This window comes from Alternaria arbusti, assembly GCF_024043155.1.
Source record: "Alternaria arbusti strain BMP 1465 chromosome Unknown scaffold_12, whole genome shotgun sequence".
Classification (NCBI taxonomy): Eukaryota; Fungi; Ascomycota; class Dothideomycetes; order Pleosporales; family Pleosporaceae; genus Alternaria; species Alternaria arbusti.
Window position 1 is genome coordinate 1 of NW_026249952.1, and position 885,370 is coordinate 885,370.

An 885,370-nucleotide genomic window follows, 5' to 3' on the forward strand; every position below is an offset into this window, starting at 1 on the left:
TTCCTACTCTTCTGTTGCTCTTTCTCTACCGCTTTCTAGTAGTATAAGAAACAATACTACGTTCTTCTAAAATTGTTTAACTTGTTAATAAAAAGAAACAAATACCCTCTACCTCTATTAACTACATTCTTCTCTACTAAAAAACACTCTGCGGCAGAACAGCAACACCTGTATCGCAACTACTATCGCGTTGCTGAAATACTTCCCTTAAACCCGCACCGCATGTCGCTTTGCTAACTATCCTGTATACTCCTTCTAATCTCCCTCTAGCTCTCCTGTATACTCTAACTCTCGCACTAGCTCTACGCCCGCTGCTTCACTCGCAATCGCTCGAACTACTAGTATTACTACGTTCGGCCACTAACACCGCTGACTTATGCTCTCCCTAGTCGCGCAGTACTTCTAACTTACCTAGCACTGTTAGCAGCTATAAATCCTCTCTCTGCTGTCGCACACAAACTGTTGAAACCGGTCTACATCTGTTGCAGTAAGCCCTGCGTGTGCTGTGCACTGCACCGCCTTATGCCGCTTCTATCTCTTGCTTCTGCTCTCTCTAGCTACAAAGCACACCCTACATCTATGCCGAATCTTATCTATTATCGCCCGCACATCCTCCCACTCGGCACTCGCCTAACCCTGCGCTTCCTGCACTTCTTCTATCCCCTCCCCGCACTAGTCGCACCCTGCGCTCTTAATGTCGTTGCAGCCTATGCTCTTCCTATTAAGATAACCGCTTATCAGCCCTCTGCAACACCTACTCCCTATAATAAATAGCTCTATCGCTTGCACGTCTAGTTCTCTCTTCTGCTACTCTATCTGTCGCTCTACCTCTCCCTGCTCTACAACAAGTACAGAGTCTACTATCTCCCCTGCTCGTTCTCCGCGCCCGCTCTCTTAAGCAAAGTTAATTATACTCTACGGCATCCCTACGTGCACAATTAACATAATGCCTAGAAAATCAACCCCCGTGCCTAATGCAGATGTAGCTACAATTAACCCTCCCTCTTTTAGCTACGCTTCTAGCCTCTCGGCTTGATCTACTACCCCGGCGTAATAGTGCCCGCAGCCTAGTGCTGTAGCTAACGCTTCGCACTGCGCTTTACTGCGGCTGTATACAATCTCTCTCTGCCGCTTTCCCTTTAACCGCACCTGCTGTCGCCGGCACATAGCTAGCGCCGTCTCTTCTGCCTTGCTCTTCTCGCACTACGACACAAAGTACCGCGTGTTTAGCCGTACTGTACTAGCTTAGATGTATGTTGCTATCCGTACCTGCATGCTCTCTTCTAGCTCTTCTTCTCGCACTAGCGGCAGCGTCGCGGTAAGCAGTACTATCGGGCACGGTAGTAACTGCAGACTCTTCAGCTTTGCTAGCTTTAGTCGCTAGTCGCTCGATGTAAATACGAGATGACACTTGTCTACTACTACCCGCCGCAGTAGCCCCTTGCTGCTAAGCATGCTAGCATAGCTAAGAAAGTTGCCGCTGCTTACTACGTCCTCTGCTACGTCTGCACTTACTACAACAACGGCTGCCGGGTTCGTCTTACCGTGCTTCCACTCTATGCAGTCTACCCCGCAGTTCTAGATCCGCTGCACCAGATTCTTAATTAGCGCCCGGTACGGCACTACTACTACGGTAACTCTACTAGCCTCCAACAATGCCGGCATAGTAAAAAGTAAGCTCTTCCCCCTACCTGTCGGAAGCACTACAACGAGCGGCGTCTGTCCGTCTAGTACAGCGTACATTGCCTGCTTCTGCTGCACTAACTAGAAGCTAACCTCTTCTTGCCTAAGCACCTGCTGCATAGCCTTGCGAACCTCTCTTTTACGCATGCTAACTGCCGAAGCCGTCCTCTCTTGCTCTTCTACTCTATTCTTCTCCTGTCGTTGCCTCTTTCTTGTCCTGTCTGCAATGCTTTCGCCTGTCTAAGTGCTCTGTCTCTCGTCTCCTCCCGCTAACCCGAGAAACTGATGCTACCTCGTGCTTAGCGGCCGGAACGTCTCTATTGAACGCACGCTTAGATGCTTAACAATATCTAACCGCACGCTGTAGTTGCTAACGCCTATTATCGTCGTCCGCGAGTTCTGCAGCTCTAACGCGCTCTCCTCCTTCTCGTCTATCTTCTCCTCCTCTACTTCCTCTACTTCGTTCTAATACCCTTTGCTAAACGTCTCGCCCACTACCTTACGTCTAATTCTAACCGCCGTGTGTCGGTAGTTAAGCGTGTGCAACTCTACTCTAAGACGCTTGCCCGTCTCCTGCTTTAGCAAGCGCGTTAATCGATTAGTCTTCTATGGTTCTTGCTCATCGCTCTATACGTAGTCACGGAAGCTGCCCTCTAGCACCTCTACCGTGAGATACTCCTAAAACGGCTGCAAGTACGCTAAGTACACCGCTAACATCTGCCCGACCCGCGGCGGCAGAAAGCGCGGCACAATCTTTGGTTTGTCCTACTGCGACTGCGATTTGTAATAGCGGACTACTGTTATAATCTGCCTGTCTGTAACAAAGATATTGCGGTCCTGCAACACGCTATTCCGATGCTGCATTGTTGTAACCTTAGACCCTCTGCCTAGCTGCCCTAAAGTTATGTGTACACAGATAAGCAATAGCTCTAAAAAGCGGTTAACCTAACGTAAATACTGCTTTACCCGCCACCGGCTCTATGTGCTAGTACTCGACTGCATTCTCTGACCTGGTCCTCTCTCTCGAGCCCACGTTAGCATCTACGTAAGCCTGTCGTTAAGCCTGTTGTCGCGGCGAGTAATAAAAGACTTGCCGCGTCGTGTAAACGTAACGTTGTTCGTAACCTAATTAAGCGAAATGGTGAAGCGCTCGCTCGCCTGAGCTACCTAGAGAAGCTCCTGCTAAAGCATACGCTCTGCCTCAGCTACTATGTCTCGGGCTATCTGACAGAAGCGGCTGATGTAGATAGAGCGACTGTTTAGATAAAAGATCCTCTTATTCTTAGACCAGTATGCATTGCCTGAGTTGCCAGCGGCTAATGCAACCGACTTGCCGTACGCGAGTAAGCTAATCATTTCGCTCATCGGACTGTACGACCCGTCGGCGAGAAACTTCTGTCTCTTTACTAGAAAGCGATCGCGGTCCTCGTCCGTTTCTTCGTCGCGCTGTGCAGCGGGAAGCAGCTTTTCCACGGCAAGCACACGTACGCAGTACACCATGCCAGCAAGCATGTACGAATAGTGTTTCGCTGTGCGCAGACAATCTATCTCGCCATTAATGCCTAGCACAGCGAGAAAATGTAGCAATCCGCTGCGGAATAAGTCGTTGCTAACAGACTAAAAGATAAACAATGCAAGCACGTTAAGCAATGCATCCACCTAAGCCTCCGTGTCGGCCCTATCTAACATGTCCCACAACGTAATCGCCAGCCCCTTCTGCTCTCCTTGCCAGCAGAAGAGCTCGCGGGCATCCTTTATAAAGTCGGGTTCCTTTTTCCAGCGCGCTTAACGGCGCGGGCGGCTGTCGCTGTTAGCTTCACTTCCAGATCTGCCAGACCTAGAAGAAGTAGTATCACGATCCTCTGCCGCATCGCTGTTAGGTGCATCGCTATCGCTGTCGTCTACACTACCCTGTCGGAACTAGGCAATCCTGCGCTCTTCGTCGGCAAGTATGCGCAGCAAGTAGCACACAAACTTTACTATGTAGCTTGCGTACGTTGCCTAACTCTCTAGGTTCTGCAGTTAAGCTAACGGCCGCACATCTGCCTCTAACATCTTTGCGCTCCGTACCTATTGTCGTAACTCTCGCGCTAGTGTCGATAAGCCCTTAACACTCCTCTCAAGTAGTAGCTCTACTAACTTCGCTGCCTGCTGTAGCTTCACCTCGCTGCGGTCAGGTAGCCGGATCTGATGCGCAAGATGCTTTCGGTTCTAGTTCGCAAGATGCTCCAGCTAGCCTGTCCGCTTAAACCAGCCCGTTTTGTTAGTTTTTGCTGCTTCTGCCTCCATAACCTGCGCCTTCTCCTCTTCTATCTTCTTCGTCTCCTCCTATCGCCCTAGTTGCGCCTGCACAACCTCAGCTACCTCGCCTAGAACAGACAGCTCGCTGTTCTCTTTATCATGAACAACAAAGTATCGCCGTAGCGCTCTTCCTCGAAAAAATGTCTGCACTTTAACCTTTTCGTACGCAGTGTTGTCCTTCTTATCCTATAGCAGCTTATGTGCACTCTTCCGATGCATCCGTAACTTATTAATATTAATAGTAATATATTCGCACTCATCCTCTGCACACTAAAAGCTGTCTAGCAGTGCACTAAGCTCTGCAATTAGTGGGCCTAGCGGTGCGGGTAGCTGAATCTCTTGCGGGTTGCGAATCTATTCGCGATTATTGTAACTCGCGATAACCTGCTGCCGTAGCTAGCTGCTAACACTGTAATGTTAACGCAGATGCGCATTAAGATTCTGTAGCGCAGTCGCGTGCTGCTTACAGACAAGCGTTCTGTACTTGTGCAGATAGCATATTGTGTCCTTAATCGCGTTAAGTAATGCGGGCGGGTTATGCGGGCGGCGCGCGGTTGTTACAGTAGTTAATATTTCTTAGGCGGCTAGCGCGTTAGGCGGTTGCGCGACCCACGAGAACTCTATATTTTCTGCAGCTTAATACAACGCGCAACAGTAGATAATTGTTAGTGTTATTACCTAAAAGATATGTTCTAATAGCAAAAAGTCAATCTGCGGTGTAAAAATAATAGAATTCAAATAGCAATGCCCGCGAGAATACCAAACGAGGATACCCTCAGATTCCGCTGTTCTGGGTTAGCGAGCCCTAACGCTTAGCCTAGTTCAGCGCGAGGATACGTATCCTCGTCGCCTCATATTAGTTAGGATACCAAACGAGGATACCCTCAGATTCCGCTGTTCTAGGTTAGCGAGCCCTAACGCTTAGCCTAGTTCAGCGCGAGAATACGTATCCTCGTCGCCTCATATTGGTTAGGACAGACAGCTCGCTGTTCTCTTCATCATGAACAACAAAGTATCGCCGTAGCGCTCTTCCTCGAAAAAATGTCTGCACTTTAACCTTTTCGTACGCAGTGTTGTCCTTCTTATTCTATAGCAGCTTATGTGCACTCTTCTAATACATCCGTAACTTATTAATATTAATAGTAATATATTCGCACTTATCCTCTGCACACTAAAAGCCGTCTAGCAGTGCACTAAGCTCTGCAATCGGTAGGCCTAGCGGTGCGGGTAGCTGAATCTCTTGCGGGTTGCGAATCTATTCGCGATCGTTGTAACTCGCGATAACCTGCTGCCGTAGCTGGCTGCTAACACTGTGATGTTAACGCAGATGCGCATTAAGATTCTGTAGCGCAGTCGCGTGCTGCTTACAGACAAGCGTCCTGTACTTGTGCAGATAGTATATTGTATTCTTAATCGCGTTGAGTAATGCGGGCGGGTTATGCGGGCGGCGCGCGGTTGTTGTAGTAGTTAATGTTCCTTAGGCGGCTGGCGCGTTAGGCGGTTGCGCGACCCACGAGAACTCTATGTTTTCCGCAGCTTAATACGACGCGCAACAGTAGATAATTGTTAGTGTTGTTATCTAAAAGATATGTTCTGATAGCAAAAAGTCAATCTGCGGTGTAAAAATAATGGAATTCAAATGGCAATGCCCGCGAGGATACTAAACGAGGATACTCTTAGATTCCGCTGTTCTGGGTTAGCGAGCTCTAACGCTTAGCCTAGTTTAGCGCGAGGATACGTATCCTCGTCGCCTTATATTGGTTAGGCAATCCTGCGCTCTTCGTCGGCAAGTATGCGTAGCAAGTAGCACACAAACTTCACTATGTAGCTTGCGTACGTTGCCTGACTCTCCGGGTTCTGCAGTCGAGCTAACAGCTGCACATCTGCCTCCGACATCTTTGCGCTCCGTACCTATCGTCGTAACTCTCGCGCTAGTGTTGATAAGCCCTTAACACTCCTCTTAAGTAGTAGCTCTACTAACTTCGCCGCCCGCTGTAGCTTTACCTCGCTGCGGTCGGGTAGCTAGATCTAATGCGCAAGATGCTTTTAGTTCCGGTTCGCAAGATGCTCTAGCTAGCCTGTCCGCTTAAACTAGCCCGTTTTGTCAGTTTTTGCTGCTTCTGCCTCTATAACCTGCGCCTTCTCCTCTTCTATCTTCTTCGTCTTCTTCTATCGCCCTAGTTGCGCCTGCACAACCTTAGCTACCTCGCCTGGGACAGACAGCTCGCTGTTCTCTTTATTATGAACAACAAAGTATCGCTGTAGCGCTCTTCCTCGAAAAAATGTCTGCACTTTAACCTTTTCGTACGCGGTGTTGTCTTTCTTATCCTATAGCAGCTTATATGCACTCTTCCGATGCATCCGTAACTTATTAATATTAATAGTAATATATTCGCACTTATTCTCTGCACACTAAAAGCCGTCTAGCGGTGTACTAAGCTCTGTAATTAGTGGGCCTAGCGGTGCGGGTAGCTGAATCTCTTGCGGGTTGCGAATCTATTCGCGATCGTTGTAACTCGCGATAACCTGCTGCCGTAGCTAGCTGCTAACACTGTAATGTTAACGCAGATGCGCATTAAGATTCTGTAGCGCAGTCGCGTGCTGCTTATAGATAAGCGTCCTGTACTTATACAGATAGTATATTATGTTCTTAATCGCGTTAAGTAATGCGGGCGGGTTATGCGGGCGGCGCGCGGTTATTGCAGTAGTTAATGTTCCTTAGGCGGCTAGCGCGTTAGGCAGTTGCGCGATCTACGAAAACTCTATGTTTTCCGCAGCTTAATACGACGCGCAATAGTAGATAATTATTAGTGTTATTACCTAAAAGATATATTCTAATAGCAAAAAGTTAATCTATAGTATAAAAATGATAGAATTTAAATAGCAATGCCCGCGAGGATACTAAACGAGGATACCCTTAGATTCTGCTGTTCTGGGTTAGCGAGCCCTAACGCTTAGCCTAGTTTAGCGCGAGGATACGTATCCTCGTCGCCTCATATTGGTTAGGAGGGCAAGCACCTTAAACTCCGGCGCTGACCGATGCAAAAGAGTCTGCAGAGACTCCTGGGAGGTGCGCATGCCGTGCGGGGAGTACAATACCGCTTCGTGTACGTCCGGTGAAAGCGTGTAAATGATTGCGCTGGCGAAGTTAAGCTCGTGGTGGCCGCGGGCTCGGAAGACGGTTAGCCAGGTTGGTAATGGGCTGCCTGGATGAAACGATGTCCAGTCGCCGTTGAAGATACCCGGCTCGAGGTCGCTAGTAGTGATGATGTTGTCGAAGTGGTTCCAGCCGCGAATGATCGCGCTCGCTTCTGTTGTCGCGAACACGGGTATGCTTGATGCGAATGTCAGCAGAGTCGGCTTGTGCAGGTGGTCGTCGTAGTGGAAGCGGACGAAGATCGCATCGATCGGTGAAGCATCTTGGGTGACGGGTGTCGTGGTAGCAAGGAACCCAGCGTCTGTAGCAGCAGCTTCGATGTCGCGCGCAATGCCTTCTACGTCGCTGCCGTTGTTGACGGCGGGTGGAGACGACAGGCTGAAGCTTGCTAGCCATATCCCCAACAGGTTGACGGGGCCGTTGAACCACGGGTCGTGTACGATGTGATAGAATGCTTTTTTGGTGGTATTCCGCTCCTCTGCTGGGCGTGGAAAAGACAGGAGCCATGAGTTATCCCCGTTCAAGGATGTGAATATCGGTCGCAGCTGCTGCTGGCCGTGGGCTGCGTTGCCAATCTGCTTCTTGAGTGCGATAGCACGGTCGTTCGCCATAGCAGTTGTGAGTTGTTCCAAAGCCGCAGTGAAGTACGAGAGTAGAGGGAGTGGATTGAGCACATACGTCATGTCTGACGTGAGATTCAAGGTCACTAAAGTGCGATTCAGCCTTGTACGAATGCTATCCAATAGACCGCGAGACGCGGTTCGCCTGACGAGGGGTAGTTACGCCCGTGTAACCATGTCGCCCACAGGCTAGATCACACGATCGAACCAAATAAGACCGCCCTTCACGTCGCTCTCAAGGCCTACACCGACCGCGACAACCTCCCCGGCTTCTATTCGAATCTCGCCTCGAATGGTACTATACAGCTTCCCCTCCCACACGCCGTGCATGTCTATTGCGAATATGTTCCCGCTGAGGTGTGCGAACGTAAGCATGTACGGGAAGCATCGATCGGTGCAGTCCGCAACAAGCCTGCCGTCCTTCATCTCGATTGCGAGGCTCTTGTATCCGACGTTTTGGTAGCTGCCGACTATCGCGTCAAGAGGAACGTCAAGCGGTTGCGCATCTTCCACCTTCGTCCACTCTGGCTTCTCCGCCTCTTCGGCATCGTCCATGGCCTGGAAGTTCTTGAAGAACGCGCTCCAATCGACACGGTCTTCGTCGCGTACGCCGAGAACATCATCCAGTAAAGTGAACTTCAGGATGTCGTTGACGTACATGGCGGTATCTGAGTTCCCGAATATGACAAGGCCCCAGTCGAACTTAGGAAGGAAACACACCATCGCTTTGAAGCCAGGCACCGAGCCGTAATGGCCGATGACCGTGTGTCCGCGATAGCTCGTGCGGGATAGGCCGAGGGTGTAGAGCTCGTCGCTCTTGTAGGGTATGGCCCATTTGTCGTCGCCGAGGAGATCGAAGCTGCGGGGCGTGGCGAGCGTTTTGTGGCTGTCTTCGGAAAGGATGGGGTCGCGTTTGATGAGCGCGCGGATATATTTAGCGTAGTCGCCTGCGCTGCTGAAGATGCAGCCTGCGCCGTGGCCTTCTGGTGCTGGCGGGTAGTGAGGGAGTGCGACGTAGGACTCGGATTTGCTGTTCCAGTAGTATGGCCTTGCGCGTCGGTCCGTGTCGCTGTTGGCTTGAATGTCGGGTACGTCGTGGAATGTATTGGTCATGCCGAGTGGTTTCCAGAGTTTGGTCCGGATGAAGTCGGTGTAGGACATACCAGTCACAGTTTCGATGAGGTGTACAGCGACACTAAACATGATGTTGCAATAGATGTGCTCGGTACGAAGTGGTTTGACGAACTCGAGATTGCGCAGATTGCGCGTCAAGGACTTAGCATTGTCGGGGTGTTTGGCGCGCGCGCTGAGGTAGGACTCGTCGTGAGTTGCAATGCCACTCCGGTGACTCAGGATATCTTCAATGGTGACTTGCTCCGTGACATATGGGTCGGGAAGAACGAAGTCGTCGGGAAGGATCTTTGACACGGGTGTTGTCCATTGTACGTCTGGGTACTTCTCATCGTCTACGAGAACAGCCACGGCCGCCGCAGTGGTACACTTGGAAGTGCTTGCGAGGTCGAACAGGGTGTCTGTAGTCGCTCGGGTGTCGGGAAGTTCCGAATAGCCATACGCCTGAGGGGTGTGAGTGATGCGCAGTGGTTCTTGTGGAGAGACCTAGCTACCTTGGAGTAAATGTCATCGCCTTGTACAACTGCGAGCGAAAGACCGGGGGCGTGAAATTCATTTATCGTCTCTAGTACGAGCGTCTCGAATGTGGGAGTCTTGTAAGCCATGGTTTAGATTAAATTCTATACTTCATGCATGCAAAAGTCGCTCAATATATACTTTGCTACGATGCACCGGTTCATGGTCAGCGTAGTAGCTCTTGACACGCAGAGCCACACTTACTCTGGGTCATAATGATTCATCTGCACTATCTCGGGTGTATTCCGCTTGTGGGATGGTTCGGTATACCATAGCGTGCCGTTGGATGCGAAAGGCGTGATGTGAGTCAAGGCGCGCCGCGGTCGAATCAGGCCGGCGACCATCCGCGTATATCGAGCCAATCAGCTGTTAGCGCCTGGAGATCCTCGCCCAATCGGTAGGTGGTGGTGCATTCTGAGCATGGAAAGAGCTGCCGTCACACTACTCCCTTGACAGGAACGGAAGTCACACTTGATCCAATTGTACCATGCATACGTCTACATCTCGCGGCTACAGGAAGTTGCCGCTCGAGAAGCGATCGCCAAAACCCTTTGACTTGCTGAGCATCTCGCGCTTCTGCTTGTGATTGAGCGAGCCGCTCACAGCCATGTCCTTCTCGTAGTCAAAGGCGCGCTTGCTAGGATCGTCCTCCTTCTCCTTGCCGGTGCCCTTGTCTTGATGTTGCTCGACGAGACTCTTGCCGCGTGCCGCATCGATCTTCTCGCGCATCTTGCGTGCCCTCCTCTCCTCTTCTTTGTTGCGTTTAGACTCCGACGTGGCAGGTGCAGAATTGGTGGGCGCGGTTATGCCCAAGGCCTCGTCTTGTAACCGCTTGAGCTTTTGCTCTGGTGTCTCGGTCCATGCGCTGCTCATGCCTCCAGTGCCTCCTGCGCCCTTGCCTGTATTGAACTTGCGCGCGCGCATTTTTGTGGGGTCCATTCTAGCAGCGAGGTCGTCCTGCGTCGGGGGCAGAGTCATCCATTCGTCGCGCTGTGCCTTCTTCGGCGCATCGGTGAATTGCGGTTCGGTGTCGAATGCTGATTTGCCCACCGCGTTGTCGAAGCCTGAAGATGCGCCCCCGGCTGGTGGCGGCGCAGGCCCAAAGTCATCGTCGCTGCTGTCGGAATCGCTGTCTGGTGGGTTTGGCGGCCGCTCGTCCAGAGGCGCTGGTGGTGGAGCAGGTCCGACTACGCGCGCCGGCTTTGAGGATGGTGGTGGCGCAGGACCGACGTCGCTGTCAACACTACTAGATCGTGATGTCGCGTCTGGTGGTAGTGAAGGCCCAGCTGTGCGCGGAGGTGAGGATGCGGAAGGTGGAGGTGCTGGGCCGATGACTCGTCTGCGCTTGTCGCCAGATTCTGGACTCGATGCGCGATCATCTTCGTCGTCGCGACTGCGCTTGGAGAGGTGCGGCGGCATGGTGGGTCCTATTGAAGGCATCGTGGGTTGTGTGAGGTGTGAATGGAAAGATGTTTCCGGCTGCGCGTCGAGTGACGTTCTTTGGAGCTTGGACCTTCACCAACGGCGCGGCACATGCGGCGATCTGCGAACTGCGCCATGAGCTCCGGAGACGCGCCATCCTTGCCAGCCCATGCCAACCCTCGTGGGCCACTTTCACCCTCTCAAGTAACTCACACGCCCGTCGCATACGCCCTCGGTTGCCGCGCTATCCGCTCGGACGCACGCCTAACTCGCCTTCGCGTAGGCAGCACCGACCCGTACCGCATACCATCACCGAAACCCCCGCGCCCAGTCGATTACACCCGCGAACTACAACATCTCGAAGACCAGATACCAGACATCGCACAACTACCCACAACTACCAGATGTGCGCCTGAAGCAATGCCCTGCGCAGAACGAGCCTGATGAGCTCAGATTCGGAAGAGAGCCACTCCAGCGCTCACAACGACCATGGAGACGAGATAGACACCAGGGAAGGCGCGGTGGGCGCTTTTGATGCACAAGAAGATGATTCTGAGGGAAGCGCGACCGAGCGAAGAAGCTTGGACGAAGACGAGAGCGAAGATGTTCAGTCGGTAGACAACGGCATCGATGGCTTGACATTTGCCAGGACACGGCGGAGAAGCCCCCAGGAAGAGACGCATGATTCAGCATCGGTGCTGTCCATACGACCGACTATAGAGGTGGCCCATAGCCCTGCCTCGACGGACATACCCGACGACACTCCTTCGGTTCAGGTATGCAGCATGGCAGATCCACATGGGAATCCTCTGACCAAGACAGGGTTCCGGTATATCCTCACCCACGAGCAGCGTGCCCGTGTCGCACAACTCGCTTCGCCCTCACCGACCGACATCACTGCAGCCATTCGAACGCCGCTTCTCGTCCCGCCTATCTCCATCCCCTGGGCCGACACCGCGCGGTCAGTCACCGGCCTTCCTATCGCCGCACTCGCGACAATCCTCCGTATCGAGCAATCTCGTCTTCCAGCAACTGTCCGATGATGGATCCGAGACACCTCAGGCGCCGTGGGAGGTCGTGCGATGGACCAAGTTGAAGAAGATCACCGGACAAGTTTTCTCTGAGATTGGGAAGCGCAACTTTGGCCGGCCCACATGCTTACATGTGACCGTCTCGTTGGCGATAGGAACGTCGAAAGGCTTCATCCTCATCTTCGACTACCAACAGGTCCTCAAGTCCATCATCGGACCGGGAACCAAGGCTGTCGAATGCGGTGCCATCACTTCGCTAGCCATCGCTGCTGATCACTCGGCCATTGCAGGGGGGCATGCGACAGGTCACATCTTCACATGGGAGTTGGCGAAGCCGGCCAAGCCATTCTTGCACATCCCGCCTCTGGAAAGGGCGTCTCTCGAGGACAACAAGTCAGATGGCCATGTCTCGGGTGTAGCCATTCTGCATCTGGGTTTCCTCGGCACCCGGCGCACAGCGCTCGTCTCCGCAGATGACGCAGGCATGGCCTTCTCCCATCTGGCGACACGTGGGCTAGGGGCCATCGCGCGGACGGTCAAGACTACTCGCATCTTGGGAAGATATCCATTGTCGGCAAAGTCACTGGAGAAACCTCGGAAACCAAGTTCTGTGCTGGCCTTCGCACCCCTGCCCTTAGGCAATGTTGAGCAGCCAACCGACAACATGGGTTTGACCGCATTGCTAACACCCTATCTGTTAGTCATTGTCTCGACTACCCCGGTTGCACAGACCCAGCACAAAGCGCCCCGACCCAAGGATGTGGAAGCGCACAGCGCGCTGAGTGGGTGTTTGGCTTGGTTTCCGGCGGTCAAGCTGAAGAGCTCTTCCCATGGGTCCGACAATGCATTTTCCAAAACCAAGCTCGTGTACTGTTGGTCTAACGTCCTGACCATATTGGAAGTCGATTCCATCCTGCCACCCCCGTCGGAAAGAGAAAAGCCCGTCGAGCTTCACTTCAGACCTCGGAGTCGCTGGAAGGCGGAAGAAGCTATTGTCGCTGTCCAGTGGCTCAGTCGATCAGTTCTCAGCGTACTTACCATTAGTCAGCGCCTCATGATCTTGGAAGACAATACCCTCCGCGTGACAGATTCGTTTGACTTGCTGCAAAAGCACATCTACCACTCGGACCTCTTCTCACGACAGCTCAAGCCGGTAGTTGAGCAGCTTAATGGAGAAGATGCGTCGCTACATGGTGTTGTGGCAGATGCCTTTTACATGAGTTTCCGGGCGTACAAGGGTCGGCTCTTCCTGCTGGGATTCAACGACTGCTCCATCGGCACTCTCTCAAACTGGGCTGACCGCCTGCTGGCATTGATGGAAGATGGCGACTACATTGCCGCTATCGGTCTCGCAACCTCGTACTACCTCGGAGATGCGGACAAGCTCACCGTAGGACTGCCCGACGATGACAAAGCACGCCATGCGCTTGTACAGCCAAAGCTGCTCGAGATGATTACGGCCTCATTGAAGTATTCCTTCTCAAGACAGGACGACCTTGATCGCGATGCGCAGGAGCGTCGAGCGACAGAGCTTGCTGAGGTGGTCTTCACAGGTTTGCTGTGCATGGAGGAATATGACTTCTTGTTCGAAGACGTTTACGATACCTACGAAGAGGCGTCAGCAGAGAAGTCTTTCTTTGAGACCCTCGAGCCATACATACAAGACGACGAGATCACCGCAGTACCACCGAACGTCTTGAAGGACCTCATCACGTTCTATGCCTCAGCCAATCGCTCCGCCCAGCTCGAAGAGATGATCTGTCGGCTCAGCACCGATACGATGGACCTCAACCAAGTCACCATGCTCTGTCAGCAATACGTATTGTACGACGCGTTGATCTACGTGTGGACGAGAGCTATTGGCGACTATATCACGCCACTCACCAACATTCTAGAGCTCATCAAGCTTGTAGACTTTGATGTTGATGAGACAGAGAACATATATCTCACTGCCGCGAAGAAGATCTTCCCATACCTGGCGTACACCTTCACTGGGCGAGTATACCCCGGCGGCGCGTTCATGGAGGATGATAAAGCGTATAGTGCCAAGAAGGACATGTATCGGTTCCTGTTCTCGGGTAAGAATCTGGAATGGCCTCCAGGCTCGGGCGATGTCATCTTGACACAGTCTGACGGCAGCCCAGAGCCTCCATTTCCGTATCTGCAGCTCGTCTTGGACTTTGACGCTTCGAGCTTCATGAGCATGTTGAACGAGGCCTTTGAAGACAGCTTCTTGAATGGCGAGCAAGATGCGTCAAACGGGGCCCAGCTTAACGGCACGCACAAAGGGTCCGCTCTCACTCCCACTCGCCAGTCCATCATCAACTACCTGTTCGGGATCATGAATACCGACAACTTCGACCCGGAGGACATCATCTACTTCTACATGTTCGTCGCGCGAAATCTACCGAAATACCCGCAACATATAATGCTTCCAGGCACGTCGCTGCATCAAGTCCTCATCGGTCTCTGCGACTACCCTACGGAAACGATCAAGGAAGACTGTCAGCTCTCAGTCGAGTATCTTCTCTCCATCTACCACCCACCCAGTCCACAGAGTCTTGTGCCGCTGTTCGAGAAGGCTGGCTTTCATCGCGTGCTCAAGTCCGTGTACCGGAGCGCACACCAATACGCTAAGCTGCTCGAAACGTACCTTGACGATGAAGAAGACGAAGAGGCAGTGTTTGGGTGTATTGCTGACATCTTTCGGCCAAGCAAAGGTGTTACTAAGAAGCAGCTGAACGAGGTCAAGACAGTCATCGTCAGTCGCGCTGTAGACTTGGCTGCGATCGACGCGTCGCAAACTGCGGTGACACTGAAGCAATATGCGGTCGATCTGCTGGAGCCAGTTCTCGGCGCTATCGAAGCCGGTAGCGATGCCCAATACCGCTATCTACAGGCTTTGATCGAACCAGAGCAAGCTGCGACAGGCAGCGTCGCAACTATGGATGAGAATCTACCTGCTGGATTCATCGAGAACTATGTGCAGCTCATGTGTACTTACAACAGCGCGCATGTGGCAGACTTCGTCGGCTCGTTGAAGTCCAGCGACCTCCGACTGGATCCGGTTCTGCCCGCGCTGGAAAAGAGCGGCGTCATTGACGGTGCTGTCATATTGATGGCACGAGATGGCCTAGTCCAGGGAGCCATGGATCGACTTGTGAAGCATCTTGGTACGCTTCAGACTGCCTTGACAGGTCTCATCGGAGCCGCATCAGAGACGCCAGATGTGGCCAACACCGAGGAAGCAGTCCACGATCTTCTCGAAGACATCCAGAAGTACATCAAGGTTGGCATATGGTTATGTCAAGGACAGACCCGATCCAAAGAGCCGCGACCAGAGTCAACTATCGACAGACGGAAGTCAGCATACGGGGAAGTTCGTGAAGGGGATCTTGCGCCGGACGAACTGTTATGGCTTGAGCTTGTCGACACGTCCGTACGACTCATCAGAGACACATCCAGCGCTGTTACTGACCACGATGCCTCCATCACATCAACGGGCATTGACCCAGCAGATACCGTCGACACCGCTCGCATCGTATCCACTCTCCGCTCCTCGATCCAACTAACCTTCTCCGCCCTCCTCACATCCACCACCATCCCACCCACACGAAAGACCCCCCAATCTCACTCAACTTCAGACCCAACATCCCGCCCACCACTCCGCCACACCCAATCCCGCGCTCAATCCAACCCTTCCTTCCTCCGTATCCTCCGCTGCTTCCTCACCCGCGCAACACACACCTACTCGCCCTCGCTCTCGGACCTGCGCTCCGTCCTCTCAGAAATCTTCGCCGCCTACACCTTCGAAGAAACCATCCTCAGCCTCGCAAACCGCTTCCTCGACAAAGAATCCTTCGAGCACGTCCACGAGATCACCGAGCTGCGGAAGCGCGGGTGGAGACCCCGCGGCCAGGTCTGCGAAGGGTGTAAGAAGAGGGCTTGGGGGCCTGGTGCGGGGCCTGGTGTGTGGGAGGCTTGGGAGAAGAGGGAGGGGGGGAGGAGGAAGGTGAGGGATGAGGTGGTGAGTGGGGAAGGGGAGGGGAGTAAGAAGGCGAAGGGGAAGAGGCCGAGTCAGGCGGATGTTTTGGATGATGGGGAGGAGGAGGGGGAGAGGGGGGAGAGTCTGGTGTTGTTTGCTTGTAGGCATTTGTGGCATCGGGGTTGTTTGGAGAAGGAGTGTGCTGGAGAGGAAGCTGGTGGTGAGGTGGGAAAGATGATGGGGAGGATGGGGTTGAAGTGTCCGCTTTGTTGAGTGGGTGGTGTGGCGAGTGCGAGTGTATAGTAGTAATCTATGGTTCATTGCATTGCAATATGTACAGAATCTTCCCCAGTTTCTACTGCTCGGCCGCACTCCCGCTCGTCATCGCCGGCGCGAGGAATCGACATCCGCGTCTTATACGCAATTGAAGCGGTGCCTAAGACGCTTTGCCGGATACATAGTGTCGTAGGATGCCTAACGATCGCACGCTGGCCACACGTCGGCGGCAGAAATTCTTGTCGGCATCATGAAAGCGGGCATATTAATGCGACATAAGCAGTAAAGCGGAGGGAGAACGCTGTCGAATGCGGGAGGAGGTTAAGGGATGCGAACATCGATTCCACCTGTTGCATTTCGTCGATTAATTTAGCTAATGTACAATGCATCCTTCCAGTTGTTACCATTCCCTCATATTCTCGTCTTCTTAGCGGTGTGACATCTCAAGTCTGGACGACGGGCGACGGGACCCTGCGACCTTGCCAGTGTTTGCACGGCTATACACGTGTCTGAGTAGATTCGCCCAGTTATTTTTGTCGCTTTATTCTCGGTGGTGGAATCAATCTACGTGAACGTGTACGTTGGGGAGCTCGAAGGTCTTCACCAGCTCTAGGCGCAGCTTAGCCCTGACACCTTCAATCTCATTACCATCACATGTTATAACAAGCTCCTGATGATCGCCTTGTACGATACGTGATAGACCCACCCAGTAGATCGTGAGATAAAGATGCTTAAGGCTAGGAAGCTTCCCGTACATATCACCCACGGAGGCGAAGACGTTATGTCTCGGGGAAGAGCTGTTCGCGGGCCTCTGGTCGGTTTCGAGGCGAGGGGATGATGTGCGAGGATAGAAATCGTCGTGGATGTATATAACGACATCTTTACCCTGAAGTCGGCTAGGGAGTCTCAAGATACCCAGGTCGAGAGAGATGATTGCAAGCCGCGGAAGGTCAGGTAGTGACGCAATCCATAAGTAGAACGACCTGGGTCGACGACCGATCACGAACGTGCTTTGTGAGTACAAAAGTAGCCATGTCTCTGAATGTATCTGACGAGACACGCTAAGCAACGGCGGGACGAAGGAAACGACCCAGTTGTAGTGGCCTGGCGCAGTCTCCTCGTACAGTCGGGGTACTTCAATGCTATCGCCTTCTATGACTCGCTTCTTGTAACAGGTGCCGACATACCACCGTGGGTTCCCGAGTACATATCCGTAGATCGTGTTGCGAATTTCGCCGGGCCGCTTGAGTAGCGGAGAGGTGCGTTGGTTGCGCAGGGCACTGTGCATTGTTAGTATCAATGCCAATTTGTTTCTTAGTGGACCTTCGCGCATACATTGCCTGGTTCCAAGGCGATTCATCGGTAAGCACGACCGTCTTGCAGTGTCGTACGTTGTACGGGGGTAGAGAGTGAGAGTATAGCTAAAGAGACGACTACAAGGAGTTGTTGATAGCGTTGAGAGCTAAGCGAGGTCATGACATGAGAGCCCTAGAGCGATCAGGCAACGATGTGACGTAAATGCTTTGCTCTTTCCGCCTTCACTTCGGGATACCAGTCCAGTCGCAGTCTCCGTAGTGGCATGTCGTCGTGAACGCAGCCGCTGCCCCATACTCGCATAACTCGTTTCCACAATGTAGTCCACAGCCATGCCTGGAGGCCGGTAACATACCTATCATGATAAATCTAAAGAACCCTCAAAGATCTCTATCGCTTCGCGCGATGTCTGACGAGCGCCATATACCATCAACCACAGCCGTATCCGACAAGTACATGCACATCCATACTCACGCAAACCTTCGGCCGCCCAAACATCCTCTCGACTTCAGGACGCAGCTTCGCAATGGCCATAGTTTTGGCGCGCCGAACAGCCACGTCATCTGGCCTATTCCAACTGACGGCGAATGTGCTTACGTTGAGAATGAGATGAATGCGTTCCAGACCCGGTAGGAGAGCATACAATTCATCCACGCCATCTACCATACGCATACCCTCTACAGGCCCTCGCATCCGCATAACGCGACGCTCTCTATGCGGGTGTCCTCGAGTCCACCATACCGGGAACGTCGTCTTAAGGACATCGTTCGTGATCTCGCCGCAATGACCTTCATTCAATCGGAGAGAGCGTATCGCAGATCTTGCGGGTTCCGGCAGCTGTTGTAGCCACCATACCAAAGCATCGATCGACGTGCCTCCATAGTAGTCCGCCTCGAATGTGTTGAGCGCGTAGGGGAGGAACCATGTCTCTTGGTGTATCTGACGACAAACCCGGTGAAGGGTAGATCCGAAAGCTCGAATTGTCGGATCACCGCATAGGACACATTCGCAATCGTCGTGATAACGTGAGACTTTCCGCCAAGCATAGTCTTTGTGGCAGGTGATGTGCCAAGTGACACCGCTATCGAGGACGTACTCATAGATACGGTTTCTAAGCTCACCGGGGAGCTTGAATAGAGGAGAGTTGGAATGGTTTATTGCGGCTCTGATAGTTGTTAGTCGCCCAGGACTTCGGGGCGTTACATGTAGAGTGTGGGACTTACGTTGCTATTTGCTCCGGTCCAGCCTCACTTAGTACCACCATGTTTCCGATGGTGATATATGCGATGGATCTAGGAGGGAAGGAGTCTTGGTGGGAATCGACGCACAGGAATGAGATCACAAACCACAGGCGATTCACGAAGTTGATATATCAGGTTATGGATCCAACAATGTCGTTTCGAAGTGCACACGACGCGGCCTGCAAGTGGTTTTGGCCTTCACGGGCCGCAACGCTTTGTTCTGGCACGTGGACATGGTCGCGCGGATGTGACATTGCTTTGTAGCGCGAGCGTTGTGAACCGACATCCTGGTTGTCGGCTCGTAGCGCATACTTGTTCTCATGCCGGCTCTGAACGCGCGTAGCTGTCGTCGACATTTCTGTTTTGACCATAGATACTGTACAAGTCGCTACGCTCTGGAGCAATCCAGGTCGTCGTGATAGCCTACAGCAGATACAGTAGTGTGTTCGTCGTCGTAGTAAGAACTTGTAGCATGTAAAAGCATAGATGCTTATGCATATGCCTTACATGACTAGCACGTTCGACATCTGAGGAACACAGACGGTCCAGCGCTTGCCGTGCCCGCGCGCCCATACATTTTGCAGGCCCTGTATCGCAGTAGGAATGTTTCGAAACTGCGTACGTGCGTAGATTGATTCCATGCGGTGCACGAGAAAGTCCCTTTGACTCCGATCAGTCGAAGCTGCTCCAGCAACAAAGCACACCCAGACGAGGGCGTGAGAGCCACGCGCGTCAGGAAGGATTTTCGACATCATACCGATGAGCTGCTGGACCATGTGTGCTTGTATCGTGTCATGGAAGCTTGGGATTGTATCGACGTTGGCTGCGCATCGCATGTAAATGTCACATGCGGAAACGAAACATCGCCGTATCAGATTCGCAAGGCGTCGATCTTCGCTATTCTCCTGGAGATGCGTATATGATAGCCACTCCATCAAAGATTCAGAAGCTCTCATTGTCGTCAGCAAACCCGCCTCCTCGCCGAGCAACGGTACGCCAAGCAGCTCAAACCTGTTGTGTGTCAGAAGCGATAGCGGTTCTGTAGTGTTCTAGATCACATACATGTGAGTCTGCGCTTTCAAAAATTTTGATAAGACAGGATCGGCGTCTCGGCCAGGATTGCTCGTGGACAAGCTGAGCAGCATCTGGATGAGAAAGCCATAATCCGCACTCCCGGTCACTGTCTCACCAACCAGAAGCACGATCAGAGTAGCCCACGTGGACTTGTTGAACACTTCATCCGCAGACTGATGCAAAGAGTCGCTGCGCAAGCGCGAGATAATGGCGGCATGTCCCGCCTCAGCTGCTTTTCGGAGTTCGGGTCGCTGACAACTGAGATGTTGCGCGACGACAACGCTCACTGCCTGACGCAGAACATCATCTTCGATTGCCATTGGAAGGATTAGAGATCGGTAGCCATTCGTATCGTCATCAAGCGCAACCATAACTGGAGCGACGACATCAGAGACTATCTTAAGGTCAGTCGACGAGATCTGGGACTATAGCCAAAATAGCACACATACAGTATGAGAAGAGCATTCGTAATGTTGGCGCTATTGGTGCGATCCAAGGAACAACAGTGTATTGATGGGAACGCGCAGGCACAACTAAATCGTAACTCCGGCGGATGTGTTGCGCACCAGGGTTGTCTTCCCCATCGTTCCTGACGGGCTCTAAAGAAAGTGTTCTTCGACAACCGTCCTGTGCTGGTTCTTCTTGTGTATCGGACATTGGTCTTGTTGGTCTTTTCGTATTGGTGCTTTTAATCGCATTGCGTTTCCTCTTCTTAGCTCTTTTCTCGCCTGGCCAGACTAGTGCTGCTTGAAACCCGGTATTAGTCGATGACTCCTGGTACCCATCATCCCCTCCAGCGCTGGGGATCTTGCAGTTCTTGAGCCGGCCCCTTCTAGCCACACCTTCAGCAAATCGAATCCTGCCAAGCCCAGAGCACTCAATGCCCTTCTTCGCACATTTGAGGCATGATGGCTCAGTCTTATCGCAGGCAATCCTACGACGTGAGCACTGGAAGCAGCCCCGCTCTTTCTGCGTAGTTGCTGTTGCGGGCATCTTTTTACTTATGTCTCGGATCAAGTGGGTTGGCAACTTCGCAGATTGGCCATAACGTAGGCCCACAGCCGTCGCAGCACTTCCTTCACACTGGCCTTAGTGCACTAGTGTTCATGGAGGTTCAATTCTGCTTACAGGTTTGACATATCTGCATCGCGTGCGGCTCCGGGGCTTGGTGAAGACGTGTCTGGTAGAAGAGGAAAGAAAGCTAGGTGCGGCTGCACGAAAGCGTGAACCGAGGTTGGCGCTTGCTAGTTCAGCGCTTGCGCCGCCCATCACTTCCGAGCTAAATGGAAAGCTCGTCGCACGCAGCATCGCCACTTGAGATCATTCAATACCTACACAGCTAGAGCACAAGATCTTCGGTACAAAAGTATCGCAAAGAGGAGTTGCAGGTATTCGGAATTGAACTTCCCAATTCGAGAGAAGATATACACAGTGTCGAGAGGGCGTGACTGGCGCCCTGCGACCTGCGGTCTCGGCCTTTAATGCCCGCGCGCGCTTTTCCGGTTGAACGCTATGGTGTAAAGCGCCCGAAGCACAGGTTTCAAAGGCTTTACAGACTCTTCGAGTCGGTCTCATCGCACAATGGGTGCCTGTCGACGCTATGGGCGCGCAACGACTGAAACTGCGCTCCTTGACCGTCCTCAGCGGTTGAGCTTACCTAGGTATCCTCGCGCCTGCTGCCCATCAAAACACAGCCCGAACACCGATGACGCAATGATGTACCTTCTAAAATGAGCAATCACAAGGGTTACACTCCGTGGAATGGCATTTGTGGGTTTGAATATTTTGTGCAGATCACGATAGCGGCGTCGCTGTATTATAGTCTAGTCTTTGCCTCGCGGAGCTCCGTCAACTCTCTCCGCACTTCGAAAGCAACCCTTGTACCTTCCTCGATTGCACCGTCGATAAAGCTCCTCCAGCCAAGTGCCCAATCCGAGTTAGCAAACAGCACATTCCCATGCCTCTGACGCATATGATCCAGGTGTTTTGCAAGGAACCCAGGTGATGAAAAGAACCACGCGCCCTTTGCGAACTCATCTTTCGACCAGTTGTGGAATACTAGTCTCTCAATCTTAGGCTCGTCTTTTTGTTGCACAAACATGTTTGTGACTGCACGCTTAGTTGCGTCGATGTCGTCCTCAGGGTTAATATGTTTGTTGCTGCCGCCAAAGCATACGATATGTGTGTTGCCTGCGGGTGTTGTGCCATCCCCAATGGCATACATGAGCTCGTTGTGCGGATATGTAACGCCTGTCCAGGAGCGGAGATCTTTGTTCGAAACTTCTGCATGGACCTTGACGGTCTGATTGACATGACCTATCGCAATAGCCTCTCTTTTTCCAGTACTAAGTGTGGGCTCGAAAGTCACGTCGCCTAAGACGTTCAAAGGCAAAGCTGAGATCAACCGCGCTGCGTGGTACTGGCGTCCATCGCGTGTCGTGACTTCGACTTTGAGGCCTGTGTCCTTGATGTGCTCGACTGGGCTTCTGAAAGCGTACGCGAGACGCTTGGTCAGGAGCGCTTCCTCGAAGAATTTGATTGCGAAGCTTGATTGTCCGCCTTTGAACTTCCAGGTGATCAGCATGTCCATGCAGCCTGCGTAGGAATAGCCGCATATAGCCCACCAATGCATGAATTCCAGAAAACTCGTAGTCGCAAGAGTGGCTCCACTGCATAATAGGATAAAAGATTCGATGGCTGCGCGCTCCTGGGGGGATAGCGATGGCGCGATCTCATCGATGCGGTCTTGAGCGGAGAGATCGTCGAGTTGGATTGCAGTGGGGACGTGAAATGTATCGTATGGTAGAGGCATTACATTTCTTCCATGAGCTTCATCGATGTTGGTGAACTTGTTTAGCGCCGAGGTAAGAAGCTCATCCTTGGCTGTGTCAGTAGGAGAACCTCTTTGTAGATCGGCAACTGGGAACGGACCTCCTTTTCATGGCTCATAGTAGAGCCTTGAGACCCAACGTTCAATTCGTAGTGATCAACACCATGTGAGAAGTCAAACGACTTCTCCACGTCATTCATCATCCGATACCTTACGATCTCCCTCCAAGTGTTCGACTGGCCCCAATGCACCCATGTGCCTCCCATTTCGAATGGATAACCTTCGATGTTCGATGACCATGATCGGCCGCCAATGCGATCCCGACCTTCGAGTAGCAGCACATTCAATCCTTCGACTGCAGCGTTGCGGGCGGCTGTGAGGCCGCAGTAGCCAGCGCCGACGACAATGACATCGTAAAGGTTGTCAGTGTTCGAAATGTTCGTGGAGGGTGTTATAACGCCAATGGAGGGAACGCCAGCTTTCAGGCCAGACGTCGGCGTCCAAGTGTAACCATCGCGGGAATACATGATACAATACGAATTGAATTGACAAGACAGACGCTGAATGCAAGCGTTGGAAGATTGAGCGGGGGATGTCAATTTTAAAAAGCAATCGCTTGTAGTGTTACATCTCCCTATCGGCTTGGCCATGTTCCCAAATCAAGTCCACTATCAAGGGCTGCGATTCTTCCATTTCGGGGCATTAATGTGAGAAAGCGGTGGCCACAGCGCTACGGAAATGAAGAAAACAGGTCCGACCTCGGAACTATGGCAAAGACCAGGTGAACCTATGCTACCTAGGCTCCGTCATACTTCCTTGATGATGAGGCGGTTTGACTTCTAGCGTGAACGAAGCGGCGTTTCTGACTCTTCTGGTGTTACTTTGTTGGTTGGCGCATCGTGGACGAGCACGGTTAAAATTGGGGTTGGGTAGTAGATGCTTGGCGTCTCCGATTAGCAGCCTATTTGGGATTTAGCGCTTTGCAGCAGAGTGGGTCAACCTCGTAACACCGACGTATGCTCGCAAAATTTACTTCGCATTGTGTACAACAGCGTTTGGCCTCAACATGGCTGCCGATCCTCTGCCCGATCACCCTAATGGAAGCTTGACCAACACCCGAGGAGCCATACCTCTTAATGAAGCGTTTGAGCGTCTCCGCTGGTCGGTCTTCGAGGACATCACCAACATCCTCGTTCTCGATGATCCAAAGACTGACCTATCGCCTTTTGACGGTCACGCCATCGCATCAGAACCAGCTTCCGAAATTCCTCTTACCAAGATAGCCTTCAGCATCGACGAGCTCAATGAGTTTGCAGCTCTTGAAACAGGCTTCAGCGATGACGAGTTCGACGAGCCTGGGTTTGAGGAAAATCGTCGCTATCAGCGACCAGAGCCCTTACTTGTTACCAGAACAGATGGCGGTACTCTTACAGTTGCAGACGTCATCCAACAACTATCAGTCTACTTCCTCACTCACAAGGAAGACATACTCAAGGCAAAAGCCTATACGAATGGGGACTCGAGCGACCACGGGGCGGACGACGATCAAGCCGCCACTAATACACTGGGCAAAGTTCGGGGTACATCTCCCGGCACGAGAGTTTTCTTTGATGGATTCTTTGGTATCATAGAGCCCACTATGGACTCTGTTCCTGTACTATTGTGGGCTGAGGAGGAGAGTGCCTCGTATCCGTTAGATGATAGACTGCGACAGTAGATGCAGCATCATTCTCGGGCGTGGTGGTGGCTCGGAGGCCAGCCTTCCGGGGTATCTTTCGAACGCGGCATGGGCCTGAGTCCCCCTTGAGACTTCCAAGGTTGTCGCTGCTCATAGGCAGTCGCAATGAACTTGCAAGGCTGGCTGAAAGCGCCGCAGGCGCACGTGAGAAACGAAGCTTTGAGTCGCACTCGCATCTTGTAGTAGCTTCGCAAAGGTGCAGCGTCCGATATTGTCCCCAACAATGCTGCGGTGGCTACCAGATACAGGGTGGCAGGCGCGCAGGTTAACGGCCCGGCTTGCGGGATCTTCGAGGGTGTGCGAGTACCGAGCCGGGGGGTGGCAACGTCCGGCGCTTACAACAACTTTGGCGATCGTGGCAACCACTCGACAACAGGTCAGCCGACGCTGCGCATCAATGTAAGCAATGCGTCGCTGCGAAGGTAGTACCGCCTGTATTTTCCTGGTGCCGAAGCAGTAGTACGCCCCCACACAATGGGTTCCAGTATCATCCGCGCGTATGGGATATTTGCCGATGTTCGCCCCATTTCAAGGTCAGCGAGGCGTAGTCTGACACTACACTATATATTCGATAACAGTCTGTCAGGCCGATTGGGGTGTTGAAGGTTGACCGGTCTCCGCGCCTCACGTACGCGTCATTCCGACCCTTCGTCGCAAACTCAGCCTTGCGGCTTCTTGCAGCACCTGAAGTTGATGTTTTGTTCGAAATAAAGACACAGCTTTCGAATTTTACCTTTCGATGAGCTTCGATCTCACTCTGCGTCTAACTCTCTACCATGGCACCTATCTCCGACGAGATTAGTCTGCGAACGATATCAAGAGCCAACTCGACCTCTGTACACGGCAACATCAGCCCTTTGCATCAGGCAGCGACGCCAGACTCTTCAGTTCAACCGCATAACTATCTCGATGCACAAGAGCAAGATCTGCCTGAAAATGTGGGAAATCCCGACGACGAGAGCGAAATGCAACCTTCTCTCTCCTCGGTGTCAACGTCATCGAACCCGGCCAGCTTAGGACAGGAAAACAACCGGCGCTTTGATCCCTTTCGACGCACAACGCACTGGAAAACAACAGGGATGATCATAGGCTTCAACTTCGCGGGTACGTAGTCGTATGCACAAGATTGAACAGAGTTAAACTGGTGTAGCGCTTTTGTCCGCTTTGGGGCATTACTTCCTATTCCATAATCTGGATCACCAGCTCACTGAGACGAGCTATCTTACACAGCCGCAGGTCTCCGCGGTCTCGATCCTTCTGACAACCATCTTCAAGGCTGCCTTGACGGCAAGCATTGGAACCTCCTTCGCGCAGCATTTGTGGCTCGTTCTTCGCGGGAACCCAATACCAATTGACACGGTTGAGAAAATGTTCATACTTCGCACCAATATATTTGCAATTTGCGACTTCCGAAGCACATGGAGATCACCCACACTGATCGTGATGGCGCTTTCCGTATGGTGTCTGGGACTGGCGACAATTTATCCTCCAGGAGCGCTGATTGTTGCGATTGAACCCTACACATTTACTAAGGAGCTCAACATAGCTGTGATGAATCCTCCAATTCCTCGCGACCTAAACTTCACGGCAGATGCGACCTTTCCCACATTGGCTAACATCGGATTGGAAGAGACTTTGGCTCACTCTTATACTTATGAGAACAAGACTGTAGAGGACTCACCAGCTATACACTCGCTCACATACAAGTAAGTAGCTTAGCAAGAAGTCTATGGATGTCTTAGTACTAAGCAAGACAGCGGACCAAATCCGGCCCTGCGTAGCATCGCGCAATCTATCATGATCGACAATCATGTGTTTAATTTACCTGAGCATCCAGGTGAGAATTCAACGTATAAGCTCCAATTTCGAGGACCGCAGTTGCGATGCAGTTCATCGCAGTACGGCAACTATATCTCGCTATATGCATCGGAGCCAGCTACGGATCTGAGGGGTGCTGTCTTTGTTGTAAAGTGGCAGACCTACTCGCTATCTCTCTTTGTCCAACAGCACAACATCAGCAGTTATTCGATCTCGCGTAGTGATCAAAACGCCACGGATTATAAAGCTCACGTTGAGACGACCGAGCAGGCTTGCATTTCCAAGTCTGTCTTGTACGATGTCAACATGACCTTTCCGCGCGGAGTTCAAAAGCTAGAGTATCACTTAAGCGACGAAGAAGATATGCGGGAGAAGTGGTTTGATGCTGACTATGATGAATTCTTGCCAGGGCGGCTTACATCCTCAGCACTAAGCCTCACAATTCCCGCCGATCCCCAGGCAGCTCGAGATTGGAACACGAAGGTGCTAGATGCGCTTCCAGTGTTCAATGAATGGGCAATATTGGATGCGCTCGGTAGCTTGCTCGAAGGGGATAGCACTTTAGAATGGGCAGGCCGTTACCCACCTAACTGTCAGCTTACCGCTCAACATAATAAGACTGCAACAAAGGAATGCGGAGATTGGAATACACTCTCTGATGGGTGTCCGCTAAATCCTCCTTCTTCCAATACTCCACTCCAAGGAACCGTCTTCCAGCCCGCTCGCTTTGATCCAGAGTCACGAGACCTCTGCTACGATGCGAGAAAGGAGCTGAACATCACAGAGGCGCTTCTCAACGATGTGCTCACAAACATCACTCTTTCCGCTATATCTTTAGGGACATGGCATGAAGTACTCCCCGTAACCATCACCCGCTATCAGAGCACGTATTCTTTCGCCAACCCGCTCAACCTTATTCTTCCGTACAGCATCTGCTTTCTTGCCGCTAGTATCTTCGCTGGTATAGCAATATACTCACTATCACGGAATGGTACACCCGCGGCGGATGGCGGCTTCCTCCAAATCATGACGACCACGAGGGGTAACACTGAGATGGAACGGCTGGTATTGCGACAACACTTGACGAAGCTGGACAAGCTGCCGGCGGAGCTAAGGAGTCTCAAGGTACGGTACGGTGAACTGGTAGGCGCAGACGTACCGGGATTCGAGGGGAGGTTTGGGTTCGGAACGGCTGAGGAAACAATTAGTCTGAGGAAACGGAAGTGAGACTGGATATGACGAACGCATGACAAAGACTAGGAGTCAAGGAGACAGAGCTACATATAGCTTGAGAGATCAAAGTAGGCAGGCAGCGGTGGTCCAGCCAGCTACCTGAATCTTGGATCCAATGACTCTGAAGCCCTGTAAGCTACGTGTGCGCCGTAGGCCACTCTCGTGTTCGTTGCGCGTCAGGGTTTAGCTTCATGTATACCTCAATCTATACTCGGGGTCGTCTTGCGTCAGCGCAGCGCGCTCTTTCGGCGTCATGCCATCATTTGCGAGACCGTGTACGTGCACTCCTAGGCTGTATCGAGGCTGCATTGGGCGGTGTAGATTAGCTGGCAAAGGGTTCGTTAGCAGAAGCAAACGTATGAAGCAAAGCATTCGTTGCTACCCAAGATAGCAATCCATACTAGGTAGTCATCTACTTGTAGCTCGCGGAGACCCACGGCGGTAATCCTGGCGTATGTTCGCAGACACGTGAAGGAGACAGCGAGTGCATAGAGGGTCCACAGCTCCACGATGCCCATGGCGTATTCAGCAACGATGGTGTTGGATGATCGATTCAAGTCTGATCCATCACTCTCGAACTCTGGGTCGGTCGGTATAATTACAGATCCAGAACAAAACGGATGGAACTGAATCTGTATCCGAGAGGTTCATGGCGTAGCCTAACTCGATAGAATTTCAGCCAACAGATACCCCGTGTAATCACATCACATCGGCCCGAAGTCACATTGGCACCCAATCTGAGTGCGCCATCCGATACTTTGCAGAGAGTGGAAGGCACAAAGCGGCGCAGTTCTTGGCTCCCCGACTGAAGCTCAGAATCGCGCCGAACACGAGCAACCTTTTTGTTGCCGTCTTTATTGGCTTGCTATATCACGCTTGGATGTTCGCATGGCTGAAGAGATCAGTGTCTTCAATGGTCACGTCCGTGGCTCAGCCGCAGGCAAGATGCGCGCAACAACGGCAGCATTGCGCATGCAGCATTTGGCAGTGTGGTTGGCAGGATAGAGGTTGGCACACATGCCTTCGATGAATCTGTACAGTACGAGGGTTCAAGCCTTTCAGCAGGGAAGGATGTGAAAATGCACCTCCGCTAGCGCACAGGAAACGGCTGTTGGCGTCTGGGCGGGCCAGGGCAACGGTGCGGCTCGCGGCATCTTGTCCGAGCCCCGAGCCAATCGCGGTGATGCCTGAGACCCACAAACCTCGATAACGTGCAAGTGCACAAGTCGTAGCGAAGACAAGATCATCGTAGGATCAGATTAGCACCGATTGTGTGACCGAGCTAAATCCTTCGATGCATGTTATCCCGCCTTCACGTCGTCTGGACCCTGACGATAGGCATGCTGCATGGCGGCCCGGAGGTCTTCCTCATGTGACATGGAGCATGATGCTTTTAGCCGACAGGGCAGATGTCTTCTCGTATTTGAGATGCTTTGAAGCCACATTCCAGGATGTTGGTAACTCACGGCCGTGTCTCGCATCCTGCTTGACACCTCCCCACTGGCATCATGTTTGCAAGAATTCTGGCACCGTTGGCTATCGCAAGCTTGTTTCTTACCACTGCGTCGGGAACGCCTACCTCGCCATTTGACCTCTTCGCCAGAACACCCGCAGCAGGTATCGACGTGAAGTCATTAGCACCGTATCTCTCTGCCACCGCGAAGATTTACCTCCCCGATACGAAGGAGTTTGCTACTTACACCACCCGATGGTCCAATCTACAGGCTCCTACGCCGAGTATTGTAATCGCTCCAGGTACGGAGAAGGATGTCCAGAAGATCGTAAGTTCTTCCGTAGGCGGTAATACGTGAGAGACAAGCAACAACAGCTGATACGTTCACGTTAGGTCAAGTTTGCGAATGATCACAACATTCCGTTCCTCACCTATAACGGCCACCATGGAACGCTTACGACCTTGGGCAAGATGGATTATGGCATCGAGATCTATCTGCCGCAGTTGGACTCAATCTCAATTGCGAAAGACGGAAAGTCGGCAACTATCGGTGGTGGAGCCAACGTGAAGAACCTGACAGACACTCTGTGGGAGGCTGGGAAGCAGACTGGTAAGTTTTCCAACTTCATAATAGACTTGGACTGCTCTAACACCACTTAGTCACTGGCTGCTGCGAATGCGTCAGCTACTTGGGACCAGCCCTCGGTGGCGGTCACGGATGGTTCCAGGGCCATTATGGTCTGATCACCGACCAGTTCCTTTCCATGAATATCGTGCTAGCAAACGGAGACTTGAAAACGATCGACAGCAAATCCGACTTGTGGTGGGGTATGCAAGGGGCTGGCCACAACTTCGGTGTCGTTACATCCGTCACTACCAAGGTTTACGAAATCGAGCACTACGACTGGGCTATTGAGACGATTGTCTTCAGTGGTGACAAAGTCGAGCAGGTCTACGAGGCGGCCAACAAGTACATTCTTCAAGGTGGAAAGCAGTCCGCTAATATACATGACTGGACGTACTGGCAGAATGATGCAAGACACGATACCGAGGGGGTAAGATATGAGCGTTTCCAATTGTAGCACAGTCGCTAACATATACTTAGCCGGTTATCATCATCTACATCGTCCAAGAGGGTGTTACCACCGTCGATGCCAAGTACACCGCGCCCTTCCACGCCATCGGTCCTCTCGCCGCCACACCTCAGTCCGGCACCTACAAAGATCTCGCAAAGTGGACAGGCATCGCGCTCGAATCACCTCCATGCCAGGACTTCGGCTTCAATAACCCGCGCTTCCCGATCTATATCAAGTCTTACAATGTCACCGCGCAGCGCAAAGCCTGGGATATCTACTCCTCCGCCGTTGCCGGAGCCGACAACCCATACTTCAACTCCATTTTCATGTTTGAGGACTACGCCAGTGGTGCTGTGCGCGACCGCAGCAACGATGCTAGTGCGTTCGGCTTCCGCGATGCGCACACCCTCGCTGCACCTCTGATCATATATAATTCCACTGGACAGGCGCAAGACGAAGCCGTCAAGGAGCTCGGCACGCAGCTTCGTGAGATCATTCGCGAGGGCACAGGGTCTAGTGAGCTACACACCTATGTAAACTATGCGTATGGTAATGAGGGACCGGAGGCCTGGTATGGTCACGAGAGCTGGAGGCAGAAGAAGCTAAAAGCGCTCAAAAAGAAGTATGATCCAAAGGGGAAGTTCAGCTTCTACGCGCCTATTGCGTAGGCGTTCAAGATCTGAATGTTGGAAAAGTAATCAAAATACATCACAAAGCCGATATTCATTTCGATTTGACTGTGATAGTGAGGTATGCCCGCTGTATACATGAACTTGTGGGTCTGGGGAAAGAGGTATGATACAATACCCTGGATACCGAACACTATTCTACAGCTGTCTAAAGGCCGCCAACAAAAAAGCTCGCCGCTGACGTTCTTCTTCTGGTGTATACGGCTGAGCGAATACCACTCGCACCTTCTCCTCGGTAGATTGGCTTTGAGGCCCATCGTCTAGCTCCGAGTAATAATGGTAGTCCTTTTCTGCGTGGACGAAGAAATGCCTATCGAGTGTGCTAAGACCAGGAAAGTCTTGGAAGCCGATTATCCCTCTTGGTAAGAACAATGACATCGTCAAGCCTGCACGATCGACAGAAGACGCAAACAGGGTGATGGTCGTGATGGCCCAGCGACATTCCTTCGGAAAGTTGGTGAGCCAATTGCGAAGATCATCTTTCGTCTCACATTGGAAGTCACTAAGTGACCACGGTAAGAGGCGGGCTTCGTTATATATTTGTCGACAGACACGAAGCAGAGCTCTGTGATCGTTGACCTAATCACTCTGCTATGGCCCTACCTATCTTGTTGCTGACTTTCATGTTCTCCAGAGCTCGCTAGAGCTCTACTTGACTACCACTTATCAGGTGGCCCGTATCTCGCGACCTGGTGGATATCATCCATAAAAGAGACGCTTGATGGCAGACTTCAGCACTAACACCATCAAGGTATAGACTGCCTACAGTCACTGTAAGTATGATGGATGTCCCCCGCTTCAGAAAAAAGGCACCCGCTTACGCTGTGCATACCGAGCGCTGGAATGTGCCGTATCACTAAATTATCTCCCTAAATAAGCCACATCCCCGGAGACTTTGGGTACTAAATACCCGTTTACACCCCTGGTCCCCGCACTCAATCAACATCGCCTTCATACACCCTACCAACTCACTACTTACCTTATTCACCCCGCCTTCGACCCAGAGCCATGTCGAAACCGTCCGGCTTATTCACCTCCTATACCGACGCCGCCAGCACCTACTGGCCGCCCGGCTGGAACTTCCAGCGGTATGCCCACGCCACGCCCTCGGACAACCCCGCCCTGTCGGACGAGGAGCGCGCCAAGATACAGGCCGGCCTAGACTACGGTAAGGAGGCTCACTAAGGGCGTACGACGAGGTTCAAGCCAACGGATCTACAGTGATTAGGTTTCTACATAGGCCTTGAATGCCAGCTACACTCCGTCATTACCGTTTGCTAACTCGTCCGTGTAGATGTGTGCGTGATGATTATGCCTCCGAGGTCCTTATTGTGGCTGGAGGCGCTAATGTATGTATGATGCACAACACTGCGGGACACGTCACGTAGCCTCTTACAGAACTGTTTCCGTGCATATCACTGCCTTTAGAACAGGCCTTACTATCCCTATCGTCGCAAATTGCCTCTCGCTCATGATAATGCTGGAACTGTACTAGATTAATAGCTACCCGGGTAGTTGACATGTGAAACTCTTACACGTGATTACAATAGACCTTTTGCTAGGCTTCCTACGTATAGAGACTAAGTATTCGGAGACTCGAATGCATTACCTATGCAGGAGGTGTGTTGCCAGCTCAGTCATGGATGGTGCTGGATCATTTCTTTTTGTTTTCAGGATCAGTCCCAGACTGCCGATGACCTTGGAAAGCTGGAGCGTTTTGATACGATGGACTATTATTCGACTCTTGGACGTGCATGAGACGCTCCTCCAAGCTTTTGAGTCTTCAAACATCGGTGTACTGCATGCAAAACCATGCAGCATCCCGATATTGCGCCAAATCCCGTGAACCAATGCGGGCCGGCCCTAGCGGCTCCATTCGGTCCGATTAGCCTCTAGCCCCTGCCCATTGTCTAGATCAGGTTTGAACCAGCTGTGGCCTAAATGCGAAGTGAACTTGCTAATGTAGTGAGCATAATCTATATGTTAAAAGCAATGCTGGGGCTGTCTTCACATGGAGGCATTGGTGTCGTCGCATGGGGTGAGTCGACTCGGGCATTCTTCGCTACCACGCATGCATCCAGGAGCTCCTCCCTGATAGGAGTAATAGCCAGATGGATAACTTGGTGGTGTTGCGATCCACCCCTCAGCAGTTTTGCATGCGCGCAACGGTGTCGCATCGGCCCCTTCTGAAAGATTTGATGCAGCTATCTGGATGGCTGAATAGTAACATGAATGTTCAGTAGATTAGTATGCTTGCTACGACTGCTGAGCGAACTTGTCGACGATCAGTATCGAGGACGAGAACCGAACAGATGAACGAAAAAAAAATCAGTTCTCTAATGTTATAGAAAGGCGAGCGATAGAGCCTTGCAATTTGTTGTGTTTCGAATGAGAGGCTTACAGGCTAATTCTCAACTACAGTGTCATTGCATCAACACACCCACAGAGTAGAATAGCGACATGCACATGTACACATTTTTTCTTTTCATCGTCTGCTCTCACCGCTACTAGTCGCCGCTAACGGAATCCTGTCTTATTCTTGCAGATCACATAGATGAATATCGTACACTCCGCCTTTGTCAAAGCCGAAGTCGGCAATACGGACTACGACTAACATTGAGAAAGGCGTTTCTACGTCCTCGATAGATCTCTGGGAATATATAAATACTTCCATGTTGACAACTCTAGAAAGACAACAAGACGGCCAAGTTCACCCAGCCTCGTAGCAACACTACCTATCCACTCTTCTTACACCACTTACAAGTCATTATCTCCTCTATATCAGTCGACATGATAGCTAATACTACGCAGAACTTGAACAAACATCCAACATGAGCTCCATGACCATTGCAATGAAGCCCTGGATCTCCGTAGAGTCCTGGGGCCCGGATCGCCTCGACCTTGTCGGGATCGGCTCTGACGATCAGATGTGGCGCAAGAGCTTCGACAGGGGTGACGGCAGCTGGCAGCCATCTGGCACTTCGTGGGAAGCAATCGGTGGCAAGTTCAAGCAGATCCCCACAGCTATTTCCTGGGGTTATGGCCGCCTTGACATCTTCGGCATTGGACTCGACAACCAACCGGTCCACAAGGCCTATGGGAAGAACAGAAAGGCAGGAGGCTCTTGGATTGTCAGCAACTGGCAGCCTCTTGATGGTCAGCTTAAGTGCGCAGCGATCCCTGTCACTTGGGGCAATGGACGGATCGACTTCTTTGGCGTCGGTATGGATGATCAGATGTGGCGCAGGGCTTATGGAGACAAGTGGACCCCAGCTGGCTGGGAGGGATGCGGCGGCAAGTTCAAGAGCGCCCCCGCCGTTGTCTCATGGGGCCCAGGCCGGATTGACGTTTTCGGAATCGGGCTCGATGACCAGATGTGGCACAGGGCATTCGACAATGGGAAATGGCTGGCTGACTGGCAGGGAATGACTGGCAAATTCAAGAGCCAGCCAGTCGCCGTATCATGGGGCTCCGGCAGGATGGATGTCTTTGGCATCGGCCTTGACGATCAGATGTACCACAAAGTATACGAGGGAAACGGTTGGCAGTCGAAGGAGTGGAAGGGCATCACTGGCAAGTTCAAGAGCGTCCCCTCGGCTGTCTCATGGGGTCCAGGCCGGCTTGACGTTTTTGGCGTCGGTACAGACGACCAGATGTACCACCGAGCATTTGACGGTGGTAAGTGGCTTGCTGACTGGAGGGGCATGACTGGTACGTTCAAGAGCGCCCCAGCCGCGGTTTGCTGGGGCAAAGGACGCATCGACGTCTTTGGTATCGGAACGGACAATGCAGTTTACCAGCAGTACTACACAGACAACAAGTGGTCTGGAAAGTGGGGAACTCTCGGTGGAACCTTCAAGACTTTTTAGCTGTCTTTGTTAGCATCTACGCGTACTCTAGAGTAGCGCGTTTTATCACTTATTATGTAACTAGAGAATATATATTCGCTCGCTACGATAGACTCAATCAATTAACTAACTAACTACTTGATCTTCTTCTTATTGCTCTACGAAGCGGGACTATTTGTCTCAGAACGTATGGGCCGAGAGCGGACGCTTAGATTAGCTGATCAAAGCTGTCCTTCTATTAGCTGAACGTGCTGACCTCATCACAGAGGTTAGCGTTTCACAGCCTACTTCGGAAGGTAAACGCAACACGCCGCGTCAGGTTGCAGCGCCGAGCTTGGCGAGAAACATCGAAATATCAAAACACTAAAGCAGCCCCGCCTATGCGATCGCAATGCGACGCGTTACCACTAACACAAGACAGAAGCGATATATAGCAGCCTCGCAGAGCCCCTTAGAAGAGCCTCTAGAGGAGCCCTTAGCAGAGCCACTAGAGGGGCCTAGCTAGCAGGCTAATAGTTTCTTTATACTCTAACCAAAGACGATTCTATCTTCGTTAAGAAGAGAAGAAGAACAAGAATGAGAAGAACAAGAAGAACAAGAAGGATTTAACAGGTTGCATTCGGTACTGCATACTCGTTAGCTGATTAGAATCGTTCGTGGGGATAAGAAACGTACATTGCTTGTAGTGGCGCCATGTTGCAGTGATGGGATCTTAGTTGAAGTTCTTGTCGGCGGTGTGTAAGGAAGGGGTCGCGTTCTCTCAGGTCCAAATCGGAATATTAATATACTACTGTAGCAGTAGGACCGACCTCTGTCGATCGTTGGTGAAAAGTCTCGGTGAGCCCGCATTGTGTGCTATATTCTTTCGTTCACTTTGCGCAGTCAACGCAGGCTTTCACCACCGGACTCCCTTGTCGAAAGCAATCGAATACATAAAGGTCAGTCGCTTACATCACGTTTCTACAGAAGATGTATTGGGCGTGTCTGAAATCAAGGATACACCGTTCCGTGCAGGTATTCGTATCATTGTGACGAGCGTGGGTTCCATGGGGCGTATATACTGTCTACATGACTAAAGGAACAACGTCTGGTAAAAACAGTACCCTCAAATTCTATACTCCCGGGAATTAAAACAGGGTAGCAGATTCGCGGCACTCCAGTGCCTCTTGCGTCGGCTCTTCATATCGCAATCATGCGACAAACCCTGGAACCTACCAGCACGTCAAACCATTGACGTACGTGAGTGTGATGCGCCATGCGTACTGCGGGTTACTGCTGCTACAATCGCTTGCTTACGCAAGCGACCTTAGCGGACTGCATCAATCGTTGGGAACGCTGATTGCGAGCTAAATGCGCTGATGAGAGCATACCATGATGGTGGAATGCGGTGCGATGTTGTTGGGGTTGCGGAGAAGCGCAGCGATCGGCCGGGTTTCGGGCCGGGCAGCAAGCGGCGCCGATGCCGCGCGCCAGCCCTCCCTACACGCGCATCACGACTGTCCATTCCTCAACGCGTGGTAATCCCGTCGCGACACGTCATGTGCACTCGCAAGCTGGCAGTAGATGACTTATACGCTTTCACTGCTGCATTAACAAGACGCCAATGAATGCGATTGCCTCGTGGAGCTCGCGAGCGCCAAAGCCCAAGCTCGAGCTAACAGTCGGGATCGCAGGTCATGGCCATCGCACTCTTGTTGTCTGATGGCGTGCGAAGGTGATAAGGTATAGGCCTGCGGTCCTTGGACACGATGACAGCATTTAGCCGTAGGTGGATACATCCACCTCTAGATCACGGGAATGTCCGATGTCCAGTCGTCTACTGCATACATACGCAGACTTCAACCCAGTAAAACGTGGACCAGGTAATGTATACTGCTACCCACATTGCGCAGCATTGCCTCTAGAATGTAGCTTCAATGTGAGCGTCTTGCGACCCGATTTCCCCATCCCTGATCGCAGCGAACAGCGTCATGACGACATCATATCCAAACTTCCCTCACGCGCGTCGCGTCTAGACGATATCTTCGCATACTTAACCCATAATCATCGATAACGCCGAGATACTATCGATATAAGGCTCAGACAGCTTCAAACCGAACACACCTCGACGCGAGTATGCCCTCCGCTGGGCTCACCATCCGCGACGTCACGCCCGCCATCACGACCTTCTCCACCCCGTTCAACCGCTTCGCGCCATTCGGCTACCGCAAATTTGTCGCAGTAGGCAATCGGGCAACAGCCATCCGATTGCACGACAACCGAATCCTCCTTCTCAACCCCATCCCGCTCGAACAAGCGGTGCGCGATAAGCTGAATGAACTTGGGGGCGTTCATCTCGTGGCGTGTGATCTTGGGCATCACATGTACGTGAAGGACTATATCGATGCGTGGCCAGAGGCAAAGACAATCGGCGTCCCAGGTCTGGAAAGCAAGAGGAAAGATGTGGGGTGGGACTACATCTACGAGGACTGGCACACAAGCCCGGAAGATCAGTTTGACTTTGCGCAGGACTTCGAGACGGTGCTATTCGAGGGTTTTATCACATACTGTGTCGCTTGGTATCACAAGTCTACGAAGACGCTGATACAGTCGGACCTGATGATGAACCTACCATGCACCGAGGTATGTTGCGCAATCACTGGGCGCGTATGCGACATCAAACGCTGACCTTATGCCAGCAATACCATCCTAGCTCGTCGCACCACGGTCCACTGTCGCGCGAATTCGCAAAGCGTGCACATCCTCGATCGATATGGGCGAAGCGCCTCGTCTACCACGTTGCGACCGTTGACTACACCTTGATGCGACGCGACGCGAAGAAGGTAGCGGAATGGCAGATCGAGCGCATTATACCCTGTCATGGAGACATCATTGATACTGGTGGAAATGAAGCCTGGGCAATGGTGTACGATTGGTTCTTGACTGGCAAGGCCACGCCGAGTCTTTTGAAAAGACTGATGCGCCCCGTTATGAAGGTCGCGAGAAGAGTGTTTTTGATGTAAAGCCGAGCATGTATGCTTGTCTCTCTCTTGGTATGTGAACTGGTGAGATTAAATGCCCACGCACGCGGCGGCAAGTAAGTGCCCAACGACTATATATACATGCTGTTGCTCGATCTTGCCAAGGAGAGACATCAGCTTGAGGACTACGAGGTGGTGTTCTGACCCTGCGCGAGGCCGACAGGGACTTACATGCATTAGTCCTTAACATCTGCCTTGGGCGTCCGCCGTGACAGGTCGCTTTCTTCCTCAAGCAACACCAGTATATGGTGGAGACTCAATGAAAAAAGTAGTTTCGCACGGCGATACATCGTGAGCGGACTTGCCATTCGATAATGACATCAAAACCGTAACGAAACGCATCCCAAAGGACACAATCATGAAAATCATGGCTGGGGAGTGACCGAGAAGAGGAACCAGCCTCATTCGCAGTATGACACCCAGTGGACAGAGAGACCCCCCCTGTGATTCCACCTTCTCTAAGTGCTAATCAGGGTCCACGCTCCGGGGCGCTTCACCATCTTGCAGACCACAAACGAGATCCAGCTCATCTGCTTTACCGGGATTTCTGCCCCGCGAAGAGTTGCCGTAGTCTCACCGACGGTGCATCGAAGACGGGCCAGCCGTACCGACAATGTCGTCGCCAGTAAACGTACACTCGATATGCGTACGCGTCCTGGTCGTCCAAGTGTGAGCAAAGCGGACCAGCCACTTGCCTTTCCCGCACACTACATCGCTCGCACGCTGGACGTGACTGGATGCCACTTCGGCGAGCCGGAGGCTGGGGTTCAGGCAACCGGACTCATTCCTAATGTGAACGTTGTCTGGGATGACGGAAGAGGCGATGGGAAGGTCGCAGCGTCGGTGCTTGATGTGTTAACATTACAGGAGGAAGGGAGAGTGACTCACAGTGGTCAAGCGCCATCCCAACCAAAGAAGATGGGAGGCTCAATGGACGGACGCGCGCTCCAAAGTTGAGCCGGCGTCGAGTGTCGCGGTTGGGTGTCGGAGGAAGAAGGAAGAGAGATAGGCGGCCAATTAGATAAGTTGGGGTTACTTGGGCCATGCGTTAAAGCGCCCCAGCCTCTGGCCGGTATAATGTCACTGACGGCAGAGGTGAAGGTGAAGAGGTGAGCGCGGATATTGCGCGTGACGCCCTCTCATTGGTTGCGCCAGAGAAAATCCATGGGAACAATACAAGCGCCGGGCAGAGTCACACGAAAGAAAGGATCATGGAACGTCGCACCACTGAGACATGTTCGAAAGCAATCTGAGCTAGACATGTAGGCTGGCAGCGGCTGCTTCACCGCGGCGTTTGGATCTCTCCAGATCACTGATGACCTCCCGGATATCTCATAGAATTTCCAGTATACTTTGTTATCCTGTTGAGTTGATCTTGGGCTCATGCACACGTGCAATCATGTCTAGTAGGAATAGTGGAGCGGTCAGATGGGGACAGGTGGGCAGGATTGTCCAGGTATAGGAGGTCGCAAAACGTTGCTTTCTTCCTCAAGCCACACCAGAAGCTGGTGAAGACTCAATGAAAAAGATATCTTCTCATATGACACAGTAATGAGGGTCTGGGCTGGGGAGGGACCTCGGGCGAACATGTACCCGCGAGGTCTGAACACCCAGCAGAACAAAGCAAAAGAGTCTGCTCGATCCTGCCCACCTGACCGACGGGTAAGACGTGATGCGCCGGGGCATATTGTCGAACTGCCATCCACGCGACGAGTCCAGCTCATCGAGTTTTCAGTACACATCCGCAGGCGTCCCGAATCAGGGTGCCCAGTCTCATCGACGGTGCATTATCGTCGGACCAGCCGCTCTCATATTGTCGTCGGCTAGGGTCCTGCACGCTCGATATACGTGCATTCTCCTGCTCATGCGAAGTGTGAGTGAAGTGGAGCCGACCACTTGACTTGCCCGCACACTGCACCACCGCACGCTGGACGCGGTCGGATGCCACCAAGGCGAGCCACGAAGCAGGGGTTCAGCCGACCTGACTCATTCCCTGGTGTCGATGATGTCTGAGAAGATGGAGAGGCGATCGGGAGTGTCGCAACAGTGCTTGATATGTTGGCATTACAAACAGGAGGGGAATTACGCACCGTCATAGCGAGAAGTGTGAGGCCCCATGCGTGGATGCATTGCCATAGCTGGGTCGTGTTGTTTCAGCGGCGTGATTTCATGTAAGAGACAATGGGATACAGGTAGCGTCTGCGTAGCAGCGGCGGAGTGGGTATCAGTGGAAGAAGGAGAGTCGAGAAAGGCGGGAAGATCTAGTAAATGGGCGGAAGAAGCTCGGGCCATGCGCTAGGTGCGATGTCTACAAAGAGTGGCTTCTGAGTCAGGCCATGCAAGATTCCGGTGTAATCTCTCCAGTCCGAACGAATTCCTATCGCCGCCGCTGTCCAGGTTGGGGATCAAGAACCCACTCTAAGATCCTGGAGCGCCGATAGAGGGCGGCAGTCGATTCGTTGTAAAGGCGGCACAAGACGGCGAAGTCGCATCATGCGTCGAGAGACTAGGCTGGCTCAACGACTCCAGGTTGCTACATCTGCTTAAACAAGGTGAGAATGGCTCCTAATACATGGGTCTGCTGTTTTGAGATGCGTCATAGCCGTATGAGAACGTTGCAGTCGATGATATGTACACGGTGGAGGGTCATGACTCATAACATTGGAGTGGCGCAAACGCGTGAGGCAATGTTTTCGCGAAACCGTAGGCCTGTATGTTATCATATATACGTACCTCCGATATGTCCCTTAGAGATTAGGCGGCGTTCGTACAACCTCGCTGCCATCACACATCGTCGACCATCCGCCACCGTCCACTCATCAACGCATTACTCTCCTCACAGCTTTCATCCACCAACTTCCTACTCCCCTCCATGTCCACAACTGGCAGTCTCACCTCGAATCTTTTCCTCTCCGGCGGCGCGGCGCCCTCGATATCGTACGGGAAAGGCACATACTCTGGAAGCAGACCCAGTTGTTTCAGCGCCGTCGCATGGTCCCAGCTGATGTGTTCATGACACAGTCGATCACCGCGCATAGCAACGACACTGGTGAAAGGTATGGCAAGTGGCTTCCCGGTGGGAGGAATACCAGGCAATAGCCAGGGAACTTCTTTGGTATGGGTGAGCGTGAAAATGAACTCGTCGATTACACGGTCGATGCCTACGGTCCGGGAGACGAGGGCGAGGGCCGTGTCGGGCGGATTGCTGAAGACGAAGTGGTGCGTGTAGAACGCTGTCAGTCGATCTTGACCTACGCCTCCGCTGATGGGTGGTCAGTATACACCTGCAATGCGGATATTGGAGGATGGTGGTTAAGGGATACGTACGTCATAGTCGGAATGTGGTTGACATATGGCTGATCCACCATCGTAGCCATCGTCTTCTCCACATCCCTCTCGCCGAACTCGAACTTGGTGTGCTCTTCCCAGACAGCCTCCAGATCGAAGAAAGGGCCGCCGAGCAGCGGCTTCAAGAAAGTCAGACTCCTCGTATGCGCAATGCCCGCGCTTCGCTTGTGGTAGTGCTCGTCGCTTGGAAGCACCCATTCAGAATCTTTTGTCGCATCCTCGTACCGGTATGTCTTGATAATGTTCTCCGGAAGTGGCACTGCGTTCTCCGAGGATGATCCAGTTACTAATGAACATGATTCGCGGCGATGATGGTCTGGTAGCCCCGCGACGTGTATTAGTTGCGGTGGCAGTGCTGTCGAGCTTAGTGTGGAAAGGCTTTTGCCGCCGTAAGAGATGAGGGCCTTGATCGCAGGGTTCTGACAGGCAGCTTCTTCGAGATAGTAGGGAATCCTGGATAAGTATGCTGGAATTGATCGTCAGTATACTACTAAAATGACCGTACGCCATCCGAGCGGGAGTCGACGCACATATCAGTCCGACACCGTTGCCGAACTCGCATTGTTCACAACTCTTCAATACGTCCAGCGCTTTTTGGAGAGGAAATTCGCCGTCGACCTTGCCCGGTACCAGTAACTATTGGTGATCAGCATTGAGATCGAGCCACCACCTTTCCTGCCAATCATTACGTAGAATCTCCCATCCTCCCAGTCGCATGATCACTCCACCAAGACACTACGACATACCTGCACGACCGCGAACCCCTCCTCCGCCCACTTCTTCAACGGCGGCGGATCTAAACACCCCTCCTTCGCCTCCCTCGCCGCATAATGGTTCAACACAAGAACCAATCCAGGCCCCTTCCCTTGCCTCGAAAGCGGCGCCTGAAGTGTGATATCCGATGTTATGATTTGAGGCTGCGGTGGCGGGGCCTGCGCCGGCGATGACGATGGTGGGGTAACTGGCGCGTCACCCATGATTGTCGCGATTACGATATTTACTTTTTTTCTGGTGAAGGAAAAGGGTGGATTGGTGGAGGGATGATTAGATGGGTAAGGGCGGATACAATGAGATTGTGGAGAACAAAGGAAATGACGTTCCTGACACCTTCCCCAACGAGTGCAGGCGATGGATGAATGTGGGGTAAAAAGGCGAACCGCTGCTCCCGCAGTCACTACATCCCATCGACCACCAGACATGCTGATCTCAATAGCCCGTTTAGAGTTGGCGCATGCTAGCCTGCATCTGCGCATATCTCAATTCTGCACGACCGCGTCCTCCCACCTGTTCCCGTGCAATACCGACTCGATAGATGGTCGATCGCTCCCGCATGTAGATTGCTCGTGTCGTGCAAACCCCTCTGTAAGAACCAAATTGGGCGGTTTCGCGCATATCGCACGGCGTCACGAGATGGTGCTGTTACACTCGATAGCGTTGTTAACGCGTGCGGCGTGCATGGCTGTGCCAGGCACCCAACACGATAGATGGCAACATCAGCTTCAAAAGTCGCGGTATAGGCTGCTTCTGCTACGTTTCGAGCACCAAAAAGTTCTGTTATGAAGATAATCTAGAAAGTTAACGTAATTGTGGTTCTTTGCGAGGCTTTTCCAAACCTAACAATATGGGCGACGTGCCACAGATCCGTAATAAACGATAAGTTCTAGACTCGATCCAGGTCTACAGGCGCCTAGTTACATCGTAACAATAACACTCATGCAGCATGTTGCTATTCCCGTCGCAAGCGTCATATTTGTCTCTCGTGGCACAAGATGGGTGCACTACTTCGCCAATGGGGAAGGGTCGACTTTGAAGTGTGATAATCAGTTTATTCCGCAGAGTCTTGTGACAAAACGAAACTAAGATAATGGTATTAAGCTTTTGTCAACCTGTGTATCTCTTCAAAGTAGAACTTCAGGTCGTCCGGCTTAACGAACGGTGTGATACCTGTGAGTTGTTAGCATGATGCGACATGTCATGCAACCCATGGATTGACTTACCGTGTCCAAGATTGGCGATCCATCCCTGCTTGCCGCCACCAAACCCAGCGACCATCTCCTCTACTACCTTCGTGATGGACTCCTTGGTCCCGTACAAAACACCCGGGTCGGCATTACCCTGCAGAACCTTACCCTTTGCCTGCGCAATCTTGTATGCCTCCGCCGGCGCATGCAGCCAATCGAGGCCGATGGTGTTGTACTTGGTGTCGCAAAGATCCGACAAGGCGTACCATGCGCCTTTCGCGAAGACGGTCATAGGAACGGGCTCGAGGCCCTTGGATTCGAGACGCGCGGGCAGATTGTCGGCAATGTAGTTGAGATAAGGTAGAGCAAAGGTTTTGAAGGAGGTTGGCGATAGCTCTCCCGCCCAGGAATCGAAGACTTGGATCATCTGGGATAGTCAGCATCGGACCGATGTGTTTTGGCAATGCCACGTACCTGTGCACCAGCCTGAACTTGAAGAGCCAGGTACTCCACGCAAAGCTGGGCAATCTTCTGCAGCAGCGCTTTGCTCTCCTCGGGGTACTTGTAGATCCATGTCTTGGTCTGGATGAACATCTTGCTGCCACCGCCTTCGACCATGTAGCACAGCAATGTCCAGGGCGCGCCACAGAAGCCAATCAGCGGCACTCTTCCTGCCAGCTTTTGCCTAGTCATGGTGATGGCCTTGTAGACATAGTCCAACGATTCAGCAACATCCACCTTCCTCTCAAGAACCTCCTTGTACTGCTTGTCCTCTGGCGTTTGCAGCGGCTCGGGGAAATGGGGACCCTTCTTATCCACCATTATGACCTCCATGCCCATTGCTTGCGGAATAACAAGGATGTCGGAGAAGATGATGGCGGCATCGATGAGACCTTCGTAGCGCTCAATAGGTTGGAGGGTGAGAGTGGAGGCGATTTCGGGGCTGCGGCAGCATTCGAAGAAGTCGTTCTTGCCTTTCGCCTCGTGGTATTCCGGAAGGTAACGTCCAGCTATATGATATCAGCATTGATGAGGTTTCGTGCCGATGCATGCTTACCTTGGCGCATCACCCATATCGGCGGTCGCTCGACCTTTTCGCCTGTTGAGTGTCAATATGCTGTACGTTGCTGGCCGATTGAGGCTATTGACCTCTTGCTGTGCGCAGAATGAGGTCATTCTTCATGGGCTCGAATTGGGGTGCCATTGTTTGTGGATGGTGTGAATGTCGGACGTCAATGACATCGGCGTCGTAACTTTGTTCAAGCTCCGGATACCCCGCGCGTGCAGATTGGGCGCTAACCGCATCGAGACGCGTTCCTGCATCTCTACCACCGCGCTATCCCCACATCTCTCTGACGCCAATTTCACCCGAGGATGCTCTCCAGACATGTCCGATATCTGACGCGTCAAGATCTGGCGTGCCGAAGAGCTTCACACCAGCTGAGCCGGAAGCTTTACAGTACTGCGACTATTCACCCACTCTCAAGCTCGACGCGTCCGATCGCGAAACCACGTGCCACACCACTCGTTGGTCAATTATGCTTTCCGGTGTCGCAATGTCGTGGCGCAAAGAGGAAGTCTGCCGCGACACTCGACGACCTCCAACAAGGGCCTTTGGAGGCCGAGGCACTACCACCCCAAGATGATGCCGAACCGGAATACCCTCCGCTGTTGCAGCAAGTGCGCAACAACATGCTCAAGTTCAGTCATTGCGTGCTTGTCACACGCGTCGGCGGCTTTTATGAGGCAAGCATGCAGGTCGTGCGACATGTCCAGAGCTAATGCAGGCTGCAGCTGTACTTCGAGCATGCTGACGAATTTGCGCCCCTGCTGAATATCAAAAAGTCCAAGAGGAAGGTTTCAAAGGGTAGCAAAAAGCCCGCCGTCTCTATGGTCAGTACTTCGATTCGGCGACCTGTCATGACACTGACACCGTCAGGCAGGCTTTCCTGCATACCAACTGGACCGGTACCTGAAGATCCTCGTTCAAGACCTCAACAAACATGTCGCCATCAGCGACGAGTACCTCAACGATGCCCCGACAAAGGCAAAAGGAGAACCACAGTATACGAGGAGAGTATCGCGTATTGTGACACCAGGTACCCTGATCGATGAGCATTTCATGGACCCGTGGGAGAACAACTATCTCCTCAGCATCTACGTCAATCCCGAAGTGCTCACGCAAGAGAAAGCTGTGAAGGAGAGTCCAGGCAGCTCGAGTGTCTCTTCCGTTCTCAACTTACCCCGTACGGAGGTCGGCCTGGCCTGGATTGATCTGTCAAGTGGCGACTTTCTTACTCAGAGCACAGATATCGCATCCTTGCCGTCCGCGGTAGCCCGTATCAAACCCCGAGAAATTGTACTAGACAGCATCTTCCAAGAGCAGGATCACTCGCGTATCGTTTCGATCATGCAAGAAGACGGACATGTCATCACATTCCAGGAACCCTCAGAGAAGCCGCTCACTATCGACGACTGGATACCGATGTTGGAAGATGTCGTGGAAGACTTTGACACGGCCAACTTCACTCCCGGTGAAGTCGCAGCAGGAGGCTCGTTGTTACACTACGTCAAGCATCAACTGCTTGGTTCACGGACACGACTGCGCGCGCCGGTACGACACCAAGCCGAGGAATACATGAGCATTGACAAGAACAGTTTGAGAGCGCTAGAAATCCGGAACACGATTCGCGAGGGTACTTATGAAGGAAGCCTGCTACATGCACTCAAGAAAACGGTCACCAAAAGCGGGACCAGACTGCTCACGGAACGCTTATGTGAGTACAGCTGACGAACAACTCAGACTCATCGCTGACACATCCAAGCTGCGCCTTCCATGTCGTTGTCGACTATCAACGATCGACTTGATCTTGTAGAGGAGACCATACAATATCCGCAGCTCCGTCAGGACATCATGTTGCTCCTGGAGCAAACGTTCGACTCTCTACGATTGGTGACCAAGTTCACGTATGGCCGCGGCGATGCGGACGACCTCATGGAGTTGTCGAAGACCATCCTTGTCACCTCCAGTATCGTAGACGTCCTTCATGAGCACGCAACTTCGAGGGACTCCATTCCACTCGATACAGCATCAGCCACATCCGATGTTCAAAGACGACAATGCATTCCCATGTTGGCGCGGCGATTCGATCTAGCACAACCGCTCGAACTTGCGCATCGTATACAGTATGCGATCGATGAAGACGGCCTCTCCGAGTACCACCGCATGGAAAACGAAGAAGCGGAAGAGATGTCCGACTTGGCCCAGGATGTGATCGGTCGAGAGGCTGGAGAAGAAGATTTGAAGAGCTTGCCGAAGCGCGTTCAGCCGAAACTTACCATGATCACTGGGAGCTTCAAGAGCGCGACCGATGGACGGGAAGATGTTCACATCATGAAGCGCAATGCTAGCGCGACACTTGAACGCCTTCACAAGAGCTTGGACAAGATGACAGAAGCAAAGGTCACTTTGGAACAAGAGATGCGTCAAAAGATGGATACAGAAAGCTTGGTGTTGAAGTGGACCCCGAACCTCGCGCACATTGCTCATGTTAAGGGCAAGGACTCAGCTCGCGCCACTGCCTTTTATCCAAGAAGCTTAAGTAGCAGCAAGTCTACCCGCTCGTTTCAAATCCCGGAGTGGACTTCATTGGGAGCGCAAATGGACGAGACACGATTCCGAATTCGATCAGAAGAACAGCGTGTTCTCAGCGAGCTGCGCGAAAGTGTCGTACAGAACCTTGTGAAACTTAGACGCAACGCCGCGGTGCTCGATGAGCTTGATGTCGCATGCGCATTTGCTACACTCGCGATGGAGAAAGATCTCATCAGACCAATACTGAGTGCAGAGCCATCGCATAACATTGTCGGTGGTCGGCATCCCGTCGTGGAAGCTGGCCTCAGCGAACAAGGCCGCCGATTCGCCCCCAACGACTGCCAACTCGGCGAGAAAGAGCGCATTTGGCTCATCACCGGTCCGAATATGGCAGGGAAGAGTACCTACCTGCGCCAGAATGCACTGATCACTATCCTAGCGCAGACTGGATCTTTCGTTCCAGCCGAGTATGCCGAGATTGGACTGGTCGACAAGATCTTCAGTCGCGTTGGATCAGCAGACAACTTGTACCAAGATCAATCAACGTTCATGGTCGAGATGCTTGAGACAGCTCAGATCCTCAAAGAAGCTACGCCGCGGTCTTTCGTCATCATGGACGAAGTCGGTCGGGGAACAACACCCGAGGACGGCATCGCTGTAGGGTATGCCTGCCTTCATCACCTCTACCACGTCAATCAATGTCGAACGCTTTTCGCAACACACTTTCACGCGCTTGCGGACATGACAAAGGACTTTGAGGGGTTGGGCTGCTACTGCAATGATGTCCTTGAGGAACCAGATGGCAAGTTCTCGTACGTGCATCGGCTGAGGGAGGGTGTCAATCGTCAGAGTCACGCGCTGAAGGTGGCGAGAGTCGCAGGTAAGTTGTGCGCTTCAGAAGTGCAGTTTTGGAGATAGTTGCTAACGAATACAGGTCTTCCTGAAGATGCCGTTGCGATCGCAGCGCGGGTACTTAAAGACCTCAAGGGGCGGACGGATGTATTGACTAACTAGCGCGCGAGTCGAAAAGAGTAGGGAAAAGTGGATGTACTGTGACGAAGAACCGCGGGCGCCAACGGTGTGGGTGAAGATGATTGCCTATCATGAAATCGATCCGGTTTGGTGGGCATATCGAGTTTGCGCTACTTCAAGGGTTGGACATGTCTTGATCAAGCAACGATGCGCGAGCCTGGATATCTTCGGTGTGCTCTTGAAGAGCGTAGTAAAAGTTCTGGGATACCGTATACTATAACGCTTCATGATCAGACTCGCAGCGACTGTCGTATTGGCAATCGAGACGTTTCTGCTCGTTGTCAAAGCGCTGTAGACCCTCGGGGGTGATTTCATTGTTAGTACGAAGGAACCTAGTCGAGGGCTCCCCGTTCGCTGTCTGATCTGATGTGCGCTCCTGGTATATGTATATTTACACTACTTTCTCACCCTACTTACCTGCAGTTGACCTGTCAATCTATAACGACCAACTCTACATTCAACCAAGGACCGCCATGATGTCGATGCGTCCACAACCGAGGAAGCTGTCAGCGAGAAGCAGGGAGATGTTACGGCAAGCATCACTTATGCGAGCTCACATGTAAGCCACCCTAAAGAATACAATACCTACAACTAACGCACAGTAAAAAGCTCCGAGCGCAACGCAAACGCCTCGCCCCTCCTCCGCCTGCCCGCAGAACTTCGAAACGCCATTTTCGCCTACGCACTCAACCACGACACTTTGGTTTCTGCTGTCCCATTTTCGAGCGATCGCATGGTCAAATTTCTTCACCGAAATTCGATCAATCTCTTGTTCGTCTGTCGCCAGATCTATTCCGAAACGGCGCTTCTTCCTTACAAGCTGAATTCGTTCGTGATCAATTGCTATCACCCTCGCAGTATAGCCACATTCCTGAACCGCCGAACGTCAGCTCAGATCAAGCTCATGTTGAACGTGACGGGACAATGGGCAAAGCGTAAGCCTCGGCGCAACGAGCTCTGCGACAAGCGCATGTCTGCGAGTGAATGGATGATGTGTCTACGTGCACAAGGGGATACGGCCGCCGAATTTTGGGTATAACTGTAGCTTCATAATGGGGCGAATCTTGAGGGAGAAAGCGCGATGGTAGGACATGTCTCGCGGATGACTGGACTTTGTTGTTTCAGCCACCTTCAGCTAGCTTTACGCTAGGCGCACGGACGCTGTGTAAACACCAACAACTTCAATGCCATCCCATCACTCACGTGTTTCCTCTCAAACGTCCGCATCCGCACCATCTACTCGAAGTTCAGTCACGACTAGTTCATGTCGAGTCCAGAGACGCACTCCCAGGGCGCTAAGCCGCACGCCAATCCGACTGTCGAGGATTATACTCTCAACCGCAGTGCCAAGCTCGCGATTGAATCTCATGCAACCAGCGCCGAGCACGAGATGTAGGCTATACGCAGACAGGATGAGGTAACGACGACTAACAAGTGATAACAGCTCCAAATGCGAAGCCACTTCTCCTCTTCTTCGTCTCCCCGCTGAGCTTCGCAACCACATCTTCGCCCTTACTCTCACGCACGGAGAAATCACGTGGTCTCAAGGCACCTGGCCCAAGACCAAGAACTTGGCTAATCTTCTTTTTGTCTGTCGGCAGACGTATGTGGAGACTGCCCTTCTACCGTACTCACTAAACACCTTTGTCTTCGTGACGACTCGCATGAAGTCTATGGGCAGTTTTCTAGAGCGCCGAACACCTGCCCAAATCGAGCTTATACATGAACTGAGTTTGAGATATGTAGGTAGCAGAACACCGAAAGGGTACTTAACGTTCCCGGCGACCAACTGGATGACTGTATTGGAGATCTAGGAGAGCAGTTACTTGTAGCATGAGCAGAGACTCTTAGTCTGCTTACCTCGACTGGACAGTCTTTGTACGACACTAGCGTAACTTCTTTTCGAGCAACCTTTACACTCTGAAAAGGGGCGTGAGCGCATTGGTTCGGTGATGCTACTCAAGCCCATTCACTCGTTATTTCTTGTATCCAGCGCACTGACCTATAGCGTGCATTCCCGCTTCTTATTTTCCTTATGATTTCTTGCGCTCAAGTGACGGTTTCCAACAACTCCAGGATGTCGACCTCGAAAACGCAGCGCACCATGTATGGGACGACGAGCCGCGCGAATAAACGTCGAGACAAAATGTTTGTCAAAGCCTAACACGATTTCCAACTGTCAGCTAACAATCTTCGCCAGTACCGAGCGCAACGCCATCTCGTCTCCACTCCTCCGTCTTCCCCCCGAACTCCGCAACCACATCTTCTCTCTCGCTCTCAATCACGGTTACATCCCGATAACCTATCCAGAGCGCTCTCGCTGGAAGATTAAACGAGCCGCGCCCCAGTGCTCGCAATATCGCTACCACTACGAGCGGATCTACGATCTCTTCTACAAGCGTATAACCTTCTCTTCGAGGTCCTGCTGCTTCAAGCTCAAAAAGCGTCCATCCCGCAGATCCAAGCCTCGCGACCATCTCAGGCGGCCCATCAATCTTCTCTTCGTTTGTCGCCAGATCTACGCCGAGACCGCGCTTCTGCCGTACAAAGTCAACACATGGGTAATCGAATTAGATAGGCCCTGGGAAAATCAGCGATTGGGGTTAGATCATCACTATTTGTATGATTTAGCGCTATTTCTAGACACATTGACTGCAGCGCAGAGGGAGGTCATGCAGAATGTATGGTCACTTCACAGTTTTGGTGGTAGAGGGGAGGTGACTATGGGGTCTGGGGAGGACTGGATGTGGTACATGTGGCCACAAGACAGATCTAAGGCCTTTAGAACTGAGGATATTGACGACACGAGTATGTTTCTGTTGCCTTGAGGTGTCGATGTGGCAAGGTGCGATGGTCGCGCCTTCTCGAGGGTACACCCGAAGTGGGGCTAGCTTCGTAATCACCTTCAGTAGCGCAATGACCATTATTTATACTTCTCTCATTCCCATGCTCTTTCTCTTCCATAACTCTCAAGATCACGTCTTCTTTAACCAAATTCACGGCAATCAGCAGGGAAGTTAAACCCGATATGTCGGCGTCAGATGAGCAGTCAGAGAGTGATCGCGATCAAATGTAAGTTTCCCGCGGTCACGAAACAGGATGATTTGCACTGACCCTTCCCTTTAGCATCAAACGGAACGCCAAATCGTCACTTCTGAGTCTTCCCGCTGAGCTCCGCAACCAGATCTTTGCGCTCGCTCTCACACAGCCCACCATTGAGATCTTCTGGTCCGAACCGCACTTGAAGTTCAAGTTTCATGAGGATTGTCGGCCAGACTACGTTCGACAACCGCTCAACCTCCTCTTCGTGTGTCGACAAACCCATGCTGAGACTGCCACTCTTCCCTACAAACTTAATATATTTGCTGTCGATTTCGTTTACCAGCGTGATCCTCCGAACAACTTTCTTTATCAGAGGACAGTGGAGCAGAGGGAAGTGATGGGTAGTGTCAGTCCGCGAAATATCTTTTCTGGAAAAGCAGGAAAGCCTAGGTCCGCAACAGTATGGATGGCTCATATGTGGTAGGATAGACGTTCCAGTTGCGAGAGCGCGTGAATAATGCGTCTCATTGTCGATGCAAGAAGGGTTTCAATACAGCCAATGTCAATCCCTGCAAGTATGCATTTGAGATATAGAGCTACTTGTCCCGTGCACGTACCTCGTGCGACCTGAGAACTGACTGCGAACGACTATCTCTTCTTTTTCAGTCCTCCCGAGGTCCTCTACTCCAACACCCACATCTGTAAACCGCCCGGTCACACTCATCACCAACGCCGACGCCAACATGAACACAGAGAATCAACCGGAAGAACCGCGCGCTTACATGTAGGTCACAAAGCAAGGCAGTCTCTTGGGAGCACGTGCTAATCAATGATTGCAGTACTCAGCACAATGCTACCGCCTCCCCACTTCTTCGTCTCCCCGCAGAGATCCGCAACATGATCTTCGCCTACGCCCTCAGTCACGGCGACATCAAGTTGAAAGTCATCCCCAGGCTTCCGGACACAAGCATGTTTCTAGACTACTGGGAGCATCGCAACTGGCCAGATCCTGTCAACATCAGTCTGCTCTACGCGTGTCGCCAAATTTACTTCGAGGCCGCCCTACTGCCATACGAACTCAATACCTTTGTGGTTTCCGGCACCGTAAGCGCGTTCAAGGACTTCCTTGCACACCGAACCTCGGCACAGATTGGCGCCCTAGCAAGAGTGCGGAGGGAACCTAACATGCATTTGGGAGCGCGATCCGCGACTGAATGGGTGAGGCGATGCTGGAGATGAAGCGTGGACATATGGACGCGGATATGAAGTCGAGCCTAGTACTTGATATGGCAGATCAAAGGCAATGTACAATGGAGCACCGTCTCCACGTCGATATTGCATCTCATCATATACGTCTTCTTGGTCGCAAGTCTTGTCGTTCAGGATTGGGTTCGTCTGCCTTCTCTCTTACTTGCAGTGAAGTAGTATATCAAGCAATAGAACCAGCTCTCAGCTCTTACCTTTACTATTACCTGTCCTTCCTGATCGTCGGCTAGCGCGCTGACACGCAATTATATATGCCTCTCTTCCCCGCCCTTCCCTCTTTTCTATACTCCCCCTCCACCTCCGTCAGCTACCTGATACCAAACCCAAGCTCAGTATGTCGCCCCCCGAAGAGCAGCAGGAGGACACCAGCCCCAGTATGAATCCCGTCAAAGTGCAAGCAGAGAAGCTCGAGACCGAAGTGGAGTTGGAGTTCGAAGAGGAGCTCGATAACGAAGGCGAGCTCGAGAGTGAAGAGAAGCTCAGTATTGAAGAGAAGTTGGCGATTGAAGAAGAGCTCAGGATCAAGGCCGCGGAACAAGAGCAACTACTGAACGAGATGTGAGTTGCCCTGTCGTGGTATCTTGTTGACTATCGCTAACTCAGTCCTTCAAAAAGCACCTACCTCAACGCAACGAACTCGCCTCTACTTCTGCTCCCAGCTGAAATCAGGAACATGATCTTCGCCCTTGCTCTCGATCACCAAGACATCATCACAATCCGCGGGCGCATGTACAACAAAGTTCGATCACCAGTCAATCTGCTCCGCGTCTGCCGCCAAATCTGTGCCGAGACTGCGCTACTGCCATACGAACTCAACTTCTTCGCGGTATCCAACTGGGGCAAACTTTTGTTGCCATTCCTTCAGCGACGCAACCAAGCCCAACTTGGTGTTATGATCGACATGGAAGTTCTTCGGACGACAGACCTTGCGGAATTCGTAATCTTCGGAATGGAGTGGTGGGAATATGAAGAGAAGTATAGGTTGGCAGCTGCAAGGATATTCAAGTCTATGAACTCCAAGCTTTTAGCTCAGAATGAGGAGTAGCGGTTGCAAGAGTAGCGGTTGGAGTTCTCTGGATCTTCCTCTTCCCAGCAATTTCTTTCCAATTTCTCTTTAGCAGCGGGATGGTATAGCGTAAGCCAAAATGACATCTCAGTCACCTTTCCCTGCCGTTCGCGACTAGCGCGCCAAGAGAATCCACCTATTCTCTTGCACTTCTTACAAGTCTTTTGCCTGCTTCCCTTCTATCGTCACTGAAACCCCTTCCGTCTGCTACATTTCCATGATCGACAACTACAAATCCAGCATATCCCAATCCAAGATGTCACCAGAGAACATTAAGTCACCGGAGAACACCAAGCAACGCTTGGACAAGATGTAAGTCAGGTCCAAAAGCGTTGAGACCACCAGACCAACAGAACACAACAGCTCAGAGCGCAATGCAACAACCTCTCCCCTCCTTCGTCTCCCCGCTGAGATCAGAAACGAAATTTTCGCCCTCGCCATGAGCCATGGAACTATTTCCCTAGACTCCAGCCCCTCGACCAAAGATCGCCAGATTCTGCAAGATCGTCACAACATCCCCCCCTCCTCAGCCCCCCTACTCTTCGTCTGCCGTCAGATCCACGCCGAGGTTGCCCTACTACCATACCGACTCAACAAGTTCATAGTCTCGGGAAAGTATTTGAGCGCAATGCGTGAGTTTCTGAAGCGTCGGACGCCGGAACAGCTTGAGCTTATGCGGGATGTGAGGTGGAGGTGGCCTACCCATGGAAGCCCTTCGCGTATGTTTTCTGGGGAGGGCTGGCTGAAGTGGTTTGAAGATGCGGATGAGCAGGCTGGAATGGTATTGCGATAACGCAGAGCGAGACGAGCCACTCATGACTCCCAAAATACATGACTACTACATACGCAAAAGGCACTCCTCATTAATTGAGAGAGATAGCAATCCTCAAAGTCCACCTACTCAAGAAGGTCTTAAGTCTCGGTGAAGGGTGATTCGCGCTCTCGCTGTCGAACAAGATGCGTTGACGTCATGTGAGCTCTCCAGGCAGAGCGCAAACGGAGGAGTCGGTCTGCAATAGGAAATGAACTCGAACATGAAAGTGAGTGCGGGATTTTTTGCCCACAGGATATCGACGCGTCTACTTCTCACGCGTCTGTTGATTTTGATCCTCGACGTCGCCATCCTCTTCCGACTACGAGCATACCAAACACCATCATGCATATCCAACCTGCCCCCGTCCTCTCGCGCACGACCCTCAAGAAGTACACTGGCTGGTATTGCACCAAGAACGGGTACCGCGCCATCGTAACATCCGACGGCGTGTCTCTGCATGTCGGCAGCATCAGCCATGTCCGCGGTGACATCCTTGAAACCTGGGACCTGCAATGGTCCAACGTACCTTCATTCAGAACTGGTGGTGATTCGGCAGAGGAACGGGCACTCAACGCTGAGTTCCAGGCAACATTCCGTACAGCACCTGGTGGCCACCATGTCTCCTTCGACATCAAGGATGGCAAGGTCACAGGCCTGCGTGCAGGCGGAGAACACTTCGAGCGCATCGAGCGGGGAGAATGCCACATCTTCCGAGTACCTGTCGAGCTCAGGCAAACTATCTGGGGCTATGCTCTGGACAACAATGGCGAGAACGTCCTGCTGAGCAAGCAGAAGGGTACCAGCATCACTGATGGTCATTCACGGATGGCCATCAATCGCATTAACGAAGTGCACCGCGACTTCGCGGACGAAGCCACGCATTTCGAGCTTCGATACAATACCCTGGTGTGTACGGACGTAGGAAAGTTCGTCAAGCTCATTGAGATGGACAAGACACGGCTCCGGCTCTGCCTCCGACATGTCGTCCTCAGGACAGCATGGGGCATGTCCCCGCTCGTCTTCGGGAAGACAAAGGATATCCACAGCATATTGGCGTATGCCAAATCCAACCTGGCGGCGACAATCCAGGTTCGCCTGGACTTTTGGACGTTCAAAGGGGTACTTGCCAAAGACATGCTGTCTTTCGTAGGGTTTGGGAGGGGCATACGGGAGGCTGTCCGAGGACAGAGGTCCATTATGTGTTGGCCGGGCGATTCTGGTATGCTGGGACATTGGCAAGGTGTGCCGAAGGCACATGGGTTGAATGCTGGCAACGTAAGGTTCTTCCCATCCGAGGAGGTATTCGACGAGGCTGCGTTCCGTTTCCAGGTCTCCTTGGCCTTGAGGAAGACGGTGACATTCCGTCACGCATTGACCCCTTATCATATGTGGCGGCCAACAGCCATTGAGAAGCTCGTCGAGGACGTAAGGGGGTGGTATGAGAACGGCGCGTGAGGGGATTGTAGTTGGCAACTAGTTATTTCGTTCTTGTAATAGTACTGATAGTCTCTCTATGTAGTCGCGAAGTTCAGCGACCAGTCACAACTCATCTACATCTCGAGCTAATGTCGTCGTGAGTCGCCGCTGCGAAGAAAGGGTTGTGCCCGCCTGCTACCTTGACGTTGAGCCTGAGGCACCATCTCGGCCCTACTATTGCTCAAATTCTCCATGTGGCTGAGGCGAAGCTGCGCGATGGCGCAAGGCAAAAGAAGGGTCCCCTTCCGGCACCCGGAACTTCGCCAATCTTCGGCGATAAGAGCCCTGCCTGATCGCCCCCGCGCTGATTGGCTCGGCCAAAAGCGGTCATAGCGTACCTTCATCGAAGCTTCCCAAGCAATGCGCAATGGCAAACGCATGTTCTCACGCCATGTACAGACATTGGGATAGTGAATATTGGATTTCGCAGTGACGTTCGATAGAGTGGAGCCTGCTGCGTAGTTTGGGCAGGCAGACGAGCGGATTCAGGCAATCTTGGGCTGGCGAGGCAGCGTGGAAGGGCATGGAATTGTTTGGAATCTTCTCTCGCTCGGCGCAGCCGGTGCATTTGCAACATCCCGGTTACTACTTTTAAGTCGACAAGCGTTCGCCCTCCCACGCACCCCAATATACACTGTGAACACGCACCTTGCCTCCGAGTCAGATACCCGTTTCTTCACTTTTCGACCGCGAAGACTCCCGCGGCGACTCTCGGTAAGCGCCTTTTCGCTCATTGTGTCAGCACTTCGACGAGTTACCCGCGCCTTCTTTCACCTGCAAGGCTGAGCTGCAACCGGGCGACTACTGCGACTTGTGGCCCACCAAGACTTGACGCTGACTTGATTTAAGATCTTCCCGACACCGCGACTCGCGCTTTCCACAGATCACCCAGAGACCTTTCTCTATTGCCCCTCAACCCGACTTTTACGACCCCGCTAGCCCCTCGTCCACGTTTCGACACCACAACCACGAACCGCGACCATGGTTAAAGACACAAAGTTCTACGATATCCTGGGGGTAAGCACAATCATCTCCACGAACAACTAAGGCGAGAAGACTAACAACCCACAGGTAGCGCCAGACTGCGCCGAGTCACAACTAAAGACGGCGTACAAGAAGGGAGCGCTCAAGTGGCATCCCGATAAGAACGCCCACAACCCCGAGGCGGCCGACAAGTTCAAGGACCTCTCCCACGCATACGAAGTTCTCTCAGACCCCCAGAAGCGCCAAATATACGACCAATATGGCGAGGAAGGACTCGAGCAAGGCGGCATGGGCGGCGGTGGCGGCATGGCAGCCGAGGACCTATTCGCACAGTTCTTCGGCGGCGGCGGCGGTCCCTTCGGCGGCATGTTTGGCGGCGGCATGGGCGGCGGACGCGAACAAGGACCCAAGAAGGCGCGCACAATCTCGCACGTCCACAAGGTCTCGCTCGAAGACGTCTACCGCGGCAAGGTCTCCAAGCTCGCGCTCCAGAAATCCGTCATCTGCCCCAAGTGCCACGGCGCGGGTGGCAAAGACGGCGCCGTCAAGAAGTGCGCTGGCTGCGACGGCCGCGGCATGAAGCACATGATGCGCCAGATGGGCCCCATGATCCAGCGCTTCCAAACCGTGTGCCCCGACTGCCAGGGCGAAGGCGAAATCATCCGCGACAAGGACCGCTGCAAGCAGTGCAACGGCAAGAAGACGATAATCGAGCGCAAGGTGCTGCACGTCCACGTCGACCGCGGCGTCAAGTCCGGCCACAAGATCGAGTTCCGAGGCGAGGGCGACCAGCTCCCCGGCGTAGAACCCGGCGACGTAGTGTTTGAAATCGAGCAGAAACCACACGCGCGCTTCCAACGCAAAGACGACGACCTCTTCTACCACGCCGAAATCGACCTCCTGACCGCGCTGGCCGGCGGCCAGATCCACATCGAGCACCTCGACGAGCGCTGGTTAACCGTCGACATCATCCCCGGCGAGTGCATCTCCCCCGGCGAAGTCAAGGTCATCCGCGGGCAGGGCATGCCGTCGTACCGCCACCACGACTTCGGCAACTTGTACATCCAGTTCGACGTCAAGTTCCCGGAGCGCCTCGGTAACAACGAGGACGGCGGGCCCATGTCCCCCGAACAGATTCGCGCGCTGGAGTCTGTGCTGCCGCCCCGCAAGGTACCGGAGTCTATGCCGCCGGCTGATGCCATGACGGAGGACTTTACGCTCGAGGATGTTGATGCGGGCGGTGAGGGGCAGCGCGCGAGGGGTATGGGCGGTATGGAGGATGATGAGGATGATATGCATCCGGGGGCTGAGCGCGTGCAGTGTGCGTCTCAGTAAGAGGTGTGTAGCTTCTGTGCTGGAGTAGATGATGGAGTTAGCATGATTTTACGATGCATGAATGCAAAGGAACGAAGTATGAGGGTGTAGAGCAAGGAGATGGGGGCGTGAGAGGAGTTTCTTTCTGCATTTCATGGAGGTTTTCGACACTGTTAGCTTTCGAGATGAAGGCTTCTGCGATACCAAAGAGAGTTTATTTTCCTTCTTTTACTTTCTGTAAGCAAAGGCATCATTATAGCTTTGTTGCTTGTTGCCGGCGTTCTCTTAGACAGGCGAGCTGCCCGGGCAATGGCATGGTTTTGGTAAAGTGTGGGGTTGATGGTGAGTGGATTGAGATGAGATGTTAATGCCATGGTTCTGTAATGCTTTTTTATGATGAGTGCAACTACATGATTGATGTGATGTCTTGTCGTATGATATTGGTCATTGTGACATGTGGTGATGAGTAAATAGCTCCTAGGGGGTTTGATTACTAGTAAGGCCGAGAAGACGCCTCAGACACAACATCAAGGCAGCAGTAGTACATATACTGCACTCAACAAGCGGGAAAGCAGAGCCTGGGATCAGATGTCCATCAGTAGCTTATAATGACATCAGAAATCCCGTGAAGCGCTCTCATCGCCAGTGTGCATCATCGTGAACCAATTATCGTCTACTGTTCTTTCTCTCCTGCTCTACACAACTCACTCCTGACCGTACTCCTCATCTTCTCTAGTTCTCATCTTCCCCATTCCTTCTTTTCCTTCTCAACAGCCCTACCGTCCGCGTCCCCCAAAAACTCCCCACCCCCCCAGAACCTCCCTCTCCCCCCAAAACAACCAACTCCCCTCCTCACCCTCCCCATACTTACCCAACCCTTCTCTCCTCCCCCTCTCCCCAAGTTCACCCCACCTCATCAAAAGATTGCCATCAAGCACACCCCTCGCCCCAGTCCCCGCATCCCACCCGCCATCACCCGTCGCCTCGCTGCCCATTCTAAACGCGCGCGGATTGAGCGAGCACGGCGAATCGAGCGTGTTGGCGAGGTAAGCCGTCAAATTAGATAATCGACGATAGGAATCCTCGGTTAGAGGGGTGAGCAGGGCGAGGGTGCCGGACTGTGTTGTGTGCAGGATTTGGTGGAGAGGTTGGGGTGGGGATGGTGGGGAGGGGGTTGTGGTGTCCATGTCGTCTTCGTCGGTGGCGGGGTTGGCGTTGGTTGTGAAGGCGTCGGTCGTGGAAGGGAGGGATAGGTGGGATTGGACGAGGTGGAGGGAGGTGGGGAAGTGGCCGGTGTGGAAGGTGGATTTGTGAAGGAGGCGGGAGCCGGCTTCGGATTTGGGGTCTGTGAGATGGATGTGTTAGTTGAGTGTGTGGATGTGTAAGTCTAGAGGTGCGGATGAGGGACGTACTATCAGGATCGAATTGCAAGACTTGCAAATCCATATCTGCGTCTGCGACAATGAGGTGGAGTTGTTGGTCAAAGGGCAGGAAATCCACTGCGATGGTTTCTAGATTATGCTTTGAGCGGGAGAAGAGGGACATCTTGTAGGGCTCTTCCTGTTTTCGCTGTTAGCATCATATCTCATAGGGCCGAGTTACTGTAATCAGAAAACTTACTGTATACCCTGTGAACCAAACACCCCGGTACGCATCAGCCATAGCCAGCATACCCGTTCCAGGCAGGTTCTTCAAGTCGCTGACGTAGCATTGCATGTCCATAAACGCAACGGGAAGCAAGGTGCCGTCTTCCTTGAGACCACGCACCATGCACTTCTGTCCCTGGGCCATGATCATGAAGCCTTGGGTGCCCAGTCCAGAGATGGCGGATACCGCGCCTTTGACTTCATCCTTGACGATGAGCTTGAGGCGCTTATTGGTCTCCGGGCGATCCGGCTCCGGTACCACGGTGATGACTTCGAAGATACGGATGCAACCCTTAGTTGCGAGATCTTCGCCGTGCACGATCGAAGTACCGACTGCGATGAGGTCTTTACGTTGATGCGTCACTTCGCTGACTTCGAGGTTGAGTGTTTCAATGCATAGAATGACTTCTTGGGGATCCAGAACATGTGTGTCGATGATGGTCCATGACTTCTCGTCTAGTAGTTTCAGGACGCCGCGCTCAATCTTGGGCTTGAAGCTCATGTCTTCCTTGGGCAGTTCGTAGTGGTAGGTCTCACTGGGATCCAGTTGGTACTCTTCGAACTGGCCCGTTCCAACAACGTATAACCCTGCCGGGTGGTAGGCGAGGGCATGCACCTCCGCATCCATTGGCATGCGTCGTGTTGCCCATCCGAGGTGACCGTAATGTGTTTGAGGCGGAAGTTGGGAGATGCGCAATGTGTCTGTGGAATCAAGGTAGGCGAATCCGCGCTGGCAGTTTGATGTGTGGAACGATGTAAGACCCTTGACGGGCTTACCACTCAGGCCAATCACGCGTGGTGCGCTTGATGACTCTTTGAAGATGAAGGCCGGAGTTGTGCCTCGCTGGAAGACGGTACTGTAGCCGCAGATATCGCTCACCGCTAGCAGGGTGCTTTCGAACCCTTGGTCCTCAGAACCTGCATCTTCGATGTATCTTGGTATGTGCTGTTGCGACAGCTTAACCCATCGCAGGTTTTGAGTCCAGAGTTCCGAAGCAGACCGTGACGGAGAGTGGAAGGACTTGTAGATGACGAGGTTATCGCTGGAAGTGCGGATCTAGAATATCGTCAGTCGCTAGGGTGATGTGAGTCTGAAGTAGTTCTTACGATCAGATGAGGTGACTTTGTAGTCGCATCTCCCAAGTCCGCGGCTAGGATCTCGGTGATGGTAGCTTTGATCGCACTCCGCTTAGGAACATAATCCATTGCCAAGACCGGCGGTAAGAAGCTCAACGCCTCAGCAACGTAACACGGCTTTTCCATGTCGGACATGGCAAACACGCGAAGACCACCTTCTGGTGACAGGAGAAAGGCAAAGATTTCCGTGAAGCTGGATGACTTGAACAGACTGGCCGAAAGCCATGTTGTTCCCGTCAGCCCAGTCGCTTCAACATCTTCTAGCTCTCCATCACCGGTAGCCTTGAAGATCTTGACACTAGAGTCCTCGCGCAGGATGAGTAGGTATGGGTCTGCGAAACTGGCGTTGATGACGTTGATCTCGTTTCCGTTCTCTTCGTCTTCCATGGGTAGGATTTGGTCCATATTAAGTTCTATTTGACGAAGTTAGTCTGAGAAGGCGGATAATGTAGATGATCTGGCCTACCCGAATCGTACGTCCTGACCTCCGTCCGCATGACCTGGACAACCTTTGTGCCAGCGGCCAACACACCCACAAAAAGAGTCGAGCCTTCTTCACGCTCGAAATCGCCTTTGTCGGTTTCAGTCAGCTCGTTGCCGTTGACCTCGTATACCACAGTAGTCTCAGTGCCGTCGTCAATGGTTTTGGAGACAACCAGGTACTGGTCATAGTCAACATCAGTAGCCATGTTGGCTTCAGTGTCTTCGCCAAACGCTGCAGTGACATCTCCCGGGGCTTGCTTTCGAGCATGTACAGCCCAGACGCCATGCGCTGAAGGAAGCTCTTTGGTCGCGATACTGACAGGGTGAAGTTCGCGGTCAAGAGCGGTGATGGCTCCAGCCGACCCTCTACCCGTAGACAGCATGATCTCGCCCTTGTTCAAGGAATCGGTAACCTTGCCAGGATGGAGGACGGCGGTCTTGATCGGTGCTATACTCGGCAAGACGTCGTGTATTCTGAAAGTGTACGTTCCTGGCGCTGTGGGCTCGGACACAGCTGCCGTAATCTTCTGAACGGCTGGAGCTGTATCGTTGTAGAGATCGTCCTCCATATCATCCATGTCCCCCTCGTCAGACATGTCCTCGTCGCCATCCGAATCAGCATTCGTTTGCTTGCGTCGCAGTTGAGTGGATGAACCAGTCCAGCCTAGCATTACTGATTCGCCATCCTCGCTTCCAACGAACAGCCGTCCTCTGCCGAGATTACTCGTACATGAAGCGGCAGCTTTGAGAATTTGACCGCCATGGTCTTCCGAGACAGTCTGAATAGTCATTCCGGATACAGTCCGACCGTCGAGGGTGAAGGTAAGGATTAGGATGCGCCCGCTGTTGAGCACAATCATCACATCGCCCGTGTCCTGCGACAACAGCTCGACTTGGCATCCTTCCAATTGGAGGGCCAGATCTGACTGGTCGCTGAGCGGGAATGATGTGCAGGCCTTGGCAAACTCATTCACAGCCACACCATTCGTCTTTCCTCCCTGGTCGACGTGTATGATCTCGTTTCCTCCTACCAACAGAGCACCGCCAATGGGAGAGGGTAGCGGTACTACTCTCGTGATGTCGTAGGGCAGTCCGGTGACTGAGAGGAGCGTAGTGGAGGCCTTTTGTTCGAGATCGAGGGTGAAGACGGAGTAGGTGAGGATGTCTTTGCGGTGGGCGAGTAATGACGGGGCGGTGGCTCGCGAGGCAGCGACTATGCCAAAGGTGGGTTCGCGGTACTCGTGCAGAAAGGCGAGGTGGACGGGGTGTGTGAGGGTAGGGTCGAGGTTGGTGAGTGGGAGGACGAAGGAGGAGGAATACGGCGTCTTGTGGTCGCCATTCGCCTGCTCGGCCTTGGTCTCCTTGGGAGCCTCAGCATCGGAATCATAGTCATCTTCGACGAGATCACGCTGGCGAAAGGGCAGAATGGCGAGGTTGTGGGTGCCGAACTTGAGGGCGGCGCATCTGCTGCTGGGGTCTGCCGTCAAGAAGTTGTACGTGTCTTTGAGATCAGCGGACCAAGGAGCAATGCCGGGCAAGTCTGGGTTCTCATAGTAGTGTATTGATATTGTATGGAGGTTGTACGTCTCCGGGTCCCACTCCACCAAACTGAGCTTTGCATCCCGAAACGCCACCAGCAGCGCCTCGCCCTTTGACTTTGTGTTGAGCGCTTTCACGCGCGCCAGCGATATGACGGTGCCGGCGAGGGGGAACTCGCCCACCAGCACCAGCTTGGCCGTGCTCTCGGTGCGCTGCAACGGCACGTCGGCCGCCTCAGTGTCGAGGTTGGCCGCGGCATTCTCCGACTCGTTTCCTCCGCCCGGGGTGACTTCGGTCGTGGTCGCCTTGAGCTCGAAGATCTGGAGCAGCGAGTTCTTTGCGACGACTAGGTTGTTTGACCTAGAGTGCACGAAGGGCAGGCTGATGGCATGGCTGACGGCGGTGGGCGGGGCTATCTCAGTGTAGCACTGCATGGTGGTGGTCGAAGGTCGCTGCCGCACTTCGCATGGCAGTCGTGCGTGGGTGGGGCGGTATAGCTCAGCGCGAATTCGTGGTGTTGACCGAGGTCGCGTCAAAAGAGCTCATGCGCGATTCTGTCTAGCGTGTTGTGTTGGAGCTCCAGCCCGGGAAGGTGCGACCCATGCTAGCTGTTCTGGGCAGGATCGAAGCAGGGTTCTGGCCGCTAGACGTCATTCCAAACATCGCCGGCTTCTACCTGGAATCCCCTCTTCTCTCCTCCAGCGATAGCATCTGCTGTCAACTGGTATCAACATGGCGCTGATACAGACCTCTCTCATCTGGGTCGCCTACGCCGTCGCCGTGGGAATCCTCTTCCTCATCGCGTCCACATTCGTCTATGTCTACCAGAAGCCGCGCGATCGCGCCGCCGCCGTTACCATTGTCTGCATCTTCACCACTCTCGCCCTGCTCGCAACCGTCCTCCTCATTCCCGTCGACGTCGCTCTCGTCTCATCCACCTCGAGATCTAGTCTAGGACGCAAGAAGGATTGGGCGACACCGGAGAAGGTCGATAGCATCGTCTACACTCTGCGCATCGTCTACTACACGCTCTACTCGCTCGATGCGCTTCTCTGCCTGCTCGTCATTCCCTTTACCTACTTCTGGTACGAGGAATACGATGAGGATGCGGCTGAGCACGGCGAGCAGACTGCTGGCCAGCGCATTGCTGGTGCTCTCAAGTGGACTCTCGGCTTCCTCATCTTTGTAGTCGCAATCTTTCTCGTCGGCTTCTTCGTGCCCTTTGCGAAGCAGGCCAAGGATGACAAGCGCCTTGATCTCGACTATTTCAAGCATCTTCTCTCGGAGAACCGTAAGTAGCGACATCCATTGTTTATTGACATCGACTAACTCCATTAGATGGCGAACGCGCTCTATCCTTCGGCCTCGGCTTCCTCATCACCGTCGGAACCGTCCTCTTCGTGCTCTACACCGGTGCTGGAATGGCTCTCCTCCCCGTCGCCATGATCAAGTCCGCGCCATCCGTCTCAGCCCCCACGCTCGCCGCGAACACCGCGTCCCAGCTGGAGAACAACCGCGAGCGCCAGAGACAGCTCGAAGGTCGCAACGAAGGCAGCGAGGGCGGACTGGACAGCAGGGACAGACGCGAGCTGGAAGCCCTCGTCCGCGAAGAGCGCACCCTCATCCGCCGTGAGCGTCTCGCTGCCGAGTCAAGCGGCGAGGACCGCCATTGGATCGTCAAGGCCTGGATCAAGACCGAAGCCTTTTTCCGCCCGCTGAAGCTCATCGGCGGCCTCATCCTGATGGTCTTCGCTCTTGTCATCTTCGCCAGCATGCTCATCACCGGCATCGACAAGGCCAAGAACTCCATCTGCGGCGCCCACTGCGGCTACATCCTCGGCCACATCAACATCTTCCAGCCGCTCAACTACATCCTCGTCAAGTCCGCCAAGGTCTTCCCTATCGACTATGTTATGTTCCTCCTCCTCGTCCTTTTCTTCTTCTCCGCCTCTGTCGTCGGCATTGCGACCGCTGGTATTCGCTTCCTGTGGATCACCATCTTCAAGATCCGCAAGGGACATACTTCGCCCCAGGCTCTTCTCATGGCGACCGTCCTCCTCACGCTAATTACCCTCGCGATCAACTACTCCGTCGCCATGGTCGTCGCACCCCAGTACGCTACCTGGGGCCCGCAAACTTACTGCGACATGAAGACCAACAGCCTTGACGAACAACCCGACTGCACCGAGCACAAGGATCTCATCAAGGCTTGCAGTGAACTCGCCACCAATCCCGCTGCTCAACAAGTCTGCACACCTTCCGTCCTCAGCACCTTCATCAACCGCGTCACCATCAACTTCCCCTTCTTCGGCGTCGTCCTCTTCTGGGCTCAATTCGCCTTCTTGGGTGTTTACCTTATTGTCTTCTTGACTACGCTGTTCAAGGCACCTAGTCTTGACCAGGAACAGATTGACCGTGATCTTGAGGAGGAAGAGGAGGAGGGTCTGTTGGCTAGCACTGGACGTAGGTTCGGTGCTGCGTGGAGTGATGTTACCGGAAGGGCCAGGAAGCCGGCGGGCTATGGTGCGACGGATCGAGATGAGAGGATTCAGTAGGTGGGGAGTGTTGGGATGTCTCAAAAGTGGGTGTAAATTGTATTTCGAGGTATGGAAGGTAATTTGATCTGGGGCATGCGTGGGATGGTATGTTTGTCTTTCTGTCTTTCATATTTCGGTTCCAGTTGTTTGCACTTTCTTAGCTGTCTTATCTCTTTGGTTCGTATGATACCTCATTGTGGCGTTTAGCAAGTTTGCAAATACATGTTCAATGTCGTGCTAAGAATACCTCCGCAATTCCTCTCTCGTATGTGCTAAACTGGCCTGGTCAATTTGGCGTGCCATCGACTTACATTCCAGACGCGCGTCGAATGCGGAACGCTAGGTGACCGCGCCTTTGAGATGACGGGTGTACTTTGGAAGTCGCCGTCACTTAGGATACTCAGTGAGCAGCACATAGCTGTCGAACGCGGAATTCGAGGTGACCGCGCCTTTGGACGCCCGACCTTAGTAGAAAGTCGCGGTCACTTCAACTAGCCACTGAGCAAGACATGGCTTTGTACGTATATATAGCCTGGGTTCTGCCTCCTCTACTCTTCTACTCACCCTCTACAGTCTGCTCTTTCGGTTTCTGACACACTTCGTCTTCCTACCTGAACATCAACATCAACGTCAAGTCAACATGGCCAAGCGCAAGCGGGCGTCGAAGTCTCCATCCACCTCCTCACCCGCCAAGAAGGAACGCCCCAAGGAACTCAAGGATCCGGCTGCAACTGTGTCTGAAGCTTCTGAAGCTCCTCACGATCAAGGCCATCCAGTTCAGCCCGTTCCTCAAGACGTTCCGCAAGACCTTCCTCAAGATGTTCCTCAAGATTTTCCTCAAGATCTTTCTCTAGGAGTTCAACAAGACACACCTCAAGGAGTTCAACAAGACTTTGCTCAAGACGTTGCTCAAGTCGTACCTCAAGAAGATCCCCGCGACCGCATGTAAGTTATTCGTCCTGGAAACTACATGCGTAACTAACAATGTAATGTAGCAGCATTTCCAACGCCACGAACTCACCTCTGCTTCGTCTGCCCGCTGAGATCAGGAACATGATCTTTACCTACGTGTACATTGGCAAGGAATATGACTTCAAAGCACATCGTTACCCGGCACCACGCGGTTCTTATTATCGTGTGGACTACAATCTGACTCTCGATCGAGTGAAGAGAGAAGCCTGTCTATCTTTCGTCTGTCGTCAGCTCAACGCCGAAACGTCTCTACTTCCGTACAAACTTGGAACATTTGGGTTCTATATCCATGGTGAAAGAAGAGGGACTGCTGGGCTTGAGATGTTGAATGCTTTCTTGATGGAAAGGACCGATGAGCAGATTGATGCGATTGCTCAGCTAACACTTGAGCAATGGTCTGACTGGAAAATTGAAGAGTGGGGTGACGAGTGGAAGCGAACTGGACCTGCCGTAAATTGGATCGCCGCGATGGAGGAAATTGCGGACTATGCCGATCAGAAGAATCTATGGGGAGTCCACAGTAGCGAGTGGTTTGATGTCGGGAGTATCGGACCATCTCGTATCGAGGGGCGGGTTTGGCCGCCTTTGGAGATCTATTCGTGGCCTCGGGACTAGTTCCCTCTACAGGATTACTCTTTTATCTGTTCATCTACCTAGCTGGATTTCTCTGGTTGTCGCTATAATCCGGACGCTATCAATACTCTTCATCCTCTTGCTTCCTATAATATCTGCATGAACAAACGAAGCCGGGGTGACGGTACAAGAGTATGACTTCTTCATGTTTCCACTCAGCATAAGCAACAGTATATTATACTTGCGATTTCTTTTGGTCGAGCTTTCATTGCAATTGTCAGCTCGGTACTACTTTCGCATTTCAGGTGAATCGGTACTGTTCCTGAAGCATTGCGCTGATAAGCCTTTGTAGCATTGGTGTGTTTGTATCTAGTGACGTCACTTGTTTGCAAGCGGTTATCGGATGTGGAAACTGCGGCTCTTATGACGGCCGGCTCAGATTAGAAGTCACCCTCACTCTGATTAGTCAGCCCAGCTTGGGTGATTTTCTCGACCCTTGCTTCTGTTCTACTCCTCACTCAAACCCTATTTCCATCGAAGAACCAATTGCAATTCGACATGGCCAAGCGCAAGCGCCCAGCCACCCCTCCCGTTACCACGCAGTCTGCGAAAGAAGCACGAGACGACAGGGCATCGCGTCGCGCAGCTGCTCAAGACATTCGCGACCAAGCTCGTCGGGCTCAGATGTAAGATGCAGCACTCGTTTTAGCAACGTAGCTAACAGAATTTAGCACCACGCTCAATGCTGTCAACTCACCTCTGCTTCGACTCCCGGCTGAGATTAGGAACATGATCTTCGCCCACGTCTATACAGGCATATTCTACTTCTTTGACGAAGGTCCTGCGACTAAGCCCTCCGATCAATATTGCTTTATGGCCGTCGATCGATGGCTTGAGCAGCGGACACCGGACAAATTACCTCTCGCCTGTCACCAGATGCATGCTGAAACGGCTCTACTACCCTATTCGCTTGGTAGCTTCCGATTTGAGTGCGAAAGGTCGGCATTCCGAGGGCTCTGGATCGTGAAAAGATTTTTGGGAAGGCGAACGAGTGAGCAGATCGGTGCGATGGCTAACGTCAAGCTCACTGAGTGGTCAGAAGCGTTGGGTTGCTATTGGTACCAACAAAACACTGCTGCATACTGGGTCGCCAAGTTAGAAGTTTTCTCAGCCTCTTACGCCAAGATGACCCCAATGGAACGCTACAGGTTCGATATCTCTTCTTTCGGACCATCTGGTGGTCAGGTGACGCTTCCATAGACCAGATAGTTCCTTTCTTCATAAGCGTTCCTGTATCTATTCGCTGAGACGACTGTACCCTCTCCGGTCACTGCAACAAGTCAAATTCCATCCTCTTGTTCAGGTCATGAGTGCACATCGCCTATCCACAGCCGGCTATCGGATCTCGAAGGTGAGATGACCGCGTGTTTGAAACGGCCAACATATATCGAAATCTGCCTTTACCTTGAGTATCCCGCATGCCTCGCTCCCTCACTACTACATAAATAGCGATAGCTCTCCGTCCCTCCTTCTCTTCTTCCCTCTCACCATCACTTCTCTACTTCCCATCTCCAGATCCTACAAGCTCAACATCATGGACCGCGGCAGAAAGCGCGCTCTGTCGCCTTCAGCCGTCGCGTTGGCGAAAAAGCAGAAGCAGAAGTTGCATGCCGATGACAGACGCGTGATTCAAGACGCAGCCACAGCTCTGATCCGTGCTCGCCACCGCTCCCAGGCTCGGCGCGAGGCCATGTAATGACCACAACTCTCAATCAATACAGCGTCTAGCTAACAACTTTGTACAGTCACAAGTCCAACGCTACCGACTCCCCTCTACTCCGCCTGCCAGGTGAGATCAGGAACATGATCTTTGGCTGGGTCTTCCGCGGTGTCAAGTACGGTCTTGACACCAATTGGGGACCACTTGACAGCGGCGTCCGTATGCAAATCGAGACCGACTCGGGTTCCCTCGCACTTAACGGTCTCAACCTGCTTCTTGTTTGTCGCCAGATTCACGTAGAGACCGCTCTGCTGCCATACAGCCTTGGGTCGTTCGATATTTGGGGCTACTTCTTGACCACAGAGGAAGACCTGGAGACGGTTGAAAGGTTCTTGAAGGAGAGGACGCAGGAGCAGATTGAAGCCATTACATGTCTGAGAATTGAGGCATTTGATAACAAGGGTGGGCCTAATCTGGTGGAGGGAAATGGTGCATTCTGGGTTGCGGAGCTAGAGGAGGCCTCAAGCCAGGCAGTCCTTTCGGACTTCACTACTTCTTCCATCAACTCAAGCGTTTGATCAGTAGATGGCAAGGATGACACCAGAATGATTGCTGTGTTCATCTTCTCACGAAAAGTTATCTTTTATCTATTCTGACCGCCACCTTTTCGGTAGCTGCAGTGGCTCAAATATTATCAAGCCCATCGATCTTCTTGCTTCGCATGATTTGATCAGTTGAAGTGAAAGTGACTGAACGATGAGCATGTCACCAATACCACTTTACTCACTCATTCAGCGGCAAGGGCTAGGCAGACATGTGACGGCAAGCTATGCAAGTCGTGTTCCACTTTGAAGGTCTCACTCACCTCGCGTGGTCACCCAGCAACGACGACAACGCGCCTGCCTCTTTCCAGCCTTGGCAAAGTCTCCCACTCTCTCACTTCTTCCGCGCTTTCCTTCGCCCACCACACTCCTCGTCTCCTTCGACTACACCGCCTCGACGCTACCGCCCAAGGTCGCCATCAATATCTTCAGCATCCATGGGGAAGGAAGTGGTTTTCGCTCAAGAGCTAGAGCGACGCAAGCGTGCGCGGCTCTACAAGATGTGAGTCTCACGATCTCTGGGTTCCTGCTCTGAGACTGACGATACGCTACAGCACCGAGCTCAATGCTACTCAGTCTCCACTTCTTCGTCTACCTGCCGAGATTCGCAACCAGATCTACACCTATATCTTCAACGACATCCTCTATACCCTGAATGTTAACAAGTGGCGAGATGACCGAACGGTCAACTTCTTGACCTATCGTACCCCTCCGTTCTATGATTACGTGGATCGCGTGGTACTACCTTTCGCTTGTCGCCAACTACACCACGAAACCTCCTTGCTTCTATACCAGCTCGCGACGTTCGACTTCGGCATAGCGTACGTCGACGATCCGAATACCACTCCTGAGAATCAGGCGATGAGGGTTTTTTTTTTTGGAGGCGAGAACGAAGGCGCAGGTTGAGAGTCTCGCTCAGATGCAGATAGATGTAGAATGCGAGTACAGTTTCGGGATCGGATCGCGGATGATGACCCGAGACGGCGCCTATTGGGCCGCAAAGCTGGATTGCTAGAAGATCGTCCCCTAGCTGTTCCAGAACTACCTGTTCAGGCTTTCAAGATCATAGTTCGCGATCGTGGCGATGACCAAGCGCTTTCAAGTGGTTATGCGGTCTCACTGCAAGCAATCACATAGTGAGAAAGACCTCAGCAATACATACTTCCCTCTCTACCTCTTCTTTCGGCACGTCACGGTGTTATACCCTGTAGCAGTGACTTCTCATGGTGAATGCAAATCATGCGGCGAGAGCTTGATTGTGCGTCAAACTGGTCGTTTGCAATGACGTATTCTTAAAACGGCAGCTGCTATGAGTTTCGCATTGATCCTTGGTCACCCAGTAACCACAACAACAACAAGGCTCCCTCTTCACACCCCCGCACTCCTCCCACACGCCCTGCCACTGCCACAAAGCTCAATTTCGTCTGTTCTTTGCTCACTCGCTACTCGCTACCAGCGTGCTCAGTCTTCATAAGCAACGAGATGGCTGACAGAAGTCTCCACGAAGCCTCAACGGAGATGCGCCTCCCGCAAGATGCTGTTCGCCGCGAATTAATGTCAGCCTGCCCTTCTTCCCGTCTAGCGGCTCCGCGACTGACTAATTATTCCAGAACAAGACTCAACGCCACCCAGTCGCCGCTTCTTTGCCTTCCCGCTGAAATCCGGAACGCGATATACACTCACGTGTTCAGTGATCAGATCTACGAATACAAAGCGTCGGGCAGTGACGCGGTCTCGATCGCCTGTCGCGCTGAGTATTCGTGTCTTGGTCTGCTTCTCGCTTCTCGACAAGTCCACCATGAAACCGCCTTGCTTCCCTACAAGCTCGCAACCTTCGTCTTGGATGACGGGTGTGCATTTTTGCCCGAAGAAACACCAAAATTCTTGTCAAAGAGATCGGAAGCGCAACTTGCAGCACTCGGTCGAGTTGAGGTTATTTATGGCAAGATGAGATGGCATGGGATTGGAGCCGATTTCTTGAGGGAACTGCAGGAACTGCATCTTTTCTACTCGTGAAACTGCATGGATGATTGGTTCCACGACTGACTCTGTAAATAGCAGCCTTGTGTTTGTAATGGCTGGTACACTTGTGTTGGCGAATGTCACCCACACGGAAATGGCTCGTATCTTCAAAGACTTTTGCGTTGTACAGTGAACCTTTAGTATTTGCAACAGAAGAATGGACTCATACGTCTACTATAATTACGTGACTATTCCTTGATGCCACTCACAGGATAACGTAAGACATATGTCGGCTGCTAGAGTCGGCGTTGCATTCGATGCATAGGTTCCCACTCGCTGTACGTATCTTTCTGAAATGGTCTAAACCGTAGGTGGAAGATGTTCGTCCCTCATGACGCACGGCTACCCAGCGCCGCGACAACGCGACTTCCTCATTGTAGCCTTGGCGTTATCAACTACACTCCCGCACTTCCCTCGTGCTCACATCTACTCCACACCCCACAGTCTCACCTACCGCGCTCACACACAACCATCTCGTCGGCAATGTTTCGGACCTCTTTCGGGATACAGATGCTTCACCGCGCTCGCCGCAGGGTTCGCCGTCTCAAGGCCGCGGCTCGTAAGCGGCTTCTTCGGCGACGCACTCGGCTCGACAACATGTAAGCCTCTCTTGTAATAGCTAATTGGTTAATATGTGACTAATCTGGTAATCTAGTTCCAAGCGCAACGCTATACGCTCTCCCCTCCTCCGCCTTCCCGCCGAAATCAGAAACCTGGTGTATCACTACGTTTTCTGCGATGTAGTTGCTAATCTGGACGAACACTCCTGGTATTCTTACCAGGTTGCTGTTTGGAAGTTCTTCGGCGACAACGGTTTGAAACTACTTAACGTCTCTCGTCAGATCTATCAAGAAACCGCGCTTCTTCCGTACAAACTCGCAACATTCAAGTTCGGCCTCAGTGGCACCCGAAGTTACGGACACAAGCGCAATGCGATCAAGGGGTTTTTGGACAGGAGATCAGAGGTTCAGATCGAGGTGCTCGGCAATTTGGAGCTTTTATCATACTACAACGGATTTGAAGGCGTCAACTTGACTGGGACCGGTGCCTACTGGGTTGCAAGATTGAGTGAAGGAGATTCTATTCTATTGATGACTGTAGAGAAGCTACTCGAATAGACCCTTCGGTTCCTGAGTCGCGGATGGGACTTGCTAGCCACGCCGTAGGTATCTTTTCGTAGCGGTTTAAATCGGAAGCAAGAACAGTCGTTAGCTTGATACGGGTTCGACATGACTGGCCCATGCTGCACTTTGCGGGCGCTTTGGTCACACAGAAAGGAAAGCGCATCTGCCTGTATGCCGCCTTAGCAAGTCTTGTTCTACTCTTTCTCTTCTCCTACGCTAGTCCGCTCCTACCGCGCTCGCCCAACTTCCTTAGGCCTATCCGCCTCCTGCGCATATTATCTCGCCCGCATATCCCGCATCGCCCCCAATGACGCGTTCCAAAGCTCTCACCCCGCCTTAAAAGCGCGCTGCGCTAGCTTCCACCGACGCACCAGATACCAATGAGCAGCGTACTTTGGAAACTCGTGAGCCGGAACCTTCTCATCACCCGGCCGTAGACAACGAAATGTTTGTTCAAAGTCGTGCAACTGCTGCGAAACATATCACTAACGAATCGTTGCAGTACCGAGCGTAACGCCGCAAATTCTCCGCTCCTTCGTCTTCCCGCGGAACTTCGCAATATGATATACTGCCGCGTTTTCGACAACATTACTTACAGCCTGTATATGCCGTACGGAGAGTACCCATTGTGCGAAAGCTCATTCCAAGAGACAGGTATGGGGCTGATTCTGGTATCGCGTCAAGTTCACGCCGAGACCGCCTATCTTCCTTACGAGCTCAGCGCATTTGATTTTCTGGTCTACGACGCCAACAAGAGTTAATGGAAGTCCGATGTGAGGAAGTTCCTCGCTAAGCGTTCCGAAGAACAGGTCAAAGCTATGTCTTGTCTGACACTACGCCGTTACGCCTGTGAAGAACAGGCGTTTGCAATGGGGACTGGATTATACTGGGTTAAGAGGCTGAAGATCAAGGAATATCGGTCTATCGTGCGTCATGCACGACGTCCTCGCTAGTATCCACTAGACTTGATGGGCGAATATCGGAGTTAGCAGAAGGTCCTCGTAGCGGTCGCTTCTTACGAAACAATTTGATGCGCATCAACACTGCTGTTCGGTATCAACCGCATATTATCCTTCAGCTATCACAGGCCGTGCTTGTTGCTAGCAAGAGCGGTGACTTTCGTAAATGATCAAGTCCGTAGCAAAGGTCGTTTACGCTGGGAAGCCATGACATTCACGTTTCATCTGGCATATGTATAATGAAGTCGGCAAACATACCCACACCTCGCAATAAAGCGCGTTAAGCGGACCCGCGCTACGAGAGATGAAATAATATCACTCCTACTGTACGCATCTCAGATATGGTGCAAAGCTGGTTGTAAGTTGTGCTTTTGATATGACGCGTTCTAAGCTGATCTCACGGACGTTCGTTATCACCATGGTTACCCATTCAGGTAGCAGCCAAGACACGCATGTTTTCACGTGGTCTAAGCGAGCTCGCGCATACTGCTCTACGTCTTGATTACATTCTTCTACTTCGTCTCTCTCCCACTGGCTTCTCAACATTGTCGACATTACAAGCAATCCACATGATGGCTACCCGCTCGCGCTCAGCGGCGTCTTCTATCGACGTACCCGTAGAGAAGAGCCGTGACGACGGGGCACAATATGGAGCTGCGGCTCGGGACCAAGCCCCTCAGAAGCAACAAGCTCTTCGTGGTCAAGAGATTCTCGATGAGATTGTCCGCAACAATATGTGAGTCCCAGACATTCCTCGGAATACTCAACGGCTAACACACTGCGTTAGCACCAGCATCAATGCAGAAACCTCGCCTTTCCTTCGTCTCCCCGCCGAGCTTCGCAACATTGTTTACAATTACGTCTTCAAAGATACCCGCTACACAATCGAGTCAAAAAAGTGGCGACATTTAATGAACAAGCTTGAGCTCTTGGAGGAGACGGATCAAAACCCCGAAAACCTCGATGAACAGTTCCATGCGTGCATCGACGATGATGAACAGTCACTTTGCTCAGAATCTTCCGACGACAACGTTCTTGGACTGCTCCTTGCCTCCCGCCAGCTTCATGCCGAGACTTCCTTGCTTCTCTACAAACTCAGCATATTCGAATTTGAACTCGACTTACCTCAAGACGACGAAGCTGCACACGAGGCTGGTGAGTTGGACGCAGTGGTGCGAGAATTCCTGCATGATAGGTCCGCAATTCAGATTGGGGCGATCACTAAAATGGAAATCGTTACGTACGATGATGGCGAGATTGTTGCGGAAGAATCAGGAACCGGGGTCGAGTGGGCGAAGATATATGCAGGTGGTGTTTTGAAGGACTCCGTGTTGAAGAACAAGCTCCTTGATCTTGCATGAACGACATGAATCGGATTTTATCCTGTGCTATCTTGCCAGGACAAGAGAGCGACCGTCTATTGGGATCGAGTCATGTATACTACAGCTTCAGGAAACTTCTTCGAAGTAGTTATTTGGCGCCAGATTAGTCGATCAATGCACGCCACATGCACTCCGTCCGCTTGAATCAACTTTCCGCGAATAGCGCAAGTTCTTATGTCAACCCTACTTCTCGTCCGTAGAAATTCAACTTTGTGGGCGTGTAATGAATCTCGGAAGTTGTGAGTGGCCCATCCCGCTCTGCATCAGTACAGTACCATGGGTTGGAGTAGATAGGGACCAAGTATAGAGCCATCACGCATTCTATTGCGTCTTGTGAAGTTTCTTTCATCTCTCCGTTCAACGACGCCATTATTGACATTATTGACACCTCAACAGCATACCTACCGTCATGGCGCCTCGGAAGCGCGTACAAAAGCCTCGTGCCGACGCACCATCTAACGAAAAGAAGACGCGCGATATCCGAGCTCAACGCAGGGAAGCAGTGCGCGAGCAGATCCTTCGCGAAAAGGTTCCCCCAAATGAAGTTCCTCGCGAGGACGTTCCTCAAGGCCAAGCTCGCCGCGATAAGATGTAGCTGCCAGTTTCCTATGTAATCAAGATAGTCAACTAACAAGACATCGTAGCACTTCACTCAACGCTCTCAACTCACCCCTCCTTCGCCTGCCGGCCGAAATCGGGAACGTCATCTTCCTTTGCGTCTTCACCGGCATGGAGTATACATTTGACGAATACTGCTGGGAGGATCCCGAGACTCAGTGCCTGTACTCGTTCGACGAATGTAATCTGGGTCTCATCGCTGCGTCGCGCCAACTCCATGCCGAGACAGGCCTCCTCCCGTATAAGCTCGGCTTCTTCAATTTCCTGTTCAGGGTTTCCAAGGGCAAATGGTCATACTGTGTGGAGAGGTTTATGGAGAACAGAACCAGGGAACAAGAGCTGGTTATGGACGATAAGAACATGGCCGTTTGCCAACTCGGTAAGCAGGAAGGAGGTGATCGTTACTATCACGGTGCATCAGCTTGGGACAATCCATATCTTGTTAGGGGAACATAAACATGATGTTTATGGGAAGTCGTTGCTTAGCAAAAATGTAGAAAAGTGAGTTGAATGAAGGTGAAGATAGCATGCCGAGATTACGTGAACGCGCTCTCGACGGGATTAGAGCGTAGTGCACAGAGAAAACCACCAAAGTCATGTCTTTCAATTATGATATCAGGTGATCCATTGTGGGAGGGTGGGTATACGCAAAGCTACAGCAAAACACAAACGTTCCGTACTTCATCTAGGCGCTGACGCTCTCCTTCCCTCGTTCTCCCCAAGGTGTGGAGCCCGCAAAGGTTCTGAGTTTGCATGCTCCACTGGATGGATGGCTATACTCGGTATCCTTGTGATTGGATCATCTCTCTCGTAGTCGGGATTTGTATACTCAGTTGGGCTTTGGGACATGGCACTCGTTGGACAAGAGACTGCCGTTTCCGTGTTCGCAGCACCTGTGTCCACTGTGAGTGGTGGTGGCGGGCTGTGCTTCAGCCACTCCTCTCTTCCGCTGTGCATAGCTTGACCGATCTGGCTAAGCTTCTCGCGGATCTTACTTGGGCCCAATCGATTACCTGGCTCCTTGACCACGATCTTTCTGATGAGATCAACGCACTGATTCGTCCATAGAGCATCGCTTGAGATGCGCGTAATGGATTGTGAGGTGTTCGGTAGTCTGGCCAGATGGTCGATGAACTCTGACTTGACATCCTTGGATTTTTTATTGTAGAACTTTGGATCCGCTGGAGAGCTCTGTAGAAGTGAGTCGCGAAAAGACTCCACCTGCTGGAAGTCGAGGTTGACAGCGTAGGTGACAATCTCAGAGAGAACGCATCCGAAAGACCATACATCCGCACTCCTGCAATCTGTTTTTTGGGGGGTTTCTTGATCCAATTCTGGTGCCGTGTACATTCCTGGGTATCTCTCAGGTATAGCGTTGGACACAGATTTCGGTCTCTCGGTTCTGTGGGTTTTTTGTGGATAGGAAGAACTTGATGGAGCGTCATCTGCACTCAAGTGTCTGTTGTGGCCACCAGAATATCGCTTGGGCTTCATTTTTGAGAGCCCGAAGTCAGCGAGTTTCCATTGTCCCACTGGATACAGTTCATTCTCACTGGTTCTTTCAGGATAGACCACTAAGATGTTTTCTGGTTTGACGTCGTTGTGGGAGAGCGATGAGTGTAGCTTGGAGGAGATCAGCCGATTATGAAGATAATCCAATGCATCGGCAAGATTGACGCTTTCTGAGATCAGATCGCCGGGCCACATGTTCGCGGAACCTGTCCTTTCTGGTGTGGCTGTCGCGTGGCGTATCCTCCTCAGATTAGAGCGCATCGTGGTCAGGAAAACATTGAGGTCGTACGCGGCCAGTTCGTAAACAATGTGATAGATGTTAGTCGGGCCTGATTTGTCTACCATCGTAACAAGATTGACCATGATTCGTGTATGGGCACTTAGGCATTCGCGTAGCTCCTTCAAGTTCTTGAACTCTTCTGCGAGTGCAGCATTTCCGGATAATGTCTTGACTGCAACAGCTCTGGGCTACTGAGGTTAGCAACGCGCCAGACGGTTCATCCTGGCTGTGGCAACTTACTTCGAGATTTGTGGTGCGATTTTGAAAGCGCAAAAAGCCCTTCGCGACTGTTCGCTTATTGACTTCTCCATAGCCTCCTTTCTCCACAAATTTGGGTTCATCAATCCACGGAAGGCGCTTTTCTCTATCCAGTATGAACTGGTCCTCTTGCTCTGGGATCGGAACCGGACAAAATGCGAACTGTTTCTCGTAGAAGAGCTCTCCCAGAGACACCCCCAGGAAGCCCTTCTCTTGCAATGTTTCCAAGGCGAAAGGAAGGTTACAGTCCCGACGATCTCCGTGATGGACGAACTTTTCGCCAAACTTGGACCATTGGTCGAAACTAATTCGAATCAAGATTGACATTATCTGAATCATCTCGTCCATGAAATTGTTCCTGTCCCATTCCGACTTGTACCAAGATTGGTTGATATAAAACTTTCGGTGGTGGTTTTGCTTCCATATTTTCTCGACCACTTCAGGAAGTATTATCTCTTCGATTTTCTTGCCGACCATTCCATTCCCTAATGCCGTGAATATTTCGTCTTTAATCGTGTTGATGTCGACAGTTTGCGGATTCGCGTGTAATTTTCCATTTCCTGTGGCATCGGGATCGAATTGCTCCTCCGATTGAGCGCGGGTGGAATCGGATTCGGTCGGTGTGGGATTGGGCTGGTCTTCCTGTGTTGTTGGGATGATACCAGTTCTGGCCGCTGTGGATATGTTATGCTTGCCGTGCAAGCGTGAGAAGCATTGACCCATAATGGAAGTAGACAACGTAGTACAAGCCTCGGCCGGGTAACGTCTTACGAACTTAGTGCATAGACGCAATTAATTCAGGGGATGAGCGCTCTTTTCAAGTCATGGGTTGCGGGCTGTCAGCCTCAACGAACGTTCGGTCGCCATTTCGTAGTTTGCTTCGCAGTGCCGCAATGCGAACGCCTTGGACCCAATCGCAGGTGACTGCACAGGCGTCAGATACCTCAGCTGTCGCCCTCCACCATAAGCTCCGCCTCCACGATAAATGATGCATAGGATGTGGTGTGGGGCTGCTACATATGATTGGTTGCGACTCGGTCTGTGAGACTCCGTACGATATCCCGGGAACATTGTAAGAAGAAAGGCCGCCGGATGTGGGAGGCGCACTGCGGGCTGATTGAGCTGAAAACGCCAGGAAAAAGCAATCATGCAGCCTGATGCAGATCAACCAATAGCCACTGACAGTCCTCCTGCTGCTTGCTGCAGCGACGTGCTGTCATGCCATGCACACTCGAAGCACAAGTGACAGAACTATTAGCCTATTGAGGCTCTGTTCGTCGTACTTTGGTATATATGCGCTCAGTCGGCTGTCTAAGGCTGAATTTCAAGGCTGATTTCCTGAATAGTCAGCAGCCCGAATCAGCCTTGTCCGACCATTCACCAAGAACATTACCTGCTGACCTCAGGGCGCCAAGCGGAAAGTTGATATGACCCGTCAACCGATACATAATGTTGTTGAAGAGAGAACATCGGGATATATAACAAGGGAGAAGTTGGAAACGTTCTTGCAGAAGAAGTACCCTGATGTCTCGTCTGTGGATGAGTTCGCTATCGAAGTATGTCTCTCCTGCAAGATCACATATACATACATGACTGAGTAACCAAGGAAAAGCGCAATAAGTGGGAGTTCTACGCGCCAGAGGAGATACCCGAGGTACGTACATGCGCCTAGTCCATCGTGGCAACCAACACGGATACTGACGGCATGAAATACAGGCAGACCTCCGGTGAGCCTTCTTCAGAAAATGTGAATTGCGAGGCCGTGACTAATTTCTGTAGCGCTTTGAAGAAGAAATAGGGGCGACGAGTGGAATGACAAGCAGCAGAGTTAGGCTGGAGATTGACTAGCTGGTGGTCTTGGCACTACGTCATGTACAGTCACGTGGTGCACTGGATGGCCCGCAATCGTACCTTTGTAAACTTCACCGGTGCGCTACCTATACTTGTCGCAAAACGTAGCCATGAGAGCCTTTGCCCGAGATATACTTGTGGGTGCACGTATTCCTTCGGCTACAATTATGAAACGCGTCGTAAGGTCAGACTCATGACAGTTGTCATATGACATGGCCTCGAGGAAGTTCACAGTGCTGATTGGAGTCCACAGAAAGGAAGGCAGACTCACAGAAACGTGGCGAGCCAGCCGAGTGTTTTGAAAAGCAGTGCTCGAGACACATTGTTACTTCTGCGCGCAGAGAAGGTCACCGGAACCTTGGAAGCCTTCCCATTGGCGCGGCGACCTGCGAAGGCGTACACTGCCTCAGCCTTGTGAGATGTTCAGCGCATGTCATTAGCCTGCGTGCGCCCCTCAACGAAAACGATAATAGCTCAATTGCTTTCACTCTCTTTTATTACGGATTTGAACATGGAGTACGCTAGCAGAAATGCGTTCTTTGACGACTGGGAAGTGCCATTGCAGCGGATATGTGCCAATCAGGAACGGTTATTCGACGGCATGGGGTCATTTCACGTGCGCCTAATCCGTTTGGGTAAGCCAATATCTCTCCAAATACGTATACTAGGGGAAGTGCGCTCATCGAATGTAGATGCACGAAGGAAAGCAATCTTGCGTCCAAAAGACCTTTTGGAGCTGGGAGATCATCTTATGAAAACCAGCGACGACAACTTTCGCATTCTGTACGTGACCGGAATCTCGGATCGACTGACGACGCTAATGCGAAGCACAGTTCTTTCTGCCAGGAATACTCGTTGGCACCCTTGATGTGTCCTAAGGAAGCGATGCTGACAGTATTGAGAGGCTGGCAGATCTCCAGCATGTTTGTAGACGTTCTTCTGAAGTTCGGCGATCAGCCTCAAATCTTTCAGGAGTCCTCAGGCTTTCGGCAGTCGATCCAATCAGTGGATCAGTCTTTCGGTACGTTCCTTTGATACCTTGCGTAATGACCATTGGCTGGTACAAAGTATGCTGACGGATTCCTTCCAGAGCTATGTTATCAGTTCATGTATGTTGAACGAAACGGGAAGCGACCGCCACGGGACATCTGGTCGTTCAGGCAAACAGGTGTTACGCACAAGTTCGCATCCGAAGGGTGTAGTAGTCAGGTTGTTGTAATCCATCCCAACGACGAGGCTGTGGCGCAGTCAAAACTGGAAGCAATGATCGATTATTCGGATACAGCGCAGTTGGCACAGCATCCATTAACCGTTCATATCGTCATCCTATTGTCATACCTGCCAAATTGGCAAGACCATCTAGAAAGCCTTGCGAGTGACCTGGAGCAGATAGTAAGCAGATTCCATACCCGATACATGCAATGCTCACAGACGACAGCGACGACGCATCGATGTGGTTGACATCTGCGAGTCGGATGCCAATCCTGCTATCAATCCTGAGCGCCTCCAAATGCTTCGGCACATCGAGGACAAGATCGTGTGTAAAGCATGCAAATGTCTCCGCAGCAATCTTGTTCTTGTACAGACCTTGACGAGTATCAACACAGCACTCGCGACCAATATCCCACCACTGAGAGAATTATCATATGGCGTACATCGTGAATTACAAATCATGGAACATCGCTTGGAGAGTCATCTCAATGTAGCAGATACATTGGCACAGCGTGTACAAGCCACACTGGGATTGGTAGGAGAAGAGAAGTCGCGAATTAAACGACATCACTAACACATCTACAGCTGACCAATCTTCTCGATATTGAGAATCAGGCAAACTCGAGAGAGATAAGCACGCGCATACTGCGACTAACACAGGAAGGCGTTGACGATAACGCTACTGTCAAGGTCATCACTGTTTTCACTTTGATATATCTACCTGCTTCATTCATGGCTGTAAGCTGGCTACATACATATCAATGTGCTCGATACGTTCTGACACAAACGTTTAGTCGTTCCTCGGCATGAACCTCTTCGACTTCAAAGGCGAAGACGGCTCCTTACAGGCGAGCCCTCAGTTCTGGATCTTCGTGGTAACGACAGTGCCGTTGACGATGCTCACCGTCGGCGCATGGTATCTGTACAAGACCAGACACAACAAAATAAGGAAAGCTAAATCAATCGCCGAGGCCGTGTGAGACGTTGTTCCCTTCGGAGCTGGAACGATATGATCGGCATTGTTACTGAGAAGTGCAAATCACGTCTTCAGTAAGTGGCCACATTGCGAATGGAGGTCAAGGTGATCAAATGAAAGGCTATGAGCTTCATTTGGACAATGTCGATAGATCAAAGGGCGAACAAGCGGAGTTGAGATGAGATCCGTGCGCCAGAGTTATGATGCATCTGGAAATGATCGACATGAGCCCCAATGAAGTTTAGCTCGCCGTTTGCGTCATAGCCTGTATTTTCCACGCGTGGACGCGTCAAGCTCTCGTAGACATTCAACCATTACGATACAATGCCTATATCTTCCAAAGTTATGTACAATTCTGCTAATTACCAGAATGCCTCCGCACGCTCACAGGAGCTGTCCACGCCCGATGTTGTGGACATCCCCTCCCTCGAACGCCACCAGCATCGTCGCATACGCCTCGCTCGACGCGAAGATCTCCTACTAGTTCGCAATCGCACAAACACTGGCCCTCGCACGAACAGCGATGTCGATACTATAAAGATTGCGGAAGACCGGGTCGCAGCATCGCTACGACCATAGTGATGTGCTTAGGTGGGGGAAACAACTCGCGATACATTCGAGCCTTGGAAGTACTACTCTTCAGTATTGAAGATGCATGTCACCACTTGTGTGCTTAGAGTCACGGGCGACGCATGACGGCGCTTCTGTCATAAGAGGTCAGCGCAGTATTTCGAGATCCGAAGCAGCAAGAACCTATGGCGCTCTATCTTGCAGCTTCAGGCCTTCGCGGGTGAGCTCATGCGAGGCTCCACCGAAGTCTGAAGCGCCTGTGATTTTGGTGATAGCAATCAGTAGTGTGAGTATGGGGAAGATCTTGGAGAACAATCTAGCATCATGCACTCAACAGCCTGTGGCAACGTGCCCTCCGCGAAGAGACAACCAGAAGTAAGTGTTGATGGTCATTTACTGAATACTTGTATCAGCTTTTTGAGTTGGCATACCAAGACTGCGGCAGTCTGAGATCAAACCGGAGCAGCAACGTTGCCACTAGTCCATTCGATCAATTCACATTACATGCCCTTCGTCGGCCAATCGATGTCCCTTCCAAACAGTGTTAACTTCACTCAACGTGCCTTCGCGTTGATACAACGCAGCCGAAGAACAACGGAATTGTAAGAGTGAGCGAAAAAGAACTCTCTCTGATCGATTGCTCTACTCTTAAGTTCACTCAACTTCTCGGCTACCCATCGGTTGAAGTGATCCTTTGTATGCCACATTGACAATATTACTTACACTACTTGTATTCTACCCCCTTTCCTTTCCTTCCACCAGTACTCTTCCCACTGACACATAAACCCCCAACGCAGCACAACATGTCATCTTGGAGATTCAAAACCCCCCAGGACTCGTTCTACAACCGCGTCTACGCTAGACCCGCGACGTACGCGTCATCCCGCACTCTTGAAGACACCCACACTCCTCAATGTCGAGCTCGTCGCGATCAAATGTAAGAGCCTCAATCCCTAATCTCACGGATGCAAAACTGATAAACTACGTAGAAGTGAGCTCAACGCAGCCAACTCGCCCCTTCTCCGCCTACCCGCCGAGCTACGCAACACAATCTATACCTACGTCTTTAGCAGCACAGCCTGTGGCTTTTTAGATCATAACAATGACAGGGACTTCGATCCCGGTCAGATATTCTCGTTCCAAAGGTGCAATCTAGGCTTAGTAGCCACATCTCGTCAGCTCTACGCTGAAACCGCGTTGCTTCCATATAAACTTGGGATATTCCAATTTTATCTCCATAGGCCGGAAGCCCCGTGGGAAGTTTATGTAAGGGCTTTCATTGGCAGGAGATCGGAGGAACAGCTTAGAGCTATGGGCGAGGAGTTTGAAGTCGTTGGATATGATCCTGAGACCAGAGACGATAGGCCATATTGGGGTACTGGGGTGCAATGGGCTGACGCATTCGCTAAGAATGATGTGAAGGCATTGTGTCCGGAATGGTATAGACGAAGAATAGGGGAAATTTGAGACCGTTAGTGGAGCGTCTATGCATACATGCGGTGGTATTCAACGAGTTACAAATCTATGGGTATTCTGACCATTGCAGTTGGGCACTACATTAGCATCCTTCCTTTCAATCAAAAACATGTGAGTTTACAATGATGAGAATGCCCATAGTACTTGATTCTTCGGCGGACGCAGTTCATCTCTCTCCAGTCTTGTGTATGAAGCATTAGACGATCACCGGAGAACTGTATAGATCTCGGGATGAGCGACCTGAGGCGGTGCACCCTGCCCTCCGCCGGCAGCTAGTCAAACAACGCTAGCCGCATTCGACAAATGGACCGCCCGGGTGCTCTCACCTTCTACGACGCAGCCTTGTCACAAGACCACCTCGCTTTCGGCACCCCAACTCCAATTCACCATGGCACCACGGAAGCGCAGATCGCCGTCCCCAGTGACTGCAGCATTCGGAAAAGAGATTCTCGAGGAGAGAGCCCGTCGGAGGGACGCGGTTCGGGATCCAAGTTCACTCGATCGGCTGTAAGTACCATAGCAAGCAATGCCACTGGTCCGCCTGACAACTGTCACAGCACTGAGCTTAACTCCGTCGACTCACCTCTTCTTCGCCTTCCAGCTGAGATCAGAAACATGATCTTCACCTACGTCTTCAGCGGCGAAGAGTACCTTCTCCGCAGGCATGATTACAGCACTCTCATATGTGGAGAGGCCGTTACGGACATCAACATGAGCCTTCTCCTGGTATCGCGTCAAGCCTACTCTGAGACCGCCTTGCTCCCATATAAGCTCGGCACGATCTGTTTCCGTTTCAATCCAAGCTACATATCATGGCAGGCTGATATCGAAATTTTTCTCGAGGAGCGATCAGCTGAACAAATCGAAGCGATTGCCTGTCTAGAGGTTTGTGAAACAGAATGGGAAGGCCCTCAAGGGAGGAGGAGGATGCAGACTGGGGTATGCTGGGCCAGGGAACTAGGTGTTTGGTAGCTTCACCAGAAGGTTCCTGGTTCGAAGGATATAATGGGTTGGTACAGGCAACATGAATCGGATCTCTTCTGAACTGCTTGTGTCAGAATGAGAGAGCGACCGTATGTCTGCATTGGGGAAGCTTCGAAGTGAAGGAATGGGGTAGCAATGAACGGTGAAACCTGGCAATTGCAGACAACACGCATGGCCCTCCGTTGTCGTCGCTCTCTGCAGCCACTAGCTGAGTAGAGAATGCCGCACCTATACCAGTCCGGCAGTCTGCTCCCAACCTACTTCTACTCCCCTCTACATTCAACCGACCCCCTCGTTCATATTACACCACGCACGGCACAACACACCAAGCTGTCACGAAAGTGCTCAACAATGCCTTCTTGCTCGAACGGCCAGCCCCCAGCAAAGAAGCGGCGCTTTGAGGGTGCTGAAGAGAGGGCAGCGATTCGACGTCTCCGCGAAAGAGCTCCTCGCGACAAGATGTAAATCACCCAGCTTTTGCCATTTCGAAAGCTAATGTATCGTTTGTAGCACCGAAGCCAACGCGATCAATTCGCCTCTCTTCCGCTTACCAGGCGAGCTGCGGAACATGATCTACACCTACGTATTCGGCGACAACAACTGGAACTTCGTCGGCTGGAGGACACGAAAGAACTCAGCCAAAGAGAACGACCTAGCGTTACTGCTCACCTCTCGTCAGCTTCATACAGAAACTGCATTGCTTCCATATATGCTTGGAAGGTTCCATTTCAGGATGATGTACATGGGGGTAGAGGCGGGAGAAGTTCGAGTAGGCGATTTTCTCGAAGAAAGATCCGAAGAGCAGCTTGCGGCCATTGGTAGTTTGGCGCTCCAGAGTTATGATAATGACCGCGATCAACCTGTATATGTTCGTGGAACCGGAGAGTACTGGGCAGAAAAGCTAGCATGGGTCCAAGACATTTGGCTATCCGCCTTGCCTTTTGCTAAATGTCCGCTTTTTCTTTTCTGAACATATGGCGGAGGGATACTCATCGAGATATTCTCTGAGCAGCGACATCGGCATGCCTGATGCATTAGCGGTCAATGCTACACCCACTTCACATACTCATTCTCCCAATGACCTGGCCATGCGTGCGCACACTTTGCACCGTTCAAACGCCAGATGGGCGGCGGTGAGGTGAATATTCCGCTTCACACCTCCGTAGTGACGCTCCCGATTGGCCAGAGCAGCGCATTCCTCTCGTACTTGCGCGCGCACTCAGGGCCCTCACCGTGAGTGGCCATGCATCGGGTGACGCGTGTGAAGGGCGCGCATCGACGCGTTTTGTTGTTGTTTTCTTCTAGTTCGCGTCCCGAGTTCTTGACTTCCTCTCACCACCACGACCACTCACTTTCGTGTCAGCGGCCAACTCTTTCCACGCGGGTGTTCTTCGACTGTACAGCTTTGCCAGATTAATTGTACCCCTTACGACACTTGTACACCTCACCCTGGAGCCTACATCGACGTTGTACGAGGTGCACATCCGCTCGAACCCACCACCGCCATGGCGCCAGCTACCGTCTCGACGCCGCAGAAGCGCAAAGCTTCACTCTCGCACGCCTCGGCCTCGGCTAAGCGTACCCGATCCGTCTCGATATCCGTCAAGGTCACCCACACGGCCACCGATGATGGCCCCGGCAACCCAGATCTCCCTGTCGTACTCAAAAACCCGCAAGCGTGTCTTGGTGGTATACCGGAAGAGCTTCTACTGAAGATCATGGAGCATGTGAAGGAAGTCGGCCGTGACGACGCACTCTCGAAGCTGTGTCGTACAGATAAGCTCTGCAAGCGAATCGCGGAGGTGGTGATGTACAAGACCTTACGCGCCATGAGCTCTACCATGCACTACAAAAAGGCGGCGGCGATTGCCAGCAACCATCTCCTTTCCGAGCACATCCGCGAAATCAGTATCTTCTTCGGCGGGAAGCCCGTCAACAAGGATGCATGCAACAAGATCTTGGCCAACGCCCACGACATCCAAGCGTTCCACGTGACGGAGACATATGACCGGCCCGAGGATAAACCGAAATGGTTGCAGATGTTGAACAGCGCTGTTGCGCGACCCGTTGGTGGTCATGTCAATCGATTTGCTAAGCTCAAGGAGCTCAACATCGCTTCCCGCTACCTCCCGGTGGAGGAGCTTTCCTGTGTGTTCCGTCTTCCCTCCCTCGAAACACTTACCCTCGGGGAGATATGTCAAACAACACCTGTTGAGAACTGGTCGGTCCCCGAGTCGAGTAGCTCAATCCGAAATCTTCACCTGGTTCATGCAATGATGGACATTTCTGTCATCACACAAATGCTCATCACGCTCAAGGCCCTCCACAGCTTTCGATACCACCGCAGTACCGGGAGGTGGGAGCCATTCGCCGCAGAAGGCAATCCTTTGTCAATCTGGCCTGAGCACTCCTGGAAACTCCTGGGTGATGCGCTGAGGGGACACCGACACTCCTTGGAAGCAGTGTGTGCTACCGACGATAGCGACAAAGACATCCTAGACCTGGTGTATTCTGACGGTCGGGACGTTGATACCCTGGGATCTCTCCAAGACTTTCCGAGGCTGAAGTGTTGCCATGTTCCGGTAGAGGCGTTCCTCGACCCTAGGGTCGGTGGAAATGATCTCTCATTGTATCTACCACCGCAGGTGGGAAAGGCTGGCACCAAGGTCGCACCGAAGGGTCCAGACTGTGGATGCGGTTTCTGAAGGCCGGGCTGGTGTGGATAGTCGTTACGTATCTGTCGCGTCGAGTATTATGACGGGTAGGTCATCAAGTTGTTTGTAACTTTCGGTGTGTACCAGAGTCTTCTTATTGACCTGGCTGCGTTTTGGGCCTGGTGTGTGATGAAGGTGCGTCTTCTACAAGGAATCAGTTCAGTAATAATGTATAATGGTTGCAAATCACTGCGTTACCAGTATCGTTTTCGGCTTTGCCTACACATATTCTAGGCGTGTCTCTGTCGGATTGCGACAGCAGCAAGGTGGCCAGTCGCCGAAGCGTCGCTGTACGTGAGTGCAACTCTGATCGATGTCGTTGTGATAATGAGCTTCATGAGCTTCACCGCATATGTACGGTGGCAAACATCAGCTAGGCAGAGATGCCTCGATCGCGAAGGTTGAGGCAAGCGCGCTCGCGTCGCGTCGCGTCGCAGCGTGATGACGTAATATTGATTTCGATCTTAGCGTGGCTCGTTCCCCTCATACATCAGAACCACGACCTCGACGTCTCAACATTCGTGCATCATTTGCTAAACACCGGTACTGAAATTCTACGCAATTCTGAGTAGACTTTGCCTTCTAATGACAGCTATCGTGGCCTCTGTACGGCGCGTATCCCGAAGCCCAGCGTCTGCTTGTCCCTGCCTACCACAACGTTTGTGCGCTTGTTGGCTATCGCCCCTGTCGGAGTTGCGCGAATAATTGTTTCTTTCTTCCGCCCGTTTGCAGCGATTACGAAGGCCTTCGCTGGCCTTGGTCGCGCTCTACCGTATAGCGTTGAAACATTCCTTAGGCGCGGAGGCCTTCCGCTCCTAGTAGGTACATTTCAAGATTCGACGCCGCCGAGCACCACTACGCGCAGACTAAGTTCGCACATTCCCTTTTCTATGATCTCCTTCCTCTTATCTCCTCTAGAGTCTTGCTGCGAACGCCTCTCGTCCAGGTGTTGTATATTGGTCCGCATGCCCAGACGCCTTGGAAGTCTTGGGCTCCGCTAGCGGGCCGTGGCAATGATGTTCGCTCCTTTCCCGAGGCCCTCCCGAGAGTACCAAGCCGGATATCTGTGGCGCACCATGTGTATACGAATTTCGCTGCTTGGCAACAGTACTCCACTCAAGAAGTGTATGGACACCTTCCCTATCAAGTTAGCGGAATGGTAGTCCCGACCTTCCGCATGGAGCATGGATGCCAACGGATGCCCAGAGTATATTGCTGTACCAAGACGGTAACATGGTACTGAATGGTCGTGTGGCAAGGCAACGGTCGAGGGCGAGATCTTGCACCATGAGGGTACCACACTCATATATATACCTGTTGAGCTGCATACGAAATGTGCTCATTCCAGCTCAATCCTTCTCTTAGCTCCTCAAGATGAAGTTCTCACTCGCTGTGTTGGCACTCCCAGTTGCAGTCCAGGCTGCGCACTACTCCAAGTCGGAGTATGCCTCTGGCGCAATTCATCAGAAGTTGATGAAGTTGAAGAGTGTATGTTCATACTTTGCTTCTTTCGCCTGACTATCAAGTACTGACAACTTCTAGGATCAATGGGAAGTTGACGCAGCCCAAGGCAAGCAAGACTCTCAGCAGTGGAAGTCTTTCAAGAGCTTGAAGAAGGGACCTCATGGACCCGACAAGGCCAAGCGTGTCCAATGCAAGGATGGTCTCGCCATCGTCGAGCAGGGCAACGCGAACCAGACGTTCAGGTGTAACAACATGGACCTCTACGACTTTGTCAACCATGCCGACATGGGAGGTCCTGAAGGTCAGGGTAGCTCTTCATGGGGCTGGACCGCTCGCAATGGCCGCGAGTTCGGTATCGTAGGCCAGTTCTCCGGTGCCGCGTTCGTTGAGATCCTCAAGGACGGCCAAATCCAGTACATGGGACGTCTCCCCGCACAAAGCGTGGGTTCGCGATGGCGCGAGATCCGTGTGCTGAACGACTATGTCATCATCGGCTCCGAGGCCGTTGGTCACAACGTTCAGATCTTCGACATGAAGAAGCTTCTGACTGTCGACCCAAAGACCCCGAAGACATTCGACCCCAAGGCCGACCTCGTTGGTCTGTTCGACGAACTGCCCATTGGCCGCACCCACAACGTCGTTGTTGACTGGGACAACGAGTACATCCTCGCGGTCGGTGCCCAGCCCCGAAACCAGACCTGCAAGGCTGGTCTCCAGTACATCGACCTCAAGAACCCTAGCAAGCCAACCTCTCCTGGATGTGCTAGCCAGGACGGATACGTTCACGACGCCCAGTGTGTGACCTACAACGGTCCCGACCGCAAGTTCCGCGGCCGCAACATCTGCATCGGCTACAACGAGGACACCATGACCGTCTACGACTCCACCATGAAGAACGGCAACCCCGCCTCCGAGGTCATCTCCACCCTTTCTTACCCCGGTGCCACCTACTGCCATCAAGGATGGTGGACCGAGCGCAACTGGCACCAGTACGTCCTCCTGAACGACGAGCTTGACGAGCAGGAAGCTGTCGGTCCCGCTGCGTCCGGCCGCCCCGTCACCCACATCATCGACCTCACCGACCTCCGCAACCCCAAGGCCACCGGTACTTTCTACGCCACCGACAGCAAGGGTATCGACCACAACCTCTACATTGTCGACGGCCTCGCCTACCAGAGCAACTACGGCGCTGGTATCTGGGTACACGATGTCCGCAGCATTAGCAAGGACCCCACCGGAAAGGGCGTCAAGACCGAGGGCTTCTTCGACATCTACCCCGAGGATGACTCTGTTGGCGGTATCGTTCAGTTCGTTGGTACTTGGTCTCACTTCTTGTTCCCCTCTGGATACATCCTGGTTAACACCATCGAGCGTGGTGCATTCACCGTCAAGCTCGCCAAGGGTCGCGGAGCTAAGCGCGGTCCTGGCTTTGGTGGAAAGTCCAAGGGCCAAGGCAGATAATCGCCTTGTAAATGGTATAACATAGAAAATCACATCTTCATTACTTCAATTTTGGTATATCTAATATCCAAGTTCTGCATGCAAGTGTCATGGCTGCTGAACGTCGCTGCCGCGCCTACTGCTGACCTGCTTGGACCATTCCTAATCGGGAAGGGTACGCAAAACACTAAGCCCTGGAAGTCCTTCAAGCTCCCTCTGCTCTCTGGAATGCTTCTTGTTATCACCTGATCTACGCGTCTTCTTACAGCTCACATATTGCCGTCGCACACGACGACTTCATCATGCAAGCGCCACGGCGCACCTACCCCAGTGTCCATGCTATCCTGCGTCAGCCCTGGCTCGCCTCACTGCACATGCGCATCGCATCGGATGCCTCATCTACACAGAGTACCGGTTTCTGCATGCACTCAAAGCCGTGGGATGTTACACAAGATACTGTCCCGTCAGCTGTGTGTAAGACGGGACGTGCCATGTTGCCCTACCATCATGCTGGAACGCTTATGCGCTTGAGCGTGGGATGAAGGCAAAGTAGCGGTGACTACGCGAGACTGCTGATTACCAAGGCTTGCTCACCGGACGATGTTGTCAGACGTGCAAGTTTCAGCAAGCTTCCTATCACGGTCCATGGGTAGCGATAGTGCTGTCAGCTGCTCGACCCAGTGGCAGACGGAAACGGAGCACGGCGACACCGTTGTCTGCGCATGTATTCGCTACTTGCCGGCAGAAGCAACACGAACGCCACGCGGGTAGGGCACGATCCAAAGACGCCGATTGGCTTACACGGCTCACTGCAGGCCTTCAGTCAACAACCTCGCTGCTATGAGTGGCTGCCTTTGCCATTGAGTATCAGTGTTTTCGAGATACTAATTCATGACGCTTCATGGTCTCTGTTTAGTGAAGCGTCGTTCCACGGCGGAAGTCGGCACTGATGCTTCATAAATGTCGCAATAGTCGGACGAACCACAACGGCGGGAAACATTTCTATTAAGCAGCGAAGTGCATGAGTCTGCAAAACCCCCCGGCTGTTCGGATGTGGCTGAGAGTATGTACCGGAATGTTTGTGCGCCCTCTTTCGTGGGGGGTAGTACCAGCCGTTCGATGTGCTACACCGGTCAGTGGCTTGAGGGCCATGCAAACACGCTGATCCAATTATCTCAAACATCAAGACCGTGCGCTCGTAACGACCTACTGCAAGACTGTTGGATGAGCAGAGAAGTTTCGGAGGAGTGCGCAAGCCAGGACAACAGCACAGACGAGCACCGCATTGTCATGCGATTACCACGAAGGGCGATTTGTGAAGGTATGGAATTCGACATCGCTACAATACTGACAGGTCCGAACAGACTGGGAATACAATTTGAATCAGATATCCACCCACTGACTGCTATGCGAAGCTAAACGTACGCTTACAGAAATTGGAAAATAGCCACTAGAAGGCTTAAAGCGCTACACAGCCACTGCTGGCAACGACGCTGGCAGGGGTACAAATTGCTTTTTGCAGCCTCGTAACGACAGATAACACCCACCATACTGACTTTGGAGAAAGAGACGACCAAATTGGAAGAACGCCGCTAGAAATATGCGAAAATATGCTCAACGCCAAGAGCAATGCGAAAGAATGCTCGGAAGCAATGGTCATGGCCTCTTTTGGAGGAAAGAGGAAGACTTCGTGTTTGCGTGCGCAGCTCAAAGGGAGTTCTCAGTTTTGACGAGCTCGTCAAATGCATCTCGCCACCTGCGGACTTCGTCCTTGCCAGGCCTGGGGAGTGGCTTGCGAGCATATCCTCCGTAGCCGAAGTGAGCCATCAATCCGGCCTTGGTGCCGATTATACCACCCTGAATGGCAGCCCAGTCGCCTCGAGCTACTATAGCCTGGAGCTTGCGGGCTTCTGCGAGCTTGCCAGCTTCGAATAGCTTAATGAGCTGGACGCATGTCTTGGGTGCGATGTTGGCCATACCGCCAATGATACCGGAGCCGCCTCCGACCAATGTCTGCAGTGTGAAGTCGACGGATCCGCCCATGCACATGAAGCCGGATCCAGGATCAGAGACGGTGGCTGCTCGGGTGGCTGCTGCGATGCGGTTCAGCTTTCCCGTGTTGCCACAGGTCAACTTGCAGCCGACAATGTTGGGATGTTGAGCCAGCTCAATAATGATGTCTGAGTTGAGATCCATTCCAGAGACAGCACCGGGGTAGTTGTAGATGAGGATGGGGATGGGCGAAGCAGTGGCTACATCCTGGAAGAATTCCTTTACGGTCTCCTTCGAGAACAAGCCCTGGTAGTATGCTGGTGGAAGCACCAAAGCATAGTCTCCGCCAGCGGAGGCTGCCTCTTCGCAAAGCTCGATACATTCCCGGGTCGACTGAGCACCGCATCCGACGATTACAGGCATGTAACCAAAACCTGCGTCATCGAGAGCTTTGCGGGTGGTGTTTGTGATGAGGTCGCGTTCCTTGTGGGAGAGATGGACAGCCTCGCCATTGGACCCTTGAGTGGTGATACCGGCAACACCAGCTTTGGCTAGACGAACGGCATGGCTGGCGGTAGTTTCAACGTCAACGTTATCTGAAGTTGGTTCGAAGAACGCTACAGTAGGAACGTAGATGCCAGGAACCAATGACCGCCGGATGCCAACATCAGTAGACTCCATTGAGCTGGTGTCGAAGTCGGTGTATCGATTCATGGTGTAGACGGATTGGACAGGATGGTGGAAGCCGGAATCTTGAACGAAGCTATTTGCGGGAGAAGGTGCGTCGGTGTGCGGTGACATGATAAGAACAGTTCGGATGTGGAGGTCTAGTAGACTTTTATACTAACAAAAGCTTGCAGAGAGAAGCGGGACTTTTGACAAAGAATAAGCGGAACGCAGCAACGACGAACGGAACGAATACGTCAATGGTTGATCGATGTTTGGTAACACCCCGAGGATAGTACAGGTACTTAAATATTTTCAAACGCCGGACACTTGACCTTGCAATGGGGAGTGTGGGGGTCCAGCTGACGGCGTTGTCAGGAGTGCTAGTGACGGCAGGCAAAGCAAGGTGCGTGAAGTGCATCAGTGAGGGATGGGCAGGCATCTTTGGTGACGACCAAAGGGGCGGTGACTCCCGCAGCCTGCTCGAGGCGCTGCTCTGCACGTAGCCGATATCAGGCACAGCTGTTTGCGCTTAGCTGTAGGGGTTGCGCGTGGCCAATAAACGCGGAGAGGATTGCTGATTGAAGCGGCGTTTGCTTTTTTGCTCACGTTGCATCAAGCGAGCAGGGGGTGAGAGGCTGTGAACATCGGATCTTGGCCGGACGTGAAGTGCAAGGGGGGGCACGCCTTGTGACGATCTTTTGGAATCCTGGCTGCATGCTGATAGGGTAATTCTCGCCACAGCTGGTACCATGCGAAGGGTTGGCGGGCTCGAAAGAGCGTTGATGGATACCGTTCGGGGGTGTTAGTGTGGGGGTGGGGGAATCGTGGCCGGCCTATTCGCATCATCTGATTCCGTTCAGCAACCCCGGCCACTCCGTCTTGCCCTTCGTGGTCCCAGTCGGTCCAGCCGTCGAGCTCGGCGACCACTCGGACGTGCAGTAGAGCAATGCAAAGGGTAAGAGAAAGCAAAGGATTCCAGCGGTGCTGCAAGACGTGGCAGACAGTATGGAGGAGAACCTCGTCACAAGGCCATGCAATATCCGCACCGAGGCAGTCATCCATACCCGACCGCCGTAGGGCCACCTAAAACGGACCAAAATAGCGAACTTATCAGAGGATGCATCCCATGTCTCATCATTACAGAGCCTGGCCAGGATGACGACGCCGATCGCTCGAGGTATTTCACCCCACGCCCATTACTCTTGGTGGCGGGGTCTGGCCATAGCTCAAACCTTGAGGCTCTTCACCACAACATGTTTCCGCAAGGGCGATTGTGTACGAGTCGTGCTGTGAACACGACACTATCTGGTTCGTATATCCACCAATCCGCACATGGAAGGTGTTTGTACTGCTGTATGTGCAAGCCACGACCCAATCTTGCGCGAAAAGCAGCAAGCCGATACCACCATTATGAGCAAAAGCATCGCGGCAATGTGCCGAACGCCGTTTCGGCAACTGCAGCAGGGACGAAAGCCCTCAGCATGTTCTCGCGCATTGCTTTTGTTTCCACGACTTAGGTTCAAACGCGAGCAGGATAATGCTTGAGACGCCTCGCTCATCGTACCTGATTCTCGGTGGATCTTGTTGTGCCCCCACGCGATGCCGTGGCAATTCGCTTCGGCACTCAAAAACACCGCGAACTTTGATTCGCATCGTCAAGGACTTGGACTGACTTCTTTGGCCCGACACACCCTCCATGTCTCTGTTCATCCAATCGGTTCCAGTTTCAATAACCCGGAAGTGTAATCCGCGACGTTCAAGTCATGCGAAATCCACAATCTAGCGGCACGAGGATGAAGAGTTTTCCTGGCGTTGCCGTAAGCTGTATGCAATGGTTGCGTACGTAGCGGCATTAATGCATCTCTCGACGGCATTCCCTTCCTGCAAAACAAGTGTAATGTTCGCGAGGATGCACACAGCCTCGTCGCAAACCGAGCGTGAGCCGACCATGCAGCCATCAACGACGAGACGCTATTACCCCACAAATTGGCGATCCTGGAGACCTGTTTCCCCGCCTTCTTACCACGTTCGCACAACAAGCCGCACACCTTCGACCTGCCGCTGCACCAGGCCTCTGACTTGCATGATGCCCAGTCGCTCTCGCCATCACGTCTTGTGCGTCGTTGTATTGCCTCTTCATGCACTGAGGCCCTGGAATCATGCACGTAATGCTGGGTACTGCCGTCTTAGATGATGCCCGAGGTTTGCGAAAGTTCAAGCCATCCGCTCATCTTGCAGGGTGTACGTCAGTAACGCCCGAATCCATCAGCATCCGCGGTCTTGTGATGATTCCCTTGAATAAATCGTATAGCTACCAGGGTACCGCTGCAGTCACAGGTATCAAGGGGTGGGTCCTGACGGTAGCTTCTTGGCCAAAATTCCTTTTCCTTCTCCACATCACGATCGTAGCCGCACATAAACGCAGCAAAAGAGCAAGGAAAATATGAAAGATCCACTCCAGCATCTGAAAAACTCACCTCGTGCAACTTTGTCCGACATCTCGGCATCCACGCCGCACCGAATTTAGTGCTGATGAGGGGTGAGGGGTCAGCCCACACCATGCGGGTCATATGCGATTCACTGGGACCAGGCCCTCGTTCGCCTCTTCCGAGACCGATGCAGTGAGCAAGGAGTATGTGGTCTGATCGAGTTCCAGCTCTGTCAGCAGATGATACTCCAGGGATGTTTTGGATGGACGTCACTGTGGCACAGTTCTTCCAACAGTTCGTTCTCTATCATCACACACTGGATCAGCAGAAGTAAGCTCGGTCTGGAAAATCCACACACAGTAACAAGTGTATGCATGGCAGTGGGCACGTCCGATACATCACCGAATACAGTACACCGTTGGACTCAACACTAGCCTCGGTTAAGAGCACCAACCGAGTAAACGATGGGTACAGTTACCGCGCGGTCTACTTTAGCTGTAGTTCGTCGATCTCTTGTCGACCGTGGGGGTCATCTGCTATTCACAGCTCATAGCAGCATGGGCTCACCGTACAACGGCAGTTGCAGCAGAGCCTGTTTGCCACGCCATGCCGTTCGTTCCTGATTCGGTCTGAAGAGCCTCAACCGATCTCACCGAGTCGATCGTGTGGGATGTCCGTACCTGGTCGCACGCCCTTCTACCTGTTATAGCCATGGACGTGGGATGCCAAGTATATCCAGACGCTTCCGACTCAACCTCAGTCCCGCAGTTGATATATTCTCGGATGCTTTTGCCTCCTCAACAGTTCATCACGGTAATTGATCGGAATATCTGAACGGTGGAGAGGTTAGTTGACTACCGATCATCCCACGTTTGACGGTCTTGAGGTTCCACGAATTGCAGAATCTGCCCATTGCTATCTTGCAGTGTACCGATACATGTTGGGTGTCAGCGAAAGAGATGGCGTCGTCTCATCTTTACGATAGGTCTGGTCGCCGTCTCCGATTCATGACAGCCCACGTTGTGTGCGCGATTTGCGACGACCGCGCGTGTCGTGTACGGTCTCCAGGCGATCGTTCATTCCTCTCCGCCGAGACTTACGGCGGTGATTATGAATCTTTCATGACCATGATAGGAGGATCGAAGGTCATGATTCCTCCATGCCCAGAGAAGGGGCTTGAAGGCTTTTAATGACGCACACACGAACAAAGAGGCAGTGTTCATGAGACATCGGGATCATGACAGCTGCTCACGCCACCAAGACGCACTGCAATCTAAGAGAGCAAGGACTCTGGCATTCGTACGTGAGCCCGTTGAGGTAGGCGATGCGGAAGTCATTAGCAGCACCGCGCTTGCGGCGTGAACACATATTGCGCTAATGTCCGCATTTTGCATTGCGTCTCTCTCAACAATACCCTGATCCTCGCTTTTGCGTGAGGATGCAGCTTTATCCGCGGCCACGGAATTGCAGTCTCATCGAAGTCTAGGCAAACGCTCTTCGTGAGAAGAACAGACTTCTGCACATTGGAGGCGTCCGCAGTACATTGCCTGAGGTGACGGGATCGCGGGCTTTCGGCGAGCCGCGGAGAACGCGGCATTCAATGCGGCATGTACCATACCATATTTCGCATCCTAGGATTGATCTGCTCGCGATGGCAACTCTTTTCTTTCAAACACGCATCATGCGCTCTCAGGAACCTGTAACCATCAATCTCCGTCTGGCAACTCGTGACGAACTTACACCTCGGTAGCTTACCAAGAACCCATACACCAAGACCCCACATCTGGCCCCAGCAACAGGCGAAAACCCGCGATCAATCTTCTTAGCACCCTCTTCTATAGCCAAGGTATCAATCCTCGATCGCAACCCGCCCTCCTCAACAACACCCTCCCAAATCCTCCCCATGACATAACATACACCTAGTCGGGCCGAGAAGACCCTAGATGTTCCACCAATCCACCCCGTCCCGCCAATCCAGTCACATCGGAATATTAACCGAGACACTAGCTCAACAATTCGCTCGCTTGACCATGTTTGAATCCTTTAGCAAAGCAACCCCAGTTCCCTTTACGCAAATCGTGGGGTAGCACACCATCAGTTTGATGTCGCGCGTGTGTTGAGATTCTGATGCTTCATACGAGGCTGTTCGCCAAGTGTTGACGTCTGCACTTTGCAGCGAGGCGTTCGTGTTCCTGCGGCTTTTGTATGCAGTTGGGAAGGGTTTATTTGATCGGGATCGAGGATCGTCGTGGTTTGATGCTGTTTCTCCGATGTTCTCCGGTTGTTGAGTCTATGGTTGTTGAGTGCGATATTGTGATGCAACCTCGGTGGTGATCATCCTTTAGCAGAAGCTCTGCGTGTCCAGAACCCAGGTCCATCGGAACAGTTGTCGAAACCTCTTCGAGCTCAAGATCCGTTCCACACTTTCGGGTCTGATGAGCTCTTTCGAAACGGCACACCTCATCCTCCCCATCTTCGCCATGGACGAGTCTATACGCACACCTGCCTCTTACGCAACGACCGTTAGCATTCACATCATGGAAAGATCTACAGCTCTATCATCGTCCTTCGCATTGCCCTCAGCCGTCAACGAGAACATGCTTCACCGGAAGCATGGTATCGTGTGATGATACATCGTTCCTTCCGTTCCCAGCGACGAGCCCACATCCATCCCGCTTCCCCGTAAATGCTCCGGCTCGGCTCGCCGCAACCAAATACCTTGACCACAGAAATCGCAACGGCAAAAACCGGTGTGCGATGGCATGCTCGCGATAAGCAGAAAAACCTGATGAACACGGAAGACTTGTCGTATTGCACTGACAGCATGAGACTGGGCGATAACGACGAAACATGCGACGGATTTAATGAGTTGCAGAGCCATCCTCCGCGCGTGTAATTGTTCGTCCAGCGAAGAAGACAAAAACCCTGATTGCCGGGTCAGTGAGAGGCCGGCTCCATGAAGGCTTGACGTAGTTCATTGGCACGTCCATCCAACGGCATGATGAGTGATATGACGATAACGACTTCTATCACACTCGGCGCAACGTCATCTACTGTCAGCATGCCACCCGCGCGAGTGAAAGGCTTGTGCCGGTACATAGACCTGGTACCCTGACCGGGGAAGCGGCAGCCGTGCATGCATCACCATCGACGCCCGCTTAGACACTCGTCCATTTAGGAAACTCACGATACCCCCATCTCACCGTCTCCCACGCCGCCGTGCGTTGTGGAAAGTCGCGCGACGATATATTATCCCCCTCCGTCTAGATCCGACCATGCCCTTCACAAAGCGCAGATCATATGCACAAGTCAACATGCATATCCCTCGCACCTGCCACCAACCCTCCCTTCGCAACCAGGAACGTGCATCTTCCACGACCACGCGTCCCGGAAAGTTCCTTTTTTCTCGTTGGAAAGCGCGTTAGACGGGACGCGGCGGGTGACGAACGATGACGACGATGGAAGTCGTCATGTTGGGGCGTGGGTGGTGCCGAGATGAGACCGTACCGTTTTGTGCAGATCGTGGGTTTACAGGGGACCTTTTGTGACAAGGGGGCGAGCATCGTGTTTGGAGGGCTCCGGTGTGGTGGGAGTGGTTTGTAATAGGGTGTTGTAAATTGATGTAGTCAGTGAGCTGAGCGTGTGAGAGGATAGTCCACTCAACATCGTAGGAGTCTGCTTTTGAACGATGATTTTATTGTGATTTCTTTGACTTGTTGAGAAGGCGATCGTACGAGTATGTTTTTGAATCTATATACAATTGTGCATGAGTAGGCATATCATCTAATCTCATTTCCGTCGTCTCACATATCTATCTAGCAGGTGGTGTTGCCAGTCTGGGTCAACAAGCCAAGGTTCCACGGCAGCGCGTTGTAGCTCCCGGTCGCCTGAGGATCGATACCCTGGTACAAGAACCTCATACCACACGGCTTGATCGAGAGGGTTTGGTCAACCTGGGACCTAATTAACTCTCCATGGCTGATACTGTCCGACCATCTGTTTCCGTTGGCAAACTCAACATTCGCCTCACCCATGAAGGGGTTCTGCTGGGTAGCGGCAAGCGGCTTCCACTCGTCGGCTTCGAGCGAGGAAGACGTCCAGGAGCGGAAGTAACGTAGGCCACCTGGAGAATCTCCTTGACCGATGCACTCGACAAGTAGGAGGTAGGTGCTGTTGTCGACGCGGTACACGGTGGCTGCTTCGAAGAGGTCGTTCTTGTTGGGCTCTGAGAGGGTGATGACAGGCTCGCTCATTCCAGCGGGGAACTGGGCAACGGTCGTTTGGCTACGGTAGAGGCGGCCGTTGTCATCGTGGGAGAAGAGATGGCAGTTGGCTTCGTCGCATACGACCCACATGTCGACCCAGTAGCCTTGCTGAGGGGTGAGAAGGCCCTCTGCAATGATAGCGGGAGTGCCGTTGGGGTAGAAGACCTCCGGAGCAGACCAGCCCGCAGGGTTGGAGATGTCTGGGTTGGTGCTGTATGCCGCATTGCCGTTCTGGTAGACGAGGTACCAGAGCTTTTGGGGAGCGAAGTAGACTGCGAAGTGTTAGCTGGGGACTCTTTCTACTCCATCCTGGTATGTATGGATTTGGAAGATTGCTTTACTTACAAACTTCAGGTGCAGCCCTGTAGCCGGTACCGATGGCGCTCTGGTCGAGATAGTAGAATGGCGCCTCTTGTGCCTTGTCGAAGTCGGTGAAGTTGAAGTACATCAGGTTGTAGCCCTCCTCTTTTGCTGTGCTGGCAAAGACGTGGTATACGCCCTCATACTCGATGATTGAGGGATCTTTGATACCAGCGAGGTTGCGACCATCGTTCTTGGGCCTGACTAGGATGTCGCTCGACGTCCAGCTGAAAGTGCTGGGAAGGCCTCCGTTCTGCCTGGTAGCCAACGAACGGTGAGGGACTGTTCGAGCCAATGCTGTGGCAACGAGCGCAGCGCCGGCGAGGAGGATGGAACGCATTGTGGTGGTTGATGCTTGACAACGATGGCTTATCCATTCCTGCTGCGGACAACTCGCTCTCTTATAGTCGAGTTTTACCTGGTTCCACCAAGCCCGTCGTGTGGAGCCGAAAGCTGGGGAAAATGTTCATTGACCGGGGTTCGTAGAGAGTGCAATCTATCTGGGGTTAACGGCCATCTTGGTTTTTCCGTCTACCTTTCCTTAACCATTCGTTCGTGCCTGTTCGTGATGGGCACTAGCATCTGTTTTAGGCTGTTTGCCTAGTGCGTATATGTAAACGAGTTGATCGGCCATGTCTTTCTCGACCCGTACCGTCGATTCGTCATCTACACCCTGGAGCGCGCTCCGAGCGAAGCAATATGAGGTGGCGACGCTGTATCTCTTTCACACTAACAATATGGTGGCTGCGGTGGTCGAATCTCGCAGAGTCGCCTTCAGAATCTTGGGCCACCGGGTCGATCATGGCATCCGGAGACAGATAAGTTTTCGGCGAAGGTCCGATCACGTGGCCATAGAGCCGCAGTTCATCCGGTGGTTAACGATAGCTTGTCGTCTTGTCGTCTTAATGCCAGATGGCAATAATTCCGCCTACCACAACGCAGCTTCCTTGAAGAGCACAAGCAAAAATCGAGCTAAAGTCGTAAACGCGTCCTCGTGAGCGATGCGTTCGTGTAAGAACGACCGTGACCGGATCCAAGAAGCTTGGAGGCAGGCGGGGGCAACGCCATGCCTAATCCGTCTCACCATGTCGCGTCGCTTGCACGTGCATCTCCTTTTCGCGATAGCAATCCTGAATTCAGTACTCTCTGCGATGCCGACCGCCCGACTTTCTATTCCAGTTATGATGCCGTAATTACGTGCTACGATTTCCAACAGCAGCACCATCCAGCAGCGAGGAGTAACGCGTTGCCTATCGCGAACGTCAAAGAAAAGCCGTAGCAAGAGCCTGTATGGATGACTTTTGCGAATTCATATCTGAACACAAAATCACGACCGTCATTACCATGTCGGCCGAAACAGCTACGTCACAGAGTGCAAGCGCAGCCTCTAGTTACGACCGCGATGCAATAATAGCAAGCATCACCCGATACTACGAACTCCTTTCAAAGACAGTATCGATCAAACCGGCAGACATCGGATACGCTCGAAAAGGAGGGCGCTCCGATAAGAGCATTCCGCTTTCCAAGCTCCGTCGACTCGGTTTCAACGATCGAATGATCGACTTCATCCGCCACGTACCATTTTGTCACAGCAACGATAGGCCCGTCTTTCCAGAAACAACCACACTTAACTATTACCCGCACCTTTTTTTACTACCCCGGGGAAGATTACAAGCTCGAAGATGCTGATATGACGGGAATGTGGCCGATTGAAGATTCAAGGATACCCGAGGGTATCATCCCACCGTCGGTTCCTCTGGAGGGAAGCTCTCTGGGAACGTGGTGGATGCTGGATACCAACAATGGTAAGTAATATGACGACGACAAAGATAGACAGTCGGCATCAGTCCTAGTCTGCAGCTTGTCTTCGTTTTTGACTCAGCGTTTCATCTTAGGTGAATTGACTGCTCGTGGCCCGTACATTACGAGGCCACCAGAGGAAGTCCCGGAAGACGAAGAATGGCGTTCGTCTCGACCCGTGCCTGCGGTTGCCTATTTCGACTGCTTGTATGAAGACCTGATATCGCTCCAGATGATACCGCTGCCACACCCTTTTGATCACTGGATGATATGGGAAGCTCGAGATGACAAGATATACGCCTCCGATACCTTCATGTCATGGGCAAAAGTGAGTTTACACGATTCTACCATACACTTTGTCTCCCCCCACCTCCCCTCGCTTGTCGTATTCTCACCGAATGTCTACGAGACTGGATGGATTAACGCGACACCAGGAAGCTGGGGCTATCTATCGACAATGCCACTGGCCCGATTTGCGCTACTTTCAGCGCGCAAAGTGCCGAAGGCTTCTACTTGAGATGCTAGCAAGATATTATGCACATCAAGACGAGTATTACAAAGAGAGGAAACGGCAACAACAATTGGCGTCGGGAGAAGAGTCTGTAGAAAGAGCCCAGACGCCACCGGTTCCAATACCAGAGAGCCCGCCCCGTGAGGCGCCATGGGGGACGGAGAAGATAGAGGTACAGACTGAGTCGGAGGGAATGTTTGTTACTACCACGTTCAAGATGTGACGTTGACTAAACGCTCTCGTACCTCTACTGTGCAACAAGCGAGCCCTCCACCTCCGCCCCGCCGCCTCCCCGCCGCCTCCCCCACCCACCCCTGTTCGTTACTACTACGTTCAAGATGTAAGATAGCGAAGAGGTTTTGCATCTCTAACTAGCAACCATCAAGACCTCCACCTCCTCCCCTCCTCCGCCCCGCCGCCTCCCCCACCCACCCTTAGAGACTATAGTCCCGCAGACTGAGTCGGACGGCATGTTCGTAAATACAACGTTGAGGATGTAATACTAGCTAGCGGTCGTGTACCTCTACTAAGCAACGAGCGATCCCCAGCACCTCCCCTCCGCCTCTCCCGCCCGCCCTAGTGTACGTGTCTAGCTAGCAAGACCTGCAAAATCCAATACCTATCAAACTTTCATCATGCGCTTTCCGGCGCGGGTATATCTACGTAAAACTCCTCACAAAACCCTCCGTCCCACCCCATCCAAAACCAAAACAAAAGAGAGAAACAAGGACCAAAAAACTAAAACCAACTTCACCCATCCACCCATCCACCTCAACTCTCCGCCTTCATACTCCCACAACAACTACAAGTCCACCACTCCCTCTCCATAAAAGTCCCACAAACCAGACAATTCCAGCCCAACCTCCCCCTCGCAGGTTCAAACGGCGTCGTCACCTCCCCTCCCCGCTGGCTCCTCAGATCCGTTCTCGGAGGCGGCCGGGGCAAGTTGGGTATGGAGGAAGAGTCAGAGGAAGAGGCAAAGCGACGGTGCTCGGGGATGGGTTGGGGTGGTTGTTCGGTGGTGCAGATGGAGCAGGCGAGGTGGGCGAGGGGGTTGTCGAGGGTGCAAGTGGGGCAAGACCAGTGGTCTGGGGGAGGGATATGTGGGGTTTCCTGGGATGGAGGGAGGGGTTGAAGGGGAGGATCAGGTGTTGATGAGGGTAGGGGTGTTGGAGGGAGAGTCTTGTTTCGTCGTTGGTCTTCCCCGTGGGGTTGGAAGTTTGATGGTGTTCGTGAGGAAGAAGAGGATTTGGGATTCGAAGGCCGTGATGATGATTGGGTGACGAGTCGGGATATGGGTCTTTCTTGTGGTGTTTGTGTCATGCTGCGTATAGGCCGAGCTTTCTTTGACGGTTCATTCTCTGGATGTTCAGGCATGTAATAACCGCCCTTCCCATTAGATTTCCAAGCCGAGTCGCGTTCGTCATTAAGTTGGACACCATTTTTGTCATAGTACCCTCCTGGCTGTGTAGTGCTACTTCCTGGCGGACGGGGAGGTTGAGCAGGGTAATTGTCGACGGACAACCCGTTCTCTGGATCCCAGGCTAGACCGCCGTTTCCTGTTGGCGCACCTAACCTCTGCATTTCCTCTTGGTACATGAGATCTTGCAGGGCTTGCGCGATGGCCCAGTCATTTGCGTCGTCTTGTTCTGCAGTCGTTCGGAATCCATTTTGGGCTTGTTGGTCGACCAATGTTCCAGCGTTTGCAGTCCCGCTCGCGCAGCCGTCGGTGATGCTGATCCTACGTGACGCTGCATCGGCAATGACCTTGCGCATATCGACGCCGCGTTGTACAGGGCGTGATCCGCCTAAGCGATGTCCTCCGTTACTGGGTTTAGTCGCAGCGTGTCGCTTTTCAGCAGCCTTCCTGGCATTGCGGCGCATCTCGTCAAGTGGAACTCGTTGACCACCCAGTTTTTTGCCTTGTCCTAGGAAGCCTTCGCCAGTATAGCCTTTCATGAGAAGGGTCTGGTGTTCGTCGCGGAGCTCATTCCAAAGGTTGTGGAAGTTGCCGTCGTGGGGGCCAAACACGATGTGGCAAAGTTCGTGTAGTAATGTGTCCATGATTTCTTCAAAGGGTAGGAATTGTCTGGCGTCATAGTGATACCTCATGCGGACGAGAATCCTTTCTGTGCGGTTTACATTAAGACCTTGAGAAGTTAGTAAACTTTCCAGTCATGAACTTTGAGATTTTACCTAGTAGTCGAGCCGATTCGGGCAGAAATTCGCATAGTGTTCTGACTTTCCAGCCGCGCTTCCTCATAATCGGCTTCACAATGGAAGCTGCCTTGCGAAGCATGTGCAACGCCTCTTTCTCCCTAGGCAGATGCTTCAAATGCTCGTAGGCATCGAAATGCGCGTCGATCTCTTTCATGGTTGGGTTGTGTGAGAGGATACGTGCGCGTTACGTGGTAGATCAACTTGGTGTAGTTGGGAGTTGCAGTAAATGACTCAGTGGATCGGATATAGGCGCGGCCAACTTTGCACAGAAGATATAGGAACCTGGTGGCAGAGCCGTGAAGGAAAGTGAAAAGTAAAGAAAGATTGAAGAAAGAGGCGAAGGACGAGGCCAGCCACGTAAGCACTTCACGCGGCCTTTGCTGCTCGACGATGGCAAGGCCAGGTCGTTGATTAAACGACTTCACTCAGACAAAGTAATAACTCGCTGCTATTGTAAACAAGGTAAAGGGCGATCGTCTGCAGGGTCAGCAAGCGCGCATATTTTGTGGGAAGATCTGATGCTAATGTTAGACTTGACCGAGAGAGTGGCGCAACAGCTCAGAGGCCGGTTGTGCCTCTCACGTGCGACCGTGTGCGGATCCCGTTCCGCGAGTCAGTGCCTGACGTAGTGGACTGGCGGAGTCGTCACACTCAGCTGTCAAAGACTTTGAACCTGGGAGCATCGCACGCTGTCAAGTCGTATGATTCACTGGTACATCGCTCCTCTGTAAGACATGTCAAACGACGACCAGCAGATTCTGGGCGTGGTGAGTAAGACAACGCACTTTGGCTCTGCGCCTCGCTGACGTGGGTGAAGCTCTCCGAGTACACGAAAGACGTCCGCAACTTCACGGGATCGATATGGGACGCCACTGATGCGCATTTTGCGCATGTCGCCGGATACATTAAGAAGAGCCTCCCCGAAGGATGGCTGCCAGAACGCGCTCGACCGCGCCCGCCACCGCCGCCCCCGCATCCCATCACCGGTGCCTACCTGCATCGCCTGCAAGACTGGGTGTCGCGAAATCGGGCTTTGACGGCAGCCATCGTCGCCTTTGTCGGCACTGGGAGTTTCCTAGTATGGAGAGAACAGAAGAAATATAACCGCAAGCGAAGAGTGCGGCGAGCGAGCAATGGGGCAAGAACAGAGGTCGTTGGTGAGTGCTTGAGGAAGGCGCGAGGCAGTGGCTCTGACTAACACCAACAGTTCTTGCTGGACCACCCAACTCGCCCATCGTCCGATCGCTGGCCCTTGATCTCGAACGACGCGGCTTTATTGTATACATTGTGTGCTCTACCATGGACGAAGAGCAGCAGGTACTTAGCGAATCAAGAGCAGACGTGCGGCCGCTGCACTTGGATGTTGTGGACACGATGGGCACAAAACAGGCCATTCAGAACTTCAACGAGCTCCTTGTGAAACCGCACGTCGCTGTCCCGGGGACGAGCCCGCACAACCTCAATCTTAGCGGTGTCATACTGGTGCCAGACCTCATCTACCCTACCGGGCCTGTAGAAACGGTGACCCCCGAGCTTTGGTCAGACGCGCTGAATGCCAAAGTACTCAACACCATCGCCGTGACCCAAGCGCTCCTGCCGACCGTCTGTGAGTTCAAATCCAGGGTCCTAATGCTTACGCCCAGCATCATTGCGTCACTACGGCCGCCATTCCATAGCGTAGAGACTGCGATCGTGAGTGCACTCGAGGGGTTCCTGGCATCACTCAGGGCGGAACTGGGAACCCTTGGCATTGAAGTTTTGCAATTTCATCTGGGAACTTTCGATCTCACAAACGTAGGTCCGAAACATCATCTGCAGACCAGAGGGCTTGGGAGCCCACACGCTTGGCCAGCAACTACCAGAGCGCTGTATGCCAACAACTTCGAAGCGCAAACGCGTGTCGCGCAGAACCGGGGGTTGTTAAATCACAGCGGCTCAAGTCTTCGGGAATTGCACAACGGCGTATTCGATGCACTCACGCAGAAGCGGCCAAGGAAGGTATGGCGCGTCGGGCGTGGTAGTGTGACATACGATCTGGTGGGCAATTGGGTGCCGGCTGGGATTGTTGGGTGGATGATGGGGTTAAAACGTGTGTCCCTGGACACAGCGTCCGAGCCGAAGCTAGAGGATAGCGTGCAACTGCAGTCGTGGGAGAGGATCGATGCGATCGCCTAGACGATGGACCCCAGAACCTAGACAACAAGTCGACGATGTGGAGAACTACTAAGATGATCACGATGCGCAACGTCATAGACGGACTGTGCCTGCGGGAGTGCGTGGCATCGGCGTGACCTGAAGATCGCGCCCGGCGCTGCAAGATCACGAGATTGAGATGGTGTATTGGCCCAAGGACGGGCACGCAGGGCGAGCGTAGTGGCAGATGGCATCACGTAAAAGACCCTGAGCCCCTTGCCGGCACGGGTCTCAGCGAGTGTTCCCTGCATGGTTAGATTTGCAGGCACGCAGAGAATCCAGTCGACGAGCAGTATATAGCCACGGCGATATAGGCAGAAACAGCACGCTCTTGACGTGAAGCGTTGCAGGAACAGTGGTTCGCAGGACGGGCAGCAGTTAAATGAGCAAAAGTCTGGAACATGTTCCGCTCCACAAGTGCCATGAGCAAATGAAGTGACGCGAAGCATGTGCCACCCTATTGACGGCCAGCGCCCGAAACGGAGGCAGGCCGAGAGGGGAATACGGATGGCGTGCGGATAGACTAGTGAAACGGCACTGGGGGAGGTAATGGAGGAGGCAGCTCGAGGCGATGGTGTACATGATAGCAAGTGGGTGAAGGAAATGAGAGTTTGGTAGCTGGGAGCATGGAGATGTGAAAAGCAATGGCATTGTCAGCCCGCGAGAGATGAGTGTGCATGCGTGCGTGCATCGAGTGGCTGCGTGTCAGGGCGACGGCGCGGTGGGTCAACGTCGTCGCGATGCAGGGCCGACTGGTGGTAGCGGACCCTATTGGCGAGCAGGGAGCATCCCCGGCCCACCTGAGGTTTCAGGAGGTGTAGGTTTAGCTATTCTTGCACGCGAGGCAGCATAGAACATCGCGACGCCCCAGACACTGCTCAGGGCCTGCAGTCCATCACTGATCTCTCGACGCTTGCTGTCGTATCCGCTCCTTCGCGCTGCTTTCATTCTTCATGGTGCCGATTGCATCCACGCCCTCCCAAAATACCCCCCATACCACCCACCGCTCTTATCACGGCTGCTTTTCCCGCACGCGCTGCTCAGCCCCGTGTCTCCCGCATTCATCCCTCCAGGCGGCTTCGACGGCTTCTTTTGCCCGGTCGCGCGCATGACGGCCCAGCGTCATCAATCTTCCGCCGCACATTCCATGAACCACTAGCCCGCCTGCCACTTCCTTCACCATGGCAAACCGCACCCAACGCCCGGGCGGCCTCGACTTCCGCTCTCAGTCCTTCGACCCTCCCACCACCGCCAACTCGCTCACCTCCAACCACCTCGGCCTCGGAAACCTCGCCAGCGCCAGCATGAGCAATCTGTCCCTCGGCTCCGACCTGCCCAGCCCGCGCACCGGCGAAGCGCCGCCCGCCCTCTCCCCTCTGGACGCCCTCGCCCTCCAGGGCCGCCTGCTCGCGAAGCGCTTCGAGCAGCAGGACAAGACGGGCCGCCGCCTCAGTCGCCTCGCGCCCCTCACCATCCAGAACGAGTTCGGCAACCGCGGCGGCTACTTCTCGTCCCTCTCCAACTCGACCGTCAACTCGCCCAACGAAGATGCAGGCCCCGTCCGCTCCCCGCGCCCCGAGGCCTCGCCCCGCCAGGAGATATCGTCCGACAAGCGACACCAGTCCTACTACCCGCAGTTTGGCATGGACGAGCCCGAGCCCCAGTATGCCATTGGGCCGCTGCAGAGTCCCATGGCCACCATCGCTGAGGCCAGCCCTGCGACGCCTCCCCAGAGCTACTTCGACATCCCCAGGTCGCGCTCCCCCGATTCGGTAGAGCCGCACATCGGACTGCGCGAGGCCACGCCCGTCAGTCCCCATCTCCCGGCCGCTCCTACCTCCCACATGTTCCTCAGCCCGCAGAGGAAGCGCTCTGGCGACTCGCAGCATTCCCAGCACTCGCAACAATCGCAGCCCCGCTCGGCACCACGCTCCAACCTGCTCCCGCCGCGCTCGTCCAGCTCTCTGCACTCGAACCGCTCACCGAGCATCCGCTCCGCCGCTGGCGCATACGACGATGTCGAGGACATGTCTCTCAGCGGATCCTACGACTCCCTGCACCAGACGCGCAACCTGTCTCCCAGCTCCAGCCTGTCGAGAGCCCAGTCTCCCTTCACGCCTGCCACCGGTCCTACCATGATTCCCCGATCACCGTCAGCTGCGTCCAACTACTCGGTCGATGGCGGCAGTCTCCCGCGCCCTGCCTACAACTTCTCAAGACCCAACTTCTCACGCCCCACAAGCCGGCAGAGCGTGCGTCCGTCATTGGACGTAAGGTCAGATGCCGGACCCTCGCGACAGCCGTCTGAGGAGAGCGTAAACATGAGGCCCTCCTTCGACGACCAGCTCCGCCGACAGGACTCTAACGATATCCCTACTGCTCACTACGCCAACGAGCAGGTCCACACTCCCGTCAGCATGGTAAGCGAGGACTTCCGCCGGTCCGGCGAGTTCGGCAACAACCCAGCCCCGTCCTACACATACACCAGGTTCAACCTCCCTCGCGGCAGGGCCGTCGACCGCAAGTCTGTCGGCATTGAGGACTTTTTCAAACGCGAGATCAAATGGGACCAGCCTGGAGGCCAGCCTAACCAGACTCAGGCGCGACCTCCTTCACCCGAATCACCGCCTCGTTCTTTCGACCAAACACGCCAGCAACAGCCACAAGCCAGGCGGGATGCCTCCTTCGACCACGGTACCCCGTCCCTCACGTCCAGCAACAGCACTATCCGCGCGCGGACAGCCGGGTCTGTTGGGGAAGTCACAGCGCAGCAGCACTGCGACATGGGACTGGAGCTTCACGAAGCTGGTGAACTACTCAAGTCCACCTATCACCTTCGACTCGCAGCTCGCGCTGGTCTTCCAGAAGCCATGTTCTGGTATGGCCTCGCTTGCCGTCACGGCTGGGGCATGCGTGAGAACAAGTCTGAAGCATTGCAATGGCTACGCCGCGCCGTTGACTCCGGTCAGCTGGAAGTAGCCGACGATGAGGACCAATCCAAGCACGGGCAGCCGACCGACCTCACCAAGAAGAAGCGCCACCGCGCTCAATACGCTGTAGCCATCTACGAGCTTGGCAAATGCTACGGAAACGGCTGGGGTGCTCCTCAAGACAAGTCCCTCGCACTGCGATGCTACGAGATCGCTGGAAACTGGGGTGACGCCGATGCTCTCGTCGAAGCCGGCTACTGCTATGCCGAAGGCGTCGGCTGCAAGAAGAACATGAAGAAGGCAGCCAAGTTCTATCGCGCAGCCGAAGCCAAGGGCGTCAGCATGGTGGGCAACAGCTGGATCTACAAAGACAAATACATGGACGACGGCTCCACCACCTCGGACGAGCGCTCTGTCCGATCAGGTCGTTCCGCTACCAAAGACCACTCCAAAGACAAGAAGGCTCGCGACAAAAGCAGGACTCGCACCATCTTTGGCCGCAAGAAGAGCGCGGCTGAACCTCTCCCTCCTATGGCTTGATCCCACCACCATCTCGCCTTGTACATGTGTCCACGAACCTTTCCTTTCACAATCTCTTCTCGCGCACGGCGTCTGGGTTTAAGCATATGCTTTGGAGGTCAAAACATTTTGCCTTTCGAATACCCCATATTAACGAAATCACCTTTGCCCGGCGCATAGGCTTGGCCGCTCTTACTCTTTACTTTGGCCACCCCGCGCTTCAGCGACATTACCTGTTTTGGACCACCGCCTTTTTGATCGAATATCTTCGACATGTCGATGTACCACCTACCTTTCCTTTTTTTCGTCTCTCAGGGTTCGGTTTTCCATTCGTTTCCTTTGTTTATACCATTTTGCGTTTGTGCGGTGTACCCATGGGTCGCCCTTTCCTTTCCTTTCCTTTCCTTTATCTTGATTGGACTCTCGAAGAAGTTCATGTGTACGTAAAGTCTAATTTACCGGTACTGGTGTACCTGGGCTGGGCTAGGCTAGGGTTGGCAAAGAGGAAAGCTCTCTCATCTCTGACGTTGGAAGACAGTGTCATTTCTCTCTATCTGGGTCACGGCTGCTTTTCCATTGTTTGGCCAAGAAAAAGGGATTCGGGATTACTAAAGGCTGTGAATAGGTTGGGCTTTTCCTCTGTTGATATCCCCGAGCGTAGCTAGCTAGCAAGCAAAGTCTCTTCCTTCATACCTGATGATGGGTGTGTGGAAGGGAGGAAATTGAAAGTTGAGGATGTATAACTACGCTTGCACTTTTGGCTGGTGATTGTGTTGGTGACTTTGATACTGATACAAGTCGATACAAGTGATGCTCTGCGAACATGCACGGCTTGGGCAGCAATTGGGCTGAAAGTCGTGCCTGCTCGTTTGACCGGCGCGACTTCCGTCATCGCATCCTCATCCGACGTTTCCTTCTCCACCTGTCAATCACCACGAACAACAAATGAACTGATGCCCTTCAAGTTCCTGCTCTATCCCCGTGCGTATTCTGCAAATGCTGAACATATCAGTACTATCTGTGTACACGACGGCATGTCCATGTTTGACCGCATCAGCCAAGGGCACAGGGTCCGCAGCCAACGAGATCGCGCGCGCTTCGAAACCACTTCGATCACACGTGAATTTAAGCTACGTTTTTCATGGCTATATGCGGTGGCCTGAGGAACGTGAAGGTAGGGTGTTCGTAGAGTAATCGGGCGCCGATGTCGCATCACCCTGGTGTCCGTAGGTAAAATATATGGCAAGTTCTTTCATCTAAGACACTTCGCACATCAATTCCTGTCTTCCTCTTCCAAAAGTCCATCTGAAGATAATGTGAGAGGTCTGTACGCGTTAATTCTCGGGCTGAGTGCAGAGTCAACTGGTTTTCTTCGAGCTTCCGCCACCACTTCACCTCTCGTCGGTCGCTGTGACAACCAGCGCTCACTTTACACACCACGTCCACAGCTTAGCACCTCTGCTACCCATCCCAGGCAATTCTCCGTCCTACTGCAATCTCACGACAACTGTCCTGAAGGCCAATTCCACCATGCCTTCACTAAAGGACCTCAATTGCGCCATCGAGCTATCCGGGAGTCAACAAGCATTGCGAGAGTTTGGCACCATATACGGCGACGGCTTCGTAGAAACCTTCGTCCCTGTACCCAACAAGCCACAGTCTTTCTCTATCCACCTCACCTCCAACAAGTTCATCGCTCCGGGCGTCGCCATTTTCGTCTACGTCGACGGCGTCTACCAGTGCAACCGCAATAGGCAGGACTTGAAGCTACGGAAGCCTTCCGATAGTCGCTCTCTTGTCGACTTTCGCGTAAGGCAGAAGGAGGAGAGGCAGAAAGATGGGTCGATGATTGCGAGGGAGTGGGCTTTTGATAAGCTCAACATTGGTATGTGTTGCGAGGACTTCATAGAATCGCGGTCTGCTAACTGTTCACAGCTTCAGCGGACGATGCACCGAATATATGTTCGCCAAACATTCTCGACAACATAGGCTGCATCGAAGTCGTCGTCCTACGATGCGTCGGTACGCGCAATGCCAAATCAGCCTCAACGATGAACTTTGATGGAGCTGGAGACTTTCCCGATCACCGATTTGGTGTAGACGAAAGCTCATCGCCATCTAACGAGAGGTCCATGTACGATGATCGCGGCCCCTTCTTCAGCAACTTTGGAAGTGGCCATGGCCCACCGCCGCCTCTCCCGTCTTATCGCTCCCCATATGCCGAAACGGTACGTAGCCCGCAAGGCTCGACATCGAGAACTCATCGCACTGCATACGAAGCACAGAAGCTCTTCCCACCAGCACCTATTGCGCACCACTCGCGGCCACATCCCAGATACTCTGAGCCTATCAGTCCGGGGGCGCGGCGCACCAACGACCTTCCTCCGTCAGGTTTTCAGTACGGAAGCGGTCCTATCCCGCGCGATGGAGAACCATATGACACATATCCTCCTCATGTTGGAGCGGTGCAACCTCCTGCTGTGGATCCAATGTGGTTGAACAATCTTCTTACGACAGCAGTCAAGCAAGGAGTGAAAGAGTCGCGACGAATGGACACACAATCTGAAGGACAGGCGAAGTACAAGGAAACAGATTTCGATGTAAAGTCTGCAACTCAGCCACCAGGAGCGTGGCCTGAATCTCCATTCGATGCTCCAACACAACCACATCAACACATAGAGCAGCAGGTTTTCTCCTCGCGCGATCACCAGAGCGAACACGGTTCAAGCTGGGCCAAGTCGCAGCCTGGCTGGGGCGACCGACCTTCACGAAGCAGAGCAGGAACCCATGTTACCTGGAACGCTGAACCTGCTTTCGAGACCGACTCCTCCAGTGTCAGCGGATGGAACGCGCGGGAAGGCACCCCGTCCGACGCCTGGGACACAGGAGATACTTGGCCGACGGACAAGGCAGCTGAATGGGACGCCTCCAGCCAACAGGGAAAACTCTGGGTGACTAATCTTCCTAATCACTATCATCTGCGGCCTAGCTCCCCAGTCACTCTTCCTAAACACGATCGACGGCGCTCGAAGCACGAAACGAAACGAAGTTCGCGCTCTAAATCGCGATCAAGACGTTCGCATCGAGATCGAGAAATCACTTCTTCAGAAGAAGACAGCGGGAGTTGGGATCGTCTCGAACGGCCTTCAGACTCTGTGGTCTCGCTGAGTAGCTCCGACGCTACTCTCCAGCCATCGCGTTCTCACAGTAGGATACAGCCCTCACGACAGAGGTCGAAGAGTCGTTCCCGACGTGCAAAGTCGGTACAGCGAGAACATGAGCGAAAGCCATCGAAGCATTCCCATCGTCACCCGTCTTCGAGACCTGCGGATGAAGTTACAGCCGCTGCGCCTGCGCCATCGGTCATCACGCGAATGACACCGACAGTGATGAACGCGCCTCCTTCTGTCGCCCCGGAACAAGTACAATCACGACAGCCCAGTGCTTACACTAACCCACCTGCTTCGGTTATACCTACCCCAGAGTGGGGAGCTGCTGTTCATGAGACGATGAGGAAGCCTAGTAACGTCCCGAGTAACATGTTCCCCGCTCCATATGCACCCTCGATGAGAGACTTTGTTCAGAGTACTGTGGGTGAGAAACTAGGAGGCAATCGACCACCTTCGCTTGCGTCTTGGGGTAACGACAAGAACGATCACACTGAAAAACTTTCTTGGGGCAAGGCAACTGAGAAGAATCTCGGCTGGGGCAAGGATACTGAGAACGGTTGGCAAGAAAAGAACTTCAAGGAGAACGATAAGAAGGGTTGGTACTCAACCGATGAAGATCAAGCTGGAGGCTGGAACGATATAGATGACAACAAGAAGATCCAGGCGGACAGTGACTGGAATAGGAAAGACAACGGTTGGGGTAATCCCCCATCATCTCCAAAACAAGAGCGAGTCGACAAGATGAATGACTGGGCCGGCCTCAAATCCGCCTTGACATCCGCTTTCGCCAACCCACCAGCACCAACGCCAGAAGTTCCCTGGCATAACCAATCATGGAGCTTTCCCGCCGACAACGCCGTAAAGCCCACTGTTCAACAGCCAACGCCTACACCCTTCGCCTCCGCTCCAGCACCGCCAGCCCCGGCACCGGAGAAGGGCAGATCACCTACCCAACGCATGAGCAACAAAACGCTCTCAAGATACCGACCCAATCACAATTTCCCCTCCCGCTTCATTCCCAAACCCACACCAAACTTCACGGCTCAACCACACTGGCAGTTCCCTCCTCCCCCTTCTACTCCTACACCCAAAATCCCACTCCACGCCTCCTCCTCAAACGACACATACATTGCACCAGCCGAACCGCGCCTCACCATCAGTAAATCCGCGTCCAGCAAAAGCGGTATCGAACACGCCGTCCGCGCGGGTAAAGCAACGGAGTACGGTCATGTCGTCGGACGACCTGAGTATCTTGACAGGCTGGAGAAGCCGTATGCGGTGTTTCGGTTCAAGTACCGGAGTGAGGGGGTACTGAAAGGACTGGGTGTACTTGGGGAGAATGAAATGAAGCGTGATGGGCATGCGGAGAAGGAGAAAGCAGAGAAGTTGAAGCATGTGCCGCAGGAGGAGTTGATTGCGAAGATGTTGGCTTTGGAGAGGAAGTTGAAGGGTAACGATGATGGAGAGGGTACTACTGGTGGTGGGAAGGAGAGGAAACATAGCAAGTCTCGTGTCGATAAGGAGAAACAGAAAGAGAAGCAGAGGCGGTCGAGTGAAAAAACGCATGCACATGGCGATGGCCGGGTTAGGGACTTTACGGAGCAGTGGGTTGAGCGGCATTCGAGAGATCCGAGTACAAAGGCTAAGAGTGCGGCTGTTAAGGAAGTAGGCTGGGAGGGAGAAAATCAGAGGAAAGGGAAGGAAGCGGTGGGAACGTGGGGACAGGATGCGAATGAGGGATGGGGAGGTGGAGATATGACATGGTAGAATCGATGCTAGCTAGCTAGTCAGTGTTCGGATCGACAACAGAAGGATTGGATGTGTAGGTGTATTTTGTACGTATAAACTTCTTCATACAAAGATAAGACATCATCATTGTCAGCTCTAGCTACTACCCCTCTCTCCCTACGATCAAAACTTAGCGAGTTCATCCTCACTCCCCTCCCCATCAACATCCACCCATCTCCGTTTCCTCACTTCCAACCCCCCTAGACTCTTTCTCTTTGCCGCACTCTCCTTCGCCGGCGTACCTTTCCTCGTCCACTCCCTCTTGATCCGTTTGTGGAATGCCTTTCGGTCGGCCTTCGATGTGGATTTGCTGCCTTTGTCGCTACTGCCGTCGGTATTGCGGACTTTGGGTGTTTGGTAGGTGGTAGAGAGGAAAGCGGTTCGCGGGCTGGCTGGTTCGTGGGAACGGTTCAAGGATGGAGTTGTTGGGTTGGGTGGTGAGGGGAGGAGTTCGTCTTCGGTAGTGGTGCCGATGAGGTCGAGGGATGAGCTTCTTCGGTGGGAGCTGGCATGCGTGTTTTGCTCCTTTGATTGTTGGACTGCATCGGGCTTAGCAATTCCCGAGGATTTGTTTTCGATGTTGTGAGGGGATGGCAGGACAAGGTCAGTCTGCAAGTCATCTTCGGTCTGTTGCGAATCGGGTATTACTTCGGCGAGTGGCGTTGCATGCTTCCGTGTTCGAAGTGTGGTTGGCGAAGAGAAGGCTGGCTCGGCTTTTATTGCTATGCAAGAAGATTCCCGGACTGGTGTTGCGATATCGTCTTGCGTTGGCAAGTCTGCAAGCAAGTCGCTTTGTAGTGTATCTTCATCGATCAAATCTCTCGTCTCGATGGACGGCAGTATCACATCTCCTGATGTGTCTAAAAGTGTATCGTTGTCGTCGTCGTGGTTTATCGGGAGTTGATCTTCATCAGAATCATTGCCAGCAAGGGATAGCAGATCGCGGTCATCGTCATCATAATGCGTGCTCGACGAACGCAGATTCTGAACCCCATCTTCTGTCGACCGGACAAGGCTCTGATGATAATCTTCATGCTCGGATGAACTTGGTGTCGGCAGATGGTGCGGCGGCTTTGATACAACGGGATCGTGTTCCTTGGAGATCTGACTCTCCTCAACAACGCGACCACCCGTAGGAGCTTTAGCAGGCTCTTGCAGGTGAAGATTTTGGTTCTTGATTACATTCCAGCGATTGTGAAGTGCGCTTATTGGCCACTCCTTCCACTTTTGTTGACCTTCTTTGATAACCGTCCACGAAACTCCGTCTATTTTCTTGCGCTTGCTTATGTACACATCATCTTCGTGAGTGAAGTGATATCTCCTTGCAGTCCTGGGGATGCGCCTCTGGATTTCAACACGTGGACTGGTTCGACGAGGTCTCGTTGGTGAGCTTTCATCCGGTCTTGTACGAATCGAGGCACAGGGTATTCCATCAGCGACATCCCTTGAGGTAGTGTGTGAGTGTTGTGGACCTGTCTCTTTCGCTATCGGTGCTGTCGTATAGCTTGGGAGAGGGCTCGATTGGGCGACTGGAACTCGGCGTGGTTGTGCAGACAGAGGTGGAAAGAACCATTTCGGGTCCGTCGCAGGCGCTACCTTGTCATCTGTAGTTATCGGAGTAATAGGTGGAGGAGCGGCGTTTGCGAAGGGTGTTGAAGCGTTTGGCAGTACAAGACCGGCTACGGCTTGGTTGACAGCTTGATGAATCGTCTGCAGTAGACTGGCGTGAAAAGCGTTTTGTGCTTGCTGCCCCGCAGGTGTTTGTGGAAACTGAAGATGTTGTAGAAGGTCTGCGGTGGGGTTCGAAGGATTGGGCGTTTGCGGAATGCCGAATTGCGGCATGGACGTTGCTGTGAAGGCTGGTTGAGGTATTGCAGGCTGTAGCGCATTGGCCTCGGTGGCTGCTGTCTGTTGTTTGTTTATGTCTTGCTCAGGCGGTCCAGCAGCCTTTGGCTTGACCGTCTGCGGGGGTGCCAGTTCGTCCTCCGAATCTTCCCCTTCTCCCAATTCCTCGTCATCATCTCCATCGTCCTCCGACTGGCTTTCATTTCCCATGACGATAGATTCCAGTAACGTCTTTTCTTTGCCATTGGCTCGACGCTTCAGTCTCCGCAGATGGCCTCTATCCACAACCACGCTGTTTGTGTTGAAGTCGATTTCGTCGCTTTGGGATGGATTCATGTTTCCAAATTTCTCGAATATAGACTCAAATCGGCTTTTGAGCTTCTGCTGTTGTTTCTGCTTGGCCTTGATGTACTCGGCATTGTCTTCGTCGACCTCGACTGATTGCAGTATGCGCATGCGCTTTGCCGGCGGTTCCATGGCGCGTGTTGCCGCGCGCTTTAGCAGCGAGCATGTGTCTCAAGCAGCGTGAGGGCGGTGTAGAATAGGGGTCGGTGTGTGGGTGGTGGGCGTTTGTGTGTAAGACAGTTTGTGATTGCGATGCTGTGATTGACGCGAACAGCGAGACGCGACGCGGTTTCCTCGGCAGGAACCCGACACTTAGCGGCAGCCCCACCCGCATGCAGGTGATCGCCAGTGAACCGCAACCGTCATTCCGTCAGCGCCTTGGAATAGACGACCTCTCTCCAAGCATGAAGAATAACAGCTCATGACAACATGGCCATCGACAAGAAACAGACAGCCCTGGCTTGTCAGAAATGTCGCACGCCCATAGACATCGACGCCTCCATCGACCAGCTCAACCCGGCCGCCTTTAAGCTATTGACTGGTACACGTCTATCTTGTAGACTATCACGCATCAGACTAACATGTTTTAGACTCAACGGTATCAGGCCAACAGCCAGCGTCACGGATCTCCCCGAACCGCCAGTCGCGCCCTCCGAACCCGCCCGAACACCTCAAGACATATCAAGATGCCGCCAAAGACGCCCGGAATCCTACCTTCAAGCGCAACATCCAAGGCGCACCGCCTTCCGCACTCCCAAATGGCCCTCAAAACCCCGCCATGTCCTTCATCGACGTACACATGTCCGAGTCGATGATAGACCCATCCTCTGCGGCCGTCCGTAGCCCAGATCGGAAATCACAAGCAGGGGAGACGAAGCCGAATGCGAATGACAAGACACGACGGAAGAGCTTCTCAAATGGACTGGGCATACACGGAGGCGCAAGTCTGGCCGATACACTGGAAACAACAAACCGCATGTTCGAGATACTATCAGCACGCTCCGATGTCGACCACCCCATTTGCGTAGAGTGCACCGAGCTGCTCATCGAAGGCCTTCAGAAGCGACTAGGCGTAGCGACCCGCGAACGCGACGCATACGTCGACTACCTGCGCCGCGCCAACACCGACGTGCCCAGCGCCGAAGAAGTCAAAGCCGCCGAAGCCGCCCTCAAAGCAGCCAAGAAAGCCGAAAGCACCGCCATCACGCAGCTCGAGAACCTCGAAGCCGAAAAGGCCGAACTAGACGCCCAGCTCGCCGCCCTAGAAGTCGAGAGCCGGATCCTCGACCAAGAAGAAAGCGAGTTCTGGAAGAGCAGAAACGCCTTCAACACCACCTTGACCACGATCCAAAACGACCGCGACGCTCTAGCCACGCGGTATGCACACGATGCGCAGATTCTAAACCAGCTACAAAGGAGAAGTGTATACAACGACACCTTCAACATAACCCACGACAACCACTTCGCCACCATCAACGGCCTCCGCCTCGGCCGCCTGCCAAACCCCTACGTCGACTGGCCCGAAATCAACGCTGCATGGGGTCAAACATGTCTCCTCCTCGCCACCCTAGCCGACCGACTAAACTACAAGTTCGACGGCTACGAACTCTGTCCCATGGGCTCTACATCGACCATCACGCGTATCGAAACCAAAGGCGGCACTGGAAACACAGTGTCTGAATCAACACGCCAACCCCAATCTACAAGCGCCAACTCACCCCAAGTAACAAGACAGAAACTCGAACTCTACTCCTCCGGTGACTTTCCCATAAACTTTGGGTTTCTACATCGAAAGTTCGATACGGCCATGGTGGCGTTTTTGGAATGTCTACGGCAATTGGGTGAGTTTGTGGAGAACTCTGCTGCTGCGCCGTCGTCACATGGCGTAGGTGGTGTTAGTCCAGTAGCGCCTGGAGTTGGACCACCAGGCGGCGTCAAGATGCCGTATGAGATACAGAAAGATCGCATTCATGATCAGAGTATCAAGTTGGCGTTGAATAAAGATGAGGGATGGACGAAGGCGTGCAAGTATACGTTGACGTGTTGTAAGTATTTGCTTGCTCATGCGAATAACGTGGAGAGTTTGGGGGCGAGGCGGCGGTAGGGGAGTAGAGAGTGAGTTTGGGGAATGTGTGGTTTGCTTGTTTGGTTAGATACCCCATTGACCTTTTTTGTGTTTTTAGACTTGACATATTGTCTCTGTTACGGTGATGGATGAGCATGAGAAGTGGCTATGTATTGGTATATTGATATGATAGTCTTGCGTCTCTACCCATCTCCTTGAATGTTACGGACTGAGTGCTTTGGATGAATCGCCCTCAACATCCGATCTACTTATCTCAGGTTGCATCATGGAAGGCCATGCACTACACAAACAACTCCCCGTGAATACATGCGCACGGCGCGTCCCTATCTCATGTGATACAACACCAAGGACGGGAGCGTGTGTACATGAGGCTCTTTCGTGTTCCCAAAGCCCAGTATCCCTATCTCGTGTTGCCATACCTTGAATGAAGATACTACATCACGGATGCTAGTCCTGATGCACGATATACGAGGTTGCGCAGATATCTCGTGTCATGGTGGTTTTGAGCTACATTTGACCTCATAGCTGCGAGATAAGGATCGAAAGCTTGTTCGAGACTAGCATTGGGCTTGAAGGTTGACAGGCGATAGTAAAGTCGCAGTTCTGTCGGGCTGTACTCTGGAGCTTGCTCTCATGAAGCCTTGCGTACATGGGCGTGTCTTGCGAGAGGTAGCACTGAGAGCCATCTCCCGTTGTTCAAGATAGGATACGGCGAGCTTAGAGGTCCAGCATGATGCCAACAGGGAGTTGAAGGCCATTTAGGAGATTGGAACACCCGACGTGTGCTCAGTCATGTTGCTGTCAACCAGAACCAGAACGGCAACTTACTACTTTGATCGTCAGAACGTCGTGTGATGCTGTTGATGCGCTGCCACCGCACCGACCGGGAAGCACGGACACCAAGACCAACTCAGCATCCGGGAGGCACCGACGTGGCAGCATGAAGCACCTCTTGAATCAGGGGCGAAAAAGGAAGGTCACGATACTTGCTCGGTGGTGTTGCGGCTCCTAGCGCTGGGTAAGACCATGTCAGCTGAGTCGTACAGCCCCGTGACTACCTAGGTATCGGTGGCGCACGTCCAGCCGGACGAACAGCGAAGCCGGCATCCATGGGCGAGCAGGCTCGCAGCGGCATAACAGGCAAAGCCGATGCTCTAGTGGAAACGGAATGCCTATCCCGAAGCCTAGCTTGCCGGTGTGATCGTCTCTGAGCTAGATGAGCGTCGTGGAAGCGAGCTGGCCAGGGGTTTTGAGATCTTTGCGGGGTAGCGTATTTCCTTAGCTCATAGAAACCGAGAAAGGAAATTAGGGGTAAGAAGATGGACACTGGGGTGCTGTGGAGAGGCACAGTCGATATAGTGAACGGTCTGCTGTGCTTGTTTGCGCAAACACCCGTCGAATATGCCGGTTGCATCATTCTAATCAATGTCAGCACTTCGCACCCTGATTACTTCCGCTGTTTGGGGATCGCTGTGTAGTGTGCTCGGCTCAAGTGGTGAGCTAGAGTAGTTCCCGTAACGGTATCGATTCTTGGTTGTGGAGATGTCGCATAGCGGGGAAGTTTCGAAGACGTAAGATATTACCAAATAAGCCCAGATGGACACGATGGTGAGAGGCCTAAGCTCCAGCTCATGCAACAGACCGAAAATACGTGTCACCAGGAGGATGAGCCCATGCAGGAGGAGAATTTGCACGATCCACTTGGATGTGAAGGTCATGACATGAGTTGTGCGTATGGCATAGCGTGCGACGTGCCTTGCATGGAGAGCAAGAAAATCCAGCACGTTCTGGATTCGTCGTATTCAATGGAAATGGGTGTTGCAAGGCTGGTCGCGTATGTGCTGTGCTGCATAGGACGTTGGCTAAGACGCTGGCAGTTTGACGACAGAAGGTGCGAGACATGACATAGATGGCGACACCCGCAGCCGCAGCCGTAAACGCCTGGAGAAGCGGAGATGTTGAAAGTGCCCGGTGCGTCGGATGTAATATGGCACAGCAAGCCACACGCTCGAGATGTCGTGAGAAGAGGCGTGAGTACGGCATCACGACCAGGCGACGCGACGCGACAGCATGGAAGCAACGGAGGTTGGACCCAGCAGAGAGGCGCCATGCAGGCACGGGGATGATGAAAGATGGTCGGAGGGTCTCGTCAGAGATTTCCATGTGTCATTGGTGGTCAGGTGGCCTGCGGATTGAATTTCCTGGGGGTAATCGAAACGCCAGCCACGAGCCACGTGAAGCCAATTTTCTGCTTTGCTTCGCCGCCCCAGCAAACCCGAGCCCGCCAAGCCACCGTGACGTAAAGAGAACCTAACCTCACAACCACTTTCCATCGCAAAACTATACGCGTGCGACGTGCTGCTTACTGCCCTATTGGCTCGGTTGGGCTGTGAAGTGATCCTTCTAGCTCAGAGCCATGTCGGCCCAGCGTCCGAGTCGTTGGCGCTTGTGCATGGACCTGGGGAAGACACAAGACGTCTGACTAACAATGAACCACGGTGCTCTTTGTCCAAATAAATCTCTGCGGTAGGTGCTGCCTGACTATAAGAGTCCCAGAGTGCCTTCACTCTTGGAAAACTGCCTAACCTGTCACCAATACATAAACCCACGGATTCCTCACCTGCTCTCACACCACCAGACAACGAGTCACCCTACCGTCACCACCGTCGATCATTCAATGCACATCAACGACTTCCCCTACGAAGTACTCACCCAGATCCTTGAGGAGGTCACCAAGGCCAATATACGTGATGGCCCCACGTATACATTTGGTCTCCAGCAGGCGCCACTGCCTCTCGAGAGGGCCAAGCTCCAGCGCTATGTGAGAGGCCCGGTCCCGCCAGAGCTCCTTAAGTGGGACGCAACTGCCACTCTACGATCCGTTTGCTGGAAGTGGCACGAGTGGGCTTTGGAGCACTCCATCAAGGACGTCTACATCCGTCGCTGGAAGGGCGGAGAGGTAAGCAAGAGCAACACGTCCCCAATCGACACAGTGCTAACATGGCATAGCGATGGGCCGAACTTTCCAACAGGCGAGAGAGCTACCCGTTGTACGAGCTCATTGACCGTCCGACTGGCACAGCGGTGTACCGCGACCCCTTCGCCTCTCTTAAGCGGACCGTGAGCATCTGCAACGACTACCCACAGGTGGCTGCCAAGATCAAGCGCATGTGGGTGCACGGCTTCTACACCGCCGAGACCGACCGTCTGGTATTCCAGTCCCTCAAGAACTGCACCAACATCACCTCGCTCTCTCTTCCATGGACCACCATCCGTCACGTGGACGCCAAGACCTGGCGGACTGTGCTCACTGGCACCGGCAAACCACTCCAGTCGCTGGAACTCCAATGTGTCGACCCGACTTCGCAGCAAGCAACAGACAAGGATAACATCGTTGATCTGGAGCCACTGCAGTCGGTAAACTTCAGCCAGCTGCGGCGGCTGAAGATCTTTGGCGACACTAGCTTCATGCCCATCACCGACGATGATCTTTTCGCCATCGCTCGCACGGCCACTCAGCTGGAGGAGTTCCACTTGACCTGCAACTCCTCCATCACCATCGATGGTGTCATGGCCATTGTCAAGGCATCTCGGAAGACGCTCCGGGTCCTTGAGCACAGCCCACGGTCACAGGATGGCTTCTGGCACCCGCATCCAGGATCGCCGAGCGACTGCGAGCATCTCTGCGACACGTTCCGGAACTGCCCAAAGCTTGAGACTCTGTCCATCTCGCTTCCTTCCGTGTGCTCCCATCTCTTCTCCAACGACAATGCGAAGTTTGCAGGTGACCTGCAGGTACGTGCTCTGCATTTGTGCGAGCACGAGGACGGTCGCTCCACCCACGAAGCTACCGACGCCCTGCAGAAGCTTCTTGAGCAAGCCCGTCGTTTTGTCCGCCTCCGCGCGCAGAGTGCTATTCCTCGCGAACTGTACGTTGAGCTGTTCTTCGCCGAGTGCATCTTCGAGCCCGGCTTCCAGTCCGTCCATGGCGACTTTTCGCTGGCGCAGGTCTCGTCAGACGGGCACTGGCCACAGAACGTCGATTTCAGCGGCAAGGGACCCTACGGCAGTACCGGCCTTTACGGAAAAGAGGAGGAGGCGCAGTTCCAGCGCATCGACGAAGCCGAATTCCTAGCCGGCGTCCGCAGGAGGCTCCTCTCGATCCAAACCTGATTGTGGATAAAACCACTGATAACGGCCGACTTCACTTCAACTGTAACTTTTTATTGCGAAACCTATACTTACGAAATTACGACCACATGCATGAGCGACAGGCCTGGAGCCAAAGAGATACCAGGCTGGAGCAGCCACATTGTATTCATGCATTTGGGGAAATTCATAACGAGAACATGGCCATGTTCCGAAAAAGCGAATACTGCGTATTGATCACTTGAGATGGCGGGGTGTCTATTGCTTTTTCTCCATCTTGCAGTTTGTTAGCATTTTAGCGTTCAACCTTCAAATCAGTATAATGAATCAAGCTTCACACTCATCTGACAACTGTCCCACTGTTCGCTCATGTGTGCAAACAGTCTTTCGCGCATGTTCGACGTAGGAAACTTGCTTGCATCCCCGATCACGAGAATAGCAACACCAGCTTGATAAGAAACTTCGCGAAAGCTCCAATTTTGCCAACGGGTTCCACACCTTGGCGATCAAAGACCAACACCCCGCACCTGCAGTCCACGCACCCACACCCTCCCAAAGCAGACAAGCCCAGGTACAACTTTCCGCACTTTTTGCTTACACACCGCATGGTCATCCGTTATGTACGCCGGAAGCCAACCTCTTTCTCTATCCGAGCGATGGAGCTTACCAACCTAGAGTAAGGTTGAGGTCCCGTACACGCCGAACACCGACCGATTGTCTGCTGAATAAGAGGCACGGGAGCGCGGAAGATGTCCGCCCCAGCGCAAAAGTACTTGCCGGGCCCGGGATGGTGGGCTCCTCTGCAATTGACTCGCGATGCAGCAGGTTAGCCGGAGGAATTTTACCAACAACGTACCTTTCCCCAGCGAAACAGAAAAAAAAACGAATTGACAATCTCTTACCAAAGGCTCATGTAATCATCGGAAACGCCTATGACGCTACTGCACCGGGTATATATGTGGGGCGCTAACCGTCAAACTTTACTAAGAGTGGTATAGTGAGGAGCGCTATGAGGGGCAGAATGGCGCAAAGCAGTTGTTTACAGGACAGCTAGGTAGCTAAGCTCGCTCGGTGCGATTGGGCCGGTGGATGATGTAGTAGCCATGGCATGATGTATTGCGAGATAGACACAGTCTATGGGGATCGAAGACTGTCGACAAGGGGTCTGGGTTATCTCATGCACCATGCACATGCCAGCCCCCGGTGGTGCTGGTGCTGGCTGCTGGGTATAAGTAGAAGGTGCATACCCCACCCCGAAAGCTCTCTTCTTTAGTTCTTCACTACATACTCATCTCTCTCGAATCGTTCGTACTCTACTCGTTCTTTGTGATACCCCCTAGGAAGTTATTCAAGATGGCTCCCAAGATCGCGATTGTTTACTACTCCATGTACGGCCACATCAAGAAGATGGTATGTTGCGATTGTGTTGAGATGAGGGGCTGTTGTTGGTTACGAAACGGCTCCCCACTCCATTGATTCCTGGTGATTGAGAGCTTCTGCTAACAGAGATGAATAGGCCGATGCTGAGTTGGAGGGTATCAAGGAGGCTGGTGGTGACGCCAAGCTCTTCCAGTATGTATTCCCTTCTCCATATCTCTAGAACCGCACTCTCCTTGTTCGCAATTGCATTTGCAAATGCCACATCACCATCCCCCATCTCCCTCAAGACCACCAACTAACCCCATCCCAGAGTCGCCGAGACCCTCCCCCAAGACGTCCTCGACAAGATGTACGCACCCCCCAAGGACGCCTCGATCCCCACCCTCGACGACCCCGCCGTCCTCGAAGAATTTGACGGTATCCTCTTCGGCATCCCCACCCGCTACGGCAACTTCCCCGCACAATTCAAGACCTTCTGGGACAAGACGGGCAAGCAATGGCAACAAGGCTCTTTCTGGGGTAAATACGCCGGTGTCTTCGTGTCAACCGGTACCCTCGGTGGCGGCCAGGAGACCACTGCCATCACCAGCATGAGCACGCTTGTGCACCACGGTTTCATCTACGTGCCGCTCGGATACAAGACCGCGTTCAGCATGCTTGCTAACCTCGATGAGGTTCATGGTGGTAGCCCTTGGGGCGCTGGTACCTTCTCCGCTGGTGACGGTAGCAGGCAGCCCTCTGAGCTTGAGCTTAATATTGCCAAGGCTCAGGGTAAGGCTTTCTACGAGGCGGTTGCTAAGGCCCACCAGTGACTAGATGGCGGAAAGACTGCTGGCGATGCTGTGGGTGTGAAGAGCGTCGAGGGAGCAAATGGAGCGGGAGCGGCGACTAACGGTACTACTACTACTGCTGCGCCTGCTGCTGCTACATCTGCCCCTGCCGCTGCTTCCTCATCGCAGCCTCAGCAGAAGGGGCCGGAAGAGAAGGATAAGGAGGGTCCGTGTGGATTGCCTGCAAAGTGCGATATCATGTAGACGTGTCATTCCGCTTCTTCCGCTCCCTTGTTGTCCTCTTAGTCAAACAGCTGCGAGACGAGATAAATGAAATAAAGTAATACCTTCATCAGTTCAGCCATCGTAGCTTGACCTATGACCGGATTGAATATCCAATCTATGTATTGGATAGAAACACCGTGTAGACTTAATTGTGATCATTTGAGTTCGACTAAGACTATGTGACTTGTATTGCAATAGGAATGGGAAACATTTTGGTGAAGAAAACATTGGGTATCATTCTGTCCAACTACTATCGAATATCTAGAATCAAACTGCTGAAATCTATCACACAAGACCTCAACGAAGTCCATACCAAAAGAAACGCTCCGTCTATACCAACCCCAAAGAGAACGCCAATCCCCGCATCTCACCCAGATCTCTCTACCCATCTTTCTTCCCCTCGTCCCCTTTATCCTGCGGAACATGATCATGAATAAACTCATCCACCCAATCCTTCACCCCATCAGCCTTATGCGTCAGCCACTCCCACCAGCTTTCTTTCTTGTTTCCCTCTCCCTTCTCCCCATCTTTTCCATCACTCTTCTCACCATCCTTCAACTCGTCTTTCCCACCACTCGGCGGTGTAGGCCTACTAGGCACATCCTCCAAACTCGGACTCGTATCTTCCAATCCAGACGCTGACGCCGCGATGCTTGACAAGGAGTTTAAGTCTGTTGCTGGCATGGACGCGAGGTTTGATGGTTGTGATAAGGAAGACGGGAGGGTGGTGGAAGAAGAGAGGGTGTAAGAAGACACGGGATCTTCGGGTGTTTCTTTTTCGTTGCCAGAGACCGAGTCATCGTCGGAGTGCAGACCGACTGGTTTCAACGGCAGGCGCAGCGTACCGTTGTTGGGCGCGGGGTTGAGACCGATGGAGTCGCAGACGATGTTGTAGAGTTCGATGTTTTCTGTTGGGGTGGTGTTAGTTTACTTCCTTTTGTGTATATGCATGTGGATATGTTCGAAACTTACGGAAAGGTTCCATCCTGCTCCCAGCTTCATGCGGGAACGCAGGCCCTCTCGCGATGAAAACAGCCCTCATAAGCGGATGTTCGTGATCGTATCCATGGAGTCCCTTTGGATGATACTCCTCACCCGTCTTCAACCCCACCTCAACGTTAAACTCGTCTTTCGTTACAATCGCCCAACCCGTCTTCGGTACAATCCACAGCGGAGCGATCCTGTCGTTTTTGCTAAAGTGGTAGCGCTCCGGCATATTCTCATCCCGCAAGTAGACATCGAGATTGGGGTTATCCTTTGTACGTTCTAAGAGCTGGTTGTAAAGACGATGGAGCAAGGCTGGGTCTTTGGGACGGAGACCGTAGAGCGGCCAGCCGTCTGTGTGGGAGAGTTCAGCGGGGTCGATGAGGTCCTCAAGTTGAATCAGGCGGGTCTTGTCTGTGGTAGCCATGCCATGGTCTGAGACGACAATTACGTTGACGATGTTCGTTAGGTTGCGCGCGTGGAGACCGGCTAGGATACCTGCCATCATTGTGTCGGCGTTGGCAATCGTCTTGCGGATTTCGGTGCTGTTGGGTCCGAAGCGGTGGCCGTCGCCGTCTACGTCGGGGACATATGCTGCGATCAGCTGAGGTCGCGGTGTGTTTGCGCTCGCGCCGATATCTTTAGGGCCAGGGAGATCGAGGAGTTCCATTATGCGATCCACCTTTGTAGGCAACACTTCTGAACCGTTGTACTTGTCGATGTAGGCAATCTCTTGGTTCAAGATATGCGCTTCGGAACCTGGCCACATGTGGACTGCTGTCCTGACTCCCTGCTTCTCAGCTGTCACCCAGAGAGGTTCGCCGCCCCACCAGTGCGGTTGTAGACTGCGCTTTGGATCCGTGTAGTAGAACTCCTGTTCGAGTTCTGGGTCCCAGAATGTGTTTCCTACTACGCCGTGCGCTTCGGGGTACATGCCCGTGGCCATTGTGTAGTGGTTTGGGAACGTGACGCTGGGGAAGCTGGGCATCATGTACTTCGGCGATATGCCCTCTGCCACGAACTGGTTGAGCGTAGGTGTGAGGTTTCGGTATAGGAAGTCGGCGCGGAAGCCGTCGAGTGATATGAGGATTGTCGTTGGCGCAAAGAGTGAGGTGCCGTTGGAGAGCATGGCTGCTGCTTCTTTGACGTCTTTTGGCGTGGAGAGATTATACGTGGTTGCGAGGAGAACGACGAAGAGGACGATGATGGAAACGTATATGGCTATTCGGCGATATAGACTCTTTCTGCGTACCTGTAATCTGTTAGCTTCCTTCGCGCATCCGTAGACGCTACACACCTTCCTCTGCGACTCGCTCGCAAGTAACCGCTGCTCATCGCTCAATGAACTTCTTCCCGATCGGAAACTCGTACTGGAAGCGCCAATGCCTTCTTCCATTTCGTACATGAGCGCGCTCGACTCTTCATTGCCGCCTTTCCTGCGCTCTTTCATCTCCTTCTTCTTATCCCACTTTCCGACCTTGACGCTCGAGGCTCTACGCCCTAATAAGCCCTTGCCGCCATCTTTCTGCGTAAGAAGCCTCTCGCGCTCGTCTTCTGAATCTAGAATGTCGTGATCGCGTTCGTCAAGTTCGCCGGAAGGTCTGCCATCGTAGCCTTCGTCGTCGGAGGTGTGGTCGTACAGGGTGCGCTCGTCGGTGCCAGCATCGGAGCTAGGCACTCGTTGCGATTCGTTGTGCGGTTGCGAAGACATGATCGCGTCTTCAGGCGATATATTACATAGCTAGGTGGGAAAGAAACGTTGCGCCGCTACGGTGCTCAACATGTTTGGGGGTCAGCGACCCCAGACGTGTCGCTTGGCATCCATGTTTCACGCGTGCAGGACGGTTATGTCGGTCGCGTAAAGGCGCTATTCGGTAATTTACTTTCACTAAACCTTCATCTACAAATTGGGGTGAACAGAGCACTTGACTTCATTTTGTGCATGCAGCAGATAATAGATTATCCAAGATCCTACATTATTTCCGTTACTCAACATTCGTTCATGCCATCACCAAGATCACGTCACGGCCGGCCTTCCACTTGAGACCTGCGCCGGCTATCTTCCCCTTAGAGCAAACCCACAACAACAACCACATATGCTCTGCAAGCTCTCCCCAATTAAACAGCTGCACGCTCCCAAGAGTTTCAGAAGTACCCTTCTCTCGGTAGAGATATGCGCCCCAGCCGAGTCTGCCATCTTTCAGCGGTTCACACACGCCATCCCAAAGGTCTTTCTGAGCCTGCGCAGGCCAAGTCGACAAGTCAATGAGCCAATAACCTCGTTCATTGCCCACTGGATCGCGTGACTTTCCAATTGGTTTGAACTTGCCTGGATATTGTTCCTTGAGGGCTTCCAGGTAGGGTGTTACCTGCCGAGGCCACGTCTCCGGACTCTCTACACCTATCTTTGGTGCTGGAGATTCAACTATTTCCGGATAATTGGTGAAGTCTATGAGCGGATCGGAATTGTCGATTTCTTGCACCTTGCTGTTCTCACTGGCTTGGTCTTCTGCTAATGGAGAAACTGGCTTTGGCGCATCAGATGAGCGGAAGCTTTCTTGCTGAGTTGGGACGACGCTGCTGGATTCGGGATGCACTTCTGGAGAAGCAGGCGTCTTGGCTTCTGATATATCGCTACCTATCTCCAGGCGCGTACCTTCCCGACGATTCACATCTGCGAGAGGTACCTGGGGCGAAGACGTAGCGCTAGGCGCATCCGGCTCTTCTGCTGTAGCGACAATCGTGTGTTCCGCAGGCTCAACAGGTGACGAAGAAGCCTCCTGCGTAACATCCCTAGCGTCCGACTCGTCTCCGGACGTGTTCTCGGAAGTCATCGAAAAGCTATCCTGCAATTGACTCTGTAATGCTTGAACCGCAGCTTGCGTATCCTCAATAAACGCCGTATCAGCATCCTCAGGGCTGCTAGGAACATCTTTTATGGACCGCCGTTTGCTAGCAGCGCTTGACTTGGGGGTTGCTTGCGCTTTCCAGTTTTGATGGATACGTTCTAACCGCGCAAGCCGACTAGACGTTGGCGCAAAGTCGTCTTCTCCCACGTCGTCGGACGACGCGCCGACGTATCCTTTGGGATTTCCATCGGACGATAGGCGAGATGGAAAACTGCCGTATGAATCTTTGCTGATCGATAAGATTGAGGTGTTGACGGACCCGCGAAATGAACTCCCTTTGTTCGGTGGCGAAGGGTCGTTCACTTGCGAAGTAGCAAACTGACTCGACACATCGTGTTGTGGTGTCTCCTCAACGTTTTTTCGATGCGGTCTAAAGTCGAGATAAGCGTCGGCCAAGGAACGGTAAAGTTGGTCGTTTTGGCGAGTAGCCGGGGCGGAGATGTGGACCAAAAGTTCGTGTTCATCGTCCATAGTTGAGTACGAACAGGTAGATCTTGAGGTTTTCAAAATCCATCGTAAGAGATATATCCAAGAGCGATCCACGTAAAGCGCGCACGGAGTGTTGTTGCGTGAGAGGACGCAAGAAGTCAAGTGTAGACGAAGAAGGGTTCAGCGGGTTCATTGACGCGACTTGGCAGGTGCGAGTAAGGTCTGTGCACCTTCTCACGAACGCATCACCATAGTTGTCGATTTGCATGTGACGGAGTTAGGCAGTTGAAAGACATGTTCAGAAATCTAAGGTTCACATCACCGAATGTAATCGTTCAGCTTCAGGACAGCATCGTCCAGCGTCGTCATTCAATGGTATGTCGTCTATCATGCATGCTATCATGTAACCATCCCTACGGATATCGCTGAAGAAAAGAACCGCATCCCTTTTTGTGACCCAAAAATTACTCCTCGTCATCCTCGTTCGGGGCCTGCATCTCCTCGATGTCCTCCTCTTCGAAAGTGTGCATGGGTACTGAGTAGAGGCGGAGAAGAGACTTGTTGGGGTCCTTGACCAGGACGTATTTGCCCTCGTCCATGCGAAGTACCATGTCAACAATGGTACGGACGATAGCCCATCCGTTGTTGAGGTTGAGTGCCATCTGGGCGGCGAAGTCGCGGGGCTTGGCTGTGAGGACACCGAGGATGACGTGGTCGTTGTTGTTCTTGGGGTTGGTACGGGAGACGAAACTGTAGTCATGTTAGTTGAGTCGGATGTAACAGATTGAAATACGTACCCAAGCTTCATGGTATCGGCCTTGGCCAAGATACTCTGCGTAGTCCATCGTGCAAGCTTGCAGGAGTTGTTCTTCATCTCAGTGGCGAGAACAGCACCCCTCTGGCTAGCCAACTTGGACCTCCAGTCGAGCGCTCCACCAGCGCCTTGCGCCTTGTTGTCGAACTCGTTCAGGGCCTTGATGGTCAGGTACTGGTCCTCACCGTTGATGTTGTTCTTAACAACAGCGTCCAACTCGGTCCGGACAACCAAGTGCAGAGGCTCCTCGTCCTTGTCCAGAGACAGATCGAAACGGCGGTACCTGTAGGCTTTGGAGGCTGGTGGGTCGGTCTCGACCTCCTCGTTGTAGAAGGGATGCTCGTGGGGCATGCTGACCTTCTGGCTCTCGGACTCGGTAACGACCTGGAGGGGGAAGATGTTGTTGATGTGTGTGGCTTCCAGCATCAGAGCACCAGGGCTGTTGATAGAGTCCTTGTTGCCCTCGGAAATCTCAAGCGGCGCGTCTGCGGCGTTCTCGTTGACAGTGACCATGTCCAGACTTGAGCCATCGCGCTTGTCGATGAAGACCTTGTTGCCCCGCTTGGTGAAGACCAAATCCCAGGAGTAGACCGACTTGGTGGCGCACATGAGCATGGAAAGAACACCATCGGTAGCGAATACAGTGCCCTCGTCCTTGTCGGCGAGCTCCTGCAGGATAGGATCGCTGGAGGTGGTGACATTGTAGGCGGCACGGTCGAGGACGTTGAGTTTGCGCTCCGAGGTCCTGGCACCGGGCTGCTTGTCGTAGCTGCGGTCGTAGTAGTAGAGGAATCCGTAGTTGTCGATGTCCTCGCCCTCGTGGGTGTCGAGGTTGAGCTTGCTGAGACGGGAGAAGTCAATCTCCTCCATGACGTTCCATTCGGGCTTGACCTGAACAGAGGCATCGCGGTTGCGCTGGGGCTTGTCGTCCCTCCAGCCAAAGCGACGTCCTCCCCTGCCGCCACGTCCACCGCGCTGGTTGTCGTACTGGTTTCCACCGCGGCCACCAACACGCTGGAAGGTGCCCCGCCCGCCGCGTTGCGCCTGTCCACCTCGCGCTCCTCCACGTCCACGGAAGACGGTGCCGCCGCCTCGTCCGAATCCTCGGCCGCGTGCTGAAGTACGTGTGTTGTCGACGACGGAGAAGGTAGCCTCCTCTTCGGCGGCCTGGATGGCGAAGGGGTTGGTCTGCTGGTTCGCGCCGTATACCTGCTGGTCTATCAATTCCATTAGCATCCATATCCTTCTCTTTCACCATGTCCAAACATACCCCTGTAGTTGCGATTGCCGTATTGCTGGCGTCCTCCCCGCTCGCGGTCCTTGCCCTCAGTCCAGTCGGCCATGCGCCCCAGCTTGTCCGCCTTGGAGTAAGGCGCGAACGGCACGCCATCGAGCATCGACTCGCTGGTGACGGGCGGGCCCCATCCTGAAGTGTCGGGCAGCGCGGACACGAGGTCCAGTAGTGATGCGGGTGCCATTTTGTGAAGTTGCGGTAATGCTGGGCGCTCGTTGTTGCCGCACAGAAATTATGTGGGCAGTCAGATTCCGCGCTAACGAAACGAAATTCCCAGGTTCCTACCCCGCGCTCACCTTCACTCAACCCTCAGCACCGGGCGCTGGATGCCATCACCCACTAACATTCATGTCCGTGGTGTACAACATTATATCGGACCTTCTTTCTTTTCCTATTTAAATCGTTCCTCGGATTGCTAGGCATTATGCGCGGAATCCTCCAACTGTCTCATCTCTTTACACCAGCCATGAGATTACATATAGAGATGGCGTTCCGGTGGGAGTGATGCACAATGCAGACGCTAGACTCAGCCATGTGCTGGACCGTGAGTGGTACGTTGATACCACCTCTCGCTGCATAATGACGGGGTTGCTGCGCCGAGGAACCTATTCATAGGTAGGTTCGGAGAGGTTCATGCACACCACAGCTACATGAGCCAATGAGCCCCCATACCTCCTCGGATACGCTCATGCCCTTGAGAACCGGTGAGTGGAATAGAAATGAATCAAGTTTCTACGTCTTTCGAGAAAGTGGCGCCTTCGGCGGCTCTGCTGTTAATAGGCAAAACAATGCGATCGTTAAAAGTAGTTATAACTAAGTAATGTAATAGATAGAGAAGAGGAGATTAGTCTAGCGCATTGCTTTTATACTTGCTACTACTTGCGTAACTACAATATAGCTAAAAGAGCTCTATAGTTTACAAAGACATACCTAAGGTACTATTAACTAAACTATAGTTCTACTTTATAGAAAAAGGATAGCCTGCATACTTAAATATTAAGGTTAGAATAGGCTAGAATAGACCTAGTAGTAGTAGTAGTAGTACGTCTTTCGAGAGGCGGTTTGGCTACGGCATTCGAGAAGCAGCACGTTTCCAAGCCTTACTTCGCCTTGACATGCCCAACTACAGGTTTGGCTTCGTCGGCGCATCCGACTTCAACAAACTTCCCACGATTATCAAGAGCCAGATCAATTTGTATCTTTTCCATTACCCGTTCTTACCTTCTTCTGTATACACAAGATGCGGTACAAGTCTCTCGACGAGACGAAACACAGAATGTGGTATAAGCCTCTCGACCAGACGAAAAACGAGATCCGTGTCCTCAAGTTTTTGAATCTTTCCAGCCCAGTCTCAACCGAAGACACCATTCGATGCTCTATCAGAAACGTCTCGCTAGGAACCCCTCGACACTTACAATGGCATCAAGACTACTGGGGGGTTCAGAAATCTCCGATAACATGGGATAGATTTACCAGGTCTGTAGATCTGCGAGACTCAGCCCTTGAAAAGACACCCTTGGACCAGGCCACACATACTGGTCTACATGGGAGCTCCCCTCAGTGCAGCAGCGCTCGTTACGACTGGGGAGATTTTGAAGCCCTGTCATACACATGGGGTAATACAGGCGAGACAAAGATCATCTACGTAAACGGTGTTCGCAAAAACGTTCCACGCAATCTCGAAGAAGCCTTGAGAGTGTTGCGAAACCTGGATGAGACCCTTCTGGGTATGTGCTACTGGATAGATTCATTGTGCATTGACCAGGAAAATATCAAAGAGCGAAATGAACAGGTCAAGCGTATGCAAGAGATCTACGGTCGAGCTAGAGCTGTGATAGTCTGGCTGGGTCGAGAGAATGAACAGGATAGAATCGCTGTTCAGAGAATGCACGGTAGAAGTGTGGGAGACCGTACACTGCAGCCTCAATCCGAACTGCTCGACCTCCTCGCTTTTGCACAAAAGCCATACTGGAATCGGTGTTGGATCATCCAGGAGCTCGCCATGAACCACAATTCAACTCTTTTCCTATGCGGGGAGTCTAAGCTGACGAGAACGATGATACGGTCGGGCGCCCTTCACGCTTATCATGTAGCACGACGCTCTGATGAATGGAACCCTCAATCCGGCCACAAGTTACAACTCGGGGCATCGGACATGTTTGACCGCATGATCTATCTCATATATCAGATTCCTGGGACCAATATTGAAATAGGCCCGAACAATCTGTTGGATCTTGTTCGCCGAGCTGACGCAACTGATGAGAGGGACAAAATTTACAGCATACTTGGCCTGTTGGATCCTGCCATTTCCGCAGGTGTTACGCCGAACTACTCAATCTCAGTGCAGCAAGTCTACACGAATTTCATGAAGTCCGTTATCAAGGCATCAAAAAGATTGCACCACATCGCCTTCACAAATATTTCAGCTGAGCAAGGGTGGCCGTCATGGGTACCTGACTGGAGGAAGCCATATCAACGCCACCACCTCAAAGGTTACCCATACCACCTAGCGAGCAGAGACATACCTGCTCGATTCAGGTTTATCGAGAAACAAAAGCATGGAACTTATCTTGCATGCAGCGGATTCCAAGTCGATACAGTCGATGGTATCGCAGCCGAGCCGACTCTGAATTCTCATGCTACGCAGCCAGGTACCGTCTTTGATAGATACAGAGGTCAAACATTAGAAGCAATCGACCACACCTTTAGTATGGGCAATCCTGTGATGTCAGGGGACCGACTCTGGGATATCCCGTGGAATTGGAGTTGCGAAACTGACGACAGCCTGGCTGGCATCCACTCGAATCCGCGATTGCTCAAAGTTTTTCAATCCAGATACTTTGAACGATGGGACAAGTTCAGAAGACATAACGAAGACTTCTGCATCGGTGGCCAGAAATTACGAACTTTCTTCCCACAATCTGACGGGCGTGGTGTGGATATCGCGCGTACCCTCGAAAACGTGCGTTACACGGTACACCTCTTAGATCATAGAGCTTTGATAACGACAAGAACGGGTTATGTGGGGTTGGCTCCGGCAGAAACTTGCCCGGGAGATGTTGTTGCTATTTTGCTCGGCTGTTGTTGGCCAGTAGTTCTAAGGCCATGCGATGATGGTCATTACCAACTCATTGGTGAATGCTACATTCACGGTCTGATGAAAGGAGAAATCTTCGATCAGCAGCAGGACGAACATGTATCAGAGCAAGATTTCATCTTGTGCTAGGAAGAAAATATAGAGCGCTGTCATCTCCATCAATCGCTATCACTCTCCGGATCCAAATTCCACGCCTCCCCCTCCTCAAACACCACCTCACACCCCCGCTCACTCAGCCCCAAGTCCCCCCAAAGCGCCCTCTCATCCCCCTCCCGTCCCTCCCCTCTATCCCTCGTAACAACAACACACCTCTTTAGCCCCTTCATCCAATCCAGCCCATACTTCCCCATCTCCTTAACATGACCCGCCGTCACCGCAGCAGGCTGGAAATCCAAACGTATATTTTCAACCCGATTGACATAGTCACGCGGTATGCCCCTGACAAAAGAGGCGATAGTCTGAATAAATTGGAACCCGAACGTATTCAGTCGCAAGATGAATCCAGCCGTCTCGGCATGTACTTGTCGACACACCGTCCTTCTTGCGAATAGGTGGTGGATTGGATACCGCTGAGATGTGGGTTTCGGGTAACCGAAGGGTTCTACGTGGAGGTGAATGCGGGGAGAGAGTGACTTCCAGACGGTGATGCATTGTTCGGTGAAGGCGTAGGGGTAGATTATATTTCTGATTTCGCCGGGGAGGCGGAGGAGAGGGGAGTCGAAACGGTTTTGTGTGGTGAGTGGACTATCAGCGGCTTCCGATGACAAGGATTTGAAAATGTGATAGGGTACGGGTGTCGTCATCGTACGTGTCGGGGTGTATCGACATGGAACGCTCAATTCAATTCCCATCTACATAGATAGGTGGCAAAGCTATAAGACGTGTGCTTCGCATGCTTGCTTGCTACAAACACCTTAGTTAGGTGGAAACACTCATCGAGCAATGGACATTGGAGGGCGACAACTTCAAATCTTCATATCCATTAATTTGTTTTCAAGCCTAAGCTCTACATCTTATCTTCTCCTTCCCCTCCGCCTTTTTACAACCTCCCCCTCTTCCTTCTTCCCTCTATACAAACGTTGTTGAAAACGCGATTAAAAGTCTACTGATGATGAATAAGTGAGAACAAGCTGGAATCGCAACATACGATCCAGCATTGCTAATTACAAGGCTTAATAAAAATGTGTATATCCAAAGCAGGTCGTCAAAAACGTCAAATGTACGGTCTTTGTCGGATAATCGTGAAGTATCGCTTGCGCTGCGATGCGTTGCGATATGATGCGGATGAACGCTAAAGTCGATGATGGAGACGTGCCGCCCAGTCTATGCGTGTCGAAAGGTTTTCGTCCAGGGCCAAGGAAGATTTAGTCAGTCCGGCCCTTTCCATCAACAACCCCATTCGCCCTCCCATTCTTCTCACTCGTCTTCTTAGGAATAGTAAGACAGTTGATACCGAGGTAATCACAAATACTTGTAATGACCAAATGCGCCCACTTGCCATATACAACAGCAGCGAAGACGAAGTAAGCGCGTAGGTACCAGAGTTCAAAGCTAGCGGAGATGGGACCGAACGTCGTGCCGGGGATGGTGAAGTAGGGGTGGTTGATGAGCAGGGCGCCTCCGATCATCGGTGCGAGCATGATGGTCCAGTAAGGGAAGGGCTGGTGTGTGAGATGCGCGAGGATAATCTTGGTGGTCATGCGTCCGAAGACGAGAGACATGGTTAGACAGTAGAGGACAAGGTGGTTGTCTTCTAGTAGTTTCGAGTATGGCGATCCGAGCCAGGCCATGGTGGAGACGACGAAGATGACTAGCGGTGTCCATTCCTTGAGAAGGGGCAGCAGAGGCTCGTTCCTGGAGCGACGCGCTTTCGCTACGTTGACGATGCAGGCGGGGAGGTGGGCGGCGAAGAAGGTGAAGAGGATGATGGGTACCCAGAGTTCCTTCAGGGTTACGTCGCCGATTTCTGCTTTGTAGGATGGGAAGTAGGTCGCGAGGGGTTTCGACCAGATCTCTGGGCCGAAGTAGCCGGACATGCAGATGAAGGTGCATGCAAGGATGAGTCCCTCTGTGAGGAGTTAGCAATGTCCGCGCCAATCAAGTAGCTAACGTACCTGTAGGACCGTTGAAGTAGCCCAGATACAGCGTATGGGTGTGGTATGTCTCCCAAGTCGAGAAGAACATGGGCAGCACAGGGATCAGCGCAGTGAAGGCGCCAATCTTGGTCGAGCCGTATCCAACGGCCGCCGTCTCGAGGAGACTGGCCAAAGTGCAGTTCAAAGAATCAATCCCATGGCTACGTCACAATCAGTATCGTGATATTGGCGCATTGGGCTGTGTTCATCACGTACTCAAAAAGTTCTCCCAGCGGGCTCGAGGTGCCGGTTCGGCGCGCTTGCTTTCCGTCGACGTTGTCCATGGTGGAGTACCTGCAGGAGATTAGCGTAGCCCTCACTTCCTTGTGCTGTTGTGTTTCTTACATCCACATGCCAAAGGCGAAGCTGTAGTATACCCATGAGGGCGCTGGTCCGACCAGATCCGGGATGTAAAGCTCTAGCAGCACGACGTTGCCCAGGATAAAGAAGAAGCCTAATAACGTGACGAGGTTCGGCGCCAGCCACAGCGGCAGCAGTTCGACAAAGGCATTCCACTATGTTCACGTCAGGGCGCGTTGCGGTTGCGCGGGTGCAGGGTGCGTACATAATGCTTGAGGATGTAGCGGGAGATGAAGGATTTGTCGACGCTCGAGTATTTGTAGGTCCTGAGGTGTTGCAGCGCATCTTCGGAGACGCACTCATGCCTCGCGGTTTCTGCGCAATTAATCATGTCAGTTGGATGCGCGTCGGGGGATCGTCAAGGGGGCGTACCTTTGCTCGGCGGCATGGCGGGATTGTGTGTGACGGGGTGTGGGAGAGACATGAGTTTGGCGGGGCGGATTAATTTATATAAGGGTCGTGGCCATGTGGTGAAGCGGGGAATATGCGCTGCAGGTGCCGCCTGTCTCTTGTGGGATGGGATGAACAACGGGATGGCTCTGGCGGGCGTCAAACTTCTAAAGGGTACGGGTCCGTCGGCTCGGTAGAGCCAACTGCAAGGGTTGGTGCCATGCGAGATTGCACGTCATCGCTTGGCTCCAATCGCTGTTGCACGTGAAGATCACAGCCCAGGTCTGGTGCGAACATTACACAGTAAAAAACAAAGTACTTGAGATGCTAGTCTGAGACTGATGCGCAACGCAATGGGTTATCATTACATACAAATGCCGACGGAACAACTGCTGTCCAAGCTCTTTACACTGAGCTTTGCCACGTGGAGGCTCACCCTGCCTTCCGCTCACTCACTCAAAACTTCCAAATCTGTACCTCAACTCGGACGGCGCATCAACGGGTGTGGGCGCCTGTCGTTCCTTCAAAGTAGGTCCGCGTCGGTCATCGTTCTATGATTCCGCAGCAGCCTTCCTCTGGTCCTCCTCCTTGCGCATGTCTTCCAGGAATTTCTCCCACGTCTCGATAGTGCCCTGGAAGAAGTCGACATGCGCATCTGCGAGGTCGCCCAGAGTATCCTTGAATTCGACCGCTTTGATGCGCTCAAAGTCCTGTACCTCCTTGACGGTGTGCTCGTCAAAGGCCTCACTATTTTTCTTGGCCAGCTCAACTTCGCCCGTGAGTCGCTCAATCTCAACCTCCAGCTTGCGGACCCGTTGCCGGCGCGCTTGGTCGTGATCGATACCCCGGAAGTCTTCTACCTTGGATCGCAGGAAGCCAGACGCACCCATGCCGGCCCCTGTCGCGCTAGCCAACGAATCCCGATCCGCGGCAGATTTGGCAAGGTACTCACTCAGCTGTTCGAAATCGAGCTGCTTGCCTTCTCGTGTGCGGAGTAGTGTCTTGACGGCCTGGATGTATGCGTCCATGTCGCGCAGACTAGTGAGGTAGTTCTGGTCTGTGTGGTCGCGGATAGACTTGAACCCCTGTGAGGTTGTATTTACAGAAGCAGCGAAGGATGTCAGGTTCCCTTCGACCGCAGGTTCCATGGTCGTCAGCTTTTGGCACTGTGTCGCTAGATCGGCGTAGTCGGTCTCCAGATCACCCTGTCGCCTGGCTACCTTGACGGTAACCTTCTCCACATTGTTCAGATCCTCGCCGAGCTTGTTGGCACGCTCGACAACTTCGATGAAGCGCTGGTCCGGCTTGTGAATCTTGCTAAAGGTGTTGATGAGGCTTTCTGTGACAGCATCCACGAAGCCGCCGCCGCCCTGGTCGGAGCCGCTTGCAGCTCTTGATGACCGTCCCTTCATGTGTTGATTCCAGTCCGGGCTCTCCAGGAAGTTGATAACCAGGGCCGCTCTCCGTAGCACTGGATGCAGTGATATCCGCTTGAGGAAGCGGTGCAGCGAGTGGGCGCGTCTCTGCATGAAGTCCGGGCCAAAGCGGTCTCCACGCACATACTCCATCTTGTGCTTGTCGGGCAGCGGCGGGACGGCGCATTGCGGGTATTCTTTCGAGAGCTGTTTCCAGAGGAAGACGAAGTCTGTGAAGCGGCGGCGGACGGAGAATTCGGGTTTCTGGAAGGACTGGAAGTCGGACTGCGGGGATGTTATTAGACCCCGAACACGTAGGAACAGTGGAGCTGCAGGAAGAGGCACACCTTTGTAGTTACGAGGTACGAGACATATTGGTTTGGTGTGCCTGGCAGCTCTTTCTGCGGGCTGCCGACAAACGTCTCCAGGCGCCCTTCGCTGAAGTCGGCCGCCATTGCGCGTCTGCGGACCTCCTGCGGATCGCGGATGTATATGAGGCGGCTTTTCTCAAGCTCGTCAAAGTCGCTAATCCGGTCGTATTCGGGGTCGTCGAGTAGATCGTCGAACTGATATGGCGGGCTTGTTGGCGTGGGCTGTGTTGGACAGCTCGGAGGTGAATCGGTGACGTCGGCTGGGTACCCGGGCTTAGCGCCCTCCAAGGTGGGCGCACGATTCCTGACGCGCTCGTACATGGCTTCAAAGTTGTCGGCGCTCCTATGAAGCCAATGAGAGTCTTTTACAGCGACCATGATGTAGTGAGCGAGCTTTACAAATATGATTAATAGTGTATAACGAGTGCAGCTAACCGCCACAACCATGGAGGGTCACCAAGCATGTACAGTGAATGGAGAAAGTGCGACTTGTCTAACAAACACGCGCAATTGCCGCGTCCACACCGAAATGCCGCCAAACATAGCCCACCCTTGTGAGAGAAAACAGAGGTATCGTGAGTGACCTTTAACCAACCAAGACCTAATCCGAGACATGGAAAACACATCAATCGTCATGGGCGCCGAAGCGCTTGCTGAACTCTTCAAAAAGCTGCGGGGTAATTTCGTCGCTGCTGTTCCCGTTGACCGTCCAGAGCACGCCAAGCTTGTCGTAATGCTCCAGCAGAGGCTCGCTGTGTTCCTTGAAGTTTTTCAACCGCGCCTTCCACACCTCTGGGTCATCATCCGCTCTTTGTGTCAGCGGCTCGCCCGTGATATCGTCCTTGCCATCCACCTTTGGCGCATTGAATGTCGTGTTGTAGACACGCCCCGATGCCTCGTGTACCCAGCGGTTGCATATGCGATCGATGATGATGTCACTCGGGGTGTTGAGGTTGACTACCATGTTGATGGGTACGATGTTGTCGAGCTGTATCGCTTGGACGGCGGTTCTTGGGAAGCCGTCGAGTATAAATGAAGCCGATGGCCTGTTGGAGAAGGTGTAGCGGGGGGCCCGTACCGCCGAGGGGATCATGACTGCATCTACCGTCGTCTCTGGCACGTCCATGGAGCTGAAGTTGAGCGCATATGGCCGCAAAGCGTTGTCTCGTATCCAACCGCGGTTCGTGAGTTCGTTGACGATGAGGCGCAGGATCATGGCGTCGGGTACTAGTTTGCCAGCCTTCATCGTGGATTCGGCGTGTATGCCTGCGCAAGTCAGCATTTTTCGGTATGGAGAGAGCAACGCGCATACCGAGAGGTGTCCGCTCCCGAACATTCTTCCTCAGCAAATCGCCAGAGCTGATTGACGAGAGCTCAGGGAATTTTTTCATCATGCGCTCCGTCTGAGTTCCCTTCCCGACGCCAGGCGCGCCGACCAGTATGATCCTGGCGGCCTTGGACAACCGTTGGACGGTCATTGTTGTAATGTGTGTTGTCGCTGCTGTATGCTATAGAGGCGATCTAGGAAAATGCTGCTAGGTGTAGTCCAGGTCGGTACGGTGAATAAAGCTCGAGGGCTCCGCCGAGGGCTCGTAGTTACTAAAACAAATCCATGGCGAAAATTGTGTGGAATGAAATGGAGGATCGGAACTAGGGTACGGAGAGAAGTGACAGGAGGAATTATGGAGTGCCCAGACGCGGAACCTGGGTTAAGATGGGAGAGGGACGATTACCGTCGGATAGGCGTGGAGTGAGGGGACGGCCCAGCATTCACGGCATGCCATTCGCAAGCCGCGCTGTCGTTCTTGCGGACATCGGAGACCCCAGCGCCTCGGCCAATTGGCGACAATATGCCGACACACATAGAGAATACCCATTGGTCCTTACGTCTCTTCGTACAAATCCGAGGTACATGTTGCTGCCTGCCTGTAGCGTCCCATGGCGCACATGTCATGCGTCCATCCGGTATCTTCCTAGCTGTCACCATGATGCGCGTCAGGCGAATGGCTTATGCGCCCGTTGGTGGCGACCAAGCTTTACCCAGCAGATCGCCCGGCGGTCCCTGAGACTAAGTCCGAAGACGCAACGTCAGAGGAACCCATTTTCTCAGAGCTGCATCACTCCACACTCCTTGCATCAAATTCCCAACACACACACAGCCTTCTCTTTTCTACCCTTCATCTGTTGATTCACTACCCACACTACTTTAATCGTTGTACTATATACGTCACTCCCTACACTTCCCCCGGCGCAATGTACGCCGGTCGCACTGCCTCCAGGGCAGCGCCCGCAGTATTCCGAGCGGGCATCAGGACCACTACCAGAGCTCATCGCCCCATGCTGAGGAACTCACCCGCGATTCGCATCCTCATTCCGCTACGCGCCCTCCAAACTGAGTCGACATCGAACAATGCGCAAAACTATCCGCCTCCTGGTTTCGACCCCAAGCAGGCCAACCAGCACCTCCTCAAGCCCCAGCAACAGTCAAAACAGTCTGTCGAGAAGTCGGACCCCATCATCCCCAAGTCTGGCGCAACCTCCAACCCGAAGACACCCGCGCAAGATGTCCAAACATTAAGCGAGCTGAAGATGGACAAGTCGGCTGCTGAATCCAAGGACGAGAAGAAGATTCTGGCCAAAAGGGACGCAGAGAAGAAGAAGTTGACCGTCTGGCAAAAGGTCAAGAAGGAATTGGTCCACTACTGGGATGGCACCAAGCTGCTGGGCTTCGAGGTCCGGATTAGCTCCAAACTCGCTCTCAAGATGGCCGCTGGGTACGAGCTTACCCGCCGTGAGCGTCGACAAGTACGTGTTTGAAGCCAGTATTTGTGAATTATACTAACAGACCTAGTTGCAACGTACCGTACAGGATCTGGCCCGCTTGGTACCTTTCCTGCCCTTCGTTATCGTCCCCTTCGCCGAACTGCTGCTCCCTGTAGCGCTCAAGCTCTTCCCTAACATGCTGCCCAGCACGTACGAGGGTCAGTCGGCTAAGGACACCAAAGCCCAGACGCTCCGAGCGACCCGAAAGGACGTTAGCGATTTCCTTCGTCAAACACTCAAGGAGACTGGCCTGCCTGTCTCTGCTGAGAACGCGCAGACAGAGGAGTTTGCCGAATTCTTCCGCAAGGTGCGCACCACGGGAGAGAAGCCAACACCAGAGGAGATCATCAAGGTGTGCAAGATTTTCAAGGACGACCTCACCCTGGACAACTTGTCTCGCCCTCAGCTGGTCTCCATCTGCCGCTACATGAACATCACCTCTTTCGGTACAGACAACTTCCTGCGCTACCAGGTCCGCGTGCGCATGCGCCAGATCAAGCGTGACGACCGAGCCATTGCCTACGAAGGTGTTGAAAGTCTCTCCGTTCCTGAGCTTCAGACTGCCTGTGCCAGCCGCGGTCTACGAACCTATGGTGTCTCTCCTGGCCGGTTACGGGACGACCTCACTAGCTGGCTCGATCTCCGCCTGAAGCACGGCGTTCCATCAACTCTTCTCGTGCTGTCCAACGCATTCGTTTACGCCCAGGGCAAGGAGACCGAGATGACCTCTCAAATTGATGCTTTGGAAGCCGTCCTCTCCAGTATCCCTGAGGAGCTGTACCACGAAATGGATCTCGAGGTCCGCAACGCCGAAGGTGCCGCAACCAACAAGCAGCGTCTTGAGGTCCTCAAGGAGCAGCAAGAACTCATCAACGAGGAGAACGAGCAAACCGAGACCGTTGAGAACAAGGCCACAGCCTCGCCCAAGGACCACGAGGACATTGACGAGAAGCCTGCCCGGGACGCACAGGAGGCAAAGGAAGCCAAGGCCGAAGAGGAGAGCAAAGAAGCCGAGGCCAGCGCTGGTGATGCCGCCGGTGGAAGCGCCGAGCGTGCCGAACAGGATGAGCGCGCCTTGAAGATGGATGACCCTACCGGCAAGGGTGAGAAGCCCGCTGAAGCGAAGAAGGAGTAAAAAAGAGGAAAGGTCGCCCATCAAACAGGACCTACTCTCTACTTTTGTTGTGTATAGCTACGAAATCTCTTGTCATTGGCGTCCCGAAAGAAAGGTCCATAGAAAATACCCTGTTCCGATATCGTTGGATGGGAAGGACTATAGAATTGTATATCGTATAGAGATGCGAGATCATGCTCGCTAGTATAAAGCTATTGAATGAAAGTTATACATTCAACTCTATCTCGTGTGGTTTAAGTGCTGTGTGTATCTAGGTAGGCTTCAGACGGAACCAGCAGTCTAGAATATTGACGTCACTTGCACATCCCCCACCCCCCACCATCGACGCCTCGATCGTACCTCAATCAAGCTTTCTGCCAAGCAACACGCATTAACTTGGCAGTGAACTACTACTCTATTTATTGCTTCCCTTACCTAAATACCTAGGTAGATTTATTCCTATCTTCTTCTAAGTCGTTAAAAAGAAAGCATACCATCGAAATGCCAGACGCAGCGCAAATCAACCGTTCCATCAGTACTATCAGGACGGAACTGGAGTATCTCGTCTCAAGTGGTGTTTTGGCCCCGCCGCAGTTGCAGTCTATTCAGGCGCAGTTACCTGTACGTATACTTTCTACTACGTCTTTCCTACCTTTGTCTTGTCTGCTTGTCTCATCATTGGGCTCAAGAAGTGGAAGAAGAGAGTTTATGAATGGAGATGAAGAGCAGATGTTAACTGATGTGTACCCAGCAACCAAACGGCCAACCCTCGCAATACATCGATCCCAAGTACGTAGATGGAGGGAACCAATTCAATCCCGCACTCGTCGCGCAACAAGCTCAGGATCCGGCGCATCCGGCGAATCCGAATCATCCAAAGGTATGCTTTTGTTTTTGCTAAATTTCATGCCATACGCTACATCAAAACCATGAGTTTGAAACGCAAGAAAGAGAAGAGGAAAAAAAGTCTGCAAATGATTTTTGGAAGTTAGGGAAGCTGACTGAAAGATAGCATCACGAATGGGCGAGTAAGCTAGCGCATAAATTTGGGAATGCGGCCGTTTACGGAGCTGGAGCGACGTTTGGTGCGGATCTGGTTAATGATGCTATGAGGAAGTTTTGAAATGGACGAGAGATGTAGATGCGGTAGGGTAGGTGCTCATTGGTACCGAATGGAAGATAAGTGGGCTTCTTGTGCCTGCTATTAGGTACGGATATTTATGTCCCACTTTCCAATACACAGCTGTTGATTCGATGTTTTGGAGTGATACTTTGGTACTGACTCACTTCGAGAAGTATGAGTCTGGTCACCCACGGGTCATGCTCCTGGAATTGTCCTCTTCGAAAAAACGTCTTTCTCACATGGGGTTATATAGCTTTACATCTCAATCCCACTCCTCCATACCACTTTCTCCTCAATCTCAACACCACCATCATGCCACGAAGAACCTCAAAACCCATCTCCGCCGCTCACCAAGCCATCGCCACACAAAACCAACTGAAGTCCCCCTTCCTCCGCCTCCCCAGCGAAATCCGAAACCAAATCTACTCCTACGCCCTAGGCGGCCATGAAATCTACCTCATAACCCTCCCCAGTAACGAGAAGAAGAAACGACTAGGATGCCGCCCACCCCACCAAAAAACCTGGGAGATGCACCCCATCACAGAGAAACTAGCCATAAATCTCCCGCTCGTCTGCCGCCAAATCCGATGTGACCTAGGAGCCTACTACCCCTTCATCCACAACACCTTCGGCGCAACGGTACTCGCGGGTTTCCACTCTATGTTACACAGGTTTACGATTGGACAGAGAAACAGGATTGAGCTGGTTGTTACGGACCATGAATATTATCCGACGGGGAGATGGTTGTGGGTCCGAGAGTACATTATGCTTTGTGGACTGCCGAGATTGAAGCTGGTTGTGTTGAGGGATGTTTCTGGTGTGGGGGAGAGGGAGAGGGAGGAGATACGCAGGACGTTTTTGGAGGAACTTGGGGATGGCGTGAGGGTTGAGATTGTGGATGATAAATTGGGGTAAGCTGGATATGTGGGGGTTATGGAATTGGGGATTTGTAGATGACTTCTTCGCACGCCGAGGTAGCCATAGCGAAATGGACCCTAAAGTGGACGCGTACGTGCGTAGCGTAACAAGAATAATTTCTATGTAACATCTTGAACACTCAAACAAACACAATTCATTCCAGTATCGAAATACTCTACCCGCCTGTCGCATACGGTACAATAAACCAACCTCAATGCATCTACTTACTACCCATCTCAAGACGCTGCTCCACGACACTAACCCTCCCACTCAAATCTCGCTCATCAATCTCAACAACAGGCCCATGATACGTCTTCCTCGCCCAAACCGCATAATAAACCGCACTGATGACCGCTATCGTGCCCGTTACCAAAATCGCCCAGTTCATGTTCGCAGGCGTAACCTCCGCAAAGCTAGGCCAGAAACTGAAGAAGAAAACGAAGCTAAGATAGGCGCAGGCAAAGACATTGTTGGCGATGCCTATAGCGCCAGGAAGACGCCAGGGGCCCCATACAGCGCGGACCATGCCGTCGCTGGTTGTGGATTGGCTGTCTGTGTCGAAGGATTCGCTGGGTGGGAGGATGGCGCCGGTGCAACGGCGGTAGAGGAGTAGGGAGGAGGTGAGGAGGTAGGAGGAGAAGAGGCCGGCTATAGCGACAGAGATTACGCCGTTGAAGGCGGTGGTGGATCCGATATTCACTAGTGCGAGAAGGCAGGCGATGAAGCTTGTAAAGGCTACGGCGTAGACGGGTATGGATGTACGATCGCTGACCTGGTCGATGTTAATACTACCTTTCTTTCAAACGCAGGGCTTTCAAGTATGCATACCTTGCTCAAAGTTCTCCACCCAGGTAGACCACGGTCTCTAGCGAACGCCCAGCAGATTCTTGATGTTGAAGCGGAGAACCCTACGTTCGCACTGATGGTCAGCACCATGACGATGGATGCCATGACAGCGGCACCGGAGCGTGATTGGACGGCAGTGTGAAAGATAGCCATGAAAGGGAACGCAGGGTTCTCTAGAAGTACATCATCGAGATTACCCATCCGTAAGAGCACGGTCACCATCATGACGAAGCCGAGAGAGCCGTTGATGGCGATTCCAGTCATGATGGAGCGAGGTACGACGATCTGTGCGTTTTGAATCTCCTCAGACAGCTGCGCTGATGTATTAGTGTCTTGCTGCGAAGCCAGATGCTAGAAGTAACCTCATGTAGGAATCTCATGTAGGAAGACACTCACATGAATCGGCCCATCACCGCCAACAAACGCAAAGACACTCCCCATAATGCCAATACAAAAGCTCAATCCCTGAGTCTGCCAATGTCCCATGTTTACGAACGTGGTAAAGGTCTCTTTCGCATTGCCCTGTGGCCCAAGAACCAGTAAAGGAATTAAGATGGCGAAGAAACCAAGGATATGCAAGACCAATAGCGCTCCTTCGAACTTGGGTAGTAGCCATCCTGCAGCAATGTTGATAAAGACGCAAAACGCAATGATGGCCCAGTAGAGGAGAGTGACGTGCCAGTTCTGAGGAATGTACGTATCCGGTTGGCAGAGCATGAGAAGGCCTTGAATGAGGCCACCGGTGAGGAAAGCGCCGGACCCGAGTGATGCTAGCCAGCCACAGAGAGTGAGCCATCCTGCGGGGAAGTTGCGTTAGCACTCGCTATCGATAGAGATCGTCGAGTTTAAGGTTTACACACCTGAGATGTAACTCAACAGTTTTTGAGAGCTTTTTGGTGCCAGCATGGAAACCCAGTGGTATTGACCACCAGATGTAGGTGCCCTTTGAGGTGGATTAGCAATCGTCTCCTCGTCGTAAAACGCGGATTTCAAGCCGGACATACATTGAAACAAGCTCGCTGAGCACCATGAACACAGATACGGTGCCGAGCCATACAATGAGGTAGCCATAGATGACACCAGCGGGGCCGCCACTGCTTCTTTCAGCACAACTGTCTCATGGTCGATGTGTTGTGTCATGTTGTGTACTCACTTCTGGAAGCCGACCAGGAACAGCCTGAGAAACTGTCAGCGACGTGTCAACGTGTAGTACGAGGTAGTACGACGTACACAAGAGATCCTTCCCAGGTGATCAAGACAGTGCAGCTGAAACCGAGGATAGATAGGAAGCCGAAGCGACGCTGTACTTGCATCAGCCATGTTCGTGATCAATGCAGAGGGATACATACCTTCAGCACAGCTTTCTTCCCCAGTCTTGCCAGAGCAAGATCATCGTGCTTGTCGCTAGAACGTGGCCTTGTAGTATTTAGTTCCGGCTCACTGGATTTAGTCGAGGAGAACGCCATCGTGCCACCAATACGAGTACAGGTGAAAAGTCGACACAGCAATAAAAGCGGAACTCGTGAGACGACCGATGATGGAGGAGATGAAAGAGAGAATAAGCAGAAGGATAAAGAGAAAGAACCGAGTTGCCGTTAGAACCAAGTAGCCGCATAGATGAAGAACTAGGGCCGCTTATGCACAACATTGTAGCCGAGATGATCCTCGTAATGATCCCGACCGTTGACCTATAGCCTGTTCACCAATAGGATCGTAGCACCAGTTGTCGCAATCCGGAAGACCTGCTGGAAGAAACCTAGGCGCATATGCTGCGTGCCGTGCCACCTGCACTGCGAAACGAGGGTACAGCAAGGGTGTGCGTTTCTGAAATGCCGCGCCAATTTTTACATGTGTTGGTTTGTGCTTTCTAGACTGTGTTACATACTATAGATATAGATTTACTGCAGTATTGTTGTAGCCGGCATGCGGGCTACTGGTTCTACTTGCACTGCCCAACTCTTCGATACTTGGATGCTCCTATCCGGCCCGCTGTATGAGGGTCTGGAATTTTCGGAGCGTCCCGATCGCGATATGTCCATGAGTTGGTATCCTTTGCTGTCGTCTTTGGAGGTTTGCTCTCCTCGACGGCGCAGATCGTCCAATCGCATAAGTCCTGACTCAAAACCCTCCATGAAAAGCTTGGTATACGGAAGACATGTAGTGACGATAGCAAAACATTGCACAATCTGGTTGCAGATAGACGAGCGCCAGTAACCGAGTGTCATGTCGTCTTTCAAAGCGGAATTGGTGCTGTCGCGATTGAAGAAGCTAAGCTGAACCGCAGCAGCAACAAGAACTCTTGTGTAGCTTGTCAGTATTTGAGATACGTGTAGGGCTTCGTACTCACAATAAACGACATGAGAACAAAGCCATGACCGCTGCCTTCCGTTGCCGTCGCATGTGAAGTTGCGCTGTTATGCCCAATTCCAAGGCCACGATCGCGAGCTCTGTCATGATATTGAAGCATGAGACCGTATTCCACCAGGTCAACTGCCTAACGTCAGCAGAAGCCGACTACGCATCTGCGTAGATTACTGACACGGTCGATGCACTGATCCAATGTTCTGTCCCATGGTCGTGGCAGCCGGCACTCGAATGCTGCGACCAACACAGAACAAACCAGCCACAAGATTATAAGAGCCAAGACGCCGAAGTTGATTCTGCGGTGGAGTTCGGATGGAGTCAGATGATGGACGAATGCGACGACAGCAAGCTTCGAGAAGCCGAGGGAGACAATGAAGAGTATCATTGCGGCATATTCGCTCTTCGCTCATATCAGCGCTCCGGACCAGGTACTCAAGCGGAGGTAGAAGGTTACTTGGAGATTCGACTCGATCTGATATCCACTCAAAGTCGCGATCGGCTTCCCGAAACCGTAGTGTGCTTGCAGCAATACGGCAACAGATTGTGCGACGCAAAATATCTGGCAATACTTATTAGCAAATGTTGCTGAGTCTGTTGATGCTTGACTTACCAGGGATGCAAGTACGAGCCATGACTCGATAGTCAACGTCCGAAACACGTAGAACTTGATGCCGGCATGCGTCAAGAACGCCAGGAGACTGGTTACGAGAGTGAACCAAGTGATGATCTGAACGATGGGCGTCCAATTCAAGTCCGACAAGATGACTTGATACATCGTCTTAGACATACGCTAGAAAGGCTGTTGAGCAGAAGCCGATCGACGACTACTGCGAGAACGGACATGTTGTATGGAATGTGGGGTGAGCGGCGCGGGTAGCAAGAAGCAGGGTGAGCGTATCAGGTACGGACCCGCCAGTGCGGTTCTTTTCGTGATGAGTAGCACAGCAGAGCTGTGCCACATGCAGCTGCGCAAAAGTATAGCAGTTGGGAGACCATAGTGGCAATGTCGCGTTGAGCATAAAGCGGCTGGCACGCCGGCTAAAAGAGCTTTTCATTACCTCACAGAACGCTCGACACCTCATGTGTTTCTGCTGAGGCAGTCGAGGAACCTTTCGCGCAACCTTACGATCTCGCGGAAAGCTCGGAGGGGCACAGCATGTGGCCTATCGTTGTAGTTGCGAACGTGTGCTGCAACTGGTGTGAAGTGGGCACACCAACACAGCCACGTGTACGGCGTTGTCTCAGGAGTTGACTGATCCGGAGGTGGTTCAAGTTGCGCGCTTGGTGAACGGCTGCTCGACTCCAGTAGTTAGGTTAGACGGCGATTACCCAAAGCCTCGGGGCGCAAGCAGGTTTTATCAAGGTATGCAGGAAGTATCAAGTCTAAGGGCGAGGCTGGGATGTGATCTCCAGACTAAAGCAGTGTCGGGAGCGGTCCGCATCATTGGTGTTAGGTCTTCCTTGTCGGTTAGTCGGACGAAAGCCTCTGTTAGCCTGTAGCGCGATGGCGTGACGCTCGCCTGTCAGAAAGCGAGGGTCTTCGACTTCGCGAAGCAGGCCTCTTGAGATTGCGACTGCACCCATACCCTGGCAACATGGCTGATTGGCTTGCGGCTGAACGGAGGGACACGCTCCTTTTCACAAGAACGGATCGAGCCACCGGAAAAAGTTCTGCGTATATCTAGGTAATGCTGGCGATGATGGTATACAAGTGTTGAGGTGGGTGTTGTAAAGGGCGAGTTGAGACTGGTGATGCGAACTCGGCCCAAGTGAGGATGGCATGACGCCAAGACACTAATTAAGCTAGAGTATATCTGGGTAGTGAGGGGTAACGATTGAGTGCTACGATACACCAGGAGACGTTTTTGAACCACCACATCGGCACATCCTAGCAGGGTGTGAATTTACACAACAGCGTTCATGTCCGGCGGATAAATTCTGCAGGCGGCCGGCCATGCCACGCGCTATCGAGCTCCGAATCGACCTCGGGAGTCTCCATTTAGCACTCTACCCGAGATAGTTAACGATTTCAATATTCTTCGATCGGTAGCTGCAAATATCTCGCCTGAGTTGAGAGTCTTGACGGAGACGAGGAGTTCAGAACGCAACCTTGGATAGGTTTTCCAGTGGACTGAACACTAGATAACACATCCTCAGGCCGAACTTTATTGCGCGACATTCAATTATCGTATTCTACGACTCATTACATACGTAAACCACCTCAGAAGCAACTTTTCAGTCCCTCCGCTCACCATACCCATAATCCGCTCTAATGAAATCCCACGCACACCACTGAACCTCTATAGTTGCCTTCACACCCGCACAATCATTCCCAAACAGACTTCTGCATGCCATCCTAAAGTCCCTCATTCTCTTGTTAGTCGCCACTGTCCATTCTTTCCGTGCTTGTTCATCCTGCAGTCCATGTGGAAGCCAGAAGCCGACTTGCTCGCCGCTTGGCTCGAATTCGAAAGGAGCATGTGGATTGTGGCAGTGGTATGTACACGATGGATATTTCGGATCGCGGACGTTATCGCGGAGGCGACGCCGGCGGGAGGGACAGTGTTCTGGGCAGGGGTCCGTTGGCTTCGGTATGGGTGACAGCGTGAGTGTAGGATCTATAAGCTCCTCGGTTGTCGAAGGCGGTGTTTCGATGCCTGTGGAGCTGTCGCCCTCACTGTAGATTTCGGTTTGTAGTGAAGATAAGTCCTCGATATCTTCGGTATGCTCAACATCGTCCTCTGCCTCTTCGATCTCCTCTCCGAACAGTGTACCTATGCTTCCTCTCTCAAGGCTGTCTTCCTCTTTCTTGACCTTCTCAACATGTACCAACTCCTCCTTCAGCTTCTCATCAGGTACATAGCATCTATGGTCCGCATCCCACTTTCCAAACCCACCCCATGTCTTCAGTGCCTCCATTACACTCTCAACGTCGCAATTTGACCTCAATACGACCGCCGCAAACCAGTACCCCGGCTGCACGAACACATCCCCCCTGTCTTGTTCCAAATCTAATGCCATTTCAGAGCAGTTCCGGCATTGACACTTAAGCCCTCCCACCTCCAATATGTCCACCGCCCCAAACTTCGGGAAAGCAGAGAGTTTATCAAGCAACCTCCAAACCGCAGGTTTATTCACCGAGCTGCGCTCATCAATCGGAAGACGAATCGCTTCCTCCGTTGCAAGGCCCTTGGTGACCAACATCCTCCAAGCTCGGTAGTGCCTCGCTTGTAATTCATATCTCTGTTTGAGACTGAGGAAGAGAGGGGCGAGCGCGCGAGCCTGGAGGACTGGCCAATTGTAAAGAAGTTGTGAGGCCATCGCGCTAGATAGGTAGGTCGACTGGTAGAGGGAGTCGTGGTGGAGAGGATGGCCGTTCCCACCGCGAGATAAGACGCGGAGGAGCTCTCGCGTCATGGTGAGATCTACTTGGATTGCTTGTGGGCGCGTTGGCCAAAGTGGTTGGAGTGACATGTTGGACATCTTCTAAAGCGGTGTTGCGAAATTGTCTTGGGGCTATGTTGCTGTGGTATTTGTGGATGAAAAGTATGAAGTGAGTGAAATGCTTGCGATGATGCTTTCTTATCTACAAGTTGAAATGGAAGATATATTTGAAAAGCGAGGGCGTCGACCATGGTTTCATGCTTGGCTAGCCAACGAGAACGCCTACATATCGAACCATTGGTCACCTCTCTACCAGCTACCAAACTACCACTCCACACTAAGCCCCCTCACAAACTCATCGCTTTCCCGGTATCCCTCCCAATGCTCTCTTTGAGCCTTCTCAAATCCATTTGGTACTGCTTAGTCGTCTTCGGCGGCATCCCTACCTCCCAGTCATCTTTACTCCCAATCCCACCTCCATCCACTTTGACATATTTCTTCTCCACCCTAACATTCCGTTCCCTTCCAAACCCACCTCCGAATCCGCTTCTACCTTCACCACCCGTTCCACTGACTTTGCTACCGCCGTCTACCTTCTTACCCTTATCTGCCTTGCTCACCTTCCTCTTCTGCTTTTTTGCCTCCTTCCTCCTCTCCCTCTCGTTCTCCAATCTACACGGCCTGCAAAACCCAGTCTCAGTTCCATCACTCAGCACTCTAGTATGACCATCTACGCCTCGAGAGGTAGTCGTGTCGCGCACGATTCTTAGATTTGTCCTACATGCACATGGGAGGTTGTTCGCAGCTGCTTGGCAGGGGACTACATCGCCAACGTTGCTGAACTCATGGCCGCACTCTCGCCAGTAAATTTTGTATTGAGTGCATAGAGCTGGAGTGGTGGTAAGGGGATTTGGGTCCATCGTATGGTTGAATGCAGCTGAATGGCGGAGGCTGGTACTCACGGTTTTCCAGAAGAGAGAAGTAGGTAGTCCTTGCGGTCAGGTGCTAGAGTGTATTGCGTGCTATGGGTAATGATGGTGACTGTCGCCAGGAGATAGAGTCAGCAGACGAAAGGCAGAAGGTGGTGAATGATCAGTTCTGCGCCAAATTCACATCAGACCACGTGAGTGCGTCACTGTCAAGCAGGTTGAGAACGTTCCACCTAGCCAGACCTGCGCATACATTATCTTTGCCATCTTGTATAGTAAATCTTACTGCTTCTCAGGATATCCCATCTTTGCTTCGTCTTCCGCTGTTCCAAATCCTCCCCAGCCCTCAAACTCGTCCGCGAACTTGACTGCTGCACTGAGCCAGTGGTTTGATTTGTCACTACCCCTTTCCCATGTCTCCTCCGCTACCTTCAACGCACGCAATGCTGCGCCATGTCAGTCAAGAACACCGCGGTTCGGCAAGAGGCTCGTAACATACCTTTGACGTAATGCGCATCAGTCGAATGTGGTCCGTTCAAGGCCTTGGTTACAACATGCTTCCAAGTCTTCTTCTGGCTGTCGTCACCAGTCATCGCTTTACCCATATCGATCTCTGGCCTCGTCTGGGCAATGTATACAGCTAGCGCGAATAGCCACCATTGCCGTAGAAGACTGACATGGAACTTGGCCGGTATCAACGGGAGAAGGATGCGAATAGCGTGAGAGCTTGTAAGCACATGTACAAGGAAGAAGTCGTACTTTCCCTTCCCCGGTCGTGGTGTTCCAGTCAAAAGCCCCAAGCCGACCTCCTGAGCAGCTTGGAACTGTTCGTTCGGGGCAGTAATTTCCCAAGCATTCCAGTACTCCAGAAAGGCTTCTTCACGCTCCTCTAGCACTTTCGTGATATCGCCGCTACGGTGATCGTACAGTCCATCGAAGCGCTTATCCTTCCGCACCTTGTCCAACAAATCGATGAGCCCGGTGTGGTTCCCAGTCGCCTCGTGAGGGCTGGGCTTCGTGTATTTTGGATCGTCGATGTATTTATGGAGCGGACTGTAGAAGCAAGAGCCCATCGCTAGGGCTTCGATCGCAACGGTCGTGGAGTTGAGCTCGTAAGCGTAGCCGAGATGAATGAGAGGATGCGCAACTGCATGGGATTAGCGATATTCGGGCTTCGGAAGAGCGCAAACTTACGTCCTGAAATGAGGCCGTTGATCAGCGGTTCTTTGCCCTTGAGCAAGAACTCCTCAAGAACTTCCTCAACATCGTACTTCTTGCTCACGAGCTGATCCTCGAAGAAATCAATGAATGCGCGTTGGTATCTGGCTGCCCATTAGCGACTGACCCCAATCCTATTGAATCGCACCATCATGCAGCTACTTACTCGCGCTTCCCCAGGTACTCTCGCCAGTCGTCCTTTGTTATCTCACCAGGCGCATCATGCCAAGGTTCCAGCACTTCCGCCTCTCTCTCGTAGATCTCGTTCAGATGCTCTGCGGTGCCTCCCAGAAGGTAAGCCGATCCCAGGATCTAGGGTACATGCTTAGCAGCTACAGCCTTTACAGGAGGAGCAGCATACGTGCGGTGTATGGTTGTGAAATGTGAGGTTGTGGTATATGATTGCGTAGTTGGCGTGGTTCGCTTTGAGTAGATGCTTGAGGGTTCGCGGTCGCTTCTCTGCCGAGGTCTCGATGTCGTGGATTTCTACAGAGGGGAGGTCGACGGTGAGATGCGTGCCTTCGCCAGCGCGAAGAAAAGAAGGCAGTGATATCCTCGGTAAGCTGAACATTGTGACTGTGTGGTTGCAAAAGTCAAGAGAGTTTGCGGGGAAGATGCGCATCTGAGAGCTCGCGTCGCGCCTTCCTCGTTCTGGTATGACGTGATGTCCTCGCGACTTTAGCCCGATCGGGACGAGCAGAGTCTCCAGCAACATCACAACATTCCCGTCGTCTCTACTCGTGTCTACTCCTACATGCTTCAAGATGTATGAGGTTTGTAAGTTCACGATTACTGCATTGGGTAATAAACTGTGAGCGTGGATTCTAGCAGGTGTGAATGGAGTCCGCTCACCTCACTTCTCAATGTTCACCTTCCCACTTCCCTATAGTACAGTGCGGTGAGTGTATCTTGCGGACTCCTGCCTTCTTAACCCCGAATCTATCTTTCGTAGACATGAGGTTTGTATCCATGATTACTTCATGCCCAATTGGGAAGGTTCGCTAAGGTGTAGATTCCAGCAGAATGTAGCATGGAGGACACGAGCTTCATTTCGTCCTTCGGCTTTCTCTTGTGCTGCGTGCTCTTCTTATCCACTTCGCCGCCGTACTGCGACATTTTACGCCTTTTCAAACATTGCCTACCCACTCATTACTCAAACAGAAAGCAGACCAAATGAATGCATGCTCAGATAGGCAGTTGTCTCACGTCCATCGATTGCTGCGAATTTTGGGTGAAGAGGGTTCCCTCGCCAATTTTACCCTGAACTGGACTACTACGAGAGCTTTGCTTTTCACAGACAGGGACGCTACAATCGACGGAAGCCGGATATTGCCTGATATAGTAGTGTATCGTCCCATACTGCACGGGACAATAGTGCTTCGGCAAGCCATGGCATTCGACCATTGAATGCATCAATTCCTTTAACGACAGCGAACAAGCATATTATATTGTCGAGCAGCCTACCGACATGAAATATGATGTCATTGATAGCTTGTACTGTTAACTTGTCTCATGGAGATATTTATTGTCCGCTCTTTCGCAAAATACACAGCTGTCGAATATGCACATGGCGAATATAGTACATTGATCATCATTGAGAGCAAAGAGAACCACAGTTGTACTGTAAGAGAAGGTCTATTGCATACCTCTTTGATTTTTAGGTGATGATGATGTCTTCAAGGATTGGTGCGAGGTTCTCAGCCACGATCCATGCCCTAATCTTGAAGCTCCCAAGTCGACACCGTAACAAAAGCTCCGCGGCGTTCAATTGAAAAGCATGCTGCTCTGACGTAGTGCACTAAGAATTGTTCTACCTTACATGACGGCAAGTTACTAAAGACGCTTCCGCACAGGATACGGGTTATGACATACTACAGAGCGACCCACCACGTTTAGTACAGGCGGAAATCGGGCTTTGTACGAGCCGAGCGGCCTTCCTCCACCACGACTGCTGAGGACGTATCGCTTAGACTTCTTCCTGCGAGGACACGTCCGCTGTTGAAATCACGACTCGTCAATATGGAGACGTTGTGGAGTGTTTTCCGTCCGCCATATCATTAAATTGGTGCAACAGCGAGGTGTGAGGTAGTTGCCGCCTTATCCGATGTCTGGAACTGATGCAGCACAGGGAACGCTCATCCTGCGCACATCGTTGGATCACATCTGGGGAGAAAGATGGAGACAGTGCGATACAGCGGGTCTGGACGCTGACACGCTGGAGTCGAGATCTCTGGTGCTGTCAGTGTTGTGCATCGATCCTGACCCCCACGACGCGATCCAAGGAGAGCCTTGGTATGCAGGGGCGGCATTAGGATCGGCACGCGACAAGCTTTTCTCGAACGCCGCGGGCGGTTTGAAACAGCCTTCCGCGATAACGGCAATGACCCTGGAAATTAAGGATAAGGCTTCCTAGGCATGTGAAAGGCGATAAAGAACAACGGTTGGGAAAGTTAGAACGCGTCACGACCGACTGGGCGGCCGAGCCGCACCTCTCTCCAACTTTCGCCCTGTCGCGCGACCTTCATCAACTGCAGACGCTCAAAATAGACACACTTTGCAGAGTTTTGAGGGACCGACACTGGAAGCGTCCGGGACCTGCATCTTGATGCTGCGTGACGTCGGTGGCTGTCGCTAAGAGCTTGTGCTGGCAGACCTAACGGCGTATGCGACGCCGCTGTCATGGCATTCTCGACCGAGATAGATAGCCGCAGCCGTGGTTGAGGGCCGTTCTAGTATATTCGATGGCTGTGGTTGGCGCAGACGCGTATCCTTACAGCTTTCTGTACCAGATTCGGTCCCAACAGAGATTCTAGACAAAGCGACGCGGCCCACCCGGTGTGCTTGCCATGGCCACAACACGTCCGCCGTCGGTTCCATGACCCATTTTTCTCTGCGCCAGTCACTGTCGAAGGGTTGGCGTCGAATTTCAGGAATCGCAGATCGGGAGTCCCCAAAAATAATCCCTGGCCCAGCGCTGCTCCTGCTCCTTTAACCCCGGGCGAGCTCCACATCTCACTTGCTAACATCGCTGCTGTCCATCCCACTGTGTTGTCTTCTTCTCTTTTCTCACCACCTCTACTGCACATTAATCACTACAGAACACGCCATTTTTCTCCGTCACTCGCTAAAACATTTTCTGGATACGTCGGCACCGAGCTTGACGTCATCCCGTTGCAGCAGTTCGCGTTTGACCCTGGACCACCGGAAGGGCGAGCGCAAGCCATTGACTGCTGGTTTGGCGTGAAAAAGCATACCATTGTTTCAGCAATCGCATTTTGCGTTATCTACAAAAAATCGCCGCAAAATCAAAACACAGTCGCTACCTCATCGCTCTCCCAAGGTAGCTTTTCGATCGGATTTCCTATCGAACCTTGGTTCGGGCGCGACTCTCCACTATGAGTACACCAAATTATGAGCGGCCAGAGCCGACATACGACATGGACAGCAACATGTCCCACCACCAGCAGCGATCTTCCGACGAGGACGGCACAGTTGTGGGGGACGATCATCAGCGGCCATTGCGTGTAGATACTGCCGCACGGCCACCGCACAACAGATCACGATCTGGCACCCACCTTACCGTCGAAACCGCACATGATATCCCAGCAATGAAAGGCATACAGTCACCGTCGCAAACGCGTGAGCAGGCGAGCAGGCTCAACGATGACCTTGCAGTGCTCGCCATTGAGCAGGGTCTGGATGAGAAGGAGGCTCTTAGGCGCAACGCGTCAATGAACCCATCCATGACGCGCGTGCGATCCCGCCGTGAGGACCTCGTAGACGACTTCGACGCGGCGACGAACCCATTGCACGAACAAGCGGCTCGCTATACGCCACCCGAAAACCCGACCACAAGCTTCTCCAAGTTCTTCAAGAAGGTACACAACTCATCATGGCTTGTTAGGTACTTTACGTACATTACGCCCATGGTGCTCTTGATCCTCATTCCTTTGATGGTTGGCATCTTTGCATTCCCCAATGCGAATGTTGGAGGAGTCAAGCTTGTCTGGTTCTCGATTTGGCTCATGATTGTATGGCTGACACTGTGGGCTGGAAGAGTAAGTATCTCCGTCTTTTTAGTTTTACAACCACTAACATCCATCGCAGGTACTCGCGAAACTCCTCCCGTGGCCTATTGGTCTCATCTCTTCCCTCTTCACCAACAACAGCAAGAAGTGGAGAGACATGGGCAAGCAGCTCGAACTTCCAGCTACTTTGTTCTTCTGGTGGTTGGCCATTGAAGTGTCTTTCCTCCCAACAATGAAGAACCACCACGTCAACGGCGACAAGAACACACGCGACTGGGAAGGCACCATGAACAAGGTCCTCGTAGCTCTCTTCGTCGGATTCGTGCTCAACTTCATCGAGAAGATCATTATCCAGCTCATCGCCATCAGCTTCCATCTGCGAACTTACCAGGACCGTATTGAGCTGAACAAGTTCCAGATTGGTAGTTTGGCCAAGCTGTACAGGTTTTCCAAGGAGAAGATTGCCATGGAAGATTCCGAGTTTGAGCAGGGGGACGGCAATGCTCCATCGGGCGCACGCACTCCCGGTCAGGTTCTCACAGAGGCGCAAAAGAACATCAAAGTCGGGTTCAACAAGTTTGGAGACATCGCTGGAAAGGTCGCGGGGGACTTCACCGGTCGTGCGGTTACTGGCAGTGGCCATCCTCACCAGGTTGTTCTGCAACTCATTGGTACTACCAGCGGCGCTCAGGTTCTGGCTCGCCGTCTGTACCGTACCTTTGCGCGACCTGAGACCGAGACTGTTCATTCCGAGGATCTCAACAATGCCTTCGACAGCGACGAGGAAGCCACAGCCGCATTCTCCATGTTTGACAAGGACATGAACGGCGATATCTCCATGGAGGAACTCGAGGCTGTTTGCGTCGAGATTGGCCGTGAACGCAAGTCTATTACCGCCTCCCTGAAGGATCTCGATAGCGTCGTCTCCAAGCTCGACGATGTCTTCATGTTCATAGTGCTGATCATCACCATCATCGTGTTCATCTCGCTGATCTCGACCTCCGCCGCCGGTGTCCTAACATCCGCTGGTTCGACCCTTCTGGCTCTATCTTGGCTCTTCTCCGCAACCGCTCAGGAGTTCCTCCAGTCGTGCATCTTCGTCTTCGTCAAGCACCCTTACGATGTCGGTGACCGTGTCATGATTTACGGTAACACCGGAGATCTCGGCCGCGGTGATGATTACTTCGTCAAGGAAATCGCTCTCTTCTACACCGAGTTCAAGAAGATGCAAGGTCACGTTGTCCAAGCGCCCAACAGCTACCTCAACACGCTCTTCATCCTTAACCACCGTCGATCGGGTGCCCTCGCCGAAGCCATCCCCATCATTATCAAGTTCGGTACAACGCTCGAGCAAATCGAAAAGCTCCGCAACGTGCTCCTCGAATTCGTCACCGCCGAGCAACGCGAGTACCAGACCAATATTCTCACCGAATTGCGCGCCGTCCAAGAAGTCCACTGGCTCGAACTCAACGTCGTCTTCTTCTACAAGTCCAACTGGCAAAACGAACTGCTCAGATTGCAGCGCCGCAACAAGTTCATCTGCGCCCTCACCATGGCAATCCAGGAATGCGAAATCGAAGGACCCCGTATGCGCTACCCCGGCCAGAAGGAGTCTTTCCCGGTTTACATGCAGAATCTGCAGAACCCTGCTACACCTGGTGTCGGTATCAACGGCAACCCAGACCACCCCAACGGCACCATCCGCAACCAAGCTCAAGACCAACCATTCGTCGCACCCGCAGAAGGTACATCAGACTCGGCCACCGGAACCGGCGCGGGACCAACCCGCACCGGCTCCATTCTAAAAAAGCCAGAGACCCTCTCCGCAATGGGCCGCCGCGTCGACTTCTCCCTCGGCATGAAATCCATGGGCCTAGACGACCCCAGCGGCGACGTCCTCGACGACCGCGAAAACGCGTCCCGCGCCCGCGCAACCGTCGTCCGCGTCACCTCGCCCTCGCGCTCGCAAGACCGAAACAACGATCGCCAATCCAATGACAGCGCACGTAGCACCGGCCTCCAACGCGTCGGCACAAACGCCTCGTCCACCACCCGCGAACGCACGCACCGAAACCGCTTCTTCAGTCGCAACCGCTCTGGCAACGATGTCGAAGCTGGTATGGCTGATATCCCCGAGGGTAGCGGCTACGATACCCCGCCCAAGAAGAAGAACACGCTTGATCCACGCAGTGGCATTATTAGTCCCCGGGCTGTGAGGAGCAGTGGCGGCGAGGACGAAGTGCCTATCACGAGGGTGGGCAGTGCGGATGTGCCTAGGAGTACGGGTGCGTTGGCGCCTAGTACGGCGGATAGTGAGAGGACGTTCGGTCCACCAGCGAGAAGTCGCACGGAAGGGATTGAGATGAGGAGGTTTCACTGAGGAAGCTCATTGACCCTCTTACTCAATGTGTCGAGACAGCTGCGAAGTTGAAGCTGTCGGGAAAAAAGTCTCATTCTGTCATTCCCTCCTTCTATTTCTCGCGTCTGTACAGCGATATCGCTCAGCGTTTTAGTACTCCGTTTACACTAGACTAGTCGACAAGACAGATAGCCAAGGGCAGTGCGCCGGGCTTCTCTCTCCTTTCCTTCAATCTGTAAATTTGTAAATAATTCTTTCTTCAGCTTTGAAGGTCTATCGTGGAGAGACCAACGAGATAGCTCCAATAAATTGCGACAATATCGCTACTTCTCAGAATCGACAAGCTTTGCGATCGAGGGTTTCACGTGCCATCATTCACATTATTTTGACATCCCAACAAGAGCAGATCTATCGTTTGAAAGTAAGACTATGCATTCGCGCATAGTTTCTCCATTCCAAGACTACTAATCCCCCCAGCTCGTCGTAGCAAGCCTTACAAACAACATCATTCCCTTTGCCTCCTTCCCGTATCTCTAAAAACCTAGTACTCGCCCTCCTCAACGTCCTCCGCATCAAGCGAGTCCTCAGCAACCTCCTCGTAATCCTTCTCCAGGGCAGCGAGATCCTCACGTGCCTCGGAGAACTCTCCTTCCTCCATACCCTCACCCACATACCAGTGAACGAAAGCGCGCTTCGAGTACATGAGATCAAACTTGTGGTCGAGGCGGGACCAGGCCTCAGCGATGGCGGTGGTGTTGGACAACATGGCGACGCTGCGGTCGACGGAGGAGAGCTCGCTGCCGGGGACGCTGATGGGCCTGGGGTGTTGTTAGAAAGGGTTGATTGTAACAAGGTAGGAAGGACGTACTTGGTGTAGTTGATTCCGAGCTTGAAACCAGTGGGGCACCACTCAACCAGGTTGAAGGAGGACTTGGCCTTGAGGGCACCGGCGGCGGCGGAGCAGTCCCGGGGAACGATGTCTCCACGGTACAGAAGTGCGACAGCCATGTACTTTCCGTTGCGCGGGTCGCATACAACCATCTGGTTGTTGGGCTCGAAGCCTGTTCCAATTAGCAAGATATTACAAACAAAGCAAGATAGTGCAAAGACATACACTGGAAGGTCAGGTCGGAAACCTTGAAGCTCTCGTGGGAGCTCTTCTTGGCCGAGATGACAGGCGCGTAACTGATGAGCGGGTAGTGGATACGCGGGTATGGCACAAGGTTGGTCTGGAACTCGTTCAGATCGACATTGAGCGCACCATCGAAGCGCAAGCTGGAGGTGATGGAGCTGACGACCTGGGCAATCAGGCGGTTGAGATGCTCGTAGTTGGGACGGGGAATGTCCAAGCTGCGCCTGCAGATGTCGTAGACAGCTTCGTTGTCAACAAGGAAGGTGCAGTCGGAGTTCTCAATGGTGCTGTGTGTCGACAGAACAGCGTTATAGGGCTCAACAACAGAGGTAGACACGCGAGGAGCAGGGTATACGGCGAATTCGAGCTTGCACTTCTTGCCGTAGTCGGTTGAGAGGCGCTCGAGGAGGAGCGCACCGAAGCCGGAACCGGTACCACCACCGAAAGAGTGGAAGATGAGGAAACCCTGGAGGGACGAGCAGTTGTCTGTGTTTGTCAGTAGGCGCATTGAGCTGATGTCGGGGATTGTGCTTACCAGCAACGCGACGGATCTTCTCAATGACGCTGTCGACCATCTCCTTGCCGATGGTGTAGTGACCACGAGCATCTACTCCCGTCAGTATGTCTGCATCTGCATTCCCAATAGCTTCCAAGACGCACAGTTGTTGGCAGCATCCTCCTTGCCGCTGATCAACAGCTCAGGGTGGAACAGCTGGCGGTAGGCACCAGTTCGGATCTCGTCAATTGGGGAGGGGTCCAAGTCGACGAAGATGGAACGGGGCACGTATTTGCCGCTGCCAGTCTCGGTGAAGAAGGTCTCGTAGGAGCCACCCTCGCCGAGCTCCTTCGCATCGGGGTTGGGACGGCCATCGGGCAGCAGGCCGTGCTCGAGGAGGTACCTGGGGGTATCGTGTCAGTCTTGACTGTAGGCTTCGGGGCGCATGCGGTTCGCGACAACGTACAGCTCCCAGGCGCTGTTGCCCAGCTGTGTGCCAGCTTGGCCGATGTGAAGGTGGCAGATCTGTAGCTTGGTGTTAGCATTGCGCGTGCTGGGGTCATTTAATTTCTTGGAGTATTCCAATCTCAAAGCTCCTCCATCTCTTCTTGCTCTTTAGCCACGGTAGAGCTTCGTCTCGTCCATGTTGGCGCATGAAGCCCCCGCATCTCTTCGCATACTGCGATTGAACACTCCACCAGAAACAAGCCAACTTGACGTACCTCTCCTCGCATGGTTACGGTGTTGCTGTGTCAAACAGACGACTGTCGAAGGAACCTCTAGTTGCCGGCGTCGACGCTGGAGGCAGAAGTGTTCTGGGTTCAAGCGGTGAGGAGCGCCGCGTTGGACTAGCTTGGTGGGGTCGCTGCAGGGGCCGCACGGTTTTGTTTACGCGACCGTCGCGACAAAGGCGCCTTGCCACTTACAACCAACAGAACCGTGGCGCCCATGCGGCACAGCGGGGAGACCGCCTTTTGCCAGGGATCCCTCTTTTTGCGGTGTGAACACGACGCTTCAGACGTCTTTGTACCTGGACTTTTGCGGTGTGAAGCCAACAACTGGTAGATTAATCAACTATAAAGCTGCCGATCCTAACGAATTGAGCGTAAGCCTCGTGCGCCAAGCTGGATGATAATGCGAACCATTTCCATTCCTAGTCTAGGGGGATATCTCATGTGCGGAAGGAAACCAAAAACGCCTCCTATATGCTTCTTTGTGTGTTCGCGCTTGTCTCGTATGCTGTAGAAGCCTTTTGGAGTGAGTACGACAAAGCTCCTTGCTTCTCAGCATTACTCTCCAGGCCCATCAGCCACAGCCTCCTCGCCCATCGCATTCCACTCACCAGCCGAAGCATCGATTTCACGCGTCGCACTCTCTCTAGCTCCACTCTTGCTGTAAAACTCGTGGACGTCCTCGCATCCCTTTGGCGTCCTGCACAGCTTGCGGGCATCTGCAGACGCCGTCTTCCAAATCACCTCTCTGACCTCTTTGCCGACCTTTTCAATAGCGTCCATAGCCCAAATGACATCAAGATGCTCGTAACCCTCGATGACCTTGGAGTGTACGACATCGACATGTGGCTCTCGACCGTGTTCGAAACGGCGTAGAAGACGACGACCATCTACTAGGTCGTCGGAGCCACAGACCCATAGTGCAAAAGGAGGAGTTTGCGGACCATACCACGCGTAGCGCTCAGCTTCTTTCCTGTCCTTCTGATGCTCGTCGTCGGAGTCATGCGGTGGACCTCCGGTCTTAGCTTTCGTCTGCTCGATCTCCTCGTCTTCCTTATCTTCCATGATCTTCTCGTCTCGTGTGGCCAAGATGCATTTCTGCTTCGCGAAACATTCCCGCCCGAGCCACCATCTCATACTCTCTGCACTGACATAGACGGGGGAGAATTGAAACATGCGATTTCTCAGATCACGTTCCCAGCGGTCGTCCGTCCAGTTGAACAGAAAGGCGAAGACACGATAGCCCATGGAGCCGTAGAATTTTCCGGGAAGGAGACCATGCATAACCATCATGAATGGAATGAAGGCGTGGATGCCGAAAACTGTCCGGAACATGTTTGGACTGATGACTTGCATGAACTTGAACTGGGCTTTTCCGATCAAGGGACCAGCGTAGGCGGCAGGTGCCAGAGCGCAGAACACAGATATCTTTTCGCCAATCTCTGGTCGCTGTTCTTTTGCCAAAGCGACAAGGGTTTGTGTGGTGCCCTGGCTGTGCGCAATGAGACCCAGCTTTTCAAATCCGGTCTCCGAAAGTACGCGAGAGATAAGGGCAGGCAAGTCCATGACACCCATCTGACGAATGTTCCAAGCCCACATGCGCGGGTCTCCGTATTGCAAAGTGGTATGGCGAGGTTTGAAACCGCATCTGTTGTTGCCAAGCCAGACATCGTAGCCGGACTTTGCGAGGAAAAAAGCGAGACTGTCGTCATCGTTCGTGCAGTAAGCGCCTGCGGACTGCAAAAGGCCATGAATCATAAGGACTGGGTACTTCTTTTCACCTTCTTCATATTGCGACCCGGCAACACCCGTGCGATCTTCTGGGAAAAGCTCTGGCGAATGCGGGGAACGCTGGCCGTCGTTCGTGCGCTTGTAGTCACGAGGATTGTAAAGATGCCAGAGTTCGATGATGAAACCGTCTTCTGTCTGGACGTCAAAGATCTCACAGTCCAGTCCCACTCTTCGTGCATAGTGGCGCACATCGCAAACCAGAGGATCGGGACCGCCTTCTAACGGCTCAAACTCATCTGTTGTTCCGCCATCTTCTCCATTCTCCAGGTTTTTAGCTGACGGCATTGTGTCTCGCTTCTTCCACGCTCTTTCTGCTTCTCTTCGTGCTTGCTTTCGCTTGGTCTCCTCTTCGTAGAAAGGCCTTCGCTTCTCAGCGTCGCGGAAAGTGAGCAGTAGGAACAGGTGTTTGCACATGCCAGGAAGGGACGTAAAGCCTGCACCTAAGACTATGACAAGAAGGAACAAAAATGACAAGATGCCGGACGAGACTCGGAAGAACCAGCACTGACATTTCCTCAGAAGTGTTGGTGGTCCGTACATAGGCAGAGGCGGGAATAGAGGATTTGTCTTCGAAGGCGCTTTCGAGTCACCTAGTGGGACATCAGACTTCCCTTCGCCATTCATGTCTGCTTCTTTCGGAGGTATGCCGTGTATCGTTCCATCTTTTGCTTCGCGCAGCCGCGGTGAGAAGGATTCTTTCTTAGTAGGATCACGGTCGTCAATAATGTCTCGCAATTCGTTGAGCTTGGTCGCTTCTTCCAGGGGAACAGCAGGTAGTCGATGGCCGTCGGCAGTTTCGATGACAGGATCTTGCGGAGTTATGAACCGTGCTTCAACCGCCTGTGTGGAACCTGTGCCCTCATTCTCTTGCTCTGGTGTGTATTGTCCGAGACGCTTAGCCTGGTGTGCAAAGTCGACTGCAGCTTGTGTCTTGGACTTTCTCTTTTCTTCATGATGGTTGAACTGCTCTTCAACACGGTGTTTGGCGGCTGTAATAGAGGCCTTCGGCATATTGATCTGGGGAAAGCCCTATGGTTCGGCGACGGTGGTGTGGAGCGTCCAGGGTCGCGTGGAGCATAGGTACGGATGCCGGCAAATTAGTCCCTTCTTCAGTGTCGTAATCCCGAGTGGGCGGATCGCAGTCCTCTGTACGCGCAAAAGGGCTGTGAGATGCTGGAAGGCGGTTGAGAGACATGTTGCGGCTTTTTTGTCAATCGCAGTTTTGACGCGGTGGCTGTCCGCGCCTTGTTTGGCAAGAGCATTACGTCAGGAATGGATGAGGAAGCGGCAAATCAGCGATCATGCTGCGGAAGGATGCATCTCAACGACCACATTTAGAAACCCCATAGCGGGTGATGCAAGCAGGGTTTGCGGTTTTGTGGCAATGGTTTGCATGTCGCAGGCACTATTTATTAACATATGAAGAGGCTGCGGACTTGACTCCGGAATCGCGAATTCCAACGTCAACGATTTCTGAGAGATAGCGAGACTGAATATCATTTACGTCGAAAGGTATCAGTAGAGCGGTATCTAGACTTGATGTGGCAGGTATCCTGCTTGTCGAAGATATGCACATGCTGTGGTCGACGTGTGACGTGTGATGTACGACAGGCCACTTGCGGCCCATTGAAGCCTTGTTGAATCTCAGTGTGAACGTTCAACTTGAACTACTGCACTACAGACTCGAACAACACAAGCCAACATGTAACTCTGAGTCGTGCATGCTCGTGGGATTCCTGCTCCCAATCAGTTGAGTGGACGCGGGGATTCGTGGCAGGTAACCATGTCCGAGCGGGCTAGTTCTGCCGAGGCAATGCGGCTCTCTGGTGCTATGTGATGCCCGGGCTGATCGCACGCAATGAACAGAGCCGCGAATGCTCATACACCTGTCCATTGAGGCAGACATCCCTCGTTAATCCATCATGGACGCGCAGAATGGAGTCGCCAACCCACGGAAAAGAAGACGGAGAAGACGTCTTGACCGCCCTCCTATTTCGGCGCGACTACTGCTCGACGATCGCGTGAAGGGTGAGGTCGGAGTGCTGTCGGAGGACCTGTTCAATGACCTGTTCCCTGGATCGAGAGGCAAGAGCACTGGTACGTGGAAGGAATGTTTGGTAGTAGATGGGAGAGGTGGCTGACAAGAAGAATAGCCAATGGAGACACGCCAGACTCGGATCGCATCCAACACGTCGCAATCACCCCGTGGCTGCCGACCTCCATCGCCGCTTCCCAGAACACTCCCTGGACCATCTTGCCGGTGCGATCAGCCGACAAGACAGAAACCGGCACCGCGCGCCCGCATTCGTCACTCCAGATCCCCACGTCGTCTCTCGCCCTGCAGTCCTTCTCCCAGCTCCTCCAGAATGTCGCCCCGAACAAGACACAGAGACGGGATACGCCCATCGAGGTGCGCATATACGATGTTGTGCCGGTTGGGCTGAACACAGTCTACGTCAATCTGGACACGGAAGCCCTGCGGAAGCTGGACGAGGTGCATGCAAAATTCGGCGGAGGCTTCATTGCTCAGATGAATGGCTCATCACGAGCTCCGAAAAGCCACTATGTGGAAGCGAACGGAACAAAAGGCAAGGCGGTGGATCTCGCAGCGCAAGAGGAGGCCTGGCGACAGGCCGTACGCGAAGCCCTACAACTACCTACTGTGCTTCATACTGGCGACCTGCTTCCTCTGAAGCTACCCGCGCATCCCATCACCCATGTCCCACCTCCACCAGCCAAAATCAGCGCCTCCGAACCCGTGTCGCAAGGCCTCCTGCTACCGAGCACGAGGATCGTCATACTACAGTCGCACCGAAGCAGCTCTAAGCAACCCATCATCATGCCTCCGGTGAAACAGCCCCCGACGACCAACGGATTTGGCGACGATGATGAGGCTGACGACACCTCGAATGACACCTTCTACTCGGCCGCAGAGGACAACTCGCGCAATGTCTCTCCACCTGACGGGGAGTCTACGGACAACTTCGAGTCAGAGCTCTCGGAGAGCGATGCGGGAGACCTGTCCGACGAATCCGACGACATCATATCGCTGAACGCGCCTATGCTCCCGCCTCAGTCATCCGGTGCACTTTCAATCTTTTCCTCCGCGACCCCACGACCCGGCAACTTCGGACGCCCTAATGGCATCGCGACGCCAGGGTCGGTATACTCCAATTTCACAGCTACGACAGCCCGTGGTGGTCCGGCAAATAAGAGCAAGGTCTTCAAAGCCCAGGGGCTTCTCCAGCGTGTCCCAGATGATCTTATTCACCCGAAGCCGGGAAGCGAGGATGACGAGGAAGCGCGCGTATTCGTCGACATCAACACACTGGTCAAAGTCGGTTGCTTTTCGGGCGACTGGGTAAAGCTTGGGGGCACCGAAGCCCCTTCATCACATCCGCTCTGGGGCTTGAGTACATTCGGAGGAGTTGACGAGGAAGATAATACGAATTGGCGCCCCGTCAGAGTCTTTGGCCTGCCAGAAAACATGTCCAAGAAGGTTGCGCGATATCCGGTACAGAAGATGGCAGATACCGACCGAAGAAGTAGTTTCTCGGGCTTCTCGCAACCAATCTCGTCATTGCATGCCTATCTCTCGCCAATTCTTCTCGCAAACCTAGGCAGTCCTTCTCACCTCCGCATCACTCCGCTAGCCCCCAGCCAGTCTTCTCATCTTCCTAGGAGCGCCATTCAGAAGCCACGTCTCAACAGCTCTTCTTTGCCTCCGTCTGCCAAAGAGGTCACCCTGCTGAAGGTCTCAACCCCTTTGTCGTCAGATCGTCTACTCCAACCCAGTCTGTTCGCGGCATTGAAAGATCATTTCGAGCAAAAGAGGCGCATTGTCAAAAGTGGTGATTTAATAGGCGTATCTATCGACGAATCGCTTGGTCGAGCAGTATTCCAAACTACGGCAGAAGAAGACGCTGGCAACGATGAGCTTCTGGCCAAAGCCAAACCAACAGCTAGCGACGACAGCACCAGTGTCAGCAGCCGCAATCCAAAAGTCGTATCCTGGTTCAAGATTGGCAACGTATCGAGTTCTACCCATGCGTCTCACGACGGCGAAGAAGCCGACATATGGGGTGGTGCTGTCACAGTAGATGCTGCCAGCACCAAAATGGAGATGAACGGCAGCGAGCAGGGCAAGACTCCAGCTCCCATCAACAATGCCTGGCAATACTATCTTGGTGCTAAACGAGCCCCTGTTTCGAGCTCGCAGAAGACGATGTCACTAGACGAGCTGCCCAAGCCCTACATTTCATCACTTCGCAGACGGTTGCGAGAACTCATGTCTGTGGCTACCAGTCCGCGAGCCATCCACCTGGGCCTGCCACCTATCGCAGTCTTGATCACCTCGACTCAACGTGGCATCGGAAAGTCTACCCTCGCTACGAAAGCTTGCGAAGATCTCGGCCTGCACACTTTTGCGATTGATGCCTTTGACATCATCACCGAGGGTGGTGCTGGAGGTGGCGATGTCAAAACAGAAGGATTTCTGAAAGCTAGGGCAGAACGAGGGTTGACATGTGGCGCTGAGTTCACAGCATTGCTTGTCAAGCACGTCGACGCACTCAACGCCGATCGCATGAACACCGCGCTGAAAGAGATATTGGCCGACTCTCGCGTGCTAATCGCAACTACGACCGAGATCGACAAGGTACCGGAAGGTATCCGAGGACTCTTCACCCACGAGATTGAGATGACAGCACCCGATGAAGGCGAACGAGAAGGTATTCTAAGGAGTATCGTCGATGATGCCGGTATTAGACTATCCCCTGAAGTAGACCTTGGAAATGTCGCTGTCAAGACTGCCGCTCTTGTGGCTGGCGACCTTGTGGATGTCGTCGATCGAGCTTTAGTCGCAAAGCAGCAACGTCTTGAAGCGCTCGCTGCATCCTCTACAAAATCGCTCTCATCGTCCGAGACAATCACTACGCGCGACATTGAACTAGCAGGAGGTCACTTTAGCAACAGTCTCACCAAAGCCGATCTAGACACCGCAGTAGATGCAGCACGCAAGAACTTCGCAGATGCAATTGGAGCCCCCAAGATCCCCAACGTCGGATGGTCAGATGTTGGTGGTCTCACGCACGTGAAAGACGCAGTCATGGAGACTATCCAACTTCCCTTGTCACGTCCTGAGCTATTCGCCAAGGGCATGAAGAAGCGCAGTGGTATCTTGTTCTACGGTCCACCCGGAACAGGAAAGACGCTGCTTGCAAAGGCCATCGCTACCGAGTTTTCACTCAACTTCTTCAGTGTCAAGGGACCTGAGCTGCTCAACATGTACATTGGTGAGTCTGAAGCCAATGTACGTCGTGTCTTCCAACGCGCCCGCGATGCCCGTCCTTGTGTTGTTTTCTTCGACGAATTGGACTCTGTCGCACCCAAGCGTGGAAATCAAGGTGACAGCGGCGGCGTCATGGATCGTATTGTCAGTCAGCTGCTCGCCGAGCTTGACGGCATGAGTGATGGAGGAGAAGGTGTTTTCGTCATTGGAGCAACTAACAGACCCGATCTACTCGACCAAGCCCTGCTGCGACCCGGTCGCTTCGACAAGATGCTGTACCTGGGTGTTTCCGATACTCACGAGAAGCAGCAGACCATCTTAGAAGCTCTGACAAGAAAGTACGTCACATTCCCCTTCCCCGTTCCTTCGAATCGCCCAGATGCTAACACGTTTCACCAGATTCACACTGCATCCCTCCCTCTCCCTCCAACGCGTATCCCAAGGCCTTCCCTTTACATACACCGGAGCAGACATGTACGCCCTCTGCTCCGACGCCATGCTCAAAGCCATCACCCGCTCCGCCAAGATCGTCGACGAGAAAGTCGCCGCCCACAACGCCACCCATTCCCCTCCCATCACCATTGCCTATTTCTTCGACCATCTCGCCACAGAAGAAGATACCGCTGTCATGGTCACCGAAGAAGACTTCATGGAAGCCCACAAGGAACTCGTCCCTAGTGTTAGCGCAGATGAACTCCGGCATTACGATAGAGTGCGGAAACAGTTTGAAGGCGCGGGCAAGAAGGAGGATAAGAAGGAGAATGGGGCTGCGCCAGCTGTTCAACCGGCGACTAGCGCGAAGGGGAAGGGTAAGGCAAAGGCGCCGATCGACGAGGCTGAGGATATGGTTGTTAGGACGGAGAATTTGGAGGTTAATGGGTTTGCGAATGGGGATGCGAATAGGGCGGTTGGAGGGAGTGGGAGTGGAAAGGGGAAAGGCAAGGCGCCGGCGAATCATACGCCGGGGAAGAGCAGTGTTGATATCGCTGAAGGGGGGTTTGGCGATGCGACCATGGACGATGATTTGTACTCTTAGTGGCTTGTCTTGCTAATTGTACATGACTGTTTGCACGCCACGAGGTACATGCTTTTGGTCCACCAGTTCTCCCAATGGATGCTTGTGCGGAATGCTTTATGCATGTCATTGGTTTTAGAGCTGATCTTCCTTGATTCCAACAGATATGTCAACAGCCTGATAAATGGTCTGTATGACCGAGCTGATCGGTGGCTATTAGACAAAAGGAGTATAAGAGGGTGGAGTTAGACAGCATGTTGTATAGTGTGAGGAGACGTCTTTACAGCACATGCGTGAGTTGCTAAGCTCTCCAGCACACGAAGTTTGCAACTCTGTAAAACCGACAATGCGACACTGTACAAGTATACTCCGTCCCCAGTCTCCAAGCAAGCTAAGTGTTCTGCATCCCATTCCTCTTTTCACCCTCATGGAGAGTCGGGTGCGTTCTCTCAAGGAACCCCTTCCCTTGAGCCCCTCGTCGCTGTTCTCACCAGGGGCAGCCGTTTCCGCATTAACGTCACCACCCTCTCCCAGCGCTGCACCCAATCATGTATCCACGTCTGGTCGAAGCCCGGATTGTAACTGAAGACAACTTCCTCTAGACCCTTGAACTTCTCGAGCCACGCACAAATCATTCCCGTCGATTGCAGCGCGACGGTCCAGAGACCAATGTCTAGTTTCTTGATGGCCTGGATGTAACGTGGATGGATTTTTTCCAGAAACAAGTACAAGGTATCTCGGGTGGCGATGTCCCATGTGTTGAGAATATAGGGGAGGAGTGCTGCTTCGCTCTGGATCTGGGTGCATACAGCTAGGAGGGGAAAAGCGGGCATGTCGCGCTGAAAGAGACGCAGAGACTTTTGGGACGGTACCAGGAAGAGGGTGCAGTTGCCGAGCGCGTAGTGGTAGATGAGGTTTCGTAGCTCTGCTGGTAGACGGAAGAGAGGAGAGTTCAGTTGGTTCGCCGCTGTAGCTTCGGCTTTCGTGATTTGCGCCATCGTTTTAGCTGTCGGGACGGGTATGGGTATCGCGGCCGCTATTTGGGTTGAGCGGTTGTGGTGGTGGCGTGGTCGTAGAAGTGGGAAAGTGCGAGGAAGCTTGGGGGTGCACGTGCTTGCTAAAATAGTCAGGCAAGTGAAGGAGTGGAAATCCTTTCAGATCTAATTGGTCATACATAATGAGCGTAGTGCTTGACTAAGCGAAGTTAGAACAGAAGGGAAGTCTTGAATTTTGTCTTATCTTATAGGAAGATGAACTTGTGGCTGATCATCGATCTCAGTAAGCTTTGCTGGAATAAACACCTGCACACCATATCATTTCAAGGCGCCCTTACTCCCTTTCCTTTCTCAGTGCTCATAAGACTGCCCATTGCGTGTCTTTAAAAGATACTTGCTTCTTGCTCTTCGGCCTCCTCTTGACGCTCAGTCCGGAGTGTCTCAGTAAAGCTCTTCTCACTGCTCAATCCGGAGTGTCTCATCAATGCTATTCTCATTGCCCAATCCGGTTCCCTAGGTATAAACTTATATGTCGAAATTTTGACACCCGGTACATCCTTTCGTAGACCATCCGCTAAAACCCGCAACCCGTCCTGATATCGAGGAAGCCTTAAATGATTGTCTCTACAGCTGTGTTTCAACCTAATCTGCTCCAAGCCCTTGAACTTTGCGAGTGAGGATGCAACGCGGGGATAATGAGTGTCGATGAAGCAGAGTGGGAGTTCCAGCGTTTTGATAGCTTCGATGGACGATGTAGTCATGCTAGTAACGAGGTCGTTGATCATGGTCGTCGATACAAGGTCGAACACACTGAGGCTGTAAAGCAGCATCCCAGCCTCGGCGGTGATCTGGGTGCATACTTTCAATAGCCCGAATGCCAGTGCAAATTTGTCGCGATATAGTACTAGTACTTTGTCGCCGCGTAGACTCAACCTGATTCTCTGGCCGCCCAGCGCGTACACCCAAATCTGATTTCGAAGTTCACCAGGTAGGCGGAGAAGAGGAGAGTTTTGTTGATTTGCCGATGTTATCTGCGCCGTTGTTTGCGCTGTCGATATGGATTTGGACATTTGCAGTTGAGTGGGCTGAGTTGTCGGGTGCTGCAGTCATTGTACTCTCATAAATAGGAGGAGTCACAAGTGTAATATGTAGTCGTTCAATTGTGAGAGCGCAACAGGGCTTTGAAACGCAGGCCATGCCAAGACATTCGAAGAAGTGAAAGAGAGCGTTTGCAAGGCCGCCCGGGCGTGCACTGCGATAGCTTACTACATTAATAGTGATATATCTTGATACGTATGCATATAGGTAGTTTTTAAGAAGATAGATGTTCTTGACAAGACCTCGGGAAGGAGGGGCAGTCAACTATCCTTCTAATTCTGCATGAAAGTTGACTTTGGCTAATATTCCTCATCAGGCAACTTTATTTGAATACAATTCCTAAAAACTGTAACTTCGATTCTTTTCCTCGACATCGATGCTCGAAAGCCATGCTATCATTTTGTGACAGTATCTCGAGCCCCACTGTTCGCCCGACCATGTATGTCAACTGCCAACCGTCTTAGTAATGTCCCGTACATTTGATTCCCATACCAGTGTCCCACGTCGTAACCTTGACATCAGGGATCTTTTCCCGCAGTAGCTTCGCGAACCAACCTACACGAGACAAGTCGTAGTTCCTCGGGAACACAACGGACTTTGTATTGTAGCGTATCCTGATTTCCTTGAGACTTTTGCACTGAATCAGATGAGGCGACATGTGATCTGGATTTCTGCAGACGTCTTTGATTTGGATAACCAGTATCGTAAGAGCTCCAAGCTGCGATGTACTGATACTGCTCATGAAAGCATTGATGCTGCTGAGGTCTGTGAAGAAGTGGAAGATGTTGAGGCTGTATGGGAGAAGGGCGGCCTCGGCGTGGATTTGCGAGCACACTCTTAGTAGCGCGAAGTGTGGGATGGGCTCCTCTGGGTAGAGGCGTGGCTTCCGTGGGTAAACAAGCTCATGTGTTGTTCCCAATAAGACTATATGGCCGCCCAACGCGTAGTTGTAGATCTGGTTTCGAAGCTCGGCGGGAAGGCGGAGAAGGGGGGAGTTGCGTTGGTTTGCTGATGCTTCCTGCGCCATTGTTGAGTTGTTGAGACGGGTCTGGGTATTTGGCGCTGTAAGGTACATCGGTGGAGCGGAGTTGCAGTGTAGTCTTGTAGAAAAGAGAGTTAGAGAGTTTGTGGAGGTGCAGATGATGCCTAAAAGATTATAGGAAGCGATAGAGCGTTTGCATGGCAGTGCGCTAGGACGCATCCGTACTCGTCTGTCCATATTCTGCTTTCGCAAGTATTTCCAATCCCTTTGACACTAAAAGATAATTGTACGTGCTTAATGAGAGGAAAGGCTGGTACTAGTAGCGCTGAACACTTTCTGATCCTGTGGAGAGATGGATATCTCGTACATTGTCGATCTCGGAAACTTCACCGAGATAAAGATCCGCCAAACGCATCTGAGATACTCTACTTCGCTTGTACTCTTTGTAGACTATTCATTTGATATCGTAAAAGCAATTCCCTTCCACTCTCCACACGATGGACCAAACCCAATCCATCTTGTCTCAGTGATACTTGACACTGCTCAACCCAATGAAAGAATCCCATGTCATGACTCTAACACCAGACTTATAGTTTCGCAGGAGCATACACAATGTCCGAAGGTAGGCATGGTTGTACTCTGTTGGATCGAGCTTTTTACCAGCTAAGTTGATCTTGATTTCCTCTAGACCTCGGAAATGGGTAAGCTGTGACAATAGATCCGTGGGTCTGCAAAGGATTACAGTGTTGTATGAAATCCTGATCACTCTGATGGCTTGGATTCCTCTTGCACTGGCGGACGCTGTGAAGGCAGGGATGGAGGTGTGTCCGAGGAAGTTGAAAGTGTTGAAACTATATGCAAGAGTTGCTGCCTCTGCGTTGACTTGAGAGCATGTCTTCAGCAATGCGAAAGCAAGGGCGTCTTTCTTTGTATAAAGACGTGACTTGCGAATTCGTGTCACCGGCTCTGTATACATTCCCATCCCGAGAACATGGCCGCCCAATGCGTAGGTGTAGATTTGATTCCGAAGCTCGGCCGGTAGACGGAGGAGAGGAGAGTTGCGCTGATTTGCCGCCGTGCTATCTCAACATGAGTTCATGTACTTCCTGCGCATACTGACTCTCGTAGACTGCATACATGTGAGCGCGCGCAGCGTTGGCTGCTTTCCTTCGCCCCATCTTGGCAGGTGTCCTTGGGACTTTTGTTGCTGACCTGCGGGTGGAGCTGTGTTGTGTTGTGGTCTAAGTAGTTGGTAAGTGAGAGACAGCCCTGAAGAGCTTAGACCTGTAGGAGTGGAGCTGAAGCCGAAAACGGTAACAGGGATGAGGATGTGTGTTTGCGCGACCCGGCGCTGGGCCGCTAGTACAAGTTCGCTATGAACTCAGGGCAGGCTGTGCATTCCGCATGCATATCCTGATGTCATTTATTATTGCACCATAAAGAGTGGCTAGATATGTGTTGGATCTTACTACATACATGCAACTGAGTCTGAACAAGCAAATATCTTCTCAAGGTTGTGTATATCTCCAGCTTGATAACATTGATGTACAACGGCGAACATTTCTCGTGTGCCCAACCCAGCCTATTTTTCGATTATGACAGTAACACCCTCCTTCATAGACCTCATCGTCTCCGCTAGCGCCCTAATATCATGTTGCTCATTGTGGGCCCCAGAACCTGCTGCTGGAGGAACCCTCGCTTTCTCGATGATGATAGTTTGCAAGCCTTCCAATTTCTCCAGTTCCTCCATCTTAATCCACCTGCCGTGCTCCCCAAAGTTCCAGAAAGACCGCTCCAACATAGCACATCTGCGTGGTTTAAGCTGGATCGTACGTATGAGTTTGCGTTTAGCGTGGGAGCATCGTAAGAGGAAGTTGCGCATGGCGAGCTCGTGGTCGAATGCAAAGACGCAGTAAGGGTACTGTAGCATGGCAGCTTCTTCGGAGATTTGCTTGCAGACGAGTAGTAGACCAAGGGTACTTTCCAATGGGAGGGGTCGCAATAGGATCTCGTGAACCTGGCCGCTCAACACGTATCTAGCACAGATGAGAAGGTTAGTGTATGTTCGTGATTTTCTTGAGTGATGCTAGAGAAGGTCTATTCACTTGTAGATCTCATTTCGCATCTCGGCTGGAAGTTGCAGAAGAGGGGACTCGGTAGCGTTGCGCGTGGTTATATTTATGTTCTCTTCACGTGAAGACAGAGCTGCTAAGTGCGCATCGGCTGCGCGCGTCGCGTCCGCCATCGTGGTCGACGTGTCGGTGCTAAGAGAAATGGAACTAGGAAGTTGCATTCCGAGCATGGAATCACTGGGTAGGACAGCCAGCGCTGTCGGAAAGAAGAACTGAGGGTCCATTGCGCTAGGCCGTAAGTCGACCGCTCGCTCATTCACTGGGGATTCACCTAGTCTCGAATTTTCGTCGTTGAGTAGGTAACGAGGATATTCTACCAAAACTAGATCAATTCGCCCAGCCAAACCCGGTAACTTAGATATTGCGATTACCGACGAAGAAGGAGCCACTCACGACTCCCGCAATAGCGATGACGCAAACGACACTGGAAATACCTGTAGCTGAACGTCTCAGCAACTAGTATTTTCCACAGCAGTCACACAAAAGCTAGCGTGCGCCTGACCATATCCTACTACTCCAGACGATGAAGCTCAAACGCCAACTCAACATCCTTGGGTGCGAATTCCAGAAGTCTAGGACCCAAACCAGCCTCTATCCGCTTGAGCGCCGCAACCTCCGACGGACGGGTCGTACGGAACGAGGACTCGCGAGACATTAAGTCGCCGTCATCTACCACAACAGCGACGTGAATGTACTTCAACCCCGTCAACGTACTCAAATTCTGAACACGCTTCAAGTCGAAGTCTCCAATGTCGTTCGGCCTGCTTGAATATTCCATAGCCTTCACGTAAAAGAAGAGCTTGCTGATGGCTCCAGTTTGAGCTGATGTGATGCGGTTTCTCAGAGCTGTGAGAGCGAAGTCGTTGTAGTACCAGAAACGATTGATGCTAGAAAATGGGACCAGCGCGGTTTCGGTATATAACTGCCGGCATGTCGACTGAAGCGCGACAAAGGGACTGCTCTCTTTTGGACCGCCTGGTAGGTTGGTGCGTGTGATTCTGACTTTAGAACCGTGCCAGGATGCTACATCTAGGAAATCCTTGGGCCCTACCTCCAAATGTGTCTCGTGGAGAGCTATACCGGCTGAAGAATTGAGCAGTCTGATGCGGTTTGTGATCCGCGACAATTCCTGCTTATTGTACTCTCCATAATCCACACGCCTCGATTTGATGAAGATGCTGAAGCCACCCATGGCTTCGGCAAATATCTGATTACGGACCTCGATTGGTAATGTTAGGAGCCTGGAGGACTGGACATTGCGTTGGCATATTCTCTTATTCTCTCCTGATTCTGGTGTGGCGTCTAGCATGCCGTCTTCGAGAAACCTTATATTCGGGTTTGGTACAGTCTCTTGTTCGATTGACTTGTGCAATCGCAACAGTCGAAAGAAGGACTGAAGTGCATTGTCATCGTCCGTCAGGCCAAGAAGCTGGAGCGAAGGTGACGCCGAAGTGTAGCTGTACGAGTCGTCGATATGCACCATCGCCAGAGCGTCATCGTACAGTTCAAACGTATCCAACGCCTGGTTTATGTTCCGTTCTTCGCGAAGGCGCTTTTCTTCCTCTTCCCTCACAGAATCACTTTCTATGTCGTTCAGATCGCGATCCCCTATGCCCCAGTTTAAGTCGTCCATATCAGTCGAGGCCATGTTAAGTTGTAGGTTTGAGCGTAGGTCAGTAGTCCTTCGTTTTCTGAGTTGAGTGTCGGAGCCGGTGATGAGAGGACCCGGGAAGTGATGTCAGACTGGACTGTATAGAAAAAGGGAAGTAAATACCAGGCGGCCGGTACACAATTGTCCAGCTGCGCACTGTCCATACCTTCGTGGGCACCATCACTGTCTCAGATTCACGTGAAAGTCGCAGTCGACAGAGTGACTTCGGATAATCCTACTCCATTCACTCAAAAATCGTTCGTAGACGAACCCCGGGAATTTCATCAATTAAGTTCGTTGAACAACGCGTCTTTGCCACAGACCATATGTATCTTTAGCGGATACATGCTCGATTGCACATCGCCTCAGCGCGTTGTGGATGCATGTCGAGTCCCAAACGTCATATATCAGTGTTTCAACGACACGTTGCGTCCCCATATACTACACTTGCAGTTTCCGGCAAGCTGTTTCTTGCTCTTTTGACAACGCAGAAGAAATGAAGAGTAGAGTGGTCCGCACAAAAAGGAATGATGAGTCTAATGAGACCATGGGAAAGATAGCGAGAGTATTGAGAAATTCACTCCTATAGGTAGTAAAGTCGAATACCGCAAGAGGCTGTGTAGAAGTAACTTTTTTTGTCGACAACGCGCGCAATATCGAGAATCTGGATGAAGAATAGGCATTTTCTAGGCGTCCTAGAATGGACGGCACACCAGAACAGATCTGAAACACGCCGGTAATTGCGGTACGAATAAGCAAACAAGGGCCAACTTCCGCTGCTCAATCTATATGATTCAATGGCTGCGAGTGTAGGAAAATCGAAAAAGATGGTGTGCGACAGCAAACGAGATCCCCACCGCGAAGCCGTTAGCTGCAGGCTGCATGACATTGTTCTCCGCGTTGATCTCCGCAGTCCGGCTATCCCTTCTGGTGGCTGATCGAGGTGGGGCGTCGCGGGACCCCTGCATAAACAACACCTTGCGATGGAGAGACCGGGGGCTCTTGCGGTCCATATGGGAGCCTGCTGCGCTCAATGTTGTGGTTCCCCTTTCACCTTCCCCACCGCTTTTGGGTACATAATCTTACGCGCGTCCGGCCGCGATTGTTTACTCACAACATTTGTATCACCACAGCCATCACACCCCACTTGACCCGCCACCACACTCGCCCCGGTATACATACGCACAACAGCAATTAGCTAAACAGCTATTATATTCAAGGCGTCATGACGCTCCGCGACACATACACCAGGTTCCTGGCGACGCCCTCTTCGGGTGCGCTGGCGGACAATGCCTCGCTCCATTATGTCACCACCACGACCAGCATCAACGACGCGACCGCCATCATCAAGCACCTGTCTGTTCAGGAGAAGCTTCTGAAGAAGACCAAGGAGAAGGTGCTCAACGCGATTGAGGGCGGCAATGGCCTGAGTATCGACGTTGAGACGACTATCGAGTTCGTCAACGGTGGCGGCGCATACCTGCCAGGCCTGGATGACAATTTCGTCACCGACCGAACTGTGACGTTCCCTATGGTGTGTACCTGACTCAAACCACGTCCTCGCACCTCACTCAAAGAGGAGCCAAACATCTGAAGCCTACATTGACGCTTAGTTTTCTACTTTGCGTATTCTACCCCAATGTAGTCTGCAGACCTGTTCGGTTTCGTCTTGGATGGGTGCACGCCTTCTCCACGCGTTTACTGACACTGACAGGTGCACATGGTCCACTTTGACAAGTCGGGCAAGATTACACAAATCCGCCAGTACTGGGACCAGGGCTCTCTGCTCAAGCAGATCGACGTCATCGGTGCGCGCTCTCGCAACTGGCCCATCCGCGACAGCAGCGAACAGATCCGCCTCATCACATCCAACGCGGCAGCTGCACAGACCGAGTCGAGCGCATCGTCGCGGCCCTCAACCTCAGCTTCACGAGGCGCAGATGAAGTCTCCATCAGCTCCCGTTCGAGGGGATCAACGAACAATGCCATGAACGACCCGCACGCGTCGCTCGCCCTGTTTGCGCCTCGCGAGGTTGACACTGAGGAGCGGGAGTCTCGCAGCTCTGGGCCGGCCGCGCCCCGCGCTCAATCTGCGAAGCCGCCTCCACGCGAGTACTCTGAGCTGTTCGCTGGCGCAGGGGGCGACTCACCGTCTCCTTCGCCCCAGCGCATCCCAGCCAAAACAGGCAGCGGAAAAAACTTCAAGGCCAACCGATTGTTTGAAGAGGAAGAAGACGAGCACCCAGTCGCCCCAATGAGCATCAAGACTAGCTCCAAGAAGTACGACCACTTCACGTTTGGCGAAGGCGAGGAGACACCCAAGGTACGAGACACTGCGCGACCATCCAAGCACGACCAGAACCGCAACAGGAACGACGCCCACTGGGACTTTGACGACTTCGCCACCCCGAACAAGTCAAAGCCCAAGACGCTTCCTAATGCCGTTCGTCACTTTGGCTGGAGCGACGATGAGGTTGGTGAACACTATCAGCCAGAGGCGGAGGTTGCTACATCTCTGTCTCCTGCTACATAAATGAACCTCTGCTAACATATATCCACCACAGGACACCTCCCCCGTACGCCGCCCCATCGTGCACAAGGCGCGCCCCGACCAAGACGCCCACTTCGACTTCGTCGACGAAGGCACACCCGAAGGCCAGCGCAAAGCCGCACCCACTAAGGGCGGACGCAGCAACAAAGGCCAAGGCCTCTACGAAGACCACGTCACGGACAAGACGGACGAAACCAGCGGCGACAACAGCGACGCAAGGCGCGCCCTGAACGATGTAACGCAGTCCAAGACGCAGACGCGCAACTCCATGAAGACACACTGGGGCACGCACGCTGACTCACCAGAGAACCGCGGCATAAACATTGCGGGTAATGGTATGGGTGGGCGCAAGGGCACTGAGGCTGCGTGGTCTCTCTTCGAAGAGAGCCCTGTTAAGAAGGAGAACAATAACGGGGTTGGTATCAAGACGGAGGGCGACGGCATGGGCGGTAGAAAGGGCGCGGACAAGTCGTTCTGGGACTTTTAGGCGGCGTCTCAACCGCACAACCCACGGCTGTCGTTTACAGTACCTGCTGATGAGCGGCTGTTGAGGTTTTGAGGATGAGGCATACGAGACTGGTAGTTCAGGGCCTCGTTTGTGTATCAAGTTGTTGTTGGCTTGTGTATTCTTGTCATCTTCTCATACCGCCGCTTCTGTCTGTTCTCTCAAGTGTCATTTTGCTTGTAAAGAGCATTTGGCATGGCAGTAGGTTGGATGGACATTGGCGTGGACGACTGGCTATGGGAGCTTATGCTGTAGCATGGTGACCAGACCTTTGATATCAGACAAGGATGTAAGAGTAAAGAGACTTTTCACTGAATTACTGTCGTCAAGTTTTCGTCTGATGAAGTGCTCAGCATGAAGTTATGGCATGTAGACGTTTCGATAAGGTGAAGGTTCTGGTTGCTGTGTATCCGATCGTGAAGTAGCTGGCCCGCCTGGTCTTTATCCAATCGCCCAGGTCGAGAGAGTTAATCGTACTCATTCCAATAAATCTACCCTCAAGACACTGGAGTCGTGTCCTCATTCCTCGTGAAAACAATCTCAACTTCATCACCCACCCTCCCCTTATCCATATCCCCATCCCAAGGATCAAACGTGATATCAGCCTTCAACCCCCATCTCCTCCCTAACCTCTTCCGCTCTTCATACGAAGTCCTCGCTCGCATACCCTCCCACACAGCACGGAACGCTTCGCCCTCTCCTTCCCTCTCTACCTCCTGCCCCTCCTCCGGGTTATCAAACCAGACTCCCAAGTCGACAATACGGCGCAAGTCGTCCGTCGGTTCCATAGACGCCCAGATATCGACTGGCGCGTACTTAACACGCACCTCTTGCAACGGTGTTGAAGATGATGTACCGCTTTCATGCGCAGAAGTGAGCATAAGTAAGGCGTGCACGCAGACTTGAACCCAGTACCGTATCTTAAGCGGTAAAGCGAAGCCTGGGCGCGAGACGCTACGACTCTGGTGTGAACCGCGTGATATGAATCGCAGAGGGAGTGTAATGCTACTTAGATTGAATGTGGGCGAGGCGAGGTATGTGAAGAGGGGTGTGACTTCCATGGAGACGAGGAGGTCGAGTTTCGTCGCTATGTCTGCGGCGGAGGCTTCGCGGACGGGGTCGATTGTTGGGTCGGCGAAGGGATAGTGGTTTGAGAAGCCGAAGGGGTCGTTTGCGTTGGGGGGTTGTGTGGTGGCTGGCTGGCGGAAGGATGGGTATAGCGATGCGTTGGAGGCGTCATATATGTTGTCGTCGTAGGATCCGCCTTCGTGGTCGTATTCGTCGTAGTGACCGCTGTAGTAGGCGCCTCGGATGTAGTCGACATCGACTTCCTCTTGGTCATGCTCCCAGTACCACACGTCCCTTCCTTCTTCTCGGTCAGGTGGGTAGTGTTGTAGGTTGGGCAAGTTTTCCCAGTCCAACTCTATCTTCTTCAGCCATTTCAGCCATTGTCTGCCGGGACCATTGGGTTCTTCGATCTTCTCTAGCAGTGCTTTCAGAACAAATGGTCCGCAGCTGAGGTAGACGGTGTGGTTTTTGAAGAGGATCTCGAGCGCTTCACGGGCGACTTGACGGTTGAGGAGGAAGTATTGGTGGCGGGTTATGAGGAGTATGGCAGCAGCGCTGGGTTTGAAATATTTCAGGTGACGTCGCTCAATGGCCCGGTCAACGCTGAACTCTTGCGCAGCGAAAGTGTAGTCATATATCTATGTTGCCGTCAGCCTAAGATCCAACGTAGTGGCGGCAGAGATGCGTACTTGATCCCGCAGCTCTCGTGGAAGCCTGAGGAAGGGGAAAACATGCGATGGCACGGCGTCCTCACGTTCAACATGCTCAGCATCAACAGGCACGGCGGTTGCGGTAGTGGCGTCCATGGTGCCTGCTCACAGTTCACGCGTGCTTTTCGTGTTGCGAACCAAGCTTTGCCCCGCAGCGCTATCTGCATCGTGACGATCTTCACGTGATTGTGGTGGTCGCTTCGCATCCCCGCCCGCATTTGCTCATCCCTGTTGTGTGGCGAGGCGGCGGCGCAGCTAGCACCTGGATCAGGCAGGCGCTTGACATGTCCCATGGATGAACGGGCCGATTCCTGTCTGTAATGACCGTCATCTTCGTAGCGTATCCGTACTGTCGGGTTGGCAGCAAATCGCGAGGCCAGGCACGTAGAAATACCTTGGGTACTGTGTAGAGTCTTCGAGGTTTACTCATCTCGTGCCAACATCGTACGGTAATCGTGCCTGAGGCATTTTTGCTACCCAATGCCACCCAAATCGATCGAGGTACAGTCATCTTAGGCTTCGGTTGGTACCGAGGCGAAATGCTTGCGCTGGTAGTTGCACTACTTCGAGGTAAACCTCCGTTCAACAACCATACTGCTCCGGTAGTCATGACCGAGATGAGCTTTCAGTGTAACTGCAATCTACGAGTAACCGTTGCAGCGCCGTTCGGATCCGGCAATTACAACTATATTGCCTTCAGGTACGCGACCGCTGCTGTGCTGCCGAGCTTCAGGGGCCTTGCAGCCGGAATGTCACCAAGCCTCAGATCATCGGAGCATGTCACTGCAATGTCCGTCTAATGATGTACTGCAAGGGAGGCACGGGAGCCTTACCGACTGGTCTTGTCTACCGATAGACTTTGAGCGCGTAACGGCCCACCTGGGGTAGTCCTGCATTGTGTTACGGTCCGCGCCCCAACAGTTCCACTTAGCAACGGATACCAGCTGCTGGCAGGTTGACGCGTCCGAGTACAACATCTGTCCTTCAAGCCTGCTTTTGGAGGTAGCTGGCGTGCTGATAACGTGTCGCGCCTGTGCAACCTAGAGGCACGCGCGTTCGATGATGCATGTCCATCGGTGGCTTGGATCGAACAACGACATTGACAGACACAAAATCTGAATCATGTATGTTCTTTGAGAGCACAAGAAACCGTTCGTTCCTGGTATGGTCCACGTTCACAGCAACATGGAAACCATCGCCCGGGCACTGCCCCAAAAGTGTGCCATACAAGCTGCAGACACAACAGCATGTAATCCTTATATCTCTTACAGCCTAGCAATGCTGTGACCATAACTAAGCCTTCCAGATCTTTCGATGTAGAGTTGAACCATAGAAACAGACGAACACCCATGTTGTTGAGCTCACAGGCCGACGGCCCTGAACCTGGTGAATGGTGAGTTCTGCAAACTTGAATTACGGTTGGCTTGACCGTGGATTCATGTGGGATCCGGAGTTGGCTCCTCAGCCACTGTTGCTCAATCAGAGCACTGGAGGACCAAACATGCACTGGCACCTGACACAAGACCGTTACGTTGTGGACCTGGTCGTCGGGTCTGCGTGTGGTAGCACCGCCAGACCGAGTACAGTGCGAGGAGGCGGCGATACCGCCATGTGGTGTAGAGTAGCTTGACCGGCTTGGACCGACTACGTGATACTGATCCAAAGGATGCGTAAAGACGGACATGTTTCGGCAGCAGTTGCCGTCTGCAGTCCAGTTTCAATGGTCATAGTCGTTCTAGGCAGATACATTCCAAGTAGGTTAGCCGATTGTGTGCCCCGATGAATACGCCGATGTGGTTCTTTGTCTGAGACAACACCGCGGTCCTGGTGGGTGATCGTAGAGCCATGAATGATGTTGGTCATTACTGTGACGAGTTGAGTCGCTGAGATGGTTCAGGGCTTCCAATGGCGACTACAAAGAACATGGAACTCACAGTTCAACAATAATCGATGGACGATTGCTGTACAGAGGCTGGTTGTCCGAGATAGAAGCGACGTCGATGCTCACATGGTGTCCCGTGTAACCTGGTCGAAGGATGCAGGTTCCAAGGGTTCATCATCATGTGCATTGCAGGTTCCAAGAAGCAGAAGTAGGGATGGAGGTAACGGTTACGGACGATCTGCCATGTCGACCAAAGAGCGATGGAGTAAAAGTGGACAGGAGCAAGGGGTGGGTTTATTACCAAGGGTACAGAGGAGGCACAGCGCCTGTGTGACCGCGGAGGATAATTGGCAGGGCAAAAGAGGCTGTGGGCGGCGGGAGTTCTGGCAGAAGTCGGGCCAGGAGGACTGGTTAATGGAGCGGGATGATTGCCATGCGGGAGGCAGGGTTCGGGAGCGCCGTGCCCTGCAGACTTGTGAAGCTCAGTGCATCAGTGCATCCATCGGAACAAAGCGACGATGGGGGCAGTGTCGGTGGCCCCGGAGACGCGAAGTGTGGATATGTTCAGTAGTCGTTCTGTACCGTGGTCTCGCACAGCGCTAGCCGGCCAAGTATGGCCATGTTGTTTGGCATGGGCACGGGCTAAGGCGACTACTGCATGCCGGCAGCGAATGCAGGCTACAGAAGGATGCGCGCGCTGCAGGCGGCCATGAGGGATCGGCGCAGGAGGACAGCGTCGCAGAATTTGCTTTTGCTCGGCGCTTTGGCCGGTTGGGTAGCAGGCGTGGAGGGCTAGTGACCTCGTGGCGGTACAGCGGGCGGCGGGATAGCAACACGGGTTTGGCTAAAGTGACGACAAAGTACAAGGCCCTGCCATGCTCGCCGCCCGTGTCTGCTGCTCGCGGGGCTCAGGATGCCGTGCCTGCGCATGCGTCTGCTCTGCACGCTGGAGCGGAACGAACCTCTGGCTGCCACAGCCGGGCGGAGTGGCCCCTCGCGGGTCGGTGGTGGCAGAGGGAATTGCTGTCATGGGCACCGCCATATGACAAGTGCACCAGTTCGCGCGCGGAGGCAGGGAGCCCATATTAAGTGCAGCTAGCCGCCGCTAGACGGGCAGCTTAAGATACACGAGGCCTCGATTGAACGATTTCCCACGTGCGGCCGGCTCACCTCTGGGCACCACCATATCCATTAATTGGCTGGCTCCCTGGCTGCCCTTGCGACTCGTCAAGACTCAACCGTCGCCTCTAGCTTTCTGTTGCGCCGCACCTCCTCCACTTTCCAGAGGTCCCTTCCCAACGTCGTACGACGTCCCTACGGCTAGACCGCCGGCTGCCCGCTGCTTTGTTGTGCTCCTTGCTGCCCTCCGCCCCAGGACATGTACTCAACCCGGTAGTCTGCTGACTGCTGCTCCCCTTCCCCACGCGCGCGAATCCAGAGTCTCTCGACTTTGTCCTCGTCGCCGTGTCAACTGGTACCATCTCGACCCACCACGCCCCAGAGCCGCCCCAGCTGGCCAATTCTCACCACGACGCCTCGCTCGACGCCCACGTCGTGCACTCGTCTTTTAGGGCGCCTCCATCGTGTCAATTCCAGATCCCGCCCTCTGGACGCCGTGTCCCATCTGGTTTGGGCAAAGGCACCTTTGTATTGTCCCTGCTGCAGCGTCCGCCGACTAGGGAGAGCACGGCAGCCGCATCTCCAGCTCTCGTGGAGTTTTTGCCAGGAACCGTGTTTGCTTTTGTCCCGACTCGTACCGCCAAAAGAAGTCATTGACGCCGGGCATCCTCGCAGCTGCCACTCCTGCAAGACACGGCCATCGCTCCTGCCCTTCTCGCGGTAATCGGCGTGGATCGTTACCTTGCGCTTGCCATTAGAGTTGGGACGGTCTTGGCGCTCCATTCGTCGTGCCCCACTTCAACCCAACTGCCATCTTTACTTTCAGGGAGGAACGAACCATATCCCGTGCGGCCTCGCTGCCCGTTACCCTTACCACGCCCTGCATCCCTCTTCCACTCCACGCCCCGGCCACTACCCTTATCCAAGCTTCCCTTCCCGGAACTCGGCCCTCTTTTACTCTTACTTCCCCATCTTTCCCACCTGGCCCATCTACGATTGCCGAAAGTGACCAAAACCACTTGCTCTGGCAAACGTCATTATTCCGCGCCTCACTGGCTCCACTATCTCACCCGTTCGAGTGTGGACATCATCACGAGCCCAAAGCCCTCTCGCTACCACTAACGGCGGGCACGCACGACTATTTTATAAGGTACCTCGTGCGCCGCCTCCATATCCATGAACTCTGTTTCTCAGCGTACCACGCCGCACGGAAACATGTCGCAGAACAACATGCAAAACAACATCACTCAGGGCCAGCAATCTCTGCCGCCATTGTCCTCACTCACCAACCGTCTACCTACGGCTGAGCCGACCCCGGCACAGCCCAGGCAGCACTCAGAAGCACGCGAGGTTCGCGACTCAGGCAATTGGTCTCTTGCCCAAAGCAAACGTGAGTTCTCACGATACCTATCATCTGCACGTTATTGACACGCTTTGTAGACTCATCAACTATGTCCCAGTCCTTGGGACTACACGTGCAAACACTACTCAATCCTTCCGATGATTCCCCATCAAGAAGTTCGATACCCGAGACGCCATCATCGGCTAGGTATCCGTCTGGCCTCTCCCAGACGTCTCAGGTACGCATTTTATGATCGCCTATAAACTCGTCTAACATAGCAGTAGCATGGTGTTCTACCTCCACTCAACCAAGGGTTCGACAGCCGGCTCAGTATCGATGCCGGCTCTCATTTCGACTCTCGACGCAGCAGCGTAGACAGTCGGATGAACGCTACCATGGGTCATCTATCCATTCACCCGCAGTCACCATACGAGAGCCAAAATGCGTCCCGAGTCTCGCTTGTCTCGAACCTCCAGCAGCAACGCGGCATCACAAATCCTGACGCGCGCCCTAACGGCACTTCTCCTCTGTCACCCAACCGCGCTGCTCCGCGTGCCAACCATCCCCCTCGACGTGCCCCGGTCATCAACCCCAACCCCAGAAGCGTGTCTGGCATGCCGGATCCCATGGCGGCGGCTCCGACTAAGGGTTTTGCTTGGGCCTTTCCCGCAGATGATTACGACCACGAAGAGAAGAGGACGTCCAGTAGCGGCGAGTCTAGCGTAGACCGATCCAACGCCCCTTCGCGTCAAGGCAGCTTCGCGACGTCGGTCAACAGCAGCATCTTCACCACAGACTCCAAGCTACCACCCGGTCAACAACGACTGAATGATGGCACGCCTCCCTACTCTCATCCTTCATCAGACGTACTGACTAGTTCAGACATCCCTAGCACTCATCATCACTCCATGCAACATCGCAGCGTGACTAGCCTGCAGAATGTTGATCCCACCAACCCGCTTGCGCCTGGGAGTGGAAGTTATAGCAGGACCCCTGAGCTTCGCGTCAGCCACAAGATGGCAGAGAGGAAGCGTCGTAGTGAGATGAAGAACCTGTTCGATGATCTCAATGGCATCCTTCCCAACAGCCCAGGCAGCAAGTCATCTAAGTGGGAGATTCTCACCAAGGGTAAGTTCGCCCATGCATCGCTGCAGATATTTGTCTGACGTGTCTTTAGCTATTGAATATGTCACAAGCCTGACCCGCGCACACCAAAGCGCTCGCGAGGAAATCAGTCGCTTGCGACCAGATGCAGAGTACTGTCGTCGGGCCCAGGAGGAGAACGAGCTCCTCCGAGCAGAATTGAACGCCGTGTGGAACGCTCTCCGTCGCGTCGATCCATCCAACTCTCATGTCTACGGAAGTATGACAGGCCAGTTCGCACAAGGACAACCCGCAACTCCTGCGTCCGGAACCAACGTCCTTCCACCGTTACAGCAACAGCAACAGCAGCAGCAGCAGCAGCAGCAACAGCAGGGGCTCTCGCAACAGCCACCACCATCGCAGGCTCAGTGGGGACCACCGCCGCATGGAGGCTCTATGCAGGGACCGATGCAAGGCGTCGAGTTTGGTGGTATGCGGCCCTACGAGCACCCTCACCGTTGAAGCAACCCTTCTTCACATCACTGTCGTCTTGCATGAGCAACGCGGCTGCTCAAGTCACTCGAGCCTTCACCTTCACTGGACTGTATTTCTGGGTCTGTTTCTGCCTTACATCGTGAGGCTTCACTTCAGCGTTTTCTGTTTATTACTTCTACACCAACGGACGGGTACACGGTTTAGCCGACTCTGTTCGGACCTAGGACTAGCTGTCCCACCAACAACGGTTTCAATTATCTACCGGCTTTGTTTCACGACCCTTCAGCATCGAATGTATTATGACACGATCCTATGCGACATCATCGGCATACTCGACACCCCTAGAGGGTCTTTCCTTTGTTCACCTACCGGATCGTAGGACGGCGTTTTATGGAGCGGTTTACACCTTTGGAGTGAGAGGGCAAGGAAAGCTTCTCGGAGAAAGGTCGGGAAAAAAAGTATATGTCATGAATCACTAAATCGGTGAATCGGGTTCCTCATGTCGGCTCCAAGAGTGGGATCTTCGGCCATAGCAGGCGTACGGTTGGGCTTTGGGTCATTCCCAGCGATTAATCAGTCTTTCAGTCGGATTTGGCTTCATCACTGCATGTAACCCGGGACTTTGGTCCCCGTCCCCGCCATCGTTCTACACGTGGACATGTATCTGCAACCAAGGAGGACCATGTTTCTCAAACATGCATTAACAGCTATTAGCGGGGGACCTACCACAAATTCTTTAACATGGATCGTCGCTGCAGGTTTGCGCGACCGAACTATACCCACACACCCTCTCTCGCTATCGCTCACTGCACTTGTACTGTTGTTGATGGATTGTATTGGGGATTCCAAATCCCCGGGTCGTCACGCACGCCTCTTGCCGGATCTTGCCGACACGTGTAAGCATGGCTGCCTGACGTATTGCAGTTAAGTTTCACTGATGGTGCTGTCGTTGTTTCGATGATCTGTTGTTCTGACTGACAGGCGACGGAAGGCTGTTTGCCGCTGTACTAATGACTCGTATCTCGTCAATATTCCCCGATCCCCATCATCCCCTTTATCTTTGCGCGCCATGCTGTTCTTCAACATACGCTTGACTAACTTCGCTTTCGCTTGTTTGTTAACTACCACAAAGTTTAGGTCTGCATCAACACAGCCACGTTGATACACTAGATATTCTGTAACTTGCAATGTTTGCGCGTGGTGGCGTGGCGCGGCGTGGTAGTTCTCTTGGTTGCTTGGTTTCTCGGTGAGTTTGACATTGGCGGGGGGTTGGCATTCGATGGAAGGAGCAGGTGGAGTGCACTTCGCTCGACACGAGGTTCATAACTGCGCCGCAGCACGTGGGTTTCGGGATGTGGAGTGCAGTTCTGCCATGTGGAGAGTACCTCTTTGGACATGACTTGACACACTTGACATGACTTGTAGCTAAAGGATAGGCAAAAAGGGTGCTGGAGTGCATATGTGTCAGGTAGCAGCGAGGTAAATTACAGTTTGAGCCTAGACTGAATCATGTTAGTGCGCGGTCGGTAGGGAATGCCGAAGCCCTGAAGTGGCAGTGTGCGCGACGGCTAGGGCAAAAGGCAAAGTGAGTTTTCCGTAGACCTGGTGTGGCTGGTGACGGTGGGGTGGTAAGTTTGGAGTGGGGAGATAGGGACTTGGTGTGTATATCTGTCTGCTTGTGGTGATCGGTGTTGATCTACGGGTTACGGTGTTTTCTAGGAGAATTGTCTAGGTCCGAGATAGAGTCATGTTGGCTTGACTTGGGATGGTGATGTGATCCATATACATAGTTTGTTTGAGGCGCATGCTGTAGCCACTAGACTAATTGGAGTAATATAAAGGCGAGGATCACAGCACAGGAAGCTCGATAGGACAGTTCACATCATGACATTAACTAGTAGATGCCAGATTAAATGCGAAGCGAAAAATGGCGAACGCAAGACGCCGGAAGGGTATAATTAAAATATACAATCTAACCATCATCATAGAAGGAACCTCTTCAAAGGAGAAAGAGGTAAAAGCATTACACTACCCACGATGCAGAATTGTATCCAACGGGTTCTTGGGTTCACCAATCGTTTCCTTTTGCACCTGTTTCTTCTGCTTCTTCGTCATGAGGCCCTTGGCCTTGATACCGCGTTCTTTTCGTAGTTTCTTGAGCGCCTCTTCGGTCATTTCTTGACGGAGGATTTGTTCAACGACGAGCTTCTTGCGACTGCGCTTGTCGCCACGACCGATAATGATGCCCGCGGTGATGTTGCATGTAAGACTACAACTCAGGATGATGGCGGTGACTTCCTTGGGGCGGTCTTTGTAGTAGATACCCCATGTGGTACCTCCCAGTGCGCATTGGAACATGGAGTGGAAGTCGAGAAGAACGATGATGGTGATGAGGAGGCGGATGGAAAAGGCGTGGTGGGTGTATGTCTCGTGGGGTCGGTAGAAGGTATGTGACTTCTCCAGCTTGCCTTGATGGTGCTCGAGTTTCTTCTGCTCTTCGGCGGTGAGAACGGGGGCCTCGACGCCTTCTTGTTCTGCCTCGCCTGTTTCCCAAGCGTTGGATCGCGGCATGGTCGGTAGTTCGTTGTGGTCTTTCAACTCTTGTAGTCCTCGTTCTTTGCGTAGCCGCCAGGTCTTGTGCGCGTAGTAAGCGACGAAAGCCATGTGGTATGTGTCGACGATGCGGAAGGGAAACATGGTGATTCCAACAACACAGAACAGGGCAGTAAGGACCTGATCAGCAATCTCGACAAAGTATGCCTGACGATCACCAACATAGATCCAGCCGATGAGGAAGAGTACCCATGCTGCTCCCCAGAAGGTGATAAGGAAGAAGTACAGCGTGACAAGGAAGCCGAGTGGGTTGCGAACGTAACGTCCGAAGCCCTTCATAGTCCGCTTGAACCTTGCGCGTCGAGAGTGGAGAAGATGTCGAACATGGTCGTCCAGAGCTTCCTTCTCCTCGTCGGTCCATCCTGTCAACGAGGCACCATGTGGCAGTACGGCGTAGTGATGGCCAGCACCTTCCTCCAGAGTCGAAAGATTGGAGTCGATAGTGTTGTTTCTTCGCAATTCTCCGCGGCCTCCGCGCGCGGCTTGTTCTACTTCGCCTTGTTGTGTCATCTCAGGGAGTTGATCTTCCTCGCGTCTGGCCCCTCTAGCCGTGCCCATCTCTTCGTCCGAGGAGTCTGATGTCGTCTGCCCAAGATCGTATGTGGGCTGGCGGTTGTAAAGCCAGGGTAGATTGGGCAAGAAGAGCGAGTTCTGAACGTTATTCAGCGTAGTGAGGGCAGATATCTCGGGGTCTAGACTTTGTTAGCTGATACCCCAATGTAGCATACTCTAGGGTTACTGACCGATGACATCAAGCACATCGACAACATTGTTGCCCATCATGTTCTGATTTGGGTCCTTCTGGTGCCGCCGCATGTGGAAAGCGGAGGACTGACGAGTCATCCCTCTTCGTGCATTGCTGGCGGTTGGCGGACCATTGCCGATAGCAGGGTTTGCTGTCGCCGTGCCATCTTCATATAGAGGCTGTAGATGAGGCCCCGTTAATTGACGCCTTAGGCTATCGTCGGCGACCATGGCCGCTGGAGGTGGGCGCGGTTCAGAACTACTTCGTCTTCGGCCGGCTTGCCATGTGCTGTCGGATCCCGGTACTGGCGCTGGATCAGGCGTGGGTTGGGGAGTATTTACGCTTGGCTGATGTGAAGGTCTTCTTATGCGAATAGACGAACTGCGCAGGCGCTGGATAGGATTCGAGGTAGGCGCGTGTGGTTGCGAGGGTTGAGTGGACGGCATGTGGGTCGTTGTGGTGACGGCAGGGTGTGTGATAGTGGTCGACTGTGGCCCAAAATGCTGCACGTTCGTTCCCTGTCCGGGTGCGGTGGATGTCGTGGTGGTGGTAGTGTAGGGGCCAGAGGTAGTGGTGGTCGAAGTTGACGACGACGCCAACGGTCGTCCCTGCTCGTGTGGGCCTTGATCCATAATTGCAGCGGTTGCGACGAGAGTGCCCCAGGAAAGGAAGCAGTTTGGGCGAGAGTGCGGCGTTGGGGTCAAGTAGTGTCTTGCTAAGCGTGCAGCGAGCGATCCGGCCGCGACCGACGCAATTAGTTCATTGTTCAGTCAGCAGCGTGTCTCCGCAATCCCTCGTGAGAACAGGGTTAGGAGCGCGCCGTGATAGGAAAGCGGCGCGTTGGCACGGCGATAATAACGGGTTTGAGGAATAGGAGCTTGAGAGGGGTCTTGGAAAACACAGTCAAGCTTTCCTTGCACGCGCGGGTTGTCAACCAGCCGCGTGGTAGTGCTTCGGCTAGGGCGGCTTCGTTGAGGATCCGAGTGGCTGCATGCCATCCCTCCAGCAATCAGCTCTGACGTCATACTTCGTGTTTCTTCAACTGCAGAGATATCTGGGGTTGCTGACGCCTGCATGAGAAGGATGGACTAAGCATGGCTGACGCCCAATGCTTGATCATATGAGCCCTGCACGTCGCTGTCGCTGCAGCCACAGTCTCTGCAAAGGAGCCACCAAGAAGCAATTAGTCGCATTGCGCAGACTCTGCCAGTTGTGCGCAGAAACAGTGGGCTTTGGAGACATGCATTATTGTTATGCCACCCTGGTCGAACTCAACAAATGTCAAATGTCGCTTGCAGGCCGGTTTGGGGGAGCAGCGTCTGGACTCACAGCCACAGGGCTGAAACACGGCCCAGCTGGTCGCGCCTAGGCCAGCGTTGACGTAGCTGTGGATCCCAGCTGCGCATCCGTACCTGAGCCTTGATGCCTTCCGACATCCACAATAATCTATACCTATAGCATCCTTATCGCATTCATCTCTCCAAAATGAAAGCGGCACGCGCCCTTGTTCCAGCCTTCCTGGCAGCCAGCCGCGTCGCTGCCATGCCGCAGCGCAGCGCGCCGCAACAAGCTATACTCGACGCGTCGACGAAGCATCTCGCCAAACCACTTGGTGTAGGCCACTTCAGCGAATGGAGCCGTGCCACAAAGAAGGAGTTCTTGGTAGACTGGCAGGCCGGTAGGGAGGATGAGTGGACCATGGTAATGGGCAATGAGGGCGGTGATATGGACTCCATGACCGCGGCGCTCACTTGGGCCTACCATCTTGAACACTCCACCGAACACACCGACAAGCCTATCAAGGCCATTGCACTCCTTCAGACACCGTCGCATGCGCTTGATCTGCGACCGGAGAACAGGCTGGCCCTCGACAATTCGCAGATGACGCCTGGCCACGAGGACTTGTTGACGCTGGATGAGCTGCCTGAGGACCCCGAGACTCTGGGCAAGAAGCTCAAGGGCATCGTCCTGGTCGACCATGGCAGCCCTCTACGAAAGTGGAACGAGGCAAAGATCCTCAGCATCTTCGACCACCACAAAGACCGCGGTACTGCTCCTGACGCCGAACCCCGTGTCTTCGAAGTAGCAGCAAGCTGCACTACGCTCGTGGCCCGCCAGATGCTCGATGAGCTCGAGAAACTTGACGAAGAATACCACATGCCGCACGAACTGCTCGAGCTAGTCCTCAGCGCCATTGCCATTGACTCCGGCGGCTTGTCAGGCAAGAAGACGACCAAGACCGACATCGAAGTCTCCAAGCGTGTCCTCGCACGCAGCAACTGGAAGAAGGACAGCCTCGAAGACGTCATGGAGGACCTCGACGACGAGCTCAGTAAGGCACAAAAGGACATTGACAACCTTGGTCTGCGCGACCTGTTGCGCCGAGACTGGAAGGGAGACATCATTGATACGCCGTCCCCGCGCACTCCTACCGTGAGCATTGGCTTCGCCTCGATTCCATACTCCATGGACGAGCAGATCCTGAAGACGGACTTTGCGGAACTCTTTGGTAAGTCTTGACTCCCTTCTCAATCTACCCTTTGAGTCCATCTCAGCTAACACACCCCAGACTGGTTCGCCGTCCATGCCGCCTGGACCGCCGAAGCCGGCGTCGACATCTCCATCACGCTCAACAAGTACAAGAAGCACTACAAAGACGGCGAGAAGGAGAAGATCCGCGAAGTCGTCCTCACCGTCCGCGACGACGTCCGTATCGACCAGGACCAAGCCGACTCGCTCTTCAAGACCGTCAAGGAGGCGTTGGAGAATAACGAGGAGGGTATTGATTTCCAGCCGTGGCACCGTGCGGATCAGTTGGCGCCTAGGCAGATGGTATGGACGCACAAGAGTAGTGCGGGTAGGAAGGTTATCAGGCCGATTGTTGAGGAGGCGGTTATGAAGTGGGATTAAGGGTGGACCTGGACGGGGCTTTAATACCTATGTGAAGACGAGTCTTTATGAAACATACCTGTCAATCCACATGTATCCCATATGTATACATGATACTCTGTGATGTAACTTGGACAGGATGCTCAACGTGCATCCTTCACGGTAGGTTCTGGTCCATGGGGTACGCTCAGAGGATGACAAAACTCAGGCGCCGTTGCTGCATACACAGTATTTGTTCTCACAAAGTGAACGGCAATGAAGATCATGTATGCTTCACCCTGAAAAACACATGCAGGGCTTCTTCAATACATCTTGCAAATGGCACTGATAGATGGCGAAATCCATGCAGTGTTGCTGCATACATGATATTGATGCCCAACAAGTGGGAAAGCTCCAGGACAATGTATATCTCAACCCGGAGTATAGCAATGCGGCTTCTTCATACGTTTCACGTCAGTGGTATTAGTCGATACCAGAATACGTGCAGCGTTGCTGCTTACACAGTACTGAATCTTGGCAAGTAGGAGGTATCCAGGGTGATGTATGCTTCAAACTACGAAGTAGATACACTTCCCCTAATCGATTCTTGCGAACTACATCAGTGTGTGCTAGAACCCAAATCGTGTTGCCGCATACACGGTATCAGACTTGTATAAGTATATAATACCCAAGCCGATGTATACTTCTAGCAGTACTGGTCTCGGAGAATATCTATGTCGGGTTGCGGTATACGAAGCCTTGAATCAGAACAATTGAGCGGTATCCAGGGCAATGTATACTTCTAGTAGCCCCGATCAACGGCAGCATCCACATCGGATGGCCGCACACATAGCATCAAGATTCAACAAATAGGGAGTCTCTAGGATAATGCATGCTCCTGGAAGCACTGACAGACGCTGATATCAACGTCAATTTGCCGCATACGTTGTGTTAAACTTGAAGAACTGGATGGTGTCCAAGTTGATGTTTACTCCTGGCAGTACCAATAAATACAAATATCAACGTTGGTTTACCGCATACATCGTGGTATATATCGCCGAATGCATAGGATCCAAGGTCAAGTATACATCCGGCAGCACCAAGGGACGGTGGTATCCAAGTTGGGTTGCTGCATACAGAGGATCGAACGTTGAGAAGAAGGTAGCATGCAAGCTCATGTATACGTCTAGCAGCACTCATGCACGGCAATTCCCAAGTGAGTTTGCCGCTTACATGATGTTGTGTCTCAACAAGTAGACAGTACTCAAGGTGATGTATGCTTCAATTCAAAATTATAGGATCATAACTCGTCATTCTCGTACTACGTGAGGGCTCTACTGCCATACAAAACTAGCAAAAAAACACAATTTCAGACAAAACCGCCTCCACCCGGCTATCTTGATCCGGAACCCCGCGAGAGCCAGCCCTTTCGGGCGGCTACAATCAACGGAGCCCTTCACTCAAGCCAGGGTGGAGGGAAACAACCAAAACAACCAAAACAATCAAAAAACCAAAAAAACCAAAAACGACCAACTCCCTCCAATGAAAACAAAATCATTCCATCTCATCTAACGCCGCCTTAAAACAAAACGAGTGGGGTATCTAACGCCGATAAAATGCTGATGTAGTCGTATTCCGTCTATGGGCGCTACCTGGGGCGGGCGCTACGAGCAGCTGGCTTTCGGACATTGGCGGTGTTTGTCTTTGGTGAAAGCACGTGTGTGGAGGTGGTGGCCTTGGTGCGGGAAGCAGCGCGGGTTGCGCGCGTGGTTGGGGCAGCGGCAGCAGCCGGCTTCTGGGCAGGTGCCCTTGTACGCTTCTTTGGTACAGGTAGGTCTGCGTTTTCCTTGTCCTCACCAGACAATTCGTCGCTGCTGCGCTTCTTGGCGCGTGTAGTCTTAGTTGGCTGCGCGTATGTCGGTGTGGGCTTGGCCTTGGCGACAGGCTTTGCGCGCCTGGTGTCTGGTGAGGAAGTCGCCGGGGCGGAGGAGCTTGTTGGGATGGAGTTTGTGGGAGCCGCGCGTGTCTTGCGGGAGGCAGGTGCTGGCGCTGGCGCTGATGTCTTCTTGGGTGGCGCAGTCTTGTTTGGTGCTGGCGCGGTCGCGGTCGCGACTGGTTGTGCAGGCGCGGATGCCTTGAGAAGATCTAGTAGCGTGGTTTGGCGCGTCACGGTCGGGATGCGGTTGACGCGACGCTCGAGACGCGACTGCATGCTGGCACACTGCGCGTCGCACTGCGCTCGTAGCTTCTCTTTGCGCGAGTCGAGCTCGATCTGGAGGTTGGCTAGCATGTTGGCTTTCGCCTCAGCTGTGATGCCGTCTTTGATGTTGTTCATCGCGTGTTGTGTGATGTGTGACGCGTCGGCGGCGGTGATGTTATTGTGAAGTGCCGGAGAGTACCAGCTAGCAGAGAAGAGCTGCTGAGACTTTCAAAGATCTGATATTGATCTTGAGAGGCTCGGGTGTGGGGGTGGTGGAAGAGGGTTGCAGCTTCCAAATGTTGTGGTGGTGGAGAACAGTAAACAACGCGAGGCAAGCCGCGACGATGATACTGGGGAGAAGATTTGAGTGGTATAAGTGACTTATTGAGACTTTCTGATGCTTTTGCAACAACTTTTGAGAGATTTGGAGCAGATTTGATGTGGTTGCGGGTGGTGGTGGTTGCAGCTGCTGAATCAGAGTGGGATGTTGGAGGAAGGAACGTTGGAGCCCGCAGGTCTGCCCTTTACGCCAGCGCCAAGGGCGACGTCACGGCCTAAGCAGTACACTTGCTACATTGAGGTTGGTCGCAAGACAAGAGAGAACACCAAAGTGCAAGATAGCAATGTCCGCAGCAACAATTGCAGCGCAGCGCTTTAGTATTGGAGTTGCAATATTCGATGTTCAATTGCACGAGTAAGTTTCTAGATGTTGCAGATGCCGTCTGAGTCATTTCTCCTTCGACGTGCGCACGGCCTCCCGCAGGCGCGGTCACACCGCACGTGATCTCGGCGGTTCCCATGGCCAGCCTCCGTCCTCCGCTGCGGCGACCTGAGCTCAGCATCATAAGGTTACCGTCGATCCAACCAACTACCCAAACAATCACCTCAACCCCACACACATCCGGCCTTCAAGATGGTGTTAGAAGCTTCTATGATAGTGTAAGGCTATATGCACTCACACATCGGTCGCATACTAACTTCGGCAGCGTTGACAACAGCGAAGCTAGTCGAAATGGCGATTATGTACCCTCGCGATGGGAAGCACAACAGGACGCCGTGAACATGATCTTCTCCGCGAAGACTGGTGCAAACCCAGAGTCATCCGTCGGTCTCATGAGCATGGGAGGCAACACCCCGGAGATCCTCACGACCCTGACAACGGACATTGGCAAGGTGTTGGACGGTCTGCACCGGACAAAGATAAAGGGCAGCTCACACTTCGTGACTGGCATTAACGTCGCGGCTGTAAGTTGGCAATAACCCTTGGGATGACACCTGCTAACTGAACTTGCAGTTGGCTCTCAAGCACAGACAGAACAAGTCGCAGAAGCAGCGGATAGTCATGTTCAACTGCAGCCCCATCGAGGAGGACGAGAAGAACCTGGTCAAGCTGGCAAAGAAGATGAAGAAGAGCGGTATCAGCATCGATATCATCGCATTCGGCGAACTGAGCGACGACACCACGCGGAAACTCCAAGCCTTTAGCGACAACGTACAAAGCGCCGAAGGCTCCTACCTCGCCACCATTCCACCCAGCGCGAACCTGCTCAGCGATTCGTTGATTACTACACCTATAGTTGGCGGGGAGGGTGCATCCAGCGGTGGTGGAGACAGCGGTTCCGGAGGCGGAGGCGGCGGTGCTTCCGGCGGGAACGACTTCGAGTTCGGCGTGGATCCATCGGTCGACCCCGAGCTCGCATTGGCGCTGAGGATGTCTTTCGAGGAAGAGAAGGCGCGGCAGGAGAAGGACAAGAAGACGAAGGAGGCGGCCGAGGGCAAGTCGGAGCTCGAGCCGGTGGCTGAGGGTGACGAGAAGCAGCCGCTGCTGGACAGCTCGGGCCAGCCTGGTGGAAGCAGCAGCAAGGACAAGAAGGACGACGACCCAGACAAGATGGACACGGCATAAGCGGACATAGCGCAGCTAGGAAGAGAAACGCCTTTGAAGCTTCACGGTGGAGCAGGAATATTCACGGCGTCTACTGTATGACTAGAGCTGGCGTCTACCGCATGGCACGGATGAAATGAAGCAAATAATGAACATTAGTCTACATTGATAGGTACTGGAGACAGTACTATCTTCTACAGCACATCTCCCACAACTTGACTTCCCTAGTGGGTGGTCTCTCTTCGTCCCCAAACCCGACACTATCATACATGTTACGGACCCAAGAGTGATGCCCTGGAGCTTTGGTACGAGAGTCTCTAGTGTGCTCCCGAACTGTAACCAGTGGCAATGCATGCCGCAGCAGAACGCTCCTCGCGCTGTTCAACACGCGTCCCGCTTTGTTTCTCTTCATTCCGATTCGTGGTATCATATTCCCAACACGGCCTCCTCAACCCCCTCTGACTTTGACAAAGCTATCCAGCCCCCGATCGAACTTCTCGCACCGGATCGGCATCTCAACGGTATAGAACGGATTCTTCATGACGTAATCCGCATACAATTCATATATCCTCTTCATCATAGTATCGACATTCGGTTGCTGGGGCTCGGTGAAGAGCAAGAACTTGACACCGGTCTGTGTTTGGAAACATTGAATGCGGAAGTGTGAGCTTTCGAGGACCTCGATACCGGTTGCGCGGACAGGGAAGGTCTGGAGATTCGGTGTGGTGGTAGAGGGAGGCGGCGCGCGGACGGGTGGGACTGGAGAGAGCTGCGCTGTGATGGCGTGCATTCTAGACGCTCATCAGTGGAAGTCTATACGCTCAGAAGACTGCGAATTACCCATGAAAAGATCCAGCGAGCATGAGATAGTCATTGCTGGTGAGCTTGCTCATGCCCGCGTGGAACTCGCGATTGTAGATGAGACCGCCAGACTTGCTGATGACGAACAGCGCGAACACCACCCTACACTATAGTGTTAGCCGACAACCTAAGAACACACTCGGCTTGCTTATTACATCTTGACGATCGGTGCGCAAGGAACAGACTATCGCGACTTTCGGCGGCGTGGTGTTGCGGCTCGCGTTCCGCCCTGTGGGACCCTGGGAGGGGCTAGCTTCACACCGCAGCCAACTACCCACTCGCCTTTGACAGCTCACATCGGTGTTTGCTTGGCCATTCACACGGTTGAGGCCCGCTCACTCCTACCACTGCTTCTCCTCAAGACTCCCCACACCACGGCACCCACACCCGCTCAATATTCTCAGCCCGGCCAACGCGGACCGTTGAGCTTCACCAACCCCGCGAATCTCAACTATCCAAACCGCTGCCGGGAGGCCTCCACACACCATCATGTCCAACCAAAGCATTCTTAGAATCACCCGCGAACTCGGCGAGATCCAGCGCGGCTCCGACCTCTCCATAGCCGTTGCCTGCCGCGATATTGACGTGCGCCATGTGCGGGCGCTAATCATAGGCCCACCTGACACTCCCTACGAGTTCGGCTTCTTCGAGTTCGCTGTTAAGTTTGCGCGCGAATACCCTACTAAAGCTCCGAGTGTCACGGCTATAACTACCCATGGTGGGCGTACGCGATTCAATCCCAACATATACGCGGGCGGCAAGGTGTGCCTATCGATTCTTGGGTAAGTGACCTTGGAGCATACGAGGGTGTATGTTCTGCCAAGAGACAACACAAAACGTATCGAATGCCTCTAGGCTGTCTTCAAGTAAAGCAAAATACGGCAGCCCTGAAGCATACGAACACGTTTATTTTGTCAAAAGACGAGACAAAACGCATCAGATACCTCCAAGGCTGAGTCTATGCTAACAGAATGCAGTACATGGCGAGGAGAGCGTGGTGAAGAATGGTCGTCTGCCCAGGGCCTCGAGTCTATCCTTATCTCCATCCAGAGCCTTATGTCGAGCAACCCGTACGAAAATGAGCCTGGCTTCGAGGACGCAAATTCGGACTACGACAAGAAGAACCAGGAGGCATACGTAGACAAGATCCGACACGAGTCGCTGCGCATATCCGTCATCGATCGCCTGGAAGAATACCTAGGCATCAATTGGGGGAGGTCTGGCGTGACGGTCTACAACGCGGAAGAGGACTACCAGTCGAGCAGGGACGACGCGCCCTTCGAGCCCTTCAAGGACCTCTGCAAGCGACGCTTCCTGTGGTACTACCAATCGTATCTAGCTCGCGTGGACGAGGCAGTGAAGAAGAACAAGGATGGGGACCGCTTCGAGAAGATGCCGTTCGAGGGCCCGGGCAACGCGATGGAGGGCACATTCCAGTACACACAGCTCCGCGAGCGCCTGGTCAAGATCTTCGAGACCCTCAACAAGGAGATGGAGGCTTGGGCCGCCGAAGGCATGATGGCTGTTAGCAAAGAGATGAGCATTGCCAACAACCTCCAGCGCCAGTATGAGCAGATCATCGAGAAATACAAGAAGCAGGACGCCGTCACATTGGATCTTGACCTTGTTGATAAGAACCCATTCGTATGGCAGCTGGTCCTGTTCGGGAGACCTATGACGAACCTCGACGGAGGCATGTTCCGGATTATGCTATATATTAGCCCCAAGTTCCCAGAGGTTCTACCGCGTGTTAGATTTGAGGGTAAAGTAGCCATCACGGGTACGTTTTAGAGCTTTTCCGCTAACTGATATCTAGTATGTATCCGCCCGGCTGTTATATGGAGACACCCTTGTCGAATTATCTCGTAACGTATTCCTCAAGACAAGCTAACAAAATGATAGACACCGGTTCTCTACCACCACCGCGTATCGCCCGATGGCATACTCTGCTACGATGCTGCCCGTAAGGACGACATGCGCTCACATATCGAGGCCATCATTGCGGCTATCGAGGAGGAGTCACCTGCATACGACCCACGCACACTGGTCAATCCCGAGGCTGCAAAGCTGTTCTGGGGCACTCCAGACGAAAAGAAGCTCTACAACCGTAAACTGAGGCGATCCGCACAGGATAGCGCTGAGTGAGTTTCATTCGTGGACGTTACAATGATGTCTGCTAATAATCGTCTAGGAACTGCTTTTAGAGATTGCGAACTAATGATCCCACGGCCGGTCTTCCTCTCGATATGACATTACATGATACCCCAAGCCTAACCTTGCGAGGTGGCTTGCATTATACGGCGTTCGTTCATCAGGGCTATGGGAACAGCATGGGTAACGGCGTTAGTTATGAAATACGAATGATATTTTGTCTCATTGAAGTGATTTCACCTGTCCCAGATGTCTACATTGTCTCTGAAACCCATGTTTCTCAATATTTTATGCTCTTGCAGGCTACAGGGTCGACTTGAACTTGTGAAATTTGTCCCTTATCTAGTTGGGAGTGGGAACGATGCAGAAGTCTACATTGCCCTCACATGTTTAATATTTGTATTACCATGTTATTGAAGGATGTAGAGCACCTGTTCATCTTCTCGTACAGGATACGGCGCTTCTGCACGCGCGAGTATGGCCGTTGAGACCCTGACATGCGGGAACCTTGAAGCTAACCCAAGCCCCCGGAAAGTGTTCCCCCGAGCGCTCTCCGCAAAACAATCCCTGATCGTCGCACCACCAATTGCACTGACACTCCATCCTCCACCATGCCGAACAACTCAGACACTATCCAATCGCTCGGAAAAGTTCTCGTCGTCGGAGGCTGCGGCTTTCTAGGAAGCCACATCGTCAGCTTGATCGTCAAGCGTCACCCCCAGACACAAATCGCCGTGCTCGATCTACGAACCAACTCGAATCGCAACGCCAGCCCGAACGTCTCCTACCACGATGGCGATATCACGGATGCTCCTGCCATGAAGGCTCTGTTCTCGCAGATCAAGCCCGACGCCGTCATCCACACAGCATCACCACACTTCGATCTGAAGCCTGAGATTCACGACAAGGTCAATGTTGGGGGTACCAAGGTCCTGCTGCAGGCCGCGCAAGAGTCTGGGGTGAAGGGCTTCGTGTACACAAGCTCAGCAAGTGTTATCCTCGACCACGTAAACGATCTCGTCAACGCAGACGAGAGATGGCCGCTTGTTACTGGCGACGACCAGCCTGAGTACTACACAACCACAAAGGTAAGCACACAATCGTATTGTTATGTCGTAGAAGCTAACGATATACTAGGCCTACGCCGAGACGGCCGTCCTCCAAGCGAACCGCCATCCTGAGAACTCCCCCAACTTCCTGACCTGCGCCATCCGTCCCGCTGGTATCTTCGGCGAAGGCGACGTACAACTGCTCCCTAAGATGGTAGGCGCATACCGCAAAGGACAAACCAAGTTCCAAGTCGGCGAGAACACCAACCTGTTCGACTTCACCTACGTCGAGAATGTCGCATACGGCCACGTGCTCGCTGCTATCGCGCTCCTCCATACCCACAAACGCCTCCCCAGCATTCCTCTCGACAACGAGCGTGTCGACGGCGAAGCCTTCCTCATCACCAACGGACAACCTGTATACTTCTGGGACTTTGCGCGTGCGGTATGGCACGAGGCGGGCGACCGAACACCGTTGAGCAGCGTGTGGCATCTCAGCACCGAGTTCATGTGGGCTATTGGCACGATCCTAGAGAATGTCTTTTGGCTCATGGGAAAGAAGCCTAATCTGACTAGGGCTCAGGTCAAGTACAGCAGCATGTCCAAGTACCACAGCATCAACAAGGCGAGACTGCGGTTAGGATATGAACCTCTTGTTACTTTAGATGAGGGTATCAAGAGGGGTGTACAGTATATTCTGGAGCAGGAGAAGAAAGCTGGGGAGAAGAAGGGTCAGTAGACTCATACAAACATAGGAGCAGAGGCTATCGAAGACGATTTATTCCCATACTGCAGGTGTATAGTGTTGTAGATAATGTAATTACAGACATCTTCGATGCAAGCAGGCACTTCACTACGATGCTCGTATTTCTCAACTCAGGGAGGCTCTCGTAAATACATGCACACTGTCGTGGCCAGATGGAGCTAGAACCTCCCCAAGGCGGGACCCACTCCCGATTAAGTCAACTTCGTCGCGCGCGTAGCTCAGCGACCTCCCCAACCCCACGTTCACCCCACCCGTCACCATGGCGCGCAATCACGAAGTATGTCGCGCCCGCTACTTCCCGAGTCAGCATACGAAGCTCTCGGCCTCTCTCCTGAAACGATCAAAGACCTGATGAATCCCAAGCCTGCGCCCGAACCTACCGAAATCCACGCGCCGAACCTCCTGCAGAGTGACGAAGACAATGCGCGCCCCATGTCGCCCAACGAAACTTCCATAACGCTATACGCCGAACTGCTGCTGCATATACGTACGGTCACGCTTTTTGCATCGCTGCGCACGAATTTCTCTCGGTCGACGGACGCGAAGCTGTCGTCTGATGGGTCTTACATCACTGTCTCTCATGAGGGCCAGTCCGCGTCAATACGTCTTCCTATCAACGTCAAAGGCGGAGGCGACGCTGCGCTTGAACTACCGTCACAGCCTCCAACGAAAGAGTTAACACTCCGTCTTCAGCTGGAAGAAAAGGAAGGAAGCGACCTTCTTGGGACACTGCAACGCGAAGACCGACAGGCCAACATTGTACCGTGGGACGGCGCTTCGCTCAACGATGCGAAGGATTTTGAGATAACCTGCAAAGGCTGCGACGGTATCCTTGTAGCGAAAGGAAAGATTCAACAGTGGAGAGACCTGCCTAATGAGAATTGGGCTGAGATGATGGACTTTTGGCATTGCCATAAGCCGGACGAGCATCACTTGCACGATCACACACACGATGATGTTGTCGGTCAGAAGGGTTATGCAGCTGGTAATCGCCTGCAGGCTACGGGAGGTGTTGGGTTTGTTGATCTGGCCAGCTTTCTACTGGCAGAGTCGGATTGCGAAGGCGCACAGGTAAGCTACAACCTTCTTTCAACCGTGTCGTGCGGTTCCTACATCGTCACTTCATGAGGTTGCAACATGTATGGGCGCAAAGAAGACGAACTCGCCTCATCAGTGGCATTCATCGTCGATACAAGCGCCCTAAATTGATAGGCTCATACACGTACTCTTGGTTCCGGTGTACCCTCTTCCCCAGGTTGATGGGTTGCCGGCGCCGTCGAGTCAGCGGCCTGGCGTTTCACTGTCTCTATACCCTCAGACCCTTGGGATTGGCAGGTTTAGCCAAGGCTACATTCTACACACATCGGTGGCTATCGTTGTTCAGTCTCGTATATGCTGACATGACGCAGATCTCCTCCCATGCCGGCACGGATCCAGGCCTGATTCAATGCAAACATTGCAACCACACAATCGGCGCCCACGAGCCCTCAACCGACGGCTGGCGAATACGAAAATGGGCCATAAGCATACGATCTGCAAAAACCACTCCATCGTCGTCAACTACGCATACAGTCCAGAAATGGATATCAGTCCGCCTCCTCCACCTCATCGAAAACACCGGCCTCCGCAAATTCCACATCCACACCGCCGCACCACCCGCCCAATCCCAAGAAACCCCCATACCCTCCCTCCTCATCTGGGTCTTCACCCCCGATCTCCTCTTCTCCTCTTCCATACCCACGCCCGGCCGTCTCGATCCTACCCGCACAATGAAAGTCTTCTACCAGAAACAGACATGGCAGGCGTTGAAGCCTGGTGAGCCTGAAAGTGCTAGTATAGAGGATGTGGAGTTTCCGGTGGATTTGTATGAGGAGTTGGAGAAGGGGTTGGAAGGGAGTCAGAGGTTGTTGCCGCCGACGGCGAAGAAGTTTCAGGGGTGGGATGTTGGGCTTTTGGAGAGGTTTGAGGTGCTTGAGGCGGGATTGGGTGACGGAAGTGGGGAGGAGGAAGGTGAGGCTGGTGCGAATGGGGGTGCCAATGGGAATGGGTTGGGTGGTGAGATACCGGAGGAGGATGTTGATTGACGTGATCGAACGGTTTAATGAGTATACACACATCTATGCCTTATATTGAAGCTATATTGTAGCAGTCATTCGTGTCCCATCTGCTGTATTATTTTTGTCATTTGTTAAAATGCGTCATACAAGACTGGCGGTCTCTGAGCGGGTGTATGGCATAAAGATTGCTAGCCGGGTGAGAGCAAGCGCCAACCTCACCCGTAGCGCTTTCCCATCCGCTCAATCACCGCTGACCTCGCAAGAATAAAACCGCCTTCCTCTCGCTCGAACTGTGCTCTACCTTTCCTTCTCTCTTCCAGCAACTGGAAAGTTGCATCCACTTCAACCATATCATCATTCCACCAGTATGTCTATAGTCGCCAAGATTGCTGCGATGCAGCGACATCGTGCCGCCGCCGCCGAGACTTCAGATGATCTTCTGGATGTGAGAGTCACTTCTGAATCATCAACTACCGCAAGGATCGGCCAGTCTACCATGGACACTGGACTCCGACGTCTATGCCAGTCCACGCAGTCTGTGGGTTTAGAAGATCATGTAGCCACCGAGGTCTCAGATGAAGCTCCCAATATGATGCAACTCAGCACAGACTCAGAGAAGCTCGCCATTGCTGAAGACAATGCTGAAAACTCACCTCTCCTCCGTCTGCCAGCTGAGATCCGCAACACCATCTACGACCTGGTTCTCAGCTCTCACCGCGACTTCCACACCTTCGATGTCGCACGCCAGAAGAGTGTGCGGCAGAATGGTGGAAGCGAAACTACTATACAACAGCTCGCTTTGTTGCAAGTGTGCCGCCAACTCTACACCGAAACCAATCTTATCGCCCTCAACTCCACTCCCTTCGCCTTCGGCTCCGTCACCGACTTTTCCAAATACATCGCGCAGACGCTCCTCCCACCCCAAATTTCTGCCATCAGCGTGCTCAAATGCCCGTTCCGCGAGATCTACTTCCCTGGCTTCGGCGTAAACTCCGCTTTCATCGGTCTCGTTCGTGAGAGTCTGCGTGGGCTGAAGGTGCTGGTACTGTTTGGGGTGAGGAGTCAGGCCGTCGAGGAGGAGGCGATGCGGGTCATAGAGAGGAAGATCGCGAGGGAGATTAAAGAGGGATGTGGGGAGCTAGAGGTGAAGGTTGAGTTGACGAGGAATGGTTTGAAGTGGCGCAAGGAGGTCGCATCGGTCTATGGCCGTGGAGAGCGGAGTTTGGGCGCAGAGTGATGAGGGTGATTGACTCTCCTTGACCTGCCCAGCAAGAATATCAAAAGCTGTGTACGATTAGACATGGATTAGTATTGCGTGCATTCAATCACCACTCAACATTTGCAAAGACAAGATCTTCCTTTCCACCAGTTTTATTTATCTATCTATCCTACACTATCTGATGATCTCTACCGCAGCCTTAAGACTCCGTAAATGGGCAGTCCGCAAAGAAGGAGAAGGGGGGAGATCAAAATCAGTCGCTAGATAAAAGAAGAAGGGGGGAAATGAAAACCCGCTCAAACAAACAAAGATCCTTTGTTTTTTTGTGGAGTTTCTGTTCTGTTCGAGGCGCTATCCCACACCCAGTGTGGGGAAAGAGAGAGTGAAGAGCAAGGCCGTAAATGCATGCGTGCCCGATTATATCTTCTCAAGTCCTCCTCTTGTCATAACAGTCGTGAATCGCTGTTCAAAGAAACACCCAGTGTCCAGACGCCGGCTCAATGGAAAATTACTCCTTCTGTTTAAGTACAGGGTGTGAAAGACGGCTATACAAGTGCCCGCTAATCGTATACAATGCAGTGCGGGAATTACTGCTGGTTCCCGAAGCCCATAAAGTTCAAATCATCCAATGTAGTGGTGGGCTCAATGTATTGGGGGTCGAACTGGCCTCCAACCTGGTTGAAATCGGGAAAGAAGTTGGCCGTGTGGTTGAACGTCATCTGGCTGGGCGGCGCAGTGTCGAACAACGTGAAGTCCTGGCCGGGGCGACTGAAGCCTTGCATGGTCATGTCCATGTCACCGCCAAAGCCCTCATCCATGTCTGGTGAGTAGAGGGTGATGTCAGGCTGAGCCATGGGTGATAGATGTGGCAGACCGTTCATGTTGTTATTCGTCGCAAATGGCAGCGGCGCGAAGTCGAACGCTGTGCTCATTGGGGTTGGCTGCTGGTAGCCCGTGTTGAAGTTTGCGTTCAGTGCACAGGCGTTGTAGATGTCGTTGTGGTTGATGTGGGTGTCTTCTGGCGTCACAGCATCGTCGAAGGATGTGGGCTCAACGGGCGAATGTCCTGATGAGTATGTGAAGTGAGAGCCATCGGTGGTGATCGAGTCACGACGGAAGTCATCTTGGTAACCGTGAGCACTCATAGCCGGCGTTCCGAAGCCATAGCAGTCAAAGTTCTCGATCATGGGCACTTGAGGCGAAGCAGCGAATGGTGTGATAGGTGTAGTCATGGTCGCCGACATGGGTGTACCGATGAAGGGAGTGAGAGGGGTAGCGGGGCTGTGCTCGCTGCCAGAAGCGCCCTTCTTGCGACCGTTGCTCTTGGAGCGAACATATTCCCAGCCATGAGCCTTCTCCATGTGCTGCTTGCAGTTGGACTCGCGCTTCGAAGCGTACGTGCATGGGTGGTAGAGACACTTGTACTGAGCAGGGGCAGCAGAGTGCTTGTCGTTCATGTGCCTATCACGCTCCTTCTCAGTCGGCCAGCCGAGTTCGAAGTACTTGCAGTTCTTCTCGGAGCACTTCCATGGGCGAGAGTGGGTCTTCTCGTGCTTGGTCAGGTCGCATGGTCGCTTGAACTCCTTCTTGCAGTCACGGCAAGTGTGCATCACGTCTCCGGGTTTCTCGGACTTGCGTCGTCGCGCCATGGATCGGGTTACTTCGTCCTCGTCCATGCTGTCCTCGTCGGCGTCCGACAGACGACGCTTGATCCTGAATGCGTTTGAAGCTTCCACCGACATGGGGATGACGTTACCGTTCTTCTCCCGGACGAGCTCGGCAGGACGGCCGTTGTGGCTGATGCCACCGCGGAGGGTGATCTTCTCATCGCTATAGAGTCTTTGATTAGCGCGGGCGAATAGAAAGTCAGCGGCGCGGTCATACCGTGAGTAATCCATCTCGTCCAGATCCTCACCCTTGGTTTCTTTTTCTCTTGTAGCAGCCATGATTGAAGCGTATCGTCTAATCTGTTCCATCAAATCGAGGAAGTAGCCGTCAGTATAAGGGCGGTCGGTTGGTAGTCGCTGGTCTTGTTCGGATATGTACTGGACGGTCGTAGCCAAGAGTTGGATCGATCGTTGGCAAAAGCGGAAGTACGAGTCCGGGGAAGCCGACAGCTCCTTTAAACCACGAAAAATGCAATAAGCTTCTGCACTTTGAGAAAGACAACGGGTGATTCCACTTACGGGTGCGAGGAAGACGAGGGTCTTCTCGAGGTCACGGAGGTTGCGAATATTCTTCTCACCTATGCGTCGAGGCACGTCCTTGACGAGGGAGTGGAAGTCCTTGAGAGACTCCTCGGCGAGAATGGGCTTGATGATGTAGTCGTGAATCTGCTTGCACGTGTGCTCGCCGAGCACGTGATCCTCTTCTGAAAAGGTGAGCGATGAGAAGGACCTGGTGACAGCCGAATGCGTCGAGCTGATAGAAGTGCTGATGGAGTCACGGACGCTCGAGCGCTGGGAGCGAATCTCGTCTTTATATATGTTAGTATGTGGGGCGTTCTCATCCAAGACGGGTGGCTGCAGTGACTCCTTACCGTATTTCGATCCACTGATGCTGGAACCCAGACCGCTGTCAGAAGCGTGGTCATGGGGGCTGCGTCCAACTGCAGTAGGCTTTGGGTCAATGTCCATTGGGGTGTGGTCCAATGGGGCGCTGTCGAGGACAAAGCTCGGGACAGGAAGAACCTCCGGATCGTTGAGAAGGTCGCAGCCGGTAACAGCGCTCTTATGGCCAGCGACCCTCGCCTCGAAGTCTTTGAGAAGGTTGGTGACGCGACGCACGTTAGGGTCCTGGATGGAGTCGTTGACTAGCTCTTCCAGCCGGTCAGTGTTGGTAGGCGAGCGGCGGGGCATGCAGAATCGGTCCACCTCGCAGATGTCGGACGAGATATGGGTTGGCGACGAGAAAGTGCCGCTCTTCCTTAGCTGCATGCCATGGGTGCTCAGAGGGGATGCGGAACCCTTAAGAGGACGGCGGCGGGGATGACGGTTCTGGTCGTGGGGTGCAGACATGTTGAGTATGACTGGTCGTCGTACCGGTTGAAGTGGGAAAGGCGGCCTCAGGTGAGTCACGGACTGCACAGTTCCCCAAGCCCGGCGATCCAAAGAGACCAAGTGTGAGTGGTTATCAGAGCCCAGATCACGTTTTCATTGACCGGGGATAGTGGAACCTTTGCGGCCGCGGAAGCTAGCAGCTGATAGGCTAGGGTGATGATGGTGATGCAGCGAGCGAGGAAAGGGCGCTGAGTCCTTTGGTCTGGTGTCGGAGGAGACGTGCAGGTATATAGGAAGGCGCAGCACGTGGAGTAAGACGGGCGGCGAGCGGCAAAAGAGGCACAAGGGCGGCGGGTCTGCGGTGCAAAAAGAGGACGAGGAGGGAGGCCTGAGGGATTAGGATTTGAAGCAAGAAGAGATGTCGAGCAGCGCGGGCTGGGGGGATAGGTGGTTCAAGAGGGAAGGAACGGGTTGTCGTCGCTTCCTCCAGTAAGTGGAGTTCAACTCCAGGCAGCAGTGCACGGACATCTGACGTTCCGCGCAGTCAGCCCCTGCTCGGATCCTGAATACGAGCTGCATACCATTATTCGCCCATTTGCACAATAGCAACCATCCGTCTTCTGCGTATCTCTGCCGTGTCTGTTGATGCGGGAGGTGATTGCGAGAGTTATTTTATCCCTCACCGCAATCCTACTGTGGTAAAAGACACTGAACCACGAGAATTGTGCTCCATCCAGCGGTGACAAGACCCTGGCCAGAAACCGGTCAACCCAAGAAGCGCAGGAACGGCTGCTAGTGCACGCGCATCATTGGTGAATGGCGTCAGGCGCCCTATGGGTGGAGGCTTTGAAGGGCGGCAGGGCTGTGCATGGATGAAGCGACTTCGCCATCCTCACCACTTCTGGTGGATCAGCTGCTAAACACAACTAACACGTCGCTACTGATAAACCCGCCGTCCCCGCTCCCTGGAATTGCACATTTGCGCACGCCGTCCTACCCGCTTTTTCCGTCGCTGCGCAATTGCACCGTGTCCTGATGTTCTGGATGTCGGCCCATACGTATGCCGCATCCTTCGATTGGGCGAGTCGCGCAGGACGCCTTTTCACCGGAATCGTGGGGGCCAAAAACACGTCGTCAACCTGCATGTGATTTATAGGGCTGCGCATGCAGGGCGGAGAGATGTTGATATTGAGGGAGTCACACATATAAGACCCATGGTGGGGTACTCCGGGACTAAGTATAGGCTTGTTGGTTGTCTCACACTCTCTACGCAGGTCGCCACCCCCCGACGTTGGATGCATCCTCTCTCACGACTCGCTGCGGACAAAAGCCGGATATTTAAGCGCGGACATCTCTCTCACCGATTACGTCGCAATGACTAGCATTCGAAATGTCTGTTCCTATCGCAAGCTACTCCGTCCATCTCAGACTTCACTGCACTTCTTTCCTTTTGCAAAAGCATGCACCGATGATTCGTCACATCACTCTGCACTCATACTCTGATCACATGGGCCGCCGGATTCAAGCAGTCATCCTTCTTTCTTCTAAACTACGACACTATCCCGACTGCACTGCTACGACAGACATCACCAGAGCCTCCAACGCGACTCTACACCTAGTACAACACACTACCAACTATCACGTGTCTTAACGTGCTGCAACGCCCCTCTAGTAAACTCTATGTAACATCCTGGTCGCCGGCATCACGTCCCAGTAATAAAAGCTGTTCGCTATCATGATCATTCATGCTGATCTCTCAGCCACCTCCAAGGGAAAAATTGAACACCTGTCTAGCTACAGAGAATGGTAGAAGTGAAGAAGCTAGAACTCGAAATTACGTGAAGATTTTGATATCTTTCGTTTCTATACTAATGTAGACAGCAGGCGGCATCGCATCCATTCAGTTCCTTGCATGTACAAGGTGTTCACGACACTTTACTAGTAGGTCGGTACAGTAATCCGCATGCCCACCCCACCGGCGCGCAGAGATCTGTCTAACTAGTATCTCCAAATCCAACAACGTCGTTATTTCATCCAAGGTATTCCAGCCGCGCAAGGTCACAATCCTACAAACTTCCCTCACAACCCAACCCTTTCCATTCCAATCTTTGAATTCGCCTCGCCGTGCTCTTTCAACCTCTTCAGTGCGCGGCTGTGATATCTTTCGGTTTGTAGTGTATGCATCTTCATAATCCTTCTTACGCATCAGAAAATCGTTCATGCTGAATCCAAACTGCTCCATCGTAAAGTCTGCAATGTATCCCGCTCCGGTTTGGGTTCTGATATTGAAGACGCTGTGGCGAACAAATGGATCTGGCTGTTCCCCTGCCAAATGATAGACAACGAAAGGCTTAACTTGGACGGTATGCCAAGTAATCGTCGCTCCAATCTTTCTAAAGGCAGTCTCAAGATAGATGAGAAAGAGTTGAATGCTGAAGTCGCAGTGGTTGTACTTATTGCGCGCTAGCCGGTCTAGAAGGGATACGTCCGGAGGATGGGCATGAGGACCAATACCATATATCAACCTTCGATTGCTATCTCGAACTGGGACTTCGGTAACGATGAGAGGTCTGTTCCATCCTGTTGGTACCGAAGGGACGTGGTAAACAGAAGGCCTACACTCGTACTCCAGTACTAGATTGAATATGTGCCAATATAGCAAGAGTATCGATCGAATGTAATAGTATTCGTCCAGTGATTGGTATGCCCACGATAGTGTAGTTATGAAGTTCGTTGCCGTTGGAAAGTGTTGTAAAGATGTTGGAGGTGCATGATGTTCTGCTAACAAGGGGGGCTTTGGGGTCGCTGGAGGTGTGGGAGGTTCTGTTGGCTCTGATGATATCACGCTCTCCAGACGGCCGCAGGAGAAGGTGGGAGTTGAAGGAGGTGTCGGCTCTGATGATGTTACGCTGCCCTGGCGACGACAAGGGAAGCTGACAGTTGGAGAAACCTTGCGCGTGTAGGTATCATCCAACATCGGAAGGGGCGAAATGCACATGATGATTCCTCGGGCTGTGATGACTGTGAATCTGCTAATACAAAAGAGGAGACGATCTAACGCAGTTTATATACCGCGTAGGTTTCGAATACCACAGTGGGATATGATGGGCTTCTGTGGATTGTCCTGTGGATTTTCTATGTCGAGCCACGGCACCGTGCAATCGCCCAATACGCTCTTTTCACTGTCAAATCCAACACTGCATCTGAGCACCGGGATACTCTACCTAGATATAGAGCGAAAAGCCTTTTCGCTGTATTCTTGGGCACACACCGTCCATCCTGTGGTCCCGCGATCACGCTTCGCAAAGGTGTTACTAACTCGAATAGCTCGCTTATAGGCACTACCAGACATTTGAACTAGACGAATTCGGTATTCTCCATACCGCAGGTCTTTGGCTGGTAGTCGCTCTATACTCCGCCGTGGTAATCATGAGATTGCGAGGAGATTAGATCGCGCCGCAGTACGTTTGGGCCGTGATACGCGGGCCAGAGACAGGGAGAATTCTTGACACGCATATCGGCTGATGCTTTACGTTAGTTCTGGTATATGTAGCGTCGCAAGCAATCCATACCTAGATACGCGTACCATGGTAGTGCGATGGATGCTGTTACCTTTCCCCACGATCCTATCGGTGTGCTACAGACCTCCGCCAACGCTGTTGCAACTACATCCTAGCACCATGTTCGGCCAACTACCTAGGTATCCGCCAAACCAAGCAAAACCCCAATTTCGCGTGTGGATGACAACATGCAGATAAACCGCGGGACGCGGCTCATGAAACCTCCATCCCGAGTTGCGCGCGCAACATTGCTTCAGGCAAAGAATCGCAGTCGTCGCCAAAAACCAACGTCGAAGCCATGACCGCGAAAGAGGGGAGCTATTATGGGAACATGCAGGTTTCCCGCGCGCAGTGGATCAGGAGAACCACCATGTGACATCAGCGTGCTCCGCGTTAAGCGACCTGACCCTGAAGGTACTAGCGCCCAAACTCTGGGAACAGCCAACGCCAATGAGACGCCGGGCAGTATAGTTCCGTTTCATGAGCCCCGTCGAGCTCAAACCCCTCGCGATGCCGTTGCCGCCGTCGTCGTTCTGACTGTTCAACCCTCTCTCTTTCCGAGGCGAGTCTTTATCGCTCTCGTCTTTCTTGTCGCTCTCTCTCGCTGCTTATCCTTAGGTCTCTCGCGGCCGTTACAATCTCTCTATAGGTTCACGCTGGTTCGTGCCTACACGCTCACTCCCCTCGCGGTCACATCGCGTTATCGCGTATTCGAAGCGTTCGCAAACGAGTTTTTCGGGTCGATTATTTGAGTTTTCTTGCAAGATGTTGGGTTTTCACAGAAGAACGAGGTCTTTAATACCGGTTAAGGATTTGGGCAAATATGATAAGGTGGCTATGGTTGAGGAAGAGGAGCAGCGGGATGTAGAAGAAGAGATGGAGAGTCACAACGCGCCAGACGGTGCCGATAAGTCGCGGCGGACGCAATTGATGCTGGTGTACCTCATCTTCCTTGCTGAAGCGTAAGTTCTACTATACATCTCATATGAGATGACCCGTTTCTTCCGGCTTGTGTTGACATTGGCGTAGCATCATGGCATCAAGTCTCCAGCCACAGCTCCAAATGCTCCTCTCGTCCTCCGACTACTGCGGCACCCTCTCCTCGTCATACCTCCGAAGCATACTCGACTGCGCATACGCATTTGGTGGAACAACGGGTCTGTTCTGGGGATACCTCGCCGACCGCATGGGAAGACGGCGCGTTACGCTCATCGGGCTCTGGAGCATGTTTGCATGCTGCCTGAGCATGGGATTTGCGACCAGTCTTGTCAGCTGCACAATCTTCCGCTTCGTCGCTGGCATGGTTAGCTCGGCAATCGTATGCACGACCCTGACCATGATTGGAGACTTGAGCACATCGGCAGAGGAGAGGGCCAAGAACGTCGCCCGGCTACCTACCATTTCTCTGGGTGGCTCCATGGGCCCTATCATGCAACTCATGGTATCGGAGAGCCTGCAAGCATACAACATGGTCTGGCAAGACTACCCAACACTGGGCTCTGAGCTAGCCTGCGGAGCTGTACTGTTTGGCATCGCGCTCACGGCGAGCATCTGCCTCAAGGAAACGCTTCCCCACCACAACGACCGCTCAGCAGACCCCGTTGACATGGACTGCGAAAAGGCCGCTTTCCTCCGCCGCGACTCAGAAGACACCAACGTCACTCTCGTCGACTTTGCTCGCCCAGATCCCATTACCATCTCGCAGTTCCTCCAGGCTCCTTCCCTCATGGTCCTCCTATCCTCTTTCTGCCTCCTCTCGCTCCACGCCTCGACCTTTGACGTCGTCCTCCCCCACCTCGGCCACAGCAGCACAGACCAAGGCGGCATGGGCATCTCCTGCGAATGGCTCAGCATCGTCGTCCTCTGCGTCCGCGGCATGGCCGGCATGGTACTCTTCTACGCCATCCCCTACGCTACGGAAAAGTACGGCCTCGTCAAGCTCTACCGTTCCGTCTCCGCCATGCTCCCCGCAACCTACGTCCTCACACCCATCCTCGCCATCGTAGTCACCTGCTCCGGTCTCGAACCCGTCATCTCCACCTTCTCCATCTTCGCCCAACACCTCCTCACTGGCGGGGCAAACGTCGTCGTCTCTCTCCTCGTCCTCAACACCACACCCGATGCCTTCTCCGCCGGCACCGTCGTCGGCATGATGCAAGTTGCCAGTCTGTTCAAGGCTTTCGCCGTCGCTGTCAGTGGAACAAGCTACTACTTTAGCGACGACCTCAGTGTGCAAACAACAAACTTCGCGCTCTGGACTTGCCTCGCTCTCTTCGGCATCGTCGGCGCGGGTCTCGCGTGGTTCGTCCGCGAGAGACCGAGTGTGGAGAAGGATTTCCCTAGCGAGGTTCTCTGCTGGGAGACTTGCTTTGATGCTGATGCGGAGAAGCAGTTTAGTCTGGAGGATGTCCAGGAGGTTTGATTGATATCACATCATCATCTGTCCGTTGTATGTCTTGATGTACCAATAGCGCGTCGACATTGAGTGTTTTTCCTATTCTTTCGTTTGTTTGTCGTGTGTTATGCTGTTTATCCATCGGTCTCCTTGTGTTTGGGTTCCGAACTCTGCTTCTTGGGTTGTATGAGTATATAAGCAAAACATCGTATTCTGGCTTGTGAGCCAGCCATTTACCTTGATAAAACTTCCACGACTTGCAAATGTGATTTGATCGATTCAGCAGTGATCCTCGGCGCGCCTGTACATGCAGCATAAACAAAAAGTGTGAAAGGGACCGAAAGGGACAGGAACCCTTGGGTTGCTAGGTTGAACTGCTCTGAGGGCACATATTCTCCCGCTCTTAAGTTGGCAATGCTGGAAGCAATGACAAGGTATGACATCTCGCTGTTAAACTTGCTCAATGTCACAATTTGTTAGAAAGGTTGGAGAGCTACATGTCAAGAATGGCATTTCACGACATCAAGCACCAAAATGAAAGAAGTTTTTGAAATGCGATCGTTGTACTATCGACGACTAAGATGCCACGACGGGCCTACATCAAACCGAGTGATTGAGTATCTCTAATCAAACAACTTTTACCCATGAACGCCATACCCGAAGGCCGAAAACCAGATCCGATGATCATATCACATCATATCGTACGGCAGCTCCATTACTTACTCTCCGAGATAATCAAAGCAGATACACGAAAGGATGTGAAAGGCGATGACTCAAACGAGACGCTTAGTCGAAGCTCTTCTTCTGTCCCTGGAAGTCGCCGAAGCCACCACGGTTGAATGAGCCACCGCGGCCGCCACGGTCACCGCCACGGCCACGGCCGCCTCCGCGACCACCACCGAAGCCACGGCCTCCGCCACGACCACCGCGGTCGCCGAAGCCACCACGGCCGCCGCCACGTCCACCGCGACCACCACCACGGCCACCGCCGAAGCCACCGCCGCCACCGTTGTCCTCACGAGGTTGAGCGTAGTCGATGCGGATGGCACGGCCACCGATGTCCTGGCCGTTCAAAGCCTCAAGAGCGGCAGTAGCCTCCTCCTGGGAACCAAAGTCGACGTATCCAAAACCCTTGAGGGAGCCGGTGTCACGGTCAGTGGGAAGAGAGACACGGGTGATGTTACCGTACTCCTGGAAGACCTCCTGGATGCTCTCGTTGGAGCACTCGAATGAGACGTTGCCGAGGAAGAGGGTGCTGCTGGGAGGGCTGCGCTTGTCACCGTACTTGTTGGCACGGGCGCCGTTGGCATCAGGCTTAGCACGGGGAGTGCTGAAGTCGACGTTGAGCTGACGGCCGTCAAGCTCGTACTCGTGCATCTCCTTCTGTGCCTTGGCGGCGTCGGCAGCGTTGGCGAACTCGACGTAACCGAAACCCTTAGCACGGCCAGTCTCGCGGTCGGTGATGACACGGCAGCCAACAATCTCACCGAAGCCCTCGAACTCGCGGCGGAGCCAGTCCTCGTCGATGTTCCAGCTCATGTTGCCAACGAAGAGGTTCTTGATACCCTCCTCAGCGGCGGGCTCCTCAGTCTTGGTCTTCTTGACAGCGGGGGCAGCGGCCTCCTCAGCCTTGCGCTTCTTGGAGGGAGCCTCCTCGCTCTCGGAAGCGGAGGAGTCGTCGGAGTCGGCGTCAGAGGAATCGTCAGAGTCGGAGGTGGAGGTGGCCTGTCAAAGTTAGTCTACGTTGAGTGATGGGAAGATAATGAACTAACCTCAGCCTTAGCGGCGGGCTTCTCATCCTCAGACTCGCTGCTGGAGTCGCTGTCGGAGTCGCTGGACTCAGCCTTGGCTGCGGCCTTCTTTACACCGTTGGCCTTGGCCTTGGGAGCAGGCTTCTCATCCTCGCTGCTGTCGCTGTCGCTGTCTTCCTCGCTGCTGTCGGAAGAGTCAGAATCGGAGTCGGCCTTAGCAGCGGCCTTAGGAGCAGCCTTGGCAGGAGTCTTCTTCTGCTCGACCTCCTCCTCGCTGCTGCTCTCAGAGGATTCTTCGCTCTCGCTCTCGCTCTCAGACGAAGAATCAGACTCAGGCTCTGGGGAGGGAGCCTTCTTCGACTTCTTCTTGTCCTTGACGTTGGAAGCAACTGACTTGGCAATGTCCTTGCTCTTCGACTTGGGAGTAGCAGCGGGCTTGGTGACGCGACCAGCCTTGACGCTCGCGAGCTCAGACTTCTTCTCCTTCTTGGACGACTTGTCCGCGACCTTGGTCTTGCCCATTTTGATGATAGGTAACTAGATCTACAACGTATTAGTATTGTGAAACGTGCGACGAGAGCGCCGATGATGTGCGACAGAAAAAGGAAAGAGAGGAGCCGACGGCATGAAGCCGTCGCTCGGGCGCTGATGCCAAAAGGTCATCGTATGCGCCAGCCTGCTGGTCTGATTGTCTCAAATTGCGAAAAGCCCACTGGTATCTCTCGAGACCGCACGAAGCGGGTATCCCTCAAGCCCACGGAAAGCCCACAAGAGCCCACAGATACCGAGCTTCAAGGCATGTGTTCCCACAAGCGCCGAGAAGACGGAAGATTAACCCTCATAGTAGCAAAAAGCCCTCAGGATGATCTTGCCATGCCCTGACGAGCGGCAGGCGTGCCCTCTGTAATGTGTGTTAAGGAAAAGCCAAACGTTGCCCACTGACTTGTAATTTGATCTGGTACTGGATGTTGCCCTCAGTAGCCCACTTGAGAATCGCGAAAGCCCTCAGTGTAGATTTCGAACGGTGAAAGTTCGAAAGAAGTTGTGAAGAAGGTTGATGGTAGGTAGATGCAAATGGCTGGGAGCGCGCAGTTTATGTAGCGGAAGGATCAGCATCGAACTTTTCAGCGGATCTGAGGCCCGAGCGCGGCGCTAGGAACGCGTTTTCTCGAGGTACGCTAGATTCGCCCCACGCGAACTCCATCCAACGGCGACGGCGGTATTTCCCTCAGAGATCTCAGGGTCTCAATATGACTGGGATTTATTCGAATGGAAAGTAGATGGAATGAATCTTGTGCGGTAATGCTAGGAATCCCGCACACTCAAAGTTTCCTCCGGTCCACACCTAGATATGTCCTACCTACATAGAGGAGTTCAACCATGCACGAAATTTTATCAGAGAACACACATGGTCTGCACAGCAGCAAAAAGGATCAATCTCAGATAGAATGTTTGCCGAGGTTGCCCACTGTGCCCTCATAATGGTGCTCACAGCAGCTTGATTATGCCGCAACCTATATGTGATTTTGAAAGCATCAGTTACCTACAAACGTGCTATATACGTTAAGGCTCCATCACGAACCAAAGCTATAGAGCAGCTAGTCTAGGCAATAGCCTGGACCAAGAGCGCTGACTCTTCTTCGTCCGAAGAGATCTGGGTATCGAACTCTTCAAGGACTCGAATGCAGGGCACAAGCTAGCGCAGAAGCGGTAAAGCGTAGAATCTCCGCCACGAGTCCTCGATGCCGTCCGGGCCCTCACCAAGCTCACCCGGGCAGCTCCAACATGGCATCTCCAGCAGCCCACAAGCCGCGACGGCGGCGAAATATTGGAGAGGGCTCTCTCGCCCAGGTTGCACACGGTACACTGGATCTCGACCACTCGACCAACGCACGGAAGCCCGCGTTTCCTCTCGTCGCGTTTCTCTGGCCAGCCAAAGGCACCGTCTCGCAATGGGTCACGATACCCCTCATTTTGATGGCAGTTGGCCTGTTCAGATGGACTGTCAGTCTGTGGGGCTATTCTGGATTCCAGTCACCACCAATGCACGGTGACTTTGAGGCTCAGCGGCATTGGATGGAAATCACCAAACACCTGCCCGTGTCGAAATGGTACTTTTATGACTTGCAGTGGTGGGGACTGGACTACCCACCTCTGACTGCTTATCATAGCTGGATACTGGGTGTCATGTATGTTGGAGCATTGGATATCAAATACAAGTACTAATCGTTGCAGTGGTTCTGCTATCAATCCCACATGGTTCGCCCTGGACGAGTCGCGGGCGCTCGATGACCCTTCCCTCAAGATATACATGCGAGCCACCGTCTTCGTATCCGAATACCTCATCTACGTTCCCGCGACGATCATCTTCCTCCGCCGATACTCCCGACTGGAGGGCGTCAATATATGGGAGTCGTCAATTGCGCTGGTTGCTATCCTGATGCAACCGGGGACGATCTTGATTGACCACGGACACTTCCAATACAACACCGTTATGCTTGGTTTTGCAGTCGCAACGCTCTCAAGCATGATCGCTGGAAGACCGCTGTGGGGATGTGTCTTCTTCGTCGGTGCGCTTGGATTCAAACAGATGGCATTGTTCTATGCGCCTGCAGTATTCGCATACCTGCTGGGCATCTGTCTCTTCCCCAGGATCAACATTGTGCGGTTCCTTGCGATTGCGCTGACTACCGTGGCCGCATTTGCCGTGTTGTTTCTGCCGTTCTTGATGGGCGTCGCATACGACAGATATACCCGATTCAATTACGATCCTTTGGAGATGCCCCCACTGCTAACCTTGAGATGGTTCATGTCGCCGTGGAATATGAATGCCTGGTACTACCCATACGTTCTGGAGATGGGACAGGCGATCCACCGCATCTTTCCCTTCTCTCGTGGGTTGTTCGAGGACAAGGTTGCCAACATCTGGTGCACTATCCATACTTTCCACAAGCTTCATCGCTATCCTATCGAGCTACTTCAGCGTCTCGCGCTGCTCGCTACGACCGCTGCGATTCTGCCGCCATGTCTGATCATCTTTGTTAAACCTAAGAAGCAGCTTCTTCCACTCGCGTTCGCGGCGGTCTCTTGGGGCTTCTTTCTCTGCTCATACCAGGTGCACGAGAAGAATGTCTTGCTTCCGCTGTTGCCAATGACGCTGCTTCTCAGTGGAAAAGATGGTTTGCTGCCCTCCACTCGCGCGTGGGTTGGTCTTGCGAACATGCTTGGCGTTTGGACAATGTTCCCTCTACTCAAGAGAGACGAGCTACGGGTTCCATACTTTGTCATATCCCTCTTGTGGGCCTATCTTCTTGGTCTTCCCCCAGTTTCTTTCTCTGCCTACCATGAAGGCAGCCGAGGTGGACTGAATATCTTCAGCAAGATCCTCCACCTCAACATCTACCTGGCTATGATTGGATGGCACGTTGCGGAGGCCTTTTACCCTCCCCCAGCCGACAAACCGGACCTCTGGGTTGTCGCGAATGCGATTGTTGGGACGGGTGGCTTTGGTATTTGCTACCTGTGGTGCTTGTGGCGACTTGTTGTCAAGAGTGAGTTGTTTGGAGCAGTAAAGAGCAAGACGCAGTAAAAGATTGGTGGATGTTCGTTGGTGCACTTCAGCACTTCTTCAAGATACCCAGGTAGATCATGGAGGGAAGATTTTGGTTCCTCATGTATAGTATTGTACATCGAATCTAAAAACGCGCATCGTGCGCAACGCCACCCATATGCTCGTGTTGTACATGTCGTATACATTTCCGTCCTTCATTGCGCTATATCTTGAAGCCGTATCCAGCCATGCACTTCTTGTAGTCGTCGACGAGGGTGAAGCACTCCTTCTGGGGGTCGTTCGATGTCGAGAAGAGCATGCATTCGTCGCGTTTGGCCTTTTGGTCTGTGCAGACGCAGCATGCTTTTCAGGAGTCAGTACTAGAGAAGTAGGTACCAGGAAGTTGGGTAGAAACTCACGCTTAACTTTGGCTGGCGCGGCGGTGTCCTTGAGGTCTGAGCCCATGTTGGCAGCGGTTGGCGGTGCTAGAACGCCATCAATTAGCTACTCTGCGTCGCATACAAGCCATCATCAAACCGCAAGCATACCTGACGACATTGTGAGTGTGGGTGTGTGGTGGAGGTGAATTGAAGATGCTTAGCAATCGCAAAAGTTCCCAGGACATGTCATCGGACTCCCGCGGCGCTGCATACGCCACACGAGGGCTTGCACGGTTCGGCTAAACCAACCCTGCAGGCGACAGGGGGTGTTCTAGACAATGAATCTCAATCAACCCCACTACGTTTTGCGCCCCACGACTCACACTATAAAGTATAAACAACAAACCCGCCCCCCTGTTGTGCTGCATTCCGCTACTATATCCTCACTGTAACTTGCAACGGGGCGTGCGAAAACATGGCTGGCGCAAAGATCTTTTCTATCGAGGGCAAGGGCCTCAAACTCACCACCGCCGAGGATATTGAGCCGCACATCCAGGATCTCAAGAGCAACGACGATGTAGAGGAGATCAAGTTCTTGGGCAACACTCTGGGTATTGGAGCCAGCGAGGCGCTTGCAAAGGTCTTGGAGAGCAAGAAGAACCTCCAGGTATGTTTACAGCCCCGCTCATCGGCGCTGGGATGCCAAAGGCGGACTGACTGACACAAATTCCAGGTCGCAAACCTCGCCGACATCTTCACCTCGCGTCTCCTGTCTGAGATCCCGCCCGCGCTATCCCACCTCCTCACTTCGCTCCTCACACTACCAAACCTCCACACCGTCGACCTCTCAGACAACGCGTTCGGCCTCAACACGGTTGCCCCGCTCGTAGACTTCCTGTCGCAACACACCCCACTCCGGTACCTATACCTCAACAACAACGGCCTCGGACCCGCCGCCGGTGTCCTCGTCGCAGATGCGCTCACCGCACTCGCCGCCAAAAAGGCCGCTGCGCGCAAAGACGGCAAAGAAGTCCCCGACCTCGAACTCGTAATCTGCGGTCGCAACCGCCTGGAGAACGGCAGCATGGGCGCATGGGCAAAAGCCTACGCGGCCAACACGGGCGTCAAGACCATCAAGATGACGCAGAACGGTATCCGTCAAGAGGGTATCTCGCACCTCATTACCAACGGCCTCGCCCACCTGTCCAAACTAGATACCCTCGACCTCCAGGACAACACCTTCACAGCCATGGGCGCAAAGGCCCTCAGCAGCGCCGTCGGCAACTGGACTGAGCTCCGCGAACTCGGCGTAGGCGACTGTCTGCTCAGCGGCCGGGGCGGCGTCGCTCTCGCTGCTGCACTAGAGAAGGGCAACAACAAGAAGGTTGAGGTCCTGCGCCTCCAGTTCAACGACATCAACGCCAAGGGTCTCGCTGGCCTCGCTTCCGCTTCCCACACCGCACTCCCTGCGCTGCGTCGCGTCGAGATCAACGGCAACAAGTTCGACGAGGAGGACCCCAGCATAGAGAAACTGCGCGATGTCCTCGATGCACGGAAAGAAGAGAGTGGTGAGAATGCGGACGACGAAGAATACTGGGGTCTAGATGAACTTGATGAGTTGGATGACGACGACGAAGACGAGGAGGAGAGCGATGCAGAGGAAAAGCGTGGGGATGCTGATGATGACGAAGAGGGTGTTGAGGTCGAGGAGAAGGCTGCGAGGCAGGTCGCGGCGGATAACGAGGCTGAGGAGAGTAATGTGGGTCAGGAGAAAGACAAGAAGGTTGATGATTTGGCGGATATGATGGCGAAGACGGAGATCAAGTAGGGGGATGATGGAGTAAACTGGAGGGAACCTTGTCATGCATTTAGCGGCTTGGGATGAGGATGGCTTTTTGAGTAGGCATGTAGGAATTGATACCATAGACCTTACTTCTGTCTCTGTCAACTGCACACGAGGTGATCAGGCGTTAGTACATGGTGTTCAGTAGAGGTGTTCGAGCTATAGTGTAGTGCGATGTTGCTCTGTAGGTTGAGAGGGCAAAGTGTGGTTCATTAGGGTGTCCAGCGGACGGATCATCTATGTATAGGTTCGTGACATCTATGCCACCTGTCCATATCCGGTTGTAGTGAATCTCGAATATCACCTGCACCTCTACCATCTTAGATACATCCCCGACGTTCACGGACACTCCTATCATGTCACCCCCATGCCTCGCTGCCTCATCGATCGTCCGTGTCATAGCTTGGCTGAGCCAGCAACTTTCCGTTCTCGTCCACTCGTCCATGACCGTCCTGCACGAGCCTCTTCATGTGGGTTTCGTGCCCGTTATCCTCAAGCTCCTCATCAACCTTGTCAAGGTCCTTGTCGGGCTGTGACTGCTCTTTGCGGTGCTTAGTCGCGGAGGAGTTGGAAACATCACTGAGAGACTCTTGTCTACGGGAAACGAAGGACTGCGCAGTGGGGCTAAGTCCGCTCTTCTCGGAGTGGCCGTGGGCCGGCATCTCTTGCGACTGGACCGTTTTGGGGTTTGGTTGAGTAGAGAAGCCGTTCTCTGCCTTTGGCGAGACAGCAGAATTGCCGTCGTGTAGATCGCCGTGATGTTTGGAGCCAGACAGTGTGTCACGGGAGTAGATACCCTCGCTACTGGCGCGGGGACGCTCATCGCTGGCGCGAGCACTTCCGTTGTTGGCGTGGGACTCATAGAGCCCCAAGCATATATTCTCCTCAGTGCCACCGTTAGCACGAGCGTCGAGAGACTGTGGATTATCCATCCCTGATGCGGCGGCAGTGTCCGCCTCGATCGTAGGCTTCATAGTCATCTCCGCGTTGTGGAGGTCATCTTCCTTCTCTTGACGAGACCGTTGCTGAGGTGATGTGAAGTTCCTACTGTTGGCACGAGATCTTCCGTTGGCAGGACTCAAGATAGATCCAGTGCTGCTGCTCAGTGATAGTTGACGCTCACGTCTGGCTGCAACAGACTGAGCGACAGCGGCCATGCCGCCCTTCTCGGTATGACCGTGGGCGCGGGCTTCGAGAGAATGGAGATGATCGGCTTCAGCCTTGGTGACAGTGCCTTGCGCAATCTTGGGTTCGATCTTAGCGATTTCCTCCTGGAGCTCGGCTTCGACTTCAGGGTGAGGAGCATTGGTATGGCCGACGGCCTTTTGCAGTTCTATAGATCGTCAGTATTTGTCTCGATTTGGAGCGAATGATCAAGCGGGACGACATGTGGAAGTAGGCACGTACTGCTAACGATGCTCTGGGCAACACGAAGAACCTCGGTGGTCGCCTCGTCAGGGCTGCCATCTACAGCGATATGCAGGTCCTTGGCGGCCATCAGCAGGGAACGATGAGGAGCCTGAGCTTCACTGGATCCCTTCTAATCCACACCTTGTTAGCAATAGCTAGGGATTCGACGGCAGAGATAATGCGGACCGCTCTGTCGTCACGTGTAGCGACGTTCTCAGATAGAATACGGGCTTCCTCGGCTGTGATGGTGCTCGGATCTTTTCTCAGCTTCTTGAGGATTGCTTCCAATTGGTCTTGGAACCGCTGCGAAAAGGTGGTAGCATCGCTGCTCGCGTCAGAGGACACCTTCTCGCTGAGAATGTCGCTCATGGTGACTGATAGAGGTAGGGCTGTAGGTGATGCTTGAGTAGAAGAAGCGGTGGCTTGGAGATGTGGAAAAGAAGGTGAGGTGGTAGTTTGTGTTTGCGTGATTTATCTGTGACGATGACGTCGCTGCATCGCGTATGGAAGGAAAGTGCAAGTGCAAACAGTGAGATCAGACGACTCTGACCGCGGCTCTTTCCCGATGGGAACAAAGGCATCAAGTGTCGACATGGTGTGTAACGGAACAATTCTCCGCGTCGTAATTGCCTCTTTGAAACATGCACTGAATGTACTGCGACAACGCAGATGAACCATCACATCACATTAGGTACACAGAGATGAATTAAGAGAGAAAGTACAAAATACTTACATTTCAAGTAGTTGAGAGCAGTAATGCATGACTGAGAATGAGATGTCAACATATTGATACATACGAATAACCATGGCAACGTCTTGCGAAAGCACGCGGGCCTGAAGTACACATGAAGACTTCAAAAGTCACCCATATCAATCTCCAGTCCTGCTCGTTTCCGGTCAGCTGCTTCCTCGCTGTCATCCGAGTCGCTTGTTAAAGCCATATCCTCAAATGGCTTCCTTGTCACGCTTTTCCATGTACTCATCAAACTCATCATCTTCCTTCGAACTTCAATAATCATTCGCCAACTCATCATATTCCTCGTCAAGGCCGGGTGGCATCGCCAACCCGCCTTGGTCGGGATCGCGTTCAAGACCGTAACCGTAGGGTTCGCCATCGCCGTCTTCTTCGGAATCGTAGTCCTCATCGCTACCGTCCGGCGAAACTGATTTCTCGATTTCGCTCTCGTCGTCCTCGCCCTCGTCCTCGTTATCGTCTTCTGCTTTGGTGGGTTCGGGCACTGGAGCGATTGTCTTGGGTTGCTGCACTTCGGTGCCGCTCTTGTCATTGAGGTCTTTGGATGTCGCATCTTTCTGCTGCAATGCAACATCGTCATTTGGTTCATCGCGAGCCGGGGCTGCTTCCGTAGCTCCAATACTCTCTAGCTCCGCTGTCGATGTTGTTGGGTCCGTAGTGCCTACTTTCTTGGCTTTCTTCACGCCATTAGATGGCTCGCTCGATACGTCGGGCTCTTCGGAAGCTGCGCGCTTCAAGGCTGATGTTTCAGTCATGCTGATTAACTAATTCGTGAGAGATGAATGTGATGGGAGTCCAAAGTTCGAAGGGTCGACGTTGGAAGTTAATAGGGGCTGGGATCAACATGATGACGGAAGAGGCCCTTCGCAGCCCTCCATGGATCGGAAGTGATATCCCAGCTGTTGCGCAGATGAGCTAACCTACCTGGTTGACACGACTTATCGATTTGTCGAGTTAGGAGTTGGTACCGTAAATCGAGCTTGGGAATAAGGAAATTGAGTTGAGAGTCCTAGAGGTCAGACAAGATCTCTCGACGTATTCGAAGCTGTGTTCATGTCTTTAGTCGATACAAATCAGTGCCCGCCATGCTGTGGAGCAATACGAGGGATTGTAAATAACCCATGCTTCACTCAACCGGGCGTGTCGCGCGAGAGCGTTGAAGTCACGGGAAACTTGTTACGACGTGGTGACAATGAAATGCCCGCAGATGACGGCAAGCGATACTTTCAGTTGCTATAGCCGTTGGTAAAAGATGGTGGTTTCCTTACCTCGCAATGCGCGATGACGCGGCCACTGCCGAAAAGCCGAACAGCAGGGATGTCTCCTCACTAGCCCCACCGAAATCCAGCTGTCAAGCCTCACCTACCCACCACCCTCTGCCTGATTCAATGTCCTGCGCCACATATATGTCTACGGAGCCAGAATGGTCAGCGCCCAAGATGTTGCGGCTCGCCAGTCGCACATGGGGACAAACGATCAAGAGCAAGCGCAAGCCGCGCAGATGATCCAGCGCAACTATCGCGGCTACCGGGAGCGCAGGCAGCTCCAAGGCATGGGCCTGGATGCTAGCGCACGTTGGGCAGAGGTGGGAGACGTTCGCACTATATAGAGAGGTGTGGCTAATGGTACCAGGCGATACGCGACGGTTAGCAGTCCACCACAATCTCTACTGCGCCTAAGCTAAACCTCTCAAGCGAAATGGCGCAATGCGACGAAGCCCAAGCCGCGCTCGGAAGACGCGGCTCTGCGCGACAACCTCACTACTCCCGAAGCACGTGAACGAGCGAACTCCATAGCAGCGCGCGAGAAGTGGAAGCGAGTCGGCGAGATTGCGCGACGAGCGGGCGCCGACGACCCCCACGATGCTTCAGAGACGGACGACGAGGATGCGCCCGAGAACCACACGGAACAGCGGCGGAAGCAGAACGAGTCCAAGGCGGAGCGCGAGAAGACTGCCAAGATGATGGACCTCCAGTACTTCCTGGAGATGGTGGACCAGAAGCATCGATACGGCAGTAACCTGAGAGCCTATCACGAGCAGTGGAAGAAGGCAGACACTCACGAGAACTTCTTCTACTGGCTCGACCATGGCGAGGGTAGGCACTTTGAGCATCCGACCGTCTCTAGAGAGAGGCTCGACACAGAGAGGGTGCGCTACCTGTCGCGGGAGGAGCGTCAGAACTACCTAGTCACCATCGACGACGAAGGTCGTCTATGCTGGGCAAAGAACGGAGAGCGCCTAAACACGACCACGGATTACAAAGATAGTGTCAACGGTATTGTACCGGTCGACGATGACACTCCAGCCTACGGTCCCAAAGCAAAGCTGCACTCTGGACAAAGCAAGACCCTGCGGCGAAGTTCAATGATCTCGGTGAGCTCAAGCTCGTCTATATCTGAGAGCGATGCGGAGGCAGAGGAGGCAGAACACTACGTCAATGAGGACCTCGACAAAGCTAAGGGCGTTTCGAAACTCAAACATGTGTCAGCCGCGACTATTCTGAACCACCTTCTCCGTAGTTCAGTGAAGCCGAACTCATGGATATTCGTAAGTTGTGCACTCTCCTCCGTCGGCCAGATGTACTAAGCAAGCACAGGTAGCCGACACATCCTTCCGCCTGTACGTCGGGATCAAGCAATCGGGTGCTTTTCAGCACAGCTCGTTCCTCCACGGTGCGCGCATATCTGCCGCAGGTCTGATCAGAGTCAAGGATGGTCAGCTTCGGCGCCTCTCACCCCTGTCCGGCCACTACCGCCCGCCGACGAAGAACTTCCGTGCGTTCGTACATTCCATGAAGGAGAATGGAGTGGACATGTCGCGTGTCTCCATCTCCCGGTCATATGCTGTCCTCGTCGGCCTTGAAGCTTACGTTAAGACACGCAAGAAGTTCAAGCATGGAGTTGAGCACGTCAAGGAGGCAGAGACAAAGGTCGTGCACCCGGAAGAATACGAACGGAAGGTGGAAGAGCAAAAGGATAAAAGCGAAAGCGCGCAACGAGAGCGGCAGTTACTTGCGCAGGAAGCAGAGCGGAAAGAGGCAGAGAAGAAACAGACTAGTCTTGGACGGCGAATATGGAAGAGGCTCAGTCGAGACCGCGGTGAGAACGGCGACCTGACACCCAAAGAACGGGAGGCCGCTAAGCAGAAGAGGAAGAAGTGGTTGAGCAAGTCGGGGGAAGATGTCGAAGATGGGATTGCGCCTGACGGGCGTCGGGAGCCTGCCCCCGCGGTGTGAGCGGCTGGTTGCGATGCGAGCTACGAAGCGGGCTGCTGCTGTTCCTGCATGACCCCAACAGACACCTGGTGCCTTCTACCTGTGGCTTGATTTCGCGTGGTCATGATATCCTCTCTTGTCGATTTGCCTAGAACCATCGGTAGACCTGAAGTCGTAGAACGAATAGCATTCCTAAAGATAGCATGCATGTGGCATTATTCGCGCGTGTCATTGCACGATCATCGCGCGATCAACGTCCGTCTATCGAAAACGCAGAATCCAGGAACCAGAAAGCAGGTAATGGCTTGACTCGGTGGCGGACAATAATTTTCCAAGCGTGCGGACCCCGTTCCGTGCCGCCATCATTCTTACGAACGGCGGCGACTGACATCATACGCGTCGTCACGGACCCAGATTTCCATCTTTGTTTTGGAGGTTGGGAAATGTGTCTTTGTTTGACAACCTGTTATTTGGGCATGACTCGGCAGCGGGCAGGATAGGGGTACCTGAGATGAAGTGATCGATCGTGCGTCTGCGCAGAATTGCTTGTGCAGTTGTGGCGCGAGGATAATTATGGGTACGACGGACATGTCTCGATCGAGACGGCTTGTCGTGATCGAAACCACGTTGTGCATACTCCGGACTACAGTAGACAGCTGCAAGTCAGGGTCAATGAATTGCCCGGAGGTTAGGTACCACGGGAATAGAACGATTGGGTTTGCTGCAGCCTCTTAGCGGTGCGTGGTGTCACTCGCAGTTGGGATGCGGCCAACGTCCCGACCGTTGCGCTGGAGCCCCGCCGTTCATCGCGGCACAGTCCAACTTCACCATGACCACAGCGCAGGCCTCTTCGGACATGAAGTTATTCGGCATCACTCTTCCGAGTTCCGTCTTTCCTGATCTCCGCCCGCCGCAGGGTCCCTCATCTCCCATGCCGTCTTGCATGTCGTGGTGATGGCTGGTGGTGCTCACAATGGTGGTACCGAAGACTGGTAGCATGCAGCGATCGGCCGCCAGAAGGAAGCTACGACCCCGCTAAGCGACGTTTGAGCAGGGGAGCTCCCGACTCCATGACGTCAGGCGCCCGACAACATCATACGCGTCGCTGCAACCTGCTTGCACACACGGCACGACTTGCTCTTCCATCCTGCTGCATGCGCCCTAATGATAGGAGGGAAACACTGCCGCCAGGGATTCCGTACCCGATGCTCGACAAGGCCAGCCACAGTGCCGTCGATCGGGCCTGGGCTCTGTGTGCTTTTGCTCCACCAGCTCGTTTCGCACTGCACTCATGCCTGCGAAGGCGTATCGACAGCCCGGTATTGGCTTGCCTGAGATGACACATGTCTCCCCAACCTCACTTCCTGCATGCCATTGGTATCCTTCCTGCAAACTAACCTCGTCCAGTGCAAAGAGTACCGTAGGCAGCCTTTTCGCTAGAGCGTTTCAGCTCCACTTCCGGCTGCAATTCAACTCCAACCCTGGCAGCAGCCCGCTCTCCGCGGTTCATCGACGATGTTAGGCCATCCCATTTCCAGCCACAGGCCGTTCCCACCCCTGCTGCAGCAGCTACCCGCTTGTCTCACCACGCTGAGTGGAGGCCATGCCACCAGGATGCGCTGACGCCCCGCTCGAGGCTGGAGCTTGTGAGTAGTGTGACGCAATACTCCTCCTGTTCGTTGCACACACTATGGCGCCAAAGCAGGTTTACTCTGCCTCTCCACAACTGAGGCGCAAGCTCTTGCTCCTGGAAACCAGCATTCGACGTCATCCGTTCCAGCATGCTCAATTGAGGAGTAGTTATCATAAATGCCTGCTTCTCTGTGATCCTTCCGCACTTTCTGATCCCTACAAAGACGAACCATTCGTCAATTGATATATGACAGACGAACACTTTTCCTCCCACAACTACTCGTACTACTCTTTCCCCCCAACCCCTAATAGACATTCCCCCCGGTCTACACGCTCTCAGTCTATATCAAGCAACGTATCAGGAAGCGGCCATCATCGAGCTACTTCCTACAGCACCTCATCCTACACAGTGAATCACGGACACGACAACTCCTACAACGTCTCGAGCGTTCTATTCAACAACATGCCTTCCCCAGCAGCTGGAAAGGGTGACACCCCCCGCACCCCTACCAAGCTCGGACGAAAGCCACAATCATCTGCCCCCAAGCTGAACAAGCCCAAGTCGGAGGACGCCCCCACCCCCGATGTGCCTGAACAAGCTGAGGACGTGAAGAAGCAAGGAGAGGAGAAGGCCGAGGACACCAAGAACCAGGCACAAGACACCGCCGAAGACACCAAGCAAAAGGGCGAGGAGACTGCCCAAGATGCCAAGGGCAAGGCGGAAGAGGCTGCTGAAGACACCACCGGCAAGGTATCACAAGCTGGTGACGAACTAGAGCAGGCCGACCCCAAGCCTATTGACGACGACAACGACGCCGACGAGGAGGCCGAGGAGACTGGCGACGACGCCACACACAAGGCAGGAGACGATGCGGAAGACACCGCAGAGGACACTGCCGACAACACAGAGGACGATGCGACAGAGACCACCGAGCAGGCCGCTAACACCGGCAAGCAAGCTGGCGGAGGCGCATTGAGCGGTGCTCGCGGTCTAGCCGGCCGCGCATCCAACCTCGCTGGCAAGGCCAAGCAGGACCCGCAAGGAGCTGCTCAGGATGCTGGTAGCGATGTTCAGGAGGCTGCCCAAGACACAGCAGAAGATGCGCAGGAAACTGCGGAGGACACTGCTGAGGGCGCTCAGGACACTGCCGAGTCGGCCAAGGACACCGCTGAGTCCAAGGTTGGCGACGCAAAGGACACTGCTGAAGACGCAGCGGAAGATGCGCAAGACACCGCCGAGGACGCGACTGAAGATGCTCAAGGCACTGCAGGAGACGCCACTGAGGACGCCCAGAGCAAGGCTCAGGATGCCACCGACGACGCCAAGGACGCCGCCGAAGATGCTACCCCCGACCTGAGCATGCTCAAGGGCCTCGAAGTTGACGAAGAGGGCATGATCAAGAACAAGGATGGCAGGAACGTCGGCCGCCTTGTAGAAGGTGATGCCGAGGACCTCGCAGGCTACCCCATCGGCGACAACGGCGAGATTCTCGACGACGATGGTGATCTCGTTGGCCGCTGCGAACTTACACCTGAGATGGTTGAGGAGCAGGCCAACGAGGCTGAGGAGGCCGGTGACAAGATGCCCAACATCAGCATCTTGAAGGGCCTCACCGCCGACCGATCTGGTCAAATCCTCAACGAGGACGGCGACTTTGTTGGTCACCTTGTCGATGGCGACCCATCCGCTATCCAGGGCAAGGAGTTCAACGAGAACGGCGAGATCCTCGACGATGATGGTAACGTCATTGCCAAGGCAGAGCTTTCACCTGAAGCCGCCGACCTTCCTGCTTACCAGCAAGACGACGAAGATGAGGACGAAGAAGATGGTGACGCCACCGAGGGTGTCACGGATGCCGTCGACGGTGCCAAGTCCACTGCCGAAGATGTCAAGGACGGCGCTGAGGAGAAGGCTACTGACGTCGAGGACGAGCTTCCCGGCGTCGAGGCCCTCGAGGGCATGGAGATCAACTCCCAGGGAGAGATCCTCAACGACGATGGCGACGTTGTTGGCAACGTTGCTGACGGCGATCTCGAGAACATCGACGACGTCAAGGGCCTCACCGTCAACGACAAGGGCGAGGTTGTTGACAAGGACGGAAACGTTCTCGGCACGGTCGAACTTGCTGAGGGTGCTGCCGACAAGCTCAAGGAGTCTGCCTCCGGCGCTCTCGACACCAGAATCTTGGACGGCCTCAAGGTCAACAAGAAGGGCAAGGTCCTTGATTCTGAAGGCGAGGAGATTGGTGAGCTCAAGGAAGGTGAGCTCAGCGACTGCGCTGGCAAGAAGATCAACGACCAGGGCGAGGTTCTCGACAAGGATGGCAATGTCATCGGCAAGGTCGATGTTGTCCCTGGGGAGGCCGCCTTCACTGCCATCAAGGAGCTCAAGGAGCAGCTTGGTGAGCCTCTCGAGGGCGAGGAGGAGCAAGACGAGGAGGAGCAAGACGAGGAGGAGCAAGACGAGGAGGAGGGTGAGCCTGAGATGAAGGAGATCACCCCCGAGATCGATGAGCTTGAGGGCTTCAAGGTCAACAAGAAGGGCCAAGTTCTCGACGAGGAAGGCGAGCCCATTGGTGAGCTCACCGAGGGTGACCCTGCCAAATGCGCCGGCAAGAAGATCAACGACAAGGGCGAGGTCGTCGACAAGGACGGCAATGTGCTCGGCAAGGTCAAGGCTCTGCCCAAGATGGTTGAGGCCTCCGAGTTGCCGGAAGAACCCGAGGTCAAGGAAGTTGAGGTCACCCCAGACATCAACGAACTTGAGGGCCTGAAGGTCAACAAGAAGGGCCAGGTTCTCGACGAGGAGGGCGAGCCTATCGGTGAGCTTACCGAGGGCGAGGCTTCCGAGTGCGCCGGCAAGAAGATCAACGAGAAGGGTGAGGTCCTTGACAAGGACGGTAACGTCATCGGAAAGGTCAAGGCCCTCCCCAAGATGGTCGAGCAGAAGGTTGGCGAGGCTGAGGATGCCGCCGAAGATGCTCAAGACGCCGCCGAGGACGCTCAGGATGCTGCTGAGGATGCTGAGGACGCTGCTGAGGAAGCTCAGGATGACGGCCGTCCTCCTCTTTCCATCCTTGATGGTCTCACCGTCAACAAGTCTGGCAAGCTCATCGACTCCAACGGCAACGTCGTTGGCGAGCTTACCGAAGGTGACGCGAAGAAGCTTTCCAAGTCTGGCACTTCCTGCGACGCCGAGGGTCAGTTCTGGGACAACAAGGGCAACGTCATTGGCCGCGCCCAGACCATCCCTCAAGAAGAAGGCGAGGAGGAAGCTCCTTTCGCCGGTCTTGACGGCCTCGTCGTTGTCAAGGATGGCTTCGTCGAGGATGACAAGGGCAACCGCGTTGGCCAGGTCACTGAGGGCGACGCTAAGAAGCTCGTTGGCCGTTCCGTGGATGAGGACGGTGATATCCTTGACAAGAAGGGATCAGTTGTCGGCCACGCTGAACGCTACGAAGAGCCCGAGGAGGAGGCTCCTGAAGAGGAGCAGCCTGAGGACTTGTCTATCCTTGCTGGCAAGACTGTCAACAAGCAGGGCAACGTCATCGGAGACGAGGGTGTGCCTATTGCACGCCTCGTCGAGGGCAACCCCAAGGAGCTTGCAGGCCGCAAGATTAACGAAGAGGGTCTCATATTCAACGACACTGGCAAGCAGATCGGTCGTTGCGAGCTCATCCCCGAGAACGAGCGTGAGAGCAAGCCTGAAGGCATCTTTGCTGGTCTTGAGGGACTCCGCGTCATCCAAGGCGGCATGGTCGCTGATGAGGATGAGAACACTGTCGGCAGGATTGTTGAGGGCAACCCCAAGCGTCTTGTTGGCATGGCTGTGGACGAGGATGGTGACATTCTTGACAAGTACGGCAACGTCAAGGGCCACGCTGAGCCTCTTGAGGAGGAAGAGGAGGAGGAGCCCGCCGACCTTTCCATTCTCGACGGTCTCACCCTGAACAAGCAGGGCTACCTCGTCAACGGCGAAGGCATTCCCGTCGGTAAGCTCGTAGAGGGCAACCTTGGCGAACTTGCCGGACGCAAGTCCGACGGCGATGGTCTCATCCACGGTGATACCGGCAAGGTTGTCGGTCGCTGTGACATCATTCCTCCCAACGAGCGCCCCGAGCGCAAGGAGGGCCCATTCGCTGGCTTCGAAGGACTTCGCGTTGTCAAGGACGGATTTGTCGACGACAACGACGGCAACCGTGTTGGTCAGCTCACCGAAGGCGACCCCAAGAGGCTTGTTGGTCACACTGTTGATGAAGACGGTGACATCATCGACAAGTACGGCAATGTCAAGGGCCATGCTGAGCCATGGTCTGAGGAGGAAGCGGAGGAGGTCGACCTCTCTGCCCTTGCTGGCTGCACTGTCAACAAGGCTGGAAACATTGTCGACTCCAGCGGCACCGTTCTCGGACATGTTGTTGAGGGTGACCCAACTACCCTTGCCGGCAAGAAGGTCGATGGCAAGGGCCAGATCTGGGACAACGAAGGCAACGTCATTGGACGCGGTGAACTTTCCCACGGTCAGAACCCAGGACCCGAGGGTCCCTTCGCTGGCTTCGATGAGGCTACTGTTGCCAAGGACGGTACCGTCCAGACACCCTCTGGCGACATCGTCGGTCGCGTCACTGAGGGTGATGTCAAGAAGCTTGTCGGCCACAAGGTCGATGAAGATGGCGACATCAACGACAAGAACGGCAACGTCATCGGTAAGGCCGAGCGCTGGGAGCCTGAGGAGAAGGAGCGCCGCGTCAACCCCATGGCTGGCATGCATGTCAACAAGGAGGGTGAGGTCCGCGACGAGAACGGCGATGTTGTTGGTCGTCTTACTGCTGGTGACCTTGGTCACTGCGCTGGTCTCGAGATTGATGACAACGGCTATGTTGTCGACAACGACGGCAACAAGGTCGGTGAGGTCACTCTTCTGGAGAACATCCAAGAGGAACCCGATGAGGACGAGACCGACGAGGAGAGGCAGCGTCGCGAGGACTCTGAGCTCGCCAAGAAGATGTCTGCCATCTGCGAAGACACCCTTCAGCGTGTCCAGCCCGTCATGAAGCAGATCACCGAGGTATGTTTAACCCCAAACTCATCAACATCACGAACATGTACTAATAACCGCCCAGCACATCGAGCAAGCCGACCGCACACCCCGCGACGAGCTCGACGAAGAGGAGCTTGTCAACAACGTCAAGCCCCTCATCGAGGAAGGCTCTCGCATCCTCAACGACTGCAACGGGTCGCTCCGCGGTCTCGACCCCGACGGCCGCATCGCCGCCCAAGCCAAGGGCCGTCAGCAAACCGGCGAAGCCTCTCCCGAGGAGTACAAGCTCGCCGACAACCTCAAGGAGCTCACTACCTCCGTCGTCACCACCATCGACAACGCGAAGAAGAAGATCTCCGACATGCCCCACGCCAAGAAGAAGCTCAACCCTCTTTGGTCCCTGCTCACCGAGCCCCTCTTCCAGATCATCGCTGCTGTTGGTCTGCTGTTGACGGGTGTTCTCAACCTCGTTGGCAAGCTCCTCAACGGTCTTGGTCTCGGTGGTCTTGTCAATGGCCTCCTGGGTGGCCTTGGTATCAACAAGCTACTCGGCGGTCTTGGTCTCGGCGGCCTGGGCGACATGCTCGGCGGCGGCGACAAGAAGGACAAGAAGAAGGGTGCTTCTGGTCCTATGAGCATGGTCGGTGGCCTGCTTGGCAAGAAATAGACATATTGACGATGTCTATGGGGATGAGTTGAGACGAAGTAATGTCTATTCACACTTGGTTCGAGATTGTTTGTCTGTTTTTGCATATGATACCACGACCTCCTACCTGGGTCGTCGCTGTCATCGTCTATCGCCATGTGAGTCTGCAGACCTTTCTGCTTTGCTTCCCCCTCCACCATTGGATTTCGACAACACAAGAGATTGGAAGATCGGGGGGTCTGAAGGTCATACCTTTTTGTTGCCGAAGGAAGAGGAAGAGGGGGAATACCGAGCACGAGAGCCTATGCGCTTTCCACTGACGGTTTGGATGATTGCAACTTCACCTGGGTATCTGGTCCGATGATGGCATGAATTCCTTGTTTTTGCTCGTTCAAAAATCAGCGTTCTTGTTTTGTTGTTTTCCGACACACACACACATCATCATGCCGCGACTCTCAAAGGCCACGAGAGGACGCACGCATCTTTGGCTAGACCAGCCGGGTTTTCCTTTGTTGCACACCTCAAAATCTGCGATTGTTCCTAGCAAGCATTGGCGTTTCTGTTGTTGGTGGCCATCGGGGGGATGATTGTTGTATGATAATTGTTGTTAGTTAGTCAGTTCTAATTATGGTTTCTTGAAACTTCAACCTCGCCTCTATCATGCTGTGGTTAAAGTGAGACTATTGAACCTTTAGCTCTTCAGTAGACAGTGAGATAGTTGAGCCCTTTGCTCATGACGTCGAGAGCCAATAGGTCACTTATGGTCTTGCTCGACAGTCTCATATGCCGCACTGAGAGCGATGTCGCGATCAAGACGTCCTGAGCTGAGGTGTAGCTCGCAAACGTGTTGCGTCTTTGATCACGATGCGCCAAGGCTCGGCGTGGCATATGTATTCAGCAAGTTCTCCATATGTGCCCATAGTGTCCACTTGGTCTCTGATCGTGGACATCCTGAGCCTCGGTGAGGCATGTGAAGTTGTTAGGCCTCTGTTCATGACGTCCTGGGCTGAAGGCGTAGCTTGGTGAGATTTGTTGGGACTTTGCCTTATGACGTCCTGAGCCTCGGTATAGTGCGAGGGTTTATTAGGTCTTTGATCGTGATGCGCTAAGGTTTGGTGTGGCATCCAAGCCGATTGGGTGTTCGATCGTAATACCATCAGCTCCGCGCGGTGTCTTCTACTGCATCTCGAGTTGACAATTAATTGGTATGTTTAGTGGTACCGAAAGTAGCTATACTATAAGTGTGAAACCAGAGATACCACGGCTGCCGGCTTCTAGGTGTTAGGAATTCGTGCGGACGCTCATCTCCTTTGCCTCCCTCATCAGCTTCGATTTGCGCATGCGAAATTCAACAGCCTTGGGAGCGCATGACTCGCATTGGCATTGTTTTCGTCCGGAGTGGTTCTGGACTCGTGGCTAGCAGACCCTGAGCCAGCGCTCAAGCTCCCTACTTCTCCTCGGGGTTGCAGCATTGGCCATGCACCCGGCCGAGCTGGGGACGGGGTTCCGACTGGGCAAACCTGGGTAAATGCGGCAAACCTTAAATCGTTCCGTTCCTTGAGTGCACTCCTTTTTGCGGGTGCCTGGTGCTGTCTCGAGTTTCGATGCGCCTTGACTTCTTGTCAGCGCTTCAACAACAAGAGTCAAGTTTAGGAGAATTGGAAGAACGTTGTGGCACGCCTTGCAGCCCTGGAGGCTTTGCTGATCTTGACGCAGATCTCGACGCCAGCATCGAGGTATGAAGCTTAATTTGTCTGCATTAGAGTGTCAAAATTACAGGACAGCTGCCACCTAACGTGCTTGGGCCGCCATCCCTCATGCCTCCCAATATGCACGACGGCAACTCACGAGGTAGATTTTCGTACGCCTGGCAAACCTGTTCATCGCAATAACAAGGAACCTTCCATGCGCAAGTTCATCGAGGTCCACGGAAATAGCGACTGTGTAGAGTCCCGAATCTCTGTACTGCCAAGCTGCGTTTCACTCTCGGCGAGGCTGAGCCGTTCTTCTGCAGTACCTCATCGTCCCCACAACTTGACACCATCCGGGTTGGCGGGTGCGTAGTGAGCTGCTGGTGCATCGATATTGCGATTTCAGTAATTCCAACGACGCCGCTGAACCTAGGACATTTCTACGATCCTGGACTCCGACGGGTGCGGGAAGATCCCCCAGATGCCCGGCCATCGCTATCGGAGTTCTCTCCACCAGACGAGCGCGGACCTCGCAGTGAACGCTGAACGAACGAACGAAAGCAGGATCTACATGAACCTCCAACTCTGTAACATCGCGTAAGTAGGGTCAGTTCAAAATGAAGAGAAATGTCCGGCACTACGATTAGCACGCGGGACGGTCCACAGGTTCATCTATGGCGACGAGAAACACTGGCATGCGATTCGCGCGGCTACCAGCACCGCTAGGGGAGCATGTAGCGCATTTGTAAAAGTAGACAACGTATTAAGGGTGGATTTCGCGCTTCGTATGCGACGCCCAAGGCTAGAGGATCTGGTGCATCTCTGCACTGCAGTACGTCTCCTGGATGCGGGTGTGGCGTGGTGTTTATTGCTCCTTCCCAGATGAGAGGATGGCAGAAAGGCAGTTGACGTGCTGGGTACGGTACCAAGCCAATGGTGACTGGTCAGTCTTCACCTCGGCAAGAGTAGCGAGCTTGCGCAAACCTAAACCCCAGCTCATGCTGTCATCGACCACGCACTATCGGTCCTAACCTCGCGATCGTCCACTCGCAGGCCGAGCGCAAGGCTTACAATTCTTTGCCATCGTAAATCACCATTCAGAGGACAGCATTCCGGAAATGCTAACGGGCACGCAAGGCCGCGATGCATGGCACCTATGCACACGATCGGTCATGGCTTCTGGAAGCTTGGTACACCACCTGCAGACGCTTGCGTAGTCAGGCACTTGTATATTCTAGAGCTCTTCGGAGCTTGAAACGCCTACAATCGACTCGTCCTGGGGTCGCAGGCCAAAATCGCGGGAGGCGGGACTCAGACCATGAACCAGCCATAAACCTTGAACCACAGCTGCTACAGGCACCAACCTCTAGCTCAGAACAGCCCTTTGAATCCCTGGCTAAAGAAATCAACCGTAGTCACGCGCCCGTGTGTCGATTAGCAGCAATGCTTGGGCTGCAGGAATCGGCCTAGGATTTGGAGCGTTCCTGGCGCGTGGTACGTCTCCTATGTACTATAGCTTTATGTGCTATAGTTACCTCAAGCCAAGTACGTTCGCCGGCCTCATCGTGAAACCCAGACATATAATCGCGCCGTCCCGCTGGTCAGCCTTGCATCCCAGCAACCGCTCAGCATGCCTTTCAATCTCACCATTGCTATCCCGACGCTTGTGGGCAGTCTGCTGTCTTTCATTGCCACAGGGTGCGTTCTCATATCGTACGTTGTGTACGCTGATTCGCAACGGTCGTTCCGTCACGCACTTGTATTGAACCTTGCTTTGGCTGGTAAGAGCTCTTGACGACCAGATGAGATCTCTAGACTGACCACGCATACCAGAATTCATCAATTCGCTGAACAATTCGATATCTGGGATCTATGCAATTGCCAATGAAGGTTCCATCGCACCGGGTGCGGCATGTAATCTCAACGGCTGGGTAGGTCAGTGGTCTGTTCAGGCCGCTGACTTCTCTATCCTGGCCATCGCCATAATAACGCTTACTACGATTACCCGTAAAACGTACATGCCCAATGCCTCGCTCATGAGCAAGATGCTTATTTGCGGCTCCGTCTGGGTCATTCCTACCATCACAGGTAAGCTCATAGATGCACATCCATCAACGCAAGGCTGACCTGAATGAACAGCGAGTACAGCTGCAGGATTGAACGAGTTAAGCCCCGTCAGCGGAAACTGGTGCTGGATATCGGGCACGCGAACTGACCTGCGCTATGCCCTGGGCCATGGCTGGAGGTTCAGCATCATCTTCGGAACGATTGGAATCTACATCTACATCTGGATCTACATGCGTCGGCACTTTTCGCAACTGCACTCCATGAGCCAAGGAGGGTCATACAATCAAGCCAGCGCTGCCAAGCGCCGCGAATTCCGCCGAGACGACGCCCACGAGCTGAGGAGCGAATCGCAGACAGAGCTGCACGAGATCAACGTGGAGTACGCCTACGAGGTAAAACACTCCGATGGCATGAGCGACACCAACCTAGGAAAGGAAGACATCATCTTCACAGCCAGCGACCTAGAGACAAACAGCCGCAAAAGCGCCACCACACTGTCCCCTCCCATGTCACCCAAAAGCCCTTACTTCCAATCCGCATCAGGTATGTCCTTCCCCATTCAGATGCGCACGAGCATCTCGGCTATCTACAACGTGCCAATACTAATGGTTACCAGCCTTCCCCTCAGAAATGACTGCGCCCGCAGATAAGAAGCGCAGCATCGGCATGATCAGCAACCATCCCGCGCCAATGTCCGGGGCTTACGAGTCGGGCGCACCCCACGAATCGGGAAGTAATCAGCAGGGCGCCACCAGCACAAAGAAGGTCGAGCGAGAAATCAAGAGGATGTTGCTCCTCAACGCATACCCCATTCTGTACATCATCCTCTGGTTACCTGGTATTCTCAACCGCTTGGTGGAAGCTGCAGGCCATCCCAGCTATGCGTTGAGTATTCTGCAATGCTCAACGCAATATATTGGGTTCGCAAACGCCATCACCTATGGCTTCAACGAGCATCTAAAGACGACACTACGACGCGACTTCGTCAAGTGGTGGCGGGCGCGGCGGAGTTGAGAGGGGTTCTACACGTTTCTTCTTTATTGGTTGGTTACGACTTTACAAAGATTTAATATTCATGCTATATACCTCACTAGCACATGTGACGAGTGTTCCACGTTTCATATATACGCGCATGTGAATATGGACTGACCGAGGTATCTCACACAGGCAAAGCGCTCTTGATGCGCTGACTCTTCGTCGTCATTTTGAATCAGCTGCGGATTCATTTCACATCGTGATTATGTGTTTGCGCGACTGTCACCAGGGCTGGCCACATTTCGTGTTGCCTTGTACAAAGATTATCTCAAGGCAGAAGTATACATTGCAATAAGAACTGTCTAGTCGTCAGAATTCAACAGCATGTGTACGACTCGCACTTCAGCCTCCGTTTGCTAAGCTCAGCATTCGGCATTCGGATAGAGGGCCACATTGTTGCCCATCCTTCATGCGATAACAGTAATACCCGCTTTCTCGCACAGTTATATCCGCTCTCCAGGACGTTATCACTCTCTTCAGCTCTCGCATCTCCTCTTCTTGCTGCCCTGCAGTGACGTATCGTGCTCGGCAATTCCTCTGAATAAGCACCGTTTGCAACCCCTTCAGCATGGTGGCCCAGATCGAGCCATTGTACCTCGCCTTCCACAGCGTGTAAGAAGCCCTAATGCTTCCCATGAGTTCGAACCGGATTGTCTTGATAGCGTTGCGCTGAAAAGACGATAGTGATCTTGCGAAATCTGACAGGTTAAACGGATTCGCGGCGGAAAAGGTGTTGAGTGAGAACGGAAGCGTCGAGGTTTCATTGTAGATCTGACGGCAGACGAAATGAAGGCGAGGGGCGTTGCCAACTGCGTAACGGCGATTGTCAACACAAGAGCTTGAGATTTTGTAAATCTCGCCGCCTAGAACGTATCTAGCAAGGGATGTCAGTACCACTTTGTGGAAGCATGCGCCGGAACTTTCATACCCATATATCTGATTCCGTAGCTCAGCTGGAAGTCGCAGGAGAGGAGACTCGATAGAGTTGCGTTTGGATCTGATTTCGTTAGCTCTGCAGATTAAACCATGATAACACTAGCAAGTCGGAAGATCCAATATTGACGTAGGCTCCAGAGTGTTCAGTGTTTTCCTTGCATGAGGTGCAACGGCTACTCACATCTCGTTTAATTCGAACGTTGAAATCGCCCTGTCCGGCCAAACCTTTCTCGTCGGCTTCGGGACCTGAGTCATGTTGTCGACGACCCTTGGCTTTGGCCTCGCCATCTTTGTCGGAGCAAGTCGGTCGATCGATAGGAAATGAGAAGAAAGATAGAGGGGACAAGGTGACAAAGAGACATCCAGGGTCCATTGCGCTAGCCTCATGCAGACCCGCTCACTCACCGACTAGGCAGAGACAGTCTCTCACCTGGGTACAGTACTAGCGTATTGGTCGTCACCACGAGATAGAGAAGAACCCTCCAACACTATTTCTGCTTATTACTCTCAACTACATTGTAATAACACCCTAGCCCGCCTCCCACGGCAATGGCGCATATCTATCCAAGCTCTACAAAGCGTCACACCTCTCGTGTAAATACATCAACCATGGCGAGCATCTGCCCAATCAGACTTCGGCTATCCAAGCAAGGCGATGTCCGAAGATTCCGGAAGATATATGCGAAGCTCGTGGTGGTACCGAAGGTGGAGCGCATGTCTGAATTCGACCAAATCAAGATAGCAGAAGCCATCTACCGGGGCAAGCTACGTCTCTACGACAACGGTATGCTGGATGCTACACCACGTACACCGGATTTTATAGCCACGTAAGTTACATTGCATTGGGGAGTCTCGCTACTTACTGACGTCTTCAAGTACACACCGGAACAGCGTTAGCTCGCCTGTACTCCGTCTCCCGGCCGAAGTGCGCAATAAGATCTTTGCCTACGTCAACAATGGTCTACGCATCTTCATGCGAGCTGGATCTGTGGAAAGGGCTATGATTTCCATCAAGAACGGCACTCACGAAGGAGCATCTTCTGTGTATTCACCGTTTCTTTTCCAGCATACCTGCCGTCAAGTCTACAACGAGACAGCGTTGCTTCCCTTCTCAACCAATGAGTACTGGTACTATACCATCTCTTCGCTAAACGCTTGCAAACCCCTCTTTTTGGGTCCGCAGTGGGAGTGCATCCGCTATATTTCCTTCCCTATCACGATCCGAGCCAGGAAAGAGCTACCAGTCATTGGGAACTTCGATATTAGAAGACTGGAGGGCTTGAAAGCCTTCTCTCGTCTAGAAGAGGTCACTTTCTACTTGAACACGGAGCACCCAAATGCTGAGCGTCGGTTCGAAGACGTGAAGACGGTTTTGAAGCGCTATCTAAAGGAGGTGGTGTCTGCGGATGTGAAGATTGTGTATGAGCACCGATACCGGGAGGCAGACTTCGTCTCTTGGCCACTTTCATACTGAGAGAAAAGGACTGGCTGACGAAGATGACTTGCGGAGCATCTTGACTTTTTTTGGTTTTGACATGTGGCTGAGCAGGACATGAGAACATCCTGCCAACCTTCCTTGATTACACATAACGGCACATTTCTTTTGCACTCTGGAGACGAGATGACAGCTTCCATATAATTGGAAACAATGCACGTTAAAACTGCACACACATTGACTATATGAGCAGTGCAAGTTGTTGAATAGCGGGGTTTCATTTCAGCTGAATTGTTTCTGAGAAGAATTCCACCTACGTGACACAACAATCGTATACGTTTCTGGTTCCTCTGAATAATGTATTTACCAGTTCACCCCGAATTCAGTGGATGTGTATTGCAGCAAGGTATATCCTGTCGCTTCTTGGTCGTACTAAGCGCCTGTATCGCAAGACATACATTAGTAAAGCACTTTACGATGTAAAACGCATCAGAAAGGGAGATCTAACTTACATCCTGCCACCTTGTAGAGTTTTCCGTACCAGTTGTACGACCCACAATGGTTACCAAGGCCTGCGCCCTCGGGACGGCACTGGTTAAGAATGTTCTCAAACGCGTCCCAGCATCTCTGTTGGTCAAAGCCTCCAGGCCAAGAGAGGTAACCTCCACCCGGAACCTTGTATCCGCCATCGTTCTTGTATAGTCCGTCGCCGCAGACGTGTTGACGAGCAGCGTAGAGCGAGTTGCGAGATCCGGCTTGACCGGGGGTGCAGAGACCGTAGCAGCTGCATTCGGCGGCGGAGACGACAGCTCCCGAAAACATGACACCGGCGGCGACGATGGAGTTGAAGCGCATGTTTGTGATGGTTTGGAGATCGAAGAGAGTGAGTGAAGGTTCTTGGATAAGAGTTGTTTGTTGCGACAATGAGAAATTGGAGTGGACAGAAGGATACTTATACTGCGACCGCATTCACGACTGCTCACCCAGATACACCATCCCATACACCATGAACTTACCAGAATGAGAGATCGACTGCATGTCACGCCTAGAGGTCCCAAAAGGTATGCATTGCGAAACCTACCCGTCGTAATCTTGCTCGATTAGGCGAACGCACGAAACATCACTGCGCCGTTCCTCATAGCCCACATGCAGACATTTACAAACCTAGCCCGCCACAGAAGGTGTAGATCAAGATCAAAGTAATCATTCTCGTACAGCGAGATATTGAGTTCAGCCACACCAAGCTAAAGTGCGTTTGACCATCCTATTGGTGGGCAGCGATCCGGACTGCCTTCCGTAGCCGCTGCCATATGCGGCCCGCACCTTCTACTACGCAAAGCTTGGCCTGTTGCGGTGATGATTTCCAAGAGTTGTGCCATAGAACAGGTACGGGGTCATCCGATCGTACCCACCTACCTGGGTACGGCAACGTGCATCATTTCAGGTGCCAAAGAGGCAGGTGTAAGTTGAACGGAAGAGGCACCGAGCTACGTATTCGACATCACATGCAACTGACACAATGCAACCGCGTCGCAGAAGCCCGCATGTTCGCCAAAGATTGCTCAAACGGTCTTGACTATCGTATACTAGACTGTGGGCTCGGCTATCGGCGTCGTAGCAAGTAGACCGCAACATCACTGCTAGCTGACTAGACCGCATGGATACGAGGACCGGCCCCGGATGCAATAGAAGCCGCCCTGGCGCGTCCCACTTCGTAGCTGTCAAAGTCTAGCGATCTTGGCAATTGCGGGGATGGAGAAACTGTTGAACCCGTCGAAAATGACCCTGAAGGAGGGGATCTCTGCGGGGAGAGCACCGGGAATACGAAGGGTGTATTTGAACACTCCTCATCCATGAGGTAATAAGAAAGAAGATAAGAGATGGTTGGTTGCCTACATGTTGTGTTAGCATCATTATTCCTGGTGAATGTACTCCACGGCGGCGACTACATCCACTTGCCTTATCATGACTGGAAGATGATCGTCACTCCCTCGGCGCACAGTACTTTCTCAAGCCTCTCAACCAGCTTATCTTTCATCGAGTGGAACCCCTCATCAGTGTTGTCTCTCGAACTCCCTGTGTAACCCGCACAAAACCTAAACACAATCGTCCTCAAGCCTACCAAAGGCGCCAAAGCCTCCGCTTGCAGGATATCAGTATCGGTAATGTCTCTTCCGAGATGCATTGAAACGGTACGAATGGCGTTGAACTGTGCAGGCATCAACTTCCGCCACCAATCGTTTACGTCGCTGGGCATCGGCGGGTATGTAGGCCTGCACCAGAAGTTGTTGATGGCGAAGGGAATGAGGCGCGCTTCCGCGTATGTCGAACGACAGACGCAAAGGATAGCTAGAGGGTGTTTGATGTATTGGTCTGAGTCATGTGCCATAGCGAGCGGCCTTTCGGGTTGAGTGTTGAAGATGAGGTAGCTTCCGAGGACATATTCCCAGATGTAATCGCGCAACTCTCGAGGTATGGAGAGCAAATGTGAGACCCGCATGTTTATCTCGGTGCTGAATTGTTTAGCAGGTATACTGAGAGGGCTTTATTCTGCTGAAGACCATATCGGCTCTGCTTACATCGCCGCGTATCTGCCGAATGGCGTCACATCTACCATATCGTCCTGAAGGCGACGAACCGGTGGCAAATAGCCGCGTCTCTCATTCCGAATCATCATGTCGGCAACGCGAGTCTCTGTTTTGGGCTTGGATGTTTTCGTCCTTCCGCTTCATGTATCTGACGCGCGTTATGACTGGCACTGGTAGGGGCCTGTCAACTGTGGACGCGAAACTTTGAAGAGCGTCAATGTCGCTGAGTGCGCTGATGTATGGGAAGTTGGAATACAAAGATACAGATGGGGAATGAAAAGACTTTGGGTCAGTAGCAGTTTCGTGTATTTAGCGAACCCATACTCTGGTCCGATGTCTCCGTTCCACGGTCCTACAGTGGTCTAACGCTGATGGACTGCGCCCAACGTCTGAAGCTCACACCATACTGGCGTCAATATGTCATGTTGATGTAGAAGTATGGTCAAGATGTCAGCATCGATTCTGAGTTTGACATGGCCTTTGACTCCGAATAATCGCAACCATGCCGTTGATGTGTGTTTGCTTTTGCTCGTCCGGTATACATACGCTCTCTTTGGAAACGAGGATACAACAAGCGGTAAGCTAAGTTTCTCGGCGATGTACTGCAGGGTCTTAGTAAGTGGAATAGCTTACTACTTGTAGTAAAGCTCACATCGTGGATTGTCCCCGCGTAGTATCATCCGTGTGCGATTTGGATCTCCAGATCAGAGTTCCCCCAGATGCCTTCCAAATTCTCTTTGATTGCTTTACCGCGTCCTGGATCAAGAGGACACAGCCCATCGCAGATGCAGTACACACGGACATGCTTCAAGCCAGAGAGTAAACGTAGAGGGGATTTTGGGTACTCGTGACACCAGAGCTCGAGTCTTCGCAGAGCAGCTAGTTGTTCGGGTAGCCGACGCTTGAGCCATACATTAAAACAGCCCATGTCGTCTGGCGAGAAAGTGTTGCCGGAGTAGGGCAGCAAACATGTTTCAGCATGTACTTGTCTGCAAACTCGGAGGATGCTCTGTTCGGGGTAGTATCTCGCGTCCTCGGGATACGTGCCGTAGCCTACTATAACAGTCTGTACGTGTACTGCATAGGTCCATATCCTTTGTCGGATTTCGGGGGGCAGGCGCAACAACCCGGACTTATCCGCGTTCCGCTGAGCTCTTGTCGTTTCGTTAGCCAGGCTCAGATACAGCAGAGCCACACTTACATAGCAAGGTAGTAGCTACTCGGGGTAGCGCCGAGCATTCCGTTCTTTTGCTTCTGGGTATTCATGTGTTGCCTCGCTGCCTGCGACTTTGCGCCACGCTCGGGCTGGCGCCTTTTCGCGCTGCTTGGTGTTGACATGACGTTGTTTGGCGGGCGGAGTCGCCTCTGAGAGTAGAAGTAGCGCCCAAGAGCAGGAGCTCTGGCCTCGTAGTGCACACGGAAATAGTGAAGAGCGGGGTGAGGAGCTGGGAGAGAATGTGTAGAGCTCAGGCGATGAGTTGCAAAAGCTCGTGGGTGAGTGATAGCACGGGCACTCCCGATGAGGTGAGAGCAACAGCGTGCGCCAAGACAGCGCAGTCTATCGATATGGAAGGGGCGTGAAGCTGCACTCACTTGTGATCAATCTGCGCACTAGGAAGTGAGTCGTCAAGGTGATAGAACCATCACTCACACTCTCAAGGCCACGTCCCTCACTCACTATCCCAACATCTAGTCTTCATTATCCATTGCACATACTACCCTAGTGCATATGCCTATATACCATCCATTGACCAAAACGCCCAACCTCCCCTGGGGTATATTCCATATGCATATTTACCAATGGACCCAAAAACGGTAACAGTAAACAAAAACAACAGACACGCCGATGCCAAAGCACATGCTAGTAATACCGCTTTCATGCAAATTCCGACTCCCTAACGCCATCATGGTATGCATGCCCACCGCCCATAACTGTATCGTCGGAGAACGACCGCTCAGTCCCATGACCCAAACCGCTGAAGTCGTAACGCCATCTCTTTCATACGCCATATGGTTTCACGCTCGGCCCGACGGGCACAGCGAGCGTAGCTTCGTCTGGTATCTTCTTGTTTCCGAATTTGCTTGCCAGCTCTTCGATTTTGGGGATTAGCTCGCCGATCCTAAACGGCTTGCTAACGACGTCGTCCATGCCGGCTGCGAGCAAGGTTGCAATTTGTTCGCTGCGTGCATTCGCCGTGACGGCGATGATGGGGACGTGTCTCTTGAGCTTGCCTTGCTGTTCGAGGGAGCGAATTTGAGAGGTGCATTGTAGACCGTCCATGACTGGCATTTCTTTGTCCATGAGCACCACTGATATGTCTTCTAGTGGGGATTGCTGGGGCGACGCCCAAAAGGTGGACGCTTTGAGCGCTTCGAGTGCTTCGCCGCCGTGGTTCGCGACGGTCGTTTGGATACCGTGGTTATGGAGCTGCCGCTGGAGTACTTTTTGATTTACTGCATCGTGTTAGTAGGAGTATATCGGTAGGGGAAATGTCAATGATATACCAAGATTATCCTCTACGATCAACACTTTGAGTTCTCTCTTCTTTGGCTTCGGCTTTGACGCATCGCCATCTTTGGCAGGTATCGTCGCAAAGTCTTTTATCTTAGTCGCAATCTTGGACGGCGCAGGCAATTCCCTCTTGCCCTTGTCCTTCGCATTTGAAACTTTCCTGGACATGGATGGCGTTGGAAGAACTTCGAGAGCTTCTTGTGGCTCGCTGCTTCTCCGACACTTGACGTAAAAAGCAAAAGTACTGCCTTTGCCTGCTTCGGAAGAAACGCCAATCTCTCCACCCTGCAGTTCAGTCAATTCGCGTGAGATGAACAGACCAAGACCTGAGCCGCCGTATTGAACATGCGTTCGAGGGCTCGCTTGGGAAAAACGTTGGAAGAGGAGCTTCTTTTCTTCCGGCGTAAGACCTCGGCCTGTGTCTCGCACTGCAAACTCCAGATAGATCTCCTCACCATCGCCCCAGTCCGGACCGCAAGTTTGGTCGGTCCTCTTCGCTCGCATGGGGAAGTAGCTAACGGTGGGATGATCGCTGGCTGACGGTCGCTCTCTCGATGCTGATAATACGACTTTGATGGTCCGGGTCTCCTCGGTGGTAGTGAACTTGATCGCGTTGGTGGTGAGATTGATGAGAACTTGGAGCACCCGAGACGGGTCAATCTTCACCCAGTCGACACCTAATTTGGTGAACGAATCGGTAAGGACAAACTCCATCTGGATACCAGCCGTTTGAACTTCTCCTTCGAACATTTTCAGGGCGCGCTGTACGACTTGTAGTGGTTGAGCGTCGACTGGTGTTACCTGACGCACTTGTTAGCAAAGATTTCGCGAAAATCAAATCGTATTCGTACCATTAGCATTGCGCTGTCGAGCTTTGACAACGTCAAGACATCGTCGACAATGCGCTTCTGATGCTGCGCACACAAAGCAATCGTCTGCGCCGCATCTATAGAATCGGCCAAAACAGTCTCGTCAATGACATTGGAGCCGGACGCTCTGAAATCGCCCAGGATGGTGCTGATCTCGTCGGCACATTGCAGGATAGCAGAGAGGGGATCTGAATCGTAGTCAGTATAAGAAATAATTTCGTACACGGCAGTATCATACTTCTCATCTCGTGCGACGTAATGTCGATGAAGTTCTCCTGCTGTCGTTTGAGCTCAACAGCTTCCTCCATTTTCCTCTTTTGGAAACCCTCGGCCCACTTCTGTGGAGAGATGTTCGTGATGCTTCCGAAAACACTCTTCAGCTGCCCATCCTCATCTTTCTCGGGGTACGCCTGGAACAAGACCCACGTTTCGCTCTTGTTCCGGTTGCGGTCCTCCCAAGGTGCTTTGAATCGGAACTCTATGTTGATAGGAGTGGTGTTGTTTACTAGTTCCTTCCAGTGCGCAAGAATGAGGTCTTGATCCTCGTCTTTGACATAGTCAATCCATCTGTCGGTCATCTCCGGCTCTCTTGGCACTCGCGCAATCTCATACCACGTATCGTTGCAGTAGGTTATGCGCCCAACGTGGTCAGCAATGAAGAGACCTGCAGGAGACAATTCAGCCATCCGTGTAAATCTCGTCTCGCTTTCCCTGGCTTCTTGCGTACGTGCAGCGAGCTGTGTAGAGAGGTTGTAACGATCTTCCGCTGCGAGCCGGGCTGCCCTCTGCCCCCTTCGGATTTCTTCCTCGAACAAAACGACGGAAGCGAGAGAGGTCGCGAGTTGGCGACTCAATAGCTGGATGAAGAGGTTGTAATCGTCATCGTAAGGCCTTCGCGGATTTATGCCCATGACTAAGAAGCCAAGTATGTTTTCACCAGTCGTAGGATGGATCGGGCAGATGACCACGTCGCGGCAGGGATCTCCAAAGCCTCGCCATTCGAGTCCGTCCATCATGGAATGTGGCAGGTCGGCTGATCCGATGCTAACAACCACAGGCTTGTCGGTCTTCATTACTTCGCGGAAAACCGGCCCGAATCCTTCTTGCCCTTCTTTCAAATCAATGTGGTCAGGGGCAGCTTGATGGCCGGCTGGCACACCAAGCGAGCCCTCGAGAAAACACTGTTTCGAGCCAAGCAAGCTGCTAGATTGCAAGGAAGACGAGTCACTATCATTCTCATCGTTTACGCTGTAGAGCATTACTACCGGGGTATCGAACTCGTTCTCGGTGAGTGCTATTAGCACTTGATCCCAGAAACCCTTTACTTCCCGAGCGGTGGCAGTCCGTTCGCCGACTTCGCGGAGAGTGAGCATTCGCCTCTCCGCAATCTTCCGTCGTGTCTTCTCGAAAGCTGGGTTGTAAAGACCCATGACCGTGCCGTCTTCGCCGACCATTGGGATGATGGACCACGAGAAGTACGTTTCCTCAAGGAAGCCGCTGCGTTTCATAAACAAGCAGTCGTCGTCCTTCATAGTCGCTTGGCCTGTGAGACGGGCGTTTGCGAATACTCCCTTGACCTCATCCCAGATTTCTGCCCAAGCTACTTTGTAACTCTGGCCCATGAGCGCAGGATGCTTCTGCCCTGCAAGCCCTAATCGAGATGTTAATTGATGTCTGAATGTCAGTACGCGGGTACTTACCAATATAGGCCTCATTGTAGATAGCCACAAGCTCTTCTCCCCAGTACATAGCTGCAGGATGGGGACTCGCCCTGATCGCCATTAGAATCGGAGTTCAAGTATTCGGCGCCATAGTAGTCAACTCACATGATGAGATTACACATTGCGCGAAGGTCGTTGGACCAGTATTCGATGGGACCCAAGGGTGTAGATGCCCAATCGATTGAGCGGGCAAATAGGATGTGTCGAGGCAGAGAGGGCGATATACCTAGTCTGGTCCAGTCGAAGAAACCCATGTCGTGGTGCTCATTTCGGTGGGTGTTAGTTTCTCTATGAAACGGGTCAACGTCGCCTGCAGTATGAGCTCGCAATACGCACTCGTTCCCAAAGGAAGAGGAATCTTCCGCTGCGGATAGGTCGATCTGAGATAGCCTAGGAATCATGCTATTGCCTCTGTCGGCGAACTTCTTGTAGTTTGGTTCGGGCTGGGGCGCGGAGATGGGAGGCGTCGGTTCACCCTGGGGGATCGTAGGAATGGTGCTCCCGAAATAATCTTGCAGTTCGCCTTGATGCGTTGAGGATACGGAGGCATCCCCGTTGGCTCCAGACTCAAGGCCTGCGGACGAGGTTGAAGGTATAGCGAAATCGTTGGGGCCGTCTACAGCGGGCAAAACTATGGCAGGGGCGGACACGGTACCAGAAACGACGCGCAACCGTTTCCGCAAGGTGTAACAGGTCCATACAATGCCACCGTGTTCTACCGGGGAAGGATTCGCCCCGGAACCATCTCCCTGGACTGCAGTGCTCAACAACCATCCTCGAAATTGTTGTGTTGCGTGCGCCGTGTCATGGTCGGAGGGAGCGCCCGCAGGCTTGCCAGCTACCAGCTCCCAGGTGGAGGAGTCTAGTCGGAGGGCACTGTTGGAGAAGAGTATCTGCAAGCTAGACGATTCGGGAATGTAGTTTGCGAAGTCGCCCGTGTCGACGATGAAGGTTGGCCGCTCATCCTGCTCGAGCAGCTCGACTATGCCGATGGAACCCAGTACGCGCAGTGGATCAAGCTTGTCGCGCGAATCTGGCGATGCTGCGGGGGGCAGGCTTGAGCGCTCAGACGTGCGCCCGCTGGCAGCGCCCGAGGGGCCTGGGGGGCTGAGGCCGCTGAAAGTGCCCCGTGCGAGTGTGACGGTCTTGATGCCACTGTCCTCGCGTGTCTTGCTCAGCATCCTGTAGGCCTCGGAGGTGGAGAAGCGTGCGGGCAGCTGCGGGCGGATATTGCGCGACGAGAAGAACAGCGGCGAGGGTGGCTGGCCGTCGAGACGGAACTGGGCGCTCTTGGAGAAGCCGAAGTGGTCGAGCGAGTGTCGCGAGCGTGGGTGCGCTTTTCGGCGCTTGTGCAGGGGCTCGCTGGCGGGTGCTCGTAGGTGTGGCGATGTAGGCGCGAGGGCGTCGTCGGTGGAGGGAGGAGCAGGGCGCTTTATGCCAATGACCTGGCGAGCGCCGTGCGCAGAAGCCGGCGGCGGAGTGCAATGGCGACGGTCAAGCGGCGACTTGGGCGTCCATGGAGGCTGCAGTATGGCCAAATTGGATGTTTCGTCGAGGGCGCTGGGCGGGTCCGGGGTCGTGGGTGACGTAATTGGAGGCTCGTGATACAGGGCAAACTTCAGCCTGCGCTGCTCGGGCGTGGAGTCGTGAGGCGTCGCTGTGTCAATACCTGTGAAGATGGACCGCGGCTCCCTCATAGAAATGCTGGGATGCGAGGCGACAGGCAGGGCGAAGGCCGTTGATGGCGGCCGCACGTCACGCTGCAACGTCAAAGGTCGGTGTGGTGGAGCGTCGTCTCGAGATCTAGCATGCAGTCTCACCGCGTAGGGGCCGAGTCGATGACACCAGGGAACGACGGACGTTCAAGGGCGGCTTCTGCGATGGCGAGGCTAGGCGGGTCGGTGTGCAGCTGCGCGGCGACGGTAGCGATGACGGTGGGATGCGGTGGGTGTCGTGTCCTCAGGGCATCATCGTGATGGAGACAGTCGCTCTGCACATTTGTTTTCAGCCGTCGCTCTGGTGCAGCCAGCGTACAGGACCTCGGGAGCGTCCAGAGCTGTAGATCTCGCTTGCGCTCGTGCTTGGCCCTCCCTGCAACACCCTGGCCAGCCCATCGCCATCGAGATCGCTCTCGCCATTCTTTCGTACTTAGCTTCACATTCGACACGCCCTGGACAGCTATGACGCCGTGCATGGCATTCTGACATGTCCGTCTGTGCCATCTGCAGCAGCTGGAATGCCGTGTCCCGTCAGTGCACCGCTGCTTTCGCGACTGTGCTGGTCCCCACGTCATGCATCTGACGGGTCTAGACTCGAGCCTCAGACCCGCACCCATTCAACACATGACCCTCTGCATCGTCGCAACCTTGAACCTAAACTTCGAGAAGCCCAGGATTTTGGAATCGTCGACTTGGTTTCTTCTAGCTTATAATTCTCTTCCAGGCATACACTAATAGATGCTTCTTTCCGCCATGTGCTGATCTGTATTGGTCGCCCCTTTCTTACGATGGTACCTCCCTCCATCCCGTTCACATTACGCGAATACCGCCAAGCCTTCCCTACTCTTTACCACCTGCTACCCATCTCATCGTTAACCACGAGAGACGAGATAATCGCACAGGACGACTTCTCGGCTGCTTCTCGGCACCCCCCAACCATGGGTGAGCTTGTTGTGCCATTCCCACGTGCGCGCACCGTTCCGCGTCCGGGCCCGGGCCGACCTGATGTTTTCGAGTCATAGTCACGTGATCGTCCGTCATTCTCTCCAGGCACCGTGGCCGCACCCATACTACCCATCACTGTACCTGCCATATCAGCTGCGCAAACGGTATCATCAAGGTTTGAAGCAACTGCGCATGCAGTCCATCTTTTTCGTCATCGGACTCGTCTCGTACTCATTCAAAGCATTCCGTTGGCATCGAGAAGCCTCGCCGTTATCGCCTGCCACCACCCGCGTTTGCGACGACAATTTGAAAACGTGGGCGGCGGTGCAACATGGTTGAGGTCATCGCATCCCCCAGTGACATCATACAGCATGCGACACTTCGTGTTTGCAGATATCGTGGCACGATGGGGGCACAAGTCGTCTCGGCTGCAGCTGCCTCGAAATTTAGCCACCGTGGCAGGGCATTAATGGCGCATGCGTCGCCAATCCCAGCCACACCACGCTGTGCCATCCACGCCCATCAATAACAATCCCTTGCTTCCGTGTTGGAGCAGAAACTTCATACTCTATCGACATTGAGTACTGCGATCAGAACAGAAAAGAAAGACCTGGAACACCGAGATCAATCAAAACTGTCCTCGACTGGTCGTCGCACGAGGTCAATGAGCACATCTCCACGACCCGATACTGAACGCGCAGCGAAGCGGCCCTCATATATCCACGCCAAGCTTCACTAATAGAACTCTTGCAAACCATGGAGCTCCGGCTAGCCGCCAGACGTATCAGGCCGGTTCATCACCCCACTTTTCCTGCCCGCCTGTCAGTAGAGTGGTCAGCTTCGACATGCCCCTCCACTCGAAGCCGTGCTGCTTCCCCTCATGCCATCTCCATCTGGCCAAGCATGTACAGCATAAGTGATTTGCTCAAAGACAACTGGGGCAGTGCGCTCCGGGGCTGCTGTGAGATGCCCCGCTGGCAACGGACTGTGCACAGATCCATTTGCTTTAAAGTCCTGTCGCGCCCCGCGCATACTATCAGCTCCATACTTACTTCTCTCTGTGCTTTCTGCTATCCCACATACTGTTTTCTTAGAAATACTTACAAGACAAATACACGATTGCCAGGTAACAAACCACGATGGATTTCCTCAAGAAGAAGATGAAGGAGCTCATGGATGACGACGACAAGAAGCCAGCCGGTGAGTAACTCTACAATGAACAAAGAGACCAAGTTCTTATTTGGATAGACTCCCATGCTGCTCCCGGTGGTGCTGGCCCTGGTGATCGCGCGCTTTCTGATAGCTACTATGGAGGTGGACAAGGCGGCCCTCCCCAAGACCAAGGCTACCCACCCCAGGGACAAGGTTACCCGCATCAGGGTCCTCCTCAGGGTCAAGGATATCCACCCCAAGGATATCCGCCTCAAGGTCAAGCTTACCCACCCCAGGGCTATCCACAACAGCAGCCTTATGGCGGCGCCCCCACACCCACAGGTCCACCAGCGCCGTATGGTGCGCCCCCACCGATGCCACCGGGCTGGACTCAGCAATGGGATCAGAACAGCCAGCGATGGTTCTACATTGAGCAAGCAACTGGTCGCACGCAATGGGACCCTCCCTCGCATATGCCCCCTGGTCCCTATGCGCCACCCGCAGCAGGCGCACCCTACATGCCGCCAGCCGGTCATGATGAGCGCGGCCTGTTCGGCAACACCCACGGCCACCAGGGACACGACTACACGCAGTCTGGAGCTGCCACGAACGAGGCTGAGAAGAAGAAGGGCCATTCTGGTGCCATGCTCGCCGCCGCTGGTGTCGGAGGTATCGCAGCCGGTGCCTTCATTGGCCATCAACTTGGTATGTTGCTTTTGTGTATATAACATGCGGCAGCGCGACTAACACATACTAGCCGACGACAGCAGCGACGACGAGAAGCAGCAGTCATATGCGCCTCCAGCGGCGGCTCCCGCAGCTGCTGCAGGTGGCTACGGTGCTGACCCTGGTTACGGGGCTGATCCCGCCTATGGCGCTCCTCCCCCAGCAGACCCTAATGACTATGATAACCATCCGGCCTTTGAGGAGCCCCCTCCCGTTCCCACCCATGACGCCGACGGTGACTCCATCTCAAGTAGTGACCGTGAGTCCATGGAGGAGAAGCGCGAGGAGCTCATCGAGGCGCAGGAGGAGTATCAGGAGGAACTCGAAGAGAACTACGACGACTAAATGTAGGACTTTCGGTCGATCGATCGGTGCGTGGAGAAAAGAGGGATCACGAGTGTAACGACAGGTATTTTCTAAGACTTATGAGCCACGAGTATTGTTAGCATAGTGCAAAGAAGGAAGGATCAGCCAACTTGTGATTCTCTCACTCGGATTCAAAGGAAAACGGTTTCAGATTTGTACAAACTAAGGCAATACCACTTAACTCCATCGTCACTGCAGTGACGAACCAAGGCCATTATCCCGTACCTCTCCACCGTTGTGCCCCCATCGAAAACCCATGGATATCCGCGCCCTTGAACCGAGAGCATGTAGTGAGCGTGTATTCATCCCTTTCCCTCTAATCCATCGTCGTCACCGTGTCGCATGTTGTAGTGAGCGTGGCTAACAGCAGTCGCAGCAGTCCAGGCAATCGAGGCAGCATTCGCATGTCTCACCGCAGAGCCAGCAGCAGCACAGGGTCGCAAGACTAGTCATCGCATTAGCTCCGTCTCTCTTCTTCAATTTTGCAACACCCAGCCAGTGTTGCGAAAAGGAAGAAAAGACTTACCAAGCAGTCAGGCATCCCCTTTCCTTCTTTGGTTCCTCTTGTGGCGGCGGTGGTCCTTGTTGGTAGTACATCTAATTCACGAACAGCGTCAGCCACACCCCAAATCACCGCAAACTTGCAATTGCACGTTATGATAATAGATTAGACTTACCGGTTGCTGAGGCGGTGGCCCATAGCCCGGCTGCGGAGGGCCATAGTAGCCAGGTTGTTGGGGAGCAGGGTAGCTCATATTTAATAATTTGGTGTTGTAGACCTGACGTTGGAATAGAGATGCGGGCTCGTGGCTGGTGAAGCGTCTAGCTCGTGGGTGTGGCAAGTGAAGAGAGGCTGGTGTTGAGGGTGTACTGTGGCAGAGGAGTGTGGCAGACGATATGTGTGGCACAGCAGAGTGGGACTTTAGGGGGACCAACCCGTGTCTTTTAAGATTGCACGTCTTGACGCGCCTGGCTATTGCTTTCGGCAAACGGCAACACCGGATCTGCGAGGTAAAGGGTGCGAGAGGCTATGCACGACCCAACGTGCTCATCGTAATTCACCGCGTCCATGCCGGTATACGTTCCGTACTTTTGGACGGCTGCGGGTGAGCTTTGCTCGGCGCCACATGTGTGGCAGCCAGGGCGCGTAGCTGTGGCATTTGCTCGGGCTTGCTGAGGCATGAGTGGGACCAGGCAAGCCACTGCTGTTACGATAGACGCACGACCCTTGTCATACGCGTATGCAAAGTCTTGGTATGTAAGGCGCATGACTTGATAACGTTTCGTTCTGCGTGCGAACGATACGATTAACACTGCTTTGCTACGTGGTGCGGTGTTGCAAGCATATCTGTTCATAAATGCGAGACATAGTGAACAAACATCGTATGCATATATTTTCGATACTTCCTACCACTGATCCGGGAAAAGCGCGAGCTGAAATGACCTTTTCGTGAATGGCACATGTGAGGTGCTGTTGGGTTGCATATGCGAGCTTGCCGTCTGTTCCGAACGCTAGTGACCAATGCAGCTTAGCTGTGGCGCCACTTTTCAACAGGCAATATTAGACGGGCCAGTCAAGTGGCTCAGTCGTTCGTCCCTTTGGCATGACAGCAGCGACGAAGCTTGTGCTCTGACGATATCATGCCTACCACACTCCTGCCACGAATCTACTTGTGAAGCCTGACACAAAGACGAACGCACCGCCAAGGGGTCCGAAAGCTACTGTGGTATTGATGCCGAAGACCTTGGGCGGCGCGGATGCGTCCGGCGCCAAGTCAGCATGTACGCCGTCGGCGACCAAGTGGAGAGTCTGCGGTCCGAAAAGCGATGTTTGTTACTCTGGTTGGGAGCCGGCTTGGCGGTAAAAGGACTTTGAGGGCAGTCGACTAACCAGCATGGTGACTTCTTGTGGCGCAGGTGAGGCGCAATCTCGATACAAGCATACAAGCAATGGGATCCCAGGATTGTCAGTACCAAACAAACGGGTCGATTTGTATGACAGCTCATCGTTTCGTACTGTTAGACGACGCGTGGCTTGGTAGACAAAGCAGCAGAACAGTTCGTAGAAGTCGTAGCGTGGAAGTCGAAAGGGGCGCACATAGATGATCTGCCGCTCGTTTGCACAGTAGATACGTTGCGCTATCGACTCTTTCGCGAAAGTAGCGACGACTGCCGTGATTGACAACCCTTGGGGTTACGGTACGTCGTCACCGGATTCCTATGCGTCCGCTGGCCGAGGCACAAAGCCCCGTTCGGCTCTTCGCTTCTGCACCCACTCACCGAAGGGTTTCCAGATGGCCTCTTTCTCGGCCGGCTTCAGACTTGCCGCCAGACCGCTCGTACTCGTAGTAACAAAGACCCTGGACCCATTCCATATATTGCCATCGGTATCCTGCTCTTCCTGGCCATCCTCGCTTTTGCCCATGTTGTGTTCCTCATCCTGCCACCCATACTTGAAATCTTTCTTGCCCATGTTCTTGCCATAGCGATACCGCCAGATGGCTTCCCAGATACCCTTGCCTACTATGCACACAGCCTCTGGCTTGTATTTGAGGAACTTGGCATCCAGTTGTGCCGTACCGGCCGCAGTCTCCTCTTTCGAGAGCTCGGCAGCATCTTTGGAGGGTCTCTCGACAATGTTGGTATTACCCATGCAATAAAGAGCAGGGAGACTCCGATCTTCCTCAGGTTTCAGTCGACGGTCGGTAAGTCCTGAGGAGTGGAGCAGCTTCCAGAATAGATTCGAGGGATGGGCATAAGCATGCCCTGCAGCGGCCGTCTGAACACCTGGATTCGTGCCAACGAAGACACAGATCAGATTAGGCTCTAGTATGTCGACCAGCGGCGATAGATGCGCGTATTTGGATGGGTCAGCATATTTGCTGGGTTTCCTCTTCTTCTTCGGTCGTGGGGAAGGTTCTGGTGCGATCTTTGCGACCGCCGTCACAGTAGTCCTACTGCGCTTTCTAGGTTCTATCGGCGATCCGGATGGTGACCCGGTGGGTTGCTCCGTCCGCGTTTCGGTGTATTGGAACTTCTTCAGTCGGTCTTGGAAGGATGCAGATGGTGTCGCCAGCTGATCATCGGGTTCTCTGACATCGTCATCACTCAGAACTGGTGGAACTGCTTCAGCTTGCTCGCTGTACCGCTGATTCGAGCGTGTGCGGGCCATGCGCGTTGCGTTGTGTCTCAAATTTGAGAAGGAATGCAATCATAGCAAGTCGCGTCCCTTCGAGATCCAGACGCGTTGACGTCATCGGACCCACTTTCGCGTAGAGCCAATCGCTACCTGTGCACTCGAACAGCACCCACCGCGACGCAGCCTTCACGAGACCGTTCTTTATGTACGCATGCATTCATTTCGGAAATATTTACTAATGTACAATTGAGGCATACCCGCTCGTCCTTCTCTTGATACCTTTCATGGCCCTTGGCTGTACCTGGGTCCACCTCTTTGACAACCGTGAGTGTAGAGAAAGCCATACAGTATACATCTTCGTATGTACGCTAGATGAAGATGATGATGCTGTTGCGTCTTGGCGGCATCGTCTCATCAAGCACATTTCAACTAAAACCCCCGGTCCAAAGCTGGTCGCAACAATGTTCTCTCTGCCTTCTCCCATTCGGCGAAGTTTGTCCAACACGATGAGCACGGTCGGGCTGGATGAGTTCCCATAGTTATGGTACACGTCGAGGGAGGCTCGGATGTGGTCGTCGTTGAGTTGCAGAGCTTGCTTGGCCCCCTGTAGGATGGTCGCACCGCCAGGATGAATGGCCCAATCGAAGTTCGAAGCAGGACTGCGATTCACCGATGCAGCGACGTGAGTAGTATTGAGGGTGGCACGCAGTCGATCGAACAAGGGTAAGATGGCGTCGATGGCTGTGCCTGGAACGTGTTTGCTGATAGTAGCTATCATGCCTGCTGATATGTTAACATCAACTCCAAGCAACAAAAACGCAACACTGGACGTTACAGAAACATACCATGCTTCTCGATATCGTACGAGATGTAGCTCGAAGTACCCGGCACAACTACACTGTCCCAATCTTTCAGCTCGAACACTGGCTTTTGCTTGTCTGCCAGCGCAAGACCGTTGCATACTGCTAGCGCCGCTGCGCCATCGGAGAATAGCGCTGGGGCTACGTGTAGCTTGTCGTCTTCACAGGCCGCTTGGACCTCTGCCTGAATAGAGAGACTGCATATCTCACACGCCATCACCAGGACGCGGGCGCGCCGTCCTCTTTGTGATGCGGCAGCGGCGATGCTAGCAGCTGCACGAAGCGCTGATAGACCGCCTGCGCATCCCACGCCATGAAGTAGCACTCGTTGCACGTTTGGACCAAGCCCAAGCTCCTGGCATACAAAGAGATCATAGCCGGGGTTGCTCTGATCAGTGCAAGTCACTGCTACCGTGTGCGTAATGTCGCTGGGCTCAAGGCAAGCTTCTCGCATAGCCTCTTTGCAGGCCAAGGTGGTGAGCTGCACACCTTCTGTCCGGAACATTCGGGAGATGGAGTCGGCATCCGGCGGTGCAGTGTTCTCTTTGGTCCATCCTGTGTAGTCGAGGATAGTTGGGCGGGAGACGATCTTGGTTTTCTTGTTGAACTGGATGAGCTTCTGGATACTGGCGAGGCCATTAGCATTAGACGAATAATTCCTACGGAAGACACTGGATGACTGACGCTGGTGAAGTTACTTCATCGGGGCACAAGCGCTGCAAGAAGTCCTCAAACTGCTCCTGTCTTACCGAATGGGGCGGGTACTCATGGCCCAGGCCAATGATGTATATAGCATCGTTCTTGCTACTGCGTGACATACCGTTCACTGAAGACATCTTCCCCTTGGATCAAAACCAACTGCGACAAGGAGGGCGTAAGCTTATCACTCTCTACTCCCTTACACCCGTCCCGTCACCCCATAGCAGATGCGCTCATCGCACCTACACCCATTCGCGATGTGTAGTCCAGACTCCGCCACTCTTGACTCACCCGTAGCCCGGAGTGCTCAACACATCCATACGAAGACTTGGTCTACCATGGCCTAGCTGAACAACCTTGTGATTTGCGGGCTGAAAAGGTCCTCACCGGCCAGTGAGCACTACTTTTGCCTTTAGCGATGTGAAAATAGCCTACCGCTAGCGAGTAAGACATGAGATGGGTGTGATTTCGCTAGATCTGCTGCAGCCTCAGCACACCCGCGAAGACTTGGTATGCCACCAACAAGTTCGACTCGCCAACGAACTGCGGCCTGTTCGGAAGACTTCGAGCCTTGTGGCAGCACGAAACCGGCTTGTATGCCGTCAATAGCACGCCGCTGACGGGGCGAAAATGGTGAAGCCTTAGTGTTCGCGTTCCTGTATTCTGTGCTCTCGCGAAGAAATACCTCATTAGGCATTCAGAAAGGATTTTTCGACACTTAAATGTTAAGATTGTCGAAGATCATGTTGCTCCTCCTTTGTTCGATTATCACGCTGTGATCCTGCCGCTGCGTTCGGACATTTTCTTTGTTGAATAATCCCCCCTTGGTAACGCAGCTATGACCAATCATGGAAATGGAAATAAGAAATTATACATAATTTCTCAGGCCTTCATAGGGGGCCGCAGAGATCATTGAGTAACTCCGGTGAGTCGTCTGAGCTTCTCATACGTGAAAAAGGCGGGAGAAAGAAGTGCACTAGGCGCTGGCGCCTGCCAAAGTCGCTAGCGAACCTTTCAGTCGACGATGTGTGTATCTCGCCGACCTCCATGGTCCCCAGCAATCGTGTTCGGCCGTGTTGGCGCCTTGGTCATCTACCAATAGGTTGGTGTGATAACGAAGACCGTCGAAAATGGACTACTGGTTGAGTCCGCATAATACTAGCCTGAAATCTCTCGATCCAAGCGAGCGCCACGAGACTGCCTGACCGCGGCATGCGAAGTGAGGGCCTATCGAACCAGCTAATGCCTCGCGATCTATTGTGAATTCTACCACCGGGAGGGGCGAGTACGCAAACGGGATAAGGAGGACGAGGAGACCCCAGATCTAACGATTGACTCCGGGTCAGTGCCAAGAGATAATGCGACGACAGAGGTGGTTCGACTACATATGAAGCTAGTGCGTGTCGCGTTCGCCCGCCTTGCTTCTAGCAGCTGAAAATTCGTCATTTCTAGGGTGGTAAGCGTAGTCAGCGTGTACGATCTGGTACCCATTGAACCGTACGAGCCTCTCCACTATCAACAACATCCCCAAGAAGTCGTGTCACTACCGTCACACGGGGTGGAGGGCGGAGTTCACTGTCCGGGTGTGCTCTAGTACTTTTCCGGCGCGGAGATGATCTCCTTGAACGTCCAGAGACGTGTAGTCGAGGTCATGGATCAGGATGGGGCCGCAGGATAATTTGAGTTGCAGAAGGATTCGTGCTGTAAGCGAAGAGGACGTCCCCGAGGGGGTATGGGTGTGGAGGACACGATACCCGGTTCGATGTCGAGATAAAGGTGTGGATGAATCCCGGTAAGAACGTGGCACGGTCCCCATTCGTAGTGACGGATCTTCATCGCGGTTAGTTCTGATGTTGTGATGGATGTTGGTGGAGAAAGTCGTGACGCGCAGTGCGAGGAGATCTGCTCCTGACCAATCGATGACGGAGACGACGAGAAATGGATTTCGAGGGGTCGTGTTTATCTTCGCGATCGATTGGCGACAAGTCGTGTGCGGCTTACGGTGTGAGCAGCTTGCGATTCAGGGCGTATGTAAGCGCCGTCTTACCTGGATGTGGCACAGCAAACGTATGTCAGATGCCATCAAACGTCGCCGACGACTAACCTGGACAGAAATGGGGTCCTCGATCGACTGTAATTGTGTGCCATCATCGTGCTTCCCGTTATTGTTGAGCGTGCTGTGCCGCATGCGGGGGTTCTGCCAATCCGCGGTCCGAACCGTAGTGGGTGTACTAAAGTCGTCGGATGGTTCGCATCTGGTATATTGAGCTCTTTCCCGGGAAATGTGTTGAGTCCCAGGTCATCAACGGGCGGAACGCACAAGGACTTCCGGTGTCCATACCCGTGGGTACCTAAAGAGTGGGGGCGTAAGCACGTGACCATAAGCACCTTCACACCAATGCACACTTCAGCTCGGCGAAAGCGGCGAAGAGGGGCCAAAGGGATGGGCGCGTGATTCAATGGAGAGGACTGGGTTGTATGTCAGATGCTTACAATGTGCAACTAATCTTAGAGGGTCTCGCACAAAGCAGGAGCCCTTGCGAAGCTGTCGCAGAACCTACATGCGTCAGGCGAGCTCGGTGTTTAAGGCGGTCAGTTAGGCCTCAACTCGGGTCATTTCATATCGGCGACTGCGGCGTTGCTTTCGGGCTTATGCTGCCAGACGTTGCGTCTTTGAAGTGATTGCTGCTGTTTTCGCTTCCCACAGGATCCGTGCCATGCGCAATGCTTTCCTAATCCGGATTACTTCGCGTGGCGGCCAGACTAGTGTAGGATGTACCGCGAAAGCACTCGCGAAAAGCATCGTTGCCAGTTAGCACTCACGTGGTTACCTGTGTGCATTTGCGAAGTGGGTTCGAGTTTTGAGCGAGACACCGCTGCTTTGGAGTATATATCCTAGGAACTAGCATGCCATCAAAACATACTTTCCGATAGCGCTGTCGATCACAAAGAGAAACATGATGGTTATGGACAGATTCGACGACGTCTCATACGGATTTGAGATGATGCGACAGCAGAATTTTGCATGGAACAGCGAAGTCCTTGTGGAGCAACTTAAGAAGCAGTGAGTGACGAATGCGACTACGACCCGGTCAGGACTAATTTGCTAGAAACGGCAGCCAAAACCCTCGCACACCTCGAGTCGAAGAATTGGCTTCAGACATCTATACACGTCTACCACGTGAGCTCCGCAACCGGGTGTATGCGTTCTGCGTCCAGGGATCCTATGACAACGAAGTCATCGTCCGGCGCACAGCAACCGGAAACGGCCGACGCTTCGCGCACCTCATCCGACAGGCGTGCGGCCAGCATTCTTATCAATGGATCGAAGACCCCACCGCAGCATACATGAGCGCAGGAGGTTTGGGTAATGAGGTTGCTAGAGAATTGCTCGAATGCTACTACTGGACACGTACATTCAAGTTTGCCCATCACGAGCTCTTTCTGCTCAAATCGTTTCTTGAAACGGATGGTTTCGGGCTGGGAATGATTCCAGCGCATTATGCAAGACGCTTGCACATACAGATTCGGCCGCTTGACTTTGCGTTTCTGTTGCCGGAGAAGCGGCTGTTTGAAGAGCGGCGGTATTGCAAAACCATTGAGGGCCTCACTGTCATCAAGACCGCTCGAACTGAGGTCGTAATCGAAGTCGATTTAGCGCAAGGGTCTCTGGGAGATGGTGATTACGAGCGCTTCTCCTACGAAGCTGCGCAGTTCATGCTGAAGATAGGAAGTGTGGTAGAGACTCTCAGAGGGACGGGACTGCGCATAAATCTAGCGACCGTGTGACGTCGAATTTCAAAGGTCATCCGCATATCTTTGATTTTATGAAGCATATACTTTACATTAGCGTAGGAGTCAATAGATGAATCAGGACGCTTGTGCTTATAGGTGGTGCAGCTGTCTTTTGTGTGCTCCTTCTGATATGATCGGTATAATTTTGACCTCTGCAAGAAGTTTTGGTGGCGTGGCCAGGCGTAATTAGGCTTGCCGTGTTTCGTCTCTTATTGCTGCCATGCGATCCGTGGCTAGGCAATGGCTTCCGGCCCGCACGAAGGCCGAAAATGATCCCCGAGCGACACCATCAGTGGATGCCTTTGATTGGACGCTATTGTGAGCTTCAAGGGATGATGAGTTGAGATGGAAAGCTGGTGTTGGTGAAAGGACTTCGATGGAAGCTGCGTTGAGGTGAGCGAAAGGATACATGCGCTAGCCAGTGACAGGGGCCAAAAGGATCGCGACTCCTCTCCACCAGCGCAGCTTGGCTTAAGCCACGATGCAACGCCATGACGATCGGCCAATCCCAGCATCTCAATTCTAGAGCCTAGACTGATCATTTTCATCTCGCAGAAGGGACGACGCGATAAACGCACGTTTCATGCGCTGTACGTAATTGTCAACTGCTATCGCAATGCCTCCATTATTCGTTCACACTAGAAGCTCCAGATAAATTCCAGCATCTATAGACCATATATGCTGTCTTTGTCGAAGAACACAAGTACTGCTTCACTACCCCTCACGTTCACTACAGCATCTGTCCCAACCGCTTCAACAACCACATTGCCCATCGGCTCACCCTGAGGAAATGACTGCCCAGCCCAAGATGTCAAGGAGCTATTCCCAGTGTTCACGAATGGTGCCGTCAATCTCTTTACACCTAAGCATCCGCCGTCGGAACCCACAGCGCCCGATAGATCAACATGTACAGAGAAGTTATCTGTCGAGTTGGCGTAGAAAGGCTTCATATTGACGAGTGCTAGCTTGGATAGGTGATCGTCAACGTAGAACGCATATGCAGAGAACGACTCTGGATCAACGCCAGCAGGTGGTTCGAGAGCACGAACCCGAGTGTCAGGCACAGCAAAGGCCTCAGCCATGAATAGCTGCGCGAGGAAAGAGGGCAGAGTTCGTGCCGGGCCTCTCAACTCGGTGTCGCGAGGGTACAGCACTGAATAAGTGCTGAAACCTGGACTACCATTTGCACCGGGCGTGTTGAGCTGTTCGTCCGACTGAAGGGCAAGCGTAGCACCCTGATGTAGATGCGTGGAACTGGCATTCCTTGTCGCGTATATTAACTCGCTATCAATGACCCAGAGTGCTTGCGCAAATGTGTCGGTGACGTTTGGTGCACCGGAGCAAGAGACGGAGTTGAACTCGCCAATGTTCCAGTTGTTTCCAGCATCGAGAGCAGCGCGGGCAGACGGGTAAATTTCTTCATCGCAGTAGCGTGTGAGCTCGGTATGATTGAGGATGTTCTCGATGGTGGCCAAGGCGGCGCGTTCTGGATCGCAGGTTGAGAAGGCATACGAATGTATCGAATATATGCCAACCTGATCTTCTGAGTCGATGCCTGCAGGGATGAGTGCTGCAGGTCGAACCTCTAGGCCTGAGTCATCAGTCGTGGCGGAAGATGCCCACCAGCGCTCTTGAGGAAGATCTGAACTGTTCAAAGCATCCAGCGCGGTATCGATACTAGCTGTGTACTGTTTCCATTGCTGCACATAGGCTGCAGTCGAATCGTTCCACCGGCTCTCGTCATAGTTGGTCGGCTCGTTACCAAGCTCAAGGTACGCGACCTTGTCGGATTGATAGGTAAGCGATGCGACTGCAAGGCCTGTAGAGATTTCCAAACTCTCATTACCGAAGTTGAGAGTTGAGATGAACCTGGTGCCATTGGGGAAATTACTCCAACTCTTGTAGTAGTCAGGTCCAACAGTGGTCCGCCATACGCCGCCTTCCGGACTAGTGGTACGCACCACGTCGCCACCGTCTGCGTCGAATATCATGCTGTCCATGGTAATGCCGCCAGGTCGGATGACAGGACTTCCACCATGCTCATGGATCCTGTTCAAGACACTGAAAGTAAGGTTGTTGGGAGTACTAGCATTACCGAAGAATTCAACCCAGAAGGCAGGTTCGAATGAGAATGAGGCAAAGGAGTTGCTATGTGGTATCGAAGCACCTTCTGCTGTCTTTGGTACGCTTAGGCATCCAGCTCCGGAGTGATCCGTCGTCGGGTATGCATAGACAACGGATGCTGCGAGGGAGATGACGGCGACTCTGAGTGAGGCCATTATGGAAGTATTGAGGTCGTTGGTGGTTTATGGAGGTAGCCGTACCATGTTCTCACGGCTACTTGAGCTTCATATGCCATCAGAAGCTATGACAGAAAGCACATCGACATCATCGTGCCTCTCTTTCTAGGCTAAAGCGGACGCGATTATTCCGACGGCCGCGAGATGTTCCACTGAGTTGCCGGAAAGGTTGCTGAAATGGTCCTAGAAGATGTGGGGAGGCTGCGGGGAATTGGCGGATCGTCGGGCTCGCTCCATAGCGGGGGCAAAAGTCGGGTTTAGCAACAAAGGGCTAAAACCATAGCACTAATCACCCGCTCATGAACCTGCGATACATCCTGATAGAGGCCGAGTTCGCTAGTGCACAGGGATCTTCTATCCTGTTTTTCTAATCTGCCATTATTCAACCATGTTGTCAGCTCGACATTCTGAGTAGAATCACCAGGCAGCGGAGCATGGTAGACAGAGTCCAGAAACGCGTTCTTGCTGTATCCATAGAACAGAGATTAAAAGCCGTGTATTGGTAACAGATATCGATCGGCTCGGATTAGTACTATTTCGTGCCCACGGCACCGTGCGGAACACCCGTCCTTCTCCGCATCATGACCTCACCCATAGCATTCCTCACCTCCTTCTCCTGATGCACCACGTTCTGCACCATGTACTTCTTAAGTGCTTCCCTCAGCTCGCCCTTTGCCCTCTCGTTATCCCTATATGGCACGCTTTCGAGCTCCAGCAGTCTGTTCGCATCCTTATTACTCTCCGCAACAAGCGCGCTGAGACGATCAAGCTGCTTGTGGCGAGTGTCTTCGGTATCGTCGTTGGTTTTAGCGGTATGTTGAGGGTCGCTTCGGTAAAGTGGCATGAGCAGACCGAGAAACTGCGTAAGAGAGATCGCAGCTTTCTTCAATATCGTGATGATTTGAAAGGGTAGGTATGGGGGACGCAGGTTGGTTCTTGCGACGAACGGGTTCAAGTATTTCGAGAGAAAGGTGGGGTAATCTGGACGAAGAGCGGTACGGATTTCGAAAGTCGCAACAGCGAGAAGTCCTAGGTAGCGCCAGTATGACCCGTCTGTTAGGAAGCCGAGAGCGTTTGCGCCAACTAGAATGATGAAGAGTACGCCGTATGTGGTAGCGGTAGTGAGCAGCGCACTGTCTGTGTAGTCCTTGATAGTCAAACAGCTCTGGCATTGCGCAAAGATGCTTGGTCCGAAGCGGTCATATGCGAATCGCTTTACAGGATCCATTATGATGTCCTTGGCTCGCTTCAGATGAACATAGAAGTCATTTGCCCTCTCTCTATCCACGTTCGGCCCAATCTTATCTGGGTGGTATCGAATCGTCAGCCTCCTGAATCGCGTATTCAGTGCGCTCTCGTCGACGTCTAGCGGTACACCAAGGTCGTTGTATGCATTGCTAGAGCGCTGCAAGTTGAAGTCGACTTCGTAAATGGTGAAGGCGAAGTAGGCGGCGTAGATGGCGATCAAGATGTTGCGGCGGTGCTTTATGAAGCGCGGAGTGCCGGGCTGCGGTTTCGGGTCGCCAGCGCGAATGAAGATGCTGTAGAGAATGGACTGGGCCCATCCCGCTGCCTGTGTCGCGTTAGATATTGCCGTGCCGCAGGTGTGAGGGCTAGCTTACGACGGGAATGAGAAACTGCCACACTAGGAAAGGACCCAGAGTGTCAAATGACACGTTCGATATCGCCATAGTGCTCGGTCACTGGTGTGGGAACATGAGGACGCAAGGTCGCAGTATCGAAGAGTGGAATGGAAGCCAAGTGTCATCGAGGCGCGCGTTCGGAACGTTCCGAGCACTACCGAGGCACGTGCGTTCGCCGCAGCACCTTGAAGTCCCGACAGAACTACATGGTCTCATGAGGTGTGCCACACATACACAAGAATTGTTTTGGTAGGATACAACTAACTTTGCGGAAATGAGGACTCATTGGGTGACTTGTATCGACTGATACAAAAAGCCTGACAACATTCAAGCACTATAGGTAAGATTGCTCCCGTATTATGACGAGACACCTTCAACACCAGCGAAGAAAAGATTGCGCCTTCGACTTGAGACAGGGGTCTGTATTTGTTTGGTACTGTTAGTGAAGTCACACTATGGTATTCGTGATGGTTTTCATACTTAGGTAGGTAGGTAACTGTTCAAGGTTGAGTCAATTGATTTCACTCGCCCACAACACACAAATACACACAAGCATCGTGGAAACCTTTCACCCAGCGACAGACACTATACAAGACCCGTGGATACTTTGCAGAATGACCACTGCCAGCGATATCGACAAGGCCTTCACTAAGGCGTTGAACGAAGCAGGCAGTTTCTGCAACAAGGACCGCCTGGACAAATGTACCGAAATGGCCCGCGCCCTTCTCGCTCATAAGTCTACATCACGACACCATCGTATGAAAGCGCTCATGTTATTGGCTTCAACACTGGGTGACTGGGAAGACGCGAACAACTGTCGCGTGGAGGCGGAGACGCTGTGGCGTGCACATAGGCGTCGGCATCCAGAGGGCGAGAATGCTGCACTCGATAGGTACACGGACGAGCTGCGCGGATTTTTAGACGAAGTGGGTGTTGAGTTGGAGCGGACTAAGCATGGAGACTACGAGTCGGAAGATGACGATGCTGCGGCGCACGAGGTAAGCTCTAGTTACACGATGTGCATGTGAGACATGCTGACTTCGTACCTCTACTTCTGCAGGAGCATGTGAAGGATGCGACTGACGCCATGGAGACCCTTAAAATGACCGACAATGAGATGGAAGAATAACCGCTTGTCGGTGTCCCCGCTACCGAGGTTGCTGCGCTTACCGATGATGTTCCCGCTATCAAGATTGCTCCGCCTGCCGAAGGTGGAAGTGAGACTGCAGATGGTGCTGAACCTCAGGCTCCCCAGGGCCAAGGATGAAAATGTATGCCCGGACCTTTGTCAAATACCTACTCCACTGCTTCACTGCTACCTTACTTCCCTGCTTACTATATCGCAGCCTCGAAATCTGGCGCTGCGCATCGATGCTGGTCTTGCAAATGCTCGATCGTGGTCGTCGGCCTCACCTGCGCTGAGTCCGAACACGCCAACATGGCAGCCGACTGGTACTTGTAAGCTTTCCTCCCCAAGCCCGCCTGCATCTAGGTAGGAGCAATTGTACTGATGGTTCATCAGGGCGTGCGCGTTCAAGGGTGGAGGAGACATAATGTAGTGAGAACAGTCATAGAATTCTATGGTTGACGACATCTGTCGATCAATGGTATAAAGCGATGCTATGCAATTAGAAACAAAACGAAACTCGCGCATTCCTTAGACATGCGACGTAGCAAATTCCTCCATGCATCTCAAGCCTAGATGGGTGACGTTTGTGCGTCGGGTATAGTTCCTCCAGGCATAATGCATAACAAGTAACGACTCAACGATACCGTAGCGCACACAGCGCGCTCATTCGCAATCATGTACGACCAGCGCTCGTATCTTCGTCTTGCAACATTTCAGATCTTACATCTGACCTCCGGCCTGAGGCATCAGCTCCTCGTCTTGCTGACGCTTCTCCTTGAGCGATCCAGCAGCCGAGCGGTTCTCGACGTCGCTGTCGGAGAGGTCGTATTGGCGAACGGCTTCGGCGATCTGAGCCTCGTCCATCTTGGGGAGCTGCTTGGCGGCTTGCACGTAGCTCATCTTCTCGGTGTAACCCTTGGCGAAAATGAGGTCAATTTCCTCGAGGGAACGACCAGCAGTCTCAGGGTAGAAGAAGTAGATGACGGGGATGAAGGATGCGTTGAGTGCGGCAAAGAGGAGGTAAGTTCCCCAACCAATGTTGGTGATCAAGACGGGTGTGATCATGACAATGAAGAAGTTCCAGAGCTAAAAATGAAGTCAGTACATGTCTCAGGAGCAGGGAAACAGGCTATACGAACCCAGTTATTAATGGTCGAGAAAGCATTGGCCTTCTGGCGGGTCTTGAGGGGGTTGATTTCGGCTGGGTACAACCAGGGAAGTGGGAGCCACGTGACACCGAAGAAGGCGATGTACAAGAACAGACCAACGGCAGCACCCTTGGCAGGTCCCTCGTTGTCAACGTTGTTCACGCCACCGGGGAGCAGGCAGGCAAAGGTGATGATCATGGCAGTCATCTGACCGACGGTACCAATGAGGTACAACTTTCTGCGGCCGACACGCTCAACGAAGTAGAAAGAGGTAGCGGCGAACATAGCGTAAACAATCATGTTGACACCTCCGAGAAGAAGGGCGAGGTTGTGGTCGGTGTTCAAGGCGCTCTGGCACAGAATGGGGAAGTAGTAGATGACAGCATTGCAACCAGACAATTGTTGCATGAATTGCGAGGAAGCACCGAGGATAGCACGACGGAAGTGCTGGGACTTGCCGCCGGTAAGAAGAGCCTTGGTAGGGACCTTGCCGCCGCCACCAGATGCGTTGACTGCATCGCGAATGACTTGCATCTGGACAATGACCTCTTGGTCGTCGCGGGCAACACCGTTGAGACCAGCCAGTACAGTAGCGGCTTCGTCTTCGTGATGGTGGTTGAGGAGCCATCGAGGAGATTCGGGAAGCGAAATCATCATGACGATGACGATGAGAGCGAAAACACACTGGAAAGCAATGGGGAATCTCCAGGTGAAGTCATCGGGACCGTAGAGACAGCCGTAATCGATCCAGTAGGCGATGAGCGTGCCAATGGCAACCATGGAACCCTCGATGCAAATAACTTTACCGCGGTTCTTGGCCTTGCAGCACCTAGAAATAGTCAGTAATTGTTTGAAAGAGCAGGTTTTGGCTCGACGTACTCAGCTTGGTAGGTAGGAATGGTAGAAGTGTTGATACCGTTTCCAACACCAGTGATGCATCGTCCGACAATGAACTGGGCGGTAGCGCCACTGTTGGGAGGAACGCAGGCGATCTGGATGATGACACCGACGATCATAACTCCGGCACCCAGGAAGATACTCTTGCGACGTCCGAGCTTGTCACCGAAGACGAAGACGAAGATGGCACCAAGCAGACAACCGACGGCATAGATGGAGACGACGAAACCCTCGTAGGTGGAGTCATCCTTGACTTCAGGGAACGCATCTTGGAAGGCGGGAGCAGAGATGATTCCACTCATGACACCCTGGTCATAACCGAAGAGTAGGAAGTCGGTAACAGCAACGATGGTGATGAGAACCTGGAGGGCCCTGCCGGACTTGCCCCAGTAGGTGGGAACACCATTTTCGGACTCCTTGATACGTGGCGGCATGGTTGCGTTGTATCGATGGAAACTGGAGAGGAGTGAGGAGATGCTGGGGAGGAAAGATCCGTGGGGAGAGAGTAGAGCTTTAAATGATCATCGTCCGTTGCGTACAAGGGTGTTCGGCAGAAACGTGGTTACTGGTCGTCTACCCTCGGCCCACTAAAAGATACGCTACCAAGATTCCGACTGACGCGTGGAGAAAACTAGATAACGATTTTTTTCCAACATCTTGGCCTTGGCTGGTGTAGCAGTATGCGAGCCTGAGGTGCGGACGGTAGAGGCGCAAATAAACTGTGGATACAAAGGCGAACCTAACAGGGTCTGTTGGTGGAGCAAGCCATCTTGGGCCAATCTTGGAGAAGAGCGGAGGACGCTTGCAGTCCAACAAGCGCGCTCGGCACAGCATGTCTCTGCTCCTAGCCCGAGGTTACCTCCACATTACGTCATGTGCGCAGGGCTTGGGGTCAGCCTGGGGAAGACGCAGGTGAAACGACTGGTGAACGATGGGTTCGCCAGTCAGCACAGAAGGCTGGAAGAAGTTTCTTCGCCGCCTACGCCACCCGCAACCGCCTGTCAAAATCTACGGTACGCATGTCAAGATGATGCAGGAACTTCGTCGTCGACTGGACACCGGTGTAGGTCAAAGGCACCATCTCGGGCTACATGCCGCCGTGTACGGATAGCGTGCTAATTCCTCCCATAAGGCACGGTTTCAGTCTCAACAAGAGGGCGCTTGACGTCATGCACCGGCGACTCGCGTCCGTCCCCATGCAGGGTCTGACCAACCGTGCGCATGCGGCTCTGCAGCCTTTGCAGCTTGGCCGATGATCTTAACTAATAGAGACTGCAGTTGGTGGAGCTTGAACACGCCATGCGCTGCAACGGTGACGATGGTTGCTGTGATGGTCGATGGTCGGCTGTACTTCCTGGGATGGAGTGCAGCAACGTCGGGCGGCACTGCCGGCCGGGAGACGATTCGACGCACGTGATAGCGGCATCTCTCGAGACATTCAGATTAAGTTGCTATACAGCCGAGGATTTGCCCAGGCTTTCGGGAGCGCACTTGGTTTGCTGACACTCCTCCTACATATTCTCGCCGTGCGGTCGATCAGCTTGGTCGCGCCGTGGATGCTGCTCGGTAGGCGCGGTCGCGTTTTCTGCCATGGCGGGACAAATTGCCAATGCATGCTTGGTAGTCGGGAGAGGCTCGTGTGGAGTTCACAAGCCTAGCGTGGGGATGAGGCTGACATGTGCCCGGGCATTGTCTTGCAGATCTCGGGCCTTCCTGTTTCGGGACATCCGGGCGCATTTCACTGACCCAGCTCCTTTCTCGTCACGCAGGCAGGAGTAAACAGCGGCAGCAACACCACCGAAAGCAGTCCTCGCAGCCTATGAAAGTGCTTCATACCGACAAGTCTACCCCAGGATCCAGCTAAACTGCGCCGATCTCTCCAGTACCCCATCAATCCGCCCCAAATCTTGCTCCCGCAAGCATTCCACATGCCGGAAAAGACGGCTCTCATATCGTGTGCTAAAACACACCAAACGCCCCAACGACGTGGTAACTCCACATATAACAGCCAACCCCAATTTTATGTCGCTTTCGGGGCCTACTACACCGCACTCTCGCTCAAGTCCCTGCCAAGCGGCACACACTCCAGTCTGTCACCGGAACCGCCGTCTAATGTCGGGGTCTCCGCTTTATGCAAATGCCGTATTGATAATCACACTGATAATCACACTCCACTTTTCCATCACTCCCTCCAACGCAGGGTCGTTCCAAAATCCGCCAATTACTGTTGAATATGCATCATCATCGTGAGGGACCTCCACCGAGTTGCTGTTTTGATCCCACTTGGTTACCATCGTCGACCCCATTGCCAGGACTCTGGGACTGGGGAAAACGGCGGAGATCAAATTCAAGAACGTTTTGCTACGATCCCTAGCTCTTGCGTCTCGGTTCGATGCGAAGGTTATGTTGACAGATCCACTGTATTTCAGCCGCATAAAGGCGTCCTACTGCCCCGACTGATTCGACCTCCGACTTGCCATCGGAGCGACTTAGTCAACCCGATCCCAAGACCTAACCTCCGTACCAAGGATGCTGCCAATGTCCGATAAATCCATCCGACGTCCCAAGATAGTGTGGGGATCCCACCATCTCCAGGATCTACTCCTCCTCAACAGTCATGTGTCCCACCATCGCTAAAGTCACCAGGTCCCTCGTGCATTGCCCAGGTCGTCGCCAATGCTAGTCGCAGGACAGCGGGCCCACGGACGGACTAGAGTTGGGTCTGGGGGCCTTTCATCTCTGGAGTTGGTCGTGAGTCGTTTCCCCGTCTATTGAACCGAGGCGGCTCCTCGGTGTAGCTGGCGTGTCTCTTTCTACCCCTAGAAGAACACCCCTTCTGAGTCTACGAATGTCCAAAGTCGCTCGTACTTCCCATATGCTTCATTCTATCTGCGAAGTCCTTTCTTCCTTGACTTCACTCCAGCCCGTTTCCTTCGTTTTCGAGATCGCAAGGCAGGAGCATGTTCGACCTCTTTACTTTTCCAGTGCGATAACGGGTACTTCTGGACTGATTAATTTTCGTCCTGCTGTTTGAATTTTCGTACCGTGCCAGCTGGAACTTGCGAGCAAACGAGCTGTAGCACTCTCATTACGGGCGGGCGGTATGTCAGAGGATTTTAAGTGTAGCGGCATGTCATTCAGCACCATTCGCGTGGACCACACATGAGGCGCATCCAGACGTGACAGCTCCGTCACAAATGTGACACCGTTGTGATGACCTACCGTAATTGCAAGCGCCACGCCATCCAGTAGATTGAATCAAGATGGCCACCACTATATGTATTTTGTATCTGTTGCTGCCGCATTTGATAATGAGAACAGCTTTAGAGATGGAGTTCGTAAGCTCGCCGCACGATGAGGCATGCGCGCACGGATCACGTCATGTGTTAGCGTGTCTTTCGACGCGTCGCGGCACGTAAGCACTCCACTCCTACGACCTCAACACCGCAACTAGCATATTTCATCTCACGCGTGGAAGATCTACAGCAATAACCCTCTGAAGGCTTCGGTCGCACATCATTGTGATTCACCCGGGAGATCCTCGTCCGTAATTGCGCAGCTCCATTGGGCGACTAGGCACAATCGCACTGCGTACCCTGGGTTTGGCCGCTACCCAACGATACTATCTCGGCTTAGCAAACATCATCCGCTCTTATCACCATGGCGCGCAGAATGTCTCCAGAAGAGTACCAAGCGATTGGTCGCAGCTACTATAAGCTGAATCAATACGAGAAAGCCCTGGAAACCTTTTCGAAAGGTATCGAGGCGTGTCCAACCGCGGATCTGTACGATCATCGGGCTGCGACGTACGACAAGCTTGGAAACCTCAACGCCGCGGTCAAAGATGGCAGAGAAATGATCAGATTAAACAAGAAAGATGTCAAGGGCTACTTACGCACGGCGAGCATTCTGGAGAAGTTGGAGAAGCCTGAGACGGCGCTTGGGATTTATAAGTACGGGATGAAAAATGTGCCACCTAGCGACAAGAACTTCAAGGTATGTGATGTATTCTTTGACCTGCTATGAGAACACATCTTCCACTTCGTCTTCTGCATGGCTTGCTGACCGTCGACAGCTCTTGCAACAACTTCACGACAAGTTCACTCGAAAATTATCACCTGCATCGGCCATCGATCCGTTTACAGTGCTGCCTGCTGAGCTAGCGGAAATGGTACTAGAGTATTGCTCTTTCCGCCACATGGTCAACTGCATGCGCGTCAGCCCGGGATGGAGGGACTATCTCTCCAAGTTACCTAAGCTTTGGATGCATCTCGATCTCTCCGGCGCCCGCCGACCAGTCCCTCGTTCTTTCGTCAATACAGCGTTCAAGCGCTCGGAATACCGAATGACGCGCGTCACGATCCATCGTTTCGAACACATGGACGTAGTGAAGAATCTTGCGAAAGCAGCGAAGGACCTTACAGAACTAGAGCTCATCTCCTTGCCACACACCATGTCGGCCACACTGATTGACATTGTCAAAAGCGCTCCAAAGCTGAAGAAAATCACGATACTTCCAGAGATCACGCAAGATACTGCAGCGCAGATAATGCATGCGAGGCCTGTACTGGAACACGTGGTCTTCGGCGCCTTGAGGTCCCGCGGGGCCGCCACTAACTGGCCAACTTCATTCGGGAATCTCCGCACACTCGGCATGCATTGGTCGTCCCCCGTCTCGACGGTCAATCTCAGTCTACACGACCTCCTGGCTCGAACGCCATGCCTTGAATCCTTGGCACTCTCCAACGTACAACATCTTGAGTACCCACAAGGATGGCCCAGAGACGAAGCTCAATTACCACCATTGAAAAGCCTAACGCTGAAGTGGAATAACCTTGAGCAGTTTCCTCTTCTCCCGCCCACGCTACAGCGACTGGTCATCGAAAACGACGGTGGTGGATTGAACCTACAGCAAAGCCTGCCCTTGCACCAGTCCTGTGTCCCAGAGCTCACACACCTAGCCATATCTGGCTTCAAAGGTCTGGAGCCAGAAACACTAGGAAACCTACTAGACATCTGTTTCCACGAAAGTGAAACGGCAACATGCTCAACACGAAAGCCTTTGCAATCGTTAACCCTGCACGGCCTAATCGATGATATTTCAGATGACATGTTCGGAACCGGGCCTGATGCGCGAACGGAGTCCATATTCGGCTTTTCCCCACGCGTCCTCACGCCCGCGTTGGAGTCCCTGGATATTGCCACAACGCTCTGCAATGACGATGAGATTGAGAGACTCCTCATGTACCCGACGGGACTCAAGACAATCGACCTATCGCATACCCACATCACTGGGGCGTCTATCAAGATGCTGGCAGACAAACTTCCGAAGCTGACGAGTATCAAGGCGAATCAGTGTGCTAACATCAATGGGCGCGATGCGATCAACTACGCAGAGCGAAAGGGGATATCAGTGAGTTGTCAGATGGCTGAGCAGAAGGGTGGACGAAGGCTTCGCTACGGCTAGTATACCATACGCCTGAAGTTGTCGACAGGCATTCTGTTTTGCCAGAGCAAGACATGGTCACATCAGAAATCGCGAAGACGGCAAATCATGATGGCAGAAGGAACAATTCGTAGTATCTATGTAGCGGTATAATACGGGGGTGCAATCATGTAATCGTGAGTGCCATCAAAAGGGGACCATTAGCTAAACTCCAGCGCCAAAGTCCTTGCGCGCCCACGCAATGCATATACCAAATCCAACCAAACTCCTCCCAATTACCCGTCAAATTACCAACGCCGCGCCAATATGCTTGTGCAGTAGCAGAGCAAGGAGTAAAGTCGCAAGAAAAGGAAAGCTCAACCGCTGAATTAGTTGACATCCATGCCATCATCCTCCACTTCGTCCTCGCCGTCGTCCTCGCCTGCCGTGAGGACGCCTGCGCTACCCAAACTGCGTTTACGATTGCTGCCGCCGAAAGAGCGACCGGTGATTTGGCTGAGGAGATCCAGATCCTCTCCACCAACGACGCGCGCTTCTGGAGTAGCTTCACAGCTGAGCTCGATCAAGCTCGCCGGACTGAGGCTACGGTAGCCGGCTGTGCGGACGACTCGACCAAAGTTCTGCATGCAGAATGTAGCTGCTCGCTGCTTGAGCCAGTCCTCTCCAGCAGTAGCAGCACGCTCCCAGATTATGGCTGCGTGCTCAATGTCGAGCTCCCGACCCAAGCGGTTGACGCAAAGTAGGCGAAGACGGGGCATGTCGTAGATGTTGGACATGACAAGCATGCCCGCCACGTCGTTCAGGCTGGGTCCATTCTGCGGGTTTGGCGCAATGCTATCCGTATACAGATAAAACAGGAACGCCCGAACTGCTGAGTACGGTTCGGGAATGTGCATCTTCTTCGAGTGGAACTCTGCCATCTGAGCACTCCATAGACGGGCGAAATGGGGCCAGCGCGCATGAAGAATGAGCTTGTGGACGTGGATCGGCCGCGATACTGGGCTCACGGTTGTTGTCGAACCGTTGGGATCTGGCACGGCAACATCCACGTAGTCATCATCATCGGGATCGGCCGTGATAATGAAGTCTGCGCCGCTACCGCTCTCGGGTGGTTGATCAAAAGTTAGGGAAAGATCCGCACCAATACCGGTAAGGTGCGAAGACACATTCGCATCGGAAGAAGGCATCATCTTTGAGCGCGTGTCGGAGGCCAGCTCGTTGCCCAGGATGCCATACTTCCGAAGATCGATGGCGAGGACATCACTTAGATACTCGCCGTTGTGGTTCCCGTCATTCGCCGACTCGATCGGGCTGCCTAGAAGCCAGGCATGTGTTCCTTCGGGGTTTGTTGTGCAGTAGTGCCAGCGGTAGTTGGGGCTGTAAAGGTCCTTCCCGTCGGCAAGCTTCTGCCATCGCAGTGTATCTAGCTCTAGACTGGACAAACTTGTCTCGCAACTCAACTCTGCCGGGGTGACGAAATCGAGCATGCAACCGGATGAAAAGATGTGAAAATGCGTGCCCGCCGCTTGAGATGGTAGGTTCGGACTGGAGTGAAATTTGAGAGATGAGATGGAGCCAGGCGCAACGTAGGGTGAGCGACTTGAACCCATGCCATGATATGACTGGACGCTCGAGTTTGCAGTATAACCACTGCTTCCGGTCGCAAGTTGACCAGACGCTGGTACAGGGTAGCGATGTCGGGACGAGATGAGTTGCCGGTCGCCTGTTCCATACTTCATGGCGTGATCGAACTCCGGGCTGCCGCGGAGATCGAGCCACCAGATCTCGTTGCTCTTCTCCATCTCGTCGTTGATGCCACCAAAGATCCAGATGCGACCGTTCCAGATCCAGCTGGCGTGATCGTAACGAGGAACGAATCTCCATGTCCGGGACCAGGTCCACGTCTTGAGGTCGAGATAGCAGATGTCGTCTAGTACACTATCATGCCCAGTCTGACCCCCGCTGATATATAGCTTATCGTCGTATATGACGGCTGAATGCCGAGCGCGACCGCGAGGTATTGGGCCATGGAGTTCGGGCTGCGTCCAGTGGGCGGTCTTCAGGTCGAATACGATGACGTCGGCGAGGTGTTGACGGTGCTCATTCTCACCACCGAAGACGAGCAGTTTGCTGCCCTGCCAGAGACATGCGGTATGTCCTAAAGCGTCATGTTAGTTGCGACGGAAGTAGCATTGGTAATAGAGCGGTGAGCACGTACCCATTCGTACGCCCGGAATGTCTCCGTAGTTGTCAACCAGATTCCATTGTCGGGTGACGAGGTTGAGGCGGAGGACGTGGTTGTACACCTCGTCGGTATACTGGTCGAAGCCTCCAAAGGCGTATATCTGATCATCGCCAACATAAGTGACAGAGGCATTGACCAGGCAGGCGGGCTTGGCGCCGATTGTCGAAATCATTTTCGGTTTGTAGCCTTCGACGGCTGATCTGCGGCTCCGAACGGGGCTCGCAGACATGAGGAAAGTGTTGTTGGCAGAGCTGGCGGATCCCGGCGTGTTGGAGTGGGAGTGGCTGGGCGAGGGTGTAGAGGTGACGGCGGGGTTGAGGATGTTGGACGGGAAAGCGGATCGAGCGGATGTTTGTGCCATGGATAGTGAGCGGTGAATAGCGTGGTCTGGTTCGTGGTAGCAGCCCCGGTGGGCAGAGGTGGCCTTTGTCTAGGCTGGGAGAATGTTTGACGGAGGAAGTTGAGTTGGCTGGCCGTGCATATTGCCGCCCCTCACCGCCCGAGCCTGGAAAGCGGAAGCGCCGACCCACGACGACTCAGCCTTGTGCCCGAACGGACAGCGCGAGCCACTCCGAGACTTGGCCACTGGACAGCTGCAGCAGATTAATGCACCACGGCGGATGCTGGAATATGTGATTAGTGAGTGGCTGTGCAATGGTGATTAACTGAGAGACTGCTGAACTGTGTCGCAGTCTGGCACGAGAGCAGACGCTATAACGCCATTGCCATCATGGACGCAGCGGTAAAAGCAAGGTCATGCAGGCGGCGGCATCGACGCGACGACGATGCATGCGGCTTCACATACCGGATAGACTACGATGCCGGCGAGGGTCGAGCACCGTCATGTGATGTCATGCGTCCTGGTCGTCCGGCCAGCCTCGCGCAGGGTCCCGTCCTCGTTACCTGGTCAACGCAAGCGTAAACAAAGGATACTTAAACGCCCCCATACCTGCCACTCTACATATCCACTACCACGCACTCTACCATCCGCACTGCCCTGCATCTTCTTCTCCAGAGCGCGAATCACTCAATTACTTTCGAATCAATACTTCACAGCATCGATTACAGCATTGTCTAATACTAATCCTTACACCATATAGCAGAACCCAACCCACATACTGTATGCCACCACGTCCTGTGTACTAAGAATCTAACTAACCCTAGTCCAGTAGGAGACTAGCTAGCAGTCATGGCAAGCACCGCAGTCTGCGTGACTCCGGTCAAGAAGCGCTCTGCCGTCTTCAACACCCGCACCGCCGGCGGTCGGATGCCACTGACGCCCTCTCCCCGCACCCCGCGCACCCAGACTCCCGATGTGCAGGCACACGAGTCAATCCATGGCAACGACTTCAAGTCGCGCATCCAGCGCTCCGTCACCAAGACGACGCGCGACTCCCCCAAGTCCAACATTGCTCGCTCCCACACACACACTCCCCGCCGGTTAGAACTCGGTGTCTCAGAATGGGCCCTCACTGGCTCCGGCACCACTGCTGCCACCAAGGCCAAGAAGGAGAAGAAGGAGGCGGCTGCCATCCGTGCTCGCCCTACCAAGACGCGCATTGCCTACAACGCCGCCGACCGCTTCATCCCCAACCGGACAGCAAGTGAGGCCATCCGCAGCGTCGGTGCCAGCAAGCTCGACGCCGAACAGCGCCCCAAGTCCAGCTCCAAGAAGGAGGGCTCGACCGTGCTTGCCAACGCCGCAAGTGCTTTCGATCTCGGTGGCCGTGGTTCAGAGGAGGATGTCACACTGTCCCTCGAGGGCCTGAGCCTTGAGGACGACGAGGAAGAGAGCCGGTCGCGCTCCAAGCCAGCTCCTAGCCAGGCTGCATACCAGTCCACACTAGCCTCGGCATGTGGCATCAACACAAACACTCGCATTCTTGCTTTCAAGCCTGCGCCGCCTGAGTCGTCCAAGCCCATCGACCTTCGCTCCCAGTACAACCGTCCTCTTAAGCCCAGCAGCAGCGTCAACGCACAGAGCCGCCGTCGCATCCCGTCAGCACCCGAGCGCGTCCTTGATGCTCCCGGTCTTGTCGATGACTACTACCTCAACCTTCTCGACTGGTCTTCCGGCAACCAGGTCGCTATCGGTCTTGAGCGCTCAGTCTACGTCTGGTCAGCTGACTCCGGGTCGGTCGCTTCTCTCCTCGAGTGCCCCGCCGATACCTACATCTCTTCCGTCAAGTGGTCCGGCGACGGTGCCTACGTTGGTGTCGGTCTCGGCACGGGTGAGGTCCAGATCTGGGACGTTGAGGAGCAGACCAAGCTGCGTAGCATGTTCGGTCACGAGACTCGCGTTGGTGTTATGGGATGGAACAAACACATCCTCTCCACCGGTGCTCGTTCCGGCCTTGTCTACAACCACGACGTCCGCGTCGCTCAGCACAAGATCGCTGAGCTTGTCTCGCACACTGGAGAGGTCTGCGGTCTTGAGTGGCGTGCCGACGGTGCCCAGCTTGCCACTGGTGCCAACGACAACATGGTCAACATCTGGGATGCGCGCGCGCTCGCTGCTCCCAAGTTCACCAAGACCAACCACCGCGCTGCCGTCAAGGCCGTCTCATGGTGCCCATGGCAATCCAACCTGCTTGCCACCGGCGGTGGTTCCAACGACCGTCAAATCTACTTCTGGAACACCACCACTGGTGCCCGCATCAACCACATCCCCACCGACTCCCAAGTCACCAGCCTTCGCTGGAGCACCCACTACAAGGAGATTGTCAGCACTGGTGGCTTCCCCGACAACAGCCTGAGCATCTGGAGCTACCCCTCCGGTGTCAAGAACATGGAGGTCCCCGCTCACGAGTCTCGTGTTCTCCACAGCTGCCTCAGCCCTGATGGTCAGATGCTCGCCACCGCTGCTGCCGACGAGTCTCTCAAGTTCTGGAAGATCTTCGAGAAGAAGCCCGGTCAGCCTTCCGTTGCCGCCGCCGGCTCTGCTTCCATGAAGCCCAGCGCGACTAAGCAGATGACTATCCGCTAAGTCTGCAATCGTCAATGGAGCCCACATCAAGAGGATACGGGTTCAGAAGGAGCAGTATGCTCGACAAGGATCACAAGTGTCTAGCACGGACATCAACTACCGGCTTGCGCAATGGAGCTGGTATCATTCATCCGACTCTACGCGCAACGGTAAGTTGGTAAGTAATCACATCTCGTATTTGGGTATGTGACGCGATCCTCTTCCTCATTCACAGGAAAAGGAATCTCCACATCTACCCTCGGAACATCTGTCAAGCGTACAACTGGGTCTCATCATGGCTTTTTTGTCCATTCAGCAAGCGAGGCGTCTCGGAAGCATTGCAAGGCGTTGAAATTAAAGAACTGGCTTTTCGAGCGTCCTATGGACAACGAGGTTCATGATATTTACGAACATTGGGAAAAGACGGACTCGGTCTGTTGTCTTTCGAGGGAGTTTTTGTATTTGTACATTCACCGCGCCTTGATGCGCTTGGGATTGGGACATTTGGGGGCTTGGGAAGGCGTTCGATCTTGAATAAAATGGAAACATTACAACATATGAACTTTCGTTGACTTTGCTACTTCTGGTGACTTCCCATGTCTCTGCACAATGCGTAGATAATTCAGTTGAATCATCTGATCATCTCAGCGGCCGAACTATCCGTCGATAAGACGAGTCGCATAACTTCACATACCCATCGAGCTCTTCTGCCTCACCTTTCACTCTGGAGTCGGATTGGCACTTCACGTACATAAGCCTTTCCTTACATTTCCAGACCGTTTGGATCCAACAAAAAAACAACTCAAGCAATCCAATCCAACCAACATAATGAGCTACGAAACCCTCCCATCCATGCCAGGCGCATGGCCATCCGACGACACAGACCCCACCTCCCCTCTAACCTTCACCCTCTCCGACTTCATCTCCGCCACCAGCATCACGCAAACCTACATCGAAACCACACTCCAGCAATCCAAATCCCAAGTCTGGCTCTCCGAAACCATGACAAACATGACGCTGTTCACCCATGCCGAGGAACTCGTCGAGAAATCAGTGGCGTATGTTAGCTACATCGCTCCCTACATCGGTTTCTATTCAGAAGACCAGTTCCCGCCTCCGCTGGCCGATGGGGTCATACTGTCTTATACTTTGGAGGAAGTAGGGTTGCTTCGGGCGATACTGCGGTATTCGCGGGAAACCGGGATGCACGACGATGCCGTCATGACGCTGCAAGCTTTCAAGGAAGGCATGGAGACATATCAGCTCACAAAGAGCATCCAGGGGCTGGTTGCGTCGTATCTAGAGTTTGGCAATGCGAATGTGGACGAACCACCGCAGATCTGGGAGACGCCTGAGGTGTATGCCCCTGCTTTTGTGGATTCTCTGGCTACTGTTGAGGTCGAGACGGCGATACGAGACGATGTCCGTTGTCCATTTTGTTGGGGTGCTTTTGGTGCGGGGGAGGATGGGTGTTGTGGGGTTATCAAACAGGTGGGGTGCTGTGGGAAGCGGTTTGGAAGGGATTGTCTTATTGAGGCTATGTTGGGGAGTCTGCTGTGTCCAAATTGTAGGAGGGAGTTTGCGGTTAGGCGCGTTGAGGATGGAGAGAATGCTTAGTATGTAGGCTGGTAGCGAGGATAACCATGAAAGGTACCTGCGGTATCTTAGTGTACAAGCTATCTCAAAATGCCTGTTCACTTCCAATATCTAATCCATTCGTTTTCCAAGTCCGTCATGCTGTCCTTGAGGATGGCCGCTTGCATCGCCTTTTCATTTGCTTTCGCCATCTCCACGTTTGTTATGCCCCAATCAATCTGCATAGATGTTAGTCACCATCGTTGCCTCTCACGGCGACATGCCAGCCGATTTAGTACTCACCGGCGGTGCACTCCAGCCACTGACAGCCCATTGTGTACTTCTGATTCTGGCCTGCGACTGCGCAACAATCGTCTGATTCCTGTGCATTCTCTCCTGCGCTTTCAACTGCTGAATTTCCTGCTTCATACGCCGAAGCTGAATCTCAATTTCCTGCATCTTGTTGTTTCGTGCCATGAGCTTTTGGCGGAAGGTGGAGATGTCGTTTGTACGACTTGCGTCTGTGAAGTAGGACTGGAGACGTGGTGAAAATAGATCGCACAGGAAGCCTCCGGATTTTGCCTCCTGCTCCTCAAGCTGCGCAAGGATTGCTGGTTGGGGTGACTGAGAGTAGAGAGGTTCGATATGTCTGAGGTAGCACTCTTCGCAGGCGGTGAACTCCGGAACCGTAGAAGGGAAACTGTACTGCTTTTGGCCTGAGACCAATGTCCCTTGTTGACAGGCAGGAATTGGACCCCATTTCTTGACGAAATCGATCAGTGGTGTGATGTCTCGTGTCTTCGTTTCAAGAGTACTTTGCGCAACGGCGGCCATCTGATCAACAATCTCAATACACCGCTGTTGGCCATTTCCCTGCGTCATTAGATCGCAGGTAGCGAGAAGCCTTTGCCCGTTTGCAATCGGTGCAAATATGCGCTTCAGGCAGGGAAAGAGGACGTTTATGTGCGCCACGCAGAATGAACAGGCTGTCATCTCTTCGATCAGCGACCCAGTCTTTGGATCTTGCAGACAGTACCACGTCCTAATGACTTCTGGCCTTCCTCCATTCTTGACCACTGGATCCTCCATGTTGAAGTTCGGGCAGATGCCATCCCTGTCAGGATCAATGCTACTGATTTCGCCCAGTAAGCTCAAATCAGGTTGTCCCATTTGGAACAACCACATATAAGCTAGTCTCACCCACAGGAACGAGAAATCGCAGACAACAGACATCTTAGCTGGTTTGGCGGGACCGGCAGATATGAAGGATCCATAGCGAGTGTTGCGGAAGGATGTGTTGTAGCAATCCGGACAAATGTCGAAGTTGGGGATGGCCCTTGGCGATTTGATTTGCAGCCAGTCATTATGACCTTGCGTGAAGTTTGATCGTTTGCATAATCCAAGGGCTGGGGGTTGTTTAGTCTGCGGGGTTGCTGATTCTGAGGATGGTCGAGGTGGAAGGGGTGGGGGCCGAACGAGAGGCATGACTCGTGCGGGAAGTCACCTTGGTGACTCGAGTATTATGAGAGCGACTGGTAAGAGACTCGATTGTGAAAGAGAGAATTCTTTACTGCGGAAGACAGCTCACGTTCTTTGCTGTGAGCGCGATTACCTCTAGGCTACAAGGTGACTGGTCTGCCGAGGCTTTCAGCTGAAGAGGCTGAAAGTATCGTCCGAATACGATACCGGTGAAAGCTCGCCCCGCAACGAGCGCCCAAATGAGGCCATGAAAACGCCACGAACGTCGGACCTTCTAAATGCGTTGCGTATCAAATTGAATTGTGCATCGTAGAAGCGAAAGGATCGACAGGCTGCGGCCCATCGGGCTGAGATGGAAAGTATGGTTATCGATAGCAGTCCATGGCCCTAAGTGGTCAACAAGTATCGCAGCAATGTATACCAGGCGTAGAGAGCATCGGTTGTAAATCTGATGACTTTGCGCGAAAGTTGTGGCTTGAAGAATGGTGGAAGATGCAAGATCTCGACAAGAGGTGTCTGAGCCGAGCGGCTGGTAACATCACCTCATTGGCTGACATCTCGCTTCCCCTTCACCCATTATCAAGAGTGTAGACGGCTAGCTCGAGAAGACTTGTGCCAGATCATATACATTAGACGAGCGTACACTGCCGACGTCGCAATCAGTCAAAGACCGGTCTTGCTGATGGTACATGGTTTGCATTACCATGCGTCTGGCAAAGAAAGGTGGCAGAAAGACGGTACGTCTCTTTGTGTGAAGTTTGGAGTCGTTGGATGTAACTCCGACGCACATGCAGTAGACCCAGTCGTTGATTCAGATCATGTAGCGAGAGATATTATCACACCACGGGTTTTATCAATATGCTGTCGCGTTTGTTGTAGCTAGGAGTACACCCAACGAATTTGTGTAGCGGCAGGTATGTTTTCCCTATTGTTGTATGTAGCGTACACTCGTATGGGAGAGCATCTGCGTTGCAATCGCATAAGCGAATGTTGATCGGGGCTTACTACGACATCTGGCACCATCAGGCGAGACTTGTTGTGTGTACACTCGTTGGTGATGGTCAGAGGCGTGCAATCATGTTGTCCAAGATGTGGTGCAACATTGAGCCTCCTTGTTGCCGCACAGCGTCAGTCGCACAGATTCATTTTGTTTGCCCAAGGCAGACTGTGACAAATCGTGTGTTTGACTCTGAGGCGTTGGCATGCTCGTTTAGGGCTGACGTGCGCCGCAAAGCACCTCATGGGTTGCAGAAGCGCCCGGCACGGGAGGGAGTATTCCAAAAGCTAAGCCCCTCGGAGATTTCATGCTGTGGATAGCGTCACGGGTAGAATGGTGGCTTCGAATTCTTTCATCGCGATTTGCGTTACCTTTTGAGCGGTGAGGACGCCCATGTTGGCCTAAGAAGCCAACAACGGTCTGGTTTAGTATTGAGGAAACGGACACTACGAAGGGTTGCTTTTTCGAACGACGCCCAGGACAAGAAAGGGCGCTCGGCTGATCCTACTATTGTGTCTTGTGCATCTACAATAGCAAACCTAAAGAGCCCTTTAGTCTTGGGTACAACCGGGGAAACAATGAGCTGCTTCGTACCAGGCAATCCAGCTGTTGGTGGGATGCACAACACTTCAAAGGCCAATGTACCGGCCCTTATCCGAGCAGTTGTGGATTGAGACATGCGCATAATTGCCATTGTTGGTGGACTTGGCATAGGAATTCTTCTTCCAGCACGATATCCAGGAATGAACGCCCGCTTTTCGGGTAGCCATCGTACCAGCATCCTGGGATATCGCGTGGCAGTCGCTAGTAGGGATCGCTTTCAGGCCACCCAGTATCATGACTCCGGATGCACCGGACTATCTGAATGCCATTATCCGAATAAGTCTAGATGTCGTTGGTGGTGGGGAGGTTTGCCAAAGAAACGATGAGAGTAAGCGCCGATAACGTGAGAGCGGGGTCGCTTCGGTTGGGTGTATACACAAAAGCTATCGACGCAGAGTGGGGCACCGAGTATGTTAGACACCTTCTTCAAAGCCATGCCATTGCTCATCGACTATTGTAGCGTGCCCTGCGCATGAAACTGTGTTGGTTCCAACGTCGCCGATATACTCAGCATTTTGCGTAGTTGGCGTCGAAAGGCACGTTCCGATCGGCTACAGACCTGTGTGCATGAGTTATGCAGGCCGTAGCTGCAGCCTCCTGTCAGTCATCTAAGAGATAGTACCTGTCGGTTAGACAAAGGCCGAAAGAATGTCCTGTGCTCCACGGCGCTTATTAGCAAGCCGCCTTGGGCGCGGCTAATGTCAAACGCGGAAGCGGCGCAGGTCGCACGAAGAAGGGCAGCTGGTGCGATTGTCAAGGTGGACATGGACCAGGTAGCTGCTTGTAGGCCAGACTAATGGAATTATCGAAGATACGCGCGGCGTGAGCTGTGGTAGGTTGGTGGGAGAAAAAATTGTATGCTTTCGTGTCCCAGTCGAAAAGTTGGGGATTCGATTGGCCAATCTAAGCATCCGAGCCCATGGTAGCCGGGGACGCTGATACGCTTGGGGAATCTGGAGATGAACTAGTGGAAGAGCGATACCGATGACGATCCTACAAATTTAGCAAGAAGAGGCTCTTGGGATGCCATGTGTCGACGGACCGTTGCGAGCAGGAAGTCATCACACCACGCAGGCCTTCATTTGATGCAAGGCCGCCACGTCGATGTCGATGGGGCCAGACTGGAGACAGAGCAAACGGTAGGAGGGCACCGTGACTGTGCCGCACACTTGTGCTGTCTCCAAGCACCTGATGGAGCCTTTTGAGGAAGGGTGCATTAGCGTCTCAAGGAGGCCTGGCCCTAGTCGTCTGCAGCAACGTTCGCCATGCGAGGAACTAATGCTGGGTGAATAGATGATGCCAAGGGGCTGCTTACCTACACCTTGGAGGGCCGCGCAGCCGTTTGCTTTCCGCGGGACGGCATCAGGTAGGACAATGGATCGGAGGGGTTCGCACCAGCAGACGGAAGAGGGAGCCAGGCTGGTAGCGATGGCTGTTCTAGAGGATCCAGTGTCGTGTCTCTGGCACGCACGGCGCGGGATCGCTGACCATGCCCGCCATCTAGCGTGGGTTTGGGCGCTTAAGCTGCAGTGCATCCCTGAAGCTTAGCAGCACCCAGGGCGGCGATTCGTCTGCGGCGCCCAGCGGTGGTGGTGAACGGACAGGTGTTGTAAGCGGGCGTAGTGCACGGGCGGGCGAGCAGTTCGCTGCTGCTGCTAGGTAGACGATTGACGCCGCCTGCCGCCTGTCTGCGCTGAGAGTCTCCACCGAGGCAGAGTCGCAGTGTTGAAACAAACAACGACACCTCTCTGCACCAAGCACCTTGAGCCTCTTCCCGGCAGCTGGCCTGCTCTGATAAGCCTCGTCCCGTCCTTCTTTCCTTAGACGCAAGCGCTCGCCCGCCGCCCACCCTTTTCGCGCCTTCCCTTCTGATTCGTGACCCGCCGCTCAGCCTCGCCAACCCCGTCGTCTGAGTGATAGGCAGCCCATCGCGAGACCACGCGCGATTGTTCCTTCCCACCGCAGCGTAGATCCGGCGCAGTCCTGGCGCAGCCTCTGTTGTGCCTTCCTCAAGAGCAGCGCGAGGCATGGCAACCGCGACGCAGCTCATGCCGTCACCGAGTGGCCTGAAGTCCATGTCGGCATTCAGCCCCTACACGGACTCGCCCAGCTCACCGGGCACCTTCGCCCACGTCTTCTCAAATAGGTGCGACGCCCTCGCTGCGAGAGCATTGGCGACTGCCCGCTAACATGGACTCCCCAAGATCCTCAGGGCACACGTCCGACCACCTGCAACCACCGCCCAGCCCGTATCCGGCGACCGTCGACCCCTCGCCCGTCGACAGCAACGGCACAAGCCATACCGATCACACTGAGGTACGTCGCGTCGTGGGTGGATATACGAACGCGCGGGGCTGACCCCACTACAGATCGAAGACGATGCCCAAGTCAATCACCCAAGTGCAAGCGAAGATGGCATGAGCGATATCAGATCGCCGGGCACTGACGACATTGTGAGCCCGGCGAGCCAGGACGGGCCCGCAAAGGTATCATGCCAACCCTCCACCGCACCTGCCTGCAGTCATCTAACCTGTGACAGCCCCATACCCATAAGCTCAACACCGCCGTGCGCAGGGCTGACTCGGACGATGCCCCGCCGTCTGTTATCCATGCGCCCGACACCTTCAAGCAATTCGTGAGTGCCCTTCTGTTATGGTTGCACTACATGGCTGACGTGGGAACCAGAACCAGAACCGGATGACGTCTGGCGGGTCGTCGAGCGCAAACACGTCAGATAACACCGCTGTCGTATCGCCGTCAACGCCTGAAGCCAACATGCTTCCGGATGTCGAGGACAAGCACACATCTTCTGCCTACACTACGCCCATTGATACCGCCGTGTCCAACTCAGTTACCGACCGCAGTACGCCGCGTGCCCAGACAAGACAGGATTTCGAGGAGGACTTGAGGCGGCGCAGCGTTCGTAAAAGCGTGAATCTCGCGGGTACGTTTCCGTGCATATCGGGAGGCACACGCGCTAACATGCACAGATATCGCCGAGTACGACGACCATGCTACCACTGATTCTTCTGCAAGCTCCGTCATCGAACAGGATGACAGCCAGTCATCACAATCGCAAGACGGCGAGTCCATGTCCATCGGCACTCAAACGATGGGTCAGGCGATCCACGGCATTCAAGAGTCAGAGAAGGAAGTGGCGGCCCTGCGAAGCGCACTGGACGAATGCTGGACACTCTGCAACTCGCTGGCCAAGTTGAGCCAACACCACAGAACACGCATGTTCCACTACTCCGGTGGAAGTCCTGATATGCAAGAACATGCCTGGAGAACGTGTTGGCGACTTTGCCAGAAGCTCTACGAAAGTAGAGAGGAGAACCCCTCCACGCAAATTCGACCAACACTGGAGCTTTGCCGCGACTTTTGTCAGGCACTATTCGACGTGCGTCAACGCGGCGATGAGGCTTCTGATTCGGTGCTCAGAGTCAGCTTTGAGCTGAACAACCATCTCTACAACGCACATGATCGCACGCTACCCGAGACATTCCGTGAACGCACTCTGGATTTCTACCTGACATTATGCCATCGCTTGATGAAGCAGCGTACTTCTCTTCCAGAGGAGACCGATTCACTACTCCACGCATGCTGGTCGCTGGCAGAAATGCTTTTTAGTCTCCGCCAAAACAGCCGGGATGGCAAGCCAGCCGACGAGGAACTGCTGGGCTCGGCAATTCAGGCGTGTTGGGAGTTGTGTGACTTGTTCCGTGAAGGCTGGACACAAGTGCGGCCTGATCGCGGCACTCCACGACCCACTCAGTATGCCTTCTCGGTCGGTCGCAGTTCCATGACACATCGCTCCCAGACTGCGTATTCGGAACGGTCTGGGCGATCCTCCAGTGTCAATGAGTCGTACCATTCAGCCATTCAATCGAGAAATGCGACGCCAATGCAGCCAGAGACACCAACAACCATCTTCGATGACCGCGAAGAGTTCTCGCCCGCAGATGAGCCCAACGTGCCAAACATACTTGTTCTCGGCCCAGAAGCTGGCATGACGCGGACTCATGATCGTTGGTCATCCGCTTCCTCCAACCTTTCCACATACTCTGACGCCTCACAACACACTTCCTCTACCGCCACCGCTGGTCGAGAGGATGCCAACCTGGTCCGCCTGAAAGGGCTGATCATCAAGGCAGCCATCAACACAGGCTACAACCGCCAGATCCCCCTCCCAGACTTTATTCGTGCCTTACCGTCCAACAGCTTCGGCGCCGAGACGTGGCAAAGTCAATTGTTCGAGAGCTACCGAAAACTTGTTCTTGCAGACCCGACACTACGAAGCGTTCACACTCAACCACTCCGCAGGCTGACGGCACTTGAGATTGGACGATCGGTGCAATGGCTGGGCCGCAGCGAGTCATTCAAGTGGCTGCGCGAGCTCTATCGCTTCGTCTTCGGGGCCTATCCTGAAGATACCAGTCAGCGCAACCTCATAATCAACGCCTAACGCACTTAACGCATGGACCTTTTTCGTTTCGGATCTTGGACGCTTTTTCAGATCATGGGTGTTATTTGGATGGGCACTTTTCTTCTATTTCCGCCATATACCCCCAACGCTCTCTTCAGTGCGCGTATCATTCGGTCCCAGCATAGTTTCATCGCATGTTGTAGATTACGGATCCTGCATATTCGCTTCTGTGTATACCTTCTTACTATCTCTACTGCTCTCATGACGCCTATTGCCAAGTTTACGACTTTGATACTATATACGAATAATAACCCATTCTTACCGACGCGACCTTGGGAGTGTGAGTGCTTTCTTTATTAATACGTAACCGTCTTCATTCGGGGGCCACGATAGGAGCTATCGCTTTTCCCATGCACGTCTGTCTGTACGCACGGTCCTCTCTACCACCTAATCCACGCCCGCTCTCGTCGAGCTTCCTTGTTCTCTCCACCCCAATTACGACGAACCGCTCCCACATCCCGAATTGGACAATCGATACCAACAACCTAGTAACTGGTGGGTTCGCAGCTCGCTGCCGCTGCGACACATCACTCTCGAACTAACACTGCGAGGCCTTCCTACATTCCTACCACTCGCGCGGTCATGCGTATCGCCGCACCGATTCGGAAAGGCCCATCGGTACCACAGGACTCGAGCACCCCGTCTTTCCTCACTATACTTCCGCCGGAGATTCGCAACGCAATCTACGAATACGCATTTGTGTTGCACGATGAGCTTGTTATCATCGACGCGTATGAGTACACAAGGCAGCCCGTCTGGGAAGAAGAATTCGACGATTTAGATTCCGAAGAAGATTCCGCTGATGTTGAACGGATTCAAGAGCATGCGTTCGCTGTCCGAGATGTTCGTCTTCCCATGTCACTACTGCGCACTTGTCGACAAGTCTACCACGAAGCCGCAAGTATACTTTACGGGCGTCAAAAGATTCGCATTACGGTGGCTCCACATCGCCATAACGGAAGCTTCCGCCAATTACGCACCGCTGTGAGATGGCTTCAGAGTATTGGCTCCCAATACAAGCTCTTGACTCGACTTGTCATCGACACTAGCGCACTCTGTCCGGATGAGTGTGACATAGCTGGCAGGACAAACTGCGCACCAATCCTTAAAGCTTTATGGCTACGTCCTGGCCTGGAATCTCGCGTCGAGTATACAAGATCAGGAATCGAAATCGATAAGAGAGTACATGAGCCCTATTTGGGATTATCATTCTTGGAGTCAACCTCGGCAAGTATCGTTGGTGAGATAATCGCCGATCTCAGTACCAAAGATGAGCTCGGTCTTAGACGCTACGCTGGCTTTGGTCGTTTGATTCGCTCCATCTGGGTTGATGGAGACGACCAGTACGGAATAGTCAACTTTGCTTCGCCAGCCGATATTTTGCATTATCATGAGGATAAGAACGCGTATGAGGTCGGAGTCTCTTCAAGGGACTTTGTACGCAGCAGTAACGACGGTCGCTTAGTCTGGGGTCCTACACGTGAACAAAAGTCATCCAGATTGAAGCAGTTACCATGGACGGTTCTCAAGACTATTATGCGGTACACTGTTCCAGGTACTCTAGATTTCATCGTCTTTGATCTTGACGATTGAACTACACACGGGTTGGGTCTCCGTAACTTCGCTATCGACGATGAATGAAGACGAGGATTGATACAAAATCAGGAAGAGATGAGAGCTCGCCATGCTGGTATCAGAGAACATCGGCGCAAAGCAACCCTAGTGTCGGACTACGAAACCTCCTTGTCTGCTCTTTGGATAAAATGGAATGTCGTCGAGTTGTCTCAGTCGTGAGTTCTGCTGGCGGATACAGAGGTATCTTGTAACTCTCTCCTTCGGTCTGGATCCCCACGTCTGTCTCACAGGTATCTCAATACCTATATTGAGTCACGTAATGAGTACATCAGTAGCGGGTAGATTTCTTCGACTAAGCTGCTTACCAGCTCTCGACCGAGTACAACGCTATTGCATCCCACTCTCTACCTAGGTCCCCATCCCCATCCACCGGCACCCATGTTTGGCGACTTGTACTTATCCCACTGACCTCCTCCATGCCAGTGATCTGTATCCCGATTTACGCCGCTAGCATGGCCCATATCATTGAACCATCTAGTTTGGGTGCCTGGAAGAGTAACTTTGCCATGTGCATCGGGCTGTCTGATGGGTGCGAGAAGACGGCCGTTATTGGGAAGCTCATGCCGGGGGGTACTGCCGTATTGCGACCACAACCGATGTTCGCCTCGTTGGGGATAGGGGTTGTCGGGCATGGTTTGTTTGGCGTACGTGCTTGTAGGTAACTCTTGAGGATGGTAGTGAGAGGCGACGTGGGACAATAATATGTAGATAGTTGAACGAATAAGTGTTGCTTTTGCTAATGTAGATGCTTGTGTTGAGCGTGCGATATGGCTTTTCTGTATGCTGTGTATCGTTGTTGGTGAGAATGCAAATGCATGCAGCTGCGGAGACTTTGTATCCTCAAGCGGTGATTGAACTTGCACTTGACGGGTCAGAAAGTGTGACAAAAGGTAGGGACAGCGTAGTCTGTCATGTTGAAGGGACAGCGTAGTCTGTCATGTTGAAGGGACAGCGACATGTACCCATAATTATACTTCACGACAGCGGATCGAGGAATGTATAGCTATTCTCAACGTTTGGTTGCATACATGCGCGCCTATTTCCATCCTTTTCTCCTCTCCTTCACAGATACCGCAAACAATACCTCGTACCGCCTATCGTTCACTCTCCGCATCCACCCATTTCTTCTCCTTCTGCTTCTCCTCGCGCATCAAAGCACTACCGCAGTCATGAAGACCCCTCGTCAATGCCTTGCGGTGCGATTGACTCAGCGATGACAAGTTTGCATCCTCTGCGAGCGCCTTCTTGAAGTAGTCTCTCATGTGAAGAAGCTCAGCACCCTGCCAGCTATCATGAAAGAGCCTCTCTCCTTGCCATGGCGGTCGCCGTGCGCGAAAGGCCTTGTCTTTTACTTTCCTCAAGTTAGCCTTGTTGTCTTGCTCGGCAGCAGCTTCCTCAGCTCTTTCAGTAAGCACCTCTTCTTTTTTCTCGGAGTCTACTTCCAGACCCGCAAACTCCCTCTGGAGCTGGTCAACAGTCGCCCAAGAGCTCTTGGAAAGACTGGTGTCATCTTTCTCGTAGCCCTCTGGACTCGCCCAACATGATGGCGTGTAGAAACGGGAGCTTCGACTGTAAGTGGGGCGCGTGCGGCTCCGCTCTATGACGGTGTGCTCATGGTGTGACATCGTCGTAGCTGGAGTGTAATCGCAAGGGAGGATGGTGGCTTGCGCGTCGATACTGACTGATTTGCGAGGGGGAGAAGCGGACTGTTGTAGAAAATCAGCCGCTAAGTTGACTAGAGGCAGCGAAAGAGATATCCTTACTTGTTTTGTGTCCCCTTGGAGTAAGCCTTTAGACCTGCTCACGGCTTGTGCGACAGCTACTGTGGTGGCGCTTCTACTGGTTTTGACGATCTTGTCGAAGCGGTTCCTGGGTGTCGACCTTGCATCTGCTAGCCTATTGTTGACTCCTTCCATCTCTTTTAGATTCATCTGATCGACATCTAGCGGTTCGTTGTCGTCTGAAAATGAGATCTGTTGAGACCTCCTCTTCCACCTGCGCTTGACCTTTTCCCAACTACCATCAGAATCTTCTTCTTCCTGGGGCGTAGGCTCCGAGACAGTCTCTATCACCGGCGATCGTGATGTCAATTTCACCTCTTTCGAACCGGGGTATTCTAAATATTGACAGCCAGGCACCTTCCAACATTCGTCTCTTGCTAGTTCCCAGAGATATAGTGCCTCGTCGACTCCCCACTCCTCAGCCATGTCGAAGTGTTCATCTCGTAGATTCTCCAGGGTCGCAACAAGTCTCCAACAATCGAGTTTTGCCCTCTTCCACCGACCGGTGCAATCCTTGTGTGACATCCAGCCTAGATCATCGATACCATTCGTACGTAGCTCTGGCCCTGCTTTTGAGGATTCGAAGATACCACCGCGGCGAGCTAACGCAAATGTCGCGAACTTTACTTCACCAATGCGAGCCTCTGTGATGCAGACTGCGCAGACTGAAAGTGCTGAGTCGGGGATTAGATTCGGTGCATAAGTATAGTTGTGCTCGCATGGTTGCCGCATTGAAGCTAGTGTCGAAAACTGCGAAGCCATGTCGACGCGATTGAGAGTTGTGTGCACCGGCAGTAATCCTGGCTCCGGCCAGTAAGTAAATCGTAGTTCTTCGTGAGGGTTCGATTGCGGCCAGCGGTCTGAGGGCGACAGTTGATGGTTCGCCTAGAGAGCTCTAGCGACCCAAAAAGTATGCGAAACGCACTCGTTCGAGAATAGGCGCCTAAAGTTGTTCAAGTCCACATCGTTAGAGAAAAGCTGTATATTTGTACCGGAGGTGAATAAAGAAAACAGCGAAGAAAGGGTCGTAGTTAAGAGATCTGTGGCAGCCGAAATGACATAGTAGGGTCCGACGGTCACTGTGAGCTGGCTGGACCGAGCTTCTCCCCTTCACTTGTCGCCAGGGTCCAGTCTGTGCCATTAAGGACACGCGGTCTCTACCATTGCAGATCCGATTGCTCGCTGTTTCTACTTTCTGTAGGCTTCTGAGGGGCGATGTTCAGAGCGGCCAGAGTCGAAAGGTGCGGATTCAGACGTTCTGCGTGAGCAGCTGACCCATTGTGAACAGCACAATGCGACACTGTCTAATCTGGTTCGTGCGGTATCATTGTTGAAAGCGTAACGCGCTCAGCCTGAAAAATGTCGTGTTGATGGCGATTTCGACAGAGACTTCCGCGAACGTGGCGCGACAGGTCCGGGACTCCGGGTTACGTGTTGGGGTGTCTGCGATGTGATGCCTCGCCATATGGCTTGCATTGCTACTGTCCTGCATAACCGATAGGATCTCCAGAGGCTTCGTCAGTCAGCATCTCGTCGCGAGATGGCTAGTGTATATACTGTTCAGTTGAAGCTTAGGGGCGCGCGTTGTGTGCATTTTTCAGGGTGCCGAAGAAACATGCTCAATCTGTCGCTGATGGATCCCGGGCGGAGCGGCCTTTCTCGTCCTCTACATAGCTGTTGTTTGAGGTGCAGAATACTGCTGTATGATATTCCGTGGAGAGTCTCAGTGACATTCAATCAGACATGACGAGCATAGCATGGACTGTCGCACTACTGTTGAAGTGTTGAAGATGCACTGGGAGACGGATGAGGGTTGAGTTCGGACGGGCCGGCAAAAGAGCGATGACGTTTACTGCTTGGCGCTAGCGTACGATGAGCTCCGTCGTTAGCACCTGCACCCGGATAACGCTTGTTCTTCCAAACACCTCAATTCTATCCCCATTCCCCTCCTCTCATACCAATTCGTCTCGCCATGTTTGCTAGACAGGTATTCCGCCCAGCAAAGACGCTGCACCAGGTATGTGCCCACATTTCCGTCTGATCTGAGATTACAAATCGCCAATGTCAGTTTTGGAGGTTGACAGAAAATAGCAAGTCCGCCGTTACGCATCTGAGGCGCCCAAGAGCGGCAACAATGGCATTCTCTACACGGGTATTGGCGCTGCCGGTCTCGCCGGTGCCTACTTGTTCATGAGGGGCGGCGACGCGCCGTCGGGGCAGAAGGGCAATGCGCCGCCATCAGAAGAGGCCAACAAGATCCCCTCTTCCACCGGCGCCGTCAAGAAGGCCTTCACTGGAGGCGACCAGGGTTTCGTGTCGCTGGCGCTAGAGAACATCGAAGTCGTGAACCACAACACCAAGAAGCTGCGCTTCAAGCTGCCGGAGGAGGACATGGAGAGTGGACTGCCTGTCGCATGTATGTCTATCAGCAGAATGTCTCAATCACCGCACATGCTGACTGAACATAGCGGCCGTTATTACCAAGTACAAGGGCCCCGAGATGCAGAAGCCAGTTATCCGACCGTACACCCCGATTAGCGACGTGGACCAGAAGGGCTCCGTCGACTTCATCATCAAGGCCTACCCCAACGGCCCCATGTCTCAGCACATGCACAACATGGAGCCAGGCCAACGGCTAGACATCAAGGGACCTATCCCCAAGTTCCAATGGAAGGTACGACCCTCCTCCATGTCCTAGTTGTGGAACAAGCACTAACATCGAATCCTCTTTCACAGCCCAACATGCACGAGCACATTGCCCTGATCGCTGGTGGCACCGGTATCACACCTATGTGGCAAACAGCACGACACATCTTCCGCAACCCCGAGGACAAGACCAAGGTTACGCTTATCTACGGCAACGTTTCAGAGGAGGACATTCTGTTGAAGCGCGAGTGGGAGGAGTTGGAGAACACATACCCCCAGCGCTTCCGCGCCTTCTACGTTCTGGACAACCCGCCTGAGTCATGGCAAGGCGGCAAGGGACATGTTACCAAGGAGCTCTTGAAGACTGTTCTGCCTGAGCCCAAGGAAGGCGAGAAGATCAAGCTGTTCGTATGTGGACCACCAGGCATGTACAAGGCTATCAGCGGAGGCAAGAAGAGCCCGTCCGACCAAGGCGAGCTTGACGGAATGCTGAAGGAGCTCGGCTACAGCAAGGACCAGGTCTACAAGTTCTAGACGTGTGTATATATAGAAGTGTACGATACCTGGTAGTATGTGCCATGGAACAAATTCGCAAGAGCGAATGTAGACATGCAAAGACGCGGTTTTCGCTTGTCACCCTGGCCCAACACTGCTTCCATATGATATTGCAAAGACAGCAAACGGCACTGTGGTCAAATCTGTCGGTCTCATAAACACGCTCGATACAAAGGGAAGAAAGTCATTTCCATCGTACTCTAATGTGTCAGCTTGGCTGACCATAGCATCAGTCAGTCTATTTCCGCTTACAGGTGATTGGGTCGGCGCCAGCAACCGTGGGGACCTGTCCTGATCAAATCGTGACGTTTGGAAACAATTCCAGACGGAGGATGTCTTGCAGACGTAGACAACGCCTGCTGCCGACATTTCCGTGCAACCAGAACCCAAACAAACATCTGTTGTTGCGTAGGCGCCCATTGGTCCAATTCATCGACGACTTGCAACTGTACCACGACCTCTACCTTCCACGAACCAGGCTTACTCAGCACTACTAGCACTGATCCCTCAGCCGACATAGACTGCGAGATGGGTGTGACAATATCCCACACAGCCTTCTCCCCACTATCCATGATATCGACCATCATCGGCTTCATCTCCTTCACCTTTACGCTCGCCACCCTACTCAAGGTCACCTGGTCGAATCTAGCAACCTTTAATGCCGCACCACAAGAGATCAAAAACATGTTGTCAAGCCTGAAGCAAGGACTGTTGGAAGAAAGAAGGCATTTGAGAAGAGTGAGAAAGAGACTGAGGAACGTACGGAGAGACCAAAGCCACGGTCCCAGCGCAAGAAGTGATTCCGAAGAGTACTACGGCAGTGGCAAGAACGGGAACGAGAGTCGAAAACGAAGCAGACGAGGGAGGGGGAGCGGCAAAAGAAGGACCATGCACTTCGACCGCGATATGCAGAGCATGCGCTCAAGCGGCGAAGAAGAAGCATTAAGCGTAATGCGCGTCACCATCCGCGACCTCATCCAAAAGTTCCGAGATCTCGAGTATCCCTTTCTGAAACCAGAACACCAGTCCCAGGACTCGGCGCAATGGTCTACTCAATCTACATCTCTTCCATCTGAAAAGTCACCATACGCAGCGCAATACTACCCGCACTCCGATGACGATGATTCTCCTTCAGCTAGGCACATGCGCAATAGTAACCGTCTGGGTCTGGAATACGCAAACTGCGATCTTCAACATCGTTGGTTGTGGGTGCGGAGGAAGGCTGATGTGATTAACCTTAGTACGGTGTTGAGTAGAGTGGAGGGTAGGCGGACGGCGCATGAGGTGGGTCAGGTGTTTAGTATGGTGTCGAATATTGGGAGAGATGTTGAAGATTTGAGGGGGGTGCTTGAAGGGGTGGAGGCTAGGTTGAATAGAGTTGTGGGGGTTAGACGCGTGGATTGAGATAAGAGAGGATTGGAAGGGACTGGGTTGGAGAGATAAGATACATCGTCCGGATGTACCATGGTAGACATGTTCGCTTCAAGCGACCTGTCCCATACGGGTTTCGCGCACATTACATCACTGACCCCGCCATTAAACGACTGGTGTCCTCCATAAGATACTCGCCTTCCCTCGGCTTCGCATGTACCAAAGCCCAGGAATGCAACTTCAAGGATCGAGAAGATCAAGCCAAGCCGTCGCCATGGACGATACCCAGAGTCCTCCACCACCCTACTCATCGACTCCCGGTTATTCATCCCACTATACCACCCCTATCAGCAGAGCCAGATATCTCAGTACCCAAGCAGAACGCAGAGGAAGTGCCATTCGCGTAGCATATTGGCTCGCACACGAAGGCGCTGGACCAGATGACCATGATGATATGTTCACTCAAGAAGACTCTGGATTGCAGGACGGACATTATGGCAACGGTCCCGAAGAAGAGGATGAGCTTTTGGAAGGCCAGCGTCCGGATGATGGAGTGCGTGTATTAAATGCATACATCGAGAATAACGAAGATGCACGTGGTTTCGAGATTGAACGGCGGAACGGCCTTGAACCGCACGGTACCCTTGACAAGACGATTGAACTGCGAGAAGGCCAGACTGAGATTCTACACGCTGGTTCCGGAAGAACACAGGGTCGGAAAATACATCCATTCGCACTATGCGCTCCCATACTACCGAAGCTGCCTTGTCGCCGAAAGAAACGGACCTGGTCAACGTGTATCAAACACCTCCTCAACATGAACCCCGGTTTCTGTCCCGGAGCTTTCGCTGTACGTCATGCCGAAACCAAGCCACTCTACTCGCCTCACGAAGATCAGCACAAGTGCCCACACTGTGGCATTTCAATCAAGCTGTCTTATCCCCAATCATACTATCAAGATTGGCCGACATATCAAGGACTTTCATGTTCCTTCATACTCGAATCACACCTACCGGCTAGCACAAACTATGGAGCTGAAAGGCGTAGCTGTCTGATTTGTTGGGAGTACGAGGGTGTATGGGTTGGAGCTATGGACGACGATGAATGGGGGAAGCATATGAGACGCCACTTTCAAGACGATGGGTATTGGGTTTGTGAAACTAAAAATGAAAAGAGATATATGATGAATAAAGGGGATTGTAAGGCAAGGAAGTGCAAGGCGGTACATAGCTGAGGTGAGAGTTTGTCACATCACTTGATTGAGAGTATACCTTGGAAGGGAAAGGGCACGTCAATTCAAGAAACACTGAAGATACTAGAGCCTACATCAATGTCAAACTACCTACCCTTTATGAGGTGGGGTCAAACTTTGGCATACACAACTGGTATGTCTAGCCTCCGAATGCTGATTTTGATCGTTATAGACGCTGTAACAAGGCTTCCTTCGCGTCCTCTCTATCTCTACACAATGTCACATTGTTCTACCCAACCTCTACTATACATCTTCACGGGTACCAACGACTGCGCTCACTACACAACCGCCTATAATACATTCTTTCCGCGTTCAACGCTCTTCACTAACAATTCGGCATATAAAGCCTTTCGTAAAACCTCCTCCTTACTCTCTACACTCCAACATCTAAAGCAAAAGCATACCATCAGCGTAAACAGGCTACCTGCAATCGACCAACACAACATACTAACCTCAAGCCCTATTACCCACCAAACTTAACAAAAGTGCCACGAGACTCCTACGAAGACTTGATAAATGAAATGAAGTACTTCAAACAATACCAGCAAGAACGACAGTTTCGTTACAGCGGCCAGCAAAACTTTCCTCGAGGTCCTCTGCCTGGTCCAAGATCACAGTTTCCTGACGTATTCCCCCAGGGCTCATCATCGTATGGGCCAAGAGGCTATCCCGGAGGAGGCGGACAGGGCTATGGTTGGAGCGCGACGGGGAGGTGGTTGGGGCCTGGACCTCCGAGGTAGATGAGAAATCGAGGGGTTGAAAGGAAAGGAGATGTGATGAGGTCTACATATGTGTAGGTCTTACTTGGACAGTGGAAAGAAAGAAGGATGCTTTGTTATGCAAATGATATCAAACTACATTAATCAATGCTTCTCGCGCTCTCAAAACTCGTTGCTACTGTGAGATTCTATCTATGTGGAGGTCGTTCTTTACTTAGCTTCTCTCCGGGACCTCCAGAAGCATTCCGACACTCAATACCTACAGTCATCCTCAACACGTCATCTTAGTCCTGTGAGGTTGCTATAACGTCTTCTTTGTTCACTCTGCTAGTAGGAATATTCAAGCAGGGGAGACACGTTGGATAATGAGCAAACGTGCTTCGAATAGTCAAGCATCGTATACAGCTTCATTGAATATCCCGACGTGTCCGTACGAACACAAGGCGCCGTGTCAAGTACTGTTTGAAGCAGCCCTTAATAACCTGACCCGAGTACGTGGAGAGCTACGAGCATACACATTGCTACATGTTTACAACACACCTTTCGCCAGCAGTGGTTGCGATTCTCATGCGCACTGCAATATTGAATGAAGACAGGCATATATATCGCCGCTGCGATGCTTTTCTAACCTTCTTCATATCGCAATCCACAGTACACAAAGCAAGCAACCAAGCCAGCATACAATTTACTCTATCGACCGAAGTCTCGTTACTCATACCCAGAAAGCAACCACACATAGCGACACCAAACTCACATTCAGCCACAGTACGCCTACCTTCCCAGGTAGCCTTCCAGCGACCAAAAAATGCCCATCAACCCTTATGAAGGCCGAGCTGCTTATCCCCGCCACAACCTGAGTGAAATGCCAAGGCAGGGTCTCAGACTTCCTCCCATGATGCCGGGAACCCGAGGGGATTTACGAGACTTTAACGGGCAGAGACGACTACCCCGTATGAACACGCGGGGCCAGATATGGGTGAGAGATCACAGGAGCATCATGGACGGCACTTGGAATTATGGTTGGAGGTGATGGAGTGATGGACTGTGAGGAGGCAGGAAGAAGAGAAAGGAATGAGTTCTGGACGTGTGGTGAACCGAGGAGGAGAATGTATGTAGCTTAGCTTGAATGAGTTTATACACACCTGCATTATCTAAATATCTACCCTTACGTGCTTCTAATCTGTTGATCCTGTCTTACCAAAATGTTACGTTGTATCTATTCTAAGAGCTGCCTGTCTAACCTAAAGTTGCCAACAAAGCAGCCCTCGGTGATTTCAATAAGAGACATGTAAAGCTGTTAACGTACACGTAGCTGCGACGTACCTCCCGCGAGCAGTCATCACTATCCTCTTCCATGCTGCGGTATTGAAGAAGCCAGGCGTATAAAACGTCGCGGCGATGTTTCTCTTACCTCTCTCATACCACAGTCCACAGTCCATAGTCCACGATACCCAAAGTAAGCCACTAAGCAATCATACAAGTCCCTTGATCTGCCAAAGCCTTTTACCCCATACCCCATCCCTAAACAACACCCACAAATAACTACCACCAAACAGCCATCAAGCTTCAGCACACCCATCTCGCAACCGAAGATGCCCAGTTCATACGAAGTACATTATCGAAGCGACAGACTATTTGAACTACCAAGGAATGCCTTCAGACTTCCTCCCATAATGCCAGAAGGGGGAGATCGCAGATATTACACCAGTAACCCGCAGCAGAGACGACTACCCAGTATAAACCCGCGGGGCCAAATATATGGTAGGACGTTTTACGGTGGTTCCAAGTATTGGCATTGAAAGGTTGATGGATCGAGGGATTAAGCATCATGAGGAAACGGGAAGGAGAGAAAGAGATGAGTGTTGGACGTGTGAGACAATGCGGAGAGAAGAGTGCATGTAACTAAGCTTGGGAGAGTATACACCTATTCTCTCAATATTTACTTCGTCGTACTGATGAAACGATGTTCCCTTCTGGCCTATATGTCGTGGTCATTTTACTTAGAAAGCTGCCTGTCCATTCATTAGTCGCCATTTACACCTTCCGAGCTCATCTTTGCAGCGAGGTATTTGCCCATGTTGTACAACTGTTGTACGAAGATGCCATGAACAAGGCCAGGTCATACCCGGCCCAGTCTCACTCAGCAAACTACGCGCGTTCCTTTCCTCAAGATCTGAGTCCATTCAGACTCCCTTGCAACTGCTCAGGCAGCTGAAACCATGCGAAACCTCATCCGCCAAGTACCCAAGACACGTCCTGCTCATCGTATCGGCGCGTAACAACCAAGAACGTGACAATGCAACGGCCCAATATACGACCGTCAATATACCCGTCCGGACCGTCTCAATCTACAAGAGGACATTCTCCGCGTTAGCGAAAGCGGAGAAAGGGAATGACGTCGTTGAGCAAAAAATCCATTGAGAGCGTCGTTCGGTAGAAAACCCATCGCAGGGTCTGTTCCGCCTAAACCGCAAAGGAGCGCAAGCCTATGCATCCCTGTTCTTACTGCCCCCCACAACCTTCCAGATGCGTGATCACAGCGGACGATGGGAATACCACAGGCCATGCGCCAGAAAGGCATTCTCATTCCTCCTCCAGATCAACAACATCACGCGCCCACTGCCACGCACGGCACCATGCATTCTCTCGCACACCCTCACACGCATACACAACACCCACCGCCACAGCTAGCGGTAATAATCGGCAGCAGCCGGTTCCAACCTCCGCCAAGAAGACCCTTTGTGGCTAAAGGCCCCCTTCGCGGCATTTTAGCAGCGAGCTTGGCAATAAGCTTAACAAGTTGTGCATGTGGCTCGTGATGTCTTGTGGATTTCTTGGTCGCCCTAGAGTGGGCCAGAGTGCTCCTGCGGGAAAGAGGGTCTTGCGCAGGCGTGCAGGGAAGTCTACGTCATTGAAGGATTGCGATGGAGGCGATTGGGGAAAGGCGGAGATTGGATTAGGGAAGGGATTCTTGACGGAAGGAGGTGATGAGGGCGGGGATTGGCAATGGCGTAATTAACTCGGTTCTTTTATTTTGATTTGATTTGTTCGGGCTTCATGACTTTGTCTGCTGCGATACTTTCCATAATGAGGCGGCCAAGATTTGAGATCGCTGCGTGGTTTGTGATCTGCGGGGAATTGTCAGTCTCACCGCGCATTAATGAAGATCGGATGCTACTGCTGAGATGAGAACACGTTGGCAGAGGATCGCGCAGAGATGTTGGAGTTGATGTATTGTTTGAATTAGATAATTTGGTGAACTTTCGACTCGCTATTCGCTACGCTAAACAGTGTCACATGTATCTTGTCGTTGCGACACGAGGACATTTGCTTCATCTAAAGAAAGCTCTGTGCTTTATGATGGTTGTCTTCGACACCAAAAACTCCGTGAAATGCGACGAATATTGGTATCCGCAGATGATGATGAAACCGACAAAGGAAATCGTAACCCAAAAAAGAAAATCCGATAACAAGGGAAATCGAGCAGGAGGTTCTCATCTGTAACTCCTGATGCTTGGAATATTGCGCATTGTGTTGGTTTAAGCCATGTTGGCGGCGCCGTGCTTCTCATCCTCGTTCTTCTCAAACATCTTGTCCTCGAGCCACTTGGTGGCTTTCGCGCACTGTGCGTCCACGTAGGTGGTCCAGAGATGGGCGATGGTGTATTCGACGACGAAGAAGATGGGGATAGCGAGGGCCCAGACGAACCAGTTGGTAGACCGGGGAATGTAGTGCTCGATGGCCTCGCCCTGGCCGTCCTTGGGCTGTTCGACGTGGTAAGGTGCGGTGCTGAATCCGTAGATCAGGCGCGCGAGGCCGACCTTCATGACCGTTCCGTGGGTAAGGTATACGGCGAAACTGTTGCGGCCGACCCACATGAAGAGCTTGTTCGAGAACATGCTCTGCAGGGAAGGCGAAAGCCAGATTCCAGTGACCATCAGATCCCATCCGATGGCTGTCCAGCGCTTGGGGTAGCTTGCCGCGCCTTGAGGAATGATCCAGTCTCCGATGTTCTTGAGTTGAACAGACCAAGTCGACCACTCCCAGTGCTCGCCGGGGTAGCACGCCACGTACCAGCCGAGGAGAATGAGGAATGCGGTTGCGATGCGGCGGGCCTTTACGCGGCTGTTAACGAATTCGCGGAAGCTTTTCTCGGAGCCGAGGTCGCAGAGGATGACACCGTAGAGGAACTGGCACTCAAAGGTTTCTAACGATGTCAGCTAAGAGTCAACGAACTCAGATATCAATACATACCCTTTTCCGGGCTGGTGCGCATCCAGTACCACAGGAACAGAACCATGCAGGTGAAGAGGCGCATGCGGAACTTCATGAAAACGGTGGCGAACAAGAGGACGTAGATGAGGAAAGCACCCTGCAGCAGGGGCAAGAGAGCCCACTGGTGGTCGTCGTATTCGTTGTTGGCGCCGGACCATGAGGTCTGGAAGTTCTTGATCAAGCGTGGGATTTCCGTGTCAAGACCACCAATGTTGGTAGGGACGGAACGGCGGAACCAGTGGGAGTCGCTGAGGTGCGCAACCTCGAAAGCACCCAGCTGGGCAAAGAACCACGCAATGACCAGGGCAATAGTCGCAGGCATAATCAGCCTCGGTGGGCGGCGGAAAGCAGATTTGCCCAGTGTCTCGAGCGCAGCTGGGATGTTTCCGGATTTGGCCTGTCGAAGTGGTTTGATGGCGCATACGTAACCGGTGAGGAAGGCAAACATTGTGACTCCAATGCGGCCTTGGAACGGTAATCGGAGGAAAGGTAACTGCAGTAGTTGGGGTGCTGCATTCTCGTTGTCTCGTGGCGACCACAGGCTGTAGTCCCAAGCCCTGCATAAATGTGTTACGACGACCCAGAAGGAAGCGACTCCGCGAACACCCTATACATGTCAGTCGATGTCTGTCATACCATATCATAACTACACACCTCAACCCAAGTAACATTCTGGCGGTTATTGGAAGCCATTTTGCCAGGACCAGCGGCGGGTTCCAGAGGAGTAGCAAGGCTCGAGATGGTGGCGCGCGCAAGCGATAACGGGGCCTTTGCTAGGAAAGACATATGCATGCAGACGACTCAACGACTGATGGTGGGAAAACAGGCCCAAGGAATGATAGGAAGACCAAGAGAAGGAAGAAAAATGAGCGACAGTGACAGCTATAGAGGCTGCATTGGTGTGGGTTGGATCGAACCAAGAAGGAGGTTAAGTGGAATGCAAGGGTGCAAGCAAGTTCCCCCATGCAAAGACGGCATCTCGGATACGCTTTCTTGGCATGATAGAGATGCGTCGAGAAGGAATAGGGATTTTTGGCCGTGTAATTGGCGTTGGGGCTGAAAGGGGGAACAAGCGCCGAGCCAGCATGGGTGGCCGCGTAATATTCGTCGGTGGATGGTGAATAGACCCCACCGGTTTCAGGCCTTCAGTGTCTTGGCATCAAGCCTCTGCATGGGCAATTCGCTGTGGCGGTGGCCGACGACGCGCCAACCGGAAGCCGGCACTGCACTCAAGAAAACGAATATAGAGCGTGTGTTGGCACGGCTGTGGCGAGGGCGGGAAAGATGCCTGAGGTTGCGCAGATGTGCCGACGTGCAGAGTCGCATGCCCGCCATGACTGGACGTGTGGCGCAAAGTTCGGGCCCAACGCAGCGTCTGTACCCACCCTCCACGTTTGGTTGGCGGCTGACAGTGCAGGGCGGGATCGTCGACGTAGATTAGATGACAGCCGCTGTTTTGTGTGTTTCAACTTTCGAGGCCGCGCAATGTGTGTAGCGCGTATCATCGCCGTCTCCTAGCGCGCTGCGACGACGATGGCGTGCGTAGACGACGACGCGTTGGATTATGCGTGCGTGGGCGGCCGAAATGAGGCTCTTCAGCTTCGACGGTACAGGTGCTAGCGCTGGCGTCGTGACGAGCCACAGCTGTCAGGCCAAGCCCGGAGGCTGCATGGGATTCTGACAACCCCCAAATACCATCCGTCAGCATGCAGCCGTCTTGGAGAACTTCGCCAACTCAGGTCCACGGGTACCTTGGGCTAAATAATTTGGGAGCTTGGCACAGTGTAAGATGAGCAGGTGAGATGCCTGATGTAATCTTACTACATGTTATCTATTTACTGATCTGCGATGTCGCTACACAATGACCGCTTAAGCCCTAGTGGTTCTTCTCAACAATCTCCTTGGCAAAAGCTGCAAAGTCTCTCTTGTCGTCGACCTTGTCCCACAGGTTCGGCTGGGTGAACACTGCCAATGTGTTCCTCGCTACCTTTCCCCCAGTCGCCGCGCCTCTCACGAAGTGGGGAACGGCTTTGAACTTGCCCTGTGTGATGATCTCGAGCGCTTCGCCTGTTTGGAACGCGAGACAGTCTCGAGGTATGCTGACCTTTGTGACGTTTCCGGTACGGGAGTGGATGTAGAGACCCGCCTTGGGGTCCGGTGAGCGATCCAGTTCTTGTAGGGGCGAGAATGATGCACCTGTTTTGGGCGGATTGGTAGCCTCGTCGACAAACATGGCAGATGTCAGACCGGTCAGACATCCATGATCGAGATGGGTCGCACACCAGTCGTCCTCGTCACCACTGGATGTATCGGGGGCGGGCGAGGGACTGGGGAAGTAGTGCAGCAGCCTGGCCTTGGTGGAGACACTTGTCTTGACTAGATGCTCGAGGTATCCCTTTTGGTAGCCCTCGATGTTGGCTTCAGCGTACTTGTCGCAGGCACGAGCAACCAAAGCAGCTATGTCGATGATGAGAGTACATAGCTCTCGGAAAGTCTCCTCGAAGCCTGGGAGAAGCTCTTGAGATGGCCACACATTCGGCGCGGTGTACTCTGGGAAGGAGGGGTATTTTTCAGCAACCGTCTTTTGCTGCTCTTCGAACCCGCTGGCACAGTTGACATAGTAGGAGCCCTTGAGGGTGTCGTATTTGCCATCTTTGAGCGTCTCCTTTCCGCAAGACCAGCCAACTAGCCACTTGGACGCTGGAGATTCGAGCTTGACTAGTGACATGTCAGTGGTCTTTCAGATGTAGATTCAATTAGTGGCGCTTACCCAATTCATCCTCTGGTAAGTTTCCAAGAGCAGAGGCGTACGATAGTAGTTTATGTCGCAGCTCATGGAACTTGGAAGGGAGATCCTTTACCACAATGATTCCCAGGCTAGACGAGCCAAAGGCCTCTTCAAGTAGCGAGAAGTCTACATCATCTGGAGCATTATCAGCCAAGCTGAGTCACAACCATGCAGCTACTACTCACTATTCTTCAGGGCGTCAAGACCCACGGCGACGGCGCTCTGGTTGACTGCAGCATTAGCGTTGGCCATGTTAGTCGTCTAGCAAGACACAGGTGTGGATGATGGTTTTCACTACGTAGTACTGCGACTTTATCGTGATGTGGTAGTGCGCGGTAGGTCTCATCTGGTCCGCACCTCGACTGCACCTGCCTGATTTGCTGCAGCCTCGGCCACCTCCGATCTCTCACCTCCGAAGCCTGATTGCGACTACCAACAACGCCATCGCCATGCCCAAAGCCCTCCACTTCAAGGGCGACAAGAAGGTCAAGAAGCGCAGAAAAGCTGCCGACCCCTACGACGCGGACGAAAAGCCCTCGAAGCAGCTCACCACGAGCGCGCCTGCCGAAGCCGAGCATGACGACTCTTGGGTGAGCGCAGATGCGCCGAGCGACATCACAGGCCCTGTAGTCATTGTGCTGCCCACCGACACACCGAGCACGTGTCTGGCATGCGACGCCAACGGGAAGGTCTTTGCGAGCGAGCTGGAGAACATTTTCGACGGCGATGTCGCGACGGCCGAACCCCACGATGTGCGCCAGGTCTTCGTCGCGAATCGCATTGCCGGCACGGAACAGCTCAGTCTGAAGGGCCATCACGGAAGGTAAGGACCACGACATTTATAGAGAATATGCGGCTAACCTAGTCCAGATATCTGAGCTGCGACAAGTTCGGCGTCCTCAGCGCAACCGCAACCGCCATCTCCCCCGAAGAAACCTTTGTCGTCATCCCTGTACCCGACAATCCCTCTGCCTTCTCCCTCCAGACTGCCCGCGACTTGTTCCTCACCATCGACGAATCCTCCTCCAAAGGCCCAGAGCCACGCGGCGACGCCGAACACATAAGCTTCAGCACTACTTTCCGCATCCGCATGCAAGCCCGCTTCAAGCCGCGAAACAAGGCAAGCAAGGAAGAAAAGGCCAATGTCAAGATCAGTCGCAAGGAATTGGAGGACCAGATTGGCCGACGTCTGAACGATGCTGAGGTCAAGAAACTACGAAAATCGAGAGTCGAGGGGAATTTCCACGAGACGGCCTTGGACATGAAGGTCAAGTCTAGTCACGACAAGTATGCCAGCATGTGAAAACCCCCAAGTATCAGCCACGATGCCTCAGAGTAGCAACAGAGCGTTGCGTCGTCGCATGGTGCCGCAATGACACCTCAAGTCGCCCTTGGCGTCCACAAGCAACGGCAGCACCCGCGTTACACCATACTCTGCATATACCCGATCCTATGGCTGCGACACTGCAAGGCCGCGTAGCCTTTATGCGCCACGATCTGGAACTGGTTTCGAAACGTCACCCGCCACACCTTGTGGCTGCGCGTCCGTCTGGGCAGCGTGCGCCTCAGCACCCGAAGCCTCAACATAGATAGACGGAACTCTGTGTTGTCTCAACAATACACAATGGACTTCCAATAGACCTCATGCGGCCAGTATGCTTTTCTTTCTTGGCAGACCGCGTTTTAATAACAAAGAAATTCAACACATCTTCTGCTGTTCCTGTATGCGTTCCGTGGTTATCTCTTCTTTCCTTTTTCTTCTGGCCGCTTTTTGTCGGATGACGCGATGGTGACGCGTCTGAAATTATGTGTGATATCCGATTTGGGTGAAGTATGCTTGAACGACTTACTAGCTATAGCGGACGATCCCGCATTTTCATCTCGGTGTCAATGTAACCACAACTGGAGAGCATACATCAAGAGATGCTTTGGTGGTATAGCATTTACTATGCACGTTTGCCATTGGCGTACACTGCGGGTGCACCTCATACAATGGGGAAATTGAACACCCTGGAGCCTACGTTGACCTTGGGCCACCTACTTTGTATGTTTTTACCTTGATGCAGGCTCTAGGGTGTTCAGTTTTTCGCTAGGCTGACGTGGGTGGTTTTCCTTACTGCTACACTACACGATAAGCTGGCTTGTTGACTTTTGGACTGACTGTAGAGCCCTGACACGAGAAGCATTCTAGACGAGGTACAAACCGATGCTGCATAGCAAGCACGATCAGTTCACCTTTCCCTCCGATGGTATATTAGACCGAACAGCTTTCTTAGAATCACGCCCAGACACTCGCTCTTCTCACCCTCCTGATCTCCTGCGGAGTGTTCTGCCAGAAGCGTTGTCATTGCCCCGACTCAATAGGTTAACTTCTGAGTAAACATGCGGTCAGTCATCCAATCATGCAATATGTACGGGAGCTGGTACAATGCGAAATAAGAGATGCGACCAAATTCGAGCTGAAAAGGTGACACAAAGAGGGCTGACCTCAGTGGTCACCTTCAACGAACCTTAGGCGAACAGAACCGCCAATTGACATGACCATCTCCGTACATCGAAGACGCTATAGGCCAGTACAAGAAGCCCATGGATACTTTCATTTGGTGAGACAGAGCACCTTCTCTCACTGGCAGGCAGGCGCGTTTGACAAGTCTACTCATTACCGCGACTACACGTAGGTACCCACAACACCAACCTTGGGCCACACGACCTCGCGTCCAAACTTACAAACCACACCCCCGCTATTCATATATTCCTGAATATATGTACTCGTAACGCCGTGGACGCTTCAATCTTCTCATATACGTGTCTCGCGACTGCCGACCATCTAGAAGAGACCTCGCCCACCATGCCCGGCAGCTACGTTAAGGACAACTGGCGCATCATCGACAGCATCACACCCGCGGTGTGCTTCACCACAGCCGTATTCTGGGCACTCTACATCCTCTCATTCCCGCCATCCACACGCTTCTACCGCAAGCTCTCCATACTCGCCCTCGCGCTACCAACATGGTATGCGTTCCGTTACTCAGACCACTTGACACCGAATTACTACCTCGATGACACATTCGGTCGCACATGCCTGATATGGTTCGCCCACATGAGCTACGAAGTCTGCGTCATGGAGTTCGCGCCCGTTCTCACACGAGAGAAGCGAAGTATGGGAGACTGGGAGCAGAAGAGGGACAGAGTCAGACAGGGATACAAGGTGCTCTTCGATCGCAACCACACGCAAGTGCTCGAGCAGCAGGGACACATACTACCGAAATCATCCCATGATGCGATTTCGGCGGCGAGGGAGGAGCCAAGTGAAGAGAAATACATTGCGACTGACAAGAAGACCGACGAGCCCGTCTTACCAAACGCTCGCGTTCAGCACGGTGTTGCGCTACCGATGGGTCACCGCCACGGCTACTCTCGTTGGGAGTTCGTCGGCTACCACATACTGAAAGCAATTTTCTACTACTACGCCCAGTGCGCCTTCACCTACTACGAAGAAAACTACTCACCAGGGGTTCTAGACCCTGCCACATACCTTACGCCTTCACTTCTATCCTTCTTCCACCGCTTGATACCCCTAGACAGAAGAGACATATCCTGGCGGATGGAATTCACTTTCGACTGGTGCATTTCATCCATGTGGCTTTACGAGGGGTATCACAGTATCTTCGCTGTCCTTTGGGTTGGCTCGGGACTCGACGGACCGGAGGAGTGGTCCAAGAGTCTCTTTGGTTCGTTGAGCGCCGCGTGGTCAGTCAGACGATACTGGGCAAAGCACTGGCACAACTATGTCTACCACTCCTTCTCAGGCCATATCAGGTGCGTGACGAGGGGCTGGCTCAGCATGCAGCGCGGTGCGATCTCAACCCGATTGATCGAGAACACGCTCGTCTTCTTCGCATCCGGACTCATGCATGCGCTCGTCCGATGGCAGCAGGTCCCCATGAGCGACCACTGGGGTATTGCCTGTTGGTACGTTGCACAGATGCTACCTATCATCACCGAGATGGTCGTGGCGCACCAGTGGAAGAAATTGCGGAAGTGGCTGGGATATGGCACCGATTCGAAGTGGTTGAACCGCTTCGAGTATGCGGTCGGATACTCGTGGGTCATTGCCTGGTTCCTCTATAGTGTGCCCAAGTATTATCAGACGAGGATGCATTGGACGAATGCCATCATACGGAAGAAACTCATGGCTGATATGGCTGCGGATGGGAATATCAACAAAACGGGCTCGGGCTGATATGGGGGAGGTACACATCGTTCGTTCCGTGTGGGGGAAGACTTGGAACGTTATGTGGTGACGTTGAATGGCCAAGGAGAATGATGTACCGTAGGAGCGGCGCTGCTGCACTACACAAAACGTACGTATCATTCATGATACTTGCCTTCTTGGACTCCTCTAGCTCGTGCATGTGATGGTCTGACGACGTAATCATTAAATCTTATACCCCAGCGTGCATCAGTGTTTTGTAATCAAGGCGTGGAAAGTACAAGGATTCCAAAGATGGAACGGTCATCATTGCCTAAGCGTGAAGTATCCAAGCAGGGTAGCATCTATAACAACACTGCAATATAGGTATTAGTTGCCGGTTGGAGTGGAACAGTGACGTATGCAAAATCGTGTGGCCACATATCACCGAATGCTGTCTCCATGGAGTGTTCATTCTGACTTCATTACATTGGTATCATCATTAAACTATGCTACAAATTTCGTTACACTGACATCAGGTTTAGTACCTGGTCAACTTGGGGCTGCCCTCCCACGCTGGGAAACTCCACTTGGTCTCCACAAACACCTTTTGCATGCCATCCTCCTTCTTCTCGAACTTGTAGTAGACCTTGTCCAAGTCCTCGAGGCGGACACGGTGGGTAACCATCTTTGAGGGGTCGATGCGCTTCTCCTGGATCATCTTGAGGAGCGACTCCCAGTACATGTGTACAGGTGCCTGACCGTTACCGATGAGACGGATACCGCGCTCCATGAGAGAACCAATGTTGAAGTGGTTGGTGAAGCCGACGTATACACCGGTGATACCGCAGCGGCCCATGTTGCGTGTGCTAGTAATCATCTCGTTGATGAGCTCGCTGGTGTCGGTCTCGAGACCGAGCATCATCTCGAAGTAGTGGGCCCAGCCCTTGGCGTACTCGCCGGCGGCACACTCAATGCTGACGTCTGGGCCGCGGTTGTTGCACATCTCCTTGAGCTTGCTGGTGACGGACTCGCCCTTGGCTAGGGTGGAGAAGTCGATGGTTTCGATGTTGGGGTACTTGGACTTGACGAAGTCGAGACGCCAGTTTTGGTCGATCATGATGACGCGCGATGCACCTTGCATCAGCGAGAAGTCTGCGGCCATTTGTCCGATTGGGCCGGCTCCCCAGATAGCAACGACGTCGCCCTTGTTGACACCGGTGTCGACGACTGCGTGCCATGAGGTGCACACAACGTCGGAGAGGAAGAGACCCTGCTCATCCGGAACATCATCGGGAAGCGGCAGTAGGTTGACGTCACCGTAAGCGACACGAGTGTACTCTGCTTGGCCTCCGGCGTATCCACCAGTGAAGTGAGAGTATCCGAACATGCCTGCTGTCCGGCCACCGTACATGGCGTTCTCGATGGTGTTGGAGTTGGTCTTCTCGCATTGGGAGGACAGCTTCTGCTTGCAGTAGTAGCAGTCACCGCAGGCGATCTGGAAAGAGGCAACGACTCGTTGGCTATAGTATGTTAGCGATGCGCTGAGCAAGGACTGGGAGATAGACGTACCCCTTCTTAAACTTTGTGACACCAGGACCAAAATCGTCTACCACACCACAGAACTCGTGTCCGAGGATGTCACCCTTCTGCATCTCCACGACAGAGCCGTGAAGCAAGTGCAGGTCAGAACCACAGACAGTGGAGCCAGTGACCTTCACGATAACATCGCGGTCCTCTAGAATCTTGGGCTTTGGTGTGTCGATCATCTGAACGTCGTTCTTGCCGTACCATGCCAAAGCCTTCATCGTCTCTGAATAGTCGGCGGTGCTCTCGTCGTTGCCAGGGTTGGTGACGTTCTGCGCGGTGGTGGCGTTGTCACCATGGCCAATGGCCTTCTCAGCCTGGCGGGCTGCTTGGGACATCATCTTGGGCTAAAGTTTGGTGTGTAGTTGTATGTGTGAAAGGTAGAGGGATGTTCAAATTTGGAGAGCCTGCAGTATGCGCAGCGCGCCTACCTTTTCAATGCCAACCAGCGACATTTTCGATGACATATTACAAACCTGTGACGTGAATTTTGCAGCCCTCTTACAACTACCGCGAACCAGAAGATTATCCGCCCCCTTGTACATGCGCTTGGAGGGGCTAGCTTAACGTCATGACACGCTGTGGAGGGGCACAAGTCCGCTATACGCGAGCTGAATGTACGCTTTTGGAAATGCCATGTGCTGGCGCAGATCGAGGTTGGCGATGGGAATCCTACGAGCGTCATGGCGATGTCATGGTGGGGCGGCACGCGTTTCGCGTTTGGCCGTTGGAGCTAGACATGCAGCTCTGGCCAGACCTTCGTAGACCGAGCGCGTTCCGAACGGCATTCTCTCGGTAGATGGTTATATCGTCGTGTTAAGCTCGGGGCGTTGATATAGAGGAGAAAGTGGAGGTGGTGTCGTGTGCAGGTGCGAAAGGGACGCGAAGTTCGCCCTTCAGGGCTTGCACAGACGCATGCAGTTCAACTCGATTGATAAACTGCAGGACAGCGGCTGCGCGAGGGCTTATATGCCTGTGACTGAGGACCATGATGGTGAAGGGACGTCCAGATCATGGCCATACGCTGGAAGTCGGGACAGGTGATATGCATGAGACGGTGCTGAGTAGTTGCCGGCGCAGGTACAGACTCCTCGGATTGCATGCGCAAGCATGAACGCGTTAGCGGGATGTGTGCGATTCGGTCCTGTTCGACAGCTTCCAATTTTGGCTCACTCAATGTTATCGCGGGCAGCTTCGTGCGACACTTGCTACCGCTTCGAGCACGAAGTCGGCGATCCGGTAGACAAGACGTGTAGGACCAGAAGCTCGTCAATAGTAAGCATTTTGGCAATGCGCGAAACAACAAGAATGCCACATTCAGTACTTGGGCAACCGCGCAGAGCTTGGCAGGCCAAACGCGTCGACGAGACACCAAGCTTACACCACAGACCATGATATAGAAGGCGAGGAGCTGCGGTTTTGGTCCCGCTGCGCAGATAGCTTCGGAGCTCGACGCGTTAGCAAGCACCGCAGGACGGCTGGCGACGCGTCGAAAGCAGCACCACCTAATGGACAGGTCTACAGCCTACATCAAGATGAATACACGCAAAGTACGTGACATGACCTGAATGTAGGCTCTTGGATGTTCAGTTCCTTGCTTATAAATGATGGAGCTCTTATAATGTTGTCAAGCATCTTCCTCAATCCAATGCGCAAGGCACTGGAATCAATGAAAATGTAAAGCCGCAGTGGCAGACCAGCAAAAATTGCCCCGCTGAAGCCCCCGAAGGAGATTCATGACAACACCACACCCCGCTGTGCAATGGAGGCGACGTTGTCAGACCATCAAATGCTTGAGCTTGATGAGTCGCAAGAAGGTCTAGAGATTGTTAGCAGGTGTAAACGTAGGGGGGTGGTTGGGGGATACGAACAAGTATTCAGAGCCTTGAGGGGATGGGGGCGGCGCGGTATAAGTAGCCAGATGGTCTTGGCACGCTAGTGGATCACATGACGAGCAAGGGCGTTCCGGAGGCCAGTGCGCGGGGGGGCTCTGGAAACGGGCGGGTAAAGTCCGGCAGTGAGATGACCAGCCCCGGGCCAGGTCCATGCGCCCGCCTGAGTGCTGCTTCCCCATCAACTCACATCTTTCGACATGGAACTGCGTAAACGCCGCACATGCAAGTTAGTGCACTTTCACATATGCGCTGGGGATCTGTCAAAGACGTCTGGGTTCGACGAGTCGTGCCAACCGAGCAGAGCCGCGCGGTTTCGTTACCGCGGAAAGTTTCCAAGCGCCGCAATATGTTTAGATCGTTGCCTCGATAACACACCATGGATCTCTTGAGCGCCTACATCCTAGCATGAGGTACATCGTAGAATAGTATAACTAACCTGGACGGATACCCAGTATGTAAAGTGCTAACACTCGTTCATGTTCCTACAAGTCAGATAATCACCATACTACATTTTAGCGATCTCTTTACCTTACCGTTCAAAATGCTCTGCGACTTGTGCGCCAGCATGCTCACCCGTCAAAGGGGACGGATCCGCTCCCCTCACGGCGGTCAGCATTACTATGAGCATCACAAATCTACAAAGACGCTTCGACAATCAGTCGCAACGCACTGTACAATTTGCACAGGCGCTGCTCAAACGCTCAGTCAAGAGATTGATCTCTCACGAGATCAACCTGTGGCATTGCAAGCCTACTTGACGACGACAGAAATAGAGCGCAATAAGTTCACGGGAGATGGGTTCAAATTGGACATCATGTGGGGCAAGGCCACCATTGGTCATTTCGGGTTGCTCAAGATTGGTATGAATATCCTACCTGATTGCCTGACGCTTTACTGACACATGCAGACCCCAGATCTCAACCCACGCCTCCCCGGATGACATCAAGCGATGTTTTAGACACCGCACAAACGTGGATGAAGAAATGCAAATGTGCAAAGACTTGGGAAGTGTCTGGCGAGAAATGGTATCCGCGTCGGTTACTAGACTTGCAAGACCTGCGGGCTAATCGCCACGACTTAAGGAACGCAAGAGTACGTTTGGTGGAGTCAGCAGAATGTCCGGGTCTGCAAACAACCAGCAGTGGAGGCCATCGTTTCAGATCGAGACGTCAGGATGACCGTTACGTTACATTGAGCCATTGCTGGGGCAAGCCCGGGCCCGGCGTAACCCCTCTAAGGATGACATTCGACACCGAGAGACGCTTCAAGACGGAAGGCATCGGACTCCAAGAGTTGCCAAAAACGTTTCGAGATGCTGTTATCTTTGCCTCACGGCTGGATAAGGTTGGATTCATATGGATCGACTCACTCTGTATCCGGCAACCTCTCTCGTCGGCGCCCGATCAGATGCAGGACTGGTTCGAGCAGAGTCGATACATGGGCACGGTATACCAAAAAGGGTTCCTGAACATATCCGCGACCGCTTCGTCTGATGGCAATGGAGGCTTGTTTTTTGATCGGCGTGCTGAGCACCCCTGGGAGACTATCATCGACTTGTCTTACCCTCCTTTAAAGCTCTCCGAATCGGACTCTATCTACAGATGCATGTTGATAGACCAATTCTCCTGGAAAAATTTGGTCGAGCAAGCCCCCGTCAATCGACGAGCGTGGGTCTTCCAGGAGCGCTTGCTTGCGCCACGAGTTCTTCATTTCGGCCACGACCAGGTGGCATGGGAGTGTTGCGAGTTCCAAAGCAGCGAGAGCCAATCTGGCGAGCAGCTAGCCATGACTCAGGCAAAACGTCTCAAGCAATTGACACCAGCCTTTGGTCGCATGTTACGGGAGACGCGGTTACTCGGCTTGCCGGACCCAGACCTGCATCTAAAAGACCTATACACCTACGAACTATGGAAGAACGTCGTAGAGACATACTCCCAGCTGCAACTCACCAAGTTCACCGACAAGCTGGTTGCCCTAGCTGGTGTCGCGAGGCTGTTCCAGGAATCCTTGTTCAGACCGGACCCCAGACAGACATACGTTGCCGGACTCTGGAGTACGCATCTCGAAAGTCAGTTGCTTTGGTCGGTGAACGAAACCTACAAAAACAACACCGGTGTGTACGACAACCCTGCCCGACGACGCCCAGAAGGTGGCCCTTCTTTCTCGTGGGCATCGATCGACAGCCCCTATGGCGTCACCTATGGCGATGTCACTGATTACGGGTCGCGGTCAGACACTTCTGGCGAGCTGCTATTTAAAGCAGTGGATCACAGCATCGGTCTAGCCGACCCAAAGAACCCCTTTGGTATGGTCACTGCAGGTCGACTGCTCCTAGCACCCCGTCATCTCCGTCGCATAGAGTTGTACAAACTGCCAGTCTCGAGTAGTCTACCTTTCGCGTTCCGCCTAAAGATCGAACCCCAACCCAAGCGACCACAACAGTTCAAGAACTTTCAACTTGATGCGCCGGACTCGGATGTGGATATCTTCCGTGCAGATGCGCAGATGTACTGTATGCCGGCGGCGTATGGAGAGCGAACGGTGATCAAGAGAGAACAATATCTTTACTGCTTATTGCTCAAATACGAAGGCTCGGTCTCTTTCACAGCAAGTGGAAGTGGGCGGAAAGAAGGGCGCTACCGAGCATTCAGACGTGTTGGTATTGCGAAGATCAGCGATTGCACGGACGAATGGGGTCAAGATATGTTGAAGGAAGAAGTTACGAAGGAGATCATTTGCCTGTGCTGACGTGGGGTGCTATACTTGCAAGAGGAAGGCGTTGATGGCATACTTGTTTAGTAATGAATAATGAAATGCTTTGAATATGCAACTCCAGACCCCAGCCCGATCTTGATGATTTATTTGATGATTATTCCCCCAGACCAACGCAACGTACTCCTAGGATGACCAAAATTCTATCTTACCCCACCTTCCACAATCTACCCCTCACCCCACCTCACCTTTCGTTTCCGCTTCCACGTCACCCACAGTTTCGTACCATCGCAAAATCAACATTATATTACCAGATCTTGAGAAATTACCCATCGATTACCTAATACGGGCGCTTGGGTAAGCTGCCACAACATCTCAATCACTCTCTACAACCCACTAACATCCCAAAGTCTAGGGGTATGATTTGTAAGACACCTCCCAACACACCTCTTCTCAGCTCCTCTCCTAACATTCTACTTCAGTCGCTTCGCATTCTTCTGCGTACTTGTGAAAGGTCGTGGGTTCAATTCCCACAGCGTCCACATTCTTTTTGCCAATTTTCTTTGCTGCCATAGCACGGAGGAAGGAGCACTAGAGGTGGGTGTTTGGGTTTGTGGTTCCCATAATCTGCCTTTTTGCTGTTCGAAGTTCCTTTTGCTCGCTATGCTTTCGTTCTTCTCGCTACGCGGAACGAGAACACCTGGCGTGTGGATGGCATTGCTTTTTGCTGTCCCTTGACCGTGCTGCCAACGCGAGGGGGGTGTTCTTTGACTTCTTTTTCAAGGTTGGTAGCGAAAAGACATAATGCTAGCGAACTATCCTTCGGACGATCGAACCCCAACAAGGTGAAAGCATTCGCATAGAAAAGGGAATATAAGAAGATCATCACAGACGTATGCACATGGGACAGTACTTGTTTCTATGCGGTAGATCAAAAGATCACGAGCTGTCACGACGAAAGACGGGCTATATGCAGATCAGATCCAAATGAATTGCTGCCAATGTCTAAAAGATATATACAAAGAAACCCAGGGGTATATGTGCGCCGATTCCATCCACCAAACCAGCAACCAGTGTGACTTGTCCATCCATTCCATCATTCGTCATGCACCGCTCAGTGTCTGGCGTGGTGCCTTGTGAGCCTCTGCCTGTGCTCCCTAATGTGTCTTGCCATGCGTCCCTTTGCGGCAGGGGGATCGGCAGGAGGAGCAGGCGTTGGTGCCGCAGGAGCGGGAGCGGGAGCGGTGACGGTATGATAGATCGTCTGAACTACTGTGCGAATAGCTTCGACAGTGTCTGTGACGACGGGAACAGCTGGGTCGGCTGGAGGTGCCTTTTCAACATTGGTGGGTGCTGGGGCAGGCACCGCCGGAGCAGCAGGTGCTTGAGATGCAGTGGGCTCTGGCGCAGGTACTCCGGGTGCAGCGTATGACTGGGATGCGGCAGGTACATCGGAAGGTTGAGCGACGCTTTGCACTGTGCTGGGAGCGGCGGCCGCGCCACTCGAGTTTTGGATTGCCGTGCTAGTGCCTTCAGGAAGCGAGGCAGAGGGTGTTGTCGATGGCTTAGGTTTGTTGCCGCTATCTGCGCCACCAGAGGGCCATTGGAAACCAGACATGGGGCCGGTCGGAGCTGGAGCTGGAGCCGGAGCATTGATCTGCGTGGTTGGTGCGGCGATGGGGCTTGGGGTCTCGGCGGGGACGCTGGGGGAGGCATCGTCGGCAGGAGGTGATGCGACTGGGGCGCTGGAGGAGAGGGTCTCGCTCGTCGGGATTGGTGCGAAGATGCCGGACACAGAAGCGGTGATGAGCGGAGGAACTGCAGGGTATTCGGAGGGCTCGGGAATGCCAGAAGGCGCAGCAGGTGTCTCCGATGGGACAGGCGCAGAACCATAGGCAGCGCTGCTCTGCTCAGGCACCGAAGAGGGCTGAGGAACAGCGGCGTAACCGTTATCTTGGTACACCTTCAAGGAGTTGATCGTCCAGTACGCCTCTGTGAAAGCCTCGGGGTTGTTCTTGACCCATTCTTCGCATGTATCTGCCTTCTTGCTGCAGGAGCTCTTGTTCCAAACACTGCTGCTGCCCGCCCATTGTCCACAGAATGTAGTGTCGAATACGATCTGCTGCTGCTTGAATGTGCTCTCGATGTCGCAGGCGCCGGCGAACTTGGCAGCTGGCTTGCCCCAGCCGCTTGGGTCTGGGCTGTCACCGAGGACGTCTTCCGGGATGGAGTCGCGAGGAAAGAAGTAAACGCTGATGGCATCGGCGGTCCATTGTGTCGCGTAGACACCGCCACCACCCTCGTTCAAGCCTGCACCGTAGCTCTTGGTCGATGGGTGTTCGATGGAGCATCCGGCGTTCTTCGACTGATCCTCGGCAGCGACATCACAGTTTCCTGTGGTCACTGAGCCAGCGAACTGGGTGGTGTCTTCACCAATCTGGCAGCCGGGGCCAGTGTGGAGGGTCATGCCGTTATTCGTCTGGTCGTTCACGCCTTCGATGATGTCGATCTCGCCATTCTTTGGCCAGTTGGGGCCAGTCGTCCAGAATCTATCAATGTGTAAGCAACATAACTTTCGATGGATGAAAGTCTACTTACGCTGGCCATGTACCACAGCCGAATGGCATATGGGCAACATCCAGCACAATCAGCCCACTGTCGTAGGTCTTCTTGCTCTGGATACGGACACTGGGCCTTCCCTCAGGGGTCTGGTTCTGTGTGTCGACGCCCCAGGAAATCGCTGAAGAAGACGAGTTGATGAGGTTCGTCTGCCTCGCCGTAGCCTCGTCAACGTACTTGACGAAGCCCTCTGTCGGATCGGCATCAGTGAAGAAGTCAAAGGCCCCGTAAAAGTCGGTCATGTAGTCATCTTGGAGAGTATAGCCAGCTATGCTCAGTTGGAAAAAGGCCGCAGCCGAAGTGAGTGTGGAGAAACGCATCGTCGAGACGCTGAAAGATAAGAATAGTAATGAGTGACTGCGTACTAGACGCGTGAAGAAAAAAGGCACAAGAACGGAAAAGACGACAGTATAGTTTGGCGATGTAACGAGGCACCAGATGGTCGGAAAGGGACGGCCTGCCTATATACGCAGGCCTAAAACGGAGGCGTGGCAACGACCCTGACATAGCAGCCACCGATTCGCCCCAACAGCTTCGTCTAGAGGATAGACGAGCGCGGGAGAGTGTACATCTCCCGTTAGGCACATCGGGCTCCGTTTCAACAAGAGGGGAGTTATAGACGGACCGAGTTTATCTCCGGTTAGCAACATTGAGGGGGACCTGCAGGAACCAGTCAGGTACACAAGATGGGGGTTCAATAGCGCTGAGCAAGGCTGCCCGGATGTTTAACCAAACGTGCGCCGTTTCATGAGAAATAGGACGGATGGTCCGTTGGTGAACGGGGAGAGGCGCTTGAAACAGCGAGAAGCGCACATCCCGGTGGATACGTGGCGGGGCCTACGGTTACTATCGATTGCCTGAGGCATTTGCCATGCTCATCAGCATGTGATTCGTCGTCGACGCGTTGAAACGTGAGGTGATCGGGGGTTGGGATGAAGGAGAGCGACTGCTGGCCAATGCCACGCGCCGGATTTAGCGCTTCTGGAAGCGAGCGCGGCCAGTGCTGGCGCTCCACCCCCCTGAAACCGACCGTTCAACCAATGAATCGGAAAGTCGATCTACACAACTCGAGTACAAATAAGTGCTTTTTGCAGGTGGGTGTATTGTCGTCGCGATGGCTGGGACATACCAACTTACGTATGCAGCAGGAAATACAGAAGAGGTTATAGTGGGTGAGATCGGTGATCATCTTGATAACTAAACAAGGCTCATGTTTGGACTATTTGGCTCACGCAACAGTGCATCTGGGCGCATAGATCCAGCCCAAGTATACATGATTACTTCATTTATATCTAGCATTACGTGTCTTCATTAACGAGACGGCACATCTACTGCATCGACTCGACAACAATGGCAGAGGCGCCACCACCACCGTTGCAGATGCCGGCACAGCCAATCTTGCCCTTCTTCTCCCTTAGCACACCGAGCAGTGTAGTTGTGATCCTGGCACCAGAGGCACCGAGCGCGTGGCCGAGCGCGACAGCACCACCGTGCAGGTTGACCTTGTCTTCTGGGATACCAAGGATCTTCATGTTGGCGAGCGCAACGACACTGAAGGCCTCGTTGATCTCGAAGGCATCGACAGCAGAGAGCTCTACCTTGGCGTGCTTCAGAGCCTTGGGCATGGCGAGTGCTGGGGCGGTGGTGAACTTGGAGGGGTTCTGCTCAGCGTCACCCCAGCCGAGGATCTTAGCAATGGGCTTGAGGCCGTGCTTCTTGACAGCCTCTTCAGAGGCAAGAACAAGAGCAGCAGCGCCATCGGAGAGCGGTGAAGCGTTGGCAGCGGTGACGGTTCCGTTTCCGGGCTTGAAAGAGGGCCTCAGTGTACGCGTCTTGGACTCGTTGAACTGTGATTAATAAGTAAGAAAGTGTCGATTAGTGAACACTGCCAGGGTCGCGACTTACGTTCTTGGGCTCATCGTCGCGGTCGACGACGACCGCAGGCTTGCCGCGTCCAACGGTAACCTCAATGGGAGCGATCTCCTCCTTGAACCAGCCGGCCTCGTGTGCGGCGTTGGCCTTCTTGTAGGAGCGGATGCAGTAGTCGTCCTGATCCTCGCGGGAGAAGCCGTGGTCGTCTGCGCACTCCTCTCCCTGCAGACCCATGTGCTCCTTCTTGTATGCGTCGGTCAGACCATCCTTCAGCACACCGTCGACCAAGGGCTGGTCTCCGAACTTGGCGCCGGTCCTCAGGTTGGGGAGGTAGTGGGGGGTGTTGGACATGCTCTCGGTTCCCGCTGCGACGACGATGTCGGCATTGCCGGTTATGATGGTCTGGGCGCCGACAATGAGGGCCTTGATGGATGAGGCGCACACCTTGTTGATGGTGGTTGCGACGGTCGACTCGGGGAGGCCAGCGCCAATGGCACACTGGCGGGCGGGGTTCTGGCCGAGGCTGGAGGGTTGTCAATAGAGTTCTCCTGGAGTTTCGGCGTGTATGGTGTTGTACATACTTTGCGGAGAGAACGTTGCCAACGAAGACTTCCTCGACATCGGTGGGCTTGATGCCAGCGCGCTCAACGGCAGCTGCAGGAGTTGTTAGAATAGTTTCACATTCCAATTGCAACGATTTGACATACCCTTGATGGCGTGAGAGCCCAGCTGGACAGCACTCAGGCTCGAGAGGGAGCTGTTGTCGCGTGAGTCGGCGGTGCCCCTCTTCTCTAGTACCAGGGAACATACCCCAAGAACATGCCCGTAGGCGTACGGGCGGCCGAGACGATGTAAACTGGGGGAAGGGACGACATGATGGGTATCTTGGGTATGCAGGAAAGCGGAGTGAAGGTGCAGAGAGCAGATATAAGGTGCCTCTGAGCAAATGGCCCGATCAACAAATATACCCCGATGGATCTTTTTGGAGTTTAGCCTTGCGCGACAACGGATGGCGCCTGCTGGCCCTGCAGGAGTCGCCTCGAAGCCCCATTGGTCAGGCACGACCTCCGCCCTCACCGCCTAGCGCTAGGCCGCGGAACCACGTCTGAACTTTTGCGACAGCTTCAAGCTCGACGCGCATCACCACCGCGCATATACCCACACCCACCGCCGCCATGGATGACCTATACGACGAGTGAGTACGCCCATTCTCCCCAAATATGTTACGCGACTGACTTTTGACAGGTTCGGAAATTTTATTGGCGAGGCCGAGTCCGACGACGATGTCCAGAGCACCGGCCAGGCAGCCGACGCCTATGTCCTCGACGATGAGGAGGAAGCCGAGACGAACGACCAGCAGCTTATGGAGGTGGACGAGGGGCCATCCAATGCCGTCATTCTCCACGAAGACAAGCAGTACTACCCTTCTGCGTCCGACGTATACGGCCCCGATGTCGAAGTATTGGTGCACGAGGAAGACACGCAGTCGCTGGCGCAGCCTATTATTGCGCCGGTAGTGCAGAAGAAGTTCACGATTCAAGAGACAGATCTGCCCCCGGTGCATCACTCGAGAGAGCTCTTGACGGATTTGATGAACTTCCCCGACCAGATACGCAATATCGCCATAGCTGGACATCTGCATCATGGAAAGACTGCCTTTATGGATATGCTGGTCATGGAAACACACGACATCCAAGATCGTCTGGACTACAAGAGGGGCAAGAAGCGGGAGGAGCAGCTGCGATACACCGACGTACACGTGCTCGAGCGCGAACGAGGCCTCTCCATCAAGGCTGCGCCTATGAGCCTCGTCCTCCAGAACACGAAACTGAAGTCGCATCTATTCAACATCCTTGATACCCCCGGACACGTAAACTTCGCCGATGAAGTCGCCGCCTCATTGCGCCTGGTCGACGGAGTGGTCTTGGTGGTGGATGTGGTTGAAGGCGTGCAAGTAAACACGGAGCAAATCATAAAGCACGCGGTGCTGGAGGATCTGCCCCTAACACTTGTGGTCAATAAGATAGACCGCTTGATTCTAGAGCTGAAGCTGCCGCCCAGCGACGCATACTTCAAGATTAAGCACGTAATCGAGGAGGTCAACACTATCATCGAGAACACCATCCCCGGCCGCGGCGAGAGCAGACGAGTAAGCCCTGAGAAAGGCAATGTCGCTTTCGCTTGCTCCAGCATGCGATGGTGCTTCACCATTCAGTCCTTCGCGAAGATGTACTCCGACTTTTACCCCGGTCCATCGAAACTCCCAGGTTTCGGCGTTCCGATGAAGGGTCTGGATATCGATAAGTTCGCCATGCGTCTTTGGGGCGACATCTTCTACAACCCTGGAAGCCGCAAGTTCAGTCGCAAGCGGCAGGAGGAGGGCTCACAACGGTCTTTCGTACACTGGATCTTGGAGCCTGTCTACAAGATCTACTCGCACACACTGAGCCAGAGCCCGGACGACCTCAAGGATACGCTCGACACTTTGGGCATCCGACTGAAGCCCTCCGAATACAAGACCGATGCAAAGGAGCTGATGCGCCTCGTGTGCCAACAGTACTTCGGCCCATCTCTCGGCTTCGTAGACATGATTACCCAACACGTTCCTTCGCCCGAAGAAGGTGCGCAGCGGCTGCTGCAAAGACACTACACCGGACCTCTGGATACGAAGACCGCCGAAGCCATGCAAAAGTGCGACCAGAACGGACCCCTAGTCATACACGTTACGAAGCTGTTCAATGCAACAGATGCCAAGTCGTTCACAGCACTGGGCCGAGTGATGAGCGGTACTGCAACTTCACCGCAGTCGGTGCGTGTTCTTGGTGAAGGCTACACGATCGAGGATGAGGAAGACATGGTCGTTGCGACAGTAACAGACACATGGATAGCGCAGTCACGATACAACATCCCCGTTAGCGGTGTTCCGGCAGGTAACTGGGTGCTGCTCGGCGGTGTCGACAATTCGATAGTCAAGACGGCGACGATTGTAGCTACAAAACTCCCCGAAGACGAAGACGCCTACATTTTCCGGCCCATCCGCCACTTCTTTGAATCCGTGTTCAAGGTCGCAGTCGAACCGATAAACCCCTCCGAACTACCGAAGATGCTTGACGGTCTGCGCAAGATCAACAAGTCATACCCGCTCATCACAACCAAGGTCGAGGAGTCAGGAGAGCACGTTGTTCTCGGCACGGGCGAATTATACATGGACTGTGTTCTGCACGATCTGCGACGGTTATACGCCGATATGGAGATCAAGGTGTCAGATCCCGTAACAAGATTCTGCGAGACGGTCGTTGAGATGTCCGCCATCAAGTGCTACGCGCTTACACCGAACAAGAAGAACAAGCTCACGATGATTGCTGAGCCGCTCGACCCAGGTATCGCCGAAGACATCGAGGCTGGCAAGGTCAACATCAAGGATCCCGTAAGAGTAGTTGGAAAGTTCTTTGAGGAGAACTACGGATACGACTTGCTCGCGTCGCGCAACATCTGGGCTTTCGGACCTGATGACATGGGCCCCAACATCCTACAAAACGACACACTTCCCTCGGAAGTCGACGGCAAGACTCTGCGAACGGTACGCGATACGCTTCGACAAGGTTTCAGCTGGGCTACCCGAGAAGGCCCGCTCTGCGAAGAGCCCATTCGCAACACAAAATTCCGAATTACCGATGTCGAACTTGCGCCAGAAGCTATCTTCCGCGGAGGTGGCCAGATTATTCCTACCAGTCGACGAGCGTGCTACTCGAGTTTCCTAATGGCCAGCCCAAGGCTGATGGAGCCGGTGTACTCGTGCAGCATGGTCGGCCCTGCAGACACCAAGAGCAGCTTGTACACAGTCCTCGCACGAAGGAGAGGACACGTTCTACAGGATGGACCCATTGCGGGCACACCGCTGTACAACGTGCGTGGTCTTATCCCGGTCATCGATTCTTTCGGTTTCGAGACCGATCTCAGGGTACGTACACCTCCTACAATCAGCCCCATTACCTAGCGTCTATACTAACTTCTCATAGATCCACACACAAGGCCAAGTCTCCCTGTCCCTCGTCTTCGATCGCTGGTCCATCGTCCCCGGCGACCCTCTCGACAAAGACATCACAACCCGACCGCTCGAACCCGCAACCGCACAACAACTCGCACGCGACTTCGTGCTAAAGACAAGGAGAAGAAAGGGTCTCGCGGAGGATGTCACCATTAGCAAGTTCCTGGAACCAGAGCTATTCCGTTCTCTCAAGGAGAGCGGCGTGCTTGACGGTTAGGATGGTTGTATAGCATACTTTGGAGTCAAATGGGAACGGCGCAAATTGGAAGCTACAAAAGCATACAGGGAACTCATGTTGGAGATGCGCCCATGAAGGTGGCTGGAGAGTCGAAATGAAATATACCCGTCGCAAGTCGCTACATCATGACCTGCCTCTCCTCTCACATGCAAACGTTAGTGCATCACGTGATCTTCTGGAGAGCTAATACGGCTATATAAACGTCTTTGCTTATCCTCCCTCTTTCTTCCTACAATACTTTCTCTAAACTCAAAATACCCTGAGTGCAGCCCTATGTGTGCCTGTCTTCTGTTTCACCAAAACCCACCGTCACAAAGGTAATGTGGACTTCCTGTCCAGTCTTTTCCCCACCAAAATCGTCAACTATTATGCCCATGTGGGCTTTCAACCCGATCTTTCCTCAAAATCAAACCCATCGGTACATCGTTGCACGTCTCTGTCTGGATCTTGTTTCCCATCAAAATCGTCAATTATCTGGCTCATGTGGGCTCCCAGACCGGTCTTTTCCAGCAAGATCAAAGCATGAAGGACACATGATCTGGTGCTTTGCATCTATTGTTTCTCGTCAAAATATAAATATTCACAGCGCATGTCTGGATTCAGCTCTACACTCCGTCAAACGTGCAAGCAACGCTCGTTATGTTTGGGCTCTTACCAGTCCCTTGAAACCAGAACACGATCCAGAGACTGCTTCTCCGATGACGAAACTTCACTTGATTTGTGCGACGCTGGCCTACCAAAAATCGACTCTGATACTTTTCATGTCCTCTCCGGTCCACTAAAAAAGATAATGAAGCTTACTATGTTCTCTCCGGTCTACTGAAACTACAACACTGCTGGCAATGTCCTTCTCGGTCTTTGAGAGCTTTACGATTGTCAAAAACAAATGACCAGGTAACGCATACAAGCGACTCAGAAGTCGAAATCTCAGACTTCATGCTGCAGCTGGGAGGACTTTACAACATCATCACTTTTCAGTTTCTTTTCGAAAATTAACTTGAATGCCTCCTCGCCCCATGGTCTTGCGTCGCAGAGAACATGATAAATCACCGTCTGCTTCTTCTCTGGTTCCAAAACGCAGAATTTTCCATTTTTCGGAGGTACTCACGATGTTGCGCTCGTGTCTCAACAAGTCTCGAACAAACTGAGGTCTTCATCACCACCATTCCCCGTGCACGTGAACCTCGTTAGCTTATTCCACCACACATTACAAAGCAGCCGCGTAAAACTCCAACTGAAGATCAAACATGCCATTTGCTTGGACCCATGCGCAAAATCAGTCTGTGCGACAACGTAAGTTTCGATACTGGCGCATACTCGCACTTCATTGAAGGGAAAAAACAAGGACCCTGGGGCCTACATTGATGTTGGGCTACCTACTTTGCATGTTTTTATCTCAATGTAGGCTGCAGACCTCTTCAGCCTTTTCCTTGGGGCACTTTGATGCCTGCGCCACCAATGGGAACACGGTCGCTCATTGTCCGGCCTGTGGCGACCTTGATCAGTGCCCAGTCGAGCGCGAATTTCAGGGTGCGACCAGCAATCTGGTCGGCCAGGCTCGGGGGGAATGTACCGTCCTTCCTCTTGAAGGCATCGTCCAGCACGTTATCCACAGTGGAGAGTGTTTGTACTTCAGCGGGGGTGTAGTCGTCGTTCTCACGCGCACGATAGCCCGACGATGCGATCACCGTACTCAGAAGCCGATTCGGGTCGGCGTCTAGGACTTGGGAGTCTCTGTTAGTCGCCGCAACCCTGCTTTGCGCCCGAGCGTTTCCAGGGTGGTATGGATTATCGAGACCTGCGAGAACTTGGTCATGGTCGACTTTCTCCATCTTTTTCCATCTGAGGAACCTCATGTGGTCTGGGTTGGACGGGGCTTTAATCTTGACTAGACCTGACTGCGAGATGTCACGGTTCACACCTAGGTACTCCCCGACAGATATAGCGCTGTTGATGACACTCTTTGGATCGTGTGTCGCAACGACGTGGTGATTGATCAGGGCGCAATTTGTCTCATTGCCCGCCGCATCCTTGAGTACGATGACAGTGCCCACTGTTCCGCTGTTGTCCGGCTGCTCTACGCCAATACTGGCTCCCATCTCTACGATGGCGCCGTAGCATTGTAGAATATATGGCAGGGCGTACATACGGTTCCTCTACTGCTTCCTCGTCTCTCGATGTCTGCATGGCCAAGTGTGGTGCGTAAAGAAGATCGACCTCCATTATCTGGGGGAGTAGTTGACGTATATGAGGTAGGATTTTGTCCCACCATATGGCTGAGTCGGCATCTTGTGCGGTGATGAGGAGAGTAGGGGCGCGTATGGGATGCAATTCTCCGATTTCACGGAGGACGATGTCGGCGGTGAGCCACTGTTGTTCCTGGATATCTTCAAGGAGAGCTGGCCGATAGCACTCCCATGCTGCGACAAGCTCTGGCGCGCAATCTGTGAGCGGCGCTGAGGGTACTCCGTCTGCTGTTCTGATGTCTGTAATCTCAACCGTAATGTCCTCGCGATTGGCCTTGTCGAAGAGTAATCTGAGATCACTCACCGCGACCTTCCAGGCCGAGTATTGTCCATCCACAGAGACGCCCGAGGTGACTAGCAGCGTGAGAGGCGTCAGGGATGGGGTCTGGTCGGGTCGGACGTGCTTTACGAGGCCGTAGCCGAGAATTCGGACTTGGGCGTCATGAAGAATGCGGGCTACGCTTTGTCGAGATACGCCGTCGCTCCACTCTGCTATTCATTGGGCTCCTACATTATCGAAGGAAGGTACGGTTAACGCGCCGACACGGTAGGTCCATCTAATGTCCATCTTTGGTGTCTCGCGTACGACAAGTGGAGGTGGAGTTCGGCAGTCGGTTTGGCTTTGAGCTTGTGAATTCTTGGTTTTAGGTAGCGTGAAACAATGAAGATCCAGCGATCTCGTTCTTGGTGGGTGCTTAGGGCGAAAGGAAAGATTTGTCGAGGAAGGCCTTTTGTACTTGGACATTGTGTGCTGTAGTGGGGCAGACGCTTGTAGAACCGTGGTATAGCTGCAGGATGAACGTTGGAAACTTGCGAAGGCCACGCTGACGTACGGGCGGATCAAGCCAGAGATGACCATTGAGTTGTATTGCGTGGTTCACGCGGCAAGGGCGTCCCATGGATTGGATGAGGGAAAGTCGAACGTTGGAGTGGTGCGTCATATCTCAAAGCGGTAGCGATGACTCGAACCAAGTTCATGCGCGGCTTCCGTTAAGAGTGTTTGTAATGAGGTATGTGTAGGTGGTCTGTCTGAAGTAGCCATGACGGCGTACCCGGCAGCGTAGTGTTCTACATTTCCCGGCTAATTAGCACCATGTCTGACTGAATTCGTCAGAGCAAATAATGAGCGGTTCCGCTTATCGAAAAGATGATATGAGAAGGTGGTTGGTGGTGATGCCTGAGTGGTAACGACCCTTAGTGGGCGAAAGGCTGGGCTGCTATGGCGCCGTGATTGTCAGTATACCGTTGCGCCATACATGAAAGAGAGCAGGAAATAAAGAAGGCGCAACCAGCGCTTCAAGGGTATGCGACGTCCTGAGGGCAGTGGGTGATGTTGCTGGACGCGACGCCAAGCCCCCAGATATCCGCCAAGCGATTTATCCTTGCAGACCGCGGGACCTCGGCAACCCCGTGCGCGTAGCCTCGTTGGACCGTCACGATCACCCCTACGACGAGCGATGATTATACACGCTCCTAGTACTCTGCGTCCTAGAGGGCAAGTCCCATGGACCTCTGAGTATAGAGCGCCTAGTGCGATTATACCGCGATGCTCTAACGTGGCAAACTTAGCTATTACAGCTGCAAATATCGAGAGAAGTATCGGAATAGAAGAGCAGTAGGCGGGAGGTATAATCTCTAAGCATCTGTAGGGTTTTCGAGCTGTAGGTGTTCATTGTCATCACGCACCGTAACCGCACACTCCAAGTTCCAGAATGGGGGAAGGGGAGGGACGGGATTCAACATAGCGGAGCCCGGACAATGCGCAAGCGCCTATATGGACGACAGAACTGGCAAAGATCGGGATGAGATCTGGGTATCGAAACAAGTCTGGCGGGACCTGACTGATCGGAACATCCGTGATGATGCTGCGCTCATGTCGATCCCTCCCACCGTACACGAGCGCGTAGCGTTGGAAGAGCAAGAGCAGATTGCGGAAGAAGAGGCTGTCACTGCTAAGTCGAACATCACAAAGACTGGACTTGCGGCTGACTCGTGTCCCCGTACTATGCTGGGGACTTTACTTTGTTGGTGCGCTGCATTACGGTAAGTTTGACGTCGCTGGTCCTTCAAGATGGCGTGGGGCTTATCGACCTCTCAGACAAGTCCCCTTTATTGATTCAAACATAAGCAGGTTCTAACATTGCCAGGACTTGGAGATAACGACCACATGTGTACCAAGGCTACGAAACTCAGTTTACTTACTTCTCTATACCTAACCGTAAGAGAGGTTTCGCGAGCCATGAGTGGCTGTGACCTCGAACCACTCCTGCGAAATACCGCACAAATGGCGCCCAATGGATAGGGTAGCATTTGCTTCATCGTATATCGCTCAATTTCCTCCCAGAAGTAGCTCGCATCATGAAGACGCTTCGATTTTAAAAGTACCCGCGGAGGCTAAAAGGTAGCAGCCGATGAAAGACTCGAACTCTTGTAACCGCTTTGAGGTATACCAAGTTTTTCACAAAGAACTTATCGGTCATAAAACATGGCTTTGGAAACTACATGAGATTTTTGGACTAGACCCTAAAAAGCTGCCTGCCCCTGAAGTCATACACGAGCTATCAAAAGTATCTGGATGTAGCCCGCTTGAATCATTGTAGACGCCTGGACAAGCTGCGCACAAAGGTTCCTTGGTTCCACTGAGCTACCGTTCATCCATTCCCACTCATCTAAGCCATAGCTGTGCCGCGAGGAAGTTTTCGTGTTTCCTGAGGTCGCCACAACCATCTCAATCTCCGTCCATGAGCTTGGAAACCTTCAGATACCTGCAGAGGTAGGGGTACGAAGTCAGTGTATGTCTCAAATGCAGTTCGTACAGCCAGAACTTACCTCGGGTCTTGGTATGTCCAACTATCTGAGCTGAAGCTGGAGCTCCAGTCATGTTGACGAGTAGGTTGAACGCGAACTCTCCCTCGCTATGGACGCCGAGGCCTGTCTTATCGTGTGGCTACGAGTTGCATCCCCGCGTGGACAATTTCGAGCGTGCGTAGTAAGATTCTCCAACGCCCGTTGACAAGGAGGGATTCAAACTTGACGTTTCCAGTTTCCTCTTGTGTAACGAACCTTGTCCAGTTTCCCTGCTCTGAACGCTTGATCTTGCAAAGTGCTTCGGTGTCGCTGTGTAGTACCAGCATGCCATTATCTGTCTCGGTGTTGAGTGGCACAAGCTGGCCGATCACCTCTCCGATCAGGATACCTTCAGGCAATGTCGCGGCCGCCTCCACGTTACGTCCCCGGTCATAGTCTCGCTTGATTCGATATGCGTTTGGAGGAAAGCGTAGGCATTGGCATGGAGCCTGAACGCTGCATGTCTGACACTTAGCTCCTGGCTCGGCAGTCGTGGGGTCGGTATCCCACTCGCCATCGTCAGAGCAGTGGTGGTCAGGGCCAGAGTTGGCGTTGAAGTGCTGCCGGATGTGGCCTAGCCAACCCAATCCTGGATCTCTGTCGTCATAATCGTCCAGGTCCTTTCCGAGGCCCCTGTTCCATACAAATTGCTGGTAAGCTTCCTCGCTGCAATGCTCAAACTCAAACTCAAACTCTTCCGACTTGTTGTAGAGATCGTACATACGAACACCTACACGTAGGAGTGCTGATGCTATGACAGACGATTGGTTCATCACGGCGGAAAACTCAGATACATCCTTGTATGTAATCTTCTTGCACTTGTCAGACGACACGTAGTATGGCGCCTCAATTGCGAATGGAATGAGAGCCAAGATACCGACATTGGGCGAGCCACCTGGACAATTTTCACAGATGCCGAGCCATTTCGCTCGCCGCGAGTAGACATTATTGAAGGCCTTGAGCGCTTTCTTGGTGGGTTCAATACCTAAGCGTTGGAGTACTTTGTGGATGAACATCTTGTCCTTATTCTTGTGTAGGCGCACGCTGTGCGCGAACTGGTACTCGGCTACCCGCAGGCGGAACAGATCATGATCGCGCTCGTTCTCAATGTCCATGACCTGTCGATGAAAACAGGCCACTTCAGCAACTGCGTCGTTCTGTTGCAGAGACATCGATGCAGGTTTCTGCGAGCGCCACGTTCGGACTAGTGCTTTGATTTGATGGAGAGTGCCCTTGCTTAGTACAGAGGCGGCGACGCGTACGCCTTTCGTGTATGCGCCGGCATCGAGATTTACGTTTTCGCATAGACTGAGTTTGCGCATGCGCGCCAGTAAATGCAACGTTTGATCTTCTGTTGGAGCTTTGCGTGACCTTACATTGCGTTGCTGCGGTTCCTCACTGGGGTTCCTCTTCACGCCCTGTTGTCCTCGAAAACTGCTGAACTGAAGAGGGTTCTCACCACAGACGCCTTCGACACAGAACTCGTAGGAAAGTGGTGGCATATCTGCGCTCGACAAAGCAAAGTTGACGGCCTCAGCCACGTTGTCTCCCAGGCTGATAACTTGATGCAATGCCCTGGGTGTTGTGAATACTGCCTCACCACGTCGGCACAATCGAATGTGGTACGGGATCCCCCATTCCCGCAGTGAGGACGGTGGTATGAATATGTTGAGATGCCGGATAGTCTGAGAGCAGCTCCAATGTGTCAGATCCGTCGCGTACACTTGTCGGAGCCGAGCTGTGAGCGTGTCTATGAAAGCAGGCTCGATACTCAGCCATACCTTGGGCTGGCCAGCGAGAAGGACATTGACAGACGACCACTCGCAATCCTCTATGTGCATAGCTGTGGCTGTGCGTTGCCCGTCTGCCATGCTCACATAGGCGTAGCTCTCGTTGACGCCAGCCACGGTCTCTGTTAACGCCTCTTTCAGTCTTTTCCCGGCGTCTAGCAGAGGGTTGAAAGACGCACCAAGCATGCTGGTAGGGCCTCTCAAGTACAGTCGCGCCTGATCGGTGCTGCCTGGCTCAACCGGATATTCGAACATATCTTCCAGCTCTTTGGACGAATATTCGTGGTCTTGGTCATCTTCCATGTTCTGAAGCTGGTCTCGCAACTCCTCCGGATGTGGCAGTTCATCGTCGCTGACAGCCCTAACGATCACCATCTCATGCTTGTCTTTGCCGAATTCTATCGAACTCCAGTGAACGGATTCTTGGTCTCCAAAGGCATCTGGCGCCGGATGAAACTTTCGTAGATCTGGCACTTTCACCACACCCATACCCATCTTACGAACAGCCGGGTCGCGAGAGAGTATTTCGAGGGTCGCTGTAGTGTTACTGCGAAAGTCGAAGACATTACGCACAAAGACCCCATCTTCTTGTCCTGATTCGTCTGTGTGTCCACTTCCTGCCTCCGTCACAGGATCAGACAATCCACTGGCTCCATCTTGATGACCACGCCTAAGTCTTTCTGATGCCCGCACCGTCGGTATGGCCGCAGCATCTGCGGAAGCGGAGGATATGAGGGAAGTAGGTGCGAGGGTTGAACTTTTGCTAAGTTGCTCCGGGTTCACAAAAGTTGAACTCTGCACCGATGGTATGCCCAAGGTACTTGCGGGTCTTGGTGAGATTGATGACGCAGTGCCGGGGCCTGGGACCAGATCTGGGTTCGTTGGTAATGAAGCATGCGAAATCGAACTACCCGAGGAACGTGTGGGACTTTGTGGTGTGGGTGCGGCACCTGCGTTCTGAGCCGCAGCCATTCTCTCAAGTACCCGCATCATGCTCTTTAGACCGTCCATAGTCTCCGTTATCCATGTCAACTTCTCTCTCGTTGTTGGAGTTTCCGCAGTGGCTTCTCTCGGCCTGTCGTCCAGCGGTTGAGTCGGCTTCGTATGTGCGATCAAATAGTTGAACTCGTTGCATACACCCACTACCTTCTCTCTGAACGCTCCCAATTCTTGCCATGTAGGCAGTGCATCTTCGGTTGCTTCCATCATTGAAGAAGGGTTGTGTCGCGGTAAACTGACGGGTGTTCACCCATGGGTGAACTGATCTTGGTTTTTGGTGAGACTTTTGATGTTTTGGTTTGTTGTGTTGATGGAGGAGTGTAGAGTGGAAAGCCAAAATCTCGCTCTCACCTTCACCTCATATAAGTGGATACCTAGATATTCCCCACGTGCTGAGCCCTCTCACCAGTAGCGCGGGCGGTGAGCTATCGCAAAGCTTGATTTCAATCCTGCTCAAAATGTGCTCTCCCGTGTTGCGTATACATACCATTAAATTTTGATAAGTACACGATTCCTAAGCCAATGTATCCTCCTGTCTTGGAATGTTCTTCAAATAACGCAACACAAGTTGTGCCACCTCTAGTAGCATTCAAGGTGACTTCTGGTAGAACATTGAGGTACTCATTTGAGGAAGAGGAAAAGACTTTTGAAGATATTTCATATGCGCCGGTTTGAGCTAGTCCGCTGACAGAGTCCAGCCACTGCTAAATGACCCATATCATGGCCATTGTCGCAAAGATCCTTTTGCGTGTATCATGTTGCCATCTCCAATTCCATGAGGCTAATCGCTGAGTGTTATGAAAAAGTACTCCGTGCTCGCAGGTTGAACATGAAACATCTGCACCGCGATTCTCAGAACAGATCATGGACGGGTGCAACTGCCCTTTTTAGAAAGTATGCAGGGGAAGATGTAGAATAGAAGAGAAGAGGAGTGAAGTAAAGATTGGCCCTATATATACGGCAGAGGCGCACCTTCAGCGCATGACTCGAACGTATAGGTTTTGGAATACCATGTGCTCTGCTGCATGTCTTTGACGTTTCCAAAAGCGACGTATCAGGCATGAAACATCATGCTCGGATTTTGGAGAAGCGAACCCGTCATGTCTACATCAACTGCGAATTTTGACAAAGGCGAATCTTTTGTGGTTCTATTTGATACGAACGGGATGCGGCGAGCATCTTGGACAACAAGCTCAAAGATCCAGAGGCGGTCATGTTGTATGCGTTGGAGCTTTTCGAGTACAGCTCACCAACATGAAATCGTGAGTGTCTCTTTTGTGGTAGTTCACAGCAGGCAGACAGCGAAAAGACATAACTGCTGTCTTCAGTCGTTTCGAAACGAGTCATTTCTTTGTCCTCATTTTCGTTTTGGTGTAAAAGGTATGGTAATGAAATAATGAAGGCGGGTGTGCCAGACGTGATATTTATACCCATCTGCACTAGCGGAGAGCAACGCCATGGTGATGTATTGAGCCCATCTTCCATTCTCAGCGATGCACAGCGGAAGTCGACGCAACTGCCCGGTCATGAATTCTCGTACATTTCCTTTTTGGTTCACATGGATATCATGAGGAGTAGAACCATGGCCATATCGAGATTGACTGTACTTTTCGAGAATGTGGGATCGCATATGCTGCGGCCTTCGTCGTTTTGGTGGAATGAAGAGTTCGGAAGGGCGAGATTGTATTCAGTGTAACCTGATGGATCGAACGCATCATGAGATTTTCTTGACGACGTTTTAGCACATACAGGTGCGTCGCAGTTGGGTTTCGAAAAGTTCCTGGCGAAGGGGAAGACCGAGGAACGGACATCACTTCTTCCAAGCGCGTTTTGGGAAAGGCCATGCATACTTGCCCGACTTCTTTTTGGTAAAACAGAAGGTTTTTCGTGTTCTTGCAGGAACAATAGAGAGGAGAGGCGACAGGGACTTAAATATCGTGAGCTGGGGCCACGACAGTGGACATGGCAAGGTTGATGTCGTTTTTGAATCGATCGAGGGGTCCGAAATCCACAGGTGATGGCCACATCGAATGGCGTTTTTGGAGATGTATGCACATAGACACTCTTCGGTTGTGTTTTGAACAGCGGAAGAAGGACGTGGACATGTATAGAAACGGAAAAGTTTTCGAGTCCAGGCCCTAACTCTGTTAGAATGTTGTTTTGGAAAATGCAAAGGCAGTATATGGGGAATGAGGCCCATGGGCAAGAAAACAGTGTTTATATAGACGTTGTGCCAAGAGAAGTGCGTTTGCGTGCTCGTAGGAAGGCGTGATGAATGCAATAGGACGGTGGTCCATACCATGAGCGGGGCATCTGGGTCTGTATATTGTACTTGTAATTTGAGTAGACTGCTGAAGTAGCGTAGTCAGTATGTAGCGAGCAAATGTTCACTATTGAGAAGCAGTCGAAAGAACCACACGCGATGAAAGCGGCGTAGAAATAGTATTGGGTATCACAATACGCGACGATACGTGGCAGAAGCCGCGAAAAGCACAGAGCGCAAAAAGAGTGTGGCCGAAACCAAAGAAACGACGCTCGCGACCAACCTGGTAAAGACCCAAGATGACTCGCTCCATCACTTATACTGATACTCGTTCTCGTCATCGCTATCGTCCTGTCTTTCAAGCACATCTTCAATCTCCTCATTCAGCAGAAGACCCATATCATACGTCTTCTCCCTGATCTCATCCGCCTCTTCCCTGCCCACTGAACAATCGTCCATAATGAGCAGAATCGCCGCCTCAGGCACCATGACGGCTTGCACAAAGGCCGCGATACCGGATGCTTGCACAACGCGATCCTTGCAGTTCTTCATCTCGACCTTCAGGGTATCCATTACGCTCTCCGTGATGACGCGACGGCCGTGAGGGCCATAGTAACCCGGGTAAGCGGCCTTCTCGTCAAGCGCGTACGACTCCAGTTCCTCTTGCACGTCTTCTGCGAGATCCGTTCGTCTAGAAGGTACGGCCGCCGCTTTTCCAGTCAATGCCAGTGGTTCGTAGCGATCTCTGTGTATACTGGACCGGTCGTTGTTGAGTATTTGTAACAAAGTCGCCTTGCTCCTGCGTATTCGTCTGGGAAGCGCTTTCCAGTCAATATCCGGGTACCCTTTCTGTGTGTATTCCTTCTGTGCCGACTTCTTCTTGTGCGCATGGCAGAACGCAGACTTGTTCTTCACAGTTTTATCCTTGCCTTTCCAGAAGTTCCAGTATTCGTCCTGCTCGACTGGCTCCGAACATAATGTGCATCGTGAGCCTTCTTCCTCTACGTCGGGAAGCTTCCCGATGTAGCTGCTAATGTCGTCGAGGGCTTCTTGTGGTGCGCTGGAATCTGGCTGTGATGATGGCGGTTCCTGGTTTTCTTTCCAGGTGTTGAGTTGACCAAGGAGTTGGGCGGTTCTGGCTGCCTTTTCTGCTTTCTTCAGTGACTTGGGGCTCATTGGAGTGATTCCTAGTTCCTTGTCCAGCTCTTCGCCTTCGAGTATCTTAGGTGTAGCATCGCCGCCTTCGGCTTTTGTGTCTTTCACCTTCTTCTTCGGTCTACGCAGTCCTTCGATATTGTTTTGTGGTCTGTCGCAGTCTTTTGGCAGCGCAAAGAGCTCTTCGTCGTCTAGACTAATGGAACTGGCATCGCTATCGTCACCAGCCTGTGGCAGGCCAACCCGCGATTTGTTCTTCACTCCATAGGTCTGCCCCGTAGTCTTTGACGCTGCTTTCCCAAACTTCTTCGCAGGTGGTGCTGCGTGTATATTCTTGGTCTTCGAACCATAGCCCTTGCTGCTCTTGTTGGTCTTCTGGGAAGTATGTTCCATACCCCAACTAATCGGGCCATCGTTGGCTGACCCTGCAGACGACGCAGGTGTGTTTTCCTTCGAATCGTCGAATATCGTCGTGGCTTTATGCGCTTGACCACTCTGATACGTCCCACTCGTAGGCGCACGTATTATCCCAATCTTCTTTCTCGCAGCCTTCTTCTGAGGTCTTCTCAGAGTTGTATCTTCGGTATTCTTCGACGTAGGTATAGTGGGTTTCGCGGGTTGGACCGGTTGAGGTGGGGGAGGATGCGATTCATCGTCGGAGGACACGGGCTCGGCATTGACATCGATTTCTTCCTGCTGATTTGTAGACGAAGTGTTGTCATTCGCCTGCCTCTTGGACGCGGGTTCTTCATGGTCGTCCTCGCCGGCATGCCGCTTTCCACCAATGTTTCTTAACAATTTCGGCGCCTGCTTCGTCAGGTACACCATTGCCGCGCATGAATGGATGAAACCGAACGAAAGAAAAAGATACGATGCGTCCACGAGGTAATGCGATGTCGGCGCACGTGAAAGTGTAGTCTTCCCGAGACGGACTCGAGATCATGCAGCAACGCGCCTTCCGGCGTTCCACCCCAGAACGCGAACACCGCGTTCGCGCTAGTCCGTCTTATCGATAACACCCGAGCTCCGCCAAAAAAAGTTACCAGAACTTGCCAACTTCGGTCGCAAACCTTCCTAAACGATACCAAAACCCCCCGGCATATCCTCACGATGGCTCTCGACGAAGCGCTGCAGCAGCCTTTGAACTTCACTGGTCATCGGCATATGATCTCGCGCCTCCTCCTGGCAACGCTCACCGGCCGACCCGTTCGCATCTCGCAAATTCGCTCTTCCTCAACCACACCCGGCTTAACACGCCATGAGACAAACTTCATCCGGCTGCTCGATTCGGTGACGAACGGTTCGCAGGTTCAATTCAGCATGACGGGTACGACATTAGTCTACAGACCCGGTCTCATCACCGGAAGCGCCGAGGGTCTCGGAGCCAGCGGCGGAGTAATCAGACACGAAATACCAGCCGAGTGCAGAAAGAGGGGAGTAAGCTGGTGGTTGATCCCACTCTGCGTTCTCGCGCCCTTCAGCAAAGGAAACATGAATGTCGTCTTCTACGGCGAAGGCTGCGTAACAGCCTCTACAATCGCCGGCGACGTCTCCGCCGACACCGTCCGCACCGCAATCCTCCCACTGTACAAAAACTTCGCTATCGAGCGAAACATCGAACTGCGCATCCTCAAGCGCTCTTCCGCCCCCGCAGGCGGCAAGGGCGCAGGCGGTGAGGTACAACTCGTCTTCAACCACCAAGTCCGCCTCCCCAAGACACTGCACCTGCTGAATCCAGGCCGAGTCAAGAAGATAAGAGGTGTAGCCTACTGCGTCGAAGTTCCCAAAAGCAACAACGAGCGCATGACCTTCACCGCGCGAGGCATCCTCAACAAATTCGTCCCAGACACGTACATCTTCTCCGATGCCAGCGCCGCCCCCTTAATACCTACAAACGCCAAAGGCCACTCCAGCGGAAAAGTGAAGGGTGCCGTAGGTTTCGGAATCAGTCTCGTTGCGGAAACCAGCACGGGGTGCATATACTCTGCAGACGTATGCTCACCACCCGATGGTGGCGTGCCCGCAGACGAAATCGGCAAGCAATGCGCATACCAGCTTCTCGAGAAGATATCGCAGGGAGGATGTGTGGAGAACGTTGCGGCGCCTACGGTACTCATGCTCATGGCTATGGGTAGTGAGGATGTAGGCAGAGTGGCGCTGGGCAAGGATATACTGGGCAGCGAGGAGATTATACAACTCGCGCGGGACTCCAAGGTCTTCGGCGGCAGCGCATGGGGCTTCAGGGAGGCAGGCGGCGAGAGGGATGAAATTGTCGTTAGCGTCGTAGGAAGGGGAGTAGGCAATGTGGGAAGGAAGGTTGCTTAGATTTCTTCAGTTTGGGAAAAAGTTATGCTCGCAAATATGATACCCCCAATTTCTCATTATCTATCTTGGTCTGATGACACCACATGTTGTAGTGCGTATTCTTCGTGTGGGCGTCACTGAGACGGCAGGTAAATACGTGTCTAAGCAAAGAAGAGACGCCGCCCAATGATCTGATTCGCATAAAACCACTGTACAAAAAAAGTTGATGCTAAAGCTGGAGACGTTCCTACTGCCTCTTGCCCGCCGAGCTCGCTCCACTACCACTGTCCTCATCGCTCTCCTCATCCTGATCCTGAGCATACTTCTCGTTAAACCTGTCCTGATCCCGATACGGGCCCTCACTGCCCTCGTCATCGCTCAGCAGGTCCTCATCAGACTCGCCAGCAAAAGCATCATACAGCTCTCCACCCCTCTTCGCGCGCTTCTTTCTGCCTGCAGCACCAGAAAGCAAGCCCGCGTCATCTCCAGCTTCGTTGTCGTCCAGAACCTCGAACTCGTACGCATCGCGCGAGTCCTTCATGCGCTTGCGCCTAGCAATGAAGAAATAGATGCCGAGACCAGCCATGAAAACGATAATCAGGGCGAGAGCGCCGTATATCCAGATTTGGGTGCGCTTCGACACGCCAAAGGTGGGGAAGGGGTTAGGTAGGAAGTTTTCAGATGGATCAGCAGACGCCGTGGCACTGGCACTCGCAGTCGCCGAAGTCGTCGTCTGCACACCACTGTTAGCTGGTGTCTGAGAGGGCTTCTGGTTCACGGGACGGTCGGGGTGGTCATCGGGAATGGATGTCATGGTAGGTGAGGTACCACTGGGTATGGTAATACTAGTGGTATGCGCCGGATGGTCATCAATCTTGTCGTGATCGTCGTCGTCGTGCTCGTCGGGGATGGGGCGGAGTTTGGCTTTGGAGGCGTCGATGCATTCACCCCAGAGGCGGAGCTTCCAGTCGGTAAAGGTGCCCGTCTTCATGTTGCCTGATTTGACGTCTTTGACTATGACGGTCCAGTTGCCAATGGCGTTCTCACCCCAGTGGGCGACGGACATGAAAGTCCAGTCAATGTAGCCGTATGGCGCTTCGTCATCGCGGCGTGCGGTAGACAGGTGCGAAACCATGCCGTTTGGAGATCGGAGTTCGACACTGAGATCGCCACGGCGCTCGTGCTCTACGTTCATGGTGAGCGTGATATGCTCAACACGGGCAAAGTTGGCCTTCTTGAGCATGTCTTCTTTGACTTCGAAAACACTGGCGAGACCCTGGTTGCCTTCAGGGATCGCCTTCTTTACGTGCATCCAGGGCGAGTAGAACCATGCTTGGGGCTTGACGAGCTCCCACTCCTTCGCCTTCTCCACGATGGCGTAAGCATCGAGCTTTCCGTATCCGAATTGATGGCTGAACATGCGATCGATTGAGGTCTTGGTCCAGTCGCTGGGTGTATCGAAGGGAACAGCGGTCATGACGGCGAGCCATTGCATGTCGCGCCATGTCAACTCGGGACGGGCCTGGAGCGCAAGAGCGAATACTCCTACACCAATGGGTCCTGCAGCCGATGTGCCTCCGTGCTGGCTGGTGCACTTGTTTGCGCCAACGTCTGTTGTGTGGATGGCATCGCCGCCGCCACTGCTGTATGTTACAACCAGCTGTGCGGAGCAGGCTTCGGAGTAGTAGGGGTGACCGTTGTTCTGGTCGATGGCGCCGACGGTGATACTGTAGATGCTGTTGGTGTAACCGTCGAAGTTGCAGTTGTCGTCGCTCGCAGCACCATTGCCTGCCGCGAAAACATAGATGGAGCCCTTTCCGCCGCGGCCCTTCTGAACAGCTGTGACCATGGCCTTCTCGATGAGGATGCCTGGGGCTTGCATGGTCTTACCATCGTCGGGTGGGCCCCACGAGCACGAGTAGATGTCGTTCTGCTGCATCTCGAAGTTTATCGCGAGTGCCTCGTCGAGATCTGTAATGTCGCCCGACAGGATGCGCACACCCGAGATCTTCGCGTCGTAGGCAAGTCCGACACCGCAGGCGTCGTTCCTTCCGGCGGCGATTTCTCCCGCGCATCGTGTGCCGTGGCGGTCGTCGGAGAGCTTCGGGGTCGGTAGGTCTTCGTGGTCGTTGTAGTCGTGGGAGCCGGCAGCGAAGAAGTTGTCCTTGAGGTCGTTGCTGGTGTAGTCCAGGCCATCGTCGACAACGCATGCGGTAACGCCTTCGCCGGTGATGTTCTGCAGCCACACACCGGTGACGTTTATGTCGTTCCCAGGCGTCTTCACATTGAAGATGTGCCATTGCTCTTCGAAGATGGGGTCCTTGATTTGCAGCTGGCTCGCTACTTCCCGCTGAGCTTTGATGGCATCCGTAACAGGGGGCCCCCGTTCTGGCAGTTCTGGGATGACGCTGCGCTTCCAGTGCCGCGCCTTGATCTTTTGCTTTTGGGTGAAGTGGACGCTGTCGAGAGGGTGGTACTCGGGGCCGACTTCCCGTTTCCGCCGCCGCCTCTTGAGTTCTTGTTGTGCGTCGTCTACAATGTCGTTCTCGTGCTTGGGGGCCTTGAAGACATGGTGGTCCTCGAGTGTGCCAAAGGGGCCCTCGTACGTCAGGCCGAGGTGCGCGGCGAGGTCTGAGGGCGATGCGGAGGGGGAGATGTGGACGGCATAGTAGTCGTGGCTCGAGTAGTTGCGGGGTGGCAGGTGCCTTCCCGCAGTAGCCAGTGTGGCTGCCGTCAGCAGGCTCCAAAAGTGAATGCGCATGGCGGAGGCGCCGAGAGGGTATTAAGTGCAGCCGGCTGCGGTCATGTATCGTGGAGGGTTGTAGGGCGTGACGTGGCAGCGCGTGCTGAGGAAGTATGCGTAGGTGGGTGGTGAGGATACCGTGGGCAGCGAGTCGAGAGGGTCGTCGGTATTGAGCTTATTGAGGAGACTGATTACGACGACAGGGTATTAGATGGACCGAAAAGCCTATGCGCGCGCCGAGTGCAGTGCGGCGGGGGAACAATACAGGCGTAGTGTAGTAGTGTGAAAGAGGAGGAAGAAGCACCTGGGGCGTCACGTCGAGGAAGTCGGCGACTGAAACGTTGATGTTTGACACTTCTCTGGCTTCTTCGCATGCAAGGTGCCTGTATTGAGACCCCCGGGACGCCTTCCCCTTGCGGCGCTAGTGGCCGCCGCCCTTGCCTTGCCGGTCGCCGTGTGGAGGATGCCTGTCTGTCCAAGATGCTGCCGTCCAGCTCGAGCCCCAGCCTCCTCTACCGCGCCCGCCACCACCATTCTGCGATATGCGCTGGCCATGGATAACTGCCCCGACCCTGCATCCGTACCGCTCTTCCTATGTCCTTGCACTTAGCATCTCTTGATTTTCCCGCGACACATCGTTGTCATTGCGCCGTCCATCATCGCTACCGCATATTGCACCCCAGCACACCTCCGCCGCCTCTCCGCACCCGACATTCTTAGGTAGCTACCACCATCGAGGACTGCAATTGAGACGTGTATCTAAGACCGCATGTGATAGTGTAACCTAGCTACGTAGATGCGCCCGACCTAGTTTCGTCCCATCTCCCCAGGACGGTGGTACGCCCCGCTTGCTTCACCGTAGCCATTACCGATCCCATGATCTCGTCGCATCATGGAAAACAATAGGAACAGCGGCTCCTTTGCATCGCGGGCCGTCAATCCTACTCTCCTTGAAGTTCCAGACAGCAATCCCCAGAAGCGCAAATCCTACCGCCGCCCAGCCGATGCGCAACCCACAGGCGCATCCCCACCAGAGCCCGATATGTCGAATACCGTACCCAGCAACACTGCGCGCCCGGTCGCAACTGTGCCCTTGAATGGCAATGTCACCATTGGCAGCGGGCATAGGCGGCGGCAGAGCAGGCATATTCCGCCCCCGACGACAGGCGCAACGAGCGAATCTGTGCCAGCTGCCCCAGAAGTACCTCGTGCGCCACCCTCCTCATACCGGGACCCGTATGCCAGAGGGGTCAAAGTACCCGCGCGCTCAAGCTCTGGCCGATCGCGCGACCCAGCCATCCAATTGAACCCGAGCAGACAGCAGGCGACTATTCAAACAGCTGCCAACAGACTGTACGAGCTACGGTCACCACCCTATGCGCCAGCCGAACCGTTGGCGGGGACCGTCCAGCGACGCGGCTCTCAGCGCAGACCCTCTGTGCCCGACCGATCGCCCCTGCAAAAGTTGGAGGGGAAGCTAGACGATATCAGCAAAGAAGAGAGAAGGGCACGGATACTCGAGGCGGAACTGGCCGCGCAAGAGAAGGCTGAGGCGGAGATGCGAGAACGACGAGCGCGAGAAGCTGCGCAAAAGCAACGCGTCGTGTCTGTGCCCATACCGGAGAAGTCATCCAGCGCTTCTGCCCCGACCAACAACGGCAGGCGCCAGGTGTCCATGCCATTCCAGGATAAAACCATGTCCCCGCCAATGTCCCCACCCATGTCACCGCCCATGAGCGACCTGGAATCGGACGACGGCTATGCCTATGACCTTAGCGACCCATGGCACCCCTCGGATGCGCAAGGAGGAGCAGTTCAGTCCGTTCAGCATGTACCCATGCAAAAAGCGCAGGTTGTTCCCATGGCCTACCAGCCGGTACCGCATACTGATGCTGCCATACCGCGAGGTAGCAGCTTGAAGGGAAAGGAACCGGCGGGCTCACGGAAATCTGGCAGCTACAGCGATCGAAGTATGCTGCCTTCGCAGAACATGCCCAGGAAGCCCGTAGCCAACCCCGCGGGACTTGGCCTGGTAGGTGTCCGCGACACTTCGACACCCTCTGATGTATCTCGTTCGGAGAGCAAGAGGGGCCAGGGGAGAAGAGACAGCCGTGGATTCATGGCTGCACAGATGGAAATGCAACAAAATGATATCGACTACAAAGGATCACCACGAGAGAATGATACCCAGCAACTACCACGCAAGATCCCTCCCGTTCCCCAGACCGTTCAAATACCGCCCATTCCGCCTGTCCCTCAGACCAATCGCAAGAGCGTCATGTTCTCCGAATCCGAGTCGGACCTAGAGCAGCACGATCCCGAGAAGAAACATCGCTACTCCCGCCATCACAGTGAGCCGGAGAGGACCTACACACCCGCTCCTATGCTCGAGGAATGGAGAAGTGCACCGATCGGTCTCCTTACTGCAGACGATCTAGATCTAGACGCTCCAGTCAAAGCCAATAGCGGCAACAAAGCATGGTGGGAAGAGAGCAAGGCCTCTCGACGAAGACGTTCAGGCGGATACGCGGAGCCAACTTACGATGGCTATGCCGACGATGCCCCCACACACACTGCTTTCAATCCACCACTATACCTCAAGTGTGGACCGCTCCTACGCTACACCGGTCTTCGGAGAGATCGCAGCGTTCCCGGACGTGAGCGTGAAATCTGGAGAGGCAGTATCATGATTGTTACTGTTGACGCCTCTTCTTCGTATGCCAAGCCGCCGACGTTGCGATTGTTCAAGCAGCCAATGGACATACTTCCGCCTCCCCCGGAGGAAATTAGCCAGGACCAGCTGGACCCATCCTACGTCGATCCCATCGAAGGCCAAGTCAAAGTGTCGCGTACTGGTGAGGCGCTATACGTCAAGCCGGTTGACGAACTCGCAGAGGACGAGGACCTATCGCGCATTGAAGACGACACCGGTTTGTTCTCCACGACTCGAAGCACAACGAACGGATCGGGTTCTAAGTCAACCCGCATTCACAAGAAGGACGGCGAGAAGCTTGGCAAAGTCCGTGATTTCCCCGGTATACGCCTGTATGCTGAGCGAGGCGTGACCTTCTGGCGCTTCAACATCGAAGTCGAACTTGGCGGTACTCAGACACGCATTGCCTACAAGATCAACCAAGGTCCTGCCATCGGATTTTGGGTCCCAGCCAAGGGAGAGTCTATGAACATCATGTTTCACAGCTGCAACGGCTTCTCGGCCACTGTCGAAGCGAATGAGTTCTGTGGTCCAGACCCGATGTGGCGCGATGTACTGAATACGCACCAAACCCGCCCATTCCATGTGATGATCGGTGGAGGTGATCAGATTTACAACGACGCTGTGATGAGGCAAACGACTTTGTTCAGGCAATGGACGGAAAACAGAAACCCCATGCACAAGCACCATCAGACATTCTCTGAGGAGATGCAGAACGAGCTGGAGCAGTTCTACCTCGATCGGTATGCAATGTGGTTCTCCCAGGGTTTGTTTGGCATGGCCAACTCCCAGATCCCAATGGTCAATATCTGGGATGACCACGACATTATTGACGGCTTCGGATCATACCCTCATCACTTTATGCAAACGCCTGTATTCACCGGTGTTGGTGCCGTTGCTTTCAAGTACTACATGCTCTTCCAACATCAATCTGTACCCGCCGAAACCGACAAGACCGAACCGTCATGGGTACTTGGAAAAAGTCCTGGCCCGTATATCAAGGAGCGCTCTCGGAGCGTCTTCATGCAACTCGGTCGTCAGGTAGCCTTCCTCGGTCTTGACTGCCGTACTGAGCGTCAGCGTGACGAAATTCTTACCGAAGACTCCTACGACATCATCTTCGATCGTCTGGAAGATGAGATCATCAAGGGTGAGACTAAGCACCTGATCGTGCTTCTTGGAGTACCCATTGCCTACCCCCGCTTGAACTTCCTCGAGAACATCCTCACAAGCAGGCTTATGGACCCTCTAAAGGCTCTCGGCCGCGCAGGAATGCTGGGCAACTTTGTGAACAAGTTCGATGGAGGCGTCGAGATCCTGGATGACCTAGACGATCATTGGACAGCCAAGCACCACAAAGAAGAGCGCAACTGGTTCATCAAAGAGCTGCAACATATTGCTTCGACCAAATCTGTGCGCGTTACCATACTCGGTGGTGACGTGCATCTGGCGGCAGTCGGACAGTTCTACAGCAACAAGAAGCTGAACATTCCCAAGGATAAGGATCACAGATACATGCCGAATGTTGTGTCTTCCGCTATTGTCAACACACCGCCTCCAGACGTGATGGCAGACATCATCAATAAGCGCAACAAGATACACCATCTCGATTCAGAAACAGATGAAGACATGATTCCCCTCTTCACTCACGGCGTCGACGGCAAGAAGAGGAACAATACGCATTTGCTACCCCACCGAAACTGGTGTAGCATTCGAGAGTACAAGCCAGGATCTTCACCATCAGAAACACCATCGCCACCCACAACCCCTGCGAACGGGCCGCGCATGGGAAGAACGATGTCAGACTTCGCGCCAGGGCAGCTGGTGAGAAGACTCAGTGGCCAACAGAGAAGACCTTCAGGAAGAGGCCGCGGACCACCTGTGTCTTATCGCAACAACCCTTCATATGCCGCCGCCGATGAAGTTCAGATCGGCCACCATCAACCACAGTCTTCATTCTCGCCCGATCGATCAGAACCTGAGAGACCCACTCGTTCGCGACGCAGTTCTCTGACATCGCTCTTCCGTCGCCGCGCGTCAGTAGATGTCGCCCGTCCTGACACGTCTGAGACTGCAACACCTCCCCTAAGCCGGCATAGTGTGTCGCAAGATCGACCGTCTACCTTCCATCGCCGACCCAGCGTACTGACTAAGAAGACTGAGCGGCACCACGGCCCATATGTCAACCTTGAGGGTGGTCTTGACATCTGTCTCAACGTTGAGGTATCGCAGCACGACCCGGCCGGTATCACAATGCCTTACAGACTACTCGTGCCAGCGCTTACTTATGTTGAGCCTGAGGAGGGAGTCGTCGAGAAAGAAAGGGGTAGATCCCGTGGATTCTTCGGCTCTTTCGGTGGCAAGCGCAAAGCGACGATCGGCGATGATGGGAATTCCATCTCGGGCAGCGAAAGCGGAAGTGAGCTTGGGGAAATGTCTAGTGAAGAGGAGGAAGAGCGCACGCAGCAAAGGTACAAGGTCGGACCTCGGATAGTCATGCCGAGTATGGGGTCTCAGAACAGGCGTGGCTCTGAACCTGCTCCTGTCACTGCCATTGGCCCTGCAGCTCCCGTTCCCACTGCCCGTGAGAACCGTCTAAGTTCAGGCTTCCATGCTAACGCAGCTGCAACTGTAGCTCCGAACCAAACGAACGGAATTCCCCGCGATCTCGTTCCAGAAAGTCAAGGACGACGAAGCTTGGATGCAGCTGCGGGTACCTCGTCCAGAGCTGCTGCCTGGGACAACGTGGCCGCGAAACGGCACGTCAGCATGCCGGTCGCTCCTCCCGCTACCCAGACTGCGACCCAAGCGACAGCGATGCCATCCCGCTCCGCCTCCACGCGCAAGCAGCCTACCTATAACTCGTCTCACAAGTCGCAACTCCCTGCGCCTTCGCCAGAGATAGAGCCCAAAGTGCAGCGAAGATCCATGGGTGGTATCTTGAACCAACACTCGCACGACAAGAAGTGGGAGCACGATGCCCATGTAGCCGCTCATACACCTGCACAAACACAAAGGAAGGCGAAGCGGGAATCATACCCACCGCATCCAGCGATCGTCGGCGCCGGACCAAACTCGCCCTACTCGCGAGACGGACAAGGTCTCCAAGCACGACAAGACACAGCCGGCGGTGACTACTTCTCCAGCGGAGGCCGAGACGGCAAGACCCATCCCGCAACAGCACCGCGTCAAGTCGTCGACCCAGAGTACACCGAGAAACCAGTCCAACGTGCCGACTACGCCGCACAACCACAACGAGGCGGTTACGACCGCACCTCTTCCTACCCAGCCTACCCCCAACGCAACGGCACTGCAGGAGTAGGTGCAAAGTACCTCGGCGGAGGCAGGTACGAGGACGAAGATGAAGATAGCTTCGATAGCGCTGATGACGATGAGGCTAGTCTCAGCGGACAGGAGCAGGAGATGAGTCAGGATAGCTTCGTGGTGCCGAAGCGTAAGAAGAAGTGGCAGATTTGGAAGTAATGGGTGAGGAGGGATTGCATTGGTAATGAGATTACGATTGGGGTACATGACTGGTTCGGGCTTTTTGCCCAGGGTACATAATGACGGCGCAGCGTATACCATGGTGTGTTTAGCGGGTTTTTAGAATAGCGACGTCCTTTTCTCTTCTCAATCCAATTTCTAATACTCTATTCTGGAATTCTCTTCGGTGGCATGTGCGTCGATGGAAAAGCTGGAATTACGGCTTGTCGTCGGTAAGCTGATGTTTCGATTGGTCGTCAACCATCACGAACCAAGGTTCCGACATCTCATCCATAGTACACTTAGGCGGAAGTATGTTTGAGCCTGGTATAATACGATACGTATCCCAACGACATTCTCACAACCATCAATAAGCCTACCGCCTACATCAGCTTCTCCCAGCTCCTATCTCGCCGATAATCTGCATTGTATACTCAAGCCTCCGCACCAATTTCACGAACAGTCTTTCAAACCCAGCCAATATGTCTCTCAATCCCCAACCCAAAATCCGCTTCACCCCCAAGATGCTCAACCAGAAAGCGAAGAAAGCCCAACCCACGCAAGAAATGTTAGATCTCGGCATACAAAACTCTTCAGATTCGGCCTTCTTCAACTTGCCAGGCGATATCCGCAAGCGCATTTACGAATTTGCGTTCACTACGGGTGAGGTTATTCAACTCCTACCTCTTGAGGCGGATCTCGAAGGGGCAGCCATTACTGAAGCAGAGGTTGATAAGACGATGAAGATGGATATCGATATTGAGGATATGATGATGGGTCTTGAAATCAACGATACGTCTCTATCCGACGACACGAAGCCGCGAACGCGAAACCCCTTCGCCGCAATCCTCGCATCCCGACAATTCTACTTGGAAACACATCTTCTCCCTTTCTACCACAACACCATCTACTGCTCCGATATGTGCTACCTCGCCACCATCTTGCGTCGTCTTTCGTCTGCACAGACATCGTCGATCCGCGTACTGAAAATTCAGTGGACGACCGCACAATCAGCAGTGCAGGAGTACACGACTTCACCTTATGAATCCAGACCAGTTGAAACAGCACTGCAAATGCTGGACAAATTGGAGAAGGTGGTCGTGGATTGGGCGGGGAAGAGGCGGATCTTTCTTAATAAAAAGAGGGTGGAGGAGGCGCTGAATGCGTTGTGTAGGAGGAAGATTGATGTTTCGTTTGGAAGGGGCGGGGAAGAGTATCAAGAGGTTGTGCAGCGTGTGGGAACGGTACAGCAGAGGAAACGAATGGAGCGAGCGGATACGGCGATGGAGTGGTCGGCGCGCGCTTGGGATGCATGAGGGGGAGAGGGAGGTGCGCGGGAGGCTGGAGATGGAGAGTAGTGAGCAATGTGCTCATGCACTTTGACATGGTAACTACGTGTGTAGTTGTTCGTCTAGTGAACTGTCTTCCTACTCTGCTGTAGCAATCCATGTACATGTTGCTATGCTTTTGATAAATGTCGCTCTTTCTTAAAACCTTGGGATGCATAGCGATGTCGACAGAGAGTAGGACGAGTGTGAAGTAGCTAACTCTTATGTTTATTAGTATAATGCTCTTCGCATGGTCAGCATATGCGCCTTTCTAGTTCGCAACACGCGTTTAGACTTACAAAGATTAGTACTACGCAAGGGTAGCCCCGCTAGCAAAAGACAAGGCCCGCAAGCACACCAAGTCCGCGAAAAACAGCAAAAAAAGGTGAGAGATCACTAGTCCTGGTGGGGCTGGAAGAACTGTTAGTAAAGGAATTCGAATCACGGTTGTCTGGAAATCACGTACTTCGAACCCACGGCATCCGCATAACCTGAGATGAGGTCATAAGAGTCTGACGAATCTTATAAGAACGGCGCGCTACCACTGCGCCACAGGACTTTGTTGTCCCTGGACTTGTTTTTGGACATTTCTCAAAATGGATCATCTATAATGTGAATGCGTAGACATGGAAAGACTGAATGTAGCCGGTACCCATCGATCGGAATCGTTGTACATCGCACAGATATCATAGGCGGGGCAATGCAAACGTCGGTGAGTGATGACACAAAGAACGCCGCTAGCCGGTGGGGTGGCTGGCGCCCGCCCGCGTGAGGGGATCGGCCAACCACATCCGACCGTGAGACATCTACCACGGTGCTCCCTTCCGCGTTCATTGCTTTCCCTCTATCGCAACCACTTACCTGTTGGATACATTTAATTCTGAGAGAAGCCTGTCGTCAAGTAAGTCATGGTTCCAATCCTTCTTCATCGATTCGTAGACGCCCTTCTTCACACGTGGCAGGCGTCTGGGGTCGTTGCTTCTTTGGGTGTATGATGCTCGACAACAACAGACGTTGCCCAAGAACAAAAGCTGCATGCACTCTTTTATCAATGATCTGCTTTATGATCTGATGATCTTGTTCCTCCCTAGCATCTCAAGGTCGGCTCTACTACACACGTGGTGTCTGTACAGCTACATCTACACCGCTTGAGTGTCGCCAACACGACACGATCCTACATCTCAACACCATGGTCCAAAGCCTAAACACGAGACGCAGTCCATTCTGAACAACCGACTAACATGTTACAAAGGTACCTTCTATTGAAGCCAACACCAGTATGACGATCAGAGCCTCCAAGTTCACACCCGAGGTGCTACTCGAAGCGCCACGCCGTTCCGGAGGCGTCCCAAACTCTGATGCATCAAAAGTCGTGTACGCGGTTTCCACATACAGCTTTGCTGAACATTCGAAGAAATCCGAGATTCGCATTCTGGATGCTGCAAGCCAACAAACCAGTCTCGTGACAGATGATGCATCCTTCAGCGAGCCTTCGTGGCTTGACGATGAGACTGTACTATTGCTAAAGTCGAATGATGATGGCACCACGAAGATGGTTGTTGGCTCCCCATACAACTTCGAGAAAACGTAAGTCCAATACTTCCCATATGAGTGTGCGACTGCTAAATGACTCTCAGCAAACATACTGCTGTACATATCGACGGCCCAGTAAGCGACGCCAAGATTTATGCCCTCGGTGATGACACTTTCGGTTTCGCTGTGGTCGGTAAGGCGAAGCCAGATGGTACGCTGTTCAACCCTGAGCTGGCCGAGAAGCCACATTCCTCAGGCAAGCTTTACAAGTCCGGATTTGTTCGTCACTGGGATCATTACGTGACGGAGAACCGGAACGCGATCTGGCTTGGCAAGTTTATCTTGAAGAAGTCGGAGAAGTCCCAAGATACCGGTGCCAACCCTGGATATCCTCTGATAAATGCGCTAAAGGGAACGGAGTTGGAGTCGCCGATTGAGCCGTTTGGTGGAAAGGATCATTTCGACATATCCAAGTATGGCCTGGTCTTCACAGCGAAAGATCCTGGCCTGAACCCTGCGACACACACGAAGACCAACATCTACGTTTCCGCGTCTGAAACATTCTGGGATGATCTTCACTTCAAGGACCAGCCACAAATTCAAAATGTATCCATCGAAGGCTTCGAGGGTGCCAGCACGTCTCCTGTCTGGTCGAACTCGCGTGGCATGATCGCTTTCCTCTCCATGAAGACTGACGGCTACGAGTCAGACAAGAATCAGCCCTTCATTATCCACGATTACAAGAAACCCTCAGAGGTCACCCTGCTCTACGGATCTGAAGACGGCAAGGGTGAATGGGATCGAAGCCCACAGTCAATATCTTGGAGCCCTGACGACTGGCGCCTTTACTTCACTGCCGAATCACATGGGCGTGGAAACTTGTACGGTGCCGGACCCCCTAAGCCTGGCGGCGAGAAGGAGCCTCTGCCATCACTACTAGTGAAGGGTGGGACCATCGGCTCAGTACAGGTACTCAAGAATGGCGATCTTTTCTTGGCTTCCACCAGCTTGATCGAGAACTCTCTCTACTCACTGGTCCCACTGAGCGCACAAAACAAAGACACTGCCGTCTACGATCTTCCCATCGACGATCGGCCATACGACTCCGACCCTGATCATCTGACAACCAAGTACATATCTTCAAACACTCGCTCTGGGTCCATGTTTGGTCTGTCGCGCCACCAGATCGATGAAATCCATTGGGATGGCGCTGCATCCGGTACCAAGGTCCACGCCTGGGTTATAAAGCCCAGCAACTTCTCGTCCAGCAAAACATACCCCCTCGCTTACCTCATCCACGGTGGACCCCAGGGTGCATGGACAGATGGATGGAGTACGCGTTGGAACCCTGCAGTATTCGCAGAGCAAGGCTACGTTGTCATTTGCCCAAACCCTACAGGAAGTACGTAAATCTCGTACCACAAACTGTATAGTAGATACATATTGACTTCATTTCTAGGCACATCCTACGGACAAGCCTTCACAGATGCGATCCAAGGCCAGTGGGGCGGTCTGCCATACGAAGACCTCGTGTTGGGCTTCAACTACATAAAGCAGAATGTCAGCTACGTCGACACGAAGCGAGCTGTTGCTCTCGGTGCCTCCTACGGCGGATACATGATGAACTGGATCCAAGGACACCCTCTTGGCCGCGAATTCAAAGCCCTAGTGACCCACGACGGCGTCTTCAGCATGTCCGGCCAGATGGCGTCTGAGGAGTTGTACTTCCCCTTCCACGACATCAAGGGAACGCTTTGGAACAACCCCGAGAATTGGGCCAAGTGGGACCCGTCCAGGTTTACCGAGAACTGGGCCACGCCTCAGCTGGTCATACACTCCGAACTGGACTACAGGCTCACCATCAGTGAGGGACTGGCAGCGTTCAATGTGCTGCAGTGTAAAGGAATTGAGAGTCAGTTCTTGACGTTCCCGGATGAGAACCATTGGGTGCTGAAACCGGAGAATGGGCTCATGTGGCATACGGTTGTGTTGGATTGGATCAATAAGCATGTGGGATTGAAGACGTACACTGAGGCTCGGAAGGCGGGAACCACCGACTAGTATTTCGGTAGTGAGCTTTTGCCATATAGCACGTCCCTATGCACTGATTGGGCTCGACATTGCCATGTGTGTGATTTCGTTGTCTTGACTCTGAACGACATATGAAGCCTGTACGATGATAAATCTTGTCACTGAATCTCTCGTTATTAGTGGCTAATCCAGTTGAGAGTGAAACAATAAGCAGATGAAAATAAATGCATGCATTCAAAGTTTTGGTTCAAGTCAAGACGCGCTCGCATTGTAGCGCGTAGGTAGCGTGAGGCTGCTCTTATCGATAAGGATCCTAGATTATTTTCTCGGGCATCGCGACGGCTCGAACTTTTCCTTAGCACGCAGCTCGTCACCCACCACACCAAGGGCAACAGGATTCACCGCCCTCCAATCTAAACGAAACTCTTCCGCGACCCGAACTCAGCCGATAGATCGCGTGCGCCACCCCAACCACACCCGCTATCGAACTAGAGGCGGCGACGCCTGCGGAGCTCTCAAGATGCCGAAGAAAGCCATCGACTCCCGTATACCGGCCCTGATCCGCAATGGCGCCCAGGAAAAGAAGCGCAGCTTCTTTGTAGTCGTCGGCGATCGCCAAAAGGACGTCATTGTCAACCTCTACCACATTCTGCTGAACGTGGACGTCAAGTTGAACAAGTCGGTGCTGTGGGCATACAAGAACAAGCTGCTGGGATTCTCAAGTCACCGCAAGAAGCGCGAGAAGAAGATCAAGAACGAACTCAAGCGCGGCATCCGCGATGTCGACACCGAAGATCCATTCGAACTATTCGTCTCGACGCAGAACATCCGATATGTTTACTACAAGGAAACCGACAAGATTCTGGGTAACACATACGGCATGTGCATCCTGCAGGATTTCGAAGCGCTTACGCCGAACCTACTCGCGAGGACAATCGAGACGGTCGAGGGTGGAGGACTGGTCATATTGCTGCTCAAGGGCATGAGCAGCTTGAAGCAGCTGTACACAATGTCCATGGACATCCACTCGAGGTATCGGACGGAGGCACACAGCGACGTAGTAGCGCGCTTCAACGAGCGCTTCCTGCTGTCACTCGGGAAATGCGACAGCTGTTTGGTTGTCGATGATGAGCTGAACGTGCTCCCCATCTCAGGTGGAAAGCATGTGAAGCAGCTGCCACCACCGGACCTAGAGCTGGAGGGCAAGACACCCAAGGCGAAAGAGCTGGCAGAGATTAAGGAATCTTTGGCAGACTCGCCTCCTACAGGAGATCTTGTCAAGCTTGCAAAGACAGTAGACCAAGCCAAGGCTCTGCTGACATTCGTGGAGGCCATTGTTGAGAAGACGCTTCGCAGCACTGTTACCCTGACCGCAGCCCGTGGACGAGGAAAGTCTGCAGCTCTCGGTGTTGCAGTGGCAGCAGCAGTAGCGCATGGATACAGCAACATCTACATCACATCGCCCAGTCCAGAGAACTTGAAGACGCTCTTCGAGTTTATTCTCAAGGGATTCGATTCGCTAAACTACGCAGATCACCAAGATTACACCATTATGCAATCGACACAGCCCGATCAGAACAAAGCCATCGTACGAATCGAATTACATCGACAGCACCGACAGGTTATCCAATACATCAGGCCCGAAGACTCGCACGTCTTGGGACAAGCAGAGCTTCTGGTGATTGACGAGGCCGCGGCAATTCCTCTGCCCCTCGTACGGAAATTGATGGGTCCCTATCTAGTTTTCATGGCATCGACCATCAACGGTTACGAAGGAACCGGTCGATCGCTTTCGTTGAAGCTGATTCAGCAACTTCGCGAACAGTCGCGAGGTAAAGGAAACAATGGCTCGACTCATGTGGTTGATCGTTCGACTGGAAAGGAGACAAAGGACGGCAACGAGACCTCCATGACCGGCCGATCACTCCGGGAGATCACACTGTCAGAACCCATTCGATACGCTCAAGGCGACTCCGTGGAGCGATGGATGAACGATCTTTTATGTCTGGATGCAACACTACCCCGAAGGTCGAACACGCAAGGATGCCCGCACCCTGACAAATGCCAACTTCTCCATGTCAACCGGGATACCCTCTTCTCTTACAACCCCGCTGCAGAAAAGTTCCTTCAGAAGATGATGGCGCTGTACGTGGCTAGCCACTACAAGAACACGCCCAACGATCTCCAGCTCATGTCGGATGCGCCCGCCCATCAGCTCTTTGTGCTCACGGGACCCACAGAAGAGAACAAGCTCCCCGAGCCTCTCTGTGTGATTCAAGTGGCGCTCGAAGGTCAGATCAGCAGGGAGAGTGTAATGAACAGTCTGAGCAGAGGACAGCGTGCAGGCGGTGATCTCATTCCCTGGATTGTTTCGCAGCAGTTCCAGGACGAGAACTTCGCAAGTCTTTCCGGAGCTCGTATTGTGCGGATAGCAACCAACCCGGAGTACGTCAAGATGGGCTACGGATCAAAGGCGTTACAGCTTCTGGTAGACTTCTACGATGGCAAGCTCGCTAGCTTGTCGGAATCTGAGCCTCAGGAGGTGGAACAGATGCGCAGAGTGACAGAGGAAGACTTGGAGAACACGTCGCTCCTACAGGACAATGTCAAGATCCGGGAAGCCAACGAGATGCCACCGCTGTTTGCCCGATTACAGGAGCTGAGGTCACCAAAGCTCGATTATGTCGGTGTGTCGTATGGCCTTACATCGCAGCTTCACAAGTTCTGGAAACGCGCATCATTCGTCCCAGTCTACCTACGACAAACACCCAACGATCTCACTGGAGAACACACATGCATCATGTTGCGTTCGCTCGAGACGACCTCATCCGATGGCAGCTGGGTCGCCGCATTCGCCAAGGACTTCCAGAAGCGTTTCCTCTCCCTCCTTTCCTACCAATTCCGCTCATTCCCTTCCATCACCTCTTTGTCAATAGAAGAGTCCGCATCAGCAGGATCCAAATTAGATGCCGACCTAGCCGCAAAACCCATCAGCAAGGCCGAACTAGACGCGCTCTTCACACCATTCGATCTCAAGCGTCTGGACTCATACGCGAACAACATGCTCGACTACCACGTTATCCTCGACATGTTGCCTCCCATCGCTACTCTCTACTTTACCGGCCGTCTCAAGGGCCAAGTCAAGCTCAGCGGTATTCAAACTGCACTGCTCCTCGCCATTGGTCTGCAACGTAAAGAGTTCTCCGACGTGGAGAAGGAACTCAATCTCAACTCCAGCCAGTTGATGGCCATGTTCGTCAAGATTGTACGAAAGGCCGCCACAGCATTCCGCAGCATAGTCGAAGGCGCAGTCGAAGAAACCATGCCCGACGCTATGGAAGTTGAAGAGAACGGTGCTAGCGGTGAAGCTGCCGAGGATGCCCACCGCTTTATACCGCTCGAGAAGGACCTACAAGAGGAGCTCAGGGAGGGTGGCGATGAGTTCCTGGCTGAGGACAAAGAGAGGCAAAGGAGCATGATTGACGCTCTACCTCTGCACAAGTAAGTTTTTCAGATTCCACATTAACACATGAACGGCCACTAACTGCTTAACTACAGATACGAAATCGGCGCCGGAGCCGCTGACTGGGAAGACGCCGAACGCGCCGTCAGCAACGCGGCCAAAAAGGGTGGAGCAGGCAGCATGACCGTCGCCGTCAAGACAGGCGAGAAGAAGAGGAAAGTCGGCGAGGCAGTCGAAGAAGCATACAAAGAAGCCGAAAAGTTCAAGGAGGGTGCTGCAAAGAAGAGCAAGAAGCACAAGTCTAGCAAGAAGGCTTGATTGATCGATCGGAAATATCACGCTGCGTATGCATGGTAAAAGGAGTTCTTACCCTGGCGTTATAATCTAGTTTGGGGAAAATCCAGTCAGTGCTTTGTACTTTAAGTAGTAAGGGTAGTCAGTCAGTTAGTCTTCAATGTAGACCTAACCATTGCTTTGATTGACCCGATGATCTCACTATCTGTATGCCTCTAATCCTCTCTACTCGACCCTATCAAACCAGACCGAAACGAACAAGAAGATTATATAATATTATATACGCATAACAGTGTAGTTTTGAAAGAGTCGCGCCCAAGAATCGCTAACCAGCAAATCTGCAAAATATAAAGAACAGATTCGAAATGATTCAATCATTGGGGGGGATATCATACGCGTAACAACGAACAATATGGAAAATGGATGACACCTCTTCAATCCCTGCCCCATACATTCCCCCTTGTAATCTGATAACAAATAAAGAGTCAGATAGTTAATATCCTCACGGTCTTCGTACAGATGGAAAGGCGGTTACACCATACGCCCTTGTTCTTACACAACATCTGCGCTCATGTTCTAAAACGCGTCTTCATTAGGGCAGGCCGTGACATCGTGACCCTCGCTCTCGCACAGCGCGCACCATTTATCCGGATCAGCGATAGCAGCGCCCTTGGGAGGCACGAGGTCGGAGTTCGAGGCGTTGAACGAGGGGGTGGGGAGAGGAGACGTGGGCGCGTTGCCTGGTGGTTTCGAGGGGCTGAGGGCAGAAGGACGCGCGCGGTCGGAGGAGACGGAGAGACCGCGGAGGCCTTCGATGACGACGTCCTTGCCGCTTCGCAGACCGTCTTCTTGGGGGTATGAAGATGGGTCTCCGCCCATGGCGGAGCAGTTTAGGATGTCGTGGCCGCCTGTTTCGCAGATCTCGCACCAGAGGAGGCTGCTATTGGCGGAGGAGCGGCCGTCGGACTCTGGCATTACGGAGAGTGCGGGGGGTGCGTCGCGGCGGGTCTGCTGTGGTGGTTCGCGCCAGTTGACGACGGTGTCTTTTGAGTCGCGCTCTGAGGGCTTTTCTTGGGTCGCCGTGTGTTCCGACAGGCCGTTGCTGATGACGCTTTCGCGTTGCTCTGCGAGGCCGAGCTGCCTCTTTAGCTTCTCTAGCTCACGTTCTAGCTCTTCTTCCCGGTAGGCCTTGCGCTCTACGAGACCGCGGAGTTCCTCCTTCTCGCGCTCGAGTCGTTCTGCGTTTGCTTTGGCGCTCTGGAGCTCTTCGGCATCGACATTGGACGCTTGTCGCGATAGTGGTGAGCGGACACGGTCATCTCCTCCTCCAGAGCTCAAGGAGTGGATGATGGCCTTGAGACCGCGAATCTCGTCATCGCGCTGCTCGACTTCTCTTTGCCCTGGTGTGTGAGGTGCGTCGACCATTGCGCCGGCACCCTTGAGAGCAGCAGCGGCCTTTTCGCGTTCGCGACGGAGTTCAGATCTGCCTCGCTCGACTTCGCCCCGCAAGAATTCGACTTCTCCTCGGGCTTCTGCTTCGCCTCTCCGCGCATCCTCCAGACCTTCTTCTAACTCTTGGACAAGTTCTTCTAGTTGTTTCAACTGCATCGCTACAGTCTCGACATCTTCGCTGCGGGACGCATATTCCCGTAGCTCTTCTTGTAACTCTTCCACCTTCTTTTCGTATACGCGTTCGGTTTCGGTGCTGGCCAGCTCTAGGGTATCGATGGTGCTGCGGAAATCGGATCGATGTGCGTCGAACTCGGACGTGAGCATGGCGATCTTATCGTTCTTCTCCCTAAGAAGTGCTCGTAGCTGCGCTACATCAGTAGGCTCGCTGCTGCCGTGCGCCGAACCCATGTCCAGGCCGTCTTCTGGTATCAGGCTTTGAATCTCTGACAGACTCGCCTCCATTTCGCTCAGTGACGCAGCCTGCTCCTTGAGCTGCTTCTCGCGTTCGTCCAGGAGCGCCTGAAGCCGCTGTACCTCTTCGTTTGGTTGCGAGCCGAGGCGCGAACCAGGTCTTTTATACTTGTAACTTGCCATGGAGTCATTGCTAGTCCGCGCTGCGCCGACTGGGGTTGTCTCATTGTCTTCGTCGATGGTGTCTTGGTGGCCGAGACGGGAACTGCTTCGCGAGTAGGGTCGTTGCGGACCAGGTGTGCGTGGCTTCTGTGGGAGAGGGGCTCTGGGTGCAGGGCTGGCGTAACGAGGAGGCGCTGGACTGGCGAATCGCGGGGGCGCGCCGATTGCGCTCTTGGAGAAGCCAGAGGGTGTGAGCCCGCCGCTCCTTCCCGGTGTTGGACCGGTACCAAGGCTGCCTTTTCGGAGAGGAGACTCGGGTCTGTATGATGGTCTGGCTTGGGGCGGCCGCTTGGGACTAGGCGCGCGGGCTCCGGGCCCGACAGACTGTGAAAACTGTGGCTTTGGCATCGATGGGGTATTAGGGCTGAAGCTTGGCTTCTCCATGGTGGAGAGACTGAAGTTGTTATGGTATGAAGGCGTGGTAGGCTCAGGTGCAAAGTCCGATGAGTCGGCCGAGACCCGTTTCTGAGCGCGATGTACGGGCAGGAAGATGCCAGAGCCGGGAACAGACGTATCGAAGTACTGTGTGCTGTAGCCAAGTCAGTATGCGCGCATACATATCGAGCGTTGTGTGTGCGTACCCATCGACAGCGCCATCGTTCTTGCCCCGCGCTGCATACTCCCTGTTCAGTTCGACGCCCGCGAAGACGCCCTGCTTGCCCCGGATGCTGCCAACAAACTTGACGACACCGACCATGCCGCCGGGGACGTCGACCGTGTCGCCGACATCGATATCTTTCCCGTCTGCGCCCATCCTGTTCGATGGCGAGCCTCCAGCGCCGACTAATGCGGATAGCGATGCTTGCCGTGCGATGTTGCGGCTGGCGTTCAGCGAGAGATTGGGCGAGGAAGCAGTGGGGTGGAGTGCAGGGCGCGCTCCAAGACGCCTGGGAGTGTGCGGGTAGGCCATACCGGACGGCTCGTTGACAGGGTCGACCTGTTTGGAGTAGCACAGGGCAGGTTGGACGGTGTTTGTTTTGATGCGATGGTACCGCAGGGGTTGGACTGCCAACGTAGCGGCGACTGACGAGCATGATTAATTAACCGATCGCTACCCAATCCATCTGCACCAGAACGTCAGGGGAAACGTCCCTCCTTTTCTACGCGCAGCCCCTCTTTTCACTTCAACGCTGCTTCGAATAACATCCCACGTTCTCGAGATCGCAACTGAAATGCAGCAGTATGTCATACAAGCTGTGGTACGCGACGGTAGCGCGCAGATCCTTGTGCATTGGGACCGACAAAAAGCAATCACTCCCGTACCAATGACAGCATGCAGCCGTCCTATGCCTCGCGACAAACAGTCCTTCATCTGCGTATACCAGACAATGCTACTGCTTATTTGAAGCATAGGGGGTTTCGCAAGACGTGAATTGACTTTCCCATATTCGGCTGCCTGAACTATTGGACTATGCAAGTATCACCAGTCATTATTGAAGATACTATTGATATCCCAAAGCCCGCCGACGCCACAAAAGCACGATCAAGTCGCGTACTTAGTCTCCGATGACCAGACCATGTCCTTGCTTTATCAACGCGAAAAGACTAAGCCCTGCATAAGCAGTGAACGCAAACGCGTGGGCACGTGAGGAGGAGCGGGAGCGGGGGAGGCAGTCAGATTCCCGGCTGCCTTCCGATCGCTTGCTAGAGGCCTGGAATACCCAACACGCATGAAGGCATGAAAGCTCTTTGGTATTATGTGGGAAGGAGCAGTTCCAAGGTTGCAATCAGCCTGACGCTTCCATATTCTTGAACTACAGATGTGGTAAACACATGGATATAGTCATTGAGACTGCGTATCTAGTCACTACATGGAAAACAGTAGCTTCCCAACAACACGCATCTGCAGTCTTCTTCACGAACACTTCAAACTCCAAAAGGTGCAAAATCCCATCCGCATCGACTCAGCTACCCGCGGAGTCGCCGCAGTTCCCGACTCGCCGACCGAGCGCCTTTCCCCATGTTCCACAATTGCCTCGGCTCACGCCTCGGTGATGGTCAACCGCGCCAACTACATCACTGCGCGCGCGCCCACACCATGTTTACTCAACAGCCGCTCTCACCATGGCCGGAAACGTGCGACAACCAATCGACATTGCGTCGTTAGAGCGCTACATCACCGCCAATGTACCGGAGATCAAAGTTCCGCTGGACGTGAAGCAGGTACGCTGTTCGAAGTCGAGAAGAGCTGGCCATGTTCGCTGGAGATGAAAGCTAACAGTTGAAAGTTCGGTTACGGACAATCGAATCCGACGTACCAGTTGACGGATAAAGATGGCAAGAAATATGTTATGAGGAAGAAGCCGCCGGGTCAACTGCTGTCAAAGGTATGCTGAGGCTCTCCATTTGCGAAGATCGATTATCATAACTAACACGAGGTTTTGTAGACTGCGCACAGAGTCGACCGCGAGTACAGAATCATCCACGCACTCGAGAAGACCGATGTTCCCATCCCTCGCGCACTATGTCTTTGCCAGGACCAGGACGTCATTGGCACCGACTTCTACATCATGGACTTCCTCGACGGGCGTATCTTCGAAGATCCCGCAATTCCAGGCGTAACAGCCGAAGAACGGACCAAGATGTATGATCTCTCAAAACCACTTGAAAACCGACGACAGTACTAATGCATACCCTCCAGGTGGCACTCCGCCATTACCACGCTCGCGAAATTCCATCGCGTATCCCCCGCGTCTGTCAACCTCGCCTCCTACGGCAAGAACTCCGGCTTCTACAACCGCCAAATTGCAACCTTCGATACAATCTCCAAATCGCAAGGAGCGGCCAAAGACAAGGAGACTGGAGAGCCAGTAGGCAAGATACCGCATCAAGACGACATGGTAGCCTTCTTCAAAGACCCAAAGACGCAGCCCGAGGACCGCGCAACCTTTGTCCACGGCGACTACAAGATCGACAACGTCGTCTTCCACAAGACAGAACCCAGAGTGATCGGCATCCTGGACTGGGAAATGAGCACGATCGGCCACCCGCTGTCTGATCTGAACAACGTTCTTGCGCCCTACGTGACAGCGTCGGATGAGACTGCCATGTCTATTGGGCGCGCGCACAAGGGTTTCCAGCCTGGAGCTACACCTGGTCTACCTAGCCGAGAGCAACTGATTGCGTGGTACTCTGAAGTTGCAGGCTGGGATCCGCGACCGGACTTTGTTTGGGGCGACGCTTTCAGTACGTACAGGAGCGCCATCATCATGCAGGGAATTGCGGCACGGTATGCATTGAGACAGGCGAGTAGCGAGCAGGCGCAGTCGTATGGGGCTATGATGAAGCCCTATGCGGAGATTGCATGGGGTCTTGTGCAGAAGATTAACAGAGGGGAGAAAGCGAAGCTATAGCGATCTGATCTGTGTAGGCTATTCGTCAGTAAATCATATTTCAAATGCACTTGAGTTCCTCTTTGAAAATCGTGATGTTGGAGCTGTAAAGGTGGTTTGTTGATTCTCTGACTCTGAAGATAGTAATGGCCGGGCGCCGTTGCACTTTTCTCTACCAGATTCTTTTATCGAGATCCAAGCCTATCCTCGCCCAATTTGCCCAGCTGGTATCATATGGGTACAGTATCGTCCTGTAGATATGAAAATGTCAATATAGATGTTCCGCAAATGTCCTCCGTGATGGTGATGCTCTGGATGGGCAGGCGTAGAAAGGGGCCTGGTGAGGCATACCCGTAAGTGTTCGCGCCTCAAACGCCCATGCGCCTTGTAATGCCCAGATTCTGTCCATCTGCCTCGCTCTTGCTCTCTTTCGATGTACCACGGGCGCTGTGTTACTCGTCGCCTGCGCGTTTGATTCTCTATCGTCCGATCTTGGGTACGTCCTGGTTGATGCGGTCAAGCGCCTGCGACTTAGTTAGCTTTGATTTCTTGCCTCTCACGAGATGGGATTCCATACTTCAAGCATGACCACGGCATTTCCTCTGATGACGACCATGCCGATGCGCACCTTCTCGCCGCCAGCCTTCTCCTCTAGCGCCTCATCGAGTACAATGTTTAGGTAGACCTGCGGTGTGTAAGCTCGATTCAGAGGTAACAGGGAAAGAGTACATACGTCGTAACCGCGGAGAATACCCATGACTTTACGGCTGCCATTGAGCTGGACGAGAACGCGCTTCTCGAGGTACTTTGCAAGGTTAGGTTCTGGAAGCTTGCGTCGGCGTGGTTCACTCACCTTCTTGAGTTCTGGCTGTGCTTGAGGCATCTTGACGGTAGTAGACTGTTTTGAGCTTGAATGTGGCGGTTCGGGTTCCTGGTGACGGCTTCGGGTGGCTTCGCTCGTGTGGGTCGGTCGTGAGCTGGAGACGCGCGTGGTGTTCACGAGCAAGAGCAGCGCTGCGCATGGTGGGATAGCTCCGTGGATTTTGCGGAGGGCCCGTGCGTAGGCGGCAGCCACGACATGTGCGCGCGCATACTATCTTCTGCTCTGCAACTCAATATCCCTTTTCGATAAAGCAATTTCTGACACAATAATCTCTACGATGAAGCGATCCGGTTCCAACCGCGTTGCACGCAAGATTGGCAGCTACGACGACGACGCATCCACCGACAGCGCAAACACCTCGCCGAGCGAAGTACAGAAGCCCACAGGTCAGTCACCAATTGTCGCGATTGCCAGCCTTTCTGACGTTGGGGAAACTCACAGCGAATCTCTCCAGGCCTTGTTGAAAGCTGGCGACTTAGGTGGCTCCGTACTAACTGGCCGTATAGTCGTCAAGCGGCCAACGATTGGTAAAGCGAAGAAGCGTTCTTCCCTACGAGTGTCTTTTGGCCCAGGCGAAGACGCGAACGATGGCGACGACTCGAGCGACGCAGCCGTTGTGACCCCAAAGAAGGCGAACCTCAGTCGCATAGCCCTGGAGAAGAGTGCGCAACTGCGGGCACGCTCACCTCTCGTACCTGAAGCCGCTCGCCCGACCGAATACAGCAAGGACTACATAGCAGAACTGCGAAACTCGACGCCGTCAACACCCCGCGACCTGAATACTTCCGCTGAAGATGAAGAGGAGACGCAGGCCCTAGATATCGCATCGAAATTCGGTCCTGTCGCGTCGCTCGAGACGTCATCTGCGATCCCCACCGAAGCCGAGATTCGAGAGAAGAAGGCGCGAAGAAGACGTTTGGCGCACGAAGAGAACGCCCTCGACGACGAAGACCGCGCGTGGGCATCTGACGACCAGGGAGAAGACGAGTTCAGACAGCACAGGAACGAGATTTCCCTTCGGCCAAAAGACAAATACGGAGAAACGCGTCTCATACACGAAGATGAGGACATCGCCGAAGGTTTCGACGATTTTGTCGAAGATGGCAAGATATCGCTCGGTCGCAAGTCAGAGAAGGAAGCGCGGCGAAGACGGCGCGCGGAAATGGCAGAACTCATCAACGACGCCGAAGGCGGGTCGGGCGACGACGGGACGGACGACTCAGACGAAGAGAGGAATACCGCTTTCGCCGCAGCTCAAGCCCGCGCAGGACGATACGGCCAGAAGATCGAGGACGAGGAAGACGGCACAAAGACTCCACCGCGCATTACGCCCCTGCCAGACCTAGACGAAGTCCTCGAAGGCCTCACGATCGACATGCAGACGAAGCAGCAGAGGAAGAACTTGATCCTGCAGAAACTACAAAACCTTAAGGACGACAAGGTTAGAATTGAGGAGCGCAAGAAGTACCTCCAGGAACAACTGCAGAAGACAGGCGACGAGTACGAAAAGCTGCGCCAGGAGTCAGGGCTTCCTGCGTTGCCCGCAAATGGCGTTGAAGGAGGCCGCTTGATCACAGAGAGAGGGTTGGACAGTCTGGGTACTACGCCTTTGGCGGGTACTACACCCGTAGCCGGTAGATCCAACGACGACTCTGATGATGAGTAGCGTTTGTTAGAATTGGACTATCTAGCTCCAGCATGGAAATGCTGGGCCATCCGTATAGTAATACTATGAACATCCTTCATGAATGTGTATGAACGCTCCCGTAACGCCTGAATTCCGCATTCGTATAATACAAGAGCCTAAAAGCTCAACGTTGATCGTATCCGTAAACTCCCATCCGTATGCAATATCTCCTCCATGCCCGTGACAGACCCCTCGCATGCTCATTTGTTCTCATCCAACTCCTTCCACACCTTCTGTATCTTCTCCCTCTTCTCCTTGGCCGCCTCACGATTCTGCTTCGTCCGCTCGAGTCGCAGGCCGCGCAGGCACATGTTGACTTTGTATTTCGCGTCGGTGCAATTCCCGGTTACTTTCCAGATGAAGCCGCGGTTATGGCATTCTTCTAGCGCTGCGACGACGTCCGCGCAGTCTATTCCGTGGATGTTAGATGGTGTGCGCTGTGGGCTGCGTGGAGGGGGAGGGGTGGCGCACTCTTTTGGACTTCTTCGGTGTGGAGATGGGGATGCATTGTGGGTTTGCGCGAAGTGTAGTGTTTGCGAGGGTAGACGGTGCGAAGTTTGGGAGACTCGGAGGAGAGGGTGATGGTGCTGGGCTCGATCGGACGGGTACTTGGAGATGTTGAAGTTGCCGACGAATCGAATCGTTGAAGATCTCGTGAACTGCGTCCGAGCGCGCGCCTTCACTCGGAGCCACTTTGTGTCGAACGCGTGAAGACTCGCGAGGCTTTTTAGAAATTACACGGCCACTTCCATTCTCTGTTCTCTATCCAAAATCAGCGAGCATCCGACTTCGTACCTAGATAGTACGCATAGAATCAAGAATCTTCTCTCCCCCGAGTTCCCCGCAACCACCGCCGACTCCTCATCACCGGGCACACGTCAAAAAGTCATATCGTCAGTATGGCATCCCAGCAGCAGCTGAAGAAGCAACAAGGTCAGTGGTTATTTTGATTGATAATTTCGCCCTCGCTGAGCCGAAACAGAGCTACAGACGACATATCAAAACTACAAGGTAAGAACGGTTCACAAAGGCGTGAATGCTCAACTGACCTTTTCGAAGAATACACTCCAAACTATTGCCTCAAAGATTGGCGACATCGAGCAAGAGACAGAAGAGCACAAGTAAGTCGCATAGCACCATCACCACGAAGCCACACCCGGCGATCGTTCAAACCTTCCCACACCGCTCGTCCCTTGCATCAGCCTTGCATTGCTCCATGACTTGATAGTTGAAATATCTTACACCGCTTCATGTTCCCATTACAACATAATCAATACTGACAGATACCAGACTCGTATTGGAGACGTTGCAACCATTGTCAGGAGACCGGAAATGCTTCCGTATGATCAACGGTGTCTTGACCGAGCGAACGGTCAAGGACGTTGTGCCGATCCTGCAGACCAACTCGGATGGTCTTAAGCAGGCTCTGGAAGAGCTAGTCAAGCAGTACAAGTTGAAGCAAGATGAGATGGAGAAGTGGAAGGTACGTCATCAGTTGCACTTGGATTCCACATAGCGTTGGCCCAGGCTTCTATTTCGATATCAAGTAACTAACTTCCCTTACAGAAGAAGAACAACGTCCAAGTTGTCCAACAGCCAGGGCAGTAGAAGATACCAGTGATGCAGCAACCCTTTGACAGGATGGGCACACGGCATATGCTGGGAGCCACATGAGATGACGCAGACGAGTACGGCAGCGATATCTCCGGTGACTGGAATTGGGGTAGATAGATCGGGACCCTGGCAAAGGGTTCTGCGTGTTCCGAGACGGAGTATACAGACGTAATAGGGTCTCTCCGGTTTCCGATGTTTGCACAGCAGGCCAGGCCACGACAGAACAGCACAGCCTCTTGATGACAACGAAAGGCTTGCCAGTAAATGAGTCCTATATCGATCGTGTACTATACCTCCCACAAATTACGAGAATCTTGCAATGTCACGATTGAACAAGCCACGACAGACCCGGGTCGCTGGGCTTTCAGCTACCATCCTACCAATGATGCCGCACATGCAGCCTGAAAGACCCCACAAGCTCGCAACTACGTATGTGTTTACATGAAGTGACTGATTCAGGACTGCACCGTTGTCCCGGCACGTGCTCCCAACCCCAGGGGTCTCTGCAAGATGCGTTGTCCAGTCGGCTCCCACTTAAAGCAACGCACTGATCTGCACCATCTCACCCATGAAAACGGACACGTAGCTCATAGGCTACCAGCAAAGTCTTCACAGAGAATGACGAACGGTCCGGGGGTCGAGTCGTTAGTGGCTGACTTGAACGTCATCTCGTGTTGGCTTAGTGAAGCTGGAGCAAGGCTGTATGCAACATGCGCGAGAGCCCAACGAACAGCGAAGACTACTGACGTCGACGACGGCCTGGGATGATGCTAGCAGAGGCTTGGACAACACACGTTCTTGCTGAATGTCATCCGTGGCTGCAGTGGTGAAGACGCGGCAGAGATATGGACGTGGGGTGGTGTTGGTAGGGCTGCCGAATGAGCTGCTGATGCGACTCGCATACAGGATCGCCAGCTAGCTCGAGGAGTCTGCAGTAGTAGGCCAGGTTCCGAACAGACGGTATGCCGGTGCTATGACCGGTCCGAATATCGAAGGACATGCACGGTATTGTAGAAAGCTGCGCGTTGGAAAGCGAATGCGGCGCAATGTTGCTAGGCATGATGTGAGAGGGGAGCTGGTTCGGCACGGGCCGGGATTGGTGCGGGCGGCCGAATTTCTCTTCGTTCTCACCATTCGATTCGCCCATCGAGGTAAATCCCCAATCCACCATCTCTCCGCGCACCAACGCTATCGCGCGTCCAAGCTCCATCTTCCCCCATCTTCTCCTCGCGCTCCTATTGGCAGGCGCGTCGCCAACTGCTCCAACGTCGCGACGTCAAGTCTCGATTGACAACTGCCACGCCTAACTGCGCCCGAATAACGCCCTGATTCAAGCCGGTCCGCCTGCATATCGTCCCACCGCTACTCGCAAGACACGGTCTGTGAATCGCCAGTGTCGCACGCAGTATCGTGCCCGCCGCCCGTAGCACACCAACTCCGCCGTGTGTCGCGACTGCCCCGATCGCGGTCGCGCCTGCCACTATCGCAAAGCGCCCCTGCCAGCTCCATCGTGGGTGCGACGCCAGCATCGCAGGTAGCCCCGGGCGTCACCACGAGCCGTAGTTCACTCGACGCTCCCTTGCGCCGTGCTCTCCGCTGTCGCAGCTCCCCACGTACGTTAGCTGCATCCCAAGCTGGCCGCTGCATGCCACTAACCGCTTCCTTCGCCAGGCCTCTCGTTACACCACTGACCGCAGGTTGCATACTCGGCCGCCAAGTTGTCCCGTCGTTTCTCCCAGTGACGTGGTCGCCAACGAAATAGTCGCCAGCGCATACGCTTCCGAGCAGGCAACCGATAATATGTCGGCCTCTCCCCCAAAGCAGGAGGGTGTGGAACCAGTCCAGTCGCCTGACGAAGAACAGCCCATGGACAGGAACACAGAGGAGAACACAGCTCAGATAGGTTACGAATTCGAGGTCAAGGAGCAAGACCGATGGCTTCCAATCGCCAATGGTACGTCTATTTCCCTTGCTGCCTCCCGCTGTTTTGATTTGCGCACCGTTTCGCTCCCATCTGCACGTCGACGGATTGCTCCAACGGGCGTCTCTGGATGCCGACAGTTCCTCGACTCGCGCGTCTCTGCGTCGAATCACCGCAACTCGGCAGCCACTCAGGTCTGCCGTGTGCCTGGAAAACGGCCGGCGTGCAGCCTGCGAAATGTCGTCCTCTTCTCCACACTCGTCCCTTTCCCCGCCCCTTTCGACGCCAAAGAGCACAAACGCGAATAGCAGCACGGCTTCGGATGCTAACATACGTAACTTTGCTCCAGTCGCGCGAATCATGAAGATGGCGCTGCCCGAAAACGCCAAGATCGCCAAAGAGGCGAAAGAATGCATGCAGGAGTGCGTGAGCGAGTTCATCTCCTTCATCACCAGCGAGGGTATGTCTCACTCCAGCCCTGTCCGAGACCGCCACTGACTCTGCTGCCAGCCTCCGAAAAGTGCCAACAGGAGAAGCGCAAAACCGTCAATGGCGAGGACATCCTCTTCGCCATGACGTCGCTCGGTTTCGAGAACTACTCGGAAGCCCTCAAGATCTACCTGTCCAGGTATCGCGAAGTAAGCTGCCAACTTTTCCTATACCCCCTTTGTCCTTCTTTTGTTGCCTACTATTTGGCCGAAACGTTTATCTGAACTATTGGTATTGATTGGTGGTACGAGACCCTCCTCGCAAATCAGAACAAACCACCCACTGGGCAGTTCGGTTCCGCAGGGCCCGGTGGGCCCGGTGCAGGTCCCGAGAATCAGCAACATGTACTGAGCGGCGACTCCGAAATGACCGAAGACGGCACGGCCTTTGGCTACACGGTCCACAACGGGAACGGAAACGAGTACTAGGCGTCTCAGGCTCCGGCGATCAGCGAGGAACCAGAAGAGGAGGCAGACGATTGCGAGAAGCAGAAGCAGTCGTATATCAACCCGATCGCCGGAAAGGAAATTCTCCCGAAGGAGGAGAAGGAGTGATGAAGTTAAGGACACCTTCGCTATGGTCAGATTGTAACAAGTGCGCAACTGTCGCTCACAGTCGGTGGATCATGTTTGAGGTTATGAGGATTGGATCGGAGGTACACGAATACTCTGATAGGTTACGACTGGCTGGAGTAGGTCAGGACACATATGGGCAACCACGATACCTTTTCGCTTTGCCAGATGGCTGGTCTAGATATTTCTTCTTGCTCACACGAGCTTTACAACATTCGTTATATCCTTTTGATCAAATATCATCTACTTCACGACAGATCGAAGTGTATGTCTTCTTATTGACGTGACATTGATGCTTGATATGCACTTCTAATGGCTGTTCGCAGCTGCGGCCTGTCTCCGAGCAATGAGTTGGCTCAAAGGTACATCATCGTCCTGTTCATCGTAGAACTCCACATCTTCATCCACCCCAAAATCCTTCAACCGTTCGCCCTCCGAGTTTCGCCAAGCTGCCTCACCTTCCCGCTCTTTACCATTCATTCTTCTGTCACCTTCCTCCTCTTCTTCCTCCACATCATCACTAGCATCATCCCCATACGCATAGTCTTCTTCATCCCTGCTCATCTCCCCATCCATCTCATCTTCCATCGCATCCCTCTCCACAGCCCTAGCATACGGTCTCCGCCTCCTCACAGCATCCTCCGCCTGCCTCATCTTGAACGCGGCCACCGTATCCTCAGCATTCAAATCGGACTCCGCAAACCGGAACGCATCCGCATTCACCGCCGTCGCATTCCTCCTATACGCCCGATCTGGATCCGGAGGCGGCCAAACCGTGCCCTCGTCCTCAAAGCCATTCGTCTCAAAAGATAGTCCACTGCTTAAACTAGGTGTCGGAGCCAGGGGATTGAACCACTGCAGCGGGTTCCTCGAATCCATGCCCTGCACGATATTCGACCAGATACCGATATCATACGGGAACTCCTGTTTCTTGATGCGTATCTTGGTTCCGTCGGGACTAGGTAGATAGCCGCCATATTGGCGCGCACGGCGTAGAAGCGTTCTGTGTCGTTCGATTTCCCAGCCTTCGATCGTGGTTTGGTTGATAGCCAGGCACCAGAGGTTTCTCAGCAGGAGGACGCCGAGGATGAAGAGGGTGATTGAGTTTGTCAGAAGGACGGCGAAGAGGTGGCCTAGTTGGAAGGGCGTGGGGCCGAGGTAGGAGGGCATGTCTAGATTGGACCAGAGGTGCGAGAGGCGGATGAAGAGGAAGTATTGGAGGAGGGAGAGGCCGAAGGTGGTGTAGAGGAGGAAGCGCAGGAAGTGCGGGAAGGTGGTGTGGCTGACGCAGTTGTTGGTCCAGGGGCAGTGGTGGTCCATTTTGGGAATGCATCTTTGACACTCTTTACAGTGGTGGGCTCTCGGTGGCTTCGCGGCGTCGCACTTCCGACACCATTTCCGGCTCTTCCCTGCGATATCCAGACCTGTCTCTTTGCCAGATGTATCGCCATGTTCGTCTCCCTTTTCAGCACCTAGCTCTTTCTTCACAGTCCAGTCCTTGGGTATGGTCCCTGCATCAACGAAAACACTCTGCGTATACGTAATCCATATCAAGACCAAAATCACATTCGACACGATGAGTTCATTCTTCGTAAGCGGCGCGGGTTCCAACTGCGTCAACAGCCATTGCGAGGGATAGCCGAGGAAGAAAATGAGGACGTAGACAGCTGGGACTGCACATTGATTGATTTCCATCATGCGAGGGACATTGGCGTGAAGTCGTTGGTGTGATGAACGTTGGCAGAAAGGCAGGATGACGTTGCGGATGTGGAAGGGAGGTTTCGCGTCGACTAGGGTGGTTGGCGGATGTGGTGGATCACGAAGACACGTGATTGGACGATGATGTAAAAGCAACGGGCTCACACCTTTCATTCGTCCGTCGTCATCCTCTATCACCAACACTGTCGCGCCTGTCATCTCCATTCCCGCAGAGCTTTCGCAAGCTCTGTCACTTGTGCGAATGCCATGGCGCTCTCAACATGGCCGTTCTTCCTCCTCATACCCACTTTCGTTCTAGTACACCTGTTCGTCTCGCCGTACACCAAAGTCGAAGAGTCGTTCAATGTCCAGGCTATACATGATATTCTCGTTCATGGGATACCTACAGAGAATGCAGATCAGTTCTTGACGGCGAATTACGATCATGTTAGTTTTCCGGGGAGCGTGCCGAGGACGTTTGCGGGCGCGTTGGTTTTGAGTGGGTTGAGTAGGCCTGTGGTTGGGTTGTTGGGGGATATGGCGCAGGTGCAATTGCTCGGTGAGTAGACCCAGGGGCATCGCGTGGAAGGTAGGAAGGCTGATTGTGGGGATAGTGAGAGGAGTACTTGGACTGCTTAATGCGGCTTCGCTTGTTGCGTTTGGGAGGAGCGTGCAAAAGTCTTTTGGTACTAGTGCTGGGGTTTGGTATGCGCTTTTTCAAGCCAGCCAGTTCCATGCTATTTACTATGCTTCGAGGACGCTGCCTAATATGTTCGCCTTCGTTTTCAGTAAGTCATACGACTTGATTCGTACATCTATTGGCTTATATCAACTTAGGCAATTTGGCCTTGCGAAGCTTGTTGCTCGCATACACTGTACCATGGAGCACCTCCAACATCTCAGGATACTACCGGCTGTGCTTATATCTGCTCACGATTGCCGGTGTAGTCTTCCGCTCGGAGCTAGCGATCTTGGTGGGAACAATCACCATCTACTTGTTCATCACTCGGAGGATATCCATCACAAGCGTCATCATCCCAGCTGGACTTGGTGGCCTCGTCATTGGCCTACTCTGCACTGTACCTCTGGACTCGTTCTTATGGCAATCTTTCCCGCTATGGCCTGAGTGGACGGGATTCTACTACAACACTATACAAGGGCATTCAGCTGACTGGGGTGTCTCGCCATGGCATTACTACTTTGCAAATGCCTTGCCACGATTACTGCTGAACCCCGCAACCTATTTGCTTTGCATACCGGTTGCGGTCATTAACACATCGACATCTAGACGAAGCCTGGATGTTCTTGTTCCACTGCTTAGCTTTGTGGGGTTGTACAGCTTCCTTCCGCACAAGGAATGGCGCTTCATCCTCTACGTGATTCCAGGTTTGACTGCCGTGGCTGCCGATGGAGCAGCCTGGATCTGGAACCGCAGAACAAAGTCGGTCGTATACGCTACTCTAAGTTTAGCTTTACTAGGATCAGTCCTGGTATCCTTCATTGCATCCACTGCGATTCTGGGTATCTCCAGTCTCAACTATCCCGGAGGCGAGGCCCTTCACACGCTACACAAGGAGATGGAGCACCCGACTAAAAATCACTTCAACGTATACTTCGATAACCTTGCTTGTCAAACAGGCGTCACGCGATTCCTCGAGAGCCACAGAGGACCGCAGACAGTGCTCGATGTCCTTGAAGCACAGGACACTTTGAACAGCAGAACATGGACATACGACAAGACTGAAGACCCAAACGTCCTGTTGGACCCAATGTTTTGGATCAAGTTCGACTATGTTCTTGCCGAGAGCCCGGAGAAGGTTATAGGTAGCTGGGAAGTGGTTCATACTGTGTATGGATTTGGCGGAGTCAGGCTTCTGAAACCGGGAGAAGAAAGTGGCTTGCTAGTCGAGCACTCGGATAGGGCCACTTCGCAAGATAGGTGGGCGTCGAAGATTGCAGCAACATGGCATGGGCTGGAAGGGTTGCTGAGGAATAGCCTGTTGAGAGGTTACTGGGCTGAGATACGGATGGAGCCGAAGATTCGTATCCTGCAGAACCAGATGAAGTAGTTGTGGGAAGTAATGAGCAGCCACGACCAAATATCTAATAACTCAGTCGACCTTTCCCTTGGATGAGGTGGCTGTTTGGTGAAAGTCCGCGGGCGTCACTCGCGTTGAAGGACCCTTGCGCTTCGCATACCCCGCCACGCGGGCTTTCTGCCCCACCAAGCTCTCTCTTCCCAAGCATCGCGTCGACACCCAGTCTCACCACTCAACGCACCACTCTTTGTGACCTCAAGGTACCTGAGAGTCTGAAGTATATCACACTGCACAAAATGTCAGCCGACGCGTTACCGAAGCCCGTCGTCTACTGCGGAGGCAAGCATTCCCACATTCCATTGCGACTACGGCTAACAAGAAGCAGTATGCAGTCTACCACCTGAAGTAGGTATGACACCGAGACGCGTTGAGAGGGAAATGGCGACTGACTAGACCGACTAATAGTACTGCGAGTTTGGCGGCACAACGAAGAAGTGTGAGGAATGGCTAGAAGAGGCGCATCCAGATCTGCATGCGAAGCTGTACTCAGCAGGTACGTAGAGTCAGCCATATTGGGAAGCCTACGGGGCGCAGTCGCCTCTCGTATAGAACTTCATGCTAACTCCCCTCCAGAAGCGCTACAGCAAAACATGGCCTCCCTCTCCGTCGACGCCCAAAAACGAGCCGAAAAGGACGCCCAGAAGAAAGCCGCCAAAGCCGCAACCGCCGAAGCACGAGCAGCCGAGACGCGCGCGTCGTCCAAGATCCTCATCAAGCGCATCGAGCGCAACAAGCGGAAATACGTCACCGCCGTACAGGGTCTAGAAGCGTTTGGTCTCGACATCAAGAAGGTGGCCAAGGACTTTGGCAAGAAGTTCGCGACGGGGTCGAGTGTCACCAAGATCCCCGGTGGCGGCGAGGAGATTACAGTGCAGGGTGATTTGAGCGAGGATATCTTGGAGTTCTTGGTGGACAAGTACGATGAGGTGCCTGAGGATAACTGCGAGTTGATAGAGGATAAGAAGAAGAAGAAGGCTGAGGGGGGTTGAATCGTTTGACGGGGTGATCGGTGTCAGGAGATGAAGTGTATATCAGCATAAGCATAGGAGTTGATTGCTGGCGCATGTAGGCGCAGGATAGAAGATGAGGAACTCATGGTTGGAGGCCAGTCCACTGTAGAGGACGTGGCTTCGTGTTTAGCTGTTTCTATACCTTCGTTGCAACATAGCAGTGCATATGCCCAGGTAATAGGGCTATCGACGCGTCTCTTGTGCTGCAATATCCAGGATGATAAAACATGCGCTGTCCATCGTACACCCTCGAGACACATTATACATCTGTAAAAGTAGCATCGCGACAATAAATATACTTTCAGCACCTTTGAAACAAAATAAAATACTCGATTAGCATTCGAGAGGTAGAAGGCTCCATTTACGCGTATGGGATGTGGAAGGGTCATGATGAATGGTCATGGCACGTGCGTGCTTAGCTGCCTGTCGGGAGCTCTATCATTTTTCTCGGGTCGTTGCCTCCAGCGCTCTCACTATATAACTAACCTTAGGGCGCGCCCACAGCCCGACCTATATCAATCGCTCGGTCTTTTCCTTTTCTTCATTTTAGAGGACACGGCGACACGATAATTCGCCGCACACAGTCCTTAATCTGCGCGCCGCCGACTAGAGAAGGCGATCCCAAAAGCGCAAGCCGCGCAAAACCACGATACCCACCGCGACCATGTCGAACGACCAGAAGAACCTCGGGCAGTACAAGTATGCGGCCATGTCAAATTTGGTCTTGCAGGCCGACAGACGCTTTACACACCGCGGGAAGGATGAGCACACTGGCGACCCCGAGTCGCTGGCAGGTCGCATCAACATCAGAGACATGGGCGGACGCACAGCGCGTGACAGCGCAAATGCGCAGGCGACAAAGAAGCTCAAGGGACCTGGCGTTGAGCGCGGAAATCTGAATGAGGGTGGCGATGTTCTCGAGAGAGAGCAGCGCAAGCGGAAACGGGACGATGGCACCAGCGCGTTTGGAGCCACTGCGACAGCCGATTTCAATATCGAAGGCCTCACATACAAGCCGCGGACCCCTGCGACGCGCCAGACTTTCGACCTCATCACAACCCTCGTGAGCAGATCTCTCGGCGATGTCGATCCTGCGACTACGCGAAGTGCGGCCGATGCGGTCCTCGAATACCTCAAGGATGACACCATGAAGGACTTCGACAAGAAGAAGGAAGTGGACGACCTTCTTGGTACTTCCATGGGCGGAAAGGAATTCAACGAGCTGATGAACCTGTCCAAGAAGATCACCGACTACGACGCGCAAGACGACGAGGAAGGTGACGAAGAGATGGCAGACGGCGACGGCGCTGACACGGGCGACAACCAAGGTGTAGCCGTCGTATTCGACGATGAAGAGGAGGATGACGACGGGCCTCAGACGTTCGAAGTGCGAGATGCCGATTCCTCGGACGAAGAAGACGAAGCAGAGGCGCCTATAGAGCAGATTGGCGAGGACGAAGACCAGAAGGGTGGAGGTTTCGCGGATACCGAAGAGACGATAATACAGGGCGACACGGCCACCGCAGACCGCCAAAACGGCGCAGACCAACTTATACCCGCACACGAGATCGACGCCTACTGGCTGCAACGGCAGATTGGGCAAATATACGAGGATGCGCATATCCAGCAGGAGAAGACACAGGAAGCGCTCAAGTATCTCGCAGGAGTCTCGGAAGATGGCGAAGAGAAGGAGCTCCGTGAGATTGAGAACGACTTGATGGATCTCTTCGACTACGAACACCACGAGCTGGTCGCGAAACTCGTACTCAACCGCGATAGGGTCGTCTGGGTTACGAGGTGGCGAAGGGCTGCTGAAGACAACGATGAGCGAACAGCTGTCGAGCGGGAGATGAGGGCTGCCGGTCAGCAACGGATTCTGCAGGAGCTGCGCGCAAGAGAGACTGGCATCAAGGCTGAAGATGGCGCTGACGCTGGCACTAATAAGATGAAGTTCAACCTCAAGGACATCAGCCTTCCAGATGCGCCGAACGACGTGGAGATGGCCGATGCGAAACCGGAGGGTATCGTGGGCGGTCTGCAACCATCGAGCCGAATGGTAAATCTGGACAACATCGTGTTCGACCAGGGCAACCATCTCATGACGAATGCGAGCGTCAAGCTGCCTCAAGGGTCGACGCGCCGCCAATTCAAGGGCTACGAGGAGATCCACGTCCCTGCGCCGAAAGCGAAGCGCGACCCCAACGAGCCAGCACTCATGCCTACCTCCGAGCTACCAGATTGGGCGCGTCCAGGTTTCGGTAACTCGAAGTCTCTCAACCGTATCCAAACGAAGTGCTTCCCGACAGCGTTCAACGATGACGGCAATATGTTGATTTGCGCACCCACTGGTTCTGGAAAGACCAATGTAGCCATGTTGACAATGCTTCGCGAGATTGGCAAGCACCGAAACCCCACGACTGGAGAAATTGCGCTGGACAACTTCAAGATCATCTACATTGCCCCGCTCAAGGCTCTTGTGGCTGAGCAAGTCGGTAACTTCGGCAAGCGTCTGGAGCCATACGGCATCAAGGTCTCTGAACTTACTGGTGATCGCCAACTTACCAAGCAGCAAATCGCGGAAACTCAGATCATCGTCACCACCCCTGAGAAATACGATGTCATTACCCGCAAGGCTACTGATACTAGCTACATCAACCTCGTTCGCCTCATCTGTATTGATGAGATTCATCTTCTTCACGACGACCGTGGTCCGGTCATCGAGAGTATCGTCAGTAGAACTCTACGACGCAGCGAGCAGACTGGTGATCATGTGCGCATTGTCGGATTGAGTGCCACTCTTCCCAACTACCGCGACGTTGCGAGCTTCCTCCGCATTGACCCAGACAAGGGTCTCTTCCACTTTGACGCTACTTTCCGACCGTGTCCGTTGAAGCAGGAGTTCATTGGTGTTACAGACAAGAAGGCCATCAAACAGCTGAAGACGATGAACGACGTTTGCTATACCAAGGTTTTGGAACAGGTTGGCGAACATCGCAATCAGATGCTTATCTTCGTGCATTCTCGAAAGGAAACCGCCAAGACTGCGAAGTACATTCGTGACAAGGCACTTGAGGAAGAGTCAATAGGCAAGATTCTTCGGTCAGATGCTGCCAGTCGGGAGATCTTGAGAGAAGAATCCGAGTCAGTTCAAAATGCAGACCTGAAGGACGTCATGCCTTATGGTTTCGGTATCCATCACGCTGGTATGTCGCGAGCAGATCGTACTTCGGTGGAGGATCTGTTCGCCGATGGCTCTATCCAAGTCCTTGTCTGCACAGCAACACTGGCTTGGGGTGTCAACTTGCCCGCGCATACCGTCATTATCAAGGGAACGCAGATCTACTCCCCTGAAAAGGGTAGCTGGGTCGAACTTAGCCCTCAGGATGTCCTGCAGATGTTGGGTCGTGCCGGCCGACCTCAATACGATACTTACGGAGAGGGTATTATCATCACCACACAATCTGAGATTCAGTACTACCTATCCTTGCTCAACCAACAGTTGCCTATCGAGTCGCAGCTCATCAGCAAGCTTGCAGATAACCTCAACGCTGAGATTGTTCTGGGTAACGTGCGCAACAGGGACGAAGCGGTGGACTGGCTCGGCTACACGTACCTCTTCGTCCGAATGCTTCGTTCACCCGCTCTCTACCGGGTTGGACCAGAGTACGAGAACGATACTGTGCTGGAGCAAAGACGTGTGGACCTTGTTCATGCCGCTGCGCATGTCCTGGAGAAATGCAGTCTCATCAAGTATGACAGGAAATCTGGTGCGCTCAACCCAACCGAGCTTGGAAGAATCGCCTCTCACTACTACATCACCCACAACTCCATGGCGACGTACAACATGCATATCCAGCCCGGTATCAGCGCTATCGAGCTCTTTCGTGTCTTCGCACTCAGTGAAGAGTTCAAGTACATCCCGGTCCGTCAAGATGAGAAGCTTGAGCTTGCGAAGCTACTAGGAAAGGTCCCGATTCCAGTCAAGGAGAGCTTCGAGGAAGCCCAAGCCAAGATCAACGTCTTGCTCCAAGCTTACATCTCTCGCCTTAAGCTGGAAGGATTGGCGCTGATGGCTGACTTGGTCTACGTCACACAATCCGCTGGACGTATTCTCCGTGCCATCTTCGAGATCTGTCTCAAGAAGGGTTGGTCGCAAGTCGCTAAGCTGGCTCTCGACATGTGCAAGATGGCTGAGAAGCGTATGTGGCCGACCATGACACCTCTTCGCCAATTCCCCACGTGTCCCCGCGACATAGTGCAGAAGGCTGAGCGAATCGACGTTGGCTGGTCGAGCTATTTCGGCCTCGACCCACCAAGCATGGGTGAGCTGTTGGGTATGCCTAAGGCTGGCAAGCTTGTCCGTGGCCTGGTAGAGAAGTTCCCGCGCCTCCAGATCGAAGCGACACCCAGGCCAGTTACAAGGTCACTACTCCGTCTGGAGCTGACAATACGACCTGACTTCGTTTGGGACACAGAGCTGCACGGAGCCTCAGAGGCATTCTGGATCTTGGTCGAGGACTGTGACGGCGAGCAGGTGTTGTTCCACGACACCTTCATCCTCCGAAGGGACTACTCCGATGGCGACGCCAACGAACATCTGCTGGAGATGACTGTGCCCATCGATGAGCCCATGCCACCCAACTACTTCATCACTGTTCTTTCCGACCGATGGATGGCATCTGAGACCAAGCTCGCTGTCTCTTTCCAGAAACTTATTCTGCCAGCGAAATTCCCTGCCCACACTCCCGTTCTCGATCTGCAACCTCTGCCTGTTTCTGCCCTAAAGAGGAAGGAATACATGGGCTTGTACGAGAACATCGGTCGCTTCAACAAGGTTCAGACACAGACTTTCAACACCTTGTATACCACAGATGACAATGCTCTCATTGGCGCATCAGCAGGCATTGGCAAGACCATCTGCGCTGAGTTTGCCATTTTGCGACACTGGGCTACCAACAATGAAGGCCGCATTGTCTACCTAGCACCATTCCAAGAGCTCGTCGACAACCAGTACAAGAACTGGAATGAGCGGTTGACCGGTCTCAGTGGAGGAAAGGACGTTGTCAAGCTCACTGGCGAGACAACGGCAGACCTGCGATTACTTGAGAGGGGTGATCTCATCCTTGCTACCCCTTCACAATGGGACTCACTCTCCCGTCAATGGCAGCGCCGGAAGAATGTTCAGTCCGTCTCTCTATTGATCGCTGACGAGTTGCACATGCTTGGTGGCACGAATGGTCACGTTTACGAGATTGTTGTCTCCCGTATGCAAGCAATGGCAACGCAATTAGAGTCGAAGCTGCGCATCGTTGGATTGAGCGTGTCATTGTCAAACGCACGAGATATTGGCGAATGGATCGGTGCAACCAAGCACACCATCTACAACTTCAGCCCGGCTATCCGAGCAGTACCGCTTGAGTTGAAGATTCAGTCGTTCACGATCCCCCATTTCCCATCCTTGATGATGGCTATGGCGAGGCCGACCTACTCTGCCATCACGCAAATGTCTCCAGACAAGCCGGCCATGGTTTTCGTCCCGAACAGGAAGCAAGCCAGGAACTCCGCTGCTGACCTCTTCAACGCTTGCGTAGCTGACGAGGACGAGGATCGCTTCCTTAACGTTGAAGTATCTGAGATACAACCTATTCTTGAGAAGATTAACGAGCAAGCGCTGGCTACGTCGCTGTCTCATGGTATCGGATATTTCCACGAGGCTCTCAATTCTTTCGATAAGAAGGCTGTTCAGCATCTCTTCAAGGTTGGCGCGATCCAGGTGCTCATCGTATCGCGCGACTCTTGCTGGGAAATTGACAGCGGTGCTCATCTCGTCATCGTTCAAGGCACTCAATTCTACGAGGGCCGCGAACATCGATACGTCGACTACCCCATTAGCGATATCCTGCAGATGTTCGGCAAGGCCGGCAGAGTAGGACTGGACAAGTCAGCCAAGGGTGTGCTTATGCTGCCTGCGGTGAAGCGAGAATACTACAAGAAGTTCCTTAACGAGGCTCTTCCGATTGAGAGCTACCTTCCCGACTACCTTCACGACGCCTTTGTTGCCGAGATCAGCGCGAAGACGATCGAGTCAACACAAGAAGCTGTCGATTGGTCAACATACACATACTTCTACCGCCGTTTACTCGCCAACCCCAGCTACTATAACCTCCACGACACGTCGCACGAGGGACTTAGCGCGCACTTGTCCGACATGGTTGAGTCGACCCTGAAGGAGCTGACCGATGCCAACCTCATCGAGCACGATGAAGACGAGGATGCGATCACACCTCTGAACCCGTGCATGATCGCGGCGTACTACAACATCTCGTTCATCACCATGCAGACCTTGATGATGTCGCTCAACGGCAGGACAAGTCTCAAGGGTGTACTGGAGATCATCACAGCCGCTACCGAATTCGAAGACATTCAAATACGGAGGCACGAGGACCACATCCTCCAGCGCATCTACGACCGCGTTCCCTTCAAGATGCAGGAGCCCAACTTCGAGACGCCGCATTTCAAGGCTTTCGTTCTTCTGCAGGCTCACTTCTCGCGCATGCAGCTCCCCGTCGACCTGGCCAAGGACCAGGAAGTTGTCCTGCGCAAGGTGCTCAACATCCTCAGCGCAAGTGTCGACGTTCTCTCATCCGAGGCTCATCTCAACGCCATGTCCGCTATGGAACTCTCCCAGATGGTCGTCCAAGCAATGTGGCAAAAGGACTCTCCTCTCAAGCAGATCCCCCACTTCGACGCCGACACCATCAAGGCCGCCCAAAAATTCGGCATCAACGACGTCGACGACTTCATCAACGCCATGGACGAAGACGAGAACCCAGACTACAAGAAGCTCATCTCCGCACTCGACGTCGACCAACGCCAACTCGCCGACATTGCAAACTTCACAAACAACTTCTACCCCAATATCGAGATCGAGCACGAACTCGTCGACTCCGAATCCATCGCTTCCAACTCGCCCGCCCAACTCAAGGTACGCATCACGCGTAACATTGAGGAAGACGAGGAGCCCAAGATGGAAGTCCACGCGCCGTTCTACCCGGCCGACAAGACGGAGAGCTGGTGGCTCGTTGTGGGTGACCAGAAGGAACACACACTGCTTGCGATCAAGAAGGTGCCTATTCTGAGGAAGTTGGAGACTGTGCTTGAGTTTACGCTCGAGAAGCCGGGTAGCCATGAGTTGACGTGCTATCTGGTTAGCGATAGCTATCTGGGTGTGGATCAGGCGCCTAGCTTCCAAGTTGAGGCTGCGGAGGGTATGGATGAGGATAGTGAGGAGGAGGAGGAGGAGGATGACGAGTAGATGCTTTGACTTGCAAGGTTGGATTTGATGGGAATCGTATCTGGAGTGCATATTTGTCACGCAAAATTGGGTTGCGGCGTGACTGGGCGTTTTGAAGTTAATCTGGCTGTATAGTAGTCTCTTGTTAAATCGACGTTTGTGTTCACAAGCTTGTTCGCCATGCTCATGTCTTTAGGGTGATATTTTCTGTCATACCTGTGACTTCGGCATGTGCCATGCGTGGACAACCACGCAACACGCATCCTATCAAAAAGCTCACTGCCACCCAACAGATATCCTCCACCTATCAATCTCATCTCAACCCAGATACAATACAACCAGGTGAACTTTCCATATTTCACATACAACAACCCAAGACATGGATACATGCAAAGGACCGCCTGATCTGAGCTCGAGTGATGCTTGTCTGGCTCTGTAAGTCGAAAACCGAACAACAAGATTGTCAACGCCGATTAACAGGCCACAGGGCTCAAGCCAACCAAAAGAACTCTCCTCTCCTCCGCCTACCAGCTGAACTCCGTAACGAGATCTTCAAATTAGCCGAGAAGGTGGGAATGTGTCAAGCAAACCCTGGCCATTTCAACAGGATATGGGACCGTTTGAACCTGCCTCGCAGTTGCCGACAGATATGGAGCGAAACCGCAAAGTCTTACTTTGCCGCCGCAATCTATGATCTGCGTCACCTAAAGGTAACGGTGGGAGACATGTTTGACGTACCTGACTCACTATCGCACATGCGACCCTGGGAACTGAAGTTCATCGAATCGGTTTTTACGGCCTATGACTATGAGGGGCGCCGGAAAGTAGACCAATGGAGGCCGTCTTCCTGGCATCACCTTCCTGCTCTTCGCGAGGTGACTATACTCATTCCGCCAAGCCACTGGAAAACATGGTTCAATTTGGAGTGTAAGGCCTTAAGGTGGAATTCGAAACAAGATATTGCTGTCACCGTGACGGATGGCACACGCTCTGAAACGTACGGGCCGTGGGACAGTGATGAATATTCTGCAAATTGGTTCAGGCTAGCTTGAGTATATTGTAGTATGTATAACTTACGGTGACCTGTAGATACAGAAGTGGTGAACACAGAACAGCGGACTGTGGAGGTGCAAGCTTTGGCGGTGCGTATAGTACCTCATAATATGCGACTAGCCGACAAGGTACTAGCGCCTTCAACCCCTAAGCTCTTCCTCTGACCCTTCCGTCACCTTGCACTTTCGACATTTTCCGCAGTCAAAATGTCGTTCCTCAATCTTCAACCTTTCGACCCAACGTTGGCCCGTTGTCATCACGCCTATGTTAACAACGGTGTTGCACCGCCCATTGTTACACCTAATGTCAAAGGCCCGCCTACTCTCGTGCCTAACGCAAAGTGTCTCGCAATGTAAGGATAATCTCATCGAACAGGACGTTGCTCACGCATTACCTCACTCTCTACGAAGAGGGGCGCTAACAGTCAACAGCGCTCAACGCAATAAAATCCAGTCACCTCTCCTGCGATTACCAGCTGAGGTTCGTAACAAGATATACGCCTACACGCTTGAACTCGTCCCTACGGAGATATGGCGGTGGCATCACGAAGAACTCTACTTTTGGGATCGTATGTTCTTTGTTCGATCTTCGCGCGAGGTCTTCGCTGAGACCGCCGCCGCGTACTTCGAACTGAGACTCCTCCCATATCACTACGCTACGTTATCAGTGGTAAAACTCCCGCCGCGTAGATCAGCGCTCGTACTGCCAATCACACCGTCTCAATTCCGTATGCTGGGGGCCCTTGCTTTTAGCTGGTATCACGCAGTGGGCCTAAAATTAGGCAAATACTGTCCATTTGCGCACAGCGGGCTGAGGCGGTTACATATTTCCGGGGCACCCGAAGAGAGCAGACCTCGACTCCTGTGCGAAATCCGACTTAGGGGTTGGATGGAGAATCCGCGGTTAAAGTTCACGTACACCATGTATGAGGACTTCGGTACTCCGCAATGGGTTCCGGATGCATAGCCATCGAGACTCAGCAAGATGAAGGGTGTATGTGGCGCTTTAGGATGGATGCCGAAAAGTGATGCCAATATGTCGATTCCTGCGTGTGAGTTCGTGAAGTCTGGTCGCGAAGGATCTGCGAACCAAACTCGGACCTGCTACGGCTGACTCAAAGGTAGTGCTGGTAACCTGGACACGAGAGAACGAACAAAACGATGAAGAGTGGTAATCTATAGAATTCCATGTACTAGCGACATGACTCACATTGGTATATATCCTATCTAAATCTCAATTATCTCTTCAACCTACGCTCTCAACTCCCTTAACAAATTCGCTCTAATTCGACCGATCTAAAACTCCGACCTCCTCATTCATCCCCTGTCGACCTTCACGTTCGCCGAAATGGACAGATTCAAAGGACCACCCACTCTCGTAGCCAACGCCAGTTGCCTCGAAATGTCAGTCTACTGCCTCACTAGAAGTATTGCGCAGCTGAGTATAAAGTGCTAACCGCTAACAGTGCTCAACGCAACCAAGTCCAGTCGCCTCTCTTACGTCTACCGGCTGAAACCCGTAACAAGATATTCGATCTAGCCCTACAACTTAGCCCGAAGAGTTGGTCAGGTGGGCCATATCTGGACTGGAACGACTCCTGTCTAGTCTCAGAACTCAGCACAAGGATGTGGCAGCACGACTCCCATCTCCGCTGGGACCGCCTGCATCTATCCCGTGCATCACGACAGATCTTCGCCGAAACCGCACATGCCTACTTCGCAGTACACATCTACCCTGTTGCATGCGCCACACACTATTGGTATGATGAAATCGGCTACCCACGGCACAGTTTCACGCCCTCTCAAATAAGGGCTGTCCAGTGCATCGATGTCGATGCGACGGCCTTTGAAGGTTTAGAGCAGGAACACATTGACGCTGTCTCCCACACGATCCGTACGTTGCGGTGTTTTCCTGCACTGCGAAAGCTTATCATCACTGAGGCGCCGTGGTACGTAGAAGATGTGGAGTGGTATAAAGAGGTATTCAGGGATGGAGTGGGAAATCAAGATCTTGAGGTAGTGCATGAGGCGTCTTATAAGGGGTCGTACTGGTGGCGCTGGATGAATGGCGGTCATTACGAAGTTTGGGATAAATCTTTCCTGGATGATTTCGTCTTGGAATTAGAGTAATATGTGCGCGATGCCGAGCTTTGGTTGCGTTGTTCCGGTTTAAGGATGACATGTATTCACAGAAGCCACCCAGAGCTCCTAGGTAGAAATGAAAAGCATCTCCATACAACCATATGTACTCCCAGCCTAATAGCGACCCTTCAAGATGTTTTGCATAACGCGCTTTGCTCTTTCACCACCCGGAAGGTTCATGTCAAACATACTACTCGCAACAGCCTGCCTCTGTAACGACTCACCAGCATCGCGCAGCCGAATCCAACTCTCCTCATCATCCTGCATAGCAGCCACATTCGCACTCCCCAAAGTAGGGTCGTAGAAAGGACTATCCGGATCCGTCGAGTTGAGACTGTACTCACTAGGCGGCGGCACACACACCGTCCCTGGCGACGGCAGCTCACCTGTCTGAAAGTACGTGTTCACGCGACTTAAGATACAAGGGTCAGGCGCCGACATCGAGCAATGCCCAGCATGGTCGCCGATCATAAGGCTGCTGCCGGGGAACAGACTATGCATATAGCGTCCGCTGCGAAGAGGTGTGACCGGGTCCGCCGTATTGCTGATAAAGAGGATAGGATGTGATGTGTTAGCACCCCAAGGACCGTCGAACTTGTAGCTAGCTTTGATCTTCCAAGATGCGCATTGCATCAGTAGCATGGACCAGTAGGAACCAAAGTTCGGCGAAACTTCGTCCATGATATCCCAGTATGCGGCGAATTCCTCTTTAGTCAGATGGGTTTGATCAATTCCGTCGCTGCATAGGATGGCTGTCGTGGAAACAGGGGAACTTGGCTGTTCGAGTGGTTCGCTGCCATCGACAGGACAGGAGAATACGTGGTTGTAGCGCAAGGTTCCGGCGATCTCGTTGATTTCCCTACCAACTCCTTGTTCAATGGCGAATAGGCTGGCGGCTACGAACTCAAATGTGAGGCGCGGCTGGTAGGTAGCGCTGAAGAGAATTAATTTGATGGTGGACCAAGTGAGAAGTTCTGGGCCTTCTGCCGAGACGATGGGAAGCGGATTGTGGTATAGCGATGCGATAATGTTTTGCGTGCGCTCCTCTATGTCGAGAACACTTGAGTTGGCGGTAGCTAGAGGACATCTATTGGGACCCACATTGTAGCAGAATGTATAGAAGGAAGTCATGGCCTTTTCGACGTCTACAAGACTTCCGTTACCCATCGAGTGGGTGTAGTCGTACGAACTCACGACTCCATCGAGGATGATACGTCCAACACGGTCCGGGAACATGGACGCGAATGTAGACCCGAGGAAAGTCCCGTAAGAAAAGCCCAAGTACTGCAGCTTGCTTTCTCCGGGAACATATGTGGGGCGGTGGCATCCAAGACGCTTGCCAGCCTTTTGTGCAGCCTTTTGAATGACTTCCTTCGCCACATATTCGGCATGCCTTTCAGTGATCTCCAACATGTCTCTGGCAACGAACGCAGTAGACATGTACTGCTTAATATCCGGTCCCTCTTGTGTTTCTTCGGCAAGCTTACAGGATGCGCCAAAGGCGTGTTGCATGGACCAAAGTCTACCAAGGGCTGCATCCGAGCTTCCAACAAGGCCCTCGGTCTCTTCCCTCAAACTCCAAGAGAACGCAGAAGGCTGATTTGGCATGCATTGAGCGACTGGCTCTGTCCAACCAATTCCACGAGGGTCAAAGCCGATGATATCGAAGTATCTTGCGTCAGGCGATGGGGTGAAAGTCTCAACGTTAGAGTCTATGATCTGTTGTAACCCTCCTGCTAAGAAGAGCGCAACTGATGTACCTGATCCTCCGGGCCCGCCAGGGTTGAACAAGACCGGGCCACCATACCGGGGATCATCCACGGATACTTTGGCGGGTAGCTTGACGATAGCGATGCTCACAGTATGATCAGGGTAGGTCCCGTTGAAGTAGTCCAGTGGCAGGCTCAGTTTTGCGCATTCAAATTGGCCAAAGCATTTGTGGAATTCTAGATGCTCACTCGGTGTGATCTGGAGCTTGGTCAGTCTTGCATCCACCAGTCGATATTATGATGCTGAAGCAGGCTTGTTAGACTAGATTGTAGAGAGCTGCGGTTCGCTTATGTTGATACGGTGCTGGGACTTGGGTCCGAGCGACATGCTGGTGAACCGGAATGGGATCTGGTCAGGCCACCAACCACGATCAGATTTTTCATTGAGCCTTTTGATGACGAAGGCCGTCTGTGGTGCTCCGGCATGCGCCCAAGACATCTCCCGGAAGTAGAGTAACCACCTGCTGTGCGACTTGGATCGAGGCTATCATTCGATCTGATAAGATGCGGGCCAGGGTGGCTGCAGAACCACGTGTGCGGTGCGACGCTCAGGGAACACTCTCTCAACATACCTCGGACCACTCAAAGGCAGCATCATGCAACGCAGGCTCAATGTCTAGAAATGAGGACAGATCCCAGTTCTTCAATTCAGGGAAGATGGTATCCACTGCCGCGAGGCACACGAGTGTGACGAAGGTCGCAGAAAGCAGTGCACGCCACCGCGTCGGGGTCCGTCCAGGCTTGACCGGCGCCGTCGCATCCTCCAGCCCGTTCCAACTCTTCATGATGTACTCGAAGTCGTTCCAGCCGGCTGAAGAACAAGCAAAATAAATGCGATGAAGTATTGGATATCCGCGAGTCGTTGAATAGTAGAAGACGGGTGTGGAGGGGTCGTCTGTCAGCGTGCATCCTCAGCCCAAGACATTCGACGTCGCATCCTGGCGCCTGACGCCAAAAGTGAAGATCACCTCAGGCAGCAGCAAAGCACTCGAGGATGCGGAAGTGTGTGCGCGAGGACTATACAAAACGCAGCACGGAGTGCGCCTGACTCCCCGCAGACAGCCCAGCTATCGCTTGCAGAAACCTGCCTTTCTACTCTGCGTTGGTGCTGCAGCTGCAGCAGGACTGGCCGGCGGCTATGTATGCAATATGCAGATGTGGTCACAATGCGCTGCCTTGGCTGCTGAATTTTCCATGTGCAGAAAGCGAGACTAGTGCGTGCGATTAAGTAATGGGTTAGTTGCCGTCGAGATCATCTCATGTGTTGGGTTGTGAGGAGAATTGGCATCGCCACGAACCTGCGTCTTGTGGAGGGACCCGTTAGAGACCGCAGAGCCTCATCGCAACAGCGATAATGTGATCTGGTTGATCCTCAGGAAGAAGACGCCGATCCAGCTGTTGTACCCATTTGCGAAGCGAATGTGAGTGAGCATGCTTGCTTTTGAGATGCGGTGTAATCTGCTTTTTGCTGACATGTCTTTTGGTAGAGTTCAAGGTTACATTGGAATGACACAGCTTTTGGGTAGGTAGCAAGCCACCATGACTACGAAGAGCCCGTAAGGAAAGTGCACAAAGAACGGGAACCCTCATAGCGCGACAAGTACAGAGTAGCAGCACCTCCTGATTCAATGGGTATCTCATCTCTCAGTACCAACCACCTCTACTGCCATTAAACATAATATGAAACGTCCATGTGAATGATGATGCTCATTCGAGGAGGAGCAGTGTCGGCTAACGTCCAAAAGATCTCCATCATGTAAAGCCAGCTCCAATCCCAGGAGCGTTCTTGCCCTCAACTAGAAAGTTCGTACCTTTGGTCATTCTGAGAGCACAGGACTGTAGGACGTGGGTCCGCCGAGGTGTTTACCATTGCTGGCCACCACCTTGACCACCCTCTTGACCACCACCGTAACCGCCCTGGCCGCCGCCCTGACCGCCGCCGTAGCCGCCGCGAGACTGGTATCCGCCGCCGCCGCCGCCGCCTTGAGAAGGTCCCCAAGAGCCGCCGCCCTGGCCGCCGCCGCCGTAGCCTTTTCACTAAGTTAGTTTCTCACTGCGAATACAACGGTGACATGTGCTTACCACGGTCGCCGCCACCGTAGCCTGAGGATATAGTTAGCATAGAGCCGCGATGGGTACGATGTGAAAAGCTTACCTCCTCCTTGTCCACCGCCGTAACCTCCACGGTATCCGCCGCCACCGCCTCCGTAGCCGCCGCCGCGAGGAGCACCACCGCCAGCGCGGTCGGAGGCCTTGTCGACGCGAATCCTACGTCCGTCGAATCTGGGAGAGTCAGCAGTGCCCACTGTTGGATGGTACGTGAAGGCAGAAAGGACGTACTCCTCGTTGTTCATGGCCTGCATCGCGGCATCGGCCTCGGTGTCCTGGGCATAGCGAACAAAGCCAAAGCCTCGGCTGCGGCCAGTATCGCGGTCCTTAACCACGACCTGTGACGATGTGAGCTTTGACTCGACCTTGGCGACGACATTCGTCGAGTAGCGTGTCACTTACGGCTTCTTCGACTTGACCGAACTCCTCGAACTTTTGACGGAGAGCTTGGTCGTCGGTGTGCCATGCGAGGCCTCTGTGAAGGGTCAGTCGCGGTCGCGGTATGGGAAGGCTGCGTACTTACCCAATGAAGAGCTTAGACATGGTGAGAGTGATGTCTGGGTCGAACACTGAACGGTCTCAATACTAGCTCTCGCAACTCGAAACAAGGCGCGCGATACAAAGAAGCTCAAGACAGGTAGTGACAGGAGTTGTAGAGTGAAGGAAAAGTGCAGGAAGGCGAGGAATCCATCGCGGCTTCCCGGGCAGGCAGTATGTAGCAACGTGACGGAACGAACATTTGATCTTGTAGCACCAGGCTGTATTGGTGATGATGGCGCAAGCGATTGCTCTGAAGAGTTAGAGGAGGGAGAGTCGGCTGCAGGCTGTCGCAAGAAAGTGATGGCACAGGGTGAGGAGCAGAGATAGTGAAGCGTCTAGGTTGGCGGGGCAAGCGACGATATGAGTACCCCTCCACCAGGTGAAAGAGCGCTAGGCTGCAAGCAAGTAATAGGTTGCGCGCACGGACTGGAGGGCTGAGGGCCCGGTTTATAAAGCGACGTGGATGGCCACGAGCGACGGGGTGCAATGTGTCTCTCCAGCCAGTCGAGCCAGTCAAGCCAAGGGGTCTGGTAGTTCGGACCTGGGCTGCAGGCAGGCAAACGGAACTGGCCCCTCGCAGCTAGCCGGTCCCAATGCCTTGTCTAGGAGCCCGCACCTGACGATGGACAGGGTGCAGATACTGGTTCTGCCATACATGTCGGCTGGCTGGCTCCCTAGCCTGTCCCGTGTCTGTCTGTTCATGCTGGGTATATGCAGCCCACGTTAGCCTGAGACCGGGGAGGCCCAACTGCAGGGCCCTTGACGAGCCAGAGAAAACGATTTTTTTGATAGGTGCATCGATCCATCGTCGTGCTCAGAGTGCCGGCAGGAGTGCGGCGGCGTCATTGGGCCACTGCGAAATACGTGCATGGACAAGCCTGCGGATAGACAGATTGCGTGCTCGAGACAGCAGCGATCTGCGCCCGTGGCTACAGCAAGACTATCGGGCTGTGACGAAAAGGTCAATGGCGGACAGGTATTGGACAGAAGATGGTGGTTCAAAGAAGCTTATCAAAGTCGCCATCCTTAGTCTGACGGTGTGGGGATCGGGCCTAGCTAACTTCCAGGCCCTCCAGGGCTCTGCATCCCGAACTGGCTCGTGCGCGCGACGTCAAGATGTAGCAAGCTGAGCGTGCTTAATGAGACGACTGCTCGCACTTATACGACCGAAGTCCATTGCGCTGAGACAGGCCAGAATGTCCCATCAATCACATACTACACAGTCGTCACCATCGGATACAGAAAGCGGGCAGATTGGCAGCGTTTACCGAGATATACCGAGGCAGCGCGGACTGAACCGATCCATATGTGTTCGTTCTGCATATCTCCAAGCAAGTCGGCGACGAGAAGCTATCGCAGCCATTGCCCTGCGATGGCGGCACAGCGCATGCGGCAGCACGATGCACGATGCCAAGACGTCTCGCTCTCGGGGACTGATTCTATGGCAATACCATCCGTCCAATGATATGAGCATCTTGCAGCCCGAATAGAAGTAAGGAGAGAAACAGACACGACAGGCATGGCCTCATTTCCACACCGTGAAGGTTGAAGGGTTGACGATGCACTGGCGTCATCAAATGCATCGTGCCTTCCTCCAGCAATGCAGTGGCTTCGGCGATGCCGGCAGCTTCACAATGGCAGCACCCCTTGCACCTGCCATCAATCTGTCTGGCTACCTGACGTAGCCTATCAGGTAGCTGCAATATCCAGATGAGACCTTGTCACCTTGAACGTCTCCCAGAATACCGTCACACAAGCAACTGAGCGACTATCACGACGATCTGCTCATCCACGCCGTATCCCAGCACCGTCTGGCCCCTCGAGCATCTCAGACCCACCAGACTTGCGAGGCGAACCAGACTCCGTTAACGGCACGGCTCGTCTAGGATGCAGGACAGCATGGACATACGAAAGTGGCTAGACGAGACAGTGCAACCGGAAGCACCGCGCGAGCCCAATAACCTTCATCAGACCGCAGAGCCTGCTAAACGGAAGCGCCGCCGCAGATCAGACAGCTCCCTCCTCGATCCCCGTCCGCCTGCATCCTCTCCGCATAAGCCAGCGGAGGATAGTGCTGACGAGGCGCTCCAGGCGACATGCAGCGACAGCTCTAGCAGCAGCCGATATGCGCGCAAACCTCGTAGAAAGACGCGTCCAGAGCGGTATGAGCCACAGTACGCGCCAGGTCCCCATGCCCATCGCGATCGTAAGGACAAATCAAAGAAGTCGCGACGCAAGCCTCGACGCAAGAAGGGCGAGAAGGCACCTGGTGTTATGCAGACCTTCCAGGCCACGAACATATCTGGGGATCGGCTGACTGTAAGATGTCTATGCGGTCGCCTGGAACATACAGTATGGTGTTGACGATTGGACTAGTTGAAGCCACGGGAGCAGCTAGGCCTTTTCAACAAGGGACGGACATCTACTGCAATCAAGGGCCGCGGGTGTGAGTAATTCATTCCCCTTCTTACAGCCTGAATGATATCTTCCTGTACGTCTTCCCCGCATTACCCAGCTGACGTGTCGCAGTGCCCGATCTGGTCTTCTCGGAAATGAAGTTTCTGCAGCAGCACAAAGACGAACCAGAACCTGTCCCTCGAACCGAAGCGTCCAAAAAGAAACGCAAGAAGGACAATGAACAGATGAAGGAAGGAGAGATCTCCGCTTTCTTTACCTCTGCGCGACCGGCATTAGTCGACAAGGACACAAATACCCTACCGCAGCATCCTGTACCAAAAGCTAAGCGGCGTCGTCGTGATCAATCTTCGGCAGATGACACTGCTATCCCAACTGTTGAAGCTACAGGCCAAGCCTCGTATCTAGGTTTTGGAGGTAGAGGCCCTCGCCATGAAAGTAATAGCTACGTTTCTTGGTCAGAGTCAATTCGAGCGCCTAGCACGGCGCCAGCACGCCCTCACATATCTCACATACGTACCAGTTCGCGCGATGTAGACTTTCATGGTGAGCTCGAAACCAGAAATGCAAATGAGAGCAATAGCTTCAAACTACCAGCCCGACCTCCCCCAGTGACGAAGCAAAGAACCGATAGCACGCCTGCCGAGCGCTTCAGGGTTTCGTCATTGGCTCCATCACATGGCAGAGCTTCGAGATCACAGTCCTTCCCGCAACACACTTCGTCCCCGCGAAGACCGAACCTCGTCGATCGATCTGCGAACCCACGTGCGGCTGACAATATTCATTCGCCTTCGTCAATGCCACCGTCTGTGCCCAAACATGCTATGGGCTCGTATCGTACTCAGCTACCCAGCTCCTCGAAGAATAATCGATCAGACTCGACTCCAGTCTCTGGGATGACTGCTCCATCCGGGTATGGACAGGAGAACCAGCATAGCGAATGCAGTCCTGCTAGAGAAGGGAAATTACCGACATCGTCTGACTTGGGGGTGGTTTTGCGGCATTGCAACGATACCTTCCACGAACGACATCTGGCCGCAGGGTCGCGGAGGAGACACACCGAGGAGACGCACCCATCGTATCCACAGTCGAACCTGCGGCAGAGTACGAGAGACACTTATCATGCAGCTCAGCAGGGTCACACTGTACGCTTCGCGGATCAGTCTCATTATGGACCGGTGATGCCCAATTTTGCTGGCCCGAGCATCTACGAACAACAAGCACAGCGTCAGCGATCTCATATGCAACGAGATCGCGAAGAAGAACCTCTCCAAAGTCTATATCTTTTCGAAGAAAACAACCTAGACCAAGGATATCAAATGGAATACGATGACGGGATGGAGCATGATGACGAGAACTGGGGAGGGCTTTTAGAAGAGCCCCTGTCGTATAGCCTTGATGGTGATTCTGACATGTACGGCGGTATCGAAGCACACACCGGAACTGAAATTGAGCTGGTCCAGGATTCGAGACCAGAAAACGACACGGTGGCTCCTGGATTTTGGCGGCCGAATAAGTTGTACTGATGTTGAAGTGGGTGGCTGGCTGGCAGCCACATAGCGCGTTAGCGGCAACTTTCTTTTTCCGTGATTAGAAGAGGTCCTGAATAGCGAGACCTGAAGCCTGCAGTTATCCCAAGAAGCTCAAATGATGAGGAAAGACATGTGACTGCAATCTGATTCATGGCAATCTGACGAAGCTCAGAAATCGATAGCGACAAGCTGCCTCGGTGTCCGTGCATAAAAAGTTGGAGCTTCCGGTCTCCGCTTCCGTACCTTGCGGACGTTTTCTGATCCTCGGTCTGGGCTTCGCATGAGAGGAGAATCGGCTGCGCTTCCATCTGGTAGTTTACTAAACGGGTGCCATCTGCATGCTCATCCATCAATCGTTGTTGCGGCTCTGTCCCGCCCAGAGATTGATCACCCGGTCGAAGCTCCCCTTCCCTACCGCGACGGCTGTCCCATGCAGACAGTCGGCGGTGACGTTTGTCACAGTGGCGCCTTCCCAACACAGCTCCCCGCCTGCGAGCCCCACTAGTAGACCCCTCAACGACAAAATCAACTCTAGGGCTCGTCTACTTGCAGGCCATCTCAACTCCACAGCTTCTTCTTCCACAGCCATCCACACAGCTGCCACGAAGACCCCATCCACCATGTCTTACACCACCCGCAAGGTTGGCGCTGCCAACACCCTCGAGCACCGCGTCTACATCGAGAAGGACGGCCAGCTCGTCTCGCCATGGCACGACATCCCGCTCTACGCCAACGAGCAGCAGACCATCCTCAACATGGTTGTTGAGGTGCCCCGCTGGACCAACGCGAAGATGGAGGTGCGTCGGCCCCAATTGGCTGCGCCGTGGCCTGCGTACGGCCGCGCGAAACGAAAGACGCTGACTGTCGCTACAGATCTCCAAGGAGGAGCAGCTCAACCCCATCAAGCAGGACACCAAGAAGGGCAAGCTCCGCTTCGTGCGCAACTGCTTCCCCCACAAGGGCTACCTGTGGAACTACGGTGCCTTCCCTCAGGTACGCTGACGCGACCCCGATATCGGACAATACACCAATGCTGATGCTGTGCAGACTTGGGAGGACCCCAACGTTGTCCACCAGGAGACCAAGGCCAAGGGTGACAACGACCCATTGGACGTCTGCGAGATTGGCGAGCTTGTTGCCAAGCCCGGTGAGGTCATCCAGGTCAAGGTCCTCGGTGTCATGGCTCTGCTCGACGAGGGCGAGACCGACTGGAAGATCATGGTCATCAACGTCAATGACCCGTTGGCCCCCAAGCTCAACGACGTAGAGGACGTCGAGCGCCACCTGCCCGGCCTTCTCCGCGCCACAAACGAGTGGTTCCGTATCTACAAGATCCCAGACGGCAAGCCCGAGAACCAGTTCGCCTTCTCCGGCGAGTGCAAGAACAAGAAGTACGCCATGGACATTGTCCGCGAGTGTGCCGAGGCCTGGGAGAAGCTTGTCACTGGCAAGACCCCCAAGGACGAGATCAGCCTGTGAGTAGTGGCCAACCTACCCCGAATGATTTGTACTGACGAAGCTCTAGCACCAACACCACCGTCTCGCACTCTCCCGACCGCACCGATGCCAGCTCGCTCAACGTTCCCCAGGGCGAGAACAAGGCACCTGCCCCCATCGATGGCAGCATCGACAAGTGGTTCTACATCTCCGGTGCCCCGTCCAACTAGATATAACGGGAGCCGTGATGACCACAAAGTCTGGATATCATTGGAGCATGGGAATGACTGTAGATGATAGATAAACGTGCATGATTAACGCCGACCAACGACGGTATATGGACCCATGAGGAATATCATCAATGCCTCGTCTCAGCCCAACCCAGAATATTGCCGTGACGCCGACCGATGCTCTGTGTCTTGATACATATGTACACTCATGTCTTGATGTCGAGCCCTTAATTGCCTGCCAACTCGTCTTTACGAGCCAGTGACCGTGAATGTCTATCCACTTCTTCGACGACTTGTGTTATGCGCATGTTGCTGAGGTCGAGGTTCATCTCCTTGCCATCCTCTATGTGGATGTTAGCTATTGCCCGATGTGCACCGAATGTGTACGTACTGAACTTGACGCCCAAACTGGCGGGCTCTTTACTGTCTCGCGGCAGCATCTTGGACTCAATCTTCATGCCATCTGCACGTGCGTTCGGCGGTATTAATGAGAGAAAGAGGCGGGCAGGCTTCGAGCGCGGGGAGAAGGGATTGAAGGTAACGCGGACGTCGGTCAGAAATCTGGTGATCATTGCGGCGGTGGAGGACGGAGGAGCTGGCGATGCAGACTATGGCTTGTTAGAGGATACACACAATGAATAGATGCGACTACTTACCAATAGGCGGTGATTCGGGAATGCGCTGCAATTGACGTCCCACGGGCGCTCGTCGCAACCTCTTCGCGATAAGTCCGTGCTCAAGATTCTCTGCGGGCCATGCTACAGCTAGCCGTCCAGACACGTTGCGCTCTTCCACCCCGCCAAACGGCCCACCGTAGCCATCTCCGTCATAGGCCATCTGCATACATCGACCAAACTCTCTCCGCGTTCCAAGCCACCATGGCACCTCTCCCCTCCACCACGCACACTCTCACCACCCGCCTAAGCGCCCTCTCCGAAGCCAACAAAGGTGTCGGCCAACTTATCCAACGACTAGCCAAGCTAGACTTCCAGCCAGGTTCGCAGCCACTCGACAATTCCGACGAAGGCGACGTGAGGTTGGAACTCAGTGCCGAGATCCACGAGACTCTGAAGGGCATCGAGGAGGAACTTGAACTTCTGAGGCAAGAGGTCGAGGACGTTACATCACAAGGAGGCATTACAGGAAGAAGGCGGGATAGCAGCAAAGACAGCGAAAGGAGTAGGCTTGCTGTACTACTTGCGAGATTGACCGAGGACTTGAAGTTGTGAGTGATGCATTCCCCGCTTACCGTGTTCTCTGTTATGGCATGCTGACCCTACGTTCCTGCAGATCGCGATCACAATATCGGAAAGCGCAACTCACAGCCAAGCACAACGCCGACCGCGCAAAGCTCAAAGAACGCGAACTCCTCTTCTCCAACCTACAATCAGGCTCCTCCACCCCATCTTCCACATATCGCCAGAGAAAGCAACAACAAGGGTTATCAGAAGGTGAAGTCGTCGCGCAGGCCTCCTCAGACGTCACATCTGCTCTGCGCCGGACAGCCCAATTGATGAAAGACGAGCTATCGCGCTCACGATTCGCACAAGAGACACTCGAACAGACCAACGCCGCATTGCAAGATCTTGGGGAGCAGTACTCAGACCTAAACACCCTACTAGCCAACAGCAAGAACTTGGTTTCGACACTCTTGAAGAGCACCAAGAGCGACACGTGGTATCTTGAGACCACCTTCTACATCCTCATAACAACAATCATCTGGCTCGTATTCCGCCGCTGGCTATACGGACCGCTCACCTGGTTCATCATCTGGCCAGTCAAACTTACCTTTCGCATACTTTTCGCCGTCCTACCCTTCGGCGCCGCATCCTCAGCCGCATCCTCGAGTGTGGCGGTATCCTCGTCTTCAAGAACCCTCATCGTCCAACCTAGCGCAACAGGTGGCATACCCCGACGCGAACCCAACGCCCAAGGACACTACATACCTGTCGGTCGCGGAGGCGGAGTGAATCGACAAGGTCAGGATCCTAGTCCACAAGGCTCATATTCGCAGCAAGTAGGCAAGATGGCGGAACAGAACCAACAGCAGCAGCAGGAAGAAGTGCCTGATCACCCTCAGTTCAGACAACCGAGGAAGGATGAAGACGAGGGACCGGTCACACTGGGAGACGGGACTGTATTGCAGGAGAGCGATAAGCCGAGGAATCCAAAGAAGAAGATGTGGGAGGAGGATGTGAAGAGTGCGAAGCGTGATGAGGCGCAGGCGCAGGAAACACCGGCACAACAGGAAGGAAGTGGACAAAGGCGGAAGAGAGATGAGCTATGAGCTGCGACTTCGCAAGTGGGCACGTAGACTGGAAGATATCCTATGATAATGGCCATCATTATTACTTTATGACCACCATCTTCACTCAGTATCTCGTCCGTTTCTGGGCAGGTGGTGACTGCGCGCTAGCAGTCCTGCACTATATAAAGCGCTCTCTGTCTCGCATCTTGCTTCCCTTCTTCCAACAACTACTAAAAATTCTTTTACTTTCAAAAAAAAAGAAATGCGAAGTTTGCATGACTCCGGCTCCAAAATGGCAACAAAACAGCACATGTGTGTCTCGCTGGCTGCGCTCTTTGCTCGATTCAAAAAAACAAGTTTCGACTCCATGACTGCGTCGGTCCATTCCTCGAAAAGTCCAAAAGCTTAGAAGATCTGTTCATGGCTGCACTTGTGCAGTGAACCTCCAAAAATGCGCGGATTCGCTTCATGTCTCGTCGAGTTACCTGCCGAGTGTTACCAAAACTTTGAAAGCCATTTGCAATGACCTGTTCCTCCTTTCCCGAAATGAAGATATACCCCGGCTATGTCACAGAACTGTGCCGGCTTTTACCCATGCCTTTGTTCTGGGTGCGTTCTAAAAACAAGTTAGCAAGATGCATGTTGGCTTTGCTCGTCTCCTCGAAACGGGCAACCGAACCCAGCATGTTCGTCCTCCTGGTCAGAAAGATACGTAAAAGGATGCCATGTGTTTGCCGTCTTTTTGTCAGAAAATACCGCCTCAGCACTTCATGCTGTCTGGCTCGAGTTCCTGAGCCTAGCGATGGTATAAAATCTACGGCTGTTGGTCTGGAGCTTCTTCCTTCCCACTACCTTCTCCAGGGCTTTTACTCCCAAAACATAAAAGGCTGGAACCCATGTGGTTTTCCAAAACTTCACGCAAGTTGGGCCATGTGCGTCTTTGCGCTTCCGCTTTCAACTTCAAAACATCTGTTGTTCTGTCTGCTTCCATCAAAATATCAAGGTCGCTCTTGCATGAGTCTTCCCTCTGCTGTCTCAAAACCACATTACGTTAGAGACATGGAGCTGTCGAGTCTCCCTTGGAATTTCTAAAAGCCGTTGGCCTCGTCCTTCCTTCCTTCCATTCACTCTTCCACAAGATCAATCATCAAAAGCATCTAGGACGTGGACTGGAGTTTGGACATGGAAAACACACGCGAGCCGACAAATGTTTCTGTTTCCGCAGTTGGTCCTGGAGGCTACTGCAGCTGCATCGTAAAAAGCAGCGGTTGGATTCAAAATAACAGGACACTACTACCTGGATCTCTTCTCCCCTCTCCAGAGGATCACAAAACATGAGCAGAAGGTATGCATGAAAGCTGAGCACAAGCTGGAGCTACTCACATTGCCCAAAACGCACTTTCAGTCAGCGGATGACTCTGTGTTTGTTGGCCGCGGACACATAAAGCAGATCGCATCAACACTTCGACCCTTCCTTGTATCCAGATAAAATTCATATCGACCCTTCTAAAAAGATGCTGTGCAGTCATGTATGTCGTCCAGAGTCCAGAGGCCACACGCGAAGTTGCTCGTGCGGCCTGCGTTCACTCACGTCAACTTGGGAAAAGCCCGAACGGTTTTGCAGACTGCATCAACATAAAAACATGTAAAGTAAGTGGCCAGACTTCGATGTAGGGCCTAGACCTGCTCAGTTCTTTTTTTGTATAAGGTGCATCCGTGATAGTTTCAACGCGCTTGGCATCTGCATAAAAGCGGCACGGCTGCGTACACAAAGTGGTCTGGCTTCTCTTGTCAAACAACTCAATTACTGCCACCTAAATCTCATCCGCCACCATGGATCCAATCTACTCACGCGATGAATGCATCGCCGCGATCCGCGACTTCTACGACTTCCTGGGAAAGATGTTCATGGATGTGCCAGCGTCCATCATCTACCCACCTCCCGGCGGTTGGCCCAACATGACTCCCGAAGTCGCGGATCGTCTAGGCAAGGATCCAGAAGTCATCAATCTGCTACGCCATCTGCCATTTCCTGATGACCAGCCTTGCACAGCACGGCCGCACTGTTTGCCAGGCACCCGGTTCCACGCCTGGACGAAGGCAGTGGACGAGCTGAAGGAGCAGGAGGACGCAGAGAGAGAAGATCTACTAATCGAGACGGAGAGCTATGAAGACCAGTTCGGCGGCATAATTCCCAAATACTGCATCGGTCTTACGTACGCTCTCAACATCAGCGAATATGTGATGCTGTTGGACGTCAGAACTGGGCTGGTATATTGGATGGACTGCCCGAAGGAGACTATCAAGGCGTGCGATCCTCAGCCATCACGTCTGGTGTATCCTTTGGAGGGGGAAGTAAAGGAGGAACCAGATAAAAGCGTCGTTGTTGTACAGGAGGAAGAGGATGATGTCGAAGCTTCAGACAACAACAGCGAAAACGAAACGCCTCCGACATCCGACGACGGTAGTGACGACGACAACGATGGGTCTGTTGATTTCGAGGACGACGATGATGATGACGATGACTCGATGGACGTGGAGTGGGGACCCTGCTGGCCGGTTCGCCACTTCTTCGCCATGTTGAAGAACCACTATATCAAGCTGAACTTCATCCCCCATAGCAGTCGTCGCGTCGTTCAAATCTGGACGAAGCGATACACTGACCACGACCGAATTCCTGAACGTTTTGCAGAGTTTTTACAGTCCATATATCACAAACATGGATGGCCTAATCTGGAAGTCTATCAGAAAGAAGCATGTATGGCAGAGCTCGAGAAAGCGATGGAAACAGAAGGTACCAAATATTACAATCTCGATCAGTACTTCCAGAATCGCGAATACTAGAAGGAGAGTTGGGGATCAGATTACGAGTTGAACGCGGTGTGACATGCACCATTATTACGCAATGCCGAATAAATAACTTACTGCGGTTCCTTTCGGCGATGTGCACCATTTCTCTCTCTTCTTCAAAGCCACTGCCTAACCCTGCATGTCTAATGGAACCCTTGACCTGAATCAATGAAAGTAACGCACATTGTGGCTGTGAGTGGCCGTGCAGCTGTCAGGAACTCACAGGCAGCACATATCTGTACCGTTACATCAGAATTTGATTGCGTGATCCGGAAAATCACTGCCACTGCTTCCACAGTATGGATCTTTAGCTGTTGTCTCTTGCAGTGGTTCCAATACCCTCAAACGAATACACCAGCCCTGACTGAACTACCCAACCAGACCGCGTACCTTGGTAATCTTCAATCTCGACCATGAATGCCCTGAAGCACATTAGAAAGCTTTTCGATGAATCCGACATTGGAAAGGCATATCGCAACCCAGAAAATCCTACCGACAACTCACTACGCCTACTAGACGATGGCTTACTGGATACCACACCCCGCGACGAAACGCTGGAGATGTAGGTGAAGCCTTGAGAACAATTCTCGACTCGAACAGAGAAACAGACACAAATTGCACCGACAGTATCGACTAACACACCCCAGAACCGCCCAAAATCAACAAACCTCCCCCTTGCTCCGTCTCCCCGCCGAACTCAGAAACCGCATATATGACATCGTGTTCGGCCACCGATCAATCCACCTCAAAGACCGTACACCTTCGAAATACCACCAGATCCCCCGACCCTGCGTCACGCACATCCGCCCCGTTCATCCCGACAACGACGTATACGGCCCCGGTATCGAAAACGACCGCACGCGTCATCCGGGTAAACAAACACATACATTCTCCTTCCTTTTCGTAAGCCGCCAGATCTACGAAGAAACCCGCTACCTCCCCTTCAGCCTCAACACATTTAGGTACGACGAACGACTCGGGCGACAGACCTGGCTCCGCTCGCTGGCATCCCGGCTCGCTGTCGTGCGGAAAGTGCGTCTTCATGTTGAAGAGGATTGGGGTATGAACCGTGGATTGAACCAAGGTCTGACCAAAGGACTGGAGTTCTTCCCAAGTCTCGATAGTCTGGAGCTGATTTGCGGGTATGACCGGTACAACGCAGGTGGGCTTGACAAGGTACTCAAATTGGCGAAAAAGACGAAGCGGGATGTGGAGGCGCTAGTTGGCTCCGAGGTCAAATTGAGGATCTACATTAGGAAGTATTGGACCATTCGCGAGTACGACCTTTTTGACTCTTGTGCCTCTTCTCTTTTCCTTTGAGGTTTTGAGTGTTGGGACCTATCGTGGTCGGTTTTGAGCGACAGATTCGAGACATCATACTCGCGGCTGGCAAGTTGACATTGGTCCGGTTGAGAAGATTGATGGTGAAAGCTTGGTGAAGCTTGGGAGGCTTCGCCCTGGAGAATCAGATCTTAGTCATCAATTATTCCCAACAGGGAAGGTACATAACATGACAACTTCGTCATAACAAAGCTCACCCAAAGATATTTGATAGTCTTACTTCCCCAGCTGTGATTTCCGTTCTCGACAGTACCATCTCATCCCTTCCTGCTGGAAAAGCCGAAAATGCAAGTCCACGAGCACCCCGCCTCATCCCCCATCCTACGGCGGGCCCTGAAAACCGCCCTACCCTACAGTGTCAATCTCGTCTACAGAATCCAGCACCCAAACCGAACCGAACACGCCCACATACTCGCCACATTCTCACCGTCAGCCACAGAGATCCCAGAATGCTGGGCAGCAGCGTACCTCGACCGCTCCATGCGTCCAGAGACCGAACTTTGGATCTTTAGTAGCGCAGAACAGCCACATCATACGAATGCAACACCGGAGTTTCGTCAAGAGAGCAAGAAGGCGATATTGGCATTACTAGAATATATGGCTACACTTCCTACTCCACCAATGCGTTCCGATAATCTACCTGCTCTGGAGCTGGCAAAGCAACACGAAAAAGAATATCCAACCCCACCAGCGTGCGGCGCATACGAATCATCACCGGGGACGTATATGCGACATCTCCTCATGCCCAAAGTTGTTACGCTAGGGGCGTGCCATCGCGACGTGGTTGAGATACTCCGCGAAGCAGGAGTCTTACGCACCGAGCTTCCAGGCCCTGATGCAGAGCTGAACAAGTTCTTGTTCAAGCTTTCTGATCTTCCAGAGACGCGAGAGCTGCCCAAGGGATTACGGTGGGGTGAGATGCGCGAGCAGGATATTGATGTCGTCAAAGCCAGGACGTCTATTCCAAGGACGACGAAGACACTCATGTCACTAAGGAGTGTCGGTGTTTTTGACGCAGAGACAGACACAGCAGTAGCGTGGACATTCCTCGGTTTAGACGGTTCTCTTGTTACGCTACATACAGAAGAAGCATATCGAGGGAAGGGGATAGCAAAGGCCGTTGCAGCGAAGCTGTTTCGACAATATGCCCCAGGGTTAGCAGTAGACGACGACGGGAATGCATGGTCACACGCGGACGTATACTTGGGCAATGCGCAAAGTGAGAGCGTCTGTCGAAGCTTAGGAGGCAAGCCGCTCTGGAGGTGCTTTTGGGTGCGGATAGACCTAGAAAGGGCGGGTCATCCTGCAAAGGCCGTCTGAGCTGCGGTCAAATGGTACGGATCACCTCTTCATAGCATATTGAGGTGCACAAGCTAGTGATATATCTGTTTGGAAGTCAGTCTCGAGCCTTGCCATAGTTACGAACGAGCGACTTGAAGAACAGGGTGCTCATTAAAAAATTAGAGTGTTGTTGTTGTATTTTGATCCTCACCGAGGAATCTCAGGGTTAAAAAGAAAATAATCATAGCAGCGCGAGATGATAAGGGGGTAGGCTTACCTGAGATTGTACTGACGCAGATGCTTTGTGAGCATCACGGCATAATGTCTGAATGAGTTCATCTGATCGTATTGTCGTTGACTGTCTATATCATGAAGACATGCTTCGACAGACCGTAGTCATGCCGATATCTCTCAAGAAATGTCATCGCAAACGTGAGTAGCTTAGTCGAAGAGACCGAAGCCCATGTCGTCATCCTCAGACTCCTCCTTCTCCTCTTCCTTGGCCTCCTCCTTGGCGGCAGGGGCGTCACCACCACCGGAGGTAGCACCGACGGCAGGGCCAGCGGAGGCGTACTTGTCGGGGTTGGCGATGCGGTCCTTGAGCTCGGCGATCTCCTCCCACTCGTAGTCGGTCTCAATGGCGACAGAGATGACCTTCTTGTAGGAGTTGACAACGGAGTGCATGACGGAGGGCAGGGTGGGGAAACCAGAGGCCAGAGAGATGGCGGCAATGGTGCTGATGGCAGAGGAGAAAGCCTTGAGCAGCTGGGACTCCTCAATGTCCAGGACGGAAGCCTCGAAGGTCTGGCCGTTGTCGTAGATCTGGTAGATACCCATACCGTAGGTGAAGGGCGAGATGTTCAACAAGTTGAGCAGGGTAGCCTCGGAGGCACCGACCTTGTTACCAGCCTCGATGAGCTTCAAGTCGGAGGTAATTTCGATGGTACCACGGGCAATCTTGGTGGGGACACCGAGAGCCTGGAAGAAAGAGGTCTTTCCGGGTTCCATACCACTGCGATATGTCAGTTGCTTGTACGATGTGTGCGCGCAAGACGTGTTCTTACGTGTTTCCGGCGGGAATGTAGACATCGCCAGGGGCGACGGCACCGGCACGAGCGGGAGCAGCGACACGGTTGGCGAGGATCTTGTCACGGGTCTCCTTGAGGTCGGCGTTGGTGAAGACGAAACCGACGTTGCCTGTACTATTGTCAATGCTGTGCGCGAGTGTCGCGTCTGCTGGAAGACGTACCCTTGACGTGGGGAAGGAGACGCTCGTACTCGGGAGAGTCGTTGATGAGACCCTTCAGAGCACGGCGGACCATGGTGTTCTTTCCCATGAGAACGACACCCTCGCCGCGGAGCGACTGGCGGATCTCGTGCATCTGCTGGGACGAGACATTGTCGACGGTGACGATGAAGATGCTCTTGTACTCCTTGAGGAGCTGCTCGAGCTTCTCGAAGTAAGCGGCCTTGGTTTCTTTCTTGCCCCCCATTGTGTTCTGCGACCCAAAGGGATGTTTAAGGTCTTAGTTTGGTGTTGTTGATGGTTTGAGGAAGAGAGGGAAAGTTCGGCCGGCGAAAATCGAGGTTGTCTGCTGTGGGTGGCCCCTGCTCGCCTAACGCGCTAGCGCATTTGGGGCCTCACAGAAAAGTACCATCAACTCCACGAGGCAGTGTCCAACGCAGACATCATGACTGTTCCATACCAGTGCATTGTAGCGCGAAGCTCCGAGTCTTCAGATGACTGGACTTTGTTTGCTGCGAGCGGCTCCAAGATTGTAGTTCAATCCAGCCGCGGGTCAGTGACGACATGGCCACAGCAAGACGCCCAGATTGAAGTGAGTGATGGCGTACTTCTTGTGATTTGTCGGTGTTGTGGCGTTGGATTGGTGGTCGAAGTCGCTGTGCATCGCTAATATGAGCAGGATCAGCAGGAGGGCGACTCCGAAGAGCGACCAGGAAAACGCATCAAATTGGAACAACCGAAAGAGCAAAAGTCGAATTTCGCCAGTCTCATCCTCTCAAATGATGGACAATACTTGGTTGGCATCACTGGCGAAGATAAATGTGTTCGCGTCTTTCAGATCGATGCTCAGAGCCACCTGCACCAGTTGAGTGAAAGGTAAGAGGCGCACGGTATTGAGAGTTTCGAAAATTGACATGATCAAGGTGCATGTCAAGACGGCCTTGCTCAATCACTCTCACGTCTGACGATGCAACCATATTGTGTGCAGACAAGTTTGGCGATGTCTATGCATTACCGCTTCTCCCTTCGCCTGACGACGACAAGGAAGAAGAGTTGCCCGAGGCACCAGCAACTGAAGAGGCCGATGAGAAAGAATGGATCCCCTCCGCTACTACTCTCACCGTTCACTCTGGGAGGAATCGAAAGACTCTCGAAGAGCAGCTGAAACAGAAAGCGAAAGGCCCGGCGAAGCCCAAGGAGACTATGCGATTCAAGCACGAGCTGCTCCTAGGCCACGTTTCTATGCTCACAGATGTCGTCTATGCTCAGGTAGACAGACGGGGCTATATCATGACAGCAGACCGGGACGAACACATCAGAATATCACGAGGCCCACCGCAAGCGCACATCATAGAGGGATTCTGCTTCGGCCACGAAGCGTTTGTGAGCAGGCTTTGCCTCACACAGTCTGGCCTACTTGTGTCTGGCGGTGGCGACGATCACTTGTTTGTATGGGATTGGCAGAACTACCTCTTGAAGGAAAAGTTGGCCATCCGTGATCTTGCCTTCACTCATCTCCAGGAGCGTGGCATGATCCCAGCAGGAGTAAATGTGGCAACGTACAAGGTCGCGGTTTCAGGAATATGGAATCTACCAAGCAAGGACGGTGTAAGTGTCATGAAGATTTTGACTTTGTTTATCCATCATCTGACTGTTGATAGGCCGAGACAGTTGTTGTGGCATGCGAGGGAGTACCAGCGCTATTCAGCTTCGGACTAGGTGCATCCGTACCAGGCTATGTCATTCCACTGGACGGCAACGCACTGGACCTTGCCATCATCCGCACGTCTACTGGTCCTTTGAAGTTGACTGTGTCGATAGACAACATCCAGAAGCCAGGCTCAACCACCGAAGTTCGGGAAGACACGGTAAGCTTCCTCAGAAGCATCTCATGGATGATAGCTAACATGTCGAACAGGCACCAAGACTGCAATACTTCGCAAGACAACAAGACGGTACATGGCACGCAGATGCAGAACTCGCAGAGACATTGAAGAGTTTCGACCAAGGTGGTAACGACCGACTTGCAGATGACAAAGCAGTCCGGGATATGCTCTACAATGTGGAGAACCTCAGGAAGCGTCCAGGCGCGGAGGATTAGATAGCAGCGTTAGACACCCACAATGGACTCGTAGTGCTCACCCCCAAGCGCGGGGCCGATATACAAAGACAGAAAGTGAAGCGCGACGCGTGCGACTCCAGAACGTGCATGAACTGTAATCACTCAAACAGTCGCCCCCAGACTACGCCTCAGCACCGGACGAAGTCGCGACATTTCGGACGGGGCTCCTGAAGAACTTTGCCGAGGCTCGTGATACAGAAGTCGCCTCGAGTCAAGCATGTCAGCACCGGACATTAAACGCGAGATGGGCAAGATGGGTGGGCTGCGTGGAACGTGGGTCTAGTACAGGTCGATTTCTAAGAATGACAGCCCGGCCGGCGATGGCGTAGATCGACAGCAAGCAGCCGACTTTTTTCTTTCCAAGCAGAAATCTCCCAACGTCTGACATGTGTCGCATTTGCAAATAAGGTGTGTTTGCTCTCTTGCTTTCTACGTCCCAACGTGCTGCCCTCATTTTGATACCGCATTACATATATATTGACTGCGACGCATAGTTGAGCACGATCTGCATCTCGAAACCCCCACCACGCCTCGGCTCGCCGTCATTCCCCAAATATCGCGGAGCCTCCGAAGCTAGAAGACGACGCCCACTAATCGCAAACCCGCTGCGGCAACGTCAAAAGCGTTTTTCCAGCTCCTTCTCCGTCACCTGGTCCCTCCCACTTAAGGCACCATCTGCACCGCTCGCACTTCGTTGCTAAACCTCCACATCGCATCCCACCCTCCACACACGACCCACACGCCCGCAACCACAACTTGCACGCGACACGCGAAACTTTCGCACACGCCGCCAAAGTGTTCGCATCAATCTTCCGAAGGGCCTCCTCCCCCCGCAACCTATCCTTATTCTCAGTCCCCATCGCTGCCGCGGCATCGCATAATCAGCGCGTCTCACCTGTAGCGGGGCTTTCGACTGCTTCAACCTTTGCAAAAGTGCAGTCGCGAAACATGCATTCAAAACTAGTCAGTAAGTGGCATCCTGGAAATTCCTGGCACGGATAGTGCTAACAACATGCAGTTATTGGGTATGTTCTGCGATCAATGGCGCGACAGAGTTGATTTCGAGAATAATGCTAACATACGCAGCTCGGGGCCAGCAGGCCACACCGCAGCTATCTACGCCGCACGAGCGGACCTGAACCGTAAGACACCGCCTCGCAACCACTCCGACGACGTGCTAACCATGTGCAGCCGTCATGTACGAGGGATTCATGGCTCTCGGTATCGCCGCAGGTGGCCAATTGACCACAACAGACGAAGTCGAGAACTTCCCTGGTTTCGTCAAAATCGGAGGCGGCAAGCTCATGGTCAGTAACGCCACGCGATAGCAATGCGCCAACGTTGACTAACAGAACACAGGAGCAAATGCGCGAACAATCCGAAGCCTGCGGCACCGAAATCATCTCCCAGACCGTCGCAAAGGTCGACCTGAAAGCGCGCCCCTTCAAGTACTGGTTACACCCCATGGGCGACGAGGAGGAGATTGAGGAGGAGATACACACTGCTGATGCTTTGATCATCGCGACCGGCGCAAAGGCCAGGAGATTAGATCTCAAGGGTGAAGACAAGTACTGGGGCAACGGTGTCTCCGCATGCGCTGTATGCGACGGTTCCCTTCCCATGTTCCGCGACCAGCCATTGGTCGTCATCGGAGGTGGTGACTCGGCAGTAGAGGAGGCTCTATATCTCACGAAGAAGGCGTCAAAGGTTACGGTACTCGTACGAAGAGACCAGCTCCGCGCGAGCCGAACGAACGCCCGCCGGTTGACAACGCACCCCAAGATCGAGATCTTGTACAACACCAGCGCAAGCGAGATCAAGGGCGAGGACAAGAAGAACGGTCTGATGACACAACTAGTGGTCAAGAACAACGTCACAAAGGAGGAGCAGACCCTCGACGCAAAGGGTCTCTTCTATGCTGTCGGCCACGATCCCGCCACCGAGCTGTTTAAGGGTCAGCTTGACATGGACGAGGACGGCTACCTGATCACCAAGCCCGGAGAGGGTCTCACAAGCGTCGAGGGTGTCTTCGCTGCTGGTGACGTCCAAGACAAGCGGTACCGCCAGGCCATCACCAGTGCAGGATCCGGCTGTGTTGCCGCTCTCGAGGCGGAGAAGTGGCTCGCCGAGCAAGACGACAGCGTCGGCAACGAGCTCGAGACGGAGAACCAGGCTGAGAAGTCGCAAACAAACGGCGTCGTCCCCGAGTACCGCTCCAACCCTCTTCTATAGACGAAACACGCACCACAACATCACCATCACAAACTTGGACCATATTTGGACCATTTCTGGAATAACTCGCATGAAAGGGCATGGGCGTCTCATTGTTTAGCGCATATATGGAAGGCACGGGCACCATGTATAGACCTTCGGCAAAAGGCGGTGCATTTGATATAGAATCTTGAGCGGTTGATTTAGGGTTTTAGATAGAGCAGACCCCTGGCAATGAATGTCTTCAACTGATGTATATGGACCGCGAACCGCTTATTGCGACTATTTCTGCTCCAACATGACCATTTTAGTGCCAACGACATCCTACATGATGGAACAGCGCATGAGGTGCATCCTTGATGAAGTGCACATTGGAGGGCTGGACAACCGCACCAATTGCCGCGGGGTTGGCGACGAGCTATCAGGGCCAGCGAGACGCTGTGAGACTTCCGATTGCGGCGGATGATGAGCAAGGTAGATAGCGCCTAGGTTGATGAGCATCAACGACCAAGGCCACTGGCTTTGAGGAGGTTGAGCGCACTCTCGAAGGCTTTGACCACATTGATGTCTGCGGCATATTAGTAAAAAAGCACGAAATGAAGTAAAGACTATCATACAATGATTTCGCTTTTGCTCCAATTCCGCTTCCTCGTGCTGAACATATGTCGAGCGTGTGCGAAGTCTGGGGCACGTCGTTAGTAGGTCACGCGACTTGTAGAATGCATGTTTACCTTGCGTAGGTCCGCTCGGTCTCGTGCTCATTCCCTGACGAGGCCCATATGCGGAAGTACTAACGACTTCATCAGTAACTCGGGCAGAAGTAGAGAAGAGGCAGCTGTACATTCATGAGATTGTCCCACTCTTGCATTAGTAGGTCCTCTTCGTTGTGGCATGTCTTCATGGCATCGTGGTACCGCGCCTCTAGGTCTTCCCAATCAAAATCGACGATTTTTTCTGCGGGATCACTCTCTTCATCTTCAGACTGTTGTTCAGCGGCTGCATCTGCTTCGTCGTCGACCTCGTCTTTTCTGCGCTGTGCTGAGGATGGCCGCTCTGTTTCATCTGAATGCATGCGTCTCATTGGCGGTCGTACAGTCTGAGCCTCTTGACTGGGTGGCGGCTCCGATTTAGCAGCCGGGGCAGTATCCATCGTGGTAGTATTTGTTAACTGGGTCAGTAGTGGAGGAGAGGAGGGGTATGTCGAAGAGATGTGAGAGGGGAGGGATGATTCGGGTTCGTGGTCGGGAGTCCTGCTCATTTGCGATGCCTTTGGTCAGTGCTGTAGGTAAGTAGAGTAATCGCGAGCGCGTCTCATCGTCATCAGAAAGATATTCGACGCGAAATGTCAGTTTTATCAGGTCAAACGCAGTACTCGAAAAGGTAGATTGAGGTTCACTCACGCATACCACGTGCGTTAGCGCGATCCGAATTGGTCAGTCGCGGCATGACGTTGGAAGGAGCGTCTGACTCGCGAAATCGCGCCTCTGCCTGAGTACCGCCTCCATCACACAACCTCTTCAAACACCAGCCTCTGGATGCCTTGCTTATGCTTCACGATAGAGGAGAGCGCTAACACTCACGGAGCCTAGACATTCACCGAAAATCCCACTGACGGATCCCATGGCTACATAGGCACTCGCCAACCGCCTCGACGAATCACTACCACCATGGTCTCGCTGCACCTTCCAGACCTACCACTCCACGGCATTTCTGCAGGCGACATCACATAACATAACCTCTACTCATCATGGAGTGCGACATTTGCGGGAGAGACGGCAGCCTGAGCCAACCTCTCCACTGCATGACCTGCGCGCGCTCATACCTCGAACAACCCCGCATCCAACTCGCAAAGACGCTGATAGACCGCGATGCCGTCGCGAAACACGTCACAGCTATCATAAACGGCTCGGAAGACAAGGCCATCCAACATGTTTCTCTCACCGACTCGAAAGGCGGGCTCTTGGTCGACAGGCAAGAGTGTACGAACAATCTAAACTGGGAGCGGACGAAAGCAGAAACGGCAGAGATACAGGACCGACTAGGCATGATATCAGAACATGCCGACCAGCTCCGACGACAGATGGAGGATACCAGGAAGCAGCTTGAAGCGAAGCGAGCGGCGAACGCGCAACGCAAGTCAGACCTCTCGTCCGCCACATACGGCATCGAATCGCGGCGGGCGAACGAGTTGGACAAGGTGCAACAGAGGGTCAAGCGGTCGGACTACAACGCAGACAAGATGCACCACGATACCATAGATCTGCGCATGCAGCTATGCACGACTGCTGCGAGGCTCGCCGGACTTAAGATGCAGCGCCGAAAGACAAGGGACGGCGGTATCAAAGAAGTCTACAATATCGGGCCAGGCACGCGTTTGCGGATATACGATCTTCGAGATCTGAATGGTATGTCTAGGCTATACCTGTCGAGGTGATATGCTAACTTTGAATCAGATGTGACGCCTGATGGCCTATCTGCCTCACTGGCTGCCGTGGCCCAGCTCGTCGTTCGAGTCGCTGCGTACCTGGGCATCCGCCTCCCTGCCGAAATTACACTCCCCCATGCCGATTATCCTCAACCCACAATCTTCAGTCCGGCATCCTCTTACCAGGGCAAGAAAGTACCTTTCCCTGGCTCGGCACCTTCACATTCGTCCAGCGCCAGCCCGGAAGCGTCCCGAACGCTTGAGACGCGTATCCATCTTCCGAAGCCGCGCGCGTTATTCGTCGACCGCCCTCTGAGCCACCTCTGCGCCGAAGATCCTCCTGCATACTCGTCCTTTATTGAAGGCGTGTCTCTGCTTGCGTACAATGTGGCTTGGCTATGTCGAACCCAGGGCATGAAAGACAGCTTCAAACAGTGGGAGGATACTTGTTCGATCGGTCGCAATCTGTTCCGACTACTGATCACGCAAGAAACATACAACCCCCAACGCCTCGAGAATCCATTGGACAAAGATATTACCAGTTCCAGGTCTTCTAGATCGATCCTCCGCAAGTCACCTGTAGGCTTTGGGCAGCTTTCACACGCTACTTCACATTCTTTCCTAGGCATGGCCGAGAACGCACAGTACATCAGCGGATGGGGCTTGTCGCCAACTAAGATTATCGACGAGCTGAGGGGATATCTGTTGGCTGAGCAGCAGGCGCAAGAATGGGACGTGTTGAACCAGAAAGAATGGGAAGACATGGAGAACTTGATCGCGGAAGACCCCATTCTTGTTGGTGAGAAACGGCGAGGTAACACCGGCCTCGACGATGGGCGTAGCTACCTCACGTCGACTACGAGGAACGGAAAGTCTTCACCATCACAGACGGGACATGTCTCCCAGAGCGAGCAGACAGCGCGGAAGAAAGGCATAAGTGGATATGTGAAGCTTAAGAGCCGGCCAGAGGAGGATGCATACTAAGCATCACCATTATACCCCCAAGATACCCATAGACGTTTGCGCCCTTCATAGACCTCTCCACTTCAATCAGATTACGATGCAAATCACTTGCCATTGAGCGCCAACGTCAAATTGTGCTTACGTATCCAAAAACTCTATAAAGCATCTCGCCCGAACAACCTGCTGGACTTGGTAGCACTCGCAGCGCGATGTGTAATCGAAAAGCTGCCAAGGCCGTCACAAGGCGGGTCGGAGAATACTATGACACCATCTCCGCTTGCTCACGAAACCAACGCGCGCTTTGGGCCGAGCTGTGTATGCCACGGTTTGAGCAATCGCCGCCTGATTAATCTGCTGCTGAGAAATGTCAGACGTCCAACGCGGCCTGTTGGGTATAAGATGGCAGGAGCCATGAAGATGGTTCTCCCTTGCTTTCCATCTCCACTTTGACAGGAAATTCTGCAAGAAAGAATTATTCTGCATTCGCGCCATCACGGTCAACCGCACATGCACCACCGATAGAAAGCGCGCTAGGATTTGTCGCTAGAACAATAATTTACCTACAGGCGTTAACACCTCGGAGGGCCTGAAATTTGGAAAGAAGTTTGTCCTCTCGCTGCATTTCGAGGTTCAAGTTCCTTCGTACCACCACGTCAACTCCGCCCGCCGTTCACAGAGCATTCAGAAGATCAAGATGACGCTCCCCGACCACCCCATCGACACCCCGCCACGCGCGCCGTCACCAGTCCACGGATTCGGCACGCTCGCCGTGCATGCCGGAAGCCCCCATGACCCCGTCACCGGAGCTGTCATTGAAGCCGTAAGTATTTCAGGCGCATGTCTCACAAACACACGGCTAATCCAATCAGATTTCCCTCTCGACAACATTCGCGCAAACCGCCGTTGGAAAGCCCATCGGCGAGTATGAGTACTCGCGCTCCTCGAACCCAAACCGGTACGCATGCGCGACACCATTCAGATATTCAAAACTAATGCGCCCGCAGAGACAACTTTGAAAAGGCAGTCGCAGCCCTCGAACACGCCCGCTATGCGCTCGCGTTCTCGTCCGGTTCCGCCACCACAGCCAACATCCTGCAATCGCTCGCCGCAGGCTCACACGTCGTGTCCGTTTCAGACGTCTACGGCGGAACGCACCGCTACTTCACCAAGGTCGCCCTGACGCACGATGTCAAAGTCACCTTCAGCCCGAGCATCGAGATCGACATCGCCGAGCTCATCCGCCCCAACACGAAGCTCATCTGGATTGAGTCGCCGTCGAACCCCACGCTGACGCTTGTGGACATCCGCAAGATCTCCACGATTGCGCATCAGCATGGCATCATGGTGGTTGTAGACAACACCTTCATGAGCCCGTACGTTCAGAACCCGCTGGACCACGGCGCGGATATCGTGGTGCACTCCGTCACAAAGTACATCAACGGCCACTCTGACGTCGTCATGGGCGCCGCGGCCTTCAACTCCGATGAGCTATACGAGCGTCTGTCTTTCCTCCAGAACGCCATTGGTGCCGTTCCCTCGGCCTTCGACTGCTGGCTCGCACACCGCGGTCTCAAGACCCTGCATCTCCGCGCGAGGGAAGCAACCAAGAACGCTACGGGCGTCGCAAAGGCTCTCGAGGCCTCATCACACGTCGTTTCCGTCAACTACCCCGGTCTTCCCTCGCACCCACAACACCACATTGCGCTGAAGCAGCATCGCGACGGAATGGGTGGCGGCATGCTTTCCTTCCGTATCCAGGGCGGTCACGCAGCTGCAGAGCGTTTCTGCCAAGCGACCAAGATCTTCACACTGGCTGAGTCGCTGGGTGGAGTTGAATCGCTCGTCGAGGTACCCAGCGCCATGACGCATGGTGGTATTCCTAAGGAGCAGCGCGAGGCAGCGGGTGTCTTTGACGATCTTGTCCGCATCAGCTGTGGTGTTGAGGATGAGGCGGATCTTGTTGCTGATGTCAAGCGTGCGCTTGAGGAGGCGGTTGTTGGTCCTAAGATTACGAACGGAAAGGTCTCCAACAATGCTGCGCCGGCTGCTCAGTAAGTCTTACTCTGAGTGCCGTGGGGTTGTACCAGGTGGAGAAAAGTAGCTTGTATGAGCACATATGGATAGATGGCGTTTTTGTTCGGTATGGGCTTATGACCCTTGTGATGGATATGATATCAGAGATAATCTCAATCGAAAAGTGTTGTGTCGTAGTAAGACACGGAATCATCGAGATTGTCTGTCTTTGTGCATCTGTACTTTCCATATGCGAATTGCACAAGCTGTGATTGGTTTGTCATCCGCCCATGGTTACTACGAACCAGGGTAAGGGAACCAAAGTATGGCTGCAGGCAAGTGGTGAGTCAAAGGAGAGTATATTGTATAATCGATGTCCATCTCTGATATGGGCACGACAGTCAATCACAGTTCAGCCGAAGTGACCGTAACAGCAACGATCAGTGCTCTCAAAGCCATGTTTCCTCCCCCAATCTCACTTGAAGAAGTGCGCTGCCTGTTCCAGCAGCTTTTGGCACGTAACCACGATAACCCGAATATTCACGCACATCCCGTATTCATTTCCCTCGATATCGCACACGGAAACCCCAAGCGCTTCAGCGCTATCGGAGCCTCCACACTCGACACGAGGAGTCTCACAACTTCACACTTCTCAACACCGATGCACCATACTCACCCGCCCCTCCACACAGAGACTTTCGACTTCCGGTACGGCCGAGTAGGCGTAAATAGAAAGCAATTGCGGGCCTTGTTCCATGGCCAAGTGCACCAAGTGCGATGGAGCGAGCGCGCTGCCGTCCTCAACCACATCTTTTCTCACTACGTCAATGGAGATAGGGAGCCGTGCTGTAACGCGCGCAAGCTACCTCTGTATGACTCATCGAAAGTCAATGACTCAAACGAACAGCGACTGCCAATTATCGTTGTTGGCCACGATATCCCTTCGGATCTTCTCTCGTTGAACAAGGCGGGTGTCAGCATAAATGACATAGCCACCGTGACCGCGATCATCGACACGCAGAAGCTTGCTCGCGAGATGTACAAGACTGACGATCCTGGATGGAATGTGTCGCTCCGAACGCTATGTCGCCTGGTCGGTATGATACCTACAAAGTTGCACGATTGCGGGAACGATGCTGCGTGGACGCTACTTGTGCTTCTTAGTCTCGCTGCGGAGCTGATTAGCGAGGATGACGCAGGAAGAGATATACTAGAGGAGATTGTAAGAGAAGGTACACGCGACAGTAAGACTAGGAAGCAAAGGGACAAGGGAAGTAGAGTGAGGAATAAAGAAGATCAGGTAGATTGGGCGGACAATCTCGTTGTTGAAGTTCCTTGAGTTGCACTGCGCAGCAAGCTCATTGTACAGTCCGTCTGATACCTGGCTCGGGTTCGGCATCTATACTGTTGCTGCGCATGGGTGTGGTGTTTTGGTCTTGGGTCACTTCTCTAAAGCTGGGTTGTTTGGGTCCGTTGAACGTGGCTTCCCCATGAGCACGACCTCCTCTAGAGAGCGACTTCCTTTCTTCACAAGCGAGTTCGCCACACAGTCAGCGACTTCTTCATGTGGATGCATCCAAATCAAAGCTAAAACTGAGCTTCTCAGGCTTTAAGCTCATCGTTCAAGCTTCGTGTTTAATTGGAGGGACTTGTCCGGTGATATGAACATAGAAGTTTAGTGACTGCATGAAAATAACTGTATTACGAATAACTCTCGACAGGTATTGCCGTGCCTCGTCTATGTCACCCGCCAATCAAGTACAGGAACAGCAGAAACGTCGCGACCTCTCTACACGCCAACGCAAACGTTGGTCTCTGCCCACATGCTTTGACAGTTGGATCCAACGCCAGTGTTCCACTTGACAAAGTTCGCCAGAGTGATCTTCTCATAGCTGATGATCTGCTGGCAAGTGTCGCCCTTGGAGACGTAGTGGAACTTCCTGCAGTTGGAGACCATGCCAGGCTGGGTAGGTTGAGGGGTTTGAATGCCGTTTCCGGCAGAGGTGGTGGTGGTTGGCTTCTTGGTAGTAGTTGTGGTCGGGGTACCTCCGATAACACCAACGCAGACATTGACCTCAGCCCACAAGCCAGAACAGTCGTTATTCACACTAGGGTTCCACTTGGCAAAGTCAGTGAGGGCGATCTTCTGGCTGCTGAGCACTTGGCTGCAGCTAGAACCCTTAGGCACGTAGTAGAACCTGTTGCAGTTAGAGACCATTCCGGGTTGGGTTGGCTGAGGTGTCTGAATGCCGTTTCCTGCGGATGTAGTGGTCGACGGTTTGGCGGTCGTGACGGGGGTTCCTCCACCAATGACGCCAACACAGACGTTCACTTCGGCCCACAGACCAGAACAGTCGTTATTCACACTGGGATTCCACTTGGCAAAGTCGCCGAGGCTGATCTTCTGACTGTCGAGCACTTGGCCGCAGTTGGTGCCCTTCTCGACGTAGTAGAACTTGTTACAGTTGGAAACCATTCCAGGCTGAGTGGGTATGGGAGTGGCAACACCATTACCGGCCGTGGTGGTGGTACTGGCCTTGGTAGTCGTAGAGGAAGTGGTGGGCCTCGGAGCAGAAGTGGTGGTGGTGGCCGGCTTAGTGGTTGCTGATGTGGTGGTGGTTACAGAAGTCGAAGTTGTGATCGGGTCGTCGGTAACAGTGCCAATCACACAGTCTAGTTGTCGATGTAGGAAGTCAGCGTATACATCACATGCAGTTCGTAGAGAGAAACTTACACTCATTGCTGGTGTCGAGGTTGGGGCAGGTGATACCGGGGTTCAGATTCTTGAGATCGTCGACAGACAGTCCCCAACTGGATGCAAAACTCTCGCACGTCGCACCGCTGTCAGCTGTGGTAGAGAATCCACAGTCAACGCCCCGGCGAAGATGAGCGGGCCATGCCAGGGCCGATCCCGTGAGGAAACCGGCAGCAAGTAAACGTGTAAGTTGCATCTTTGGGAGTTTGCAGTATTACAGAAAAGTTGTAGAAACGAGTGTGGAATGGAGCAAGCTTGATGTCTTGATGGCAAGATGGGAACTCAACGACGCTCTATGCCATCTTTCTTATACCTTTCATCGCAGTTCCCCATCTTCTTTACTTGGCTCTTCGTGTTCTAGCGTTCGAATAATTAGGCGGCAGACCAGGCGGGTCACTGGTGTTGGAAGCGGCCTGCATAGTTCATTCAGGAACTTCGGATGAGCTGACAACGGGGCGTAAGAGAAGCAATTGACGATACCACTAGCGCAGCCACAATAGCGGCCGGTGAAGAGTTTCCCCTGATTGTCCCTGCACTTGAGGCAGCAGCCATTAACGGTTCGGGAACGGACCGGAAGTGGACATGAGGAACGGCAAGAACGCGGCTCGCGCGAGGGAGGTGGAGGCGAAGGCGTGGATGCCAAGCGGGCGTATTGGCGTTTTAGCCGCTAGCGTTGTTGCACGGTCGTTTGATAGGCCGCCCTCCGCCTTCAGCAAGGTACCTTGCATTCACTCTATCGATCCTCAATGTAACCTAAATCTTCCACTTATATTTTTTCCACTTCTCGACTGTCTCCTTCTGTTCTACGACTACATCGACGCACCTTCGCCCCCAACTCCTCAGCCACCTACCTACCGTCGCTGCTTGGCGTCAGCATGCTGGTCGCCTTACTCCTCGCCGCTTGCGCGGGAGCCGTCAACGCAGCCTCCGGCATGCTAGAGGTGGACCTCGTCTTTCCTCGCAACGAGACCTATGCCGCGACGCAAATTTTTCCAGTCATCGTTGCCATCCAGAACCCCGACCTAGGGCGATTCTTGAATCCTACGCTAGACGTGACGGTCACGAACGTGGAAACACAGGCTAGCAGAGACCTGTTCTACCACCTAAGATGGGCGAACTTCTCCGGCAGTGAGCCTTATCAGGAGGTCAAAATCCTTTCGAACTTCACCGAAGAGGGCGTGTGGGCGCTTCGCTTGGATGTGGGCTGGAACAGTTGCACCGAGGACTCGCTTGCATTCCTCGGAGGTGGTCTCGCAGCCAACCGCACGAGTCGCTCCACATTCTTCACCATCAAGAGTTCCGCACCAGAATTAGATCTCGTAGCCGCCACAACGAATCGAGACTGCACCGACAATGAAGCAGTTGCCATCAACGTCGACGCCACCCTGCCGGTCCCTGATTTTATCACCTGGGAGGATTATGATGGAAAGACTTGTGCATCTATGGCAGCCACCACACCGGCCCCGACTCCCTGCAACATCAAGATTGATGCGGCTGCTGCTTCAAACATTTCTGCATCCATGACCTCGCTTCATTGCCAGGCAACTCGAAAGCCTGGAGACTCTTGTCCAACTGACGAGAAGAGCACTGCACAGCGACTGATTGGTGGAGGTACGGCAGGATTGGTGGCCGCATTTGGTACATTCGGCTACATGATGGTGTGAAGATCTTCACAGTTACTTAATACACATTCACTCGGTTGTTGAGCGATTGACTTCCACTCCTATCTTAATTGGGACGACCATATTGCACATCGATACGTCAGATTTTGACTGTAAGCAATAGCTAAGCAATAGCTTTAGATTACAAGACTTTTCCCGCTTGGACCGTTGCATCAGGCCCCCATCAGGATCAATCTATGGAATTGCCGGGAGTTGGGCCGCACCGTGGGCAGCTCGGGTCTGACGGCACCGAAGTACGGCTGAACTACGGGCCAGGCCGTCTGTAGGAACGGTCTAGTCTGGGTAAAAGCTTTGCTGAACGCTCCAGGATGACTGCAAGGCTACCTGGACTGGTACATCGTAGGGCTGATCTCAGACCGAACCCCTGCATACACCCGCGGATTTTCATCTCATGCTTGTTGGAGACCTACTGTGGCATGCCTCGGAAATGAGCATCCACAACAGGCCCCCCAAGGGCGGGTAAGCAATGACCGTGTTAGGTCCACTGACCGGAAGTTCGCCTTACGGGACACGAATCTCAAGATGGTCAGAGGTCTATCTAGGTCGTTCGATACGAACCTTGACGAGCAACGGTGTGACTGCAGACAGTATAAAGCAGACTTCACCTTGTCGATAGCTAGGGCACCAGGTATCCAAAGTCACTCTTTTGACTCTGGTAGCTTCTCCTGTCACATTCATTTGCAGCCCTAGAGCTCAGTATCTTGACTGAGATAGCTTCAGTTGTTGTATTACAGCTATGGTTGCCTCAGCATGGATGAGCCCAGCAGTCAGGGCAATCGGATTCTTGCTCTTTGTGGACAGTGTGTCCGCGAAAGGAGACTTCAGACTTGCTACGAGCCCGAGCTACCGCAACTCTAATCCTTGCCCAGAACGATGCAGCATCTCTGGCGCGAACACGGGCAACTGGTCTGCCTACCCCAACTTCCAGCAGATCAAGCGGTGTACGGAGACCATGTTCTACGACTTCTCTCTTTACGACGAGGTCGATGACGATTCGAGCAACCACCGTATCAATGCCTGCTCCTCGTTTGGCACCGACTTCACTGAGCTTGCCAGCTCGGAACCGAATTCGACCAACACCGCCCAGACTGTCGACGTCGATTTCGAGATTGGCTGGTGGAATGAAGGCTTCGGCCTGGCTGCCTCCGGTCTCCGATCGCTCATCGCGCAAATTCGAGAATACGCAGACAACGGACATGGCGCTACTGATCGACCCTTCATCATGTTTGGCCAGTCTGGTCAAGCTACGATTGGTTTATACATTGGCCAAGGCTTGTTGAATCAGGGGCTCAGCGCTTCCGCCATGAAGCTTTTTGAAGACAAACTCGACAACCTCAATGTTTCGACGCCCAGCTTGGCTATGCAGCTTTGCGAGCCAAGCTACGGTAGCGATCATATCTTTGGACTCATGGTCACCAGCAACGGCACATTCACTCCAGTGCAAACTGCCATCAAAACTTGGGCCAATGCGACATGTCTATCCTTCTCCGAATCGACCAACATCACCGGACAGGCCATCTTTACCACGCCACTGGTACCCACGAACAGCACTACGAACTTCACCTTGTCCAATTCCACCTCGCTATTCGAGCGAACCAGTCAGCACCAAGCACACAAGAGGTATCCATCTCATGCCAGGTTTCACGCTCGTGCGGACTGCAGGACCGTTCAAGTCGATTCTGGCGACAGCTGTGCCAAGCTGGCTACCAAGTGTGGCATCACTGCTGCGGAGTTCACCAAGATCAATTCGGACTCGAGCTTCTGTGCAAATCTGAGGCCAAAGCAACACGTTTGCTGTTCGAGTGGAACCCTTCCGGATTTCAGTCCCAGTCAGGGGTCGGACGGCACATGCTACACATACCAGGTCAAGACTGACGATAACTGCGACGATCTTGCTGCCCAATTCAGTCTCACGAGGGACAAGATTGAAGACTTCAATAAGAACACATGGGGTTGGAACGGCTGTAAGCTCCTCTTTGTAGGCACCAACATGTGTTTGAGCAAAGGTAGTGCGCCATTTCCAGCCCCTATTGCCAACGCACAGTGCGGCCCGCAGAAGCCCGACTCGAAACCGCCCACCGATGGCACAAAGGTTACAGATATGAATCCCTGTCCTTTGAATGCATGCTGCAACATCTGGGGCCAGTGTGGCATCACCAAAGACTTTTGCGTCGACACCAACACTGGTGCTCCTGGTACTGCTAAGCCGGGTACTTACGGCTGCATTTCCAACTGTGGAACCGACATCGTTAAGGGCTCTGGCAGCGGCGGTATCAAAATCGCCTACTACGAGGGCTATGGGATGGGCCGCGACTGTCTCTTCCAGGATGCCTCTCAGATCGATACTGCAGCGTATACGCACATTCACTTCGCCTTTGGCACGTTGACTAATTCATACGAGGTTGAGACTGGCGATGTGCTATCAACATACCAGTTTAACGCATTCAAGAAGATCAAAGGCGCGAAGAAGATCTTGTCGTTCGGAGGATGGGACTTTTCCACCTTTCCTGCTACGTACAACATCTTCCGGGAAGGTGTCACATCCGCCAACCGACTCAAGATGGCCACCAACATTGCGAACTTCATCAAGAAGCACGAACTTGATGGTGTTGACATTGATTGGGAGTACCCTGGTGCACCCGATCTTCCGGGCATACCTGCAGCTAGCAAGGCTGATGGCCCGAACTACCTGGCCTTCCTCGTCGTTTTGAAGAACCTTCTGCCCGGGAAGTCAATTTCCATCGCCGCCCCCTCCTCATATTGGTACCTCAAGCAGTTTCCCATCAAGGACATTGGCAAAGTGGTCGATTACATTGTCTACATGACTTATGATCTTCACGGCCAGTGGGATGCAGACAATTCCTATTCTCAGGAGGGATGCGCTACAGGTAACTGCCTGCGCAGTCAAGTCAATCTGACGGAGACAAAGCAGTCTCTTGCCATGATTACCAAAGCAGGCGTTCCAGGAGCCAAGGTTATCGTTGGTATCACGAGTTATGGACGATCCTTCAACATGGCCGAAGCAGGTTGTTGGGGCCCAGGCTGCGTCTACACGGGCACTCGCGAAAGCTCCCAAGCAACCAAAGGAAAATGTACCGGCACAGCTGGGTACATTGCTGATGCCGAGATTGCAGACATTGTGAATGATCAGAAGAGGGCTGGACGCGTAGTCAAGAACTTTGTCGACACTAGCAGCAACAGCGACATTCTTGTCTATGATGACACCCAATGGGTGAGCTACATGAGCGCCAGTACGAAGAAGACACGCGCCACTTTGTACTCAGCCTGGGGATTTGGAGGTACTACCGACTGGGCAAGCGACTTACAAACATTCCACGATGTTCCGAAGCCGGCGGCGAGCTGGGGCGACTACAAGCAACTCATCAAGTCTGGCCAGGACCCCAGGGCCGACCACACACGCAATGGCAACTGGACCAGTTTCCACTGTACTGACGTACTGGTCGACGATGCCTCATACTATACACCACATGAACAGTGGGTGGGGCTCAGTACTGATGAGGCTTGGAAGGACATTATCAGAATCTGGAAAGATACCGATCGTGGTAGGGGTGGCATCAGCTTCTCTCAATCGGTTTCCGAGACTACCAATGTTGCCTCCTCACCCGACTGTGGTACGATGTCATCTAGCAGCAATTGCGATGCGACCGCAGACTGTGGCCAAGGATTGGAGGCAGAAGACTCAGGCCCCGCAGCCATGCTGATTTGGAACTCCTTCGTGTTCATTCATCAAATGTACAAGGATTACCATGACGCCTTGTTCGATGTGGCTGCAGTAGTTACTACCAATCTGCGAGATCTGGAGAACAAGTTTGCGCCAATTCCACCCGAGCCCGATCACACATGGGAGCTATTCCTTATCGACCTTCTCACCCTTGGAACCCTTTCAGCTGCTGGGCCATTCTTCAACAATCTCATCAAGAAGATGCCTTATTTCAAGGGGGAGGGCCCGGCATTCGACAACGCCAAAGACACTACTTTCACCTTGATTGGTCAAAGCACAACCATCGCCAAGGACTTGTTGACTCTAGGTGATCCAGACGCAAAATGGACCGTCGAACTTCAAGATTCCTTCTCCAGTTACATGGGCAATGTTATCACTGGATGGGCCAACGTCACTACCATCGCGTTGAAGCGTTTGTTCGATGGAACCGATGGAAGCATCGATATCTTGTGGGACATCATCTCGGATGGAAAGCTTATCCTTGGCGCAGAGTCCAAGGACGTCCATGGTAGCGACAGATTTCCCAGCCCTATGACCGAGAATGATCTCCGTGCCAATATCCAGAAGTCCGTCTTTGGCTTCGCTATCCCAAACCTTTGGAGCGTTTCCAAGGCCTACCCCTTCATCATCGACTCCGGTAACGGTTGTGATGGCGACAACATCGGAAAATACATGGATGACGATACCATGAAGGCTACTGGAATGTGCTTCGAGGGCAAGATGTACTATATTGCCAGTCCTGACGGCGATGCTAGAGTGTGCAAATGTGAGCCCCAGGAGAAGGGCCCTTGCCAGACTACATGCAGAGTCCAGAAGTTCTCAGCACCCAAGGGCCTCGACTCTTTGGACGGGAAGGATGCGTTCGGTGGCATTACCAAGGAGGATCTTATCAAGGGCTCCGTCAGGACCTGGACCTCGAACGGTCGCAAGAACGGCGCAGAAGTTGCAGATCCCACTAACGACGGTACAATGGACAACTTGCTTGACATCGACGTAACGACGCCCGGATTCATCCGCATACCCGTCTGCAGTGCAGACAGGGCTTTCCAATCCTGGGACACTGCCGACAAGGGCTCGAGCTCACACTACCCCTGCGACATACCACCAGGCCGAAACGACTGCAAGGACTCCTCTTTTGACGACAAGACGAGCGGTGCTTCACCTAGCGTCGACGACTGTCGCCAGATCATCACCAACATCCAAGGAGATGGTTCGACTGACTGGACCACGGATGTCATCGGGCACAACCAGCGCGAGATCGCCAAGTCCGGTTCCTGCTCTTTCGGTGTTGAAGCGTCCAAGACGAACGGTAACGTCAACTTCGTAGTTGGCGGACAGGACGTCATCGACATCATCAACACCGCTATCGAGAAGTTCGGTGGCAGCGGCAAGGTGGGAGCTGAAGGCCACATGGAGTGCAACGGCAACATCAAGGGCCAGGCAGTTACCTGGGGTATCTACTAAGAGAGTCTACTTAGACTCGTTTCACTTTTCTTTCTTGTACTCCAAATACATCAGCTTGATGTACTGTTTCGTTTGTATGCTTGTACTATAGATCAGAGACACGTTCGTTCACAACAATGAATGCATCATTGAAACTCGAGTAATGGCGGTTGACGAAGTCATATATATCTTGATGTTCCCATGCTACCTACAATAGCGGAGAGGCTTGTTTACATGAAGATTAGCACTGCATGACTATTTGGTCGGGGCCTCCCAGCCATATAGCTCCTTATCAGATCCCTTACGCGATTGCAACTTGCCTATGTCAGCTTTTGCTTCCTCTTCACCTCTATGACCTCCAGGCCCATCCTACCAGTCGCCTCCCTTAGATAAACTCCAACGACATCGAGATTCATTGGCGTTGAGCGGAACGCGTAAGGGTAGATGGATACCTTTTGCAGCGAGGTCAGCGTATCGAGGTGCAATCGCGGGCTGTCGCTCGTATGATGCTCGGCGCGCATCTCAATCTCTTCCACAAGCTCTCCCGTCATATCGATAGACTTGACCGCGTTGAGTTGCTCCGCAGTGAGACTACTAGTGAATTCGATGAGCGAGGTGTCAAGCTCGAATTGGAATGTGTTGAGCGCGAAATACATCATCGAGGCCTCGCTGTGGACTTGACGACATGTATATAGAAGCGCTAGCATTCTCCGTGTGTTTTCTCTAGGGACAAAGTTTCCGTGCTCATCCTCCAGAGCGGGTATATCGACGTATACGGGGAGGTGATAGTGCAGAACGAACTTGTAGATACGGTTTCGAAGCTCTGCTGGGAGTTGAAGGAGGGGCGAGTTCTCTTGGTTGAGTTGGGTGCTAGTATGGAGTTAGCTTTGATCGAGAAATGGCAAACGGAGAAAACTTACATGCGCTCGTAGTCCGACATATTGTTGGTGATACTCTCGGCGACTGCTAGCCTTGAGACTGATCGCTGGGCTGATTTATAAAGCCTTGAGTTCAGCGGGAAGGTATCCTCCACCTGTTGAGGCCTTCTGTACACTTATTGAGCGAGCGATCTCGAATGGTGAAGTCTACTAGTGCGTACCGCAACTGTACACTACAAGGTGAGAACTAGAGATAACGAGATCTTCAAGGAAACTTTACCGGTTCCTAGCGGTGAGAATTGGGATATAAATAGCGGGGGAGGGTACTGGAGGGTTTGACTCAGTGATCAAGAAGAAGTGCTCCGTGCACAGGCAAAACACCTATTCACTGAAATGGCATTCATCGATATAAGATAACATATTCACTAGCCTGGGAATAATGCGACTCAAGGAACTACTCTTCCTGGTCGACCCTTAGAACTTTCAGACGCGGTACGGAAGGACCATGCCTAGACTTTGTTCCCATGATCGAAAAGTATCTTCAGCAGGGGCTTGTCAGCGCCGCACTATCTACATTTTGATCAGAGTTCAAAGAACTAATTCTAGAATAGCAACGCGATTTAAAGTAGTAGGTACAGCGTCGAGATGCTCACATCAAGTCATAGTGATTTGAAATAGGCTCATCAAACTTTTGTTGTGCCTATACTAATGCTAGTATGAGATCGCACTCTGAAATCACTTTTTGACTCGTAACCCGCATCATAACCATGCAACCTGGACGTTCTCATCTTCCAATTGCGGTGATCTCCATATGCTCAGCCACGCACTTGTCATTCTGCTCCACGAACCTGGCCGTTGTGACACCCAGCGTCCATCCCATTGTTCCAACTCTCTAGGTCTGTCATATCGCCACGTGGTTACTTGATGCTGTTCAAGTCGATAGTTTTCTCTTCTTCTCTCTCAACGCCAACACGTTCGTTCCTCCTATTTTCTGGGCAATCCCATCGTCCATCTGCAAGGCCACCGTCTCCTCTTTTTCCTTCTCTTTCTTGACCTCTTCGGCAGCGAGACGATGCTGCAAGACCTGCACCTTGGCTTCAGATTGCTGCAACTCTATCGCCAGTCGCTCGCGAGCCCGCCGGTCAATTCTCCGTAGGACGTCCTTCATGGCAAAAGCACCGGGCCCCGTCGCTTTGAGCGCCTCCCTCCGCTCATCTATCGTGTAGTCGTCGAATCCCGGCATTGCGTGTCCATCATGGCTCGTCTTGAGTTTCTTCTTGATTGGCGGCGGCATGCCTGCAGGGTCAACGGGGCGAATCTTCCATTTCGGATCGAGTTTCCTCCACGCCTCTAGCTCTTCTTTTGTGATGTGCGGAGCCTGTTTCAAATTGCCCTGCTCGTCGTAGTTCCATGTGTAAACGGCAAAACGATGCGTGGGTTCCGGTGCGAGACGTTGGATGAGCTCGTCTCCTTCTTTGATCATTTGAGCCTGTGACCGGGCAGTACGAGCTCTTACAAAGGTCGCATGAGTTCGGGTTAGGCAGGCTCTATCATTGGCATGTGCCCACGTTAAGGGGTTTGTATGATCATGAAAGAAGTAGTCGTATTTGTCTTCGGCTAAGATGACCGTGTTGAGGTCCGGGAGCTCGGAGAAGTCGGGGATGTACTCCTCCGACTTTGTTGGAGGGGTCGACATGGTAGGCGCGGGGGCCGGATCGCCGGTAGGTGTTGTTAAGAATGGATCCATGGATCAGACTTGGCTTGGAGGTGAGAAGGGAGGATGGTTGATCAACGTGAAGTGTTGCTTGGGGGGAATTATATTCAGATTGGTAGTAAGAAGAGGAGTGGAGGATGTAGGAGTGTCGATGGCCGGCTTTTATACAAGCGACTAGCAGCCGTAGAAGGGCTCGGGTGAGAGTCGCGTGGGTGAGAGAGCGAACCTGGGGGGACTGTGGATCTAGCCTCCCCCACCTTCTCGCGCAAGTACATCGAACGCAAGAGCGGCATCAGGTGGCCCTTGTTAAAGCTATCCTCGTTGCCTGGTTAGGCATTGGGGTGAGCAAGTTGGCATACCAATACCCATGTCTCAATAAGCTTGGACGACTACTTCAAGGTCTGTGGTGCAACAAAGAGTTGAGTGTATGCCCAGGTATCGGATAGGATGTACGGTGACGATTGATCCATCGCCAGTGTATGTAAGTGTCTGATCTACCAGCATGTTCCACTCATTGGAGTTCTGTATGGCGTTGAGTACTTATATAATGAACATGCTGGTGTAGAAACTGCGGGCGCAACACACTGGAGTGGCTCTATCCATGATACTGCATGCCAATTACATAGATTTACAGCTTCATAGGGTATGCTTCAGACTATGAGCAGGTTGTTAAGCAGTCCAAGTGTGACTTCCTCATGAAGTGTAGCCGCGTGTATGCAGCAAACTACAATATGAAGTCTACGGTCACTCACAATCTTCCTTTCGCAACCTCTTCACTGTCATGCAGTCACTTGACATTCTTCTCCAGCCACTCTTCCCACTGCTCCGCCGTCCACGAACTGCTAATCTCATTGTTCACAACCCCATCAAACACAACCGTAGGAGTGACATGCACACCCGTCAGTCGATTCGCTTTCACCTGCACCTTAACATCATCTGTAACCCCGTTTCCTGAGTTCAGTGCCCCATCCTCGCCAGGCTTGTCGCTTATCTCCAACAGTCCATAAACCTTGCCTTCATCAACACCCACAGACCCGGCGATCTTGGCCAGTCGCTTGTACGTCGCGTTCCTCGTCTCGTTGACCAGGCTTACATCGAAGAAGTCTTTCTGCTCTGCAAACAGCTTCTGTGAAAAGTCCCAGAATTTGGAACTGTCGACCTTTTGTACGGCGTAGGCGGCTTCGTGGACGAGGGTGGAGGACGGGTGCCAGGGTTGGATTTGTTGCCGGAAGATGGTTACGACGCGGTCGGAGTATTTCTCGAGAAGTGTCTTGCGGAGAGGGGTCTCGTAGATTGTTTTGAACATCTTGGCCGAGAAGGGGCACACATAGTCGAGGTCTGGGATTTGACTGTTAGTCTGATGGAGGCCTTGGGATGGGTCGGGAAGTTGTAATCCAGCAGTCGAGGATGAAACACCTACAGATCTCGAGTGTGTGGATGGCCTTGGGCTGAATAGCACTGGAGGCAAGCTTTTGGCCAGCGAATTTGGGTGCGAGAGCCATGGCGATGATCTAAGGTTGTGCTGGAGGTCCGGTGAAGAGGTGGATGCTCAATTGATATAGAGCTGTGCTATATACTTGACGGAGATGAACAAATGGCGTGACAATCGGCAGCCTCGGAGTAGACAGAGATGGTACCAGACCACGGATGCTGACATATAAGGATGCCATCGGAGCTCTGGATATGACGAAAGCGGGGCCGGATGTCACGCATGCGAGGACACGGGCCGCTGGCAACCAGCTCTAGTTGCGCCGATCCGACGGCAAGAAATAAGCAGTTTACATCCAGATGTTCCTGTGTTTCTTCGTGACCTGATAACGCAGCTGTTGGATCGCACATGTTGTCTGGTTGAGGAGGAAGCGCGGTCAGAGGTAGCTCGCCCCTCCCCCACCGCGCTCCACCACAGCTGTCGCGCCAACCCCGCTCACTCCCGAGCCTCGAGCTTCATGCAACACCGCGTCATAAGCCGCGTCCAGTAGGCGCTATAACTTAGACATTCACAGTCCTTATCCACACATCACCGTAGTGATCGCCCATCATCCAGAGATGCCCGAACCTAGCTCAACAGACGACGACCTCCTTGCCCGCCTCAATGCGCTCAAGACATCCTCCGTCAGCCTAGAGACCAACTATAGCGCTTCGATAGCACCTACGAATCCTCCCAAACCCACCGATGACCTCGCCGCTCGCTTCGCACGTCTTGGTAGCGCGTCTCCCTCGGGCTCGCCACAGCCGTCGCGAACAACGTCCACGAACAATGCCGGCGCACCGGTCGCAGCACCAGGGGCACCGAGCTACCTGGAAGGGATAGCCCAAGGCGTAGGAGGCTCGAACGTAGAGTTTGACGAGGAAGATGAAAAGAGCCTAGAAGAGTTACTTGGTGAGCTAAACGGCGCCGTCGGCGATCAGAAGGATTGGGATGTGTCCAAGGAGGAACAACAAGATGTTGGAAAGCTGTTGAAAGACATGCGCAATATACTCCCGGAAGTGGTGAATAATAGGGCACAAGGGCAGCAGAGAGGGCGTACAAAATCTGAGCAGCCGTCGAAGGAGGAGCTGACGGACTGGGAGAGCATTGAAATCAATGTCGGAAGTGGAGAGGTCGGTAGAGCCAAGGAAGATACAGACAGTGGAGATGACGAAGACGAGGGTAGCAAGAAGAGAACCGAGGACGACGAGGCAGACGATGTGATTGCGAGAGTCATGGCAGAACTGGAAATTAGCAAGAAATACGATCCTCCTTCTCCTCCGTCAGAAGACGATAATTCAGAATCGGGAGACCAGAAGAATGCATCAACGGCAGATACAACAGACGGCGGCTTCACACTGCCTTCCGCACCGAATACCCTCCCCGAAGACGACTTTGCGAGCAGTCAAGCCATCGAAGATGCATTTACCGCACGCCTGGCCGCTCTAGCAGCACCTTCACCATCACATACAGATTCTCTTGGCCTGCCTTCCGCCCCATCGTTCGCACCCAGAAATAAGCCGCCGGTATCTACGAATCTGCAAAAGCAGGTTGATGAGGAGATTGATACATGGTGTATCATTTGTCAAGACGATGCGACACTGAAATGCCTGGGCTGTGACGGTGATTTGTATTGCCAGAATTGTTGGATGGAAGGGCACCGAGGGGAGTCTGCTGGGTTCGAGGAGAAGAGACATAAAGCCGTCTTGTATAGAAAGAAGAAGAAGCAACAAGCTGCAGCTTGAAAGAGTCAAATCGGACCCGCAACATTCTGTGCTTGTACGAAAGATCATGGCACCCAAGACACGCACGGGTGGCATTGCGTTAGTGTCTCAAAGTCGACAATGTGAAAACAGAAATACGCGACGGGATATGTCCAAAGATTCCTCGACAGTAACCCTCGCTCTTGGAGACACATGGAGCCTCTGGTCCGCGCCGAAGAAGAGTGGAAAGATTTTCTCGAGCAAAACGCGAAGAGCCCCTTATACACCCCGTGGGGATGGGCGAACGGGCCTCGCCTTTAAGAAGCTTCAGTCTCTCCGGCGCATGTATAGCGGAACCAGGAGCAGAGCACACGATAGTACAATACCTGAAAGCATGGAGCTGTATTGACTCAAATGTTCTGCCACTCGGTTTTCTCGGAGCTAGCAATGATAAGCTGTTCCGAATACACTTCAAGCCGGCCTATGGGAATAAACCTCGCGAAGACAAGACAACTAGCCGTTCTTGCTCGAATGAAGAGCCACGTTCCGAACCGATCAACGTCAATCGCATTCTGCAAAGAATACTCAGGGTAGGAGTATACATTATGTTAGTAATTGTCTAGTTGTTAAGGTTAAATAGTATGTATACTGCAAGCTACAACTTGATGCACTACCATCTAAGCACTTCTTGGATTCACTGGCGATTGGAAGAAGCGACGCTGTCTGACCGCACCTTCCAGGTTCGTTCTCCAGGGCTCTCCCCTCTACTCAAACAACGCTAGCGGATGTTGGTCTGTGCCACCACCTCCGTCAGTCAGAATCAATGCATTGACCACATCTCCTCGACCACACTATCTCTGTTAGGAGACCTCGAATTGCTCAACACCTTTACCGATTCCCCCAATCTCCTCGCTACTACGAAGGAAACTCAAAACCTCGTAATGGCGGAGCCTGGGAGTCGCGGCTCTGACGTGTAACACAACACTGTCTTGTCTGTCTATCTGCCAGCTAACCGATCCTTCCAGTACTTCGCGCAACGCCAACTCGTCACCCCTTCTGCGTCTTCCAGCTGAGCTACGGAACCAAATCTACGGGTGCGGAGATCCCTACTCATAACAATACAAACGACCTGTGCTAACATCTTGTGCCTTCATTAGATACGTACTAAGCGGCCGTGTCTACAAGATCCAGGGCGACGGTCGTGTCAACGGAAATCCGCTCAGTCTACTACTCACTTGCATTCAAACCTATCATGAGACTGCCAAGTTACCAAATCTCGGACTGAATCTCTGGTCATTCAACTCTCTCCTCGAGTTTCAGTTGTTCAAAATGCGGCTCTCCTCCTCACAGCTCGATGAAATCCAAACTGTACAGCTCAACGCATGGGAATACACTCTGCCGTGGTACTTGAGTGGGCAGCCGGAAATCATTTGCGAGTCTTTTTATCTGGGCGGGCTGCGCGGATTACGAACTGTTTTTGTTGAAAAGCCACGGATATCAAATGAAGATCAAGCACAAAGATTTTGGCAGTCTACGGAGCTTCGAGCGCTTTTGGGAACACTCAGGCTTTATTTGACCGGTGCGACTATTACCGTGGTGTCGTAGCTATGGCTGTCCAGTGCTGAATGAGGCAAACTATAGCTGTCGATGATGGGGATGGGAAGAAGAAGCAGGATGTATTTGGGTGGCTGAGTTAACATGTTCGGATATTGTCGTAGACTGATCTCGTTGCACACGTCCAGATGATGCGATCTCAAGGCGCGGACACTTGCTCGTTACTTCAGCGTGACTTCCGGACTTACAGCTCGGGAAACACCGTGAGCGGCAGCTGGGGCAGGTGAGCGAGCGGCCTACTTGAGGCTAGCGTAATAGACCCTGGCCTTCTCTCTTAGTAGTCCTGGTCGTGTGAATTACCTTTTGCTTCCCACGTCTTTCCCCGTGCTATACTACTTCGACAATCTGAGTAGCCAACAATGACGGATATGGAACGCACGACCGACACACGCTTGCTCATGTAAGTTTCGAAACACTGCACCGCAGGTGTGTAAGAGCCATTCACTATGCCAAGCTAACATCAACAGATACATGCGCAACACTGCCGAGTCCCCACTTTTGCGCCTACCCGGAGAAATCAGAAACCACATCTACGAACACCTCCTCGGCCAACGCACGTACGCCCTTTCGGTATATTCCTTCAAAGCCACATACACGCATCGAAATGACCTCGCTCTCCTGCGCGTCTGCCGCAAGGTCTACGACGAAGCAAAGCTCCTTCCCTTTTCGCTCAACACATTCTGCTTCCCCCATTTTCTCAAGTCATACCACACCCTCATGCTGGGGCTTGATGCAACGGAACGTCAGATCATCTGCACGGTTCGCATAACGTTCTATTTAAGAGAAGCTGAGAGCCTCGTTGCGGATCTGCATGAGTGCAGGCTTGACTCATTGTCGCAAGTTTTCTCAGCAGTGCGGTCTGTACATCTGCATGTGGGCTGCGGGGATTTCGACCCGACGAGATTGGAACAGGCAGTGATGAGTATTGGAAAGCGGGTACAGAGCGGTCTGGACGAGGGTGTTGACCTGGAAATCACTCGTGCTAAATATTGATTAGAGTACCGTGGTGGGAAGCATCATCGGTCATGCTCAGGATCACGTTATCCAGGAATCGCAAAGAAGGGTTCTTATTACGTCATAACGCCGTCTTGATACTGACTATGCATTGGAGTCAGATGGTAACCAAAGGCTACCCAAAGTCCGTCTTCACAGCTTTCGGGACTGGAATGTTTGCTGTAGCGCAAGGGGCATGGGTGTTAGCTTCCACGCATGCTGACAATTGACTGATTCCAACAAGAGGCCCAAGTTCCGAAGCACAGCCATATCCATACTGCGTAACCTAAACTACTGAACACCCCCACCTTCATTTCACGGCATGCCTGACCACACCCTCAGCGACCCATTTCCCCTCAAACTTCTCTTCCAGCACCCTCAGCTTACTGAAGAAAACATCGTCATCCACGTACGCCCCCTTCAGCCACCGCTCACCCTTTGTAGCATCGAAAGCCTTCCTAGCATGCAACACCCGCCTGTTATCGAAGATGACACACTCCCCCTCATTCAACCTATACTCATACAGATTCTCCTCCGCACTGAGCAACTTCTCGTATGCATGCGAGGCAGCAATAAAGGAGCGAAGCGACGTGGAACTGCCGCTGCCGATACGCGCTTCGAAGGGACCCTGGAAAGGCGGGGACCAGTTTATGCGGCGGATGGCGAGGTTGGCGGGGTCGCTGTAATTAGGATAGGCGAATGTCTCGATCACCGGACGGGTGAAGTGGTAATGGTAGGTCGGGTGGTGGTAGTGGTATGTTACGGGGAAGGTACATAGCGTTCTGAAGTGGCCCTCGGATTGCCGCCGGAGTTGGTGTGCTGCGGCGAAGGAATCAGAGAAGAAGGATTCACCACCTGGTGTGCGGGCTCGGAGAGAGTGCAAGAGTTGCAGATGCGGGGGGTTGGATGTGTATAGCAAGTCCATGTGGAGACCGAGGTAGTCGGGCGTGTAGGCTATGTTTTCGGCTTTGGGTTTTGAGCGGACGTCCCACGTTCGGCCGTAGAAAGTATCTTTGAGAGTACCGATACGGGAGGCGAGCGCTACGACGGCTTCCTCAGATTCGGGTACGTTTTTGATGAAGAGGAGGCCGTAGCGGTTCAAATGGGTGAGGGCTTCGAAGAGGGTTTCGTCTTTGGACATGTAGGTGTCGTAGTCGAGCCATTTGTTGTCTTTTACGATCCTGTTCTTGTCCCAGAACACTCTGTCATCGTGTCGCACTCCGCCACGCAGCTCAATCTCTGTGTTGAATGCGCGGCGTAGCCAGTCGATCGAATGTCGTGTGCGGTGCTCCGGACCGAAGCCTTTGACGTCTGTCTTCCATTGAAGCTCGATAGAGACTCCTTTCTCTTCATCAACCACTGTCTTGCAGCTACCCTCTAAATCTTCTGGTATGTCCGAGGTCTGGAAGCGCTTGTTCTTGCTGTCAGGGTCCATACATTGGGTACACGTGCAGCTGTCACGAAGGAACGCAGCGTCGAAGATCTTGGGCTCTCCATCGATGTTCACCGCGATTCTCTTCGCTGGGCTACCGTCAAGCTGGCCAATGTTGGATTCATCATGAACGAGAAGTTCCTGCTCTTTCGTTTGTCTCAGCTCTTGTTCCTGTTGCTGTTGCAGCTGTTCCTGGCGTTTGGTTGGCCGAAAAGGGCCATGTGTAGCGGGGCTCCAATCAGCATGCTCGGCCGGCTTAGGTGATCGCCAGAACGAGTTGAAGAAGAAACGCCGTCTCTGAACAGCAATAGCAATCCTGCGAGAAGTGGTGACTTGCGATCTCAGACTCCGTAGCGGTATTCTGGTGGTGATGGTGAAAGACATGGTCGGCCGCAGCTGTTGGCAGTGACGGGACACGGCGGGGTTCCTTGCTTTTCAACGTCAGGGAGCGAGCGTGGTGGAAACAATCAACCCGTAAACCGAGGTCTCTACTACCCTTTGCCCGGCACGTTTGCAATTACAGGTGTCCTACCGAGCATCGGCGGTGGGTAGCTAATTACGCGCGGACACATAGCACGTGTCTCAATCGACGCGCTGGGCGCATGTCTGAGGGTGTCGCACAGCTGAAGCATGAGGTAGGAGCTTGTCTATCTTCACCGTTTACCGACACGATATGCTGGCAGAGGCAGGGCTAATATGGCTGATAGGGCTCCCAGCGACAAGTTGTCGTCGCAGGTGCGGCGGCAGGCCTGGTGTCGCGGTATGTTCAATCTCCCTTGTTCGCGCACATGGCTGACATTGCGACAGCTTCGTGATAGCTCCCCTCGACGTCATAAAGATCCGCCTGCAACTCCAAATCCACTCGCTCTCCGACCCGTTCAGCGTTCGCAACGTTCAAGGGCCCGTCTACAAAGGAACATTGGGCACCCTCAAACAGATTCTTCGCGAAGAGGGTGTTACGGGGCTATGGAAGGGCAACATACCGGCGGAGCTCATGTACTTGACGTACGGTAGCGCCCAGTTCTCTGCCTACACGTACATATCGCATTGGCTAGAGACCATTCCGCCGCCATATACGCTTCCCAGCTCAGTCGCAAACTTCCTCAGTGGAGCCAGCGCGGGTGCCGCTGCGACGACAGCGACATACCCGCTCGATCTTCTTCGCACGCGGTTCGCTGCGCAAGGCAAAGATCGCGTCTATACCTCCATCATCGCGTCTGTCAAGCACATCGCGCAGCATGAAGGACCCAGGGGCTTCTTTCGCGGCCTCGGCGCAGGCGTGAGCCAGATTGTGCCGTACATGGGCCTCTTCTTCGCCAGCTACGAAAGCTTGAAGCCCATAACCGCCTCTTCTCCCGTACCACTGCCACTCGGGAGCTCGGATGCCGTCGCCGGTGTCATCGCGAGCGTTCTCTCAAAAACCGCCGTCTACCCGCTCGATACCACGCGCAAGCGACTACAAGTCCAAGGGCCGATGCGCGAGCGATACGTTCATCGGAACATACCGACATATACCGGCGTCATCAGTACCATTACGCATATATGGAAGCACGAAGGCAGACGGGGAATGTACCGTGGGTTGACGGTCAGTCTTCTGAAAGCTGCGCCAGCCAGCGCTGTTACAATGTGGACATACGAGCGGGCCATGGGCCTCATGCTCGCTTTTGACGAAAAGCACAAAGACGATTGAACATGAGCATTCTAATATGCATGGGTCGGCGTTGAGATACCAAGTACCCCTTCTTCATAGACTCTATTTCTCAAATGAAGATACATTACAACCCAGCCTCTTCGCGCGACTAGGTCAGATTCCCAAACTCTCCCTCTCTGCCCGTCCAAGTTACCTTCATCATCGGCTGCTCCAGGAAATCCTCGACACCCCTCTTCGTCGTCACTTCGCCCCACCCTCTCCGTCGCAACGTCTGCTGCAGTATGAAGGCCAGATCTACGTTGTTTACAGCTATCCCCAACGTCTCGCCTTTGGATCCTGGTATCACGAACTCTAGATATAGTCGTGGGGCGTCGCGGGCGGTCATGTAGAATGGTGTCCACAACGGTCCTGGTGGTGGACGCTCAAGTAGCTGTGGGCGAGCGTGAGAGACATTCCTAGCGACGGATGGATCATGAAGAGGTGGCGATGTATTGGCCTCAAAGCTTGACTGGTCGATACGCCTAGTATCGAAGTCGGGATATACGTTGCGTACATCTTCTTCCAACTTGGCGAGTTCTTCTTGCATCTTGATGTTTTGGTTGCTGAGTAGCCAGTTCTTGTGGTTTAGTTCTTCGACCTTTTCTTGGTTTTCACGGGCGAGAGCCTCGAGAGCTGCTAGACGCGCGTCTGTGGACATTACAATTTAGAACGTTCTGACGAGCCAGGGATGTATGTTAGAGAAATGACGGGAATTATAGCGATACAGGTTTTGGATCATGCATGTCGGATCTATTTATCACCTACGATAGTATAAGGGATTCAAGAAGTCAGAGTAGGGATTTGAACTACTGGTACGTGATTCATGGGAGGATTTAGTCTATGTCCGATCCCCCAAGTCACAAATTAGGATCGTAGCGTGAAGTCGAGTTACGCGGGTTGGAATGTGCTCTTCAGGGAAGGACTAGCAAACGATGCTGGAGACGATTTGATATATAAGCCCCCCGAGGACGTCTGTTGCTGACGCATCAACAACGACTCCACAAAACGCTACGTAGCTGACCCCAACCTAGGCAGTCTCTTGCTATTACTCCGGATGCTGACTGTGTTATAGTAAACCGCAACGCACACATACATTTTCCCAGTCACATCAAGCCTACCTCCAGCAACGAGACCGCATTGAACCCAACAACGAAGTACACTTGAGTCAACAAGAATCCGAAGCGATAATCCCCAGCATGTCAAATCAAGGCTGGATCTGTAAGGACTGCGGGGCTGTGAATTACCATAATGAATGGCATTGCGAGGAATGCACTCAAGTCTGAGAACTACCTAGGTACTGTTAAGAGAAGCAGATGTTGGAACGTCTTACGCAGTTGCAATTGACAGAAACAAAGATCTTCCACATTCAGTTCTGCAGAGTGATTAAAGTGAGAAATAGCATGAAACTCAGATATTCGGCTTCGTACCGCGCTATGCCGTATCACTACATTTTCAAACTTGGAAAGATGTGATTGAGGAGAGCAGGAAGAGAACGTTCGTCCCGATCACCATTATAAAACTGCCGATCTATCCCTCGCTGACATTACTGAGCACAGAGACGGCCACTGCAATCGATGCAGCATATGCATAAGCTAACCACTATGGGAAGCAAGGCAATATGTGGGTATGCCAAGAATCACCTGACAACCACTTCACACAACCTGGGAACTTGGCAACCCATCGTTTCCGACTATCCAAACCCCGGACGTACATAACCAAAACTACTCACGAAAAAACCCTCAGGCTCCAGCGCAATGTCCAAAAGAATGCGGCGATGCGGCTCTCACGGCATCGACCCCCGCTAGCCTACCCTTTTGGAACCCGTGCCGCACCTAAGTAGGTCCTTGCCCCTGGCGAGCTACATCCAATCCTGTCCCAAACTTGGACTATTGTACCCGACCGCACGTTTATCGTTATACTAGGTATAGAGCTTTGTCCGGGTTTGTTCCTATCATCCGTTAATCCTTCCAATACCTAATACAAATGTCGTTCCCTTGGACCAGTTTCTTCCTTTGTACTGTGGCTTCCCGACTTCATTGAATTACTTAACGGGTCTTTGCTAGGATTTCTTCTTCAATTTCATTTTTCCGGCAGCCTTCCGGCCGTCTCTGGCCCCCAGAATGCGTGTTCTTAATTGTATCACCTGGTTGTTCGTTTCCTTGCTTGGAGCTGTTGATGCGGCTGCCAGCGATACCTCAGGCATTGTGGAAGTAGACCTAGTCTTCCCGCGCAACGACACATACGCGCCAGCGCCATATTTCCCCATCGTCTTTGCCGTTCAGAACCCCGAACTCGCAACATTGCTTAGTTTGCGGCTCGGATTCGAAGTCTGGAATATGACAAACGGCTCAAAGGTCGACCAGGGAAGCTTCGGCGACTACTATAAGAGGAGTACGCTCAACTGGACAAACACGTCGAGTTCCGGCCCGGAGCTCGTATATCGTCACTACACCGAGTTCAACACGGAGGGCAAATGGAGCTTAGTCTGGAATCTGATCTGGTCTAATTGTACATACGATCCTTTTCGGGAGATATATTATCAAAAGGGCCACTCGCAAACCTCAGGCGTTACGTTCACCACGAAGAAGACTGCGCATGGTATTGATCTTGTCGACGCAACAAAAGACCAGAGTTGTCCTGGAGATCAGGGTATAGCTTTCAACGTCGTTGATACTACGAAAGTTACCGGAGGCTCCTACGGCGTGGGCGAACAGTGCGCAGTCCTGGACAATTCAACCGTCACCCCAACGCCTTGCCAGGTCAAGATTGACGCTGCAAGCGCGACAAGCATGGCGGTGGCCTTGACGGCAAGTCTCTGTTCGGATGAGAATCTAATGTGGGTTGAGGCTGGAAGGGCTCCAGAGCCAGAGATCAGTTGCCCTGTAGATGAAAGTGCCGCCCAGCAACTGCTCGTCGGGGGTCTAACATGCCTGATGGCTGCGATTGGGGCTTTGAGCTATCTCCTCTTGTAAACAAATCACGTGTTAAGATGCAGGCACAACGCGATGTAATAGCACAATGTATATACTTGGTATACAAGCATACTCCCCAGCTACCTCATACTCACGTCAAGTATCTTCACACAACAACCAGAAAGCAAGCTTCAAAAAATGAAAATAGAATTCGCAATCCTACTAAACCACACAAAAAAACTGGATATAGATGGGAACGAAGAGTCGAGTCGGGTTATCATATCCTTAACAAACGCCACCAGCGCCCATCTCGAAGAAAGAGAGAGGGAGAGGGAAAGAAAAGAAACCCCCCCTCATAGTCGTGCTGTGCAAAGGCACGCCTTGTGCTGCACACATGCCACCCACCCAGCCATCCCTTCCAAACGCGTGAACGCGGGAAACATGCAAAACTGAATCGAAGCCAGAAGGAATCCGTAGAGAACCAGGCCTTTTCGTCCATTCGCATTCTGACATCCAAATCCCGCCACACCACACAAAAGAACGCCAGAGACGCAAGAACATGCGTTGCCAATCACTCAGCCGCATAGTCTTTGCGAACAAAAGGATAAAGCGCCTAGTCAAGACCATCTGCGCCGTCCATGTCCACATCTTCATTATCAGCCACCTTCCTGGGCTCTTCAAGATCCTTCTTGAACGCCGCCTTCTTCGCGTCTACATCATCCCGGCTAAGATCCTTCATCCAGGTGTTGTTCCTGACGAGAATGTCTTGGACCCTCTCTCTTCGCTCGTCGTTGAGCTTCTTGTACTCTTCAGCTGGGTTGGGGACGGCCTCGCTGAGACCCGCGCGCACGGCGTCTGGTTGCAGGAAGTATTGAACGCCACCTGTGCCGAAAGGTTCGCTGTTGATGAAGGTCATGATGTAAGCGGCGGGGCTGATGGACACGGTGATCTTGTCGCTGTGCTTGACGTGGTCGAAGCGTTCTTCCTCGGTGAGATCTTCGGCTCGAGCGAGACGCTTCTTGAGGTATGGGTAGTTGACACGGGAGAGGTCGACTTCTTCGGTGGGTTCCACGGCCATGTACGAGGCGACGTATGCTCGCCAGCGCTTGATCCGGTCGAGCGTGGTGAAATCAAAGGTCGGGTCGTCCTTCTTGAAAAGACGCACGTGCGCCCACATCTTGGCGGGGTTCTGTAGAAACATTAATACATGATCTATAAGAGGGAGGTGGTGTTGACTTACGTAGGTGATGCGGTAGGTGTCAGCGTCCTTGGCGAGCTTCTCCACAGCCTTGCGATAGCTAATCTCGTTCTTGTGAGTTGTGGTATCGTTGACGCGGTCCTTCCTGAACAGGTTGTAGATATCAAGGCTCTTATCCTTGTTATCATGGCTAACAACAGCAAGTGCGAAGCGAACGAGCGAGCTCAGGAGCCTGTCGAACGAGTACAACTGCCACCCAATCTGCAAATAGTACCTTCGTAAAGTCTCCTCGATAAAGTTCATCTCGACTTCGCCAGAGATTTGATCCTGGAACATTTCGAGAAGCTGTTGGTAGTAGTTTGCTGATGGTGATGTGTCCTTGAAGAAGTCGTCTGGCTGCTTGTCGAGCATCTTGAGCTTCTGCGCTGCCTTTGGCTCCTTGGCGCGCGCGATGACTTCTCGAACCTCCTCTTCGCTATCCTTGAGCTTCAACAGCCTCTCGTAGAGCATGACGAACATGCGGAAGAAGCAGTAGATTGAAGCGTTGGAGTACATGTTGTACTCTACACGTTGGTAGGGTTCTTCGTGTTCGAACTCTCTGTCGCCGAAAGGCGTGGGAGCATCGGTATATTCTACCCATTGCCTCTCTGGCCGATCTGCGCGAGGATTGGAGTTTGAGCTGTCACCAGCAGCCTCCTCGTCCATAGCGGATGCATCCGGAGTACTGTCACGGCTCGCCGACGCAACACTGTCTTCCTTGTCCTTTCGTGACTTGTTGTTGGGGTCGAGAACATTGCGACGGAGGTCCCCCTTCTTCATTTTCTGCGAGCGTTGGGAAACATCATCGTCCGGAGAGGGCGTGTCCTCGCCAGAATCATTTGGCGTATCGCGTGGCGAGGTTTGTACCCGCTGCTCGAACTTGGCAGAATCGATGCCAAAGAAGAGAGGAACGAATTCCTTGATAAAGGGTACGACCTTTGCAAAGTCGGCACTGTTGTTGTTGTTGTCCGCAAATGTGAGCATCAATCGAGCAACGTCGAAGAGTACCTCTTCATCCCCGAAGGAAAAGGCAAACTGGTAGTCCGGCTGCGATATCTCTTGAATCTGCTGGAGGCGCTTCTGCTCCTCGTATCTGACCTGGATCTCGTTCGTGAGGGACTTGGGCTGGAACTGCCGCTTGTCGGCCTGCTTGACGGTGATGCTCTGGTGATCCAGCGATTTCCAGAAGATCTTTTGGGTCTGATCGCGCCAGACCTTCTCCCATTCACGCTGGGCGGCCTTCCAATCCTCGAGTTTGGTCTTCAAGCGGTGGAGAAGTACGGGAACGACGCTCCAGGGCATTTGGAACAGTTCTTTGATCACGTCCTTTCCCCTGTCACGGCCGTAGATCTTCATAATGACACGTTTGTAGATCGTCTCACTCTGTCCACCAAGTCCAGGTGGCAATGTGAATCCCTGCCTGTCCTCTGGCTTCATTGTGAGCAGCTGGTTGGCGATAGGCTCCAACTGTTGGATCGTGCGGCTGCAGGCCTCGATGTTGAAGTCATAGTCATGGCGCTCTTCCTCGATTCTGTGCAAGCCCTCCTCGAAAGTGTTCTTGCGATGGGCAACGAAACCAGAATCCTCGGAGGCCCAGGTCGGGTGAGATGCCCACTCGTCGTTCAGAACAGATCTGCAGAGCTCGTCGCGTCCACTACACACGCGTTCTCGTTCGCGCCTTGGGAGCAAGCGATAGCTAGGACCAAGACTTCGGCAGTTCGATAATGAGACACGCGAGTTGACAGTCTTAGGGCGGTACTTTTGCTGCTCTTCGTCCTCGCCCATGAACTTCTTGAACCAAGCATAGAGTTCCTGATTTCCGCCGATGAAAGATCCGGCGCGAGACAGTAGCAGCTGCTTGTCAATTAAATCTTGCGAGTAGAGGTTGCAGAGCTTCAAGAACTCGTTCATCGTGTTCTTGTTTCCAATGAACTTCTTGACGCGGTCAAAGAAAGCAAGCTCATCCTGGCTGGGTGTGGTGGTCGTCGTCGGTGGCATTGGCTCAGGCAGCGCAGGAGTGAGGGTAGGTGATACTGGCGGGCCATCGGGAATTGCCTGCTTTGCGCCATGTCCGGTCTTTGCGCGCTTCAACATGTTAGTTGATGATCTGTTGTGATGCTCTATTGCATTCGAAGGAAGGCCCATTTTCATCTCTGGTGGGAGGAGAGCTAAACAGTACCCCACCATCAAACATAATGATGATAGTCTCGATGACAATGATTGTGATTTGGTGGGGTTGAGATGGAAATATAATTGACCAAAGAAAAGAATTGAAAGGGTTGGGGCAGAGAGCCATGGAGATGCACGTGCCTCTATAAAGAAAAACAACGTGACCTAACCCTACCCGTTATAGTGTAGAATCATGTACGTACCTTGTTGACATTGCCCTGGTTGTATCCACCTCGAACGTTCGAGGTTGGCATTTCTTGCGACATGGGCGCGGGCATCGGCGCAGCTACAGGGCCTTGTCGTTCGCGCTTCCTCTTGTTGTCGCGGTTCGCTGTAGGTGTAGGTGCGAAGTTGCCCATCGGAGGCAATCGAGATGTATCGGCGCGTCCGGGCGTTTGTTGGTTTGCAGCGGCTCCGTATCCTGATTCACCTCGAACATTGCTGAGCATGACTGCGTCTTCAGCCGCGTTCTTGGCGGCCTGCTGTTGCGCTCTGTGTTGAGCAGCGGACTCCGGAAGGAACTGCTTGAAATCCTCCAGGAGATCTGGCGCGCCACCAAACAGGTGAGTGACTTGGGCGTATACGTCCTGAATGGGTTTCGACTCTCTCTGGTACGTCTGTAGTATCTCCAGGAAGTTTTTGTAAATGTCTGGGTGAGCTGCGAATCGGTTCTAGGGTACTATTAGCATTTTGGTTTTCAACCTCACAGTGAAGAATGGTACCTTGATCTTGTTCACGTAGCTAATCGCATGGTTGAACTCAACCGGTCCTCTCTTCTCTGCTGCAGCTCCGCCCATCTGTGGAAGCTGAGCAGCACCGTTCATTGCCTGTCCTTGTAACGAGGCACCCGGATCGACGCTGGGTGACATCATTGAGCGGCCAGTAGCTGCAGATACCGCGTTCTGTAACTGCGAAACACCTCTCTGCTCTTGCTGGTGAGCTAGCGCTGCAGCTCCAGCAGGGTCAGGATGAGGACGCGATGTGACCTCTGGCGAATGAGGCGCTGGGCCCTGCTGTCCTTGGGGACCGTACAATGGCCCTCCGAGAGTACGGTTGTTGGGTGAAAACATCGATTCTTGACCTTCAGGGCCTTGAGCTCTCTGCTGTTGAGGCCATGGGCGTCCTTGGGTAGTCTCGTAGTATGTGCTCTCGTGTTGCGGGCCGTTGTTGCCATTGACAGCACCGCTGCGTGGCGGTGAAAGCGGCCTTGGAGCGGGCATAGTCGATACCATGGTTCCCATGGGCGTGGTGACTCTGATAGCGTTTGGGTCGCCGTTGGTGCCACACTCGATCTTGTAGCCGGGTGGCAGAAATGTGTTAAACCCCTGTATCAAGGCCGGATTGCCCGCAAACAGAGTCGAGACCCTCTCGATGACGCCTGGGGTGTCGATAGCACCGCTCTTGAAATCCTTCATGATGTCGAGGAACCGGTTGTACACGTCGGGGTGGTCGGCGAACTGGACTTTGACCTGGTCGAGATAGCTCAGGGCGTCGTTGAGGATGGGCTGCTGTCCCTGGCCCATAGCCATTGATCCTGGAGGGCCAGCAAAAGGCATCAACATCTGGGCCTGGGTAGGTGCCTGTACGGCGTGTTGCATGCGCGGTGTAGTCTGCTCATGCTGTGCGGGCGCATTTCCATACATGGGGCCTGAGTTGGGGCCACCCATGGGTGGCGCAAGTGGGTTTGGCCCGTTCATGGGTCCAGATTGGCCGAGCAGACCGTTGGGACCGTGGATGGTTCGCGTCGAGGGTGCGACTGCCACTGGCTGGTGTATTTGGATCGGCCCTGAGTGGTTCTGGTGCGCAGCGTGCTCGCGCTGCTGTCGCTCGTGCAGGTCGCGGTCTCGCTGCTCCGCCTCGCGCTTGACGATGTCCTCTTGCTGGTGCATGGCATGCGACTCCATCTCTCTGTCTCTGTTTTCGCGATCGCGCATCTCGCGCTCTCTGTCGGCGTTGGCTTGCTCCGAAGTCGGCATGTGCTGCTGCTGCTGCTGTTGTAGGGTTTGCGAGATGCCCGGCAACGAGTACGGAGGGGCTTGCGGGCCTTGGTGAGCTTGCGCGCCCGCGTCGGACGATGGCGGTCGCTGGGCGGACATGTGGGGCGACGAGTGCTGAGGTTGCGCCGTCAGGCCGGGAAGTGTGGGGAGGTTCTGGTTGTGGGCTGTCGCGGCGTTTGACGAGTAGTAGCCGCCACCTGTGACGGGGTTAGCAATGCGAACAGGCGCGTCGTCCGCCGGTGCTACGTACCAGATGGTGGAGGGAGTACTGGTCCCGGACCCTGGGCGGGTGACGCATGTGAGGGACCCTGGGGCGTCGCGCTGTTTGGCCTGTCATCGGTCTCGAAGTCAGCGTGGATCCAATCGAAGGGTGGTGAGAAAAGGAGCTCGCAGGCGTCTGCGCTCATGGTGCCCGTCTGCTGTGGGCAGTGAGTGGGAGGCGAGTACGCACCCATAGGGACCCAGCGGCCGTGGCGCCTGGCCTTGACCCTGCTCTGTTTGCTGCTGGCCCTGCCCAGCTGCGCCCGCTTGTGCAGGCGGCCACCCGTCGCGATGCGCTGGATTCATGTCCTCGGCTTTACCAGGCGTGCCGGCGATAAGGCAGCTTGCGTGGCCGGTTCGGTAGTCGCGTTATCGTGTATTGAGCGGATTAGCCTCTGCTGGAGCTCATGGGAGGCTCGTTTCTTCGAGGGGGGTCTGTTGGGCGTGGTGTGGCTCGTAACTGGAACTCGGTCGCCCGCTGTTGATCAGGAGCAAAAGCGCGGCTGGAGCTGGCACGGGGGCCCAAGTCGCGCGATTCGGGCGTCGACAGAAGATGGCACGGCGGTCGAGATGTATGCGACAGGCTCGAACGAGTCAAAAAGAACAATAGCGAAAGGGCAGGCTGGTGATGATGCTTCCGCTATCGACACAGGTTCTCGTCAGGGACCACAGATCGGTACAACTGTCGGCCCGCAAGGCGGTGGCAGAAAATCAATCAGCGCGTCATCTAGCCGAGCCACTCGGCCGTCAGCCTTACCTGAGATGCCGCATGCCGAAGCCACTTTCACCTTCGTTGGCCTTTGGTATATGTTCACGCAAACCTAGACCAAGTTTTCCGCGTCTCTTCTGACATGAAGCACGGAAATATGTATTCACTGCATATGACTTCGGTGGGAAGCCAATTCAATCGCACTCGCCCATCCCCACCACAAACGCCTCAAAACAACCAACATAAGAAGACTCGTGATGCTCGTTGTCCATCCCCTTACCCTCCGCTCAATCCTTCATTAGAAGATCCACTGGAAACTCTCAGTAACCTCAAAGCCGACTCTTGACCTGGACGTCACATTAGTAATCTCGCTTGAATGAATCAATTGAACGGCGGACTTGCCTGATATCAGCGCTGCTGGCACCAATCAACACCTCAAACGCGCCCTCCTCTGCAATCCAGGCGCCTTTCTGACCAAGACTCGTGTCGAAGTATCCCACGGAGTACTTGTCCAGTGTCAAGACTACATCCTTCGTCTCACCAGGCTGCAGGAACACTTTGCCGAAAGCTTGGAGTTCCTTTTCGGGGCGAGGAAGCGTCGATTTGACGTCTTTGACGTATGCCTGGACAATCTCATGTGCAGCAAATGAACCTGTGTTTGTGACTGGTACGGTGATAGTAATCTTCCCATCCTCAGACAGTACCGTGCTGCTAGCGCCTGGTATTCCGTATTCGAATGTGGTGTAGGTAAGACCGTGACCGAACGCAAACAGCGGTGCAATCTTTGAGCGCTCATAATGCCTGTAGCCCACGTAGATACCCTCGCCGTAGACGGTCTTCAAGTTCTCACCAGGCCAGTTGTGGTACGCTGGGTTGTCTTCGATCCGGACAGGGAAGGTCGTTGGCAATTTCCCGCTGGGACTGCTGTTGCCGAGCAGCACATCGGCAAGAGCATTTCCTGCTTCCTGACCTTGGTACCATGCCTGAAGAATAGCCGGTGCCTTCTGTACCCATGGCATGGTAATCGGTGTTCCAGATTGGTTGACGATGACGGTGCGTGGGTTGGCAGCTAGAACAGCTTCGATCAGACGATCCTGCGAGCCATTCTTCGGGAGATCCATCGTTTGCCTGTCGTATCCTTCCGACTCCCACTCGGCGTCCAGTCCAACGACTACTACAGCCACATCAGCATCACGCGCTGCATCCGCCGCTTCTTGTAGACGATCGATCTTGTCCTCCTCTTGGTAGCCGATTCGGCAGCCACCGTAGTCGTGGCGACGGCCGATGATAGAAACCTTAGACGCGGGTCGGACTTCGTTGGTGCTCTCGATCAGAATCTCCACAGGTTTGCCCTCTTCAAGATGGATCGACTTGAGCACATCTTCTGAAGCAGAGAACATAGCCTCACCCTCCTGAATCCAGTCCCAGTTGTCGATGAAAATGTCGCCGTTGATGTACATGCGCCCTGGCCCGACGGACGCAAAGCTGAAGCTGTGGTTTCCGGTTGTCTTCGGTGTGAGTGTGGTCTTGACTTTGAAGGAAAAGTCTGGAAGTAGTTCCATTGGCGCAGAGTCCCACAGCCACAGATCTGTGCTGACCTTGTGTTGAACGACTGCCGGCTCACCCTTAAACCTGTCGCCCTTGTAGTATTCTAACCGAACACCAGTCTCGCCGTTGGACTGGCAGTATGGCGAAGCAAGAGGTAGCCATTTCGAGCTATCGCAGCCTTGGGCGAATGTGATGTCTCCGTCGAATCGATTTTGAAGGCCTTGCCAAGGTGTGACGTTGTAGTAGGGGTTGAGACCTGCGCTTCCTCCTCCACTGGCAATGGCTCGCTTGACATTTGGCCCAATTATAGCAATCCTCTTCGCGTTCTTGATGGGGAGTACGCTGTTCTCGTTCTTCAGGAGCGTCAACCCTTCGATACCAGCCTGGAGAATCAGGTTCCGCGTCTCCACGTTGTCGATCGACTGCTCCGGCTCCTCTGGTGTCATGTTGTTCAGTCCCTTGACACGATCGACAAGATAAAGTACTCTGGCGGCGGATTCTTCGATATCACCACGGGTGAGCTCACCCTTCTCCAGACATTCCTTCACTTGGTCGATCTTGCGCCATTTGGACGGCCCGGGCATCTCAACATCAACACCAGCTTTTATTGATGGTGCGGTCGCATATGTGCCCGTCCAGTCGGAGATAATGGCTCCGTTCCACTTCCACTCGCCTCGTAGAATCTCTTTGATCGAGTGTTCGTACTCATCCGCGTGAATGCCATTGATCATATTGTAAGCGCTCATGAGCGCCCAGGGTGATGCATCTCGAACAGCTATCTCGAAGGGCTTCAGATAGATCTCACGCAATGGCCGTTCAGCAATGATAGCATCGTACGCTTGCCGCTCAGTTTCTTGCTCGTTTCCGAGAAAGTGTTTGATCGTAGCTGCAACACCCTTGCTCTGAAGACCGCGAACATACGATGCAGCAAGCTTTCCAGTAAGGAAAGGATCTTCCGAATACGATTCAAAGTTGCGACCACCAAGAGGCGACCGGTGCATGCACACGGTGGGCGCAAGCAACACGTGTGCACCACGAGCCTTTGCTTCTTCTCCGAGGTGACGGCCAATCTCCTCAATCATATCCAAGTTCCACGTGGAAGCCATGGATATGCCGCATGGGAATAAAGCGGCCTAGCTTCGTCAGCGTAAGACAAGCAGTGCCAAGCCGGAGTACGTACAGGTGTGCCGTTAGTGAAGAACTCTCCGCGAGCGCCATTGGGTCCATCTGATGTCTTGATTGACGGTATGCCCTTTTCGGGTATGGCTACAGTCCGCCAGAAGTCCGCTCCTGCAAGTAGTGAGATCTGGAATGGTCAGCCCGGCTCCGCTTAAGGCTGCTTCGGCTCTCGAATAGATTAACGAGGTCAGGTGGGATTCTAAGCGATCAGAAAAGCCATTCATTTTGATTACCGACTTTCGAGAACCAATCCTTCTAGACCTTCTGCTCCAAAACACGGGCTGAGATAAGGGATTGTGGCTGGGGAATGACTCGTATCCCTAACAGAAAGACGTGTAGGATAGAAGTTGACACCCCCTTCTGCCTCGGTCATTCGACATGACCGTATCGAACGCCGAAATTCGAGATATCTGCCACAGAAGTAAAGACGAACATACCTGTTCCTCTAGAGTCAGCTTCGCCGCAAGTTCCCTCGCTTTGTCGTCCGGCCGCTCCATGGAGAATATCTTCTTGCCCGCCATCGTTTCGTCTGCCGGGGAAGCCTCCTCTGGAGTCGCAGCAGGCGTCAACGTAGGAGTAACGAGAGTGACTGGTTGGATGTGGATAGCCGCGTGCTTTATGTCGTGCTGTTTGATATCTTCCGTCGGACTAGCGTTTCCAAGGTTGATTGTAGCCATTGCAGATCAACCAGAATTGATCATTCGATAAATGCGGAGCGTTCGAGCGAATTGCCGCGCCTTCTTGCCACTGCAACCGGTGCGGTAACGAGCGAGGTGTTGGACGACGATGCGAACGAGAGAGGGAGGATAAGCTGAAGAATTGGCAGATTCAGAGGCAGTCAATCGAAGTAGATTGTCATCCTTTAGTACTTGCGCAGCGCTGGATGCGACCGTCTCTTGACGCATGGACCCAGAGAAACCGCTCGAGTACCGGATCTATTGGAAACAAGCCTTGTCCTAGTCACGGCTCGCAGGCACGTCGTCTCAGATCTACAAGGTAAGTATTATTGGTCGGCGGGGGCAATCAACCGAAGTTAACGCGCCCGTCTCGATCTGTCGACAGGAGGGAGGCTCATGTGTGATCTCAATCTAGATCCGTTGCAACGGCTTCTTGTGGCGAAATCCGAGAGTAACGCGAAGGGTACGATAGCAATCCTTTGATCCCCACCTCGTTGCAGCTTTCTGAGCAAGTAAGAACCAGACATCCCGCGCAAGTAGGTTGAAGGAGCAGGTGACACGTAGACTAGACATGCAAGTCTACGCCGCGCAGCGAGACATTCGTCTCTCGAGGTAAGCAGCGTGGAACTTGATTCGTCGCCTACTCTTTGTTGGACAGCTGTGATGGCGGACCTGAACCTCCGAAGCTAGTCTAAAAGGCAGTTGAGCAGCTTCCGAAGCGCACATTAGGCAGTCAAAGGATGATACAGCGCGGTTGCATACCAATCAGTGGTGGGAAATCTCGCAATGAGGTTGTAGCGGCCCGAGAGGCGGGTATGTTAGCGGGAACCCGGGCCAGTGAACCGTCTGCATCCTGGCTTGCATATCACGCTGACGAAGTCTCCGCCTGGGCCAAGCGAGCGTTGATTGTGGTTCATCGAAACCATCGGACGTTGGAAGCAGTGACCAGACCAGAAAGTCGGAATGGAAACATCTGGACGTCGTCTGTTCTTGCCCCGCCAACGCCGCACGTGCACGATGTCGCGGTTGCATCTCAGACACACGAAGATCATTGCGAAGTCTGGCTATCTTCACCGAATTTTCATCTGCGAATCCGTATTTCAATGAGGATGCGAATCTATCACGACACTACTGTTCAGGCCGGCTGCTAGCTCGTGCGTCAACTCGTAGCCCTATATCCCCACGCTGTTGAACACCTGACACGAGCAAATTGATCGGAGTATCGTCGGGGGAATAGCAAATGAAAAGGTACTATGGTACTTGATTGCGACCGCACCGTAGTCATTCAGTAACCAAGTGTTGGTAGCAGCAAGTACATCGTTGAGATGCACTGTTTCCTGCTGTGCTGGTGTTGGAAAGGCACTGCGGCAAGTGACTTCGGGAGTAACTTCCGCGCCGCTTATCCTGCGTGCCTGCTTTCTCAGCAGGCGAAGCAGCGCTCAACCTCCATGTCCCCGGAATAGCATGTGAACACGTTCTGCGTATCATGAGGAAGGATAGTGGAGTACTGTGCCGTCTCTGGGGTCTTGCGCTGAATGTGATCGGCATGAACACACCGTTTGAGCAAGCCGAAGAAACCGCCATCAAAGCTGTGCCTGACGTCTCATTACTCGACCACGCAAGAACGTTGAACAATCTACATGTATTTCGGCGTCTGTGAATCAGAGCATGTTTGCCACTATCTCAGAGTACCTAATCACCTTCCCATCAAAAGCCATCTTTCCACATTGCATTCACGATCACAGCACCTAAAATCCGAAATGCATGGCTCAAGACCAATTCTTCTATACGAATGCTAACTCATTGACCCAAAGAGGCTTTCCATCAACGTTGCCTCCTTCTCTTCTCATACGCCTCATCGAGGATGCTTTTAGCTTGAATCTACCAATCATCCTGCTTCCGTCCATGCATAGCAGCCTGACGCTGTCTAAGCGCCTCTGCTAATCCACCAGCGATACTACCACTGCTATCCCGCGCGCTCTCCATTGTGCTACCCCCACTACCACTGTACCCACTATCCCGTCCAGAGTCACCGTTGACGGCTTTCCTGGCGGCAGGACGTTTGGCAGGTGGAGCCGGAGGCTTGGGCTTGCTGTTTGCAGGGCGAGCGGGTGGCGCTGGGGGTGGAGCAGGTGCTGCTGAACGTACTTCCTCAAGGTATGCAGACGGCGCCCAGCCGGAGGCGGATTTGTCAAGACGGGATGCTAGCCACCAACCTGTTGAAGCTTCGTTAGTATGTCGCGTTAGTGGAAGATCAGGATGAACGTACCATTGCCCTCCTTCTGTGTGACCAGGATGATCTCATCCTTCCCTAGACTCAACTCTCCAGCGCTCTGACCTGCAAAGTCATATAGCGCCTTGTATCGAGGTTCCTTCGGCTGAGCTGGCGCTGGCGGCGGTGGGGGTGGAGGAGGAGGTGTGCGTGATGAGCCGGCTGACGCGGTACGCGCATGAGAGCCCGCACCGTTCGACAAGGCAGCGACGGGCGCCGGAACAGGTCTGGCTTGCGACACTTCTGGCTGAGGGACAGGTCTCGGTTGCGGGGCGGCAGGCGTGGGTACAGCCCTTGGTTGTGCTGGACGAGAGGCGAGCTTCGAAGGACCTCCGCCAGGACCACCGGGCCGCAACAGCTTACCCTTTGTGATGGGCTTTGCGGCGATCTGCTTGCCTTTGGGCGTGGGCTTGGAAACGGAGTTGGGTGGCTCTCCTGGCCCAACGTGGATGGTGCCACTCTTGTACTGGTCATCCCTCGGTACTGCGGGATCTTTGACGACTTTGACCTGGGCTGGCTTGCCAGGCTTCTTGTTGTATTGGATGCTACGGTGTGTTAGCCATTTCCGGATGCATGCCGACTGTGGAACTTACGTTTCGCCTATTTGGAGTGTCATTGCGCCTCGCAGCACGTTGTGCAGCTGAGTGAAGAACTCAGTCTTGAATACGCAGTTCACTAGTGGATCAGGATCTGTTGGCGACCCAGCGCCGATCGAGAACCAGTCGTCTTTGAGTGTTGAACAGCTGATCATCTTGATGGCGCCAACGGGTATTACCCTCTCAGGCAAAATCTGGATTTGCCCTTTGACCGAGGCAACCTTGACCAGGTAAACGTTCTTCTTTGTCAGAATGAGCGTGCGAGCTTCTGGTTTACTTGATCGACCGAGCTTCGATACAAGCACTTCCGCCCTGCACGAGAACGGCACCTCTTCGTTCGGAGCTATGCCGACCGCTTGGGCCATGACCTCACCAGTGCCACCTTTGTTTCCGATACCAAGGTAGTCGCCCATGAATCTTCGGGAACCGATTAAACTGTATCTTCTGCGTTCTTTCCGTCCTCCGAGTATCTTGTGACCTTGGTCGCGCCATTCGATGAATTCCTTGCCGCCATTAAGCTTGCGCCAGAACCGCTGGATGCGTGTCGCGCACTCTGCTCGGTATCGTAGATAGTTTCTCCATGCGCGCTGAATGCGAATAGCCATGTTGTGCCAGTACTTGTCTCGCATAGTCTCCAAGGCGAACAGTGTCTCGGGTGTCTTGATGAAAACCTTTGTTGTACCAATTTGGAACTCCTCCGCTGGGATGTTGGTATCCTTCAAGATCTGTTTAGCACCCGTCTCGTAGTCGCCGGTCCAGGTGTACTCTCCGGCATATGAGCACTTTGGTGACAGCAAGAAGAACCGTTCCACGAACTTATCGAAGGTCTGACGAGACGCAAAACCTGCTCTCCGAATGCGCACGTTTTCTTGCAGACCCAGGTACTTGACCTGATGTAGTACGTTGGCATCGGTGAATTCCTTGGGCGATTTGTTCTCGTTGGGCTTGATGGTACGGATGTAGGACGGACGAGCTTGCATCAAAGTCGTCACCAGGTCGTTCGCAGAGGCTTTGATCTTATCTCCAGCCGTCGGGGGTCGCCGCCTGTTGTCCTGGTCCACCTGGTGGGGGAAGAGAGTATGCACAAAGGTGTTGCTGCTCTGGCCAAGCAGGTTCAGCAAGTCTTTCAACAACTGATCCTTGTTCTTGTCGGTCATGCCATCGATCGCGTACGAGACCTCACCAGCATAGTGCTTAATGACGAACTGACCCTGGCGAGGCGTGAAGTTGGGGTTCGACGAGAGAGCGTTAAGTCTCTGGACAAATGTTTGATCCGCAGCGGTAGGATCGGCGTGGGCTGTCGCACAAGCGTCATTCAGGGCAGCGAAAACACCCGGTGGCCGCTTCTCCTCAATCAAGTCGCATACAATCTTGTTGTCGAAATACTTGATGGGAGTCCACTTGATCTGCTCGCGCTCGTACTCTTCTTGTTCCGCCTTGAGCGTCAACTGGATAAAGATTTGCTGTAGCTTCTCGTTGACGTAGTTGATGCACAACTGCTCGAAGCTATTCTTTTCGAAGATCTCGAAGCCGTAGATATCCAAAATACCAATCGACTGGGCGGTCGCACCTCGGGCCTTCAAAGAGACGTTGACGCGCTCCACGATCCAGTCGAAGAGGTTGAAGTAGATTCCCTTGGAGAGTGCGTCGCGGACTGCATTTGCTTGCGCGCAGTTCAGAGGCACGTCGTACACGGAACCTCGTCGCCCTCCTCGACTTGTCTCCATAACACGAATGGTCAGAGCTTTGTTGACATGCGACGCATCGACTTCAAGCAGATAGGCTACGAAATCTACTACCGACTGGTCGACAATAGCTGCGTTGCCTGAGTCATCCTCGCGGAACGACACATTCCCTAGCCACAAAATCGCTGCAAGCATCCGGAATATGTTGTCCTGCTCAGCTTGTTGTAGTCCAATAACCTTCATGGCGTTCAGCGTGTCGTCGAACTCGGCGTGGTCGTCGATCCCCGGGACGTCGAAACATTTCGATTTGCTCGTGTAGAGGTAGGCTTGCGGTTGTTGTAATCCGAAGATTTCTGTGCATGTCAGCGCGAGTCTGATGTCTAGTCAAACTGGGCGTACCTCTGTATTGTGAGGATGCGGCTTTTGTGAACTGGTAGAAGATATGGAAGTTGCGCTCGTTCACAATCTGACCCGTCACTCGGGTCTTCTCGAGCAGGTAGTTGTTGATGTTTGCTCCCACTGGCTCTCCTTGCGCGTTGAAATGAATCTCGAGATACTTTCCGAACCGCGACGAGTTGTTGTTCCTCAACGTCTTCGCGTTTCCGAAGGATTCGAGCAGCGGGTTGGTGGCCAGCACCATGTCCTTGATCTCCTGGATAGATGAATTGCTACCTCCCGAGACATTGGCGATGTACTGCATAAGTCGCTTCGCAGCTTCTGTCTTTCCCGCTCCTGATTCGCCGGAGATGATGACACATTGGTTCTCCTTGTATGCGTTCATGTTATAGTAGGCGGACTCGGCGATTGCGAAGACGTGAGGGGGTACCTATACCTCATTAGCCCTGGGAGTTGGTGGACAGCTATGCACCGCACCTCCAGCCTGTTCTTGCCCTTGTAACTCTCCAGCACTTGGTCGGTGTAGATGCCCACTGCCACTTGTCAGCATCCCACTCTGAGGCGCATGTCCTGTCACCTACAGTCGCGGAACGGGTTGACCGAGACCAGCACGTGGCCGATGTATGTCTGCGCCCATAGTCAGTCGCTGTCCTAGTCTATGGCTGCGTGGGTGTGCGACGCGGGGCTGGCGCAAGCGGGTCGACGCACGTATATCTCGCCATTTTCGAATCGCTTCTTCAGGTTCTCGTTGATGGCCTCATTCGAAACCTTGCTGATCAAGGTGAGATCCGATACACCGACTTCCTTCTTCTTGGTGGTCTCGAAGACGGCCTTGGTAGCGAACTGGGCCTTGGGCTGAGCGCCGCCTCCGGCCTTGCGCGCGGCGCGGTTGGTTTTCCCCTACAAATCACCTGTATCAGCCTGTGTTCCTCCCCCGAAGTCTCTCTGCATCTTACCATGATTGGTGCCCGACGTCGAGCTGGGACCTGTAGCTTGAGCCGGCCAGTGGGGTAGGACGTGTGCTGCGGATTTCAGGGAGCAGCGGATATGGTAACAATGGACGGCAAAGCCAGGTAGAAGCCGTATGGGGGAGCAGTCGCTCGGGGGTGTGGGCGTGTAAAGATGGCTGCAATGCGGCGGTTGTAGAGACCGGCCAACGTCAGAGCCCTGGATGGAATCGGGCGCTTCGGAGGGTACTCGCCCCATCGTCCAGCACAGCCACAGCTATTCAAGTACGACGTACGCGCAAGCTGCCGCCGCGGCTGGAATTTCCTCGTCATCTCCATTCACCCCCATTTCCTATCGGGCTACACACATCAGACTGACATGCATTGTAGCCATGTCACTTGCTAGAACATCTGCTGTCATACTACTGCATCATTCACCGTCGCCGCTGCGAACCCATCCAGGCTCGGCCCAGTTTCCGCATCAAAGTGTCGCAGCAAACGCCTCACACAAGGACGACCCGGGTGTGCCGCGTACGCATAATTTCTCGTGACGTGTCACAAACTTAGGCATTAGGCACCAACGTTCTCATGGTCGTGACCGGATGCTCATTCAAACTAATCGCTAGGAGAAAACGCCAGCAACATGCAAACCGTCGTGAATGAGTGTTCGAACAACAGCACTGCTCAGTAGCAGAGACGACGCCGTGGAAATGCCCAAAACCCTAATAGAAATATCCCAGATCCCAAAAACGCCATCGCTCCAAGGTCGTCATTCAATCATCATGAGAAAACATCACCGCCAAAACGCCCAACGCTCGCCCAGTCCAGCCGCTTGGACTCTTCTAGTTGCGGACCGCCCCAGGAATATACCTTGGGGTCTACGAGGCAGCCCAGACCGCCTTCTTGACACCATTCCGACACGACAGCATAGATAAATTCAATCTTCGCGCGGAGGAGGTTGCCCTCTGTGAGCTCTTTGTAACTGTCTTCCTTGTCGGCTGAGCCGTAGAGAAGCTGTTGCAATGAACCGCGAAGATGTGCTCTGGCCTTTACGTGCTTCCACGGCACGTTTCCTGTTTCTTCGAGAAGAGACGTCGCATCCAGAGGCAGGCATAAAAAGTGCCCGTAGCTTGCATCTGACGACAGGACGAGTTTGGTGTGGTCGGGGAAGTTGAACTAAACACATTGTTAGACGGGCTTTGTAGAAAATGGCAAAAGCGCTTACTTGGAAGGAGCCGTCGTCGAAACCCCAGATCCCGACGTTACCAAGGCGTTGGTAGAAGCGAACAAAATTCACGCGGGGATCTTTTCTGAGCGGCTTTTCTTCGTCGCCAAAGGTTGCACACATGTACTTTCCAAACTTGTGCCACACTGTCCGGATCTCCTCAATGCGTCGCGATTCGAGCACTTCAATCTCCGACAGTCCCCGATCTTTCTTCACGGTCGTGTAGTAGTTGAGCGCAACGCTTTTGGCAAGCTCTCGGTTGCCTCCAGCCTTTCGTAGGTGGTTGTATCCGTCCGTGGCGAACGCAATCGTAACGGGGTATTGGTCCTCTGCAGAGAGGAGTGTGCCGATACTACCATCGTTGAGGACGTACCCCACCCCGTATCTGCGGCTGTAGTCTACCCATTTTGCGACAAACGGTAATTGCGGTGGCTGATCTCTTCTTGACTTCGTAGGCTTCTTGTCGAGGGCTCGTTCAAGGTTATCGCGGAATGTCATCAAGCGCGCCAACACGGTCACTGGGTCAGTCGCAGGCATGTCATTGCTGACGGTCCGATAGCGGGGAGCATTTCGCGCTGAAGTTGGTTGCGGCGCAGGTTCCGATTTCGCGCTCTCTCGAGCGCTGGTCCGGGAGACTCTTAGAGGTGGGAGGTCAGGGAGTCCGTTCGATGTTGTCTTTGGCGCTTCTTTTGCGGTTTCCTTCGCCGCTCGTGCGCGCGTCGAAGTGCGTGCCTCACGAGGGACGCGTAGAGGAGCAGGTGCGGAAGCCGTGCTCGCAGTAACACGCCCAGTGTTCGAGATCTTGCGGGCTGCTCGCAACCGCGTCGGCTGTTTGTCAAGTATCCTGTGCGCGGGCTCTGGCTCTTCGGCTGGCTCTACGTTCTCCTTCAATGTCTGCATCGGCTGTGGTTCTCTCCTTGGGGCTCTGGATGCACGAGTCTTTGTCCGCTCGTTCCCGGTAGTTTCTGACAGGGCTTGGCTTTCAGATGACGATTCCTTCTCTTCCGATATTTCGCTGAGCCCTCCCGGGGCTTGATGAGGCCACTGCGTGCGGGCAGGGAAAGGTACGTAGACGACATCTTTAGAGAACGGGATGTTTGGTTGCTTGCCGGCTTCAATCTCCTTTTGACAATCTCTTGCTACTGTCTTGTTGGTTCTGCGACCGAAGGTTCCAAATGCCTTTCCTTGTTCGTATTCGCCGACCGATGAGGACTTGCAAAGTGCCCACCATTCCTCAGTGTATCCACGCCTAATCGTGGATGCTGTTGGTGGGCGGTTCTTCGGCCATTTCGGCACCCGCGAGGTACATTCGCTGCTCAGCTCCAATGGGATATAGCCCAGTTTGAAGAAAGGGTGCGCAACGATCTGGTCGGGGGTCGGTCGCTCGTCTTCGTGCACCAACAGTAGCGAGACGATGTCGCGGAGGTCGTCGGTGATCTCGTTGGCAAACTTGGCGAGGTCGGGCCAGGTGTATTCGCGAGCCTTCAGCTTCCGGTAGATGTCTTCGCGCTTGGCGGCATGGAATGGCGCCCTTCCGACCGCGAGTGTGTACATCATGATTCCAATAGCCCACAGGTCGACCTTCTCGTCATGACCCTTTCCTGTCTTCTCTAAGACCTCTGGTGCAAGGTAGTTTGGTGTACCACACATGGTTGTTCGACGGATCGCCCCATAGTCGCTCTGTGACACCAGTAGTGCAGCGAGACCGAAGTCGCCGACCTTGACATTCATATCGCGGTCGAGGAAGAGGTTGCCTGTCTTGAGATCGCGGTGTACGATGTTCCGTTGGTGGAGGTATTTGATTGCGCCGCACGTCTGAATCATGAACCGCCGGATCTCAGGCATGGTGAAGTATTTGCGCTTCTTGATCGCATCGGCAAGAGAACCGTTTTCGCATAGCTCCAAGACAACGTAGGTGCTTGATTCGAAAGAAAAGGCGCGGAAGAACTCGACGATGTTGGGATGAGATAGCTTCGAGTGGATCTGTAGTTCAGTGACAAACTGCGGCGCGTCAGCAAATAACCATGTATTCCTCCCAAGCTTCCAGTACCTTTTGCGCCAGTTTGGGGGGCTCCATTTTGGATTTGACAATTTTCAAAGCGACAGTAGAGCTGCCGAGGTGTTCGTGGCCCAGCAGCTTTGCGCGATGGCAGATCGCGAAGCCGCCTTTGCCCAGCTGCGATCCCGTTTCATATTGGAGTCCCTCGGGGTCCTGAACCACGGCCGGCGGGGCATCTGCGTGTATCGACGAGGCAGACATTGGCGTGGAGGTAGATGGAGAGAGATGATGAAATCGGGGACGAGGTCGCAGAGTGTTGATGGCATGTAAACAAGGGCCCTTAGCGTCGTTGCTAGGGCTGTCGGCCAATCGGTGCCCGGCACAGTCCGCTCGATGCACAGCGACTTGCACAAGCGTGCACTGGAGATCGTGCTTCACGATCCAGTACGAGTTCGACTTAGTCGTGTGCGCTGGCCATGCGTCTCGTCACGTCTCCCGCGTTGTCATGGAGCTGCTGGGCCCGCAGTCAATCGCCATCGCCGTCGGTGGATCTCCGGCAGCGCAAGGCAGCATCGATTTGAACATCGAACCTGCAGCCATGCGCACCACCACGAATAATCCTACACCACTTTGCTATACAGCTGTTCCGATGCGTCTATCTGTATGAAGCCTGCGATGCACAGCCGTCCGCCGGTCGATTGTCTCCATATCTCCCCGCGACCATTCGAAACGCTCTCGTAACCAGACATGTCTCTCACGCTCAAGGTCACATCACTGTTCGTCAGAACGCTTGCGAAGCCTGTAGCAGTATGTTGGTCAGCCCCGGGGATCTTCAGTCATAATTGACACATTCCAGAATGCCATCAAACGCAATGCCCACGAACACGACCGCTTTCGCCGGATATGCGTCAAATTTGCCCAAGGTTTGCATCGCGTCGACATGCGCATGCGCCTCGGCCTCCTCCAGGACCCGGCTGTTATCGACAGACAGATTAAGAAGGAAGTCCAATTAGCAGAGGCTGCGCGGAAAAAAGCAGCCGCCCCAACGGTTCTTACTGAAGAGGAGATGAAGGCGGAGGAGGCGCTCACGGAGAAGGAACGAGACGCTATCAAGAAGAAGACTGAAGAGAGAATCAAGCCCCGTATTCGACCTTTATCTGAACAAAAAGCCATCGAGATGGGCGCCAACTTCGCTGCCGAGACGTTTATATTCGCTGTTGGAATCGCTGTAATTCTTGTTGAGCAATGGCGACAAAGAAGGAAGGCACGCAATGCCAGAGACGATATAAGAGAAGACTTAGAGGAGGTGCAGGCTGAGCTCAAGGCAGTCAAGGCAGAATTTGAGGAGTTCAAGGCGAAGCACCCGGAGCCTGCTTCCTCAAAGATACTAGGGTTCTTCACGGGCAGTGGAAAGAAGGAAGACAAGAAGCCTGAAGCCGTGAGCACCGAAGCGAAGCCAGCATCTGTCGAGGCTCAGCGCGATGCCACCCAAGCGACGAATGCTACATCCGCAACGCACGAGCAGTCGCCAGCCGATAAGCCCTCACAACATAAGGATCTAGGGATGTACACTCGGGAAGCGTAGATATGTACATCTTACGGGCATACATTCTCGAGGCTCGACTCATGGTAACACCATGTCGAAAGTACCATTTGGACACACTCCTCTCATATACCCAACACAATCATAGAAGCATGAAGTTTTCCATTCCCTACAGTGTCGCGATCCCAAAATCCTATGTTTCTAGCTTCGTGTCCTGATTTGACCTTCAGTTTACATCCGCTGGTTGCTCTTTCCGTCGCGACCCACGCACCTTCTACAACAAGAAGCTTAGCTCACAGACACTGACTAGGGCCACATGCAAAAAATACACTCCCTCGATATCTCTGACACACTTAATCATTCTAACACCAGGTCATCCCCAATTGCCTCGGAGATTCACATCTGCTTATCCTCGGTATGGGTCTTCTGTACCACACCAGCGATACTGCGCCTTGTCCCGGTGAGAAGGCACAATCCATCATCCCAGGTGGAGAAAGGCGCCCCATGAACGTTGTCGCCCCTTCTCAACTGGACGGTGGAGCAGACTATTATTCGCGAGCCCCCAACGACAGAACCATTCCCTCTCAGCAAAGTCACTACCCCCAACTCCCTCGCCAAACTCAAAACGCGCTTTCCGTCCCCCCACCGCCGCCTCGTCAACCATCCCGCACCCTTGGCAATGCAGTCAACGACCTAATTCCTTACTGTACAACCGAGCCGCCTCTGAGCCAAGCGCAGGTCATTGCTCTAAGCGACGTTGTGGGTAGTCTAAAGGAACTCGTCGTACTGGCCCTAGGTGCTGCTTCTGGTGTACCGGGAAGTATGGAGATACTGGAAGGTGCGGTGGGTTCGCAGGCCGCAGTGAATATTGTGGAGTTCTTTGCGGACGAATGGGAGATTGAGGGTTGAGAAGATTCATGGATGTGGGGTCAGAAGTGAGGGGATGGTTTGCTGATGCGTGTGGATATAGGGGATGACGAGGGGTCATGTGGGTGCAATGATGAGAAGCACAGGCAATCATGAAGAAGATGTGAGGTGGTGATGGGAAGTTGTATCATTCGCTACCAAGGAAGTAAACTGCGCTCGCTACCAAACCATCTACCGCACCTGCGAAGTATAAAACGCTCGCTCCCTCTTGCCTCCTTGCTGCTCTGCACCTCGAAGTCGAAAACACCGAGGGTGTGTCAGCACATCACCTCGGTCGACGATCGAGAGGAAAGTCAAACGACAACGTAGACCAGTGATGATCAGAGATCGATGTCTTCGTGGTATCGACAAGTGTTCTGAGGTCAAACAAAAGAAATGCAGGATAGCGGTGTCGACCGGTGATGAGGAGAGGTCGATGTCTTCGTGATGTCGACCAGTGTTCTGAGGTCAACGAAAACACGTTCAAACAACACGTCCGACCGATGATGACAAGAGATCGATGTCTTCGCGATGTCGAAATTGCGTTCTGAGGTCAAAGATGCTGCTGGGTATGAAATGCCGATGAGGGTCGAGAGCACAAACCGTATCGTAGCCTATCTCTTGCACGCGGTGTCAGCCGAAGCAAGCAGGGCGATTTTTAGGGTCAGTCCAATAGAGTTTTGTCACCATGGGCCACAGCCTCCGGTAGTCAAACAACCATCTTCGTTCATCACTCCCAACCTGCCTTCAGTGTGTCCGAGTATCTTCATCCAACCCTGTTGTATCCGACGTAACAAAAGGCGGCGATAGCTCGGGAGCACAACGAGGCAGTGGTCGTGACGGGACTCGAAGGATCTCGGCAACGCGGTGTACAGGCTCGACGATGGGTGACAGGTGACAGTCATGTGATCGTGCCTCTTGTTGTCTTAGCGAAGTGCAGAGGTAGTCGTGTCAGCCAGGCCTGAATGGTGGATGGACTGCCGGTGGACGGTGCTGATGAGGGTGTCTTGTTTGAATGATAGATGAGGCTTCAAGTAACTCGAAGGAGATCAAGAGAAGATTGGAAGTAGAAGGGATGCGCCAAAGATGCTCGAGTGAGTTGGGATGAGAGGAAATGGAGGAAGACGGTGGGAGGAGTGGTTTATATACGGACAGAAACCGCTGCGCACTGATGCTTTTCCCCTCCAATGCTTCTTGCCAGTATGCTGCGTCATGGGTGGAATGTAGTAGGGACGTTGACAGAGTTCCGAGGTTCTGCCATAGCAAATGAAGCAGTGACTGGTGGGTGTCGTTGTTCTGGGAGAGAGCTCTCGACAGATCCGGCAGGCTCAGTGCAAAGTCGCGTGGGTTGGGGAACCACCTACCTGGACTCTGCTCTGGCTGCCTCAAGGGCGAAGGGTATCGTTTTGAGGTAACAAGACTGCATACTTTGGCAACGTTTTAAGGCATAAGCGCATGTGTTTAGTAATATTATGTATTACTGTAACGACAAGGTATCATACATTAGCCACTCCATCCTCCGTAAACACAATCATCAAAGCGATGGTATCAAAGTAAGTGCACATCAACACTCCGCCGACTTCCCGTGAACGATCTCGGAAAGCAAGGATGCAAAAGCACTGCGACAGTGCTACGCAATCTACGAGCCCCCAAAGCTGGTGATGTTGATCCCAATATCAGCCAATGCCGGTCCGACGTCGAGATTCAGGTTGATCGTATTGCTCTTGATCGCATCTTCGTAGTAGGTCAAGTGCTGACCATCCTTGATACTCGAGTTGCCCACAATCTCAAGCGGCAGCACAGCATCATTGTACTTGTTCTGGATGAGGCCCAAGATAGCGAGCTGGTCGACGTGGCTTTGCAGAGGGAATACGTTGTCACCGGGCTTGAGGTAAAGGTCTGGAATGAGTGCGTAGCCAATTGCGGTGCCGTCGACGGCTAGGTTCATGGTGATGTTGCCTAGGTCGAGGGTCATGACAGAGGGGTTGGGAATGCTGACGTTGGCAAGGAGGTTGGAGCCATCGGAAAGGATCTCGTCTGTGCCAGAGAGAATGCGCACGTCGCTGATGTTGAGTCCGGAGAGCTTATTTAGTCCTGCAAACACGATTAGACTAGTCCTTACTGTAGCTTCAATGAGACATACCTTTCATCGTAATGACTTTGTTGTAATCGACGTCCATGGTAGGCAGGCCAGAGAGGTGAATGTTGGTCTTGCCGTCAAGGTGAATTTGGAGTGTCTCGCTGTCAAGCACAGCCTTGGTATAACTGGAGAACTCGACATCACTCGCGAAAATGACATCTTGGTCGACGGTGACGCGGGTCTCTGCCTCAGACTTCGCTTCAGGTATAGTGATGTAGATGAAAGGGTCTTGTCCTGGTAGCGATAGTCCTGCTTTGAAGCTATCAATCTTAGGGTGATAACTGCTGCCACTCCTGATGACTGTATCAATCTTCAGGTGGACACCATTCGGCTGCGGGTTGGTAACTTCCTGAGCAGTAACTTCGAGTGTCGAGGAGTTGATCTCGTGCTGTGCCTTATTTGGTATGCCAACAAATATGATTGGCAGAACAATGACCAACACGATGATCACGAGGACCAGGCAATCTGACGTAATGTAAACACGAAGTACGTTGAGGCTGTCGGGAGAGACTTACCACACCACCAAAACTTTCTGCAGTGGTTCTTCATACGCCCTTTGGCGCCTGGCGTGGGCCCTGGCGGGTATAGCTTATTCATAACGCCGCCTTTCTTCTGGGGCGTTGTGTACACATCGTCCGCCCGTGTCGCTCCGCCGTCTTTGCTCTCCATATTGACGGTCTTGTGTGAAGTGTAAAGAAGTTGTTGTGTACAGTTCGATCACTCTGTCGCCCACCGGTTGATGGCGATTCAGAGCGACTGTGGGTTCTTCAGGGGACAGACCCGCAGGGTGTCGCACGCGAATTAAGTAGAAATAAGAAAATACACCAAGACTTCCAAGGACGGTATGAACGCGGAGGTACGCGGGGAACGCACACCTTGTGGATGTCAAAAGCTGGGGAATGTGTAGGAGACTGGCACATGCGCGAAAATGACCGAGACCCCTCTTACGCCAAATACCAATTGGCTGTGCACCGATGGCAAGGCGAATGTCAAAAAGGGTACGATCAGTGACAGGCCTCTTAGCGATTTTCATGAAGATGACGGGTTGCCCGAGAAAGTAGCCTGTTGCGGATACGCTCCGAAGCACTCACCACCTATCCGGTCGCATTACGAAGCCGAGGCAGCGCAGGCAATTGAAGGATCAACTGGCACATGCGTGAGGGATGTCTGAAGAATGCGGCCACATTTTGTAACCTAGGGCGCCGAAGAGCCGTAAGTGGATAGGTCTGCATGAAGCTCCAAGCTGCTCGGCAATGTCCGTCTATCTGGATTGGCTCGTCCTACTACAACCAGAGGCGAAAAGGCGTTGACTCGAGTGACACGCGATCATATTGAACAGCCCGAGCAGTGCGAGGGATCGTTGTTGACCCCAGACGGTAGCGCGGGTCCTGCACCTTTTGAGGTTAGAGGTGGAGAAACCCCCTGAAGCGGCAACCAATGTAAGCCAATGCTTGTCGGTGGTCGATCTGAATTCGGGAGACGCGCCTCTTTGTTGCAGTGAGGAAATAATCTAAAGCCGTCTAAATCAGCAGGTGAGCAGAGGCTTATTGCCTCAGGTAAGAGAATCACCAACCCCCTCATTCACATGAAGGCGAAAAGCCGAAATCATGGGCTCAGCCGAATTAACCCCAACACCCAGCAAGGGGCTGCATCTCTGCATCTTGATATACACACTAGGACAAAGCATACAAGCAGATGGATCCGTCGCACTGAAAGTCGTCTAAATCAACATCGAGCAGGGGTTGCCTTGGCATCCGAAACACCCGCCATCTGCGGTTCATGGCGTGTTCAATTCGATTTGTGTGGCACTCAGGGCCGGCCCAGCCCTTCTCCCCAAGGAACGTAGGTGGCGGAAGTCGTTGTTCGAGCCTCCCGGGTCTACGGTTGGAGACGAGATCGTTTGGAAGGCCTAATATGCACCCAGGTCGTTTGGGAGGCCTAATGTGCACCCGCGATAGAATGCGCGATGCGTCACTATAGCGCTGATTGAGGGCCGATGGCATTTAGCAGGCTGGGCGAGGAGATGTGGTCGAAAGAAGACTCTGGGGGATCGCCTGCCCTGACATATGCCAAGGGAACGCTACGAAGGTGGGTCGCTGCCGCTGCGGGCGGTCCTGCAAGTTGAGGCGCCCGAGTCGACAACACAATTTTTAGAGCATTCACAACTCACTAGCACAAGATGGCGCAATCGGACGAGGAGGATGACTACATGAATATGGTGTTTGAGGATGCGCCAAAGGGGCCAAAGTATGAGACTTCCCTCCAGCGCGCCGCGCGCAAGCGCAAAGAGGTGCGTTGAGTGTAATCGCCAATTCTCGCCAGACTGACACATTGACAGGGCGAAGCCAAAGCGCGACAGAAGACCAAAGCCGAACGAGAAGAAGAGGCCGAAGCTGCACGAGAAGCTGCCCTCGCCACTGCTCTACCTGAGACCAACAAGGGATTCAAGATGATGGCTAAATTCGGATTCAAGCAGGGCGATGCTCTCGGCAAATCTGAAGACGCGCGCAAAGAGCCTATACGAGTCAACCCCAAAGACGACAGAGGAGGCATTGGTCTTGAGTCGGAAAAGAAGCGCAAGTTCAGAGAACAGTTCGAGGAAGCAGATCGACTGGCAAAGCGCGCAAAGGAAGAAGAGGGTGATTACCTAGAGATAATGCGCCAAGAACAGAAAGAGAAGAAGGCCGAACGGGATTTGGACAGCGCACAGAGGACAGCCGAGCGCTTGTCTGACAAGAAGGCCGAAGAAAAAGGCGCGCCAGACACGAGCGAGAAACCACTGAAGGACATCAACGTCCTTTGGCGTGTTCGTGCGCGGCGCAGGGTCGAGAAGAACCGCGACAAGCAGCAACGACGAGAACTGAATAATAGCATTTCGTCGCGATTACCCACGCTAGCCCCTGAAGACGATGACGACGATTCGAAGATAGCCCAAGGCCGAGATCTTGCGCCGTTCTACACCACACTTGAGAACGAGCTCGAGGATGAAGATCCAGAGCTGGCAGAATTTGAGGCCTTGCCCGTGGCAGAGCGGTTACAGAAGCTTCTGGTATTCCTTCGCGAAGAGTACCATTACTGTCTATACTGTGGATACGAATACCCTGATGCCGACATGGAAGGATGTCCCGGAGTGACTGAGGAGGAGCACGATAGAGAGACCTAAATCTTCACTACATGAAGATATCTCGATAACGCAAGCTACGAGCAGGAATTCTGCTACGCTCTTAGCCTACAATAGGTGATATCACGGCTGGACACATGAGACCGGCGTAATGCTCGGCTCGTACCCCATTGTCTGGCTTTGCAGCTTTAGGTCGCGGTCACAACATGGCAACGGTCTCGAAAAGTCATAATCGCTGGTGAGAATCTAGTGAATCAATGAATCCAGTTCTTTCTGGCTGAAGATGTCTATCCATAACCATTCGAAGGTAAGGTAGCTTCAAAGTACTTTCTACACTCCCAATAGCTATCGATTATCAATAAGATGGACAAGAGGAACGCACAAGGTGAAAATCGTACAATACATCCGTAGGCAAACCAGTGCAGATAAACTGCAATTGAACAGAATTCTCGGATGTCATAACTCTATCACTCTTAACACAATATCGTCCACTACACATGCTGGTATTCGGGGTTGTCCCTGAAACAGCCTCGTGAGCTTTGACCAAATCACCAAGTCCCGTGCTCACGCGCTTCGCGATCCGTCGCGCCTGCCCCTAGCCCTTGCCCATCAACAACATCAGACAAGTAGACAAGCCATCCCGCCTGCAACAATTGAAGATGGAGCATCAGAAAAGCTACGTATATGAGCCACCTTCGACAGAAGAGCGGGCGCCAAAGCGACAAAGAACCGGCAAATTCGACCCGCAGGCGCAACTACCAGAACGGCTAGCCAGGTATCGGGAGTTGTGGGCACAGCAAGACGAGCGCATTCAAGTGAGTGATCCGAATAGTGACACGCGTTAAATGGCTGCTAATATGAGCAGAGTACTTTGGAAGGGGCAGATAGCGCCACCCAGGAAAAGATTGTCAACTTCATCTCCGCTTCCAGCGCATCGCCAGATGAGCCCAAGTTTGCCATACCAACAGCGCTCATCGTTGCTGGTCCTAGCATTGCATCCCATGGACCTTTTTTCCAGCGTTTGGGTCGGGGCATCAGAGCTGAAAATTGCGCATACACTGTGCTAACGTCCAGCGAATGTCCAAATTTGAAGACGCTGCTGAAAACGCTCATCAAGACGGTTACTTCGCGCGTGGACGACGAGGATGAGGATGATGTAGACCGTCCAGCTACGTCTTCGAGACATGGTCCAAAGTTACTTAACTACGATCTTGGCCATGTTCAGGAATGGCAAAAGAAGAATCGCGCTTCTAGCATCGTTGTCGCTTTGCAGGATAGTGAGGCTTTCGACGTCGCACTACTCGTCGATGTAGTTGATCTTCTTCAGTACGTCTGATCATATCTAGCGATGGCCCATGCTAATTTATACAGCTCATGGCTCGATCGTCTACCTTTTGTTCTACTCTTTGGCATTGCTACTTCGGCAGAGAGCTTCGAGGAGCGTCTGGCAGGCAATTCACTCCGCTACCTTGAAGGCCAGAAGTTTGACGTTACCCAATCTGATGAGATCATCGAGAAGCTGTTTCGCGCGACGGTTGCCAGCACAGATTCTCGACTTCACATTGGACCCAACCTCTGTCGACGTATGTTGGATCGACAGAAAGATCATGTTCAGAACACACAAGATTTCTGTGATGGGCTGAAGTACGCTTACATGTCGCACTTTTATGCCAGCGTGCCCAGCATCTTCCTTACAAATGATGTTGCCTCTGGAGACCTGTCAGCGGATGCGTTCGAAGCTGTTCGCACTCTGCCCTCGTTTCGTCGTTGGGTTGAGAGTATGTTAGAGGCTGGTCAGGCACAAGATGTACGAAGGGTACTGGAAGATAACAAATACCTGTTCGACCAGATTGCACATCATCTGCAATCTGGCCAACGCGCCATGATATCATTGAGCCACGCTGCAGAAGTACTAGCGAACATCCGCGAGTCGCTTCAGATGTCACCCAGCGTCCGGCTTTCATCTATCTGGACCCGAGCAGCAGCTGGCGAGCTAGCTGGGTCGCCCCTGATCCGCGAAACAATGTTATCCATCAAGAAGATTCCATCCGACAGACTGGTACATTTGCTAGCATCGCTACGAGATCTTGAAGACGACAACCTCTCGTTGGGCATTGCTTCAGCTCAGCAGACGCTCGACACCCTGCTACAAAACGCCGATGCACCACTCCGAACGCAGCACGATGTCCGCAACGACAGTGTACGAACCACCGTCGTGGCACAAAAAGTACTTCTGAGCAAGCACAAAGCTGCCCTGTCCGAGCAAGACAAGGCATACTCAGACCTGGTTACGGAATTCCACGACAAGCTCGAGGCGTATTTCACCTCCTCGTTCATCGACCCGAAGACGTTGACTCTGAATGAGCTCTTCATATACGACCTAAAGTCACCACACACAGAGGTCTTCCAACCCAAGCCGCGCTTTGCTGTTGAGCGTGCACTAGCTTCACCTCACGACTATCTGGGCTGCGAATGCTGTAGTGGAGTCGATGGAAACCCGGCAGCTCTTTCTGCAACACAACCCGCAACAGCCATTGTGTATCAGATGTACCTCGAGTCCGGCACGTTGATTAATGTCACCGATTTGTGGTCGGCGTTCAACGCCATTGCAGGAGACGGAACAGAAGAGAATGAGCCCAACACCATGTAAGTCTGCACCTGCATATCATAGTCATGGTATACTAATCCGTCACAGGGCACTATTCCAGCGAGCACTAGCCGAACTGAGATACCTCGGCCTCGTCAAACCCAGTCGAAAGAAGACAGACCACATTTCAAAGATCATGTGGAAAGGACTTTGAACCTTGTTCCCTTCTTCATTGCAGCCACCGTACATAGAATACATATCATACACCCCATGTCCATCCCAATTAAGCCTTCTTCGGCTGCGGCGCAGTATCGCAAACCGTCCCACAACTCCTACACGTCCTCTTCTCCGTATCCGCTTTAAAAGCATTCACCGCATCCTTAATCTGCGTGCCCAAATCCGTACAATAAAACGCCGCCTCATACACCTTATCCCCGCAGTTCTGACAATACCACCTCAGGCGGTCCAAACTGCCCTCCGGCCTCTTCTGCTCCAACACCACGCCCACGGTATCCTTGAAGCGCACGGGGTTATGCGGCGTGTTTGGCGGAAGTAAGAACATGTCGCCTTCGTTGATGTGGATGTCTTTGAATTGCTGGCCTGGTGGGAGGGTCGTGTCGACGACTTTGAGTAGCATGCCGCCTTTGTGTTGGTAGAACCATTCTGCGGTTTCGTTGATGTGGTAGTCGGTTCGTTCGTTGGGGCCGCCGACTATCATTACGGTTACGGCGTCGTTGTAGACGCAGTAGTTGTTTATCGGCGGTTTGAGCATGTGCGCGTTCTCCGAAACCCTGCGTGCGAGGTTTGTTAGTTGGGTTTGTTTGAGGCAGGACGGGATGGGAGCAGCTGAGAGGAGCTGGGGTGGTATATGTATGTATCTTACCATTTTGGTATGTTCAATGGTGGACCTAGTTGTCGGTGCGGTTGTGATTGCGAGAAGTGGCGCTGTGGGAGTGTTACGGAAGCTCGCGGTGTTGATCGCGAAGCGCGTTGCGCGAGCCTGATGGCCGGCCGTAATGATCGCGTCGTGTTCATGCTGGATTGATGTGTACGTCAAAAGAGAACCTCGTTCCTCAAGTCAGCGCGACGAGTTTGTTTGGTCTGCTTTGAAATGTAAAGTCGACGATGTAATCATCAAGGGTCCAGCACAAGTGGGGAGCTTCTCGCCCCGCGGAACCGCGGCTCGTGCGTGCATTTGTCGATCACTGGTGCGACGCGTGCCATCACATGCAGCTCTTCGACCCGCCTATCTCGAGACACGAGCATAGCTTCCCCATCCCCTCCGCAGCATCCAACAACAACCACACCAACCGACCTCGAAAGCAAAACACAACATGGGCATGGATCACTCGCACATGGACCACGGCCACATGGGCCACGACATGCCCGGCATGGGCGGCGACGGACCCAAGTGCAACATGAACGTATGGTGATGCACCTCCTAGTATCGGACGATACGCTGACATGTCGCTCGAATAGATGCTGTTCACCTGGGACACGACCGATCTCTGCATCGTCTTCCCCTCATGGCACATCTCCGGCACGACCTCGCTCGTCTTCTCGCTCCTCGCCGTCGTCCTCATGACCGCCGGCTACGAAGCCATCCGAGAGATCTCGCGACGATACGAAGCCTACTCCAAAGGCGTCATGGAGGGACCTAGAGGTGAGTCTACCTCTTTCATACACACATACACAACCGGAGTAGTAGTAGCAAGTACAACTACGAGAAGAGGCAAGGTCGTAGAAGTAGGAGACTAGGGAGGTCTCTTTTCTTCTATCTTCAATCAACCACAACTTCTTGGGGAACACTCGCTGAGTTTAACCTTTTCGTCGCCGTGTAAAGACGATGCAGATGAATCTAGCTCATTACTTGGATCAGGGAGAAACGGTGGTGTGGGGCGCAGTGCCGAGCAGCAGATGAAGATTATCAAGGCTGTTTTGTATGCTGTGCAGGTGTTTTACTCCTTCTTCATCATGTAAGTTCATCCTGGTGGGACTGGGTTTGGAGATTGGGGCTGATGTGTGTAGGCTACTTTTCATGACGTACAACGGTTGGGTTATGCTTGCTGTTGCTGTGGGTGCTTTCGTTGGATACTTGATGTTCAGCCAGTCTTCGTCGACAAAGTCGGTGGCATGCCATTGAGTGGTGTACACGGGTGAATTAGCTGTATGTGAGAGGAGGACTGGAGAACAAGAGGGGACGAGGCCTACAGATGGTCTGCCCTCCACCAACGAGGTGCACATTGACATATCCTGCGATATCCGGGCCTAGTACCCTGTAGCTCCGATACATCGGACGCGCCGTTAAGCCCAAGTTTGCAGCGCCAACCCGGTAGATAATTGAGTGCGAATGAGCAGCTGGCAATATATTGTATAACGGATGTCTTGTTCGGTCCTCAACGTCGACTCGCGCGAGATGTACCGAGATGCACCTGGTCGCATCGGCAACAGCTACCCCGAGAAATATAAATCCGAGCAGTTCCAAGGTTTGACCACGATTGATCTTGAATGCAGAGTCTTATACCTTGACATCGGAGCAGCGTGGGAAGTCGGTGTAAGATGATGCTCTGACATGGTTTTGGAGCGAGAGTCAATTCCGAAGACGGCAATATCGCCCGCTGACTGTCGCCGTCGTGCGAGCAAAGACCGATCGGGCTATGATGCCTGGGCGGGATGATTTGCCATAACGAGCATCGTGGAGCTGGACCATCAACGAACATTGCAAGAGTTAAGACGAAGAAGAAGTCGCGCAGCAAATGTATTGCGTCTTCGATGTTCGAGATTTACGATTGTGGCTAGGCAGGCTTAGCATCAGGCGTGGACATGTGCTCTAGCCTTCACATGCCAACGGCGAGTTCCACGGTTGCGCGTTCCCACGCGTGACTTGCCCCAGGTTTCCCAGCAAGCCCCAACTCCTCGGCGTTCCGTCCGACGGAGAGGTCAGCCAACCGCCAACCGCCAACCACGCTGCGCATACCCAAGTCATGTGGGCGCTGACGGCGACGAGCGTCTTCACATGCAACAGCTGGACCGTTGCTCAATATTCACATCAGCAGCGCAGCGCAGGCCGGGCTTGGTGATGCTCACACATTGCCAGCAGACAAACCGCCGCCGCGTGATTGGCCCGCGCGGCGACAACCTTGGAAGTGCATGCGGGTTAGCGCATTCTCCACTTCCGAGGCACAAGTTGCGCTTCAAGTGCTAGACGGAAGCCGAGCAGCCATCCGTTGCATCCATACAAAGCAGAAGCCGATCCCCAGACTTTTCGCCTTCATCTGCTCTCTCTCCATACCCCGTCTTTTCTCCCCTTCCCTCTTCAACCGCATCCACCACTATGCCTGAGAGAGTCATTGTTGTTGGCGCTGGCTGTAAGCATCACCGCATCATACACCGTCACGCGCATGGCTAACCACGACGGCAGTGTCCGGCTTGAGCGCTGCTCACACCATCTACCTCGCTGGTGGAAATGTTGTTCTCCTCGACAAGAACAACTTCATGGGAGGCAACTCTACGAAGGCCACATCGGGAATCAACGGTGCTCTTACAAGGACGCAAGTCGACGAGAAGATCGGCGACAGCGTCAAGCAGTTCTACGATGACACACTCAAGTCTGCGCGAGACAAGGCGCGGCCAGACCTGATCAAGGTCCTGACCTACAAGTCCGCTGCTGCCGTCGAGTGGCTGATGGACGTCTTCAACCTAGACCTCACTCTCGTCTCGCGATTGGGGTACGTCCGACAGTATTCCCGAATCTGACACATGTACTGACTTTGACAGCGGTCACTCCCAACCCCGTACCCACCGTGGCCACGATGCCAAATTCCCCGGTATGGCCATCACATACGCTCTGATGCAACGATTCGAGGAGTTGGCCGAACAGGAGCCAGAGCGCGTCCAGCTCGTCAAGAAGGCCAAGGTCTCCAAGATCAACACAGAGGGCAACCGTGCCACCGGTGTCACATACTCATTCGGCGGCGAGGAGACGACACTCGAGGGACCCGTCATTCTGGCGACTGGTGGTTACGCCGCCGACTTCACAGAGGACTCTCTTCTGAAGAAGTGGAGGCCAGACACCTACGACCTCTCCACCACCAACGGTGCTCACGCTACCGGTGACGGACACAAGATGCTGATGAAGATTGGTGCCAACGGCATCGACATGGACAAGGTCCAAGTGCACCCTACCGGTCTTGTCGACCCCAAGGACCCTACAGCGAAGACCAAGTTCTTGGCCGCCGAAGGTACGTGCATCACCGACATATATCTTTCTCATGCTAACAGTCTCTAGCTCTCCGTGGTGAGGGTGGTATCCTTCTCAACAACAAGGGCAAGCGCTTCTGCGACGACCTCGGTCACCGCGACTACGTCTCCGGCATGATGTGGACTGAGAAGGAGAAGGGCAACTGGCCCATTCGCCTCGTCCTCAACTCCAAGGCATCCAACGTCCTCGACTTCCACACAAGACATTACTCCGGCCGTGGCCTGATGAAGAAGATGACTGGTGCGGAGCTCGCCAAGGAGATTGGTGTCAGCGACAAGGACCTCCAGGCCGAGTTCCAAAGCTACAACGCCATTGCTAAGGGCGAGAAGAAGGATGAGTGGAACAAGAAGTACTTCCACAACCTGCCCTTCGACATCAACGACACCTTCCACGTTGCGCAGATGGAGCCTGTTCTCCATTTCACCATGGGTGGTATCGAGATCAACGACCAAGCACAGTGCTTGAACTCCGACGGCAAGCCGTTCGACGGTCTGTACGTCTGCGGTGAGCTTGCTGGTGGTGTCCACGGTGCCAACCGTCTCGGTGGTTCATCACTTCTTGGCTGTGTCGTCTACGGTCGTGTAGCAGGAGAGTCTGCTTCCAAGTACCTTTTCCAACAAGCGCTTAACAAGTCTGGTGGTGCCGCTGTCAACCGTCTCGGTCAGATCTCGCTGCACATCGACCCATCGCAACCGGGCAAGGTCTCCGTCGAGTGGGGCAACGGTGTCAGCGGAAACGCTCAAGCCAGCTCTTCATCAGACCCCGTTGAGCAACAAAAGCAGCTGTCTTCCGCACCTGTCATGTCGTCAAACGGCGACTCCAACGACCCAGGAAAGGTTTCCAAGCCTAACGCACCCAAGAAGTTCAGCATTCCAGACAAGGAGTTCTCGCTCGAGGAGGTTGCAAAGCACAACAAGAAGGATGATTTATGGATTGCAGTAAAGGGCATTGTCATGGATGTCACCAACTGGACAGATGAGCACCCAGGAGGTCCTCAGGCGCTCTTCAGCCACATGGGCAAGGACGCGTCAGAGGAATTTGAGATGCTTCACGACGATGAGGTTATCCCCAAGTACGCCCCCGAGATCGTTATCGGTCGGGTCAAGGGTCAAGAGGTGACACTTGAGTACTAAAGGGAGGGAAAATGTTGTTTGTACTTTTAGCATGTTCGAAATGATATCACTTGCATATTTCAGATGAAAGTTCCATTGGCGTACTCCTGTGATGTTTGTACCATTTATGCATTCACCTGGTTAGCAGGGTTACACTGCAGAGAGTCGAGCCCCTCGTGCCATGGTAGCGGCGGCAGATCAGCCTTGGATCAGCCTCGGACCCTGGGCCGCATTTTCCCCAGACCATGAACACGCCGCAACCCGTCCCCCTTTGAGCATTACGCAGGCGACATGCTCACGACTGCGTAACGTTTCCCCTCACGTGCATCCTTCCTCAAAAATGCTGCGCCAGCAACTCCTTCATTCCTTTGACAGACAATGACCACTTACGACGAGTATGGCATTCCCGTCGGCGCATACTCAGAACCCGAGAGCTTGACACACCAAGCATGGCGGTTGGGCAGAGCCTTCTTTCTATATCGCATACGACCTGCTGTGCAGGGAAAGAGAAATGAGCTGCGAAGTGGGAATTGGAGCTTTAAGCGGCTCTTTACCCTCGTGAACGGGCTGGTGCTGCTGTGGTGGGTGGTTCTGTACTGGGGCGAGAGAGGTATCTTCAACAGCGCCGTCGAGAGCTGCCACTGGGACAAGTGGGAGGACTGGGTACGTCTATATCTCGCAATATTTACTAGATTATGCAAAATTAATCGCAACTTTAGGAAACCGGCGCAAACCCTCACAGACTCATCTTCGTCGCCGATCCGCAACTCATAGATCCGCACACCTACCCCGGCCGCCCGTGGCCCCTCAATCCTCTAGCCTACAAATACACCGATCTGTACCTCCGTCGCACCTATTCTCGCTTCCAGACCGTCCTATACCCCGACACTATCTTCTTCCTCGGCGATCTCTTCGACGGTGGCCGCGAATGGTCTACGCGCACAACTACCTCGCCGGAGAAGCAGTACCGCAAATATGGCGACGACTTTTGGATGAACGAGTACAGAAGATTCGGGAACATCTTCTTCAAGCACTGGGGTGATGGCGGCATGCAGGCGAGACCAGGACAGCCTGGACGGAAGCTCATAAGCAGTCTACCTGGTAACCATGACCTGGGATTTGCCAAAGGAGTACAAGAAGGCGTCCGAAACCGATTTGAAGCCTACTTTGGCGACGGCAACCGAATCGACGTCATCGCAAACCACACCTTCGTCTCAATCGACAGCGTCTCCCTGAGCGCATTCGGCCAGGAATCTCCCGAACAAGTCGAAAAGATATGGCGCCCTACGAAAGAATTCCTCTCCGACGCAAAGAAGCGCAAAAAGCGCCTCATCCAACGCGAACTACGAGCGCAACAGGGCCTGCGACCCTATCCAGGCATGCCACACCACGCAATCTCCGCGCAAGACCTCGCAACCTCCCCCCTCCCCCACGCCAACGACGACATCACCGAATTTCCCACCATTCTCCTAACCCACGTGCCCCTCTACCGCGCCCCAGGCACACCCTGCGGCCCCCTCCGCGAACACTGGCCCCCGACGCCTCCCCCACCGGGCCAACCTCCCCTCGACCACGACGACCGAAACGCCATATCTGTCCGCGGCGGCTACCAATACCAAAACGTGCTCAACCGCGAGATCACCGCTGATATCGCTGAGAAGGTCGGTGATATCCGGTATGCTTTCTCAGGCGACGACCACGACTACTGCGAGTTGGTGCATAAAGCGTATACCAGTGCTGGCGGCGGCATACGCGAGATCACGGTCAAAAGCATTAGCTGGGCTATGGGCGTCAGGCTTCCCGGTGTTGTGCTGGTTAGTCTGTGGAATCCAGTTGATACGCTTGGGAAGCCGTTGAATGGGGGGGGTGCGAGTAAGACGATTCAAACGAAGTTGTGTCTGCTGCCTGACCAGATTGGCACGTTTCTGAGATACGGAAGTCTGTTCGGACTAACGCTGTTGCTGCTGTTCGTTCGCGCGGCGGGCGTTATGCTAGGCGTTGTCTCGAATGGCGAGGACGAAAAGGCGGAAAGTCCGTTATTGCCTACTACCAACACTCCCGCTACTACCTTGGAAAAGGAATCCCATTCCTCTAACTCATCGACCTCCTCTGAACGAAACGGCAACCTATCCGCTCGAGCGACTACTCAAACACGAACCCAACACCAACAACAGCAACAGTCGAAATACCAACTCCCCTTGATCCAACACGCCGGCTACGATCCCGCCAAAGACTTCGACGTCGACGACGATGCGGGAGATAAGAAGGTCAGAGTCTACGGCGCGAGTACCAAAGTATCCAAGAAGCCGCGGAAACGGAGAAAGGGATTAGCACTGTTTTGGTGGGAACTCAGGACGAGTTTGAGGACGGTGGTAGTGCTGGGGGGCGTGTGGTATGTGTTTTTGGTGTGGAGGGGATGAGCGGTGCAGTTTATTATTTGTTGCTTTCTCTAGAACCAACTACGTCAACCTAAGAAAATAAATAAACACTATAGAGTCTATGATGATGTAGAACTACGTTAATCTAAAGAAAACTACACACTATAGAGCCTGCATTAACGCAGAACTACGTTAATGTAAGAAAAAAAACTAACTACTGAAGAGTCTACATTACCGTCAAACAACTCACCTTGCATGTTTGTATGTTAATGTAGTCTGCAGACCTGTTCAGGCTTTCCCTTGCATAAGGTGGAACCCTTATTGTTAACTTCAAACTGGTGTTTTTTGCCAGAACTACAAAGTGATGAAGTGCCACATTGTGATATTAGTTGCATACTTGACCTGACAGTCAGAACAGGAAGACATAGTTTATTCGAAGCAAGCAGTACAAGTCATACACATGCATTGATCTTCGTAACGTCTAAGCTTCATGCCATCTCGCAGTACAGCGACTGGATCATACACGCACCCTCACAGTCCAACCGAACGACCTTAGAGCTTAAGACTCTCAATGAACTTGGTCGCTTCCGCAACACCCTCATCAACCTTATCCGCATTCGTACCCTGGCCAATTGCGGTAGGGGCGCCCGGCTTGCCACCCGCCTTACCACCGATAATGGGAGTAACAGCAGCGGCCCATTTGGGTCCGTCGGCGCCTGCGTTCTTGAACGGCTGTGTTGTATATGTCAGCAATCGTTGTCAAAGGAAAAGGAGAAAGAGAATAGAAGAAGGGGACGACATACCTCACTAACATAACACCCATGCACAACCTTACCCTCCTCGGGCGAAGCAGAGAAAAGATACAAACTCCGATCCTTGAGTGCACTCTTCGGACCAGAGACAGTCTTGATAGCCTCGCTGATAGCCTTGTTAACCGTGCTCGACCACTCGAGCTTCTTCACCATGAACTTCTTGCTGTCGTCCTCGAAGAACTTGGTCACTTCATCGAGCACACGCTTGTTATCGGCCTTCGCAGCAGTCTTCTGCTCGTCCAGAATGCTCTTTTGGATCTTGGCGAACTCCTCTCGCAGCTTGGTCTTTGCGATGGCAGAGATGGTCAGGTTGTTGAGGTCGACGCCGATTTTCTTCGCTTCGGCTTCTTTGGCGGGGCCAAAAGCCATCTTGCCCATGGCTTGAACGCGTTCTTGAAATTCGCGCGCGATGCGTTGGACGTTGTAGGCTTCTTGGCCGGTGACAGCGACGATGCGGCGGATGCCCTTGGCGATGCCGGATTCCTCGAGGATGACGAGTTCTTTGATCTCGCCTGTCTTGAGGACGTGGGTGCCGCCGCAGAATTCGATGGAGAGCTTTTCCCACTTCTCGTTCTTGACGTCGCTGAGGAGCTCTTCGACTGGGACGCCGACGGAGACGACGCGGACGGGGTCAGGGTAGGTCTCGCCGAAGACGGCGCGGACACCACGGATCTCCTTTGCGGATGCGAGTGGTACTTCTTTGGCGTAGACTTGTGAATCCTGCTTGATGTACTCGGACGAGATCTTCTCGACCTTGTCTAGCTCTGCATCTGACAGACCAGCCTTGTGCGAGAAGTCGAAACGCAGCTTCTCTGGTGCGACTAGAGAACCCTTCTGGTCGACCTCGTTACCAAGGACTTCCCGAAGAGCGTAGTTGAGGACGTGGGTACCGGTGTGGTTGTTGCGGATGGGATGTCTCCGGAGCTCGTCGAACTCTGCAATGACCTCGCTGCCTACGCTCAACTCGCCGTACTTGATGTATCCAGTGTGCAACACGTAGCCGGCATACACCTGCACGTTCTCGATACTGATCTCGGCCTCGCCATCTACAAGTAACCTTCCAGTATCGAATTCTTGACCACCCTGCTCGGCGTAGAAGTTTGTCTTGTCAAGCAAGACACCGAACTGCTCGCCTTCCGGTACCTCTTTCGTGCTCTTGAGAAACTTCTTGTTGTGATATATCGCCTTGATGGTAGCGGTGATGTTTTCGCGGCCAAACTTGGCGGAGTCGTCGGTCTTTGGGACTTCGGGCATGTTCTCCAGCGCACCAAGGTCGTGTACGTCGAACTTGACGACTACGGCACCAGCCTTCTTATCTCCCTTGCTAGCTTCGCGAGCCTTCTCTTGTGCCGCCTCAACCTCCTCGTCCTTGATCTTCAAGCCGCGCTCTTCAGCCATGAGCTTCGTCAGATCAACAGGGAAACCGTAGGTGTCGTATAACCGCCAAACATCGTCTCCTGGCAGCTCATCCGAGCCCTTGACCTTGGCCTTTTGCGCGTACTTTTCGAAGATGACCTCACCGCGATCTAACGACTTGGCGAATGCCTTTTCTTCCTCGTCCAGAATCTCCATGATGTCTTGTTGCTTCTTCTTGATCTCGGGGAACATGTCGCCCATTTGTTCAACCAGCGTAGGTACAATCTTGGAGAAGAAGTCGCCGATTTCCGTCTCGAAGTATTTGCGCGCGTATCGTGCACCTCTCCGAAGCACTCGGCGAACGACGTATCCCCGACCGACATTGTTCGGCACACCACCGTCAGCAATGGCAAAGCTCATCATGCGAACGTGGTCCGCGACGACGCGGTATGCAGTGTCGATACCATCTGGGTCCTGGTCTCCAAAGTTGCCCCTGTATTCCCGCGCTCCAGTAATCTCCTGTATCCTCTTGAACAGTGGTGTGAAGACGTCGGTGTCGTAGTTGGACTTTTTGTGCTGCAGCACTGAGACCAATCGCTCGTATCCCATACCGGTATCGATGTGCTTGTTCGGTAGCGGTCGTAGTGATCGGTCGGGCTCGCGGTTGTACTGCATGAAGACGTTGTTCCAGATCTCGATGACCTCGGGGTCGTCCATGTTGACGAGCGACGCAGCGTTCCTGTACTCTCCATTGACTGGTTCCCTCAGGTCGTAGTGTACCTCTGAGCAAGGTCCACATGGGCCCTGGTCACCCATCTCCCAGAAGTTGTCCTTCATGTCACCAGGCAAGATGTGGTCTTCCGGTACGCCCACGCTCTTCCACAGCTCCTTGGCTTCCAGATCCGGCTCCAGCTCACCTGGCACGCCCTCAAAGTATGTGACGTATAACCTCTTGGGATCTATGCCGTAGACCTTTGTGAGCAGCTCCCAGGTGAAGCCTACCGCCTCCGTCTTGAAGTAGTCGCCGAAACTCCAGTTGCCCAGCATCTCGAAGAAGGTGTGGTGGTAACTGTCCTTGCCCACATCGTCGAGGTCATTGTGCTTTCCACCGGCGCGAATGCACTTTTGCGAGTTGGCGGCGCGCTTGAGCTGTGCGAAGTCGGACGAGGGGTCGACGGTGCCTTGGAAGATGGCCTTGTACTGGTTCATGCCCGCATTGGTGAAGAGGAGGGTGGGGTCGGAGAGGGGCACGACGGATGAGGAAGGCACTGTTTGCTGTCAATTGGCATTCTTGGACATGTTGGACTCATAGCATCAGGAGATGTCAACTCTCGAACACTGAGACGGAAACGCACCAAACGTGTGTCCGCGCTCCTTGAAGTAATCCAGGAAAGTCTGGCGCACGCGGACGGCGCCCCATTCGTGCTTCTCTTCAACGAGCGACATGTTTGCGGCCGGCGCGTTGCCGTGGAGGAGGGGCAGGTCGAGAAGGCGTGTGCAGGTGAAGAGTCTCGTGCAGCGTCTAGGGATGACGAGCCGAGGCGAATGCGAACGAAGAAGGTGCGAGTGACGGGTCGCGAGCAAGGGCAGGCGTCTAACCGTATGGTGACTCAGAGGGGCAGCTCGCGTTGGTAGCAGCATTCACGAAAACATGTGGGCAGGGTGCGGGCGCCGAGAGCTGCAGCAGCAAACTGCGGGGCTGTCCTGTCGATGGCGGGCCCAGGAGCTTCGGAGGACCGACATGGCGCGCCTCAGCCCTTCTGGAAGCTTCACGTAAGTGCGCCTAGACGACCACGCTCCCAGTATAACAACCGCCATGTCCCGATCCCAACACCAGCACTATCGCTAATCCATCACACCACGCCTACCAATCGGCTGTCTTCGGGAGTACTTGTAGCACGATTTCCTGCCAAAGCTGCGATGCATGGCGCAAGTCGCTAGCTCCCCTCGTCCCTTCGCGCAACAACAGAATGCGCCCCATGGCACCAAGAGAGCCGCCGACAGCTCGCTCGAGAATGAACAGCGGCTGAGTAAGCGGTTCGACCTGCTGAACCTAGGTACGCTCTTCCCATTACACTTTACACATGGGAACCCCCTTCTAACAACAGTACAGTAGACAACAATGGCACACGCCTCTACATCCCCGTCCCAGGCTCAACCGACGCCCCCCTCCCCCGGCATCCCCAAGGCGCAACCTCCTACGGCGACCCTCTAGCTTTCGTCTCACCACGTCGCCAACAACCCCGCAAGCCACGCCACGTCCGCGCCAGCCCCTCCCAAGAAGCATGCGGCATGGAGATAGAAGACACGCCCCACCGCGTCTATATCTCGGACCTAAGCGCCGAACTCTCAGACCTAGAATCCGACGAGGAAACGCCCATCTTCCTCTCCGACATCGAGAAGCACCTCTCCAAAATCCCTCAGCACATCTTACAGGGCCCAGAGCCCAAGCCCACGGATAAGAACCAGTTGGTGCTGTATAATGTGCCGAGCAGTTTGACGGTGCCCGAGGCGCAGGATAATGTGCGCAAGGCGATTGTAGAGGCGCGGCAGAGGATTAGGGATAAGCAGGTTAATCCCGTGACGGAGCCTGTGGATGTGGATCTGGGTAGGGATAGTAGTGTGGTTGGAGGACCGAGGATTATGGATGCGATACCCCGAGCTATGGCGTCACCTGTAGAGGGGGACGGAGATGCCATGGACATTGACTGATTTGAATGATTGCTTGAGTGAATGGTATTATTGGTAGTTGGTCATGAAATTATTATGGATAGTTTGTAACGCTTGTTATACATCAAATGCAATCAACGTGATCCAGTCACGATCTTGTATATCCGCCTTTTGCAGCTGTTTTGTATGTGCATCCTATCTACCGTCTGAATCTATCCAAAACACCCATAATCTTGGCCTTTGCTGGCCGAGGTGGCAGTTCTTGTGATTGTCCTTGCTCGACATCGGAACCGACAACGCCGCTCTGTTGAGGTCCGGCTTGTTGCGGTACTCCTTGTGGTGGGGCACCGTATACCGGCATCTCCATACCCTGAGCTCCTTGGTTCGGGTTCATCTTGGTGGCGCCGGGAGGAGGGGGCGCAAAGTATTGGGGCGGTGCATCAGTGTTCTGGTACAGCGGCGGGGGTTCTGCCCATGTACCGTCCTGTCTTTGTGTGTATTGCGGGTTTGGTGCGTTAGGTGCGTAGGGGTTTTGCGTTTGGTAGAAGGTGAAGTGGTTCTGGGGGACCTGACCATGACGGCGGCGTTCAGAGTAGGATATGAGGAACTGTTGTGACCGTTAGTATATGAAGGGTTGCGTGTGTTGGAGAAGAGGGGTAACGTACGCGATGGTATGAGAGCAACGGTAGGCCCTTCCTCAGACGTTGCTTTGCGTGGATGCGGCCTCCTACAAACCAACCGAAGAATATGAGAAAGAAAGCTGCGAGGATAATCCATTTGACGATTATGCCTTTCTGTCATCTTGTTAGTTCGAAGTCCTGTGAAGACCACTGGGTGATGAGCCAAACATACGTCTGAGTACCAAAAGCCATTGTCGTCAAAGCCACACTCCCTCGATCCGTCATCAAATTCGACGCAGTATCTCTTTGTTAATGAAATCATAACTGCGGTGTGTGTATTCTCAGCAGAGATAGTAGTGCGAGTCGTGGATGTCTACGTTGGATCGCAGATGGGAAGATCGACTGGTATAAGCCCAGTATGTGCCGCAATTCAGGGAGGATGATATGGCCGATATGAGCGGTTAATGGGACAGCTGCGCCACTGCTACGTCGTTCTGTCCTTCGGTCGGTTAGGCTCCCGAGAGGGAGGTGTGTCGCGTGTGGAGTGGGTTGGCAACGGGTATTGTTTCAGATGTGTGAGGCGTGGGTGTGTTGGGTTTCAAGATGGGATGGATGCGCGAGCGGCTGTTGAATGGCTGCTGACCTTCGATAGTAAATAACTAAGGAAGTGGCTTGAGGAGAAGGAAATGGAAACTTATGGAAACGACGACGAATTGAATGAGTGACAAAAAGAACAACCAAAAAAAGAAGTGACGAAGATTGTGGCTGGGGCAACTGAAGCCTCGAGGTTGGGGAGGTCGGGGGAGCTCTGGTCTGCAAGGGACGCGTGGAAAGGAGTGGAGCGCGTCCCGTGCCCTGCAGGGCTGAAAGCTTGTTCCTTGCCCGCCTGGCCGGATGTGGCGGACTTCACTCCGCATCCTCATCTGTCAAAATGTGGCTGTGGCATTTATTGCGTTGGAAAATGCGCGTGAACCATGATGCAACAGTCGGTGAGGTTCGATTCTTTATATTGAAACATACACTTCCTTGTGTTACGTGTTGAGTAGCGCGTCTTCCCGCTAGACAGCAATCATCCGCCGCTGTTGCCGCTGCAGCAAGATGCTTTCTTTTTTCGCACATCACATTGTAAAGTACTGTTGGGATACAGATTGAGTTACGCGGAGAACCTCGCAGCACTGATGCGCGCACAATGGACATGTCATAATGATAGGTTGGATCAAATTCAGTGCCGTTGGGATGCCGGCTTCCCTAACCTAAAGCAAAAAAGAAACAAAACACAGACTAAACGTTGTGGTATAATGCCACCGAACGCCTGATTAACATGCCCAATGAAGACCTCACTATCGCACTCTATACTTCCGCCATTCCACTGTAGACTCCAGAGGTCCCCGCATGTTTCGCAATGCTACGTCACCGTGACGTATATTCCGCCGTCGGGCGCTGAACATAGAAAACGCCCAAAGGCTTCAACTCCGGTCCCATGCTTGAAGGTCAAATGAAACCGCGTGTACAGATAGAAAGGATAACCAGCGAAAGGAAAGTCTAATGTAACAAGTTGCGAAGAGATGGACTGGCACTAGCCCCCGTGTTGGCGCGCTCAGTGGGCGCAGACGTGACGGTTGGTGCCTCCCGCATCACTGTATCCATGGGTGTTGCCGGTCTGCCAGGTGCAGGGCTTCCGTGGTGGAGCACAGGGTACTGTGCTACTGGAGGAGGAGCAGTGAATGGGCTTTCACGCGACGCAGGATGTGCGTGAGGATGGGTTGGAGAATAGGGCATTGTCCGTGGTGATTGCATAGCCCCGTTGACCATCATCGCGCCGTTGTTGTGGTGCAACTGGGGAGGTCCACTAATGGGTGGTCCAGAGTACGGTGGCCGAAGCCCTGCCGCTGCTATCGCCGAGTGCATCGGTGCGCCTGAAAAGGCTGCATACCCATTCGGCTGAGGCGGATATGGCGCGTGGAATGCAGGAATATGGCCAACAGGTGGAGCTTGTAGTGGTGGTGGCCCGTAACCGTTTCCGTTGGGCATGTGGTGTGGGGGATGCCCAGGCCCTGGAGGAACACCGCTGTGCCATGAGGGCAACGGCGGAGGCTGACCTGGTATTTGGCCGCCTGGTAGCGCCCAACCTCCTGCCAAAGCTGGTGGTGGTGGTGGATATGGTGGAATTTGAGTCGCGGGCAGTGGATAGGTTTGTGGTGGCTCTTTGAAGATCGAAACTGATCTCGCTCGCTCTTCCTCCTCATCATCTTTGCCATTTTGCTTCTTCCAATGACACTTCTGGCACATATATGCAGCTGAAGGAGCCGCGTCCACATCCGTGTTGAGCCGCAAGGTTTTGTGTGCTGGTGAAGCAACAGCTGGCGCATCAGTCATTGGCTGATCGCCTTGGCCATTGCCGTTGACGATTTGGCCTTCCTCGACGACGGGCTTCTTCTCGATGTGGCCGTTCATATCTGCAGTACCGTCGCGGTCGATTGGTCCGTCTACTATACGAGGCGCTTGCGTTGCTGCCGTTTCCTCGTCAAGTTTCCACCATCGTGGGCTAGATTCGATCTTGCAGCGCACGCATTTACGCTCAGGCTTGGGCGCCGCTGGCTCGCTTGACTCTTCCTTGACTGATATACCAGCGTTGGACTGTCGACCTCGGGCTGACGTGGGTGTGGGCGCTGCGACTGCAGATGCTCGGCGGTTGGCCGGCGCAGGCACGATTTGGGGTACGATGCGTGTCGATTGGTCCACCAGATTGGCTTTGCGCGCGGTACCAGTCAGGGTGAGGTCAGCCTGCTTGAACTCCCGCGCGAACAGCTGAAGCGCAATCAGGTCTGTTCCATCTACGGGTTCATTCATTGGGTGGACAACAGTCTTGGGAGCGTGGTCTTTACACCAGATCGCGGCGATCAGAGTACCCGTCTCTCCGTTCATAGTCACCGTAGGTACGGCATCTCTGCGAGAGACCTTGACTGGGGTCATGTCGAATCCGAATGTATATCCGTTGCTGTGCGCGCAGCCAACATGGAAAGTCGCGTGGCACTGCAGGCACGATGTGCATGCGCCGTCGGTTGTCTTGCAAAGCTTACAGACTGCGTCGTACCGAAGTGTTGGTGCTCCTATTCCCTCCACCATGTCGAGACGTGTCGCGCTGCTGAACTTGATTTCAGGATGCCATATTGCACAATACACGTGCACCCAGTTGTTGTCAGCGGTGCGCTTGAGCGGTTCACGGGGTACAAGCGGTCGACCCTTCTCTTGTTGCCGAAGGCGATACTCGTCCTTGGCTTTGTCAATAAGCTCCTTCTCTAGGCGCTCCCTTTCGCGATCACGGTCCGTCCTCTTCTTGTGCGTAATCTTCGGTTGTTCATAGAACTCTTGCTCGGTCTCCTGCTGTGGGCAGAGAACGCACTCGTACGTCTTTTGATGGTCAGCATGATATCTGAAATGGCGAACCTGCAACTTACATATGACACACTCTCTTTCTTGTCGTTCTTGCATGGATCGCAATACCACTTGTTTGCCTGTCGCGTATCTTCGACACCGTAACAAGGTTTGTGAACAGTCAACCGACAGGCTGCGCATTCTAGACGCGTACCTTCCGACGACCGACATACAGCGCATGGCAAAGGCTTCAGTTTTGGAGGCGCAGGAACTGGTGGTGGAGTTGGGGCTTTGGGCGCCGGGGTAGCCTTCTCTTTTTCTTTCTTCTTCGAGACAGGCTCGTTGACAGGAGTTGTTGTTCCACTGTCTCCGTTGGTAATGGCGGCAGTTTTCTGCTTCTTCTTCGGTGGCTCTGCAATCGGTTGGACGATAGCAGCCGGCATCTCGACGTACTCCGGAGTGGGGTTCTTGGAGCTGGGGTCCGACTGCGCGGCGTAGACCTCACGCAGGAGCTCCTCGTCAATGCGACGCTTCCACGCCTTACCTCCACCCTGCGCGACCTTCTTTGCGATCTCGTCTACATTTTCCCATGTCACTGCATACTTGCGCCATAAATTCGCGCAGCGCAGGCAGAGGGCGATGAGGAATCCGGTTTTGTCCTTGGAACGACCATCGGGGGGTATCACTTGACCAGGTGTCACGCCAGGCGCGCGTCTCCATTGGCGAGAGTGGCGAACTGTGCAGAACTTGCACTGGAAAAGCCGCTTGCGCTGAACGGCCTTTGCGCTGTCGAAAGCCGAGTCGTCTGCGGCATCCGCTACGTCGTCAACAAGCCGGGATTGTGCGTCAGGTTCAACCTTCTTGCTGCGGCCCTTGCGGCTGCTGTAAGAGCCCCAGATCTCTCTTCCTTTGGGTGTCTTCTTCCACATGTAGTAATAGCGCACGGCATCCCCGTAGAACATGGTCTTGCTTGTGTGCTGGCGGACGAGCCTGATCTCAGAACCATATTTTGCCACACCTTCGTTCCACTTCTTCTCTTCTTCCTTGGTCAGCTCTGGTTCTTTCAAGTCTTTCCGCTTGTCGATCTTCTTGACATGCTTCAAGGCTACATCCGCGTCGTACTGATATTTGGTGAAGAGCGTCAAGCACCGATCCAAGAAGTTCGTGTTGTACGGTTCCACCCCAACATGCGACTTGGCCAATGCCCTTGCCCGATTCATGTAGGCTTTTACTTGATCTTCCGTGACGTTGGGAGCGTTGTCTTCTCCTCGAGTGGAGTGTACTCCTAGTGGAGGCATCTTGAACATCAATTCCGCGGTACACTTGGAGTCCTTGTTCGGCAGGTCTTCACCACGACGAACATAACCAGGCGGCTCGTCCATTACCCACTTAGGGCGCTTAGCCTTCTCCGCCTTGTCTGCTTCGATCGCGGCTACCGTCTCTTTCGATAGCTTGCCTTCCTTCTTGTTACCCGCAGCCTTGACGTAGCGTTTCTTAATCTCCGCAGGTTTGACCAGTTCCACAGGGTGTCCATGCCAGACGTTGACGTTTGCTTGATGTCGAGGTCCCAGCCGAGAACTTGCGCGAGGGTAAATGGCCCGATCGTCGTACTGCAGTGCGTCCTCTACCCGGCAGTGTATGCCAAGATATCGCATAGGCCACATCTTAGCCAAAGCAATCTCGGCCTGTGTTGCAGGATGTGTGTCGACTTGGGAATCGGGGTCCGGTGTGTCTGCATTGGTATCGCCGCTTGCTTCCTCCTCTTCCTCATCTATGACTTCTTCCTCTTCGGCATCTTCGTGAGTGGTACCCAGGCGGGCCTCCAACTTCTTCTCTTGCGCTCTGCTACATGGACCACAAGCCCAAGCAAATCCACGAGATGGTTTTTTGAGTAATGGTGGGCGCACGCAGTTCATGTGATAGGTGTTGTGACACACTGCGCACTCAACGGAGTCATTCCTAATCAGGTTAGCTCCGTCACGTGGATGGGTAAATGGAGACTTACGCTGCGCAATATCCAACACAACGCTTGCAGCTCTTAACAGCGCTTGTGAGTTCCTTTACCCGACTCGTCTCGAGACAGATGTACTTCCACCGCTCGTCCAGGGCTTTCTTGACCTTGTCGGGTACGTTGATAACCGATGAGACGGGAATGACATCGTACCAGCGATGAATGAAGCGGTCAAAAACCTGGTTGAACCAGAAGCTGTCTTTCGTTTTGCGATACTCGTCAAGGTCGCCGATTTCGCTCCGATGCAAGATTTGGCATTTTCCCCGTAAAGACGCCAGAGGGCATAGATCAGAGTGCATGGTCGCGTAGACCAGACGAGTGTCATTGTTGTAGCGCTGGACATCTCGTGGGCGATAGAACCAATTGACTCGCATGGACTCTATCCGCTTCTTGGGGTCGTTGTCGACGTGGATAAATTCCATAACCCGGCAGAGGTAGTAAGGCTCGCCGGGCGGCTCGCACACGAGGTACACCTGATCTGCACATCCAATTAGAAAACGGAAATCAAGCCGCAAGACGTGGCTGGCGTAACGGAGCGACCGTCAGCTGCAGCCAAAGCAAATCAAAACTTACCGTTGACTGAAAGAATTTGGCCATCGTCGGCTTCCAAGTGACCGTCCTTGAGGAAAGCACCCGTATTTTCGAACGTCATCATGTTGGTCTCTCGCGCGCTGTTGGCGGCTACCATGGCGCTGGCATGGCTTCCGCGCTTCGCCCCTGCTTGGCTTGGCGCAGCGGCACTCGCGTGACTACCATTTGCGCCATTCGCAGCATTTTTGCGTCGTTTGGTTGCGGGCTGCGGTTGTGGTGTGCTTGACTGAGTCGACGCAGCTGTTGCTGGTGTGCCGGAAATATGAGGATTCGGCGCGGTCTCTTTAGTGTTGGTTCCGGAATTACCCCACGATGCATTGCCTTGTGCAGAGGCGGAACCTTTCTTCCCACCCACACTGGCAGAGTGGCCGTTTTCGGGAGCCATAGAATTACGCGACGGCGGATCAGATGCGTTGCCATTTGTGGCTGCAGCTCCCATTTCGAAGTCCATTTCGGTGTCCTCAGCATAATTAGGTCGCGACCTGCCAGGACGGCCGCGCGATCGCGTACCGTATGACGATAGCGCCTCACCGTTTTGATCTGGCTCCTTTGACGATGCTTTGGACTGATTTGAAGCGACGTTGGCCGCCTCGGGTGATGGTTGCACGTCGTCCATGGCAGAAGACGCGTCGTTGGGGTTTTGTGCAGGCTCCCGTACTTCCAAAGAAGCAGCAGGTGTCGAATTTCTGGTAGAAGCCTTGCTAGTTGATTTCGAAGGCGCTACTTCTGATGCAGCGCTGGGTTGATGCTGTTGATTGCTTTGCGCGTCATCTTCGTTGCGCGGTGATGGTGCATTGGACTGGTCCCCAGCCGTCGAAGACGGAGCCTCGCCTTCGCCGTTCTTCGTGTCCGCCATGCCGATTACTGCAGAAGAAGGCAGAATCAATGAAAAGGCCGAGGCAAAGGACGGCGAAGAACCCTTTCAAGGCAGGCGCGGGCTGTCGCCAGGGTTGTCGCTAGAAAGAAGCCCGTCAAGTGCGGATATCAACGCAGCATGAGAAGGCCCATCAGCGCATACACGCGAACTTGTGAAGTAGTAGGTCAAAGGTGAGTATTTTCGGGGTTCAAGACGGCTGGCTTGATGGGGCCGATGGCGAAACCGGGAGAGGTTTCGCGGTTAGACGAAAGAAAGCGTGGTGTGGGGAAGAATTAGTGAAGAAGGGAGCAGTGGTTGAAGGAATTCGAAGATGGCGGACTCGCTGTAGTATGGGTCTAACGGTGCCAAGCTAGGCCCAAGGCTACGTCCGTGGGACCTAGGTTCTTTCTTACGCATATCTCATCTTTCTCATCGGTGCTGCTAACCACAGCACCCTGACAGCAGCGCCCGCGCCTGCCCACGCCGTACAGATGCGTCGTTCGGCAAACGATGGGGGCGCTGATGGGTCCTTTGTCACGATGTGTTCTTTTGATGGTTTTTGCACGTTCATGTTCACACGGCTTCATCCTTCAACGATCTCCACCACCCCTGTCTGACATACACCGGCAACGCGCCCATCATGCGGCGACTATCTCTGTAATGTGCAGTTGCTCCGCTTGTCTCAGTCATGTCCACTTGTATAGGCCAGCGGACAGGCTGCGTCGTTCGAGTCACTACTCGGTTTCATCAAATTGAGGCATTATATTCATCACATCTCATCGATTGCGTGCGCCTCGACATTTCGCCAGGCCTACTGATCTGGTATCGAGTGCTGTGATGATGGCGTGGGCGCGGCGACGAAGGTTGGAAGGAGGCGATGTATGGTACAGTCCATCGTCTAACTCGATTTAGCGCCGACAAGGGTCGACTGGTCTTAACGAGACCTCGTCGTTTGGCAGAGATCCGTGGATGGAAAGGCTTGATGCCGAATCTTCCACAGCACACATTGCGTCACCCAAGCTGGCAGAGTCAGGACATGCGCCTCATTGCCCGCGCATGTGTCCGGAAACGCAGAGCGCCTGGATCGTTTATTGTTATTCCTTTCTGCGGCCCTGCCACACTAGGCCCAGTCGCGTCTGACTCTCTTACACATCCACCTGTTCCGGCCAAATCAGCCTGGTTCAGACGGCCCGATCGTCTCCATCGTCGACTGCCATCTGGTGGTGAAGCTCCAACGCCGCCCATGGTCGTGTCGCACATGTGCCTGCAACCCGTGCGGTTCGCGGGATTACCCAGCGGCATTGCTAGGTCCGCAGACAAGGGACGCTAGCAGACGCATTCAGTCATATCGTGTCGGCTGCCTTGTTGCCCCCCTTCGAAACACCCAGACACCCAGCCGCACCCTAGCAACCCTCGTCGGCCTCAGATTGCCCGCTTCTCATTCGCTGTTGCCGGCATTCGCTAACGTGATCGTTGGCGCACATCAGCTCGCGCACTTGCAGCAACAATGTGGCCCACGCACCGTCTCATGGGCTTTGATGGGATTTTCGCAGAAGACGACACCGATGTCAAAACACGGCTTGTCAAAGCAGCCGTCTCGTTGACAGTGACTTGCGTGTGCGACCCGGCGCACTCACCAGGCTTGCAACCGACCCTAACCAAAGTGGCCTATCCGGTTCTGCGCGGAGCGCGCCAGTCCCTCCTTCGCTGGGCCTCACTCGAACTTGGGAGCCGTTTCGAACGTGTTGGTGACTAAACTCCGCCAAGTGACCGAGGACTCAGCTTGCGATATCTCACAACACTCTTGCGCCAAGACAGGCGTGGAGTGATTGTCGAAATGCGCCTTGCAGATCAGTCTGTCTATGAGCAGCAGAGGCGGGACCGGATTTCGACACTGCTCTGGTCCTACAGGCAGGTCACAGTTTAAAGACCTCATTGACTTCATCTCTGAAGTTGCGACACAACTATCTTGTGCCCATGCCTACCCGTGTTGACGAATAAGCGATAACAGCGAAGAGTCTTCTTCGTCATCGCTTGCGCTCGTATAGCGATGCAGAGTCCTATAGTCACAAGACTTTGAGTGATCTCAGAGCTCCACAGCGTTATCTTATATTTGCGTTATCGGGACATCTCACGGTGGCTTTCACGACCAACACTCAATAGTGCACATCATTTTCCGTCAAGGACCTGCCCACTCACAACATATCGCTTCCAACCCCCCCTCCACCGCGTCTGGTTTACAGAGACGTTTCATGCCTCAGCAAAGTACCTCGTGAAAGTTTTGAACCCAGCATGGTTCAGCATGGCGGTTGGGGATGTGTTAGCATTGTCTCATCTTGAAGGGGCGGTCTTTAGGTTCTTTTTGCCATGAACTGGATTCAAAAGCCACGCGATCCGGTTCCGCCATGAAAACTACGAGAACTACGTCGTCTGGTACACGGCGATAGGCAGACTTGGGCAAGTCGGTACACGCATTGCGAGTTGCGCGGTCGTGTACAGTGCAGGAGGGTACTGGCCGCAATCAACCGGTGGCTGAAAGATGTTCAAGGCACATTCAACACTCAAAACGCTATTCGTGAAATGCGCTGAATCACCAGGACGTCACTTTGCGACAGTAGAGCGCAGCAAGGTGGTTATCGGCGACGCCTACCTAGACTCGCACTCTAGTTTGGTGCATGCGGGAACGACAGGCGCTTGCAGATCGGTCGAAGAGCCATAACCGTGCCGGAAACTATCTGTTTTCTGTCCATCAACGGCGCGCAAAGCCCCTTTTCATGCCCATTGATCGAGCAAGGTTTTCAGCGACAACAATCAAACTTTCGGTCCGAGGGCAGATATAACCACTTACACAGCCGTGTCCGCACCGTCATGCTTGCCAATACTGCCTCGACCATGGGGAGCTGGGAATGTGCTGGCACCGTTCGTGATCGCAACAAACAACGCTCGGCTCCAGTACCGATAAACTGCCTCGTTTTGCGAAAGGCGCAGAGATCGCCATTTCCTGTTCCGGCTGGATATGTTCATGATGGATTACCCTGATTTCTTCAAGGTGTGCGGGCACTTGTCATGGTCGGGGTGGGGCCTTGATGACATCTGCCTGCCGAGGTCAAGCCGCTGACCTGCATGGAAGACGCACGAGCCAGCGCCAACATTAGCTGCGCTAGCATCCCCAGTGCGGATCCCCCTCCTCAGCGACTGCAACTCGGAACGATAGCTCACGCGTTTCACAGAATACTGTTGAAAACTTGTTGTATTAAGATGATGTTGTAACTATGTAGGAAGTACTCCTTATAACCCTCCTACTTCTCTTTGTTATGAGGTTTAACAGTAAAACAGCTTGTCAAAACAACAAATACCCATGCGACAATAGGTCATGTACATTCCTTAGAACGGCAGTATGATTGAATTGTTCTGCACGTTGTCTGCATCTTGCCGCCAAACAGATCGTATCACCATAGGCTGCTGTCTTCCGCGCACGAGAAGTTCAACATCCAACTATGATATAGCCATGTTCCGTTTGTTTTTTCCCTCATCAACTCTCACCTCATTTCCCACCAAAGGATCAACTCCTAGCAAGTTCCAAATTGTAGATGAAGAAGTTTACAAGGCGAAGATGGCCAAAAGACCGGCGAGACCGGCACCAGCGATACGAGCTGAAGCCTTGTCAGCGGCACCAGTGGAGGCGGCACCAGCTCCGGAGCCAGATTCGGTTCCAGAGGCAGAGGCAGAGTCTCCTGGGTTATTGTTAGTACAAAAATGAGCAGAATCTACTGCCGATGACAATCATACCTGAGGTAGCCGTAGGGTTGGCAGAGCCGGTAGCAGAGGCAGAGGCACCTGCAGCAGCAGAACCAGAAGCAGAGCCGGAAGCAACAGCGCCACCAGCAGCGCCAGGGGCAAAAGCGGTTTGGCTGCTGGGGAAAAGGCTGTTGATGCAGCTGTCGACGCACTTGGCGTAGGCAATGGAGTCGGAGGTAGAGCCATCGCCCTGGTCGCATTTGGCGGCACATTCGTTGGTTGCGATAGCCTGGGAGGCGTTGGGGCGAGCGTTGCCCAAGCATGCAGCCTGGCAGTTCACATCACCGGCGTCGCAGTCCATGGCACAGCTGATAGCGGGAGAGAGACCGCTAGGAATGGCGGCAGCCGCTGGGGCGCTGGTAACAGACGCATCTTGGGGAAGAGCGAAGGCGCCAATGGCGAAGAGGAGAACAGCGGAGTACTTCATCTTGAATTTGGTTTGGGTTTGGGTATTACTCGAAGGTTGTAAATAGCGGTTCGATTGTGAGGATTAATACAGGTATACTGAAGATACGGTAAGCGAGCGTGGGAAGTACGAGTACTTGAAGGCTGAATCAGAATAAAGAACGAACGTTGGCGCACACACTGAGAATCCGGGGCAGGCCATCTCGCTTTTTATTGCACTGTTACACTACTAGTCAGTACATAGGGGTTTGGCGAGTAGTGGCTCCGTTGTGCTTATATTGGGTTTCGACTATGCCCCGTGTGGTAAGCCTTGTCGGGCCGGCGGCGTCATATCGAGGCACGTCGGCTGGAACCTTACCAGTGGTAGCCTGGACTCCAGGGCTGCAGGGGTCCACCACACCTGCCCCATCCATCTGCGCCAAAACGCGCTAGAAAACGACGCGTCGCGACATTTACCTCACAACGCCACTAAAAGTGTCGCCGCTTCGCAAACACCCGCGCAATGGACGAGAGTGATGAATACGGCGACGAGTTCGACGACACCGAGTTTCTCGATGCCGCGACGCAGGCCGAGAAAGAGAACACGCCTGCCTTCCCGCCCTCACCAAGGCCAGCCAAGCGGCGAAAGATCAGCAACGTAAATGAGCAAGCGGAGTCTGTTCCGCGCAAGGCACAACGAGGACGTCGCCGAGGCCCTTTCGTATCGTCTGATGAGGATGAAGACGCATTTGATGAATCCGATCAGACGTTGTCTGAGAAACGCCGCAAGAGTGTCTCACCTGCAAAGAGCGTGCCTGCAAGTCGCAAGAAGAGAGCGCAGTCGAAGCAAAGCTATGATGAAGATGCATCGCCCGTCAAAGAGACTGCTGCGGATAAACGGAAAGAACGCATTCACGTATCCACCATCAACCTCGAGATGCCAGACACATTCTATACACAGCCACCTCCAACAGACTCCCCACCGTGGAAGCCGCGAGGAGCAATATGGACGAAGCCTGCTACCACGATTGGCGTTCACAAGCCATCAGCACCTGCGAAACAGAATGGGTTGGACGCTACGAGGAATGTGTCTTTGCCGGGTAGACAGTCAACATCATCTAGGCCCGCACCGCAAGCGGCGCCTTCTCCAGTTCCTTCAGACTCATTTGGGGATGTCGACATCGACATTGACGAGTCACCAAGATTACCAGTTCGGGCTGCGACGGCAACGGCAACAGGTGCCTATGACTTCACCCAAGACCTAGCAGATCTCCCATCTGACGCCTTTGCCTCTTCATGTTCCTCGCCACAGAAGCAGGACGATGTACAAGTTACGTCAGCCAGAAAGCGGGTGGTCGCACCTCTCACTGGCCTACGGCAAACTACCTTGTTCGGTCGTGCGGGTGTTGATAGTACAATTGCCCCATCCCAAGTAAACAAGCGTTACAATTTTGTCGTCGACCAGAAGGCAGAGCCACCCACTCACCACAAGCTGGATCCAGAAGCAATCAAGACTTGGGTGTATCCAACAAACCTGGGCACTATCCGAGACTACCAGTTTAACATCGTCCAGAGAGGTCTCTTTCACAACTTACTCGTCGCTCTTCCGACTGGTCTTGGTAAAACATTCATCGCGGCTACGATCATACTGAACTGGTTTCGATGGACGACAGAAGCACAGATAGTCTTTGTCGCTCCTACCAAGCCGCTCGTGGCACAACAGGTAGAAGCCTGCTTCCATATCGCAGGTATTCCGCGCTCGTACACCACAATGCTTACCGGAGGCGTGTCGACCGGCTTACGCGCAGAAGAGTGGAAAGAGAAAAGAGTCTTCTTCATGACGCCTCAGACACTCCTAAACGACTTGAAATCTGGATACGCAGATCCCAAGAAGATTGTACTATTGGTTGTTGATGAAGCTCATCGTGCGACCGGCGCTTATGCTTACGTCGAGGTCGTCAGCTTCCTCCGCCGATTTAATACGAGTTTCCGAGTACTGGCCTTAACGGCTACACCTGGTGCTGATGTTGAGTCGGTCCAGAAAGTTATCGACGGTCTGGACATTTCCAAAGTAGAGATTCGAACGGAGAACTCCATGGATATCTGCAGCTATGTTCATCAGCGCAAGATCGACAAGAAAGTCTTCCAAAATACAGACGAGATGGAGATGTGTATGGAGCTATACAGCCAAGCACTACAACCCTTGGTGAACACGATAGCTGGTCTCAACGCTTATTGGAGCAAGAACCCCCGCGACTTGACACCTTTCGGGTGCCAACAAGCCAAGAAGAAGTGGTTCCAAGAGGTCGGTCGAAACGCCAACCGTGGCCTTCAAAGCACGGTTCACACCATCTTTGCTATCCTCGCATCTATCTCCCACGGAATGGATCTACTGAAGTACCATGGCATGGGACCCTTCTACATCAAAATGAAGGAGTTTCAGGATGAAGCTGCTAAAACAAAGTCCAAGTACAAGAAGCAGATCCTCGATAGTGACGCTTGGAAGAAACTGATGGTGCGTCTCCATGGGTGGATCAACGACGACAACTTTGTTGGGCATCCAAAGTTGGAGTATTTGCAGCAGGTTATTCTGGATCACTTTGTTAACGCAGGTGATGGCCGAAACGTCGATGGCGCGCCTCCTTCGCAGACGAGAATCATGGTATTCGCCCACTTTCGTGACAGCGCCGAAGAGATCGCGCGCATCCTGAAAAGACATCAGCCGATGATTCGCCCACGCATCTTCGTCGGACAAGCGCACGGGAAGAATTCAGAGGGTATGTCGCAGAAGGACCAGTTGGAGGCTATCGAAAAATTCAAGAATGGCGATTTCAACACGTTGATTGCCACCTCGATTGGTGAAGAAGGTCTCGACATTGGCGAGGTCGATCTCATCATCTGTTACGATTCGAAAGCATCGCCGATTCGCATGTTGCAGCGCATGGGCCGTACAGGTCGAAAACGCCAGGGACGAATTGTGATGCTTCAAATGGAAGGCAAGGAAGAAAATGACGCGAACAAGGCAAACGACAGCTACCTCAAGATGCAAGAGCTTATTGCAGATGGAGGGCACTTCAATTTCCACGACGACGTATCTCGCAGGATTCTACCACCAGATGTCAAGCCAGTCGTTGACCGACGCGCGGTAGAAATCCCCGCCGAAAACTCTCAGAAAGACTGGCTCCCAGAGCCGAAAAAGGGAAGGCGGACAAAGAAGCCTCCCAAGAAATTCCACATGCCAGACGATGTCATCACTGGCTTCGTCACTGCAGGCCGTATGGGCGAGGAGATTGTACCAAAGGGTCGAGGGAAGAAAGCTGCTATGCCAGTATATCCCAGCGAGACAGCCTTTGAGATGCCACCACTCGAGCCGGTCCTTTTGGACGACTCAGCGATGCAGGATCTCGAGAGGCGATACCAGACAGTCTTCGACGATGATGATGCTCCTATGGTTGGGGGATTGGACCTGAGCAAATTTCCCGAGCGACAGCGCACCCTGCCTTACAAAACCCGTCGAGTCGGGCCAGGTCGTGTCACACGGGCTTTTGCTGGTACTATGCAACGCATGCACGATATGGACACTGACCGCCTGGAAAAGTTCCAGCGCGATCTGCACTATTCTGATTGCGAATCAGATGCAGACGATGGTTTCGTTGTGTCACATACGGAGGTTGCGCCAGTCATCGCAGAAGACATGTGGGAAGACGATGAACCCGCTTCACCGGTCCTTCCGACGACCAAAGCAAAAGCAAAGCCTGGCCCGAAACCGAAAGCAAAGGCACCGGCGAAACCCAAGGAGAAGGCGCCACCAAAAGAGAAAGCGGCACTGAAACCAAAAGGAAAGCCAGTGCCGAAACCCAAAGAGATGGCACCTCCGAAGACCCCTAAAACACCAGCACCTCGTGGTCGAGCGCGGAAAGACAAACCAACTGTGGAAACGCCGACTTACGACACCGACGCATTGGATGAAACACCGATAACAAAAACACCTAACTGGCGCGTGTCCAACCTCGCTATGGAAGGCAATGAGTCGTCTCCACCACCGACAGATCCCCGTTTCCGCCTACCATCCCAAGCCGACACAATTGGCTCGGACGACACGTTGGGTGCGGATGAACCGGAGGACCCTCTTGCATGGCAGAATGACTCGGAGCTGGCTAGCTTCATCATTGAAGGGGAGGAGGAAGAGGTAGTGCCTACATCCAGCTTGCCCAGTATTGATATCTTTGGTGTCGGGGCGGGGACGCAAGCAGTCGTCAAAGCTGCCACCAAACCAAAGCGGACACCCAGACGCGAGAAGCTCTTTACCAGCGATATCACGGACGACGATGCAGTTGTCAGCAGTGATAGTGACGATGATGCACCGCTCGTCAAGAAGGGTGCGAGCAGGAAGGACGCTGTCGTTCTTGATTCTGATTCAGAAGTGGAGGAAGACGCGCCTGTCGTTCAAAGGAAAAGAGGCAGACGGATTATAGACGACGACTCGGATGAGTAATAGATGAGGCATCGAATCGATCTTACGACCGTATATATTTAGATAATACAATGCATGTTCATTCAAACTGTTTCCAATACTCTGGCTCGAAGCCGTCCATTTGTTGAGTGTACGGTTCTCCAGCCTTCACCCAACCCTTGATGCCACCACCAAGTGTCAAAGATGTGATCTGATCATCGCCCTTGTCCGCAATATAGTCTGCAAACCAGCCAGAACACCTGGGGCCTCTTCCATTCGATGCGCCTATGATGTGTCAGCGTGCTAGTAGGATCTTCTTGTTCGTGTTCCAAATGACGATACCATGTGGCACGCATCTCACGCCACCAACACACGATCATCTCCTTCATGTCGCATCAAGAACGTCATTTTCATGAGGTGAAGAACTGACCACAATAGAACGCAACGCGTTTGACTCCCGCCCTTTTGCATAAGTCGTACAATACCCCGCGGTTCATGTAGAAAGAGTGGGCGGGAAGGTTTAGGCTACCTCTAATAGTTCCGCCCTCATAATCGGTGCGTCGCACATCGACAGTGAGCAAGTCTGGAGACGAGAGATGTGACAGGGCCTCTTCGCGTGAAAGCGTCGGTGCGGTGCAACGTGGGGCAGGAAAGGCATCTGTCCAACTCCCTGTCGCTTTGGTGGGTTCAGCCATGTCGAAGATTTAGCGGCCGTTATCAGGAAACTATTCTTAGGATATGCGCTCGCTGCAGTTGTTTTGGATATCTAACGCGCAAGTGGATTTGCAGAGCCGCACGAAAGAGTGGTCCGTTGAGCCTCCCGCTAGCGCGTCACGTCAGGGTCCCATTGGCATGTCACCGCCGCCACAGCCTTTGGTACTGGCCACATTGCTACAACCGTGGCCCGATGGACGACTGATTACAATTCCCTGGAATGCCGCGGGTCTGATCTAGTACCATACACCTGTCCCTTCCACGGTTCACTCTTTTGGCCTCTTGCGAATTCGGCTTAGGCTTTGTCTTTCATTTATCTTAGATTGCCTCGAGTCGGAACTTCCTACTTCGCCCAGGGTCTGATTTCCGACTTGCGCCAACGCGGTTTCAATAATCTACACGCTGGCCTCTTTGCCTACCCCACACATACACTCGGCATTTAATTTACCGGAGAGACTCATATACCGAGGATACGAGTAGTTGTAAGTTTCCAACTCCTCCATCCGCTTGGGAGGCGCTGTCGCCGACGTTTACTGACTGGAGGACTCAAGTAGCCACATCATACCATCACGACGATGCGCTCTGCTGCGCAGGTGTTCTACCTAGCCGTCTTCTCGCTGCTGGGTAGCTCACACGCTGCGAGCCATGCTACCAAGTCGAGTAGTCCTCCGTCAGACGTCTGCGATGTAAGCAACAAGTCGAAAGCTCCACCAGCCCAACCTGAAGACTCAGATACTAAGACCGCTTTTCAGATATCGCCTGGTGCGATAGTTTCCGACGCTTGCGTAAGCTACAATACCCTCGAACAGCTCAACGAAGCCATACACCCATACCTCCAGTCCATCACGCAAAACACCGACTTCTTTTCGCATTACCGATTGAACCTGTACAGCAAGAAATGTCCGTTCTGGGACGACGAGAATGGCATGTGCGGGAACATCGCATGCGCGGTTAATACACTGGACAACGAGGAAGACATACCGCTCGTCTGGCGCGCAAAAGAACTCGGCAAGCTGGAGGGGCCTACAGCACAACATCCGGGGAGGAAGCAACAACGGGAAGAGAGGAAACGGCCGCTACACGGCAGCCTAGGTGAAAACGTCGACGAGAGCTGTGTGGTCGAGTACGACGACGAATGCGACGAGCGCGACTACTGCGTACCGGACGACGAATCGGCGACTGCAAAGGGCGACTACGTGTCGCTTGTAGACAACCCAGAGCGCTTCACCGGATACTCGGGCGTCGGAGCTCAGCAGGTGTGGGAGGCTATATACCGGGAGAACTGCTTCAGTAAGCCTCCCAAGAATGCACCCTCCACTGGCAGTTCGTCACCACCTGGAGGATCGTCTTTTGGCGGGTTTGGAAACCAACAACAACTGCACGCCGCAAATCAGTTCCGCAACGTCATGCAGGAACAGGGCAAGAAGCAAAAGGTTCAGTCTGCGATTGCTCACGGTTCTCCTGTAGATAGCCTCGACCCTGTCGAATTCGACGATACCTGCCTGGAGAAGCGCGTCTTCCACCGCGTCATCTCTGGCATGCACGCGTCCATCTCCACGCACCTCTGCTACGACTACCTCAACCAGACAACAGGAGAGTGGGGACCCAACCTGGCCTGCTACGAGCAACGCCTACACAACTTCCCCGAGCGCATCTCCAATGTCTACTTCAACTACGCCCTCGTCATGCGGGCTGTAGGCAAGATCAGGCAGCACATTTCCGACTACTCCTTCTGCTCCGAAGACCCCGAACAAGATCTCCGTACCAAGAACTCGGTCTTGCGCCTCGCATCCGCCCTCCCCTCAGGCCCCGAGATCTTCGACGAGACGGTCATGTTCCAAGACCCCGACACAATGGTATTGAAGGAGGACTTCCGCAACCGGTTCAGGAATGTTAGTCGCATCATGGACTGCGTGGGATGCGATAAGTGTCGGCTCTGGGGTAAACTACAAACGAATGGCTACGGCACAGCTCTCAAGGTGCTCTTCGAGTTCGACGAGAACGATTCCTCAAAGGACCCGCCGCTTCGCCGCACCGAACTTGTCGCTCTCATCAACACGATGAACCGTCTTTCGCATTCACTATCCGCCATCAAGGACTTCCGTCGCATGATCGAAGAGCGCGATGGCTTGCCTAGCGATGTCGCGCCTGCGCTACCGGCGACCGACAAAGGAGTGTTGAAGACAAGACTCGCGCTCGAAGACTCTGACGAAGACAAACCAATCGACATCTTGACTGGCGGAGAAAAAATCCCAAGCTTCAAGCGAGACTGGGACGCGAGGAAGATGACCATGTGGCAGGAGGTCAAGGCCGAATTCAACCTTGTCAAGAGAACATTCTACTACGTGTTATGGCAGTGGACTCAGCTTCCTGGGCGATTGTAAGTCATGAAATTACCCATAACTTACTAAGACACCAAACTAACAGATGGAATAGTACCAAAATCTTCATTCTCGAAATGAGGAGAGCTTACAATTGGTGGATGGGGTTCGTGCCCGGTCCGAGGAGTTGGGAGATTCGCATCCCGAGACGAGACGAGTTGTGAGCTGATTCTCGATCGTACATGTGTTTTGATGCATAGCTTAGGCGTATTTGGGGATGATTGGTTTGGCACATATCGAAGGCATCAGATGGCGTTTTTTTTTTCATGTTGAACACGCGCAATGCTATACACCTGGCACGTTTGAATTCATCTTATCGCAACACACGCACCGTTCTCCTCATGCATTATGCGATGATGCGCTGACGCGACGTACTCCAACAGTTGTCCTCCGCGGCATCCATCGTGTCGTTCCACGCGCAATGACATGTCGCACCTGCATCCCAACGCCGCGGTCTGAGCACCCCACTACGTCATCTCGGCCGACCTTCGCCCTCGCCTCGCCTCCTCATTTCCAATCCACCGTCTCCAAACCTTCCATCCGCGAACATCCGGTCGTATCGCGTGAATTAAGCTCTGCTAAGCATTGAGGAGAAGCTACACGCCTGTTTTCCACACATTACCCCGATAGGAAAGCGGAGAGGTGCGGAAGATGAAGTAGAGAGGGGAACGATGATGAGTAAAGTATACCAAGGTATGCGTATGTTTACGACGGTGACTTCTCTGGGCGCGTTACGCAAGGGATCGCCGGTCAGTGTTCGCGTTACCGTGATTGCCCTCGTCATCACGTCTACTAATCGTTATTTACGTGTCGTTTACTGCAGACCCTGCCGCGTTCAGACTACTAAGCTTTTAGTTAAGCTACACGCCTATCATCCACGATTACCCAGAGCGGTAATTGGTAATCTAACAGAAAGAGAGGGGGTGCGAGAGGGGTTCGAGCTGCACCACAGCGGGGTTCTGTGAGGGGTTTCGTCGTCTTGACTCTTGGGTACTCTGTTTTTTTGTGGTACTCTGAAATATTTTTGTGGTTTTGGGAAAGGTACCCGGTGGATATATGTGCCAAGGTGAGGAGAAGGCATACGCCTATTTTCTACAGTTGATGCTGGAGTTACTCAACGGGGTAGGAAGGATGCGATATTGGTGGCCGCGGATGTCGTTGAGTGCGGCTCCCGACTGGGTGTTGCTCGTCATACCTACGGGTTTTGGGTGGTGTTGCGTGTTCGTGATGATGGTTGAGGGGGGCTTTTCGCCTTCGGCTTACTACTTGCGGATAGGACGTTGAGGAACGCTTGGAAGTTTCGAGACGAGCGATAGCGCTGCTTTCGATGGTTACTGACTTGGGTATCTGATGGAGTGGAGATTAGGCGGATGGCGTGAGGGAAACATGTACTGCTGTTCATCACCGAGCTCTTACTGAGTAGCTTGGGCCTGATCGGCTTCCTTTCAGTTTGGTACAACATCCATCAACTTAAAAATATGACGTGGTGGATGCTGTATCAAACTGAAAGACGAACCGATAAGTTCAAATTCAAATATCACGTTTTGAGTTACTTCATGGGACACGCAGGTCGTGAGCCGAGAGACGCCTGACAAGGACTGCGACGAAATCTTGTAGGCGTTGGAATATGATTAGAGAGAACACTGCCTCTGATTCCTGGCTCTAATTCCTCACAATAATTCGATTCGAAATCTGTTTATTAGATGACTGCAAGCTTACAATGGATGTGGTAGTTTCTACGTTCACCCAAAACGTAACATGTACTACCCAAACCATCAACCCACCGCTCCTTCCCGGACTCGCTCTAACCTAACCCAACAGACAGCTCTTTTCTAGAAATAGTAGTCTGCATTAGGTCTTCAGAAATCTGCAAGATAAAGCGAAGGAATGCGCCTGTTTTCGACAGTTACCTGACTGGGACAAAACACCAGATGTTTGGCTATGAAGGAACACGCTTGTCAAGTGCTGGTTGCTTTTCTGCACGCCTAGTAGATTTGTACCGAGATCTGAACACATGCAAGATGAAGCGAAGGAATACGCCTACTTTCCATGATAGCCTGTCTGGGTAGGCCAAGTGACACACCGATGTTTGGTGTTGCTTTTTAGTGTTTGAGATGTTGGTACGCTTGCGGAGGCGTGTTTAGTTTGGAGGGATTTGAAGCAGGGTGCCGATGGCGATACATTGGTAGTACAGAGACGCGATGCTCGGTTTGCGAGGCTGATGCTCGTTGCGAGACGGAAGAGACGGGGATGGATTGGTATAGAAGTAGAAGTTATGTGTCCCTCAACGCTGCGCGTTTTACCATCGTGCCTGGATGCGACTATTCAGAATGCCAACAATTCGACAAGTGCATACGTACGAAAGACGCCTGGCGATCAACAGAACATGAGCGATTACACGTGACATCTCATCTTACAGCCTCACCAACGGAAAAATATGAGGCTCTCATACGCCTGCTTTCAACACCTACCCAACACCGTAAACGCACCCACTTCCTAAGGAACGACCAAGCTACACCAAGTCTGACAAGCCAAACGCCTACTTTCCACGCCTACCTTTTCCAGTAATTTCTCTTCGTTGGCAGAACAGACGACATCGACGTGTCGTTGGCGCGTCATCGAGAGAGGAAAAAAGTTTGCTTATTCCCGCGTAACCTTCCCTTCCGCGGGTACGAGTCGGTGAGCCACGGGCAAGCAAAACAAGCAAACCAATTTTTCTCCATTGGCATTACCAAGCCTCCGCATCTACAATCTACGGTTTTCTTTAATGGGTAACTTTGAAGAAGCCAAGCTTTGGAGCCTGCAATCGATGGTTACTGTTCAGAGGAATATCGGCGAGGATGAAGCTGTTTCACCGTTATTGCCGTATCGAGTGCTGCGATCAATGCGCGAGTTTAGTGGATGGTGATGGGAAAGTGTTATTTCCGACGTATTGCCGAAGATGGTGGATGAGGCGTGAGAAGGTTTTAATATAACCGTTTGGCGCCTGCTTTCGATGCCTACTCTATGCGGTAGGTGAGGAAGGTTCGATGCAGGGACGAGAGGTAGTATACGAGAAAGGTTGCGTGGTTGCTTTTGAGGATTGGTGGGTATACCCGCCTAGTTTTGATCCACCGACCGGGTGGACGCTCAACGGGTATATACAGCCGAGCGCAAGTACTAACAACTACGAATGCCAAATAACCACCAGGCTAAGATTATACTGCAGATCCTATTTACAAGTAGATATAGCACAGAGGGCTACCGCCAAGGGTGTTGAGCACATCGCGAATCTTCACAGTCTTTCCGTTGACTCCCAAGACCAAGGGCTCGTCGATGGTGGCGTTGCGGGTTGGAGGCTTGTTCGACAAGGTCAAAGTACCGGTCACCTCATTCGCCTCACGTGGGTGAAGCGTCTGCCAAATCCAGTAGATGCGGTCAAGCATAGCGTGGTGGAGCCAAAAGACGGGGTCGTTCACAGAGGAGTAGAGATCAGTTCCGTCGCCACCCATGGTGTAGTGACCTGAGGTGTGTAGACCGAGGAAGCCATCCGGGTAGCGACCTTGGATCTCGACCCAGAAGTCGCGATGCGTCTGAGAAGCTCTGCCAATGGTCACATTCAGTAAGTTCGCCGTAGTGAACCACTTCTTGGGAATGTAAGGACTGATGTCTCGGCGCAGGCAGTGAGGGTTGTAGTCGTTGGTGTCGATGCCCAAATCAGGGAAGCCTTGCATACCAGGAGAAATCGGACCAATGTTCGCCACCGTGCTGTACTTTGTTAGCTCACCGCAAGTACTGAGTTATACGACGGTCTCACTTCTTGAATGGGCCGCTCTTGACACATCCGCCTCCTTTTCCAGAGGGGATGGAGATTGTTCGGGCACCGGCAAGACTGCCATTGTGTGCGAAGAACTCGCCATCGCCACCCAGACTGGTGTCACTCCCGTCGAAGACAGGTGATTTGTAGATGTTGTCGGTATGTGCGAACCAGTTCCAGTACTAGAGAAGTTAGACATGTAAGAGTCACCCGAAGTGTCTGGCACTGACTGGTTGATAGCCCTTGTAGCCACATTCGTTTCGGAGGGCTTGCTCGTACGACCAGACAAAGTAGCGGTGCCATGTGAGGAAGAGACCATTGCCATGAATACCAAGGGTCTGGTTCACGTGGATGGCGACATAATCATCGAAGCGCGTCTTCGCTGCTGAAGCCCACGATTTGTCGGACTTGGCTGGCAAAGTTCGAAGACATTGGACAGCTTTGATGTATGCTTTCCGCTCTGACTTGCTCAGGTGATCCCTTGTCGAAGTTAGCCAGCACTCATTCATGCGCGCGGTAAGCTTACCAGTCCCTCCGGATGGTTGTCTTCGCCAAAGAACAACCCTTGGGGGCCCTTTTTGAAACACTCTCATTTTGTTCAAGCGTTTCGTATGCGCTCTGCTGCAGTTGGGCGAGAGCCTCGAGAGGGTCTACTGCAGGGTCTATATCGATGACTGGAGTTGAGGGCGAGTCAAAGGGGACCGCAGCCACAAGGCTTACAGCCAACAGCTGCACGGCGGTTACAGCTTGTAACAGACGCATGGTGATGGTAATGGGATCGCTATGTGCAAGGTCTGGCGATTTAAGGAAGTAAGATCTGAATCCAAATCGACGGTTATATCCAATGCGAAGGCAACCCTTGTTCATGCAAGGCCTTCGCCGCAAGCGTACTTCCGATTTCCAAGGACCTATATTAGAAGAAGCGGCTCTGCAGCGAGTCCAGATGAATAGATTGATCAACGCGGCTTAGAGTATAGGCGCGCCTAATGAAAGCCTGCATCCTCCTCGTACTTTAGCCCAAGAGTGTCCTGCTATGGGACCATAGCTTGTACTGGAAACGCGATGCAGGCTAGCCTACGGCCTCCCTAGGTACGTCTTTGATCTCGGAGTAGCGACTGAACGGCTGGTAGCGCTCGTCGTGGGATATTACCATGCGGAATTTTATGCTGCCAAGATTATACCATGTCAGGGCGATGGGAGTGCATGCTTCCAGAGCACGGCACTGTGTGTGGTCGCCCATTGTTCGCTTGGAGTGGCGAGTAAACGGCTGTCACGACGGGGACCGTTTTGGGTAGTGATAACTTCGCGCGATGCGATGCGAAAGGATCATCTGTCGACCGTTTAGCTGGGTGATCTAAAGGCTCCTGAAGCAAACTTGGCACTGCTAAGATCTGGGATCTGTAGGATTGTGTTGGATTGAAATGACATATGCATACGAAGGCGAAAGGTTGGCTGTCGACCAATGGGACGCCGTCCTACACCATGCGACTATATCTGACTGCGGCATGAGATCGTCAAAGGGTCGCGTAGGAGTGGCGCCTTCCTGCGGTGAATGCGAGACGGGACGGAGACGGGAAAGAGCCCTTGACAGCGGTAAACGATCCCTCGTACCTGCCGCCCCACGAACAACCGGTCCATTCCCATGACCGCGCCGCTTTCTACCAAACCCTGTGGAATCCAGAGACATTTTCATATCCCACGCAATGTCACCAAACAAGCCCATTGGCAATCAAGTAACAAATCGCAAAGGCTTCCAGCTCTGCCTTTGCCTATTCAGCCTAAACTGATCCTTCTCGTATTGCCACCCCCAAGAACCAACATGTCGGCTTGTTTACCACTGAAGCGAGCTCGGTTTTCGCTGCAAGTTGAGACCATTCATGCGCGCAGCGGACCATTAGCCACCCGTCGACCCGTCGAACCGTTGCGCTGGGCTGGCTCGTCTGCGATGGAATCCTACCCTTCGGCCCGATTGCTTAGTGCGCGAACGCATCTGGGACCGGTGCATGCTGAAAGTAGATGCAGGTGCGGGCTGCATGCAGGCGATGCCGTCTCTTTGCCATGCACTATGGGCAATATACAGTCGTTTCAAGAAAAAGCAAAGCGCAGGAAGGATTCTCCAAGAAATTGGCACACAAGGATGCCTCATCTCACGGTAAGCAGGCTGACGAACCAACAAACGAGGCCATGTCACCTTCTAGAACACTGCTACCGTGCTTTCAAGTCGTTGCAGAGAGCTCCGTATCTTGCTGGGCATGGAATGTAGGAAGGGGGCACGTAACACAACATATCCTTGGTTTCGACAGGATGCATGACACTTATGTCTCCTCCCCACGACTCCATTTTGCTAGACCCTCATCTTTGCCGTTACTATGGCACCAAAGAATACCGACCCGGTGCGTGCAGCAGAGAGTAATCTAGGATACCTCCTCGGCGTTACCGCGACTTTCCATGTCATCGCACTGACCTTTGTTGGGATGCGCATGTACGCCCGTTTCATCGTCGTGAAGGCTTTCGGCAAAGATGATGCCCTCATACTAGCGGCAGCGGTGAGATACTATCGTGAATCAAGTTTGAGCGCTTCCCTAACTGCGTGGATTAGACTTGTGTTTTTCTTGGTGGAATGGTGACCTACATACTAGCTGGCCAGCATGGCTTAGGTCGTCACACCGACACTCTCGAGAAGTCAGATCACCAAGAGTACCTGAAGTTGACCTTCATACAAGCTCTTGTCTCCAGTATTGGGGGTATGGCCTTCCTCAAGTTGTCCGTCGGGTTCTCACTCCTTCGTTTGGGTGTTCCCACGTTATATAACAGGATACTCTGGTCGCTTAATGGTAAGTCCATGGTGCTTCGAAAAGCAAATCAACCACGTCTACTAAGCCTTGATCAGCATTCGTCTGTCTCTACACACTGGTATCTTGGAGTGAATGGGCTGCCGTATGCAAACCTATCGCCGGCTTCTGGAATAAGGACCTCAAGCCAACCTGCGTGCCTGTGAAAATCCACAAGGGCTTTGCGCTGATGAACACAAGTATGCATGTCCTCCGCCACTCTCACTGTACATGGTGGCTGACTAGATCGTATGTAGGCTGCAATATGTTTACGGATATCTGCTTTGCAACCATCCCTATTCCCATCATTATGGGGTTGCAGATGAAGCAGAAGACTCGCATGTACCTCATATTTGTTCTGAGCTTGGGCTATACGTAAGTTTCTCGGCATTGGCAAGAGAGAGACTTGAGTTGAGGTATAAGAGCTAACCCAAGTCAAGAGCGGTGGCCATGGGTATCGTCAAGGCCGTTGTCCAGAACACAAAGAGAGGCGACCCCGACCAGTCATTGTATGTCTCTATGTCTATACTTGAACCAGTATGGACGTTTGCTAACAGTATGCCAGCACGAACGACATCCAATTCTGGGGCTTCCTCCAAGTGAACGTCGGAATCATAGCCGCATGCGCGCCATCGCTCAAGCCCCTCGTCGGTGGCATTCTTCGCCTCCCCTCGACACAGTATTCCAACAGCCGAAGTAACTTCGCCTCGGGATCGAACGGCCAGTCCAACAAAAGTAGATTGCAAAGCAGGATACGCGTTAGCACTCGAATTGAGAGCAAAGGGTGGATACGGACAGATAGCGATATCGAGCTGGATGAACGAGAGTCCTTTGGCAGCCAAGCGCAGATAACGAGCAACAAGGATGGAGTTCGTCAATGATAGACCCTTTTTATAGCCGGTATTTATCTTTGCACCTCATATAAGGAAAAAACTGAACAGATCTGCAGCCTGCATTAACATAGGAATCTGCAAAGTAGGCGTCCTAATGTCGATGTAGGCTCTAGACCTGTTTAATTCTTTCCTAGGTTGACGTGTTTGAATAATACGAATGCCTTGGGGCTACTTCTCCTCTACGCGACCTTGGGAAAAGACCAGTGTCTTCGTTCCTCACATTCATTTGCGGAATTGAAGGTTGTGAAGATGCCTGTGTCGAAGCAGATAGCAATCACACAGCACGATACAACTGTGCAAGTAAGCAGCTTTTCCAGTGGTCGCGCATTTAAGAAGGCAAGAAACCTGTCCCAAAGTATGCGATGCGCTGCCTGTGGACGTCAGATGTGTAATGAGTGTCGTGCGCGTGGTTCATGCCAGCAGCGGGCGACCTCGGGATGACGCGGGCACTAACGGAACCCCCCAGGCCTACCCCTCACTCCGCACTCATGCTATGCGTCTACACAAATGAACCCTGCTAACCCATAGCATCACGTACATTCAAGAAGAGACTACCACATCGGCGTGTAAGTATCAAAGATCGATAGGGATGCTATTCGTAACGCGAAATGAACAGGTTTGCCTCGCACTACCCGTTGTATGTTTTCCCTGGTGATGCATTCTCATATGTAAACAGCTTTCGTTCTCGCCCAATACTGCCGTGAGGACTCATCCCATCTCGTCTACGGTATGATGATACGCCAGTCATAGTCCCTTCGCAACTTTCAGGGAACAGTGCGGACCCATCACGATTTGACCTCTACCAAGTTTGGAGCGACAAGAGACAAGCTACACGCAGTCTATTTGCCGGAGTTGTACCTCGCGCCGCCCTGACCATCGTTGTAGTAGGTCGAGCCCTGGAAGCGAATTAGCAGGCATTCATCTGTGTTGGGCAATTTTGACGTACGTTGGGGTTGCTGTAGTAGTACGAGCCATCGGTGTTGGAGTAGTGGTAAGAGTTGGGGTTCGAGGCGCTGGAGCCATAGTCGCGGGAGCAATAGTGGTTTCCCTACGAAAAAATGTCAGTAAGGCGTATCAAAAACGAAGAAGTAAGATCATACCTGGCTGTTGGTACCGGAGCTGGTTGTGGTGTAGCCTCCGCTGCCGGTATTGCCAGAGGAAGCCGAGCCGGAGCCGGAGGAGTTGGATGTGTTCTGGGACGACATGGCAGTTGGCTGACTGACGTGGGTATTCGGATAATCGGTGGATTGAGTGGAAGCTGAGTGATATCAAGTTGTAGAAGAAAAGAGGAGAAGGGCAAGGGGTGTTAAATGTACGAGAAAGGCAACGCCGTGAGGGGAACCCCCGCACTGACTTCCCGCAACGGCTTACGCTTTCCTCATTCTGATCCCACGAGCTTCGCCACGCGGAGCGCGCTACTGCTTGTATCAACGTTTGACCGCTATCGCGTTGTCACGAGCTTACCAGAAAGGACGGGCCGCTACTGCAATCTTGGTACAGTGACACGACTTTCAGACTACGCGACTCATGCGACGGGACGCGTTTGGTTACCTTGGGCTCAAGATCTCACTGGCGTTAGAAGGGAAGTAGAGCGTTCAAGTTGCAGTATCATTTCTTAGGTTGCTACACTCGATCTTGGAAGATCAGCTCGCAAGGAAAGCAGATACAGCCCGACCACCCAGCTTCCTTCCCTTCCTTTTCGTCTATCACATCCTTTGTATCTTCACCAGCTCAACCTTGAATCCTTGTCATCTGCATATGACAACGTGTCTCAGTGCGCCGCTCCAACCTCTTAATGTTGTCGCGCCGGAGATGCCTGTAGAACAGCTTCAATGACAGAAAGCTCCACCAGCTCGGCAGCCGCCTGATTTTGTTCCCTTTTCTTCTTTACTCTGTACCATGCCACGAACAGGACGAACCCTACCACGGCCGATGAACCGATCGCGGAGATGACGATGAAGATGATGATGGTGGCGGAGGTGGTTGCCTGCTGTTTCGCGACTTCTGTGACAGGCGAAGATTTGGGTTCAAAGAGACTCATGGCTGTTTGCTGTTGGTTGCTCTGAATGCTGACTTGGGGTAGTTGTATGAGGATGGCGCGGCGCCGGTTCAGACGATGTCGTATCTGGACCTTGTCGTAGCAACAGTGCCCTACTAAGCCACTCGCTCGTCCGACGTCTGAAGCGTCTGCCGTAAGTTGAAGGTCGAGACTGTTGGCCCAGGTGGTATTGGGTTCGTCCAGATGAGCGCCGGTCCGTCGAGAATGACAACGCCGCGTTGTCGAAGCCGCCTCCACCGCGCTTTGCTGTGTACGTTGGACCAACGGAGAAAGACGATGACGAGAATGATCTGGAAGAGCAAAATGATGAGGACACCGACGATGATCAAGAAGAGAGGCCAGTCAGGAAGGTTGAGAGGCGCCAGCGGTACGTGAGTGGATGCTGGAAGTGCCGGCATGGTTGAGAAGATGGCGTGATTGGGCTGCGTGAGAGTGAGGATACAAAAGAGGAGAGCTTATCGGTGAGTTGGGAAAAATCTGCGCGCGCGACAGCCGTGATGGAGTGAAGGTGAAAAGTTTGTACCGCGAGACCGCGGACTTGACGACGTGCCTACCGTTCGTTGAAACTGCCGAAAACAACATCATCTGTTTGCGCGTTGACGTCATGTGCACCATTTCTCCAGATGCATTTGCATTGCCCTGTCTTGACTTTCCGTCCTCGAGGCGTATACATCCGGCAGGAGTCCCCCAAGAGATCGAGGGAGAGGAGGTTGTAGCCTGCAAACTGGTTGGAGGGTTGGCTGGAAGCCTTCTAGGGAGGTGATTGTGGGTAGCAAGCCACCATATGCAATGTCGATTGAGCGGGTGATATATTGATGTAGTAGGCAAGTCGTTTGTTGGTCGGTTACTCCGAATAGTTAAGACATGTTGTAGTTCTTATAGTTTTTCAGTAAAGGTAAGGAAGAAGGTGGGATTTTTGCTCTCGGCCAGACAACATAGATATGTAGTGCTGCTAGAAGTGATGCTGCTGATCGAACCATGGGTCAACGCTTGATGCTCAAATACCTTATCCAGGTACGAGCAAGGCGGTGACATAGGAAGCCATGACGGTATTCCAAATGCGATGTATACCCAGGGCGAAGACATTCACGCTCACGGCTTGGTTCAGCGTTATTTGGGCTGGATGTCGGAGTCTGAGGGTTAGTTATGCGGCTAGATATAGCACATGTGACGAGACTTTCGCCGCAGACATTAATAGTAGGCCTGCGCTATACTCTATAGAAAAGGCTACGTATATCTTAAGATATGTTTTCTTACTTAGCTACAGACTTTAAAACTTTCTTGTAGTCTTAATAAGGTACTATGCCTAAACAAAGGACTAGAAGGTAGGTTAACGTATTTATCAAACCACTTCTGCATGCTCAACCCTTAGTCCTCTCGACACGTCCGTCCCAACGTACTGCACATGACCCATCGCGGCGAGCGACCCACAACTTCCGAAATTGGTATACACCCATCCAATCAGGTCCTCTCGAATAAGGAGTACCTTCAACACCAGGACTTGGTCTCCTCGACTCCTGTGAACGCCCAAGGCGAAGAACTCCTCTAGCGAATCCGCTCACATGATGGTCATAATCGTCGCGCGACTTCGAAAATAAGACATGGATATGTCTACGGCGGTTTTCGGCCCGCAATGTACGACAAGCCCGCCTAAGATTTGGCGAGAGTGGCGAGAGTGGCATTAGATCCGCCTCTGATGTGCAGATATATCAAGTCCGTGGCATCGAATTGGCCGTATCAAGTGCCTATGTATCGAGATCAACATCCTTCCCGCTTTCGTGCGCCCTCAGCATCACATCTTCTCCTTCTCTCTAACCGGACTCAGAATTGGCTGGAAAGCTTTGATCTGCTACAAAAGCCATTAGTATACTCCCATCCGAGCATCATGACGTCACCAAAACATACCTTGCCCATCCAGCCCCTCTCACCTCGTTCCGCTCGATCTATACCCCTTGCATCTCCTCCCATATCTTCTCCCCTCTTTCTATCTCTTCCTCCACACCTACAGCACACCACTTTTCTCAGCACAGCGACAACCATTAAGAAAGCCATCATAGCGAGGATGTAATTCACGCCCAGTACGATCAAATAGCTGACACCGAAAAGATTGTCGCGCGTACAGAACCCAGGTCCTAGATTCCAGGAACGGATCATGGGGTCGATGAGCTGAGCAATGTACATTGGACATTTGTGGAGTGTGGGGTAGTCAGGGAAGGAGGGCGCGGGGCTCGAGTGTGGTAGATGCAGGGCCGGGTAGGTGATGATGATTTGTGGCATTTCGGGATACGTAGATGTCTTGAAGAAGGCAGTATAAAGCTGTCGATTATGAAGCGCGGAGTGTTGGCGAGTATATATGTCGAGTTATGGTGAGGTCTTTGTGAGCTGAGGTGTATGAGTGGCCGCTGTTCAAGGACCGATGCGCCGCAATTTACATGATTGCCTTGGTGTTACACGGCAGCCACCGGGTAGTTGGAATGCAGCGTCGCCCTGTCTGTCTTGGTGTGCGGATGCTGAGCGTCACTTTATCTGCCATGGCCTGAAACGCGCGTCGTTGTTTCGTATACATGGGGATGGCCTTGCGCATCGACCTTGGATGGGTAATTTGAATATTAAGGTTTTGAAATGCGATAGATTGTTTCAATGAGTAGATATGCGCTAAATGCGATAATCTGGTTCGTTTTCGACGACCCGGAAAGTTGGTAACATACACTTTACCTAGTCCTTCCATTTCCCGCTCCATCCCTGCCGTGCCGCCTGCGCCGTCTCTGCCTCATCAACACTATCACCGTCCACGTACCCGAAGTATTTTCTGGGCCAGATATTCAGCCCAATCTTCTCTCCTTCGCCCACAGGTAAGCCAGCATGTACGACTCTTCTATCGCCGTTGCCGTGCTTGTCCAGATTAACCCAAAACACCGCGTTTCCTTGGATGGGCTTGAACTTCATGCCTTTGGCTTCCCCATCCATCTCCCCATGAGCTACTTTGCCGTTATAGAGACCTTCTAGATCGATAGACGACGAAGGTTCGACCAGAGGGAAGGACGTGTATCCATCTGTGCAATTGTCGCGCAGAAACACGAAGAAAGACGCAACACGGTTATAGTACATCTGCCTTCCATTCTCAAGAGTAGTGATCTGGTGTTCGGGCCAGAAATCTGTGTGGAGGTTGTACTTCTGGGCGGGGAAGTAGCGCACGAGTTGCGGGATGCTGAAAGGTTCTGAGGGAAGTAGCATGGAGCCCATGAACGTTCGCGCGCGATTGAGAAGGCATTCGACAAGCGGGTCTCCCAGTGGGAGCGGCGCGGATTGAGAAGTTCGCCCTGTTACACGCTGCGTGTTGCCTCGCGAGCGGCTGATGAAGGACTCGGCGAATTCAGAGGACCTAAGAGAGGGTCAGTGACTGTCGTGAACGTGTTCTAAAGCCTCCAAGGGATATAGACATGTACGCGTACCCAAGATGGATGAGTTCCTCTGCTTCTCGCGCTGACGTGAAGTTGTTGATATAGATCAAGAGAGGATCGAGCGATATGATCTCAGTCGTATACTGGTGCTTGGTGCATGCTTTGACTAGGCTGTCCAGACTCTGACGTTCTTGTGATTGTGAAGTGGCTGTGGCTTCCCATGCCGATGTAGGCAGGTACGATTGGAGCTGTTTGGGCAAGTACGCGTGTAGTACAGGCAGGAGCGCCTGCTGAGTGCCCGCATAGAAGAAACCAAAGGACGCGAGAGGAAGCAGTAGCAGCAGTAAAATACTCGTGCTACTCGTGGTCGCCTACAAGCAAACATTAGCCGTCTCTATGTAGAGAGTCCGGGTATTCCTTACGAGCCCTGACTTGCCTTCCATCGGCGATAGCATCGCTGCGTTTACGCCTTTCTTATTTTCGTGATTCCTGTGTGCCATATCTAAATATCGCGTTCATGCCTCGACGTGCCGGTAACTAAGAATGCGATGGCTATCGCGCGCATGCGGGTAGTAGCGCTGATGCACACCTCGCGACAGTGCGATTATGTGCGGGATGTGTTGCGTACGTGACGGCGATACTGTTTGGCGGCATACGTATTGCGAAAGGTCTTGTAGTGTGATCTGTACATGATATATGCATATGAGCTGTGCATGACCAAGAGTCTGGGGTAATATCCGGCTACAGCACCCCGGTGATGGGATATATGTGCGTCGTCACACCTACAAGGTCTTGTGCGTACCGGAACCAGAAAAGCAGTAGTCATTTCGCCCGTTCATTTTGGAATGCAAGTGGTAGATATAATGAAAGATGTGCATTGGAGATGCGCGATGTGCAGCTGCGACCGCTATCGTGGGAACAATTCAACTCCGCTGCTACCTTTTTGGAAAACCTTTCATGGTGTCGTGGTACTCCAAACGCCATGCTAGACTTTTATGTACAAACCCTTGCAGGCAGCTTTTTCATCCATGTGCGCTCCGCCAGTAGAGAAAGATGGTGCGCATTGCCATTTGACAGCCAGAGTCAGAAAAGAGCAAACGAAAAGCCGACCAGTTCGTAGAGCGTTATTGATCTACGTCAGGGTCGCGGAAACGCTTTAGACTTCATCCTCCACGATCTCCTCCTTGGCGGGATCGATCTTCATGGGAGAGCCTCCGGTGTCAGCGTCCTCGTCGGACTCCGCCTTGACAGCTGCGGTATGTTAGCGGTCTGGGGTTTACATCAAGATGAAAACACGCAAAGTAGGCGAACCAACGTCAACGTAGGCTTCAAGGTGTGCTTACTCTCGTTCTTCTTGCCACGGGGAGTAGCCTTCTTCTTAGGGGAGGACTCGCCGTCGACGTCCTGCTTCTTAGCGACACGCTTGCGAGGAGTCTTCTTAGGGGTCTCGGCACCCTCCTCGCCATCATCCTGCTTGGCGGCAGCGGCCTTCTTGCGAGGAGTTTTCTTGGGAGTAGCCGGAACGGCGCCGTCGGGAGAGGGTGTCATTAACTTGAGCTTGATCTTGGCCCAGGCGTTGCTAGCGGAGCGCGGGTTGCCCATACCGGCGTAGGCGGCGAGTTTCTCGTAATCGATCTATAGCGGGTGTGAGTAGTGTGATAGGAATAGAGAGGGAGTGGTGACCTACCTCTGGAGGACCGGACTTGAGGGACTGCATGGCCCATCCGAGGAGCTGGAGCTCGCGCTCGGTGAACTGAGGAGAAGAGCCATTGGCGACGGCGGTGTTATCGTTGTCGGACATGTTGGATCGTTGGGGTGTGCTTGAATGCTGGTCGCGGTGTGTTGGTGGTCAAGTTGTAAAGAGGATGCAGGTGGGAGACGGATGCAGATTATGAATGCGGGGGATTAGCGCGATGGCAGGAAAGTGAAGGTGAGCACACAAGGATGGACGGCGCACACAGATAAGCCAAATAAGGCCCTCACCTCGACTTCATGATGCGAGACCCTGGATTGAGCACGCGCTATTGGTCGCCTGCCATCGGACACGCACATGTGCGCCACGACGAAGTGAAGGTGAGCCGCACCTCGATATCGGACTGCCTTACGTGATATGGTATGAGAGCAGACATTTCGGAATCCAGAGGTCTTACCCCCTCATGTCTTGTATAAAGATATGACGATAGCTCTTTCTTGCTTGCTATTCCATGAGCAAAAGTGGCAGTCAATGCAAACGACTGTCTGCATACTCGCAACGAGTTTTATTGTATTGCCACAACGAAGAGCGCTTATTCGACGAGACGAGACATGACATCTAGCATGATCAAAAGAAAGCCCTGAAAACACGTCATGATGGAAGTGAAAGAGTTCGTCCTTGACGACGGAAGTCGCGATTGTTGAGAGAAAGAGACAGAAACAGGCCGCTGCTGCCACAAGCCTTGTGACGCGAGGACAAACACCCTTCCTGGAATGGACAGCAACCCATACAACGCGATAATCAGCGACAACGAAAGAGAGAGTTGAGGTGTTGTTGCGTGAATTGACGCGTCGCGGGGATGGGGTACCAACGCTTGTACTCGCCTGACTCGTGTGGGCCGGCCAGCGAATCGCCGACGGAGGAGCCGCTGGAGATTGAGGGGACGGGGCTAGGACCCAAGCGATACTCAAGCAACCCGACCTTGATCACGCCCGAGCGATACACGCCCAAGACCCGAATCAGAATCATGGCGGACCCCATTGACAGCGCCCTGTGAGGCTTCCCCTACCCCGCCTTCCCCGTGTGTATAGCTAACAGCCCATGTCAGCGACCTTCTGCGCCGACTGAACCCCAAGGACGTCAAGCGCAATGTCGACCACATTATCCAGCTCAACCCCTCGCTGGAAGAGGACCTGCTCGAGTCCGTCGACATACCGCTGACGGTCAAGAAATGCTCCAAGACGAAGCGCGACTTCCTGTGCTGCGACTACAACCGCGACGGCGACAGCTGGAGAAGTCCGTGGAGCAACGAGTTCGAGCCGCCCATTGAGGAAGGTGTCACGCCTAGCGATCGTGTCCGTAAGATGGAGGTCAAGGCGAACGAGGCTTTTGACGTGTACCGGGAGCTGTAAGTGCACACAGGGGAAGGAGCAGCTTGGAGAGCTTGGCTGATATAGACAGGTACTTCGAGGGCGGCATATCGAGCGTGTACCTGTGGGACATGGACGACGGCTTTGCAGGCTGTGTCCTGCTGAAGAAGGGTACGCAGTCTTGGGTCTACACATCCATCACATGCTAATGCACGCAGCCGTCAACCCCACGCCCAAGAGCTCCGGCAGCTGGGACAGCATCCATGTCTTCGACGCCCAAGACCGCGCCCGCACCTCGCACTACAAGCTCACCTCCACCGTCATCCTCTCCCTCGGCACCGACAGCGAAGCGCTCGGCGGTCTTGACCTCTCCGGTAATATGGTGCGCCAAGTGGAAGCCGACATGGCCGTCGAGGATGACACCTCGCACGTCGCCAACATTGGAAAGATGGTCGAGGATATGGAGCTCAAGATGCGCAATCTGCTGCAGGAGGTGTACTTTGGAAAGGCAAAGGACGTTGTGGGTGACCTGAGGAGCATCCCATCACTCAGCCAGACGAACCGGGACCGGGCAACACAGAGGGAGATGATCAACAGCATGGGTCGGTAGAAGTAATGGCGTGCGTATGAGGATGCTTAGTGTGGCATAGATGATATCAAACGATTCTGGCTCCAGCGGTATACCCACGAGGACTGGACTATCTCAAACACAAAACGGGCTGTTGCATGTGATGAATTGCAGGCAGTGACGGGACCCCACAGAGCTACGTGTGAGATGGTAGGGAGCCGCAGTAAGTGACATGCTATCATGCCGGTCATAGACTGACTGCACGCAAACTCCGTAGATCTTGTGCTTGAGATATGCACGGTAGTCCCTTCCCTGATCCCTACTGAGAGGCAATGCATAGTCTGACAAAGCGACAAACGCTCGAAGCGTCCGAGACAAACATTCCACAAAAGGCTAGTTACTTCCTACCAAACACAGCAGCCACTATATGAACACGTACATCCCCAGACACATCAGCCACCAATCTCAAGACGAGGCACGACCCATTTCAAGCTATTCACCCTAGCAAGTCCATTGCCCCAGATGACTAGCCCACCCGCAAACCGTAAGCGCTCACGGAATCTATCAACCAGTTCTGCATCATTACCGTCAGCAAAGCTAGCCGATCCACCATTTGATCGTGATCGAACATCTGCGGCGGACCGTGCCGCCGAATTCCCAAGCGCAGTCAAGGAAGACACAATTGGAGATGACATGAGTGGAGAAAACAAGATTACGACGGAAAGCACTCGCGAAGAGCGTGAAGATGCAAAGACGGTCGAAAACTACAAGGACACAACGCCGAATCTCTACGAGACCAAACAGGAACCCGAATCAGCCGCACCCGGTGCTACTACAGCTTCGCCGGAAACGCCTATCACGACACCCGATCCTCTGGCGATAGCTCGGAAGAAGTTCGATGAGAGGGTGGACGAGCTCGCAGTTGGCCTCATTGCCTCGTCGCGACAAATCATTGAAAAGGCCATCGATAAGGTTGTTAAGTTAGCGGAGGAATATCGCCAGCCTCTTATCCAGGCGGCAGAGATAGCTGCCAGAGAAAAAGGCCGTAGGGAAGGCTATGAACAAGGTTATGCGGCAGGCTTAGAACAAGGCAAGAAGGTGGGTTATGAGCAAGCTGAGAACGGTTGCGACGAGGAGGGCAAGAACGATGAAGATGCGTAAGGCAAGAAGAATGGCAACGCTTGCAAAGGCCGAGTCAGAACTTCCGTCCAAAGCCATGTAGAGGCGAATCCATAGCTGTACCAGTCAAAAAAGATCATGGGTGGTTAGACATGTAGTAGGCAAACCAATGGAATCAATGCGTTGCGCCAATTCAATAGAATCTGTAGTTGCCTGTCCTACTGGGGCGGTGCGGTTCGGGCCTAGCGCGGCTTCCGTTCCAAGGTTTCGTGTCGCACCCGTGGACGCGACGCGACCTCTTTCCCTCTCCCATCGTCCTTGCCTTATTCTCATGGCGTCCACCTACCAACAACTTCCTTACGCGACCTTCAAATCATTGCCATTCATCACCCTACACCAACAACGCAGTGAGATTGTGTACTGCATACCAAGCGCCCCGAACCGTGCCGCCCGCCGCTTATGCGTTCGTCCCAACAAGACGCCCTTTATCGACAAGCTGGTTACTACCAGAATCTTTCATCATCATTGCGAAACCAAAATGCCTCATCGTCAAGTACACTTACCGGATATAAATCCTAGGGTCGACTGCTAAAAGCTTGCCGTAGCTCCGAGATTCGCCAATCTCCGGCTATGGACGTGACGCAGATCTTCCGCCCGCAGTGTCACCACCAACTCGCTCGGTATATTACAGCTATTATAGTTACAATATGCAGTTATCTCGAATACGGTTGACAGGTTGTTCCACTTGCAACTGAGGTCCTGCCAGCCTTGCATCAGGCATACCATCACACCTTGCGCACGGGTGCACCATTGGCAGCTGTGGCAATAGCTTCGCTGATCGTGCCAGAGCTCAGCAGTCCGCTCCATGATTCGATCGTTGACCATTTCCATCCGGCCCCCGGGTCAAGCCTCTTAGCTTCGGGGGGCTGGAAGTGGACGGGGTTTCATCTAGATGCCCCCAATCTCACGTCTCGTGATCCCGTAAAGGAGCTCAATCTGCGCTCGAGTAGAACCGCGGCTGATCGCCGCCCGTCGAAAGTTCTTGTACAAGACGCACATAGAAGAGTCCGGTGATGAGGCTCAACTAGATTGACTGCATGAAATGTCGGCGTTGGCTATATAATGAGGGCATTATTGAGCTCAGCTGACTTAATGAAGTGTGAAGGTATGGCTCATGACCGGAGTCACCGAGGTGTACGCGTTACTTCAAAATCGGCTTGCAGTGTGGCACAGCATTCAAACCTTCAGGAAAGCAGACTGGACAGAAGATACATGGGTGAGTATTCACATCTCACACAGAACCCGTACCAGGGCATCTGGACTGTCCTTCCCACGAGATGCCAGTCAGAGTACGGCACGGTACTGGAACGCTTGCGCCAATTCACCGTCATCCCCGTATATACAAGGCCTTTGTTAAGGGAATGTACCCGGTCAGCAGTAGAGTGGCGTTCACGTTCCCTTCGATTCGGCAACAATTGCTCCTTCAGTGCGCCAAATAATACATGAGTGGAAGTTATTTTGGGCACTGCATATCTGATGATGAAGACAGCCTCAAACCACGGTTCATGGCCCCCCACCAACGCGCCTACACACCACCTCGCTACAATCGGGTTGGACTGATGTTGGAACGCTTTGGTTGGGTGACATTGAAATACAAAAGAGATATCAATGAAGGTCGAACTGGAGAACGCATTCTTACAGCTCAGTCTTCGTCTAGTGTACAGAGAACTGCAAGATGGCGAGATTCTCTATTGCTTTCCTCCTACTCGGAACCCTACGCTGCTGTTTGGCATCACCTCACCAGCATTTTGCCCGAGGCACTACCGCTCTGATACCAAGCGCAACTTCAGCATCGCCGGATTCAACCCCACCTCCATCTCCGGCAATCGATCAAAGGCAGCACTCCAAGCATGTCAACGACTTCTATAGACTCTACGGCTGGCTTAAGCCTGGAGCGTCCGTATCAGACAGCGAGCTTCCGAGAGCCATACGAAAGATACAAAAGAAGCTCAAAGAGCCTGTCACTGGGGCTTTCAGCGATAAGATGATGGACATGATGAGCGGGCCGCGTTGTGGCACGGAACAACCGTACAATACGACAGATGCAGAGGACGCCTCGGACGTTGAGCGACGATACGTACTCTGGGGCCCGAAGTGGGCGAAGACGACGTTGACATGGCGCTTCGACAGTTATACGAATGATCTGTCTACAGCGCGCCAGCAAAGCACGATCAGGTTAGTCAAGCTTCCACGTTTTGGATATTCGCTACTATGTATGCTATGGTATGGGACTTCTTCAGCTCAATCTCTGCGGTTACGTCTCCCAGTCCAATAATCCTGGTCGCTAATGCTGCAAAGTGCCGCTTTTGCCCAATGGATGAATTACATACCCCTCAACATCGTACCAGCAGCCTCAAACGCTAAAGCTGACATCAACATCCGCTTTTCTCCCCTCGGTCGAGACGATACGCGTTACGGTTTTACGTCGATGGTCTCTGAAGGCACCTCCATGTCGTCTGGCAACATCAATGTGACCTTCAATGATGATTACCAGTGGACAGATGACCGCCTTTTCGGGTATACGGCTGTTCATGAGATCGGTCACGCTCTCGGGATGAGCCACAGTGGCGTCGAGGCGGCCATAATGTTCGCCTACTACGATGGTAGCATACGCCCTATGCATCCAGACGACAAGATGGGTATACACAGCATCTACGGCTGGAAGAGCCCGATTTGGAATCGTATCGATTCAGGCTCAGCAATCACAAATATGATCCAAGTCACGTCCAACACAGCTACTGCTTCAGCCAATGACGGTCTGTACCAGATGCGTTCATCGGGGCAGATTCTTCGCTACTCAAATGGTGCGTGGGTAGTCGCCGACAACAACAAAGATACTGCTCAAATCACCGGTGCAAACGGGAACCTCTACCAACGACACTACGACGGAGGCACCTTCCACTGGACAGGTAGCGCATCGAACTGGCAAGCTCTTAGCAATACCGACTCGAACGTGATTGAGATTGTTGCTGCAGCTGACCAACTATACTCGCGTCGCAAAGATGGATGGGTAGCCCGGCTCTCTGGTACATCGTGGCTCAGCATCGAACAGCCTTCCGCTCCAGGCTCCAGGCAAATAGCTGTCACCGACGACAAAACACTTTGGAATCTCCTCACGAACGGATACCTTGTTCGCTCCCTGTGGCCTCACAACTCAGGCCAATGGGCCATCGTTGATGACAACGCGAAGAATATCGCCATCGCAGTTGGCGGCAACGAATTCTACAAATTGCAGAGCGATGGCTTAGTAGTGTGGTTGAACACGGCTGGTCCTAGTTGGAAAACTATTGAGAAAGCTGGAAGTGTGGGTATATATGCTGTGGGGGGCTTATTGTATAGTAGACATGGCGATGGAAGTTTATGGAGATATACTGGCACTCCGGAAGTGTGGGAGATGATAGACAATAGGAGTGGAATGGCCGTTAGTATTGTGGGTGATCGGGCGGGAGGGGTTTGGGGGTTGTCTAGTACGAGTGAGATCTGGACGTTGGTTTCGTGAGCTTCGTTGTATCGACCCATGGTCTTGCCTAGTACGTAGGTGTTTACTACATGTTTTGTTGCTTGAAATCTATAGTGTGGTCCCCGAATTCTGCACAGCTTTCTCAAACCAGACCTTGTGTTGATCTTGGGGTCGACAAATCATAACAACATGTTGCTAGTTTTAAGCATAGGGTACAATGTCTCTTCTTAGCTGCGATAGAGGAGTATGTAACGGCGGCAGATGGTGCAATGTCAACTCAAATGGAGTACGGAAAAACGGACACCTTGGAGTAATATAGTGCCTACTAAGAAGGCTACCCCTCGCCTACAGTTCACTCATCATCGTCTAGGGGCATCTCATCGGCCAGCGGATGCTCAGACAAATAGGCCAGCCTCTACAGGCGCAAACTTGACCTGATCAGCTTGTATCTCCTCCAACAATCCATTGCCTGGGTACTCATCCAGATCCAGATCAACATACCCCCTCTCCGCCCATTTCCTCGCAGAAACAAAAAGCGATCGCCCGTTGACATTCGCATCACTCAGAATCCTTAATAAACACTGCCCTGCATCTTCCATCGTAGCGAACTGCACCCCCGCCTTCTCCACGGCATCAAAATCTTCGTGCGATAGGATGCCCGTGCGCACGTACCATGGCGAAATCATGTTGATGCGAGACCCGTAGTAGTACGCCGTTCGACGCAGCGAATGCATGATGCCGCGCATCGCATACTTTGACGCGCTATACTGGGGCCCTCGCGGACAGTCTAGGTAAGCCGCTCCAGATCCGATGAGAACGAGACAGGTATCTGTTTGGGAGGGGGATGGGGAAGTGCCGTTTTGGGTCATGAAATAGTGGGATGCGAGTTTGGTGGTGTAGAGTGCGCCGTTGAGGTTTACGGAGATGATGTCGAGGTTGGGCTTTTGTGGGGGTTGGGAGGGACCGTTGGATGTGAAGACGTCGTCGGCGTGTATGATGCCGGCGTTGGCGACTACGTAGTCGATCTTGCCGGTGGCGGATAGGGAGGTGGCTTCGCTGAAGAGGCGGACTTGGTCGTCCCAGTTTGTTACGTCGCAGTGTACGAATCGACAGTCTTTCAGTTCGGAGGCAAGCTGTTGTCCGCGATGCACATCGCGGTCTCCGAAACACACCTTCACGCCTGCGTTGACCAGTGCTCGGACGTATGCTTCCCCGAGACCACTGCCGCCTGCCAATGAGGTTAGCTGGCTTTTCAACGAACGTACCAGGTACTACTGCAGCGACTATGGTGTTTGGAATTAGGGCTGCGCATACCTCCAGTTACTACAGCAGTCTTTCCTGCTAGATGGCTGACATCGAAGTCAATCGTGCAATCGACAGGTTTCGTAGGGGTGGAGCCAGGCATGGTGATGACCAAATCTAAAGATCTTGTGAGGATGAAAGAGCGAATGAATATTGGATCGAAGACCGACCGAGCTCCTTTTATAGCTCAGATCTCATTCCATACTCTGACACGAACCGCTGTACATAGGTGTTTCCCAGTGTGGTCAGATATCGACCTAGATAGGTAGGGGCCATGGAGTTAAGGAGCGGGTATGTGCAACCAGCTGACAGACACCATTGTAATGTAGTCTTAGCCGCTACTCGATGTTATATTCTGGATTTGTAGACTATGAAATAGGTTTTGGGTGAGAAGTGACCGAATGAGTAGTGTCGGGATGGTGTGGCGGTAGGCAACGCGCTAATGCAGCCTGCTGACACGCTGGGCAAACACCGAATGTGTGCAGGCCGAACGCCCTTCACGCCGTGTCGTCATAGTATTTGGGGTTTCTCATACTCATACGCGCAACTAATGCAAGAGATATAAGGAACTGATGCCTGAACGCGCCGAGTGTAGCATACCTACTGGAGCGCGTCCTAGACAGGGCCGAAGATACCCGGTCCCCGCGTGGCTAGCGCCTCAGACTGTGACATGTCCAGGCGTGCATTCCCACTTGTCGTTCCTGTCGTTCCTCAACTTCAACTTTCTAGTATGGTGACTTAGTTCCACAAACCGATATTCTGCTCAACATCTTCGGCATGCGTTTGCAAGATGCTGCCGTCTCCGTTGCCGAGGTCCAGCCCCACATCTCCCCACATCCCTGTGTCAACAGTCTGGGGTGCCACGCGGGGTGGCTGGCGAAGACGGGTATGTAATGACATGTAGTCTAGATAGCGTTCTAGATCTTGAGCAGAGTTTTGGAATGTAACGCGTACGCGAAACAAACAATGTCGACCGAAGAGTGTACCCTACACCATCCCACACTACAGCGGACCTTGCGTGGAACATCATCCGCGTCAACAACACAGTTTCGCAACCTAAAGTACGCATCGATACCGGTACGATACAAGGATTCGATTCCAGACGATAGGCTTGAAGTTGGGGAGGATGGGGTTTTCGACGCTACGCAATTCGGACCATCATGTCCACAATTACGTGGAGCTCAGGCATGGGACCTGACTTTAGTCGGAGATGCCGTCTTGCCTTGCAGCCCTGGTCAGGGCGATACAGAGAGAATGAATGAGTTCGACTGCCTGAACGTAATCGTCACGGTGCCCAAGGATATCCCGAGCGATGCAAAGAGTGGAGGACGAGGTCTTCCAGTGTTCGTGTGGGTACATGGTGGTGGTCTCAGCATCGGAGCAAACAGTTGGCCACAGTATGATCTACTTCGATTTGTCCAGCGAGGTGTAGAAACCGGTAAACCCTTCATTGGCGTTTCGATAGCATACCGAGTCAACGTATTTGGTTTCCTGGCCAGCGATGAGATTGGTGCAGCCGGTAACATGGGTTATAAAGATCAGGTGCTGGCTTTCCGATGGGTCAAGAAGCATATCGCGGGTTTTGGAGGCGATCCGAACAACATCACTACTGCAGGCGAGTCGGCAGGAGCGATTTCGCTATCAACGCTCCTCTGCGCGAACGTTGGGGACGAGGGGCTCTTTGAGCGTGTTGTCATCATGAGTGGCGAGGCATCTTTACGCAAGTGGAGGAACAAATGGTGGCATCAGAAGATGTGCGAAGATCAGTCTACCTATCTGAAAATCGAAAGCAACGATATCGAGAGCAGGAGAAGGATCTTATTGGACACCGATGCGGAAGAGTTAGCTCAGAGATTACCTTTAGCACAGCATTTCGCCGCAACAGTCGACGGCCAATTCTTCACACAAGAAGTCACGATCGAGTCGATAATGGATGGCTCAAGCGCCGTACACAAGCCATCATGGTGCAAGGAGTTTGTAATAGGCGACACAGAGCACGACGCCCTCATTCTGAAAGGCCGACTGCTCGACCAGCCCAACAGTTTTGGGCGCCTTCTCAAGGCGTGCGAAACACACCTTTCTCCACTCGAGACCCTCGGACTACTACAGGCCTATCTTATTGATGGCAACGTATCAAAGGAAGTCAGAGGAGAGCGCTTGTTAGTACTCGCATCTGAACTCCGCTTCTATCTACCAGCGCTAGCAGCATATAGGGGATGGGAAGCTCTCTCACCACCAAGACCAGCATCACGATACCACTTCCACGTCCCCAACCCAATAGATGGGCCTTTCAAGGGTCTCGCAGCCCACGAGCTCGATGTTGCATATCTCTTCCAGAATTTCGACCCTTACTTCAGTGATGGCGACAGGAGGATAGCACGGGCTATGCAAGACCAGTTCATCCGATATATCCACGGCGAAGGGTGGGTTGAGGATGGCAACATGTTGGCGTTTGACAAAGACGGCACCACGGTGATCGATGATGAGAGGTATGATGAGATGTACCGAAAGAGAAGGGGAAGTCTACTGGAGAAGATCGGAATGGAAAGGTTATGGCGTGTTGCCGAGATGTGGCAGGGTGTGCGACAGGAGGAAGAACAGTACGCAAATTTCTCGGGCGACTCGAAGCTATGAAGGATATGTATATCATCACTTCTAGCTACTTTGTGGGGTTTCTTATGACCTTTTCAACGCAAATACCAAGGTCAATGATGACCTAATCGAGACTCAGCAATTTGACCTATTCACTCGAATTGTGCATGGCAACGTGACCTTGCCTGTTTGGGACTAGCCCTCCACCGTTTGTAAGTCACAACTCAACCTTCGAAATCTGCGTCGTTTCGCACAGAGAATCCACATCCGAGTCAAATCATCCCATAACTGTATCGCTACATCCCTCCGTTGTCACACACCACCAAGCACCACCGTTCATTCAATGTCCAGCTCAGAAGAAGAAGTCCCCTTCTTCTCAACCTTGAAATGGCGGAGGCGAACAAACGTAGTCAACGTAAACAACGCAACCCACAATCCACAACCCACAACCATGACATCCGTTTCAACTGATCTAACCCTCAACCCCCAGCAGCCTATCCTCTTCGGCGACGGCCTCCCAACCAAGCGTCCCAAAGCCACCTCCCCACCCTGGGCACCATGGATCGATCCCGGCCGCGAAGTCCTCTCCGAGGCCGAATCCCGATGGTCGCTCTACCTGTACTACGAGTTCGACAGAAAGACACTGTTCTTTGAACAAGTGCCTGTTCCAAACATAAGCGCCGTCGCACCAGACGCGTCGCAATGGCCGTGGCCAGCCAAGTTCTTCGACGAAACAGCCAACCAGATCACTGAGCGGAACGCAAAGGAGTCTGCGTTTCTTCGTCTGCCGCGAGAATTGAGGTGGGTGATATATCAGTATGTGATTGCGGATAGTGATGGGACAGTTGGCAACGTTACTAGTGCTGGAGTCGTTTCACACGCGACGTCCAGGTATCCGTTGCTGCGAGTTTGTCGACAGGTGTACGCTGAGAGGGGGCTCATCCCCACGTCTTGAAGGCATGTCTTGTCGTATCAATCTGGAGTTGCCGCATACCGAGGTGGATTGGAGCTGGAGATTTCGGTATACCTACGGGCGGCGGATACTGAGGTGGTCTCTAAGGCTACTAGCTGGCGCAGGATTGTAACGCGCTCCGAAGGTAGAGGTTGTTTGGCTCACTGCTCGTAAGACAAGGCAGTGAGAGCTCTTTTGAAACCTCTCAAGGAAGCGGAGCTGTTGTAGTATTTCGTCGTCATCAGGTAGACTTGTTGTGTGTAGCCAGACATGAATGAACGAAGCTCAAGGGAAGCTGAATATGTCTAGAGTATGAGTATATTATAGCATCGGGATGCGTACATCCAGAAAACTACAAGTTTTGTCCATGTACACCGGTTTCCCGTCCCCTTCCCCATCAACCCAGTTCTCCTGGAGCGCGAACTAGCACGCGCCCACCTTCATTCCTTCCTCCACTACCGCCGCCCTGATTACGATTTCAATCCCATTGAAGAAGTACACATTACAGCTCCATATCTCTCCAACGCGCCCTTCACGCTCGCCAACACATAAAGAAAAGAAAAGCGTTCGTTCGTGAACTCTTCAAAGGAAGTATTCAAAGTAGACACCAATGCAGGAGAAAATGTAGAAAGAAAGGAAAAAGCAATGGAAATAATGGTGGGCTGCGCTAGCCGCGTGGTATCAAATCAATCCTGGTCCAACTTTAAATATATCAATCAGCCCACTAGGCTTTCGTCGTCGTCTTGATGAAATCGGAAATACGAAACATGGCCGGTAGCAAGTCCGCCATTGAATAGTCCTGGCTGTCGCCTGTCTCATTCGATTGTTCAGTTTCTCCAAGTGGTGTCGAGGCGGCTACAGGGCCACCATCAGGGATTGGAGTCTCTCCATCATCAGTCGAGGGGGCTACAATCCGAATTTCAGGGACTGGTATCACCCTATCATCAGTCGTGACAGCTACAGGGCCACTGGATGTGTCTTGTGGAGCAACGCTATCGCTATCGGCTGTCAAAATCGCAGGGGTGGCAGAACCGCCTAGATTGCTGGAGCTCGAGGTCCCGAGAGCGTTCCGAACAGCTGCTCCGGCGGCAGACGTCCTACGTTACCTAACCGATCGGGGTAAGACGTCGGGGCAGGGGAATAGCCCTGTTGCTTTTTGCGGAACCATTCGATAACGATACCGATAACGACGAGGAGGAAGGTGAGGACGAGAGCGATGGCGAGACCAATGAGAACAATGGCCCATAGCGCAAGATGCTTGTCTGAGAGTCGTTAGCATACAGACCGAGATTGGAAATGGTTTCTGCGACTTACTTGACTGTCTGAAGAATGAGTTGGGGTTCTCTACAAACACAGAGGACAGGCTTCCAGTTTGTGTCGAACCGTCTTGGCCCTTGGTAGCAAGGAGGAAGGGAGTGAGTGTAGTGCCATTGAAAAGCGCGGCAGATGCTGTTTTACCCGCAAACGAAGTAATGTTGAGCTGGCCCATAAGAAGGAGATCTTGGTTACGGTCGATGATATCGGATTCGCCATGGTCTTCGGACAGAGAAAGGACCTGAATACCACGAATTTCGGTCGAGCTACCGAACATGGCCCCGTCGGCAGGCACCCACTTGGTACCGTCAAATCGCTGCAGGAACGCAGTGCCATCGCTTGCTGTACCAGCGGCCCAGAATTGGTCTCCGTTACGGTTAGCAATGGTTAGAGCAGTGACCGGACCAGGGAGGTCGTTAGCACCGGGGACGACCGCGAATTGCCTGCTTGATGAGTCGTAGGTCAGAATCTTGGTCTGGTTGGTGCCAGAAGTGAGGTTGCCCGCAATGAGTAGACTGTTGTCGCTAACCCATGTGAGCGACGAGACGTCACCGGAAAGGCCATTGCCTGGTGCAGTCCACTGACTACGCTCGGTATTCCAGATGCACACCGCAGCACAGCTCAAGGCGCCAGCGGACTGGAACTGACCTGCGACGAAGATGTCCTTGGACTTCGGTCGTGGAGCGATGGCGTTGACTGTGACGTTCACACCCTGTAGCGGTGGGGGCTGAGCCTTCGTGAACGAATTGCTGTTTAGGTCGTAGGCGACAACACCAGCAACACGATTGTTGTTGAGCTGACCGCTGATCATGCCACCGGCATACAAGACATTGTCCAAGACAGCGACAGCCGCAAAGGTGGAGTTGGCATCCAGCTCGTCGTCAAAGCCGGTTACTTTGTCAGAGTCGTTACCATCAATGATGAGGAGGTTGGTGATGTTGCGATCCTCTGCGCCCTTGGTTGCGAAGTGTCCAGCGAGGATCGTCTTGTTCATGCCGTTTTCCTTGTAGAAAGTACCAGTACGGACTCCAGTGGTGTTGAGGTTTTGTCCTTGAACGATGGCTCGCTTACGAGAGGGGGTCTGCTGCTGCTGTTGCGCTTGGATCTTGATGGGGAAAGCACTGAGTGACAGTTCATCTCCACTTTCGAGCTCAGCAGTACCGCTCGCGAGAAGAGCACCAGATGACACGGACCCGCCATACCAACGTTCACCTCCGGGAACATCAGCGAAAGTCATCAGTCTACCGGACATGGCGAGAGAGTAGAAGTCCAGGTTGTGCAGCCAGTTACCACGAGATGGCACCCAGACTGCAAAGTCATTAACGCTGGTGCTGGGGTTGTTACCAAAGGCATTGACCCGGCTGAAGAATCCGCTGACAGCGAGCACGTCTTCGGGAGTATTGGCCGTGATGTTGAGCGAGAACGGTACCAAGTACAGCACGACACCATCTACACCGGCACCAAGGGGTTGCCACTGGTTGTTGGTCAAGGTAGCTACTCCGCCAAGGCCTGCTACGTTGTTCTCCGCCGTGTTGGTGAAGTTACCACCGACGTACAGTGTACTAGCGTTGTGAAACATAGTCATGACTTGATTGTTGAGTCCTTTGCCGGGAAGTGCGCTGGGCTTTTCCTCTCCCTGTCGAACTTCGAAGATGTTGTTGCGGTCGTCGCTGCTGTTGAAGGATCCGCCGACATAGAGTGTCTTGTCACCTGTTGTGACAGTGGTGACGAAAGCCTTCTCCCTAGGAATGAGGCTGGCTCCGGCGGCAGTGATGACCGACTTGGTAAAGTCGTCCGCGTCTACGGTCTGACCAGGCTTGTACTCGAAGAGACCGTTCAAGTTACCTGACGTAGCCTTCAGAAGCGTGAAGCGCACCCTCTGTGCAACGACAGTCAAGGGGCCAGGGCCTTGTCCGCTTGCAGGTCGAAGGATGACTTGTGGACGGGAGCCATCGGTGACATCGATGAAGCCGTTGTAGACCTCGTCGTACTTGTCGAAGTTGTTGGTCTGCCAGAGCTCAACGCTGTTGGGCTCGCCGCCCAATTGTGCTGTGACGTTGACCCGACCGCGGGTGCCACAAGTACCATCACCCTGGCATCCAGGCGTATAAATGGTGACAGAGTAGTTGCCAGACTGTTTGATGTCGGGCAGGAAGGTGACGCTGGTCGACTCGGTGTCGATGGGTGTGCCCTGCAGAGATGTGGTGAGATACCTGGAGGAGCTGTCGTGTGACGGAGAGACCTGCCAAGAGCCGGTAGAGGTTGCTTCTGACCCTGACGTGGTTGAACCACAGTTCTTGGGCTCGTTGAAGTCGTTGACTGCATAGGAGTACATGGCGTCCTGGAACAGCTGGATACCGTTAAGACCACCACCCTGACCGTACCATTCCGAGACGTCGATCCTGAACGCGTTCATACCAACGACGTTGACGAAGGAGAAGTCCTGCGCAGTGGTGTTGCCCTCGGGCAGGGGGCATGTGGCGTCGCAAAAGCGCTTTTGTCCGGTTCCGGGGTCAGTGAAGGTCAGGTTCAAGATACCGCCGTCTGGAAGTGCAGTGAAGCGGAAAGTCTTGCTACCACGGCCCTCGAAGTCCGTGTTGTAGAGCTTCATGCTTGTTGGCTCGAAACCGAAGCCAAAGTCGGCCTTCCAGAATCCGGGCGATCGATCGGCGAGCAGCCATGTCGAGCCGGCGCCTTGCGTGGAAAAGTCGGCTTTGCATGCGATATTCTTGGGGTCTGAGAGGCCGTTCTGGCCGGAGCTTGTCTGGGCGGATATGTCTGCGGTAGCGATGGGGATGACCTGCGTGTTGTTTTCGCTCGACACAATCGACGCATTGCCTCCTCCGAGACCGTTGAACTCTCCTCCAAAAATTATGTTGTCATTGGACCGGATGATGGAGTGGATGGGGCCATTGAAGCCATTGAACGATAGGTCTTCCCAGCCGTTCTTCCATACTAGAGCGTTGGACGAGTTCGCACCTTCTAGACTTCCTCCCACGTAGACCTGACCGCCATCTCTATCACAGTAGAGCGCGTTGACCGATCCAGTAAGTCCTTCGAGTGGAGTGACATTGCCGTTGTTGGGGTCGAGCAGCGCGATGCCTCCAGGTGTGCGAAGATCGCCAACACTAGTAAAGTTGCCTGCGAACACGACTCGTTCCGCGCCATTGACCTGGAGCGCGCACATGGCCTTGATGTCGGCATCTGTGGTGTTGATCGTCGCAAAGACGCCGTTGGGATAGCGTGCAAGGAGAGCTCCTCCAGTAGCGGGAGTGTTTTGATTTTGGCCTTCATACTGGTAGAGCGATATCGAATCGAAATCTCCAGCGAAGGCTATCCGGCCTAAATCGTCGAGGTTGAGGTTGGGATTTGGGACGGGTTTGAAATTATAGGCCGCGACTTGCGAAGCCACGAGCAGCGAAAGGGTGAGCTTGCCGGCCGCCGTGCGCAGAAGGGCAGCGAATGACTCCTTCATGGCAGCGGTGGGTAGCGAGGTCGATGGGAAGAATAGTGTTGGAGGTGCGAGTGTCGGAGGCGACTGTTATGAAGAAGGGATGGCCACGTTAGGCATGGGAGCGGGTGTCGGTGGGCGGGGAGGCAGGTGCGGTTTGCTCAGGGTCGTCACGATCGCTGGATCCGGTAGGCTGGTTCCAGTGAAGCTGTCAATTAGCCTTGCAAGGGCGCGCAATGGTCTCCGGAATCGATTATGGACGGCAGGAACGAGGAGGGCGAGAGTCGGTCGCTCTTGCGATGCAGGCGTTCGCGGATGAGGAAGTGCCGGAGGAGCGTTGCTTGGCGCACGGTGAATGTGACGGTGATGGTACGGGGGGGGTGTATTAGGTGCAGGTTGCTGCTGTGATGCTGTCTTTACTGGTTGGTTTCCTGAAACGAATGACTGAGGTGAGGGTTGCGCGTGCTTGAAGGTGTCTGGGAGCCGGCTTCCCGTGTGGCACTGCTTTTTGGGAGAGTTGTCAGAAGAGCCGTCAATCGCGTCGAAGGGAAGGGGCGCCCGGGGCTGGAGCTTGTGCGCTGATGAGAGGCCGCCAAGTGCTGGCGTGATTGGCAGGCCGTGTGCGCTAGTGGGTCCTAAGATTGAGCCTGCAGTAGCGTGCATGTGCGAACCGCGACGATTGAATATCGATTCGGTGCGACAAACACGTTCAAATTCAAGCTTGCAGGGTGTTCGCCGTCGCATTCACGAGAGTGTCCTGGACGACCGTGGTTGTTGTTGGGAGCCAAAGCAAAGAAACGCGTCACTCGCTGCGCCGTTGTCATCTGACCTGCCCCTTTATCCCAGCAGACGCACCGCACAACGCCCGCTGTATAGCCGCTGCAGGGCGGTGCAACTAACAACTTGACGACGCACTCTCCCGTCATCGTGGCTGGGGTAGCACCATGTTCCTGCCCGCTACCCAATTCCTTAATCACCTTTGTGCGACCATGGTCGCGCATGTCTTTCACTGCTCTCAACAACAGCTTTGTTCACTAATATTGCTCTTCGGCGCCGTTTCTTCTTACATCCGAGACTGCTAGGCGTTTGGCATTGATGCCTGAGGTGGCCAGACCTCGACCTCCAACATCGTGAATGCAACGGCATTTGTAATTCCTGCTGCGTCACATCTTACGACCGTTATGTTATACTCTGGCACTTGGCTCGCCACTTGCGTCAAACTCAGTTGATAAGATAGGTGGACGGCATAATCGCGATGAGTTGTTCTGGTGATGACGCACGTCTGCCATCCAGACCCTTGCCCGGATCGCTGCCCAGGTGTCAACGGTCACGACGCACGACGGCGTGTTTCACGACTCATCCCGGCCGCTCCTGAGACCCAACCGTTGATGCTTGACCCGGTCGAGCGAAGTCTCACCCGCCTGTGCACCAAAAATACATTCGAGGCCTTCTTCAACTTCGATCGTGAGGCGAGTTTACATACGAGGCGCGTCTGTACAACAGACAACATCAATTTCGTTGCTAGGCACACTCAATATCATTGTATCAAGAGATTAACATTATGTATCTGGTCGACCAAATAAGCTCCAACGCCGCGCTGATGCTTCCAAAAAAACAAGAATCTTCATATCCGCACCTGGCCTCTTACATCACAGGCTGCTCTTTCTCAACGTCCCCAACCTTGTCCTTGTCCACGAAACCCCTCTCCGTGTCCATGGCACCATTCATGTCGTAAGCCTTGATGAACCAACTGCCGAGCAGGGCCACTGCACTAAATGCCAACATGACGATCCAGATGTACTTGAGTGCGTCCGTGTAACTTTCCCTGAGTTGCTCTCTCATCTCTCCCTCAGGCATCTCCTTGATGATCTCCACTAGCCCAGCCGCATCGCGAGAATATTCCGCCGCCAGATCAGCAAGTAGAGGGAACGTAAGCATTTTCTTCTTCATCTGGTTCTGGAAGGTGACACCCCCAATGGCAACACCGAGCGTCTGCCCAAAGGCACGGAAGAAGGAGAACATGTTCGCGGCGTAGGCCTGGTCTTTGGCCGTCGCTGAAGCCTGTACGGCCAGAGCCATGGCAGGAAACAAAATGCCCGTTCCAACACCGCCAACCAGATTGAGAAAGATCCAAGACACTGTAGATGTGTTCGGCTTGAGCATGATGAGGAGGCCCATACCGAGTGTGGCGAGGAACCATCCAGCGCGGTTTGCCCATCGATATTGTCCTGTGACTGCGATTGCAATGCCCGTTGCGACTGAAGCTGGCGCCACAGTGAATGTCCACGGAAACATGGCCACTCCGGCAAGGATCGGACCGAAGCCTTTGACAGCTTCGAAGTAGAGTGGCATGTAATAGAGGAGGGCCCACAGTATGATGCCGTGAATGACCGTCGACACGTAAAGAATGGCAGCGGACGTGTTCTTGAATACCGACGTGCGGATGAGGGGGTTGGCGGCGAAGTACTCGATATACACACCGAAGGCGATCATACCAATGGCACAGACAATCAGGGGCACGAGGGTACGCCATGAGTCCCAGGCATACTGCACTCCGCCCCACGTGACGGGAATGAGGAAACCAGTCGTCGAGGCAAGAAATAGCACCATACCAATCCAGTCGACCTCTCGGAGCTTCGCAAAGAAGGTGCCATGTTTCTGGTTGAGCTTGAGAAAAATTGTCACCAAAGCAGCTCCGAGGCCGAGGAAGGGCAAGTTAACCCAGAATATCCAGCGCCATGATACGTTTTGGGCAAAACCACCACCTATAGGTTATTAGTACGGATTGTTCGGTTGTGGTGTTCAGCACTCACCCAGGAGAGGTCCTGCGACAGTACCGATCGACCACATAGCTCCGAAGAAGCTGAACCACTTTCCCCTCTCACGGAGCGGTACAGTGTCGACTACGACCATTTCTGTCAAGCAAATGATACCGCCACCACCAATTCCCTGAATTGATCGACCAACCAAGACGACGGTGAAGTTGTCGGCCACGGCGGGGATGATTGAGCCAGCTAGGAAGAATCCCAGACTGACGTAGATCAGTGCTTTGCGCCCAAAGATGTGTGAGAATGATCCGAGAACTGGCTGGAAGACAGTTGACGTTAACAGAAAAGACGTTCCGCTCCAGAAGGCTTCAATGGCAGATCCGTGCAGTGCTTTGGCCATGATCTGGGGAATGTTAGCCTAGAAGTGTGCAGTTGATATCATGGACATACTGGTAGCGCGACTGAGATTGAAGTGGCATCCAGTGCGGCCATGAGTGTGATGATACAGAGACTGCCAAAGGCGGCCAGGAAGCGCCATCCAGGCTTGAATTTTTCAGTCTCAGGAGCTTCGAACTTATCAGACGCTGATTCGCTCAAGGGCTCTGTGTGAGGTATGTCGGTTTTTAGTTCGTCCTGGCCGGACAGTGATGAAGGTGTCGTCATGGTATGCTGGTTGCTGAGCAATATTGCGAAGGAGGCCGACCCAATTATATGAGATGGATGCGAGGCTGAGATAGCTACGAGTTGAACGGCTCGTGACGATGATGCCAATCAGATGTTGTCTGACTGATCGTCGCTTTTGAAACGATTGTCAGTCTAGATATACTTGCTGCAAGCCGTGCTTATACGACATGACGGACGAAGATGCCATTTGACCGGTGTAGAATCAGAGCGCAGGAGTATTCACATACACCCCTCGGGACAACATTGCAGTGTAACATCTTTCGACCGGACATCTTACTTCAGCCTCAAGCCATCGCACTAACCACATTGCTCCATCACCTTACAACACCGCGAAAACGTGGTCGGTGCAGCAAGACTTTGGCTTACGGTGGCACTCAAAGGCGCGGCCGAAATCAGGAAATCACTGTCGGAACCAATCAGACTAGATAGCAAACCTTTCAGATCGGGCACAAGACGCGATATGGCGTTTTGGCGCAAGTATGTTTAGCGTGCATGCGATGCTGATGGGCTGCCACATCCAACGCTGTGCGGGGAGTTGTTCATCCGGCTCTAGGCCAATCTGAACTGGCGCGTTTTCGAGTCTCTCCGACGAGAGCAATGTTGACGTTATTGCCTGAAAAATAAGTCTCACATTACCAATCACGGCGGTATGAGTGTGGAGATTGCACATGATGTAGAGTATAGTTGTCGATTGAGATGTCGTACAGCTTACAGTTGCTGATCAGATGGCCGCGCCTCAGGGCCGGAGGTGGTTGAGCGCTAGTCACGAATCCGGCGAAGAGGCTTGGCGTTGCTGGAATACGCGAATTGACATGATGCATGCGTCCCACCCTCTTCAATCGACAGACTGCTTTTATGCAACATCACCCATCATGCCATTCATCGATTCGGACTGGTGCTTGCACAATACATTGTCGTCTTTGGGATCTAGCGCTTAGCTGTGACTGCTTGTCCTCCAGGTGCCGACATGTGGAATCGCGAACTTGGGAAACCCGGCCTCCAGATGCCTAAGCACCTCACTGAGAAGAAACAAAGTGGATGTTCGCAATGAGCTGCTCTACTAGCAGCTGTGTACAGATCTTGCTTGGGCCAATGCGGGGCCGCATTCATTCCGTAGGCTCCAAAATAGAAAAGTTATTGACTTTCGTTTTGCGATAGGGCACCCCTAAGCGATCCGTTCCTGTTGATCGCCACGTGCAGCTCTTGATGGCGCTCTTCTTTGTTTGTAAACTTCTGGAAGCACTTCGGAGTGCGCAAGTAAGGAGTGTGTTCCAACGACTTGTACCTGCTCGCGACGGTCCAGGACGAAGGAGCGCATCTACCTAGATATCCTTGAAGCATCATACCTTGAGGTCATCACCGCCCGAGAACATGGACCGAACCGTGGGGTCCTTCAAGTCCTTCATTCGAACCGTACCGCCAAATCCGAGCACCTTGAGCGACGTCTCGCCATTGACTCCAGGTAGTCAGACACTTTACCCTCTAATCATGCCATCACCGCTGAAGCAACTGGACACCGATGTTAACTTCACTCCATGGATAGCGCCCACCGAATGGGATTCCATTCCACCTGCTCAGCCGGTTCCGGTCTCTGCGACCCGCGAATGCTCCCCACTAATACCAGAGCCGTCTCCCAGTATTGGCAGCATACGGACAGAGTCTTGGTCCTGGTCGGCGGAGACAAGCGACTTTAAGCCTGCACCATTGCGACCTGTACGTCAATACTCGGACCCTGCATCTAACCAACCAACACGCGAACTGTCGAGATCTTCGTCGCATGGAAAGGCCCTAGACACTCTTATCTCTCCCACCTTTTCAACACCATGCGCAGATGTCATATACCAAACATCAAACGATTCACGTAGAGCGAAAGCATACGTATCGTTGGGCATAATGTGGCCGAGAGAGACGAAGACTGGATGCGAATACTGGTCTGCCACTCCGGATGAAGACAGCACTACACGAATATCTCCAGCATTACGAGGGAAGAAATTACCACCATTGTACCGTGCGAGCCCATTGTTGGATGATGAATGCGAGGATGAGGAGCTGAGCGATAAGTTGCTACTTCTAGGCTTCTCGCAGGACTATCATGGTGTACTAGCGGACCAATACTATGAATGCAGAGCTCTTCGACCTCGAAGCAGCGTTCGGAATGTCACCCCAACAGGGTTGTCCATGTGCGGCTGCATACCAATTCCAAAGTTCCGATCGAGAACCTACAAGTCGATGTCAGAGCAGCCGGCAGGAAGAAAGCCTTCGAACATGCGCAGGAAAACTAAAAAGAGGAGCCTTTGGACACCACTCCAGCACATTGATCGAGAAGACCAGCAACCATCCCTCGATGAAGGAACACCCCCGCGCTTTACCAAAGGATCTACCACTCCCCATCAGAAATCTGTTTCACGCGTTCCGTCCCGAGCTAAGGGCCAGAGGACCAACAAGTCACGCGCTGGATCTATCGAACATACAGAGACCGAAAAACCTTCCCATAGCTCGCAAAGAACAGCCTCTGAGTCTTCTTCCCAAGGATGCCGCAGCGTTCTGTTCCGGCTCCCCAGAGGTTTTGCTCTGGTTCGCCTATCTTCAGCTACAACATCGCATTCCGAAGCGACAAATAGCTGCGATGCTCTTCCAAGTGAGCATGAACGACAAAAGTCGAGCGCAGTATCCGACTACCCCTGGCGCAGGTCATCCTGGTACAATTCATCTCCGCCGACTTCTCCAACCGCGCTCGAATACCCACCTCCGCTTCCAGTCTATACGTCGCAAATTCCGAGGTCTCAATCGGTGGGTCCCTCACCATATCCAGCTAGCAAAACGCGGGTGGAAGAGACACATGACGAAGTACTGCCTGATGAAGAGGATAATAGGAATAGTAATGGTCTGGTGAAAAGAGCACGGGATGTGCGCGATACCTGGCGAAGGCATCAGCGAGATACTAGGCAAGATAAGCTTAAACGCAGTATTAGGGTTGTTGGGCTTGTAGACCCGACATTAGCGGCTGGTTATGAGAAGTCTTGGGGTAGACGTGATGGAGACGATAGCAGTGACTAGGGATATAATATCAAAGCACACAGTTGAGAATTAAGATCCCACGACTAAAGACTACTCGAACTAAAGACTCCTTCCTCGAATCTAGCCATCAAGACCAAGACTCAATGAAAAAGTAGATCTCTTATCGGCTGAGGCAGTGTCCGCGAACGATCCAGCGTTCATACGAAGTACCTCACCAGAAAGACACTCGAAATGCGGTTCGAGCTCTGTTGCTTCTGTATATCCAAGTGGAATAGAGGCCTTACCTCGTACCCCATGACGCGACGTTGTCGCGTCACTGAATCACCCAAGAGCGATTCAGCGAGGAGACCACCGAAAGAGTAGATAGACTGAAGAGTGACTGTAGGTAGACTCGCACCTGTACAGTATCCAGATGGGGGCATGACTCCTTACTAATACAAGACCAGCAAGCGGGACCCATCCTCCGGTGTGGCCCAGAGGTCACGCGCCCGGACGCGTGAGTCCTCCAATCCATGACATGTAATGATAGGCGTTACATATCACCAGATGGGGCGTCTGGCGCAAGAGTCGTCTATCCAGAATTGTTATACAGGTGCCCGCACGTGTATGATGATAGTTCGGAAAGCGCTATCTTCCCGATACTATCAAAGCTGTGTGTTGTTCGTGCAACGAAGCGGGAGGTGAGTGACCGCGAGTCGACCTGCGACAGTCGCAGTGTGACCTCGACAGCTGTTCTGCCACGGCCAGCGTGAGAACAGTGTCACTCTAAGTACCCCAGAGAGGTCAAGTACAAGCCAGCTCGTACTTGCAGGGCGGACGCTCCTGACAAAGAGACCGCTCGTCGCGGATAATTAGTGTAGCGTGCAATTTGACGTTTCGGGGTGTCAGACCTTGCCCAGAACTGGTGGCTGTGTCAGTGAAGTTAGGGATTTGGGAGTGGGAACTGGCCTTACTATTTGTGTCGGTTCGGGAAGGTCTGCATGAGATTTCGCGCTCTCCAATAATTGGGCGCATTTGCGTGGCGAGGGACGCAGGTGGGACGTTGAAGGAGGAGAGAAGGTGAGGGCAAGCGTTATCAAGTAGAAGCTCCGGCTTTGGCCAAGGCGCTAGCGCGGAGTCACGTTAGTAGTGAATGTCGTCGGAAACGTCATCACCACTCCACAACGACAAACAACTTGGTGAAGGTCAATTTTCTATCTCCCGATACAGTCGCTACGATCATTACTACAAGCAGATCGTAGGCCTTTTGACATCCAGGACGTCACATTTGGATTAGACGGTCGTGATAGGTTGACAGAACGAGGGAGTGCACTTCGACCACATCGGCGTCTGGCGCCTACTATGATGTAATGAGCCCAACACTGTAGGTCAATGAAGCGCTCATATGTCTACGTTGGTTTTTTCGGCCTAGAACTAGAGGTTAGTAAAGCGCTCATATGTCTACGATGGTTTATTCAGCCCAAAACTATATGTTAATAAAGCCCTCACATGTCTACAATGATCTACTTAGCCCAGAATTATGAGTCGATCAAACGCCCGGGCGCATTCATCGCTTTCTCAGGCGTTCCTGAAGGTATATTCAATGACATGTAAGCGAATACAGAGGTAACTGTACCTGTGCAGGTAGGGTAAATAAAGCAATGACGTACGCAAGATATAGGTATGTTCCGGCGCAAACGCGAACCGCAAGCGCGCCTCATAACGCTTTGACTCCGCTAGGTAACCTCTAGGGCAACTCATCCTATGTATTTCTACATCTGGTTAACACTCTGTATTCGTTAACTCTAGGGTTGCCTCGACATGACTGAAGATCTAGCTCACATGTAAGCCTCAACCCGGTTGCTAGACAAGTATAAGATGGACACTGACTTCGTATATCAGCACTGCGGCCAACGCCCGCGACTCACCACTGCTGCGACTTCCTGCCGAACTTCGCAATCAAGTCTTCGAATACGTATTCGATGATGTGCGATTCCACGTTGACAAGACCACCACGCCAATCCTATCTCCTCAGCACCACTCCTACTGTATCACGAGCTCTGAAGTGCACGTTCGATTCCTCATACCGTCTACATGTCGCCAGGTCTACGCGGAGACAGCGGTCATGCCCTATCGTTCCGCAGTCCTCGAGTTCACCAGCCCACAAAGGCTCATGAACTGGTTGAGAGACTTGCCACCGGGAGTTAGAGGAAACGTGAGTGAGATTTCTTTCTACGAAAGCAGTGTTGCTTGCCTGATATCGCGAGGAACATCTAGTGAAAGTAGCGTTGGAGCCCAGCAACACGACTGGCTCATTGAGGCCTGTAGCTCGCTTTAAGGCCTAGAACGCGTTCACTTCGGTACTTATACGAGGACGTTCGATACAGAACTGACTGCGGGTGTCGAGTTCCTCCAAGAACAACTCGCCAAGTCGGACGGAAGGAAGGTGGAAGTAGTCCTGCGGTAAGCTGCTCCTTGGGCCTTATTTGGCTGTCTTTGCAAAATATCTAACATTCTTCAGAACCCGCGTACTATCTTAGTCGCAGGTGGACAGAGTATAATCCGGTCCGGTACAAAACCACCTTGAGGCATACGAAGTGACGTGGCTCTCTCGTCTTGTACATCGCCGCGATGATGTCTGCTGCTAAACGGGGTTTGCGATTTGGAAATACCACTAGAAATGTATTTGTATTCCTTGGAAGCAGTAATAGCATCTCGAACTAATTACGAAAGCGTCTTGTCGCCTTCAAACCACCATCTCCCAAATCTGACCACCACCCATCAAGCGCCAAAGGCCGCCCTTGCGATCGCCAGCCACCTCACCTCTGGAAGCCCTCTGGTCGATCGTCTCCCAAACCATTGGTGTTCCTGAGTACCGCGAGTAACTTCCGTCCAGAAGCTCAACATACAGATAGTCTCCGACCGCATAAATGTTGTTGACCACTCTGCCGCTGTCGATCAGAGTCCACCCTCCTGTCGCATTCATCTTGAGAACTTGGTTCGCGCTGCTATCCCATCTGTAGACGTTGTTACCTCCCACGGCCAATTTGGCAGTGTAAGTGCTGTTGACAATCTTCCATTGACCGGCGTTGTAGGGCGCTGGCGTGCGTACGATGGTGCCGTTGTAGAGACGATTCCACATTGTGAGTTCATCGTCGAACAGGATCTGGGTCGAGCTGGAACTATCTGTGATGGGAGGCTGGTCGATGGTAACCCAAGCGCCGTCAGATAAGCGTGCGACGGAGCCGTCTTTTCGTTGTGCAAAGAGCTGATCACCCGCGGCAACGATGTTGTAGACACTCGTGTCTGTACCACTCGTCGACTCCCACTCTCCAGGCTGACCCAGCCAGCGGAACGTACCACCATCGAGGTGCCTCTGCCAAAGGTTGCCGTTAGCGCCGGCGATCTGGTAGGTCTGCTCGTAGTTGTCGACGGTTGTCCAAGCGCTGTTGATGTACCGCTGGATCTGACCGGTTGGGCGCACGATGTAAAGACCATCGTTGGCGGCTGAAAGACCTGAAGATGATGTTACAGTGATGACGTTATTGATCCTCGCGACATCGTCAATCTTGATCCATTTTGGCGCAGCCCTCGACGCTACGGCACTTGAGAGCAGAGAACTGGTCTCTCCTCCGATCTTCGGATGGGGCGATGCAAGGCAAGTAGAGAAGGCTCCGAGAAGCAATTGGATATAAAACGACTTCATGCTCGGACGATACGTGCGGTTGACGAGTTTTAGAGAAGGGTGCTGAAAGCTGCAGCGGGAAGACTGTCTGAGGCTTTATACGTGTTCCAGCGGTGTAATCTAGAGCCTTCGTGATTAGTTTGTAAACCTCGGCTGGTTTGTCACATACATGATATGCAGGTATTTGGCGAAGCATCGTGGACTGTTCCTTCGCTTCATCCCGCTAAGTTGTACTCGACCCTGGACTAGATCGGGGCGTATACCTTGGCATTATTGTGAGGCCTGATGGCGCGTTCTTGTAATTGGCAGGATTGTAAGCGAAGTATATAGCTTCTGGCAGGTGGGAGAAATTGGGATGCGGTTGGTGGATGTGGTGAATGCACGAATGGGTCGCGGACCGACCCGGCAATGTCAGCCTTGGTGTCGAACGTCAAGTAAAGAATCTACAAGTAGATGGATTTGTTCTGCACACTTCCTGAGCACGCGTTTGTTCCTCCATCTCTTCGGCGCTTTGAGGAGCGTTCGATCTACTCGTTGGCACCCTGGGACCCCAGCAAGACACGTCGCGTCGCGTTGCGTAGTTATCCGGCTATATTGAGAGTCCAACGCACCAAGCGAGCTTTCCTGGATGATGAGGATGGGAGGCCTTTCAACAAATTTCTTCGCAGCGGATCCGAATGCTGGTTAGATCATGCATACTGCATGCAATGTTAGACTGTCGACGCGCTCTCGTGCTAACGCAAAAATTGGAAATAGATGCGGCTCTATAGTTCGTGGCGGTATCAGGGTCCAGTGAAAGCGCCGTGCTGGAGAGTCGAGACGTCTACGCAGGATTCCGGAAGCCACCTGGGCATCAAGTTTCGCCTAGCTCGGGGCGTATTGAAATGTAAGCTTCATGGAACAGGAAGGTACTAAATGTGTGGACCGATACGCGGAGGATCGTCCAAAGGATGTTGGTCAGAGACGAAAAGACGACAAGTGGCACATCGCTTCGCGACGCTACCTAGGTAATCTTGGGTAAATGCGTGTCGGGAGCGGCAGAGTCACGTGACCTGGTCATGATTCGTGCGACGACGTTTGGATGCAGATGGCCTTGTGACTCCTGTAGGATTGCAGTAGGTAGAAGTAGGTTAGGAGAAGTCGCTCGTCGGGGCGTGATGATGCAGGGCGGTGCGCAAATGGTTCAAAGACCCCGCCGCACCGCTCGTGCCTTAGCGTCACCGCCAGCCCGCCCTGTCACCAGTTCCGTTGTTGACTTCGAGGCCGCAATACTACGTCCGAGCCCGCCAGTCCCCGTCAGACGGCAATGAACTTCTTGAACGGAGCGAAATTAGACCCCTCTCTTCGCCGCCGCCAGTGGGCTTGAGGCCGCTCAAGGACCATGGAGAAACGACATATAAAGGCGACAATCATGTCAATGTCTAAAGTCCATCACAAGCTTCCACTCTTGTATTTACTGCGACCTTAGTCAGACACGTACCAAGATTCCTCCGAAAGCCTTTCATCTTCTCCAATGGCTCACCGAAATCGCCTCACAAACGCCCACGTCCTTGTCTTCGGCGGCACTTCAGGGATCGGCTATGCCATCGCCAACATGGCCCTCGCATCCGGCGCGCTCGTAACAATCTCTGGATCTGGCCAAACCAAAGTCGACAAAAAAGTCGAGATGCTGCGATCTCTGTACCCAAGCATGCCAGCCTCCAATGTAGCAGGCATCGCCGTCGACCTTATGGATAAAGAGAACTTGGAGTTCAACTTGAAGGCTATGCTGGACAAAGTGACCGAGGGCGGCGAGAAGAAGATCGATCATATCGCTTTCACAGCCGGCAATCCGCTCTCGCTGCCCAAAGTTGCGGAGATTGAAGTGAAGACCTTGATGGAAGGCTTCACAGTTCGCTTTCTCGCCCCGTGTGCCTTGGCCAAGCTGATTACGACGGGCGATTACATGCCCAAAAGCTCCAATAGCTCAATCACGCTTACTGGGGGCACAAACACACATCGTCCAATGCCGAACTGGACCCTAGGCGCAGCGGTCGGCGCCTCAATTGAGGGCTTGACGCGCGGTCTGGCGGTGGACATGGCTCCCATTCGCACGAATATCGTCCACCCCGGCGCGATCCAAACAGAGTTGTTCCATGATTTCTTCAAAAGCGCTCCCCCTGAGATGATGGAGAAGATGAAGAAGGGGAGCAGCCTGACGGGGGAGTTAGGGCGCCCGGAAGATATAGCGGAGGCATATGGCTGGGTCATGAAGGATCGGTTCGCGAATGGGACGCAGGTGAATAGCGATGGCGGGCGATTGTTGGTCGGTACCGAGTAAAAGGCTTGAGCCCAGCTGTACACAGCATGCTTCATGACAAATCGAGCTTCATTCCCCTTCTCTCGACTTCTTCTTTGACGTGAGTCCACTTGGTGCAGTCAACCAACACACCCTCTAACCCCCGCTTCCGCAGACTCTGTAGCTCTTCCGGACTTTTCTGCACGTCATGCTCAAGCGCGATCTTGAACTTCAACCCCAGAAAGCTGAACACTTCATCCATGCGTCCGAATAGAAGTGCAATCAAGTCCACGTCCTCTTTGAAGCTGCTGTCGCCGGTGACGCGCCACTGAATAACGAGCACGCATGCTGCAACATACAGCGACGATCCGATGTGTGCAGAGAGCAGAAGGTCGATGGATATACGCGACGCATCTCTGACAATCTGCGCGATATTCTGAGCTGCTATCACAGCAAGTGTGAACTGCGAAGCCGACTCCTCGATTGAAACATGCGTCTCACGTCGGTAATGTAGGAGGATTGTCATGGTGTTCAGGATGATGTGTAGCCACGCGACATGACCACGATCAGCTGGTAACGCTTCCAGAATCGAACTCGCTGTGCGCGGGAGGCTGAGATTAAATTTGACAATCATGTCGTCTAATTCGGTGCAATCTTCTGCATATTCAGGGCTGTCTGGAGAGGTGTGGAGAGAACACAACAGTTCACCGACCCGGCCAAGCAGGACGTGTGCTATAATCACGTAGTGAAAGACGTTCGAGGAGTCCTTGAAACCCGATACGGCGTTTATGAGACGCGACAGGTTTCTCGTGAACGGTGAGTTAGTGATGTAGTTATCTCTCAGTTCAGAATTCATGCCCTGGAATATTGCCTCAGCAACCGGGATATCGACCTTGAATTGTATCTCTGGTATAGCATGGGCCCAGCCCGTCGGCCATGCATGCATTCGATCCATGATGAATAGTAGCCAAAGTGCTCGTCGGGATTCTTCTCGCTCGAGTGCTGACTCGCGGTTGATATTATCAGAAGCACATGAGTATTCGTTAATGGGTATTGTATCAGAGAGGTGGTGGCTGGCATCCATACGGTTCAAGCCGAGCACGACAGCCTGCCTCCAGGCTTTCCCCAAGAAGAGCCAGCTAGCAGAGTAGTCGCCAATAGTCCAAGCGTGGAACACAAGGAGTAGTACAGCCTGTATTGTGCGGACAGCCGGGTCAGGTCTTCGCCGTGTCAGATCGTAGGAGAAACGTGCTTGTTCGTACCAGTCTTTCGAGCGCTTTCGGATTGAGGCGTCTGGATGATACCTAGCTGTTACGCAGCACATGGCATATAGAAGAAGCGGTGCATCTTTCTCCATATCACCACATTCAACCTTTGCCAGAAAGCTCTTCTTATGGAAGCAAGGAAACATGTGGTAGAGATGTTCGAAGAAGAGTTCACCGAGTTGGAGGATAACATGTCGTGGGGGCAACTGTAAACTCTCCAATATATCCAAGTCTAGCGTACTGGCGGAATGTTCTGCGGTAGATCCCGGGGTGGGGTAATGTGAGCTAGGTGCTACGGGTTCTGTGATAGTGGATCTGGGAAGATCGAAGTTCATGCCCGAGAATTGCATGAAGTCTGGTGACTCAAAAGGCATCGTATCGAAGCCTTGCGTTCGCGCCGGTGATGCCGAAACATGATGCTCTGTTCGGCTCGTTGATGACGTACCATCATCTCGGGTTGAGGCCGTGACAGCGTAGTCGCATCTGAGATTCAACTTTCTGCACAATGAGCAGCTCGGGTGTTCTGCCTGTAGCAAGCAACCTATCATCAGCCCCTAGCCGGCATGCGTGGACGGTGGTGCACATACATCGCATCTCTTCTTGCGCTGCCGACAGCTCTTGCAGGCCTGCTTACGTTTACTAACAGAGGCAGGAATGGTTAGTGTCTGCATCGCGATACGATAGCGGGCGAGTAGTGCACCTCACGGAATGAGAGGAGCCCTGGAGTGAGGATGCCCAGCTGGTGCTGTTGTCGCACTAGTCCACGGGTCGGTTACGAGCGGATGCCGACGGATATAGCTCGGACTTAAGCTCGTTTAAGGAAGAGAGTAAATAGGTCTGCAGTCTACATTAAGATAAAAGTAAATAAATTACGTACTGTAAGATTAACGTAGGCCCTAGAGTGTTTAGTATTATTCTTTAATAAGGTAGTTAAACGCAGGACGGTAGAACTAAGATATATATTGCTGGTTCGATGTACAAGTGATGAACCAGCTGAGGTCAAAACGGAAGCTAGGAGCCTATATTGTCGTTGGGTCATTTACTTTGCGTGTTTTCATCTTCATGTAAGGTCTACATTGCCGTTCGGTCATTTACTCTGCATGTTTTTATCTAGATGTCAGGCCTGCATTGCCGTTAGGTCATCTACTCTGCATGTTTTCATCTAGACGTAAGGCCTACATTGTCGTTGAGCCATCTACTTTGCATATTGTCATCTTGATGTAATCTGCAAACCTACCTACTCATTCATCATCCTCATCATCCTCATCCTCCCCAAACTCAACCCCATACTCAGCACAGACATCCCACCGGTCCCCCTTCGCACTCTTACTAACATACTTGGTGAACCGCAACACACCCCGATCCCTCAGCACAATAGCGAGGTTATTCCAAGCTGCAGGCTGACTGAACAAGATACCATCGTCCTCGTCGTCAGCCGCAGACTTGTAGATAGCAGGATCAGCCTTTGCTTTGCGGCGCTGACCTGCACCAGTAGACGTTGAGGCTTCGCCGGTAGGCACGCTGGGGTGATCGGCATCGTCTTCGCCGGCCATGTACATTTCGTAGCCGCCGACCTCCTCTTCGGGCTTGGGTTCCGGTTCCTTTGCTTTGCCCTTCTTTTTACTCTTTTTGCTGCTGCTGCCGTTTTGCTTGGGTTCTTCCTCGGCGCCTTCTTCAGGCTCTTCGTCTTCGTCACCCCAGCCGCGAGAGGGCGTGATGCCGAGGCAAACTTCTAGCTGGGGGTCTTCTTCCTCGTAAGCGGTCGCGAGTGTGTAGTCGAGACCTCGCCGGAAACGGCGCGCGAAGATGTTGCTCTTGGTGAGTGTGATACCGGTGACAAGAGAGATCCACTTCATGAACGCTGGGTGCGGGAAGAGGATGTCGACGAGGTCGTCGTATGGTGTCATACCGTCGTTCTCGGGGTACGGTGTGGTCGGTATTGGCTGAATAGCTTTTCGGTAGAGATAGCGCTGCTTGTGTGGTGGTCGTGCGACACCAACCATCGACTCCTTGGAGTGCGGGTTGTTGGGTAGGCTTGGGTTCGCCTCGTGGTCTTTCGACTCAAGGTACTCCCGTAACCGCGCGGAGAACTTATTAGACAGGAACTGTGCCAGTCGTAACGACGACTCGTCGCCAAACATGTTTGACAGCTCCTCCACTGTGTCCGGAACGAGGTAGTTTGGGTTCATAAACTTGATCAGGAAATCAATGTCGTTTTCAGTCAGCTCGTCGTCCTCTTGTTTCGCCTGCTCTTCCCAGTCTGGGTTGTCGACCCAGTGTGATTGCGGCTCGTCGAAAACGTCCGCCTTGCCTCCCTGCAGTTGGGCAAGCGAGCTCTTCTCTGCCAGCTTCTCTTCGAGACCCTCTTCGTAGCCTTCCTCGCCCTCTTGCGGAATGTGGAACCACCCGCTGATGGCCATGCGAACGCGACCACCGTCTTCTTCTGCCTTCTCTTCCAACCCTCTCCTGTAGACCTCCTCGACGTCGTGGAAACTCTCGCCAGGCTGAACGGTGAAGAAAGAGAGCTGATTCCATGCCGGAGGTATCGATAGCGAAAAGTCTGGTTGTGGCACCCTAACCTTGTCGCCGTCTGGTGTCTCGAGGTGCTCGGTTGGGTACAGTCGTAATGCACCTCCCCATTCTGGCTTCCAAGGAATGTCAGGGTCCAGCAGATACAGAATCCAACTTACACGCCGGCTTCCGATGACGTCGTCGTGGCAAAGCAAGTGACATCCTGGTGTGTATACATTCTGCGCCGCAGTCAGTACAGTTCCTCAGACAATGCGTCGCGCAACCTACCACTGCCATGTCCGTCTTGACACCACTCAATGGCCCAGATCCTGTTATCGAAGATAGGTACTTGCGAAAGGCAGACGAGTACAGCGAGTCGCGCAGGGTGAGCAGGGAAGGCAGGCGCTTGAGCGCAGAGTCGTGGAGGCCATCGAGGTTTGCGAGATCGCCGGATTGATGAATCTTGTAGATGTCTGTCTCTTTGGGAGTAAAGTGGATGTGCTCGCGGATTTCGTTGCGGACATTGCGTAAGAGAGTATCGTCGACGAGGTTATGAATTACGGCGTGCTTGTAGCTATGGTTCAATTAGAACGTCATGGGTCGAAAGTGCGGAGATTAATGCATACGGCTGCGAATCCGCGTATTCGCTCGTATATCCCTCGAGTACTTTGCTGTCGAAGAGACCGCTGCGGAAATTGTTATGCGCCTCGTCGTCGGAGATGGCTCTCTTCTTTTTCGCCTTGCCATGCGCAGGCGCCTCATTTTTGCGCTTGGCCATTGCGGAGGTTTAGCGATAATTCCGGTAGGTTGGGAGAAAGTTCAGCTGTTGCGGAAGAGCAATTGAGGGAAGCTCGAACATAAATTTGGTCGGCCTTGGACGTGGAAATCGCCGATGCTATCGCCTGCCTCACACCACAATAGCTCCACCTAGCCGTCTGCAGCATCATGACGAAGATTACTTCCCAGCGTGGCCATGTTCTCCTCATGTTGACCGATCATGCTTCGGCGCAATAGCAGCTAGTGCTTGCGAAACTATGCTCAGATGCGTCCACGACCTCGTACACAGCTTGCGGGATAGGCACTCGCTAACGTGCGGAGAGCCAACCACTCCGGTTGGCTGATCCCCCGGGGAACATGTGTCCGGTGGCGTCCGGCGTTTAAGTTTAGTATCACGACGATCCATTCCCAACCTTCATGTGAAGGATGACGACAACTACAGATAAACACGGTGTTGGTTTGATTGATTATGAGTAGCAACTGTCTATTGGGTATCTCGAAAGTGATCGACATGCTATAACCGGGTACGCCTACCGAATGCGCTGGGCGTCTCGATACAGGATTGTTGCAAGCATCTCGGGGGTATTGATATCCGCGTGACTTCAGCACAGCTGAGCTGGATCAAGGCAGTGGTGACCGCGAAGTCGTAGTCCGCCGCGGCACACCTACTCCTCCTGGCCTCCTGCAAGCAGCTTGGCCATCTTCTCCTCCAGCATCTTCACATCATTGCCAACGGTCTTGACATTGTTGACCGTGGTGGCCTCGGCCTTCTTGTAGTCCCTCTCCAGAACCTCAAGTTGGCGCTCCCACCGCTTGATCTCCTGCTCCTGCTTTGATTGTCGGCTTTCTAACTGAGTCAATACTTGATCGGCTTGCCAAGCACTTGTGTGCACGAGTCGCAGTGTGCGCAGACGCTCGAGGACCAGAGGAAGAACGGGCGACAGCTTATCGATGGAAGGCAATGTGCCATACAGCGCGTTGATCTTAGCCTCTTGGTCTGGATAGGTCACCGCCTTGTTGTCGCCAGAATTTGAGCTAGCCTGTGCAGCTTCATGCCGAATTTCCTTCAGATGCTCCGCTTCTGCTGTGAGCTTCTTGACGTTCTGTGTGACGGCGTCCAAGTTGTTGCTCGAAGCATCCCCAATCAAGCTGAGCGTCTGCTCCAACCTCGTCAGAGTAGAAGCAACAGGAAAAGGCGTTTGGTCACTGAGCTCCGGCATTGTGTTCCCGTTGAGGCCCAGATTGTTCTCAATCTGCGTTATGCGCTTATCAAACTCTGCCGCGTGGTTCAGCACTACTTCGAGCTGACCCCTCTGAATCTGGGTGCCTGGTAGCGGTGGCTTGTTTGCGATGGCTTCGCTGAGCGTCGTGCTAGGATCAAAGGGCTTGTAGCTCTCAAACTTTTGTACCGTCCGGTCGAGTATAGCTTGTGCGCCCCGTGCCCCGCCCTTGTGTGCTGTGTATATGGTGTCGACTTTGCTTGCTATGGTCTCCATCAACTCCCTCGGGTCTTGCTCCTCAATCTTGGACTTGTCCCCGCTCTCCACTCTTCGTTCGTACTCCTCCTCCAACCCGGCTAGCTCTCGCTTGATCCGCAATAGCTTCTTCGCAAAGCCTTCCTCTTCTTCATCGCTGTCATCTCCTATTATCTCGCCTCGCCTTCGCTGGCGCCGTGTTGATGTGCGGTAGGACTGCCGTTGTGCGGTGATGTTGTCCGAGAAATCGACCCCGCGGGCGTCTATCTGTGAAGGCTGGAAGCGGTTGCGTGCTTGATCTGGTTGGAGTCGCTGGTGCCGAACTGCTGAGTCCCTCGGGTCGTCACCGTCGCCTTCGCCGTCGGACTCGGAAACGGCGGTGGAGGCTTGGATTGTAGACACATCTTCGGCGAGCTCGGGGGTCTCGTAGATGTCCGGAGCGGTGTCAATGCCCGGGAGGTTGTCGTATTTTGGCCTGGTTCCTTCGGACATGGCGGTTGGCTGCAGGGAGGGGCAACGCTGGTTTGGCGCAAGGTGGGTGTGTGCCAGGGACGCGTTCGGAGTGGCAGTCGCGACTTGCGCTAGTCCCCGCACGGCATAGTGACTTGGGTATGGACTCATGTTATACACCGAAAGGCAGGCAGGAGTGTGATGATAGGCTTGCTCTTGCCTGTTATCAGGCGGGTTCAATCATCGCTAACTACATGGTACGCTCTCTCTGATACTTCATCCTGCATTGGCCATCAATGACCCTCCTCAATTCACTAGACATGTGCAGCGCATGCCGCCTTGTAATCGAAACGATCTCTCATTTTTGTCTATGCCTGAACCTTGAAAGTACGGCCGCTGGCGGTCTTCTTCTCCTTCTCCTCCGTCTCGGGTCGGGCTCTGCGAAGGACTGTAGTTTGTCAGCATAAACCTGGCGCAGGCAACATGGCACAACGTACCTTGGAGGAAGTCTGCGGTCCGCTTGCGCATTCTTGTGTGGATGAAAGCCTTGGAAGCCTTGATATGGTAGTGGAAGTAATCGCGGAAGGTTTGAATGTGTGAAATAACCTCATCGCGCCGTTGCTTGGCGAGATGGCGAGGGAACAGTACTGCAGAGGTTAGCAGGACGTACAGTCAATCGTGTTAGGCGACCCACCAAATGTGATGTAGCCAATCTCAGCCGAGCCAGAGTTGTCAACTCCGGGGATGCCTTGCAGCTCAAGCGGCGGGTCATTCCTGAACAGCACTTGTGGTGCGTTCTGAATAGCTCTCCGCCTGGCGTCAACGAACTCCTGAAGGAAGACTTTTCCGAATATCCTGTCTGTCTCTTCCCGGAAGACGGTGGAGAAGATGACGGTGACACGGTCGTGGCTGGCCTTGATGTAGATGGCTTCCTCCTCTCGGTAGTGGATCGCGCGCACGGCACCGCCCTCTGCTACACCCTGTGGCGCCGACTCGGATGTGTACTTGGAGGCTTCCTCCTGCAACTCATGGAACTCGTCGAAGGCTTGCTCGAAGGGTGCAGCCATGGCGTTCCGCTTGAGGAGGGAAACGCGCCTGACCAGGTCTTCTTTGGCATCTGCACACCGTCAGCACCTTGTTCCAGCAGTCTGACAAAAGACCGTACCTTGCTCTTCTGGCAGGTTCTCCAAATCTACCAGCACGGAGAAGTCGTAGCCAGACTCTGGCTCCACGATATAAGGCCCATACTCTCGCTCCAGCACTGCCTGCGCGCCGTATTGGACCAGCTCCTTGAAGCACTTAATGTGCAATGACACTAGTATCTTGGTCTTGCTCTCCGGGGTTGAGATGTGGAAGGTGACGCCGTCGAAGTCGGAGACGACCTGGTCAATGTTGGCGGTAGCTCCTCTATGTGCTGTTAGCTACCTGGCTGGTGCTGCGGAGCGGAAGGCAGCGGGGTATGGCGCACCCATTGATTCGTTCCCTTAGGAGGGATTCGATCAAGACGTTTTGATAGTCGAGAAGAAGCATGTTGGCGGTTCAGCTCCTCGTAGGCGGATGGGCGTCGTCGGGCGGGGAGCTATTCGAGGGCGGTGATGCGGAGGACGGAGGTGTGCTGTGATGCTGGAAGGTGGGTCTAGCGCAATCCGTGGGGTTGGCCCTTGTCTAAAAAGTTTCGAGAAAGTAACCAACTCCCAACCCGACCGTTACCAGTGGCGCATACCCGCGAACATTGTCTGAGGAGCGCAATGACCTGAAGAGACTGAACCTGAGATCCTTCAAACCCTCCCCTCACGTCATATCCGGAATTTCATAGAGGCGGCGCAAAATGGTCAAATCATACAGGTAATGCGCACATGCAGCGCAACTCGAACAGAGCTCGTACTAACTAATTCGTAGCAAGTATGAGCAGTCCGATGCTTTCGGCGTGGTCGCGACTGCCACTTCCAACATTGTATGGACCCCCGAAGGCCTCACGCAGCCCGGTTCGAGTCGAGTCGCAGGCGCCGGACGCGCATACGCCGCCGCCAACGAGGAAGTGCTGTGCTGGGATGTAAAGAAGGGCGAACTCATGAGCAGGTGGCGCGACAACACCTGTACCGAGGAAGTTACCGTAATATGCCGGAGCGATATCGACCCGGATGTCTTCGCTGTGGGCTACGCCGACGGAAGCATACGCATATGGGATGCGCGAACGTCGACCGTCATCATCAGCTTCAATGGTCACAAATCCGCTGTCACAGTCTTGACTTTTGACCAGAGTGGAGTACGGCTGGCGAGTGGTGCCAAGGATACGGACATTGTCGTGTGGGATCTGGTCTCGGAAACCGGCTTGTTCAAGCTGAGAGGGCACAAGGGCCAAATTACTGGCCTGCAGTTCCTCCATCCTGCTAGTGCTCCGCAAGAAGATGGTGTGGAGTACGAAGAGATGGACGTGGATGCAGATCAAGCTTTCCTACTATCGACTAGCAAAGACGCGTTGATCAAGATCTGGGATGTCACGACTCAGCACTGCATCGAGACGCACATTGCACAAACAAACGGAGAATGCTGGGCTCTTGGTGTTTCGCCGGATGGTAGCGGTTGCATAACTGCCGGCAATGACGGAGAACTCAAAGTCTGGGCTATCGACCAGGCAGGGCTTCGAAGAGCAGGGTCATCAATCGGCGAAGGGTTCGAACAGGAATACCTTACATCCAGAGGCATACTATATCGGATGGGCAAGGACAGGACACAAGGAATTTCCTTTTACGCCAAGGCAGATTACATCGCTGTGCATGGCGCAGAGAAGGCCGTTGAGATATGGCGGATAAAAACGCCAGAAGAGGTCCGCAAAGCCCTGATCAGGAAGAGGAAGAGGAGGCGAGAAAAGGCCAAGACCGAGAAAAACGGAGACATCGAAGACGATGCTGATGCCGACGACAAAGTCGACGCTGCGGATGCCGAGATTGGCGAAGTCTTTGTACCCTATGTGACCGTACGAACAGCCGGGAAAGTGAGATCAGTCGCATGGATGCACATCAAAGGAACGAAGAAGCTACAGCTACTGGTCGGCACAAACAACAACCTCATCGACGTTTACGAGATACCCCAAAGAAGCAAGACGAAGAGCGAGGAAGCACCCGACTACAGCCGCACACTATCTGTTGAACTCTCTGGCCATCGAAACGATGTACGAGCACTTGCACTCAGTTCCGATGATCGCATGCTGGCATCCGCGTCAAGTGGAGGACTGAAGATCTGGAATGTCAAGACACAAAACTGCCTGCGCACTCTAGAATGCGGCTATGCACTTTGCTGTGCGTTCTTACCAGGAGACAAGATCGTTGTTGTAGGAACCAAGGATGGCGATATCGAATTGTACGACATAGCGGCATCCACATTGCTGGACAAGATCAATGCACACGAGGGGGCTGTTTGGACTATGCAAGTTCACCCCGACGGAAAGTCACTCGCCACTGGCAGCGCCGACAAGTCCATCAAGTTCTGGAATTTCGACATTGTCCAGGAAGAAATACCGGGAACAAAACGCACAACACCTCGTTTGAAGCTGACTCAGTCGCGCATACTCAAGGTCAACGACGACGTTCTAAGCGTGCAGTTTTCACCCGACTCAAAGTTACTCGCCGTAGCGACGCTCGACAACACCGTGAAAGTCTTCTTCGTAGACTCATTAAAGCTCTTCCTCAATCTCTACGGCCACAAGCTGCCTGTACTCAACATGTCGATTTCCAGCGACAGCAAGCTCATCGCGACCTGTTCTGCCGACAAGAACGTCCGCATCTGGGGTCTCGACTTTGGAGACTGTCACAAGGCGCTTTTCGGCCACGAAGACAGCATCATGCAAATATCCTTCATCCCGCATCCCGTCGACAACGACGAACGCCACATCTTCTTCAGCGCCTCCAAAGACCGCACGATCAAAAGCTGGGACGGCGACAAGTTCCAACAAGTTCAAAAGTTCAGAGGCCACCACGGCGAAATCTGGGCCATGACCGTCGCGCGAACAGGCGACTTCATCGTCACAGCCAGCCACGACAAGAGCATACGCATCTGGACCCGCTCCGACGAACCCATCTTCCTCGAAGAAGAGCGCGAACGCGAGCTAGAAGAAATGTACGAAAAGACTCTCGCCACGAACCTCGAAGACGACGAAGACCCCACCGGCACCCGCGCCGAGGCCGTCGACGCCAGCAAACAAACCATCACAACCCTCACCGCCGGAGAGCGCATCCAAGAAGCACTGGACCTAGGCATCGCCGACCTCGAAGTCGTCCGAGACTGGGAAGCCCAACGCAGAACCAACCCCAAAATCGCTCCGCCACAGCGTAACCCCCTTTTCCTCGCTCTAGGCAACATCTCCGCCGAGCGCCACGTCCTCAACACCCTCTCCAAGATCCCCGCTGCGCAACTGCACGACGCGTTACTCGTCCTCCCCTTCTCATCTCTCCCCGCTCTCTTCACTTTCCTCGCTATCTGGGTGCGCAAACAGTGGAATGTGACATTGACCTGCCGCGTCCTCTTCTTCATGCTCAAAACGCATCAGAAGCAGATTGTCTCCAGTCGCGAACTCAAGACCGTGTTGGAAGGTATGCGCAATGATTTGCGGAGTACACTCATGGGCAACAAGGATCTGATTGGGTTTAATGTTGCGGCGTTGAGGTTTGTGGGGGAGAGGGTGGATGAGGCGAGGTTGGTTAGGTGGGAGGATGTGGATAAGATGGATGGGGAGGAGAATAGGAAGAAGAGGGGGTTTGTGGATGTTGCTTAGGTTGGTGGGATGGGAGATGAGGGTGCATTTGTGGCGTTTCTAGTTGGTGGTTTGGGCTGTGTTAAAAGTAGTTATACGGGTGTTTTGCGAGAATCCATGTTTTGAACCCTTGTGCTTGGTATCCTTGTCTGTTTTGCAGTGTATGTTGAGAGTAATCAAGTCAAGCGTATGCTTCATATCAGCCAACATGTCCACTCTCCAAGGTACATATCTCTAAACCCACAGATGTTTATACATATCGTGATAGTCGTGCATCTCCCATATTGTACACCGCCACCACCACAACATCCTGCCCACCAGCAGAAAAAGCTCTCCCACAGTCTACCCCATAGCCTTCAAGAAATTAGCCTCCTTAATCCCCGCCCTCCGCTTATTCCTCATCGCCTTTGTCAACTCCTCTCTCGCATCCTGCGCCTTGACCGCGCCCTGCAAACTACCGTCGCCGGCCGGTAAATCAATCGTCTGTTCGTATAGCGGGACTTTGGGGACCAGCATCTCGGGGTTCATGGCTTGTTCCTTGCGGAGGCGTTTTGCGGCTAGACGACGTTGTTTCTTTGATTTCGCTGTGGGGTGGTTAGGAAAGTCGTTCTTCTTCTCCATGCTATGATGGACTTTGTGGGGAAGTATGTAATGGCAAGGAACGTACAGAACAAATCTCCCGCCCCAGCATCCGCCTTCTTCTCCTGCCGATCCAATATCGTCCACAGCCAACTCGGATATTCATCGTCAGCCAACGCAACGGGATCCTGTCTATCTTTCAAAAAGTTCAATCCCTTCAGTGGTTGCCCAGCTGGTATACTGCTTTTCACCAGCGGGGCAGCCTTCTTCTTCGCGGCTTCCGCAGCCGTGGCTTTCAAATCCGGACTCGCGGCTGGTGTCAATGGCTCGCTGAACGGCTGAGCCGCAGATGTGGAAGTCGCTGTTGGCGGGTTGTGCGAGGACGTAGAGTCGCCTTGACGGCCGGCAGATTGCGTTGCGGTGCTTGCGGAGATGGGTGTTGCGTTGCGGAGGGGGGTTGTGGTGGTGAGGAAGCGCATGGGTTGCGGGCGTGTGGAGGAGGTTATTTGGGCGCGCGAGGCGCTGCGAAGACAGGTTCGACATATCATCTTGGGCGTGTGTGGGGGGCGCTTTCAATTCGGCTTTTGGGGTTGTTGCTGGCCAAAAGTTTGAGATGGCATCGGAGGGCTGCCGAGGTGTTTCGCCGGTTCCGGGTCGCGCTAGAGGGCATCCTTGTCTGCCGCCGCCCGCTGTGTGCTTGAGCTCGGGAGGACCATGCTTGGTGCATGAACACCTTCATGCTTCTTCCTGAACGGCCTCACATGTAGTGGTTGTCATGGTTGTGGTTATGATTTTGGCAGGTGCTACGCCGCAGATGGCACCTTCCAGTTTCGTCCGGTCCCATGGACACTACTAGGCGACAGGGTAGACGGAAGACATCACAATCAGGCAGGAAGATAGATAAGATGTATGTGTACATTTCAATTTCGAAGCACATCCATTTGAGTAAGACATGAGCGCAGTGTGACCACTCCGTCCAGCCAACCCAAACCCATGCATCGTATTCCTCCAACAGCGCCTGCGGCTGACCGCTTCTTCAATAACATCGTACAAGATAAACATGAGAGATCGTTAGGGATAGTGTGGGATTAGTGCCCAAGCCTGACGCTGGCAGTCCGAAACGCCGTGTTGCGTTCCTTCCAACCAGGCCAGCAAGTAAATAGTAAAACAATGGAAAAACTAGAATTAGACAAATGAGTGGTGGGGATCACAGTCCCTATAAGTATGTACACGGAAAACGAGAGCGTAAGACATCGTCTAAGGTATAGGGCTGAGAGCAAAGGAGACCGTCCGGGGAGCACAGTAAGGAGGCTTGATCAAATCCAGGCCATGGGTGCGGGTTGGTGTTTGATGGCGAATCGATGGCTGAATAGTGGGCGGATCTCTGAGAGGTAGTCGGCAGCGCAGAAAGCGGCGAGGTTTTTCGAGCGCATGATGGAAATGTCCGCTTCGGTCTCTGCATCTCGTACTACGCCGCCAAACTCCTCGACGACTTCGTTCAGTTGCTCGAGTTCACGGCCAAAGGGGTGGTCCTCCTCTTCAATCGTGCCCTTGAACATGTCGAGCGATGATCGCTGTTCGCGCGAGTGGCGTGCAGAACCGACGCTTCCACGCGAGTTCATGCTGCCACGAGTGCTGACATTCTGAAGCGATCGCTTGTGCGCCAAACGCTCATGTGCCTTTTTGCTGTGCGAGAGAGCCCTCTGGGGAATAGCAGGCACTGCCTCTACAGTCTCCTCCTTGACTTGCTTGAGACTCGTAGTTGAGGCGGACTTCTTCAGTTGCTTGCCAGAGGATGAAAAGTAGCCGGAAAGGTGGTTGGGCGCGGGCGAGATGGGTGAAGACGCCACAGAAGAGGCATCAGTTAGGGTGGTGTCTCTTGAACCATGCGAAGAGGCCCGGGAGCGTGTTGACACACTGTGGTCCGAGTCGTCCGCCGAGGAGTGGCTGAGGGAAGTTGAAGAGGAGACATTCCTGAGGGTCGAGATGTCGGGCGCATTGTACGAAAGCATGTTGGTAGTCGACACCAAGGCGATAGGAAGAGAGATCTTGGAACGGTCAAAGTTGTTGTTGGCCATTTTGACACTCTGGCTGCGAGTCGGCGACACCGTGGAGTCCTTCGGCTCTTCTGTCCGCTTGATGCGCCTTGTCATGGCACGAGCGAGAGACATATTGATGGATTAATTCAAAGTAGATGTGCGATATTGCAGATAAGGGTCCAGCTGTCGGTTCTGGGGCCGGTAATTCTGGCGGTGACTGTAGTTGGTCGCTACTTTGGTGCGATGCAGATATGCGGGGTACTGCCTGGGATAGATTGCGCTTGAGGCTGGCACGAGATCCAAACAGTCGCGAGCTAGAGTTGCACTAATGCGTTTGTCGCCGTGTTCTAGAAAGGATCTGGAAAAGATCACGCTGTGCTATCGGTGGTGTATTTGGACGCGTGCCCTTTGCAGTGTAACAGTGCACTGGATTTCGGTGGATGTCGGAGTCGTAATTGTGGTACAAATGCGGCTAGAATGTTGGCTTGAGAGTCCGGCACGGTTGCTTCCAGTGATGCAGACGAGTCCTTGGGTCCTGGGTTCTTTGTTTGATTTTCGGTTTTCTGATGCTGAGATCGCGGCGTTTAGCGATGGGGTGAAGAATGAATGGTGGATGTGAAGTAAGTTCGTCTGTCAAAGAGCGTAGAGACCAGCTGTGTCGTAAGGAGCGAACACCGGGCCGCGAAATGAGGGAATGATAGCTGCTGTGGAAGGCAACGAGAGCGCGTAAGGCAAAGGAAGGGAGGAAGCCTGAAGAAGAGGGCGGCGCGCGATAGAGCGACTGAATGGGTTGAAAAACCAGCATCCCCGGGGCGGCAGGCTAACCAAGCCGCGTCGACATGTCTCTCGAAGATTGGTAGGAATGACCGGGGGAACGCCAGAACCAAGCAAAAAGCAGCGAATCAGCATGTATTGGTTCCTGGGATACTGAGTTAGTGGCGTCGACACAGCCCGGCTAAGTTTAGTGAGTGATACGTTTTCTACAGCTGGCGAATGGGATCGCTTCGCACAGAGTGCATCTACCGCCCATTCGTCTCAGATTGAGCCGGGACTCGTTGGCCTGTTTCCCCGATCCGCACGCCTTTGGCTGGGGCTGCAAAGGCCCGCTGTTTCAACACTTCCCACAACAGAGGTCTGCTGCCGAGCTGAATTAAGGGCCTTCCCTTTCCTGTCGCGCGGCATTGACATGTGAGATGACGGAGAAATATGCGACGAATAAGTGCAGTCGGCCGTCGGAGGTACAGCTGTCATTCAGCCCCGACAGCGCATGCGCTGCACGCATAGCATGGCATTATGGATAAGCACCGATGCCTGCGCAAACGGTACCGTGGTTGCGTTGGGGACGGCGTTTCTGTCAACCCCCTCCCAATCCGGTCACATGGCACTCTAGAACCTTATGCAGAAGCGCCCAAAGCAGGCCGCTCACTCGACGCCACGCGTGCCTTGCAGACGCACGAATAGACAGCTGTCTCGCATCCTCCGAGCATGTCAGTGTGCTGGCCATGGGCATCATCAAAGGGGAGATGGTTTTGGCGTTTCTGCCTTGCGCGTCCTTGGTGGTTTCAAAACTGTAAAGCGCCGAGACCGGGTGCCCTTGAGGTGACGATCTGGCCGTCATCTCGCGAGATCGCAACCTGAGGCAGCGAGGTCCACTTGGTGTCGATGAGGGTGCCCAGACCCAGGGCTCCAAGCTGCGAACGCAGATCAGCCGGCCGCTTGCTGACTGCCCAGTGCTGTGAGTTCGCCCGCTCGTTCCTACTTTGCTTTGTCACGCTCATGCGATGGCAGAGAAAACGAATCTGGGTTTATCGTTTATCGTTTGTTGATTTTGGTTGCTCGTGGTGATAGTGATGTCATTACAATAGTCCACTATGAATCATGCTGCGCCATGGTGAGGCTACTCGATTCAGATGAGATGAAAGGAGCTAAAAAGTAAGGGCGAGCTGGTTCGGACAATTTTCGAAACGTGTGCGGGACCTGACTCGCGATTGCGACCCGCGAAACATGGCCTCGAGTGTTGCGGGGACAAGCTTCACAGATGGCTTGATTGTGCAGGATATAGAACACCGCACACATAGCATAGATCTTGGTACATTCGCGACGCTCTTTAGTTCCTATATGCCCAGGGTATCATCGTCTAGTCCTCCTCCATCGACTCCCAACCCTTCTCATCACCGTTTTCGGCACCCTCTTCATCGCTCTCGCCCTCCTCGGTATCGGAGTCTGTGTCCTGTTCCTCCAGACCCACGAGCCTCTCCTTGCCATCTCCTCTGATAGCCGGCACCTTGGTCGCGAAAGCCGCACGCACGGCCGCGTTGGTGCTCGTGTCCCAGATCTGGACTGCACCTTTGCTACCTGCGACGGCAAGGCGGAAACCCACTTCTTTATCGGGTGCAAAAGATGTTGAGAATACTCGCCCAACACCGAGATCCCGCGATACAACCATGCTGGGACCGTTGTCTTGAATGTTCCACAGTTTTACTTGCTTGTCTGTGGAGCCTGTGACCAGGTAACCGGGTATCACTGGGTTAATATCAAATGAAGAGATGGAATCGTCATGAGCTTGTAGTACCCACACTGGCTTTGAGGCAGAGGGGTCTTTTGGCGCGTTGCGGACGTCGTGGTAGTGTATCATACCGTTCTCAGTAGAGACCTGAGGTTGTTAGTACGACGTGATTAAGCTGGTGCTGCCACACTTACGTAGAAGTAGTTCGGGTCGTGAGGATTCCACCGCACAGTCTCGACATCACTCTCAACACCCCATCGTGGCGCCTTTGCATCGGGTGCGCGCACATCGGCTGCGACCACAGTCCTGTCGTAGCTACCACTGAGAAGAGCAGTGGCCTCGACGGGATGCCAGGCTACGGAGCAGACCTTGTCTGTGTGGTACGTGTATGACTTGGCACACTTTGTCGTGTTCAAGTCCCACAGCTTGATAGTCTTGTCTGCTGATGACGAAGCGAGGAAGTTTCGGTGTTGTCGGTTGGCTGCTAGTGAGAGGACTGAATCGACGTGGAACTCGTCGTTGGCCTTCTTCGACTTCTTCTTCTTCTTTTTGGGCTTGTCTGCCTTTGCGTCCTCGGCGCCTTGTCCAAGAACTGCGTCTGGGTACATGCTGTCTACCACATCCAGGTTCCAGATCTCGATATCAGGATCCATGGTTCCAACCGCGACGTAGTTTCCCCTACCCTCACTTGTGCCTACCGACTTGCCTACGGGCAGATCTAACCATTCGACGGCAAGTGGAATTGCGGGCAGCATGATGTCGTGGTGCACGTAGAGATTGTCGTCCTCGTCTTCGTATACGTAGACTTCAAGATGCGCGACTTCGTCTTCTATGCGACCAGCCAGAACCAAGTTGTCTGTAGCAAGAATTTGAAGCTCCTCACGCTCTTCGTCATCTGATTCCTCTCCAGCCTTCATCGTGATGTATGGATCGTCCTCGTCGTTCTCGTGGAATACCAGGTTCTTCGCGTTGCCGAACATGGCCATGGTATCGCCGCGGTCTTCAGCAACATCGTCATCGTAGTGCTCGAGGTCGTATTCCTTGAGGTCGTCATCGTCGTCCCTTTCCAGTCGTTAGTCTTGGGGTAGTTTGTTTAGTGAGTGCACGCACTCATCGTCCTTCTTGGAAGCCTTGGTCGAAGTTCCGTTTTTGCTCCGTTCTTCGGCTTGCGCTTCCTCGAGATCTTCCTTGGCATCCTCGAGTTGGAGGTTTGCCAGCTTGGATATGCGCTCGTACTCGTCCTCGTCGAACTGGTACCGTGAAGGAAAGGGCGCCGCATAGCCGCGCGGCACCCACGTCGTCGCTGTGATCATAGACATTGCGCTGGCAGTGTAAAGTAAAATGCGCAGTGAGAGCGCAAGTCGCGTGGGGAACTTTTTCAAAAGGTTGGAAATAATTTTGGGCGCCCCGCAACGATTGGCTGAAGCTCGCCCTTATCGATAGCGACAATTGCGGACTCCCGAGAGAGAGCATCAACTTTCTCGGCATCTCAACCCTCGAGCTACTACACCCGCCATCGCCCTCCCTCCATACGCTCACTCACCCTGCCTCGTCTATAAGCGTCCCCGGCACCCCGATCACCATGGAACGCGGTCACAGCCCAAAACGGCGCAAGCTCGACCCTGAAGAATACTCCATCGCGCCCCGTCCCAAGTTTCGCAAGCCCAATCAGCCTGCCTCTGCCCGGCATACAAACTCACGCGATAATGGCGCAAACCCATCGCAGCGGCCTTTGGAAGGGTCAGAACCTCTGGTGGAGGACTTCGATTCCATGGCGCTGGATCGCGACTGGTATGGCGGTGAGGAGAACGGACACACCTTCGGAGACGATACCCACAACCCCTTTGGTGGTGCTGAGAGCACATGGCTGGATGCGCAACGGGAGGCTGCTATGACGGAGAAGAAACAGAACAACCGAGCAAGTATGCGCGCGCAGCAGAAGCAGAAGGATGTGGATGCTTGGGAAACGAACCGCATGTTGCAGTCTGGAGTGGCCCAAAGGAGACATCTTGACGATGACTTCGACGACGAGGAGGACGCGATGCGGGTGCATATTCTTGTGCACGATCTGAAGCCCCCGTTTCTGGACGGAAAGACTGTCTTCACCAAGCAAATCGACCCCGTTCCGGCCGTACGCGATCCGCAGAGCGATATGGCCGTCTTCAGTCGGCGAGGTAGTCGCGTTGTCAAGGAGAAACGTCAACAGAAAGAGCGAGCAAAACAGACGCAGGAGGCTACAAGTTCGAAGGGAACAACGCTAGGGAACATCATGGGAGTCAAAGAAGAAGACACGGATAGTGCTGCCCCAGGCCCAGAAGACGAAGAGAAGCAGGGCGGCAGCAAGTTTGCGCAGCATCTCAGCAAACAAGAGGGTGCGAGTGCTTTCAGTAAGAGCAAGACGCTCCGAGAGCAGAGGCAGTATCTTCCGGCCTTCGCTGTCCGAGAAGACCTCCTACGCGTTATTCGAGACAACCAAGTCGTTATCGTGGTCGGTCAGACGGGTTCTGGAAAGACGACTCAACTGACCCAGTTCCTTTTTGAGGATGGGTACGCGAAGCAAGGGCTTATCGGATGTACGCAACCTCGTCGTGTCGCAGCCATGAGTGTTGCGAAACGTGTGAGTGAAGAGATGGAGGTGAGACTTGGTGGACAGGTCGGATATGCCATCCGTTTCGAAGACTGCACCAGCAAGGAGACCAAGATCAAGTACATGACGGATGGTGTGTTACTCCGAGAGTCATTGGTGGAACCGGACCTGGACAAATACTCCTGCATCATCATGGACGAGGCCCACGAGAGAGCTTTGAACACTGACGTACTGATGGGACTTCTCAAAAAAGTGCTGGCACGCAGAAGAGACCTCAAGTTAATCGTCACATCAGCTACCATGAACTCGGAACGATTCTCGCGCTTCTACGGAGGCGCTCCCGAGTTCATAATTCCAGGGCGAACATTTCCCGTTGACATCCAATACTCGCGGTCCCCATGCGAGGACTATGTCGATAGCGCAGTCAAGCAGGTGCTCGCCATACATGTCTCCCAAGGGCCAGGCGATATTCTGGTCTTCATGACGGGTCAGGAAGACATTGAAATCACATGCGAGCTTGTGGCCGAAAGGCTGAAACTTCTCAACGACCCGCCAAAACTCAGCATTCTTCCAATCTACAGTCAGATGCCTGCTGATCTGCAAGCAAAGATCTTCGACAGAGCAGCCCCTGGCGTACGCAAGGTCATCGTGGCCACCAACATTGCAGAAACGAGTTTGACAGTGGACGGCATCATGTATGTGGTGGATGCTGGATTTTCTAAGCTCAAGGTTTACAACCCGAAGATGGGCATGGACACGCTCCAGATCACACCCATCTCACAGGCCAATGCCTCTCAACGTGCTGGCCGCGCTGGACGTACTGGACCTGGAAAGTGTTTCCATTTGTACACGGAGAGAGCTTTCAGGGATGAATTCTACATCCAGACCATCCCAGAGATCCAACGGACAAACCTCGCCAATACAGTTCTTCTCCTCAAGTCCCTCGGCGTACGAGACTTGCTAGACTTCGACTTCATGGACCCGCCACCCCAAGACACAATAACAACCTCTCTCTTCGATCTCTGGGCCCTCGGCGCCCTCGACAACATCGGCAACCTCACCGAACTCGGCCGCACTATGACCGCCTTTCCCATGGACCCGTCGCTCGCCAAACTCATCATTACAGCCACGGAAATGGAGTGCAGCGAAGAAATGCTCACAATCGTTGCCATGCTCTCCGTACCCTCCGTATTCTACCGCCCCAAAGAGCGCCAAGAAGAATCCGACGCCGCGCGCGAGAAGTTTTTCGTCCCGGAATCTGATCACCTGACCCTCCTCCACGTCTACACGCAGTGGAAAGTAAACGGCTACTCCGACGGCTGGTGCATCCGCCACTTCCTGCACCCCAAAGCGCTGCGCCGCGCAAAGGAAATCCGCGACCAGATCTACGACATCATGTCAAAGCAGAAGATGAAGCTCGTCTCGTGTGGTACCGATTGGGACGTTATCCGTAAATGCATCTGCTCGGGCTACTACCACCAAGCCGCCAAAGTGAAAGGAATAGGCGAGTACATCAATTTGCGTACTAGCGTTACCATCCAACTCCACCCCACGTCTGCTCTTTACGGTCTGGGCTACCTACCCGACTACGTCGTATACCACGAACTCATCCTCACAAGTAAAGAGTACATGTCGTGCGTTACATCTGTGGATCCACACTGGCTAGCAGACATGGGCGCGGTCTTCTACAGCATCAAAGAAAAAGGGTATTCAGCGAGGGACAAGCGTATCATGGAAACGGAGTTCAATAGGAAAGCTGAGCTGGAGGCGCAGATGGCGGTGGACAAGGCGAATGAGGATAGGAGGATTGCGGAGGAGGAGAACGGGCCGGTGGTCAAGAAGGTGGGGGTGGTGAAGAAGAAAGAGGCGGATGTGGATGGGGTGGTTAAGAGACCGGTTGTTGGGAAGAAGAAGTTTGGAAGGAGGTAGCTGGGTGGGATGGCATGTGAGTAGGGCTTTATACGGAGGTATTGAGAAGAGAGTAAGAGTATATAGAGTGGCTCGATCGGTATGCATTGTAGAATACATTCATGTGATGCTGTCTCGTTGAGCATACCTGAACTACGCTGGGAGATACTCAGCTACTTTCCACAGATCAGTCGTCTAGCTTATGACCTGTTGTGGCGACCACGTCGACGGGAATTGCGAGTACACAGATTCCATAAATTGGGTTGCAGTGTCATAATGTTATCCGTTACAATGGGTTGTAACGTATTCTATGAATGTATCCTACAACACGGACAAAAAACAAATCACTCTTCCTCACGACAACGAAAAGGTGATTGAACATGACCTTAGACATTAGACTAGTATCTGATATGTGCTCGTACTACATGTAAAGAAGACAAGAAACCTAACCATGCAACGCCGTAGGGTATGCCAAGGAAAGCCCAGAACATAATAGAAATGAAGAATCAACTTTGAAAGGAGAAGAGTTTTCCGAAACTGTATCGCTAACATATAGTAGCCCGTCCAACACATCGTAGAGCATCTCAGTGCAACGGATAGATGCTTCTACTCCTCAGCCTCACTCTTGACCTTGGCGGCGGCCTTGACGAGCTGCTTGAGGCGCTTCTCCATGACAGTGCGTCCGTCGAGTGTGTCCCAGACCTGATGAGGAGCCTTGTTGACAACGTCCCAGCTGACGAGGTTGTCAGTGAGAGTAGTCAGATCCTTCTGCTTTCGCTCCCACTCAGAGTCCGTCTTGACCTTGATACCACTGGAGACGATCACAAGCGGAGTGTTGGCGCTCTGGATGTTCCTAGCAGACGAGACTTCGTTCTTGGTAAGACTGTCAGCGACAAGGTTCTCCTGGAGCTGCGCCTTGATGTATTTGCCCGATTGGTATGCGTTGCGGCCGTAGACACGGTCTTCACGGGTACGGCCCTTGAAGAGCGCGCCTGCGAGACGGACAGTGCCAATTGGTGAGATGATACCCCAAGCCCAGAGAATGAAACCACGGCCGGGGCCACCGATGCGGTGCAGAAGATCCTCGTGAAGAGGATCGATCATCATGATGCCAACGACCTGCTTCAGGTGACGTGAGCTGAAGATACGAGAGACGATGCTGCCAGTACCCGCAGAGACGAGAATATAAGGGCCCTCTTCTCCAGCCTTTGCAAGAGCTTCCGAGAATGCGTCCGCGGACATGCCGGCCGAATGTGGGGAGGGTGCGTTGTCAGAGAAGGCATAGCCGGGGCGGTCCCAGTAGCAGTAGCGGGAGATGGTACCGTTCTTGTAAGCTGCGTAGGCCCAGTGCTCGAAGTCGTACTCCAATGGCGATTCGCCCGCCTCGAGGAGGATGGTAGGGTCGTTGACGCCGTGGGTCTGGGTGACATTTCCGACGCAGGCGAGATGAACGGCGTACTTGTCACCGTCTACGAGGATGCGTTCACCATACATCTTGAGTGTTGCGTCGCGGCCACGCATGCCGAGGGTTCCAGTCATCAAGATGACGATGACGATGAAAATGACGGTGAGAATCGTAGCGACGGTAACAGCAAGCCATTCCTTCAGTGTGCGACGCGTCTCGGCTCGGCCAGTAAGACGTTCCTCCTCTTCGTGCTTGCCGTATGCGACGACACGATCGGTCAGAATGCACCAAACAGCCATGACGAAAGCCCAGACAACACTTGCGATACCGACCCAGCCTTCCTCGAGCCTGATGCGAGGAATTGCCAAGATAAGGATCATATCGATCGCTAGGAGTCCGGCGATGATAGCCGTGGTGATGCGCAGACCTCTGGCAGGAGTAACGAAGAAGATGGTTGCGACGAGAAGGTTGCCAAGGGTGAGACATGTGTAGGCGAAGTCGAAGAAGCCGGATCCACGAGTGTGTAGGCCAGGAGGAGAGACGAAGATGGAGACCAGCAAAAGCACCCACCACAAGAAGGTGACTACGAGGAAGAGGATGGTCAAGTATCGCATGGCGCGAACAGTCCATAGGTTGTATGGTGACACCTGCCATCGTTAGATGAATCTTGATAAGAACCTTGAACAACTTACAGCTGGGTCATCTGGATCGAGGTAGCCATCTGAGTTGGGTGGTGGCCTGGGGCGGTCGAGAAGACGGGTCCTCTCGGTGGGCTCTTCGCTTCTCCTCGATGCTCCATTACTTCTGCGCGAAGACCTCGACGCTCCATCGTCGTTGGAAATTGGTGTGGGTTCCTGAGCTGACAGAAGACCCTGGCCGCCATTGTCGTTGTCATTTCCTTTCCACATGCTGGGCATTGGGAGCTCTTGGAGCTACAAACACCTGCGATATGGTAGTCTGAGCGGATGATAACACTTATCGGTGATGTGCAAGGATCCGTAGAGGTCCCAGGAGAGATTGGAAAAGATTGGAGCTATTCAAAGCTCGTGAAGCTTCCAGGAAGGCGACCGGGGGCGTGGAGGTTTTACTTATGCTTGACGCGCTAAGCCAAAGATCGACCGACGTCATCATCACAGTTCATCCAAGTTCGCGACTAGCGCACATCAGAAGGCTAGATCGTCCCGCGGAAACCTCCAAGCGATCCCTACCACGTACCAACCATCTCCACGGTACCGCCCAGCCTCGTGCCGCATCTCACTGTCGTCTAACGCCGCTGCGTCATTGGATTGCGAAACGGGCTTCGCGATGCATCTCTTTTTGCCTCGAACGGCCTCTCGCTAAGACATTGGCCTTTATCCCTGCCGTCTATCTGATAGCACCCCGCCTGCGTCAAATCCCCTCACGCCTCCAGGCCACGACATATTGGAACGCTCAAGAGAAGCTAGCGGCCAATCACTGACGGGCGGATCTCCACGCTCACGAAACCCTGATTTTTCGACACAAATACAGCCTCGCCCAAGCCACCATGTCCAGCTTGGCTAGAGAGTTCGCAAAGACTAAACTTTCTTCCCTGCCACCGCCGGAGCCCTTGCAGGAGGAGCCTCCCGAGTACGAAGATGACTCGTCTTCGGCATCGTCAATGTCTAGCACCGGTACTGTCAGACCGTCAAATACACTAAGACCCGCCCCCGCAATACATTGGTCCGACTACTACGCCCAGGAGTTCTATCTTGAACAGCGCAGGGATGGGTCAGGGCATGCCAAGTTTCATGTATACCTCACACCGCCGGCGACAGCGAAAGCACCTTTGGTCGTGCTCCACCATGGCGCCGGAAGCTCAGCAATGTCCTTTGCGCTGGCAGCCAAGGAGATTCGCAGGGCCATGCCAGAAATTGGGATCCTAGCTGTCGAAGCACGCGATCACGGAAGTGTAGTATGGAACGCTAGTGGAGAAGTGGACAACGACCTGAGCATTGGGCAGCTCAGTCAAGATTTGGTCGACATGCTATCGCTGACCAAGAGCAAGATGAATTGGAAAGAGCTCCCACAGATTGTGTTGATAGGACACAGTCTGGGTGGTGCAGTCGTCACCGACGCTGCGAACAAGGGCTTACTAGGAAACAAGCTGCTAGGCTTTGGAGTACTTGATGTTGTCGAGGGCTCGGCCATGGAAACACTGGCACATATGCACACTTACCTTGCGAGTAGGCCCAAGTCGTTTCCTTCGCTTCCCGCTGCTATCGAGTGGCACATCCGATCACGAACGATACGCAACCCCCAGTCGGCGCGAGCAAGCGTACCAAGCCTGCTACTACAGAACTCGGATGGGCGATGGGCATGGCGGACAGAGCTCGCGAGCACAGAGCCATACTGGGAAAACTGGTTCACAGGCATGAGCGGCAAGTTCCTCAGTGGAAAGGGTGCCAAGTTGCTGCTGCTCGCTGGAACCGACAGGCTGGATAAGGAACTGATGATTGGGCAGATGCAAGGTATGTCTATCGCCTTGTCGCTTTTGTATGAGGTATCTAATGTAATACAGGTAAATTTCAACTCCAGGTCTTTCCTGCCGCTGGGCATTTCCTCCACGAAGACCTCCCAGAAAAGACTGCTGAAGTCGTGGTCGAATTTGTGAAGCGCAACGACCGGAGTGCGCTTGTTCTTCCGCCTAAGGTCTCCGATCTCCTTGCGCAAGGCAAGAGAGTATAGGACAATTATCGCGAATCTTTGCCTCCAACGGGCTCGCCCCAATTGACCTATATTATGCATGACATACGATCAGGGTAGGTTGTCCCGCCGATTCGGCTCTCAGACCTGACAGCCTCCAGTTTGTCGGGTATCGCATGTTGGCCCACACTTGGACCAAGTTCTCCTGCTTCGGCTATCATGGCGAGGCAGGCTCACCTCCATCCGGCGCATCGCCGCCATCATCAGCCTTGGACTTGTGCTTCCGCCTCCTCTTGCGAGGTGCTGATTCTTCCCGGTCGCCCCTCTGGCTGTCACCACCGTTGGTCTCTGATGTAGACGATCGCGCCTTCTTGGTAGCACTGGGCTGGGTCGTCTTGTCGTTCTTCGGCTTCTTGACGCTCAGCGGGTTGGGTCCCTTGGGGCCCTTGCGCTTCTTCGCCTTGGGCTTTGCGTCTCCCGTAGCCTGATCTCCAATAGATTGATCACCTTGTCCCTCATCCTCTCGTTTCCTCTTCGGGGCCGTGGCCGCATCTGGCTTCCGCTGTCCCTTGAGTCCCAACTTGAACTTTGATTTTTCCTCTCGCTCGCGGTGCTGCTCCGTCACATCAGCCATAGACTCCATGAGCACTATAGACTTGGACAGGTATATGATGGGTACACCGGCGATCTGTCGCATCTTTGCGCGCGTGCTCGGGTCGTTTGCGGCGACGACATATCGATGCTTGTTTGTCGCATTGTCCTTGGGATCCACCACGGAGCTCAGGCATTCCAGCGTGCTCAGCGGCTTCTCCAAATCTTGATGGTTGCACCGCCGACGTTCGTACTCCTTGGCTTGTAATATGAGGGTCTCGTTCTTGGGTTCTGCGAGGTAGAGGTGTCGCATGTCGCACGTCGTGATCATGGGCTTTACCTGCCCGCCGAGCATCTTCTGGAGTCGCGCGAGGAGGTCGATCTTGCAGGAGTAGGCATCTTCGAGGATTTGTGAATCAAGCAGGACTTGGTAGGGTTCGCGGAAGCCGAAGTTGAGTTCGTATTGGTGGAGCTGCTTTTTGTACGCCTGTGGTGCGATTAGTAGACTGCTCGAGGACCTGCAATACAAGATTCCCTCTCTTACCTTTGCGCGTTTCAACTTCATGGCGACTGTGTGTTTGGGAGTGGTTGATTACTCGCGGGGAAAAAAAGTTGGATGCGGCCAAAGTTTGGACCCAGAGGGCGGAATCTAACGCATGCACCAGCCACGCGTGCGACGCTAGCCCCGTATGCGACGTCTGCGGCTTGGAGACACCCCCGTTGCTCTCCGCTTTAGTAAATCCGCCTCAGGGCATCCCACGCCTAATTGTACATATTGTACGTACCCGCACATACATTTGAATTGCTTCCTACGGCGGCCCCTGCGCTTTTCCCTGTTGATACGACTGCGAACCTGCCTCTCCATGCGTTTCTCACGGTAGTCCCCACCAGTATGAGCGAGAACCCCGCCGCGGCCCCCAAGAATGAGGGAAATAATGCCGAGACCGCGGAGGTGAAGAAAGAACCCAATGAAACGGTTGAATACGATGATTTTGGCCTGCCTATACGGAAGAGGAGGCCGCGGACGCCCGTCGAGGACAGTTCCGACTCGGAAGGGGAGAAGTTTGAGGATGCCGTAGCCGCTACAGCAGCGAGTCCGAAGGAAGTCGCGGTGTCAGCACAAGAAAAGGAAGAATTCAAGGCAGACAGTACTGTGGAGAAGCTTCCTGAAGTCGCACCTAAGGTTACTGTGAAGGAAAGCGATGCGACACCGCAAGTCAATGGGCAGGCGAAGGAGCCCGTGGAGGACACCGACCCCGAGGCACCCGAAGACAAGTCTGTAGAAACGAAGCAAGATACACCCGAACCCACAAAGCCTCCCGAGATCACAGAAACACACACAAGCACGAGTGCCGCGCCTTCACTTCCCCAACAAACGAGCGTTCCGACCGTATCCGAGTATTCACACCAGCATGCAGTCATACAGTCACAAAGAGAAGTCAAGGAGGAGAAGAAGGAAGAAGACGACGGCGAATGGCAGACTATGCCTGCATACGCTCGATACGACATGTACGACGACGACAACAGGCTCATTGCGAAGGAGAACACGGAAGAGCTGGAAGACATGCACGGCTATGCCAACGTCGGAGGCGCCGCCAAAGGATACACCAGGGTTATAATGGACGACGATGCTGACTCGCAAACGAGCATGGACGACAACACCGCCTATCTGTTCAAGGAGAGGAGTACTGCACTGGCCGATGAAGACGAGGAGGGTCGGGACCCGCTCTCGCAAATGCAGGCAACGAAGAACCTCCTTACCGAAGGACAGCGTGTCGCATACGTCGGTCTGGTACGATTGGCCATGGTGGAGATGGAACGGAAGTTCTCCAACTTCGAAACGACCAACAAGAAGATGAAGAAGCTGCTCGAGCTACAGTCAGGAACCACAAAAATGTGGGCACAGAAGATCATGGTCAAAATCTACGGGCACATGGACATTAATGCCTCTGAGCAGATCATGATTGAGCAATTGTCCGAACACGGCGTGGTTCCTGGAGACCTTACACCAGCACTGATGCAGAATGCTCGAGTAAAGAATCCCGCAGCCGAAGATGCCGAGACGGTAAACGAATCAGACTCTGCCAGACCGTCTATCTCGTCACCGCGCCCGGAATCACCCGCAGAGAAGTCAAAACTGAATAGGGCTTCGACGATGGAGTCGCAAGACGACTTGCAAACACCGCCTCCCCCGCCGTACCAGGAACACCAGGATGACGATTTTGATTATCCAGAAGTTAGGTCGCCATCACAACTTCCCACTAGTAAGAACCTAGATATCGATTTGCGGTGGACCGTCTTGTGCGATCTGTTCTTGGTACTCATCGCCGACTCTGTCTATGATTCACGTTCACGAGAGCTGTTTCAGCAGGTTGGACAATATCTCAGCGTAGACTGGCTAGAAGCTTGTCGCTTCGAAAAGCGTGTCACTGATGCTTTGGAGATGCAGGAACAAGCAGACAAAGAGAACTGGAACGAGGATGAACACATGGTCAGCCGAGCTAAGCGGGCACGCAACAAGCGATTGGCATTCATGGGTCTTGCAACTGTTGGCGGTGGTCTTGTCATTGGATTGTCTGCTGGACTTCTTGCTCCAGTCATTGGTGCCGGTCTCGCTGCGGGATTTACGACAATTGGTGTGGCAGGTACGAGTAGTTTCCTAGCTGGTGCTGGCGGTGCCGCTATCATTACATCGACTGGCGTAGTCACGGGTAGTACTGTCGGCGTACGAGCCATGAACAGACGAACAGGTGCTGTCAAGACGTTCGAGTACCGTCCACTTCACAACAACAAGAGAACACATCTCATCATTACGTTGGCAGGCTGGATGAACGGAAAAGTTGACGATGTCCGTCTTCCGTACAGTACGGTCGATCCAATCATGGGCGATATATATTCCGTGCTATGGGAACCCGAGATGCTGAGGAGTATGGGTGACACAATCAACATTCTTGCCACCGAAGTGAGTTTACATATGCAGACTGCGAAGGTGCTTGCTGACCACAACAGGCTCTCACGCAAGGTCTCCAACAAGTCTTGGGAAGTACCGTCCTTACAGCTCTCATGGCCGCCATGACACTTCCCCTAGCCTTGACCAAGCTTTCTTACCTTATCGACAATCCGTGGATCGTTTCGCAAGCACGAGCAGATATGGCTGGACTGATTCTCGCAGACTCACTCATCGATCGCAACCTCGGGACACGACCTGTTACCCTTGTCGGTTTCTCGTTAGGCTCAAGAGTCATCTTCTCATGTCTGAAAGAACTCGCGAATCGAGGGGCGTTTGGTATTGTGCAGAACGTATACATGTTCGGTACACCGGCAGTAGCCAAGCATGATGAGTATATCAGGGCAAGATCTGTCGTACCTGGAAGGTTTGTCAATGGGTATGCTACCAATGACTGGATCTTGGGTATGTCGCACATCTTTCTTCTACTTGTCGTCAGTTGCTAACAGTTTGTCCAGGCTACCTTTTCCGTGCTACCAGTGGTGGTGTAATGCGCGTAGCTGGTCTCGCGCCTGTCCAGATCCCGACCATCGAGAACGTAAACGTGACCGAGTTGGTCCCCGGCCACATGGCCTACCGTGCCGCCATGCCCAAGCTACTCCGCGAAGTTGGATGGCTGGTTGAATCCGACGAATTCGCCGAGATCGAAGATCCAGACCCGGAGAACCACGAGATCCGCCAGCGTGAGCTTATCAACGAGATCGAAGAAGCGCGAAAGGACCTGGAGAAGAAGGCACAAGAGAAGGAGAAGAAAGGCGGTAAACTAAGCTGGTGGAAGAAGAAGAAGGCCGACAAGAAAGACTGGGAAGTCTACGACGAACACTCCACTGCCGCTCCGCCCGGCCATCGGAAGCTAGACGTAGACCAAGACCCAGCGAAACTCGCAGAGAACCAGGTCATGTTCGACATCGACGCAATCAGAAAAGAAGTAGCAACTCTAGCCGCCGAAAGCAAAGAATACAACGCCGAAGCCGAATTCGAGATCAAAGAGATCAAGAGCACGCTCCCACCCATGAAGATCGACATCGCAACCGTATCCCCATCCCAGACAACAAGTCCGTACTCGACGCTTAGGGAAACGAAGAGCTACAACGACAGTCTAGGCATACCAAGCACAGATGCCAAGAAACCTTCTCCTTCATCTAACGGCCACTACGACGAATACGACGAATTCGACGACCTTGGCGCGGGTCAAATGGAAATGACATTCGACACCTCGTTCCGCGACCCCCCGTCCTCCGCTACAACACCGAATAAATACCCCCTCCCCGCATCGCCCTTGCCCTTACAACCAAGTCGCTCCGGCACATCCTCGCCCTGGGACTCGGGTACACCCAGTAAAAACAACTCTGGTACTGCACAGCCTTGGAGTTCAGATGCTACTACTACTGGTCAGCCGTCTTGGAACGATGCTACAGGAGGCCCTGCTGAACGTCCCCCGTTGCGCTCGGCGAAGACGGATTCGCATGCGAGTAGTTTGGGTCCTACGCAGTCTACTGGTGATCTAGGACATAATGCTTGGGCTGATGAGTTTGAGGATGATTTTGGGCAGGAGAAGGAGGTTAAGATGAGTTTTATGTGATGGGAGGGCAGGGAAGGTATATCCCTTTCTCGTTAATGTGGCGTATTGGGCTGGTTGATGTTGTTACCCGTTTGCTGTTTTTGTTCGCGCCTTGTTGCATATTTCAGCGCGCATTATGGAGTTTGAATGTCGTTATGTAGTCGGTAGGCGTTTGTATTATGTTCGTTGGGTTGGGAGATGTTGTTTGGCGTAGGCATTGGGTGGGTATGCGATTGGGTAGTCGTTCTTGCTCATTGCTTGCGTAGGTGTCATAGATAGTAGATAATATCAATCACAACATATACCATGCATTTTGACCATTTGGCACAAGTTTAGTCAAGTTATGTGTCATTAATCGTAACCTACTAAAAACTACTCGTATATCGTACACGGCTCCTATCGAGCCCCCATATGCGGCGCAAACTATGATATACCATGAATGTACGTCATCTATGCGCTAACATCGCCGAACCCCAAGAGAAAGGAAAAATAAGGACGCTCAATATGCGTCATTATGCCATGCGTATGTATACAATTTTGAAAAGTCGATTAAAACGGAATGGGTATCAAGCCGTTGCGTGTGCGTGTGGAACCTCAGAGAAACGCTTGGAGCGTGGAAAGAGCGAGATCCCCTAGATCTCGGCTTCTTGCTTGCGACGACGGATGCTACCGAGACGCCTCTTGATTGCGCCGCCGACGCTCCTGCCAGTGGTGTTGCTGCGGCCGATGCCAGAGGCTTCAGCGTCGGTAGCGACGGAAGGGACGATGCCGGGTGCTTCGGCATGGCCAACGCTGCGAGTGCGAGAGCTGCGGGTGGTCATCTCTGTGCCGCTGTCGCCGAAGCGCTTGTGGTCCTTCAGGGCCTTCTCGATGGAGTAGGAAGGTTCGCCCTTGCCCTTGAGATCGTCTGGGTGGTATTCCTGCGATGTGTTAGCGAAGTTCAGCCTAGGAATGGTTGGAGAACATACAACACCAGGCCAGCGACGGTAGTCAGCTCCAGGCTCTCGCATCAGGTCAGCACCCTCTTCATAATTGAGTACTCTTCCGAAACGATCAGCCATGCCAGGTGGTACGATGGCGACTCCCTCCAAGGGACGATGCCTCTGTACAGAGTCGACAATGTTCTCCCGTGGAGTAGCCCTCAAGGCCTCCTCGTTCGAATCCTTGACCGCCGCGAGGGGACTGTATTTTTCGACGCGGTTGCGAGCGAGACTGGCAGCATCGTACGGGCCCTCGTGGTGGTACCGACCGAAAGGTGCCTTGTCGAGACGATCGATGACGTCGGCGCCTTGGAAGTTCTTTTTCCTAAGATGGGGAGCACGGTGAGCAACTTTCTCATCATGACGCAATTGGTCAAGAGGCCTGTGTGACTTGTCACCAGGATAGCGCTCTCTCAGTGAGCCTGAGCGGTCGCGCGTAACTCCGCTCTTCTTCATGGATGCAGGGGCATTTTCGCTGGATCGTCGGGGCCGGCTTCCGTTCATGGGTCCGAAGATTTCCGCGCGGTGGTTGTCGGAGAAATGGGCACGTCTGGGGCTGGCAGAGGCAGGAGGGGATGGGTAATCATACCTCCTACTCTGCGGTGTAGTCTGCCCAACATGCGATACTGATGCCGAAGCACCCTTTGCCTCGGATGAAGCCCGGGAACGGCGGAATGGGTTGGTCTCGACGGAGCTGCCGGTGTTGTGGACACTGACGGTTGGGTGGCCTTTGGCGTCTCCAGCGGATCCGGGTGGTGTGATGGGTGCTGCGGGAGCATATGTGGAGCGAAAGTGGCTGTTGAGGCCAGTCTCGTCGCTTGGGTCTGGTTCGATCAGAGGATCGATCAACGCATGATGGGCCTGCTAAGTCAGCTTCAATGTCTAAAGATGATATATTGCGCTGAACTGCTTTGAGACGGGCTGGATGAGGCGTGCCGGCGCACATGGGAGGCACAGTACGTAGTCCATCCAGGCGCCCGGAACAAACGGAAGATGAACACTTACTGCGTCCATTGCCATGGTGGTTGGTTTGTGTGCTAGTGTTTGATAGTTGGCGAACTCAGGAAAGTTGGAGTAGTTGTAGTGTTGGAGATTAGTGGTCGGACGAGTGTCAGGTGCTAGATGGATACGAGAGGAAAGAACAGGTGACGGGAGGGAGAGCGAACTACATAAAGGCCTGACTTGGCAGGTACCGTGGACGCGTACATCATCGGTTCGCAGTCGCGGCCCTGCGTCAGATTTCTTCTTGTCCGCTCTTGGAGAAAAGAGCGGCCCAATCGCTGCCATACGTCATGCGGATGCGCTAGGCTGCAAGTGGGTCCGCCGCTTGGTCCTCTCCACGAGTGACGACAGCTACGATGATCCCTCACCATCACGATCCAGCCCGCCATGTCGCTGGTCGATTATCCAGATTCCGCCTCGGATAATGATGATAAGAGCCTCGATGCCTCTGCCCAGACGGCACAATCTGCCGCCAAACCTACATCGAAGCGCAAGCACAGCGCCTCTGGGGATGCCCTGCCACCGCTTCCGCCAGCCTTTCACGACCTCTACGCGACAAATGCGCGCGTCAGCACTAGCGACAACCCAAGCCTACACGGTGGACGAAAACGGGCTGTACCTCACGTCGAGGGCAAGTGGCCTAGTCATGTTTACTTAGAGTGTAAGGATACCCAGAAATATTCACCACCAATATGGACAACAAACTAACGCGTTCGAGGGATACCTACACAGCCTGAGTCTGATGCTTTACACAGCCTACTGCAGCATGTGAGAGATACTATTGATCTTGAAAATGCCAAGCGAACGAAGAAACTGCCCGTACCAGAGATCATACCATCTCTTCAATCAGAACTGGGTGCGTCGCTACCTCTTCATGTCTCCTTGTCGCGCACCCTGCAAATCAACACCGACAGCAGAGAGCCTTTTTTGGGATCATTAAGTGTTGCTGTGCGGCGGTCCGCAGTGCGCGCTTTCAATTTTGAGTTTCAGAACTTGAAATGGGTGTCCAACTTCGATCGCAATCGATGGTTTTTGGTCCTTGGCATTAAGAAGTCCGCGCTCAACGAACTTAACCGCCTGCTACAAGCATGCAACGACGCGACCCAATACAGCGGTCATCCAGGTCTGTATACAGGCGGAGTGGGAGACGGTCCGAAGGAGAGCCATGACTCCAACGACGGTCCGAAGCGGAGGAAGGTCGACAAGAATGAGCCTCAAAGCCATGATTATTCGCAATATTTCCACGTCAGCATCGCTTGGAACCTGGCTGAGCCTGACCCTGAGTGGGTTGCTTTGGTCCAAGATATCGACACCAGTAAGTTCGTTCAGACACCTGAGGCTGCTTTTGATGCCGTCAAAGTAAGGATTGGAAACACAGTCCATAATATTGCCCTGGCTAGCAAGAGAGCCGGTCTGGGGAGGGTCGGAGGAGGGCTGGGTTTGGCATGATCATCGCATTGCGATGACGTGCCGGGTTCTGGATTCGCAAGCTGGCCAGGGTCTTATCTCCTGTTGGGTGTCAGGAATTATGGACCCGGCAGCACGTTCCAACAACAACACGGCACACACGAACAGATTTCTCACGTGCGCACAACTCTGAGCGTGGAGGTCTTCAAACAGGTCCTACCTCACTTGGCGACTGGATCTTGGATGCGATGTAGAAATCCACTTCGGATCGTAGAATACTTTTAGACTGACGTAGGTAATTGCGGACAGCGATCGCGCAGTACAAGAAAAAGCAACTCGATCAAATCACAGCACATGGAACTCGTACCGGTTCAGTTCGACGAAGAAGAACAATGGCATCATGTGATTGCTCCTTTCGCATCTCCAGGGCTCGTTCCAACGGCTTGCGGCCCCAGGCACAGCATTCACCGAACATCACTTGGCTCAAAGCTTGACGCAGATAAGGCGCGTTGCGACATGTAACCTTATTTGCTCTCAGTAAGCACTAAATTGGCTGGACTCACGCGACCGTCGAGCCACGTTGATCTCGCACGAACCTCATGCACACGTGAGTTATGCATTTCCATGCCCTCTGGAACAGCCCATCAATTGATGGCGAAGGGAATGGCATCTCGAAGGTCATTACCAGTTTCTGAATTCATATCTGTGGCGGCTGGCTTTCGAGGCGCAAACTTTCGGCACTTCGTGCAGTTTCGGGTCCGACGCGTCAAACTCGCGCTGTGCACACATTCGCGACCCGAGAGTCCGCGCGAGGACGAGACACGTGACACCTGAACTAGGCAGTAGAACAGGTGTAGATGTATATATCGCGAGGTTTGAAGGTGTGATATCAGTCATATTGGATCTTGATTCACGAAGCTCCACTTACACTACTTTCCGCTCTGCTCACGCCCTGCATTTACAATTGAAGAACTTGTCGTCGCCAGAGAACCGCGAACAGCAATCCAAGTCCATCAAGACACCAGTCAACGAACTGCTACCCCCCTGAATAGCCATGGGATCAGTCTTGAAACCTTTCCAACCCAAGATTGGCCTGGTTGGCGCTGGCCCTGCCTCTCTAACCCTCGCCAACATCCTTCAGAAGCACTCTATCCCCTTCATCATCTTCGAGTCCGCGTCAGAACTCCGCACGCAAGGCGGCTCCCTGGACCTCCACCCAGAATCCGGTCAACTCGCCATCAAAGAAGCAGGGCTATGGGAACCGTTCGCCAAACATGCACGTCCAGAGAGCGACTGCATGAAGGTTGTGACTCTGGACGGAGAGGTACTCTGGGATGAGAATGGCGCTGACAAGCAAGACATCAAAGAAGATGAGAAGTTTGAGGGAAGACCTGAGATCGATCGAATGGCGTTGGCGACACTGATGTTCGAGAACCTGAAGGAGGGGTCCGTACAATTCGAAAAGAAGTTGAAAGAAGTCGTACCCTCTGCTGAAGGAGAGGGAAAGTACGACCTGCACTTCTCAGACGGCACGAAAGACTCTGGATTCGATCTTGTGGTTGGGGGAGATGGCGCGTGGTCCAAGGTTCGCAAACTTCTCACCGACCAAATGCCACAGTACTCAGGTATAGCTTCTATCGCAGTGTCGTGCAAAGACATCAAGGCTGATCCCTGGCTGCTTGACTACGTCGGCTCGGGCTCGATGTTCGCTTTTGGGGAGGGTTGCGCGGTGCAGTCCCAACGGCAAGGTGACGGTAGCCTAGGGACGTACGCCAGCGTGCATGCACCAGAGGATTTCCTGCAGACCTGTGGCATCGATTGGGACAATAAAGCGACGGCGCGCAACACTTTTGTCGACCGCTACCTCTCTCATATCCACGATGACCTTAAGCGTGTCATCATGTCCTCTGACGAAGACAGTCTCATTCCTCGCAATCTGTACGAGCTGCCGGTTGGATTCCGCTGGCCATCTCGCCCAGGCGTTACCCTTATCGGCGACGCTGCGCATGTCTTCACACCGTTTGCTGGACTGGGAGTCAACACGGGCATGAAAGACGCATTGGTATTGGGGAAGGAGATTGTCAAAGTGTGCCGTGGAGAGAAGTGTCTGGATGCTGCTGTGAAGGACTACGAGGAGGAAATGTTCCCACGGTCCACAAAGGCGGCAGTCAAAACGGTAAAGGGGAAAGAGGGGCATTTCAGTCGACATGGAGCTAAGCATTTTGCCGATATGATCAGATCGAAGTACTACAGGCAGGATGAGGTCGTTGCGAAGTAGGGAGGTGGAAGTCCAGACTCTGGGGTGGATCAAAAGACTGGGTCGTAGTGATGTTCTCGAAGCAGCCCTGGAGGAATTGGATCTACATTGCGGTATTTCGTGGCATAACAATACATACTCGACTCACTACATTGTTTAAGTTGTATGCAAATCGTTAAGTGTATAATGTGACCATCCTTGGGCTGTAAGTTGAGGACCGGTGGAAGCCGTAGGAATACCAACGATGCGACAAATGCTGGAACTTGCACGCTACATATTGTAGCTTGAACAGTGGGTAACTGGCGAACGACTGCCTGTAGCTATGGGACAGAAGGCTCTGTCAGCGCGGGTACAGAGTGGTCGCCTGACCTCTTGTTCGATCGCTCGGCACCGATTTATGTAGCCAATGCCGACTAGGTACCCAAGGCTCAGCGCTTGGTACAACTGAATACGCGCCATTGTAATTGCGATGGATCGCCGCTCGCAAAGTTAACATACACACCGTATTCAGGCGCACGAAAAAACCCACTTGCCCACATCTATGTTTAGCAGGTCGCGGGTGTCTGTCTGCCGAAGAACGCGGCATCGTCAAGCGGAGAGTTTAGTGATGTCCATCAATAGCGGTGGGTGCGGTAATAACGCGCCGGCCGGTCTTGAGTCGTGAGAAGAAAGGGGCACGCACCAACATCCATCACCGCCTGAACTTCCACCCCAACCCTTCGATGGGGCTTTCGGCCAATTAAAGAACGCCCGGTAGGTAGAACCCTGCACAAGTCGTTCTGTACCTGCATGGTGGCGTAAGCTGTGCCCTTGCTCTACTACGAGCTGCACAAAGATTAGCCGTTCGCGATTGCTACTTGTGATTGCTGATATGCGCGTTGCCGTGGATTTGATGAGGATGGAACCATCCGATGGGTCCTAATTAGCGACACGAGGAGGGTCTTACCAAAACGGTTATCGGGCACATAGCAGCTAAGAGAAATGCAACAAGTGGCTATGCTGCGATAGAGTTCACTCGTTCCCCGGCGGAGTTGGCGCAAAGACTTGGTGTGGTGTTTGTTGCCGTGACGCTCTCTCCTGCACGGGAGGGTTGCTCAGGGTGAAAGTAGGCTAGCCCCATCCCGACCTAGACTGGACCCACTCTCGACCTAACACGACAATTATACCCCAGACTCATTTCCGCTCGGAGCACATCACGATCTCAATAGAGCCGTAGGATGGCGCCCATGCCGTTCTTGTACAACAATGATCACGCCAATTTCCAGGACCCCTAACCTAACGCCTTAGAGGCAGTTCTCCACCAACTGGTGCTCACAGGCCATGGCACATAGGTCAAAACCGCTGTGTTCCCCAAGGTTTCCTTCTTTTTCTCACTACGCAAGGCTTTCAAGTTACGCATCACCAGCCTCGTTGACAAGCACCCTTGGCCTTTGTGCCCCGTCACTCATTACACACTTTACTTAATATTACCCGCTTCACTCGCTCAGCGGACGATCACCATTACCCCTAGCCACCCCAAACCACGTAAACAAGTTCAAGATGCGTTACTCTTACGTTGCAGCTGCCCTCGTTGGGTCTGCTGTTGCCGCGCAGCACAAGGCTCATGCTGGATTCCACATGCGCCGTGGAGCTTACGCTCCCGAGGAGGTTTGCACGGTCTACACCACCGTCTACGAAACCGCAAGTATGTGAAACCCATGTTAGAAGGAGCCGTGAACGAAGAAGAACAGTAAGGGCCAGTATCTTACAGCGACTAACATGACCCAGTGCCCTCCATGGCTCCCAACTCCACCATGCCCGCCGTCCCAACTTCCGTGCATGCGGAGACCGCCTCCACCTCCTGCACTGAGGAGGGAAAGACTTCCATGTACACTCCCGTCGTTCCGGCTCCCTCCAGCCCGGCTCCCGTAGTACCCGGATCTTCCATGCCCGGTTACCCTGCGGTTCCCGAGTCCAGCATGCCTGCGATGCCCAAGTCCAGCAAGCCCGCAGTCCCTGAGGTGCCCATGTCCTCTACACCTGCGTACCCCGCAGTTCCTGAGTCCTCCAAGCCAGCTGTTCCCGCTGTCCCGGAGTCTTCCACCACCTGCACTGAGGAGGAGGGCATGACCTCCTCCATCGAGGCCCCCAAGCCCACTGGCCCGGCTCCCGTCCCAGAGCACTCCACCCCAGCCGTCCCCGCTGTTCCGGAGACCTCCACCACCTGCACTGAGGAGGAGGGAAAGCCCACTGGCCCTGCCCCGGTCCCAGAGAACTCCAAGCCCGCTTACCCCTCTGTTCCTGAGGTCACTAAGCCCGCTGTCCCTGAGGTTCCCGAGACAACCAAGCCCGCGGTTCCTGAGGTCCCCGCTCCTTCCAAGCCAGCTTACCCCACCGTTCCTGAGGTCTCCAAGCCTGCTGTTCCTGAGGTTCCCGAGGCGTCCAAGCCTGCCTACACCCCCGAGGTCCCTGCTTCCTCCAAGGAGGCTGAGAAGCCCAAGCCCACTCCCAGCGCCACCCACGGCTCTGACAAGCCCAAGCCCACCGGCAGCTACAACAACGGTGAGCACATCAAGACCAACGGCGACAAGTGGGCCATTACCTACACTCCCTACGCCAACGACGGTAACTGCAGGACCGCCGACGAGATTGCTGCCGACATCAAGAAGATCTCTGAGCTCGGTTTCACCACCATCCGCTCATACAGCACTGACTGCGGTGTCTTCGAGCACGTTGTTCCTGAGTGCACCAAGTACGGACTCAAGGTTATCTACGGCATCTTCCTCGAGGCCGGTGGCAAGGCCGGAAAGGGTCCCTTCTCTAGCTACGCCAACGACCAGTTGAACGACATCAAGGAGAACGCCCCGAAGGACTCTGTCGCCATGGTCATTGTTGGAAACGAGTGCGTCTTCAACGGTAACTGCGAGGTCAGCGAGCTTGGTTCCTACCTCGACTACGTCCGTGATGAGCTCCGTGGCGCCGGCTTCCCCTCTGACATTGCCATCACCACCACCGAGACTGTTGGCTCGTGGGAGACGATTGGTGATGCTCTTTGCTCCCACATCGACATCTTCACCGTCCAGATCCACCCCTACTTCACCCAGTCCGTCACCGCTGACATGGCTGGTGACTTCGCCGCTCAGCAGCTCGAGCAAGCCGCCAAGGTCTGCCCCGAGGCCGCCGCCAAGGGCAAGTTCATCACTGAGATCGGCTGGCCCAGCGCTGGTACCTCCAACGGCAAGGCTGTTGCCGGTGTCCAGGAGCAGAAGACTGCCATGAAGAAGATTCTCGAGAGCGTCGGTCCCGAGTCCTGCGTTTTCTCCTTCGCCAACGACGGCTGGAAGGCGCCTGGTGACCTCAACGTTGAGCAGAACTTTGGCTGCGTCGACGCCCTCCTCGACGGACTTAACATCTCCATCGATGTCTCTTTGTAGAGTCCCTATGATGTAGCCCGTAGCTCTTTTGTCAATCACGTTTAGCTACGTTATGCGTTCACGTCTTGCATCTGTCTTCATTCTGACCATACTATGTTTACTGCAAGTCGATAGCGAAGGTGGCTTGGAGGTAGTTTTTAGTGTTTAATCTATTTGCAAACAAATAGCAATATCCTGTTCAAACAAGCTTTGGTATGTGCACAATGTTCCCAGCCGTGAAATCGCTCATGCTGTGGGTCGGTGGAGGTTGCTAATCTTCTCGGTGGGACGCAATTTAGACGTCACATGCCAGGCATGGATCCTGCGACAATGCCGGAGATCAGGCGGTGGGAATCCCACTGTCGTAGTTAGACATGGAAGAGCAGGCATGTCGCGATACCCAGGTATGTTACCAACAGCATTGTTCACAAGAAGACAGTTAGTAGACCGTTTGCGGGGTTGCTGTGCCGCATGAGCACAGACCTAGGCGCCTTCTGATGCGCATGCGTTGAGATCTCTCTGCATCTGAACCAGACTTTCCACGAATAGGCATCTGTCTCATCAACCATCTCCTCCGCGTGTATATTCCGTAGATATTCCAGAGGCAGTTAATCGCGCAGCCACCGCTATCGACACTGCATGCGAATATCCGAGCATCGACAACTTCATCAACGTCGTCAGCGTCATCAACAATGGCAACCACCACCCCGGGCTTCCTCAGGCTACCACTCGAAATCCGCCAGCAGATATACCACTATCTTCTCGCGCAAAGTTTCCAGAGTAGAACGATCAATATAAGCGTCCGACAGCGACACACTGGCTATAGACTGCAAGGTCTCGAAAGCATTCAAGGCCTTGTATTCGTCAGCCGCATCTTCCACGACGAGCTTCTCAACTACTGCTTCAGCCGTTTCAACTTCTTCCTCCACAACGGCTCAGATTCCATACGCTGGGTGGCTCGAGAATTCTATCGCCAAATCGGAGTGGAGAACAGGAAGCTGGTCAAATACATCACTATTCCTAGCTTCAGTATCGATCGCGTAATGATGGATCCAGACAATATGATTGAGCTCTTCGCCGTTCACAAAGCTTTCATCCTGGAGCTTCTGGATGAGATGCAGCGTGTTTTTGCCCTTCTGGCACGCTTCCCAGCATTGGAAGAACTCGATCTGGGTATTGACAGTCTGGAGGCAGTGCGTCTGACTGATCGCATGCATTGCAATATACCACCGCCGTCTACGTCGAGAGCTGATCTGAGAAGAGAGCGTGGATTGATGTACGCGACTGATATCAAGGACGCTCTGAAAGAAGCAAGGTTTCTACCGGCAAGGGTGACTATCGGTATCTGGTGGACGACGATAGGTCATGATTCAACTGAACTAAGAACGGATGAGGAAATTCGGCAAGACCAGGAAGACTTTCTGTATCGAGTACGAGAAGACATTGCGCCTGTCCGAGTAATATGTAAAGGCGTCATGTAAATAACGAGCAGCTCTGGAGTCCTTGATACAGTATGGTCCTCGTAATGTATACACTGAAATTGAACATAAGACAGAGCCGTAGCGTTGAACACCAGGGGCCCGTTTCTTCTACTTCTGGTATTCCTCGGACGTGAACTGAATTATAAACGAACGCTCAAGAACCAAAGCCGGATACCTAGCTACCCCCAAACGCTATTATCAGCACATGTGAACGAGCCTTCGACAGGAACGAGAGGATCATGGTACGCAGCTACGAGCTGCTCAATTGAAGCCCACAGACTGACACCGTTCGCAAACAAAGTCAAGGCGATGATCGTCCAGTTCAGACTGGCCAAACACGTCTTCTTCCAATCGTGGAACTGAACGTCCCAGTTGAGATACAGCCACATCACTCCCAATATCCCAAAGGTAAACCAGGAGACGAAGAGTGCGGCTGATACCGATAGGATGGCATGGAAGAGTGGTATGGCGTTTGCGAGAAAGAATACAAGGGTCCAGAAGGTGGCGCCAATATCGAGCCAAATCACCCAGGCCCGCCGGGTATTTTGGTGTACCTAGCTTAGCTAAGTAACTCTAGTGTAACACAGAATCAGAGTTGTAGCTACCATAGTACTGCGCAGCCTGTGCTACTCTAACACTACAGGCTACAGCATTCTTACGCTTTGAATTTAGCTTCTAACACAAGCGCTAGAACGCGCTTGGAATCTAGATTTTACTGTCTTCATTAGCGCGTTTTTAAGACGTGAGCGCATCGATTCTGTCGACGTCTATAGCAGGTAGCTTCTCTTTAGCAGATTAGTTTAGTCTTTTCGCTCTATAAGTCTTATTCATACAGCTCTTGCAAATAATTTACTCTTTATTTGTGTAAAACTGCTAAAGCTAGTTCTTAAGACTCGACAATGCTGTTATTCCCGGGAGGTACAGACTTCAGTTTCTTCTGCTTACTCTCTTAACACCATCTTCGAGTTCGGTATAACTTAACCCCGCTATCTCGCCCTACTTGTCAACTTAGGCCCTCCATCGGTCTTCTGGTCCTCAACTTTGACTCGCGGTTCGGCTCATCACCTAGTGCCTTTTGAACTACCTGCAGCAATTCGCGAAACTTAACGCTGCGAAAACGTGTCATCAACACGCTGCCTAGACGAATACCTAGGTACGTCAGACTCAGCCTCGTCATCACAGATCCAACCACAGGCAACAACGAGCGTTGATGTAACTGCACTGTATTCAAGATAATCAGACTTGTATTCTCCAATACAAAAGTTGAAAGTTCTTCGCTCTATAGTACTAAAATGTACCTTTGAGAATGGAGCAAAATCAGGTCTCTTCCCAAAGCGAGCTCGAGGCAAACCAGCACGTCCTGATCCAATCCTGCTTCCAGAAGACCCCAGCGCTGGATTCCCAGGAGCTTAACGCATGGTACGAAGAATACAAAGCCGTCCCCGCAAATACACTCAATGCACAGCATACCGTCATCCAAGCTGTGCAAGATGACTCCCTCGATCAAAACGCCATTGAACAAGGCATCCTGTCGCTCATTACAAACATCACTGTCTCGGGCAGGTTCTGTAGCGACTGTTCGTTCTTACTGTCTCACTGGCCCGACCTCGGCGACCCAACAGCCGTCGACCCATCCACACAACGCAACTGGCCCGGTTCGGGCGCTGATTGGAAACATGCTGTTGCGCGGGAGTGTCATACTCTACTCCTCCAAGCGGCGGCACGAAAGGGGTGTAGATTTTGTGCTTTCTTAATGCAGATGATACGGGATGCGGGGTTGTGGGACATATTTCGCAAGGTGGAGGCGCGGATGGTGTGGCTTGGTGATAAGGGAGAAGAGAAAGGAAAGGAGAAGGCGTCGCTGTCAGTGCAGAACTGGGGCGAGAACAAGGCGCAGCTTTTGTGGGTGAATTATCCAGGAAAGGTGTGTCAAGGTTGCAATGAGGGTGTAGGGCGGGAGATGAGCTTCTTCAGCGGGGCCTTCGAGTCCACTGGTATGTGTTTTCCACAGTCTCTTGTATCAGTAGCACTGACGCGGCGCAGAAGATACTTACCATAGGGAGAAGGACGTCCTTGATATTGCGAAGGATTGGTTGGATAACTGTACAAACGGTCACGAGACCTGCAACAAGGATCAGGGGAACACTTTGCCTACCAGGCTCATGTCCGTCGCTGGCGACGAGCTGAAGCTGGTTACCACTGCAGGCTGGCAGACTAAGCCTCGTTATAGCACTCTCAGCCATTGCTGGGGTAACGAGACCTTTTTGAAACTCACCAAAGAGAATTACGAAGCCTTCCACACAGTCATACCCGATCAAGAGCTTCCCAAAACGTTCAAAGACGCTGTCCACATCAGTAAGCAACTTGGAATAGGATACCTTTGGATTGACTCGCTTTGTATCATACAGGGCAATACCGAAGACTGGCGAAGAGAAGCAGCATTAATGAGTTCCGTCTATGGCAACTCTTCCATCAACATTGCCGCCGCCTCCGCCATCAATGCTCATGGAGGCTGTTTTCTAAAGCGACCTTACCTGGTAGATGGCCTCCGTGCACAAATCTGCACTGCAGGAAGCACGCTCGTTCGTGACTTCCACTCCTCCTCCGTATACTCACTCGCAACCACACATTCCTACCTCGCAACCCGCGCATGGGCGCTGCAGGAAAAGATTCTTCCCCCGCGAACTATTCATTTTGGCAACCGCGGCGCCTTCTGGGAATGCAGGAAAGAAATTGCAAATGAGTTCCTACCCGGAGGTTTTGGCAGTCGGTTGATCAGCGGTCTAAACAGTGGCCGCAAAGGGTATGACTTTATCTACTGGTGGAGCAATGTTGTCGAACTCTATTCGGCCGCCAAACTAACGTATAGTCACGACAAGCTCCCCGCGCTTTCAGGGGTCGCACGACGCAGCTGCAAAGAAAGCGGGGGGCAGTACATCGGAGGTATGTGGCGAGACGAAGACATCGAAGCGCAGCTCTGCTGGAGCGTTGTAAGTCCGCGGCTGCGACCAGCCTGGCGCGCTCCCAGCTGGTCCTGGATGTCTATTGACGGCAAGATATCGTATATGTGTAGGCTGAAGCATATGAACTTGATGCTAGATACCTACACTCACGTCTTAGACGTTGACATGGAGCTACTAGGTCAGGATCCATTCGGTGAAGTCCGTAGTGGGTACATGAGCTTTGCGTGCTCTGGCATGCTGGCTGCAACTCTTTCTCATAATAATACCGTCAGGCTCGACCCAGGCTCGGCTGCAGACGACGTTTATCCGATCACACCAGACTGTATAAACGACAAGGAGGAGAAAGATAGTGGCACGGTCTACCTACTTCCACTCATTGGTGGAGAAACCGCGGGTTCGTCCTGGAACGAGACGAAGAAGATATGGCAATCTGAAGTGGCCATCTCAGGGCTTGTGTTGAGGAAGCAGAGCGATCTTGCTGGTAGCTTTTGCCGGATTGGGATCTTCCACGTCTGTAAAGATTCAATTCGCGGGAACGTGGAGGAAGAACGCCTTGAGTCGTTTGTCGAAGCGTTTGTGGAGAGGGGCGAGCTAGTAGCGAGCAGTATATGTATGGAGGTTATCGAAAACGAAACGAATCCCCGGGAGAAGTACGTTGTCATTGTTTTCTAGAGCTGCGTCGCTAGTTGCGAACAGGCAGACTGTCGATAGACAGCTGACGCGAAGTTGTAGTATATCTCTGCATATGAGGCCTTAAAAGACCAGTAAAGGTAGCCGAAAAATTCTCTAGTCTCATTGGAGGTTGATGTTGATGCAATAATAGGAATTGGTGGTAGGGTCGGTTCGGGCTGTCCTGCAGAGTTCGGTGACGTCATTCCCGTCGCGGAATGGGGAAACCGACGCAACATCATCGGTTCCGTCTTTCAATCTCGAATTGAGTGCATCGGCATGAATCTAGTGATAATAATTTGAAGATCCCAGTCGTCTTTCTATCGCATTATCTGGAAACAAATGGGAGAAATAGCATCCTCCATAACCTCAGTACCGATAAAAGCATTCGCAGAGCCTCCGTGTCAGACCACAGCCAAAGGCTCGCCTTCCCTCTCCACCATACACGCGTATGCTCCTCGCATGGATCTGGGAGGCCACGGCTGTAGGTATCTATCTTTACACCCAGTGAGTAGATTGTTGCATCGGGCTGACAGCGTCAGATTGAGTTACAGGCTCTGAAGGTACGACGGAGATTGGCTGATGTTCCGCAGCCTCATTACCGTAGCTGTCGGATTTGCGGACGACCTCCTCAGTGCTATTATTCTCTTCTGAAGTCGAGTGCGTGGTATCGCTGATGTGAGCAGTCGATATCTTCGCTCCGTCCGCCAAACATGGACGGCCAGTTTGGTTGTCGCGAAGTGACCACGCCATGCCTCCAGTAACGGTATGCTGAACTCCAACGAGAACCAGCGGTAGTCCGTCCTTGTCATTCTCTTGGAACAACTCCTTGTCAGACTTGACGATGCGGTTCTCGGAGTTCCTCTCGAAGAGAGCAGCCGCTAATCCGGGAACACCAAGCCGCGTCCTGACTTGGTAGATGTCTTGGTCGGCTGTCCTCCAGGCCATAACGGCAAGTACAATTCCGAGAGCTGCGAAGAACAGATTTGCTAGAATCAGCAGCCAGACAGCAGCGACAGGCGCTCTAGTCATAATCTTTCTGGCTCTTGTCTGCACTATAATACTGTCTGCCGGCACCGTATGCACGCGTAGAGGATGGGCGAAAAGGGTGCTCATTCCAAGTTCCAAGTCTGAGATCCACTTTCCCAAGGATACTGGAGGATTGACTTGCCGCAAAACGCTGAATTTTAAGTCCGCCAGGTTTCCCATGCCGTCGACGGAGGGGAGGATTGAGATGCCCGCCACAGTAGATTTACTCTCATGTGCTTCCAACCTTTTGATTGTACCACCAGTAGCACTATATGTGACATCGTAGACTGGAAAGACCTATTAGGTGAAGAACAACGACTGTGCACCATTCTTCGGTAGCGGTTACTCACCTGTTGTGTTACATGCAACAACCATTACGTAATTCGGATACGCGGGCTCCATCAGCCAGGCCTTGCCAATCATGTCTCTTGGTAAGCCGTCCAGATCGACGTCTAAATCCAGACCAACGGCTGCGGTCCATCTCCACGTGCTTGGGAACATCTGAGCACTCTCCTGTTTTGTTATGTTTGGTATAATGGATCTGGCCTCGTTTTCAGGGTAAAAGTCTAATCCTTCCATCCTACCAAATGGCTTGCCGAGTTCCTTTAAGTGCTTGTGGAAATCAAAAAAGTTGTACAAGATTGATTCGCCTACGTAGCTCCCTGAGAAATCTATCGGCGAGCCGCGAGCGATGGAGCAGTCGAAGGGTACTAATGGAATTCCAAGGCCATCCCGTACGAACGAGTTCACCTGTATATCGCAGGCGGTAGCAGGCATAGACGCACACTGGGACGATATGGCGTAGGATGTCGCCTGCCAGTCTGTTTCGGAGGGCGATATCGTTGGACCAACAACCGCATATTGGCGCCCAGTAGTCTCATCAGTAAAGTTCATGATGCCTTTCCCGTAGCCATCGTCTACCAACGCGAGAAATTCGGTGTTGTTTGTAAGTATCAGCCTACTCTCGTCGGGTGGGTATAGGGTCATACTGCAACCAAAGAAGTTTTTGTTCTGCATGGTACCGATGGTTTCGCTGTCATCAAAGCACCATGGGTCAATGCTCCTGCCGTACTGATGCTGAGCAGGATCTTGAGGGAAGACCTGAACTAACTCTATTGCTTCGGTCGCTATATGGAGATAGCCGTCTGCCGCATGCACAAGAACACTGGGAATCTTAGTACGGACTCGAGTCTAATGAATCACATGCGTACCTCGCGAGCACAGCTAGACATAGAACGAATATTGATGCTCGTAGTACCGTTGGTTTCGTAGCTCGCCTGGATGATTCGCTTTTCGTGCCGCGCCGAAAGGACCACCGTCGCCATGGCCGGGATAGTTCCCACAGAGACAGGTAATCCGCATTCAGAAGTCGGACTACAAGGCTAGTCTCATAAGATGTAGGAAGGCATCTGCTCTGGTCCTGCGACACGGAAGCTTCCGTAAGCCGGCGTGCGGCGCAATAGGCGTAAATCGACATAAGGGCGCTCACGAGAGCGAAGCTAACGGTGGATGACCAAGAAGATACAAATACGAGGCGAGTAGCCGGATAGTCGACGTAGTAGTGAGACGCCTTGGTGACATTGATCAGCGGAGACTGTGGGCATATCTCGCTATAGGGACAGTCTAGATCACTTGCTAGATTGTGAAAGACTAGCACAAGGATCACGACGGTGAACGTGATCATCGGAACGACAACGATGGAAGAAGCCAGGAGAATGTGTTTCGTATGGGGTTGTAAAGTGAATGAAGGCATGTTGATGAGGGTAATTGTTCAGGCAAGATGTCATCGAGTGGCTTTGGTCTCTCCAAAGAATAAGGGAGTTCTACTGATTTTATGAGCGAAAGACATGGAGTAATGTATCTTGAGAGAACAGGTCTGTACCGCTGTGTTGGATAGGAATAAGCCCCGATGCGGTACGCTTCGACTTCGCCTTGCCAAGCTTGACTTGATCGACACCTGGGCACAGTTCATGTAAGGTCAACCGACCGCACCAAAGACGTATAGCCATGTAAGATCTTTGACCAATGGAGCGCGGAGCCTTCCATATTCTCAGGTTCGACGTCGTGCAAACGTTAACACGCGGGGGCTGCGCGCTTCGTTATCGAGCAACAAGCTGGGCCTCCGGGATGTGCGAGTGGCGCAGCCCATTTTCCATGCAGGTACGTTTTAGCCATATTAAGGCGGCCCCGGAGACCTATTTTCTGGAACGTTGGCAAGTACACTGTCGGCTCTAAGATGAAGGAGACGAAGGCGATAGCCAGTAGGGACCTTGGAAGTTATTGACGCGCAGGTTAGAACTGGGCTATGCCTTCAAGGCTACACAGATGATTGTCAGCTCCAACAACTCAGCGATGCCGTGAAACTACACCATCGCTCCTGGGGAGATGATATGTTGAAAGGTATGGCCAAGAGTGAGAACGCGCGTCCGGGGGTTTGGGGGGCCGCTTCTCCCCCGAGCAATATCGCGACAGTCAGCATGAGGGTTGGGGGTCGAGATCGAATGGCAAGCAGAACGAATAGAGTGCGTCTTTGACTCAGACTGCTGTCTGGTACTGGTTCGGGCTGTTCATCGGATTGTGCTTTGGTATACGGTATGATTGCGATGGCTTTGATGTTGTTCGCTGGGGTCTGATCGAATGGCAAGCCCGATGGCCGTCCTTAACAGGCTGCAGCAACATGCTGTAGCATGCACACGAGGCTTGTTGACCAGAAAACAGAGATATGTAAATGCGTATTTATAACTTTGCCTCTTAGCAGCTACAACTTCTCAAGGTTAGATCGGACTATCTTCCTGAGTCTGGTGACGTCATACCCCTTGCGGCTGCGGAATGAGGAAGCCATCGCAACATCATCGAACTCTTGCACTTTCCTTTCTTTTCAGCGGTAATAGACACCTGACCTCATGATGCTGATCGTGTAACTATCAAGGTGTGACTTTCTCACGACTGAATCCGAGCGTCACGACGTGCGTTCAGGAAAAAAGACATCGGGCCAGTGTCAAGAAGCCTACACGAACAAAACCGACTTTTCGCATTGATCGTATCGAGTTCTTCGTCGTACCGGAATACCTCCAAACGATTGGACTTTCGTGACAGACTTGTACTACTTGTAATGTAGACGACGAAAGCCGCACAAACACCGCCTACCAATCGACGCAACCGCTATCCAAGTACCAAAACCCGAGACAGCGCACTAACCCCAATATAATCTCAACTACGAGGCGTTAGCAATCATTTCTCCACGCTCAAACAACAGACACCATGATTTCATACCAATCCAATGGCGTACCGTCACTGCCTAGGCATTGCAGGTACACCGGCAAGTCTCCCAGCCCCACACACATCCTCCGCGATCTTGATACCAACCGACCGAACGAGGGCAGCATCGCTTACCCCCTGCAGCATTTAAGTAGCGATTCAGACAGTCTCTTCCCCAGTTGCGTTCACAGCCTCCGCCCTCCCAGCTGATGCGTCGGCCAGGACAAGCCTGAGCAGTGGTAGCATCAGAGGGGGTTTCGGCAGGGATCGCGATAGTTGCGGCCGAGACCGTGAGAAAGGTAGTGAGGAATGGGAGGATATGCATTTTTGGGAAGTGTTCAAGTTGATGTTAGGAAGAACAGTAATAACGATCTGAAGCATGCAGGTGCTGTATTGGGGATTTATATAGAAGTCCCGCATCGGCAAGAGACGAAGATACTAAGACTTTGGCTTGATCATGAGATGGATGCCAAGCAGCTTGTTACTCTCATGGTGGTATCTCACTTCGTAAATCTTACGGTGTGGAAACACAGGATGTCACTATCCCGTGAGTTCAATGGCTGTGGAAAGCGGGGTTGGAAGCCATATATGGTCTTCTGCAACGAGTGTTACCTATCAAGTGTCTGCGGACGCTGCAGTAATATTTATATGTTAGACACAACCAATGAGCTATTGTAGTGTCATGGCTCACCGAAACCTTTGCATTTGCTGAGGTACGTTCACTCACTCCACATCCATTCGCGCTCCTTCCTCAAGCAACGCCATAAAGACATCAACCCAATGAAAAAGATACGATGTAAGAGTGGTACAGACACACTGTCCAACAGCAGATATGGGGCTTGCATCGTAGACAGCCATAAGCCATCCGCACGATGTTTTCCGCCAGCGGCACGGGGGAGACCTCCGTGAGCTCCGCTTTCCCCAAGACTGACAACGACAGGAGCGCTCCGGGGCGCAAGGTCGCATTCATAGCACAGGCAGACCAGCCCGCCTGTGCCAACGAAGGTTTTAGGCCTCCGACGAGCGGGAACTTGCTGTTGACAGACACGAGTGACCACTGACATACTTGTTGTCTAAGTGGCGTCGTTTAGTAGCCACTTGAACGCGCGAGGGCCGGGTTCTTGCGTTCAGGGGGCGTACTCGTTCAAGTATTGAAGGGCTGGACGCGGCGGGACGTCGAGGCCCTTCGGGTACTGCATAGTTGTGCTGGTCCAAGCAATGCCACCGGGAAGGAACGTAGACAAGTAGCAAAGCGACTGCCGCGGTAGTTTCCCGATGCGAACGGTGTCTGAGTACATTCTGGTGTAGAGCCAGAATTTCCAGGGGAAAACTACACGAGGGTCAGAGAAGAGGTGGGAGGGGCCCGGTTTATATCTCAAGGCAACGCTCCAGCGCTAGCGACTGCCAAGTTCGCCACTTGATCGCAGTGAATGCCAGTGACTGCCTTGGAATACAAGTGGAGTAACGCGTCATGGACTGATCGTATTCTGAGATGCCTACATCGCCCTCGCGGCGCGCTTTATGCAAACGCACTCACCATGCACATGGACTCCATTAGTAGATGTGATGATAGAGGGAGGCTGATCGTGACCCGAAACGCCGACATAGCCTTTACAGTCTGCTTTGTACAAACGTAATCACACTTCACATGCCTCTCTATTAGTAGATATGGTGACAGACTGAGTCTGTCCAGCACCACTTGGAAGCCAGAGATAAAGAGAAAGTCTTCTCGAAGTGACCAAGAACGGGAAGTTGCGCCATAAATTTAAAGAAGATACCTACTTAATAACGTTCTACAAATCGACCGGGTAGCGTTCCCTAAGTCTCTCACCGAAGATATAGAACAAAATCGGAGCAGGCGCAAGCAGCAAGCTCACAAACGCAAACGTACTAATACCCCAACCATACCCCAGCTTCTCGAACAGCATGGGCGCAAAGATCGGGATCACACCCCCCACGACACTACGGAATACAGTACCAGCAGCGATGGCACTAGCCGCGTACTTTTCAAAGCTGTCGATGAAGTAGTTCTGCGTGCTATTCAAGATCATGACCTGTCCGATGCCGTAGAAGAAGGTCGCGGAGATGGATGCAAACCAGTGCGTGTGCTTCTGTACTGCCCAAGCGAACCAAAATAGCGACATGGGGATGAAAACGGAGCCGATGTTTGCCAATGGGAGGCGGAATTCAGGTCGCGCCTTCTCGTGGTTCTTCGCTGTGAGCGTCTTGTACACGGTGTCGATGCGTGGGACGAGGAACCAGACTGCAAACAGGAACCCAGATCCAGGGCCTAGATACAACAATCCGACCTGCTCAGTGGAGAAGCCGTAGTCATCCTGGTAGATGGGCTGCATGTTCGTGTAGATGCTGTACGTTGTGCCGAAGATGAGCGCTTGGTATACAGCCATGACCGCGACGATGGGCTGCGCAAAGATCTTCGGAGGGCGCTTGAGAGCCTGCGTGAGCTTCTCGTTCAACGGCCGTGTGTCTTCGCCCTCGTACGAGTACTTCGTGCCATCCCACTCGTTGCTCTGAGACTCGAATTCCGCCTTCTTCGCATTCAGTATGACAGGCGCATACGTCTCCCGGAGGAAGAAGTATCCCGCCAAGGTGTTGACGAAGCACACAATGGTCATGATCCAGAAGACCCAGCGCCAGTTCAATCGCTGTACGATGATACCACCAAACAGCGGTCCCAGGGTAGGTCCAAGCAGCGGGCCCAACAGGTACCAGCCAAACACTCCAGCTCTTTCGCTTGGTAAGAACATGTCACTGATCGTGCCGCCACCGTTCGCTATGCCAACGCTACCAAAGAAGCCAGCAATGCTCCGTACCGTTATGAGGAAAGCGATGTTCGGCGCGAGCGCGGCGGGTATCTGTAACAGGGTGAAGATGGAGAAGCACACGAGGTATATCTTTCTCCGTCCAAACGTCTCGGAGAGGGGCGCGAGGATCAAGGGACCGATTCCGAGCATGACTACGAAGCCGGTGGTTGTTCCAATAACGGCCGTCGTGCTACATTTGAGATCTTCGGCGATCTGCGCGATGCCGGGCGTGAACATGGAGGACACGAGAGGGCTGAGGACTGCCACGACTGTTAGTATAACTCATGTACAGGCGACGGGAGTGTATGTACTGGACATGAGGGCTATGACAGCCACGTTGGCCATCTTGCGCCATCGCGCCCATTCTCGCGGGTTTTCGTCATTCGAAAGGTCTTGGATGCGAAGATGCTGTCACGAGTTAGTAAACGCAGAGAAAACGCGTGCGCAAGAACACCTACTGTGCGCGGTTCGCCTTCCTCACTCCATCTTTGTTGCAGCAACGGTGCGCGCTCGCCCTGTGAAGACATGATCACCGTGGTACGAGGGATGGGTTGTGGTCGTGTATCAAAGAGGAAGCGCACCCAAAGAATTTTGAGGGTCGCGTCCCAGCCTTCAGCATGACAGTGGGCGTCATCGTAAATAAGCAGCCGTTACCTTTAACCGTGTTTGGGCGCGTTGTGGACATCTGAGCTTTGGAGCGTCATCGATCGCCGCCGCGGAGTGCTCGATCGATTAAACCCATGTTTCGGCTACCTGCAGCCATGACCAATGAGATCAATTCACTACAACGACATCTTGCGAAGCTGGACTTTAGAGCTATGGATAGATTGTGGTTTGCTTTGGTATTTCCATTACAAATGAAAGTGTTGAAAGGATTTGTTGTATTGTATTGATTATATTTGCACGCATGGTAGATGTTTCCGTCCACCATCCTCCAACTTTGCAATAAAGTTCGTTCAAGCCACTTCAAAAGCATCCATGTCCCCTGTGGGCAGGTCAGGTAGACCCACTGCGCATCTCGCTGCATCGATCATCACCTCCACAACCTCAGGTGGATAGCTTCTCTTGAGGACCACTCTCACAAACTCGCTCAAGAGGTTCAATCCCATATCACCAATCTGCTCATCCGTCAACATCTCGTACTCGCTTTCCTTCAGATCCATTCTCGCCAACCGTCGTTGGAGTAAGATGTTGTAGACCATGGTTATGCGATCCGAGTTCTTCTTGTTGGAACGACTGTGGAAGTGTGAACTGCGCACAGCTTCGGTTTCGCGTGTCATGTCTACCCAGGCTATCTGTCCTTGCAGTATTTGCGCTGCTTCGTTGGTGGGAAAGATGTCGAAGTGATGGCGAAGGACGTGCAAAGCAACCAGGGAGCCAGCTAGATCTTGAGTGTAGCTGAAGCAATGCATGATGAGTGATGTGATTGCTCCACTATCTGCGCCTGCGAGGCCCATACGAAAGCGGTCGGCGTCGTAGCGGCTGCGACTGAGCGTCCACCAGCTGATCATCTCTGCTAGTAGCTCACGAGGGGTCGGCAGCCCTGGTTTGTCGCGATTTGTAGGGTCGCCAAGCGCGAGACGGAGCGTTTTCCAGAGACAACGTATGCTTGCACCATTGGGGAAAACACCTGCGTCGCCTTCTTGCGGTTCAGTCAGAGTCTTGTAGATCGTCCATGCTTCGCTGTAGGCACCTTGGCGGCATTTGTTGTCCATGAGAACGTTCATGATGGTTGCATTGGGCTCAAGTGTCGTTTCTTTGAGCTGACGGGACAGATATTCGACGTGTTCCCATTGCAGACTCTTAGCGTGGTGCTGCATGATAAGCGCAAATGTTGTGACGTTTGCAGGAGGAGCACGTTGGACAACATCGGTACTTTTGTTATGAGTATCCGCGGTTCTTTTGTCAATGATGCACGCCGTTGTGTCTCGAGGAAGATCATGTTGTTGTGGTAGTGTACGAGCTGCTTCGATCATGCGCCAACCAATGTCTTCGGCTTTCAGGACGTTCGGACTCTCTTTGGTCCGTATCAACGCTTTGAGGAGCATGTTGAAGTGGAACGTTTGCGGTTTGTAGCCTCGTTTGAGCATCATCTCCATGACCTGAGCGGCCACCAACGGCGCCTTCCTAACAACGGCCGCTTTCATCCAGTCACCGAATAAATGGCCGTGATAAGCAGGCGGTAGCACGGATATAGCATCGAAAGCGATACTAGTCATTGCCGCTATATCAGTTCCGAGTCGATACAGCATTTGCAGTCTCTTCAGAACTTGTTCAACTCGTTCCCCGGTGCCGCTAGTTGCCAGATAGCCCTCCCCGACCATATCCCGGAACACCTGTTTGGCGTAGCCTAGGTTTCGGGATTCCAAGAAGCCCACAAGCCAAGCGTCGTAGTCCTTGATCGAGCGCGCATCGCTCTTCTTCTCCTTCATTGAGACATAGATCTGTTTTGCCAGATCGTGGTGCTCTTGAAGTTCGGAACTCGTGTGAGCACGGAAGACGGCCATCATGACGGAAGTGTCCCAACTCGGGTATAACCTGAATAGCTCTTCCATGATGCTTCGGCTGTAGTCTAGATTCCCCGCAAGCGCATGGAGCTTAGCCCCGACCTCGAGATGCTCTGGCTTGTAATCCTGTCGTATGCCGTCGAATCCCAAAGTGTGATCCTCTTCCCATTCTCTAAGAGCTTGGTCTTCTCTACCAGAGAGAAAGGTGCTCTCTAGATCTCTGGCCCGCTGTCCGGCCGTTGTAGTCCTTCCAGCCTTGTCCATGTCACGGTAGAGTTGTGCAATGTGTGCCGTGCGATTCGCATTGGTGGATGATTCGATGGATTGCGTAATCCAGAGCAGGTCCCAGGCTCTTTCTGGAAGACGTGCTAAGAGTGTTGGGTCAGAGGCCTTGGCCAAAGAGTACGCCCGCCAGAGGGGCGCGCGTAGACTGGCGTCGCGGCCATTGGTGCTGTTGACCAACTCCAATACTCGGTCCAGTCTCTTGACAGCTAGACGCTTTCCAGGAGCACTGAGCCCAGGCGTGACAATGGATATGTGTGCATCTCTGAGCTGCTCGCGCTCCAAACTTCGGTCGGGGTCATAGACAGGGTTTTCGGCAGTCTTCGTTGACTCAATCACCGCCGTAGCGGGTCGCGTAGATTTGTGTAGAGTGGGATCCCATCGCGGGACATATGTTGGTATTACTCGAGGGAGCGTTCGTAGAGCGCGCGCTTGAAACGAAGTGGAGTGTGGAAGGCATCGCAGTCGATGGAGCGTAAGCATGAGCGAGCGCTTTCTGCAGGTAGCAAGTGCAAGAAGCGGTAATAGTTTTACCGCATCTAATGGGTATGTTTGCAGGATCTCAAAGGTCGAAGAATTACGAAATAGCAGCCAGCCATGACTTGCTATGTTACGTGCATGTCTCGTCCGCCGAAAGGTTCAGATGACGCTAGCGTTATCGATAACAGTGACGGCCGGGGTCTGTGGTAACTTTGTAGACACCCGTGGGAGGTAATCGACGGTTTTCCAGAAGTTACCTGATTGGGAAAACGCCAAGCAGCGCACAACACCAACGTCGTGTATGTGGGCATTGCATTCTCCGTCTACCAAATTCCTCGAGTCTGTTGTCGCACTGTTTTCTAGACGATTTCATCCCTTCCTCGAGTAACCCCATAAAGGCGAAAGCTCAATGAAAAAAAATAAAATGTAGGCCTTGTAAACAACACAAGTCGAGTAACGGACAAGGGCATTGCGCTGGCAGACTACGCACCATCACGACAAAAGTTCCCAGCGATGCACGTTCCGGCACTGAGGCCTGTGAATCGCTCTCCATACGTGGCAGGGAGACGTCTATGCATACGGATATGCTCGTTTCTCCAAGAGACCATGATTCAAACGACCCAGCTTGTAAGAATCCCCCGTCCAAACCAGGACCGGCGCCAAAGTTGCCAGGGCCACATAACTAGCGCCCGAAGGCATTCGTATGATCGGAAGCCCACGACAGAACTCGACGGTGAAGCACTTGAAGAAGCGCCCACCAGCGGCGTCACGGCGCGCTCGATATACGCGCCATCTTCCGCTCGCCCAAATGCATAGTCGAGACATCTTGATGTACGGCTGTTTTTGTTGCATGCATCGCTCGCGCTGGTGCAAGCAGATGCCACCAAAGGCGAGCCCGAACGTAGCGAAGCCAGCCTCCTACTCATTCCAAAGGTGCAGGCGGTGTCTGAAGGTGTGACGCGATAAGGCCATCCGGATGACCATATCTCGTGGGTGTATCTCTGTGATTTTAGCGGAAGTGAGGGAGGGTGTTGCTCACCATGATCCACCAAGTCAGTCTGAAGAGCCGATTGTTCCATTGCGATGGTTCTGCGACCTTCCGAAGTGTTGGCAGAGAAGCGGGCTAGCTGGTAAAGAAGAAGAGGGAGTCGGGGGGGAGAACAGCGGGGATCTTAAGGGCAGCGGCAGCCTGCGCTAGTCTCGCGCAATGACCAGCCAAAGATGGAATGGTGAAGGGGTGTTCAAGTTGAGTGTTCGCATAGAACGCCAGGGAAACCAAAAGAGGGCAATTCCTGGAGCCGGTTGAGAATGCAATTTAGAATTCACGTCTTCTCAGCTACTTTTGGCGTCGTCTATTCTCCCACACCATACAGACTCCCCACCGTGCTGAGCCTCCGCGAAAGACGACTCCATCCCCCTCCCCGCGAACATTGTCGAAGCACCTCCCTGACCCAGATGGTATCCCCGGAAATGTCTAGGTTGACATATGTGTTTGCAGAATACGATGCTAATCACCGATTGTCCTCGAGGTGCTGTTGGTGAGGTTTAGAACTTGAATCACACTCTGGACCACCTGTTCAACCACTGAAAATTGCATGTCGACCTCATAGTACACTATGAGCCACCTATTCGATCACTGAAAGTTGGATGTAGTATTCTGGCCGTTCACGAAATCGGCGTATATTCTTAGGCTCCAAATGTCCATTTATAGGCCCAGAGGATTGCTGGCCGAACCACCCCCCTTACCGGACCCTCCTGAGAGGCCAGGCACACCAGGCCTGCTAGCCATGGATGCCATACCTCCTACGCCACTTGTGCTCAGGCCGAGAGGATTCTTGTTCGTGGTCGACCGACTGCCGGGAGCGCCAGTGATATCTTTGAGGGAGTTGCCATACTCGCGGACCATGTCGCCCCAAGTGCGAGATGAGTTCGCAATACTATGATATGTCAGTCAAGGGAACTATTGCAGGATGTGGTGTATTACCTTGCGCCCGCGCCTCTCCCTGCTCCAGCAACACCACTGCCTGCCGCTGTCACGACTGCACCAGCAGCATTGCCGATACCGGTCGTTGCGGCGCCGACAGCACTTCCAATGCCTGATGATGCGGCACTGAGACCTTTGTTGATCCAACCTTGTTGCTGTGGCTGTTGAACAGGCTTCTTTGCTGGTGCTGGTACAGCTTTCTTTTGACCGACAGCTGTGACGGGCTTCTTCGCTGCGACATTTGTGACGGGCTTCTTAGGGGCCGTAGTCACAGGCTTCTTCTGCATAGCGGTGTTGACAGGCTTCTTGGGAGGCTGAACGGCTGGCGCCTTGACAGGTGTTTTCTTGACTGGGGCTGTTACTGGTGTCTTCTTCGCCGTCGACGTGACGGGCGTCTTCTTGGTGCCAATGGGTTGCGCGACCATGGTGAGACGTTGATTCAGTGCTTTTCTTAAGGTTGCTCGGGTTGTATTAAGTGTATTGAGTCTAATCAGGTCTTAGATCGGATATTGAGTATGTATGGAGATATCTAGGGAGCATCTCGACCCAATCTCTTTTGATGCACAGAAAGTTGGCAAGCTGCTATGCCTGCCGCACATGTGGCGCAGATGATGTCAGGCACGGGAACGTGGGGCGCGCTTGCCCCAGATGGAATTAAGGTTGCCTTAGCGTGACCCGCGCGCGAAACGTCGAGACCCTGGATCCATGTTTCGCATCGTCAACACTTCGATGTCTGCCAGATGGCACCGCCGTCCCATCTCTCTATACAGCCCAATTCTACGTCTCGCTTTGTTCATTCATTTTCATCTTCTCCGCTACTTTGCATTGTGATCGTGTCTGGCTGATAGGCCTTCCAAACCTCCGGAGTGTGGAGCTGTGAATGTGAACGAACACCCACGCTCACCGCACGCGACCCTGCCCGCCATGAGCCGCATTCACCTGTGGTAAACAACGTGGAACGTCATAACACAACTGTGAGTGCGATTTGTCTCCCAAACGCCAACATGCCGCAATAACACCACAACGTCATGCTCGGCGACGAAGCGGTGTTTAAATTGAAGCGGTCGGTGAGCGACGGCGACCATCTCATCCCTATGGGAGAGGTGACCCCGCCTCGCTCACTGGACAGCACACCGGCGACACGATCCAGTCGCTCTTTCTCGATCTCCAAGCTGACAGACTCAATCAAAGGGAAGATAGCCAACTCCTCCCGCTCCTCCCGCTCCTCTCGCACCCCTTCCATCGACAAGCGCGATATCTCGAGTCCGATATTAGACCACAGAAGCCCGCTGTGCCCGCCTACGCCGAAGCCAAGGCTTGCCATTGCCCTCCCGGAAACGCCTGTCCCGCGACGACCTCTATCACGATCCATTCCAGGCACCATCAAGCCTGGCCGCCCGAAATCCACCGCAAGACACTCGTACTCTGCCTCTGACCCTACCAATTACATATCGCCCGGTCGGCGTCCACGCCAACCTGACCGCCCGCCTCCGCCTCTACCAATCGCAACCAGCTTCGAGAGCACAACCGCAACCCTAGTAGACAGTCCGTTGGAGCGCATAGCAGAGTCGCCCTTCGAGCCGCAAGAAGACGCCCCAACCGAACGGCTTCACCTCGACAAAGTATACCGATACCTCAGAGACATGGAACCTGCAAGACTGCAACCGCCCATGATGGGTGGCACCAAGGGGCGTGCAATGCAACAAGCAAAGGATATGGAGCTCCTGGTTGCAGAGAGAGCCAAGCGGGGTGGTGAGGAACCACCGCCATACGACTTCTACGAGCTTATTGGCAAGGGTGCATATGGCCGCGTCTACAAAGGGTGGGTATCATGCAGCGAACCCCAGAACACTCGCTGACACTACAAAGAAAGAGTCGAAATACCGGCGCGCTCGTTGCCATCAAGATCATCGAGATCGATAAGGTTGACTACGAGGAGATGACACACAAGAACCTCCAGGACACTCTTAAGGAGATCGATATCCTGCAGCAGCTCAGAGACAGCAAGGCAAGACCCTACGTCAACATCATCGAGGAGGCCAGGCCTGTTCATAACGAACTCTGGATTGTCAGCGAGTATGCCAGTGGTGGTAGTGTCAACACGCTGATGAAGCCGACGGCCATGACCAAGGATCCTGGACCTGGACTGGCGGAGAAATTTATCATACCCATCGCACGTGAACTGGCGCAAGGTCTCAAGTACATCCATGAAGCTGGTGTGCTACATCGAGATTTGAAGTGTGAGTAGTGCTGGTTTTACTGTCCTCAATTCTTGCTGACCAAATCCAGCCAATAACGTTCTTATCCTTGAAGACGGCCGGGTGCAGCTTTGCGACTTCGGTGTCTCCAACACCCTGGAGCCGGAGAGATCGAAGCGCTCGACTATCGTCGGTACACCTTTTTGGATGGCGCCTGAATTGCAAAAGGAATGGGTCAAGGATGCGGACCCGCACAGCTTGATGCAACCCAAGGAGATATCCTACGGAAACGAGGTTGATATCTGGGCCTACGCTTGCACTGTCTATGAGATGGCTTGCGGTTACCCGCCTCATCACAAGATTGGGCAGTTCGATTTGCCAACGGCCGGTGTTCCTGTGCTTGAAGGTGATCGATTTTCCCAAGAACTCAAGGATTTCCTAGCTTTCGTCTTCCAGCCAGAGCCGCAAGATCGACCAACACCCGACCAGATCCTGGAGCACCCATATCTTGCGGACACTACCAAGATGTATCCGACTGTGTCGCTCGTCAAGTTAGTCGAGGACTACTATGTATGGGAGCAACAGGGCGGTGCACGCCAGTCGCTCTTCAATCCGTACGGTGCCCAAGCACCAGACCCGCTTGCCCCAGAGGAGGAAGACGACGAAGACGATGACTGGTCTTTCAACGTATCAGAAGAATTCGAGCAGGAACATGCACCACAATTTGGCGATCCTTTTGCGGGTGGGGCCGGACAGGGCTTCAACGGAATGGGTCTACCACCTATAGCAGATATGGGACGATTCGAACAGCTCCAGGCTAGGTTCAAGGAGGAGTCTATCGTCCGAGGCCAGAAACGTCTGAACAAGCTATTCGATACGAATACAACACCGTACCGGTACAGCGCAGTCGATATGCCAGATCCTCCGAATGGTCGCCCTCCATCCGATCTGGTCCTACGCGACTTCAATCCTGGCGCGCCCAACCGCGAGACCGTCATTGACCTGGACTTCTCGATGCCATCAGCAGATGAGATACCCAGTATCGATCTGGGTGAGGTGCCGACCATCCGCGCGAACCGCATGAAGAGCATCATACGTGAGATGGAGGAAGAAGAGGAGCGCCGGGATGCTTTCAATGAGGAAGATGAGATGACTAAACGAGCCACGAAAGACTGGACCTTCCCCAGCATGAATGACGAGAATCGCAAGACCATGGAATGGTCCTTCCCCTCGGAACAACCAAACCGAAAGACGATGGAGTGGTCGTTTCCTGCTGAACAGCAGCCTAATCGCAAGACAATGGAATGGTCTTTTCCGACGCAACCTCAGAAACCAAATCGACGCACAGTAGAATGGACATTCGACGCAGCGATGGCGGAGGCCAATAATGAGCCCAGGAATCGCGCATCAAATCGGATCTCTCGACGACGCGAGACGAAAGAATGGACGTTCCCCAAGCAGGACGACAATCGTAAGACTCAAGACTTTGCCTTTCCCATGGGTAGCCCAAAGGAGCCACGGCGCGGTCAGCACACGAAGACGGACTCATCTTCACCAATCCTTGCATCTGGTTTCCGACCAACCCTGCGACATGCCCAAACAGCGCCTGTTGACCCTATTGATGACTATCCCGAGATGATTAGCTCTGCGCCTGGATCCCCTCTTCGTTCGTCCATGATTGACCTCGATATGGCAATGGTGCAGGACTACCGTCCATCCACGTCTGGCTCTGATATCGTCACAGCGGGAATCGACCGTATGAATGATAACCCATTCAACCTTGAGGACCAGGTACAGCTATCACAAAATAACCACCGCGCTTCTTTCCACATGAAGTCGCAGTCGGAACCGAACCAGGCCGTGCCGGGCTTATTGACCCCTCAGCAATACGATGAGCAAGGCCATCCTACAAACCAGGACCCGCACCACCCCAGCATGCACGCTCGAGGCGTCAGCTCAGCGAGCCAGGTACAGTCACAGGCGAAACCAGCACCCAGCTCCGGCCAATACCACCGCGGAAACCAGCGCTCTCAGCAGATCATTTGGGACGGCTGGTCGCATAACATGGCCTACGGACTAAGCAGCGACGACCAATCACCCCCCATGAGCGTGACCACCGACACCTCGCTCGAAGAAGAAGACGTAGACGACCTCTGGGACACATTCGAGCGCCTCAACCTCGCCGCACAACGTCGTCCGATGGGCCAAGCTTCCGCCCCTCTCCGTTCCTCGCGCAGAACTGACTCTACATCCACAACCCTCACTTCCACCACCTACACCCTCGACTCCGACACCGACGACTCGTACCACCACGGCAACACGTACTCTTCCTCCTCAGACTTTGATCAGCAAGACGCCCCACGCTACAGCCGCAAGTCCACCACCGTCAGCGTCGGTCCGAACGGGAAGCCGCTCGTCGATTTCCCTGTTCCCACGGGTCCTGAGGTAGAGGCACTGTTGGGCGTGGACATGGATGCAAGGGTTATGGCTGATATGCTGCTGAAGAGTGCGGTGGAGTTGAGGGACGGCACGAGGGCTAGTAGGGATCTGCTAAGGGCGATGCGGTTACAGGATGTGGAAGGCGAGGGCGAGGATGATGATGAGGGTGCGGATGAGGAGATGAGAGGGGGGACTGTTAGGCTGAGGGGGCCTGCATGATTTACGATTGCTTGATGCCGGTTATGGAAATGAGGCGTTGAGCAACACTAAGCAGTCTTTGCTGGAGTTGGGCTGGGTCTTTGATGAAGTTCATCCGGAGTGTCCTTTTCTGTTAAGGAAATACTACGACGGGATACATTCCAATTGAAACATGAAGAACCGTTCAGCCTGCCACTCTATCGTGATCCTAACATGAGCACTAATGGGTGATAACGCCAGTCTCACCGTCACCAACAAGCAAAGCTTCAAACCGAGTAGTTCTGATTATCAAATTTTTCATTCCATTCTCTCTTGAGTATGTATAAACGTAGATGTGCTTCTACCAGGCAATCAACCAGCTGACCCAAATATCAAACGCTCAATCATACATGTAAAAAAAAGCTCAACCAACAAAGATACCCAGGCCATATGTGAAGCAGGCCGTCAATCATAAAAGAGACGCTCCCAAGCTATGCCCTTTTTGTTCCCAGACCAGCGCCGAGCAGGAAATCGCTGCTCTTGATGCTTTCCCGTTCCCAATATACGCCGTAAATGCAATGCACAAGAGATTCATCATAGACTAGCTTCCGTACTACCGTCGTCAAGGTCGTCAGGGTTTGCGACGCCATCTTCGTCCTCGGATTCCGCTTCTGATGTGCTGTCGCTGTCATCATCAGCATCATCTTCGTCATCGTCATCGTCGTCCTCGTCCTCCTCATCTTCATCATCGTCGTCTTTTTCGACGGGCATACCGGGCACCGGCCGCCATGCTACGTAGTCGTGCTCGACCCAGCGCTTGCTCCGTGGGAGCACGTATGGGTCGAAAGGAAAGTATGCGTCCAGGAGGAAGGCCTCCTCGCCCTTCTTGCTTGTGAGAGCAGTCTCTCGGCCGCCGATACCGTTGAGGTACCCACTGGCCAGACTGCGGGACAGTCGTACACGCTTGTTTGTCTCTACCAGCGTATCGATGTATGTGAAGCGGAGGTGCTTGGCGATGCGGCCGAACTGCTTGACGATTTCCGGTGCGCAGATTCTGAGTGGGTTCAGCTTGCAGAAGATGTTGCGGCGTATGGTTTCGAGGGTCGACCGGTGCCACTGGAAGTCGCCTTCGTGGTACATGATGTCTGCGTCGGTGGGCAACGTGCCGTCGGGTGTGACGATGAGATCGCGCCATCGGAAGCAGAAGGCGTATAGCAGTGCCTGCACGATGGCGTAGTATGTGCCATACCGTCGTAGGTCGGGACCGATGCACTTGGGCTCGTGCGATTTCCGCTGGCTCTCAAGCTGGACACATAGTGTGTCGAAGACATCGCGAACGATGGAGCCAGGAACGTGAGCGCCGCGCGCGATGTAGGAGGCGAGGTAGGCACATGCGGCTGAGCGTAGTAGCGGGGGTCGGTTCTTATCTATAGCCAGGTGCGAGCAGGTGTCTACGAACCGCCCCATGAATTCTGTCGAGATCTGGCTGAAGTGGAAGAGCACGAATTGAGTATGTCGTGAGCGGTAGGTCGGGATGATGATGGACTGGAACTGCGCGATGAGGGTTTGGTAAGTGCGATCCATCTCTTGATAGTCGTTCCGTTCGAAAACAGAGTCGTAGTAGGAAAACTGCACATCCATGACGGTGTCGAGCTTGAGCATCATGTCTTTGATGTCTTTGAGTCGCTGCTCTTCCGGGTCGAGGCTCTCTTCACTCGATACGGAGCCGTCATCGCTCACGTCGTCGTCGTCTTCCTCATCGTTGATGGCCCCATCCATGAGTCGCTCCTCCAGGTCGTCGTCAATCTCTTCCATGTCTACCTGCATCTGCGCGTCGATCTTGCATAGCTTGTCCGTGACGAGTGCCAAGATCTCGCCTCTGATCTCCGGCGCGTACTCTGTGACCTTGAAGATGTTCCGGATGTACTCGACGTGGACCTTTGCGGTGTCGCTGGAGAAGGGGAAAGTGCTAGAGATGACGGGCGCGAGGAAGGAGCTCGCCATCGGACTGTATTGTAATATGCCCATGAGGGTCTCGTGTACGCGTGCTTGTAGGCGGACTCTTTGGATCGGTGGGTCGTCCTGCTGCCTGGCGTTGACGGAAGGCGCACTCAGGAACATGTCGACCAGCATCTGCAGCACGGTCGACATGTAGCTGGACTGCACTGACAGCAGCCTGCGTAGGAACATTCGGTAGGAGCGCAGAAAATCTTCATTACGCGCTATCCAACTGCAATCGATGACGGCATGCACCAGGCCCTTGCAGTTGCCGTCGAGTTTTGGCGTGTGCTCGGTGAGTGCGATGAGGTATTTCTGCAAAAGTCGCGAAAGAGGTGCACCTGTGGACGTTGGTGCTTCCTTGAAGAGGGCTTTGAGCCCATCGTAGGCCGCCTTGTCGCCAGTCGCATGCCTTTCGATGGCGCGCCGCACCTCCTCCCCCACCAGCTCCAGACTCTTCTCGTGGTGCTCGCTCAGTATCCGCACGTTGACTTCGGGGTCGAAGGTGACTCGGCGGCGTTTGAGCGTGTCTGGGGTCGCGTTCTCGGCGTCGGACGAGTTGTCGATTTGCTTGCGTTTGAGGCTGCGACCCGCGCTCGGGGCGGCGGTGCCGAGAGTCCTGTTCATTGTGGCAAGAGCGACCATGTTGTGGGCAATGTGTTTGGCGAAGGGTTTACATCTGAGCAGGAGCGCGAGGTGTGGGAGATTGTCGTCCGTCGGTGGGCTGGTGAAATTGGCAGCGAGGACAGCGGGGGTGAACGCACGCGACTGTGCTGCGAAGTATTGAGCCCGAGAGAATTTCAGCGGGTCACTTAGGTAAGCCAGTAGTTCACCATGGTTCGCCGATCCAACACCCAATCACTGCAATAACGAATGATGCGATTCATTTGAAATCGTAGAAATGTATTAAGTTTCCTATCCATCGCTTGCCTGTATCAGGGTTGGATAACCACAGCTTCGCGAAGTCGATACAGACTGGTTACTCGCGCTGGCCCCACCACGCACTGTTCTTCTTCGCGCTTCGTTTGATCAAACAATGAGTTTCAGGCTTATAATAGATTCTCTAGATCCTACCTGAGATCTTACCTCGAGGATTGGCGTCTTTCTGTTGTATGATCTACGAGCTCACATCTCACCGCATTGTGAAATGGCAATGTCTTGCACTGGCTTTCCTTCCGGGTTGGCTACTGTTCGCGTATTCTCGATCTTGGTGACAACGTCCATGCCTTCGATGACGTTGCCAAAGACAACGTGCTTGCCGTTCAGATGAGGGGTGCCATTCTTCGCAGTGATGATGAAGAACTGGGAACCATTGGTGTTGGGACCTGAGTTCTGCAATAGTCAGCATGGGATTTCAGGTAAGCTGCGAAAACCTACAGCCATGGACAGAAGACCGGGCTTGTCGTGTTTCAGGGTGAAGTTTTCATCGGCGAACTTCTCAGTCCCCCAGATAGTTCTTGAGCCAGTTCCGTTGCCATTTACAAAGTCGCCGCCTTGTATCATGAAACCCTTAATCTATCTTCATTCAGCATCTGAAAGATAGTGCACTGTGATGCTACTTACGACGCGATGGAACTTGCAGCCTTTGTAGCCCTGCGGCTGCCCCCGGCTGTTCTTGGTCTCGCCCGTGCAGAACTGGCGGAAATTCTCCGCAGTCTTTGGGACTACATCTCTGAACAGTTCCATCTTGATCCTCCCCAGCTTCTCCCCTGTTCGCTTATGTCAGTCACCATGGTCGGGTCGCGGGCGTTTGCCCAACTGTGGGCTAGGCCAAGAAAGACGCGTAGCAGATGGCGCGGGGTGAGGGGTAGCCACTACTGGGTCACATGGGTGGATGCATACCTCCTAGGGTGATGTCGAAGAAGACGATTGGGTTGGGCTCGGCAGTCTCCGCCATGGTTGCGGCAGTGCAGTGCTTGAAGAGCGAACTAGTGACGTTGGACGGGCTTTGGCAGTGATGATCGAGGGAGTCGCACGGTAAGTGAAAAAGGCGTTCCGTCCAGATGGTTCCAAGATATGCCGAGCAGAGACAGTGGTGCAGAAGCAGGGGAGTCGGGCTGCTGCCAGTGGTGGACAATGTTCATGTGGATACGCCCAGTTTGTTAGCGGGGAAGACTCCACCGGAAGGGCAGGGATCCGACATGTCTACGCAATAGTGAGCAGACGGCCTGTCTTGCGACACTGAACTCTGGTCCTGCGATGTGAGACTGAGGCTGTGTTGCAGTTGTAGTAGTGAATGAATGTAGTCGTGTTGATTATGCATCACCGCATCAGGCTGTCAGCAATTTTACAGTGTGATAGCACCTGCATGCGACGGCATCCATGCGGCCCAAAGCAGAAACCCTGCTTCGGGGTGCATTGCGCGGACAGCGCCTGTGACATGTGCATGGTGGAATCGCAAGCAGCACCCAGCGCATTCACGACGCTCCCCCTCATTATACAAACAACCTCACACTTACCACTCGCCACTGCCCCAAACGCCACACCGGCGTACCATTAACCTTCTACTGTCATCATTGATGGGCCTGGTTGCCGGTCATCCTTGGCACCTGCCGGCGACGTTAGCGACGCCTCTGCGGCCTTTATCCGCCTGAAGACCGGCACCTCCCCCGTTCAGCCCTCGGTCACGCACTCGCATTCACTGCCCTTCCCTGACCATCCCGCCGAGTCTGTTGCTTGACCACCAGCGCTCTTCGCATCGCATGGCCGATAACGATCCGTTCCCAATTCACCGCTAGCGATTGTGGCACGGGCAGTCACTGCGAACGACTACAGCCTCTAGGGAGCCGACTCTCCATCGCCACGCCCGCAGTCGTTGCCGTCACCATCACCGATTCATCACCTTCTCCGGCCCTTTCCTTAGCCCTCCCGCCGCCACTTCCAACTTATCGCAACTACTCCACACGCGAAAGATACTCTGTCGCCGTCGTGTCCAGTCGCCTCCTGATCCGTTTCACCTCCCGCAAGGCTCGCCGCATCCGGCCTCACTCGCGCATCGCTGACTCGGTGTCCTCCACGACAGTGCGACAGTAAATCGGCGTATGGGATAGCAGACTCGTCGCAGCCTACCATGTCCAACGTTGTGCTCTTCCCGCGGCAGCAGGCCACCCCAACAGACGGCGCCAACAACAGCGGCAGCAACAACAACAACAGCAACGGGCCCACCAGTTCGCCGCTGCTTTTTTTCGTTGCCCTGGGTTTCGGTGTCGTCTTCACAAACTTATGGTAGGCAATGGCAGTTGGCTCGGCTGCTGCTCCTCGTACTGACTGCGCTCAGGATTATCGTTGGTGTTAAGTACTGCTTCCGATACAACCGCCGTCGCGCGGCCCAGGCTGCTGCAGATGGCGAGCCAATCGATATGACCAACATGCCTCGCCCGCACCGGAGAAGGAGGGAGAAGAAGCTGATGACCATGGACGAGGTCAACGAGCGGTTCCCATTGACCAAGTATAAGCAATGGAAGTCAAGTCGCGAGACCGAGGGCTTGCCAGCTAACGGCGGCATTGCGACGGCGCCCCAGAGCAGAGCAGCAAGCTTGAAGGATGTCGAAGGTGTCATTAGTGCCCAGGACGAAGGTCCAGGACCGCGAACCGACACTGCCCTCTCCATGGCCCGCAACGACCTCAATGCCCCGGCCTCCTCTACCGACCCCGTCGCTCCCCCGAGAACAAGTGTCGAAAGCAGGAAGAGTCAGCACGTGCAAGACCTTGAGAAGCAGGTCGCCGACAAGTTGAACTCGGAGAAGACGGACAACGTTCAAGGGCAAAGTGGTACACCCCAGGCCAACGTGCGCGAGCGCGAGGACGACTCGGACGACGAAGAGGATCCCATCAGCACTGCCGCTGCACCCGAGATGTTGGCCGAGCCGGGAGACACGTGCGCCATCTGTCTGGATACCCTGGAAGATGACGACGATGTACGTGGACTGTCTTGTGGCCACGCCTTCCACGCCAGCTGTGTCGACCCATGGCTTACGAGTCGCCGCGCCTGCTGCCCTCTCTGCAAAGCCGACTACTACGTTCCGAAGCCCCGTCCTGAAGGAGAAGTTGACCCTCTTACTGGTCGCCGTTCAGTTGCTGGTCTTAGATCACCACCGCAGGCGGTCTGGACTTCCACCAACCCGTTCTCTAGGTCTCGCGTCATGGTCATCAACTCAGACTTCCAGCAGCGACAAGGTGGTGATCGGTTCGGGCGACTAAATCGGCCTACTCGCCGCGAGCGCGTGGCTGGGAACGCCTCCCAAGCGACAGGGCAGACTAGCGAGAACCAAGGATGGCGATCGAGGCTGGCGCTCAACCGAACTCAAGGCCCTGGCTTCTCAAGCTGGTTCGGCCGCAACCGTGGCGCCGGTGCCACTGGAGAAACCCCTGTCTCGCAGCAGCCAACTCCAGGACAACTCGAAGCAGGTGGCCGATAGACGCAGTCCTGTTGTCACCCAGATTTCTCGATCGTTCTCACGCCCAATTACGACTACCATACCCTCCGTTTCTGTACCCGATCCCCACGGCACTTTTCTCTTTTTCCACATTTCGGCGTTTCCTCATCCATATCCTGAGCAACTTTTCGTCTTGGTGTAATCTCGCTCGCACAGTACCTATCAGAGCATAGCGGGGTCTCTCAACACAGCATTTGACAGGCGGGGAGAATGGGCTATACATGGATAGTTGCTAGTAGCGACAAGGCTATAGTTCTGGACTGAACTGCTAACATTGTAGATAGTATAATCTACAGCTTTGCAGGCGACATAGTCACGAGCAGGGAGGCTTTCTTGGCACATTATGTAGCATATACTAGGCGATTTCGATAGCGAGCGAATAGATACATGGAACACAAGATGCTTGAAGCAAGTGAGACCTCGCTTTTCGAACCAAAACAGTGATGCTAATTACACTACGTGCTCACAAGCCAGCGCTAGGATCAGCGCGGTGAACAAAAGAGGTAACTGCGGCCCATGACGCTAGTCAGCAGCGCATCTCGCCTTACGCCAACCTCCATGTGCATGAAGTACTTAGGCACCTACATTGACGGATTCTCTTGGAAACATCCGATAGTCACGGCATAATATGCTGCAGGACACCCTCAGATTTCTTTCGCGCAACTTGTTGAAATCCGACGTCTTCTCTAGGCAGCCACCCTCACAGACGAACAACATGGCGACCCCCAAAATCACCACAATACCCACCGAAATCCTCACGACCATATTCGAGTACTTTGTAGACGACCACGAAACGCTCAAAAATGTCAGCAAGGCCTATCCAGAGCTCGCTCCAGCGGCAAACACAGTACGCAACTCCGTTCGAAGAATCCTTGTCCGCGGAAACGGTGCACACGAAGCGTGCACAGAGTTTCTCCAAGAGCTTTGTCTGGCCCATACACCGTCTGGTAAACCCATTGGACCCATACGCTATCTTGAGCTCGTCTTCGACAGCCGGGCACAATTCCGACTAGAAAACACATTGCAGGACATCCTGGATTTCCTTCCAGCGGTCCAACACGTCACGCTCAAAATCAACGCTCGGCCCTTCCCCGAAAGTCCTAAGCAGGAGCTTATCGAAAATTTCAAAGAGAAAACGCGCGGAGCCGTGGAAGACTATACGAAACTCATGGACATGCTCAACTCACTGAGGCCGGCAAGAAAAATCGGTCTTAGCCTCATCATCAACGATTGCATACTCCGCACCTCACCTATCATCGCACAACAATACCCAAACATCACGCTCCGAGAATTCGACGTCAAGATATACTTGTGTCAACGCAATACCCTCGCCGCCTTGGCCCATCGTCTGCTCTACGCAACGAAAACCCTGACCGACTTCACGATACTGGAGGACCAAAAGAGTCCATGGGAATGCGACTGGATCCCTCTTCTCATGCCGTTTTCCGGTCTCACTTCCCTCGAAAAACTACACATATCGTCTGGCTGCTGGTTCTCAAACTCGGCATATAACGCCATGCAGGGTCGCCAGGGCTTTCTATGGAAAGGCGAAATAGTACGCCCATCCATCGTCCATTTACTGCCCCCATCGCTTTCCTCGCTCCGAGTAGACTTTAGTGGTAGCGCGGCCATTTTCGCCGTGGGTGATGGATACCGTGCCGCCTTCTTCCGCATGACGTCCGACGAGATCAAAATGAAAATGAGACCGTGTTGGAACTGGATATACGAGATTGCCGCTGCTGATCCTTCGCGATTTCCTCGATTGGAGAAGGTGGAGGTGCTGGAGCTGAAATATGTGGTCAGTGATAGGGGTAGGGTCGTCAGGTGTGCGGAGCCGATGGATTGGGACCCGCCTGATGAATTGAAGAAGGCGTTTGCGGATAGGGGGATCGAATTGACAATTCAAATCAGGGGCAAGACGGAATTTAAGTCGGCGCCGCCGGGGCCTGGTGTGCAGGCAACGTGATAGTCGACGAATGCGACATTTAGCATCTCTCAATGCATCAACCTCACACATTACACAATGAGTATTCACATTGCTGGCCTACATATACTGAACTCACAGTCACAACAAGAGGGGTGATTTTAACGATGACTCGTTATATCGCTTCACACGAAATGTTCAACTTTCACCGCGTTTCCAATGAGGGCCATATGACGAGTAATTACCAAGGTCCGTGTGAATGACAGGCAAATCCTCACTCGAGTAGCTACATAAGCCCCTTTTCCCCTCCATAAGAGAATCAATATCAGCTCAACCGCAATCCCTCCACTCTACCCGATACCCAATCTTACCCTTCAGAAACCGACATTTCAGTCGCCAGAATCATGTCCAAACCCATAATCACCACGCTTTCAAACGACGTCTTGGATCAAATCTTCGAGGATGTGGATCGAAAGGATCTGCTGAGTCTGATCAAGACGCACCGAGTCTTTCACAAATCCGCCCAACGCCTCTTATTCCAGTCGATTGACCTCCCTGTACAATCAACCCTGGCCCCTCCATTCGTTCAAGGCGGGCATGCTGCGGAAGTCAGCCACCTACCGACACCCCAGGATCGGCAGGATCCGGATGAAGAGCCGCTGCGGTATCGACGGGAACCCCGTCCATTACTACCTCCGGTCTTCCTGCCACTAGAAGACTATCAGATCCCAAAAGAGTACAGGGAGCACGAGGCTTTTGGCAATGTCGCGGCTCGGCAGCAAAGGATTGCCTTGTTCCTCCAGGCTATCGAGAAGGCGCCGCAGCTTGCAGAACATGTACGCCACGTTCGGATAGACGCTGAGTGGGGCCTACAGCTTTTCGTCCACGAGCAAGCCATCACCATCTTCGATAAACTGCCGAACGTGCGAAGCATCGAGGTGACGGTCAAAGACCGGTTGAAGGGTTCGAGATGGCATGCTTACCAGAACATGTGCATGAAGCAACTCTGGGCGGTACTCGAAGATGAACCCATCGAGACCGTCACTCTGAAGACACCGACGTTGAGGATCCTCCGTGAACTCATCCAGATCCCTACTTTGAAGACATTCTTGATTGAAACCCCGGCGCCCTGGCATGAAAGCCCTGAGTCCGATATCAAAAAATTTCGCATCATTCACAATTGGTTCGACCCCGAACCCGACTCCATCCCCAACCTCACACACTTCAACTCTGGAACCTTTCAAATCAGCCCTCTCGCTCTGGGGAAACTGCTACGCCTATCTGAAAAGACGGAGTCACTGCACCTAACCATCAACTGCCTGTACGCCTGGCAAAGGGACATCGTACCACCATGGTTTCGTCCCACACCCCCTACTCCTCAAACCGTCATCGACGTCCTGCAAGCTTACCCAGACCTCCCTTCCAGCTCAAAACAACTCTCCCTCCTCGAACCCCCTTCCGCCAACTTCAGAGAACACCCCTACCCCGCCTTCTCGCCCTCTTTCACCTTCCTCAAAAACCTCCAAGTACTACGCGTAACCTCATCCCTCTGGTACAACAACCTTGTCGACCTCCCCAACTCCGCAAAGAAAACATGGATCTGGCAGAAGCAGGATCGTTGCGCCGCAGCCGCATACACTCTCGTTCCCCCCTCGGTGCGCGAACTAGAAATCCAATTCTGCGGGCCCACCGAGGCTATCTTCGCCACTGGTGAGGGCCGCGCGCAGTTTAGGCGTTTGCCTCAGGCGCTGCCGCCCAAGGGGTTGAACTGGATAACGCAGTTTGCGTAGATGAAACTAGCGGGTAGAGGGTTTTTGACTGAGCTCACGTGTTTGAGGCTAACGGAAGTGGCGGGTGTTGCGAGCAAAGGGCAGGCTTCTGGGGCGTTTGAGGCGTATAAGCCACCCAGGGTTGTTAGCGAGACTTTTGCTGAGGCGGGGATTGAGCTTGTTATTAAGCTGGCGAAAGCATAGGCGTTGGCATCTTTATTAGACCGATTGGCTGCACATAGTTGTATGTGCTCCTCAGCTACATGTTAGCCCTCAAAGGGCTGAAGGGGATGAGACTGGATTCGTCCAACCCATTCACGACCAACAATGAATACCCATACAAAGCTGTTAATTTGGAAGTGCACATTGCCTTGTGATTCTGTCAACATCTGTTCCATCTGTTCCTGTATGACGTCTCCCTTAACCAGAGTTCTAGTATATTGAGATACTCAGCACCATGCCAGAATTCTGCTGTTCCCCAGCAACCTCAGTCCCTCAATGCTCTTTCATGTAGGCCAAGTTTTCCGCATCTTTGCGCTTCCGCATCATTTCTTTAGCGAGCAGTACGATCCACATCAAAACGACTACAGTTGGACATAGTCTAGGCTATATGGCACACCGACCAAGGCTGCTGCGACAGGCTTGGTAGCCGTGCCGGCGTCGAGGTAGTTGTGGATTATAGTACTGGAGATCGAGTGATCAAGTGAAGAGGTATGCATCCACAGTCGAGCATGCAAAGCATTTGAAAGCCTTCCTCATTGTTCGTGATGGTTTTGCGATCCGTTCATCCAGTGTGCATAAGGATGTTGCGTCGTAGGCCCTGTGTATTCGCCAAGAAGGTTAGCACCCAGCAACGCGGGTATTAGTAAAAGTTTAGAGCGCTCGAAGTTGTACATACATGTAAATCCGTAGCCACTCCCGAAAGCATAAGATGATTCGTCGGGTCCCCCGGAGCCTTGCGGATCCGCCGATGCGCCTCCATTGTCAGGGTTGTTTGCGTGTCCTTGGTTCGGGTCGTCGAGGCCCAAATTGAGAGCAGCCCAGTCGATACTTTCCCAAGCGTTGAGATCGGGCTCGGCAACGTGATGCTGCAGCGGCCCAACAGGGCTATTGGCGTCTTCAGCTTTCAAGGGCGCTTCGAAAAACGGCGCAAGCCTACGTACAAGAAAAACTCAAGTATAAGCAGGCGAATGCATAGGCAAGAATGTACGGTCATCTAACCTGAGATTCACAACCCTGGCCCATAACTGACACACAGCGTCGTTGAGCTTGTAGCTAACCCAGCCGCAGAGATGGAGTCGTTCGAGAAGCGCTTCCGCCGATGGGATGTCAAATTCCGCACAGGCAAGCGAGGTCTGATACACAAACCATGTGCTGTCTGGCGAGGGTTCCGCTGATATCGCACCGATAGAAAGTATCCAGAGTAGAAGATCGGGACAATGCTGCCACTCGGTACGAATAGTGCAGTTCAGCGCTTTCTCCAGTCGCTTGCTCGCTGCAGAGTGGAGCAGATGGACGTGAGACTGTAGCTTAAACGCTTCGGTCGTCCGCACCGTAAAGATGAGAAGCGCAACGCATAGCGCGTCTTCGAGAGGGGTGACAAGATGTTCGTTCTTGCGCAGCCATGTTAGCAGAGAGCATTCCAAGACGCATGCAAAGTTCTGAATATCGAGAGGGTCCAGACGGCTCTCAGGATCACTGAACCAGACGTTCAGGTCGGCAATCAGGGAAAGTACCAATTCCACCAAGGCATTAAGTGGTTCTTTGATACCCGCATTCCGACAATAATCAGTCAGATGTTGAGAAATGTTCGATTCGTAGCCTGGTGGATGACGTGGAAAGCCTGCTGTGCTGATGAAATCCAATGTAGAGGGGCTTGGCGCTTGGAAATCGTTGATAGCGTGAGCGGTCGAATGCCTGATGCTCAGTAAGCACATGCCAAACCGGTTCTGGACAGAACGCGGAAGTAGAGGCTACACACCAAAGCATAAAGGCTTGAAGAATGCGATTCGTTTTGATTGCTCCTAGTCCTCCACGCAGCTGCACCATTCTTTGCAGCCCCGTTCGATGGATCTCGATTTGGACTGCGTGGTCTTCGTGTAAATCGAAGAATGGCATACGGAGACTCTCCTCTATGGTGAGTAAGTTGAACACTGCACCGATGTTTGCGTCCGATATTCCATCCGGTGTTAGTATCGCTGCATTGACAGCAGCAATAGCCTGTGCTCGATGGTGCAAAATTGCATCAATGGTATCTTTTCCGAACACCCAAGCGTGCAGCGCGACCGTAGCAAGCAGACTGTGCATGAAGCCTGGATTACTTATCGCCGTGCCGAACCAGTCCGACTTCATCAGAGTAGAACGATGCCGGACGTCGACGGCGATGATACCAGGCGCCATCTCCGTGGAAACTACACAGTTCAAGTCAGCGTTTGAGTACCAACAATGCAGGGCATTGGGATGTTTGGCGCCATGCAATCACATGCAATCTAGACTTCGCACTCTCTACGCCGTTGTACAGGGTTGTCGTGCCACGAACCCAGCGAACTGGAATGTCTTGATGGAAGGGGAGATGCAGGGCAGCCACTTACAATGCTTCAACAATTCCGATACGCTGCGGGTTACTTCGACGGATGAAGTCCGAAAAGGATCGAAAAGCTGATTGTTTGGGTCTTCTGCAGGCGCCGCAGGCTTGACCAGCAAACATCTTTTGCAGAATCCCTCACCCGGGCGGCACAGGAAAATCTGACACTCTGGACAAATGTCCCTCTTGGCTATCGCATAATCTTCAGACTCTGGGGAAGAAAAGTAATCAGACCTGTTCGCAACAATTGGAGGGCTTGGCGTCGCCTTGTTTGACGTAGACGCACATGTACTGTTAGGACTTGCGCTTCCTGAGCTTCCCGTTTTCCTTTGCTTCGCAGCATGTTTGCTTGTTGACCATGGGTTTTTCCTGCGGGCGTTCTGCATGACAAAAGAACGAGCATTGCGACGACCTTGGCGAGACGTCTTCGCTTGAGCTGCGTCGACGAACAAAAAGTCTCGCTGATCAGACATTGTCGGTCAGAGCCACCCGTTCTCCCTTTGGTGGCTCCTTCAGGCCCTCCAGCGGTTCTTCCCGTTACAGAACTAGCAATATGCCGTATTGTCCTGTTCAGAGAGGATGTAGATGGTGGGGCTTAGCAGGGTGTAGCCGGGACGACGTTGCGCGTGGTGACTAGTCCAGACTTTCCCAGTCCATGCTCGCGGGTCAACATTTTGGTACCGACATGTGCCGTGACGACGTTGGGCTGCGGCGGTATCGTCCTTGGTGTTACTGGAGGCGATGGAGGGGCGCGAGACGTGAAACTATCAAGGACCCGATTCGTGTTAGGCTGCAGAAGCGAAGTCGGGTGTGACGGGGTGCCTGCGCCGATGCCAATCTCTCGAATGATGATGCAGCTGCGCCAGCCCAAACCCGTACGCCAGATAGTCCCACGACACGGTGAACAACGCAGGGTCTCTGTCTATATATGTAGACAATGGAGCTCGCGGATCGCTGTTACCGAAGGATCAAAAATAGCACCGGCCACGGCCGGTGGCTAACGTTGCGTGATGTTTACAGGACCTGCTGTCCAGAAAACTGGAGATGGACATGAAAGACGCCACAACCGATGCTAACAGGAGCCGGGGCACGGTAGTCTCCTATGATACAAGGCAGACTCTCAAGCGTGGGCCCAGACCTTGTATGGATACTAGATCTTCGATTGTCGGTAGCATGACATCTGAGGTTCGCGATATACCAGGTATGACGCACCCCTGGCTTTCGGCGCGTTCGGAAATACTTTTTTGTCCAGAGTGCATGTTGGACCCCCGAACACACGTACAAATAGGTTTGCAGTCCGAAAGGAAATGAATCTGTCGGAATGCGGACTCGACGAGGACGTGAATAGGTGAAAGGCCGAGGAACAATAGAGGCTCCGGACCCCGGCACCTACTGGGCAAGCGCGACGGAACCGCGCGTACCTTGATGCTCGGAAGCTCTTTCAACAACCGCCATGCAGGCAGACGGCATTCTAGCAGGTAGGACATGGCTGCTTGTTCTGCTGACTGTGGCGCTCGTATACTGACCACGTCATTGTAACATAGGCCTTTCGGAAATACCTGCGCATGTCCTCCACGCGGAATTGCTCCGAAGACAGCAGGACAACGATGAGCGACCAGAATGCGGAAGCAAAGGGGCAAAGGGCTACTACAACACACCCATACATGTCTTCGCCTTGTTTTTAATACTTACACTTAGCACTGCGGGTTCGTACGTTTCTTCGCATACCTTCCAATGCACTGCTGACCGTCTCACAGCTTGCTCCTTCCCCGTGGTCGTCAAGCGCTTTCCTTCGATACCCGTTCCCCACCAGTTCCTCTTCATATCTAGACACTTCGGCACGGGTGTCCTGATCGCGACTGCCTTCGTCCATCTCCTGCCTACCGCCTTCGAGTCCCTCACCGACCCATGTCTACCCCCGTTCTGGAACAAGGGCTACTCGGCCATGCCGGGCTTAATAGCCATGACATCAGTCTTTGTAGTAGTGGGCGTGGAGATGTTCTTCGCATCGAGGGGAGCAGGCCATTCGCATTCGACTGGCTACGAAAACCTAGGCCTTGACGATCACGCTGCGGCTGCGCGCCCGGGCCACAAGAGAAGCCATAGCTATGGGAGGTTCAGCAACGGCACACCAGGAGCGAATGGCCACATACCGGGCATCATGCTGCACGATGTGGAATCTTCGGCCAATCTCATGGCAGGCCGATCACCGTCCTTCTCTCTGGCATCGCCGATGACGCCTAATGATTCGATAAGCCGGAAGTCCATTGACGACGACAATGACTCAGATCTTGAGGTAAGCAGGGAAGAGCTCGCCCGTCAAGATGGGGAGAACTCAGAAGACGAGTCTCGCCTGCTTCCCGGCCCTCATGCCCACAATCATGCCCACCAACCTGGCGGCGAATCCTCTGAAGATGTGGAGAAAACGGAAGCCCAGAACAAGAAACTGCTCTTGCAATGTCTACTGCTCGAAGCTGGAATCCTCTTCCACTCCGTCTTCATAGGTATGGCGCTCTCGGTCGCCACTGGCACCGCCTTCATCGTCTTCCTCATAGCCATCTCCTTCCACCAAACCTTCGAAGGCTTCGCACTCGGCTCCAGAATCAGCGCCATTCGCTTTCCAGCCGGATCGCCGAAACCGTGGCTAATGGCTCTAGCTTACGGAACCACCACACCCATTGGCCAGGCAATAGGTTTGGCTATACACACCCTGTACGACCCAGCAAGTGAAGCTGGCTTACTAACCGTGGGATTCATGAACGCCATATCCAGTGGCTTGTTGCTATTCGCTGGCTTGGTGGAGCTCCTTGCTGAAGATTTCTTGAGCGACGAAAGCTACGTGACGTTACAGGGGAAGCGGCGACTACAGGCCTGTGCCAGTGTCGTAGCAGGGGCGTTGCTAATGGCACTAGTCGGCGCATGGGCATAGTCTCCAACCTTCTCTTCTTGTATATTCTAAGCGCATCATGCATATATCTGGCGTTGTGGCTGGTCACATGCAGGCTAGCCTGCTTCGTAATCATAATCACCAGCGACTTTCGCAGAAGCCTCGGTTGGCTTGATGTTGTTGTATACGTGCGTATCGCCACATCCACGGATGCAATGTTACATTACGGACTTGTCCGTTGCCTTCTGAGTTTACTTTTCGACCTCTTCTTGCTCTTCGGTGCTTCCTACTCTGTACAACCCCTCGGCACCGCCGTCTCCGTGATCATTCCCGATTCCAGCTTCTTTCTCCAGCGCTTTGCATCGCCTCACTAAGTCGCTCACATGAGCATCTCCGCTATTGTAGCTCAAACCAAGCAGTGCAGTCTCCAGGTTGTAGAGGTACTCTTTGTTCTCGCCACTCGGACCTTTGCCTGTGATAGAGTCAGTATAACAAACCATGGCAGACGAGACATCTCAAGAAGACAAAGCAATGAGATAACACATACTCTCCAAAATCTTCCTCGCCAACGCATCTGGATCCTGCGCACCCAAAAACTGCGGATTCTCTGGTAACCCAATATACACCAAACACCTAACACTTCCCGCTTCCTCTCTGACGGCGATGGTATTAGTGGCCTTGATGCCAGCCCGCATGCCTGCTTCAGCTTCAGTCGGCTCGGAATCGTGCGGCGGAGACGTGACCTCTGAAGTGCTGATAGCAGGATGGAACGGCGTGAATTGGATCGAATACCCGTTTATCTCGCGAATATCAAGGTACTGGCGTACTTCTTGCACCTTCGAAGCTGGGATGTGGTATGCGGCGCCCCAGACGCGTTCGGTGGACTCATGCTATTCTTCTTAGCACCAGGCCTTCTTGCATAGGCAGATCTGGGCATATAGCTGCAAGTTGAGCAAGATCGAATAATAACGAACGAGAACTTACAGTATCCGTCAAAGTCTCCCAATGCGCCTTATCGATCAACGTGACAACGCGTCCCGGAGCTTCGGGCGTACCGCGGTGATCTTCACTGTAGCACCTCCGTATTAGCCATTACTCCAACCCCGCTTCTCCACGATTCAGTTGGAGAGTCTCCATCCGTACCTCGCCTACGATCGTCAGTCAAGAACCATTTTTTATCGTACCATATCGTGCCATATCTGGCACCAGCCAAGGAAAAACACATACCTGCCAAAATCTCCTCACGTATCCTTCAATGTATCCGGGAATTCGCTGATCTGATTTCCACTGTCAGATCAAGGGATACTCTTTTTGAGACAGAAGTCAAGATGGCATGTTTGCTTTTCGCCATATGCCATGTTCGGGCCGTACCGTAGTGTGGCGGTGGTTTCCATATCAAGCTCCTACGACCGAGGCGTTAGCTTTTCGGCTAAACGTGTTCGAAACGCATAGGCAGGTATACCCGTATCCAAAGATCCAGAAGTCGTCGTTGCTGCCGAACGTCTCAATTTCGTTTTGATGGTCTGCCATGGTCGATGATGAAAGCTCGCTGCGAATCCGATGTCCGCTTGAGGTAGGACAAGTCTGTTCTTAACGTTTCCTCAAGGTGCCGTAGTGCTAGATTATTTGTGGGGCTCTTTGCAAGGAACTTCGGGACGATAGGTAAGCAGTAGAGGCGCGGAACAGCACTTCGGGAATGATTGTCGTGTGAAAATGTTGGGTTGGTGCTGCGTTGGCAGCCTATATACAGACACTTATACAGATACAGGTACAGGTACAGAATCCTACGATCCGCCAGCAGCCCGGCTCATGAAGAAACCCTTCAACGGGCCCATTGCATCGACTGCTCTCAATCCGAGACTTCGTAGCCCTACGAGCGGACCCGATTCGACGCTATACAGACGATGCAATTTATCGCACACGCCCAGCATTGCATTATTCTCCGCATACCGTTCACTGGTATAGCTCTCCAACGCCAATGTCGATCCGATGTCTTGTCCCGTCTGCACTGCATGTGATATCGTCCGTACAAGCGCTGCAGCATCACCTTGGCCTTGGTTGAGACCTTGACCTGCCAGTGGATGTATGGTGTGCGCGGCATCGCCAACCAGTGCGACTCGTTCACCAGTGTAGGTATCGGCGTGCCGCATTCGAAGTGGGAAGGACGCGACTGTGCCGTCTTGCACGTGTGCTACTCGCATCGGTATCGCGTGTTCGTCGACGGGCGTATGCTTCTCTCGCCATGCTACCTCCTCTGCCTGTCCGGATGAGAGCGTGTGTAGGTACTCCAGGTCTGTTGGCGAAAGTCGGAAACCCGCGTTGACCATTGCAACGAAATCGGCCTGTGACAGTGCCTTGAGCTTCGCAGCACGTTCCGGTGTGGTACTCCATACGAGTGTCGACATGTTGCCTGGAAGTGGCAGCATAGCGATTGGGCCGGTTGGCAAGAACCGCTGGTATGCAATCTTGTGGTCTGGACCGCCCCAACCTTGCCCTTCGAGCTTCAGACTAGCCACCACACCATGTCTGCTATAGTCGAAGCCTCGTGACTCAATGTCTGCAAATGTCCGCACGGGGCTGTTCGCACCGTCCGCCCCAACCAATAGCCTAGCAGCCAGTGTCTTCCCATTGGACAGCGTGAGGATTGGCCACGACGAGAAGTCCATCTTGTCTGTATCCGTACCCAGATCTATCGAGTTGACGTTTGTAGAAGTGTAGAAATCGACACCACCCAGTTGTTCGAGCCGGCTTAGTAGAGCGGTGACCGTGTTGACGTTTTCGATCATGTAGGCGATTGTTGTAGGCTGCGACGGGTTGCGAGGCGTGAGGAGAGGTTTCGCTGTATGCCAATCGAAGGATATCCGTGCATCGGTGACGCCGTCCCAGACTTGCATTTCTTGGTATGGTTGCACTCGGGGTGTGTTGACATGCGCCCATGCTCCAATTTCTACACCGCGCATGTCAGAGGAGAACTGTTGAACATCTAACACGTTTATTCGTACCCTGCAAGTTCTTCACAGAAGCTGGAGTGAGGGAGCTGCATCTATTCGAAAAGCTCTCCAAAGTCGCATCTTGTGGCAGTCGACTTTTGTGTAGATCTTGTCCCTCGATGAGCGCAACTTTGAGCCCACTTGTAATTGGCGACGCTTTCAGTCCTGTCAGAAGACTCAATCCTGCCGGGCCGCCTCCTACGCAGACGACATCGTAGACCTCTGGCGCAGTTGCGGAGCTTGAAGCAGACCTCCGCTGAGGCCGCAGATGGACCCAGACCGCCGATCGTGACGAAAGAGCCCTGGGCCCTCTTGGTAATATTCGAGGCGGCATCACGAGCCTTTGAAGACTATCGTGACATGGACGGACGTGTTCGATTCGCGAACCGCGAAAGTCGGAATGGTGGTGTCATCACAGCATGTTTGACCTGTTTGCACAAGGACACGCTAGGATTATGTCATCAAGGCAAGTCGCGTCGACCTGCCGCGATGTTAGCGCCGGCTTCTTCCACCTCCCAAGTTTCTCCACAGCCAAACCACAACCACATCTTTGCTTCCAATTGGAATCTTCGGACTTCTTCCAAGGATGCTTCTGACGACGACGACGACTATGACGATCGAAGGCATACACGTTCCATCGATGCTAACGGCTATTCAAGGTGCAACGTCTCTGCAGCTGATGTTCACACCCCTCAATTGATCATCTGGCCGTTGCCCAGTGCTAGGCAGTAGTTACTGTCAGTGAGCTACTCAGGATATCACACCATTCTCTGCGGTCTCTCAGGTTCTTCGCACTCGAATTTTCCGCAACCCGCTAGATCCATGCTGTTTGATCATGCAGTATAACTTCCGTGGTGGTAATCATGACGATCATGCCTCTAGCCTGCAGGGTGTCGCCCATTGAAGATAATAGGCACGGTACTTCTTCACCTAAGTCACCACGGCAGCGGTCTTTACCATGGCACTGATGTATGACGGGTGACTCTCATAGGCCAGTCTTACCAGGAACGCTCGAGGTGCACGCTTCTCTCGCGTGCGTGTGCAGCGTGCAGGACCTGCTTATCTGCTCCAGATTGCTTTGCTGGACTTCCAAACTGCCACTAACCACACAAATTGTTGTTTAGTCAATTCCATACGATTGCATCAACAATCTGGTATCTTTCGATCGAACTCCATTGGTGGAGTTCATTGGTACAAGTAAAGGACTTTGGTCATTGGCGGCACCAGCATGTTCTTGCTGATCGTACCGTACTTCTCACTAGGCTATTAAAGTAACAAGAGTCATCCGACTATCGAGTACTCGTATCGGTCAACAAAAGTCTTGTCTGCTTCGCTCTCATTGTCATCTCTGCCATTAGTTTCTAGCTTTCCAGTGCTATGACATCTCAAGCACCTGGAAATACACCTCCCGACGAGTCTTGTGTAATTTTCAACATCAGCGAAACAGAAGTGGACCCAGAATTCTTCCAATTACCATACCCTCCAAAGCTTTCATTGAAGCGACAAGTATCGGAATCATTCCTCCAAACACGTGGCTACATCAAGAAACAAAGAAGAATACACTCGAGCGGTCGTGAGACAGCGATCGACTGTCCTTGCTTGCCACCGCCAGCGTACAACATAGCCATAACTGGGCCCAGTTCAAACTTTCACAGTGCTTACTCTACCCTGCCTACCACACCCCCTACACCCGAAAACGAAACTCATCCACGAAGACCATCACAAGTCACCGAGATCATAGAGAAGGTCAACGCGAAGCTTAGGCGCCTCTTTGGTAGTCGAAGGGGATCCGTCGAGGATGTACACACATCATTCAACGCTACTGTCAGCGAGCAACCGAGTGTATTTCATACCCTGAGTGGACCGTCAGAGAACTCGCACATCCAGCGTTATCCCGGGGATCACGTCAGGATGAGCGTGGCTTCCCTACCAACTGTAAGCGAGCACTTCATGTCAATGGCAAAGTAGGCTTGGCTGCTTCCACATCACCGCTGACTGATACACCCTTTAGACAACGTTCCAGGCGAGACGAAGAAACACCATGCAAACACAGTCGAACTGCGACTTACACTACGATGGAGATGGAGAACTGGAGCAGCTTCATAGCCTCCAGTCTTATAGTACGCAAAGTACGAGACATGGAGGACGAAAGCGGAAAGACTCCCAATTCAGCTTTAGCGATTTGTTGCGACCTCGACGATTCAGCAAAGCAGAGAAAGGCAAGGGACGGATGGAATACGATGAAGAAGCTGGATCAACCTCTCAAGACCAACTCCTCCATACTGATCGAGAGACCTCATCAGATCCAGTCAAATTCCCTCTAACGGAATATGGGACTTTGCCTCTTGGACCATCTGACCAGCATGCTGGCCCTTCAACGCCGTCGTCAGCTGCAGTATCACCGATGGAACAAACCAGACCCATAAGGCCCAAGCCTGTCATACCTTCAAGGCCAACGCCCACAGCAAGAAAAGTGAGCGTGCGTCTTGTACCACCTACACCTGCGCCTCCACGCGTTCAGCGGCGGTCATCGACCAGCTCCATAGCCTCCTCCTCGTCGGTTTCTAGTCTCGACTCTACCAACCCAATGCCGATAGCAACCAGCATTTTCCTCCAACGCGCACGCGACATCGTGAACACACCCGGCACGGCCATAATCGAAGTAGGTGCAAACGGGCACTCTCAACCCATCTCCATCCCATCTTCACACCACAACAGCCGCCGCTCATCCATACTCCCGGAAGGATCAGCACGACCTCTAGATGACTCACCCACTCTCCCTCCATCCCTCACCGCATCAACCGCCGAACTCCTCCGTCATGGCGACCGTCCAGATACAGCACCTTCTTCACCCTCTCTCGATCCTACTCTTGTTCCTTCTCTGGATACCATGCAAACCCTGCACCTAGGCCCGCCTCAACTAGCTTTGCTCCAGCGATCGGTATCGAGTAGTTCATCACGCATGTTTCACGTCTCCGTCGAGCATCTGTCTACGCCTACGCCCGCACAGCCCGTCTCGCGCTTCAGTGCGTGTTCGTCTCTGGCCAGCAAACCTGCAGAACCCATTTCGCGGTTCAGTGCGTGTTCTTCTCTGGCTAGCAAGTATAGTTCAGCCGTGGAGCATGTAGATGATACGCCGGATTTCAGTATCACGCATCCTGCGCCTCCAAGCCCTGTTCCTTCTTCCTCGCCGAGACTGGAAGCGGTACCATCGCCTGTTAAGCGACGGACTGGGAGTTTGGAAGGGAGTCAGGATCTACGCGCTGTGTATATTGAGCAGGGAAGAGCGAGCGTTATAACTTGTCCTCCGCGACAGCGAAGTCCGAGGAAGAGTCTACAGGGGAGATGTTGGTGGGACGAATCGCCTCCCAAAGTGTACCTCTAAGTTCGCGTGGTGTTATTCGGGTTGTAAATTGGGTGCACATGTAGATTAAACCAATCAAACTATTCATAGTCACATAGCACATAGGAAGACATAGTAGTTCCTCATCCGCGGCACCTCGGCGTTCAATGTATTACAACAGCATACTAGATAATGCCACCTCTGCCCCTGTGGCCAGTGAACCAACATCCCATCACCATCATCCATTACAAATATACGCCATGAACCCCATGCAGTACAACCAAAGACAAAGCCTTGCCAGGCTGTCATGTAAAATGAGCGAAAAGGCCCAAGCTGGGTATCGAGCTAACCGAAAGGACTGGTGATGCTTTTTATGCAGAAAGACGCTATGCATGAAGTAAGGACAGAAGATGGACGAAGCTTAGATTGCGCGGCGAGATTGTGTGGTCCTAGATTTTACAAGAGGACGGCGAAGCCGAGGAAGACGCTGCCGAAGACGGCGGCGAGGCCGAGGCCAGCGTTGGGCATGAAGATGGAGCCAGCGCCGCCTTGGTCGTTGGAGCCTCCGTTGTTGTTGCTGTCGCTGGAGCCGGTCTCAGAGGCACCACCGAAGCCGGTCACGGGGATGGTGTTTGAGGCGGAGCCGTCGGTGCCGGTGGCGGCGGCGGTGGAGGCCATGGTGGTGGGGAGGGACGTGTTGCCGCGGTACGGGTCTTGAGCTCCGCATGGGTGGTCCTCACTGTTGACATGTTAGTTGTGTTTGTGATGAGTGACTGATAGAACGTACCGGCAAGCGCTCTGGCAGGAGTTGTCGCCGTTGCAGTTCTCGACGCAAGTGTTTCCCCATTGTTGGCAGATGAAGTATGGCAGTGTCTGGGAGTACTCTGTGATGTTGGGCGCGACACCGTTCTCACAGACGCAGGTGTAGGTCAGAGCGTCGGAGTCGCAGTCGTTCTGCTCGGTGGTCATGGAGCTGATGCCAGGCTGCTGGAGGCAGATGAGCGGGCATTGGGCCCTGTTCTGGTCACACCAGTAATCTGGAGGATGTTAGACGACGCGTCGTAGATCGGATGATAACTTCTACGTACCCCTAGTAGACTGCTCAACCGTGTCGGGGTCGATGGTGTATGGGTAGTTCAGCTGGGGGGTGTCTTGAGCAGCGACCAGGCCAGTGAAGGCGGCGATGCTGAGAGCGAAGACGGAACGCATGTTGATGTTTGGGAGGTGTTTGTTGACGGAGGATGAAGCGAGAGTATTAGATGATATACGGTCAGCGACAGACGGTGGACGGTCAAATACAAAAGTAAACCTCAACAGCGAAAGTGATGAAGAGGCTGGAGGGAAAGGCGGCGTCCGATATATAAAGGGAGGGATGTGTCGACGGGAAGTAATGAGCTAGCGGTCGTTCGAGATAGGAAAGTTCACGGTCCGGTACGTGCACCCCCGCCTACCTTCAGCCATCCTTCTCGCCCGGGACGATGCCTGTCGGGGACGGGTTGCCGTGACTCAAGCCATAGTGTTGCGGTGGAGTCGGCGTGGAAAGGGCGGCATTCCGTCGAAGATGGTAGACTGCGTGATGGAAGTTTGCCATTAATCCCTCGGCCGGACAGGGATGGAATGGACGTGTGGTCGTATTGGCCACTGGCTGCAGCGACTAGTCGCCTCTCAGGGTCTCGCATCCTAGTCGGCTCTGCGCATCATTCGGTTGAGACGAGCGAGGCCAGCGCCGCCAATTCTCCAGACATCGTCAACAAGACACTAGACGCGACTGCATCTGGCTGCATGCACCGGCGAGCATATCTACCCCTCATACCTCCACGCGGCATTCTAGATACCAACCGCCCTCCCGTTTGACGCGCCACCTGCCCAGCCATCTCCTGTAAATGGATGGAGCCGGCGAGCTTTGAAACTGGAGACCCGTCTTCGTCGCCAGCCCGAGATGGGCCAACCCCCGCCACCGTCACTGTGGTCCCACCCTACTGGCAATCCCACCAGCGCAATGCCTCGTATCTGAGCAACTACTCTGCTGACAACGGCCGCCCCACCCCCATCGGCCTCGAGGACCATACGGATGAGGACTCGGACCACTGCAAAGTCCTCTGGGCCAAGGGTGTCACGATAGATGATTACGTTGTCATCAGCGGGCCGTCACCGGGCTTTGGAGCTTACGTCGTCTTTAATTGTACGGTCGAGACACTGGATGTAAGTTCCCAGCCGCATGGAGATGCGCTAGTCTGCCCGGCGATGTCCTCGCAGCCAATCATCCGCGCGAGATTGTTTTTCAAAAAAATGGTTTCATGCAGAGGGCCCGTGGTGGACTGCCATCTCCAGGTGATGAACCATCATGCATATGCTAATTGTGACAGGGTGGTCCCATGAAGATACGCAAGAGGTTGGCCATCGTCTGTCACTTTCGATTCCCTCTGCTGATCGTACCAGATACTCCGAGTTTGAAGATCTGCACACCAAGCTGCTCCAGACGTTTCCTCATGCCGCGGGTTCCATGCCGCACTTCCCACCCAAATCCGTAATATGTAAGTCACATGGCCGCCTGCAGCATCACTCCACCAAACAATATAGTGCTAACGCGTCGGGCATAGCTCGCTTTAGGCCCCGTTTTCTGGAAAAGCGGAAACAAGGACTTTCGTACTTTCTCAAGTGTGTTTATCGATAACAAAGCTAGCGCATATCGGCTGACTATTAATAGTTGCGTTTTGCTGAACCCGGAGTTTGCTGGGTCGCCCGTCTTGAAGGACTTTCTCTTCTCGTGATCGCGTGGCTTTGAGGTTGTATTGACACTGACGTTGATGTTTGAGTGGCATAAGAGTTGGATACGCTGTTGTTGTTGATTGTGTGGTGCCAGGGTGTGCCCAGCTGCCATGCAAGTGAATCGTCCTTGACATTTTCCAATTGCTTGATCTCTCAATCTTTCAGTTGACATGCAAGGAAAGGACCTCATATAGTCAGTTCTAGTGTCATGATGTTCAAATTGATGTGATGTCGCCCACTCGTACTGATTGGCTACCAACGTCAGTGGCGCTACGCTTCCAAGTATCTCACATGCGCTGTACTGCAATTCGTTGAATAATCTTCTGATGTACATGGCGATATCGAGATGGGAAGGTCTGCTATAGGGCTTAATCCAACCTCATCCATATTTGCAGTGTCTGGGTGAGGCGTACGGGAGCGCCGTGGGTGCAGCAGCTCGTTTGGCAAACTGCGCGGGCTCTGCCACTCGACGACCCCCTAACGGCTCGCGTTTTGGCACATCTCAGCGCGACATCAATGGCAGCTCCACAATGAATAGCTGAAAGATGACCCAGCGAATCGCGAATGATCTCAAGTCTGATCACTACCATGGCCAACGCCGTTCGGCCTTCGCTGCTGCGGAGCTCGAATGAACGGCAGACCAGGCTCAACTTCCTGCCCGTGTCGCGCGATGACGCCCACCCACAAGCCCAGCGCAACCACAACCACGCGCCCGTCGCGACAAGACGGGCCTCGAAAAGCGGCCCTCTGCTTGCGCGCGCCGACGACGACGGCGCCGTCAAGCCCGTCGCCCACACGCCTGCAAAACCTCCGCCGCCTGCGCGCACCAGCAGCAGGAAGCGGCCAGCCACTGCCCTCGAGCCCGACGCGACCGACACGAGACCGCCGACCAAGATTACCGTTACACAACCACATGGCGAGCTGCTGCGCATCACCAATGGCGTCGCCGCGCCCCTGGGCATCGACGCCGACGACGTGCCCTCCGCGAGGTCCACGCCCCGGCCTGGCAGCTCCGGCAAGCTTGCTGCGCCCCCAGCTGTCCCCGCCCCGGCGTCCACAGCGTCCTCCACAACCACAGACAAGAGGAGCCTGCGGAGCCACGATGGAGGGTCGCGGCTGAAGAGCGACCTCGCCGTCTACTTTGCCAACTACGACGACATCATTGCCGGCGTGCCCAAAGAGGATGGTAGGTCACGGTCCCTGTCACATGTCACGATATAGCTCTGATCGCGTGCAGAATTTCTCGATGTCGACACGCCCATATACATCGTCGACGAGCCCATCAAGGCCAAGACACCAGAGCCCCCGCGAAGCTCAGTAAGCCCGACGCGGTCACGGAAAGCACGGCACTCGTCTCCTCCGCGCCATGCCTCAGATCCGTCAATACCGCCGGCCCAGTCGTCGACTACATTCACAGTCCTCAACTATGCCTCCATAGCCAATGCCATCTCCCACAATGACGGCGAAGACCCGCTCGCCGACTCCGTCTTCTTCACACAACACCGGCGTGCCGAGCGCAAGGAGAAGCAGCTGCGGAATATCGAAAAGGAGCGCGCCATGCACGAGAAGGTGCAATTGGAGAGACTCCTCGACGGACTGCAGGGCCCCGACTGGCTCAAGGTCATGGGCATAACAGGCGTGACAGACGGCGAGAGAAAGGACTGGGAGGCGAAGCGTGACTACTTTGTCCGGGAGGTAGAAGCCCTCGTCGACAAGTTCCGCGTCTGGAAAGAAGAGGAGAAGCGTTTGCGTGCTGAGAAGGAAGCAGCGCTCGCCGCGAGAGAAGAAGACGAAGAAGAGGATGGCGAGGAAACAGAAGACTCAGATAACATTGTAGTCCGCAGCCGCGATCCTCCACCACCGCGACAGCAGCCCAAAGAGCCCGAACCACCGAAACCACGGCGGCCACCGCGTCCCCATGGTTTCCTCCTTCCTTTCGTACCGCCCGAACCCGCAGCGCCATTCAGTTCCTTCTACGCAAAACCACACCTCCGCGCCGCAGCACTCGGCAAACATAGACATGGGCGCAACGCATCTGCATTCGGCCAGCCCATACCCGAGTTCGCAGAGAAAGAATTTGAACTCCCAGAAGGTTTCATGGATCCGCAATTCCTAAAAGACAACGCGCGGCAGAGAAGGAGACGGAAGAGGGAGAGTGGTGTGAATACAGGGGCGGGCGCGAGTGCAAATTAGTGCTTTTCTTTCTTACTTACAACATGGGCCGGGGTTTCCAGATTCTATACCCCTTATAAATACTGTCGAGCAAGTCGAAAACTGGGATTTCTTGTGGCGTTTTTTTGATAAGGCATGGGGTTGGAGGTGTGGGACTGGATGAGGGCCTCGTGCCTAGTGTATATTATCAGTGGAAATGGAATGCAAAATCGTTCCGCTTTGAGATCGGGTGTTCTGGTGCTGGTGCGTGTGGATTGTGAAGGCGGCAGTGAAGAGATTGGTCTGATTGAGGTAAGCACTCCTCTCGTTTGGTGTATTGCTGGTACTGATCAAGTTCGTTCGGTCTTCCAACCTTCAGCCAAGGGTCTCACGTGCTCGGGTTCCATTCCTCGCGTATATAAACCCGTCTTTTCTACTGTCTCCTTCCTTCTCTCTTCATTACAAAGTCTGCGGGCTTTTCTCCAAAAACGTGTCTAAAATCCTTCCATGACTGGCTGCTTCGTCTGCCTGTCTCAACAAAAAATAGTTCAACGAAAAATCATGTCTTCTGGCCTGGTTCTTCTTCCTTCAAATCGACCTTCTTTCAAAACAATCACTCTTCAGTACGTATGAGATTGTGTGGAAGCCCTTACTCTGTTATTTGGATATGAACAAACAGAAAACGAGCCATCTTTTTCATGTGGTGCTTCTCGAATCCGCTCCCTCTAGTGGTATGACAAAACGACATCACTAAAATCTTACAAAACCAGCGCGATGTCTCGTTCCTGGTCTGCGGGTTCAAAAACTCCGACATCCATGCCATGTCTCAATTCATCTTCCAGCGTTGCCGAATACACATGGTTTATGCATTCGCATGGCTATGAGCAACTCATGGTTTGCCGCCTACCGAAAAGACATCAGAAGCAAGCCATGTGCTCTCGTCGCGTTTGAAGTCTGCAACCCCCGGGAAGAAGTGAAGGCTGAATGATGGAGTACTCGTGTCGCCGCCAGCTAGCTCGTAGGAGAGAAGTGGTGGGAATAGCGAATGACTGGCTTAGCAGGGTTCACGGGTATATAAACCCACCGTGTGCCTCCAGGTCTCTCTTCTTCATACCACATTATCTTCCTTGTTTCCAAAATGGTAGCAGATCATTTGCATGTCTGTGTGTGTTCCTCCTGCTCTCTACAAAAGATGAGCAGACCAACGTCATGGCTTCCGCTGTTCCGCCCTGTTTTGCAAGATCAAAAGATATGTTACAAGAGTTCATGTTTCGATTTGCCTTGCACTTTGAGCTTAAACAAAAGAACGCGAGATGGCAGGCATGTTGTGCGCTGGTACCAGCCGCCTGTCATTCAAAATCCTCCACGAGATCAGTTATGTGTTGAGTCGACCGTGTTGCCTTTTCCTCCATCAAAATGGCGGAAGTAGTTCTCATGAAGATTGCTTGTACAGTTCCCGCTGCATATACTGTGTCGAAAAGTAGACATGAGATGCTTGTTGCGTACAGCATCATCCGCTGTGGCGTTGACGGTGAACGGTGATCAGTGAAGCATGTCTGAGTGATGCATCCGGTTGATCGCTTCATTCGGAAAGAATCAGGTCATCTCACACTCATCGATCTTAGCGCCTGAAGTATCAGATTTCGGTGCTGTTCACCGTTAGAGGTGCGCCTGCCCATTGCGGAAGGGGCAAAGGCGGTCGAATCCCAATCTTAAAGCACTCACCTCCCGCCACCACCACACCCACTCACACCCACCCTCACATCCACCCGCACACCCACACAACGATGGGTGAATTCTTTCGATTAATGTTCGAGAGCTTGCGACGACAACGACAACGAGAGCTTGCTAACGATGCGGCAAGTCTTGCCGCCGTTTCTCACACATGGGCTTCACTCGCGGCAAGCTTTCGAAGATCAATCGAAGACGCTAGCGAAAGTGGAGCGAAGATCACAGAGACAGTTGATCTAGATACGCAACACGGCCCATCACTCAGCGAACAGAGACGTACGCTAGAGAGTAGACATGCAATCGCTCTCGGAGAGCAGGAGCGTCAGCACCGACGCGAATTCGATAGCGCTCTTCAGAAACAGAAGCAGCAATCCGACGAAGAACGATACAACGCTCTTCAGGAGCAGAAGCAGCAGCTTGAGAGCGAAAGAGACATCGCCCTTCAGGAGCAGAAAGCTCAGCTTGAGCAGAAGCTGGAAGAGGAACTAGACTTTGCCGGAGAACTCCTCATGCGAGAGACAGAAGGTAACGACTTCACCCTGCAGCAGTTGCTGAATTGGATCACGAAGGCTAGCCAGTACTTTGGCTTCGAGCTGTCAGAAGACATCGATCCCATCTGCAAGATAGAGCAGTTCGCTCTCCTAGCAAGGCTCAACACCTCCAGGATGTGTCAAGCCGCGTTTAATGAGTTGTCGCATCGTCTCAACGTTCCCCTAGAAAGGTGGCCTTCAGTTTCGGAGCTCCTTGACCAAGAGCATACCGATGAATATATGGCAGTCCTCACTAGCCAGGTGGACATAATAGTCCAAGCCTGCGAGGATAGAGTCGACACAGAACAGTGCTGCACTACCGATGCACAACGCGCTTCACTCATCTCAAAGTTAAAGGTCACAGAGCAGGTCAGTAGGACCATCGGAGTCCTGAGAGGGCAGATAGCAGCGAACGACAAGTTATGGGCCGAGGTGGTCTCAAGATCAGAGGCGTGCTTGGCCGCGAAAGATCAACACATCGATGCCCTAACAGAGCGTCTCAGATTGCAGACGCAGATGCTAGATGAGAGACACGTCCTACTATTGCAGATGGCAGATACAGCTGCAGCATCAGTAGGGTAGAGTCAAGATGTCTTGCTGATATATTTGTGTGCGAAGACCCGATATGTAGCTGAATTTGATCAACATCAATGTCATAGCATCCTCGCCCTTATCCTTCACGTCTTGATGCATACGTCTCTTGATACTCAAACTGACGTAGTTGCATTTCAAATCCTACTCCAACCAACTCAAACACTCTTCTCGATTAAACTGGGGCTTTACAGTCCGTCAGCTCGTACAATCTACCCCTTAACCCGACAGCCTTCGCCATCTCCAGTCCTTCTTCTCCAGGCGCTGGATATAGCCTTTGCCCAAAGCTAAGATGGTACCATCGTGTGCTGGGAAGTCCACGCGGAGCGTCTGCAGAGATGTTGGAACTAGACCGAGAATAGAACGCCTGTGTTCATTGCCCTTCAGCCAGATGAAACCCTGCCAGCTTAGATCCTGTCCCGGGGGCACGCTCACATCCAGTGCAGCATGATCGAACCACATAGCTGCTGGCACGCGAATATATGCGAGGCTGCTGAGGTTAGAGAAGTCAGCTCTTGAGCGCTGTTCTCGTCTCAACCCCGGCCATGTCTCTCTGATGTGAAGATGCGTCAACTTTGCGCAACGGTAGTAGTGCGCGGAGCGATATATTCTGTACATGGAAACTTGTAGTCATTCAATGAACTTGATGTTTTATAGAAAATCTCTCGAGCGCGCATAGTTCCGATGAGTCCTACTACGGCTCTTTGGTATGACATATCCATGACAGATGATCTCCAGTTTGCACAGAGTCTTTAGGCGATTGCTTCGTTTTCGTCCTTCGGTGGGTTCTTGTGAACGTGAACTTTGCGCACAACCGAGTTTGTGATCTATCAAGCTGTTAGCACGAATAATAAGATGTCTTAGAAATGCGTTAAAAGTATAGCAAGGGGGCTACATACTAGTAATAAGTTAGCGAGATATCTTGACAGCTATTCGTGGCGGCTACTTTACCCTTGCGACCATCCTTCTCCGTAACCTGTTTATCCTCGTACACCAGCACAAAGTCGGTACACCTCTTCACCGGAAGATCGAAGATTCCCCATTGCTCCAGTAAGTCCAGGGCCGGCTGGGAGTCGGTGGTAGTCTGGCAGATTGGTTCCTTGTAGAGTATCTTGAACGTGACATGGCAGCCCGTCTTATTGACTGTGCATGTGACCGTCAGTTTATCCTCTCGTACAGCCTGGGCCCAGCTTTCGTTCGAGTTATGAATGAACTTTTGCATGGTGCGGGTATATCTCATCTGCTTATTCTTGAAAGTCTTCCACTCGCTGCGGCACAAGTAGTAATCTGGACATTCGCAATCATCATCGCCGTAACTTGAATACCCAAGCTCTTCCATCTCCATATTCTTGGAACAGTTATGGCACACATCATCTTCCACGGTGTATCCACTTGTGGCAAGCATGTGCGGAACGAATGCTACCTTTGATGAGGTAGATTGCACATACAAATGTAGCAGAGGCATCATGTCGAAGGTTGATCTGCCGTCGTTGCGGTGGTCCCACGAGAACTGCACCAAACCCGGCATCAGCTTGTGCACACCTTCATTATGCAGAAACGCGTTGCCGAAATGGGTCCATTCGGATGTTGTCACGAATCTAACACGGAGATGTTGGATCCAAAGAGGACGATACTCTGCGCGAATTTGTGTGCAGACCTGGGTCAAGGCCAAGAACTTCCAGGCACGCTCCGAGTGAGACTTGCGAGGCGAGTTTGAGAGGATAGGCCTGGGCCGTAAAGCATAATTCCTTGAGTCGTCTTCGTTCGCGTAATCGTATACCCTGTTTCGTAACTCTTTGCGGCATTAGCGCCTAGCAATGTCAGAGGCAAGGAAGACATACCAGGAGAAAGATCGAGGAAGCGAAAATATTCCGGAGCTTTCCTTATGGATCCCTCGCTCTTTTTCCCAACAGACCCTCTTGCTTTCTTGATGGGCTTAGCGGCTTCTGTGGTCTCCTCGCTCTTGCGCTTGCTCGCAGCTTGTCTGATTCTAGATTAGCACATGATCGCCAGAGTAGAAGAGAAGACTTACGTAGTGGGCGCCATCAGTCGTCTTGCAGCCAGTGGCGATGCTTGTGACGCGGTGGATTTGTTGCCAGAGCAAGCTGAGCGGTAGAAGGAGGGAGTAAACAAGTAGAGAAGGCAAGAGCACCCGCCAAGAGCCGCTAGTGGAATGACGCAGGCATGCAGTGACATGTTCCACAACAGTCCGCCTAGGTAAGACATAGGCAAGGGCACATGAACCTTTCATCTTGGTTCTCCCAGAACGTCGCATGAGACAGAAGTGAATCGCGCTCTGCTTGCTCAATATGCGCTTGCAACAGCTCGCTCTCGTCCGCTCGACAAGCATGCCTGCGAAGGCCAGCTACTCAACACCCTTGCATAATATCTCTTCATAGAAGGGACAGATCACGACTTGAGAGGCTGTGTTCAATGCAATCCCAAGAGTGTAGACCTTACCCTCGAAAAGGTGATAGACTGCCTGTCCACACGTTGATGGACACATCGCGAAGACCAGATGAACTCACCTTCCCTACGCCAAGCTATCAGCTATTTAGAAGTTGAAGGTTCTTGCGCTGAAAGACTTGGACGGTCTTTCTCCATAGTGTGGGTCATCTCAAGTTCCTTCCCTCCAATAAGAGTGGAGTCATCATATTCGCAGCGCGCACGCAAGCGCGCTTCTATACCTCTACTCTTGGGCACATCTTTGCGTAGATCTATCGCAACCACAAACATCAATTGCATTTTTGTCATAGCAATCCAAGACCACTATACAAGCATCCATTATCCGGCGGATGTCCTCTCGGTAACACGAGCTGCTTCCGCCGCATGGACTATTACCAATGCCCAACAGAAGACCTTCTCATAGAAGCACAGCGCCGCGGTTTCCCAAGACTTTGGAGCTCTCGGGACCAGCTCATCGAGGTCTTCATACAAGATGACGAGGCAAAAGGATCGGATGCGACGACCATTTCTACCACGGACTACGGCGCTTTCATACCGCGGACTGTCAGTCTGGAACACACAGCGGCATTGGACAAACCCGATTTAGCTAGTCAATTGATCAGCGAGAGCGCGTCTACCAAATGTGTAGTGCAAGAGGATGGCAGAGCTGACTATTCTCAGAGATTATTTACTGGACGTTGAACACTTTCTTTCCCGCAATACAGCTCTTCTTCGAGTCGGGTTCGTCGTGTACTATCGACTGCGGGAGGTTCCCGGATGCAGTCGTTGGGCTGGATCCTGCGCTCCGGTTCAGACTGACGGATTGTGCACACGAAGAAGAAGGTCGCGTGGTTAACAGCATACTGCCTCGACGTTTTGTACATTCTGGTACCGGTCTCGTCATACAAGAAGCAATAATCGCCCATCGCACGAGTATTGCAGTCAGGAATTTTTCGGATCCACAGAGAACCCAGCTATGGCGACCAGGCATTGTCGTCCAGCCCAAGATTACAAAAGAGCTACACACAGTCGTTGGGCTCAGGCTGAGGGGAATGGACAAAACAGCGTACATATGGGCGAAGACTGCGGTGCCTACCGGAGGAAGGGTGTGGGGAAACGTGAGGTCATCTGGCCTGCGAGACGATGTGCCTGTCCCCATACTTCCTTCTGTAGAGGAGGAGCCCGGCGCTCAAACAGTCGTGGTTATTAAGGACAGCCTGATCGAGCGCAATCGCATGGGCAATAGGGAGATGGGGACCTTCGAGGCCATTACACCAGAAGATTCTTCGTAATTGTACCGGAGTTATACGTTACGACACAGCTGGCGGTGGACGCGACGATGTCGAATTAAGTGTCTGGTAGTAGATTAGCTTGGCAAGTAGCCATCTATCTTCAAGGTCCCTTCCAACGCATGTGAGGATACCCACTCGGGAAGATCCGGCCAAACTCCAGTAATGTGTGTCTGGAGCTGGCTCGTGGTCGAAAGATAGCAGCATGCTGACAAAAGTCGACATTATATATCCTAAGCCCGATCGGACTGGGATTGCGAGTAATCTCGGGCGAGTGTGCAAAACAGCAGGACCGAAGCGGATGTAAGGATCTTGAAGTGGGGTACTGAGTCGATCCCAGGCGCGGGCGCAGCTATAAAGACACTAATTCCCACGTCAGTGCTGTTCAGCACCGCGCATCGCATCTACAACAGTCAGTACATCTTGCAAATTCCTGTTGGTTTTTACTCACAGCGTACAGAACTCTCCGATACCATCCACCTATACATCATCATGTCTGGCGCCACCGCTATCGTCCTCTACCCTCGCAAGGAGGGCTCCACCTTTGACAAGGAGTACTACCTCAAGACACACATGCCGCTCGCCATGAAGAATTGGAAAGACCACGGTCTCAAGTCCTACGCCGTCAGTGAGCTCAACGCCGATGGTCCATACGCCATCAGCACCGTCATGGAGTTTGACAGCCTTGAGAGTGTCGGAAAGGCCTTGCAGAGTGAGGGCACCAAGGAGGTCATGGAGGACGTAAAGAACTTCAGCAGCGAGACACCGATCCTCGTTCACGGCAATGTCGTCGGACGGAGTTAGGCTTGGAACCAAATAGAAACAAGGTTGGCCGAGGATCGTGAGCGATGGATACTATGACGAGGCTCATGCAGGGTGTGGTATGGAGACGGAGGTAGGATGGGGTTAGCGGCGTGAAAGCTGCATGGAGGGGTAGCTGTCTCGCTTGGGATGCCCCGCACTTTGTCCTTCCGAGGTATCCTGCATCAATCCAAGGTGACATACTCCATTTTGCAAACATCATCACGCATTCCAATCAATCGGACAATTAAAACATTAGACTCGTAGTGTAAACTCTAGTGAACGTTTACCTGTGTTTAAGAATAACTGTCGTCATGGTATAGTCTTGGATGCGCAGACCTGTACATCCAAACAGCCTCTGACCTCGTGTTATTGGCTGTGATAGCACGGCCAGAGTGTGCAGAGCTGAGCGCTTCAGCTTCGACGTCATGGGCTCAGCGACACAGCCTCTATCGCTCTACCAGGTATTACGAAACTTCAGACAGCCATTTATGTAACATGTCTGCAGCTGCCTCGTCGTCTCTTTCGTATACGAGAGCACGCTCACATCACAGATGCACGTCGTGTACCACGAAACGCTCATCGGCTTTACCCAGCGCATGCGAACCACGGACGATGGGCGACCTCTATGCGTCATGCCCCCTCGATCGGACGCGCAGAGAGATCAGACTGCTCACCCTCGAGCCCAACAATGACGAAGACATCACGAGATGCAGCCTCCAGACCTACAGCCCAGAAAACTGTCCATCGTATACTGCTCTGTCTTACACCTGGGGTGCCGATGTAATGCACACCAATATCGAGATCAATGGCGTCAGTGTCCCGATTCGCGAGAATCTATGGGACTTCGTACATCAGCAACTACTCCATGGAAATTACGGACCCTTCTGGATTGACGCAATCTGTATACAGCAGTCGGAGGTCGACGAGCGTAATCACCAAGTTCGATTGATGAGTTCCATATATTCAGAAGCTGGCAGAGTTTTGATCTGGCTCGGTAAAGAGGGCGATGATAGCGACATTGCCATGCAGATTTTGGAGGACGGAGACCTGATCGACTGGACTAAACAGCTGAATTTGGATACCGACGAGAGTGACGAGATTGACGAGAGTGACGAGAGTGACGAGATTGACGACAGTGACGAGGACCGTAACTGGCCTCGTCCAACCCGGAGTGTATCTAGGTTCAAGAGGTTCTTAACCTCAACAGAGGATCGCAGCATCACAGCACTATGTAACAGAAGATATTGGTCCCGAATGTGGATCATACAGGAAGTCATGCTTGCGGACTACCTGGAGATACATTGTGGCTCAAAGATTGTCTCGTTATCTAGTCTTGTGCTATCGCTCGAGGACCTCGCAAGTGCGGTCAGACATTTGGAACTTGTGGACCCTTCTTTTTCTCACGATAAGACTTACATGTCTCACCTTGACGAAATCCTCGCCAGTCCTGCTATGGACATCGCTATGATACGGGGTCAATCCACACCACGTGTGTCAGTCACTTTCTCGGATTTGTTGGAAGCATATGGCGACCATGAGTGTGGGGACATTCGAGATAAAGTCTACGCTCTTGTAGGGGTCGCAGAATATGGCCAGTCTATCGAAATCGACTATCGCAAGTCAGCAAAAGACGTTCTTATCGACCTCCTGTACCACGAGGGCAATCGGATTAAACACAGAAAAACTATTTTCAAGCATCAAAGATGGAAGGGCGATGAGCTGTTCAAATTTGCGCAGCTATTGAGCAGAGTTTTGGACGTGCCTCTTTCTGAGACCGAGATACAGTTCCACGTTAGCCAGAGCGAGAGCGTAGTGATGTTTCGGGACTGGGAAGAATGTGATTAATAGATGGCGTGTTTTGAGATCTTCAACGCGGAAGGAAAGTCGACATATAGACAACAAGACTACAAGTGATCAAGCGACAGACCACACTTTCAATCATCATAACTCCATTAACATCTCCATGCTATACTGAGCGAGCCTGCAATCCAATCCGAAGCTCCCACTCTCAATGCTTAGTATTATGTACGAGAAGATGCAGACGTGAAATATATACAGTGAACATCGGCATCTCGTCTCATGCTCTTCAATCCAATTGTAATCGATCCCGAATGACCTCAACACTCTCTAAAAGAATAGCCCATCTATCTAACGGCGGTACTGGCCCTGATGCTGCTGCTGCGCGTACTTTGCTGCCTGTTGCGCCTGGTCGAAGCTTGCGCCGTAAGCCTGCGTGGGTGGAGCCTGCTGCTGTTGCTGCGCCATGTTGCCGTAGCCTTGCGGTGACGGCTGTGGGAAATACTGGCTCTGCGGTGTCTGCGCTGGTGAGACCCAACCTCCAGGGACGTTCATTTGTGGGGTTGGCGCCTGCTGGGGGAAGTACTGCTGCTGCTGTTGCTGATACATGGGGTGCATTTGGCTCGGTGTGGAGTACGCCATTCCGACGATGCCTGATGGTGTACCAGGCCCGGTAGGCATGCCCATAACACTCGGAGTACCCATCATGCTTGGCGCTCCCATTACACTCGGAGCACCCATGCCGGTTGGCGTGCCCATACCCATAACACTAGGAGTACCCATCATGCTCGGCGCATAGTTGCTCTGAGCCATCGCATATTGTTGCTGCATCTGCTGTTGCATCATCATCTGCTGGCGTTGCTGGACCTCCATCATTTGGCGCTGTTGGGTCTGCAAGGTGCGTCGGTCGATCTCAGCTTGCATAGTCGGTGTAAAGCTCTGGCGATTGGCCTTGTGAGCCGCCTTCTCCTTCTCGCGATAATCGATATAACCTGTAAGACCTGTCGGAGGCTCCTTTTGCACTTTCTTGGTGTTCTGCGAAAGGTCCAGAAGAGGAGTGTTTGTCATGCGAGCCACCTGTTCCTGCTCGCGTGCAGACAAAGTAGTAGGTTGTTGATTAAGCAGTGTCTCAGCACCGCGGCTTAGAGGGCGGCTGGGTGGACGAGCAGGACCTGGAGAACCCTGAGGCGACCGCTGAATATGACTCCAATCTCCAGAGTGCGTACGAGTCCAATCTCCGGAATGCGTGCGACCGAAAGGAGGTGGGGTGTGTGATTTGCTCCTGCCATGTCCATACATTATAGGCTGCTGCTGATGCGCCGCACGATGCATCACCCAGTCTTCAGGATCCAGCCTTGTCCTGTCCGGCTGCTGTGGTGAGGCTGCAGCCGGTTGCCATGCGACTTGTCGTGAATCCGAGATCTGCGGAGAGTTCGAACCACTGCGCGCATGCATGGGTTGGTTAGGTGACCCTGCACCGGAGATATAAGACAGTCGGTGCTGTTCATTCGGGGTAGTCGCAAGGTTCTCCTTGGACCGCGAGGCGCTGTTATCGTGCAGCATCTGTGTCATGGTTCCACTGGTGCCCGGACGCTTGCCGTCAAAGTCCAGCGCGTACGTCGGGCCGAAGTCAATACTGGGAACAGCTGCAGGCGCCTGTGCTGGGTCCAGAACAGACTTGTAGCCATGTGGATCTTCATCTGAGGGAAGCTTTACGTTTGGATCTCCAATCATGGTCAGAACACCGCTTCTTGGTCGATCGGTGCGTCGTTCAGGCAATCTTCGTGGAAGAGGCGCAGGTTCCTCTTCAGCGATGCTGGCATAGTCTGGCGTAGAAGTCGATATGACATCATCGTCGTAGAAACTACTTGATCCGCTTGGCTGACGATTCAGAGTGGGCTGTGTGATGTTGAAAGCGTCGAGAGCTTCAGGGTCGATTACGTCCTCTCGTAAACTGTCGAGTCTTGAGCTAGTGGTCGAAAGGGTGTCATCCTCTTGCGAGGCTAGGGGAGACCGACCTGGTACTGGTTTACGGGGTATGCCACCGCTTTCGGGGTGCGGACGATAAGGGAGCTCGTGACTGGGGGGCTGTGGCGGCAACTCACTATGTTCTGGGACCGATGGAGCTGTCGGCTGGTAGCCTGTGGGAGAGTCGACGAACTCGGAATGCTCGACGTATGGTGATGCGGGAATGGTAGACAGGCGGTTCCCAGAGTTTTGGTTCGTTGGAGGCGGCCTTGAGTTGACACCAAGATACATCGATTGGCCCTGATCACCGTACGCATTGTAGTCACCACTGCGTCTGCTCTGTATGGTGTCCTGATTTCTCCAAGCCCCGACTGCGCCAGCGGCAGCTACGCCCCCTGGGAAGGACCCATGTGAAGCGTCAGCCATTTGCTGAAGCGTAGCAGAGTCGACTGCAGGGTTTGGCTTAGCCATGGGCATGTTTGGACGAATGGGTGGCTTTTGATTGGCAGCGTGCTCCTGGGTCGGAGGAAGGTCGACATAACCTTGCGGTGGAGCTGACAGATCTGCAGGCGGCGGTGGAAGGTTCTGTGGCTCCTTGATGGGGCTCTCGTCGTAATCTGACGCAGACGAATCATAAGGCTGGACCGCCCCGTTCGACGAACCGTTGAGTATACGATGCTGGGGAGGCGTCGGCGGTCGCTCGTCTTCGTATGGCGTCTCATCTCGCGTGAATCTAGATGGAGTGTTTTCGTTGCGTCCGTTGACTTGCTCTGACACAGATCGCTGATGGCGTGGAGTACCGAATGGGTTTGCAGCGGGAGCTGTTCCAACACGGCGCGGCGCTTGCACTTCGAAGTCTGGGAACTTGCGTGTAGGAGATGACGCGCGTGTGGACGGGCTCGAGCGAATGGAGCCTTGGTCTTCAAATCGCAGGTTACGAGGTGTGAAGCCTGCCCGGCTGACGGTATTCCTACGGCTGGCGCGACTGTAGATGGATTCTGCGTCCTGGTTCGCAGTCACCATCCGTGTGGATGTGAGGTCCTTCAATTGCTTCCTCCAGTGGCGCTCTGACCACTTGTCGCTGCCCTCGGTGTTGATCAAGCCCACCACGTCCCACATCTCCAAGTATCCGTAGCGCCTGTCGGAGGGCATAGCGAACATCAGACCGCGGGTGTCTAGAACGTCTGCAATCAACTTCTTTGGGCGTCCGTATAGTGAGAATGTGTCGAACACGGGGAAAAGGTACTGGAGCATAATCTCGAATCCTGAGATAGCGGGACGCGACTCCGGCATAACAAAGACGAATCCTTCTGTTGTGCTCTCTGGCGTCGAGTGGATTGTAATCTTGCCCTCGATCTTCACCAATGTGGACTGGTCGATGAGCGGCTTCGACTGCGGGTAGATGGCGTAGCATGAGTAGGCGTCCTTGACCGTGGCGATGGCCTTGGTTTTCTTGGTGACCTTCTTGGTATCGTAGAACTTAATGTCGCCTTTGAGTATCGGTGGTCGCTCGTAAGCGTTGCCCTTCTTCTGCAGCTTCTGCATCTTGAGGTATTCCTTCTCATCTGGCGGAGAGACGACACACCAGCAGCGGCGCCACGGAGTGCCCGCGCCAAACCGAACGCGCACCCAGTCCTCGTACTTTGCGCACTGTCGGTCCAATATCATGCGGATGTTGTTCAGCGTCTTGCCCTTGCCAGCAATCAACGCACCCGTGTACGCTTCCGACAGGGTCGTGTGTTCGAACATGGCGAGGCGGATACCGGCGGTCCATTGCGTAAGCGCGTGGTAGGAATCGAAGTGGAAGAGGTATTTGTTGCTCGCAGCCGTGGACACGCTGAGGATATTGTCGAGCTTCTTTCCGTCTTTGAGGGTCATGGAGGGGATCTGCGGGGTTAGTGAGGTCATAGTGACGGCGTGAGCGGACATACCATGTGGATCGCAGCATCCGTCAGGTTGATGAACGTGGGCAACACCTCGGCGTCACCCCCAGCCTGGTCTAACGCGCTCGCATCCCAGAGGGAGAGGATGGTGCCCACGAGCTGGACGAAGTACTCCTGCCACCTCCGATCTGGCGCGGGACGGCCACCTGCATTGCCGTTAGTATCACAGACAGGCATGGCCTACAGGGCTGACGTACGGGTGTCGGTGTCGTGGAACTTGAGGAAGTAGCCCTCCTGGTACAGCTTGTTCGAGTGGCTGTTCAGGAAGGTGAAGATGCGCTGCAGCTCGGGCAGCGTGTCCTGGCTTACTTCCATGACGGGCGGCTGGTATGTCTGGATCATGGACATGGGACGGACCGAGGCTCGCGAGTCGCTGCGCTCGCGTTGGGTCGCGCGGGAGGGAGGGCGCTCGCTGTTATACGAGTCGAGAGCGGTGGCCGACTGTGCAAAGTTGGCTGAGCTGACGGGTTGCTTCGTCGAGGGTGAAGGCGGAGCGGGGGACGCGGGGCCCGGAGACGGTCCGGCGGACGGAGGGTTCTTTTGCAAGGTATTCTGGTTGGAACCACCCCATTGTGACATAAACGACAGAACTGTGAAGGGGCGAACCGGGCGCAACATTAGTGAATGTTCTTGCAACGACGGGCACTGCCGACAAGGGAGCGAGGGACGCGGTTTTGTAGCCGGCGCATTATTTACCTCTCTTTGGACGACCCATGGCAGCAACGAGTGGCGGTATTAGTACAAGTGGAAGGTCTCTCCTCTATGCGGTGCACAATGCAGGTGCTCTACGGGCGCGTTGTCGGTACGGAACCAGGCGTGCAAGCCACGGGTACACCGGCTCGCGGAATGTTACGGCGCAGCGACTAGAGCTTCTTCGGGAACGAGCGACGAGAGCACAGGATTAGAGATGTGTGTAGAGGCGGAGGAGGACAGCAATCATGGAAACTACAAGGAGCGAAAGAGCGGTAGGCGTAGTACGTATATCTGAGGTCCGTGGTGGACTTAGACTTGTGGAGGAATTTCTGGGCACGCGGCAGGGATTAGCGTGCCTATGACGCGAACCTGCGAAAGGGTTCTGGTCTTTGGAGATCGTCGCGCGCTGGACGATCCATCTACCGGCTGACAGATTCGTATTCCATTGCGACTTCTTCCATATCCGCGCAGACGACAGCGGGCTCCTTCATCGACATCAACGCATGGCCGCGTGTTCCATATCCACAATCCTCCCGGAGACCTCAATGGCCACTGCACGCTTATTCATTGGCTCTTGGTCGTATTCCCAGCGCGTCTAAAGGCCCCGTACTAGACTAAATTGGCGGCCGCCCACCTGTCTTCGGTCACTCGGCACGGACTTCTCCTGTTCTGGGTAACGATGATGCTGTGGCAGTGCATCTTGGCCGTTTCTGCCAAATCCATGTGTTGGCAATAGCGGCCGGAACGCGGCCCACGGAATCTGGGGTACCCAGCTGTTCTTCCCTGAACAGAGGTTTGTCAGATGCGCTGACCGGGCATACAGATCTTACCTGCATGCCATCCTAGCCGAGCACTCCGAGTAACCGGCGCGTCGCGTCGTATGTTGTACCACAATGCCATGTCAGACAACGGTGCCAAAGGTTGATGTTGGCATGCATCATCGATTGAGTGACGAACGTGATCGCCCATCGTGGCGTTGTGTAAATCAAGGCTGAGACTGTCTACTTTGGTATTATTCAATAATTCGTTTTGAGCCGGCAGTCCGCATGGCAGATGAGGGGAAGCTGCCGGAATGGCTCGCGGATATTCGTCAAGACAGTCCTTGTGTTCATGACTACCGTCTCGCCTTGCCAATGCGCTTGGCGAGGATGTCGTGACGGAGACGATGGAGGTTCACGTGATGTGATACTTTGGGTCTAGCGTTCTCACGGCGCGGTAGCGTGATGGCAGCTGACAACGCGGGCGCGACTGATCGCTTGCTCCACTCGGTGCCAGACGCGTCGAGCTGTAGCATGTCAACTTCAGTTTGATACTGCATTTCGGATAACAACCCAACTCGCCGACTTCTCCATCGTTCCGCTCCCACCGCACAGTACCCTCGCTTAATATCCCGCGTCACAGTCAGACAGTCAGTGCTGCCCGCACCGAGCACCCACCAGCACATCACAGTCACCACTCCCTCAACGCCAGACCTCCACTCTCCCACCTCCACCTTCCACAATGGCACGTAAACGCAAAGTCGCAGATGAAAAGCCCTCGTCCACTGGGTCAACGCCTCAACCCAATTCTACAATGGCACGTAAGCGCAAAGTCGCAGACGAGAAGCCCACGTCCAATGGCTCAACGCCTCAACCCAACGGTGCGAAGAAACGAAAGATTGACTGGTCGACGGTAGACAAAGATCTCAGCTTCAAGATTACAGCCGTCACTGTCAGGAAACACAAGAAGCCAAGCAAATCAGCAAAATCAAAGCAGGGCGCTGTAAATGGCGGGCACGTCAGCGAGTTTGACGCGCCTTTGGACGCGGAAACCACGCAGCCAAATCCATATCCCGAGACGCAACTACCTGAGCTACACGTCAAGATAAAGCCTGCGCTGTACTGGGAGGCTATGCGGCGCTATCGGAGGTTCACTGTGAACGGCGAGGAGTTCGAAGTAGGTCAGATGATCTTTGTGAAGAAGAGCGAAGAAGACAAGATCGCAGAAGGTCCCGGCTCGATTGAGCATTGGATCGCCAAAGTTCTCGAAGTTCGCGGCGGAGATCCCGAGCATGTCTTTCTCAGAGTGTACTGGGCATACCGGCCTGAGGACATACCAGGTGGACGACAAGCGCATCATGGCGACAGCGAGCTGATAGTCAGCAATCACATGGATATCATCGACGCTTTGTCGGTGGATTCGTCCGCAGACGTGGTGTATTGGGACGACGACCCGGAAACCCTTGACCTCAAGACAGATCAGCTGTTTTTCCGCCAGAGCTACGACATTACAAAGCGCGCCAACAGCCAATTGAGCAAAATGAAAACGTACTGCATCGACAAGAAGCCTTGCAATCCGGACGAGCTTCTTCTACAATGCCCACAATGTTCAGAGTGGCTTCATGCGGACTGTCTCAAGAAGCGAGCGCTCCAAGACGCAGCACCGCAATTGAAGAAGCGGGGCCGGCCTAGCCAAGTTCAAGCCTCCACCACCTTGGATGCAAGAATCAAGGCGCAAGACAACAAGGCCCGCCTGACAATATTAGAGAGGCGCGGCGGGAAACCCAAACGCAAGTGGGACGTGGACATACTATGTCTTGTATGTGGCGGGATGGTAGAGGAAGCCAGCGAGAAAGCATACAAGGAAGTGCCTGAAACTGCAGGTTCTCAATTCGGCTCCGATATTTCTGAAGACGACAAACACGACATCATACCAACGGCATCTATGGTTGCCAAACCGCCTGTTCAGGACGACGATGCAGACTCCGTCATGGGCGATGCAGAGTCCGATCAAGACGTCGAAGCCAAAGACCCACCAGGAAGCGATGCTGAGATCAAGGGTGAGACCGTCGAAACACCCTCCTCCGACTAGCCCACTAAATTCCCATCCTAGTGCCAAGAAAGAGAGGCCGTCCTCCCGGATCCAAGAACAAAAGGAAGCGCACTCCTTGGGCTCCAACTAAAAAATCTACGCTGCCACATGCCAAATATCGCAAGACGGAAGCCGGGAGAGAGGGTGTTTTCCCGCATGCTGCATATGATATGGATACAATTACGGTCGTGGAGAAGACTGCGAAGACGGTGTCCGGATCTGCGAAGAAAGCGACAGCAATAAAAGTACTTGAATCTACACACGACGCGACAGCGAGCGCCCAGCCTTCTTCATCACAATCTGTGCCTTCCTCACCACAAGTGGGATCCAAACCAACACCATTGAGTCCCGAACCTGCGGAAGAAGTCCTCCCAACCATTGCACACAAAACACCAGCTCCAGCACCCATTAGCGAACCAGTCTTCCAATCCGGCGTACGATCCGTGAAGAAACTCTTCTGGCGAGGATCCTAATATCACAGCGAGATCGTTTCATTACCAAGTATAGATTTCAGACGGGGTGTAATGGTAGATACCCTTTCATTCGGCGTACACATCACTGCAGGATACTCTGGTATTTCGCTCTCTAGCGAGCGTTTCCTCACTATCAATACCCAGCATTAATTCACTCTTCCACCCACATTAGGACGAAGTCATACACTTGTAAATTATGCATTCTCACTCTAGGCGGTCTAACAATACAAAGCCCGATGAAGGCATGTATACTCGTTAAAATCAGCAAAGGGGGTATCCACCTGAATGTCCCATTCCCACCACCCATGTGAAAATACACTACAAATAACGCCATCGCTGAATGCTGTTTGATCCTGTATGCATGCATGCAGCGGCCTTAACCCTCCTTTTCCTTAAACCATATCTCGCTGTGGGGGAAAGAGATGCCCGTCCGTTAAACACCTTAGAAATGCATGTTGTGTTATCCTCGATACCTCGTCATGGCCATCGCTGTCGACCTTGTCTCTTGCTGAAAACCTTTCCGTCTCTATCTCATCGTTTCTTCTCGCCTGGCAAGTTGGCCTTTCCTACCTTCATCTTTAGTAGCAGTCTTGGCCCACTGCTGCCACCCCTCTCCACGCTAACGAGACCGCTCTTAGCAGTGCCGTTGCCGTTTGACATACTACTTGGCTCGAAGCTCTGTCGCTTAGATGGCCTATCGTCGTCCCCGTTTCCAGTAACCATCTTACGTTTCTTGTTCTCTCCAGCGAGAAAGCCTGCCAGCCTTTTGGGTGCAATTCGCAGTTTGACGATCTTGCTTCTCTTTTGCTTGATTACAGGCCTGGCCACGGATGCGGGGTTGGTCGCAGCAGGTCGTGACGGAGCAGGGGCTGCGCTTGGCCGAGGTGAAGGAGCGGCACTAGGACGCGGTGATGGAGCTGCGCTGGAGGGCCTTGATGGCACAGTAGAGCCGGAAGCGGTCTTGGTCCTGATCTTAAGCTTGGGCGCCGGCAGAGGAACCGGTGATGCGATAGCAGGCGGTGTAGCCATAGGCTTTGGTACCTTGATGACCGCTGGTGTTGGCTTCGCTTGGGCAGGCGCAGGAGCTGGAGTAGGGACCTTGGGTGGCGGAACCGGAGTCTTGGTAACTGGAGCAGGAGCAGCGGTGGGAGTTTGAACCGGAGCTGGTGCTGGAGTCGCTGGCTTGGGGGTCGCTGCTGGGGTGGCTATCTTCTTTGACGGCTGCATCAGCGGCACTTCTGGAGTCGACGAACGCGAATCCGTTGCGGCTGGAGCGGCAGGGGGCGGGGGCGGTGGTGCTGGTACTGGCGCTTGCACTGGCGCTGGAGATGCAGGTTTGGACACTGGTGCAGGGGATGGTGAACGATAGACAGTGGGTGAGAACACTATAGAGTGGCTTCTCTGTAAGGCCTGCGTAGAGTCCGCAGTTGCCGGTGTAGATGCAGTAGACTGCTTCTTCGGTCCTCCGATCTTGAGCGACAACTTCGGCAGTGCTGCTTTCGGAGCCGGAGCAGCTATATCTCTTGTGGGTTGTGGTGTAGGTAGTGCGGCAGGTGGAACAGGCGCCTTTTCCTTCTTGTCGTCCTCATCCTCTTTCTTCTCCTCCTTTAGAGGCGTCCTCGATCTCCATCTAAACTTGTTGGTCTTTTTGAAGACCACTGATGCCTTTCCAATATGCTCCACCTTCCAATAGCGTGGCATAGACAGTTTGATACGCAGCTTGTTGGACTTTTGGTTATCGAAGATCATGTCGCAGATGTCCAAAAGCTCAGACATGTCGTTCGTAGACAGTACTTTCGACTTCAGGGCTTCTTCCAGGACCATACGCAGGGTTTGGTTGCCTTGCATGTCGCTCTTCAACCCTCTCAGAGCCCCATTAAGGTTCTGCCGGGCGAGAGCTGATGCACGCTCAGCATTACTGGCTTCGTTCTCGATCATAAGTGTGCCTGCTGAAGTGTCCGCAGCCTTCTCCGGCGCCCAGACGTCTCCAGTAGCGATTTGTCCAATCGCAATGCCAAAGATGCGTAGCAGCTGCTTTCTGAAGTACGGCGAAGGATCGGACCGAATCTCATGCATGAGGAATCTCAAGACTGTATCCTTCCGGATCATGCCGAGCCGAATCAAGCACTCCCAAGCTTTTAAGCGTACGTTGTCTGCATTTCCCAGCTGGGCGTACTGGAGAAACTCGGTCGGCTTGAACGGGGTGACCCGGCTCATGACCAACTTCAGCGCACAGTCAAGGGCGGTAGTTGTGTAAACGTTCTGGTAGGTAGGGATCCATTCGTCAAGTCTCTGGTGTCGCGTAAGCTCTCCGATGGCTTTGCTTGTGAAATCCTGCTCTTGAGCCCATTCTTCGTGACTAAGGTCGGCACTGGCTGTAGTTTTTGTGAGTGTCTCCGCAAGACAGCGCATCAGAGTAGAAATATAATGGTCGTCGCTGTAATCGTTTCCGCGGTTGTCGTTGTACCGAACAAGATCGAGCAAGAAGCGCTTCGCTTCTAGTGGTGATCTGCCATCTTCGCCCTTGATCTTTGCAATGGCTTTGGGGATAGCGCATTGTATCAGATACATGCTACGATCGGAGAAGTCATTGGAGCGAGTCATGGGTGAGTTGGGTAAGCAGAAAAGCTCGCGGAAAGCCTTCTGCAGATGGAACAGGCCAACCCACTCTGTTCGCTTCAGTGCACTCTGAGCCAAAACATTAGCGGCCATGGTCCGTATGCCGTGGAAGTATCGGTTGTCCATCAGCGTCTTGACCAAGAAAGTAGAGATCAGCTTATGACCTTCCTTGTTGGCGAGAAACTGTATTGACTCGGCTTGTGCAACGACATCCTTGTCTTGCTGCAGCTGCGAGACGTACATGTATGACGGCATGTCCTCGATGTTGGTCCGACATATCCATTCAAAGTCTGCATCGACTCGAATCCACTCGTAAGCCTCCCCCTCTTGCTTAGCCTCGTCTTCCGGTGGCCAATCGTCTAGTCGCCATTCATCGTGTTCCTGGGGAGATGTGAAGAGGTCTCCCAACATGTAGAAGGTGACATCCTCTTGAGTCTCGCCCGAAGCATCAAGGCCCGCGGCAGCAGCCATGCGCTCCTTGTTCAATCGATTCCTCTTGAGTCGTTTGTATTTGGTGTTGTACGGAATTTCTACTTTGACGTTGTTCGAATTGATATCGACGATGTGTTCGTAGGGTGTTCCGTCAGCTTCGTGAATGCGAATAGTCATCGGGCCAACAAAGGTGGGGTATCCTGTCGCTGACCGCAAGTCGCGAGACTTCTCTTTCGCTTCGCGCATGAAGTCATCCGCGGCGAGACCGCTGTCGATGTTCGTAATGGATGAGTCAGCCTGTAGCTGCTTGATAGTAAGTTGTACCACTTGCTTCTTCTTGTTGAACGAAGGTACGCAGTGAAAAGTAGGACATCCAGCTCCTACGATCCATTGCTGGAAGAACGATTCCAGCTTCTGATGTCCAACCTTCTCACAGATATCGAGGAAATCATCTGTAGCGATGGCGCCGTTGGCGTACTTGCCCTGACGAGCATTGAAAAGCATTCGGTACAGACACCTGTCGACACCATTCTTCCCGCTCTGTTTCACCAGACGGTTGTGTAGGATAGACAGTACCATGAGCGATTTCAGCTCCATGAACTCGACCTCTCCAGGATCCAGTTGTAAGACGTATCCGAGCTGCTGTAATGACGGGCGCTTGCGGTCCATCTGAATGACTCGGTCGACCATCACCTTTTGACGGAACCGCCAGTCGTTCCGACCGAACAGCTCTCGGAGGTAGAGCTCAGCCATGAACCACGATCCACCAACGATAATCCAGTGATCTTCTGGGTTGTGTGCAATCACATCAACGCCTATCCACTGGCTGGCTACTGCATGCACCAAGACTCTGGTTGTGTGCTCCAGTGGCTCCCATACAGTCTCCGGAAAGAGCAGGCGAGAGCTACAGATGGAGAATGAGGCTGTGTGCGCGGTGTCCCATTCTAAATCGTCTACGAATGCCAGCTTGTAGGAGTTGCCGAATGCATAACTCTGGAAGCGCTCGGTGAAGGTGTCAAGAGCTCGGGCCAGCATCATGGCGCTGTTCCTCACCTCATTTTCCTTGCCTGGCAAACAAAACGCGTGAACTTTGATGGCATTCTCTCCCAAGCGCTCGTCATCAAGTGTGTCGCGATATTCCGAGAGATCGACATGTTCAAAGGGACCGATTACGAAGCCGATATGCTGGGGGAGGACGAGGGTATCGCACGAAAAGCTGGCTGTCTTTCGCGAAGAGTCGGCGGGATCGAGAATCTTTGAAAGTCAGCTTTAAAACGCGTTAATTACGATGAATCGATACTCACATCGTCTGTCAGGGTACCGGAGCAGATAACTTGCATCTCCATGGCCTTTTCTTCCTCGGACAAGTCGACCTGATCATCGTCCGCATCCAGCATGACACTATCTGCCTTTTCCACTCCCTGTGCCTGTGCCTGCACCTGCGCATTCGATTTGCTAAGCGCATCTCCCAGAGTTCGCGGGTAACGGATGGACACATCGAACAGACAGCGCGTTTCGCCGTCGTCTATGCACGGAAAGAGACACGACGCCGCACCGGGAAAGGAAGAGTTGCGCGTGTAAGCATGTGGGTACCGGGCATCTCCATCCTCCACTCCGACAAATTGCAGCGCGTCCCGAAAGTCGTCCAATTCGTATTCGATCTCCAGCTTCATCGGCGCATAAAAGGTGCCCTGGGCGTCGTCGGTCATGCCAGCCTCCGAGGGCTTCACTTCCCGGATTTTGACCTTGTCAGGCACGATAATGACCAGCTCATCTTCTGCGCCCTGTGTGTGTCGCGCTATCCGCTCTTTCGCGTAGTGATATTGTTCAAGACCGGTACCGGGATATAGCGTCAGGCGCTGGTGGAGGTTCGAATAACTAAAGGCGGCTTTTTCTCCTTCGATCTTGATGCTCGTCGGCCTCAGCTGCCGGCAGTTCAGCGTGATATCCCGGAGATGCGCTTTGTCCGGCTGGATGTCGAGCGTGGTGAGGCCCTTGACGCGGCGCGGTGCAAAACTGAAGTCGAGCTCGAGCTGCTGCTTCAACAGGGTGAAGGAGCCGCCCGACGAGGCGTCAGCCGCTACATCGGCGAGCTCGTTGGGCGCCATGTTAGGCGACGCAGGCGATGCTGCTTCCGAGTTGGCGACGGATAGATGGCGGTCGAGGGTTGAGCGGTGTTGGCTCAGCTTCTTTGTCGGCGATACGCGTACATGCCGGGAGTTCGCGACAATGGCCGCTAAGAGTAAGCCCTGGTCTGTGCGCGAAATATGTGGAGGCGCGCACTTCCGCGCTTCACTAATCGTCACCGAGGCCCACTTCACCAACTGTGAGAATGTGAAGTTCGAACAACCCTCTGGCTACTTTAATAGTGCTGTACTTAGATACCAGTCTTTGTACCACCATGATCACTATGAAGCGAGCTGGGCAAGTGCGTAAAGGTCGGTAAGACGTACCCCTAGTCTTCTAGGGCAGATTTGAGAACGTGGATCTTTGTTAAGTGAACTGGTGGCTGCGGCCCTTTCATTTCTAGGGCAGATTTGAGACCGTGGATGTTCAAAACTAAAGACTAGCTGTGATACCCACGTCTTCTAGGGCAGATTTTACATCGTGGGTTTTCAGAACTGGAGGGCAGCTGTGGCCACCCACGGTTCCTAGAGCAGTTTTGGCATCGTGGGTTTTCAAAAAATAGAGGGTCGCTGTGGCCCCTGCGTTTTCCAGGGCAAGATCGCAATCGTGGGTCGGTGAGACTCAATGGATATCTGTGTCCCCCCTGCCACCCCATTCGTCTTCAAGGGAAGGTTCGCAATCGTGGGTCGCACTACCTAACTTTAAGACTGGAGGGGTACCTGCGGCCCCTTGATGCCCTCCTCTCCTAAGGCAAGTTTGCTATCATGGGTCGCTATAGATGGTATTTGTCTGTCGCAGCTATACCTAGGTATCTAAATAGCACTATCAAGACCACGTCGTTTTCTCGTACTCACAGCTCGGTTTTCCACTCAAGCACAACGAAAGGTCATGCTGTCTGGAAGGGGACGTCGTCACTGGACCAAAGTCAATTCGTCTCTTGCTCCGTCTTCTGACTACAGCTACGTGACAGCTTCTGTTTGCTTAATGACTTCCGGAGGAGCATAAAACCCGATAGAACGACACTATGATGATTTTCGATACAAAAATCTGGATCTCCTACATACACTGTGACCACTCTACATCGTTAACCGCACTGTGCAGTAATATTACCCTGCCATCGTTGTCAACACCAAGCAAACTTCAGGTCGAACCCAAAAACGATCAGACACCCACTGCTGCGCATAACGCTCAGCACTAACCCCTATGACACAGCCAAATGAACCTGAACAGCCAACCGAACCTGAACAGCCAACTGAACCCGGGCAGCAAGTTGCCGCTGCTCTCGAACCGCCCCCAGGACACTGTTACCAGTACTACGAGAACTACGATTGCGGCCACATGGCTTTCGAATACGATCAACAATTCCCGTGTCCCACATCTCTCGAAACCGGCGAGTGCGACTGTACGGATTGGACACTCACTGCACTTGAAATCACGGTAAAGGAAAACTGTGTTCACTGCGAGAATGGGACAAGTAGGAAGTTGAAGAGAGCGCAGAAGGATGCCGAACGTGAAGATCGGATTCCAGGAAGCACGATGAGCATCGCGGAGAGCAATGAGAGGACGAAGAAGAAGAAGATCACTGAGTTCAGGGAAGAAGATGACTAAGTTCACGTAGACGGAACTTTACAGGATAGAATCTAGGTGTTTAGTTGAATAGTGTTTGATCTCTCTTTCCATGGTTTATCGAAGAGGTTTTCTTCTCCCTGTGATCATAGCCCATAACTTTGCCTTCTTCCCGCCGACCAGTGACACTGTTTGACGCGCCAAGTCAATGTAAAGCAGCATCACAGTAGCTATAATCATGCCATCGCAAAACATTCACGACCCGTTCCTTGACCATATCCCATTCAAGGACCCTATGTAAACGCTAGGTCGAGGAATAGTATAAGATCTCGCAAAATGAACTTATCATATCTGCCTCAACATCACGATCTCAATACACTTTTAGATACTTCGACGACTCTAGACTTATTTCATACCTACATTCCAAGTTACTACCGCTGGTCGGATCCTACATCACGAAGACAATATAGAAGATACGAACAATCCAAAACCATACACTCCGTCTATCCAAACATCAATCACTACCGGTACCACCGACCATCACACCTACCACGATGAACCAAGTCCTACCCGCAAACCTCTACATTCCCCAGCCCTCAAACCCACCAAACAGGTGCGAAAGGTACTATCAACCATATGCCAACTGCCAACACATGATTACTATCTTCGACACCATCATACGTTGCAATATCTACAGACACAACGGCAGATGTTCATGTACAACCCCCGTTACCATTGCTTACCCAGGTCTTGCTGCCCTAAATCAACCATGCATACACTGCGGTAATGGAACGAACGGCAAGATCGAGGAGTGGGAGAGGGAACATAGACGCGATCAAGATAGGAGGCAGCATCGGCCGAACTTCAATGGCATAGATGACAAGCTTAAGAATTTTGACTGTCGAAGATAGATGGGGTTTCGGGTTATGGTATGCTGTGCATTTTTTAGGCGTCGTTGTCTATATTTGGTGATTGGGAAGACTTTCTTTGTACTGTATGGTTTACTTTCATGTTTACAAGGCACTTGGCATAGTCTCCTAGTGGATTTCCCGCAGCAATTATACGGCAATGTGGGGTGCAGCGAGGTATCGGCTTCCTTTATTCATTCATGTACATCTTTCAGTCATATAGCCAATCGGATTCGTAACTCAGACTCGAGTTTTGTGTTCCATGATCCATCATGGACGACGCCTTTCCGTTCTCTTCCTTTATAATACCATCGTCATCTGTACCACTTACTACTCACCCCATTAGACACTCACTCAAACGTCCTCCTCCTCATCCCCACCTCCAACCCCAACGGCTTCCTCAAGAACCCCTCCCTAGTCTCCATCTCGCCCTGCCTAATCTCAAACTCATACCTCCTAAACACCGTGCCCACGATCAACGCCAACTCCATCTCCGCCACATTCCTGCCCACACAAGCCCTCGGCCCATAGCTAAAAGGGATGAACGCCGCTTTCTGCTGCTCGGTCACGTGTTCCCAGCGCTCAGGTCGGAACACGTCTGCGTCTTCGCCCCAGATCTCTGTGGAGTGGTGAATCGTGTATGCGGGGACGGAGAGGACGGTGCCTTGGGGGAAGTGGTGGCCGAGAAGTGTGATGCCGGGGCCAGAGGGGATCAAGCGGGGAAGACCGAGAGAGGAGGTACTGTGGATGCGCATTGTTTCTTTGATGACAGCATCAAGGTAAGGTAGATCTTTGACTTGGGCGTAGTTTGGAACGGCATCTGCATCTGGGAGCGCGTCGTCGAGTTCCTTTTGTAACTTTTGGACTACATCTGGGTGCTGGAGGCAGTGGTAGAGAAGAGCGCAGGAAGTGTTGGATGTGGTGTCTGAGCCGGCGATGAGTTGGGTGAGGGCTTCGGCAGTGAGTTCTTCGCGGCCGAGCTTCTGGCCGCTTTCGTCGCGGCCTTCCATTAGGCGGGCGAGGAGGTCGACGCGGTCAGATGGTTTCTCGAGACGGGCGTTGACGCGGGCGATGGCTATTCCGGCAAGGTTCTCGATCGCTTTCATGCCTTGGCTGAAGAAGGGGTCCGGGAAGTACTTTGCGTAGGGCTTTATGGCGGGGAAACATCCGATGGTGCCACTGACTTCACCTCGGCGGTTCAACACCTCGATAGCAGGCGCATACGTGATCTGTCCTCCCTTGCTGACCTCGGCTTCATCTTTTCCCTTCGCCAGCATACCGAACGGCTCGCCAAATGCCAGATCACCAATGACATCGAAAGCGAGGTAGTTAAACCAGTGGAGCGCATCCATATGATACCATCCTCTTTTCTCTTGAACACTTGCCGCTCTGCGATCCCACTGTTTCTGCAACTCTTCCAGGTTGTGATGAATATACTGCTCAAACTGCAATACACTCTTCGCAGAAAACGTATGAGAAACCGTCTTCCTCTTCCTCGTATGCTCGGCACGATCCCTCGTATTGAACAGCCCCCGTCTTATCGACACAAAAGCATCGTAGTACTCGCTCTTCAGGAATCCATTACCGTGACCGTAGATCTGCGGGATAGCGTCCGCATCCGCAATACTGACGTGATGCGGCTGAATACGAACAAGCTTTCCGTACTTCTTGTGTGCCTCGTGAACGGCGAGATAGCGTTTCCCGCGCCGGCATTGAGCCAAGAGCCAGAGGTTCGTCCAAGCGGCTGGGAACGGAGAGGGGATGTCGCGGATCTGCCAGTTGCGGAGGTAAGGCAAGATGTAGAAGATGATCGGAAGGAGTAGGATAGACCACGGCGTGATCAGAAGCGTCGTAAGAAACATCTTGAGCGTCGTGTCTGTCGAAAGCCAGAAGGTCGGTCAAGAGAAGAGCTTGGCTCTTTATCCGGTAAGAGAAACGCTCTAGCAATAGCACCGAGCCCAACGTACTCTTGTCGAAACTCTATCGTACAAAGCAGACTGACTCGCTTTTACCCTCTTGTACAAAAGGTCTAGGAACAGGCCTCTTATAGTCGCAGGTCGGCTTTTCGTCAACGCGAACCGTGGTAGTATTCACACGTGCGCGTTGCTTTCCCGACGCCAACGCGCGACCAACAGACGTCAGACCCGTCTCGACTCCCTCTCCAAAAACCCTCCTCTAGCCAATCGCACGGCCCCGAAAACCATCTTCTCTAGCCGTGTCGAAGGTCCGAAGGTTTCCAAGCCGGGCGCTTGACCCCGCCTTCCTCTAGTGCGCCGAATGTTCCCCGCGACCTGGTCCATCGTCATCGGGAGCGCGACGCCAAGCCAGCGCAGTAGCCGATCGAATAGCATCTTGTCCGAGAGTTGTGCGTTGATAATGGATGCTGATGTTTCGGTGTTGAAGAACGGCTGTGAAGTGTGAGGTGGTGGAACCTGAGACTTACCGACGTGCCTGCCGCATGTAGCTTACGCGGTGTCACGTCGGAAGTACTCGAAACGCGCCGAAGGTAGCACAGAGATCCCGCGGTCATGTCTAAATTGACCTTTGGATATATGAAAAGCTTACGAAAGCTTACGACAGCTGCGAGAGTCACCATGTTATCACATGAAGAAAGTAAGATATTTCAGAGGGTATTAGATTAAGAAACATCGCTATCTACCTAAGAACGTCCTCCCGCTACAAATGTCCCTAAAAGAGTCAGACAGGTAAAAGGTACCGTCTACTCATACAGCAAACGCCTTGTGGTATCATGCCTTCGATCATCCATCAATGTATCGTTATCCTAGCGTGTATATCGTCCACCAACATGTTACTTAGTTGTTGTCGTCATCGTCAGAGAAGAAGTTCAAGATAGCCTTGACCGCCATAGGGCCCAGCCCGTGGGGCGGGTAGCAAATGTAGCTTGGGTCGTCGACTGCACCCAGCTTCTCACGGAACTCAGTCTTGTTGGTGAGCTTGAGTTCGGTCGCAATGGCGTGGTAGGCGCGGCTGAGCACCTTGACGCGAGTGCCTTTAACGTTGTGTCCTGGGCTGAACTTAGAGCTAGCACCACCGCCAAAGGTGACGCTGGTTGCGCCGCTAGCAGCGACTTGCTTGAGAGCGTGTGTGACAATGTACTCGATTGAGCCACCGGGCGCGCCGGGGAAGTCGAGAGAGTACTTGACTTGCCAGCCGTGGTCGGGTGAAAGCTGCGCCATGGCGACAAAGGCAGCGATAGTGCCGTCGGGTGTGTAGGCGATGTGGTATTGGCGATGCTCCTCGTCTTGCCATGGGTGAATGTTGGTCAAATGGACCTGCTTGCCCTTGCGGTTGTTCAGCCAATCCGCTACACGAGCATCGACCTTAGCCTTGACGTCTGGTGGTGGTGGTGTGCCGAGGGCATAATCGCTAATCTTGACACCCTCCTTCTCCGCGTGGCGGATCTTGCGCTGCACGTCAGAGTCCTTGTCTGCTGGATTGTGGACAGGGTCTACACGCTGCTCTCCAGTGACAGAGAATGTGCGCCAGTTGAACTTGGTTGCAAGCACCTCCTCGGTGGCGTGTCCTACAAGAAGCCACAGTGGCTTGAGGTTGCGCTCCTTCTTGATGTACTTGAGGTAACCAGCCATGGTCTTGAGGTATTGAGACTCGTGGCAGAGAGGGTCACCGACAGTGATGGCGAACCCGTCTTGAGGTACGAAGCCGACAGCCGCACCGGTGTTCTCGTCGCGCCAGATCTCGGTGCGAGGCTCCAACCAGGAGGTGTTGGTGGCATCGCCGTAGTTGGCGATGAGCTTCTCGATAGGCTGGAGGTCGATCTTGGCAACCGCACGATCCTGTCCTTCCCATGGTGGATGCATGGTGCTAGCCTCAGGATGACGCAGCTGCTTGATAACTGGCCGCTCTGGCAAACTCTTCGGGTCGCGAGGGAACATGGAGGCATGGCGAATGTTTCCGAGGTTCATCATCAACATGAGAATACGCTCGAGACCGATACCACCACCACCGTGGGGCGGTGCTCCCCATTGGAAGCCCTGGATGTAGTCTTCCATCGAACCGGGATCAACCTTGAGCTTGCGCATCTTGTCCAGCAGCAAGGTGGAGTCGTGGATACGCTGGCCACCACTGAGAATCTCCTGTCCTCTGCAGAAGATATCGAAGGAGTTGGTGACCGTGGGGTCGTTCGGGTCGTTCATGGCGTAGAATGGGCGTGCGTTCGCGGGGAACTTGTCTAGAATGTAGTAGTCGGTTCCAAGCTTCTGCTTTATGACACGACCGAGCTGAACCTCATCCCTGGTACCCAGGTCTTCGTTCACATCAAGCTCGTTGCCATCATCGTCCCTCCAGCCGGACTCGTTCAGCATGCGAACACCGTCGGCGAAGGGAATGATGGGCGTCTGGTCCAGCCAGACCAAGTCCTCGTGAGGGAAGTGCTTCTTGATGACCTCAATCTCGGGACGGTATTGGTCGTAGATACCCTTGAAAATGGCCTTGAAAGTGCGGTCCAGCACACGGAGGACCTCGTGGTAGTGCTCGTCGATCTGCATCTCCAAATCCAAACCAGTGTACTCAGTCAAATGACGGTACGTGTTACTGTTCTCAGCACGGAAGACGGCACCAATTTCGTACACTTTGCCAAAGTCCGCAGAGATGGCCATCTGTTTAGCCAATTGGGGACTCTGAGCAAGGAAGGCGCCACGGCCGAAGTAGTCGATCTTGAACACACTGGCACCCGACTCCGTAGCACCGCCCTGAAGCTTTGGGGTGTGGATTTCGATGAAGCCTTCCGAATCTAGCTGGTTACGGAAGAGCCTGCAGATACCAGACTGGATGCGGAAGATACCCTGTGAAGCTGTTGTCCTCAGATCGATAACGCGGTTGTTCAAGCGTGTACGATCCGCAATCTTGACGCGGGTGTGTCCCTCCTTGTGGTCTGCATTCGCAAGCTCAGCGTCGACCTCAGCCTGTGAGACCTCGGCTTCGTTGACGTTGAAGGGTAGGTGGTCGGTGACCGCGGCCTCGACGTGGAGGGCGTGTACTGAAACCTCGACGTCGTGGATGGTGGCTCCGAGAACCTCGCCCTGCTTGGCCTTGGGCTCCTGAAGGATACCCTTGACCAGGACGATGGTCTCGGCGTCCAGGTGCTCAGCCCAGTACAACATGTACTTGGAGATATCCGCGTGCTCCAAGAGAACACCCTGGATAGTAGCGAGCTGCTGGCGGAACATCAGGAAGACGAACTTGGAGCTCATCTTCCTGAGATGGTGGATGCGGGCGCGGAAGACGACCTCCTTGCCAACATCCTTTGCGGAGAAGTCCTGGATCCTGTGGCGGGGCTCATGCTTCCACTCGCCAGCGTAGGAGTTGGGGTCGATGACACCGTACTTGGAGCGCTGCTCGGGAGTCAGCTCAGCCAATGCCTGGTCTTCCATCTCCTTCCTCCTCCGCTCGAGCTCTTGCTCCTTCTCCATGTTCTGCTTGTGGCGCTCTTCCTGCTGGGCCTGCTTCTCGTGCTTGCGCAGCTGGCCGCGCGACATGGGCTCGCCCTCGCGGTTGAGGGGGGCATCTTCGTCGCTCGAGTCGTTGCCAATGTGCAGCTTCTCCTTGACAGCTCGCATGGGGCTGTGCGAGATAGATCCGGAGCGGTTGGTCTTGTTGGTCTTGTCAGTGCCGGTGCGGCTCGGGCTCTCGGTGCGGCGGTGGAGGATGCCGCTGAGGGAGTTGCGGGGCTGGTCGATGCTGGTCCTGCTGTCGGTGGGCGAGGCAACGTCGGCGCGCTTGTGCTCGCCGCTTGCTCGAGAGCCGCCCAGGGTGACGGAAGAGCGCGGCGACGCGACGGGCGACTGTGCGCGGCCATTGACGGACGAGGGCGACTTGACGCCGCTCTTCTCGTCGTCCGAGGCCGAGGAGCCGTGGTGCGGCTTGAGCTTGTCAAGCGCTCTCTTGAGGGAACTCATGGCGGGGTGGTGCGAGAGCGTTGCCCGTGTGTGCGTGGTTAGACTACCTGAGCGCAAGTGGGGGCAAGCAGACGCGGGGGAGTTCTGCTGCTGAGGGGGGATGGAAGGTGTTCCTGGGCGAGGGAAAAAGAATTGCTATGGATATGCTAGCAAGGCCGGGAGACGCGAGGTTTAGTATACTGTGGCTGGCAAGGGCGCCTGGCGTGTATGCCGATGCGAGGGTGAATGGGCTATGACGTGACCCCCCAGTTTTCGGTACAAGATGGCTGCGTTTCACTGACAAGCCCTTCCTAGCGCCGAGCTTGTGCACAACACCGACCGTGCGCAAGCGTGACGTAGATGCTAGGGGAGTCCTTCGCTCTAGATCGTGCCTGGCCGTACGAGAGAATCCGCGGGTGCCGGAGGGAGTAGGGCAGATTAGGAGCGGAAGGGCGGGTATGGTGATAATGAATGGACCCCTCCATCACCACAGCACCGCGACTACTATCACGACATGCCTCTTGGACGTAAAGACACTGATATCAAAACTCTGCTATTCTGACAGAACGGCCCGCATGCACAACCCTTTGTCTTCGCTGACACATGCCGCCTCTCTGTCCCAATCGGTAAAGCTGCTGTCTGCGCCTGTCTCGTTCCAGCAGACCCGGTGCTAGTACAGGCAATGACATGCGAAGCTTTTCGAGCCAAGATCTTCAACCCGGCCTGCAGTCCACTTCAGCCACGGGTCGCCTATGTCAGCGTCGACAGTAAGCCATTGGGCCATGCAGAGCCATCAGTCACCTCCCAACAAGCTTCGGCGCTCGCAACTGACGACCGCCGCATGTGAAGGATTAGTCGCGAGAGACGGCTTGGCGTATGCTTACTCGTATTTCGTTGCGGCGTGCCGGGTGAAACCGAGCCTAGTCTCTCCGAGCGCACATGGGAATCATCGACTTTGGCGAAAGCCATGGCATTCTGCCGGATGCGCATGAACAAGGCACAGCCAACTACCAACAACCAGTCGCGACCCTCATCTCTCTGCAACTCCAAATCTCCCTCAAAACCTGCTGTTCTGCCGCTGCGTCACAAGGCATGGCCAGCAGTTGCGAAAGCGAGATGAAGCCCAAAAATAACCGATAACATCGACGATCGTCGTGCCGCAAACCAGTTCTCGCCAGGCACGCTGCGCCGCTCAAGATCGTATTTCACCATGCAAATCACTCAAGACGCCTGCCGATAACCGCCTTTCTTCCCCCCACCAAGATTTTTGTCGGCACATGGGCATTCAGGGAAAGTGGGCTTGACCTTGGACCCGTGTGCCACATTGCGGCTGGAATTATTATGGCTTGTCTCAGCTACACTGTTAGACCGCTTTGGAGCGGCAAGTCGTCCAACAACAGGATCTTGTGCCCCACAAACGAGATTTCGTCCCGCATATGACTTGCTGCTATGCTGTCATGGCTCCTGTTTGCTTGTCACTCTACTCAGTGAACACTCCACCTTGAGATACCGCAATCTCCACAACGCCACTCTTCCCCTGATGTGTACGATGGTAACTAAACATGCAAACCTCTCTGTATCTGTCCGGTGTCCTCTCTTTCTCTCACTTCTCGTCCACTCCTTTCCCAATCGTTCATCTCTCATCTGATGCGAGATAATTCTACAAGTGGTATTGCGTCGCGTGTCATAACCGCCAATCATAAGCGAGCTGCTCACATGCACGGTAATGCCTCGTTGCTACCAACGCACACAATCTGAAGTGCCTTCAAAGTATGCCATCGCGTCTGCCTCGTTCCTTGGCTTCGCTTATCGCCTGCGGTGTCTTCAGACGCGTCCACATTTTATCGCCCTTGTAGATGTAGATCCTCCAACTATCCTCCTTAATGGTAACGCCAGGTTCACCGTGCTTGGGGACCCCGCATTTAACTTCCGACCAGTCCCAGTCCATTAGCTCATCCATCGTAGAAACGGGACTTGACGTCTTAGTCTCTGCTGGCACGACGACGCGTGGATTTGACTCGGACAGTTCTGCGATATCCCTAGTCTTGAACACGTCGTAGATTGACTGCGAGATGGCAGATGCTTCGCGCGACAGCCGGGGTTGTAATTTGACCCATTCCCCCCTGATGGCTTCTCTGATTGCTACCAAAGTCTCGACATCGCCGTTTTCGTAGGCAACGCGGGCGGAGTGAAACGGGAGCTCGAGGCCATCCAAGCGGCGATGGATCGAACTGTAAGTACCTCGCACCGCATATGGCATTGCCCGATATATCAGTTGAAGAACTTCTTCGATAACGCCGTACGCAACCTTTCCTTGCTCGTTGTCCGTGGGTCCCGGGGCTGGCTTGGACTCTGTGATGGAAGAGAGCCACTCCTCTCGAAGTCGACCGTAAAGCTGATTGGTATGGAGGCTAGCGATGGCTGAGTGACGCTCGGTACCATGTCTACCGCAGCTTGTGTAATTTAGGGCCACCAATGTTGCTGTTTTGATGTTGCTCAGCGCTTCGAAAGGTCCTATAACCACAAAGACCGCTGCGATGATGTCTTCCTCAGACCATCTTCAGTAGTTTACCAGAGTAGGCCTAACTTCCAGCCACTTCAGCGAAGTGTTTCCTGATGTAAAGAAGTCGATAAATTTCCGCACGCTATCCCTCGCCTTATAGGCTTCGTATTCATCACCACTGATGCCCCTTCCATGCAGATCAAAATGAGCATCGGACCATCTCCGAAGATTGACGTGGACGGTAAGATGGCGGATGGATCTGGCTGACGGCGAAAATATCATAGAGAGGCTTCTGGACTCCGTACGCCGCCACCATAACTTATTTTGTAGCTGGATGCTATCTTGCGATATGTACGCATGAAATGGAGTCTCTCTATACAACACAGAAGAAGCCTCTTGATTGCCCTTATGATTAACTCGTAGAATAGAAGCGGCATGAACTTGGGGTTGATAATTGGGTTTAACGACCTCAGGAAGAACGTAACGATAAATCATGAGGCGCAATTCAGTCGGAAGCTCCATGAAGTAGCATGGCGCGTGGGTGTTCGTATCGGACATGGCTGGAGGCTGTGTGTGGGTGTCGGAAGCTGCGAGTGTCTTAAGGGTAGCGGTGGTATACAACAGTTGTCGATTTTAGTGAGTCGAGCTGAGGACTGTAGGTGTATGTAAAAAAAGTCAAATATCGCCGTGCTTTATACAACGCCGCTTCCCGATAAGTACCTGCCACGTGCCCGGTACGCGTCCCATGTTACTGCGATGACCCAGAGGCAACCCAGAGACGACGAGTCAACCACACCTCCTGCATTTCATACGACTCATACGCGAGGAGATACTCTACGAAAGAGAGAAGTATCGCATCTCCAAGAACCTCTGCCCGGTACGCGAACCCTGGTTTCGCGACACCCAGAGCAACGAGCTAGTAGCTACCTCATGAGTTCGCTTGCGATTGATACTTTGGGTGAGTCAATGTATACCTATGGTTCGCGTATTTCGAGTTAGTGGGACGCTGACGATGTGTTGAAGGACGACGGGATTGAAGCAAATCCAGAACTTTGCACCTTGGTCGCAAGGAGCGAGTAAACCGGTACCTCCCATTGCCTGAAAATGGCGACCTATAAACCACTGTGTGACTGCACCAACTGTATATACATATCGTCTGCTGCTCATCGACTCACTAGCATGACGCTTTGGGAGTGCCACCCCATCCTCTACGACTTACCCAGCACCCAAACCTCCCCGTTGCTCGATGTATCACTCGTCATGAACAATCTCCCCTGCGAATCCCACGCCAAGCCCGCAGGCCTAAAGCACCCAGAGCTGAAACTCGGTCCATTACCCTGGCATTTCTCTACAGCCGGGTTGTAAAAGATGTCCTGGGCCGCTGTGGTACTAGTAAGAGGCTCAACCGGAGTGTAGTTGCCGTCCGCACCAATCTTGAACTTCACAGCGACGAGCTTGAAGCCGGTGACGGGTGTGCGGTTCCAGCTACCGTGGTAAGTAACGTACATGGTCGTACTATCGGCGTCGAACTTGCAGTCGATGGGTGCAGAGTGAGGGAACAGCGTAAGCTTGGGAGCTGTGGCTGTCTGGACGCAGGTATCGTCGTTCATGTTGGTGCTGGGCTGTTGGACAAACCAATCGCCTACTTTGAAGGCCTTGTCGGTGAAGTCGCTGGGCTGCCAGACGGTGAAACAGGACGGGTAGCCGTACCAGTTGTTGTTGGGCTTGGTCACGTCTCCCATGTAATGGATCTTCTCGCCTGGGTTGTTGAAGTGAATATCTTTTCCGTTGCGCTTGAAGTCGTCGCCGCTGTTCTCTACGCCCCAGAGCCTGCAGCATTGTTAGTATTATCACGCGCGCTCATCCAAGCGAGGCTTACATGTTGTTCTTGTCGAAACAGATTCCGACGTCGTTACGCTGACCGTAGCCAGCGTTGTATCCTCCGGACACGTAGTTGTAGCCTCCGCTTGGAATCTTTGACAGATCGAAGACCTTGATAATGGCACGCGCAGTCTTGGGGTCCGACGTGGCAGAGTCAATGTTGGCATTCGAACCATGGGAAACGACCAGCAGATTCGGATTCTGCGGTGCGAGGGCAAGAGTGCGGGTCAAATGAGAGCCGCCGTTATACATGCCAGTAATGATCGTTGTTCGAGTTCCCAGTGTCCCAGCAGCAGCATCATATGGCCAGGAGTAAGCCTGAGTCATGGAACTGGCGTAGAGCGTCTTTCCGTCAGGACTCATCGCAATGCCGTGGTTCAGGTTGTTCTGCGAGACCAGCATCTTGGTAGAGGTAACACAGCCATCTGTACCCATCTTATGGTACGAGATACCTTTACCAGATTGAACTACTAACATGTTTCCTACACCGTCGAACTGAATGCTACGAGGGGCAGTCAAGCCTCCCGCGACTTTTGTGGCCTTCCATCCGGCTGCGAGACTACCCTGGAATGTGGGACTACCGGCACCGGAGCACGAGGCTGGAATGGCAGCAGGCGCGGCTGGCTTTGACGTTGCAGACGGTACGACGCTTGTCACGACGGTGGTCGGGTCAGCGGAAGGACTTGCTATGGGTGCCGTCAGCAGGTTAGCATTGACCAAGGAATCAAAATTCTCGATGCGTGCAGCGTCCAGATTGTGGATCCATTTTCCCCAGGCCGCGTGGACGTTGAATGCAGAATCATTTCTGGCAGGGTCCTCGACCGAAGAGACGCCGTAGGCCCAGGCAAATTGTGTTGTACCGGTGCCATTCAATGCGTATCTTTCATCTTCGTTGTTTTGCCATCCAGTGCAGCCTTTGCACAGTGCATTGACAGTCCAATGTGTAGCGTTTGTCTTTGTGCCTTTGAGGTAGCTGTGCTCGGCGCCATCGTATCCAAGCGGTAAAGCAATACCACTGTGGGATGTTAGAATCGTCATCGTCAACCTGGGTATGCATCATACAAAGCGAAGCGAGCAGATATCGTCCCGGATTGACCGTTAGGCCAAGCAACGCTCAATGGATTCCAGACCATATTGCCACCCCATGAGAAGCCGACCCATTGATTGGCAATTGGCGCCGTGATCCTGACGATGGCATCATACGGGTCTGTAACGTTCTTCGGAAGAGCAACACCAAACGTCATCCCTGTTTCGGGCTCCGTGTACGACGAGTAACTGATCTTCGTTTCTGCATCGTAGACAACAGTAGACTGTGCCTCACCTTCTTGAGCAAAAGCTTCGTTCTGTCAGTATCAACGGCTAAGGCGGACATTGAACTCACCATAACCAGCAAGTGCCGCAGCACTGCCAATAAGCTGGGTGTAGCGCATAGTGGCGGGATCTGTGGATAGATGGGCGTAGCTATACGTTCTTGACTGTCACCCAGTAGGCCTTTCCCAACTCTTTATGCGGCCAACTCCAACATTTATCGCGACCACAGAGCGAGCCACGAGCCATGCGGGGACATGATTCGATCTCGTCAATCTGTAATTTGCGTTCATTCCTCTGGTATGTCTTAGATGAAAATGTTGGAGAAAGGCTTTGGGAGGTCATATCGAACCACCAATCACTGTACTCGGGATTACGATATGTGACGGACTGCGTACACCAGGATGATCGCTTTGTAGCTTCTGTCTCGCGGATAGGTTTCAGCCTGAGTACATTGATGGAAATGGCAGGTTGATAGTCAGAGTCAGGTGTTGACATGGTACGATTGGTCAATGAAACTTGGTTCTATCAATTTTGATGAGCTGGAACCGCATTGTGACCCGGAACAATACTCGCGATATCCAGTACTCGCTCATGCAGTGTTACTGAATGACGCTAAGACTTGCAAGACCCTGGATAAGCGACGGCAGTTGGCACGCGATGCAAAGCCGGGATATAGATTGGTGGGGAGGTTCTATTGTTGCCTCGTCGGTATTGTGTGGATGGTGTTGCATTCTTCCAAATAGCCCGGGATCATTAGCGAACTCAAACGTGTGGGGAGCCTGTTAGAGCGTTGAGAGATCTAGACGTTGAGATAATCAGCTGCCCTGACTTAGTATCTAGCTTGTGGATCGACACGTCGATTAGTAACTCGAGAGGGAGTATTCGCGCAGTAGGATCCGTTTTCTCATCCAGTCAAGCTTCGTATTTCAACATCGTAAGTTATGGTACACTTTTCATCGCACGACGCGCTGCCTTTTCTTCGCATCATCTTTCTGGTAAGGCTTATACACGAGCCTTGTTCATGTACGCGTTTCCAAAAGTCCACAGGCCAAAGGTCGCGAGAATGCTCAGACCAATAGGCAGCGGCTTGCCAGACTTCATTGCTCGAGGAATAGAGCTGCCAGCGAGGATAACGGAAGCAAGAAGAGCCAACTCAACACCGTACGCTGCGCGGCTGTTGACACGGTAGCCACCGAGCATGTACTATTGTTTGTTAGATGCGCGCAAGGTGGTGATGCATGTAATGTGAGGTCATACCAGAAGTCCGACAGTGCATCCAGCGACGACTGATGGGATAGATCCGGTCCTCACGTAGCCGGTGATGCCGCCACCAGCAGTGAGAGCACCCAGGATGAGAGCGATGTTTCCGAGAGAGCCCTGAACCTCCAATTAGCATCCATTCTACATCATGACTCGTGCGTGGCAGCAATCGGTGATCACGTACCATTGTCGCGTCGTGTTCTGTTATCTTATCGTGCGATTCGTGAAACGAAATTCGGGCAGTCGCGTGAATACGTGAGGTCTGGAAGAAATAACTGAGGATGTAGAAGTTTCTCGTAGAATGCTGAGAGAGAAGGAAGGCTGGGCCAAGTCCATGCCATGATTTGCGGGGATCCAAACGGACACCCGAAGGACACCGAACCGCCGACGCGGTCGGTCGTCGTACCCCAGAGCTCGGACCATCTACGAACATCTGGCCTCAAGCTATCCAGCAGCAGCAGCGACAGCATCACTACTGCGCGTCATCTCCCAATTCCACTTCCAACACCAAAAGTCTCGACACACATCCTCGAGACGTCACGAAAATGGCACCGAAACAGCGCACCACCGCCCCAACCGGCGCCCCAGCTACAACCACATCTACAACAGCTACCCCATCAGCACCTGCTCGCTCAAGCAAAGCAAACAACACAGACGCCGCCGCCATTGCGCAAGGAATATGGAACAAATACGTCGACAAGACACCCCAGCGAACTAAGTTGCTCGATACCTTCCTCGCTTTCCTCGTCATCGTCGGTGCTCTGCAATTCCTCTACGTGGTCTTGGTTGGAAACTTTGTACGTCCTCAATTCTCCCATCACATGTCCAATTTCCACAGTTCCTAGATCCGGAGTACGATGAGATTGGAAGAAATGATATACGAATTGCTCGCTAACGTGCATGGAAACACAGCCTTTCAACGCCTTCCTCTCCGGCTTCAGCGCAACAGTCGGCCAATTCGTCCTCACAGCCTCGCTGCGCATCCAGACAAACTCGGAGAACAAGGTGCACTTTGAGAATATCTCGCATGAGCGGGCATTTGCGGATTTCATCTTTGGCAGTTTATTGCTGCACTTCTTTTGCGTCAACTTCATCAACTGAGCGGGAGATTTGCGGCGTCGAAGAACAAACCAGGGGAAAGGAATACGACAGAGGAGGATACCAGACGGAGTGACATCTGTGCGATAGGTTGACAATACTACAAAAGAGAGGTCTAGGAATTGGACATGTGTAAGAATAAGAGGGTTCAGATGAGGCATGGATAGCCCTGCATTTGGTGGTGGGATATATACAGCAAGGAATATCCCGCTATATCACAAAACGACTGCCCCATCAATACAAGAGCAAGACCACAAGCGATCGTTCCAACACTCAATCTATTTCACCACCCACTCCACCTCTCATTTATCCTTAGCATAATCCCCCAACCCAAACTCCTCCCTAACCGCCTCGCCCAACCTCCTTATCCCCTCCTCGATCTTCTCCCCCGGCGCCGCCGCATACGTCGCCCTAAAGAACAGCGTATCGTGCTCTTCCTCTGCATCCGCATAGAACCAACTACCCCTCATAACCAGCGCCCCATGTTCAATAACGCGCATAAAGATACCCTCTTCAATATTCTCAATGCTCTTCGCAGGGTAACTAGGATGTTTCCGAAAGTCGACCTGCATCCAATGGAACATACCCGCCATAGGAGGTTTCCAGCTCATGACTTCAGTAGGGAGGTACTTCGTACATGCTGAAAGGATGATATCGCGGCGATGTGTATATTGCATGCGCATGTGGATGAGCCAGTCGAGATAGCCTGCGTGGCCCCAGTGTTCATCCAGTAGTTTGAATAAGATGAGTTGGGACATGCCAGCGGGGTTCTGAGTCGACACATCTGCGTGTTTGGAATACCGTTCTACGACTTCGGCGGGTGCGGTGATCCAGCCGATTCGCGATCCGGGCGCGATTACTTTGGAGAAGGAATCGAAGCGAATTACCCGCCCGTCTGTGTCAATGGAGAGGTAGCTGGGCACGAGAGATTCGATGAAGTCGGCATGGGATGCTGGTGGCGGGACGGAGGGCGCGTTGGCGCCGGTGTAGGGTTGCATTTGGAGGAAGTAGTAGGGTTCGTCTTCTAGGATGTGGATGTCGTGCTTTTGGCAGACTTTGTAGAGTGCGTGCCGGCGCTCTGCGCTCTGCGTTGCTCCTGTCGGGTTCTGACCTGTTGGGACGGTATAGAGGATATGGGGTTTTCGTGCGCCGCGAGCTGTTTGGTCCCAGTTCGTTAGAAGAGAGTCCATCTCGTCGGGTAGGAGACCTTCGTTGTCGATGGGGACGCCACAGACGCGCACGCCCATTGGTCGGGCGGTCTCAACAAAGGCGGAGAAGGTGTATTCTTCGGATAGGATCATATCGCCTGGCCGGGTGAACATCCTCAGACACATGTCGGTGGCGGATGTGCTTCCGATAGTCATGGTGCATTTCCAGTCTTGGTATGGCGGATCATGGATCAGTTCAGTGTGCTCGGTCATGAAGCGGAGTAGTTGTGCTGAACCAGATCCCTGGCCATAGTTGAATGCAGTAGCAATGTCGAAGTTAGACTTGTTCTCCGCGAGGTCATGTTTGCCCGCGGTGATAGTCACACCAGACTCCCTAGTCTCAGCTTCCGAGAAGTGACCAATCGTGGGGACCTTGATTGACAATTCTTCAAAGGGAAAGTACTCGCTCGATGGTAAACCGCCGCCGAGAGATATTATGCCGGGTGTACCAAGATACTTTGCTGCTTCTTTGAGAGAGTTGCCCTTCCGGATCGTGGCTTCCTTGGTCATGATATCTATTTGTATAGGTCAGCCATGTAGTCCATGTCGAGAAAATGCTGATTGAAAACGGTATGAACTTACGACTCCATCGCTTGGCTTTGGGCTTGTGATCGTGAGACTTGAGTCTGAAGTTTGCCGTGTCCGATGGCGCTGCCACACCCCATTGAGCCGCAGTCGTCTTCTTTCTTCTTCCAAGAATCTCGTTGCTCAGAACCGGCGCGCTCAACGGGTTTGGGATAGTAACTCCAGACGTATCCGAAACCGCGGAGACTTCGACTGCTGAAGGTGGTGACATCTTGGTCTACGGTTCAACCTTCTTTATTTCCTATTTCAACTTTCGACGCAACGTACAAAGTGATGACAAGTCCGTGGATGAGTTGATTGAAGAGAGTCCAAGCCTTTAAACCTCACTTGATCAGAATTAGCTATCAGCTATCGGTTATCGCACGCCCTACACATGTAGTCAGTCTAAGGCGTGCAGGTGGATCCCTCAGCCGCCAACGTGCATCATGCCTACCCATTCGGGTAGCGGCTAGCCACGGTCTGGGGAAGCGCAGCAAGCGAGTCCACCAGGAACACCTGCCAAGGCCATGCTGACAACCTGTATAGCACAAGCCATGCGCCCTTTGCATGTACATTCACTGCGATGCGCATTCCTGCGTGATTGAGTCAATACGTATCAATTACGAACGCGTACCGTGGAATTCGCATATCTAGAGTACCGCAAGGGCCGGACGAGAACGGATAGTCGTGAGGTAAAGCTACGTAAGATGCTGCAAGACATTGGCCAATCGGCGCTTTTATGGCAACCGCACTGTCACGAGACGCGTTCGGAGCAACAAAGCCGTTGAAACCCGTGATGGACTGACATCTGATGCTGGAATCAGCTGCCGTTGGCTGCAGTCTGTGCCAGCTAATATCGTATCCAGGGAATATTCATCTTTAGTCGAAACGAGGGCTATGAACTTGCAATAGCAATAAATACAGTGCAAGATACTGAACAGAAAGTCTTTGAACAGAAACAACCTGCTTGTAGTCGTCTGTGTCTATGATTGAGTTGAGTCAAGCTCTGAGCTATAGAAAGTCATTACGATGCATCATGCAATTACCCACTTTATCCACCTCAGCTTTTACGAGATGTAACTCCATCAGACATGTTATGACATGACGAGACGATGCAATAGTGTCGACCTCCATCAGGTATGCTGACAAGACCTCGACGCTCAGTCCCAGGCGGCGGTATGCAAAGGACAATGCACCACAAACGCCGTATATGCACAACCCCATATTAGAAAGATTATCGCCACGCTTATGTGGAACGGTTGGAATGACCAACGTGAGCACATGCGGGAAACAAAAACAACAAACGCGAGTAGGGTATAAAAGAAATCGCAAAGGGCCAGCACAACACGCCCAATTCTACATTACCACACAGTTTTCGTCCTTCTCTTTACCATCCTTCTCTTTGCTGCCCTTCTCTTTCTTGAGCTTTCCCTTCTCGGTGACGGTGTTGCTTGCTGGGACGTGCGACTGCCCGGATGCCGCAGCTTGGATGATGGCGAGGCGCTGCTTTGCCCGCTCGTCGCCGGAATCTGCAGCTTTGACGTACCAGACGTTTGCTTCTAGAGGATCTCTCCGGCAGCCAATGCCCATTTCTGTAAAGTATCCACAGGCATACTCGGCTTTTGGAAGACCTGATGGAATTAGTGGACTGTACTTCGCGCTGTTATCGAGAAACTTACCATGCTCTGCAGCTTTCTTGGCCCATTCGTACGCCTCATTCTCATCTTTTTCTAGAACAGGTTCGGCACCGACCATGTACCAGGCGCAGAGGTTCATCATGGCCTCTGGGATATCGGCCTGAGCAGCGCAGTTGTAGTAGTGAACGGAAAGCGCAGCATCCTTAGGGCAGCGCAATAGGCCATGTTCGTAGGCTTCTCCCAGCTTCAAAGCGGCCAATGGGTGACCCAGTTCGGCAGACTGGGTAAACAGCTGCACCGCGTACACTTCGTCCTTGAAAATGTCATCTCCGAAGCCCGTCTCGTGCAGCAGACCAAGCTCATACGGCGCAATGTTGTACTGGAAGTCGGCCGACTCGGTGGCTCGCTTCAGCCACTTCAATCCTTCTCTGTACTTGTTCTGGAGACCCATATCGCCTGTCAAACAAGCCTTTCCGAGTCGTGTCGCAGCTCCAGGATGGTTCTTGGACGCAGCAGCACGGTAAAACTGAACCGCCTTAGCGTAGTCCTTGCGGCAGCCCCAGCCAAACTCGTAGCAAAGTGCGGCACGGAACCCTGATTCAGCATGGCCGTGTTTGCTAGCAGCTACAAAGAGGGGAAATGCACGATCGTGGTCCGGCTTGTCCTTGTTGAATAGACCAGACGCGTACCCATCGGCGAGGTAGTACTGGGCGAAAGGATAGCTGCGGTCGGCTAACCTTTGGAGAATCTGTCGTGCTTCCTTCAGCAACTCTGTGGGGTTCATGCCGTGATCGACACCGCTATTCTCTGTCGCCAGAACCTCGCGGGCCACTTGTATCATGAACAGCGCAAACTCGTATTGCACGGCAGTATCCTGTGTCTTCTTGACGTTTGCCCTGTACATTTCCAGCGTCTTCTTCTCGTCGAGTAGGGAGGCATTCTGCCCCACAACGCCCCGTAGACCTGCATTGCCAAAGTTTGTCGCAGGAGCGATTTGCTGGTTGTACGGGAGGTTGGTCAAATCGATGTAAGACGACTCCGGCCTAAAGTCGGGGGAGCGGCGGCTCGTTGATACGGGGCGGGCGTAAGGGTTTGGTGATCCACTAGGTGATGGGGTTCCAACCACAGAGAGGCGCGGGGATTCTGTGCGACCTCGCATGTTCAGCTCTGAGCCGAGTGTGTATGCAGAGTTGGGTCTTGGAACCGTGCTGCGCGGGACTTGCAGCTCGCCCTCTTGCGCATGGCTGTTAAAGTAGCTGTTGCGCCCGCTGTTATTCGACGAGTGCTGGGAGCCGCCATTCGGCGATTGTGCGGTCTCGCGGGGAGGATATGTTGCAGCCGGCGGGGTTGGTTGGCTCGGGTAGGATACGGGCCGGTATTGCTCTTGGGGAGTGTATATATGGTCCGCCTCGTCGTGTGCATTTGCGACGTCCATCTCTGCAACGTGCGAGAATCGACTCCCGTACGAGCCGTCGCTAATATGCAGTCGCTTGAAGGGAATGTCCTGTGCGGGTGGAATCGAGCTCCCCGAGAATCTGTGCTCAATGTCTGGAGTTTCTCGCGAGGGCGTTCTCGAGTGGCCGTCGGAGCTTTGGTTGAAAGAAGAGCCGGACTGTCTCGAGTCGCGTCCGCCTGCTGTGTCGTGGTGCTCGGTGATGCTGAAAGAGGGCGTTGAGGAGTGGCGCACGGCGGGGGGTTTGCGCTGCTGGAAGCCACTTGAGCCGTTCGAGGCGGGACGATGCGCGCTGTAGGCTTCTTGGTCGGCTGGAATGGGTGGCAATGCCCTGGATGGTGGTGTCGAAGCGACCTGGGACATGGCTAGAAAAAGGCGAATCCCCCTTCGTTAGACCTCTGGTTGCAGTCTTATGTCCGCCTAAGTCCTGACTCGCTGGAACGGCGGGGCTCTAAGATGGTGGTGCAGTCCTAGCGACAAAGAAATCCGCGCATGCGATAAGAGACCGTCTGCCGTGTGGATCCTCTCTACTCGCACAATTCACTGTTAGTACTTGAATTGCGGTGTGACGACGGGCTGGGATACTGTTCGCCAACCTCGGCCTCAGGATGCGCACCCTGGGATGATGATCTACAATACAGAAAAGGATTAGACTTACAGGGAGCGGAGTGGAGGGTTCGCAGCTTCGGCACTTGGACCCTGAACAGAACGCGAACAGGTAGTCTTCTGGGTCAACTATCAACCTGCAACTTTCGCGCCAACAGTTCTACGTAGCAGGCAAGGCAAGTGGGAGGTTGACGCTTTTTGAAACCCCACCCGATGCAGGCAGACCCTCGTATAGAATGGCGAATAGTGGACTGGGCGGCAGAGGCCGGCTCGCTGAGGAAGCGAAAGGGTGTGTGACTACAGTTGAAACACGAGCACTATCGATCTATTCGGCAAGAACCGAAAGGGGCGCAAGTAATCGATGGCGGCTCACGGAGGAATATTGGCAAATGTGGAGGAGCTTCTGCATGTACATGGGCATGCGTCGATATTTGACTACTGGCCCCAGGGCTGGGCGCTGTTTGAGACACGTACGCAGTGAGTATTAGGAAGGTGGCGTCATCAACCATCTGGTCACTGTCCAAACGTGAACCGCAGAGTTTGTTCAGGTGGTCGGGCAGACATGTTGAGGCTTGACAGTACCTAGAGACTACTTATCCAAGCTACCGCTGCCTCCGAAGCTCCGCCCGCAACTATCGATTCCTATACATGTGACAAATGCTAGCTAGGTAATGAGCCGTCCATGGCAGTCCGCACGGGTGGAGCTGCCGCCCTGCAGGGCTCAGGATGGAGACATGGAAGAGTGTGGAGCTGCGCCTATGTGAATAGACCCTGACTCCACGCGTTCAGTCATTCAGCTTGACGCAAAGCACAAGGCGTCAAGTGGAAATGCACCGCCAAAGCTCAGCGCAGGTCCACTCGTACATGAGGAGAAGGATGGGGCACAGTCCTTTTTATTTCAGGCAGCCTGTGCATTGCACGCGCGCGGTGTTGACATGCGGTAGTGGTAGTGGCGACCGCCCTCGGCGTCAATAGAAATAATGGACCGGTGGGTTGAGAAGCTGAACACCCTTACATGAAGGCCGCCGAGCACGTTGCGAAGAAGGGAGCGTTTTGAGTTAATGTCTAGTAATGTTGAAAAGGAGAGGTGAGGTTAGTGATAGGGAAATTGATAGTACGTCGATCCAGGGTAACCGTTTGGCTCCGTGGGCTGCAGGATTTGGTGCATGCAGGGGTCCGTTCATGTAGCAGCGTCCCTAGGTACAGCCTGAGGGCTCTGTGGTGTGACAGCGACATCTGTGGGGAGAGGCATGAGGATGGAAAAATCGTGTAGTACTACTGCATAGTATCGCCGAGGCAGACACTGGAAAATGCATGCCTCGACAGCCGTAGTCTCTGATCATCGCGAAGTCAGAAGAGTTCCCGTGTTTATGTATGCTCTAGCGATGGCCTTGTGCTAGTGGCGGAACGAAAGCCCCAAAATAGCACCCCCCTGGCCAACTTCGCCCCCATCAGCCATCGCTCTAGCAACACCTATTGTATCGCCCGGGGTCTCGTCGGTTTTCCTCGTCGCTCGTTAGGACCGTCTTTCACTACAATACATACACTGCACACATTGGTTATTCCGGCACCGCACTTGCTCCTGCCGTAGCCAGCCATCACTCGTTGAAAACGGAAATTACGACCCACCGCCTTTCCACGGCCACGACCACCCCAGACACGCATCGTCCCATTCATGCGATCAGCAACCTCATAGAGTCGCCATACGTATTCTTCCCGGGCCGAAAAGGGTTCCGCGCAGCAGCCCCACTGTGTAACAACAGCTGAGCTCGCATCCTCACGCAAATGTCGCTACCGCAGCGACCCGAAGAGTCGTCGCCGCCACGACGGGGCGAGCGGCGCCATGCACACCGCGACTCGCACCATCGCAGGAGAAGGACGTCCGACCTGGAGAACACGCGATCGCACGACCGCTCCAACAGCAAGAGCGGCACCCAATCCTATGCCCGCGCGCTTCCTTCACCCGGCACCCCCGTGCCCATGGAGCGCGATCCTATCATGCGAGGCCAACCTAATTCCTCTGGGCCAGAGCTAGGGAGAAAGCGCAGCCTCATCCGCCCCGAGCGCCAGCGAAACGACCCAAGCCACCCGAACTATCACTACCGCAAACACGCCCAGCGCATGGACGTCCACCCCTCGACGACCGGCAACGACCCCATCCTCGAAGACCATCTGGAAGCCGAAACGGTCAGCTCAGACAGTACCGATGTTAAGCCCCCACACCTGCGAAATGCCTCAGGCGGAGGCTACAATGACAAGCAGGCTCCCTTGGACGACGGAGAGCCGCGGATACAACGCAAGCTGACACGGAGCGAGACAATGAAGGCGCGCGAGAAGCAGCGCCAGAAGGAGCAGGACAAGCTACGCCCACCTAGTCTGTGGAACGTCTACTGCGCCATCGTCACCTTCTGGTGCCCGAACGCTATCCTGAAGTGCTTTGGAAAGCCGCAGAAGGCGCAGCAGCGAGCCTGGAGAGAAAAGGTCGGACTCGTCAGCATCATCATGCTCATCTGCACGTTCGTTGGTTACCTCACATTCGGTTTTACGGAAACCGTCTGCCCTTCTGGCGGCAACGCTCGTCTCAGGACGAACGAAGTCGGCGGTGGATACCTCATCATTCACGGCAAAGCCTATGATCTCGCCCAGTCCAAGCACCCCCGAGCCCGCGGCGTCCCCGAAGACGCAAACGTCCTCTTCGATCTTCCTGAGAAACACGGCGGTCAGGACGCCAGCTTCTTGTTCCAGAACGTCAACGGAGCCTGCAAGGGTCTCATCACCGAGAAGGAGAACTCTGGAATCCCCACAACCGGCAACGGAGACCTGGGTTGGTATTTCCCGTGCCGACTGTTCAACCAAGATGGATCGACCAAGCCCAACACCACCTTCTTGGAGTACAACGGTTATCTCTGCCACACCTCGGACAAAGCTCGCAGGGGCTTCTACAGCCTCCACAATGCTGGTGATGTTTACTACACCTGGGAGGACATCCGCAACAGCTCCAGGAATCTGATGGTCTGGGGTGGTGATGTGCTTGACCTAAACTTGCTCGACTGGTTCAACCGAACCCAGGTCAACATCCCACCTCTATTCGATGAAATCCGCCAGAACCCCGCTGTTCGCGGTGTCGATGTCACCCGTGCGTACTCGTCCAGCTACGAGAAGCAGGTAGCCCGTTGCTTCACCGAGACTATTAAAGTTGGCTCCATCGACACAGAGAGCATTGGCTGCATTGCTTCCAAGGTTGTCCTTTACGTCTCGCTCGTCTTCATCCTGGCTGTTGTCATGGCCAAGTTCGTCCTCGCTTTGATCTTCCAGTGGTTCATCAGCAAGAAGTTTGCTGCTACTAAGACATCTATTGGCCCCGCCGACTCCAAGCAGCGAAAGCAGCAGATCGAGGAATGGAGTGATGACATCTACCGCCCACCGCCAAAGCTCATGGATCCATCGTCCGGCTCTGACCGCAGCAACAAGCGTGGCAGTACCTTCTTGCCACAAACTTCGAGGTTCACCAGCCCCTACTCGGTTGACAAGAACGCAAAGACCCGTGCCCCGCCCACAACCATGACTAGCCAGAGCACAGCATCTCGTGTCCTCGGATCGAACGGTGGCATGTACAAGCAACTCAACGCCAGCCAGGGCACTATGCCCATGGATGGAAAACACAATGCGGTATTTACGGCACAGGAATCTCGATCTAGCCTACTCCTTTCCGGTAACACCGATACCAACCGTTACTCTAGCGTCGAAGGTTCCGGGCCCGCAGGTTTCACACACGAAGCAGTCGTGCCTCAGCCTCCTCCAGAGTGGCAGCCTTTCGGATACCCATTGGCTCATACCATCTGTCTTGTCACCGCCTACTCTGAAGGTCCCGAAGGTCTGCGAACTACACTCGACTCCATTGCTACCACCGACTACCCCAACAGTCACAAGTTGATTCTCATCATTTGCGACGGTATGATCAAGGGTCACGGTGAAGACTTGACAACGCCCGAAGTCTGTCTTGGTATGATGAGGGATCACGCGGTATTGCCCCACGAGGTTCAAGCGCACTCGTACGTCGCAGTCGCCAGTGGCTCGAAACGACACAACATGGCCAAGATCTACTCGGGTTTCTATGACTATGGCGAGACGACGCGCATTCCCGTCGAGAAGCAGCAACGTGTTCCAGTGATGCTAGTGGTAAAGTGTGGTACACCTGATGAGGCCAAGAAGTCCAAGCCTGGCAATCGTGGAAAGCGAGACAGTCAGATCATCCTCATGTCGTTCTTGCAAAAGGTCATGTTTGACGAGCGTATGACGGAGCTTGAGTTTGAGATGTTCAACGGTATCTGGAAGATTACTGGCATATCGCCTGATTTCTATGAGATAGTCCTCATGGTGGACGCCGACACAAAGGTCTTCCCTGACAGCTTGACGCACATGATCTCAGCCATGGTAAAGGATCCAGATATCATGGGGCTCTGCGGCGAAACAAAGATTGCCAATAAGCGGGATTCGTGGGTCTCCATGATCCAGGTGTTTGAGTAAGTGCATTTGCCATGTCTGACAATCGCGCCACTAATCATACTAGATACTTCATCTCCCACCACTTGGCAAAGTCATTCGAGTCGGTCTTTGGTGGTGTCACTTGCTTGCCCGGTTGTTTCTGCATGTACCGCATCAAGGCTCCCAAGGGCGGTCAGAACTACTGGGTCCCGATCCTGGCTAACCCTGACGTCGTCGAGCACTATTCGGAGAACGTGGTCGATACGTTGCACAAGAAGAATCTGCTACTACTAGGTGAAGATCGTTATCTGTCGACGCTTATGCTCAAGACGTTCCCCAAGCGGAAACAGGTTTTTGTGCCGCAAGCCGTTTGCAAAACCACTGTACCGGACGAGTTCAAAGTCTTGCTGTCACAGCGCAGACGATGGATTAATAGTACGGTCCACAACCTGATGGAGCTTGTGCTAGTGCGAGATCTGTGTGGCACCTTCTGCTTCAGCATGCAGTTCGTTGTGTTCATCGAGTTGATCGGAACCCTGGTCCTCCCGGCCGCCATTGCCTTTACCTTCTACCTAAGTAAGCCCCCGTACCCCATCTTGAAATCCTGGCTTTGCTGACCACGTCCAGTCGCTATCGCTATCAAAGCCGCCATCCTCCACACCGAAGCTCCTGTAATACCCCTCATCCTGCTAGCGCTCATTCTTGGTTTACCCGCGGTTCTTATCATCGTAACGGCTCATCGATGGTCTTACGTCGCCTGGATGTTCGTCTATCTGCTGTCACTGCCTGTTTGGAATTTTGTGCTTCCGACGTATGCCTTCTGGAAGTTTGACGACTTCAGCTGGGGAGATACTCGAAAGACGGCGGGCGAGAAGACGAAGAAGGCAGGACTGGAGTATGAGGGAGAGTTCGACAGCAGCAAGATCACGATGCGCAGGTGGCATGACTTTGAAGCAGGTAAGGAACACAACTTCTCGCGATAATGCAGTCACTGACGTTGGGCACCAACAGAACGAAGACTCAAGACACCAGCGGCGACATCGGCTGGCGGATGGCCACCGCAGCAACAGCAGCAGGGATACGATCAGTACTATGATAATTGATTTCGCAATGAGGCGTCGCGTAGGAGCGGACTGCATATGTACTACATGATTTGCGGCATTCCTGGGGTGTTCGTTTTAGCAGGCCATTTCTGTCATCGTTTATGAGATCATAGAATTTCCACTTCGCCGTCGGGGTCACGTAGGCACCTCGCACTAGTAATACATTCTTACGGCATGTCGTCAGCTCTCGCGAGACACGGCATACCGATGCTGAAATACCACTTTGATGAATGACCTCGCATCAGTGTTCCTGTGCTGTTTTGCAGTCTCAAGATCCGCCCTGTGCGCCCAGCGCGCCCGCAGGGTGGTTCGAGTTTCGCTGGAGCGATCTGTGGCGTGCTGTCGTGGAGTGCCAGCACCGTTGTCCACAGGCAGAACGGCAAGGGGAGACAAAAACGGCGTTCGAGCCACAGTCTGGGGAGGCGCGGTGGGAACCGACGTCTGATTTGCTCCACGAAATAGCCGTGCAACCGTGGGCCGGCGCTCAGCACGTCACCCAGAAGATGCGCTTAGCGAAGCTGGTGTGCTGTCTGTGTCCCAAAAGAGGCCTGACAAGAGCAGATGTGGACGTGGGTGTGTAATGGTGGGTGGCCACTGCATTCTCGTCGCGGGGCCTTGGCTCCAGAAGGTTGTCGTGTTGGCAGTGCCATGTGAGTTGTATCACGGTGCGTGGACACGCCGCAGCCGCTTAACCCTGAGCGCTTGGTGACAGCGTGGAGTCGAGCAGCGTGAATACACAGATCTAACGTCTGGAGATCTGAGAGATGGTGGAGTCGCTAGCCAGGCTTGGGGGTGGGCTGTCCGATCCCCCCGTGTTCAGACTAGAGGGCCCGCGGAGGAGGGCTCGATGGGAATATTCGACGACGTGGAGCGTGGGATATATATCTGACGGCATTGGAGCTTCAGAAGCCGTCCCGACGCGCATAGCCATATTCATGACCGTCACCCTGCCCTGCCCTGCAGCCCAGCCCAACTCTCCCGCAGCCAATACCCGACTGTGACTTGCCAGAAGCAACCCCACAATTAGCCTGGACGTACCTCTGTCGCATGCAGCGCCTGGATAGCCAGGTCGAGCGCCGAACGCGACCCAGTCAGCCTGCGAAGCGAAGAGCCTAGCCAGTCAGCCCCTGGGCCCTGGACTTGACTGCTGCATTCTGCCTGAGCCTATGCTTCGGCCTAGTCGCCTCCCCCACGCCAGACAAGCCTATACCTTGCGCCCCAACGCCTCTCTACAACTACACCAGCCGACCATTTCGTCGCAGACGCAACTGCCCCAAGAACCTGCCTCGGCGGCCCCGCTGCACTGGCTATCAGGCGGATAGCGGGCGTCGATGGCCAGCATGCACAACTGGCCCGCGCCACACTCCACCACACATCCCACAACGCCGCCGCACGCCCACCCGCCCGCTGGAGACTGGCCGCACTCACCCAGCGCACTGGCTGCTGCTGTGACGCTAGCGACCCTCTCTGACAACAGACCGCCCGATGACGACGAGGACGACGGCGACGACGATGACGATGGTGGGGGGATATCGCTAGAGGACTACCAGCATTTCATGGAAGCCATGCCCGAGTCGCATCAGGCAGGAGCAAACAGCGACGATGGGGACCCCTCGCTGGATGAGGGAGGCACGATAGAAGACATGTTTGGCTTCGGGCCAATCCATCCATCCTATGTCACATACAACGCTTTCGACATGTTTGCAGGCTCCAGCATACCTCAACACCACACATCCACTACACACTTCATTGCGCCGGTCACCATAGCAGGCAACCTGCCATACGGTACTGACCTGTTACTTGAGCCACCGCCAACACTTAACGAACCGCACCTGAGCATACAGGACCGGGCGGCCTTTTGCCCCATTACGTCCTACTTCCACCGCTTCTACGGGCAGTGGAAGCCCGGTGTTGTGCCTGGTCTGGATCTCATCCAGCTGCCGGATTTCATTACCCGAGAAGATCTCAAGGGTGATGAGTATGATTACCAGGGAATTGATTGGACCGCCCGGAAGACTACTAGGGCTTCGGTACGGAGAGCAAGGTCGCAACATGAGCGTCAGCGGGTGCCTCATTGTGTGAAGCAGGTTCGCAAGGTATGCATAGTACGAAGAAGCGTTTTCTTGCTCCAGCTACTCCACACCCTGAAGAGAATACTGCGTTCTACAAGCCCGAATGAGGAACAAGATATAACATCTCTCCAGGGTGTAGTATAGCTATGGCACAGAAATGAGCTTCACATATATGATCTATATCTTTGGCTAACCTCTCTTAGCACGTCCATTCAACACCCAACACGGACAGCTTCTTCCAGTTCCGAAGGATCAACACCAGCCCCCGTGCCTTTGTGCCTCACTTCCAGCTGCGGAATGTTCTGACGGCCAAATCTCGCAATGATATTTACTATGCAAAAGGTCACCAAGTACTCCACACAGACGCAGAAGGCACATCCGAAGACGCCGTCGTTGACCTCAACAAACACCTGGCTCTCGATGCATCGATTACCACTATCGCTTCCCACGGCGACGTACTCATCGCTGGTGCTTTCGAAGGCGAGTACGCCATCACCAATCTCTCCTCAACCCACGGCTCGCCCTGCACGTTCGGCCGCACCACCGACTTTGCGACCGACACAAAATCACGCATAGTTAATCACATGCACCTCTTCCCCTCACGGCGAACCTACACCCCACAAGCCGTCCTCTGTTCCAACGACCACCGGCTCCGTGTGCTCGACTGCGGCACCAACACCTTCGTCTACTCGTTCCTCTACCCCGCAGCCGTCAACTGCTCGGCTACCAGTCCAAATGGACGCATGCGCGTCGTCGTCGGCGATTTCCAAGAAACTCTCATCACAAACGCAGAAACCGGCCAGCCCTTCGAAACGCTAAACTCGCACACAGACGACGCCTTCGCCTGTGCCTGGGCCGACGACGGCATCCACGTCGCGACCGCCGCGCAGGATTCCACCATCGTCGTCTGGGACGCGCGCTACTGGGAGAAGCCGCTCGCCGTCATGAAGAGCGAACTCAGCGTCCCGCGTTCCCTCCACTTCTCGCCCATCGGCTCCGGCCCGCGTGTTCTCGTTGCCGCCGAAGCAGATGACTTCATCAACATCATCAATGCGCAGACGTGGGAGTCGAAGCAAACGTTCGATTTCTTCGGCCCTGCGGGTGGTGTGTCGTTTACGCCTGATGGCCAGTCTCTTTTCATTGCGAATGGAGAGAGGCGATTTGGTGGCATCATCGAGCTTGAACGTACGGGCTGGGCGGATAAGACGGGGAGGAGGGGTAGTTTCGATGACGAGATCCGCGATGAGATTGTCGTGGATTGGGCGGGTGATGAGGCGCTGGACAGCGATGGAAGGGCTCTAGCAGGGGATGTGGCTAGAAGGAGAAGGCATGTGGATTTGAGTGACGTTATCGTATAACGTCGCTTTGTAGATGTGAACCAGCTATTTGGTATCTTGGGTGGGAAAGAATCTTTTGGCGTTTTTGTCTTTATGCGGAGATGGATCGACTGGGAAGATACCACGGATTGGGCGGTCACGGATTGGGTATTTAATCTAGCATCGTAATTACCACCAGCATCTTAAACTCGTGTTGTAGTTTAACTTCCTCCACAAAAATCTGACGACAGACTTCTGAGTTCGATGAATGCACAACAGCTTGATCAATGTGGTATCATTACTCTTTTTCTTTGCTAGCTAAAAGTCCTCCAAGATATACATGCTCAGTTGCATCATCGGCCAGCCTTGCCACATTCCGTGCCTAGCAAATCCCGTTCTCTCGTAATCGCCGCAACGCCTTGGAATTCGATTTTGCTGTTTGACCCACATAACGCCATCAAATGCATTGTTCACGGTTCGTCCCTGTTTTATACGACAAGCTTAGACGAGCAGAACAGCGTTCAAGCAACCGTCATTCTCGGGGTTGTCTTAGAGGGACGAAGTCAGCATACGTCTCACATGCACTCATACAGTCATAACTCACTGGTAATTTGCGCGTAGCGACCCCAGACTACCTTGCCTCCAGCGGTTACAAGACCGAGTTCAGACCTGAAGAGGCATTAGTAACCTGCACATGTATACAGAGCGACCAGCTTACACATTAACTTCGATGATTGTGCCTTTCGTGAGCACACCGAGCTGCGTGTACATGGGCTGAGAAGTCAGTATATGTCTCACATGCACTTCGTACAGTCAGAACTTACCTGTTGGGGGTTCTTCTTTACTGAAATAATCGGCAATTGAACCGTGACGTTCAGCTCAGGATGCGTCACGTTGGCCTTCTTGTAACGCAGACCCATAGGCCTGATGAAGCGCTCGTATTTGACGGGGCGACGGGTGAAACCTGGTCCGACGAATGTGGGTTTGGTGATCATACGCTTCCAGCTCTTCTTCTTAGTCTTCTTTCCGGTCTTGACGACTGAGAACATCTCTTCCTCAGAGATACCCTTGACTTTGGGTAGGGGGACGGAGAACCGAGCGGCCTTCTCGTTACGCTTCTGTTTGATTGCTGAGGATAGGGCTTTTGCGTTCTTCTCGTTGCTACGGTCTAGGAGGTAGGCGGGCAGGGCGTCGGTGGCAGGTTCGGGTGCCTCGTTGGATTTGACGTCTGAAAGATGTCAGTGTATGCCTCAAGCCAGTGTGTACAGGAACACCTACTCCTCTCCTCGTGTGCGCGGATCTTCTGCTTCATCTGAATCTTCTCCTTGCGACGCTTCTCAGCGTACAACTTAGCCCTCAGGCCACGGAAGTTTTGCGCCTTCTTCGAGGCATTGTGCCCTTCACGGGCAATCTTTTTCCGTTGACGTTCGTCATGATCGAAGCGCTTTCCATGCCTGGTAAGAGTTAGTTATGTGTTCTTGGTGTTGAGATGTGAGCGCAAAGCGCAAATCGCGACGCAGGATTGGTGCTGAGGTAGGCGATGCGAGGTGCGAGATGCGAGATGTAGGATCGGTGCGACGTACTGCTTCGTAAAGCGCTCGATATACTCGTTCTGAGGCATGGCGACGGCGACTACCTCTGTGTATGCTGTAAGGGTGGTGGTAGTGGAGTGGAGTCTTCCACCAGGCGCCTTGCCTCCAAAAAGTTCGGCACTAGCCCCCACTAGCGCGATGCGGGATTCTTCAACATCGGACTCCCGCAACACCAAAGATACTGAATCCAGCAGCCACCCCAGCCATTGCATCCCACAAACCCCAGTAATGGCTCTATTCGCCCGCTCTGCACGCCATGCGCTCTTCGAATCTAGAGCGATCATCCAACCAACGATCCGCCGCGCAGGCATAACAACCGTATCGCACAACCTCGACACATCGAATACGCCCGAACCGCTCATGCAATCCGGCCACCGCATATCAGACGAGGCCAAAGAGCGCGCTCAAACACCACAGCCTCTCCCTAAAGACGCCCCAGCCCCCGCTTCCACAAACGACATCAAAGCCTCACCAAACGCCCGCTCAGACATCCTCTCGCAGACCCTCACACCCTCCATCCGCAAGCTCCTCCCCCTCCTACAATCGCAGCCCGCACATTACATAACCGCACATCTACATGGCCGCCCATATCTTCTCACTCGCGGAGATACGCTTCGCCTCCCCTTCCAAATGCCACATGTACGACCAGGCGATGTTCTGCGTCTGAACCGCGCTACACACATTGGATCGCGCGACTACACGTTAAAAGCCCCAGAGCCCGTTAAGGGAAATGCGGATCGTGGGAAGAAGGTGTTCTATCTGGACGAGCGGTTATTCACATGCAGAGCGCGGGTTGTAGGTGTGGAGACTGAGCCGTTGAGGGTGGAGGAGAAGACCAAGAGGAGACGGAGACATGTCAAGCATGTTATGAGCAAACAGTACTTCACAGTCTTGAAAATTAGTGATTTGGAGGTTAAGAGTCTGGAGGAGTATGAGGCTGTGTTGGGGCAAGAGGGTAAGGAGAGTGTACAATAGTGGTGGCGTCGAGAGGCGGCATGCGTCTTTGAATGTATCATATGAGTTGAACGAGTAGAGAGTGATCAGAAAGGTGATGTATTAATGCTCTATGTGTGGGGGATTATATACACAGAGGGAGAGAGAGAGTGAAGGAGCTAGGCCCAATCAGGCCTAGCGTGGGAATGGGGCACGTGATGAGGGTTCTAGTAACCAACAATATGTACCGATAACACGAGCATGTCAGCCTCGGGGCTGTTACGTGAATGCGATATCTCAGGAATGGGAGTACGATATCATGCTCGTATTCATGTCTAAGTGTACATTGGGTATATGCGATCCCGGACGCCGTTTATGCTTTGCCTACTCATCATCGCTGCTGGTAATATCGACCCGAGACTAGTGCACCACCTGCGCTGCATAGAAGTCGGGATATTGGTTCTGGATCATCGAGGTGACCTTCTCCACCTCCTCTGCTAGGCCTGTGACGTTGGCATCCCACTTCCGTAGCTCCTTTCCAACAACGCGCTCTGCGTGTCCCGTCTTGCGCTCGCCACTGGCCTCGCCCTCGAAGAAGACATATCGGTCAATCTGGTCGATGTAACCGGCAAGTCGGCCTTGCTCCAACATCTTTGCCGCGTAGTCCTCGGCCTTCTCAGCGTCGATGCCCAGTAGTTCACCCAGCTGATCAAATCCGATGTTGTTGTAGAGCTTCGATGCGCCGAGCAAGTTGTGTTCCAGGATAGCCTTGTCGAGCACTGTCAAGCCATCAGCGGCCCGGGCGAGATGGTGAGGTTCGAGCTTGGCGGAGAAGGCGTTGATCTCGGCAGGTGTGAGGAGACGGTTCAGGAAGATCTTCTCGAGGATGGCGTAGTCGTCGGCGGAGCTGGCTCGGTCGTCCTTGTACAGCTTGGCTAACATCTTACCTCGTTGCGGACCAGCAGGAGCGAGGACTGCACAGATAATTGCTTTCCCAAGAAAGTTGTCGCGCTCTTCAGAGTCGACAACTGGCTCGTTACTCAAGGTGTAGTATCCCTGGGCAGCATCAAGGAAGGACCGTTGGGAGTCGAGAATGCGGGATTGACTCAATTGGAACATGACCTTGGTGGTCTTGTCTTGTACGTTGAAGATGATGTTCTTGATCTTGTTCAGATGTGTGAAGGCGCTCGTCGGATCGTCTTCCTCGAGGTAACACCGCACTATCCGGATCCAGACCTGCGCCTTGTCATCCGCGGAGACAGACTTTTGTGTTGACTCAAGGTTTATGGTCGCGAGCGTCTGGGCTGACCGTCTGAAGTCCTCGTTCTGTTCGAACGCATCCGCCAGAGCATGCTTGATCTGAGTGTCCTGCTCCTCATACTGGCCCGCGCCCTTGGACTGTAGCAGTGTGATGACCTTCTCTCCAACTTCAATCCTGGCTTCGGGGTCCTTGACCGTCCGGAACGCATCTACGAAAGCAGCGAGGAGTGGCCGCAGAACGACTATGCCGAGCGAGTCATCGAGGAGAGTTTGTGCGTATGCGTTCAGATCGGCGGCGACATTGGCGGATGAATCTATGATCTGTTGGAGGAGAGCAGTGTACTGAGAGGGCTTTTCGCTGGCCGGTGCCGCCTCAATCTGCTGTAGAGCCGAGGTGACAGCTTGTGAAGCCATTGTTGGGGGTTTGGATGAGCTGGATTGATTGAGAAGAAGTTTAGGACTCGACCTGAGAAGGTATAAGAAAACTAATGGCGAGGACAAAAGGATCACTTCGTAGCTGCAAACGAGAGTCGGTCGTACCTGTTGGTTGTTGATAGGCAGCAGACGTGGGGCAAGCGCGACCTCTCCAGAGCTGCATTATCGATAAGGGCTTGGCACGCTAGTGCGGAAGCGCGTCGGGGAAGAGCGCGCCCCAGTCAGTCGATCTTTCATCATCTCTACCAACTCACCCCAGGCAACAACACACACACACTCGCTCCCATGAACGGCATCAAGACAGAAGCTGGAATCAAGGCGGAAGGCGACATAGGTTTCATGGACGATGACTTCTACGAGGACACCGGCGAGATGAGCATCAATAAGGACAATCCTCAACAGGATGTCTGGCTCACGCGTATTCCAGACTGGCTCTACGAGGCAGTGTCCAAATGGGAAAACGTCGCTGACGGCAACGACAACGATCAGATACAGATCGGCGAAGTCCTCGCATTCGCGACGACGAGCGGCATCGACAAGGACAAGCCTATGCGCGTCTTCCTCGACGATCGTTGGCGCGCAAAGTCCAACTTACCCTCCGCCTTCCAGCTCGATCCTGCAGCCGCTTCCGAAGCGCAGCTGGGCAACACATACATCTTTACAGAGAAGGATCTGCCAGGGTTCAAGGGACAAGGCTTCGGCTATGGGAGAGGCCACGGAGGCTATGGTGGTGGTGTACAAGATCCGAATGCGCGCATCCAAAAACGGAGCAAGTACAAGAAGGCGATCCCCAAACAGACTGCCCTCGTCGGCCATGCGACACGGCAGTATAACGCGAATCCTCTCGAAACCAAAGAGTTCAAGGACTTCAGCGCCGCGCGCATCAAGCAAGCCATTCAAGGCTCCTACACCACCACCATCATCACGAAAGACACCGAAGTCTCTGACGTCAACAACTCCATCACCCTCAACAACCGCTTCAAGAACTTCATCAAGCCCACGACCAAGGCCAAGTCACAGCAGAACAAGGCGGCTCGTATGGCTCGTTCCGACCTCATCGACGTACTGCACCAGCTGTTCGACGAATACCAGTACTGGCCGATGAAGGCTATCAAACAGCGCACAAAACAACCAGAGCAGTATCTCAAGGAGGTGCTCGGCGACATTGCGCTGCTTGTCAAGTCTGGGCCCTTTGCAAGCAACTGGAAGCGGCAGGCCGTCTTCGACAACCAACGCGATACTAGTAAGCAAGCTGAGGCAGCTGCGCCAGAGGGTCCGGGTGATGGCGACTCGGAGGGCGAGGACGAGATGGAGGATGTAGTGTAGAAGACTGGTGGGATGGGGTGGTTGATCAAATTGTTGCGTTGGCGATACCCAGTCCGTGAAGGAACATACACGGCGCCGTAGAAAGGAGCTTCATCATTTTCAGGTTTATTATACTGCATGCTCCCTCGAGAATGAACAGTATTAATGTGTTGCAGCATGTCAACGTACAACAGCGTATGCGATCAGAGTGTGAGGTCCTATCAACTGATCGTCGTGGCAATGACGGCATCTTAGCGACTAACGTCCATGACTCGAGCGGACCTGGCCGACCCGCTCATCTCACAATCTAACGGTCATTCCGACTCCGCCTTCTAACTCTATCGCTTTTCAATCTGTACATATGTTATCCTTTTGATACACTCTCTTCATTGTTGACATACGCTCGGGCTTCCAATTGCTCGCACCAAGAAGTAGCGAAAGAATTTGCATGACCTCCATCTTCCTGGAATTGCACGCCAAAAAAAAGTGTCATGACACCACAAGAGCAAGAGCAGAGCCACTGGTTGGACAAATACGCATCAAATTATGCTGAGTGGAAGCTGTCAGAAGATGCAGATGGCACCCAGCTGTTCAAGCGACCGCTTGGGCTAGTAGAGACTTCTTTTGACTCGGATGGCGCGTATTATGGTGGCCGGGCAGGTGTGTAGGATCTTCGGAATATTTTATACTCGTTTCTTGATGGTCCAAAGAGATGTCCACTCGTCATATTGAGCATGGCTGAAACGCGACTGACTGTGCAACAGACATGACTGCCCTTTTCACATTAGCCGTCCAACACAAGCTCTCAAAATCAGAGCTGAGGCGCAAGATAGCGCTTGCCTGGACTTCTCTTCGCCTCCAGCACCCTTTACTCCTGTCTCGAGTGACCGATGATCCAGAAATAGGAAGACGAGGTTTTGCCGTGGATGTACCCAGCTCTCGAGATTCTGCCATTCAAGAAGTCGAGAAGAGTATCGTTTGGATCGAAGAAGCGTATGAGAACGTCGACGAAAAAGAGCTGTACCACCACGCCTACAACGTAACTCGCATCATTGAACCCACGAAGTGCCTATCAAAGTTCCATGTCTTACCTTTGCGACAACTTCCAGACGGAACATATGAGCTACGCTTCCTCATCGTGATTGCGCATCAAATTTCCGATGGTCTCTCGGCTTACAGCTGGTTCAGCCATTTCATTCGCATCTTCAACCAACCATCCCAGGATATCTTAGCAGACATCGAGTCCCTCCGTATGCCAGAAAAGATCAGAAAATTCTTGCCAGCCGCCCAGGAAGACTTATACCCACCAATTGCGGGCAATAAAGCGAGACAGCGCTGGTTCTGGGCGCTCATCAGAGTGTTGCGGCACGTGAAGAAGGGAGGACTACCACCCACCTTTACGAATCCGCTGCGGAGAGAGAAGAGGTTAGAGGAGCCAGTACCACTCGAACCCAAGTTCAACAAGATATTCGACTATAGCCCTTCGACTCGCCCTCCAATGTCCTGTGGTCATGTATCCGCATCCCTATCGCCCGCCGCCTCAGCACGTCTGATATCCCTATGCCGCTCCGCAAACGTCAGTATAGGAGCTGGGTGTTTCGCTCTCGCCGGCCTAGCAATGATGGCCATCCACGAAAAACGGTCTCCATCCACCAACCACCCACCATTCACAGCCTCCTTCCCGCTAAACCCCCGCGCCTTCTTCGTAAATCCACCACCGCCTGACTCATGCATGCTAGCCTTTAGCGAAGGCATAGTAATGCCCTTCTTATCCTCCGATCTACCCGTAGAAGGACGCTTCAAGCTCGTAGCGAAGCACGCGAACCGCGAGTTACGTGTCTACCAGAAACGTCTCAAAGGAAAAGGAAAGACAGGTACAGCAGGTATTCTAGACAAAGGCTCACCAGGCCGTCTCCTCGCAACAGGCTACGTCGCGCAAATCGAACGCGTCGAAGCGAAACTCCCGCCCTCGCGTCGCTCACCTTCTTTCCAAAATCCACAAGGCTCTCTAGCACCTAGCACAGCAGGCTTCGGCGCTACATGCGGCGTCTCGTCCATCGGGCCTTTAGCTGCGTTCTTCAAGCGCGGGACGTACGACGTTCAGAATTTGGGGGACAAGGACTTTGCGGCTGATTTCCGCGATGTGAAGATTGGGGTTAGAGCGAGGGAGGACGAGTTTTTGGTGGGCAGCTCGACTAGTGCGGAGGGGATTGTGGGGTTCGGCGTTAGCTATGATCTCAACTCTATTAGTGCTGAGGCGGCGGAGGTGTGGAGAGAGACTATCGAGGGGCTGTTGGAGGGGAGGGAGGTAGCGAGGTTGTAGATGAGGGACGATATGGATTTGGATGGCAGAAGTTACGGAGGGCTGCCGGTTCTATTTAGACACCTCATACATCTTACAACACGTAACCAAACACCATAGAATGTAACGGCGTACTAAGCCAGTCTATCCTATTGCTATGTGTTCTGTATTCAATCGGCGAAGACGCATGTCAGACCCGCACACTGGCCATCTGCTCGCAAATTCGGTGTTGTAGACCTCAACACTAGGTAGGGCTCTCGTTCAACTCGCACGACTAGAGCTCGTACCACTTTTGTGTGTCCTCATAGAAGGTGGTTTCTGGTCCGCACAGTACAATCTTCTCCTTCCATTCGTTCCGCCAATCTGCGATGGTCCAGTCTTGACTCTCAAAGAACATGAGATCTGAGTCCCACAGGTCGCCTACGGGGCCTGTAAACTGGATGTTCGACGTGCCATTCATGATTGCGCGGATTACGTTCGGAAAACCTGCGGGTAAGTGCCATGGTAGTGAGGTGACTTGGCCGTAACCCGAACGGACCCATGGTGTAGGCTGCAAATTGTTACGCTCTGCTTGGGTGAGCATGGCTTCTTGCATTGCTGCGGCATACTTCAAGAGCCTGAAAGTTTGCACTGCCTTTGTTGTACTGCCGTCGATGATGAGTCGGTAGGCATTGGTAGTTATACCACTGGCAGCCAAAGATAGAGCCTCCTCTATCCATGGGACTGTTACTCCCAGGCAAGTGGATCCAAGTATGAATCGATCGTCGATTCCCAAATCTGTAGACTCCGGGAGCAGATTGCTCAATAGTCCGATGTTGTGCTCCACGCGTAAAGACGAATTGCTCTTGCAGAAACCAATGAGTCCACGTGCATGACATGCGGGACGAAGCAGAGACTTGCGGTCCTCGTACAGGATGATCTTCCGGAGGTTGAGCCATTGCTTTGGTGGTAGGCTATGTACTACAAGATAAGTTAGCAAAAGGTCTCATGACTGCGTTTAGATGCGATCACAATGCTGTATTTGACTCAAACTGCCTGGTGAAAGCATTGGTGCGCAGGTATTCTGAAACAAAGGGGAAAAGACGGTTACGTACAGTAGTGGATCGCTACAGCTGCAGCAGAGAAGTAGCACCTGATGTTTTCCATGGAACGGTGACAGAGCTCAAAATCGATCGCACGAGGTGGTCTAGGGTCGCTTTGCTTGCAGAGAAGAGTTTCCATACGCGATAGATCTTCGTCTTGGGGTAGTAACCATGGGTCAGGTCTCCATAAGAGCAGTTCGATCAACGAGCCTTGGTTGAAAATATTGTTCTGATCCCTCCAGAGCCCCACAGGACAATTGCCTTTGCCAAAGACCCTACCTGTGAGCTGCGCGAACCTTTCCGGGCTACGAGAGTGAGCACGATGTAGGGCGAACAGTAGCGCATCGATACATGCTTGATGGGCAACGTGATTTACGCGTATCGACCCCATCCAAACTCCGAACTTATCGCGTTGCTCAGCAATGGCTTGCGGTAGCAAGTCACCGAAATATAGTCCCATGTTTGGATAACGCGCTTCGATGTCGACGAAGTCGGAAGCTTGTAGCAATTCGGTCACACAGACCAACATGCGTTGTCGCTGTGTTTGAACAAGAGTCGTCACTAAAGAGCAGATTGGAATTAGCGCAGCCTTGTTATAACATAATGCAAAACTTACAGATGTGGAGTCGAGCGACTCTTGAGCGTAGGCCCATGAACTCTGAAATGTCGTACGCAGAGCATCGTGTGCTAAACTCCGCTTTCTGGAAGGCTACCCTTTTCATCTCTTCCGCCGCGATCTTACAAGTCACTATCAAACCAAGGTTTTCTACGCGCGCAGCTGTATCCCGGTAGCGCAGCTTTTGCGTGTCCTTGTTGTACTCGTACGATCGCCTGCCATCTGCATAGTATTCGTAGATTTCGTCGCGGAGTTCTCGAGGTAGGCGGTATAACGGGGATTGTAACTGCGTCGAGTGGGTGTTCGCTGACTGGGCTGTAGCCATCGATGGAGTTTTACTCCGGTGGGTAGAGTTGCTTGTCGACATATCTGAAGATGCAGATAGTGTACAAGGCATGAGTGATGGTTGCAGTGATAGGGTTTAAGAGATCTTATATAGTTGGAGATGACTCTTTCTCTTTGGGAGCTCCGTGGATGGTTACACTCGACATACTCACTAGCGGTTCGCGCTGGCTGGGAGAACCAGAGACGCAGTAGTGGTGACTCACTTGCAGCACTGCATCCGTCCGTTGATTGACCAACAAGACTCGTCAGGTAACATTACAAGTCGAACCAACATAATCTGTTGAGAAGACACAGAGGCGCAGGAATGGTGAGTCAGTAGCAGGCGTGGTAACGGCGAACTGGTCATGCTGTAAATCTTGGAAGCTATGAAACTTTGACTCATACCATTCGAATAGTGTGCAACATAGTAACGCAAAAAAGATGCACCTTTGCGACCAGCGAGGCATGTTCTCTGGCTTCGTAGATGAATGTCAGAGGCCTGGGCGCCATCCGCTCAGGGATATTGACTTTGGTTAGCGTAGGGATGCCAGGATTGATGACGTAATGCGCAACTAACAAGGGTTGTCGCGAAAGTCATTTGCACCATGATGTAGTACAGATTCATCCTCATATCTATCGCATATTCAAAATTCTATTTGAATCTCATTCGATTCAAAGAGTCATATATCAAGTTATGTGTCTCTTGACTACATCGTTACTCGGCCCTAGTTCCTCAGGCATTACGGGTCCACGGTACCTAGGTAGCACAAATACTCGATGTCTAACTTCCCAATGCAGTTTCCCCTACCTCCCGAGGCCCTCTTCTCTGTCTTTCGCGTTCGAGCGTGAGGGCCTTTTCGTCCGAAGACCTCTCAGCGGTTTCTAAGGAAACGCCTCAATCTTAGAAATAACAATGCCTGGCATACGCATCTTTATCCGCCGGATCAGATCCTCGTTCCACTGACCACGGCTGTCCCGTACCTCGATCATCTCCAAGCCCTTTAAAGAGGCGAGCTCGCCCTCTAGCCCCATGACTATACTCCCCACAGCTGTCCTAAGTTGCATCCTCTTGATAGCCTGTAGTTGCTTCTGGCCGGTATGATGAAGTAGCTTCCATGTATTGGAACATGCTATCCAACCCGTCATAGCAAAGACGTTGAGAGTGTAAGGCAGCATAGCGGTCTCTGTGTTGATCTGCGAGCAGCTTCCAAGGAGGGCGAGAAGATGTCGCTTGGGGCCGGCTCGGTCCCTCATCGCTGTTCTTATCATCTCTATCGGATAATTCATACGTAACACATACTCGTAGATGATGTTACGAAGCTCAGGTAGAAGACGGAGGAGAGGGGAGTTTGCCTGGTTCTCTTGGGTTCTGTCAGACTGTAAGTAAGTTGTAGAGGATGTGCGAACTCTTGAACTCACCGACGTATGCGCTCAGCATGCGAAGTACTCAGGCGGTTTATGTCCTGAAGTTCTCCTGAATCCTCCATGAGAACTCCGTTGGTTTGATTTGGTTGGTTGAGTCTATTGGATGTATTGATTGCCGACCAAGGTATGGTAAGGTATTCTCGATGAAGGTAGAAGGCAGAAGACTGGCAGATTAATAGGTAAATGAAGGAGCTGCACTAGGTGTGCACGGGCTTATGAAATTTACAAGCAATGTAAGATCGCATGAAATGACCTGACATCATAGTCTACCTAGGTATTGAAATGTGCGAGGCAAGCGCACCTCACCGAACGCAACCAAAGCGATTGACCTGTCTCCCTAACCAGTGCTATGACCACGGCAGAGGTTCCAATGTGTATGGCGACACAAATATAACCTCGATATCACCTGCCTGGCCTTTTGCAACTGCAGCTTCCGCTTCTTTCACACGATTAAACTCCTTCTTGGTGCTCCATAGGCCCCTGAGCTCTCCCATATACAGTTTCTTCAACCCCTTGCATCTGCCTAGGCTCCTAAGCACCATCTCCAGAGCGTCGCTTCCACTCTTAAACGCGTTCCAACTTATATCAACCATAACCATCGTCATGGCTTCGAGCTGAGCATGTTTGCGTGAAGCAACAAAGCGATCGAGTTCAAAGACGTTGTTGAAGGAAAACAAGTTCTCGGAGTATACTAGAGTAACTGTTTCGGAGTAAATTTGACGACAGACGCGCGGTAGGGCGATGTTGGCACGTGTTGAACGGAAGACGTCGTTATCGCTGTTGAGGTAGCGCCATTCGCGGGTGCCTCCGTACCTATGGGTGTACGAAGTCAGTGCATGTCTCACATCAGTCCGTAGAGCGATATCTCTTACCAATGGTGTATAAACCGGCCGCTTCCCAAAGCACACCTGAAGATCTTGTTTCGAAGTTCAGCGGGAAGGCGGAGAAGGGGAGACTGTTGCGTGTTGGACTTGACGCTTTGGATGATATCAGCTGTATATAGATCTTCCGCTTCTGAATGACTCACATGGGGACGAGGTCTTTGGGTGTCTTCCGCAAGGAGACGAGACCGCCGCGAGTACGATAGACGCGCTTGGAAGATTTCGTGGTCGGTTTGGCGGGACGCTTGCGCATGTTGTAGCGCGCTTCAGGGACGGATTGAGTGGCCTCCGCTGGGAGCGTAGACTTGTCCATGGTGGTGGCAGTTCCAAGTAGAGACACAGAATGGATATATCGAGGTCAAGTCAAAAGGGGCCGAGCTGAAGTACCAAGGGGGGCTTCTTGAGTATGTCAGCTGATGTCTTTAGTAGAGTGGACCATTCATCGTGCAGTAAGGCAGCCATAGCTGCAGAAGCATGTGTCAGTGCATCGTAGTGAATAGTCGCCGCACTTGACACTGTGTGTGCTCGTTCAAGCCCCCAGTCGCTCCAACTCTCATTCAAAGATTGAAGTCTTTCCTACCAGACTTTCTCCACTACCTGAAACAATTCCCTGAACATACACCGAGCCGTTCGGTCACAAACCCAACTAAAGTAACTTCAATCGAACGATAAGTACCACAGGCGCAAGACTACTCATGGTTTCTCAGACCCACAAGAAGTGTGATCAAGCAAGCGCCTCAAGTAAGAAGACGCCAGTCGAAGAGCCAAAAGAGAATGACTTATTGGACCTTTCACAAACGCCAGACCATCTTGTGACGATGTAAGTGAAGACCTCAACGATCCTCATGTCTCTCTAACAGTATCCAGTGCCCAAGACAACAGTGTGAACTCTCCTCTCCTGCGACTACCATCCGAACTCCGCACAAAGATATGGCACTGCGCACTGGGCGGTATAACCGTGTATCCCAACCTCAAACGATTGAGATATCGCAAATACGGCTCCACATCGACGGGTCTCTTCAAAAGCAATCTAGGGCAGCTTAGCCTCCCTCGCACCTGCCGACAAATCTACTCCGAGGCCGCTCTAGTCTTCTACCACGAGAATACTTTTGCTTTCCACGATTACAAAGCCTTCAAGCGTTTTCGAGATCGAATCCGAGATGCCCACTTCGCGATGATACGATCCATTTCCGTGAGGACCATCGACGCTCTTCTGGTGTTTAAAAAAGCACTCATGGAGGCTGACAGGTCTCAAGCCTCCTATCAATACTCCAACAATCTTAAGGAAGAGTTTCTAAACTACTACGATCCTATGGAACAGGATCTGCGATGGATCATACGACTGGTAATTCCTGGTCTACTGTCAACATTTCCCAATCTACATAAAATCGTGATTGCGTGTTCTTGTCATGCGAATGGGATTCGGGGGAAATGCAGTTTTGATACTCGAGTTTCGTGGCCGCCGTTTCATAGAGAGGGAGTCGAAATTGCGTTCCGTGAGTAGGGGCGACTCGGGACAGACTGTGGGGGCAGGACTCGATGGCTTCATGCGGAAACATTAAAGAGATCACTGTACACGCTTGGTTGATGAGGAAAATCGAGAGCGAAACGATTAGGGAGGTTATGGCGGCTCAAGATTAGCTCAAAAAGCTTTCCCTCCAATGCACACACTCTTCTCTTGCCTGCTCATGTGTACCCCACCTGTGTACGCAACGCATTACGCCTAAGTTTTGCTGTCTCTTCACTTCGTCCACGGTAGCCCTAGCTTCTTCATCTCCACCGCCAACTGCAGGATATAATCAATACTCTCGCACTGCGTCTTCGCCTTGTGTACGTTGTCGCCCCACACGTAGATGCCGTGTCTCTTGACAAGAATCGCGTACGAATCGGGGTATTTCTCCATCGCCTCCTCTAAGCTCTCCCTCAGATCCTCTTCGTGCGCAGTATTCTCGATGATGGGTATACGCAAACGGTCATAATAACCTAGGTTACCCTGCTTCCCTCTTCCTTTCGGTATGCCCTTGATCTGTTCAATCTCTTCGATCTCAAAGCACGCGTCTTTTCCGAAATCGCGCTCGACGAGGAGGGTTACGAGGACGGCCCATTGCGAGTGTGTGTGGATGCAGCAGCCGGCGCCGCGTTCGAAGGCTGCGAGGAAGAGAGGCGTGCACGCTGAGGGTTTAAGGACCTAAATGCTCCTTAGCTATCTTCCCATGGTCCAACATCGCGCGATATACCTGTGGTCTCCTCAAGTACTCCTTGCTGTTGAAGTCCATAACAAACATATCGGTGGGCTTCATGAGCTCTTTCTGTACGCCGCTGGGCGCAATGTATATCTTGTCTTCATGGCGTATGCTCGTTCCTCCGCCAGTGCCTGTCACCTGGCGGAATCTCCGTGTTAGCCATCACTCGATCTTGTCTTCATCCGCGTCCCCCTGACGCCTGGAGATCATCGTACCCAGCCCAAGCTATAAAACTTCGCGCAGAGCGTGCAGATGTGGTTCGCGGGGTGACTTGGGTCATCGGAGTGCACGAGGGCCTCGGCGTCATGTTCGCTGGAACTCATTGTGATGTTGCGCAAAGGTGTTGTTGGGGTGTGAAGTTTGGTGGATTTTCTGGAGCCCAATGACGCGACTTGCGATCGCGACTACCCCACGTGGTCCGCGCTAGTGTTCATCCCACCATCATAGTCAGGCACGATGCAGACATCAATCCAGGTAGGTCATACAAAACTTAAAGACATGGTTGAGAGAGTGTCTGTGTCTATTAATTACCAAAGGGAAAACGAGGCTGTCTCATAGTCGAGATTATAGCCTGAGGTATCATCGATGTCCAACGCTCATACCACTACCAGTCCTCCAGGAAAGTCGCTTGACTTGGGTATCATATCTAGTTCGTAGTCGTGTTCTGTGCCAAAGGAGATGGCTCATGTTCCTTCTTCTTGTCCAAATGAAGTACTTCCTTGACCTTGTCGCCCAATCCCTTGCGGTCGGGTGACTGGCTGTGGCCGCCATGCTTTTCTTTGTATACGTTTCCGGCTCCACCTCGCTACAATTATGTCAGTTGAGGCTGCTATTACTCATATAACATGACGTACGCCGGTGTGAAACTCGTCTTGCGGGTTGCGCTGGTTGATCTCAGGTACCATGTCTACTGAGCGACGACCTTCGTCAGACTGCGGCCCAACGCGAGGCGACTTTCCGATGTTGCCAGCTCCCCCACGGCCAGTGGAGAAATCTCCATCGAGAGAGTCGCCTTGAACGCCCTCGCGAACCATGCCTCCATCAGTGTAGACGTTGGTGTCGGGGCCAATGTTGCCGGCGCCTGCGTCAGCGATCAGCTTTTCCTGTTGTTGCATGTTGAAGTATCATGCAGGGCATACCTCCGCGGCCAGTTGAGTGAATTGGGGTAGTAGTCATTCTGATGGTTCAGCTTTCGCAACGATCTTGAAAACAAGTGTTGTCTTGTTGAGATGACAAAGAATTGGTGTCAAGGATGTAGGATATGCTAGGGTGGTCGAACGGCAGGGCGAAGCGCGTTTTCAGGCTCTTATATTCACCCATCCAGTCTTACAAACAGGCCATCTCAGAGTGACGCAATGACGCAATCGCATCTCCAGGTGCTCTAATCGATTGGGGACGCGGGATGGAAGTAGTTTCCGAGTTGGAAACAGGCGCCAGCAGGCTCATGGCTGCTAGTCGTCCAACTAAGACGACGAGCCAAGGAAAGATGCGAGCATGAGGTACAAATTTCGATGGTTTTGACTCTTCTCATCGTCCCGTGGGTGTGGTTTATGCGATGGCGTGAGGTGATCTTCAATGTTCGCGCGATAAGGCCGGGTGGATTGATTCGCTCAGCGACTGACTAAGCAGGCTGTATCCCACTGCTCGACCTGGTGATTGCATTCTCACATGTCATCGCCGACATGGACACGGCTTGCTCGGAGGTCGGTGGAAGCTTTGGCGAGAGATGCGCTGCACGAGGATTGCTGGGATCTGTAGTCTTGGAGCTCTTGCCACCCCTAACGCAGGGGCAGGCGACGTGTGGTTCATCAGACTACGTCGGTACACAGATCTAGCATAGAACAAACATAAACCGCCTTTTGGCTTGTTACCCTGCACGTCAAGTTTTGATGGCACCATGACGATTTCACATAATCGAATGCTGATTTTGATTTGTGCATGCCTTTTGGGAGAATATTGAATTACGATTATGCGGTACGAAGCGCTCTAACAATGTTGTTTATATAAAGATAGAGAATCAACAAAGGGGTATCATTATATCGAACATCTGATACTTCAAGATCTAAGGCCTTGCTCATCACTCGGCCTGGTTTGACCTTCCTCCGCGTTTCTGGCTTGCACTTTGTCTTGGTCTGCATGCTTGGCTGGATCAAAGACATAGATTGGGAACTCAAGGAAGATGGTTCTCTTTAGAATGACGGGCAGCTTGGCGTAAAGCTGTGGCGGGAAAGGGATGAGAATGCTCGTTCGGTGGAGGTATTGCTCGTACTCGGGCCATCGGTTGCCTTTCTCGTATCTCTTCTTTGCGCCAGGTCGTTCCTGTAGCGTGAGGCCGGATACGAACATGAGTAGCAGAGTCAGGAAGAATGGACCGAGAATAGACGCGTACAGAGCGTCATATGCACCGCCCGAGACGTAGTTGTTTGCAGCCGGGGATATAGCGATCGTGAATATACCTGTCATAATCAGTTTTGGTCCAAAGAAACTCAATGAGCAACACCTACCGAACTGGATGAGCATCTCACCGAAGTAATTCGGGTGGCGCGTCCAGGCAAAGAACCCGACATTGCAGACGGCGCCGTCGCTACCGTGAGCAGTACGGAACCTGTACTTTTGGACGTCGGAAACACTTTCCATGATGAAACCAATTGACCACAGAATGATGCCAGCGATATCACAGCCTGTTCCAAAGTCTGGCTGATTGAATCGAGTGACTTTTGGAGAGTTCAGAATAGTGACCGGCATGGATACAGTCCAAACCCAGAACATTTGACTGTAACCCATCAGTAATGACACCCAGCTTACGTCTGTAGCTACTCACAACACCCAGAATCCGAGGAACGACCAGAACTTGTCCCTCTTATCGTCGAAACGATCATCCTTGCCAGTCTTGAGAATCCTGAAAAGAAGAAAGCCGCTCAGTCTTGCCGCCCACAGCATGATAAATAGCGATACCACAATGTTGCGCGCATCGCCGCGGTTCTCACTGCATGAGAGCGTGATGATCGCAAGAAGGATGAAGTTGGTGCCGCCAGCAAAATCGGTAAGTTTGTCGAACTTGAACGAAAAGGCTATCGCAAAGCCGATCAGCTGGTATGCAACAGTAACGAGGAAGGTGATGGCAAGATAATAATCATCGAGGACGTGTATGGCGGCCATGATGACCGCTGGACGGTGCTGTTGTTGTGTGCGCGGACCTTGACAGCAGAGTTGCGCCTACATATACAGAAGCCTAGAGCTTACAGCTACGTCGCTACGTACGGAAGCCGAACGTTCCACGCTGCGCTGGCAAAATTTGGCCGACTCCGACGAGCGAGAATCGTATTCTTTGCGATGGAAGTTGGCCCCAGGGGCTGGCAAGCGTCAGGCCCAGCGTAATGACGCACGTCATCGGTCGCCAAGCCACGATTACTAGGCACGACTTTCTCCCGCGATCACCAGCTACGCACATGCTTCACAGCACAACGCGACTTTGCAGCTTCGCGATTGATAAGCCTTTTCTATCGCACGGCACTTGGGCGGAAATAGATCGGTAATGGAAGATCGATTTCGTTCATGCACGAGCGGAAGGAAGAAAACGCCATGTTCCACAGAGTGAAACGCCTCCGGTGTGAACCCCATCGCCTCGCGCACATCGCGTGTCAGACTACACCACCATAGCGGCTGGCCAGACGATCGTGAAGCTTGACTACCACCAAAATCGCTTTTCGCGGGCCTGTCGATCATGGATCGCACGTTACTGGCCTGGAACAAACCCTGATAACTAGGCTGACCCGACAATGCCATCACCGGCTGCACTACTGCGCGCTGGGACTCCATTTGAGGAACACCGTTCCGACCCTTGAGACGCACCTGAACACTGTTCGAGTAGCCGCGAAGGCTCGAAACCAGCACCACACGGTTAGAAACATGCTGAGCGGGGCTGACATGTCGGACCCGTTAAGTAGGATAGTTTTCGCCTCAGTCATGAACCTTTGAACGGTTTGGCATGCTCTCGCACTATCGGAAGCTTACATTCGTTTGCATCCGGACTATCTGTTTCCATTGTGTGTCCACACGTTTCCGTTCCATCTTCAACTCTTCGGTCTTTCTGCTGTGCAGGTACTGAGAGGTTCTGCATGTCTGTGACATCGCCTTCGATTCTACTCCAGCTGGACTGTTGATGTACTAATTACTAATTTTCTTTTCCATCGTTTCCGGTTCTCACTTCATCAAGAATTCCACAATGACTAGAACTCGATCGTCCTGGGTACCAGCCCTGCTGCTCATGAGTGCAGTACGTATGTCATTTGCTTGTAGAGACTCTTCACTGACTGCGTATAGACGGTCACTCAGGCAGTACTTGATCTTCACAATACTCACATACGAACCGAAGTCTCGGGCAGACGTATCGACAATTTGGTATCGGGACTCGACTGGCAACGACGGGATACAGAGGCACTCAACGTACCTGCTGCCGAGCAAGCCAGTGCACTGGACAATGGAAACATTGCCGCCAGGCTTGCACAGAACGGCCTCGACGCAAACGCCTTGTTGAATGGGCTCGCGCAAGGCCAAGGACAAGGCCAAAGGAGTGGCAACAGAGATATTAACACGAATGATGTCGGTGGAGACCTCGCAAACCAGATTGCCGGTGGGGGCTCCACGAGCGTTGACGACATCCTCATTGGGCTTAATGGGCAAAAGCAGAGTCCATCGACAAACCAGACCAGCAACCCGCAGCCGCAGGGCCAGAGTGGTGCGCAAGGAACGACACAGGGTGCCAACCAAGGAGCAGCAGGTGGCATCAAGTCGAGCGACATTGCTGGAGATCTTGCAAACCAGCTGGCCCCCAAACCCGGTTCTAGTCAGAGTGGCAGCGCCGATATTGCTGGAGATCTAGCGAATCAACTCGCACCAAATGGACAAGGCCAACTACCATCCCAGTCTGGAGCACCACAAAATGGGAGTAACTTTCAAACTATTCAGATAGTTCAGACTATCGTCACTCAACCCAATGGCCAGGAGATTGCAGCAACGCTTGTCGAAGCACCGCCGCAGGGAGCAGCCGAAACGACACCTCCCGCTGGAGAAGCGCCGGCAGCAGCATCGCCATCAGCCCCAGCTGAAGCAACGTCAGCATCGTCACCAGCGGCCGGAGAAGCCACTGCCATATCGTCATCAACCGCCGTAAAAGCACCAGCTGAAGCATCTGCTTCATCACCGGCAGAGGCAGAGGCACCAACTACGTTGTCTTCAGCTAAAGGGGAAGCACCTGCAGAAGCAGCACCGGCATCGTCACCAGCCAAGGGAGAAGCATCAGCTTCGTCATCAGCTGCCGAAGAAGCCTCAGCTACATCGTCGAAGGCTGCGGCCGAGGCACCAGAGGCAGCCACTGCATCAGCATCGTCTGCCGCTGTCGAGAAGCCGACAGAGGCGTCCGCTTCCTCCAAGGTGGTAAAGACAGTCTTCCCCGCTGGAAAGTCAGCTCTGCCAAAAGTGACCCCTATTCCCTGGACGAATGCGCCTTCCCAGATGGGAGGTATGGCTGCTGGAAACTCAAGCAGCATGGGTGCTAAGGGGGCCGCTATGCCCGCTGCTGAGCCTATGCAGACAGCCAGTCTAGCGGAAAGCAAGAACTCTACTGTACGTTGTTGAGTTATGTTCCATTCTGTACATCGCTAACGCTACCCCAGGGTTCGGCAGCCGCCATGGCACCTGCAGCTGCTGTGACTGTATCGGCCGGATCAGAGCCCGCAGCTGGCGCTCAAGGTGCTTCAAATTCCACTTCCGCCAGTACTGCAGCGATCGACTCGGCCAAGCTTACGGCCGGAGGTCTTGCTGCAACGACAACAACTGCAGTAGGCATGGCAGTCACAGTCAAAGCCGATGGAAACAGTACTGCTGGAGTTGCCAGCGCTTCTGGTGGAGGTGGAGCAGCAGCCGCGATTACGGTTGTCGCCGGCTCAGGATCTGGAACGAACGGTACTGCATCCTCGGGTGGTGCAGCAGCCGCGGTCACTGTTGTCGCAGGCGGAGGAAGCAATGGGACCGCCGCCGGCCTCGCGGGAGCTACAACTACCACAAAAGCTGCGGCTGCAGTCACCGTCGTCGCAGGATCTGGTGGTGCAGCCGCTGCTACAGCAGCTTCTCAATGCAACTGCGCTTGCATGTGTCCGGCTGGATCTTTCCCCATGTCTGCACCACAGGCCCAGCCCTTCCAACTAGGATCCATGAGCAGCGCGCCAACAATGAGTCAAAGTACCATGCAGACTGTCGTGGGCAGTGCGGTAACTGTTGAGGCCGGGGGTTCACCACCCCCTGGAGCACAGCAGGCTGCTTCGACAAGCTCAAGCAGCACCGTAGCTATCGACTCGGCTACACTGACTCGGCCTGGCCTTGTCGCAGGAACCACGACCAGTGCGGCTGGAGCGGGTGTTACTATGATGGCTAGCGGATCTGCTTCTGCTTCTGCTTCTGCTTCTTCGGCGGCTGCAACATCATCATCTGCAAGTGTAACACCATCTGTCGAGGTATCGCTTGCACCAGCAGCTTCTTCCTCTCCTGCAAAAGCAACAACAAGCGCGCAGGCTCAGAGTCAAGTTGCAGCCGGCGCCCCTGCGCCAACGCCCGTTGAAGAGCCCCTACCTTTCGATATCAGCACTGTTGCGCTACAGAGTCGTGTCACGGTGAATCTCGGAAGGAGGTTGGTGAAGCCGACGCCGGAGGTTCAGGCAGCGATGTGGTGGTGGTAGATGTCTCATATTTGGCAATATCCAGATGTCTATGCTTTGTTAGTTTCTATGTTATATAGTTGATCGTAGCAGTTGAGCATTGAGTGTTCCTGCGAGGTAGTAATGTTGAGAGAATACAAAGGTGTGGGTATGATCTTTGTTGTGCATTGCTGCTCGTGTCTATGGGTATCATCTGCCGTCTATCTAGATAGAGTCAAAATACTCCTTCCTTAGGATTCTGTCACTTCTCCACCCCCCTCCTGTACTTTTGCCTTTTTGTTCTTGGCTTGCTGGCGCTTCGAGATTGGCTTTTCTGCCTTGGTCTCGTGCAGGGGAGTGCCCTCCAAACTCTCGCCTGGTCGCTTGCCGTTCTGGTTCTTGTTTGCTTTCCCCTTCGGATCTTGCTTGTCCTTGCCCTTAGCCGCAGAGCTTTGCGCTGGCTTCTCTCCACCATAGACAATATCTATGATGCCCTTAAAGCTCTGGCGCTTCAATCGTGCATACTCGACTACACTCCTAGGCTCCTTTGTCAGACCGTCTTTGCCTCTCTCTGTGCCGAGTCCCCAGACGGAAGCCAGGTTGATGACATCGCTTGGTGCGCGTATGCCTAGCACGCTCTTCGCTTCCGAACTAAATATGAGGCCCCGACCACGGGTCACGCGTATGAGCTGTGTCGCATTGCTAATCAGGTTGCGCTTTGCGGCGGGATCGCTCGACATGATACCCTGGCTGTAGCATATTTCGATCTTAATACCACGGGATATAGCTGTCCCCAGCGTAGGGAACTTGAAGTGGGACTCGAATCGCCGGGTCAGGTCGAGTGAAATTATGTCTACGTCCAGACTCTGACATGCCTGCTGGAGGGTGCGGTCGTCTGTAGGTCGCGCGGCTACGAGGTCATATTGCTGCTGGAGCTGTGGTATGCGGAAGTTGGAGGCCGAATCGGTAAGAAAGATGTTGCATCGTCGTAGGATGCGCATGCGTGAAGGAACCGGGAAGGGGAGTTTTGTGGGTACAGGCGAACTCTGGTTGAGCAGCGCATTAGCGATTGAAAAGAGGAAGGTGAAAGGGTCGCAGTTTCCTCGACGTACTATATCAGTCGGCAGTTTTCCCGAATATGTGTGCGTGAGAGCAACGACGTCGTATCCTACTGCACCGCGTCAGTCCACCGCCGGCGCATTCAACTACAACTCGAAGAACTCACATTCGTCGAGGAAAGCTACTGTGCGCTGCAGCTCGCGCGTCGCGTCCGTCCAGGGAACGTTCAGGTCGTGAAACATGGCTGCACTAGCTAGAATGACTACTGCAGAGGTTGAAGGGGAAGTGCGGCAGCGCAAGCTAAATAATTGTAAGTGAGATAGAAGGGATCGTCATCAGCACCTGGGCCCGCCTGCCGGAAAAGCTTGGCCCTTGCCTGGTACTAGTCTAACGCCCACAAGCCATCCTCCACCACCAACACGAGCAGCCAGAGCTCACCACCGCCAACACCCAGGCACCCCCGCCCAACCACGAGGCCCATCGCGACTGCCGTGACGGCCCTCTGTCGCGCCTTCCTCCATACCCGCTCCTTGCGCTCGCTGTCCTTGGTGCGCTTGCAGGCCTTGCCCTCTTCTCCCAGGGTCCCGACCTCCTCCGCTTCTTCACCCCACCATACGACCCCTCGCTCGATACAACAGCCCCTTGGCGCAGAGATCTCAGTACAGACCTCGAAGAACGCGCAAAGTGGAATTCCACAGATCTCCCGGAGAACTGCTTTGTTGTCCGAATGGCGTTGAACAATAGTAGCGGGGCTACAAGCCTCGCTCGCGTCTACGCCGATGTCAACGCGAACATGCCTCGGTCGTACTGGGACTACGACTCGGTGAACATCTCCTGGGGCGTGCTCGAGAACTACGAGGTCGTCCGCAAGATTGGCCGCGGAAAGTACTCGGAGGTCTTTGAGGGCATCAACGTGGTTAACTACCAGAAATGCGTCATCAAGGTCCTCAAGCCTGTCAAGAAGAAGAAGATAAAGCGTGAGATCAAGATCCTGCAGAATCTGTCGGGTGGCCCCAACATCGTCTCGCTGTTGGACGTGGTGCGCGACAACCAGGTTAGTGACGGCTCCGACTGGATTGGCGACTGGGTACTGAGGCCCAACCGCTGCCGCGTGCTTGAGAATAAAGCTGACCAGCGATCAACAGAGCAAAACACCCTCGCTGATATTCGAATATGTCAACAATACTGACTTCCGGAGTCTGTACCCCAAGTTCCAGGACTACGACGTGCGATACTACATCTTCGAGCTGCTCAAGGCCCTCGACTACTGCCACAGCAAAGGCATCATGCACCGTGATGTCAAGCCTCATAACGTTATGATCGATCATGAGAAGCGGAAGGTGCGCACATCCTATCAGAGCAGAGGAGCACAGCTAACGAGTACTAGTTGCGCCTAATCGACTGGGGTCTAGCGGAGTTCTACCATGCAGGAACCGAATACAACGTCCGTGTCGCGTCACGTTACTTCAAGGGCCCCGAGCTACTAGTCGATTTCCAAGAGTACGACTACTCGCTTGATATGTGGTCGCTGGGTGCCATGTTCGCCTCAATGATCTTCAGGCGGGAACCATTCTTCCACGGCAACAGCAACTCTGACCAGCTCGTCAAGATTGCCAAGGTGCTTGGAACGGAGGACCTGTTCGACTATCTCGACAAGTACGACATTGAGCTAGACGCCCAGTACGACGACATACTTAGTCGGTATCCCAAGAAGCCGTGGCACTCGTTCATCAATGCCGAGAACCAGCGCTTTGTCAGCAACGATGCGATTGACTTCCTCGACAAACTGCTGCGATACGATCACCAGGTACGTTCTGTCATATGTAACGATGCGGTGTCAAAGACTAACATGTATCAGGACCGACTGACTGCCCAAGAGGCCATGCAACATCCTTACTTTGCGCCCGTCCGACAGGCCGCGCAGCAAAACAGCACCGCGGCATGATTGAGATACCCATTCACGTAATTAGACTTTATGTAATAGCATAAAAGTTACAGCAACGAAATACTCGGTCTCCCATCTATCCGTTCCAAGTTTTTTTGGCTTGAGACACAACCGAGGTGCCGGCGTACAAGCACAAGGCGCACATCACGGAGCGGCAGTGCATAGGGCAAGGTGCTAGGTATCGTTCTTGTATAAGCGATGGGGAGCGCAATGGTACATCGCAGGCGCATGGGAGCAAACAAAGCTCAACAAGTACTCGGCTCAATGCATATTGGGGTGTTGGTGGACGCTCATTCTTGCTAGAAGTGTTTTATGCTCACGGTAGTCAATGACGAATCTTTTTGTGGCACACTTATCTCTGACTCGACTTGTGCACCTCACCTGGTGTTTTGCTTTTCATCGCATATGAATCATCGTCGGGCATTCCCGATGTGAGATCGGAGAGCTCCTATCGTCTGGCAATGACTGTGTCCCGTCATGACTGTGTTGTATGCAGTCATGGAGCGACGAGCATGGCTCAATGGTTCGTCGTCGTAGGCGGGGTCCGTCCGAGCTCGAGGATGTGGGGTGACGCAGGCCGGACTTGGACGACTCACACCCAGGCACTTTTTTGTTAATGTTGCCCCGCACCGCGCCCACTACACTGCGCGCCGCCTGCAGACGAAACCTCGATTCTCAAAATCTTGCCAGACGCCCATTGCAATTGAGACGGCCAATCCGCAGCCTATCGCGAACCTACACGCCGCTTCACGCTGAGCGCGTGCTCACCCACAAACACCACTACTCGACCGCAACCATGGCGCTCAACGCGTCCTCCCACAACTCGACCGGCGAGAAGACGACGCCAAACACTGCGCCGCCGCCCGAGCTCAGCTCAGACGTCAAGAAAGACATCCTTGGCGCTGCCGAGAACGAGGCTACCGGCCAACATGCGCCCGGCCGTGAGAACGACAAGGGCGTAGAGAAGAAGGAGAAGTCCGCCAAGGAACTAGAGAAGGAGCGCAAGAAGGCGGAGAAGGATGCAAAGTTCAAGGCAAAGAAGGCAGCCGCTGCCGGTGCCTCCAAGGATGCCGCCGCTCCAGCCAAAGAGAAGAAGAAGAAGGGCAAGGAGGAGGAGCAACTACCAGAATACGTCGAAGAGACACCCAAGGGCGAGAAGAAGAGGCTGAGGCCACTAGACGACGCATACACAAAGGCATACATACCCAAGGTCGTCGAGTCGGCATGGGATGCATGGTGGGATTCCCAGGGCTTCTTCAAGCCCCAGTTCGCCGAGAATGGAGACGTCAAGGGGCCCGGTCACTTCGTCATTCCTATCCCGCCACCCAACGTTACCGGAAAGCTACACTGCGGTCACGCGCTCGCTACGAGTCTCCAGGATGTCCTCATACGGTGGCATAGGATGAGGGGCTACACCACCCTGTACCTGCCTGGTTGCGACCACGCTGGTATCGCTACACAGTCCGTTGTCGAGAAGATGCTCAAGCGGAGGGAGAACAAGACGAGATACGATCTTGGTCGCCAAAAGTTCCTTGAGCGGACTATGGAGTGGAAGGAGGAATACCATCAGCATCTCACCAACACCCTGCGCAGAATGGGTGGATCGTTCGATTGGACACGCGAGGCCTTCACCATGGATGAGAACTGCTCCAAGGCTGTTACGGAAACCTTCGTGCGCCTGCACGAAGATGGTTTGATCTACCGCAGTAACAGATTGGTAAACTGGTGTACGGCTCTCAACACAGCGCTTAGTACACTTGAGGTCGACAACAAGGATCTGGCTGGACCTACCAAGCTATCTGTGCCCGGGTACGAGAGGATGGTTGAGTTCGGTGTTCTTACTCACTTCAAGTACGCCATCGAAGGCACCGACCAGTTCATCGAGATCGCTACCACACGTCCCGAGACTATGCTCGGTGACTCCGGTATCGCTGTCCATCCTAAGGACGACCGTTACAAGGACCTCGTCGGAAAGAAAGCCCGTCACCCCTTCATCGACCGTCTCATGCCTATTGTCGCTGACGACTATGTCGACCCTGAGTTTGGTACCGGAGCTGTGAAGCTCACTCCAGCGCACGACCCCAACGATTTCAACCTTGGAAAGAAGCACGGTCTTGAGTTCATCAACATCTTGAACGACAACGGAACTATGAACAAGAACGCTGGTCAATTCGAAGGCGCCAAGCGCTTCGATGTCCGCTACACCGTTGTTGATGCGTTGAAGAAGGCCGACCTCTTTGTGAAGACGGAGCCTAACCCCATGAAGGTCCCGATCTGCTCAAGATCTGGCGACGTCATCGAGCCTATCATGAAGCCGCAATGGTGGATGAAGATGGACAGCCTAGCTAAGCCCGCTATCGAAGCCGTCGAGAAGGGCGACATCAAGATCAGGCCCGCCACCTCCGAGAAGGTCTACATGCACTGGATGAACAACATTCAAGATTGGTGCTTGTCTCGACAGCTGTGGTGGGGTCACCAGGTTCCCGCGTACTTTGTTGAAATCGAAGGTCAAGCGGGTGACCGAAGTGAAGATGAGCTCTGGATCACCGGCCGGACAGAAGAGGAGGCGCGGGCCAAGGCTGAGAAGAAGTTCCCGGGCAAGAAGTTCACGCTGTCACGGGACGAGGATGTCCTTGACACATGGTTCTCTTCCGGTCTGTGGCCATTCTCTACCCTCGGCTGGCCCAACCAGACCGCCGACCTGGAGAAGCTCTTCCCCACATCTGTTCTCGAGACTGGATGGGACATTCTTTTCTTCTGGGTTGCTAGGATGATCTTCCTCTCCTTGTACCTCACCGGCAAGGTCCCATTCAAGGAGGTCTACTGCCATTCGCTCATCCGTGATTCGGACGGAAGAAAGATGTCCAAGTCGCTGGGTAACGTTGTGGACCCTGTTGATATCATGGATGGTATCACTCTGCAGAAGCTACACGACCAGCTTCGCGCTGGTAACCTTGATCCCAAGGAGTTGACCAAGGCGGAGAAGTATCAGAAGACAGCCTTCCCTCAGGGTATCCCCGAGTGCGGTGCTGATGCGCTGCGCATGGCACTTGTTGGGTACACCACAGGAGGAGGTGACATCTCGTTCGATGTTAACGTAAGCGATTTCCATATACCGTTCTCAATGTTATATACTGACCAGTTGTTAGGTCATCCACGGATACCGAAGGTTCTGTAACAAGATCTACCAGGCCACAAAATACGTCATTGGACGTCTGGGAGACAACTTCACACCACGAGAGAAGGTCACAAAGGGAGGCTCAGAGTCACTACCTGAGCGATACATTCTGCATCAGCTCAATGTCGCTTCCAAGAAGATCAACGACCACTTGGAGGCACGCGAGTTCAGTCTGGCTACCCAGGCTGCCTACAAGTACTTCTACGTCTACCTCTGCGACACCTACATCGAGAACAGCAAGGCCATTTTCGACGAAGGCAGCGAAGAGCAGAAGGAAAGCGCGAAACAGACGCTCTACACCTCCATCGAGGGAGGACTGAACATGATCCACCCCTTCATGCCCTTCCTCACCGAAGAGCTATGGCAGCGTCTCCCCCGCCGTCAAGGCGACTCCACCCCCTCCATCACCATCGCGCCTTTCCCCCAGTACAAGCCAGAATTCGAAGACGAAACCGCAAACGCCGAATACGAGCTCCTCGTCGACAGCGCTAAGGGTCTCCGTTCCCTAACCGCCGAATACGCCATCAAGGAAGGCGCATCCACCTACATCAAGTCCCTGGACGACTCTACCCACGCCACCCTCTCAACCCCCACCTCCCTCCCCTCCATCCGCTCCCTCGCCGGCAAAACCGTCGCAGACATCAAAATCCTATCCCCCACCGACTCCATCCCCTCCGGCTGCGCCGTCTACACAATCGGCACCGCCGCGACCGCGTACCTTGACGTCAAGGGCCGCATTGAGCTCGACAAGGAGATTACCAAGGCTCAAGACCGCCTCGTCAAAGCCAACGAGACGATTACGCGCCAGAAGAAGATTATGGATGATGAGTGGGAGCAGAAGGTTAGTGATGCGGTCAAGGAGCAGGAGAAGGAGAAGCTGAGGACTGCGGAGCTGGAGGCCAGGAATTGGGAGGCGAGTATTGAGCAGTTTCAGAAGATGAAGATTGAGTAGATGGCGTGTGTGTTTGTTAGAGGAGGATGATGTGATTTCGATGGAGATGTATTAGCATAGGAACGATCACTACGACGTAAAGTAAAAGTGCCAATGGATGAATGCAGATTCGTGTTTTGAACAAATTGGAAATGTTATACACTGGCTGCACTATGTCTTCGTGGAACCACGCAGAACCTCTCTGGGTTGGAGCCTTGGCTTTCCCACATCCTTTTCTCCCGTCTTACTGTGGTGTAAGCCTCCTTACTTCCTATCGTAACACAATCCTACGAATGAAATCGATAGGTATACACGTGAAGAAACGAACGCCTCGAATCCAAACCCATGGCATGTTCCTTCCTTCGTCTCCATCCCAGTTTCCTCTCTCCTCATCTCCCCATCTACGAAACAGCCTTAACTTCCAAAGCGCCATTAGCGCTCTCCTTAACCATCTGCGCATCCCCACCAGCCCCCGCACTACTCTCGTTCTTAACCATAGTAGGCATACTGACGCTCCTTCCATCGCCAAGTACCTCCGGTCTCCATCTAACCAACAACTTCTGCGCACTAGGTTTCGCCCGCTCATTCTCCGTCCACATCTCTGCCAGGATATCGACGACGATCTTGCGGACAGGAGGACGGAACATGTACAGGTAGTGGAGTGTGTTACACGCCAAGTCGATGCGCTCAGGGTCTTCGGCCATCTTCTTGAGACGTACGAGGATGCTGTAGTCGATGGCAGGGATCTCGGAGAGGAAGCGGATGATGATTTTGTCGGTGTGTTCGATGTAGGGCAGGATACCGTCGATGAGGCGGAGGGCGCAGCGATGGTAGTTCCCTGGTGGCTTCGGCGATGTGTGGTGGTTGGAGGAACCGTTTGTAGCGGTGTCTTCGGCGGACTCGGCGAGGACCATGTCGTTGTACCATTCTTCGTTGAGCCATGAGATGGCGACGTCGATGCGAGACTTCCAGTTGTACAGTATGTACTGATACAGGCCATCTCTTACCGCATCGCTGATGCGCATATTGCCCTTGGCGTTCTTAACGGCGTATTCATCTTTGATGCCTTCTTCCGGGTCGTCTAGGCCAGCGCTGGCTCGTGTAGCTAGCCGAGAGAGTATAGTGACCCAGGCGTCTCTGTTGTAATCGGTGGCCGCAAGTCGGTTGAAGCCGCCTTTAGCGACTTTGCTCTTCTGTGTCTCATCTACACTGCTCAGCATGCCGAAGGCTCGATGTACGGTCATGTCACCGTACTTCTGAACATCCTGTTCTGATAACGGAGGTGCCTCGGGCAGCTTGTAGGGTGCTAACGCGGTTGACGGTCCGCCTTGTGAGGAGAAGGGATTCGAGGGGATGCCATCGAGCTTGTTGATGAGTTGTTCAGCGTCTTCGGGCTCGAAGTCGGGCTCGTATTCTTCTTCGTCTTCTGCGGCGGCGGTCGGTGGGGGCTGTACAGGGCGACTTGGTGCGGTGTGTTTGAGTGTCTGATAACGAGCGCGGACGGCCTAGATGATGTTAGCACGGCTACGACTGACACCTCCAATAAAGCCTGAAACGTGTAGGCCAACGTGAGTCTGAATTGGACAGGGAACATCACATACGTTGATAGCTTGTTCAAGCTTCTGTGGGTTCACCGACTGCAGAACAGGCACGACTATCCTCAGCAATTGCTCGGGATCTCTGAAGTTTTGCACATCGAAGTTCGCAGTGCTGCCCTCAGCGTTCAGTGTGTATAGTTGTCGCCAGCTCACTTCACCAGGCGGTAGCGGCTGGACGGATGGCGTGCGACTTGGAGGCTCAGCAACCAGCCGTTGCCTCTTTGCTGGGTCAAGACCATCAGTAGGCTCAACCGGTGCAGGACGTTTACGGTTAGATTCATCGAACACTTCAACCCGTATACGATGCATGCGTTCGAGGAACTGCTGTATCCGCCCGTTGATGGGGTTATCTGGGGAGTTTCTACGTTTGTGAGCATCAGCAGTACTATGATATAGCAAGGCAGACATACCTCTTTATGATGTTCACAAGCAGTGCCCTTGTTGTACGCTCAATCGACTTCATGATGACCTTGTTCTTGGGCGTCATGGGCGAATTGGCGAGCTTGAGAGGGTTGAAGTTGAAGACACTGTTCAAGATCTTATTTGCAACATTTGGGCGGCGGTGGATTAGCATGCCCAAGCTGTTGAGTGTGGCAGTCACAAGCAAGCCGTCACTAGTCTCTGTTAGAGGCATTCCAGCAGTCTGCAACTGTCTATCTAACCTGTGATCTCCGTGTATGATATCCAGCAACCTGTCCAACAGCCCGTGTCCTTCAGCCTCGAGGCTCGCGTAGGGTATGAGGGGGTGGTCGCGGGATACGAGGGAGAGGGAGATGTCGTTTGGGTCGGCGCGCTGCGAGGGATCAGATGGCTGTGTGTACATTGGGTAGAGTGTAGTATTTACCCTAGGGTCCGTAACGCCCGGCGTCTGTACCAGGACGACTTGCTGGAGGAACTTGACGCAACATATCCGCACACCGGGCGCAGCTGCATCCATTCGTCGCAAGATGTTGGACTTGATGCCGGCCATGAGTTGCCATTTTTGCGCATCGCTGGCGTCGGAGACACTGACACATGCAAGTATAAGAACGTGTTCGCGTAACTGCAATCATGGGCATCTGGCAAGGGGACCTCAAGATGCGCATGGCATATTTGACATGGGGACTTCTATCTGATGCCTGGGATGTCACTTACATGTGTTTGTAGACAAGCGGGTAAACGCTGGCAGCCGCCTGGATGGCGCTCTTGATGACGCTCTTGTCTTCAACATTGTCGAGGTAGGCCTTCAGGGTAGCAAGCACAGAGGGCGCGCTGTTCTGCTTGACGTCTTGAGGCCATGTTGGCGACGAAAAAGCCTCGGCCAGAAAGTCGGCACCCCATCGCTGTATCTCGATGCTCTGGTCTTCACTGTAGCCGATGATGGGGAGCACGCCCGGTATGATGGTAGGATAGTATCTACCGTCGCCTAACGCGAGCGACCGGGCGGACTCCATCTGCTGTATCGTTTGCGAACTCATGGCGATGGCTGATGGCGAGTGCACACGAGACGAGCTTTGTTTCTTCGAAAGGGTGAAGAGAAGTGACGCTGCCTCACGCGCGCACGGCAGTCAGACTAAGAACGCGACAAAGCCCGGTATCCGACGTCAAGGGCGCTCCCATTCCCAGCAAAGCTAATAATTAAAGAGGCGTAGAGAGCGTGAAGAAGGGAAGGGGGGTTGCGCGACGGGTGTTGTTGACTACAGCTGCGGGTGAGGTGAGTGACGCGGAGGGTTCGCGGCAGTGCCATGATGATCTACGCCTGGCCGCCAAGGCCGCCTAGCGTGGTGGAAGTTCACCACCGCGGCGAGACATTGGCGATTCCCCGCAAAGCAGTGAGAGTCTCAGCACGCCAACATGGGATAGTAAGTTGCATTGCGCATGTACATCGAGGGTGTATGTTAACCTCGACAGCAAACCCTTCCGCTCGACCTACTATGACGACCGCATGCGGGCATCGCCGGCCCTGCTGCGAACCCGCGCGCCGTACCTGATCAAAAACACCATCACTGGCTTCGCTATCTGCACCCTGGTCATTGGCATCTGTATGGCACATGCCTTCTCTGCCTAGAGCGATGACTGATATCTTATAGACACATACACCATCAATGCCATCTCACAGGATGAGTTCGAGGATGTCATCGTACCAGACAAGCCTCTAGACCGAGCCGCACAGCCACTGGGCACCACCCAAGCACTCCAGCAGGCAGTCGAAGCGCGCAAGTAGCGAAATACACGACTTTGTATATTGGTGTATAAGAATATGGGCATTGGGCTGGCGCTATAGGATCATTCAGGGAATACCACTTCTTAACCATCTGATCTTGTTCGACCCACAGAGTTGTCTTGAATTGGTTTGGTATTCTATCGCAGTCATTCGCGGCGATCAGGTCACTGGCCGTGTTTTGTGCCTTCCACATGCACTTGCCTCTCTCTACCTAATGCTCACGACTCATAGATTTATGGTTGCGTTCAATGGGTGCGCCTTGGCTCTGGATCCTTTCCATACCCTGGGCCGTCTCCCACGATCACTGCCGCCTGACCTTGGCGAACTCAAAGTTCGGTATACCGCGATGTGGATCTGGTTCAGCCAACAGTAGGTGCTCTATTACAACGCCAATTTACGTATGATGTATTCGCAGCCTACGAGCCTCATGGTTTCAGTCATCACTTAGTGCAGCGTGACCATCTGAAGGTGGCAGCGTAAAGAGCGGTAGCATCCATAAACTAGCTGTGTGCCTGGAAATTTCTTCTGTACAACTTTCCTCAGACACATATAAGACTTTCTCTGTCTATCTTACACCCCATCGCTAGCTATGGCTTCTCTTACCACCACCAACGCCGACCTTGCTCGGCTGAGCGCGAGCACCGACAGCAGCACTACCACCAACGAAGCCGATTTGAAGGTCTCCACCCGCGTCCAACGAAAAGACAAGCCGTCTGTTAGGCGCTGGTTCAGCTTCGTTCGTAAACTTGTCTCCTCCAACAACACACGAAAGCAGTCAGAGTGCTCGACATGCGGAAAGAAATCCGAGGAGTCTCTCGTTCAAACCTCCCCTCCCAGAGCATCATCCACCATCGCTATCGCTCCCTCCAGTGCTTACGAGGAGGACACCGAAAGCGCGACGAAGGTGGACCCAACTGCCTTCACGAGGCCTGTTGCGCGGTCCACACCCGTAACCGCACCCGCATCCCTTCGCCGCTCGGCTTCCGCCCCTGCTCTCGCAAGATTTTATTTCGAGGCAATCTCTGAAGAACCAACAGACTCGTCGACACATCCATCAGAAATCGTCGAAACCATCAAAGTCGTCGACTCCACGCCACCCAAGCCGGCAAAGGCCAAACGCAGTCACGGCCCCCGCAAGCCGATCATGAACACCCCCGACCTGATCAAGAAAATCGAAAGGGACAACAAGAAACGCCAGGGACCGCCTGTTCGAGTGGCTGAGGTGAAGAAGAATAGCAGGGGCGCTGTTGCCTCGGCGTCTGGTGCGAAGGGTGTTCGTGCCAACCCGATGAGGTGGTCGCAAGACTAAGGGAAGGACGAGGGTCATCGGGAAGGGTGGTATCAGGGCATTTACCCCATATGGGCTTAGGAAATGCGCATACTCAAAGTCATCGCGAAGGCGTGACGTAGGAATGTTTCCTGCATCTTGCATCACTGGCACACAGCAAGATCTGCGAAAAGCTTCACATTACCTCCTTATTCTATACAAACCTTAGAATCAATACGCGTCATCTTCGAACACATTGCACCTCACTCGCGATACCTATAATCACCATACACGCGCAGTAGTTTGAGACTCTGCTATATGCTAACAGTCACTTCAAATTCCTTCAAGTGTTAGGAACGAACTCGAGTTTTTTGAATTTTCCTGCCACACAGATAATACCCAATGCATTGTGCGCGACCTCTGCTGACTACAACGTTGATTTCCATGGTAGAACGCTTTGCAATACCACACCCGGGCGACTACCATGTCGCCCAACTCTTTCGTCGGCTCCACATCCCACATTTGTCAGCTCCAACCTATCCATTCAGCGCATCCCTATTGTATACTACTTGGACGACATACCTCTACTTTAGGCTGATGCAGACCTTTCCGGTCACCATGTAGCCCCCAGACTGGTTCTCCGTTCTTTAAGAGTAATGAACCAGATAAATCATAGGCACAGTCATGGCTTTTCGAATAGAAAGCCCACATACCTTTTACATGATAACTCTCTCAACTCTAGCAGTTCTACAAAGCCCATCCAACCCATTCAACAAACCTCCCATCATCCCCTTACCTTCACCCACACACGCAACCACAAAAATGGCACCAAAGCAAGCACCAATCTTCCCTCCATCCACCAAAAACCCAATTCCAAGCCCACGCTCAACATGCGCTTGGGAGATTAAAGTACAACAAGTTCGTGAGAACTCCCCCGCCTCCCCCTCCCTCCTCTTCGCCACACCAATCCGCTCCTTCACTATTGCATCGAAGCGGAAACGCTCGCCAAGCGAAGATGAAGACAACGTTAAAAATGAGGACAATTACGAACATACACATGAACAGAGACATGTTTCAAAAGTCGCAAAAAGGGAGGAGGTATCAGACACAGCGTACGATGCCGATGACGAGGATGAGTACAACACTGAAGAGACATCTCTTCCAATCATAATACCCGATCCTCACTTCTGGTATAGGGCTCCGAAGTGGCTTTGCCAGCCCCAGGAATATTGGTATCCTGCAGTACCACCACAAGAAAAGCGAGAGAGCGAGGAAGTGCCTTGGTATTACAAGGCTTCTCCTTTTCTTCAGGATTATTGGGATCCTCGGCGCCGTATCCTTGCTGAGAGGCAATGGAAGACGACTTATGCAATGCATAAGACGGGTGAAGCGGATGTGAAGATTAGTGTTGGAAGACGGAAGAAGTACAAGGCGGGAGAGGGTTGGGCAGTGGTAGAAAAGAACTTGAGTCTCGAAATTGCGGATAGAGGATTGCCGAGTTTGGCAGAGGAATAGCATTGGAGTTGGGAGAGGTTGAACGGCAGTGCGATTGAGGATGTTGAATAGCTATTGGAGAATTCGTCGGAATAGGGATACCATTACCACACCATACCACCAGCTAATTGACTACTCCCTAAACCATCTCCTGATCCCCCACTTTCTGCTTCTCCACACCATCCACCGTGCCCTCCCTGCCCTCCTTTCCTCCCTCAACCCTAAACCCCACACCAGGCACCCTACTCCTCAACGCCAAACTACTACAAACCACAGACACACTACTCAACGCCATCGCCAAACTAGCCCAGACAGGATCAAGCCTGATATGCTTCCTCCCCGTATCCTCCATCGCCATACCGCCTTCCATGCCAACACCGTTATGGTGCATGTCCATCTGTTTGCCTCCGGTGGTGATGGGAAACAAAACGCCTGCGGCGATGGGCATGGCGACGAGGTTGTAGATGAGCGCCCATCCGAAATTGAAGTATACGCGACGGAAGACGACGCGGGAGAGATCGAGAAGGGTGAGGATAGTTGTTAGGCGGGAGTTGATGAGGATGAAGGAGGAAGACGAGAGGGCGATGTCGGAACCGGAGCCGATTGCTATACTGAGGTCGGCGGTGGAGAGAGCGGGTGCGTCGTTGATGCCGTCACCTACCATGGCGACAGTTGCGCGTTTTTGCTTCTTGTCTCTTTGGGATAGGAAGGGGATGTTGAATACAGACTTGTGTGGCTTGGTGAGGGTCTGCTGAAGGTACTTAATCTTCTCGGCTTTCTGGTCTGGGAGGACGCCGGCAATGATGTTGGAAGTTGGGATGCCGACTTGCGCGCCTACAGCGTTGGCTGTAGTTGGGTTGTCACCAGATAGCATCCAAACGTCTATGCCGCGTGCGTGTAGGGCTGATATGACGCCTGGTGCCTCGGGGCGAAGTGGATCCGCGATGGAGAAGGTACACGCGAGTCGCCAGGATGACGCAGGTTGAATTTCAGTGACGGCGAGTGACAGGGCCTCCGACGTGTTGGATGGCTCGGACTGCTCTGCCACACTTTGCTCACCGGTTCGTGGTAGAAACAAGGCGACTAAAGCGACCGAATCTCCCTGCGACTTCCACTTCTGCAGGGATGACGCATCGGCGGCGAGGATAGGGACGTTATGGTCAGCCATGAAGCTTTCATTACCGATGATCGCCACGATGTCTTGTCCATCGACCCTGAAAGTGCCCTTGAGACCCTTGCCAGGCACCTCATCAACGTTGACTGCTGTAGGTGTATTGTGGGTCTCCTTGCTACAGAAAGAGACTAGCGCTCGAGCGATAGGATGATTGCTGTTCTCTTCCAATGCCTTGACAATACCCAACACGATTGCAGCGTTCTGATCATTAGAGAACTTGTGGTTCGTTACTGCTGGATCGCCACCCTGTGTCAAGGTGCCAGTCTTGTCAAAGACGATGCAGTCGAGTGAACTGGCTTCTTGGAAAGCTTCACCACCACCGCGGACCAGGATACCATGTTTGGCGGCCAGTCCACCTCCCACAAAGAGCGCAGTGGGTGCGGCTAGTCCGATACCGCAAGGACAAGCGATGACAAAGACGGCAATAGCAAAGCGAAGAGACCAAAGCTCCCAACCGCCAGCAGATTCATTCTTCCAGTCGTTCGGTATCGCACCAGTAGTACCGAGGATGAGCCAGACAAGCCAGGTGACGATGGCAGCGGCGATGACAAAAGGTACAAAATGCGAAGTGATAGTATCAGCGACGCGTTCGACCGGTGCGCGATGTGACTGCCCTTCACGCACAGCATGGATTATCTGATCCAACATGGAAGTACCCGATACTGTCGTAACCTTGATCTTGACGGGTGAACCTTTGTTTACTGTACCGGAGAACACAGTATCACCCTCGGTCTTCTTGACCGGACGCGACTCGCCAGTCAAGCTAGACTCATCAAAGCTAGTGCTGCCTTCAATAATATCTCCATCGAACGGTGGCGAAGTGCCATTGTGGACTCGAACGACATCACCGACCTCGAGAAGATCAGTCGCGATCTTAGTGTCGCCTTTTTCTGCGTCGACAAGAACAGCCTCGTTTGGTCGAAGCTTTCCAAGCGAGGTGACAGCATCGCCAGTCTTGGCTTTGCTATAAGCTTCCAAGAAACGGCCGATAAGTAAGAACATCGTCAGGAAGACTACTGCATCAAAGTAAGAGTCGTTCATGGAACCAGAAGACTTCTTCGTGGCAGCCAAGATGAGCTCTACGATTGATGCCAGGTATGCGATTGTCGTACCGAGTGAGATGAGCATGTTCATGCTGCCGAAGCGGGTAAAGCGGTGCAGATATGGGGTGCGGCTTCCTGGTCGCCACATTGATCTCAGCTCTTTCAGTGCACGCCGATGGAATGTATCAGCGGCGAGGAAGTAGATAGGCGTAGCGAGGAAGAATAGTGCCCAGCTTAATCGAGTGACGTTGCCGGCCCACATCTTGCCCATGAGGTATGTGCGTATGGGGTCTTTGGAGCTAATCAAGCTCATGAAGACGATGCCGAGAACGAACGTCGGAATCGCGGTGATGATGCATAGAATGAGGCGGATCAGAATACGTTTCCGCTCTTCCGCATGCATCTCGCGCGCGCGCTCTTCCAGTGTCGGAGGGTGGAAGACCGAAGGCTGGAACACTGGGTTGAGGCTCTTGATCGTCGAAAAGATCTTTCGGATCGTGAAGCGAGGAGGGTCCGGTACATATCTGACATGTAGAATGGGTTGCTCGAGCGATAGTGATGGAGAGTCGATTACAAAACTGCGCTCGTTCTCAAACGCTTCTTGTAATCCTCGGGTAATGTTGTCTGGGCAGTGGTGGCAGAACATACCCTCTATGCGAATCCCGACGGAACGCTCGATGGTGTCGGTCACTGTGGTCCCTTCTTGAACAACTCGATCGAGGGTAGCGGTGTACCCGACATCCTCGATACTTTCCTTGATCTCTGGCAGATGTTCCTTGCCTCTGAATACGATGGTCGCACTATTCGAGATAAGATTGATATCGACCTTCTCAATCCAGGTCAAAGGCCGTAGCGCCTGGTTGACGTTTCCGACACAGGCGGAGCATGTCAGACCTCCGAGAGAATATGTTGCGCGCCACCGCTCGCTCTGTTGCTTCGACGCGGCTACAGCTCCGGGCGATGTGGTCTGCACCTCCTCGAGCTTCTCCACTGCGACATCGAACCCACAATCTTCGATCGTCTCGACAAGCTCCTCGCACTTCGCTTTGCCACTAAAGACTATCACTCCGCTGTTAGTCAAGAGATTGACATTGACTGACTGAACCCATGGCTGTTCCTGGACCGCGTGGGTAATGGCAGAGACGCATGAGCTGCACGTCATGCCGGTAATAGACAGCGTTGCTTTGTAGACTTGTGGGGCCGCAGGTGAGTCAACAGCAACGAATGTCTCGGATAAAGGCGACTTTGGTTCAGGCGACGAGAAGCCATCGGAGCTACCTCTGGGTGAAGTCGTGACGATAGGCGCAGGCTTGAATCGCAGCAACTCGTCACCGTGCAAGCTAACCCCACCACCTTCTCTCTTGCACTGCTCGCACTGAGCTAGGTGAGTTTCTTTCTTCTTCATGTCGTCGTGTGAGTCTTCAAGGTCGGCAGCAGGATGTAGCCAGTGATTGACGGCGCGCTCAAAGCTAGTGTGCCACTCCTTGCTCTTACCCTCGGGGTTCTTAACCTCGATCGGACTCCGGACAGCCTTGATGTCTTGAAACACGCTGTGTATCTCGAATCCCGCAGCCTCTAGCGAGACGGTGATGTCGTCAAGGTTGAGAGAAGCGGCGTGGCGTACAACCACTGAATGTGAAACGATGGAGACGAATACGTCTTGTGGCGGCGGTGAGAGCGCGGTGAGAGAGGCTTGGATACCGTCCACACATGACGGGCAGTGGAGATTAGAAATAAAGCATGTCGTCGTTGTGGTGCCGTTCACCGCAGGATCGCGCAATCTGGGTAACGGCGCAGCGGGAGACATGGTGACTGGTTCGCGTTCGGGGTGACCTTGGCTGTGTAATATCGACAATGTCGGTACTCCTCAATCAATCGGGTGGATGACTCTCTTGCTCAGGCGATGATTGATAGATGTCAGTGGGCGCTGGTTCCGGGGTAGTAGCCAACGGCTGTCGTCGCGCAATCAAAGCAATCAAGGAAGCGACTGGGCGTGGACGAAGGAAGGAACGTTCAAGGAAACACAACACGATACTGGAACCTTCAGATATAAGTGAAACCCGAATTTTCGAGCCTTTTCTGCGAAATGTGTCATTGCTACCTACATTTCTGATTCATCGTCCAAAAACGTGACAGTGGCGGCCGCACAAGTCGCGCAGTTGCCACGAGCGAGGTTGAGTGGGTCTCCGCACAAACTGCGCAGTGGCAGGCCACCCGTCTGACTCGCCGGGCCGCATCGTTGGCAAATAAACCCTTGCGCAAACATGTGCATGCAGCATTGCGTGTATGTAGAAGGAATCTCACTTCAGGCACTCTTCTTTGTCTGCGTGCTGGCTTGGCTTATGCCGCACTGGCGTCAGCGGATCTGCAGCCACGTGAAAACAAGCTTCTCGCTTGCCCCGGATTCGTCCACCTTTGGCTCCCGACATGCATATGTCTTCATCTAGATATATGGATAGCAATCTGGAAATACCGACAGCCCTATGCAGTGTATCACGCGGAAGGGCGGCATCGTGATTGCGGAGGACCAATACCGGTACGGGCCATCCAGAAGGAGAGCTGTGCGTCTTGCGAAATTATTTCCCAAGCGGGTTATACTCTAACAGGCGTGTGTAGGCAAGCGCAAAGACTCTGCGAGCGAGTGGGTCTTCATCTGAACTCCGGCCGTGTTAACAGCAGTTCAGAATCTGTGGACACCGCGCTAGAAGCCCGATCTTCCGCAGGCACGTCTCTTGATCTCCAAATCCTAGGCGCAAAATTTCCAGATGATGATTAGTATAGAAGACGGAGTCACTCAAAAAGCACGATAGATCTTGTAATGTTCAGCAAGAGCGTTTCAGCAGTACTCCAGTACTGAGGGCAATAGAATCAGGGCTTGGGTCGGCAAAGTCGCATTGGGTGTGCCGTAGACAGCAGAGTCGAGTTGCTTTGGCATAATCTGGGCTCTGGGCATTGGGCTCTCAGCATATATGACGGTTGCTTTCCACAGATGTCGCAAATACTGCGCTAAAAGGAAGTCACCATCTAAAGAAACAAGAAAATGCGGCGCTGCCAGCGCCGCCTAAGGCCCATCTATCGGGCTCCCGTGAGAAGGAAATTGGCACCTAGATCCCAGCTGTGGTCTTTTTCGATCCGGTCGTCTTGATGTGCCCTTTGGGTGTGTACGGTGGTGGGTTGGTATGCTTGTGAGCATCCATCTCTTGCCCTGATGACGAGTCCCTCATGACGCCGTGTCCTTGCTCAGCGCTTGCCACCTCAGCAATGGGCCTGCCAGCTAGTTCACCCTTGGTTTCCATCGGTGCCGTCGGCTCGGTTCCTTCGTAACGGCGTTCCGTAGGAATGAAAGCATCGTAGTATCGTGGCATTATGAAGCCGAGCAGGATAACGATTATAGTGATTATGGACAAGATGAATCCGGCAATCATCATTGGATCGTACCGTAGAGTGTGGAATTCGGGGAAAGCGAAGGAGAAGATGATGGCGAGGACGGGTCCACTGAGATAACGGAGAAGGAATGGCATGAAGGCTGGTATCGTCCAGTTCTTGCCCTGGCCAACGATGACGTTCAGGTCGCGACGGAGTTGGTTACCCTGCCGTATTTGTTAGTTGACTGGAGTACCAGAGTGGTTCAGTTGTTGCGACTTACCGAATAGAAGGCGAGGAACCAGAACTTCCGAATGAAAGCATTCCCGTTCCAGAAAGACGGCGCTCGTGCGGCGGGAGCCTTTGCCACGAAAACAGCAATTACGGCCATAAGGAAGTAGAAACCGATACCAGCACCGGCGCCTGCTCCAGGTCGGCTGATGCCATGTGCAAGACTAATACCAAAGACTTGGCCGCCGAAGAAACCAACATTGTATATGACAAAGGCGGGCAGGCCGGTTTCCTCAACGATGTCTCTCCATCGGTACACGGTCGTAGCGCTGGAAACCTCGCTCCAGACGACAAAGATTAGAGCGACGTTGTTAACCCAGCGATCAATACCATCGAGGAGGTAGTAGCCGAACTCCGTGCAATATGGAAGACACCTAAATTGCCAAAGTCAGCGAGCAGTTCTTATAAGTAGCTGGGCAGCATCACTTACATCAAAAATGAGAGAACGGTCAGCCCAGTAACCACGACAGGTCTCGAAGCCTTGACCATGCCAGAATCGCAAATAAGCGTGACGACAACGTCAAGCATGACAAAAGCCGAACTAAATCCGAGCACAATGAGCGTGAAGAACAAGAGCACTGCCCAGAAATTTGCTCCAGGCATTTGTAGCACTGCCTCAGGAAGTGTCAAGAAACCTACAACGAAGGCGCCGAGTCGCTCACCGTCCTGTGGCCACCTTTCGAGAAAGCCTACAACGCCAAAGACGGCGAATGCAGCGAAGTTTTCGAAAAGAACGTTGCTACCACAAATAAGACAAGCGTCCATTACGGCGTTGGCGTGTTTTGTGTTGTAACTGGCGTACGACGTGAAGTATCCGAAGCCGATACCGGTGGAGAAGAAGACTTGGCCAACAGCTGTCTGCCACACGACTCCCGAGGCGAGTTGGTCGCTCCTCCAAGTTCTCCAAACAAGAGCAACACCTTCACTCGCATTGGGGAGAGACAGCGCTCGGCCAACGAAGATGATGGTGGTGACGATGGGTAGTCCCATGGTGAAGTATACGACGCGACCGGTCATGCCGACTCCACGGAAGATGGATATCCAGATCAAGAACCATACAAAGATACTCCAGCCTACAGTTGAGCCGATCAGAGCTCCGTTGGGATAACCGGTGAATGAAGCTACGGAATTGCCATCCGGCGTTAGGCTTCCCTCGTTGATTGCTCCGCGCTGAAGAACGTCTTTGTAGTAGAAGTCCTCGATGCGGCCTTCCCATGGCAACGGACTCGTGAAACTTTCTTGGAAGTATCTCATAATCCTGGTGACAAAGTAAGTACAGGCCAGACGTCAATATTGTTTGGAGACACTGCATACCATGCCAAGTTCACAGTAAAGTACTGGACGACAAGGAAACTGACGATAACAGGCCCCATACCGACTCCTTTGAGACGACGGTTTATGTTGTTGACTAGCGGCAGATGGTTAGTTGGTATTCCATACGTAATCGACACATGAGCTGTCTTACAGGCAATGACGGTACCACCACGGTACGCTTGACCGATTGACACTTCTAGGATGAGCGCCGGAATAGCAATGAGGAAGACTGCCAGAAGATATGGAATGAACCATTGTAGGCCATAGTTGTTGTACAGCACACTCGGGTATCTGAGCAGGTTTCCTTGTCCTGCGCAGCCGCCCATGGCAGCGAGCAGAAAGGCTGCTCTCGAGGGCCACTGGTCACGGCCATCTTCGCTTTTCGAGGCTTGAGGCGCCAAATAGCTGCCTATCTTTCGCAGGTATCGCATCGCCATCTTGTATGAACAGCTATCTTGCGAGAGTTGAAGTGAGGTGTAGAAGGCCGGGCCTCAACAAATCGGAAGTATCGGGAGCAACGATCCCAAATCGACCTTTCTTCGGGAGACTGTGAAATGTGGGCGGCCCTAGCCATTACATGTGAGAAGTGAAGTACTTTTGTATTCCGTTCAGAGCAAACGCCCCACTACGTCCGCCAAGATCGTACCAGTCTCTTCAAACCCACGTTCGGTTGCTGTTGGTAATGGGTTGCGATTTCCCTGCATTTCCCAGTTCACATCGCATGGTTGACCCACCCGATCCTACACCGGGGGTACGACTACGGCAACCCCGACGTTAACAATCGCCATGACACAAAACAAGCTTTTCCTGCAAGATGGGTTTTCTTGCTCGCAATTCACAAAACCTCATGGGACAAGAACATGGTTTCCAGTGGCTCGGCGGGGGCCGCCGTTGATTGCCAAGCTTCCGCCGGGGAGGGTGTGGAGAAAAGCTCATCGGCAAAGGCCTGGCGTACGTAAGAGGGTTGGGGTCGAAAAGATTCCGACAAATCATATTCTGTCTACCTGCCGAGTTCCGCGTGCCAATGCTGGGCGTAGCTCGGTTCCGCCGCAGCTGTCACGTCACGATCGCTCCTTCTTCCGCATTGATTCGCGCTTACCATTCAAGCAATCCGAGTGCTTATGAAGAATCGCGACCTCTGATGGCGTGCTCAGGAACCATCGCATGGGGAAAGAGTGAGTCCCTTCATCCAACGTGCTTTCGTGAACAGACAACTGTGGCAAAGCCCGACAGTCCCTTGCGATAGCCGATATAGCCGACTTCAGGCGTACCATCCGATCCGCGTCGGACGCGTTGGCTGCGCGTAGGATGCAAGTGTGGTGAGCCATGCTTCGCAGCACGCCGGGAACAGTGGGGCAGCCCACCACTTCGGTAACACATGCAGTGTATTATCTGGGGGTGGGCCTTTTCAGTGATATCATAGGCGTTGGGCGAGGTGCTCTACTCGTGTAGTACACCGACGAAACCTGCAAACTTGTTGTGATTGATGTGTGGAGCCCAAGCCGAATGTTGGGATCGTGCACTTCGAGGCGATCAGGTGTCCGACTCGTGTTGTGCCTCCCACTGAAGATGTTTGACCATGGCCTTTTCCGCTTCAAGCTCGGCTTCAAGTGTGTTGATGCGATATGTCAGCTCCGTAATCTTCGCTTCTTTTGCCTTGACTGTGCTACGGCTGACGTCCCGACCTCTCTTGTATCCTTCGGTGTTCTTGGCGTGTCGAACTAGTAAGCTTTTGACCTCGCTCTGTACAGGTTCTGCGAGGTGCACGTTGTTGTTCTGCAGGAGATCGAGCACGTCCTTGACGATGTCCTCGTTCATTGCATTTCTGAATCGATTTGGAGTGGGAGTCGCGTCAAAGGAAGATGACGGGGTTGCGGTCTGATGGTGCTCGTTTGCATCAACGTTGGATGAAGGAGTAAAGAGAGCGCCGCCTGGTGTTGGGTGTCTGGGTGCGAACGGGTTGTCTCCTGGGGATCTTCGGTCGGTTTGGGGCGTCTGCAGCCCATGATTTCTAGAGCTACTACCTGTGTCCATCTGCCATGGGAGCTTCTGTCGTTTGGGTGCAGGGGTCGTAAAGTTGGTCGTCCTCACGGCCTTGCTCGGCGTCTCAGCCTCAACCATGGCCTGATTCAGATCATCATCGTTAACCTGCCCGAGGCCATATTCGTCATCGAAATCTTCGTTGCTAGGTCGTGTTCGCTTGCGACTTGATGCGGCTGGATTCGTTTCGATCGTGTAAGGTGGTGGAGGGGAGGGTTGACGTCGGGAAGGAGTGACTGGGTTGGTGGGAGCTGGGTTGGCAGGGCCGGGTTCGGTGCGAGAGTTGTTCGCAAGGGCACTCTGCTCCCTGGCATGCGCCTGATCATCCCATAAGAAGAACTTGCATCGGTCCTCGGCATCCTGAGGCTTTTGGCAAGAACGAACTGGCGCGCGTTAGAGAGCTAGACCTTGACAAGTAAAGCAGAAGTAACATACACCACCTTCCCTTGTTCGGGCCTGCTTTCTTAGTTTCGAAGTGTACTGCTGGCAGTCGGGGATTGCAGTCGCCTAGCCGTTGTCAGTGGTACTCATGTCTTGTGGGAATGTTTGGACTTACAGTGCCAAACACCGTTCAGGAACTGGCCCTTGGGTGGCCCGCCGCCGCCGCTACGTCCTCCTCTAAAAGCAGACATGATGATTCAGGGAGGATTAAATCGTGATGATGTCAGTGTTGGTGCGATACTAGTGCGGAGGGTCATGTTTGTATCCAAAGTAGACAGAGGTGGCTGGTAACAAGGCGGCGGCTGGGGCTCTTGTGGTCCGAGCTCGAACCCTAGCCAGCGGGGTGTGAGGTCACCTCAGGCACGGCACCGCGTTCCTGGGGCGAACGCTCCACTTCGTTCCCGCCGTATCTCGTATTGACCACTCGGAGAGTCGCTGGCCTGGATGTACCTGCAATCAATCGTCGACAACGAATTCAAAGTCGACCCTTTTACTGCCGTTGGCCCCATCCCGGCTTGGACACGCGGCCGCCTCCGCAGCTGGAATCCGGGCATGTTCTCGACCATGGCCCGATGGCTCCCCTTTGGTCTTTTGTCCCGCATCCAATCCCGCGCACCTCGCACGCTTGGCTCCCATCCCGAGTACTACCATTCACGATAACCATGTCCTGTGCGGCTGTATAGATGCCACAGCGAGATTATTGCTCCACCCCTTCCACATATTAGCATATCGCGCTCGCCATAAACATGCTCATCCGCTCAGCGCGACAGATACCGCCGTCGCTCCTCGTCCTGCTTGTCTTCCTCGTCTTCCTGGGTTGGCAACTCAGTCAAGGTCCGAGCCATGAAGAGCCTCCACCACCGCCGGCGCCTCCGGCCAAAGGAGATAACAGGCCTTCACGGATCGCCGTCGTGACGTTTGTCACGGATCAGAGATCTTATCTCCATCTTTCGCTCAAGAACAAAGACCGTAAGCCCAGCCTTGTCGGAAAATCGCACTGAATGAAGCTGACGCATAGACTTAACAGACTACTCACGACGTCACGGCTACGACTTCATCACCGACTTCGAAGCGCACTCCGAGCCGCGCAGCCCCGTATACTGGAAGTTCGACATGGTAGAGCGGCTGGTCGAAACCAACAAATACGACTGGATATGGTGGCTAGACTTCGACACACTCATCACTGACACCGGAGTCGCAGTCGCCGACGTAGTCAGAGACGAGTTAGAAAAGGCTGAAAATGCAAACGAAGTCGACTACATCTTCACACACGACTGCAACGGCCTGAATCTCGGATCCTTCCTCGTCCGCGCGCACGATCGATCGCTCGAATTCGTCCGTCGCGCACTCCAAATACGCGATGAAGCAGAGAAGAGTGACGACAGCAAGAGTTATAGCGAGCAAGACGCCATGGTGCAACTGCTCAAAGAGCAACCATATGTCAGCAGACACGTCGTGGCGCCGCAGTCAAGGCTAAACGCCTTTCCGAAGGATATACCCTGTTTCGAGAACGAAGAGGGCGAGTGGAAGCCGGGCAAGTTCGTCCTGCATTTCGCAGGCGCGTGGGCACATGTCAAGGGTGAAGATCCCACGGGTCAGCTCATGAAGAAGTACGAAAGAGATATCATATGGGGAAACTGGAAGGAATTCTATTAATAGTACACATGCGAACGATTTCGGACATGTCGGAGTTCAAGGATGTACACGATATCCAGGGTTATCATTCTTACCATATACTGTCTGCCCTCACATTTTGACTCTCAGACCGCAAGAGCGCAGTTTTATCTATCATTTTAAACACACGACGCATTCATTCATGTCTTGCCATGCACATTCAGTCTCGCTCCATACCAGACACCTTCTCGACGTCACAACCAGTATACCATGCAATCACGATAGCGTAGGGTGTACATCAAACTCAGCAAACGGTCTTTTCATGTTCTACACAGTGGCACGGCCTTCAAAATCTACTTTCTCAAACCAATCGATTCAGAACGCAGTGTATATCGCCGCCGCCGCCCACTTCCAAGTCGTCATATGTATGATGTTGGGTGGTTTAGGATAAAGGATTGCGGGCGCAAATACATCACCATCGGCCGAGATGTTTCGGAACACACATGAGTGTAGATGTGTGTAGTTTTGGAAAAAGGCCTCGAGGGGTGTACCGAAGTCAGAGTCAGCGATGTAGGTCTTATATAACCCAGGGAGTGTTCAAGCGCTATTCTTGCGTTTGCGCACGCAGGAACATTTTCACATAGCTCATAGATTTTGGTCTTACACTCGCTCCAGCCATGGTATATTCATCTCTGCTTTTTGGTTTCCACACCGCATTCCAATAACCTTCACGACTTTTGGGTAGATGCGGCCGAAGAAGTCCACGCCAGCATGGTATGGGGCCAAAACGTTTTGGAAGAGCAGCACATGAAACTCAATTCGAACTCTTTTGCAAGACATGTACCGGCTCGCACGCAGTTTTGGTAATCTTGCCGCTATGCAGAGGTATAGGAAGGTAGAGTGAGGATGGCGAAGTTGTGGCTTTATAGACGGTACAGAAACCCAGGGGAGGGAGAAGCGGCACATCGAGGAGGTCTCTTATGACTTTTTTGTTCATGGTACGAATTACTCTCACATGAGATCGATTTGCGCTTGTTTCGGTCCGTACGTTTTCGAAACTTTCCGCAGAAGTTCCATATGTGAACCTGTGTGGTGCTTTTGCTCATATCGACAGAACTATCGCACGACAAAACATAGCCTGTTTTCTATCGGATTTTAGAAGAGCAGGCGAAGCAGCAAAGACATGCCTCCTCGTGCTATGGATTTTGGAGGAAACCAAAGCCATGTTATTGACGCCTGTTTCTTTTTTAGAGAATGAAAGGATGGTAATGTAAAGAATAAGGAAGACTGAGCTCGGGTCAGAAGACTTTATACCCCACAGTCGTGATTTAGTCAGCGTAGAACTGATACCGCGGACATGATTTGTATCGCGTCCGCCGACGCCAACATGATACGGAGACTCCAAAAATTCTGGAGTGCCATCATCGTGTCGCATGGAGATTCCGTTTTGCCGCAATTTCACATGGCAAAGACGTGGAAAGGAGTTTTCTCAACACATGTACACAGAGTTGATGAGTTTGATCTGCGTCGAAGTACCTGAGGCTCGCGCTCGTTCACAGGAGACATGCAAAAATGCGAGTCTTCTTTTGGGGTGATTTCATGTTTGACTCGTTAAGATGTAATAGGAAGCGGGGTTGTGCCGAATACACTGTCTGCTATCTTAGATCCCAGAGCGGCAGTCCAGGCGCGAAGCCATATCAAAGCCACTCTTTGGTTTTGGTGGTACGCGAAAGGTATTGTGCATGAAACTGGGAGGGATAGAAGGTTTTGCAGAACTTGCGGTATTGATATAGCCAGTCTAACTTGCAGCAGTCTGCATGGCTTGAGTCCGTAGTAGTTTCAAGTCGGCGAAGACTCGGGAAACATGCAGCGCCTCGAATGCAGTTTTGGTCGTCTTTTCAAAGTCTGGTTCATGGCGAAAGGCAATCAGCTTTTGTTGCTTCGTCCCAGTCATGAAAGTGTGAAACTAGGATTTTCATCTCCGAGAGAAAGGAGAGACCATGGGGTGTAGCTGACTGGCTTTTGGACATGAGCACCGTGATGTGTGATAAAGAAAGAGTCTCCCACGAGTCCATGAGACGTTTATATAGGCGATTTGTTACAGTTGACCTCAGCGTAAGCAGAGATCAACTAAATTTCTTGATATCTCTGATCGGAACTACCATATAAGACTTTTTCAGCGTACTCGGAACATGCTTGATAACCAGGAAACTTCGGAATTGCAGCACATGTTCCATTTGCATCCACTATTTGGTATAACCACACGTGCTTCTTCAGCGCCTTCATTGTATCGATCTCCTTCTCGGGGTCACTTTCAGGTTGTGGGATTGTTTCAGAAGGCTAGCGAAGCGGACATAAGCTCGTAAACCTCAGCTTTCGGGTCTCTCATACCCGGCAGCGCTGCACATTTTGGACAATGCAAGGAAGGAATGTAAGATGAGAAGGTTGGTAGAAGCCAGGACCTAGTTTTATGTTCGAAGTCGCGAGCGAGAAGGCAGACATGTCTCTGCTGCTAGAAGGCTTTTGATCTCACGGAAACATGATAGTTCTGTGCGAAGATATTGCTTCGCAGGCAAATGCCACTGTCGTCTTCTCATGACAGTCCCGGAATATGCGTTTGAGTATCTGGGCGAGGAAGCACAGCAGCAGACATGTGAACAGTCGGATTACGTTTCAGAGAAACATCCGTACCGCGGGAGTATATTTTGGTAATAAGATTGGCGCTGTAGAGAGATAGAAGAAAGGAGGCCAAAGTCTACACTTTATATGAGCGGAAGGGAAGCAGAACTCCAGCTCATTGAGGGTACATGTTCGCATTTAGATGTAGTGGAAGTGTTCCAAAGTCTTAGCGCGACTTTCTATCTCTGAAACTCGAAGTTCATAGTGACCAGAGACATGGTCGGATGAACTGATGATTTTTGGATATCTACTCAGAAAGACCATATTCTGATAATTTACGTCTTTCTGGAGCGAGCCATTTAGACTTCCGCCAATGGTTTTTGGAGAAAGATATTGGGCAATTTGTGGAAGAAAGCAGCAGGCCGAAGTAGACCAGGTTTATATACGGCAATAGCTCCGAGGACGGCTTCCTCGCTCATCGCACCATACTCGGCTTGTTTTGGAGCCGCAGGCCAAACTTCTCAGACATTTAGAGCCAGGCGATAAATTTTCGGAGGAAGTCGACTCCGCACCCATATAGTGAAATCGTGCATATTTGATGCTCGGAGTGGCGCACAAATCATCAAGTGATTGCGGAACTGTTTCAGTCAAACATGAAAGTACACATGGTGTTTTTGGAAGCAAGAGCCTTTTGGTAAGAATAAGAAGAAGAGGGAGAGAGCCCCGAAGGAGGCGCTTTTATATCGTGAATCACATATCTCCAGACCGACCCATGGCACGAGCGTCCGCGATTTTCGAGGGAAGCCCCCAACATGTCATTTTTCGACTAGGATTCCGTTTGGTGTCCAGTAAAAATGGCGAGTAATTTGATCCAAGAGCGGAGGCACTGCCCATGCCAGCGTATGGTCTCGTTTTTCGGAGCAGAGCAACATCAAACTCTTTCCACGAGATTTTGAAAGGTAGAACAATTACCGGTGTGTGGAAAGAGTAGAGAAGAGGAACTGGCGGAGGTTTATATAGTCCGTAGTCGGTAGCGATGTCGAACATAAGAAGACTATAGGCCGTTTTTGAGTGCTGTTATTGCATACCCCAAAAGGCTTCCAGACAGTATGTTTGTCGGCGGAGAACGCGGAGAAATGTACCAGTGGGGTTCCATGGCTTTTGGTGCAAGAGCCGAGGAGCAGACATCGTTGAACAGCACTCATTCTTCAAGAACGGAGCGCACCATGTCAATGGTATAATGCTGTTTTGATAATTGATCGGTGGACCATGGAGGATGGGAAGAAGGCGGAAAGATTTTCGAAGATGTTTATATGCTGGTGGGGAGACCATAACGCAAGATAAAGCAAGTTTGGAAAGCTTTAAAGAATATAGGGAGTGATGTCTTCGTCTGGCCCGAAACATAAGTTGCGTTTTCAGGGATTTTGGAGAATGGCAGACATGTGATTTTGGTATTGTGTTTTTGGTGGAGAACAGCGAACAGCACATGGATCTGGGGCCCGCGTTTTTTGGGAAACAAAGTTGTGGCTTTTGAATGGGGGAGAAGGATAGAAGGGAGCGAGTGCGAGGTATTTATACACTACTGGAACATGAGACGATGAGATCTTGCACGTGCTACGGGCTGACTGCGTTCCAAAGTTACTCCCAATGATCGCTACTGCGACATCAGCAACGAACTCAACCTACCCACATTGGCGCAATGACGTCCCATTCTCCTTACCCATCTTCTCAAGCTGTCGCCAGTAACTTCGCCGCTTTATCAATCGCCTCCTTCAGCCAGACGTTCCACTCCAGACACAGCGGCAAGTTCCCATCTTGCAGTGCTTCCATACTTGCCGGCAGCATTTGCGCTTTGTACCCTGCATCTCGTCAGTCAACATCCATAATAAGACCTTTGCTTCTTACCGTCATCCCGATTCGGCGCATACAACGCGTTCTTGTAGGATGGTCGTCCTGGCAAGCCTTCTGCTCTCACAAACAGCCTTTGCACATCGCGCATGATGCGATTCGCCTTCTCTACCCTCACCCCATCCCCCAAGAACTCTTTTTCAGCCGTCCGATCCGCGAAGTCAGATGCGACCTGTTGAAATGTTCTCCCCGCAGCCGCGAGCTCGTTAAGCTTGATCTGACGTTGAAGCTCACCGCTATCCGGCCTTCCCATCGTCTCTCCCACAAGCTCGCGGATCCAGTAATTGAAGTTGCGGGCATAGGCATCCATATCAAACGGAATCAGAGCATCATCCGCAAGATGATACGCTAACAGCGTAATGAACTGCCCTACAGTAGCGTGGATACTAAAGTCGGGATCAATCATAGTCTTCATCCAATGATAAGAGTCGTAATTGCTGTGATAGTGATAAACCGGTGTCGCACTCGACGCATCCATACCGAAGTCCAGCGCACCGATACCCAGTTGGAGGAACACGGTGTAGTCGCTTCCACTGCCGAGATTGGAGAAGCCGTTGTCTTCTGGGCGGAATCGGTAGAGATCGTACCATGCGTCGTAGAGAGTTCTCTTGCCGTAGACGACTTTCTTCATGACTTCTTGCGCGATGGTGCGGAGTTCGGGGGTGGCGCCTGCGCCGGGGAGGGGACCGGCGACGCCGATGTCGACGTTGAGGTAGGTTATTGCTGTGGCGGCAAGCCAGGGGGCGTGTTCTTCGACCCATTCTGTTGAGCCGATTAGGGCGTACTCTTCTGCGTCCCAGGATGCGAAGATGCTAGACATGAGTTAGTTCGTGATGAAGCGACAGAGCGTTGTAGGCTTACATGTTTCGACGAGGCACCCAACCAGTCTTCTGCAGCTCTCCGAAAGCCCTTGTGATCTCGATCATGATAGCTGAGCCTGAGTTCGGATCTGCTGCTCCGCCGACGATCCATGCATCTCGATGATTTCCAATGATGATAGTCTCGTCTGCATTCGTACCATTGATGATACCGATGACGTCCCAGACTGGTGTGATCTTGTCTTCCATGAAGTTCGTGAGAGCAAGAGTAATGCCTGGTGCAGGACCAGTGCTGTATGTTGCAGCCAGACCGCCAATCCACCCATCACGTTTGATAGACCTGCCTGATATGCCATACCTATCCAAAGTTTTCAAAAGGGGTAATGCATCGCGGTAGGAGATGGGTAGAGATGGAATCTTGGGAAGATTTGGTGGGTGACTGACACGCTCGACGCCGGGCTTTGACGCGTATCCGGGAGTTGTTGGATCACCAGGGTACTGATTGATGGACGCAACGGATCCTCGCTGGACGGAAGAGGGTTGGCGCGCTGGACCATCTGCTCGATGTTAGTGAGCTCATACGCGATATGCCAAAGCAAAGGAAGTCGTACTGGGATACGCAGCTTGTCCCTTTGCCACCTGCGGCCCGTCATCTCCAGGATCACTGAACATAACAACTGCCACCATGCCGTGTGCTTCAGCATTGCGAACTTTGACACCTCGGAACGGTCCACCATATTTTGCAAGGGCGATCTTCCCTGCCAAGTTGACGTTGGCCGCCACGAGTGCAGCAAAGTCGTCTTTGTGGCCACGACTATGAGACATTAGTAAAAGTCGTTCAGAGTAGGATGATGGGCAACTTACCCAACATAGACGTACTCGGCTTCTACCTGACCAGAAGCAGAATAGCCATGGAACGCTGGCAATGCTTGACTCTGCGGGTAGCTTGTCGTTTCGTCCTCCGGTAAAGCATCTTCGTACAGTTGAGCCGTGTGTTGAGTGAGATTGCCCGTCTTCAAGACCAGACTTTGCTCTTTCGGGTAATTGAGGAACACTTCATACTCTACTAGTGAAGCAGGTACCCCATTCTCCGTCCATGTTTTTGCAGTTTCCTCCGCCATGGATTTATTGCGTCCAGCAATGTGGTCGCCATGGGTGTAGTAAGAAGACCACGTATCGATAAGAGAAGTTGAGAAAGATGTGTGTAGGATCTTCTCATTCTCATTCCACACCGGTGGGAACGGCGCTGTCTGGCGAGGTACTAGAGGAAGTTGTTGCGACTGCTGGCCGAGATCAAGGCTGCGCAATTCTCGTTGGCATGCTGTTGTCCGTTGCACGGCGGTCAGCGCAAGAAGAAGAGTAAGTATCATGGTTGAGTGATATCTGTTACTGATGGAGTTGTGCTGCAGGCAGGCAGGTAGTGAGTAGATGCAAGGTAAGAGACAAGGGCACGTGCATTTGCACATCCCCCATGAATGGGCAGGAGCAATCGCCCGGTCTCGGTTCCCCTTCCCGAGAGTTAGAGTTCTGTATAGCATGCGTCTCGTATAGTCCCTCTTGTGGAATGTGACAGGGGTGTGTGAATAGCCGATATGATGCTTGGCTGTGTGGTGGTCAGACCGGACGGCCAAGGTCAATGCCATCGCAAACAATCTGGTATTGCTGTACACAGCATGAATCCCAAAGGTGTCCCATAAGAATCAGAAGCCAACCGAGAGTAGCAAAAAGATCAATGAATTTGTATACCTCTTACATGAAAATTCCCCTACTGTACGCTCGCTTTTCCCACTCAAAGCTCGTTATGACCAGGTGTCTCCGGATCTTGTGAGACGTCTTCTGGAACCTCCTCAACCTCAATCTTGACTTGCTCTTCTACCTTCTCCGCCTTTGTCACAGGCTCCTCACCAGCAATTAGAAGGGAGTCAGGTATCTTCTCCTTCTTGCCTTCACCCATGCGAATAGCGTCGACCCATTGCTCAACTTCATCGGCTCCAAAAGAGCTGCCAGAGTATTTCTTGTACCATGCGCGCTTTCCATTGGTGGCAATCAGGTAGACGCCATCTGCACTTCCGAGACCAAGCTCTGTGATGATGGTGGCAGCAAGTGGGTTTGTGGATGAGACGCCGACAAATGGAAAGAGATGGCTGCCGGTAGCATCATATTTCTTGTGGATGGATGCAAGGGATGCAATGGCAGTGGCTGCAGCCTCCGAGGCTTCGTCCTTGGGAAGGAGGGCCAAGACGCAAGTCTTGCTCTGTTCGGTCAAGCACATTGTCTGCAGTTCGGCAGATTCGGATACGAGAGGAATGGTGGGCTTGGTCTCTTCTACCGGAAGCTCGATCGGGTCGGGTGTGTTCTCGTCCTTGACATTTGGATCAGGCGATTCGGTAGGCATGCCAGCCTCCTCTACAGTCTCATCAGTCGCTGATGCGGCAGCTGACGATGAGTCTGCTGACTTGTGCGAAGCTGAGGCTTTCGCAAATTTGCTAGAGGACTTGGATTCCTTCTTGGCGTCCTTCTTAGCCTTGGACTTCTTCTCTTTGCCGGGTGGGCAGTCGGGGTTTGGTGGGGCGACTTGGGAGAGGAATTCGACCATGGCTGCTTTATCGACCTTGCCCTCATGCTTGATAGGGGTCTCGGAGCCGGCGGAAATGAGGATCAAGCTTGGGAAATCGGTGATCCCATACTTTTCCACTGCTGCCTTTTCCGACTTCTTGACCTGTGCGACCGAGACGATGCCAGCGAAGTCAATCGCTAGGGCGCGTAGTGTAGCACTGACGATACCCTTCTCACTGAAAAGGATAGCCTTGGCAGTGTCCTTGTTCTCTTGGAGCCACTCGTTCAGGTTCTTGTCGTTGACCCTCTTGACCACGTTGGGAACCTTGTCCTTGACGGCGTCAACGATGCCCTTGGCGGAACGAGGCCCTTGGTAGTCCTCCACCGTAGGCTTCCCAGGCTTTTTGCCAGGCCGGACGATCTTGAGGGTAGGGAAACCCTGTACACCCATCTTTCCGCAGAAGGGCTTGTTCATTTCCTCATCGCAGTTGACAGCGGCGACCTTGGCGATACCGGCGAGGGATTTGGCGGCCGTCTCGTAGGCGGGCTTGAGGTTCTTGCAGTGGCCGCACCATGGCGCGTAGAATCTGGGAGGTGTCAGGAAGGAACGTGACGATGATTGGAGATGGCTTACTCGACAATCTAGGGAGTTGTTAGCTAGTCCTCGCTATCAGATCGGAGGTATACATACAGAAGTGTAGTTAGACTTTGCGATTACTCGGTCATAGTCCATGCCGGAGATCTGGACGACGGCGCTATTCTTGCCGTAGATGCTCTCGGCGTGGGCATTGAGGGCCAGCGCGGCCGTGGCGGCGAACAGCGTGGTTGCGCGGACCATGGTTGCAGTGTAAGTAGAGTTGCGAGGATGAAATGGGGAATGAGCAGGAGGGGCGCCGCTGCAGTGATGATATAGCCTCACATGGCGGAGTTGCCAGGTTGGCCTTTTCTTTCACTTGTAACAGCTTGCCATAAGTTGCATGGCCATAGCTGAGATGCGGGGAGACAGGGGTCAGAGTCCGGACTAGCGCCTATGACCGCATTCTAGGCGCCTGCATCTCTACGCATCCATCTCCAGACTAAACACCGCGTCTTCCTAGTACACGATCTACTCCAACAATGGCCGACACAGTACCGGCAAAGCTCAAGAGCCTGCAGCTCGCGTCCTTCGCGAAGCGCGCCGCCCAACTCGAGCGATTCAAGCCCATCATGACCTACTGGTGTGAGTACCGCGCGCGTTGACACGAGAGTTGTATACTAAAGCTACACAGTACGCTTCTACATAGTCCAAAGAATTATCGCAGGTGGACTACACTCGGCGGACCAAGAATGCACCGCCTACACCACCGATCTCATGGAGAAGCTCGAGCAATCAAAGGCCGAGAACCCCAACGAGGATGCCTTGCTGGATGACACGGTCGCAAGCGCATACTGCGAACAGTTCGCGCTACAGACTCTCGCAAAAGCAGAAAGGGAGATGGCTGAGAACAGAGTCAATGGGTTCGTATTACAGTCTTATCGCTGCCGCTTCATCTGACATCCTCCCAGACAAACAGCCGATACCCTCCTCGCCGCCTCCACGTTCCTCGAGATAATGTCGATATGGAAGAACAACGATCCAGAGATCACTTCGAAAACCAAGTTCGCCAAATACCACGCGCTACGCATCGTCAAAGCCATCAAGGCCAACGAAGACCCCAATGCGACAAACCCCGTACAGGAAACACCGCAGCAGCCCATGTCGCCGTCTGCTCTAGATCCAAACGACCCAGAAGTCCAGCGCATAAACCAAGGCGCTCCACCCCCGAACCCATACCAACCATCTGTAGAGACAGCACCGAATACCTCTACCCAGCCATCGCCCAACTTCTCCGCACGCCAAGTATCACCACCACCTCCCAATCTCCCTTCTGCACCTACTGGATACACTCAGTCATCGCACAACGATGTATCTCCAATATCACAACCCGCCACCTCGAGGCAGGGCTCTGTCGTTTCGATCGGTGGTGGATACTTTCCGAGGACCAATGCTCCAGATCCTCCTACATTCACGGCAGAGACGACGGCACCAGGTCTACCAACCGCTCCAATGGACATAGACCCCATGACGTCTTCTCTGCCCACGAGCCCTCAGCCACCACAAGCCCCGGAACCATCAGACCCTGCAAGCTTCTATCAAAACCCGGCGTCTCCTGCGCATGCTCAGGCTCCTCAGCAGCCACCACCTCAAAACCAGTACCAATCTCCAACGCCCCCGCAAGTTCCGCAAAAGCCCCAGAGATTATCTTCCAGCTTCGGAGCACCCCCGCAACAACATCAGTTTGTTTCGCCTTCGCCACAGCCGCCGCAACAATACCAACAAGGCGGATTCTCCCAGCCTGCTCAGCCGCAGTACCAGTCAACGTCCCACCAGAATCCATACGCTCAACCACAACCTCCTCTCCAGCAAACATCGCAGGGTCCGTTCAGGAATGACGAAGATTCCATCATGGAAGCTACGAAGCACGCCAAATGGGCCATTTCTGCCATGAACTTTGAAGATGCAGATACTGCTGTGAAGGAGCTACGCACAGCGTTACGGGCTCTGGGTGCGTTATAGCAACGTGGTCATTCTTATGTGGCATGAAGAGGAGAGGAACATGGATCTACAATCTCCGTATCACTTGTTAGTTTGATGTATACCCCTGTGTTATAGATAGATGCACCGTTTTCAAGAGGTGAGCCGAAGTAGCTACAATGATACACAAGCTTTGATCATGCACCATCAGAGTTACGAACGCAAGCGCTATCTCTAGTACCTAGACGTAGTCAATCTTGATATAATGATATCCAAGTGAAGATCATCAAGCGCATTTGTCGGCCGTATATCCACAATTCTGCCAAGACTCTGTCGTGCACGTGCCTTAGGTCCAAAGCTTAAGAGCCGAAAATCCAACCACCTTGTTCTCACCCTCTATCGACCTTCACATCACAAGGGCGACTGCATGTAGTCATGCATCTGAAGCTCATTCGTAAAAGCTGTAATTCATGATACAGTGGCGAAGATGGCGCCCATCACACCTCTCAATGCGGCGGATATAACTGAAAAAGCGCGCCGGGAGCTGCTACTCCTGCTCGAGGGTGTAAGGTAATATCAACGTCGCAGGTCGCTGCACCATCTAACGCGTGCGGACAGATCAGAGGAAAGAAGAACCTCGTACTAGAGAAAGCTCTCGCAGGCCCGTTGAACTTGCTCGTCAAGTTCTCCACGCTCCAGGAATACGGCGTCGACAAGCCCTTCTTCCTTGAGAACGACAATGTCGACTCTTCCCAGCGCAACATCGTCTTCCTCGTTAGAGGCGAGAAAGCGAAGACTGTGATGGCTGTTGCTGGTAAGTGAAGCTCCCTCGGCTTCCTTTCCTCCATCTGCCTCACGGCATTTGGAGCTTTGGGTCAAAAAGTAGGCTAGACAGACAGTACCCACTCTGCCTAGCCAGTCTTGATCCCTAGATTGAACATAGCACTTTTTTTGGATTGCCCTTCATCTCCATGTAGGAGCAGTCTATTGTACGGTGCTAACATACTAGATAGATCAAATCAAACGTATTCGGCGAGACAGCCAGATTGAACATGAATTCTCCATCTTCTGGGTGCCGCGCCGTACTATGACCTCGGACCAATTACTTGAAGAGGCGGGCGTCTTGGGTGAAGCTAGCGTGAGCGAATGGCCGCTGTTCTTCGTGCCGCTTGCAGATGATGTGCTATCGCTTGAACTTGAAGATGCTGTGTCAGATCTTTATCTCGTATGTGCGTCCTGGAACTGGTGCGGATTTGATACTAACCTTGCGTAGAAGAAAGATCCTACCGCGATCTACTTGTCGGCCAAAGCACTCATGCTTCAGCAACAGAAGTATGGTCTCTTCCCGCGCATCATCGGAAAAGGTGATAATGGCAAGCGACTCGCCGACCTACTCATCCGTATGCGTACCGAAGTAACGGCCGGTGAGACCTCTGCCGGCGGCGGACCTTCATTCCTGGGCTTAGCACCTAGTTCCAATATCGACAGCCTCATCATCGTTGATCGGGAAGTCGACTTTCCCACAGCGCTACTGACTCAGTTGACATATGAGGGACTCATCGACGAAGTCTTCAATATCACCGCCAACCAGACTGAAGTCGACTCTTCCATAGCTGGTGGTGCACAGCCCCAGCAAGGTCAGACGGGATCAGCATCGACGAGCATGAAGCGCAAGATTATGATAGATTCGAAAGACAATCTGTATGCTGATCTGGGTGATGCGAACTTTGCTATCGTCGGTAACTTGCTCAACCAAGCAGCTCGTCGTCTGCAGAGCAGCACAGGACGCGACCAGCTTGCCACAAAGACGACTACAGAGCTTCGTGACTTTGTCGCCAAGTTGCCCGGTTATCAGGCCGAGCAAGCAAGCTTGAAGCTACATACCAGTCTGGCTGAGGAGATTATCAAATTCACGCGCACCGACATCTTCACGCGGAGTTTGGAAGTGCAGCAGAATATCATGTCTGGCGCCGACCCAACAACACAACACGATCTCATCAACGAGCTCATCAACCGTGATGTACCGCTACCCGCCATCCTTCGCTTGCTTTGCCTAGAGTCCACCACCAACGCCGGCATCCGTCCGAAAGATCTCGAAGCCTTCAAACGTGCCATCATTCAGGCCTACGGCCCACAACACATCCTGACCCTCGCCTCCCTCGAGAAAATGGGCCTACTAGGCCCACGAGGCGGCGTAAGCCTCGGTGGCGTCGGCGCGCCCGCCAAACCCGGCAGCGTAACAAACTACACGCCCCTGCGCAAGAGTCTCAAGCTCTGGGACGATGACGTAAACGAAGCAAGCCCCAACGACATCAGCTACACCTTCTCCGGCTACGCACCCCTCAGCGTCCGCATCATCCAATCCATCATCCAGAAACACACCCTCGCCAACGCCATCAAACCACCCTCCGACCCCCGCGCAAGCGCCCAGGCCAATCCCCTCGCCCAAGGCCTCCGCATCTTCGACGACGCTAGCAAATACATCCGCGGCGCCACATTTGATGAGACGCAGAAGGGCGAGGAGAAGGCCGTTAAAGCGCGGCAGCTGTTGAATGGAAGTGCAGGTGAGAAGAACAAGACTATTGTTGTTTTCTTCCTGGGCGGAGTTACGAGGGCTGAGATTGCGGCGCTGAGGTTTGTGGGCGAGAAGTTGAAGGAGAGTGGTGGGGAGGGCAGGGGCAGCAGGATTGTGGTTTGTGCGACGAACGTGGTCAAGGGGGAGGGGTTGGTTGGGAGTGCGATTGAGAAGCAGAGGTTTAAGGCTTGAGATGGTGGTGGTAGCCGTGATAGCGCACATATGTCGATGTAGACTCTCCTAATGAACTTCTCTTCAAGAACGGTGTCACCTCCTGTCTATGGCTGGCCGGCATAGAGGAAGGGAAGAAGAAGGCATGCTGTGGAGAATGCTCCTTCCTCCAGAAAGAAGCCATCATGTCCCATCCTTCGAGTTACTGGTATAGCAGCCATCACTGCATTGACGCACCACGCTGTCTTCCTACTCTGGTCTGTCTGGCGTCTTCGCCTGGCTAAGTTTCACTTCGTGACTGGATTGTTCGACATCTTGCGAGCCTTACTTCTGTCCGCGATGAGAGGTGGATTTGGTACGCACCCACAAACCACACTCAAGGGTGCTGGCGAATTTACCAAATACATGGGCCCATCATCTTGTCGAGATGCCGATCATGGTGTAGCCTGGAGGTACGCGGTGGGAGCGATAGCGACAGGGAAAGTGTCATGATGGGGTCTGATGTGACTCGGACTGTGTTGGAAGGGCTTGACCGTGCAATGTCAGGACAGAGCCAGGAGGTATTCGCTGCTCATCGCAAACACCATCGGTGGCAAATACAGCAATGTAGTCGTCACAACAACAATCACAACGATCATGTATTCAGTGAAGTCATTTCAATTTCCTTTCCACTCTCTTCATGTAGCTACCTCGTGAGTTACATAAGAGACATTGACCGCTGGCATACTTTTGCAGAACATCCATTACGATCGTTTCGTCAGGCATCGTCGTGAAAGTACAAAGAAGACTTTTCCGCGTTCCTGAATACCGGGAACCCATGAAAGATAAGGAACCAAACACACCAAGTCTATCGTTAAATGCCGCAATAGATGAAACTCCGTTCGCAGCTCGCAGTCTGGGTATCCTGCACGTGCGCCCTTCCTTCCTTCCTGCACGCCCTTGTGGCGCTGCTGTCATGTGATGCGCTTATCGGGTGGAGAAGGCCTTGGTGACAGTGCGCTTGAGCGCAAGCTCCTTCTTCTTCAGGTCATCAGCGGGGGCGTCCTCAACCTCGAGCTGAGCCATAGCGTCAGAGAGAGCAGACTCAATCTTCTCCTTCTGGCCACGCTTGAGGCGGATGGATGTGGTGGGGTCGGAGATCATCTCCTCAACGCGGGAGATGTAGGACTCAAGCTGTTGCCTTGACTCGAACTTCTTGCTGAAGGCCTCGTCGGAGGACTTGAACTTCTGGGCGTCGTTGATCATGTTCTCGATGTCGGCAGACGAGAGCTTTCCGACAGCGTTGGAGATGGTGATGTTGGCGCTGCGGCCGGAGGTCTTCTCGGTGGCGGTGACCTTCAGGATACCGTTGACGTCAACCTCGAAGACGACCTCAAGGACGGCCTCACCAGCGCGCTGGGAAGAAGTCAGTAACGGTGCGTAACATGAGGTGCAAAAATCTGCTCACCATGGGAGGAATTGGCGCGAGGGTGAACTCTCCGAGAGAGGTGTTGTCCTCGCAGTTGACACGCTCACCCTGGAAAACGGGAAACTGAACAGTCTGCTGGTTATCTGTCCACAATCAGTACGTGTCTCGTCAAAGAATGTTCTCGGGTGTACGAACCGGCCACAGTGGTGAAAGTCCTCTTCTTGATGGTCTGGGTTCAAAAGTCAGCGAATGCCAAGTCATCTGGTGATGGCAATACATACAGGGACGGTCTGACCACGGGGAACGACGGGAGCGAAGATGTTACCCTCCATGGCTACACCAAGGGAGAGGGGAACGACATCGAGAAGGAGGAGGTCGGCAGTCTCGGCGGAGGTGGCCTTTCCGGAGAGGATACCAGCCTGGACGGCGGCACCGTAGGCAACAGCCTCATCGGGGTTGATGCTCTTCTCAAGCTTCTTTCCGTTGAAGTAGTCGCTGAGGAGCTTCTGGATCTTGGGGATACGGGTGGAACCACCAACAAGGACGATCTCGTCAACCTTGTCCTTGGCGATGGCGGCGTCCTTGAGAACCTGGGCAACGGGGTCCAGAGTGCCAGCGAAGGCCTTCTGGTTCAAGTCCTCGAAACGAGCACGGGTGATGTTGGCGTTGAAGTCCTCACCGTCGAACAGCGAGTCGATCTCAACAGTGGTCTGGGTGGCGTTGGAGAGGGTACGCTTGGCACGCTCGCAAGCAGTCCGGAGACGACGGAGGGCACGGGCGTCACCGCTGATGTCTATGTGGGAGTTAGCTTCATCCTCAGAGAAAACAATGACAGCAACACCTAAACAGCGTTACAGCCTACATCAGGCTGAAAGAGTGCAAAGTAGGCCACCCGACGTTAATGTAGGCTCCAGGGTGTATTGCTCATACCTTTCTTTGTCTTCTTTGTGAACTCCTTCTTGAAGTGGTCAAGGAGGTTGGTGTCGAAGTCCTGACCTCCCAAGTGAGTGTCACCGGCGGTAGCCTTGACGGTGAAGACACCACCCTGGATGTGGAGAAGAGACACATCGAAAGTACCACCACCAAGATCGTAGATGAGGACGTTCCTCTCCTTGTCAGACTTTCCGGAACCAAGACCGTAAGCGATAGCGGCGGCGGTAGGCTCGTTGATGATACGGAGAACGTTGAGGCCAGCAATGGCACCGGCGTCCTTGGTGGCTTGACGCTGGTTGTCGTTGAAGTAGGCGGGAACGGTGATGACGGCCTTCTCGACCTTCTTTCCGAGCTTGGTCTCAGCGACCTCCTTCATCTGTTGATTTTGTTAGCCATTGCCCCGCCATGCTGGTGTGTGCGCAGATCTTACCTTGACGAGAACCATGGCAGAGATCTCCTGGGGAGAGAACTGCTTGGTCTCGCCGAGGTACTCAACCTCGACGAGAGGGCTGCCGCCCTGGTCAACGACCTTGAATGGCCATGACTTAATGTCCTTTGTGACGGTCTCGTCCTCGAATCGGCGACCAATGAGACGCCTGCGAAAGTCAGTCGGCTGATCGTGCGCGTGCGACGATGGAACGGCAGAACTCACTTGACATCGAAGACGGTGTTCTCGGGGTTCATAGCAGCCTGGTTCTTGGCCGCCTCACCGATGAGACGCTCCTCGCTGGTGAAGGACACGAACGAGGGGGTGGTGAAGCTACCCTGCTCGTTGGCGACTGTGGGCAAACATTGTTAGACAATGGTCTCTGAGTGCAGGAGTGGCGGGCGCATACTGATCTCGACATTGGTGCCCTCGTAGTTGGCAACGCAAGAGTAGGTGGTGCCTGCGATATTGTTAGCACACACGCATCCCACTGTGGGGTAATTCGCGAAATTTACGCACCAAGATCGATGCCGATGGCACCCTCGTAGACTTCGTCGCTCATGATTGCGGTATGTGTATAAGGAACAACCTGAAAAATTGAAGAGCAGGAAGGTGTTGGAGAGAAGGTGGAAAAGAGGGTTGGGAATCTTTTTCGCGCTTGCTTAAAGGCGAGCGATCAGAGAAAAATTGGCCTGGCAGGGATCTCTCGTAGTGTCGGCGAATGACGCTAGGCAGACTCGGTTAACCTGGCGCGGCGCTTATCGATACTCGATGAAAAACCGCCCATCCAACATCGATATATCTTCAAGCCTCGGCCCGCTGAGAAAGAAAACAGTCCGGACCGTGACATTGAGAGGGTGCCCCGCAGCCAAGCTTTCTCATCTTCTAGGAGGGTTTTGAAACACGACCTGCCTATATCCTCAGTCTTGCCAATCCACGCCGGTGCACGCCCGGCGCTATCACCTGGAAACACTTTGGAACGTTGAGTGGTACGGTAGTTGTCTAGCAGACTGACCCAGTCTTGAAGCTGGCCCATCTTTTTGCCCCTCATGTCAGTCCCATAGACGCCAGAATCAACACTTTGGCTACCTTCCTCGGTATTACATCAGTTCCAGCTTAGGAAGCTTACCGTGGTATGCGTGTAGCGTCATGATCTCGGAACCTCTCTAACGGTCGAGGATTACGGTGAATGCCTAGCATTATGGTCCAGATCAGGCGTCGAATTCTCATCTGGTGTATCATGTTGCCCTTCTCGCCAGATCCGTGGAACCCGAATACGAGACCATGTCTTTCCTCGCGGTAGGCTATATCCATGGCCAGGTTCGCATTCCCACCTATGTATACGCCTAGGGTCGTCATATCGATCTTTTCAAGCATTTGGACTGCCATGTGTTTGTCTGAGACGTCGGACCAGTCCAAACATTTCCCCAGGTCCGAACGATACTGATGTTTGTCTACTTCAATATTGGCTATGATACGCAACTGCACTACATGCAAGCTTCCCTTATACGCAGACACCATTACCATCCATATACCAAGCGGCCTTTCGGTGGGCATTGGTAGAGGGAAGTTACCAGATTCGGCTGCTTCATTAGACCCATCTCTTCTTCTCGGATCCGTAGTCTTCTTAATCAAACGGGACATCCCAACCGCCGTTTGATACTTTCCGATCTCTTTCTTTCAAAGTCTTTCCAATCCCTTTACTGTATCTACTTCCCTAATCCTAGAGATCCTATGCGACCATATCACCAACAATCACAGATCACAATGTCTAGCACCCGACCCTGCTACATCAGCAGCAGCGAAGGCAAATTCTCCGCCGCATTCACCCCCCGCGTTATCGGTGCCTTCTCCACTCGAGCCCTAGCCGTCGCCTCTGTCAAAAAGAACAAACCATGCTACGTGCGAATATCTGATTACTTTGAGCCTAGGGTTAAAAGATACGGTGGCAACGATTGCAACTTCAAAATCGTTCCACAGCACGGCGACATAGTTGGTACGTCTACAAATTTTACTCACACTACTCACACTGTCTTCCTGGCAATCGACGCATGTGGCAACAGTATCGTCGAAACAAACATATTGGGCACGGCGCATGACGCGTGGGCAGCATGCAAATCTATGAAGCGTAGGTATGGTAGCTACTGGAAGGATGAGAGAGAATGGACTGACAACAACGGATGTAAACACGGCGAGGCGGAGTTCAACATAACGACCTTTAGCACCCCGACGGAAGTTGGAGATGATATGTCACAGCAGTTGGCTGGCTTAAGATCAACGGGCATGTTGAAACATCACTGGTATGTCAAGGAGGTTGTGATTGACGAGGAAGAAGAATGATAGGACCGCGCTACTTGGTACAAGTCTCAGAGCGTGCAGTCAGAGAGCTGAGTTTGCCGACGTTACGATTTAGCACCACCGCGTAAAACGGGTGTATATGGGAAACCTGTGGTAACTCATTCAACAAACTGGAAGTTACTAACAGATACTACCATATGCAAATGCCGATCACGTAATGTGCCACAACGCTACATTCATGTCAATGAAAATTCTTGTCTACAATAGCCTTTTGTCAGTTGACATAGGTCTTGGGATAGCGCTTTGCATTCTCTTCGGAAGCTTCGCGAACTCTGTCTTCTTCAACAAGTTCTTGGAGCTGCGGCTCTGCCTCTTCCTCCAGCTCTTCTGCATCGTTATCTTCTTCCCCTAGCTCCTCTGCATCGTTCTCCTCTTCCTCTAGCTCCTCTGCATCGTTCTCCTCCCTATCTTCCTCGTCTTGTACTGCCTCGTCCTCAGTGTCATCACAATAGCCTTTTGTCAACAGACGTAGGTCTTGGGATAGTGCTTTGCGTTCTCGGTCTTCTGAGATGCCTTGAGAACTGGGGTGGCGTTTTCTCCCTGTTGTCTAGAGTACATCTTCTGATACCTGAGGTTCATCTCGCGTGTTAGAGTCGCTATGTCCCCGAGTTTCTCAGATAGTATATTGTGGTTTCATTCGATAGGGTCAAGTAGGTATGTAAGGTTCTTCTCCTCCGAAATGGCGCTTAGGGTTGAACTAAGAGTGAGCGGATCAATGATTCTACGTCGGAAAAAAGTGTAGTGGAGACTACATGGTCCGAAAATGGAGTCTAGCTTGGTTTGAGGACATCATGTAGGCGACAAGCTGGACAAAGTTTTAGGCTTTACAACACAACCAAGAAGCTGTATTCGTAGAAGCTCAGGGTAGAAGATGGTCACATTCCTTGTGACAGACTTCTGACAGTGATAGACTGTACTGCTTGGTAGGAGAAGCATCAAAGACGACAGTATGTCTCTCAATAGCGAGCGCCTTCCACGAATCATAGGAGAAGTCAAGGCTGCACACAAAGTATCGCCGTCCATATTCGATAGTCATGAGACCTGCCGTTACGTCATATCCATTCCCATATCCCCTCCCTTTAGCCATACAATGAACGCCCTAAACACCAATACCATGCTTTAGCCCGTCTAATCCCTCTTTCCCAAAAACGCACCCCATTCCCTCCATACCCCTCAGACCGTCTCATCATGAAAGACAAAATTAATATCTCTCGGCCGCTGAGTGTTATACCTCACAAAGTTCTCATCTCCTTGCGGCCTCTCCTTCTTCGTGTTGCTCGTCAGCATACTCTGAAGACTGACACACACGCTTTCGACGTTGTGGACGGGGGACCAGCCGGAGCGGTCGAGCAGGTCGAGGCAGATGATGCCGTTGGAGTAGATGTGTGGGTGCCAGGGTATGGGGTGGGTCTCGTCGCGGAGGAAGATTACTTCTGGGGCCTGTTGGGAGGGAGGTTAGCGAGGTTTGGTTTGGGGGGAGGGTGCGGATATTGGGTGTGTGGGTACAGGAGCGTAGGAAAGGGTGGTAGGCAGTTAGTATAGAAAGAGAACACGTACCTCAATAGGATACTGCGGAGTAAAGCTAAATTTCAACCGATACGTTTCGCCCGCGTACAACGGATTCGAGTCCATAACTTGAATGTCCATGAGCCAGGTTTGGAAGTCGTCAGCCTTAATGAGAGTTATGCCTGGCGGGAGTTTTTCGTGCATCTATACGCCGCTGTGTTAGCGGCTCTGTCCCTCCGTGTGTGAATCTCCATATCCGTTGCCTTCACATCGTGGCCATATTGTGTGTGTAGGCTTCCGCGCGTCGATACGTGGAGTTTGTAGGCGTCTGGTGGGCAGCAACGTGCTTCGACGGGCGATGAACAATGTACGAGAGGATTACGGTACCTTTGCGAGCTCCTATAATATGTGTTAGCCTCTAGATCCTTACATACATTGCATTGCACTCAAGCTCTATCTCAGTGCTCAAGACCGTGATAACATACCTTGCCTAACCTTTTCGACGCGAACATCTCGAGATGTGCAGCAGCAGTGCGCCTCTCAACCTGGGGTGTACGCGTGGGTATATGTAGCTAACAATGTATCCTGGGAGGACGCAGAGTGAATGACGTGTATCGTAGTTTCGTTCCGAGGTAGCTGAACAGCTCACAAGCTTATGGACAAGCTGCGACCCTGCAGGTGGAATGGACAACGTGTGGGGGAGGGGCAACCGCGCGCGTATCAGGTAGCAGCCCAGGATTAAGTAGCGGCCAGGAAGTTCGATCGTGGAATTGGAGTGAGCGACAGGGAAGAGGCTGGAAGGCACGAGGTAGAGGTGATAGGACGTGTGAATTGTTTGCGCGGTCGCTGCCTGATGTCTCGGTGCTCGGCTTTGTTGCGAAGGTTGGTTCACGCGGCGCGCCAGGGCGGAACGCGGCTATCCAGGTACATTTTGCTGTGAACCATCTGGGCATCCTCGTAGTTCACCAACCATGCTCTTCAATACTAGATGGCACTAGAGATATCTGTAGTCTATACCGCATCCACCCAAATTATCATTGACGTAGAAGTATATTTCGCCTTAGTGAGTACCTATCTATCAACATTTAACACTGTGCATGTGGCAACACGAATCTGAGCCACGGCTAGTAATGGATATTTTGTTGAATATTCGAAATAGTATTGACCCGTGATATCTCTCGCGCCATACGCCATACCGTAGCTTTTCCTAGCCAAGTTGTACACACCTGCAGAAGACACTGCAACGGAAATCATTACTATAAACGCGATGTAGAACCAAGAAGAATACGCTCAAGAACGACGCTCGAGGCCTACGAGTAAAAGGCGCCCTTCTGGAAACTCTCAACACCCATATCGCCCGCCTTGCTATCCACCTTCGGACCAACCTTCTCTGGTACTGGTGCTGGGGCTCCGGTCATGGTGGCAGTCCTGCTCGCGGCGCTGCTGTTCGTCATTGTCTGTGTTCTGCTACCAGCTGGGCTTCCGGCCTGGCTTCCACTAGTAATCTGTGCGGGTGTCTTGCGCTGGATAGGCTCGAGGTAAATGCCCGGAAGGTAGCCCATGCGTCCGTCTCTTGATCTGCACCTCCACCATTCTGATGCGTTGCCCATGGGATCGCTCTTGCTGAGCACAGCAACCATGTCTCCCTTCTTCACCGACAAGTCCATTGCATGCATGTTGGCGTTGGGTGTGAAGTCGTAGAGCGCGCGGCAGAATTCGAGCTTGTTGGGGTCGAGGGGCTGTCCTGCTTGCGGGTTCTCTAGCATCTTCTGTTGCTCTTGGGCTTCTTGTGATCTCGCAAGCGCCTTGATGAGTTTGCCCATTAGGTAGGGGAGACCGAAAACGGCGAGCATGAAAACGATAAATGGCTTCTTGGAAGGCTTTGCGGGAGCTGGCGAGCCGTCGGGCATACGTCCGTTGAAGGCTGCGAAACTCGCGGGGGTGAGGGCGGTCGCATCTGCTGGTAGGGGTCGTCCGGTGAGCTTTGCGATTGCCGTCCGTATCCATCGCATTATTGTGTAGATGCCCAATACCGAGCCAAGCGTTTGTCGTAGGTTTCCGAACTGCTCTGCTACAGATACCATGGCTGAGGATGTTAGCATATCGCTGAAAGTTGGAAAGGGGCGGACGTACCGAAGAATGACGAATGTGTCGCCATATATGTGCTCTGAAGCATCTGGGCAAAGCCGCCGAATGCGCCGACAATGTTCTCAATCAACTGAAAAGTCGCTGCTGTGCTCTGGCTGAAGGACTGCGTGAGGCTGCTGTTTGGGTCGCCCTGCATGCCTCCCATACCGCCGTACATTCCGCCCATGCCCATGCCCATACCTCCCATGCCGCCGTACATGCCACCCATACCGCCCATTCCACCGTACATGGAGCCGTAGCCACCCCCCATGCTGGAGTAGGGCGAGCTGTAGCTGCTCATTCCACCATATCCGCTGCTGTAGGGGGAGCCGTATCGGTTGTTCATGCTCGAGTAGTTGGACGCGTTGCGGTTCGCGACGGTGCTGAGTGAGTCTGGTACGGATGGTAGTGGAGGCGCACTCGAGGATGTGGCTGTTGAGGTGGGTGCTGTGCTGCTATTCGATCCAGTGAGGCCTGTGTTGTTGTTAGTCGCGGCGTCCCTGACGTATCGGATGGCTGGCGGACTCACCAACCGAGGCACTCGTCGCGCCATTGCTCGTCTCCCAGGGCTTTGGCGGCGATGGCGCAGACATGTTTCAGTGTGTACCTCCTCCGCGCTATGTGCGCAGTACAGAAAGTGACTTTGCAGAGACGATGGCGGATGTCGTCAGCAAACGTCGGGAGGCTGGCAATTCGCGGCGATCGGGGCAGCGAGTTTTTGCGGGGAAACTGCGCCGGCCGAGACTGGCAATCGCTCAAGGGGCGGATCCGCGTCGACAGTGGCTGCACGTGAGCAGTAAGTTGGGCGATGGTTTAGATGCGAAGACGCGACGTTGGGTGTAGACGGTAATGGAGGCGATGAGTAGATGCGCAATGTTGTCGGCCGGGATGCGGCTGGTCGTCGTTCACGGACTCTGAGTCGCGAACAGACCTCGGTTTCTCGTGCCCGCTTGGGCAGGCCTATCCGTCAGCTTGCCACCACCCCAATCGCCGGCCCACTCCGCTGCATCGCCCATGTCCGTCTTCAGATGATTGTTACATCACGTGTGAGCCTGCCTCGGTCGCCAGTCTCACGCATCGGGAATAAAAGAAAATGGTCTTCTTGTGCAAGAGCACTTCGGTTGTACTGCTAGGTGTATGGTTGCATGTGAGATGTCTTCACACGAATATCTCAATCCTCCAGGCCTAAAAAACATCCACCTCAGTCCCCAATAGCATACAGAGAATGCACCCAGCTATCCGGATCGTATGCCACCAACTTCTGAATCGCATCATTTGACATGCTCTCTGAAAAGTCAAAGTCGTCGTCCAACACCAATGCCGTGATGTGAGGATAGTGCCAAACAACCGCAAACTTCATCTTCTTCCCTACTGGTCTGCTGAAGTAGTTGGAGTCACCACCCTCTAGATTGCCCTGCCGATGTATAGTCGACTTTGCGCGTTCGGCGCCTTTGCTGAGAAGCTCGAATGCGTCGAACTCGCCACAGCCGGTTGACCAGCATGAGCAGGGAATGTTGTTGCGGTCGTTGCCGTACTGGAGGATGCGAGGTATGGCTGCGTTGAGGAACCAGTAAGCCGGGGCGTCAGAGAGGAGGCCTTGGTCCGTGCCTACGTTGTCGTAGTGGTCCATTTGGAATTCGATGAAGAAGGCTTTCGAGGAGCCTGACCAGCCGTAGTGAGATGTCGCGTCGGGTCTCCAGTACGGACAGTCTGCGTCACACTCTTTATCGGAAAGGACCACGATTTCGTTCTCAGACGTCTTTAGCGTGCCTTCGAACGGCTGACTCTCAGCTGCTACTTTGTCACCCCGGGGAGTGACGTAGCTGAGCGAGTTTCCAAATGCACTGAACATGTCAGCTTCGAAACTTCTGGAACAAGAAAACACTCACTAGTCAAAAGTACCAGACTTTTGAGGATCACCCAGGTTAGCCATAAAGCTGAGCCCGGTGGCTTGAGCCGGTGATGTAGACGTGTAGTATGCTATCCGCTTCCAATCTGAACCCTGCCTCTTCGAGACGGGCGATGGCGAGGGCGAAGGGATGTCAAAAGGTTGTCCATCTGGACGCTGTGATACTGGTAATGGGTCTTGTGGAGGTGACGGTGAGGGCGAAGGGATGTCAAAAGGCTGTCCGTCCGGTCGCTGCGATACTGGTAGCGTCTCTTGTGGTGATGATGGTGAAGGCGAGGGTACGATTGGCTGTCCATCTGGGCGCTGAGACACCGTCGATATGCCTTGCATTGATGATGGCGAGGGCGAGGGGAGTTGAATAGGTTGTCCGTCTGGCAGCTGCGACACCGGTAGTATGTCTTGTGTTGATGACGGTGAGGGCGAAGGGGAATCGAAGAGCTGTCCGTCTGGACGCTGGGACACTGGTAATGTGTCTTGCGGTGATGATGATGAGGGTGAAGGGACCTCGAAGGGCTGTCCATCTGGATGCTGTGACACTGGTAGCGTGTCCTGTGTCGATGATGTTTCCGGTGCATGTTTTAGCGTTGGCGTTGGACTGACGTAAACCTGCCCGTTGGGTCGCTGAAAGATGGGTTCGGGCTCTTCGTTTTCAACGCAAGTACAGTTCGGATCTGGAAGTGTAGAGCCAGAGATCGATTGAGCACCAGACGTGGGCAAGCACGGCAGTGGAGGACCTATGTAGGTTGTGTTTGGTCCAGACTGTGCAGTACCAGTCGGGGGGCAGGGCGCCTTTACGGTCACCGTCCGTGTTACTGTCGTCGAGACGCAGCTGGACGATGTGGTGCATGCATCCCTGTTGAAAAGGTTGGGCCGGCCAGAGGACGTCGACTGTGTCAGCATAGTAGTTGCCACTGGTGTCTCTGGCTGCTCCAACGATCGCCGACGGTTGTAGAAAGGTACTGTAGTTCGCTTCCCCATAGCGCGCGCGTCACCAGGTAGTTGGTATACGGCGAGTTGAGAGACGTTCATCGGCCCGCGAAGGTGCATCGACACCTGATCCTGTCAGCCATGTAACAACTGGAGCCCGAGTCAAACTATACTTGTCCGAACAATGGTGTCAGTGGTCCTGCGCTAGGATAGTCGACACGTTCATGACCACAAATACCAGTCTTTGGATCGACTGTAGTGGTCCGATTATAGGCACCAGGCTGGCTGATGTTGCGGTAGGTGATGGCCCAGACCTCAGAACAGTACCAGTTGCCATCAGAGGATAGTTCAGCGGTACCGCGACATAGCTCTTTGGCGGTTCTGCTGTAGGCGAGGGGGAGGAGGATGACTGCGCTTAGTATTGTATGCTTCATGCTGAATAATTGAAAGAGGCTATTGTACGAGCAATGGGTTGCGGGATGTGTATGAAGCGTGAAAGAAAACGTTGGAGTGAGGTAGGGTTGTGATGAGCTGGCACAGGATCAATGGATGTATTATTATTGATATATTTGACTATGGCGTGACGACATCTAGCATGCGGAAGCCACGAGCAGTGTACGAGAAACCGCGTACGCGTGAGTCAACAAGAAAGTGCGATCTGACCGAGGCTGAAGGCGACAACAACCTAATGTAATTGAAAACTGCTTCTTGTAAGTCCATGTCGCCAGTAAAGTATCATGTAATTAAAGAAGTTGATAAGATCGCAAATCAGAGTATAAGTTGAATGCACTGGCAACGCCCTTACGGGTGTGCCTAAAATAAGAGGTGCCAAAAGTATGGGTTGTCATCATTGTGCGATGAAGAAAACGGCAGAAGTACATACCGAGTAGTGAATGCAGGAGGAAGCGCAAGTAGAGGTGATCTGTATGTCTATTTCTTGTCAGCACTGGTCGCTCGCAAGATTTCATGCAGTAAAGCAGAGATGACACTTTTCAGAATAGAGATTTATGCACCGGCGAAGTTCCGAAGAACCCCGCCTAAAATAAGAGGCGTCGAATGCACTGGATCTCATAATTGTGATGGAAGGGAGGAACTGGGTTGAACTTACGTTGGGAGTGAGCTGCTGTAGCTGGCTTAGGGTAAGCAATTGCGAAAAGATATCAATCGTAATCTGATGCGCGATCATCTAGCTTCAACATAGCCGGGACAATCGCGCTTGCACGCCAAGGTCAATGTTTTGACATCGTGAGGTGTTGAGGACGAGGTTGGTCGCCGCAGACTTTTTGTCAGGCAGGAGCTTTGACGCTAGTCCGCGCACGGTCCACCACAGACCTAGCCGAGCCGCGAGAAATTGGAGTCTTCGATCGCGAACTTCAACCCACGACAAGCCCACCACCACGTCTCCGTACTAATCGACCAGGTCGCCATCCGGAACATTCATTCAATATGGGTCGTCTTCACAGCAACGGAAAGGGCATATCAGCCTCCGCCATCCCCTACTCCCGCAGCCCCCCGGCGTGGTTGAAGACCACCCCCGAGCAGGTTGTCGACCAGATCTGCAAGCTCGCGAAGAAGGGTGCTACACCATCTCAGTAAGACAATCGCTTGGAAAGGAATACACACGGAATTGGTCGGCTAACACAATCGCAGGATTGGTGAGATCCTCCGTGACTCGCACGGTGTCGCTCAGGTCAAGGTTGTCACCGGCAACAAGATCCTCCGAATCCTCAAGTCGAACGGTACGATTGCCCTATACACATGAAAGCGCATGTCAACACAGCTCTGCTCCTCGTGAGCATCTGCGCGCTATACAAAACTGCATTTGTTGGTCTAGGCTAACATTTTGCGCTTAAGGCCTCAGCCCCGACATCCCAGAGGACCTCTACATGTTGATCAAGAAGGCCGTTGCCGTCCGCAAGCACCTTCAGACCAACCGCAAGGACCGCGACTCCAAGTTCCGCCTCATTCTCATCGAGTCCCGTATCCACCGTGTAAGTTTGCTCGACTGAATCGTGTGGAAGAACACGTGCTAATCATCTTCAGCTCTCCCGCTACTACAAGACCGTCGGTGCCCTCCCCCCTACCTGGAGGTACGAGAGCGCCACCGCCTCTACCCTCGTCGCATAAGCAGATGTCGGATTGGTGTGGATGGTAGTCGTCATGGTAGACATTTAAGTGGAGTTTCACGGGCATGGATGCTTTGCGGATACCTAGCAGGATCACGATATGGAATGAATCAATCAAAAGCATCACCTCGAATTGAATTATACCCAATTTGCATTGAAAGTGTCAAAGTCTGGAATTTACTTGTTGTATTGCTGCTTGACTTGGGTATCATCCTGACGCCGTCTTATTACTTTTGGTGAACATCTGCCATGCGCTTGAAGTCGTCCCATGTCGCTTGCTCTTCAAAACCATGCTGCCTGTTCAATAGTCAAGCTTGACAAACAGATCGCGAAGCTCACCGCCCAAACACGCATGTGTATGACAGTCTCCTTCTCGCCCACGAGTGACTGAGCGACAGCTCCCCATGCGGCCGCCCATATACATGGCCTTATTGTATGCGTCCCAAATATGCCGTGCTCAACTCCTCCCTAGCCCGTCATCCCATCACTCATCCTCCACGAGCCCATCATGTCCCCTCAATCTCCCTACTCTTCCCCGCCAAGAACTCACTCAACCACTTGAGCGGCTTCTCCGGCTCCGCAGTAGCAAGATGTTTCATCGCCTCGAGCAAATGCGGCGTCACATGCTGATTCAAGTACACTCGCGTGGGACTACCGTGTGGAATGGGTTGTGTGGGCGCTTGCGCACTGGGGTGCGGTGAGTTGCGCGATGAGGCTGCGGGAGTGGGTGTCGGCGCTGTGGTAGCGGTCGGTAGATTTGGTGCGGAGGGCGGTGCTGGGGTTGAGGTGGAGGGTGTGGGCGGGACGGTTTGTACGCTGGGTTGGTGGGTGGTTGTTGAGGCTGAGGCGTCGAGGGTGGTGGGCTTGAAGGGTGTGTTAGTGAGGGTTCGGGTTGCTGATATATAGGGGCCGCTTACCGCTGGTGCTGCGCCTGAATCTGCCATTTCTACATCTGCGGGTTGGTCTGTAGGTGCTTGTTGCGCCTCGCCATTTGTGAGTGCCGGATCGATGTCGGGGTTTGCGACCGCTGGGTTGGAAGATGGTTCTGCCATTTGTGGAGCTCGGTATGAGTTCTTCTGGGTGTTTGACGCGAATTGGCGCGGTTGAAGGAGGTGAGAATTGTTGTTTGTGGTGTTGAGATGGGAAGTTGGACTTTCTTGAGAGCGACTTGGCAGCTTGAGCTTCGAGCGCGATTGATGTTCGGGCTAGCCTCGGCGTTTTGGAGCTTTCCTTCACTTTCTTTGGTGGCACCACCAAGACCTCCGCGTGTACGAGAGCACAATTCCTAGACCAGAATACCTTTTGGGGATTCTAAGGCTCTGGAATCGAGTATAGAATTACGCGTCCCAGCAATGACTTTGCCAGGCACAACTAAAGACACACGAACTTCGTCACACAATCCCATCATGAGAGCAGTATTTTGCACTTGAAAACAGATGATATGATAACTATCTTACAAGCTCGTCTACTTCGAATCAAACAAGCAAGGAACCAGAACGCCCTGCTACAGAAATGCAACCATCTCGAGACTCTTCATCATGCATTGCTCGGCCGTAATCCATATATATCCTCACTCGTGTTCATCCTTCGTCTGCATCATCAACATGAGCTCCTACAATACTGCGTAGCTGCGGCCATACGCATAAAGCGAAAACAAAAAGAAACAAAGCGCAATAGCAGTAACTCATAGAAAAAAGCCGTGTCACGCGGACCGTTTAGACCGTCTTCACACACAATGCTCGCATCCACCTATCGAGATCTTCGCTCAGAAGCATACCCCACATTCGTCGAAACAGTCGTCTTCATATCGTTATTCGTAATCACACTGTTGGTATCCCACGTCCCCGCCTCGGAAATAGCCGGGCTCGTCTGTCTCCTTGGTGCCCTCGGCCTTTCAGAACGGTGGTAGGACTTATTCTGGGACACCTGCGTAGCAGTAGCAGGCCCGTTGTTAGCGTGAGTGATCTCACTGCTTGTGTCCCAGGTGCCGGAGTCAGACCCGTCGTCAGAGAAACTGTGGTGCTCGTGCTGCTTTCGGAGTTGCTCGACTCGCTTGAGCTGCTCGAAGGGGCCGGGTGGGTAGCTCGATGGGCCAAGGTCGCTGAATTGCGCGGAGGGGTAGGGGACGTTGGTGGACACTGTTGTGGGAGGCGCACGTTGAGTGAACTCACTAGCGGTGTCCCATGTGCCGGTATCGCTGCCGCTCAGCCTTCTCAGCTGGCGGTGCATTATGCTTGAGTAGGGGACGTTGGTGGAGACGGTCGTGGGAGGCGCGCGATGAGTAGTGATCTCGGTATTGGTGTCCCACGTCCCAGTGTCGGAGACGTCATCATCAGACGCGTCATCGTCGGACACGCTGGGTCGGCGTAGCTGTCGAGGAGGCTGTGTGAAACGAGGGGTGTTGGTAGAGATAATTGTAGAAGGAGCGTTGTAGGAAGGGTAGGGCACGTTCGTAGACACGGTCGTAGGGGGAGCACGGTGGGTATTGATCTCAGTGTTGGTATCCCAGGTCCCAGTGTCAGACACTTCATCGTCGGAGACCTCCATCCTCATTGAGTTGCGAGGTGGTGGCATAGACCATCGTTCCGACTCGTCCACGTGTTGTTCCATAGGGTAGGGCACATTGGTCGATACGGTTGTGGGAGGCGCACGTTGAGTGACCTCACTGCTGGTGTCCCAGGTACCGCAGTCGGAAATGCTTCGTGATCGCTTCAGCTCCCAAGGCATTCCTGTAGGATAGGGAACGTTGGTCGAGACCGTGGTCGGTGGAGGACGCTGACTGATCTCAGTGCTCGTGTCCCAAGTGCCAGCGTCAGAGATGCTGCGTTGCCGCCGTATCTCCCTGGACTCTCGCTTCAACTCTTTCGAGTCTCGTCTTGAGTCGTACATGAAAGGATAGGGTGCGTTGGTCGTGATGGTTGTAGGCGCAAAGTCGTGAGTCATGATGCTGTTGGTATCCCATGTGCCAGCATCGGAGATACTCCTTTGTCTCTTGACCTCTCGTGATTCTCTCTTGGCCTCTCTCGACTCTCGGGATTCTCTCGTCAAGTTTGATTCCTTGGTTGAGTCCTTGCTGCCTCTTTCCTTCCTTCTCTCGCTCTTCACACTCTTCTCGGAGTGTCTAGCGCTGCCATGGGAGCCCTTCACCGGAGTGTTGGGATATAAAGCTTTCATAGCAGCACCACGCGTCTCGTACACATAACGAGCCTTTTCGCGCTCGGTTTTATCCGAACGGTCACTCTTCTCTGTCCGATGGCTGCGGCTGCTCTTCTCGGTTCGCTCGCTCTTGTCTGTTCGTTCGCTCTTGTCTGTCCGCTCACTCTTTTCGGTACGTTCGCTCTTATCGGTGCGCTCACTTTTGTCGGTGCGCTCACTTCGATCAGTGCGCTCGGTATCGGCAGACTTAGTCGTGCGAATGCTTGCCGCATAACCGCTCTTTCTGCGAGTGTGATCCGGTCGAGGAGTGATGTCAAACAGCTCGTCCTCGATGGCATGTTCGGTAGATCGGCGAGTGTGCGTAGAGCGGCGTCGCGAATGCGTGGTAGAGGTAGACGTAGTTCGCGTACGTTGGGGCACCAGCGTTTCGATCTCATCGATGGCATCGAACATGTGAGACACCGTGTCTACCGGCGTAGGAGCTCGCGAATCGGGATGCTCGTGGATAGTGTCATCCGTCGTAGTCCGCGAGAAGGACGGCGGTAGGATCGCGCTCTCCACAGACTGGCGATGGCGTATGGCTTCCGCGATTTCTGCAGCCGTTGAAGGTATGTCAGGCTTCGACGCAGGTTTCGGCGGTGGTGGCGGGGGCTTCTTCCTTGCACTCGGAGCATGTGAGGGAGCCAAACTCTCGACGGGCATGCCAATGAAGTTCCTGGGCGACGTAAACACGGACGTCGGGGGCGCCGGCGGACGTGAGAAGGTAGAGCCTGGAGGTGGAGGCTTCATCTTGTCATCCGAGGAAGGATTAGAGAAGAGGTTCAACGCTCGCTCGATAGCCGAGAGCTTCTTGGGCTTCTCTGGCTTCTCCGGTGACATCGGACGTGACACTGGAGATTCCTCATCCGTATTCGTCTCGGCTTTCGTCGGAGATCGAGGGGCGGGGGGAGAGGGGGGAGGTGGTATCGGGTCGCGAGGAGGCGGGCAAGCCTGGAAAGCCAGCGTGTTAGCCAAGTGATCTGAAGCAGTCTTTTCATCTTACGTAGATCTCGATATATCGCGAGCCTGTCAGAGGCTGGGTGAAGGAAGCTCGAAAGCGGTGCTAGGAACGCTGGGGTAAGGTGAACACGCGGGTGGTGTTACGTACCGGCGGCGGAAACTTGCCCTCGTCAGTCGGACTCGTTAATGCAGTGGTATGGGGAGGCAAACCAGCAGATTTGAGCTCCTCCATTCTCGTCACAACTGGCTCTGCATCATCATACAGAGCCAGCCCATGGTGGAGAATGCAGCCTTCGTCACGCTGCTCTTCGTTGTTCTGGAAGATCTCGTGCTTCGATTCGCGGTATACAACCGGGAAGATCCTGAGTAACAATTGTCGTTGCGAATCAGGAGGAGGTGGGTCATCCGTCGCTGAGCCTGTTTCTGGGCTGTAAGCTGGCCAGAACTGGTTGCTGGTAAATTGATGTTCTTCGTCGTGCAGCGCAGGCATGACGGCGGTGATCATTTCGCGCTCGAGACGAGCAAATCTCCATGTCTCCGCAGCGACCTTCACGATGCGCTTCACGGCGATCTTGATGCCTTCTTCCTCTTTTGGATCAGCAAAGTGTCGGATAGCGTTGACGATCTCCTCGACAACGGTTCCGGCAGCAGTATTGATGCGCTGCTTCGCGCCAGTGCTGGTAAAAGCAGCAAGGAGTGTTTGTTGTCGCCAAATCGCTTCTTTGCGGGTGCTCTTCTCGCGAATGTGGTGGCTCATCGAGGAGAAAAGAGAGTCGGCTTTGTCGTAGCGGCGTCCAAGACTGAACAGGAATGGGCCAAAGACACGGAAAGTAATGAGCTTCGATACAGTGTGGGCGATGTATGCGGTTCGGACTTGTCTGGAGGCAATGCTATCACCAAGGAAGGACGGTAGGTTGGACGGCACTTGCGCAAGATCCTCCGGCGGCGGCCTTACTGGAAGGTGAACGAAATGGGTTGTAGCAAGATCGATGATTTGCCTTTGAAGCTGAGTGAAGGATACCAGGCTAGACGCGATGATGTTAGCGAGCGACTCTGTACTGAACAAAGCGACAGTGAAGGGACGCGATAACAAACATCGCATTACGCGAGCGGTAGACGAGAAAGACAGTGTATGGCAATACACGGTGGCTTCCGTTGCATCATCACAGCCGCCGGCCAGAAGATAAGCAACTGATCTCGGTGCACTTCATTGCCCGTTGAAGGATAACGAAGCGCACCCAAACCGACCACCATCAACCAACACTGGCGGCAATGCAGCCCCTGCTACCATCGTGCCGGCATCAAGAGCGAATGTGCAAAACGGGGAATCACTTACTAGTAGCTGTCGCCCTTGCTCTTGATCTCGGCGATGTCACCATAGCATTCCATCATCTTCTCAAGTCTAGACTTCTCCGACTCAAGGTTGCTGGCAACGCTTCTGATGACCTCCTTCTCCCTCTGACTCTCGGCTCTGAGTTGGTCGAACGAGTTCATCAGCTCATCCTTCTCTCTCGCCAGTTGATCGGCTCTCGCTGCTTCTTCCCCAGCCCGGCGATCTGAGTCTTCTCGCATCTTCTGAAGGTCGTCGCGCTCCCTGATGAGTTCTTGCTCTCGGTCAAGAGCTGCCTGAAGCTGAGCCCTGAGCTCAGCCGCCTCGGCAGCATCTTGCCCAGCTTGCTTCAGCTTCTTGTCGAATTGGATAGCAAGGGCGATCTTCTCCGCATCGTGTTTCGTGTTCGTGGCCTCCTTCCATTCGTCGAAATCTCTCCATGCTCTTTCCCTCTCCTCGGCAGAGGTCCTCTCCAGCGTGCGATGCACATCTTCCAGCTCTTTGTACCTGTCCTCCCACGACCTCATGGCTGCATCCAGTACCAACTTGGTCTCTTCGGCGTCTCTTCTAGCTTTCTTGGTTTCAGCAATCAGCTCTCGGAGCTCTCTGACTTGCTCTTCCAGATTCCCGATCTGAAAGTGTAGTCTGGTTGCCTCGGCTGAATGCCTGTCTTCCAAGTTGCGAATCTTCTGCTTCAGCTCACCAATCTCACCATCCTTTGCGCGGAGTTTCTGCTCTTGCTCAGCAGTTTGCCGACGAAGCAGGTCCTCCCTAGCACGCAGTTGGTTGTGAGTCTCTTTGTAATGCGCAAGTAGAACGTGCAGATCAGTCTGCGGGATATGTGAGAGTGCGTCGCCAGACACGTGTTCGATTGCAGGTCGACTGGCTAAAACATGTGAATGAAGGTCTCTAGAACCAGAGGAGTCCTGTCGATGATGTGGGCTGCCATAAGGAGGGTACCCGGGTGGGTATTGGCTCCATGATTCCTGGTAGGGAGGGGAGGAAGAATGCGACGAAGGGCCGTAAGGATTGGGGTTAGGCGCGGGATAACCCTGCTGACTCATGCCGTAGGCATGATCTGGGTAGTGGTGAGGCGGCTGGGCTGGCGGGGCATAGTAGCTGGGATGATAATTTGGTGGAGGGGCCGGATAGGTGGGCTCAACAGGCACTCGGGATGCAAAAGCGCTACGTGGTTGATGTGGGCCTAAGTGGGACCGCGACACTTCATGCGCTTCACCGCTAAATGGACGCCTCGACGCTATCCTGTTTTGTACTAGAGCAGAATCTGAATCGTCGTCGCTGTCAAAGGTGGGAGCGTGTCTAGAGGGAAACATGTAGTTAGTATCGTAATCCATCAGAGTTCGGCCAGGAACCTTATGTATCTCGAGCATGTTCGCTTTGGGTCCGGCGTCGTGGTTGACGGTCCGCCGAAGAAGCGCCGAGAGACTACCTCACCGGACTGAGAAATGGAATTCACATACCTTGGTCGAGCTTTACTCATTGGCGGGCTCGGGGCCGCAGGTCTGTTATCCTCAATGAGCTGTGCCACAGCATAAGGCTTCGGTGCATGGTTTGGACCCGCTTCGTGTGTTCTAAGCTTCGGTGCATGTGGCGCGAAAGATCGATACGATCGAAACGGTCGATCAGAGACTGGAGAACGATCATGCATGTCAGGTACTCCCGAAGGAGGTGACGGAGCACGTGCTGATTCGATCATGGATCGACGTGCGATGAATGGTATCTCGGCTTGCTCACGTGACTCGTCCTGGGCCAGCCGTTCCAACCGTTCTGCTTCCTCTCTCTGCTCTTCCGCAAGGACATCCGCAGCTGCTCGGGCTTTCCTAGCAATTCGAGCCTCTTCGGCTCTCTCACGTCGTAATTGTTCCTGCCGGAGTTCTTCCTTCTCTTGTCGAGCACGTTCGGCAGCAGCTGCAGCTTCGACCTCTTCCTTCTCTTTCCGAGCCTTTTCGGCGACTGCAGCGGCTTCGGCCTCTTCTTGGATCTCCGCGGCCCTCCGTTCTTCTTCCATTAATGCCAGAAGCTTCCTCGCTTCGACAATCTGCTCTAACTTCTCTTGCTCGAGCCTTTCACGGGCCAGTCGCTCTTGTTCGAGCCTCTCGGTCTCCTTATGCTGCTCTTCCTTCTTGGCTCTCATGGTTTCCAGAGCCCGTTTCACGGCTTCGGCAGCTTCCAGCTCTTCCTGGGCCTCTCTTGCGCGTCGCTCCTCCAGTAGTCTGTTGGCCTCGGCCTCCTTCGCTAACCTCTCGTGCTCGATTGCTTCTTGCTCCAATCTCTTCAGTTCTTCTCGCTGTGCGTCTTCCTGGGGTTGGGCGGCCTGCGCTAGCGAGGCAGATTCTTGAGCCTCAGCAGCAGCCGCTGCTTCGGCCTCAAGCCGCTCTTGCTCTTGGTCGGCATGCTGTCTTGGTACTTTGTCTTGGGCAGCTACGACGAGCTCTTCTATCGGCTCAATGTGGGCATCTGTAGATGAAGTCTCGGGAATAGGCTCAGGCTGTGTGATTGTCTCAGGGGCTTCTGGTGCTGACATTCCTTCGACAGGCGCATCTGGTAGCCCGACGTCCACCGACCGTTCGACTGTTATTGGAAGGGCCTCGGACTCTGGTTCCGGTGCTGATAGATCCTCGACTGTAAAAGCTTCGATGATGTCGTCCTCATCACTCCCAACTGACACCACTGATGGAGCCTGAGGGGCAGCGGGAGCCTCTGGCGCTTCTGGTACTTCAGGTGCTTCTGGTACTTCAGGTGCTTCGGGTACTTCAGGTGCTTCGGGTACTTCAGGTGCTTCTGGTACCTCTGGCGCTTCTGGGGCCTCAGGCACTTCTGGTACCTCTGCTGCTTCGGGTGCTTCGGGCGCATCCGGTACTTCTGGCGCTTCGGCAGCTTCTGGTGGTTGCGGTGCCTCTGGTGCTTCTGGCACTTCCGGCGCTTCGGGAGCCTCGGGAGCCTCGGACGCTTCAGGTACCTCTAGTAGTTCTGGCACTTCGGGAGCCTCTGGTGCCTCTGGAACTTCTGGTACTGTGGGTGTGTCTAGGGCTTCGGGTGCCTCTGGCACTTCCGGCGCCTCTGGTACTTCAGGTGCTTCCATTATCTCTGGTGCCTCTGGTGCCTCGGCTATCTCCGCCGGATCTTGCTCAGCTCCGTTCTCCTTAAGACCGCCATCCATCTGGTCTATCGGTTCGATAGCTTCTTCCGTGGTGGTAGTAATTACTTCAGGTTCTGCTTCAGGCGCTAACTCCGTTGTGGATTCTTGTGGCGGGAGTGTGTCTTCAACCGGCGTGTCTGCTGGTTCAATAGAATCTTGAGTTGGAACGAGGTCTGGCTGGGGTGTGGACTCTTCGTCTAGTTGTAGGGTCTGCTGTTCCTCCGGAGTATTTTGCTGCTCTGCATTGGGTTCTGGGTCTTGCGTGTCTCCAACCCAAATAACCGATGACTCTTCATCTTCTTCTGTAGTATGATGCATGTCTTCAGCGCTTTGCCCGGCAATCTCTGACTCCACGGCCTCGGTAGTATCCGCTGGCGACCCAGATTCCTGCTCTTCCCCCATAGGTGGATCTAGCTCTGCAGCAGGTATGATCTCAGTGGCCGGTGCCTCTGCAGCCTCGTCTGGTATAGTCTCTATGGTCTCAGGGTGTTGTGAGGGTGCAGATGTGGACTCGTCCACCAGCGTGGGAACCGTACCCTCGTCGGGCTCCACTTCGGAAGCGGTTGGCATGGACTGCTCCCCGGACTCTGCTTCTGTGGCTGATTCCTCTGCTGTCAATGGAGCTTCAGGCGCATCAGGAATTGGTTCCGCAGCATTCGTTGGCACGTTGTCAGGTGGAGCAACGGGCTCCACCGGTTTCTTGCTGCTTTTCTTCTTCTTTGCCATAACGGCCGCCAAACGTGATAGTTCTTGTAAATAGCGTTAAAGACAACAAGAACTCCCAAATCCTGCGCTGGCGTTTGCGCTTCTCACGTTGAGCTCAGATACTCGCAAAAATTAGAAAAGGCGCCTGTTAACGGGGCATGACGACGGGGAACATGTCAAAAAACAACGAGCACGCGCGAAATCAGCATATAAGGAATGCGGCAGTGAAAAGAATGGAAGAGGATAGTACAAGCTGCAAACGCCTTCCCGCCCAATGGGAGATTGGCAGGGAAGTGCCAGCTCATCGTAAACTCGAGCGGTCTAATTTATATGCCCCGAGCGTTGCGTTACCAGCCATCGTATGCGACTTCGCGTGTCTGGTACAATTACGTCTATATGGTCTTGCTGCGCTGCTCACTCTGTACGACGATGGCGGCCAGCGACAGTGGACCGGCCACAGGCCATGGACCGAATTCTTTGTTGATGTTTACTGTCGGACAGCGATTCAACGAGCCGATATGCACGCGATGACGCCGCTGGGGCTCGAAAATTGAACCTCATGCAGCAGTGGCAGGGAGGGCGTTGTGGCGGTCTCCGGTTGGACAAGTTAGCTGCATATGAGCCTCGAAAGGAGCGCACTACAGCGGGTGCTAGCGGGAAAAGAGCAGCGGTGTGTGTGAAGATGCAGAAAAGAGGTGCGTTGTCAACAGCCTTAGCAGCTCTTGGCCCCACTGTGCCTAGCGCGCTTGGGCCCGTGGAACTTCCTCCGCGCTCCGACGCGACGCAGCCTCGACACGGCTGCTGGACTCCCATCACGCGCTCTGCACCCCCAACCGGCCTAGTACTGAGCATGTCACTCTGCGTTCGAGTGCTCTCCAGGTCCATCAAACGGGGGCGGCATGGCTAAGCTTCGGGCTACGCGCAAAAAGCCGATCGTCGTCTCATCCGAGTCTGAGGCGGATGATTCACATACACCGCCTCCCGCGCGTCCCAAGAGGGGCACACTAACAGGCGTCGCGACTGGGGCGCATGGAGAAAAGAAGGCTACCCGATCCAAGACACGTGCAGCCTCGCCCACGCGATCGCGAGCAGTTCCTACTAAGAAGTCTCCAGCCAAATCGCCGGCTAAAGCAAAGCCAGCATCCAAGCCCATCACTTCTTTCTTCAGTAATATACCGCGCTCGCAGTCGCTGCACCCCACGCCGAGCCCTGAGAAACCGGCCCTGTCAATTGAAGATGTAGACGATATCTTTGATTCCTCAGACGATGCGCCGTCCATCAAGCCCCCGAAACCCCTCCCCGTTCGTAAGAGACCGATCGCTGCGACAGCGCCAACGGACCCTGCCAATGCTGTGAGCAACAGGCAGAAGTTCTTGCGAACAGCGAGCGGAGCGCGTAGTACAACACCGCTATCCACAACACCGATATCGTCCCAGCCAGCGCGGCAGGATACAGAAGACCGGCGGCCGTGGACTGAAAAGTACGGCCCAGTGTCGCTCGATGAGCTCGCTGTGCATAAGAGGAAGGTGGCGGACGTGCGGACATGGCTCACTGACGTCTTCAGCGGCAAGGCACGCAAGCGATTGCTGCTGCTCAAAGGCCCTGCTGGCAGCGGGAAGACCACCACTATGTCCCTGCTGTCCAAGGAACTGGGCATCCACATGCATGAATGGAAGAACCCTATAGGTTCCATGTCAACCTCCGACAGTTTTGTGTCCGCTACTGCACAGTTCGAAGAATTCGTTGGAAGGACTGGAGCCTTTGGTAGTCTGGCCTTCGATGAGCCGACAATGAGTGCCCAGACGGCTTCGTCGAACAGTCAGACTGAAAGGCAGAAGCAGCTGGTCCTAGTAGAGGAATTTCCGAATACATTCACACGTACTTCTTCGGCCGTTCAATCTTTTCGCTCTTCCGTCCTCAACTATCTTGCTGCCAATACGCAATCAGCCACTGCTTTCTTTTCGACCCAGGTCGATCCCGAGCAGCCAGTGACCCCAATCGTAATGATAATATCCGAGACCCTGCTGTCTACCAACACGGCGGCAGCCGACAGCTTCACTGCACATCGGCTGTTGGGCCCTGAGATTCTGACCCATCCCGGAGTGTCTGTTCTCGAGTTCAACCCAATCGCCCCCACATACATGACAAAGGCGCTAGAAACGATTGTTGTCAAGGAGGCGCGCCAATCCGGGCGCAAGAAGACTCTAGGGCCACAGGCAATTCAGCGTCTTGCAGAACTTGGAGACATCCGCAGCGCTGTCTCCTCCCTCGAATTCCTCTGCCTGCGAGGTGATGATGCGGAAGGCTGGGGCGCGAAGGTCAACCTCACGAAGAAGAAGGGCCCGAAAGACATACCGATGACGAAGATCGAGCAAGAGTCGCTCGAAATGGTGACGCAGCGCGAAAGCACTCTCGGCATCTTTCATGCTGTTGGGAGGGTTGTGTACAACAAGCGTCTACCGGAGGACCCTAACACACCCATGGCACATCCACCGAACTGGTTTCCCGAAAGGCGAAGACCGAAGGCCTCGGAGGTCAATGTCGACACTCTCATCGATGAGCTGGGTACCGATACCCAAACCTTTGTCGCTGCTCTACATGAGAACTACGTCCTGTCCTGCGGCGCTGCAGATAGCGAGGAAACCATGGATTCTATCGAGGGCTGTATAGAAGCTCTTTCCGATGCCGACCTTCTATCGCCGGACCGCTTCGGCGCTGGCGCTGGCCGACGGGCCCTCCAAGGTACTAGTGCGGACAATCTACGTCAAGACGAGATGTGCTTTCAGACGAGCGTGCGCGGGCTTCTGTATAACCTGCCATATCCCGTCAAGCGCGTTGCACCGCCTCCAGGCATCATGGGCATCAAGGCGAAAGGCCAAGGAGCAAGTGGTGGAGCGGCCAAAGGCAACGCGTTTGTCATGTACTATCCGGCGTCGCTACGGATATGGAAACAACAGGAAGAGATTGAGGGCTCACTGGAGATGTGGGTATCAAAGGCGCAGCGTGGTGAGCTCTTTTCGACAGGGTCAACTACATCGAAAGCGGCTTTCTTGAGCGGAGGAGTCGAGTCGTGGAAAGGCAATACCTCGTTTTCACAGCCCTTATCAGCATCCGGCTCGAAAGATGCCGAAGACGATGCGCCAGCTTCAATTCACCTTGGAAGTGGCGGCTCGGCGCGAAATGAAATGCTCCTGGAACGTCTACCTTACATGACCACCATCTTGCGCAAATCACGCATGCCGAACCCATACACAGCAGCCACCGTGCGCGAAATCCGGAAGATCACAGCCTTCACCGGAAACGCTCTCTCTGGTGCCACTGAAGAAGATGATGCTGAGGAAGACATTCGCCCTGGCGAGCAAGAGCAGTGGTCTACGGACAAACCGACTCTGGAGACGCCGAAGAAGAGAGGACGAGTGAAGTTTGAGAGTAAGGCACAAGAGCCGGAAACAGCGATTGCTGGTTTAGCGGACAAAGGTGCTAGTCTCACGTTGAGTGATGATGATATCGAGGATTGATCGGATGGTATGGGGTTGTACAGTATAATATCTTGAAAATGCCACTACATGACGAAGCTGTATGGTGGAGAGCCCCTATCAACTTGCATGTGGCGTGTATAAACAGGACGTACGATATACAAAAGGTAGGAACACATGCGCATTGGACAAATCGCATTCGTCCCCATTGGCGTTCTTTGCAGTTCCTTCCCTTGCCGCCTTTCTGCCTTCTTGTCTTCCATCTTCCCGTCCCAATAGTCGCGATTTTGGAAGTTTGTCGCCGGATCGCCTCAGACCCATGAGACAGGTACAAGATACTACATTCTGTTCACTGCCCACACTATACAGTGCTCTCGATTATGCTGAAGCCACCAGATAAATTGCGGTGCCGCCTCATAAGCAAAGGGCTAAGCCTGTTCCGCGGGCTAAACGCGCAAACGCATTGTTACCACCTCTTGCGGCTACATCGATCGCGTCACCAAAACTTCAGTCTACCAAACAACGGTCTCTCTCTACGAGCTTTTCTGGCTGCTTCAGCTGCTTCAGCGGCGTCTTTTGCTAATCGCACTCCAGCTTAGCCAACGAACAAGAGACATACACAACACTATGTCAACGCAAACTCACCATTAAGCTCATCTGCAACTTTTTTCATAGCTTCCAAAGCCTTCTCAAAGAACGGTTTCAGCTCTAAATGCTCAGGGCCGAATTCATGCCCTCTGATGTCATACTGCTTGAACCAGGCCTCTAGGGAATCAATTGGCGAGTGGCCGCGCGGATCCCGAGAAGGAAGCCTGGGGTCAGCCCCGGCGTCGAGGAGCAGATTGACAATAGGGAGATTTTGCTTGAGATGGGCAAAGTCGGCGGGCCAGCCATCTTCGATTGCACAGTCTAGCGGGCGGCCTACACCGCGGGGGCGCGTGTCGACTTCGTTGGGAGAGAAGCCTTCGGATAGAGCAGCGCGCATGGCGGCAAGGCGGGTTTCGATGGGCTCATAGGACATCGGCTGTGTTAAGAGCGGGCTGACTACCATGGTGATGGATTGGGCTTCGTTGGCAAGAGTTGAAGATGGGAGCAGGAGTGGAACCAAGAACGGTGTTTGTAGGAAGTTGCACGTCGTAAGTCGCGCTGAATTGCGGGTGTAATGTATGTCGCTGCTGCCTGCGCGATCGCAATGTAGCCAGAGGGGCTTCGTGGTAACGAAGACACACGAGGTGATGTACTCCAGTTCTACTCTCTAGAAAGATGAGCCTGTATACTTAAATATTGGAAGTAGTACGGGTTCGAATTGACGCGAGGCCTGCCCAGGTGATATTGCTGTCGGTCTTGACGTTCAGGCTGTCTGTCGCCTGGGGCTGCTATCAAAAGATTCCCCTGAATTCGCTACTGTTTTGGTATTGATGACCATAAACATGGTCTTCGGGTATCGCTGCACATTCTCTCGCAGTGTTAAGGCTGCGGAAGTTGTGAGTGGTTCATTGCGCTCTGCGTCATCGCAGGCAAGTGCACGTGAGTGGGCGAGGCACAACCTTGGAAGATGTCGCGTGTCGCATGTCAACGTTGGGAAGTAAACTACCCCACAATCTATCGCGCACATTGCGAGCGTGTTTACTCTTCAATTCACGACATCGACGCCATCATCCTAGCGTAATTGTTCGTGCAGAATGACTCCATCCTCGGTCGTGGAGGGCCGAGGCCGAATCACGCTACTGCTCGCCCGCTTCCCGGTGCCGGCACTTGCACCATGCCAACATCTCGGCCAGCGGTTCTCTTCCTACTCCACATCTCGCTCCCACACACCGAAACCCTCGGATCTGGGCACCGAGCTTCTCAGACGCGCAAGGGCACGATCCTAGCCATGCAAGCGTATGTCTTCGTAGCCCATTACCCGGTCGGTCACAACGCGTCTCGACGCGTATAGAGCGCTAACGTCGACGTGCAGGTGCGATCACTGTCATGAGAGGAAAGTTCGATGCGACAAGCTTCTCCCGTGCCGACGATGCAGCTTGAATGGATCAGAATGCCGCTATACAGATCGGACCAAAGCGCGCACCTACAGCCAGGCCCACGTAGACACGCTTGAACGCAGAATTAAGCGCTTAGAAGTTCAAAATAGGACTCTTGTGCAACAAAGGAGGGCAGACTCAGTATCCTCTACAGGCCAGAATTCCGCCCCCAATGCCCAAAGTAATCATTCCAGAAACGACAGTGGCACTTCGCAGCGTCGTACATCTACCGACGTCGCGGGTGAAGTGTCCTACCTCTCGATCAATGCGTCCGGAGAAAGGAACTATCTGGGGTCGTCAAGCGGCATACTTCTCGCGAACTTCATCAGAGCCAATGTGGACGTTGGAACTTCAACGCCGTCGACAACTCCACCTGTTGACGCTGATGCTATCAACGCGACTGCTTCCGCTATTGAGTTTGCTCGAGACTTACCATCTGAACAGACAGCGAGCAGACTTGTACTGTCATATCTCAACCATGACCACTTACGCTACCCTGTGGTCCTCCCTGCTACTCTCGGTGCGATGCTTTCGGAAATATATAGCTCGAACGCGACTTCATCCACGCGCTCCGCAAGTGAAACCTTCATTTTCGACATGGTTCTCGCTATCGCGACAGCCAGCATCTGCCGGTCCGATTGGCAAGGGCTACCAAGTGCTCATACTCATTACATACGGGCGATGAAGCGAGCCTCGATCGTCTTGGAGAAAGGCGGGCTCGGCGCACTTCAAGCAGTTATCCTGTTGATTCAGTATCGCATGAGCAGTTCCATGGAAGATACCTCAGCCAGTATGTTGCTACACCTCCATACATCAGAGCAGATCTTGCCTGATCGCAAGAGCCATCTAATAATTACACAGGCATGTGGCATCTGGTAGGAGTGGGAAGCAGAATTGCCCTGGAACTTGGCCTTCATTGTGAAACTGCATATCCTTACAAACGCTCGGATGACTCTACAAGTAATGCAGACTTGAGTGCCGATCTTGTACAGCAGGAAGTTTCCCGGCTTTGCTTTTGGAGCATTGTGGCTATGGACAGGTATGTTAAGCAATTGTGACGCGAGCATATGCCAGAGGGTGAACTAGCTGACAGCGTACTAGAATAGTCAGCAATATACTTGGCAGACCTCTGGCAATTCACAACGACGACGTAGACGCGGCACTACCGTCTGACCTATGTGACGTGATCCTGCTTTCTGGACTCGAAACGCCCATGGTCGAGAACCTGGTCAAATGCCGCCGCATACCAATTTTCGTTCAGATCATCAAGTATCGCCTACTGTGTGGTGATATCATCCAGACTCTGCACAGTCACCGTCGAAGAAATCAGTCGGATGATGAGCTCCGCCACCGTAGAAATGAATTCGCTGCCGACCTCAGAGTTTGGCGCCTGAATGCCGAAACCGTCGCTCATCCGGGTTCTCTGGATGAAGGCAGGCCTTCATCTTGCTTCACTTCACCAACTTGGTTCGAGATGATATACCATAACGCCGTGCTAATGCTCCATCGACCATCGCCCACACTGGACACGTCAAGAGACTCAGTTGCGGTACAAGCGATTTTCGCCTCCTCTCAGGCTTCCATATCCTCGTATGCTAGCCTTCATCGTATGGGGCTCTTGAATCACAGCTGGCTTTCATTACAAGCTTTGTTTATGGCAGGGTTATCATATGTGTACGCTGTAACGATGCACTACCAGGCCATTCGGAGACAGCAAGGTCAACGACTAGGTGGTCTGCTGATCAGAAATCCAAGCACTATGGAAGTGATTAGCGATACACGAACATGCTCAAACGTCCTTGTAGCGGTATCGGAAAGATGGAAGTCGTTGCAACGCTGCGTCGATGTCTTCAACAGGCTGAGCGATGCTATCCTAATCGACGTTATCAAATTCAGCACACACCCCATCGCCGTCACCGCCCCTGCGGCCAACAGCACAGAAGACAGTGCCCACCAGTGCAGCAACCGGTCGGAGCTGGCGGCGGATGCAGACTCGAATGGGTTGGGCCAGCCTCACTGGATGCACCCACAGTACCTTCAGCCTGTTGGAACCGATGGAATGGTGTCTAATGCATCCCCACTGGCGATCGAAAATGAATTCAAGGGCTCTGCGTATGATCTACGACAAATGTACGATCAACAACAAGTCGACATGTCCGTGTATCGGTTCTCTCAGGCGTGGTTCGACAGCTTCGACTTGTACGGTGGTATGGAACCTCAGCTCAACGACATGACAATGGATACGCATTTTTGATGTTAGCATGCTTCCACCGTTGCCAAAGCTGGCTTCGTATGAGGCTGCCCGCTTTTGCGCGGGGTGAAGCAATCGACAGTTTCGAGTGTGCCGGAAATTGGCCACAATCAATTGGCTGGAATTATCGGCGCCACAATCACCACACATCTGTCACGCTTGCGGCTCACGGAAGATGCGGTCGCTCTGGAATAGTTACATTTGCGTCTTTCGGCGTAGGCACGCCGAGCGGCGTCGTTGCCAAGCAGTCCACCGGTAGTCTTGCTCGGGGCGGCGTCGCCGAGGGGTGGTGACCCGCCACTGCGAGTCAGCGCTTCGGAGCGGGACTACCAAAGTTGGGATCTTAGCGCCCCAACCCTGACTTTCATGTCGATATCTGGTGCGAGGACACCATTATCCGGGGCGACCCCATGGGGAGAAGGACTAGTGTTCGATGCGCGGGGTAAATGAACGAGATTCGATATAAATCACTGTGCCGTCAATAGGGCCATGCATCTTTTTCGCAGTGCCTTTAGCCTGGGTTCTTGCCCTACTCTTGACGCTGAAAGACCCTATCGACGATACCATGGCGGTACCACAACCTGAGCCCGTACAGGGTGTAGAATCTCCCATGTCAGGTCACACCGTGGACCCCATCGATGAGAAGTTCCAGAGCCAGCATATGGAGTATGAGAAAGTCGAGGTCAAAGGTGATTACTCTGGGGCCGTGGCTAAGACGAGCCCTGAGGAAAAGAAGCTCGTCAGGAAGCTGGATATCTGGATTATGGTCAGTCAACTATTGGCACACCTCCCAAAATTTGACTAATTACCCGATCCAGCCCATGCTTTGGCTGATGTACTGGCTCAACTACCTAGACCGCAATGCCATCACCCTCGCCCGCCTCAATGGTTTCCAAGACGACCTTGGACTCACCAGCAACCAATACAGCACTGCTATCTCTATTCTTTTCGTCGGGTATATCCTAGGCCAGATACCGAGTAACATGATCATCACTCGAGTAAAACCTTCGTGGTACATGGGAATTTGTATGATGGGATGGGCGATTGTAAGCGGGCTTACAGCTATCGTACACAACTACACAGGCATCGTACTTGTGCGCTTTTTCCTAGGTGTAGTCGAGGCACCATACTACCCAGGAGCGTTGTATCTCTTGAGTATCTTCTACACGAGGAAGGAGATTGCGACACGCATCAGCATTCTCTACTCTGGCAACATCCTCGCGTCGTCATTCGCTGGACTCATTGCGCTTGGCGTCTTCAAACTCGATGGTGTCCGTGGTATCAGGTATGATCCCCACACAGTTCTTGTGAAACAGATACTGACCTCACGTCAAGCGGATGGCGTTGGTTGTTCATAATACAGGGTGTCGTCACCTTCATCATTGCCGTAATAGCTTGCTTTACCCTCCCTGACGAGCCTTTAACCACATGGTGGCTCAACCCCGAAGAACGCCAACTTGCGCACGCTCGGGTCGCGAGAGACACGGTCGGCCACTCCGCCGACGTCTCCATGCTCGCAGGCCTCAAGGAAGCTATCCGCGACCCCAAAGTTTGGGTGTTCGTCTACATGCAACACCTGTTAGTTCCATTGGTCCCGCTACAATTACCGTCTCTGACATTGTTTAGGCACATTGCTACCAATGGGTAAGTTCTGACTGTACGAAGTGCATGTGAGACATATACTGACTTCGTACCCCTACCTCTGCAGGTTCAAGAACTTCATGCCAACGATCGTCAACACACTCGGCTTCTCTCAAGAAGTCACACTCGTATTGACATGCCCACCTTACTTAATTGCGGGCGCATTCTCCGTCGCATGGGCCATATCGTCCGGCCATTTCAACGAACGCACCTGGCACATTACCATTGCCAAAGGCGTGGCTGTCTTTGGCTTCGTGCTCGGCTGCGCGACCATGAACGTGGGCGCGAGGTACTTCGCCATGTGCGTCTTTACCATCGGCACGTATGGCGTCAACAGCATTATCCTCGGATGGGTGTCCTCAACCTGTGGACAAACGAGAGAGAAGAAATCTGCGGCGCTGGCTATTGCCAACGTCGCAGCTACACTCAGCTTGATCTGGACTCCCGTAAGTCTCGCATCTTGATCGCCCGGATATGCTAGCTAATTACTGTTAAATAGTACATCTGGCCAGAGTGGTCGGAGCCGCGGTTCGTCCTCCCCTTGGCTATGAGTGCTGGTATGGCACTCATGTGTGCGGCTGGCGCATGGTTCATGCGCTGGTGGTTGGTGCGGGAGAACAGGAGGATTAAGAGTTCAAACTCTGAGACTACGATGTTCTACGCCTATTGAAAGAGGTGACGTCTCGAATATATATTGAAGCAATTAACTACTGCCCCAAGGGTTCCAAGCCTATGTACCCAATGTACCAATGTGTGCCTGAGCTGACGCCACTGACCCATCGTATAGTATCATTCACCTTCTCTGTTGAACCTGATCGCTTGGATGTAGCATATAACTTCATACAGTAGCCGTTAGCTTGGCAGAGCTGGTTTCCATACTCTGGCTTCCTCTTGGCGGACAGCTGACTATACGATATGCCGAGATGCTCTTTCTTTCACATGCGATATTTGGGTGTTTGTGTCGATTGTGTCACATGTTGCTTTATTTCTGGAAGAGAGCTGAATGTCGGTTAAATGAGTCATGAACCGCAGGGCTGATACGGAGTCTCGCCAGGACTTCGGGAACTCCTGGGGTAGGAATCCTTTGACCTTTTCAGAAGGTAGGGCGATCGGTGTGTTTTGATTCGCTTGAGTCATTCAACAACTTCCGTCATTATGCCGTACGAGATGATTTTCCTGCTATTTTCCCCTGTAGGAGTTTCCGATCACATGTCGATCCTCTGTACACGGTATGCATTGGCAATTTAAATAACACATGCCAACTATGTGACGAAAATCGATACTTCATGGGGCCGGCGAAGGATTCTGACTGTTACATGGAACGCATCCTACGCGCAATCCTACGCGGCATGCTACGCATCCGACGGCAGTGTATCTAACAATGAGCCCACTTTATCACACCAGGAGCGTCTAACGTTCCGCAAACCTTTGCAACACCAATCGTCAACACCATGGGACTGTGGGACGTGGAAGACTATGGCACTATCGCTGATAGGGCTTGCTGGTCTATGTTCGCAGTCACAGCTGGCGAGTAGCCCTCTTATGTCGCGCCGAATGGTAGCTAACTGTCTTGCAGTGTTCGTGGCGTTGAGAGTCGGCACTCGCATGTCCAGCAAAGGCGGTGGCCTTGGAATGGACGACTATATCACCGTATTCTGCGTCGTTGTGATGCTCGTCACCTGCATCCTGATCTCGATCGGCACACAGTACGGTCTCGGACGGAGGATGGAGGCCATCGATCCCCCGTTGATACCGCGAGCTCTCAAGTGGAATGTGATCATCAGTTCGGTACTGATATGGACGTTTTCGCTACCTAAGTTCGCCATCATCGCTATTCTCAAGCGTATTCTGGATTACGGCCTCAAAACGACGATACTGTTCTGGGGCCTCGCGCTCAGCTCCCAGGCCTGCATATTGGCTACCTCGATCTGGTGGTACAAGCAATGCGATCCGGTCGAATTCGGCTGGGACAGAACCATACCGGGCGGAAAATGTGCCAGTACCAAGGTCATGTCAGATTTGGGCTACTTCACTTCGGCCTACTCTGCCTTCCTAGATGTGTTCTTCGCTGTGTACCCGATTCCATTCATTATGCGCCTCAACATGCCACTCAAGAACCGCATCCTGGTCTCGATCGCGCTGGGCCTCACTATCCTGGCCTTCATCCTCACCATCTACAAACTCACAATTTTTGGGGAAATCTTTGTAGTATTGGCTGAGAACCCGACCTGTGAGACTTCCACCCCACATATTTCTCAGCGCAGAATTAACTTTGTTAGACCCGGTCCCGCTTCTCGATATACTTGGTCTAGGAGAGGGTTGTATTCTCGTCGTATGCTCCTCTTTGCCCACACTGGGCCCGCTCTTCCGCTCGGTCAGAGGCAAGGTTCGGACTCTCAGTGGCAGTGGTAATGGCAGTAGGACCACTAGCCAGGGACAACGCAGCAGCGCCACCCACCGAGGAGGACTATCCAGCACCAGCGGAAGATGGGAAAAACTTCTGAGGCATCAGTTGGATGACGTGGAGAGGACATCGACCCACACCGGTGAAAGCATCGATGACATCCCGCTCGTTTACCACGGCGCGGACCAGATCCACAAGACGCTTGAGTTTAACGTGACGACGAGCGCAAAGGGCGACCGATGGGCGAAGCCAATTGATGATCGTGACAAGTAGCTTGGTATCAGTGCGGGGGTCAGTAGTTCCTCTAAACATCTACGCGCGCGATAGGGCAGCAAGGGCCTAGTGATGATATGATTGGGCAAGCTTTGATGCTGTTGAAATGATGTTGTTGAGGCAATGTTATTAAGGCGAGGGACTGTGAAACGCAATACATACTCTTCAGCAACACCAAAGTTCGACTGCTACAATAGGTCTTGTCAAGGTCGCTCGCACGAGTTCGAGGGACTGCGTGCCAAGCACGACATGCCAAGAGTGGCGTGAGAAGTTGGGGGCCCAACGGGTGGGTCTGCCCCTGAGACATCCTTGCTCACTCAAATTTCGCATACCGTGTCCTCAACTGATCAGTGGTAACCACTTCCACCCGCATGGCATTAAATCGTGCGGCTTGTTAGATGCGATTCGGGACAAATTACTCCGTAGAAGTTTGGCCATATCACGTGTCGTTCAAGTCAGTTTACGTATCAGGACAAGTGCACAGAGGAAGAATGGATCTTAGTACGCGCTTAACTGTTACAAGAAATTTACTAACTACTATAGTATTTGGAAACCTCCAGTCCGCCGGTAGATATGGCCACGATTTACGGTAGATAACAACATTACTCTTTGTCAAATAGCAAACGGCGTGTCGTTCCCGTTGTTCCTGCACCTTTACCCAAAAATTAATTCCTATTTCCAACATGGCATCAGCGGACCAACTTATCGGAGCCCTGGAGGGCCTCGACGCGAACTCCTTCGTTAGCGAAGCAGAGCGCGTCCGTGCCATGGACGCGCTGACCCTGGCCTTGAGCAAAGTACACAAGCCGTGGGACATTGTTTGGCAGCACTGCTGGGTCAACCCGGCCACCAATGCATGCGTCAAGACGTTGATTGACGCGGGTGTCTTCAGCAAATGGATCGAGACCGGAGGCGGAGAGAAGACTTGCGCGGAACTGGCCGAGTTGACGGGTGCCGATGTAGTGCTTATTCGTAGGTTACAAGTCTGCTCTGCTTAACTCATGATGAGCATTCTGACGGCAATACAGGTCGCATGATTCGGCAAATTTCTGGGCAGAATCTTGTTATCGAGACCGCCGAGGACACCTATAAGCCTACACCGTGGGTACACGCTCTCGCTGAGGATCAGGCCCTCGCCAACGTCTATGGTGAATTTTATGGCTTTGTCAATGCCCCCATGTTCAGGACTTTGCCAGCCTACCTCAAGAAGACGGGATACAAGGTCCCTACTAACCCCAACGACTGCAACTGGCAATTCATGAAGGGCTCAGATGAGAATCTGTTCCAGTCCCTTGGCGCGAACCCTGCCGCCGCAAGGGAATTTAATGATGCCATGGAGAGTCACTCCAAGCATAACTTGACGCCCTGGGTTGATGTCTACCCAACTGAGACTCTTGTGAAAGAGTACAAGCCCGACCGGCCCCTTGTCGTCGATGTCGGTGGTAGCAAGGGCCACGACCTGACCAAATTCCATCTGCGCCACCCTGATATCCCCGAGGGCAGTCTGGTGCTCCAAGACCTGCCCGATATTCTCAAGGAGCTGACTATTGACGACACTATCTCTATCCACCCTCATGACTTTTTTAAACCACAGCCAGTGAAAGGTGCCCGTGCCTACTTCATGCACAACGTGCTGCACGACTGGGAAGACACACAGGCGAAGCAGATCCTTTCTCACCTTGCCGAAGCTATGGAACCCGGGTACTCGAAGCTTCTCATTCACGAAAGCTTGGTTAGCTCTGTGAAGCCGCTGGCTCGTGTGACGACGTCCGATATCACCATGATGGCGTGCCTTGGTGCGAAGGAGAGGACGGAGGCTGAGTGGCGGGCCCTGGTGGAGAGTGCGGGGTTGAACGTGCTTAACATATGGAGGCCACCTCACTCTGTAGAAAGCGTTATTGAGGCAGAGCTAGCTTGAATTTAACCTCGCGCGGAATAATCGCGTTAACATCCCTTCCTTCTCTGTCAGTTGTTCTGAATTGCAAAATACTAGTGAAACCACTTGTAAGGAGTAGAAAGTAGCTGCATTGTACCTAGATAGCCTCTGATTTTGCCTGTCACACGCGTCGCGTAAAGAGTGCCCAGGTGCCCAGGTGATTTTAGCACGAACGTCAAAAGATCAGACAGCCGCACCACCTAAGTTTATGGTTTAAACACTGCCTTTTGGTGTGTCTAATCGACCGCTGCACCTGCCCGGAGACGTGCGCCGTGGAGCTGCGAGCGAGGTTTGCATCGGCAACGGTCATGAGAGGCCGCTGAGAAGGTGCAAGCTTGAAGAGCCCTCGCGTCACGGGAGCTCACTGATGGTTGCAAGCGCACCTGGGCATGCAACCCGGACTGTTGGCCTGCCGCTCGCGCTCATACTTCTCTTTTACCACCACCCGCGCAAGTGCCGACTACGGCCTTTTCGCTACATACCGATGTATACCCGTTGAGCTCTTCCTTGTGTCCATGACCGCTGGTCAAGCCATCCCGAACTGCCTCTATGCATCTTCTGCAGCTGCATGGCGCAGATTCCTTCAGCCTCGTCGAGTACTTTGGGGATAGCCTTCCTGAATATGCTATCCTCTCACATACCTGGGGGCAGAACGGGGACGAGGTTACATACCAAGACCTACTAAATAACACAGCTAGAGAGAAAAAGGGCTATGACAAGCTTGTGTTCTGCGGAAAACAAGCTTCATTAGACAACCTACAACATTTTTGGATCGACACTTGTTGCATCAATAAGCAGAGCAGTGCTGAGCTCTCGGAAGCGATAAATTCGATGTTTCGATGGTATCAGAAAGCTAGCCGATGCTACGTGTATCTATCGGATGTTTTATTACAATGTCAGGACAGCGTTGAGAACGGCCAGGGTTATTGGAAACAAGCATTCAGAAACAGCAGATGGTTCACCCGGATGTGGACACTTCAGGAGCTCCTTGCGCCACGAGCTGTCGAATTCTTCTCTGCCAATCACAAATGGTTAGGAAACCGAGAGAGGCTTCTCGAGGAGATCGTTGGTATCACCGGAATCCTCGCGGGAGTACTGCGTGAACAACACACTATATTCGACTTTGATATCAACGAACGTATGGCCTGGGCTAGTAATCGCGAAGCTAAACGCGAGGAAGACTATGCGTATTCGCTGTTAGGGATATGCGATGTTTCCATGCCCCTTGTATATGGGGAAGGGCGTCAGAAAGCGTTCAAAAGATTGCGTAGAGCGATCAGAGAGAGTGGAGAGGATGAGTCTGGAAATTCTTACCGACACTCAATACATCCGTCTGCGAAGAAGGGGACTCAATTCACTGCCTATGGCGGCACACAGTACAACAACACGGGATCTGGCATTCAACTCTCGGGTGATTTCACTGGACCGATCAATTTGAGATAGATCCGGCCCAACTACATCGAGCCCAACACATCACGGTACACATATATCGAAACAAAAGCGGTACTCCAAGCCATATCATCATACGTTAAAACTAAATCTTATTACCCAACAAATACTTCAAACTCAAGACATCACACATGTACCCGCCTCTTGACACTCCAACGAGATACCTTAAACCGAGTGCCCTGCACCGCTTCACACTCGTTCTACACCTGAGTGTTTGGACTTCCACTCTGCCCATTTCCCTGATAGAAATGACCTGTGTTACCGGTTGTGTTACCATTTAGCTGGAAACCTCCACCTGTGTTGTTGTTCTGATGTCTTCCTATGAATTGGTGAGACGTGGCGCCGTTGTTCACTTCATTGCGCTGCACATGCGTAGGTTGTGGCTCGACCGCAAGGGCTTTTAAGCGTTCGTACGCCTCGCGCAAGCGTCGAATCTCTTCGGAATCGTTGGTGGTAGAATTGCCGATGGTAGAACGGTTGATGAAGTTGTAGATGTATGTCGCTGACGAGAAAAATTGGGCCTGGGGCGGGGTTGCAGTCGTTTGATAGTCCTGTAAGTAGCTGAGGAACCAGCTTACATGCGACACCATATTGCGCCTCTCTTCGTCGCGTGCGGTAGCTAGACGGATTGTTCCGGAAGTCAACATAAGCTAGAAGCTTTTTAGAAGGCACCCGTATTCCGTAACCTCTCCCGAAAGACCGTGAGCCTGGGGATCATCGAGGAGTGCGGAGATAGTCGAGAGGTTGTTCGTAAGGTTCTGAATCGTTCGATCGTCTCCGCTGCTGTCGATGCTCTCCATGTTGTTTGATGGGAGCCCAGTCGTTTTCGAAGTACCTCTGGTTCGCTTGTTCAATGGGGTTGAGGTGTGGACGAAGCGTTTAAGGGACTTCCACATTTTGGAGGAGAGTACTCGTATCGAAATGAATGGAGCAGCCCCGACCCCAATACTTGACCGGACAGGTTGTTTTTGACAAGTGCCGTCATCTAAGGTAGGCCGCACGATATCACACTCATCGGAACACTACCCGTAAATCAGGGCGCCAGCATGTTTGAGACGATCAGGTTCACCGGTTCGGTAATCTAGGTATCGACTTATCATAGGTCGAGAGGAAGTCCAAGGCTACAACCCTGTAGGAAGGCAGTTTCATGGCCTCGTTCATGGCTCACCGGCCGGCGGCTGAGCGCGTTGGTTGGCAATCGGCTCCAGCGTGCGTGCATACCATACGGACAATGTGGGGGTTGGGTTGCGATTACAGAGAGCCCTGGAGATCAACCAGGTTGCTACACTGACTGGACAGTAAGCGTTTAGTACACCCTCACAAGCTCTTACTTGGCATGTCATCTCCCAGACGCCGGATCTGGCCGTCATCTCAGCCGTGTTTACTTTTTCTTGCCTGTTCTGCAGCCCATGTGACACGGCATGTTGGTGGCTTCAAGTGGCGTTCGCGCTTCATATTGCCCTACTGATTGTCCCGTATCTACTAGCGATAAAACAGGTGTCTTGTTCTGAGGGATACACTCGATATGCTGCTCGAATCAGCATTCTACTCATGATGTGACGCGTTTTGGTCAGCAGTTTTAGGGTCTGTTGTCGCGAAATGCACCCATTATTGTAGCACACCTTTAATCTTACCACATGGTTTGCGCACCGGAGCAGTTCCTGACTGAAACATGGTCCCGGATCTAAGCGCCCAATCTTGCACAATTAGATAGGGTGGTTTTGGTGCGGCTGAAGAACCTCGAAGGCACGCAACCTGCATGCGGATGGTTGCCGGCGTCTAGGGCAGTACGAGTGATTTGGCAGCATCCACCCACGGACCAGTCCCATTCCCCAAAAGCTATGCCCTGCGATAAGAACCGCCAACAGCGGTTCATGCCGGCTTTCTTGCTTGTCAATGTTTTTCTCTCTTTACCGTTCCCACAACCCACGCAGGGTTCTCGTTTGCGTTCTGCGCTCATTGTTCTTCCCTGTTACCATATATGCACAGGGCCCACAAGTTCGCCGTGCGGGTCATGCAGGTATGGCTTACTATCTACTACGTCGTACAGAATGAACTGAACACCATAGTCGCACGCTCAGGCGACTTCCTCGTCGTTCACGGAGGTTTAGAATCTGATGTCAACTTGCGCCTCCTCTACCGCAAGTGAGCCTGCTTACTACGGTCTGGCAGCTACTTACAAGCACACGGCAGAACACAAGACTTACCTGATTTCTCTTAATGAAGACTGGAACAACCGAACTCTTAATGCCCAGTATATCGTATCCGATGCTTCAGGGCTAACATGCCAGGCGTTATTCGTGGATAGGAAGCAGAACACAGTCTATGTTTGGGGCGGGCAACTTTCCGCCGACGGCCACACCAAAGACACCCAATACAACCCATTCTATAATGATCGATTACCAGAGGTCTGGGCACTTTCTGTAAAGCCTGACGCATCTGGCTCATGGGTCAAGGTAGTGGGAAAGAACGCCCCAACACCAATGCCCGAAAATTTCCAACAGCTTGCTTGTGGCGCATATGCATACGACAATGAAGGGGGCTACTACATAGGAGGTCAAATATCGCATTGGACAACGCTAGAAATTAGCAACTTCACCCAATATTTCGGGGTTCCGGGATTGGTCAAATTCGACTTCGACACGAAACAGATCACCAATACGACAAACGATGGACAATTCTTTGCATCCCGCAACACTGGTCTCAAAGAACCGCACGAAATACCAGGGCCTCTGCTCAACATACCGTTTGGACCAAATGGCACACTAGTTTCCATTGGAGGACGACAATATCCAAACGCTACGGACGATGACTTTGGATCCGGCTGGAGCAACCTGTGGATCTATGACAAGCAGAAGAATCGATCATACCATCAGCCCATTACAGGAGACCCTCCTAGGTTGGGGTTAGAGCCTGATAAACTTGCCTTCTTCTCTGCATTTGATGAGAAAAACAAAACCTTCGAGATGTAAGTATTGCCGCGGCTGGCACTTACCTTGTTTCACACTGCTGACCAATGAACCGATTCGCTTACGGTCGCTTCGATCAGTCGTCCGAGGTCGACACCATCTATGTTCTGTCTCTTCCGGCATGCAGATGGATCAAGACAACTTTCACGAACTACCCACGCCGGGTAAATATGCAATGCCACTCTTCCATAAACAACCAAGCCATCTGCACCGGCGGCCACAATCCCGAATCCACTGCACCATGGAATATGACAGACGAATGGTCGCAGGGTATTGGTGTCTTTGACATGAACAAACTAGTGTTGAAAGACCGCTACGACGCATCTGCTCCGCCTTACACTGCGTCAGAACTTGTAAGAAGATCATATGAGAACCCGTTAGTGCTGTTAGCCTGCATCCGTCTTTCTGTCTAGTACTGATGAGAATAGAGATCTATTCCCGCCGAAGTGGGCGTCGCAGGAGGTCAAAGACATTTTCGAGAACCCCAATGATGAAACGCCACCGGAGCATAAACTTCCCACAAAGACCATAGTTATCGTCAGCACTGTCGTACCGATTATATGCTTGCTTATTGCCGGGGCGACGTGGTGCTGGTGGCGGAGGAGGAGGCATCGTAGTACGGACGAGGTGCTGAATGCAGGTGGATCACCCATCGAGCTGCAGTCGCGCAGCAAGAGAACATGCGCGGACAGTGGCACGGCATCATCGGCAGAATCTCCTCAAGACCAACTTTCCGAGGATCCCGACAAAGCCATTGCACATCATAGGAACAACTATGAAGCGTTATCCCAAAACAACAATACGGGCAACGGCATGCAAGCAAACCCCCGAGCAACAGCGCTCTATGGCAGCATTGAGAGGCTAACTATCAACTATCATTAACAAAGGCACTATCCTCTCTCACTCTCATCATGTCTTCCCCACTCCTGATAGTGCAAGCGTCTCCCGTGATTTCCGTGTCCATTCCTCCACCCTCCCTAAGTGAATATCTAAAATCTTGATAGCGACTACTAGTGTTAGTGATCTTCGGAAAGACTCCACTCAGCCATATACAAGCATGATACCGGCGCATTAGTACTCGGGTGGGTGACCACCGGGGACCCACCCGCTGTTGTATTTTTTTGCCCATTTTCTCTTCTTCTTTTTTGCCATCATCATGTGCCCTGGAAAAAGGTCAACAGAAGGTATGCACCGTTTTTTTGGGGTCGCACAGCTGACTTGGTCGGGAAGAATGATGTGTTTCAATACCTACACTAGTTGGACGGCGAAATTCCTTCACTTCCACTTTCGACCGCCTCTTCCCTATCTCTATCGCCAGTATCATCCTCGTTTGTACTCGCCGTGTCGGCCTTTTCCTCTCGTTCCAAGTATGGCGGCGGTGCCAGTTCTTCGGTCTCACCTTCTTCATCCTTGCCTTCTACCCACACCCTGTTCAACTCTGCCTCGATTTCCACTCGTCTCTTCTTCCACTCATCGACTTTGGCAAGCCTTTCCCTCAGCTCTGATAACTCTTTCTCGACGCTTGACTTCTCAGACTGAGTGCCTATGCGTTGAAAGTCCCATTCGTCGCCGTGGTCGCCCATGCCTAGGGTTAGTGTGTAATCGTGGTAGCGCTTGAGGGATGCGCGCGTGGATATCGTGATCAATGCTGGAGTGTGTGAGTCAGCTGAAGTCATCATGACAAGGGAAGTGGGATACTTACTAATGCCCTTGGCCTTTGCGCGTTCGTAGAGTAGGCCTTCGACATCGCTACTGACTGCACTGGTGCCCTCATCCACAAATGCGTACCGGGGTTCATGATATAGCAGTCTCGCAATGCCCATTCTCTGCTTTTCTCCACCGCTGAAGACGTCTTTCCAGACCTTCTTCGTGTCCCAGCCACCTTCTCTATCAGGCAAGTAACCTAATTTGGCTTCTTCGAGAACTTGCGACAGTTCAAAGTCGCGGCGGCCTGCATCCTTCATATCGGCATCGGTGTGAGGGTAGATGACTTGGTCGCGGAGGGTACCGGTGGAGAGGTAGGGTCGTTGAGGAAGGAACATGATGCCGTCCACGCCGATACTGCGGGGACGGCTGACAAGACCGCGGTATGCGGGCCAGAGACCAGCTACAATGCGCGAGACGGCGCTCTTGCCGCAGCCATTGGGGCCGGTGATGAGGAGATGCTCGCCGGAGTGAACGATGAAGGATAGGGATTCTAGGAGTTCTTCGCCGCCCATGGGGTGCAGGGCTGGGGCGACGACTGGAACATGTTCGAGGCGGATTCCATCGAAGCCCTTGTGGACTGTGCCTTGGATATCGGAGACGGAATAGAGTTCGGGTCGCGTGCCGGGTGGAGGGTAGTATGCTTCTGCGTGGACACGATGGAGAGTGCTGATCAGGGTGTAGACGCGTGATGTGTAGCCAGCCAGCTCAGAAAGATCTTTGATACTGTACATCATGCGACCGCCGGCATCGGCAAGCGACAACATCAGTCGCTTATTCGTGATAAAGTCCTTCATACGGCTTCTCTCGCGGTGTGATTTCTCTCCTCCAGGGAGCTCAGGTGTGCCTCCCACGCCACCCCATTCGGGTAAGAAAACTGGGAGCGAAGTAACCAGGTAACCGAAGGCCGACCATGAGTACTTCAGCACGAAGTCTTCAAGCATGTTGTACCGGATCTTGAGGCTGTATATGCCCTCCATCCAGTGCTTGAGGTCCTTGAATCCTCGCTCGAGGAAGTGCTTTTCCATCTCGTCGCCGCCGTAGAAAGCCACTTCCTCGGCATTTGCAATGAGTCGAGAGTGCAGAGCGCGGAACTCGCCTTCTCTTCGTCCTTCGACAGCTTTGAGTTTGCCAAAGGGCGGAGACAGTTTTCGCAGCACTGTCGCGGTAAGAAAGTAGTTGCTCAGCAGTCCGGTCAGTGCTAGCGGTCCCAAAGAGCGGTAGAGCTGGTAGTTGAAGACGCAAAGATCCACAAACGGCTTTCCTAAGCTCGAGTACAAGGATGCAGCGCTCGCACAGAATAGCGTCAGATCTTGTGTGATGTATTGGTCTGCCCCGACGCCTACACCTCCGTCCAAATTCTGTAGCTTGTAGTAGTTCAGATGGTCGTTCAGGTACAAGTCGTGGATGTACCGCGTGAGTCGCGTTCGGAACGCGATGGAGACCTTACTCTGCAGGAACTTGATCATAGCGTTCGTGTATGAAGAGAAGGTGCCGACACCAAGCCATTTGACTATGCCCCACAGGAATGCCTTGCCGTTGCCTGCTACAAGGTCGCGCACGATCTCTCCGTCGAGACGCGCCACGACTAGTGACAGGTACGTCCGCAGCATGAGGAAGACGCTATGGCTGACCAGCAGACCCGTCTCCTTGCTATTCCAACGCGGTATCATGATATTCAGAAGGCTCAGGAACTGGTGTAGGAAGGCCAAGTTGAGGCCGGGCTTCGTCTGCGGTGGCGGCGCTTGCGGGTCGCTCGAGGTCGTGTCAGCCATGCGGGCTGCGCGTGGCGGCTGGAGGAATAGTCTGCGATGCGCATCGAATGTGGTTTGCTTGGTGGGATGAATAACGACCTTGGACGTCGAGTCGCGATAGGGCACGTAAATGGTCCTAGAGCCATCTTTGTTCCTGAGTCCCGAGTTCCTCCTCAGCAACCGTCGGCCGGTCTCCTTCTCTGCGCGCCAGCTCTTGTACCATCTCGTGCCTCCATAGCCGGTGCCTATGATCGTAAAGAGGAGGGTGATGGTGGATAGCAGCTTCGTGAGCTTGGAGGCGCCGCGGACGCGGGACTTGAGGAGCGTCGCATAGCGGTCGTAGAGTGCTAGGAGCGGGTCATGAGGCTTTCGCAAGGTAGACTGAACGGCCATTGTTGACCGTGGACATCCTCTCTGGGAAGACTGTCATTTCTCGTAACGGCGGTGCTGGAGGTTGGAGATGGTGTAGCTTGCATGTGAGCCAGTACTGTGATGCTTGCTGCGGTTTGAGCCGAGGCATGTGAAGGTGCACGTGCACTGGGGAAATCCGGGGTGGCTCCACAACAGCTCGACAAACACAGCCGCAGAGCAGGCTACTGTGGTCTGAATATCTGCGCATCGACGAGATATGTTTCCTACTGCCACTAAGAGTATAAGAACGAAGGACTTTTGATTAACATTACTAGGTGATAAGCTCGACTACCACCAGTCACAAGAAACCGTGGTTATTAAACAGCAGCAAAATGCCTCCAATGCACCCCCCATTCCTTTCCTGATTATCGATCCTCCTCATTAGCTTGAGCCGTCGAAGACTCTTTGTGTTCGATCTGCTTCATTATCATACACAGTTGGCTCTTCAGCCAGCCTCCTAGAAATTCATACAGGTGCCCCGCCTGCTCGCAAGTATCGCCATTACCTCCCCAATTAGCCAGTGCCTCAACGAGTTGCGCACATCCTCGCAACTCATTGAGGATTGTCTGTCTTCTATGTCTCTCTTGCTCACCGTCGTCAAATTTGTACTGGGTGAAGGGAGATGACTGCATGTACAGGTTGTAATTTTCCGCGTCCCCAATGCTCGACACAGACGAAGGGGAGAAAACGGTCTGCGGGAAAGGCAGAGGCTGGCAGTAGTTCCAAGGAAGCGATGCCGAGACTGGATAGCTCGTACGGGGTCCGCGACTAACGCTAGCAGCGGTTTGATACCAGGCCAGAATCTTGGATGTTATGCTAGAGTACAGCATAGCGAGGTGTGGGTCTGACGAGCATGAACACCTGAGAAGCTGCGAGATGTTCTCTCGTGCTGACCGAACAGTGCGAAGAACGGCATCGAATGAATCCCTCGAGTGACCCGGGTATCTGACGTTTGGCAGACTCTCGAGCGTCGAATAGGCCAACGGATAGCAACTATGGCAGTCGTCTGTCGTGACTTCGGTGTAGGATGCCATATTGTCGTGTCCTCCTACGGTTTGGCTCATTGGACTATACGGAAAAGATATAGAGGAGACCGAACGTAGATGCTCCACGGTCTTTGCACCGTTAGGATGATAGTCCATGGGTTTTGCGTCATCGCTACCCATGTAGTCGTTGAGAGTCTCCCAGGTGGGATACTGAGACTGTACTGTCTGTTCCTGAGTGAAAGGATCTTGGAAGAACTGGTCTGTCCCAGTGGCTGACATAGGTTCCGGCTGAACATGTTGTCTCGACAGGAAGTCAGTTTCCATATAGGTGGTGTCTTGAAGGATTTCATTCGGGTATGGTGGTTCAGGTGCAGTCTCGGAGTCGAAACCTGAAGGAGTGGATAAGCTAGGAGTAGGTGACCAGTCTGAAGGCCAGTTCGACGTGACTTCCGAATTGGTCCGTCGAACAGGAGGAGTTTGTAGCATGAATGCGCCAAACTCATTGCCACTTGGTGATGGGCGTTGCTTTGTGACTTTGACAAACGGAGACCCATCTGGGTTCCTCTTCCTCACCCGGCCTGGCTTTCCGTGTTTTCTCGAGACGCCGTATATGCATTTCGTGTGGGTTTGGAGACAGCGCGCACAGTTCGGATGCTCTTTGCTGCACTTGACTTTCGACGCGGCACAGGCGTCGCATGAAGCCCTGAGCTTCAGATTCCCGTCCCGTCGAGGTGTAAATGGTTTGGGTGCTGAAGTAGGTGTAGACATCTTGAGTGGTGTCTTGTTGCTCTCAAGTATGACCGGTGATCTCCAGAGAATAGGTCGAGATGGTGTAGACATTATGATACAACGGGCATCCTCTGTCAAAGAGTCGGTGTCGGGTAAAAGGTAAGCTGAGCGTTGTACTACCAATTCCTTCAGGCCAGTTCCAGCTCCATGAGGCTCCACCGCCTTTATATATGAACAGTTGTCTGAATATTCTTACCTTTCCCAAATGCATCATTGTGGTGTAGGTGAGATTTAGCGCTCTCGCATAGAGCTGCATCGCAGGATTACCATTGCCATGATTAGCGCACCCGCATGTCTCAGCCCTCGCGCCCACATCATACCTTGCTACCCGGCAAGCGAGCTACACACGTCTCTATGAGGTCTGTTCGCTGCATGCTGCATACTGTCTGCGGCCATGTCAACGGCTGCAGCTATCTTGATCCCTGACACCACGTTTTTCAGGTGTGAAGGTGTGGTGTGAGTGGCCAGCAGGGAAGCTAATGCAGGTGGTGGACGGCTGTGCGAGAGAAAATACGTCTTGGTAGTGGTGCAGATGCAGCATCCAATGAACAAATGATGTGTCAGCCGCATTGTGCTGACAGAAGACTCTGATACTGAACAACATCGCAGCGATTTCTTGAAGAAACGAGTGCCAAGATGAACGGCTGATGCTGGCTACCGGACGAACGGCAGGTGATTTCGCTGCATGCATTTTCCTAAGAGCTCTGCGTGTAATCAATGTCGCAGGACCGGCCCTGGTCTCGATGTGGGGAGCGCAGTCGTTTGACAGACATCGCACATGTATAGTATCACAGTAACATATTCTAACACATGAGAGGGAGTTGAGAACATCCATTCATCTGGATCGAAGACGATACAGAGATCCATCGTGCCTTCCAATGACGACGTACATCAGGCTAACGTACTGCTGGCCGAAATGGGTAAGCGCTGCCTGCAGCTCAAAATAACTCTCCACGTCAATGGCCAGCTCACCCTCCCCTCACAGCACCTTTCGATCCTGCTCCTATAAACGTCTTTCTACGTATCCTTGATAGCTTCTGCATGTTTTCTCTATGACGGTGAGCCCACGTGTGCCTGTTATCCACTCATAATTATCCTTTTGTCGGCTGTGCACCGGGTGGAGCACCTCCGTTGCTATATGCAGGTCGCGATACTGTTCCGTGGATCAGATAACCTGAATAGGATGGCATTAATACTCTAGCCAGGAACGATAGAGGCTGTTAGGTGCGGCTCTGCGAAATAAGCTCGAAGAATCAAGGACCATCCTTGGTGCTTGTGGTACCTGAACCTAGAGGTAGAATACAGTGAGCATGGCACGAACAAGTGTTTAATCCGCGTACACTAGCTGGAGGGGAGTCGAAAGCTTACAGTAGAAATGAGAGTATGTTCATAGTATTAAACCCTTTCTAACATCCACAGCAATGAGCACTCATTATGGCGGTATTGACTAGCCGTAACAGCGACATACCCTCATCTGCGATAACCTCGCGATCTGATCGATCACCATGTTCTGCAAACTACCACATTGAGCCCACCACATCCACAACTAAACCGAATCCATCTCCAGCCGCACCCTCCCAGGCTGCCCAAAGCCCATTTCGTCCACGCGGCATGCAGCTACCGAACATGTAAGCGAAACCCCTCCCGCTATTCGCTCGCTCAAAACCCACCCACCCGTAAGCTCTGGTGTTGGCGACAATTCTCATTCGAGACGACCTACCCAACCCCCTGCCCACCAGGTAAAAGCACGCGACACAGCCTCCATATGCACGCCGCAACCGCCAAACTCATGCGGGTTGGAAACGTGGTCAGCCAGGTTACTATCTTCACGGCTGACGGCCCAATTCGATATTCGCTAATCTCATGGCCATGTGCGCGGTTCCACGCGGTCGGGAACCGGTGAAGCAGGGAAGACGCACATGCTGTAGCGAAGAGGAATGGAGCATGAAAGCGCTGCAGGTGTGTTTGTTTGACAAGAAGAGGTGTGAGGGGTAGACATATGGGAAAAATGTAGTATTGCGGCTCTTTGGTTTCCAGAGATCGGCCGATCTCAACGCCTGACGCTCCAGCGCAGCCATATGCAAGCTTGATCAATAACACCAGACCGCCAGTGTGGTCCCGAAAAACACCCTTGCGCCATAACATGCTCAGTTATCCATGGACAAACAATGCCGAAAGACAGGCTACAAGCAATTGCCGCCCGAATATGCCAGTTCTGCGCCATCAAACATCATGATCGTTTCCAACAGTGGACTGCGCCTTCAACTAAGAGACCGCCTCTCTCCTCGCTTCATCAGTGGACGTCTGTTGAGCCGCGGTCGATTCTAGCCGAGAAATCTACTCTTCAGCCTCTGTGTTCCAGATCTCCACCTCCCTGTTTTCCAACTCCTTCATCTTCTCTTCCCCGAATATGGTCTCGGTCGGCAACCCTGTCTTGCCATAGTTCACAACAGGACCAATAGTATTGATCCATTGCTGTCTCCTCTCCATCAGAGTCCGTATTGGCTCGCCGACGCCCGGTCTCGAAATGCCAGCGTTGGCCACAGGATGGCTTCCGCCTCCCGCACCACCAGGCCGCTTGTTTTGTTTCTTGCCCTTGCCTATATTGCGGTTACGCTTGAGGTATGCGGCGTTGAGTTGGTTGTCAAGATCGTCAGCTATAGTGTTGTACTCTTGCTGGGCTATGCGCTCCTCGGTGAGTTCGAGGAGGCGCTGTTTCCGCGCGCCGTTGATGATGGACTGTTTGCGGAGTTCTTCTTGCAGAAAGCGTAGCCGTTGAGCTACTTCGTCGTCAAAGTGGGAATCGTACGACTGTGCTTCGGCGTCTGCTTCCGAGATTAGGCCAAAGTGCTTGAGTTCCATCAGCACGCGATCTTCTATGCCAACATAGTCGGTGCGATTGGTTTGTTGCGGAGGTTTCCAACTGGGCTGGACAAGTTCGGGAAGTTGGGCGGCGGCGGGTATCGAGTTGTTGTTGGTGACATCTGCTGGTGCACCTGCACCTTCGTCAATGTCCATGGCGTCTCCATTGATTCCATTCGTCTCGTGTTGGGAGTTCTGATTGCCGCGGCCCTCGGGACGTAATGTGGCTAGCAGGCGCGACAGGAGAGGACCGGTAGACACCTGGTCGGTCTCAAGCACGTCGTCTGTTATGTCTTCGGCTGCCCCGCGCGGGACGTTGGGCGGCGGTCGCTGGTCGTTGGAGTCTATGTGCATAGAGCCATCCTCTTCAGCCCAGATCTCCTTGTAATGCCGCGGGCCCCGCCTAGGAAGCACAAAGGGCGCTACTCGGTCGCCGCGCTCTTTCAGGAAAGCGACATCTTCCTCGGTAAGTGGTCTTATGTAGGGTTCAACGTAGTTGGCGAAGACAGTGGCATTAACCTGCGATGGGGGCTTGGCGTTGGAGAAGTCCTTTGCTGGTGGTGACCCGGCTATCCTGTCCCGGAGATTGGACTTGGGAAAGTCGGCGACGCAGTAAATCTCCTTCCTTTCCTCGATCGACATGCCCGGGGTAACTTCGCGTATATGGTATATGGTGGGGTCATCGAATTTGGCGGGGTCTGGGCCAAAGGTTTGGAACTGCGGTACGGCGGGGGCGGGCGCGGGTTGGTGGGAGACATCGGAGCCGCTGGGTGAGGGAGCGTCGGCTGGTCCGCCGCCGGCAGCAGAGGGCGGGGCTTGGGATATCGGCGATGAGATGGCGGAGGAGTTTTCTGTGCGTGAAGTCAGATGTCTGTCGAGTCCTCTGATCTTGAGCTTGACGATCAACTGTCGGCGTCTAGGAGCCATGTTGAAGAATGTAAAGTGTAGTGCATGTGGAGAGTGATTGCATGGGTACAAGTAGAGTCGCAGGGAAGAGTGATTGCCCAGTGTTTGTTGACTTACCTTTGGCGTCACCACCGTCCTGCCTGGCCAGGCCATGGGCACCGGTCGCAGGTGGGTGCTTTCCGTCCTCGTCGTGCTTCTTGCTCACCTTCTTGAGCTTGTGTTTGCGCTCCTCGCCGTCCTTTTCCCTGTCTCTTTCGCGCGGCGCGCGGTTCTTCTTGTTGTTCATGAGTTCCCTCAGCGCACCTTCCGACTGCACGCAGCGTGATTCGACGTTCTTCAGGACATTCTTCTCGATGTTGTCGCGCATAAGAAAGAGCTGCTTGCCGGATGGAATCGACGAGCCGCTGGTGCCGCCGTCCAGGATGTCCTCGACGGTAGTAGGGCACTTCTTGAGATATGAGCTCAGGCGGTTTCCGAAGTACGATGACGACGCGGCAGGCTCGACCGAGGCGCGCACATTGGGGAGCGGCGTTGTGTTCCGGCTGCGCGGTGGCTGCGAGGGCTTGGAGCCCGGCTTGGTCGCCTTTCCCTTGCTACCCAGGCCTGGGGGCGCCATACTGGACGTGTCGCAGTGGGTTGTCGGGGTATGCGGGGAAGGCAGTCGCGTCGACGCACGGCAGACGCGAGGCGGTGGCGGAAGTCTGGAGGCTACCGGCGTGCTATCATGGGCGCTCTACGGGCGACGGGCGTGCATCAATGGGGTTCGCAGCAGGCGTCGGCGGTGGTGGCATGGCCGTCGCGGGCATGCATGGTGTTGGCAGGTCTGGACATCCGGGGCGTGCTAGCCTCAGGACACGCCAAGTCGCGAAAGGCCATGGGCGGTGCGATAAGATGGATCGTGTCGGCGGCCCAACGTCATTAGCGACGCCTCAGCACTATTCATGCACAACGGCATCGTCTGTAATTGCCCGAGGGGCCTGTGTGCATGCTGTGCGGTGTCTCTTGACGCAATCTCCTGTTCGCGCCAGTGAATCAAGCTTTGGCTAACGTGCTGCCCGGGGCTGTCGAATCCCATCCGGGAGGGGGCGGCTGCGTGTTGCTTCCGACCAGCCTCAATGCTAGCCACCCGCTGCCAGCTCCACCACCATCATCGCCGCCTCTTAGTAGACTGCCTCCCTGCGCACGCTCGACACCCGCTCTACCAGCAATGCATTGTAGTCGGCCTGTACTAGCGGCCTCTGTGTAACCCTCGTCCAGTGCGCGCTGTCATCTATAGCCACTCGCAGTCGCTCCAACATGTGTACGTCACACAGGCTTGCCGCCCGTTCGCCTCTGGCAATCACGCTGACCCTCCAACAGCTGCCCAGCGGATTGGCATTTTTACCATCGACTTCCCGGATCCGCTCGTGATCGACTACGATAACAACCAGTTCATCACCCTCAACGACTCCGTCTCGTTCCAGTATCGCATCCTCAACAACATCCAGACCCTGTCCACCAAGGGCGTCGACAGCAACCAGGACCCCTACGGCATTCTCTACGTCCCCGATGTCAGTACAGACGGCTGTAGGGAACAAGAACGACTCCACGTGCCCGAGAATGCGACGCGGATAGCGAATCTGCCCACCGACAAGGACTACGCCCTCATCGCCGTTGCGCCCTGGTTCTCGGCGCAATGTACGACGGAGTACTTCGCCGCCGCGCGCAACCATCCCACCAAGGCCTTCCTCACATATCAGCCAGGCGACACCAACGCCAAGCCCCCAGTGCTGAACGATGCGTCGTGGAACCTTCAGGATGGCGGTAGTTGGCAGACGGCTAACGACTTTCCCACCTACGCCCTGTCGTCAATAACGGGCAACAATATCATGGATCAGCTGAACGAGTACTCTGGAAATCTCAGCTCAGTGCCCCATGCCGATGAACTATCACAGATCTACAACTCGTCCGACTATGTGCGGCTATGGGCAACCGTCAGTACTGGTGAGTACAGCCTGCTCACATCCATGAATGCCACTGACCTCACTGCTTAGACTCCGGTGGCCAGCTCCCAAGTCTATGGGTTTTCCTCGTCATCGTACTCGCAATCCTCCTCGTCGCTGTCAGCATCACCTCCCTCATCATGCACATTATCCAACGGAGACGGCGCAACGATCTCCGCGAGCGCGTTCTCAACGGCCAGGTTGACCTCGAAGCGTTGGGCGTCAAGCGCCTGACAGTCTCGCAACAAGTCCTTGACAAACTTCCCATACACACCTACACTGCTCCTGCCATTGCGAGTGAGCCCGAGAAAGCGACCACACTCCAGCCGCCGAATCAAACACTGGGAATGCTACATGCCGCTGTAGACGCGGAAACTGGACACAAGGGGGCTCCGTTATCCCGTCGCTCATCTGCACCCACAGTGCCTACATCTGGCGTGTCGGCTGCATGGTCTCAGCCTACATGTCCAATTTGCATGGACGATTTCGAGGCTAACGAGACTCAAGTGCGCGAGCTTCCATGCCACCACATTTTCCACCCCGAATGTATCGATACCTTTCTCCTCAGTCACTCCTCGCTGTGTCCTATGTGCAAGCAGACCGTATTGCCTGCCGGCGCTTGTCCGGTCAAGATCACCAATGTCATGGTACGGCGAGAGCGCCATATCAATCGCATGCGCGCGCGCAGTGCACATACAGCGAGCGCCCAACCAAGCTCTGCATCCACAGTACCAGCACTGCCAACTCGACCACCGGTGGCTTTTGGGTCGCTTGGTAGCAGGATAGGCGGGGCCATATCTGGACGGCGCATCTTCAGTGCGCCTGTGCGCACGCAATCACGACCACACGATATCGAAATGGCAACCACACCGCCACCAGATGCCCCGACGCATCACCAATCGACCAACGCGCCACCTTCACAAACCACGCAAGACTGCAGTCCCACACAAAACAGACGAGAATGGGCACGGCAACGAGCGTTGGCTATGCTTGGTCCGCGTCATGCACCGGCTAGTGATGTGGAAGAAGAAGAGAGCATTCCGAGGTGGCGGCGGGTGTTCCGCAAAGTCTTTCCAAGTTAATAAGCGATTTCCTTCATCACGATACCTCAGCATAGTTTCGGCGCAACACTCTCATTAAAGTAATGTATTACAATGGCGTTCAGTATCACGGGAGCGCGTTTGGATTGGGAAAGGGAGATACCAGGGCTACATAGGATATGGCCATCGCGTACAAATGTTGAATTGTATTATCTTTGAATCTGCTATCTCATGCTTTGAGCCTGTCGGATCCCGGCTGTGCGGGCTTAGCTGCTTTTGCCATGTCGTGGCTTCCCAACCTATTTATCCAGATCACACATCCAACAACAGCAGCTACCCGACACCTTATCTCAACGCCTCCCTGTCGGAATCCTATACTCGGCCACAGTGCGCTAGCACAAACGTTGTGCATCTTTCAGCTCGGGGACAGTCGTGCAAATCACACTGGGACGAACAACGAGCACCGCTGATATTGCCATTGATGAACGACACGAACGCTAGAAGAAAAGCTCTCTCCGATTTCCGCACTACCGTTTTGCTGGCTGCAGAAAGTCTTTTGATTCCACTAGCTCGCTAAAGCTCTCAAACTCTCCCAGGAAGTCCAGCCCATAATCAGCCGTCGCACGTCTGGTTCGTGACCTCGACCGGGTCCATCAATCTAATATATACAACATTCGCCTCCTGCATACCCGTCTTGTACTTGTCACGCTACGGTAATTTCCACAACAACTATTTTTGGATTGGCTCTTCCCCAAGCGTGTGCTTTTTACACCAGAATCTGAACGTTCTAGAGCAAGATTGCCCTGCGTTTCGTGGCATCGTCTCGCTTGCTTGCCGGCTGTCTCGTACGGAAGTCTACGAGTAATATCGACGGGCAGATCTCATATCTAAAGCATGGCAACCTTACCATCTTTGTTTGCATCTCCGAGCTCGAGGTGCAAGAGGCGAATGCAAGGTCGCCTGTTGGTAGCGAGTGGCTATCTTTCGCCGTCCTACAAGAAAAGGTAGCCAATTACATGTCTACGTCTGCGGACCACGAGACTGCTTGGTCTGCACAGAGAGCTTTCTGGAGTAGGTGTAGTCAAGATGTACTACTCACGTTCTAGGTCTCGTACTCGGATAATACGTTGACATATAAGACGATCATGTCCCACAGTTGCTCCAGTCTGACTAGCAACACTACATTACGACCATTATTCCGCAGTCTACACCTCCTGATCAGTCTGCCCTATCTTCTCGATTTACATCAGTAAACACCAACACGATGAAGTACATACTTACCACCCTCGCCCTTGCGGCCGCCACCATCGCTGCTCCAACATACCAAGCACCAGATTCATTCAAAATCAAGAGCGTTGTGTCCGGTGGCTCAGGATGCCCTCAGGGTAGTATCGACATCAACTGGACCGAGAACGGCATCATGCCAATTTGTAAGCCGCTACCGCGTCATACTCCCTTTTGATCTCTGTACTAATCACACACTCAGACTTCAATAAGCAATTCACAGCCCGAGTCGGTAACGGAAACGCCGCAGAAGACTCACGAAAGAACTGCCAGATCAACCTCGGGCTTGAATTCTCCCCCGGCTTCTCCTTCGCCATCTTCAGCGCAGACTACACTGGCTGGGGCGAGCTGGACGGCGGTGTTACTGGTGTAGTAAAGTCGACATACTACTTCTCCGGTCAGCAAAGCCAGTCGACATCAGCACTGAGCATTCAAGGCCCTTTCAATGGCAAATACTTCAAGCAGGACAACGTGCCAGCTGCAGTCTGGTCACCATGTGGTAGCGATGCCGCTTTCAACATCAACAGCGAGGTCGCCTTGACACCATTTGCTACACCGGCCAGCGGTGTGCTTGCTGCAACAAAGGAGGCTGGTCGCTTTACATCAAATTTGTACGTCCAGTGGAGAAAGTGCTAGTGGGAAATACTCGGAGTATGTGTAAAGGGGGGCCTGGTGGAAATTGTAGTTGTAGATCACGCTTGGTGCCACGTAGAGATATCAAAATTTTCTTTCTCCTAATTGCGAACGCTCATCACTCTGTCGACTGTGCTTGTGCATCTTATAAGTTTTTTGCATAGCTTGTGGCTCTTGCATGTTGGTATCCACGCAGTACGCCGTGACCAGTAAGCTTCTCCACAGCATGTGCATGATGTGGCGGGTGCGGTGACACATGAACATCGCACCGCGACTACAAACCTTCAACATCAGCTTGGCTTTCAAACCCTTTCCACAACATTCTATTCGCCCTGTTCACTATTCCGAGCTCTTATCGTCTCACCGCGAGACATACAGGCGTCGTTGATCCTTAGCCCGTATCCACCCGCTTCACTAACGTGATGATCGTAAGGCACGACAAGAAGCCGCGGCAGGGACGATAACACTGAAACTCTTGCGCGATCCACAAAGGGAACCACAAGAGTACGCGGACACAGGTTCGTCCGTTTTGTAAAGCGAGAAAGGGTAAAAACTAGACTCGAAGCCGACACGTCGAACGCTAGTCATGGCCTTGGCGGTTGCGATGTCCGTTTTCCAACGAAAGATCTAGCCACGTGAAGCGATTGTCCCGCGTTCAGGGAGAAGGAATCCACTTCTCGATACGGCAGGCACCGCAATGGACCCGGCGGGGTGCAGCGGGCTGTACAAACACACGATGCGCAGATGGTGGGCAATTGCCGGGAGTGTTTAGTAACGACTGCGACCTGGAATCCGACCGACGTCGGGAGCTACTGAAAGACTCGGAAATCTTGGAAGACGACGATGTTAGCTAGCACATTTGTCGATAGACGGCTCATCTAGGCGGCAGACACCCACTCGAGCTAAGCCCCAAGAATAGCGGGGAAGAATATTTTATTGGGGAAGGGATGATGCAAGCGGTAACCTGCTGTTTGTGACCCCACTTCGAAGGGTCTCAGCCAAGATGCTACAACAGGCGTACTGCCGAGGATAGGAACAGTCGAGTGGCGACTCGACTCGTTTAAGAAGTGACCTTGACCCGTTCGACTTGTCTCTGCCAAACGGATACCCAAATCAACTCCTACACCACAACTACTACCACTGCCTCAACCATGTCTCCAGGAAAAGTTTCGACTCTCGACTTTGAGACCTTCTACAACATCATCGACGGCAAGCAGCGCGGCTCAGACAACATTCACCATGGTATCAACCCCGCAACTGGCCAGCAACTCTGGGATGTACCCATTGCGAGCGAGCAGGACCTGAACGACGCTGTTGCGGCCGCGAAGAAGGCCTTCCCCGCATGGAGAGATACACCGGTAGGTTCTGACTGTACGAAGTGCATGTGAGACATACTGACTTCGTACCTCTACCTCTGCAGATTGAGAAGAGGAAGGAGCTCCTTAACAAGGTCGCCGAGTCGTACCAGCAACACACCGATGACTTTGTCAACCTGCTGTGCAAAGAGTCTGGCAAACCGGTACGTCATAGTCGTTGTTGGGATCATTGACACCCTTGCTAACATACGAAAAGAGAAAATTTGCTGCCATTGAGGTTGGTGCCGTTGCTGGATTCATCGGTCACCACTTGACTCTCGACGTCCCTTCTGAGAAGGTTGAGGATGAGGAGAAGACCATCTACACAGAGTATTCACCTCTCGGTGTTTGCGGTGCCATCTGCCCATGGAACTTCCCTCTTGTTCTGAGCACTGGAAAGATCGCACCAGCCCTCATGACCGGAAACTGCATGATCGTCAAGCCTTCACCCTTCACACCTTACACAGCTCTGAAGTTTGTAGAGCTGGCACAGGAGATCCTCCCTGCAGGTGTCCTCCAAGTAGTCGGCGGCAACAACGAGCTCGGTGTTCAGATGTGCCTCCACCCCGACATCGCCAAGATCAGCTTCACCGGCTCCATCGCTACCGGAAAGAAGGTCATGGAGACATCTGCAAAGACCCTCAAGCGCGTCACACTCGAGCTGGGTGGCAACGATGCGTCCATCATCCTTCCTGATGTCGACATCAAGAAGACTGCACCTGAAGTCGTCATGGGTGCTTTCCAGAACAGCGGTCAAGTATGCGTCGCTACCAAGCGCATCTACATCCACGAGTCCATCTACAAGGAGTTCCTTGAGGAGATGGTCAACTTCACCAAGTCGATCAAGATCGGTAACCCAGACGATGGCGACAACCTGCTCGGACCTGTTCAGAACCAGATGCAGTACGAGCGCGTAAAGGGCTTCTTCGAGGACAGCAAGGCCAAGGGCTACAAGTTCGCCGCTGGCCAGCCCGACGTCAGCACCGGAAAGGGGTACTTCATCCAGCCAACGATCATCGACAACCCGCCCAACGACTCCCGTATCATCCAAGAAGAGCCATTCGGTCCTATCGTGCCCACCCAGCCGTGGTCCGATCTTGATGAGGTCGTCGCACGCGCTAACAACACAAACACCGGTCTCGGTGCCTGTGTTTGGGGCAAGGACGTCGAGAAGGCCTGCAAGGTAGCGCGCCGTCTCGAAGCTGGTTCCGTGTTCGTGAACTCATGGGAGAAGCCAACACCTCAGGCGATATTTGGAGGACACAAGGAATCTGGTATCGGTGGAGAATGGGGCAAGACCGGTCTTCTTGCATACTGCAACCCACACGTCATGCACGTCTACAAGTCATAAAACTGGGCAGATAACACCCTGCATGATCAGATAGATGAGCAAAGGGGATGATCACAACCTAGTCAATACAAGAATGTTTTGAAATGCTTGAAAGGCTTGAGTCCCTTGACCTTGCGATGATGTGGCGGGACCCATTGAACGAAGGAACATGAAGCATTTGATAACCGGTGGCTAACATAGAAATCGTCTGTTCGCCTGGTGTTCGTACCGAAAAGGGCTTAGGTGACATCTACCTCTGACAGGCTTAGCGCTTGGCGCACCCAGAGCACGGGCCCGCATGATGCTTCGTGCCTGGATGGCGGTTCTCCATTCATATCGCATGAGCGGCACCTACCCACACGCAATATCATCGTTTTGCTGTGCGCCGCATCAGCCCACTGTTCATCGACTTGTCGTTCGTCGATGTTGGACTGGAACGGCTAAACTCGCTCGGTTCCGAGGTTCCTTTGGGCGCTGCCGTGCAATGATCTCCAGGATGCCGTTTCACGGTTTCATGAAACAATGCGCCTTATGGGAGCTAACCGCCCAAATTTGACCCACCATGAAATCGTTCCAGACGCATAATCGCGGCTGGTGGTTTGTATAAGATGGAATCGCATCCGCCGCCATACTGTTTCTTCACTCACTCGGTCATCACCATTCTCTACACACTCTCTCTATCTTCTCTTCTTTGAACTCTACTGGAAGCGTGCTTCCTGACATTCTTTTCTTGAATACCCACATAGAAGCGAGCTTCTATCCTTTCTCCACCTACCAACCGAACACCTTTGAACCCGAACCGATCGAAAAGTAGCAATCATGCATTTCAGCACATCCTCCATCTACTTCGGTGTCGTCGCCTTGTCCTCGACTTCCGCTGTCCTCGCAGCTGCTCCCTACGGACAGTGCGGTGGTCAGGGCTTCCAGGGCGACTCTACCTGCCCCCAGGGATGGTCCTGCGTCAAGAGCAACGACTGGTACAGCCAGTGCGTTAGCGGTGGTGGAAACGGCCAGGCACCTCCTGCTGCCACCGGCGTTGCACCGGCACCCGTTGTTCCTTCCGCTGCGCCTGTGCCATCGATGAACGCCACCGAGCCCATCGCTGCCCCTGTTGCTGTTGCCCAGCCTGCTGCCACTGGCTCTGCCGGTGGTGCCAACGGCTCCACCCCCGACGTCGCTGGAAGCGGTGCCAACGGAGCCAAGTGCTCCCTCGACGCTGCCTTCAAGTCGCACGGCAAGAAGTACCTCGGTGTTGCCACCGACCAAGGTGCGCTCGGCAAGGGCAAGAACAAGGAGATCATCGTCGACAACTTCGGTCAGGTCACCCCTGAGAACAGCATGAAGTGGGATGCCACCGAGGCCACCCAGGGCAAGTTCACCCTCGACGGCGCCAACGCGCTCGTCAGCTTCGCCACCGAGAACAACAAGCTCATCCGTGGACACACCACCGTCTGGCACTCCCAGCTCCCTACCTGGGTCTCTTCCATCACCGACAAGACCAAGCTCCAGGAAGTCATGGTCGCTCACATCAAGAAGCTCATGACCACCTACGCCGGCAAGGTCTACGCCTGGGACGTAGTCAACGAGATCTTCAACGAGGACGGTTCTTTCCGCTCTTCTGTCTTCTACAACGTTCTCGGTGAGGACTTCGTTGCCACCGCTTTCGCTACCGCAAAGGCCGCCGACCCAGAGGCCAAGCTCTACATCAACGACTACAACCTCGACAGCCCCAGCTACGCCAAGACCAAGGCCATGGCTAGCAACGTCAAGAAGTGGATCGCTGCTGGTGTCCCCATTGACGGTATCGGCTCCCAGTCTCACTTGTCTGGCAGCTGGCCCATCTCTGACTACCCTGCTGCTCTCAAGCTCCTCTGTGGCTCTGCTCCCGAGTGCGCCATGACTGAGCTCGACATCAAGGGTGGATCTGCTGCTGACTACAAGACTGCCGTTACTGCCTGCTTGGACGTTGAGAACTGTGTCGGTGTTACCGTCTGGGGTGTCAGCGACACTGATTCTTGGATCGGTGCTGCTTCCACTCCTCTTCTCTTCGACGGCAGCTTCAAGGCTAAGGAGAACTACAACGGTCTCTGCACCGCTCTTGCTTAGATACCTAGAGTGGAAGTGAGAGTTGTCGACTAACTTTACCACCTTTCGGTAGACGTTGAGTGTTTGTTTTGTTGAGATGGGATGGTATTCTATCGTATATATATTTACTTCTTTGAGATGAGAACATCATCTTTCAATTGATCATTTGAATCACTTCACTCTTTTTCTCTATCCGAACAACAACGTGATGATGTAATGATGTTACATGTGCTTCATTGTCCACAACGATTACGCTACTCCAAGTCGCAGGCTGACAGCCCTTCGGTGGGCCTCTAGTTCCTCAACGCGCGCGAGTTCCATAACAGCAGGGCCGACGTTCTCGAGTCCTTCCCTAGTCAGGTGGGAGCTGGTGATGTGCTTGACGTACGACGACAGATTGACACCCGAGTACTGCTTAGCGTAGCCATATGTTGCTATCTCAAGTTAGCAGAAGGTTTCGAGAAGAACATATGAGAGATGACTTACGTAGAGAGTGGTTTACACCAGCAGAGTAGTCGCCGACACTCTCCGGGGTCCATTGGCCGATGAACACACTTCCAGCATTCTCCACCATTTCAGCTACCTTCTCTGCATCATCGACTTGCAGGATGAGATGTTCGGGTGCGTAATCGTTACTTAGCTGCATAGCCTCCTCCATTGTGTCTACTGCAAGTGTGAAGGAGTGCTCGATAGCCCCACGAACAATGTCTACTCGTGGTAGTGCGCTTGCCTGCTTGTGAAGCTCGTCTTCGACTGCAACAAGCTGTGACTCGTTCATTCCAACTGCAATCAAGATGACCTGAGAGTCGACACCGTGCTCAGCTTGGCTAAGAAGATCCGATGCGACGAAGGCAGGGTTTGCATTCGCATCCGCAATGACGAGCACCTCACTCGGTCCCGCAGGCATATCGATGCTCACACCGGCATTCGTGTCGTTGGAAACGTGCATCTTCGCTGCGGTGACGAACTGATTACCCGGGCCGAGGATCTTGTCGACCTTGGTCACGCTTTCAGTACCGTATGCCATTGCCGCGACGGCTTGCGCACCACCAGCGAGAACGATAGATTCTGCGCCAACCTTATGGGCAACGTAGACGACCTCGGGAGTAACTTGGCCATTAGAACGCGGTGGGGTCGCGAGAACAATCTTCTTGCAACCGGCGACCATGGCAGGTACACCAAGCATGAGCGCTGTAGAAGGAAGCACAGCTGTTCCACCAGGCACGTACAGGCCGACTCTCTCAATCGGTCGAGCGAATCGTGAGCACACGATGCCGGGCATAGTCTCTACTCTTAGTGGCTTGTCCTCCTTCTGTGCAGCGTGGAACTTCCTGATGTTCTCAAATGACACATCAATGGCCTTGGCCGTCTCAGGCCTCAACTGCATGAGCTCCGGAGGGAACGGTGCTCTCAGTACAGGCGAGGTAAGCGACGTAGCCTTCTCGAACTTGTGTGTGTATTCCAGCAACGCAGCGTCTCCGCGAGTTCTAACCGCCTCGATGATCGGTAGACATATACCCAGAATCTTGTCGGTCGAGCGTTGAGATGGTCGTTGAAGGGTGGCGCTGATAGTCTCCGGTGTCTCGTTTGCGGTTGCATATCTTCGCATCGCGATGCGACCGTCCTTTGTGCCGGCGGGGTCATCCTTGCTCTTCGGAACTGAAGCGGCTTCTTTAATCTCTTCCTTCGTTGGGGCATTTGTTGTACCGTTAGTCGCGCCGTTCGTTGCTGCAGCTGCTTGCGCGGCAAAGGCCGGCTTAGCATCACCCTGTCGCCTCTTGACCTTGATACTCTTCGCGTCGAGGTTGCGCTCGACATCCTCCAATGACACGCCAGACGCTATGCACTTGGTGAGAGCAAAGTAGAAAAGATCAGCAGCTTCGAACGCGACTTCATCTTTGGTGTTCGCGTCGCACAGCTCGGTAGCCTCCTCTAGTATCTTTGCCCTCAACAGCTGTGAGTCGTTGAAGAGTCGCGCGGTGTATGAGCCTTCCGGTGCTGAATCTTTCCGGCTCTGGAGGGTCTTTTGTAGTTTCGACAGGCCGGTGTACTCGCCGAAGCAAGTGGGGGTTGCAAGGTGGCAGAATCCCCTGCCCTTCTGTCGCACCACAAACTGCAAGCAGTCGCTATCGCAGTCCAGCGCTAATGACACCAGCTCTTGGACATCACCACTGCTTTCGCCCTTGTACCACAACCCTCGCTTCCGGCTCTGGTATACACCCCGTCCAGTCTTGAGACTCTCCGCGACACTCTCTTCGCTGCTGTATACGAGCCCGAGGGCGACTCCCCGCTCATCTGTGACGAGAGTTGTGAAAAGGCCGTCGGATCGGTCGCTCGTTGCGTTGGCCATGAATAGCTTCGCGACGCTCAACGCGTTGGTCTGTTTCGACGGGTCGACCGTGAGGTTTTCGGCGGAGATGATGGGTATCGCGGATAGCTTTGCTAGCTTCAGAACGCTCTCCATGCTCGGCTTCGCAAACGAGACGAAGACGTTGGGTCGATCTGTTCCGTAATCCTTTAGCCATGCTTCGACGAGGCCAACATCCTCCACTTGGTGGGCGTAGATGTCCACTGATGTGCCCGCGATAGCTTCTATGATCTCTTCCTTTGTGTTTCCCGGCAAGCACAGCACTATCCTGTCTTGGTCGATCTTCAATGTCTTGAGCTGATCTAATTGCTGGCGGGTAACGAATACCTTGGCGGCGCCGGCATCGAGAAGAGATACGACATCGTCGATTGAGGTGACGGAAGCAACACCTAGATAGTTGGCGAAGCGGCCTACCGATTGCTTCAGGTGGGAGAGGGTCTCATCGATGGTCTCGTCGGTGACTCGAACAAAAACGTTGCCGACAAAGGACAATGCTTGAACATCAAGGCCTTGGGTAGATTTCGTGTAAGCAGCCAGATCAATCGCAGCAACCAGATTTGGTGCCATGGTGTAGAATTTGGTGCGATTGAGGCTTGGACAGAAAGTGTGATTCACACTTGATGCGTGAGTCGCTAGTTCATTGTAGAAAAAGTTCCAGAACTAGCAGATGCCAAATCGCGGGGCGGGCTGCCCCACTACGGCGATGACGACAACAACGTAAGCACCGACGCGCTTCAGACGCGTCGCACTTACCGGAAAGCCTCGGATTAATATATAACCTCTGGATGCTGTTGTTTCCGTTCCGAGAGATACCTTCGCACACCCTGCTCACCCTTTGTATTTGCAAGTTACTGGTTGACTTTGGACACTGGATTCGTCTCCTCTCGTTACTGTCTCCCTGGCCTAGCGTGCGAACCGAGGTCCAGACTGAAGCGCAGGTAACTAGCGAACTGTAATCACCAACATGGAATCCCAAGGTACGATCAGTATTAGATGCTCGGAGGCACCGGAACCACTCCAAGGGCTCCACGGAATCTCCTTGGTCCAGAGAGATCCACAGCGGATGATGAGCTTGTTCATTCCGCCCGTAGCCCAGGATAGTACATGTACCCCACTCCATTGTGAAGGCTGCCTAGCGAAACCCACTATAATTCGTGTGTAGTCTGGCGAGTATAAAAGGGTCGAATGCTCTCCGCGGATGCCTGATCTCCATTACACTTGAGAACACCTCTTTCATCACGAACATGTCTTATTCACCACCCGACTCCGCCAAACCCTTCACCCTTGATGTCTCTGACCAAGACATCTCGGAATGGCGTCAACTCCTCCAGCTCTCCAAGCTGGCACCTGAAACTTGGGAAGGGCGACAGGAAGACCGCCGCTTTGGCGTGTCCCGCAAGTGGCTGTCCGATGCAAAGGACTACTGGCTGAACAAGTACGACTGGCGCGCGCAGGAAAAACACATCAACTCGTTCCCGAACTACAAGATGCAAATCGAGGACGTCGATATGCATTTTGTCGCTCTTTTCTCTGAGAAGAAAGATGCCATCCCCATCATCTTCATGCACGGGTGGCCAGGAAGTTTCCTCGAATTTCTGCCTATGTTGACGTTGATCAAGGAGAAGTATTCAGCCAAGGACCTACCATACCACATCGTCGTGCCCTCACTGCCCGGGTACACCCTGAGTACCGTGCAGTCGGTAGACAAGGAATGGACTCTGGCAGACAGCAGTCGCGTCATGAACCAGCTGATGCTGAATCTGGGCTTCAACAAGTACCTCGCCCAGGGAGGAGACGTTGGCAGCTTTACGGCGCAAATGATGAGCCAATTGTACGACTCCTGTGTAGCATTGCATTGTAAGTCCAACTCCATATATCGATTACTCTGATTCTGATGTACCAGTGAACCTGATAAGTGGTCTTCCTAAGCCGGACGAGAACACTCCTTTGAATGAGGTAGAGAAGAAATCCCTCGGTTACGCAAAGGAATGGGCAACTAGCGGAACGGCCTACGCTCAGGAGCATGGCTCGAGACCCAGTACGATTGGGAATGTGTTGGCATCGAGCCCGCTCGCACTCCTTGCATGGTAATATCATCGTTTTACGTAGAGAGATGTTTCCACTAATGTCGTTCAGGATCGGTGAGAAGTTTCTTGAATGGAGCGATGAGGACCCGTCCCTCGACGAGACGCTCACCAATGTGTCACTTTACTGGTTCACCGAAAGCTTTGCTCGTTCTATCTATCCCTATCGCGCGCTCTTTGGATCGGGTGCTAGGGACATCGGCGCGCCTAAGAAGCCACTCGGTTTCTCGTTCTTCCCACGAGAACTGGCCCCAGGCATCAAGAGCATCTTGGAGAAAGAAACAAACTTGGTATTCTATAAGCAGCACGAAAGCGGTGGACATTTTGCTGCTCTGGAAAAACCGAAAGAGCTCTGGCAGGATGTTGAGGAGTTTGCCGGCAAGGTTTGGAAGGTATGAGGTGGCATGAAGGATAGTGTCAGTCTTGCTTTCTGCGCACGAAGGGCGGCTGACATGATGAAGGGTTCTGCTACGTCCTCGAGATTGTAGGAATGCGATTTGTGGTCCCAGGGAGCTGTGAGGAGTTGCAACTGCCTGCAAAGGTCTTTTTGATGCTGCTAGTGCTATATGATGCGGAGTATGGTACCTGACTAGTTGCTAAGGGGTACATGCCCTGCGAGTAAATGTTATTCCTGCTTCATCGACCAAAAGTCGCTCAATTTCCGCGATCCCAGTTACCGATTTCACGTCCATCGCAATTTGGATGGAACGCCGATTTGTTATCAATACCCCGACTTATAATCAATACACCGTTGGGCCCACCCGCACGCGCAGATCGCTCCTCCCCTGGCGGCAGAACTCCGCCCATCGGCTTCAATGTTCCGCATGACGCGCAGCGCCGGCCCCAACCTTCAACGATCGCACGACAGCACTGACAGGACATGACAAGAGGCCAAATCGGGCCGGCTCTTATATGTTTTGCTAAAATGTTCTACAGCAAGTAACCACCTTCTTAGTGTCGCCTCCGCGCCCTCATCGGCAGATGCATCGGCATCACCAAGTACACCAGCTACGCGTACACGCAGCATGAATACCCGTCGGCAGTTGTGCAACAGAACGAAACATTCAATCTGAAGTGCGATCACGTGAGCCTCCCAGTGTTGCCTCGGTAGTTGTAGACCTTTACCCCAGCTTCTTCGCATGCTTCTTGTACAATTCGGTGTTTGGTGTCGCCAAAGATCGTCATCGCGGCACGTCCCTGCAGGGCTGCATAACGGAGCACCCCAAATATGCCCCAGCTTCTGTTATTCGTTTATCCTGCCCCAGGCACGGAGGCGAACGCTAGTAATGTACCGTGACGAAGACCCAGTTTTCGGTAGAATAAAGAGAAGATGCATTCCCAAAATCTTGGATTAAGGTTCTTACTCAATCTATCTGGCTTACTGTCAAGATGAGGTTCGACAAGTCACTCCAATGTGCGCTGCTGAATGCGCCTTCCGTCGTATTCGCCGCCCCACAGTCAGCATCTTACCCCACAAACGGCACGGCACCGGCCGCTTTCAGCTCGAAGTGTGCGGAACTTGCATCTAAACTTCACATCGATGGTGGTGTTGTTACAACGGCCGAGTTTGTCGCCGCTGGTACGAACCTGACTGTACCCGTATACGACGAAACATGTGCCGCAGCACCGCCAGCTATCACAGCGGACATGTGCCGTGTCGCGCTCAATGTGTCGACTTCTGAGCGTTCTGGCTTCAGGATGGAGGCGTTCCTCCCAGCCAACTGGACGGGACGATTTCTCTCTGGGGGCAATGGCGGTCTGAATGGTTGCATCAGTTACGACGACTTGGCCTATGCGGTTGGTCTAGGTTTCGCTGCTGTTGGGACCAATAACGGTCATGATGGCACGAGTGGCTTACCGTTTTATAATAACTCAGATGTTGTGGAAGACTTTGCATACCGAGCGTAGGTATCCTTGTGTTGGCATGCTAGAGACTGGCTGACCAATATTAGTTTACATACTGGTGTCGTGGTCGGAAAGCAGATCACCGAAGACTTCTACGGCAAACCGCACGACAAGTCCTATTACCTTGGATGCTCCACCGGAGGCAGACAGGGCATGAAGTCTGCCCAAGATTTCCCAGACGATTTCGACGGCATTGTTGCGGGCGCACCAGCCTTCGCGTTCAACAACCTTACCTCATGGAGTGGACATTTCTACACCCTCACTGGCCCAGCAAACTCGTCGTCCGCTTTCGTTCCGCAGTCGAAGTGGGTGCAGATTCACGCTGATGTCTTGAAGCAATGCGACAAGCTTGACAACCTCGAGGATGGCATCCTTGAGGCTCCCTTGCTTTGCCAGTATGACCCTTCGGGCCTAGCTTGCGCTGAGGGCAGCAACACCACTACCTGCCTTACGCCCGAGCAGCTAGAGACAGTCAAGGGAGTTTACTCGCCACTTCTCAACGATGCAGGAGACTTAGTCTATCCCCGTCTGCAGCCTGGTGCTGAGGTGATTGCGGCTGGCGCTATCATCAACGGACAGCCCTTCCCCTACACCACAGATTGGTTCCGCTACGCTATCTACAACGACCCTAGCTGGGATCCAGCAACTCTCAGCTCCGAGGACTACGACTACGCCGCAAAACTGAACCTCTTTGGGATCGAGTCCTTCAAGGGTGATTTGAGCGGAATGAAGGACCGCGGCGCCAAGGTGCTACACTGGCATGGCGGCGCGGACTTTGTCATCTCATCCGATAACTCTGCTCGCTACTACGAACACGTCACTTCTACTATGGGTCTGTCCTCTGAAGAGCTTGACGAGTTTTACCGCTACTTCCTTGTCAGTGGAACTGGTCACTGCGGTGGAGGAGAGGGTGCGCACGCCATTGGCCAGGGTGTGGGCGAGGTCAACGGATACGAGACCAGCCACAACGTACTCATGGCTTTGGTTGACTGGGTAGAAAACGGCAACGCACCCGAGACACTTATCGGAACGAAGTTCGTCAACGACACCGTCGCTCTAGGCGTTGAGTTTGAGCGCGCCCATTGCAAGTTCCCCAAGGTCAACCAGTACAAGGGCGGTAACCCTGATGTTATCGAGAGCTGGGAATGCGTTGACGCGTAAGGTCGAGTTTGATTGTAGAAGAAAGCATAGTGAAAATGGATCAAAGACTTATGTTCGACACTTGATGGTTCCCGTATCAATATGGATGTTTTTTTTAAGCTGCCAGACCCGAAGATCATTCGCGTACTTCCAAATCAGCCTCAGGGTCGGCGTGAAGCATTCAGTCGTTGTACCGCTTGCTACCTACACTGGAAACCTTCCCGGTGCGTAGACACCTACAGACACTTGCATCGAATGCATTATGCATGTCTCACGAAGTGTCTCATACATATTCCACTTTGGCCGCCCTTAACGTAGGATTGTCCCAGATTAATATCAAAATAAATCTAAAAAACAGTCGGCGTACCCACATACTTACAGGCCATTCGGATTTTGCTGAGAACCATGGTTGAGATGCGTTGAAACCAAGGCTTACAATCCACATGTGGTATTTTCGTGCCAAATCAATTTTCGCGCGTTACCTCGTACAATAGCGCTAAGACATGTAGTCGTGCTTTCCATAGTGTCGTCGGTGGATGTTTGAGAAGTGGAAGTGAAAGCCGAAGACTCACCGATTTCACTCCCCTACAACAACTACAACAGCGCAAGGTTAACAGCGTTTGACGTCACACAATTTCAGTCCGAGCGTCCTTTCTCTACAATGGCGCTCAACGGTATTGCAGTGCTTTTCAACGCGCCACAACTCACGTCCTCTGTGCATTCGAACTCGTTGCTCCAATACATCCCCACCATCGCAACATCTGCGTACACGAAGCTTACGAGCATAACATCCAACAAAATGGGCTCATTTAGCGTTCCCGAATCCCCATTTCCAGCGCGGCCTGCGAAGTCGGCGGCCACTGCGAAAAAGCCATCTTCAAGAACACATGACGCCAATACGTCCATAGGCAAGCGCAAAGAACGCGCCAATTCAGACGAGTACGGAGGTAACGGGGGAAACCAACCTTCAAAAGCGAAAAAGAAAAAGCGAACATCGTTGGACGGTCGTTCTTCGGGAAAGAAAGCGATTGACTCCAGTCCCTCTTCAACACCAGAAACGCATTCTAAGCACAGCCATGAAAAGGCGCCACCGAATGGCCGCCCGACGAACCATGAACCAACTTTCGCGCAAAACCGTCGATCGGAACCACCTCAATATCCGCCTCTAAACGCATGTGGACACACAATCCATCCCGTCTATAGCGAGAATTACGCCAAAGCCATGTGCCTGATGTGTATAGTGGATGCCTCAATGAAGACACTCCAGCACATCCAAGAGTTCATCAACGCCCATGATGGCTTGTCTCAATGGAAAGAGAACCTCGAGGGTCACTATGCTAAGTCGACTTACCATGTCGCCAGTCTGGGTGGTAAGAAGGGGAAGAATGTGAATGGAACAGATGTGTCTTACAGACATTGCAAAAGAAACCTAGTCAACTTGATCAACGAGATAGAAGATCTTTCCGAGATGGAGCTGGCCTGGGAAGCGAAACAGCCTCCTGAGAACAAGGACGTTCACGTGCAACATGTCCGACTCAGGAAGCAGTACAGTGCTACAGCTGCACTGCACTGGTACAGAGACACTGAACACAACGGCTTCATCGGTCGTGTCGAGGAGGACTGCGAGTCCTTCAGTCAACGCCTTGGTCGGCGCTGGACAATCGCAAGTGATCCAGACTTCCCTGACCGAGATGGTCATGAACAAGATCTAGAATGGAAATCGCTCAAGAAAATCCAGCATAAGCTTCTCAACGAATCCGATATCCCCAAGGTTCAAAGGACCGATGTCGCAGAGCAACTGCCTAGGCGAAAGCGCCGACGAGAAGGCGCAAGCGTTTCATGGAACGAAAATGTTTACGTTCGTACAGATGCCGACGTGGATGTGCTCCGTAAGGCATTTCGCACAACTCCACTCGAGGTCACACGAGAGCTTATTCCCGCTACACCAGTCGCGAACGGCTCGAACCCTATTCGCCCTCACTACGTCATCCCGCTGAGCCGCAACGGGCCTCCGAGAGACGTTGCTAGGAGCTCGATGTGCAGGCATAGACGACGGTACGTGAAGGGACAATGGGCAGTTCCGGAGGGGAGCGAAATCATCGATACCAGTGGATCGCAAGAACTTCGACGTCCATGTCGCGAATATGGAGCAGCTGCAGATCGAGGCTGCAAAGATGGACGGAGAAGACCTTGGCGGGGATACAGAGATGAGGGACGCTCCTGCCGCCGATGCGCAAAGATCAACACCACAGCCGTCGCGGTGGTCGCCAAGCCTTGGGGGCCGACTGGTGAATTGCATCGCGAATCTTGGGGTGTTCACTTTCCCGGGTTTTGATCGTGGCGGTGGTGAAACTTCGGCACCGCAAAACGATGCTAGACACGCGAGTCTCCTGGCTTGATGCCGCTGTCAGGCTGTAACCGTACATCGTGCTGACATGTTGTAAGTCGTTCCCTATAGAGTGTCTTGGTGTTTCGCACTAACGGTCGTTTCCAAGGTTTACACGATGGATGCTTACGTGCTCAGCCCCGACATGTGACCTGTGGTACATACCTTGGCAGAGTGACTTATTCCCGACCGTCAACTCAACATCTCAATCTCAAAACTCACACAAGATTCTCGACACTGTTTGCGAAAGACCTAGCATCTTTTAAAGATGGGCTGCTCAGCTATGCGCTCTAGATTGGGGATCAAAAGGATCGATTCTCGGATCGACTTGGGCGAGGATCCCCCGCAAAACGCCGACGGCCACATCCCGGAAATTGACATTCGCTCACGCTACGCTTGGCCTGCACGGACAAGAGATATCGATTCGGCGTAATTGTGACGCCTGAAGGACAAGCACGTCGTCCAGATCGTGTGTAACGAAGTGGTTCAAATGTCGATCATGTCACTGCGTCGCTGGGTATAAAGCACCCTGTCTGCTTCATGCGCAGCGAAATGTTTCCAGTCTGATACCACTTGTAAAGTGCTCAACTGTTACCAGCACCATCGCCGATCTTGTACTACAGGATGCGAGTCTCCATTGCTCCTGTAATTCTCTTCGCCTCTCTGGCATCTGCGGCCCCGCAATGGAGTGATCATTACAAACGACAATGGACTGATCATTACAAACGCGAGGTTCCCACGCCCTCACCCGAACTGGTTCAGCGCCAGGAGTCTTTCGTACCACCGCCCCCATTCGCAGCTGTCCGAAGACAGGACAGTGCTGTATGGTATGCTCCTGGAGGCAAACGCGAGGCTCCCACACCCGCGCCCGAGCTGGTTCAGCGCCAGGAATCTTTCGTACCACCCCGATTCGCACGTGCAACTCCAGTCGCAGAAGCAGCTGTCCGAAGACAAGAATCAATCCTCAAACCAACTAAACGCGAGGTTCCCCCTACACCCGCGCCTCAAGCTCCAGGGAAGAGACAGAATGCCCCACGCCAGCACACTGACCCGCCGGAGACTATTCAACTCCGCGGTATGCCTAGAGCAGCGGACCCTGAGCCCACCGATCCTCCCAGTCCCTGCGACAAGGCGGTACCAGCCAAAATCAAGCCCCGAACTGAAGAGGAAGAACCCACCGACCCTCCCAAAGCCAGGGACAACACAGACACCAACCCCATCCTGAAAGCCCTATCAGGAACCTACTCCCTAGTAAACACATCCAGCTCCCGGAACGGCGAACCCATCCCCGACCTCCCCTACGGCAAAGCCCCCGTCGGCCTGCTCATCTACACAGAATCCGGCTTCATGTCCGCCACCATCACAGCCACTGAACCTGAATTCCGACCCAACCTCACTTTCCCCTACCAGCCCAACGACTCAGACGCTGATTGGGCGCTCGTAGGCAAGCACAGTATCGGGTACGCGGGCCCGTATAGCGTTAATGAGGAGTTGCCTGCGACCGAGACGGAGGGCCAGATTTTCCATGGTCCGCTTACGGTTGCGAATGTGCCAACTTGGGAGGGGCAGAAGGGGAAGAGGAATTATACTATTGTTGAGGTGGAGGAGAATGGGGAAGAAGTTAAGTATCTGAAGATTGGAAGTGAGCGAGGTAATGGGTATAGGGGTATCCTCTGGTGGAAGAAGGTTGATTAGATGGTGGTGATGTAATCAGACTAGCAGGATTTTGATAGCGAAACAAACTTGAAGTTTGTTTATGGTTTCTCGATGGTTGTTCTCCACGTGTTCAGTGAGACATGCTTTGGTTTGTCAGGATAAGTGGACATGATCGCTGCAGGTGAAAACAAGAAAACGTTGAGACGGCAGTGGGTCTTGAGTGATGGCTGCGCCGGAATTTGACGATGCTATCAAGTGCTTCGTAACCAATGGCTGAATGATGCTAGTAATTAGAGCACGATGATAGCAACTATCTGTATCCATCCAGACTGCTAGAGCGTTCGTGCCAGTGTCTTATTCAAGTCTTTCTACTGCACTCCGGTCACTTGCCCCATACTTCTGAACTTGACTCCTGTGCACTCTGTCGAGATATCATCCGTTGCATAGCTCTCACTCCCTTCCTATTCAAACCTGCTTGAACGCCGTAGAACGTCCAATCTGCCCGGCTGACAAGACCCAGGAGGCGGAACGTCAGGATGGCATATAGGACTTCAGTAGATTCAAAATTTCGTCAACAACTGTGTTCGAAGTCGTCTCTTCCTCTCCACGGGAAGTGTCTGACGCCTAATCATCCGACTTCATTTCCACGTCCTTTGCATCTTTCGTCTCCTCTTTCGCTGGCGCATCTTCTTTGGACTTTTCATCTCCCGATTTTGCGTCACTGGGTTTCTCAGATCCTCCATCTTTCATCTCTTGGTCCTTGGCGTCTGTGCTAGCTGGTAATTTTGGCTCTGGGCTCTTGTGATCAAGGCTCGGTCTGCCAATAGCTCCTTCAATGTTGAGCTTTCCCTGCTTTTGCGGACCGGTATCTTCCATGCCAATGACCTCTGGACCTCGGGCATGTGGCGCTTCTTCCTCGCCCTCGACGGTGTCTACGATGGTACCTCCGCCTTCCATCTCGCCGAATGTAGTCCTTGTCGGGCTAGTGGTCATGCTGTGGGGGTTGTTCAAAACAATGCCGGCCTCTTGTTCTTGGCGCAGAAGTTCGCCTTGAGTGACGGGCCCTGTAGACGGCAGCGTTTCACCCTCGGGATGTGACGAAGCAATTTGGGCTACATTCGAGGTGGGAGATTCTGCGCGCTGACCACTCAGCATTCCCACCGTCACTGTTTCTATGCGTCCAGCACCATTGGGACCGTCGACCATTTCGGTGCTTTCTGAAATAAGCTCGTTCTGGCCGCGGTTCTGAAGCCAAGGGATGGGAGTGAGTAGGGCTCCGCCTAGTGCCTCGTCTGAACCTAGCTGCGCTGTTTGCGTAGTGGTAGATGTGGTGCCATTGAGCAGTCCGCTGGAAGTCGGCAGCACGGCTTGTGGCAGAGGGAAGATGGTGAGGGGCGAGGAGACGGAGACGACACGGTCGAGTGCGCGGAGGTAGGGTGGCAGGTATCGGTAGCGTTTCTTGGGCTCGAGTATGAGTTCAGCTAGACGTTGGACGGTATGCGGGGGATGGTTCGCGAAGTTCTTGGAGAGGGTGGAGCGTATTGAGGAGTAGAAGGTGGTGACGTCTGTTGGTACGCTTTGCGACTCGGTCGAGGCGGAGAAGGCGGGCACAGGCGGTCGCGGAGGCGTGGCCGGCGGTGCGTTCTCTTTGTCGGTGGCATGCGAGTCTTGGCTGGATATGGCATTGGACGTGTTGGGTCGCGAGGGCAAGTCGGTGGTCGCGGACGTGGTCGGCCTGGGGAGTGCGTCTGCGGGTGGCTTGGGGAAGTCGGTGATGATCTGCGAGGGTCAGGGTTGATGGGTGTGGATATGGGTAGCTCGGGATTACCTCATCAAGGCGATCCAAGATGTACTGCAGTGTCTTTGGCCATTCTGCTCTACACACGGGCGCGTTAGATGCTGCATGCGCCGGACGTGGGCTCTAGGGTGGGGACGTACGAATCGAGGGAGCCGTCCTCGGCAGCTTTCTGGAGGATTAACTCTGCTGGAGGAGCATCAGTAGGTGCCGCGTTGCCAGGACCCTAGAATCCCAGACTCACCAGACGTCATGGCTGCGGCGCGTGGGTGTCGTGGTGGTGGTAGAGGCGCGACTCGCGATGGGGCTGCTTTTGGCGGGCCGATACTGCGTCAGTCGAAACGGCGACCCTGTGCACTACGCGTCCTTAATGATGTCAGATATGGCTGTGTGATTGGCCCAAGCAAGTGACGGGAAAGCTGTCGGTGTCGCGCAAAATGACGGCAGATTGAGCTCCACTGCGCTGGACTGCTACCGTAGTGCTCGAGGCCTGCGCCACAGATGCAATCTAAAGATAGCGCAGGCGGGCCAATGAGCAGCGGGCATCGCCGGGCGGTGCAGGTGGGCGATGGTTCAGCAGCAGCTGGGGCCAAGCTTTGTGCGCGTGCGAGGATGCCAAAAGCGACAAGCAGCTGAGCAGCCAAAGGCTTGGGCCGCGCCGCAGCATAACAGTCCGTCCGTACTTGTAGAAGTCAGACCGCCCGACGTGCGCATTCTCGTGCTTCGTATTTTGATATCCACAAAGCCTCACCCAGGCTACCGTTGACGCAGAGTAAACACGGAGCAGCGAGCGGGTCTTACGGCGAGACCCCCTTCAGCCTTTCTCCACACCGGCCGGGGCTCTCCCAGGCGCTACTTTGCGCACATCTCAGCACCTGCGTCCACCTAGCAGCAGCCGTCCCATCTCCGCCCACTCCCAAATCTTAACAAACAACACCTCCCACCGCCGCTCGCTCGTCTTGTTGTCCGTCGATATCGCTCCTTATCACCAAGTATCCCCATCTCCGACCCGTCGCTCGTCATCGCCTGTTGCTTCTTCGGCCTCTCCGCATAGCCAAGATACTAGTTTCAGCGACGCGCGCTCACCTGCTCCCCCGACGACAGCGACTCCCTTGGTTTCAGCAGTCCGCCCAGCGCCCGTCCTCTGTCTCAAGTACCCCGGCAGCCCTACAAACCGCACCACGACACAGGTCGCAGTTTGTCTGCGCCGCACCACCACGCCCGCCTCACCACCCGCCTCTATATCCCCACGCTCCAGCCGCCCATCGCGGCTGCCACCATAGCCAAAATTACTCACCACGAGGCCCGCCATTCCCTCCTAGGAGGCCAACCCCTCGACCGCGGCTACGCGCCCTACCCCAACACGACGTATCAACCAACATACCCACCGCAGCCCTCTTTCGATACCCAGCCTGGGGGGTATCACCACCGCGAAGGCTTCCCCACCACCCTCCCACCCGTCGTGCGCCGCCCACCGAGGATGTACGTTCCGAATACGCGGTGGACCTGGGCTTTTATGCTCACGGCCATCTGCCAGGTCGGCATTGCCCTCGCCCTAGAGTCGTACGTCTGCCTCTGCGCCACCCGCACCACCATGCGCCTGCTAACACCCCATCAGATATGTCTTTAGCAAGTTCCAGAATGAGATCCATTTCGCGGCCTCTGGTGCAGGCGCCAACGAGACCCGCACGATTCCCACTTTCCTCGCCGTCTTCATGTTCGGCTACGTCTACCAACTATTTCTCACCTGGGATGCCCTGCGCATGAAGAACACCATTCAGGTCATCGGTCTCGTTCTCTACAACATCGGCATTCTCATCTATGCCGCTATCCAATTCGATCAGATCAAGGACGCCGCCGACGACCTCAACACGCGCCGCTTCATCCCTCAAGACTTCTGGGACGACGTCAAGCCTATGCTCATCGCGCTGCCCGTGCTGATGGCTGTCGCGACTCTCATTTTCGCCTTCGAAGCATGGAAGCTGTACGATGAGTTTGCCTGGACCATCTACAAGCGCATCAGTGCCGACACAAGACTGAAGAGGCGCTATCTGACTTACCAGGTACTGCTTGTCCAATACCATACATGCGCGCCTTACTGACTACGACATAGATTTACATCGCTCTCCTCAAGTTCGACTTCTTCTTCTTCCTGGCCTTCACCGTGCAGTTTCTGGTCGTCGTCAAGAACACCAAGACAGTCGAACTCATCCTTACCGCAGCCGCCCTCGTCATCACCTTCTTCCTTTTGTTCCTCGCCGCCTGGTGGGTCCGTCGCGAGTCTGTCGCTGGAATGATTGGTATCATCGTCGTCTACTTCATTGCTCTCGGCTACTTCCTGTTCAAGCTCATCCGGATGTGGGTCGCCGATGCCAGCCGCCAGGAGGACTACAAGCCAGCCCGCAAGTCGCTGACTGCCTTTGCCATTCTCACCATCCTCCTACTCATCATTACCATTGTCACCGCGTGCTTGTGCACACACAACTTCAACAAGGGCTTGAAGCCCCATGTCAACGACAAGATCGTCCAGAACGACAAGACATACAACACAGAGATGCCATCATTGAGCGGACCTGCGCCATCACAACGGATGGAAATCGACTAGGCGCTCTTTTACATACCCCATTACACAAAATTTACGACATGACTTCTTGGATACCTGCTTTCTGCGAGCATAGCTTCATCATACCCGGATGAGATCAGCGGGACTGGCGTTCTTTCATCTAGGGATTCCTTTGGGCTATATGCGGAGATATCAGGTTGAAGATGGGACGGATTGCAATGTCGCATCACGTACGAGGAGTTATACCAACCCGCATTGTTTCCTTATTTCTTCCTTTACGACCTTTTGTACAACAACTGTCGGTCCTTTTTGTAACTAGGTGTCTGCTCATATTATACCCCACCATGAACAGACGAGCTCGGAATTGAATTGCGTTATGAACTGACTCTGTCTTGCCCATCATGCCAGTAAACCCTGTCTTGTTTTGATTCTTGCATCCAGAATTGTGTACGTGAATAAATACTTGTTCACGGTCGAGGCCCGATAGCCTGACAGTGGAGATCAAGGGGTTCAAAAGCTAACGAAGCTCCCCGACCGCCATGTGCGGGCGCGGGACCCTGCACGACATCATCGGGTCCCGCAAGCTCACCAAACTTACGTTGCTAGACTTACTCGACTTACTTTTTCCACACACACCTTCTCCACTCTCGCACCCTTTTTTTCGCGGTCGTGTCGCTCGCTCTCAGTCGTATTTATACGTGCTACATCTTTAGCTGCTGAGGCGATTGACTTCTCCCATCATCTTCAAAATGGCGTTTCGCTGGTACGTCACTTGGGAAAAGCGGTGGAGAACCGTCTGATGGGAAAGGGGATAATGCTAATTCGGATGACAGGTACCAGGCAAAGCTTAGGACGTCGCCTTACTTGACGCAGAGTATCACTACCGCGGTATGCACGTCTTTTATCTCGAACTGCGAGTCTTCAATTCCTCTTTGCGCGACGCAATGCGACTTGGTAGCCAGCCAGCGAGCAGGCCGATAAGCACATCCGACAAGTCGATATATAAGAACGAGAGAGGGATTGAGCAGCTGGCATGCCGAAACACGGAAACTGACATGGCATGCTGCAGGTACTCTTCGCAACGGGCGACACAATGGCCCAGCAAGGAGTCGAGCGCCGCGGCCTCGATAAGCACGACCTCGCGCGTACAGGACGCATGGCCGCCTACGGAGGCTGTACGTCTCCCCCTCCTCCATACCCCTTTCCATCCGCCATACTAACAAGCACGCCCAGGCATCTTCGGCCCCGCCGCAACAAAATGGTTCGACTTCCTCGTCAAGCGCGTAAACCTGCAATCCACAAACGGCACCATCCTCGCGCGCGTAGCCTGCGACCAGTTCCTCTTCGCGCCCTGCAACATGGCCCTCTTCCTCTCCACCATGGCATACATGGAGGGCAACTCGCCCGTCCAGCGCCTCAAGGACGCCTATCTGCCGGGCTACCAGAAGAACTTGATGGTTTGGCCTTGGGTCCAGTTTACCAACTTCAAATACGTGCCTCAGGAGATGCGCGTCTTGGTTGTTAATGTGATTTCGCTGGGCTGGAATTGCTATTTGAGTAGCTTGAACTCCGCCGGGGGTACGAAGCCGAACCCGCCTGTGGGAAAGACGAAGGAGGGTGGGCAGTTGCCGCCTTCATAGAGAATTTCTCGTGGGAGGGTGCAAGGCGGTTGGGATTGCAACATTTGCCAGGGTCTTAGTTTGTTCATGGGGCTGCAACTAGACCGGATGATACCCTGGGCTATGTGATAAGGTTATATAGATGGGGTGCAGATGGATTAGCTGCGTAGTACTTGATCGTTCATTAGCGTTACAATGCTCTGTGCTTGATCGAGTTTGTGTGACTAGTCTTTTGCTATTCTAGGTTATTTCACATCCGTTACCTTGAGGTAGTACTACTACCTTTGTACGCGTCAAGATGTGTGAAGTATTTTCAATCCACTTCAAGTAGACTTTTACAAGCTGGACAATAATCCTATAGCGTTCCCCAGTTTCACAAGACATGCCAAGCATTCAGTCTCACGCATCAGATCAACGATATCGAACATTCCAACATATCAATTCCACTTTCCACCGCCTCACCAAAACCCTGTATACTACAACTACGACTACACTAAACAAGCAGCCTCATCTCCCTCTCCAAGAAGAGTGAGCTGAGAGAGTAAAGATTACCTGGCAACGTAACCCACAATCTTGCGTTGCCATCAAGTGAAAAAAGGAAAAGGAAAAAAAAAGAAAACGCCTGCTAATGCAATAATTACCTCAGCATGCCGCACGCTGATGATGGTTGGAAGAGTAAAAAGCGTAAACAGAGTCGCATGTGCGTGAATATGTGGTATCCAGCGAGCACAAGCTAGAACAAGCAGAGCGAACAAGTTCCAAGAGGAAGGGAAAAGAGAGAGAGAGAGGAAAGAAACGTAGACAATGCGCCAGTATGCTCCCAAAACACCCACACCAATGTCAAACAACCAGATCGTTCCAAGCACCTGTCTGGCCACACGTCCTGCTGTGGCCCATCTTCCTGGAGGGACGGTCTCAGGAATCATCGACTTCTCGTCTGGCGCGTTAACGGCTGCTAGTTCGCTGCTTGCCCATGCGCCTAAAGAAGTCCATAACCTTCTTAGAGCTACCCGAACTTCCCTTGTTGCCGCTGCCTTGCTCGTCGTACGCATCCACGAAACGTCGGTTCTTCTGTAGCACGGCTGTCTTCCTCTGCTGCTGGTTGGAGTCGTCACCACCCATGCCTGCAGGGTAGGGGTTGGATGGAGTGCGCTGACTGAATTGCTGTGACTGCGACATGTCGGCTTCTGAGTCGTCCGTGGGGTGGCGGTACGGGCGATTTCCTTGGGCAGATGGGTGTGCTCCTTGTGGGTTGGGAAATTTTTCGTCAAACTCGGGTGCCGAGTGGTTGTAGCCGCTGAACTGGGTTTGGTTCGCTGGTGCCGAGGAAGGTCCAGGGGCGCTCGTGTTGGGCTGCCGTATTCTGGAGTTGCTGTCGTGTTGACCGTCGTAGAGACCGGGCATGTTGCTTCCTTGGGTGCTCTGACTAGGAGACCTCGAGTCCGTAACGCGACCGAAAGGCCCACCGGGGCGCGAGCTAGCCCGAGGACGAGAACTGGAGCCGCGTCGTTCGTGGGAGGATTGCGCTGGTAGACTATCCCGCTGAGAAGAGAAAGTCTTCGAGAGAGAAGACGGAAGGAGTGAGAAGCGGCGGCTGGATTTCGGATTGTCGCCCGAGTTGCCTGTGTTCTTCCTAGAGAAGCCGAAAGAAGTCCGTCGGCTTGACTCCATGCTTGCTCTTGGGCCAGATGTCGAAGAAACCGCCTCGTTGGACATGGGTCCGGCCATGGAAGTGGGAGGATAGCTCTTCTGTTTCTTCTCTTCAGGGTAGCCGTAGGAACCTGTGGATGTAAATGACTCCTTGGGATCCTGCGTATAAGAAGGCTGACGACCAGAGAACATGGATGTCATGCGGCCGAGAGTCGAAGAAACAGTGTTCGATCTCCTGTGCCCGCCACCAGCTCCGCCATGTGGCGGACCCTGTACAGACTGCACTCGCTGCGAGCTCGACTGACCGATGTTGGGAGGCTCAGCTGCCTCAGACGGCTCTTGCTGCTGAGCATAAGGTGCCGATATGGAGTATTGTTTGCCCTTTGGCTGGGAGAAGCGTCCCTCTGCGTTTGTCTGGGCGACGGTCGCGACAGATGGCTGTCCGTAGGAGTTTCCTCGCGACGGTAGTCTCGATGTGCCTAGAGCTCCACCAGTGGATGGGCGTGTAGCGGATGGGGGCGCATTCCCGAAAGCTGTGTAATCAGAGACGGACCGCTGAGGCTCCTGCCTTCTGGTCGAGTTGTAGGTTGTGCCAGAAGAACGAGGTTTGGCGCTCGAAGTTGACTGGTATCCATCGGTGGGTGGTACTTCGGCCTCTTTGCCGCGTGCTTTTGGAGTTGTCTCGACTGGAGGGGATGCCTCGCCGCGGGCGGTCTGCGATGATGGCGCGACATATTCGACTTGCACGGTTCGTCGCTTGGTGTCGCGGGTGGTCTTTGGCTTCTCGGAAGGTGCCTGGTTGATCGCTTCGCGCTTCGTCTGGAGACCGCCGTGTGCGGTTGCGGGCGCGGCGTGCGGCTTCGAGGGTTCACGGACAGAAGCGCTTCTAGCGAGTGTGGGCTGCGGCTCGAACGTGTCTTCTGCTATCATGTTAATGCCTGTGCATTTGTTGAAAGGTGGATCTGGAAGCTTACTCGAGTAGACGGACGCCTGTTGGGCCTCTGCCGCGTTCGTGTTGCTTGAGGTGATGAAGCCAACAACGTGCGCGTAGTCAGCCAACCAGCTGTGACGCGCAACTTCGAACAAGTCCGCCCTTTTGCGTGGGTCTGGTACAAGGATGCGCTTCAGCAAGTCCCTTGCGTGTGGTGTGACGTATTCAGGAAAGGTGAGCGGTGTGGACACAATGTACTTGTAGAGCAAGTTGATATTATCACCCTCGGGGTTCGCTGGGTCGTCATCGAAAGGCAGGTAACCAGCCAGCATGGCATACTATATTCGGTTAGCAAGTGCGTCGAGATGCAAGATTGGGGAAACTCGAAACTCACCAGAATGACACCACAACTCCAGACATCGACCTTGCGACCGGTGTAGAGCGAATCGCTGACAACCAACTCAGGCGCCGCGTAACAGGGACTTCCGCAGCTGGTCTGCATGAGATCACCTCTGCGGGCTGCGTCGGTTCCTTCTAGTCCCAGAGATCTTATGTAGTCTTTGTCTCCGAGTCTATACTCAATCTCTTCGCTGAGCTCGTCGTTGGGGTCGAACGTGTTTGCGAATCCGAAATCGGTGATGATGATGTTCTTGTTGCGGTCGAGCAGCAGGTTCTCGAGCTTCAAGTCTCGGTGGACAATACCCTTGCGGTGGAGGTAGCCAACACCAGATATGAGCTGGGAGAAGAGCTTGCGCGCTGGGCCGTCCTTCAGGTAGCGATGGTTGAGGATGTAGTCGAACAATTCTCCGCCGGAAGCATATTCTAGAATGATACCGATATGGCGCTCAGTCTCGACCATCTCGTGCAGACGCACGATGTTGGGGTGGTCCAAGCCGCGAAGGATGTGGATCTCGCGGTAGATCTTCTGGAGGCGGTTCGAATTGCTCCCCAGGGTCTCTCGCCGTATGAGCTTGATGGCAACCTCGACCGAACTGTCTCGTTTCCAGCCCATCTTGACTTTGCCGAACTCTCCCTCGCCAAGCGTCTGGCCGAGGATGTAGTTGCCAAACTTGGATCGCTTCGCGTTCTCCGACTTGGAGTGGTCCTGTCTGCTCTTTCCTCCTACTGCGCCTCCGCTTCCGCTGCCGCTTCCGCCGCGGCCGCCATCATCGACGCCTTCGCTGCCGACCAGACTGAGTCCGGTGATGGGAGTCAGATCTGCGCCAGCCGTGACGGACGGGCCGTCTCCTTGGCGTGCTTGTGCGCGGGCGATGTCGTCCTGGGTGTCGGAGACGACGATGCGATTTATGACGGCGCTCTCTTCACGGGGCAAGCTGGTTCCTACGGGCGGCTGGCCAATGGCAGTGGCAGAGCGACTATGGCCGGGCTGGGCTCGGGTCGAGGTGGTGGTCTGGCGAGGGCTGTCCTTTTCCCGCCGGCGTGACTCTTCGCGTGTCCGCGAGGGCTGTGACGACGAGGATGCAGATGCAGTGTTGGGCGAGCGGTGCGACGAGGTCCTGGGGGGCGCCATGGGCCCGCTGCCGTTGCCGTTGGTGGTGGGCGCGGTGTTCATCGGGGGAGAGTTCTGGGAGGTAGGCGTGTTGGGCGACGCGCCATTACTGGGCCGTCGCGACGTCGGGCGGCGAGCGGTGCCGGGCGAGGCTGCGGCGGGCGGTTGCTGCTGGTAGTACTGCTGCTGCTGACCATGCGGCGGCTGCGATGCCACTGCGGCCATGATCTGGGGACGGCGAGTTGGGTGCAGGGCCTGGGGGGTGGTGCGCTATGTTATCGGTCCTAAGCTGCGCTGGCAGTATTTGTGGGCGGAACGTCAACTGGCGGTGTTGAGCTGTCGAATGGGCTTTGGCGGGGAGAGTGGCCAAATCGGAGCCGCGGCGGTGCGGTGTGTCTGAACCTTGGCCTGGGAGCAATTGGGACGCGACAGACTAGATAGCTTCACATGCGCGTGCAGGTGCAGCGTGGGCAGCGAGCGTGCAGAGGGGGTGCACAAAGGGCGGCCGTCGTGCGAGTCGGCGCCGGTGGCAGCGCGTCGGCTATCTAACGGTCGCGGCGAGAAGCTGCTCGACCTCGACGTGTTGATTGACGTGAGTGGAGAGAAGAGAAGGCGCGGCTGAGGTTGGTCTTGACGGCAATTTCGGTAAAGGCTGTGGCTTGGGAAAGGAGGCAGATGCACATCATCGACATGGGCTCGGCATAAACCAGCCCGCCAAAGCAAGGACGCGGGCACTGGTCTGCTAGATGCGATAATTACTCACGCCTACAGCTAGCCAGGCACTCCCAGCGCCTCCTCTAACACGCACGCCCGAACAACGCCCTTCACCACGCCCTCGATGTCTGCGCTCGACGCGCCTGTCTGCACGCCGCCGCTCGAATAGGAGTAGCAGCCATGGGTCGTTGTTTCACACAGCACCGACCCGCCCGCAAATTGCCTGTTATGCGCTCGCCCGCCGTGTGCGCTGCTGCGATATCTTGGGCTGGCCCTCGATATAGACGTCGCCGGCTCCTTGAATGTCGCTTGACCGCGCGCCTGCTGCGAGACATGCGTGATCCATTCCTGTCATCTACCCATCCGTATGACCGTCGCTGTCGAGGTCGCTCTGCGCGTGCTCACCGCGGGTCGCGTCCAAGAGCAAAAGCAACACATAAACATCAACAACACGCCCAACTTTGTCGCAGAACGTTATGACGCGCCCTGCCGGGATGGGCAGCACAAATAAGCCCAGATGACGCCCCCTAACTTCATCTGACAATCCACAGCAAGGACATCCACGCGTGTAGCAGCAAAGACGGAGGTTCGCAACAAGACAGGTCGACCAAACCGCTGTCACCATGTCTCAGCCGTCCACGCCGTAAGGGAGGCTTGCCCTGCATGTCTTTGCATTCCTCGCCAGCGCGTCCAATGAGAAGAAGCCGCCGACAGACATATTGACCGACATCCATCTCTGCGTCTGCAGCTCAGTCTGAGCACATCATTTTCTCTACATGCAGAACGAGGCAAGATAACCTTCCAGTCCGAGTCGCGCCGTCTGCTCTGTATAATTTTCCCCTTTGGGCGAGCGTTAGGCCGCTCTTCGGAACATTGGAAATTAGATGTTTGGCGCCTCGATCGCCCTTGCCGTGCAACCAGCGGACCCACCTTCCCGCTCCCACCGTTACTCGACTCTTGCGCCATCTCCAGATGCCCTCGCGCTGTGCAACACGAGCCTCTGCCGTCCGGCTTGACGTCACTTTGGGAAAATGCCTGCTGCACGCTTCATTTCCTTTCCACCGCCCTGCGGCACATCTTGCGGAGCATATCTCCATACTGCAACGGTCGTACCCCGCGAGCATGGATCCGCTGTTCGAGTCGGGCATATTCGTCTCTTCTCACCTTACATTGAGTTCAACCATCTTTCAACGTCAGCTCTAGATTGCCGTTTCCTACGTAATGTTCAGATTGAGACGCATGTCGGGTCAATGTTGAGGAACTACTGCTTCGGACGTTATTGAACAGATTGTGACAGCACTGATCAGACGGGTCTACCCTCGTCGTGTCGCTGTAATACTTGGTCATGCGCACGTTTATGACAGAATGAGATGGAATGTAGATCCGGAAGCTGCGGAGTTAGTAGGAAGTTACGGGGGACACCATGAGTGTAAGTGAGAATCACGTGGACTAGGGGCCTAGAACTTTGCAACTAGTACACTTTGCATTGAGAACCCACAAGTAGGTTACACCAACTGGTGACATGCCCTCTGCGTAATTTCATTGTTTGGTGGTTCACTACGGTTATTCTTCTGCAGTCATGCCACTTCACATCTTAATCTCGTTCGGCAGACCGACCTCCAGGATGTCAACGCCCTTCTGCAGCTCGCTCTTACCGGGCATCTTGTTCCTACGCATGAGCTCTGCTGCCTGTGTCATGTAGGGATCCTTCATCATACTCGCGACGGCCACCACTGTCTCGCCTTGGGTGTAGTACGCGACAAACGACGGCTTCTCTGGCTCGCCCTGAAGGATCACGTCGTCGTAGCCACCCACCGTGTTACCGCAGTATCGCAGCTGCGAGCCCAAGGCCGACCAAAAGACGGGAATGAAGGGCTTTGCTTTGGATCCTGGGTTGTTGATGGTGTTGGCTACAGAGCGACCGGCGTTTTGTGCGACGTTCCAGTGCTCGATGCGAACTGGTGTGCCGTTGCCTCCTGGTCCGTGGTAGGGGTATGTTGCGATGTCACCGATGGCATACACATCCTTCAGGCCACTGACGGCAAAGGACTCGTCTGTCTTCAATGATCCGTCCTTCTCCAGCGTAACGCTTGAGTTGTCCTTGAGGTATTCGGTCGCGGGCGCGACACCGACACCTTCGATGACGAGGTCTGCCTCCAGTGTGGTTCCGTCTTTGAGATGCACAGCACCGACCTTGGATGAATCGCTCTTGGAAGGAGTGGCCTTCTCAACACTGGCGCCCATCTTGAACTTGACGCCGTTCTTCTCGAGCAGACCGCGGAAGATGCCACCAACCTTCTTTCCCATTACACGCTCCATTGGTTCTGCGATAGCGTTAGACTACCATCAACGAGAGCAGACGGATTACTTACCCTCTTCCATACCAATGATGGTCACATCGTTCTTCATGCTAGCAAGGCAGTTGCCGACCTCCATACCGATGAACGAGCTGCCAACGACCACGACCTTCTTACCGTTGTCCCCAACAGCCTTGAGGATGTTCTGTGCATCGGGCAGAGTGCGGAGAAGGAAGACGTTCCCCAGGTCGCCCTTGAGACCGTCAAGTGGCAGCCACCTTGGTGTGCCACCAGTCGCCAACACCAGCTTTGTGTATTCGTACTCCTTTCCAGACTTTGTGGACACCTTCTTGCCAGAGAAGTCTACGCTCTTCGCCTCGTCTTCGATAATGTCAATCGACGCGTCCTTGTAGAACTCTTTTGACCTCCAGGCCGCCTTGGAGATGTCAGCCAGCAGCGCCTTGGACAACTTGGTTCGGTCAATGGGCTGGTAGCCTTCCTTGGAGATCACGGTGATCTTGCCATTGTATCCGCCGCCTCTTAGACCTTCAATGGCACCAAGAGTACCCGAGCCACCACCAATGACCAGGACCTTGTCCTCGCTCACTGATGAGCACTTGATGTTCAGGAATTTGCGGTTGGCCTTCAATGCGTCTTCGGTGGTTTTAACGTATACAGCGCCGTCCTTCTCGACTACTTCGTACTTCGCGATGGGGTCGAGGGCAGGTGCGTCTTCAACATCTCCGGTCGAGACCTTGAAGCAGGCTATGAATGTTAGTCTTGAGCATGCGACACAGGTAGCATACGGATATTACCTCCGTGCCATGGGCATGTCAAACGACCCTCTGGTGTCAATACGCCCTTCACTAAAGGCGCGCCGTAATGTGTGCAGTTGGCACTGGTAGCATGCACCTGGTCCTGGATCTTCAACAGGAGCACCTTTCCTCCCTCAACACCCTCAACTTCGACCTCCTTCTTGTCTCCATTCTTCATTTGTAAGGAAGTGACATCCTTGAGCTTGAATTCTTGAGCCATAGCTGCGGTTGTTGACGTAAACGGAGCTCTTTGTAGACGACTGGTGGGGCTGAATTGGAGCTTGAGTGAGGTTCGTAAGGGTCGTAGAATACGTAGTGACTGCATTAATGTTGTAAAGAGAGGTGAAGAGTGAAGGGCTGTCTATGAGCGCGACAGCTGCCAGTTGGCCAATGATGACAGGCGCATTACTTAGATTTAATGATGTCACGATTGGACGTGGAGGAGCTCCAGAAGCTGTAGCGCCGATCGCGACCCCACTTCGGTCGGCATCACTGCAATGTGGTGTCACCTTGCTATGTACAAAATAAACAAACTGGACACCCGCGTTGCAGTTTACATGAGCATGCAAATACGTTCAAGGGAAGACACAATTTACGCGTAGCTTCAGGATATTTTATCACCTTCTGTAGGAAGCAGATGTTGAGATGTTGCGGCAATGGGGTGGTGCTTTCAACCTGGCAACTGTCAACGTTCCCTGTACATGCGAACATTTGCATGTTCAATGCAGTAGAACTGCAGCGCTTTAGAGCCCATTGGGTCCTTATGATGCCCGTATCATGCTTAGAGTGAGTGTGGCCCTCCTGCTGTTGCATACTGTTGACCTGGTAACCACTGCACGACTGGAGAACTTAAGCTTCATTGCAGTATTCCGTGGGAAACATAATGTGACAAGAATATGTACGTCCAAGTCAAACGCCGAGAAATAGACAAATCTTGGTTCGTATAAGCGAAATGACGTGCAAGAAGCAACTGAGATTACGTAGCATGGCTACGATACACATCAAGCCAGACTTGCTGATGGCTTAGATCCAGGGTCCGAACAATTGTCTTCGCTCCCCTCTGCATGGAAACTTCCGCCCTCGCATGTGCAGTCGCAACTATAAACCTCTGCTATGAAATCTCGTGATGCCAGAATAAGGGAATCGGGACGCGGGACGCGGCTACCCTCCGCGTAACCGCCACCTACCAAACATCAACTAAGCACATGCTCTAGTTTGGCAGATCCCAAAGCAAACATACGCGGGACGCTCCAATCCGGTGACATTGGCCTCTTACCCCGCGGTCTGTTAGTGCAGTACCAACCAGTAGTTCTGACAGCAAAGCAATATCTTGCAGTAGACCTGAACCTTTGTTCAATGCTTTTCAAGCCTTCGCCCCGCCACCGACCCTTCTCACCACCAGTCACTGTCTGCCATTGCCGACAACACCACCACCATACACCCACATCAGACAGCAAAGCAAAAGCTCAAGGCTGGCTCAGTCGTATCACGATTTCTCACAGCGATCTGATTTTAGACTTTGGATCGTCGCGATTTTGTTGAAAAGTCATTGCGAACCCCGCTCGTGCAAGGTCGATTCAGGGCATCAGGGTCAACCCTCTACCAACTCATAGACAGTCCCCTACGCACCAACTTGACGGCGACCGAAGCGCACGTTGTGAGTAGCGCATGAGCCAGGCAAGAGTAACTTGACGACACTTCGGTACCGACGGCCGGCGGTCAACATGGCTCGTTAGTGGCACAGATACTCACAAGACCGAGTGCTGACGAGCACAGACACATCCTTCCCTTCGGACCTACCTGTCCCTCAGGATGACGGCGCGTGTTCGCACTTGAGAGGAACACAGATACCTTCCGTATCCTTGTCCGCAACGTCAGGAGACTGGCTTGATGTCTCAATTTATCCGGGCCTGACAATCGTCTTCTGCTATCCGCGTACCGGTGCGCCTGGTGAAACAATCACTGAAGATTGGAACTCCATACCAGGAGCACGAGGCTGCACACCTCAGGCGTGCAGCTTCCGCGACGAGATGGCCAAACTACGCGACCTCGGCGCACAGCGTGTATTTGGATTGTCGACTCAGGACACTGCCTACCAAAAAGAGGCCAAGGACCGGCTGCATTTACCCTACGAACTGCTTTCGGACGAGAACCTACACTTTGCCAATGCCCTGAAACTACCCACTTTGAAATGGCAAGATAAGACACTGATTAAGAGATGCGCCCTCGCGATCGAAGACGCAGTCATCGTGAAAGTCTGGTACCCTGTTTTCCCTCCCGACAGCAGCGCGAAAGACGTAGTGGGATGGCTTGCAGGCAGAAAATAGTATATGCAGGTACCATTTCCGTGCCCCTGAAACGAGTTGGTACCACATTTGGATGCGCACCCGTGAACATCCTGACTCGGGCCCCTACGGTGCTTTTACGGCTGCCGAATCCGGCTATGTTGGTAGTAGACAGGGGAACTAACAGCAGTTATCGCAACGTACTCAATACTGGGCGCAACAGGAGCTGGGGGGTCAGTTTCTCTCGATTAGCACGACGGTATTTTCCGCCGTCGTGATATACCTTTATTGCTCACACACACACTGTCAACTGTCGCGGCAAAAGCAATGTTTGGGGACAAGGTTTGACGGGTGCGACGTTGGGTTGCGCACTAAGGATCGTCAAACCTCCAACCGAACGTGGATCGCCCGCACCGTGCGTGCATCGTCAATAAACTTTAGCTCCACGCTCTTCTGCCGGACCCTACAAGATATGGTCTAACCCGTGCCGCCCTGCATGGCGATGTTGTGTCGCAAGGACTCTGTCGATCGCGGATCTTCGTGACTTTGTGAGCACCTACTACTATCCTTCATACACACTACATTCGTTCTATATGCTTTCTTTTCGGAGAACTTGGTGTATCACATAAAGAAGCCTGCGCATCCTGACGAAGTGGCTGAGGCATCGGCGCGGCGTCGTTCACTCACTCCTTGTTAGTATAACCAGCTTCAACACAATCTTTAATAATAATGTCTACCACACTCATTACTACCCGCCGACGACCACAAAGCACTACATCTACCTCATCGCGAAGAGCGCCGGCTACATCCACTTCGTCACAAAGAGCGACTGGTACATCTACCAAACAACGGAAACCGAGCGCAACTTCTACATCATTACGCATTGCCTCATCGTCACCAACCGCACTACCTACCAACTTGGCATCAGACTTCTCCTTCATCCAACTTGGAACGAATGCTCCCGTTCCCAGCGTAACCAACTCATTCAATCAGCCAAGCCTCGTGGACACTTCCAAGGGACCCACCGAGACATGCTCTACAGATAGCGACTGCGCAAGCGGCAAAGCATGCTCGAGCGCAAGATGTGTTACCATGGGCGGTGCTGCACCGCTTGGCGGGTCGGGCGCAGAGCCAACTTCGCGACTAACTCCAGGGTCGGCTATTGGCATCGGTGTAGGAGTTGTGGGAATGGTGGTGTTGATGATTGCAGCTGGTTACTGGTTCTGGAGGGTTCGAGCAAGACGGCCACGCACCCATACGATCGAAGCGCCTTCACACACTCGCCAAAGGTCTGCCTCGAATGCCACAGATCAGAGGACCTTGGTAGCATCACTACCAAACAGTCCCCAGAACGCAGCCTTCAGTCAACAACAGACCATGAACCCAGGGCTATTTGCCAGGGCTCTTGCATTCAATGAGAAGAAGGAGAAACCGGACAACAAGAGGTCAGGATCTATGGAGAAGCACGCACGAAGCTCAACAGAAAAGGCACTGCCACCTCGTCCAACACCTCATCCGCTCATGGAACATCCCCTTCCTCCACCGCCAACGAAAGCAAAGTCGTATGCTGTCAATGTCAATATCAACAAGAGCATGATACTCGATGATGAGTTGATTAATGCCGTCAGTTCGCTTCGGGGTAATGATACTCCTCGCAGTGGTACTCCCACCCGGGATCGTGCGCCACGATACAAGTTTGAGGAATACATCCCGCCTACAGCCGCTCCTCCATCGATATCCATCTCGCATGCCACGCCTACCGCGGAAAAGCGAAACTCGGAATACGAACTTAGCCAATTACCGAACAAAAGACACTCTGTCGACAGTGTCTCGATAGCCGACGGCAGTTCGAACGGAGGTGATTCCGAACCACCCTCCCCTGTTAGAGAGACTCTTTCTAAACTGGAGAGCAAGCCCCCTCAACTTCCATTACCCGACTTGCCACCTCCAAGCCCAAGCTTCAGCTTTCGTTCCTACGACTGGTACCAGGATATTATAGGCGATCAACCAAATGGCGAGCCGAACACACCCACCGTTCCTTCGCGCAACCCTGCGCGAACACCAACAGAATCTACATTCCCTAAACCACTTTCTCTTTCTCCAAAGAAGGCGCAGTCCGCCATGCTACACTCGAGTCTTATTCCAGAACCACTTTCACCTGGTGCACCTCCTGCTGCATCAGGGTTGCTTTTACATCCAAGTTCAACGGTACTACCCAGTCCTACGAACCCGAACTTTCATTTATCACCAACTGTTTATACCCCTCCGCGACAGCAGTCTCCTATACCACCAACAGCCCCACGTCGAGCCTCCGCGCGGGCTTCTACAATGACCACGGCAACCCGAGCTACGCACGATTCGCGAAGCTGGCTCCCGGACGATGGATTGTATCTTGCTGAAGAAGGTGACGAATACGCCGAATACAAGACTTTCCATCGACCTAGCGAGGACAGCAGGCCTACAAGCTACTCGCCCTTGACGTGAGCTACGGGAGCCACCTGCCCTACCATCATTCCAACTATGATGTTGGGGGCGCGCTGAGCTTTGTAGTCTTACCCATGCGGGCCGTGTACTGCCTGCACCAACATTGTTCATTCTCCACGGGCCGAGACCCTCAGGAAGGATCGCATTGCGCGCAGTGTAATACATCCGCTGCTCCACTTCTGTGTCCCGACTTTGAACCAACGAGGGCGTGCGCGACAGCCCTGTACTCCGACGCACGGGAAGGAAGCACGCGGGAAAACGCTAGGGCACGCGAGGCCATGAACTGCATGCAGCTCCATGATGCAATGCGAGCAAGGTGCAAATACTACGGATCATGCTGCAGAGCGGATGCAATGCCACAACGACGTCTAACATTCTTGTACTTTAATACCCTAACGTAATGTAAAACAAACAGTATCAATGAAATACAACAACATATCAATTTCATAACAGTATGGCTGTGTGTATAAGCTTTCTTCCTTCGTGACCAGCAACCGTGCTTGTGGGGAGATCTGCGTGCGACCCCACTGTCATGACATGTGGCCTACAGAACGTTAAACCCGCCATATCGTGCCGTGCATGTACGATTTTATGGCTCTACCGAGATACATTCCGTGGCGCGTCCACCATTCGTGCTCCTGTCAGCTTCGAAAGAGGACTGGGATGTTCATCTGGACCGAGGAAGCAAGAGCGCCGTGAAGGCGTTCGGAGATGCTTAGCAATTTCCCTTCGTCGGGTCGCACCTACTGATTCGGTTCATGTTGAAGCAGGCACGATGACTTCCGTGCCAAACGTTGAAACTGGAAGATATCACCTCGACACCAACTTCCGACCCTCAAACTTGACGATGATTCGCTTCTTTTCCTTTAGGGATCCGTTCTCTTCCTTCAGGATTGTTGCGCTGTACCGCATGCTGGGGTACATCCTACACTGGAAGTACCCACGGGTAAGTCGCTTCTGCCAGGCATTATGAGCTATCACAAGCTTCAAGCCACGAAGCTTAGAATCTAGAAGTCCGTCTTCTTCACGATCCCCACACATCGACGGAACTGCATGTCTCCGCACGTTCCTATTCGCTCAATGTCGGCGCGCTCCCCCATGATCATCCCCCGCACGGAGCTCGCTTATGCATGGCGCATGCAGGCGCCCAGCCTCCTCGAGTCCAGTTCCTGTTGCTCAGCGTCATTGCAGGTTCCTTCACTGCGGGGAATCGCAGATTCACGCAGTAAACCAATATGGCGCCTAATGCAGTGGACAGCAATGCGAAAAGCTATAAAGGGACCAGGTCGCCATGGACTCCAAAGGATCTTCAGGCAGCTCTCGACTGGTTCAGTACATCGATCATGTCGCGCTCAAGCTATCTTCAAGCTTCAACGCTGCTCTCTTCTTTCCTGTCGCTTACAGCTGGCCAGACACCTATCAGCTCGTCTGACGGCGGTTGGAGCACGACCCTGGCTGGCACCCCTACCTCATTCCGCCCTGTCTTTACTCTTCCTCCCTCAGTAGACCAAGGCGTTGAGCAGATCCCCAACATCTACGATCCGCAAGCCGTCGATGCACAGAATGTCTGCCCAGGCTACAAGGCGTCCGGTCTTGAACAAAACGACCGTGGCCTGAGCGCCACCTTGACACTGGCTGGGGCACCCTGCAATGCTTACGGTACCGATATTGAGGAGCTAGACCTGAAGGTCGAATACCAGGCCAAGGGGCGACTGGCCGTTAACATTGTCCCCAAACATCTCGATGCTAGCAACCAGTCCCAATGGATTGTACCCGAGGATCTTATCCCAAGGCCGCAAGCCGAGGATTCATCGGATGGCACAGACCTCAAATTTGATTGTAAGTCATCTCAACGAGGATGTTATTAAATTGTGAGGATTCCCGGCTAACGCGATTCCAAGGGGGCAACGAGCCATCTTTCTGGTTCAATGTGGGCCGTCGGTCTACTGGAGATGTAATTTTCACTACTCAGGGCTCGCACCTCATTTATGAGAACCAGTTTGTCGAGTTTGTGAACAGCCTGCCTGAAGACTACAATCTTTACGGTCTGGGAGAACGCATCCACGGCCTCCGCCTGAACAACAACTTCACCGCGACCATCTACGCTGCTGATGTTGGTGACCCAATCGACCGCAACCTTTACGGTAGCCACCCATTCTACCTCGAAACCCGCTACTTCGAAAAGGGCGGCAATGGTAGCAGGACCCCTCTTAAACAGTCCGAGATGCAGCAGAGCAACTTTGGCTACGAGAGCAAGCCAACTGGATCGAAGTACGAGTCTCTCTCTCATGGTGTATACTACCGTAACACTCACGGCATGGAGGTTGTCATGAAGCCTGACCATCTTTCTTGGAGAACATTGGGAGGCGCGATTGATCTATTCTTCTACGACGGACCTTCTCAGCCTGAGGTAACCAAGGAGTACCAGAAGTCGGCGATTGGACTGCCTGCCATGCAGCAGTACTGGACCTTCGGTTTCCACCAGTGCCGATGGGGTTACCGCAACTGGACAGAGCTCAGAGAGGTTGTTGAGACCATGAGGGCTTTCAACATTCCTATGGGTAAGCTTCTTGTCGCATTATGTCGCCTGAGTATGTTTGCTAACTATGAATAGAAACCATCTGGCTCGACATCGATTACATGGACCAATACCGAGACTTCACTCTTGATCCCGTGACTTTCTCTCCCTCTGGTGTCAAGGACTTCTTTGGCTGGCTGCACGGAAATAACCAGCACTTTGTACCCATTGTGGACGCAGCAATCTACATCCCGAACCCGCAGAACGCGAGTGACGCATACGACACTTACACTCGCGGAAACGAGTCTGGTGTCTTCCTGAAGAACCCCGATGGCAGCCAATACATTGGCGCTGTATGGCCTGGGTACACTGTCTTCCCCGACTGGCTATCTTCCAACGGTGTAGCCTGGTGGGTTAAGGAGATGGTTGAGTGGTACAAGGAAGTGCCGTTCAGCGGCTTCTGGGTTGACATGACTGAAGTCTCTTCATTCTGTGTTGGCTCCTGCGGTACTGGCAACGTTACCCTGAACCCTGTTCACCCGCCTTTCTCTCTCCCCGGTGAGGTCGGCAACATTGTCTACGACTTCCCTGAAGGCTTCAACATCACCAACGCAACCGAGGCCGCCTCAGCCTCAGCCGGTGCCTCGAGCCAGGCTGCATTGTCAGCAGAACCCACGGCAGAAGTTTCTACAACTGCCAGCTACTACCGATCAGAGCCCACGCCCGGTTCGCGCAACGTCAACTACCCTCCATACGTCATCAACCATGTCCAGGGCGGAGCTGATCTTGCTGTTCACGCCGTCAGCCCTAACGCGACACACGAGAACGGTGTTGAGGAGTATGATGTCCACAACCTCTTTGGCCACCAGATCATCAATGCCACCTACCAGGGTCTTCTCGAAGTCTTCCCTGGCAAGCGACCCTTCATCATCGGACGTTCCACATTCGCTGGTAGCGGCAAGTGGGCTGGTCACTGGGGTGGCGACAATGCGTCCAAGTGGGCTTACATGTTCTTCTCCATCCCTCAGGCTCTATCCTTCTCGCTCTTCGGTATTCCCATGTTCGGTGTCGACACATGTGGATTCAACGGGAACACCGACATGGAGCTTTGCGCCCGCTGGATGCAACTCTCTGCTTTCTTCCCATTCTACCGCAACCACAACGTGCTCTCTGCCATTCCACAGGAGCCCTACGTCTGGGATGCCGTAGCCTCTGCATCCAGGACCGCCATGCACATCCGATACTCTCTGCTGCCCTACATGTACACTCTCTTCAACGACGCCCACACCACTGGTTCTACCGTGATGCGTGCGCTCGCATGGGAGTTCCCCAACGAGCCACAGCTCGCAGGCGTCGACACACAGTTCATGTTGGGACCCAACATCCTCGTCACTCCCGTCCTTGAGCCTCAGGTTGACACCGTCAATGGTATTTTCCCCGGTATCGTCGACGGCGAGAGCTGGTTCGACTGGTACTCTGGCGAGCGTATCCAGGCTGAAGCTGGTGTCAACACTACCATCTCGGCTCCTCTGGGCCACATCCCCGTATACGTCCGCGGTGGCGCAGTACTGCCAACTCAAGAGCCTGGCTACACCACTACTGAGTCCCGGAAGAACCCATGGGGTCTCATCGTTGCTCTATCAACTGATGGTACTGCTTCTGGTAACCTGTACATTGACGATGGCGAATCTCTTGAGCCGGAGTCGAGCCTGGACATTACGTTCGCTGCTATGGATGGACAACTGAAGGCTGAAGTCCAGGGCGAATTCAAGGACACCAACACGCTTGCCAACGTTACTATCATGGGAGCTTCATCTTGTGGACAGGTCAAGCTGAACGGCGAGACGATCGATGCAAGCAATGTAGAGTACAACTCTACCAGCAGCGTCCTGAAGCTTACAGGTTTGAATGATTTGACCAGTGGAGGAGCCTGGCAAGGTAGCTGGACCCTGAGCTGGGAGTAAGCGATAGAGTGTCATAGAGGATGTATCATAGACTTTGGTATCATCAACCATAGAATGGTGAAGCGACCCTAACGCTCGATTAGCGAGCTACCCCTAGACATGAATCTACTGCGTTTCAAAGCCAACCCCTGACCTCCATGTTTGACAAATCGATGCATCCTCGGAGCGCGCTGTGCTCATGGTCTTTCAGGTTTTGCGACGAGCGGAGTCGTGAACAAATGACGTCATAACGGGAACTTGCACCCTCCAAGGATACGCCCAAAGCCCAAAGGAGTCTCTACGTACCACGCATCATCATGGCACTCTCTCACACACGAAGAAAGTTCGCGCCGAACACCTCCTTCTTCAACAACTTTTCCAACGACTAAAAGAAGAGCAATACATCATGCCACCCAAGAAACTAAACCAACAAGCACCCTCCTCAGTTCCCGACGTAGACGAGCTGAAGAGCATAGCCGCAAAGTCCGACAGTCCAGAAGATAAACTCAAAGAAGCCGCCGCGAGCGCCGAGTCCGCCCTCGCCTCCGCCAAAACCGCCTCGTCGCTACGTGCCGCCGCCGAAACCATCAAAGACCCTGAGAAACGGAACAAATACCTGCAAGATGCATACAACAAGGAGATTGAAGCGCATGGAAACTCGAAAAAGGCGCGCGTGCTCAGCTCAGGCGCGTTCCAGGGTAGTGTAGGGGGTGGCGGTATTGGTATGGCTGTGGGTGCGGGACTGGGGACGGTGGTAGGCACGCTGGTGGGGACTGTGGCTACGATTCCTACGACGGCTGTGGGGACGTTGGTGGGAGCGGGCGTGGGTGGTGTACATGGGCCGTGGGTGAAGCTTGGGGGTGGGAAGAAGGATGGGAAGGATAAGGAGAAGGAAGGTGAAGAGGAAGGTGACGGGAAGGATGTTGATGGGCAGATGCAAGACCAGATGGGTGGGGAAGAGGACGGTATACCAGACCCTGAGGCGCTGAGACGTGCGGCAGATGAGTTTGCGCAGCAGCGGAAGGCGAACCAAGAGAATGGTGGTGCGGATGCAGAGAAGAAGGAGAAGAAGAAGCCTAGGAAACTGGAGGTACGGGGCAAACAAGGTGCATGAAGAAGGGTAGCAGGACTTTTGGCTTTCGAACACCGCACTGAGCTTATGGTTTTGTTTAGTGTATGCATTGTTTGGCGCCAGCATCATATAAGCATTGGGATCATGGCATAGTATACACAGGTTTGACAAAATACTTCTCCTCAACACTTCTCAATCTGAAAGCCGGGACGAAGCCATTTCTTCTCATCGATGCACAACGACCCCAGCCCCCTCACCCATACCCCGTACCTTCCCTTCAACAACACGTTCGGGTAGTCCCAATTCCGTACATATCTCATCGAAACAGTGCATACCATCCAGGAATCTCAATAGAGGAAGCCCGCTCCCGCTCTTGTCTCTATCGCTCACCAAGCCCTCGAGGGTCTGGTGTTCTTCACCCTTCGAAACACTGAGATGTTGGGGGTTCTGTTGTTGAAGATGATTGTGGTTCCCGGGCATCGCGGAGGCAACGCTCGGTCTGTGAATCGAAAAGGATGGATGATGTGTGTGGATGTTGGCTTGGGAAGTGTGGTGACCGTGGGTCTGGATACTTGGTTGGGAGGAATGGTGTACTCGTTCGTTACCGCGAATTGTGGTGGTGTCTGAGTCGCGGGGGTTTGCGAGAGATGTCGCGGCACTTGTTTGCAGACTCGTTGGTGGTGCGGGTGGTAGGGTCGTTGAGGTCGCTATTGCGTACTTGTGCACACGGTAGAGGAAACCTTTGATGATGCCGAAGGTAATGAAGCGGCGTACGTCGATGCCAGTGAGCAAGTCTAGATTCTCCAGCACCCAGTTCTTCAAAGTGAGACCTTGTCGCAGCGATGTGTATAGCGTTATTAACGTCTCATGGCTCGTCTGCCATACATTCTCTTCCTCCTCTTCCTTCTTTTGAGCGGCGATGTGGCCATCGAACTCTGAGACCCTAAGCGTAGATCCGACAGTCTCGCTTTGCTGTGATGACAAAGACGAGGTCGAACTACGCTCGTCCCTACTCTTCTCTGAAACTTCGCTATCCATCCGAGCTGTCTTTGCGTTTGAACCAAGTCTCATTCTCGGTACGCTGACGTAGCGCATACATTCCTCTTTAACCTCTGCATCCATTATGAAATCACCAATCTCTGCTGTTGGCGCATATATGGCGCTGAAGCTGAAGATATCCAGTAGTATTAAACATCCATAATATACCAAATGTTGAATGGCTCGTCTTGTCAACGAGAGATCGGTATCAGCCAGTTGCGCTATATGGGCTATCGAGTTGATACCGTTTATGTATGGTAGTATGCGATTGAGAGTGAGGTCCGAGGATACGGGTTGCTGGAGACTTGACAGAGATATGGTGAGCAAGGGCACTTGATGCGCGAGGATAGGTGGAGGAGGCGGTCGCGTAGGGAATAGCTTCAGGTTGATCGTGTTCGAGTCATCTGGTGGTTGGTTAGTATATCGCATACCACAGTCTGGTACGAAGCATGACTTACCGATTGGTATCATACACTCAGCGTAGTTATTTAAATCCTCAAGCACCATCTCACACAGCGCATACACCTTGCTGCCACCACCAATTCCAAATCCGCCGACGCCATCGTCGTACCCAAACCCAATGTTTCCTCCCTCATCTTCCCAAACGCCCTCCTCTTCTCTGGACAAGAATCCGCCCTGCTCTTCTAAGCCTCTCAACAAGCGTCCAAGCTTCCTCACGACTTCGCCGTAGCACGCCCAGTCGCGCTCATTTTCGCCTATCACGATTGCGAAATTGAAGATGAACTCATTCCTACTGTATTTCCCTTCTCTTATGCAAACAGGGTATCCGATGACGCGATTGTGGTTGATGCAGAAAGTGAGTAGGCGGTCGCAGAACTGTTGCGTGGGTATGAGGAATTGCGTGACCGAAGGGAAGGTAAATAGTGGTGTGGGGAGCGCCGATGGGAGGTTGGACGGTATTATGGCGCCTGCGGGTACCTGGTGGAGGACGCGGTTCCCTAGAGAAGATGTCAGCGGGGTTTCCTGAAGGCGCGGCTGTCTTTGGACTACCTTTCTCATGGTGGAAGCGAGTATAGAATATTGCTTTTATCGCGCGCGTAGGCATTGAAATCTGTAGGCTCTACCGCCAAAATTTGCTGGCGACTACATGGTGGGTGTAGGGTCTCCGGAGTCGCGTCGCAATGTGGGGAGCTTGGGGAAGCTTCCGAAGTGTCCACGGGTGGTCCGCGCGCCACATCACGCGTTGATTTCCAAGGTTCTTAGGAGGTCCAACCCGCCATCCCAACACATACGACTACAAGATATCGAGAATTAGTCTTCAGCCTAGCATGAATATGGGGATTTCAATCTCAGTCTATGCCTAGGGCTCTGATCTGATAAGACTTAGAAGATCAAGCGGCACATTACGGACGTCACCAACCCTGGATATGGTAGATTGAAGGCTGAAAGAGTCCTTCTCTCATCAGGCATTTTCAGGCTCCAACCACCTCGTATCAGCATCGAGATTTTTCCTCGTGCGTTCTACTCTCGTTCCAAGCCGTCCGTACCCGCAAGGCATCGAGAATTGATACCCTGACCCCACACTTCACAAGCACGCAGAGCACCTCTCGGCATGCAACATGTCATCTTCAGCCTGGGTGAGGCGGAGTGGGCGGGGAAACTAGTACATACGAGATGGCAGGATCCTGATCCTAGTGATTGAGCTTCAGCCTTGCCTGTTTGTATAGGCATGCAAGACCCTAGGCACACAGTGCTGTTCAGTCCTCCCGCAAGGCTCTCTCGAAGGCAGAACTTGATCATGGATATTTGACACTGCTGTGCAATGTATAAGTCGACGTAAGCTCGTCAAGTTACCCGTATCGTTACACCACCACATCTTTTCTACCTATCATATGGCTTCTGCACATCATTATCTCAACAAATCTCAAGTTATATGGCAGCAGTTTGGTTTTTCTAAAGTCGGCCATGTCGCTGTTACGGAAATCTGGAGAAGCCAAGGCAATGAGCCTGATGGTACAATCTCAGTACAGCGGGATGTCAACAGACAAGAGCTTCTAGGCTGGTTACAGAGAACCAATGGAACTGGGCCAAGCGCAGTACCCAACATCGAAAGAAACTGCGTCCTTCGAATCGTTTGGATCCTTCTTGACACCAAGCGACGCATCGTCGACATTGATCCTGTCTTGTTCGAAGAGACATGTGGTGCCTTCCGTCACCAGTTGGCTCAGACCTACTGCAAGACTCAGTATGCAGGCATAGGCTCCATAATTGACCAGGAAACAGGAAAGAATGTGTACTATCTTTGCAACCATCCAAAACTGGCATTTACATGGTCACGCGACACGGAGGCTGGCGTCACGAGCGTGACTTGTGTAGTGGACCGTTGCAAACTCGACATCCTTCAGGAAATGGTGGAAAAAGAGTTCGTGCAGAGACTAGCGGATCACGAAATGACGCCGGCGTTAATGAGCGCCTTGATGAGCTCAAAAGAGGTCGACATTGAGACTAGTGAGGTCAAGAAGTTGGTACGAGAAGTAGAAGTACGGACGGGTTATCACGAGTGGACGGGTCGAGTCGAGGATTCTGCGAGGGGCGATCTGGTGGGCCTTTCAGCCAGAATGAGCGGGTGTGGAGCAAGGGTTGATTCCAATACGCGAAAGTTAGGTGTGATAGCGGAGTTTGGTCGGTTCATTCGGAAGCATCTCGAAGATGAAAATGATGCTGAAAGCCAGAAAGAACTGTTGGCGTTGAACGATATCGTCGAGCGGCGTACGGCTATGCAGGTCCTTGACTTGGAGTATACCAGTTCTCGTATTCGGACTCAAAAGGAAGCGGTTAGTCATGGCGAACGCCTCCAAACAACTTCTCCGTTCGAGATGATAGACTAACTTCACTTGCAGCTATTTCACCTCATAACCGCGAACGATTCTGCGTCGGCTCAGCATATTGCTGAAGAGTCCCGCCGAATCGCATGGGCCACTAGGAGCGATGCGCAAAGCATGAAACTCCTCGCTCTGATGACCACGATCTTTCTACCAGGCACGTTCGTCTCAGGTCTCTTTAGCACGCCAATGTTCCAGCGCGAATCTAGAGATAAGGTCGACGACACCATTGTCAAGGTCTGGAAGCCAGGACTGTTCTTGTACATCGCAGTCTCCCTGCCGCTCCTTCTAATGACTCTCCTGGTCTGGGGGTTGTGGACGTTTGGGTATAAGCTGAAGAATGAGAGACATGTCAGGGTTGCAAGGAAACGCCTGTTTCACACTGCTGGGTCTACGGAAAAGGAAAACCTGATCATGAGGCAAAACACCATCACATGAACACTTCCTGTGACTTTACGATAATCATCCTCATATCCTATGGATCTTCAAATGGGTTTTGGGGAGACTGCTGTTGCTTCAATATCATCTGTATCCGTTCGACGTAGGTGCTCATGCTGTGCATGACGATATCGCCGAATACCACTGCCTCCAGTGCTGTTGGGTCGACATGCAATGGGATAACTTTCTTGAGTTCGCCAGTCTCATCCGTCTCGCCTCTCAGGACCACTTGGTCTCCGCTAGGGAGGTAAAAAGGCGGGGGGACTGCCCATTCCCCTCCGGTGAACGGTTGCGTCCACGCCTTAACGAGGCTCCGCATGTAGCCTTCCTGCGAAAGAGGAACAGGGTCCCCTTCATTGACGAATGATATGAAAAGCGATGATCTTGTCGTCGGACGCGAAATCGCAGGTTTGGAAATCGGCGGTCCTCCAAATGTGATGCAGTCTATGCACATAACTTTACGCACTATATACAACGTAGCCTAGATCAGCCAAGCGCTCGAGAGTATAATGGGCTCACTTACTTGCTTGCGATTGCGACCATTGAGAGCTATTTGAATGCATAGATGCGAAGAGAAGCTGCGCAATTGCGGCACCGCTGGAATGGCCAGTGAACAACAGGCTCACTTCACCTGGCAAGCGATTCTCGGACATCTTGACTATCTCTGCTGATACTATGGATTCCATGTTCTTCGCGAGCGCAAGAAGACCGCGATGAAATTTCATGCCTACTCCCAGCTCGTCGCAGTCCATAGGATCTGTATTTGTGTTCACTGCCCACTCCATCGGAGAATACATAGGCCACCTGGTAGCGCGAAATGCGACTACAACAGTGTCATGCCCGTCGATCTTTGTAGCATGTAAGCAGAAGGGCCTGCTGTTTCCGGTGACACTCTTCGGCCCGCAAAATATCGTGTCGTCCGATGATTCATTGATCTTGTGAACACGTACAGCCCATTTTGCTGCGAGATCGACTTGTTTCCAGTGGCCTTTGTCCCTACATTCCCTTTAGTTTCATATTGCAGTTCTTATTCTCTTTGATCACGTACAACTCAAAAGGATCGGTATTACCCCGGAGAAGATGATTCGGATATTGTTCGATCTTGCCAATGTAGTCGATCAACTCGTTGTCGACTTGGAGATGTCAGCGAGATGTTATGGGTGCTCTTGATTCATGCTGCAAGTGCTCACTCACGTTGATCGGCAATGTCGTGTGAGAAGTCAATATCGTTCAGCTTTTTGAAGGCTTTAGACAGCGCGACCGAGTTCGAAGTACTCTCAGTAGACTGTGATACACTGTTCGAGGAAGAGGCTACAGCTCCGCCGCTTTCAGCGATCACAGTCTTCGTTTTCGACTTACGGAAGATATTCCGAAGTCTTTTGTTCGCTTCTGCTTTTGACTGTGGCATCTTGAGAATATGCCTCTATGATGACTGCTCTGATCATGTCAAATTGGTCGTTGCCGCCTGAACTCTTGGCATCGTTACACAGCTGAGGGGTACTCGGATACCCGACCTTTCCTCGCGATCTTGGGAGACACGTCCCTGGTAATACCACCTTTCCTGTATGACACGATGGACCCTGAGACTTCTGGAAGCACTCCAGATGACCACATCTACGATGGTACCTTTGATGCGATCTTCCGGCTGCTCAGTACCGTTTATTGGGACGGCTTGGAGAGGGAAATACGCGAACTCATTCTTGCCTATCAAGATATCGAGACGTACCAACCGAATTATCCAGACGAAAGCAGTGCTCCGGATCTTAGCGCTTGTAACTTTAAGCGTTTCTGTACGTTGTTGAGTAAGTTTACGACTGGCGAGCTCAAAAACCATGGTACGCACGCTGACCGAGCTACAGCACCCTATGTCAAAGGTGACGATGCATTCGATTCCGTAAGATTGCATAGTCGCGCAGTCGAACTTGCCCAAGGTACATGGACTTCTTCCCGTATGCTCGAATCGGAAACGGCTAAAGGTTTACGTAGCTCACTTAGATCTCGATTCGAAACCACGTCGTAGTCGGCATCTTCTTCAAACGCTAGGTAATTCACACTATAGGCTGTATGTGTGAGTATTGTTAATACATTATACTAGGGCTACTGGATGTCGATGTGGTGCACGACGGTATGGACGACGTTACCATTGGCAGTCATTGTCATAATCCACGTGGTACGTAATGGCAAAATGAAGAAAGCTCAGAATTTGTAAGTTAATTGGAGATTTAGGCGAGACGTTCAGACTACCTAATCAGTCGCATTTTTATTTTCGTGAAATGCGTTGCGAAGCGTGCCGACAGCCCCTGCGAGAATATTTCTATTATGAGTGTAATGAAGGATGTGTCAGGTCAGTTCGCACCGCTTTGTAGCCTTCAAGCTTTGCTAACGCTCTGTGTCTTTCAGTTCCATTCCGAACTTCTACATTCAGGATCAAGAAAACAACGATATCGAGGCCCCAGATTTACCCCTTGAGTCTCAGCCGCCCGTGAGGCTATGCGTTGCATGTACGCGCAAAGACAACAAATTGGCGACATGTAAGCGAGAACACTGTCGCAAGATCTTTCAACCCAAAGTTGAAGACAAGGGTATGACACTTTTATAATTTGATATGTCCTTAGACACTTAAACTCTTCTAGGAATGGCCTCATTCAGGGCAAAGCTACGGACCTTTGAATTCAGGGAAAAAGACGGTCCATCCAGGAAATCGAACGGTTCATCCGAGTCGCAGCTGAAGAGAACGGCTTCCAAGCTTATTTCTCCCACACACTTCGCCAATGCAGGACCACTTCACGTCGCTCTCACTTTCGGGCCTCTGATGATAGAGAATGGCTTGCCACAGTGAGTCATCGACCCACTACCTTGTAGCATGGTACTGAACCAACCTATTAGCGTCTACAAAGCCGACATTTCGTGTCGGCCCATACCGTCTCTCCGATACAAACCATCTCTCATGAAGATGATCTTTTCCGAACGGGACGCGACGAACGAGACAGTCCTTATAGGACATGTGTACGATGACAGAGCCAACAAACGCGTGATCAAAGAGCTACACCAGAAACCTAGAACAGATCGCCGCATTCTTGGTTGCGCGAAGAAGGTATGTGGTGGTGCATTCTCTGGACACAATGTGCACTTCGCAGATGGGGAAAAGGACGTGATAAGGCGTTTGGTCGAGGCTGGCTCTAGCTTTAAGATAAAGGGAAAATCTACTGATTGGGTCACTCAAGCGCGATCGAACCTGCGCAAGGCCTCGCTACCGATAGTCGAGGCCATCAAAGAAACCTTTGGACACGAGATCAATATATATCTCAAGCACTTCTCCAAGGTTCTGTCGAATCCGGATACCCGACTGAGTTGGGATTGGCGAGACAACAATTGCCAGACCTTCGCGACAAACCTCATAAAAGACCTGCGGATCTATGGCACGTTCCATCACATGCCCTTAGCTTTCATTGATGATGAAGAAGTTCGCAATGCGAAGGATTGGTCCTGTCCTCGATACGCCATGTCCTTCGGGTCTAGCATCGACACACCGTTAGCGTTACTGCGACCGCAACCTCGCTCCCTCATTTGGAACTTCTACCATAGACACCGGGACAACTGCGACATTGTGGAATTCGGAGAAATATACCGTAGAAAGCCTTGCGCCTTTCCGACCGAAGCATGGCTGCTGCTCGACAGCATTGAAGACACCGGAGAAACAAAGGTTTCGTTAGTAGATGCTCTGTGGAGCATACCGAGGGACTCCGTATCTATCTTACACACCCATCTCTTGCGCGACTCATCGGTGTACTCCAACACGGAACAAAAAGTTTTGACCAGAGAGCAATGGGTCCAGAACCGTCTTCGCGTAATGCACCAGCTGGATGTCTTCGCAAGTCTGAGCGGTGCGCTCACTGCGGCGCTGATGGAACAACGGATCGAAAAACGACATCTCATCGCAAAATCCGCTCATCCTCTTGCAGAAGACTATGGTGACTTTCACGCCGAGGAAAGGATGAAGATCGTTGATGTGGGTGGGCGCTTTATATACTCCGTCTCAGGACGTGAGAGAAACTGGCACAAAGCAGAGTGGATGCATCTCTTTAGGAAACTAAAGAACGGGGAACAGGTCCACAAGAACTCCTAATATCTACTTGATGCCTTCACCTGATACAAGAAGATAAAATGAATAGGTCGAGAGCCTACATCAACGTTAGGCTATCGACTTCGCATGCTTCTATGTTAATGTAGGCTGCAGGCCTGTTTAGTTTTTTCTTAGTTAACGTGCCTTGGTAGTCCAGAGGACCCGTATAAGAATAGCGCCTAGTCAGAGTGGCACCACCTCGTACATTGAAAAAATTGAACAACCGCCTCCTAGAAGTCTACATTACCCTGAAGAATATATAAACTTCAACCCTTATACCAACGTAGACGGCAGAGTACCTGTTCGGTTTTTTCCTTGTATGAGGTGGGACTGGAAGTGAGTTGGAGAGATCAACTCATGAAAGGGTATATTGAAACGTATCGATACGCTCGCCTGGATAGAAAAATGAAGAGCCCAAGCCTTCTTTGGAAATACTCACGCCGTGTAGGAAAGAAGTCTACGCGTACGAGCACGCATCAAAGGAGGAACCACTTGAGCGGATGCCGCATCACTTAATCGTCCGAGCCGTCCTCAGGAAGCTCCCTCAGCACGCCCTCCACAATCTCAATGAGCTCATCAACATCTGGTCGCTCACTTGGCTCCAGCCTCAAACACTTCCTCACCACCTCTTTGACGCTGTCTGTGATAGCATCCTCGGGGTTCGCCTTCTGCTTGCCTCTCTGCATACCCTCATCTGGAAATCTCCAGTCACCACCCAAGACACATATGCTCAGACTGCCACCAGTCTCGTCTGACCTAGCCTCGAAGGGGCTCTTGCCGACTAAGCAGGCGTAGAGCGTGCAACCGAGCGACCAAATGTCGACCTTGGTGTCAATTACAGAACCGGTCTTGACGTCGAAGAGTTCCGGAGCGCGGTATGGCATGGTAGAGTGTTCGGCCGCGGTGTCTTGGATTTGTAGGGCGAGGGATCGCGACGTTACGGGCGTTGGGGATGGTGCGAGGGAGCCGAGGTCCATGAGGATGGGTGTCTGGCCGTCGTCGTCTATCATGATGTTTCCTACGCGTGTTAGTCTGTAGAATGGGCAACCATGAGATGAATGGAGTACATACCAGGCTTGATGTCTCTGTGCGCGTACGCCCTCTCCCCGCCAGGCGCAATGCCTTCGTGCGCCGCTGTGACTTCTGACTCCTCTAGCAGTCCTTCTGCCTCTTGCTCGTCGTCCTCATCATGATCGCGGTTCCGCCTGCTCGGGCGCATCTCCATTGTCTCCGCAGCTTCCGCGTCTGCCCTCTTCGCGTCCCTCCGGACCTTCTTCGCTTTGCCCTCGCTCTTCGCGCCGCCGGGTCCGCCCTTAATCTTGTACTGATGCATTGCCTTAAGCGCCTTGCAGACACCCAGGAACAGTACCATGAGTCTTCGTTCAGGAAACTTTGTGTGGTTGACCAGGTTCGCGTTGATCATGTCTTGTAGGTTGCCGCGACGGTAGTACGGGAGGAGGATGTATACGGTCTTCGCGGACGAGTCTGACTTGTCGGTTTCAACGGAGTAATCGATTGAGTGTATGATGTTGGGGTGCGGCGAGAAGAGTGTGTAGGCCTCGACTTCCTTGAGCGCCAGGCTCACGCTTTCTTGGCCAAAGGGACATCTAATCTTCTTGAGTGCGAGGAGTTGTTGATTCGAGTTATCTTGTACGAGATATACGTATGAGAAGCCACCCTGTATCGCGATGAGTCGACTGAATGTAGTCCATTGTATGGAGCTCAGCTTACCTCGCCCAGCAGCCGTAATATCTTGAAACTCCGACTGTTGATCTTCAATTGTGGTGAGCTAGGAAAGCAAACCATGCAATTCGTGAAGGAATAGACAACGTCCAGAAAGTATGTGCCTAAGGATCCCATCGTGGCGGTTTCCGTTGCGACTGCGATTTGTTTTGTTTGCGAAGCTATCGACAGCTTGCGGGAAGGCGGTGCCGAGATAGACGCGCGGTCAATTCAAATTGTCGAGTGTCGCAATAGTACGAAGCTTATTTGTGGGTGATGAGGGGGTGATCGGGGCGGAACGATAGTGAAGACGTGTTGTTTACTGTGATAGGATGTTGGTGCTGACGACGAGGTTCCGGGTTGCGCCAAGGCGTGGCTGTGAACCCTGGCAGTCGCACGCTTCCGATCGCCTGCGGAACGTGGTCGGGAAGATCCACGTGCCGCTAACCCGAAGCGGGCGTTAGCGCACTATCATCCAAAAACCCGACATATAATCCAAACTCCACGAAAACTTGCCAACAACCTCCCAAAGATGAACTGAACGTCCAGGGCGTGTGGCTCAGTGGTAGAGCGTCCGCTTTGCAAATTTTCGCGCTAGTCCTATTGCAGAGAATTAAACAATTGCGGAAGGTCCGGGTTTCGGTAAGTCTATATTCGCTCCAAAGGTCGAGCCCACTCGCTAACAGTTCCCAGATCACCCGCCCGTCCATTACAAGTTCTTTTTTGCTCTTTTTTGCCGCCTCTTGTTCCTATCTTTGCAGGCTGTAACATGCTGTCGCAAGAGCTAAGTATATCTTACAAACCTAACTTGTCTAAGAAACTAGGGGAACGTTACTCGAATCTTGAAAAGTATAAAGATGCACACAAACGCTGCTTGCATTGTCTTGCATTTTGTCTATGCAGCAAAGCTTGAATAGTCGTATCTTGCCTTCATCTGTAATACTCTGCCATAAACCACCTTTATATCTAATACCTAAAAAAGACTTAAATCTTGAGATTTTTGGAGTTAACTTCGACATTCTCTACATATGTTATTAGGCCCGTCGCACATCATCATAAGAGACCAGCTCCTCAGAAAGATCACCTCCCGCTAATTCCCAATCCGACCGCATTACCAACCACCTGATCTACCACAACATCTTAATCAGGCCGAAACCTGAACACCGTGCAGCCTACATCAACGCCAGATTCTCCAATCCGCTGATATTATCCCACTGTATGCGGCAACACTATCAAGTTTCAACCCTGTACTCGGGGACCCTACCTCATGCAAGAAAAAAGCTGAACAGGGTTGCACACTACATTAACGTAAAAGTATACAAAGTAGGTAGTCTAACGTCGATGTAGACTCTAGGGGGTGTCCACATTCTCTCTGGTTTGGCGCAACCCCCTCTCAAGGCGCGACATCCTTCGGCATCCCATCAACCCCCAGATCAATCTCCTTGTCCAAATTCTCCAAGAACCCCTTGCCGCGGAAATCCTCCTTTCCAACACTCTTATCCATTATGCCCGCAACCTCCTCACACTTATTATACCACGTCCTCTCGTAATTGTACTCGTCCGCGGGACCATCCGGCATCATGATCCACTCCGGTATCGCGCCCTTCTCTTGCTCATTATCCTTGTACCACCAAAACCTCGCTGTATCATCCTCTTTTGTGCGCCAATTACCGCGGTTCCAGTTGTGCTTCAGCGGAGAGTGCTTGTCCCATCCGCGGACGAGATGGCGGTAGTAGGTGATGGGGTGGATGTATTCGTTTGTATCGCCCAAGTCGCGGAGTTTGGTCCATTTGGGCGCCTTGGTGTCTTCGTTGTAACACTCGACTTCCTCGTGGCCGGGCATGCGTTGCCAAGATCCGATGAAGTAGTATATGCCGCTGTAAGAGTCTACGAGGGGACCTGTACCCCAGCTGAAGTCGAAGTTGGTGTGTGAGTGGGGTGGAGAACGCGGCGGAGGTTTGAGTGTATCGTGACCGATGCCGGGAATGGAGATCTTTGGGAGCAGGTTCCACGCTTTTTGAAGGAAGTTCTGGTGGTGGTAGGTGCAAGCGAAGCGGAGGCGGAATATCCAGCGCGTGTATTGGTCCATGGACAGCTGGAAAGCATGGCGGTCGATTGTGAGGTAAGGGGAGATGACTTGAAGCATCCAGCAGAGGGTTGCTGTGGAGATGTTTTCCGAATCTCCTTTCATATCACCGAAAGCGTCTTGTGAACCACCACCGATATTTGTATGAACACCAGGGAACCAAACTTGCTTCAGCTCCGGTGTTGGTCTGTTGGGATCGTCGACTAGATCTTTAGGAATGTACCAGAGAGTAGGGCGGAAGGCCCTCCGACGCTCATCTAGAGCCAGCGCCTGGAACGCATGTTCGATATCTACAAACCGTTAGCCAGAATCATACGCTTCGGCACCACTAAAACTCACTCTCCGTCAGCTCGACGTTGTGAAACCCATATTTCGTCCTCGACCACGCCAGATCAATACCGATTAGATCAGGTACACCCAACGAGCCAACGGTATCCCACACACCAACCACCTTCACCTTCCTGCTACCCTCGCTAACAGCAAGCTCGCCATGCGGTCGAATGTCCCATACTTCTGCCAGCAATTTGAGATCATGCCAGTCGATGTTCCTGACATCTACGCCCTCTTTCTCCATCTGTAGACCCTTCTCGCTGAGTTTGCCCTTGGTGAACCATTTGTATTCATTCGTCTCGCGGAAGTCAACACCCTCCTCATTTCTTTGATACAGTCGATACAGCTCCGGGAAGAATTGCATGTTGACCGGTGCAATCACACCAATATCCGAGACCAGCCCGGCAACCGCACGTGCGGTGTAAGCTCCTCTCGAAAACCCGAAACAGAAGATTTCATCGCCCGGCTCGTAGTTTTGCACAATGAAGTTGTAGGCTTCGATGACGTTCTCCGCAAGACCAGCTCCCGTGCCGCCTTGTCGTCGCCTCTCAGAGGTACTGAGATTCCCGGTTCCTATCCCGGAGTCATAGTACACGATCTGATGGAATTTCTTTGAGGCGTCGTCCTTGTCGGTGCCAACACGCGCTATCAAGCGGCAGAGTCTGGCAACATTTGAGGGTATGTTGTCTTTGCTGCTGACGCTAGATTGCCATGTGCCATCGCAGCAGATCACTAGCCGTCGTCTCCAGGCGGTGTTGTCGTTGACCATGGTGGCAGAATGCAAGTTTGTGTAGGTAAATGGGAAAAGAAGAACAGAAGGTCGGTCGTCTGTAGCGCGCAATGTCGATTATAGGAAGGAGGAATGCGTATAAACAAGTACAAGAACGCTGATCAGATACCAAGGCTGAATCGCAGGCAAGCGCGTCGGACGTCGTTATATGACACTCAGGGGTAAGCAAAAAGACAAGTAAGTACACGCAGCACAAAAGACGAAGCTGACCGGTTCCAAGCCACGGAGCTGCATTCAGGCAATGGGGCAATGAGGCAGCGCAGCTCTTCTAATTTATCCTCATCGAGTCGTACACCGTGAATGGCCGATCACCGAATGCCCATGACGGACGCCTAATTCCCCATGTCGCCAATGCGCCCGCCGCATTGTCCAGGTGCGGCTGAAGGAGTCTGCCAAGCGACCTGTTTGAGCGGGATGAAGCGCTGCTCCTACCCGCACGCCTTTGCATTTTCACCGAAGGACGGGTCAGACTGCGAACGCCTTCAGGGTGGTCTGATATGGCGCGAAGGTGTTGGAGTGAGAATTCCTCGCGTTGCGCGCGTCGGCGCGCTGTCTGAACATGAGAGAATGCGGTGCGTGTGTGTATGGGGCTTGTGCACGCGATCATCATTGCCGTCGCTACTTAGCTTTGCCGTTTGAACTTTGATTGCGATATCGAAAACACTGTTTGTGCGCGTGTGGATAGTTGTGAACTGATCAATGTGTGATGGGTGTTGGGGGATCATGGACGGGGTCCGAGGCGCAGGCAGCGCGGTCAAGGCGTGTCAGCTGTTGCCCGAACCCTGAAGTAAAAATATTCAGGCAACGGCAGGCACAGCCCATCTCCAACTCAGAATGCCACAACAACAGTCAGATTACTGTCAAAAGCTGCATTCCTGTTACACCAATGTCAGCTCAATACTTGCTTGTTTCACTCGGCACGTGCATGCCGTCTCAAAAAAAGGCCGAGTGTGCTTGCACCGCCCGAAGGCGGCGGCAATGTACCAACATTGATTCTTCTCGTCAATACCATATATCCAAAAAGCGGTCTATACTATCGCTGAACATCAAATCATGACCAACAGTCGCTGAAGACCAAATCCGTGGAGTATCCCAGTGCCGTCTGTCGCGATATGGCGCCATTTTGGCGCAATCCCAGAGTACCATTGTGGCAGCCCCAGGCGTGCCTATATAACGCCCACCATCCCACCATGAAAAGAACGCTTAATCGCTGAACATCACAAGACTGCTTCCTGAAACTTGTACGACAATCCCGCGAGTCGTCAAAGCCCCTGGCATCAAGCACTCACATTGAGCGAGGTGAGTTACCAGCTGTATGCGGCCGACTGCCGAATTGAGATCCATCATTAAAGCCCTCGAAGCTTTCACCTGATGACATCCTTCTCAGATCGTTGTCGTCGCCCATGTCGACATCCTCCATCTCGTACCGGCCCGCACCGTTCGGGTTCTGCGGCGGTCCCATATTGGCAAAAGAACTGTATTGCCGTGGGGGCGCCGCGGGCGGAACGCCAGCACTGCTGATTTGTTCTGCGAGGCTGGGCTTCTCCGCCAGATTGTTAAGCATGGCGCGACTCGCGTCCAACATCGACACGGCGTACTCAAGGAAGTCCGCACGCTTGGAAGAGACGGAAAGCGTCCAGCGATACTCGCATAGCCTGAGCTTGTAAAACTCGGCTTCCTCCTTGGCGGGTGCCGTAGCCCATAACAGCGACCCAAAGGTGCCGATGAGCGTAAAGTTGACTTTGGAAGCAAAGTACCAGAAACCCTGCAGATGTTCTGGCTTCAGACGGTTCACGAAGTCCATAGCAGAGATCAGCCGCGTCTTTGCGGCGTTGCGGCACATGAAGAGACCGTAAGAGTCGGGGTTGGTGGAGTCGAGCGACTGCACTATGCGCCTGTGCAGCGTAATCTCCGTCGCAAAGTACGCGAGATGCAGATAGCCCGTAGAGGTGAGCTTGCCCTTCTCGGGAACGTTCATCTTGACCTCTGTGGGTAGCTTCTCGTGCCATTGACGAAGCTTGATTTGAACAGGCTTGGCTCGTGCGAGGATCAACTCGGTCGACTTTCTCCCCGCATTGGCAAAGTCGTGAATCGCCGTTTGGGTGTAAAATGTGTCCATGACCTCAGCCATGATCTGCGTGAGCCCAATCATCTGGGCAAACAGTATCCGGCCTCGGTGGCTCTCTACCTGCTCCTCTTCAGATTCTTCCTGACGCGTCTCGTATCCATCCCCTTCTTCAACAAAATCGTCTTCTGTTATCGGCTTCACCGCCCAGTTGGCATTGAAGATGTGCGATGGCCGGCCGTGGATGAGTGAGCTCCACTTGTCTTGCATGTACAACGCCCATGCGATGCGCTTCCTCAAGCCACGCTCCCAGAGAGGAACTGACCATGATGAGCAGTCGAGATGCAGGCCTAATTCTTGACCAATGGCCACCAGCTGTGTTGTCAAGCTCCAAGAGTCCGCTTCAGGACGTTGCAGCAACAGCAAGCCAGCCTGTATCGTCGACAGTTTAGGTCGCTCCATAGCTAGTGTGAGCGCCTTCATAGCAATCGCTTCTAGCCGTGCTGCATCAGGTCGGGAGTAATTTGCTAGCTTGGGGTCGAGAGACCACCAGTTGAGCGCTAGGATGTACATGCCAGCCAACAAAGCTGGCGAAAAACCTCGATCGCCTCTGCGATACCGTTCGACAAACAGATGTTTCTGGATGATGGGGTAGTTTGGATGCACTACTTGGAAGTAAAGATCTAGTAAAGCAGGACCATGTGGGTGCACAAGCTGCTCGACCTGAACCAAGGCCTCAGACTCGCCGGCGAAGTCTTGTGTGTTCTCGTCAGGTAGCATAATGAAACATTCATGATCGTTCACACGTCGAAGCGTACCAAGGTCGAAGGTCGACTCGTTACGGGTGTCGAACTGTGATAGGCCAATGAGCAGCGAATCGAATGGAGAACTCAAACCGATGTATCTGCTATGTTGCCGCCGTTGCAGCCCTAATGTCTCTCCAAACTGAGGCAAGTGAAGGCTCGCTATTTGAGATAGTGAGGGTTGCGGTGGTGGTGGACTTGGCGCGGTTGCTGTGATGGTGGGTGTTGATAGTGCTAGTGGCGGAGGATCTGAGTCGACGGATCTGCCAGAGGATGTCAGCACGACATCCAGCTATACGCCGACGCCTGGCGAGGGCCACAGCTGCTGGTGCCACGACCACATGCGGGATGAAAAAGCAAGTAGGTTGCACATGCGCACGTGACCTGGTAGCGTGACGCAAGAGGCATAGCAGATGTCGGAAGTGATATATCTACGCGAGCCGTGGACGTGAAGCAGTAGCGGGGTGGCCTAAACATACCTCTTCTTGGTGTTGTTTGGCGAGTCTTTCTTCTCACCGTCGACGACTTTCCTCTTCCGCGGCAGTGGGCTTTGTACAAAGGTACACTCCTGCTTGTGGAACTCGCACAGGACACACAAAGCAGCGCCCTCGTGTATCACACAGCGGCTCTTCCTCCTTCGGCACGCGTCACAAGGGCGTTCCCTCCGTGAGCGGATGTTAGATACTGGACCGTTGTTGGACGTGGGCTTGCTCAAGCTCTCCTTGCTGGATGGTGACTTCTGTATCGTGCGAGGACGAGCTGGTGCTATAGAGACAACAGGACGTGGGCCCATAGCCGGCTGCTGCATTGCTACGGCCGTCATGGCTAGCTGGCGTGGTGGAAGGGTGCGATAAGGCTATGATAGACACGGCCCGTTGGCTAGTTTCCGAATCAGGGTGCAAGTATCTCGCTATCGGAAGCAGGGTTCGTGACAGGTCTTATCGCGTGGGAGATAGGTAGTTCAATCGGTATATGGGAGATATCCCGGAAATGCAAATCCAGTTGGGTAATCCAATGGACAGTCAGACGAGTCCTACTTAGGGCCCTAGGTTGCCGGTAACGGCGGCGAGGAGTATGAGGTGACTGATGGTTCGCGCCGTCATTGAAGGTCTACGCAAGAAGTAGAGGATGGGCGGAGGCGGGCGGGATGGCGGGATCAGCCTGGCCTTGGAGCTTGGAGACCTAGAACCCTGTGTGGGGAGAAAGCAGGCGCATTATCGGGGGTGGCAGTCGTATATACTGGAGTGTCGCTGGAGAGCGCGCTGCGAGAGTCTTTTGTGGCAGACATGTGCTCGGGATGGGTTTCAAGATGCAGGGTGCACGGATGTTGCTTGGAGGTAAGCTGGATGGGCTCTAGCGGCTTCCTGCATTCTATCTTACGTACAGCCGAGAGATAAGGACTCTGCGGTGGGCCAATGGCCGCCGTGCATGGCTTCCCCCACCTGAATAATGTGATCTTTCCATTACTCCAGCTCTTGCTTATCTGTGCGTCTGTACTACACAGGATCCAGTTTAACTGTCTCGAGGAATTACTCTTATGTACTCGTTACCATACTCCATAGTTTTAGTATTGGCGCATGCACGTCACCCACGGCTACGCATCATTATCGCTCGCCTAGCACTGGTAAACAGTTGACGACCGTTTGAGGGACCTTGCAGCTGACAGTTGCGCCGCTGGATTTTTCTTGTGTGCAGCATCGACAGCACATGGCACGACGTGATGGCCCAACCTTTTGCCACGTTCCGAGGTTTCCACGAGCCGCCTCATCGCAAGGCAGCTCACCCGACTATGCCAGTATCCATGGTAATGGTATGAACGGCCTCCGCACGTGTCGCGTGTTCTCCACAAGCCCTACTGCCATACTTAGCATAGGACCCCTCGATAGCGATCTCCGCTCCGCTCTGCCCCTGGTCTCGTTTCTCACCGCTCGCACTTCAGGCAAAACGCTTTCCGCTCCGACCACCGGCAGTGCGCAGGACCCGAATATCTCCGCCAATCCTAGTCAGCGAGTTGCATCTTGCCGTTGCATCTTGCCGTTGATGTCATAGCACTTTTCGCCGTTGACGCGATTCAGGGAGGCTGGGTGAAGAACCGCGGCGCCGCCATACCTCCCAAGACCGAAGAAGGCTGGAAAATCGGATGCGATCTACGCCAGTGTACGTAAAACGCAGGCTTAGCCTCGCACTGCCAGCGACCTCAGACTTGGGTTGCGATGCTGCGGGATGACAGATGGATACCCAGCTGCACGCTCAGTACTTCCACATTCGTCCTCGCTTAAACTACCGTTTAATCTCTCAACAACGGAACGATATATCCTCCTCCGAGTACTGGAGGTCGTTGTTGAAAGGCCCGTAAAGAAAGTCAGATCCCAATATTCCCCTCATCGCCCGCTTGATGCGACTGGCCTAAGTACCGGAATGAAATCCGTCCGCTCAACCGCATGTAGATTTGAAAGACCATGGGTTCGTGGTTGACATTACGAGATCTTTAAGCGCAGATCCGCATGTGAGAGACTAGAGGGTGTGGATTCTGCCCAGGCTGATGACATCTCAGGGAAAGTCGGGCCGCTTTTCTCCGGTGTGAATCATCCACTCCGTCGTCACGACTACATATTGCGCCCTCTGAAGAGTCAGTCTAACCATTTTTCGCGCACTTCCACTGGATGTATGCGAGAGTCCTTGACTCGGTAGTCCAGAAACCTGCCTCCTAGCCGTTGGTGTTCTTACGTCGTGTCTGCTTGAGCATATAAAAGGAGCCAGGTATACCTTGACAATACCCAGGTACCAAAGTGCCAACACATTGTAGACGAAGCCTAAGCCCACAACATCAATCCTTAGCCACCGCTGCAGGAATACGTGTAGGATGACGAACCCTCAATTTGTCGTGAATCTACGGTCAGCATCTCCTTGCCACTAGCTTACTCTTGAGACCGGCAATATATCGTAACCTTGGATTCGGGCTGATTGATCTTCAAGATCTACTCATAGGTTGAACTTCCTCAGATTCTAGATTGATATGGCGGTAAAACCCTGGTTCTAGATGGCCGCAATGGACACTATCTAGCACGGAGCGACAACGAGCATGTTGCTCCCGCGTCTGAAGAAAGCACCGGGGGCTATGGAGGCGTTGCCATTGTGCTTGATGTTGGCCTGTCCGCATATGTTCGCTGTTGGGGTTGACTCAAGATTCTCTTCCCATCAAGTAAACACAAGCAAACAGGTCAAGACAAACTTACGCAGGGACCGAGATTGACATGTGGGTAGACCAGAAAGCGAGAAGGGTGTGGGACACGCTAGATTCGGTCCGTATGAGTATGCATACGTCAAGTTGCGCTCTCCGTGGCACTCTGGTGCAAAAAGGTCATTTCAACAAGTATCAGATTTGGACCAGGTGAAGGAGCTATGGATCTATCATAAATCCTCGTAGCAATTAACAACCATATACCTAATCCATATTCTCTTGCCCAATGTCCAGTACTCCTTGCACCTCCTGCCTCGGCCATATGTACAATTGTGGGCTTCGGGTACCCTATCATAATGGATATAGAGACGCGCTTTCGACCCGGTCGTAAACCTACAACCCCAGCGCATCGATCATACCACCGTAATCATATCGTCGTTATGTATAACGCGCCTCGCTGGAAATGGATAAAGAAGGTATCGCGAATAGGCCGTCTCGTGTGCCGTGGTGGTGTGCGCAGCTATTGCGCGTGTTCGGTCAATGATAAGTAGACCTCTGGCTGCGCCGCGGTTCGATGTTGAATCAGTGCATGGGTGGCTGGTAGTTGATCGGTCGCCTGTTGGAGAATTAGCTGGCAGCGCGCGGCGTATGCTCTGACACAACGTACTTGAAAAGCAGAATGTGAGGTTCTGGCTCATGGACCTCGTAGTGCTCCCATCCCAAACTCTGTTCCCAAGTCAGCATATGTGTTGCGGCCTGTATCAAAACCACGCGTACCTGTGTGATGCCCAGTGCCCGCCATTCCTCCTCCCACAGCAGCTTCAGTGTGCCTCGCGCGCCGTCGAAGTAGTCTTTTGGGATAGCCTTCAGCATTTGCTTAGGCAGCTGCACATGGCGGTATTCGTATGCGTCGTCCGAGTATCTGTGTTCGCGGTCAATAAAGAAAACGCGCTGACCGCCTCTTGTGTTGACAACCCACCTCGCCGAGTAATGGATCGCGTCGACAAATTCATCCAGCTTTTCCTTCTCGTGGTCCGAGAGCGGGCGCGGCTTCTTGTTTCGGCGCGTGAAGTCGATATCCAATTCGCCCGACATGGTGCGCGTAGGGTGGTGTGAGAGCTCGTGTGCTCCGAGGTCGTCAGTGGGGTGTCGGCGGGTGGTAGAAGCGAGCGGGGCGGGCAGCTGCGTTGGTGGGAAGTCGCAGTCGTGGATGGGAGAAGGAGCGCTTAGGTGCTGGATTTCGTGTTCAGGCGCGTCGGGCGTGTGATTATCGAGCGAGAGAAAGAATAGTTCAAGTAAATGAACCCAAACAGCTCTTGTTTACCCAGTCGTGAAATTTGGTCGATTGTCCAAGCTTCTACGCTAACTCGGCTGCAGCCTAGCGTAACCGTCTTACCACGTTCTTACCGCTGGGCAACGTCTTTCACCCCTGCATCTGCATCTCCGCTGATCGACGTGCAGTCGAGTTTCGATGCAGACCACTCTAATGCGAGCTTACGTACGCTTTCTGTCTACGGTCACCGTTGTCTCTGTTCTTCTTCATCCTCAGACATCTCCGGACATCAAGACCGCCTCACTATTTCACCACAGCAACCAGCCACACCTCATTCAAGGAAAACTCTAAACACCATGGAACCTACATGAAGATGAAAACTTGCAAAGTAGGCGACCCAATGTCACTGTAGGCTCCAGACCCATTCAGCTCTCTCCTTATTTGAGGTCGCCACAAATCTTATCTTGTACTAATTCCATGCGAATTGTTGATGAAGCCGCATACATGCCTGGAGGACCCATGTCTTCCGCCTTGCAGTCCTTTCTTGAATCGCATACTGTCCACTACCCGAAGCCACAAACAAACGCCCCAAGAACAGGCAAATGCATGTAGCGTGCGCGTGCGCTTACGCTTACTCGGACTTGACAACCGCTGCTCGATGGGCGCATCACCGGTTATCAATTCCAACCTTGGAACGGTCTCGCCGCTATCGATATCACTCCGGGCACACTGGCAATGGTTTCTCCCTGCTACCTCTACGCACCCTATTCTCCCGCTCAAATAGTTGCTCCAGCATCTCGCGCTCCGCACAGCCTTGCAACCACGGAGTCTTCATATCCCAGTTCGGCCGCCCAAGCACACCCACCAACTGAGCACTGGCTTCTTCGTTCGGCCACTTCCTGATGGAGGCCGTCTGCAGTCGCCTCAACCCCACATTCCACGCTCTTGAGTTGAGTTGGCTGTGCTGTAACACATCCTCTAGGACCGCGTCTTCTTCTTCTGTCTGCTTCTGTTCCTGTCTGGCGCGTTTCAGATATCTTGTCAAGAGGGTGATTGGGACTGCAAGACCGATGATGCCAGCGAGCACAATCGCAAACATGGCGCCAAAATGGCGTATGTCTCCTGGCGTTGTATCTCTATACATGGATGGAACCAGTATCGAAGGTTGTGCTTGCTGAGAGCGCGCTGATCAGGTGAGGCGTGTAGTCATCGGTATGTCGACAATCAGCGAGTTCGCGTGGCCACTCTCTCCGGAACCAACGTCCGCATTGAGAACCTCCGAGGCCTTGCCGTAGAAGCTTTCCGGCATATCAGGGTACGGATGCGTGTCGACATCAATATGATCTCCTCCAATGTTCACCATGATACACAGTGTCAGATTCCGTCGATCTCGAGAGTGTCTGAAATCCCAAGGTTTCATAGAACAAAGGTACTGTGTTTGCTTGCGGGTCTATGGAGTTCGGCGTATCATTTGTACGATCCGGACTCGGGTAAAGGGGGGAACACAGGACTATGGACCAGTCTTCGCGGTCATACAATGCCTATAATATCACTGGCTATAGGTATGATATGACAACAACGCTACCCGCAGACAGGATTTACTTGTGTTCACACCAATCCTACAGTCCAGCTTGAGCTACCATGGAGTTGACAGGACGTGTACCAGCTGTCATGGCTACCCTTGCGGACAGAAGTCCTACTGTGTGCTCCCGGACTAAGATGATAAGTCACGTCAGCATGCAAGCGGCTTTATACGACAGTCGCGCGATGGATACAGGCGCAGCTAGGAAGGTACATTGGATCAGTCGCACGATATCTCCACGTGCCAACGTTTCTTCAACTATGCCAGTATCTTCCAGGTGCTGACATGAGATAGTGAGAGAGCACATTACTCGAAACCTTCTTTATTACAATTACCTCTAGATGCTTCCACCAAACCCTTATCCACTCTCTCATTCCGTCCGATACTCCCTACACACGATCCCATCCTTATCCGTCCGTTCAATGACCCTAGATCTCTTCGGTACAGCGCCGTTATCCACCTTCCCATCCCTCCACTCCCATCTCAACTGTTTCTTCGGCCTAACCACCACCGCCTGTATCATCTCCGACTTCTTCTCCCCCAAATCCCCATGAACCACATTGATACCTTCGTCCGTAACTCCGCGCTCCAACCACTCGCTCGCTCTGTCATCACTTGCGCTCGTCTTGATCTCGGGGAGTAATTCGATTGATGGTGATGGCGGTACGGATGAGTAGCGCTGCTGTAGGTCTTCGTAGTGCTCTTGTTGTATTTGTTGCCGCGAAAGGCGATGCGATAGGCGGGACTCTCGACCGGATTCGAGATCGAGTAGAGCGGGCTCTTGGGCTGGTTGTTGACTGGCCTTTCTCTTGTGTCGGTTGATGAGGCGGATGACGAGGTAAGCCAGCATCAGGATAAGGATCGTAGATGTCAGAACGATAAGGGCGAGAAAGAGATCCGTCAGAAAGCTCGTATCGGCCATGTTCAACGGACCCATGGCGAAAATGTCAGTTTGCACCAACGCCTGCAAAAGAACGGAATGGAGAGAGTTGCAGATGTTGTGGCGCCTGCTGCGAGAGGTATACTGCAGTACTTAAGCCTGTCAGTTGCAGCGTGGAACGTAGCTACTAATCTGCGTGGTACTAAGAGAGCTCTTTATCAGGTAACCGGACCAGTAAAAGGATTCTGTATCCATGCATGAGCTCAACTGTACGAGGGTCCGGCTAATCTACTTCGTGGTCGTGTTGTGTTGTGCAAAGTGGTACATACTATGGGAGAGATAACTTGCACGACTCTTTATCGACTCGAGGGACAGCATAGCCCGTTTGAAGGGGGAGGCCTTGCCATGACAAGCACAAGAAAACGCTCAGATCAGATCAGGAATGACAGCTCTTTGGTCAATCTAACGCTTATGTACAAACCTGTAACTTAAGCCGCCTGATCCAACGCGCCCGTGTAGTCATATACAAGCCTAACCCTAACAACCTCATCACTCCCCACCTTCCTAACCACAAACTTCCTCGTCAACTTCCTCTCACCCCCAATATCCGCGAAGCCCCAGATCTGCCACGCAGTCCATTTGTTCGCCTCGTTTTCCACAAAGCTCTCGACAACATCTCCTTCTTCTGTCTCCTTCAACCAGCCTTCCGCCACAAACTTTGCATCTTCCTCGCTCACACCTGCAGCCTTTCCTTCTTCGATTGCCTTGGCTAAGGCAATGTAGCGCGACCGTCCCTTGACGGTGCCGAAGAGCCGGTCGACGTGCTCGCGGTAGTGCCAGTCTAGAATGCGGGTCTCAGTGGAGCCTTTGATGCCGCCGGTGATAAGCTGGTCGATTTTGATCTCTGTCGTTGGCGTGTTGTCTTCGCCGTCAATGGTGCTTTGGTACAGGTGTTGGGTTACGGTTGCTGCGCCGAGGGCTTTGCGCGTCAGCCAGCCCATGCCCTGCAGGGCGAGGACGGCGTCGAACGCATCCGAGAGGGACTTGTTCTATGATGCGTTAGAGTGATGTTGCGATGCACGAAATGATGAAGGTATGCAGAGAACAATATGACTTGAAAGCTGCTCGAAACTTACCATGACCCATTTCCCCTCGAGCTTCTTGATATCCGCACTTGCTGGAGCTGCCATATTGCCTAGTGTGTTTGTTGGTAGAACTGTAGTTTGGTACGATCCGACTTCGTCGTGAGAAGAGCTTCGAAAGCTATCGCGGGGCTATGGTGATTGGTAGCGGTGGGTACCGTCCTAGTTGGGGCGGCCATGTGCAGTGCATCTTATATGCCGGTCGCCCAAGCACCAAGCCTATCCAGAGACGCCGTGTGGATTAGCACCTGCCTTAGTCGACAATCGCACACTGTCACGTTCGTACCTGAGCGAACATCATGCGTGGCGTCGTGGGAAGGGATGCCGAGGTTCGTCTGCTTTGGGATAGCACCTCCGCAGGGAACCCTGGTCTTCCATCTCATTTGCGCTCGCATCAACTCTCTCCATTCTCCGGAGTCCGCAACCACCGACGGCACACCTCCAGCTTGGGACAGGTCGCATGTGAACACTGCTCGGGAGAAGGCTTCCTGGACGCGTAACTTCCCGTCTACGGATGGAAGGGGCCAGTTAGAGGAGCATGATACTGAACGCAAAGCGCTGACACGCGATGAGGTGATTTTTAGCTGCCTCCCGAGGTCTCATCATCTCTGACTCCATCACTTGTCCTCCTGTGCGCCTTTCTTCGATCAGTCTCTATCTCCGGAATCGAGCTTGATGCAGCCCAAACGAGGGGCAAACAGAAGACATGACCAGGAAGCCGACAGATGGCTTCAAAGTGACACGATGTTGCTGCCGGCAAATGGCTGAAAAACCGCCGAGTCTCTTGTAAACCTTCCATCGCGCGCATGTACGCCAACACTTGGACCTCACTCACTGGAGAAACTTCTGCCACTCCGCAAGAACTATTCTAAGAACAGTTCCCTCGCCGTACTTTACTCTCATGAGTATTGATCAGGCGTCGCACGTTTCGGTTCGTGAAATGTTCCGAAACAACGAGCATGTTTCAATGGCCGCCGACATGGTGAGGCTTAGCGCGCAAGCAACGTCAGAACTTGCCGCAACCGACGGCACAGGGGGGCGAGTATCATTAGAGAGTTCGCATCTGAGGTAAGGCTGCGACACGGAACGTATGTTGCTGGGGTTGGTCGATGCCTCAGATGTCATGTCCAAACTACCCAGCCGCTCGGTAATTTTCCCCTCAGCTTCAAATCTGGTTCGCGGATTGCTTTTGTTTACCAGGCATCTCAACACTTGCTTCAATTATCTCTCTTTCGAGCGCGCTGGAACTCGCATCTCGTATCTTCTTCTTTTTTCATACCCGCGTCTTCGTCAGAAGGTCACTTAATTTTCTTGTGGCACAGTCGCACAAAGTCTCATCAAACTTCTCGTCACTTGGTCACTCATTGGACGTACGCACGGCTTCCCGCAGCACCATCATCGTATTGCCCCATTTCAGACGGTTACAAGCGCAGTGAAAGACAATTTTGCACGTTCCAATCGGTCTTGCGATCTCGAATTTTCGCCAGCACAGCGCCATACAATCATTCTTACTTTTACGGCGGCTCAGGAAGCCCGGGTACATAACGACTTGACCGAACGGTTCCCAACGATACTTTCTTCTTCTCAACGTCCCAAACGGTCGAACTGAACAGAGGGACCGGGCACTCTTTCCCCGCCCGATTCGACGTCATATCGCGCAAAAAGCTCGCAGTCGTGCATCGCAGTGACTCCACTGCACGCGTTTGTTTGTCAACAACAAGCTACTATATTCACGACACTCGCTCTCGCTGAAAACCCACGCTCGTTCATTATCCTTCCAAACAAGAATCAATCACCCCACATTCTTTTACCCGCCACGCGAACACCACGCCAACCCATCTGAACACCCATATCAATCACCACAAATCGCACAACTCCACACAGCCATGAAGTCGATCTCCATCCTCATGGCCTTCGCCTCTACCGGCGCCTTCGCATCAGCAATCCATTTTCCCAACCTTCAAGACCGCGCCATCGATCCCGCAACCATGAACCCAACACTCCTCTCGGTCTTATCAGTGCTCAAAACAGCTATGCCCACGGGCCCCAACGCCCCTATGCCAACAGGCGATCTGGAGCCGAATTGGTACCAGAAATTACCCGGAGATGTTAAGAGTCTGTTGCCGGAGCTGTATCCCGCTGCCGCGGTTGCGACGTCAGAAGCGGGCGCGGGTGTTGTGAGTCAGGCACAGAGTACGGATACGGTGGTGGGGAGTGCTTCCTCTTCTGCCTCATCATCTTTGTCGTCGCTATCCGTGTCTACCTCTGTAAGCGCATCTGCGTCTACGTCTACACCGGCGTCATTGCCTTCCAACGCTAGCGATACTTCTCTCACCCCCACGTCGATGTCAACATCACAGACCACACTTACTAAGACATCGCAGTCGGCGTCAACAATCACCGATCTAGTGTCGCCATCGTCATCTGAACTATCCTCAGAAAGCGCCTCACCCACAGCGTCTTCTGCAACTCCAGCCAGCGCTTCAGCTACGCCATCGAACTCACCGTCTACTGGCAACAGATTCGCGGTCAGGACGGAGACACTGGCCGCAATCGCCATGTTCAGTGTTGGAGCCGGATTCTGCATCTTTGCATAGTCTGATAACGATGTACGCTACTGGACGTTTGATGAGACTGCGCTGTGGTCGGTGCGCATTCTTTCTTCATCTTTTAACGGGTATTTTTCGGAGTGGTGTATGTGTAGGGAAAAAGCGGAGTATCTTTGGCTGTTGGGTGAACTGGGCCCGACTGCATGACGAGATGATGGCTTCCATGCGCTGAGCGCTATACGACGAGCTTTGAGCGGGAGTACAACGTGTGCTTTCGCATGTTTATTCTTTGTATATCCTTTTTGAGATATCCCCACACGATACGATACGATACGAATGTAATGTAGCTTTCTGTTTGATCATGTAAATGAAGACGTTACCATGAGTGCTACTGTTCCATCAAATACGTCTCTCCATGTCCCGCACGCAGTATGCTGTACAGAGACACAAACCCCATGACAGCGCTGTTACTCCCTCAGAGACAAAGCACCCCCGCGACTCGGACCCCCAAATCCAACACAGCAAGATGTTCATCCCCACCATCCACAAGCCTCTTATCCGTCTCACTAAACACACCCGCCAGCCTAACCTTCTTGACATCCTCAACCCTCTCATCATACATGATCTGTTCGTACAACTGACCCACAGTCTGCGACGCGCTCCACCCCTCTGCAATCATATTCTCGACCACCTTGGCAATCTCGTTGTAGCGTATCGACTTGGTAGCCGAAGACTTGGGGAAGAGCGAATCGCTGAAGGAAGATAGTGTAGCTGGCGGTAGCACACCCGCGATCTCGGCGATGATGGGGAGGGAAACAGCAGGTGTCTGAGCTGGCGCCGCCGCAGAATCGATGTCCATCTCGTCGTCCTCAACAACAACCTTCTTCTTCTTTTTGCCCCCCGCACCCTGAGCCTGAACAACAGCGCCCACAAGCCTAGCCGCAGACTGCAAGAAGGTGATTGCTTTCCGCAAATCGCCATCTGCGACTCTGACCAACTCCTCCGCGACCCCTTCTTCCAACTGCACATTCTCCAGCCTCGCGATATCGCCCACACGCTTAACCGCATTTCCCTGATCCAGACTCTTGAACCTGAACTTCGAACACCTCGACGCGAGCGGATCGATAATCCTTGTGACGTAATTACACACGAGACAGAACCTCGTCATGCGACTGTACGTTTCCATAGTCCTACGCAGCGCACTCTGCGCATCCTGCGTCATACTATCTGCCTCATCCAGCACAATGATTTTGAACGGCGGACACGGGTATTTATCTCTGTACCGGACTGTCTTTGTCTCGCCGCTGCTCGCGTCTTCCGTCATGACGTTGTAGTTGGGCGCTACGCTGAGTTGCTGGCGCGCAAAGTCCTTGACTTTTTGCCGCACGATGCTGATGCCGCGTTCGTCTGAGGCGTTCAGTTCGAGGACGCGCGACTTCATCAGTTCAGGGCCGTAGAGTTCTTTGGCAAGGGCGAGGATCGTGGAGGTTTTTCCTGTGCCTGGGGGGCCGTAGAAGAGCATGTGAGGGAGGTTGGAAGATTGCATGGTGCGGGACAGGATTTGGATTGTGTTGTCTTGGGCTGTTACTTCGGAGAGGGTTTTGGGGCGGCTGTGATGCTGTTAGTGAGGGTGCGGAATGGTGTGTTTAGGTGTTGCGTTCGTACTATTTCTCAACCCATGGCTGCATGCGATTGGGCTCTTGCTTCGTCGTAGGCGCTTTTGATGAGCTGGCCTTTGCAGCGGCTTGTTGCCTCGCTTTTACGTTGAAGAAATCGGCCATTGTGGTGGTTGTGTGGAGATCGAGGTGTTGAGGTTGGGGTGCTGAGCTCGACTGCTAAAGTGCGACGCGTCGACACGAGACCGCGAACTCACGTTTCTGCACAGACCACGTCTTCTTTCTGTAATCACATCATCATCGCTGCATACAAAACAGTCCGCCATTGCTCAATTATACTCAAATTATTCAAAGACCGTATAGACGATTCCACAACACACTAAACGTTTATATCAACAAATTAGATAAGTTGAGCGATTCACGTAGAGCAAGTGATGACTTCGGACATGTCTCACGGCAGAAGATGTCAAAAGCACAGTTCAACGGATATATTGCACATCCTGATTGCTTCCCGAGCGATCACCAGATGCTAGAAATCTGTGACGACGCCAGACAATGCATGCACTTCCGCTCATACCAAGCTCCTCAACTCCACCAGTATGCCCACCACAGACAGACTTGATGCGCGTTTCCATTGTCGCTCGGATTACAGACCTATGGTGTCAGAGGTCGCGCCCCAGGAGTGTGACTAGCCTAGACTAATCTACTTCCCAAGCTTAACCCCCTTTACCCTCTTAGCCAACTGTACTGAATCGGAATCTGAGCCATAGGAGGACTGTCGCATCGTACCGCGGGTGTGGTCTAGAGCTGCAGCCCCCCTACTGGCCGACTGGGATTGGGGCGAAGATTGATAAGAACGTTTCGGGGGGCGCTCACCACTTTCTTTGAGGATAGTCAGAAGGGTTGCCCAGCCTCCGGTATGTTGGAGCGCTGAGCCTTCTGAAGTGTCGTGCGTTGATGCTACCTTAAAGAGCAGTGACTCTTCGTCCTAGTCGTACAGTTAGTAACGTATCCATGCAGCTTTGCAGTGACGCACCTTTGACAGAATGCCGAGGTTATGGATAAAGCATAGCATGTGGAAATTCGAAATAGCATTGAGGCCGCTGGCCGTGTTGAGCGCCAGCCCGTTCGCTCTGGCGTTGAGAGCTTTGCCAAGATGTGAGATCTCTGGCATCTCGCCCATAGCCTCGCGGTTCTCGATCGGAAACTTGCCACCAGTGAAGAGAGGATTTGGCTGAGTAGGGAATCCGTGTGTCAAAGTGAGAAGTAGATATTCCACGGGGAAGTCGGGTTTGGCAATCTCTTGTACGTTCGCACCGTGTTCGTTGATTCTTCTGTAAAAAACTTCGGGGATGTACCGCGCGCGGTTCAAGGCTTCGTTGTCTTCTTCCGATTGAACGAGCATCACTGATGGCTCGGCTGAGGGCTCGATGATGTCGGCGCGAACCATCTCAACGGCATCGTTCGAAACCTGGTATGATGAGATGCCAATCTGACCTTGGTCATCGCCGCTGATTACGCATGTTACGAAATTGGATCCGTGTCGGCCGGTGTCGCTCCATTTGGAAGGCCGGGGGTACCTTGCTTGGTATCGTGCTGCGAAGCAGATTTCTAGGGACGAAAGGTAGTACGAGTCCATGTGTCGCTTGCAGATGACAGAGCCGTCGCCCTTGTCCGCGTCGAGGAGATCAGTAAAGATCACTCCGACGCGTTGCAGCCCACACTGTGCGGCAATCTCGTCAATCTCCTTCTCATTGTCCCATTCGCCTAGTGAGATGCCGTCCGCCTCGTTGACTTGCGGTGGCTCGTAGATGGTCTCGACAACAGCCTTTGTTCCCAGCGGCACCTCAGTATACTCCTCGTACCTCCCGTACAAGAAGCCCAGTCGCTGACAGCCCGTCTGTCTCCAGAAGTTGATCACATCGTCTACCACCTGTATCGAGGCGAACTCGACGTGATCTACCATGCGGTACTCTTGTGGCTTCAGCGAGATGGCGCTAGGCATGCACTTGGTGCAGATACCCTCTGGGAACGGCTTGTGTCCCGATGGACAGTCGGGGCGTACGCGGTAGTAGGGTTCGGTCAGCGGTGGCATGTACGAGCTACCGAGCTCTGGCCTGTTCTTCGCCGAGTTGACTTTGCGGAGGTATGAATGGAAGGAGAGGTGCTTGATCTTCTTCTCGGCGAGGTATGCGGGCGAGTAGGGTTCGAGGGGCATACAGTAGTCGCACATGCCCTTGGGCCCGTGGGAACACATGCGGGCGTCGCGTTTCCTGGGGATTTTGCCATCCTGTCTATCTAGCCTGTCGTCGAGCGGGGACTGCCTGACAACCTCCCATGGATTCTTTATGGTTTGCAGGGCATCGCCGATGGGGACGGAGCCCATGCTGGTCTCTTCGACGGGTTTGCCATTCAGTCGTGCGCCGCCGGTCGAAGGCGCAGCATGGCCGTTCGGTACCGCAGACTGCTCCTCAAAGGACAGGAAGAGTTGCGCGCCGTTTCTACGATATCCTTAGCCGTGAAGACGAGCTCGGGTAAGTTACATACGATAGTCCCACTTGCTTGAAACTTACGCCCTCAAGGCCAGCAAGCTTCCTCGCGTCGCCTCCCTGCGGCTTGTTGCTAACACTGATGCTCTGGATGTCGACATTCTTGGGCAGCTTCTCGGCGACCTGGGGCAGAATCGACGAAAAGGTGTCCTCGGGCTGTACCGTCAACCGGAACTGGCCGTCTTTGCTAACGAACTGGTGCGAATTAGTAAGATATCACCTGCATTGGGCATAAAGACATACCCTCAATATCATGATCGTAACGCTATGAATTTCGTGGTGAGTGGATAAAGGTGATGCAGGTGGTAGGGGAGAGGTAAGAGATCTGGGAAGAAAGCGCGACCAGAAGAAATGAGTAGACAAAGGCGAGGTGCAGTGGTGAACCTTGGTTGGTGTCGGTGATTGATTCGAGAAGGCGCCTGTAGCGGAGCGGACATGGATGACGCAGACGCGCTAGAAGGACGCTAGTCGGGCGCGGAACTGGACAGATATTCGGATGTATCGATAAGTGAGACAACAGCGACTCGCCCTCCCTCTTGGTCTTCACCTACCCCATATCTCACTACTGAGAACACCGTCGCTCCTTCATATCCTAACGTCAGCGCCTGCATCGCATCGCGAGCTTGTCATACCTCTTCACAGTCCGCGCAAACAAACCACACACAACCCACACAACATTCACCATGTGGCCCTTCGACATGGTCGACTGGGTAATGCTTACCGTGCCCATCGCTTACATCGGTATCCTCGCCGGATCATTCACTGTCTTCACCAACCTCTACCGCAAGCGTCAAGCCGCCAACGCCGCATCCCTCGAACCCTGGTTCCCCACACATCTCCAGCGCAACGTCTACCTCTCCCTGCTACATATGGACGAACCCAAGGTGCCGGACAGCGTACTCAAGGCTGCGCTATTGCGTCGCGCAACAGAGGACATACATAGGATTGTTCAGATAAGAAACGCCAAGCAGGCGCTGCAGGCACTGCTGCAGAGGGGTAGCGTGGGCGATGACCTGTGGCAGCGTTTCCAGCGAGCGGAGAAGGAGATCGAGGAGGAACTCAGGGATGTCGTCAATGAGGTGAGTCCTGAGTCTAGATTGAAGTCGGGTGGCTTCGCAATCCTTTGAGCATGACTGACATTGAGACAGGCCAATGCCTTCGCACCGAACTGGGGCCAGACCATCTTCCAATCCGCTTCAGAAATGGCACAGAACAACCACATCCGCGAGCGTCTCGGTGAGATCACAGCCAAGGCACCAGCGGAGAAGGAGTGGTGGGAGAACCGCAGGGCTGGCATCCAGTCCGAGTTCATGAAGGAGTTGGACGAGGAGAAGGCCAAGAGCGACGATGGTGTAATAGTGGAGAAGGCCAAGGCATGAGGAGTGTAGAGCTGTAATGATGCGCGCGTTTATTTCTAGGGGTCGAACATGGGGTTACTGAAGATGTATAGGGTCGTGACCTTTGCAGCATTTGTGTAGCTATCCATTACGCCTGTGATATGTTTCAGTCGTTCAGTTTTGATGTCTTCAGGAACACGGCGACTGAGACATCTGACAGGCATACTGGACAGCTACACATCAGTAGCTACGTGAGCGAATCAACATAATGCCATCACCGTTTGCAGTCGAATTAGTGGACTTGAGCAGATGATCAACTCTGTCAAACTTGTATCAACTTGTTCAAATGCTAAATTGCAGTGCTATAAACGCCATTATCCCATAGAGTACAAGCCCCATACTGCTAACTAACAAAGACTGTCTGTCGTACACCAGATATACAATGCTCGATCTTCCGTCTCCCTCGTCTCCACCAGTTCATACATCTAGCAACCCCTTACTTCCTTGTGGGACCGCTGACACCGGCACCGATAACACTGGGCAGCTCCTCGGCACCCATGCTGTAGAGCATACCAATACCAGCAGAGATCAAGAAGGCCAGAGTGACACCGGCACCAACAAAGAGCCAGAACTCAACCGAGATGTCCTTCTTCTGGCAAGCGGGGCCGCCCCAGTAGGTGACCTTTCTCTGGCCCTCCATACCCTTTCCGTCTTTGTGCTCGACCGTAGCGGCGCAGGCGCATCCATAGCAGTCAACTGTCTCCTGACCGGAACCGGATCCACGTCCCTTGTGGAGGAGCTTGCACTCGCCGTGGCTGGAGCAGTTGTGGGTCTGAGTCTCGCAAGCCGACATGGACTTGAAGCAGCTAGGAAGGATACCGCGAACAGGTCCCTTCTTGTTGTCGGCCGCAATGACGACGGGGAAGTCTTCCAGGTCAGGCACCTTGGAGACCGCAGGTACGGGCTGGGAGGAGAGGATTGCCTCGGGGTTCTGGCGGCGGGCCTCTTTGGAGGGGACATCGTAGGCGCCCCACGGTTGGGCAGCGCGCTTGGACTTGGACTTGGCTGAACGCGGCATCATGACGACAGTCGTGGAGAAGCCCGTCTCCTCGGCCTTCTTGTTGACGCTGCTCAGCACCTGGGCAATCTGCTCGGTCGATAGGTCGTCTTTCGTGCCGGTGGTCCAGATGTTGAGGTAGCCATTGTAGGCGTCCGACTTCTCGTTCGGTGGGAGCGCCGACTCAATGTCGAAGTTGGACGTGTATGTCCGTTGCTGGGGGTCTGAGAGTTCCGGCAGCGACTTGGCTTGTGCTATGAAGTCCATGACCAGGCGCTCGTTGTCCTCGACAGATGGCGCACTCGATATCGCAAAGTCGTGTGTGCGGTCTGATCCATCGTTGATGATGACTGAGAGCTCGGGTTAGTCGTATCCTTCGCGATGCTGTCGTCACGTATGCCCACCTGTTGCCTCATCTTGCTCGGCGCCCTCCACCCACATCAGCAGGTGCGCCTTGGATTGCTCTGCATCGTCTGCGCCAAACAGCTTCTGGTGCCTTCCTCCATACGTGTTGATGTGTCTGATTGTCTCGGCGTCGGGGTGCTCGACGGAGTGGAATCGCGATAGGCCCAGGCGCTGGGCGATGACGAGACGCGCAGTCTCGGGACTGACGGTGGGGCGAGCTGCAAGGACGGTGCAGTACAGCGATGAGGCGACAAAGGCCCCGGATAGCTTCATGGTGGCGGTGAGGATGGAGTTGAAGACGTTCCGCGATGATGCAGGTGCATCATCGCCATCCTGAGCTGCGCTGCGACCTAGACGGAACTAGCGCCGAACCTGCCTCACCTCCGCCCGCAACTATCAGTGATACAACCCGTGGGGCGCTATCAACCGCATTCACTTATTTATGCTGCACAGCTTCACGCGCATTCTTTGTTATAGAAAGACCTAAATGTCTCTCTACTTGATCTTGCGTTCCTCATTCTCATAACACTCGCTTCCGCCTGCGCCAGACCGACCAATGTCTACGCCACTGGTGCTTCGGCGCAACTTCTCCCTCTTGAACCGGATACCGCATGCGCGCATAGTCCGATCGGCAGCACGAGATGGCCACGAGCGAGTCATAATACAACGAGTGCGTATAGGGCGACCATTCCTCAGCAGGTCGTGAGTCGCTTCACACATCCCCTGTACTTTCCATGTGCTAACTGTCCACAGACGATTAGTTGGTGCCGTCGCTGTTGGAGCGGCCATTTACGGAATCTCGAGATATATTAGCATAAGTGTTGAAGTTGAAGAGGTCAACGACAGCGGGTGGACAACGGTCGGCCGAGAAGCAGACGATGAAGACGAAGACGACGACGAAGAATACGACCCTATACTATTCATACCCACCGGCTTTTCGAGGCTAAAGCCGAAGAGATTTTGGAAAGGGTCAGATCCAGAATGGCAACAGTTCAAGAAGCTGGCGACAGACCGTCCAAGGATTGACAAGATACGAGGTACGATATCCTTGTCCGAGCATGTGGTTCATGTACTGACAACGTGACAGGAGAATTAGTATACAGAGTACGCAACGCTTTCGCCAAGCACCCAATTCTCGTCGCAAAAGCCGGCAAAATCGACACGAGCAAAGGCAAAGTGTGGATTGAGGTCAAGTTTCCAGACACCACGCCCAACGAATACGAACAGCCCGGGATAGAGCTGTTGGAGGATGGAACGTTGCGGAAGGCAACTCGACCAGTCGACAGCACTGTTCACCACCGCCTGAATCGGCTATTCTATCCCAAGGAGGCAGCGAAGGCCCTATACAACAACACAACAAGCAAACTAGGAAGCTCATGGAAAGGATTCAAAGTCTATATGGGCTGGAGTCCAGAATCGAAGACCGAGACCGTCCAGGAGCTCGTTCAAAGAATAAGCGCCAACCCGCGATCATCGGCGAACCCCACGACGAGCGTCACTTCACGCCCGTTCTCCACGTCTGCGACACCTACCCAGCAGCCAGGTGCGTCGCCCTCTGTCGCACCTGTCGACGGCGCTACCAAGGACCTCGACCGCGTCACAATCGATCCCAAGAAGTTCACACTAGACCTGTCGCAATTCCAGGCCGACTTTCGCAGAACGTTCAAACCGTACCCACACCCGGTCCCGCGCGGCGCCTTCGTGGTGATGGGCCTCGTCGAGGTATACGGCGAGCGAGCGAAGATAACGGTCAGTGTGCACGCTGTATACGATCCCAAACAAGGTCGCTACGTGGGCGTGAGTGCAGTGCCGTACAATTTTGTGGAATTCCGTCAGTCTCCAAAGGGCGGGCCGTAGATCTTGAATGATGGGACTTGAAGCGTTATACCCGGCGTCGAGGGCGTTTTGAGCGTTAGATATCACGTCATGTCATTCATTGTGTGGGCAGCGTCTGCTTGCGTTATGTGATCACGTTGAGCGGCATTTGTAGGTGTTTAGACTGCTCTGAGTGGGGGAAGGATGCTGGACTTCTACATCACTTTTCATCGTTCCGTCTTGGCTGTCTTTGTCTATATAAATTCTCTCTCGTCATTGTGCTTCTGCTGTCTCTTATACTACATACTTCGTACTCGTCTTTCCAAAACGGAGAGCACCTATATCTATGAGTTGCGTCTTACCTTCCGCATCTCTATCAAAAAGACCCGGGTTCTGAGATTATGTTTGCTCTGATCAATGAAGGCCTACAAAAGCATCCGAGCACCGCGAACTGTCATGTATCATCCGTCCAGATCTTTTCTTGGACTTGACTTCCCCAAAAGACCAGTAGCTCAGCGCCTCATGGGCTCACCGAAAGAGTGCCATCTCACCAGATCCAATGCTTCCAAAAATATGCAAGGTATCGCCGCATGGCACTGCTCCAGCAGAAGATTTCAAACTTTCACTCCGCCGCATTTCCCCTCTTCTACAATGTTTTTGACAAGCACCAAAGACCAACTTCTGTTTTGTGTATGAGGAGATTGGAGAAGGGGTTTTAACAAATCGAAAACATTCTGCGAGACGAACATGTCCTGTGTGTCAACTTCCAAAAGCGCGGCCGTCCGTGCGCATGTCCCGCCTTCCCACGGTCGCCTTCCACCATTCCCAAAACTTGCCGGCATCGTTTGAATGCGCCGAAACAAATCGGATCACTTTGTATGATCTGCTACAAAATCGCCGTACTTATCACGATGTGTTCTTCGTTGCGACAGAGCCTGCAGTTCAAAAACAAGAAAGTAGTCGTGCATGGAGTGAGTGAGCATTTGCTCTGCTCTTTAGCAAAAGACGCCTACGGACCCCCCATGATCGAGAGAGTTGAGACATTTGTCACACAATGAATTGACGGGAATAAACATGGACTGCTCTCGCTGGTATAAAAGCTATCTAGTTCTGCTCTTCTCCTCTTCTTTCTTACTTTGACATTCCACTCCTTCATTTCACTCAAAGCGACGATGAATGAGCCATGGTGTCGACTCCTGCTTCTCTTCCAAAGTGCCATTCTGAAATCATTATGGAGTTCTGTCGTGCCTTCTCTCGTTCAACAAAAAAGATATACTACGATGCCGAATGACTTTTTGGCGGCTGCCCGCCTTTCTAAGTTGACAGTTGGATTGAAAATCATCGGCTCACCAGGATGGCCACGGGTACTTTACTCCATAGAAAAACTGAAAGACCAGACATGTTTCTTTTTTGTCTGGTTGCGCGATACGGGGATGTCTATATAAACCCTCTTACGTAGACCTTTCACTCCTTCTCCAATCCACTATCACTCCATCACGGGAGCAAAATAACGTCAACCATGTGCTCATGTGCTGCGCCCGTGTGTTCTGTCTATCAAAAAATGGAAACCAAATTCTCATGTCTTTCCCCCTCTTCCTGGATATCGAAAGCAATATCTATGTCTATCATGAGCCTTCCAAGGTTCCCCTAAAGATTTTCGCAGGATCAGTGCATGACTGCGATCGAAGTCCTGCAATAACATTTCACGCAATCGAAGGACTCTACATATCCAAAACCAGTAGGTGGTTTCCCATGTTTGGTGCTCTTAGCGGGAGTCCACAATATAAAAGAGTACTGCTTTCCTCCCTTCCAGCGGCTTTCAACTCTACCGCCTTCTTCCTCTTCTCAAAACGGAGTGCTAGCGGAGACATGAGAAGAACCTGATCGCAAAGCCCTACTTAAAATTTTACTATTACCGACAAATGTTGGCGGAGCGCTTTGCTGGCCGCATTCTACTACTTAAACAATCGCCTTTTTAAGGCTATGACCGCTGCTTGGTGTTCTGCTCCAAACATTATCACAACTAACGTATGACGATGTGAAAGCATTGATACGGGCTATGACAGCTTCTCGGTAACTGAAGGTTCAATGTGGACGCCACATGAGCCGGGAAAGAGCTAGAAAAGGGGTGTAAATACCCTCTCTGCTTGCTACAAGTCTTCTTTCTCCCAACATTCGGTCACAACAGCAAAAGTGAGTTTTTCCAAAATCATACTATCACGTTGCGATGTGAGAATTTCTCTGGAATCGACTCCTCTACTACGTATGTCCTGCGGTCCTTCCGCCTCTTCCTTAAATCGACAGTGTTGATATGATGTGTTGCCTCCACCAGCGGGGTTTACCATCCACGATATTCTCAAATACCGAACCCAGACGATATCTTCGTCCCCATGTTCAGTACTATACTACCCCGGGGCCTTTCCAAACATACTTGCGAAGATCACATGAGAATTACAGGTAGCGCAAGATACATTCCACGCGGCAGCTAGGAGGCTTTCAATGCAAACAATCCCCCATTACCGTCTTCCATTGCTTCTTTACTTCAGCGGTGCTTACAATCATCGAAAGATACAGGCACAAAGTTTATGTGCGAGCTGTCCAACAAAAAAGAGATATGGAACAATACCATGAGACGTTTCCGCCAAGTTCACCGATGATATTTCAAGATGAGACTCGTGTCTTCAGTACACTAAGATCAAAGTCTGTATGTCCTAACTTCGGTGACGTAGTCGCTTGGGCGAAATGGCGTATGTATAGATAGCATGAGAACGTGCGAGTATAGAACGACTGTAGCGAAGGAGTATAAAGCCTTCTCTTCACTCTTCGCTATCTGCGTTGTCTATACCTCAATCCTGACTTCGCTCTCTCCAAAAATCGCGCATGAGCTCATTCCATGCGGGAACAGAGTCTGCTTTTCGCTAGCAAGCTCACAAGAAACGCATGCCAGTTCCAGCCCGCGTATCTCATCGCATATCAAAAAACGGTACGGGTGTTTCTGATGACCTGCCGATTCGGAAAAGTCGATGCAATATACCCACACCAGGGAAATGCAGTCCCCAAAGCGTTCTTACGGGAATGCCTTGCGCGAAAGCGAGCCTCGCTCTGTCTGTGTTGTCTTGTTGCCAAATTGTTGTTCTCTTGCCAATACATGTCAAAACGTTATCCCATGTTCATCGTCGACGACGTTAAAGCCGATGGTTATTAATAGACTTCCGTTTATCGACTCATGTCCATCCATGCCTATAGCCACGTATTGAGGCCTTTGAAGAACACAGACTGTATAGGGAGAGCCGACGCATCGACTATCACGATGCCACCGGAAGGTTTTCGTATCGACCGTTGTCAAGACAGGAGCAAAGTCCGCATCATGGCCTTCTCCGCATCGCGCACAGTCTCCTTCAATGATTCATGCCAGCCTCGCCGTTATCAATAATAGCAAGATTGCGATGGAGTTGCCCCTTGGCAGCAACACGAGTTCGTACAGCTATTGACAGCATCAGTGCTTCCTCTGTGCTTTCTCCGCGTTTAGTGCTTTTTCCTTATCAACGAGCCACAACAAGGTCAAAGCCACAGACTCCACAGGGAGGTGGCTGATAAAAGCAGTGTTCAAGCGACTGATCATGCTTTTCTCAACCGATGCGCATGCATCAATGTACCCAGGTGGTATCCAGCAACATGACGTAAGTACGATAGGCTTGGACGGGTGTTCAAACGCAAAGTGTCGAGGTACGAGGATGTCGGGCCGTGAAAGTGCCGCGCGGTCAACGGCGCCGTCGCAAAATACGAACTGCTCGGTTCTCCTGCTGAAAGTGTGTGCATCGAGGTAATGCAGCCAACATGCAACGTTTTCATTCCATGTTTCTGTTCGCGGGCGGGGAACTGCTGTCGCGCCTGCTACTGCAATGCAGTCGTTCACGCTAGAACTCAACGAACGGCAATTCCTTCACCCGGTGCTTGCACTGCGCGTGCGTTAGCGCAGCGTAGTCGCTTGGTTACAACCGACATTTACGTATGGTAGTAAAATGTCTGCTCCGTGTATGCTGATACGTGGGGACTGTCGGATGTGAGTCTGATTTTCTCAAGATTCCCGAGGCCGTTCATGTAATGCAAGTGCCGGTCTCGCTCTTACCATGGTACTCGAGCCCGGCACGAAGGGCCCAGGTCTTCCTTCAGACATGCTTAGGTCCCAGACGTCTCTTTCTATCACAACAACCGACAGTACTCGGCATCTTGCTGCGGAAAACGCAATTTTCAACACGCGAGTGGAACGTCTTACGTGCTGTGAGCGCTCGAAAGCGGGGATGAGGCAGAGTTTTGCGTACAACCTATGATCGGTGACGGAGTGGAGAACTATCAAAGTCTGTTCTGTAGAGGCTGACAGAAGTTTGTGGACTGCAGCCCAAATGCCAGATTCCAGAGTTGTGGACCGACATCGCGCTGACATGTGAGAGCGAATGAAGCGACTTGGTTGTAAAAGGGTCTCGACCTTTACCAGTCGTCAAGTGTCATTCACCTCGGCGTTCAGAGGCCACAGTAGAAAGCCGTGGAGTATCAGCCGTGTTAGGAGCGCCACGTGAAAATGTCAAAAGCACGCGAGGCGTCGACGCCGTCGCCTGCGGCACCGCCTGAAGATGCCGCCGGATGGACAGCAGGCGTTCCTGGTGGTTGACGGAAGATTGCGGCTCGGTACGGGCCCATGGCATTTCTAGGCTTGTCTCATGGTTATGATTGGTGGGCGCATCCAAATTATGAGAAAGTCAGAAAAGCAAAGCCTTGTTTACTTTCTGTCTCGGAGGTCCTTGCTGCACAACAAAGCTCAATGCGCGCAGCACTGTCGTCGCAACCTGCGATGAATCATGACGCACCTCGTATCGTCTCGATTCGCATGACAGCATTACACGTTGTCGTTGGTGATTTGTGCATGGGTGGACTCGAAATGGTGAGGATCTGCGCGGGACGTTTTTGATGCCGGGCGACGCCTGCCTTAATCTGCTTAGCGCGCTCCACCCCAAGTCAGTCCGCAGTCCAGAACAATGCCTCGTCCGGTCACCAAAAACTTGTTCCTGTTTGTTCCTGCGCTGTTCCTGAACAGACAGCTAGCCTAGACATGGATGCTGCGTTAGGTCCCCCAACGTCGCTCCCCAAGCCCACTACTACGCAAGATCTTCTCGTGCATATGCCGCGAAAACCAACGTGGCTCCAGCGACTCGGCGGGCGACGATCAATCGTCAGCATCGTGATTTGACAGCTACCCGACGTGTAATTTCCACATCAAGCTTGGCCCCTACAGCCCTACCAAGATTGACGAATGGTCAAACCCCACAACCGGCGCCGTCAGACCGGGCTTGCGGGAGATGGTCTTATCGCACGTGGATTTTCGGAGTTGGCAGTAGGCTTGGGTGAAACACTGCAGGAAAGGCCGAGAAGGCTACGCCATGCGCTGGCTCGCACAGGCGGTGGGCCACAGCTGTTAGTTCCGTTCACTGTGGGCGCTTCCTAATTTCCGTAAATATAAGTAAGTCGAGGAAGGCACCATGAAGCGGTATCTCACTCCTTTGAAGATCCAACTCAACCGCGCTCTCTAGCAACCCCACAGTCATTCCTTGATCAACTGATCTGTCATTCATTCATTCATCATGCTTACCTCTACCTTCATTTTGGCCCTTGCTGGCCTCTCCTCCATGATCGAGGCATCTCCTCTTCAGGCACGTGGTGGAAGCAAGCGTGGTCTTGCCTTCCCCAAGAACCACAACGGTGTTTCTGGATCCCAGTGGACTCACAAGTTCGCCGGCTCCAAGGTCTCCTGGATGTACGACTGGGAGGCAGTCATCGACGGAACACCCCTCGACCTTGAATACGTCCCCCTTCTCCACTCCAACCAGCAGTGGTGCACTGAGGGCTGGAACACCAACATTGCCAATGCCAAGAAGAACTACAAGGTTTCGCACGTACTGAGCTTCAACGAGCCCGACCAAGCTGGTGGTGGAGGCTCCAACATCGATGTCGCCACTGCCGCCGCAACCCACAAGAAGTTCATCCAGCCCCTCGCTGCCCAGGGTCTCCGCATCGGCTCTCCTTCCGTCACCAACGCCGACGAGCCCAACAAGGGAATCAACTACCTTAAGCAATTCATGTCTGCCTGCAACGGCTGCCAGATCGACTTTGTCGTCGCCCACTACTACGCAGGGGACAACGCTCAGGACTTCAAGAACTACCTGACCAAGTTCCACAAGACCTTCAACAAGCCCGTCTGGGTCACCGAGTTTGGTGTCACTTCTGGCAACGCCGACGAGTTCCTTAAGCAGGTCCTTCCCTGGATGGACGCTCAGTCCTGGATTGAGCGTTACGCCTACCACATGGTCGCACCTAGCACCGACCAGAAGTACCTCATCTCTGCTGATGGCCAGAGCCTGTCTAGCATTGGCAAGATCTTCGCCACTGCTTAGAAGTTTGCTGTCTTGATAGACGCATAACGAGTTACGACCTTTTTACCTTTTACCTTCTTGATACCACGTTACCTTCTTGTCTATAGACTTTGTTGTGACTTCGGTCTATACCTCAAATCATCATTCATTTTACCATTAAACTTATCCCTATTTGTAATATTTGTGATTTCAGTTACGTGAAGGTTCTATATAAGGTTATCAAATTCTTTACTAATATCTACCGTCATCCATACATCATTCAGCTCTACCACCTTCTATCGGTCTGCATTAAGTTCTCGAATCCCTACTGGCATTGTAACTGTCCATCAGTAGCCTCTCATCTGCCTTCTGCGACTCGAGCTTTGTCATATCAGCCACTACGCCACCTGATCCTCGTTTACGATGCAAAAGGAAAGCAGTGGCGCGCAACCCTCACGCCAATCCCGCCACCTGGCACCTCTATCGCTTCTTTCTAACGAGGGTGTGATGAAAGGCTTGAACAAGCACACAGCTTCGATGAGCCCCCTGTAGAGTTTGCGCTCATCTAGGTACTGTTTTGTTTTGCTTATCACCACAACGATGCCGGAAGTCTTCGATCCGGTGTTTGCTTGACGGATGGAGAAAAGGTGCAATGATAGGATATTGCTCACAGTGACATTGTGCAACGTTGGCGAAGATTGTAATTCTGCGAGACAGTAACAACCGGAAAATTGATGCTAATGCTCCGAGGTTTGACAAGTGACGACATATCGGAGGACTCAGAAGCTGGGAATGGCTGGTGTAGGTGCATAGTGAGGCTGTAAGGTGGCTTCACATGATGAAGCCCACAAGAGTTGAGTCGCAAGTCCGATCAATCCGGTGTTGTATTATACTCTGTTCATATTCTGCTGCATCGTGATCGCATCGGGTTAGCGTGAGCCCCACGAATTCACCAACCAGCGAGCGCCGGTTAGCGCCATAGGACAAGCGCGCGCAACCAACTCCTTGTACCTGCCCTATCTTGATATTAACTCTACTGTGCCGCAATGTCACATCTTGGGGCTACGTGCTGCGACGAGGCTGTGCCCATCTCTGTCCCTTGCAAGAAATGCAGTTCACCTCCCCTTCGAGAAGGCGCGCGCTACAATTACTCTCCACTACCTGATCATGGGCAACTGTTCTAGGAACCAGATGTTACCTGCGCACGTATGGCACGCGATGTAATCACCGAGGTCCTCCCGATATTCTGTTCGAACACCTCTAGCCCGAGTTATCGCGGATCCAATTCCATCAACTCTCAGGTCCTCAACCCACTTGGCATCAAGCGATGATGCGTTCCCGCAGACAGATCGAATCCATAGTGGTAGCAGTATTTCTACTCTGCGCATGGTATCTCTTCGACGCCCACTTCAATGTCGCCCAAGGAGGTTCTCTCGAGACCAGCGTTGATAAGAAGCCATGGCGACATGAGTCAACGGAAGCGGCAGGAAAGCAAGAGATATCCGAGCAGGAAGGTGCGCATGGAGGCGCGAAAGGAGAAGCATCATCGACCTCCACGTCCTCTCAACATATAAGCACATCGACGCAAAGTACTGCTGTCGCGACACCTACCCCATCCCTACCTGATCGCGTCGTGGTAATGGCAAAGCTTCCCACCGACAAAACAGATTGGGTGCACACCGATCTACCAGACTGGCAAGCAGCCATTTACGACATCGACACCGAAACTCCACACAACATATCGACCCTGGATCCGATGACTAACAGCACTCTACGCACCCTCCGGAACAAAGGAATGGAAGCAAATGCGTACCTCGCGTACATCGTGCAGAACTACGACAACCTTCCTTCAACAATCGCGTTCATACATCCGCACAAAGATGGCTACCCGGTCGCGTGGCACACCGACAACCAAGAGCATTCCAACGTCGTGTCTCTGCAGAGTCTCAACATCAACTTCATCCAAAGCAACGGCTACGCGAATCTGCGTTGCGTCAACGATCCCGGCTGTCCGCACGAAGTGATGCCGTTTCGTGATCCGCCTGAGGAGCATCGGACTATTGAAGCAGCGATGCCAGACGCGTGGCGAAACTTGTTCAATAACACGAACGTACCGCATGTACTGGCGACGCCTTGCTGCGCGCAGTTTGCCGTGTCGAGCGAGCAGATACGAAAGCGGTCGTTGGACGAATACAAAACGTTCTACACTTGGCTGATGGAGACTCCGCTGAAGGACGAGACAAGCGGAAGGGTGTTCGAGTACCTTTGGCACGTCCTGTTTGGGCAGGAGCCCGTTTAGTGAGTACCCAATGGACCGAAACCGCGAAGCGCGACCGCTGACTTTGATAAGTTGTCCCACATACGAGAAGTGCTATTGCGACGTATACAACAGATGTTGAGCATGCGATGTCTCGCGGAAGAACTACGAAAAGATGAAGTTGTTGTAGCATCTCTTGCGGCGCCAGAGTTCTCGTCTACCTTGGCAGGCGCTGCCGAGTCTGTCCGAAGATCACCCACGTTGGCAGTCACGATCACGACTTTAAAAATCGACAATAGGCTACGATGATGATCAAGGGACTGCTTAGGTGCTGGTGATACGCTTAACGCAAAAAATAAGCGCACACGCCGACGTTGTAACACGATCCATCGCCTGTTATGCGACGTCTTGTTCTTCTCCGCCGCGGGCAAAAAAGAAGGCAAAAACATACAACAGCGGGGATTCGCTAGTGGTCACCCACCTAACTACTAATCCGCCGGTATCATGCTTGTATATGGCTGAGCGGACGGGAAGCCTAATTTTCATGATCCTATGGTCGTATG

At 53.1% G+C, this 885,370-nt stretch overlaps 323 protein-coding genes and 2 non-coding genes across 325 annotated transcripts; 167 read left to right on the plus strand and 158 right to left on the minus strand.

Moving 5' to 3' along the window:
* Positions 1 to 6,948: 6,948 nt before the first annotated feature.
* J4E86_007944 (uncharacterized protein) lies at positions 6,949 to 7,824 on the minus strand (the record flags this gene model as incomplete). Its single annotated transcript, XM_051448459.1, has 1 exon — positions 6,949 to 7,824. The coding sequence occupies one exon, from the start codon at positions 7,822 to 7,824 to the stop codon at positions 6,949 to 6,951; it is 876 nt and encodes a 291-aa protein (XP_051300055.1).
* Positions 7,825 to 7,950: 126 nt separating this feature from the next.
* J4E86_007945 (uncharacterized protein) lies at positions 7,951 to 9,497 on the minus strand (the record flags this gene model as incomplete). The annotated part of the gene is made up of 2 exons (XM_051448460.1): positions 7,951 to 9,336; positions 9,387 to 9,497. 2 exons carry the CDS (start codon positions 9,495 to 9,497, stop codon positions 7,951 to 7,953), a joined length of 1,497 nt encoding a protein of 498 aa, XP_051300056.1.
* A 421-nt stretch (positions 9,498 to 9,918) lies between these two features.
* On the minus strand, positions 9,919 to 10,848 carry J4E86_007946 (uncharacterized protein; the record flags this gene model as incomplete). Its single annotated transcript, XM_051448461.1, has 1 exon — positions 9,919 to 10,848. The coding sequence occupies one exon, from the start codon at positions 10,846 to 10,848 to the stop codon at positions 9,919 to 9,921; it is 930 nt and encodes a 309-aa protein (XP_051300057.1).
* Positions 10,849 to 11,273: 425 nt separating this feature from the next.
* Positions 11,274 to 16,119, plus strand: J4E86_007947 (uncharacterized protein; the record flags this gene model as incomplete). The annotated part of the gene is made up of 2 exons (XM_051448462.1): positions 11,274 to 11,606; positions 11,653 to 16,119. 2 exons carry the CDS (start codon positions 11,274 to 11,276, stop codon positions 16,117 to 16,119), a joined length of 4,800 nt encoding a protein of 1,599 aa, XP_051300058.1.
* Positions 16,120 to 21,567: 5,448 nt separating this feature from the next.
* On the minus strand, positions 21,568 to 23,108 carry J4E86_007948 (uncharacterized protein; the record flags this gene model as incomplete). The annotated part of the gene is made up of 2 exons (XM_051448463.1): positions 21,568 to 22,629; positions 22,683 to 23,108. The coding sequence occupies 2 exons, from the start codon at positions 23,106 to 23,108 to the stop codon at positions 21,568 to 21,570; spliced, it is 1,488 nt and encodes a 495-aa protein (XP_051300059.1).
* A 539-nt stretch (positions 23,109 to 23,647) lies between these two features.
* Positions 23,648 to 24,298, plus strand: J4E86_007949 (uncharacterized protein; the record flags this gene model as incomplete). The annotated part of the gene is made up of 1 exon (XM_051448464.1): positions 23,648 to 24,298. One exon carries the CDS (start codon positions 23,648 to 23,650, stop codon positions 24,296 to 24,298), a length of 651 nt encoding a protein of 216 aa, XP_051300060.1.
* A 797-nt stretch (positions 24,299 to 25,095) lies between these two features.
* J4E86_007950 (uncharacterized protein) lies at positions 25,096 to 27,364 on the plus strand (the record flags this gene model as incomplete). The annotated part of the gene is made up of 3 exons (XM_051448465.1): positions 25,096 to 25,423; positions 25,812 to 26,025; positions 26,209 to 27,364. The coding sequence occupies 3 exons, from the start codon at positions 25,096 to 25,098 to the stop codon at positions 27,362 to 27,364; spliced, it is 1,698 nt and encodes a 565-aa protein (XP_051300061.1).
* Positions 27,365 to 28,878: 1,514 nt separating this feature from the next.
* On the plus strand, positions 28,879 to 30,567 carry J4E86_007951 (uncharacterized protein; the record flags this gene model as incomplete). Its single annotated transcript, XM_051448466.1, has 4 exons — positions 28,879 to 29,151; positions 29,217 to 29,433; positions 29,484 to 29,878; positions 29,929 to 30,567. 4 exons carry the CDS (start codon positions 28,879 to 28,881, stop codon positions 30,565 to 30,567), a joined length of 1,524 nt encoding a protein of 507 aa, XP_051300062.1.
* A 1,029-nt stretch (positions 30,568 to 31,596) lies between these two features.
* Positions 31,597 to 32,083, plus strand: J4E86_007952 (uncharacterized protein; the record flags this gene model as incomplete). The annotated part of the gene is made up of 2 exons (XM_051448467.1): positions 31,597 to 31,756; positions 32,022 to 32,083. The coding sequence occupies 2 exons, from the start codon at positions 31,597 to 31,599 to the stop codon at positions 32,081 to 32,083; spliced, it is 222 nt and encodes a 73-aa protein (XP_051300063.1).
* A 1,336-nt stretch (positions 32,084 to 33,419) lies between these two features.
* Positions 33,420 to 34,457, plus strand: J4E86_007953 (uncharacterized protein; the record flags this gene model as incomplete). Its single annotated transcript, XM_051448468.1, has 1 exon — positions 33,420 to 34,457. One exon carries the CDS (start codon positions 33,420 to 33,422, stop codon positions 34,455 to 34,457), a length of 1,038 nt encoding a protein of 345 aa, XP_051300064.1.
* A 2,094-nt stretch (positions 34,458 to 36,551) lies between these two features.
* On the plus strand, positions 36,552 to 37,438 carry J4E86_007954 (uncharacterized protein; the record flags this gene model as incomplete). The annotated part of the gene is made up of 2 exons (XM_051448469.1): positions 36,552 to 37,058; positions 37,115 to 37,438. The coding sequence occupies 2 exons, from the start codon at positions 36,552 to 36,554 to the stop codon at positions 37,436 to 37,438; spliced, it is 831 nt and encodes a 276-aa protein (XP_051300065.1).
* A 2,802-nt stretch (positions 37,439 to 40,240) lies between these two features.
* Positions 40,241 to 41,781, minus strand: J4E86_007955 (uncharacterized protein; the record flags this gene model as incomplete). The annotated part of the gene is made up of 4 exons (XM_051448470.1): positions 40,241 to 40,718; positions 40,784 to 41,270; positions 41,335 to 41,440; positions 41,551 to 41,781. The coding sequence occupies 4 exons, from the start codon at positions 41,779 to 41,781 to the stop codon at positions 40,241 to 40,243; spliced, it is 1,302 nt and encodes a 433-aa protein (XP_051300066.1).
* An 893-nt stretch (positions 41,782 to 42,674) lies between these two features.
* Positions 42,675 to 43,969, minus strand: HEM12 (Uroporphyrinogen decarboxylase in heme biosynthesis; the record flags this gene model as incomplete). The annotated part of the gene is made up of 5 exons (XM_051448471.1): positions 42,675 to 42,748; positions 42,802 to 43,192; positions 43,240 to 43,775; positions 43,823 to 43,864; positions 43,915 to 43,969. 5 exons carry the CDS (start codon positions 43,967 to 43,969, stop codon positions 42,675 to 42,677), a joined length of 1,098 nt encoding a protein of 365 aa, XP_051300067.1.
* Positions 43,970 to 44,655: 686 nt separating this feature from the next.
* On the plus strand, positions 44,656 to 47,374 carry J4E86_007957 (uncharacterized protein; the record flags this gene model as incomplete). The annotated part of the gene is made up of 4 exons (XM_051448472.1): positions 44,656 to 44,658; positions 44,705 to 45,542; positions 45,591 to 47,240; positions 47,295 to 47,374. The coding sequence occupies 4 exons, from the start codon at positions 44,656 to 44,658 to the stop codon at positions 47,372 to 47,374; spliced, it is 2,571 nt and encodes an 856-aa protein (XP_051300068.1).
* Positions 47,375 to 50,420: 3,046 nt separating this feature from the next.
* J4E86_007958 (uncharacterized protein) lies at positions 50,421 to 50,918 on the plus strand (the record flags this gene model as incomplete). Its single annotated transcript, XM_051448473.1, has 2 exons — positions 50,421 to 50,464; positions 50,519 to 50,918. The coding sequence occupies 2 exons, from the start codon at positions 50,421 to 50,423 to the stop codon at positions 50,916 to 50,918; spliced, it is 444 nt and encodes a 147-aa protein (XP_051300069.1).
* A 259-nt stretch (positions 50,919 to 51,177) lies between these two features.
* On the plus strand, positions 51,178 to 51,673 carry J4E86_007959 (uncharacterized protein; the record flags this gene model as incomplete). Its single annotated transcript, XM_051448474.1, has 2 exons — positions 51,178 to 51,218; positions 51,274 to 51,673. The coding sequence occupies 2 exons, from the start codon at positions 51,178 to 51,180 to the stop codon at positions 51,671 to 51,673; spliced, it is 441 nt and encodes a 146-aa protein (XP_051300070.1).
* A 361-nt stretch (positions 51,674 to 52,034) lies between these two features.
* J4E86_007960 (uncharacterized protein) lies at positions 52,035 to 52,745 on the plus strand (the record flags this gene model as incomplete). Its single annotated transcript, XM_051448475.1, has 2 exons — positions 52,035 to 52,258; positions 52,304 to 52,745. 2 exons carry the CDS (start codon positions 52,035 to 52,037, stop codon positions 52,743 to 52,745), a joined length of 666 nt encoding a protein of 221 aa, XP_051300071.1.
* Positions 52,746 to 53,022: 277 nt separating this feature from the next.
* J4E86_007961 (uncharacterized protein) lies at positions 53,023 to 53,559 on the plus strand (the record flags this gene model as incomplete). Its single annotated transcript, XM_051448476.1, has 2 exons — positions 53,023 to 53,078; positions 53,130 to 53,559. The coding sequence occupies 2 exons, from the start codon at positions 53,023 to 53,025 to the stop codon at positions 53,557 to 53,559; spliced, it is 486 nt and encodes a 161-aa protein (XP_051300072.1).
* A 363-nt stretch (positions 53,560 to 53,922) lies between these two features.
* Positions 53,923 to 55,035, plus strand: J4E86_007962 (uncharacterized protein; the record flags this gene model as incomplete). Its single annotated transcript, XM_051448477.1, has 1 exon — positions 53,923 to 55,035. The coding sequence occupies one exon, from the start codon at positions 53,923 to 53,925 to the stop codon at positions 55,033 to 55,035; it is 1,113 nt and encodes a 370-aa protein (XP_051300073.1).
* Positions 55,036 to 56,037: 1,002 nt separating this feature from the next.
* Positions 56,038 to 57,375, plus strand: J4E86_007963 (uncharacterized protein; the record flags this gene model as incomplete). The annotated part of the gene is made up of 2 exons (XM_051448478.1): positions 56,038 to 56,073; positions 56,128 to 57,375. 2 exons carry the CDS (start codon positions 56,038 to 56,040, stop codon positions 57,373 to 57,375), a joined length of 1,284 nt encoding a protein of 427 aa, XP_051300074.1.
* Positions 57,376 to 58,130: 755 nt separating this feature from the next.
* CFT1 (mRNA cleavage and polyadenylation factor subunit) lies at positions 58,131 to 62,593 on the minus strand (the record flags this gene model as incomplete). Its single annotated transcript, XM_051448479.1, has 5 exons — positions 58,131 to 58,699; positions 58,767 to 58,914; positions 58,975 to 60,057; positions 60,108 to 60,550; positions 60,604 to 62,593. 5 exons carry the CDS (start codon positions 62,591 to 62,593, stop codon positions 58,131 to 58,133), a joined length of 4,233 nt encoding a protein of 1,410 aa, XP_051300075.1.
* Positions 62,594 to 62,891: 298 nt separating this feature from the next.
* Positions 62,892 to 64,714, plus strand: J4E86_007965 (uncharacterized protein; the record flags this gene model as incomplete). Its single annotated transcript, XM_051448480.1, has 2 exons — positions 62,892 to 63,450; positions 63,498 to 64,714. The coding sequence occupies 2 exons, from the start codon at positions 62,892 to 62,894 to the stop codon at positions 64,712 to 64,714; spliced, it is 1,776 nt and encodes a 591-aa protein (XP_051300076.1).
* Positions 64,715 to 65,336: 622 nt separating this feature from the next.
* Positions 65,337 to 65,550, plus strand: J4E86_007966 (uncharacterized protein; the record flags this gene model as incomplete). The annotated part of the gene is given in 2 exon segments (XM_051448481.1): positions 65,337 to 65,429; positions 65,449 to 65,550. The coding sequence occupies 2 exon segments, from the start codon at positions 65,337 to 65,339 to the stop codon at positions 65,548 to 65,550; spliced, it is 195 nt and encodes a 64-aa protein (XP_051300077.1).
* A 1,249-nt stretch (positions 65,551 to 66,799) lies between these two features.
* On the plus strand, positions 66,800 to 67,501 carry J4E86_007967 (uncharacterized protein; the record flags this gene model as incomplete). The annotated part of the gene is made up of 2 exons (XM_051448482.1): positions 66,800 to 66,927; positions 66,973 to 67,501. The coding sequence occupies 2 exons, from the start codon at positions 66,800 to 66,802 to the stop codon at positions 67,499 to 67,501; spliced, it is 657 nt and encodes a 218-aa protein (XP_051300078.1).
* Positions 67,502 to 67,835: 334 nt separating this feature from the next.
* Positions 67,836 to 68,539, plus strand: J4E86_007968 (uncharacterized protein; the record flags this gene model as incomplete). The annotated part of the gene is made up of 2 exons (XM_051448483.1): positions 67,836 to 67,993; positions 68,047 to 68,539. 2 exons carry the CDS (start codon positions 67,836 to 67,838, stop codon positions 68,537 to 68,539), a joined length of 651 nt encoding a protein of 216 aa, XP_051300079.1.
* A 2,529-nt stretch (positions 68,540 to 71,068) lies between these two features.
* On the plus strand, positions 71,069 to 71,703 carry J4E86_007969 (uncharacterized protein; the record flags this gene model as incomplete). The annotated part of the gene is made up of 2 exons (XM_051448484.1): positions 71,069 to 71,184; positions 71,241 to 71,703. 2 exons carry the CDS (start codon positions 71,069 to 71,071, stop codon positions 71,701 to 71,703), a joined length of 579 nt encoding a protein of 192 aa, XP_051300080.1.
* A 1,537-nt stretch (positions 71,704 to 73,240) lies between these two features.
* J4E86_007970 (uncharacterized protein) lies at positions 73,241 to 74,029 on the plus strand (the record flags this gene model as incomplete). Its single annotated transcript, XM_051448485.1, has 2 exons — positions 73,241 to 73,404; positions 73,456 to 74,029. 2 exons carry the CDS (start codon positions 73,241 to 73,243, stop codon positions 74,027 to 74,029), a joined length of 738 nt encoding a protein of 245 aa, XP_051300081.1.
* Positions 74,030 to 74,459: 430 nt separating this feature from the next.
* On the plus strand, positions 74,460 to 75,124 carry J4E86_007971 (uncharacterized protein; the record flags this gene model as incomplete). Its single annotated transcript, XM_051448486.1, has 2 exons — positions 74,460 to 74,641; positions 74,695 to 75,124. The coding sequence occupies 2 exons, from the start codon at positions 74,460 to 74,462 to the stop codon at positions 75,122 to 75,124; spliced, it is 612 nt and encodes a 203-aa protein (XP_051300082.1).
* Positions 75,125 to 75,349: 225 nt separating this feature from the next.
* Positions 75,350 to 77,585, minus strand: J4E86_007972 (uncharacterized protein; the record flags this gene model as incomplete). Its single annotated transcript, XM_051448487.1, has 3 exons — positions 75,350 to 76,648; positions 76,701 to 77,392; positions 77,573 to 77,585. 3 exons carry the CDS (start codon positions 77,583 to 77,585, stop codon positions 75,350 to 75,352), a joined length of 2,004 nt encoding a protein of 667 aa, XP_051300083.1.
* A 1,905-nt stretch (positions 77,586 to 79,490) lies between these two features.
* J4E86_007973 (uncharacterized protein) lies at positions 79,491 to 80,761 on the plus strand (the record flags this gene model as incomplete). Its single annotated transcript, XM_051448488.1, has 5 exons — positions 79,491 to 79,590; positions 79,660 to 79,961; positions 80,008 to 80,316; positions 80,367 to 80,519; positions 80,576 to 80,761. The coding sequence occupies 5 exons, from the start codon at positions 79,491 to 79,493 to the stop codon at positions 80,759 to 80,761; spliced, it is 1,050 nt and encodes a 349-aa protein (XP_051300084.1).
* Positions 80,762 to 83,191: 2,430 nt separating this feature from the next.
* On the plus strand, positions 83,192 to 84,252 carry J4E86_007974 (uncharacterized protein; the record flags this gene model as incomplete). Its single annotated transcript, XM_051448489.1, has 3 exons — positions 83,192 to 83,310; positions 83,361 to 83,688; positions 84,025 to 84,252. 3 exons carry the CDS (start codon positions 83,192 to 83,194, stop codon positions 84,250 to 84,252), a joined length of 675 nt encoding a protein of 224 aa, XP_051300085.1.
* A 1,040-nt stretch (positions 84,253 to 85,292) lies between these two features.
* On the plus strand, positions 85,293 to 86,492 carry J4E86_007975 (uncharacterized protein; the record flags this gene model as incomplete). The annotated part of the gene is made up of 1 exon (XM_051448490.1): positions 85,293 to 86,492. One exon carries the CDS (start codon positions 85,293 to 85,295, stop codon positions 86,490 to 86,492), a length of 1,200 nt encoding a protein of 399 aa, XP_051300086.1.
* Positions 86,493 to 87,875: 1,383 nt separating this feature from the next.
* Positions 87,876 to 89,426, plus strand: J4E86_007976 (uncharacterized protein; the record flags this gene model as incomplete). The annotated part of the gene is made up of 2 exons (XM_051448491.1): positions 87,876 to 87,989; positions 88,044 to 89,426. 2 exons carry the CDS (start codon positions 87,876 to 87,878, stop codon positions 89,424 to 89,426), a joined length of 1,497 nt encoding a protein of 498 aa, XP_051300087.1.
* A 1,686-nt stretch (positions 89,427 to 91,112) lies between these two features.
* J4E86_007977 (uncharacterized protein) lies at positions 91,113 to 92,198 on the minus strand (the record flags this gene model as incomplete). The annotated part of the gene is made up of 1 exon (XM_051448492.1): positions 91,113 to 92,198. The coding sequence occupies one exon, from the start codon at positions 92,196 to 92,198 to the stop codon at positions 91,113 to 91,115; it is 1,086 nt and encodes a 361-aa protein (XP_051300088.1).
* A 6,112-nt stretch (positions 92,199 to 98,310) lies between these two features.
* On the minus strand, positions 98,311 to 99,460 carry J4E86_007978 (uncharacterized protein; the record flags this gene model as incomplete). The annotated part of the gene is made up of 2 exons (XM_051448493.1): positions 98,311 to 99,032; positions 99,106 to 99,460. The coding sequence occupies 2 exons, from the start codon at positions 99,458 to 99,460 to the stop codon at positions 98,311 to 98,313; spliced, it is 1,077 nt and encodes a 358-aa protein (XP_051300089.1).
* Positions 99,461 to 102,905: 3,445 nt separating this feature from the next.
* On the minus strand, positions 102,906 to 103,805 carry J4E86_007979 (uncharacterized protein; the record flags this gene model as incomplete). The annotated part of the gene is made up of 3 exons (XM_051448494.1): positions 102,906 to 102,912; positions 102,954 to 103,581; positions 103,628 to 103,805. The coding sequence occupies 3 exons, from the start codon at positions 103,803 to 103,805 to the stop codon at positions 102,906 to 102,908; spliced, it is 813 nt and encodes a 270-aa protein (XP_051300090.1).
* Positions 103,806 to 104,385: 580 nt separating this feature from the next.
* On the plus strand, positions 104,386 to 105,826 carry J4E86_007980 (uncharacterized protein; the record flags this gene model as incomplete). The annotated part of the gene is made up of 3 exons (XM_051448495.1): positions 104,386 to 104,418; positions 104,469 to 104,808; positions 104,859 to 105,826. 3 exons carry the CDS (start codon positions 104,386 to 104,388, stop codon positions 105,824 to 105,826), a joined length of 1,341 nt encoding a protein of 446 aa, XP_051300091.1.
* Positions 105,827 to 107,025: 1,199 nt separating this feature from the next.
* On the plus strand, positions 107,026 to 109,314 carry J4E86_007981 (uncharacterized protein; the record flags this gene model as incomplete). The annotated part of the gene is made up of 1 exon (XM_051448496.1): positions 107,026 to 109,314. One exon carries the CDS (start codon positions 107,026 to 107,028, stop codon positions 109,312 to 109,314), a length of 2,289 nt encoding a protein of 762 aa, XP_051300092.1.
* A 1,509-nt stretch (positions 109,315 to 110,823) lies between these two features.
* Positions 110,824 to 114,230, plus strand: J4E86_007982 (uncharacterized protein; the record flags this gene model as incomplete). Its single annotated transcript, XM_051448497.1, has 2 exons — positions 110,824 to 111,178; positions 111,229 to 114,230. The coding sequence occupies 2 exons, from the start codon at positions 110,824 to 110,826 to the stop codon at positions 114,228 to 114,230; spliced, it is 3,357 nt and encodes a 1,118-aa protein (XP_051300093.1).
* Positions 114,231 to 114,374: 144 nt separating this feature from the next.
* On the minus strand, positions 114,375 to 116,573 carry J4E86_007983 (uncharacterized protein; the record flags this gene model as incomplete). The annotated part of the gene is made up of 1 exon (XM_051448498.1): positions 114,375 to 116,573. One exon carries the CDS (start codon positions 116,571 to 116,573, stop codon positions 114,375 to 114,377), a length of 2,199 nt encoding a protein of 732 aa, XP_051300094.1.
* A 297-nt stretch (positions 116,574 to 116,870) lies between these two features.
* On the plus strand, positions 116,871 to 118,553 carry J4E86_007984 (uncharacterized protein; the record flags this gene model as incomplete). The annotated part of the gene is made up of 3 exons (XM_051448499.1): positions 116,871 to 116,982; positions 117,032 to 118,486; positions 118,546 to 118,553. The coding sequence occupies 3 exons, from the start codon at positions 116,871 to 116,873 to the stop codon at positions 118,551 to 118,553; spliced, it is 1,575 nt and encodes a 524-aa protein (XP_051300095.1).
* A 2,651-nt stretch (positions 118,554 to 121,204) lies between these two features.
* On the plus strand, positions 121,205 to 122,700 carry J4E86_007985 (uncharacterized protein; the record flags this gene model as incomplete). The annotated part of the gene is made up of 2 exons (XM_051448500.1): positions 121,205 to 121,486; positions 121,537 to 122,700. The coding sequence occupies 2 exons, from the start codon at positions 121,205 to 121,207 to the stop codon at positions 122,698 to 122,700; spliced, it is 1,446 nt and encodes a 481-aa protein (XP_051300096.1).
* A 1,329-nt stretch (positions 122,701 to 124,029) lies between these two features.
* ALTA7 (Minor allergen Alt a 7) lies at positions 124,030 to 124,868 on the plus strand (the record flags this gene model as incomplete). Its single annotated transcript, XM_051448501.1, has 3 exons — positions 124,030 to 124,086; positions 124,193 to 124,248; positions 124,367 to 124,868. The coding sequence occupies 3 exons, from the start codon at positions 124,030 to 124,032 to the stop codon at positions 124,866 to 124,868; spliced, it is 615 nt and encodes a 204-aa protein (XP_051300097.1).
* A 624-nt stretch (positions 124,869 to 125,492) lies between these two features.
* J4E86_007987 (uncharacterized protein) lies at positions 125,493 to 127,806 on the minus strand (the record flags this gene model as incomplete). Its single annotated transcript, XM_051448502.1, has 3 exons — positions 125,493 to 126,019; positions 126,084 to 127,347; positions 127,393 to 127,806. 3 exons carry the CDS (start codon positions 127,804 to 127,806, stop codon positions 125,493 to 125,495), a joined length of 2,205 nt encoding a protein of 734 aa, XP_051300098.1.
* Positions 127,807 to 128,095: 289 nt separating this feature from the next.
* J4E86_007988 (uncharacterized protein) lies at positions 128,096 to 129,475 on the minus strand (the record flags this gene model as incomplete). The annotated part of the gene is made up of 1 exon (XM_051448503.1): positions 128,096 to 129,475. The coding sequence occupies one exon, from the start codon at positions 129,473 to 129,475 to the stop codon at positions 128,096 to 128,098; it is 1,380 nt and encodes a 459-aa protein (XP_051300099.1).
* A 422-nt stretch (positions 129,476 to 129,897) lies between these two features.
* J4E86_007989 (uncharacterized protein) lies at positions 129,898 to 131,725 on the minus strand (the record flags this gene model as incomplete). The annotated part of the gene is made up of 3 exons (XM_051448504.1): positions 129,898 to 130,183; positions 130,231 to 131,464; positions 131,518 to 131,725. The coding sequence occupies 3 exons, from the start codon at positions 131,723 to 131,725 to the stop codon at positions 129,898 to 129,900; spliced, it is 1,728 nt and encodes a 575-aa protein (XP_051300100.1).
* Positions 131,726 to 136,002: 4,277 nt separating this feature from the next.
* J4E86_007990 (uncharacterized protein) lies at positions 136,003 to 137,521 on the minus strand (the record flags this gene model as incomplete). Its single annotated transcript, XM_051448505.1, has 6 exons — positions 136,003 to 136,706; positions 136,753 to 136,934; positions 136,990 to 137,067; positions 137,119 to 137,288; positions 137,339 to 137,448; positions 137,506 to 137,521. The coding sequence occupies 6 exons, from the start codon at positions 137,519 to 137,521 to the stop codon at positions 136,003 to 136,005; spliced, it is 1,260 nt and encodes a 419-aa protein (XP_051300101.1).
* Positions 137,522 to 138,074: 553 nt separating this feature from the next.
* On the minus strand, positions 138,075 to 139,687 carry J4E86_007991 (uncharacterized protein; the record flags this gene model as incomplete). The annotated part of the gene is made up of 2 exons (XM_051448506.1): positions 138,075 to 139,223; positions 139,286 to 139,687. 2 exons carry the CDS (start codon positions 139,685 to 139,687, stop codon positions 138,075 to 138,077), a joined length of 1,551 nt encoding a protein of 516 aa, XP_051300102.1.
* Positions 139,688 to 139,934: 247 nt separating this feature from the next.
* On the minus strand, positions 139,935 to 140,787 carry J4E86_007992 (uncharacterized protein; the record flags this gene model as incomplete). The annotated part of the gene is made up of 2 exons (XM_051448507.1): positions 139,935 to 140,575; positions 140,622 to 140,787. The coding sequence occupies 2 exons, from the start codon at positions 140,785 to 140,787 to the stop codon at positions 139,935 to 139,937; spliced, it is 807 nt and encodes a 268-aa protein (XP_051300103.1).
* An 859-nt stretch (positions 140,788 to 141,646) lies between these two features.
* J4E86_007993 (uncharacterized protein) lies at positions 141,647 to 143,267 on the plus strand (the record flags this gene model as incomplete). Its single annotated transcript, XM_051448508.1, has 2 exons — positions 141,647 to 142,114; positions 142,161 to 143,267. 2 exons carry the CDS (start codon positions 141,647 to 141,649, stop codon positions 143,265 to 143,267), a joined length of 1,575 nt encoding a protein of 524 aa, XP_051300104.1.
* A 1,414-nt stretch (positions 143,268 to 144,681) lies between these two features.
* J4E86_007994 (uncharacterized protein) lies at positions 144,682 to 145,070 on the plus strand (the record flags this gene model as incomplete). The annotated part of the gene is made up of 2 exons (XM_051448509.1): positions 144,682 to 145,008; positions 145,041 to 145,070. 2 exons carry the CDS (start codon positions 144,682 to 144,684, stop codon positions 145,068 to 145,070), a joined length of 357 nt encoding a protein of 118 aa, XP_051300105.1.
* A 437-nt stretch (positions 145,071 to 145,507) lies between these two features.
* Positions 145,508 to 147,599, minus strand: J4E86_007995 (uncharacterized protein; the record flags this gene model as incomplete). Its single annotated transcript, XM_051448510.1, has 8 exons — positions 145,508 to 146,059; positions 146,116 to 146,445; positions 146,530 to 146,930; positions 146,994 to 147,076; positions 147,138 to 147,227; positions 147,287 to 147,310; positions 147,364 to 147,434; positions 147,483 to 147,599. 8 exons carry the CDS (start codon positions 147,597 to 147,599, stop codon positions 145,508 to 145,510), a joined length of 1,668 nt encoding a protein of 555 aa, XP_051300106.1.
* Positions 147,600 to 148,031: 432 nt separating this feature from the next.
* J4E86_007996 (uncharacterized protein) lies at positions 148,032 to 149,284 on the minus strand (the record flags this gene model as incomplete). The annotated part of the gene is made up of 5 exons (XM_051448511.1): positions 148,032 to 148,431; positions 148,481 to 148,623; positions 148,673 to 148,897; positions 148,952 to 149,056; positions 149,108 to 149,284. The coding sequence occupies 5 exons, from the start codon at positions 149,282 to 149,284 to the stop codon at positions 148,032 to 148,034; spliced, it is 1,050 nt and encodes a 349-aa protein (XP_051300107.1).
* Positions 149,285 to 150,863: 1,579 nt separating this feature from the next.
* J4E86_007997 (uncharacterized protein) lies at positions 150,864 to 151,416 on the minus strand (the record flags this gene model as incomplete). Its single annotated transcript, XM_051448512.1, has 2 exons — positions 150,864 to 150,952; positions 151,002 to 151,416. The coding sequence occupies 2 exons, from the start codon at positions 151,414 to 151,416 to the stop codon at positions 150,864 to 150,866; spliced, it is 504 nt and encodes a 167-aa protein (XP_051300108.1).
* Positions 151,417 to 153,092: 1,676 nt separating this feature from the next.
* J4E86_007998 (uncharacterized protein) lies at positions 153,093 to 154,599 on the minus strand (the record flags this gene model as incomplete). The annotated part of the gene is made up of 5 exons (XM_051448513.1): positions 153,093 to 153,256; positions 153,310 to 153,957; positions 154,005 to 154,132; positions 154,195 to 154,340; positions 154,390 to 154,599. 5 exons carry the CDS (start codon positions 154,597 to 154,599, stop codon positions 153,093 to 153,095), a joined length of 1,296 nt encoding a protein of 431 aa, XP_051300109.1.
* Positions 154,600 to 157,423: 2,824 nt separating this feature from the next.
* Positions 157,424 to 160,436, plus strand: J4E86_007999 (uncharacterized protein; the record flags this gene model as incomplete). Its single annotated transcript, XM_051448514.1, has 2 exons — positions 157,424 to 158,086; positions 158,136 to 160,436. The coding sequence occupies 2 exons, from the start codon at positions 157,424 to 157,426 to the stop codon at positions 160,434 to 160,436; spliced, it is 2,964 nt and encodes a 987-aa protein (XP_051300110.1).
* A 520-nt stretch (positions 160,437 to 160,956) lies between these two features.
* TUB1_1 (alpha-tubulin) lies at positions 160,957 to 162,777 on the minus strand (the record flags this gene model as incomplete). Its single annotated transcript, XM_051448515.1, has 7 exons — positions 160,957 to 161,233; positions 161,284 to 161,476; positions 161,530 to 162,033; positions 162,083 to 162,154; positions 162,208 to 162,446; positions 162,510 to 162,568; positions 162,766 to 162,777. The coding sequence occupies 7 exons, from the start codon at positions 162,775 to 162,777 to the stop codon at positions 160,957 to 160,959; spliced, it is 1,356 nt and encodes a 451-aa protein (XP_051300111.1).
* Positions 162,778 to 163,332: 555 nt separating this feature from the next.
* On the minus strand, positions 163,333 to 165,576 carry J4E86_008001 (uncharacterized protein; the record flags this gene model as incomplete). Its single annotated transcript, XM_051448516.1, has 1 exon — positions 163,333 to 165,576. The coding sequence occupies one exon, from the start codon at positions 165,574 to 165,576 to the stop codon at positions 163,333 to 163,335; it is 2,244 nt and encodes a 747-aa protein (XP_051300112.1).
* A 911-nt stretch (positions 165,577 to 166,487) lies between these two features.
* Positions 166,488 to 170,891, plus strand: J4E86_008002 (uncharacterized protein; the record flags this gene model as incomplete). Its single annotated transcript, XM_051448517.1, has 3 exons — positions 166,488 to 166,662; positions 166,719 to 170,193; positions 170,255 to 170,891. 3 exons carry the CDS (start codon positions 166,488 to 166,490, stop codon positions 170,889 to 170,891), a joined length of 4,287 nt encoding a protein of 1,428 aa, XP_051300113.1.
* Positions 170,892 to 171,319: 428 nt separating this feature from the next.
* On the minus strand, positions 171,320 to 171,868 carry J4E86_008003 (uncharacterized protein; the record flags this gene model as incomplete). The annotated part of the gene is made up of 1 exon (XM_051448518.1): positions 171,320 to 171,868. One exon carries the CDS (start codon positions 171,866 to 171,868, stop codon positions 171,320 to 171,322), a length of 549 nt encoding a protein of 182 aa, XP_051300114.1.
* Positions 171,869 to 173,423: 1,555 nt separating this feature from the next.
* Positions 173,424 to 173,990, minus strand: J4E86_008004 (uncharacterized protein; the record flags this gene model as incomplete). Its single annotated transcript, XM_051448519.1, has 1 exon — positions 173,424 to 173,990. The coding sequence occupies one exon, from the start codon at positions 173,988 to 173,990 to the stop codon at positions 173,424 to 173,426; it is 567 nt and encodes a 188-aa protein (XP_051300115.1).
* Positions 173,991 to 176,588: 2,598 nt separating this feature from the next.
* Positions 176,589 to 177,725, minus strand: J4E86_008005 (uncharacterized protein; the record flags this gene model as incomplete). Its single annotated transcript, XM_051448520.1, has 1 exon — positions 176,589 to 177,725. The coding sequence occupies one exon, from the start codon at positions 177,723 to 177,725 to the stop codon at positions 176,589 to 176,591; it is 1,137 nt and encodes a 378-aa protein (XP_051300116.1).
* A 1,228-nt stretch (positions 177,726 to 178,953) lies between these two features.
* J4E86_008006 (uncharacterized protein) lies at positions 178,954 to 180,766 on the plus strand (the record flags this gene model as incomplete). Its single annotated transcript, XM_051448521.1, has 3 exons — positions 178,954 to 179,262; positions 179,443 to 180,201; positions 180,293 to 180,766. The coding sequence occupies 3 exons, from the start codon at positions 178,954 to 178,956 to the stop codon at positions 180,764 to 180,766; spliced, it is 1,542 nt and encodes a 513-aa protein (XP_051300117.1).
* A 515-nt stretch (positions 180,767 to 181,281) lies between these two features.
* J4E86_008007 (uncharacterized protein) lies at positions 181,282 to 182,658 on the minus strand (the record flags this gene model as incomplete). Its single annotated transcript, XM_051448522.1, has 2 exons — positions 181,282 to 182,490; positions 182,542 to 182,658. The coding sequence occupies 2 exons, from the start codon at positions 182,656 to 182,658 to the stop codon at positions 181,282 to 181,284; spliced, it is 1,326 nt and encodes a 441-aa protein (XP_051300118.1).
* A 4,120-nt stretch (positions 182,659 to 186,778) lies between these two features.
* J4E86_008008 (uncharacterized protein) lies at positions 186,779 to 188,510 on the plus strand (the record flags this gene model as incomplete). The annotated part of the gene is made up of 3 exons (XM_051448523.1): positions 186,779 to 186,953; positions 187,218 to 188,033; positions 188,083 to 188,510. 3 exons carry the CDS (start codon positions 186,779 to 186,781, stop codon positions 188,508 to 188,510), a joined length of 1,419 nt encoding a protein of 472 aa, XP_051300119.1.
* Positions 188,511 to 190,511: 2,001 nt separating this feature from the next.
* Positions 190,512 to 192,287, minus strand: J4E86_008009 (uncharacterized protein; the record flags this gene model as incomplete). Its single annotated transcript, XM_051448524.1, has 2 exons — positions 190,512 to 191,788; positions 191,840 to 192,287. The coding sequence occupies 2 exons, from the start codon at positions 192,285 to 192,287 to the stop codon at positions 190,512 to 190,514; spliced, it is 1,725 nt and encodes a 574-aa protein (XP_051300120.1).
* Positions 192,288 to 193,326: 1,039 nt separating this feature from the next.
* Positions 193,327 to 194,751, plus strand: J4E86_008010 (uncharacterized protein; the record flags this gene model as incomplete). The annotated part of the gene is made up of 2 exons (XM_051448525.1): positions 193,327 to 194,350; positions 194,411 to 194,751. 2 exons carry the CDS (start codon positions 193,327 to 193,329, stop codon positions 194,749 to 194,751), a joined length of 1,365 nt encoding a protein of 454 aa, XP_051300121.1.
* Positions 194,752 to 196,357: 1,606 nt separating this feature from the next.
* On the minus strand, positions 196,358 to 197,044 carry J4E86_008011 (uncharacterized protein; the record flags this gene model as incomplete). The annotated part of the gene is made up of 1 exon (XM_051448526.1): positions 196,358 to 197,044. One exon carries the CDS (start codon positions 197,042 to 197,044, stop codon positions 196,358 to 196,360), a length of 687 nt encoding a protein of 228 aa, XP_051300122.1.
* Positions 197,045 to 197,822: 778 nt separating this feature from the next.
* On the plus strand, positions 197,823 to 198,815 carry J4E86_008012 (uncharacterized protein; the record flags this gene model as incomplete). The annotated part of the gene is made up of 3 exons (XM_051448527.1): positions 197,823 to 197,848; positions 197,896 to 198,154; positions 198,204 to 198,815. 3 exons carry the CDS (start codon positions 197,823 to 197,825, stop codon positions 198,813 to 198,815), a joined length of 897 nt encoding a protein of 298 aa, XP_051300123.1.
* Positions 198,816 to 199,242: 427 nt separating this feature from the next.
* J4E86_008013 (uncharacterized protein) lies at positions 199,243 to 199,971 on the minus strand (the record flags this gene model as incomplete). Its single annotated transcript, XM_051448528.1, has 3 exons — positions 199,243 to 199,585; positions 199,635 to 199,757; positions 199,952 to 199,971. The coding sequence occupies 3 exons, from the start codon at positions 199,969 to 199,971 to the stop codon at positions 199,243 to 199,245; spliced, it is 486 nt and encodes a 161-aa protein (XP_051300124.1).
* Positions 199,972 to 200,144: 173 nt separating this feature from the next.
* J4E86_008014 (uncharacterized protein) lies at positions 200,145 to 201,800 on the plus strand (the record flags this gene model as incomplete). Its single annotated transcript, XM_051448529.1, has 3 exons — positions 200,145 to 200,437; positions 200,633 to 201,422; positions 201,558 to 201,800. The coding sequence occupies 3 exons, from the start codon at positions 200,145 to 200,147 to the stop codon at positions 201,798 to 201,800; spliced, it is 1,326 nt and encodes a 441-aa protein (XP_051300125.1).
* Positions 201,801 to 202,417: 617 nt separating this feature from the next.
* J4E86_008015 (uncharacterized protein) lies at positions 202,418 to 203,594 on the plus strand (the record flags this gene model as incomplete). The annotated part of the gene is made up of 2 exons (XM_051448530.1): positions 202,418 to 202,894; positions 202,944 to 203,594. The coding sequence occupies 2 exons, from the start codon at positions 202,418 to 202,420 to the stop codon at positions 203,592 to 203,594; spliced, it is 1,128 nt and encodes a 375-aa protein (XP_051300126.1).
* Positions 203,595 to 203,880: 286 nt separating this feature from the next.
* Positions 203,881 to 205,705, plus strand: J4E86_008016 (uncharacterized protein; the record flags this gene model as incomplete). The annotated part of the gene is made up of 3 exons (XM_051448531.1): positions 203,881 to 203,898; positions 203,925 to 204,692; positions 205,031 to 205,705. The coding sequence occupies 3 exons, from the start codon at positions 203,881 to 203,883 to the stop codon at positions 205,703 to 205,705; spliced, it is 1,461 nt and encodes a 486-aa protein (XP_051300127.1).
* Positions 205,706 to 206,045: 340 nt separating this feature from the next.
* On the plus strand, positions 206,046 to 206,915 carry J4E86_008017 (uncharacterized protein; the record flags this gene model as incomplete). Its single annotated transcript, XM_051448532.1, has 1 exon — positions 206,046 to 206,915. The coding sequence occupies one exon, from the start codon at positions 206,046 to 206,048 to the stop codon at positions 206,913 to 206,915; it is 870 nt and encodes a 289-aa protein (XP_051300128.1).
* A 569-nt stretch (positions 206,916 to 207,484) lies between these two features.
* J4E86_008018 (uncharacterized protein) lies at positions 207,485 to 209,914 on the minus strand (the record flags this gene model as incomplete). Its single annotated transcript, XM_051448533.1, has 2 exons — positions 207,485 to 208,727; positions 208,782 to 209,914. 2 exons carry the CDS (start codon positions 209,912 to 209,914, stop codon positions 207,485 to 207,487), a joined length of 2,376 nt encoding a protein of 791 aa, XP_051300129.1.
* Positions 209,915 to 214,293: 4,379 nt separating this feature from the next.
* Positions 214,294 to 215,878, plus strand: J4E86_008019 (uncharacterized protein; the record flags this gene model as incomplete). Its single annotated transcript, XM_051448534.1, has 2 exons — positions 214,294 to 214,418; positions 214,486 to 215,878. The coding sequence occupies 2 exons, from the start codon at positions 214,294 to 214,296 to the stop codon at positions 215,876 to 215,878; spliced, it is 1,518 nt and encodes a 505-aa protein (XP_051300130.1).
* A 759-nt stretch (positions 215,879 to 216,637) lies between these two features.
* Positions 216,638 to 218,124, minus strand: J4E86_008020 (uncharacterized protein; the record flags this gene model as incomplete). The annotated part of the gene is made up of 2 exons (XM_051448535.1): positions 216,638 to 217,576; positions 217,624 to 218,124. 2 exons carry the CDS (start codon positions 218,122 to 218,124, stop codon positions 216,638 to 216,640), a joined length of 1,440 nt encoding a protein of 479 aa, XP_051300131.1.
* A 1,263-nt stretch (positions 218,125 to 219,387) lies between these two features.
* On the plus strand, positions 219,388 to 221,191 carry J4E86_008021 (uncharacterized protein; the record flags this gene model as incomplete). Its single annotated transcript, XM_051448536.1, has 2 exons — positions 219,388 to 219,791; positions 219,838 to 221,191. 2 exons carry the CDS (start codon positions 219,388 to 219,390, stop codon positions 221,189 to 221,191), a joined length of 1,758 nt encoding a protein of 585 aa, XP_051300132.1.
* Positions 221,192 to 221,375: 184 nt separating this feature from the next.
* J4E86_008022 (uncharacterized protein) lies at positions 221,376 to 221,617 on the minus strand (the record flags this gene model as incomplete). The annotated part of the gene is made up of 2 exons (XM_051448537.1): positions 221,376 to 221,515; positions 221,572 to 221,617. 2 exons carry the CDS (start codon positions 221,615 to 221,617, stop codon positions 221,376 to 221,378), a joined length of 186 nt encoding a protein of 61 aa, XP_051300133.1.
* Positions 221,618 to 222,007: 390 nt separating this feature from the next.
* J4E86_008023 (uncharacterized protein) lies at positions 222,008 to 223,360 on the plus strand (the record flags this gene model as incomplete). Its single annotated transcript, XM_051448538.1, has 2 exons — positions 222,008 to 222,199; positions 222,266 to 223,360. 2 exons carry the CDS (start codon positions 222,008 to 222,010, stop codon positions 223,358 to 223,360), a joined length of 1,287 nt encoding a protein of 428 aa, XP_051300134.1.
* A 395-nt stretch (positions 223,361 to 223,755) lies between these two features.
* Positions 223,756 to 225,154, minus strand: J4E86_008024 (uncharacterized protein; the record flags this gene model as incomplete). The annotated part of the gene is given in 3 exon segments (XM_051448539.1): positions 223,756 to 224,708; positions 224,783 to 224,915; positions 224,927 to 225,154. 3 exon segments carry the CDS (start codon positions 225,152 to 225,154, stop codon positions 223,756 to 223,758), a joined length of 1,314 nt encoding a protein of 437 aa, XP_051300135.1.
* Positions 225,155 to 225,793: 639 nt separating this feature from the next.
* J4E86_008025 (uncharacterized protein) lies at positions 225,794 to 226,294 on the minus strand (the record flags this gene model as incomplete). Its single annotated transcript, XM_051448540.1, has 1 exon — positions 225,794 to 226,294. The coding sequence occupies one exon, from the start codon at positions 226,292 to 226,294 to the stop codon at positions 225,794 to 225,796; it is 501 nt and encodes a 166-aa protein (XP_051300136.1).
* Positions 226,295 to 226,962: 668 nt separating this feature from the next.
* On the plus strand, positions 226,963 to 228,775 carry J4E86_008026 (uncharacterized protein; the record flags this gene model as incomplete). Its single annotated transcript, XM_051448541.1, has 4 exons — positions 226,963 to 227,124; positions 227,172 to 227,184; positions 227,234 to 228,087; positions 228,137 to 228,775. The coding sequence occupies 4 exons, from the start codon at positions 226,963 to 226,965 to the stop codon at positions 228,773 to 228,775; spliced, it is 1,668 nt and encodes a 555-aa protein (XP_051300137.1).
* Positions 228,776 to 230,849: 2,074 nt separating this feature from the next.
* J4E86_008027 (uncharacterized protein) lies at positions 230,850 to 236,094 on the plus strand (the record flags this gene model as incomplete). The annotated part of the gene is made up of 2 exons (XM_051448542.1): positions 230,850 to 235,454; positions 235,510 to 236,094. The coding sequence occupies 2 exons, from the start codon at positions 230,850 to 230,852 to the stop codon at positions 236,092 to 236,094; spliced, it is 5,190 nt and encodes a 1,729-aa protein (XP_051300138.1).
* A 3,300-nt stretch (positions 236,095 to 239,394) lies between these two features.
* J4E86_008028 (uncharacterized protein) lies at positions 239,395 to 240,845 on the plus strand (the record flags this gene model as incomplete). The annotated part of the gene is made up of 4 exons (XM_051448543.1): positions 239,395 to 239,545; positions 239,598 to 239,852; positions 239,904 to 240,374; positions 240,448 to 240,845. The coding sequence occupies 4 exons, from the start codon at positions 239,395 to 239,397 to the stop codon at positions 240,843 to 240,845; spliced, it is 1,275 nt and encodes a 424-aa protein (XP_051300139.1).
* A 1,566-nt stretch (positions 240,846 to 242,411) lies between these two features.
* J4E86_008029 (uncharacterized protein) lies at positions 242,412 to 243,276 on the plus strand (the record flags this gene model as incomplete). Its single annotated transcript, XM_051448544.1, has 2 exons — positions 242,412 to 242,629; positions 242,679 to 243,276. 2 exons carry the CDS (start codon positions 242,412 to 242,414, stop codon positions 243,274 to 243,276), a joined length of 816 nt encoding a protein of 271 aa, XP_051300140.1.
* A 393-nt stretch (positions 243,277 to 243,669) lies between these two features.
* J4E86_008030 (uncharacterized protein) lies at positions 243,670 to 244,092 on the minus strand (the record flags this gene model as incomplete). The annotated part of the gene is made up of 2 exons (XM_051448545.1): positions 243,670 to 243,677; positions 243,750 to 244,092. 2 exons carry the CDS (start codon positions 244,090 to 244,092, stop codon positions 243,670 to 243,672), a joined length of 351 nt encoding a protein of 116 aa, XP_051300141.1.
* Positions 244,093 to 247,824: 3,732 nt separating this feature from the next.
* On the minus strand, positions 247,825 to 252,624 carry J4E86_008031 (uncharacterized protein; the record flags this gene model as incomplete). Its single annotated transcript, XM_051448546.1, has 6 exons — positions 247,825 to 248,279; positions 248,331 to 249,138; positions 249,189 to 249,394; positions 249,445 to 250,857; positions 250,907 to 250,977; positions 251,033 to 252,624. The coding sequence occupies 6 exons, from the start codon at positions 252,622 to 252,624 to the stop codon at positions 247,825 to 247,827; spliced, it is 4,545 nt and encodes a 1,514-aa protein (XP_051300142.1).
* A 2,105-nt stretch (positions 252,625 to 254,729) lies between these two features.
* Positions 254,730 to 255,813, plus strand: J4E86_008032 (uncharacterized protein; the record flags this gene model as incomplete). The annotated part of the gene is made up of 3 exons (XM_051448547.1): positions 254,730 to 254,790; positions 254,839 to 255,447; positions 255,500 to 255,813. 3 exons carry the CDS (start codon positions 254,730 to 254,732, stop codon positions 255,811 to 255,813), a joined length of 984 nt encoding a protein of 327 aa, XP_051300143.1.
* A 2,239-nt stretch (positions 255,814 to 258,052) lies between these two features.
* On the minus strand, positions 258,053 to 260,651 carry J4E86_008033 (uncharacterized protein; the record flags this gene model as incomplete). Its single annotated transcript, XM_051448548.1, has 5 exons — positions 258,053 to 258,982; positions 259,231 to 259,341; positions 259,410 to 259,720; positions 259,819 to 260,459; positions 260,518 to 260,651. The coding sequence occupies 5 exons, from the start codon at positions 260,649 to 260,651 to the stop codon at positions 258,053 to 258,055; spliced, it is 2,127 nt and encodes a 708-aa protein (XP_051300144.1).
* Positions 260,652 to 263,489: 2,838 nt separating this feature from the next.
* On the plus strand, positions 263,490 to 264,321 carry J4E86_008034 (uncharacterized protein; the record flags this gene model as incomplete). The annotated part of the gene is made up of 2 exons (XM_051448549.1): positions 263,490 to 263,596; positions 263,643 to 264,321. The coding sequence occupies 2 exons, from the start codon at positions 263,490 to 263,492 to the stop codon at positions 264,319 to 264,321; spliced, it is 786 nt and encodes a 261-aa protein (XP_051300145.1).
* Positions 264,322 to 264,992: 671 nt separating this feature from the next.
* On the minus strand, positions 264,993 to 266,606 carry J4E86_008035 (uncharacterized protein; the record flags this gene model as incomplete). Its single annotated transcript, XM_051448550.1, has 1 exon — positions 264,993 to 266,606. One exon carries the CDS (start codon positions 266,604 to 266,606, stop codon positions 264,993 to 264,995), a length of 1,614 nt encoding a protein of 537 aa, XP_051300146.1.
* Positions 266,607 to 267,159: 553 nt separating this feature from the next.
* On the minus strand, positions 267,160 to 268,318 carry J4E86_008036 (uncharacterized protein; the record flags this gene model as incomplete). The annotated part of the gene is made up of 2 exons (XM_051448551.1): positions 267,160 to 268,200; positions 268,250 to 268,318. 2 exons carry the CDS (start codon positions 268,316 to 268,318, stop codon positions 267,160 to 267,162), a joined length of 1,110 nt encoding a protein of 369 aa, XP_051300147.1.
* A 566-nt stretch (positions 268,319 to 268,884) lies between these two features.
* On the plus strand, positions 268,885 to 269,399 carry J4E86_008037 (uncharacterized protein; the record flags this gene model as incomplete). The annotated part of the gene is made up of 2 exons (XM_051448552.1): positions 268,885 to 269,268; positions 269,331 to 269,399. 2 exons carry the CDS (start codon positions 268,885 to 268,887, stop codon positions 269,397 to 269,399), a joined length of 453 nt encoding a protein of 150 aa, XP_051300148.1.
* A 720-nt stretch (positions 269,400 to 270,119) lies between these two features.
* J4E86_008038 (uncharacterized protein) lies at positions 270,120 to 271,878 on the minus strand (the record flags this gene model as incomplete). The annotated part of the gene is made up of 3 exons (XM_051448553.1): positions 270,120 to 270,485; positions 270,539 to 271,376; positions 271,427 to 271,878. The coding sequence occupies 3 exons, from the start codon at positions 271,876 to 271,878 to the stop codon at positions 270,120 to 270,122; spliced, it is 1,656 nt and encodes a 551-aa protein (XP_051300149.1).
* Positions 271,879 to 275,104: 3,226 nt separating this feature from the next.
* J4E86_008039 (uncharacterized protein) lies at positions 275,105 to 276,911 on the plus strand (the record flags this gene model as incomplete). Its single annotated transcript, XM_051448554.1, has 2 exons — positions 275,105 to 275,440; positions 275,520 to 276,911. The coding sequence occupies 2 exons, from the start codon at positions 275,105 to 275,107 to the stop codon at positions 276,909 to 276,911; spliced, it is 1,728 nt and encodes a 575-aa protein (XP_051300150.1).
* Positions 276,912 to 277,258: 347 nt separating this feature from the next.
* Positions 277,259 to 279,496, minus strand: J4E86_008040 (uncharacterized protein; the record flags this gene model as incomplete). The annotated part of the gene is made up of 2 exons (XM_051448555.1): positions 277,259 to 279,048; positions 279,109 to 279,496. The coding sequence occupies 2 exons, from the start codon at positions 279,494 to 279,496 to the stop codon at positions 277,259 to 277,261; spliced, it is 2,178 nt and encodes a 725-aa protein (XP_051300151.1).
* Positions 279,497 to 280,324: 828 nt separating this feature from the next.
* On the plus strand, positions 280,325 to 282,121 carry SLP1 (Glycosylated integral ER membrane protein; the record flags this gene model as incomplete). Its single annotated transcript, XM_051448556.1, has 1 exon — positions 280,325 to 282,121. The coding sequence occupies one exon, from the start codon at positions 280,325 to 280,327 to the stop codon at positions 282,119 to 282,121; it is 1,797 nt and encodes a 598-aa protein (XP_051300152.1).
* An 807-nt stretch (positions 282,122 to 282,928) lies between these two features.
* Positions 282,929 to 283,717, plus strand: J4E86_008042 (uncharacterized protein; the record flags this gene model as incomplete). The annotated part of the gene is made up of 1 exon (XM_051448557.1): positions 282,929 to 283,717. The coding sequence occupies one exon, from the start codon at positions 282,929 to 282,931 to the stop codon at positions 283,715 to 283,717; it is 789 nt and encodes a 262-aa protein (XP_051300153.1).
* Positions 283,718 to 283,794: 77 nt separating this feature from the next.
* On the minus strand, positions 283,795 to 284,764 carry J4E86_008043 (uncharacterized protein; the record flags this gene model as incomplete). Its single annotated transcript, XM_051448558.1, has 2 exons — positions 283,795 to 283,914; positions 283,979 to 284,764. The coding sequence occupies 2 exons, from the start codon at positions 284,762 to 284,764 to the stop codon at positions 283,795 to 283,797; spliced, it is 906 nt and encodes a 301-aa protein (XP_051300154.1).
* A 4,017-nt stretch (positions 284,765 to 288,781) lies between these two features.
* On the plus strand, positions 288,782 to 291,219 carry J4E86_008044 (uncharacterized protein; the record flags this gene model as incomplete). Its single annotated transcript, XM_051448559.1, has 6 exons — positions 288,782 to 288,900; positions 288,959 to 289,070; positions 289,124 to 289,240; positions 289,294 to 289,389; positions 289,446 to 289,698; positions 289,745 to 291,219. 6 exons carry the CDS (start codon positions 288,782 to 288,784, stop codon positions 291,217 to 291,219), a joined length of 2,172 nt encoding a protein of 723 aa, XP_051300155.1.
* A 2,750-nt stretch (positions 291,220 to 293,969) lies between these two features.
* Positions 293,970 to 295,388, minus strand: J4E86_008045 (uncharacterized protein; the record flags this gene model as incomplete). The annotated part of the gene is made up of 1 exon (XM_051448560.1): positions 293,970 to 295,388. One exon carries the CDS (start codon positions 295,386 to 295,388, stop codon positions 293,970 to 293,972), a length of 1,419 nt encoding a protein of 472 aa, XP_051300156.1.
* A 1,240-nt stretch (positions 295,389 to 296,628) lies between these two features.
* Positions 296,629 to 297,836, plus strand: MCR1 (NADH-cytochrome b5 reductase; the record flags this gene model as incomplete). The annotated part of the gene is made up of 4 exons (XM_051448561.1): positions 296,629 to 296,673; positions 296,748 to 297,072; positions 297,125 to 297,330; positions 297,393 to 297,836. 4 exons carry the CDS (start codon positions 296,629 to 296,631, stop codon positions 297,834 to 297,836), a joined length of 1,020 nt encoding a protein of 339 aa, XP_051300157.1.
* A 591-nt stretch (positions 297,837 to 298,427) lies between these two features.
* J4E86_008047 (uncharacterized protein) lies at positions 298,428 to 299,113 on the plus strand (the record flags this gene model as incomplete). The annotated part of the gene is made up of 2 exons (XM_051448562.1): positions 298,428 to 299,066; positions 299,099 to 299,113. The coding sequence occupies 2 exons, from the start codon at positions 298,428 to 298,430 to the stop codon at positions 299,111 to 299,113; spliced, it is 654 nt and encodes a 217-aa protein (XP_051300158.1).
* A 5,625-nt stretch (positions 299,114 to 304,738) lies between these two features.
* J4E86_008048 (uncharacterized protein) lies at positions 304,739 to 306,167 on the minus strand (the record flags this gene model as incomplete). Its single annotated transcript, XM_051448563.1, has 3 exons — positions 304,739 to 305,406; positions 305,454 to 306,081; positions 306,129 to 306,167. 3 exons carry the CDS (start codon positions 306,165 to 306,167, stop codon positions 304,739 to 304,741), a joined length of 1,335 nt encoding a protein of 444 aa, XP_051300159.1.
* Positions 306,168 to 307,350: 1,183 nt separating this feature from the next.
* J4E86_008049 (uncharacterized protein) lies at positions 307,351 to 308,514 on the minus strand (the record flags this gene model as incomplete). Its single annotated transcript, XM_051448564.1, has 3 exons — positions 307,351 to 308,192; positions 308,245 to 308,397; positions 308,448 to 308,514. The coding sequence occupies 3 exons, from the start codon at positions 308,512 to 308,514 to the stop codon at positions 307,351 to 307,353; spliced, it is 1,062 nt and encodes a 353-aa protein (XP_051300160.1).
* A 197-nt stretch (positions 308,515 to 308,711) lies between these two features.
* On the plus strand, positions 308,712 to 309,565 carry J4E86_008050 (uncharacterized protein; the record flags this gene model as incomplete). The annotated part of the gene is made up of 2 exons (XM_051448565.1): positions 308,712 to 309,085; positions 309,133 to 309,565. The coding sequence occupies 2 exons, from the start codon at positions 308,712 to 308,714 to the stop codon at positions 309,563 to 309,565; spliced, it is 807 nt and encodes a 268-aa protein (XP_051300161.1).
* A 1,545-nt stretch (positions 309,566 to 311,110) lies between these two features.
* J4E86_008051 (uncharacterized protein) lies at positions 311,111 to 312,505 on the plus strand (the record flags this gene model as incomplete). Its single annotated transcript, XM_051448566.1, has 1 exon — positions 311,111 to 312,505. One exon carries the CDS (start codon positions 311,111 to 311,113, stop codon positions 312,503 to 312,505), a length of 1,395 nt encoding a protein of 464 aa, XP_051300162.1.
* A 490-nt stretch (positions 312,506 to 312,995) lies between these two features.
* On the minus strand, positions 312,996 to 314,382 carry J4E86_008052 (uncharacterized protein; the record flags this gene model as incomplete). Its single annotated transcript, XM_051448567.1, has 2 exons — positions 312,996 to 313,977; positions 314,027 to 314,382. 2 exons carry the CDS (start codon positions 314,380 to 314,382, stop codon positions 312,996 to 312,998), a joined length of 1,338 nt encoding a protein of 445 aa, XP_051300163.1.
* A 2,368-nt stretch (positions 314,383 to 316,750) lies between these two features.
* On the plus strand, positions 316,751 to 318,684 carry J4E86_008053 (uncharacterized protein; the record flags this gene model as incomplete). Its single annotated transcript, XM_051448568.1, has 2 exons — positions 316,751 to 316,796; positions 316,946 to 318,684. 2 exons carry the CDS (start codon positions 316,751 to 316,753, stop codon positions 318,682 to 318,684), a joined length of 1,785 nt encoding a protein of 594 aa, XP_051300164.1.
* Positions 318,685 to 319,762: 1,078 nt separating this feature from the next.
* J4E86_008054 (uncharacterized protein) lies at positions 319,763 to 321,587 on the minus strand (the record flags this gene model as incomplete). The annotated part of the gene is made up of 2 exons (XM_051448569.1): positions 319,763 to 321,197; positions 321,247 to 321,587. 2 exons carry the CDS (start codon positions 321,585 to 321,587, stop codon positions 319,763 to 319,765), a joined length of 1,776 nt encoding a protein of 591 aa, XP_051300165.1.
* Positions 321,588 to 322,595: 1,008 nt separating this feature from the next.
* Positions 322,596 to 324,014, minus strand: ERG10 (erg10, acetyl-CoA C-acetyltransferase; the record flags this gene model as incomplete). Its single annotated transcript, XM_051448570.1, has 5 exons — positions 322,596 to 323,114; positions 323,173 to 323,662; positions 323,721 to 323,793; positions 323,847 to 323,896; positions 323,950 to 324,014. 5 exons carry the CDS (start codon positions 324,012 to 324,014, stop codon positions 322,596 to 322,598), a joined length of 1,197 nt encoding a protein of 398 aa, XP_051300166.1.
* Positions 324,015 to 324,314: 300 nt separating this feature from the next.
* On the plus strand, positions 324,315 to 327,404 carry J4E86_008056 (uncharacterized protein; the record flags this gene model as incomplete). The annotated part of the gene is made up of 3 exons (XM_051448571.1): positions 324,315 to 324,334; positions 324,385 to 327,100; positions 327,159 to 327,404. The coding sequence occupies 3 exons, from the start codon at positions 324,315 to 324,317 to the stop codon at positions 327,402 to 327,404; spliced, it is 2,982 nt and encodes a 993-aa protein (XP_051300167.1).
* Positions 327,405 to 328,843: 1,439 nt separating this feature from the next.
* On the minus strand, positions 328,844 to 330,530 carry J4E86_008057 (uncharacterized protein; the record flags this gene model as incomplete). Its single annotated transcript, XM_051448572.1, has 3 exons — positions 328,844 to 329,513; positions 329,575 to 330,127; positions 330,473 to 330,530. 3 exons carry the CDS (start codon positions 330,528 to 330,530, stop codon positions 328,844 to 328,846), a joined length of 1,281 nt encoding a protein of 426 aa, XP_051300168.1.
* Positions 330,531 to 331,445: 915 nt separating this feature from the next.
* Positions 331,446 to 331,973, plus strand: J4E86_008058 (uncharacterized protein; the record flags this gene model as incomplete). The annotated part of the gene is made up of 2 exons (XM_051448573.1): positions 331,446 to 331,671; positions 331,897 to 331,973. The coding sequence occupies 2 exons, from the start codon at positions 331,446 to 331,448 to the stop codon at positions 331,971 to 331,973; spliced, it is 303 nt and encodes a 100-aa protein (XP_051300169.1).
* A 634-nt stretch (positions 331,974 to 332,607) lies between these two features.
* Positions 332,608 to 335,514, minus strand: J4E86_008059 (uncharacterized protein; the record flags this gene model as incomplete). The annotated part of the gene is made up of 1 exon (XM_051448574.1): positions 332,608 to 335,514. The coding sequence occupies one exon, from the start codon at positions 335,512 to 335,514 to the stop codon at positions 332,608 to 332,610; it is 2,907 nt and encodes a 968-aa protein (XP_051300170.1).
* A 2,368-nt stretch (positions 335,515 to 337,882) lies between these two features.
* On the minus strand, positions 337,883 to 339,553 carry J4E86_008060 (uncharacterized protein; the record flags this gene model as incomplete). The annotated part of the gene is made up of 1 exon (XM_051448575.1): positions 337,883 to 339,553. The coding sequence occupies one exon, from the start codon at positions 339,551 to 339,553 to the stop codon at positions 337,883 to 337,885; it is 1,671 nt and encodes a 556-aa protein (XP_051300171.1).
* Positions 339,554 to 341,276: 1,723 nt separating this feature from the next.
* J4E86_008061 (uncharacterized protein) lies at positions 341,277 to 343,790 on the minus strand (the record flags this gene model as incomplete). Its single annotated transcript, XM_051448576.1, has 1 exon — positions 341,277 to 343,790. The coding sequence occupies one exon, from the start codon at positions 343,788 to 343,790 to the stop codon at positions 341,277 to 341,279; it is 2,514 nt and encodes an 837-aa protein (XP_051300172.1).
* An 874-nt stretch (positions 343,791 to 344,664) lies between these two features.
* J4E86_008062 (uncharacterized protein) lies at positions 344,665 to 349,968 on the plus strand (the record flags this gene model as incomplete). Its single annotated transcript, XM_051448577.1, has 1 exon — positions 344,665 to 349,968. The coding sequence occupies one exon, from the start codon at positions 344,665 to 344,667 to the stop codon at positions 349,966 to 349,968; it is 5,304 nt and encodes a 1,767-aa protein (XP_051300173.1).
* Positions 349,969 to 350,450: 482 nt separating this feature from the next.
* Positions 350,451 to 351,284, plus strand: J4E86_008063 (uncharacterized protein; the record flags this gene model as incomplete). Its single annotated transcript, XM_051448578.1, has 1 exon — positions 350,451 to 351,284. The coding sequence occupies one exon, from the start codon at positions 350,451 to 350,453 to the stop codon at positions 351,282 to 351,284; it is 834 nt and encodes a 277-aa protein (XP_051300174.1).
* A 456-nt stretch (positions 351,285 to 351,740) lies between these two features.
* J4E86_008064 lies at positions 351,741 to 351,849 on the minus strand. The gene has a single exon. It is a non-coding gene; the product is annotated as a tRNA-Ile (tRNA).
* Positions 351,850 to 352,575: 726 nt separating this feature from the next.
* On the plus strand, positions 352,576 to 354,890 carry J4E86_008065 (uncharacterized protein; the record flags this gene model as incomplete). Its single annotated transcript, XM_051448579.1, has 3 exons — positions 352,576 to 352,883; positions 352,934 to 354,231; positions 354,289 to 354,890. The coding sequence occupies 3 exons, from the start codon at positions 352,576 to 352,578 to the stop codon at positions 354,888 to 354,890; spliced, it is 2,208 nt and encodes a 735-aa protein (XP_051300175.1).
* A 490-nt stretch (positions 354,891 to 355,380) lies between these two features.
* KRE33 (killer toxin resistant protein) lies at positions 355,381 to 358,641 on the plus strand (the record flags this gene model as incomplete). Its single annotated transcript, XM_051448580.1, has 2 exons — positions 355,381 to 358,361; positions 358,419 to 358,641. The coding sequence occupies 2 exons, from the start codon at positions 355,381 to 355,383 to the stop codon at positions 358,639 to 358,641; spliced, it is 3,204 nt and encodes a 1,067-aa protein (XP_051300176.1).
* Positions 358,642 to 359,193: 552 nt separating this feature from the next.
* On the minus strand, positions 359,194 to 361,736 carry J4E86_008067 (uncharacterized protein; the record flags this gene model as incomplete). Its single annotated transcript, XM_051448581.1, has 3 exons — positions 359,194 to 361,231; positions 361,284 to 361,639; positions 361,695 to 361,736. The coding sequence occupies 3 exons, from the start codon at positions 361,734 to 361,736 to the stop codon at positions 359,194 to 359,196; spliced, it is 2,436 nt and encodes an 811-aa protein (XP_051300177.1).
* Positions 361,737 to 362,766: 1,030 nt separating this feature from the next.
* Positions 362,767 to 364,055, plus strand: J4E86_008068 (uncharacterized protein; the record flags this gene model as incomplete). Its single annotated transcript, XM_051448582.1, has 4 exons — positions 362,767 to 362,865; positions 362,931 to 363,029; positions 363,090 to 363,286; positions 363,344 to 364,055. 4 exons carry the CDS (start codon positions 362,767 to 362,769, stop codon positions 364,053 to 364,055), a joined length of 1,107 nt encoding a protein of 368 aa, XP_051300178.1.
* Positions 364,056 to 364,513: 458 nt separating this feature from the next.
* On the minus strand, positions 364,514 to 364,917 carry SMG1 (Serine/threonine-protein kinase smg1; the record flags this gene model as incomplete). Its single annotated transcript, XM_051448583.1, has 4 exons — positions 364,514 to 364,558; positions 364,612 to 364,719; positions 364,768 to 364,839; positions 364,888 to 364,917. 4 exons carry the CDS (start codon positions 364,915 to 364,917, stop codon positions 364,514 to 364,516), a joined length of 255 nt encoding a protein of 84 aa, XP_051300179.1.
* A 277-nt stretch (positions 364,918 to 365,194) lies between these two features.
* J4E86_008070 (uncharacterized protein) lies at positions 365,195 to 366,583 on the plus strand (the record flags this gene model as incomplete). Its single annotated transcript, XM_051448584.1, has 1 exon — positions 365,195 to 366,583. The coding sequence occupies one exon, from the start codon at positions 365,195 to 365,197 to the stop codon at positions 366,581 to 366,583; it is 1,389 nt and encodes a 462-aa protein (XP_051300180.1).
* Positions 366,584 to 366,804: 221 nt separating this feature from the next.
* J4E86_008071 (uncharacterized protein) lies at positions 366,805 to 367,112 on the minus strand (the record flags this gene model as incomplete). Its single annotated transcript, XM_051448585.1, has 2 exons — positions 366,805 to 367,013; positions 367,076 to 367,112. The coding sequence occupies 2 exons, from the start codon at positions 367,110 to 367,112 to the stop codon at positions 366,805 to 366,807; spliced, it is 246 nt and encodes an 81-aa protein (XP_051300181.1).
* A 391-nt stretch (positions 367,113 to 367,503) lies between these two features.
* J4E86_008072 (uncharacterized protein) lies at positions 367,504 to 368,212 on the plus strand (the record flags this gene model as incomplete). Its single annotated transcript, XM_051448586.1, has 5 exons — positions 367,504 to 367,537; positions 367,587 to 367,615; positions 367,664 to 367,725; positions 367,895 to 368,087; positions 368,171 to 368,212. The coding sequence occupies 5 exons, from the start codon at positions 367,504 to 367,506 to the stop codon at positions 368,210 to 368,212; spliced, it is 360 nt and encodes a 119-aa protein (XP_051300182.1).
* A 1,806-nt stretch (positions 368,213 to 370,018) lies between these two features.
* J4E86_008073 (uncharacterized protein) lies at positions 370,019 to 371,182 on the plus strand (the record flags this gene model as incomplete). Its single annotated transcript, XM_051448587.1, has 5 exons — positions 370,019 to 370,172; positions 370,489 to 370,599; positions 370,650 to 370,777; positions 370,919 to 371,026; positions 371,057 to 371,182. The coding sequence occupies 5 exons, from the start codon at positions 370,019 to 370,021 to the stop codon at positions 371,180 to 371,182; spliced, it is 627 nt and encodes a 208-aa protein (XP_051300183.1).
* Positions 371,183 to 371,509: 327 nt separating this feature from the next.
* Positions 371,510 to 372,898, minus strand: J4E86_008074 (uncharacterized protein; the record flags this gene model as incomplete). Its single annotated transcript, XM_051448588.1, has 1 exon — positions 371,510 to 372,898. The coding sequence occupies one exon, from the start codon at positions 372,896 to 372,898 to the stop codon at positions 371,510 to 371,512; it is 1,389 nt and encodes a 462-aa protein (XP_051300184.1).
* A 769-nt stretch (positions 372,899 to 373,667) lies between these two features.
* On the plus strand, positions 373,668 to 374,967 carry J4E86_008075 (uncharacterized protein; the record flags this gene model as incomplete). The annotated part of the gene is made up of 2 exons (XM_051448589.1): positions 373,668 to 373,686; positions 373,736 to 374,967. 2 exons carry the CDS (start codon positions 373,668 to 373,670, stop codon positions 374,965 to 374,967), a joined length of 1,251 nt encoding a protein of 416 aa, XP_051300185.1.
* Positions 374,968 to 375,233: 266 nt separating this feature from the next.
* TMA22 (Translation machinery-associated protein 22) lies at positions 375,234 to 375,986 on the plus strand (the record flags this gene model as incomplete). Its single annotated transcript, XM_051448590.1, has 4 exons — positions 375,234 to 375,276; positions 375,323 to 375,342; positions 375,403 to 375,490; positions 375,571 to 375,986. 4 exons carry the CDS (start codon positions 375,234 to 375,236, stop codon positions 375,984 to 375,986), a joined length of 567 nt encoding a protein of 188 aa, XP_051300186.1.
* Positions 375,987 to 376,671: 685 nt separating this feature from the next.
* Positions 376,672 to 383,322, plus strand: J4E86_008077 (uncharacterized protein; the record flags this gene model as incomplete). The annotated part of the gene is made up of 1 exon (XM_051448591.1): positions 376,672 to 383,322. The coding sequence occupies one exon, from the start codon at positions 376,672 to 376,674 to the stop codon at positions 383,320 to 383,322; it is 6,651 nt and encodes a 2,216-aa protein (XP_051300187.1).
* Positions 383,323 to 390,127: 6,805 nt separating this feature from the next.
* Positions 390,128 to 390,916, minus strand: J4E86_008078 (uncharacterized protein; the record flags this gene model as incomplete). Its single annotated transcript, XM_051448592.1, has 5 exons — positions 390,128 to 390,294; positions 390,347 to 390,367; positions 390,420 to 390,711; positions 390,776 to 390,848; positions 390,897 to 390,916. 5 exons carry the CDS (start codon positions 390,914 to 390,916, stop codon positions 390,128 to 390,130), a joined length of 573 nt encoding a protein of 190 aa, XP_051300188.1.
* Positions 390,917 to 392,812: 1,896 nt separating this feature from the next.
* J4E86_008079 (uncharacterized protein) lies at positions 392,813 to 393,962 on the plus strand (the record flags this gene model as incomplete). The annotated part of the gene is made up of 4 exons (XM_051448593.1): positions 392,813 to 393,232; positions 393,308 to 393,359; positions 393,443 to 393,728; positions 393,926 to 393,962. 4 exons carry the CDS (start codon positions 392,813 to 392,815, stop codon positions 393,960 to 393,962), a joined length of 795 nt encoding a protein of 264 aa, XP_051300189.1.
* Positions 393,963 to 395,480: 1,518 nt separating this feature from the next.
* Positions 395,481 to 396,527, plus strand: IPP1 (Inorganic pyrophosphatase; the record flags this gene model as incomplete). Its single annotated transcript, XM_051448594.1, has 4 exons — positions 395,481 to 395,657; positions 395,734 to 395,853; positions 395,908 to 396,335; positions 396,386 to 396,527. 4 exons carry the CDS (start codon positions 395,481 to 395,483, stop codon positions 396,525 to 396,527), a joined length of 867 nt encoding a protein of 288 aa, XP_051300190.1.
* A 227-nt stretch (positions 396,528 to 396,754) lies between these two features.
* J4E86_008081 (uncharacterized protein) lies at positions 396,755 to 397,099 on the minus strand (the record flags this gene model as incomplete). Its single annotated transcript, XM_051448595.1, has 2 exons — positions 396,755 to 396,870; positions 396,919 to 397,099. 2 exons carry the CDS (start codon positions 397,097 to 397,099, stop codon positions 396,755 to 396,757), a joined length of 297 nt encoding a protein of 98 aa, XP_051300191.1.
* Positions 397,100 to 397,405: 306 nt separating this feature from the next.
* J4E86_008082 (uncharacterized protein) lies at positions 397,406 to 398,814 on the plus strand (the record flags this gene model as incomplete). The annotated part of the gene is made up of 2 exons (XM_051448596.1): positions 397,406 to 397,752; positions 397,818 to 398,814. 2 exons carry the CDS (start codon positions 397,406 to 397,408, stop codon positions 398,812 to 398,814), a joined length of 1,344 nt encoding a protein of 447 aa, XP_051300192.1.
* A 1,794-nt stretch (positions 398,815 to 400,608) lies between these two features.
* J4E86_008083 (uncharacterized protein) lies at positions 400,609 to 401,619 on the plus strand (the record flags this gene model as incomplete). The annotated part of the gene is made up of 1 exon (XM_051448597.1): positions 400,609 to 401,619. One exon carries the CDS (start codon positions 400,609 to 400,611, stop codon positions 401,617 to 401,619), a length of 1,011 nt encoding a protein of 336 aa, XP_051300193.1.
* Positions 401,620 to 402,038: 419 nt separating this feature from the next.
* J4E86_008084 (uncharacterized protein) lies at positions 402,039 to 402,945 on the plus strand (the record flags this gene model as incomplete). Its single annotated transcript, XM_051448598.1, has 2 exons — positions 402,039 to 402,187; positions 402,273 to 402,945. The coding sequence occupies 2 exons, from the start codon at positions 402,039 to 402,041 to the stop codon at positions 402,943 to 402,945; spliced, it is 822 nt and encodes a 273-aa protein (XP_051300194.1).
* Positions 402,946 to 403,251: 306 nt separating this feature from the next.
* J4E86_008085 (uncharacterized protein) lies at positions 403,252 to 404,286 on the plus strand (the record flags this gene model as incomplete). Its single annotated transcript, XM_051448599.1, has 1 exon — positions 403,252 to 404,286. The coding sequence occupies one exon, from the start codon at positions 403,252 to 403,254 to the stop codon at positions 404,284 to 404,286; it is 1,035 nt and encodes a 344-aa protein (XP_051300195.1).
* A 402-nt stretch (positions 404,287 to 404,688) lies between these two features.
* On the minus strand, positions 404,689 to 405,740 carry J4E86_008086 (uncharacterized protein; the record flags this gene model as incomplete). Its single annotated transcript, XM_051448600.1, has 3 exons — positions 404,689 to 405,259; positions 405,312 to 405,444; positions 405,497 to 405,740. 3 exons carry the CDS (start codon positions 405,738 to 405,740, stop codon positions 404,689 to 404,691), a joined length of 948 nt encoding a protein of 315 aa, XP_051300196.1.
* Positions 405,741 to 405,938: 198 nt separating this feature from the next.
* On the plus strand, positions 405,939 to 407,594 carry TRM82 (tRNA (guanine-N(7)-)-methyltransferase non-catalytic subunit trm82; the record flags this gene model as incomplete). Its single annotated transcript, XM_051448601.1, has 5 exons — positions 405,939 to 406,085; positions 406,173 to 406,369; positions 406,417 to 407,101; positions 407,155 to 407,361; positions 407,412 to 407,594. The coding sequence occupies 5 exons, from the start codon at positions 405,939 to 405,941 to the stop codon at positions 407,592 to 407,594; spliced, it is 1,419 nt and encodes a 472-aa protein (XP_051300197.1).
* Positions 407,595 to 408,563: 969 nt separating this feature from the next.
* On the plus strand, positions 408,564 to 409,847 carry CYS9 (Thioredoxin reductase; the record flags this gene model as incomplete). Its single annotated transcript, XM_051448602.1, has 5 exons — positions 408,564 to 408,582; positions 408,634 to 408,640; positions 408,702 to 408,757; positions 408,807 to 408,922; positions 408,975 to 409,847. The coding sequence occupies 5 exons, from the start codon at positions 408,564 to 408,566 to the stop codon at positions 409,845 to 409,847; spliced, it is 1,071 nt and encodes a 356-aa protein (XP_051300198.1).
* Positions 409,848 to 410,326: 479 nt separating this feature from the next.
* J4E86_008089 (uncharacterized protein) lies at positions 410,327 to 410,976 on the minus strand (the record flags this gene model as incomplete). The annotated part of the gene is made up of 4 exons (XM_051448603.1): positions 410,327 to 410,394; positions 410,444 to 410,508; positions 410,558 to 410,591; positions 410,637 to 410,976. 4 exons carry the CDS (start codon positions 410,974 to 410,976, stop codon positions 410,327 to 410,329), a joined length of 507 nt encoding a protein of 168 aa, XP_051300199.1.
* Positions 410,977 to 411,627: 651 nt separating this feature from the next.
* Positions 411,628 to 413,235, plus strand: J4E86_008090 (uncharacterized protein; the record flags this gene model as incomplete). The annotated part of the gene is made up of 2 exons (XM_051448604.1): positions 411,628 to 412,231; positions 412,280 to 413,235. 2 exons carry the CDS (start codon positions 411,628 to 411,630, stop codon positions 413,233 to 413,235), a joined length of 1,560 nt encoding a protein of 519 aa, XP_051300200.1.
* Positions 413,236 to 413,423: 188 nt separating this feature from the next.
* Positions 413,424 to 415,269, plus strand: CYS3 (cystathionine gamma-lyase cys3; the record flags this gene model as incomplete). Its single annotated transcript, XM_051448605.1, has 4 exons — positions 413,424 to 413,529; positions 413,781 to 414,034; positions 414,084 to 414,169; positions 414,219 to 415,269. 4 exons carry the CDS (start codon positions 413,424 to 413,426, stop codon positions 415,267 to 415,269), a joined length of 1,497 nt encoding a protein of 498 aa, XP_051300201.1.
* Positions 415,270 to 415,600: 331 nt separating this feature from the next.
* J4E86_008092 (uncharacterized protein) lies at positions 415,601 to 416,505 on the plus strand (the record flags this gene model as incomplete). The annotated part of the gene is made up of 2 exons (XM_051448606.1): positions 415,601 to 416,449; positions 416,482 to 416,505. The coding sequence occupies 2 exons, from the start codon at positions 415,601 to 415,603 to the stop codon at positions 416,503 to 416,505; spliced, it is 873 nt and encodes a 290-aa protein (XP_051300202.1).
* A 511-nt stretch (positions 416,506 to 417,016) lies between these two features.
* J4E86_008093 (uncharacterized protein) lies at positions 417,017 to 417,703 on the minus strand (the record flags this gene model as incomplete). The annotated part of the gene is made up of 1 exon (XM_051448607.1): positions 417,017 to 417,703. One exon carries the CDS (start codon positions 417,701 to 417,703, stop codon positions 417,017 to 417,019), a length of 687 nt encoding a protein of 228 aa, XP_051300203.1.
* A 1,154-nt stretch (positions 417,704 to 418,857) lies between these two features.
* J4E86_008094 (uncharacterized protein) lies at positions 418,858 to 419,646 on the plus strand (the record flags this gene model as incomplete). Its single annotated transcript, XM_051448608.1, has 1 exon — positions 418,858 to 419,646. One exon carries the CDS (start codon positions 418,858 to 418,860, stop codon positions 419,644 to 419,646), a length of 789 nt encoding a protein of 262 aa, XP_051300204.1.
* A 754-nt stretch (positions 419,647 to 420,400) lies between these two features.
* J4E86_008095 (uncharacterized protein) lies at positions 420,401 to 424,870 on the plus strand (the record flags this gene model as incomplete). Its single annotated transcript, XM_051448609.1, has 1 exon — positions 420,401 to 424,870. One exon carries the CDS (start codon positions 420,401 to 420,403, stop codon positions 424,868 to 424,870), a length of 4,470 nt encoding a protein of 1,489 aa, XP_051300205.1.
* A 299-nt stretch (positions 424,871 to 425,169) lies between these two features.
* J4E86_008096 (uncharacterized protein) lies at positions 425,170 to 425,789 on the minus strand (the record flags this gene model as incomplete). Its single annotated transcript, XM_051448610.1, has 2 exons — positions 425,170 to 425,719; positions 425,770 to 425,789. 2 exons carry the CDS (start codon positions 425,787 to 425,789, stop codon positions 425,170 to 425,172), a joined length of 570 nt encoding a protein of 189 aa, XP_051300206.1.
* Positions 425,790 to 426,658: 869 nt separating this feature from the next.
* Positions 426,659 to 427,423, minus strand: J4E86_008097 (uncharacterized protein; the record flags this gene model as incomplete). Its single annotated transcript, XM_051448611.1, has 1 exon — positions 426,659 to 427,423. The coding sequence occupies one exon, from the start codon at positions 427,421 to 427,423 to the stop codon at positions 426,659 to 426,661; it is 765 nt and encodes a 254-aa protein (XP_051300207.1).
* Positions 427,424 to 428,228: 805 nt separating this feature from the next.
* Positions 428,229 to 428,943, minus strand: J4E86_008098 (uncharacterized protein; the record flags this gene model as incomplete). Its single annotated transcript, XM_051448612.1, has 2 exons — positions 428,229 to 428,779; positions 428,862 to 428,943. 2 exons carry the CDS (start codon positions 428,941 to 428,943, stop codon positions 428,229 to 428,231), a joined length of 633 nt encoding a protein of 210 aa, XP_051300208.1.
* Positions 428,944 to 429,487: 544 nt separating this feature from the next.
* J4E86_008099 (uncharacterized protein) lies at positions 429,488 to 430,654 on the plus strand (the record flags this gene model as incomplete). The annotated part of the gene is made up of 2 exons (XM_051448613.1): positions 429,488 to 429,931; positions 429,983 to 430,654. 2 exons carry the CDS (start codon positions 429,488 to 429,490, stop codon positions 430,652 to 430,654), a joined length of 1,116 nt encoding a protein of 371 aa, XP_051300209.1.
* Positions 430,655 to 432,585: 1,931 nt separating this feature from the next.
* J4E86_008100 (uncharacterized protein) lies at positions 432,586 to 433,219 on the plus strand (the record flags this gene model as incomplete). The annotated part of the gene is made up of 2 exons (XM_051448614.1): positions 432,586 to 432,626; positions 432,694 to 433,219. 2 exons carry the CDS (start codon positions 432,586 to 432,588, stop codon positions 433,217 to 433,219), a joined length of 567 nt encoding a protein of 188 aa, XP_051300210.1.
* Positions 433,220 to 433,529: 310 nt separating this feature from the next.
* J4E86_008101 (uncharacterized protein) lies at positions 433,530 to 435,035 on the minus strand (the record flags this gene model as incomplete). The annotated part of the gene is made up of 1 exon (XM_051448615.1): positions 433,530 to 435,035. One exon carries the CDS (start codon positions 435,033 to 435,035, stop codon positions 433,530 to 433,532), a length of 1,506 nt encoding a protein of 501 aa, XP_051300211.1.
* A 218-nt stretch (positions 435,036 to 435,253) lies between these two features.
* TPC1 (mitochondrial thiamine pyrophosphate transporter) lies at positions 435,254 to 436,341 on the plus strand (the record flags this gene model as incomplete). The annotated part of the gene is made up of 3 exons (XM_051448616.1): positions 435,254 to 435,286; positions 435,359 to 435,411; positions 435,459 to 436,341. The coding sequence occupies 3 exons, from the start codon at positions 435,254 to 435,256 to the stop codon at positions 436,339 to 436,341; spliced, it is 969 nt and encodes a 322-aa protein (XP_051300212.1).
* A 109-nt stretch (positions 436,342 to 436,450) lies between these two features.
* Positions 436,451 to 436,999, minus strand: J4E86_008103 (uncharacterized protein; the record flags this gene model as incomplete). Its single annotated transcript, XM_051448617.1, has 1 exon — positions 436,451 to 436,999. The coding sequence occupies one exon, from the start codon at positions 436,997 to 436,999 to the stop codon at positions 436,451 to 436,453; it is 549 nt and encodes a 182-aa protein (XP_051300213.1).
* A 1,462-nt stretch (positions 437,000 to 438,461) lies between these two features.
* Positions 438,462 to 439,313, plus strand: J4E86_008104 (uncharacterized protein; the record flags this gene model as incomplete). The annotated part of the gene is made up of 1 exon (XM_051448618.1): positions 438,462 to 439,313. One exon carries the CDS (start codon positions 438,462 to 438,464, stop codon positions 439,311 to 439,313), a length of 852 nt encoding a protein of 283 aa, XP_051300214.1.
* A 553-nt stretch (positions 439,314 to 439,866) lies between these two features.
* J4E86_008105 (uncharacterized protein) lies at positions 439,867 to 445,063 on the minus strand (the record flags this gene model as incomplete). Its single annotated transcript, XM_051448619.1, has 5 exons — positions 439,867 to 440,442; positions 440,494 to 442,575; positions 442,863 to 443,330; positions 443,382 to 444,853; positions 444,907 to 445,063. 5 exons carry the CDS (start codon positions 445,061 to 445,063, stop codon positions 439,867 to 439,869), a joined length of 4,755 nt encoding a protein of 1,584 aa, XP_051300215.1.
* Positions 445,064 to 445,924: 861 nt separating this feature from the next.
* Positions 445,925 to 449,030, minus strand: J4E86_008106 (uncharacterized protein; the record flags this gene model as incomplete). Its single annotated transcript, XM_051448620.1, has 4 exons — positions 445,925 to 445,973; positions 446,029 to 448,307; positions 448,355 to 448,480; positions 448,791 to 449,030. 4 exons carry the CDS (start codon positions 449,028 to 449,030, stop codon positions 445,925 to 445,927), a joined length of 2,694 nt encoding a protein of 897 aa, XP_051300216.1.
* A 1,881-nt stretch (positions 449,031 to 450,911) lies between these two features.
* J4E86_008107 (uncharacterized protein) lies at positions 450,912 to 458,411 on the minus strand (the record flags this gene model as incomplete). The annotated part of the gene is made up of 10 exons (XM_051448621.1): positions 450,912 to 451,246; positions 451,300 to 451,847; positions 451,896 to 453,936; positions 453,983 to 454,409; positions 454,457 to 454,512; positions 454,561 to 454,606; positions 454,688 to 454,879; positions 455,740 to 456,102; positions 456,152 to 458,152; positions 458,202 to 458,411. 10 exons carry the CDS (start codon positions 458,409 to 458,411, stop codon positions 450,912 to 450,914), a joined length of 6,219 nt encoding a protein of 2,072 aa, XP_051300217.1.
* A 486-nt stretch (positions 458,412 to 458,897) lies between these two features.
* Positions 458,898 to 459,735, plus strand: J4E86_008108 (uncharacterized protein; the record flags this gene model as incomplete). Its single annotated transcript, XM_051448622.1, has 2 exons — positions 458,898 to 458,957; positions 459,007 to 459,735. 2 exons carry the CDS (start codon positions 458,898 to 458,900, stop codon positions 459,733 to 459,735), a joined length of 789 nt encoding a protein of 262 aa, XP_051300218.1.
* A 52-nt stretch (positions 459,736 to 459,787) lies between these two features.
* On the plus strand, positions 459,788 to 460,602 carry J4E86_008109 (uncharacterized protein; the record flags this gene model as incomplete). The annotated part of the gene is made up of 2 exons (XM_051448623.1): positions 459,788 to 459,796; positions 460,066 to 460,602. The coding sequence occupies 2 exons, from the start codon at positions 459,788 to 459,790 to the stop codon at positions 460,600 to 460,602; spliced, it is 546 nt and encodes a 181-aa protein (XP_051300219.1).
* A 1,636-nt stretch (positions 460,603 to 462,238) lies between these two features.
* J4E86_008110 (uncharacterized protein) lies at positions 462,239 to 463,408 on the minus strand (the record flags this gene model as incomplete). The annotated part of the gene is made up of 3 exons (XM_051448624.1): positions 462,239 to 462,693; positions 462,743 to 463,204; positions 463,255 to 463,408. 3 exons carry the CDS (start codon positions 463,406 to 463,408, stop codon positions 462,239 to 462,241), a joined length of 1,071 nt encoding a protein of 356 aa, XP_051300220.1.
* Positions 463,409 to 464,918: 1,510 nt separating this feature from the next.
* Positions 464,919 to 465,902, plus strand: J4E86_008111 (uncharacterized protein; the record flags this gene model as incomplete). The annotated part of the gene is made up of 2 exons (XM_051448625.1): positions 464,919 to 465,029; positions 465,078 to 465,902. The coding sequence occupies 2 exons, from the start codon at positions 464,919 to 464,921 to the stop codon at positions 465,900 to 465,902; spliced, it is 936 nt and encodes a 311-aa protein (XP_051300221.1).
* A 617-nt stretch (positions 465,903 to 466,519) lies between these two features.
* On the plus strand, positions 466,520 to 468,661 carry J4E86_008112 (uncharacterized protein; the record flags this gene model as incomplete). The annotated part of the gene is made up of 4 exons (XM_051448626.1): positions 466,520 to 466,675; positions 466,726 to 467,186; positions 467,232 to 468,506; positions 468,556 to 468,661. 4 exons carry the CDS (start codon positions 466,520 to 466,522, stop codon positions 468,659 to 468,661), a joined length of 1,998 nt encoding a protein of 665 aa, XP_051300222.1.
* Positions 468,662 to 468,730: 69 nt separating this feature from the next.
* Positions 468,731 to 469,482, minus strand: BNA1 (3-hydroxyanthranilic acid dioxygenase; the record flags this gene model as incomplete). The annotated part of the gene is made up of 2 exons (XM_051448627.1): positions 468,731 to 469,238; positions 469,331 to 469,482. 2 exons carry the CDS (start codon positions 469,480 to 469,482, stop codon positions 468,731 to 468,733), a joined length of 660 nt encoding a protein of 219 aa, XP_051300223.1.
* A 299-nt stretch (positions 469,483 to 469,781) lies between these two features.
* On the plus strand, positions 469,782 to 470,590 carry J4E86_008114 (uncharacterized protein; the record flags this gene model as incomplete). The annotated part of the gene is made up of 4 exons (XM_051448628.1): positions 469,782 to 469,871; positions 469,927 to 470,110; positions 470,327 to 470,423; positions 470,476 to 470,590. The coding sequence occupies 4 exons, from the start codon at positions 469,782 to 469,784 to the stop codon at positions 470,588 to 470,590; spliced, it is 486 nt and encodes a 161-aa protein (XP_051300224.1).
* Positions 470,591 to 471,781: 1,191 nt separating this feature from the next.
* J4E86_008115 (uncharacterized protein) lies at positions 471,782 to 473,841 on the plus strand (the record flags this gene model as incomplete). The annotated part of the gene is made up of 4 exons (XM_051448629.1): positions 471,782 to 471,815; positions 471,869 to 472,175; positions 472,225 to 472,688; positions 472,736 to 473,841. The coding sequence occupies 4 exons, from the start codon at positions 471,782 to 471,784 to the stop codon at positions 473,839 to 473,841; spliced, it is 1,911 nt and encodes a 636-aa protein (XP_051300225.1).
* A 357-nt stretch (positions 473,842 to 474,198) lies between these two features.
* On the plus strand, positions 474,199 to 476,240 carry J4E86_008116 (uncharacterized protein; the record flags this gene model as incomplete). The annotated part of the gene is made up of 2 exons (XM_051448630.1): positions 474,199 to 474,483; positions 474,540 to 476,240. The coding sequence occupies 2 exons, from the start codon at positions 474,199 to 474,201 to the stop codon at positions 476,238 to 476,240; spliced, it is 1,986 nt and encodes a 661-aa protein (XP_051300226.1).
* A 510-nt stretch (positions 476,241 to 476,750) lies between these two features.
* On the minus strand, positions 476,751 to 479,812 carry ALA1 (Alanine--tRNA ligase; the record flags this gene model as incomplete). The annotated part of the gene is made up of 3 exons (XM_051448631.1): positions 476,751 to 476,930; positions 477,002 to 479,634; positions 479,722 to 479,812. 3 exons carry the CDS (start codon positions 479,810 to 479,812, stop codon positions 476,751 to 476,753), a joined length of 2,904 nt encoding a protein of 967 aa, XP_051300227.1.
* A 478-nt stretch (positions 479,813 to 480,290) lies between these two features.
* On the plus strand, positions 480,291 to 481,078 carry J4E86_008118 (uncharacterized protein; the record flags this gene model as incomplete). Its single annotated transcript, XM_051448632.1, has 2 exons — positions 480,291 to 480,423; positions 480,480 to 481,078. 2 exons carry the CDS (start codon positions 480,291 to 480,293, stop codon positions 481,076 to 481,078), a joined length of 732 nt encoding a protein of 243 aa, XP_051300228.1.
* A 157-nt stretch (positions 481,079 to 481,235) lies between these two features.
* Positions 481,236 to 481,978, minus strand: J4E86_008119 (uncharacterized protein; the record flags this gene model as incomplete). The annotated part of the gene is made up of 3 exons (XM_051448633.1): positions 481,236 to 481,643; positions 481,702 to 481,830; positions 481,889 to 481,978. The coding sequence occupies 3 exons, from the start codon at positions 481,976 to 481,978 to the stop codon at positions 481,236 to 481,238; spliced, it is 627 nt and encodes a 208-aa protein (XP_051300229.1).
* Positions 481,979 to 483,198: 1,220 nt separating this feature from the next.
* J4E86_008120 (uncharacterized protein) lies at positions 483,199 to 488,489 on the minus strand (the record flags this gene model as incomplete). Its single annotated transcript, XM_051448634.1, has 4 exons — positions 483,199 to 485,067; positions 485,115 to 486,990; positions 487,037 to 487,520; positions 487,616 to 488,489. 4 exons carry the CDS (start codon positions 488,487 to 488,489, stop codon positions 483,199 to 483,201), a joined length of 5,103 nt encoding a protein of 1,700 aa, XP_051300230.1.
* Positions 488,490 to 492,089: 3,600 nt separating this feature from the next.
* J4E86_008121 (uncharacterized protein) lies at positions 492,090 to 492,714 on the minus strand (the record flags this gene model as incomplete). Its single annotated transcript, XM_051448635.1, has 2 exons — positions 492,090 to 492,223; positions 492,279 to 492,714. 2 exons carry the CDS (start codon positions 492,712 to 492,714, stop codon positions 492,090 to 492,092), a joined length of 570 nt encoding a protein of 189 aa, XP_051300231.1.
* A 480-nt stretch (positions 492,715 to 493,194) lies between these two features.
* J4E86_008122 (uncharacterized protein) lies at positions 493,195 to 497,166 on the plus strand (the record flags this gene model as incomplete). The annotated part of the gene is made up of 1 exon (XM_051448636.1): positions 493,195 to 497,166. The coding sequence occupies one exon, from the start codon at positions 493,195 to 493,197 to the stop codon at positions 497,164 to 497,166; it is 3,972 nt and encodes a 1,323-aa protein (XP_051300232.1).
* Positions 497,167 to 497,224: 58 nt separating this feature from the next.
* On the minus strand, positions 497,225 to 497,819 carry J4E86_008123 (uncharacterized protein; the record flags this gene model as incomplete). Its single annotated transcript, XM_051448637.1, has 2 exons — positions 497,225 to 497,409; positions 497,555 to 497,819. 2 exons carry the CDS (start codon positions 497,817 to 497,819, stop codon positions 497,225 to 497,227), a joined length of 450 nt encoding a protein of 149 aa, XP_051300233.1.
* A 594-nt stretch (positions 497,820 to 498,413) lies between these two features.
* J4E86_008124 (uncharacterized protein) lies at positions 498,414 to 500,383 on the plus strand (the record flags this gene model as incomplete). The annotated part of the gene is made up of 3 exons (XM_051448638.1): positions 498,414 to 498,524; positions 498,591 to 500,218; positions 500,275 to 500,383. The coding sequence occupies 3 exons, from the start codon at positions 498,414 to 498,416 to the stop codon at positions 500,381 to 500,383; spliced, it is 1,848 nt and encodes a 615-aa protein (XP_051300234.1).
* Positions 500,384 to 503,434: 3,051 nt separating this feature from the next.
* Positions 503,435 to 504,777, minus strand: J4E86_008125 (uncharacterized protein; the record flags this gene model as incomplete). The annotated part of the gene is made up of 4 exons (XM_051448639.1): positions 503,435 to 503,966; positions 504,016 to 504,197; positions 504,246 to 504,495; positions 504,542 to 504,777. 4 exons carry the CDS (start codon positions 504,775 to 504,777, stop codon positions 503,435 to 503,437), a joined length of 1,200 nt encoding a protein of 399 aa, XP_051300235.1.
* Positions 504,778 to 507,156: 2,379 nt separating this feature from the next.
* Positions 507,157 to 507,727, plus strand: J4E86_008126 (uncharacterized protein; the record flags this gene model as incomplete). The annotated part of the gene is made up of 3 exons (XM_051448640.1): positions 507,157 to 507,221; positions 507,287 to 507,355; positions 507,412 to 507,727. 3 exons carry the CDS (start codon positions 507,157 to 507,159, stop codon positions 507,725 to 507,727), a joined length of 450 nt encoding a protein of 149 aa, XP_051300236.1.
* An 851-nt stretch (positions 507,728 to 508,578) lies between these two features.
* J4E86_008127 (uncharacterized protein) lies at positions 508,579 to 508,944 on the minus strand (the record flags this gene model as incomplete). The annotated part of the gene is made up of 3 exons (XM_051448641.1): positions 508,579 to 508,635; positions 508,686 to 508,787; positions 508,840 to 508,944. 3 exons carry the CDS (start codon positions 508,942 to 508,944, stop codon positions 508,579 to 508,581), a joined length of 264 nt encoding a protein of 87 aa, XP_051300237.1.
* Positions 508,945 to 512,513: 3,569 nt separating this feature from the next.
* Positions 512,514 to 513,654, minus strand: J4E86_008128 (uncharacterized protein; the record flags this gene model as incomplete). The annotated part of the gene is made up of 3 exons (XM_051448642.1): positions 512,514 to 513,180; positions 513,251 to 513,570; positions 513,622 to 513,654. 3 exons carry the CDS (start codon positions 513,652 to 513,654, stop codon positions 512,514 to 512,516), a joined length of 1,020 nt encoding a protein of 339 aa, XP_051300238.1.
* Positions 513,655 to 514,355: 701 nt separating this feature from the next.
* Positions 514,356 to 515,000, minus strand: J4E86_008129 (uncharacterized protein; the record flags this gene model as incomplete). The annotated part of the gene is made up of 3 exons (XM_051448643.1): positions 514,356 to 514,450; positions 514,543 to 514,834; positions 514,887 to 515,000. The coding sequence occupies 3 exons, from the start codon at positions 514,998 to 515,000 to the stop codon at positions 514,356 to 514,358; spliced, it is 501 nt and encodes a 166-aa protein (XP_051300239.1).
* Positions 515,001 to 515,751: 751 nt separating this feature from the next.
* Positions 515,752 to 516,872, plus strand: CAP2 (F-actin-capping protein subunit beta; the record flags this gene model as incomplete). The annotated part of the gene is made up of 4 exons (XM_051448644.1): positions 515,752 to 515,945; positions 516,001 to 516,300; positions 516,354 to 516,433; positions 516,481 to 516,872. 4 exons carry the CDS (start codon positions 515,752 to 515,754, stop codon positions 516,870 to 516,872), a joined length of 966 nt encoding a protein of 321 aa, XP_051300240.1.
* A 480-nt stretch (positions 516,873 to 517,352) lies between these two features.
* J4E86_008131 (uncharacterized protein) lies at positions 517,353 to 517,991 on the plus strand (the record flags this gene model as incomplete). Its single annotated transcript, XM_051448645.1, has 2 exons — positions 517,353 to 517,374; positions 517,423 to 517,991. The coding sequence occupies 2 exons, from the start codon at positions 517,353 to 517,355 to the stop codon at positions 517,989 to 517,991; spliced, it is 591 nt and encodes a 196-aa protein (XP_051300241.1).
* Positions 517,992 to 519,684: 1,693 nt separating this feature from the next.
* Positions 519,685 to 521,300, plus strand: J4E86_008132 (uncharacterized protein; the record flags this gene model as incomplete). The annotated part of the gene is made up of 3 exons (XM_051448646.1): positions 519,685 to 520,184; positions 520,308 to 521,259; positions 521,286 to 521,300. The coding sequence occupies 3 exons, from the start codon at positions 519,685 to 519,687 to the stop codon at positions 521,298 to 521,300; spliced, it is 1,467 nt and encodes a 488-aa protein (XP_051300242.1).
* A 564-nt stretch (positions 521,301 to 521,864) lies between these two features.
* Positions 521,865 to 522,874, minus strand: J4E86_008133 (uncharacterized protein; the record flags this gene model as incomplete). Its single annotated transcript, XM_051448647.1, has 2 exons — positions 521,865 to 522,697; positions 522,784 to 522,874. 2 exons carry the CDS (start codon positions 522,872 to 522,874, stop codon positions 521,865 to 521,867), a joined length of 924 nt encoding a protein of 307 aa, XP_051300243.1.
* An 863-nt stretch (positions 522,875 to 523,737) lies between these two features.
* J4E86_008134 (uncharacterized protein) lies at positions 523,738 to 525,405 on the plus strand (the record flags this gene model as incomplete). Its single annotated transcript, XM_051448648.1, has 3 exons — positions 523,738 to 523,753; positions 523,780 to 523,805; positions 523,834 to 525,405. The coding sequence occupies 3 exons, from the start codon at positions 523,738 to 523,740 to the stop codon at positions 525,403 to 525,405; spliced, it is 1,614 nt and encodes a 537-aa protein (XP_051300244.1).
* Positions 525,406 to 525,814: 409 nt separating this feature from the next.
* J4E86_008135 (uncharacterized protein) lies at positions 525,815 to 526,318 on the plus strand (the record flags this gene model as incomplete). The annotated part of the gene is made up of 1 exon (XM_051448649.1): positions 525,815 to 526,318. The coding sequence occupies one exon, from the start codon at positions 525,815 to 525,817 to the stop codon at positions 526,316 to 526,318; it is 504 nt and encodes a 167-aa protein (XP_051300245.1).
* A 1,032-nt stretch (positions 526,319 to 527,350) lies between these two features.
* On the minus strand, positions 527,351 to 531,104 carry J4E86_008136 (uncharacterized protein; the record flags this gene model as incomplete). Its single annotated transcript, XM_051448650.1, has 2 exons — positions 527,351 to 527,577; positions 527,630 to 531,104. 2 exons carry the CDS (start codon positions 531,102 to 531,104, stop codon positions 527,351 to 527,353), a joined length of 3,702 nt encoding a protein of 1,233 aa, XP_051300246.1.
* Positions 531,105 to 532,724: 1,620 nt separating this feature from the next.
* Positions 532,725 to 534,511, minus strand: J4E86_008137 (uncharacterized protein; the record flags this gene model as incomplete). Its single annotated transcript, XM_051448651.1, has 3 exons — positions 532,725 to 533,845; positions 533,894 to 534,251; positions 534,299 to 534,511. The coding sequence occupies 3 exons, from the start codon at positions 534,509 to 534,511 to the stop codon at positions 532,725 to 532,727; spliced, it is 1,692 nt and encodes a 563-aa protein (XP_051300247.1).
* A 5,764-nt stretch (positions 534,512 to 540,275) lies between these two features.
* Positions 540,276 to 541,235, minus strand: J4E86_008138 (uncharacterized protein; the record flags this gene model as incomplete). Its single annotated transcript, XM_051448652.1, has 1 exon — positions 540,276 to 541,235. One exon carries the CDS (start codon positions 541,233 to 541,235, stop codon positions 540,276 to 540,278), a length of 960 nt encoding a protein of 319 aa, XP_051300248.1.
* Positions 541,236 to 542,808: 1,573 nt separating this feature from the next.
* On the plus strand, positions 542,809 to 543,534 carry J4E86_008139 (uncharacterized protein; the record flags this gene model as incomplete). The annotated part of the gene is made up of 1 exon (XM_051448653.1): positions 542,809 to 543,534. The coding sequence occupies one exon, from the start codon at positions 542,809 to 542,811 to the stop codon at positions 543,532 to 543,534; it is 726 nt and encodes a 241-aa protein (XP_051300249.1).
* Positions 543,535 to 543,565: 31 nt separating this feature from the next.
* On the minus strand, positions 543,566 to 545,131 carry J4E86_008140 (uncharacterized protein; the record flags this gene model as incomplete). The annotated part of the gene is made up of 1 exon (XM_051448654.1): positions 543,566 to 545,131. One exon carries the CDS (start codon positions 545,129 to 545,131, stop codon positions 543,566 to 543,568), a length of 1,566 nt encoding a protein of 521 aa, XP_051300250.1.
* Positions 545,132 to 545,998: 867 nt separating this feature from the next.
* J4E86_008141 (uncharacterized protein) lies at positions 545,999 to 548,046 on the minus strand (the record flags this gene model as incomplete). The annotated part of the gene is made up of 3 exons (XM_051448655.1): positions 545,999 to 547,507; positions 547,557 to 547,842; positions 547,895 to 548,046. The coding sequence occupies 3 exons, from the start codon at positions 548,044 to 548,046 to the stop codon at positions 545,999 to 546,001; spliced, it is 1,947 nt and encodes a 648-aa protein (XP_051300251.1).
* A 664-nt stretch (positions 548,047 to 548,710) lies between these two features.
* On the minus strand, positions 548,711 to 550,012 carry J4E86_008142 (uncharacterized protein; the record flags this gene model as incomplete). Its single annotated transcript, XM_051448656.1, has 1 exon — positions 548,711 to 550,012. One exon carries the CDS (start codon positions 550,010 to 550,012, stop codon positions 548,711 to 548,713), a length of 1,302 nt encoding a protein of 433 aa, XP_051300252.1.
* A 326-nt stretch (positions 550,013 to 550,338) lies between these two features.
* On the minus strand, positions 550,339 to 551,500 carry J4E86_008143 (uncharacterized protein; the record flags this gene model as incomplete). The annotated part of the gene is made up of 5 exons (XM_051448657.1): positions 550,339 to 550,418; positions 550,468 to 550,617; positions 550,665 to 551,087; positions 551,136 to 551,377; positions 551,439 to 551,500. 5 exons carry the CDS (start codon positions 551,498 to 551,500, stop codon positions 550,339 to 550,341), a joined length of 957 nt encoding a protein of 318 aa, XP_051300253.1.
* Positions 551,501 to 551,798: 298 nt separating this feature from the next.
* On the plus strand, positions 551,799 to 554,741 carry J4E86_008144 (uncharacterized protein; the record flags this gene model as incomplete). The annotated part of the gene is made up of 2 exons (XM_051448658.1): positions 551,799 to 551,815; positions 551,870 to 554,741. 2 exons carry the CDS (start codon positions 551,799 to 551,801, stop codon positions 554,739 to 554,741), a joined length of 2,889 nt encoding a protein of 962 aa, XP_051300254.1.
* A 321-nt stretch (positions 554,742 to 555,062) lies between these two features.
* On the minus strand, positions 555,063 to 555,847 carry J4E86_008145 (uncharacterized protein; the record flags this gene model as incomplete). The annotated part of the gene is made up of 2 exons (XM_051448659.1): positions 555,063 to 555,304; positions 555,388 to 555,847. 2 exons carry the CDS (start codon positions 555,845 to 555,847, stop codon positions 555,063 to 555,065), a joined length of 702 nt encoding a protein of 233 aa, XP_051300255.1.
* Positions 555,848 to 556,615: 768 nt separating this feature from the next.
* Positions 556,616 to 557,470, minus strand: J4E86_008146 (uncharacterized protein; the record flags this gene model as incomplete). Its single annotated transcript, XM_051448660.1, has 1 exon — positions 556,616 to 557,470. The coding sequence occupies one exon, from the start codon at positions 557,468 to 557,470 to the stop codon at positions 556,616 to 556,618; it is 855 nt and encodes a 284-aa protein (XP_051300256.1).
* A 2,005-nt stretch (positions 557,471 to 559,475) lies between these two features.
* Positions 559,476 to 561,163, minus strand: J4E86_008147 (uncharacterized protein; the record flags this gene model as incomplete). Its single annotated transcript, XM_051448661.1, has 3 exons — positions 559,476 to 559,991; positions 560,039 to 560,906; positions 560,955 to 561,163. 3 exons carry the CDS (start codon positions 561,161 to 561,163, stop codon positions 559,476 to 559,478), a joined length of 1,593 nt encoding a protein of 530 aa, XP_051300257.1.
* A 263-nt stretch (positions 561,164 to 561,426) lies between these two features.
* PRP16 (DEAH-box RNA helicase prp16) lies at positions 561,427 to 564,360 on the plus strand (the record flags this gene model as incomplete). The annotated part of the gene is made up of 1 exon (XM_051448662.1): positions 561,427 to 564,360. The coding sequence occupies one exon, from the start codon at positions 561,427 to 561,429 to the stop codon at positions 564,358 to 564,360; it is 2,934 nt and encodes a 977-aa protein (XP_051300258.1).
* Positions 564,361 to 564,945: 585 nt separating this feature from the next.
* J4E86_008149 (uncharacterized protein) lies at positions 564,946 to 566,652 on the minus strand (the record flags this gene model as incomplete). The annotated part of the gene is made up of 2 exons (XM_051448663.1): positions 564,946 to 566,391; positions 566,437 to 566,652. The coding sequence occupies 2 exons, from the start codon at positions 566,650 to 566,652 to the stop codon at positions 564,946 to 564,948; spliced, it is 1,662 nt and encodes a 553-aa protein (XP_051300259.1).
* Positions 566,653 to 567,269: 617 nt separating this feature from the next.
* On the plus strand, positions 567,270 to 568,450 carry J4E86_008150 (uncharacterized protein; the record flags this gene model as incomplete). Its single annotated transcript, XM_051448664.1, has 2 exons — positions 567,270 to 568,233; positions 568,284 to 568,450. 2 exons carry the CDS (start codon positions 567,270 to 567,272, stop codon positions 568,448 to 568,450), a joined length of 1,131 nt encoding a protein of 376 aa, XP_051300260.1.
* A 175-nt stretch (positions 568,451 to 568,625) lies between these two features.
* On the minus strand, positions 568,626 to 569,564 carry J4E86_008151 (uncharacterized protein; the record flags this gene model as incomplete). The annotated part of the gene is made up of 2 exons (XM_051448665.1): positions 568,626 to 569,486; positions 569,544 to 569,564. 2 exons carry the CDS (start codon positions 569,562 to 569,564, stop codon positions 568,626 to 568,628), a joined length of 882 nt encoding a protein of 293 aa, XP_051300261.1.
* Positions 569,565 to 569,891: 327 nt separating this feature from the next.
* J4E86_008152 (uncharacterized protein) lies at positions 569,892 to 573,588 on the plus strand (the record flags this gene model as incomplete). The annotated part of the gene is made up of 3 exons (XM_051448666.1): positions 569,892 to 571,961; positions 572,009 to 572,411; positions 572,465 to 573,588. 3 exons carry the CDS (start codon positions 569,892 to 569,894, stop codon positions 573,586 to 573,588), a joined length of 3,597 nt encoding a protein of 1,198 aa, XP_051300262.1.
* A 611-nt stretch (positions 573,589 to 574,199) lies between these two features.
* Positions 574,200 to 575,567, minus strand: J4E86_008153 (uncharacterized protein; the record flags this gene model as incomplete). Its single annotated transcript, XM_051448667.1, has 3 exons — positions 574,200 to 574,487; positions 574,536 to 575,408; positions 575,553 to 575,567. The coding sequence occupies 3 exons, from the start codon at positions 575,565 to 575,567 to the stop codon at positions 574,200 to 574,202; spliced, it is 1,176 nt and encodes a 391-aa protein (XP_051300263.1).
* A 369-nt stretch (positions 575,568 to 575,936) lies between these two features.
* On the plus strand, positions 575,937 to 576,998 carry J4E86_008154 (uncharacterized protein; the record flags this gene model as incomplete). Its single annotated transcript, XM_051448668.1, has 2 exons — positions 575,937 to 576,210; positions 576,268 to 576,998. 2 exons carry the CDS (start codon positions 575,937 to 575,939, stop codon positions 576,996 to 576,998), a joined length of 1,005 nt encoding a protein of 334 aa, XP_051300264.1.
* Positions 576,999 to 578,010: 1,012 nt separating this feature from the next.
* J4E86_008155 (uncharacterized protein) lies at positions 578,011 to 579,234 on the plus strand (the record flags this gene model as incomplete). Its single annotated transcript, XM_051448669.1, has 1 exon — positions 578,011 to 579,234. One exon carries the CDS (start codon positions 578,011 to 578,013, stop codon positions 579,232 to 579,234), a length of 1,224 nt encoding a protein of 407 aa, XP_051300265.1.
* Positions 579,235 to 580,752: 1,518 nt separating this feature from the next.
* On the plus strand, positions 580,753 to 582,626 carry J4E86_008156 (uncharacterized protein; the record flags this gene model as incomplete). The annotated part of the gene is made up of 2 exons (XM_051448670.1): positions 580,753 to 580,897; positions 580,981 to 582,626. 2 exons carry the CDS (start codon positions 580,753 to 580,755, stop codon positions 582,624 to 582,626), a joined length of 1,791 nt encoding a protein of 596 aa, XP_051300266.1.
* Positions 582,627 to 583,297: 671 nt separating this feature from the next.
* J4E86_008157 (uncharacterized protein) lies at positions 583,298 to 583,974 on the plus strand (the record flags this gene model as incomplete). Its single annotated transcript, XM_051448671.1, has 2 exons — positions 583,298 to 583,798; positions 583,921 to 583,974. 2 exons carry the CDS (start codon positions 583,298 to 583,300, stop codon positions 583,972 to 583,974), a joined length of 555 nt encoding a protein of 184 aa, XP_051300267.1.
* A 1,418-nt stretch (positions 583,975 to 585,392) lies between these two features.
* J4E86_008158 (uncharacterized protein) lies at positions 585,393 to 587,721 on the plus strand (the record flags this gene model as incomplete). The annotated part of the gene is made up of 3 exons (XM_051448672.1): positions 585,393 to 586,080; positions 586,130 to 586,889; positions 587,160 to 587,721. The coding sequence occupies 3 exons, from the start codon at positions 585,393 to 585,395 to the stop codon at positions 587,719 to 587,721; spliced, it is 2,010 nt and encodes a 669-aa protein (XP_051300268.1).
* Positions 587,722 to 588,216: 495 nt separating this feature from the next.
* Positions 588,217 to 589,764, minus strand: J4E86_008159 (uncharacterized protein; the record flags this gene model as incomplete). The annotated part of the gene is made up of 2 exons (XM_051448673.1): positions 588,217 to 589,015; positions 589,139 to 589,764. 2 exons carry the CDS (start codon positions 589,762 to 589,764, stop codon positions 588,217 to 588,219), a joined length of 1,425 nt encoding a protein of 474 aa, XP_051300269.1.
* A 4,034-nt stretch (positions 589,765 to 593,798) lies between these two features.
* J4E86_008160 (uncharacterized protein) lies at positions 593,799 to 595,357 on the minus strand (the record flags this gene model as incomplete). The annotated part of the gene is made up of 3 exons (XM_051448674.1): positions 593,799 to 595,090; positions 595,142 to 595,238; positions 595,289 to 595,357. 3 exons carry the CDS (start codon positions 595,355 to 595,357, stop codon positions 593,799 to 593,801), a joined length of 1,458 nt encoding a protein of 485 aa, XP_051300270.1.
* A 429-nt stretch (positions 595,358 to 595,786) lies between these two features.
* Positions 595,787 to 598,102, minus strand: J4E86_008161 (uncharacterized protein; the record flags this gene model as incomplete). Its single annotated transcript, XM_051448675.1, has 1 exon — positions 595,787 to 598,102. The coding sequence occupies one exon, from the start codon at positions 598,100 to 598,102 to the stop codon at positions 595,787 to 595,789; it is 2,316 nt and encodes a 771-aa protein (XP_051300271.1).
* A 1,702-nt stretch (positions 598,103 to 599,804) lies between these two features.
* On the minus strand, positions 599,805 to 600,508 carry J4E86_008162 (uncharacterized protein; the record flags this gene model as incomplete). The annotated part of the gene is made up of 2 exons (XM_051448676.1): positions 599,805 to 600,036; positions 600,084 to 600,508. The coding sequence occupies 2 exons, from the start codon at positions 600,506 to 600,508 to the stop codon at positions 599,805 to 599,807; spliced, it is 657 nt and encodes a 218-aa protein (XP_051300272.1).
* A 603-nt stretch (positions 600,509 to 601,111) lies between these two features.
* Positions 601,112 to 604,939, plus strand: J4E86_008163 (uncharacterized protein; the record flags this gene model as incomplete). The annotated part of the gene is made up of 3 exons (XM_051448677.1): positions 601,112 to 601,905; positions 601,953 to 602,323; positions 602,373 to 604,939. 3 exons carry the CDS (start codon positions 601,112 to 601,114, stop codon positions 604,937 to 604,939), a joined length of 3,732 nt encoding a protein of 1,243 aa, XP_051300273.1.
* A 552-nt stretch (positions 604,940 to 605,491) lies between these two features.
* J4E86_008164 (uncharacterized protein) lies at positions 605,492 to 607,540 on the minus strand (the record flags this gene model as incomplete). The annotated part of the gene is made up of 1 exon (XM_051448678.1): positions 605,492 to 607,540. The coding sequence occupies one exon, from the start codon at positions 607,538 to 607,540 to the stop codon at positions 605,492 to 605,494; it is 2,049 nt and encodes a 682-aa protein (XP_051300274.1).
* Positions 607,541 to 608,020: 480 nt separating this feature from the next.
* Positions 608,021 to 608,792, minus strand: CYP3_2 (Peptidyl-prolyl cis-trans isomerase H; the record flags this gene model as incomplete). Its single annotated transcript, XM_051448679.1, has 4 exons — positions 608,021 to 608,227; positions 608,273 to 608,410; positions 608,459 to 608,604; positions 608,738 to 608,792. 4 exons carry the CDS (start codon positions 608,790 to 608,792, stop codon positions 608,021 to 608,023), a joined length of 546 nt encoding a protein of 181 aa, XP_051300275.1.
* A 1,173-nt stretch (positions 608,793 to 609,965) lies between these two features.
* On the plus strand, positions 609,966 to 611,313 carry J4E86_008166 (uncharacterized protein; the record flags this gene model as incomplete). Its single annotated transcript, XM_051448680.1, has 2 exons — positions 609,966 to 610,120; positions 610,173 to 611,313. The coding sequence occupies 2 exons, from the start codon at positions 609,966 to 609,968 to the stop codon at positions 611,311 to 611,313; spliced, it is 1,296 nt and encodes a 431-aa protein (XP_051300276.1).
* Positions 611,314 to 612,046: 733 nt separating this feature from the next.
* Positions 612,047 to 613,297, plus strand: J4E86_008167 (uncharacterized protein; the record flags this gene model as incomplete). The annotated part of the gene is made up of 1 exon (XM_051448681.1): positions 612,047 to 613,297. The coding sequence occupies one exon, from the start codon at positions 612,047 to 612,049 to the stop codon at positions 613,295 to 613,297; it is 1,251 nt and encodes a 416-aa protein (XP_051300277.1).
* A 362-nt stretch (positions 613,298 to 613,659) lies between these two features.
* Positions 613,660 to 615,045, plus strand: J4E86_008168 (uncharacterized protein; the record flags this gene model as incomplete). The annotated part of the gene is made up of 1 exon (XM_051448682.1): positions 613,660 to 615,045. One exon carries the CDS (start codon positions 613,660 to 613,662, stop codon positions 615,043 to 615,045), a length of 1,386 nt encoding a protein of 461 aa, XP_051300278.1.
* Positions 615,046 to 619,061: 4,016 nt separating this feature from the next.
* J4E86_008169 (uncharacterized protein) lies at positions 619,062 to 620,537 on the plus strand (the record flags this gene model as incomplete). The annotated part of the gene is made up of 3 exons (XM_051448683.1): positions 619,062 to 619,086; positions 619,153 to 619,314; positions 619,366 to 620,537. 3 exons carry the CDS (start codon positions 619,062 to 619,064, stop codon positions 620,535 to 620,537), a joined length of 1,359 nt encoding a protein of 452 aa, XP_051300279.1.
* Positions 620,538 to 620,746: 209 nt separating this feature from the next.
* On the minus strand, positions 620,747 to 622,025 carry J4E86_008170 (uncharacterized protein; the record flags this gene model as incomplete). Its single annotated transcript, XM_051448684.1, has 4 exons — positions 620,747 to 620,967; positions 621,043 to 621,385; positions 621,480 to 621,564; positions 621,958 to 622,025. The coding sequence occupies 4 exons, from the start codon at positions 622,023 to 622,025 to the stop codon at positions 620,747 to 620,749; spliced, it is 717 nt and encodes a 238-aa protein (XP_051300280.1).
* Positions 622,026 to 622,279: 254 nt separating this feature from the next.
* Positions 622,280 to 623,819, minus strand: J4E86_008171 (uncharacterized protein; the record flags this gene model as incomplete). The annotated part of the gene is made up of 2 exons (XM_051448685.1): positions 622,280 to 623,442; positions 623,498 to 623,819. The coding sequence occupies 2 exons, from the start codon at positions 623,817 to 623,819 to the stop codon at positions 622,280 to 622,282; spliced, it is 1,485 nt and encodes a 494-aa protein (XP_051300281.1).
* Positions 623,820 to 627,284: 3,465 nt separating this feature from the next.
* On the minus strand, positions 627,285 to 628,037 carry J4E86_008172 (uncharacterized protein; the record flags this gene model as incomplete). The annotated part of the gene is made up of 3 exons (XM_051448686.1): positions 627,285 to 627,567; positions 627,616 to 627,865; positions 627,917 to 628,037. The coding sequence occupies 3 exons, from the start codon at positions 628,035 to 628,037 to the stop codon at positions 627,285 to 627,287; spliced, it is 654 nt and encodes a 217-aa protein (XP_051300282.1).
* A 2,148-nt stretch (positions 628,038 to 630,185) lies between these two features.
* J4E86_008173 (uncharacterized protein) lies at positions 630,186 to 631,790 on the plus strand (the record flags this gene model as incomplete). The annotated part of the gene is made up of 2 exons (XM_051448687.1): positions 630,186 to 630,783; positions 630,835 to 631,790. The coding sequence occupies 2 exons, from the start codon at positions 630,186 to 630,188 to the stop codon at positions 631,788 to 631,790; spliced, it is 1,554 nt and encodes a 517-aa protein (XP_051300283.1).
* A 1,745-nt stretch (positions 631,791 to 633,535) lies between these two features.
* Positions 633,536 to 634,591, plus strand: J4E86_008174 (uncharacterized protein; the record flags this gene model as incomplete). The annotated part of the gene is made up of 1 exon (XM_051448688.1): positions 633,536 to 634,591. One exon carries the CDS (start codon positions 633,536 to 633,538, stop codon positions 634,589 to 634,591), a length of 1,056 nt encoding a protein of 351 aa, XP_051300284.1.
* Positions 634,592 to 635,352: 761 nt separating this feature from the next.
* Positions 635,353 to 636,646, minus strand: J4E86_008175 (uncharacterized protein; the record flags this gene model as incomplete). Its single annotated transcript, XM_051448689.1, has 4 exons — positions 635,353 to 635,427; positions 635,547 to 636,394; positions 636,442 to 636,584; positions 636,633 to 636,646. 4 exons carry the CDS (start codon positions 636,644 to 636,646, stop codon positions 635,353 to 635,355), a joined length of 1,080 nt encoding a protein of 359 aa, XP_051300285.1.
* A 783-nt stretch (positions 636,647 to 637,429) lies between these two features.
* Positions 637,430 to 639,138, plus strand: J4E86_008176 (uncharacterized protein; the record flags this gene model as incomplete). The annotated part of the gene is made up of 3 exons (XM_051448690.1): positions 637,430 to 637,655; positions 638,714 to 638,746; positions 638,795 to 639,138. The coding sequence occupies 3 exons, from the start codon at positions 637,430 to 637,432 to the stop codon at positions 639,136 to 639,138; spliced, it is 603 nt and encodes a 200-aa protein (XP_051300286.1).
* A 612-nt stretch (positions 639,139 to 639,750) lies between these two features.
* J4E86_008177 (uncharacterized protein) lies at positions 639,751 to 640,983 on the plus strand (the record flags this gene model as incomplete). The annotated part of the gene is made up of 2 exons (XM_051448691.1): positions 639,751 to 640,627; positions 640,715 to 640,983. 2 exons carry the CDS (start codon positions 639,751 to 639,753, stop codon positions 640,981 to 640,983), a joined length of 1,146 nt encoding a protein of 381 aa, XP_051300287.1.
* A 303-nt stretch (positions 640,984 to 641,286) lies between these two features.
* Positions 641,287 to 645,464, minus strand: J4E86_008178 (uncharacterized protein; the record flags this gene model as incomplete). The annotated part of the gene is made up of 3 exons (XM_051448692.1): positions 641,287 to 644,790; positions 644,835 to 644,992; positions 645,044 to 645,464. 3 exons carry the CDS (start codon positions 645,462 to 645,464, stop codon positions 641,287 to 641,289), a joined length of 4,083 nt encoding a protein of 1,360 aa, XP_051300288.1.
* Positions 645,465 to 647,039: 1,575 nt separating this feature from the next.
* Positions 647,040 to 648,389, plus strand: J4E86_008179 (uncharacterized protein; the record flags this gene model as incomplete). The annotated part of the gene is made up of 1 exon (XM_051448693.1): positions 647,040 to 648,389. One exon carries the CDS (start codon positions 647,040 to 647,042, stop codon positions 648,387 to 648,389), a length of 1,350 nt encoding a protein of 449 aa, XP_051300289.1.
* A 1,004-nt stretch (positions 648,390 to 649,393) lies between these two features.
* J4E86_008180 (uncharacterized protein) lies at positions 649,394 to 654,021 on the minus strand (the record flags this gene model as incomplete). The annotated part of the gene is made up of 2 exons (XM_051448694.1): positions 649,394 to 653,167; positions 653,218 to 654,021. 2 exons carry the CDS (start codon positions 654,019 to 654,021, stop codon positions 649,394 to 649,396), a joined length of 4,578 nt encoding a protein of 1,525 aa, XP_051300290.1.
* A 1,222-nt stretch (positions 654,022 to 655,243) lies between these two features.
* J4E86_008181 (uncharacterized protein) lies at positions 655,244 to 655,648 on the plus strand (the record flags this gene model as incomplete). Its single annotated transcript, XM_051448695.1, has 1 exon — positions 655,244 to 655,648. The coding sequence occupies one exon, from the start codon at positions 655,244 to 655,246 to the stop codon at positions 655,646 to 655,648; it is 405 nt and encodes a 134-aa protein (XP_051300291.1).
* Positions 655,649 to 656,864: 1,216 nt separating this feature from the next.
* J4E86_008182 (uncharacterized protein) lies at positions 656,865 to 658,376 on the minus strand (the record flags this gene model as incomplete). The annotated part of the gene is made up of 1 exon (XM_051448696.1): positions 656,865 to 658,376. One exon carries the CDS (start codon positions 658,374 to 658,376, stop codon positions 656,865 to 656,867), a length of 1,512 nt encoding a protein of 503 aa, XP_051300292.1.
* Positions 658,377 to 659,327: 951 nt separating this feature from the next.
* On the minus strand, positions 659,328 to 662,450 carry J4E86_008183 (uncharacterized protein; the record flags this gene model as incomplete). Its single annotated transcript, XM_051448697.1, has 1 exon — positions 659,328 to 662,450. One exon carries the CDS (start codon positions 662,448 to 662,450, stop codon positions 659,328 to 659,330), a length of 3,123 nt encoding a protein of 1,040 aa, XP_051300293.1.
* Positions 662,451 to 664,194: 1,744 nt separating this feature from the next.
* Positions 664,195 to 664,871, minus strand: J4E86_008184 (uncharacterized protein; the record flags this gene model as incomplete). The annotated part of the gene is made up of 2 exons (XM_051448698.1): positions 664,195 to 664,781; positions 664,802 to 664,871. 2 exons carry the CDS (start codon positions 664,869 to 664,871, stop codon positions 664,195 to 664,197), a joined length of 657 nt encoding a protein of 218 aa, XP_051300294.1.
* Positions 664,872 to 666,140: 1,269 nt separating this feature from the next.
* J4E86_008185 (uncharacterized protein) lies at positions 666,141 to 668,243 on the minus strand (the record flags this gene model as incomplete). Its single annotated transcript, XM_051448699.1, has 4 exons — positions 666,141 to 666,762; positions 666,812 to 667,828; positions 667,876 to 668,149; positions 668,195 to 668,243. The coding sequence occupies 4 exons, from the start codon at positions 668,241 to 668,243 to the stop codon at positions 666,141 to 666,143; spliced, it is 1,962 nt and encodes a 653-aa protein (XP_051300295.1).
* A 1,686-nt stretch (positions 668,244 to 669,929) lies between these two features.
* On the plus strand, positions 669,930 to 670,485 carry J4E86_008186 (uncharacterized protein; the record flags this gene model as incomplete). Its single annotated transcript, XM_051448700.1, has 2 exons — positions 669,930 to 670,181; positions 670,297 to 670,485. The coding sequence occupies 2 exons, from the start codon at positions 669,930 to 669,932 to the stop codon at positions 670,483 to 670,485; spliced, it is 441 nt and encodes a 146-aa protein (XP_051300296.1).
* Positions 670,486 to 670,784: 299 nt separating this feature from the next.
* J4E86_008187 (uncharacterized protein) lies at positions 670,785 to 672,486 on the minus strand (the record flags this gene model as incomplete). Its single annotated transcript, XM_051448701.1, has 2 exons — positions 670,785 to 672,205; positions 672,273 to 672,486. 2 exons carry the CDS (start codon positions 672,484 to 672,486, stop codon positions 670,785 to 670,787), a joined length of 1,635 nt encoding a protein of 544 aa, XP_051300297.1.
* Positions 672,487 to 673,610: 1,124 nt separating this feature from the next.
* On the minus strand, positions 673,611 to 675,707 carry J4E86_008188 (uncharacterized protein; the record flags this gene model as incomplete). The annotated part of the gene is made up of 2 exons (XM_051448702.1): positions 673,611 to 673,885; positions 673,934 to 675,707. The coding sequence occupies 2 exons, from the start codon at positions 675,705 to 675,707 to the stop codon at positions 673,611 to 673,613; spliced, it is 2,049 nt and encodes a 682-aa protein (XP_051300298.1).
* A 2,028-nt stretch (positions 675,708 to 677,735) lies between these two features.
* J4E86_008189 (uncharacterized protein) lies at positions 677,736 to 681,538 on the plus strand (the record flags this gene model as incomplete). The annotated part of the gene is made up of 4 exons (XM_051448703.1): positions 677,736 to 680,473; positions 680,521 to 681,011; positions 681,063 to 681,392; positions 681,447 to 681,538. 4 exons carry the CDS (start codon positions 677,736 to 677,738, stop codon positions 681,536 to 681,538), a joined length of 3,651 nt encoding a protein of 1,216 aa, XP_051300299.1.
* A 1,340-nt stretch (positions 681,539 to 682,878) lies between these two features.
* Positions 682,879 to 684,968, plus strand: J4E86_008190 (uncharacterized protein; the record flags this gene model as incomplete). Its single annotated transcript, XM_051448704.1, has 2 exons — positions 682,879 to 683,568; positions 683,814 to 684,968. 2 exons carry the CDS (start codon positions 682,879 to 682,881, stop codon positions 684,966 to 684,968), a joined length of 1,845 nt encoding a protein of 614 aa, XP_051300300.1.
* A 459-nt stretch (positions 684,969 to 685,427) lies between these two features.
* On the minus strand, positions 685,428 to 686,547 carry NSA2 (Ribosome biogenesis protein; the record flags this gene model as incomplete). The annotated part of the gene is made up of 6 exons (XM_051448705.1): positions 685,428 to 685,474; positions 685,531 to 685,595; positions 685,645 to 685,700; positions 685,751 to 686,154; positions 686,205 to 686,380; positions 686,510 to 686,547. The coding sequence occupies 6 exons, from the start codon at positions 686,545 to 686,547 to the stop codon at positions 685,428 to 685,430; spliced, it is 786 nt and encodes a 261-aa protein (XP_051300301.1).
* Positions 686,548 to 686,746: 199 nt separating this feature from the next.
* J4E86_008192 (uncharacterized protein) lies at positions 686,747 to 687,493 on the plus strand (the record flags this gene model as incomplete). Its single annotated transcript, XM_051448706.1, has 1 exon — positions 686,747 to 687,493. One exon carries the CDS (start codon positions 686,747 to 686,749, stop codon positions 687,491 to 687,493), a length of 747 nt encoding a protein of 248 aa, XP_051300302.1.
* A 378-nt stretch (positions 687,494 to 687,871) lies between these two features.
* J4E86_008193 (uncharacterized protein) lies at positions 687,872 to 689,125 on the minus strand (the record flags this gene model as incomplete). The annotated part of the gene is made up of 1 exon (XM_051448707.1): positions 687,872 to 689,125. One exon carries the CDS (start codon positions 689,123 to 689,125, stop codon positions 687,872 to 687,874), a length of 1,254 nt encoding a protein of 417 aa, XP_051300303.1.
* Positions 689,126 to 689,431: 306 nt separating this feature from the next.
* Positions 689,432 to 690,472, plus strand: J4E86_008194 (uncharacterized protein; the record flags this gene model as incomplete). Its single annotated transcript, XM_051448708.1, has 1 exon — positions 689,432 to 690,472. One exon carries the CDS (start codon positions 689,432 to 689,434, stop codon positions 690,470 to 690,472), a length of 1,041 nt encoding a protein of 346 aa, XP_051300304.1.
* A 470-nt stretch (positions 690,473 to 690,942) lies between these two features.
* Positions 690,943 to 692,774, plus strand: J4E86_008195 (uncharacterized protein; the record flags this gene model as incomplete). The annotated part of the gene is made up of 2 exons (XM_051448709.1): positions 690,943 to 691,111; positions 691,216 to 692,774. 2 exons carry the CDS (start codon positions 690,943 to 690,945, stop codon positions 692,772 to 692,774), a joined length of 1,728 nt encoding a protein of 575 aa, XP_051300305.1.
* Positions 692,775 to 693,027: 253 nt separating this feature from the next.
* Positions 693,028 to 694,776, minus strand: J4E86_008196 (uncharacterized protein; the record flags this gene model as incomplete). The annotated part of the gene is made up of 3 exons (XM_051448710.1): positions 693,028 to 693,713; positions 693,848 to 694,373; positions 694,471 to 694,776. The coding sequence occupies 3 exons, from the start codon at positions 694,774 to 694,776 to the stop codon at positions 693,028 to 693,030; spliced, it is 1,518 nt and encodes a 505-aa protein (XP_051300306.1).
* Positions 694,777 to 696,547: 1,771 nt separating this feature from the next.
* Positions 696,548 to 697,394, minus strand: J4E86_008197 (uncharacterized protein; the record flags this gene model as incomplete). Its single annotated transcript, XM_051448711.1, has 2 exons — positions 696,548 to 697,013; positions 697,228 to 697,394. 2 exons carry the CDS (start codon positions 697,392 to 697,394, stop codon positions 696,548 to 696,550), a joined length of 633 nt encoding a protein of 210 aa, XP_051300307.1.
* A 1,428-nt stretch (positions 697,395 to 698,822) lies between these two features.
* MDE1 (Methylthioribulose-1-phosphate dehydratase) lies at positions 698,823 to 699,647 on the minus strand (the record flags this gene model as incomplete). The annotated part of the gene is made up of 3 exons (XM_051448712.1): positions 698,823 to 699,269; positions 699,319 to 699,462; positions 699,540 to 699,647. 3 exons carry the CDS (start codon positions 699,645 to 699,647, stop codon positions 698,823 to 698,825), a joined length of 699 nt encoding a protein of 232 aa, XP_051300308.1.
* A 323-nt stretch (positions 699,648 to 699,970) lies between these two features.
* J4E86_008199 (uncharacterized protein) lies at positions 699,971 to 700,439 on the minus strand (the record flags this gene model as incomplete). The annotated part of the gene is made up of 2 exons (XM_051448713.1): positions 699,971 to 700,129; positions 700,179 to 700,439. The coding sequence occupies 2 exons, from the start codon at positions 700,437 to 700,439 to the stop codon at positions 699,971 to 699,973; spliced, it is 420 nt and encodes a 139-aa protein (XP_051300309.1).
* Positions 700,440 to 701,379: 940 nt separating this feature from the next.
* On the minus strand, positions 701,380 to 702,483 carry J4E86_008200 (uncharacterized protein; the record flags this gene model as incomplete). Its single annotated transcript, XM_051448714.1, has 3 exons — positions 701,380 to 701,780; positions 701,829 to 702,097; positions 702,146 to 702,483. The coding sequence occupies 3 exons, from the start codon at positions 702,481 to 702,483 to the stop codon at positions 701,380 to 701,382; spliced, it is 1,008 nt and encodes a 335-aa protein (XP_051300310.1).
* A 1,066-nt stretch (positions 702,484 to 703,549) lies between these two features.
* J4E86_008201 (uncharacterized protein) lies at positions 703,550 to 706,058 on the plus strand (the record flags this gene model as incomplete). Its single annotated transcript, XM_051448715.1, has 3 exons — positions 703,550 to 703,600; positions 703,648 to 704,949; positions 705,000 to 706,058. 3 exons carry the CDS (start codon positions 703,550 to 703,552, stop codon positions 706,056 to 706,058), a joined length of 2,412 nt encoding a protein of 803 aa, XP_051300311.1.
* A 1,275-nt stretch (positions 706,059 to 707,333) lies between these two features.
* J4E86_008202 (uncharacterized protein) lies at positions 707,334 to 709,020 on the plus strand (the record flags this gene model as incomplete). Its single annotated transcript, XM_051448716.1, has 5 exons — positions 707,334 to 707,385; positions 707,477 to 708,162; positions 708,221 to 708,415; positions 708,463 to 708,882; positions 708,934 to 709,020. 5 exons carry the CDS (start codon positions 707,334 to 707,336, stop codon positions 709,018 to 709,020), a joined length of 1,440 nt encoding a protein of 479 aa, XP_051300312.1.
* Positions 709,021 to 709,816: 796 nt separating this feature from the next.
* Positions 709,817 to 713,150, plus strand: J4E86_008203 (uncharacterized protein; the record flags this gene model as incomplete). Its single annotated transcript, XM_051448717.1, has 2 exons — positions 709,817 to 712,117; positions 712,170 to 713,150. 2 exons carry the CDS (start codon positions 709,817 to 709,819, stop codon positions 713,148 to 713,150), a joined length of 3,282 nt encoding a protein of 1,093 aa, XP_051300313.1.
* A 380-nt stretch (positions 713,151 to 713,530) lies between these two features.
* On the minus strand, positions 713,531 to 716,184 carry J4E86_008204 (uncharacterized protein; the record flags this gene model as incomplete). The annotated part of the gene is made up of 5 exons (XM_051448718.1): positions 713,531 to 714,634; positions 714,731 to 715,088; positions 715,138 to 715,538; positions 715,572 to 715,734; positions 715,862 to 716,184. 5 exons carry the CDS (start codon positions 716,182 to 716,184, stop codon positions 713,531 to 713,533), a joined length of 2,349 nt encoding a protein of 782 aa, XP_051300314.1.
* A 467-nt stretch (positions 716,185 to 716,651) lies between these two features.
* On the plus strand, positions 716,652 to 716,930 carry J4E86_008205 (uncharacterized protein; the record flags this gene model as incomplete). Its single annotated transcript, XM_051448719.1, has 2 exons — positions 716,652 to 716,748; positions 716,797 to 716,930. 2 exons carry the CDS (start codon positions 716,652 to 716,654, stop codon positions 716,928 to 716,930), a joined length of 231 nt encoding a protein of 76 aa, XP_051300315.1.
* Positions 716,931 to 717,519: 589 nt separating this feature from the next.
* On the plus strand, positions 717,520 to 718,239 carry J4E86_008206 (uncharacterized protein; the record flags this gene model as incomplete). The annotated part of the gene is made up of 1 exon (XM_051448720.1): positions 717,520 to 718,239. One exon carries the CDS (start codon positions 717,520 to 717,522, stop codon positions 718,237 to 718,239), a length of 720 nt encoding a protein of 239 aa, XP_051300316.1.
* Positions 718,240 to 719,830: 1,591 nt separating this feature from the next.
* Positions 719,831 to 723,715, minus strand: J4E86_008207 (uncharacterized protein; the record flags this gene model as incomplete). Its single annotated transcript, XM_051448721.1, has 2 exons — positions 719,831 to 722,532; positions 722,557 to 723,715. The coding sequence occupies 2 exons, from the start codon at positions 723,713 to 723,715 to the stop codon at positions 719,831 to 719,833; spliced, it is 3,861 nt and encodes a 1,286-aa protein (XP_051300317.1).
* A 1,297-nt stretch (positions 723,716 to 725,012) lies between these two features.
* Positions 725,013 to 727,313, minus strand: J4E86_008208 (uncharacterized protein; the record flags this gene model as incomplete). Its single annotated transcript, XM_051448722.1, has 5 exons — positions 725,013 to 725,498; positions 725,555 to 725,936; positions 725,993 to 726,820; positions 726,877 to 726,970; positions 727,028 to 727,313. The coding sequence occupies 5 exons, from the start codon at positions 727,311 to 727,313 to the stop codon at positions 725,013 to 725,015; spliced, it is 2,076 nt and encodes a 691-aa protein (XP_051300318.1).
* A 1,096-nt stretch (positions 727,314 to 728,409) lies between these two features.
* Positions 728,410 to 729,548, minus strand: J4E86_008209 (uncharacterized protein; the record flags this gene model as incomplete). Its single annotated transcript, XM_051448723.1, has 2 exons — positions 728,410 to 729,299; positions 729,473 to 729,548. 2 exons carry the CDS (start codon positions 729,546 to 729,548, stop codon positions 728,410 to 728,412), a joined length of 966 nt encoding a protein of 321 aa, XP_051300319.1.
* Positions 729,549 to 730,103: 555 nt separating this feature from the next.
* On the plus strand, positions 730,104 to 731,013 carry J4E86_008210 (uncharacterized protein; the record flags this gene model as incomplete). The annotated part of the gene is made up of 2 exons (XM_051448724.1): positions 730,104 to 730,326; positions 730,385 to 731,013. 2 exons carry the CDS (start codon positions 730,104 to 730,106, stop codon positions 731,011 to 731,013), a joined length of 852 nt encoding a protein of 283 aa, XP_051300320.1.
* Positions 731,014 to 735,318: 4,305 nt separating this feature from the next.
* On the minus strand, positions 735,319 to 737,437 carry J4E86_008211 (uncharacterized protein; the record flags this gene model as incomplete). The annotated part of the gene is made up of 5 exons (XM_051448725.1): positions 735,319 to 735,449; positions 735,496 to 736,310; positions 736,360 to 736,873; positions 736,928 to 737,130; positions 737,181 to 737,437. The coding sequence occupies 5 exons, from the start codon at positions 737,435 to 737,437 to the stop codon at positions 735,319 to 735,321; spliced, it is 1,920 nt and encodes a 639-aa protein (XP_051300321.1).
* Positions 737,438 to 738,105: 668 nt separating this feature from the next.
* J4E86_008212 (uncharacterized protein) lies at positions 738,106 to 739,710 on the minus strand (the record flags this gene model as incomplete). The annotated part of the gene is made up of 3 exons (XM_051448726.1): positions 738,106 to 739,459; positions 739,507 to 739,514; positions 739,564 to 739,710. 3 exons carry the CDS (start codon positions 739,708 to 739,710, stop codon positions 738,106 to 738,108), a joined length of 1,509 nt encoding a protein of 502 aa, XP_051300322.1.
* A 278-nt stretch (positions 739,711 to 739,988) lies between these two features.
* Positions 739,989 to 741,468, plus strand: J4E86_008213 (uncharacterized protein; the record flags this gene model as incomplete). The annotated part of the gene is made up of 3 exons (XM_051448727.1): positions 739,989 to 740,091; positions 740,174 to 740,369; positions 740,418 to 741,468. 3 exons carry the CDS (start codon positions 739,989 to 739,991, stop codon positions 741,466 to 741,468), a joined length of 1,350 nt encoding a protein of 449 aa, XP_051300323.1.
* Positions 741,469 to 741,913: 445 nt separating this feature from the next.
* On the plus strand, positions 741,914 to 744,193 carry J4E86_008214 (uncharacterized protein; the record flags this gene model as incomplete). The annotated part of the gene is made up of 4 exons (XM_051448728.1): positions 741,914 to 741,991; positions 742,045 to 742,240; positions 742,440 to 742,651; positions 742,700 to 744,193. 4 exons carry the CDS (start codon positions 741,914 to 741,916, stop codon positions 744,191 to 744,193), a joined length of 1,980 nt encoding a protein of 659 aa, XP_051300324.1.
* A 945-nt stretch (positions 744,194 to 745,138) lies between these two features.
* On the minus strand, positions 745,139 to 747,502 carry SSB1 (Heat shock protein ssb1; the record flags this gene model as incomplete). The annotated part of the gene is made up of 9 exons (XM_051448729.1): positions 745,139 to 745,567; positions 745,620 to 745,723; positions 745,776 to 745,809; positions 745,862 to 746,373; positions 746,511 to 746,889; positions 746,944 to 747,109; positions 747,166 to 747,292; positions 747,350 to 747,400; positions 747,460 to 747,502. The coding sequence occupies 9 exons, from the start codon at positions 747,500 to 747,502 to the stop codon at positions 745,139 to 745,141; spliced, it is 1,845 nt and encodes a 614-aa protein (XP_051300325.1).
* A 2,010-nt stretch (positions 747,503 to 749,512) lies between these two features.
* On the minus strand, positions 749,513 to 749,877 carry J4E86_008216 (uncharacterized protein; the record flags this gene model as incomplete). Its single annotated transcript, XM_051448730.1, has 2 exons — positions 749,513 to 749,731; positions 749,767 to 749,877. The coding sequence occupies 2 exons, from the start codon at positions 749,875 to 749,877 to the stop codon at positions 749,513 to 749,515; spliced, it is 330 nt and encodes a 109-aa protein (XP_051300326.1).
* A 594-nt stretch (positions 749,878 to 750,471) lies between these two features.
* Positions 750,472 to 751,008, minus strand: J4E86_008217 (uncharacterized protein; the record flags this gene model as incomplete). Its single annotated transcript, XM_051448731.1, has 2 exons — positions 750,472 to 750,738; positions 750,856 to 751,008. 2 exons carry the CDS (start codon positions 751,006 to 751,008, stop codon positions 750,472 to 750,474), a joined length of 420 nt encoding a protein of 139 aa, XP_051300327.1.
* A 1,106-nt stretch (positions 751,009 to 752,114) lies between these two features.
* Positions 752,115 to 753,524, minus strand: J4E86_008218 (uncharacterized protein; the record flags this gene model as incomplete). The annotated part of the gene is made up of 3 exons (XM_051448732.1): positions 752,115 to 752,890; positions 752,938 to 753,405; positions 753,461 to 753,524. The coding sequence occupies 3 exons, from the start codon at positions 753,522 to 753,524 to the stop codon at positions 752,115 to 752,117; spliced, it is 1,308 nt and encodes a 435-aa protein (XP_051300328.1).
* A 608-nt stretch (positions 753,525 to 754,132) lies between these two features.
* On the minus strand, positions 754,133 to 755,170 carry J4E86_008219 (uncharacterized protein; the record flags this gene model as incomplete). Its single annotated transcript, XM_051448733.1, has 2 exons — positions 754,133 to 754,775; positions 754,821 to 755,170. The coding sequence occupies 2 exons, from the start codon at positions 755,168 to 755,170 to the stop codon at positions 754,133 to 754,135; spliced, it is 993 nt and encodes a 330-aa protein (XP_051300329.1).
* Positions 755,171 to 757,213: 2,043 nt separating this feature from the next.
* On the plus strand, positions 757,214 to 757,894 carry RPS13A (40S ribosomal protein S13-1; the record flags this gene model as incomplete). The annotated part of the gene is made up of 4 exons (XM_051448734.1): positions 757,214 to 757,359; positions 757,418 to 757,506; positions 757,622 to 757,758; positions 757,811 to 757,894. 4 exons carry the CDS (start codon positions 757,214 to 757,216, stop codon positions 757,892 to 757,894), a joined length of 456 nt encoding a protein of 151 aa, XP_051300330.1.
* A 505-nt stretch (positions 757,895 to 758,399) lies between these two features.
* On the minus strand, positions 758,400 to 758,945 carry J4E86_008221 (uncharacterized protein; the record flags this gene model as incomplete). Its single annotated transcript, XM_051448735.1, has 2 exons — positions 758,400 to 758,756; positions 758,811 to 758,945. The coding sequence occupies 2 exons, from the start codon at positions 758,943 to 758,945 to the stop codon at positions 758,400 to 758,402; spliced, it is 492 nt and encodes a 163-aa protein (XP_051300331.1).
* Positions 758,946 to 759,805: 860 nt separating this feature from the next.
* On the minus strand, positions 759,806 to 762,805 carry J4E86_008222 (uncharacterized protein; the record flags this gene model as incomplete). Its single annotated transcript, XM_051448736.1, has 3 exons — positions 759,806 to 759,819; positions 759,864 to 762,039; positions 762,197 to 762,805. 3 exons carry the CDS (start codon positions 762,803 to 762,805, stop codon positions 759,806 to 759,808), a joined length of 2,799 nt encoding a protein of 932 aa, XP_051300332.1.
* A 578-nt stretch (positions 762,806 to 763,383) lies between these two features.
* On the minus strand, positions 763,384 to 764,359 carry J4E86_008223 (uncharacterized protein; the record flags this gene model as incomplete). The annotated part of the gene is made up of 2 exons (XM_051448737.1): positions 763,384 to 764,208; positions 764,339 to 764,359. The coding sequence occupies 2 exons, from the start codon at positions 764,357 to 764,359 to the stop codon at positions 763,384 to 763,386; spliced, it is 846 nt and encodes a 281-aa protein (XP_051300333.1).
* Positions 764,360 to 764,824: 465 nt separating this feature from the next.
* J4E86_008224 (uncharacterized protein) lies at positions 764,825 to 767,264 on the minus strand (the record flags this gene model as incomplete). The annotated part of the gene is made up of 2 exons (XM_051448738.1): positions 764,825 to 764,837; positions 764,860 to 767,264. The coding sequence occupies 2 exons, from the start codon at positions 767,262 to 767,264 to the stop codon at positions 764,825 to 764,827; spliced, it is 2,418 nt and encodes an 805-aa protein (XP_051300334.1).
* Positions 767,265 to 768,142: 878 nt separating this feature from the next.
* Positions 768,143 to 770,761, plus strand: J4E86_008225 (uncharacterized protein; the record flags this gene model as incomplete). Its single annotated transcript, XM_051448739.1, has 1 exon — positions 768,143 to 770,761. One exon carries the CDS (start codon positions 768,143 to 768,145, stop codon positions 770,759 to 770,761), a length of 2,619 nt encoding a protein of 872 aa, XP_051300335.1.
* A 583-nt stretch (positions 770,762 to 771,344) lies between these two features.
* J4E86_008226 (uncharacterized protein) lies at positions 771,345 to 771,770 on the minus strand (the record flags this gene model as incomplete). Its single annotated transcript, XM_051448740.1, has 2 exons — positions 771,345 to 771,743; positions 771,765 to 771,770. 2 exons carry the CDS (start codon positions 771,768 to 771,770, stop codon positions 771,345 to 771,347), a joined length of 405 nt encoding a protein of 134 aa, XP_051300336.1.
* Positions 771,771 to 775,559: 3,789 nt separating this feature from the next.
* Positions 775,560 to 777,305, plus strand: J4E86_008227 (uncharacterized protein; the record flags this gene model as incomplete). Its single annotated transcript, XM_051448741.1, has 6 exons — positions 775,560 to 775,760; positions 775,813 to 776,279; positions 776,330 to 776,572; positions 776,621 to 776,638; positions 776,703 to 777,081; positions 777,135 to 777,305. 6 exons carry the CDS (start codon positions 775,560 to 775,562, stop codon positions 777,303 to 777,305), a joined length of 1,479 nt encoding a protein of 492 aa, XP_051300337.1.
* A 935-nt stretch (positions 777,306 to 778,240) lies between these two features.
* Positions 778,241 to 779,312, plus strand: J4E86_008228 (uncharacterized protein; the record flags this gene model as incomplete). Its single annotated transcript, XM_051448742.1, has 2 exons — positions 778,241 to 778,865; positions 778,915 to 779,312. 2 exons carry the CDS (start codon positions 778,241 to 778,243, stop codon positions 779,310 to 779,312), a joined length of 1,023 nt encoding a protein of 340 aa, XP_051300338.1.
* A 683-nt stretch (positions 779,313 to 779,995) lies between these two features.
* On the plus strand, positions 779,996 to 781,230 carry J4E86_008229 (uncharacterized protein; the record flags this gene model as incomplete). The annotated part of the gene is made up of 2 exons (XM_051448743.1): positions 779,996 to 780,284; positions 780,341 to 781,230. The coding sequence occupies 2 exons, from the start codon at positions 779,996 to 779,998 to the stop codon at positions 781,228 to 781,230; spliced, it is 1,179 nt and encodes a 392-aa protein (XP_051300339.1).
* Positions 781,231 to 782,897: 1,667 nt separating this feature from the next.
* On the minus strand, positions 782,898 to 783,497 carry J4E86_008230 (uncharacterized protein; the record flags this gene model as incomplete). The annotated part of the gene is made up of 3 exons (XM_051448744.1): positions 782,898 to 783,218; positions 783,276 to 783,347; positions 783,384 to 783,497. 3 exons carry the CDS (start codon positions 783,495 to 783,497, stop codon positions 782,898 to 782,900), a joined length of 507 nt encoding a protein of 168 aa, XP_051300340.1.
* A 1,214-nt stretch (positions 783,498 to 784,711) lies between these two features.
* On the plus strand, positions 784,712 to 785,669 carry J4E86_008231 (uncharacterized protein; the record flags this gene model as incomplete). Its single annotated transcript, XM_051448745.1, has 2 exons — positions 784,712 to 784,842; positions 785,006 to 785,669. The coding sequence occupies 2 exons, from the start codon at positions 784,712 to 784,714 to the stop codon at positions 785,667 to 785,669; spliced, it is 795 nt and encodes a 264-aa protein (XP_051300341.1).
* Positions 785,670 to 786,919: 1,250 nt separating this feature from the next.
* J4E86_008232 (uncharacterized protein) lies at positions 786,920 to 789,517 on the minus strand (the record flags this gene model as incomplete). The annotated part of the gene is made up of 2 exons (XM_051448746.1): positions 786,920 to 787,314; positions 787,369 to 789,517. The coding sequence occupies 2 exons, from the start codon at positions 789,515 to 789,517 to the stop codon at positions 786,920 to 786,922; spliced, it is 2,544 nt and encodes an 847-aa protein (XP_051300342.1).
* Positions 789,518 to 793,647: 4,130 nt separating this feature from the next.
* Positions 793,648 to 795,694, minus strand: J4E86_008233 (uncharacterized protein; the record flags this gene model as incomplete). Its single annotated transcript, XM_051448747.1, has 2 exons — positions 793,648 to 795,023; positions 795,196 to 795,694. The coding sequence occupies 2 exons, from the start codon at positions 795,692 to 795,694 to the stop codon at positions 793,648 to 793,650; spliced, it is 1,875 nt and encodes a 624-aa protein (XP_051300343.1).
* Positions 795,695 to 799,364: 3,670 nt separating this feature from the next.
* Positions 799,365 to 800,020, plus strand: J4E86_008234 (uncharacterized protein; the record flags this gene model as incomplete). The annotated part of the gene is made up of 2 exons (XM_051448748.1): positions 799,365 to 799,530; positions 799,587 to 800,020. The coding sequence occupies 2 exons, from the start codon at positions 799,365 to 799,367 to the stop codon at positions 800,018 to 800,020; spliced, it is 600 nt and encodes a 199-aa protein (XP_051300344.1).
* Positions 800,021 to 801,168: 1,148 nt separating this feature from the next.
* On the plus strand, positions 801,169 to 802,723 carry J4E86_008235 (uncharacterized protein; the record flags this gene model as incomplete). Its single annotated transcript, XM_051448749.1, has 3 exons — positions 801,169 to 801,375; positions 801,438 to 801,536; positions 801,590 to 802,723. 3 exons carry the CDS (start codon positions 801,169 to 801,171, stop codon positions 802,721 to 802,723), a joined length of 1,440 nt encoding a protein of 479 aa, XP_051300345.1.
* A 798-nt stretch (positions 802,724 to 803,521) lies between these two features.
* Positions 803,522 to 804,808, plus strand: XYNF3 (Endo-1,4-beta-xylanase F3; the record flags this gene model as incomplete). The annotated part of the gene is made up of 1 exon (XM_051448750.1): positions 803,522 to 804,808. One exon carries the CDS (start codon positions 803,522 to 803,524, stop codon positions 804,806 to 804,808), a length of 1,287 nt encoding a protein of 428 aa, XP_051300346.1.
* A 228-nt stretch (positions 804,809 to 805,036) lies between these two features.
* Positions 805,037 to 807,722, minus strand: HIS3 (imidazoleglycerol-phosphate dehydratase; the record flags this gene model as incomplete). The annotated part of the gene is made up of 2 exons (XM_051448751.1): positions 805,037 to 805,221; positions 805,274 to 807,722. 2 exons carry the CDS (start codon positions 807,720 to 807,722, stop codon positions 805,037 to 805,039), a joined length of 2,634 nt encoding a protein of 877 aa, XP_051300347.1.
* Positions 807,723 to 808,399: 677 nt separating this feature from the next.
* On the plus strand, positions 808,400 to 809,637 carry J4E86_008238 (uncharacterized protein; the record flags this gene model as incomplete). The annotated part of the gene is made up of 3 exons (XM_051448752.1): positions 808,400 to 809,012; positions 809,059 to 809,242; positions 809,292 to 809,637. 3 exons carry the CDS (start codon positions 808,400 to 808,402, stop codon positions 809,635 to 809,637), a joined length of 1,143 nt encoding a protein of 380 aa, XP_051300348.1.
* A 991-nt stretch (positions 809,638 to 810,628) lies between these two features.
* Positions 810,629 to 812,305, plus strand: J4E86_008239 (uncharacterized protein; the record flags this gene model as incomplete). Its single annotated transcript, XM_051448753.1, has 2 exons — positions 810,629 to 811,143; positions 811,192 to 812,305. The coding sequence occupies 2 exons, from the start codon at positions 810,629 to 810,631 to the stop codon at positions 812,303 to 812,305; spliced, it is 1,629 nt and encodes a 542-aa protein (XP_051300349.1).
* Positions 812,306 to 812,945: 640 nt separating this feature from the next.
* Positions 812,946 to 814,619, plus strand: J4E86_008240 (uncharacterized protein; the record flags this gene model as incomplete). Its single annotated transcript, XM_051448754.1, has 1 exon — positions 812,946 to 814,619. One exon carries the CDS (start codon positions 812,946 to 812,948, stop codon positions 814,617 to 814,619), a length of 1,674 nt encoding a protein of 557 aa, XP_051300350.1.
* Positions 814,620 to 815,294: 675 nt separating this feature from the next.
* Positions 815,295 to 816,365, plus strand: J4E86_008241 (uncharacterized protein; the record flags this gene model as incomplete). Its single annotated transcript, XM_051448755.1, is given in 2 exon segments — positions 815,295 to 816,130; positions 816,149 to 816,365. The coding sequence occupies 2 exon segments, from the start codon at positions 815,295 to 815,297 to the stop codon at positions 816,363 to 816,365; spliced, it is 1,053 nt and encodes a 350-aa protein (XP_051300351.1).
* A 585-nt stretch (positions 816,366 to 816,950) lies between these two features.
* Positions 816,951 to 818,375, minus strand: J4E86_008242 (uncharacterized protein; the record flags this gene model as incomplete). Its single annotated transcript, XM_051448756.1, has 4 exons — positions 816,951 to 818,105; positions 818,155 to 818,203; positions 818,265 to 818,310; positions 818,366 to 818,375. The coding sequence occupies 4 exons, from the start codon at positions 818,373 to 818,375 to the stop codon at positions 816,951 to 816,953; spliced, it is 1,260 nt and encodes a 419-aa protein (XP_051300352.1).
* A 1,262-nt stretch (positions 818,376 to 819,637) lies between these two features.
* On the plus strand, positions 819,638 to 820,726 carry J4E86_008243 (uncharacterized protein; the record flags this gene model as incomplete). The annotated part of the gene is made up of 3 exons (XM_051448757.1): positions 819,638 to 819,684; positions 819,740 to 820,184; positions 820,235 to 820,726. The coding sequence occupies 3 exons, from the start codon at positions 819,638 to 819,640 to the stop codon at positions 820,724 to 820,726; spliced, it is 984 nt and encodes a 327-aa protein (XP_051300353.1).
* Positions 820,727 to 821,777: 1,051 nt separating this feature from the next.
* J4E86_008244 (uncharacterized protein) lies at positions 821,778 to 822,324 on the plus strand (the record flags this gene model as incomplete). Its single annotated transcript, XM_051448758.1, has 2 exons — positions 821,778 to 821,859; positions 821,918 to 822,324. The coding sequence occupies 2 exons, from the start codon at positions 821,778 to 821,780 to the stop codon at positions 822,322 to 822,324; spliced, it is 489 nt and encodes a 162-aa protein (XP_051300354.1).
* A 924-nt stretch (positions 822,325 to 823,248) lies between these two features.
* J4E86_008245 (uncharacterized protein) lies at positions 823,249 to 826,619 on the minus strand (the record flags this gene model as incomplete). The annotated part of the gene is made up of 2 exons (XM_051448759.1): positions 823,249 to 825,222; positions 825,279 to 826,619. 2 exons carry the CDS (start codon positions 826,617 to 826,619, stop codon positions 823,249 to 823,251), a joined length of 3,315 nt encoding a protein of 1,104 aa, XP_051300355.1.
* A 2,076-nt stretch (positions 826,620 to 828,695) lies between these two features.
* On the minus strand, positions 828,696 to 830,440 carry J4E86_008246 (uncharacterized protein; the record flags this gene model as incomplete). The annotated part of the gene is made up of 3 exons (XM_051448760.1): positions 828,696 to 829,432; positions 829,481 to 830,170; positions 830,245 to 830,440. 3 exons carry the CDS (start codon positions 830,438 to 830,440, stop codon positions 828,696 to 828,698), a joined length of 1,623 nt encoding a protein of 540 aa, XP_051300356.1.
* A 3,442-nt stretch (positions 830,441 to 833,882) lies between these two features.
* J4E86_008247 (uncharacterized protein) lies at positions 833,883 to 834,904 on the plus strand (the record flags this gene model as incomplete). The annotated part of the gene is made up of 2 exons (XM_051448761.1): positions 833,883 to 834,688; positions 834,802 to 834,904. 2 exons carry the CDS (start codon positions 833,883 to 833,885, stop codon positions 834,902 to 834,904), a joined length of 909 nt encoding a protein of 302 aa, XP_051300357.1.
* Positions 834,905 to 836,332: 1,428 nt separating this feature from the next.
* J4E86_008248 (uncharacterized protein) lies at positions 836,333 to 839,471 on the plus strand (the record flags this gene model as incomplete). Its single annotated transcript, XM_051448762.1, has 3 exons — positions 836,333 to 836,828; positions 836,891 to 837,550; positions 837,604 to 839,471. 3 exons carry the CDS (start codon positions 836,333 to 836,335, stop codon positions 839,469 to 839,471), a joined length of 3,024 nt encoding a protein of 1,007 aa, XP_051300358.1.
* A 385-nt stretch (positions 839,472 to 839,856) lies between these two features.
* J4E86_008249 (uncharacterized protein) lies at positions 839,857 to 840,564 on the plus strand (the record flags this gene model as incomplete). Its single annotated transcript, XM_051448763.1, has 1 exon — positions 839,857 to 840,564. The coding sequence occupies one exon, from the start codon at positions 839,857 to 839,859 to the stop codon at positions 840,562 to 840,564; it is 708 nt and encodes a 235-aa protein (XP_051300359.1).
* Positions 840,565 to 840,747: 183 nt separating this feature from the next.
* On the minus strand, positions 840,748 to 842,580 carry J4E86_008250 (uncharacterized protein; the record flags this gene model as incomplete). The annotated part of the gene is made up of 2 exons (XM_051448764.1): positions 840,748 to 841,964; positions 842,019 to 842,580. 2 exons carry the CDS (start codon positions 842,578 to 842,580, stop codon positions 840,748 to 840,750), a joined length of 1,779 nt encoding a protein of 592 aa, XP_051300360.1.
* A 2,298-nt stretch (positions 842,581 to 844,878) lies between these two features.
* Positions 844,879 to 845,494, minus strand: J4E86_008251 (uncharacterized protein; the record flags this gene model as incomplete). Its single annotated transcript, XM_051448765.1, has 2 exons — positions 844,879 to 845,169; positions 845,468 to 845,494. The coding sequence occupies 2 exons, from the start codon at positions 845,492 to 845,494 to the stop codon at positions 844,879 to 844,881; spliced, it is 318 nt and encodes a 105-aa protein (XP_051300361.1).
* Positions 845,495 to 845,837: 343 nt separating this feature from the next.
* Positions 845,838 to 846,249, minus strand: J4E86_008252 (uncharacterized protein; the record flags this gene model as incomplete). Its single annotated transcript, XM_051448766.1, has 2 exons — positions 845,838 to 845,974; positions 846,036 to 846,249. The coding sequence occupies 2 exons, from the start codon at positions 846,247 to 846,249 to the stop codon at positions 845,838 to 845,840; spliced, it is 351 nt and encodes a 116-aa protein (XP_051300362.1).
* A 1,455-nt stretch (positions 846,250 to 847,704) lies between these two features.
* J4E86_008253 (uncharacterized protein) lies at positions 847,705 to 848,967 on the plus strand (the record flags this gene model as incomplete). Its single annotated transcript, XM_051448767.1, has 1 exon — positions 847,705 to 848,967. The coding sequence occupies one exon, from the start codon at positions 847,705 to 847,707 to the stop codon at positions 848,965 to 848,967; it is 1,263 nt and encodes a 420-aa protein (XP_051300363.1).
* Positions 848,968 to 849,476: 509 nt separating this feature from the next.
* On the minus strand, positions 849,477 to 850,824 carry J4E86_008254 (uncharacterized protein; the record flags this gene model as incomplete). Its single annotated transcript, XM_051448768.1, has 3 exons — positions 849,477 to 849,982; positions 850,036 to 850,642; positions 850,696 to 850,824. The coding sequence occupies 3 exons, from the start codon at positions 850,822 to 850,824 to the stop codon at positions 849,477 to 849,479; spliced, it is 1,242 nt and encodes a 413-aa protein (XP_051300364.1).
* Positions 850,825 to 851,234: 410 nt separating this feature from the next.
* On the plus strand, positions 851,235 to 851,371 carry J4E86_008255. The gene has a single exon. It is a non-coding gene; the product is annotated as a tRNA-Ala (tRNA).
* Positions 851,372 to 852,079: 708 nt separating this feature from the next.
* J4E86_008256 (uncharacterized protein) lies at positions 852,080 to 853,871 on the minus strand (the record flags this gene model as incomplete). The annotated part of the gene is made up of 2 exons (XM_051448769.1): positions 852,080 to 853,062; positions 853,112 to 853,871. 2 exons carry the CDS (start codon positions 853,869 to 853,871, stop codon positions 852,080 to 852,082), a joined length of 1,743 nt encoding a protein of 580 aa, XP_051300365.1.
* A 1,306-nt stretch (positions 853,872 to 855,177) lies between these two features.
* J4E86_008257 (uncharacterized protein) lies at positions 855,178 to 857,583 on the minus strand (the record flags this gene model as incomplete). Its single annotated transcript, XM_051448770.1, has 2 exons — positions 855,178 to 857,023; positions 857,240 to 857,583. 2 exons carry the CDS (start codon positions 857,581 to 857,583, stop codon positions 855,178 to 855,180), a joined length of 2,190 nt encoding a protein of 729 aa, XP_051300366.1.
* A 2,985-nt stretch (positions 857,584 to 860,568) lies between these two features.
* SUC1 (transcription factor) lies at positions 860,569 to 861,036 on the minus strand (the record flags this gene model as incomplete). The annotated part of the gene is made up of 3 exons (XM_051448771.1): positions 860,569 to 860,667; positions 860,719 to 860,863; positions 860,921 to 861,036. The coding sequence occupies 3 exons, from the start codon at positions 861,034 to 861,036 to the stop codon at positions 860,569 to 860,571; spliced, it is 360 nt and encodes a 119-aa protein (XP_051300367.1).
* A 2,130-nt stretch (positions 861,037 to 863,166) lies between these two features.
* J4E86_008259 (uncharacterized protein) lies at positions 863,167 to 863,733 on the minus strand (the record flags this gene model as incomplete). The annotated part of the gene is made up of 1 exon (XM_051448772.1): positions 863,167 to 863,733. The coding sequence occupies one exon, from the start codon at positions 863,731 to 863,733 to the stop codon at positions 863,167 to 863,169; it is 567 nt and encodes a 188-aa protein (XP_051300368.1).
* A 431-nt stretch (positions 863,734 to 864,164) lies between these two features.
* J4E86_008260 (uncharacterized protein) lies at positions 864,165 to 864,866 on the minus strand (the record flags this gene model as incomplete). Its single annotated transcript, XM_051448773.1, has 2 exons — positions 864,165 to 864,725; positions 864,813 to 864,866. 2 exons carry the CDS (start codon positions 864,864 to 864,866, stop codon positions 864,165 to 864,167), a joined length of 615 nt encoding a protein of 204 aa, XP_051300369.1.
* A 2,134-nt stretch (positions 864,867 to 867,000) lies between these two features.
* J4E86_008261 (uncharacterized protein) lies at positions 867,001 to 867,378 on the minus strand (the record flags this gene model as incomplete). The annotated part of the gene is made up of 2 exons (XM_051448774.1): positions 867,001 to 867,134; positions 867,186 to 867,378. 2 exons carry the CDS (start codon positions 867,376 to 867,378, stop codon positions 867,001 to 867,003), a joined length of 327 nt encoding a protein of 108 aa, XP_051300370.1.
* A 464-nt stretch (positions 867,379 to 867,842) lies between these two features.
* RFC2 (Subunit of heteropentameric Replication factor C (RF-C)) lies at positions 867,843 to 869,148 on the minus strand (the record flags this gene model as incomplete). Its single annotated transcript, XM_051448775.1, has 2 exons — positions 867,843 to 868,977; positions 869,033 to 869,148. The coding sequence occupies 2 exons, from the start codon at positions 869,146 to 869,148 to the stop codon at positions 867,843 to 867,845; spliced, it is 1,251 nt and encodes a 416-aa protein (XP_051300371.1).
* Positions 869,149 to 869,686: 538 nt separating this feature from the next.
* Positions 869,687 to 871,787, minus strand: NPL4 (nuclear protein localization protein 4; the record flags this gene model as incomplete). Its single annotated transcript, XM_051448776.1, has 4 exons — positions 869,687 to 869,971; positions 870,020 to 871,484; positions 871,531 to 871,727; positions 871,776 to 871,787. 4 exons carry the CDS (start codon positions 871,785 to 871,787, stop codon positions 869,687 to 869,689), a joined length of 1,959 nt encoding a protein of 652 aa, XP_051300372.1.
* A 428-nt stretch (positions 871,788 to 872,215) lies between these two features.
* On the plus strand, positions 872,216 to 872,911 carry J4E86_008264 (uncharacterized protein; the record flags this gene model as incomplete). Its single annotated transcript, XM_051448777.1, has 2 exons — positions 872,216 to 872,611; positions 872,681 to 872,911. 2 exons carry the CDS (start codon positions 872,216 to 872,218, stop codon positions 872,909 to 872,911), a joined length of 627 nt encoding a protein of 208 aa, XP_051300373.1.
* Positions 872,912 to 873,365: 454 nt separating this feature from the next.
* Positions 873,366 to 874,604, minus strand: J4E86_008265 (uncharacterized protein; the record flags this gene model as incomplete). Its single annotated transcript, XM_051448778.1, has 2 exons — positions 873,366 to 874,276; positions 874,331 to 874,604. 2 exons carry the CDS (start codon positions 874,602 to 874,604, stop codon positions 873,366 to 873,368), a joined length of 1,185 nt encoding a protein of 394 aa, XP_051300374.1.
* Positions 874,605 to 874,887: 283 nt separating this feature from the next.
* Positions 874,888 to 876,188, plus strand: J4E86_008266 (uncharacterized protein; the record flags this gene model as incomplete). The annotated part of the gene is made up of 3 exons (XM_051448779.1): positions 874,888 to 875,033; positions 875,085 to 875,368; positions 875,419 to 876,188. 3 exons carry the CDS (start codon positions 874,888 to 874,890, stop codon positions 876,186 to 876,188), a joined length of 1,200 nt encoding a protein of 399 aa, XP_051300375.1.
* Positions 876,189 to 881,782: 5,594 nt separating this feature from the next.
* On the plus strand, positions 881,783 to 882,592 carry J4E86_008267 (uncharacterized protein; the record flags this gene model as incomplete). Its single annotated transcript, XM_051448780.1, has 1 exon — positions 881,783 to 882,592. One exon carries the CDS (start codon positions 881,783 to 881,785, stop codon positions 882,590 to 882,592), a length of 810 nt encoding a protein of 269 aa, XP_051300376.1.
* A 1,597-nt stretch (positions 882,593 to 884,189) lies between these two features.
* J4E86_008268 (uncharacterized protein) lies at positions 884,190 to 884,849 on the plus strand (the record flags this gene model as incomplete). Its single annotated transcript, XM_051448781.1, has 1 exon — positions 884,190 to 884,849. The coding sequence occupies one exon, from the start codon at positions 884,190 to 884,192 to the stop codon at positions 884,847 to 884,849; it is 660 nt and encodes a 219-aa protein (XP_051300377.1).
* Positions 884,850 to 885,370: the final 521 nt, after the last annotated feature.